Here is a 1,057,805-nt window from a genome sequence, read left to right as displayed (position 1 = left end):
TGTTAGTACCGTTATACAAGGCACTGGTGAGACCTCATCTGGAATACCATGTGCAGTTCTGGTCTCCCATGTTTAAGAAGGATGAATTCAAATCGGAACAGGTTCAGAGAAGGGCTACTAGGATGATTCAAGGAATGGAAAACCTGTCTTATGAAAAGAGACTTAAAGAGCTTGGCTTGTTTAGCCTAACCAAAAGAAGGCTGAGGGGAGATATGATTGCTCTCTATAAATATATATAAGAGGGATAAATACCAGGGAGGGAAAGAAATTATTTAAGCTCAGTACAGATGTGGACACAAAAACAAATGGATATAAACTGGTCATCAGGAAGTTTAGACTTGACATTAGATGAAGGTTTCTAACCATCAGAGGAGTGAAGTTCTGGAATAGCCTTCCAAGGGGAGCAATGGAGGCAAAAGACATATCTGACTTCAAGACTAAGCTTGATAAGTTTATGGAGGGGATGGTATGATGGGATAGCCTAATTTTGACAATTAATTGATCTTTGACTATTTGTGGTAAATATGCCCAATGGCCTGTGATGGGACACTAGATAGAGTTGGATCTGAGTTACTACAGAGAGTTCTTCCTGGGTGTCCGGCTGGTAAGTCTTGCCCAGGGTTTAGCTGATTGCCATATTTGGGGTCGGGAAGGAATTTTCCTCCAGGGCAGATTGGCAGAGGCCCTGGGCGTTTTTCGCCTTCCTCTGCAGCATGGAGCATGGGTCACTTGCTGGAGGATTCACTGCACCTTGAATTCTTTAAACCATGATTTGAGGACTTCATTAGCTCAGACATAGGTCAGGGGTTTGTTACAGGCGTGGGTGGGTGAGATTCTGTGGCCTGCGTTGTGCAGCAGGTCAGACTAGATGATCATAATGGTCCCTTGTGACCTTAAAGTCTATGAGTCTATTTGTCCCTTTATTTTTTTTTTTTTACACCCGCTCATTTAGATTGTAAGCTCTCTAAGGGCATGAACTGTGGCGAGTTGTACAGTGCCTGGCACATTTTGGATGCTATGTAATATAAATATTAAACAACAATAATCAGAAAACCTAGAAAACATATAATGCTGATATCTTTTAGTTACACTGATTGCAAAACATGGACTAATCTACATGGAAACAAGCCATTTAAACTAGGCACCTATGTAGATATACTTTTCTCAAACTATTAATATACTTACAAGAGGAAATAACCATATATTAGTTACATATTTGATAAATTAATATTTGCCTTCACTCCTTAGAATCCCTTGAGATTAATGGAATTTTTTGCTTGTGTAGGATTGGGTCCTATGGAATCAGGTGATTCCTAGATAAATGCAGTATTTTTCTTCACTCATGAAGGACTTCTATGAAGAAAAAGCAAATTTAAAATAAAATTAGTAAAATTCTACCTGGGTCCACATACCTAGAGGAAATTTCTTTTGAATCATGGAAAGAATCCGTGGCTTAAATTATGAACATAATACAAGCATTCTACATTTTTGTTTTTTGGTTTTGTTTTTCCAGTAAGGAGAAACACTTATTTCCAAAATATGGTACTGTTTGAAGTTTCATCTCCATCTGTGAGACAAAGTAAAACAGCTGAAGAAAATCTTTAAACTGTCATGGAATATTTTTTAAAGGATATTGAATATGGACTTGGCCAGGCAAATTTCCACTTGTTAAACTCATGACTTGATCAAGAAGATATGTTCTACTCAGCGCTGACACATACTGAGTTTTTCAATTACTCAGAGCTCTAGGTACAAAATACAGAATAGTCTATAAAATATCATGCTTAAATGAAGCCAGCTATGATTTGCTTTTTAACAAGTCCCTGAGTTAATTTACTGATGTCCTCTTATTCATACAAATCAAAAACAAGAAATAAACACCAGGTGCATAAACATAATTTCTTTTCAATTTCTTTCCCATAGATAGCTTCAAATCTGGGGGATATTCAACAACTGAGCTGAACAACTCCACCATTTTTCCACAGTAGGGGATAAGTGCCTTTACCTGATGTATAGTGCCAGGTTCTGTTTCCTCTGAATTATGGAGTGTTCCCTCATTTACCTAAAGAAGTATCAAGGACTTAAGGGCCACTCCTGCATGCCTTACTTAAGCAGAACTCCCAATTTTGCCTGAGCAAGGACTTCAGGATCAAGCACTTGAAATGGCTTTTCAGAAGTCTAAAAGATTTGAGTAGTTATTAATAAGCACTAGTATGTTAAGCCATTCTCTTAGCAGAAACAAATATTTATACTACTTTGTGTTTTCCTTATGTTCCAAATATTTCCTCTGGCTAAAGCTTTATGGAAATTTCACTGGAGAAGAAGACTGACTAATCCACAAAAATAAAACAGGAACTTTCCACTGTGAAAAGCCTAAAGGGTTGATCCTGCTCCCAGCGAAATCCATGGTAAAACTTCCATTGAATTCAGCAGGAATAGGATGTGGCCCCAAAATTTGAAACTGCAAATTCCACATCTGCACTGCTGGCATCAGTTATTATTATAATGCTCTTTAAAACTTGATTTTTCCTGACAAAGCCGTTGTCTTGTTTTCAAACTGTAGAATGAGAATAATTATTGGCACAAAAATCTTGGCAGTCTTTCTTCACACCAGCTGCATGAATATGTAGAAACCTGGAACACACATTGTTGTTTGGACAGTTACATAGTACCTTACTGCATTAAACTTCAGAAGCTGCTCTTTTCCTAGTTATTAAACCCTTTAAGAATTTCTAAAGAATAAAAACATTAAATGACAACAGATTACCATTTTTAAATTTCTTAGCTTCAAAATAGCCACCTTACAGATACTGTACCATGAGTAGCGTTAAACTTGTAAAAAAAACACACAGTTTTGTTTTGTTTCTTTCAAACCAAACATTGTCATAGCAAATCTGACAATTGCTAAAATTAAGGGTATATCACAATGAAGCCCAGCTGGTGTGTCTTAATCTAAAATCTCAAGTTGCTTTGGTACATTTCAAGCAAAATAAATACACAAGTATTTTTCAAACATTTTGTAGCCAGGATTCTGACCCTTTTAAAAAAAAATCATTTCGCTTTTAAGAGCCACATGCTTATATAGTATGGAGCTATCCTCCAGTTTTCTGTCTACAATTTTTCCCCCTCATAGAACTGGGGGCACAATCAAGCATAGATGCAAAGGACTGGATTTACAGTAGATGTCTAATGTGAGTCTAATAGGTATCTGTGGGATTGCCAGTTCTCACAAATTTGTGGTGAATGTGAGGATGTATACCATTTCTTTTTCTGTAGTAGGAAGCCTGGCAGAATAGGGCTAAAAACTGCATTACATTTATGACAGGTTTCAGAGTAGCAGCTGTGTTAGACTATATCCTTAGAAAGAAAAGGAGTACTTGTGGCACCTTAGACACTAACAAATTTATTACAGCATAAGCTTTCATGAGTTACAGCTCACTTCATCAGATGCATACAGTGGAAAATACAGTGGGGAGATTTTATATACACAGAGAACATGAAACAATGGGTGTTACCGTACAGACTGTAACAAGAGTGATCGGGAAAGGTGAGCTATTACTAGCAGGAGAGCGGGGGTGGGGGGGAACCTTTTGTAGTGATAATCAAGGTGAGCCATTTCCAGCACTTTACAAGAACAGGAGGAGGGGAAATAAACAAGGGGAAATAGTTTTACTTTGTGTAATGACACATCCACTCCCAGTCTTTATTCAAGCCTAAATTAATTGTATCCAGTTTGCAAATTAATTCCAATTCAGCAGTCTCTCATTGGAGTCTGTATCTGAAGTTTTTTTGTTGAAGAATTGCCACTTTTAGGTCTGTAATCAAGTGACCAAAGAGATTGAAGTGTTCTCCAACTGGTTTTTGAATGTTATAATTCTTGACATCTGATTTGTGTCCATTTATTCTTTTACGTAGAGACTGTCCAGTTTGGCCAATGTACATGGCAGAGGGGCATTGCTGGCACATGATGGCATATATCACATTGGTAGATGCGCAGGTGAACGAGCCTCTGATAATGTGGCTGATGTGATTAGGCCCTATGATGGTGTCCCCTGAATAGATACATGGACACAGTTGAAAACGGGCTTTGTTGCAAGGATAGGTTCCCGGGTTAGTGTTTTTGTTGTGTGGTGTGTGGTTGCTGGTGAGTATTTGCTTCAGGTTGGGGGGCTGTCTGTAAGCAAGGACTGGCCTGTCTCCCAAGATCTGTGAGAGTGATGGGTCGTCCTTCAGGATAGGTTGTAGATCCTTGATGATGCGTTGGAGAGGTTTTAGTTGGGGGCTGAAGGTGATGGCTAGTGACGTTCTGTTATTTTCTTTGTTGGGCCTGTCCTGTAGAAGGTGACTTCTGGGTACTCTCCTGGCTCTGTCAATCTGTCAATCGTTTCTTCACTTCCGCAGGTGGGTATTGTAGTTGTAAGAACGCTGGATAGAGATCTTGTAAGTGTTTGTCTTTGTCTGAGAGGTTGGAGCAAATGTAGTTGTATTGTGGAGCTTGCTTCTAGACAATGGATCCTGTGGTGTGGTCTGGATGAAAGCTGGAGGCATGTAGGTAGGAATAAGGGTCAGTAGGTTTCCGATATAGGGTGGTGTTTATGTGACCATCGCTTATTAGCACAGTAGTGTCCAGGAAGTGGATCTCTTTCGTGGACTGGTCCAGGCTGAGGTTGATGGTGGGATGGAAATTGTTGAAATTATGGTGGAATTCCTCAAGAGCTTCTTTTCCATGGGTCCAGATGATGAAGATGTCATCAATGTAGCGTTAGGGGACGAGAGCTGATGAAGTGTTGTTCTAAATCAGCCATAAAAATGTTGGCATGCTGTGGGGCCATGCGGGTACCCATAGCAGTGCCGCTGATTTGAAGGTATACATTGTCCCCAAATGTGAAATAGTTATGGGTGAGGACAAAGTCATAAAGTCACCAGGTTTGCCGTGACATTATCGGGAATACTGTTCCTGATGGCTTGTAATCCCTCTTTGTGTGGAATGTTGGCGTACAGGGCTTCTACATCCATAGTGGCCAGGATGGTGTTTTCAGGAAGATCACCGATGGATTGTAGTTTCCTCAGGAAGTCAGTGGTGTCTCGAAGGTAGCTGGGAGTGCTGGTAGCGTAGGGCCTGAGGAGGGAGTCTACATAGCCAGACAATCCTGCTGTCAGGGTGCCAATGCCTGAGATGATGGGGCGTCCAGGATTTCCAGGTTTATGGATCTTGGGTAGCAGATAGAATACCCCTGGTTGGGGTTCCAGGGGTGTGTGTGCGGATTTGTTCTTGTGCTTTTTCAGGGAGTTTCTTGAGCAAATGGTGTAGTTTCTTTTGGTAACCCTCAGTGGGATCAGAGGGTTATGGCTTGTAGAAAGTGGTGTTGGAGAGCTGCCTAGCAGCCTCTTGTTCATATTCCGACCTATTCATGATGACGACAGCACCTCCTTCATCAGCCTTTTTGATTATGATGTCAGAGTTGTTTCTGAAGCTGTGGATAACATAGTGTTCTGCATGGCTGAGATTATGGGGCAAGTGATGGGGCTTTTCCACAATTTCAGCCCATGCACGTCGGCGGAAGCACTCTATGTAGAAGTCCAATCTGTTGTTTCGACCTTCAGGAGGAGTCCACCTAGAATCCTTCTTTTTGTAGTGTTGGTAGGAAGGTCTCTGTGGATTAGATTACCTCTTGATAGGTATGATCAACTTTATTGCCTTCATCTTGATGAGCAAAATTAGCTGTGTTTTTTATCTCTTGGCACGTACATTATGTCCAGCTGTGTTGCTTTCTTCTTTTAATGTTGTCGTCAGTAGCATTTCTTATATCTTGACAGGTATACCCAGCTGCTTTCCTTACCCCTTCACAGCTATGGCCAGCTGCATTTCTTGACCTTCAAAATGTGTGACAAAATGTATATTTCTCCTTGAACATTGTAAACGGCTGGATTGCTTATCTGACAGGTATTAACAGCCACACTGCCGTAAGTTAAACAGAATCTTCTTTCTTGACAGTTTTCAGTCAGCTGCTTCCCTTGACAGATATAAACAGATAGTTTTTCTTACTCCTTGACCATTGTGACCAGCTATATTGTACAACCATTGACAGAAAAAAACAGGTGCATCACTTCATCTATACAAATCCCTGTTTTCTGCACCTCATACATGTACAATTAGATTATTTCTTGGCAGGTACAACTAATGGAGTTCAGTATCTTTTCACAGTAGAACAGTTGCAGTGTTTAAGTTTTCACAAACAGTTGCACCCTGTCTAGCTACAACAAATTGCACTGCATACTGATGGATTGGATACTGCAGAGACCTCAATTACGTATCCATTGACAGGTGAAATTGTTTCCCTACATATATACAGCCAAGCTGCAGCACTCAACTTTTAAAAGATACAGCCACCTGCATTTAGGTGCAAAAAGCTGCACTGTTTTTTTCAAAATTTTACAGGCTTTATGATATAACTTGATAAGTGCAACAATTGTGGGTTTTTTTATTTTGTGTGCTTGGTTCTGTAAGTTAAGGAGAGTCAACCCAACATCTTCAAGAATTTGAGATAACTGAGTAAAATTAAAATATCCTGCATTACAACAAATAATATAAGAAGCTTTGTTGATTTTAGGTTTGTGTGGCAGGGGGCTTGGAGGGACTAGTGGTTAGAGTCCTTGGCTTTCAGCCCCCTGCTCTGTAGAGGGGCCTCAGTCTTTAAGGCTGGAGGAGGGCAGGATAGAAGGACCTAGCCCTTCTTCCCTCTCCACCGGGTCCTAGTCCAGGGCACTGTGTGCGTCAACCCCTGAACAGAGGCAGCCCTCCCAGTAGGGAGTCTAAAGCCACCGTCCTGGGCTACTTCCTACCAGTGTCTGTTCAGTTTGGGGCATGGCACCTCTAGTCCAATTTGCTGGGTGGCTGGCTTGCCTCTCTTAGTGCCCTCCTGTGGATCTTGGGTGGCATCTTGCCACGGTCCCAGGCTTCCTCGGGCAGGGCAGCTGCAAGTTGGAACCCCACAATATCTCTGGGCTTTGCTCACTCAGTTACCTCAGGTACCAGAGGCTCCTAGGTCTCCTCTGCAGTCTCCCTTGGCTGGAGAGACAGTGCTTCCTCCCAGGTGGATGCCTTGGCTGGCAGGCTAGTGATCCTTCTCCTTGCCAGTCAGCCCTGAGGTGAGCCAGCTTCCCTCCTTTTCTCCACCCTCCAGACCTGGCGTTGGCTGCAGGTATAACAGGGTGGGGCTAACTGGACCCAAAGGCTCTCTTTAACCCTTGGTGTGCTGGTGGGTAGTTTCTCTGCTTCATCACAGTTTGTTTGCTTGTTTTGGATTGTGATGGCTGTGAGTTAGGTGTTTGTTTGTTTGTTAATTTTTAAGTGGCAGGCGTAGGGCTCCAGCAAGGCCTAGGCATAACTAAGAGTATGAACCACAGTAGGCGTTGGCAGAATAGTAACACCCTAGGTGTCAGCTAACCAAGTAAGCATATGCCTGACCAGAGAGAATGGTACAAGAACACACTGACCCCTCTTAAAGATAAGGAGGGGATGACAGGATAATGGATGAGGATATTTTGTTTGAACTAGCGGGAACAAGATACAAGGTGTAACCTTTGTAATGTAATAAGTACACTTGTTTATATCAGTGTTTAAAAGGAGAAGTCATAAATCTGGCCAAGTGCCTTTGCCACCAAACTAAGCCTGTGGTCTTTCCTTATGAAAAACATGGAGGTCTGCTGAATCAACACGCTGCACTATCTGCTAGTTCAGCTAACACCGACGCTCTGAAAACAGCAGCATTAACAACGCTCCGCAGCCCTAACAACACTGGTGACCTCGAACACTGATTTGGTAAGAGGCAAGCTGTTCGTGCTTAGGGTCACAACCTGAGATGGCAGAAAACTTGGAACTAGGGAATCCCCTCATCCCATCGTCAACAAATTCCCACAGAGTTTGATAAAGTATGGACGCACTGGGTAACAAGTAAAGGCAGTCCATGTGAGTTCTAAAAAGAAAGTGGGGAGACATGGACTGAAATTTGTAAGGCAATGGCAGAGACTATAGCAAAGAAGAAGAGGGAAAAGAGGAAGAAGAAGAAATGTAAAATATTACAAACTGTGGCCATGGCTGTTAGATGGATAAGACAACACCACAAAATTGGCAGGGCAAATAACAGAAACAAAAATAGTTAGAAGAAGCAACAGAGCACTGAAAAGCTGTCCAGACACATGATATGTTACAGCAGGCACTGGAATAGAATAGAAAATTCGAAACCACTGTAGAGAACCTGCAAAAAAAGAAGTGCCAACCTCTGCTGTAAAGCTTGGTGGATAACAATAAGCTTCAGGTACTTAAATAGTGCCTGAAGGACGGGGACAGAAATGGAAAAAGGTGGCCCTAGCAAAATGGAGTAACTCAAAGCAACAATCAGCAAGCAGTCCATGGGCAGGGGCCATCACACTGCAACCACCACCATATGATGAGAACCAGGTTCTGGAAAAACTTAAGCTGAAACCTAGAGAGGTACCTGTAAGAACAGAGAAAGTAAGTGCATAGGGAGAAATCAAATAATGTGACTAGATTAGTAGATAAGATGGACGAGGAAACAGTATGGTTAACAGAGCACCTCAAGAGAAAGGCCATGACTTCTTTGCGGGTGGTTGGAGGAAAGAGGATATAGAAATAATAAACCGACTGCGAGCAGGTTAGAATAGATGCATTAACATATGGAATTAGGGTTCACAACCCTCCAGAATTGTCCTGGAGTCTCCAGGAATTAAAAATTAATTTTAAATTAAAGATTATGTCATGTGCATGGGTGGTGAGTTCTATGGGCACCACAGGCCCGGCTCCAACACTGATCTCTCCCTCGGCCCCGCCTTCTCCCCCACCTGGGGCAATTTAAAATGGCCCAGGGCCCCCACTCACCACCGGCAGCACAGTGGAGCTGAGCGGCTTCCTGCCTGCTCTCTCCATGTGGCTGCCAGCCCCTCCCTGCAGCCCCTGGGTAGGGTAGGTCTGTGTCCCGCCCCAAGCACCCCTGCAGCCAATAGGAAGCTGTGGGGGCAGTGCCTGGGTGTAGCAGCACACAGAGGCCCCCAGCCTGCCCTGCCTAGGAGCCCCAGGTAAGCGCTGCACCCCCACCCCTTTTCCACCCACCCCTTCTGGCCCCAAACTCCTTCCCAGAGCCTGCACCCACTCCCTCTGCACCCCCTCCCACCCACAAACTCCCTCTCAGAGCCTACACCTCCTCCCCCTTCCCACACACCCCATCCCGCTCCCAAACTCCCTCCCAGAGCCTGCATCCCCACCCCTTTCCCACACACCCCCTCTGCCCCCAAACTTCCTCCCAGAGCCTGCACTCCCTCCTTCTGCACCATCTCCCATCCCCAAACTCCCTCCCAGAGCGTGCACCCCTCACCCCCTCCTGCACCCAAACTCCCTCCCAGAGCCCCCAGCACCCCCACCCGGAGCCTGCACCCAGTATCCAAACTCCCTCCCAGAGCCTGCACCCCAGACCCCCTCCCCCACCCAAACTCCCTCCCAGAGCCCAACCTCTCACCCGTCCTGCACCCCAATCCCCTGCCTCAGCCCAGGGCTTGCACCTCAGACCTCCTCCCCCCAGCCAAATTCCCTCCCAGACCGGGGCAGCAGGTGTGGGTGGAGTTTGGGGGGGTTGCAGTTTGGGGGATGGGCTCTGGGTGTTCTGGGCACCACCAAAATTTCTACAAACCAGCTGCCCCGGTCATGTGATGAAATCTCCAGGAATTCATCCAACCAAAGTTGGCAACTGTACATGGAATTGCCCAGAAATGGTTAACTGCGAAAGAGAAGGGCACTTCTGTAATCCATTTGACATGCAGACAAAAGCAACAGGCAGTGAGAGAACAAATTCAGTTTTGCGGGAGCAGGTAGGGAACCCCTGTTCTCTTCCCAGAGACAGGATAAAAACCCATCGGTCCAGGTTTCAAAACCCCCTGCTCCAACCCACAGAACCCCACTCACCTCCCAGAGCTAATAATACTACCTCCTTTCTCAAATATTATATCCTCTATGTTTTCTAAACTCATTGCTGCTGCTGCTGCCCATACTTTAAATTGACCTCACAGAATTAGTCACTCTCTCTTGGCTCATGTCTCCCTCCCTTCTTAGGTTGCTCTGCCCCTCAGCCCCACTCCTTCTGCCCTCTTTATTTTAAAAGTTAGAAGTTATAGTTATTACAGAAACACCCACTGCAGAAAGAGCTAAAGCAACTGAAAAAAAATACAAAACCAAGAAATCAAACAAAGTAAAAACTTAAGATAAAAACCATTACCTTTAAATTAGTCCAGTAAATTAACTATTTTAACCCTTCAGGAACAAAACAGCTGAAGAGACTGTTGAAGATATGGTTGCTAAAAAACAGAAATGCTAGCTCTGCTTCTAACCCTAGCCATTAAATAATATCTGAACATGGGTTTCCCTTATTTCTAAATAGTAGCATTTCTAAGATAAAAGTAAAGTAACATAAAGGAATTAAATTAAAACAACAAAGCAGGCAAACAATTTAATAAGAATTGATAAAAAATCCTATTAAAAGTTTTAAATAAAAAGGTAATAACTTGCTTACTTGAAAGTTTAACTCTTTTGTTCACGTGTTTGTTTTCTAAAATGCATTGCCTTAATAACTTGTATAGTTATAAATGCAATTCTGGCACCATTAGTCTTTAATTGTAAGTTTGTCATGTATGTTGTCCTGTATTATGTGTTGGGTGTGTGTCACATGAGTATTTTTTATTTTGTTTTAATTTTGTTGCATCAAAAGCCAATTTTGTACTCATTTTTTAAAAATATAAGTGGTATCACACTATTTTAAAATTTTGGTTGTGTGATAACCATCATATACCTAATTGATTTTTTTTGCAAAGCTCAAAAAGGCATCAGTCATAAGTATGTGTACATATATATCTGCATCAACAAACAATGCAATTGCAAACAAAAAGGGTTTTCTTTTATTAGTCACAGGCTTATTATTCAAAGGGAAAAAAACAGCTGACAACAGACAATATCAGAGCATGATAAAGAAAACCCCAGGCATTGTAAGAAGAAAATATTAAGTGCTTTTAAATAACAAACTGGCCAATGATACATTATTCTACCCTATATGAACAATTAAGTATGCAATAAACTATAAAAATTAGCCAGGCCTGGTCCAACTGTTATTTAAATTGTATATTATTAAGCAAAGTGGCTTCATGTACCTGTGCTTTTAAATCTTTCTTACTGAAACATGGCTGAATTTGGTTATGGTGTAAAGGCAATGTCTCATTACTCTTCTTCTGCTTGCATGGCAAATGTGTAACTACTAAGGATGACAGGCTTCTAAACGATGATGCAGTATACTTTGTTTCTACCATCTTCATCATAAAGTTTTGAACCTTTAGAGTAGAATGTTTTCTACTTGTTTTTCCTTCCCTAGTGTTAGCTAGATAATACTTAGTCTTTCCATGAGTGCAGGGGACTGGACAAGATGACTTCTCAAGGTCAGTCCTATGATTGTTGCAGAGTTTGTGGAGGAACACCACCCTTGCCACCATGGGTGTATAGGGATGTCAGCTCTCTATACACCGAAATCTCTCAAAACGGCATAGCTGCCTGCCTCAAATATTTACAAGACAACGGACAACCCTCAGATATCCACCCGAACACAGCATCAAATTCATCCATTTCATCCTCACCCATAACACTTTTATATTAAACAATAAACACTTTGGCTAAACCATAGGAACAGCCATGGGTACTAGGATGGCTCCCCAATATGCCAATCTCTTCATGGGCCACACTGAAGAATAGTTCCTGGACAAATGCTGCACAAAACCAATGATATATGTGAGATACATCAATGATATTTTCATCCTCTGGACAGCCACTTTAAACTCCCTCATAAATTTCCATCACTAATTCAACAACCACCACTCATGTGTTAAACTCTTTCTGGAACACTCCCCCACCACCATCATCTTCTTGGACACCACAATCAGCTTCAACAATGGAACCCTACAGACAACTATGTACAAGAAACGCACAGCTTACCACACCTGCCTTCAGATCCAGTAACCACCCCAAACACACAGCCAGGCACTAAGAAACCACAGAATATGCTCCCAGGAAAAAGTCCATGATATACATCTTAACACACTCAAAACTGCCTTCACCAAGCAAGGACACTCCACCGGAGAAGTAGATCACATCATGGAAAGTGTCACCCAAATATCCCCGAGAAAACCTGCTTCAATTCAGAAATAAAACTCCTTCCAACCACACACCTCTAGTTGTCACCAACGATCCCAAACTGGAACCCATATGGGGTATCATCAAATAACTACAACCCATACTTGATGGGGAATCCCATCCTGAAACAAATCTTTCCTGAACTGCTCTTCTGACCTTCAAACAATGCCCCCAACCTCTCCAAGCTCATCATCAGAAGCAAGCTCCCCAGAGATCAGGACAAACCAACTCAAAGGGTCAGGACTTCTACAGTTACAGCATCATGAAATTTCAGATTTAAATATCTGAAATAATTAAATTTATTATTTTTTAAATCTTATGACCATGAAATTGACCAAAATGGACTATGAATTTGGTAGGGCCCTGTCTATAACCCACTAACAACTCCCCGGCAGCTTCTTCCCCCAGCTTCTTTTCCTCCTTATGACTGGAGGGGTGTTAATGGGCCACTTCACCTTGAATGGTCCCTTGATATATGTGTTACCTACTTATGCTAAACAATCTGTTCCATCTTGTACTTGGCTGTGACACTCTGAATTAGTTTCCCAAACCTGAAGAGCTCTGTGTAAGCTTGAAAGCTTTTCTCTCGCACCACAGAAATTGATCTAATAAAAGATATTATTTCACTCTTCTCGCTAATATCCTGGGACCAACATGGCTACAGCAATCCTGTGTATTACAAAAGCAAATTACAAACAGGACAATCTGTGTGGAGCCATGTTGGAAGTTTTCCTTTGAACAACCAAACCTTCCTTGTACTTAACTTGTACCGAAATAGTTAATATTTTGCTGAAGTTTAAAGTTTAGAAGTGGAAAATTAACAGTTTTGTTTGCCTTTACTGCAGGAAATCCAGTAGCTCCCTATCCTCTCACTGTTGGTTTGATTAGTACATTTTTAGAACATCTAGTCTGACCTTCTGCATATTATATTCTACCAAATTTTCAGTTAGCCCCTCCATTGAGGCCAATAACTTGTGTTTGACTAAACCCAGAAAGCATTCAATCTTGATTTGAAGACTTCAAGGCATGAAGAATCCACCACTTCCCTTGGTACTTTGTTCCCACAGTTAATCACACTCACTGTTAAAATTTTGTGACTTATTTTTAATTTGAATTTGTCTGGCTTTAACTTCCAGCCCTTGCTAGTGATGACCATAGGCCCAGTCCTTCAAATTGAGGGATAAAGTAAAGGGGAGTATGAACTCACTTCCCTCCCTCCCTTAGATAAACAGCCTTTCCTTCAGCATCCCCCTGCTATATGGCTGGTGTGGTGAGAACACCAGACCCCATTGCAATCTATTTTAAACACTCCTTCAAACCTTGACTGACACAGACAGACCCACTGAAATCAGTGGATCAGATTCTGATCTCAGTTGTTCTGGTATAAGTCTGAGGTAACGCCTCTGAAATGGATAGAGATCAGAGACTCCAGATTTGGGCCCTTATGCTACAACTTGTTGCACACAAACAGAGACCTTCATGCAACAGAGCCACACTTACTTTACTGGGTATCTGCATATGAACAAGTGACAGGACTGGGGTCTTACACTGGAATACCCAAAAGCAGAAACTTGTCCCATGGGACTAGATGAACAAAAGATATTTAAACAGATTATCAAGGGCACTGAGGGCCACTTTTATTAGTTGTAGGACAGAATGAGATTTTAAAATGCCTATTTCTTAGAAGACATTAAAATCTATAGGTCTTCATTTAGTTTATACTCAAAAAAAAACTTACATTGAGGTGAATGGGGGTTTTGCCTGGGCAAGGACTTAATAAGGCCCAAGGATATTGCGCCAAGACAATACTTTGGAAGACTTTAAATTTCTGAAATTCTCAGCAAGAGCTTTTGGATATTGTCCTTGAAACTAATTTTTATTGGTGCAAAATCTACCTCCATTATGGTAGACTTGGATCTGAATATTTCAGTATTCCATTTTCTTGTACCTAAAATACTGCAGAATTTAGTTTTATTCCTATAGATCAGCTATCACTTCTAATATCTTCCAATTATATTATCCTACTACTTTAAATTGAGGATGGCTTTTCTTAAATTAAATTACTTTCCTCTTCTGCTTGCATGGTAAATGTGCAAGTACCAAGGATGGATGGCTTCTAAACAATGATGCAGGATACTTTATGTCTGCCATCTTCATCATAAAGTTTTGGAACTTTTAGAAGTGACTATGTTTTCTACTTGTTTTCCTTTCCCTAGTATGAGCTAGCTCAAAGTTTCCTGCCTTTTTTTCTTTATGGGTGTGAACCTGGATCTGGTTTCCATGTCTGCAATGACTTGACCTCAGTCTGACAGCACATTATGAGAAGTTGCAAGATTTATTGGCAGGAGAGAGTCCATTGGAAAAAAAGAAGCAGGCTAGTGGTAATTGGAGACTGAGTCTGTGTCTGGAGTCCAGCTGTGCCTTACCCACAGAGTTCCCTATAGATGACTTATTCCAAATTGTTCAACTATCCAAAGCTGACTTTTTTTAAATTATAGAAGAATAGACTGAACGTATGCTGGATACCTTTTTCATTTAACAACACAACTAGATATTCTTCTTTAATACAACTGAGTTTAGTTGTACATAAAGCAGTAGAAAGTAATTATTATTCTTAATTTGTACTGCAGTAGCAGGTAGGAGCCTGAGTCATGACCAGGACCCTGTTGTGCTAGGCACTATACAAATGTAACCCTTCTGCCCGTCAGAGTTGGCAGCAACAAGGGCTGGGTTCAGTATCTAGGGGTTCCGTTTCAATAACGCAATGCAAAACCGGCTCGAGCCCCCACCCAGTGACCTGGGACAATTACATACCACCCCCCTGGGTGCCTCTTAGAGGCAATACTTCCCCTCTCGCAAGCACAGAGTCTGAGAGTAACAAAAGCCTTTTAATAAAGGAGGGAAACAATGCGGCATTATGTTGAGGAAACACCACAAACAAGATTCATAACACCAACCATGAGCAAACGACCCACCCCCAAGTAAGTTTGGCAGTGTCCTTTTCCCCTCAGGATCTTAAGTCCAGCAACCCAATAGTCACCGTCACCCCCACACACATACAGTTTCTGTCCTTGGTCAGTGCAGCCCCCCAGAGTTCAGAAGTTCATCTGCAGAGTTTACCTCCCAGCCTGGATGGAAGAGGAGGGAGGTATGGGGGGCATCTTACATGCTCCACTGCTCAACAGCCAAGTGCCACGCCTCTCCATGAGGTTCTGCTGCAATCTTCACCGCCAGCTGCACCTCTCCACTAGCCGCCCTGCTATTCACTGTGCTCCACTCTCCCCACCTTTCTGCTAGCCATCCTGCTGTCCGCTCACCAACTTGTCTTCAGGGCCTTCCCTACTTAACACAGCTTTCAGTGATCTCAGTTCTTAGTAACTTCAGTTCTTTAGTGATTTCAGCTCTCAGTGATTTTTATCTGGTAGTAGGGGAGCCCCAGTGCTGGTACACCACTAGCCCAAAGAAAGCCTAATGCTTAGACCTAGAGATTAGTGATTTCAGCTCTGCTGCATGTAACAAGACTTCTAATGGAGCCAAAATTAGCTCTGTTATTACACAGTGAAGAGGTCAAAGTACTATTTCAGACCCTCAGAAGAGGACCCACATTACCAGGTATACATGCCCACCTCCAACCTCTCACAATTCACTGGGTTTTGGAACCCATGTCCCTTGCCTAACGAGTGCTACTTAGTGCCTATTATCTGTTTGACCTAACCATCAGCTATGGTTCAGTTCTGTGACCTCTAATTTAGAAGACCTACAGCCTGATCCTATGGGGGTAATGAGTGCCTCCTGCAAAGGGCTAAGAATCCTCAATTCCTATTGCATTTGCGGGTAGTTCCAGATGCTTAGCAACTTCGAGAGCAGGCCCCAAGTCAATATTGTTATACTTGACAACATAAGACAAATCAGAAGGCCTACTTCATCAATATTATAAAAATTACAATTGCAACCTACAGAATTCATAGTACTTTAAGCCAAAATACTTTTAAAGTCTTTAAAGGAGTATTACCAACTTGAATTTTGATATGTTGTAAAATCAAGCTCTTATCAAGCCAGAGACAAAAAGGTTTCCATGGTGTTTTTTTCTTTTAACATTCTAGTGGAAACATTTGTTTCTAAACAAATAAAAGAAGCACCTGCAGTTTTTGCAATCCAAGCATGGCAGCACTGTGAACCTGCAAGTGAAACTCTGTAAACAAAAGTGAAATTGTCTTAATTTCATTGTCCCAAACTGAGAGAAAGCAAAAAGTAAATAAACAGTATAAATAGTGAAAAGTAGGTTGGACTTCTAAATTTATTTTCATTTTAATGATTTAAGGCACAGTTTCTCAAACCATGGTTTGCAACCCAAAATTGGGTCACCAGAATATGTCAAAGGGGCATGTGGGAGGCCCTAGCCTTGGTGAGGGGGGAAAGAGACGCATCCTGCCCTGGGGAGAAGGATGGAAGGTCCTGGTGGAATGGTTGCAGACCTCCCCCACACTCCCTCTGCAGTGGCAGTTTCTGAGGCTCCTGTCCCACAGGGTTGGCTGGGCTCAGCTCCCTGCTCTGGGCATTGCAACCTGTTGCATGGGGTCGCAGCACCACTCAGGTTTGGCCCAGCTGCTCCTCCAGTGAGTGGTGCTGCAATCCTATGCACCTGGTCACAATGCCACTCGCACAAATTTGGCCTGGCTGGCTTGGCACTGGGGGGCCGGGCCAAACCTAAGTGGCACTACAATCCCAGATGCTCCAATGCTCAGAGCAGGGGAGCTGATCCCTGCCAGCTCCATAGGACAAGAGCTGCCACTCTGGTATGTATGATGTGTGTCATATGTACAGCTTTGGGTGCTACTGGTCCACAACAACCAGTGATTGTAAAGGCTGGTTCACAGTTTGTCTTGGCTGGGGAATAATTACAAAGGCCATTCATTGAATTCATATGGTTAGCATAGCAGTTCCTGTGGAACATCGACAATTTAGAACCTGAAGTTCTTGCAACAAAAGCTCTATAATACAGTTATTTGAGCAGAAGCAGGTGTCAGTGATTAGCCAATCAAATGCAACGTTCCATCATTTTACTTGCAGTGGAGAGTTTGGAGTGTATTTTAGTCAGAAAAGTGAGTCGTCTAATCAATGAAATGGAGACATTTTTAAACTGTCCTGTTGCACATAGCAGTGATAGTGAGAATTCTTCACAGTGTGAAAGGAAAGTAATCATAGGTAAGATCCTGCTTAAGTTTGCGGTTTTGTTTATTGAGGACTGAAAAGGTGAACCTAGGCTGCAGTGCATGATCTGCAGTGACCATTAACTAACGAAAGCCTAAAATCGTCAAAATTATGCAGGCATTTGGAGGCAAAGCACCCAAGCTATAAAGCCAAGGCAGTTGATCTTTTTCAACTAAAAAGAAAAACTAAAAAGATTTGGAAATGTCAAAAAAATTCTTGAATGTGGGTATGCCCTCCAGGCATACTGCATGCCTCTTACCTTGTTGCACACCACACTGCCAAATGTTTGAGCTTTTTTACAATTGCTAAGGAGTTACAAATGGATCCTGAGCCCCCAAAGGGTGAGACCCACTGATCTAAGGTAGTATCAGCAATAAGAAATTTGATTATAAGATATGGTTTTTAAAGATGTGTCCCTTTAAACAAACAAAAAAAATCCAGTTGCAATTTTGCGCTGCATAAGACTGGGCCAAGGAGGCTGCAGCAGTGCTGGATAAACCAGAAAAAGTTCACAATTAAATTTCAAAGTACAATGGATGAAGTGGTTGAGCTCTCATGAGATGCAGAAAAAGAATTTATAGAGTCAGCTGGGATTATCTGTTCTGGAAGAGCATTTTGAGGCTTCACACAGATATTCAGGCTCATGTAACTGCTAATGGGATGAAATATGAGTCATTTTCAGTTTGCAAAAGTGCAAGCCATGGGTGCCTACTTTCTTCTTTTACTTTTTGGTTTGGCCATGGAATCTGTCACTGTAGCACCATGTCAGAAGAATAGAATTAAAATTGGGGACCATGAGATTGAAGAACTGTGGTATGCTGTATTTGTTACAGGCCCAAATTAACACCATTTCTGGAATTTTAGACCTAATTGATAATTGTAATAAATAAAACCAGACGGTAAAGAAAAAAACAAAGATAATGAGTCCAGTCATCTCCAACCACCTTGTACCGCTCATATGGTGCAAAGTGGTCAGATTCTAGCTGTATGTAGCCACTGGAGAATTTTCATCAAAGAGCAAGTACCCACAGGTGTAAAGCCTCTGTAGGCAAAGGGCCAGAAGAGATCTCAGTGCCGGAGAAAAGGGACCATCACCAAGACTCCTGCTACCCACACAAAAACTTGCCACCAGATAAAAAGTGGAAGAATTAGTTCCTCTAATCAGCCTCCTACCACCTATGTTTTGAAATGTCCCCTCTCTGAGGGGAGGGTTCTAAACTACCCTTTCCTCAACTTGCTAAATAATTTAGTTAGAGTTCAGTTCTAGCCTGGATTTGGCCAAGTTTCAGTGCAGGAGTCTGTCTTGATTTGAATCAAGCTGGTTTGCCCATTCCCAATGGACACAACATGGACATTATATAGCACTCTCAATTGTATAAGAGTTATGTCTGGGAGAGAACACACGCACACAAGAGGGTCAAATTCTTCCCTCAGGTAAACAATTGGAACACTCTTGATGTGAAGTGAGAGCGATTGCACAGATGTGAGTAAGGGCAGAATTTCAGACAGACAGTAGGCTTCACACAAACACAAGTTCTCACATCACCATACCCACCCTAGACTGAGCATAACAGCAGCTTTAATTATTCCAAATTTACACCAACAAGGGAAATGTGAAATGAGTGAATTCTTTTATTCAGTGACAAAAATGTATCCTCACATTTCTCTCTCTAAAAACCAGAGCAATACTGTGTTTTAGGAGAGAAATCAGTGCTCTATGTTGTTAGAGAATGAGCAGGGGGACCCAGAGGCGGATTGAGTAAATGGGCTTCTTTATTGCGGTACTTGTTCCCCTCGATCCAATTGTCGAGTAAGCACTGAGTTAATTACATCACACTTTTTTATCTAAGTTAATTTGTAAATATTTACATTCACTACAACACCCCCAAAACCCTTCTTGAGTAATATGAATGCTCATATAATGAATATTAATAGCTATATACTGAATATAATTATCCCCACCCCTGATTACTATTTACAGCATTAGCATATTCTACAGATAATTGTACCTTGAAGATACATTTCTTTGCAGTAATTGCAGCCTCAAATTCGCTTGATCAGCAGTTTGCAGGGAAGGGCGGTAGGGGCCATGACCCCAAGCTCATTTATGTGGCTGGGAAAGGAAAGGGAGATATCACTGCTTTACATAAAGAGTATTCTTTAGATCCCCATATTCCTTATGCAGCTGCAACACTTATCAATCCTCAACAAGGGGCCTCGGGCGGAAGGGACAGGGCTGGGGGGTCAGAGCCAGCCCCGGCCCACCCTGTACCAGCAAGTGCCTCCTTCTCCCTCCCCGGGATAACAGCGGCAGCCGGGGGATCAGGCAGCGGTTTAAAGGGCTCAGGGCAGTAGCGGCGGCCGGAGCCCTGGGCCCTTTAAATCGTCCCTGGAGCCCCACCGCCACTTTCCCAGGGCTCCAGCAGCAGGGCTCCGGGAACAGGGCTCCAATCGCCACTACCATCCTGGGCCCTTTTAATCGTCCCTGGAGCCCTGGGAAGCGGCAGTGGGGCTCCGGGGATGATTTAAAGGGCCCAGGGCTCGGCCACCACTACTACCCCAGGCCCTTTAAATCGCCCCCCAGCCCTGCCGCCGCTACCCCAGGGCTCCGGCAGCGGGGCTCCAGCTGCTTCTGGGAGCCACAGGCCCGTTAAATTGTGCCTGGGGAAGCCAATCCACCCCGGTACGGCACACTGGCTCTTGCCGGTACACCGTACCAGGGCATACCGGCTTACTTTCACCTCTGCTAATACCATGTTAGCGGTTACCCAGGTTTTAATTAACCCTTACATACCCCAACATATATTGCTCAAGGATAGGAGAGGCATGCTTCAAAAAGAAAGACAACATAATAAATCAGAGGATAAAAATAAACTTATACCAATCTTAAGATAACAATCAGTTACGTAGGCAAGGAAACAACATAGAAAAGAAACCTAAAATGCATTCTACAGGGGCTACAGCACTAAACGTTAATCTGAGATAAGGAGGTCTCCAAGCACTAGCCTCACAAGTAAGACATTGCATGAAAATAGCAACTGTCACCAAGGACATTGTAATTATGTAAAAAAACCGCAAAGAAACACAGATACCTCAAAAGGGAGTGAAGCAGCATTGTTTTCCATTGCAACACTGACATGTAAAGTACCGAGCCAAATGGTGACAGCCATCACAAACCACTGACACATCCTCCACAAACCTCCTCCGACATCTGATATTTACCATTCCATGACCGTGATACTGACAGAGCAGGTGCCAGCTCATGCCAAGGCCCCTAGGTTTCCACAGAACACTGAGAAATACATAGCTGGAACCAGTCTTGCTCACCTGTGCGTTAGTATTGTTAAATTAGATATTAGAATTATACACATGTGTTTAGTGTTTAGAGTTTATGAAAGGCTTGTATGTTGCTGCTGCATTAATCTCACTTATAATATCTGTATCTCATTATATAAGGTTATATTTAAGTGTTTGAATTATAATCCTCTGTATCTGTGTAAATCACCAAACAGAAGAAAGACATTAGCTAGTGTGAAATGCTAGCTCCCAGCAGAAGGTGTTACCTCCTGCCCAACACAGAAAGCTCATCAACACCAGATGAACTATTGTGGACACCAGAAGACAAAAGTCTTTGTTGATTGCTCCCCCACCCATGAAGAGGAGATGTGCAAATGAATTCCTCCATCAGCTGAACTGACAGCTCAGTGAAGAGGGAAAGGGAATAAAAATCCTTGACAAGGAGAAACTGGATCTTTATGCTGCTTGGCCTCTCACGGGCAAGGTTTTCTAGGCATAAGCAAGAGATCCCCAGTGTTTAGCCTGGGTTAGCCCTAAAGGACATATAAAACTTGACTATTATAGAAGCTTCTATTGCCTTTTGAAACTTCAGACTTCATGTTTTGTGTGTTTACCTGCTTTAACCTTGTAAATAACTCTATTTCCTTTTCCTATTAATAAATCTATATATAGTTTATTATAGGATTAGCTATAAGCATTGTCTTTGGTGTGAGATCTAAGGTACAATTGACCTGGGGTAAGTGACTGGTTCTTTGGGACTGGGGGTAACCTGAATATTGTTGTGATTTTTGGTGTTAGGGACCATCTATCACAAAGGCAAACTTGCCTAGTTGACAAGATAGATCAGAGTACCCAAGGGGACTCTCTGTGACTCCATAATTAGACTGTTAGCGTGCCTGAGGAGTTTACACTTGATACTTGACTGGTGAAATCTAAGTATAGAACTCACAGCCAGTTTGGAGTTTTTGGTGTGCCCCTTAGCAGCCTGCCCTCGGGTTGGTACTCACGCTCTTGAGCCACTGCAGGACAGCAGGACAGTGGGGTGGGAGGAGGTATTGTTTCATGATCTCTGTGTGTATATAATATCTGCTGCAGTTTCCACAGTATGCATCCGATGAAGTGAGCTGTAGCTCACGAAAGCTCATGCTCAAATAAATTGATTAGTCTCTAAGGTGCCACAAGTACTCCTTTTCTTTTTGCGAATACAGACTAACACGGCTGTTACTCTGAAACCATCCATAGCATTGTACCTGATAAAGTACCCAGCAAGCAAAGTTATTTATCTATTTGTTATTAATCTGCTTTAGAGCAACATACATTTTATTTACAGTGGGTTTGGGTTGTTGGTTTTTTTGCTAATCATATTTTCAAAGTGTAGAACTACAACACTCTAGTTAGGAGTGGATTATTATAGGGAACTATTGTGATGGGGTATAAGGGAAATGGGTGAAAAAGTGTGAGGAAAAAGAGGCATCCTCTCTCACCTCCTCCCCATTTTAGAATAAAACATTGTAGCACTTTACCATAAAGGACAGCATGGCAGAAAATAAAATTTTTCCCTATGTGAATCCTTTACTGTTTTCTCGTAGTCCCAACTGCTCCCTTGACAACCTAGTTTTTACCTCACAATTCTTCCACCTCCCCCAAACACACACCTACCACATGACTCCATTTTCCCCTGCACTTAACCCTGCCCACCAGCTCAGAACGTCCCCAAGCCCTTTCATCTCCCTCTAAGTCAACCTTCACCAGCTCAGAAACAGCCCCAAACACACTGATTAATTTATAAACTGAAAACTCTTCCTCTTCCTATCTAACCTCTCTACACGTCAGAATCACTTAATGAGCTTTGAGCTTTCTGCTACCCAGCACCCCAGAGGGACAGAACACTGCTTCCTGCTCATCCCCAACACACAGGTTTAGGGCAGGGCTGACTTCATTGTCTACAAAGAAGTCTGTATTCCATGTTCTGTGTCTCCTTCATGTGATGCAATAATTCCAAGGGACGAAGGCTATGGGAAGCATGTGCTGAGAGCTTTGTACTCGGCCTTTGTGAGACAAGCCTGAATTAGGCCTATAGAAGCCTCTATATTCTGCTCTGTGCTTCCTCACTATGCTATGTGCAGTCCACGTGCTACACAATCAGATTCCTCCAGTGGTAGCCAAGTCTGCTGGGTCAGCTGCAATACCACTGACATCTACGATATTATCAGTTGAGCTTAGCCCCCTTTGTCCCCGATGACCAGCAGCTCCCAATTAATCCAATACAGGGAACATTAAATTGCATATTCTGCACTGGTATTGCCTCTGTTCCCATCCATCACCACTCAAGGGTATTCACTACAGCCCATTAATTTCTGTTATGTGACCAGAATGGCATGTAAGCATAGGCTTTTCTGAAGACTTGGAAATACTGCAATTGCAGGGAAGTGCAGTTATAGTTAACAGGCATAAAAATGCTTCCTCATCACCCAACAAGGGACACTCTTTCATAGGCATAAGTCAAGGAAGCACTAGCCTAAATTGGGAAGCTCAGTAATATCATTTTTAATAACAGGCAGCTGATCCATTTCCTGCATGTTTGGAGTTTCAGTGTGTTAATTTTTGGTTTCTTGGCATGCCACAAGAGTGTATGACAAGCTGTATCCAAAATAAGGTATGAGGGGGAGGAAGAGGGAAGAAATGAAGAGCTGTGTGTTTTCTTTGCCAGTCATTTCATCCTATCTTCTCCATTTGTGTCTGTCTATTCAGTTGTATGCTTTTCAGGGCAGGAACTGTGTTCTTTTTGTATCTTGTACAGCACTGAGCATACTATTGGTCCTTAAATAATAACAGTCACTCAACAGGAAACATGAAAAAGGGACAAAGAATCTTGGGTCTCATGTATTAATCATTCTGATTAATGGTTTTGTTTTTTTCTTGAATTCATCCAAACAAAATAAATTAATTGTTCAACTTTTTTTTAAGAGTTGGAAAAAGAGAAGAGACAGTTATTTCTAGCAATGGGTTTCCCACCAAATAAGCCATGCTAGGCCAGAGAATGAAATAATCAAAGTTCATGGGGGACAGCTCAGATTTGGAAACATCTTTTTACTTGGAATTTGTCCTTGGCAGGCACAGACTTGCACTTCGGGGAGGTGCCGAAAGTATTGGGAGAGTCAGGGCCATGACTTGCCTGCTCTTCATCTTTCCCTTCCCTGTTGGGGAGACAGTTTGCACCTACAGAATACATCTTGAGCAGTGCAGGGACTCCACTGCTGAACAGACAGCATAAAATTCTTCAACCCTGCCACCATTAAGTACCTATGAAGTGGTTATGTACAATGTGGCTCCCTATGCGCCAATAAGTTAATTCTCCTTCAGTCTGTGACAAAGACCATTCAGTGTCTTCTAAATTTGTTTTAATGTGTAGCTGCATCATAAGAAACATTATTGAGTTTAAAAAATATTACCATCAGTACTCAAATTTAAAGACTAAATAACAGATGGCAAGGGAGAGAAATTAGTTAAGCTTCAAAATCTTGACAGGTTGGCTTATGAATAAAGCTTATCCAATCCAAAACATTTCATATGTAAAGAGCTAAACCAGAACAAGAACAGCCCACAAAGCTGAGATGCCTCTTCAAATTATCATGTTAAGAGCTGTTGAATGGCTAGATCCTATGGACATGAAGATCCTGGCCTGTACTGTAGCTGTTTAATGGCTTGATTCTATTGGCATAGTTTTGCCTCCATTAAGATTGAAGGATCAGGATGGTCAGGATAAACAAGCCATAGCTAAGGCTATTTCCCCCATCCCCATTCGACAGCTAACCATGTAAGGGTTTACTCTTTCTAAGGAAGGATACCAAAATTAGCCCCAAAGCTTTGCCTACACAGAGAAATCCTACCAGTTTAAGTAAAATCAGGGTCATACTTTATAGGTACATTTAGAAATAGTTTATAAAAGGTTCATGAACTATTAATACATGTTTTAATAAATGATTACTAACAACTGATTGATTGGCTTATAACCATCGATAATATTTTGCTGATGTGCTTATAGCCATCATTGTCACACACAACTTATATCTATAACATGTTTATAGCACTATAATCGTTTACCAGTCCTATTCATAAACAATTTGTAAATGTGCCCTTAATACAAAGTGCAATCACAATCTGTTCACAATCCAATTTAAACTGGTGCAACATTCTATGTAGACACACTTACATCATGTAAGTGGCACAAAGTGGTCTCAAAACAGATGCAGATGGCCAGCAGAGAATTCCCCCTGCACAATGTCTATCTCTTCCAGCAAAAGGCTGGCACAGTTGGTTCTGCCACTTCATGTGCTAGCCAACTTTCACCTCCAGTTTAAGGAGAAGGAAGGGATGTGTCAGATCTGGGGTCTGGGAGGGACAGGGAGAGAAGACGCGTGGCAGAGCAGAATGGCGATACACCTAATTCTCCACTGATGCAAAGTCCATTGGAGAGTTCACATCACTGGCATAAGCCTTTCTTTCGCTTTTTTGTTTCAAAATTTGTGAGTCATTAAATTGCACCTAAAACACTGCATTGGCACAGCTGTATTACACTTAAGTGAAGACACCCCTAGACCATTGGGAAACCTCCCATCGGTGTAATCCACCTCTGCGAGAGGCAGTAGCAATGTCGATGGGAGAAGCTCTCCCACAAACATAGTGCTGTCTACATTGGAGGTTAGGTTGGTGTAACTGGATGTTTCACACCCCGAGCAACATAGTTATACTGAATTAAGTCTGTAGTGTAGACCTGGCCAAAGAAGCAAAGTCAAGAACATAATTTTTTTTTCTTCTATATACCATGTATCACAAAACTATTCTAACCATTATGTACCCTCACCTTCCTCTAGGTCAGCAGTTCTCAAACTTCATTGCACCATGACCCTCTTCTGACCAGAAAAATTGCTACACGACCCCAGTGCCCTGTGTTACTCAGAATAGTTAGTATTTTAAATAAAAAAATGCATTACAAGGCTGTATCCACAAAAAGTAGCCACTTAAATATTTTAATTCACAATATGCTTGCAAGACAATCTTTATAGCCATCAGTAAAAAATAAATATGCACCTAAAGGGAGGAGTGAGCTTGTGTGGATGAACACAAATCCTGAAGCGGGGCTCTGTGTGGCTGAGATAAAGAGGGAGGTCATCTTCAACAGCGAGATGGGCCCTGTATTTGTTTTTCAGTAAAGTCAGTATTGAAAATCCAGCTTCACACAGGTAGGTGGATGAAAATGGCATGAGCGCTTTCAGTGCTGCAGATGACAGCTCTGGATATTCTTGCACAGAAATCCAGAAATTAGCAAGAGGTTGCTCAGAAAATCTCAGCATCAATGTCTCATCATAGGAAAAGTTAATTAATGTTTCTTTCACTGTCAGCAACATATTAGCGCTTGCCGTCATTTCTGCATTAAAGGGATTTCTAATCCATGCCTCTGTTTTCAGGGAAGTATTCCTGAAACTGCTTTCCAGGTGGTTGATGATAAAGGGTTGCCAGTAATGCTTTGGCAAGGCATTTTCATTCAAAAAGTCAACTAGTAAAAAAAAGCTTCAAAACTGCCACTGTCCACACGAGCATCCCACAAGGAATGGCTGCTAAGTAAGCTTGCAAAGCAAGTCCCTTGATAACTGCAAACTTTTCAGCCAGCGGGGAATCTTTGTGTGAAAGAAAAATTCTCACTTCCACTCTGGGCTCAAATGAATGATTGAGAACCTTTCCCCGAGACAGCCGCCAAACTTCTGTGTGGTAAAGTAACTGATGGCACTCAGCTCCGATCTCATCACACAAAACTCCAAACAGACATACACTTGTTGAGCTACTCTTGATGAAGTTGACTGTGCAAACAGCTTCATTGAGAACTTGTTTTAGAATGTGTGGCAGGGTGGGTTTTTGTTTTTGGGTTTTTTTTTGGCAACTAGAGCTTGCCAGTGTATAAAACAGGGAGTCCCAACTGCTTGTGGTGCAACAGCCTGCACTTGGGTGACTGGCCCGCTGTTTCTTCCAGTCATTGCACTGCAAATTTCTACACAGTGCTGCCATTCCAAGCCAAAATCAGAGACAAAAGCATCCAAAAGTGGCAAGAGCTGTTCCCCTGTAGCACACGGTGGTAATGGCCAGCAGAACAGAAATTCCTCTTGGAGAGGGGAAAAAAGGACTTTGCTTGATTTTGGCAATCACTTGTTCAGTCCAGTCATTTGCCATACTGTGAATGTGCCTGGCAATAGTGTAATTAGAGACAGGAATCAAATCAAATTGAGTTGCTCTTACTTTGCCCCAACATAATCAAACCCATTTTCTTGGCACATGGCAGAAAAAAGAATCTGCAATAGTGTGCGGTTTCCCAGTTTTAGCAATCCAGTATGACACAGCAAAAGATGCCTCAAGGGCTTTCTCATTTGCTGTAGCTGCCATTCTCCGTACTGTTTTCTGGCCCTTTAGCTCTCCCAGCTTTCACTGAAAAAAACAAACAATTTTGTTTGGAGGACTGTGCCATGGCTGCAAGTGCTACAGCATGCTTTTAAAGCTCTCCTTTGCCAGAACTTCACCACACACTGTGGCCATGGGTCCTCCTGAAATCCAACTGAATTAAAAAAAGAATAGCATATGTTCCTGGAGGATAGGTCCATCAGTGGCTATTAGCCAAGATGATCAGGGATGCAACCTCATGCTCTGGGTGTCCTAAGCCTCTTAAGTGCCAGAAGCTGGGAATGGATGACAGCTTTTAATACTGTCTCTCACATGACCTTCTCATAAACTAACTAGGGAAATGCAACCTAGACCATTTCCAGAGAGTAGTCATGCTTGCAGGGCATAATGAGTGGGGTCTGGCAGAGATCAGTTCTGGGTCTAATTTGTTCAATATCTTCATCAATGATTTAGATAATGGCATACAGAGTACACTTATAAAGTTTGCAGATGATACCAAGCTGGGAGAGGTTGCAAGTGCTTTGGAGGACAGGATTATAATTCAAAATGATCTGGACAAACTGGAGAAATGGTCTGAAGTAATGAAACTGATGAATGAAGGATGAAATTCAATAAGGACAAATGCAAAGTACTCCACTTAGGGAGGAACAATCAGTTGCACACATATAAAATGTGAAATGAGTGCCTAGGAAGGAGTACTGCGGAAAGGAATCTGGGGATCAGAGTGGACGACAAACTAAATATGAGTCAACAGTGTAACGCTGTTGTAAAAAAAGTGAACATCATTTTCAGATGTATTAGCAGGAGTGTTGTAAGCAAGACACGAGAAATAATTCTTCCACTCTACTCCATGCTGATTAGGCCTCAACTGGAGTATTGTGTCCAGTTCTGGGCACTACATTTAAGGAAGGATGTGGACAAATTGGAGAGAGTCCAGAGAAGAGCAACAAAGATGATTAAAAATGATTAAATGATTAAAGGTCTAGAAAACATGACCTATGAGGAAAGATTGAAAAAATTGGGTTTGTTTAGCCTGGAAAGGAAAAGACTGAGAGGGGACATGACAAAAGATTTCAAGTCTGTAAAAGGAGGAGAAAGAAAAATTGTTTTTCTTAACCTCTGAGGATGCAACAAGAAGCAGTGGGCTTAAATTGCAGCAAGGGAGGTTTAGGTTGGACATTAGGAAAATCTTCCTGTCTGGGTGGTTTAGCACTGGAATAAATTGCCCAGGGAGGTTGTGGAGTCTCCATCATTGGAGATTTTTAAGAGCAGGTTAGACAAACACCTGTCAGAAATGGTCTCGAAAATTAGACTAGAAAAATCCTGCCATGAGTGCAGGGGACTGGACTAGATGACCTCTCGAGGTCCCTTCCAGTTCTATGATTTTATTATTCCATGACAGGAGTTGGATCAATTGATAATTTCCCTGTTCTGTTCATTCCCTCTGAAGCACCGGGCATTGACCAGTGTCAGAAAACAGGATGCTGGGCTAGATGGACCATTGGTCTGACCCAGTGTGCCTTTGTATGTTCTTATTCTTATGTTCTTTATGGGAGGGGAGCTTTAGCCTTAACAATGCTACACAGTGGCCCCAACACTAGTGGCTGTCCAGGACATGCACTAATTGAATTCAGTGGATCCCTACCCTTGCAGTCCTGCCTACACTGGAGGCTGTGTTGACCAGGTCCATTTTCCCAGTGGAAAGGAGGTTGAGGATGGCTTGTGCTGCTTACCAATGTCCTGCCCAATCTGCAAGCTCTTCAGTCTCAGGGATGCTCTGCAAAAATGCAAAAAGAATAAAATGTCAATGGTTGGTACTGAAAAGGAACTACCCCAGATTCCCAGTGATGTTTGGTCCTGGCACAGGAAAGCCTTTCTAGTTTGCCTTGAATCCCTATTGTGACTCAGTGGCTATGTCTAAACTGCACACTTTTTTCAGTGGCATGTAGAGTATGGACCTAGCACAGGTTTAAGCGACAGTGTAGGTGGCTTAAGCAAGTAGAGTACAGACACGCCTGCCTTCCCATCTACAGCTCCCTGCTGCTAGAGCAGTGGTTCTCAAACTTTTGTACTGGTGACCCCTTTCACATAGCAAGCCTCTGAGTGCGACACCCCCCCCTTAAAATTAAAAACACTTTAAAATATATTTCACACCATTATAAATGCTAGAGGCAAAACAGGGTTTGGGTTTGGATGCTCACAGCTCGTGACCCTCCCCCCATGTAATAACTTTGTGACCCCCTCAGGGGTCCCGACCCCCAGTTTGAGAACCCCTGTGCTAGAGCCTTCCCCCACTGCAGATAAGGACTCAGACAGCAGAGAGGCAGCAGGGAACGGCTCTGCCAGATCCCCATTGCTCGAGACCTCTTTCCCCTGGCTCCTCCCAGCCAGAGCCTTTCGCTGACACATGTAGCTACACACTGCAGTGTGGATGCAGCTTGCTTTTCACTGTGGTATATAGCTGCACATTTCCTACACACCGCCAAACCTGGTGTGTAGTGTAGATGTAGCCCAAGTGGCTAACTAAAAAAAATGCACATATTAAATGATACTCGTTATAGCCAGCACCCTGAGGATGGGGATAAACTCCATTGTAGTCAGTGGGAATATTCCCATGAGTAAAAGCTGAAGGATCAGGTCATTAAATCTTTCTCGACGAAAAGCCCAAATGAAACACATTTGGAAATTCCATGATTGGGCTCGTGGTCTCTAACCTGAAAAGCTACCCAGAGCAAGGACAGTGGGAAAAACACCTTTGTTTTTGGACTCTTACCCTCTAGTATAATTTTATTCAGTGTTTAGTACCACAGTGACAAGTGCTTTGTAAATACCTAATATTAGACAATTTTTTCTTACAGCTTTAATTTTCTTTAGAGTATATTTAGTTAACTGCACTGCAGTGCTTCACCAGGAGTTCTCCATTCTTTCTATGGTAGCCCTATGCTACAGCCACTATTTCCAACTGAGGAGCTTGCCATCACAGCTCAGGGCAACCACACCTGCATTCTCCCTCCATAGGCCATCAATGAAATCCACTCTAGGCTCCCAGCTCCTCAGCCGTCACTTCTCTTAGGCACAGACCTATGTCTCTCTCCCTCCTCACCAGGGTTTTTCCAGGCTGCACAGTTCCCTGCTTACACAAGAGTTCCCTGAAAGCCAGACTGCCTAAACAGGCCCACATCTGTGCTTTGCTTTCTCCTCAGAGGGTATAAACAGCATAATTGCCCGCAGTTATAAGTTATCACATAGCCCTATCTAAACAAGGACATTTATTCTTAAGGTGAAAACATTACAGAGAAAACATATTAAAAACAATAAAAGCACCTACATGCATGCTCATAAGCTTATCAGAGATTATTCCCCCTCCCGACTCCAGAAGGGGCTCTGGTCAATGTCAGTCCTTCCAACCCTTCCTCAAAACAGACTGGAGCCCCTCCTTGAACAGAAGGTCTTGTCCGTTTAATGAATCAGAAAGAAGGCCCTGTGTCAGATTCAATTCAGGCTATTTATCCAAAAGTCCTTTCTTTGTCTGTTGGTCTCTGGAGAATTCAGTCTGAACCAGTATATGCGAGCTTCTCCACGTGGTGGTACCTCTCTGGAGGTGTTACAACCTGAGTGAATTTGCCTTATTACTGTTCTTAGTTCCTGGAGGACTGTGGTCACCCTCCCACATGGAATTACACACAATCCCTGGCCCACAATGGTACATAAATTTAATACAGTAAGATTCCCCAAAGATATTGCAGGATATTGCCATATCTGTCACACTTGCATTCTTAGGAATACTCCTCCCAACCAAAGCTGCTGGTAGATATAATACACTCCTTTTCCTCCAGGTTTGGGAGTATCTCCTCTTCAATACTTCACTTCATGTTGGCTCAGGAGCAAGATATAAACCCAGCTCCCCTCACTGCAGCTCAAGATGATGAAATTCATCCTGATGCACTGGTCTGTGTTAGGGTTGCCAATTTTCTACTTGCAGAAAACAGAACACCCTTGCCCCACTCCCATCCCCCTCCCATCTGTTTCTCGCTCTCTCCCACCCTCGTTCACTTGCTCATTTTCACCACGCTGGGGCAGGGGTTGGGGGGCAGGGCGGGTGGTGGTGAGAGCTCCGGCTGTGGGTATGGGCTCTGGGGTGGGGCCAGAGATGAGGGGTAAGGGTGCAGGAGGGGGCTCCAGGCTGAGGCAGGGGGTTGGGGTGTGGGAGGGGGCTCTGGGCTGAGGCAAGGGGTTGGAGTGTGGGAGGGGATATGGGCTCTGGGCTGGGGGGTGTGCTCCAGGGTGGGGCCAGAAATGAGGGGTTCAGGGTGTGGGAGGGGGATCTGGGATGAGGTAGGGGGTTATGGTGCAGGAGGGGATGAGGGCTCTGGGGTGAGGCTAGGGATGAGGGGTTTGGGGTACAGGAGGGGGATCCAGGATGGGACAGGAGGTTGGGGGGGTGAGGGCTGGGGGTGTGGGCTCTGTGGTGTGGCTGGGGTTTGGGGTGCAGGAGGGGACTCCGGGCTGGGGTCAGGGGTTGGGGTACTGTGGGGGGTGGAGGGGAAGGCTCCAGGTGGCGCTTACCTCAGGCAGCTCCCGGGAAGCTGCCAGCATTTCCCTCTGGCTCCTAAGCAGAGGCGTGACCACGTGGCTCTGTGCACTGCCCACGCCTGTAGGCATCATCCCCTGAGATCTCACTGGCCACGGTTCCTGGCTAATGGGAGCAGTTGAGCTGGCGCTGGGGGTGGGGACAGTGTGCAGAGCCCCCGTGGCCATCCCTCTGCCTAGGAGCTAGAGAAGATGCCGACAGCTTCCTGGGAGTCATGCAGAGCCGAGTAGGGAGCCTGCCTGCACCGCCAACTGGACTTTTAATGACACTGCCAGCCGTGCAGACCAGAGCCACCTGGATCCCTTTTCGACTGGGCTTTCTGGTCAAAAACCAGACACCTGGCAACCCTAGTCTGTGTAGGCCTTCATGGCACTACTTTAACCTCATGAATGGGCTGTGCTGTGAGGTCTATGGGAAGAACAGCCCTGTGGGGAGCCACTGCAACCCCTGTGCACTATGAAGGGAGGTCTCTCTATAGGTTCTGTACAATATCTCTGCATGAGGCAGTGCAGAGGGTGGACTGTGGGCAGGGTGAACTTTGGCCTGGCTATGGGTGTATGGATTTTGTCCACCCCTCACAACCCTTGCACAATTCATTTATTACTTCTAGTTCAGCTTGTACAGCTTCTCTTCACTTTTCAGTATTTCTTGTGTAAAGTAAAATAGCACATATATTTTTCACTTTTAGAGTTTTGTTCTGCGCTGTACCAGCAAAAAAAAATCAATCATCAATTTAAAATGTAACTGCTTCAATGGTTCAGCTACTTCATGACTCTCAAAGCACCATAAAGCTTGCTCTAATGAGCAGGTAGATATAGACAGTCAGGACAATGTCTGCCAGATTTTATCCACATCATCTCACTCCTCATGATCACTGCATGATTCCATGCATTTATTTGCAACTTGTACATTTTCTGCAGCTACGGAATGTATAGAAAGAGCATGCATTTTCTCATCCATGTGTGTGATATCTCCTTTCTAACTTTCACTTCTCAAATTAGGGCCACCACTAAGCATTGGCCCAATCCTGGCATTTGCAAATGCCTTTCACCTGTGCTACCCCTCAAGAAAGCTTTAAGGGCCACATCATCCACCTTCCTTTCTTACCTGTGTAGTCCGACTGACCACAGTGGAGTTCAGATCCTGAGTTTCCCTTAGATAGATGTGCTAGGCAAATTGGGTGCTGTTTTCTTTACTGTAAGTGGGTTCTTGCCCCTTAAAATTCTGTTGTTATAATACAAACTTTCAATAGTTTGCCTTTGCCTTACATATTTGGAAAAGGAAAGTAACCTTGTTGGTGGAACAAGGTTAATTACTTGAAAGGACGGGAAATGGCCTGTTCATAGTTCTGTCAAAAGGAAAATGTTACTGTTGTAACTTCAGCCATATTTTCCGTGGCAAGAGACTGACTAGCACGTACAAAAATATCACAAATATATGTACAATGGGGATTTAAATGCTCACATATTCATTTGCATATGCAATTCTGCTAAATGTGCACATGGGTGCAGCCATGCAAATGCACAGATTTTGCGCATGGACCTCAACCAGCCCTCTTTGAGAAGAGTAGCTCTCAAGGTTCTGCTCATACTTGAGCCATATGCACAGTCTCTGTTTAAAGTGAGTAATAAGGGAAAGAATATGGGTATTAGCAATCTAATGAACATTCTGATATTAATTCAGTCATTAAGGATCACTGCTCTGCAAACAATGTGGATGGTTATTGTGATCATTATAACTATTCAGTTTTCTTTCATATTTGATACCATGTTGTGGTTTTTTGGCAGGACAAGTCAAATATTCAAGGAAAAATATGCTTTTAGTTTTACAAATAGTAATAATGTCCTTGTACTATAAATTGTGCTAGTTTGCAAAAAAAATAGCTTTAGTTTATAAAAAAATTATCTGTGTTGATGCATTTCATAATCTAAAAGTAAAAATAGGCAGAGAATTTATAACTGTGTATGAATCATTAATTTCACTGTGAATAAAGGAAGACATGTAGTCCATTTAATTTCTCTCCTAAGCCTGCACCCCTCTTTTCAAAATATGACATTTGCCTTCAGTGATTTAGCTTCTTGATGAAGAAGTGGCAGATCAAGATATATGTGAATGTGTCCTACATTGTGTCTCTACATTGTCCATCTTCCTATTTCATAACTTCTCTATCTTTATTCTCTTTGACTCTCTTTTTTAAAGCGTTGCTATGACTGTCGGCTATAAAAACCTGGTAGATGAAGCGCTTCATTATCCCTCTATTAATTCAGCTACTGAGAACATTTAACAGAGACATTTTCTTTTTTCTCCTGCCACTCCTCAAGAAAAATAGACTCTTTATTTTCCCAATCATCTTCTCTGAGACCAAAATAATGAGGGAGAGATTTATCTGACTCTTATTCTCACAATTAGCTAGTATATTTCCCTATTATTTTTTCTCCTGGGGTAGCCAGAGATATGCAGTAGAAAAAATCATTTAAATATTTTCAGTGTTGCCTATTTTAAATATTTCACTGACTTATTAAAATAATGTTTTATTTATGGTCCATACTGTATCATTTCCTATGATGCTAATGTAATCTTTTACCAGGTTGTGCAGCCACTGATACAATTAAAGACTAAAACAGAAAGTAGACCAGTTGCCCTACTTACTTCAACCCTGGCACCGAGGCTCCAGACCCACTTAGGATCTATGGGCCATATAAGCAAGAACCTCCACAAGCTCCTCCCATGGTGAGGCCATCTTATAAAATGACCCCAGAAGGAAGAGACCCTGGGCAGCTCCAGGTGCAGCAGCAGCAATAGGATGTGAGGCAGGGAATGAGAAAGAATGAGCAATGAGGCCCTTCTTTCTTCTCTGGTCCCAGACCTAGCTACCCAGGCACCATGTAGGGTAGAAACCCAGTCAACACCTCCTCGGGTTTGGCCTATGAAAGACCCCTGCTGGGAGGAAGAGGCTGCTGGTGGTAACAGCATAAGAAGGATTTGAAGCACAATATGGTCCCCAAGAGCCTGTTCTCTCCAGTTGATGTCACTAGAACTTAGCTCAGAAAGGTAAATTTCTCAGTCCTGAAGTCAAGGAAATAAGTTGAATAAGCCCCAGATGTTGTGCACCTATGTTCCCACAGGAAGGGTAGAAAATTTAATGTGCCCAAGACATTTAAATCAACAACAGAAAAGAAAGCTGGGTTCCAGAAGAAAATCAGGATTTGGATTTAGATTTGGATTTTGAACACCTCAAAATTCAGGGGGTTTAGTTCATGCCCATCTCTAATAAAAATAGTAACAAAATTTTCAAGCAGTTAAATCCTTCTGTATAAGCACATATAGATGGTAACTAAATGTTTAAAGATGTGGATATCCAGTTCAAAGGCTAGGTATGCAACTGGCTACTAAATTAATTGGGATACTGTAATTTTTCTTATCTTGTAAAAAAAAATCATGTAGTTATAATTGGCCAAATTCAAAGCTGTTTGAACTCAGCTGAATGTCAGTTGAGGGAGAGAGGATTGGCTCCATGGATTTCAATGCATTAATAAAATGTGGATTTTCACAGACACTTTCTCTACAAGTGTTTGAAGACACAGCATAGTTATTTAGCAGAAATTCAATGACTCGTGCTATTAAGAATTCAAGCACTCAATTGTATTCATTTCATCAAAGCTAGTTTCAAGGAAAGCCAATCCCTATGTTGATAGGTACTTTTTAGACAACCTTTTTCTATAGATAAGCTGGAGAACTATACTGCATTACCACATCTCTAGATAAAGGGCTGTGCAATAGTTTCCTCCTCTGTTCATTGACATTTTTAGTTGACAGCATATGAATTTTATCCTTCCCTTTTGAAGGATAAGTTACACACTGTGCCTAACAGAGTTTGTGGGAAAATACTGTGAATTTGCTCTAGATTTACAGAAAGGTCTCAAATTATATGCATGCTACAGGAAAATAAGGAGACAAGATCTCTGACCAGACAAGCTTACAATATAGACAGTGTACAGATGATGGATAGGAAGCAACAAAAGTAAGTGATTGAGCATTGCTGTTCAGCGGTGACTTGCAGTTTCTTGGGATTTTTTGTTAGTTTGCTTTCATTTCCCTAATACCAGTTCCTTGAACAGTATTTTCACAAGTGGTAAGAGTTTCACTCCATTGATATGCCACTTGTTTTCTAATTATTTTTATTATTATTTACTGAGCTCACCTGGGTAAATATGATCCCAGTTCCAGTCCCAAAGAGTTTACAATCTAGTTCAGACACACACACACACAAAAACCAACATTCAGGCAAAAAATTGTTTACATACATATACAGTACTACATTAGGAGAGGATAAAAGTCTGAAATTGCAGAGAAATCCGGCGCTGGTCATTGCTGCACACTGTTATTGTAGCCGTGTTGGTCCCAGGATATTGACCTCTGCAGGACTTCTCCACTACCTCTATTTTGTATCCTCCCATGATGTATTACATGTTCCATAATCAGTTCCCTTTTCTAAATTTTGAATAATGGACAGGCTCTGCATCTAAACTAGACCTTAAGTGTAGTACAACTCATTTATCTTGTTGTGGTTATGTGTCGGGCTAGGTGCAGACCTCGTATAAGTCATAATGAGACACATGCAAAACTGGATACCATAACCACCCAATATAGCATCCGAGGGGAGGTTGCAGGCACTTAATGACATGGCAGTAGAGTTTTCTCCAAAGTGAAAAGCAGTCAGAAGGAAAAGCTATATGTGGATCAGGTGTCTGAGGTGGAATATGGCCAGAGATGTATGTTGCAGACACTGTATGACATTAATTTTGAAATTTGTTTTTGTTCCAAATTGAAACAAAAACAAAAGTTCCAGTGAAACAACGTTTTTGAAAACATTTCATTTCAGGTCCACTGAAATGTTGCGTTTCACCTGTTTATTATAATTTGCAAAATAATAGACTTTTTTTAAAGTTGTTTCAAAACAAAATTCAAAGCGTTCCATTCTGAAAATGTTGAAAGAAGAAGTTTCAATATTATCAAAACACTTCCATTCATTTTCTAAACAAAATTGTGTTGAAATAAACACGTTCCTTCAGGAAGTTTTTATTTTGCCAAAATTGCATTTTCCAATGGAAAAACATTTGATTTGAAAATTTTCAACCAGCTCTAATATATATAATATATATTAAATATAAATCTTCCCCAAAACTCACCCTGTTATTTAACAGTAAAGGTTGTTCAAAAACAACCACCAACAACCCAAATATAAAAAGCCCTGCAGGAAATCCATGTCAAACACAATACAGCAACGAATCAACAATTTATGGAAAACACAATGTTCGTCCAGCCACATTCAAAACATGTCTCTTCATCCATCACTCCCCCCGATACACAGAACAGCCATCAGGACAATTGTGTTCAACGTCTACCAGGTAACTGTGTTTGATGTTCTTTTCAGTGATCACATAATATCGGTTTCACATTATATTAAGGCATAAACCATAATAGTATAAACAGTAATAGATGTAACTACATAGGTACAGGGAGGCACAGCTACAATTGCTGTGGGAAGCATCTTGGAATTTCATGTCTGTTGTGCAGTTATAGCTTCAACCATAATTTTGCATTAATACTGTTTTTTTGCAAAGAATACTAAACAAGCCAAGAGAAACTTTAGCCATTCCTAATTAAAACACTAAATCAAACATGTCAGAAAACAAATGACTAAAATACACTACTACTACAGTAAAATTAATGACGCTGTGCTTATTGTAGCAATATTTCAACTGTTACAATATGGAGCTTTAAGACCCAAATAAATTCTTTCTATACAATTTCCTAAGCTTGAAGTACATTGGCAATGATTCAGCTGAAATTAATATCATCCATTGAATTTTTTCCCATTTATATAGTTTTCTATTAAAATTTAAAATGTTCCTATGAACAAAGAAGCTTGGACTAGACAATGTGGAACCTTTGTATGTAATCTGTATGCTATCATGGGCCTACCCTTCAGTTATGTTTAAACTGGAGAAAGCAACAAACTTTTATAAGTTCTAGTACAAGTGAGAATGAAAATGGTTCACTTGATAGACAAGAGAAATGTCCCAAAAAACCCAAACCAAAACCTGCTGAGTTCTGTAGAATGTGCATACATTTACTCTGGGAAAACTAAAAAGATCTCTTCCTCTCTACTTGTTACATCATAGTTTACACACACAATATGAAGTATTGTATGTGAACTTTCTCACTGGGTACTCAGCTAAACAGTGCCCAGTCTGTGCACTACCAAGGGACATACTTGTAACTAGTGAGGAGTTCAAAAGACCTACTTAAATTGCATGTGTTATTCATATAAATTGTTTTCATATTTAAGTGCACACATCCACAATATGTGTTTGTACCTTCCTTGGTAAACAAAGACAAATTGTTTGTTGATTGAGTTCACCTACAATAAAAACCTGCCATTCTTGTCCTGACCTAGTAGTTACAGGTATAGGGCTGGGGAAGGCCATGTGTTATGGCTCTGTGGGCTGCTTTCGACCTTTGTTCCACATGACAGATCCGTGCATGGAATAATGGATGGCTCAGGGGACTGATAACAGGTGAGTTAATAAATTTGTCCCCAAAGAGTCTGACAAAATTATGGCTATATAGCAGTTTGATAAAATCACAGATAATCAAGATTAGTTAATTGCATTATTTTCTTAACACTTTCCAGGTTCTGCATTTTCACTCCTGTAGAGATACAAGACAGTCTATCTATCTAGAGTCGTACAATATGCACATCACATGCACATCCTGGAAGCAGCGGCTGTGGGGGAAACCAAACTCCTGGGAGTAATTTCCTCACCATAGGAGAATAGGAATGCCCTAACACAAGGCTGTCTCTTAAAGTGTGACCAAGATTTGATACTATCTGGTAACTGCTCGATGCCATGTGAGAAAGAAGTTAGTGGAGTTTAATTCAGTTGCTCTTTTGGATTGGAGAGGACATCATAACTTGCACAAATTAGAGCCTATATTGATAGCCTCCACAGAGAAGTAGAAGACTGAAAAAGCATGGAGAAAAAATTACCCGCTCAGTTCTAGATGAGGGTTCTTTGGGGCACGGTTGAATCAGTGGTGTGCAAATGTGCACTGCTAATGTTTGTATACATTAGTTCTGCAGATAGAGAGCTTCACTCTCCAACACTCAGTCTGGAACTCTTTATAAGCACTAAATTCAGTATGGGATTGATCATGACCCCTCTTAGGCACCCATCCAGGAGAGTAAGGAACACTCTTATGCTCTACCATGAGCTACTCACATCAGTGGAGGCTGCTGGCCTGGGGAAGAGACGAGCTGCTGCCAGACATCTATTGTCTCTCTGCAGGTGAGTGAGTAGTGGAGCCTTGGTTCTAACCTCCAGTGTTTCAGACCACACACTGGAGCGAGCAGAGAGGAAGAAACAAAAGTGCTGGGGCAGGTATTTCCCCCTGCAACAAGGCAGAGCAGAAACCAGATTGTGATTCAGAGCCAAGCTACATGATGCCCTTTACCTGAGCTGGAATGTAAGATATTGGAATGAAGCTACTTCCCTCAGTCATTACTGTGCATCTTCCTTCCACTCTGGCTAAGCAGGAGGGATAGAATCCATTCAATGGAATCGATGGATGGCATTGTGTTACCTAGTTTGACATCCAGACAGGAGAGGGCTCCATAATCCCCTGAGTACAGGAAAAAGGATGTAACATCTTAGGGTTAGAGAGACCCTGATCAGGAGAGAGCCAGAGGCTGCAGGTGAGAAGGAGCAGCAGCTTGAAAGCTGGCTGCAGAGGGAAGGCTGGGTTGCAAGCAGCCTGAGAACTGGGACTGAAAGCTGGACGGGGAACCTCCTGTTGCTGATGGAGCAAGCAGTAGTTGTAGCAGGGGGATACAGAAGTGTGGCCTACAAACAGAAGGTGTAAGGGGGTGACTGCACATATATAGCAGTCATCAGTGTGGAGGAGACCGCAATGAGACTGTAACCTCTAAATGTCTGGGTTGGACTGGCCCTAGGGTCTGGGTTAGGAACCCTTAGGAGGATTTTTAATTATTTTGCCCACTGTAACACAACATTTGGTCTCATTTGCCAAAAGTATTTAAATTTTAGTCAATAAATGAGAATAAAAGTAATTACATATAAATAATTGCAAAAGGCTCCAATGTGATTCAGTTGCTGCTCTATCCCTACTGTGAACGGCACAGTACCCTACTTGAAAGCTTTTTGATAATTATTATAAAGACTTATGCAATTTGCCCTGCACCACCAAGTATTTGTTTTAGCATAATCATTTATATCTGACTGTACTGGATCTGTCTGAGCAGTGCAAAGGGGGAAAAAGTAGAATTCAATTCTTTGAAATAGACAGGTTTTTGTATTTTTACTTATGTATAAAAATATGTCTACAAATCAGTCTAAACCAAGTTTGAGGACGCAGACACAACTTTGTGCATAACTTCCGGAAGTTTTATACTACTGAAAAGATGGCACATGGCTGCAGGCAGTTTCTCTTACTCAACCCTGAGGAACAGAAAATCCAAAGTCCTAACATTGCCCGTCGCTGACTGGATTCTTTCCCTCCAGCTCAGCCAGGGTGGGAGGAAGATGTCCAGTAAAGTTTCTGTAAAAACTTGAGAAGCACACTTTCATGACTCTGTCACTGGCATATGTGCTTTATGGTTGCCATGTGGTCCACATTCCAATCTCTATTTGTATTCAGTTTAAGAATTTGATAGAGCAAGATATTCTGAATCTCATAAATAAATTAAATAGTACAAAATATCAGTTTTGTACATAAGTCAAGTGCGCATAGTGATAAGAAGGCAAGGATGGGGAAGTAGGATATGTGGTTTCTATTCCTGGCTCTACTAAAGACATCCTGAAGTGTTGGGGAAGTCAGTACTTCACATTCTTCATCTATCTCATGGGTCATTGTGGGGCTTAAGTCATTAATGTATGGAGAGTGCACTGACTGATAAAAGATGCTGTAAGTTCAAAGTATTACTAAGTCTCTGAGAGAGGAAGTGGTGTTTCCATAGAATCTAATAAAGACTAGTCACTGCACCAAGAAGAGCTTACAATTCTTTTTAACCAACAATATCAGTGTGATGGGTTGCCTCCCTTAAGGTGCCATCTGATGTGCTGAGATACCACCGAGCCTGCCTGTTCTGCTAGCCTGGGCAACCCTCTTACCTGTCTTGCTGAACCAAGCTATTAAGCCTCCTTCAGCACACACATAGGCAGGGCCACACCCAACTGCAGAACAAAACAGACACTGAGATAAGGTCTGGGAAGACTCAGCTTAAGGGACTTGCCCCAGCACTCAGGTGTCCACCTCCCTTGGAGTGCAGACCCAAAGGTATATTATGAAATCCGCCTCCGCCCTCAATGTAGAAGAAGGTATGCACAGCCTTTTGCCCCTTCCCCCCAATTATTAATTGTACAAATGGGGTTATAGTGTAAAAAAGAAATAAGTTTATTAACTACTTAAAGTGAATTTTAAGTGAATATAAGAGATAACAGACAGAACAAAGCAGATTACTGAGTAAATAAAACAAAATATGCAAGCTAAATACAATATACTTAAGAAACAGGTTACAAAATGTAATTTCGTACCCTAAATGTTGTTTTAGGCAGATTGCAAAGTTTCTGTGGTTTAGAGTTCCAGTTATATTTCTTTTCAGACTGGACCGCTGTCTCAGTCTGGACTCCCCCCTTGCCTTCCCTTCAGGTGTCTTTAGCGGTCTTTCTTCTTGGGCAGACAGGCCATGGAGAGGAAGAGTCCCATTAACCTTCCTCCCCACCCTTAAATAAGATTTACATAAGGCGGGAATCCTTTGTTTCCCAAACTTGACACACACACACCCCGTTCCCTTTCTGTGGAAAGTTACAAGAAATCGCAGATAATGTTTAATATCCAGTGACAAGCCACCTGACCTAGGGCTTGGCTACACTTGCAGATGTAGAGCGCTGGGAGTTAAACCAGCCTTTGGAGACCGCAGCAGGGAAAACGCAGCTGTGTGTTTACACTGTCAGCTGCACGCACACTGGCATGACCACATTAGCAGCTCTTGCAATGCCACAAAGAGCAGTGCATTGTAGTAGCTATCCCAGTGTCCAAGTGGCTGCAGCGTGCTTTTCAAATGGGGGCAGGTGGAGTGTGACAGGGAGTGTGTTGTGTGTATGTGGGGGGAGAGACAGTGTGTTTTGGGGGGCAAAGAGTGTGTCAGCATGCTGTCTTGTAAGTTCAGACAACAGCAGACCTTCCGTCCCCCCACCTCTCTCTCTCTCACACACACTCACAGCAGCAGCATTCCACAGTAATGGTTTGCTTTGTCCCAAAGCAGATGAGCATGCCAGCTGTCAGAAACTGAGCTTTAAAAGGGGATATTCGCATGCCTGCAGCTGAGTTCAAAACAATGAGAAGAGTGGCCACTTGACTTCAGGGGATTATGGGATGTTTCTGAAGGCCAATCACAGCACAGTAATGCAACACATCGTCCACACTGACACCCGGGCATTTCAGCCTGGGCGCAGCAAGCTTTATGCATCTCATGGAGGTGGATTACCAGGAGTGCTCCAGCTGCAGAGTCCAGGCACTCTAAGTGCCTTGACAATGTGGACACCTCAGGAGTTAGGGCGCCCAGGGCTGATTTAACGTGCTCTAACTTGCAAGTGTAGCCAAGCCCTTATTAGTGTCACAGTTACATCCCCAGATGCCTCCCAAAATGGAGAGAGATTAGTATCTTCATGATCTTGTTGTTCCTTCCTGACAGCCCATCAGATCTGATGGCCTGTTGTCTGGTGGGTGTCTTCCCAATACACACCCAGCTGTAATTGTTACATAGTCCACATTCCTAACTTTAGATCCAGAAATGATACATTCATGAAAATTGGATAGTCACATTCAGTAAATCATAACCTTTCCAATGATACCTTATAAGACCCATCTTGCATAAAATATATCTCAAGTATATCATATTCATATGATAAGCATATTTTCATAAAGAATATGGAGTGTAGCATCACAATCAGATTATTAATATTCAACTGTTTTGATATTTCCATATTTTGTTATATTTGCAGCCCAAGAATCAAGGTATCCATATATAAGTTGAATAAAATAAATTGGGTACAAATCCAAACAGTGAATAATTCCACCAAATTTAGACTACATGCTCACAAATCTTTTAGAAATTATGGAGCTCAGCAAACATACTGTTAACCTTTAGATTTTGAGTACAAGATTATACTATACCAAATGGCATTTTATACTGAATAAATCTGAAGGTGAAATATTGTGTAAAAAAAACCCCCTGCAACATATCCTAAACTGTATAATGCAAGACTTCTACTAAATGTGGTAGAACACATTAATGTTTTCCTCAAATACCGTCTGTCATTCTGGAATGCAGCAGTGCAAGATCACTGTGTCTTTGGTTTACCAAGAGACCAACACTGTAGGCACATCACCTAAACAAATTGTTTTTAGATGGTCTAGCACAGGGGTGTCCAACCTACAGCCCACGTATTGTACACAGCCCACCAGAGCATTTCATAAGGCCCTCAGCCTGCTTAAGTACAATATACTAACGGCAGATTCATTTGCGTTTTGTTGTCATGTTTATATCACTTTACACAAGCGTGTAAACAGACAATGCTGTACATAGGTTTCAGAGTAGCAGCCGTGTTAGTCTGTATTCGCAAAAAGAAAAGGAGTACTTGTGGCACCTTAGAGACTAACCAATTTATTTGAGCATAAGCTTTCGTGAGCTACAGCTCACTTCATCGGATGCATAAAAGTGGAAAATGCCTTTTTGTACATAGGTTGTTTCTATCTCAATATGTATGAAACAAGCTGAACTTAAAATATAAATCAATACAGGCAACTTTAAATCTTATTAAAATATGTAGAATCTGTTTGGCACACAAAAGTTTGGCACACAAAAGTTTATGTGGTCCTCCTGTGTAAGGAGGTTGGGCACCACTGGTCTAGCACATTTCAATTGCTCCATAATTGATTTTTCTAAAAATGGATTAGATTTCACAGGCTGAACAGCCATAATACCCAGTAATCCAGAGAATCCTTTCCTCAGTGGAAGTAAGTCCCACAGAAGCCCCACTGTTGAGATCTTCCATGGATCGGGACCATTTCATATCCTTCTTTAATTACCTCATCCATCACCAGGTATTTGAGCTGCCAAAGTTGAGGGCTGATATCAAACAGCCTCCTGAGACTGACATCTGAAGATCTCCTAATGCCAATGGAAAGGCAGAAAAGCATCGTAAAAAGAACTATCCTCCCCAGGTGCACCACCTGGGGCTTTTGACTCCTGGCATCACAGAGAGATGCAGGGAAGGGCTAATTGAACCTTTTCATGGAACCCCAGCAGGAGAGAAGCTTGTGCAGCACAGCTGAGCACCTCCTGCTGCTGCAGGTACCTGTTCCCCTTCCCTATGCAAAACAATGGACTCCCACCTCCACCTCCTGTCACCATGGGGGTGATTTCCGTTGTGATTTTTGAACAGTTTTCTAGAAACAGGTGTGTGTAAGAAAACAATCTAGAAGCAAAATTTGTGATGTGGCGAACAGATGCTTCCAAGGATGAGAAGAGTATGCAGTTACATCTTGAGCTTTAATAGCGAATGCAGTAAATTAATGCAACCAACCTAGAGAGCAGATTTGCAATAAAGCTAACCAGCCTCACCTACTTCCAACCTTAACCCTCCCATGTAGACAGCACTATGTCAGCAGGAGAGCTTCTCCTGACGACATAGCTACCACCTGTCATGTCTCCTATGACAACAGGAGAGCTCTCTCCCGTCAGCATAGGAACATCTTCACTTAAGCACTACAGCGGCATTTTTTGACCTGCTCTTATATGCCTAACTATAGGAATCCAAGTATTAAGATGTTGTCACTGGTTGCTGCCATTCCAAACCCTGGATTCAAAGAGAGCTGAGGTCACTGAGCACCTGGCAGAATCAGGCAACAAAGGGACAAAAACTCACAATGGAACTTCTCAAATTATGTATTTCCTATCAAGCCTTTCAAGATTCAAAAGAGAATCAAAACTGTTGGGGAGCCAAATGTTTCATGATTGACAATGTTAAGTTTCTACAAAGAAAGGAAGTAAATTACCATCTTAGTAAGAGCCATAATAGCCTAGGAGAACTAGATCAGTGCAATTATTTCATTCTCATGATTAAAGTTCCCAAATGACATTAGTTATAACTAGAGAGCTTCCAAACTTGATATGAACATTTTCCTGTAATTTCATATGAGAATTAAAATATGACTGTGACACTGGCAGGCCAGATGCCAGGTCTTGCCAGGCATTAGCTAAGAATGGATAACCTCATAGCTGGAGACCAGACCATGTCACTTCAAAATATGTGTTAGTCTTATAAGACTGTATTTAGTGTATAGACTCAATTAAATGCTTGTATGTTGCTGCATGCATTAATCTCACTTATAATATCTGTATCCCATGTTATAAGGAAATATTTAACTGTTTGCTCTGTAACTGTAAAAGTGTTTGCTCTGAAACTGTAAACCCCCAGAGTCAGGAGAGACACATTACCAAGTTTGCACAGAAGGTGTTATCTCCTGACCAACAAAAGAAGGGCCATAGACACCAGACAAACTATTGTGGAACATCAAAGGACAAAATACATTGTTGATGGCTCTCCCCCAAACACAGGAAGAGGAGACATGAATGTGAATTTGTCCCATAATCTTGAACTCTGGGGGAAGGGAATAAAAATCCCTGACAAGAAGAAACTGCATTTTTTTTGGCGGTTTGACCTCTGAAGGGCCAGAGATTCTAAACCGAAGCCAGAGATCCCCAGGGGCTGCCTCCTGGGTCTGCCCTGAAACACACTTGGAACAGACAGATTACTACAACTCTGTCACTCTTAGTATTTAGATTGTAACTCATGTGTGTGTATATTACTCCGGGGGGAAATCTGCGCCAAAAATTTTAAAATTCTTAAACCAAAAATTGAAAATTCTGCACACAATATTTTCAAATTCTTCAAAATTCTGCATATTTTATTGTCAAAATAACACAATATAATCACACCAGTTTTGATTTATTTGGTCATTTATTTAAAATACCTGTCAGCAAGTATGTCTGTAACAATACAGACAACAAAAAAGATTCAGGAAATGTTTTTTGACAAATAGATTCCTTTCTAGGCATATTAATATAGAACGCTGAGTAATAATTCATTTAAATTACAATACACAACTGTATTTCCCACACCCCTCAGAAGCAGTGCAAAGGCTTGAGGGTGTCAGGGGTAATGGAGGTCCTGAGAGAGAGGGAAGTAATTGCTGGGAAGGAGCCTGGATGTGAACTTGAGGGTTATTCGGTCTGTGGGAAAAGTATGGAACAGGGTTGGGGGGGGGCTGGGAGGAGGCTGAGCCCTAGCCTCTCCCATTCAGTCAGGCGGCACATCTGCCCCTGTCCACATGTATCCCTCCACCCCCATTCAGACACCCACTCCCTCCATCCCCTTGTGGCCCTGCACCCCCTCCCCTTGCCCCCATGTGTCTTTGTGGCCCCACTCAGCCACCCCCTGTCCCTATCTGGCCCTGCACCTCCCTCCCCCCGTGGCCCTGCACCTCCACTCTCATTCAGCCCCTGCCGCAGTCTGTCCTCCCTCCCCCACTAGCCTTTATGAGCCCCTGTCTGACCCTCCCACCAACAGTCACATGCTCTTTGTCTCCCCATAGCCCCTGTATCCTGACCTGACCCAACAGGTGCTGTGAAGAAGGTACGTTCTTTCTCTTCCCTAGCTGGCCAGGAGCTGCTGCTCTGTCCTATCACCACAGATCCCTCTGGTGGGCAAAAGATGGAACTGCAGCAACTTTCCAGCTGAAGTTATTTTCTGCTGAGGCGGATCTGTTCTAGTGCCATAGTGTCCTCTAAAAAGGTGGAACTGCAGCAACTTTCTGGCAGAAACTTTTTTCTGCACAAAAAATTAAAAATATGCATGGCTTATTCATTATGCATGTGTGCAGTGGTGCAGAATTTCCCCAGAAGTAGTATATGTTTGCTTGCTTTAACCGGTAAATAACTCGGATTCATTTTTCCTAGTTAAAACCTTTAGATAGCTTATTACAGGACTGGCTACAGGCATTGTCTTTGGTGTAAGATTTAGACTACCAATTGATCTGGGTACCAGTTGCATCTGATGAAGTGGGCTATAGCCCACAAAAGCTTATGCTCAAATACATTTGTTAGTCTCTAAGGAGCCACAAGTACTCCTGTTCTTTTTGTGGATATAGATTAACATGGCTGCTAATCTGAAATTGATCTGGGGTAAGTGACTGATCTCTTGGGTTTTTACCCACGAAAGCTTATGCTCAAATAAATCTATTAGTCTTTAAGGTGCCACCGGACTCCTTGTTGTTTTTGTGGGTACAGACTAACATGGCTACTCCTTGATACTTGGTCTCTTGGGAGCAACCTGAATATTTTATGATTTTTTTGTGTGTGTAAGTTACCATTTATCACTAAGGCCAGCTGCAAGATAGACTGGAAAGTCTAAGGGGACTGTCTGTGACTCCATGGTAAGACTGTTATAGTAATCCAGGAGTTCACATTTTTTACTGGCTTGGCGAAATCACTTTATGAAATTATCACTTTAAACTTTTTTTTCTCCTGCTGATAATAGCCCACCTTAATCGATTGGCCTCATTAAGTGTTGGTATGGCAACTCCCATTTCTTCATGTTCTCTGTATATATATCTATAGATAGATTTAGATATAGATATATATATCTATCTATAGATATATTGATATATCTTCCTGCTGTATTTTCCACTATATGCATCTGATGAAGTGGTCTTTAGCCCATGAAAGCTTATGCTCAAATAAATTTGTTAGTCTCTAAGGTGCCACAACTACTTCTCGTCCTTTCTCAATCAGACGCTCATTGGATGCATCAGTACTCAAAATCATTGGAGGCAGAGCAATAGCAGGAGGGTCTGAGAATATTGCATAAATCCCTGCCATACGAGATGTTTCAGTACCTCTGTAGACATACCTGTCTTTGTGGACCATTCTTTCAGCACCTTCCTCATTTTCTTTCAACTTACATGTTTGTGTCTGAAGTACACGGTAGCCAATGCTAAAGATGGAAGCAAAGATTTCAATAATCCTAACCAAATTTGTTAATTTCTATTGTGTCAGTTCTAATGCTGCCTTTACACACTGCCACATCTCTGCTATTTTCATTTTCAGCCCTCAAGAGATATAGATTGCATAGAACATGTATTTTGAATCCTAAATTTTCTATTGCCCTCACTAGAGTTAACAAAGATCTCTCCATATTTATAATAAATACTACTTTTATCAGTAAATGACTGATTGCCTGTACTTGATAATGCAACAGCTCCTCTGAATGAGCTGCTATCAGCATGTCATCCAGTTGTATTTACGTCCTTTCTACCTAAGAACAGGAGCACAGAAACTACTGCCTTCAGCAGAATGAGAAATATTTTTGGAGCTGCCGATAACCCAAAAGTTATTACCTTCCACTGATAAATCATATCCTTCTTTTTGAATCCAAATTATTTTTTAAAAGGGCTCTGTACTGATACCCTAATGACCGCAGTTTGAACATCTACAATATCTTTTTCCGAAAATCCAGTCTCTCTCTCATATATATAATAAGCACATTTACAGAGTTACCATAGTATTCATGGAAGACACAATTATTCCACGCTCAAGCTATTGGTAAGAGTGTGGCTGCCAATGCACCTCTATCTTGACCTTCACTGCTCCTGATATTCTAATCCTGGCCCTGACTGACAATAATATCAAATTGTACCATATGATCAGGTGGGTTAGGGAGTTGTGTTCCATTTTATGAGGACAAAGGGAGATTATTATGAAGCTCCAAAACTCATTTTTATTCACAAACCTGTGACTCTGGCCTCCAGAGGTGAACAATTCTTATACTTCAACAATACCTTCTATCTTGGATAACTACCTTTAAGCCCCTTAAAATGTCCATCCTATAAAAATACATTTCATTTTCTTTCTGTCTTCCCAGCAAGGTCAGGGAGGGCACATAAGTCCTTCTTCCCCTCCCTTGCATGGTCAGGCAGAAGGAGATGTCTCAACAGCATTATAACAAAGCTGGGAAAACACTAGTATAAAAATGTGTTAACAAAACAATAACAATACTTTGCACATCAAGAGTACCTTCCTTCAGGGGATTGCAAAACACTTAACAAATATTAATAGGCTAAACCTCACAACCTGCCCTCTAAAATTAATTAGGTTTATTACCCTATTTTATAGGTGGGAAAACGGAAGCACAGATTGACTTGCCCAACACAGGAAGACCCTGGCAAAAGTCAGTAATAGAACTCAGATGTGAAGGACCTGGAAGACACCTGTAATATTTATGACTATTATATGTTCCATTTGCTTACTTATTGTGTTGTTGGCAATGTGATTACCAAGGGTTAATTCCAACAGGAGCTGTCTTGCACACAGGACAGGAAGGGAGACAATAAGCATCAGATAGTATCATTCACTGGTACTTAAAAGCACAATGCAGATGCCAATTCCTTTTAAGTTTACCTTTCACCATGCTGGGTTCAACACCACTGGCTTTGCACAGGGAGGGGGAAATCCAGGTGGGAAACTGAGGCCAGATCTCCACTAAAAAGTTAACACAACCCAGCTTCAGTGCTCAGGGGTATGAAAAATCCACACCCCTGAATGACATAGTTAAGCCAACCTAAGCCCTGGTGTAAACAGATCTAGCTTGATGGAAGAATTCTTCTATTGGCCTAGGCCTTGTCTACACTACGGGGGTAAGTTGACCTAAGTTACGCAACTCCAACCACGTGAATAACATAGCTGGAGTCGACGTAGCTTAGGACCTAGTCCATGCTGGGTCAATGGGAGACACTCTCTCGTCGACTTACCTTACGCTTCTCATTCCAGTGGAGTACCGGAGTCGAAGGAAGAGCAATTTGTGGTCGATTTAGTGGTCTTCACTAGATCCACTAAATCGACCCCTGGTGCATCGATTGCTGCAGCATCGATCCCCGGTAAGTGCAGACATGTCCTTAGCTACCACTTCTTGATAAGGTGGATTAACTACAGTTATAGGAAAACCCCTCCCATCATTGTAGTGAGTGTCTACACTGAAGTGCTGCAGCAGTACAGCTGTGCCACTGTAGAAGTTTAATGCAGACATACCATGAGGCAAAGAGCTTTGGAACTGCTAACTAGACAACTCCTGAAAACACAGGGAAGAAAGACATAAGTACAGACTGTCCTCCCAGTCCTAGAAATGGGGTGGATGGAAAAGTTAAACCTACCTACATTTTAGGTAAGAAAAATGCATGTAAACTATTGGGTTGTGTTAAACCCTTCTTATTTATACTTTGTTCCTTCTGTTGAGATTAAGTAATATTTTGTTTGGCAAGGCTGTTTTAGGTCAATGCATTGTGTCACAGCTCTCAAAGGGAAGTCTTGCAGGGCAGCCAAATCCAGCTGGCCCTGCAAAACAATGATAGTGGGTACACAGGGGTTGCTGCACCTGCAGCCCTGTCCAGAGGTGCTGACTTTCTACTGTGTCAGGCCGGGGGCTGGGGGGGGGGAATAAGTTCAGTTGGAATGCTCAACCCTCTGCTCTGCCCTGGGCCCTGCCCCCACTCCACCCCTTCCCCCAAGGCCCCACCTGTGCCCTGACTCTTCTTGCCCCTGCCCCGCGTCTTCCCACCCCTGCTCCATCCCCACCCCACCTCTTCCCACCCCATTCTGCCCCTTTTCGGTGAGTGCACCCCGCCCTTGCTACTCCCCCTCTCCCTCAGCACCTCCTGCATGTCACAGAACAGCTGATCTGAGGCAGGCAGGAAGTCCTGGAGGGAGGGAGAGGCGCTGATTGGGTTGCTCAGCACCCACATTTTTTTCCTCATGGGAGCTCCAGTCCCGGAGCACTCACAGAGTTGGCACCTGTGGCCCTGTCAAAAGACTAGGTGAATCGTAGAATTCTGCCCCAGAGGGTAAAGCTCAGTGCCTATCCCCTAAAGGGAATGCCCTCAGCAACACTTTAAGGAATCAAAGGTGCAGCCAGCCTTGAACTGTGACATCAGGTCTCCTGATTTCCAAACCTCTCCATTAGTCATGAGACCATCCTTGTATTCTCTGTTCTTAAGCTGAATCTACACTACAAAGTTTGGTCAACTGAAGTTTTTTTGGTGAACAGCTGCTGGCTTTTGTTTGCCCAAGCGTGTGCAGACTTGGCTGCTTGCCTCAGTGCTATGCATCCTCACCACAAGTAGCTGTGTCAACAGAAGATGTGCTGTTCCATGGGGAGATATCTCAGTGTGCCAGAATCATAGAATCATAGAATATCAGGGTTGGAAGGGACCTCAGGAGGTCATCTAGTCTGACCCCCTGCTCAAAGCAGGACCAATCCCCAATTAAATCATCCCAGCCAGGGCTTTGTCAAGCCTGACCTTAAAAACTTCTAAGGAAGGAGATTCTACCACCTCCCTAGGTAACGCATTCCAGTGTTTCACCACCCTTCTAGTGAAAAAGTTTTTCCTAATATCCAACCTAAACCTCCCCCACTGCAACTTGAGACCATTACTCCTTGTCCTGTCCTCTTCTACCACTGAGAATAGTCTAGAACCATCCTCTCTGGAACCACCTCTCAGGTCGTTGAAAGGAGCTATCAAATCCCCCCTCATTCTTCTCTTCTGCAGACTAAACAATCCCAGTTCCCTCAGCCTCTCCTCATAAGTCATGTGTTCCAGACCCCTAATCATTTTTGTTGCCCTTCGCTGGACTATCTCCAATTTATCCACATCCTTCTTGTAGTATGGGACCCAAAACTGGACACAGTACTCCAGATGAGGCCTCACCAATGTCGAATAGAGGGGGACGATCACGTCAGGCACCACCATCTAGCCCAATGACCTGTGGGATATTTTTGCAATGCTTTGTGTTATACCAGCAATTCACCCAGAGATTTCTGTGAATGAGGAGTTAAGTTCCCACAATGCCATTTTCCCCATCCCATGTTTATTCCAGCCCATTATTTTCACGCCTTTTCAAAAATTCCCAGTGTTCAGCGTACCACTTTTCAGTCTCCACCATATCTGTGGCAGAAGCATGGACCCTGCACAGCTCAGTGCAGTTCTCATGTCCATTGCTAATGCAGGATGCAGGATTCTCCTGTTTCTGTAGGACTTCAATGACTGCTCTTACAACTGATGGTGCAGTGATGAAGATGAGATACCCAAGGATAGGGAATGGATTACAGAGACAGCAGATAAAAATGTCAGTTTGCTGCTGGCATTCACAGAGTAGCTCCACACAGGGGATAGGCAGTTCTGGGTCCAAAAAACGAATACTGAGTGGTGGGATCGCATTGAAATGCAGATGATGAGCAGTGGCTTCAGAACTTTCAGCTGTAAAAGGCAATAATCCTGGATCTGTGTACTTTATTCACCCCAGCCGCAGAGCACAGGGACCCCAAAATAAAAGCTGCATTGACAGTGGAAAAACCAGTGATGATCACACTCGGAAGCTTGCAGTGCCAGATAGCTATTGGTCAGTGGGCAATAAGTTCAGTTGCAAAACGCACAGTAGGGACCACTGTCCTCCACGTATGCAAGGCCATTAAGTGTCTGTACAGGACTGTGAATATTAGCAGTGTGCAAGAAATAGTAGCTGGTTTTGAAGCAAATGGGGTTCCTGAACTGTGGTGGGACAGTAGATGAGATGCATAACCCTATTCTGGCACCACCTCACCTTGCCAGTGAATACATAAACCGAAAGGGATATTTTTCCATGTTTATGCAAGAGCTAGTGGATCACTTGGGACTTCACTTCACTACATTAATGTAGGATGGTCAAGGAAGGTGCATGATGCTTGCATCTATAAGAACAGAGGACTCTTCCAGGAGCTACAAGCAGGGACATTCTTCCTTGACCAGCACATTCACACTGGTGAGATTGAAATACCAGTAGTGAATCTGAAGGGCCCAGCCTACTCCTTGCTCATAAAACTGTATACTAGCTACCTAAACACTGTGACCAGAGACCTCTTTATGCCAACTGTCAGAACGCACAGGGGATACACAGAGATTTACAGCAATCTCCTGGGTCAGAAATATGCATAATAGTTCACCAAAGGGTGGCATGCGAATCTCTACCAAGAGACTTTAGCCCACTAGTCATCATAATCATTGCAAAATGTCTGGATGGATAATAATTAAGGAGTTATGTATCTATACTGCAAATTATGTTCTTAAGATCTTGGAATTAAGGCCGGTCACCAGCAGATGACATGGCTAGGACATGTTCCTTTCAGGCAAGAGATAACAGATGCTTATTTCCCTTCTGGTCATTTGTATATTGTATGCTTCACAAGGAAGGCATATTTGCACACTGAGCTAAGTGCCAATAGAAAGATACAAAATCTACAAGCAAGAAAATCTACAGGAAGAAATAAAACAGCGGTGATGTGTCCTGTTTTTAAATGAAGACAAAGGCTGGAACTGATATATCTTGGGGAGAAAAGAGACACACTGGGTCTTTAATCTAGGAGGCAAGCTGTCAGTGTGTCTGTCTCATAAAAGAAGGATCACAGCCAAGCCAGCAAAGTGCTGCAAAGATTTTGGGTTAGCATTATGTTACAATACATGAGAGTATCTAGTTAATTAAGTCTAGGTTCTAGAATGCATATTATGATTTTATTTTATATGTAACCATGTGTTTCCAATATTTCCACTCACTGTTTCTTGAATCTCTGTGCTTTGCTGAATATTCTTATACCTGATTTCACTATAAATATATTAAAATGCTGTGTGTTAAGCAGAGCGGTAGCTGACTGAAGTGACAACTATATATGCATTCCAAAACATTCATTTTAATTGTATTTTAAAAAGGCAACAAATCAAAAGTAAATTCTTTTGTGCTCTAAGTAGGCAGATGGGCGCCACTTTTAAATAAGGGAGAAGGATCAGGGTAGAGGTGGTTTTAGGCACAGAAAAGAGAAACAAATATGCTTATAGGAACAGGTATAATGCGTAAAGTCAGTTGATATGCATGCAACAGTTTCACTGGTTGTCTTGGGAGATTAGTGTGGATTTCTGCAGGTGGTGAATGGAGGAGGGGTGTGCTGTGGTGGGGGCTATATGAGTTTGCAGTTATTATGTGTGCTGATTACGTTGTTGCGTGGGTGATTTGAAGAAATGTGGCAGTTGTGCCATATAATCCAGCATCCAGTTTCCCTCATACTGTTAGAGGAAACACTGAGATTGCAGCAAAACGCCCAGGCCACTGCCAATAATTGGAATATCAATTGCTACTCTTATTGCCAAAAGCAGAGAAGCTCATAGGCCTTTGTAGCAGGCCTTACCATAACTAGGCAGGCCAGGAGGAGAGGGGAAGTGACAAGAATTGCGCATGACCCTGTGCCATCCTGTCGGGCTTTCTTTTAAACTGCTGAAGTATGAGGTATTGAAAGACAGGAAGTCTATCTACATTTGACTTCTGATGTGTGTTTGTTAGGGCCCATGAGACCGTAGACTCTGCAAAAACACATCTGTATAACAGCTTGAAACTTCTTAACAGTTTGTGTTTGCTCCATGGTTATTGGTGATTGACAAGTAATGTGACGCTTTGAGCGTAAAAAGGAGAAAGAGGTCAAGCAGACTTTGCTGTGAATCCATCTTAAGGTTCCCAGCCGCAGATGGAAGGCTGGACACCAGAAGGCTGTCGCTGACCACTCCAGACCTTTGGGATAACTATTGATTTGGGGTTCTCAATAACCTATTGCATTTGTATGTGCTTGAGACTAAATAAAGTAGAAGCTTTAAGTGAAAGCCCTCTTGTTTGTGTTGTTTATATCAATCACGTTTCAGACTGATGTGCTGTGTCCCCATTGATTTATTCTCTGACAGCGCCTTGCAACAAGTAAAGTTACCCAAAGCTTTGGGTTCAGAAAAACCCTAAGTAACACTACAATCAATAAAACTGTTGCATGCAAATTTCCTGTGGAGTAAGGGTGGTGATTGGTTGAATTACCTCTGATATCATAATGATTGTAGACTCTTGGCATGGTACAGATACATGCCTATAGAGGAAAGCCCATGCTCTCACAGGGTGTAATTCATAAAGTCAAAATGGTCGAGAATGTAAAAATTGGACAGTAAAAGGCCATGAATCTCAGTGATGATTGAATTTAGTGGTATTCTAAACAAAAAGAGCTCTCAACCATGCTTGCAGCAGTTTCCATTGCTTCACACTGGCTCAGCAGACATTCTAGGCTTCAGAGTGACACACAGACAGAGTGACAATCCTGGAACCTTATTTTATATATATTATATAGATAATGCATCAATACACTTACTTTAGCTTCTTTCCCTTTCATCACCAGATTCATATAGCACTCACCTGGTAGGACTTGCTCAATTCCAGTGAAGTTTCAAAAAGCTCCAGGATTGCATCCCCCTCTGCATTCCCTACCCCATCTTCCTCTTTGCTTTGCACAGCAGGGGTTTCCACACCCAGCTCTCACAAAGAGTTCACAGTCATATTTGGGGTGCTGGTGGGGTCTCCACCAAGTATGGCATGCTTGGCATATTTCTCTGTAGAGGCAGCAGGTCTGTGGGGCAGCCCCATATTTCTTGTTGTCCTCCCTTGCCTTCTGATATGCCTGCCAAAGTCCCTTGGCTTTCACTTGGCTTTGCTGCTCATCTCTCTTGTGCCCCAGGCTTAGCATCCTGTGACGGGTTGGACCCCCCTTCTGGGATGCCACCTGATGTACTAGGATTTCACTGAGCCTCTCCCACTCAACCAGCCTGGGTTCCCTTTCCCTGCTTTGCTGAATTAGGCTCTCCAGGCTCTTGCAGCACACACATAAAGGTAGGGCCACACCCCGCTGCAGACAGAGACTGAAGCCAGCTCTGTATGAGAGGACTCCCCCAGCACTCACGTGCACACCGCTTTTGGGAGATAAACCCAAAATAATACCGTCTTGCGCTGTATTGAAAAATCTGCACAGTGCAAGCTCATAAAAGTTTGCCCTCTTCCTCAATGTGAAAAGAGATGTGCATGACTTCTTGCCCTCCCCCCCATTAGAAATTACATAAACTGGGTTATATTATAAACAAGAAATAAGTATATTAACTACAAAAGGTGGATTTTAAGTGGTTAAAGAGATAGCAAACAGAACAAAGCAGATTACTAAGCAAATAAAAACAAACATGCATACTAAGTTTGTTTCACTAAAGAAATTGGTTACAAATAGTAATTTCTCACCCTGATATTGTAGCAGGTAGATTACAGAAATTCTTGAAAAGGCAGCTGCACTGGTCTCCAGCTTAAGACCTCAGGTATTATTACTCACAAGCTAGACGCCCTTCCAGCTTGGGCTCAACCATTCTCCCCCCCAGTTCAGTTTTTGCTTCTAGGTGTGTTTCAGTATCTCTTTGGGTGGGGAGTTAGAGGAGAGAACCATGAAGATGTCACCCCCCTGCTTTATATAACACTTGTGTAAGGCGGGAACCCTTTGTGTCCCAGTGGAAGAACACTGGCATTCCAAAGGGTAAGTCCAGTACCAGGTGACTCAGACCCATGTCTCTGCAGGGCTGTGGCAGCCATTACTTGTAGGCTGTCTGGAGGAAGACTAAGCACTTTTACAGTCCACTGTCTCTTCTAATGGCCCATTAGCACTGTCTGGCCTTTCCATTGTTGTACCTGAAGAGTTGGTTGGGGTGACACCCGAAGTAACATTTTTGAAATAAAGATACATAGTTAATATTCCTAACGTCAGATACAGATATGATACAGGCATACAAATTGGATAATCACATTCAGTAAATCCTAACCTTTCCAATGATATCTCACATGAGACATCTTGCATAAAGTATATTTCAGTTATGTTATATTCATTTTATAAGCATATTTTCATAAAGAATATGGAAGGAAACATCACACATCCCTTGCACAATATGTGTGTACATATCTATATTCCTTCTGTTGCTCCATAGTTGGGTTTGCACAGCCTCTTTCCCCACAGGCCAAGGAGATCCAGGTGGAAGGTCTAGGTGGAACTCTCTTTGTGCAATGAGTCAGCATGGCTGGATGCTTGCCAAGGTGGGCAACCAGGAAAAGGCATTTCCAAAGCTCCTTGAGATTTTTAAAGGGGAGAAGGGGACTTCTGGTATATGTGACTCCACCCTAGGCAATGGAGTTAGAAAGTGTGATCAGAGTAGCCACTGTCATGGAGATGAGCCATTGTGGGACAGCTGCTAGAGGCCTGTTAGAGTCAACACAGATAATGTAGTGTAATGTAATGTCTACATTAGTACTACTGTCGTGGGTGACTTTGGCCTACTTGTTTGGGGAAGTGGTGTTATTGTGTTGGTGTAACAGGGTACCTATGTCAGTAGGAGACAAATTTAGATGTGGATGCATGCAAAACTAAGTTGAAACAAGTCAAATTATGTTGACATAACTGTGTAACGTACTACTCCTACTCAAGATTCTCCTGTTTGTGCATCTCAAGACTGCATTAGCTCTTTTTGTCACAGCTTACCAGTGGGAGCTCATGTTTAGTTGATTATCTACCACAATCCCCAAATCTTTTTCAGTCACTGCTTCCCAGGATAATCTCCCCTTTACAGTAAGTACGGCCTTCTTTCTTTGTTCCTAGATATATAAAGTTACATTTAGTCATATTCAAACACAGATTGTTTACTTGTGCCCCATTCACCAAACTATCTAGACTGCTCTCAATCAGTGGTGTCCTCTTCATATTTACCACTTCCCCTATTTTTGTATCATCTGCAAACTTTATCAGTGATGATTTTATGTTTTCTTCCAGGTGATTGATAAAAATGTTAATTAGCAAAAGGCCAAGAACCAATCCCTGCAGGACAGCACCGAAAACACACCCACTCAATGAAAATTCCCCATTAACAATTACATTTGGAGACCTATCAGTCAGTTTTTAATCAATTTAGTGTGTGCCATGTTAATTTTATATTGTTCTAGTGTTTTAATCAAAATGTTGTGCTGAGAACTAACCATGACAATTGGAATCACAATGGGAGTGTTGTTCTTTACATAATAAGTGCTATATAACATATAGTCTGAAAACTCAGGCCCTAGCTATCTCAAATTGGGCACCCAACATTAACAGACTCTTGACTTTAATCTCTCTGTACTTCGGTTCCCCATCTGTAAAAGTGGCATAATAATACCACCTTACTTCATGTGTTGTGAAAATAGATTCATTTGTATCTGTACAGCACTGCAATCCTGCAGTAATGAGCACCATAAAAAACATAAAGAAATTAATAATTGTGATTTCAAAGCAGGGTTTGAATAGTGTGCAAATAAGGCTGAGGGTCACACACCAAACAATGTGGATAATCACACATTTTAATAGCATAACAACACAATTCTTCACTTGTCTCTATGTTCAGAAATTAGCACATTTGAGATTTTAGTCATAAAACAGTTTCTCTCCCCTTGTCTGGTATTTTTTAAGGGTCATGAGAGTGAGCGGGTTCAATATGATTCTCCATATTGTTTACTCTGGAGCCAGAAAGCATCACAGGGTTTATATCTACTAGACTTTTGAGGGGCCCTAGACTGGTCCTTACATTTCACACATGTGAAGCCTAGAAGGAAGGAGTCTCAGTGTCCAGATTAGCCTCTACAAACGCATTAGGTGCCTTGAGTTCACTGATAAGAGGATGGAGCTCAGCTGTTTTCAGTGCTGGCAGATGACAGAACAAGGAGCAATGGTCTCAAGTTGCAGTGTGGGAGATCTAGGTTGGATATTAGGATCCACTACTTAACTAGGAGGGTGGTGAAGCACTGGAATTGGTTACCTAGGAAGGTGGTGGAATCGCCATCCTTGGAGGTTTTTAAGGCCTGGCTTGACAGAGCCCTGGCTGAGATGATTTAGTTGGTCCTGCTTTGAGCAGGAGGTTGGATGGACTAGATGACCTCCTGAGGTCTCTTCCAACCCTAATCTTCCATGATAATCCATTAATTCAAGGCACAGTCTAGTGAGTGCAACCCCATGCAAGCCAGTCCAGTCCACCTGTACCATCTCACTCTTTTGGATGGTGAGGTAGAGTCCGGAGACCACTAGACTGGGGATTAGGCAGGGCTCACTCTGACTCTACCTCTGGCATTTGGGGAGGATTCCTCTACCTTTGGGAGAGTTTTCAAGCATTCAGATCAGCTCTCCCCATGCCCCAAATACCCAGCTGTGAGCAGCGCCCGCCCACCAACTCTCCTCCATTACTTTAGGGGCTGTTGTAGTTTAATGCCACACTCCACAGCCGGTTCTAGTTTATATAACGGGCCTGCACCAGAACCCTGGAGCCAACCTCCTCCGGAGCCACAACCCAGGTCCACCTCAGAGGCTGACCACAGCGAGGGAAGCCCAGGGGCCCTGCTCCACTTTACTCCCTGCGGAGGGGCCGCCGCTGTCGCTGGACAAAGACGCTCCGGCAGGCGGAGGCAACGGGCGGGGACCCCTCCGCGCCGAGCCCGCGGCCCTGACGGTGTTTCCGGGTGCGGGAGCCGGGATGTGCGTCCGGGTTGGGTTGCCTCTGCTGCGCGGCTTCCTCCCGCCTCCGGGTCTCGGAGACGGAGCCGCAGCCGCTCAGCCTGCAGCGGCCCCCCCGCTTCCCACGGCCAGCGCCTCCGAGCGGGTCGGTGAGCCACGGGGGCGGGGGGCGCGGCTGGGGTGCAGCACCGGAGGGGCGCGGAGCCGGGGTCGGGGGAGCGGGGTCGGGGCTGGATTTGAGGGGAAGAGCGGGGCTGGGATGCGGGGGGCCGGGGTCGGGGGAGCGGGGTCGGGGCTGGATTTGAGGGGGAGAGCGGGGCTGGGATGCGGGGAGCCGGGGTCGGGGCTGGATTTGAGGGGGAGAGCGGGGCTGGGATGCGGGGAGCCGGGGTCGGGGGAGCGGGGTCGGGGCTGGATTTGAGGGGGAGAGCGGGGCTGGGATGCGGGGAGCCGGGGTCGGGGGAGCGGGGTCGGGGCTGGATTTGAGGGGGAGAGCGGGGCTGGGATGCGGGGAGCCGGGGTCGGGGGAGCGGGGTCAGGCCCGCTGGGATGCCGTGGGGAGCGCAGAGCGGGGTGCGGAGGAGCGGGGTGACGCTCTCGGGTGCGGGGTCGGGGCGGGGATGGGACGGGAGTAGGTGGAGGAGAAGCGGACTGGGCGCGCACGGCTTGGTAACTCCTGGGTGGAGGTGGTGGGGGTGCTGTTGCTGCCGCCTGTGGGGTTGGCAGGCAGCCCCCGCGGGGTCGGGTTGCCCTGCTCTGGGAGGATGGTACACGGCGGTGGGGAGGGGCGCTGGTCGCCGTGGGGTCGCACTGTGCCTGATGGGCAGGGCCCTGCCTGCCCTGCAGTCCGGGCGGACGGGGCGCGGCGTGGCGTACGCTGGCTGGCTTGCCCTGGACTCGGTAGGGAACGAAAGTGGCTTGTGTGGGGTGCTTGATTTACCTAGGGAAGGGGAGCAAGTGAGTGTGGAAATGCCCTGAAAAGAACAACATAGGGAGGGGTTAAGGAGACCGCATGTATTAGACCGGCTGCGATCATCCTGTTCCCGTAATAGCGGTATTGCTGCAATGGGGAAGCGTAGGATTTATCACAGTTACACTTGGGACCAGCCTAAGCATCCTTTAGAAATCCAATAGTACAAGCGTTTGGACGCTACAGTTTTGTTTGTGCAGATACCTTGATAGTTCTCCCAGATAAATGTCTTTCTGTATAGAGTATAAGCAGTGACTGAAAATGACAAGACAGCTTCCAATGTCTTCAATTTACTTGGAATTTTAGTTATTCTTTGTGATTATTCCCTAAAAATGTATATATGTGTCATAACTATATTTACTACAGTAAGAGATAGTATAGTGGTACTTAAATACTGCTTACATGCAGGGGTGCTGGAGATGGAAGAACTAAAGAGCCGTCCCTTCACACTTTTTAGATGTGGGGCATGCCCCCTATTTTGAGAACCTGAACTCAGAAGCAGCACAATGGGGTGGAGGCCAGGGGTCCTGCCCCTGTCCCTTAGCCCCTGACCAGAGCTGGGTGGTGTAACAACTGACACTTTCCCTTGGCCTGGCCACCTTTCTGTCATGTCAAGGGGGCGGGCGCTGGGCCAGTTTTGAGTGGCGTTGCAAACCTGTGCACCGGGTCACCATACCACTCACTGAAATTTGGCCAAGCTGCCTTATGGTCATGATGGGGGGCAGCCAGGCCAAGTTTGGCCCCCACACTTTTGCAATCCTTGTGGCATCACTGCTTACATGGATGAGAAAAGGGGAGGGGATCAGGCATTCCAGCTCTGCCAGTGTGTGGTCTTGGACAAGTCCCTTTATCACTCTATTTTCCCTTCTTTAAAAATGGGGAAATGCTTATCTCACAAAAGGTACTTAATATTATAGAAATGCTAGTTATTCATTTTATAATATCCAAATACTGCAATAAGCAGTGCTTTCATTACTCATAGGAGACTTTGCATTTTATGGGTGTAAATTCAGATTTGTTCATCACCACCCACTGCTAATTTCAAGTGTATGTGAAGTACTCGTTGCCACCTCAGAATGAAGCATGTTCAGAACATGTTTAACTTTAAATTTTTCTGTGCTTTCACATTAGAAATTTAGTTCATGCAAGAGCTGCACATTACTAAAAATCTGTCTGTGAGCTTTGCCCATTTACACTAGTAATTTGGTCCTGTTTACAGTTATGGAAATTTGCATCGTTGCCATTATGCTGGTGTAAACTCCTAATGAAGAGCTGCTGCCCCAGAGCAAAGCTGATTTTGCAGTGGTGCAGCTTATTTTGGTAACATACCAAAGTTACCTTGATTTTTTTTTAAAAACTTTGCCCCTCCCTTTAGAATCTGTGTATAGTGGGCAATGCCTAGCTCAGTGTGGGTGCTAACAGAATATAAATAATAACTTTGACATGGGTTTACATGGTAATTATTCCTTAATCACTTCACTTTTGATTTGAACTTTGTGGAGAGGACATTCTTTAAATTCAAGTCTGACTTCAGTTATTTTCTTGATATAAAATAATTCAGAATTCCCTAATATTTTAAAGGAAGAAAATACAAAATTGACAAAGCATAGAAGCTATTGTGAAGTAAGTGCAGTATCATGATAACATTATAAAAATTGTTTGATTGACAATTCTGCTTAATATAAAACTGCTGTACAAACATGACAACACAATCCCACATTATTTTTAAATATACTATAATAAATAACTTGAGTCTTGGTGAGTGCTTATTACCATGTCAAAGGATAAGTAAACCATTTCAGTGCCTAAACTTGCCTGAAAGTGGTATTTGTTCATTCCCTGAGAAAGAATTGCTGTTCAGACTGATTAACAAGAATCAGTATAAGGCATATGGCTTTGGAATCAAAAACTTACTAATTGTATAGTCAAACACTTCCTGAGGAATCCGTATGAGATACATATGTGGGTATTAGAAGCAGAGATAGGGGAAATAGGTGTGAATTTAGGTCCTAATCCTGTTCTTATTGAGGTCAAAGGCAAAAGTCTAAATGAGTTTAGTGGAAGCAGTAGCAGGCCTGGTATACCTATTAGAAATGGAATCTGGGGAGTATAAGCTAAATACATCTCTTGTAACCAAAATGCAGGTATTTGCATAATAGAAGAATATGGTTTCCCCATTTATACAGCCTGCTGAGACCAAAAGATCTTTTTTTCCGTAAACTCTCCTTTTAGGCAGATGTTGGCTTCGAAGCTGCCAAGGAGAAATTCTGTCAATAGGATACCACAAATTCAGTTAAGTTTCTAACTGTAAGAACAAAAGACACCAAAAACTCATGTATTTGCCTTTGTTTATTTTGGATGCATATTTCTTCCTTGTCATAAGGTAATACATTGTAGATTGTGTATTTGCCAAATAGCAGATTTGTAAAGTTCCTTAAGACCAATAGTAGCTCTAGCTTCATAAGCAGCTTGTGGCACATAGCAACATAACTTATTTTTAGAGTTTACACAAAGTACATGTTAGAATAGAAATAATGCTAAACTTTTATCATCTTTTGTAAAAACTGTGTGCTTTCAGCTCTGCCCTGTTGTTACTACGGCTATGTATTATTTGTATCATGGTAGTGCTTAGAAACCCAAACAGAGATAGGAGCCCGTTGTACTGGGCTCTGTACAAACATAGTAAGAAACCATCCCTGCCCTTAACAGTTCAATCTAAATAAGCAAGACAAACAAAAGAAGTATTTTTATTAGAGTTGTCAAGTGATTAAAAAAATCATGATTAATTGCACAAATAATCACGCTGCTAAACAATAATAGAATACCATTTATTTAAATATTTTTGGATATTTTCTACATTTTCAAATATGTTGATTTTAATTATAACACAGAATACAAAGTATAAAGTGCTCACTTTCTATTTATTTTTGATTAAAATATTTGCACTGTAAAAAACAAAAGAAACAGTATTTTTCACTTCACCTAATACAAGTACTGTAGTGCAATCTCTTTATCATGAAAGTTGAACTTACAAAAGTAGAATTATATACCAAAAAAACCCTGCATTCAGAAATAAAACAGTGTAAAACTTTAGAGCCTACAACTCCACTCAGTTCTACTTCTTGTTCAGCCAATCACTCAGAAAAACAAGTTTATCTCCTGCAAATTGTAATGTTTCCTGCTTTTTGTTTACAAAGTCACCTGAAAGTGAGAACAGGCATTCACATGGCACTGTTATAGTTGGCGTCGCAAGTTATTTATGTGCCAGATGCGCTAAAGTTTCATATGTCTCTTCATGCTTCAACCACCATTCCAGAGGACATTCGTCCATGCTGATGATGGGTTCTGCTTGAGCGAAGCAGAGTGGACTGACGCATGTTCATTTTCATCATCTGAGTCAGATGCCACCAGCTGAAGGTTGATTTTGTTTTTTGGTGGTTCGGGTTCTGTAGTTTCCACAATTGGAAACGACTGTTTTATTGGAGTGTTGCTCTTTTAAGACTTTTGAAAGCATGCTCCACACCTTGTCCCTCTCAGATTTTGGACAGCACTTCAGATTCTTAAATCTTGGGTCCAGTGCTGTAGCTATTTTTGGAAATCTCACATTGGTACCTTCTTTGCGTTTTGTGAAATCTGCTGTGAAAATGTTCTTAAAACGAACATGTGCTGGGTCATCATCCAAGACTGCTATAACATGAAATGTGGGTAAAACAGAGCAGGAGACATACAGTTCTTCCCCTAGGAGTTAATTCACAAAGTTAATTAACAGTATTTATTTTTTTAACGAGCATCATCAGCATGGAAACATGTCTTCTGGAATGGTGGCCAAAACATGAAGGGGCACACGAATATTTAGCATATGTGGCACGTAAATACCTTACAATGTTGGCTACAAAAGTGCTATGCAAACGCCTTTTCTCACTTTCAGGTGACGTAAATAAGCAGCAAGTAACAGTATCTCCCATACATGTAAACAAACCTGTTTATCTTAGTGATTGGCTGAACAAGAAGCAGGACTGAGTGGACTTTGGTTTTTTTTTTAGTGCAGTTATGTAACAGAAAAAATCTACATTTGTAAGTTCTACTTTCACGATAAAGAGACTGAACTACAGTACTTGTATGAGGTGAATTGTAAAATACAATTTCTTTTATCATTTTTACAGTACAATATTTGTAATCCAAAATAATAATATAAAGTGAGCACTGTACACTTTGTATTCTGTGTTGTAATAGAAGTCAATATATTTGAAAATATTTTAAAAATCCAAAAATATTTAATACATTTCAATTGGTATTCTATTGTTTAACAGTGCAATTTAATGGCGTTTGATTTTTTTTAAATCATGATTAACTCAAAAAAAAATTAATCACGTGAGTTAGCTGCGATTAATTTACAGCACTAATTTTTAGCCCTATTTTATAGCTGGAGAACTGAGGCACTGAGATACAAAGTGATTTTCCCAAAGTCACACAAGAAGTCTGTAGAAGAACTGAAAATTGAAACCAGATCTTGAGTCCAGCCCAGTGCCTATTTACAAGACCTCTTTCTATTTATGATATTTTTATTAACATAATATTTACTTCAATTACAGATCTGGGAGATAAAATTCATGCTCCTGAAGTAACTAGAGGTTCTCAGCTGCAGAGATGTTGGAGGAGGATATGGAGGTGGCCATCAAGGTGGTGGTGGTAGGAAACGGAGCAGTTGGGAAGTCCAGTATGATTCAGAGATATTGCAAAGGAATTTTTACAAAAGACTACAAGAAAACTATTGGAGTGGATTTCCTGGAGAGACAAATTCAGTATGTATTCAGCAGATGTCATGCAACTTATGCCTTTATTTTCTTAGTGCTGTTGTGATTAGCAGGCATGTGGAGATTTGGAACTCAAACCATCTCCCAGACTAAAGCCTGGGGGATTTTTTGTTTTAACGTCTTGTTCAGAGGGCTAAAAGTGAAGCATATGCACAGTAATTGGATCACTCAGTTTTCCACGCAAATACAAGATTTATAATTTGAAATAAAAAATAAAACTCAACCTTTCAGACCTACTTGATGACTTGTCTAAGAAGGTTTGTTTGTATATGTGGAACTACTGATTTTTATTTACATTCCTTGTTTAAATACAAGGAAACATTTGTTATAAGTTATGTGGTTAAAAATGAAAGCAGGAGTTTAGTATGTAAAATGGTTTCAAATAGCTGTTTCAGATTCTTACACTATTGATAGTGTAAGCAGATGATATCTAATCATATTTAAAGGAGGGGAAGGTATTAAGGTAATGAAAAACATAAGTTCACAGATCACCTAAGCAGATAAAATAAATAAATGTGTTGAAGGAGCACTGTCCAGGAGCATAGGTTTTCTTTTGACACCGGATTTACAAAACCCAGTATGAATTTTAAAAAACATGATTTTTGTCTGTTTTTTGTCTTTGAACATTTTCTGTACTATTGGAAATTTGAGCTCAACAGCATTGCACTATTGCACTCCATGCATCTGAAGTGGGGTTTTTACCAACGAAAGCTTATGCCCAAATAAATCTGTTAGTCTTTAAGGTGCCACCGGACTCCTCTGAGTATCTCTATGGCTCATATGATTTAGTGCAATGCTAACGAGACTCGTCCTTTTTTTCTCTGTCCAAGCAGAATGAAGTGCAAAAAAGTAAACAGTATCAATGATGAAAAATAAATTTTTATTTTCCATTCTCATCCCAAATACATTATAAAGAAGAGAAATATTTTAATACATGTGTGCTTTATTCTGAGTGTCTCTTTCGTCTTGAGTCTCTGTATTCAGTGTGTTGATGAAATATTTATTCCATTTATTTCAGAGTAAATGATGAAGATGTCAGGCTGATGTTGTGGGACACAGCAGGTCAAGAGGAGTTTGATGCAATAACTAAGGCCTATTATAGAGGTAAAAAACCCTATATTTTACATCTTGATCTTTATTTTTTATAGGTAACTTGAGAAAAATGTAATACAGTTGGCCTAATCAACTTTCTTTTTTGAGTAGTAGGGATGTTTTATATTTAACGGCAATGCGAAGACCAGTTCAGTTATCCACACTATTCCTCTTTTTTTCAAATGGGAGGGAACCTTTTCAGATTCTTGAGCATTTATTCCCAGACATGCAGTATATCAGACTTCAGTAAGTGCCATTGAATGCAAAATTCACAGAGCTCCCATTTAAATAGGATAGAACATAATTAGTCTAATGGCTGGATAGATTTCTGAAGCCAGAAGGATAAGGTGAGGGGGGGAGAAGGGAGGATTTGGTGTCAGAACCTTTTTGTGTATGTGTAATTACACAAGTCCTTCTAACACCAGAATTTATCATGGATAAAAAAAGAAAAATTAAAGTGGAAATAATATTGCTTGCTCCTATATCCCACTCATTTAAAAAATAAGTCACTCTAAAAGTACTTAGTGTATAGCGATTTAAATAGACTTCAAAAAGAATTCTGGTGAGCCATAGCACTCAGTGGAAAAATTGAAAGACATTGGCGTAGACACTTGTTTGATTCTATAGCCATCTTTCTGCATTATCCTGCTATGTGGCTGTTATTGGTGTCATGTCATATGGTCATGTTTGCCATCTAGTTCAGGTGCATCAAAATGGATGATGATCTGCCTTGAGATGTGTGAGTGAGGAGTTAATTCATCTATATCTACCTACTTGTAATTTGTATTTGGTGAGCAGCTCTGTACTATCTTTTCTTTATAAGGATTATATAGCATTTTGTATACCTTGGGGAGAAATTCTAAGGGTCTCTACTTAATTTTTATTCCAGCCAGCTCTTTTTGACATTAATAGGAATTTGCCTGAGTAAGGACTATATCTGCCCTTTTGTAGTTTTCAGTGAACTCTGATGCCAAGTTAAACTTTGGGCTGTATTTCAGCAATCTTAAAGAAAAATCATGTCTTCACTTGAGGACCCTTCCCTCCCACATTCTCCCTTCAAAAACATGTTGCAAGTCACCTCTGTGCTGCAACATTCAGAAGGAAATGGTGCAGGGGTCTCCCAGGAGTCCAATCTGGATGTGGGGATATCTTAAAAGGCTTCTGTAGCCACAGTAACTGTGTTAAAACTGAGCAAGATGTGGCTTCCAGAAGGTGGTGCCTGCCCTGTAGCATTTCTGAGTTTCAAAGACCCCTAACTAAGGTAGGTGAATGGGCAACAAGGCAGATGAAATTCAGTGTTCACAAATACAAGGTAATGACACATTGGAGGGAATAATTTGATCTACACAAAGAAATAATTTAGAATCAAAAAAGTGTATCAGCTCAGGAAAAAGACCTGGACATCACTGTGGATACCTCAATTAAGACCACTGCCCAATATGTAGCTGTGGTCAAATAAGCAAACGAGATGATGGATACATAAGGAATAGGATAGGGAATAATATGGAAAATAATATAATGTCATTATATATCTCAGTGGAATGCCCTTACCTGGTATACTATGTGGAGTTTTTGTCACTGTATAGGAAAAAAGATATATAGCAGAAATAGAGGGGTATTGAAGATGGGTGATGAGGATATTTAGGGTCATATCATGGAAAAATCCTCAGGTGAAGATTAGACTGGAAAATTTGTGCCTGTTTCACCTTAGTGAGAAAATGAATAAGGAGGGACCTGAGAAAAGTATACACAATGAATGGTTTAGAAAAACTAGATTGAGACATTCTACTTGCTCTCATATAATAACAAAGGGATATTCAATGAAGCTGAAACTTGGAAAAGTCACATTGATTAAATGAAATATTTTTCCACAAAGTGCCCAGTAAGATATCTGCCACAGGGTATCCTGGAGGCCAAGCAGAACTCACAAAAATATTTGTGGATAACAAGTATCCAGCATTATAATCGTAACTATTAAACAGAAGTTTTGAAAGGAATATAAATCCTCAAGGTTCCCTATGTGTTCAAGCTTGCTGATGCCTTTGGGCCACTGGATAATCAAAAGACCATTGACTCATATTTTCAGTAATGACTGTCAGCCACTTTACCAGTAACACATTCATTAGCCCATTGACAATCTATTGGCAGTACCATCACAATAGCAAAAGAGTTGCTGCCACTGTGTATAAATGTTGTAAAATTTTGGTCATTTCCTTCCAAATGACATGAGGGAAATGTGCATGAATTAGAAATTAACTTTTTTTTAAAGCTCTTTGGGAAAAATATTCGTTCATAAAACAAAACAGAATCCTGAAAATTTTAACTTTTCAAGCAAAAAACCTCCAAAAAACAAATTGCTACAGCATTTTTTCACATGAATTTGTAATCTAAATGTAACAATCTCAGAAGTAGATGGCATACTTACAGTATGAAGTATCTTTACAGATATTAAAGATTACCTAGGTACTTATATGGCTCTTACTGTAGTATCTGAGAAGCCTCCCATATTAGTAAAAATGAGCAACAGACAAACACATCTCTTCCGCCCTCCCCCACCTTTCTCTGCCTGCTGGAGTAGCTTGAAAGGTAGCAGAATGACAACTATCTTGAACAGTATTAATGACAAAATAAGATGACAGTCTATTAATCTTACTTTGAGGCTCCCTAACCATCATTTTGACACAATACAGAAATAAAACTCTGCCCTTCTGAAATGAAATGAAAAGCCACCATATCCCAAATATCTTTTTATAGGTTTGTCTTTATTTTTCTCTTTCTTAATTGATAATTTGTCTTTGTTTTTAGGAGCCCAGGCTTGTGTGCTTGTATTTTCTACCACTGACAGGGACTCTTTTGAAACAATCCCCACCTGGAAGGAGAAAGTAGTGGCTGAAGTTGGAGACATTCCCACAGTGCTTGTGCAGAATAAGATTGACCTCCTGGATGACTCTTGTATAAAGAAGTAGGAGTTTCATCATATTGTCTTCTTAAATCGGAGGATTTATTGCAGTCTTTTATTTTTCAAAATCTATGGGAGTTGATGGTGAAGACGAATGTAATCATATGTTTACTAAATTTCCAAACCTAGGGCCTAATTCTGCAACCTGCTTGGATAATTCCACAAACCTTAGTGGTGCTACTCCCATGAGTAAAGTTATTCATGTACTTATGTGTTTGCCAGATTAGAGACTTAGTGCTCACTTCAAGTTCTCTTTTTATTTTCTGTTGTCTTCTAAGCACCTTCAAAAATGAGCAGAAAACACCACAAATAGTCTGGTTGGGCCAAAATGAGAAATTACTCCATTTTGTACTCAGGCAACTGTAAAATATGCCTTCTCTGCAGCCCAATTTTACAATAGTTGTTAAACTCAGTTGTAGCCCAACCACATTTTATACTCTAGTTTGGTTAGTGAATGCACACAGTGGCCAAACTGTGTTAAACAGATTTTAAAATGTGCCTTTATATGTTTGCTTTTGTTTTCTCTTGAAATTGTTCTTTCATATACTCATGTTTTATCAAAGTACTATATTTCCATATTCTAGAAATTTACAACCCATTAACATCCACAAACTCAGTCACTCTCCGCTCCCTCGACTATAGACCCAGACCCTTGGATCTTAAGAACAATGAATAATCCTCCCAACACTTGCACACACACCCCCACTTTCCTGGGAAATGTTGGATAAAAAGCCTCACCAATTTGCATAGGTGACTACTGACCCAAACCCTTGGATCTGAGAATAATGAAAAAGCATTCAGTTTTCTTACAAGAAGACTTTTAATAGAAATAGAAGTAAAGAAATCCCCCCTGTAAAATCAGGATGGTAGATACCTTACAGGGTAATTAGATTCAAAACACAGAGAACCCCTCTAGGCAAAACCTTAAGTTACAAAAAAGATACACAGACAGAAATAGTTATTCTATTCAGCACAATTCTTTTCTCAGCCATTTAAAGAAATCATAATCTAACACATACCTAGCTAGATTACTTACTAAAAGTTCTAAGACTCCATTCCTGGTCTATCCCTGGCAGAAACCAGCATATAAACAGACACACAGACCCTTTGTTTCTCTCCCTCCTCCCAGCTTTTGAAAGTACCTTGTCTCCTCATTGGTCATTTTGGTCAGGTGCCAGCGAGGTTACCTTTAGCTTCTTAACCCTTTATAGGTGAGAGGATTTTTTCCTCTGGCCAGGAGGGATTTCAAAGCGGTTTACCCTTCCCTTTATATTTATGACACGCCCCCCAAATCCCAGCTAGGGTGAAACACTGGCTGGGATTTCTTCCTGGAGCTCTAGGAAAAACAGAGTTAATAAGACACATGCATCTCTAAATATACTACCAAGTACATAAAGACTAACAATATTTTCTACATCTCAAGGACTATTTTAATCAGTTGATTCTGGGAAACTTTCACGGGAGAGTGCATCAGCCACTTTGTTAGAAGCTCCTGAGATGTGTTGGATGTCGAAATCAAAATCTTGGAGAGCTAAACTCCACCGAAGAAGTTTTTTGTTAGTTTCCTTGACGATGTGAAGCCACTTCAGTGCAGCATGGTCGGTTTGCAGGTGGAAACGCCGTCCCCAAACATATGGGCGTAGCTTTTCCAGAGCGTAGACAATGGCGTAACATTCTTTTTCAGTGACTGACCAGTTGCTTTCCCTCTCAGACAGTTTTTTGCTGAGAAACACTACAGGGTGGAATTCTTGATCAGGTCCTTCCTGCATTAAAACTGCTCCCACACCACGCTCGGACGCATCTGTGGTTACTAGGAATGGTTTGTCAAAGTCTGGGGCCCTTAGTACAGGGTCAGACATGAGTGTCGCTTTAAGCTTGTTAAAGGCCTTCTGACACTTTTCGGTCCGCTGAACAGCATTTGGCTGTTTCTTTTTGGTTAGGTCTGTCAGTGGGGCGGCGATTTGGCTGTATTGCGGTACAAATCGTCTGTAATAACCGGCCAAGCCTAAGAAGGATTGAACCTGTTTCTTTGACTTTGGGACAGGCCACTTTGGCCTGTAGGGGGCTGGTAGTTCCTTGACCCACCTGGTGCCCAAGGTAAGTCACTCTGTTTAGGCCTGCCAGTACCCCTTGGTTAAGTCCAAGGTAGAGATGAACTGGGCCCGTCCCAGTTTCTCTAATAGTTCCTCTGTGCGTGGCATTGGATAGTTGTCTGGGCGAGTTACAGCATTTAGCTTACGGTAGTCCACGCAAAAACTTATTTCCCCATCTGGTTTGGGAACTAGAACCACTGGAGATGCCCATGCACTTCCAGAGGGGCGGATTACACCCATCTGTAACATATCCTGGATCTCCCGTTCTATAGCAGTTTTAGCTTGAGGAGACACCCGGTAAGGTTGGACTCTAATTGGGTGAGCATTACCTGTGTCAATGGAGTGGTATGCCCGTTCAGTCAGTCCTGGGGTGGCTGAGAACGTTGGCGCGTAGCTAGTGCACAGCTCCTTGATCTGCTGTCGCTGCATACGCTCAAGGGTCATGGAGAGGTTCACCTCTTCCACACCACCAGCACATTTCCCTTCATAGTAGACACCTTCAGGCCACTCAGCGTCGTCTCCTCCCTGGGCTGTAAACTGACAAACCTTTAATTCTCTGGGATAAAAGGGCTTTAGAGAATTAATATGGTACACCTTAGGCTTTCGGTTGGAGGTGGGGAATGCTATGAGATAATTAACAGCTCCCAGGCGCTCCTGGACCGTGAATGGCCCTTCCCACGATGCTTCCATTTTATGGGCCTGGAGCGCCTTTAAGATCATGACCTGGTCTCCTACTTTGAAGGAATGCTCTCTGGCATGTTTATCGTACCAAGCTTTTTGCTCTTTTTGAGCATCCTGTAAGTTTTCTCTAGCAAGGGCTAAAGAGGTTCGGAGGGTGTTTTGTAGGTTGGTTACAAAGTCCAGAATGTTAGTTCCTGGAGAAGGTGTAAATCCCTCCCATTGCTGCTTCACCAACTGTAATGGCCCCTTAACCTCACGGCCATATACAAGTTCAAATGGGGAAAACCCTAAACTGGGGTGTGGTACAGCTCTGTAGGCAAAGAGCAACTGCTGCAACACTAGGTCCCAATCATTGGAGTGCTCATTAACGAATTTACATATCATGGCTGTGAGGTTAAGGGGCCATTACATGTCATAAATATAAAGGGAAGGGTAAACCCCTTTGAAATCCCTCCTGACCAGGGGAAAGCTCCTCTCACCTGTAAAGGGTTAAGAAGCTAAAGGTAACCTCGCTGGCACCTGACCAAAATGACCAATGAGGAGACAAGATACTTTCAAAAGCTGGGAGGAGGGAGAGAAACAAAGGGTCTCTGTCTGTCTGTATGCTGTTTCTGCCAGGGATAGACCAGGAATGGAGTCTTAGAACTTTTAGTAAGTAATCTAGCTAGGTATGTGTTAGATTATGATTTCTTTAAATGGCTGAGAAAAGAATTGTGCTGAATAGAATAACTATTTCTGTCTGTGTATCTTTTTTGTAACTTAAGGTTTTGCCTAGAGGGGTTCTCTATGTTTTGAATCTAATTACCCTGTAAGGTATCTACTGTCCTAATTTTACAGAGGTGATTTCTTTACTTCTATTTACTTCTATTTCTATTAAAATCTTCTTGTAAGAAAACTGAATGCTTTTTCATTGTTCTCAGATCCAAGGGTTTGGGTCTGTGGTCACCTATGCAAATTGGTGAGGCTTTTTATCCAACATTTCCCAGGAAAGGGGGGGTGCAAGTGTTGGGAGGATTGTTCATTGTTCTTAAGATCCAAGGGTCTGGGTCTGTAGTCACCTAGGCAAATTGGTGAGGCTTTTTACCAAACCTTGTCCAGGAAGTGGGGTGCAAGGTTTTGGGAAGTATTTTGGGGGGAAAGAAGTTTCCAAACAGCTCTTCCCCAGTAACCAGTATTAGTTTGGTGGTGGTAGCGGCCAATCCAAGGACAAAGGGTGGAATATTTTGTACCTTGGGGAAGTTTTGACCTAAGCTGGTAAAGATAAGCTTAGGAGGTTTTCATGCAGGTCTCCACATCTGTACCCTAGCGTTCAGAGTGGGGGAGGAACCTTGACAACATTATATACTCTAGTTTGGTTAGTGAATGCACACAGTGGCCAAACTGTGTTAAACAGATTTTAAAATGTGCCTTTATATGTTTGCTTTTGTTTTCTCTTGAAAATGTTCTTTCATATACTCATGTTTTATCAAAGTACTATATTTCATATTCTAGAAATTTCCAACCCATTAACATCCACAAACTCAGTCACTCTCCGCTCCCTCTTCCCTGTTCTCTCTTCCATAGACTGAATTGTCAATTCATTCTGTTCCATTCTCTCCCTCACCCTGGAATCAAACTCAGAAACTGCAAGTCTCATTCCACCCAGCATCCACTTCCTCTACTTATTTGTGCCTGTGGAGAAAGTTGGATGACCATGCTGAATAATTCTACTATTAATTCAGTCTCCCCTCCTTTAGTTCTGCAGTTTTCCTGGTCTAGCTAAACTACTTCTCCCTCTCATTGTTTCCTACGCTGACTGTCCTCGATTCCTGTTGTCCCCCTTTGATATCCTCCTAAAGCTCAACTTCCCCTTCCTTCACCCACACAGGATATTACTGATTTTCAAAGAGAAAATAAACAAGATCAGATGTGACCTCCTCTTTCATCCGTGTCACCAACACTGAGATTTCTCACTTCTTTTACTTCTGTAAACCTTCCATCTCATCTCTTCCCACCTCATGACATCCCTTGTCCCAGTTTTCATGCCCTCTCTGAACTCCTTAAAATTTCACTCTCAAGTTTTCCCCTCACAATACAAGCATACTATGGTCTCCCCTTACTTTAACAAACCAAAAAACCCACCCTCATCCCTTTCCAGCTACTGCCCTGTCTTCTGCCTTTCCTCTTTAAACTCATTGAAATGCACCCTGTTTAACCTTGCTTCAGGTTTATTTTTTCGAGCTCTTTGGTCCCTTCCAATCTGCTCCCCCCCCCCCCCCCCCCCCGCCGTAAGACCATCTCTGAGATCTTACTTGTCTCTGTTCATATTACTAAAATTTTCATTCAGGCCATCCTAATCTGTTTTCTTGATTAGTTGCAACCTCCTGCCCTTTGGCTTTTATGACACCCATCTCTCTACTGCCAGGGAGGTTTTTTTAAAACACAATCAAATAGACATGAAAATGTAACAACTCTTAATTGAAAAGGAATGCTCCAGCAAAACATCTCATTGTTTAAAGTGGACAGGTCATAAAGTAATTAAAGAGTAGCTACCTCCTCACCTGATCTTCTGACTAAATTAATTCCAAATAATTTTGCGTACAGTATTGATAAACACTGGTATAATATACAAATTAGTATTTACAAGTTTTTTCTGTTGTGCAGTGAAGAGGCAGAAGCATTGGCAAAAAAGTTAAAGTTAAGATTCTACCGAGTGTCCGTGAAAGAGGACCTAAATGTAACTGAAGGTAAGAGATGGCAAATATAGGATTCTGTCCTGTCCTTTGCCATGTAGCATTGCACATCTGTGTAGCCTGGAAACTAATCTACTGGTTTTATAATGTTTTTGGCAACTCTCATTTCCTGGCACTGCACTATAGTCACAGTAGGAATGACATCTTAAATTTGATTGTCACTTGATACAGTTATGTAACATTTTTTTTTCTTTACTTGTAGTTCTCTTCTGTTTTTCTTCCACACTTAAGCAGTTTTGAAAATTTTACTTTTACCTTAAGTGATTTAGATATCTAAATCCTATTGGCTTTCAATGGGAATTAGGCTCTGAAAATTTTACTGATAAAGCTTAAGTATTTATAGATTCCAAGTTGTTCAACAGTGTACAGTTGAACGTAATTGCTGAAAAACTTTGAACATGAATGCAGCTGTCTGTTAGTAATGTCGTACAAACTTCTATAATACTGCTATTTTTATGCATAAATTCAGTTTCATAATAGTAATATATTCCAGGCAGTGCCTTTCTAGCATTTATAGGGCATTCTGTCATTCTCATTTAATCTCATTTCTTATATCACCACACAAGATCCAGAAGTGCACTATTTCTCCTTTTCACTTAGATTTTCATCCTGGTAAACAAATTTGCAAGGGAAAAATAAACAAATTTAAAAATCTACCTATTTGTGTATTATTAAAGTACATTACTAAACAACTGCAGATATTTGTTGATACTGTGTATGGCTTCTGAAAATTCCCACATATAGTAGACTACTCACAGTCCTATCCTCATCAATGTAGCAACAGTTAAATTAGTACTGAGAATACTCATTGCCCAATTTTTTTAAAATTCTTTTTAGATCTTGTTTTACATGATTGCTGTTCTATTATAAACACTTGCTGTAAGACCTATGTGTAGTAAATGCTTAAAGATGCTACCTTATTTTAACAGTATCTACAAGTTGTAATCTTTATGACAACATGTATGTACCCGTGCACTGTGGTATAAAGCATAACAAACTATATATAACCCTGATCTTGCAAGTGACTATGGGTAGACCCATGTGGAAGTTAGTGATGCTCTGTACTGGTACAACGATCTGCCTACATGGAATCTGGGACTGGGACCCCTAGTATCAAATCAGGTGCTTATAACTCAGCTTTGTAATCAAAACGAATCTGTAATACTAAGATGAGCTCATCTATTATGAAGCTTTGCAGAGATGTCCATGTGGAGATCCCTATCTTGGATCTCATGCTCTAAGTATCTTTTTTTGTATTTCAGTTTTTAAATATTTGGCTGAAAAATATCTTCAAAAGCTCAAACAACAAACAGCTGAAGATCCAGAAGTAGTACATACAAGTAGTAACAAAATTGGTAAGTATGCAACAATAAATTGCAGCAAGTCAGTATTTTATGCTGACGAAGCCTGCTATTAATTACCTACGGATCTGATCCATCTTCCATTGGAGTCACAGGGAGTTGATTCAGGCTCCTAATTAGCTTTTTTCTACCCTACTATGTTGTCTATTATCCTTTTGTAATATAGTCAAACTAATGTACTAACAATGCTGGCCAATGTTTCTGAACTACCCTTTTTATTCAGTTCTTGGGAAAAACATTGTAAGGACTTGAGAATGGATGTTTCCCTGACACTTGCCTTTTTTTTTTTTTTTAAATGTAATTGGTATTAGTGTTAGTCATGCTGGAGCAGATATACAAGAGACTCACTGTGGAAAGTTCTGGCATTTAATGAGAAGGGCTTTGTAAACTTTGCCTTTTGTGAAGAAACCTTGAACTTTAGTTCTTTAAAGGACTTTTGAGTCCACTGATTTTTTCTCCTTAACGCACTCTTTTTATACTACCCTTTTCCTCTCCTTTATCCCAACAAAAGTTGCTAATTTAAAAGCCCTGTCATGTTTGTTTGTTGTATTACTCAACTAAACATAAGTTTGTTGCCATCTGATTAGCATCTGAGTAAGTATGCTACTGTCCAGTTCCTTAGCTGTAAATTTTGTGCTGGTATTAAACCTCACAGTGGCATGTATTTAACTCCAGCTGGCTCTTGTTCAGAAACATAGCTTATTGAACTCTAACTGCAAGTGACCACAAGAATAAATAACTGTTCAGGAATTAAAGAGCTTGTGTTTGAGATGTATTACTACGCATTAGTAAATGCTTTTGCATATTCAACATATAAAAGGTATAAAGAGATTCACAGAAATAGCTGCTTTTTTTCTTTAAATTATATAGGTGTGTTTAATACAGCTGGTGGAAGTCATTCGGGCCACAATTCTAGTACACTTAATGGTGGAGATGTCATCAACCTTAGACCAAACAAACAGAGGACCAAGAAAAACAGAAGTCCTTTTAGCAGTTGCAGCATACCTTAGAACCACTTTTGGAAGGAAAACGTATGACAGTCATTAGAATGAAGTTGTGCAATTAAATACGGAATACAGCCAGCTATAGAGGTATTTTACCAGTGCTCTCGCAAACCTTGCACCTACAGGATCCTTGATAGATGGTGGATTTAAATAATATTGCTGTTGCAATGTTTATTTTGTATGTAAAGTGAGACCCCGGTGGCAAAAAAATATATATATCGAACCATTGTTGCCTCTGTGCATTTTGTTTAAATTGGATGAGCTTTTCCTGTTTGAAGGACTGTACAAAGCTATGTAATAGGTTTGGCTGAATTGTTAAGCATATTAAAAATGTAAGCATAGTGCTTACAAGTATTGGTACATACTAATATGACCCAAGGTGAAGTAGCTTCCTTCCAACTAAGTTTACCAGCAAATTTGATAGAAGAGTGGTAGTCAACTAGGACTCTGAAAAGTAAAATGAGAAGCAAAAGGCAGACATCATATTTGTCAGATTACACTAATACATATTCTGGCAATTTTACTGGTGCAATAAGTTTTGTATATTATATGAATGTTAAGTAAAGTATGCACGTAGATATTTGGTACAAATACTCAGACCACACAAGAGGATACAGTATTGGATTAAAATAGCATCCTTAAAATTATTTTCACTTCTTAAAATTTTGCATTTCAAATAAGACTTTTTCCAAAGGAGTTCTGTTCATTAATTAACTCACTACACTTTGGGCCTTTAAAGCTTAGGTTTAAGAAGAGGTGTGCCAAAAACGTTTTTTCCTTTTTATCTTGTAATGCACTACAGATATTTTTGTAAAGTTTGTTTGTGTCAGTCATAAAAGGGTAAACAGTTAGTATTGTTTCTGATATCAGTCCTCTAAATGGAACCCATAAAATTTCAATTGTATTCCTGTCTAAAAATATATTGCTGACATCTAATATGTTCATGCTACATGAACTATGAAAAGTATGTTGAATTTGCAGAGTGGGGTGTCAACAAAATGTCTTAGGTTCTATTGAGAAATAGGTGTAAACTGAGTTCTGGAGGATCCAACAAGTTGTAGCTGAAGACTAAATCACACATTAAACTAATGAGACCCTCTTTAATGCTGTCTCATATTCAGAGTTATGCCGCAGGTTAAAAATCTAATTCTGCAATATCCGATCTAAGGGGTAAAGTTTTCAGAAGTGACTCATAGGGCTTGCCTACACAGCACACCAATGCACATTAGAGGGGTATGATTCCTAAAGCACACCAGATTGCACCTAAGTGACCCATATTCCTGCTAGCATGAACTAAAAATTCCCTAGTGCACATTAAGATAGACGTGCAGTAGGGAACTTTTAGTTCATGTCAGCAGGATTTGCATGCGCAAGTTAGTGCACAACACATTGGTGCACTTTGGAAATGACATCACTCTCGTGTGCATTGCCATGCTATGTGGACATTCAGGTATCTAAGTCTAATTGAAAGTCAATATAACTTAGGCTTCTAAATCACTAAGATGCTTTTGAAAATTTTCACCCAGTTCTCTCCAAGCATGCATTTTAAAAATATCCATTTTGTTTGTTTTTGTATAGTGTTGTATAATTTTAATTTTCTAGGATTTTCTACAACAAAGCTCTGCCAGCAACAAATGCAAAAATATTCTGCTTTAAGATATTCAGAATTTTAATAGTTTTTAAACGGATGTATTAGAGTGAAAATTACATGACCTGGAGCTGTAAGTATTCAATATAGATTGCTACACAATTCCTATTAGTAACTGATTTTCATTATACATTAATGGGTTGGTTTAATAGTTATACTTTCAGTTTAGTCCATCATTTTTCTACTTTTTCCCAATACCATGGGAGAATTTCTTGTCAAGTAAACATATAATGCAGTAAGTCTGCACTCTTGTTAGTACTTTGTATATATGTTGGAGGAGGGACTTACCTTTTCATTAATTCATATAATAAGCGTAACTTGCTAATTTCTGAGACCTTGAGCATGAAAACTGAAATGTACTCTTGGTACCAATCTGATGTGGGTAAACTGTGTGTGTGGTGATACTTACAGACACTAAAATAATCTGAAGTGCTGCATTGTATGTTCGTATAGTCTATTTCCTGTGAAGTATCTTGTTTCTGTGACAAGCTGTTGCTGCATCTCCCATTGCTGGCAATGAGATGGGCATTGAGGCACTCAATCCCTCTTCTATTAAAAAAAAAAAAGGTTCTTACTGCAGTGTTTCTTACATACTCTGTTGGATAAAGGCCTTTATTTTTTAAAAGCGCATTTAATCATTGTATGGATGTATAAATGGGGCCAAATTTTACCTCTTGTCAATTTCATGAGTAAGATAGCAGGATTTGGTAAGAAAGAGAATCAATCTCGTACATAATGTGACATCTCAACATTTTAGGATTTAAGTAGAGTGTATATTTGTGCAGAATTTTGTCAAACATTTTTAATGTTGAATTTTTTACATTATGCCAGTAGCCTGCCAGTTTTACAGTTTTTAAAAAAACAGGACTGTCTATAACTTGAGTTTTTGCCTTATTTCACTTTGTACAAAGTACTGAAGAATAAGAGCCTTTATTACACCTAATTGCCATTTGTACTGTTATGTTTACGGTCTGTCATTATAAACCACTTTTTTCAGGATTGAAAACTTGACAAAAGGTTCTATACCAGGCTGAAACTTGTCAGACTTACCAAATATGAGGGAAGCTTAAATGTATTACAAGGAGACTACTTGCATGCTTAAAGTTAAGCACATGTGTAAGTGGTTGCAGAGTCAAGTAGTAAGTAGTGTGGTTATTTTCCTTCCCACCTCTCTCTGTAAAGTGGCTCTTCATTTTATGTTTTAACGTTGTGGAGAGTCAGTTTGCAATATGGCTGGAAGTGATGCAGAATGCAACAAATTGACATTAGGATGATAGTCTATTGTGCATTTGTGCTAATTAAAAATTTAAAGGATTTTAGCATGCAGATATGTAGCAGCAGACTAGCAAGTTGCAGAGTTCCTTGGGCACTCAACTCTCAGATGTAGTTTCTAACTCTGAAACCAGACATATTTAAATTATTAGTACTCACAGCTCCATATGATTAGTTTATATTAAAAACTAATGTTACAAAAAAAGAAACACATTAATGTGCACTCTCAATTAAAATATTTTGGAGAGACAGTGTGGTTTACTCTCCAAAACTAAGACCTACAGAGCTGGTAACAAAATGCCATCAGTGCATCTCATTGTGACAATGTTGTAGAAAAGGATGTGGTCCTCTGTTAGAAACCTACAGCAGTGGGTATCCTTACGTACTGAATCATGAACAACTGTTCCCATCTCAACAAATGAAGTTCTTTTCTATAGGTACAGTAGGAACTAGGCTCACTGCATTCCAATTACATCTGGTGACCTCTCTTGAATCTCTGCACTGGGTGTATTACTTGCACCCTGTCACAACTGTTTGTGCTGCTATCAACTGATAAGGCCATTAAAGGAAAACTTCAGTAATTAGTTATGCCTTAGCTAAGTGAGTGTTTACTAAACTAGTCTATACACTACAGGAGCAATTTTTAGAAACATCTGTTACTATTTCATTGTATCCATTCAGCGAATGGGCTTGCTTCGTTAGTAAGGCCTGCCTTTTTAATGATACTTTTCAGTAGGGGATGCTATTTGATGCGAAGTAGGATGGCTATGATTCATTTTCCTTTGGAAATAACAAAGCTCTGAGTTACAATTTCAGTCATTTTAAATTTTCTCTTGATTAACCCAACTTAACTTTTTAAAAATTATAGAATTTATAGCTTCAGAGCTTTCTGATTTTTTCATTGTTTCCTAAAGGCAAAGCGTATCCTTTCAGTCCAAATGTGCATCACCGTATTTTCAAGTTGATTCCCTGGTTTTTGTTTTATTACACTTAAACTTGTTTTACTCTTGTTTGTAATTAGTGATTAGACTATAGCTTATATTACACTGTAGCTTTTTTGGTCACTTCTACAGATTGTATCTTTAAAGGGAATTCAGCAGTTGAACACATTGTACTGCTAAGAGCTTGTGCCTATATACAGTGCATAATGCTCAGTGAAAATGCACTTTGAACATGTTAATTCATAAGTCTGATGGTTATCAGTTAATCAGTAATATGAGAATTCATTATTTGCACTGGTGAACCTGCTTGTGGGTACTCTCGCTTACAACTACACAATGTATAAGTTTATTGTATTCCAATGATAATACCAAAAACTGCATTAGGTTTCTAAATGCCTCTATATAAAATTTTGCTCAGTAACATGAAGAGCAATTATGGTCCAGTTAGCTAGCTTCATTAAATTGCCTTACTATATTGCTATAAGGAAAAATCACTTGTACTGATCATTAATGTGTTCAGTAAAATCTGAGGCTCATAAATTCAAGCTGTACTGTATTGACAAATAGTATGTATTGTACTCCTAATACCTAATCAGAATGGGTAAGAAGAATTAACAGTGAGTCTTGCAAGAGTAATAAATTTAAGACTTTTTACACATTATTACAGAAAGATGAGAAGTCTTTCAAGCAATTAAAATTCAAAGGTTAATTCCTCTTTGTATGATGGGAGAGACCATGACCTAAAAGCCAAGTGAACCTTATTTAGGTAATACTAAAAATAGTATCAGGTTACCAGTAGAATTAGGGTAATAGTGATATATTATATGTCTAGTGGGCATTCCTTCTCTCTCATTTGAAACAATAGGCTGCTGACTAAACTTGGTCAAAATATATTAAACAAAAAATTAGTTTGGGCCAAAAGGGATATTGCTCTCATCACTAAAATAAAAATCCATTGTTACTAATAAGTGACTTATCTAAGTTGCATATTTCTATGAATCTGAATGGTTAAAACAAATCAAATGTATAACCTTTTATCACCATCATGTACCCAAGTAAATGGAATATACTTATTTTTTTAGAAATTCATGTCAACATGACCTATAGTTCATACTCAAACAAGTGGAAAAATAAATGTTTCAAAATGAATACTTTGTGTGTGCTATTTCTATAAAACCACTGAAAGTTAATTTTAACCTGTTTTAAGTGACATTTAGCTGTGTCACAGCAGTTTGTAAACATTACTTACTTGAATAGTGTTTGGGCTGCATAGCATGTTGCTGCTTCTGTAGGTACATTAAATAGTTGAGGCATCAAATTGCTAGAAATTGCTATACCCCTGTGGCTGTGTAACCAAGTCTGCATCTCCCTAACAGTCCCATGTGAAGCAATGCACTCCAGAGTCTGGTGTGACTGATTCAAATTAATATGCTGTCAACAGTGGAGAAAAAAGGTAGTTATCATAACCATCTTAATGAACAAGTTTAGGAAGAGAATCCAATAGAACCACCACTTGCCCTTGTTTTTAGATAGTAGAAGTTCTATGATTAGACTGGGATAAGACAATCGGCACAATGGAGGGGCTTAGATCACCATTTTAGATCTAGAAGCCTGTGACTGATGGTAGACGTTTAGGGATAAGAAATGTTAGAAATAGAACAGAAGGATGTTTGATTCACTGAAAAGATACCTCCAGACTGATATGAGATGAGCTAGCTGCTGAATCCCTGCTTGTTTTGAGCCTCCAGAGACTGAATAGGATCCAGGCACTGCTGCTGTCTTAGGGTACAGATCTCCTGTCAGGCACCCCCTCTGAGAGTTGCAATCAAGAGGACTGTGGTCAGGCCCTAGAACAGGGGTGGGCAAACTACAGCCTGGGGGCCGCATCTGGCCCTTCAGATGTTTTAATCCGGCCCTTGAGCTCCTGCTGGGGAGCGGGGTCTGGGCTTACCCAACTCCATACATGTCCCCTCTCCATCTCCTGCAGTAGGGGTAGCCAGGGGCCTCTGCATGCTGCCCCTGCCCCAAGCGCACCCCCACCCCGCAGTTCCCATTGGCCAGCAACTGGCCAATGGCGTCTCCCTCCCGCCACAACCAAGACAGGCGGAGTAAAGCAGGGGGTGGAGGTGGCACAGCCTCCCTGGACCCGCCATATGGAGCTGGCTTGAGCCCTGCTGGCCCCTGCCACCAAAATAGAAATCATACTATGCCTATGGCCGAAGCCCCTCTTTCCCCCTGTGGGCCCTGGAGTTTTTGTAGCATGTGGGGGGCTACTGCATAGTTCTGATTGGTTGCCATTGAACTGGCTTGAATTTGAGCAGTTTTACCAGGTGTCCCATATTCAGCATAGGGAAATATGGTCAACCTAAAGACAACAGAGAAGACAAAGAGCTGCATCTTCAAAATGGAATTTGTGGCTTGGTAAAGGTACACAGAGTTTGTAATCTCACTTAAGAGTTCACAAGTTGTACAGACATATTCCACAAATTTCAGAGTAACAGCTGTGTTAGTCTGTATTCGCAAAAAGAAAAGGAGTACTTGTGGCACCTTAGAGACTAACCAATTTATTTGAGCATGAGCTACAGCATCCGATGAAGTGAGCTGTAGCTCACGAAAGCTTATGCTCAAATAAATTGGTTAGTCTCTAAGGTTCCACAAATACTCCTTTTCTTATTCCAAAAATTGTCACAGAGGCTCACTACCTTAAGAAAGCTAGCTGTGCTGAGTTCTAGGCCTGGCTTGACCCTGACAACCGGAGCGTAGGGTTGCCAACTTTCTACACACACACAACTGAACACCCTCGGCCGGCCCCTACCCCACGGCTCTGCCTCTTCTTTGTGGCCCCGCCTCTGCTCGCTCTGTCCCTCACTCTCCCCCACCCTCACTCACTTTCACTAGGCTGGGGTAGAGGTTGGGGTGCAGGAGGGAGCTGAGGGCTCTGGCTGCAGGTGTGGGCTCTCGGGTGGGGATGGGGATGAGGGGTTTGGGTTGTGGGAGAGGCTTCAGGGCTGCGGCAGTGGGTTAGGCTGTCGAGGGAGGTGGTGGTGAGGGCTCCAGCTGGGGATGTGGACTCTGGGGTGGGGCCAGGGATGAGGGGTTTGAGGTGCACGAGGGGGCTCAGGGCTGGAACAGAGATTTGGGGTGCAGGGTGCTGGGGAGGGAGTTTGGGCATAGGAGAGGGCTCAGAGTTGGGGTTGGGGTGCAGAAGGGGTTCGGGGTGCAGAAGGGGTTCAGGGTGCAGGGTCCCAGGGGCGCTTACCATGGCTCCCAGGAAGTGGCTGCCAGATCCCTAGAGTCCCTAAGCACATAGGTGGCCAGGGAGGGTCCATGCACTGCTCCTGCCCCCTTGTCCTTTTCCAGAGTCAGCGTTCTCATACAATCAATAGGTACATTGTATGATGTACAAAACACCTTTCCTCCACTTCCATGGAATGTTTTAGGGTACTGCTCTGCTAGCTGCTTAGCACTTAATGTTGCCACTTGGCTCATTTTTTTGTTTGCTGCTGTTCTCTTGGTCTGTCTTCAAATAAATTGCTGTAACCCCTTCTTGTAGGAGATGTGTGACTCTTTTTTGTGAAATTCCACATTGCTCAGGGCCTTGGTTAGACTCCCTGGACCAAGCAGAAACTGAGGAGTGAACCCTTAGAGAAGGCACCGTGACCTTTCTGGGGCAGAGCCACCGCTAGGCAGGAAAGTCTGACCCACAAATTGGATGGTGAGTCAGGAGGTGCAGAGGGTGCTCCCTCCCCAAGCCCCAACTCCAGGGGCCTGCCAGCCTCAGTTCCCCCACCCCCAAGAAAGCAGACAATTCCCACCTGCCAGGAAGCTGGCGGGCAACTCCTCTAGCAGTGGACTTGTAGCTCCTGCCCCCTCCCCCCACAGCGGCTGCAGGAGCCATGCAACAGCTGCAGATGAGAGCAGCGGGGTGTGCCACAGGTGGCAGATGAGAGCAGCAGGGTTCCCACCACTGCTCAGATTTGTGAGGCCCCCGCTGCGTATACCCTGGCTACCAGCAATGAGCCCACCCCCTGCCCCAGCTGAAAGCAGCAGTTAAGAGCTGCGGGCCCCACTGCCTGCCACGCTCTCAGAGCTGCAGGCCTCCCACCACCAGCCCCAGCTCATAGCAACAGGGCCCCCACCGTCCACCTGCCCTGGCTGATAGCAGCGGGGCCCCCGCCCGTGGTGGCCAGGAGCTAAGGAGTCTGAGGGCTGGCAGCAGCAGGGCCCCCGCCAGTGCCATCAACTTAGAGCTACCACCCCCGCTGGCAGCTGAGAGCTAATGCCCCTTCATGACTGCTGAGAGCTCTGGGACCCCAGCCGCTTGCAGCAGCTGAAAGCTCCAGGGCCCCCTGCATCCTCCAGCCTCTGATGGCTTTGACCCCACTGCCCCAGGCACAGGGCTGGAAGAAGACAATGTCACAGAGGTATCTGGAAGTGACGGAATCCGTGACTTCCGTTACAAAATCTTATCCTTAGTGATAAGGTCACTGTCCTTGTGAGCAAAACCACAAACTGTGTATTATACCAATAAGTGGGGTAACAATGGAACTTAGTTCTTTATTTCATTCCCCACCTCAAACTAGTGCTATACAGAGATGTTATTGAATATTTTACAAGCCCTGTTACATATGTTCTTGCTGCTGGACGTTTCTAAAAAAATCAAATACAGAATGCATTACAAACATTACAACCTCAGTGCATAAAAGAGATTAATTATGTTAACTTATCTGTAAGTGGGAGGTTTGGGAACAAACCTAGGTGCTGCAGACCATCATTAGCAGTGGGTTTAGCTATTTAAAAAAGCTGGACAAGCACAAGTCCATGGGGCCGGATGCGCTGCATCCGAGAGTGCTAAAGGAGTTGGCGGATGTGATTGCAGAGCCATTGGCCATTATCTTTGAAAACTCAAAGCGGGAGAGGTCCCGGACGACTGGAAAAAGGCTAATGTAGTGCCCATCTTTAAAAAAGGGAAGGAGGAGGATCCTGGGAACTACAGGCCAGTCAGTCTCACCTCACTCCCTGGAAAAATCATGGAGCAGGTCCTCAAGGAATCAATTTAAAGCACTTAGAGGAGAGGAAAGTGATCAGGAACAGTCAGCATGGATTCACCAAGGGCAAGTCATGCCTGACTAACCTAATTGCCTTCTATGACAAGATAACTGGCTCTGTGGATAAGGGGAAAGCAGTGCACATGTTATTCTTCGACTTTAGCAAAGCTTTTGACACGGTCTCCCACAGTATTCTTGCCCGCAAGTTAAAGAAGTATGGGCTGGATGAATGGACTATAAGATGGATAGAAAGTTGGCTAGATCATCGGGCTCAACGGGTAGTGATCAATGGCTCCATATCTTGTTGGCAGCCGGTATCAAGTGAAGTGCCCCAGTGGTCAGTCCTGGGGCTGGTTTTGTTCAATATCTTCATTTATGATCTGGAGGATGGCGTGGATTACACCCTCAGCAAGTTTGCAGATGACACTAAACTGGGAGGAGAGGTAGATACACTGGAGGGTAGGGATAGGATACAGAGGGACCTAGACAAATTAGAGGATTGGGCCAAAAGAAATCTGATGAGGTTCAACAAAGACAAGTGCAGAGTCCTGCACTTAGGATAGAAGAATCCCATGCACGGTTACAGACTAGGGCCTGAATGGCTCGGCAGCAGTTCTGCAGAAAAGGACCTAGGGGTTACAGTGGACGAGAAGCTGGATATGAGTCAGCAGTGTGCCCTTGTTGCCAAGAAGGCCAATGGCATTTTGGGCTGTATAAGTAGGGGCATTGCCAGCAAATCGAGGGACGTGATCGTTCCCCTCTACTCGACATTGGTGAGGCCTCATCTGGAGTACTGTGTCCAGATTTGGGCCCCACACTACAAGAAGGATGTGAAAAAATTGGAAAGAGTCCAACGGAGGGCAACAAAAATGATTAGGGGACTGGAACACATGACTTATGAGGAGAGGCTGAGGGAACTGGGATTGTTTAGTCTGCAGAAGAGAAGAATGAGGGGGGATTTGATAGCTACTTTCAACGACCTGACAGGGGGTCCAAAGATGATGGATCTAGACTGTTCTCAGTGGTAGCAGATGACAGAACGAGGAGTAATGGTCTCAAGTTGCAGTGGGGGAGGTTTAGGTTGGATATTAGGAAAAACTTTTTCACTCGGAGGGTGGTGAAGCACTGGAATGCGTTACCTAGGGAAGTGGTGGAATCTCCTTCCTGAGAGGTTTTTAAGATCAGGCTTGACAAAGCCCTGGCTGGGATGATTTAGTTGGGGATTGGTCCTGCTTTGAGCAGGGGGTTGGACCAGATGATCTCCTGAGTTTCCTTCCAACCCTGATATTCTATGATTCTAGTGCATCTTACTGAACTATTGCTTCACTCAAACTTCAGAATGAATGCATTTAATAAACTCATTGAAGCATTTGATTTTTCTTGTTATTAAAATTTCATTTAATAATCAACTTCACCCAGCGTTTGACATTATGAAACAGGGTGTACAAATAGGAAGATCTATAAAAGCTTTCTCCTTTATAACAAACACCAGTGATGAACATGAAAAAGATGTCTGTGTTTTGGGAAAACAGGGTCTAACCTCCACTTTGGCATGAGCAGGAGCAATTTACATTGACTTTAATGAGACCAGCATCTGCTTACATCATAACTGAATATAATCCATTTTAAAATGTTTGTAGATCCAGCTGTTTCACTTTGTTATGCTTCATAGAGGATTAATAGGAAAAAAAGTATCTTTGATTTGCAGGACATGAAAGCATTTCTGCATAACTCCTCTTTTAAGTTACTCTGAAATCATTAGCCCACAGTAGCCCCAAACTGAGCATTAGTTAATAAACAGGCTAGAAGGCAGCAGCATCCAGTGGACAGAGCATGGAACTGTTAGTCAGAAGACCTGGATACTATTCCCAGCCTGCTGTGTGACCTTGTGCAAGTTATTTTACCACAATGTCTGTAAAATGGGGACAATTCTTATCCTTTTCTGTAAAGCATTTTAAGCTATAGTGCCAAGTACTAATTATCACTAACAAAAGTTACTCATTACTGAAAATAGAGTGTGGTATATCCATTTTTTCTTCTTGTTTATTGCGTGACTTGTCTTTTTCTCATAAGTCTGTTTCATACAAAGTATTCACCAAAGGAAAAAAAATTTTCTAGGTGAAATCTTAGTACATGACACATCAGCTTAAGTTTTCAAAAATTTAAGAGAAAGAAATTAGATTCTGACTAGCTTTAAGAGTGCAGCAGAAGTACATTAATTACAATTTGCAGCAGCTGTACCAATAAAGTTTAAGTCTAGGGGAGCAAACCTGATAGCAGTCTTAGATCACATCTTCATTGTGAAAGAAAATATCTATGTTCTTTCTGATACCTAAGGCAGTGCTATCCGTATTTATTTAATATTTGCACCCAGCACTCTAAAGTATTATTAGTTTAGTGCTAAAAAGTAACATTTTTCTTTGCATTCCGTGCAACCTTTATGGAGACTTAACTTTGATCTGCCCAAATAGCTATCACTACTTTAATCCCGTTCGTTGTTGCAAAGCTGTTGGACAGTTGATTTTGGATGTTCTAACAACGTGATTGACTTTTCAGAGTTTTCTGTATTTCTAAGCAGGGTCTCTAGTCTCCTTTTGATTTTCTTTTGATCTTCAATAGCGCATCCAATTACAACAGACTGAAATTTCTGATCAATGGGTCCAGATGGTACCTCAGACGTGCATGCACCATAAAGTGACATTAAACGGCTTTTGGAATCTTCCAGATTGTCAAGAAGTTTATTGACTACTTCATCAATCATCCTTGTGGCATGCAAAAGGGATTCCTGCTGCTGTGGGTTTCGTATTGTTTCTACAGAAACCTCAACAGTGAGGGTTCGGCCCATCAGACGACTGGCAGTCAGGCAAAGTTCTTCTCTTTCACCTACATTTAAAAATAAAATGTTCTGATTTACAAACCAGCCCTTTTAGGTATGAACAATTTCACACATACAATCAAATTACCTTAGTGTACGTAGTAGATACACATCTCTGCTGTTGGTTTGCAATAAAAATATTTTTAAAGCAGACCAGAAAGTTAAATTGGTGATTCTATTTTGAACAGTAACTAAAAATAAAGGAGTCCTAAATTTGTCTCTCAACATTAGACCAAATGTGCTAAGTTTACAGGTACAATCTAACTGCCGGCCTTTCTATCACAGCCTGGTTCTTGAAAGTCAACCTTGGTTCTTCCATCTCGTGCATTATCTCCAATAATAATGGTTCTGCATGCTAAATTGGACCCTCATTGACACCTGGCCAACCTCATTCTTTCAGCTGGCTTGCATGCATATAACCGACTGGAACTTATTAGACAAGTCTGTTGATGATACACAACATGGAATAGAATCCTGCTTCTTAATATTAGCTGTGTTGGCTCTGCAGTGTAAACAGCAGTGAAAAAAAGCAGTAAAAGGTTATGTGTTACTGCAATGAGGCAGTATACTGCTTTTGTTCACTGAATAAGAGTGTGCCACTTTCACAGTCACTTTACCGAGCTGAATTACACTTCAGTGCTTATTTTTCTTCATGATAGGAAAACGTGAACTAAGCCACTAGTCACAGCATCTACGTAAGCTTCTAGCAGAGCTGCAAAAAAAAAAAAAAATTAAATAAGTATTTTGCTACATAAAATAGAACTGGATAAAGAGCACTTTACTGGAATTATTGCTTTAGTTCTTGCATGCTATGCAGTAGTGCAACTAAGTGTGGAGAGAAGGGGTAGACTGGTTTCTTAACTTATTAATGTTTGTTAATAAAATGAAAATCCAGGAAAGGGATATGATCTGACCTTACGGTGGCTGAGTGAACTGTATTTTTAGAGCACTACTCACAGGAATAACATAATAGATCCTTGTGGAACCCTACATGAGAGATTTATCAGGGCAGATAAATAACTGAGGCTTGGTCTACACAAGGAACTTATGTCAGCATAACTACGTTGCTCAGTGGTGTGGAAAAGCACTATGTGTCTACACTGTGTAGACAGCACTATGTCGACAGGAGGGCTTCTCCCATCGACATAGCTGCTGCATCTCGGGGAGGTGGTGTATCCACGTAGACAGGAGAAGCTCTCCCATCTAGCATCTTCACTAAATGCTACAGCTGCACCAATGCAGTGCTGTAAGTGTAGACAAGCCCTGACTCAGCATCATCCTCTGCAATCCTTCAATAAAAAGAATGGTACCACTAATGAGCCAGCCAGTTGGCCCCAGTTAGTGTCTGTTAGTTAGATAATATCCCCTCATCAGCTGCTGTTTAGATTTTTTCAGAAGTCCTTAAACTCCTGACTTTTCCTTTTGGCTACAGTGGCAGCAGATGAAATATTTTCTTCTAATGGTATACAGCATATTTTAAGTTTGAGAAGGTATTCCCTGTACTTATAATGGGGAATACTGCTAGCACCAAAAATATCTTACTTTATGTTTTTTACTAATAGGTACATGCACCCATTGTATGAGTGGGTATCTAGTACAGTTTCCATGACATATTCTGTTTAAAAAAACAAATAAAATTAAAGTAACCAGGAAACCAAAGGACGATGTCCAGATGATATCAGCCTTGCTGTGTCACAACCTTCTTGATACTATTACATAAAAGAAGATGGTTAAAAACAGGGTGACAATCAGCAAGATCAACCCTGGCAAGAGACTTGTTTCTTTAGCTGTCTGCTTAACAACTGCTTGTTTGACAGAAGTTGGTACCCTTTCTGATATTGGGGGACAGTACAGATTGTAACCAATGATTAACAGAATACTTTCCTGCTTGACTTTTAATGAACATAGCAGGCAAGGTCCCATTCATCCAATGGATGGTCACCTGAATATCAAGGTAGGTCACCTGAATATCAAGGTAACCTGTGAGGATTACATACAGGAAGAGACTGCTAAGAAACCTCTGTAATAGGAGAAAGGATAAATATGACTGCCTAATAGGCCAATTCTCCCCTTTAGAGACAGCTGAAACTCAATTGTGTCCATCACTTTCTATATGTCTAAATAAAGTTCTCCCTCACCAGGAGCACAGGTGAGCTGACCCTGACTTTGAAAAGGTGGTGATGGGCTGGGCATGCCAAAAGGGTAATTTTCACATATGCAATAATGCTTACAGTAGTCCTCTACACTGAACTAGGATATGAATTTGAATAGTCAGGTGTAAAAGGCTACTAAGGTAACAGGATCCATCTAACTAACACTACATTAGCTCAAACAGATTTACATTTATTCTGTTGCCTCACCACTTTCAAACAGTTCAACTGAGCTGCATGTAAAACAGGTATACTAACTGTAATTTAGGATTGTATCCACTGATTTCTCCAAAACAAGTTTCAAATGAGAATCTAGGAAAAGGCAGGCTCTCACCTTCACTGATGTGCCTCATATCTTGGCTGTTCTGTATACCATGGATCATTTCTAGCAGAGTTTCTTTTTCTTGTTCCATAGCAGATGCTGCATCACGCAAGGCTTCAACCCTGAGTAAAGTTGAACCAAGCAGAAGAAAAAAAAATCTATAAATAATAAAGTCATTTCAGCCACATAACATGCTCTCAGTGTTTCCTAGTTTTTTTCAATCAGCCTTGTGAGTTAGTTTTAGCAACACTGCAGTGTTGTTGGACAAGTCACATGTCTGCCAATTCAGGGCAATATCAGGTACACCTATACCATGATAAAAGACCCACAGCACACCCACTGCTAACCTCGGTCAGCTGACTCGGGCTTAGGCTGTGGGGCTGTAAAATTGCAATATAGATGCACAGGCTTGTGCTGGAACTGAAGAGCTGAGGTTTGCGATGCGGGAGGGTCTCAGAGCCTGGGTTCCAGCCTGAGCCCAAATGTCTACATTGCAATTTTTAGCCTGCAGCCTGAGCCCAGGTCAGCTGACCTGGGCTCTGCAAGTTGGAGCCACAGGTATTTCATCAGTGTAGATGTGATAAAAGGACCATCAAGCCCTTCTACGTAAAAATGGGCTAAGAGAAAAACTAGGATTGCCAACCGTCCAGGAATTAAATATTAATCTTTAATTAAAGATTATGTCATGTGATGAAATCTCCAGGAATTCATCCAACCAAAATTGCCACCCTAAGAAAAGCTAGAGAGCTCTCTTCAATTTCCTGTGCAGAAATCCCAGGGTACTACGGGGATAAGGAGTTAGCAGCTGCATGGAACATAAGGATTCCTGGGGCATCTTGGTTCCTCCACAGTTCTCAAGGCATCTGTGTAGAGTCACTGTCAATCACAGCATGGCTCTCTCATGAATATTGTAATCCTTGGTATCTCAGCTACAGCAATACACCAACCAATCTCTCACCCCTCCCAAGAAGGAGAAAGAAACTATAGAGCCAAAGTTAATGCTGTTCAGCTTGGTATTAACTTCAGATGGAATTTCCTTCTGGATAACACACCTTTTAACAGGAGAGCATGCTGCACTAAATGTTTGCACCCCAGCTCTACACACTGCCTCCACAATCACTGTTTCCTTAGCAGTAGGTGATGCAGAAGGCGATGAAGAAGGCAAGCAGTTGTAGGAAATGCATAGAGGCCTGTATTTGCCCAGTAGCAGCTTAGGCACGAGCTCACATTCCTAAACTCCAAATGATGCAGCAAACTAAGTTCCTCCTAAAAAAAAGGAGTACTTGTGGCACCTTAGAGACTAACAAATTTATTTGAGCATAAGCTTTCGTGAGCTACAGCTCACTTCATCGGATGCATGTAGTGGAAAATACAGTGGGGAGATTTTATATACATAGAGAACATGAAACAATGGGTGTTACCATACACACTGTAACAAGAGTGATCAGGTAAGGTGAGCTATTACCAGCAGGAGAGCGGGGGGGGGGGGGGAGGGGGGAGAGGGGGGAAGGAAACTTTTGTAGTGATAATCAAGATGGGCCATTTCCAACAGTTGACAAGAATGTGTGAGGAACAGAAGGGGGAGGGGAATAAACATGGGGAAATAGTTTTACTTTGTGTAATGACCCATCCACTCCCAGTCTTTATTCAAGCCTAAGTTAATTGTATCCAGTTTGCAAATTAATTCCAATTCAGCAGTCTCTCCTTGGACTCTGTTTTTGAAGTTTTTTTGTTGAAGAATTGCCACTTTTAGGTCTGTAATCGAGTGACCAAAGAGATTGAAGTGTTCTCCGACTGGTTTTTGAATGTTGTAATTCTTGACCTCTGATTTGTGTCCATTTATTCTTTTACATAGAGACTGTCCAGTTTGGCCAATGTACATGGCAGAGGGGCATTGCTGGCACATGATGGCATATATCATATTGGTAGATGTGCAGGTGCACGAGCCTCTGATAGTGTTGCTGATGTGATTAGGCCCTATGATGGCGTCCCCAGAATAGATATGTGGACACAGTTGGCAATGGGCTTTGTTGCAAGGACAGGTTCCTGGGTTAGTGGTTTTGTTGTGTGGTGTGTGGTTGCTGGTGAGTATTTGCTTCAGCTTGGGGGGCTGTCTGTAAGCAAGGACTGGCCTGTCTCCCAAGATCTGTGAGAGTGATGGGTCGTCCTTCAGCATAGGTTGTAGATCCTTGATGATGCGTTGGAGAGGTTTTAGTTGGGGACTGAAGGTGATGGCTAATGGCGTTCTGTTATTTTCTTTGTTGGGCCTGTCCTGTAGTAGGTGACTTCTGGGTACTCTTCTGGCTCTGTCAATCTGTTTCTTCACTTCAGCAGGTGGGTATTGTAGTTGTAAGAATGATTGATAGAGATCTTGTAGGTGTTTGTCTCTGTCTGAGGGGTTGGAGCAAATGCGGTAGAGCTTGGCTGTAGACAATGGATTGTGTGGTGTGGTCTGAATGAAAGCTGGAGGCATGTGGGTAAGTATAGTGGTCAGTAGGTTTCCGGTATACGGTGGTGTTTATGTGACCATCACTTATTAGCACCATAGTGTCCAGGAAGTGGATCTCTTGTGTGGACTGGTCCAGGCTGAGGTTGATGGTGGGATGGAAATTATTGAAATCATGGTGGAATTCCTCAAGGGCTTCTTTTCCATGTGTCTAGATGATGAAGATGTCATCAATGTAGCGCAAGTACAGTAGGGGCATTTGGGGACGAGAGCTGAAGAAGCATTGTTCTAACCCGACCCTCTTTCTCTGGTAATCATCATCATACTACACACAAACTGTGTAACATCCTTCTATTTGGGGGACGTGCATGTCACATAAGCTTTGCTCTGTGTGCTCTATGTTTAGTCATATTTGGCCATTATTTGTGCTCCTTTATTCTCCCCTCCCCCTTTTGCTGTGTACAAGAGAGCTTGATCTGGCCTTCAGATTTGGAAATACTATACTGGAAACCTGGGTTTCAATCCTTCAGTTAATTTCCCAATCCTTCACCATGCCCTGAAGGTTAGGAGTTTAGAATTGATTAAAGTAATTGGGGAACACCACAAATAGACAGAAAATGCACAGTAGAGAATCATTAGCACTGGAGATAAGTGCCAGAAGATAAAATTTTCCCCACTCAGTCCTCCAGTTTCTGCACTTGCCTGAGTAATATTAATGTCATGGTGTAGAGCAGTGGTGGGCAACTCGCAGCCTGCGGGCCACACGCAGCCCATCAGGGTAATCCGCTGGCAGGCAGCCAGACAGTGTATTTACATTTGCATGGCCGCCCGCAGCTCCCCGTGGCCACAGTTCTCCGTTCCCGGCCAGTGGGAGCTGTGGGAAGCGGCGGACAGCATGTCCCTGTGGCCCAGGCCGCTTCCTGCAGCTCCCATTGGCCGGGAATAGCAAACTGCGGCCATAGGGAGCTGCGGGTGGCCATGCAAATGTAAACAAACTGTCTGGCAGCCTGCCAGTGGATTACCCTGACGGGCTGTGTGCACCCCGCAGGCTGCCCACCACTGGTGCAGTGGGTTTGTTGAGATTTAACTGGCTGCTAGGATTGTGCAAGAATGATACAAACTCTGCTTTCCCAGTTCCCCCACCTGTCGTATGATGACCATCACATGAATGTGCTGACAGTTCTAGACTCTTCCAACAGACAAGGCAGAAATTTTAGACAATCCCAAATTGAGGTCTGTTTCATTGTGTCTATGGAACCCTTTGTAAAAACCAAGAGAATCCAGCTATCCTGCAATGTTTATTAAACATACTGAAAAAATGTGATCTATTCTCTCTGACATTCACTTGGATATTAGCTACAACCAGAGTGCCAATACCATTAATATTTTTACCTAAAAAAATTCCTATCCCCTGAAAAATAAATACAAAGTAATTTATGATAGAATACAAAAAATGGGCAGGATTGCTTGGGCCACATAGCTCTGCATAAATGACCACATAAGTACAATAGGGACAGGTTCTTTTACTTTCCCCCTTATGTAACTGCTTTCTATTTCTAATTCTTCCATCTCAACTAAAGGTGGCAAAGGTAGAGAGATAGATTTTGCTTCGTGGCACTAAGTAACCATTTAGGTTCCAATAATATCTTGACCAAATTCCTTTACATAGTCCATTTTGCACAAACATGTGGCTGCAATCTTTCCGTCTTCTTTTCCTCAAAGTCTAAGTTTTTATTTGTTCTGGGTTTTTTTATTGGGTGCAGGAATTAAAATGGCCTCCCATGTATATCCCCATACTACTCTTGAGCCTAACTTCATTTCAACTCACCCTTCCAACTAAAGGCAGACAATGCCTGGGGAAAGGATGATGGGAGGATTACTTAATAGCAACATGATACATGCCTTTCCAAGAGAGATCAAATACACTATTTCTACAGATCTCCCAGTCTAGGAACTTTAGCTACGAAATTAAATCCCTGATGTTCCCTGGCCTTACATCTCTGAGGTTGCAGAGCATTGTACTAAAATTACACCACTAAATTGTCCTAATTGCTATACATTTGTGGCATTCCAGTCGTACTGCTGTTTTTATAAATCAACCTTCAGTTGTAATTTTACTGACAAATTTTTCTTATCTATCCCGATGTTCATTAACGATAGTACCAAGCACAGTCAGAACACAGCTCACTCTCTCTTTCTGACAGAATCCACCAAGCAGTCAAAATACTTTGTACTCTAGAGCATTACAGGTTGTAGCCACAAGATGGTGATCACTATTCACTGTTTATATGTGTCTGCAGTAAAAAAAGTTACGCTGGTTTAACTCAAGTGATTTAAATTGGAGTTAAATCAGTGCAACCTCCTAATGCAGATACATTTAAACTGGTTTAACCTTTGCTCAAAAAGGGTTTGATCTGCATTTAATCAATTTTAAATTTAAGTTTAGTTAAAATAGTACAACTTTTCTGACACTCAAAACATTAAGTATATTTGTCTTGATAAACCTGTCATAGTACTAGAAGATGATATACAAATCGCTCTTTTTACATCTTTGTAAGTTAAAGCTAGGTTGTGTGTGTGTGTGTGTTTGGGAGAAGGAGGCAGGATTATGATATTGTCCATCAAAAGAAGCTTACTCAAAAAAAGCAATTTTTCAACATTATTCCCAGGACCATTGTGCAGATGATGAATTCAATCTGGATGTGAGTACATAGGTGCTGGAACTAGGGGTGCTGTTGCACCCCCTGGCTTGAAGTGGGTTTCATCACACACAGGGTTTGCAGTTTTGCTCAATGGCACTCAGCACCTCCCCTATACAAATTGTTCCAGCACCCCAGTTAGTACACACTGGGAGAACTGGAAGCTCTTCAGGGCAGAGATTGTCTGTTTGTACCCAATACAGTGTGGAAACTGGTGATGGTATTAAACAAACACTTTATTTTCTTAAGTTTCCTGTACAGCAAATTCAAAGATGAAGGCATTTATGGTCATCTCTGAGATAAACATGCATCTACATCACTGCCCCAAAGATTTCAGCCAGAAAATGAGTTGAGAGCAAAAGATGGTTGGAAAAAAGATAGCTTAGATAAAGGAATAAGCAAAAGTTCATTTAGATTTTTTTTCACTCTTTAAGAGGAGATAATAATAAAATAATCCTGCTATGATGAAAATGCAGAAATATTTAGATACAAATCTAATCATTGTCAGTGAAAGCATATGTTTAAGACGTACTTGAACTTATTTTATTTATGTTTATTGTAACTGGTGAAGGGAAAATAATTTAATATAAATTCTTGACAAAGGCGTTGATTTTTGGGGGGGGGTGAGGAAAGTATTGTAAAGTGACTCATTTTCATTATAATAATAAAGATAGTAAAGCAGTGAATTGATTTTGTATCTGAGTTGGTTCCATTTTTACGGCACTTTTACAAGGCCGTTTTAATGATTATATTAAATAACTCAACTATGCCTCTTTTAAAAAGACATTGGTTAAAGTATTTTTCAGAACTTTTGTTAAAAAGTATCCCTTCACTGTTGTTCCCCTTGGAAACTTGAAACTAAAATTAAGAAATTTGGAGAGTTTTTAACAGATTTTTATAGTAATTCAATTGCACGCATACATTGATTCAACACACTCAATAAGAGCCTGATCCAATTCCATCAAAGCCAATGGGATCTTTTTCAATTATGTCAGTGGTTTTTGGATCAAGTCCTACCATCTGACATTGAAAAACAGTGAACTGCATTACAGAGATGCATCTTGAATCAGTATAATTCTAAAGAGGATTTCTAAAATACCACTTCCTTAAAATACTGAGTGATCGTTATGTGACTAGAAGCTGACAGCTTAGTTTAGCAAGATTTTGTAGAGTATCAGGATAATTATAAACATTTCATATTATGCAGTTGATAAAAATGCTCTTTAAAAAGTAATGCCTTGATAAGTGTTACTATCTTATGTCAAATCTGATAACTAGATGTTGAGAATTATTTTATTTGCAATAATTGCTGTTTGGTGGCTACTCTAGACATTTGTGTCTACTACAGTATGTTGCACCACCACAAAGTGGCACTTGTCAGCGAGATTTTTTTTTTGTGGTATTATCTGCAAAATGCAAGGAATGCATGGCCCTGCAGAGTAATTTATGGCCTTCTCACCTGAGAGGTGACCTCTTGGGGTCAGGACTGAGACATGTTGTGATATTCAACATGGTACACTGCTATTGCTGTTCATGCATTTATTCTTTGGATAAACAGAAGACTTCATTCTCCAGGGCTATTAATCTGGAATGGCACAGCCAAGTATAGGCCTGTCAGCCTTACATCGATTCTGGACAAGATAATGGAACTGCGGATATCGGAATCATTTAATAAAGAATAAATGTGGGACTCTGTCATAAATATAAAGGGAAGGGTAAACCCCTTTGAAATCCCTCCTGGCCAGGGGAAAGCTCCTCTCACCTGTAAAGGGTTAAGAAGCTAAAGGTAACCTCGCTGGCACCTGACCAAAATGACCAATGAGGAGACAAGATACTTTCAAAAGCTGGGAGGAGGGAGAGAAACAAAGGGTCTGTGTGTCTGTCTATATGCTGGTTTCTGCCGGGGATAGACCAGGAATGGAGTCTTAGAACTTTTAGTAAGTAATCTAGCTAGGTATGTGTTAGATTATGATTTCTTTAAATGGCTGAGAAAAGAATTGTGCTGAATAGAATAACTATTTCTGTCTGTGTATCTTTTTTGTAACTTAAGGTTTTGCCTAGAGGGGTTCTCTATGTTTTTGAATCTAATTACCCTGTAAGATATCTACCATCCTGATTTTACAGGGGGGATTTCTTTATTTCTGTTTACTTCTATTTTTATTAAAAGTCTTCTTGTAAAAAACTGAATGCTTTTTCATTGTTCTCAGATCCAAGGGTTTGGGTCTGTAGTCACCTAGGCAAATTGGTGAGGCTTTTTACCAAACCTTGTCCAGAAAGTGGGGTGCAAGGTTTTGGGAAGTATTTTGGGGGGAAAGACGCATCCAAACAGCTCTTCCCCAGTAACCAGTATTAGTCTGGTGGTGGTAGCGGCCAATCCAAGGACAACGGGTGGAATATTTTGTACCTTGGGGAAGTTTTGACCTAAGCTGGTAAAGATAAGCTTGGGAGGTTTTTCATGCAGGTCCCCACATCTGTACCCTAGAGTTCAGAGTGGGGGAGGAACCTTGACAGACTCGATTAATAAAGAATTAAAGGAGAGTAATCTAATTAATGCAAATCAACATGGGTTTATTGAAAATGGATCCTGTAAAACTAACTATATCTTTTTTTTTTATGAGATTACAAGTTTGGTTGATAAAGGTAATAGCGTTGACATAATATACTTAGGCTTCTGTAAGGCACTCGATTTCGTTCCACACCACATTTTGATTAAAAAGAACAATATAAAATTAATACGAGACACAAGGTGGATGAGATAATATCTTCTATTGGACCAACCTCGAGCTTTTGAGCTACACAGAACTTTTCTGACCTGAAGAATATATTACCTCACCCACCTTGTCTCTCAAATATCCTGGGACCAAAACTGCTACAGTGACACTGCAAACATAAAATTAACATAGCACATATTAAATGGATTAAAAACTGGCTGACTGATAGATCTCAAAAAGTAACTGTAAATGGGGAATCGTCATAGAGTGTTTCCAGTGGGTCCTGCAGGAATTGGCTCTTGGCCCTATGCTATTTAACATTTTTATAAACAAAATCATCACTGATAAAGTTAGCAGACGACACTAAAATTGGGAAAGTGGCAAATAATGAAGAGTACATGTCTCTGATTCAGAGCAATCTGGACCGCATAGTAAAACAGGCGAACACAAACAATATGCATTTTAATACTGCTAAATATAAATAGCTATATCTAGGAACAAAGAATGTAGGCCATACTTATAAGGTGGGAGATGCTATACTGGAAAGCAGTGACTGAAAAAAAAATTGGGGGTAGTGGTGAATAATCAGCTGAAATGGGCTCTCAGTGTGATGCTGTACCCAAAGCAGCTAAAGCAATCCTTGGATGCATAAACACGAGAATCTCGAGTAGGAGTAGAGGGGTTATTTTACCTCTATATTTGGCACTGGTGGAATACTGTGTCCAGTTCTGGAACTCACAATTCAAAAATGATGTTGGTAGATTTGAGAGGGCTCAGAGAAGAGCCACAAGAATGACTGAATGATTAGAAAACATGCCTTATAGTGACTGAATTCTTTGAGTCTATCTATTTAGCTTAGCAAAGAGAAGGTTAAGGGGTGACTTGATTACACTCTACAAATACCTACAATTTGTAACAAATATTTAATAGTGGGCTCTTTAATCTAGCAGAGAAAGTTATAATATTATCCAATGGCTGGAAGTTGAAGCTAGGAAAATTCAGACTGGAAATAAGGTGTAAATTTTTCACAGTGAGGGTAAACAACCACTGGAACAATTTACAAAGGGCTGTGGTGGAGTCTCCATTACTGAATATTTTAAAATCCAGATTAGATGTTTTCCTAAAATATATGATCTAGGAATTATTTTGGGGAAGTTCTCTGGCCAGTGTTATGCAGGAGTTCAGACTCTATGATCACAGTGGTCCCTTCTGGCCTTGAAATGTATGAATCTATGAGCTCTAAAATATGCAACTTCTCATCCTCACCTTCAAGGCCCTGCACAACTTTGATCCTCACTTTGCTCCATGTACTTTTTATGATGAATTTCCTGTCCTGCATTAGTGAAAGGACGGGACATCAAAACCTGTGAAAATTCATTCGAACACAAGGCACGGCTAATTTCTTCAATGCAGTGGAAATAGCAGCATCTCAACCTTCTGTAACAAGTGCACCGACTTTCATATTCAACTTGGAGAAGGGTGTGAATGTGTCTGGGAAAGAGGTTCAAAAAGGGAGACAGAAGCATGGAGAAAATGATTGCCCGCAAGTGGGAGGAACCTCAGTCTGACATGTAACCAGGCCAATACGAAATAAATCTTTCTAGCTTACTTAGGTGCATACATCTGGAATATCACACATTCAAAAAAATACATTATATCTACTAATCTAATACTTTTATTTATTTGGCAGAGGAGCAGATTCTCCCTGTAGTGCAATATAATCACTGTCAGGGATCATGGGATACTAACTTATCTTTTCCCACAATTCTACTGATGCTCCATGAATTGGTCCCAAAAAGAAATATGGTAGTGAAAATTAACTTTTTTTTTTTTAAACAGATAAGGTATTAGATTTCTTTTCTCTCACAACATCTTCATAATCTTACAATTCTAATTTTCCTTTCCTTTGTAGTATTTGATGTAAATCAACCATAAAAAGAATTGTGTTAATAAAACAATTCCCTGGACATAAATTAAGTACTGTAACAACACATTAATGCTGATTTGCTAACAGACCCAGAAGAGCTCAACTAAGCAATACATTTTTAATCAAATTGAATATTTGGTACAGTACTAAGAGTGAAAATATTAAGCTTTAACATGTTTGAAAGGGTTCTGATTAGACCTTTGCCACTCAACCAAAACCCAATGGCACCCGACTACAAGTGTTGGGTTTGGGTCTGGTCAGGTGTAATCTGACTAGCATACATTCTGAGTAGTCGCTTATCACTGACTGTGCCAACTATGCTATTCATCGGCAGTGAAAACTAACTTTGAATGTGTGTGCTAAGGTGCACATGGGGGAAGAAGGGGCAGTGGGAGGCCCCAGTAAGAAGCAGAGAGGAGCAGAGGGAGTTAAGGGGTAGTTGGGGTGGGAGGGGGAAAGCTGGGAGATATAAAGGACAGTGGGAGAGCTCAGGAAGGCCTAGGAGCAGAAATGACACCTGCCTGGAAGAGCCCTTCCAGTCCCTACCTCCCACCTACTTGTGCCCAGTTCCTCAGGGGGACAACTCCGTCTGGGTGGCCCTGCTTTCCTGCCCAGTCCTGGCTGTAGCCTCCCCAGCTCCCTCTGTGCTGACCGCCACTGAGTGCCCATTGTCCAGGCCTGTTACCAGCACCTGACATCTCAGAGGACTCTCTGCAGCTGGGGAAAGAAAAGGGCTACCTGGCGCAGGACCAGCTCCCCACTACAGGCACTGGCATCAGGGCCCTGCTTACCTCAGTTCCTACTTCCTGGTCTGGGCATGGCTCCAGTCCCTCCAGTCCTGCTCTTGCCTCTGCCCTCATGGATGTGATGCATGGAGGCAGAAACACAGTTCAACCCCTACAATATTTCAACTGCAGGGAGCTAGCCCCCTCACACCCCCAAGTTCTGTTGCCCCAGTGCTATTATTTGCAATTTTAAGCCAGTGAGTCCTTCCTTCTTCATTATTTTCTCAGGCCAGGTATGAAAACAACTTGACAGTCTTGGGATCAGGTCGCATTGGCTGTGGTCTAGTTGGGTTTAGTTCAGGATTTAACATTAGGCCTGAGCAGACCTTTGCTATTCATTGGTTCCTGATCCTCCAGTGAAGGACATCTCAGTCAAAATAAAAAGGCTGCATAGAGTTCTCAAGACTTCTTTTCTGATCATTAGCTCATTAGAGATACAATAAAATCTTCCACTATGGAGCAGGAATCTAACCAGACTGTAAATCTATAAAAATAGAAACTTGAACCCACTCTTTTTACATATATAAATTATTAAACAAAGTATTATACAGAAATGCCATTATACAAACTATAATAATATAAAGGTCAATAGTATACAAAATATTCTTATGCAGAATGAATACATATATGGATATATACACTATCATATTATTCCACTTACTTGTATATTCCATGATCACTTTTGTATAGCATCACTTATTCAAATATCAGTTTTTCACAACACCGTAGAATGTAAATTAAAATATAAGTAAACTATGTAGATTGCAATAGTACCTGTAGATTTAGTGGCTTGGGGATTCAAGAGCCAAGTATTGGGAAGAATGAGAGAGGACAAGGAAAAGGGAAAGCACCCAAAACAATACCACTAGTTAGTTTTTGAGAGGTCTGAGTCGAAACACCTCACTTCACTGTCACCTGCTGTCTAGTATTTCATTTTGTATTTACTGGTGTGTGATGTAGTGGTGGGAGTCTGCTATAGACCACCGGACCAGGGGGATGAGGTGGATGAGGCTTTCTTCCGGCAGCTCACGGAAGCTACTAGATCGCATGCCCTGATTCTCATGGGTGACTTTAATTTTCCTGATATCTGCTGGGAGAGCAATACAGCGGTGCATAGACAATCCAGGAAGTTTTTGGAAAGCGTAGGGGACAATTTCCTGGCGCAAGTGCTAGAGGAGCCAACTAGGGGGGGTGCTTTTCTTGACCTGCTGCTCACAAACCGGGTAGAATTAGTGGGGGAAGCAAAAGTGGATGGGAATCTGGGAGGCAGTGACCATGAGTTGGTTGAGTTCAGGATCCTGACGCAGGGAACAAAGGTAAGCAGCAGGATACGGACCCTGGACTTCAGGAAAGCAGACTTCAACTCCCTCAGGGAACGGATGGCCAGGATCCCCTGGGGGACTAACTTGAAGGGGAAAGGAGTCCAGGAGAGCTGGCTGTATTTCAAGGAATCCCTGTTGAGGTTACAGGGACAAACCATCCCGATGAGTCGAAAGAATAGTAAATATGGCAGGCGACCAACTTGGCTTAATGGTGAAATCCTAGCGGATCTTAAACATAAAAAGGAAGCTTACAAGAAGTGGAAGGTTGGACATATGACCAGGGAAGAGTATAAAAATATTGCTCGGGCATGTAGGAATGTTATCAGGAGGGCCAAATCGCACCTGGAGCTGCAGCTAGCCAGAGATGTCAAGAGTAACAAGAAGGGTTTCTTCAGGTATGTTGGCAACAAGAAGAAAGCCAAGGAATGTGTGGGCCCCTTACTGAATGAGGGAGGCAACCTAGTGACAGAGGATGTGGAAAAAGCTAATGTACTCAATGCTTTTTTTGCCTCTGTTTTCACTAACAAGGTCAGCTCCCAGACTGCTGCGCTGGGCATCACAAAATGCGGAAGAGATGGCCAGCCCTCTGTGGAGATAGAGGCGGTTAGGGACTATTTAGAAAAGCTGGACGTGCACAAGTCCATGGGGCCGGACGAGTTGCATCCGAGAGTGCTGAAGGAATTGGCGGCTGTCATTGCAGAGCCACTGGCCATTATCTTTGAAAACTCGTGGCGAACCGGGGAAGTCCCGGATGACTGGAAAAAGGCTAATGTAGTGCCAATCTTTAAAAAAGGGAAGAAGGAAGATCCTGGGAACTACAGGCCAGTCAGCCTCACCTCAGTCCCTGGAAAAATCATGGAGCAGGTCCTCAAAGAATCAATCCTGAAGCACTTGCATGAGAGGAAAGTGATCAGGAACAGCCAGCATGGATTCACCAAGGGAAGGTCATGCCTGACTAATCTAATCGCCTTTTATGATGAGATTACTGGTTCTGTGGATGAAGGGAAAGCAGTGGATGTATTGTTTCTTGACTTTAGCAAAGCTTTTGACACGGTCTCCCATAGTATTCTTGTCAGCAAGTTAAGGAAGTATGGGCTGGATGAATGCACCATAAGGTGGGTAGAAAGCTGGCTAAATTGTCGGGCTCAACGGGTAGTGATCAATGGCTCCATGTCTAGTTGGCAGCCGGTATCAAGTGGAGTGCCCCAGGGGTCGGTCCTGGGGCCGGTTTTATTCAATATCTTCATAAATGATCTGGAGGATGGTGTGGATTGCACTCTCAGCAAATTTGCGGATGATACTAAACTGGGAGGAGTGGTAGATACGCTGGAGGGGAGGGATAGGATACAGAAGGACCTAGACCAATTGGAAGATTGGGCCAAAAGGAATCTGATGAGGTTCAATAAGGATAAGTGCAGGGTCCTGCACTTAGGACGGAAGAACCCAATGCACAGCTACAGACTAGGGACCGAATGGCTAGGCAGCAGTTCTGCGGAAAAGGACCTAGGGGTGACAGTGGACGAGAAGCTGGATATGAGTCAGCAGTGTGCCCTTGTTGCCAAGAAGGCCAATGGCATTTTGGGATGTATAAGTAGGGGCATAGCGAGCAGATCGAGGGACGTGATTGTTCCCCTCTATTCGACATTGGTGAGGCCTCATCTGGAGTACTGTGTCCAGTTTTGGGCCCCACACTTCAAGAAGGATGTGGATAAATTGGAGAGAGTCCAGCGAAGGGCAACAAAAATGATTAGGGGACTGGAACACATGAGTTATGAGGAGAGGCTGAGGGAGCTGGGATTGTTTAGCCTGCAGAAGAGAAGAATGAGGGGGGATTTTATAGCTGCTTTCAACTACCTGAAAGGGGGTTCCAAAGACGATGGCTCTAGACTGTTCTCAATGGTAGCAGATGACAGAACGAGGAGTAATGGTCTCAAGTTGCAGTGGGGGAGGTTTAGATTGGATATTAGGAAAAACTTTTTCACTAAGAGGGTGGTGAAACACTGGAATGCGTTACCTAGGGAGGTGGTAGAATCTCCTTCCTTAGAGGTTTTTAAGGTCAGGCTTGACAAAGCCCTGGCTGGGATGATTTAACTGGGAATTGGTCCTGCTTTGAGCAGGGGGTTGGACTAGATGACCTTCTGGGGTCCCTTCCAACCCTGATATTCTATGATTCTATGATTCTATGGTTTGAGGAGCCATGGATTTTATTCTGAATTTCACCCATCGTTCCCCATATCCTGCTAGTATTTTCAGAAAGGTAACTTGGGCCCCCAATCCTGCAAATACTTATGCACTTGTTAAAAATGTATGCATGTGAACAGTCCCACATGTGTAATGTCAAACAGATACATATGTGTTTGCAGGATTGGGGCTTTGATGTTGATTAACAATTTCAAGACAAATTATTGTAGTTACAACGGTGACACAGTGTTTTTCTTTCTGTATTTTGCACTCTGACTTCCAATTTATTCATTGTTTTGAGTATCAGTTAAGAACACTACATAAAAAAACCCAGTTCTCCTTATTTCTGCTTTTTACTTGGCCTACAAGTGATTGAAAGCAAGTGCAGTGTCTTCCTCTAGTACAGGGGTGGGCAAACTTTTTGGCCTGAGGGCCACATCTGGGTATGGAATTGTATGGAGGGCCATGAATACTCACGAAATTGGGGTGAGGGCTCCGGCTGGGGGTGTGGGCTCTGGGGTGGTGCCAGAAATGAGGAGTTCAGGGTTTGGGAAGGGGCTCTGGTTTGGGGCAGGGAGTTGGGGGGTGGGGGTGAGAGTTCTGGCTGGGGTGCGGGCTCTGGGATGGGGCTGGGGATGAGGGTTGGGAGTGCAGGAGAGTGCTCCAGGCTGGGACCGAGGGGTTCAGAGGGCGAGAAGGGGATCAGGGCTGGGTCAGGGGTTAGGGCACAGGAAGGGGTCAGGAGTGCAGGATCTGGGCGGTGCTTACCTCAAGCAGCTCCTGGAAGCAGCGGCACGTCCCCCCTCAGGCTCCTATGCGGAGGTATGGCCGGAGGGGGGACATGCCACTGCTTCTGGGAGCCATGGCACATGCGGATGTAGCCCCTGGGCCATAGTTTGCCCATTCCTGCTCTAGTACATGTCACTTATCTGACCACAACATTCCCCCATGGAACAGATAGGCCAGTCTGCACTTTCATTTCCAGATGAAATGCTGGGCTATCACCAGCAGGAGAGTGAATTTGTGTGGGGGGGTGGAGGGTGCGAAAACCTGGATTTGTGCTGGAAATGGCCCAACCTGATGATCACTTTAGATAAGCTATTACCAGCAGGACAGTGGGGTGGGAGGAGGTATTGTTTCATATTCTCTGTGTATATATAAAGTCTGCTGCAGTTTCCACGATATGCATCCGATGAAGTGAGCTGTAGCTCACGAAAGCTCATGCTCAAATAAATTGGTTAGTCTCTAAGGTGCCACAAGTACTCCTTTTCTTTTTGCGAACACAGACTAACACGGCTGTTACTCTGAAACATTTCCAGATGAGTAATTTGACACTTGCTTTTTTACTGGAGCTGTGATACTTATCTGTATTTTAAAGCATTTTGACTTATTCGAATTGCTCTATATAAAGGTTATGCAGCAAAGTAAACTTTTAAATTGGTTAGTAATTGTTGGTAGGTTTTGTGCGTTTCACTGTGCAGCCTCTTTTGAAACAGTGATAAACACAATGCAGCAACACAAAGTGAAGCTTTTTCAATGTAATCTGATGAACTATTTAGCACCTCTGTGTTTCTGTTCTGAGGTATCCTACTTAATAAACACCTACTTAAGAAAAAAAGTTCCCCTGTAGTTTCAGAAGGACAGAGACACACTTTAAGGGAAGCAATAGAGTACTGTAGGGAATGTGATTAAATACTTAGCTTGCATATATTTTTAGAGAGCTCTTAATTCACTTACTTATGGACACCAGAATACCATGACCTATATATAGATGCAGATGAGCTTTTTTGGAGGAAAAGGGAAGTCATGGCAATGGAAAACCTCCAGGCCTGTAGAAATAACAAATATCCAATTTTCTGGCTGGAACAATTCCTTGACAACCAAGCTAGCAAATCTAAGGCCTTGAATCGGCAGGTAGTGATCAATCTATTGGGGATCTATCGGGGATCGATTTATCGCGTCTACTGTAGACGCGATAAATCGATCCCCGATCCCTCTGCCGTCGATTCCGGAACGCCACCACGGCGAGAGGCGGAAGCGGAGTTGACGGGGGAGCGGTGGCCATCGATCCCATGCAGCGAGGACGCGACGTAAGTGATTCTAAGTCGATCTAAGATACGCAACTTCAGCTATGAGAATAGCGTAGCTGAAGTCGACATATCTTAGATCGATCCACCCTCACTAGTGTAGACCAGGCCTAAACAACTTCTACCAATGGAGCCCAATTCCAACATATCCTCTCCCCTTTATCTCAGATTTACTAGCTTTTACTTTTGAAGCCTACCCTCAGAACTGGGGTTGGAATAAATGCAGGAAAACTAGTTATGGGTTAAGAATTATATGATTAAACTAATAATTTCATAGTTCTGTGTCCCCAGTGTCATCACTTCAGTGAGAATGGTAGTTTTGTACTGTGTTCAACTGCATTTCACCATTTATATTACCAAGAATAATCCAACAAATAGTTTTATTTCACTCAGTGCAATATGATGTATATTAAATTACACTCCCCAGCCACACTAACACCATTCAAAGAAAGATTGTTGGTGTTGCTGCCTAGAAGCAGCACTTCATTCTTTAAAGCAGTGACTTTTTTTTTTAATCCACTGACTACTCTTGTATGCAGAAACCCTACTATTCTCACAGATTGGTGAGACGGGGGATAATCCCTAGTTGCAACAAAAGATGAACTAGTCAACAGTTTCATTTGTGGAACAGATTTTCTTGAACGCAGCAGGGAAGATGAGGAAACTGATATCACAGCAGGGTACTGTCTTTGGGGATGCGGGAGGCCAAGGAAAGAAATCAGTTGAAAACTGTATTCCTGTCTGACAATTTTCACTTCTGTAATTACAAGTAACATCTAAAATTACTACAACTAAAACAAATTGTGAAGTAATGCACACTGGAGGCAAAAACACAAACTACGCCTACACCTTGTACAGTTCTCTTTTAACTGGATCAACTCAGGAAAGGGACTTGGTAATCATTGTGGACAGCTAAACAAAAACCTCTGCTCAATGTGCAGCTGTAGTCAAAAAAGCTAACAAGCTGTTATATGCATAAAAAATGGGATGAAGAACAATAGGGAAAATATATTACAATATTGTATAAATCAATGGTATACCCTCACTTAGAATACTGTGTGCTGTTCTGATCACCCCACCTCAAAAAAGGATACAGCAGAATTAGAGGGGATTCAGGGACGTGGAAAAACTCATTTGAAGAGAGACTGAAAAGATTGGGATTGTTCAATGGAGCTGTCACTGGCCAAACTGCTCAGGACTGGGAGCTGCCTCCTGATCTGCTGCGCAGAGGCAGGCAGGGGCTGGTGTCCCCCTCCTCCCGCCCATGTACCCTGTCTCCACTGAGCTGGGGTCGGGGGGGGGACACGACAGGGAGACTCTGTCTGTGCTGGTGTCTCTGGCTCAGGAGCAGGAGCTGGGGCTGAACTGAACAACGCTTTGACTTAAAGCGACAGTGCACTCACACACACACACACACACTTGTATTATAATTATTGTTGTTGATGGTGTTACTTCTTGATACTTCCTGTCAAAATGCACAATGCACATATATTCTCTAATATTATTCTTTCACAGTTCATTAAGGATTGCAGTACTGTTATTTTAGTTTTGTGACTGGTCTGTGCATTTCATAATTTTATTTCTCTCTTATGCTTAAATTTAATTATTTGAATAGTGAGTTCTAACACACCTAACCTGTCTTGGCTGCAGTAATTATCTTTATTACTTTTATTACCATATTGTGCTTTGTCATTCTTTATTTAAAGTGGTGTAATCAAACAATAGTATCCTTCTAGAACGTAAATCCAGCCCCAGAGCACCCAGAGAGTCAGCGCCTATGAACATATATGCCAAAATAAAGAGAAAAAAATGTAATCACATATGTTAAAGTAAATATGTTTTTAGTGGAGTGAACAACAATGGACTAAAATAGAGTAGATAATGGCAGCAACACAGAGTGTGTCTGTTAGAGAAAGTATGCATATTTTAAGCAGATATTACTTATTTTTATTTCTCTCCACTAAAGATAGTGTACAAAGGATCAAACTTATGTTTTGATATCTTTGTTAAGGCTCCAAAACTGATACCTCAGGGATTGGGAATATCTTGCTGTATTATCTCCTGATCGTACATATGAACTTAAAATATGGCTTTAACTAGTGTTTGTATATCTTTTTCTTTACATAGGAATTAGATACAGTGCTCCTGACAGCTAATTTCTAAATTATCTGAAGAAAAAAACAAAAACCCATAATCCTAGAGTTTTCATGTGCCTAACTAGCCCCTGCAATCAGTTAAATTTGCCCTCTCCTCCTAAAACCTGAAATGGCACCCTGGCTCCACTGGATTATTGTATCTTCTGTGAAACAAGATGATTCTCTAAGGAAAATGGAGCTCCCCTTATAAAGCAAAGGGCTCCCCTGCTGCCTAACCCTCCAAAATTCAAATATGCTGTGTTCAGTAAGAAGTGTGACCACATGTTTCAGAGTAGCAGCTGTGTTAGTCTGTATCTGCAAAAAGAACAGGAGTACTTGTGGCACCTTAGAGACTAACAAATTTATTAGAGCATAAGCTTTCGTGGGCTACAGCCTACTTCATCGGATGCATAGAATGGAACGTATAGTAAGAAGATAGATATATAGAGATATATATACACACATATAGATAAGTTGGAAGTTACCTTACAAACTGTGAAAAGAAAAGGAGGACTTGTGGCACCTTAGAGACTAACCAATTTATTTGAGCATAAGCTTTCGTGAGCTACAGCTACAGCTCACGAAAGCTTATGCTCAAATAAATTGGTTAGTCTCTAAGGTGCCACAAGTACTCCTTTTCTTTTTGCGAATACAGACTAACAGGGCTGTTACTCTGAAACCTTACAAACTGTGAGAGGCTAATTAGTTAAGATGAGCTATTATCAGCAGGAGAAAAAAACTTTTGTAGTGATAATCAAGATGGCCCATTTAGACAGTTGACAAGAAGGTGTGAGGATACTTAACTTAGGGAAATAGATTCAATATGTGTAATGACCCAGCCATTCCCAGTCTCTGTTCAAGCCCAAGTTAATGGTATCTAGTTTGCATATTAATTCAAGCTCAGCAGTTTCTCCTTGGAGTCTGTTTTTGAAGCTTTTCTGTTGCAAAATTGCCACCCTTAAATCTTTGAGTGGCCAGAGAGGTTGAAGTGTTCTCCTACCGGTTTTTGAATGTTATGATTCTTGACATCTGATTTGTGTCCATTTATTCTTTTACGTAGAGACTGTCCAGTTTAACCAATGTACATGGCAGAGGGGCATTGCTGGCACATGATGGCATCTATCACATTGGTAGATGTGCAGATGAATGAGCCCCTGATGGTGTGGCTAATATGATTAGATCCTATGATGGTGTCACCTGAATAAATGTGTGTGACCACAGGGTCTCTATAATGACAACTTTCAGAGTAACAGCCGTGTTAGTCTGTATTCGCAAAAAGAAAAGGAGTACTTGTGGCACCTTAGAGACTAACCAATTTATTTGAGCATAAGCTTTCCTGAGCTACAGCCCACTTCATCAGATGCAACTGAGCATCCGATGAAGTGAGCTGTAGCTCACAAAAGCTTATGCTCAAATAAATTGGTTAGTCTCTAAGGTGCCATAAGTTTTCCTTTTCTTTATGATGACAACTGTGTCTTTCTACCCCCATGAGCCTGGAAACTATATTTAGGTCTCTCCCCAGTCCCCCCTCTTCCCCCCCAGCACTGCAGTGGAAGCAGCTGTGCTCGTCACTCACAGCCTGCTTAAATTCCAGCAGGAGCAAACTTCTTTTTCATTCAAGTCCGGTGGCAGGAATAGACGCACAGACGGGAGACAAGAAATCAGCAACAGCATCAGACTCCTGAGGCTTCCATACACTCACTCCACCGCCACTGGCTGAGCACATCTCTAGCAGGGCTCCTCTCCAATTGCAGAAACACACTTCAACAGTCCTTACTGCAGCACTAGCAAGATCCCTCAACAAATGCCCTGCGCACTAGCAGGACATCTTCCCCCGCCCCGCCCCCATACCCTGCCGCACTAGCAGGAGCCCCCAGCCCCCTCTGCACTGCCAGACCCCCGGCCGCGCGCCGGGCCGCGACCCCAGCCGGGCCGTACCTGAGCTCCAGCTCGTCCAGGTTCTGCAGCAGGCGGCCGGAGCAGGCGGCCATGGAGGTGGAGCGGAAGAAGCGCCCGCGGAGCTGCCCCGCCGTCTGTCCCTCGCTGGCCTTAGAGCTGACCCCGGCCTGGGCCATGGCGCTCCCGGGCCTGAGGAGCCGGGGCTGCGGCGGCTGCTGGCTGCGGCTCCGCCTCCCGCTCCCCCCAGAGCGGACCCCGCGCAGCGCCAAAGGAGGAGACCGGCCGCCGCCTGCCGCCGGCGTCCGCCCCCTGCCCCACTGGGGCGACCCCTCACAGGGATGGGGCGGAGACTCGCCTCCCACCACGGGGAGATGGGGCTGAGACTCGCCCCTCACCCCGCAGTGATGTGAGCCGGTAGCCAGTCACCTCATGGGGGTTGCCTGCCTGCTCGCTGCCAGCTGGATGGGAGAGAGAGACTCAGAGACGCCCCCCCATCGCATCCACACCCCGTGGGGCCGGGCGGGGGCGTGGCCCACAGCACCCCTCCCCAGCCATGGGGCAGGACTCCTTCTGCTGGGGAAAGTGACAGACTCTCCACCCGGCCTCCTGTAGAAGCCCAGGGCAGGTACCCTGCTAGGCGGAGTCTCCCACTGCCCACCTGGAATAACTCTACCCACTGGGTGACCGAGGATAATCCCACCGCCTGCCTTGGGACTAGGCGGAGATTTACTCCAGGGGATGAGCTCTAACCCAGCAATGCACTTCGCGATGGGAGGGCAGGTATCGGTTCACCCTGCTGCTCCTTTTGCTGCAGAGAGTTGGGGGCAGACCAGGGCTTAATTTACAATAAAAGGGGTGCTGGGGCTCAAGCAATTTTTTCACATTTATAACCCTTCTGTCAGTCAGAAGTGGCAGCAAGAAGGGCTGGGTTCAGTATCTAGGGGTTCCTTTCCAACAATACAACACAAAAGTGACTGGAGGCCACATCTAGTGACCTGAGAATTACACACCACCCCCTGGGCATCTCTAAGAGGTAATACTTCCCCTCTCACAAGCACAAAATCTGAGTGTAGAAAAAAAACTATAAAAGGAGGGAAATAACTTAGCATTAATTTGGGAAAACACCACAAACAGGGTTCATAAACAGAAACCATGAACAAAAGCCTCACCCCCAAGGAGGTTGGACAGTATTCTTTTCTCTCAGGTTCTTAAGTCCAGCAACCAAAAGTCCCTTTAACATGCCTGTCCCTTCTCTGCACCCCACTCACAGTTACTGTCCTTGGACAGCACAGACCCAAACTTAAGAGGTGCATCTGCAGAGTTCACCTCCCATCCTGGGTGGAGAGGTGTACCAAGGCACCTTATTCACTCTGCTACCCTGGCACTCGCTCGCCGCTCCTCTTTGCCAGCTACCAGACTGACACGCCATGCCTCTTTGCCAGCCGCCCTGCTGGTCAAAGGCCGATTGCCACACCTCTCTGTGGGGCTCTGCTCCAGTACTCTCTGCCAGCTGATTGCCAACCCATCAGAACATCTTCAGGTCCCACCACTTAACACAGCTCTCAGTGATTTCAGTTGTTAGTGGAGGAGCCTCACTGCTGGTGCAGTGCACGCTACTCAGTCTCTTGTATTAGAGACACTATCCCAAAGCAGATCTAATGCTTAGACCTAGATGTCAGAGATTTCAGCTCTGCAGTATGTAATAAAACTCTCAATTGAATCTAACTTAGCTCTTTTATTATGCAGTGAAGAGAGGAAAAATCAGATTATGTCTAAAACCCTGATGCTGGCATCTCTCCCTGTGGCTTTTGGAACCCATGTCCCCTGCCTATCAAGTGCTATTTAGTTGAGGGTAAGTCTCTCAATCAGGGTATGCCAAGTACAATTCTGTTGCCCTTGATTCACATAACAAAGATAACAGCCCTTTATTACTCCTGCCCCAATAACAAGGAAACAGGATCCAACACCAGCCAAAAGTGATAATTTTGCAAGCAATCCCATCATGCTAATGAGCACCTAGGTGTGCCCATGCAAATGAGATCAGCTCCTGAAGTCCTCTTCCACAACTCATTGCTAGATGACAGGGGAGAGCTCATTCAGACTCTGTATCAAGCCCATAGGTGCTGAGGCTATGAACTGCCAAGCCTAGAGATGCTGGGGCTTAGCCCTGGTAAGCCCTGGCACAAATTAAGCATTGAAGCAAACTGGTCCCTCTGCTGGTGTGTGTGGGGTGGGGGAGCATAATGAGCCAGACTCATGGCACTGGCGCACAGGGAAAAGACTGTCCCATATTCCCTAGTCCTGGAGGATCCCTCCAACCATACACACCAACGCCATGGGTGCTCCAGGGCTGGAGAACCCACGGGGAAAAAATGGTGGGTGCTCTGCACCTACCAGCAGCCAAGCGCCCCACCCCCGCCACCCCATCTCACCTCACCTCCACTTCCTTCCCTGAGTGCGTCGCTTCCCCACTTCTCCTCCCAGCGCTTGCCACCGCAAAACAGCTGTTTCATGGCGTAACCAGCTCTGGGAGGGAGAGGAGAGAAGCGGGGACGTGGCGCAGTCAGGGGAGGAGGTGGGGAAGAGGCGGGGCTGGGGCAGGGATTTGGGAAAGGGGTTGGAATAGGGGCAGGGAAGGGGTGGAATTGGGGTGGGGACTTTGGGGAAGGGGTTGGAATGGGAGTGGGGCAGGGGCGGAGTCAGGGTGGGGCTGGGGGAAGAGGGGTTGAGCACCCACTGGCGCCTGTAAAAGTCGGTGCCTATGCCTCCAACCCCCAAAAAGGGACAATACATTTTACCCCCTGTGAAAGCAGCAGTTTCCACTTTGAGTCCTGTCTGCAGCAGAAACATAGAGCTCACTATCCTCTGTAGTTACTGCTCCAGGAAGGGGTGGGAAGCAAAGTGTCTGGTGATTATTACTAAGGTGAAGGAAGCATATCTCTGTCTGTTCAGATGAAGTTCTTTCTGCCATTGCAGGTACCTCTTTGTCCAGCTAGTGTTAGGCCTGACTCTGACACACCTTAAGGTGACTCTTGCTGCTTACCCTACAAAAATGCTCTCTGCACTAAGCACTTCAGGTCCTCTTAGCTCCCTCCCAAGGCCCAGAGGTGGCCAGGCCAAGATGACACAGCACATTGCCAAAGGAGGAGGCTGCTGCCTCCCCTGCAGCACCAGCCAGCCCCTCCTCAGTGACCCACTGGGACAAACTCCCCTGAGAAATGAGCCAGAGTCACCCCACCACCTCTGTCCCCAAAGGAGATGGGACAGAGACTCACCTCACTTCCCCAGAAACTCTCTTTCCCGTAGCTTCAGTGCAGAAACTTCTCAACTCTGCTCTTGCTATCTCTACTCACCTCCATGCCTGAAGCAGCAAGAACCAGATACCAAAGGGCCAAATCCTGGTCCCACTGAAGTCAGTGGGAACTTGCTCATGGACTTCTGGTGGACCAGAATTTGATGCAGAGTAGTATAAGGCTTTTAGTGACATCCTTAAAACCTTTGCTGCTTGTGTTGGGCTGAGTCAGGACTAGAGAGGGGAGCTATCTTCACAACAACATACTGGCCTTCCCAGACCAATTTTAAATTATTTTACCAAGGACCTGAATGAGTTATGGAGATTTTAAAAAAGCCCTGTCAAAAGGAGAAACAAGATCAGGCATCTGAAGGAGCAGAGGAGAAATAAGGGAGCGGGGGGAGGGGGAAGGGAAGACTTTAAAAACCTCAAATTCTGATGCAAGAGAGGAAGCTTGGAGAGAGAAGAAGAAAGAAAGAAAAGCACCAGTTTTGTGCCAACCAAGAAACAACCTCAAACTGTACTCCAGAAATAGACTTTATACTGGCTTAAAGCACTTTTACTGACATAAGTCTTTCTGATTCTAATTCTTAAGGGTCATGTCACCCTGTTAGTTAGCCACAAAGGAGAAGCATTATAATTACTAAATATTTCAGTCCAAGGGCCTGGGAAAGCCACCATCCTTAAAGAAGCTATTATGTAGTAGCATGCATAGTTTGGTAGATTGGGAGCCAGGGATCCTGAGTCCTACTCCCAGCTACACCACTGGTAAACTCTGAGACTTTGATTTAACTTCTGTGAGTTTCCCCATCTGTAAAGTGTGGGGACTCCAAAATGCTTATCTACTTCACAGAGACAATGTGGATTAATATTTGTAAGTCATAAGAAGATAAGAATGGCCATACTGGGTCAGACCAAAGGTCCACCTAGCCCAGTATCTGTCTTCTGACAGTGGCCAATGTCAGGTGCCCCACAGGGAATGAACAGAACAGGTAATCATCAAATGATCCATCCCATCGTCCATTCCCAGCTTCTGGCAAACAGAGGCTAGAGCCACCATCCCCGCCCATCCTGGCTAATAGCCATTGATGGACCTATCCTCTATGAATTTATCTAGTTCTTTTTTGAACCCTGTTATAGTTGTGGCCTTCACAACATCCCCTGGCAAAGAGTTCCACAGGTTGACCGTGTGTTGTGTGAAGAAATACTTTCTTCGGTGTGTTTTAAACCTGCTGCCTATTATTACACCATACACCACAAAGCCACAATTAGGCTCCACTGCAGCACTTACATGACAGGTGGCAGCTGAAGTGGGCAGGAGTCAGGGAAAACCACTTGTGGTAAATTAATATTGACTAAGGAAACTAACTTCCGAAGACCAGTTTGTACACTTGGGTTCCTACAGTAACAGTGGTGCTGGTAGCTCAAGCCATGTGCAGGGCTCATTTGCCATCACTTTGTGTCTATGGAATATCTAGGGCAACAAGGGCTTGAAAACAAAGCTATCAGTAGGGGAACCCATCTAATCATTACTAAAAGCAGATTTGGGCAGATACTACTTAGCATTCCCTGCCAGACCAACTTTTGGCATTCAATCAATGGGTCTTGTGTTGCACATGGGTGATGTTTTCAGTATTCACAGTAGAATGAGCCAAAATAACTGTTCTCTCAGGCTTGTCCTTTCAGAAAGACATCATGTCCCAAGCTGTCTTGATTTAAAGTAAAATTATTGAGACATTTCTTTCACTACTTTTTATCCTATGTTAAACTAATTGTGCTCGTTTTCTATATACAACAGGACCACTAAGACTCTTTGTCTCCTTCTTTTCTACTACTTATTTATTGAGATTTGTACTAACTAAATAAAAGAGCGCTCATCCCAGGTGGTAGGTGCCTTTGACACACACACACTTAAAATACAACTCATACATAAAGTCAGCAATTAATTCTCTGAGAGTATACTCTGGCAGAGTAAAAATAACCACAATCTCCACCAAATCCTTGTTGGAGTGCTCACTGGTCTCCCAACTCCCTACTAGTCACCTACCCTAAAGGTTAAAATCCAACTGTTGCAGACTAGGGTCAAGGGGAGTGGCGAGTTCCACAGTTGTGTGGCTCTAGCAGTAAATACCAGCAACTCTTTTTTCTTTTTATACCAATGGAATTTCAGCTCAGATGCCTGCTCTGATCACAGCAGTGGCCTTGTCTCATGAGGAAAGAGGCAGTATCTCAGTTGTCCCAAGTCCTATAGTCCTTTATATGACAAACCAACCTTAAAATCAGTCCAAAAATCAACTGTTCAGATCATAGAGCACAGGTTCTATATGTTCAACAAAATGACATGCTGAGTAACAATTGAGCTGCTGAATTCTGCACCAGCTGCATTTGCCAGAAAGATTTAAGATGCAGGCCCAAGTACAGTGCATTGCAGAACTCCACGGAAACTTGCAGAGGGTATTTTTACACCCTCTTTATTGTTTTTCCTACCTCTTTTGTTATTTTGACATTCTCCTTCTGTCTACTGAGAATGTAAGTTACATTCATTTTGCACAGATACCGATTAAGAACATAAGAATGGCCATACTGAGTGAGACCATTGGTCCCTTTAGCCCAGTATCCTGTCTTCCAACAGTAGCCAATACCAGGCACTTAAGAAAGAATGAACAGAACAGGCAATTGTCAAGTGATCCATACCGTCGTTCACTCCAAGCTTCTGGCAATCAGAGTCTAAAGACATTCAGAACATGGGGTTGCATCCCCGTCCATCTTGGCTAATCACCACATCTGAAGAAGTGGGTTTTTTACCCACAAAAGCTTATGCTCAAATAAATCTGTTAGTCTTTAAGGTGCCACCGGACTCCTTATTCTGAAAACTGACCATTTATTCCTACCCTTTGTTTCCGATCTTTTAACCAGTTACCAATCCATGAGAGAACCTTCCCTCCTATCCCATGACTGCTTACTTTGCTTAAGAGCTTTTGGTAAGGGGACTTATCAAAGGCTCTCTGAAAGTCCAAGTACATGACATTCACTGGATCACTCTTATCCACATTTGTAACCCCCTCAAAGAATTCTAGTAGATGGGTGAGGCATGATTTCCCTTTACAAAAGCCATGCTGACTCTTAGATAAACATGATTTGTTGGCTAGCGGTGTGTCTGATAATTCTGTTCTTTACTATAGTTTCAGCCAATTTGCCAGGTACTGAAGTTCGGTTAATAATCTAATTGGAAGGATTGCCTCTGCAGACTTTTTAAAAATTGGTGTCACATTAGATAGCCTCCAGTCATCAGGTACAGAAGCAGATTTAAATGATAGGTTACATGGTGCTGTTAGTAGTTCTGCATTTTCATATTTGATTTCCTTCAGAACTGTTGGATGAATACCATCTGGTCCTGGTGACTTATTACTGTTTACCAATTTGTTCCAAAACCTCCTCTATTGACACCTCAATACGGGACAATTCCTCACATTTGTCACCTAAACAGAAGGGACCAAGCGTGGGAATCTCCCTCACAGCCTCTGCAATGAAGACTGATGCAAAGAATTCATTTAGTTTCTCTGCACTGGCAATGACCTTATCTTCTTTGAGTGCTCTCTTATTGTCCATAGATTGCCAAACTAATACAAAACACAACATCTTCTCACACCTTCACCACTGGATCTTACCAGGATGTTATAACTGAATTTTAATTTCTGCAAGAAATATTTAAGAAAACTAGAATCAGTTCAAAGATGCCAAGGAAAAGTAGATAAGGTAGATTAAGAACAGACTCTCTTGATTAACTTAGAGCTTGTCTATATGAAGTTAGTTCGTGGCATGCTGGGATTTCAATCTACCTCGCCCTAGCATGCCACACACTGCATGTCCATGTACAGCCTGCTGACGCACCTTAGATGTTCCTTAGTGTGCTTTAACTGAGCCCAGTTTGAAACAGGGCAGATCAAAGCATGCTAAGGAACTGTTAGTGCACATCAGCAAGGTCCACACCAATAGTTACTGCACAGCCCGCTTCTGGGGGGTAGATTTGTGGTAAATACATAGTAGCTATTCATGTAGAGAAGCTGTTAGTGAAAAAGAGCCTTTGTGTCAGGTTCAGCTCCATCTGTTTTGTTTCTATGTTAAATGAATTGTAAAACAGAGATAGCAGTTATTGTAAATATCTCTCAGATAGCATGCAAGGATGATGGAAGACTTTCCTTTTATGAAAGAAAGTATATTGTGACCTCATTAGTTCTGTAAACTTAACCATATTTGGTAAAGATCAGAAGGGCCTACATGTCGCATAGTATTTACCACATAGAGCCATCTATAGGGATTTCCTCAGACTCCAAAAGGATCTGACCCCTATAAGTAGCTATAGTACTTATTTCTGAGCATTAAGAAGTTGATACAAATAACCCTGTTTGTTACCTAGTCTACAGAGCTATTACATATGAGACAAATAACTCACAGTTAAAAGAAATCCACAGAGAAGAGGCAGTGATCTTAGTTTAATCTTTACAAAAGCAGCCAGAAAGGGATCAAGCTTTACTGGCCATAACAAGTTTCATAACAATTATTATAACTTATTTCTTATTTTCTCTTTGCTCCTGGCAGACAGAGAAATGCGTATGACCAAAGAAAAGTGTGCCGCAAACAAAAATTGAGCATCAAAAGGTAAAGAACCAGTGGCAGGGATTTTAAAGTCATAGAACTAAGTTAATACTCACCAGAGCAAATGTAGGTTTGCAAAACATCTGGAGTCACTAAATTCTTTTGGACATTATATACCATATCTATTCAAATGGCTGTAACAACATTCAATTGGAAGGCAGAGAACACCTATTTGAATGTTACAACATTAAAATGAAAGGTAGGAATTGGCAAGGCAGAGTGGGGCAGTTTTTCCTTTTAAATAGCTATGTGAAAAAGCAAACAAAAGGACTTATTACAAGTATTCTGAGGGGGTGAGAAATGAATTCTAACAATCTTGTAAGTAAATGTCTAATGAACAAGTCACTTGTACTGCTTTATGTTACAAAGGGAAAGGGGCAGTCAAAATTCTTTCACCACATGAATTGCCACCACAATTGCAGATCCAGACCCTTCAATGCTGGGTGTCCGCATTGAGTCTGAGTCAGCTACCTAAGATTTATCAAACAATCTACTAGAAGCAATAAATTCTGAATCAGGTAGATTACAGAACACCTTGTTCTGATTAAGAATAAAGCAGAGTCCCTTGATATGAAAGTGAATAATCTGGACACACACATTTTGTTGTTTTGAGACAACATACTCGTGAGAATGGAAGAGCTGGAAGATTATGCTGAAGGATGCAGTAACTGAGAAAGCTTTGGAGTGAGGCAGGCAGTCGAGAACTGTTTAGTGATCTTGGAAACCATGGGCAGAAATCAGGATAACCATACTTCTTGACATTCTTTATAACATACATGGCTGCCCTAATTATTAGAGCCTAATTGACTAGGTAGAGAATAGAACCACATGTAGCTAATGAGAGGAAAGACTGTCCCGTTGTTAGGACACTAGCCTAGGAGATGACACAAGAGGGTTCAACTGCCAACTATACTACAGATATTCTGTGTGACCCTGGGCAAGTCACTTAACCTTTCTGTGTCTTAGGTCCCATCTGTAAAATGGGGATAATAGCACTTACCTACTCATAGGCAAACAGGTATAGTCAGTCTTTATATTTACTGCAGCATTTGCTGGTGTGAGGGATAAAGAATGCAAGTTGGCAGCTGCTCAGAAACCAAGGTACCCGACTCTAGAGGGGAATAAACAGCTTATGTACTTAGGCTTACCCATCGCTAGGGCCCAGAAGAACAAAGTGCATCAGGTGAAGTAAGCTTTCATAATACTCCTCTATACAGTATACTCCCATGTATCTGAAACCCAAATGTACCAAATATCCGAATCCCTTCCTTGTCCCAAGTGTATCTCATCCTGGGGGAAAAGGAAGGGATACAGATAACATGAAACTTTGGACAACAGGGCAGAGACCCCTGGCCAGGAATTGGAGGAGGAAGAGGACAAGCCCCTGGCTGTAGGCCACCCTGCTGCTGAATGACTCCTACAGCTGTACAGGAAGCCTCTGCAGTCCTGCTGTCACAGAAGTGTGAGAGGAGGCCATTACAGCAGAGCTGCGGAGGGCTCCCTGTGCTGCCAATCCCCACAGATGCAATGTACAGAGAAGGCTATAATCCTGGTGGCGCACAACAGAGTCCTGTTCAGGGGTCTCTCTTTTGGCCCACATGGATGAGGTATCACTGGCCCTGCAGCAGTGCAGGGAGCCCTCTGCAGCAGTGCTGTCATGGGACTGAGTGAGTGGGGCAGAGCAGACACCCCAGCCAGGAATGCAAGAAGGATGACGAATCCCTGGCCAGGGGAGAGGCCCCCCGCTGCTGAATGTCTCCTGCCCCGTTGGTACTCTGAACTCCCGATTATCCAAATAAAATCTATGTCCCCCATGTTATTTGGATACTCAGGAATACACTATGGTTAGAATGGGACTTTCAGCCTAAAATAATTTTACAACCCATTATCTTTTAGTTTGAAAACCTCTTTGGGATGAAAGACTGCCTTTGAATGTATTTTATTACGAAAGCTTGTTTAGTAAGACCATTTGTTCTTCTGGTGACTTAGTCTCGTGTTCAGGAGGTTGAAGAGGAGTGTCCTGAACCAGCTTCAAGACTCAAGTGGCACTTCCCTCAGATGGGAGCTGCAGGTGCAGATTTAAATGAGACTACAGTAAAATAAATTTACCTCTGCTTTCCTAGCAACAGGTCTAATAGAGTAGCAATGTTCTACTTACATTACTGTCACATTCAGAAATTTTCCCCCCACCAACAGCAGTGAAAACCCTTTCCAAAATGTTTACCAGGATTCAAATGAGTTGCATCTTTCAGCTACTTGTATGATTGTTAAAGAGCTGTGAGATTCCTCTCTAGATACTCTAGATGAATGGCTTCAGGTCAGCTTTATTTGCAACAGAGATATCAGATAGCAAACACTGAAGTCCATGTCGCTATTTCATAGCACATTTTTGAAGTTTAAGGAATTACAGCAGTGTGTTATTTTTACTTTTTGTAAGGGTTTACATTCAGTAAAATGTTGTGTTCCTTTTTAATACATCTGGCTCATTTTTAGAGAACAAGTATTTCTGTATATGATGTACTTTAGAGTTACACCAGTTACAGACAAGCTGTCAAGTGCTTATGCAAAAATAAAATGCGGAGATGGTATTTTATTTCACTAAACTTTCCTTCATCTACATCTACAATCAACAGAAGCGAGATAAACTGGGTAAAGCCAGCTGGCATGCACAGGTATTTTTTTTGTGGAGGAAAGGGGATCGAAAAGCTTGAGAAGGGAAAGGTAGAGGCATTTCTCTTAAAAAATTAAGGACAGCATACAAAAACAGTAATGTTTTTAATTATTGTCAAATATTGAAACACCACCTCTTTAAAAACCAACAAATGCATATTATAAAGAGGATGGAATACAGGAAGGACTTGCCTGCTTAAATTATTTAACTTGTACCTCAAACCAAGAGGGATTTTGAAAAACAATTTTTGCTTCAGTGTTTTTATTTACAAACTTTGCTTCAGCCTTAAACAAGACAGGATATTCAGCTGAGGAGATTTTTAAACCAACAGGAATAACAAGCTCTCATACTCAAATTAAATATGCACACTCCTAAAAAATAAAAGTAAAGATAGCAGTAAACAACTGTACATTCTAGGACACCGACCCTGCAATTTACAACTTGTGGGCATACCTCTGTGCTCATGTGGAGTAAAGCTTTGTGCAGGCATAGGGGTGAGCCCATGAATCGTAAATTGCAGGCCTGGAGACTAAGCTTCTCTTTATAAAATTATCAGTAAGGCAAGGTGGTCTGAGATTAACTGAGGTTTACTATTTTTATCTGTTGTAAAGGGTACACTGAAAAAGTAAAATGAGACAATGACATTTTTACAATGGAAGAATTAAATGAACGACCCTTTAAAGATACCACAACATGTATAGGATCAACCTACCTCAAGTTACATGACTAGATCAGAACAAGAATTGAGCTTAAAGTTAGTCATGAATCATTAGAAAAGGAATGTGTAACGCTTTTAACAATTTATTTTCCTCTGTCATATACAGAATGTTGCAACACATACATCCATAAGCTCCATTTGTCAATTTAGTTGCATGACACGATCAGCAACATATTAATTACAAGTTTAACCATTAAAGGAATAAGCACATTTTTAAAGCAGTATTTTCTGACCCTTTGTTAAAGGATGAACAAGCTTCCGCTTCTGAAAGCAGCTTGGATAGCATGCTATTTGCATACAGGAGTATCTTCATTTACATTTCCTCCAGGCTTCTTTTGATAGCTTCTTGTAATTCCACATCTTCCTCTAAGTAAAAAAGATTAGAGTTTCAAATTGTGGTTGGCAACCAACAAATAATGTACATACTCTATGCAACTGAGGAGTAGTTACATCTTTAAAATTGTTGTGTTCAATCATTGTCAATCAAGGATAGAGTACAAAAAGGTGAGCAAGCTAGAAGATACATCATTTTCTTGTTATGCCTCATGCTATCTATTCATAATTCCAAAATATGAAAACAGCCTTTCACTGGATCAAACTAATCCTCATGTCAGGACATCTTTGGTTCAGTTGACAAGTACAAATATAACTATCTAGGTATTTGTTATAAATCATAGAATCATAGAATAACAGAGTTGGAAGGGACCTCTGGAGGCCATCTAGTCCAACCCCCTGCCCAGAGCAAGACCAATCCCAACTAAATCATCCCAGCCAGGGCTTTGTCAAGCCTGACCTCAAAATCTTCCAAGGAAGGGGATTCCACCACCTCCCTAGGTAACGCATTCCAGTGCTTCACCACCCTCCTAATGAAAAAGTTTTTCCTAATATCCAACCTAAATCTCCCCCACTGCAACTTGAGACCATTACTCCTTGTCCTGTCATCAGCTACCACTGAGAACAGTCTAGATCCATCCTTTTTGGAAACCCCTTTCAGGTCGTTGAAAGCAGCTATCAAATTCCCCCTCATTCTTCTCTTCTGTAGACTAAACAATCCCAGTTCCCTCAGCCTCTCCTCATAAGTCATGTGTTCCAGACCCCTAATCATTTTTGTTGCTCTTTGCTGGACTCTCTCCAATTTCTCCACATCCTTCTTGTAGTGTGGGGCCCAAAACTGGACACAGTACTCCAGATGAGGCCTCACCAATGTCGAATAGAGGGGAACGATCACGTCCCTTGATCTGCTGGCAATGCCCCTACTTATACAGCCCAAAATGCCACTGGCCTTCTTGGCAACAAGGGCACACTGTTGACTCATATCCAGCTTCTCGTCCACTGTCACCCCTAGGTCCTTCTCTGCAGAACTGCTGCCTAGCCATTCGATCCCTGGTCTGTAGCGGTGCATTGGATTCTTCCGTCTTAAGTGCAGGACTCTGCACTTGTCCTTGTTGAACCTCATCAGATTTCTTTTGGCCCAATCCTCCAATTTGTCTAGGTCCCTCTGTATCCTATCCCTACCCTCCAGCATATCTACCATTCCTCCCAGTTTAGTGTCATCCGCAAACTTGCTGAGGGTGCAATCCACACCATCCTCCAGATCATTAATGAAGATAGATACCAGACAACGTGTATAGAGAGGAAACTAAAAAGGAAATATTGTTTTTAAAATTTAAAGTTCCATAAAATAGACAAGCTTTCATATGGTTCAGCCCAGTTCTTAGTCAACAAGCATTGTAATCACAAGACATATAATCTAAGTTGGCACCATTGTTACAAGCCTCATTAGAGAGGCACACGGATGAGTGGGGATGGAGACTGAACTAACTCTCTTGCTCCTAATGTAGTAGATCCAAATCCATCTCAGAACTTAACCACATTGGCAGGGTAGAATGAGAAAAAAAATGGTTACCCACCTTTTTCACAACTGTTGTTCTTCGAGATGTTGTTGCTCATGTCCATTCCATTCTAGGTGTGTGCGCGCGCCCACGTGCACGATAGTCGGAGATTTTTGCCTTAACGGTATCCATAGGGCCAGCTGTGGCACCCCCTTGAGCGCCGCGCTCATGCGTCAGTATATCAGGCGCCGCTGGCCCTACGGCCTCTCAGTGCCTTCTTGCCGACAATCCCAACAGAGGGGCAGGAGGGCAGGTAATGGAATGGACATGAGCAGCACATCTCAAAGAACAACAGTTACAAAACAGGTAGGTAACCGTTTTTTCCTTCTGCGAGTGCTTGCTCATGTTGATTCCATTCTAGGTGACTCACAAGCAGTATCAATGCAGGTGGACTCAGAGTTCATGGTCTTGCAGCTTGCAGCTCTGCCAAAGCCAGCATCGTCTCGAGCTTGCTGGGAAGCGCATAATGAGACATGAGCATGTGGACAGATGACCAAGTAGCAGCCCTGCAGATCTCTTGGATTGGTACCCGTGCCAGGAAAGCCGCTGACAATGCTTGTGCCCTACTCGAGTGTGCAATCACAATTGCTGGCAGAGGCATTTTCGCCAGCTCACAGTAGTAGCGAATACAGACCGTGATCCAAGATGAAATCCTCTGAGCAGACACTGCGTGACCTTTCATTCTGTCTGCCACTGCAACAAACAACTGCGTTGACTTAGGGAATGGCTTTGTTCTATCTATGTAGAAGACCAGCACCCTCCTGATGTCCAGGGTGTGTAGCCTACGCTCCTCATCTGATACATGACGCTTTGGAAAGAAGACTGGTAAGTATATGTCCTGGCCAGTACAAAACTGGGAAATGACCTTGGACAGAAATGCTGGGTGCAGTCACAGCTGGATCTTATCCTTGTAGAAGACCATATAGGGAGGCTCCGAAGTAAGCACCCTGATTTCAGACACCTTGTGGGCTGATGTTATTGCGACCAGGAACAAGACCTTCCAGGAGAGAAGCAGAAGAGAGCAGGAAGCCAGAGGCTCAAAGGGAGAGACCTCATAAGCCTCAACAGCATGACATTCAGGTACCTGGGGGGGGGGGTGTGGGACGGAATCCCAGACGTGCGTGTAGAAATGCTCCAGACCTTTCAAAAAACATGCCATCACATTGTGAGCAAAGATGGACCTGCCTTGGAATGGAGGATGGAAAGCCGAGATAGCAGCCAGGTGGACCTTGATCCATGACAGGGACAAACCTTGGAGTTTTAGGTGCAGCAGATAATCCAGGATCTCCTGCTTGGCCTGAATATGCCATTCCAAGGCCCAAAACATGAATCTTTTCCATCTGGCCAAATAAGTTGCTCTGGTGGAGGGTTTCCTGCTACCCAGCAAGACCTGCTGGACACAGGCCGAGCAGGCCTGTTTGTCCGTGCTTAGCCATGCAGTAGCCAAGCTGTCAAGTGCAGCGCCGCCAGGTTCGGATGTAAAAGACTGGTGTTGTTCTGTGATAGCAGATCCAGCCAGAGGGGCAGCTGGAGCAGGGCGGCTACCGAAAGGCTCAATGTGCCGAACCAGTGCTGGTTCGGCCACTTGGGGGCTATAAGAATAACTCTTGCCCTATCTTGCTTGAACTTCACCAGGACCCTGTGAATCAATAGCACTGGCGGGAAGGAGTACATCAGTGCCCCTGATGTCTGACAAGGAGCCTCTGTCCATTTCCCAGATCTAAGAGAACACGTTGCATTTTCTGTTCTGTCTGGACGCAAGCAGGTCCACCTGGACAATCCCCCATCTCTGGAAGATTATGCTGACCACCTCCAAATGGAGCAACCACTCATGACGAGATGAGAAAGTCCTGCTGAGGTGATCTGCCAGCACATTCCTGGTTCCAGGCAGGTGTGCAGCTATCAGATGAATGGCATGCCGCACACAAAAATCCCAAAGGCAGAGAGCTTCTTAACAAAGGGCCGAAGACCTGGCACCGCCCTGTCTGTTGATGTAATTCAGTGGCAGTGTTGTCCATCAGGACCTGCACCACCCTGCCCTTCAGATGGCGCAAGAAAGCCTGGCAGGCCAAGTGAACTGCTCTGAGCAACCTGACACTGACATGGAGAGCCAGATCGTCCTGCAATCAGTGGCCCTGGGTGCTCAGCTCACCCAGGTGGGCTCCCCAGCCCAGGTCTGAAGCATCGGAGACCAGGGTCAGGGACAGGGTTGCGAAGAGGACTCCCTCCAGCACCGACCAATTCAGGAATGACCTGATGTGGTCCAGACCCTGACTACTCGATCTAGGTCATGGCCTGTTGGGGATGTAGATCGATGCCAGCCACGCTTGTAGGCACCAGAGATGGAGCAGAGCATGGCTGACCACATACGTACATGTGGCCATGTGGCCCAACAGCATCAGGCAGGTGTGAGGCATGGTGAATGGATTGTTCTTTACAAGGGAGATCAGGTCCGACACGGCCTGAAAACGCGCTTCCAGAAGGAAGGCTCTGGCTCATGTGGAGTCAAGAACTGCCCCGAGGAACTCTATTCGCTGGATGGCCATTAAGGTGGATTTTTTCTCATTTATTAACAGGCCCAGGTTGCAGCAGGTGCAATGCACCACATTGAGACTCCTCTGCACTTGCTCCTGAGACCTGCCTTTGATGAGCCAGTTATGAAGATATGGGAAGACCTGGACCCCTCGATGTCTCAGGAAGCAGCCACTGGCACCATACATTTTGTGAACACCCTTGGGGACGATGAGAGGCCAAAGGGTAGCATTGTGAATTGAAAATGGCACCCGCCCATTATGAAACGGAGGAAGCGCCTGTGGCCTGAGAATATGGAAATATAGAAATAAGCATCTTGTAAGTTGAGGGCAGCATACCAGTCTCCCGGATCCAAGGAGGGGATGATGGAGGCCAGAGAGACCATGAGAATCTTCAACTTTTTGAGAGACTTGTTGAGGCGATGCAGGTCCAGCATGGGTTTGAGGCTCCCTTTTACCTTTGGGATTAGGAAGTAGAAAGAATAGAACCCTTTTCCTTTCATGTCCCAAGGGACCTTCTCCATCGCCCCCAGGTGCGGGAGGTTCTCAACCCCTTAAACAAGGAGTTGCTCGTGGGAATGGTCCCTGAAAAGGGTTGGGAAAGATTGGGGGGTGGGAGAGAGGGGCGGACAAAAATTGCAGGGTATAGTCCCAAGATACTGTGTCCAGCACCCATCAGTCCGAGGTGACCTGCAACCAGGCCAAATGCTAGGGATGTAGACAGCCAAGGAAAGAACAAGGTGGTTCCTGGAAATTCATTGGCGTGTTGCTCTCGAGCCCACCTTCAAAATGAGCGCTTCTAACCCCTGGGATGCTTCGCCAGGCCAGGCTGCGAGGGTAAGTGGGAGGAGGAAGGGCGGCGATGACTAAAACATGCGTCTCTATCCCTTCTCCTTGCAGACCCCTGATGAGGCTGCCAAAGCCTTGGCAGCGGGGGCAGCCAGAATTGCTTCCATGCAGATTGTGGCGTATGCATGCCCAGTGGGCAAAGGGTGGCCCAAGTGTCCTTTAACTCATGCAGCCTCGCATCCATCTGTTCAGAGAAGAGTCCACTCCCATCAAATGGGAGGTCCTGGATCAAGGTCTGCATCTATTGGGAAAGGCCGGTGGTTTGAAGCCAGAAGGTGCGCCTCATAACCACCGCCGACATGATCACCCTTGCTACTGAGTCTGACGCATCCCATGCCATTTGGAGGGAGCACCTAGCCTCCGCGGTGCCCTCCTCTACTAGGGTGCTGAATTCTTGGGCCAAACCGTGCATGAGGGACTCCTTGAACTTACGGAAGGAGTCCCATAAGTTAAAATTGTATCTGCCCAAGAGGCCTGATGGCTTGCCACCCAGAACTGCAGGCTGCCAGTGGAATACATTTTTCTCCCAGAAAGATCTAGTTTTTTGGCCTCTATTTTTGGGAATTGAGCTGGTCTTGTATTTTTCGTTGGCTGCAGAGACAACCAGCGAGCCCGGAGGTGGGTGGATATAAATGCTTTGGCTGGGAGAAAGTACTTCTTTTCGGCCCTTTTGGAAGGGGGGAAGGGATGGATGACGGGGTTTGCCGGAGGGCGTTGGCAATTTTGAGGACCCTATCATGCACTGGTAGTGCAACACAGGCAGCGGTTGAGAGGATTTTGAACAAGGCGTCCGCCTGCTCGGCCATCTCCTCCACCTCTAGGCCCAAGTTCTTGGCCACCCGTCAAAGCAGGGCCTGGTGTTCTTTAAAATCATCAGGCGGGCTGGACCTCGAGGGTCCCACGACTGCCTCGTCCTGGGATGAAGATGACTGTACCACTGGGGGAGGCCCCGGAGCATCATCCCCCATGGGGGAGGGAGGTTTACTGGTGGGTTCAGTCTCCTCTACCCTGACCTCTGAACGCGACTCATGCACTGAGCCTGGTGCTGTTGTTGCCGTCAACTGTTGCTCCAAGTCAGGTGGCAGTTGAGCGGTGTGAAGGGGGCACTGTCATGACCAGCATGTCCCATGCACTCCAGTAAGACCACTGTGCTGTGCTGGTCACTGGCCGGGCTTCCAAGGCAGCTTCGGGTGCCCAGTCGTGCTGGTGGAGTCTGGGCAAGGGGCAGAACTGCCCTTCCGTTCCAGAAGAATCCCCTTCCGGTGACCATGATGGGGCTGCCAACACCTGTGTCTGCCTGCTGACCATTGATGCCCGGAGTAAGAGGACCGGCGCCAGTATTGAGGGGACCGGTGCCAGGGGGACCAGAGTCATGACGGGGAGCGCTCCCACGGGGCAGGCGACCGAGAGCTGCGCTGAGAGGACAACTGGCGGGAGGGTGAACGGTACTGGTAGTATGGCACTGGCGCCTCCCCCTAGGAAATCCGCATCGAGTTGGCGGGGACCACGATCACAGTGCCGATGAGCAAGGGTGAGCCCAGAGAATCTGGGCTGTGACTCCGGAGATCTGCGGCGCGGAGGAGGAGAGCGCTGCCTTGTCTTGGGTGATAAGTGGTGCTCCACTGCCCCCTGAGGGGTATTAGTGGTTGGCTTGCCCTTGTAGGGAGCCTTTGCTGTTTCCTGTGGCACGTGCAGTGCCAGCGGTGCAGGTGCAGGCCACTGCTCTCTTGGCACCACGGAAGCTAGGGAAGGTGTCGATGCCGTCAGGAATCTGGATCCCTTACCACTCCCGGGAGTCGTTGGTGGATCCTTTAAGGGGTTAAGGACCCCATCTGGGGAGGTACGTACACGAGGCTCCAGAGTGGCCGGGCGGCCCAAACTGGGTCCTTTGCTCCATGTCCCATTGCCCTTCTTGCCCAGTACTGGGGAGCTGTGCTTCTTTGTTTTCTTTTTGGGCACTGGCAATGGGGAGCGGTAATGAGCGGAGCCGGATGCTGGGGGGTGTGCGGAGCACCAAGGCCGATGTATTAGGTGAGTCTTGGCAGGACAGCTCAGAAGCCGGACGAAGGGCAGCCTCCATGAGGAGAGCCCGCAAACGAATATCCCATACTTTCAGAGTCCTGGGTCAAAAAATTTTACAAATACAACACTTGTCCTTCACATGCGATTCCCCCAAGCACTTGAGGCAGCTGCTGTGGGTGTCACTTACAGGCATAGGCCTGTTACAGTCTGGACAGGGCTTAAACCCTGGAGACCGGGGCATGCCCCAACTGAGGCAAAGTCCCCACTGGGACTCTAACTTCTAACTACAATTAACAACTACTTAACATAACTACTATAGACAAGCTATTTACAAGGCCCTAAGGCTTGAAATCAGAAGAGACAAAACCGCTAGCCCTAATCACCACAGGTGGTAAGAAGGAACTGAGAGGGCAGAGGGCCGGCGGCGCTTGATATACCGACGCATGAGTGCGGCACTCAAGGGGGCGCTACAGCTGGCCCTATGGATACTGCTAAGGCAAAAATCTCCGATGACCATGTATGTGAGCATGCGCACACCTAGAATGGAATCGACATGATCAAGCACTCAAAGAACAACTTACATTCCTGTGGCCTGTGATTTGGATAAGGAGAAGACATTAGTTTTCAATGCTGCCACTGCAGCACAAAATTCACTAACAGAAAAACTGTGCTTGAGGTAACCCAAGGCAGTTTTAGTACTTGTTAAGATCATAGGTTAATGAAATAAACGACAATTTAATTTCTCCTCTGTTTAAGGAGGCCAGTCAGATTCACAAGCACATAAAAAATGGGACAAAGGTTGAATAATTTTTCACAGTGATGGAAATCTTGACTATTGCCACAAAAGAAGAGGTATTTGAATTACTATAATACAAGTTTAAAATGTTTTCATTTTTATTCAGTCAGGTTCAGGTTCTAACTAAATCTAATATCCTAGACCCAGCACAGTAGAGAGTCAGGCCAGGCCATGGAGCTGAAACCGCTTTAGTGTCATAGATGGATGATCTCCTGCTGTCAATGGATAGAGGACAGACATCCACTCTCATCCTCCTGGACCTCCCTCCAGCATTCTACACTGTCACCCATATGATACTGCTGTCTCATCTGAGAAAGGTACCCGGGGTCCTGGTCGATGTGCTAAAATGGGTTCTGATGGAAAACTGTACCTCTACTACCAGGCCACTCATTTGTGGAATCCCACAAGGATCATTTCTTTCCCTGGTCCTAGTCAACATCTACAAGCAGCCAGTAGGTGAACTGGTCAGACTTACTGGTAAACCCTGATCATTCTCAGTCATTTTTCTAGTCCTTCTTTATAGTGTGCCCTACAAATAAAGAATTGTTGACTACAGGAAAACAAAATCACTCCTCAGGGGATTTTACAATCTGTTTAAACAAAAAGAGCCTATTTCTTGTTCTATCACATCCCTAAGATCCACAACCATTTTCCTATCAATTTTATCTTGCTCTTAAGTATTGTCTACATGGCAAGCCAGAGCATGACTCTACAGCGCACCAGCTTGTCGTGAAGTACACTAAGCTGCTCTGGGACTTCCAGTGCACTGTAGCAGTGCCTACATGGTGAGTTACTGCACAGCAAGCTGGTGCACTCACCCTGGCTTGCTGTGCACTCACCAGCCGTTTACACAAGCCCCTAGTTTCTCAAAGGGAACCAGTACAAAGCCAATGAGCAACAAAGTGCAGAATGAACACACATATTCTGGAACTAAATTAAGAGGAAAACGAGCTTTACAACCAACTGCCTCCTAGAACTCCATATGCATTTAAATAAGTGATGCTAATATAAGTATTTTTAAAAACAAGTCTAGAATGCTGACCAAGTTAGACTTTAGTAACAACACTTGGTAATATCTGGTAAATCTAATTAAACTATATGTACATTAGATTCAATTACATCTTGACTTTGTTCAAGTCTCAATTACAAAGCGGTCTTATGTTACTGTGTTGTTTTAACTTTCAATCCTCTTGCCTCCAACATACATGTATCAAACCTTTATGCAACATAGTACTTTGACAGTACATCAGTAATCAACAAAAATGAATAAGTAAAGTACAGCATGCGATGAACAGCAACAATAAGCATGATAGGGAAAGTATCAGAATTATTTACCAATAGGTAAGGTAAGATATATTAATTCAACCTGTTCATGTGTAACTGTGTGAGAGTTTACAGCTCCCCTTCAGGAGACTAGAGTGCCAAGCTGAGATATAGCAACTAACCCTGAACTGACTTATTAAGCCTGTGTAAATCAGTGGAAATAGATTCTTAGCCTGACACATATTTTTCTGGCTGGCATGAAGTTTTTTCTTTATACCTCAACACTATACTCACTACTCATGAGTGTTCAATAAAGCAAAAACAGATACAGTAACTCTTCGCTTAACGTTGTAGTTATGTTCCTGAAAAATATGACTTTAACTGAAACGATGTTAAGCGAATCCAATTTCCCCATAAGAATTAATGTAAATTAGGGTGGTTAGGTTTTAGGGAATTTTTTTTCACCAGACAAAGGACTATATTATATTGACAGTATAAGTTTTAAACAAACAAATTTAATACTATACACAGCAATGATGATTTGTGAAGCTTGGTTGAGGTGGTGAAGTAAGAAGGTGGGCTATTTCCCAGGGAATGCCTTACTGCTAAATGATGAACTAGCACTCAACTGAGCCCTCAAGGGTTAACAAGTTGTTAACGTAGTCCCACACTCTACAGGGCAGCACAAATGGAGGGAGGGGAGACAGCATGGCAGACAGAGACACACACCGTGTGTGTGTGTGTGTGTGTGTGTGTGTGTGTGAGAGAAATGCGCATTGCCCCTTTAAGTATGCTGACTCCACTCTAAGTAGATCAGCAAGTTGAGACAGCAGCTGCTGCCAGCAAGCTCCCTCCATTGACCCTGTTGTATCCCCCACCCCTCTATAGAGATGGGGTAAGCGGGGGACACCCTGACATTAACCCCCCTTTTCCCCCCGCACAGCAAGCAGGAAGCTCCTGGGAGCAGCTCCAAGGCAGAGGACAGGAGCAGCACATGGCACTGGGGGAAGGGACAGCTGAACTGCCGGGAACTGACAGCCTGCTGGGCAGCTGCTGCACAGGGAACTTAGGGGAGCGGGAAGCTAATAGGGGGGCTGCCGGTCCACCCTGGTCCCAAGCCCCAGTCAGCTAGCTGCAGCGGGCTGTTGTTTCTGCAAGCAGTGGACAGAGCACGCAGCTCCCAAACAACGTTATAAGGGAACACTGAGCAACTTTAAATGAGCATGTTCTCTAATTGACCAGCAACGAAACAAGGTTAACCGGGACAACTTTAAGTGAGGAATTACTGTACTTAAACATTTTGGACAGTATTCTTTATAGGACATGTCACATAAAATTAAGTTACAGTTTAGTTTCTTGTACATTCTCTGTCAAAAGGTACTCACAAACACAGAAGAAAAATTAAAATTAAGACTACCTTCCTGTTTCTTTGTTTCTTGAAAACTCATTTGCACTGTTTTAATATCATCATCCTCTTCACTGTCTGAAACTTAAATACACAAATCAAACACACATTATATAGTGCTTCTGAGAAAAATCTTTCTAGCAAGCTAAAGAAAAGCAAACACAGGAACTCTACATAGTGTTCTGTGCTACATTCTCCATGTTTTCCTATGTTCATTCATTTAAATACTTGATATTATACTCACTGCAAACTGTACTATAAAAAATTGATCACAATGGGTTGAACAGACTAGATATGCATATACAAGCACATGCTGGTTAAGAAGGATATTTGCTGCCTCTGTTTCCCAGTGATTTTGAACTGTAGCCTATTATAATTCAATCTGCTAAAATGGAGCAAAGTGTTATCCTGCATTTAGACTATGAAAAGTGGTTGAGTTTAGCTAAGCCCAGTTAGGACAGGTTCTACGCAAATAACCTTCAAATTGCAAATGCACTGTAGGTGGTTTTCTTCAAAATTTGGGTCATTCAAGAGTGCATGTGCATCTTTTAAAATGTGACCCTGAGTGTCTAACACATATCATCATATACCTGGTTTGAATAACAATATGACAGACACTTGCCTAATTAGGAACAGCGGCTTCAACAGACCTGGATCAGGAGCCCAAAGTGATGGCTGAAATACTTTGCTGCATTTATGCATCAGGTACTTGGGGATGGAATGGTCTCTTGCTCAAGACACTTGGCAGACTTAATGGACAGCCCTGGAAAGGATCCAGAATATCTCTAGGTGGTGTCAAGAACGACTACCCAAAGTACAGCCCATTCCTGAGAAACTCATTAAATTCTTTATAAATGAGAGCTAGAGACATAGGAGGCATTGCAAACTCTATAGTGGCTTCTCATTTACCAAACAACTCTTCTCTCTCAGACTGCATTGCATCCTTACCCATGCAATGTTTTTGGCACCTGCAAAATGATGAAAGAGTGGAATCAATTTCCCTCTTCAGTTCTTAGGATGAGCGTTACATTAGAATGGAGATGCTGAAGGCCTTGGTTCACAACTGAGATACATAAGTAACTACTAGATCAACATCTTCTATTTCAAGTCAAAATTGCTTTAGGATAGCTTTTGTGTGTGCGCGCGCGCGCGGGCAGATTTTGCTTGGGAAACTTGACACAAGATCCTGGTGTATGAATAGGGCCAATTCATGAACAGAGAATTTTAAAAGTTGCAAATTTCATGATTTTAGCTATTTAAATCTGAAATTTCACGGTGTTGTAATTGTCGGGGTCACAAGGTTATTGTAGGGGGGGTCGTGTGGAGCACCGCTACCCTTACTTCTGCGCTGCTGTTGGTGGCACTGCCTTCAGAGTTGGGCAGCTGGAGAGCGGTGGCAGCTGCTGGTTGGGAGCCCAGCTCTGAAGGCAGAGCCACCGCCAGCAGCAGCGCAGAAGTAAGGATGGCAGGTATGGTATGGTCACCCTTACTTCTGCGCTGCTGCCTGCTGAGCTGGGCCCTCAGTCAGCACCCTCCACTCTCCAGCCGCCTAACTCTGAAGACAGCAGAGCACAAATAAGGGTGGCATGGTATGGTATGGTATGGTATTGCCACCCTTACTTATACTTGGTTGGATGCTGCCTTCAAAGCTGGGTGCCTGGCCAACACCTGCCGCTCTCCAACATCCCAGCTCCGAAGTCAGCGCAGAAATAAGGGAGGCAATACTGTGACTCCCCTTCAACTTCCTTGTGTGTCACGACCCCCAGTTTGGGAAACTCTGGTCTCCCCCAGGAAATTTGTATAGGATAGGGTAAAAGCACGCAAAAACACAGATTGTGTGACGTGTTTTTCATGGCCGTGAATTTGGTAGAGCCCTATGTATGGGTGAAGCCAAAGATTTCAGACTGGTGACCTAAATGTAGGACAAAGGAGCAAGGAGCAGTACCAGTGATACTACAAAATGGTTCAGGTGGGTAGGGATTCGGTAGTCCCCTTTAGATACTAGCTGAAAGAGTAGGCTTGACAGGGCTGGCAGTGGAGTCATAGCTACCATTCCACCCCATAAGGAAGAGCCGTTAGTTCTTGTGTTGGAGTGGCAATCCACTGACATTATCAGATCATGGCTAACCTTTGCAAAATCCTGGCTTTCCATGGTCTTCCCGTGGGCAAATGGGAAATTTGCTTCTTTCAGAGGAATGCTGCAGAATCAGTGACTAAATGGGCTTTATTGATGATCAGTTGCAATAGAGGAGGAGAAGGTGGTACTTGGACTACTCCCATTCATATGTGCTGTCCACTGGCCTGGTAACAGTGTCTGATGTCAAGCGCCTAATGCTGTCCTGTTAAGTCCATCTTAAATGACAAGTTATCAAGACTAGGTGAATGCACCAATTGTGCATTGATATTTGCAGGCACAGGATTATATTCTGGAATATGAATTGTGTCATGCTAAGGAGAGACAGAGTTCATCTGTCGTTTTGTTTGAACATGACACATTTAGAACTTGTCTACATGAGAAAGCTTGACTAGTTATACCCATTTAGTTATACTGCCCTACGAGGACACTCATTTTGGTATAAAAGTGGCTTTTAGCTTAGTTTAACTAAACCCCTTCCCAAGCTACAAACTAAACCAAATAAAGCCACTCATATCAGAATAAGTGTGTCCACACTGGTGTAACTATGTTGGTTTAAATTCACACCTTAGATTATACTGAAATTTTTTTCCCATTTAGGAAAGGCCTTCCTTATGAAGGCCTCACGGGCACAAGACAGGGTCAGTAACATTTGGAAAAAACTTGTATTCTCTTGGAGCAAATCAGTAGTTCAAAATCTGTCTGAGCAAATCAGTAGTTCAAAATCTGTCTGATGGCGATTCCCACATATTCTGCAAATAGTCTTCCAAAGAATCATGTTCCTCCTGGTATGAATTGTTGAACTATGCGGGGAAAGGAGAAACCTAGACCCAAATGCATCAAGTATCTTGGCATGATTACTAATCCAGACTACTTCAAGGAAACAAAAGGCAGCCGTCCCCCAAAAATGGCAAACCCTGGCATATGAGCTTCCAGCAAGCTCAGTGATGAAAGTGTGCCTCAACTTCTCAGTGCATTCAGCACTTGTACAGTCCCATCAGCCATAAGACACACATTCCATAGACCACATACCAGTGAAAAGGTATTCTGAACTTGGTTTGACACATTGACTATGACAGGTCAATGGTGTCTGAAAAGCTCTAAGTAACTGGCACAGGTTGAGGACAGTCAAGATGTGCAAGGTGATCTCCAGTTTAGTGGGGGTGGGGGAGTAGTGGGGGCGAAACCCAACCTAATCTCCAAATCAGAGTCAAATGTGACATGGGACATGTTAAACTCTGCCATTCCCAGAGATTCCATCTCTGACACTGATGATCTGAAGTTCAGTTACCACTTGCAAGACATCTAACCAGCACTGTGGTGCTGAACTTCATGGAAGCAGACTGTTCTGGTGCAGGATTCCACCTCCCAGCAGGGCAGTCATTTGATCATTTCAAATCTATGAGGCCTATACAGTCAACTTCTGAGGAGGCCAGGACACACCTAAGGTGGTTTGCCTGGGAACTGGTGGCTCTCAGTGATATCCTGGCACTGACCTCAAATTGCATCTTCCCTGGTGCAAATAAACTGCAAAGGGCCTTTTCCAAGCATAACCAATGCAGGGGTTAAAGCAGTTGAGTCAGGTATTTGGTAAAGAACAAGCATGGAAAAGTGCAGATTCTGAAAGGTCATCACAGAGGAAATCCTGAGACAGGACAGACAAACAGACAGGGTTTCTCCCATAAGCAGAAGGAATGGAGAGTTCTCTGTGTTAGAAATACATAAATGAATAGCAGTAGGTAAGGAACAACAACAAAGTACAAAAAAAAAAAATTTCCATGAGGGGCAAAAAAAAATTGCAGAATGGAGCTCATCACTTGTCAGAGTAAAGGAAATGACAGTTGGTTCCATGGATTCCAAGATTTTAAGGCCAGAAGGGACCATTCTGACTTCCTGCATAATAGAGGCCATATTTCACCCACTACCTCCTACACTGAGCCCAGTAATTTGCAACTGACCTAGGCCATAGCTATTAGAAGGGTACACTCTTGATATAAAGGCTTCTAACAATAAAAAAATCCATCTCATGCTTTGATAAATACACTGTGGTGCCATTACTATCTTCTCCCATCATTTGATGGCAAATGATACCTTTTTGATGAGGAGGTTTAACTTGAGAAATTCAGGAACGTCCTGTGTTTGTCTTATTTTAAATATGCATATTCCAAAGGGACCATTCTGATCATCTAGTCTGACCTCCTGTATAACGCAGGCCAGAGAACTTCCCGAAAATGATTCCCAGAGCTTACCTTTTAGAAAAACCAGAGCTCCAAGAATAGAAGCACTGAGCAGCTGTAACCCTTTAGCAGCCTGGATAATGTTACCGCAGGAATGACATTCCAGCCCTCGCTTACAGGCCTTCCATCAATAATGTAGATGAAGCAGCCCAACATAATTCCTCCTGGAAGAGTTACTGAGACTTACTCAATTCAGGAAGTGTTATAAGATAAAGAAAGGAAGACTTTTTGGGGGGTTTCTTTGGAGGGGAAGATTTTTTTTTGTTATTTTACACTTTTGTATCTAAACTGGTGTCTCCTAATTTAGGTACAGAGCACCCACATGCTAGAAACATTTAAACAGGTTGTGTTCTCTGGAGCAGGGAATATATCTTGCCCTGTGAGTGCAATGGACATTACTGCACAACATAAGTTATTTTAACATAAATAATAAAAGTCATATGATGAACATGAATCCAGAAGTATGGCTCGATTACACATCACTCACCTTTAGAGACAGGTATTTAAACAGGTAAATCAGGGATAGTTCAGACTACTAAAAAATGAGAGCACCCTCTCTCAATGTCATTAAACCTTTTAGCTTTTGAAAATAGTTAACTAGTTAAATACAGGTTTCAGAGTAGCAGCCGTGTTACTCTGTATTCGCAAAAAGAAAAAGAGTACTTGTGCCACCTTAGAGACTAACCAATTTATTTGAGCATGAGCTTTTGTGAGCTACCTGTAGCTGTACGAAAGCTTATGCTCAAATAAATTGGTTAGTCTCTAAGGTGCCACAAGTACTCCTTTTCTTTTTAGTTATATATATGGAATTAGTTATTTCAGCAGACAATTACAGTATAATCTTTTGATAACAGTTTTCAACCCTCACCCCCCAGCATTTTCTAGGTTTCGAAATGCAGGAGATGAAGCTGCATAGCTATCTGAAGGACAAAGGCCTTCAGTCTTTAGTCATTTAAGCATTTACATGAGTTTAGGAGCCAACATATCCCTTGTTTCCCTCAATTCCCCACCCTTCAAGGAAAATTTGCTTTGGCAGCTGCTAACCCTGGCTGATGAAAAACAAGATAATTAAAAAATATGAACAGCCCAGACTTAGGAAGGTAGAACTCTATTACTCACATCAATAAACACTTTAAACAGGTACATTTGAGCAGTACAACAAAGAAGCTACTGTATGAAAAATATTCAGGTTACTTTGGATGTGTAAGATTCCTTGTGGATTCAATTCTTTGAACAAGTTTAAAACAGGGTTACATAATTACAACACACATTGAGGCTATTATTCTTAGTTGTCTGTTACTCCCCTATAATTATGCAAAATTGTATAATACACAATCAAAGGAACAGAATGAGAATATTTTTGTATTAGTGTCTTAATAATAATTAGCCCAGTTACTAAAAGATTTTTTTTCATGTTTGAAAGAGAAATAAGTCACGAGAAGGTTTTCTAGAAAACTGTAGGTGTTTGATTTGATTAAACTGGATGTTCTGAAGTTAGTTAGCAAGACTTTCTGTTGCTAAGCATTGTTGGAAATCCCTACTATTAGTGCCACAAAGTTAATTATAAAGACAAACTAAAAAGAAAGCTGGCACCACATTTGTTCTCTCCTTTTTAGCCACCCTCCCCATTGATGCACCTCTCCTCAAAATTTCTATCTCCTGTGATACAACCCTACCTAGTGTTCCAAGAGGAAGCAATCACAGAATATCAGGGTTGGAAGGGACCTCAGGAGGTCATCTAGTCCAACCCCCTGCTCAAAGTAGGACCAATCCCCAACTAAATCATCCCAGCCAGGGCTTTCTCAAGCCTGACCTTAAAACCTTCAAAGGAAGGAGATTCCACCACCTCCCTAGGTAACGCATTCCAGTGCTTCACTACCCTCCAAGTGAAAAAGTTTTTCCTAATATCCAACCTAAATCTCCCCCACTGCAACTTGAGACCATTACTCCTTGTTCTGTCATCAGCTACCACTGAGAACAGTCTAGATCCATCCTTTTTGGAACCCCCTTTCAGGTCGTTGAAAGCAGCTATCAAATTCCCCCTCATTCTTCTCTTCCGCAGACTAAATAATCCCAGTTCCCTCAGCCTCGCCTCATAAGTCATGTGTTCCAGTCCCCTAATCATTTTTGTTGCCCTTTGCTGGACGCTTTCCAATTTTTGCACATCCTTCTTGCAGTGTGGGGCCCAAAACTGGACACACTACTCCAGATGAGGCCTCACGAATGCCGAATAGAGGGGAATGATTACGTCCCTTGATCCTCTGGCAATGCTCCTACTTATACAGCCCAAAATGCCATTAGCCTTCTTGGCAACAAGGGCACACTGTTGACTCATATCCAGCTTCTTGTCCACTGTAACCCCTAGGTCCTTTTCTGCAGAACTGCTGCCTAGTTGCTTGGTCCCTAGACTGTATCAGTGCATGGGATTCTTCCGTCCTAAGTGCAGGACTCTGCATTTGTCCTTGTTGAACCTCATCAGATTTCTTTTGGCCCAATCCTCTGATTTGTCTAGGGCCCTTTGTATCCTATCCCTACCCTCCAGAGTATCTACCACTCCTCCCAGTGTCACTGGGTATTGAAATGTGGGGCCTCAAAGAAAGGAGGTGTGGGACAAATGTATTCATGAGTCCACGGCTTTTTCTTCTCAAAACATCACACACACAAAAACCTCATTACTTCAGCAATACTCCAGTTGAGCCACCAGATGTCTCTGTAGAGTGACAGACACAGCGGATTACTAGGTATCCTCCAGCACCGGCTAGAAATTGTTACAGCAGGAGGGTTTTCTTGTTGGTGTTTATTGCTACCTTGATTTAACTGGGAGGAAAAATATAGACAGAAAACTGTGAATGAAAATTGAGTTATTTAAGGAGAGTTTATTAGATGGTCAAAGAGCCAAAATTCCACAACCAAGAGAACAACTTTGGCTAAAAGCCCATCCTAGTTCAGTAGCAAAGTGAAGGCAGCAATTAGAAATAAAGGAATATTTAATAATAAATGGAAAAAGAGGGAAGATAACTTCTCATTTATATCAACTGTTTTGAACTGCAAAAAAATTGAGAAGTGAAGCTCAAGATGTCAGGCAAATATCTCTGGATGGCAGGGCTAAAGCCAATAGGCTGTTTTTAAAAGTACATTGTTATGAACAAAAGAAATCATAGCAATGGTATAGAACCATTATTAGAGGAAGACAGTAAAATTGTTAATAATGATGAGAAGATGCAGAAATGTTCGATAAATATTTCTGTTCTGTAGTTGAAAAGAAGTAGGATGATGTACCTGTACTACATGAGGGTGAAGTACTTTCCAGTCCATTAGACATCATCTATTAGAAGTAAACATTTAAAAATAAGCAGGTACAGATAGCTCGTACCCAAGAATCCTAGAAGAGATGGCTGAGGAGATCTCTGACTTACTGATGTTAATTTTTAATAAATCTTGGAATACCAGGGGAATTCCAGACTGCTGAAATGTTCAAATGTGGCTATGTTCAAAAAGGGCAAGTGGAATGACCCTTGTAAGTAGATGGGCTAACCTCACATCAATCCTGAGCAAAATAATGAAAAAGCCAATACTGGATTTGATTAATAAAGAATTAATGGATAGGAATGTAATTAATGCCAGTCAACGTTATATTACGGAAAAAAAAAATTCAGTCTTGCCAAACAAACCCGATTTCATTCTTTGATGAGATTACAATTTTGGTCGATCAAGGTTATAGTACAGATGTAATAAATTTAGACTTTTGTAAGTTATTTGATTTAGTAGCACACAACTTTCTGATTATGTTAACAATATACAATAGAAACAGAGCACACATTAAATCTATTAGGAATTGGATAACTGACAGAGTTCAAAAAGAAGTCAGTGGGGAATCATCACTGAACGTTTCTATTGGAGTTGCACAGGGATCTGCGTTAGACCCAATGCTATGCCACATTTTCCTCAATGATCTGGAAGTAAATATAAAATCAGTGCTGATAAAATTTTAGCATGACAAAGTTTAGTAGAGTTGTAAATAATGAGACGGGCAGGGCATTCATCTACAATGATCTGGATTGCTTGGTAACATAGGCCCATTCAAACAACACACCCCAGATCTATTCTCAAACTGAAGTTGCAGAAGCATGTCCGATCCGTCTCCTCCCCACTAAAGCAATCCCCACGCCCCCCTCCTTTATCTCCTCATCCGATCTCAGTCTTCTACCTCACCCCTCTCTGGCTCCTTTTCCCAGTTTCTTTGATCAGTGAGTCCGTTACCTACCTCTTGCCAGCTCTTTGTCTGATCTCTGCATTTCCTTCTCCACAGCCAAGTGGCTACAGAACCCCACTGCCCATGGGCTCCCAGTCCCAGTTTCCATGCTCAACGAGTCCCAGCCTCCCCGCACCAACCGGTACCAGGTTCCCCCTCCAACTTCCCAGTTTCTCTCTTCCCCTCTAATCCATGTCTCACAAGTCTCCTTGTCCCAATCTTCTACTCCTTCACAGTGATCCAACTTTTTCCCCCTCTGCATTCAAACTGGATAGATTCCTGTTCCATGGATGCCATCAGGAGGTCACAAAGCAAAGGAGAGAAAGGCTCTCTCATGTCCAGTGCCCTAGTCCCCCCTGGCCCCGAGGAGCAGCAATTACAGCTAAAGGCCTTCTGAGCCTTCACAGCCCTGGACTAGAGAAAGCATTCCTAATCACTCCGTGGGAATGCTGCATATTCATTCTGTTTAGCACTAGCGCTGTGAGAGGACCAAGTAAATTTTTGGAAACCAGAGGTGATAAAAGTCTACTGACCATGTGCCAACTGAGATTTTTTCAAAGGCTCATAACTTGGCCAAATTTGGGTGGATTTTCACATGGACAGTTAAAGGCACATTCTTAACCACAATGGCCACTCCCTGGCCAAATTTCAAGTCTCTGCTCAAAAGCATTTAAAAGAAAAGGTCTCAAGAAATTATTATTATTTTTTTTTTTTAAAAACACAGGAAAAATATTTTCCCCTAGTTTCATTCTTGCAAGCAGCTGAATTGTTTCGGCAGAAATTTTTCAGAAGTATTCTGCCTGCAGCCTACACCCAGAACGAATGTAGGCCCAAATGGTTAAAGTTTGGCAAAGTAATATGCAACTGAAAATGGGGTCTTATAATGGGAAGCATTGGGCAACCTTAATAATAGGCAGTGTTACCAGTCCGTCTGTTATCTGTATCCCAGACCACTTCCTTCCAGATGTATTAGTGTGTGTGTTTTTCCAATTTGAATCTCATTTTATTTTCTGTCAATAATTCCAATCTCTAGGATATGTTGAACTATTTCCTTCCTCATTGTTCATGCCTCCCAGTTAAGAATCATATTAGTAAAAAGTGCAATTTTAGCTGTAGATCAATTCATTAAATAAGAATGCTAATTAAAGAAACACTGGGTAACTGTATAGCTGTTACTATCAGCAGTGATGTCTTTCTTTTATTGGTTGGATTCTAATTGTTTATGTACTACCTTTTGTAGTATCTGAAATGCTGTTTAGTAAGGCACACATCATATCTCCATCGATGTCATGAGGGTTTAGGATGTGAGCTGTCCGCTGAGTCTTCTTAAACTGATCCTCCAGTTCTAGAAAGCTTTTGTCTCCAGAGAGAATGGTGAAAGGAATTTGTTTGGGCAGGTGCTCATCCAGACGGCCAGCCTATGTGGGGGTGAGGGAGACATTAAACTAAATATTCAGTTACCAGGTAGCCTTTTGAAACAGAAAACTCCTCTGTAGAAGAAATTTTCCTTTAAGCATTATATTTATAAACCATTTCCCTTTTTCTCTGGTCAGATCCACTATCTGTTCTTCCCATCTGAAGTTTTATTACAGCAATTTTCATCATGACTGTTTTATAATGTACTTTACTGCACACAAATATACCATCCCCATGCACCTGATCACCAACAAAAAAAGTAAACCACAAAAATAGATAGAGCAATGACTTACATGCATGCAGAGTGCGAAGTCTGCTGCTTCCCTTCTGGTACCACAGCGTGGATGAAGGAAGAAACAACCAATCTTATTAAGGTAATTAAAGATTTTGCACTGTTCTGGAGGCTTCCAATTGCTGTGTCCTCCTAAGCAACAAAGGATAAAAGATGCATAACACCACATCATCATAAGCAACAATCCAACAGTTCAAGGAGAGGAAAATGACAAAACAAATGAATAGGTCTGAAAAATGGAACATCTTATTTTTTGACTAAACATTATATAAAACTAAATACTATTCTCTATTCTCAAAGAGGTTGATGTAGGGGGTAAACTGTGTCTGTATGGTGCCTCTAATATTAGTTTTTGTAAGAGTTATCTTCTCAGGATCAGAAGTGAAGAAAGTCTGAATATTGTTTCCATCAGCATAAATAGATACATCTTGCATCAAAGGCTGCCTTCCACCACAAAAAGCGTTTAACACACTTATCTGAGGGTCATAATCAGAGGCTTCCACAAGAAAATATTAATATATTTGATACATTATTTATATAGGGGACCTCACTACAGTTACTATATAATGCGTACAGTCTGTTTCAACATATGCCTAATATAATTGGGGTATCTATTGGATATTAGTTTATGTCTCACATAAATCCACACATTCTGGAGTTTTCACAACCACCAGCTGGAGTACAAGAAAAGTTTTAATATTTTAAATAAGTTACGAGTACGCAATGCTGTGAGTCAAGAAATCCCTTATTGGTAGGTGTGAATTGTGGAAATGACCAAGAGGGATCCCACAAACCACTTTTTTTTTTTACCTTCCTTTCACAGCTCTCAGCTACACATTTAAGTCAAGTCAAACTTCCAGTATGAGAGGGTTAGCTCAGTGGTTCTCAAAGCTAGTCCGCTGCTTGTTCAGGGAAAGCCCCTGGCAGGCCGGACCAGCTTGTTTACCTGCCGCGTCCGCAGGGTCAGCCAATCGCAGCTCCCACTGCCCGTGGTTCACCGCTCCAGGCCCATGGGGCTGCGGGAAGCGGTGCGGGCCAACGGACGTGCTGGCCGTCCTTCCCGCAGCCCCCATTGGCCTGGAGCGGTGAACCACGGGCAGTGGGAGCTGTGATTGGCTGAACCTGCGGACGCGGTAGGTAAACAAACTGGTCCGGCATGCCAGGGGCTTTCCCTGAACAAGAGGCGGACCAGCTTTGAGAACCACTGGGTTAGCTAATATTTACGTTTTCTCTTAAGGAAGTTCTCTAGCTAACAGGCAGCAATGCTCTTTATTAAGTGGGTTTGTGTGTTAGTATTTTAGAACCCATCATCTTAGTTTTCTATAGGTGGCTGCCTGGGAAACACTATGTTGATGCAATAGAAGGTCCACTTTGGAATACAACGAGTATCCTGTTCTTTGCCCAGTCTGGTTCTACGATGTTGTTAGTGAATTTCTTTGGGTTTCTGTTAAGCCCTCCATGCTATTTTCTTAGATAACTTTTACCTTGAAAGCCCCAGACAAATGTCCCTTGGTTCAGGTTGGCTGGCAGATGAATGAAAAACCTTCCCCAGTTGTCTAAGTCCACCAGCACGATGTGAGTCATGGTGCGCAGATAGTCAAAATCTGGCAGTTCACTGTCTTCAAATGGATAAAAATATATATTTTAAATTTACCTCCATTTTTATCCAGCCTGTACATCTCCCAACTCAATTGTGCTTTCAAAAGAAATCCACATAATTTGCTATTCTGTGAGAAATTCTAAGCAATAACTCTTAAAAACTATAAAATATAGTATGATCGCTAAATGTAATTTTCATAGCAATTTTTTTAACCACTTGAGGTAACTTTTAGTAATCTGTAAATTTACTAGGCAGAGAACCACACTCAGGATTATATATTTGATGCATGTAATAACCATTTGTTTGAGATGGAACTGTGTTCACAAAGCGTAAAAGATGCCCTTTTTATGCTCTATCAAACTTCCTACAAGACAGTCAAGCTGTTGATCATCCATTTAGTTTTAGAATTTACAACACATTAAAACAAAGTTAATTTTTAACAACTGGTCAACCCCACGATCAGCAAAGACATGGCATATAAACAGGGAGTGTTGGTCATATTATAACAAAATATCTAACATGCATTTACAGAATGCATTTTTTAGTGGGCAAAGAAAAACCCATGCAGTTAATAATGTAAGCTGTGTCAAGTTATTACACGCACAAAACTATGTTAAAGGATCATTATTAAGATTGGAAAGTCAAGCACAGTGTGTGATCATGTAATAAAGGACCTTATCATAATGAACACACGTAAGCGGGCCCAATGAAGGTTACAATAGTCTTAATTCTAGTATTTCCTAACGTTTCAGTGCTTAACTTTGCAACCTTAATACTGTCCCTTTAACATAGGAAATCACCGACAAAAATTAAAAACTAATTAAAAACCTGCAAAACCAAATTCCATCATGTGGCTTCATCTTGACACCCACATGGGCCATCAGGTTGGAACCTTAAAATCCACTGCACAGACTTCTGCTACATGAGTTAACAGAGTAACTGCCAGCTATAGTAGGTTTTCATTCTCTATGTGGATCAGCTACTAGAGGGAGAGAACACAGACTTTGCTAACAAGATGAGGAAAGGAGAAACTCTGGAATTTTGGGTTCCACTCCAGGCGGCACAGACTCTTATACCTCTTTCCCTTAAGCTTGACCCTTTCTGCCCAGTCTCCTCCACATTGTTCCTGTCCCTTCCCACCCAACTCCTTGTCTCAGACCCATTCTCCTTACCTAGTCAATCCTACTCTCTACTCCTCAGGCTTCTCATCCCAGGCCCAGTCTCCTACCCTCCCATCCTACTTTCACCATCTGGACTCTGCATCCCAGTCTCCTTGCCAAGCCACACCCACTCCCCACCAATCCAGATCTTTTTGTTCCCCGCCCTCTCTCCTTGCACAGCCAGTCCCAGGTCACCTATCTTGGCTCCTCATCTGATCTCTCTCTTCCCTGACCCACTGCCAGTCCCTAGTCACCACCATACCCCACGTCCCTGTCCCCACTGGCTTCCAGTCCCAGTTTCCCTCCATAAACGCTCCATCCAGTTTCAGCGTCCCCCACTCCCACTGTGCACTTGTTCTAATCTCTTAGCCCAGCCAGTCCCAGCTCCCTTTCCACATTATGGCTCCTGCTTGTGTCTCACCCCACTAGTTCCTAGTTCCAGCCTTCTTGCCCAGCCAGTCCCAAATTTCCCCTTGTTCTTCATCCAATCACAATCTCCTATCCCTCTATTTCCCTCCCTAGCTCCCAATATCAGTCTTCTCTTCCCCAGAGGCTTCTTGTCTCATTTACTACTTTTCATCTTCAGATCCAGCTCTTGTCCCCTCTGCATTTGATTCAGGTGACTTCCTCCTCCACACTCCATGGGCCCAGCAAGGGAGTCTCCTGCTCTTAGTTCAAGTGCCAGGACATGGACTCATCATGGACTGAAGCAGCCAGGAAATGCTGTTACTGAAGGGAAAGTCCTGCATCCTTCTTTAGCTCTGTGCTGGAGCATGCTCAGTGCAAACAATCTCTGAGGATTTTAGCTGTGACCCAGGATTAAGTGTCGACTGAGCACGTGCAATGGCTTATAAATTGGCTATATTAGGATAGATTTTCATGGGGACAGCAAAAGGCACATTCCTGACACAAAGGACACCCCTTGCTACATTTCAAGTCTCTGCTCAAAAGCATGGGGGCATTTTAAAGAAAAGGTTGCCAGAATTTTTTAATATGGCCATATTTCATTGCTTCATTCTCAGAAATAGTTACAGAATAATTTGTCAGAAAACTTCAGCCTGAGGCACACAACCTGTATAGAAAATTTCAGTGAAAGTGATTATAGTCTGGCAAAAGTTATAAGCAAATGAAACCAGTCTTATAATAGAAGGCATCAAGCAACCTTAATAACAGGCTGGGATACCCTGCATCAGAGTGTGTGTGTGTGTGAACACACAAACACACACAGAGTGTGTGTATATATATATATATATATGAAAATAGAAAAATCTCACTTATGTAGGTACACACACACTTTGTATTCTCATAGGAGACCTTTCTTTACCCACCCTGGTCTTCCAAGGACTTCTATTCCCTGTGAGGACTTCACATTGCAACCATTTGCCTTGGCCAAAGGGAGGGGTTTGGATAGGAATCTATTTGGATCCCTTTACTGTTGGTCCTTTCATTATGACAGTGAATTTTTAAGTGATACCAAATGCTACCAAGTCCCTTTTTATCTGATGAGCGATTCTGGGCTCAAGTCTCTCAAAGGGCATCTCCCACTGGGACACCAGCTGTTTGCTCGTTTTTAAACACCACTTAATAGTAGGCAGGGTAGATCAGTGGCGCAGGTTACAAGTAGCTGCTTACGTACACCAGGTTGGGTAGAAGGAATGCTTTTCCTGAATGGCATCCATTTTGGAGTCAAAAGCTACCCCCTCTCTCTATGTGGTTCTCACAGCTTCCTTGTGATTTTCCCTAACTTTGACTTAACCTACTATTGAAGTGTCTTCTCCCTTCATAGAAAGGGTGATTGAGAGAAGAAAAAGAGGACGAAGAGCAGCATCTGAAGATTGCTGTCCAATTTCCAGCTAATTCCTGTGGTCAGTACAGAATTCCATGTTAAGCATGGTCCACAAATTCTTGGTAAATTATTTGTATTGTACAAACAAGAAACAGATTTGATAAAGCACTTAGTAATACAAAGTTCAACTTGAGTTCTCGGGATTTGGCACCAGAAACTTACTAAAGTTACAGCTTTAAACATATAACTGAGTTTACATTATTTCATATGTACAGACTGGATATAGGTGCATGGTATATTTACATGTTCTGTTGAACAATTTCTATATGAGCATATTACAACTGTATTTTTTCCTATTGTGCATTAAAAAACAAACTAAAGACATAATTTCTACATACCTTCTTCACCATGCTCTTCAGAATATGCTTTATTCTCATTTCTTTCTTTCCTTCTATCTTCTTCTCTCTTTAGAGAAGGAGACTCTGACTTTTTTTGAACCTTAGTTCCATTTGCTGGAAACTTTAGTTTATCAGGCTTCTTGTCCACACAAGCACCAGTGGCTGTAAAGTTGAAGACTTTGCTTTCTGATTCTGATCCAAAATGTTTTATATTAGGCTTTTGCAAGAAGCAGTGTTTATCATGATAGTGTTGATGGGCACTCACAATATCGTGGAAATTTTTGTTGCATGCACCACATCTCACAACATACATCTCTTCATGGCTTTTCCTTGGGGTGTGACTTTTGCTGAGATGATCATTCAAGTCTGTGAAATTTTGTGCCGTTGCTGAACAGAAGCAGCAGCGAAACCACAGATTGCCTTTTTCCAGTAGGGCTTTCTGACAATTCCGGTGATCTTCCTTTCTATTTACTCTAGAGATATACTCTTCCCGGCAGCCGCAGGTTAGAAAGTCACCTTTTTCCAATAGTGTAAGGTCGTCTTTATTTTTTATTGACTCTTCAGACACAAACATGTAATCTGTGCTATGGAAACCCTTATAGTGGACTAGAAATTCTTCCTCAACATCGAAAAAGAGATCACCACAAAGGCCACAAAAATATTTAACCTGTATCTCTTGGCTGTGCTGCTCTTGGCAATGTCGGTATAGTGTTTCTGCTTTGTGAAAATGCTTTTTGCACAAGCCACAGCAATACCTGTGAAACTGATGGCTTCCTAAAGACATACAATGTTGTTTAACGCTGTCTTCAGACTCAAACATTTCCTCACAAATGCAGCATTGCCATTTTCCTAAAATAGGACTTCTCTCAAGGGACTGATCCACAGGGCTAGGAAGATGCTCTTCCCATTTGGAGATATTGCACAGTGTGTCAGAAGACGATGCCATAGGTTCGTTCTCTAGAGCTTCCTGTTCGTAATAGTAAGAATGTCCACCATGAAATTCAGTGACATGTGCCATAATGTTCTCTTCTCTCAGGAGGTCTGTATTGCATGCCCGGCACCAGAAAATGAAGTTAGTTAAGTGTGCCCCTCCGTGGAACCGACTCATATGCAGACGGATGATGCTTGAGTTTTCAGCAAGCTTCCCACATACAGCACACTTGTGACAGATTCTATTTGCTGACAAAACGTGCTTTTCAACTGACTCTTCAGTAGCAAACTTCAGAAGGCATTCACAGAACCAGGCTTTTATTTTGCCTGTGTTGTCTTGATGTAGGCTTACTCTAGCCTCTTGATTTTTTTCTTCTAAATCCTTTTTCCGTTTTGAAATGGCAGACTCATTTTCACAGACAGGCTCACTCAAAGTCAATGGTCTCTTAAGGAGTGAAGACCTTGACTGATTTATAATCTGCCTCAGCTGACATGGGTTTTTATTTCTTTCATTAATATGGCAAAACATCAAGATGGACTCTTCCATTGTGGTAATAATTTTAACTTTGTGTTGAGTTGCATGACTATGCTGGTTGATCTGGCTTTCATCTACAAAGAGTCTGTCACAGTTTTGACAGTGACCTCTTGCTTTAAATATTTCTGCAACCTGGGAGATGCTCTTTTCCGACAGTGATACAGGACCAGCATTACGACAACGAGTTCTAAATTGGATATAAAAACAACACGTTCACAGGTTTAATTATTCCAAACTTCACAGATGTAGCTACAAAGTGATCCTTTAAAATACTCCACAGACATCTCCCGCCACTAACTATATAAATTACTAAGGAAATACTAGAGAGACACAAGGTGGGTGAGGTAATATCTTTTATTGGACCAACCTATGTTGGCGAGAGAGAGAAGCTTTCGAGCCACACAGAGCTCTTCTTCAGGTCTGGGAAAGGTACTCCCAGTTTCACAGCAAAAGGTAAGGTGGAACAGATTGTTTAGTGAACATAATTAGCTCATATGCTAAGGCAGTGGCTCTCAACCTTTCCTGACTACTGTACCCCTTTCAGGAGTCTGATTTGTCTTGCATACCCCCAAGTTTCACCTCACTTAAAAACTATTGACTCTCAGCACACTATTACTGACAAATTGCTTACTTTCTCATTTTTACGAGATAATTATAAAATGAATCAATCTGAATATAAATATTGTACTTATATTTCAGAGTATAGTATATAAAGCGGTACAAACAACGAATTGTCTGCATGAAATTTTAGTTTTTACTGACTTCGCCAGTGCTTTTTATGTAACCTGATGTAAAACTAGGCAAATATCCAGATGAGTTGATGTACCCCCTGGAAGACGTCTGCATACCTCAGGGGTACACATACACCTGGGTGAGCCACTGTTGTAAGGGACCATCCAAGGTAGAGTGGCCCGTTAACATCTCTGCAGTCATAGCACAAAAGTAGGGGTTAGTGGGTTACAGACTGTTTGTAATAAGCCATAAATCCAGTGTCTTTCTTCAGTCCATAATTTTTAGCGTCTAGCAAAGTAATGAATTTAAGTTCCCAGGCTCATTTTTTGAAAGCGCTGTGTAAGTTTCCTTTGAGGATGACGCTGGGAATACCTTTCCCGGACCTGAAGAAGAACTCTGTGTGGCTCAAAAGCTTGTCTCGATCACCAATAGAAGTTGGTCCAATAAAAGATATCACCTCACCCATCTAGTCTCTCTAATATCCTGGAAATGACACAGATACAACTACACTGCATAGGGAAATACTGCCCTTTTAAAATGCATAGTAACAGGCCCAGTAGATTGTCAAACTGTACAATGCCTACCAGTTATTTATGTAAAAGTCACTACACATTATAGAAAACGAAGTGCTCATTCCAGACAAGCGCCCCCAGACTTTTTAAAAATTGATATCATTTACTGTTTATTACATCAGTATTGAAATGTGATAGGTGTGGTACATACACAAACATGCCCACTGAATATTCTACATCCTAGTGGGTACTTTAAAAACACCTCATTATACATTTTTAATGCCTCAGTAGGCTTGAGAACGGCATACCCTCTCTTGCTTCCAAGACAGGGGAGCTTAGGCCCACAGCAGTGGGGGGAAAAAGACTCAAGGTCAAAGGAGAGTCACTTGCACTCAGTGGCATTGAGTTGAGTATGCCTGTCATTTTGTTGCAGGTGAATGTTTGGTAAACTGAATAGGGATGGCAGCTTGTCTGGGATGGAATAAGTCACTTGAGCAGGGGTGGCCAACCTGAGCCTGAGAAGGAGCCAGAATTTACCAATGTACATTGCCAAAGAGCCACAGTAATACGTGAGCAGCCTCCCATCAGCTTCACTCCCCTACCCCCTGCTCCCAGAACCTCTTGCCCAATGCCAGCCCTGCCGATCTGCACCTCCCCCTCCCTCCCTGCACCTCCCAATCAGCTGTTTCATGGCGTGCAGGAGACTCTGCGGGGAGGGGGAGGAGCGGGGGCATGGCAGACTCAGGGGAGGGGGTGGGAAGGGGTAGAGGTGGGGCCTGTGGCAGAGCCAGGGGTTGAGCAGTGAGCACCCCCCCCTCCCCAGCACGTTGGAATGTTGGCGCCTGTAGCTCAAGCCCCGGAGTCAGTACCTATACTAGGAGCCGCATATTAACTTCTGAAGAGCCGCATGTGGCTCCGGAGCCACAGCTTGGCCACTCCTGCACTTAAGTGTGAGAGTTTTGCTCTCCTTGCTACTGCAAGTGGCTTGGGGGCAAATCTTTCCTTTCTCCTGAATGCTATGTGGGAAAGGTCTTTTCCCACTCTCGCTTCTCCTGAAAGCGAGAGGAATTTGGAGTGGGGAAATGAGGAATAATTATACCATCTCATTGCCTGGCGGGGGAAGTGGTGGGATCATCTCCCTAAACTCTCCTTCCTTCAGATGTATAGGGTAGGAATTCCACACAGCTCTCCTCTCCCCAGAAGCTCCATGACTGTTAGGCCAGTTTGCTCACTGATATTTTACGTAAGTGAGCCATACTCTACTTTTTCTGAGTAACTCAGGAAAAGGAAGCAGTACATGAGCCACGGAACTTCAACTGATCCAGCTGTATAAGCAGCATGAGTAGCACTCAATACTGGGCAGTGGTGGCGAAAAAAAGTCTTACCGTGGGCTAAAACCCCAGTTTTGTGAGATAGCTTTGTGGATTTCACACAGCCCTCATCTAAGGTGTTGGGAGGGATAGAAGACAGACTGTGGACTCTGTAGTGAAGGGCTAAGACATTTCCGAGAACTCCTGCAGCAAGATAGCTGTTTAGACTGTAGAAGATACACCAAAATCCATTCTACGCACCACTAGAACTCTTGTTTATTTATGCCTTATTCTTCTCTCACTTTTAGACAACTGTAACCTTTATCTTTCAGGCCTTTCTTTTTCTGAACACTTTCTCTCATAATGTATCCAAAATGCCTCAGCTAAAATCCTTCCTTTTAAGTAATTCTAACCTTCTTACATGTCTTTCCACACAGAATCCTTCCATTTGCTTCTCCTCTTCTAACCCAAATTCAAGCACCTTGTCCTCCCCACCATCAATGTCCTGTACAGTCTTGCTCTCACTTACATCACGGTTCTCCTTTCCTCCAACTGCTCCATGTGTCCCCTATGCTCTTTCAAATCCTCTCTTCTTACTGCTCCCTTGCTCTCTTTCATGACTTCAGCTATGCCACCCTCTGTGCTTCGAACAGCCTTCCATTTGCTGTCAAACAAGTCCCCTCCTTAAAACCCACCTTTTCCAGGAACACTTCCTTTCCACTTCTCCCTCACTAAATAACCCTTTTTTGCTTCTCCTTTCTTGAAAGGCGTTCCATCTTGTAACTGTATCTTGTGTATGCTTTCTGGCTGGGAACACGTATTACTCAGTAAAGCACTTAGTAAGGTTGTGGCACTATATATATGATTTGAATTTAAATTATACATAACAATAATTAGCTTTTGACCCATTTCAAAAACAGAGTATGTATTTTCCAGATCTAAAACTATTAGAATCACAACCTCAAATACTTGCAGCCTTTTAATGGCCCTATGGTGCTCCCTGCCTGTCCCCCGGCATTAGCAGTGACTGAAATACAATCCACCATCACCCCATTCAATTATCTGGGAAAACGAGGAAAAAGATGGAACTTGTGAGGAATTTGATGCTTAACAACTGTACTGGGCTACTAAGTATTTAAAAATCTCAGAGAAATAATACATACCTATGCAGTCAAGTTCACTGTATATAGACAATAGACTCTCACAAACCTGAAGTGAGCTGTTAGCTCCATATGTGAACGTAACTTCTGGTGGCAGGATGTGCACTTCACTTGGAATGGGACCTCTTTACATAAAGCTATCAGAAGTTTCTTTGCATAAGATGGGAAGGATAAAGGAAGTGGTGTCCCAGTTTCACCTGCAACATGAGATGGTATAAAATGAAGCCACGTATCTCAAAGTCAACATGTAGTATTTTATCTCTTAGAACACAACTATTAACAATACGTTCCTTGCCGACCATTATGACCATGTCACCTCTTCCCATTTAAATTCCACCACTTGCTCCCTCTCCAACCCTTTTCAAATTCAAAACTTCTTGTTGCTATCATCAAGGGCCTTATCAATTCCCCTCCTGCTCTTATTAATGCGTTTTAATCACAAAAGGTATATAATGTGTAGAAAAAAAATAGGCCATATTACATTTAACAAGCGTTTACGTGTTTTGATTGTCTCCATCTCTCCCATCTTTCATAGTATTTCCTTCTTAGATGGTAAACGTTATGGGGCAGGAGGATTGGTGGGTGTGTGCACAAAGTCTAACATGTTGCTGGCATAGAGAATGAAAATAATAGTTTTTAATGTAAAACAAGTAGGAATAGTTTATGAAAATCTTTGTGGCCATCATTATACATCAAAGAGGCAACAAAAGTAATCATTTTCCCCCTTTCAGTTCAGCTTTCACATATTTAAGTAACAACCACCAATGGGAAGAGCATTTCATGGAAGTTGACACCAGGCCTAGAAGCATTAACTGCCCAGCATGGAGGCCAATATTGCTATTATTAACTACAAAGATATATACATTCCAAGAAAGGAGCTGAGTATTCAACCATTTATGTACCAAAATGTTTAAAATTGGATTGTATCTGATGAAGGATACTGTCTCCTCTTTACATTATTTGTCTTTTCATGGCAGTTAAAGAACAGTAAAACAACAGATTTGAAGATGGGTTTTCAGAGATGATAAGCACCTGCAGCTCTCATAAGCCTCAAACAGGCCATTAATTTCCAAGGGCCCATTAGATTTAGAATACCTATAAGAGATTAGTCAGTCAACAGCTTCATTGTTGAGTAGTAAGATTATATAACAGGTGACTGTACCTGTCAAGGTTCCTCCCCCACTCTGAACTCTAGGGTACAGATGTGGGGACCTGCATGAAAAACCTCCTAAGCTTATCTTTACCAGCTTAGGTCAAAACTTCCCCAAGGTACAAAATATTCCACCCTTTGTCCTTGGATTGGCCGCTACCAGCACCAAACTAATACTGGTTACTGGGGAAGAGCTGTTTGGACGCGTCCTTCCCCCCAAAATACTTCCCAAAACCTTGCACCCCACTTCCTGGACAAGGTTTGGTAAAAAGCCTCACCAATTTGCCTAGGTGACTACAGACCCAGACCCTTGGATCTTAAGAACAATGAACAATCCTCCCAACACTTGCACCCCCCCTTTCCTGGGAAATGTTGGATAAAAAGCCTCACCAATTTGCATAGGTGACCACAGACCCAAACCCTTGGATCTGAGAACAATGAAAAAGCATTCAGTGTTTTACAAGAAGACTTTTAATAAAAAATAGAAGTAAATAGAAATAAAGAAATCCCCCCTGTAAAATCAGGATGGTAGATATCTTACAGGGTAATTAGATTCAAAAACATAGAGAACCCCTCTAGGCAAAACCTTAAGTTACAAAAAAGATACACAGACAGAAATAGTTATTCTATTCAGCACAATTCTTTTCTCAGCCATTTAAAGAAATCATAATCTAACACATACCTAGCTAGATTACTTACTAAAAGTTCTAAGACTCCATTCCTGTTCTATCCCTGGCAAGAGCAACATACAGACAGACACAGACCCTTTGTTTCTCTCCCTCCTCCCAGCTTTTGAAAGTACCTTGTCTCCTCATTGGTCATTTTGGTCAGGTGCCAGCGAGGTTACCTTTAGCTTCTTAACCCTTTACAGGTGAGAGGAGCTTTCCCCTGGCCAGGAGGGATTTCAAAGGGGTTTACCCTTCCCTTTATATTTATGACAGTACCAAATCACAATGGATTCCTTGTGACCATATGAACCTTAAAGTGCAGTTCTACCATGAAAAATAACTATATTAATGTGGCTACTTCTTATTCAACTAGTCAACTGTCCATGTGTGTATTCAGAATCTTATTCATTTACTTTTGTCACAAAATAAGCGTTTACTGCTTATTCCTTGTGTTAGAACTCTGAAACCAACATAGCCCACATTCAATGAACGACCAAATCAACATAACCGATGTCTAAGTTCCAATCTTTACATCTACGCAAGCCTACCTAAGACAATGGAGTTGCACAGATATCATGGAGGGTCTGATATTGCCTGCTAACCTTTGTTACTGGTGGTGTGTGACTAGGACAAAATCCAACTTGACTTTTAGAGACCAGCCTTATTTTGGAAGGTCTGGCAGTTAGAAAAAAAAGCTATATTTGAAAATGGAGCACATTTGATATGGGAATCAGGGAGACACAGAGAAATACGGAATTCTAAAACACCTTTTTATACAATCTCTGTCAGAAAAGAACAACATATTAACAAAATATTAATCTCAAATGAAGATAACATGGTAAATGTACACAGTTCGTGTATCTTTTCCCCAATTTCAGACATCTTAAAAGAAATACATGTTTTTTCTTTAATTCACAGCTGAAAACATATTCTCCCACATAGCGTAGATGCATTATCAGAAGGACCTAAAAGATGCTACACTCAAATTACAACGTACCACTCAATTTAAAAACCTGAAGGAAGTGATTCTTTCCAGACATATGCTGCAGGCATTCATCTCTTATGCTGAAAAGGAGGAAGCAGTATGGACATGCAAAGCACTGAATAAGCTGTGGAGGAAGATTTCTTTTATGCCCATCATTTTCATTTATCTGAAAAATAAAACAAATCTGGTTAGTAAAAGGATCAACCTGGTTATAAAAATATTTATTTTTCATTTAATAAACACACACATTTTAATGCATATTAGAGATTCTTTATAATTTTATTAGACTTTCTAAAAAACTTTGGACAGAGTTATAGTCACCATAATACAGTCCAGGTGAGATTACTAATTCAATGTAAATTTCAGAGGGCAATGAGTTAAAAGTTTGCTTTGACTTTACTTTTTTTTTTTGTGAAGTCATATTATTGTGTAAATACAATATGAATTATATATTAAAAAAATCTACATTGAAAGAAAGAAAGTTAAGGTTACAAACTCAAGCGTTCAAAAGTTAGGAAGTACCAGAATTAAGGTTGGTCATTCAGACTTAATTCTGCCCCATTGTGCATTATAACAGAGCCTCTAATTACATGATCATATTATTTCCACTCCCCCAGGACAGGCCCCCACCCCCAGGACCTATCCAGGACATTCAGTGCACAGGATAGAGGGTGCTCACTGAAAGCTATTCAACATTTTGTTTTATCCTCATTGTTCAATTTTTATTGCACACTATTCAAACCTAGTACTCACTCCAGAATTATTAATTTCCTCATGGTCTTTTCCATGGCACTCATTAACCATAACATGGGTGTTTCACTAACATTAATGAATTTGCCTTCAAGAAATACTTGTGAGTTAGGAAGATATTATTCCCATTCCACAGATGGGGTGGGGTGCTAAGACACAAAGATTAAAGCTAAAATTGTCTGAAATTACTACTAATTTTGGGTGCTCACTTTGAGATGCACAGGGCTTGCTTTTTCACTACTTAGCATTTTTATAGCATTTTATGTATTTAAGATATAGCTCCCTTTAATTTAGTTGACATTGTGAGCTAAATTGACCACAGAATCTCATGTTGGTCACTCAGAAAATAAGAAACACACAATTAGTGGCCACCCTATGAAAACTTCAGTGTGGCAGACAGGGAAAATATCCAATTCTCCCAGGTAGCATGCATCTGTATAAACCACAAGTCCATCCTGTCTCTTTCCAGAATCCCTTGCCTCATAAAGTACACATCTTCCAACTTTTGCAACAAACAAAAGAGGAGTTCTACAAAAAGCCTCATTCACTACACAACCCAGATTGACTCCCTAAGCACCACCGGAGCGATCGAGAAGAGAGTTGTGTGGCTTCTGGAAAAACACTGGTAGATGGATAGATTTGTTAGAGTGGAACTCCAAGAGAGCCTTGGGTAATAATTTAGGATGTGAGCATAAAGAAACATTATTCTCGACGCATACTGTACAAGGGAGGAAGGGATGGAAAACTGGAATCAGACACTAATCTCCCAAACTCTACAGCTGACATGATGGCTATTGAAAAGGCTGGATTCATAGACAAATGGAGTAGAGAACACGTTGCCATACGTTTGAATGGATGTTTCACAAAAGATAGTTGAGTGCCAGATGGAGGTCCCAGGTCAGGGTGGGATCTCTAGTCTGGGGGTAGAGATTCCTGAAATCCTTAACAAATCTAGATGATACAGGATGAGCAAATACGGAAAACCCCTCTACATCAGATGAAAGGCTGATATTGCAGCCAAATGGACCTTAATAGAGCTAATAACCCCAATTCCTTCAGATTCATCGGACAATCCAGGATGACTGAAAGAGGCACAGATCCAGGCAGGAAGTGGCAATGACAGCACCAATGGGAGAATCTCCTGTTTCTGAAGGGAAGTAGTACAGGCTGACTTCTTTTTAGTATTCAATAACTCCTGTTGCACCTCCTCAGAGGAAGAGGATTTTAACCCTGCAAACTATCAAGGAACCACATCCAACAGTAGAGAAGTCCTAGATTGGGGTGAAGCACATGACCCACATCCTGTGAGAAGTGATAAGCAGTGGTCTTGAGAGGTGGATGTACACATAGCTGAGGCAGGTAAGGGTATCAAGCTTAGATCTACAAGCGAAGTCGGAGGGAACCCAAAGAACACACCCTACTTCCAGGACAGAAGTAAAGAACCTCCTCACAAAAATAGTGTCTCAGACCTTCTCTTGAGCTGAAAAGAGGACACTTCTTTTTCCTGGAGATTGCAAAGAGACCCAGCTCCGGTAGACCCCTCTCTTTGAAGGACTTGAGCCTAGCTCCAATTTGTTGTCCAGTGAGAAGTGCCTGCTGAGAACACTGGCTGTGGTATTCTGAATGCCTGGGAGGTAGACTGCTGAAATTTGGATTTGATGAGCTGTGCACCAGTTCCATAGGTTCGGCGCAGAGAGGGGAATATCCTCCCTATTTTTGACACACAACACACAGGACATGTTGTCTGTCGTGACCCTGATTGATTCGCCATGATGAGGTAGGAAATGGAGGCAGGTGTTCCTGACAGCCCTGAGCTCAAAAAGATTGATGCGGAGATGTCCTGAGTTGTCCATCTGCCCTAAGACATGAGAGCACTGAGATGAGCTCCCCACCCCAACAGTGATGCATCTGTTGTTCAAGTTAGTGATAGAAGGCGGCAGAAGGGAACACCCGCACAGATGTTGAGTTGATATTTCCACCAATCCAGGGAGTTCCTCACCTGTAGAAGAACTGTCGCTTGCCTGTCCAAGATATCTCTGACAGGAGAATAGATCATTCTGAGCCAAAAAGCAGCAAAGGTGTACCCTTGCATGATTGGTCATGTGTCCCAGGAGCTGAAGATATTTCCTTATAGTGGTCTGAGGATTCCCCTGAATTATCTGTATCAAATCTGACAAGGTTACAAACCTGTCTAAGAGGAGATAGTCCCTGTCTGTTGAAGAGTCCAAAGAAACCCCTTTATATCTTCTTTATGGGGTCAACATGGATTTTGTTACATTTAGCTGAAGACCCAACTCTCGGAACAGAGCAAGGGCCGTCCAGGCAAAAGATAGAATTGCTTCGTAAAAATGGACAGAATCTAGCTGGCAGGGGCAAAATCAGCCAAAGCCTGCACTATTGGTCCTTGGAGAACTTTCTCCAGCTTTCTCCAGTTTTGATTGGACTTCCTTTGCCCTGTGTTGACTGGCTCTTGGCTCCAACCCTCCCCTCCCTTACGGCCACATCATCTCAGCTTCACTCTGCCCATGTCACCTTCTCCTCTCCTCCCCTTCCTTTTCCATTTTTCTGATCCCCTCCTAAAAAATAAAATATTGTGGAACTAACATGACCTTTGGCACCTTCACACTGTTCACTCTGCTGGTGTATCACTCCCCCTTCCCCCAATTCCATGGGCTGGATTGTGTTTTTTCTGTTTGTACAGTACCTAGCACAAACGGCTCCTGATCTATGACTAGGGCTCTTGAATGCTAAGATAATATGAATAAATGAATACATCAATAAAAGGAGTGTGAGAGAAAGACTGGGACAAATGGCTTGCTTAGTTTTTCCTCATGTACCAAGCCAATTGACTTACATTCAGTAATAAATTAATACTCATGAATTCTTTGGAATTCCCTTCCTTCCACAGAACAAACTGAGTTCCAGGCCCAATCTAGTGGGATACAAAGATCAATTAGTGGTGGTCCATGGAGGTATCAGTGGAGTAAGGATAATGTCAGAATCACCATAGTTGCTTCTCTTTTCCATTGTTTTCCCTCCTTTTTAGCAGTCTGCTTCTTCCCCTTCTCCCATTAGTCTGTACTGCCAGCATCAGAAGAGATGGGGCGGGAAGGAAGGTTTCAAACCAGGTGAACCAACTTTCACATCACACTTGGAATGCAAATCACAACTTAACTGTTAAGTTTTATGGCAATATTTACAGAAATGTTTTCAGGATAATTTGAACTCTAAGAGACACCACCACAATAAAAATTCTGTAAGTTAGGAAGGCTTAGTGAACCAGGGGCAAATATAGGTTAACATACAAGATTATCTGTAGCTATAGTTTTTGGAAATTCTACATTATATTCAGTCAGGTGAATACCTATCCATGAGTTCTTGCCTTAGACAAAAGGTGATCACTATACTGCTGTGAGGTGACAAATCTTTTGCAGCATACCACACAGGCAACAGCATTAGTTGGAGGTCCATGTAGTGTAATTGCTGGGTCACATGGAGAATGATCAAACCTATAAAGAAAATAATTACCAACATAATTAGCCCACTCTGTAAGTAACAGAGCAGGGGGTTTTGAGAGAAAAAAGTGTGTAATCTGAAGAATCAGGCAAAACCACAACCCAACACTACTGACTTTCCATTAAAACAGTGAACATGACAAGACTTTTTAATGTATAGCTTCATTTAATATTGGCTATGTCAATTCAAATATTCGTCAAAGACGTGGTCACAATGGAAGAATATTCACTTTAGGGCCAACTGGAGAGGGAAAAAACAAAAGTGCTTAACCAGTGGAAGAACCCCCCTTTTTGAATTTTAATACAACCGCAGAAAAATATTGGAAAGTTCCTAGCATCAAGTCTGCATAATATCTGTAATAATACACTGACATCCTCTCTTCCCAAGGAACATTGGGATTAAGGGACAGGACGATAGAAACTTGATGCAACATAAAGCACAGTGCTCTAGGATTAAGATGGATCAGTGGCGTTCTTTATTCTGATCTACAATAAATGTCCTTACCTTTTCAGGTGACCTAACAGAAGATGACCATTATCAAACTTCCTGTTGCAGTGCATTACAGGACATAAAATGGGATTGCTGTTGATTGGTGTTTGGCCAGTTCTGTGGGACACAGCTTTTCTTCCCATGTTAATGGTGCCTGGTTTGAGACCTACATTGTAGAACAAAATACCTAAGTACATACAATTTTGATTATATTTCAGAAGACTTTTTTTTTTTTTTTTTTTAAATCAAACATCCAAGGACCACATTATACTGGCAATACAATACAAAGTAGCCAAGCTGCACAAGAGGAAGCTTGATCTCTTTAGGGCTTTTTTAATTCCTCTATTTAGATTAGTTTTACAGTTTTCAATTTTTGTGAGAAAAATGTGATTTGTACACTCGTACTGTATAAAGTGAACCTCTCCATTCAATATACACCATATGATTTAGTAGTGTTGCTCTTTGAAATCTTCTTTGAACTTCCCTGTGTCTGAAGTGTACTTACCAACACTTACATTTATATAGACAAATATTTCTCTTCTGGGTCTCTTACTAGTGACAGTCACACAATATAAAGATTTCCATGCAACAATTCTGCCTTTGCAAGTAGCTATGTTACTGCAGTATTCTTACCACTGGGAATATCATATTCAAGTTAATTGTCTACAAAAACATTTTTAGCAACCACTGTGTGGGAAATTTTAAATGCCACACTGCACAAAATTGATTTTGGGGGATCTCTTGGGAGTCATGTATCTGTTCATTGCTGACATTGTTAATGCAATTACTGGGTGATTTATTATGTAATGTAACATTTAAAAATAACCAATATTGACTGAAATAAAAGTGGTGTAAAACACATGTTGCTGATAGTTATTTGACTTCATATTACTGGAGCAATGTTCACTGCTCTTATGAGTATTCACTGTTCAACAGTTGCGAGTGCCATATTTTAAATTCCCACCCTTTCTGATTAAATACCTGGCATTTTTAGCCACTGGTCTACACACAATCTTGCTGCTTCTGTGTCACTATGTCCCCGGATAAATTCCAACTCCTGCAATCCATGAGCATGCTGGGAGTCCACTTTTTCCTAAAGGGCGAACATATTAGATAAAAAGACAATGAATGGTCTTTATTCTGATTAGACACATTGAATTAGCTTAAGTTAACACTCAGTACTCAAATGTGGATGAAAGTTTCTGATTTACAAGGAAGAGCCTAGAATAACTACAGTCCACTGACAATTATACAATAGACTATAGGTGCTCATACCAAGGTAAGTGAATGACTTATGGTTAATTTCCATGTCCTCAGCAAGATAGGCTCTTGAAAGCTGACACACTCATTCATTACTGGCTACTGAATACAGGAAAAATGACCTCAATTTGACTGCCATTCTTTCCATCATCTATCAACACAGCCACCATCTGTGGTACACTCACCATATGGAATTTTCTCACCTAAAATCTATTATAGACAACTAGTGACTTCAAATGACCTTCATTTCTTCTGAGAGACAGACATGTTAGTTATGAAACTTTCAATTTGGAGAAATTAAGATCAGAAGTCAAAAACTCCATTTCACAGTTCTTAGCTAAGAAAATTATCTAAGGTAAGTGAATACACTGCAGGTGCCAATGCTGAAGAATATAATCCTGCTATGGAATTGGCAGTTTAGGTTTTTATATAACACTTATCACTGTGTTGGAGCGCTCTACAAAGGAGAAGAAACGTAAAATGTATAAATAACCTAGTGATGGTATACTGCTCTTCCTCGGTGATAGAATTACGTCTATAATTATTTGAAAGGTGTAAACACCAAGGAGAGAGCAGAATTATTTGGGGCTGGATGGCGGGGGTATAACTAACAGTAATGGGATAAAAGAAAGAAAGGGAAAACTTAGGCTGTTGGTAAATATTAGGAGAATCTTCCTGGCATCAAACGCCTGAGGTTGTTTACACCAGAAAGTTGCACTGGAAACATTTCCCCTCCAGGAAGACACTGCCTTGTGTCCACACACTAATTGTCTTGTGTCAGTTAATCTCACCACTCCATCTGAATCTACTTGCTTCTGTTTCTGTGGGAGTTACGCTGGTGTAAAAGCAATGTGGCTGCATTGCCATTCTGATATAACTACACTGATTAATTTAATTTAGTCTTCCCCATTGCTATGTGATACTGCATTGGTTCAGATCTGAAGTGATCTGTCTGGTCACGTGTCTGTACTCCATTGCTTCAGGGTAATCTGGACTGGATGTTCCCCTTCTATTTAAATGACACATCCGAGAGTCCCAAAGTCTCTATTTTGGACTTGCTTTTTGGTGCAAGTGCACAGATCCTGAAGCTGCTGCCACCACTACGGTTTGTGTTTCTGTGCAGTCCCATAGAGAGGTCCAGGATTCTTTTGTCCTCTTGGGAGAGGAGCACATCCAGACTCCTCTCTCCAAGAGCGCTAAGATTTAACTGCAGTCATCACAACAAATGAAGGACTTGGGTTACTCCCAGGACAATTTCCTGTGCTGAAGCAAAGCCAACGAGCTGTGACAAAAACCTGTAAAATAGAAAGGAACGCTACCTTTGGCACAAACACTACATGGGCCTATTCTGAAGAGCAGGATACGATTTTGCCTAGAAGGGCACCACTAATCCCTGGTTATACTGAACAGTCTCACTTGGGGCTGCAAGCAAGCCAAAATGGTAGGGGTCTGAACACCCCCTGGACTAGAGAGGATGTCACGTCCCCTAAATAACTAGGGCCTCCTTGAGACATCAGACAGCTCAGCAGCAACAGACAATGCTGACGAGGGGAACTCATCTTGTAAATGTCATTTTAATCAATATGCCCCACTGGTGTGGATTTTGAGGGGTCCTGGGCACCTTCTTCTAGATTCTGACTGCGTAATGCCATACCTTTATAATCAGGTGAATTTAGCTACAGGAAAGGGCAGAAATATCCATCCTTGTGCACCTCCCTTAGAGTTCTGCTCAGTTGCTATTTTCCCTGCCTCCATCCTTCCCCCTCCCCAATAGATTGGTCTCTAAAACAAAAACAAACAAAACAACCACCCTCATCACCATTATCCACTACACTCCCACATCGGTTAGGCTCCTCACACCCCACGAACACCACGTGGCCAGGCACAAAATGGCATGAAAGCAGCAGGAAACATATGGTAAAACACACAACACATCAGAATCCTGTTTATCATGATCTCTCACTGGCCAAGGCATTTCATCACAATTTGGACATTGCCCTGAGCAGACATGGGATTTACAGGATTCAATACATTTATCATAGATAAAAAATCATCTGAATTTATACAGGTTATAAAAGGCAACTGAGGGTATGTAGTTGTAATGCATAAATCAGTTATTGAAAACATACCAAGCAGTAGTATGGTGCACGTAATAGGCTACTTGTTAAGGTAGCTCTTGTATCCCACACGCCACACCAGGACCACGTGTTGGACCCAGATGATGTTCCTTCTTTTTAAAGAAATATATTACTTGGTCGCTTCCTTATAAGCGCTCTTGGACTTGTAAAGAAAGTATATGCCTGTACCATGAGCACCTTGGATACTGTGCAGTATCTTCTGAAGGGTGGAGGTTCTTCTGGTTGATTTTGTTTGAGTATTATCAACAAATGCTTCTTTTCATGGGAAGCCTGGAAATGTTGGCTTCCAAACTTGTAGATAATTTTCAAAGACATTTCAATAGCTTTGAAAAAACTCACATTAGTCTCACCATAAAAAGTTCAAGTATTCCCATTATACAATTCAGCAAATTCCATGCTGGCTGACAAATGTTGGAAAATGGCAAGGATTAGCAAGAACCAAGCAATGTCCATTCTGCCTGTCATTCTCTTGTAACTATTAAAACTCCATATCCTTCCCCTCCACTACTTCTGTGATTCACTGCTTCCCGTTAGTGATGAATGAGGAGAGAAGCTGTGCAGCAGAATGAGACATTTCTTACCTCATCATTTTCTGCTAGCATGCTCTGACCTCATTCAACCTACCCTTGTAGTCTGGGAAATGACCAGAATATAATTGAACAAACTGAATTTTTTTCTAAAGATGACATGGACACACAATTGCCTAAAGGCTAATTAATATAGCGTATCACTTTGTTGTCTTAACGCTAAGAATTGGTTGCTTGAGAGTTAGTACAGCTTTGAAGAACTCCAGTGTTGCTGGAGGCTCTAGAACTAGAGACCCACTTATCAGCTCAGGCAGAATGGACACTGGCCTACATAAAACAAGAGCTTTTTAAGGAATATTGTGGGAACCAGCCCATTAGCACCTTTCTACCAAAGGACGTCTCTGCAGAGAAATAGAAACAAACGAATTGCTATGCTGGCTTTGGAAGTGAGCATCAAGACACCTCAGCAATCTCAGCTGCTAATTCTCTAATGTTTCCCAGAACAGTTCTTTGCCTGTAAATTTAGATGCACAAGGTATCTACTTACGATGACTGATTGGTATTCATGGGTGTGATTCCTTGTAGACACAGAGTTCTGAGCCACTGCTCTTGTCTCAGATCAGTTTGACCAGGACAGAACTTGAGACATCTCACTTCAAGCAAGGATCAGACCCCTCCATGAAGAGGCATTTATTTGCCATATAATAGGCTCTCTTTAATGAAGTACAGGAAAAACTTTTGGACTGAATGGCTATAGCTGCGGCTTTGAAATTGCTGTGCAGTGTGTCTATATTTTCATGGTTCCTGGGATCTTTTGGAAGCAAGTCCTCTTCTGAAGGTGTGACTGTATTTCAATGGTGGAGCTACTGCTTCACTAATCTTAGGCTCCCAAAATTTATCAAATTTCATTTTTTTAAATGCAACATTTTAATTTAACAATAGTTTTAACCAGAAGATCTCATTTAGATTGAATGAGATCACCAAAAGAGGAGTCTATGGGAAACCAAGTATCCAATAAAATTTGAAGGGGAATATATTTTATTAATATTAATGAGTTCCTTGTAAGCCACAGGCCTCCTGTCCTGGAAAAGTCCTACACTTTTTGTTTTTGTGGGTTTGTGTGTTAGGGTTGGGATTTTTGTTGGGGTGGGTTTTTTTTTTTGGTCAGGAGAGTGCATAAGGTACAGCCGAACCTCAGAATTATAAACACCTCAGGAGTGGAGACTGTTCGTAACTGAACAATATGTTATGGTTGTTCTTTCAAAAATTTACAATGGAACATTGACTTCATGTAACTTTGAAACTTTATGAGACAGAAGAAAAATGTGCTGAACAGTATTTGCTTTTATTCTTTTGGGTCACTGCTGCGTGATTGCCTACTTCTGGTTACAAATGAGGTGTGTGGTTGACTGGTCAGTTCATAACTCTAGTGTTCGTAACTCTGAGGTTCTACTGTATTTCTCCTGGATGTTTACAGGAGGAGGTAACAAGCTGGTCTGGGGACCACTCAACCAAGGAGGGGTGCTGGGACAAATACCTCAATTGTGAGAATAGTCTGCTAGATAGCCCCAGGAGCCTGAAAGAGTACATTTCTTCTCCTCCAGGTTGGCATGTAAATATATTAGGAGTGACCTAATAGCACGTGGGGCTTCACTCTATAAAGCAGGAGCCATTTTGAACACCGGAAGGGATTTTTCACCTCCCTGTGATCCCATGATAGTGCAACTGCATGGGAAATGGAATTTCCATGTGCCTCTTCCCTGGTCATAGACTGCCTGAAGTATTCCTTAGGCTTTCACGTGGAGGTAGCGCATAGAGAAGGGAAGGGTTGGAGAGAGACCCCCTTTCAGATTCTGAGCTCTTTTCCCTGGCACAGTGAGGGGCCACAGGGAGGTACAATTCTGATTATACTGCAGCCTGGTGCAGGGCATCATAGGAGGAACAGAAAGAGCTGGGCAGGAACTGGATTTTCTGTTTTGCAGGAAATTCCACAATTTAATTTTTTCCCCTCATTCTGCAACAAAATAAAAAATTTAAAATTTTTTCATGAAATAAAATTGTTTGTTGATTGAAACATTTTTTTTGATAAAATAGAAAACATTTTGTTCCGATTTTTACTTTAAAATGTAAAAATTTGAGATGAAGTGCCATTTCAAGGTAGAAAATTGATACATTACATTACAAAAAAGTTCCACAACAGAATGTTTCAACTTTACAGGAAAGCTCCATTGCATTTTTTTGCCTAAATGAAGTTTTGCTGAAGTCAACTAATTTCTGTGAAACAGTTCACTTTTGACAAATCAGCATTTTCTAACCAGCTCCAGTGACAGGCTTATCTCCATGTACAGACAAGCTTCAAGGTCAGGCAGGGGGTGGTGTGCCTGCTACAAAGCACTGTCAGGGAGCCTCTGTGAGGAGAAAAGCCCCAGCAAACACTCCCTCAGGGTGGGATGGCAAAGAAGAATTTAAACCTTGATTTTATTCCACTCTCTCATTAACAATACAAATTGCTGCCTTACTTTTGTCTTTTTTGGGACCTGAAGTCTCTGGAGTTTGTCAGACTGTGAGGGGTTCTCCTCTGTGGGAATCCCCAGATTCCTGATCCAACTTCCCACAGTGGAGTCGTGGCTTTAAGAGAGAACCAAATCCCAATGTGCCTTTTCAACTCAAAGCCCTGACAGAACAAAGACTGGTGGCTTTCTGAAGTAGGCCAACGATATGTCAATTTAAAATATACTTTTAAGTCTCTTTAAAATATTTAATAGATAAAAATGGAACACACACTTGGGGCTCAAACTGTGCAGCAAATGTCTCTATTCAAACAAAATATCCACTGTACCTTGAAAGCTTTGTTTTTCTCTTCTTTTTGTTGTTTCTCTACCTCCACGTGGCGTGCTAGGCGATCTAGGGTTGAAGCAACCCTTTCCTTCTGATAGTCAATGTGGTCTTTACGCTTTACATTTCTCTACAATTAAAAAGCAAGCTTTTATTTTGTAACCTCTAGACAGTAAAAAGCTATAAGTGCAGTCACGCAGAGGTGGTATCCAGGCACAAGACGTAATTCAGTGCAGACACACCAATTTAAGTTTCTATGAGATACCTTGTGACTGGTCTTATCAACTTAGGAGCACCTGTAATGTCTGTAAAAGAAAGAGAGTTTACCCGAAATTAGTATTGGTGATGCTTGCCCTCCCCTAAACTGGCCAGAGGACTGGAAAAGACAGTAGTTTCCAACCGGTGGCAATTTTAGCTTGAGAGAACTGTTGCCAACACCCCAGTAGAACGAAGTCAACCAGAAACAGAAGTTCAGACGTGATACAGTGAAGAGGCAACAGGTTCTCTTGCTTCTCCTTAAGAGGTCAATTACTTCATCTTTTTACTTCATTATACTGGTAAAAAAACAAAAAAACAAACAAACTAACAACAAAGACTAAAGCAAATCAGAAGCTTGAAGTAAATGCTTCCCATTTCAAGAAGGTGAAAATCATCCACAGAAGAAGCGAGTAGGATACTTTTGCCTTCAGCTCAACAGTAAGAGGAATTGTAAGTGATTTTAGAGAGCTAGTTTAAACATTACTTGTCCAAAACCAAGATAATATCTATATGTTTTATGGAGTGTTGTAATCATTTTGGTCCCAAGATTTCAGAGACACAACGTGGATGAGGTAATATCTTTTTTTGGTTGGTCCAAAACTCTCTGGACCCCACCTACTAATAAAAACTTCAGAGAAGACTCCATGCCACTATTCACAGAGGAATTTAAGGGTATCATCAAATCCTTCTCCAAACAACTTCAGGAGAAACTCTACAACCTCACCCCTCTCCGCCCCCAATGAACCCGCCCCAAGGATCTTTCTACATGCTTCCCAAGATACCCAAACAAGGGAACCCAGGAAGACCCACCATATCTGATCATGGCAGTCACACTGTAGGAACATCAGGACTCTCAAAAACCATCCTCAAACCACTCACCACACAAAAGGCCAGTTTCCTTCAGGACACAACCGACTTCCTCCAGAAAAGCCGTAACATTAACAACCTCCTTCAAAAAAACCACCCTTACACCATGGATGTCACCTCCCTATACACCAATATCTCTCTCTGTAATGGCATTGCTGACTGCCTCAAATACCTACAAGACAATGGACCACACTCCTATATCCACCCCAAACATCGCCATTTTATCCTAACCCTAACACTTTGTCTAAACCCTGGGAACAGCCATGGGTACTAAAGGATGGCTCCAGGAAGAATTTCTGGAAATATGCACCACTAAACCAATGATATGACAGATATATCAATGAGATGTCCATCCTCTGGAGAGCTGACCTAAACTCCCTCATATATTTTTATCACCCCCACACCAGCATCAACTTCCTGAATACCATGTTCAGCTTCAACAATGGAACCCTACAGACTATATACAAGAAGCCCACGTGTAAGTGGGGGATTTGTTCCACTACAGTAGGGGAATTTCTCTATTCGCACAGTACCACAGCTAACTGAGTGACCAAAAGATCTGAGTCTCTGCCCCAATTAACTTTATCCTGGTACCCGCCCACCTTGACTTTCCCTCTCAGTCCCTGTGTGAGCAGGACTCGCACCACACAGGGAGGGCTGGCCTAGGAGTCCCTGGCTGTTTACCTCAGTCTCTCCATGGGCAACTCTAAGCAGGGATGAGGATGCCCCTACTCACTTGTTACCCTTTTAACCCATAATCAGTGTGTGACACATGGCCAGAAAGGGTTAAGCAACTTGCAGACGAATTGACCCAGATTCAACCTTTAAAGACATGTTAGAAAAGTATGTGAATAGTAATTAGGGCCATTCCACGTTAAATAGGTGAGAGCTTTAAAATGTAAACTTGCATTGTTAAAGAATTTTAAGAAGATAGTAATTGTAGTCGTCTATGTTTACCTACATCTTTTTAAAATTTAACAATGTAACCAAACAATTCCTGTCTAGGGCTGTACTCTGTTAATTCAGAGATCAAAAGGAAATATTAACATTTAGATGAAACTTGGGTGAAATAATGTCATTGTCTGTATGTCTCTTTAAAGTTTGTGTTAAAAGGTCTATAAACCGCTTAATTGATAATTACCTTGTGTTAATCCATGTAGTTAATTACCAGTGATGTTTAGGAAACCGGAGGTTACTTCAAAAGCTTTCACCGAGGACTCTGTATTGCCCGGGAACTGTATCAAGGACTCTTGGGACCCGATCCTTTCATCTCAAATCTGTATATGCTTCATCGGGGGAGCATGAGTTGCAAAATCGAGGTCTCCAACTTCACTTGGATCACTCTGGTATTGGACATTCGACTAAACCTATGGACTAATTAAGGTTGCCAACCCTCCAGGATTGTCATGTGATGAAATCTCCAGGAATTTGTCCAACCAAAGTTGGAAACCCTAAAACTAATTCTAAGAACTCTTTGCGACTCCAAAGCTCAGCATCACTACTATGAAACTGATCTCAGAACTGTACTTATGTCTGGATGTATAATGATCTTTGAACCAATATTCTCCCTCTTTTTAAATAAATTTTAGTTTAATTAAAAATTGGCTGTAAGGATGTATTTGGGTAAAATCTGAATTATTCATAAACCTGGGAGGTAGTGTGTCTAATCCTTTGGGATTGGTAGAGCTTTTCATATGATGAACAAGATTTTCAATAATCTCCATCATATTTGACTTGGCTGTCTGGGTGGGTGCCTGAGGCTGTGGTTGCTTTAAGGCAGCTGTGTTTTGGCTTCTGTGTAACCAGTAAGATATTGTAGAAGCTGTTTTGTCGCTGGCTTGAATTTAAGTATTAAAATAACCACCAGTTTTGAGGGATTGTCTGTCCCATTCTTTGCAGTTTGCCCTAATTGAGCATTCCCTCCCACCCCCCAGGACTCTGGTCACACACTGCAGTTCACTTAAACATATATACAATTTATTTACACCAAAAACTCTCTCTCTGGGGATTAAAGAGCACGTCACAGCATAAGCACTGCAAGGAAATGGCTTGGGTAAGGTTCAATGCAGCAGTCCCTAAAGTGCAATAGACTTTACATGAACAACAAATTTTCAAGTCTGGTGTCCTCTTCCTGGACCTGGATGTGCTGTTGTGATGCTGTTGGCGTGGCACTCACCCAGGATGGGTTTGGGCTCTGCAAAAGAACCTCTTCTCCACCTTTGGTTCTGGCCACATTCCCCTATGGGTCTGGTGCTTATGCTCTCTCAACAAATTTTGGGAAAGGGCCTGTCTCCTCCTCATCTCCGCCCCTCCACTACACAAGTACACACAAACCTGCCACAAGAGTGAGAGACTCAACCCAGCACTATCACTCCAATGCTGCTTCATCTTCAGTTACTGCTCTGGTTCCCTGGCTCTGGGCTGCTCCTCTGGCTGTTGTACCCTCCCTGGTTCTGTTCTGGGCTGCAGCTCTGGCTCTGGCCTGCTATGCTCTCCTTGGCTCTGTCTTACTCTGTCCTGGCAGCCCCAGCTCACACAGAGGACAGGCCCTGGGCTCTTGACTCCCTGATTGGCTTGCCTACCCTCTCCATCCAGCTGACTTGGAGTGCTGGCCTCTCTCCACCGGTCCTGGCCTGGGGACCTGTCAGTCTCAAGATCCTGATTCCTCTTTGACCCTTCTCCTAGCTCCTGGTATTGGGAGAGGAGCAACCAAAAAGCCCCACTAACTTTCAGTAAGGGGCCAAAAGCTCCCTTCCACATGGATCACCATACTTACCTGCACAGATCCAGTAACCACCCTATGCACACCAAGAAATTTGTTGTCTACAGCCAGGCACTCAAGATACCACAAAATAGGCTCCAAGCAGAAAGTCTGGGATATACATCTTGACATACTCGAAACCGCCATTACCAAACAAGGACACTCCACCAGAGGAGTAGACTGTATCATGGAATGGGCTACCCAGATATCCTGAGAGAACCTACTTCAATACAGAAAAAAAATCCCACCAACTGCAAACCACCAGTTGTCACCAATCACCTCACAATGGAACCCATATAGGGTATCATCTAATATATACAACTCCTACTTGATGGGGTCCACACACTGAAAAAACCTTCCCAACTGCCCTCTTCTGACTTTCAAACAACCTTGCCAATGTCATCAGCAGAAGCAAGTTCCCCACAGACCAGAACATACCAACTCAAAGCAGCACCAGACCATGTCAGACCAACAGATGCAAAACTTGCAGATGTATCTCCACCATTAGGTGGATCAACACCCCGCAAAACACACCTTTCAATGTCCCTGGGTCCTACACATGCCTAGCACAACATGTGGTGTACCTTATCCAGAGCATCAGATGCCCAAACAATAACTATGTGGGTGAAACAAGACAATCACTATGCTCTAAAATGCACTCTCACAGAAAAACGATAAGACAAAAATACCCTGTCACCCATGAGCAAGCACTTTTCACACAAGGATCACTCTGTATCTGACCTCTGAGTCCTCATCACAAAAGGAAACCTACACACCTTCAAAAGATGAGTCTGGGAGCTGAAATTCATAACTTTGTTAGATACTAAAAACCATGGACTGAACAGACACTCATTACGACAAGCCATGATCCACTAACTGTCCTTTGTCATGTGATTGCAAAGGTGTTAGTTGCCCACTTCATCCTGAATAGTCTCTTGCAACCTATGTTAACTCCTTATGCTTAATTGTAGGTTCCACCTTGTATTTAGCTATAACACTCTGAGTACCTTTCCCAGATCTGAAGAAGAGTTCTGTGTAGCTCAAATGCTTGTGTCTTTCACCAGCAGAAGTTGGTCTAATAAAAGGTTATTACCTCACCCACCATGTCTATCCTATGATATGTTTTAGTCTGTGTATTTTGGGAGTGCAGCACTGAAACATCAATAGGAGTAAAACTGAGGATAAAAAGCTATTCCCATTCAAAAAAATCAAGCAGAAGAACATTCTACCCCCTGCCCATAAACATTTTCCAAAAGTGTAATGTACTAAATTGCAAACTTAAGTGCTGAAACTGAAATGTATTAACAAAGATTAATGACAATATAACTTTAGAATCTGTTACAGTACAACCATTTTGCTTTCCCCTAGTAATATTTTTATTTACACAAACAACAAACAAGCTGTAAATTTGCCATGTGCAAAGTCTTTTATGGATGTAGACTTCACAACATTTCATTCTCTTTATAGCATGTTACTTAAACGCCTTGCCTAAAATACAGTCAAATGAGATTCACAGTATATTACAGTTCTACAAACTACTTCACCTAAATATGTCAATCTGAGCCAGAAGCTACAGCGTATTTAGCATTTTTGGAGATGCTTCAGCTATTCATGCTGCTTGTGCTAATGGACTAGCCCTTCTGTCTCTCACACATACCATCTACTCAGTTTCTACAGAGTTGTAGATGGAGATTTCAGTAATTCAGGGTACGTCTACACTACAACTGGTCGGGTGCCATTGTAGAACTGTAGTGTAGATGATTGCTACACGAACAGAAAGACTTTTTCCATTTATGCAGTTAATCCACGTTTCTGAGATGTGGCAGTTAGGTTGATGGAAGAATTTCTCCATTGACCTAGCCACACTGAGGATTAAGTCATCCTAACTACAGTGCTCAGGGCATGAAATTTTTCACAGCCCTAAGCAACATAGCTAGCTTGATCTAATTTTTAAGTATAGATGAGGCCTTGCTTTGCTCCTTGACTAAGCACTAAAAAAGGAGATCAAAGCTAATCAACCATGTCCTCCCCACAGAGAGTAGGTGCCCCAACTCACCTGTCAAGCTTAATATGAATTGAAGGAAAACAATTTCCACGTTAGAGAGACCATCTCTACACTAAGACATGGTAAAAAAACATCGCTTTTCAGCAAAGCCTTTTCTTGTACTTTTTCTAAACTTCCCTTTCTTTTATTAGTGATCACACTAACACACTTTTGCAAACAAAAGGTTCATCCTTATAATCAATTTTTACTTCCTGTTCAGTTTGTTAAAAGTCATACTTCAGGATTTGAGAAAATATTCCCATATAAGGAATTGATGCTGCAAAAACTGGACTGTGGACCAGTTGAATAAATCAAGAAATTAGGTATAGAAAGATGGGATTTATTCCATTTTGCACATAAGTATCTTGGAACAGTAGTAATGATGGCAAAGGAAATTTAGATAAAACACAAAAAAAAATTTTTTTCTGCTTGTTTTTAAACTAGCAAATTATATTAAAAAATCCAAATAAGCAGCACCTCTTTTTAAAGAAAATATCAGCAACCATGGGGGAAGGATGATCAGGTTGCTTTACAATGGGGTTCTATAAATGAGTTACAGAAGACACAGTATTTTTATTTGCACAGCACCAGCGTACCAGGCCTAAAACCAGTTGGGAGAAAATAGTGCAGTCTGGTCTATGGAGTAAAAACATTTTCATACAGGGAATGACCATATATTAGCACAAGCTACTAAAATTAATGTGATTCACAATACTCCTGCAGTTAGCTGAGTGAAATGACATCCCCAAGATTAGTATTTATTAACTAGACAAAAGACACCTGTGACTGCAAATCACCTTACATGTTTTTACTTTGGTTTATACGCAAACACTGAGTCTAAAACTATTAAAATTCTACATAAAGAAAAATACAAAATCAGTTCTGAGTTTGTTTTGGAAGAATCATTTCAACTGATAATGCCCAAGAATGAAATATTATAACATACTCACATGAACATTGGAGCTGCTGCTAGGTTCTTCATCATCACTACTGACAAGGTCAATGCAGTCAAGCACAGGTCTTGAAGGCCCTTCCTAAAAGTGGTTTAAAAAAACATTGTTGTTTTTCTTGAAGTAAAATTTATATAGACTAATATATTGGATCCAGTATATCACATATATGCATACACTGGCCAGTCATTTCATGGCGTGTTCACAAATGCCATTAATGGGCTTCTCAAGCACATGCTGTAATATAATCTTTTTACTTAGCACCCAGAAGCCTGCAATTGGTCTTGGTCTTCCTCTTCTCCATTGCTTCTTCTGTATATAAAAGTCAAATGGTGTAATCAACTTGAAATTGTTCATTTTATTAATCACTCTTCTATTTGTCCCCTCACCACCTCACTTTCTATTACATTCCTTTTTATTGGTTTTTAGTTTACCATGTTCACATGCTTTAAGGAATACCATGTCAGTGAAACAAACATCCCTCCCTGTTTCTCCAACTGCACTTAGGCATCAGTCTATTATCAAGAGATGGAATGCTAGATCTCACTATACAAAGTGAAAAGGAGTACTTGTGGCACCTTAGAGACTAACCAATTTATTTGAGCATGAGCTTTCGTGAGCTACAGCTCACTTCAACGGATGCATACCGTGGAAACTGCAGTACACATTATATACACACAGAGACCATGAAACAATACCCCCTACCACCCCACTGTCCTGCTGGTAATAGCTTATCTAAAGTGATCATCAAGTTGGGCCATTTCCAGCACAAATCCAGGTTTTCTCACCCTCCGCCCCCTCCCCGCCCCTCACACAAACTCACTTTCCTGCTGGTAATAGTCCATCCAAAGTGACCACTCTCTTCACAATGTGTATGATAATCAAGGTGGGTCATTTCCAGCACAAATCCAGGTTCTCTCACTCCCTCACCCCCCTCCAAAAACCACACACACAAACTCAATCTCCTGCTGGTAATAGCTTATCCAAAGTGACCACTCTCCCTACAATGTGCATGATAATCAAGGTGGGCCATTTCCTTAATTTAGGCTTAAATAGAGACTGGGAGTGGCTAAGTCATTATGCAAGGTAGCCTATTTCCCCTTGCTTTTTCCTACCCTCCCCCCCCCGCCAGACGTTCTGGTTAAACTTGGATTTAAACTTGGAGAGTGGTCAGTTTGGATGAGCTATTGCCAGCAGGAGAGTGAGTTTATGTGTGTGTGTGTGTTCCCGGAGGGGGGGGGGGAGGGGGTGAGAAAGCCTGGATCTGTGCTGGAAATGACCCACCTTGATTACCATGCACATTGTAGGGAGAGTGGTCACTTTGGATGAGCTATTACCAGCAGGAGAGTGAGTTTGTGTGAGGGGCGGGGAGGGGGCGGAGGGTGAGAAAACCTGGATTTGTGCTGGAAATGGCAAAATTGGGGATTGGTCCTGCTTTGAGCAGGGGGTTGGACTAGATGACCTCCTGAGGTCCCTTCCAATCCTGATATTCTATGATTCTATGATCACTTTAGATAAGCTATTACCAGCAGGACAGTGGGGTGGGAGGGGGTATTGTTTCATGGTCTCTGTGTGTATATAATGTCTACTGCAGTTTCCACGGTATGCATCCGATGAAGTGAGCTGTAGCTCACGAAAGCTCATGCTCAAATAAATTGGTTAGTCTCTAATGTGCTACAAGTACTCCTTTTCTTTTTGCAAAGACAGACTAACACGGCTGTTACTCTGAAAACTATACAAAGTGATACTCAGCCCACAAAACAAAGACTTCTATCAGAAAAGTTAAGAGTTCAACACTCAGAGAACAAAGCATTACCACAGATTAAACACGTAACACAGGAAATAGTACTGTATCACACAGTTGCCCTGCAACAGTTTTTTCAGAAGTCTCCCATAACCATCTTCTGGAAGTGATATACTTCTTACATAATAAGCACTATATAATTTTTTCTGTCTACATGACCTGTACCCTGACATATGTTTATGTACACAAAAAGCATTACATAAGCCAATGAATAGAAAAAGTTTTCTTCATTTGTTTTATTAAATCTTTATCAGATGTACGAAGGAATTGGATGAGACACCAGTATGTTATTACAGTCAAAAGTGAGGATTCTGGAAAGAATGCCACTTGCCGATTGCCCACCATGGTAAATCTCTATCCCACAAAGAAAACTGACATGCCACTTGTGGCACCTTAGAGACTAACAAATTTATTTGAGCATAAGCTTTCATGAGCTACAGCTCACTTCATCGGATGCATGAACGCATCCGATGAAGTGAGCTGTAGCTCATGAAAGCTTATGCTCAAATAAATTTGTTAGTCTCTAAGGTGCCACTAGTACTCCTTTTCTTTTTGTGAACACAGACTAACATGGCTGCTACTCTGAAACCTGACATGCCACTGTGAGTCTGCACAATGTCAGCGTAACACAAACCAGCACAGAGATGCAGACTGCCAAGGAATGATACAAGTGAACTATCAAAGGGGACAGGAACAAAATTCCAAAGTACAATGCGGGAACAGCAATCAGTATCTTAAATAAAGGGAGTACGTCATTGTTTGAAAAAAAAGGTCATCCAAAGTTAAGTCTCGAGCTCCAGGTCTTCCTTGTGACAAAACATTCATAGATTTTAAGGTAAAAGGACCATTATGATCATGTAGTCTGACCTTCTGAACAACAGACATACATACTGTGGTCTACAGTATCCCATATTGTTAGAATCATGCCAGAATAGGATAAGTAAACTTATATATGTAGCACATCAAACATTAATTTCTGTAGAATCTACAATCATTTTTTTAAAAAGCGTCTAGAGCGTCTATATCTGAAATGATGCAAGATTGTCTTTTCAGTCTCCAGGCAGCTCTAGTGTGTCTGTAGCTATTAATAACTTGTCCCAGAATATTAGAATTTAATTAACAAAAAACTAATTAGTTTCACTGCTACTATTCAGAACCTTATTAGTGAAAAAAAACTCAGCTGCACTTTGCTTAGCCAGAAGGTGGTTAGAAAGACCCTGGAGCAGCCTCTAAGAACTCTAGGGCACCTCCTTTTCAAGACGTTTTTGGAATAGTGGGGTTGGGCTTCACATCATCATTGCCTAAAACTTTAGAGGTGCACTTCGGCCCCTCCCGTTTTCTATCAGCCTCCAGCTAGCAGGTGTCTATTATAATTTTTCAAACCTTTTTGAAAATGTATCTATGTATGCATTTACGTACGTCACCAAATTAATACCTCAGAAACAGCCAGGGTGGATAAAAATCAATGATTTAAAAATAAATAAATAAATAAAAGTTAGATTTTTTTTTTATTTAAATCTGATTTTTTTTTATAAAATGCTTTTTGAGGAAAAAAAACCTACCTAAAGATAGTTTTAATTAAGATACATTGTAGCTCAAAGATATCTCATCATGGAATAGGGATTATAAATTCGAATTATATAGTATGAGACAATATAGCACCTTATTTCAATGTGACTAGTTTGGAATGTGAGGAGGTGACCGGTTGCTTCCCAGCTTATGGCTGCCTCTGTTGCTTAGCCAAAGGCCTTAGCCTAAGAACAGGGCCTCAGACTGTCATAAGAGAAGGACTTTACACTGGCAGACAGTCATTTTGATTCTTTCTTTTATACCTCTATAACTAGCCAAGTGATAAGAATACACCTAAATTCTTAGAGTACAGGCCTTTACAGCCAGGCCTGAATATCTATGTGTGATTGGAATAACAGAGACTTGGTGGGATAACTCAGATGACTGGAGTACTGTCATGGATGGATATAAGCTGTTCAGGAAGGACAGGAAGGGCAGAAAAGCTGGGGGAGTTGCACTGTATGTAAGAGAGCAGTAGGACTGCTCAGAGCTCAAATATGAAACTGCAGAAAAACCTACGAGTCTCTGGATTAAATTTAGAAGTGCGAGCAACAAGGGTGATGTCGTGGTGGGAGTCTACTATAGACCACCAGACCAGGGGGATGAGGTGGACGAGGCTTTCTTCCGGCAACTTACAGAAGTTACTGGATCGCAGGCCCTGGTTCTCAGGGGAGACTTCAATCACCCTGATATCTGCTGGGAGAGCAATACAGCGGTGCACAGGCAATCCAGGAAGTTTTTGGAAAATGTAGGGGACAATTTCCTGGTGCAAGTGCTGGAGGAACCAATTAGGGGCAGAGCTCTTCTTGACCTGCTGCTCACAAACCGGGAAGAATTAGTAGGGGAAGCAAAAGTGGATGGGAACCTGGGAGGCAGTGACCATGAGATGGTCAAGTTCAGGACCCTAACACAAGGAAGAAAGGAGAGAAGCAGAATACAGACCCTGGACTTCAGAAAAGCAGACTTAGACTCCCTCAGGGAACTGATGGGCAAGATCCCCTGGGAGAATAACATGAGGGGGAAAGGAGTCCAGGAGAGCTGGCTGTATTTTAAAGAATCCTTATTGAGGTTACAGGGACAAACCATCCCGATGTGTAGAAAGAATAGTAAATACGGCAGGCGACCAGCTTGGCTTAACAGTGAAATCCTCGCTGCTCTTAAATACAAAAAAGAAGCTTACAAGAAGTGGAAGACTGGACAAATGACCAGGGATGAGTACAAAAATATTGCTCGGGCATGCAGGAGTGAAATCAGGAAGGCCAAATCACACCTAGAGTGGCTGCTAGCAAGAGATGTTAAGAGTAACAAGAAGGGTTTCTTCAGGTATGTTAGCAACAAGAAGAAAGTCAAGGGAAGTGTGGGCCCCTTACTGAATGAGGGAGGCAACCTAGTGACAGAGGATGTGGAAAAAGCTAATGTACTCAATGCTTTTTTTGCCTCTGTCTTCACGAACAATGTCAGCTCTCAGACTACTGCACTGGGCAGTACAGCATGGGGAGGAGGTGACCAGCCCTCTGTGGAGAAAGAAGTGGTTCGGGACTATTTAGAAAAGCTGGACGAGCACAAGTCCATGGGGCCGGATGCGTTGCATCCGAGAGTGCTAAAGGAGTTAGCGGATGTGATTGCAGAGCCATTGGCCTTTATCTTTGAAAACTCGTGGCAAACAGGGGAAGTCCCGGATGACTGGAAAAAGGCTAATGTAGTGCCCATCTTTAAAAAAGGGAAGAAGGAGGATCCTGGGAACTACAGGCCAGTCAGCCTCACCTCAGTCCCTGGAAAAATCATGCAGCAGGTCCTCAAGGAATCAATTCTGAAGCACTTAGAGGAGAGGAAAGTGATCAGGAACAGGCAGCATGGATTCACCAAGGGCAAGTCATGCCTGACTAATCTAATTGCCTTCTATGACGAGATAACTGGCTCTGTGGATGAAGGGAAAGCAGTGGACGTGCTGTTCCTTGACTTTAGCAAAACTTTCGACACGGTCTCCCACAGTATTCTTGCCAGCAAATTTAAGAAGTATGGGCTGGATGAATGGACAGAAAGCTGGCTAGATTGTCGGGTTCAACGGGTAGTGATCAGTGACTCCATGTCTAATTGGCAGCTGGTATCAAGTGGAGTGCCCCAGGGGTCGGTTTTGTTCAATATCTTCATAAATCATCTGGAGGATGGCATGGATTGCACCCTGTCATAAATATAAAGGGAAAGGTAAACCCCTTTAAAATCCCTCCTGGCCAGAGGAAAAATCCTCTCACCTGTACAGGGTTAAGAAGCTAAAGGTAACCTCGCTGGCACCTGACCAAAATGACCAATGAGGAGACAAGATACTTTCAAAAAGCTGGGAGGAGGGAGAGAAACAAAGGGTCTGTGTGTCTGTCGGTATGCTGCTTTGCCGGGGATAGAACAGGAATGGAGTCTTAGAACTTTTAGTAAGTAACCTAGCTAGGTATGCGTTAGATTATGATTTCTTTAAATGGCTGAGAAAAGAATTGTGCTGGATAGAATGACTATTTCTGTCTGTGTGTCTTTTTTGTAACTTAAGGTTTTGCCTAGAGGGATTCTCTGTGTTTTGAATCTAATTACCCTATAAGGTACCTACCATCCTGATTTTACAGGGGGGATTCCTTTACTCCTATTTACTTCTATTTCTATTAAAAGTCTTCTTGTAAGAAAACTGAATGCTTTTTCATTGTTCTCAGATCCAAGGGTTTGGGTCTGTGGTCACCTGTGCAAATTGGTGAGGATTTTTACCAAACCTTTCCCAGGAAGTGGGGTGCAAGCGTTGGGAGGATTTTGGGGGGAAAGACGTGTCCAAACTACGTTTCCCAGTAAACCCAGTTAGAGTTTGGTGGTGGCAGTGGTTATTCCAAGGACAAAAGATAAAATTAATTTATACCTTGGGGAAGTTTTAACCTAAGCTGGTAAAAGTAAGCTTAGGAGGTTTTCATGCAGGTCCCCACATCTGTACCCTAGAGTTCAGAGTGGAGGAGGAACCTTGACACACCCTCAGCAAGTTTGCAGATGACACTAAACTGAGAGGAGTGGTAGATACGCTGGAGGGTAGGGATAGGATACAGAGGGACCTAGACAAATTGGAGGATTGGGCCAAAAGAAATCTGATGAGGTTCAACAAGGACAAGTGCAGAGTCCTGCACTTAGGACGGAAGAATCCAATGCATCGCTACAGACTAGGGACCGAATGGCTCGGCAGCAGTTCTGCAGAAAAGGACCTAGGGGTTACAGTGGACGAGAAGTTGGATATGAGTCAACAGTGTGCCCTTGTTCCAAGATGGCCAATGGCATTTTGGGCTGTATAAATAGGGGCATTGCCAGAAGATCGAGGGACGTGATCGTTCCTCTCTATTCGACATTGGTGAGGCCTCATTTGGAGTACTGTGTCCAGTTTGGGGACCCACACTACAAGAAGGATGTGGAAAAATTGGAAAGAGTCCAGTGGAGGGCAACAAAAATGATTAGGGGACTGGAACACATGACTTATGAGGAGAGACTGAGGGAACTGTGGATGTTTAGTCTTCAGAAGAGAAGAATGAGGGGGGATTTGATAGCTGCTTTTAACTACCTGAAAGGGGGTTCCAAAGAGGATGGCTCTAGACTGTTCTCAGTGGTAGCAGGTGACAGAACAAGGAGAAATGGTCTCAAGTTGCAGAGGGGGAGATTTAGGTTGGATATTACAAAAAACTTTTTCACTATGAGGGTGGTGAAGCACTGGAATGCGTTACCTAGGAGGTGGTGGAATCTTCTTCCCGAGAAGTTTTTAAGGTCAGGCTTGACAAAGCCCTGGCTGGGATGATTTAGTCGGGGATCGGTCCTGCATCTAGTCCAGGGGGTTGGACTAGATGACCTCCTGAGGTCCCTTCCAACCCTGATATTCTATGATTCTATGATCTATATCCTAACAAGGACCCCTAACTTAGCAGATTCACTAACTCTCAAGGACCTACTACTTGAGGTACTTTTTAAAGAAATAATTATCTTTATATATTTTGGCTATTCATTCTTCATATTCTTAGTCTCCCATCTTATAAATACTGTGTCCAGTAAGACTACCTCCAGAAGTGAGTGTTTGCAGGTTCTTTATGTCACTATCCTATTAGCATGACTTGGGATAGAGTTCCATTTTTAAAAGAATACTACATCCTGAATAACCTATTTTACTTTGCCATTCAAACAATGTTCATGAATTAACATATTAGTTCTACAGCACAATAAGTATGCACAATGCTTTACAGACAAATGAAGATAATTTCTTGCCCAGGGAAACTGACAGTGAGAATTAGACATAGCACTGTAAGGGCAGGTCTTCACTATCTGCCGGATAGTGATCAATCTATCGGGGATCCCCGAATGCACCCCCGTCGACTCCGGAACTCCAGCTCACGAGAGGCAGAAGCAGAGTCGACGGGGGAGAGGCAGCGGTCAGCTCACCGCGGCCTCACGGCCAGGTAAGTCAACCTAAGATACGCAACTTCAGCTACATGAATAGCGTAGCTGAAGTCGGTGTATCTTAGGTCACCCGCCCCCGCAGTGTAGACCAGGGCTTAGAGATAAATAATTGTTACAGAACAAATTCTCTTTTGTGAGATACACACCTTGTTGATTCCTTTTTATTTTTCTTCTAATATATTATTTTTTGAGGGGGATATTTTCAAAGGCCCAAGTGGCAGTTAGACCTCAATTCCCATTTTTCAACAAGAGCTGGGTGCCTCACCCTGTGCTTTTGAAAAAGCTCATTGAAGAAGCAAAATCAGACAGTTCAGAAGACTTGAGTAGAGGTCACCACAAGCCAGCTCAATTAAGTTAATAAAGCTTGAGGAGGAATTTGAAAGAGAGTACCAAGGTCAACCTCACTGTTGTTCTGGAGTACACAAGTTTCCTGTGATTCTGGAAAACCTCCATGTAAATTCTATATATTCTGTCTTTGAGTTTTCATTCAGATTCTATACAACAGTTCCAACTACCGTACTATAGAGCAAAGAACAAAGAAAGAATGGGAGAGAACCTAATGCCCCACAGAAGAGTTACAGTGTGCATTGTACAAATTCAGACAATTTCTTTCAGATAGGATCATATAGTGTCATAATTTAACGTCATATAGATATTAATTATATGTGGTGCTGCACAAGACGCAAAGGCCACAATCCTGCCAAGACTGACACACAATCTCAACTTTAAGCTGAGCTTCATAGGAGTACTTAGAAAATTAAACACGTTCATAAGTGCTTGCAGGATCAACACCAAACTAAGGCCTGTACTTGCTCAAAGAACTTCTAAACTAAAAGGTAAACATTAAACAGATAGGATTCTAGAAGATGGAATAATTAAGCTGTGTAATTTTTTACTGTGTTTACCCTTTGCAAAGATAGTTTTTGCCAAGAAGCCCTTAAGAGGAGTCCAAAGTTTTTTATTCCTTTTTCAATAATTTAGATATAATTGGTTTCATCAACTAAAAAGAAATACAAAACAAAACCTTCATAAATCAAACTGCACTTCATTATTTGCTTTAAGCAGAGCAAACAATGTGAAAGAGACTGGGGATATGTCTAAGTCAAAGTTTCAACTCCATTTTGTTCCATGAATGACATTTTTAATTGTAACCTTAATGGTGCCTTTCACTTTGCATTGTAACTTCCATGTTGGACTAAGACATCCAGTTTGCGTTGAAAAAACTAACTTGGTTGTGACAAAGCTATCGTAGACCATATCCTCTTCATGCTAAGGCGTGGGATATCTCAGAGAGGTCTAACAATGAGAGCACCATCAAGGGGCATCAGTGTTGAATGACTTTCCCCAAGTCGAACAGTGGGTTTTCTATCTGTAGAGCCACTGACTTTGAATGACTCTCTGCAAGCCTGAGGGGGGCAGGACTGTAGCCTGACATGTCCCCAGCTGAAACGCATGGGCAAAAAGGGGCAGAGACTGTTTTAAAACAGGGGTGTTTTCAGACCAAGGGGCCAGACCATCACAACATGCAAGACAACCAGCCTCAGGACACAAAAAGCATGAAGAACTACCTAGTCTAAAAAACACTGACCAAACCCAGGACTCACAGGAGGGATGAAAGTAAAGTAAGGAAGGGTGTCCGTTCAAGATTTTGTTGTTTTCCCAAGATCAGTAGCTCTCTAATATGCTTTATTGATAGTAAAGTGTCTGTGGTTAAGAAATTCCTTTCCTAAACCTGTGCTCTTCACCCTGCTGTGACACTGTCCCTGACGGATTTAAGAAACCAGAGCTTCCACAGCCAGGGTGACTCTGGAGGAACATGCTCAGCAACTGCAGGCCCATGGGGGGCTAGGGCACTAATTTGGAGATCTAAGGCAGCCAGATCACAGGATCCTACTGCCCAAGAATATGGATATGGAGTCTACACATGGGTCTATGGATATGGAGTCAGATATGGAGTCTACACCTGGGAGTGCACTTGAGACACCCAGAGCTAGGAACAGTGACTGGTAACGACCAGACCCTGGGGTAGCTTAGAAGCACAAGGGGCACAGGATTCAGGTCCATTTACAAAAGACTGGTGACCGTCCAGAAGAGAGGAGTGGGCCAGGTTGTAATTATTGTAAATGGGTAAAAATCAATTATTACAAAAATAAAAGTTGGATTTTTTTAATTGAAATTAAATACATTATCTTTGTAAAAGGTGATTTAAAAATCAAATTGGAAATTATGACCATGTGTACTAAAGCCTGAAATCACCATAATTATTAAAATTATGTGACAGGGTCAGGCCAGATGGCTATAGGAGTGTAACAGAAGGCAGATATATTAGCCCCAGGCTAAGTAGGTCCCTTTTCCCTGGGTAAGGTAACAGAGAAGGTTCCAGAACAATCAGGAACCTTCTGAAGACAATTAAGACAGGCTGATTAGAACACCTGCAGCCAATCAAGAAGCTGCTAGAATCAATTAAGGAAGGCTAATCAGGGAACTTGGGTTTTAAAAAGGAGCTCACTTCAGTTTGTGGTGTGTGTGAGAGGAGCTGGAAGCAAGAGGCACTAGGAGCTGAGAGTGAGAACGTGGACTGTTGGAGGACTGAGGTGTGCAGGCATTATCAGACACCAGGAGGAAGGTCCTATGGTAAGGATAAAGAAGGTGCTCGGAGGAGGCCATGGGGAAGTAGCCTGGGGAGTAGTAGCTGTTGCACAGCTGTTCCAGGAGGCACTCTAGACAGCTGCATTCCACAGGGGCCCTGGGCTGGAACCCGGAGTAGAGGGTGGGCCCGGGTTCCCCCCAAATCCTCCGAACTCCTGGTCAGACACACAAGGAGTTGACCTGGACCGTGGGTTCAGAAAAACGGCCAAGCTGAGGGTTGCCGTGAAGCTCCAAGGCGAGCAAATCCGCCAATAAGTGCAAGACCCACCAAGGTAGAGGAGGAACTTTGTCACAATTATTTAAATAAAAATTAGTACTAAATGTTTAAATATTTAAATAATAATATAAATTAATAGTTAAAAGTTTAAATGCAAAATCTGTTTTGCTCAAGACAACTATTTATTAAGCAAAGGATGTATTATCTGTAGTTAATTGGATTGTTTTGGGTCCTTCAAATTTTTAAAACTAGTGGATCTCATCCTCTCACACTCTTTTTCATTCATAGCTTGGAAAAGTAAAACAAGCATTCCTACTTCTTCAATTCCCAATTGGTTTCTTAACTTTGAATGAATTAGTCATTGAACTGAACGAACTGAAATGAAGAAAACGTCTCTCTGCACATGCAGATGAGACTACTGCTGCTAAAGGCTCGTTTTGAACTTCAACAAACTCTGGTTGCAGGAGCTCAGCCAGTGACTTCCACCAGTTCAATGGTTTGACTTTCTTTGAAACTTCAGAGAAAAAAAGTACGCAGGAAAAACAAGATTCAAAATCAATTATTTAAATCAAGGTTCCCTACTTGCTGGTTTAAATTATGATTTAATTTGGTGATTTAAATTGCTTTGATTTAAATCAAATCAATCAGTCCACCCTGATGTACACATGATTTTGTATTAGTTCAGTGCTCTGGGCATTAGGAAGAGTTTCCACACAAATGCATACAGTATGATTTCAGAAACTGTGCTTAAAAGTTTTAAAGTACTTTACATTTATTCAGCAGGTGACAACCCCACATTTACACATTGTAAATTAAGTCAATGATGAACAGCCAATCTAAGTCAAGGCCAATGAAAATATAGGAAAACATCCTATATTTTAAAAGGACTGCACCACCCCTATTTTTCATATTCTATAGTCCTTTTAAAATTAACCCCAAATCTGTTTGGTTTTGTTTTTACTTGTTGTCCACTGACTATTTAGTTTTTAGATCAAGTTTGGAGTTTGTGAAGCTGTCCGTCACTTCCTGATAGAGAGCAAGGTTTGCCTGAGCACCTACTCATGATGACTGGAGCAAGAGAAAGAAGCACCTGCAGACAGGTCAACACCTGCTTACCAAGCTGATAACCTATTTTAGAAAAAAAACAACAAAAACAGTCCTCGTCCCCACCCCATTCATGGATCAGCTTGTGTAAGCTCAAACAGGAGGGGGTGAGCACTTCCACTAAACACAAATGCAGATTAGGTATGTGAAACCTGGGCCCATTGCTGGAGAATGGGCCCAGGTTAAAGTCTTTGATCCACCACTAGTGTATAAAGGGAAAGTAAATGCTCTTCTCACAGCTAGTAGTAGCGCTTGCCCTCTCTGGGAGAAAGGCAGGAAGAAAGATGTTGCCAGGTACCTCCCCAGCCTGACAGAGAGAAATGCCTGGCTCCCGGACTGGGCTCCAAAGTATGTACCGGTGCCATCCAGGGGTGGGTGGGTAACAGCACAGGCAAAAAATAACATTCACTCTTTACAGAAGACACCCAGTGTGGTACCTCAGACCCTGCCTATCTGTTCCAAGTTACAGCTTCCTTCAGAACCAAACATCATTACTAGGTGTACACAGAGACCACTTCCTCAAACAACTGAGGTCAAGAGTCACTGAAGAGGAGACTCATTAAAATCTACACCAGGCTTCTCAAACTTCATTGCACTGTGACCCCCTTCCGACAACAATACTTACAACCCCAGGAGGGGGGATCAAAACCCGTGCTTGCCTGAGCCCTGCTGCCCCAGGTCGGGGGCCAAAGCCCAAGTCCAACTGCCCAGGCGGTGGGGGGAAGGGGCCAAAGCCCAAGGGCTGCAGCCCCAGGGAGCCTGTAATCTGAGCCTCACTGCCCAGGGCTGGAGTCCTCGGGCTTCAGCTTTGGCCCCAGGCAGTAGGGCTCGGGCTTAGGCTTTGGCCTTGGCCCCGGCAAGTCTAAGCCAGCCCTGGCAACCCCATTAAAATGGGGTCCCGACCCACAGTTTGAGAACTGCTGATCTACACTATCCACTTTATAATGTTGTGTATTACTGTTTTACTTAGAGTTTCCTCACACCCAAATCTGTACTCTATTTCCTTATTGTGTGTGTGCAAGAAAAGTTGTCCTGTAAAGAAAAGTTGTCCCTCCATTCTTCCATATTTCCTTCCATCAAAGCATTGCTTCTTTGACAAAGGATTGAGGCCCACTGCCATGTAGTATTATACATGTCCCACTTTCCTCATAAGTTTAGCAATGCATGTTTCTAAAAGTTGTAGTCAGGCTCTGACAGCCTTAAGTAATATGCACACACAAACTACATCAGTGGTTCTCAACAAGGAGTCTGAGGCCCACTGTGGGCCGCAAACAGGTTTCAGGGGGTCTGCCAAACAGGGCCAGAATTAGACTCACTTGGGTCCAGGGCAGAAAGCCACCGCCCCACTACATGGGGCTGAAGCCAAAGCTTGAGCAATGTAGCTTTGCAGGGCCCCCATAGCATGGTGCCCCAGCCAACTGCCCTGCTTGCTACCCCTAACGCGGTCCCTGGCTTTTATATACAGAAAACCAGTTATTGTGGCACTGTTGGGCCCCTGTGCAAAATCTGATGTCACAGGAAGGATTCAGAGTCAGAAGCCACACGACAGCATTCTATAATCCATTCTGCACTGTGTGTGTTAAACAGTACTCCACATCCTAACTAAATTGCTAATAGGCTTCTACCCCTGTTTGTCTCCCTTATCTCTATCAGGTAACACAGGGTGAGATTCTGGTGCCATTACACAATGAGCTGCACACCTTACTTCACAAGTAGTCTCATTGACTTCAGTGGATTACTCTTGGAGTAATATGCCATTCTACTGCATTAAGGGTATCAGAATATGAACCACAGTCTATCCATATGCACGTCTGACAAAAACTAGCTTTGTTCCCCGACTCTCCTATTCAGCTCTAGTTGAGATGGGTAATTCATTAGGGTCCCAACCTGTAATGAGGTGTGCTAAGGCTCACTGTCTCAGCAGAGCCCACTGAAGCCACCCTTGCCCACCCAGACTCATGTCATTGTAGGACTGGGGCCTCAAATCCAACCCCCTTTTTAATACAGATTCTCTTGACACAGGCATGTCAGCTCAGGTTGAGAATTAAACTGCTTTTTGAAAGCGAAAACTAAACTAGTATTTTCTTCTGCTTTGAAAAGCTGAGTTTTTAATGTAACACCAATATTTTATTTAACACACAGTAAAGATAATCAACATTGCATATTCAAATCTTAGAACATTTTATGTATTTAACTGGCAAAAGTATTTACAGTTATTGAGCCAACATCTACTTACACAGATAAACTCAATGTCATCTTCACTTTCATCCTGCATTGCTGATTCACACTTATGAGCCTTAGCGGAGCTGAGAGACTCCATTATCTGGACAAAAATAAACCAAAATATGCTTCATCATCGACTTCATTTTCTTCACTGCATAACCATACAGTTCTATAACATTTTGAATAGCTTTTCCCCCCATCCCATCTGTATCCCAAAACAAAAATGAACACTTCACATTGTTAAGTGGTAATAATTAAAGATAAACAACAAAAATAGAAAGTTGCCAGTGAACAGGAGAAAACACATTCTTTGAGCTAAAATTTTAACTAAGTGTCTATTCATATCTGAATCTTTCAAGAACTGTGTAAAATATGGCCTTTTCTACACAAGAAAAATAGTAACTGGTACCTGTATTCCAGTGATACCAATGCTGTAAGCTCTACTACAGACAAGGCTCGGGCATTTCTACTACCAGGTTATGAAAACTCACTCAGTCGTGTTTTCATAACATGGTGGTATAGAAGACCGAGCTCTATCTCTACTAGCAACAGCATCAGTGCAGTTGCATCCTTGCTACAATACAGATACCAAATTTTATAGTATCAATGCATCCTACAACAGCGAAGTTATAACAAGTTGACAGCTACCTAGTGACTTCATGTTTCTCAGTATGACCACAGCCATTGTGAACTTTATGGCAACCGTGATTAACTTGGATAGCGACTCTTCTTGAAAAAATACAGGGTCTGGCCAGTTGAGCTAAAGGAAAAATTTCTTTATGAGCTTTTACCAGTAGAGGCCTGGGTCACAAAGGTGAGCAGCTTTGATACTAACAGAACAGAAAGAAAAGGAGGACTTGTGGCACCTCAGAGACTAACCAATTTATTTGAGCATAAGCTTTCGTGAGCTACAGCTCACTTCATCGGATGTAGCTCACGAAAGCTTATGCTCAAATAAATGGGTTAGTCTCTAAGGTGCCACAAGTCCTCCTTTTCTTTTTGCGAATACAGACTAACACGGCTGCTACTCCGAAACCTAACAGAACAGAGTTACAGATTAACCAGTGCACTGCAGTATTAAACAGCTATAGTGGAGTTTGTAATTTACATTCTCTTACCTGCAAGAACTATTAGCCTAGAGGGAACAGAGGAAACAATATGATGTGACACAAAATAACAAGGCACCAATAGTTCCATTCCAGTTCTATCAAAACACCTAACATGCTTAATGGGAGGATAAGAAGAGGGAGGGAAGGAAGAGGACAGGGGCAGCAGTGGGAAAGGAAAGCATGAGCCTCTCGCTGCCAGTTAGACAGACCCCAAACTAGTGACCAGGGCAGGTTGCTAAGAAACTGCCCCAGAGTTCATAATGCCGGACCCTCTCACCATAATGCTACGGATGCACTTGGCTGCTGATCGTCAGGCCCTGTCCACAGCTCAGCAGCAGATACGCGGAGACCGGTGGCCGCTGTGCTACAACTACAGGGGACTTTGCAGCAGCCAAGGCTCAGAGAGAGATCACGGGCCCCTTAAGCCATCGCTCACCAAGGCACGGTAGCGCCGCCAGGGCCCGCCCCGCCGCCGGACGCAGCAGCTCCCTTAACTGCAAGCCCGCGCGCGCCTCGGCTCCCAAGCGGCCCACACACCCCAGCAGGCAGCACCTCCGCGTGAGCGCCGGCCAGCGCGCGCTCCGCTTCCTCCCAGCCCCGGGCGGCGGAGAGCCGCGCTGCCTGCTGGGAGTTGTAGTTCCCAGCGCATCCCCGCCCCTCCCCACGCTGGAGCGGCGGCTGTCAGTTGCGGTCCTCAGCAGGAGTGGCGGGGCGGGGGCGCTGCCTGCCACTCGCAGCTAGGGCTCCAAACAGCCTGCTCCCCTCCTCCCTCCCTCCCTGGCCCGGCGCTCTTCCCTGCTGCTGGGACTTTTCCTTTCCTAACGTGTTTCCCGTGAAGAGGCAGGCGCCAAGCCGCGGCCGGGAGCATCCTGCTTCCCTGCTGGGCGGGCGCGGCCCGCTCTGTGAGGCGCGTGGGCGGGGCACAGGGACCGCGCTGGCAGCCTCGTCGCCGAGGTGCGCACAGCTCAGACATCGCAATGTGAGCGGAGAGGTGCATCGGGCCACCCTGCCCCCTGAGCTGTATTAACCGAGCCCTGAGGTGCCCCGCATAAGGTGAGAGGTGCATCCGAAGTCAGAACCCCGCCCCGAGCTCTTAACTGTTGGTGCTGCTGCAGGATGTAAGCTCCCCAGTGTAGCCATGGATGTTTCTCTTTTGCTTACTACTCTGGCTCTGTCCCATTCTCTTCCCCGGGAAAATCTCACACTGTGGCCAGCAGACACTTTCTGTTCCCCACTATTATTCTACCAAACTCAGAATACATGGCACTGTGTCCACAATTGTTCCACACACCACTGAAGTTTCACAGATGCAGATCCTAGATCCATAGGATTAGAAAGGCTTGCACGAGTCATCTAGTCTAACCCCCTGTCAAGATGTAGGATTTGTTATGTCTAAACCAGCAGTTCTCAACCCCCAGCCTGCGGGCTGCATGCAGCCTAATTAGCACACAGCTGGGGCCAGCTGTGTGCTAAAGGCCACCAGGCCAGGGGGAGTCTGGGTTCCCAGATGCGTGGCCACCCAGTGCAGCGTCATCCAGCGTCCAGGCTGCCTGGCCCAGCGTGGCAGGGTCTGGGGCTGCCGGCTGGCCCTGCAGAGTTCAGGGTCCGGGGCTGCCTGCCAGCCCCGCAGAGTCTGAGGTCCAGGGTCTGGGCTCTGGAGCGTCCAGCCAGCCGGCCCCACGGTCTCTGGAGCCTGGAGCTGCCAGCCAGCCCTACGGGATCTGGGGCCCAGGGGCTGCCCCATGTAGTAAACGGAGGCCCTGAAACATAAATTCTTGTATCAGAGGCCCAGTCTGAGGCCTGAAGCCTGAACTAAAGTAAAGCCTGAACCAAAGTACCTCCAGGCAGTGATAAGCAAAGCTGGGCTGTGAGCCAGAAGCAGGTCCCACTCACAGAAGTTGGCAAGAAAAGGTTATTAGAGGCACGTGCACACACACACATAAGGGCTAATGAGAGAAACTTATGCCAAGACGGTGGCAAGACACTCTGTAGACATAACAAGGAACAGGCAGGTGCATCTTAAAGACAGGATCAAAAGGACAACATGATGGATAGATTCGTTTGAACTATGATGAGTAATCGGTCCTGCAACGGTATAAAAGTAGGTCCCGGAGCGCATATATTTGACCAGCCTAGGGGGCAGTGGAGTGTCCCGCCGCTGTCTGAGCAGTATCCATTGCCAGGGAGCACAAATTCGTAGTATGCCCCGTAGAGTCTATAGGGAACTATTACTGTGCTTCATTTGACAATAAACCTGTGTGACAAAGTTCCTGCTCTACCTTGGTGGATCTTGCGCTTATTGGCGGATTTGCTTACCTTGGAGCTTCATGGCAGCCCTCAGCTTGGCTGTTTTTCTGAACCCATAGTCCAGGTCAACTCCTCCTGTGTCTAACCAGGAGTTGGGACGATTTGGGGGGAACCCAGGGCCGCCCTCTGCTCCGGGTTCCAGCCCAGGGCCCTGTGGAATGCAGCTGTCTAGAGTGCCTCCTGGAACAGCTGTGCGACAGCTACAACCCCCTGGGCTACTTCCCCATGGCCTCCTCCCAACACCTTCTTTATCCTCACCATAGGACCTTCCTCCTGGTGTCTGATAATGCTTGTACACCTCAGTCCTCCAACAGTCCGTGTTCTCACTCTCAGCTCCTAGTGCCTCTTCTTTCCAGCTCCTCACACGCACACCACAAACTGAAGTGAGCTCCTTTATAAAACCCAAGTTTCCTGATTAGCCTGCCTTAATTGATTCTAGCTCCTTTGTGCCTTACTAGAGTCTGTGGTTTTGGGGAGTTCTCTCGGAGTCTGCTGTGTTAGCTATCTGTGCAGAGGTGGGGCAGCACACAGGGGGAACAAGCACGCAGCCGACTGTTATCATCATTGAACAAGAGTGGAGCACCACACCGGTAGCTACCAACAACACACCACGGGGTTGCGGGTTGAAGTCGGTATCAGGGCTGCCGGCCAGCCCCGCGGGGTTGGGGTCCAGGCTGCCATCCGACTGCCCTGCCACCTGGCCTTGCATGGCTGGGTCCAGGGTCGGGGCCGCTGTCTTGCCCTGCACAGCAGGATCTGGGGTCCCTGCCACCCAGCTCCCACCCAGGGCTCCACTTCTGGCCCCACTCTGTGGAGGGGTCTTTGGGCAGGTGGTGCTGGGCATAGGGGTCTGTGGGGGAGGGAGGTTCAGAGGGGCGTGCTGTGATTCTCAAACTGCGGCCCAGTTAACACATTGTGGGCCACAAATGTGGCCCACAGTGATAAATAGGTTGAGAACCACTGGTCTAAACCATCCACAATAGATGGCTATCCAACCTCCTTTTGAAAATCTCCAGTGAAGGAGATTCCATGATTTCCCTAGGCAGTCTGCTCCATTGTCCTACTGTTATTACAGTTAGGAAGTTTTTCCTGAGATTTAATCTAAATCTGCTATGCTGTAATTTGAACCCATTGCCTCTTGTCCTGCCTTCTGCGGCAAGAGAGAACAACTTTTCTCCATCTTTTTTATGACAGCCTTTCAAGTATTTGAAGACTAATATCATGTCCCCCTTAATCTCTGCTTTTCCAAACTTAAACATATGTAGTTTCTTCAATCTTTGCTCATATGGCTTGCATTCCATCCCTTTGCTCATCTTTGTCACTCACCTCTGGATCCTTTCCAGTTTCTCTACATCGTTTCTATACATCGGTAACCAAAATTGAACACAAGATATTGGGCTTTCTGAGACAAGATGATTGAGGTGCCCATGTAACACTTACCCTCCCATACAAGTCCCCCCTGTTTCCAGGGCTAGCTCCACTCTGCCAGGTTTCCAAACAGAGCAGCTGGGGCTGAGGAATGATATATGGGGAGGCACTAACCATCTACAACTGCTCCCCAGCAGATGGTGGGTACTATCTAGAACTGGTTGGAAAATGATGGGTTTTCTATTGAAAATGTTGATGAAAACGGAAAAAATGTTATGGTCAAAATTTTCTATCAGAAATTTCAATGCTTAAATAAAAATTCAAATACAGAAATATTTTGGCCAAAACAAAAATATTCTTGGAATTGCTGCTTGTCCCCATCCTCTATAAGTTAAATTTCCTGGTCAGACTGCATCTCCTGTACCCGCATGGCCCCACAGTATGCCAACGTTTTTATGGCTGATTTAGAACAACGCTTCCTCAGCTCTCGTCCCCTAAAGCCCCTACTCTACTTGCGCTATATTGATGACATCTTCATCATCTGGACCCATGGAAAAGAAGCCCTTGAGGAATTCCACCATGATTTCAACGACTTCCATCCCACCATCAACCTCAGCCTGGTCCAGTCCACACAAGAGATCCACTTCCTGGACACTACAGTGCTAATAAACAATGGTCACATAAACACCACCCTATACCGGAAACCTACTGACCGCTATTCCTACCTACATGCCTCCAGCTTTCACCCTGACCACACCACACGATCCATCGTCTACAGCCAAGCTCTGCGATACAACCGCATTTGCTCCAACCCCTCAGACAGAGACAAACACCTACAAGATCTCTGTCAAGCTTTCTTACAACTACAATACCCACCTGCGGAAGTGAAGAAACAGATTGATAGAGCCAGAAGAGTTCCCAGAGGTTACCTACTACAGGACAGGCCTAACAAAGAAAATAACAGAACGCCACTAGCCGTCACCTTCAACCCCCAACTAAAACCCCTCCAATGCATTATTAAGGATCTACAACCTATCCTAAAGGATGACCCAACACTCTCACAAATCTTGGGAGACAGGCCAGTCCTTGCCTACAGACAGCCCCACAACCTGAAGCAAATACTCACCAACAACCACATACCACACAACAGAACCACTAACCCAGGAACTTATCCTTGCAACAAAGCCTGTTGCCAACTGTGCCCACATATCTATTCAGGGGACACCATCACAGGGCCTAATAACATCAGCCACACTATCAGAGGCTCGTTCACCTGCACATCCACCAATGTGATATATGCCATCATGTGCCAGCAATGCCCCTCTGCCATTTACGTTGGTCAAACTGGACAGTCTCTACGTAAAAGAATAAATGGACACAAATCAGATGTCAAGAATTATAACATTCATAAACCAGTCGGAGAACACTTCAATCTCTCTGGTCACGCAATCACAGACATGAAGGTCGCTATCTTAAAACAAAAAAACTTCAAATCCAGACTCCAGCGAGAAACTGCTGAATTGGAATTCATTTGCAGATTGGATGCTATTAATTTAGGCTTAAATAGAGACTGGGAGTGGCTAAGTCATTATGCAAGGTAGCCTATTTCCCCTTGTTTTTTCCTACCCCCCCCCCCCCAGACGTTCTGGTTAAACTTGGATTTAAACTTGGAGAGTGGTCAGTTTGGATGAGCTATTGCCAGCAGGAGAGTGAGTTTGTGTGTGTGTGTGTGTGTGTGTCCCCGGGAAAAAAGGGGGGGGGGGTGAGAAAGCCTGGATTTGTGCTGGACATGGCCCACCTTGATTACCATGCACATTGTAGGGAGAGTGGTCACTTTGGATGAGCTATTACCAGTAGGAGAATGAGTTTGTGTGTGTATGGGGGTGGGTGTGGGGGTGAGAAAACCTGGATTTGTGCTGGAAATGGCCCACCTTGATTATCATGCACATTGTAGGGAGAGTGGTCACTTTGGATGAGCTATTACCAGCAGGACAGTGAGTTTGTGTGTGTGTTTTTTGGAGGGGGGTGAGGGGGTGAGAGAACCTGGATTTGTGCAGGAAATGGCCCACCTTGATTATCATGCACATTGTGTAGAGAGTTGTCACTTTGGATGGGCTGTTACCAGCAGGAGAGTGAGTTTGTGTGTGGGGGGGGTGGAGGGTGAGAAAACCTGGATTTGTGCTGGAAATGGCCCAACTTGATGATCACTTTAGATAAGCTATTACCAGCAGGACAGTGGGGTGGGAGGAGGTATTGTTTCATGATCTCTGTGTGTATATAAAGTCTGCTGCAGTTTCCACGGTATGCATCCGATGAAGTGAGCTGTAGCTCACGAAAGCTCATGCTCAAATAAATTGGTTAGTCTCTAAGGTGCCACAAGTACTCCTTTTCTTTTTGCGAATACAGACTAACACGGCTGTTACTCTGAAACCTGTGATTCACCACAATATCCTCTTTTGGAGGATGAGAGGCAGTGCATCATGGGAATCACTGGGCGTGCTGCAGCATGGGACTTACCCAAAAGTGAATTTGTGATTGTAACTGTGAATTTTAAGAAGAAATAAAGAAGGGAACCCATGTTTTGGAAAAAGAATCCAAAATCTCAATTTTTCCAAAATTTCCAGTTTCATCTTTGTAAAAGTCCTGGAGCTGCTCTGTAATAATTTATGAATACTGTATATGAGCTGATTATTGGAATGTTTACTGTATGAATATGTTGAATTAGTTTATTAGCAGACTGTTGGGGAAAAGAAGCAGGAAGGTAAGACAATAGCTCCACGTAAGACACCTCCAAGTAAACACGACCGGGGAGGATTAAGAGACAATGCCTGAGCTATTCTAGCGAAGTTACACAGCATGTTTTTCAGATGCAGGGAACCAACAGATGAAAATGACTATATATATTTACAATATCCAGAGCTGGAGGCTGTTGTTTGGGAGCTGCTCATGGGGAACAGACTGACAGACACAAACGCCCATGTGGAGTCTAAAAGAACTAGGCTTTCCTCAGTTTCCAGGAGGATGGTAAGCCTCAGGTGAGGGAGACGTGCAAATAGATCATTTGTTGTTTTAAAAATCCTTTTTCTCTTTTGTTATCCCTTGTTTCTAGTGTTAAGATTGAATTATACCTTGTTTTAAGAAGTCTGCTTTGGGTCATTGTATTTATCACTGGTCACACACTCCCAAATGGATGAATCACAGGTATTCAAAACAGTTGAACCTGTTGGGAGTAAACACAACTGATCCATAGGGTACTGTAACCCAGGACCTGGTCTAAGAGTGGGAGAATTGTAGCATTCCACCCCAGGAAAGGCAAAGGCATGAAGTCTGATGTGAATGGGTGCAGTCAGAGATAGCAGAGAAGGGGTCAGTGGTAAAGCTAGCTCTGTACCCATGATAATCATTATTGCCCACATCTGAGGAAATTGGAGGAGAGAGACTTTTCTACAATGGGAGACTTTTCTACAATGCATGAATGTATATTTTTTTCACCGGTCAATGAATACTACATATTATTGTCAGCAGTTTGTAACTCTACAAACTACAAAGTTAAGGAAAAAAATCCAAAGAACTTGAATCTTATATCTTAATAATTGTAAACAAACCTGTGAAAGTCTGAATGGTATTGTAAAGTCTGAATGGTATTGAAAGCCCCATTATAGACCGGGACTAGGTGCTGTACAAACACAGAACAAAAAGATAGTCCTTGTCCCAAAACTGTTTACAATCTAAGTATAAGAAAAGAGAAAAGAGATGGATACAGAAAGACATGATTATTGTTATTGTGGGAGAGTACAAGGAAACACTGATAATATTGGTTAGCATGATAGGCTGTGGTATCAGCACACCAGCTTGCTATTTGTTGTCAAGTTTTTTGTAGGTATCATGGCAAAGGAGAGTTTTAGGTAGGAATTTTAAGATTTTGTAAATATTTATGAATGAAGTGTTTGTTTACAAAATCAGCTACTGTTATTGAAACTATAGAAACAGGATGACAGAGTTAATACTAGTTGTTCGTATGGGCGTTTCATTATCTATTTCCTTTTAGGTGTGTATTGTTGCTGCCTATTAAAACGCTTTGTTAAATTGTTCTACTTCTCCCAGTCCTATTGTCCTGACCTCCTGTTTCACCCTATTGTGTTGGTGGTTACTCTTAAACACAAAGTAAACTTTGGTGTTTATGAGCACTAAACTTGCTCCAACAGGAGGTACTGACTACTAGGTAGAACTTCACCCTCTATCTGGCTGAATGACTCCTTGGATAATTCATAACCAGTAATGACCTTGCAATGCTTTCTCTCTTAACTGAAGTGCAAGATGAATGTGATATGCTGCTAAAGGCCTGATCTAAAGCCCACTGAAGTCAGTGACTTTAGGTGAGGCCCAAACTGCAGAGTGATATACAATCAGAGTTTGATTTACTGATCCAATTTAGGAAAAAGGAACAAAACTGAAAAGGTGATTCTACAATGGTAGATATCTTCTATCTGAGAGTGTGTTGGGGGGGAGGGAGGGTTGCGAAATCCAAATGTCAGTGTGAGTTAGCAGTAGCGTGCAAAGGCTTCCAATTACCCCCGGGCCAATTCTGCATTGAAAACCACACACCATGTTGTATTGTGGAAGAGATCTTTTCTTCCTATGTTTGTTTTTTTTTCCTCCTCTATAATAGTAGTTGCTGTGTCACAACAAGGTGATATTTAATCCAGTACCTGTCAAGTTAGTATGAGTTTCAAATACCCAACCTGAATATTTAGATACAACTGCTAGAGCAGATTTTACACATACACACAAAGACAATCGGTTTTCAGCTACATAGGTGGATATGTATATTGTGGACTACCTCTGGTTGAAAACTGTAAGTAAGATGCCCTCCCTCAAAGTGTGACATATTCCTTTTAAAAATTTCCTTAAATTCTAATAAAAATGTTTTGTAATTACTTCCACACCTATCTGGTAGGGTTACCATATTTCAAGTTCCCAAATAGAGAACATTGGTGGAGGGCAGGGGGGCTGAAGGAGGGGTAAAGTTTCTACTGTACAGTTTCTTTCTACTTTGAATATCTAACATTTATAAATAACAACTGTAATAGCCTCAAAAATAAAGGTAAATCACATTTTAATGTACCTTTTTACATGCAGTCAGTCCTTTCCTACTGCACTTCTTCCTGTTGTGCCAATGCATATTTCTCTGTAAAGCATATCTTTCTCAGCAGTGGTTGATTGCTCATCAAGCAGGCATGCAAATCTCTGCAAGATGCATGCCTGAAGTTGTATTGTACAAGCAGGATCCCTTTCAAAGACTCAACAGTCAATACCGTGCCACCCTTACTTCTGCACTGCTGCTGGTGGCGGCGCTGCCTTCAGAGCTGGGCTCCTGGCCAGCAGCCACCGCTCTCTGGCCACTCAGCTCTGAAGGCAATGCTGCCACCACAAGCAGCACAGAAGTAAGGGTGGCAAACCAGTAAACACATACGCCCCTATTAGGGCACACCAGGAATTGCAGATCTTCCAAAATCAATGTTGGAAAAAGGATGAGCAAGGAAAAATCACGGACATATGCTCATATTTCAAAAATCCACTCGGACAGAGATCAGAGGACCAAAATAGTATATCCGTATTAGACTTCTAAAATGTATTTACGTAAATATCTAGTGCCTAGTACACAAACAACAACTTTGCCACGTTCATGGACCAAACAGTGAACTTGTAAGTATAATCCACATGCCTCCTGTGTGTGATGTTCTGTCCCATCTCGTGGCACCGAGACCACTTAGAGTGAGAGAGATTAATTACCATATGTAGCCCAGACACCTCCTGGGTGTGGTATTCCGTCCCATCTAGTGACACTGAGACCACGTAGAGAGAGAGAGAGAGTTAATGAGTCTGCTCCACCGCCTGAGCTAAGAGCCATATGGCTTTTATCTCATGCAGTAGAGGCTCATGCATTTAGCTCCAGAGGTCCCGGGTGAGCCCCCACTTGTAACACCAACAGACCCCGGTGGTCGTCGGGTGGGATTGAACCTGGGACCGCTGGAGCTACAGTAATTGTATAGTAATTGTAAAGTTTTTTCTTTTTTATTTAAAGTTGTGCATGTGCGAGTAGTGTGGATGCTGAAACAACTGGTTTTGTAGTACACTTAAATATTTTATTTAATTGTCAATATAATACCCAGGGTGAGCTTATGTGAGAGCAGAAGATCTCAGAAGTCCCAAAGCCTATTTTGATTTTGTAAGGTATTATAAATATATACTGGGGGTTTAGGCCCTGTGTTATATTCTTCATTTTAAAGGAAAAATAACAAATCTCTACTTAGTGATGTTAGTCTAGCTAGGGTGCATTGTAACTGCTGTGCTCTAACGGTTCATACTTAGAGTGTTGTATATAAAAAGGAATTTGAAATTTATTAATTCTGTGTGTGTGTAACTGTCTTATGGTGAAGACTGGTACTGGATTCCTAATAAGAGAAAGAAAGTCAATCCTGTTATAATTTCCACTTTCGTTTTTGAAAAGTTTCCTATAAAAAATCCAGCTGTAGTCTCTTGCAAGGATAAGAATTCATGGTCTGCGCAAATACTTTGTCAGAGAAAGAAACTATGTACACAGAATTGGAAAATAAATTGATTTTCCTCCCCTCTACATAGGTTACATGAAGTGAACATGCTGTGAGATAAGAATTGCTTCTTCGAAGGAGGGTATGTATTTTCGTATTCTGTTGCTTTGTCTTTAGACAATAAATGTAGCTAAGTTTGGTTACTGAGAATTAACTGTGAGTGTACTCAAACAACCTTTTCCTCAACAACTGTAACAGACAACAGCTAATTTGTGGCATTGCAATTATTATGGCATCAGCTGCTGATTCATGCTGTTTGGTGATGGAATATGACTTTGGCAAGATGTGTGAGCACATTGAGGTTATAGTAAAGGATTAGCCTCCATATTCTGCAGTGCCACCAGCCTCTTTTGTCATCAGTTGCTTTGTGTGGAAAGTGGGGGCATATTCAAAATATGTTACTTTTGGGAGTATGATGAGGACTGTGTGGGGCTAACAGGAGTTGCACTCTGGCCAGTGACAACCAGTCAGAGGGGCTGCTGGAGCGACCAATCAGGGATGAGAAGGGCCACCTAAAAGGAAGCAGCAGCACCAGAGCAGTCAGTTGCTGCCTGGAGCTGGAGAAGAGAGCCCTGTGTTCCTGGTTGGCTGAAAGAGGAGCAGGACCATGGACAGCTCAGTGCTGGCAGGGACCGGGGGAGCAATGGAGCTCCTGGCTGGTTGCTGGGACTTAGCCTCAGACAGTTGCTGGCAGGGACCTGGGGAACAATGAAGGAGCTCCTGGCTCGCTGCTGGGACTGAGTAAGAACTGCGCCCAGGGAGGGCCACAGGAAGGTAGTGTCTCCAGGGAGGAAGTCCTGGGAGTATGGCCCCATGCCAGGGCTGGGACTACTTAAAGATTGAGTCTGGGAAGGGCTAGAGAAACACCGACCGAAGGGTACTGAGATAGGCCCTTGGCGGACTGTACACGCTGGAAGGCGTCTCTTCTGATTCACATACAGACAGTATGTGTGACTTGCCTGAAGGGCTGAGTCGCTGAAAAAACACCTGAGAAACCACCAACAGGGGTCACTGCAGACAAACCCAACTAGAAGGGGGCGCTCACGAAAGATTGGTGCCACCCCATTAATCAGATTATGAATGAATATATTAAATAACACTGGTTCTAATGCAAATGCTTGGAGGCCCTAGAGCTAACAACTTTTGCCATGATGAAAATTGACCACCTATACTTGCTTTTTGTTTTCAGTCGCTGAGACAGTTTCTAATGCATGACTATTTAGTTTTTTAATCATCTAGTGTAAGGAACTTTCTCAAGGGCTTGTTGGAAGACCAAATAAATTATAGCAAAAAGTTCTTCTTTATTCACAGTTTTGTTGTCATACTCAAACAATCATAGTAGATGGGAAAACACATTTTGTTTTTTTCCTCATACAATACCTAGATGGCCATAATTTAACTGCATTTAAATATCATTTCACCAATTTTTCTGGTACTGAAGGCTCAATAGTCTGTAATTCCCAGAGTCACCCCAACATCTTTTAAAAAATAGTTATAATACTTGCAACTGCCCAGTTCTTTTCTAGTGTAAGATGATTAATATGAGCATACTTTCATTAGCAGCTCAGCCACTACATTTTCAAATTTCTTTGGAACACTTTGTCTACCATTCATTCCTGTTGACGTTGCCATTTAGTATATAGGTTTGTTCTAGAACCTCCTCTTTTCGCACGACGATGTGATGTCACCTCATCTTTATAATTTGAAATGAGCATGTTTCTCAACATCCGCTCCATCAATTATCCTCCTGCCCCCCAGGAAAAGCTTGTGAGAAAGGTGCCTGTATCTTTCAGTTTGCCCTGAAGATCAGCAAATCTGGGTTGTTGTGGAGTGAGGAAGTCCTCCTGGATTCCCAGGACCCCCTTCCCCGTCATTATTACAAGGGGAACAATGAAGAAATGTGAATAATAAAAATGTACTAACCATGAAGTTGTGTATGTTCAGAGGAGTATCTCTGGCCCTTTATTTGAAAAGGAAAAGGAGTTGGCTTCACACATTACTTTGTTCCCTCCTAACCCCAGCGTGGAACCAAGAATTTCCCTGTTCTTCCAGCTCTCTCCCTCTGTATCCCAGCATCCTCACTCTCTCACCACGGCCCTCCAAGTTTTCGAGCTCTCTTCCCTCTGCATTGCATCATTATCTCTTCCTTTGCTGCCCACCAGGCTTCTGGATTAGAAGAGCCCTTGGAAATAATCTTGTAGGAGTGTAGCAACATCTTTCAGGGCTGTTATCTGCCTGTGCCAAGAGAAAGTCAGAGCACAGCTATTTGTGTTTGACTCCATCTGTTGTGCTTACTGCCTTCAGATGTTGTAAAGGTCCTTGGCTGAACTGCTGCTGCCCATGTCCAGAAGCCTGGCTGGCAGCTCAGCGAACGAAATGCACCGCAGCCACAGGCAGCCTTTCAGGTCAGGGAGCCTTTATAATCCAGGCTAAGCCCTCCACTGGCCATGGATTCTGTGGGCCTCTAGTTTTGGGGCTTAGTAAGAACTACAGCAAATAGATGAGAGGAGTGTAGAGGACAAAGAAAGAGACTGATGAAAGGAAATAGCCAGACGTAAAAGGAGAATGCAGAAGAAGAACAAAATATGACAGTAAGAACATAGTACGTTTTCATTTTTTTATTTTATAGAAAGTTGCGTCAAAAATATGATTAAGTATATACATTAATAATGCAATACATACAGGTTCATGTACAATATATACACAGTAGCAAAACATCCTTTCACCTATATTTTATCTCTGGTGGTTAACACCATGAGTCAGAGTCTTCTGGCATGTTGTTTTATCTGCTTTCATCTTAGACCTATCTACAAGGAAAAGTATAGATGTTAAAGATGGAAAAGATCTATTAGAACACCTAGTCCATTCCCCTGCATATGCAAAAATCTTCTTTACAGTGTATTTATTCGTGCATTGTCATATAAACTGGGCTTTCAGCACTTTCCTTGGGAGACCCCAGTTCACAGCCTAATACATCTTACTGTCAGGACATTTTTTTTTTTGACGTTCACCCTAAATATTCTCTTTCTTAACTTCATCCTGTTATTTATATTTATATCCCCTTAAACCAATCTAAATAACTTCTCTATCTCCACATTTAGACCCTAACATTTGTAGACTATTAGTATATGCTCTGATCCTTAGTCACTGCTCAGACAGGAAAAAATATACAGCTCTGTTAGTTTTTTCCACTGTAAATGAGTTCTTCAATAACTTTGTTTCTCTTCTGTGAACTCCCTCCAATTTGTCAACATCTTTCTGGGAATGAGATGCTCAAAATTAAAAGCAGTATTTCTGATGTTTCCTGCACCCAAGCTTGCACTGGCCCATATGTCACTAACAGATTTCTTGGGAAGCCAGGAGTCAACAACAACAACAACAAAAACCCTGCAAAGAATTTTGGGAAAAGTCTGTCTCTAAGGTTTTCAAAGACAGAGGTCCCTTTCAATCCTACTATCCCTCCCTATCCTTTCCAAAGTCAAGCTGGCCTGCCAGCTGCTTCTCTTTGATCAGCCACAGTGGAACACTCATAATTCAGTGGACCAGGCTAAAGGGGGTGGTCAGCTCTCAAAGACAGGTACCATGTTTACTGAGTGGCTACAGCACCCACAGCAGGAACATACTTCCTGTTGTACTGTCTCTCCAAGTCAGACACTATGGGGAGCAGCTGGTATCTTTGTCCTCCACAGTGCCTTCATCAAGAGAACTGCCCTCCAGGTCAAGAGAAGCAGGAGCCCCCCATACCCGCCCCCCTTCATAACCCGCTTTCTAGTCCCTGGAGAGAAAGAGAAGGGACTCCTCATGTTCAGTAAAAAAAGGGATATTTGGGATTTGTGAACCAACTAAACTTTGTAAACCCAGGGCACTGGCAGAAAGGAGCCCTGAAGAGGAGGTCATCCGGTGTCCATCTCCTGCACCTCCTCTCATGAGGTAAAACGGAATAGGGCAGGTGCAGAAAGAAGAGCCAGAGGGGGCTAGGTGAACAGAGTGGGAGTTGTGGGAAATGTAGTGGAGAAAGACACACAACTTTGTTGAAGTGACAGTTTTTCACCTGAGTGGTGCCAGGTGATTTTATCGGCCTTCGGGTTACTGTAATTTGCGTTTTCTCTCACACCCTTCGAAGAAATACTCTAAAATTCACCAGACCACATATAGAACCCGGTGGGGGCTAATATGGAGAACTGCCCTGGCAAAATGCTTACATGCTGGCAACCACACCCCTAATGTCTCCAGAGGAGAAAACATGCTCCAAGTCCCCCATGCATCTAGGCCAAAAGAAACCTGAGCCTCCTCCCAACCCCTTAGAGATAAAAGTGAGCCTTAGCTCCCTCTTCTCCCCGCCTCCCCTTAATAGGGCAAAAGAGCAGCAGCTCCTGAGGGAACCACTCCTGCTGATCCAATAGTATCCTCAGCCTGGATCAACAAAGGGAACCCCTTTGGGGTTTAGGTGCCTAAGTCTCTGTAGATCTGGGCCTTTGAGTCCCTGTTTTTTCATCCCTCTGAAGGCTAACACTATCTGCATCCTAACACTGCATTGTTTGTCCTTGTTTTAAACCACTCAGGGTCCCTTGGATTATAGTAAAAAACCTTCTTCTGTCTGGAAGACTAAAGATCTTTCTCTCATATGTATAGATGGGTGTTTGGTCTGGGCTGTGAAGCTCCTCTTGGTTTTATTTTTGGCATTATCTTAAATAGTGTGTCCATTATCTGGTTATTGAGAACATTTGTATTATTTTGGAACAAGTGTTAATCCATTCTGAACTACAGTAGGACATGCATATATTTTATAATATCTTAAATCTGAAGATATTTAAGCATTTTGAATTTTTTTTCTATACTGTGGAATTTTAATTACAAATCAGAAAATTGGCCCCAGACCTCTATTCCTCTTCCAGTATCTTTGCCAACTGTTGCTAGGGTCTGAACACACTATTAAGTGTCACTTCTGTCTGCCCATTTTCTACTGTCCCTATCCTCCAGTGTCTGCCTGAACTGCTATGAAGGGTCCACTTTTACTTCTTGTCAGAACTCCTGAAATCCTGTCTGGAGCCTTGGTTGGAAGTAGGAGCTGGTGAGTTTCTGCCTTGATGAGACTCCATGCTGAAAGAAGTTGGTGTGACACCACTTTGCTGAGCTTGTGTGCTGTGGGGAGGAGGAGCCAGAGAGCTGTCACCATGCTGAACTGGTGTGGGAGAAGCCAGTGAGTCATCATCCTGCTGCTCTTTTGCACTGGAAACAGGAGCTGATGGGATGGTGTCCTGAGTACTGGGAGGAGGAGCTGGCGAACCACTGTTGAGACAATTAATATCTAAACAAGGGGTTATTGAAAATAGTTTTGAGACTCCTACTGCAGCAGAGTCTGTTTAGCTTTAGCTCATGTCCTCCCTTGGCACTGTCTCTTTTTCCTTGTGTCTCCTCAGCCTGATGGTTTTCAGATGAAGTTTTTTTCTCTCCGCTTAGGACCCAGTAGTGAAGCATTTGTAGATCTGAATTGTGGCCTGGATTTTGATGTGGTTTTTTTTATTTGCTCCCTGCTGTGCCACCAGAATGAATTGGTTATTGGCCTGTGCATGAGTTGTTACTGTAGCATTGCATTATCTGCTCTATTTTTCTTGGACTCCCTTCCCGGCACTTAATTTTGGGGACGTGTACTGAAGGGGCTACAGGTCTACTGAGAACTTTTAAATCCCTCTTTTCTAATTCTGGAGTATGGTTTTACATTCTCAATTGATCATTTTGGAAATAATTATCCTGAAAATATTTTTTCCCTTTGGGTAAGCAAATTTTACATTAATGGAAATCTGGGCAGGGCAATGGCCTATATATATATAATAGGAGAATTCAGAGGTTCATCTTGTCCCTACTGCCCAAATATAATATTACTGGAAACTGGTATCCAATCTTTAGTTCTTAGAGGACACCTCAACTAACACTGTTATTTTATTTATGGCTTCTTCCTTCGTTGTTGTAACTGAATCAGTATAGACTTGTGTTTGACCATACAGATGTTGGAAGTACTTTTAAATCAGTGTTGATACAGCCGTTTTAGGGCCAGAAGACTTTAGGAACGAGTGGTCAAAGAATAAAAAAAGACATTTTCGTCTTTAATTTTGTGTATGGCCCAATCCATCTAGGATATTATTACTAAGTACTTTTTAAAGGAAAAATAATCTACATTATAAAGATACTGTGATAGTTAATTATATAATACTCTTTTTTGTTAATAAAATAAAAATAACAGTACTTAGCTCTTACACATTCTGATCAGCATCCATTGGATTAGTGGAAATTTTACCATTGGTTTCAATGAGCATTGTATTGGATATAAATGCATTTTTTAAAAGAGATGGTAAGTATTATTTAAAAATACTTACTGCCAAAAGATCTTCCCTTTTAATTATTAAAAAACAATTGGGAAAGTTATGATGGTATTATATCTAGCACCACCTGCCATAGTTTCAGGAATACTTGTATCTTTACTGCAGCAGAGGAAGCAAGAAAGCAGCAAAGTTTGTGGATCATCAGGCCAGAAAAAAGGGATGGATATAAAAGAATCAATTCCCTGCCATTGCAGGGGCCTTGGGCATTGGTACACTTTGATCCCTCCTATTCTCTGCCTGTGGCATGTGATAGATTAGTATTCTGTGGGCTGTAATACTTTGGTCTATTTTCAGTTCTTGGGTTTAGTGTACTGTTCTGGGTGGTGTTGGTGACCTGTGATATTCAGGAGATCAGACTAGATGATTTGGTGGTCCCTTCTGGTGTTAAACTCTGTGAGCATTCAGTACTCACAATGGAGACCAAGTGTGTCTCCTTTTCTTATAATGTATATAGTGTTTATATTATTTTTCACAACCTGTGTGAATTTTTTAAAAATATACTTTCCAATTTTCATTTAGTTTTATAACATTGTTTGAGGCTATTGCTGCTTTCATGAAACAAAACAGAATATTACAGTGAACTGACACATGGTTTGTAATACAGCTAACAAAGGGCTAATCTACACATGAAGATTAATCCAGAATAAAGTAGTGTGTGAGTTTAAAACAGATAAACTATTTCTGATTATCTCCATGTGTAGATGCTAATATTCCAGAATAAGAGTGTTTTATCCCAAATTAACGTAACCCACTGTGAATCCATTTTGGAAGTGGATTAAGTTTATTTGCAATAAGGCACTATTCTTATTCTCCATCCACAAATGGAGTTAATCAGGAATAATTTCCCATGTAGACAAGCATAATGATTGTTTTAAGGGGCCTTCTCATCCTTGGGAGAAATAGCAAAAATATACAATACAGTAAGTTGTATTCTGTCCTTGCTGGTGTATTTATATTTTTTGGGTTATGTGTTGCCTTATTGGTTATCCAGTGAGGAAAAAACAAATATGGAAATTCTTTCACTTGCTATTATCTCAGTGGTTCTTAAGTAGTAAACTGGTGGTCAGTGGAGCACTTCCATGAGGCTTGGTGAGTAATAGGTATCATAATAGATTAGTGCAGTGTCTGTTAGTTTTCAAGCTTCTTACAATTTATAGTGCAGTCACATACTGTAATAGGATTTGGATTATTATTGGACCAATTAAACTACAAAATATAGAGTACATCTTTTTATCCTATATGGCTGCTTCATCTCTTTCTTTTGTTGGATATTTCTTTTAGCATAAATTCAACAGCGATCATATTTATAGAGGACACCAAAACTGTAGGGGCAGCAAATACATTATCCATACAGCTGATACTGTTAAACTCAAGCCTCCCTTCCTGGGGTTAATCTTTATTCATAATTAAAATAACAAAACCTTAAGGCAAGACTGCAGTTACCAGTCTAGTCCTGAGAACTGTGTGAGTAAACCCCTATGACCAGTCACAGAATTGCACGATCAGGGTCACAAGCCTAAGTCCCAAACCCTCCTGAATGGGGAGTATGGTCTGTCTCTGCTGGAAGTCCTACTCCTCTGTGGATCCCCTCTTTTGTCTCAGAGAGACTCTGGCCTTTTCCATTCCTTAGTGAAGCTAATGAAATCCACTTGTTCTGGATAAAGAGCAGTCAGCAGATCAGCTTTACACTTCCGTACATGGTTTTATAGCCAGACAACAGATTACAGTTAGATTGCCTCAGAATTCTATCTTCTACCTGACTAGAACATTGTAGGGTGAGATCCTTATCTCCTCTCCAGCCCCTTTACACCAGATACAAGGAACAGTGCAGCATAAAGCGTTCCTAAGGCTATGTCTACACAGCAGTGTAAACCTGGGCTTGAGCCTGGGCGCAAGACTAATCCTCTTTGCACCCACCCACTAATTGTATTAACTTAGAGCTCCCAGATCCCACTGGATGGTCCGAGACAGTGTTAAACTGGGACCTAAGGTCTGAGTCCCATTGCTTTCCTGTGTGCTTGACTCAGGTCCTGGAAGTCCTCCGGGTGTATCCCAGAGTTCCCTGCGGCAGAACAGCAGCACTGCAGGCAGCCAGAGCAGTGACTGGAAGTGCCATTATTGCTTGGCCAAGCGCGCTCCTCATTCCTGCTCCTCTCGTGGTGGTAGCTCCAGCTCCTCCTGGCTGCTGTGCAGAACTTGCCCTGAGCAGGGAGCAAAGCTGACAAGTGGGAGGCAACTCCCAGCTGCTAGGACGCTGGGGTCCATCGCTTCTTTGGCTGTGCTGAGCCAAAAGCTCCGCTGCTTCCCCCTCCCTGCAGGGGAGCCACTTGGTTCCTGCTCCACTCTGTCCCTTGCTCCCGGACCCCCCTGGGGCTGTGTGTGCAGAAGGACCTGGACTGTATGCACTGTCAGGGTGGTGAGTGGGAGCCAGCCCCAAAACCTCCCCACAGCCTCCCCTGGTAGTGGCTCTGGCTCCACCTTGCTGTGAGGAAATTTGGGGGCTGGCTCTCACTCACCTCCCTGGCAGTGCATGCAGTCCGGGTGCTCCTGCACACACAGCCCCCTGGAGGGCAAGGGGGGGGCAGAGAGCGGAGCAGGGACCAAGCGGCTGCCCTGCAGGGAGTGGGAGCAGCCAGGATGTTGGGGGTCGTCCTCCTCCCGTGCTGAGCTGGGAGCTCTTCTCCCTCTCTCTGGAGGGCAGCTGCTTGGTCCCACTCCATTCTCTGGCCCTTGCTCCTGGCCCACCCTGGGGCTATGTGTGCAGAGGTGTCTGGGCAGCATGTACTGTAAGGGCAGAGAGTGGGAGCTAGCCCCAAAACTTCCCTGCAGCCTCCCTGGGAATCCTTTATCCCTGCCTGCCGGGGTGCAGCAGGAGCAGGTATAAGGTTCCCTGGGGTGTGCTGGAGCACACTGTACTGCACCAGACTGGTGTGTGTGTTTTTCCTCTGTTTTTCCATGTTTACTTTGACTCATGCCTGTGCACTGCAGTGTGGACAACAGAGCCCTAGGTTCGAGCATGGGTCAGAAAATTCTTAACTGAGGGTTAAAATGCAATGTAGATGATCAAGCCCAGGGTTCCCTGACCGGACTTGAGTCCCACTTACCCGAGGCTTACATTGCTGTGTAGCATATCCTAAAAGTCTTGTATTTGGTTGCTGGAGTTCCCCTGGTGCAGATCAAAGACAGCTGTATGGCTGCTTTCTAAGGGCCCATTTGTAAGCCCTGGTGTAAAGGGCATGCCAGGGGTAGGACTGGTGAATGTAGAGATGTGTTAGAGGTGAGACCATAATGTACAGTATTGCTCAGATAAGATTCTGAACAGCACCGTGGTTCACACAGCAGCGTGGGGATGCTGCTGTAACATAGACAAGCTTCCAAGGTGGTCTAAATTATGCTGGGGGCCACTCCACTGGAGCAGCCCAGGATCAGGCAAGTCCTGGGCTGTGAATTCTGTGCTGCCCCTCTTAGAGGCGCAGCACAAAATCTCACCTTCAGTGTTTATTCATAGATAGGAGTTGACAATAGACTATATGTACTTTACTGTTAATGCTTTTATTTTTTCTCTGGGACCAGTGAGAATTTTGTATCTGTGAGTTTTTGGTGACTATGGATTGTGTAGTTATGTTTGTACTACATTGTATGTAATCTCTGTTTTACTACCACACAGAATGTCTTGTAAAATATTCAGATCAATAAAAAGTAAAAAGCCCAAACCCTCGATTGTTTGCCGCTTTGATCAATGTAATATGCAAACTGGGCTACAGAGGATGAAGGTCTGAAAGAATGACTTAAGACTCAGAGATGGAAAGCTGAATTTTGAAGTGGTAGCTACAGAAGAAACAATTGAAACCCCTCTCCCAGATCGAAATATGCCCCCTCCAGCGCTACACTTAAGTGAATAAAAATAATTTTCTTATTATGTTTCAGATGTATTTACTGCCTGCTCACCTGCAGCCCCACTGTGATTCCCCAGAATCCCCTATCCAAGGCCAGAATTTTCATGGCATGGTGCCTCTGTCTAAGTAGAATATCTGTGAAACCCTGATTTTGTTTAGTGATACAAGTTATTAACATGTGCTGGTTGATATGATATTGAATTAGTTTCCAAGGTATCTGTTAGATTGTAAACTCTTTGGAGCCCGGCCCATTGTTTGGTTATAGTCTTAGCGTTATATATTATCTAGTACAGATGGCCCCTCCAGTCCATAAATAGGGCCTCTTGGCACCACTGCAATACAAACAATGAATAACAATTGAATAATATATTCAGCAAAGCATTTCTGATAAACTTTAGAACTATTTGAATAGAGCAAAATACACCTGGAGAATAAATTATGTGACAAAAACCAGTAAATTTGTCAATACCTTTCATTAATATTATATGACTAACTCTATTTGGTAAGGGGTTCCTTCTAATAATGAAACATAAATTTGGCTCATGGTGAACTTTCAGTCTGTGAAAACATGTAACAGTGTTTCTGTCACTTTCTGAAAGGTTTATAGATAATGCTTTGTAGACTGTGATAGTTTGTAACCGCATATAGTTTTTGTTACACAGTATCTAGATTTATGTAGATATTACTGTTCTTGCATTGTTAAGGCATACATTGTAATTAAGTTAGGGAGAAGAAAGCAGTTAACAGAAGACTGAATTCTGCAATAATCTACTAGATCTGAAAATGAAAAACATCTAAAGCAGAGGTGGGCAAACTACAGCCCACAGGACCCTCCTGCCTGGCCCCTGAGCTCCTGGCCCGGGAGGCTAGACCCTGGCTCCTCCCCTGCTGTCCTCCCTCCCCTGCAGCTTCAGCTCACTGCGCCGCCGGCGCAATGCTCTGGGAGGCTGGGCTGCGAGCTCCTGGGGCAGTGCAGCTGCAGAGCCCGGCCTGACCCGGTGCTGTGCGGTGGCGTGGCTGGCTCCAGCCGGGCAGCGCGGCTGTAGCACCGCCAGCCACCGGTGTTCCATGCAGCGCGGTGAGAGGGCAGGGAGCAGGGGGGGTTGGATAGAGAGCAGGGGAGTTCGGGGTGGTGGTCAGGGGGCGGGGGTGTGGACAGGGGTTGCGGAGGTTAGAGGGTGGGGAACAGGGGGGTTGAATGGGGGCAGGGGTCCCGGGGGGGCAGTCAGGAAGGGGGGGCTTGGATGGGGTGATGGGTGGCAGTCAGGGGCAGGGGTTCTTGGGGCGGTCAGGGGACAGGGAGAAGGGGTGGTTGGATGGGGCAGGGGTTCTGGGGGGCCTTCAGGAATGAGAGAAGGGATTGAATGGGGCAGCAGGGGGCAATCATGGGCGGAGGTTCCAGAGGCGGTCAGGGGACAGGGAGCAGGAGGGTGGATGGGGCAGGGGTCCCGGGGGGGCTGTCAGAGAACAGGGAGGGTTGGATGGGGCAGGAGTCCGGGGGGGCGGGGCGTCAGGGTAAGAAGCAGCTGGGGGGGAGGGGGCAGGCCATGCCTGGCTGTTTGGGGAGACACAGCCTCCCCTAACCGGCCCACTATACAATTTCCAAAATCCGATGTGGCCCTTAGGCCAAAAAGTTTGCCTGCTCCTGATCTAAAGTGAAGTAGGGACCCCCTATAGGTTGCTCTCAGAAGGTGGCTGGAAACATAGTGAGTTTGCACTTGGTTTGGTATGCCCTATGGTTTTGGAGTGTGGTGATGCCCTGGTGAGCAGCTGTCCTCCCAGCCCTCTCCCTGGCTCCCTAGTCATGGTTCCAGTTCCTCATGGAGCTCTCACAAGAAGAGCTTCCATGAGGCTGGAGGAGAATGCTGAGGAGCCAGTTTCCCATGCCTGTGGAAAATGAGAGGAGAATTTTGACCTACAGATTTTATTATTCGGGTACTTTGTGGCAATCCTACTCTATCACTTTTAACCCAACTGTAACAAGGACAGTTACAGCGCTAAAACAAAAATCCTTATACCACAATGCATCACAGTTAAAAATAAAATATTCCAGCATTAGTAACATATTTTTTTTAATTGAATGCAAAATGCCATGCAAATAAACATGGCCACTCAGTTTATGATAGTGCTTTGAAGACTGCTTGAGGCATCAAGAAGGCCTAGTGGCTTGAAACACTGGGGTGTGAATCTTTGATACAATTCATCTTGTCGCTGCAATAACAAGATCTTTGGCACAATATAACAGCTCTGATAATGCCTAATCAATATTTCACATAAATTTAAAAGGTGGTGTGAGTCACAGGTATGTAGTATTGATGCCGAAAAACAACACAGATGTGTCTGTTCCATTGGGCCTTTATGTGAATTGACTTTTTAGTGGTTGACAGTGATGTAGGAGAATGTGGACCTTTGGGAGGATATTTCTTTCCAAAAGTCCTAACGTAAGGTCAATAGTTTTGTCCCTCATTAAAGAGATTTTCTCCAAAAATCTCTACTCTTATTGACTTACATAGTGTCATATAGGTCTCACTTTCTATTAAACTCTATTTGTTTTGAATGACACCTGAAAACATTGTAATAGAAATTGGTGACTTCATTAAAAACAGGGACAGGTTTAGTATTTTTAGACCATACCTATATATATATTAACTGAGAATAATGCTAATCATTATTAATAGCGCCTATATGGCATTTTTATCAGTAGATCTCAAATTGCTTTATGAAAGAAGTCTGTGGAGTGGGCTAAGAGCAGGAGAAACTACACCTGGAAGGATGGTGTTTCTCGATGACATAATCCCCTCCTCAAAAACACGGGTCTTTAACACGTAAATTAATGCAAATCCTGTCAGTATTATCTTATCCAAGTAGCAGGGGTTTCCCTATCATAGCACTAGAAAATCTTGTTGAAGCACAGAACTTCTGACCCTGTGTCTTTTGGATGTCCTGAGATCTGTGCAGAACTTGAGATCCACTGATGTTGGGGGCTGAACCCTGTGGAAGTTCAAGTCTTATGCTTTTAATTCATATGAAGGGGACAAAATGGCTTTGTAATAGGAAGACTAAATAATGTAGACTCTATAATAGACATATTCATCAAATTAGTCTGTTACTGATTTTGAGGATGTTAAATCTTCTCTCTTTTCTTCCCTTAACTTACTTGCCCTGTGTGGTCTGACTAGAATGAGAAGTCTGGTTGTGCTGCTATGTAAATAAAGAGTACTTTTGTATTTTGTAAAATTTATACAAGGATATGAAAGGATCTCCATATTGGGCAACTGTATCAATATGAACATATATATGAAAGATAATTTTGAGATGACTTTAGTTTCTGTTACTGCAATGACAGAGACACATATTGAAATACATTTGGGAGGCAGGCTTGATTTTTTTTTAAAGACTTACCAAAAGCTATGCTTCTGAAAAACAACTGAATTAAGATCTTTGCTTAAAATTGGCTTCTTGGTGCAATTGTTTAGCTTTTGCCCCATCATTCTCCTAATTAAAGCATCATCTGTATTTGGAAATAACTGTTTTGTGATTCCTGCAAAATAAAGAGATGACATTTATGGGATCTTCAGATCAGGGCCAAATCAGGGAAAATATTAAGTGTATGATCCAAGTTACATTATTTGGGCTTATGAAATTTAAACATCCAAAAGAGACTTATTCTACTCTTTTCTGTATTTGGCCTCTTTGCTCCCCTTGCCTGGTTTACCAATTTCCGGTCTGGTTTTCTCCTTCCATATTGCCAGTCCTGCTCTAACTTTGTTGGGTAACTCAGAAGGAAGTCCCATGACCTTGATGACTTCCTGTACTATATACTTCCTATATATACTCTGCCTTTCTTCCTTTATCTCTGTTCTCTTCCTGGCCAATTAATCCTAATCCTACCCTCTTATCCACTCTCATGACAGCTCTTCACCACCTTGGTCTCTACTTACTTCTTCCTCTTCCATTTCTGTTCCTCCTGCTCTGTGTGCTCAGGAGCTGACTGACTTCTCTGAATGCAGCACTCACATGACCCAGCAGGAGCTCTCTACTTCCTGCTCCCCTGACTACCTCATCATCCTCATGTCCGCCTTTGATTTTATCTTCTTTTAACCATGTGTCCCACTATGAAATCTTCTAGCTTCTATTTTCCTGAAAACTCTTTGATTGGCCAGCTTGTTCCTATCACCTCACACATCCTAAAACATCTGACTTGCTCCTCGTTCCTTCTCTGTCTCTTATCAGTTGCTCTCGCTATTTTGACTCCTTCCCATCTGCATTCAGTCATATTGTTTCCCCTCACCTAACGAAATCCTCCTTTGACTCCCGGTCTCTTTCTATAGTCTCGCCTTTATTTTTGAGCTGCTTGTCATCATCTTTCTTGCCACTTCCCTATTTGGGGTCAGTGACTTTATAATCTTCTTCCAAAGTTCATGATTTTATGCCAGGCTGTCAGGCAGATTGATCTCTCTGAGGTACATTGATATTCAGTCCACATACTGAGTCTTTGTTCTCCCCCTTGGTCACCTTCCAGCCACAATTATTTCAGGAGCCATCCTACTGATATAACTCTTCGGGTTCTGCTGGATATGCCCATACTAAAATAGCCTAGTCTCCCTCAACTTGTCTTCAACTGGAGCAACTCACATTAAGCCCCTTCTAAGCTCATTTTGTTTCCTATCACAGTGTTCAACCATTTGACCATCTCAACGTCTTCGTTTCCGTGGTGGGGAGCATGCTAATTTCCTTTTCTGTGGCTGTCCAAGTCTCTGTTCTGTACATTAAGGTGGGTTGAATTACATTTTATACACTCTACCTTTTAGATAAGAACAGCCATACTGGGTCAGACCAAAGGTCCATCTAGCCCAGTATCTTGTCTTTCGACAGTGGCCAATGCCAGGTGCCCCAGTGGGAATGAATAGAACAAGTGACCCATCCCATCGCCCATTCCCAGCTTCTGGCAAATAGAGGCTAGGGACACCATCCCTGCTCATCCAGGCTAATAGCCATTGATGGACCTATCCTCCATGAATTTATCTAGTTCTTTTTCGAACCCTGTTATAGTCTTGGCCTTCACAACAACCTTTGGCAAAGAATTCCTTTTAACTTTATTGGCATCTTTTTGTCATAGAGAACTGGGGTCAGTGCCTGCCATTTGCAACATGCAGCTTTAGTACAATGCCTAGCATCTTTCAGGAAAGAACCAGAGTCAGCCATTGATCCTAGGAATTTAAATTTTTTCACCCTTCTAAGCTCTCTGCCTGTGATATCCTTTAAGGTGGGTCCTCCCTCCTCAGGCATTCTCTACTGTAGCTCTATTTAGCTTTGACTCTGGAACTGATTCCATCATACGTATCCTGGATAAGATGGACATATCCTTCTGGCACACTTCTCCATGATTGTACACTTTTTCTAGGTTCACAAAGACCTTACCCAGTGACCATCTCTTTTCTCTGAACTTCTCCATGAGGATTCATAGTGCAAATATAACATCAATTGTGCTCTTTCCCAGCATGTATCCATGCTGACTCATCCAAACCATTCCACATATCTTCAAGCTGCTTGTATAGCTGTCTATTCCCAGTGCCTTCATTCCCTCTCCTCCACCCCCTTTTACAATTCCCTCCTGTTTGACTTCTGCCCACTCCATTCCACTGAACCTGCCCTCACAACAGTCACTAATAATCTTTCCCATTCCAAGTCCAAGGTCTGTTCTCCAAACTCACTCTGCTCAAACTTTGCTGCTTTTAACATAATCAAATACCCACCTTTTCGTAACACACTCTCTTCCTTGGGCATGCTTAGCTGTCATTTTCTTCTTATCTGTTTGACTGCTCCTTCGGTGTTGCATTTGGTAGGTCCCCCATCTCCTCTCCCCAATATGCTGGTGATTCTTAGGGGTCTATCCTTTGTCCTCTCCCCTCCTGGCCCTCTCCCCCCACCCACTGGCACTTGGAAAATGGATGAGGTCACCAAGACCTCTCCTCTTACCTCTGTTGATGGCTCCTCAATCTACCCACCCTATCTGTCCAGGCTTGCATCTCTTCCTAGCTCTCTGATACTTCAAGAATGGCCTCATGTTTTTTAAAAACAAAACATGGAAAAGACCTTCTAAATCTTTCCTCCTACAAACACACTTTCTCTATCACTTTTGACAGCTCCAACTTCCCTGTCACCGAGTGCTAAAATCAAATAAACAAACAAACTTTGGAGTTATCTTTAGCTGCTCTTTTCTTCTTCTCAACTAAAACTAGGCAATTCCCTTATCTTGTCATTCCTCCCTCTATAACACTTCTAAAATTTACCCTTTCCTCTCCACATGTGCTGCCAAAATGCTCATTCATGCCATGTCTCTATCTCATCTGCGCTACTATAACCTCTTTCTCTCTTCCCAGATTGCTTCTCCCTACTTCAGTCTAGCCACCACTTGACAGCTAAAATAACCTTCCTCTCCTGCTATTAGAACCAGGTCACTCCCTCAAGTCTCTTCACTACCTCCCTCTCTCTTTTGGCATACATTTCAAACTCCTTGTCCTCCCTTTTTAAAATGACAACCAGCTCTGCCCTGCCTACATCTCACTGCCTGTTGCTAACCATCTTTCCATCCTACACTTAAAAGAAACAAGGTAGGACAAATAGTTAATCTCCTGCTCCCTCTCACACATTTGGGTCTTTTTTTTCCACATTACTCCTTAAACCTGAAATGAACCACCCTTTCATGGGCACCAACCATCTTCTGTCTTTAAACCCTTCTATTAAGCCCTACTTTGTTTGTCTTGCTTTCCATTCCTGTGCCTCACCCAATCTTAACCTCTTTCAAAATATCAGAACTTATCACGTTCACTCACTAAAGAATATAGCTGGCATTATTTATATTTATATACACTCTTGTCTTCTCTTTGCCTACCCTTTCCTTTGTCCATTATCTTCAGTCTATGTTTGACTACTTTAGGTGGTATTTTTAGTTTCTGTAGAACACCATGCAATATTACAGTGCTATATAAATGTTTAATAATAAATATTAATAATCCAAAATCCACATAATAGGAACAGAAGATATTTTGCTTTTTACTGATTCTTCATTTTTAACAGTAATGAGATAAATGTGAAAAGACCAAAACAAATAAAAATGAATTAGTAACATGAATGTGGCAGTTCAAAGTGTGATGAAAAATGAGACACAGTGCCATATCAAGTAATATAAACTAGTCATCACCTATGATTTCCTGAACTTCATTCTGATTCATTGCTGGTTTTGCTGCTTTATCCTTCGAAGAGGAGGATTTTGCACCTGTCAGACTATGCGTGGCCATGTATTCGTGTGTATAAAGGGCTTGCATCAAATCATTTATAAACTTTTGAGGCTTGCTCTTGTTACAAAGGGCAATCTGCCATTTTTCAATCTTGAACTGAAAAATACAATAGTCATAGACATGACTGTTCTAATCCTCACAAAATACAACCAAATATAATCATACTTTTCTTAAATTTTTTCCCCAACATTTTAACATTTTCAAAAGCAGCATCTACACCAGTGTACTCAAAACTGGGTGCCCAGTTGTGTGCACATCTAATTTTGGAACTGCACATATAAAATACATTTTGCAGATACAAGGGAGGGGCCAGATTGTGGCGCCTTACTCATGCTGGTGAACGTTTTCTCAAGCAGGCTCATTGGTTTCAATGGAACTACTTGCCTCCGTAAATGCTCACCAATGTTAGCAAGAGCTCCAAAATCTGGACCTAGGCTATTAGCTATCTAATGCACCTACTGTTTACATGTAGAAATCAGAGTACCCTGAGCATGTGGGCAAGATTCACCAGCCAGATACCCAGGAAAGAATTCTCTGTAGTAACTCAGATCCCACCCCATTTAACATCCCATCACAGGCCATTGGGCCTATTTACCATGAATAGTTAAAGATCAATTAATTGCCAAAATCATGTTATCCCATCATACCATCTCTTCTATAAATTTATAGAATTTAATCTTGAAGCCAGATAGGTCTTTTGCCCTCACTGCTTCCCTTGGAAGGCTGTTCCAGAACTTACCTCCTCTGATGCTTAGAAACCTTTGTCTCATTTCAAGTCTAAACTTCCCGATGGCCAGTTTATATCCATTTGTTCTTGTGTCCACATTGGTACTGAGCTTAAATACCTCCCTGGTATTTATCCCTCTGATATATTTATAGAGAGCAATCATATCTCCCCTCAGCCTTCTTTTGGTTAGGCTAAACAAGCCAAGCTCCTTGAGTCTCCTTTCATAAGGCAGGTTTTCCATTCCTCGGATCATCCTAGTAGCCCTTCTCTGTACCTGTTCCAGTTTGAATTCATCCTTCTTAAACATGGGAGACCAGAACTGCACACAGTATTCCAGGTGAGGTCTCACCAGTGCCTTGTATAACGGTACTAACACCTCCTTATCTCTACTGGAAATACCTCGCCTGATGCATCCCAAGACCGCATTAGCTTTTTTCACGGCCATATCACATTGGCGGCTCATAGTCATCCTGTGGTCAACCAATACTCCAAGGTCCTTCTCATCCTCTGTTACTTCTAATTGATGCGTCCCCAGCTATAACTAAAATTCTTTTTATTAATCCCTAAATGCATGACCTTACACTTCTCACTATTAAATTTCATCCTATTACTATTACTCCAGTTTACAAGGTCATCCAGATCCTCCTGTACGATATCCCGGTCCTTTTCTAAATTGGCAATACTTCCCAGCTTTATATCATCTGCAAATTTTATTAGCACACTCCCACTTTTTGTGCCGAGGTCAGTAATAAAACGATTAAATAAGATTGGTCTCAAAACTGATCCCCGAGGAACTCCATTGGTAACCTCCCTCCAGCCTGACGGTTCACCTTTCAGTATGACCCGCTGTAGTCTCCCCTTTAACCAATTCCTTATCCACCTTTCAATTTTCATATTGATCCCCATCTTTTCCAATTTAACTAATAATTCCCCATGTGGCACCATATCAAACACATTACTGAAATCTAGGTAAATTAGATCCACTGCATTTCCTTTGTCTAAAAAAATCTGTTACTTTCTCAAAGAAGGAGATCAGGTTGGTTTGGCACGATCTACTTTTTGTAAAACCATGTAGTATTTTGTCCCATTTACTATTGACCTCAATGTCCTTAACTACTTTCTCCTTCAAATTTTTTTCCAAGACCTTGCATACTACAGATGTCAAACTAACAGGCCTGTAGTTACCCGGATCACTTTTTTTTCCTTTCTTAAAAATAGGAACTATGTTAGCAATTCTCCAGTCATACGGTACAACCCCTGAGTTTACAGACTCATTAAAAATTCTTGCTAATGGGCTTGCAATTTCATGTGCCAATTCCTTTAATATTCTTGGATGAAGATTATCTGGGCCCCCTGATTTAGTCCCATTAAGCTGTTCGGGAGTTTTGCTTCTACCTCAGATATGGTAATATCTACCTCCATATCCTCATTCCCATTTGTCATGCTACCATTATCCCTAAGATCCTCATTAGCCTCATTAAAGACTGAGGCAAAGTATTTATTCAGATATTGGGCCATGCCTAGATTATCCTTAACCGCCATTCCATCCTCAGTGTTTAGCAGTCCCACTTTTTCTTTCTTTGTTTTCTTCTTATTTATATGGCTATAGAACCTTTTACTATTGGTTTTAATTCCCTTTGCAAGGTCCAACTCTACTTGACTTTTAGCCTTTCTCACTTTATCCCTACATGTTCTGACCTCAATAAGGTAGCTTTCTTTGCTGATTTCTCCCATCTTCCACTCCCTGTATACTTTCTTCTTTTTCTTAATCACCTCTCTGAGATGCTTGCTCATCCAGCTTGGTCTACAACTCCTGCCTATGAATTTTTTCCCCTTTCTTGGGATATAGGCCTCTGATAGCTTCTGCAGTTTTGACTTGAAGTAATTCCAGGCCTCCTCTGCCTTTAGATCCATAAATTCTTCAGTCCAATCCACTTCCCTAACTAATTTCCTTAATTTTTGAAAATCAGCCCTTTTGAAATAAAAAACCCTAGTCGCAGATTTTTTTTTGTTTATCCTTCCATTCAGTTTGAACTGAATTAGCTCATGATCACTTGAACCAAGGTTGTCCCCTACAACCATTTATTCTATGAGGTCCTCACTACTCACCAAATCAAATCTAAAATGGCATCCCCTCTAGTCGGTTCAGCAACTACTTGATGAAGGAATCATCAGCTATCGCATCTAGGAAAATCTGAGCCCTATTATTATTATTAGCACTTGTCCTCCAGTCTATATCTGGGAAGTTAAAGTCTCCCATGATCATACAGTTTCCATTTGTATTTACTTCATTAAAAACATTAAAGAGGGCTCTTTCCATATCCAAATTAGATCCCGGCGGTCTATAGCACACCCCAGGCACTATCACAGGGGAGGCTCTTATAGTTTTCTTCCCCAATGTGATTTTTGCCCAGACGGACTTGGTCTTATCCATTCCATTGCTTCTTATTTCTTTACATTCTACCTCATCATTGATATATAACGTTACTCCACCACCTTTACCTTTATTTCTGTCTTTCCTAAACAGCACATACCCCTCAATACCTGTAGTCCAGTCGTGACGACTATTCCACCATGGTTCTGTTCTCCCTAGAATATCTGGTTTCACTTCCTGCACCAGTAGCTCTAGTTCCTCCGGTTTGTTACCGAGGCTCCTCGCATTGGTGTAAAAACATCTTCATTTTTGCTGTTTGGCCCCACTCACATTCTTTACACAATTAGGCACAGACATTCTACAGCCAGTATGACCTATTAGACTGGTATCCACCCTGCCCTTTCTCCTTATGTCCATTCTCCTACCCAGGGCTGTGTCCTTTCTTACTTTGTTTTCTTCCCTCTCCATACTAAAATCCGATGTGGAGATCACCTGGACATCTCCCAACCATCTCTTCTAAATTCCTAGTTTAAAGCTCTCTTAATCAGTTGTGCCAGCCTCCATCCTTGAAGTCTATTTCCTTCCCTACTCAGATGAAGTCCATCCCGAGAGAACTGTCCTCTGTCCATGAATGCCTCCCAGTGGCCATACTTCCCAAAGCCCTTCTTATAGCACCACTACCTGAGCCATCCGTTGATAGTCATAATCTTGTCACACCTTTGTTGCCCTTCTCTAGGAACAGGCAGAATCCCCTGAAGATCACCTGAGCCTTGATTTCCTTAAGCGTCTTCCCCAACCTGGCATAGTCTCCCTTGATACGTTCTAGCGAGAATCTACCGGTATAATTTGTTCCCACATGAAGGACGATCAGTGGATTCTTTTGCACTTTCTTTAGGATCCTCTTCAACCTCAGGTCCACATCCCGTATCTTAGCACCTGGAAGACAGCATACCCTTCTATTCTCTGGATCAGCTCTGGTTACAGGACTGTCCATTTTTCTCAGTAAGGAGTCCCCGATCACGTAGACCTGCCTTTTCCTGGTGACGGTGCAATTCTCTGGTCTATCCCCTGTTCCCTCTGGCTGCAAGTTTTTTCCATTTCTATTCTCCCTTGTAATCCTCTTCAACACATCCTGTATCTTCCAGGGGCTCATATTTGGCATAGTCTCCATTGACTCTTCCCCTTTTCCTGTAGGACTAGCTGCTCTTCTCTTCTTCCTTGCCCTTCCACCTTCAGTGACCACCTGCTGAGCCCCTTCTTCATTTTCCAACTTTGCAAACCTGTTCTTGAGCTCTATTTCTCCTTCACTAGCCTGTCTTTTCCTCTGCCTGGTTCTCTTAGTCACATGCTTCCACTGTCCATTTTCTTCACCCAGCAGTATTCCCTCAGAGTTCTTCAGTCCTGCTTCCATCTGCAAGTCTGAGCTTTTCCCTTCAGCCTCCTCATGTCTTTGCTCCATAATCTGCTCGGACCCCCTTCTAAACTCAACCAGACTTTCCACCTGCATCTCCAATCCTCTGATCTTTTCTTCCATCAGCTCTATCAGGCGGCACTATGCAGATGAAACTCTTTCCAGGTACCCCCTCCAGGATCATGTACATACCGCAGCTTCCACATCCAGTCATCTTCATTGTGTCTTCCACTACATGGGTCACCCCCACTGCTGCCTCTGTATCTGTCATAGCCTTCTCACCTAATCCTGTTAATCTGGGAAACACAAACCACACCAAAATACCAGCACCAACAGCAAAAACAAACCCCAAACAAGCACCGCAATGCAAACTCCCCTTTCAACCGCTCTGTTTGCTGGCTCTCGTGCCGCTGCAGCTGTTTATGCCACTGCCTGACTGGCTGGCTACCTTTATAGGACCCCTAGTCAGAGAAGCCCCACTCCCTAATCAGGGCTCAGCTTCTCTCCCAGCACATTTTGTACATAACAGTTGTCATATTTAATAAAATTGTCATCTCTTAATAGTTTTGAATGGATTTTTCCTGATTTAGGGACATGTGAAATACAATCCATACAACTGATCTGTATGGATTGGCATGACTCAGTACATAGAAACGTTTATGTAAATTATGAATGCAGAAACTAATGGAGTTATTCTTTAATTAAATCTTTAAATTGATATTTTTCCTGTATAGATTCTGTGCCTGTGATCTCTTGATAATGCTCTATTACTATAATGGAACATCTGGGACCCAGGTCGCTCCATCCAAAATCAGAGTAACTCCAATTAACTTCTGGCCAATCTCTTTAACATGGACAGAAAGACACCCTTTCCCCCTCATTTATTTATTTATTTATTATTTTAAAAAGAAAGATTTAGACCTTCTTTCATAACTTTAAGGTCATATTTTCCCCTCAGCTGTTTGAAGTCAATCAAAGTCCCCCATGCACAGCCAAGCATAGGATTTATTGAAATTGAATTGAAAAGCATTTCATACTGATCCATGCTCTCCTCACCCAAAGACATGAAAATCTAATGAAGTCAAGGGAGTTGCAAAATTGCACCTGAGGGCTCACTGTGATTCACTATGTCTAATGGGAAACCTCTCACACACAAAAGGATAATGATTATTTATTAATAAATTTCTCAACTTTCCTAATTACTGTCTGATAATAAAATTATCATTACTGAGGTTTACTTTTCTTTACATAGTCTCAATAAATGTTGCAATATATCAACTTTTATTTCACTCTTATTGCTGAAATAAGCTTTCAGCTAACCTGTTTCTCAGGCTGTTGCTCCTCTTCTTCCATGTTCAATGCTATCGGTGAATTGGAGTTACTGTGGATAGTTGCATATGAATCTGATAAAGAACTGTTTGATGCTTTCCAGACAGTGTGTGAATGAATACTGGAGGCAGATGTGGTCACTCCCCCTTTGAGCAGGGCCTCAGCCATACCTACCAGTTCCTCAAAATGTGTGACTGCCTGTGGCAACACTGAAATTAGAAAGAGTAATCACTAAGAATAGCCACTGATGCTACTAAACTTTGGTTTAGTTTCATGTATACAGGTATTTTTGTAACCAAACTCTTGTCACAGTAGTCAAAAGAACAGGACTTGCAGTCTCCTTCTAGACCAACCCCAGCAATCAGCAGAGATATCATTAGAATGCTGCTTCCTTTTTTTAAAATTCCTTCCCTGCCCTGTCATCAAATGAACCCCACAATGGAGATCAGGCTTCCAGCATAAGCAACGTGCTAGCTGTCTGTGGATTGATAAAAGGAGCCATTGGTTAACACATGCCCACCGTAATGCTGACCTGGCTGTTTTTCTTACACTGTTTTCTCAAAATATGTACAGCACTACAAGATTGAAGAGTATGGGCGAAATTCACAATAGTTAGAAGCAGGTCCAATTCTATTCACTAGAATGGAGGTATGTCTGGCTGCATTTGACCTTTTATTTCTTGTTATAAGAAATCCGTGAAAATGTCCCCTTATTTGGTCAACATATTATTTACACAGATGAGCTTTTCTGGAGTGAGTCCATTACAGAGATTACATTCAGTGGAGTGGCAAAGCATGATCTAATGAAACACTGTAAGAGATAAAGAGGAAGCAAAAAGCACAGTAATTAAACTAATAGAAATTATACAGCAAAGGGGAAATGTAAGCATTCAAGAGGAAAGTAGAAATTGACCTAGCAATTTAAATGCAATGGACAGATATTAACAGTCTTTTACTGGACCAATTTCTGTTGGAGAGAGAGTAAGCTCTCTCTGGGTAAGCGCAAAACTTGTCTCTCTCACCAACAGAAGCTGGTCCAATAAAAGATATTACCTCACCCACTTTGTCTCTCTACTATCCTGGGACCAATACGGCTACACCACTCTATTAACAATATCCGATTCAACCTAAAATATTAACAATAGCAGATATTAACAATATCAGATTCAACCTGAAAAAATCCTACTGATACATTTAGAGAAAAACAATCCAGAACACAAAGGTCAAATGGGTGAGGGAAGACTGAAACAAAGTAACAATGAGAGAGGACTAGGCAGACAATGAACTGAATTGAATATGTGCTTGCAGCATCATATGGTGACCAAGGGGAAAAAAAAGCAATGTTATACTGGGTTGTACATTCGGTGGCATCATGTTACTGATAAGGCAGGTGACAGACCCTATTTAAGGAACATTTGTTCATTTACATTTTGAGTGCTGCATACAGTTTTGGCTGCCCATATTAAGAAAACAACAATGAATTGAAGAGGGATCTAGAGAAGGCCAACTAAGGTGACTAAAGGCTTGGTTAAAAGAGCTAAATGGATATAAATTGGTTAAAAGATTACAAGGCGTCACTTAGAAATAACTGATGATTTTCAAAAGGAAGAAATTATTTGGTTCAGGGATGAATAATTAGAAGTTAAGGGATAGAACTAAGTAGGGGAAATTTTAGAATATCAATAATTGCCGAACAATAACATCAGTTAGACTTTGGTCAGTGGAGACCCAGTTGCTGGAGTTATTCAAACTTGACCTACACTTACACAAAGCACATGAAAATGTTCTGTGAGGAACAATCCTGCTGATTTAACCAGTTTTTTTTCCATCTTTAAACTCAATGATCTCACAGTCTCTTTTTAAGTTGATTTCATCTATGGGCCAACTGGAATTAAATGCTGTAGTCATACAGAAATGACTTTTTTTTACTAATTTGGGGCTAGATCTTGACAGATGCTTCAGCACTCACAGTTCTCACGTAAGTGTCCTCACAACAATCAGGACTTTATGTGCTTTCAGTTCTCCTCTTCATCAAAAAGTGTCCATTTCCCCACAGTTTACCTTGAAGCATGACCAGTGACTGCCGTAGGCGACAGTTTTCTCTCATGGTGTCTGTCAGTTTCCTTTTCAGACTTTTTATTTTGGCACGTAGTTCCACTTTGGATAACTGAAACAAGGGCTCCTCATCATCACTACTGCTTTCGCTGTACAGAAAAGCATTTCCAGAATACGGTTCTCTCTGAAAAAAATAAATTGGGCTAAAAAGCAACAACAGAAAATAAAAGTATCTACTATTAAACTGTTTGGCTAAAGGAGGATATTCTCTTTACAAAGACACACAAAATATAAATATGAGTTCACCTTAATAATCAACTTAACTAACATTGATACTGTAATTCAACTAACTGGTTGACTACAATATTAACAATACTTAGCTCTAATACACTACTTTATATCTCCCAAGCACTATATGAACATATACAAAGATAGCATCTTTCATCGGCACTAATTCACTTAAAATTTTAAATAAATTAATTTTTTTTAAATGTGAACCTCAGCTTTGTTGTGCTGCACAGCTGCAAATTACTGATGACAAGATGTTTTACCTGTTTGTTAATTAAAGATGTTTCAAGTTGACTCAGGATGTTGGCAGAGGCAGAGGCCTGTAATGATTTCTTTCTTTTTATACTCTTCATCATTTTCCCCTGAAAATAACCACATGATAACACATTTGCACTCACATAGTGTTTTCTATCAGAAGATTTCATTGTACACTACAAACATTTATTCATTTTGGCCTTACTATGTCTTTTGAGTAGAAAAAATATGTCTGTATCTTTTGTCAGTTCTGAGATCCATGGATTCTCCTGAGTAATTTGCAGATCTCACTCCACGGCAGACTTCAGAAGCCATGACCCTTGCCCACTTTATGGTGTTGTCAGAGCCCTTTCTCATTGGGGATGATGCAGTGTAGGTGCACAATATCCAAAGCTGTGAAGATTCTACATACATTTTATCCTTCTGCAACTTCTGATAAGGATGGAGGGAAGATCTGGACCCGTGTTATCAATTACCCCAACATGTCATTGAGCTAAGGCATGATGTGAAGATTGCCTTTGTCTCCACTGCCAACATACACATACTGAAAAGTCACGAGCAATGCACTGGAACATTATATTTATATTAGGGCATAAAAGTAACAGGTTCACACTTGGGAAAACAACAGAGACTGAAAACCCACCTGCCCTTTGTCCAGGTCACTATCTTCACTCTCTGAGAATATCATCTCAATCCTCTTCCTCTTGCCTTTTCCAACAACTTGTATTTTTGTAATTTCATCCGCCTGCAATATCTTCTGCATCATCTCAACTAGCTCTTGAGGGTCATCTGAAGTGGAGAAAAGAGAAGTCCAAGCAGATGATACTATTCTGCTAGTCAGCTAGCGACATCTGAAATTAAATTGTTATAAATGGGCTGCTTTGCAGATGGACTCACCACTCATGTACACTACTTTTACTAAATGTTTCTCTGTCTTCCTTTCTCCCACAGGCCAGTTAACTAGCACCTGCTCATTTGGTTTCAGGAGTCCTTCTAGTTCACTGTCATCATTGGGAAGATCCTGAATCCATGAAGTCTCTCCAATTTGTAGCGAATTATCATTTACAAAATCGAACAGCGTGAACTTTTTCATTTTAAGGGATTTCCTTGTCACACAGCCACAGCCTGAAGAATTTCATAGGAAAAATAACTGTTATTTCATCATGTCACTGGTGTACATGAAGTTTTATAAACAGATTTTTTTTAAAAATCCAGCCCTCTCCTCCTAGAATCTTACAATCTGAGGGCCTCTCTGTGTGAAAATAACCTGTATAGGGGAAGAGAAAACTAGCCCAGTCTCCTGTGAACTCTTCCTTCAAAAGGGGAGAGGGGAAGAGTTTGCCCAGCATACATACAGCCACAGAAGTGGAAAGAGATTTGGTCTCAATGTGCAGCAGCAATCAAAAAAGCAAACAGAATGTTAGGAACCATAAGGAAAGGGATAGATAATGAGAGATAAAATATCATATTGTCTCCATATAAATCCATGGTACACCCACACCTTGAATTCTGCATGCAGATGTGGTCGCCCCATCTCAAAAAGATATATTAGAATTGGAAAAGGTTCAGTAAAGGGCAACAAAAATTATTAGGGGTATGGAACAGCTTCCACAAGAAGAGAGATTAATAAGACTGGGACTTTTCAGCTTAGAAAAGAGACGACTAAGAGGGGAAATGATAGAGGTCTATAAAATCATGACTGTGTGGAGAAAGTAAATAAGGAAGTGTTATTTACCCCTTCTCATAACACAAGAACATGGGGTCACGAAATGAAATTAATAGGCAGTAGGTTTAAAACAAACAAAAGGAAATATTTCTTCACACCATGCACAGTCAACTTGTGGAACTCTTTGCCAGAGGATGTTTTGAAGGCCAAGACTATAACAGGGTTCAAAAAAGAACAAGGTAAGTTCATGGAGGATAGGTCCATCAGTGGCTATTAGCCAGGATGGGCAGGGATGGTGTCCCTAGCCTCTGTTTGCCAGAAGCTGGGAATGAGTGACAGGGAATGGATCACTTGATGATTACCTGTTCATTGCCTCTGGGGTACCTGGCATTAGCCGCTGTCGGAAGACAGGATACTGGGCTAGATGGACCTTTGGTCTGACACAGTATGGCTGTTCTTATGTTCTCCAAACCTATACACTACAGAGGATCCACTGAAGAAAAGGGGCATTCACACAGAGGATCTCTGCCTCCCCACTACTACCTGGTCTCCTTATCTGTCTGCCACAGACTGACTATTATGCCTGGAGTTTGCCTCACCTTATAGTGTCCTGAATGCAGAGGTAAAACCTCTGTGAGATAATACAGACTCAGAAGGCTTAAAGGTACAAAGATGATAAAAACTTCAGACAGTAGTTTACCCTTGCAACTTGAGGTGTATGTATTGTGTATGCTATTTAAAGGGATGTATGACTAAATGACTATTAATCATCCTTTGGGCAACAAGATGTACAGTACAATTACAGTCATATAGGAGCAACCCAGAACACCAAGGATAAGTGAGTGGATGAAGTCTGACACATCCTGGCAATGGAAAAGTTGACATATATAAGAATTGACAGTCTCAGGACTATTAGACAGTTGGGCTGCCTTTTATGAACTACAGAATAAAAGCTATAAGGAGAACACAGAACCAACATTTGCATTCCCCCCCCCCTTTTTTTTTTTACACTAGACTCTTAAAACAAAGGAAGGAAAGGACTATTTTAATCCTCTTGGCTGTACTGAAAATTCATGGGCGGGGGAAGGGAAGGAACAAAATGCAAACTGAAGTAGTTTGTATTTTAGTTTGTTCTGTTAAAAACAATGTGACATCTAGGCTGAGAAATGGAATAAGAATTAACATCAGTACTCTGTGAAGAGTTTATCAGTAGTACTGTATAGGACTGGGTTGTACTTCTATTTTACATTTTTTCAAGGAAGTGCAATTTCATGAGATTATATTTTCTTTAATATGAATGCAAAGTACTCCACTTAGGAAGGAACAATCAATTGCACACACACAAAATGGGAAATGATTGCCTAGGAGGGAGTACTGCAGAAAGGGATCTGGGAGTCATAGTGGATCACAAGCTATATATGTGTAACAGTGTAACACTGTTGCCAAAAAAAAAAAAAAAAGCAAACATCATTCTGGGATGTATCAGCAAAAATATTGTAAGCAGGACACGAGAAGTAATTCTTCCACTCTACTCTGCATGATAAGGCCTCAGCTGGAGCATTGTGTCCAGTTCTGGGTGCAACATTTCAGGAAAGATTTGGACCAATTGGAGAAAGTCAAGAGGAGAGCAACAAAAATGATTAAAGGTCTAGAAAACATGACCTATGAGGGAAGATTGAAAAAATTGAGCTTGTTTAGTCTGGAGAAGAGGAGACAGACAGTTTTCAAGTACATAAAAGGTTGTTATAAGGAGGAGGGTGAAAAATTATTCTCCTTAACCTCTGAGAATAGGACAAGAAGCAGTGGGGTTAAATTGCACCAAGGGAGGTTTAGGTTGGACATTAGGAAAAACTTCCCCATTGTCAGGATTTGTTAAGCACTGGAACAAATTGCCTAGGGAGTTTATGGAATCTTCGTCATTGGAGGATTTTAAGAACAAGTTAAACACTCCTCAGGAATGGTCTAATTATCAGGTAGTCCTGCCTTGAGAGAAGGGCCTGGACTAGATGACCTATTGAGGTCCCTTCCAGTCCTATACTTCTATGATTCTCAGAGCAACTAGAAAGCCCCAGATTATCTGAAAACACCCAAAACTTTACACGTAAAGTCTGGGGAAAAGGAATCCCCAAGTCATGAATCACTAGGATCCTGATTCTGCCTCCCTTACACACGCTGAGTAGTTCTTTAGTCCACAAGAAGGAATCACTCAACATTGGTGTAGGTGGCAGAATTGAGTGCTCAGGTTGTGCTCCTGCTCCCAGTGAAGTTTTGCCATTGACTTCAATAGGAACAGATGAAGTCCAAAATTCACACTAAAATCAGGCCAATGGAATAGAATCATAGAATCATAGAAGGTTAGGGTTGGAAGGGGTAGAAATTTGGTCAAAGTGAGATATACGAAGTGCAAGGTTTAAAAGAGGTCTGAGTACATGTGCATGCTCTGACAAACCCACCCTGCCCGACAGGGATAATTAGAGCTTTATCACAGCCGTCATGGACTCTGTCGTTTATCATTATTTTAAAAAAATCTGTGACTTCTGAGGATTTTTGCAAGTGGTGGGTGGATATGAGAGTAAACAACTGAACCTATTTCACTGAGAGCCTGCCAACTTAAAAACATGGGACTCTGATAGAAATTAGAAAATAATATTCAGGGCTAGAGATTTGGCACACAGTCATGGATTGCATGACTCCTCTGGTTTTGGGGGGAGAAGTCACAAAGCTTTCACGGCTGCTTTAAAAGGCATCTGTGCTGTGCTGCTGCTTCTGCTGCTTTTGCAGAGGCTGAGGCAAGAAAGCAGTGCTGAAGAGGTGGCAGAGGCTCTCTAGCATCCCTCTGCTGCTACTGCAGCACTGAATCAGCATGCAGTCCAGCTGTTTTAAATATATTAGACATGAAATGGTTTAAATCAGTCTTATTGCAACATAAAGGACACGGAGTAAAATAACACAACCTTGGATTTCTTTGGTATTTTTCTTTCCACCCACTCATCTCTTCACACAATTTACTGTGACAAGCTAGAGACCCTCAGGGATAAATACCTACCTGTCTGTTGGCATCTTCTTGAGAAAGTAATTAAAGTGGTTGGAAAGGTAGAACGAAATGTCTGTAATGAAGAAAAGAAAAAGTCCAAGATCCTCCACTTATAGAAGGAAACATCAGGGCCAGTCTTGCAGTTCTTTCACGTGCAAAACTCTCACTGGGGTCAGTAAAAACAACAAGGAGTCCGGTGGCACCTTAAAGACTAACAGATTTATTTGGGCTTAAGCTTTTGTGGGTAAAAAACCCACTTCTTCAGATGGAGTCAGTGGGTGTCTTGCTTGAGTAAGGACTGGATGATAGGATGCATCATCTCCAGGAGATGTTCTCTGACAAAACAGATCACCACAAATGTAAAACAAATGTGTACACATCCTGATTAGGGCATCTAGTTGCTGCTTGGGCAGAATAAGACAGAATAATAGTAAAAACTGCCAAAATTTTTCATTTTAAAAAAATGCTGAAATGTGACATTTTGACAATTTATAAACTTTTTTTCCCCAAAACTTTTTCTAAATGGGAGATTTGTTGAAATGGATCTTTTCCAGCAAACAGTTTTAGTTTCAATGAATCAGCATTATCCAATGAAAAAATGTTTAGTCAATAAACTCCAACCAGCTCAACTCATAAGCCTGCACTGTAGAAGAGGGCAGCTTTATAATCTGATCCAGCCTTCAGTAGCTCCATTGGTATAGAGCTCCAGAAAGAGGCTATTTATGCATCTCCCAGCTGACTTAGACCTGTGGTTCTCAAACTTTTGTATTGGTGACCCCTTTCACACAGCAAGCCTCTGTGTGCAACCCCCCTTATACATTAAAAACACATTTTTTTTATATTTGACACGACAGGTAGTCCTCGACTTTATGATGTTCGAGTTACGACAAACAGCACTTACGGCGTTTATAAATTGTCATTGTGGTTTGACTTTACAACGTTGGTTTTGACTTTACAATGCTCAATCTGATATTGTTCCTCTGGGAAATGACATTTTCGACTTAAGACGTGATTTTCAGGAACCAATTGTGTCATAAGTCTGAGGACTGCCTGCTGGAGGTGAAGCGGGGTTTGGGAGTGGAGCCTGACAGCTTGCGACCCCCACGTAATAACCTCATGACCCCCTGAGGGGTCACAACTGCCAGTTTTAGAACCCCTGCCTTAGACTGTCCCATCCTGACAGGGTCCTGGCCACTTTTGAGGCTGTACCAGCTAAGTCCAGTGCCACCATTTCTGCTGGACTTTCTGCTTTTGGAGCCTGGCGTTTAGAATTTATCAGTGTAGAATGAATCTGGTCTTGTGTTCTCAATCTTTTTTTTCTCTGCTTTGGGAGGCTTTATGTCAGAGTCCTGACATTGAGAGTTTTGGTGGATTAAATCATTTTAACTGGGAGAGATGTAATTGTTCACTAATATTACAGTGTGGAGTTACTAACTACAGAAGGGGGTTTTGTACCATTTATTAAAATCCACACTTGCAGGCTTTTGTAAGCAAGATACTTTACAACTGCCAGATTCTCCATCTGAAAACACAAGCTACCCATTTCAGATCTATTGTTCCTTACATTTATTGTTTATTTCTCTTGAGAGACCCACATCTATCCCTAGTTTCTCTGAAATCAGATAGCCTGTAGAAGAAGAAAAAAGGTGGAAGCAGCCATTTACATGCTGTGTTGAGGAAACATATATTAATTGGATCCCTAATTTTTGCAGACATGCTCACATCTCACATCCTGAACAGACATTAAATATACAATTTTGCACATAGGATACTGTTACTAAGCAACCAGGAAAGCCAGAATAAGACAAATAAATACAAAAGTCTTTGTAAAGACATCTCCCTCCCTGTGGCTGACACAGTCTGGTCCAGCTCCATTCAGCAGGAGAGCTGGCAGATACCACGATGAGATCACTACTTCTTTTTCCTCTCAGTAAACGTAAAGTATTACAAATTTACAACATGAGATTTTAGCCACTCACTGAATCTGAGTCTGTTCTCCCTGAAGTCAGTGAGAGCTTTGCTATTGATTTCAACAGAAACAAGATCAGGCCCACAATATACAATCCTGTACTGTATACCTGTTTCCTATATTTCCAGGATTAATGCCTAGAAAGAAAAGACTAAAATCATGGTATTGTAGTGAAACGTGATCATTCTGAAATTCATACATACTACAGTTGTTAACATTTTATATTCACTGCCTTCTGGGTCCAGCCTTTACTAATCCCAGTTCTCACTGGAAAGTCCCTCCGCTAACCAGTTATCAGCAGAAAGGGAGGAAGCTGGGTCTGCTGCAGCCAAAACCACTTCACTCCACACTAGGACACTGGTCCTATTTACAGAGTTTGGTTTTCATTGCTTTTTAAACTGAATTTCCCAAGAAAATTAAAGATATGGGTGCAAAATACCTTGGACTAAAATAAAAACTCAAGAGAATTTAAATGGTCTCATAACAAATTTATAATTAAAAATAAGGCCTTATTAACTATTTTATTTTTCCAGTTCTATGGTCTAATTCTGTTCCCACTGAAGTCAGTGTGAGATTTTATCATTGACTTCAGAGGGAGAAGAATTAGGCCTTTCATGAGGAATGCAGAAGTGCAGTTATTGCTCAAGAGCTTATAGAGTGATATCATAGTCATTTTATGGGAAAGAATGACTTATGTAGAAGCAAAATCCACAGCTCTCAGGAAAGGTTTACAGAGCCCAGACTTCCCAGAAAAAACAGAGATATTGTGTTGCATATTTAGCTGTAAAATTAGGGGGAAATCTTTCAGAATATCACTACAGAACTTTAAAGTTTGTGTAGATACATTTAAAATTACCCCATATCCACTATCCCAGGGTTTCTCAAACTGGGGGTCGGAACCCCTCAGGGGGTCGCGAGGGTATTACCTGGGGGGTCACAAGCTGTCAGTCTCCACCCCAAACCCCACTTTGCCTCCAGCATTTATAATGGTATTAAATATATAAAAAAGTGTTTTTAATTTATAAGTGGGGTCGCACTCAGGCTTCCTATGGGAAAGGGGTCACCAGTACAAAAGTTTTAGAACTACCGCACTACCCCATATCCACTTTCTCTACATAAAAGAATAAATCAGACATCAGAAATTGTAACATACAAAAGCCAGTAGGAGAACACTTTAATCTTCCTGGACATTCTATAATAGATTTAAAAGTAGTCATTTTTCAACAAAAAAACTTCAAAAACAGACTTCAAAGAGAAACTGCAGAACTACAATTCATTTGCAAATTTAACATTATAAATTTGGGCTTGAATAGGGACTGGGAGTAGCTGGCTCACTACAAAAGCAATTTTCCCTCTCTTGGTGTTGACACCTCCTCATCAATTATTGGGAGTGGTCCACATCCACCCTGATTGAACTGGCCCTGTCAGCACGGTACCGTACCACTTGTACGGTAACTCCCTTCTCTTCATGTGCCAGTATATTTATGGCTGCATCTGTAATTTTCATTTCATGCATCTGAAGAAGTGGGTTTTTTACCCACAAAAGCTTATGCCCAAATAAATCTGTTAGTCTTTAAGGTGCCACCGGACTCCTCGTTGTTTTTATGGATACAGACTAACACGGCTACCCCTCTGATATTTAGCAGGGGGTATAACAGTGAAGTAAATTTTCAGGGCAATGTGTGAGGGAAAATTCTTACTATCAGTATCTATCAACTGTACTTCTCCATAACTTAATTATAATGGATGGTTAGTCTGGTATAACTGGCTGTGAAAAATTTTGAGATACTTCTGTGTGAACTGATGCTATTCTCAGTAAGCCATATTATCTTATTTACACAGGTAGGCTCACTGATTTCAGAGTCCCATTGGCATTTGAAGTCTGCAGGGTTTGGCCTATACCTTGTACTGGTTGTCAAAAATCTCCTTGAGGAATCTGTGCGATGATTATTATTTTTCACTGGAGTTTCCTGCATGCTGTGGGCTTCAGCAACCTAGAAATACCTTGAAATATTAATAACTCCTAAGTATATTAATGTCCACCACAAGTACAATTCTGTTTTTAATTATAAGGTTGAAGGATTTTCTTTGAAAATGCTCTAGTTCCTTCACAAACCATCTATCTTCTTTTGTAATCCTGAGAGATGACAAAGGAAAAATAATGGATTTACTAAGCAGAACTATTTAGTAGCTCAAGGATTATAACAATATTTTAAAATTAGTAATTCATTTAGCTAACAGCTCAATATGTTGTGCAGACTCACAGAGACTGTGGAGATGCCTTTACTGAACTCAGAGGTTTACTTTCATTAGTCGACTTTCAAAGAAACTATCAAGCAAAACTAGTAACACTACAAAGAAAGGGATGTAGTACATTATCTTAGTTCTGCATACTGGATAAATATCTTAAATAAATAGATATTTGACAGCTCTATGATGGTATGTCTACAGTCATGTCTACAAGTTCAACATGTATTTGCTCAGGCACAAATTGACAAGGCCATCACAAATACCACATGGCAATGGGTACAGACTGGCAACCAGAGTAACATTGTGAATAGGAGTGTGCAGATGTTCCTTCCAAAGTTCTTCCAGTGGAAGGGCAATGTCACCAGGAGAAGTTTAACCACAGCCAAAATCAGGCACAAGATATAAACTTAGCACTTGCTCTGAAAAATGGCCAATCAAGAGCCATTTCTCTAAACTACCTGTTATAGTATCTGTTCTGGAAAGATGAATAAAAGGCTGAAGAAAACATCAAAACATCTTTCCACACCCTACTAACATTAAAATTTGTCTGGTAAGAACCTATGACGAGACTTTCTGAGGGAGTTTAATGCTGGTACAGACTAAATACAGTGCTTACCTCCATCTTTCATATCCCACTACAAAATATAGGTGCTCAAATAGTATGGTGATGACTGCAGTACAAGAATATACATAGAACAGAATATTCTAAATGGCCCAACCCTGTTTTTACATGACAACAGACGCTATCCTATTTTGCTGAGCTACTCCATTTTAAAGCTTTATTAATAGTGACCTACTCCCTTCAATTATAAGAGCACTGCAGCAAAATAGGGGCTAGCATATTCAAGGGTGTGCTCATGTCAATATCAACAGTCCAATGGCACTTTGACTGCCTACACTTATGCATTATTTTTTTGGCTTCCCTTGGTAAGTGATTATACATTTAGAAAGGCTGCCTGGTTAATACTTCCAGTGTCTTCTCTTCTATTCCAAATCCCCTGTCCAAAAGTCCTCTTCATGGAACAATACCAGCAGTAGGGGATTGGTTAACTGGTGGTGATCAAGCCTAAGAAAAAAATATTCTGTCCTAGTACCTAGAAGTAGCAAACTTTTTACATGGATCCAAGTCAAAAAATTAAACATAAAAGTGGTCACACTTTTGTTTTGCGCGACCAGAATCCTGCTTTTGTGGTGCATACATGGAGCAGACGCAGCAACGATCATCACTGTAACTTGATGGAACATAAAGGAGCCATATCCTGGAAAGTGTCATTGTAACAGGGTGGCTTGCCTTTAAGAGCTGGAGGGCCTAGGCCTACTAACCCTGATTACAATGGAGTCACGCCTGGCTATAAGAGTAGCAGAAAGCTACAATGAAGAAGCTACAGAGCGAGAAAGAAAGAGAAGATGCAGTGAAGGGAATTTTTGTGAGAGTTTTTGAGATTACCAGAGGTGGGAGGCGTGGCAGTATGCTGTGGAAGAGACACTTCTTAGGTCATAGATCACGACCTGCAGTGTAATTGCTTTGTTGTTGTTTTCAATTGTGTGTTGCTGTATTGGGAACATGAAAAAGGAATAAAAGTCTAGCCAGAAGGGCCTGGAGACTGAAGTCTGGCCAGATGTGGCTGACTGTTTGCTGGGCATGTAATGGGAAAGCCCCAGAGAAGGGAGAAATTGTTAGCAAAGTACTGCAATGGCACCTCTGGTCATGGGGTGTGCTGAGTAAACGGTAACCCTCTACAACTAGTGTAGCTGGCAAGATTCGCAACTCCCCTCCCACCAAAAAGGAAAGTGGAAACTGAAGGGGTAACAATAAAAAAAGAGATGAAGGACACTGTCCCATTATTCGCAGAACAGCAGCAAAAGACTCAGACCCTGCTGCTGACTTTTGCCAAGTGAACAAAAGGTACAGTTTTCCACCCAGTAGCAGTGGCAGGAGTCTCAGTGCCAAAAAGAGGAGCAGTTTCTGCAGTAACTGGAGACATTTACAGGGATGAGGTCAGTGCAGGCCTGGCCCGACATTGGCAAAGCTGGGGTTGGAGGACAATATTGAGGCCTTTCTCTGTACCTTTGAGCGGGTTCCTTGCCTTGCTGGCTGAGAAGACTCCACTTGGGTGGCGAGGGTGGTACCATTTTTGACTGGACAGGCTCAAACCACATTTAGAGCTTTCAGTGACACAGTCAACTCATACCCTGAATGGAAAGCAGCCATCTTAGATTAGGATTGACACTAGAAGCGTACTGGCATAAATTCTGTATCGAGTCATTTCAGCGGAAAGCCCAACCCCATGTGGTAGCTCACAGGTTGCAGGACCTGGCTGATTGGTAGCTGCCAGAGAACTCTCTGGGGAAAGTCATGGACCTAATTGTTTTAGAGCATTTCTTGCAGGTTCTGCCCATGGGAGCTCAAACGTGAGAGAAGCAGTTTAAAAGCTAGCATCAGTGGCAGAAGCAGTGGAAAAGGCAGAGATCCTAGAAAAAAAGAGATTGCCTGTGTACTATGTTGAACAAACTGGAAGGGGAGAGAGCCTGGACAATGCATTCACATGGTTGGCAACACACATAAATTGCAGGAAGATGGGGAAGTTCTCTTCAGGTAGACTTTGCCCTGGCAAGGCTTTAATGGGGTTGGAGTGGGGAGTGTAACATGGTGGCTAGATCTTAAGGGCTGGAGGGCCTAGGCCTAGTCAACCCTGATTACAAAGGAGTCACACATGGGTTGGATCAGGTGGTTCCACTATAAGAGCAGCAGGAAGTTGCAACAAGGAAGAAGTTGGAGTGCGGGAGGGCAGGCTACAGTGAGGGGGCTTTTGTGAGACTGCTTGAGACAGGAGGCCTGCCAGTAAGCTATGGAAGGGATACCCTGGAGGACAGAGCTCAAGACCAGCAGAGTAATTGCTATGTTGTTGTTTTCAGTTTTGGTTTGGCGTATTGGGAAAGTGACAAAGGAATAAAAGCCTGACCAGAAGGGCCTGGAGGCTGAAGCCTGGTCAAAAGGGCCTGTGAGAGACTGTTTGGTGGGAATGTCATGGGAGAGCATCAAAGGGGAGAAATTGTTAGTAGGCCATGGCAGACACACCCCTGGCCACGAGGGGGTGCCCAGTAAATAGCAATCCTGCTACAGTCATCAAGCAATACTTGGATTTCCTTCTGAAGGTGATCAGCTTGTTGTCATGTTGTCACTCAGTCTCTTAGAGCCTCATGTGTGTTGAAATCACTTTTCTCTTATCAACTACCTACTTAGTAGCATGTTGCAGTAACTGACAAACTTCCACATTTACAGATTTGGTGGAGGCATTATTCCATGCTGTGGGCTTAGTTTACGGAGCATTATCAGTGTCATCTGCATTTCAGGAATTTTGCAAGAGGCCAGCACTCCACTCACTAGTGACTACCGTACAGCTTTAAACCTTGCCACTCCTATCTAACAATTAAAAATCCTTTTTTAATATACCTCATTAAATCTAATTCAAATCAGTAAAATGGTATATGTATTTTATATTTGCTGTACGTAACTCCTTTAATGCTAAAGGATCCCAAAGCATTTTACCATTACATACATATGGTACTTCTGAAGTCCAATTGCCTTGGGGCAGACAATTGCGACAAATGAACATAGCACAATAACGTAGAGAGTGGACAAATTTTAACCAAGGACACAGACACACACAACTACCCTAATAAAAAAACAGCATAGTATCTTTAGTGGTATATTTTCTGCAGGGCTTAGACCAGCTTCTCCGTGTGGAAGCTTAACTTGTATCAGCATTTTTGCAGTCAGAAAATGAATTGTGGGTGCACAACTGTATAAATTCACCTTTATCTGATTTGCACCCATGATCAAGTTGTTAGAGGTGCTGCCTTTTAGATCTGCACCAACAACTGAATTGTGGGCATAAAAATTCTGGTACAAGTTCGGTGTGAGCAAATGGAACTTGCAACATAAGGCCACCTGTCTGAAAAGCTACCCTGTCATGTCCATGGAGAGTAGACAGGACCCTGTTTTTTAAAGTGTCATCTGGAAGGCCTACAGATTGTACTGATGGTTTTCCAGAGGCGCAGTGGTCTGGAGGGATGAGCAAATGTATGGTGTTCAGATTATGTGGCCTGGGGCAAGTCACCTAACCTCTCTGGTTTAGCTTCTCTGGCTGTAAACTGAAGCTGGCAATACTTATTTACCTACTTCACAGGGATATTCAGAGAGTTACTTAATGATTGATTAATTAATTAAGTAATGTGCTCTTTAAACATATAAAAACACTGCACTGAACCCTCAATTTAATTGTCTTGAAAGAATGAAGTGTTGAGGTGACCTTGCTGAGATTTGAACCTATAGTTTCACATAGCATAATTTTTAAAACATTAAGGACATTATTCAGTAATGTGAATGTTGGAAAAATCCACACAGAATAGCACTTTCCTTTTTTGTTTTTGTTGTTTGCGACTTCAGGTTTTCTAGAAGAAAGAAATGAGATTTTATTTAAATAATTAGATAATAATTCTACCAGGTAAGGAGTCTTTTAAACAGAATATAGTACTGTTAAGGGTATGTTAATGTTTACTGCTTTTGATAATAAATTACATTTTAGGCTTTGTATTTTTATTTCTTATCTGTTCAGCAGAAGTTGAATAATCAGAACTCAGAGAATTTCAAATTTTGGCAGTGTAGTTTTTATCAGATCCTTTAAATAAAACTCCAAACACTCCCCCAGAGACTTACTATACAACAAATAAAGTCACAGTAATATATATGAAAGAAAAGGGTTGTACTTTTTCACTTATTCAGGTTTACAGTAATCTTAAACATATCAATTTCATACATCCAGGTCACCAGATCAGCCAATTATGTGACTTTTTTTTTTTAGCAGAGAGTCTTATTACTGTAAACTGAAATATACAGGGTCTGAATCTGTAAGATGCTAAGTGCCTCTTGTGAAATGCTGAGTGCCCTTATCTCTCATTGATCTAGCTCTGTGATGATCTTTGAAGGCACATGCATCCCTTCATCTATGTATAAATTATCAAGGAACACAGGCTAGACTGTGCCTTGGACTTACAGGCCATCATGTGGGGCCAAAAGGGCAGGGAAAAGGGTGGAAACTTGATCCCAACTTGTCAGCCAGTACTGCCCAGCCAGCAGAAGGGTATGTATGGGGGGCGGGAGAGGGGTAATAAATTGCAGCTGATTAGGTCAGCAGCAAATTACTACATGTCTGGAGGCAGGAGGATGCAGGGAAGGAATCGTGCCCCAGCATCCCATGCTCAGGGCTGTACTTAAAGGCCCAATCTTCCCATACAACTTTTTTCCCCTTTTTTCTTTTGGATAAACCAACTGTGTGAAATTATCTAATGAGAATGATTCCAATGAGGGGGCCTCCTCCACCACCATCCCATCTCCCTCCTCCATTAAGAACTTCCATTTGCCTTTATTATCCATAATAACCATGGAGTCCCTGGCTGGAACTTGTCTTGTCCTCCCACACTGCCAATGTGAGTAAAACTTTTATTGCCATGCATACCCCACTACTTCCGAACACCTCTGCTGAAATCTTCTCCCATGCCTTTGTTTCCTGTCACCTTGGCCGTTGCAGTTTCCTTTCTCTAGGACCTGCACTAGATGCCAGCTGTCCAGATTCCAGCATGTGCACAATGCTACCTCCAACCTTATACATATAAAGAAGTGCAGCCACATCATGCACATCCTAAAACACCAGCTCTTCCCTCCCTTCGTTCCAATTCAAAATTGTTTCCTTGTTCATAAAACCTTTCACAGATTTGCTTCAGCCTCTCTCAAGGGACTTGTTTCTCAGTACTTCTTGTCCCTGCCCCCTCAGCACTGGCCTCTGTCATTCCACACACTGTTGCTACAGTTGGCTCGAGAGACCTTACCCTGCATCTCCTGTTCTGAAACAGCTTTCAGTATCCCTCCACCTGAAGCACTCTCCCTCCGATGTCAAATCTCACCTGAAAGTACAGCTTTTCTCTTGATTTCCTACCTTTATTTCTGCCTCTTTTCTCCTATCCGATTCTAAAACTCTGTAATTGTATTAAGACTACCTCTCTAAAAAGCATTTTTGAGAAGAAGTTTGTATCAAAGCTGCTGTACAAATAAATATGTTCTTTTTATCTTTCAGATACACACAGGAAATAAAATGGTATATTTTCCAAATAACTAATAACCTTGTTTCAATTTTTTTTTAAAGTGAAATCCCTTCAATGACTTAATTCTTACTGACCATTATAAGTAATGGTAATAATGTTTTAACTCCTGTACAGAAAAGGAAAATGCTTAGCAAAAACAGAATAATGATGTAATATAAATATTGACAGAGGCAGAGCAGAGGCCAATGTAAATGAGGGGAATGACCCAGTTTGCTGGGGCTCAGAAGCCGACAGCCGTCACTATCTGACATTTGTGCATATATTTCTTGAAATAAACTATTCTCTTTTGCATTTTTCAAATGCAAAAGAGAAGTAGATGTAATGAAATTCATCATGCCTCTTTGGCAAAATAATATCCTAATGTGAGGATTGTGCAATAACCCTTAGGGAAAAAATTATAGCTTTTGCCTTCTAAATGAGCCAATATTACAGATTTACTTGCAGCCAGATGCCTTACTTGCAGCCAAATGCCATTTCTATCCAGAGATAACGAGAAAATACCAACATTCCATGGCTCTTATTCACATCAAGGCATTGTGTGGTCATTGTTACAGTACACTTCCAAGGATCTCCCAAGATCTTTCAATAAATCAATACAGAGTGAAAGGAAAAGTTTTTTTGTGACAGCAACATAGTGCAACAAGACATAACAGTAGGGCAGTGTGCTGTAATGGAGAATACATCAAGTTGTCTCGTGCAAGTGAAGCAACGTGGACCTTTTTAATAATCTCCAAGTAATCTGCATTAATACAGCCTTACTGCAGTGTACTGCGGTATCAGGAAACATTTCACTGTTGCATCATGATGCAATGCAACCTGATCACATCTGTTATTTCCCAGATAATGAAGAATGTACTCATGTACTCTCAGATAATGCCTGTACCCTATGCTTTTAAACGTTCTATTTATAATGTAATACTACAGAATAATTCTATCACATTATTAAAAAGGTGGGATGAAATATCTCATAACTAAAAAACCACCACCACTATTCTTTTTCTGGGTTAGACACACCACCCACCATCAGTTTTATCCAGAAAAAAAAACCTAGATCAACTAAAAATGGATTTCCACAATCTTAAAAGTCTACTAAGGAGTTATAGAACAATTTAGTGATAAATAGGCTGAATTCCATATATTATTTTACCCATACTTACTCAAGGAATCACAATTAGGTTTCTCTCTATAAACTTAGATGGTCTTGTAGTGTATTTTAAATCTAGGCACACACTTGTATCCATACCTTTTGTTATATAAAAGCATAAACAGCACTGCAATTTGATTTACATAAAGTGCATTTGATTATTAATAAAAAGTTTGTAAAATATTTCTCTGAATTGTGTGTGTGCATGTAAGCCACATAAAATGAACACAAATTTATTTACCAATGAGTCCTAACTTTTTAGGATCATACTGGTAAATATTATTGCATAATATTACCTAAATGTACATGTATTTTTCATGGTGTATTTTTACAATGTAATAAGAGATTTGTATTGTACTTGTGCATAATTTCTGAAAGATAATTCTTAAAGTATTATGCCTTCAGTTACAAATACTGAAACATAGTTGTTATATACATTAACAGTACATAGGATCCATTTGGTTTCTTCATCCCAACGTAACAGTGTGCAATGAAGCTCACTGGAGGTGACATTTGCTGCAGCATATTGCAGTTTACTGCAGGAAGCCAGCATACATGGTATTCTGATATAACTGATTTTGCTGCAGCACCCCACAGCACCAGGGAATTTCCCAACGGGCTTTAATAGCTAAAATATTTTAGCTAACTGTGTAAATTATACCTCTCTTACAATATGCGCTGCATGTATTTTATAACACTAAAAAACGATATTCTGTATGAAGGACAGCTACACAATCTCTTCAGTACTCAGTCAGTTATTGCACTAAACCAGGCAACGGAAATAAACCTCCCTGCAAAAGATGAGGTATCAAAATGCAGTAATATACATAACAATTATTCATTTAAAATATTTTTTCAATTTCGTGTATATCGTTATAGACCTTTCAGGAAACTGGTTTTGACTTGTGTCCCTGCGTTTGCTCTGTACCCTGCACAGCAAACCTTGTAGCAGTGAAAAGAATACCAGACACTTAGTGAGGCTCTCCCCTCCCCCCAACATTTGCTTAAAACAGAATTGACTCTGAATCCAAATCGAAGTTCTTGGGAATGCAGCTCACACACCAGCACCCTTGAAACCTGCGAACACAGAGAGGGCAAGGGCAGACAAGCTATTTTTTTGTTTTGTTTTGTTTTAGGATGACACCAAGATAAATCTGCCCCTACCAAAAGGAACTTCTCTTAACGCGTGCCAAAGGCAGAGAGTGGGAGACAAGCGGTCGCAGTGGATTTACTAGAGCAAGCAATGCTTTCGCTGAGCGAAGGGGGGAAAGGAATGAAGGGCGATACGCTACTTCACCGTGTTACTTTCTTGCTTGTGGTTCTGCTTCCCAGCGTCTTGTCTCCTCTTCCGAAGCCGCAAGTGGAAAGATTTTCACCTCCAGAGGGAAGGAAGCAGCCTGCGGGCAGATGCTTTGTCTGGCTGCTTCTCTCTCCACGCCTGGCGGTGGTTCCGCTCGCGGGGCTCTCCGGCTCCGGACACTGTCCCCACACCGTGCAGCGCGCTCTGCCCGGCTCCCGGGAGACACTCCTCCTTGCACCTCCTCTTCATTCCTTACTGTACCTCGCCGCAGCCATGTTCGCTCTCCCCTCTGCAGCAGCTGCAGCTCGTGTGATGTCATCAGCCACCAGCCAGCCAAGTCCAAACCAAAAAAACAAACCCCCCTTGATGAGCAGCCAGAAGCAGCAGCAGCAGCAAACTTTGGGATTCAGCCCCCTTCCTCCTCCTCCCGCCCCTGCTGTAAACTGCCAACCGATGGGCAGCCATCGCCTCAGTGTCAGCAGCAGCGTTAAAACTGGGCATTTCTGGGATGCAGGAGCTGGAGGTGCACAGCACGGTGCAATGCCGCGAGACCAGCACAAGCGGGGCCCCCCCTCCATGTTCCAGGGCAGGACTGCGGCTGAGGGCTGCTGATCCCTCTGCATCGCCTCGCTCCGCTCGCCCGCTGCTCTCACTTGTGTACAAGCCAGCGGAAAAATCCCCGTTGCTGCTGCGGCTGCTGCCGCCGCCTCCCTCTCGTCTGCTGAGTCATGGACTGAAGCCCTCTCCCCGCTAACTCGCCAGCACATCGCAGCAGCGCTGTGTGTGTCTGCTGCAGCCATTCCGGATCCTGATTTCAGGAGCGCGCGGACCAGCAATCATGCCGCTCCTGCTGCCTCGATAAGCAGCCTGCCCGGCGTTGCCCTCCGGGCTGCTTTGCGCTCCAGGCTCAGCCCCGCACACACGCGCTGGAACCATGATCGCCGCAGCGTTCCTGGTTTTGCTGCGCCCGTACAGCATCCAGTGTGCCCTCTTCTTGCTCCTGCTCCTGCTGGGGACCATTGCTACGATTTTATTCTTCTGCTGCTGGCACCGCAAGCTCCAGAAAGGGAGGCATCCTATCAAATCCGTCCTTTCAGGGCGCTCAAGGAGCCGAGGTAAGAGATGCAGCGCCTTCCTTTCCAAGGCAGGAGGAATCTAGTCTCTTTAAATACAAATAAATCCCTCTTTCCCTTCCCAGGTGGGCTCATTTTCTACCTTGGATTTTGTTTCTAAAACGACCGCATAGAGCGCCTTAGCCTCAGTTTATTAGGGCAAAGGCTTTAGAGAATTCAAGCTGAGTCCAGGACTGCGGCAGCCTAGTCTCCACCCATCCCTTAACGAAATCTCAGCTGGTGGGAGGAAAGTAAGGGACTCGAACCTCCTGATTTCTCAAGTACACCAGAACTTCGCCATCCACTGCTAGCAGATGAATTAAATATAAACGCCTGAGACTGCTGCAAGTTGGGCTTGGAGACTCAGATCTCACTAAAGAATCTGCACAAGACAACAAGCACTGAAATCAAACTCGTTAATTTAAGTGAATCTGAAACTAAGCCAGATGCAGTCCTATGTCTTTCTCTTTTCCTTCCAGATGCTGTAATGAGAACTCATCACTGTCGCTCCGAGGTAATTTATTTAGCACGCAATTTCAAGGTCAGAAGAAGTTCTCTTACATGAGTACAAATTGTTAAAGTCTTTATATAAAATCACTTGTTCACTTTTTATTTTGCACGAAAATCCCTATTTTGCACAGAAGCCTTTCACAGAATGTGCCAGTGGTTTATTTAATATTAATTGATATTAATTAATATTAATTGGCCTATTTAATGATCCCTAAGCTTACTTAAATAAGAGCACTGTTTGTTTCATGTACCTGTAATAAGAATGATAGGTAAATACATAAAAAACAGTTGATGCAGGCAATATGGAGATATGCGTGGCTGGTACATATTGACATAGCAGAGCTTCCATTTCTTTGCTGTATTGTCAGTGGTCACCTGTGTTTTGCTGACTTGATATTTCAGAGCTGCCCCCTTCACTTGAAAACTCAGATGGAGCTGAAGATCAGTACTTCAAGTTAGGAATAAGACTTGACAAAATTTTATTTTCAGTCACCATAATTGTATATTAATAGGTCAAGGGTCTCCCAGCTCTCCTGTTTTAATGGTACAGAAATTCAGAAAGAGTTGATTTCCTCTAGCCTGCTGGCACCTATTCATATACATCTTGCGGGAGGGAAGGAAATTCTGTTTCTGGCCCACCTCCCCATAGAGAACCTACGTCTCCCTCAGACAGAGAGTTTCCACTCTCTTTTCTCCAGACAGTGCATGAGCCAGTGCTGCTGGCAGCTGAGTTCTTAGCAGAGTCCCCTGTTCTCTGCTTTACAGGAACAAACTCCCTGTGTGCTAGGTTGCAACTCCAGTTGGCCCAACTACCCATCTGGATAAGAGGGGCAATCAGGCCAAATTTGAGTGGTCTTGCAACCTTGTTCATCAGATCACATCGCTACTCATGGAAATTTGGCCTGGCTGCCCTTTGGTTTGTACAAAGGGACAGTCAGGTCACATTTCAGTGGCGCTGTGTCCATGCAGCCGCAGTGACACTCCAGATTATTCCAACAGCAGTCATACTGGTTCACTATGAAACTACTGTTTAAAAGTGGTCAGGCCATGGCCCCTCTGGCTCCGCGGCCTAGAGAACATTGAGCAAGCACTCCTCCACACCTCAGTTGGTGCCAGGGCTCTAACCACAAACAAGGAACATTTTTAGAGGAAGGAAAATAGTATTATCCCTAAAGCTGCTCTCTCTGTGCTTCACTGTAAGGCTTCTGCCTAGAATCTTCCCCAGTCCCTCTCCTGCCTGATTTACTGCTACAGATTTAAAGAAACAGTAGACATAGCTTCATACCCACTTCTGAAGGTACTTGTTGGTTTGGAGCCCCAGAAAGAGTTTTGCATGGACGGACCTATTTTGGTGTTTGCATCCCCTTCAGCCCCCCCAACACACATTAAAAACATGGGTAAAATTTTCAAAAGCGCCTAGGTCTCTTTTTCATGAGGCTTGGATTTCTAATTCATATAGGCCTGGTCTACACTTAAAAATTAGATCGACCTAGCTGTATCACTCAGGGCTGTGAAAAGTATAGCACCCTGAGCGCTGTCCTTAGGCTGGTTTACCCCCGTCTCGATGCTGCTAGGTCGACAGAAGAATTCTTCTGTCAACCTAGGTATCACCTCTTCATCCAGTGAAATGATTGGTCTTCATGTTTAAGTATGTCTCCCAGCTAAGACTGGAGAGTGGGTAGGAACTCCTTTAATGTCTTACATTGAATTGAGAGACGTCTTTTCAGTTTACTGTCTTCTCTGTTACAGTGGAAATATGTAGGTATTCAAGGGGTTGTAAGCACTACAGTAATACAAATAATCATAATAATTCACAGTGTAAAGTCAAAACAACAAGGAGTCCTTCTGGCACCTTAGAGACTAACAAATTTATCTGGGCATAAGCTTTCGTGGGCTATAATACACTTCATCAGATTGTTAATCTCTAAGGTGCCACAAGGACTCCTCCTTGTTTTTGCTGCTACAGACTAACATGGCTATCCCTCTGAAACCTGTAACAGTGTAAAGTGTTTAATGCTATTATATTAACCCTGCTGTGTCTATTTGCATTTTACCTCGTGCACAAACTGCATATTTTAAAATTTCCTCTAACTTTTTACTTTACTGGAATCTTATGAGCTGGAATATGAAAAGCTGTATTTTTTTTTTACCCCTTTCCATATATGTTATAATTCAATATCCCCATCACTACTGTTCAACATTATGTTTGTCAGTAGAAATGCTGTTGTTTTTCCTCTTGATCAGATTAAATTGACCTGAGATTTTGTAAACTGAATTAAATTTAAGATTCTTAGAGAAATAAATTGATTAATTTGACATCATGAAATGGCACTATTTAAAAAAATGTTTGAAAAGAAATATTTATTTTAAAGAATATTAAAAATTGCTGAATTACAAAATATAATAAGGATCCTTGCACAAACATTAGCAATGCCATATAAAACAAAGTTTAGCATTCTCATTAGTTTAGCAAAGTTTAGCATTTTGTACGATAGCACAAAATATTATGGACTGTACAGATCAATTCACATAAAATCTGACAAAAGACAAAGAATTGTATTTCGCAAGTTGGAGTTTGTAGTTTCTTGCCCAAAAAGTGAATGTAAAGTCATACTACTATGGTTATAATTTTCTACTGCTATTGCTGGCTGGTTCTAGTTGTGATTAGTTATATATTAAACATAGCTATATATATGCCTTAATAAATGAGGATGAAAGACAGGACCTGTGTTAAATAGCAGAATGGGTTTACACATTAGTTATTCACCTTCTGACATTTACATTCAAATGTGACTTACGTCAGACAGGAACATGCATTTGGTGGTCTGATTGTAGTCCTTAGAGAATAGTGATTACCATAATCACAGAACTACTGGCAAATTTTGAATGATTGGCAGTCTTCCAGGAGAGACTCAGATTTGGAAAAATGGGTGTTGCAAATCGGTATTGAAGTTCATTGTCAGGACTATAGCTTGCATGGTACATGCCTATTATGACTGTCTCTAGTGAGCACTATTAATCCCTTGCTGTCTTTAGTACTAAAACATCCCCAAATTAAAAATTAATAAGGACAGCACACTGTAAAGCACTATAATCACATCTCTGATGAGTAATGGAAGGGTAGATACTAACTTTGAACAGTTATTTATACTTCATAACTCATCCTATGCTGAATTTTGTGTTCTGCTGATAAATTTCGTGAGAGTACCGTGCTCCTTTTGGGGGGTAAAATTACCTCCAAGTTTTGAAAGTCTTTGCAAAACACATATCTCAGCAGTATATTATAAGCACTACACAGATATTTCAGATTTTTGTTGTTGGAAAAAAATTACATATTAGGTCAAAGTAAGACGTAAATTGGCATAAGTCCTCGTGAAGGTAAATTGGTATGACATACTCCCTAGGGGGTTAAAAGGAAGGATTGCAGCAGGAAAAGCAACCAGCTGGAAGATAGGAGTAGTTGTAAGATACAACAGATTTCTCTCTCCCCACCTGCCCTGCTGACACTCATTTACAACCAATTTAAGCTGATTTTCAGTTGTGCAACTTTCACTGAGCCCAATTGGCTGTTTTGGCCTTGATAGTTATTGGAACACCAGTTCTTTAAAGCTATTGTTACTGAGGTTGCCCTTAACAGTTTCACTCCGTTTTGAAGCTTCTACCAGTTTGAGTTGGACTCTCTGTTCTTAACATGGGAAACACCACTGGAACTGGAAATGGAATAAACTTGTAAATTGCCTCCTCTAGTCACAAGATCAAGAGAGACCAGCTAATTTCCAAGGGTCTGTATACTCTGCATGAGTGCAAAAATCAGGCTTTGCTTGATGCAGTTATCCTATCTATATGCTTTAAGAAAATTTCAGAGAAACAGCTAGAGAAGCAAATATTTTGGGTTTCATCCCTGCATTCCTTACCAACCCAAACTGCCAACAAAGCTCAATGGGAGTTTTACCCAAGTAAGTATTGAGAAGCATTGTTTGTTTGTTTATTCATTCATTCAAAACTCCAAATGACAAACCATTCACTTATTTAAGCCGGTTCTGTATTCAGTGGGAGTTTTGGGATCTCTCTCTAAGTAAATACTTCAAGATTGGGCCCATCAAGCCAGTCCATTTTATGCTAGTTTACTTTTTAAAGTTAGATTGGATATGGTAACCATATATTCAAGGATCTAAAAATCGATCATTTAAAGGTTTACATTTGACTTGGTAGTGTTGCCAGCTCTTGAGATTTTATGCCAAGTTGTGAGGTATTTGGGTTTTTCTGACAGCTTCAGCTCCTGGAGTCATGAGATCATGTGAGAATCTCACCTTTCATTTTTGAAAAAGTAAGCATCTGCCTCTCATGGTTGTGGAGAAAAGCTTGAAAACATGAATCCCAAAGGCTCAAAAACAAGAAGGCAAATAAAATGAAACCAAATTTATTATTTTAAAAATCTTCTGATTTTTAGGCCACTGATGATATGTCTGGGGAGCTGGCTCATGATTTTTGAATATGTGTGGTTGGCAATACGGTAAAGGGAAAACAATCTTTGTGATAAATGCTACAGTACTGCTTGATGTTTTTCAAATGTAGAGCAAAAAGAATACCATAGATTTAAATCTTTTCTCTGAATATTTTCCCGTTTTCTCCACCACTGAATTAGAAAACATGTGGCCTCCAAAATCCATAGTAGGGATAAACGTACTTGTGCCAGAAATTTCGGCATATAGGTAGCAATGCACTGGGTAGTATCACCTGTTCTTTATTTATGATGAACCATCTATCATAAAATATTTGGGGCCACTGGCCAGGGAGTAGCGCCACTGAAGTTGATAAGCCTGATCCTGGTCCTATACAAATCCTTTGGAGTTTTGTAATTCATGGGGAGTTTTGAGTTCAGTGGGATAAGGTGCAGGTCCAATGGAACTAGTCACAGGAGTAAGACAAGTAAGATTTGATCCTTTATTAAGAGCCTGTTTATGGAAGAAGGCAGCATATGTTAACCACAGCTTTAGCAACTGAATAACAATTTGAAGTTTTGATTTCACAGACCTTATATTTTCAGCTTAGAATACTGAATAGTCACTGTCGCTGCAGGATAATATATATTCAGTCTGTCATTTAGATAAGACACATGTGTCTGGTGCTAAAAATAGGTCAGCCAAGTCTAATGGAAATTTTTATAAGAAAAAAAACAAACAGAAATGTTAAAAATGCTTTTTAGTATTATGAATACATATTATACCAAAACAGTGAGTCCTCAGCAAATCTGTACATTACCTTTGCCAGCAACTGTTGTCTTCTTCATTCACATAAAGAAATCATTACTGTGTTTAAACATTTTTTTGTTAATCACAATCATCCCACTGCTGAGTCTACTTGCAAGACAACTAGCTAAAAATGCAGTTCTGGATATTCTTAAAAACTATAATGAATAGTCTTTGAACACTTGTGCTATAATTCATCACAAGAGTTCTACAGTTATTTATAAGCTGCTGAAGATACACACTGCTCCAGTGAAGAGAAAAATCCACAGAGCCTCCAAGGTGAATTACAGTCTTGTATTTGATTGGAGGGAGTATATTCAAGGATAGACAGAAGCATACAATAATAGAGAAATGGATGGATTCACCTATTCAAAGAATGTCTCTTATCCTCGGAGAGCTGAATCAATTTGAAAATATTTTTTCTGTTGTATTTGACATGTTTTTCCCCCAGGATATTTAAACTATTTTATATTAACTGTTGAAGAGTCAAGGAATAGTGTGATGGGAAAACAAAATCAGAGACAAAAATAAAACATTTTCATACGCATGCATAAAAACATTTGTAGGTGGGAAGATGACACTGAGCAAATAACTATGTACCATTGACAATTATGTACCATTGACAATATGCATGTATCTTGTATGTCCCTTTTTTGTTTGTCTGTCTTGTATAGATAGATTGTAAATACTATTTGTATAGTGCCTATCACAATGGGGCCCTGATTTTGACTAGACCCTTCGGACACTATCATAATAATTAGAGTAATGATTAATAGCATACAGTCAGAGGGTTTTCTTATGTGAAGAATCCCACATAGAGGCCAGGAAAATTTGAAAGGTTCCATTTATGGAGTTTCCTCTGAAGGTTCCCATGGGGGAGGATGAAGTTCGCCTTCCTTTGGAAAAAGTAGGCAGTTCTGTGTCTCTGTGCTGGCTTCTAGCCTCCTTGCCTCCTGGAGTGCTCTCCTGGAATGCTGCCAGTGTGGCAGCCTGACCACAGCACGCTGAAACGCTGGAGGGGGTCTCTCAGTTGGCCCTTGTTAAAGTATTGGCATTGCATTACTGCAGCAGCAGCCCCCAGAGGTCTGCACCTCCCACCCTTTGAAAGAGGATTGCACTAGAGATGCCTGAACCTCCGTCAGGAGTTCATACAGCCCCAGGATCCTTGCAGGTAAGGGATACAATGCCTGAATAAGGAGAAGAGAATCTGGCCCTTAATTAGCTGCTGTCCCTGTTACTTCATTTTCCATACATGCAGCTTTATAAATGCCCTCTCAGGTTTTTTAGATGTTTTTACAAAGTCACGTACATCCCTCTAGTAAATCCCATTGTTTCCTTTGCTAGAAAGATATAATTTTGATGAAGTCACAACCTAAGTTATACTGCACACCAGTTGATAATACACACTGAGCTCCTAATACCACAGGTAGACCCTTGTAACACAGTGGCTACCACCCAAGCACTGCCTCATGGCCAGAGGTGCCTCTGCAGCGTCCTGCCTCTGTTTTCCCCTTCATCAGGGCTCCTTAAACAAACCTTCACATGGCATTGCTCATCCAATCACAGCCTTTCTGGGGGGGTTGGTTTCTTTATTATCAGAGAGTTCCTAAAACCAAACACAAAAATCAAATCTACCACCCAGCCTTAAGCTGGGTACAGCCCCTCCTCCCTAGGGTAGTGTCCCTTCCTGCTGTCTGGGCTGCTGGAGAAGATGGAAGGCCTGACCTGCCTTTCCCCAAATGAAAAACAAAACTTTCAGCTGGGTCTTCTTAGCTAATCCCAACTCCCTTCTTCAGGGACCACTGCAGGAGACCTTCTCTTCCTATACCTTCACTCTGCAGTTCCCCTTCTAGCTCTGCCTTTCTTTTAGAAAAACATGCAATCTTGATTTAAAAACTGCCGGTGACTGAGAATCCACCACCACCCTTGGTAAATTGTTCAGTGGTTAATTACTCTCACTGTAGAAAATTAGCTCCTTATTTCCAGTCTGAATTTGGAACTTCCAACCATTGGATTGGGTTATACATTTCTCTGCTAGATTGAGGAGTCCAATATCCAATATTTGTTCCCCATGTAGATCCTTATAGACTATAATCAAGTCACTCCTTATTCTTCTCTTTGGTAAAATAACTGGATTGAGTTCCTGGAATCTATCACTATAAGACATGTTTACTACTCCTCGGGGCTCTTCTCTAAACCGTCTCCAAATTATCAACATTCTTCTTGAATTGTTGACACCAGAACTGGACACATTATTCTAGTAGTGGTCACACCAGTGCCAAATACAGAGGTAAAATAATCTGTTTACTCCTACTTGAGATTCCCCTGTTTATGTATCCAAAGATCACATTAGCCCTTTTGGCCACAGTGTAACACTGGGAGCCATGTTCAGCTGATTATCCATCCTCTCCTGAAATCTTTTTCAGAGTCACTGGTTCCCAGGATAGAGTTCCCCATCCTGCAAATATGGCCTACATTCTTTGTTTCTAGATGCATACATTTACATTTAACCATTCTAAAACATATATTGTTTGCTTGTACCCAGCAAACCAAGTGATCCAAATCACTCTGTATCAGTGACCTGTCATCTTCATTATTTACCACTCCCCCAATTTTTGTGTTATTTGCAAACTTTATCAGTGATTTTATCTTTTCTTCCCAGTCATTAATAAAAACATCACGTAACAAAGGGCCAAGAAACAATCCCTCCAGGAGAGGGACACACCCGCTTGATTATTCCCCATTTACAATTACATTTTCAGATTTATCAGTTAGCCAGCTTTTAATCCACTTAATGTGTGCCATGTTAAATTTTATATTGTTGGAGTTTTTCAGACAAAGTGTCTCCCCCGACTATTCACTTACAATTAGGTGACTCGTCATATTTCTGCTAAATCTCGGGTGAGTTTTCTAGCCATTTTAGTCATAGCAGGGTTATGAGAGGCCACCCATATTTGCAAACTGAGGCATGATGAAGCTCCTCCCTCACCAATAACCTTTCAAAAGGGAAGTACTGGACAGAAGTGTTCCAGACTAGCCTGTTGGATGTGGGTAGCTAGCGCAGTAGCTATGTATTATTACATAGCTATGTAGCGCAGTAGTTATGTCTTTCATTCTGTGTTACATTTGAAATGTTTCATTGGTCCCTTCCAGTGCTGTATTTTTAACACTTAAAATTCCAAGTTTAATTTATAAAAGGACAAGTTTGCTAGTGAATCCCTCACTCCTGTTTCATGATGCATACCAGGAATCTCTCAACACTAGGAGAACAAAGAAAAGGGCAGTAACAGAGGACTGAAAGGCCACATTATAAGGGCCTGTGCAGGGCCAGCCAGTAGGCAGCCTACGTGCACAGGCCTTGTACCAAATTGTGGTCAGGAGATGTGTAGTGGAGTCAGGGTTGAGGTGGGTCAAGATACCAGAAAGTCAGGGTCAGGCACAGACTTACAGACAGGGCGCAAGTAGTGGAATCAGGAACAAGCTGGGTCAGGATGCCAGGAAATCAGGGTCAGGTGCTGAGTTGCAGACAGGAGACAAGTAGTTAAGCTGGGAATGAGCCAGAGTCAGGAGCTGGTGTTTAGGGCTAACAGCAAGTTCTGCAGCAGAGCAAGCAGGCTGCCTGCACTGTTGCAGAGACAGCTTCCTATGCTGTCCTATGCTGGTTAATATACCAGAATGGGCCAATCAGTGGGCTGCTCAGTCCCCACTAGGCAGTACTTCCTGCAAGGTCTAGCTTCCCAGGGTCCCCCAGCAGAAACCCAGCCTCAGCATCCCGTGGCAATGCAGAAACATTAGCAGCCTGGAATCCTCATGAGAACAGGTTCTTACAGCACCTCCTTCTTCAGGTCCCCCTCTTGGGGTGATGCCTGTTTAGGCTTGTTGGGGTGAGTCCTATTGAACACCCTGACTAGGTCAGGGACATGAACATGAGAAGCCAGAGCCCTCCAATCTATGAACTAATACAGGCAACCATGTCTCTGTTGGGAATCAAGGATGGCATGCTCCTCATGACCCTGGATTTTGACTAGTGAAGGCAGGGGTGTGGTTTGGTCGGGAAAGATGCTCTCAGTATAGAGCTACCAAAAGGAAACATAAAAAAGTGGGTGTGTTTTGAGGTATTGGGGAAGCTGTAGTTTAAAGGTAACTGGGTTGATCTTTTGGCATATCTAGAAGGGTCCTAGGAATTGGTGGCCCAGTTTCCAGAAAGGTTGACTGGTCTGGAGATGCTTTGTGGCGAACCTTACCTTCTGGCCTATTCTGAACACCAGAGCTTCCTACATGGTCTACATGTCTCTTGTAAGCCTTCTTCATCTCTTCTAGGTGGTTCTTGAGCTCCTCCTGTATGAGATGGATGTCTCTGTTGGACCCAGTTGGTGGCGGCTGGGTTTGGGGAGGTTGCTTGTAGTGCCCAGTGAAAATGGGAGTGGAATCTGAGGAATGGGCTCTGACCTGTAGAGGCATGGTTGGCATTGTTATATGAAAATTTTGCATATAGCAGGAGTGTGGACCAGTTATCTTGGTGATAGTTCACAAAATGTCTCAAGTATTGTTCCAGTACTTGGTTCACCCTTTAGGTTGCCCATCGGTTTGGGGTGGTATGTGGTGGAAGTTGATAGGGAGACATGCAGTAACCAGAATGCTTAGCACCAAAAGTGAAAGGTAAACTGTGGGGCTTGGTCTGAAACTGTGTATTCTGGAAGTCTGTGAAGATGAACCAGCTCCTGGAGTTTGGCAGTAGCCTCGACAGAGGGTAGGTAGTTGCAGGGGATGAAGTGGGTCTTTTTAGTCAGACTGTCCACAGCAATTGCTGGGAGTTCCACAGTGAAGTCTAAGAGGATGGCAGACCAAGGCCTAGTTGGAGTCTCTAGTATACGAAGGTGCTGAGTGGTCTAGTCTGGAGCATCTTGCTGTGTGCACAGTACTCACAGGAGTCCATGTAAGCTTGGATGTCAGACTGCCAACAGAAAAAATGGGCAAACTGAACCGCCAATGGAGTGTCATGGCATAGCTGTAGCACCTCCAGTCAGGGGCACTATGGGGGGACATCTGTGTACTTGTCAAAGTATGTTACCCCATCCCACATGGAGCAGAGCATCTTAGTCTCTAATGGTATAGACTAGATTCCTTGGATGAGTGGGTCTTCTTTCAGGGTGGACTGGATGGGGGAGCTCAGGTCTTGATGAATTGTGGCATTGACAAATTTACTAGGCTTGAGGGGGCAGAGGACTCAGAAATAGGTTCCTCGTTTCCACCAGCCTCTCTGGAGCGAACGTGATGTGGGTTGTCAAAGATGGTCAAGAAGGCTTGCAAGAAGGTGTCCCAGTCAGGGAGAACTGGGCTGTTCTGTGCTAATGTTGGGGGAGCCCAGTTGAGCTCTTAGCTGGTGAGAAGGCTAACTACCAGTCCCACCCTTGTGTGGTCTGTGGGGTACGTTCTGTGGTGGAGCTGAAAGGACAGCCTGCATTGACTCAGATACCCCTGGAATTTCCAAAGGTTCCTGTCAAGCCGTTTGGGCAGTGGGACCACGGGAGCCTGTTCAGGCGATGGTGGTTTGCTCAGGTACCTAGTGTAGCTGCTTCTCCCTGGGAGCAGGGTAGTTGCTCATGCAGGGTCTGTGCTTCTGTTGCAGACTGTGTAGCTTGGCTCTGTAGTTCGAGGTTCTGTCTGCAGATTAGTGACTTGGTCTTGCAGGTTCTAGGCCCACGGGGAACTGCTGGTCAGAGGGCAGCCCACCCCTTTCATCTTCTATGAAGGATAGGGTTGCCAGGTGTCTGGTTTTTGCCTGGAATGTCTGGTCAAAAAGGGACCCTGGCAGCTCCAGCACTGCTGACTGGGCTGTTAAAAGTCCAGGTGGCGGCAGGGGGATGAGGAGGGGACCTGCCGCAGCTCTCTCTGTGGAACTTGAGGGTGGTGCGAGCCCTGGCGGGCAGGGGGTGGATCCCAGTGAAGGGGCTGGGAAAAGCATTCGGGCTGCAGGCTGGGGCTGGCAGGCAGTGGCTGGGGGTTCCTTGCAGAGTGGGCATGGTGGCCTTTAGGAAGTGCCTTCAGCCCCCTCCCTGTCTGGCCCACTGCTCCCCGGGGACTGCTGCACTGGGCTCATCTCAGGGCCATGCAACTAGCAGATAATGGGCTGTGGGCTTGTCAGACTCCTCGCAGAGATGAATGAGCTGCACGGAAGCATGGGACTAAAGTTGGACTGCTCTCCCTGGGAATGGGTCCGAGCAGAGTTGGACAGCAGCTGGGTGTGGAGGCCCCAGCCAGTGGCTGTCCTGGGGGGGATGAAGGATAGGGGCTGCTGGTCATTGCAAATGATGTGGGGTTGAGGAGGGAGCCTGCTGCAGCTCTCTCCCTGGAGCTGCTGTGATTTGGGCTACACAGCGAGCCAGGGGCAGCAGTGGGGTATGTATGTGTGTGTCACTTGTGTGGAATTCTCTCCCTGTCTTCCTACCCCCCTCCCCCCCGCATTCCGGAGAACAGAAAAAAAATTTGCCCTCAGTGCGCTGGCCGAGCCATGTGTCCAGGATTCATGGCAGACAGAACAGCCTCTGAGGCCTGGGAAATGGCAGGGCAGCACTGGTGTGGCTGCTATTTAAGGAGCTACCTGACATCAGCACCTCCCGGAGCCCCCGTGAACTGCACTAACCAGAGCTGCCCGGAGCCCGAACCCCATCCCGCACCCAAACTCCCTCCTGGAGTCCTCACCCCTTCCCACACCCCAACCCCCTGCCCCAGTCCTGAGCCCCTCCCACACTCTGAACCCCTTGGCCCCAGTCTGGAGCCTCCTCCTACACCCCAAACCCCTCATCCCCAGCCCCACCCCAGAGCCCGCTCCCCCAGCAGGAGCCCTCACCACCCACACCCCAACCCCCTGCCTCAGCCCGGAACCCCCTCCCATACTCCAAACCCCTTGGCCCCAGCCCCACCCCAGAGCCCACACCCACAGCTGGAGCCCTCACCCCTTCCCATGCCCCAACCCTCTGCCCCAAGCCAGTGAAAATGAGCAAGTGAGCGATGGAGGGAGGGGGAATGGAGTGAGCGGGGGTGGGGCTTGGAGAATGGGCAAGGCCTTGGGGCAGGGGGCAGGACTAGGGTGTTCGGTTTCCTGCAATTAGAAAGTTGGCTACCCTAATGAAGGAGTTGGAGGGGCAAAGGGGGTCTGAGCAAATTGTCAGGCCCAGAGTCAGGGCTGGGCGGTGGGTGACCTTGGCCAGTTACAATGTTGCAGTCAGGAGATAAGCTTCCTGCAGTTTGTAGCTTCCCAGTGTACCCCAGAAAAAACCAAGCCTGAGCTTCTGGTTGCACTCCAAAAATATGAGTGGCCTGGAGCCCCATGGTCCCAGCTTCTCATCCTGCAAATTCTGACTGATTTGGCTCTGGAAATACTCTAAGCTACTTAAATTCATTCTAGCTCATCAGTGGCCATTGCATCAACCAGATCTGACTCTTTGCTTTCTAATTTTTTAAAAAGATTGTACTGAGGGTAGCAATCCCTGATGTAGGTTTTGAATGCACCAGGGAAAGGGGGAAGACACTTGGACAAGCTGTAACAAAGTCAGTGAAGAAATAGGGGACAGGACACCCTCTCACCTCTGAGATTTTTTTAGGAATAAGTTGAGAACAGGCCAGCTTCTAAAATGGCCACACATAGGTAGCTGCCTGATTATTATTAGGATAATTTTAAGTTGCTTAGGAAGTATGCAAAAGGTGTGACTACCTGGTATTTTACCACCTGCTTACTCATCTCAAATTAAAGTAAAATTCCACTTCACTAGTTTTATATATCATGCTTATAAGGAATTTGAAATAGAAATGATCATATCCTTAGGGATTCACATTTTCAGATCACATCTCTTACTGAAGAGTTTTGGGGTCACAAGGCCGAATCTCATCTCACCCACTTTTTGCTCACTAAACTCCCTTGATTTAAATGGACTTCTTATTTACATCTCTGCAAATGCAATCTCAGTAAGGACCATCAGCTCTACTTAAATACACATGTACTGTTCTGTACCTGAAAAATGCATTCATATCCCATTTAAACTTCTTGGCTTGAAGTGTACACGTGTCACCTCAGGAACTGGAGTCCTGATTTTCTAATAACAAATATACTAAGTGCTACAAAAGCATAATGCAGTTAAGCATCACTTCATATAAAGCACCTATAGGTGCCTGTACTTCAGTGTGGTTATTAAATAAGATATCCTAATCCAACAGTTAGATCCTCAAAGTATCCCATACCTATGTGTTTTGTTTTTATTCGCCCTGCAGACCCAGTATAAGTAAGCACATCTTCACTGCCAAAAAAGGTGTGTTCTTAAATAGCAGTGAAGACAGGGCAACTCAGCTTTTAACTTGTGTTAGCCGCTTAAGTTAAAGCCAATCGGGGAGCCTGGGGATGAACTTTGGCTACTAACCCGAGTTAAAAACTGAGTTGCTATATCTTCACTGCTCTTTTAGTCCAAGTTAGCTAACACACATTACCTGACCTGAGTTAAGAGCATATATTTTTTGCAGTGCAGAGAGTGAGCTGGTTTCTCTTCCATAAATAGAATTATGTACTAAGTTGCAATGTGCAAGTCTCCAAGCAATGGCATGGCCACTGGTGTCACTAAAGGCCTGATTTGGTTTGCAGCACCTTTATTATGAGTGACCATGCATGAGAAAGAAAGAATTCAGTTTGAATCCCAGATCATAGGTTGAGTTTGCAGGGCTGAAAGTTAGATACAATATCTTTCTATTTGTAAACCAAGCACATTCAATGTGTAAATCACTGAGGGACAATAAAGTGGGAAACCCAGAATGATATTTTTACAGTCACTTTTCAGAGTTGAACAGTTCTTTAAAATACACAAATGCACAAAAACTGTATATATAATGATAACTTCCTATGCACTTGAATGAATAGCAGGAAGGCTCTTCAAACTTTCAGTTGGCTGCAGAATATGGTACATTGGAGTTATTTAATAAGACTCCTGCCTTGTTAAGTAGTTACTTCAAGAAAAGTATTTAATTCCATTTTTGCCCATATTCAAGGTTGTTCAGAATTCTGGCGTCTTGAGAATTTTTATAATGGTATGCACATTAGTGTTTCTGGGTCTTAAGAATTTTTAGATTGCATACACATGAAAGTTTCTAGGCCTTAAATAGGCAATAACTGACAATTCAAAGACTGTTTTTGAGGCCATTAGTTGACAGTAATAATAGATAACAGTTCTCATTTGTGCATAACCACTGTCAAAAAGTGAAATCGCACTGTGCTGGGTATTCCATTTGACTTCCTTTGATTCATATATTCATTAGTGCTATTGCAAAAGTGGCTTTAGTCTGATGGGCTCACTCTGATGTCTGGAAAAGTATTTGCAAACACAATTGAGGTCTGTTGCCATTCTTCTTAGTGCCCTCAATGGGCCTGATACCAACCAGCCGTTTTCCTGTAGACTACTGAAGCTCTGCCATAAGGCTTGGGCCCTGATCCAATGCTCATTGATGTCAGCGCAAAGACTTCCAGTTACTTCAATGGACGTTGGATAATGCCCTTAGCGACTCTCCTAGAGTTAATGTTTAGTGCCACTGCAAACACACACAAGCTTAAAGTCAAGCATATGCTAAATCAGGTTATATTTTTCTCCCATTCAGAATACCCCCCATGGAAAATCCAGGTACTCCCTGGAAAAATCTAGGAAAACAGTATAATTTGTTTTCAAGTCCAGAAATAACCAATAGCCTAAAATGAAGGGAAAGGAAATGGCTGAGAGAGAGAAAGCCAAAGTAAATAAATAAGATGGCACATTGAAAGTATGGAACAGACAAAGATGCAATTCACTAAAGCTACCAAATGAATTGGTGCTAGTGGTACATAGTCATCCTTGCTTCTTATGAAAGTGTTATTTAGAATGTTAGAAGATAAGAAAAAATATATAGTAGAAATGAAGGAGAGGGGGGAAAGGTACAATGCAATATCCAAAACGTCCTCATATGTAAAATATTAACATGACAGCAAAAAGTAAGATAGTTATGAGTCTTTCCACCAAGGTTTAGTGTTGTTTATTATATTTATTAATGATCTAGAAAGGGGGATGATAAGAGAGGGACCAAAATCTGTAGATGTATGAAATATGTGTCACTGGCCACTGAGACACTTCTGAACTACTACGTCTTTAAGAAAGAAAGACTGTGCAGGTCCTTGTGCCTGTTCAGCCACTACATTAGTGTTTAGAAGAAAACTGATCTTTTTTTTCTCTTGTTTTAAAATACCCTGATACTGCTATGCTTAATGCAAAAAGGCTTCTTTGTTAAGAAACTAAGGAAGAAGCTGTTTGAAACGCTACAACTGCTAGCTATTACCCTCTATCTCAATAATGCAATAAACAGGCCTCCTATGTGTCAGAAATACATTATTTAACCTGAAATATAAGGCTTGCCCTTCTGGAAGGGAAATCACAGTGGATAAATGAGAATCGCACAGGAATTAGTATATTAAAAACAACATGATTCTAGATGTTAAATCAGAGCTCTTGGGAATGTAGCAAAATGTCCCACAGCCTTCAGTGAGTTCATGGCAGTGTATGGGTCTGAGACCAAATCACCAGGGAAAAACGGAGATGCTAAGGTTCATCCATGCAATGTAAATCAGTTGCACTCTCATTGATTAGCACTTTGCAACTCTCTCTAGCATGTCTGTTTTGGTTCCACTGTGCATCTTTTCTTGTTCTTTGGGATGAGCTGTAGTTGCAGATTCCTAGACAAAAAACCTCTACTTGTTTTTTTACCCTGTACATAGGAGGCCTGTTTATTGCATTATTGAGATAGAGGGAAATAGCTAGCAGTTTTAATGTTTCAAACAGCTTCTTCCTTAGCCTTTTTTTGCTATAAGCACAGCAGTATCAGCTCACATGAAAAAATATGCTGACACTAAAGCCGGTATATTGCATTTTTTCTTTCTTCAATTTTATAACTAAGGAGCCAAATCTTGCAGTTCTTATCCCTTACTCTAGCAAAGTTTCCACTGCAGGACTGAGTAGGCACTGAAGGTTTTGGCTCAAGGACATCTCCTGTCTTTCACCCTCTTTTTTGATAAGGAATTCATTTCCCCCCTGCTTCGTACTTCCCACCTGAAATCATAGTCCTTTGCATTTATCACATCATAATCCTCTCGAGAGCAAGCAGTTGTGATACTGCAAACAGAAGATTATGACTTTAAGTGGAGAATAAGCTCAGAAGCAGATGAGGTCTTAAAGTGACAAAGATCCTGTTTTCTTGCTAATATCCCTACCAATAAACAAGGGAAGATACATATGAGCAGCATTGCCCATAAACAAAATATAGCGTTTTCCAAGAGGCATCAGTGGGTCTTTAATATTTAAACAAAATATTTAATTATTAAACCTAGAAGCTCTTTTGACATGAAGTCATTCAGTGAGAGAGAGCCACACACTTAAATCCCTCTTTGGCACGCATCTCTAAGCACTTTTTGAGCTGCTTAGCTTTTACCAAATATTTGTGTTACATAAATATGCAATCCTGGAGAATTGTATCCGGCTCTGAGGGGACTGGGAGAATGGCTAATGTGCCCTGCATATGACCGGGATTCAACCAGTAGCCAGTCCTGAATCTGTAGCTAAAATTTAGCTTATATTTGGAGTTCAAACTCATTCAGAACTCAGAATGGGTTCACTAGTCATATCATCTTTAAAGATTACTTTCCTGACAGTGGATTAAAATTGCTGATGCACATTCCTGTTTTTACAGAAAGAGAAGGTCCTCACCTGGAAACTAAAGATTTGAACAACTGTATAAATAGTTCTGTTTGTACTATATTATTTTTCCTTAATTCATTTAATTTTCACTTTGATTAATTTGACTAGATATCGTAAATTGTTTATATTATTTATTTCATAAGGCAGGTGAACAGAAACTGGGGCAAAAAGATTTTTCCCTTGCAATAATATGACATAGCCTTATGGATTTATATCTTTTAATATTTGTGGATCACACAAAATCCACAAGTTTCTTGGCTGCATTACCTTACATTAGGCCGTTTTTTGCTAGCCACTATGGATATGATCCCTCTCATGTTGAAGGAGTTGGGGACCAAATTCTGCTGTAACTTACACCCTGTGCAATTGGAATTGGATAGGGTATAATTAAGAGCAGAATTTGGCCCTGGTAGTTTTGCCTTTGACTTCAGAGGGAGCAGAATCAAGATCAGTTATTTTTATAAACACCCTGCCTACTCCACAGAAATGAATGTTCTTTAAAGGAAAGTTCCACAGTTTAGTTATAAAAAATCTCTCTTCTCTCACATGCAAAAACTATATTAAAAGAATGTCAGGGTGGCTATGTCAAGTATCTAAAAGTCAGGAAATGTCAGAATTAAGGTTAGCCATGGAACCTCATTTCAGCTCCTTTTGCACTTGTCTTATGATAGTCTTGTTCCACATCAGATACGAAGTCTGAGGTTGAACCAAGAATAGAGCCCAACTCTCCAGTGTCCCAGTGGAGTGACTTAAACACAAGGGTAATTCCTTTCTCTTCTTTACAGCTCTCTGCTTCATTCACTGACCATCCTGTGCATTGAATGAGGCGTGGGTAAGGGAAAACAAATAGTATGTGATCATGTAATGAAAGACTGTATCAGAATGCATAGGAACAAAGGGAGCAAATTAAGGTTGCATAGGGATCCGTAATTCTGATCTTCCCTAACTTTGCTTGGATTTGCCACCTAAATAACATTTTTAACCTCATTTTTATATGTAATAAACTTGGTTTTTAAAAAATAAAATTGAAAAACCAGAAATTACACCCTATGGAACTTTATTCCCCACTCAGCCCTGCATGAGACAAAAGCAGGGTTGGAATCCAGGACCATAGTACAGACTTGCTGGTGGCAATGTTGTTTTCTACATGGGCCAGCCATTATAGGGTGATGAAGCACACACACTGGCATTAGCTCACACAGCTATTTTCTAGACATGTTAAGAATGTTGGGAATTAGGAATTCTTGGTTTTATTTTTGGCTGTGAAATGGAACATGGTCTTTTGGTTACAGATAACACAGCCAAGGATGCATATGACACATGCATTGCGAAAAGCAGTGTGACTAGGTGGATGAGATGATAAATTAGGGACCTGGGTTCTATTCCCTGGCTCAGTAAGAGCTGGGAACATACTCAGTGCTGTTGGTGTGTGTTGGGTTGGAGCACGGTCAGTGTGATTGGCTTGCAGGAGCTTCATGATACTGGGAGCATGCTTAATGCAGTTGGCATGTAGGGATTGGGGTGTCAGCCTGGGTGGTGTAGTTGGCCTGTGGGAATGAAGTTTCATAGGGCTGGAAGCATGTTCAGAGATTTTCACAGCAAGCCTCTAATAAACTTTACTGAGCATGTCAAACAACAACTTTCAGAGGCCCATAACTTGAACAAATCTGGGTGGATTTGTGTTGTGACAGCATAAGACAGTCTCTTTACCTGAGGAATATTCTGCTGCCAAATTTCAAGTTCTTCCGCCAAACCCTGGAAGTGGTAGAGCTCTTAAAAGAAATGGTTGGCAACAAATTAACATTAGCAAACATTGAACCATTTTTGCTGGAATTCTCCAAAACAATTCAGCCTGAGGCAGAGAGCAGGTATAGAAAACTTTAATCTGAATAGATTTTGGCAAAGATACAAGCAACTGAAAACGTAGGCTTATAATGAAAAATGTTAAGCAACCTTAATTAAAGATGTAACAACCAGCTCTGCCTATAATAGTTATAATCTATATCTATCTATATATATAGAGAGAGAATGTGATGCCTAAACTACTTAACAATGTTCCTTTACTGCTGCATGCTAATTTTATTATTACAATATTTGTAAACCTTCATCGTCAGTGTGTTTTGTCTCTAATAATTAATAAAATCCTCTACGATATTTCTTTTTGTTATGTTGCTGCATTCTGAGAATTGTCAAACATTGCTATTGCCTTTTCTATGTCATAGGGTTTTAGACCAAGTCCTCGTCATGCTAGAAGACGTGTAGCACCTCGCCTTGAAGAAACTCAGCCTCTAGCGGAAGTACATCACTTGAGTGAACAAGAAACTTCCATAAGGAAAAGAAAAATCAAGAAAAACAGCAGAGTTCAGCCAGAATTTTACCATTCTGTTCAAGTCACACCAACTCGAAAACCTGTGAGTATTCTACTTTTGTAGTATAATGACACACATGTCAGATTGAAGCATGGAATATATTTTTATTTTGTGAGATGTGTATGGGCATTACTCTGGTTATCACTTCAGAAAACCCCCAAATCTCATGACCAACAACTACATATATAAATTTGTTAGTGTTTTTAATGTCAATGCTTAACTGATTGTTTTAACCCAGCTGTGAAGGTTTTTATTTAGAATTTTGACTCTTAGTCAAAAATTAAGTACTGAAATCATCCTAACATAATTTTTGCATGTATTTTTTGACACATGACATATATTCTGATGAAATGCCTCGCAGGATTAGACCTGTCAAAGATTCTAGGTACTGTACTGAAATTTTGTTTGGTCTCAACACCAGCTACATTTGTACAAAGACAATTTAGAGGTCTCTTCAGCTCTATGCTACGGTTGCCACTTTTCTGTTATGCAAAATTTGGATCAAGCCCCACCTTTCTTCACTCCAAGGCCTGGCCTACACACTTTTTTGTACCAGTATAACTATTTTGGTTAGGAGTGATTTTTTACTGGAATACTTATGCAGGCACAACTCCTAGTGTGGACATGATAGACCAGTATAAAGGTTCTTTATACAGATACAGCTTATTTCCCTTCTTGTATGGGAATGAGCTGTACTGGTGTAAGCACCTTTATATGAATATGACCTGCATCCACAGTAGGGGGACTGTACTTCTTTAACTAGACTGGTATTGTTAAAGCAGTACAACTTTGGTGTGTAGACAAGCCCTAATAAAGCCCCTGTCCTTGTTCCTCTTACTAAACTGCATCCCCTAGAATAAGCTATATATTTCTAACACAGAGCCGAAATGGGCAGGAATGGTATCCCTAGCCTCTGTTTGCCAGAAGCTGGGAATGAGCAACAGGGGATGGATCACTTGATGATTACCTGTTCTGTTCATTCCCTCTGGGGCACCTGGCACTGGCCACTGTCGGAAAACAGGATACTGGGCTAGATGGACCTTTGGTCTGACCCAATAGGGCCATTCTTATATTCTTATGTTCTTAATCGTTTTTAAGCACGATAATCAGTGTGAGATCTTCTAGCAGATCTCTTAGTCCCTCCTATCCTCTCCCTTTTACCTTCCCCCAGTTAACTCTCTTATCCCCACTTGTTTCTCTTATCCTCTTATTTATTCTCCCTTTTCATACCATTTTAGTACTTCTCTTCTCCACTGTCCTGTATTCCTTTTTCTCTACTTTCTATTTACCCGAGTCCTTGTTTGCTCCGAACACCAGCTTGTTCTCACTCTCCTATGCCATACTCCCTTTGTCAATTGGTCTCCCTTGATTTACAGTCCTTTCCCATTTGCCAGCTCTACCATTCTCTTCTCTTCCCCTGCTCTGTCCTCTTTTAGTCCTTTCCCCCCTTGTTCTCAGCCCTTCCTTCCTTCCCTCCCTCTCTTTCCCCTTTCATCTGCCCCCACTCAACTTTTCTCCCTTTTCCAGATTCCCCTTTCTGCTGCATCATTCTTTACCTCCTTCTAACCCGCATGGTATGCTTGTGCTGAAGGAGCACTTAACTATGGTGCTCCTACATTTCTGGGGCTATTGATTGACTACCTCTGATTGTCTGCATGGAGAGCAGAGCACCAGAGGTGCTGGATGAGTCAGTGCCCAAATAAATTTGTTAGTCTATAAGGTGCCACAAGTACTCCTCATTGTTTTTGGACTAGCAATGTGAACTTGCATGAGCAGCAAGTTCATATTGCAAGAAAGAGTTTTCTATGCAAAACCAGCAACACACCATGGAGACCTGGGAACCAGACAAAGGGATACAACAAGACAAAAAACCAGACGGAGGGTAATCTTACCATGTGTCTTTGCCATCTATCTTATTTTAGTGGGTCTGTGCAATATTCTGTAAAACCAGCCATTATGACATTAATACTGTAAATCCCAACTTTAGAGAATATTTCCCTAGGTGCTGTTATGGTTATAGGATTAATTTGATATTATTTTTGTACCCTATAGCTAGTGCTGTGTCTTTGAACGGTGTCCGGTTCCATGTTTTCAGAAAGAACACATGATATAAACATAAATTAGCCCTTTAACTCTATTAAACTGCATGCTACAAGGAAAATTTAACTGACAAAATCAGCTTTTTCTCTTTCATCTTAAATTATGATGAAATTGTTAATAAGTTCCAAATGACATTATGAATAGGGTTGATGCCATGACATTGCATTGCAGCTTTGTGGTGTTTTATGGAATCCCAAAAATTACTTATGGAGATGGAAAGGCTTGTTATGCCATCCTATCATGCATTTCCCCGTCAGTTCAGGCTTGTTCCCTACAGTACATTTTCTAATACTTTGTTCAGTTTAGTTTTTATGTCTCAAATACTGATGCTTTCTACCACTTCTCTCTCTTCTCTACCATTTCTCATTCCACATTCTAATATACAGTAATACTGCCAGGAGTTTTCTTGATCTTCAGCCTCCAGTTTTCTTTCTGTAATTTTTATGTTGTCGCTCCTAGTTATACTTACTTGTACTGCTCTTAAATAATTTTTCTGCCTTCTTCGTGTTTACACACTATAAATATTTGTAGACTCTTGTCATGTCCCCCCTCTTCCCCCTAGTCATCACTTGGACATCTTATATATATTTACTGTTTTAATCTCTCCTCAAAAATGGTTTCCTCCAGCCCTCTGATCATTTTTATTGCTTTTCTCTTAACTTCTTCTACTTTGTCAATATATTTCTGTCAATGAGGTGCTTTGCTATGTGCACAGCATTTCAAGTGTGGTCACGCCAGAACCAAATAGAAAGAAACCACCGTAGAACTTTATAGAAAAAGATTACCAGGGCAGAAAAGGTCAGGGAGCTGCATTGTATGTAAGAGAGCAGTCTGACTGCTCAGAGCTCCGGTATGAAACTGCAGAAAAACCTGAGTGTCTCTGGATTAAGTTTAGAAGCGTGAGCAACAAGGGTGATGTCATGGTGGGAGTCTTCTATAAACCACCGGACCAGGGGGATGAGGTGGACGAGGCTTTCTTCTGGCATCTGACAGAAGTTACTAGATTGCAGGCCCTGGTTCTTATGGGAGACTTCAATCACCCTGATATCTGCTGGGAGAGCAATACAGCGGTGCACACACAATCCAGGAAGTTTTTGGAAAGTGTAGGGGACAATTTCCTGGTGCAAGTGCTGGAGGAACCAGTTAGGGGCAGAGCTCTTCTTGACCTGCTGCTCACAAACCAGGAAGAATTAGTAGGGGAAACAAAAGTGGATGGGAACCTGGGAGGCCATGACCATGAAATGGTAGAGTTCAGGATCCTGACACAGGGAAGAAAGGAGAGCAGCAGAATACAACTCTGGACTTCAGAAAAGCAGACTTTGACTCCATCAGGGAACTGATGGGCAGGATCCCCTGGGAGAATAACATGAGGGGGAAAGGAATCTAGGAGAGCTGGCTGTATTTTAAAGAATCCTGATTGAGGTTACCAGAACAAACCATCCCGATGTGTAGAAAGAATAGTAAATATGGCAGGCGACCAGCTTGGCTTCACAGTGAAATCCTTGCTGCTCTTAAACACAAAAAAGAAGCTTACGAGAAGTGGAAGATTGGACAAATGACCAGGAAAGAGCATAAAAGTATTGCTCGGGCATGCAGGAGTGAAATCAGGAAGGCCAAATCACACCTGGAGTTGCAGCTAGCAAGAGATGTTAAGAGTAACAAGAAGGGTTTCGTCAGTATGTTCGCAACAAGAAGAAAGTCAAGGAAAACGTGGGCCCCTTACTGAATGAAGGAGGCAACCTAGTGACAGAGGATGTGGAAAAAGCATATGTACTCAATGCTTTTTTTGCCTCTGTCTTCACGAACAAGGTCAGCTCCCAGACTACTGCACTGGGCAGCACAGCATGGGGAGGAGGTGACCAGCCCTCTGTGGAGAAAGAAGTGGTTCGGGACTATTTAGAAAAGCTGGACGAGCACAAGTCCATGGGGCTGGATGCGCTGCATCCAAGAGTGCTAAAGGAGTTGGCGGATGTGAATGCAGAGCCATTGGCCATTATCTTTGAAAACTCATGGTGATCAGGGGAGGTCCCAGACGACTGGAAAAAGGCTAATGTAGTGCCCATCTTTAAAAAAGGAAAGGAGGAGGATCCTGGGAACTACAGGCCAGTCAGCCTCACCTCAGTCCCTGGAAAAATCATGCAGCAGGTCCTCAAGGAATCAATTCTGAAGCACTTAGAGGAGAGGAAAGTGATCAGGAACAGTTAGCATGGATTCACCAAGAGCAAGTCATGCCTGACTAATCTAATTGCCTTCTGTGACGAGATAACCGGCTCTGTGGATGAGGGGAAAGCAGTGGACGTGTTGTTCCTTGACTTTAGCAAAGCTTTTGACATGGTCTCCCACAGTATTCTTGCCAGCAAGTTAAAGAAGTATGGGCTGGATGAATGGACAATAAGGTGGATAGAAAGCTGGCTAGATTGTTGGGCTCAAGGGGTAGTGATCAATGGCTCTATGTCTAGTTGGCAGCCGGTATCAAGTGGAGTGCCCCAAGGGTCGGTCCTGGGGCCGGTTTTGTTCAGTATCTTCATTAATAATCTGGAGGATGGCGTGGATTGCACCCTCAGCAAGTTTGCAGATGACACTAAACTGGGAGGAGAGGTAGATACACTGGAGGGTAGGGATATGATACACAGGGCCCTAGACAAATTAGAGGATTGGGCCAAAAGAAATCTGATGAGGTTCAACAAGGACAAATGCAGAGTCCCGCACTTAGGATGGAAGAATCCCATGCACCGCTACAGACTAGGGACCGAATGGCTAGGTAGCTGTTCTGCAGAAAAGGACCTAGGGGTTACAGTAGACGAGAAGCTGGATATGAGTCAATAGTGTGCCCTTGTTGCCAAGAAGGCCAATGGCATTTTGGGATGTATAAATAGGGGCATTGCCAGGAGATCAAGGGACGTGATCATTCCCCTCTATTCGACATTGGTGAGGCCTCATCTGGAGTAGTGTGTCCAGTTTTGGGCCCCACACTACAAGAAGGATGTGAAAAAATTGGAAAATGTCCAGCAGAGGGCAACAAAAATGATTAGGGGACTGGAACACATGAGTTACGAGGAGAGGCTGAGGGAACTGGGATTGTTTAGTCTGCGGAAGAGAAGAATGAGGGGGGATTTGATAGCTGCTTTCAATGACCTGAAAGGGGGTTCCAAAGAGGATGGATCTAGACTGTTCTCAGTGGTAGCAGATGACAGAACGAGGAGTAATGGTCTCAAGTTGCAGTGGAGGAGGTTTAGGTTGGCTATTAGGAAAAACTTTTTCACTAGGGGGTGGTGAAACACTGGAATGCATTACGTAGGGAGGTGGTGGAATCTCCTTCCTGAGAGGTTTTTAAGATCAGGCTTGACAAAGCCCTGGCTGGGATGATTTAATTGGGGATCGGTCCTGCTTTGAGCAGGGGGTTGGACTAGATGACCTCCTGAGGTCCCTTCCAACCCTGATATTCTATGATTTATTAATTCCTCCTTGCTCCATGATATATCTGCGTATTCAGCCCTAAATTGGATTGGCCTGTTTTGCTGTCATATTTCAGTACATGCTCAGGTGCATTACTGTCCACTATCCCCGATAGGAGTCTTGCACTATTATTGCATTCCAGGTTTCTTGTTTTTGTTGAAAACCAGTGTTGTGCATTATTTTCACCCAGATGTATTAGCTTTCATTTTTCCTAGTCAAATCTTGTTTTTGCTGTTTCCCGCCCTCGATCTAATCTCTTTAGGTGCACTTGGATTACTTCTCTCTTCTTTCAGAGTAACAGCCGTGTTAGTCTGTATTCGCAAAAAGAAAAGGTGTACTTGTGGCACCTTAGAGACTAACCAATTTATTAGAGCATAAGCTTTCGTGAGCTACAGCTCACTTCCTGAGATGCATATCGTGGAAACTGCAGCAGGCTTTATATATACACAGAGAATATGAAACAATACCTACTCCCACCCCACTGTCCTGCTGGTAATAGCTTATCTAAAGTGATCATCAGGTGGGCCATTTCCAGCACAAATCCAGGTTTTCTCACCCTCCACCCCCCCACACAAATTCACTTGTTAGTAATCTTAGCACCTTCCAGTTTAGGCTTTGATCCTAAGCACTTATGAATATGCTTAATTTTGCGACTGCGAGAAGTCCCGTTGAAGGCAGTAGGACTGCTTCTATGTGTAAAATTAAGAATGTTCAAGTATTTGCAGGATTAGAGCCTCTGCAAGGTCCACACATATATTGTTTATTCCTTCTTCAAGATAAATAATGAAGATAAATAAATGTAAATCAAACACTGATGCCTGCAGTGCTCAGATTCACAAATGGACTTAGGTGCCTAACTGCCATGTTAGGCATTTAAATCCCAGATTTAGGTGACGCTGGTATTCACAAAACCCCTGCTCAGCTTCCGCTGAATGCTGTAGGCACCTAATCTCACTCAGTGCCTTAAGTTTTCAGGATAAAAGTTCTCTAGGTGCCTATGGTTCTTCCTCTGAGCATGCTCACCACTCCCTCACTATACGTGTCCAGACACCTATCTCCCATCCAACCACGGGGGAAGAGAGGCGTTCGTTCACCTAACTCACCGGCAGGGCTTGATCTACTAGGTGTTCTCAGAACATGCCTACCTTCACACAAATCAGTTGGAGTAAGGGGGAAAGAATGACTCTATAGTTTGGTGGTAAGCGTACTCGCCCAGGATGTGGGAGACCCAGGATCCAGTCCCCTAGTTCTAGTGACCCTCTAATTATTTATCAAAAGTGAAATGCCTTCAACAGGAAAGATTGAGGGAGCCCCACATCAGAATATCCCACAACTCAGTAGTTAGGACACTCACCTGAGAGGTGGGAGACCCCTATTTAAATGCCTTCTCATTAGACAGAAGAGGAATTGAACATGAGTCTCCTGCATCTTGGGTAAGTACCCTAAACACTGGGCTAACAGTTATAAGGAATGTCCTCTTCCCCTGGCCTCTTGCAACAAATGCCTGAATCCAGGAGAGGTTTCATAGCTGAAACTCCCAGGCAGAGATAGGCACCTCCCTCATTCCTGGATATAGACACCAAACTCCCTGAGTTGGGCAGGGCTTAGGGAACACCCCTCTCCTCTACATCCCCCATGGGCCAGGTTAGGTGATTCCTTGCACAGCATGCTGGCTTTTGTGAATCCCACTCTTGGGTGCCTGTCTCCGCTTGTAGCATAGGGAGTCTGAGCACCTAATTCAGGCTTTGTGAAGCTCACTGGTTTTCTAGGCACATAAAAGTTAGGTGTTGTGATACTCAGTGTCACAATTCCTAAGTCCCTTTGTGAATCTAGCTCCAGATACATTACAACATTGTGCTGGAGGTTGGTTAACGTGCTTCTGTTATGGTGTAAGATAAACAATAACTTTTGTGTCCAGTGTGACCCTTAATGGCATCAGTATTACCTTGTGGAGACATTCCCTAAAGGTGGCAGTATTATCTTATATAGGCTTTAGGCCATGGAAAGCAAACATACATTTTGTTGAAGTGAGCCTTCAGTGAGGTTTTGGACAGAATGTAGAAATCTTGAAGAGAAGTGGGACCTTATTCTCAGGTAGTGTAAACTGGTATAGCTCCTTGGAAGTCAACTGAGCTATGATAATTTACATCTCCTGAGAATATGGTCTGTGATAGACAAGTTTTAAAAATGTAGGTACCTAAGTTTTCTGAGGGAATTAAGATCATGCAAGAAGATGAAAAAGCCTGGCTGTTGCTGTGGATTTACTTCTCCTAGGGAGGTCTTTTTCCTGGCTACTTTGTTAGTGTTTTAAAATCTTTGTTTTTTCAATTACAAGGGGTTTTGTGAATCTTACCTACACTTGTAATGTTGGTACAACCCCATCCTATGATTTAAAACACTTTAAAAAGTTGAGATTTGCTTCTTTGTTGGCATGGATCCAAGATAGTATAGGTAATGAAGAGATTTCATGGCTACTGTGCTATGGGGCCAGCTGGATGTGCAGGTCTCTCAAATCATAGTTTCGTCTACATCACCAAACACTTCCCCAGAGATGGATCTCTTGGCTTCTACAGGCAATGGGAAGTGCTTACAAGATGGCTGACTCACATAAACCTAATCAAGCAGGCACCAGGCTCATTTGAAATCTAAAAGCATTGAAACAACACAAAAATGCATGCTAACATTTATCATAACAGGATAATTACAAGACCAAATACTATACTAAGGATGCTACACAAATAACAGTGCAGGCAGTGATCCTCCAAACTCTTAAGCATGTGCAGAAATTTACTGATGTGAAGAGCCCCACTGGGCATCAGTGAGGCTGCTCAGAATAGCAGAGTTATGTACGTGTTTAAGGATCATAGCCTAAAGCAAAGCTCACACCCAAAGGAGTATAGTGATTATGGTAGGGATCCTGACAGCAAGGCGTACCTGGTTGTGGTGCCTGTAGAACCATGAGCTATGCATGCACATCTTTATTCAGATACCCTGTGGTTTTGTTTTTATGTGTGAATTCAAGAAAAAAATTTGTAGATATTACGTGAGGAAAAAAGTGTATGGAGTTTTTTAAACACATTGTTTGATGTCAAGAAATTTATGGAAGTGCTCAGTGTGTTAGTATACAGCTGACTTGTCTTTAATTTATTCATATATTGCAATCTTATTAAGTTGTTGTAAAAGTTGGCACCTATCTGAATCTTTAGGTTCCTGAATACCTTTTGAAAATCTGGCCCCAAGTGCTTAATCCAAAGACTCTTCTTGACTTTAGTGGGCCAATTGGATCAGCCACTAAGACCTCCATGTACTTACTGAGAGACTCGTTACGTCAGTTTTCTTAGGTTGTATTGTTTTTCACAACTAATGACTCGACACTCAAAGTCTCCTCTCCTGACACTCTGTTTGCTCCAAGACTTTTGTTTTCCTGCTGCTCCGCCAGTGTCTGCAACCTCTTTCCTTGTTGCTTGTCCCTGACTTCCTCTCCAGCTGCTCTTTCCTCTCCACCCTGGAGTTCATTTATTGCTACTCTAACTATTTCTCTGCCATTCTGCCTGCTTTATACATTGCCCCACATTATCTCATCTCCTATTCCTGGGCAGTTTTAGTTTTTTGAAGATACTTTTTTTTTTTTTAAAACGTGCACATGACTGTGGACTTTACTAGACAAGGACTGTGGCAGTTTCTAGATATTGCTCTGTGATTATTTTTTTTAAATAAAAAAGAAGAAGAACAAAAAGTCACATTTTGATTTCACTATCATTTATGGCTCCTTCCAGTATAAGCATTCCATGGGTGGGATATCAAAGCCACAAAATATAATGAAATAATAATAAATATGTTATACAGCTCAGAGGTTGGCTTCTGATCTCAATTCTATGAGTAATGCATCTGGAGTAACTATTGACTCCAGAGCACTGGGCCCTACTCTACTAATGCAAGGTACAAATAACTCCCTTTGAGATCAGTGGAGTTATCTATATCTTGTGGTGGGACAATCAGACTTTAGTGGATTTACTCCTCATTTACAGTGGTGGAAGTGAAATCAGAATCTGATCCATATTGTCTTTCATGCATAATCGCCTTAGTTGATCCCACACCTGTGAATAACAGAGAGGAAGTACAAAAGAATATGTTTTGTCCTCAGGAATTAAACTGGTTCCTTAGTTTCCATTGCTGTCTTTATCAGTTTTCCTTCTGGTTATGATCATGTATTTACTGAAAATGTACTAAAATTTTCAACTAGAATTAACTGTGTGTGACCTAAGATGCTGAAATAGGGCCAGGCTGTCTGGCCCAAAGTTCCATCACCTTGAAGCTAATACTATTTAGGGAATTAAGGCTGCAGTATGCTCTGCAGGACATGACCTTGCGCTTCCATCATTACTTTGTTCTGCCATAGGTACTTCAGTCTTCAAAAGAGAGAGCTGGGTGCATTTTGACCTCAGTTACATTTCTGTAAGTTGTAGAGCAGTGTTTCATCTGAGTTGCACAGCTTTGATATCACATCCCAATGTAGGGTGATCAGATGTCCTGATTTTATAGAGACCGTCCCGATATTTGGGGCTTTTTCTTATATAGGCACCTATTACCCCGCATTCCCTGTCCCGATTTTTCACACTTGCTATCTGGTTACCCTATCCCAATGTAATGATTTGCCATTTTAAAACTGCTGATTATGTTATAGTTCAGGTTGCAACTTTGGCTGTGTACACTGTCCTGCAGATCAGTCTGTAGGGGTGCGAATATCAGCACTCACCAAAGAGCTGTACTGTAATTCCCCCAGGTGGATGCTACGGATGTGAACTAAATGGTTTCTAATTTGCATTAATGTAGACTCTGAACTAGGAACCTTTTAGTTCACATCCACAGCATCCACACAGGGGTGTTACAGCACAGCACTTTGGTGCATCCTACTATTCACACCCCCATAGTCTGAACCGTGGGGGCAGTATAGACATAGCCTTAGGGCATGGCTACACTTGCAGATGTAGAGCGCTATGAGTTAAACCAGCCCTCGGAGAGCACAGCAGGGAAAGCGCTGTAGTGTGTTCACACTGTCAGCTGCAAGTGCACTGGCGTGGCCACGTTTGCGACACTTGCAGCGGCATTGGGAGCGGTGCATTATGGGCAGCTATCCCACAGAGCACCTCTTCCCACAAGCAACACCACCAGAATGGGAAGGGGGTGGGGGGTGCGGGGCATTGTGGGTCCTGTCCCAATGCCCCGTGATGCCTCGGTTCACATCCGAACAATCCCTGTGCTTCTGTCCACATTTGGCACCATCTTTCAACGTTTTTTTGTACTGTGTGCTCTGTCTTCCCTTTCGTTCGGCGGGAATGGAGCCCGAAGTGCTGAGGAGTATGCTGATGGGTCTCACCAGGGCATCATGTTTGGCAGTTGAGTTACTCCTTAAGATACAAACTGACAGTGAGGAGTCCGACGATGATGTCGACTCGCGTAACACATATGACACGAGATTGCTTGTGGCATTCACAGACATGCTCACCACCGTGGAACGCCGCTTTTGGGCTTAGGAAACAAGCACTGAGCGGTGGGAATCACATCGTCATGCAAGTCTGGGATAATGAGCAGTGGCTGCAGAACTTTCGGATGAGAAAAGCCACTTTCATGGGACTGTGTGAGGAGCTCGCCCCCACTCTGCGGTGCAAGAACACAGGACTGAGAGCTGCCCTGATGGTAGAGAAACGGGTGGCTATTGCAATCAGGAAGCTGGCAACTCCAGACAGCTACTGATCAGTCGCTAACCAGTTTGGAGTGGGAAAGTCGACCGTTGGAATCGTGTTGATGCAAGTTTGCAGGGCCATTAATCGCATCCTGCTCAGAAGAACTGTGACTCCGGGTAACGTGCATGACATTGTGGATGGCTTTGCACAAATGGGTTTCCCTATCTGCAGAGGGGCGATAGATGGGACGCATATTCCAATGCTGGTGCCAGCCCACCTAGCCTCCGAGTATCTTAATCGGAAGGGATATTTCTCCATGGTTCTCCAGGTGCTTGTGGATCACCATGGGCATTTCACTGACATTAACGCAGGCTGGCCTGGAAAGGTGCATGATGAATGCATCTTTCGGAACACTGGCCTGTTCAGGAAGCTGCAAGCCGGGATTTTCTTCCCAGACCAGATCACCCTAGGGGAAGTCGAAATGCTCATTGTGCTCCTTCGAGACCCTGCTGACCCTTTAATGCCATGGCTTATGAAACCCTACATAGGGAGCCTTGACAGCAGCAAGGAGCGGTTCAACAACAGGCTGAGTCAGTGCAGAATGACTGTGGATTGTGCTTTTAGCCATTTAAAAGGCCGCTGGCACTCTCTGTATGGGAAGCTGGACCTGGCCAATGACAACATCCGCATGCTGTACTCTCCATAACATTTGTGAAGGGAAGGGTGAAAGATTCACTCAGGCATGGAACTCGGAGGTTCAACACCTGGAGGCTGAATTTGAACAGCCAGAGAGCAGGGCTATTAGAGGGTCCAGCGTGGGGCTGCAAGGATTAGGGATGCCTTGAGGGAGCAATTTGAGCCTGAAAGCCACCACTAATGTTTGGTGCCCTGCATAGGAGTGAAGTGCAGTGGTTCCAATGTTAGTAGGAATCTGTGTTTGCTACACTGACTTGCAGTGCCTGTTGCTTTCCTGGGCTAAGGTATCTTTTACTTAACGCAGTAATAAAGAATGTTTTCAAAGCTAAAAAAGCCATTTATTTAAAAGAAAATTCATTTATTGAAAAGAAACACAACTGCTTGGGAAACAGAGAGGGCAAGGGGGTGGGTTGGGGAACGGTTCAATCACAGATTTGCATATGTCCTGTTCTCATATTCAGCCTTCCCGTCTGGAGTGCTGTGCAATGAGTGCTGCACTTCAGGATGGCTATACTGCATGGTGATAGGGGTTGAGTGCAGTGGGTAAGGGTCGTAGTTTTCAGGGCTGGGTGGTGAAGCTACAGGTGTTGGAGGCAGCTGATGGTGTAGAACCTGGATGTTGGGGAAAGTGGGTTGGAGGTGACATGGGGGCACAAGGGAAAGAGTTTTGGGACAAGGGCTGCAGGGGAGGGGGTGGGCGCGGTAGCCTGCATGGCTACAAGTGCCTGGATCGAGTCCGCTTGGCACTCCACAATGCTTAGCAGCCGCTCCATGCTTTGGTGTTGGCGCTCCGCATTCTGCTTGCAGAACCTCCTTTCACTCTCCCTCCACTCCTGCGCTTTTTGATTTTCATTCATGCAGCGTGTCCTCTTTGCTTCTACATGGCCTCTTCCTAATTCTTTGGAGTCTTTTGGCCGATAACACAGACAGCTGAGATCTCAAGGTTGCAGCTGTAAAGGCAAAATGCAACACTTAACAGAGGCAGATTGTTCACACCAGACAGAGCAATGATTCGCCCATACTTAAAGACAAGCACAGTGTACACAATAGCAGAAATTGCCATTACCAAAGTGAGAGCACATAACCCACAGGAGCCCCAAAATGGTGAGTAAGCACAGGGCCAAGCGTGACTGATTGTTTCACAGCTGTACTGTCCTCTGGGGTTCTGTGCCTTGGGGAAGAGCCAACAGCTTCAGCAGGCCCCTATACTGAGCACTGTCCCCACATTTTCCACAGGAGTTTGTCCTGGAAGATATCTCACTGCTGAGGGTGACCTGGGAACCAAGGGAGAGTCTTCTACTACAATGCGTCTTCCGCCCTGGCCCATATGCAGCTTGCCTGTGTGCAGCAATGGTCCTCCTGCCCCCCACGGCACAGTGGTGTGGACGTGTTATCCTGACTGGGACAAGGAGTACAATAGTGCTCCCAAGGAACCTGCGGAAGCACATTGCACAGCTTCTGCATGAGACCTTTTAAGAGATCACTGAGGCCGATTACCATGATGTGAGAGAGCACATCAACACCCTATTCCACATCTAGGCATGCATGCAGCCCTAACCCTCCTTGCCCTAAGAGCCCACACCGAATAACTTCCTTCCCAAAATAAAAGCCACTTACCAGGCACCTCCTCTGGTATTTGTCCTTCTCCAAGCACCGGCCGCTGCGACGAGCTACCTTCCTCCTGGCTTGAGAACAGCTCCTGGCTGCATGCATCTAGGGATGCCGGGGTGTCTTCCTGCTCCTCAGCACCCTCGCTCCCGCTTTCTTCCTCTTCCTCGTGCCTTGTTGAACTGGGCTTTGAAGTGTCCATGGTGGTCCTCTGAGTGGAGGTGGGGATTGCATCCAGCTCTTTGTAGAAATGGCAGGTCGTGGGGACAGCACTGGAGTGGCAGTTTGCCTTGCGGGCTTTGCGGTAGGCATTCCGCAGCTCCTTCACTTTAATCCTGCACTGCAGTGCGTCCCGGTCATGGCCCCTTTCCATCATGTCTCTTGATATCTGCCCGAAGGTATTGTAATTCCTATGGCTGGAACGCAGATGGGACTGGACAGCTTCCTCCCCCGAAACACTGATGAGGTCCAGCACCTCGCCACTGCTCCATACTGGGGATCGCGTGGTGCGTGGAGGCATGGTCACCTGGAAAGATTTACTGAGAGCATTCCACACCTTGCTGAGCAAATAGGAAGGGGATTTTCAAAATTCCCAGAGAATTTAAACGGTGGGTCTGACAGTTGGTCACCAGAGGGCAGGGCAGTAGAGTTCAAAGTGATGACCAGAGAGGCTAGAACAGGCATTGTGGGACACTTCTGGAGGCTGATCAGAGTTCATTAACAGACCAGGGCGTCCACACTGGTGCTGCGGCGCTCCAGCCAAGGCGCACCAAGCGTTATGCCTCTCGTCGAGGTGGATTACTAGGAGCACTCCAGCCATGGAGTCCAGGCACTCTACATGCCTTGCCAGTGTGGATGCATTGTGAGTTAGGGCGCCCAGGGCTGCTTCAATGTGCTCTAACTTGCAAGTGTAGCCATGCTACAAATCATGGAGCAGGTCCTCAAAGAATCAATCCTGAAGCACTTGCATGAGAGGAAAGTGATCAGGAACAGTCAGCATGGATTCACCAAGGGAAGGTCATGCCTGACTAATCTAATCGCCTTTTATGATGGGATTACTGGTTCTGTGGATGAAGGGAAAGCAGTGGATGTATTGTTTCTTGACTTTAGCAAAGCTTTTGACACGGTCTCCCACAGTATTCTTGTCAGCAAGTTAAGGAAGTATGGGCTGGATGAATGCACTATAAGGTGGGTAGAAAGCTGGCTAGATTGTCAGGCTCAACGGGTAGTGATCAATGGCTCCATGTCTAGTTGGCAGCCGGTATCAAGTGGAGTGCCCCAAGGGTCGGTCCTGGGGCTGGTTTTGTTCAATATCTTCATAAATGATCTGGAGGATGGTGTGGATTGCACTCTCAGCAAATTTGCGGATGACACTAAACTGGGAGGAGAGGTAGATACACTGGAGGGGAGGGATAGGATACAGAAGGACCTAGACAAATTGGAGGATTGGGCCAAAAGAAATCTGATTAGGTTCAATAAGGATAAGTGCAGGGTCCTGCACTTAGGACGGAAGAACCCAATGCACAGCTACAGAGTAGGGACCAAATGGCTAGGCAGCAGTTCTGCAGAAAAGGACCTAGGGGTGACAGTGGACGAGAAGCTGGATATGAGTCAGCAGTGTGCCCTTGTTGCCAAGAAGGCCAATGGCATTTTGGGATGTATAAGTAGGGGCATAGCGAGCAGATCGAGGGACGTGATCGTTCCCCTCTATTCGACATTGGTGAGGCCTCATCTGGAGTACTGTGTCCAGTTTTGGGCCCCACACTTCAAGAAGGATGTGGATAAATTGGAGAGAGTCCAGCGAAGGGCAACAAAAATGATTAGGGGTCTAGAACACATGACTTATGAGGAGAGGCTGAGGGAGCTGGGATTGTTTAGCCTGCAGAAGAGAAGAATGAGGGGGGATTTGATAGCTGCTTTCAACTACCTGAAAGGGGGTTCCAAAGAGGATGGCTCTAGACTATTCTCAATGGTAGCAGATGACAGAACGAGGAGTAATGGTCTCAAGTTGCAGTGGGGGAGGTTTAGATTGGATATTAGGAAAAACTTTTTCACTAAGAGGGTGGTGAAACACTGGAATGCGTTACCTAGGGAGGTGGTAGAATCTCCTTTTTTAGAGGTTTTTAAGGTCAGGCTTGACAAAGCCCTGGCTGGGATGATTTAACTGGGAATTGGTCCTGCTTCGAGCAGGGGGTTGGACTAGATGACCTTCTGGGGTCCCTTCCAACCCTGATATTCTATGATTCTATGCTCTAAATTTCTATTATAAACCTGATTTTACATCATCCTCTCTAAAATCCACATTGAAAATCATATTTTGGTGTCAAAATTGGTAGGTTAGATCAGGGGCCGTGGTAGAAATTTTCTACAAAATTAGATGCGACTGGGACAAGGTGCTCCTGAATTGTGACTCCACAAAAATAGAGATGTTAAACTCAGTTCCAAAAGACTTCTTTTACTTTTCTGCCACTTTGTAGTAATGATTTCTAACAATTAGGCTTTTGTGCTCACTCAAAAATGAAACTATGCATTATGGATGGATAAAGTATTATGTTCTGATTTTCTCTGGATGTTGCTGCGATGGGGAGATGGAAGAAAATTGGAAAGCCTTGTTGAGAGATGCAATTTTAACTCTGCATTTCCTGGATTCTTAAGGTTTTGTTTTCTTTTTTTCTAACTCTGATGTTCTTAAAAGATAATAGTATGCATTCAGATCACTGATATGTGCTTGCAATCTTATCATCTTGAAGTTTGTTTTGTTTCAGGGTGTATTGGTGTGAATAATCATCTGAGGATGATAAATGCCTTTCAGCAATAGAAGCCACAAACATGAATACAAAAATCTCACATCAGTTTTGATCATACTGTTATGTTTAATGTTTTCTCAGCACACAATGGATGGTAATTGTTTTGCAGATGCAAAGTGACTACAGAGTCTAATTGCAGACTTTCCTCTTCCTTGATTGCCATTGGCATCATTCTTGAGGAGTGGACTGTATAACATCCTATTGTAGCTTTTGAACAGTATCTCTTTAAACAGCAAAGCGAACACTTCATACTATCCACCCACGTATATTACATAATTAAAAATAATAATATTTACAAATGGTTAAACATTAATACTAATATTAAGGCTCCAATCGTGCAACTTTTTTGTGCTTTGTAAAACTGGTTTGGAACAACTTCAGAAGAAAAAATAAATGCATAATTACAAAGGTAAAGCATCAGGTTTTGAAACCTTAAAATCCATCACTGAAAAGACCTGTTCAGGGTTTTCATTGTATTATTGCATCAGTTTCTTCAGTCTGCATTAAATTGTATTTATTATTTAAGCTACACATATTCTGCACACTTAAGAGTTTCAAACAACATTCTAAGATCTATTTTGTGCTTTTGTGTCCTATTATGATTTGATGTACTGGAATACACCTTTTATGGCAGAAACTATTAAGTTTATTGTTTAAAAAACCCACAGTTGTTTATTCTTTGGAGATGAACTGCTCTAGTGGGTTGAGAAAAAACCTGGAAGCTAGATGATTTCTGTTCCAGGCCCTTGCACTGTCCCTTGATCAAGTCACTTATATTTCTCTTTTGTAGTTACCTCATACGTAAAATTACAGAGTACTAGGGAAGACTGTGTGAGACATTTGGGCTGAGTATATGAAACTCAGTTCTGTGTCCTCTGCTCGAACCTGGGTTATACAGTTTCATTACCTTTCTAGCACCTGAGGGCTCATCTGCACTTACAGCCTTGCTGTGGCACAGCTGCACTAGTGCACAGTGAAGAGACTACCTATGGGACAGCTTCTCCCAGCAGCATAGGTACTCTGCCTCCCCAAGAGGTGGTAACTGTGTCAACAGGAGAAGGCCTCCCATCCGCAACGCACTGTCTACACGCGGTGTTAGGTCAGTATAAGTACATTGCTCTGTATTTATACTGACATAAGTTTGTAGTTTAGATCAGGGCTCAGATAGAGATCTGCATAGAAACAAATTGACTGCAATTCAAGAATAAGACAGAAATGATATTTGTTGGCAGTGGGAAGCATTTGCAACTGTAGGTGGAGATGGTGTGTGCACCATCTGTTTATGGTATGTGCCTGCCTTTTTGCAAAATGGTTCAAAGTTTTGGGGTCCTATGAGATCTATCACTGATTCAGAATTTTTAGATCCTTCCCCCATTCATATCAAAACGATATATTAATGCTGAAACCTAATAAGAGTAAATGAAATGACAGTGTTATTGCTAATTATGCTGCTGAGGATTTTAGCACAAATATCCCCCAGATGTTCCTATTCCACAATGCAAAACCACCTCCTACACTTTCCCAGGTGCTAAAAGCTCTGAATATTGTTTAACCACCTTCAAAACCTACAGTTTCTCCCAGGCAGCTTCTATAATGTAATTAGACAATTTCAACACCGCATTCCGCAAGTGCATTGAAAAACAGTATTTAGGGGCCGCATAAAATAAACTGAATTTGATATTGAATTAATAACATAGATGACACTATATTAATTATTCATTTTCAGATTTAATTTAATGACTTAATGACCTATTAAAAAAATGAGGCTGTTGCACAACATATAAAGGGCAAAAAAAGAGAAAGCTGGAGGAAATACTGTGGGAAAGTAAATAAAGATATCAATACTTCAGAAGTATACAAGAAACTTAGGAAAATAAACTGAATAAGGACTACGAGCAACAAATGCCAAGTGTTGCAGTGGAAGACCATGGAGTAATAAGCTCCAACAAAGAAAAAACAGAAATTCTGGCTGTCATGTTTCAAAAAGTCAGTTATGCTGAGGATCGGAGGATAGAAATTAGGGAAAGGAAAAGAACATTCCTTAATGATAATTATGAGATGATGAAGAGGTTGAAGGAGGATGTGGATCTTAAATGAACACTTTGGTATGAGGAAATTTCAAAAAGTGATGATAAGAAGCAAAAGCACTGCACCAGACCAGGATGAAATAATATTTGATATATGCAAACACCCAGGTGACAAAACCCTGAGGTTAATACTAAAATAATACAATAGCATATGGAGGAAAGGGAAAATTACCTAGGGACTGGAAACAGGGACAATGCAGTCATTGTTCCAGTGAGGAAACCAGGCAAGATGCGCTCTAGGTCTGAGCAATACAGCCCTGAAAGCACATTTTGGTAAAACTATGGAAAAAACTGTTGAGAGAGAGAGATTAGTACAGGGGTGGGCAAACTACAGCCCGCGGGCCACATCCAGCCTGCCAGCTGATTTTATCCAGCCCTCGAACTCCTGCTGGGGAGCAGGATCTGGGGCTTGCCATGCTCCAGCCGGGGAGCGCGGTTGGGAGGCACTCGGCACGGCTCCCAGAAGCAGCGGCATGTCCCCCTTCTGGCTTCTACACGTAAGGGTAGCTAAGGGGCTCCACACGCTGGCCCCAATCCAAGCGCCACACCCACAGCTGTGGCCAATGGGAGCTGCAGGGGTGGCGCCTGTGGATGGTGCAGCACGCAGAGCCGCCTGGCTGTGCCTCCACGTAGGAGCTGGAGAGGGGAATTGCTGCTGCTTGTGGGAGCTGCTTGAGGTAGGCGCCACCCAGAGACTGCACCCCTGATCCTCTCAGGCCCCAACCCTCTGCCCCAGCCCTGATCCCCCTCCTGCCCTTAGAACCCCTTGATCCCAGCCAGGAGCATCCTCCTGCACCCCAAACTCCTGCCCCACCCCAGAGCCCACACCCCCAACTGGAGCCCTCACCTCCTCCTGCACCCCAGTCCAGATCCCCCTCCTGCAAACCCCTCGGTCCCAGCCTGGAGCACCTTCCTACACCCCAAACCCTTCATCCTCAGCCCCACCCCAAAGCCCGCACCTCCAGCCGGAGCTGTCACCCCCCCCCCCACACACACCCCAACCCCCAGCCCAGATCCCCCTCCTGCACCCTGAATGCCCACATCCCCAGCCAGAGCCCTCACCCCATCCTGCACCCCAACCCCAATTTCATGAATATACATGGCCCACCATACAATTTTCATACCCAGATATGGCCCTTGGGCCAAAAAGTTTGCCCACCCCCAGATTAGTAGCACACTTAGTAGGCTCAAAGATAGAACACAAAGTGGATTCTGAAGAGGTCGGAGTGTGACTGACCACATTGTATGGTTAGAGACAAAAGCACAAAAAAGCTTGAGAACTGAAGAGTACATGATCGTAACCTTCCTGGACATAGAAAAAGCTTAAGATGTGTTATGGAGAGAGGGACAATTATATCAAGTGGCAGTCACAGGTACTGCAGGACGAATGTACAGACGGATAAGGGATTTCCTAAGCAAAAGAACTGTACAAGTCTGGATAGGGAAGACCTTTTCCACTGTATATTCCATTACAAATGGAACTCACAGGAGAGTGTCATTAGCCCAACCTCTGTTAACATCATGAACAATCACCTTCCAAAGAAGATGAGTGCAGGAATAGGTTTCACATTATTTGCTGATGACTGTGACATATGCACCTGTGACGGGGCAGGGTGATAACACTAAGCTAATATATACTGATTGTTGGGAATTCAGTGGAGATTGGGCAGGACAAAATCTCAAAGTTCCTCATGTAAAGAAATGGATAAAGTTTCTCAATGAAAAGAAAGGCTTAAAAGAGGACAAAATGTATAGCTATAGGAAAATACTCTATCACTGGAAACCCCTCCCCCCCCGAGACAGACATGGAATTATATAATAAAATAAACAAAAGGAGAAGAATGATAAATATAATGATAAATGATAAATACAAAATACAGCAAATCAATATATCTGCTATAAATGGGGACACTGTTGTCAAACGTGCTCCAAAGGGGAAGGAACAGGTTGAGTGGGAACAGCTTTCTGTGTGCCCACATTTGGACTCAAGAAATTAGCAAGTAACTAACTTTATCTCTGACTTCATGGCTGAGCTAACAGGGATATTGCTGGCCCTAACTTGGGCCTGAAATGTGCGGCCAGCTGCTGTGGCCATTCAGTCTGATTCCTTATCAGGATTGCAGGCACTATAAAATGGTGAGTCTGACAGCAGAAATTATATACGTAATGAAATACTATTGCTAACAGCCGAATTGGTACAATTGGATATGATCATACGAATAGCATGGATCCATGCACATTCTGGGATAGCTGGAAATTAATTTGTAGACAAAGAGGCAACGATGCCATTAAGCATCAACAGGTTGACCTTAAGCAAACTAGAATTCAAACACTTAATCAAAAATGAGCTAAGGAAGAAATGGCAAGAACTGTAGGCACATGCAACGAAGGGGAAAAATTCCATGAAGTATGCCCAATAGTTGAAAATGCTGATATAATGCAAGGGCCTGAAAAGAAGAGCGGAGTGGTTCTATTCAGAATTTTAACAGGTCATTGTGGATTAAATAGTAATCTATTTCTAGTAAACAGCATAAGGATGATAGATAATCTCTTACGTAATTGTAAAGCCTGTGCCAGGGAAAGGAGCAATTTCTATGGAAAACTCAGAATCCTTGGAGTAACAAAATTTTCTTTGCAACTCCTGTCCAGAATAGAAGGAAAATGAGGCCCAGTAAAAAAAGCTGTTCTTTAAGAATACTGGGAAGGGTGACAGACTTTAAGTCATAACCTATCTACCAAATTTAGTGAATGGTGGTCATCGACTCAGGAACTGAGTCTGCTGCACCACAAAACCCAAGAAGGAAGAGAATGGTGGGAGTTTGCCCAGTAGCAGGAAGGCTGCTAGGGACTACTAGTGAGCTCCAGTAGCAAGGGGAGCCCAGCCCAAGGCAGTGGCCAACGTTTCCTTCAACCCTCTGCCTCCCCACACACACTTCAGTTAGGGCAGACTGATACTATGAGCTTGATGTGGGCAAGTGGCCCTGGAGGCTACTTCACTCCAGCAATCTAGAATGGGACTTGGGGAGCATCTCCAGTTACTCCAGGCAAGTGAACTATAGATGAAGTCTAAAAAGACCCTGGGAGTGAGCTGAATTCCCTCTGGGAACAGTGAGATTGTGTAGGAGTGGGGCTCCCATAGGGAACCCAGGGTAAGAGACTCAACATGACTAGGGCTGAGCCCAGGCTGAGGGTCGGCCAACTACAATTTGTGGAGAATGCGAGCAGGAAGCCTTACACCTGATACAAGACCTGGAGACAGAAACAGTCCTTTGAGAGGGCTTGTGATGGGGTGTATAAACCCCTCATTGGCCAGGAAGGGGTTAAGGAGGACCCGTAAGCATGCTCGGACTGGAAGCGGGGTTTAAAAGCCAGCTAGGCAGCTCAGGTTGGGGCTGACCAGCCAGAGAGGAGGACGTACCCTGGGAGCTCCCAGGGAGGACTGGAGCGGATCCTGCTTTGTGCCAGTGAGCAGGAGAGACTCAGTACTGGGAAGCAGGGCACCCAGATGTTCCCCGGAGTCAGGCGGTGGCCAGATGGGACCCGGACTGGAGTAGGAAGTGACCCAGGGAAGCTGGTGAGGGGCTGGACACCCTATGGAACAGGTTAACAGCTGAGTCAGCCTCCCAAGGCCCTGGGTCGGAACCCGGTGGAGTAGGGTGGGCCTGGGTTGTCCTATTCCCTCTGAACCCTTGTCATTGGGTGGGCCTGCTGCCCAACAACTCTTGCCATTGGGTGGGACTGTTGCCAACTATACTATCGCCATTGGGCAGGACTACCGAGAAGTGAACTATTGCCATTTGGCAGGACTGCTGCCAATGGAACTCTATCCACTAAGCGGAATTGCCACCACTGGAACTATAATCACTAGGCAGGGGATCCCTGCACCAACACCCCCACGATCAAAGGGGGCTTCAGCCAAGATTGACCCTGAGCACTGGTGTAAGTGGATGGCAGAATGGCAACAACAGTAGCCCAACCAGAAACAGCAATTCCAGCAGCAGGTGTTGCAGCAGTGGACAGCCTAGCGACAGGCCAAGCAGTGCAGCAGCAGCAACTGCCAAAGGAGATTGTGTCCCAGCAGCAGGAACTCCAGAAGGACTTTCTGCAACTGTTAAGACCCCCCAGCCACTGCACAGGGATGCCCTGCAGGCCCAATCCACCAGGGGGAGCCCTGCCACCTGTGCTGGTGAAGGTAGCTAAGATGGGCCCCAAGAATGATCTGGAGGTGTTCCTCATCACCTCATCAGTGGCCTCCAGAGCATTGGGCCAAGCGCAGCTGGCCTACTGCAACTTTGATCCAGAGCAAGTTAGAGACTACAGTCAGGTGAAGGCTATTTTAGATTACCCGGATATCAGTGAAGAGACAAATCAGCAGTGCTTTAGAGCTGAGATGTACTCCAAATGGGCATGCCTCCAGAGGGTGATGCAATGATTAAAAAGCATTGCTGGCAGTGGTTTTGCCCTGAGGAGTGCTCTGGGGCCTAAGTTGCAAAGTTGGTCCAAACACAGCAGTTTGTATCCATATTTCCACTAAGGAGCTGGGAATGGGTGCTCTGGTATTGCCTGTAGTCATTCTCAAACATGGAGAATTTTCTCATGCCTGATGGGTTGCTAAAGATAGGACCCACACGGCACCTGCCCACTCACCAACTAGGGCTACTTACAATGCCAGATGTCCGCTAGGGGATGATGAACCCTGGGTACGACAGAAAACATGCAATCCAGAGACCCAAGCTACCTGCATAGAGAGAGAAAGGCCATGCAAGACACAGGGCTGAGAGGAGGTATTGCCTGGATAGCTGCTTGATGATACAAACAACAGGGCTGGAGCCCTTGAGCCGAGACACTCATAATTTAAACCCACTCCCCACCAGGAAGGAGCAGTTGGGATACTACTCCTGTGACCCACTACTCCTGTGGGCGAAAGGAGCATATGAGGAAAGAGCATTGATGAGCAAATATGCACAGGCTTGGATGGCAGGAGAGAGGGCACACAGAAGCATTCCCCCCAAGTGGACATTCCCAGTAAGGGTCCAGTGGAAGGAGTTACTGGGGCTTGTAGATTCAGAGTAGAGTGAAACAGTGATGCAGGTTGGCTTAGCGGGCTAGATGATCAACCCAGATAGGACGATTGGCTTGCATTGTGTACATGAAGATGTAAAGCCCTATCCCAGTAGGCAACTGGAGCAGATAGTTCAGACCCACACCAGTTCGAATTACAGTAGCACTAGCCAATAAATTAGCATACCTAGTGATAATAGGGCAAGATTAGCCCTCCCTTTGGCAAATCATTAATGAACTGACCAGTGCCACAGCCGAGCCCTGTGAGAGGCCCTGGTCTGCGAACACCATGGACCTAGCAGGCCTGGGCAACTCTGACCTCTAGAAGGGGACATCCTGGGGACAGGGCCAGCCAGAGATGTCTGAACATCTGGCACCTATCCTGGACCTCAAGGCCCTACTGCAGGTGGGAAACTTCATCCAAAAGCAGCATGATGAGGGGACGCTTTGCTGTGCCTACAAACAGGTGGTGTCCATGGAGGCAGCTGATCCCCAGCAGCTGGGACAGTATCCCCACTTTGTGCTAGAGAAGCTGCGGCTATATCATGAAGAGCAGAACCTGCAGTTGGAGGTAATAAGAATGCAGCTGCTGGTATCCCATAAGTACTGCTGGGCTGCAATCCAGCTGGCACACGATATTCCTTGCATGGGGCATCAAGGGCAGAAGACAACCCTGGACCAGTTACTGGACAGCTTTTTCTAGCCAGGGATGCACCATGAGGTTAGAGAGTATTGTTCTTCCTGCTCCAAGTATCAGTATTCAGCAGCTAAGAATGTCTTGAAAGCCTCCTTAGGCCTAGTGCCATTAGTGGAAACCCCATTTGAAAGAACAGGGATAGACACGGTTGGGCTTTTAAAAAAGAGCTCCTTGGAAAACCAATATATACTTGTAGTGAAGACTATACCACTTGCTATCCCAAAGCCATCCCCTTACATTTAGCTAAGGCCAAAGCCAGCGCCCCTGAGATTTATGAAACCCTTTGCCAGGGTAGGGTTCCTGTGGGAAATATTGATTGCTCAGTTCTCCAATTTTACCTCACATGTGATGCACAAGCTATGCTCCCTCTTAAAATCAAGGCACTGGGAACATTAATGTACCACCCACAAAGGGACAGTCTTGTGGAAAGATTTAACAAGATGTTGAAGGAGCTGTTGAAGTGGTTGTTGGGACTGAGCCTAGGCACTACGACAACTCTTCCTGCTGCTGCTGTTTGCTGTGTGAGAGGTACTCCACACCTCGGTGGGATTATTGCTCTTCAACTGCTCGATGGATGCCAGCCCTGGGGAATCTAGGAAGAAGATTGAGAGAAGAATGGGAGGAGCAAGATGCAAACATACTCGGTACAACCCAGTATATCATCTGCCTACAGGAGCATCTTAAAAAGTTGAGCATTTTCACAAAAGAGAACCTCATCTGCACTCAATAGAGGCAAGAATTGGGGTATAACCAAGGGGCAAGCCTACAAACTTTCTACCCTGGAGACAGTATTTTGTTACTATTAATATCCTTGATACCCTGGAGGCATGGCTGGGCCAGCTGCTTGTCCTTGCCAACCTGGACTTCTCCTGGGAACACCTTCTCTATATGGAGGCATCCAATTTGGCCAGGGAGTAGGCTGTTCCAGGACTTTGAGGGTGAAGAGCACCCAATCCTACGTATAAGCAGAAAGTTGGTCCCCAGGAAGAGAACATATTCTATTATTGAGAAGGAAGCTCTGGCTATCAAGTGGGCTGAACTCCTGATTGCCTAGGAGTGGAGATCCAGGGGCAAGAGACTTAACAAGATTACGGCTGAGCCCAGATTGAGGGTTGGCTGACTGCAATATGGAATACAAGGAATAAGATCTCTCACTCTTCTGCTCCTTAAACACATTTCAGTGCAATTTGAGCTACATAAAGTGGAAAGCCTGTTGGCCCTTGCTATACCTCCTATTTTTTTATTTAGCCTTCAAGCCACAAGAGGATGGTGCCACTACAAACCAATAAGTATTTCAGGTTTGACATATCCAGTAGAGGGAAGTGGTACACAAGCTATTACAATACGTTATAGAGTGCACTTCCTGCTACCTCCACTATAATTGTCTTTCATCTTTTTATGTATTTCTGTTGTGTGTCTTATTGCTGTGACTTGCAGGTCTGTTCTGGGATAACGTGATGGATGGTCTGTTGTCTCTTATATTAAAGTTAAGGACTGAAAATACATAGTAATTAGGGGGAAACCCTTCCCCCCAAACTAGTGAAGTATAAAAACTAGGGCAGTTAACTCACAGGATTAACTCAAAAAAATTAATCATGATTAAAAAAATTAATCGCGATGGATCACAGTTTTAAATTGCACTGTTAAACAATAGAATACCAATTGAAGTTTATTCAATATTTTGGATGTTTTTCTATATTTTCATATAGGATTCTGTGTTGTAATTGAAATCAAAGTGTATATCATTTTTATTACAAATATTTGCACTGTGAAAATGATTAAAAAATAGTATTTTTCAGTTCACTTCATACAAGTGCTGTAGTGCAATCTCTTAGTTGTGAAAGTGCAACTTACAAATATAGATTTTTTGTTTGTTACATAACTGCACTCAAAACCAAAACAGTGTAAAACTTCAGAGCCTACAAGTCCACTGAATCCTGCTTCTTGTTCAGCCAATCACTAAGACAAACAAGTTTATTTGCATTTACAGGAGATAATGCTGCCCTCTTCTTATTTACAGTGTCACCAGAAAGTGAGAACAGGCATTTGCATGGCACTTTTGTAGCCGGAATTGCAAGGTATTTATGTGCCAGATATGCTAAACATTCATAGGCCCCTTCATGCTTCGGCCATCAAGACGTGCTTCCATGCTGATGACGCTCGTTAAAAAAAAATGTGTTAATTAAATTTGTGATAGAACACCTTCTGGGAGAATTGTATATCCCCTGTTCTGTTTTACCCACATTCTGCCATATTGCAGTCTTGGATGATGGCCCAACACGTCATTCATTTTAAGAACACTTTCACTGCAGATTTTACAAAACGCAAAGAAGATAGCTACAGCACTCGACCCAAGGTTTAAGAGTCTGAAATGCCTTCCAAAATCTGAGAGGGACGAGGTATGGAGCATGCTTTCAGAAGTCTTAAAAGAGCAATACTCTGATGCGGAAACTACAGAACCCGAACAACCAAAAAAGAAAATCAACCTTCTGCTGGTGGCATCTGACTCAGATAATGAAAATGAACATGCGTCGGTCCGCACTGCTTTGGACTGTTATTGAGCAGAACCTGTCATCAGCATGGACGCATGTCCCCTGGAATGGTGGTTGAAGCAGGAAGGGACATATGAATCTCTAGCGCATCTGGCACGTAAATATCTTGCGACGCTGGCTAAAACATTGCCTGAGAACACCTGTTCTTACTTTCAGGTGACACTGTAAACAAGAAGCGGGCAGCATTATCTTCTGCAAATGTAAACAAACTTGTTTGTCTTAGTGATTGGCTGAACAAGAAGTAGGACTGAGTGGACTTGCAGGCTCTAAAATTTTACATTGTTTTATTTTTGAATGCCGTTTCTTTTACATAATTCTACATTTGTAAGTTCACCTTTCATGATAAAGAGATTGCAGGACAGTACTTGTATGAAATGAATTGAAAAATACTATTTATTTTGTTTTTATACAGTGCAAATACTTGTAATCAAAAATAAATATAAAGTGAGCACTGTACACTTTGTATTCTGTGTTGTAATTAAAATCAATATATTTGAAAATGTAGAAAACATCCAAAAATATTTAAATAAATGGTATTCTATTATTGTTTAACAGTGCAATTAATCGCAAGTAATTTTTAATTGCGCGATAGCCCTAGTAAAAACAATTAAATAGTCAAAAGCAATAAAATTTTAAAATAGGCAAAATATAACAAGAACAAAAGGAATAGGGAAGGGCATTTAATAAACTAAAAATATACTAGGTCTGCTGTCACCTTGATCACTGTACTTGTATGTTGTATCTCTTTACCCTGCCCTTTGCCTGTCTTGTCTACTTAAACTGAAAGCAGTGTGGGACAAGGACTTCCTTTTCCCATGTGTTTTTATTGTGCCTAATACAATGGGGTCCCTGATCCTAACTGGGGCCTTGGGCACTGCCATAATAGAAACAAATAGGAAATTAATTATTATATAGCCTTCATTCCCACATTATCTGCCTCCCCCCTCTTCCTTTTCCTCCTTCTGCCTTTGTCCTCTCAACTCCCTCTTCTTGCTGCCAGATCACTGCTGGGTGGTGATGCTGTGATTAAAAGGTAAATCAGTCACTCATCCCTCTCTCACTTCTTCTTCTTCTCTTTTAAGTTCATTTGTACAGCACAATCCTATTGGTTAAATCTTATTTTATTTAAAAACCTTTGATCAATGGTTTGCTGATGGCTGCACACTGACAAGCAAAAGGTCAGATTTAAATAAGCATTTTTAATCCAGACTACAACTAAACACAATACAAGAGGCAGCATCAACCACTGCATAAAGCACAGGAATGGGAGCCAAGAGGCTTGGGCCCTGCTGTTTCCAATTCTGTTACTGACTGGACAAGTTCAAGGCTTAACTTTTCAATAACATCCACTAATTTTGGGTGCCTCAGTTTCAGAGTGCCTGAGAAGGTCCTGATTTTTAGAGGTATTTCACAGCTGCTGCTTTGATTGGAATTGTGAATGCCATTGGTATCTATAGCTGGACACATCAAAATTGAGGCACCTGAAATTAGAGACTACTTTTGAAAATTTGGGCCTCAGTTTCTTCATTTGCACAATATTATTACTCTGTGGCTCCATTTATAGAGCATGGACATCCTTTGCTGCTCGCAGAATTTGTCCCCACCTCTTCAGGTCAAGGGTATATTTTCCCCATTGATGGTAATTCATATTAAGAGCTCTTAGATCTTGCTCCTTATTATCCCTCCATCTTCTTCTCCTTGACCAGCCACAAGGCTAGACACCATAAGGAAGTTCTTCCAAGAGATGCTTGGCTGTCTGTCTCCTATCATCCTAACCACATGACCTGCCCACTGACGTCATTGGGATATCACTACATTTACTAAATTTGGTTTTCCACAGATCTCCTGCAGTTCCTTATTTAGGTCTTCTTCTCCACACATTTTTCCCTTACTGGCCCAAAAATTCAGCTCAACACTTTATTTTCAAGGGTATCTAGCTAATTCTCACATCCATTTAAAGCACTAGGCCTTATAATGGTCTTCTATATCTGAAGATTGGCCTTTCTCAGTAGTTGTCTGGGGCTGAGAATTCTATACCGAGAAAAGTAATAAGCATTCCTGCTCTGTAACCATGCCTTAATTTCATCCCTCACCAAATTGTTATTGGTAATTAATGCTTCTAGGTATTTAAGATGTCTAGCTTGTTGATATCCATGGTTATTGATTGCTAGGTAAGCTTGTCCCAGATCTGCTTGTTGGTTTACAACCATATATTTGGTTTTATTTTACAAGTTTATTTAAAAGTTTACAAAAATTAGGTGTGTATTCTGATCATATTCCCATGTTTTCTTGAGTTGACACACTTAAATATTTGATCCACAGTGGACCTATCCTTCTGGAATCCACACTGATAATCTCTACTATCTCTTCTGTGTAAGGATTGCCAAAAAGAGGATTTTATAAGATGTAATGAGGAGAGAGATGCCACGATAGTGTGTCACCCTTTATTTAAAATTGGGTATCTGACCACCTCCTTCCATTCCTGGGGACTTTTTTCATACCTCCAAACTAACAAAATTAATGTGTAAAGTCTCTGACATAACTTATACCCTCCTGTTTTAATAATTCAATGGGAACGTGGTAAAGATTTGTGGTTTGTTATTCCTGAGCATTGTGATTGCCCCCTGGGATCTCTTCAAAGTTAGGTTCTTTCACAAGTGACTCACCTGTCTGGCAAATGGCCATTTGTGATTTGCCTTTATCAACCTGTTCAGTAAGGGGTTCATTAAAACATTCCTTCCATCTTTCTATAATTACATTTTGTGACTAAAAGACTTCCGTCTTTCTGCTTTATCAGACTCTCTTGAGGTTGAGGACCTTTCTTTCCTCCATTACTTTGATGGGGCGGAGGGGTTCATGCACGATACAGAGAGCTATGTCAGCAGTAGTTTTGCTACCAGTAGGATCTCCCGAGCTCAACAGGTTGTAGGATGGAGGTCAGTATAAGGAGCAATCCACTGGTCCTCCAGGTTCAGCAGAAAGTTAACACCCTTATCCCATAAAAAGTACAGCTGGTAAGAAACTCTCAGATCAGCCTTGGAAAAGCACAAATGATGCATCTGCAGTATAGTATTAAGTAATATTCACATACCTCTCCCAAGTGTTGTGACACTTAATTCATTCATGTTTGCCACAAACTGAGATCCTTAGAAGGAAGGCAGAAAAAATGCAAAGTATTGTCATAGAAGCATTCAGATGGGCCATTGATCATTATCATGTAGCATAATTTTATCATTGAACACCCCATAGACTTGCTTATCAGCAGCAAGCAATATGTCTTCATTCTTCTATATGTGTAATTTTCATGAAATTTAATTAGTCAGATTTTATTTTGTTTTTGCTGTGTGCAATGATGTAAACATTTTTGGCAATATCCTCTGTTAGAAAGCTGTGCGTACATATTTCACAATTACCAGAGCACCTTCCTGTTTAATCAGGGTATGTATCAATTTGAATTCCCTCGGTTTGGAAGGCAGAATTAGGTGCTCTGGGTCAGGGTGTATCAAGGTTCCTTCCCCACTCTGAACTCTAGGGTACAGATGTGGGGACCTGCATGAAACCCCCCCCAAGCTTATTTTTACCAGCTTAGGTTAAAGCTTCCCCAAGGTACAAACTATTTTACCTTTTGCCCCTGGACTTTATTGCTGCCACCACCAAGCGTCTAACAAATACATAACAGGGAAAGAGCCTGCTTGGAAACGTCTTTCCCCCCAAATCCTCCCAAACCCTACACCCCCTTTCCTGGGGAAGGCTTGATAAAAATCCTCACCAATTTGCATAGGTGAACACAGACCCAAACCCTTGGATCTTAAGACCAATGAAAAAGCAATCAGGTTCTTAAAAGAAGAATTTTAATTGAAGAAAAAGTAAAAGAATCACCTCTGTGAGATCAGGATGGTAAATACCTTACAGGGTAATCAGATTCAAAACATAGAGAATCCCTCTAGGCAAAACCTTAAGTTACAAAAAGACGCAAAAACAGGAATATACATTCCATTCAGCACAACTTATTTTATCAGCCATTTAAACAAAACAGAATCTAACGCATATCTAACTAGACTGCTTATTAACCCTTTACAGGAGTTCTGACCTGCATTCCTGCTCTGGTCCCGGCAAAAAAAATACAGAGACCCCTTTGTTCCCCCCCCCCCAGCTTTGAAAGTATCTTATCTCCTCATTGGTCATTTTGGTCAGGTGCCAGCGAGGTTATCTTAGCTTCTAAACCCTTTACAGATGAAAGAGTTTTTTTCCTCTGGCCAGGAGGGATTTAAAGGTGGTTAGCCTTCTCTTTATTTTTATGACAGGGTGTGGGAAGAGTTTTTGGATCTTCTCACCTAAAACAATGTTAGCATGGAACCATTTTCCTAGGATGTTGAAAACAGCTGCTCCACCCCTAAATACATGGAGTGCTTATCATTTTTTCTTGTTCAAAGTATCAAAGTAAAAAACTGTTTTGTAACAACATAAACAGGAGGCAGTTTGATCTAGTTTCAACCTTTTTTCATTTGCTGACCCCTAAAAAATTCCAAATGGAGGTGTGGACCCCTTTGAAAATCTTAGGCACAATCTGGGGACCCCAGGTTGAAATCCAATGTTCTATGGTAACAACAACCTTTCGCAGATCCCTTAGACGTGGTCTGCAGACCACAGGTTGAAAACCACTGATCTAGAAAATAAGATATTTCGGTAAGTATTAAGTGGTAGCTATCCTTAATGATTTAAAAATAATATACAATAAAAATAAAAATATATGTAAAATAACAAAATAAATTAATATTTTCAGTTTTATACGTCATTATATGATGTAATATTATTATGTCGGTAGCAGTGAATTATAACACATGTCCATATTATGACAGCTTGACGTAATGTTAGATGTCTTCAGATGCATTACTACTGATGTGTCATGAAATACTGTAAAAATAATAAAAGTATTCCAAAATTAAGTTTAAATGTAATTATATTTAAATTTAATTTAATTAACTCTTAAAATAACATTTTCCAAAACAAAAAAGTTCAAATTAAATTTTGGGGGGCAAATTTTGTTGAAAGGGATATGATTTCATGAAACATTCTTATTCAATCCAAGTAGCATTTTTTGATGGAAAACAGCTTTGTTTAAAACTTTTGGAGCAGCTCTACTGTGCTCTTGACAGAAGATGCCATATTTCATCTTTAATCTGCTTTCATCAATTATGCCATTTGTTTACTTTTTGTATTTTATTCAGATTGGACAGTGAAAATAGATTAGTCACTTTCATTTTTGCTGTTAGGGTATTTCATTTTCTGGCTGCCATTTACCAGCAAAATGCTACAGTGTTTCAGCTGCAAACATTTCAGGGAAACGTTCAAATCCAAACCAAACTGTTTCATAATTTTTTTTCTAAATCCTGTAAATATTTCTATTAAAATTTGATTTTTTAAAATATATATATATTTTTAAATCTAAATGGTGGCTCTAAAAGTATCTAAAATTTTCCCTTTTACATCAATTATTTTAGAAGAATTATAATTGAGAGCAATATAAATCTAGTAGCTGAAACACTGTCACACTGGTGTAGTTTGTAAAGTCATGTGTTAAATAAGCCGAAAATGACTGACAACTCAAAAACTGGATCCTTGAATCCCAGGGCTGATTAAACCTGGTGAAATTGTAAACAAAAAGAGGTCTCCATTATGTTTGTAGCTGTTTCCAGCACTTCATACTTAGCAGGCATTCTAGCTTCAGAGTGATGTGTAGGCAGAGTGACAACCCTGAAATCTTACTTTAGAGATTATCTGGGACATAGATAATTTATTTTTATAGGCCTTTTTTTCCTTTTACAAGTAATTCTTACATCTCGTATTGGCTGTAGGCAACTGCTTATTTGTGTACACATTGTTCAAAACTCTGACACCCATGTGGCGCTTAGCCACTCACCAGACTGGCTGCTGGATCCAGTGTGTTTTAACCCTCCAGAGTCGAGTCACTGTCCCAGGCTTGGGGTCCCTGGGCACACTCTTGGGGTGCAGATCTTCTATCTGGCACCTCTTCCTGAGAGTTTAGATCACATAGCCCACTGCCCAGTCCCTGGAATCAGTGCTGACCCCTCATATTATCTTGTATCTGAAACGCACCTTCACCTAGAATCGCACTGAAGATGTGAGCCTTCTGGATTATAGTTTAACTTTCTCAAGGACTGAGCAATAAGGTGGTGCACATAGCCATACAGACTTTTCCCTGGATTCTACAATGCTGTTAATCACGTGAGAAATACACAGCTCTAAAATAATAAACCCTACATGCATTTCCTATGTCAGTTTCCTCACCACTCCAGAGCATTCTTTGGGATGGGGTCAGTATTGAATGGCATGTAAATACAAGAGTGGCAGCCAAAACAATTACATTAATAAACTGGAAGAGTGAGACAATTCTCTACATTGATTTGCAGATTACTGTCCTTCTGGATGTTGTCAAGGTTCCTCCCCCACTCTGAACATTAGGGTACAGATGTGGGGACCTACATGAAAACCTCCTAAGCTTATCTTTACCAGCTTAGGTCAAAAACTTCCCCACGGTACAAAATATTCCACCCTTTGTCCTTGGATTGGCCGCTACCACCACCAAACAAATACTGGTTACTGGGGAAGAGCTGTTTGGAAACTTCTTTCCCCCCAAAATACTTCTCAAAACCTTGCACCCCACTTCCTGGATAAGGTTTGGTAAAAAGCTTCACCAATTTGCCTAGGTGACTACAGACCCAGACCCTTGGATCCTAAGAACAATGAACAATCCTCCCAACACTTGCACCCCCCCCTTTCCTGGGAAATGTTGGATAAAAAGCCTCACCAATTTGCATAGGTGACCACAGACCCAAACCCTTGGATCTGAGAACAATGAAAAAGCATTCAGTTTTCTTACAAGAAGACTTTTAATAGAAATAGAAGTAAATAGAAGTAAAGAAATCCCCTCTGTAAAATCAGGATGGTAGATACCTTACAGGGTAATTAGATTCAAAACATAGAGAATCCCTCTAGGCAAAACCTTAAGTTACAAAAAAGATACACAGACAGAAATAGTTATTCTATTCAGCACAATTCTTTTCTCAGCCATTTAAAGAAATCATAATCTAACACATACCTAGCTAGATTACTTACTAAAAGTTCTAAGACTCCATTCCTGGTCTATCCCCGGCAAAAGCAGCAGACAAACAGACAGAGACCCTTTGTTTCTCTCCCTCCTCCCAGCTTTTGAAAGTATCTTGTCTCCTCATTGGTCATTTTGGTCAGGAGCCAGCGAGGTTACCTTTAGCTTCTTAACCCTTTACAGGTGAGAGGATTTTTCCTCTGGCCAGGAGGGATTTTAAAGGGGTTTACCCTTCCCTTTATATTTATGACAGATGTAGTGAAATGTTTGAGAACTATCTTCATTCCGTTCTCACTAATAAAATAGCATTACAATCTCATCTGGATTTCTGGACTTCATATGAATGCTGCTTGGATCAGCATTAGCTCTGAAATGGATTTCCGCTAGGAAAACCCCTACTGCTCCCTGGCCCTGAAACACCCTTTCCCAAACCTTGGTTGCTCTGATATGATTGTTCCAAGAGAAGAAACAGAGAGAGATAGAGTCTTTGTCTATTGTAAAAAGAAAAGGAGTACTTGTGGCACCTTAGAGACTAACAAATTTATTTGAGCATAAGCTTTCGTGAGCTACAGCTCACTCATGAAAGCTTATGCTCAAATAAATTTGTTAGTCTCTAAGGTGCCACAAGTACTCCTTTTCTTCTTGCGGATACAGACTAACGCGGCTGCTACTCTGAAATATGTCTGTTGTAGGCTTCATATCCTCAAGTGCCCTTTTACTCTTTTAAATAGTTGCCTCTTTAAGACCATTTCCTGGGTGACTGACCTGATGCCATCTAATAACGACCCTATTTTTTCATGAAGAGGCCTGTGGAATTCTTTGAGCTTGCTTAGTGGTGTCTTTATGACAACAATTATAGAATAAAACTCCATGTTTGTTGTGGTGGAATAAGATATAGAATATTAGGGTTCAAAGAGACATCAGGAGGTCATCTAGTCCAATCCTCTGCTCAAAGCTGGACCAACACCAACTAAATCATCCCAGCCAAGGCTTTGTGAAGCGGGGCCTTAAAAACCTCTAAGGATAGAGATTCCACCACCTCCCTAGGTAACCCATTCCAGTGCTTCACCACCCTCCTAGTGAAATAGTTTTTCCAAATATCCAACCTAGACCTCCCCCACTGCAACTTGAGACCATTGCTCCTTGTTCTGTCATCTGCCACCACTGAGAACAGCCTCACTCCATCCTCTTTGGAACCCCCCTTCAGGTATTTGAAAGCTGCTATCAGATACCCCCCTCACTCTTCTCTTCTACAGACTAAATAACCCCAGTTCCCTCAGCTTCTCCTCGTAAGTCATGTGCCGCAGTCCTGTTGCCATTAGAAAAGGAGATAGTAAATTCCCTCTACTGAACAGTAATTTGCCCATATGGTTGGTGAGCCTAAGTGGACATGAAAGTAATTTAATGTTGAATTAGGCCATTGATATTTATGAATTTTAATGTTAGCATTTTTTCCTTCTGTCTTTCTGCTTGTTGCTTTATTGAATAAAATGGAAAAATCTGTAGACAGATCTATATGGCCTGATCCTGAGCCACTCTGTGTCTGGATGTCCGTTACAATGATCAGGACACACATATGGAAGAAAAATAGATGGATATTCATATAACATGATTGGGTCTCTAATATGTGAAGTTTTTCTACTCAGTGTTTTTATTATGCTTTTTTGAGAATAAGACCATTGGTTTTACATTGCCCCTGTTTGTAGCCCTTGTTTGCACTGTAATTATTCCTGACACCAGGCATTTCCAGGTGGTTCACAAGAGCTGATCATACACATTTGCTGTTTTGTACTTTGCATCACCCTATCACAACCAGGATTTATGTGGTGAATATTTAACATCAGGAACACTCAGTCCTTCTTGGTCTCATCTTATATTTATTAAGCTACTTTAGCAGACATTTCTCAGTTTGAGATCTCAATTAAAATAAAAATGGACAAAAGTAACTTATCGAATGTTAACAGACTCACTATCCTCCAAACAGGAGAATTGTGAAAATATATTAATTTCCTAAAATTATTATTCAAATATTAATTTTTATTTCACCATTCCTTTTATCTGTTTCATTCCTTTATTTCTGGTCGTACTTATCTATTGCCCTTAAAGAACTTGACAAAATAAAGGCAAAATTAAAAAAAGTGTTAGTGATTCCCCATTAGTTCAATATTACTGAAATATAAATAATACAGGACTAGATTAAAGTTTTAGCCTCAGCCCGGAGTGAACGGCAGCGTATAACTGTGCTTTCAGCTGATAACCGGCAGCCTCACGCTGCATGAAGGGTCCCCCAACGGTGGAAAGTCTGTTCGGAGGGAGGCTGTGAAGGTGCAAAATGCATACAGTACCTGCTCCATAATGAGCCTTGAGCCAGCACAACTCCAGAAGCAGTGACACTCCCAAAGGATGGGATGCTTGCATTGATTCAATACAGTCCCTGGACAGCTTCAGTCAGCCAGAATTAAAAGCTGCTCTCCCCTAACAGAATCCCCACTGGAATAGCAGTGCATAACCCCCCTTCTTTTTGGAAGGCTAATCATTGAGTGTGCAGTTTCTCTCTCTAACGTTTGGTGCTACGGTGCCTCAGTTTCTCTGTGGCTGGTTAAATGGATTTTGGTAATTTTGATGCTTTGGACCTCCCTTCCAGAGGGAAAAAAAGAGCCCAGATGAAGGCAGATCCAAATGAAACAAGTTCTTCTACCTTCAGGGGCTAGCTCAATTGGCTTGTCCTCCTTTAGCAGATAGTTTTTTTGACCCTCAGGGCAGAGGTTTCTGCACTACCTGCCTGTGGGCATTATAAGGCATCGATCTACAAGCCGCAGCCCTGGACCCTAAATCTTGGGGTCTGTCCTAAACCCAAGATTACCTTGCTGTATAGTTTCCTAGAGCCACTTGCAACAGTACCCCTCTATGGTTAGACCTTTTATCTGGCCTTTCTCAAGCAGTCCTCTGTAATGCCTTGCCCAGGCTCTGTCTCATTCTTCTGCCCCACAGGGAGCCTTTCCCTAAACCCTGGTTACAGGAAAACTCCTTACAGCCCTCCCCCTTACTGAAAACAGGCTTCCTTTTATATGTCCCAGCAGACCTGGCTCTCAGTCAGTTGTTCTTAGTCACATGGTTTCAGAGAAGAACTCAGGCACAGCTCAGAGCTGAGAATTGAATGCTTAAATGCTTGTTAGCCCCGAGACAATCCCACATGGGAAGCAGCTGCCCAGAATTTGTGTGTGCAGTTTGCATCCACCTGTGGTAGTGAAGGTGTATGGACCCACTGAGATCAACCATGCGCTTCTAATGCAAGCAGAACTCCTATTAGATTTGCCTGTGCATGGACTACAGAATTGGATGTGTAAGGAGTTAGATATATAATGAGAGCTATGCTAATTCCGTATTTCACCACTGTTCAACAGTAGACACCACAAATAAGCCTTCAGTCTAATGAGCAGAATGAATGCATAATCAGAGGCATAGAATAAAGCAGCAGTATCATCTTGGTCTGTGACCCCATCAGCTCTCAAGCTAAGCAGGGTCAGGCCCTGGTCCTCATTAAATCTCTAAAACTAAGTTAAGCAGGGATGTTCCTCGTCAATATTTTAATGGAAATCCTAAGGTTCTTCACTCACCTGCCTAAAATATTGTGTATTATTATAATTATTGTTTCTCAGTTGTGTAGAGCAAGGTGTTTTACAGATACATAATAACTAAAGTGACTATATATTTTGGTTTGATAGGACATCCTGATTTTTCATATGCTGTTCTGATGTCCAAGGAACTTCTTTCAAGACACCTGAAATGTGCTGTTTTTTTTTATTGTATCACTTTTTCATCATACCTACAAAATGTTTATTTGAGACTTATTGCTATGCCAAGGAGAATGTGCTTGCTGGGAACAAACAGTCCAGTGGAATGACTTTTGAGTTTGATGAACAGTAGCTGGGGTGAAGGGAAAAGTTGAATGAGTGTAGACTCCTATCAAACCTGTTCTTTTTCTCAAAGAAAATGTTAGACACTTGGTCAGTGTTTCATGATAAACTGACTCAGAAAACCAAGGTACTAGAAAAAAATTCTCCATACTGAGAAATAAGCATATCATAGAATCATAGAATCATAGAATATCAGGGTTGGAAGGGACCCCAGAAGGTCATCTAGTCCAACCCCCTGCTCAAAGCAGGACCAATTCCCAGGACCAATATGTTGCTGTTGAGTCAGAAACTAGCAGTAGCAATACCAGACCAGCACACATTTATAGGTGTACATTTGTAGGACTGTTCTAATACCTAGACAAATCCTTTCCCCCAGTCATCCCAGTTTTATTTTGAAAATATGGTCACTTCAGTAATAGAACAGTTGTCCTGAAGAGTTTATACGCTAATGAGATAAAATACATGCACTTGCTGAAGGACAGCTAATCAGAAGACATGCAAAGGGTGCCATGCCCCCACCTGTTCATCTCCATAGCTGAAAGGGTTGGACCCTCCTTACATGGGTGCTCTGCCTCCATTGTAGGGTTACCAGTGCAGGATGACTGCCATGTTTCACCCGGAGTGGATACGTTTCAGTGACATGGTGGGAGGGAGCAACGTTTCTAATCTCTCAGGATGGAAGGAACTCTAAAAGGTATTATTATTATTATTTAGGGCCTTAAGGGTGGGGTTTTGAAGCAGAGAAAAACTGAAAAATTTGTCAGGGCTCAGTCTGGGAAACAGAGAACCGTGTGGGATTAGCAGGAAGACAGTAACTCAGCAATGAGTTAGAGCTTTTTTTTCCAGAGAGCAGCTATAATAATAATTAATATAATAAAATAATAATAAATATTCATAGCACCTATATTTCAAGCGCTGTACAAACAGTAACAAAAATACTATAATCCTTACAATACATTTGAGATTATAAATGAGAAATAAGGACTATGAGGCAGAGAAATTAAGAGTGAAATCAGGATGATAAAAACCGATGATCTAAAAAAATTTGACTTTTTTTAATATAAATTGGGGATTTTGTAATTTAAATTGGATTTTGAAAAATTTAAGTATTTAAAATTAAATGTGAAGTTGCAACCTACGTTAAGGTCTAAACTTTTTAAAATCTTTTAAAATAATTTACATTAATGTTGGGATTCCCTCCAAAACCTCTTTCCAGTTGGCTTCCCAAAAACTCCAGTTGAACTCCACGTTTCATCACACAGGTATTTTTATTTGGCATACAGCAAAGCTATGCTGTGTTGCTCAGACTCAAGTGTAGGAGGTGGGTATAGGGCATACCACACATCCAAAGTTACACAGAAAACCTCTTCCTTTATATACATGTACACATCACATTGCATTTACTATACTGTGCATCACATTTTGGGATTGACTTGGTTACTTTGTAGAAACCAATCCCTGTACAGCATGCTCTTTCCATGCATTCATGCATGATCTGACCTCTACCTTATCTTACATTTAGACTCGTTTATTAATACCAGGATGTTCCTGCTGATCTTAGCTAGCTATCCTGACTCCAGCATAATGATTGTTATGGCAACTTAACCTTCCCAATGATGCCCATTAAGAAGTGAAGCAAGATACTTATGTCAAGTCAGGCCTGCAATTAAATGCGAAAATAATATTGATCAGTACACGTTTGCTGTCAAGTTTTGAAGAAATACAACACACTGAACTGGTGGAAATCATTGGTTAAGAACCTGGAACCACAGGTTTTTGAAGTATTGAACCTGTTTTTGACAGTAAGTGTAGAGAAAATATTTTAAACATTTCAGTTTATTCATCTGGTTCAGTTCAATTACGTGTTCACTAAGAACGTAAGAATGGCCATACTAAGGTCAGGCCAATGGTCCATCTAGCTCAGTATCCTGTCTTCTGACAGTGGCTAGTGCCAGATGCTTCAGAGGGACTGAATAGAACAGAGCAGTTATTGAGGGATTGATCCATCCCCTGTCATCCAGTTCCAGCTTCTGGCAGTCAGAAGTTTAGGGATACCCAGAGCATGCAGTTGCATCCCTGACCATCTTGGCTAGTAGCCATTGATGGACTTATCCTCTGTGAGCTTATCTAATTTTTTAAACTCAGTTATACTTTTAGCTCTGTAGGAATGTGTGGCCATCCCTTCCCTTCAGTCTTGGAGAGAGGCTACACCCCCTCGGGCTCGGGTCCCTACCAAGGCAAGGGTTATTGGGGCAATTAACAGTCTCTAAGACCCTGGGTGTCTAGCCAGGTCAGGTGACAAGCAGTCCAGGGCCATGGTCTCAGGTGGGGCAGGGTAGAAAGTCTAATGAGCTCAGGCCGTCAGGCAGGGTGGGGCACCAAACAGTCAAGGGGGCTCAGGCCCTCAGGCAGAGTTGAATACAAAACACACGTCCTGATGTTCTGGCTCTTGCGGACAGCAGACAAACACAGGCCTCTTGGCCTAGAGTGGGGAGGCTGCCACCCCAAAGGTGGGATTGGGAGCAGAGGAGTAGGGGAACCTGGGCCCAGCCCAGGGCCCTAACAGTGGCGTAGTGTTCAGCCACTGGATCAGTGGGGATTCAGCTGAAACATGCTGACCTGGATTCAGGCAACGACACAACCAGACGATAGTCTAGTGTTCCAGGGCTACTTCCTACATGCCCTTAAAGTGTGTCTGTGGCTCGGGGTCGTCCGCAATCTCCCTGGGGTAATGGCAGTCCTAGCAGCTCCTTGGCGTCCCTGGCGGCAGACAGCTCTGGCAACTTCTCCAGGTCCTCGGCACTGTAGCAGTCTCTGTCTGGCTCGATACACAGCAGTGGACGAGAGCCATCCATCACCTCCAGCGGATCCAACCCAACTGAGCTTCAGGCCCCACCATTTATACTTCCTGTCCTTACCCCTCTGCTTCCAGAGGGGTGGAAAGGGTTCCTCCCTGTCAGTCTCGGAGAGTGGCCATGCCCTCTCACTATAGGCCCTGAAAACATCCTCTGGCAATGATTTCCACAGGTTGACAGTGCATTGTGTGAAGAAGTACTTCCTTATGTTAGTTTTAGGGCTGTGAAATTATTAAAAAAATGAATTGCTATTAATCACGAGATGAAAAAAATAGTTGCAGTTAATTGCAGTTTTAATCGCACTGTTAAACAGTGTGATTAAGTGGATGTTTTCTACATTTTCAAATATACTGATTTCAGTTACAACACAGAATACAAAGTGTACAGTGCTTACTTTATATTACTATTTTTGATTACAAATATTTGCACTGTAAAAAGATAAACAAAAGAAGTAGTATTTTTCAATTCACCTCATATAAGTACTGTAGTGCAATCTCTTTATTGCGAAAATGTATAATTTTTTTTTATATAACTACACTCAAAAATAAAACAATGTAAAACTTTAGAGCCTACAAGTCCACCCAGTCCTACTTCTTGTTCAGCCAATCGCTAAGACAAACAAGTTTGTTTACATTTACGGGTGATAATGCTGCCCACTTCTTATTTACAATGTCACCTGAAAGTGAGAACAGGCGTTCACATGGCACTGCTGTAGCCGGCGTTGCAAGGTATTTACGTGCCAAATATGCTAAATGTTCGTATGCCCCTTCATGCTTCGACCACCATTCCAGAGGACATGTTTTCATGCTGATGACAGGTTCTGCTCGATAACGATCCAAAGCAGTGCAGACTGATGCATGCTCATTTTCATCATCTGCCACCAATGGAAGGTTGATTTTCTTTTTTGGTGGTTCAGGTTCTGTAGTTTCCGCATTGGAGTGTTGCTCTTTTAAGACTTCTGACAGCATGTTCCAAACCTCATCCCTTTCAGATTTTGGAAGGCACTTCAGATGCTTAAACCTTGGGTCAAGTGCTGTAGCTATCTTTAGAAATCTCATATTGGTACCTTCTTTGTGTTTTATCAGATCTGCAGTGAAAGTGTTCTTAAACTGAATAACATATTCTGGGTCGTCATCTGAGACTTCCATAACACTAAATATATGGCAGAATGCGGGTAGAACCACAGAGCAGGAGACATACAATTCTCCCCCAAGGAGTTCAGTCACAAACCTGCAGGGCTCAAGTAGTGTTTCTAGCTTTTGCAGTTTTTCGAAATCCTTACTTGTTGGCACTGATAGTTTTTGCTTTTGAAGAGCTAATGTGGCTGTGATAGCAGCTTTATTGCAAAGCAGGTGCTGAACCATACCCAATGTGGAATTCCATCTGGATGAAATATCTTGAACAAGAGGTTCTTGTTTCTGTCCCTTTACAGCTTGTTGTATTCCTAGCTCTGTACTGTTTATTGGACTGTGTTTGAAATGGCCCACAAGTTTTCTACATTTTTCCAGTATGTTTTCAAAACCACCATCACTGAGCGCGACTGTAATGGATCGTTGCAGACTGTGAGCGATACATGTCATGTGTTCAAAAGGCAAACAATTGTCTGCTGCTATCATATTATGTGTACTGTCAGTACTAATTGTTGTTACTTTTTCCTGAATATTCCATTCTTTTGCAACATCCAAGAAACACTCTGCACATGATTCAGCATGTCTCTCTTCAGTATGCATTACTGTTAAAGCAAATGACTGCAGTGTCCATGAAGCATCAATCAGGTGTGCTGTGACTCCAAGATAGCTGTGATTGCTCAAGGATGTCCAGTGATCACCAGTCAAAGCAACAGCTAGTGCATTTTTCAAAAGCTCCAACTTGGTAGTCTTCTCGTTGTTATATAGATCATGTATTCGTGATGCAATGGTTCCTTCAGAGGGCAAGGTGTATAACTGATTGGAAGATGCAATTTGAATAACATCTCTTAGCCCTCTGTCATTTACAATGTTGAGTGGTCTGCAGTCCATAGCTATCCACTTTGCAATAGCATTGGTTAAGGTGTTGTACTTTGTTTGATCCATGGGCTTGTAGCGATCCTGAAACTCTGCAAGCGTACTCTGTTGCGGCTGGATGGATTCATTTGCTGTTGGTGGGTTATCTGTAGCACAAGAACTGGAGGCAAAAGCATGTTTAGCACGTAGGTGATACTGCAGACTTGAAGTACTTCGATGGTATTGGAACTCAGCCTTGCAATAGCTACAGATAACCGTTCTTTTATCCAGAGAACCATCCGAAAATTTTTTAAAAATAAACCTCCCATTCAAAAGACCTGATCTTTTGCTGCTTTGCTCCATTAACTTTTTCTGATATTTAATCACTCTGGAGCACAAGAACACAGTAGAACTGTGCCAATGTCTGGAATAATTCAATAAATTCTATATAATCAATATATATTTGTGTCTTTGCTGTTGATATGGAAAGATTTTACCTCAGGATTTTAGCATTCAGTAGGGGAGTGAATTGTGCAGGAGGCTTTTTTCCCCTGCTGCTGCTGGATTAGCCTTTATTATTTATATATACTATTTTGTATGTGTCTCCTTTACAGGAGTCTTGGCTCCTTGAAGGGGTAAGATTTTTATCTGAGAAAGTCAGTATTCTGGAGCTGGGAGAGGTGTGAGTTGTGCAGGAGAAGGGTGGATTCTTGATGCTGCTCCTGTTAGGTTGGGTTTCTTCTGAGCTTGTCAGGCTCACCTCCTGTCCAAAGAGGAAGAGTTTCATCTTAGAAATCTGCATTCATTGTTCGGGGGGACAGGAAGGGTGGACTGGGGAGGAGGAGAAAAGGACAGGGAGGAAGCAAGTAATCACTTGTGCAGGAGGAGAAGAAGGGAGGTGTCCTGCTGCTGCTTCTGGAAGGGTGATTTCTGATACTGGGCTCATCAGGCTTCCCTGCTTTTAGAGAACTAGGTAGACTCCGTTCAGCTGAGTGAGCCCTTGTCTGCAAGGGAGGGTGGATTTTACTGCAGGGACTTGGCATGTGCCAGGGGAGGAGAGGCTGATGCCGGGAGGCTGAGCTCACCAGGCCGCTGTTCTCTATGTGGTACTCCTCACTTCCCCCTCTCAGGAGTCCTGAGCAGTCCCCTTCAGCAGCAGGGCCAACCTTAGGGAAAATGGCACCCTGGGTGTACTTGTATTTTAGTGCCCCTGGCCACCATGGGCATCCCCCCATTACCCTGGCACCCATGGGCTCCCCATCCCTCCGTTACCCCTGGTCTGCAGGGGTTCTCCAACCCCCATTACCTGCAGGCCCTGCTGCCTCCCCCCAGTGCTTAATTTGTATTGAAAGAGGTGGCAGGGCTCAGTCCTGGTCCAAATTAAGCACTGGCTGGGCGGCAGGTGCTGGCTGGGCACCCAGCTCTGAAGACAATGCTGCTGCCAGCAGCAGCCCAGAAGTAAGGGTGGCATGGTATATGGTGTATTGCCACCCTTACTTCTGCTGTGGCTCATGGTGCCTGGCACTCAGCCTGCAGCTCAAGGTGGGCTCCATATTGTTACCCATGGCCATGTCGCAGCCCTGTGGTCACTCCTGCCTCACCGGGGGTGCCATTTCAAATTCTGGTTTGGCATGAGTGTGTGTGTGAGGAGGAGGGGAAAGTGTGTGTTTGGGGAGTCCTGTCTCTTTAAGCAGAGCACTCAGGAGCCTGAACGCTTTTTCAGCCAGCCGCAGCTGGTGTCAGCAGCACTCACTCCTGAGCCAGCAGCAGCAGCAGACAGACTCACCCTGTTCCCGGACCCCAGTTCAGCAGCAACTGGGTAAATGGGGTGGGGGAATACCCTGACATCAGCCCCTTCCACCTCCTGCTCCCACTCTACGCAGCAGACAGGAGGCAGACTCTTGGTCTGGAGCAACTTGGCCAGGGGCGGCTCCATGGGGGGCGGGGAGGAGGCAGAGCAGCAATGGAGCAGGGCGGTGGGAGAAGAGGCACCTCTGCCCCAGAGGCAGCAGTGGCGCTCCCGGGTGGTGGCCCCCCAGACCCACACCTAAGCCCAGCCGGGTCCAGCAGGGAGGGGATGGTTCAGGTGGCGGGGGGCCGGTCTCCTCTCTCCCCCCTGGAAGGCTTTTAACTGACTCTCCCAAATCACCCACAGACTAGAGGACTGGGTCATGATTGATAAGTGCAGCAGGAAGAGGGGGAGATGGCTAGAGACACCCAGGGATGGGGTCCTGTGGCAGTAGTTCTAAAGTGCCTTTTCCCTGCTTTGCGACCTTGTGCCTGCTGGCTATTGCCCTTACCCCTCCCCTCATATCAATAGATCGTTGTGGGGGGAGGGAGCGCATCTGGTCTGCATATTATGGAGTCTCTTGTGTCTGGCTGCCTCCTGCTGGCTGCCACAACCAGTGCCTCCCTCCCCACCGGGCCGCCGCCTAGTCCCATCTCCAGAGGTGTGTCAGTAACTCTTGTTTAAAAAAAAATGCGTTAATTTGTTTTAAGTTAATTTCATCCGTTAATTGACAGCCCTAGTTAGTTTTAAACCTGCTGCCTACTAATTTAATTGGGTGATCCCTGGTTCTCGTGTTATGCAAAGGGGTGAATAACACTTCCTTCTTAACTTTTTCCACACCATTCAAAACTTTATAGATCTCTATCATAGTCCCCCTTAATTGTCTCTTTTCTGAGATGAACAGTCCCAGTCTTTTTAATTTCTCCTCACATGGAAGCTATTCCACACCCCTAATCATTTTTGTTACCTTTCTCTGTACCTTTTCCAATTTTAATCTTTTTTGAGCTGGGACGACCAGACCTGAATGCAGTGTTAAAGGTGTGGGCATACCATGGATTTATATAGTGGCATTATGGTATTTTTTTGTCTTATTATCTCTCTCTCTTTTAATGGTTCCTAACATTCTGTTAGCTTTTTTGACTGCTGCTGCACACTGAGCAGATGTTTTCAGAGAACTATCAACGGTGACTCCAAGATCTCCTTTTTAAGTGGTAATAGCTAATTTAGATCCCATCATTTTGTAAGAAAATTTGGGATTATTTTTTCCAGTGTGCATTACTTTGCATTTATCAACATTAAATTTAATCTGCCATTTTCATAGAATCATAGAAATTTAGGACTGGAAGGGACCTCAAGAGGTCTTCCAGTATAGTCCCGTGCACTCAAGGCAGGACTAAGTATTCTAGACTATCCCTGACAGCAGTGGGGGATTATCACATGGGCCAATGGGGCCAGTGCCCAGGGTTCAGTGCCAATTTAGGGCACCCGGAAAAGTCTCCCCCTCCTGCAGCCCTGGAGTTGCAGTGGGGGCGCTGAGCTTCTTTAGTCTCGGGGCTGCAGCGATGGGGGCTGGAAAGGAGTGAGTGGGGGAAGGGGCGGAACGGGGTGGGGTCATGGCTGCAGGGGAAGGAGTAGAAGGGGCTGGGACTGTAGGTGAAAGTGGGCAGAATAGGAGCAGGACCACAGACCCAAGGGATGGGACGAGGCCACAGTTCTGGTGCCAAGGCCCCCACTTGCTCCGGATCAGGGCCCCAGGAGACCTCTCTGCGTGACAGGTATTTGTCTAACCTGCTCTTAAAAACCTCCAATGACGGAGATTCCACAACCTCCCTAAGCAATTTATTCCAGTGCTTAACCACCCTGACAGTTAGGAAGTTTTTCCTAATGTCCAGTCTAAACCTCCCATGCCACAATTAAACCCCATTGCTTGTTGTCCTATCCTCAGAGGTTAATGCCAAAAATTTTCTCCTTCCTCCTTCTAACAACCTTTTATGTACTTGAAAACTGTTACCATGTTCCCTCTGTCTTCTCTTCTGCAAACTAAACAAACTCAGGTTTTTTCAATCTTTCCTCATAGTCATGTTTTCTAGACCTTTAATAATTTTTTGTTGCTCTCCTCTGGACTTTCTCCAGTTTGTTCACATCTTTCCTGAAATGTGGTGCCCAGAACTGGACAAAATACTCCAGTTGAGCCCTTATCCGTGCAGACTAGAGCAGAAAAATTACTTCTTGTGTCTTGCTTACAACGCTCCTGCTAATACATCCTAGAATGATATTTGTTGTTTTTGCAACAGTATTACATGCTGACTCATATTTAGCTTGTGATCTATTGTGACCCCCGATCCCTTTCCACAGAACTCCTTCCTAAGCAGTCATTTCCCCTTTTGTGTGCAATTGATTGTTCCTTCCTAAGTGGAGTATTTTGCATTTGTCCATATTGAATTTCATCATATTTACTTAAGACCATTTCTCCAGTTTGTCCAGATCATTTTGAATTTTAATCCTATCCTCCAAAGCACTTGCAACCCCTCCTTGCTTGGTATTGTCTGCAAACTTTATAAGTGTGCTCTGTATGCCATTATCTAAATCATTGATGAAGATATTGAACAGAACTGGATTCAGGACCAATCCCTGCAGGACCCTACTTGATATGCCCTTCCAGCTTGACTGTGAACCACTGATAAGTACTTTCTGGAACCAGTTTTGTTGCCCGTTCACTCTATTTTGTGAGATCCCTTTGTAACTCTTCACGGGCAGTTTTGTAGTTAACTATCTTGAGTAATTTTTAGGGCTGTCAAACGATCAATCGCAGTTTTAATTGCGCTGTTAAACAATAATAAAATACTATTCATTTAAGTATTTTTGGATGTTTCCTACATTTTCAAATATATTGATTTCAATTACAACACAGAATTCTAAGTGTACAGTGCTGACTTCATATTATTTTTGAATTCAAATATTTGCACGTAAAAAAGGTAAAACAGTATGAAGTGAATTGAAAAACACAAGTACTATAGTCCAATCTCTTTATCATGATGTTCTATCTCTTGCGGACAGCAGACAAACGTATGCCTCTTGGCCTAGAGTGGGGAGGCTGCCACCCCAAAAGTGGGATTGGCAGCAGAGGAATAGGTGAATCTGGGCCCAGCCTACTACACCAGGACCCAGCACAAGGCCCTTACAGTGGCAGACTGTTCTGCCACTGGGTCAGTGGGGATTTAGCCGAAACATGCTGACCTGGATTCCTACAACGACAGCTAGACATAGTCTACTGTCCCTGCGCTATTTCCTACACTCCCCTTAAGGTATACCTGTGGCTCAGGGTCATCCTCTGTCTTCAGTGTACAGTGCTTACTTTATATTATTATTTTTGATTACAAATAACTGTAAAAAAGATGAACTGAAAAATACTATTTCTTTTATTTACCTCATACAAGTATTGTCGTGCAATCTCTTTATCGTGAAAGTGCAACTTACAAATGTAGAATTAATTTGTTTTACATAATACTGCACTCAAAAATAAAACAATGTAAAACTTTAGAGTCCACAAGCCCACTCAGTCCTACTTCATGTTCAGCCAATCGTTAAGACAAACAAGTTTGTTTACATTTACAGGAGTTAATGCTGCCTGTTTATTTACAATGTCACCTGAAAGTGAGACTAGGCGTTCACATGGCATTGCTGTAGCTGGCGTTGCAAGGTATTTATGTATGCCCCTTCATGCTTCGACCACCATTCCAGAGGACATGCTTCCATGCTGATGATGGATTATGCTCGATAATGATCCAAAGCAGTGTGGACTGATGCGTGTTCATTTTCATCATCTCAGTCAGATGTCAGCAACAGAAGGTTGATTTTCTTTTTTAGTGGTTCAGGTTCTATAGTTTCTGAATTGGAGTGTTGCTCTTTTAAGACTTGTGACAGCATATTTCACACCTCATCCCTTTCAGATTTTGGAAGGCACTAGAGATGCTTAAACCTTGGGTCGAGTGCTGTAGCTATCTTTAGTCATCCCATATAGGTACCTTCTTTGTGTTTTGTCAGATCTTTAATGAAAGTGTTCTGAAATCAAACGACCTATGCTGGGTTGTCATCTGAGACTCCCGTAACACAAAATATATGGCAGAATGCAGGTAAAACCACGGAGCAGGAAACATACAATTCTTCCCCAAGTTCAGTCACAAATTTTATTAACGCATTGTTTTTCTGATGAGCATCGTCAGGATGGAAGCATGTCCTCTGGAATGATGGCTGAAGCATTAAGGGGCATATGAATGTTTAGTATATCCAGCACTGAGTGGACCTGTAGGCTCTAAAGTTTTACATTGTTTTGTTTTTGAGTGCAGTTATGTAACAACAACAAAATCTAAATTTGTAAGTTGCACTTTCACAATAAAGAGATTGCATTACCGCACTTGTATGAGGTGAATTGAAAAATACTATTTCTTTTATCATTTTTACAGTGCAAATAGTTGTAATAAAATAATAATATAAAGTCAGCACTATATACTTTGTATTGTGTGTTGTAATTGAAATCAATATATTTGAACACATAAAAACATCCAAAATATTTAAATAAATGGCATTCTGTTATTGTTTAACAGTGTGATTAAAACTGTGATTAATTTTTAAATCAGGTTAATTTGTTTTGAGTTAATTGCTTGAATTAACTGAAATTAATTTACAGCCCTAGTAAGTTTGTACTATCTGCACCTCTTTTCCAGATCATTTAGGAATATGCTGAACAGCACTGACCCTAATACAGATCCTTGGGGGACCCCACTATTTATCTCTCACCATTATGGAAATTAGCCATTTATTCCTACCCTTTGTTTCCTATCTTTTAACCAGTTACTGATCCATGAGAGGACCTTCCCTCTTATCCCATGACTCGTTACTTTGCTTAAGAGCCTTTGGTGTGGGACCTTGTCAGAGACTTTCTGAAAGACCAGGTACACTATATCAACTGGATGACCCTTGTCCACATGCCTGTTAGCCCCTTGAAGAACTGTAATAGATTGTATCAGAGGGGTAGCCGTGTTAGTCTGGATCTGTAAAAGCGGCAAAGAGTCCTGTGGTGCCACAGGACTCTTTGCTGCTTGTAATAGATCGGTGAGGCATGATTTCCCTTTACAAAAGCCATATTGACTCTTCGTCAACATATCATGTTAATCTATGTGTCTGATAATTCTGTTCTTTACTATAGTTTCAACCAATTTGCTTGGTACTGAAATTAGGTTTACCAGCCTGTAATTGGCAGGATTGCATCTGGAGCCTTTAAAAAAAATTGTGTTATATTAGCTATCCTCCAGTCCTCTGATTTATACAATAGTAGTTCGCAGTTAGTAGTTCTGCAATTTCATATGTGAGCTCCTTCAGAACTCGTGGGTGAATATCATCTGGTCCTAGTGACATATTACTGCTTAATTTATCAATTTGTTCCAAAACTTCCTCGACTGGCACTTCAGTCTGGGACAGTTCCTCAGATTTGTCACCTAAAAAGAATGGCTCAGGTGTGGGAATCTCCCTCAGATCCTCTGCAGTGAAGAGTGATTGTAAGAATTAATTTACTTTCTCTGCAATGGCCTTATCTTCCTTGAATGTTCCTTGAGGGTGCAGTGGGTCCACTGATTGTTTGAGAGGCTTCCTGCTTCTGGCATATTTTAAATAAACTGTTGTTGTTAGTTTTTTGTTGTTTTTTGCTAATAGCTTTTCAAATACTTTTTTTGGCCTGGATAATTATGCTTTTACACTTGACTTGCCAGAATTTATGCTCCTTTCTATTGTCCTCGGTATGATTTGACTTCCAATTTTTAAAGGATGCCTTTTTGCCTTCTCACTGCCTCTTTTACTCTTTTTTATTTAGCTATGGTGGCATTTTAAAAAATCTTCTTACTGTTTTTTTTAATCTGAGGTATAAATTTAGTTTGTGCCTCTATTATGGTATTTTCAAATAGTTTCTGTGCAGTTTGCAGGCATTTCACTCTTGTACTGTTCCGTTTAATTTCTGTTTAACTAGCTTCCCCATTTTTGTGTAGTTCCCCTTTCATAGTTAAGAAACCAATTGGAAGTTGAGAAAGCGGGAAAGCTTGTTTTCCTCTTCCAGTCTATGAGAGGATGAGATATACTAGTTCTAAAATCTTGAAGCACATGGTGACCAGAAACAATCTTTTCAATTCACTAATTACAGATAATATTTCCTTTGGTTAATAACTCAGGTTTAAACGCAAATCATATTCTGAGAAAAAAAGTTTATATATTCAGCACATTTAGGATAGTTTATTTAATTTAAAAATTAAAGTGCACAAAAACAGCAATTTAAACTGAATTTGAATTTCTAGCCAAATAAAACTTGACAAAAATTACAGATAATAATCGTCATCTGGGAGACAAAAAATTAATCATTCACCATTTTGTAACATCATCAAAATGTAAAAATTAAGCATCTGAATAAATGCTGATGAAGTGAGCTGTAGCTCAGATAAATTTGTTAGTCTCTAAGGTGCCACAAGTACTCCTTTTCTTTTTGCGAACACAGACTAACATGGCTGCTACTCTTGAAACCTTAAATAAATGTTTATCCTCCTGGTTATCAAAGAGAAGTACCAAATTTAGTGTAAATGTTATATTTAGTTGCAAATCGACATGTTTTAGTGGTTAGCAAACAATGAGAATCAACCTTTCATTTGCAATATAACTAAAAAGTACAAATGTACAATATGATTACAGTCAAAGATCAAAATCAAGATTTCCTGCTTTTTGATTTAATTAATTATTAAAATAGGTGATTTAAGTCTATCCAGCCTGGGGTCAATCCTGTCCCCTTCTCCACAGCTGTGTGAGGAAGCTGAAACTGCTGCAGAAACTGGTGAAGGCCCAATGTGTGTAGGGGGAATGGGATATATGGACTCCATGCATGATGGACGTGGCTAGTTGGAAACCATGGAGCTGAGGCCCTTGAGGACTTCTTTTCTTGTTAGTTTCAGAAAAGTCTTTGAAGCTAAGGTCAGGCCAGGAGAAACTGAACTCATGTCGACACAACATTATCTATTAAACCTCTTGTCTGCCAGGAATTGACTAAACCTCCTTACCCCTGCAAGGGGTGCACATAAACGGTAGGGGTAGGGCACCCGTACCTCTACTCTGTGTCCTTTTGGGAAGAATTCCATTTTCCATCAGTACTACAGGATTTCCCCTGCACCAACACCAGTTAGACAGAGAATCATAGCTCTGATTAGTTCTTTGAAGCTTTCTGACTCCCAGCACTGTTCAATCTCTTACACCATCATGTTTTGGTGAACAATGCAAGAATTTAGTGAGAGAACTGTTCAAAATTATTGTTTTGAATTCAGTATTTTTTCTGTAAGTTAACAGATGGACCTGTACAATGATAGAAAAGGGAACTAGAGTACACTTGAATATGATCACCCACTGATCATATTCACCCTTTATTAAGAGGATTATTTAACTGTGTAGGATTGCAATTTAGGCTGTAGCAAAAATTTTTCATTGCATTATTCAATCATTTATGATTCTGGGTTGTGCAGTTTTGATTTTTAAAAGATACCTAAAATGCCAATCTAATAATAATATATCTCATCAACCAATGCATGATTACAGTGAAAACCATCGAAAAACATTTCAGAACCTGAAAGAAAAATTATCACCAATAATAATTGAGCCGCAATAAATTATGTTTTAATTCAATAGGGGCACATCTCAAGCCCTTCTAGAGGAGGCAGGCGTCCAAAAAAAACCCCAAGTTGAAAATATTAGCAGGCATTTATATCGTCACAGTTTCCTGATCCAAGAAACACTGGAGTCTAGAAAGGCTGAAAATGGACTCTACAAAATAAAGAATACTAATATATAACAAACCAGATTGAGAATAACATGCCACGAAAAATTACTGCCACTAAAATCATACCCTGGGTTGGAGCCAGATTACACAACGCAAGGACTATTGTAAATCTCCATCTTGAATCAGCAAGTATAGCCATTGTTTTCCAACCAGGTGCACTGGCAAAGCCCCAAACATCCTCAAGCAGGAAATGCAGAGAAACAAATAGGAAGGCACACGATCCCGCATCAGCTCCCCAGCACTTGTGTGCGAGGGTCGATCCTGAAGATTTGTTTACCAAATCACCAAGTGTAGACTAAACTGCCACCATTTAAGCATCTCATTTTCCCACTTCCTCTAACAGGGTAGGGAATCCAGAAATGGCACCGCCGGTTCATGTCCCTGCACTGCATCATTTTTATTCCCGGCAGTGATCCGGTTCTGCGTAGCTGCTGTCTGCTCTGTTTATTAGAAAAGATAAACAGGCATAAAGGATATAAACGGAGATCAAACGTTTGTTTACTGAAGCTGTCTCAGCGAAGAGCTGCTGAAAACCGCCATTTGTGCACCCAGTGATTGGAGACGAGGCCGTTCGGAGAAACACACATCCTCTCTCCTTCCCTCCTAATCAATGCATTTTCTCTGGGAATTGGCTACTCTGATTAGAAAACTAGGGCTAGAAAAGGGAGTCCCGGAAGATCGCGGGTACAGGGGACTTACCAGGGTGTGGTTTCGGAAACCTACTTGCAGTAACAAAGGCTCAGCATCCTGCGTTTGTTGGTGGGGGTTTTTTTTTAGACAGAGTTACATTAATGATTTAACCAGCAGCCTGGTGATGGTAAATCTTTTCCTTGGCCTGGTGGGGGAGCCAAATGCTATCAGTTTGTAACCGGGAAGCTTTTTGTTGCTGCTGGGTTTATTGTTGGGCAAGTCCGAGATCATTTGTGAGCTGGTTGCCTGACCGCAGGCCACACTTCTTCCGCATAAACCCTCCTAAATGCAGTGTCACTAAATCAGGATATTTTGGGAGTACCATCTGTGGAGTTACACACACATACCCATATAAATATACAACGATGGTGAGCGACCTATTTTGTTCAGTATTTTTATTTCTCTGTGGGGTGTTCGTAAAACACTCCAGGCGGACTGGGCTGGCTATATGGCGACCACACTATATGTTGTATATCCATGCAGTTTCTGTGTATCTCTCTTTCTGTAGAGCTCCGGAAACGCCTCCTACCGATGCTCCATGTCTTCCTCTGCGGATTTCTCCGATGAAGATGATTTCAGCCAGAAATCTGGCTCCGTGTCTCCGGCACCAGGGGACACGCTGCCCTGGAACCTGCCGAAACATGAGAGATCCAAGCGGAAAATTCAAGGCGGCTCCGTGCTGGACCCAGCCGAGAGAGCAGTGCTTAGGATAGCCGGTAAGACCAGGCTCTAGGCAGCCAGTGAGACCCACCAACCCGCATGTGCCCACACCGTGGGCTTGCATGAAAGAGATCATGTCAATTATTTATGCCGAGGGGGGTTGTTCATTGGAATTGTGAATATAGCCTTTAAAAATCCTGCAGGGCCGTGGAGAAGTGACTGAGCTATTTGGCCATGTTTTCCGGTTGGGTGAATTAATGCTTGTGGGAAAGGGAAAAAAAGGATGAAAAATGTGCAGGTGCGCCCATTAAACTTTCATGTGAGAACGCATTAGCAGTGAGCGGCTCATTCGCAATAACTCTGATTTCACATTGTGTCTACATCTTGATCGGTGTACACACAGGCACACTTAATTGTCTTTTGTATCTTAATGGCAGAGAGGCCACATTAAATCAATGGAGAGGCTGGGATCATCCAGCTGGGCTCTAAATATGCTTTTAGGCGTTGTATGTGGTAACAGTGTCTGTGTAGAACAGCTCTTTGTCCATGTAGGCACATTGGGGGCCGTGCCGCTTAGGAGCCCCTCGATTGAATAATGTAGGAGAGGCACTAATGTGTTCTGATATGTAGATGGTCACTTACAGTGGCAACGAATGGTATTGAAACAGGGCAGATGCCTTGTTCTCCCCAGCTGAAAATTGACAACACCGTGTAAATTAATTCTGGGGAAAGGCAGTGGCCATCTGTGTTATCCACAGAGGTTGTTTTTTTGTCTCTCATCCCTTCCCTCTTCGGGGTTTATTTCAAAGATGTTTTCACCTAATGGGGCGATTGTGAGGATGCAGGGTCTCGGACCCTCTGTGGGGATGGTTGGTATAGCAGCCAAAGGTCTTTCCTCCCCATCCCGCTGGGTAATCGCTGCCCTTAGCCGGTGTAGTGTGAAAAACTGCTCTGTCTTCATTTGCACCGGCACAGTGCAGAGCCAAGGTTTCTCCAGACCTTGTGTCTGGCGGAGAGGTCTCGTAGGATCCCTGCTGCTGGTACCCGGAGATGGGAGAGGCAGGCAGCAGGGAGCTGGGAATCGTGCAGACAGACAGGCATCCGCGTGGGTCTCATAGGAGTCCTCGGAAATTCCACCGACTACGCCCTACCACGCGGCTGCCCCCCCCCCCCCGGCCATGGGGGCAGAGCACCCAGGGGCTTGCGCTCGGCCTGGGTGAGGGAGGCAGCAGGGAGTAGGGCCGGACTACGGGCTCTGAGTTGATGGCGAGGGGCGATGGTTTGGACACCGCGCAGCTGCCCAGCCCGGCTGTACATTTCTGCGAGGCAGGGGGCGGTCTGGAGCCTGGGTCTTGCGCCGCTCACTCGGGGCCGGGAAAGCCGCGTGCGTGTCGGGGGTGTTGCACGGCGGGGTCAGGGAGCCCGGGATGCGGCGCGGCGCCGACGCCCCCGTGAGGCTTTGCAATGGGCAGGGCAGAAGGGCCCAGCCCGCGCGGACAGGCGCGAGGATCCGGGGCTTGGGGAGAGGCCGGCCGGAGGCGCAGGCGCAGTTGGCGCTCCCTGACACGGCGGCGCGTGTGAGCGGCGGGGACACCTGCTGCAGCAGCAGCAGCGAGCCCCTGGCCCCGCAGTCCCCCGGGCGGGAGGGGGAAATGGGCGCTGCTGCTGAGCATCCCTAACCCGGGGGGTCCCGGCCCGCGGGATTCCCCCCCCGGCGCTGCGGCGGGGGAGGCATCGCGGGCTGTGCCAGCCTCTCTTGTCCTGCGCAGCCCACGGTGGTTCAAAATAGAAACCCCCCCCCCCGGCGTGGCACGTCTCGGGGGACGGGGCCCTCTGGCAGAGCAGAGGTGCGGGCGGAGGTGGCAGCTTGCTGCTGTCCGGGCTGGGGCGGAGGGGGAAAGCGGCTTCCCGGGGGTTTGTATGGAAACCGAGGCAAGGGAAAGGACCTGGCCCGAGAAGGGTGCGCGGAGGGAGGGACCCCGGGCAGCTGGCGGCTTCTTAGCGGCACCCAACTGAGCTTTGGAGAGAAAAGCCGGGCCAGGGCCGCCGAGCCAAGCACAACACGGCAGCTAAACCAGAGCCAGACAGGGAGCCAGACGCCCGGGGAAGGGAGGGCACACGGAGCAATCTCCGGGAAGGGCTCCTGCTGCAGCTCTCATTCCGGCAAAACCCTCAGTGCACTTGCACAAACGGGGCCAGCAGCAGAATCGGGCCCTGCGTGATCACCCAGGAGCGATTTAACTATCAAGAGGGGTAGAAATGTCTTCATGAAGAAGGATCCGGAGGTCACCTCCGTGGCCGGGCTGTGGCGCCCATGGTGTCCTGGAGCTGCTGCAGCTCTGGCTGCCTTCCTGCTCTCGGGCCGTCAGCCGAGCGCAGGGATTTGCTGCTAATGAAATCCGAGAGGAAGCCCTTGCTATTGGAGCCACACACATGCTCACACACCGCTCGGGAGGGGGCATGGGCGTTTCCTCGGCCAGCTTGCACAGCACCCCTCCTTCCTCCCCCCCTAGCCTTTTTTTTTTTGCAGTTCCCAAGGCTTCGTGCTGTCTGCAGCCTTGGAGTGAACTGGTCAGTGTTACCCTCTAGCCATGGCTGGTTACCTCTCCCCTGGTGCTTACCACTATACCGAAGAACAGGAGTACCTACAGGCTTACGAAGATGTCCTGGAGAGATACAAAGGTACAGTAGATTAGCGCTGCAGCATGGGCCATGGGTTTATTGGGTATATGCTAATAGTGTAGGGCTTACTTTAAATAGCACTGGTGGTTGCAAGTAAACAAGGGTCAGAATCAGATCCTCTGGATATGTGCTATTCCAGTCCCCTACCAACAAGAGTTTGAAGTTGAAGGTACTGAAACGTCCTTAGACAAGATCCATTGCCCCCTGGAGCGGGTCATTTCTTATGGAGCAGTCTGTTGATTTCTTTCACTAAAGCTCTTAAGTGAAACCTGTCCTTTTCTTGCTGAGTGTGAGGACACCACTGACATTTCAATGAGATTATTCTAAGACTCTACTGACTGATGCTTGTCTGGGGTGAGAACTAGTAAATAAAACTGTATCCTATGGTCCTAATAAATCCAGTAAAACGCACCACACCGTTTTTTGAAAGATCCTTTTGTGCTTAAAGCTCTAATATATGTTGTTCTTTTCTATAATTATGTAAGAACGACTGCTTCGTGCAACATTATGAAGCTTTTTCATTTAGTACAGGAAGAAAGATCTTTCTAATGTACATAAGATATAGACAATTCATTTTATTCTATTAGAAATGTTGCTTGTATTATTTTCTTATCCTTGATGGTATGGAAGAGGTACATAGGACACAATTCATTATTTTATATTTTAGTGCATTGTTAATATTAAACCTTAATTAAGATCAGATCTTAAACATTACTTTGATCTAGTTTTTAACAAGAGATGGAATTAAACATACTGAATCTTCATCCTGAAAATAGTCCCTGTGTGTACATTGCAACATATTTGGTATTTGCTGTTTGGAATGCTTTTGCAATACCTCGGGCCCTGATGGGCTAGGTGGTTTCAGTTTTATATCAGAAAGTCTTGACTTTGTGATTTTAAGATACCCAACAATAAATTTCCAAAAAGTTGTAAGGGTGTTAGCTACTGAATTCCCACTTAGTTTACTGGGAGTGGCATAGTTAAAGCAGTTTTATTTGGAGATGTGTTAATTTTATTCTATCCTGATTGTTAATGGCAAAATTAAAAACAAAAATTAATTATCTTCAAATGAGATTTATCAGGTCTGAGAGTGCCTGATTCAGTTGTAGATCATGTATCATTAACACTATTGACAAATGACTCCTTTGTGTCTATTGTGTCAGTGTATCTAGGGAGCATGTACGCTATTTCTGTAATAAAATTCATTAGAACATTTTAAATGAGAAATAATTATTATGTTTATTAGATCCTTTAAAAAAGGAAATGTTTGTTCCACTCTATTTTTTCATCATCAAAAGTGATTTATACACATTTCTGACTAATTTTTTTTCCAAATGTTGATTTTTAAAGCAGGCAGGCTGTGTTCAGATTATCAGATCAAAAGTGTTGAAAACCCTCAAGTGTATTTATTTTTTGCTGCTGTGATTTAAAATTTAGCTGAACAGATTTAAATTAATTTTAAAAAACAACAACAACAGCAAAAAAAAAACCCACCAAATTTGCTTCCAGAGACAGATCTGTAGGTTTCAGTCTAGTTTATATAGTCACTTGATAAACCCAGGACAATTCATAATGGATATATTATTTTAGGGCTTGATCCTACCGACCTAAGTCCCCTGATTTCAATGGTAGTTTTGCCTGACAAAGAGCTACAAGGTGGGGCTACCTATTTATTTTTTTTAGTGTGTTCTGTAATTGTTGAAGTTTGCTACCTTATCTGTGGGGAGGGGGATTGGACACATTCATATTGTATTTTAAAATATGGAAAACTCCTTAAAATGTTTTAGTAAGCATCCAGTTTCTTTTGCTTTCATTTTTTGGTGGTGTACTTAGCTCATCAATATACTGTACTTGGCAGCTTGTTACATCCAATCACTAGGAAAAACGGTAAAGATTTTAGCTTGTTTTAATGATGAAACATTGAAAAACTGGAAAATTATTTTCCAATGTGTTTTCAAGCCGGTTATGATTTCCCATCAGAGTCCCAGTAGTATGACTTCACTACAGTGATTGTTATCCTGATGACTTGCTATGGGAGCTGATCTAATCAGAAAAGAATGGCTGCAATATATGCTTTAAACAGGGAGTGCCATTTCACAAAACTTTGAAAGAAACTGCATTTGTAGGTTTTTTTAAAAAAACCTAACAGAGAAGGTAATAACTTCCGTTTTTGCTTTTTCAAGGTGAAGAGTTTTAATCACTTTAATTCAAACATTTTTTTTTGCTTACAGAATATGCTTGTGTTCATTTGGGACGTTATCAGGGTGCCAAATTATCTATGCCCCAGCTGTTGAATACTGTAACTAGCAGAGTCAGCTGTAGAAAATTCATTGCCTCTCTTGGAAGGCATGGAATCATATGATGCCGTATCATTAAGAAATTCTGGCTATTTGATTTAGAAAAAAGAGGAATCGGAAAAATAAGTCCTGTTAAAGTGTAACTGCAAAGTTTTGATCTTCACCTTTTTATATAGCCAGGATAGACCACAGTTGTGGAAGACCTTACATAAACAAGAACTTGATCGCTTTAACAGTTGAAACCAAGGTATCTTGTGTGCCTTGCAAATGCTGCTGTTGACCATGTCTTTAGCTGCGACAGTAAATAATTGGGCAACTGTTCACTAAATCCGAGGTAGCACAGAAGAGCTGTTTGCTGTGGGAGAAAAGGGTGTTGTGTCCTGATTCTTGGTCAGTTCAGTCTCTGAGTAGTCAGTTGTCTCTGACCATCCTTTTTTCCCCATTGATCCTTTTAAAGCTGACTCACAGCAGAATTTCTAAAGCCTTCTGATGAAAAGTAAAAAATCACGTTACCTCAGCTGATACAGAAATCATATTGAATAAAGCCACTTATTCACGGGAAACATTGCTTCTTTGTTCGTAGTTCCTCTAGAAATGGTCAAAGGCAATGCCTTTGTTGTGATGGTGGATATAAAATATCCAGTACATTTTATATGGAAACATACAACAGATTTGTCTTGTTTGTGATTTAGCATGGAAGATGCAAAATGATACAGTATACGTACTGATTAGCATAATTACTAATAGCTATGGGCTTTGTCCTTCAATCCACCACTGACGTTAGTGGGTGTTCCATGTGCAGAGAAGTGCAAAAGTGGTCTGTTTTTACCCTTTAAATTATCTTATCAACATGTCTGAAAATGAAGACTGATCAAATTAATCATCTAGTACATCAGTCCTAACCATATATAGTTAATTTGCCATGGTGGTGATTAACCTGTTTTTCCATTATCATTTTGTTTTTAATGAGAATCATTTCAATCTATACCAGTGGTTCTCAAACTTCTTTTTTCGCAGACCACTTGAAAATTGCTGAGGGTCTCGGCGGACCACTTAATGATCTTTCCAGATGTTGTTTGTACCATTAGCTAACTATTGTAAAGTGCTTTGGATAAAAGTGCTATTTAAAAAAAATGCTTAATAATTTATTTTTTTTGTTCTACAAATAAAAGCACACAACTCATATTTTAATATCAGTATTCTTACCTTTCTAATGCAATGGATGTTTCCTCTCTCCCCTGCCTCAGAAGTCCCATAGCTAGGGCCGGGAAGGAGCGGGGGTCTCTCCCCCGCCTCAGCAGCCAGAGCTGCTGAGGCTGGGAAGGAGGGTAGTCTCTCCCTGGCAGCTGCAGCCCTGGGGCTGGTGAAAGTCACCTCTTTCTCTAGCCGCCGCAGACCTTCATGTCCCAAATTCCCTGACCCCCTCTTCTCACCCCACTGCCCCCTCCCACCTGGCTCCTATTTCCCCCAAGGCCACCACCTCACCTTACATGTGCGTCTTCTCCAGGGTCCAGGCACCTATTTGGGTGGGTGGCCCTTCATTCTCTCATGTGCGGCTGCCCAGGTGTGCACCTTAGAGGGAACTATTCGCGGACCACAGTTTGAGAACCTCTAATCTGTACATCCTATGTATATCATTTTAATTTACCAGACACTATCACTGTGAATTACTGGGATGGATTGTTCCATCTAACAAAAGTAGTTTAAAATGGGGTCTCTGTCTTTAAATGCATAGCTTTTGAGAAGAGTTACTTTGGTGTAAAACTGGAGTAATGCAACAGGGAATCAGGCCCTACATTTGTAATCCGTCATATTTTATTATCTTTTCTTCTCCCTCTTTTTTCTGGTATGTTAATTATAAATAATTGTTTCATAAAAATGAATTTAGTTTAGTTTTTACAACTATGTAGGAAAGTTTCCTCCCTTATATCACTGTTGAGGTTGTGTCATCTAACAGCTAGATCTAACAGCTATGTGTCTATTCTGAAACAAAGAGAAAATTCTTAAAATGTTTATAAATACATCGTAATTATAAAGGAACATTCTCAAAAAGATATGTTTTTTAAATAAATGTACACAGCTTCCTGGGCCATGCAGACTCCAGAATGCCATGGATCTTGGCTGGAAAGGAAGCTGCTCTATGTGACAGAAAATTCAGCTTGACAAGGCCATCCATAGAAAAACAGTCCTGCTGCTCTGGGTCTGGAATTTGCTATGGTGATGGTGGTGTCATGTAAATAAGTTCTCAAAACCTTCAGCATTTGATTACTGCTTCCTTTAAAGTCCATATGAATGGCTGTGGAGCAAATAGATTTTTCCCATTTTAAACTGCAGTGTCTGTTCAGGGGGGGAGGATCATGGATGGGGAGAGGATGGCAGAATTTAGTACACCATCCTACACCGTCAAAGACATCTAGCATCTAATCAACTGCTTTTCTAGATCTAGATTTGGACTCTATCAGCCTCAAGAAAACTGAAGTGTTTTACTGGCCTGCTCCAGGAAAAATGTTTTTTGCCCCCTAAATTGCAATTGATGATACATTGCTAAATGTGATAAGAAAAATTTTGCTATCTTGACAGCACTTTCGTAATGCCATGATCGATGAAGAAATCACTCAGTGCATTTCTAAAACCAGTTCTGCCTGTGGTCGATTTTGTCACTGCCTGTAGTGTGTGAGAAGCATTCAACTTCACACCAAGATTAATGCACGCCTACCATGCAATCCTGTTAAGCACTCTTCTCTATGGCTGTAAAAATGGCACTTGAAGCAACTAGAAGATTTTCACATGCATTGTCTGTGTCTCATCTGTAACATCAAGTGGTTGGATAGGATACCAAACACTGGAGTCCTGGACCAGTGCTTTATGACAAGAGTTAAATCCCTAATCATACAGGCTCAACTTCGTTGGTCTGGTCTCCTTGTATGTATGGATGATACGCAACTTCCCAATTAAAAATGGAAGCACATATGGTGGAAGGCCAATGAAAATGATACAAGGACACTCTCAAAGCTCACCTAAAAGCTGGGTGCTTCAACCCAAGCACATGGGAAGCTGCTGCTGCTGACAGGTCAGGTTGGCCGCAGACCTGTTGGTCTGTGGCTAAACCTATGTAGAATAGCAGAACAGAAAAAGCTAAAGAGAAATGTGAGCAAAGAAAGCAGGCTCTGGCATGAACATGTGGCCATGTCTGCCTGACGTGCGGGACGCATCTGCGGATTCCTCACTGGTTTACATTCATACAAGATGATGTGCTGAAACAAACTGACTCTCGTATGTCGACTATGTCGGAAGGCGCCAATACTTCTGTGGGTCTCCATGTATGAGAAAAGTAATCAGAGTTTGGCTCTTTATTTGGAAAACTAATAAAAGTCTCTCATAGATTTTCTGGTACTTCCCAATTCCAACTGGCTCAAAAATACTAAAAGTATTTCATCCTGTCGTGTGCTTATGGTCAGAAAGAGGAGATGGAATGGCATATGAAAAATTATAATTTTAATTTCTCTTAAAAGGCTTGGTTTGGGCTCAGTGCACATTTTGGGTGACGATTTTGGCTGGTTCCTATATAGCTAATTCACTGGTCCCTAATGATAACATTTATTTCTTTTTCATACAGACTTTGATTAGGATTTTTTTTTTCCATTTCCATTAGTTAAAGTACACACTTAAATTTAAGTATGAGCTTAAGTTCCATTGATTTTTATTGTGCTTAAAGTTATGCACATGCTTAAGTACTTCGCTGAATAAGAACGCTTAAAGTTAAGTTTAACTAATTTGTTGAATTGAGGCCTTAAAGAATAATTTTTTTGTAAATGTCAGACATAAATGCAGCCTTATTGCTGCATGCCTGAAATGTTTCTTGAAAAGAATCATTAGAGGCTTGTAATTTAACAAAGCCTTGATTTTTCTGTAGTGGGCGAAAATATTCATCTACTGAATGCTTGTAGTCAACCAAGCTTTCAGACAGGTGAAATAATGCTTACAAAGACATTACAGTTCTCAAGTAAAATCTTGAAGTCCGTATGAAGAGCCAGATCCTGCAAGTAGATGGGTGTAGGCGGACTCTTGTATCTGTGTGGTGACCCAGGGACTTCAGAAGTCCATCTGTGCAGATCAGTTTGTAGGATTGGGGTCTAAGTTATTACTCAAGTCCTTATACATGAAAACTCACTTTGAAATTACTTGTCTTCAGGACATTGGAATATGACCCTAACTGAACTGAAAATGTATTAAAATAGCTCTACATTTCTTATAATATTATTAAATAATAATAATAATAGCATTTGTGCACAAGTCATTTTATCGGTTGATAAGTAATGTCGCAATTTTTAAAATCCTTGCATGTTAAGTACAAATATAGTTTTACTGATAATAATTAGAAATAATTTATTGAAAGGAAAAACGTGTTAAGGATTATATTCTGCTCACTGCAGTCACACAAGTAGTTCCATCAATGATATTGAAACTGTGGGAATAAGATGAGCAGGTGTAGGCTTCTGATGGGTCATATCTGTATCTATATATTCTGTCAAATACGGCATTTCAGAAGAGTGGGCCAAAATCTGCTGTTAGTTGTTGAACTTGAAATGTCAGTATATTATAAGTGTAATTTCATAATTTATATGCAAAAGTAACTATTTTTCACTCATGTAATGTACCATATACATTGAAATAGGACAGCAATCAGCTATCCTTCGGGTTTAGTACTCTAATTGTGTCAGAAAACTTCATTGCTCTAGACTCAGATTCAGGTAGCCAGTAATCTGCCAGCTGACACTTTATACCACTTCGGTCTAAAATTAGTAGATGTCCTCTGTATTAGCATTAGCAGAAGAGTATATGTTATGGTTCACAAAATGGGTAAAAGCCAGATTCCTTTGTACATGTGTTTGAATTGCCTCTCCAAACAAATGCCATTTGAACATTTAGTGGGATAGAAAAGGGCATAAAAGCCATGGAAGTGAAATGGGTATTCTTTCATCCCATTTGTGATCTTTTGCTCCAGCTGATCTGGTTACAGTCTAAATGTTCCTCATGTGATCAGATCTCTTCAGCAGAGTAGAAGCAGCTAAACATTGACAAGTGATATTTTGGACAGACATTTTGAAATAATAATACAACCCACAAAGTGCTACTAAAACAACTTTGGTGAAGCAAATGACAGTCCTGATCCTGCAGTCTGTAGTCAGGCAAAACTCCCATTGACTTCAGTGGGAGTCAGGATTGCAGGAGTGGACCCCTGATGTTTTTTAATCTAGAGATTGGCAATTCACATATATACTGAAAATTAGGTGTGCCTAAAGCATTCATTTTAGAAGCCACTGCAGTAGAGTCACCCATTACTTATGGGGGTAGAGTATTTTTATCAAGATAGCTCTTGTAACAGAGGTGGATATTTTCAAATGCACAAATAGCAGTTAAGGGCCTAGCTTTCATTTACTTTCAGTAGGAGTCAGGCTCTTAACTGCCATTTGTGCCTTGGAAAATCTTCAGAGAGTATAGTTCAGATTAGAGCTTGATTCCTGAAAACATATTATATTCTGCTTTGCTGATTAATTGTGCAGTTAAGGCTAAGTTTGTTGGAGGGTTTTTAATCTTAAATTCCTCCTTTGGAGGAACATTCAAGATCATCTCCAGAAGGATGGTAGGTTTCATAAGGAAAAAGGGTATCAGAGTTCTCTTTGGTGTTTTAGAGGAAACATTTTTCTCATTACATGGCTTTATGAATTCTACCTGCTTGCTGAAATTTTCAACAAAATAATTAACTGTGGAGAAACATATTTTTGTTTAGATGTAGTTTCACTGACATAGTTATGCTAGGATGAGGATAGGATTTGGCTGTGTGTAGGAGGGAGGGAGGAATGGGCAAAGCTAATTTTATTGGAAGACGGTCAAAATGGATTAGGTTCCTTGATAAAATTATCTGATCATAAAATAATAATTGTTGTCGTCATAATGACATTTTGGCACAGTGTTCTCTAGTTCCATTTTTTAATAGTTAACCTTTAATATACAAAAATTCATGCTTGAGATTTTCAAATCTGACTCTCTACACAACTGTAATTAATTTCAGCACGTGGCCAAATCACCTAGCCATCTTTGAAAATCTCAACCCATATGCGTCTTCAATACGTTTTTTTGTTAAGAATTCCATTACTGAGAAACAGTTCACTTTTTCTACATATCCGGTTTCTTCATGTAATCCTTATATATTTATATTTAAATTGTATTGTATTTTTTGCTTCTAGAGCAATAGGCATGGCTGTGCTTCAAGGCTTATATTAAATTGAAAGATATAAACTATTGTAGTTGTAAAGAAAGCCAGAGGTCTGATGTGTTGATTCAGAGTGGGTTTAGAATCATGTGTTGAACGATTGATTCTTGCTGCACATATCATGAGTTCTTTTCATTTGTAAAGATTATATTAGCGTGCCTAAAACAATGCATTGTTTATATGTCCTGACATTTACAGTGTCAAATTGAAACATTTGTTAGACTTTGGTAACCAAGTAGTACCCAAGGGAGCTTAAGGAATGCAGTATTTTTACTGAGGAGTAAATTTGTGTCCACATTGACTTGGAATCTGATATCAAATGTATGGATTAAATTAAATAGCATGAGAAAATAAGAGAGATTCCTTATATTAACCATGAAAGCTTTCTGAATTTGGGGGATTGCATGTTAGAAATGTACTGCTGAGGCTCCCCTGGCTTTAGGCAATAACTTCAGTGTACAATATTATAAAGAGCCTTTTGAAGATTTAGGCATCTAACTTTAAAATGTCAATGGATCTTTTCATATTTTAAGGACAGTGACGTTTTTGCTTATATCTCCACCAAACAAAGTATGCTTCTTCCTGACTGACTCTGACATGTCTCCATCCTCTTGTCCTTCACTTCCCTCCTCAAAACTTATTCATGAAGGTTTCAAACTGTAGTCTTCTCTTCTTAGAAATCATATAAATGAAATGTGGAAGAACAATAACAACAATATAATAAAAAAAAACCCAAACAGAAAAAACCCTGAAAAGCAAGACTCTGAACCTTGGAAATGTGTGTTTAAGATACAGTGTGACAACTTATTACTGTTACCCTTGTCCTCCACTCCCCCTTCCACCCAGGTTTGAGATCATTACTTTCAAGTTATATTTGGGGGAGATTTTGCACTGGCTTTCTCAGGTGCTTCAAAAGAGGCAAACTCAGCCAGGATTCCTCTTGGGAGCTTTCAGTTAGTGCACACTCACTAAGCCACTGTTGGGAACTGGTATCACAAATAAGGATCTGGGAATAAGGAACCAACCTCCCATCTGTTGGAGAGGGAGTAGCATATTTTCCCTCTGCACTGGTGGTTGGTAGGGAAAGGGGCAGACCCATATTCCTACCCTCACCCTGCCTTTTCCTGCCCCTCATAAAACACAGAGTGTGGGTGGAAGGAGGGAGCAGAAACCACAGATCTTTTGGCATTCTGGCATTCTGAATCAAGCAGCTTGAGAAGCATTTAACCTCTTCAGAAGGGGTGTGCCTCTGCAGAAGGGCTGGCCACAATCCAGTAAACTCAGCAGTTCAAGTTCCTTAGATCAGATTCTGATCTCCGTTACGTGGGTGTAAAGCTGGAGTAACTCCACAGACTTAAGTGAAATTGTGCCACCTCCACTCTTATCTACTTGGATCAAAATCTGGTTTGTCTATTAAATACAAATTTCTGGAACTATATAAAGAATTACATTAAAAACACACAAAAAACTGTTAGAAGAATGTTAAGGTACTAAAGTCAAGCACTCAAAAGTTAGAAAATGCCAGATTTAAGGATGCCTGTGCAACTTTAATTTGGACCTCTTGTGTGTTTGGATTATGATACAGTTTTTAATACTTGAACACATGCTGTTTTGTTCTACAGAGCCCCTGCCTCTCTCAGTGAATGAGTAATTATTAAATATTACTTTTCATCCTCATTCAGTGTGTGGCCACATGCCTTATTTACTGCACACCATACAAACTGTACACTGAATACAAAATTATTAACCTCCTGGGGTATTTATGGTGGTTTTCAGCATAGTATATGGGAATACAGACACGGAGAAATTAAGGCCAGAATTATCAAAAAGCATCCACTAATTTTGGGTGCCCAACTTGAGACAGCTAGGGCCTGATTTTCTAGAGTACTTGCATATTTATAGAACATTATATGTTCAAATCACAGCTCTAGATGTCTTCAGTTGTGAGTGCTCAGCGCTTCTGCAAAACTGTCTCTTGACCCCAGTGGACACCCAGAAAATGAGGAACTCACAACTAGTGATTAACTGAACACTTTCAGTGAGTTGCCAGTTATCACACAGAAGCAGAGATAGAATTCAGTTCTCCAGTATGGCACTCAACTGCCTTAACCCTGGTTAATGAGGTAGGAGATTGCAGTAAGAGAAAGTTGTTATTGTTATTTTGCTCTTAAAGACATTGTCATCAGTCACTCCTCACATACCAGATGATTACTTGTAAATACATTCCATTACAACCGTTAAAACTATCTTCCTGTACGTATTCCCTGCTTCATTCACTACACATCTTCCAATTTCTGTAGCTCAGTGGTTCTTAAACTTTTGTACTAGTGATGCCTTTCACATAGCAAGCCGCTGAGTACAACATCCCTTATAAATTAAAAACACTTTTAAATATATTTAACACCATTATAAATGCTGGAGGCAAAGCCGGGTTTGGGGTGGAGGCTGACAGCTCATGACCCCCCATGTAATAACCTCACAACCCCCTGAGGAGTGTCGACCTGCAGTTTGAGAACCCCTGCTCTAGCTAATGAGATAGGGGTCTTACAGACAACAGCCTTATTCAGAGCACAGCCTGGATTCATTCCCAGAGCACTGTCCATATGTACATTGAATGAGGCGGGGTCCTGTAGAAAAAATAGTATGGGATCATGTAATGAAACAGTCATAATGTGCAAATTCAAGGTGTCCAAATCAAGGTTGCAAGGGCTAATTATCACAGCTGTTGTATCATAGAATCATAGAATATCAGGGTTGGAAGGGACCCCAGAAGGTCATCTAGTCCAACCCCCTGCTCGAAGCAGGACCAATTCCCAGTTAAATCATCACAGCCAGGGCTTTGTCAAGCCTGACCTTAAAAACCTCTAAGGACGGAGCTTCTACCACCTCCCTAGGTAACGCATTCCAGTGTTTCACCACCCTCTTAGTGAAAAAGTTTTTCCTAATATCCAATCTAAACCTCCCCCACTGCAACTTGAGACCATTACTCCTCGTTCTGTCATCTGCTACCACTGAGAACAGTCTAGAGCCATCCTCTTTGGAACCCCCTTTCAGGTAGTTGAAAGCAGCTATCAAATCCCCCCTCATTCTTCTCTTCTGCAGGCTAAACAATCCCAGCTCCCTCAGCCTCTCCTCATGAGTCATGTGTTCCAGACCCCTAATCATTTTTGTTGCCCTTCGCTGGACTCTCTCCAATTTATCCACATCCTTCTTGTAGTGAGGGGCCCAAAACTGGACACAGTACTCCAGATGAGGCCTCACCAATGTCGAATAGAGGGGAACGATCACGTCCCTCGATCTGCTCGCTATACCCCTACTTATACATCCCAAAATGCCATTGGCCTTCTTGGCAACAAGGGCACACTGCTGACTCATATCCAGCTTCTCGTCCACTGTCACCCCTAGGTCCTTTTCCGCAGAACTGCTGCCTAGCCATTCGGTCCCTAGTCTGTAGCTGTGCATTGGGTTCTTCCGTCCTAAGTGCAGGACCCTGCACTTATCCTTATTGAACCTCATCAGATTTCTTTTGGCCCAATCCTCCAATTTGTCTAGGTCCTTCTGTATCCTATCTCTCCCCTCCAGCGTATCTACCACTCTTCCCAGTTTAGTATCATCCGCAAATTTGCTGAGAGTGCAATCCACACCATCCTCCAGATCATTTATGAAGATATTGAACAAAAACGGCCCCAGGACCGACCCCTGGGGCACTCCACTTGACACCGGCTGCCAACTAGACATGGAGCCATTGATCACTACCCGTTGAGCCCGACAATCTAGCCAGCTTTCTACCCACCTTATAGTGCATTCATCCAGCCCATACTTCCTTAACTTGCTGACAAGAATACTGTGGGAGACCGTGTCAAAAGCTTTGCTAAAGTCAAGAAACAATACATCCACTGCTTTCCCTTCATCCACAGAACCAGTAATCTCATCATAAAAGGCGATTAGATTAGTCAGGCATGACCTTCCCTTGGTGAATCCATGCTAACTGTTCCTGATCACTTTCCTCTCATGCAAGTGCTTCAGGATTGATTCTTTGAGGACCTGCTCCATGATTTTTCCAGGGACTGAGGTGAGGCTGACTGGCCTGTAGTTCCCAGGATCCTCCTTCTTCCCTTTTTTGAAGATTGGCACTACATTAGCCTTTTTCCAGTCATCCGGGACTTCCCCCGTTCGCCACGAGTTTTCAAAGATAATGGCCAATGGCTCTGCAATCACAGCTGCCAATTCCTTCAGCACTCTCGGATGCAACTCGTCCGGCCCCATGGACTTGTGCACGTCCAGCTTTTCTAAATAGTCCCTAACCACCTCTATCTCCACAGAGGGCTGGCCATCTCTTCCCCATTTTGTGATGCCCAGCGCAGCAGTCTGGGAGCTGACCTTGTTCGTGAAGACAGAGGCAAAAAAAGCATTGAGTACATTAGCTTTTTCCACATCCTCTGTCACTAGGTTGCCTCCCTCATTCAGTAAGGGGCCCACACTTTCCTTGGCTTTCTTCTTGTTGCCAACATACCTGAAGAAACCCTTCTTGTTACTCTTAACATCTCTGGCTAGCTGCAGCTCCAGGTGCGATTTGGCCCTCCTGATATCATTCCTACATGCCCGAGCAATATTTTTATACTCTTCCCTGGTCATATGTCCAACCTTCCACTTCTTGTAAGCTTCTTTTTTATGTTTAAGATCCGCTAGGATTTCACCATTAAGTCAAGCTGGTCGCCTGCCATATTTACTATTCTTTCGAGTCATTGGGATGGTTTGTCCCTGTAACCTCAACAGGGATTCCTTGAAATACAGCCAGCTCTCCTTTCCCCTTCATGTTAGTCCCCCAGGGGATCCTGGCCATCCGTTCCCTAAGGGAGTCGAAGTCTGCTTTCCTGAAGTCCAGGGTCCGTATCCTGCTGCTTACCTTTCTTCCTTGTGTCAGGATCCTGAACTCAACCAACTCATGGTCACTGCCTCCCAGATTCCCATCCACTTTTGCTTCCCCCACTAATTCTACCCGGTTTGTAAGCAGCAGGTCAAGAAAAGCTCCCCCCCTAGTTGGCTCCTCTAGCACTTGCGCCAGGAAATTGTCCCCTACGCTTTCCAAAAACTTCCTGGATTGTCTATGCACCGCTGTATTGCTCTCCCAGCAGATATCAGGAAAATTAAAGTCACCCATGAGAATCAGGGCATGCGATCTAGTAGCTTCCGTGAGCTGCCGGAAGAAAGCTTCATCTACCTCATCCACCTGGTCCGGTGGTCTATAGCAGACTCCCACCACTACATCACTCTTGTTGCACACACTTCTAAACTTAATCCAGAGACACTCAGGTTTTTCTGCAGTTTTGTACCGGAGCTCTGAGCAGTCATACTGCTCCCTTACATACAGTGCTACTCCCCCACCTTTTCTGCCCTGCCTGTCCTTCCTGAACAGTTTATAACCATCCATGACAGTACTCCAGTCATGTGAGTTATCCCACCAAGTCTCTGTTATTCGGATCACGTCATAGTTCCTTGACATCACCAGGACCTCCAGTTCTCCCTGCTTGTTTCCAAGGCTTTGTGCATTTGTATATAAGCACTTGAGATAACCTGTTGATCGCCCCTCATTCCCAGTCTGAGGCAGGAGCCCTCCCCTCACAGACATTCCTGCCTGTGCTTCCTCCCAGTATCCTGCTTTCCCACTTACCTCAGGGCTTTCGTCTCCTTCCCCGGTGAACCTAGTTTAAAGCCCTCCTCACTAGGTTAGCCAGCCTGCTGGCAAAGATGCTCTTCCCTCTCTTCGTAAGATGGAGCCCATCTCTGCCCAGCACTCCTCCTTCATGGAACACCATCCCATGGTCAAAGAAACCAAAGCCTTCTCTCCGACACCACCTGCGTAGCCATTCGTTGACTTCCATGATTCGACGGTCCCTACCTAGGCCTTTTCCTTCCACGGGGAGGATGGACGAGAACACCACTTGCGCCTCCAACTCCTTTATCCTTCTTCCTAGAGCCACATAGTCCGCAGTGATCCGCTCAAGGTCATTCTTGGCAGTATCATTGGTGCCCACGTGGAGAAGCAGGAAGGGGTAGCGATCCGAGGGCTTGATGAGTCTCGGCAGTCTCTCCGTCACATCGCGAATCTTAGCCCCTGGCAAGCAACAGACTTCTCGGTTTTCCCGGACAGGGCGGCAGATAGATGACTCAGTCCCCCGGAGGAGAGAGTCCCCGACCACCACCACCCACCTTCTCCTCTTGGGAGTGGTGGTCGTGGAACCCCCAACCTCAGGACATAGCATCTCATGCCTTCCAACCAGCGGAGTCTCCTTCTGCTTTCTCGCCCCAGACATATCATCTGGTCCACTCTCCGCAATGATACCTGTGGAGAGAACATGAAAGCGGTTAGTTACCTGTGTCTGTGTTACTGGAACCCGGACATTCCGCTTACCTCTTCTGGAGGTCACATGTTGCCAAGCTTCTTCACTGGCCTCTTGGCTTCTCTGTGCAACCTGCTCTATATCTTTAGAGGTTTGTGCCCCTAGAAGCCTATCCTGAGTTTTGTCCAGAAGATCCTCAGTATCTCGTATGCAACGCAGGGTTGTTATCTGTTGCTCCAGACCTTCAATCTTCTCTTCCAATATGGAGACCAGCTTGCACTTTGTACAGACAAAGTCGCTTCTGTTGTGCTCCTATCTGGATGATATAATGAAGGATAGCAGAGGGTCCTCATTGTTTGAGCCATATATTGGCCTGCATGTGATCTGATTTATAAAAGACATTTTCTAGTAGCAAACTCAACAATCAGTTTCCACTCTTCAAAAAATACAGAATGAGTAAAATCTAATATAGTGACTTTTTTTTATGTGTATGCATGTGGAAATTTGACCTGGCCTTGAGGCTCCAATCAAGTTGCTCATGTGTTTCTGCAATAATGAATAAAGTCACATTCTGAAGAGTCAATCCCTGCAGAGTTTAATTCAGTTCAATGAAAGCTGCAACAGAGCAAAGTGTTAACGATGCAGAAACTTAAGACAGGGAACTTGTTGTTCTTGCTCTCCCTTCTGTTTTAAAAGATCACAGTTCTCCCAGTCAGAGCTTTAGTACTGTAACTCATATATAGGAACATAGGGATTGCCATAAAGAATCAGACAGTTGGTCTGTATTGTCTGATATCTTGAATTGCTTGTACCTGACACAGCAGATGACAGAAAACATCCCCACTGAACTTGGCCAAGTGTACAATGCTCTGTAGAAATATATTCTGCTGAGGTATAGAAGGCATCAGCATAAGCCTCAAAGACGTGATTTTCTGTGTATTAGTAACTGAACATGTTAATACTGGTAAAATTACTTATTCATTAAAAAAATCCTGTTACAGTATTTATCTCAATGATCTCCCCATCCTGGCAATAAGTAGCACAGGTTGATTACATGCTGTGTTAAGAAGTATATTTTGTTTGCAGTTTACTGTTTTATTATGGCACAAAGTAAGAAAAATAGTCTGATTTATGTTTTCTACAGCTTCATTATTTTGTGTATTTGACTGAGGAGCCCTTTGGTTCTTCTCCACTAAAGGTTTAATAATCCCAGCTTTTGCAGTCTCTTCGCATATGTAAATCCCCTTGCACCATGAAGCTGATAATCATTTTACTTACACTTCTGTGCACTTTTTAATCTCAGTGATATCTATTGCTTGAGGTGAGGCAACCAAATTGAACACAATACTCCAGGAATTATTATTATTTTATAATGTAATAAAACAAAATTGTCTTTAGTATTTTTAAATCATTTTGAAATATAGTCAAGCATTTTATTTGCTTTTTGCATCTTTGCAATGAATTAGGTAATCAGCTTTACTGATCTACATGCAATGACTAGACACTGTTCCTATCAGGACACTATTAGTTCAGACTATCAGTTTGCCTGAGTCACAAATTGAATGAGGTAATATCTTTTATTGGATCAGCTTCTGTTTTTGAGCTTAGATTCTGCAAAAGGTACTGAGAGTGTTACTGCTAAATACAAGGTGAAACAGATCATTAAGCATAAGAAGTTAACACATGTTGCATGAGACCATTCAAGGTGAAGTAGGCAGTTAACATCTCTGCAGTCCTAGGACAAAGGAGAGTTAGTGGATTACAGATTGTTGTAAAGAGCCATAAATCCAGTGTCTTTACTGAGCCGGTGATTTTTAGTGTCTAGCAAAGTTATGAATTTTAGCTCCCAAGCTCAGCTTTTGAAGGTGTTTTCTTTCAGGGTGAAGACTGAGAAGTCAGTTATGGAGTGATCGTTTTGTGAAAAGTATTTGTCCATGGTTGATATGGTATTTTTATCTTCTCCGTTTTTCTTGGTGAGCTCATTTAGGAGATTGTCTGGTTTCACCCACATAGTAGTTATTGGGGCATTTAGTGCACTGGATGAGGTATACCACATGTTGTGATAGGCTTGTGTAGGACTCATAGATCTTAAAAGGTGTGTTGTGCAGGATATTGATCATTGTAGCAGTGAGATAATGTCTGCAGGTTTTACATCTGTTGTTCTGGCAGGGTCTGGTGCCGTTTTGAGTTGGTGTGTTGGGAGTTTGCTTCTGATGAGCTTGGCAAGGTTGCAAAAGAGGGGGTTGGGAAATATGTCTTTCAGGATGTGGTTCCCACTGAGTCTGGGTTGTAAATTGTTTGATGATATCCTTTATGGGTATGTGTTCATATGAGTAATTTAGATTTTTTATTTCCAAGACTTGTTAATTTACATTTAAATTAAATTTCATCTGCTGCCTTGCTGCCCTATCCTCCATTGTGAGCAGGTCCTTTTCAGAGTTTTACCGGTTCTTCGCAAATTTTCCCAATATGAATTGTTTTCTGTCACGAGCAAATTTTACCACTTCATTGTTTACTTCCTTCACATCATTAATATAGATAGTAGCTCTGGTGTCAGTGCTGCTGTCTGGGATACCTCAGCTTTCTTTCCATACTCAGAAACAGCCATGGTTTTGCTTTCTGTCCTGTGAATTAGTTTTCAGTCCATAACAGGATTTCACCCTACCCTTTTGTTACTTATTTTTATTGATAGCGTTTTGTGAAGAACCTTGTCAAAGCTCTGAGAAATCCAAGTAAATTATATATAGTGAAAACAACGAGGAGTCCTTGTGGCACCTTAGAGATGAACACATTTATTTGGGCATAAGCTTTTGTGGGCTAGAACCCACTTCATCAGATGTGTGGAGTTGAAAATACAGGAGCAGGTATAAATACATGAAAAGATGTGAGTTGCCTTACCAAGTGTGAAGTCAGTATATATAGTGAGTTTTCCCTTCAGCCATTATTTTTAACTCTTTCAAAAAAGTCTAAATGGTTAGAGAAGCTTGATTTACCTTCATAGAAACTGAGGATTTGATTTTATAATAATATTTGTCCAAATGTTTTATTGTTCTGTCATTAACTACACTTTCAAAATAAAACAGAGTGCCTGTTTCTTATAAAACATAGTTTCCCTTGTTACCCAGATTGACTTCATTCCAAATTTTCCATATAATGTACAAATAAGATATATATGGGAGCACAGTTGTTTTACTTTTAGTTTCTATTGCTTATTTTGTGAGCGATGCACTTCATTTATACTATATTTTATGCTGTTGTACTTGAGTGTATCTATTTTGGCTTAGTTTTAAAATAAGCAATTTATAGACAAAAAAGCTTGTCCTTTTGAAATTGAGCACCATTATTTTCTCTTTGGTAGCTAGTTCCGTTAAGGTTTTCAACTAAATTGCCCTGTGGTCATTGGTGCCCAGTGGCTGTCTCTCACACAGCCTCCTGAACCAATTTTTAGATTCCGTCCAAGATGAAGACAAGAACACCCTTTTTACTGTGCTCCAAAATGAGCTAATCCTAAATCAGTCATTTTAGATACGAACTATAAAAAATGGCTTGGTTAAAGTAAATCATTATTGTTTTGGTAAGTTTTGCTACATTAATAATTTTTGTGGGACACATCTTGAAGTAGTTTGACTCTGTAAAGTCTGAATAACAACTGAGTAAGGATCTCAAGATTTGGCCCATTAAGATTAGTAACATTATTTATTACTCTTCTGGGTAATAGGGTAATAGGGTAGTGTAACACACTATTTGCATTTTTATTGCATGCAATGACTATATATGCTGATTCTCCTTCACAGTTCCCCATGCTGAATAGCATACTTCATTAAAAATGACATTCTTTCATGTCCTAACCTGTACACCAGGAATTTCTGTATCCCATTAATTGTTGTTACATGAAGTCTTGAAAATAATGACAGTATTTGATTTCTTATGCACAAACCAAGTTTTCTACCTCACCAGTTTGGGTATTTAAGCTTGTGACATTAGTGTAAAGACATCTGAACATTTTATTCCAATTGGTATTGCTGTTCTGTGGCTATTAGGTTCATTTAGTGTGGTCCCAATTTGGCTTCATCTAGTTCCGGAATGTCTTCTTTAAATTACCCTTCAGCTACTAATTATTTCCTTTCTTTGGCCTCTCATTTCATGCACAGTAGCCTTTAGCATTAGAGTGCATTTCAGCACCTGCTGGCTTTCTGCCAACTCCTAGTTTGAAGGCATACCTTCCTCTAGCACCAGTTGTCCCTGATCAGCTCCTGTTTAAAGTCAGCCATCTGATGAAACTATTCTTTTCTTCTGTTGAAAGACTGTTTTCTGTAAACACGGTATCCATTTTGGATCATGTGAGAAGAATATATCATTTGAGGCAGTTTCTGTAAATATGAAATGCAGTGAATTTTGAGATATCTTGATTGAAATTTTCTTATAAACAACTGGATAGTATCATTGGTATTGTTTCATATTCTCTGTGTGTATATAAAGTCTGTTGCAGTTTCCACGGTATGCATCCGATGAAGTGAGCTGTAGCTCACGAAAGCTCATGCTCAAATAAATTGGTTAGTCTCTAAGGTGCCACAAGTACTCCTTTTCTTTTTGCGAATACAGACTAACACGGCTGTTACTCTGAAACCTGGATAGTATCTTCTGGATTAGATTATGGAAAGCTTTCAATTTGGGGGGAAAATTAGGCCTTTTTCCTTCTCTGGCCTTTTAATTTCAGGAAGCAGTATTAGAGATCTTAGTCATTGGACTGGACAGATTATATTCATAGATAATATACTTAAGGACATTTTTCTTGTTAGTCCCTGGAGAAAATGTATGAACAAATAACTTTTTCATCATTTGACCAGCTTTGTAGATCAGATAATATTAATCAGATAAACTAATCACAATGTTTTTGTTTGTCAAATAAATTTATGCGTATGCTTTTGCATTGCTTAGCCATCTCTAGTTAGTATGCTTATCTACATACGACCTCACAAAGGCTGGATACAATAAAAATTTGGCGTGTTAAACAAACTGATTTTTCTTCTAAAAGCATACTGGACAGCTGTTCCCCTTTTCTTGTCTGGTGGGGAGCGCAGTTGCATAAAACCGCTCTTGTGGTTTTTTTTTAATTTTTAGGTCTTATGGGCACAGTTATGCAGTTGATGAAGAGTTTTCTGAATGCTAAACCTGATGAGCTAAACTACCTCGATTTTTGTGTATATATTGTACAGAGTGAAAAAACACAACAACAACATTAATGAAGTGTTTCATTCAGGAAGCTTAGATCTGTGGAGAGGTACTAAGAATATGTGTAAGGCAATCAAAGTCTAGGAGGAAATGTCAAAAACTTGAGATAAAGTACTGCCTGAAGGACATAAAAAACCTGTGTGTGGGAGCTTAACAGAAAGATCAAGTGAAGATATAGTTGAAAGTAATGGATGTTGTTGTTGTTAGTGGAGATTAATTGCTTCAGACTAAGACAGTTACAGAGATGCAGCAGCTATAAATTTGAACAAGTCCATTCTATCTTGTGTCGTAAGACTAATTTTAACGGAAAGGTGTGTAAAACTCAGGAAGCTATACAGCTCCCTCTCATACATGTTCATTAGCAATTGGCAAAACAATTAGTTAATGTTTGGAGAACACTGAGACCCTTGGAAAAAAGGCAAAATATAAGTCCAGTGTTTTATTATGCTAATTTCAAGCCCAATACTCACAGGCCATCCCAGGCATGGGCAATTCCTTCCTTGAATGGAGGGCTCTGAGCGTTGGTATGCCTCACAGAACTGTTGAGGCTCCTCTTCCGGGACATTATTCATGGTGCTGTGGCATCAGGCTTCAAAACCAGAGCTGAGACCTGACACTTCTGCATTGCCATTCAAGGGACAATACTCCATATCACAGTCACCAGAGTAAGCCTTCTCCACAGTGTTGAGCAGGGATACTTTCCCACTACTATCTGAGAGTGTCCTTAGATCCTGTACCAGAGCTACATTTGAATGTCCTGGAGCTCAGGGCTCTCAGATTGGCCTGTGTGGCATTCCTACCAGTCCTTCAAAATTAAGTTCCAAGACAACACAACATCTCTGCATTATATAAACAAACAAGGGGGCACCTGCCTCTCGCTCCTCACTCTCATGTCGGGAGGCCATTATGTTTTGGGCTTGGTACCATCAGAATAGGGGTGATTCTGATAGCCCTTCACATCCTGGGAGACAGCAACAATCCAGCAGACTTCCTGAGCAGACAATCTGTGACCAACCATGAATGGTCTCTGCACATATCTGTTGTGCAGATAATATTCAATCATTGGGGTTTCTGCTTGATAGACTTGTTTGCCACCAAGGACAAAGCCAAATGTCAGAACATTTGCTCCAGATGTGAACTGAGCTCAGGATCATTACCAGATGCCTTCCTCCTTGAGTGGAATAGAAGCCTTCCCACCTATTCTCCTGGTTCCATGGTCATCACCCAGATCAGGAGAAACAAGGCCGTAGTCATTGCCCCATATTGGCAGAGACAGTTTTAGCTGATAGATCTCTTACAAATATTAATTCAGCTTGTGACCTAGCTCCCAAACAGTCTGGACCTGATCTCACACAGCTTCATGACCAGATACATCAGATCCATGTCAGAGTAGCTGCCCCTGACAGCATGGTGGTTTGCTAGTTAAGTACCACTGCTAGCAACTGCTCCCCATTGTCCAGGAAATTCTAGTTCAGAGAATGAAAATATCTACCAGATGGATGTATTCATCTAAATGGAAGAGGTTCTTGATATAATTACTAGCATGGTCTGGCCTCAGCTCAGGCCTTGATAGAGAAGATCCTTGAATGTCTTTTGCTCTTGAAGCAGGCTGGACTTAAGTTCAGCTCTACTGAAGTCCACCTTGTGGTGATTTCAGCTTGCACCCACTTGTACAGTCCATCTTTTCTCACCCCACAGTGTTGAAATTTCTCAGGGGACTCTTAGATGCCTTGTCATAAATATAAAGGGAAGGGTAAACCCCTTTGAAATCCCTCCTGGCCAGGGGAAAGCTCCTCTCACCTGTAAAGGGTTAAGAAGCTAAAGGTAACCTCGCTGGCACCTGACCAAAATGACCAATGAGGAGACAAGATACTTTCAAAAGCTGGGAGGAGGGAGAGAAACAAAGGGTCTGTGTCTGTCTATATGCTGGGTTTCTGCCGGGGATAGACCAGGAATGGAGTCTTAGAACTTTTAGTAAGTAACCTAGCTAGGTACATGTTAGATTATGATTTCTTTAAATGGCTGAGAAAAGAATTGTGCTGAATAGAATAACTATTTCTGTCTGTGTATCTTTTTTGTAACTTAAGGTTTTGCCTAGAGGGGTTCTCTATGTTTTTGAATCTAATTACCCTGTAAGATATCTACCATCCTGATTTTACAGGGGGGATTTCTTTATTTCTATTTTGTATTAAAAGTCTTCTTGTAAGAAAACTGAATGCTTTTTCATTGTTCTCAGATCCAAGGATTTGGGTCTGTGGTCACCTATGCAAATTGGTGAGGCTTTTTATCCAACATTTCCCAGGAAAGTGGGGGGGGTGCAAGTGTTGGGAGGATTGTTCATTGTTCTTAAGATCCAAGGGTCTGGGTCTGTAGTCACCTAGGCAAATTGGTGAGGCTTTTTACCAAACCTTGTCCAGGAAGTGGGGTGCAAGGTTTTGGGAAGTATTTTGGGGGGAAGGACGCGTCCAAACAGCTCTTCCCCAGTAACCAGTATTAGTTTGGTGGTGGTAGCGGCCAGTCCAAGGACAACGGGTGGAATATTTTGTACCTTGGGGAAGTTTTGACCTAAGCTGGTAAAGATAAGCTTAGGAGGTTTTTCATGCAGGTCCCCACATCTGTACCCTAGAGTTCAGAGTGGGGGAAGAACCTTGACATGCCTACCTACCAGTTAGAGGACCTGCTCCTGCCTAAGACTTCAATTTAGTCCTCCTGAGAATCATAGAACTGAAGAGGAAGAACTGAGCCATACGGAACTTCCATTTGAGCCTTTCGGAATGTTCCCTTCCCCTTCTCACTCTGCACTCTGTCTTCCTGATGGCTGTCACTTCAGCCAGGAGAATGAATGAACTTCAGGTGCGTATGGCTGAACCCCCCTACATGATATTTCATAGGGACAAGGTAATGCTGAGACCTCCCCTGAAGTTCATTCCCAAGATGGTCTCAGACTTCCCGCTTACACAGTCAATATACCTTGTCTTCTTCCCAAAATCAGACTTGGCTTTGGGAGAAAAGAAATGACACACAGTCAGTGTTTCCAAGGTTTTGGTTTGTTATTGATAGTACCAAAACATTCAGACTGTCATCCTATCTCTTTCTAGTCATACCTGGACATTCTAAAAGCCAAGCCAGCTCCTCACAAAGAATATAAAAAGGGATAACAATGTCTTTTTCTGTGTTACCAGCTGGCATATATACCTCTGCCACTGAATCCAAGGCTCACTGGATCAGAGAGCAAGCAACATCCTTTTCTTGTTTCAGGAATGTGCCAGTATCAGAAATCTGTAAAGTAGCAACGTGGAGTAATCCATTAACTTTTTTTAAGCACTATGGCGTAGACTTACTGCCAGATGAGATGCCACATTCAGGAGAGCAGTACTACAATCACGGTTCAACTGATGCAGCTGGAACTTCTCGTTCCCACCTGAGAGGATACTGCTTGCCATTCACCTACAGTGGGATCTGCACTAACATGTACTTGAAGGAGAATGAACAGTTACTTATCTTACACTACCTATAGTACTTTGAGACAGGCAGTGTAGATCCTGCAATCTGCCCTCTGTCTCCACTTTTCAGAATCCTCAGCTGCCATGGGCTTCGAATTGTGAGGGAACCAAGGGAGGGTCGCAGCTACTCTGCACTTCATGCCCTTGTACAGGAGTATGAGGAGGCACAGGGTGCATTTGTGTGTGGCCCCAGTTGCTAATGCTACTCAGAATATGCTCTTGTTCTCCTGAGGTGCATGTGTGCCTATGTTGGGATCCACATTGACTATATCATCTCAAAGAACCACTGAAGGGTAAGGAATAGTTTTTTACTGTTTCAGAAAATATTAGACATATTTGAAACTGGCAAGGAGTAGAATCATGGAGTATGTGAAAGTCTTCACTGTGTTTTGAAAACTGAATTACAAGGCATGGAACAGAAGCTGGTCATGTATAGCTTTTTCTTACAAGGAAAATACCACTATTAGGATATCATAGGGATTAGAGTTGGACATTTAGTTTTTATTCTGATTAAGTAATCAGTTTAAATGTTAATATTGAAACTGAGAGTTCCTGATTTCTAGACTGGGGAAAAGTATATTGTCAGATACAAAAAGATCTAAAAGTTTCTATTTTGGAAACTAAGTTTTGAAAAAATATTTCCAAGTCAATAAAATGCTTTTTATTTGTTGTGTATAACTCAAAAAACACCCCATTCTTCTCACTTCTGAGGCACAGGAGATCTCTGTATAAGTTGGTTTTCATACCTTTGACTTTGGCCTAGCTATAGATATGGTCTCATACCTGAGGATATTTTAATGCAAGGCTGTAGCAAACTCAGTACAAAATGAGATGGGAAGTATTGCAGTAAGAACATGATATAAATAATGGGTGTCATGCCATTACTAAGTACTCTAAGTAATACATAAATAATAAAGAAATCAATATGTAATCATTTGGAAGAAAACAGCTTGATGAATAAGAATTAGCCTGGGATCATAAAGCATATTGTCAAACTCATGTCAAACAAAGGTGATGACTTTCTTTGATGAAGTTTCAGGTTTAATGGGCAACGGAGATGCATCAGACATAGTTATATAGATTTTAATAAGACTTTTCTATTGTCAGTAATATGAAATCTACAGGGAATTCGAAATAATGATGGCTATATGTGGTACAAAATTGGTTAGCAAGCCAAAAGTAGAGAGAAATAATTAATGATCTAGCTGAGTTCCCACAGAGATCAGTACTAAGAGCAATACCATTTAGTAGCAATTTGGGAGAAAACACAAAATGGTTATCAGTCAGATATACATGTACCACTAAGGTCTATATCCTTTAGTGACTTTCACAGGGTCAATGCTAATGAAGCAACAGATAAGTTTACTTATCTTGATTGTGATGCAGAAATGTAACTTCTTCACATGCTGACAATAAGAGGATTTTGCAGTCCGCAGAACACACATGCCATGGCCCAAGCTGATCTCCAAATAGGGCAATGATGTTGGAAGTAAGAGAAGATTTTAGTCCACTGCCTAATTGATACAGATCCTGCTTTTCAAAAATCGGTGAGAATGGCATGTTAATCCTATACCATTAAAGCAGAGTAACTGCTGATCACAGAGGCAGAGAAACTAGGCACTTGATCACACGGCTACATACCCAGTCACCCTCCCACCCATAGATGTGCCATATTAAAGTCAGTAAGTAAACATTGTCATCTTCAAACCTAATTAATTTAACAAAGTGCAAAAAGTAATCTCAGGTACTTGCCTTTAACCCTCCTTTTCGCTTCTGCAAAATGTTTTTCTCTCTCTGGTTGCTGTGTGGAGGGGAAACTTTGTATCTAATTGACTGTACAGGGAAGTAGTGAAAATGACTATGCTCAAAGTGCTGTCAAATGCATAATATAAATACATATATTCTATATGTTATACATAAATCTTCCAGGTATAGTATCTTAGAAGTTACTTGCAACAGTAGAAGGTTAAAAAAATCAGACGGAAGTGTGATTTTTTAATTTGATAGTGACCCATGAACAGTGAAGAATATTAAATTGATTGTGGACACTCCCTGTTTTCCAACAGCTTTCCCCTCTTCCTTCCTTTCCCTTCCTCCCCAAAATCATTTTGGTTGTCTGAGAAAATACAATTCCAGTTCTCATTTATCTCATGCTAACCTGCTGTAAAATACACTTGTGTCTCTGTCACTGGCACTCAGAAATACCCAGTTATTTACCTCTCAGCTTGCAGAGATGCAGAACAGTAGATGAAAATGACTGTGCATCATGAGTGAAATATTCACACCCTCGTGCGGAGCCAAATAGGGACAGTCGCCTGTAACTATTTTCATCCACTGTGTCTGAGGGAACCCCATGTTATCACAAATATTATCGGTAATATGACAGTTTCTGGGGGGAATGTGCCATGCATGCCAATGAGCACAAAAAAAATGTGGCTTTCCTTGCACTGTAAACTGTTACCTTCACCAAGTCATATTCAACTCATGGAATATAAAATCTTTGTCAGCATATTGCAAACTGAAATCACACATTTCCAGTCAGTGATATGCCACATAATGCATATTACTATTCTTAGAGGAAGACACATAGATTGTTTTATAAACTACAATAAGTTTGTGTTTGGAAGCATTGTAACCATCTGAAAGTATCAAATGTTCAGCGAGGAAATATCCTGAGACATATTTAAAGAGAACAGTGTATCTTCTTAAGCAGTGAGAATGACCGTGTCATTTTAAAGAGATGTACAGGGATATTGTTTTCAGCTATGGGCTGAAAAATATCTGGTGAGAGTTTTGGATAGACTCTGAATTCCAGAAGAATTTCAAGTAGCTCTAACAAACTGCAGAAATGGCGTGACTCACACTTTGTTATATGGGTAACAATTGATATCTTTAAGGAACATGTTTACTGCCAAATTAATATTTCTTTAAGTTAATGAAGTAGCACTATGTGGAGCATGTGTGTTTGCATGTGTGTGAGGACCCATACATAATTGAAGAATGAATTAGAAGAGGCCATTTTCTTTGGCACAGAGCCTTGCTGATATGTGTTGGGGCAAAGGTTTGCTTCCTGTTATGGTGGGTATTAGTTCATATGATCAGTGTTACTTAGTTTATGAGATGCACAATGTTTGATCTTATTGCTGAAATAAGATTAGGTAAGGGTGCAGGGAGCACCTGCAAAAAAACCTCTTTTTGTTTTAATTATGCACAATAATTAGTGTGTGCAAGGTTTTCAGCGACTGGATCTAAATATTTAATGCCAGTGACTGTACCTGATATACAGTACTGTATATTTGTATCATATTTGCCTAATCTGGGATAAAAGATGTGTAGATCTTCTTTATAATGACATCACACTATTTATATCTAACTGTACTTGCGGACTCTTTTATTTAACCACAGGTAACTTGTGCTAGGTGTATGCAGGCTATGTCTTCACTGTGGCATTAACTTATCTATACTCAAGTTAACTCCTGTTGAATTAACCTAGTTCAAATGAAAGTGGCCACTTCACTTGAGTGACACAGAATTCACGGTCATTGTGTTAGCAGCTGAGGAATTGTGCTAACTCCTGAAGCCATACCTCCTTAACAGACCAATCAACTCGAGTTAAACGTACCCATCACATTTGAGTACCACCACGTTTGTGAGTTTGGATGGGACTAGAGTTAGGGGCAACACTTGAGTTAGAACTCAAGTTAACCCTGCAGTGAAGAGAAGCCATTCGTTGAGAGTGGGGGAGTGGTAACTAAAGAGTACATAATATATATGTGTGTCAACCAAAATACAGTACCTTATCAGAAACATATGTTAAAGATGATTTCCAGATTGTAGGCTAAGTGTGGTTTGAATTCTGATCACCAGGCAGGCCAGGAAAGACAGGGATTCACTTCCCCAGCCCTGCTGCTACACAGTTATTTCACTAACTTTCGGAAGATTTGTAGGCTTTTCTTCCTGAGAGGAGGCTATAGCCCAGGGGTGGGCAAACTTTTTGGCCCGAGGTCTACATCGGGGTTCTGAAACTGGATGGAGTGCTGTGCTGCCCCCATCCACCTTCTCCCACTTCCCGCCCCCTGACTGCCCCCCTCAGAACCTCTGACCCATCCAACCCCCTCCTGCTCCTTGTCCCCTGACCACCCCCTCCCATTCTCTGTCCCCTGATTGCTCCGACACCCTATCCACACCCCCACCCCCTGACAGGCCACCTGGGACTCCCACACCTATCCAGTCGCCCCCTATTCCCTGACTGCCCCCCTGGACCCTCCTGCCCCTTATCCAACCCCCCCGCTCCCTGCACCCTTAACATACCGCTCAGAGCACCAGGACTGACAGCCGCATCGCCTGCCCGGCCAGAGCCAGCCACACCACCGCACAGTCTAGAGCACTGGGGCAGACTGGCAGCTCTCGCAGCCACGCTTCCCTGCAGGAGCTCGCAGCTCTGCTGCCCAGAGAACTGGCAGCACAGCGAGCTGAGGCTGCGGGGAGAGGGCGATAGCAGGGAAGAACATAAGAACAGCCATACTGGGTCAGACAAAAGGTCCATCAAGCCCAGTATCCTGTCCTCTGACAGTGGCCAATGGCAGGGACTGGGAGCTAGCCTCCTTGGCTGGGAGCTCAAGGACCGGGCAGAATGGTCCCGCGGGCCGTAGTTTGCCCACCTTTACTATAGCCCTAAATTAGAAGGAATTGCCAGAATGGGCAATGGGCGAGAGATCCAATTTAGATAAATGTTAAATTAATACTCTTGAGAAGAATAAACATAAAGCAGGAATTCAAAATGGGAGAATGCATTTAAGAGGGCAGCAGAGAAGAGAAGGGTCTGAGAGTTGTAGTGAATATGGAGATATGAACTCAAAGGACCATGCTGCACAAAAAAGGCTAATATCATTCAGGTATGTATTTATAGAAGTGTATGTAGTAGGAGCAGGGAAATATTTTACTAGAGCTCTGTTACAGTTGTATTTGTAGTACTGCAGACAATAATATAGAAAAATCCCCCAAAAAGGGTAAAAACACAGTGTAGCTCAGCTTTAGGCTTTGATGAATTTTCTGTTTCAGCATAGTTAATTTTTTCATCAGTAGTTCTGTATTTTCAGAAATGACATTAAATGACATTCTTTGAGAACTGTGACAGGGAGGGCATCCCCTTGTAGAAATGCTGTGATCACACAAGTGCTTAATTCCTCTTTTGCCCAGAATAGTGCTCCAGAACTACACAGTTAACAGAGTTAATAACAGATATGCACCAAATCCTTAAAGAATCCTTATTGAGGTTGCAGGAAAAAAACATCCTGATGTTTAGAAAGAATAGTAAATATGGCAGGCGACCAGCTTGGCTTAACAGTGAAATCCTTGCTGATCTTAAACACAAAAAAGAAGCTTACAAGAAGTAGAAGATTGGACAAATGACCACGGAAGAGTATAAAAATATTGCTTGGGCATGCAGGAGTGAAATCAGGAAGGCCAAATCACACTTGGAGTTGCAGCTAGCAAGGGATGTTAAGAGTAACAAGAAGGGTTTCTTCAGGTATGTTAGCAACAAGAAGGTGGTCAAGGAAAGTGTGGGCCCCTTCCTGAATGAGGGAGGCAACCTGGAGACAGAGGATGTGGAAAAAGCTAATGTATTCAATGCTTTTTTGCCTCTGTGTTCACGAACAAGGTGAACTCCCAGACTATTGCACTGGGCAGCACAGTATGGGGAGGAGGTGACTAGCCCTCTGTGGAGAAGGAAGTGGTTCAGGACTATTTAGAAAAGCTGGACGTGCACAAGTCCATGGGGACAGATGCATTGCATCCGAGAGTGCTAAAGGAGTTGGCGGATGTGATTGCAGAGCCATTGGCCATTATCTTTGAAAACTCATGGCAATCGGGGGAAGTCCCGGACGACTGGAAAAAGGCTAATGTAGTGCCCATCTTGAAAGAAAAGGGAAGGAGGAGGATCCTGGGAACTATAGGCCAGTCAGCCTCACCTCAGTCCCTGGAAAAATCATGGAGCAGGTCCTCAAGGAATCAATTCTGAAGCACTTAGAAGAGAAGAAAGTGATCAGGAACAGTCAGCACGGATTCACCAAGGGCAAGTCATGCCTGACTAACCAAATTGCCTTCTATGATGAGATAACTGGCTCTGTGGATGAGGGGAAAGGAGCAGACGTGTTTTTCGTTGACTTTAGAAAACTAGTTAAGTAAGCAGTTTCAATAGTCAAGCAACACGTTCCTTCTGATTATTGATTAACCAGGTGTGGGTTTTTCCAGAGTTTGCAGCCTTGAGGCCCCAGTAGACATTCCTGGGGCACATCCTGCTCTTCTAAGATGCATGTATCAGCAACTTCAACATAATTCTTATCAGGAAGGAGGCGGGGTCAAGCTGCCCTCTCTGTGGCACCCAAAACCCCCCCTCCCTTCCTACCTTGGTTTAACTAAGCCTGCTGACTTGGCTAATTGTTTCAGGCATTTTACTGGTTTGCCAACGTCTCCCCGTACAAGGGGGCTGGAGCACATGACTTATGATGTGAGGCTGAGGGGACTGGGATTATTTAGTCTGCAGAAGAGAAGAATGGGGAGGGGGAGGGATAGCTCAGTGGTTTGAGCTCTGGCCTGCTAAACCCAGGGTTGTGAGTTCAATCCTTGAGAGGGCCATTTAGGGATCTGGGGCAAAAATTGGGGATTGGTCCTGCTTTGAGCAGTGGGTTGGACTAGATGACCTTCTGAGGTTTTTTCCAACCCTGATATTCTATGATTCTCTGAAATGAGATGTCTTCACTTTAGAGAGGTCACAATAATTTCCAGCATGTTGCCTCTGTTTTGTCAGTTAGGATTATAATTCTAAATATGAATAATGTGCTCACTGATCAGTTAATACCTGCTTCTGAAAAAAAATCTCTGAAAAAAATGTTATGTACGGAATGTATGTAACAATAACAGGAAGCCAGTAGAACAAATGAAGCATAAAAATTCATGCAGTTGATTCCGTGAAAGGACTTAAACCCCCTTCTATATAAGTTACTGTAGTTGAGTAGACATATCCAGTCATTTCTGTCTCACTCTGCTTTTGGAGTTACACACAGCATAACTGAGAAATCCTCATGTTGTGTTGAGTGCATGTTGTAGATAGAGGGTCATTGAACTATGGAAAAATAGGCTGAACATTACTTGATACTTATGCACTGAGATTTATTGTTCGAAAAAGAAACAAATGCCTATACGTGCATCTAGGAGCTTTTAACATAGTAAAACACATTCAACTAATACGATATAATGAAACACAACAGCTTTTTAGAAAAAGGAGTAAAACATGAGAAATATACAGAAGTTCATTTTTGTTTTAGAATTAAAAATTGAGTTTTAGTCTCCTAGTCCAATGGTTTACATTAGAAATGGAGCGTTTATCTTATTGCAGTATCAACCTTATCATAATAAGCAATACTTTTTTTATTCCTAGATGTGATATCACAGTGAGCAGATATACAAAAAATATACAAGTATTTCCTTTATAATATAAACTGCTGATTTTATATATATATATGCAAGGGCCTGGCACTGAGGAACTTCCATTATAACATTAGACAAGAGACAGAACTGGTGACAGACATGGAGGAATGTGGGTAGGACAGCAGATAATAAGAGGAGGTGGGTACAGAACTTGATGGCATAGTTATCAGCAGAATTGAGTGAGAGGCAACTTGTTGGCAGCTTGGATTTTACATTAATTAATGTTATTGTATTGTGGTATTTTAGAGTAAAACATGAGGGAATCATCTATATGACAGTGAATGATTTGAGTTGATAGGCATGGCAGAAGTTGTTAATTTTAAAGAGAATTGTACATTGTACTAGGCAACAGTTTTCATGCACTTGTTGAATGCAAGTCTAATTTACGTTATTTCTTAAGAGCATTTTAATGAATGTACAGAGCTTTTAAATTGAGGATTCTGAAAAGGATTGGAATATTTGCCCTATTATTAATTATTCTTGTTGTTGTAATGCTTAGAAGCTCTGATCAGAATCATAGTCGTGTTATGCAAGGTGCTGTACAAACAGAGGTAAACATGGTCCCTGCCCTACAGAGCTTGCAATCTAATCTAGATGAGCAACCATCAAATAATTGGAGAGAGAGAGACTATCATACCCATATAGACAGATATAGTTAAAACACTTGTGGTTATATGAATAGATAACTATCAGCATTTCCCAACTGCCCGTTTCAACTGCTCCCATCCTAGCTATTGAAATATTGGCTGATTTCTCATAGTCATTATGGCAGCAGTGGATTTTGAAGTGAACATTCATAGTTAATGTTTGAGCTTGAGAAGTATATTTGTCTTTAATATTTCTTTGCAATAAGTTACTATAGTATGTGCCTAAATGTCCAATCTGTTTTCAGAGTTGTTATTGGTATATTTCATAACAAACATCTATTGTCAATTCAGTTTTGTTTATGGATGGAGGGTTCCTCCACATCTATGCACAGGTTTTCTGGGGCAAAGTATGTAAAGAGCTGTGTTTTGTACAAATGAATTTCAAAGACATGTATGCTAGAGTACAGGTGAGATATACAAGTCTTTTAAAGGTCTTTACTCATAATAAATAAAACATTAGTGAGCACTATTTCAGACAGATTTTTAAACTGTCTTGTTGCTACTTGTTCTAGAAAAATCAATTATAAATAATTCCACTGCACATTTTCTTCTCCCCACCCCCAACAACTGGGTTTATTTTTATATTGCCCTTTGGAATAAACATGGATATATGGGGATTGTCTTTTTGGTCAAGTTTTACTTGGCAGTTTTGCTGGTTTCATTTAAGAAACATGCAAGGAGTAGCAAGGATAAAAGGTCAAATCCCACATAAAAGCAATATTAAGGTGGAAAATTCCAACACATTTAGGTTAAAAAAATTCCAAAACCTGAAGATTTTCCTCAGAACATCCCATGAGGTGGATTGGTTTGTCCCCTATCCCACTGAGCAGATGAGGTATATGGCCTGTTTAATCTATGGCTGTTTTGAGTACCATGGGGAAATCATAAAGATGTCAGGGCATATGCAGAGGGCTAGGGTATTTGCATAGAGGCCCAGTGCCTCCAAGTTATTCCCCAAGCCTCCTATAATATTTAGGCTCTTATGAGAGCCACAAGCTTGCTGATTTTCCATACATGGTTAGATCCATGCTCCTCCTTCAAGGGAGTTGTGTTTAAGAGGATGGAGGATAGTACAGACAGAGATGGCATAACATTATAGTAGGAAATAGCATGGGTTTGGAGCTAGATGATGTCACAAAGAGCAACACTTCTTTGTTTCATCTTCCTCCAGGGGTCTGCCCCCAAAGTGGTGGTGCCTCAAACACAGATTTTAGAATTTGTTTCTTTACAAAAATCCCTTGCATCACCAATGGACTTAGTGCTTTAATGGTTGTCAAAGAATACTTGGTTTCATTGTGCTGGTAACCATATGAAATAACAGCATATATTTTCAACAAATGATATAATGTGGTGGTTATTTATCTCACAGAAACATGGTTATACAGCAGAAAGGAAGATCAAAACCAGATGTTTTCACAATTCATCACCCCAGGATCATGAATTTAGAGAGTAGGACTCCAGGGATAGGAGGTGAGGGTGGCATTAAATTTTAAGCACAGGAAGCAGCTGATATTTTAAAAGCTTCTAGATATTTATTATAGAAACATAATATCAGAGGAAGCAGACTGTTAACCCATCAAGCTCCGACCCTAAAAGCCTCAGGATACCTTCCATTATCCCTGCTGTCCTAAAGGAGTAGATTCAGTCCCTTCCTTAGAAGCAACTTTCTCTCACCACTGAATTCTCTGCCCACTTATAGGAGCTTTTTCTGGTATGCTTTTCTGCTAGTAGGTCATTTAAACCTGGGGGAGAAAAGCAGTTGCAGCCCTTCGATGGCCATTTTACAACTGACTGCTGTGGACTGCAGCTCCCTCCCTCCCAACTGCCAAGTGTTTTTAGCTGCACTTATGTTTTTGATTTTCATTTTCCCTTCTTCCTGAGAAAATATCACATCCTCACAAGGCTTATCAGTGAGGTTTTTTTATTCACATTATTATATTATCTTTTTAAAGCATCCATGGTAATTAAGGTGCTCTAATCAACTGTCTGTCTGACTTTGTCTACCAAATATTATTGCAGTATGTTAAATAAGGCTTGAAAATTCACTGTTGTTCTCTCAAAATATCTCAGGAATTCCTACAAAAAACATGGAGAAATGTTAATGTTAATGTTTGAGAGGTGGTGAGTTTTCATTCAGTGGAGCAATTTTACCTTTTTTACATACATACAGTCACTTTGAAGCCTTGACATTGTACTGATGTAACTGGTCGTAGAAATTGGCCCCATATCTTTGGGCACATACTGTGCCATCCATTAAAAATAGTGGCAGCTTGCAGAAGAATGTGCGGGATACCCTAGTCTCACAATCACTGTCAATCCAAAAATTACATGACATGCAAAATTTGTACTCTTTTTTTTTTTTTTACAAGCTCCCTTCACTTTTAATTGGTTGCTCTGTATGTTTAAGATAATCTGAACTGAAAAACAACTTCAGGCTTAGCACACACAGGATTGGTCATTAGTTTGGAGAACTCTGTTTTGGCGAAGACCTCGTTCTCCCCCTCTGTCTGACTAGAGTTGCCTGCAATATTTACTGCCAATTGTTTGTGCCCCTTCATCAGTAGAAGAAAAATGGGTTGTGGAAAATAACTTTACATAAATTTGGCTTCAGCAAGTGCAAGTGTTTTCCATTTGGAAGTAAGGTATTGTAATTCATGCAAAAGCTTATGAGGAATTCTACAACTGGAAATTTTCCTTGTGGTGTGAGAAAGTGTGCTTCCAAAGGAAAGGCTTTTTCATTCTGAGATTTTCCACTGCCTTCTGAGATCATGGCATCTCAAGAGAATTTAGGACGGAAATAGCTGAAGTGGACCAGGATGCTTCCCTCTGATAATGATGCGTCAGGAATATTTTAAGAAGGAGCTCCCACAACATTTTTTTTTAATAACTTGTTATTAAGTTATGTCTGTCCACCTGCCTGTACTCTCAGAGAGGTGGCATAGGAAACTGGGGGAAGTGGGAATCTACTTGGTTGTTTTCCCCTTTAAACAAAATCTGTTTCCCATAACCATAGTCAAGGAAGAAGACGGCACTGTCAGATAAACAAATGTGTGGTAAGTGCATTTTGTTGGGAAAATTGATACTTTTGGTGTATCTGTTCAGGAAAGCACCTAAGTATCTGCTTACTTTTAAGCACATGCTTGAGACCCATTGAAGTTCCAGTCGAACTTAAGAACATTCATGCAAGGACTTTCTTTTTTTCTGTGTTTGTATAATGCCTTGCACAGTGGGGTCCTGGGCTATGACTAAGGCTTCTGGCGTTACTGCAATACAAGTAAATAATAGTCATTAATAAACATTCTCCCGAATAGGAATGGTTTCCCTGAAAATGGAGCTGGAGGCACATTACAGGAAAATATTTAAGCAAATGCCTAACTTTAAGCATATGAGTAGCCCTCATTAATAGGGCTACTCACATGTTTAAATGCTTTATTGGATTAGGGCTGGAATGCTGAGCAGCTTGCAGGATCAAGGCCTAAATAATTAGTGTCTACAGTATTATTAATGTTCAGGACAGATATCTTTACAGAACGAGAAGAAGAAAATGTAACTGTCGTACATAATAAAAACACACCACCGAGTAACTTACATTCAATAGTGAAAAACCTTTTTATTAGGATATTGATAATACAGTACTGTCAGCGTTATTGAGAGCTTCACTATTTTTTGTTTCCCTTAGTTTTCCTGGAATTTTGTTTCCTTTTTATGAAGATAACAAAAGAAACAGTGCCTCAAGAATATTTGTAACTTTATCCTGACTAGGTCATGCCAATTAAACATTCTAATATTGGTTCTGAGGGATCCCAGAAATCAGAGGTCAGTTTCTTACCCTAAATTTTCCATGGAAGCACATTTTGCTTTACCTTGTTTTTAATCTCTTCTTTCCTCTTAGCTGCCTACAATGGCTAGAATACCAGTGTTGAATCTTCCCTAAGGTTCTAAGATGATTTTGTTTTGTATCTGTGACTTCACTAATCGTGATAACCACTATCCTATTTATTATTATAAGAAAGAAGTAGGATATTTACTAATTCCTTGCTTTGCACAGGTTTCCACTGTCAGTATGGAAGACAGCAGCCTTACATTCTTCTCTTCTGCTTCACTGCTTTGACTTCATACAGAGCTCTTTGACTTGATTCAGTGAGAAAGACCTTTTGACACTCACTACATGTAACTTAAGCTAATGCTCATTCAGCAAATATGAAACCACTTGTCTCATAGTGAGTTTCAGTTTCAACTGGTAGCGGACATTACTTTTCTTAATAACCAATCTTTGATCAAAAGTTTACATATTTCAGTCGCAGAACTTGAAAATGTTTAGCTGTTTGAAGTGTACACTTGACAGCCAAAAGCATATAGTCAGAGAATATATCGAGCATTACAGAGCAGTTAAACAAGCACATCTTCAACATTTGTCTTCTCTATTACATTTGATAAAAAATTATTATTTAAAAATTGTAATATTTGATGTTATGAATTGCAGTATGCTGCTGGCAGAATTTCAGAGAAGCAGCTGGCAGCATTCTAGCCATAATATAATGTAAGTTAATTACATATTGTACTAAGAAAGAGAGGATTGCTTTTTGTGTAGGAGACTGTTCTCACTGAGTCAGTGAAAGTAATATCAGGCCATAACAGGAAAACATAAAGGTCAAGAAGCAGGAGAAAGACTGAGGGAGTTGGAAACTGTGTACATCATTGGATTTATGTGGTGTGTGGAAATATACTGTATTTTAGGACTGTTTCCAAACTTAAATTATAGCATGTACACGTAGCACCTGGATAATAGAAGTTTGCATTTTTCATCTCTTTAATGGAATTAATGTTTCATCCTTTCTATTTATGCCCCATTTAAATTCAAAGGGCCTTATTCTCCACTCAGGAAATTAGGAAAGCATTTTATCTTCCCCCTGAGAATTACTTCTGTTCAGGGGACTCCCCAGATGGCACCAAGTTACATTGATGACTTTATGCCATTCTCCAATGGCACCCAACATAGAGGCTTTGTTCTGGAAAAGTGGGCATGGCTCTGATCTCCCATTTCTGGAATGGCTCCTAGTTTATGCCAAGGTCTCGGCTGGTCCCTATATTCAGAGAGTTTAAAGTCACATTTGCTTACCACCCTCTGGTCCTCCACAGCGTGTAGCTGAACTGGAAGTTTTGCAGTGGCTTCAGTTAAGATTAAGAAACTGGCACTTTTCCTCTAAATACATGAATGTTTAATAAGCAGTGTTTATATTGGACTTTGAGATTTCACAGTTTCACAAGTCCACAGACACTTTTTCACCTTCCATAGAAGTGCGCTTCAGCAAGTTAGGACAGCTGCTAACTTCACCTAACAAAAATAAACTTTATTCTGTAGTCAAAGAGATACAATATAAATTACGGTTAATAAGTGAAGAAAACTTACTAACTAACAAGACTTTCACCAATCTCAGCTGACAGTCTTTTGAAATACGCTGGTGTAAATCAATGACCAAAATCCTGCTTTATGCAGGACCTGTGGCAAAGCCACAACGAAATATTTGTGGTTTTTTAAAGTATGTCTTTAATTACATTTCAATGCTATAGTCAGGATTTTGAGAAGTATTCTTCTTTTGAAAAAAAATCTATAGAGCGAATCACTTTGTGATGGAGTGTACAAAGCTCACACTGGGCCCGAAGGATAGCCCCGCTCCTCCAGACCTGCAGAGCATGCTCCAACTGGAGAGGAAGCTTAAAAGGGAGCAACTCAGCTTAGAAGGGAGAGGAAGACAGACCTACCCTGAGGACTACTGAACTAGGGTGCTGAAGAAGCCTCCTTGTGCAGAAGAAGACTGCCTGCTGAGCCTGATTGGGGATTAAGTTGTCTTTTCTTTTGTTATCTTATATTGGGTTTGAATCAGTGGGGAGAGATGGATGGTAGGAAGAGACCCAGGTAGGTAACTCCTAGGGCACTCCAAGGTGCTGGACACTGTTAGGCCCCAAGATGGAGTACGTTGGAGTGGGAGGGCCCGGGCTCCCCTACTAGCTGCCCTGGATGCAGGAGAGGTATGAGCCTAACTTCCACCCAACTCCTATTCTAGCAAGGAGAGGAAAGGACATTGAAAACCTGAGGTGAAGCTAAGCCCATACAAGGGTTAGGAACTGGACTGAAAGCCCTTCCTGCTGGGAGTTGAAGCTGGAAAGTGAGTATGCTACCCACTAGGCCACCTGCCCCTCCAAGGACTCTATTACACATTTTTACAAACCAATTGTGGAAGGATTTATGTAATGCTCTTGAAGTGGAAGAGTAATTGCATTGTCTAGATCCAGGCATAATGACTTGACTGGCACTGACAGTGCTTCCTGTTCCTGACACACTACACCTTTACCGTTCTAACTCTGAAGCTCTCATTAATGGATGCTGCCAATCGTGCAGAGTTGTGTGTTGCTTTTCAGGAGGACAGATGACCACTGGAGACTAGGATGAGACCACCAACCACACCTTCACATCATTCATGTGATCTGATTAGAATAAAAACAAATTTCTCCATGTGGGAGAGTCAATTCACTTCACCAACTATTCTCTGTTCTCCCTCTTCTCACTGATGGTGAGATATTTCTAGTTTATTTTTCTACATACATTCATATTTTAATGATGAGTATTTAAAAATAGAAAATACTAGAAGCTTCATTTAGAGAAACTGCTGTGTGATGGTTCAGTAATTTTACTGATCACTGTTAATAAGCCAATTCCCAAATCCATTTATTTCCATTGTAAACTTCCTTTTTGGGTAAGTATTCCTAAAAACTTGGGAATTCTTTAGTTCCCAAGTTCTGTTTAACAGAGATAAATTGGTGAATATCTTGTGAGAAATGTCACATTTAAAAAAATGTATCTTTTTTTCTTTCCCCTTGTGGGAGAAGATGGTTTGTTTAATTCTGAATTCCATTTAACTGCCAGAGCAAAATGATAAAAATCACTATCAGCATATGTCATCTGCTGTATACATAACAGAGGTACTAAATGGACTGAACATTTTGTGGGCAAAGAGGAAGGACATTGAAACTCTATATTCCTATTGTGCTGTCCTGGGGTAGTGAATTCCCAGTACACTCATGAATAAATTAGGAAAATTGGAAGGCAGAAGCTGGCAGATAAATATAAAGACAAATATATTTTGGCCTTACACATAGCTAAAAGAGAGATCCTTAAAACTGGAAAGCAGAGAGACTGCTAGATAGAGCCATCTCATACCCCTGGGGAAAACCACTCTATATGACTAGATGCAAGATAGAGGATTTTTACTGTATCTGGGAAATCATTTATAGTCTATTACCATTGATCTGAGGATTCAAATGTTCTATTGCCTGCACCTAATTTCCATCTCAGCCAACAAACAATAAATGAGACTCACATAGAAAGCCATGATCAATATTCATTTCTTTTATGCTGTGTTTAAAAATAGCATACTAATCTATACAGGTTTTTATACCATGATCATCACCATAGCATCCGAGTGCCTTCCAGTAGTACATAAGGTGCTACTGGGGGAATTCTACTCCAAAAAGTTAAAAGTTCTGCATTCAATATTTTAAAATTCTGCCTAATTTTGCATATTTTATTGTCAAATAAAACACAATATAATCACACCAGTTTCAGCTATTTTGGTAATTTATTTCAAAGTATGTAACAACAGACAACTAAAAAGATTTCCCTGGCAGTAGAGAGTTACAGAAACCCATACGACAACCCAGTTTCTATGTCTCCATTATGTTTTTGTTGGCCACCTCAGTCTGGGTATGTCACCTGTGCCAGCTGGGCAAGTCTTGGGGAAAAACTCTGCCCCTCTGGTTTCAGATACTCATGCCCCCTCCCACCCAGAGCCCAGATGCGCGCCCCCGCCCCCCAGGCCAGACAGTCACACCCTCTACCTCATAGAGCCCAGATGCAGGACACCCTCATCCTAGACACCCACACCCCCTACCCTCCAGAGCCCAGCTGTGAGGCACCCCCCTTCCTGGACTCATGCATCCCCTCCCCACAGTGGTGAGGCACACCCCAGCCCAGACACCTGCATCTCCAATCTCCCAGAGCCCAGGGCACCTCCCCAGCACAGACATCGGCACCATCTACCCCCACAGCCCAGCTGCGGAGCACTCCCCCAGCCCAGACACCAGCACTCGCTACCCCCTAGAGCCAGGAACCCTCCATCCTCCTCCTGCTTCCTCCCAGAAGTGAGCTGGAGAGTTGGGCCCTGCTGGGTCCAGCGCCCCTTAGTGGTGGCCAGCAGCTCTGAAGAACCAATTCTGCGGGGGGCAAACGAAATTCTGTACAGAACATTCGTTCTGTACAAATTCTGCATTGCGCAGTGGTGCAGAATTCCCACAGGAGTAATTAAGCAGAATTACTATAGGCCTGAGAGAACATCCGTCCGTGTTGTTGTTTGTTCTCTGGTACACAGAGTTAAAATGGAGCCTGAAGTATTTCTTTTGAAGTTAACCTTCTCTTGATATTACTTATTTTTATCACAGCAGTCCATAGAGGATTAAACCCAGATTAGGGCCCCATTGTGCTTGGTTCTGTACAAACACAATAAGAGACAGTCCCTTCTTGAAGTGGGTTTTCTCAAACAGATTTTGAAAGAACAGCACAAGCTGAAATGGAGAATTCAGTTTTTGAAATTCCCATTTTCAAAAGAGAACCCGTACCTTTCTAGGAGGAGGTATCTCTTACCTTATAGCCTGCTTTTTTGTGAGTAAGTGTAAGGGACTGTGGAAGACTCTGTGACGGCCTAGCTAGGGAAGAACGCTTTCTCATGCAGACGGTTACTATCGGTCAGTGTTGGACACGAGGAACCAGTCGAAACTGGTCCTCAACTGGCCTTGACTGCCTCGTGGGGCCCCTTGCCAGTAAAGGAGCACAATCCCTTAGTAATTATACATGAGCTAATAATGTTAAGTGTATAATGCCTGCTATCCGCTCCTTCATTGGACTCCGTCCCAGGCATTGCTCCGGTGCGCTGGGCTCTCTGCCTCCATGACAGCAACGCTTGGTGTCCCCGTTGTGGGTGTGTCACTTACCTTCAATAAAGCCAATAATTTGCCGCTTTGCCGCGTTTGAGCCTTGCTTTTTCGGAGCACCCCTGCTAGGCCTCCCGGGCCTAGAACAGAACAGTAAGGCTATATGCAAAGTCATTTTATTAATCAATCTTGTTGTTATACCACCTTCTGCAGTCTCTGGAATCTATTAATGAAATGCACAAAGGGCATGATCTTGTGGCCATTGAAGTGATTCTCTTATTATTTTAATTGTAGCTTGACCATTTTATTTGAATGGCACAAGATCAGGCCCAAAGTAAAACATTATAGACCATTGGATGAAGCCACATTACTCTCCAGATAGTATTAGATCACATATTCAGAAAAACAGAAGCATAAAAATGTTTGACTACTGGATCGTAATATGCTACTCTATAGTGATCTGTTATTCAGATAAAGTAACTAGGGAAAACTGCTCTGATATATTTTCATGATGGTTTGTTGGGATTTATACCTTTTTGCACCCTTGTATGCATGAAAGCATATTGATTTCATTAACCTTGCCGTGTGTATATTTCTGAACACACAGTACTGGGCAATTTCAGTTAGTCTAGAACAAAAGTATTTTTCATCATCTGTACTTTTATCCTGCTAGCCATACATTTTTACCCTCTTTATATTAATTTTATTCTAAGTATTATTTATATGGCTATTTGAGTGTTCAGCGTATAGCTTTGGGAACTCATAAAGGTCAAAGGATTTGCAGCTGTAGTTTTGTTTTACCCACAGCTGAGGTACAGTAGAGAAACCGTCCTCTGGCAGCCTATATTAGGGTGCGTTCCCACTCGAGAGGTAATATTTAATTGTCTGGTGAGGCTAGCTGAACTGTCATTTTGCTTAGCCAAGCTGACCATATGGAGCATATTTGTCATGACTGGGACGTGGGCAGTCTGACTTAGTGTCAGAGTGGGAGTGGGGCGCCAAGAGGCAGGCTGGGTCTGGATACCAGGAGACTGGAATCTGAGATGGGCCACAGGGCAGACTGAGAGTCAGGTGTCAGGAATTAGAGTCAGGTTACTAGGAGATCAGAGTCCAAGACAGGCCAGAGAGCAGACTGGGAGTCAGGGCCAATAGGCAGGTCAAGTCAGGATACCAGGTCAGAGTCAGGCAGCAGGTAGCACAGGGGAGGCAATCCTAAGTAGGGAAAAACCCAGTTGCACAGACAACTTCCTGCTCCTTTGCTTGGTTTAAATAGAAGCAGGGGACCAATCAGGGCCATTGGAGTTTTGCCAGTTAGATCCCAGGACTGGAGTCTTCTGCCAAAGCTGAGCTTTGAATTCTGTCAACAGGTCACTGAGTGGTGGGTTGGAACATACTTGCTCCAAAGAGCCCTGTGGAATAAGGTTTGAGACCCAGGCCCTCTGAGCTTTAATAGTCCAAAGATTGCACAGGCTTTCGCAAAAAGAAAAGGAGTACTTTTGGCACCTTAGAGACTCACAAATTTATTTGAGCATAAGCTTTCGTGAGCTACAGCTCACTTCCAGCTGCCACACCAAGTGTTGATCTTTAAAACCTTATGTGATTTAGATTATAGTTACCCGAGATATTGCCTCTTTCTCTGTGCACCATCATGACATTTGAGTTCAGCCGATCTGCTTGTGGTTACAGTCCCTAGTCTTGAATGTATGGGGGCTGCTGGCCAGGAATTCTTCTGGCAGGTCTCTGGAAATTGCTTCCTCCCTATTCTGACAGATCCGGAGTCTGTTGACCTTTTGGGTATAGTGTAAAGCCCAACTATTTCCTTAGACTTTTGTGTGAGGGGGTGAAGGTGGGTTATATGTATGCTTCAAAGCTAAATTATGCAGATGAACCTATTTTGGTTTTTGTTAACGTTGTTCAATATTTATCTGTGTTGTATTGTGGCTAAAGCTTTATTAATAGTTACCCACAAAGGATTTTTTTCAAGTGTGTTTGTGTCCTTTCTTTATGCTGTGTAATTAAGGTCTCAAAGATTATTTCCTGTTTGCATTTTTATTTAGAGACATCAGGAATGTCAAGTCTGGTCATCCCTAGTTTTGCTGGAAGACTTCTTGGAGGTCTGAGATACTCATCATGAGATCTAATTCCTTAGAGAGAAGGAACCAGAGGTGCTATATCTCTAACAAAGACATCCCTTCTCCCAAGGCAAACAAAAAAACAAAGAGTTGTAAAGTATCTGACTGAAAATCCCTTCTCCTTTTAGAAGATCAACTTTCAGTCAATTGTAATGCCATTTCATTAGTTCTTTGGCACAGTAGAGATTTCCATGATAGACAAGATCTGAATTTCTAATGGAAATATAAGCAGAAACTGCATATTTCCTTTGGCCTTCCCACTGCCTTTTTTTCCTGCTTCCATGACACCAACCATAGGATTTTTTGGAAGGAGGGGACTGTGTGGAATTTAGAGGTCAGGGATGGAGGTTTTTGGAGTGTGGAGAAAGCGAACTGCCAAGTTGCTAACAGATATCCGAGCAGTTCTCTCCACTGCTGCTACTGCGGAGCCATGCGGCTTCTGCCAGTGGCAGCGTGGCTCATGTAGGACTTGTGCTGCCTTCTGCCAATTCTGTCGTCCTTCAAGCCCCTCCCCTTTGATGGGAGGCATCTTAGAAAACTGTGTTAGGTAACTACACAGTCCATTTCAACTGTTTTTTCAAGAGAGTGAGTGAACTGGGTCACATTGACTTCTTTGTACAGTTGTGTATATCTATTGCATTCATTACATGTTGTATCTTCTTCACTGAATCCACTTTTCTGGTGATACTGCTTCACATATGACTCAAACTGCTCAGATCAGGTTCTTGTACAAGGGATCATTCCCATTCCTGGCTATTTCTTTATCCCTTTCATTAGCATGTACTATGTCAGACCAATGCCAGATTTCCACTAGACTAAAACTTTTACAGTTAATAATATTAAACCCCCCAACTTTCTACATTAAAAATACTCAGCAGCATTTCTTGTATTTCATTTACAAAAATCTAAATAAAAGGTAGTGAACTGAATATAAATTTTGTAGATGGTAGCAGGCTGTGCTTTCCTTTGTAAATGTTCTTGTTTTTATTTTTTCACTAAGCCATGAAATAACTGTGAAATAGATTTGGTGCACAGTAACAAAAAGTCTGCTATAAATATAAACCTTGTGAGAAGGCAGTGGGAGGAGGACTGAGGTTTTTTGTCCATGATTAGTAGCTTGAAACATTTGAAAGATGAACAGTATTAAAGTTAAAAAAGAGAGGATGATTTCATATTGTGAGAATATTGTTGGTCACTATTTCACAAGAATGCTTTAAACTCAGGAAGTTCTACTTAAAGACCAATTTCTAAGATTTAAGTATTACTTTAAGATATGATTTTTCCATTGGGTTTCAGCTGCCTAATTCATTGTTTTCCTAGCAGACCATACGTCTTGTTCTGCTTTCCTTTTGCACCCAAAACTACTGTTGCAGACAATGGGAGTTTTAGGTGTCCAAGCATTGAACCCCAAATGAAAAGTACAAAGAATGCAGAATTAAAAACGAACCCATTCAAGATTGCTTTGAAATATATTTTATCTTTCTTTACCACCACAGTAGGTTTTGTCTGTGTGCTATTTGTTTATTAAATAATTTATGTGCATTTATGTAAAGATAACATGGATAAGGTACCATCAATTAGGCGGATCAGATTCAGGTATTCTTTGCCTATTGGCTACCAGCGAACCAATAAAAGGTAGGTAGAGTGACTTTAATAGTCAGTCTGAAACTTTAATAGTCAGTGCTCCACTGTACCCAATCCTCCCCTAGCCTAAAGTCCTCGAGGCTGTGGCTGTGTCTACATTTGAAGAGTTTTTGCGCTGTCAGTTTCACCGGTGATAGTGAACTGGTGAAAGAAAAGCACTGGTTTGTGTACTCACTTACTTCCATAGGCATCAGAGAGTGTTTACATTTGCAGCACTTCTATCGCTGATGAGAGCAGCGCACTGAGGGCAGCGATCCCACTGTGCAGCTCTCTCCCTTTTGAGGATAGGTCTCGTGGGAAGGGGGGGTGTGATTGCGGGGCATCCCGGGTCCATGCACAGCCTCCTCTCCCCAAACACTGATCAGCTCCAGTAGCTCAGCATTGCTCCAGGCAGGGAATCGTTTGCTACCTGGAGCAACCATTGTCACCTGGCCAGATGATAAGTGAGCACTTGCCAAGAAAACAGGAAGGGGAGTTTCAAAGTTCCTGTGGCTTTACGGGGGAAGGGCTGGATGTCTGTTTACCTGGCATCAGAGCAGCAGAGCTGCTGGCCAGAGTGGTCACCTAGGCACTGTGGGATGTCCTGTGGAGGCTAAAAGCTGTGTAAACAGGAAGAACGTGTCTTCACTTGCACATCACCGCAAAAGCATCACTAGTAAGAGCTGTACGCCTCTCATGGAGGTGGTTTTCTTTTTGCGGTGAAACTTCCCTCCCTGCAGCTCTAACTTCCACAAGGGCTGGGTGGTTCAAGATCAGAGAGCCATAACTTGCTCCCTACATTCTCCCCCCCCCCCCCCGATTGGGAGGGGTGGAGAATCTGCCCCATAAAGATCAGTGGTAATATAAAAGGTGTTGTCATTTTCACCTTCCTTATTTGATTATAAAAAACATACTTGTAATAAACATGCTATTTAAATATAGATTTGAATGTCATTGCTGGGTTGTACACTTGTCACTACTCTTCTTCTCTGAATCATAACCTCATTTTCCAGCTGCTACAAAAAGGCTTATTGTGTGCCCATCACTAAAAATATAATCAATACTATTATCCTTCACTTCATAAGTGACTGCTGTTCTAAGAGAGACAAGGTAAGTGAGGTAATATCTTTTATTGGACCAACTTCTGTTGGTGGGAGAGACAAGCTTCTGAGCTACAGAGAGCTTTTTTTCAGGTCTGGGAGAGTGTCACAGTTAATACAAGGTAGAACAGATTGTTTAGCATAAGTTTCAGAGTAACAGCCGTGTTAGTCTGTATTCGCAAAAAGAAAAGGAATACTTGTGGCACCTTAGACTAACCGATTTATTTGAGCATAAGCTTTTGTGAGCGACAGCTCACTTCATCTTTAGCATAAGTAGTTAACACATATTCTAAGGGACCATTCAAGGTGAAGTGGCCCATTAACACCTCTGTAGTCATAGGACAAAAAAAGAGGGTTAGTGGGTTACAGATTGTTGTAATACGCCATAAATCTTTATTAAGACCATGATTTTCAGAGTCTAGCAAAGTTATAAATTTAAGCTCCCAGGCTCGATCTAAAACTGTTAATAATTGACACAATATGGTTTTTCTAGTCACTGTTACTAAAAGGATACTTTTCTGTCTTCAGTGGGATATTTTATTCTGACACAACAGCAGAATTGTTAGAGTGTGATATTGAGCTTCTGCTCATGTTGGAGAGTTCCTTCTGTTCCTCTCTCTCTCAGCACCTTTCATTCAACAGGGTCAGGTCCTTTCAAAGGGCAGTAGGACACCAGTATCTTTGGCCCATTTGAAAATAGTGACATTCAGTCAGCAGGGACAGAATTTGCCTCAGTGTCATTCCTATCATACCAATGGCCATATAAGCCTGGAATTTACCCCTGGGCAAGATTCAGTCTCTGTGGTTATGCAGCTGTTGTCACTGTTAATGGTAACTATGTCTGATGAATAATGAGCAGCTTCCATGAGGTGATATTTTTCTAAATAGAACAGTTAGGGCCTGATCCAAATCCTAATAAAGTCAATAGAACCCTTTCCAGGGCCGTCCCTAGACATTTTGGTGCCCTATGCAGGCCCCCCCCCCCGAGGGTGGGGATGTGTGGCCCCAGGCCTCCGTGGGGGGAAGGGGGGAGGAGCAGGCTTGGGGGGCAGGGAGGAAACTGCCCCCCAGGACGAGCTGGCAGAGCGGAGTGGGTTGGGGCCGGGTCGCTCCACTTCCTGCCGCCTGGTGAGTGCAGGGCAGGCCCGACCCCACACTCATGGGGTGGTGGGAAGTGGAGTGACCCGACCCCAGCCTGCTTCGCTCTGCTCCCCTGGCTTGGGACTTGGGGGAAGGGGGGGGCAGGAAGAACCGCCCCCCAGCACTCACCGGTGGTGCGGCTGGCGGCGTGGAGTGGGCTGAGGCCAGGTTGCTGCACTTACCGCTGCCCGGTGAGTGCGCTTAGGGGAAGGGGTGGAGTGGGGGTGGGGTGGGAAAAGGCAGGGTGGGGGAAGAGGTGGGGGCATGGGAAAGAGGTGGAGCAGGGGCCGGGGACAGCTTTCCTGGGTGGATCAGGCTGGCCGTTGGAGCAGCATGCAGCTGCGTAGGGCACAAGGAAATTTGGGGCAATTTGGTGCCCCAAATTTCCTGGTGCCCTACGCAGTTTTGTACTTTGCGTATGGGTAGGAACGGCCCTGACCCTTTCCATTGACTTTAGTAAGCTGTGCATCAGGCTCTTATTATTTTAAGGAAATAGTCATACAAGGTTTCAGAGTAACAGCCGTGTTAGTCTGTATTCGCAAAAAGAAAAGGAGGACTTGTGGCACCTTAGAGACTAACCAATTTATTTGAGCATGAGCTTTCGTGAGCCACAGCTCACTTCATTGGAGGGTTTTTTTCTCCATATCAGGGTTTAGTGACAACTGTTGATAATAGAGATGGTATGAATACTACTGTTCAGCATTCAGCCAGATACCGAGGAATGATCTCCACAATGTTACAATTGTTTTATGTGAGCGTGACTCCACTGAAGAAGCTCCTAATTCCTGCTCCACCCTTTTGGCTTTCTCAGAATTTAATGGCAAAGCCTTCCAAATATAGACCCTGGTCCTTAGACCCTCCCTGTCCTCCTTCTCTAACTCTCAAAGTTCCCTTGTCTACCCCCACCCCACCTTCACCCTGTTTCTCCTTCACACTTCCTCTCCTCCCATTTTCCACTCATGCAGTAGCAGCAGCTGCTTTTGCTGGGGCCCACTTCTGCAACTCCATTCAAACACTCCAGTTCTCTGAAGCCCTCAGAGTATTTTGCTTTAGCATTTCATAACCAGGTTAGATTGTGCAGCACTATCCGCCCCAAGCATTCAAACATCATCAGGCAGGCCCTGAAAATCATGAAATTGGCTTACAAATCATAAGATTTTAAAAATAATACCTTTGGGATTCTTTTTATTTGCCTTCTGGTATTTGAGCCTGTAGAATTCATGTTTTCAGGCTTTTCTCTGCAACCATGAGGGCTAGAAACTTAGTTTTTAAAAAAACATAAGCTGACATTCTCATGTAATCACATCGCTCTAGGAGTTCAAGCTTTAAGAAAAACACCAAATATTGTGAGACTTGTAATAAAACTGTAAAAGTTGGCCGTGCCAGTATAGCTTATACTTATAGTTCTTCTGAGCAAAATAAGCTTTACCCGCAAAACTGCCTCTACGCTTGGGGCTTTTGCCAGCACAGTTGTGTTGGTTAGGGATCACACCTCATCACAGCCCAATTGATACAGTTTTTCTGGCAAAAGTTTGTAATGTAGACCTGGCCTGAGAGAGTGCCTGTGTGTCCGTAGAGTCTGAGGGTATCTGAGAAGCTGCCTTATTATCTCCCGCAACTTTGGGGCCAGATATTAGCCCACTGCATTTCCCCACACATAATAAAGAACTAAAAGAGTTGGCATTGGAAATGAATATAAACAGCAAAATGATTTCACACTCGCTGTTATTACTCATTCCTAAAATGAGGACTATTTAAAACTGCAATAAATGTACAAAATATCAGACTCTGAGCAAACTTAGGTTAAAAAGATCGTTTAAATTTATATAATTACACAATTGTTTAATTTAGAAACATTATATGAAAAGCATGACACATTTTAGAAACATGCCGGTGACGATGGGGAGACTCTTGTTTATTTTAGTGAGAGCATGATGGGCCCATTATCTAGGCCCTAGATTTTCTGGGTGAAGTAGAAAATGGTCAAGTTATTAAGCAAAATTAAGGGAAGTCAAAGTTTCACCCAGCTATTAAAACAGGTGCCTATTAGTTTAAGTTCTGGAATAACATAAAGGCACACTGCCTAAACCTGCAGCAGTAAGTTTGTGACTAGCTCTTCAGCCCTATTGATTGATACTAAAAGCTGCATTAAACCTGCCCTTGCTGCTGGTGCCCACCACTAGACTTCAGTAGGCTGGATTAATAGTTGTCACGCATAAGAAATTTCTGCAGTGCTTTAAAATCTATATTATCATCTTACATGTACATATACTACCATGTACGCAGCACACCTCAGGCCAATCTCTGCATGCACCAACAATACAATACATGAGTCACTAGAGCTTATATGTGCCCTTCCTTTAGGTTGTATGGAGGGGAGTAAATGGGCCCAGCCAAAACGAATAAAGGGCTAAGGAAGAACAGACTGAGGATAAAAACAGCAAGATGGTGTCGTCCCATGTATTATGTAGCCACCACCAGCTGCTTCTTTTTTGGCCTGCCTAATTATATTTCCACACTTGACTTGCCAGGGTTTATGCTTCTTTCAGTTTTCCTCAGTAGAACTGAACTTCCAATTTTTAAAGGATACCTTTTTGCTTCTTTCCCCCCTTCTTTTATTCTGTTGTTGAGCCATGGTAGCATTTTTTTGATCCCTTACTGTTTTTTTTGGGAGGAGGCGGGGGGGGGGGTCGGTTGGTTTTATTTGGAGTATACATTTTAGTTTAAGCCTCTATTATGGTGTTTTTAAATAGTTCCCATGCAGCTTGTAGGCATGTCATGCTTGTGATTTCCTTTTAATTTCCTTTTTACTAGCTGCTTCTTTTTTGTGTAGTTCTCCTTTTAGAAGTTACATGCAAAGACAGTTGGTTTCTTTGACATTATCCCCTCTACAAGGATGTTAAATTTAATTACATTGTGGTCACTGTTACTGAGCAGTGCAGCTATATTCATCTCTTGGACCAGATCCTGTGCTCCACTTAGGACTAAATCAAGAATTGCCTCTCCCCTTGTGGATTCCAGGACAAGCTGGTCTAAGAAGCAATCATGAATGGTGTCTAGAAATTTTATCTGTGCATGCTGTCCTGAGGTGACATGTACCCAGTCAATATGGGGATAGTTGAAATCCCCCCCACCCCTATTATTGGGTTTTCTGTTTTTGTAGCTTCCCTCACGTCCCTGAGCATTTCACAGTCACTGTCACCATCCTGGTCAGATGGTCAGTGGTATATTCCTACTGCTATACTCTTATTGTTCAAGCATAGAATTTCTGTTCATACAGATTCTTTGGTACAGTTTGATTCATTTAACACTGTTACTGTGCTTTACTCTATGCTTTCTTTTATATAGTGCCACTCCCCCACCAACATAGTCTATTCTGTTATTCCTAAATTTCAGAGTAGCAGCCATGTTAGTCTGTATCCGTAAAAAGAAAAGGAGTACTTGTGGCACCTTAGAGTTTTTTTGTTGAGGAATTGCCACGTTTAGGTCTGTAATCGAGTGACCTATACCAGAAACCTACTGACCGCTATACTTACCTACGTGCCTCCAGACCACACCACACAATCCATTGTCTACAGCCTAGCTCTACGATACAACCACATTTACTCCAACCCCTCAGACAGAGACAGACACCTACAAGATCTCTATCAAGCATTCTTACAACTACAATACCCACCTGCTGAAGTGAAGAAACAGATTGACAGAGCCAGAAGAGTATGCAGAAGTTACCTACCACAGGACAGGCCCAACAAAGAAAATAACAGAATGCCACTAGCCATCACCTTCAGCCCCCAACTAAAACCTCTCCAACGCATCATCAAGGATCTACAACCTATCCTGAAGGATGACCCATCACTCTCACGGATCTTGGGAGACAGACCAGTCCTTGCTTACAGACAGCCCCCCAACCTGAAGCAAATACTCACCAGCAACCACACACCACACAACAAAAACACTAACCCAGGAACCTACCCTTACAACAAAGCCTGTTGCCAAGTGTGTCCACATATCTATTCAGGGGACACCATCATAGGGCCTAATCACATCAGCCACACTATCAAAGGCTCGTTCACCTGCGCATCTACCAATGTGATAGATGCCATCATGTGCCAGCAATGCCCCTCTGCCATGTACATTGGCCAAACTGGACAGTCTCTACATAAAAGAATAAATGGACACAAACCAGACGTCAAGAATTATAACATTCAAAAACCAGTCGGAGAACACTTCAATCTCTTTGGTCACTCGATTACAGACCTAAAAGTGGCAATTCTTCAACAAAAAATACTTCAAAAACAGACTCCAAGGAGAGACTGCTGAATTGGAATTAATTTGCAAACTGGATACAATTAACTTAGGCTTGAATAAAGACCGGGAGTGGATGTGTCATTACACAAAGTAAAACTATTTCCCCTTGTTTATTTCCCCTCCTACTGTTCTTGTAAAGTGCTGGAAATGGCCCACCTTGATTATCAGTACAAAAGGTACACCCCTTCCTTCCCCCGCTCTCCTGCTGGTAATAGCTCACCTTTCCTGGTCACTCTTGTTACAGTCTGTATGGTAACACCCATTGTTTCATGTTCTCTGTTTATAGAATCATAGAATATCAGGGTTGGAAGGGACCTCAGGAGGTCATCTAGTCCAACCCCCTGCTCAAAGCAGGACCAATCCCCAATTAAATCATCCCAGCCAGGGCTTTGTCAAGCCTGACCTTAAAAACTTCAAAGGAAGGAGATTCCACCACCTCCCTAGGTAACACATTCCAGTGTTTCACCACCCTCCTAGTGAAAAAGTTTTTCCTAATATCCAACCTAAACCTCCCCCACTGCAACTTGAGACCATTACTCTTTGTCCTGTCATCTTCTACCACTGAGAATAGTCTAGAACCATCCTCTTTGGAACCACCTCTCAGGTAGTTGAAAGCAGCTATCAAATCCCCCCTCATTCTTCTCTTCTGTAGACTAAACAATCCCAGTTCCCTCAGCCTCTCCTCATAAGTCATGTATTCCAGACCCCTAATCATTTTTGTTGCCCTCCGTTGGGCTCTTTCCAATTTATCCACATCCTTCTTGTAGTGTGGGGCCCAAAACTGGACACAGTACTCCAGATGAGGCCTCACTAATGTCGAATAGAGGGGAACGATCACGTCCCTCGATCTGCTCGCTATGCCCCTACTTATACAAAATGCCATTGGCCTTTTTGGCAACAAGGGCACACTGTTGACTCATATCCAGTTTCTCGTCCACTGTCACCCCTAGGTCCTTTTCCGCAGAACTGCTGCCTAGCCATTCGGTCCCTAGTCTGTAGCGGTGCATTTCCAGCAGATTGAGGGACGTGATCGTTCCCCTCTATTCGGCATAGGTGAGGCCTCATCTGGAGTACTGTGTCCAATTTTGGGCTGCACGCTACAAGAAGGATGTGAAAAAATTGGAAAACATCCAGCGGAGGGCAACAAAAATGATTAGGGGACTGGAACACATGACTTATGAGGCGAGGCTGAGGGAACTGGGATTGTTTAGTCTGCAGAAGAGAAGAATGAGGGGGGATTTGATAGCTGCTTTCAACGACCTGAAAGGGGGTTCCAAAGAGGATGGATCTAGACTGTTCTCAGTGGTAGCAGATGACAGAACAAGGAGTAATGGTCTCAAGTTGTAGTGGGGGAGGTGTAGGTTGGATATTAGGAAAAACTTTTTCACCAGGAGAGTGGTGAAGCACTGGAATGTGTTACCTAGGGAGGTGGAGGAATCTCCTTCCTTTGAAGTTTTTAAGGTCAGGCTTGACAAAGCCCTGGCTGGGATGATTTAATTGGGGATTGGTCCTGCTTTGAGCAGGGGGTTGGACTAGATGACCTCCTGAGGTCCCTTCCAACCCTGATATTCTATGATTCTATGAACAAATACTAATTCCTATGAAAGATTTTTCCTTAATATTTGCAGAATAGTTTTGATGAATAATTTGCAGTCTGTGGGTTGTTCACAAATGGTTTGCTTTGAATATTTGGTGTTCATTATTTGGGTCATGTGATTGGTCACCCAGGTCCCATGTTATTTCTGCTCCCTATTTGGACACTGTTTTTAATCAGGAGAATGATGAGTAATTAACAACACACTTGCAGTACGCATTTTGGATGGATAGTTATCTGTGCTACAATTCATGACACTTTCTGGATTCATTGAAAGGTTGAGGAATGCCCATTGGTTGTCTGAGTACCATGACTCCACAAATCATAGCAAAATAAACTTGGTGATTTTATTTGAAAAAATATTTGAATCTGTTTTTTTATTCTGTTCATAGGAATGTCATTTAAGAGCTTAGGCCTCAATCCTGCAAACTACTCATCTTGGGTGGCCAGATGATGCCCCACTGGCTTTTTAAAATTTATGTTTTTCTGTCATTCCCCTGAAAAAGCACAGGATAAGGTATGAGTCCCCTGCATGTTTTGTTCAGGGGCAGAATTAGCACCTGAATATATTAACTGAGGCTTTCTCCATGAATCTTTGAAAAGAAAAGGAAGCTGTTCCCTCATGGTTTTATTTGGATTCTATAGTAAAACATGCCTTTAGCTTATCCTCTCTTATGGGGCTCTCCTTCAAAGTTATGGTCAGGTAGGCAAAAATGTGCATTTTGGTTGATCTTCTTAGTTTTGTTTTGTTTTGTTAGTAACAAGTGTAATTGACCAAGAGTAAGTTGCAGTAAAACAGACTGTTGATGGCTATATATAGCCCTCTTCTGTCTTGTAAACCACATAATCAATATTTAGGCTGCAAATGAAGTAGTTTTAAGGTTTAACATATTGGGAATATGTTTAATTCTCTGAGGAGGTGAATAGAGAAGCCAGTACTTCATACCAGTCATTGTGAAACAGATTTGTGTTCTAAGTGAAGCATAGATTTTTTTAAAAACAAGTTTTGGGTTTAGTACTTTTGATAATGTGACAGCATAAGGACAGATTCTGCCAGCCTTACTTACACTGAGTAGTGCCGTACTCTGTAGATTGTCCCATGGAAATTAAAGGGACTATTAAAAGAGTAAAATACTACACAACTTGAGCAAGGCTGGCAGAATCAGACCCTGTGTGAAGACCTCTTTCATGAATGGAATTGTGCAAACTAATAATTTGCATTTACAGAGCATCTTGTGTTCAGTATCAGAGTACTTTACAGAGGTGGGTAAGTATTATTGCCCCATTTTACAGAGAGGGAATCTGAGGAACAGAGAAGTAAATGAATTGATCCAGGTCATGGAGACTACCAATAAAGCTACTGTCACTAAGAAAGAAAAGGAGTACTTGTGGCATCTTAGAGACTAACCAATTTATTTGAGCATAAGCTTTCATGAGCTACAGCTCACTTCATCGGATGCATACTGTGGAAACTGCAGAAGACATTATATACACAGAGACCATGAAACAATACCTCCTCCCACCCCACTCTCCTGCTGCTAATAGCTTATCTAAAGTGATCACTCTCCTTACAATGTGTATGATAATCAAGTTGGGCCATTTCCAGCACAAATCCAGGTTTTTTCACCCTCCGCCCTCCCCCACACAAACTCACTCTCCTGCTGGTAATAGCCCATCCAAAGTGACCACTCTCTTTACAATGTGTATGAAAATCAAGGTGGGCCATTTCCGGCACAAATCCAGGTTTTCTCACCCCCCCCCCCCAAACTCACTCTCCTGCTGGCAATAGCTCATCCAAACTGATCACTCTCCTTACAATGTATATGATAATCAAGGTGGGCCGTTTCCAGCATAAATCCAAGTTTAACCAGAACGTGGGGGGGGGGGGGGGGAGGTAGGAAAAAACAAGGGGAAATAGGCTACCTTGCATAATGACTTAGCCACTCCCAGTCTCTATTTAAGCCTGAATTAATAGTATCCAATTTGCAAATGAATTCCAATTCAGCAGTTTCTCACTGGAGTCTGGATTTGAAGTTTTTTTGTTTTAAGATAGCGACCTTCATGTCTGTAATTGCATGATCAGAGAGATTGAAGTGTTCTCCGGCTGGTTTATGAATGTTATAATTCTTGACATCTGATTTGTGTCCATTTATTCTTTTACGTAGAGACTGTCCAGTTTGACCAATGTACATGGCAGATGGGCATTGCTGGCACATGATGGCATATATCACATTGGTGGATGTGCAGGTGAACGAGCCTCTGATAGTGTGGCTGATGTTATTAGGCCCTTTGATGGTGTCCCCTGAATAGATATGTGGGCACAGTTGGCAACGGGGTTTGTTGCAAGGATAGGTTCCTGGGTTAGTGGTTTGTTGTGTGGTATGTGGTTGTTGGTGAGTATTTGCTTCAGGTTGGGGGGCTGTCTGTAGGCAAGGACTGGCTTGTCTCTCAAGATTTGTGAGAGTGTTGGGTCATCCTTCAGGATAGTTACCTATTACCAGCAGGAGAGTGAGTTTGTGTGTGTGGTTTTTGGAAGAAGGGGCGGGTGGAGAGGTGGGTGAGAGAACCTGGATTTGTGCCGGAAATGGCCCACCTTGATTATCATACACATTGTAAAGAGAGTGGTCACTTTGGATGGGCTATTACCAGCAGGAGAGTGAGTTTGTGTGGGGGAGGGCGGAGGGTGAAAAAACATGGATTTGTGCTGGAAATGGCCCAACTTGATTATCATACACATTGTAAGGAGAGTGATCACTTTGGATAAGCTATTAGCAGTAGGAGAGTGGGATGGGAGGAGGTATTGTTTCATGGTCTCTGTGTATATAATGTCTTCTGCAGTTTCCAGAGTATGCATCCGATGAAGTGAGCTGTAGCTCACGAAAGCATATGCTCAAATAAATTGGTTAGTCTCTAAGGTGCCACAAGTACTCCTTTTCTTTTTGCGAATACAGACTAACACGGCTGTTACTCTGAATCCTGTCACTAAGAAATAACATAAACTAGGTTCTTATGCCATTAGAAGCCTGGTGTTGCTGCCTTATTCACTAATAGCAGTGTGTCAGGAATTCCCAATTGATGTTTTGTTACAAGAAGTTACATCCAATGAATCAAACAAATGAGCTTCCAGGAAACATTACTTAAACCATCCACAGGAAATAGAAAAGAAGGAGGGTGAACAGATCTCAAAATGATTAAAAAAATAAGCTTAAAACTGCTTGATGCAATCTAAGGATGAATTGGAACAATACAAATTGTGCTATTGCTGGATATAATAATACTAGGTATATTTATATAATTAGGCATATTTGTAACTTGACTGCTGACTGTTTGCACAGTGCTGTAAAACCTGGACAAAGACACAGTGTCTACCTTCAAGAGCTTTCAATTAGAATTTGACATGAATGGGACAGTTTACACACAGACTATACAAAGATTAAAGATACAGAGATTGCATTTAAAAAAAAAAAATTCTCTTAGAAGCAGAGCTCTTGGTGTCATTGACAGTTAAAGTTGCCTGACACTTTGCATTATAAGATCCCGTTTTCAGTTGTTTATAATTTTTCCAGACTTTAACCATTTGGGCTGAAATTTTCCAAGCTACAAATCTATTTTGGGTTGAATTTTGAAAAATGTCAGATAAAAAGTTTCATCTGTTTTCCAAGAATGAGATTAGGGAAAATTACATTGCTTTGTTTCTATGAAAAATAATCTCACAACTGTTTTATTGAGATGCTCTAGTACAATCGTTCCCAACCTATTTATCATTGTGGGCCGCACATTCAACCCACAGTGTGTTATGTGGACCACAGGTTGAGAACCACAGTGCCCCCCCACCATCCTCACACAGTCCCCTATGCCAAGTGCTCCCCACCCAGAGACCCCTCCACAGAGCAGGCCAGGAGTGGTGATCTGGGCATGGGGCCGGGCAGCTGGGACCTGAGGTGCGGGGCCAGGAGTGGAGCCCCATGCAGAACCTGGGGGTGCTGTAGCACCCCCACAAGCCCCTAGTTCTAGTGCCCCTCGCCCCTTCACTGACCAGAACACCCCCCCCCCAAAAAAAAACCTTCCCAGAGACTCACTCTCCCACATCCTCCCCCTTGTGGCACTCATCAGCCCCCTCCTGGCAGGAGTGCTCCACCAGTCTGCCAGACGCTGCCTCCCCCTGAGCCAGCCCGGCCCCTTTTCAGACCAGAGCAGCAAATTTTGATTTTTTTTTTTTTTAGCATACAGCTGAGCTGCAGCTGTGTGCTAATTGGGCCACCTGCGGGCTGCAGGTGGAGAACCACTGCTCTGATACTTCTCTGTGTTAGAGGAAGGTCTGGAAATATGTCAGCGAGGTTGCCCTGTTGTCAGGGATGTGCCTTTTGCCGTCCTCATGAAAATTTGTCCAAATATGGCTAATATATAAGCCTCTGAAAAATCTCAGTTAGCACATGACCCCCAATAGAGATTTGTCAGAGTTTGGCAGCTAAAGTCGCCCAAGATTCCATCTGCACTGAGCATGGTGCAGCCCAGGGCGACAGTGGCTGAGTAGGACTTTCCCTGTAATTGCTGGGGGATGCTGGGGCATAGGAACTGATATCACGGAGACAGTTTCTCCTGGGCTCTCAGTGCTCCTCCAGCTGATGCCCAGGCAGCATGGAAGAGAAGAAAGAAGAATCCTGATTGGAATGCAGAGGGGTGAGCAATGATGCCGTGGTGGTGTGTGTGTGTGTGTGTGTGTGGGAGGGGAGGGGTGTTGGAGAAGACAAAAGGTGGGGAGGAGCAGGGGGCATGGAAGGATGCGGAGGATCCAGAGACAGACCGGAGCTTGGGAAGGTGCAGCAGAGGGTGAGGAGGTCAGGAGCTGGTGAGAGTGGTAGTGTATAGGAGCATAATGGGAGGGGCTTGGAAGGTATATAGGTGCAGAGGCAAGGGGGCAGGAACCAGGAGATGTGGAGGTAGACAAGAATGTGGAGGGTAGGAAAGGTGGACAAGAAAACAGGAGAAGGGGTGGCATGTTCCAGGACTTGGGGGTGGGTGGGTGGATGGATAGGTGCAAAGGAGCCATGGGATGGGCGGTACTACATTATTGTAAATTCATGACCTTTAAGTTCATGTCTGCAGCCTCCACATGGGGTGTTACAGTGCAGCACTGCGGTATGCACTGCCGTTCAGACCCCCTTAGTCCATACCGCAGGGCAGTGTAGATGTGCCCTATGTAAGAGTCTCACTGTCCTATGGACTTGTTCCAGGGCATTTTTCTGCTGTATCAGACACTAGAGATGGGTGAAGCTTTAGAAATTGCAAGCGGGTAAACTGCAAAACTGGGAGGGCGTATCTAGTGGGGTCCCACAGAGGTTGCTCCTGGGTCCAGTGCTAGTCAATATTTTCATTACTGACTTGGATTATGGAGTGGAGAGTGTGCTTATAAAGTCTGCCACAGACCGCAAGATAGGAGGGGTTGCAAGCACTTTGAAAGAGAGGATTAGAATTCAGAATGACCTTGGCAAATAGGAGAAGTGGTGTGAAATCAACAAGATAAAATTCAGGAAAGACAAGTGCATAGTACTACACTTAGGAAGGAAAAATGAAATGCCCAGCTACACAATGGGGAATAACTAGGGAGGTGGTAGTACTGTTGAAAAGGATCTGGGGATCACAAAAATGAATATAAATCAACAATGTGATGGAGTTGAAAAAAAGGCGAATATCATTCTGGGGTGTATTAACAGGAGTATCCTATGTAAGACACAGGAGGTAACTGTCCCACTCTACTTGACATGGTGAGGCCTCATCTGGAGTATTGTGTCTAGTTCTGTGCACTTTTAGAAAGATGTGGACAAGCTGGAGAGAGTTTAGAGGAGAGCAATAAAAATAATAAAAGGTTTAGAAAACTTGACCTATGAGAAAAAGGTTAAAAATATTGGACATGTTTAGTCTTGAGAAAAGAAGACTGAGAGGGGACCCGATAAGTCTTCAAATATGTTTAAGGTTGTTATAAAGAGGATTGTGATCAATTGTTCAGCAATCTGCAGCAAGGGAGATTTAGGTTAGATATTAGGAAAAGCTTTCTAACTATAAGGGTAATTAAGCTCTGGAATAGACTTTCAAGGGAGGTTTAGAATCCCCATCACTGGATGATTTTACGAGCAGGTTAGACAAACACCAGTCATGGCTAGTGTCTAGGTTTACTTGGTCCTGTCTCTGCACAGGGGGCTGGACTTGATGACCTCTCGAAGTCCCTTCCAGCCCTATATTTCTGTGATTCTATGAAATTGCAAACAGGACACTGAGCAGAGGCTGATTGATTGTCCATGTCTAGTCAAGGTTAGAGCAAAAGTAGATGGCAGTTGGTGCTCATACATAGGAATTGGTGCTCTGGGGCTTATGGCCCCAGCTGCATGCCCAAGGCGCCTCCCCCCCCCCGAGACTGTCACTGGTCACTCGAACCCTGCCGGCCCCCCACTGGAGGCTGTTGCTGGTCACTTGAGTCCTGCTGGCCCCCCACTGGGGTCTGTCGCTGGTCACTTGAACCCTGTCGGCCCTCCAGTTTATATCCATTTGTTCTTGTGCCACCATTGGCCCATAACTTAAATAACTCCTCTCCCTCTGAAATATTTATAGGGAGCAATCCTATCTCCATTCATCTTTCCTTTTGTTAGGCTAAACAAGCCAAGCTCTTTAACTCTACTCTCATAAGGTAAATTCTCCATTCCTCTGATCATACTAGTAACCCTTCTCTGCACTTGTTCCAGTTTGAATTCATCTTTCTGAAACATGGGAGACCAGAACTGCATGCACTATTCCAGATGAGGTCTCACCAGTGCTTGTATATTGATGATAATAACCCTTTCCTGTCTCCCATGGAGTTTGTGAAGGAGAAAACCCACAGTTGAGCTCAAGTTAAGTCTTCAGTGAAGACAAGCCCACAGCCTGTGTGGGCAGATCATGGCCACATTCTGGGGACACCAGCAAGTCAAAAATAAATGTGGGACAGTATCATGCTGTCTGGAGTGGTTCATGACTGTGAGTGCCAACCTCAGGTAAACTGTCAAGAAGCAGGGCAGAGACCCCAGACTGGTTGTGTTCTGCAATTAGATTGCACCAACCCAGTAACAAATGTCCCTGGGGCATTCCAGTCTATCTTGTCCCACAGACAAGCTGAACTTAGTGATGGTTGGTTGGTCACAAAATATTCAAGTTGCTCCCAGTCCTAAGAGACCAGTCACTTACCCCAGGTCAATCTGTACCTTAGATCTCTCCCTAAAGACAACCCTTGTAGTGAATCCTATAGCAAACTAACTAGAGACTTATTAACTTGGAAAAAGAAATGGGGGAGTTACTACAAAATTAAACCAGGCAAGCATACATACAAAAATGAGTTACAATCTATGGTTTGAAAAGGTGACGGAGTTGTTGTAATCTGTCAGCACTGAATGTCTTTTACGGATAACCCAGGTTGACTCTCTGGATTTCTGCTTCTCTTTCATAGCTCCAGCCCAGTGAGAGTCCAAACAGCAAAAGAGAGATCACAGATTTCCTTGTCAGCTATTTTTATTTCTTTCTTCCAGAATTCAAGCTGATGGGATGAGTCCTTTTGCATGGGAGCCTCTTCATGGGTATAAAGGCGCAGTTAACAAAGTCTTTGTATTGTGATGTCCCATAATGGCTCATTTAGTTTTGATGGGCCTTTGATGAGCAAGACTGGTTTCAGAGTAACAGCCATGTTAGTCTGTATTCGCAAAAAGAAAAGGAGTACTTGTGGCACCTTAGAGACTAACCAATTTATTTGAGCATAAGCTTTCGTGAGCTACAACTCACTTCATCGGATGCATACTGTGGAAAAAGAAAAGGAGTAGTTGTGGCACCTTAGAGACTAACCAATTTATCTGAGCATGAGCTACTGTGGAAAGTGTAGAAGATCTTTTTATACACACAAAGCATGAAAAAATACCTCCCCCCACCCCACTCTCCTGCTGGTAATAGCTTATCTAAAGTGATCACTCTCCTTACAATGTGTATGATAATCAAGTTGGGTCATTTCCAGCACAAATCCAGATTTTCTCCCCCCCCCCCTCCCCCAAACCCACTCTCTTGCTGGTAATAGCTTATCTAAAGTGACCACTCTCCTTACAATGTGTGTGATAATCAAGGTGGGCCATTTCCAGCACAAATCCAGGGTTTAACAAAAATGTCTGAGGGGGGGGGGAGGGTAGGAAAAAACAAGGGGAAATAGGTTACCTTGAATAATGACCCAGCCACTCCCAGTCTCTATTCAAGCCTAAGTAAATTGTATCCAATTTGCAAATGAATTCCAATTCAACAGTTTCTCGCTGGAGTCTGGATTTTAAGTTTTTTTGTTGTAATATCGAGTTTCAGAGCAAATTTTTTTTACAATTATAAAGGTATAATTATTACCTTTATAGCATGTGATAAAGATATTATAAGTGAGCCTTTAGGGTGCAGTGCTTAATGTTTTCAAGCTATTCTCAACCATAAGAGCTAGGAACTTCCTTTTAAAAACAATGAAAGCTGAGATTTTCATACAGTCTCTCGATTCTTGTAGCTGGGAGTTCTAGAAAAACATCAAATATTGTGAGACCTGGAATGGGGATTTGCAATACTGCTATTGTGATCTGATCCAAAAGAGCAGGGTAGAGGTTGATGAAAGAAAACGTTACATTTTTTACTTTGTTCTGGGGACAATAAAAATAGCTAAAATGAGTCCCTTTCTTTTATTTTACCTGGTAGAAAGTCCCCTGAATGTAATGGAAATAATAGATACATTTTTCAAGGCAGATGCACCAACAGCCAGATTTCTAAAGCACTGGGAGTTTTTTTATAAAGGTACGTCCACTGTTCAGTGTCGGGCAAGCATTCTTGCTGAGCTGATGTAAAACTGTGGATGGAAATATCGTCAGAGCAATAAACCTGTAGCTCTTCGGCACAACACTTCCATCAGAGAACATAACATGAAATAATTCCTGCTAATAGGGTCATATATATATATAGAGAGAGAGAGAGATCAGTACAGGGTTCATGATGAAGTTATGTGAAATAGTAACTGCAAGCTATGAAGGTTTGCATCAGGAATTGGTATAATTGATATTAAGGCCTCTGTTGTTATTTTACAGCCAGAACTACCATGTATGAGTCTGTGGCTGAGACAGACCAGCAGCAGTTGCTGAAGGCATTCTGCCTACTGACAGCTGAGGTGGTCAGAATACCTCGAGGAATACTTGGTGCTCCTCCAGTAGCAGTATCCAACTGTCATCAAGGTCACAGGACACAGGGCTTTGGGTATGGAGCTCCTCTGGCCACATGGGCTTGTTTGCCCTTTCTCCTCAACCAGCAGTGGCATTCAGAAGGGAAAGGAGGCCAAACTCACACTGGCTTTAAAAGGGCCTGTGTGTTCAGCATCTCTGAAAATCAGGCTAGTTTCTATAGGGGCCAGATTTAAAAATCTTGGGTTTTCGGTCTAATGCTGTATTTCTTAGGCAAGCAAACCCGTCACTGCTTGCCACAGATCTTCAGGAAAAGGCACGCTGCAATCATAGGTTTGCTTTATATCTCTCTCTCTGATTTCACTGGATAGTGCCAAGATGTTAAAATATACATCTTGTTTTATGCTGTGTCGCCTTGTCTAGTTTTATTTCATGATATTCCTTTTTAATATTTGGCAGATTGTGTGATAGTTTGGGGATGAGTACAAATGGAGGCTAGGAGATTTATTGTCACCTTTATTGTAACCTTTCCTGGTTAGAGGACATGGCTTAAAGAATTTTGGTTTGTGAACTTATTTGTCCAAAGGTAAAAAACTCACTGGGGTAGGAACAGTCTTGTTCTGTTTGCACACTGTCCCTAGCATAATAGGGTACTATTGTATGACTGGGGCTCCTAGACACTACTGCAGTACATAACTAATAATAAAGTAAAAACGAGGAGTACTTGTGGCACCTTAGAGACTGACAAATTTATTTGGGCATAAGCTTTTGTGGGCTAGAACCCACTTCATCAGATGCATGGAATGGGAAAAAAACAGTAGGCACTTAAGATGGGAGTTGCCTTACGAAGTGTGTGGGGGGGTCAGTACTATCGAGACAATTCAATTAAAGTGGAAGTGGGCTATTCTCAGCTGTAGAATACCAAGGGAGGAAAAATCACTTTTGTAGTGGTAATGAGGCCAATGTAAACAGGGTGGCCTATTTCAAAACATTGACAAGAAGGTGTGAGTAACAGTAGGGGGAAATTTGTTTTTGTAAAAAGAAAAGGAGTACTTGTGGCACCTTAGAGACTAACAAATGTATTTGAGCATAAGCTTTCGTGAGCTACAGCTCACTTCATCAGATGCATCTGATGGAGTGAGCTGTAGCTCACGAAAGCTTATGCTCAAATACATTTGTTAGTCTCTAAGGTGCCACAAGTACTCCTTTTCTTTTTGCGGATACAGACTAACATAGCTGCTACTCTGAAACCTTAGTTTTTGTAGTGACCCATCCACTCCCAGTCTTTAGTCAGGCCTAATTTGATGGTGTCCAGTTTTCAAATTAATTCCAGTACTCCTCGTTGTTTTTGCTGATATAGACTAACATGGCTACCATGCTGAAACCTGTAATAAAGCAGTATCTTACTCTTGTATCTATACTCATCCTTCTCCCCTAACTTAAAAAAAATCACCCAAATTAAGTTACATGAAAACAAGTGTTAAAAGAAATACATACTATAGTGTTCCATAGGACTGAGCCTAACAATGAAGCAACAGATGTAGACAAATCAAAGTTACCATAAAAGAACAATAACAAATACAGCCAGGCATAAATATAACAATCATGGTTTCCAGGAAAATGTTCAATGAATTTGTGTGCGTGCGTGTGTGTGCATGCATGCTCTTGCTTCATTTAATATCCAGCTAATAATAATAAATGAATATTTGTGTGAGCCTATCATAAGTTGTGTGAAAGAAAACAAGAGAGGATCTCTACATGTTTGCTTTCCTCAGTTGTTTGAAAAATAACTTGTCCTGAAGGGGTTAGTTTAACTTTCAGTGTTTTTTGGCTCAACCTTGGCAATATTAGACAAACACTTTGACAAAAACTGTAGCTCATGAAAGCTTATGCTGAAATAAATGGGTTAGTCTCTAAGGTGCCACAAGTCCTCCTTTTCTTTTTGCGAATACAGACTAACACGGCTGCTACTCTGAAACTTTTTACTCTGTTGACAAAATATTGTAAAATCATTTATCATAGCCACTAGTTTGCGCTGTTGTATCAGTAGTTTCATACATATTTACTACTGATGACGGGTAGGATATTTGTTCAGTAAATTGCAATTTTCCTGCAAAATAGTAGATTGATAGCTAGGTTACACTCAACACTTTATTCCTGTTCCTCCTCTGACCCCCTCACCTCAATTTTCTGTATTTATTTTGGGTCAAATTATGGGTCCTTTTTAGGATTATATTGGATATATTTTATATTTATGTATATTATATTTAGGATTATAACATGATTATAAATCATCCTTCTGTCTATATATATCTTTTCCTTGAATATGATCTCTTTGAATTCTCACCATCGAAAGACCTGAATTCCCAGTGAGTGTAAGAGGTTGTTAGCAACCTCTGATTCTTCTCCAGAATTTTTAACATTGCAAAAATGATAAATTTCCGGTCATTTCAAAGTGTCTAGTCTATAAAATGCTATTCTCAATTTTTTTGCTTCAGTAGAGTTTCATATTGTTTAACCTAAATCTGTAAACCCTCTTGATTATTTTAACATTTAGTTTTGTTATATTGTAACTGGAGCTGTTAACACAGTACAACATTTTCACGCTATATAAGTAAGGAGGCTTTATGCAGCTGTCCTGTGTGGGATTTGATCACACCTACAGTGACCATGTTCCCCTGAAAACCGGGTATGTCAGCGTTATAGGCTAAACAACAACAGGGCACATCTCTGGAATTTGAGAACAGAAAGTTCCACTGTCTGAAAATGTATCCAGTGTCACCCAGACTGCTTCAGATTGTCAGACTGCTTCAGATTTGTCTTCCCCCAAATCACTACAAACTAAAGGATTAATTAAATAAATAAATAATTGGGTCTTCTGGCCTTACCTTCCATGAAAGACTGTCAGGACAGCTTGGCTACCTAAAGGTGTCTCCAAATATTGTGCAAAAGACTATATTTATAGGCTTCCCACACTATAAATCATGCTTTCCGAGAAGGTAGGAATACTAACATGGCTGCCATTGTAAACTGCATTTCCCAGCCTGCCCTGCTTTCCAGGGTCTCAGTACAGTTTCCATGAAGTGTGTTCCTCTCCCCCAGTATTGGCACCCTGTATCCCACAGGGATTTTTGAGGCAGCCCTGGCACAAAGTATAATTGCTAGGGAAAAAGAAAAGGAGTACTTGTGGCACCTTAGAGACTAACCAATTTATATGCTCAAATAAATTGGTTAGTCTCTAAGGTGCCACAAGTACTCCTTTTCTTTTTGCGCATACAGACTAACACGGCTGTTACTCTGAAACTTGCCAGGGAAAGGTTTTCCTGATAAGTCTCAAGGGACTTATACACCCTGTCACACTGTCACAGTTCTTGTTCTTCTGACCTGCTCTTTAAACCGTGTTAGTTTTACAAAAACAGTGTTTTTTGCCTGCCCCTGCTGACTGGCCACCTGAAAGCCTGGAAATAAGGTGTAAGTTTTTAACTGCAAGAGTATGTCGATGCAGGAAAACAAAAAGCAACCCCCCCCCCCCCCCCCCCCCCCGGCAGCAGGTCTCAGAGCTGGATCAACTGACTCAGGCTCATGGGGTTCACAGTATGGTCAACTCAGTTAATTCAAAAATCATGAGTCGCGCTCCCCAAAGCCCATGAAATTGTCTTAAAAATCATGTGATTCTTATAAAAGATTAAATCATGATTTTTTAACCCACATTCTGCCTTTTGATCTCCCCGTCTGTTCCCAGCGTGTGTGTGACTAGCACAGTACTGCCTATTCAAACATATTTATTGAGAGGAAGAGGATTTTGACTCCTGCTGCAGGAGCTCTCAGAATAATGCAAAGAGCTCTTACCTTTATGCAGTTATGATCTCAGGGCCTGCAGGTCCCACTGCATATTTCTTGCCCTTCATGGCCTGGGCAGTCACCTGGTCCAATAGCTGCCAAAGTTTGTGCAGCTTCATGCACAGTGTGAAGAAGTCACTAGCCTCCCCTAAATGGTCCCTGTCACTGTTTATGGGGAGGGGGGCAGGACAACTACATGAGGAACATTAAAGACTTGCTCACTCATGAGCTTCATGCATGGAGCTGCAAAAAGCTTTACTTCCCCCCCCCCCCCGCCCCAGAAGTCAATGAATGCCCCATACCTTTTGTGGCCCTACAGTTGCCTCATATCTGCTGCTCTCCTGCAGAAAGCCCTCACAATTGGGGGATGCAGAGGAAGGTGATGGAATCTTAACTCTGCCTTGCTCCTGATCAGAAGCAGCAGCAGTGCTCAGAGCCGGAAGGAAAACTTGGGGGAAATGAGGAGGCGGTGTTTGTGGAAGCTGAACAATTTTGGCAGCCCTGCTACAAGCAGCTTCCAGGAGAGGTAATGTGCAACCATGGCAGAGGAGGTGTATTAAAGTGGCTCTCCAAAACTGCGCCTCAGGGCAGTGGAAAGAGGTGGGGGATGGAGGGTTGAGCCAGGGCAGTGGGGTGAGGTGGGAAGGGGCAGAGAAGCTTACCTGAAAGTGGGAGCCCTGCGGCTGGAAAAAAAACACCTGACATTTGAGAGTTCTATCGTGAGAGCATGAGTCAGGCTTAATTTTACTTAGAAATCTTGTCTCTCGCGATTAATTTGCAAGAATTGGCATGTCTGGATTCAGGGGTCGGGGCTAAAGATAGCCGTGTAGATGTTCAGGCTTGGGTTCTAGCCTGGGCTCTGAGACCCATCCCCCTCACTGTGTTTCAGAGCTGCCAGGGATTTTTTTTTCTTTTTTTCTGTGTGGACATACCTAGTGAGCACAATTAACCATTGGAACAATTTATCAAAGATTGTGGTGGATTCGCCATCCCTGGCAATGTTTAAGTAAAGACTGGATGTTTTTCTATAAAACATATTGTGTCGTTCACGCAGGAATTTTTTCAGGGAGTTTTGTGGCCTGTGGTATCCAGAAGAGCAAACTAGATGATCACAGTGGTCTCTTTGGGCTTAGAATCTATTAAAAGAGACAATTGTTCTCAAAAATGTTGCTATCCTGCCCTCCTTGAAGTCTCCCAGTCAGACCAGGCCTGCCTAACCTCCAGTGTGTGGAGAGGAGTGGGCACCCTTTTCTCTCTTCCCCTACTCAGCTGCTAAAACCTGCCTATATGCACCTCTGCGATCAAACACAACCCCTGTTCCAAAAACCTGACTCCAATACATGTGTCCTAGTTTTTCACTTGGAAAATCTGGTCACCCTAATTACACTTCAACACAGCAGCAGGGCATGGGGCACTGTTGTATCCGTTGCTCCTACATGCTCTCTTTTCAGAGTCTCAGAAATGCCATGCATAAGTGTGGATACAACATTCCCTTTCCTGACTCATGCCAAATACTTTCCTGCTCAGCGGCATATGTGGAACTAGCGCGGAATCCACCTCTTCAGCTCCAGGGTGCAAAATCTCCCTGTGCATGGGCTCTGCCCAAACTGATTCCATCCCTGGTTTGTGGGCTATCTCTGACAATGGGCAAATTTCACTTATCAAATATTTTTATTTGTATTAGCAGAAAACCCCTGTGATGCATACTAAAGCTGTGATATTGAAACTTCTGCTTCCATGCTGTGAGCTACCTAGGAGCATAAAGGGGCAAAAGTTCATCAATGTAAATCTGACCCAGATCAGTTTTCCTACTTGTTGGCAACAAAATGAGATTTTGTAATCATTATTTTTTTCAGTGTTTATGGTAAAGTTTTGGATGTATGTGATGTGTTCTTTGCACAAAGGTAACAACGTTGTAAAATTAGCCAATTCATAACTTGTCAACAATTTGTAGCTCAGCAGACTAGCTTCTTTGGTTACAATAATTTCAGATTAATTAATTTGATCCTTTCTTTTCATACAGTAACTATTTGAGGCATACAAGCCAAAGTTTGGGTCTTTTGCCAACTCATTATGTAATATCGTCTCTTCCCTTTTTTAGAGGAATAACCATAGATTCATTGGCACAATCTTGAATCTCTTTCTCGTGTGCATAATGTCACTGAAATCAATCAGACTGATTAAGGGCTAGATCGTGCCTATAGCTACAGCATTGCATAGGGGACAGAGTGAGGCTGCACCACCTCAGTGGTACATTTGGAAACACTGCCTAGGGGAGTTCCATAGAGCCACATGCTGCTTCATACCTTTAAGAGGTTGTGTGTCCATCCCCCAGCACATTGCTGCCTGGCATGTATCGGTTGCAGACATGGTTCCATCTATTCCATATCCCTCCCCTTCCTCTGCTGGCTGTATTGTTCCTGAGCAGCACCATCAGTGCAGGAGCTGCACTTCTGGCCTTACAGAGGCTGTGCATGGGTTGTGAGGCTCCTGCCACCCTCTCCACACTGCCTGGCTGCAGGTGGGTCCGTAGTCAGGCCTTAAATGAAGATGAGCTGCAGATCTGAGACCACAGGAAATAGTTAGAAAAGACCTATGAGCCCAGACCTGCTGCCATTAACATCAGTGGAAGTTTTGCTACTGATTTCAGTGCGGGGGGAGGGGGAATCAGGCTCTGTCACTGAAGATCATCTTGTCCATCTCTCTGCCCCATGATTGCTGGTACAGCTTATTAACAACTTTAGTTTTGTGCACTGGAATATTGTTGAATATTGGTCCTGTCTAATTTTAAGTGATCTTAGCAGTGAGATCTCCACCACTTTCTTTGGGAGTCAGGTCCACAGGCTACTAGACCATATTATTAAGATGTTCTCCCTGATTTTAAACCTATATTTTCACAAGATGATTTTTGCCCCCTTGCTCCTTGTTCTACTTCCTTATCATCTTACACAATTGTTGTTCTTTACACCCATCAAATACTTGTAGACAGTTACTAAATCCTTGCCTTTTAAACCAGCTGTATGTGTTTAGTTCTGTACATCTTCCCCTCATAAGTCTAGACCTCCACCGCCATAATTATTTGTATTGCTCTTTTTTGAATTCCCCACACTCGTCAACTTCTTTCTGGTACTAACAGACTCAGAACTTCTGTAGGACTTTGTGTTTGGAACTTCATCTGTGTGTAGCACCCAGTGTCCCACAAAACCCACCTCCTGGTTGCAGGACATCTTTAAGCATCCTCCTAAAGATGTCCCAACAGCTCGATTGTACTTGCAGTTTCTTCTCTTCGCTAGACTTCTGGAGTCAGTCTATATTCACAGCAATGTAATTTTTCCAAGTGAGAAGATCACATAGACATCCACCCCAAAATGTGGCTATTTTCTGTTGCTGCATGTATCTTTTCAATGGGTATCTTCCCTTTAAATCTCATTGCTAAGTGGACACTGCTTTGTATTTTACTGATGAACGAATACAAGCTTTTACAAACTTAAGGCCAAATCCCACTTTCATTGAAGTCTATTAACACTTTACTGTAGACTTCAATGGGAACAAGCTCTTTGTTTAAGATTTCATTTTTCTTAAGTCCACGTTGATGTGTCTGTTCAGTGTTACAGTAATAATAAAAAGCTGTTAGAACAAAATCTACGTGTAATTCAGTAGTAGATGCAAAGACTAAAATATATATCCTAACTTGGACAGAGGTTCAATTTCGGTCTGACAACCCTATTCTCCATCAAGCCCTCTGTCTGAAATAGATTAGTTGTGTGTATGTGAGTGAATCTGAACTTGGGCTTTTACCCTATTTCTTTCACTTTCTCTCTGTCTTAGAGTACATTTGGCTTGTGAGGGTTGTATTTCATGCTTGCTAATATGGGAAATGTCCTTTGTGTTATAGGTCTCTAATGATTTACAGAAAGCCAAGAGTAGCACAAAATAACTGCATTATTATGGTAATACCGATAGTGATGTCTGTATTCAATGTTAAAGAAGAATTTCCATTCTACCACTGTTGCTATATGCGCATAACTTTCTGAAATAGTCACCTTTTCAGCTGTTTGTTCTCTGTCCAAAAAGTGTGTTAAGTTCCTATAGCTTTTATGGAGTTGTGAAAGAGTTACAAAACATTTGTCCACCTTATAATTTTTTTCTGACCACGCTTTCTCCCATAAGGATAATTCAAATAAAATCTGAAGTTTGACATTTCAAAGTTGGGGCACAGTTCTGCTCCCATTGAAGTCAATTGCAGATTTTCTGTTAATTTTGTGGGAGCAGAAGTTGGCCCTTGGCATGTAACTACTCTAATGAACACTATATATTTCTCTAAGTTTACTAGTATTACTTTTAAAATACATGACTGAGTATGTGGAGCAGGAAAAAAAATTGGGTACAGGAATCTACAAGCTCAACTGCTGAAGCAGGAGACTATAGGCTTATGCTGCTTAATAGATTCAGAGCAAGAAGAGGTGGAGCTTGAAATTGCAAACAGTCACTTAACCTCCAAACAAAAAAAGAAGCTTACCTTTGTACTCTACTAGTGCATTAGCTGTGCAAAAAGGGCCGGGTAACATCTGCCAGTCAAACCACTGGAACTTATTAGCTGTGCAGCCAAATAGCTGTACAAAAGAGATGGTGTTAGTTGTGTATGCAGAAATTGTGTACAGGTAAACCTTTGGCCAGCTAGCTCTAAAGTAGGAGCCGTCAGGGTATACTGGAGATGCTACAGATGATATTACTTGAGAAACACAATATGGTGCAATGAGCTAAGTTTTTTTAACCAATTGAGCTGATGCAGTTTGTGAACATTGCCAGCTGATTAATGCTATGCTAAGGATATCATAAGATATGCAAGACTTCTTCTGAAGTTTCAGTCCTATGGCACTCAGAAGTTCTGCATGATCTGAGCTTCTGTCAAACCTTGGGCTTTGGATACCAGAGTTTTGGTTAACCAGGATTCACATAATTGAGGTTTGTCTAGCAGCAGTTTAGGGAACTTACAGGGTCCCTTGGTTAAATTTTACAAAGCTACATTTTTCCTTTGATTTTAAAAAATAAATCAAATAATAGCCAGAGAAATAAAAGAAAAACACCGGTATTAATGTAACATTAAGCTTGCAAAATCAAACATTCAGAAGTCAGAAAATTCCCTGAGTTTCTGTTTCTCCTGCAAATTAACATGGCCTCCTTACACAGATGCAGTGTTTCATGTCTTTATCTTTGTTAAATGCAAACAGTAAATTATTGGCATGTTATTAATGCATGCCATGAAATATGTAAGTTGGGCATTGCTAGGAAGTGGAGGGACTGGTGATGCAGAATCAACATGGAGGCACAGAGCCTCCATGAAGATAGTCTTACTGTCCTCCTCAACCTGAACGTGATTTTTGGGGTTTGTGAATGGACTTCATGCTCTCTGGCACAGGGATTAAAACCCTGCCTTCCCTGGAACCATTAAGGACAACTCTTCAGGGGGAGCACTTTCTTGAAGAGTCCTCCTCTTTAGACTGTTTCTGCAGGAGAAAACAATTTTGGTCTAGGTTATTAAAATGTGAAGGTAAAGCCACCTTCAAGAGGATTTTAATGTGACTACATACCTTAATTATTGCACTGCAGTTACGGTAACTCTTAAGTGACCCAGAGTTCCCCTGTTACATTGCAGAGTATAGAGTGCCATCCTGGCACCTGCTTTTTGCAGACTCATTTGGTCATATACCAGAACAAGGATTAGCTTGGAATGAAAACAGTGGCCATATATGAAGGGATATCATATAAAGAAATGCACATTGTTTATTGTTCATTTAAAATTGTTTTAGGTTCCAAACTTTCTTGAACTCGTAAACAAACTGTAAGAACCTGCAGTTATTCTTGTAATGTTAAAACTGTTTAAATGTAGTTTATCCCAATTTATCATACCTTTTTAATAGTGGTGCTTCTGTATGGTACAGTGTGTGTGACTTATACACTTCCACATTAACCATGTCAAACCTATGGGTATTCAAAGATTAAATGAAAAAAGGGTTATTTAGAACATGATAAACATATCTTCTGCTGTGTTCATATTCTCCGTCCCATAATTTGTTGACATATAGGGTGAAATCCTGGACCCAATGACATCAATGGGAGTTTTGCCATCAACATCAATTGGGCCATATAATACAGAGTCAGCCTGGATGGTTTAGAAACTTCTTTTATGAGATTTCTGGCATTGTCCACACATTCTTTTTCATTACATGCCTCAGAAAGTGTTTGTGGCATGATCCATCATATATTTTTAGTTTAAAATGATACACTGTTTAAAAAAGTATAGGAAATAGTTTAGTTTTGCAACAACACTCAGACCCCTTAGAAAAATCTAGGAGCTTGACCCAAAGCCATTAGACATCAGTAGAAAGCTTCTGAACCTCCCACGTGTATTAGTGTTCAGAATTCTATTTGTTGGTTGAGTATTTGCCTATTAAGTTCTGATGTATTTTCTTTGCTCAACATCCCCAGAACTTGCATGAATAAATATGCCTCTTCGGGTACACTTATACTGTCATTAAGTCATTAAGTATTTATTTGCATAGTAACATGTGGATGAATGCATTTGAGAATCCAGGTGAGTCTATTTGCTCCTCAAAGCAGGATAAAGAAGCTTACTCATGAGTAAAATGGGGAACATTTTTTTTAGGTGCTGTAATAATGGATTGCCTTTTTTTTTTTTTTTTTTGGGGGGGCAGACGTGACCTCTGTTTCCCTTCCCTAGATTTCAAGTATTAGATTACCTGCTCTGTGTTTGTTTTTGCAGTATGATAGGTAGAGGGTATTTTGATTCTAGCACTTAGCTATTGATGACTGCTTTCCACATGAAATGTATAGTAGGTATTTTGTTTTATAACTGAATTAGCACATTTTGTGAATGTTTGCTGTATCTATGTGAATCACTAGTATATTTGCATATTTTGAAATGAGCTGTTTTATACTTTTCTGATCAGGCTTCCAACTGCTTTATTTGAAATAGACCAGAGAAATATCATAGTGAGTTATACACAGACCACAGGAAAGAAACCAGTACATTACACAGCTGGACTGTTTATGTAAGACATGGATTTTATTTTATTTTCCATCCATTTTTTGCACTGTTGCTTAGGAAATTACTGTGGTCTTGTATTTTTATTCAATAATTTGAGGAAACATACATTAAGGCTGACGACAAAATTGATATAAGAAAGGAATAACATTTATTTTGTCGTTTTTTATTAGCTCTATGCAATAACTAATAATAATGATTTCTGTATGGAATTATAAAACATTTGGGGAGGGAATTGCTGTAGTTAGGTCTTGCTGTGGTGTACATAAAGTACTTACAAAAGCAAAGGTTCTATATCTTGAAAAGAAATTTAGGTTCATCTTTCCAGACTGTGCTTTATCTTTACGTCAGTGCTTAGTCAGCCATAGTATTACCAGAAAGATCTGGATCTTTGGAGGGTAATTTTGTTGGTTGAGAAGTAGCAATACAAAAATATCAGTCAGAATGACAGTAGTGACATTTACCATAGCTACAATTTTATGACTCCTCAATTGTAATATACACAGCTTATTCCAATGAATGACAGCTTGGTTTTATTGCTGGCACTGGGAAATGTACAAATCCAGGAAGTGCTATTGTATATGTCCTTGTTTTAAAACCATTTCAGTATTTCAAGTGTAACTGTTTCTCTGTTTTAGAAGTTGCTACTATTAGTCAAATATGGCGGTGATGGGTAAACACTGAGCTCACTGTGCAGGGAGTTTGGTCTTTCAACATTTACATCTCAGCAGTTTAATCAAAAATATTAAACAAATTAAATGTGTTCTTACTCATCAGTTTTTTTGTTTAAAAACATTAAAATATATTTTTAGAAAACTTCAGGCTTAGATGTAATTTTCTGTGTGTATTCTGTTTAATGTCATCGAGTATTTTGGCATGTGATGATACGTGTCACTGTCAAAACTGAACTCCACATCAGATTTTTCCTCCTAACTCAGGATTCCTCTTCATTTTTCCTATTCTCTTTTCACTGTTGACACTGCCTTTCCATCATGGAAATCATCTTTGACTCCTCCCTTTCTCTTGTCCCACAATTCCAAGTTACATCCGTATGTTACAGCTACATAATGCATCTAAGATCTCACCTTTTCTTTCTGTCCACACAGCTAAAACTCTTACCCAAGGCCCTTCTCTTCTCTTGTACTTACTACTATGGCCTCCTTCTTTATGGCGTCCCAAACACCCATGTAATTGCCCTCCAGTCAATTCAGCTGCAGCTCCTAAAGTCATCTTATTTGTCTACTGTTGTGACTATTTTCACCCTCTCCTCTTCTACCATAGCAGGTTCAAACTTCTTGTCCTTACCTTCAAGAATCTTCACAACCCTGTCCCTCACTACTTATCAGGTCTTATTTAACTACACCCCCTCTCTTCCAGCAATGCTGTTCTTGAACCCTGGGTTGTCCATGGCTCTAACATCAATGTTCACCTCTGAGTGATGTAGTTATACCAGTGTAAACTTATAGTGTAGACCTGGCCTCAGTCCCAAGTCAGTTTTTAAAAGGCTTTTTCCTGTTTTCTTCTCTCAGTCCGTGGTGAAGCATGGTTATTCAGAGTGGGGAGATTCCCTCTTGGCTAGATAGCCTAGGTATCTTCAATATCTTCCCATTAACTGTAATGGTCTATCACTGTTTTTTCCTGGGCTGGACAATGGATGGTTACTTGGAGCCCATTTTGTGTAAATACTTGGCTTTCGAGGTTTTCTTTCCTGCTGTGAGGTATAGTTGAAATTTTAGTGCAGGGTTTGAGCACAGTTTTCTATATACAGTCTGTATGCATATCTCATAATGACCATCAAGTCCAAAACATTACAAGCTTTTATAAAATACTTTACTTAATATACTTCTATAGTACAAGAATGCTGTATGCAATCAGTTGGTTCTGCTGCTCATTTTGGGGATTGAAACCTTTTGCTCCCCCCATGGGGTGTCTGAATCCTGATTGTCACACTTCCCAAGATCCACTTTTACTGGGCACCTGCAAGAAATTACAAATGGCTCAGTAGAGGGACTGTTACAGATAGTTTATTTATATGTTGTGTTTTATCCCGGTGTGTCATTCCCCAGGGTACAATTTGGACTGCTCAGCAGCTCTGTCCTCTCAATTCTCCAACCTGGGAGTGCCCTTTACACTGCTTCGCTGTGAGAGCAAATACTCCTGGCCTGCTCACACAAAGCCTCTAGCATATAAATTACTTCCAGCTCAGTTATATGAGTACATTTAGCCAACCGCTCCTGAATTATATTGCAGAGTGACACCAGCAAATTCCCAGTCCCAGATTTGTTCCCTGAAATCTGTATCTCGTACTTTCCTCCTGGACAATACAAGCTCATAGAAAGTCCGTCATTTTAGTAATTAAAAATGATATGCACAAACCTTGTTATCTCAAATGGAGTTGCCCAAACACTTCAATCCAAACCCATGCTGGTTTAGATAAAACAATAAAACAAGTTTAACTACAGAATAATAACTAACAGAAAGATAGATTTAAAGTCATTGCAAGTAATAAGGAATAAAAGTCAGAATTGGTTACAAAGAAAAAAGGTAAAATGCGAACTAATACCTAACATAAGCTAAATGAATTCAAAGCAAAGTGTCTCATCACATGATTCTGCTGTCTTAGGGACTGCATGCCTTTCAGCCAGGATCCCTCCCCCAGTACAATGCTTCTTTCATTGTGCTTCAGACGTTGTGGATGTCTTGATGGAGATGAGGGGAGAGAGGTGATTTGGGGTCTTTATTCCTCATTTTTATGTATTTTCCTTCTCTTTGAGGAGCATCTCCTACTGGGATTCCAGCACTAGCAAGTCTGTTTGCAGTCTCTAAGGTGGCACAAGTACTCCTGTTCTTTTTGTGGATACAGACTGACAGGGCTGCTACTCTGAAACCTGTCATTGTCAAGATGTAAATTTCTCACTCACTTCTTTCTGACAAAGATAGTCCCTTTGATTATGCTGACACCTGGCTGATGTGCTGGCTAGCCTTTGTCTCCAGGGAACTGGTTTGAAGCTGTTTCTCTAGACTTGGAACATCTTATGCAGTGGAATTTTATAAGTTTACATACAATGTTGCCACACATATTTTACCAGGACAATAATGATCAGCAAATTTTGAATTTTCAAATGATATTTTCAAGGCATACTTTGCACAAAATTTATCATAGTCTTATAAAAGTGGTAAACATAAGGCTACAGACTATACCATTCATATATTAGTTTTCTTCTTAGATTGCAAACTCTTTAGGGCAAAAAATATGTGTATAACATACAACATACTGTGATAGCTACTTTGGTACAAACATAGTAATGGTAAAAATAATATGAATGATTTTGGAGTAAAAGATTCTGGAAGCTAAATTTCATCCTTAGGTATATCTGTGTAATCTGTTTGTGTTCATCTGGCACTTGTTAAAATTTCTGTTGATGAATCCCAGGTCAGAAAATAATCTAATACACCCTTCCATGGCTGTATTGGCTTTCACAGAATCATAGAATATCAGGGTTGGAAGGGACCTCAGGAGGTCATCTAGTCCAACCCCCTGCTCAAAGCAGGACTGATCCCCAATTAAATCATCCCAGCCAGGGATTGGTCAAGCCTGACCTTAAAAACTTCTAAGGAAGGAGATTCCACCACCTCCCTAGGCAACGCATTCCAGTGTTTCACCACCCTCCTAGTGAAAATGTTTTTCCTAATATCCAACCTAAATCTCCCCCACTGCAACTTGAGACCATTACTCCTTGTTCTGTCATCTGCTACCACTGAGAACAGTCTAGATCCATCCTCTTTGGAACCCCCTTTCAGGTAGTTGAAAGCAGCTATCAAATCCCCCCCTCATTCTTCTCTTCCGTAGACTAAACATCCCCAGTTCCCTCAGCTTCTCCTCATAACTCATGTGTTCCAGTCCCCTAATAATTTTTGTTGCCCTCCGCTGGACTCTTTCCAATTTTTCCACATCCTTCTTGTAGTGTGGGGCCCAAAACTGGACACAGTACTCCAGATGAGGCCTCACCAGTGCCGAATAGAGGGGAATGATCACGTCCCTCAATCTGCTGGAAATGCCCCTACTTATACATCCCAAAATGCCATTGGCCTTCTTAGCAACAAGGGCACTGTTGACTGATATCCAGCTTCTCGTCCACTGTAACCCCTAGGTCCTCTTCTGCAGAACTGCTGCCTAGCCACTCGGTTCCTAGTCTGTAGCGGTGCATGGGATTCTTCCGTCCTAAGTGCAGGACTCTGCACTTGTCCTTGTTGAACCTCATCAGATTTCTTTTGGCCCAATCCTCCAATTTGTCTGGGTCCCTCTGTATCCTATCCCTACCCTCCAGCGTATCTACCTCTCCTCCCAGTTTAGTGTCACCTGCAAACTTGCTGTGGGTGCAATCCACACCATCCTCCAGATCATTTATGAAGATACTGAACAAAACCGGCCCCAGGACCGACCCTTGGGGCACTCCACTTGATACCGGCTGCCAACTAGACATGGAGCAATTGATCACTACCCGTTGAGCCCAACAATCTAGCCAGCTTTCTATCCACCTTGTAGTGCATTCATCCAGCCCATACTTCTTTAACTTGCTGGCAAGAATACTGTGGGAGACAGTATCAAAAGCTTTGCTAAAGTCAAGGAACAACACGTCCACTGCTTTCCCTTCATCCACAGAATTAGTTATCTCATCATAGAAGGCAATTAGATTAGTCAGGCATGACTTGCCCTTGGTGAATCCATGCTGACTGTTCCTGATCACTTTCCTCTCCTCTAAGTGCTTCAGAATTGATTCCTTGAGGACCTGCTCCATGATTTTTCCAGGGACTGAGGTGAGGCTGACTGGCCTGTAGTTCCCAGGATCCTCCTTCTTCCCTTTCCAGGCATCTGCAGTAGTAAAAATTTGTTAGCCCATAATCTAAACATATAAAGCTCTGAATACACAAAGGAAACAGATCTGAAGAGTAAGACAGAACCCTTTTTATATAGTCCTTTTCAGAGTAGAAAAACATTTGGTACTATCTTAAAATAATTGTATTAGTGTCTTCAGATGTAAGTGAATTAAACGTACAGTATTTTTCCTGTCTCCTTCATATTGAATTTTCATCGTGTGCTCCTAATTAGTTACAGCAGCAACACAGCTACACACAGAAATTAAGTTATCTGCCTCTTCTATTAGGGCATATAGTGTGTTGGTTTCATAGAGACCAGGAATTCTGTGATCATACAAAGTCTCATGTGTCAGCTAGCTGTGAATGTTAATGGCAGTGGTACATTTTCACTGACAAGGGGGTGGCCGTTCCTGTGGTACTAGTAAAAAAGGGTGATCGGGAAGCTGGAAAATTGCTCAGCAACTTACACATATTGGAATTCTTGAATCACAGAATGGAAAGGAAAAATGGAAAAGATCATTGGGTCCACCTGCTTGCTAGTGTAAGGTTTTCCCCTAGAGCATGTTTGTAGTGCTGCGACTTTAATTATGTTGATTTATATTTGTTTAATTCTGTAAAAGCTTTCTAGTGGTTTGGCTCAAGGCATCTGTGTGACTATATACTGTCTGAGCAGACTCGCTGATCGGTGGCAACAGTGGTTCTGCTGAAATGTCTCTAAATCAGTACCGTAACACTCCGTGCTTATGCCATAACTAGTATGAGATCATTCCTCAGTCCTCTAGATAATAATTCACATAGTTGTCCATTCAGCAGAGGCATTTTGCCCCTTGCCTCAGGGCGACTCAATTAGCTGGTTCCTGTTTAGTGACAGGAGCTGACAAATAATGATCTGTTCGTTGCTCTTTGTAAAGTGGATTAAGAACGTGTAAATACTTTTAGTGAAATAAAAAATGTGTTTGAAACATTTCAGATCGGTGACACTGTTCACTTTAGTTCTGTGTGGTAATCAACAGTAAATTGGACAGGAATACTTTCTATGTGAACTGACAATAAATCTGTATAATGCATGTGGTTCTGATGATAATTTCAGGCTGTATGGTGTTCTTTGTCTGCCTCTTACACTGAGAAAGTCCTAGTATTTATTTTTACATTTCTTTGTTATACAGCAGAATTTTTTTCATGAAGCTGAAAGAAGAATAAAGAGTGAAGTGGGTTGATGAAGATTAGTGCAGCAGGAATAATAAAATATGTATCTGTGGGATAAATGTCAGCTAGTTTGTCTGATTTGTGTCCTAATTATCTTGATACTATATTTTGAAAATAAGTAAATCTGAATTACATTGACTGCTGCCTTAGGGCCATATCATCTCTCTTTTAATGTCAGCAGATCAGGGAGAGATGCAGTGAGTGGAGGAGAGCAAGGATCCGCTGATTTAGCCAGTGCCCACACCAGGGATGTATGGCCTGACCCCTTCTCTTTCAGTCCTGTCACTTCCTTGCCCCTGCTTGCCACACTGATATACTCTGCATGTGGCATAAGTGTCTAACTGTGGTAGCTGTTGCTCTGAGAAAATAACACTGTAATCTATGCTCTTTTAAGAGGGCAAAGTGCCAAATTGGATCATGGCTGTTCTCCATCTCCTCCCTCCATGCCGGAAGGATGCTTGGAGATGAACAAATTCACCACAGGCATGGAAGATCAAAAGGTGGCTATGCATTTGATGTGCGGAATACTACTGTGTAGATACTTTTCTTCTCTCATGAGCTTTCCATTGATTTCTTGGAATTTAGTTCCCTTCTGTATGGTAAATAAAGGAGAATGTGAAAAATGTGCCATGGCATGATGTAAGGGGATGAAAAAAGGTCAGAAATCATTATTTGAAGTTAAAGGAGAGAGAACAATATGAAGAAGGAAGAGAAAAAAGAGGCTGAATAAAGAAACACAATTAGAAAAGTGTCTCAGAAAGAAGGAAAGATGAGAGAAGGAATCCTTTAGGAATAAATACATGGAGAAGAAGCAAAGTGGAATGAAAAAGCAAAAGAGTATAAACAAACACACCAGAAATACTGGGCTTGATTCAAAGTCACTTGAAAAGCATCTATTGACTTGACTACAGGTTATTGTGTGTTGGGTTTGCATCAGAATGGTTGAACGGAATATGGCCGAATAAATTACATTGTCTGATCGTTTATGTGTAGTTTAAATTCAAGTGATTCTAGTGGAGAATTTTAGGTAAATAGGATCACTTGTTTATTGTTTGCATAAAATATTTTTAAAATATATTTAGTTTTTAAAAATACATAAAATATCATCTGGAATTTCAAAATGGTCAGGGGGAGATTCCCTCAACTTGTCAACTGATTTTGTAGATTCCAGTAACCTACCCCAAATTTCTTCTAGTCAACTCTTAAGTGTTGGCCTGTGTGGTTATTTGACAAGGGGCTATAGGTATAGGTCAAAAGAAGCAGTAATATGCACCCCCATATCAGAGGACAGTGTTGAGTCCATAGCTATTTTTTGTTCCTTTAGATCAGGCTTGAGGACCATGATTTTACACCGGTACTACAGCGGTGCTACTCCATTGACTTCAGTGGAGTTATACTGGTGTGAACCTGGCGTAAAGGAGCAGAGAATCAGGCCTGTTATGCTAAGGAAAAAGGTCAGAGCCAAACAAAAGGAGATACAGATACCTTAAAGTCTATGAGCTTTAGTAATTTTGCTTACAGAGTATTATGCTAATGCAGCAATTATGTTGTTGTAGTTCTCTAAAGTTAGGGTTTGTCTACACCAGGGATTGGCAACCTTTGGCACGCAGCTCATCAGGGAAAGCCGCTGGCGGGCTGGGACGGTTTGTTTACCTGAAGCATCTGCAGGTTTGGCCGATTGTAGCTCCCACTGGCCGCAGTTCGCTGTTCCAGGTCAATGGGGGCTGCGGGAAGCAGCGGCCAGCACATCCCTCGGCCCACGCCACTTCCCGCAGCCCCATTGGCCAGGGACAGCGAACTGCGGCCAGTGGGAGCTGTGATCAGCCAAACCTGCGGACGCTGCAGGTAAACAAACCATCCCGGACTGCCAGCAGCTTTCCCTGACGGGGGATGTGCCAAAGGTTGCCAATCCCTGGTCTATACTCTTACTCTCAATCCCCCCTTCCTCACCCACCTCACCTTTCTGTGGCTTAGACCTCTCCCCACTCACCTTTCTGTGACTAGTTTTTTTTTAACTACACCTCTGACATGAAATTTCTGTACTTTATGATTAGATGGCATGGTAGCATTGCAGTTTGCACAAATGCATCTGTCTAGCTGGTAGACTTGGACCAGCTTCCAATGCATATAAACTTTCTGAGGAGTTCCCTGCACAGCCCGACAGCAAGAGTTCTCACGTATGGGCATGGAAATGCCAAAGTTGCACCCATGTGATTCAGATCATTATTTGGCCTGTCCCTAAATATAAAGGGAAGGCTAATCACCTTTAAATCCCTCCTGGCCAGAGGAAAAACCCTTTCACCTGTAAAGGGTTAAGAAGCTAAGATAACCTCATTGGCACCTGACCAGAATGACCAATGAGGAGACAAGATACTTTCAAAGATGGGGGGTGGGGGGGACACAAAGGGTCTCTCTGTCTGTATGATGCTTTTGCCGGGACCAGAGCAGGAATGTAGGTCAGAACTCCTGTAAAGAGTTAGTAAGCAATCTAGTTAGATATGCGTTAGATTCTGTTTTGTTTAAATGGCTGATAAAATAAGTTGTGCTGAATGGAATGTATATTCCTGTTTTTGTGTCTTTTTGTAACTTAAGGTTTTGCCTAGAGGGATTCTCTATGTTTTGAATCTGATTACCCTGTAAGGTATTTACCATCCTGATCTCACAGAGGTGATTCTTTTACTTTTTCTTTCATTAAAATTCTTCTTTTAAGAACCTGATTGTTTTTTCCATTGTCCTTAAGATCCAAGGGTTTGGGTCTGTGTTCACCTATGCAAATTGGTGAGGATTTTTATCAAGCCTTCCCCAGGAAAGGGGGTATAGTATTTGGGAGGGCGGGGGGAGACATTTCCAAGTGGGCACTTCCCCTGTTCTTTGTATAACACTTTGGTGGTGGCAGCTTTGAACCTAAGCTGTTAAGAATAAGCTTAGGGGGTCTTTCATGCAGGTCCCCACATCAGTACCCTAGAGTTCAGAGTGGGGAAGGAACCTTGACAGGCCCATTGGTTGTAGCTCTGTTCACTGAAGATCCAGGTAGAATATTTTCCCTGGATTTTATAGGTCTTGCCCTTTTCATATTACGTGCATAATAAGGATCAGTTACTGTAAACCTATGCATGCTCAATGCAGATCCTGTTCTCTTTTTTCCCACGAGTAGTCCCATTGAAGCCTTTATTTTGCACATAGGATCTGATCCCACAAATAATTTTCATAGTAGGTGAGAATTTGGTCCAAAATGCATAAATAGAGATAAGTGCAGTTTCATTTTGGGCCAGCTGGGTGTGCAATTAACAAATATTTCGGAGAGCTTGAATGATTTCAGGGCACAAAGCATCTATTTATCTTGTCCTTGAACTGTGGTTTTATTTCTCCCTTTCACACTTGTGACATGGAATACAGTGCACTATATCCCATCAAATGCCTAATAGTAAATTGGTCACTTTGTGTTTTTTGTTTGTTGCACTTCTTTCCTCTACAATTTGTCCCTCTGTTTGTTTTGTCTTTTGAGAGTAAGAGTGAAATGCTGGCTCTACTGAAGTCAATGGGAGTTCACCCTAAGTTCTTTGGAGGAAGGACTGTGTATTCTTTTGACTGTACAGTGCCTAGCACATTGTGGAGGCAATAGAGAAAAAATAATAAGAATATTCCATTGTATGCAAACACTCCTCTCTTCATACAAATATGTATCCCCAGTGAATGTCAGACAGAAGTGTAAGTCTGCACTGACAGTAGGCTAGACTCTACAATATGTAATTTAGGACAGGTCTGGGTAATATGGAGGTCTAAATTATAATCAATGTGCTAGATGCGTAACTGGTGTACATGTAGTGAAACTATGCTGATCTACATCTAGAATCTGGCCCTCTGTTTAAGAATTAATCTGTGAGTAATGAGGGTATATACAGCTGGTGGGAATGTATGACTAATCTTGCATGTCTTTGTGACTTGTACTTGCTACATTGACTAAATGCTTGAATCCTAATAAGCACATCCAATCATGTAACAAATATTTTGTGGTTATATAGATGAAAGTGTTACATTATATTTTATTGTATAGCTCAGCAACAAAATTGCATACAGACCCTGGTCTGTATTTTACATAGTATTTTACAAGACTACTGTGAACAGGATGGTTTATATAACTCAGGACACCATCTTATAAACAGTGCTTTTTTTTTTTTCTGTTGCAAGGATATTGTTAAAATGTGGAAGCAATTAATTTCATATGTGTATTCCACCAGGTGATGAAGCCTTTTTAATAATAGGGTTGAAGTCTTTGGACCACCAAGGATTACATTTTTGAAAAGTTAAATGATATGATATGATAGCAAAATAAAAACGTTTAAACTTTGATCATAAATTAATCTTCTCTCTCTGCAAGTTAAACTGCAATAGAATTCCACTACTGCAGTGGCTCTGCTGGGAAGCTGCTGAAGTTAATCATTGCACTCCAGAAAGCAAGAGGACAAATAGATACTAAATAAAACTGTGATGAAAGAATAATACCTTTGGGCCCCTTTTGCAGCTGCTTCAGTCCCATTGACTTGATCGGTGGCCCAATACAAGGAGGGACTGCAAAATAGGGATCTATGAAAGTAATACATGATAGGAAACTCAAATTGTCCAACTTGTTTGCAGCCCACACATTCCCTTAAAATTACGTTTTCTGGTACTGTAGCTACTTTATATGACACCCCATTGCCAAAAACCAGGGATCACCTGATGAAATTAATAGACAGCAGGTTTAATACAAATAAGGGGACATACTTTTTCACACAATATACGTCTGACCTGTGGAACTCATTTCCATGGGATGTTGTGATGGCCAAAAGTATAACTAGGTTCAAAAAAGAATTGGATAAGTTCATGGAGGATAGGTCCATCAATGGCTATTAGCTAAGATGGTCTGGGACATGTCCCCATGGTTGGAGAAACACGATAACTTTTGACCACCCGAAGCCAGGAGTGGAAGGCAAAGTTGGGTCATTCCATAATTACCCTGTACTGTACACTCCACCTGAAGTTCTGGTATGGGCCACTGTCGGAGACAGGATATTAGGCCAGATGGACCATGATGTGGTAAGTATGGCAGCTCTTATATTCTTATAAAATATGAGTACCTCAGAGTCTTTATTGTATTGATCTTCACAACACTCCATGTGAGGTGGGGACAAATTGTTTTCCTATTTTGCACATGGGGAACTGAGGCACAAAGAGAGTGACTTGTCCAGGGTCACACAGGAAGTCTGTGGTGGAGTAAGGAATTAAACCCATGTCTATCAGGTCCCATACTTGTACCCGAGCCATTGGCTGGATGTTTTTGTTCTGGAGATTCTCTAGACCAGGTTTTCTTTCCCTACTCTGCTTTTAAAATCATGTATAGGAGTTCTACTGTGTGGATTGCAAGTTACAGCAAATCTCTCTCCCTAACATTTTTCAGTTCAATACACCTTCTAACAGCAAATGAAACCAGTCATTATGCTAAGGAAAAGGGATATGGATTTTTAAAAATATTTAAATGGTCATAGCTAGATATACTTTCATAAAAATAATATGGTTTAGAGAATGCAAACATAGCACAATAATCTATGAATGGCAGAGAGGCTATAGAAATATGTTATTTGAAGAATTTTTTGTAATCATGAATATCCATTGGGTTTTTGTAGTAGAGGCCAAATCCAAGTCCCTTAGAGGTCAATGGGAGTTTTGCCATTCACTTTAATGAGCTCAAAATTGGTCCTGTATGACATTACCTTTAATTCCTGGAACAAATAAGGAATTGTCATTTCTAATTAACTTAATAAAGTTCTTCTTCAACCACAGATGGTTAACTATACAGTTTTACATAAGTATAGTGTAACAGAGTGTCAGTTTTTAGGATACAGATGCAGAGCTTTTCTGCAGACTCATCCCTAGAGCCAGAACTCATGGGTACATCTACACAACAATTAAACTCCCAAAGCTGGCTGAGGTCAGCTGACAGGGGCTTGCAGGGCTCAGGCAGCTGGCCTGTAAAATTGCTGTTTAGACATTTGGGCTCAAGCTGAAGCCCGAGCTCTGGGACCCCACGATGGAGGAGGCTCCCAGAGTCTGGGCTCCAGCCCAAGCCCGAACTTCTACACTGCAAGTTTTAGCCCTGCAGCCTGAGCCCTGTAAGCCTGAATTAGCTGACCCCATCCCAGTGTAGATGTACCCCATGTGTTTGTTAGCTTTCACCCTATAGTATATACAGTTTTGATGGTTTCTCTGGCTCAGAGGGAACTAGGGAAGAGGGACAGTAAGATCTTTCAAGGAACAATCTGAGGAACAGGCAAACTCAAGAAAAACTTGCGTGGAGGTTTGTGTTCTGTTGCTTTTGAAGCTAACAATGAAAGCAAACCCCAGGAAGGCAGTAAAGTTGAATCATCTCCAGTACCTGTACTGTGTTACTCAGTAGTATAAAGCTGTAGAATTTGTTTAGATTCACTAATAAAAGACAGGAGTCTATCAGGTAACACATAGATTCATGAGAATAATTTTCTTCTAAAAGTAATTTTCAGATACTTCCTCTCACACAATTTTGGGTATATATGATCATGGTTACACATAAAATGAAGTCCAGTGAGATGTGGCAGCGCATCTAACTACACAAGAATGCACTGGGAGCCACCCTTTAACACAGCAATGAAGAATCAATGCATACTTCAGTATTTAGAGACAATAAATGGCTAAGATGCCTCTTCTGGGAGGGTACATGCCAGATCTTGGCAATTGCCAAATATGCCCCATTTATGGTGGTAGCTGTTGGCTGTGGTACTTGAAAAGAAGAGAAGTCAAGAGGTTCAAGACTGCAATGTAAGAAATTCTCCTAACATTTATATATAAAGGGTGTATATTTCTGGTTTGAGAACAGTTCCATTAGTCTTCCCAGGTTTTGATGGGAGGTCTTCATATGTTGCATACATTTCCTTTATGTTATTACATTCACTGCCGTTTTAGACGTTTTGAGTAGCTTGAGGCTGTTTTCCAACTGGCCTACTGAGAGAAACAATTTGTGACACTTCTTTCTTTCTTTCTCTGAAAGGGTCCATTTCTATTTGTGTTCCGGTATAGTTATTGACACAATACTACGGGTGTGTATTGCACTTCGCAGAAAAATAAAAAGGCCAGGTCCCTGCCCCAAAGAATTTAAACTAGACATAAAAGAGGAAGAAATGGCAATCGAGAAAGGGTGAGGGGAAGTGTAATGGAGGAGGTTTATCTAACTGATATATAAATTTAAAATGTAAGTTAGATCACCTTTCTTTATTAAGAAATGTACCTAAATCAGGTGGTACATTTTCATATTCTGCCTGCTAGTTATTAGCATTCATTTTTGCATGCACATCTGTGCTTAGTAAGGCAGCCCCTTTGCCTTCATGGGCTGTGTTTAGTCCTACATCTCTCCATGACTTTCGGATAGTTCCTCCTGGAGGTCTCATCTCTCTTCAAAATCAATATACATACCCTCAACATTAAAGTTCTTCCCATCACATAAACTCATCATCTTGTTGTCATCTCTGACACTTCACTTAGCCTCTGTCCCTCACATCCACACCATCACCTTCCTCCTTGCCCTATTTTTTCCTCTTCATTTTCCAAAATTTATTCCTTCCAGTCTGCCTCTAATGCAAAGACATTACTCCATATTCTGCTAATTTTCTGTTTGGCAAATGAGACCTTCTTCCCAACAGCCTTCTCCAGTTAATCCAAGTCTTTCTCCTCCATTCAGTCCTTGTAAAAAAGAAGTAATGAGGTGCAGTCTTCACTCTGTGCTGTGCTAACAATGTTGGAACATAAGGAAAAAACAAACAACCTTGTGAATTTCAACTCGATAAAGTGGGAGGTGGGGGGAGGAAAACAGGTGAAAGAGAAAAATGTGATTTTATTTCCTACCACATTTTTCTCTTTCACCTGTTTTCCTCCCCCCACCTCCCACTTTATCGAGTTGAAATTCACAAGGTTGTTTGTTTTTGAAGTTCCAAGACCTCCTCTTGTACTGCAAGAACAGCAGAGTTTATAGTGTGTGTATATATATATATATAGAATACACCCGTGTTTGAAGAACCCGTCACAGAATAGAAAACTGGACTGTCAGATTGGATAATTACATGTTGTTTTTTGGAACATAACAAAAGGAACTGGCTGCTGATGTTCTTTAGAGGAGAATCCAGTCTTTCCTGACAAACATTGCATTTGTATAGACTTGTTTATTACTTTTGAATGACTAAGCTGTTGAATATTTTATAGAGGCTTATTTTCTTTAAAGAGAAAAACTAATTTGAAAGTGTCATGTGGTTCTGTGTTTTCCTATAACACTTCTCTCTAAAAATACTTCATTCCGTATAGCAAATGTTAATCCTACCTACATAGGGCACAGTCCTGCAGCCCTTACATGCGCAATGCTTCTTTCAGTTTTGATGAGGGCATTGGATGTGCAGGGATCACCACATCAGACCCGTAATTTATTTTCAGAAAATAGTTTTGAGCTTTTCCCACAAAATTTCCAGGGCACTGATAGTTTGTTAGGTGTGTGAATCCCAGTTTATTTCAGATTTTACTAGTGAGCAAGTATACAATATGGATTTTGATTGTTGCAAAAATATACAGGATTTGGTCCATATGTGAATTAGAATAACAGATAATATCTCAAAGCTGCATTGCACAGATATGTATTTATTTACCATTCAGTGGGTGTTTGAGTTTTAATTTGATTCAAGTTTGTCCAGTTTAGAATAGCAGATGGGAACGAATGTGATTCCAGGACTTCATAACTATGGTAAGTTCAATTGAATCACTGTTTCAGATAGGTGGTAAATTTCCAGTCCAAGGAGTTGACATACAAGGCATGTAGAAAGACTGTACATAATAAAACTCATCCTAGAATTGAGAGTACTCAGCAAGGGATAATAGGCAGGGATAGTAGTGCCACCTATTAAGGTTTCCCAACATAAAACCCTGTGTTCAGTAGCTTATAAATATCCCTAACTTTAACTGGTCAAACTTTAACTGGCGCATAGGGTCGCAATGCCACTCCTTCCGATTTGGCATGCCCTCCACCCAGGGGCTTGGATCAATCCTGAATGGCACTGAGAACCAATGCCCAGAACGGGGAGCCAAGCCCAGCCCTTCAGGACAGGAGCCACTTCAACCAGGATGGGGGTTTTGTGGGACAAAGCAGGACAGTCCTGCAAAACTTGGAACTGTTGGACGGGAAGAAGGCAGTTGGTGGGGGGGGGGGGGGGGGGGAGAAAGTGATGCTGGGACTGGTTGGGCAAAGAGCCTGGGGCTGGGAAGTCATGAGAAAATGCGGGGGGACTGGCAGGACCAGGATACAAGGACTAGAAACCATTGGGGCGGGGGGAAATGGAGGCAGGATCGTGGGGAGACAGATCTGACCAAGGAGTTGGTGTGCAGGGGAAGAACAGGGACTTACTGGGCAAAGAGACTGAGACGTGATCAGATAAGGGACCAGAACTAGGCCCCACAGTTCTCTATAACTTATCTGATCAGTCCCATCCAGCTTCCTCTTCCTGGTATGATGGATGGCCATCTTGGCCAGCACCAGGAGGAAGTTGATGAGGCAGTCCTATGACTTCCTGGGGGCCATGGATGGGGTGTGCATAAATGAGGACATGGGGGAGAAGTGCAGCCAGAATCTCAGTAAGAGGTTCCGGAGGAAGGGAAGAGGGGCTGCAATCTGATGCACCCTATGTAGATGTGTACCAGGGTCTATTTCTCACTGCAGAAGGGACAGGTATCATGGGAGTTTATGAACCACGCCAGGTACATACTCATGCTCACTGCTCCATGGAGGAGCCACCAACTAATATCCCTGGCAGGTTGTGGAACCAGGATGGAGTACAGACTAGCCCACAGGGGTTCCTCACCCTCTTTAGGTGACAGGAGGTCCTGCCACTTAGTGTTGGGGAAGGAACAATGGCAAGGAAGTGGATGGTATGAAGCACAAATATACAGATGCTCTCTAGGGTCATTTTGGAGGCAGACTGGATGGATGTCGCTCAGCCAACTCAGGCAAGTGCCAGATTATGAGCTCCAAGGATGGGGGTGGGTGAGGAGCCTCGTCCAACAGGACTCACTCATGGAAGGCAAGAGAAGTAAGAAGCAAGGCTGCCCTCACCTCCTGGAGCACATGACAGGTGACATGCAGGATAGGCAGCCCCATGCATTGGTCAAACGCAACAGGGTCCACCTAGTCCCTCCGATTGTGGTCAAAGAGGTCTCCAAGTCTGGTGGCACCAAACAGGACCATCCTCTAATACATCAAGGTTAAGGCCATTGAATGCTGCTATGGAGAATTGGATTCTACCCCGGTTCTGCCATGGAGTTCCTGAGTAATGCTAATCAAATCACTTAAACCAAACTTTTCACAGGTGGTCACTAATTTTGTGTTCCTCATTTTCTGGTGCCCAGGTTGATACTCTGAGGTCTGATTTGAAGAACTGCTGAGCATTCACAGCTGCTGTTGAAGTCAATGAGAGCTGTGCTTTGAAAGTATAAATTGATAAATAATGAGAAATATTCAGAAATATCAGGTGGTAGGTATCTCAAATTGGGCACCCCAAAAGAGTGGATACTTTTGACTGTAATCTCTTTGTACTTTAGCTCCCTACCTGTAAAACTGGGTAACAATACCTCCTCACCACTCAGGAGTGTTGTGAAGATAAATCAATGTTTGTGAAGCATTCAGATACTACAGTGATGAGCACCCTAGAAAAATCTATGCGGAAATTAATAATTCTGTCTTCAGAGCAGAGCCCTGAATGAGGCAGGGGGTCCTATGCCCCTTGCACAGGCAATGTTAATTCTGGAATTTCCTAGCTTCTGAGTGCTTGAATTTGCAACTTTAATAATGTTCTTTTAATATTTTTGTGTATCTATGTGTATATATATGTAATTAGAAATTAAGGTTGTATATGCAGAAAAAATGGGTGATGTCATACACAAGTAAGGGAGAAAGGGGAATCAGAGCTCTTTACATCACTTGGATGAATGCAGAAGCTCCTGTTCTCAATCTGAGCATTCTTACAGGTGAGAAGAAATCCGTACAGCAGCAGAATGGTTGTCCCGGAAGTGATTGGGTTTTGTTTGCAGATCTGTGACTGGTGGGGGTACACTGACTTTCAATCTCTCTTCATCAGTAGAATGAAGAAAGAGGTAGAGAAAGTCTTTAGTCAGTGTTGAAAAATAGAGATTAGGGGCACTTTTTAGCTATGCCTTCCTCACTTCCTAATTACAAAGTCTCTAGAAAATCTAAGACTGATCATACTTATTTACCCTGATCAGACCTGGTTCACAAACCCTCTGTCCAACTCTTTCAAGCTGTTGTCCAGGTTGCCTCAGATTCTGGGTCAGTTTGTTATTTGGCCTATCATTGAAAGCTCGGTGGATAAATTATCACAGCCTGCCAGAAAGCTTGGCCCGGCATGCTGAATATGTTATATCTTAAGAAAAGCTACCTCCTGGATTAACTCAGAATCTTCCTCTGAGAGGGAAATTTGGTCTTTTTCTATAGCAGACCCTATGGGTCTCATTGTGGATGCATTCTTGGATGTGACTGGGAAAGAGTACAGAGTGCTGTGATATTTTATGCCTTGCCAATTAGTTCAGTTCTGCAGCTCTCCCACCGTGTTTCTCATACAGAATATTAATTTAGGGTCAGATACTTGATTTCTGGTAAGCCCTTTACACTACTGCCTTGTCTTAACACATAGTGGAATCCTCAGCTGTTTCTCCCTATGCTGGCATCAGGGATATTCTGGGAAGTGTCAGGTGGGGGTGATCCTTGCTTGTGGGATAGCTTCTTGGGAAGTTGTTCTAACTTTCAGCAGTGGCTGTTTAAGTTCTAGGCCACTCCCGTGACAGTTGGAATGGAGCAGAGAGATGGCAGAAAGCTGCACTGGTGTACCTGGGGATAGAGTCATAGAATCATAGGATTGGGAAAGATTTCGAGAGGTCATCTAGTCCAGTCCCCTGCACTCATGGCAGGACTAAGTATTCTCTAGACCATCTCTGACAGATATTTGACTAACATGCTCTTAAAAATCTCCAATGATGGAGATTCCACAACCTCCCTAGGCTATTTATTCCAGTGGTTAACCACCCTGACTGGATATTTTTCCTAATGTCCAACCTAAACTGCCCTTGCTGCAATTTAAGCCCACTGCTTCTTGTCCTGTCCTCAGAGGTTAATGAGAACAATTTTTCTCCCTCCTCCTCAGAACAATTTTTTATGTACTCGAAAACTGTTATCATGTCCCCTCTCAACCTTCTCTTCTCCAGACTAAACAAACCCACATTTTTCAATCTTCCTTTATAGATCATGTTTTCTAGACCTTTAATCATTTTTGTTGCTCTTCTCTGGACTTACTCCAGTTTGTCCACATCTTTCCTGAAATGTGGTGCCCAGAAGTGGACACAATACTTGAGCTGAACCCTTATGAGAGTGGAATAGAGCAGAAGAATTACTTCTTGTGTCTGGCTTACAACACTCCGGCTAATACACCCCAGAATGATGTTTACTTTTTTTGCAACAGTGTTACACAGTTGACTCATATTTAGCTTGTGATCCACTATGACCCCCACATCCCTTTCTGCAGTACGCCTTCCTAGGCAGTCATTTCCCATTTTGTATGTGTGCAACTAATTGTTCCTTCCTAAGTGGAGTACTTTGCATTTGTCCTCATTGAATTTCATCCTGTTTACTTCAGACCATTTCTCCAGTTTGTCCAGATCATTTTGAATTTGAGTCCTATCCTCCAAAGCACTTGCAACCCTTTCCAGCTTGGTATCATCTGCAAACTTTTTAAGTGTACTCTCTGTGCCATTATCTAAATCATTGATGAAGGTATTGAACAGAACCAGACCCAGAACTGATCCCTGCAGGACCCCACTTCATATGCCCTTCCAGCTTGACTGAGAACCACTGATAACTACTCTCTCAGAATGCTTTTCCAACCAGTTTTGCACCCTCCTTATTGTAGCTCCATCTAGGTTCTATTTCCCTAGTTTGTTTATGAACAAACTAAGGGATCTGGCCCTTTGAGTTTATCTGCATTGATTAGTGGATCTGATGATCAGATGCATCTTAACTGCAAAATCTGTGGTTTTTACAGATCTCCTGATGTGAAATCTATGCAAAATGCTAGTATATTGTAGCTTGGGTTAGTTAAGGTGGATGTTGGATGGATCATTCTATAGAAATTTTTCCTGGAATTTGTGGAGAGAGAAACTGAGGAGCCTTTCAGGCATAGAAACTCATCCGGTGCTGTGGATCTATATGCCTGGTTATTGGGGGGACACGGAAAAGTCTGTCCACTAGAACTGATGAATTTGTAGAAACTCAGTTTAATTTAATGAATTATTATTTATTTATCTATATTATGGTAGTTTCCACAAGTGGCTAGGTACTGTTCATATGTACAGGAAGACACAGACCCTGCTTTGAAGAGCTTGCAAACTGAACTCTCATTTGTAATTACAAATTTAAAGTTAAAATAAGAAAAATATATTTAATGTAATATATTTAATTTTCTTATGAATGAAATTCATAGGGCTAGTATTCTGCCTGCTCTAACAGCAGTCAGGACGGATGTTTGCTATGTTTGTTTAAAAAAGGGGAGTTGCTATGTTTCCGTCTGCCAGGAGTAGCTTCAGTCGTCGCTCTGACTTCTCTTTCCTGCAAAGAAAATACAGAAACCCTTTGACGTTTGAAAGTGAAGTTTCAGGAACTTATCTGCAAGTTTTCCTAAAGAATGATGGGACAGCTCTTTAAACATGGGGAGGAATGGAATACAAAACTGTTGGAACTAATGTGCTGTATGGGTTAGTAGTACAGTATATATGATGGTTTGCATTTTCCAGACTTATAGTACTATGTTTGCTTTGGAAAGGAAAGTTATAAGACCTGCATTAGGTAGCATAGCAGAGCTGTTACACTCTGCAAAATTTATCAGAAATCATGGAAGAGCAAGTGCTATCACTCTTTAGAGACTTTCATACAGCAGGTTTAATTTCATTTCTGAATTTTATATTTGTACCACAGTGTTTAAAGTTGTCATAGTCTTTAATCATTGCATACAGTATGCCTAGTTTGCTATGTTTTGTTTTGAGATCAGGTAAGTTAAATGCATTTCTGAAGAGGTTGGCCTTTACCAAAGCTAAATTACAGTTGTTTGCCTCTATCTTTTTCATGTCTTTAACAGCTGACAGTTTTCTATCACAGCACATTTTTGTGTTCATCATAGCTGAATTGACAATGCATTGGTACACAAAATTGTCCCTTAATTAAACAGTTTCCTAAGGAGTATATATTATAGGCAGCAGTCTTTTACATGTTTTAATATTTAAAATAGACTTAAAATTAACAGGCAGTACAGATTGTAACAAGGAACAAAGTACTTTTTTTTGTCATATTGTTGTGATGGTAGCATTGTCCTAAAATACAAACTTTTGTTGTAGTCATAACTGGTTCATGCAAACCAAAACAAAGACACGTCTTTAACCTGGGAGCTGGAATATTAAATCGTGTAATCTGGACAATTCATGTTAATTTTAAATAGCTATCCATAACAAAATAGTTAAAACTGTTAATATTTCTGATTTTGTATCATTTCTGAGTCATGCAGTTTTTTATACTCTACATTTACCAAACCAGGGCTTCTTGCTTATTATGGTAAATTACTGACACCAGGAATGCTGAGTCGCTAAATGAAGGTTATAAAAAAACTTTATATGTGGGAAAGAGACCAATTAATTTGCCAAGGTTTTTCCCTCAAATACTGTGTGTTGTGCCCCTTACTTTCGTCACACATCTTGGGGGCCCGTGTTGTGTGCACATCAGGGTCTGGAAAGCTTGAGAGCTTTGTATGAACTTTACCTATATACCATATATCCACATTACATTTCAATCCCCACCATAATCACCTACATTTAACAGTGTCTGTTTCAACACTCAGAATGTTTCATTCTCTGGGTTGCTGTTGTCCAAGTGGAATGCTTTGTTTTCAGATGTTAAGTGCTTATATGTCAGTTCTGGTGCCTTAGACTGTCAGAATCATAAAGACTCTCATTAGCCCTCTTGGTCATGACAGTGGCTGAGGAACAAACCGTGCTCTGATATCGGCCTCTCTGCTTCACACCCTCAAACACACTATGAATGGTCCCAAATCAGTGAATAAGCGGCAGTTCCATTGTACAGGGGGCTCAAGGGAGAGAATCTCTGAAGCTTGCACAGGTGGTATGCATTCCTGTCCACCATGAAGCTCCTGCTTCATGGGACCCCCCCTGCTGTGTTGGATTGTGGATGGGGCTGGATCCACCCTGAACAGATCTATTGTGGATCCACCCTGAACAGATCTATTGGCCATTGACCTCACATTATGGCTGTGAAGGATACATTCGCTCTGAGGCTAGACTAGTGGTTGCAGGAGAGCTCTACAGTCTTTGGTATGTGGAGAAGGATTTCTTCATCCCGATTACTGCCAAGACACCCAACTCCTGGGTGGGCCCTCTCATTAGGCAAGACATTATGAGCAGCATTTGCTGTAATGAATAAGAACATTTGCTACGTACATAGCGCCTTTCACGTGAAGATCCCAAAATGCTTTATAAAGGTGGCTAAGTATTATGATTCCTGGTATAACCTGACCCTGATGCACACACAGGAAAATGACTTTCTGAAAATCACGTTATCGGTAAGAAGTAGAATTCAGGTCTCCTAATTTCCAGACAGGATTCACTTTCCCTAGACTAGAAGATAACTGAGGTGATAATTTACAAGTCAAGGTCTGAGCTGTGGTGAAACTAAACATATCTGATTCCTTGTTTTTCAGTTCTATAGTTTATTATTTTTAGGGTAAAAAGAGAGAGATCCTGCTGTACATATACATTTTATTTCCTTCTAAGCACAATATACAGATCATCATAAGTGTATACATTGGTTATGCTTGTTATTTATTAATATGTGGCTTTCTTTTCAGAGTTGCTGAGCACCCACAAATCCCACTGATGTCAATGGGAACTAAAGGTGCCCAGCTCCTTTGAAAATCAAGCCAATGATCTAAAATCTCAGATCACGTAATTAAAATTAAGTCAGCTCTGCATATTGTTTTATGGCCAGTTGAAGTCAGTGTAGATTTACACTAGCAAAGGTAAAATCAGATCATGTCAGGCTCTGAATAGGATATGGCGTAGAGCCAATTTACACTAAGGGAAAGTCCAGCTGGAGCATATCTTCTGTGCAGCCTGCTCTCCCATGGTAGGCCAGCTCCAGTGATTGGTGCATGAGAAGTCAGCTTCACTACTTCACCCACCTTTTGCAAGAGGAAAGCCACCGCCCAAAAGTTATAACAAGGGTAACAACTGTGTCCTTACCTTATTCACCGGCTGAAAAAAGAGGTAGTGGCTCCTGGCACCCGCCTCCATTTTGCAGGCCTGCTCAGGCCAGAATAGTGTTGTCTAGTGATTACACAGTATGTTTGAGTCTGCAGTTCATATTAGATTTCTGCTTGGATTTTAGTTCTATTTTGTATTGGTCGGTAAAGTCAGTGATTGAGGTGGGAAACCTTATCTTGCTCTTTGTGCATAGATGTAGGAAATCTGTTCTGATCAGTGATGTGAAAGGGAGCAAACATTAAAGTGAGATTTGAACAGTTTGTTTTTGCTATCTATCTTTTTAGGAACCCCCCTCACCAACCACATACCTCTTTTCCTTTGTAGCTGTCAAGGTTCCTCCCCCACTCTGAACTCTAGGGTACAGATGTGGGGACCTGCATGAAAAAAACCTCCTAAGCTTATCTTTACCAGCTTAGGTCAAAACTTCCCCAAGGTACAAAATATTCCCCCCATTGTCCTTGGACTGGCTGCTACCACCACCAAACTAATACTGGTTACTGGGGAAAAGCTGTTTGGACGCGTCCTTCCCCCCAAAATACTTCCCAAAACCTTGCACCCCACTTCCTGGACAAGGTTTGGTAAAAAGCCTCACCAATTTGCCTAGGTGACTACAGACCCAGACCCTTGGATCTTAAGAACAATGAACAATCCTCCCAACACTTGCACCCCCCCTTTCCTGGGAAATGTTGGATAAAAAGCCTCACCAATTTGCATAGGTGACCACAGACCCAAACCCTTGGATCTGAGAACAATGAAAAAGCATTCAGTTTTTTACAAGAAGACTTTTAATAAAAAAATAGAAGTAAATAGAAATAAAGAAATCCCCCCTGTAAAATCAGGATGGTAGATATCTTACAGGGTAATTAGATTCAAAAGCATAGAGAACCCCTCTAGGCAAAACCTTAAGTTACAAAAAAGATACACAGACAGAAATAGTTATTCTATTCAGCACAATTCTTTTCTCAGCCATTTAAAGAAATCATAATCTAACACATACCTAGCTAGATTACTTACTAAAAGTTCTAAGCCTCCATTCCTGTTCTGTCCCTGGCAAGAGCAGCATACAGACAGACACAGACCCTTTGTTTCTCTCCCTCCTCCCAGCTTTTGAAAGTATCTTGTCTCCTCATTGGTCATTTTGGTCAGGTGCCAGCGAGGTTACCTTTAGCTTCTTAACCCTTTACAGGTGAGAGGAGCTTTCCCCTGGCCAGGAGGGATTTCAAAGGGGTTTACCCTTCCCTTTATATTTATGACAGTAGCCCAAAATGAAAGATCCTGATTCTTTAATGTGACCATTTGGAGTGCCTGTTCATGCTTTCCATCTGTAGATGGGATAAAATCTTACTGTTATATTCTGTTGCTTCTGTCCTGTTGCCTCAGTCTTTTGGGGAAATCTGCTAATACTAACAGCTCCCACCTAAGAAAGTACTGGCAGCTGGAGCATCATGCTAGTGTAGTGAAATCCATGCCTGCATTTAGGGATGGAAGAATTCAAGACTATACAACCTTTAAATGAAAGCGCCTCACACCCCTGCATATTGGAACAGGAGGGTCCCATGATCAAAAAGTATTTTGTTGTCAAATAACTACTCAGTGGTCTTTCTGTTGGTAAATGGTTTAATGATTAATTAGATTTTACAGGACCTACCGCAAGTGGTCATGACTCTTAAGTGCACCTCAATCCCTTTAGTGGAACCTTGAGAAGGGAAGGCCAAAGTCTTTGTTCTGGGGAGTGATCTTCCTGATAATATTACTAAGAACAGAAGGAGACATGCTGATTTTACTGTAGAGGAGACCTGATATTTTGCATACAAAAAGCTTTAACTTGACTTGGCCTAACCAAATATTTTGTATTAAAATGAGATATTGTAAGAACATTTGTACACAAAAATACTGCTGTTATATATAGTGCCACTTAAATTAGTTCATGTATCTGTCTCAAAGATTGTTTCTCTGTTCTAACATTACTGGAGTGTTTATTTATAAATATTAATAAAATCAGCCATGCGGAACCTTTTGCAGTGCTATGTTATTTTAATGAAAACTCTTTTTTTCCTTTTTCCTTCCCCAGATGAACGGGACAAAGTACAAAAGAAAACCTTCACAAAATGGATAAATCAACACCTCATGAAGGTCAGTTTATGTTTCTGTCATACCAGTGACATGGAATATTACCTTGGGTGAATGTGGGTTTTACTAAACATTTGAAATGAGACCGCAGCAGTGTTGCTGTGGAATAAATAACTTGAGAGAGGAAGATTCCGAGGTTTTGGGGGGTAATAGAGAAAATGAAGTATCACTGTTGTTAACTTTTTTGGTCCTAGCAAATGCATTTGCCCTAAGTGCTAGAGAATCTCAGATGGCAGGGTGATTTATTTGAGTGTCTATGTATGAAATTAAAATGATTCAGTTTTGTTTGGAGAAGGAACTAAATTGGTTAATTTGTGAGGAGGGAAGTGACCTTGAACTTTATGAATTCGGACCACTCGAGGGGCATCAATGTGCTGTTCACTAGAAATAAATGCTTTCTAAAGATTAAAATATTTTTCCAGCAGCTTTCTTGTGGATGGCAGTGAACTTAGCCCCAGGGATAGCACATATCATTTTAGCAACATGTGCAGCTTTTAGTCAACGGAGAGTTGAAGGCTGTGAGTTCACCTTCACAGTGTTGCCCTTTAGCTCTAAATTCAATCCGCTGTTTCATTGCCAACCGTCTAGCCCAGACATTTCTTTGGAGGAACAGATTGTGTGGTTGTTTCATGTAACTTTTTTTGCTTTTAGTGTATGGCAAAGGTTGAATTCATGTGTGAGTCACATTAAATTAAAATGCGTCTGCAAACTGTCAGAACTAAGGTTTAATTAGTGTAATATTGAAACACCATTGCAAATGTTTGCTTATGTTCACATTTTGTGAAATATGTCGTCTAAATTTTTCTGGCTTATTTAATCATTTTGTCATCTCTCTTTGCTGTGGCTGCACTGAGGGTACTGGTGGAGTATTCGACACTTTCTGCCACAGAATTGGAAGTGTGTTACCAATCTTTGCAATCGATGCCCTTTACATTTTTTCACTTGGGCTCCCCGAGTTTTTAGAAGATGTAACTGAAACCAGACCTGCTGGTGAATCTGAACACGTGAAACTCTGAATCCTAATCGAGATCTGTTTTTTGTATCTTCTAAAAAAATTGAGCCACACAACCTCCCATTAAGTGAGCAACCTGGCAACTCAGTAGAGCCCAGACATCCACAATGAAATCTGATCAAAATCCTGTGGAACCCAATCTTTCCTTCAAAGCAGATTTTTCTTCTAAGCTGTTCCGTAAGTCCTTCCTGGCACCATGACTCCCTCAGGAGCTGTTCTGTCATTAGCTTCCCCATTGCAGCTGTGCACTACCTCTTCCTGAGTAGGGTGGGATAGAAGTCATGAAGGCTGGTCATGCCAACAGTATATTGCGGCTGGATGGCCTCTTGTAGATGTGCTAGACTCCGAGGAAACATGCTCCGGATAGCAGCTGCTTCACGGCTCCCCATTCACTCTGACACCTCAACCCCACAAATCCCCAAATGAGCATGTGTCCCTGCAGAGGGACTTCTGCCAGCTAATGAGAAGGGGCAGCATGCTGCAGAGTGGCTACTCCCCCTTTTGTGATGTTATTGTGTATGTGAATGTATAAGAATTGCCCATTGTCCCAGGGTCTCGGCAACCCCAACATACATTAGTAACAGACTGCCAACCATTGGCAGCAAAAAGGCAATTCTCAGATTAACTGCCATTCATTTGTCCTTACAATTTTAGATAATTGCTGCCTTGTTTCAGAGGCTGTTAATCTTTTTTTATACTAGAGATGCATTTTAAAGATATGGTTTTAATTTTGTGTGTGGGGTGGGGGAGGAGAGAGTTTGTATCTGGGGTCTCTTCAAGAGTGTCCTTTAATACAAAATTTAAAGTAATCTCTGTTTGTATTTACAATATCTAGTAAACAAATGTTTATCAGAAATTGTAATTAAATACATCCTACTATATCATTCTCTTTAAATGGGCCTTAAAGTTTAAGACCTCAAATTTGGAGTTTGTAAACATAAAATTTAAATAAATAAGGTTTTAGTCTAAGCTAATAAGGCTAGAAATAGTGGAAACAGTTTTTCTTTCTTTAGCTGAACATTCACTTGCAGAGCTGTTACCGTTGTAGTACTTTTATGGGAAGAATAATGACTTGGAGATTTATAAACTACCTCTTGGAAAGATAAATTTGAAGTGATTTAGGCCCTGCTTCTGCAAAGGGATATGAATAAGCAGACCCAATTAGTCCAATTGAGAGCCTTTGCGAGGTCAGTGGCCTTAGGCCATGATCTTGCAAACACTTCTGCAGGTGACAAACTGTATGCATGTGTGATTACAGCAAAAGACGCTTAATATACATAAATACAATATTTGCCTATATATTTTCTGTTCACCTGAACTTTCTGACATCATCTCCTTCATAACTCAGGTGATATATTGATCAAATTTATCAAAGTTCTGTTTTTACTCCAGTATTTCTAAAGGCAAGTGCTTGCATGCAGATATAAAAATAAAGAGTGACATAAAACATTCTCTTAGGACAGCACAGATCCAAGAACATGTTAAGGAAATCTTGTGTGTGAAGGAAAAACAGCTCAATGTACTGGCAGCGTACGTGGATGTACCTTGAGTGAAATCATAGAATCATGGTGAAGAAATGTTGCCTCACTAGTCTTAGAATCAGAGAATATCCGGGTTGGAAGGGACCTCGGGAGGTCATCTAGTCCCACCCCCTGCTCAAAGCGGGACCCATCCCCAATTACATCATCCCAGCTAGGGCTTTGTCAAGCCTGACCTTAAACACCTCTAAGGAAGGAGATTCCACCACGTCCCTAGGTAACGCATTCCAGTGCTTCACCACCCTCTTAGTAAAAAAGTTTTTCCTAATATCCAATCTAAACCTCCCCCCACTGCAACTTGAGACCATTACTCCTCGTTCTGTCATCTGCTACCATTGAGAACAGTCTAGAGCCATCCTCTTTGGAACCCCCTTTCAGGTAGTTGAAAGCAGCTATCAAATCCCCCCTCATTCTTCTCTTCTGCAGGCTAAACAATCCCAGCTCCCTCAGCCTCTCCTCATAAGTCATGTGTTCCAGTCCCCTAACCATTTTGGTTGCCCTCCGCTGGACTCTCTTCAATTTTTCCACATCCTTCTTGTAGTGTGGGGCCCCAAAGTGAACACAGTACTCCAGATGAGGCCTCACCAATGCTGAATAGAGGGGAATGATCACGTCCCTTGATCTGCTGGCAGTACTCCTACTTATATAGCCCAAAATGCCGTTAGCCTTCTTGGCAACAAGGGCACAAGTCAAGAGAGCTGTACCTGCTTATGCATTATGGGCGAGTTTGACCCATAGTTTCTAGCTTTGTTATCCTGGATTCAGTACAACATACTTGCATATATACCTTCCATAATCTGTTGCAGAAGGTAGCTATATACTTTATCTATTGCCATATCTGGCCCCTAATTCAAACTGAAAAGAAAAGATGAAGAGAGGCCAAGAGAAGCATTTGAATGTGAAAGTGGTATGGAATCCTGACGATAAGTGAGGGGATTTGCCACACCTTTCTTCATCTCCTCCTTTCCCCTTCTTCTTGCTGCTTCCTTTCTTCCTTCTTTTCCCTTCTCCTCTGCTCACTTATTGCCATGCTATCCTCCTCCTCCTTTCTCCCCAGGAGAAATTAACCAGAATGTCCTTAGTGGAATGTCACACTTTTACCTGCTCAGTGTACATCCCAAACAGATTCACTAAGAGTAAGTCAAAAGTGTGATCCTCACACTAGCATCAAAATCCTGTTATCAGTCATCCAATGGAAATCCCTTAACATTTGGTAGGACTCTAAGGAGAGGGTGGGAATCACTGTCCCTTTAATTATGTCCAGGTATGTAAAATCTTGGCACTTAGGCCTGGATTCAAAACACCTACGGACACGCTGAACTTTAAGTCTGAGGGCTTGTCCACATGGAGGCTTAAGGCAGGTCTACACTATTGCTTAAATCAATCTAACGTACATTGCTCAGGTGTGTGAAAAAGACACCCCCATGAGCGACGCAAGTTACAGCGGCCTAAGCACTGTCCACACCAGTGCTATGTTGGCAGGAGACACTACGTTGGCAGAGCTGCATCAGTCTTCACCAGACACACACACATCGGTGTAGCTGCGCCAATGTAGCACTTCTAGTGTAGACCTGCCGATTAGTGTGTGGCAAGCTAGGATGTGAATGTAAAGTGCCGTAGCTTGCCACACAGCAGCAGCGTCCACATGGTGACTTACTGCTTGGTGTGCTAGTCAGCTGTAAATATACCCCCAGGCTTGCTCTGTACTGTCTCCATATGGACACGTTCTGAGAGTAATCCCATCCCTATTCAGCAGAAAACCTAGGCATGTGCTTAAAATTAAGCATGTGGTTAAATGCTTTGCTGAGCTAGGGACATAGTTATTACCAAGGTAGGCACCTTAGAAATTCCTGAGATAGTTTAGATTTAGGCTCCTAAATAAAATAATTATATTAATTGCAAATGTAAAGTAAACTTTTCAGAACATTGACATATTTCACAGTTGCTAGAGCCAAAGGGATCGCCATACAGTATTTTGTAATGCTGACATTCCTTTCGTTTCAGTTCATTATCAATCTGATAGAGGTGATTAGAATACTGTTTAAAAACTAATGGTGGAGCTTTGTTTAAATATTATTTTTTAAACTGTTGACATACATTCTGAAGTGAAGACTTGGACTTTATACTCAACTAATACCATGGAATATATTTCTTTAACAAAACTCACATTATTTGTTAGTTGTTCAGAGGAGTATTCATTTTATCATAAAATCATAGAATCATAGAATATCAGGGTTGGAAGGGACCTCAGGAGGTCATCTAGTCCAACCCCCTGCTCAAAGCAGGACCAATCCCCAATTAAATCATCCCAGCCAGGGCTTTGTCAAGCCTGACCTTAAAAACTTCTAAGGAAGGAGATTCTACCACCTCCCTAGGTAATGCATTCCAGTGTTTCACCACCCTCCTAGTGAAAAAGATTTTCCTAATATCCAACCTAAACCTCCCCCACTGCAACTTGAGACCATTACTCATTGTCCTGTCCTCTTCCACCACTGAGAATAGTCTAGAACCATCCTCTCTGGAACTACCTCTCAGGTAGTTGAAAGCAGCTATCAAATCTCCCCCTCTTTCTTCTCTTCCGCAGACTAAACAATCCCAGTGCCCTCAGCCTCTCCTCATAAGTCATGTGTTCCAGACCCCTAATCATTTTGCTGCCCTTCGCTGGACTCTCTCCAATTTTTCCACATCCTTCTTCTAGTGTGGGGCCCCAAACTGGACACAGTACTCCAGATGAGGCCTCACCAATGTTGAATAGAGGGGGACGATCACATGCCTCGATCTGCTCGCTAGGCCCCTACTTATACATCCCAAAATGCCTTTGGCCTTCTTGGCAACAAGGGCACACTGTTGACTCATATCCAGCTTCTCGTCCACTGTCACCCCTAGGTCCTTTTCCGCAGAACTGCTGCCTAGCCATTCGGTCCCTAGTCTGTAGCTGTGCATAGGGTTCTTCCATCCTAAGTGCAGGACCCTGCACGTATCCTTATTGAACCTCATCAGATTTCTTTTGGCCCAATCCTCCAATTTGTCTAGGTCCCTCTGTATCCTATCCCTGCCCTCCAGCATATCTACCACTCCTCCCAGTTTAGTATCATCTGCAAATTTTCTGAGAGTGCAATCCACACCATCCTCCAGATCATTTATGAAGATATTGAACAAAACCGGCCCCAGGACCGACCCCTGGGGCACTGCACTTGACACCGGCTGCCAACTAGACATGGAGCCATTGATCACTACCCGTTGAGCCCGACAATCTAGCCAACTTTCTACCCACCTTATAGTGTATTCATCCAGCCCATACTTCTTTAACTTGCTGACAAGAATACTGTGGGAGACCGTGTCAAAAGCTTTGCTAAAGTCAAGAAACAATACATCCACTGCTTTCCCTTCGTCCACAGAACCAGTAATCTCATCATAGAAGGCGATTAGATTAGTCAGGCATGACCTTCCCTTGGTGAATCCATGCTGACTGTTCCTGATCACTTTCCTCTCATGTAAGTGCTTCAGAATTGATTCTTTGAGGACCTGCCGCATGATTTTTCTGGGGACTGAGGTGAGGCTGACTGGCCTGTAGTTCCCAGGATCCTCTTTCTTCCCTTTTTTAAAGATTGGCACTACATTAGCCTTTTTCCAGTCATCCGGGACTTCCCCCGTTCGCCACAAGTTTTCAAAGATAATGGCCAATGGCTCTGCAATCACAGCCGCCAATTCCTTTTGCACTCTCGGATGCAACTCGTCTGGCCCCATGGACTTGTGTACGTCCAGCTTTTCTAAATAGTCCCTAACCACCTCTTTCTCCACAAAGGGCTGGCCATCTATTCCCCATGTTGTGATGCCCAGCGCAGCAGTCTGGGAGCTGACCTTGTTCGTGAAGACAGAGGCAAAAAAAGCATTGAGTACATTAGCTTTTTCCACATCCTCTGTCACTAGGTTGCCTCCCTCATTCATTAAGGGGCCCACACTTTCCTTGGCTTTCTTCTTGTTGCCAACATACCTGAAGAAACCCTTCTTGTTACTCTTGACATCTCTTGCTAGCTGCAGCTCCAGGTGCGATTTGGCCCTCCTGATTTCATTCCTACATGCCCGAGCAATATTTTTATACTCTTCCCTGGTCATATGTCCAACCTTCCACTTCTTGTAAGCTTCTTTTTTATGTTTAAGATCCGCTAGGATTTCACCGTTAAGCCAAGCTGGTCGCCTGCCATATTTACTATTCTTTCGACACATCGGGATGGTTTGTCCCTGTAACCTCAACAGGGATTCCTTGAAATACAGCCAGCTCTCCTGGACTCCTTTCCCCTCCATGTTAGTCCCCCAGGGGATCCTACCCATCCGTTCCCTGAGGGAGTTATGCAATAACAGCCACAGTTATTGACATTTGGATGAAGGTCTTGAGCTTTTACTACTTGAAACATTTTTGTGGTGTAGCAGGTGTTTTGTCTTTTCTACAGGAATGAATAGTACATGGAATCACATTACTTTTCTATAGTGAATAGTCAACAACTGATACGCCAAAGTGGCTAAATTTGTCAGACTCAGAGGTTTCCTTCTCAGACACCTGTAAAAATGGCTCTAGACATCTGGGGTGAGAGTCAATGTACTTTGGAGCCAAAGACTGTTTCCTGAGTTTAGTGAGAGTTGGCTCTGAGGCCCCTGATGTCTCAGGGCACAGGGAAGAATTAAAAAAATAGGTGATATGACAGGCTTGAAATGAGAAGGACGGGGAAAAGAAAAAAATGAGTAGGTAGAGGCAGAGAGTAGGATTAAAGGAAGGAGTAAATGCATGAGAGAATAAGACCACTTTGTCTCCCCCCTCTTCTCTCTCTTTCTGTATCTCCTTTCTGAAACACATATTTAAAAAAAATTCTGCAGCAACACGCACCTGCCCCCCAAGAATAAATGTGTTATTTTTAAATAAGGTGCTCCAGGGTTTCAGCATCAGAAATAATGACCCAAGTATTGAAAAAGAGGGCGTTAGTGCTAGATAGCAAAGAGCAATTAGACAAATATTTTCAGAGGTCCTTAATTTCAAAGCAAACACAAACATATAGCACTTGAACTCCAAAATATCCTCTCCAAAAAACAAAAACCAGAGAAATGAAACACATTTCAGTCTTACCATTTCTACTAGGCGAAGAGGTTGTAGAGCACCTCATTACAATCCTTGAAGAAGCAGGATGGGACCCCTACCTCAGCAGAACACTTGGGATGGGAACTGTCTACCACCTGGCTAGAACACCACATCCCCAAGTATTGCTACCATGTGACCAGAACACAGGCTATCATTGACAGTAGTCACTTGTTAGGTGCACACACAGTAGAGTGAATTATGCTTTATGTCCCCCCTGGATTCTCCATGGATTGTGCCCCAACCAACAGGATCCTGGACGTACTAGCTACCGTCCCTGAACAGATGTGATAGAAATTGTCCCGCAAATCACTATTTTAGGTCTTAGTGACAGTCAGGTGTACCTGTTGCACAATATACTTATAACACTTGTTTTGTGATTGTTTTTCATAATTATAAAAAATCTACAATTCCACAAAACACCATCATTGTACCATACCAGAAGAAAGAAAAAAGTGCTTTGTAGATTGTAGTGGCAGTCTGTAGTGCTGCAAAGATTGAATGAATAATAGAAATGTGACTCTGTTGGTTCCTAATACCCCTAATATAGCACATGGATTGTACCAGAGCACTTGGATCAATGACTTAATGGAATGTGTTGGTGGACATTTAGCTTCATAGCTTCCAATACGATGTAAACATTTCCTTGCTGAAAGTTTGCATTGCAAGTACACTGCAGCTTATCGAAATGGATAACATTGGTCAGCAGTATTTTCTTTTTAATAGCTTCATTTTGAAAATTCCAAATAAATACAAACATTCACTTTTTGGCTTTGCAAATATTTATATTGTACTTATTTTAACGGGTGGGGTTTTCCAACACACTCAGTGTTGGTCTAACTCTAAGGACCATGTTTCAAAAACTCCATCTCATAGCTCTTCATCTTCTAAATATGTTTTATAAAATCAAGTTTTAATTTTGTGTGTGAGGAAAAAACGGATACGAAAGACTTCTGGCTATGCAACAGGAAGAGAAAGCTACCCTAACTGAGCAGAGAAGGATTCTTCTCAGCTGGTGTTGCAGCGGTATTGGGGGTGTGGCCTGAGCATGCTGTGCTCTTGTGACCCCTGTCAGCATAATGGCCTTGTCAAGGTTCCTTCCCCACTCTGAACTCTAGGGTACAGATGTGGGGACCTGCATGAAACCTTCCTAAGCTTATTTTTACCAGCTTAGGTTAAAACTTCCCCAAGGTACAATTATTTTACCTTTTGCACTTGTACTTTATCGCTGCCACCACCAAACGTCTAACAGATATATAACCAGGAAAGAGCCTGTTTGGAAACGTCTTTCCCCCCAAACCCCCTTTCCTGGGGAAGCTTTGATAAAAATCCTCACCAATTTGCATAGGTGAACACAGACCCAAACCCTTGGATCTTAAGAACAATGAAAAATCAGATTCTTAAAAGAAGAATTTTAATAGAAAAAAAAGTAAAAGAATCACCTCTATAAAATCAGGATGGTAAATACCTTACAGGGTAATTAGATTCAAAACATAGAGAATCCCTCTAGGCAAAACTTTAAGTTACAAAAAGACACAAAAACTGGAATCTGTATTCCATTCAGCACAGCTTATTTCCTCAGCCATTTAAAGAAAACAGAATCTAACGCATCTCTAGCATCCTTACTAAGTTCTAGGACTCCATTCCTGTTCAGTTTCCGGCAAAAGCATCACACAGACAGAGAGAGAGGCTTTGTTTTTCCCTCCCCCCAGCTTTTGAAAGTATCTTGCCTCCTCATTGGTCATTTTGGTCAGGTGCCAGTGAGTTTATCCTAGCTTCTTAACTCTTTACAGATTAAAGGGTTTTTCCTCTGGCCAGGAGGGATTTTAAAGGTGTTTACCCTTCCCTTTATATTTATGACAGGCCTCTTGAGGACTGTTACAAATTGGCATAGTTCATAGCACTCCCAGGGCTGCTATAAACTATGCTTGGTATAAGACCAGTTGAAAACTGATCTAAGGAACAGATAGCCCACATATAGCTCTTTGTGCCTATCCCCTCCAGCTCTGCTCCCCATTTATTTACAAGGTATAACTGAGAATTCAGCTTTTTTTTTAGTCCTTTCCAATGTTTGAATAGTTCAGCAGGACCTACTGGCTTCTAGGCAGATGGAGAAAAGTTTTAGTTTCTCTGCATTAACTTATCTATTATGTGGTTGGGCTTCACTTCAGAAATCTTGTCTGGCTGGAATTATTCCCTTTGAGTGCCATCTTCTCCCAAAAGAACGTAAGAATAAAGTCCTGAGCAAATTTGTCATCAGCTGTTATTGGTTTAAGGCATGTTTGCCTTGCTCTTTCTTTCTTTTCCCTGCAAATTTGCAGACTGGTCTCAGAGTAGAGCACCACATTGTGTATCCTAGTTATTCAGTAGTCTGTCACTCAAAGTAAAATCAATAGCATCTCCATTTTGTTTCACAGAATGCATGTCTGTTTGAGACGCAGATGGAGAGCAACCTCAGAACTTTATTGCAGGTTGATGGATCTTCAGCATTTTAGAAAATATTAAGGAGGATGATTGGATAATTGTGAGGCATTCCTATAGAATGCCAGGGGCTGATTCAGAGTGTGAGATTATACAGAATTGCAGAGGCCTGCAAATTATAACACACATCCGTAACATCTGCCTACACACCAAATAAATAAAAATTATGCAGTCAATCAGAGGTTAATTTTATCATCTTTAATGTATGCAAACTCAATTAGGAATTGGGATTAAGATGGAGTGACTGAAGGAGAGATGTTAGCTAGCCTTATAAAATGTGTTAAATAAATGTATATTTCTACAGTGTGCAACACTTTTGCTCCATTTTTGAGTGTCTTATGACCCTTGTTACTGTTTTCTTTAATAACTATTTTTATGTAGGTGCTCAGTTGCTTGAATGAATTAGAATTGAATTAATGTATATTAGATGCACAAGCATATCATGTAATTGATTAAAATCTGATGGGACAGAACCTTCAGCACAAATAATATTTTTACCTGATTGTTGGCTGTGTGCTTAGCTGCTGTGTGGAAGGTTCCTAGGTAGTAGTTAGCCTGGTGTCTTTGCTCTGTAATGTCAGTTTCTTTGAACATAAAATCTACCCATTACATGGATATGTGATTATAGAATCATGTCAGTAACTTCCTTATAACCCAAGGTTCTCCCTTTTAACTCTAGTAAGTGTAAAAAATAAAATACTTGGCCAAGTGAAGAAGTACAGCAATACTTTGAAAAGGAATGTAAATTCTTCTCCACCAAAAATACCTAAAGACTTCTGTAGAAGCTTTGAAAGATTTCCCTACCTGACTTAATATTGACACCAAGGGCTAAATGAAGCTCGATGGCTGTACACGAAGGAAGAATTTGGCCTTCAGTGTTCATTCACTGGATTACTTGTCTGTCTACACCTCCTTTTTCCATTCTGTGATCTCAGCTAATTAACCTGCGTTTGATTTTGACAAGTATCAGCACTCCCTGCGAGTGACCATGGACCAATAAGAAGGTCATATTATTCACATCTAGGTGAAAAGTGAGAAATTTGGAAAGTTACATTATGTTATAAACAAGAATGTTTGTTTCAGTGGATACAGTAATTATACTCCTACTGGGAGTTAAATTAACCATTTTGAAATATTAGTTAATTGTTTCTTATTTTCTCAGCACTAATATACTTATCTATAGCAGGCTAAGATATTAATTTATTAATTCATTCTCTTTTCTATGTATTTATTATTTGCAATTAAGACTTGGTTAGCATGGAACTTAATGAAAATTTAATTATTTACCTTCTTGTGGTTTTAACAGATAAGATATAATTGTACCATCTGCAATTAAGTGTTGGTTTTTTAATTAATTGTTAAATTATTTATTGAGTTATACTTTATCTATACACTTCTGATCTATGCAAATGTAGCTACTCATTTATTTATTAGTTTAGAAATGTACGGTCTTGATCCTGCTCCCACTGGAGCCAATGTGAACTGTGCCACTGGTGCCTTTGGGAGTAGTATAGGTTGTTATATTAGTACTCTGCAAAAAGTGACATTGAACATCTAACATTTCCCATACCACAGTATTTTACACCGCAACTATATTTCCTAGACTTAGAGGGCCCGTTTTTGTTCTCAGTTACCCTGAGAGTGACTGTAGAAGTGAGCATAGGGGAAGAATGCGGCTCAGTATTAAACACATTTATAACCCATGGAGAAGTAAATATTGAATTTTTAAGGGTGCCCACTGTGACTTTAATTTTCCTGATATCTGCTGGGAGAGCACTACAGCGGTGCATAGATAATCCAGGAAGTTTTTGGAAAGCGTAGGGGACAATTTCCTGGTGCAAGTGCTAGAGGAGCCAACTAGGGGGGGAGCTTTTCTTGACCTGCTGCTCACAAACCGGGAAGAAATAGTGGGGGAAGAAAAAGTGGATGGGAATCTGGGAGGCAGTGACTATGAGTTGGTTGAGTTCAGGATCCTGACAGAGGGAAGAAAGGTAAGCAGCAGGATACGGACCCTGGACTTCAGGAAAGCAGACTTTGACTCCCTCAGGGAACGGTTGGGTAGGATCCCCTGGGGGACTAACATGAAGGGGAAAGGAGTCCAGGAGAGCTGGCTGTATTTCAAGGAATCCCTGTTGAGGTTACAGGGACAAACCATCCCGATGTGTCGAAAGAATAGTAAATATGGCAGGCGACCAGCTTGGCTTAACGGTGAAATCCTAGCGGATCTTAAACATAAAAAAGAAGCTTACAAGAAGTGGAAGACTGGACAAATGACCAGGGAAGAGTATAAAAATATTGCTCGGGCATGTAGGAATGAAATCAGGAGGGCCAAATCGCACCTGGAGCTGCAGCTAGCGAGAGATGTCAAGAGTAACAAGAAGGGTTTCTTCAGGTATGTTGGCAACAAGAAGAAAGCCAAGGAAAGTGTGGGCCCCTTAATGAATGAGGGAGGCAACCTAGTGACAGAGGATGTGGAAAAAGCTAATGTACTCAATGCTTTTTTTGCCTCTGTCTTCACGAACAAGGTCAGCTCCCAGACTGCTGCGCTGGGCATCACAACATGGGGAATAGATGGCCAGCCCTTTGTGGAGAAAGAGGTGGTTCGGGACTATTTAGAAAAGCTGGACGTGCACAAGTCCATGGGGCCAGACGAGTTGCATCCGAGAGTGCAAAAGGAATTGGCGGCTGTGATTGCAGAGCCATTGGCCATTATCTTTGAAAACTCGTGGCGAACGGGGGAAGTCCCGGATGACTGGAAAAAGGCTAATGTAGTGCCAATCTTTAAAAAAGGGAAGAAAGAGGATCCTGGGAACTACAGGCCAGTCAGCCTCACCTCAGTCACTGGAAAAATCATGCAGCAGGTCCTCAAAGAATCAATCCTGAAGCACTTACATGAGAGGAAAGTGATCAGGAACAGTCAGCATGGATTCACCAAGGGAAGGTCATTCCTGAGTAATCTAATCGCCTTCTATGATGAGATTACTGGTTCTGTGGATGAAGGGAAAGCAGTGGATGTATTGTTTCTTGACTTTAGCAAAGCTTTTGACACGGTCTCCCACAGTATTCTTGTCAGCAAGTTAAAGAAGTATGGGCTGGATGAATAATAAGAATAATAAGGTGGGTAGAAAGTTGGCTAGATTGTTGGGCTCAATGGGTAGTGATCAATGGCTCCGTGTCTAGTTGGCAGCCGGTGTCAAGTGGAGTGCCCCAGGGGTCAGTCCTAGGGCCGGTTTTGTTCAATATCTTCATAAATGATCTGGAGGATGGTGTGGATTGCACTCTCAGCAAATATGCGGATAATACTAAACTGGGAGGAGTGTAGATACGCTGGAGGGCAGGGATAGGATATAGAGGGACCTAGACAAATTGGAGGATTGGGCCAAAAGAAATCTGATGAGGTTCAATAAGGATAAGTGCAGGGTCCTGCACTTAGGACGGAAGAACCCTATGCACAGCTACAGACTAGGGACCGAATGGCTAGGCAGCAGTTCTGCGGAAAAGGACCTAGGGGTGACAGTGGACGAGAAGCTGGATATGAGTCAGCAGTGTGCCCTTGTTGCCAGGAAGGCCAATGGCATTTTGGGATGTATAAGTAGGGGCATAGCGAGCAGATCGAGGGACGTGATCGTCCCCCTCTATTCGACATTGGTGAGGCCTCATCTGGAGTACTGTGTCCAGTTTGGGGCCCCACACTACAAGAATGATGTGGATAAATTGGAGAGAGTCCAGCGAAGGGCAGCAAAAATGATTAGGGGTCTGGAACACATGACTTATGAGGAGAGGCTGAGGGAACTGGGATTGTTTAGTCTGCAGAAGAGAAGAATGAGAGGGGATTTGATAGCTGCTTTCAACTACCTGAGAGGTGGTTCCAGAGAGGATGGTTCTAGACTATTCTCAGTGGTAGAAGAGGACACGACAAGGAGTAATGGTCTCAAGTTGCAGTGGGGGAGGTTTAGGTTGGATATTAGGAAAAACTTTTTCACTAGGAGGGTGGTGAAACACTGGAATGCGTTACCTAGGGAGGTGGTAGAATCTCCTTCCTTAGAAGTTTTTAAGGTCAGGCTTGACAAAGCCCTGGCTGGGGTGATTTAATTGGGGATTAGCCCTGCTTTGAGCAGGGGGTTGGACTAGATGACCACCTGAGGTCCCTTCCAACCCGGATATTCTATGATTCTATGATTTTATTACTTGAATATCTAATCACTTATGTCAATGTATAGCTTCATTATGGGTTGGCTTTACAGAATAAGAATCTCAGTTTAAAGAAAGACAAATAATATTGGAAATCTAGCTTCTTATTTCTAGCTAATTTCCCAAGAAAAACTACTATTTAAGTCAAGTGCTTTAACCAGAATAAAGTCTTATCTGTTGACCTCATATTGTACCTGTGTAGACCTCAACAAAGTTACATGTTGTTTAGCTTTTCAAAAATGAGGCATGGTTACAGTATTCAGCCATTTTCTAATTTCACAGTTGCTTTTTCATGCTGTGTGAATACCACTAAAAAGTAAATGCCCTAGCTATTGTGCTGCATATTCCAGGGGCACGTTCCTGCATTTCTTACATACATACACACACACCTCTTGTGGAAGGAAGGGAAGTTTTGGGTACACAAGGAATGCAGTATCAGGCCCTATATATGGGAAATATTGTGTTCAAGTCAGTGCGGTATTTGCTTTCTTCTTAATGGTGTCCAGTCTAGCCATGTAATAATATTTGCCTTACGTCCTTTAAAGTTCTCATAACGTTTAGCTTTTGATAGGAGTCCATTAACATTCCAGTTTAGTAATTTAAACAATTCATTTCCGATTAGTTACGCTATTATAGGCCCCATCCAGCAGTCCTCCTCTGGCAAAACAGTTTTCAAACATTGAATTCTCATAGTTCCTCTCTGCAAAGATAGTTTGTAAGACTTATATTAGTAATTTTGTTTACACTAGTTAAGTCATCCTCTTTAGTGATCTTCAGTCCCACGATTCCTCTTAGAATGTCCTAGAGGACCAGAACAACAGGCTGGGCTGTAATATGAAACCTGCTGATGTTTGCATAGGTGTTAGAACTAGGGTGGGGGTGCGGGGGGGAGGGGTGCTGCAGCACCCCCTGCCTGGAAGTGGATTCCATTATGTACATGGTTTACAGTTTGGTTCAATGGCTCTCAGCACCCCCATTATACAAATTGTTCCAGGACCCCTGAATGTTTGGTTGACATTCTTTATTAATCTATTTATATGTCCCTTTTTTCTGCCCTTGTGACTAACACACATTTTAAAAGGGGCAAAATAAATGTCACAGTTCTATCTTTGAACCTGATGGCATCCCACACTTCACTTATCTTCATAATCAATATGCTGCAGGTAATCATTAAACGAACAAGTGAAAAGATGTACACGTGAAGTGTATACTGACAGCTTTATAATCCAAATGTGAGATAAAGTGGGGGATTTTTAACAGTAGCTTTATAAACAGATATGCAGCTGAGTATCTGAAAAAGGGACTATGAAGTGAGAATCAGGCAATGGGGGTGCACCTGCTGGGAAGAAAATGTTGCACCTTGTAAGCATTAGTGATGTGAGTTGGGAGCACTGGTAGAATTGCACGAAGTCACCAAGTGTACATGCCCTGGCATACTTCCTCCATGCCTCATGTTCAATCAGAACTATTTGTAAAGTAGATGCTGTTTTGGTGAAGTCTGCTGGTACCAGAGCTGGTGGGATGCTTCTATCTCACACCGAAATTAATATTGTAACACTTTGGTCTATGGATTTTTATCCATTGCATTTATTTATTTCAGTTAATAAAAATATACCAGAATAAAACATACTCTATGGGAATCAAGACTTTCACACTTCTGATAGCATTACTATTCTTTACAGATTGTGGGGCAGGGAATGTGTCTTACTCTGTGTTTGGAAACTGCCTTGCACATGATAGGTTCTACTGTAGTATATGTAATAATTAATAATCTTATGAGAGTTTCTATAAATACATACTCAACAAAGAGTCCTTTGGTTCTGCATAGCCTTCATTAAGCGCTAAGGGGAGGGGAGTATTTTTACTGAATAAGGCCCCAGTCCCACAATTGGATCCATATGGGTAGACCCCATTGAGTTCAATGGAGTCCACACAGGCAGATGTTTGCTCATATGTGGAATCCTACTGAATTCAGTGCGGTTCTTCCCAGGGAATGAGGCCCACTCTCATAGATCTGATTGTTCCAGGGCCTGTAAAATTATTAGTATTTATATTGAGGAAAAAATGTGATGGTATGTGACTTGTCTGACTCACCAAAGTCGAGGCTAGCTCAGAATCTCTCTCCCTTGCACTTTAGGTCTGGGATCCTTCCACCACCTTTAAAAACAAAAACAAAAAACCACAACCCCCAAAACCTGCATATGAGATACAGGAAACAATTGCTAATTGATTCAGTTAAAGGGCTACCACTATCTTAAAAATCATACTTCTTTCTATATTTTTACCTACTCTTGTTACAGACAACTTCTAGGATTACTGTAGCTGAAAGAGATGAGAAAAATATTTTCCCCTATTTTTTTTCACGTTGCTTGCTTTGTGCATTTTGTGTACAGTTAATTTCACATTAGCATCATATAGTCTTTTAGATAATTTTCCCTACATCAGTGGTTCTCAAACTTTTTTTTCGCGAACCACTTGAAAATTGCTGAGGGTCTCGGTGGACCACTTAATGATCTTTCCAAATGTTGTTTGTACCATTCGCTAACTATTGTAAAGCGCTTTGGTTAAAAGCGTTATATAAAAAAACCTTAATAATGAACTTTTTTTGTTCTACAAATAAAAGCACACAACTCATATTTTAATATCAGTAGTCTTACCTTTCCAATTTGATGGATGTGCCCTCTCTCCCCCACTGCAGCAGCCCCCAAACTGGGGCTGGGAGGGAGTGGGGTCTGTCCCCGACCACAGCAGCCACAGAGCTGAGGCTGGGAAGGAGGGCTGTCTCTCCCCGGCAGCTGCAGCCGGGGAACATCACCTCTTTCTCTGGCCGCCGCAGCCCAGCACGTCCCAAATTCCTCCCACCCCCTCTTCTCACCCCACTGCCCCCTCCCACCTACCCCCTATTCCCCCCAAGGCCACCACAGCACCTTACGTGTACGTCTTCTCCAGGGTCCAGGCACCTAATTAGTGGAGCCAGCCTGCGCGGCTCCACTAAATTAGGTGGGTGGCCCTTCATTTTCTAGTGTGCGGCTGCCCAGGTGTGCACTTTAGAGGGAACTATCCGCGGACCACCTGAATGGAGCTCGTGGACTACAGTTTGAGAACCTCTGCCCTACATTAATGGGTCTTTCACACAGGATGAGGGGAGAGAAAAATATTTTTAAATACTGGAAAATGTGATTGTGCTATTGTCAGAAGTTGGCAGTGGGATTCAGAGGCATGTGTAGTAATTGAAACTTCTTTTACCTGATTTTTAAATAGATTAGGTTGCAAATTGAATATGTAAGCAGTATTACATGATTTTATCTAAGCAATGGATAGTGTCTGTAAAGATAATTGGCATGGATTTTTGAGCAACAGTGCTTGTTAACTAACTTGAATTCCTAGAATGTATTATTATTATTATGCTATATTTTAAAAAGACTTTTGCTAATTTACAACATCAAAGCATATGTGCTAAGGTGAAGAATTGCAGAAAAAAGTTGGAAGAGATTGTTGTGTAAAACCTAAAAACAAAGCATTAATAACTGCAGCTTGTCCAGCAAGTCAAGGATGACAAATGGAGTATTTCAGTGGTTGGTTTTGGGAACATTATTATGATAGTTTTAAGTTATTTGGCTGACAATAAATAACTAATGCAAACTGTGCTAACCACTTACATAATGGTCCTGTTTAGCCTGCCGTGGTTCCCAGGATTTCCAGGTGCTGATTTTGACCTACTAATCTCTGTGTAGTTTGAGTCCATCTCTCCCCCTCAAGTACCAGGGCAGTTGAAATCCACTGAGCAGCTTGCAGTCTTTAAATAGAATGGGGTTTGAGAAAGCATTTTCAATTAGTAGACTTTGACTCTGGAACTCGCTGTCTTGACTGGTTCAACAGAACCGGAATTCGTTGATCTTTCAAGCTCTCTGCGTAAAAAAGGTTTAAGATATGTGAATTAGATGGATCTGAGGCTCTTTTTTCTGTAGGTGACCTAGGGAATTGGAATAGCTGTCTTTTTGACATGCAGCCAGTTGGTAAAGCTTTTGCTTTGTTTAATTATTACGTTTCAGATATCATACGTGTACTAAGGCCCTTATTCAGCATGGTCCTTGTACACGGTCATATATAAGTTCCATTGACTACTCATATGCCAAATGTGATGTGTATGCTTAAATTCTTTTGCTGATTTGGGGCCTCTGAGAATATCTGATCTCATTTAATAAATCTAAATAAATGTAAGAACAAGATTTGCTAACAGCATCAATGTTGGAAATAGAGCAAGAGTGTATTTACCTTAAGGCACAAAGATTTGTATGTTTTGTATGAAGGACTTTGTAAGAGAGATGCAGAATAATGGAGAAAATGCAACATAATAAGATTGGAGGCAACAATCTTAAATAGAGAGAACAACAGAAATGGAGTAGTCTGGCAGTAAAGTGATGTGCAAGGGATGTAGAGGTTACTGTAAAAAGGAAAAATCTTGAGCTATCCATGCAAGACTACTGTGATGGATTGATGGGGGGAAGAATGTAAATCCACTGTTGCAGATGTACAAGACATTGGGTAGGTGAATGTAAATTGGGGCAACTAGGATCATACCTGTCTTATAGACTTCGTTATGAAGAAAGGTCGAAGACATTGAATTTGCACTCATTGTAGAGGAGAATATTTTAAAGATACTTAGTAAAAGTATTTGGAATTATGGAGGGATTTTGTGAAGTGGAATGAGATTAATTGTTCATGCTGTTGAGGAGTTCAAGGGACAGAATCAAATAGCTAGGAAATTACTCTTAAATATGGAATTAAGGCAGAATGATTTTCACTCCCTATGTATTTTAAATACTCACTAGGGACTAGGTTACCAACTCAGTCTAGGACAGACAAATAATGCAAGTGAGTTTAAAGAGACACTGTCAAGGCCACCAGGTCTAAAATTGGACTGATCAAGTTTAGCTCGCCAGCATGTAGGCATACAGAAAAAAAGGTGAGCATGTGTGCCCTTTGTGCTGTCTTCTTTGCCCTACCTGTCTGTCCTGTTCTTGTGAACAGATTGGAAGAGCAGGATTTGTGTATATTTCAACACCTTTATTGCATGTAAGATCAGAACACAGGCAAAGAGTGGAGAAACAGCGCCATCTATACCAGTTTCCACAGTATGCATCCGATGAAGTGAGCTGTAGCTCACGAAAGCTCATGCTCAAATAAATTGGTTAGTCTCTAAGGTGCCACAAGTACTCCTTTTCTTTTTGCAAATACAGACTAACACGGCTGTTACTTTGAAATCTATACCAATGTGCACTTATCACATTCACTCAGACACTTGCAATGGTGGAGAAATCCAGAGCCTGGGTTTACTGTTCTGGGAGTGCACCCAGCAGTTAACTATGTTGCGGGAAAGGTTTAGATTAGGAATGAGTAAAAACAAAATGTAGTTTTAAAAATAATGTAAATTTGGAGCCTGTCAATCCTGACTGTATCCCTTGTAAGAGAAATGTTGATGGTTGGAAAAAGGGATTCTCTCTGGCACAGCTTCAGTATGGTAATGGAAAATGGCAAGGATCTTAGATGTGCTAAAATTCTATTGGAATGTAAACTAGATGGATCAAACAGCGCTACTGTATAATGAACTGTACTTATGTACGTCACCTAGAAAAGTCTGGGCAAACCATATAGTAGATAGGCAGCAATCAGGCCTTGTCTAGCAAACTAGTTATGCAGGAGTATGTTGGCAAGTGTGATATTCCCACAATTACATGCTGAATTTAAAGCTAGGATCCTGTTACAGCTGGCAAGCAGCTTTTTGAAAAAATCAGATAAATCATGCCTTATGTCCTGGCATGATAAGCCTTGTTTGTATAAAAGATCAAGGAGATTACTTGGGTCTGAATCTTCCTTTTCTAAAGCCATGTAAAATAGATTTATCTGTAGACTTGTAACTAACGTCTCTACTGGTCCTTGATTGTCAATGTTCAAGAAATATGACTCTCTGCAGTAGTGGCATTCAGTTCTTTGGCTTCTGGTCCAGTATTTAAATAATTTGGTTCCACTGTTTTAAAAATTTCCTTTGAACTTAGTGAATTCAATTTTCATAGAGGATTGTCACAGCCAATTTCATAGCATTACCATACCTGGTCTCCTTTAATATGTAAAATAATTTCTTTCTAGTCTGGAGGGATGGTTTGATCTCCGTTTTCACTGGGTTTCCTCGCTGATCCTGAAATGATTCAGGATACTAAGTTTGTTGGCAATGTCGGATTGAGTGATTTATCTTTCTCCCACATAAATATATCAAAGAAATGCTCTTTAATTGCCTGTTATGCTGCTGGCGTCTTTGGCTTTTTGACTGCACTCTGTTGCTTGTGGCGGCATAAGAAGGGACATATATATATATATGTTTCTTATTGGTTCTTCCTTGTTAGTGATATTAACAGTAATAATAAATTTTGTGTTTAGTTGCTCTTTGTTGGAAATAGGTTTAAGGACATACACTTTCCGGTTTCAGAGTAGCAGCCGTGTTATTCTGTATCCGCAAAAAGAAGAGGAGGACTTGTGGCACCTTAGAGACTAACCAAGTTATTTGAGCATAAGCTTTCGTGAGCTACAGCTCACTTCATCGGATGCATGCAGTAGAAAATACTGTGTGTATGGTAACACCCATTGTTTCATGTTCTTTGTGTATATAAAATCTCCCCACTACACTTTCCGGGAAGTTGTGGAATGAGGGAATCCCAACATGATGTTAGGAGCTTTCTGCAAAGGCCACACAAGTTTCTCATCAGAGAGACTTGGCTGTTGGTGACATTTTAAATTGAATGGTGTAATTATAGTAGCCTTTGTAAGTGTCCATGTGAGCCTTATCTCAGAGAAGCTGTAGCTGAAAGGTGGATGACTTCAGTATGTTGCCTATAACTACTTTTCTGAGTACTGCACATAGGGCCTGATCCAAATCCCATTGAAATGAATGGGAGTCTTTCCAGTGACTTAAATTTACTGTGGATTAGAGCCTTAAAAATTAAGTTTAAATCTGTTGTAAATCTAACAGTGAGAGGGCAATAATTGGTCTGATCTAGCTGAAGTCACTGAACTTCAGTGGATGTAGGTTTGGACTCAAAAATCAGTGCCAGTTAAGTGTTCACATTTTTTTCCAAACCAACCCCTTATGGTTCTAACTTCTTGAGTTCTAATCTAATTTGCCTTTGGCAAAGTGGGAAAACATTTTGAAACCATATTGTGCACTTAGTTAACTTTGCTTCCAGATCTGTTGCTTGTAAAGAATCCCAGGTCATCTAGTCTCAAAAACTACCTCAACTACTTTTTTAGCCAGATATTTCCACTGCATAATTCAGATTCTTTCAGGAAACGTGTTTTTATTTTAAATCTACATTTTTATTTTTAGTTTCAATTCACTGTTTTCTCCTTTAACCTACCACATTCACTCCATAAACAATGCCAAGAGGTATTTGAAATATCTGTGAGACATATGGCAGTACTCTGGAAAAGGTGGTTTACTTTGCAAGATTACATTTTTTCTCTCTCAGAAAGAGCCACCTGAGTGATCATTTGGTTTACATGGCAAGTACTGAATATTTGTTATATCATTATCGTAAATTAATTTTCCAGATAGATTCAAATTGCCTGTGGGTTTGCATAGATAATTTAAATCAAACCACTCTTCACATTAAAAAAATGCAAATACATACCGGATTTCAGCCTACTGTTTTTTAATAACTGGGTTTTGATGTAGTTGCTGTGTCATGTACATTCTTTATGTATCAGGTACAAGAATAAGCTATAGAACACAAGCTAGAACTATGCACCTATTTATTTTCAGCAGTTTTGGGAATTGTATTTGTCTGTCCTCTTCTGGTGACTCAGTTCATGACGTGTGCTTTGCATGCTTTAGTTCTGACGGAAATAAATTTTATTTGCATCTTGCAAAGTGCTCTTCTTCTTTGCCTTGGCTGCTGTCTAATACATACTTTGGATTGCCACTTTCTGGTAAAAGAATAATATGGTTTCAGTTCTTACGAATGATCATGTGTTCGCGACTGTGGCACCGGAGGAGGAAGCCCTCTGTGTCTTAGAGAGCTTTCAGCATAGCACAAGAAGACTAGAGTTCCACAATCTAAGAGCAGTCAAAGTACAGCAATTGAAACTAAAAAAAGAAAGGGAAAATGAAGTACATAGATTTTAGGTGAGTTCCCTTATAGACCACACAGTATGTTTGTGGTAGAACTGAAACAAGAACCTTCTGATACACAGTCCCTTTTTTCTCACCATTAGACCACACTGTCTCTTTGTGCTTTGTATAGTTCTGCATTTTGACGATGGGCGAGAAGGCGGCTCAGGCTTTGTGTAAGTTGGGCACAGGTGAGACAAATCCACAGGAAATAAGAAATGAAAGAAGAAATAGGAGACAGTAAAAGATTAAACAGGCTTGTGTTGGGGGAGAGGGACTGGAATAATACCCCCCGGTCCCTCAAAGCCACAGATATTCTCTGTTAAGTGAAAAAGAGCAAGTGGTTGAGGTGAAGAATTAACATCAGTATGTTCTGGTCCCACTATTAGCCGACTTATAAACTGGGCAGCCCTGTGACTCTGCAGAGTACCGCTGAAGGGAGTGTGTATGATATGCTGGTGCCCCTGACTTTTTATGTTTCGTTCCTCTCCTCCCAGCGTGCACCATCCCTTTTGGCTGGCAATACTGCACAATAGATCTGCTCTGTTCTGGAGCTCTGTTTGCACACTGGAATAGGGTGTACTTGCTTGTGGGACCATTCTTTTCAGGAGTGCAGCTACATCTTCCCCCAAAATTATCTGCCTTTGCCACAAACAGTTTAGGAAATAAGAATCGGCCTTTTCCACCATGGTATCTTGAAAGGAAAATAAAACCCAAAGTTCATGTATTGATTTAATTTAATATAAAAAGCATTGCACATGTGCAGCACAGCATAGCATGCCCCAAACCCCCTGAAAATCCTCTAGGCTCCGTAGACCCTGTCACGTATTTGTCCCTGCCCTACACTGTTGGTGTCAGACAGACACAACAACATCATTTATTTTGAGACTGATAGTGATAGAACAGCTCAGAGAGGTTGCTGCATGTTCTTTTAATAAATGAGCTTACTGACTGGTAGACCGAGTTCGGTTTGATCTTGGTGAGAAAATGAAATAATATAATGCTTGAACTTGAAATTCAGTTGTTTAGAACAGGGGTTCTCAAACTTCATTGCACCGCGACCCTCTTCTGACAACAGAAATTACTTAATGACCCCGGGGGGGGACTGATGCCTGAGCCCACCCAAGCCCCATTGCCCCTGATGGTGGTGGTGGTGGGGGCAAAAACCCGAGCCCCACTGCTCTGGGGGGTTTGGTGGGGGGGGCAAAGCTGAAGCTCAAGGACTTTAGCCCCAGGTAGGGGGCCTGCAACCTGAGCCCTGCTGCCAGCCCTCAGGCTTTGGCTTTGGCCCTGGGCAGTGGGACTCAGGTTTCAGCCCTGGGCCCTAGCAAGTCTAAGCCAGCTCTGGCAACCCCATTCAAAGGAGGTTGCGACCCACTTTGGGGTCCTGACCCACAGTTTCAGAACTGCTGGTTTAGAATGTTAAAAGAAAATCTCCAAAAGTATATTTCTGTTTTATGCATATTCCAGCAAGGTTTAACTCACTGATCTCAGTGGAGTTCCTCCTGATCAATACTGGTGTAAATGAGATCAGAATTAGCTCTCGTATTTCTGGACTTGTAGGTTTTACTGTAAAAAAAATTAGTTGTTTGATGATATTCCCTGCTGTGTGAGGGGGGTATTCTCTTGGGAAGTTTTTGGAAGCAAATTTCTTCGTGTGGACACAGAGATGGAAAAAATAGGTCTCTCTGTGTTCCTTAATGAAAGCAAATAGAAGAATGGATGAAAACTCTAAACACAGACATTTAACTAAAGGCACCAAAATAATGACATTAGCTATATGCTGTGAATTGTGATTGGTGATGGAAGAACCCTAAAAGGTTTGTAGGTTCATTTTCCAAAAGTTTGGAAGTTTTTGCCTTCCTGTCTCTTTGGTTTGCAAAAGGGTCCGGTGGATAGGATGCAGGACTGGGGCCAGGAGGCCGAGGGGGAATAAATGCTATGTTGTGCTGCCTTTACACCAGCTATGCAAAGTGTCTGTATGAGTGGGATCAGAGCCATTCTTATAATGTAAATGTAGACTGACCTTTCATTGGTCTCCATAGGAGAGGTCAGACAGAGGTCCATAATAAATATGTGGTCCAAACTTCAAAATTTTAGCTCAATAGAAACATCAAAAAATTCAGACATCTTGTTACAAACATTGATTTGCATGATGCTATATTAGTAGATACCTAAATGTGAGGCACACTGTCTTCACGGAAGGGGATGGGGGGCGCAAAATGGATAAGACTCTCCAGAGTCTCTAGAGCAGTGACACTCAATTAGATCTACTTAAGGGCCGATTTGAGAATTTCATGACTAGAGGCAGGCCATTTGTGCAGAAGCCTGACCAAACCCCTTTCTTCCCCCCCAAAAAACAAACTTCAATTGCCAATGAATAAAGACCTTGATTGCAACATAAGTATTAGTGTTTCTATCTTTTAACAAAGTTTATAAATCAAAATTTTTACCCGCGTTTATGGTGATATCTATTGGAGAGGTGATATGGATGATCTCAGGTAAGCTTTGTGAAGAGTGGTTTGTAGGAGGTCATGGCCATAGGTGCTGACTCCATGGGTGCTCTGGAGCTGGAGCACCCACAGGGAAAAATTAGTGGGTGCTCTGCACCCACCAGCAGCCAACCTCCCGTCCCGTCCCCGCCTCCACCTCATCCCCTGAGCGTGCCACGTCCCTGCTCCTCTGCCTACCTCCCAGCGCTTGCTGCTGCCAAACAGCTGTTTGGTGGCGTAGCAAATTCTGGGAGGGAGGGAAGGGGGAGGACAGGAACATGGTGTGCTCAAGGGAGGAGGTGGGGAAGAAGCAAGGCCAGGACAGGGATTTGGGGAAGGAGTCAGAATAGGGGCAGGGAGGGGGCAGAGTTGGGGCGGGAACTTTGGGGAAGGGGTTGGAATGGGGGCGGGGCCGGGGGCAGAGGGAGGTCGAGCACCCACTGGCGTGAGTAGAAGTTGGCACCTATGGTCATGGCAAGGCTCATGCACTGATGAAGATATTCCTCTCTTCAGGCGATTACAGTATTGATTTTTTATATTGTTCGTGGTAGAAAACCTAGATTCGCAGAGGTACACTGAGCCCAACATCATTAAAAGATCTAGATGGCTAAATTCTGGCTATTTTGGAACTGGTCAGCATATTGAGTCCAGAAATCACAAAGTCCCACTTCTCTGAATTTTGCCTTCAAGACATCTGAGCTCTGGAGCCTTACAATTTCTTATTGAAAGGCATATTCATAAATTGAATCAAGAATGTTCTTTGCTTCAGGAGGGCAAGGTCCATCGGCATAGACAACAAATGGCTCATGAACAAATAAAAGCAAATTCTTTGGAATTTTAAAATTTTTGATCAAATTGTTTAGAAATTCTTGCAGCATTTTCATCTGTAGCAGCAACACACAATGTTGGAAAGTGCAACATCTTTCCTGTTAAGACTGTTTGAAAGATTTTCAAGATTCCTCTGAAAGGCACACACTTTTTCAAACAGATCCCCAACACTGCTTTCATGGCCTTGGAGCTGCAAGTTGAGGGAATTCAAGTGACCAATAATATTGCACAGAAAAGCTAGTTATGACATAGAGGGGACATCATTCATAAATTCCAGGAACTCGCAAGCCTTATTGGTCTTGTGGTTTCAAAGAAATTCTATTATTTCTTTTTGAAGGGCACAAAATCTCTCTTGCGTGCACCCCTTACTTAACCAGGGAACGTCATTGTGCTACAACAGGTCACTGTATTCAGCTGAAATGTCTTGTAAAAGAACTTTTAAAAGACGATGTTGCAAGCTAGAAGTTGAACGTATGTAGTTCACTAATCTCATCACAATATCCATTGTTTTTTTTTCAAGTCCCCAGACAATTTACCACACAAAACAGTCTGGTGAATGACGCAGTGAAGTGTGTTTAATGAAGTGTGTATCAGTGCCAAACATAAAAAAAGCCCTTCTTTTTCCCTGTCATGGAGGGAAGCAAGATTGTAAGAAGTAAGTTTACTTTCTGCAGATCTAAATCATTTTTTTCAAAAAGGCCTTTTACCTTTGCAAAAATGCGCTCACCTGTGGTGTAGGTTTCTAATCGTATTAAGCACAAAAATTCTTCCTTGAAAATTTCAGCATCGTAAAATCTAAGAAACTGCAAAAGCTAGATCGTGTCACTTATGTCACTTGATTTGTCCACTGCAAGAGACATGTATTTAGTGTTTTTTAAATCGGAAAGCAGTGCTGACAGACAGTCCTCGTAAATTACCTCCAGTGTTCCCACCTCTGTGGAATCGGGCAGAGGAACTTGCTTCACATGCTTCACAATGTCATCTTTGTTTTTATCTCTAGCAAAAACCTCCTTCAGCATTTCCCACATGCACTGCTTCTTAGGTTCGGCATCCAGGAAAGGCTTTTTCTTTTTAGCTAGTATGAGAATTTAACCTCCTTTTACAATTGACAATATATCTACCTTGATCTAATGTCCAGAAGTAGAATTATACTGCCTTTGCTGTGTGGATGTGATACGCAAGTATCTCGGAAAACATCAGCAGTAATTCATTATGGAAAAATCTTCCAGATGGCTTGTTCGGACTAGTTTTCAACATAAACATAAATGTGCTTCTGTTGTTAGTCCCACTTAAGATGATAGTCTTTGTAAATTGCAGTAGGAGCAAGGTACCTTGAACTAAAATACATTTATTTAAACCTAGCAACAAATATGTTAATTATTTGTTTCATAACAAGGATATACAAATCTCTCCCACAGCCCAGATCTAGTTCCCTACTGCAAGCAGAAGAGGAATTGGATTGATTCCTGATGCTCTTCTCACGCACACAGATGTGCTGACAGTTGAGAGATCATCTCATAGATCCCATATTGGCAGAAGAATTTAGCCCCTGTGGCAGGATTAAAAGCCTAAGAAGAGCCTGTCTGCCCTTTTGCATGCCATAATCAGACAGTATTCTGGAAACTCAGAAAGCTTTCTGTAAGACAGAGGTCCACAAACTGTGGGGCACGCTGCCTGGGGGGTGCTTAGGAACTTTTTGGGGGGCGCAGTGGGGCCCAGGCCAGCCCGCACAGGGTGCAGGGAGGGAGTGCCACCCAGCCACTCCCCGCCCCCAGCTCTGTTCCGGTCCCGCCTGCAGCCTCATCCCTGGCTCCAAGCCCTGCGCCTAGCACCGTCCCCAGCCTCGGTGGGCCTCTACTCCTGGCCTTGCTCCAGCCTCAGCCTCTGGCTGCAGCTCCATTCCCGGCCCAGGGCTGAGACTGGGGACGGGAACGGGGCGGGGCTGGAGCCACACCTGGCCGCGAGGCTGGCTGCTGGCCCTCACTGCAGTCCAACTGTGGCTCCGCTCCCACCCCTGGCTGTGGCTCCGGCCCCACCCCAGCCCCACTCCAGGTCCCACATCCACCCCCAGCTGAGGCCCCAGTGTCAGCCCCCTATCTGCATTCCCCTGAACCCCGGCCCCACTTCAGAGTCTGAAGGGGGGCAGTGCAGACAGGGTAAGGTGGGAGGGGACTCAAAATTTTGGGGAACGCTGCTGTATGGTGTTTTAATGGGGACCCAAAATGAGGACGTAGATGAAAGCCCTACAACCTCTGCCGTGGCAGGCAATGTCAAAAGTCTCTGCCTCTATGAGAAATGAGAGCCTCTGTGTCCCAATTTAGTAGGTTGGATGGCCTCTCTTGTGCCAAAATAATCCAAAATCAGAGCAGTTAGAAATGTTGAAAGTCCTCTCAGAACTGCTGAATCTTAAATCGTGGCCAAATTCTGCCCTTCTTTATACTTGTGCAGCATAGTTGACATTGTTCTTTCATGGATGTAACTGAAGGCAGAATCTGGCCTAAGGGAGAGCGTGTTCAGGTTAAAAGTTACTTTTTGAAGTGGTGCTAAAAGTACTGTTTGAGGAACCAGAACTCAGTGGGTTAGTTGAATATAATGATTCATTATAGCAATGGGATGGATAAAAAAAGTGAGCCTTGGGTAGATACACTGTTTAAGAGGGAAAGCTGAGAATGATGAGATACATTCTTGTTGATTAATGAGTGATAGGTTTCTACTAATTTTTTGCTGTATTTGGTTCAGGGGCCAAAATATGGGTTACATTTTTGCCTGGATCCAGCCAGTTTGCACGGGCTGTAAATCAGGGCAGGATTTAGCTCTGTCTTTTTTTTTTTTTTCTGCAATTTATTCTGACTTGGGTGCGAACTGTGTCTTCCTTAATTGATCCTTATGTAGGCCAAAGTAGATAGGTATTAGGCCTCAGTAAACATGGTAGGGATTACGCCTTCGTTACTTTGACAATTTGTTGCCTATCTTGTGGCTTTTCCACTGTTCTTCTTTCCATATTTAATAAAATATAAGAATATGGAAAATGTGGAAGAGGGTTGAATATAAGTTTACATTGCAGCTAATTTTGTTTTTGTATTTCTCTTGGCATAGTGACTGAACAAACCAAGAGTGGCATGTTGAGATATATAAGTGTGTGTACATTACAGAAAAACAGCATTAAATATCATGGTGAATTCTTGGAAAGATACAGCATCTTAAATTTCATTTCTCTCTCCCTCTCTATTTCTGCAGGTTCGCAAGCATGTGAATGATCTGTATGAAGACCTGAGGGATGGACATAACTTGATCTCCCTTCTAGAAGTCCTTTCTGGGGATACCCTGGTGAGCTTTTTTTAATCACTGTGCAATAATTTCAGGCCATTATATACCCATTTATGCAGTTTGCTAACTCTTCAGATGTGGGCTGTTAGGATTCTCTTTGATATATCCCACACTATGCGACTGTTGATCCCAGAGGCATAAGTTGTATTTCTGTTGATACATACCACACCATGAACAGTGTGGGGAATATGAACTATTTTTGTCAGTCTTCTTCTGTGATCATGAAACTTCTTTCTTTTTATAGATTAATGTACTAGTTCTTTATCTCGTTTCCTTTTTTTCTTGGATTTTCTTTAGCAAATGTTGGATGGTTAATATTATTTCACATTAAAGAAAACAAAGTACAAATAGCAAGGAAAAAATGTCCCTGAAATTGTCTAATACGCTCCTCGGGTGTCATTTCCTTTCTTTGTGAGCATTACTTCCCTTGCTTGGTATTTGTTCTCTTCATTATGTTCTTCTGTTCATGCTCTTCTCTTCATTTGTGGTCTGTCTTGTGTCTTTGCTGTCCTATCTTCTGTCTGTTATATTCATTAGCCAAGGGAGCGAGATTTTTTGAAGACCTTACGGTTGGTGAGTTCAACAGAAGCATGCGCGTATGAACAGCATGAGGATGTGGAGGATGAGGATAAGGGGGTACGTGCCGACCCCCATAACTATACTAACTTAGTATTTGAAGTGTGGTGACTGCTAACTTAAAAGTAACCTGTTAGTTTGGTGTTCTGCCGTAGTTCAGTGGAAAGGACAAAAGAACTCATGCTGATCAACCAGGATATACATATTCTGGAAAAGACTGATAAGATGGAGATATGGACAAAGATGTTTTTTTCATTCAGTTCATTTGCAAACAGTGACATGCAAAGCTTTAAGATCTCCATTTATTTTCAATCACTACACTTAAAAAAGTTGTACAAATACAACACTATGTAGGCGACAATCAAAATACTATGTAATTATGTTATTTTATATTCAGTTACACTAAGATTTCTTTTTATTTTCAATCACTGTAATTTATGTAGCAATTATGCAGACAATATAAGCAAAGGGTGAAATCTTGGCTCCATTGAATGGAGTAAAACTCTCATATACAACATTTGTACAACATAATATTATGTGGAATTATGGAATTTAGATTAATTATGAAAATATTCTTTTATCATCACAAAGATGGTTGATCTGATTTAACTATGTCACTTTTCAAAGTAGATAGTGCACAGTGGTAGTGTACTCATAGCTATGTGTAGTGCTTCAGCTAGTAAATATATTGATTGTTTGTAGGGCTTATTTTATGGCAACAGATGCTGAATTACCAATTTTTTGACTGATTTATGTCATCCAGAAGGGAAGTATCTACTTAAAAACTGTAAAATGTTGAGTATTGGCTGGTCCAAAGGAAGTTGTTTCATGCCTCTGTAGAACCAGCATTGCTAGTGTTTGCTAAAGCAGCTTTGTATGTTGGGGTCCAATTTCTATCCTTGGATGCACAGTGTGTCATGCTGCTCTTATGATTTCATTGGAATTTGTATGCTTTCATCCAAGGGCATAATGTGTCTCAAGATACTTGTACTTTAGCTGTATAATATTTCCCCTCTGTGATCTTATATTGTTACTTTTTGACAGTCTGGACTTCAGCAAACTCTCCTTGTTTTGGAAAGTAAGATGCCAATTCTGTAGTCCTTAGTCCCACTCATGGAAGTTATTCTATGATAAAAACTGCAGGGATTGATCCAAACCTTTCAGTAGTTTTAAAACCGATTGAAATCTTATATGGTAACGTAAAATTCCATTTTTGTGTTTTAGTCTCTGCTTCTTTTCCAATTGCATTTCATCATGTTTCCTCTTGGCAAACACGTGATATTCCGTAGGGGGGAAAATAGTTCAACTAAGGAAAATCTGTGACTGTCTGACTGTTTCACAGAGATTGTCTGAGGAAATACTCATATTCATCGCTGAGCTGCATAAGTGGTTTGTAGTATGCTTGAGCATATTACTGTGACAGTTTGTGAAAAATCTGAAATAAGGAAGAAGGATATTATATTGTGATGACATAAATTTAACTGCTTTCCTATTGTTGATCTCTGACAGCTAAGTAAAAAACTCCTTTTCTGTGTAATTCTTCCTGCTGGTGATTTTACACTAACTGAATGCTGTTTTGCCATGTTTTCATTAACACACCATGCATAATTGTTTTATAGTTTCTTCTTTGTTGATTTGTTTTTGCTTTGGGATGAGGGGGATCCTTAACTTTCCTCATGCCTCACTTGCATAAGTGTTCACATAGTAGATCACACAGTTGTGCTAGAACAGAAGTTAATGAAATCCTACCTGAGGAAGGAGTACACAGGCACTAAGACTGCAGTTATAGGATTTCTATTGGTAGGAAAGAGTTTATTTTCATGACATGTTTCTAAATATATATTTATTAATATGTAGTTAAAACACAAACAAAATCTAAACACACATCACACCTGCATACTAAGGTAAGTTTTCTTATTACATTCTTGCCAGAGTCATTAATTGGACAGCTCAGAGGTACACATGATTATTACTTGTGATTTGGTTTAACTGAAATGTTGTAAATCTTTTGTTATGATGCAACATCTAGTTATTTCCCACTATGGCTTCGATCCTGCAATCTGGTTCATATGGGTAGGCCCCTGTGCCCATGAGGAGCCCTCTTGACATCAGTTGCACTTGGCCGGGACACAGGCACCTACTGTAATGATCAGATTACAGGATTGGGCCCTTTGATTCTGCTCTCCAATAGTTGTGCAAATAAATTTCAACTGCAATGAAAACAGGCTTTCTATAAATTCATAGCTCAGTTACTTTTCCTTAAGTTTCAATTACACTTTTGTAATAGATGTAGAAACATTAGTGTTTTAAGGATTTAAAATGGAAACTTTTAAATCAGATTTTTTACCTTGTAGGAGTTTTGGTCTTTGGAAAATCTCATAACTTTCATTTTCTAATTTTAGCCCCGAGAGAAAGGTCGGATGCGTTTTCACAGACTCCAGAATGTACAAATTGCACTTGACTATTTGAAAAAACGCCAGGTATGGTAATAGTTTTAATAAATAAAGCTTAAGTGAAAATTGCACTTATACAGTTAATAGAAGCTTGATGGGGGAAGGAACAGCTATGCTATTTGTTCTTTTTTAAAATGCACACAGTAAAAATGGTTAGAAACAAGGATCTGATTTATTGTGGTGCCTGAACTGATGGTGGTGGACATTTGGTGATAGGGGAGATGTCGAGCAAAGGTGTAAAGCCACTTTTGTTCCTCCCTTGTTCTGAGGGGGCCCTCAGTGTCATCTCACTCCCAGCAAAGCAGCTGCAGATATTGCCCTAACTTACATCCAGCTGTCGATGGCCCCAGGTAGCCATTCTCGCAGCTGAGAATAGCTGGAGCACAGTAGCACTCAGGCCAATGCTCCCTTTTCACAGGAATTCCCCCAACCTGCATCCTATGATGCCTCCATGTCATGGGGCAGGTAATTTGTGAGAATTCCCCAGTAATCACTTATGGCGGCTTTACAGCCCTTTGGTGCTGGCAGAGCTGGCATGAAGAGTCATGAGTTGTGAACTGGTGCTGAAAAGCGTTTTTTGCTGGCTTTAAACATTGGCTGGAAGAATAGAAAAGTGACACAATAGCAATACGTTCGTTTTAAATAAGAAATGCCACCTGCTGACATCTGCGCAATGAGGATTCAGTCCCGTACCGCTGGAGTCAGTGGGAGCTTTGCAGCTAACCTCAGTGGAAATAGGATCTGCACTAAGAAAACGAACGGCCACACAGGCTGACAATCAAAAATAGCATATTTGTGCAGCCTAGACGCTGGTGGTTTGGTAGTGCTATAGCTTATTTCTAAATGGGAGACCCTGGTTCAATAAATCCATAAGAAATGCAATGCGCAACCATGTTCCTTTTTATTAAGGTGCAGCAGTCAATGGAGATTGTAGGTTTCAGCATGCAATGATCTGTTATGATCTGAGTATTCAGGACTCTTGAATCAAGGCAGAATATTGTATGGTGTCATCGGTGGTCTTTTCATCCTGCATGTCCGTATTAAATAGGATGGCTACTGTGCAGTCTCCTCTATTTTACACAGCTTAGGTGCAGCTCTTGGGACCTTGGCAAGTTGCCAGCGTGACCCTGATTTGTGTAAGGTTTCAGTGCCCCTGCCAGAGGGACTGCCAGTCTGGAGGAAGATGATACTTGCACACAAGTGGTTATCACAGACTTCAAGGATAAGGGAACTTTGCCAGCAGTTGGGGTAGCTCCCAAGAACCCTGGAATAGAGAAGGCACATTTAAAAATGATATTTGGAAAACATCTTGCACAAGATTGGTTGGGTGACTTCCTGTTGGAAATAGTGTATTGTGATTTAGGTTAGATAGGCCCCAAATATCCATAATTGTGAGGGTTAACTTTGGAAAGGCAAATGAGTAAAATAAAAGCAATATGTGACTGTAGGGTACATTTTTGTCAAAACTGAACAGTTTTTATAATGTAATAGGAGGGGAAAAATTAGGATCTCTTAATTTTTTTTATAACTGTGGGATATATTTGTGTGTGTATACATATACATATACATATACATATACATATACATATACATATACATATACATATACATATACATATACATATATATATATATATATATATATATATATATATATATATATATATATATTGTTCCATGGGGAATGCCTACTGACAGTAGTTATACCTATGTGGGGAGTCAAGAAGAAAATATGGCCTTGCACATTAAATGTTGATGCAGTGTGTATCCTAAAGAACATACACAAATAATTATTGATTAATATAAGCATCAAGTGCATTTTATTTGGGTCATCTTTCAGTTGACAAACTAAATAGGCACATTTTATACATACATACATATATATGCACTTGATGTTTATATTATATATGAAGATGATAATAATAGGTTACCAAAAGGTGTCAGTAACCCATTCTGAATGAGAGATTATTGGAGTTGCAAATATGATTGACCATTGATTTTGAAACTTCAGTTAGTAATTTTAATCCTGTTCATTAGTTAAGATGTGAGAAACAATTTGAAGGTGTGAAGTGCTATATATGTGCTTATTTATGATTAATTATTATTAGAAATGTAAACATTATAAAATATTGTCATTGGTTTAGTGGGCCACATTCTCTCCTGCAGCTGAGCTCTCTTTGGTGCAGGAGAGTGGGTGGAGGGGGAGGGTGCCAGGGAGCCAGTTATAGTTCCCTCAGTCTAAGGGCTGTCCTGTGCTGCTCTCAGCCCTGGGATGACTTACAACAGTCCACTCTTGTCCGTACCCTGATGTACTACACCCCTAACACAGCCTCTCTATTTCTGACATGCCCTTTGCACCGGGATGCGGGACAGCTGGCACAAGAAACTTTCTAGCTGAGAGTTCGTCCCCACTAGGGTGGTTCTCAACTGGCCAGTTACGACCAGAAGCTGGGTCCTTTGCACTGCACAAAGGAGACAGATTGTATTGAAATGTGGTCTAATATGTTTGTTACTGAATACATTACGGATTCAAGTAGTGTTTAGTTTACAGTCAAACCTGAGTGGTGGAATAAACGTTTTCAGCACCAATTTGTTTCAGCTTTTACATTTATTTTTCCACAATGGCAGGTGAAACTGGTAAATATTAGAAATGATGACATAACAGATGGAAATCCCAAGTTGACTTTGGGGTTAATATGGACCATAATTTTGCACTTTCAGGTAAGCCTTGTTTCTCTTGACAATATATGTTCAGTCAGATACTGTGTTCTCTGGTAGGCAATTATCATGAGTGCACGAATCAGTTGCAGTAGGAATCTGTAGAAACTGTATAATGTGGGATCTCTCTTCTCCAGTGTTTGAAAATTCTGATGACTTATATGATCAAATATACACACTGAATCGTAAGCTACTTAGTTAGACATCTCATTCCCTATTTGTAGAGAGATTACAAAAATAGCCAATTTTATGGTTAATTTTATAAAGAACAATGCTTTTTGTGCATTTCTTTCAGTTCTAATAAAAGGTTCTTGTTTTGTTGGTCACATACAGGCTTGTTTTGTTGAATAATAAGATCAGAAAAATACAATTGTTTTTGCATCTTTTGGAGTTTGTTTTCTGCTGATTTTGAGAACTGAAAAAATGTTACTTCTAACATTTTCTAAAAATACGAATCATTTAAAAACATTTAATTTTGAAGGCAATACATTTGATGGTAATACTGGATCACACTAGGCTGGCACTAAAATTTTTCCACAGTGATTGGATTGTGTACAGTACAATTCATCTTTACAGTATGTGGTATAGAATTGCTTCTCAAAATTAGAGTTAGACAATGGCACTGGAGGTAGATGATGTAGTGCAGATGACTGTTAAACCTTATTTAGTGTGACTACTGCAGTATTGTTAGAAACCAGTTCCTTCTGGTGCAGGCATTTTAAATGATCAGAAGCCTGCATAATCAAATAACAATATGTGGCATAGCATCATACTGTTACTGTTTAGGATTTTTGGTTAAAAAACTGTTTTACCAAAAGCCTCTTACAGTGTAATTTAGCTTTCTAACTATAAATCCTAAACAGGAATAGGAAGGAGCATAAATATATAGGAAAAATGCTATGTTTAAGTATATGTATTTATGAAAATTGGAACAAGTAGGGGTTAAGTATACTTACATTCACTGGAACTACTCATGTCGTGTGCATAAGCACTTTCAGAATTGGCCTGTTGGTTATCTTGTTGTCAGTATTGTGAAGCACTGAGGAGAGTTTTGGGTGTATGTAAAAAGACAATGAAAGTAAAACCCTCAAGTAACTGTCTCTATCTATAAAGAATAATGAGGGAAATAAATTTATAAATTACGTGAACCACTTTGACAGGGTGTTTACCATTATTTTCCATGAGCTATTTTCCATTGCACAAGACTTAAATAGAAAACTTCTTGAGTTGCAGTTGTAGGTCTAATTCAGTCTCATTTAATGTTTGTTTCCACCAACCTGTATGTTATGTCATACCAAAATGCACTAGCTGTGATCTAATGTGTGAGACTTGAACCGAACTAGAGTTTTAAAAATAAATAACTATTAAACCACTCTAGGAAATATGAAATAACTAAAAATTAGAAAATCATATTGTTGGATTTCTGCCTCTTTACACATGAATGGGTGCACTCTCTGGACCAAATTCAGAGGTGATTTTTAAGTTAAACCCCTTTGCTCTAATATAGACTTCTTTACACATTGGAGCCTGTTCCTCTCATCAGTTGCCTGCATGCAACTTCTTTTGGAGTCCATGGTAGCTTGGTGCAGTTGATGGGATAACCAGGTTCACTGGATGTAAACAGATCCAAGGGAGAGTGAATGTGAGGGATCTGACTTATACACCTTACACATTATTTTTGGATTTTACCTTGTCTTTTGTTAAGAAAGTGCGCTGATGCTGGCTGAATTGGAATCAACAATTCTCAGTGTGAAGATATTGCACTATGCTCTGTTATTTATATTTGTTCTAATTACATTGCAAGCTGGGAGGTTTGCAAGGTACCAGGGATTTTTTGGCTCTGGTTAGTGATCTAAGTTGTTTGCCACAGTCATGATGCTTGTTTGGGGGATAATGAGATTTCACCAAAACATGGTTCTAAGGGCTTTTATACTAGAGGAAGGCATCATATGCAAAAATAAAACATACAGTGTACATTTGAGGCTCAGTTCTCTCCTGCATCTGAATTATGCTTGGTTCACTGGGAGAGGAGATGGCTGTAGTGCGCTGAGTTAGCACCAGCCTAGTCCCAGATCAGCATAAGTTCTGCTCTAAAATATGTTACTGCCTTCTGCGGCCTGTGCAAATCAGAAGGTTGCAGGTATATTCTGCTGGATGGAGCCCTTGGTAATAATACACACAAGGGGTAGAAATGGTAGCATATTGCTTTCATTAATTTCTTCTGCATGCGTTGCTGGGCGTGTATGTTGCAAGTTATTCTGCCCTTTTGGTGTGGAAAATACACAAAGCATATATATTTCCAGGATATAGTCTTTGTTTTATTTGTGCATTTCACATATTTTTGGGGGGAAACAGTTTATGGTTAATTTTTAAATTCAAGTACATAATGCAGTGTGGACTATTTTCTGTGGTATTATGTCTAGAACATTTAGTCAAACTAATAATGTGCAGAATTATATACCGTATATACACTGTGCAAGATTAATTATAATTGTATAGATTGTGTAGCAAATTCTTCCTTCATACCTATACACCTCCACTGAAAATGGAGTTGCACAGGTATAAATAAAGGTAGAATTTGGTCCTGTAAAAATATGTACACATTTTGCAAAATAGCATCTACATAAATGCATGAACTTTTGTTTCCAAAGCCCTGCATTTAAAAATATTTTCAGCTGACCTGCACTCAGCTTAGTTACATCTGATTTAAGAAAGAAGGAAAATAACTTCCAGGTTAAAAAATCCCAAATCTGCCAAACTTCAGGAGTCTCAGGCACTTCCAAACTGTCAACCAACAGACTTTATCTTCCTCAGCTTCCCATTGTCAGACTCATCTTCACATGCCACACACATCCTTAACCTTTGTCCCATCCCAGCAGCCCATGTTCCATCCAGCCCTACACACCCTGAATGATAAAATGCAGAGAATGCATCATTCTCTCAGATGCATGTGGGCTGGCATCATCTCTTTCCTCTAATCAGCAAGCATGTGTTTTTGCCACTGGTGTTCTTGCCTGTTAGGGTATGTCTACGCTGCAGCTCGGAGTGTGCTTCCCAGCACAGGTAGACAGACAGGTGCTAGCTCTGCTTGAGCTAGCATGCTAAAAACAGCAGTGTAGTGGGAGTAGCACAGGCAGTGACTCAGGCTAGCCCGAGAACATACCCTGAGAATCTGGGTGGCTTTGTACTCAGGCAGCTAGCTTTGAGCCGCTGCCCATGCTAACCCTGGCTACACTGCTAGTTTTAGCATGCTCGCCTGAGCAGAGGTAAGGCATATCTGTCTGTGTGTTCTGGGAAGCATGCTCACAGCAGTAGTGTAGACATACTCTTACTCTGGTCTCTGCTCCATGCTAATCTGTTTGCCAGTCAATCCTTCCTCAGTCTGTCTCAAGGCAGTCTGTTAGTCTATTGGCTCAGTTTGTTAGTCTATTGGCTGTTTTTCTTGCAGGCAAGAATAGGAATGGCGGTCTCATGCAGTGGTTTTCAAACTGGGGTATGCCTATCCCTAAGGGTACGCAAGCTCCCGTCAGGGGATATGCGACAAAAATCCTGTAACGGCGGACAACACATTTCATTTAGTAAGATTTGGCATTCTAATCATAGGTATATTATGACCCTGCTCAGATGGGGATACACTGTAAACTACATTATTTGGAAAGGGGTACGCAGCCTAAAAAGTTTGAAAACCTCTATTGGATACAGCACCAGGCTGAGATGCAGGAGATTCGCCCCATCCCCTTGAGCAGGAACCCTCTTTTTGTTCTGTGTTTGTACAGCAGCTAGTACAATGGAATCTCGGTCTATGACTTGGGCCCCTAGGTGCTAGGGTAATACAAATAATAATAAAGATAAGGAGACCTGTGTCCAATTCCCAGCCACTCTGGATTCAGCTTCCCACCTCAAATACAGATTTACTGTATGATGCCATCCCCCATCTTTAAAATGGAGATAATAATCCCTTCCCTCGCAGGAGTGTTTAGAGGATGACATCCACTGATAATTGTGAAATGCTCTGTTGTCATTGTGGTGAAGGACATATGAGCACCTGAATAGACAGACACACATGAAGACTGCCCAGTTACTGTGGTCTTCCCATTTCCTTTATCAGGTTACTAAATGGTCATAAAGTGAAATTTTGACACCCAGCATCCATGTGGCCTCTTCTGCTTTGGTTATTCTGACTCCTCCTCTTGGCTGGCAGCAGTCTATGAGGCATGCTGCCTGCTTTTCTGCCCTCTCTGCTTTGATCACATGAATATCGGGGGGAGGGATAGCTCAGTGGTTTGAGCATTGGCCTGCTAAACCTAGGGTTGTGAGTTCAATTCTTGAGGGGGCCATTTAGGGATCTGGGGCAAAAATTGGGGATTGGTCCTGCTTCAAGCAGGGGGTTGGACTAGATGATCTCCTGAGGTCCCTTCCAACCCAGATATTCTATGATATGTGATTGAGATTCTGGGAGTTGGGCTGTTCCTCCTTTCATGCCTATTTTTGGTCTTCTAGCGGAGTTGGCTGGCCTTGAACTCACCCCCGGACATTGGGCTACCGTCACTAGGATTAATGTTTAATCTGCTTCTGATTTAAAACAGCCAGTGGAAGGTCAAGGACTGATCTTTTCAAAGATTTAAAGATGGAGTTAATACAGTCAGTGGTCTAATCTTTGGCTGTTAGAGGGGATAAATTAAACTACATACCCTGGGATTTTTTTATTCCCAATATGAAGCATTGGAGCATAGACTGCTTTTAAAGGAGATACTTGCCCTATTTTTGTCCCCCAGAAGAACTCACCTCCAGCAACTTGTCATATTTGCTAAACCTCAGCTAAAAAAATTCGTCTGGATTTTCTGGAGTTGTTGCAGCTATCAGAATCACAACAAAGGCAATATGCAATGAAGAAGAGCTCTGTGTAGCTCAAAGTTTGTCTTTCTCATCAACAGAGATTGGTCCAGTAAAAGATATTACCTCACCCACCTTGCCTTAGCAAAGGCAATAGCCACTTGAGCTGTTGGACTGGACAGTCATATTTAGACTGCGCTCCTAAACATGGTACATTACATTGCCATTTGGCTCATCTGGTTGATTCTCTCCAGCTGTAGGTGGGTAGGCCTAATAAACTCACCCACTAAGAGCATGTTCCTTTTTTACTTTGCCTAAAGTCATCTCATTGGATACCTTTCATATCCCTCTCCTCGGTCCACCTCTGTTGCTGATGTATGTGAACTGTTAGGTACCTGCACAGTGCCCACAAGCTTAACAGCTCTTTCTGATTTTGAGGCACTAATTGCATGAATAAGCTGACACAGCTGTGGAGATGAGCTTCTGTTTATGTTGGAACCTCTTGGTTTCCTTTCTGGAGCCCTTCTTTGGTGCTCAGATAAGCAATTTTAAGATTCAGGTTGTATTTGGCATAAGTTTAGCTCTTTGTGTGGAGTCCTATATGTGGTCTGCTTTGTGCTGTGCTACTCCTGGCTGATTTCTGATAAGAAGGTTGCTGTTGAACTGAGAACCAACACTTTTAGTTATCTGCAGCAAGGTGCTGATTCTCCACTTCATCTGCTGTGCTGTAGAGGCAAAAAGAGACCATAAAGAAACAATTTAAAAGTCTATCTTCACTTATTAAAACCCAGTTTTGCTCTGGTTATTTAAAGATGGTAGACTCTGGAGTCAGTTTAGGTGCAACCTGAGTCTACTTTATTCCTGCTAATGACAGGCAAGGAATTACAAAGAATAAATCAACACAGGAACTCTGTGTATAAAAACTGGGTGAACACAGTGCTGCAAACTAATGAACCACATGGCTTTCTGCTGGTGATGTCACCATAAGCAATAACACAGCAATTCAAAGTCAATAAAAGAATACAAGTTAGGCAATCACATAAGGATATTCTTGATTATAGTAAAAGGAGTCTTTGTTTATATACCAGTAAACAGATGAATGCCATGAGTTAAGTAATAACCTTCCATGGCCGTTTGATATCTTAATCTTAACCTCTTGTTTGCACACAAGCCTGGCTCTCAGACACAAATCAAGTTATAGTTAAGTATATTGAGGTTAATAGTTTAAAGATTTTATCTAATCCTTTTGTCACCTAGGTATAGTTTTCACCTGTTGATGGGTTCTTGTGTTTCAGATAAACTTGGTCTGTAGTCTCTCTTTAATACTCTCTGGGGAAATTCATCCTTAACTCTAGTGAGTTTGAATTTGCCCCTTTGCTTTGTTTTTATCTAACATCATATAGCCACAGGTGGCCATTTGGGTACCTGGGTCTTCATACTTGGTGATGGTGTTCAGCTTCACTTCAGGTGTGGTCAGCTTGTCATCATGGTCCTGGTTGGCTTGTGTCTAAGGTCTTGTGACTGATATCATCAGGGTCCAGGTTTATTCCCCAGGTTTTCACTTGGAGTTCAGTGGTAGCTTCCTGTCATTCTTTAGGATAATCATATTTCTAAGTCTTTGCTGTTTGGTTTAGAGGGAAACAGTTTCCCATTTCTGAATCTCCAATTTAACTGCACGCTCTCTGTCACCTTCAGTGACACAAGTCTCAGGAAGCAATCAGCCTTTTTTTTCTGTTGTTTCAGTCTTTGTCATTTTATCTTTGACTCACTTACACTTTCATTTGTCCTGTGTTAAGACAGGATGGCATGAATGCACAGTTGTGAAAGCTCTTTTTACTTGTAATGGCTGATTGTAAATTATCTTTGACCTTGACTGTTTCACTGGTTCAATGAAAATAGAAAACCTATGTAAGAGAGTGCTCTTAATGTTACTCTTTTTTAGTTTATGTAGAACAAAGAATAATAGAAAGTATTGTAAATGGGGAGGTGATGGCCTTGTCTCTCACTCAAAAATATTGTTAGCTCATTATAAAATGAGTGTTGAACACGCAGGTTTCTTGTCTATCTCTAGGAAGATACTTTAATACATTCAGCAAGTATTAATAATAATCACTTCAGTTGTCTTTGCAATGCAGCTATTTTCATTAACATTAGAGAACAGTAGATTGTTATACATAAGTAGTACATTAACGAGCAAAGCAACCACATTAAACCACAATGTACCTTGCATATTCAGCAGCACTTGACAGTAGTCAGAAACACTGAATTTCTTAGCCAGTTGTCCGTATTCTTTTTTCCCCCCAAACCTTGATCTCTTCTTAGGGAGTACAAGAGGATAGCCTGCTATTAGGAAATGTGTGTGCCATATAGGGCGAATTCTTAATTCCTGAGGTCAAAGGGACTCCCCCTGAGTGGGGCAGAGTAAGAACAGATAAGGCCTACTTTTATAATTCAAGCAAAAAACCACAATGGCCAACATTTTCAAAAGTGACCATTGATTGTGGCTACCTTAATTTTTGGATTTCCACTGTAAAGGGGTCCAATATTCAGAAAATGATGAACACTCAATTTTTGAAAATTAGATGAAAATTAAATTGAATAACTAAAAATCACTGGTCACTTTTGGAAGTCTTGACCAGTATGCCCACCGGGTGGAGGTGTAGGAGGAGGGCTTGTGATGACAGCAAAAGCCATTATGTGCTCTTTTTTTTTCCCTACTGTCTCAACGTAGATCTGATTCTACATTCTCTAGACATCAAAAATGCCCATTGAAGCTGATTGGCATTTTGAGTGCCCAAGCAATGCAGAGAAGGCTTTCAGTTTATAAGAAGATGGCACCAGTGTGCTTATTCAACAGATTTTAAAAAATACATAATATACAATATTTTAAAATTCTGAAAATTTTATTTGTCAAAATAACACTACATAATCATGCCATTTTCAATTATTTTGATAATTTATTTCAAAATACTTGTTAGCAAGTATGTCTGTAACAATACAGACACACACAAAAATTCCTTCAGGAGTAGAGAGTTAAAGAAACCCCTATGACAACCCAGTTCCTGTTTCTCTGCCCCCTACTTACCCCTCCCCCACCCAGAGCCGAGCCACAGGCCTGCCCGGCCCAGATACCTGTACTTCCTGCCCCCAGAACCCAGGAATCCAGAGGGAGAAACAGCCTGATGCTCAGTCCCAGGCTTGCATGGAGTTTCCTGTGTTCTGCTGTCTCCTTCCCTCAGGGTATGCTGGGCACTACAGCTGCCAGGAAACCTCTAGCTCAGGGGTGGCCAACCTGAGCCTGAGAAAGAGCCAGATTTTACCAATGTACATTGTCAAAGTGCCACAGTAATACATCAGCAGCCCCCCATCCGCTCCCCCCCACTCCCAGTGCCTCCCACCCACCAGCAGCCCTGTAAATGCCTCCCCTTCCCTCCCCGCACCTCCCAATCAGCTGTTTCAAGCCATGCAGGAGGCTTGGAGTGGGAGGGAGAAGAGCAAGGGCATAGCAGACTCGGAGAGGGGGCGAGAAGGGATGGAGTGGGGGCAGAGCCAGGGGTTGAGCAGTGAGCACTCCCCAGCACATTGGAAAGTTGGCGCCTCTAGCTCCAGCCCTGGAGTCAGTGCCTATACAAGGAGCTGCATATTAACTTCTAAAGAGCCACTTGTGGCTCCAGAGCCACCCCTGCTCTAGCTCCCTCTCCTTCCCCCCAGCAGTGTCTTCTATGTGCAAACTGGGCTCTGCTGGGTCCAGTGGCTCCTAGTAGTGGCCAGCAGCATGGCAGCTCATTTCTGGATGGGTGGGGGTGGGGGGGAGAAGGAAATTATGCGCAAAACCAGTTAATTTCTGCAAAATTCTGCATTGCGTAGTAGCACAGAATTCTCCCAGGAGTAGGACTCCTTATACCCCATAGCTGCTGGATTAATTGACTCATCCAGCTTCCCAGCCTGATCAGCCAATTAGCTCGCACATCCTCCATCAGCTTTCTTCAGGGAAGCTGATAAGTCACCAGAGTGCTGGCTCACCTGCCAGCTTCCAGCACTCTGTCCCAAGATGGTATTGGTGTTTTATTTGGAGTCATACCATTTTGCATTAGAACCGATTACTTGTCGGTGGATAAGCCAGGTTTTATATCTAATTGTGCTAAATGAAATAAGTGCCAGCCAATCAAATTGCTGAATCTTGAATCTCCTTTCCTGTGAAAGGAAAAGATGGAGGGTTACATTTGCAAACAGTAATACAGCAGTTTATTCATATAAATATATAATCCTTTTTACAAGGACAATACTTCTATTTTTTAAAAAATTGAATTTCAGTTCACAGTTGTGCAAACCCCCCTCATGGAAATGGTGTTGAAGCCAGTGGGTCTTCTGTGAAGCGGGGGATGCAGGATTAGGCCCTATGTCTGTTTTGTAAGATAATTAGAATACAGCTTTTATAACCAGTAAGTGGAGCAACAGTCCATATGAACAGGAACCATATGAATGGCTGTATTCATATACACCAGACTAATTCCCCCCAAACATGTGATATATAATACAAATACTAATACAAATAAAGTGCATGGAACAGGATGTTGTCACAGTATAAATATCTCCCACTTTGAAAATAACTCTCTTGGCATTGCATCTACATTTATTTTTGATAAATGTCTTCTTACCTAGCAGCTGATCAGCATTATCTCATGACAGCATTCTGTTCCACCATGGTTAGGGGGTAAATTTTCTAAGCATTGCTTTCAGTTTTTAATCGAGGCACTGCTTGTTAAGATTTGTCAGGAGTGGGGCAGCTATATCCTTGTCCAATTCTTTGAAAATTAGTAGCATCTTTTTAATATTTCATAGGATGTCTTCAGTAAAATATAAAATGATGTAAAGTGCTTAGGGTTATTGGCAGACATGCCAAACCCGTGAAAAAAATGCAGATATTGGGCTTGTTTCTGGCTTAATTGGTTTGTGAGTTGCTTGTTGGCTAGTTTTTGGCTTTTTGCTTGTTTGGCTTGTAGCTTATTGCTTGTTGTACCTTGTTGGTTCTTTTTTTTGATTGGCTGCGGCAAGCAGGGCAAGGAGGGGAGAGGGTCAGGGGTGCACAATGGGCCCACCACAGTCCCAGACTGCACGCCTGGGTGGATGTAGTCACATAGAGCTTTGGGGTTCTTAGGGTTTGGGTTGTTTCTGCCTTTGTTTTGGCCTTGTTTTGGCCTTTGTTTAGCTTGATTTTTGGCTTATTGTGAAAGTCGGGGTGCTCATTGACCGCGTGAAAGTTGGCAACTGTGGTTATTAGGGATAAATTTTGAAATATTTCTTGGGTTTTAGCAATGCAATTCCTGTTGAGGTAAAAGGAGTCACTTGGCTGAAACTGCTAACCTTGTTTTTAAGTGTTTTTTGCACCTTTGTCTCACTATAAGAAGCAAACACAGCTTAGCCTGTTGATAGGTTTCCATCTAAGTAAGTTATTCTGCAAGTTGATTGGAAAGTTCTTTTACTGGGTGCAATATTTAAGCAAGGTACTGAAGTTCTCACACAAATAGTTTTAACTTGTATTACAACATGTCATACAGTTTGGGAGACCTGATTTTCACAGTGGAACAATAAGATAACAGCAGTAGGAGAGATGGAAGCAGCATAGAGGAGGTAGAGTCAGAAAAGCATCCACAGTAAAGGACACTTGCTAGGGGTGTGGGAAGCTGACTGGGTGGGCGTATGTGGTCCTGGAAGCGATATGCAACAGGCCCAATTAGGAGTACTTGGGAGTTGCATATGCATTCAGTTTCACTGACTTAACTGGTATTCAGAGTTTGTAGGCATCCAGACAGAACACCTGTTCTTGTAAACATTACAGGGTCACTGGCCAAGTCCTGAAAACCGAGATGTTCTCAGAACATAAGAACTTGACAAGTCTTAAACCTGTTTCCATTATAATACTTTACATTTCTGCCTAGATTTGTTATATAGCTGTAAATTTAGTGGGTATTTTATCAGAGCTATTCTGAACAAGTATACACTTACAGAGTAGGGGGAGGGGAAGAGAAAATATATTTTTTTTTTCAACTGAAAAACCAAAGGAGATTATAAGATTATACTTTGCTCTGTTTTGCAACAACTTAATTGATATTTTTCTAGGCAGATTGACTCTTTGAACTTTCACAATGTTTTTTGGTTGAAGAATTGCCACTTTTAGGTCTGTAGTCGAGTGACCAAAGCGATTGACGTGTTCTCTGACTGGTTTTTGAATGTTATAATTCTTGACGTCTGATTTGTGTCTCGTCCCCTAATGCCCCTACTCTACTTGCGTTACATTGATGACATCTTCATCATCTGGACCCGTGGAAAAGAAGCCCTTGAGGAATTCCACGATGATTTCAACAATTTCCATCCCACCATTAAACTCAGCCTGGACCAGTCCACACAAGAGATTCACTTCCTGGACACTATGGTGCTAATAAGGGATGGTCACATAAACACCACCCTATACCGGAAACCTACTGACCACTATGCCTACCTACATGCCTCCAGCTTTCATCCAGACCACACCACACGATCCATTGTCTACAGCCAAGCTCTACGATACAACCACATTTGCTCCAATCCCTCAGACAGAGACAAACACCTACAAGATCTCTATCAAGCATTCTTACAACTACGATACACACCTGCTGAAGTGAAGAAACAGATTGACAGAGCCAGAAGAGTACCCAGAAGTTACCTACTACAGGACAGGCCCAACAAAGAAAATAACAGAAAGCCACTAGTCTTCACCTTCACCCCCCAACTAAAACCTCTCCAACGCATCATCAAGGATCTACAACCTATGCTGAAGGACGGCCCATCACTCTCACAGATCTTGGGAGACAGGCCAGTCCTTGCTTACAGACAGCCATCCAACCTGAAGCAAATACTCACCAGCAACCACACACCACACAACAGAACCACTAACCCAGGAACCTGTCCTTGCAACAAAGCCCGTTGCCAATTATGTCCACATATCTATTCAGGGGACACCATCATAGGGCCTAATCACATCAGCCACACTATCAGAGGCTCGTTCACCTGCATGTCTACCAGTGTGATATATGCCAGCCTGTGCCAGCAATGCCCCTCTGCCATGTACATTGGTCAAACTGGACTGTCTCTACATAAAAGAATAAATAGACACAAATCAGAGGTCAAGAATTATAACATTCAAAAACCAGTCAGAGAACACTTCAATCTCTTTGGTCACTCGATTACAGACCTAAAAGTGGCAGTTCTTCAACAAAAAAAACTTCAAAAACAGACTCCAATGAGAGACTGCTGAATTGGAATTAATTTGCAAACTGGATACAGTTAACTTAGGCTTGAATAAAGACTGGGAGTGGATGTGTCATTACACAAAGTAAGACTATTTCCCCATGTTTATTCCCCTCCCCCTTCTGTTCCTCACACATTCTTGTCAACTGTTGGAAATGGCCCACCTTTATTATCACTACAAAAGTTTCCTCCCCACCCCCTCGCCGCCCCCGCTCTCCTGCTGGTAATAGCTCACCTTACTGATCACTCTGGTTACAGTGTGTATGGTAACACCCATTGTTTCATGTTCTCTGTGTATATAAAACTCCCCACTGTATTTTGCACTGTATGCATCCGATGAAGTGAGCTGTAGCTCACGAAAGCTTATGCTCAAATAAATTTGTTGGTCTTTAAGTTGCCACAAGTCCTCCTTTTCTTTTTGCGGATACAGACGAACACGGCTGCTACTTTGAACTTTCGTTTCTCCTTTAGCTATCTGCTATTTTAAAACCTCTGCTGAATTCCAGTACCTTGTGCATAATGCTGCTGACCTGAGCAAGCTGTCATGCCTTTATTGCAATAATGAAATTTAGGACTATTTATATCTGAACTATCAGTGATAATTTCCTACCAACTTCTTGAAAAAACCCCTACAAATAAAAATCTGCACCACAATGCACCCTCTGTTCATTAATCTTAATACACATACCATTGAGTAAGAGGTAGAAGAATATTCAAGGTTTTAAGTTTGCAATACAGTTTGCTAATTAAATCCTTCGGTATTTGCTTTGCTGTTTGTTTTGGATTTGCAGCTCTGGCTAATAGTTTCAAAGGTTGCTGCACATTTTTCAAGTTTATCTTATTTGAAACTACCAAATGGAACAGGAAGTTAAAATGCAGATGATACTTTTCCATTGCCCATAAGTGCTATGTCATCTCTGTGGAAGGCCATGAGCATTGCAGTTTAATGCTGAGGCAATGATGTTTGTTTAAGAGGATTGGTGTCCAGAAATAAGCCACAGTGTCTAATCAGACACAGGGCCTGCCTGGGCAAAACGCCATGACATTTATTGTGTGTGCATTTCTCATAAGCAAAATGGCTACTTACTGAGGAGGATGGAAGTGAAGTCTGGAAGAAATTAGGATGCAAACCGGAGTTCCTGATTTCCTGAGAAGGATTTAAGTGTACGTAAATATACTGAAATAAATGAGTCTGTGTGGCTGTAATTTACTGTGAGCCAAATGGGGAATGTCTGTGGATGTGTAAGGGCTGAAAAGGAAGAACAATGTTTAGATCCTGCCAAAGCTCCCTTGAGTCCTGCTAAACATTCCCCTGGAAGAAAATATTTCAGAAGGAAAACGAGAAAGAAATCAACTGAGGAGGGAATAGAGTCAGAACAGATTAAAAACAATGAAGAAAAAGTCCAGAATGAAACACCGATTTCAAAAGACACAGAAATTCTTTCCGGGGGGATGGCACTGGGCGATTCTTTTACATGGAGGATGCCAGTGGACAGTAATGTTCTGCCTGTGAGTACAGACATTTCAATTGATGTTGTTAAAGCAAAAGCTTTGCCAAGTGAAGCAAGGAGTGATTCTTTCAATGGGGACAGTTCTTATGTTGAAAATCAGAGATTCACAAAGTCTGATGAAACAGATACATGCTTAAATGAACAAGAGGAGAGGAGTTTACAAAAAGGCTGTGCACAAAAGAGGAAATATTTGCATGATGACAACACAAGAGAACCAATATTCCAGAAGAAAGTCGGTGGTTTTCATTTTGCAAAAGCAGCTAGCTTGAACTCTGTTAACCACAGTAGACAGTGTGAAGAAATTGGGTTAAATGAAGTTTTTTTCAGAGTTAATAGAGATGTCCCTGAAAGGAAAAACTTTGAAAAGTTGCGCCAGTTTCTATCTGAAACCAGAATTGATCCACAATTTGAACAAAAAGGATCTTATTCTTCTGATGTTGGCTTTCCTCAAATACTAAAGGAAGTGGCATTTTATAGCATTCCACCAAACAGGAGCAAGGTAAATACCTTCTAGCATTAGAACATTAAAAAGTTAGCTCAGTAGAAAATACTTCAACAATGTCTTTATTTAGTTGCTAAGAAATCTTCCCATCCTCTCTGTGTAGCTCTGTTATTACACACACTGTCACCCTGCATACCATCATAGTACAGTACACAGTACTTGATCTTTTATCCATTCACTTAAATAATATTGTTCTAGTTTCGTACTAGTTTTCTGTCTGTAGGCTAATTTCAGATGTTTCCTAATTTTGATTTTTGAGAGAGGAATGAAGTAGCTTTTAATATCCATAATAAATTTTCTTTTCTGTTCTTGGGAGGCAGTAAGCTTATGTGTTACATCAAGGATTGTAGCAGATGGATTGGAGCATTTATAACTGATTTCATTTACTGTCTATTGAAAGCCTCTTATATATTGCTTTTAATAGAAAAGGTCAGTGCAGATTGTATCAACATTGCACTTTTATCTGAGAATCTCAAGATGCTTCACAAACATTAAATAAACTTTACAATACCCCTCTGAGTTAAGAAAATTATTATTATACTCATTGTACAGATGGGGAAACTGAGGTACAGACTTAGTCTAAGGGAGTCGGAAGCAAAGCTGAATTTAGAATCTAGGGCTCCAGATTTCTGGTCTCTGTGCTTGAACCACGTGACCTTTTGTCCCACCCTGTTCAACAAATTGAAACATACCTGTATGGGCCAATTGGCAGTCAAGGATCTGAGTGCAGGGTCACAGTTAGCTCATTGCTGCTGAAGGTTTGAGGGGTTTGTCTAGCTGATATAACTGGAAATGTTCTTGGACTGCAGAATTAGTCTGATTCCCATTTGTGAAAGGGAGTGAATAGGGACTTTGAAGGTGTGTATGTGGGGCTGTTAGTGAATGAGGAAAACAGGAATATCCTCGGACTTCTTTCCACAAAGAACTAAATATGAGCCTATAGTTTGTGTAACTTACCTTTGTAAGGAGTGCCACTACATTACTCAAGATTTGAACAAAATGCCATTATCGTTCTAGCAATGATATGGGATTCAGTCTTTGTCAACACAAACAGGATGTACTGCTTTAACTATATTGTTATTGTTAAAGTGGTAAAAGCTCCCTGGTGTGATCTCAATTATACTGGTATAAGTTTACTTATGGTGGTATAACTTACTCCTGTATGGATGGGGAAGAAACTATATTAGTGTAAAGCATTGTTATATGGGTACAAATGCATCAACACTAGGGGTTGTGCCCCAATAGTTATTTTGGTAAAAAATCACACCACTCACCTATGTAGTTATACCAGTACAAAATCTGTGTGCAGAGCAGGCCTAATATATGATCTCAACAGAGCAGATGGGTTGGTGAGGGAGATTGTTTTATGTTCAGATGTCTGGTGGGACTCTGTTGCAAAACAATTTGTAACCACACCTGGCTTTTACCTGAAAGCAGGTCCAGACAGGGGCACAACCTTCTTCCAACTTGCATTCTAAAGCTACTCCCATTTCCCTCTGATTACCGCTTATCACTAAGGAGGTGCTTGGACAAAGGGGACAGGTGTCTTTAACACAGATGTTAATATAAAATAGTCTATTACTGGAATTAGACAAGCAGATTAGAATCAGAAATTAAATATATTTCAGTATGCAACACAAGAACTGTTCATTGCACAAACCCACCAGCGCCTTACTGTCACCTCTAGCAGATTTTGCCTGCATACTATTAGTGATCTTAGTGTGCAACTCCCATCTGAAATCATTCTTCATAGTATCTAGTGGGTCTCAATGACAGGCTACAGATTGCAATACGTGTGTGTGTGTGTTTTTTATGCCAGCAGGAGAGAGAAAACCTTTGGCCCCTTTAAGGAGCACCCCATCTTCCTTTTCGGCATTCAGTCCCCTTGTAGTCTTGAGGAGCAGAGAAGGGGGATTCTAGGTTGATTAGTGGGACACAAAGGTGTACTAGAGCCTATTGACATCTGCACACCTCACAGGGGGCTTATAAACCCTTCCCCAAGCCCTGGGGGCCATTCTGCACTGAGAGAATAACTTCCCTCTTCCCTCTCGGTATTAGAGTAGGACTGGGTCTTTTGAGCTTTGCTGTGAGCATTATGCTAGGCTTGGAAGGAATTTTAACTCCTTTCCAGTTTGGCCTGGGTAGTGTGGGGGTTACACCTTTTTCTCAGCAGGCCAGGGACCTGGTAGGTAGGTTAGGTTGTAAAATTCATTTTTGTTGCAACTTGCCAAGTGCCCAGTGCAGGTAATCATTTGATAGGGGGTCCCGGTTCTCTAACAACTAGATTTGGAAATAGATTGGGAGATGGCATTTCCTAAAGGAGGTGGGGAATGAGGTTGGGACTCGTAATTAGTGGTATGGCAAAGAAGCAGGCCCTTCCTCCCCACCCCATTAACCCTCAGATAAGGGAGGGCAGGGGTCTCAGCAAGGGTGCTGGGATGAGGTTAATTGTGTGAGGGACTGATGGCAGCCTTGGTGGTGTGGATTACAAAGGAAGGATAAAGAAAAGGAGTACTTGTGGCACCTTAGAGACTAACCAATTTATTTGAGCATAAGCTTTCGTGAGCTACAGCTCACTTCATTGGATAAATTGCATTGGACAAGTTATTGCCAGATAGCTCCCAGATGTGTTACTTAATAAAGTTGCAGCCTAGTTAAAGCACATTCCTGGTGTCCAGGACAATGTGGCTCTTGGCTCTAATGCAGAGGGACTTAAGCCAGTTGCTAATTATATTAAGCTTCCTTTGCACTGTAACCTAGATCCAGTATTTTACCCGCTATAGGATTAGAACCTTTAGTTTGGATCCTGATTTCCGGGACACTAATCTGCCTTTTCCTAAATATGTATTTGGAACAATATCAGTCTTGTAGTTAAAGCACAAGATTAAGAATGATAGATTTGGTTTTGATTTTCAGCTCTGCACTTGGTCAAGTCACATATCCTCTTTGTGCCTCAGTTTAACCACCTGAAAAATGGGGGATAATACTTACTGAACTGGCACTGTTAATTCATTAATATTTACAGAGCACTTTGTTATGGAAGTATTGTTATATAGATAATTTTGATTAATTTTATTTCAGTCATGAATCTGTATGTAAATATCATATGTTGGGCTGTATCTGATATGAATGTATTATCTTGTGCTGGATATGCTTTATATTGTGCACATGCTGTCCAAACAATATGCCACAGTAGAAAAAGTTCACAGGGATAATGATGACATTTCTCACCAGATCCAAGTTACTTTTAAAAAGAAACCTCAAAACTTTTTTTTCTCACATTTGGAAAGTTCAGCATGGGATCCATGACAGTATACAAGCTGATATCTCTGTAGAATTTATTGTCTCCATAAAAGATAAATTCTTCTTGGCCCAAAACTTCACATAGTTTTTTATTCATTCGGTTCTTTTTCGTCATGTGTAGCTGTATGGCACTTTAGACATGTATGCATCAAGTATAGAGCCACATGGAATTCCAAACAAATAATTTCATTTGGCCAATTTAATTTGACCAGAAACCATTTTTTTTTAGATTTTCAGGTAGCTGAAAAAGTAAAAAAAACAAAAACAACCCCCTCGCCGCCTGATTTCACATTGACATGAAATGATTTTTGTCTTCAGTTTTTCAGTTCAGCTACTAAACCAGAAAATTTGGTTCTATGCAGAGCTCTAGTTTGTACAGTGCCTAGTACAATGAGACCCTAATCTAATTTGCAATACAAATAAATAATAATTATTATTTTTCAGGACAGAAAGAATATCAGGACAGAGGTAGTATATACCTGAAATACTTTTATTTACAATACGTGTTGCTATTAAATAAAAGTTAGTGTTTACAATAGCAACCAATGCATCTGATAGAACAAATAGTTCTGGGATAGTATTCAGAGTAGCAGCCGTCAAGTAGCAGTCAAAAAGAAAAGGAGGACTTGTGGCATTTTAGAGACTAACAAATTTATTTGAGCATAAGCTTTCGTGAGCGACCGCTCACTCCTTTTCTTTTTTCTGGGATAGTAGTAATGCATTTATTGCATAGGTCACACATCATTGCTGTCAAGGTTCCTTCCCCACTCTGAACTCTAGGATACAGATGTGGGGACCTGCATAAAAACCTCCTAAGCTTACTTTTACCAGCTTCGGTTAAAACTTCCCCAGGGTACAAATTATTTTACCCTTTGCCCTTGGACTTCCACTGCCACCACCAAACTTTATCTGGGTTCCTGAGAAAATGTAGTTTGGACACGTCTTTCCCCCCAAAATCCTCCCAACCCTTGCACCCCACTTCCTGGGGAAGGTTTGGTAAAAATCCTCACCAATTTGCATAGGTAACCACAGACCCAAACCCTTGGATCTGAGAACAATGAAAAAGCATTCAGTTTTCTTACAAGAAGACTTTTAATAGAAGTAAAAAGGAATCACCTCTGTAAAATGAGGATGGTAGAATATCAGGGTTGGAAGGGACCCCAGAAGGTCATCTAGTCCAACCCCCTGCTCAAAGCAGGACCAATTCCCAGTTAAATCATCCCAGCCAGGGCTTTGTCAAGCCTGACCTTAAAAACCTCTAAGGAAGGAGATTCTACCACCTCCCTAGGTAACGCATTCCAGTGTTTCACCACCCTCTTAGTGAAAAAGTTTTTCCTAATATCCAATCTAAACCTCCCCCACTGCAACTAGATACCTTACAGGGTAATTAGATTCAAAACATAGAGAATCCCTCTAGGCAAAACCTTAAGTTACAAAAAAGACACACAGACAGGAATCAGGTTTCAGAGTAACAGCCGTGTTAGTCTGTATTCGCAAAAAGAAAAGGAGGACTTGTGGCACCTTAGAGACTAACCAATTTATTAGAGCATAAGCTTTCGTGAGCTACAGCTCACTTCCTCAGATGCATATCGTGGAAACTGCAGCAGGCTTTATATATACACAGACAGGAATATTCATTCTATTCAGCACAGCTATTTTCTCAGCCATTTAAAGAAATCATAATCTAACACATACCTAGCTAGATTACTTACTAAGTTCTAAGACTCCATTTCTGTTCTGTCCCCGGCAAAAGCATCATACAGACAGACACAGACCCTTTGTTTTTCTCCCTCCTCCCAGCTTTTGAAAGTATCTTGTCTCCTCATTGGTCATTTTGGTCAGGTGCCAGCAAGGTTACCTTTAGCTTCTTAACCCTTTACAGGTGAGAGGATTTTTCCTCTGGCCAGGAGGGATTTTAAAGGGTTTTACCCTTCTCTTTATATTTATGACAATTGCAAATAGCTCTGAGATAACAAAATACCTTTCAAATATTTCCACTATCATGCCAACTCCTGTTATCTGCTTTTACAGTATTACAGTTTAAGTGATGAAAAAGTGCCAGTATTTGTCCTCCAGAATCAGGTGTAAAGCACAAAGTGCAGGGTTCATTGATTAAACTTGTTGACGTGAGCTCTCCAGCTTACTCATAACCTGACATTGCTCAATGGAGATCATCTGTGGAAACTCCTGAGTGCCAGCCAGCTGGTAACCTTGGGGTCACTCTCGAAGTTACACCTATGTTTGATTTCTGTGCATATATATCCATGCTTACCTAAGCATAAGTCATTGTCATTCACATAAGTGTTCATTTTTTCTTTCTGAATCACATGCCCAGTCTGCTCTTTAACTCACATGGAAAGTAACTGTGGAGAAAAAATACCCACAGCCTTCTCTCAGCACTGAGTAATGCTCTGGTTCTGGGAGAATCTGAAAATCTCCTGTTGACCCCTGTATATCTGTCTTCTCTCTTGTTTTTTGGTTTCCTCTTCTTCAATCCTCAAGTTTCAGGGTATAAAGACTTCACATTATATCAGGGTTCACACTTTCCTCTGTATGTGTTGGCAAAAGGATACTGTATTACACGTACCATCCATGCACTTGGACATTTAAAGTCATTTTCATCTTCACTTCTTCTTTGTTTAATCTTCCATAAAGAGAATAAAGAAAATGTATTCCCAGTCCTCCAGCAATGCCCCTCTGCCATGTACATTGGTCAAACTGGACAGTCTCTATGTAAAAGAATAAATGGACACAAATCAGACGTCAAGAATTATAACATTCAAAAACCAGTTGGAGAACACTTCAATCCCTCTGGTCACTCGATTACAGACCTAAAAGTTGCAATTCTTCAACAAAAAAACGTCAAAAACAGACTCCAACGAGAGACTGCTGAATCGGAATTAATTTGCAAACTGGATACAATTAACCTAGGCTTGAATAGAGACCGGGAGTGGATGGGTCATTACACAAAGTAAAACTATTTCCCCATGTTTATCATTCCCCCCCCCCCCCGTTCCTCAGACGTTCTTGTCAACTGCTGGAAATGGCCCACCTTGATTATCACTACAAAAGGTCCCCCCCCCACCCTCCCCGGCGCTCCTGCTAGTAATAGCTCACCTTAAGTGATCACTCTGGTTACAGTGTGTATGGTAACACCCATTGTTTCATGTTCTCTATGTATATAAATCTCCCCACTGTATTTTTCACTGAATGCATCCGATGAAGTGAGCTGTAGCTCATGAAAGCTTATGCTCAAATAAATTTGTGAGTCTCTAAGGTGCCACAAGTCCTCCTTTTCTTTTTGCGAATACAGACTATCACGGCTGCTACTCTGAAACCAGTCCTTCAGTGCTACTCTTGGTTGGGCCCATGTGTTGTGATCCTCCTTTTGGAGTTGATGCTGAACTAGGGTGACCAGATAGCAACTGTGAAAAAACGGGACAGGAGGTGGGGGTAATAGTCGTCTATATAAGAAAAAAATCCCCAAAAATGGAACTGTCCCTTTAAAAACGGGACATTTGGACACCCTATGCTGAACCATTGAAGCTAATGGGAGTTTTGCAGTTGACTTCAATGAGAGCAAGCTCAGGCCCTTTGACCTATTTACAGCTGGTGTTTTACTGTGAAATGCAGAGGGAGGAACTTACAGGCAGGATCAGCTGCAGCAGTAAGGGTGAATCAGTTCTCTCAAAATGGTAGAATCAGGAAATAGGCAGCACATCACGAGGTGCCCCAAAAAGCCATTGTCATTGGGAGGCCAGGAATGTCCAAAGCATGAGCCATAGCACTTTATCTCTGTCTTCCCCTCTTAGGAACCCTGCTGCTACCTTTAAAATCTGTTTAAGCTTGCATTAATCCAGGATTTGTTTTCTGGTCCTGTTTGACAAAAGCTGTGTCACTGGATTGGTACTATAAACATGAAGAACTTCTCCTTTAATAGTTTATACCAATAGCACTTTTGTGGGATATAAAAAATGGATGGTGTGCGTACAACATTTACTGTTGAAAGAAGAGTTCTTCTTCGAGTGCTTGTTCATGTCAATTCCAATCAGGTGTGTGCGCGCTGTATGCATGACCGCTGGAAGATTTTTCCCCTCTGTAGGATCGGCCTGGGTTGCCCCCTTGAATCACACCTTCATGGTGCCCAATATAGGGCCCTGCTGATCCCCCGCCCTCACTCAGTTCCTTCTTATTGCCATTGACAGATACCTGGAACTTCCCTTGCTCTTGCTTCTGCAAGCGCCTTTAGCATTTTCCTGTGGTATTTTGTATATAGTTAGTTTTTGTCTTAAGTTAATAGTAGTAGTAGGCTAAGTTTTCATTGTGGGGGTTTCCCCCTCCCCACGTTTCTCCCCTGCCACCAGGGTATGCCTCAGTCACCGAGGTTCAAACCATGTGAAGTCTGCAGAAAGTTGATGCCAAAAAGTGACCTGCACACTTCTTGTTTGAAGTGCCTTGGTGAGAGTCACCAAAAGGACAAGTGCCACATTTGTAAAGGGTTTCAGCCAAGGACCCTTAAGGATCATGAGCAGAGACTCAGGCTTATTCTCATGGAGGCAGCCCTCACCCCGCAATCTGAAACTGAGTTGGTGGAGCCCGTGCTGACCACCTCCTCCTCAGTGCGCAGTGCACTGTTGCAGATGGGGCGCGAGTGGGCTCCTAGAAAGGAGACTAAGGACATGGCGCTGACATGGCGCCAAACATAAGACTTCTGGTAGGCACTGATCTGTATCCCCAGTGCCCCAGAAGAAAAAGAGGCAGGAGACAGCAGCATGGAGACCTCAACCCACCCAGCCCACTTTGGGCCTGGCAGCACCAAGGGGCTTGTCGACTCCTGCCCTACAAGGGGTCCAGTTGAGTTCGGCCCACTACCATTCTCTGGACCGTCATGGTTGGGACATTCAACTCCCCTCCACTCCGAGATGTTTGAGGCAGTGCAGGACCTTATTCGCCTGACGACTCCGCCTTCTCCAAGGAGGGACCAGGCACCAGTGTTAGCCAGGCCACCTATTCCAGCTAGGGGCAAGGCAGCAATGATGTCACAACGCTCCCCATCTCCGGCGTGCCAGTCCCCGGCACCGACTGCCCTTGGGGGGAGCGGGGGGAACCGCATCAGGAAGCCCTCATGCTGTGGGACTTTTGTGTAGAGCACTCAATACACCTGCAAGCATCGTACTTCCCTGAAGTACAGAATGAGTTGGTGGACCATCTCATCAAGTTGTTCCCTGGCCACGAGCAGGGTGGATTTGATTTAAATCACTAGTCAGGAAGACTCAATTTAATCATGGATTTCTACATAAAAGTGCATTCTTGTTGGTTATAACCTTACTATGTATTCTTCACACCTCAGAGATAGATGTAGGTTTCATTTTTAGAAGGTACACCCTATACATTTTTTAAGTGATTTATTTTGAAAACTTTTCGGAGTAGTTTTACAGCTATATCAGAAAATGAATGATTGTTTGGTTATTTCATTTACCAAAGGTACCTGAAGCTGATATTTATGAAGTCATTGGGAGCTGAACTATCTCCAATTCAACAGATTAATCATTAATATTTAGAGGATTTTCTTGCCATGCTGTATTAGGAGGAGAACATCACCAGACAGACATTTAAATTGTTTTATTTAACTAAACAACGTTATGTATTCTGGATTTTTTTCTGCAACAGAAAACATATAATATTTTAACAAAACAAGCACATGAAGTTTTGAATTTTAAACATTCAAGTATTTTAAAATCAGGTTTTTGTAAAAATTGTTTTTAACTAAAATAGTTAAATAAATTATTTCAAAACAAAACAAAAATTAAATTGACTATGTCAGCCAGGTCAACATGAGAAACTTAAAATATTGGCTTCTGCAGCTAACTCAGTCATCTTCACTTTCATTTTACTGTTTGTTCATAATTTGGAAAAGAAAAAAAGCTTTCCTGCTTTTTCAGGTCCCAAACGATTTCTCAATTTGGAATGAGTTAGTCCAAAGGAAGAAAATATTCTTTCTACACCGGCAGAAGAAGCTACTGCTGTTAAAAGTGAGATTATCACTTCAACAGTCTCTGAATCCAAGTGCTTAAATGTGGTGTGACTTTATTTAAAACATCATCAGCAAACATGTATTTCTTGAATGGTTCACCCTTAGCTCTGAAGTTTATCATAGTTGGCATTATGGGTGGGGGATTGCTGGATGTCCATGTCATAGCCATCTCCTCTTCTTCAGCAGTTAAGGTTTGACCCTGGTACCGAATATTAAGAATATGCAAGAAAATAAGCTGGAGATAGTGCTTGTCCCATTTGTAATTTAACTCAGTCATTGCATATTTTTTGCATTTTATATTGTTCAAGGCTACAGAAATAGGCTTCAGGGTACTCAGCCTGTGTTCAACATTTCTCTTAAGCCCAATGTTGAGAACTTTGGCTGTGACAGTGCCATCTATTTTTTCATGATTTTGTTACAAACTGTCATCAGATTAGGCCAGTTCTTGATATAGTGCTCAAAACAGTCCACTGCTCAGTTCCATCACACGTCTTATGGGAGAATTAGCTTGGTTCCTCCCACTTTTTTCAGAGCAGCTGCTGCAAAGTGGTTGTTATGGAAGTATTTTGGAATTTTGTCAACATTAGCCTTTATTTCTGGAACACTGAAGTCTTTGGCTAGGAGGTGCATCAAGGGGGGAGGTTGAGCATTGGCCTGCTAAACCCAGGGTTGTGAGTTCAATCCTTGAGGGGGCCATTTAGGGATTTGGGGCAAAAATTGGGGATTGGTCCTGCTTTGAGCAGGGAGTTGGACTAGATGACCTCCTGAGGTCCCTTCCAATCCTGATATTCTATGAAATGAGCACTGCAACTGTATGTTATTAGCTTGGGACTCTTTTATAAATAATTTCTTCTCATCTTGGACACACTTGCAGCATTGTCTGTGACCAAGCTGCATACGAGACATTTGAATTTTTTTTCACAGTTTGTTATAGCTTTTACTGCTACTTCTTGTAAGTATTCTGCTGTGTGTGCATTTTCTGATGTATCAGTTATTTCTGTAAGGAAGACATTCCCTTCTTCTGTAGTCACACAAGCACATACAACAGGATCATTGTGGACATTGCTCCACTCATCAAGACTCAGATTAACAATTTTACCCTCTAGACCTTTTGCACTCTGCTCAATTTCTCTTTCATACACTTTATCCAGCAATTTGCCTGCGACATCTGCTCTGTTGGGTGGACTGTATCATGGTTTTAATGACTGAACCATGTTAATGAAGTGTGGCTTCTCAATCATATGGAAAGGAGAGTTTGTTGCATAAACAAAATTGCATAAACAAACCGGGCAATTTTTTCATCAATTACCTCTTTTTGTAATCTGCTGGTTCTTATCACAAATTTATCTGTGGCTGTTTCTGGAAGATGAAGTTTTTTTTCTTTTTGCTGCAGGTGATGTACTGTGGCTATGTGACATACATGATGTGACTGAAACACTGTCATTGGCAGATAACTTTGAAACTATAGAAAATGATGGTGATCTTGAAGGTGGATAGTCAGAATCCTATATGTTGAGGATGGATTCTCCTAAACAAAATAAGTCAATGCAGTTATTTAATTATTATTACCATAATGCTCATTTAGTATTACTCATTGCATTCACTGACACTCTTTACTACTTTAAAGGTGAAATTGTAAAAGGAAGATCTGCCTATTTCAGCTATTTATTTTTTATCACAACTGCATCTAAAATGATAGTACCATCGAGTCACAACTATATTTTTTGCTCAAACATGAGAATTCAAGAATAGTTCAGAAGGAAGATAGGCAGTCCTTAAGAAAGAAGTATGAAATAAAAAAGTTTACCAGCCTGAAGATCCTGAATGTTCAGATATGTTCCTTTTCATCATCTTCAACTCAGTTTCCTCCTGAGAAGGAACACTTCTCATGATGTCGTTTCATTCGAGCAACCAGCACTTGCATTTCTTTGTTGTACAGTTTGCATTTTGCATGCAATCCTGTCTTACCCACAGACAGAGGAACTTCATTCAAATATTCCCAAATTGGGTATCTTTTACGGCCTGCTGCCATTATAGGTTTTCCCTTCTAGTGAGAGAATGGTATGGTAGATCTCAAATCAATGAAGGCTACACTCAGAAAGACCTCAAGTCTTCTGGAATATGCTGCTCAAACAGTTTCTCTTTTGTTTCTACTTCCTGTCCCTCCCTTCTCACATTTATCTCCAGACTTCTCCTTGTTCAGATCTATTCCGCCCCCAATAATCTTCTATTCATTGAACTTTTTGAAACTTTGCATTTTTAGAGAGAGGTAAGGGATTGACTCTATGTACACAAATTTGCAGAGGGACAGTGGGGTTGAGGTCTGTTATTTCTCACCTGTATATATTATTTATTTATTTTAAAACATTTTTGCTGTTAACAAGCATGTTATATCTGGAGATTCAAATCCACAGTTTGAGAACTGCAAAACTAAGCATCTCTGATGGTATCTTCTAGACTGAGCACCGAGTCCCATTGGGTAGATGGAAAGATTAACCTAAATAATCTATACAGAAGCCCCTGGAACCCCATAAAATTGAGTCCCTAATCCATGAACTATTGGAACTCATTTACAAAACTTTTCTAAAACATTACATTAGAATTTATAATCCCTATTCCATGATGAGATATCTTTGAGCTACAATGTATCTTAATTAAAACTATCTTTAGATAGGCTTTTTCCTCAAAAAGCATTTTATAAAAAAAAACTGATTTAAATTAAAAAAATCAGTTTTTTTTTTTAAAAATCATTGATTTTTATTCATCCTGGGCACGAGTGGTCCCTTCGCCCGGAAGTTGCGAACTCAGTCTTCCATCAGTGGGGCTTTCCTGTTCGCCACGTGACGCAACAGGAAGTGTCAGCAGTTTTGCTCCTTCCTGAATCACAGCCCAGACTCCATCATGGATGCATTCCTCCTCCCATGGGGGGGCCATCTCCTATAAGTGTTCCCTCCCATCCCTCTTATTCACAAGATGCTTCTCAAGATTCAGAGGGAACAAGCTTTGATGATATTGATATCATCGACCTCGACCCACCAGCACGGTTACACATCACTGCTGGAAATGTCTGTGGAAGCTCCAGTCACCTTGCTGCTTTTCCCAGACTTAATAATGCAGAAGCATGGCCATCTCCAACATCCAAACCTTGAGTTGCTTCACCTCACAGTGTGCAAGCCCCATGGCTGAACCCAGTGGAGCTTTCTTGCTCTGATCAAGTCAGACAAGTTCTCCTTGGCAGCAGGAAACCCTCCACAATTGCCAAGTGGAAGAGATTTTAAATCTGGTCAGCGCAGCACCATTCGTTTCCGACGCTCACCTTGGTGCTACTAATACTGAACTACCTTCTCCACCTCAGTCAGCAGGGACAACCTATGTCATCAGTAAGAGTTCACTTGGCTGCCATCTCTGTCTTCCACCCAGGCACAGAGGGACGCTCAGTCTTCGCCAACCTGTTGATCAGCCGTTTACTTAAAGATCTCAGCTTTACCCGCAGGTCCGGCAGCCTGTCCCAGTTTGGGACCTCAATTTGGTCCTATCCAGACTTAAGGAGCCACCCTTTGTACCACTGGTGACATGCTCCCTGCTCTATCTGTCTTACAAGGTGGTGTTTCTGGTGGCAATAACCTCAGCTAGGAGGGTGTCTGAACTCAGGGCCCTAACGTCAGAGCCCCCTTACACTGTATTCCATAAGGACAAAGTTCAGTTCAGGCCTCATCTGGCTTTTCTCCCGAAGGTTGTCTCCCAATTTCACTTCCTCCCTCTATTCTACCCTAAGCTGTACTTGAGCAGCAGGGAGAAAAAGCTTCACTTACTGGATGTCCACAGAGCACTAGCCTTCTACATTGAGAGAACAAAATGGTTTCAAAACTGCTGACCGGAGCTGCCAGGGTCCCTTTTCAATCGGGTGTTCCGGTCAAAAACCGGACACCTGGTCACCCTAGCCTTGAGGCCTAAAGTGCAGAGGCTGCCACCCCAGGGGTTGGGTTGGCATCAGGTGGTAGGAGGACCCTGGCCCACCAACTCCACCGGGTCCCAGCCCTAACAGCAGTGGATGGTTCCGCCACTCGTCAGCGGGGAATCCAGCCATAGCACGTTGTCCTGGATTATGGCAGCAATGCAGCTGGACTATATTTGGCTTTTCGTGGGCTACTTACAACCCTCCCCTTGGGGTATATCTGGATCCCAAGGTTATCCTCCATCTTCCTGGGATACACTGCCCATGGCAGCCCAGCAGCTTCTCAGCGTCTGGGGTGTCTGACAGCTCTGGTAAGTCTGGCGAGTCCTCAGCACAGCAGAGGTCCTCTTCAGGTTCCCACTCCACCAGCAGGCAGGAAGCATCTGTCTCTTGGTGGCTCCAGTCCAATTGAGCTTCGGGGCCCACCTTTTGTACTTCCTGTCTTGCCCCTCCACTTCCAGTGGGGCAGGCATGGCCTTCCTGGCCCCGCCCACCAGGAGGTAGTCTGTGATTTCTCTTTGTCAGTATCAAAGGGAGGCCATGCCCCCTCACTCCAGGCCTATTCAGTCATGTTCCTTCTGCTGAGACTGCCAACCAGGGTGGGGGTTAGTGCCAGAACGTTTTTTATGATGAGAACACCTGGCTTCTGGGAAGTGGATTGAGACAGCCAAATGCCTTTCTCATCCTTCCAGAATCTGGACAACACTGGAAGCATGAGTGTCAAACAATCTCAATTTAAAATAAGATTTTTTTCTCTTTGGTTTTGTGTCCATGGCTACACATGCCATTTGTACATGTCACAGATTTAAACATGATCTTCTGAGATTGCCCTGAAAACCACTCTCTTGTGGCCCGGGGAATCTAATGTGCTGCATTTGTGCTCTGTGTTGTTCCAAATCTACGTAACTGTTGCAACTCAATTAACCATGGAGTGGGCCAAAGGTCTGAGTTTGTATGTAAAAATGGACAGAGAAAAATTATAATGTCAACTTACTCCTTTTTTAAAGAAGTCATGTAAAGAATAGAAGAGAACTAAGTTCATGTGGACAGAGACACAGAAATTGTTTAAAGTGATGGGAAAAAGACAACTGTATTTTTAATATCAGACATTAGGCCTTTCCAGTTGACATCACCTGTTTAATAAACTCTCCCCAGTAAAGTGGCAGATGTTTGATTTGATTTATAATGTGGTCTGGTTGTTGTGAATAGAAGCTGAGGCTGCTGAAAAAATATTTTGCTTGCTTGCATAAAAGAAAGGGAACTTGTATTTCAGACAGTACTTTTCCATACACCTTAAAAATAAAGGAAACAAACACAGGTATTTTAAATTAGCCTTTTGTCATGTAGGCTTCTCCATTTTCTTTTATATGGCACTATTCGTCTTTATATAGGCACTATACTTTCACCTCTCTTCTAATTTCACACTGTCATATGACATCTGGAAGTAAATAGAAACTCTACTCAACATATCTTTTCTATTGTGTGTTTTAAACAAATACCATAGAGTGTTGCCCTTCCTGTCTTTTCTGTGGCCTTCCATTAAAGGCGTTTCTACACAGCAGGATTCTTTTGGCAGCATGAAGTGTACATACATGCATAGCCCCCTTAGCATGGGTATAAATAGCAGTACAGATGGTGAGGCACAGATTAAGCCAGTAAAGTAAAGGCACATCTGAAGGGTGTGAGTATGTACACATTCTCTACTGGCCTAAGTTGTGCCTCCTGGCTACAGTGCTATTTTTAGCAGTGTATAGTGTCCCACTGCTGGAGCCTTTTCCCTCTACAGGAAAAGGCTCTGGCAGCAGAGGATAGTGGGGAAAGACTGTCATCTCTCTGCTGCTGGAGCCTTCCCTCTCCCCAGGGAGAGGCTTTGGAAGTGGGGGATGTGGGCAGCGGGGAAGCTCACCAGTGTTCCCACCAGTAGATCATAGAATCATAGAATATCAGGTTTGGAAGGGACCTCGGGAGGTCATCTAGTCCAACCCACTGCTCAAAGCAGGACTGATCCCCAATTAAATCATCCCAGCCAGGGCTTTGTCAAGCCTGACCTTAAAAACTTCTAAGGAAGGAGATTCCACCACCTCCCTAGGTAACGCATTCCAATGTTTCACCACCCTCCTAGTGAAAAAGCTTTTCCTAATATCCAATCTAAATCTCCCCCACTGCAGCTTGAGACCATTACTCCTTGTTCTGTCATCTTCTACCACTGAGAATAGTCTAGAACCATCCTCTTTAGAACTCCCTTTCAGGTAGTTGAAAGCAGCTATCAAATCCCCCCTCATTCTTCTCTTCCGTAGACTAAACAATCCCAGCTCCCTCACTCTCTCCTCATAAGTCATGTGTTCCAGTCCCCTAATCATTTTTGTTGCCCTCCGTTGGGCTCTTTCCAATTTATCCACATCCTTCTTGTAGTGTGGGGCCCAAAACTGGACACAGTATTCCAGATGAGGCCTCACCAGTGTCGAATAGAGAGGAACGATCACATCCCTCAATCTGCTGGAAATGCCCCTACTTATACATCCCAAAACGCCATTGGCCTTCTTGGCAACAAGGGCACACTGTTGACTGATATCCAGCTTCTCGTCCACTGTAACCCCTAGGTCCTTTTCTGCAGAACTGCTGCCGAGCTATTTGGTCCCTAGTCTATAGCGGTACATTGGATTCTTCTGTCCTAAGTACAGGACTCTGCACTTGTCCTTGTTGAACCTCATCAGATTTCTTTTGGCCCAATCCTCCAATTTGTCTAGGTCTCTCTGTATCCTATCCCTACCCTCCAGCGTATCTACCTCTCCTCCCAGTTTAGTGTCACCTGCAAACTTGCTGTGGGTGCAATCCACACCATCCTCCAGATCGTTTATGAAGATATTGAACAAAACCAGCCCCAGGAGCGACCCTTGATACCGGCTGCCAACTAGACATGGAGCCATTGATCACTACCAGTTGAGCCCGACAATCTAGCCAGCTTTCTATCCACCTTATAGTCCATTCATCCAGCCCATACTTCTTTAACTTGCTGGCAAGAGTACTGTGGGAGACAGTGTCAAAAGCTTTGCTAAAGTCAAGGAACAGTGCATCCATTGCTTTCCCTTCATCCACAGAACCAGTTATCTCGTCATAGAAGGCAATTAGATTAGTCAGGCATGATTTGCCCTTGGTGAATCCATGCTGACTGTTCGTGATCACTTTCCTCTCCCCTAAGTGCTTCAGAATTGATTCCTTTAGGACCTGCTCCCTGATTTTTCCAGGGACTGAGGTGAGGCTGACTGGCCTGTAGTTCCCAGGATACTCCTTCTTCCCTTTTTAAAAGATGGGCACTACATTAGCCTTTTTCCAGTCGTCCGGGACTTCCCCCGATTGCCATGAGTTTTCAAAGATAATGGCCAATGGCTCTGCATTCACATCCTCCAACTCCTTTAGCACTCTCGGATGCAACGCATCTGTCCCCATGGTCTTGTGCACGTCCAGCTTTTCTAAATAGTCCTGAACCACTTCTTTCTCCACAGAGGGCTGGTCACCTCCTCCCCATGCTGTGCTGCCCAGTGCAGTGAGAGCTGACCTTGTTCATGAAGACAGAGGCAAAAAAAGCATTGAGTACATATGCTTTTTCCACATCCTCTGTCACTAGGTTGCCTCCCTCATTCAGGAAGGGGCCCACACTTTCCTTGACTTTCTTCTTGTTGCTAACATACCTGAAGAAACCCTTCTTGTTACTCTTAACATCTCTTGCTAGCTGCAACTCCAGGTGTGATTTGGCCTTCCTGATTTCACTCCTGCACGCCCGAGCAATATTTTTATACTCGTCCCTGGTCATTTGTCCAGTCTTCCACTTCTTGTAAGCTTCTTTTTTGTGTTTAAGATCAGCAAGGATTTCACTGTTAAGCCAATCTGGTCACCTGCCATATTTACCATTCTTTCTACACATCAGGATGGTTTGTTCTGGTAACCTCAATAAGGATTCTTTAAAATACAGCCAGCTCTCCTGGACTCCTTTCCCCCTCCTGTTATTCTCCCAGGGGATCCTGCCCATCAGTTCCCTGAGGGAGTCAAAGTGTGCTTTTCTGAAGTCCAGGGTCCGTATTCTGCTGCTTTCCTTTCTTCCTTGTGTCAGGATCCTGAACTCGACCATCTCATGGTCACTGCCTCTCAGGTTCCCATCCCACTTTTGTTTCCCCTGCTAATTCTTTCTGGTTTGTGAGCAGCAGGTCAAGAAGAGCTCTGCCCCAGTTGGTTCCTCCAGCACTTGCACCAGGAAATTGTCCCCTACATTTTCCAAAAACTTCCTGGATTGTCTGTGCACCGCTGTATTGCTCTCCCAGCAGATATCAGGGTGATTGATAGATGGGGAAGTCCCTGCTGCCTCCTCCAGCCAGAGCAAAGGCTCAGCCTTTCCCAGCTGCCTTTCCCACTGCCGGAGTCTTTCCTCACTGTAGTGAAAGGCTCTGGTAGCGGGGAACAGCTGAAGCCTTTTCCCCCTTTCACTTAGTCTGCTTATGCCGAGCACTGGCTTTGCACAGAAGTACTGTTTGCTTTCTAGTACTGATACCTGTATCTGTCGCTTACATAAAGTAAAACTGTATCATTGTGATGATCTTTTATATTTATCTGACCAGCTGGCTACACAGTACAATTTGGTGGATACTTTGACTAGGGAATAATCTAAATTAAGTTTTTACTGGAACTAAATGAACCTATAATTTAATGTTTAAATCAATACTTGTAAATTCACATCTTGCACTTAAAGTAAAGAGTGTGTAAAACAAAAAATCAAACAATACATTGTGGGAGCCACTCTTCACTAACTTCATCATTAATATCACATTATGATTAAATGCCCCTTCCCCTCCCATTAGCCTAGCTCCAAGCGCTTGGTACATCCATTGTTCTGTGTTAATTTAGTAATGTTTCTGGGAAAGCCACATACTTGTTTCTATCACCACTGTGGTTCCACTGAAAGAAGAAAATTTCAGTTTGCAGCAGGTTCCATAGGTGCCCTCTTGGCAGAGGCTAGCTATCCAGGACACATCCTTGAATTTAGAAGAAACCAGTGGGATCACCTAGTCTGACACCATTAATGCAACTCTCTGGGTTGCACTTGAATAGATGTGTTTGAATTAGGGCTTGTCTACACTTGAAATGCTACAGTGGCCCAGCTACAGTGCTGCAGCTGTGCTGCTGTAGCACTTCAGTGTAGATACTACCTATGCCAGCAGGATGGGTAGGTACTCCACCTCCCTGAGATGCAGCAGCTAGGTTGAGGGAATAATTCTTCCATTGACCTAGCACTGTCTACACTGTGGGTTAGGTCAGCTTAGCGTATGTTGCTCAAGAGTGTGGATTTTTCACACTCTATAGCCATGTAGCTGGGTCAGCCTAACCTTTTCATGTAGACCAGGCCTTTGTGCATCTCCATGGCTAAGCCTCTTCCTTTTCCTCCCTTCCTCCCCAAATTGATTCTGTCATTCGGCTCTCCATCGTAGTGTTGTGTATGGCTTCTGCTCTCCTCTTAGGGTGGACTTTCCCACAACCATGCCCTGAAGGCCATTGGTGAAAATGAATGGAGTTCATTTGGTATTACATCCAAATCCACTGTATTTAGGTTCTTTTATGGTGGCTACAACCATGGTATTTGAGCACCAGAATATGTTGTTTCTTTTCATATGATTGGAATATTCTTAATAATATCAAGATGTTATTGTATGAGCAAGATTAACATAAAATCAAAGTTCAGAAGTGACAAAGTATACAGTACTGTATACAATATCCTATATATAGGCTTTTATCCTCTCTGATCCATCCTGCAGTTTTGCTATACACATGTTCCATATGCAGACTGGGGAGATGTCTCTTGGGTGCTGTGCTTCACTAGCTACTTTTCCTCGTGGGAGAAAAGAAATTAATTATTTTCATGACCTTCTTGTGTATTTATGCACTGATCATTTTCTTTGCACAGGGGTTAGGCTCCATTAGAGACTAATTAAACCAATTTTTAAAATTTCAGCATGAAAAGATTTTTGTAGTACAAAATATTTTTTTAAATGTAAAAAGCACAGGTTTTGGGGGTTTTTTTGTGTGGTTTTGGTGCTGCCTGTCAAAAGCCATCCCTAAACTAATTATTTTCAGATAGTACAAAAACAAATCTCCCAGATTTGGGGAAAAATTCTCTGATCCACACTCTCTGATCGATATACTACTGTGTATTATACACATTTATATTCCATATTGCACATATCTCACATACAGAACAGTTAGTTACTATATATCAGTGGGCAACGTAAAAGTGGAATGTATGCACTTTGGATTCAGAGTAAGGATAACAGATCCAAAGTGCTTATTAGAGTAGAGAATTTTACACTTTGAACCTTACTGTTAGGTTTCAATCTGATTGGATTATTGTCTTGAAGTGATATATAGCCCTGGACATTAGAGGCTATAATTCCAGCTCTGTTTATAACAGAGCTATTAAATATTGTTCATGTTACCTATATAATGTCAAAATTAATATTGTTTTGGGATAATTTGTCTTATATAACAATTTCTAATAAAAGTTCAAAACAAGGATATTATATTGTCAAAAGAAATTCAGATGTTGATGATTTAGTAGTTTAGAAGATTGTGAGTCTAATAATTGTATATTTCATAATGAAGACAGCAAAGATACATAACAATTTTAACTGAAATAAAAGTGTGGTATACATTTTGTACCCTTCTCCTGACCCAAAGATGCACAGTAGAAATATCCATAATAAGGAACGGTTGAGAGTTTCTTCTGTAATATTTTCAATCTTTTTTTAGTCCTTAATAAATGGATTTATTATATTTATATTCATTATGTTTTAGATATCTGACATCCATGTTACTGGACAGTCAGAGGATATGTCTGCTAAAGAGAGGCTACTCCTGTGGACACAGCAGACAACTGAGGGTTATTCTGGAATCCGTTGTGAAAATTTCACTACCTGCTGGCGAGATGGAAAATTATTTAACGCCATCATTCATAAATACAGGTAATTGCACAGTTTACTTTGTTTTTATCTTTACACACTTGGAAATATTTATTTGGGCATTTTAATATACATGAAGAGGCCATCCAGCAGAAAATGGGCTCTGTGGCTTTTGTCTTGCGGTAATACTACAGATGTGGAGACTAAGGGCTTGTCTACGCTATCCGCCGGATCGGCAGGTTTCGATTGATCCAGCGGGGGTCGATTTATTGTGTCTAGTATAGACGTGATAAATTGACTGCTGAGTGCTCTCCTGTCGACTCCGGTACTCCACCAGAATGAGAAGTGCAAGTGGAGTCGACAGGAGAGCGTCAGCCGTCGACTTACCGCAGTGAAGACGCTGTGGTAAGTAGATCTAAGTACATCAACCAAAGTTGCGTATCTTAGATCGACCCCGCTTGGTAGTGTAGACAAGCCCTAACTATGAGTTCTCTTGGGAAATCCCTCCCTTCTGTAGCCAAGAGACACATCTTTCTCAGAGCAGTGTTAATTCCAGCCAGCCTACCTGAAAATATACCATGAGACCCCACCAAATATACTCAAAAGAATGCCCATATAGCCCATAATGCATTCGTTCTCAACCTTCATCATCCCAGGGGCCCCTTTTGCCATATAAGAAACCTCTGAGGCCACCATCTCCCATCTAGCCAGGTTTCCCCTCCATTTAGCAATGTGTGACAAGTCGTGTGGTGTTAAGCATTCACATCTGTTCATAACTTCCTTGTTCATAAGACTCCCAAGCAGAGAACTTGTCTGCATTTACCGGGGGATCGACGTGCAGCAGTTGATGCATCCGTGATTGATTTAGCGGATCTAGTGAAGACCCACTAAATCCAATGCAGATCGCTGTACTGTACTTCCACCTGAATGAGAAGTGCAAGAGAAGTGCTATCTCGTTGACATAGCGTAGTGTGGACCCCAAGGTAAGTAGATCTAAGTACGTCAACTTCAGCTACGTTATTCACGTAGCTGAAGTTGTGTAACTTAGGTCAGTCTCCCCCCGTAGTGTAGACAAGGCCTGAGACACATAATCTAATTCAGGGGGATTTTGTACTGACTAGATGACACTCAACCAGGAAATAGTTTTAAAAGGGCTATGGACAGAGTTATTTTCTGAGTGTTACTTCCATTCAAGTAGATAGTCAGAAGGAACTGCATAAATCATGCATTTCTCTCTATTTCTTTTAGTAACATTGGAAAGGTAGAGGGAAATAACCATAAAAAAGCTGCCCTGAATGACTTTTAGAGCAAATGAATCAGGCAGGATAGAGCAGTAAGAAGAACATGCATGGCCTGAGCATGTATGAGAAAAGAACAAAAAAATCTCAGAGATACTGGAAGACCCAACGAGTGGGAGAGGAATGAAATAGGGCTGAAAGGGAGGAGTTTAAAGAAACAGAACAGCAAATTTTGTAAAATGGAAAATACTTCCAGGATCTTCTTCCAAGTCTCACATCACCAGTGCTATTGAACAACATTTCAGCCTCCACAGCTTATTAATTATTAGCTGTGATACAGTTTGATTAATAAATGGTTAAAAACTTGAAAAATACATTGCAGTGGTAAAGCAACTTTTTCCTATTTTGGTGGAGGGCTGCCTCTGGCTCCAGGGTCAGCATTTTCCTTTAGTCACAGGGTTTCAGTTGAGAATGGGGGAACAAGGGCCTTTGTCACACATACATTACATAAAGCAAATTACTCCATTTTTGGAGTCCCTTGGACATATGCAGAGTTTTATTGCACTGTCCTTTTTCAGCTATTTTCCCTTTATGCTATGCTCCTCCTATATTCAGACATACTGTGTCTACCCATATACATGCCCTTCCCAGGAGTGTTTATGGGACTAATTTTGTTGCTAAGAGGGTTGTTACACTTGTGGGACCTATTCCTGCTCCCACTGAAGCCAATGGGATTTTTGCCACTGACTTCAATGAGCTCCGCACCTCTTTCGCTCTGTATTTTAAAGCATTAAAATAAATATCCTATAATGTCATTCTGTGTTATTATTCACAGGAGATGAACGTTTTTCCCAAATATATACTGGAGCTTCTAAATACACAATTTCAGGGAAGTCTGTTGAAACTCAATAATAGAGTGGCTGCCAGCTGAAAGTTAGGCATTGCCAACAGAGAGGCCAAGCAGTGATTTCTAAGACGTTGCAATGCAGGCCGAGTAGGGTGCAGTACATAGCTGTGCTGCAACAGGAGTAGGGCAGAGACCAAATTGTGATTCAGGTCCTTTCTGCTCCATGGGAAAAGCGAGCTATGCCAGTCTTTTTCCTGGAACAGCTTACTTGCATTTTTTCCAGGCACTGGCTCAGGTTTACTATCAGGAATGTGGTGGAGGAGGAACCAGGTATGATGCTCCTCAAGGGTACCCAGGGTTGTGAAGCATCTCACCATCATCTGCCCTTAATATTCAGCAGTCTTGTCTCTGCCTGCTGTGGATCAGCTCTAAGTTTATAATCAAAGAAATAGAGATTCAAGTAATGATGAGTAAAAGTATTGGAAACAAATGATTATGTATAAAACAAAATCATAACAGGCTTTCTAGAGACTAAACTTTATTAAGGAGTTATTCTCTTGGCTAAAGAAGTTTTTCTCCCCAAAGTTCTTTTCTGCATTTGCAGCCAAGCCTGGTGGAGACCCCCTTTTCATGAAGTAAAAGTGCTGTCTGTTTACTGCCTCTGTGAAGGGCGCCAGGGTGTCTTCTTTGCCTCCTAAATATAGTGGAACAAATCTTTGATGTAAATCTCCATATAGTCTTAGTGGAAATTGAAGGTCAAAAATTGTCTTGTTACTTTAGAGATATAGCTAAGTTTTATTAGAATTAATAAAGAATTAGAATTATTAGAATTAGGGATACGTATGAGTATAAGAGCCACCTACGTGGATGCTGTTGCAGGATTTGGGCCTTGTTTTTGTAAGTAGTACTCTATGATTTTTTTTAAAAATAGACATATCAAATATCTCCCAAATTAGGCCATTGATTAGTTTAACATTGAACTTTGCAGTGTTTATTAGCTGGGCATACATTTTAAAATACAGCTCCTTTGTAGTTGTTTTTTATTTGAACCTCCCCAAATTTACATGAATGTGTAATCTGGTACTTTTGTAAAATTCGCTTATTGTTTCCCATGAAGCTCTGGGATATTTCAGTGTCCTGTACAGTTTTATAATTGGACTTTTTGTTTTTAAGTTTTTGGTTGAAGATGTGTGTTATTTGCTTGAGTATATTGTCTATAAAAAGGCAGGATTATACTTGTTCCATTTCAAGATGTGTTCTGTCACACAAGGGCTAATAGAATAAATTATGGATTTACAGTATGGCTAATAAATGTATATGTCTAAAATTAAAGCTAAATTTCAGTTACAAAAGTAACACTGAATGGTAAAAATTTAAAGAAATATCCAACGGAACTATGTGTACATAATCATAATTTTATTGAAGATTTATCTTGCATGAGCGCCTGGAAACTTCTGTTACCATCGTGGCCCCTTTGTGCTAGGTGCTGTACAAATACATGGGAAGACACAGACACGGTCCCTAACCTGAACATCCTACAGTTTAAGAACAAAAGTGAGATAAAGAGTATAGAGAGACACAGTCAAATATGTACAATGCTCATAGATATACACAAACACATGAAACTCACCCTGAGTTGCTGAGGATCAGTTTAAAGCCCTATGAAGCATTTAGGGTGAAATTCGTCCCTATGCAGAAGGCCAGTGCCAGACCTATGTACCACGTAAGCTATGTTTTGAAGGCTTATGTGAGACTGAAGTGATGCATGGGCCTTGTGCTTTCCCACAGCTCAGGGATGAATTTTACCCATCATATGAAATGAAAAGATACTGGTTAGGAAGAGAGTCTGGTTAAACATAAATTAATCAACTCACTGTCTGGTGGCAACTAGAAAAGCAAACAGAACCCTGGGATTTATAAACAAGGAAATAGACCATGCAGGAAAGAAGATCACTGTGGTGCTACACAAAGGGTTTAGGAGACTACACCTGGGTATTGTGCACAATTCTTGGCATGACATTACAGGAAGGATCTTGAAGGATTGGAAATGCTACTGAAGAGGGAAAAAGAATGAGAAGAGCTCCAGGGATTGCATCTATAAGGAGGAGTTAATAAAAATAGGTTTATATAAAATTAGGAAAGAAGCGTTAGGGTCTGATCAAAGGCCATTGAAGAGAATGGAAAGATATTAATAAGCCCTTAGCAAGGTTCATAAATAGGGCATATAAAATTTTGGTGGGCATAGGGAAAGTGGCTATCACAAAATAAAAGGAACTGAAGCCAACAAAGGACCATACACAGAAGGTATCTAGGAGAAACTTATTTACACTGAGTAGTTCACACAGGGAACAGAGTAATACAAGCTGCAGCTGTGAACATCTTCAGAAAGGAAGTAGGAGTAAGATATTACAAAGAACAAATGCTAGATAGAGAGGGTGGGATCAGTTTACATGTGCCATATGACTTTGTTTTGAAATATTTCTGTATATTCTTTCAAAACCAGTTTGCTGCTGATTTCAAAGTGGGATAAAGCATTTAACAGGCTGAATCTTCTAAATTCAAGCCTTGTTCTATAGCGAGCATTTTCAACTCTATGAAGCAGAAGCTTGCCAGGCAAGTGTTGTTACAAGCTAAGCTACAGGACAACAGTGCACACGGCACCACAGTAATGTTAAAACATGTTGCAGGTGATCAGGCACTGACATGAATGCGTTCCTTGAAGGTACAAAGAGTGGTGCCAGAATGTGCAATAACATGCTGAGCAGCTTGAGGGGATGATTTGAAAAGAAACTAAATATTACATAGTGTCAAGCCTCAAAATGCTTGGGGGTTAAGTTTAAAATAAAAAAAAGATTATTTGTATCTTCTAGTTTCTGCATGCCATTTTCTAACTCATAATTTATTGTTACCTTCTTTTTAAAAAAAGAAAATCTCAATTTTTTAGTTCATTTTGTATTCTCAGACTATTTTTTTTATAATTACCCTTCATAGCTCAGATGGAATTAAAGGCCTGACAGTTAATATTGTGCAGTTTGGGAAAAGAAAAAGAGTTTTAAGAAAGATTTTAAAAATACTTAAGTGGGCAAACATTCTTACTTTTAATGTATTACCTGAGTAAATATGATATAGCTCAGCATTTAAGCTATTTTGTTTTAACTTACATTTCTGTATTTTGGAAGATAGCTGCAGCTTTAACAAGGCTGCCACTTGATGGTTAAGTTGATAATGTTGCGACTTCCATGTTTAACCAATACTGCTGTGTCTATGTCTAACTGTTATGGTTATTCACTCTTAAATGTTTGGGTTGCTAACAAAGGTGGAACTCCTGATATCACACTGGTTTCTGAAATACTGTTCTGGTAAATGTAGAGAAATGCAGAACGGAAAGTGTAATCTGAACAGGTCATGTATATTGCTGGGCTCTAAATTAATTGTAGCCAGTTTGGAAAAAGACCCAAGTGCCCTTGTGTTTAGCACAGTGAAAGCATCACTTCTATGCCCACTGGTAGTCTTAACAGTAAACAAAGTGTGAGGATGTCTAAAGAATAGGACAGGAAATATTTCTGAAAATACTGTATGGGCATTATGTGAATGGATGGTGCATCATCACCTGCTATACTGTGATTTGATCACTGCATCTCAGAAACGATACCAAGAAGCAGGGGACATCCAAAGATGTACATAAGCCTTCCATATGAGGAGACTCTGAAAAGATTAGGACTATTTAGTTTAAGGAAGAGATGAATAAGAGAGAACGTGATAGAGGTAAATGAAGTAATGAATAGCATGGATGTTTGTAGGAAGGTTTTTTTCTTTTTACAGTACAAAGGAAGACAACAACTGACAAAAGGAAAAACCTTTACACAAACACACAGTGAACCTGTGGAATATACTGGCTCAAGGTCTCAGTGAGGCCAAGGGTTTAGTAGGATTCAGAAAAGAATTAGACTTTATATGGTCAAAGATAAAATCCACGGCTATATTATGTACCAAAAACAAAGACCATGGGCTGTGAACCCTCATGCTTTATGGCATAACCCAACCACTCACTGCCTAAGGTTAGGAAGACGCTTCCCAAATGGGCAGGTCCATTACGAGGTTTGCTGTACCTTCTACAACAGGGATGGGCAAACTTTTTGGGCCAAGGGCCACATCTGGGTGGGGAAATTGTATGCAGGGCCGGGGCAGGGGGTTGGGGTGCGGGAGGGAGTGCGGGGTGTGGGAGGGGGTGCAGGAACGGGCTCAGGGCAAGAGATTAGGGCAGAGGAGGGGTGTGGGGTGTATGAGGGGGCTCAGGGAAGGGGGTTGGGGTGCAGGAGGGGTGCGGGGTGCAGGAAGGGTGCGGAGTGCAGGAGAGGGCTCAGGGCAGGGGTGCAGGAGGGGTGCCGACTGTGAAAGGGAGCTTAGGGCAGGGCGTTGGGATGCAGGACGGATGCGGATGCGACAGGGTGCTCAGGGCAGGGAGTTGGGGTGCAGGAGGGGTGCAAGGTGCAGGCAGGGGGCTTAGGGCAGGGAGTTGGGGGGCGGGGTGCAGGAGAGGTTCGGGCTCCAGGGTGGCAGCGGCTTGTACTGCAGCCAGGGCAGGCTCCCTGCCTGTCTGCCCTGGCCCCATGCTGTGTCACTCTGGGAAGTGGCTGGAACCACGTCCCTGTGCGGCCCCTGGGGGAGGAGGGAGCACAGGGCTCCGCGCGCTGTCCTTGCCACGCCTCCAGGTACCTGCTCCGAAGCTACCTTTAGCTCTTTCCTGCAGAGCCAGGGAGGGACAGAGGTCTCCCTTCCTCAAGATCTCTGCACACAGAGCGTCAGTGAGCTGTAAGCCCTTATGATTGGACCACCTTACATCTCCTTTCATAGTAATAAGGGAGTTCTGAGAATACATCCTAAATTCATCTATGAATATTGGTGTCAGAGTTTCACCTAAATTAAACAATTAGCCTTCCAGTCTTCTTCTCAAACCTGCATTTGTTGCTAGGAGAGAAGAAGCTACATACTTTGTATGTTTCCAGAGCCTTGTTCTATTACAATGACAAGACTAAACCTTTCAGATTGTCTCCCTGCTTCTTTATGACTATATCCAACTTGTTGAAAGACGAAGCCATCTTGTCACAGAGAATCTCTAAATGGATTACGTTCTGGGTCTCCCCCAGTTATTAACTGGCTGGTGAGCCCCTCCCTCCAAACGTCAAAACGCATTCCATCAGGGCACAAGTAGCATTGTCAGCATCCTTCTGGAATGTGACACTATCGGAGTTGGGTAAAGCAGTGATTTGGAGCAACCTACTGACCTTTGTTAATCATTATGCCTTCGACCTGGTATCTAAGTCTGCTGCCAGGTACAGTGGTATTTCAGTTGATGCTCCTCCATCCCACCATCCAGAGAGGATGCTGCTTGGCAGTCACCTTCACAGAGAGCCACACTGACACACACTTGGAGAAGAGAGAAGAATTACTAACCCTACAGTAACTGTGGTTCTTCGAGATGTCACAGTCAGTATGGATCCCATGAGCTGCCCTCCCCTGCTTTTTAGGAATCCTCAGAAATTTGAATTGCAAGGGAACTGAAGGGAGTGGGTCTGGCCACCCTACCCTTTATGCCCTTGAACGAAAGCACATGGAACCACAGGGCACATGTTCAATCCCTTCAGATGCTGCTATTCAACCCCCACCCCCAAATCTCATGTGTCTGAGGTGCATGCACACCTACGGGAGATCCACACTGACTTCTGCAAGAACCACAGTGTCTGTAGGGTAAGTAACTGTTCTTTATGATACATGGATCTTGTAAGAGTGTTCTAGAGCTGTCTAGCAAATAGTTCCCTGTCATAAATATGAAGGGTAAACACCTTTAAAATCCCTCCTGGCCAGAGAAAAAACCCTTTCACCTGTAAAGGGTTAAGAAGCTAGGAGAACCTCGCTGGCACCTGACCAAAATGACCAATGAGGAGACAAGATACTTTCAAAAGCTGGGGGGAGGGAGAAACAAAGACTCTCTCTCTGTCTGTGCAATGCTTTTGCTGGGGACAGAACAGGAATGGAATCTTAGAACTTAGTAAGTAATCTAGCTAGAGATGCGTTAGATTCTGATTTCTTTAAATGGCTGAGAAAATAAGCTGTGTTGGAGGGAATGGATATTCCTGTTTTTGTGTCTTTTTGTTCAAAAGATCAACATCCTTAAACCCCTCCTCCCCCCCCACCAAACTAACACCTTTGTCTCCAGGCAAATAGACAGAAAACCCCTCTAGTTGCTCTTAGGTAAAAAACAACTTTACGTCTACGAAGACTTGTGAATTTCCCTGCAGGAGGTTAACTACCCTGCCTTTAGGTAGAGAAAACTCCAGCTCACAAAAGACAATTCCCTTTTGTCTCTGCTCTGGCCCCAAAGCAGAGAAAAAAACCCTCTAACTGCTTTCAACCAAAAACTTGCTTTTCAGCAGCCCAAAGGAAAAAAAAATTTTCCTTTTCCAATCTGTGCTTCTGGTTTAAAAAAATCTCAAATTGATCTCAAAATGATTTCAAGTTAATCCCACCACCCTGCCTCCATGTCAAGGTTCCTTCCCCACTCTGAACTCGAGGGTACAGATGTGGGGACCTGCATGAAAACCTCCTAAGCTTACTTTTACCAGCTTAGGTTAAAACTTCCCCAAGGTACAAACTATTTTACCTTTTGCCCTTGAACTTTCGTTGCCACCACCAAACATCTAACACCAGTTACTGGGAACAAGTTTGTTTGGAAACGTCTTTCCCCCCAAAATCCTCCCAAATCTTATACTCCCTTTCCTGGGGAAGGTTTGATAAAAATCCTCACCAATTTGCATAGGTGACCACAGACCCAAACCCTTGGATCTTAAGAACAATGAAAAAGCATTCAGTTTCTTAAAAGAAGAATTTTAATAGAAGAAAAAGTAAAAAGAATCACCTCTGTAAAATCAGGATGGTAAATACCTTACAGGGTAATTAGATTCAAAACATAGTGAATCCCTCTAGGCAAAACCTTAAGTTACAAAAAGACACAAAAACAGGAATATCCATTCCCTCTAACACAGCTTATTTTCTCAGCCATTTAAAGAAATCAGAATCTAACGCATCTCTAGCTAGATTACTTACTAAGTTCTAAGACTCCATTCCTGTTCTGTTCCCTGCAAAAGCATCACACAGGCAGAGAGAGGGGGGCTTTGTTTCTCCCTCCCCCCAGCTTTTGAAAGTATCTTGCCTCCTCATTGGTCATTTTGGTCAGGTGCCAGCGAGGTTCTCCTAGCTTCTTAACCCTTTACAGGTGAAAGGGTTTTTCCTCTGGCCAGGAGGGATTTTAAAGGTGTTTACCCTTCCCTTTATATTTGACATTCCCCATTAAGGAACTTCTTTAAAAAACAAACAAAACCTGGGAAATTGAATACCAACAACAAAACGCCTCCATTAAAAGTCCATTAAAATTGCATTGTGAAGCACTTAAATTCTGAAAATTCTAAAACCAGTTTTGCTCCTGGTGCATAGGCATTATTTTGAATTATGTGATAATGTTCTATTATTCTCATAGGATACCTATATCATTCCATGTGGAGGGTGCAGTGAATGAGACAGGTGTCCTCAGGATCTGTACCTGAATGGGAGGCAAATTGTGCATGTAGGGTAAACTTCCATGGACTTACTCTGCATGTACACTGGTGCGATGAACAGCATTTCTGAACACCCTTTAGTGGACAAGGTAGATGGTGTACAGTGAACGAGGTGGACTATGTAGTGAATGAAGGAAGAGTTCAGACACTGAGTAGTGAGGATAAATATTAAACATCTCATTTACTCTGCATTATCTACCCAACACAATGAATGAGACAGAGGTGCTTTATGGCAACTAATAATACTATATAATCAGATAAGTAAGGTTTATATTGAAATGTACATGTATAAGGGGGATGAAGCTAAATTTACTTGGACACCCTTACCATTACCTAATTTTTCAATTATTTTCTGTGCAACCATAATGTTCTTTAATATAATTTTCAAATTATTTGCTAGGATTCTTCTTTTGCCACTCCCTTCTGAAATGCAGGATGGACCCTACCTGATTCAGAAATCTTGCAATACTTAGTCGTTGTTTTATGATCACATGTTCTGACATGATCTTTAATTATTTTAGTAAATTTTCTTCCTTCCCTGAGGAATATATGGCTCTTTCTGGCATCTGTCCTTTGTTATTGTCTGTGAACACCGAGGAAAGAATTCATTTAATATTTATAAGCGTTTTCTCATTACAGCAATTAAAAACCTAGCTAGATTATACTTAGATTTTCATTTAACTCTACATCTCCTGTCATTTCCCCTGTGTTGCTACTTAGTGAAACTCATACAGAAATATAGCTACTTAATATAAGACAGAGGTGGGTAAATTATGGCCCGTGGGCCACATCCGGCCCGCGGGACCGTCCTGCCCAGGCCTTGAGCTCCCTGCCAGGAAGGCTAGTCCAGCCCCTCCCCTGCTGTCCCCTCTCCTCTGCAGGCACAGCTGCCAGACATGCTGCGCTGAGTGGCATGGTAAGGGGGCCTGGGCTGCGGGGTTCCAGGGGGCAGTCAGAGGACAGGGAGCAGGGAGAGGTTAGATAGCTGTGGGAGTCCCACGGGGCCTGTCGGTGGGCGGGGGTGTGGATAGGGGTCGGGGCAGTCAGGGGACAGGGAGCGGGGGGGGGGGGGGGGGGAGGGGTTGGAAAGGCGTGGGAGTCCTGGGGGGCCTGTCAGGGGGCAGGGCTGTGGATAGGGGTCGGGACAGTCAGGGGACAGGGAGCGGGGGGGATGGATGGGGGTGGGGTCCCGGGGGGGCGATTGGGGCGGAGGGTCCTGGGGGTGTGTGTCAGGGGCCAAGGAGCAGGAGGGGTTGGATGGGTCGGGGTTCTGAGGGGGGAATCAGGGGGTGGGAAGGGGGAGGTGTCGGATAGGGGGTGGGGCCAGGCTGTTTGGGGAGGCACAGTCTTCCCTACCCGCCCTCCATACAGTTTTGCAACCCCAGTGTGGCCCTCGGGCCAAAAAGTTTGCCCACCCCTGGTATAAGACAAGAAATATACCTCTGTTGTCTTCTTCTTTACTGCTATGGTTTAGTCAGACACCATTTTGATGATTTTATTAAATCTGCGTTTCCCAAGAATTAAATAATTTAGTTTCTGTGCATGAGATCGTTTCAGACATGAGTTGTTCTGTTGAACTCATTGACACCAGTGACATGTGTGAAGTTACTCATGTGCATAAGCATTTGCAGGATCAGGGCATAACTTATTTTATTAAAGATAAACAGAATTGTTGACAGTAAAGTTGTCTTAAAACAATGAAAAAGAGGTTATCATTTGTACAGTGTAATTGAGTAGGGAGACTAAAGATAGATAAATATCTTTTCCACATTGAAATACCATGATTCCATTTAAAATTCCCCAAATACTATAGTTTCTAGTGTGGATCTTGACATTTATTTCCAAGGTTTATTAGATTCCAGTTATACAAAAACCTACATGCTGTGGGTAGCTCCATTGATTTCAGTAAGGCTACTCACAGACTGTAAAGCTTAACACATGTGTGAGTCATCCAGGATAAAAGCCTTGGTTTACTTGCAATGTTATTGAAGTATTATTCTCTTATTCCTCTTCATGGACCTATATATTAAAGTTGTTTTCTTGAACAGGTATTAATTTTGTCAGTTTTTAACACAAATTATATCTAATTTCTAACACCTACTCTAAAATCTTTAGTGGTAGAAGAGGTGCGTTTCATCAATAAAATAATTAATGACTCACTATTTGGAAGCTGAGCACCTTGATTTGGGTGTGTTTCTAACAGAGGCATCTGTTTTGTATGGAATATTCCAACTTTTTGCATGGTTTGTATTGTTTATGCATCTTTTCCAATGGCAAGGACCCAGCTCTGCTGAAAAATCAGCCATAAAATGAGTCACAGTATTATGTTTGAAGGTGAGGTCATTATCATTTTTTGAAGTGCATTTAGTTTCATTTGGTCTATACTATGTAGAAAATTGCTTAATAATTCTACACAAAATTATGTCACTTTATATTTATATAAACCTTTATACTGAATGCAAAATAACATCTGCGTTTAAAGCTTATGGGTATTTTTATTTATCCTGTCTATTTTATTTGTTTTTTACTTTTAGAAACCAAAATGCTTGTCTCCCCCCTGATGCTGTCTTTAACCCACGGATCCTCCCAGATTAAGCCAGTTAAATTAATCTAAATTAGTAGGATATGCATTATAACTGCAGTATAATCAGTTCAAGTTAGTAATGATTAAGAACTCATTTGAGAATAAATTATTGTTTACATATCAGAAACATACATAACATATATACTCTAAAGCTGTACAAAACACTGCCCTTGCTTAGGAACAGATTTTGCAACCCTTACTGGTGCAATGTAGTACTTTACTCCACAGAGAATTCACAGATAGATGATCACAAGGGATGACACACAGTATCTCTACAGCTGGAGCTGGGGAGACATACTCACACTTCCTCCCATCATGGGTTTCTAGGATCTCTGATGGGCATGTACTCAGGGTAGCTAGCCCATCCTGCAGCTCGTGTTGCTGTGGCTACATTCTGTTTTTAGCACACGAGCTCCGTATGCCTTCTTGAGATGGGAGTCACACCCCCCCACTCCAGGTGTACACATACTCTCAAAAGGAATCTTCTGAGCTTGCCCAGAAAGAACTGCCATACACTAGGTTGAGGAACAGGGGCTTTTGGTGAACTGAATGGTAATAAGCTTATGTCTGGAGAGCAATGAGGTACTTAAAAACCACAGGAGGAACTCTCTTTAAAGAAAAAGGCAATTTTTTATTGATTTCATGGCTCTTTTGTTCATGTAGGGGCTGGGGTCAGAAGAAAAGTCTAACTGAGATGAGGATGTAGGCACCCTTTTCCCTGGCCCTAAACTTCACTGCAACTTTTCCTGTTTGGAAAGAAGAGATGGTGACTGGCTAGGGATGGAGGCTCCATCTCCCCTCCAAAGTTTCAAAATATTTCCATTTGCACTTCTACTCCCCTATAACAGATGCACCCTTGCTTTTCAGTTTTAAAACCTGTTTTTTCCCTTGTCCAAGTACCAAAGGAACTCATTTTCAGTTAATTAGCCTCCTAGCTATGTTTCTGTTTCAGTAGGGGAAACAAGGACAGAGCCAATATGCTGTCTTATGCAGTCTTTTCCGCTGAATGGAGCCTATAGATAAATATAGAGTTCAGAGTAACAGCCGTGTTAGTCTGTATTCGCAAAAAGAAAAGGAGTACTTGTGGCACCTTAGAGACTAACCAATTTATTTGAGCATGAGCTTTCGTGAGCTACAGCTCACTTCATCGGACGAAAGCTCATGCTCAAATAAATTGGTTAGTCTCTAAGGTGCCACAAGTACTCCTTTTCTTTTTAGATAAATATAAACTAGTTATTGTAGGTAGACAAAAAATGTATGGGATATACAGCTGATTAAAAATAGGATGACTTTCATTGCAAATTTGTATTTTCATAAAATGAGGCTATGTTGTCTAGTGGATAGGGCAGTGGAGTAGGACTCAGGAGATTAGAGTTCTGTTTCCAGTCCTGCCACTAGTTTGGTGCATCACGTCTCTCCTTGTGCCGTAAGTTTGCCTATCTGTAAAATGAGGATAATTATACTGACCTCCTTTGTATAGCCCTTTGAAATCTAAGGATAGAAGATGCTGTATAAGAGCGAAGTGTTATTATTTTATTTTATTCTAATGGGGATATGAGTATCCATGTTTTGTGCAGGATTTTGGATATAGGACTGTATGTATAAAATGTGTGGTATTTCACATAGATGGTTGTTTTAAGTTTTGGGATGCAGTAGCAGCATTTATCCAAAGTGATTGATGAACGCTACAACAGTTGTTTTTATTAATTTAACTATGTCACCATAAGAGACATCTTCCATTTGAGTACTTCATAGCTTTTAGTCAGTGTATTGGAGTTTATTTTTATTGTGAAAAAACAAGGCTTTCACACCAACTTGCCTGATCTTGTTCTGCAAGTTGACAGCTGAATAGGTGTCCTTTTGTATTTCATGCTGGTTTTACCAGCAAGTGTGAAGTGCTTGGAAAGAAAGCAGAATGAAAAAACCAACAATATATGTTTATACAGAAAATATTTTTTTCCTACTATATGTTGTGAAGTAAATCTTTATTAATCCATAATCTGCAGAAGTGTGACCATGACATCGATTAGTGTGTTCCTTTTTCAATAATTATTTATACCTTTCTGTTAATTGTAGTGAAATTCAAAGAATAACGTGAGCCTCATTCTGCTCTCATTAAAATCAATAGGGAAAACAAACTCCATCAGGGTAACAGTAGTTTAGGATTATGATTGATTTTTTATGAATGTGCCCTCAAGAAAGCACAAGAAAAACTGTGATTCTCACTGTCTGCCAGAACTGTCTTTTCGGTCACATGGGGTGTAGCAAAGTTAATGTAGCTTTTGGGATGGGGGGGATTGGTGTGCTGGAAAAACACATGATGTAATTATTGGTTTTGAAAAATGTGAAACATTTTGAACCTTTTGCTTCAATTTGTTTCTATTGCAAATGTCTTCAAGCTTTGCCTTTTGGAATTGTATGAAAATAGGCAATTTCTGCCAGGTAGCATTTACATTTCTCCCGCTCAAGTATAAAAATGAGAAAATTGAGGGAGGGAGCTGATCCCTAAAGCTGACCCTCACATAATTTGTTCTACGGGATTTGGGTATGAAAAAATATAAATGTTTTCATATTTTGAAAGACTTGGGTGGGCAACTCCTCTTTTAATGTTAACTTTCTCCTCCTGCCATCAGCACCATCAGCTTTATAGGAAGCCATTCAACTGAATTTCAAAGATACAGCTATGACAAAGACATGGTTTCTGCTTCTGGTTTATTTCTTTCTCTCTCTAGCTCTTTCCCCCTCCCCCCATCTCCCTCTGCCGCCATTTGGGTTGCTGATTTTTGTTTTGTTTTAAACATGGGCCTGGTTTTTTGGTGCAGAGCACCTATTACTCCAGTTAAGTTCAGTGGGAGCTGTGGGTGCTCAGCACGTTTGAAAATCACCTCTTCTTCTCATTTGCTAAGGCTGGCAGTGTTCTCCGTGCTGTACAAGGCAGACACTAATGAAGACAGTCCCTGTGCTGAGGAATTGACAGTACATACGTGGGAAAGCAAAGGAGCAGTGCTAATTTTGACATGTAAAACATAAAATATGGGGATAGCAATGGTCTGATGTTGGCATGAGTTAGTATTTGTGGACCTCATAAAAAATGTGGGCTTACAGGAAAGCTCTGAACAAGAGATGGAATTGAAAGACATTAAAATAGGGATGTTGTTCCAGGAATGAGGGATTGGGTGGCCCATGAAAGAAGACATGAGAGAATGAGGGAAGTGCAGCAAAGGGAGCAAGGTGGAACACGATAATAGACCAGAATAGATATGTAAGCAGGAGTATACAGACACTTAAAGTGAGGGCCAGAGTCTTAAGCTTGCTTTGGTAGGTGAGAGGGTGCCAGCAGAGGGGAATGATCAGGTTGTAGTTGTCTGCTGCATTGAAAAAATTATTGTTCAGTTTTTATAATCTAATAAACAGAAAGTTTTTTTAAAAAATGAGAAGCAAAAATGGATAGGTGTACACAGCTGTACTTATTATTAGTTACCACATGCTCTTAAAACAGTTTTTTACACTCTACACTCATTGTAGAGACCTTTTAAAGTACTGCACTGTTCTGTTACAACAATTATATTTTCAAACACATAAATACTTACGGTAATTGTTGTTTTTGTTTTACAGGCCGGACCTGATAGACATGAATACCGTTGCTGTTCAAAGCAACCTTGCAAATTTAGAACATGCTTTTTATGTAGCAGAAAAACTTGGTGTCACCAGACTTCTGGATCCGGAAGGTGAGTTGATTCTTAAAGACTTCACTGCAAAACAAGGTGGCATCTCTGCAATGCTTCCAGTTCTGTGCTTAAGGCCAGTTAGGTAGAACTGCAGGGTCTTGATGTGTGGGTGAGACAATGGTGTTCAGAGAAGAGATTTAGGTTGATTAGGAACTGGGGAACCTTTTGGGAAAGGAAGAGCCTACAGAAAGGATAGGCTCCACCTAACGCAAAACAGAACAAGATTGCCGACCAGTAAAATTTAAAAGCTCATAGAGAAGTTTTTAAACCAGGAGCTGGGGGAAAGCCAACAGGTGCAGAGGAGGACATGGTTCAGAAAGAGACATCCCTTAGGGGAGTATTTATTAAAGGGGATTCTCTATATCCCAGTAAAAAGGAGAGTATAGAAGTTGATAAAGTACAGGTAGGAACCGAAGAGAAACAATCAAATAAAAGAGTCCCATTCCATTACGTCACATGAAGGCAGACAACTAAATATTGATACATTTTATAAGTGCTTGTATATGAATGCAAGAAGTCTAAAATGGGTGAACTCGAGTGCCTGGTAATAAATGAGGATATTGATATAATAGGCATCACAGAAACTTGGTGGAATGGTGACAATCAATGCAATATGGTAATACCAGGGTACAAAATATATAGGACTGAGCGGGTAGGTTGTGTTGTTGGGGGAGTGGCATTACATGTGAAAGAAAGCATAGAGTCAAATATAGTAAAAGTCTTAAATGAATCAAACAGTACCATGGAATTTCTATGGTTAGAAATTCCATGCTTGAATAATAATAATAATATAGCAGTAGGAATATAATACCGACCATCTGACCAGGATAGTGACAGTGATTGTGAAGTGATCAGGGGGATTAGAGATACTACAAAAACAGAAAATTTAATAATAATGGGAGATTTCAACCATCCCCATATTGATTAGGTACGTGCCACTTCAGGATGGGATGCAGAGATAAAATTTCTAGGCACCATTAAGGAATGCTCCTTGGAGCCACTGTTGGAAGACAGGATAATGGGCTAGATGGACCATTGGTCTTTACCCAGCTGGTCATTCTTATGTTCTTATGTTAAAATATAATCTAACTATCTGCAGGCTGTAGAGTATTTGTGAATATTCTTCACCACAGACTTTGTTCTGTTCTTAGATGTTGATGTCTCCTCTCCTGATGAGAAGTCAGTAATAACTTATGTGTCATCACTTTATGATGCATTTCCCAAAGTACTGGAAGGCGGTGAAGGCATCAGTGCAAATGTAAGTAAGCGAGTAACACCTATGAAGCATGGCAGCTTCATTGACATGGCTTGATTTTAGAAGGTTTCAACTCAATACTGCAGTTAGCTACATTCTCCATAGACTGGTATAACAATAATAATAAACTAATATTACAAAATAACACAATTGAAAGTTTTTTCATGTTGTCAATAACTCGACTCTTGGTTTCGTGATCTAACTGGGAGCTCCACATGATTAAAAGACTAAACAAATACTGTATTTGATTTATAACAATACTGCACTTGCTTTACAGATGAAGACATTGAAATCGAGAGCTTAACTAATAAATAATGATTTGCCCAAAGCCACAGAGAGTGCTAGAATCAGAGCTGGGATCATAACTCAGAATCTTTTGGCTCCCAGTCCTGTGGTCAGACCATTAGGTTACACTCTCTGTTTATTATCTCTCTTGAATGGTATTAGAACTGGGAAGCTTCAATGTCATCATTAGAAATAGTTGAGGCCAAATCCTATTGGCCTTTCTCATGCAGGTTTCTCAATTGATTTAATTGGGATTTATTTTATGTTAGTATGATAAAGGGACCAGAATATTGTGAATGCCGTTTTGGAATTGCTAAGCTTGGGAATTTATTTTGCTTTATGCGTCTGAAGAGATGCATCCTTTTAAACCGAGACTATAAAAGAAAAAGAAAAAAAGAAGTTGTTCTTGCTTTCTGATCTGCTGACTGTGATGTGCTTTTCTAGGATGTTGAAGTCAAGTGGGTTGAATACCAGAATATGGTGAACTACCTCATCCAGTGGATCAGGCACCATATCACAATAATATCTGACAGAGCATTTCCAAACAATCCTGTAGAACTGAAGGTGAGACACTGCGTCATACATGTACTTTGTTTGAAGAACAGTAGAAAAAAAATGAGGATTCTTATTTTATGCAGTTAAATCAAAGAGCAGCGTAATAACGTGGGTTTTCATATTTTTTTTAAATTTAAGAAACCTTGTAGCATTCCTGAGACCCTGTGTTCCCAAAGTTAAGCATGGGAGACTATGATATGGCGCTGTTCAAATTATTCACAGGACTCCAAATGTTTATATTTTAAAAAGATAAAATGATTTAGGCTTGGAAATATGAAATATGCAATACATATGGGCCAGATCCTCTGAGCTGCTAAGGTTCCTTTGTGTCCCTGGAGCAAATGAGATGCTCAGACGTGTTAGGTTTTATGTAAATTCTGTCACCCACCTGCCAGCCACCTTTCCTAACCCCCGATGTTAGCTTGTTCTTTGCATGCATGCATGCAGATGGTGGCCAGGATGAAACCCATTGAAAATCCTACCCTTTGATTGTCACCCCTCTTCCCATGCCCCAGCTACGTGAAATGTTTTGCTAGTGTCTTAACCTGCACAAGCAGATTTTTCACTGGTGGGCAAAGAATTTTTTATGCAAGTCTTTAATAGAACAATATAAGTCTATTAAACATAATGGAATGTGGTGAAGAAGTAGTAAAATACTCCCTTTTAGGAAATAGCTGGTGATATGTATTTATATTTCTCCAGGCACTTTATAACCAATACTTACAGTTTAAGGAAACAGAAATTCCACCAAAGGAGATAGATAAATCAAAAATTAAACGTCTTTATAAACTGCTTGAGGTAAGTTGTACTTTTTGTGCTTTCAGAGTAACAGCCGTGTTAGTCTGTATTCGCAAAAAGAAAAGGAGTACTTGTGGCACCTTAGAGACTAAAGGATGATGAAGTGAGCTGTAGCTCACGAAAACTTATGCTCAAATAAATTGGTTAGTCTCTAAGGTGCCACAAGTACTCCTTTTCTTTTTTTGTGCTTTATTATATTCACTCTATTGTATTTCTGGTTTTTTGTTTGTTAACCAGCCATTATTTGTTTTTGAAGGTCTGGATAGAATTTGGACGCATCAAACTCCCTCAAGGCTACCATCCAAATGATATAGAAAAAGAGTGGGGAAAACTTATTATTGCCATGCTGGAAAGGGAGAAAACCCTTCGACCTGAAGTAGAACGGTATGCTAGTGAATGTTTGACAGGGGTGGTTTATTTTCTTTCTGCTCTTTTGCCTTACTTTGGAAACTATATTGGATGTCTTTTCCATGCTAAAAACTACATTATTGTTTTAGCTTGAAGAATGCTCACAGATTTTTTTCAGCCCTGTAGATCTTTTTCTGATGTGTAGTTTCAGGATCCATATGGTAATGAGTTGGGGGGTCTCAGCCAGTCCAGAATGAATAGTATCTGTGCCTCAATCAAAGTACTTAACTTGAATGAAATTCTCCCCTATGCAAAAGGTCATGACAAGGTCTGTGCACCACTTAAATTCCATTTAAACCTTATTCTGAGGGCTGAAGGAGAATTTAAGTATGGCTCTGGCTTTTTGCCTAGGGATTAATTTCAGCCCATGCACACAAGCATATCTGAAGCTCCGTTTTTTTGGGTCAAGTAAAACTATATTGCACTCCAGTATATACAAAGCATTTAAACATACAAAATATTTGAGAGCAATCCTGCGTGAGTAGTGGAATATGTGACCTGATGTCTTTTCCATTACGAATGTCTGTGATTATGTGTATGTTAAACATTACTGAGATCTTGGGCCAGGCCTAAGAACAGATTTTGTTTTTGCAGGTACAATTTTGAGACCACAAAAAATTGCACTGGCACAAACAGAGTCCATCACCAGAAATCAGGCCTATTGTGTTTTAGAGGAGTTTTCTAACCTGGAATGGGCTCCTGGCTACTAAGAGTTTGGGTTAAACTCATCCAAGTGTATGCATAGACCCCTGCAGCAGAGAGTCTGCAGGAGAGAGATTAAAATGGCAGAAGAGGGGCCAAAGGCAGCCAGGTTTGACTGACATATAAGGCTGCTGAATGAAGAGGGAGCATGGCTAAGGTGGGTGAGGATGTGCTGATTCAGAGCATCCTCTGCTGGTGTGGTTCCTCTGGAGTGGAATGTAAAGCTGCCCCCAACGGGCAGAGCAACACGTAGGAGGACAGTGGTGGAAACACTGACCTGTTCCTGATGTGAGTTGAGGGTGACTGTGCTGAGGTGTGAGGGTGTGTGAAATTGGCCTATAGTTGTATTCATACTCACAAAAAGCTTTTATCATATTTTCAAATTGATTAAGACCTCATAAACATAAACTTCCCTCCATCTCTACGTATTTTATATTCATCAAATACATTTAAATATAATCAGATTGTCAGTTATGGGGCTCACCACTGCAAGATAAGGAGAGAAATTAATAATCTGGTAGTATTAGATCACTGAGACATTTATATTATTGATTGGGCTGGGAAACAGGAGTTTGCTGCCTCATAAACTGATAACTAGTATGCATTGCTGGGGCATATTGCTCTTTGGTACAAGCATGGACCACTGCAGCCTGAACTGCAGAATGGAATTTAATTGTGGCAAAAATGATAGCTGGGCTGATACTCAAATACAGTTGTGAGTGAGTGACCACCTCCGGAGCACCCCCTCAAGGCTTGGGCTTACACTATAGGCATCCTGCCTCAGTTTCCCCCGAAGGGGATTCTTAAACTCCACACAACCCATTTCGTCTATTCACAATACCCTTTGCCATTTCTTGGAATCTGAGTTTAATCAGACAAAATCTTTATTAATGATCTGGATGATGGGATTAATTGCACCCGCAGCAAGTTTGCAGATGACACTAAACTGCGGGGAGAGGTAGATACGATGGAGGGTAGGGATAGGATATGGAGGGACCTAGACAAATTAGAGGATTGGGCCAAAAGAAATCTGATGAGGTTCAGCAAGGACAAGTGCAGAGTCCTGCACTTAAGATGGAAGAATCCCATGCACCGCTACAGGCTGGGGACCGACTGGATAAGCAGCAGTTCTGCAAAAAAGGACCTGGGGATTACAGTGGACAAGAAGCTGGATATGAGTCAACAGTGTGCCCTTGTTGCCAAGAAGGCCCATGGCATATTGGGCTGTATTAGTAGGAGCATTGCCAGCAGATCGAGGGAAGTGATTATTCCCCTCTATTCAGCACTGGTAAGGCCACACCTGGAGTATTGCGTCCACTTTTGGTCCCCCCACTACAGAAGGGATGTGGACAAATTTGAGAGAGTCCAGCGGAGGGCAACAAAAATGATTAGGGGGCTGGGGCACATGACTTACAAGGAGAGGCTGAGGGAACTGGGGTTATTTAGTCTGCAGAAGAGAAGAGTGAGTGGGGATTTGATAGCAAACTTCGGCTACCTGAAGGGGAGTTCCAAAGAGGATGGAGCTCGGCTGTTCTCTGTGATGACAGATGACAGAACAAGAAGCAGTGCTCTCAAGTTGCAGTGGGGAGGTCTAGGTTGGATATTAGGAAACGCTATTTCACTAGAAGGTTGGTGAAGCACGGGAATGGGTTACCTAGGGAGGTGGTATAATCTCTATCCTAAGGCCCGGCTTGACAAAGCCCTGGCTGGGATGATTTAATTGGTGTTGGTCCTGCTTTGAGCATGGGGTTGGATGGACTAGGTGACCTCCTGAGGTCTCTTCCAACCCTAATATTCTATGATTCTATGAAATAAACTCAAAAATAAAACTCAAAGTCCCAAAACAAATTCCATCTGTTTTACCCTCTTGTCAGGTCGCTCCCAGGTCTTTCCTGCCTGTAGTCTCAGTCCCACATCCCAGGACTCTCTGCTAGAGCATGCTCACTTCTAGCAGTCTCTAATCTCCCTAAGCATCCTTCCTTCATTGCACCCACTGCTGCTTTCAATAGGGAAACCACCTGATCTCTCTCCGGTGTGCCTCTTCAGCAGTTAGGGTTGGCTTGACCCAGGCCTCCAGATGTAAGGGGCAAACCACCCTGTTACAGTGGTAAATTGCTAAAACCCTGTCCCTTCGGCTGATAACGATTAGGAAAACATCAGTATGCATGGGTAGCTAGTGGCAGGTTGGAATGTGGGATCCCAGTTAATATGTGGTGGGTGAAGAAAGCCTGGTAGCTTGCCTGTCGTGGTCAAGGGCCAAACTGGGGTTCCTATTTGTCAAGCTAGTGGGATTGAAACCATCATAGAGATAAGCCTGCTCAGTCTCTGCAAGGGTAGCCTGTATCCTTTATATTCTTAAAGCAGCAGCACTGTAATACAGATGTAGTTTTATAGCGGGCTGGAAGCAGGAGTTAAAATGGGGAAATATTTAGTTAAGAATGAAAGGCTGAATGAATTTTATATACATGTATTTATACATAAAAACCAAGAAGAAGATTCGTTTTGCCTTCTTTTCCTTTTGGTAAGAAAGCCTTGGTGCTGTCAGGTCAGAATGCTGAAGAAAGTAAGGTGATGTCTTCAGGATTACAGCTTGGTGGGACAGGGGAATAAAATAAACGGGCTTGTCTGGACAGCAGAATAATAGTAATGGATTGGACAGTGTACAGGGGTATAGAGTTCACCAGTTATGGGCTTGATGGGTTACTCCTGTTTTACACTGGCGTAACTCCATTAAAACCAGGGGATTTACACCAGCATAAATCTGGAATTGTACAGTGCTGAACCAAGCTCTTTTTACTTCTCTTCATATAACCTTTAATTCAATATTTGCACAACACTGTAGCAAGCTTGTAATATAACTTTTGATTGACTATTTGAGTAACTGATATTTTCACCTTTTCTGCATTTTTTTTCTTTAGTTAACATTTCTGGAAGAGAGTACTGTACATTACCTAGAAGTCAATATAATATCATTATAAATATAATTTAGCTTGTTGAAATTGGTTGAGACTTATATTAAATATTTGGCACCTCTGTCTCCCGGTGACGCCCTCGTCGTTTTGTTTAGTCCATACTTGCAGAGCTTTTTAATGCAACGTAGGGAAGCCAAACTCAAACGAGCATACATAGCTCTAGGTAAAATCCTTTGAAGAGCTATCCGAGTATTACTTGCTGGGTGTTGGATGTGCATGTTGAAACCTATTTAAAGAAGGAATGCTAGGGGTTTCAAAAGCCAGTAGAGAGATTTCATCCCTGGAAGCTGTACATTTTGCTGGAGTTTTTACCTTTTCCATTTTCCAATAGATGTAAATGGCCAAAGGGAGAGTGCTCCTGGTGTAAAAATGAACAGCAGTAGTTATGGCTACCACAGTAGCGATTCCTTGTTTAGCAACAGCACTGGCACTCGAACCAGCATTGACTCAAATGAGAATTTCCTTTCTGTGAATTGTGGCCCAACACTGATTAATTCTTGTATCAGCTTTAGCAATGGCACGTTAGAAGAATCTAGGTACACTGGCATAAATACTGGCATTTGAGGCAAGATATTTTCTTTTGTATTGCAATGTGGATACTAAAAAAACGTTTTTTTTAAATAGTCTGTGGTGTCTTTTAGGTTGGAAATGTTGCAGCAGATTGCAAACAGAGTTCAGCGGGACATCCTGGGCTGTGAAGACAAACTGATACTTGCTCGGAATGCTCTGCAGTCTGTAAGTCAAATATGAATTCTCTTTCTGGGTGTGTTTGTGAACTTTTTGGCACTGAAACCTTTACAGTTTTTTAAATCTTACTTTCAGAACTTTTGATTGACTATTTGAGTAACTGATATTTTCACCTTTTCTGCATTTTTTTTTTCTTTAGTTAACATTTCTGGAAGAGAGTACTGTACATTACATAGAATTCATTCTGCTAGGGTTTTACTAGTAATTATTTAAGATAAAAAAATAGCTTACAGTGAAAGTGAAATCTCTACAAAGTACTTATCCAGTTAGCTGTAGGATTTAATTGCTGGTATTTATCATTCCAAAACACAGGATGCCAAGCGATTAGAATCAGGGCTACATTTCCAGAATGAAGCAGAGATAGCTGGATATATACTTGAATGTGAGAATCTTCTGCGCCAACAAGTAATTGATGCCCAAATTCTTATTGATGGAAAATATTATCAGGCAGATCAACTGGTACAGAGGTATTTCATACTTTTATTTAAGTGTATAAATACAGATTGTGTATGTGTATTGTAGCCCAAAAGTGTCACACCTAAATGCCTGTAGTTAAGCTCCTAAATCCATAATTGGCAATCCAAATAAAAATAACTGGATGTTCAGAGGTGTTGAGTGCCAACTACTTTTATTGAACTCAATGGGAGCTGCATGTGCTCATATGCTCAGCACCTCTGAAAATCAGGTCACTTATCTGGGTGCCATTTAGGTGTTTAACTTTATCAGACACCCAAGTCTGAACATTTTGGGCGTTTTTATTGTGCTTAAAATGATTACCCTTAAAATGTACTAATTTTGTTCTAGATAAATAGAAATATGATTTGCGTCAGTAGTTCCAGCGTACCCGGAAAGGTAGTAGCAGGCTAACGTCAGTTCACAAACAGCAGTTTGTGCAACCAGAAACCCTCACTGTAGTAATAGGGTGTCATTTTATGGAAAAGCAACATGTTCCCAAAGAGTGGCAGAATTTAACCTGAATCTGGTGAGAGCAAGCACAGGATATCTGAGCGGTAAACAAAACTTTGCAGCTAATCAATCCACCCCAGCATGTAGTATCCTGCCTTGCAACAGCAAGATTTCTCTTTTGCTGGTTGTGTCTGGCTTTGCATTTGGTACATGCTACTGCACATGTTAGGTTGGTTTTCTGCGTTATTGCCAGGATTTTGTCCATACTAACACACACAAGTATGCATGTATAGGGTGACACAGTACATACAAGTTACTTTTAGAGCTGTTTACTAGATAATATAAATATGCTAATATAGAAAGCTTATATAGGAACTAATGTAGTAATAAGTAAAGTCTATAGTAAATAATAGTACTGAGGTACTAATAGTGTAAATTTATGTTTAGAATATGTAAAGCATACAAGATAGCTTTCATTTATATTGCTATAGTTCAATTAATTATATTGTTTCATAAAAATGCATTCACAAACTGTCAGTGAGATTGTTTTGTTTTCTTTAGTAAATGTAATTTCTTTATAGGGTTGCTAAACTTCGAGATGATCTTATGGCCTTAAGGACGGAATGTTCTTCAGTATTCAGCAAGGGGCGCACACTGACAACAGAACAGACAAAGCTGATGATTTCGGGAATAACACAAAGCTTAAACTCAGGATTTGCACCAAACTTAAACCCTGATTTAAACTCTGGAATGACCCAGGGTTTAACACCTACTTTGACTTCTTCCAGTCTGACATCAGGCCTTTCATCAGGTCTTACTTCAAGACTGACTCCGGCAATCACACCAGCTTATACACCAGGCTTTCCACCACGGCTAATTCAAACCTGTGTAACAGGAGTTGACACCAATGCACTGCAAACACTCAAGCTGATGCAAATCCGAAAGCCCCTCATGAAATCAGCTTTTGTTGATCAAAATTTAACAGAAGAAGAAGTCAACCTGAAATTTGTCCAGGACCTCTTGAACTGGGTAGATGAAATGCAGGTAATGTCTTTATGCAAACACCTCTTAGTCTACCTTAGTCATTTCCTTTATTTTCTGAGGAGCTTTGGTTATTTTTTCACTTTTGTCTATAAGGTTCAACTCGATCGAACAGAATGGGGTTCAGATCTGCCAAGCGTTGAAAGCCATTTAGAAAATCAAAAAAATGTCCATAGAGCTATAGAAGATTTTGAATCAAGCCTTAAAGAAGCTAAAATCAGTGAGGTACGCCACTGTACTTTTTATTTCTTGAGGTTACTTTTTTTAATTGAATTACTCATGAGGTGATTACTGGTTACACAACTGCACTTGGATTTCAGAACCTTTCTTTGGTTTTATGTATGATTGCCCGATGAATTCGCATTATACAAATTAATCTAATATTTGAGAATAACTGTTAATGTGGCTAATCTTTTTGTTGTCCTTTAACCTTATCTACTGTACACAGATCCAAATGACTGCCCCTCTTAAACTCAGTTATACAGAAAAATTGCACAAACTGGAGAGTCAGTATGCAAAACTCTTGGTAAGATCATTATATCTCTTTGATGTTCAACTTTTAAATGTGTGTTGCTTTGATAATGGCAGGGTTTTTAAATTAATTTTTTTTTAAGAATACATCAAGAAATCAGGAAAGGCACCTTGATACCCTGCACAATTTTGTGTCCCGTGCCACTGGAGAGCTTATATGGCTGAATGAAAAAGAAGAGGAGGAGGTTGCGTATGACTGGAGTGAAAGAAATTCCAGTATATCACGAAAAAAGGAGTACCATGCAGTAAGCATTGCTAATGTAATCTAAAAGGAAATAATTAAAATACATTTAATAATTTAACAAGTTTCTAAAATATCTCATTTTTTTATTTAAAAAAAAAAGGATTTAATGAGAGAACTTGATCAAAAAGAAGAAGTTATTAAATCAGTTCAGGAAATAGCAGAGCAGCTACTCCTTGAAAATCACCCTGCAAGGCTAACTATTGAGGTAAGTCAAGAAGTATAGCACACAAACCGGAAACCAATATTGTGATTTAAGTCTTCATGACTTTTTGCTGATGGGATATTTGTTAATAAGTTCAGACAATAAGAGTTTTTTTCTTTTCTATGTCCTGGTGTGGCTCTGTGCCTCACTTTCAAAGAAATAAGTGTTTTTAAACATTTATGGCTAAATCCTGGAGTCCTACTTGGTTTTTACTTAGGGCTAGTCTACACTACTTCTTAAGTCGATGTAATTTACATTGCTCGGGGGTGTGATTACAACCTGAGCAATGTAAGTTACAGCTTCTTAAATCGGTGTCCACACCACGCTATGTCAATGGGAGAGCGCTCTCCCATCACCATAGTGTGTCTTCGCTAGATGCACTACAGCGGTACAGCTGCGCTGATGTAATGCAGTCGATTAGACTTGCCCTTAGTCAAAGCTCCCATTGAAATGTAAGAAGAAGGATTAAGGACTCCACGATTGGCCCTTGCAACCATATTTTGCCTTCAACTCTCACATGCAATTTCCATTGATGTTAATGGGATTTGCACATGCAGATTGAAGGCATAGAATAGCCCTCAATTTGTTTTTCTCTCCCTTTGAGCTGGAAAAGGTATCCCTAAAGCATTTCTAGTCACAAATAGTTTATCATATTGCTTCCTTTTAAGGTCTGGGGTTTGGTTTCATGACCTTATTGTCAATAAATTACAGAAATTGTATTGACATTGGAATGTAACAAAGTGGACTGATTTATTTTGGACTTGAATCAGGCTCTATATTGTAGGTAATCTGTTTACATAAAAAATATTGTAGCTACTGTAGGTGCTTTTACAAGCCTCCAGAGGAGAGTGTCAGATTGTTTTCCCTTCAGAAACTCATGTCAAGAATAGACAGTAAAGTGGTGCTACAATAGGACCAATGAAAACAGTTATAATACAGGAGGATGAGCTAATCCATTCAGGGATCAATACCAACTCTGGATTTTATGATTCTTTGATTTAAAGAGTTTATTTTTCATAATATGGAAACGAATGAAGAAAAATCCTTCCTTACCTTTACTTTCACTTGAATGTGGGTAATGAATGGTATTTTGGTAGTGTGGGAATTATTTTCTCTAAAATGGTATGCTGTTACTAATATATGTATCACTCAATATCAGTCTAATAAACATATATACCACAGAGACAAAGCAGTATGGTGGTAGATAGGTTACATTATAGTCATTTACATTAAACAGTACAGGGTTGGTGTGTGCGCGTGCGGGCACACATCTGTAATATATTTAAAATTACTGCCTTCTTAATTCCCTAGTATGTGCAGATAACAAGACTTCAGAAACTGTCTTTTCATATTAATCAGGCACACTGGGGTGTTCGCCAAGCATTAATGGATCAATCCACCCAGTCACTGGAAGACCTCTCTGCCTTCTGTGCCAGTCGGATGGGTCTGGCTCTACATGAGACAATTCTGATTGACTTAAAAATATTTAGAGCACCCTCTGCTGGCAAATGTTAGGGCAATGCACCCAGTTTTCTATAGAAGTGGTAGTAAAAACATTGTTTAAGAGACAAAGACATTAGTAAAGTTAAACTTATTTTTAAATGTTATGAAAAAGCATATATATATATATGCACATATTAGGGCTTCAGAAAACATTTTTATTGTCCATACAGCACCACATTTTATGTCTGATTTTTTACTCTATACTTAGGCAAAACTCCTACTGTCTGAAGGACAGTTGTGCCTGCATAAGGAGGGCAGGACCAGACTCTTTTGTTTGTAACACTATTCTTATTTTTTCCTAAAGTCTGCAAGAATGTACATGTTTTAATTTCTGCACTCATTCCTAAAATGCTTTCTTTTTTCATCTTTAAGGCCTATAGAGCTGCAATGCAAACACAGTGGAGCTGGATTTTACAGCTCTGTCACTGTGTTGAACAACACTTGAGAGAAAATGCTGCTTATTTTGAGGTAAGTAAGTCAAACAATTAAATTTGTAATACTTTAAAGCATGATTATAGTCAGAAAAGTGACAGGAAGAACAGTCAGTCTAGAATATTGGTTAGTCTTTCTCAATAACTTTCAGATCAAATTCGCTCAATTTTTCCATTTATAACTCAGTGCATGGGCCAGATTCCAAGGTAGTATAAGCGGGTGTAGCTCCATTGTCTTCAGTAGAGTTATGTCAGTTTACACCAAGGGAGTATTGGGCCAGGTTGTTTTTTTTTTTAAATGTCAGAGCTGAAAATAAGTCCAGGATCTGGAAAAGAGGCAGTGTTCTTTCTTCCTCGGACATCATAATAGTTAATACAGCTTCTGCAACTGGATTCAGGTTGTCAGGTTTGTTGATGATGGACCAGGTAGAACAGAATCGAACTCATTCTTTCAGGGCTGCACAGACAACAGCAGAACACACGTTATTATCAGTGCAGGGCAAAGAAGGCCCACAGGGAACTGATGAGTTGACTAAGGTTTTGCCATTTATAGACACCTTTCTCACTATAGCTCCTCTTAAATGATTAGTAAACGATCATTAATCTACTAATTATTATACACAGTAATGGAAGGTCTTAGTATGCATTGTCTGATTTAGAAAGAACTCTGTTATTTTTTATATTTAATATAGAGAGAGTATTCTTAACAGTCTTGAACCTTGTGGAGTCATTTATGCTAGTGCACATGAGAGCAAAATGAATGTAAATTGCAACAAATCAGAATGGTAGGGCTTTATAGCTCACCCACTTTGTATTCATGTAAATGGCTACAAAAGGTAAAAAGGCATTGGAGAATCAGGTTCCATCTAATCTGTATAATGTTCATAGGGACATACTACTTTGTATAGCTTGTTTGCTACATTTAATAACTTTTATTTTATAATCTGTTTTTTAAAACTTAATAGCTGTAAATTCCAGGAGTAGCAGAATCACTGTTTGAAAATCATTTTCACAGGAACAGGTTTCAGAGTAGCAGCCGTGTTAGTCTGTATTCGCAAAAAGAAAAGGAGTACTAGTGGCACCTTAGAGACTAATCAATTTATTTGAGCATAAGCTTTCATGAGCTACAGCTCACTTCATCGGATGCAACTTCATCCGATGAAGTGAGCTGTAGCTCACAAAAGCTTATGCTCAAATAAATTGGTTAGTCTCTAAGGTGCCACAAGTACTCCTTTTCTTTTTTCACAGGAACAGTAATTAACTAATGTACAGACATAGGGATACTGATTTTGTTTTCAGATAACGTGTGCAGTAACTGATTTTCCATGATGTTTCAGTGATGCATGTCTGCCTTTATGAGATCAGGAGCAGGTACTTAAACTGCAAGAACTCAATCCCTTGAAATTCAAGCTACTTTAAAATATAAAACAGCTTTAAAACCATTTAGTGGTTTCTTCAAACAACAATTTTGGCTTAACACTTAGTAAACCTTTCAGTGTTGTTCTTAATGAATCAAAATACGTGTCTTACCTTAGTTTTTCAATGATGCCAAAGAAGCCATGGACTATTTAAAGAATTTAAAAGATGCCATACAGCGAAAGTACAGTTGTGATAGGTCCAGCAGCCTTCATAAACTGGAAGATCTTGTTCAGGAGTCCATGGTAAGAATTCAAGAATCTTGTTGACAAAAAAATAAGATTAAACAAGAGTTGTGTAACACCTATCTGGATTTAAAAATCAAATTTGTAAACAATTTACCCAACTAAAGGGAAGTAATAAAACTATAAAATTTAATTTCAGAATGTCTAATTAAACGAGTTTATCCATTTGTCCTTGTTTACGGAATACTTCCATGCCTTTAAAATATACGTTTTTAAACAATAGTGCATATTAAAGGAAACTGATTACTTCATGGAGTTATTTCTGTTCATGTGAAACATGTTATTTTTCAGAGACAAAAGCTTTAAAAGCATTAAAGAAGCAGCATTGAGTTCTGGCCACCTCTGATTTTTGTTATTTTCTTAATTGCTGTTTAGGAAGAAAAAGAACAACTCTTGCAGTACAAGAGCACAGTAGCTGGCCTTGTGGGGAAGGCAAAGGCAATAATTCAGCTGAAGCCAAGGAATCCTGATAGTCCACTCAAAACATCCATCCCAATTAAAGCCATCTGTGACTACAGACAAATTGAGGTTAGAACCTTGAATTTCCTAAAATCAATTACAGACGTGAGGAGACAGCTAAAGTTTCATTAATTACATGTTCCTGGAAAACACAAGACTGTAAATATCTTCCACCCTAGTAAACAGAGCAAATGCTTGTGTTCTGCATTGTTGTTTTTTGTTGTTGTGTCACTTATTTGGTGACACCATTTACAAAAGTGCTTTGTAAGAATAGTTTATAATGCTTAGCTCATTAAATTATTCTGCTTTTCCGTTAAAACTAGATAACCATTTACAAAGATGACGAATGCGTATTAGCGAGCAACTCCCATCGTGCCAAATGGAAAGTCATTAGTCCAAGTGGTAATGAGGCCATGGTTCCATCTGTGTGCTTTACAGTTCCTCCACCAAATAAAGAAGCAATAGACACTGCAAACAGGTAGAAGCAAACTAAAAACAGCTGAAAGTGTGTAGTTCCTGTAATAAATATCTTGGTTGTTTTTAGTTTTTTAGGGAGGGAATATTGTCTTGTGATTAGGGCAGAGGAAGTCATTTTCATTTGAACTTATTTGTATAGGCAGCTTAAAAATAATTCATGCTCTTTGTGTTTTCTCCCCTTTTCATATGGGAGTACAATTTCAGTCAGTTTTTCTAATCTAACTGTGTTTGTACGTTTCAGAATTGAACAACATTTTCAGAATGTACTGGCCCTTTGGCATGAATCACATATAAACATGAAGAGCATGGTTTCCTGGCACTACTTGACAAATGAAATTGAAACTGTTCGAGCTGGTAATGTTGCTTCGGTAGGTACTGCACCAAACTATGTCCATCTGAGTGTACACTGGTAACTTACTGATACCCAGAAGACTGCAACTACAGAAACTATTGTAAACTGGAGAAGTTTTTAGCCGCTCACAACTTCAATGTGGAGAGAGACAGCTTACAGTGCCGTCTCCATTTTACTGTGTGCAGTACTCCATCTTGATCTAAGCAGCCTTCACTCTGACATATAGTTTTCTTATGCTGCAGCTTCACCTCCTAATGATTGGGGCAATTGCAAGCCCCATGTTCAGTCTCTGAGGCCTGCATAAGGGTGCATTTTAGTTACTCCATGCTACAGAATTGTACCCTGTTAGATAGTCTATATTATTTCATTATTAAAGAGCTGATTAAGATTAGTTTGTTCTAAACAAAATACTGATTTAAATCAAAATATCAAACACTTTGGCTAAAACAATCTGTCAGACCACTGAACAACGTAGTGTCTGCTTCTGTAAATCGTGTTTTACCTTTATATTACCTGAGACTGTTTATTACACAATACTTAATATATCTTTCTTCAATTTGCTGCAAATAACATTTGCAGTACACATATTGAGGGGTCATCCGCACACTTCTCACCCTTTCTATTTGATACAAATGAACCAGCAACCTCCACCGAAAATGCCCTGCTTCTTACCCATGTTTGGGTCAGTAACCATTTCCCCATTGATTGCCACATGGCATGGGAGGAGAAATGGTCTCTGGTATAACATAGGCCTATCCCATTGCTGGCATAAAAGATCAAATATGAATTTGGAATAGAATGCATGAACAGCCAGCTGTTGTTATGATTGTGATTGTTGTTTTGTGAGGGCCCAGGAATACCAATGGCTCCAACAGAATCTTAGAACTGCATACTACCTTGACACTACCTTATTCACACCCAGATGTAGCTTGCGTTTGATGTTTGGATCCAGTTTCCTGTGCTGGAAGAGAAAGAAACACAGAGCTGTGAATCATGAGTGCACTGAAGCTTTGGAAGCCCATGTAATCTCATGGGTGTCCATTAGCACGTTTACATAGTCATTGACACAATTTCCCCAAGAGATGGCAGGATTGACTTCCATATGAAAATGCTTGGGGAAGAGGAACAGCTGTCTGTCTGGGATCTGTTGAGGGGAATGAGCAAAGTCAGATTAATGCAGCTCCATCCCTTTATGGTTTAGTAAGTGGGTCAGCAGCACCTCTGATAAATAGTGGTAAAGGCAACAGATAAATAAAGCATAGATGCTTCTCCTCTATCCATGGACATGTGTGCTGGAAAGCCAAACGTTCAATTGGACTGTAACTTGACCATCACACATCCATATACAGATGATGGTTTGAGGGAAAAATGGACAATGAGTTGGGCTCAAAATATTTATCTCAGAATATGAATGGGTTTTGGATGCTTAGTTATGGTGCTTTTTGCTCATATGCAACTGGTTACAGTATTGCCCAATTTCAGACTGGGAAGGAATTTTTGCTCAAGTCATATTAGTAGGGTCCCTGAGCTTTTCCCTACGTTTTGTGGAGCAGGGGACATCTGTTAAGATCAGGTGGGCCTATCCCACACTATCTATGATGGTAGGACAGGACATTGATGAATCTAGGGTTTATATAGGTTCCTCCCCCCATGTTTCTAAAAGAGAAAATGTGAGTAGTGCAAACTGCCAGAGTTGATCTCAGTTGTGCTCCCAAATTGTATTTGCTCTTCTGAATCCTGAACATAGGTGATAAAAAGCATGTGCTCTGTTATGAGAGTAATATGTTCTGTTATTTGTATTATAACATGATCACATTGAGCCCATGACAATTTGTGGTACATAGGGTGCTTTAGCAAACACTTGAATAATTTTTTACTGACCTATGTGTGTTGGCTCTCAGTGAAGCGTTTGCAGAGGAAGGACACAAGCAACTGTTACTATACAAGGTCATTGAAAAGGCTAGAATATTTTAGAATGCTTCACAAGAGAAGCTTTTTTTTCCTGCATTTTCTACTCCACTACTTATGTTGCATTGGTATCTCACAAATTCCTCAGTCCAGTGGACATACAATCCTCTTCTACTTCATAATGCACATTCCCTCCTGAAGCACCTTCTAGGGTGATATGGCATTACAGTCCCTCAACCCTGCAAGTACTGTAATGGCTACATCTGCCCCAAACCATGTTGAATTCAGTATATGTAATTAGAGAAGTTGTATCACCTTTATCATCTGTACACTTGACAAGAATGTCTGGCATTTATACTGATCTGTTCTCTTTTTTAGATAAAGACAATGTTGCCAGGAGAACATCAGCAGGTTTTAAGCAATTTACAGTCCCGCTTTGATGACTTTCTGGAAGACAGCCAGGATTCCAAAATCTTTTCAGGCTCAGATATAGCACATCTGGAAAGGGAGGTTAATATCTGCAAGCAATACTATCAGGAGCTTCTTAAATCTGCAGAAAGAGGTAAGAGCAACTCACTGGGAAATATGTAAACGTTTCCTTAAAAGAGGCTTTATGATACCTGATGAATCTTTTGCTTTCCAAATGTGAACTTCAGTGCACTGCATGTTTTATTATGTTAACATCATTAAGACAGGCAGCTACAATAAATGAATAAAGAGCGATCATTTAGACAGGTTGCGCTGTAAATTCTACTAGAGTTGAAGGTGATTTATTAGTACTACTCAAAGGTGTGTAAAAAACATTTTTCCTGGAAGAATAATTTACCCTCTGGAGTGCAGCTCATCATTTGGTCTAGCTTTTCATAGTCTTATTTCTGATGGATTGAAATATATCTTGAATATCTTACTGAGCTCAGAACAGAATTAGAATAGTATTTGACTCATTACACAAGAAAAATGTCTTACGCATTCTGTCCTAGTGTTGCAAAATATCCCATCGCCACTCTTTAAAAGCTACTATCATAAGGCTGCTTTTAAGATGCAGAAATATGAAAGCTTAGGTAATCTGAAAAGATACCTTATGCTGTCAAGTAACTATTGACTTACAGAAGTGAAATAGTTTATAAAACTGATTGAATTGCCACTATAGTTTGCTAAATAAGCAGAGACATATTGTACTTAGTAACTAGAATACTAGATAGGTGATTGTAGTGCGGTGGCCATTTAATGAGCCCCCATTTGTGACCAGGCGTCACTTTGCAGGCACCCTGCCCCTTTTAGCCCCCTGTGTTGGGCCCTTGAAGAACTACATGCAGGCTTTTACATGAGTAACAACACCCTATGCCTGGGGCTGATTTAATAACAGAAATAGTTCTTAACAGTCCAGAGAGTCCCAAAATAAAGTCCATCACCACATAAAAATCCATTCTTAGCTCTGGTGTCTTCTGTCTCAGGTGGAGCTCTTTTTCTGTCCCAGTCTGTTCTCACAGCCAATCCTCACAGCTTTTTCTAGCTGGAGCTTAGCCTTCTGGCTCTAGCCGCTAGGTCCCCAAACTTCTAGGTTCAAATGCCATCTGGGTTTCCTCACAGGAGGTTCCTGCTCCCTGGGATCCTGCTGTCACAGCTCCCTTGGTCTCAGGGTCTTCCATGCAGGAGTCTTTCACACTGCAGTTTTTCAACAGTTTCCTGAGCTTCCCCCCTTCATTGCAGCCTCCTGCTGCTCTCTGTAGGGCAATCATCCTGATCTCAGGTGTGACTCATTCTGTAATCAGGGTTGGCTAGTCCTTTACTGTATCCCTGTTTACAGTGATGAAGAAGAAATCCATTAGAGGTTAGCTACAATAGCAGTAATGAAATCATCTGGCTGGAAGAAGTATAGTCATTCACTTCACCAGTGTGCATGCAAAGGGGATGATGGTAGCCCTGACGGTTGAAAATGGGGAATCATGATTGAGCAGGTCTGTTTTCAGTGGGGTCCCTCAGGGATCAGGTTTTGGCCTTACATTGTTTAACATCGTTATCAATGACCTGGAAGAAAACAAAAAATCATGGTTGGTAAAGTTTGCAACTGATACAAAAGTTGCTGGAGGGGTGAATAACAAAGAGGACAGGTCACTGGTTCAGATGAATCTGCATCATTTGGCAAACAATATGCAAGCAATATGAAAGCAAACAATATGCGTTTTAATATGGCTAAATGTAAACATGTACATCTAGGAACAAAGAATGTAGGCTTACAGGAACAGGGGGTCTATCCCAGGAAGCAGTGACTCTGAAAAAGATTTGGGGGTTGTGGTGGATAATTAGCTGAACATGAGCTATGTGGCCAAAAGAGCTAATGCAATTATGGGATGCATAAACAGGAATTATTTTACCTTTATATTTGGCACTAGTGCAGCCGCTGCTGAAATACTGTGCCCAGTTCTGGTGCCCACAATTCAAGAAGGATGTTGATAAATTGGGAAGAGGGTTCAGAGAAGAACAATGAGAATGATTAAAGGATTAGAAAACATGCTTTATAGTGATAGACTCAAGGAGCTCATTCTGTTTAGCTTAACAGAGAAGGTTAAGGGGTGATTTAATTATAATCCATATGTATGTACATGGGAATAAATATTTAATAATTGGCTCTTCAATCTAGGAGAGAAAGGTATAACACGATCCAATGGCTGGAAGTTGAAGCTAGGAAAATTCAGACTGGAAATAGGGTGCAAATTTTTAATGAGTGTAATTAACCATTGGAATAATTTACCAAGATTTGTGATGGATTCTTCATCACTGACAATTTTTAAATCAAGGAGGATGTTTCTCTACAAGTTGTGTTATCGGAATTATTTTGGGGAAGCTCTATAGATTGTGTTATATAGGAGGTCAAAGTAGATGATCCCTTTTGGCCTTGAATCTATGAATCTGATAGACATTAATTTTGGAAGTGCAAGGAGATGATCTAGTAGCAGCTAAGGACTACGGGTTTGATCCAATTCCCATTAAAGTTAATTCCTGTTGGCTTTTCTGGGAGTAGAATCAATGCCTGAAAGAGCTGTAATATTCTGAGGTATTACAAAATCTGTTGTTAGGAGGAGGAGAAGTATGATATGGCAATTTAGATTCATTTCCTAAACAGCGCCTTTGGTTACTTCAACAGAGGAGCAGGAGGAATCCATTTACAATCTGTACATCTCAGAAGTCAGAAACATCAGACTTCGCTTGGAGAGCTGTGAGGACCGTTTGATCCGACAGATTCGGACTCCGCTGGAGAGGGATGACCTACATGAAAGTGTGTTTAGGATCTCGGAACAAGAGGTGAGTCATTCGGAAAGAATGGTTCAACTAGGAAGTGGTGGTTTTCCAAAACGAATAGTTTTCTCTTGAAACAAATGGACCCAGATCCTTGCATGTTATGGTTCAGCTCAGAAGGGTGGGGTGACTACATGATTTTCTCGTATATCGGTGGAGGTAAAGGAACTAATCAATAGCCAGTCTTCCATCTTTCTATGCTGCACATACAGTCCTCACTTTTTCAACAAAGAGCACAGAAATAAAAATAATATTAAGAACAGAAGTTTACTCTAAGTAATGTCTAGGATATATGAACACTGTCAGGCTGATGTAGAATAAATAAATACTGTCAATTGCCTTCCATTTTATAGACGCTAAAGAAAGAGCTGGATCGACTGAAGGATGATTTGGGAATGATCACAGATAAATGTGAAGAGTTTTTCAGTCAAGCTGCTGGTTCACCTTCTGTCCCCAACCTGCGTTCTGAGCTCAATGTCATCATTCAGAATATGAATCAAGTTTACTCTATGTCTTCCATTTACATAGAAAAGTATGTAATAAACCGTCACTTGATGCATTTTAATGTACACCTTTTTTGCCCCAAATGAAAGTAAATAAAAAACCCAGTAAAGTTATAAAATGACTTTATAGTCATTATATAGTATGAATAATACTATAGTATAGTAATACTTATAGTATGAATAATACTGATCAAGGGTAAGAGAGTTATCAAAGTCATTACAGTGAAAAAAAGGATTACTAGTTATCAGACATCACAGAGCAAGACTGAAAAATGTGAGCAGTTTGAATATTATCAATACACGATTAGTTAACAAGAGGTTACTGTTTCAGGTTAAAAACTGTAAATTTGGTGCTGAAAAACACTCAAGAAGCCGAAGCGCTAGTAAAACTTTATGAGACTAAACTGTGCGAAGAAGAAGCAGTCACTGCTGACAAGAATAATATTGAGAACCTTATGGGTACATTAAAGGTATGAATTTGCTATATTTTCTTTATAGGTAAATTGTAAAATAATGTATAGTAAAATAATTGTCTTTTTATAATAACCCATTGGTTAGACTACATTTGTGGTGCAGCCAAAGACTTCTTTTCTACTTTTAAGCAGATTGTACATTTTAAGATTGCTACATTAGACAAATCTGTATCCTTTGGGCAATTAGGATAAGAAAATAAATGTATTATTTGGTAGGTTAAAATAATTCTCACAGACACTTTATACTTACAGAAGTTTGCATTTTGCATACACATATAACTCTGGAAATGTTAGTATGAGCTGTGCACATAACATGCAAAACAGGAGTGCTAATGCACCTCCCAAGTGCAGAGAGAAACACTGCAGAGTAAGTGTCTTGGAATATCTGAGGCTCCAAAAGTGTGTGGTTGCAGCAACAAAAGAGTTAGTGACTTTTGTTTTTTATTGGAAGATTCCAGGCAACATTAAGACTGGCTGCCCTAAAAACTTTGCCACTTTCTTAAATAAATAGAAAAGCTTCCTTCAGTATTTGTACAGTCCCTTATACTTCCATTTAAATACTGCAAGCTAATGTTATTTTACAATTGACAGATTTTTTAAGTGACCTCTGTAGTTTATTAGACAAATATTAGCTTGCTAATTTGCAAGCCATGTGCTTGATTTGTGTGGGCATTGGGACTCCTATACCCAGAATTTTCAGTTCACAGCTGTTTCATAGTCATTTCGGTATTGGAGCAAACTGAACAACCAGAAAAAACTGGATATGCAATGTGTTGATTTACACACATAGTGCTATACTTTGTTTACTTATCCTTTATTACATATTAGCTGTGGAGGTCTGAAGTGGATGAGAAAAGAGAGGTATTCCATGCCTTAGAAGATGAACTGCAGAAAGCCAAAGCGATCAGTGATCAAATGTTTAAAACGCATAAGGAACGCGATCTTGACTTTGACTGGCATAAAGAGAAAGCTGATCAGCTGTCTGAGAGATGGCAAAATGTTCATTCTCAGATTGAAAACCGGTTCGTACCACTTCATGTTGTAGTGTGTTCAAAGCATCTTTTAGGCTATTGATGTTGTTTCTTAGCTAATTTATCTTCTGCTTAAGCAATAAAAAATGAACATTATCGTGGGTTGAAATGTATTTCTTAACTATTTAGGAAACTTGCTAACATGGTGGATGCTTATCTTTTCTGTGCTGCTGCCATTGTTCACATGATCCCCTGCAGTTTTTTCTACAAGAGCCACAACTTTAAGTGTGTGTAACATCTTCAGTTTAACACTATGCTATATAGGCTTTACCATAACACTTAGTAGTTAGCGAGATACAGCACAGATATGCTGCCCTTTTCCCCTAGCAAAAATGCCTGCATATCAGGGCCTCCTGTCTTAGGGAAATGCTTTCTGCTGCCCCCTAGTTAGTACTGATAGGTGGGAATGATGAGATAACCTTCACTTGTGAGTTGCTGGTCAGATTTATGTTTACTTCTTGTTAAAGAACATTGGGCCTAAGACCTCAAGTCCTTAGTCCTTAACTCCCATTGACTTCAGTGATAATTTTGTCTGCATAAGAACTGAAATAAGGACTTTAGGTTTTGGCCAAGAACCAGTAATTTGCCCCTGGAGTATGTCCTGTTGACCTTCCATTATGTTCATGCAATATCATGATGCAACTCGAGTTCATTTGTTCTATGAAATGTGACTTTTTGATTAGATTTTGGTGATGTCCCTGGATAATATTACTCAAATATTTTTATACACGTGTACACGCGCACACACAGACAAACAGTAATGTGTGTGTGTTATATATATAATATACACACCCACACACAGTATTCTGGAATGCGCTTATCCATTGTTCTCACAGGGAAGAAGTTCACATCTTAATGCTTTCCCAACCAACCTCATATCCTTCTGTTTTCAATCTCTTTAATTCTATCTGTCTAGAGCTAAGGACAAATTAAGGGAGAACAACATTATTTGCAAACTAAAACTATTTTCTTTATTTTAGTTTATGACCCTGGAATCTCTGAAGAGAAGTATCAGAATACTGCTGTTTATATGAAACAATGCTGTACAAGGCAAACTTTCATATTTCTCCCTTCTTAAAAGCAGATGTCCTTATGTTATTCCACCAGTTCAAAAAAGAACTAGATAAATTCATGGAGGATAGGTCCATCAATGGCTGTTAGCCAGGATAGGCAGGGACTGTGTCCCTAGGTTCTATTTGCCAGAAACTGGGAATGAGAGACAGGGACTGGATCACTTGATGATTACCTGTTCTGTTCATTCCCTCTGGGGCACCTGGCAATTGGCCACTATCGGAAGACAGGATACTGGGCTAGATGGACGTTTGGTCTGACCCAATATGGCAGTTCTTACGTTCTTAGTCCAATCCATGCAGGAACTGATAATCAGTTAACTAATCGGATATAATTAACTAATTTTATTGCCTCTACCTCTAATTGCCAGAAACTAAAGAAGGGATTGGCAAGACCTGGTCAAAAATGCATCTAGTCAAAGAAAACAGTTTGAATGTCAGTATGATTATTAGCCATCAAGCTACTGGCTTTCACAAAAACTATGGGGAAGAGCACTTTCCTTCTGTTTTTGAGTATAAGAAACATGCAATTGGCATGTGTAGCCTTTTTTGGCTGAAATTAAACTGCAGTGTATGTATCTTTAAATTTCACTCTTAATTTTTTTGTTTTCTGGTAAACAAAGTGATATATTTAAATGAAAAAACAGTAGCTTTCTGAAAAGCTTAAGTGTCCCTATCCGCTCACAAGGCAAACATGAACCAAACACTCTCCTCACATGACATCTGTGTAGAATATGCTGACAGATTATTGTTAACACACAGTGACTTCTAGGGTAAATATGACAGCTTGTGGTCGTTGCAATTTGTGGCAGTAAACAGACTGTTTTCTGCAAATGTTCACCCTCCTACTTCCTAACTGTTCGACAGTGATACTCACTATACACATATATTTGTCAATATTGGCTCCAATTAAACATCTTTCCTTTTTTTTTTCCCCCACCATTTATTGTTATTTTGTTTACTCTGTTATTTGTTTATATGTATACCAAAATATAATTCCTCAAATGCAATACATAATCACTGTCACACTCGCTCTTTTTCACACACATACATGCACAGAGAATGCCCTTAGCATTGTTGAAAGTAAGGCAGATTCAAAAGTAGGTATTACAAACCAGAATACCAGAGTTGTTAAATATACGGTTACAGACAGGCAGATTGCTCTGAACCCACGTCTCTGCTGTCTCTTTGGTTAGTATATTTGTATGGGTTTTAGGCACATTGTTTGGACTACAGCAGATGAGTCTCAAGCACTCTGAGCACTCCAAAATCAGTTTGCAGGAAATAGCACAGGTTGCCTTTGTTTGCCCCTCTGCTCCCATTTAACTGCAGAATAGAAGAGTCTTAACCAGTTTCCACTTCAGTCTCTGTGCCTGTTTGGTTTAAATGGCAGGCCCACAGACTTGAGTGAGTTTTCAGTAGTTTCCAGAATCATATGGTTTAAAGAGGGATTTACCCCAAAAGGATAATTGACATTAGCATTTTTGGACAGCTAAAGACTTTGCGTTTGTGCCAACTCCTACTTGGCTTGGGAGGAGTAGAGGATGTGGTCTGCTGGTCTCCTTCAGTGCAGGTTTTGGCCCTCTTGACTTGTGCTCAGAACCAAACCCACTGGTCACACCTAAAACACATCCACTTCTCATCCTTCTGCATGGCAGTGACAATTGCTTCTGCAGAGGCTTCTTCACAGTGTGCTGGGGAATGTTGTGTCTAGTGCATGGTCTTTCTGCTTCTGGGCTCATTAATTTAGGAAATGCGCAGTGTTTCTGCTGTGACTGGACCTTCCCTGAACAGAAAAGCCCATTGAAGGCTTGACCCATAGTCAGTTGTTTCTAGTATAAATGTTCTTTCCCTCTTCCAAGTGTTCTCTAGTGTGAAAATCCCTCTTTAATCTTTATGGAATGTCATTAAGCTGGGGATCTCTGTGGTAGAAACGGCCATTAATATATTTTAGTAAAAATTATTAAATTTCCTTTTATGATGATAGATGGTGACACCTGATATCTTAAAGGCTATGTTGACTTACATAATTTTTTACAGTACCTTCTCCCCAATCACATCTCTTGTTCTCAAATTAAACCAGGTTGCGTGACTTAGAGGGTATCAGTAAATCTCTGAAATATTACAAAGATACTTACCATACACTGGATACCTGGATTCAGAAAGTGGAAGATACTCAGCGAAAGATTCAAGAAAACCAACCAGAAAACAGCAAAGCTTTGGCTAAACAGCTGAACCAGCAAAAGGTACAAAAAGGGAATCCCATCCTGGGGAAAAGTATTGAAACTAATAACTGGAGCCCCGTTATTTTTGAAAATGCAAAATACAATAAAATAAAACAAAACAAAGTATAAACCAAACTGAAATGAAAAAGTCACCTCACAGCAGCAGCTCCTGTCCCTCAGATCTGGGCCCAGCTCCCTGCTTCAGTTATGTAGGGTACAGGGTCACAGCATCACTTGTGTAAATTTGGTCCAGCCGCCCCTCTGTCATCATGATGGAGGGGAAGTGCCAAGTGCCACATCGCAACACCTGGAGCGGGGAGGTGGGCCCGGACCCATGGACAGGAATCGTGTGCTTCTGGGTGAGTGTGGGACAGGCTCACTGTACAACAATCCTTCCCCCCTCCAGGGCCTCTCATCTCCCCCGGACAGGACCCCTTTCCTCCTCCTCTTCGCATGGATAAAATCGTAAAAATGAAATTCCCCAAAATATAAAATATAAAAAAAATTAATGGGACTCTACTAACAAAAGAAAAATATATAAAGATCATTTTAAAGCAATGATGTCAATCTCCCTTTAGCTATCTCAGATATCTCTGTGACCCCTAGTAACCGAGTATACTAGTCTTTTACCTTCACAACACCTCTTTGAAGTAGGGAAGTGCTGTTAATCTTATTTACAGATGAGGGTCTGAGGCACAGAGAGTCAAAATGACTTGCCCAACATCATGCAGGAAGTCTGTGGCAAAGCGGAGCTCTCCCAACTCCCAGGCTAGTGTCCTAACCTCTGGGCTATCCTTCCTCTATAATGCCATTGGGAGTGCATCCCAACTTGCCACACACCAGTGCTCCATAGACAGTTGCCATTCAATAGCAAACACAGTTAGCAAAAACTAATCACATTCCTGGAATGGCATTGTCATGAAGGCAATGTGTTGTGACTTCAATAGGACTGCTTGTGTGCTTACAGTTAAGGGAGTGCTTTAGTGCTTTACTGGTTTGTCACCAGAGTGCTCAGCACCTTACAGGATTGAGACCAGGAAGGACAGCCATTCCCTAAATGTTAGGCAAACAGAACCACTTTGTGTGAATGTTCAATAATAGTGAATAATAAAGGGGTATGAACATGCCACAGTCAAACAACTGGCTGGCAACCAAATGTTTATGTAATCCCCTGATAGTGTGTATTTCAGGTCACCATCTGTGCCTGATCCACAGAGGAAGTGAGTCTGTGACAGCCCTCATTAAAGAATCTGTCTCTTTAGCTAAAAATGTAGCAGCTTTTAGCCTTGCAGGTGTCCAGGATGCAGACACTATTTTTACAGTATTTTACCAGCGGCCTGGATCTAAATCACATGGAACTCAATAAGAACATAGGAACGTCCATACTGGGTCAGACCAAAGTCCATCAAGCCCAATACCCTGTCCTCTGACAGTGACCAGTGGCAGGTGCCCCAAAGGGAATGAACAGACAGGTTGTCATTGAGTGATCCATGGCCTGTCATCCAATCCCAGCTTCTGGCAAACAGAGGCTAGGGACACCATTCCTGCCCGTCATGGTAATAGCCATTGATGGACCTATCTTCCATGAATCAATCTAGCTCCCTTTTGAACCCTGTTATAGTAATGGCCTTCACAACATCCTCTGGCAAGGAGTTCCAGAGGTTGACAATGCGTTGCTTGAAAAAATACTTTCTTATGTTTGTTTTAAGCTTGCTACCTATTAATTTCATTTGATGGCCCCTTATTCTTGTATTATGAGGAGGAGTAAACAATGCTTCATTATTTACTTTCTCTATACAACTCATGATTTTATAGACCTCTATCATATACCTCCTTGGTCACCTCTTTTCCAAGCTGAAAAGTCCCAGTCCTATTAATCTCTCCTCATACGGAAGCCGTTCTATACCCCTAATAATTTTTGTTGCCCTTTTCTGAACCTTTTCCAATTCCAATATATCTTTCTTGAGATTGGGCAACCACATCTGCACGCAGTATTCAAGGTGTGGGCATACCATGGATTTATATAGAGGCAATATGATATTTTCTGTCTTATTATCTATCCCTTTCTTGATGATTCCCAACATTCTGTTCGCTTTTTTGACTGCCGCTGCACATTGAGTGGATGATTTCAGAGAACTATCCACAATGATTCCAAGCTCTCTTTCTTGACTGGTAAAAGCTAATTTAGACCCCATCATTGTATATGTATAGTTAGGATTATGTTTTCCAATGTGCATTACTTTGCATTTATGAACTTTAAATTTCATTTGCCATTTTGTTGCCTAATCACACAGTTTTTTGAGATCCTTTTGTAGCTCTTCGCAGTCTGTCTGGGACTTAACTATCTTGAGTAGTTTTGTATCATCTACAAATTTTGCCACCTCACTGTTTACCCCTTTTTCCAGATCGTTTATGAATATGTTAAATAGGTCTGGGCCAGGTACAGATCCCTGGGGGACAGCACTATTTACCTCTCTCCATTCTGAAAACTGACCATTTATTCATACTCTTTGTTTCCTATCTTTTAACCAGTTACCAATCCATGAGAGAACCTTCCCTCTTATCCCATGACTGCTTTTTTTTCTTAAGAGCCTTTGGTGAGGGATCTTGTCAAAGGCTTTTTGAAAATCTAAATACGCTATATCCACTGGATCTCTTTTTTCCGCATGCTTATTGACCCCCTGAAAGAATTCTAGTAGATTGGTGAGGCATGATTTCCCTTTACAAAATCCATGTTGACTATTTCCCAACAAATTATGTTCATCTATGTGTCGGACAATTTTGTTCTTTACGATAGTTTCAACCAATTTGCCCGGTACTGAAGTGAGGCTTACTGGCCTGTAGTTGCCAGAGTTAGCTCTGGAGCACTTTTTAAAAATTGGCGTCACATTAGCTATCCTCCAGTCATTTGGTACAGAAGCTGATTTAAATGATAGGTTACAGATGACAGTTAGTAGTCCTGCAATTTCACATTTGAGTTCCTTCAGAACTGTTGGGTGAATTCCATCAGGTCCTGGAGACTTATAGACAATGGGAGTCTTTCTATTGACTTTCTAGGATTCCGATCAGGACCCAGGATTCCAACTAGCTATAGGACAGTGAAATGCAAGCAGTGCTATAAATAGTTTGATGGTGGGAAACTTAGAAATTCTTATAATAATAATACTTATCAGCCATAACAAAGGGAGAGAAAAGCATTATTATTATGATTATTATTTCTATTATTATTAATTATTATTATTATTATGCTGAAGATATACACATATATTTTACAGATGCTGGTTTCTGAAATTGAAATGAAACAAAATAAAATAGATGAATGCCAGAAATATTCAGAGCAATACTCAGCTTCAGTAAAGGTAAGAAAAATTATACACATATAATAGAGTTTAATTTGATAATGTGTCCTTTACATGTATACTGGTATTGTACAATGGATACAACATGCAAGCAGTGGTGCTCTGCTGCTAAATTGCATTATAAATACGTTATTTAATGTCAGTGTGATAGAGAGTGCTGATAACTTTTCTGACTGCATTATTTTTACAGGATTATGAACTGCAGACAATGACATACAGGGCTATGGTTGACTCACAACAAAAATCTCCAGTGAAACGCCGGAGAATGCAGAGCTCATCTGACTTCATTATACAAGAGGTAACTGGATGTTCTTTGACAGGGAAATGTGCATTCATTTAGCAGCCTGTTGTAGAGTGGAGGAAATGCAACACTGGAATTTATTAATAATTAAATGTAGTAACCCCACACATGATCTTTACTGTACATAGACAAATCCTGATGTAAATATACTGTTATACATCTCACAGTATCTGATTATATATTTGAATGTTGGTGTTGATAAACAGTTAACAAAAGACCCATGAAAAGCTTGGATGAGAAACATAGAAAACAGAGAAAAATAAAACTGTTTATTAACATGGTGAGACAAATCATGTCTCAGGCTGCCACCCCATGGGTAGCTTTCACCATCACTGTGGTGCCCCAAGGCTCTGTTGTAGCAGATTCAGAGGCTATGCCTCCCTCAGCCCATTTGTGCATGCAGAGGTGCAATTTTGTCCCCAGAGGACTGATTGAGTACAAGAGTGAATGGGGCAGGTTGGCCTGGAAGTGACTCTCTCTAGCTGACAATTCTGAAACAGGAGCTGACAGCCAGAAACAAAGACCTAGGCTTATCGGGATGAAGATACTCTATCTATCCATCCAGCTATCAAGGGGTTAAGATTTTGAAGCCCCTCCAACATAAGATAGGGACCTTAGGTCCTTTCACTCAGGCTGGAGTACGGTTGGGGATACTACAGCTCTAGGGCGTGGAATTTTCCAAAGCCCCAGGGTGACACAGGAGCACAAATGTCATTCAAGTTACTTTGGTACTTTTGAAAATTCCACTCTAGTGCTACAGTACCAGAGGAGTTAGGATCTTTGTGATTAGAAAGATTATTTCCTTGAGTTTGTTCTCCCCACATTCTTTTGTCCCCAGAGTTCCACCACACCAGTTACCCACCTAGCAGATGCAGGTCACTTCCATTCAGCCTCTTACATACCAGGCTGACCATTCTTAGGATCAGTTGGTCCTGTGAACAGACTGTTTATGTGGTTCTTTGTGACTATTATGTTCCTTAAACCAAGATCAAGATTTGTCTTATTACGAGCTCTGTGCCATATATAACTTTCGTAAAGGCCAGTTTAAGTCTAGAACTAGTTCTTGGACATTATTTGAATGCATTCCAAGTCACTGTGAGTGGTACCATTTTCCTCTTCCCTTTTCCTCTTTTGTTTCTATGCAGTTCATGGATTTACGAACACGCTACACTGCCTTGGTGACCCTGATGACCCAGTATATTAAATTTGCTGGTGACTCTTTGAAAAGACTGGAAGAAGAAGAGGTAGGTCGCAGGAAAATAGAAACCATTTTGTTGGGGGAAATAAAACAGCTATTGGACTTGGATCATAATTTTAGCTGAAAATACTAAGAACCGAAATTCCTTATATACCTCACATACATGGGAATATATGGATATTGATCTGTGCGGCTATTGTTCGTATAAACACTGATGTCTGTCTGCAAAGTCCTCACATTCCATCAGTCCTTCCGGATGGGAGGGTCACATTACAGGGACCCACTGTGATTCACTGAATTCTGCAGAGAAGGAAATTATCTATAGGACAAGAGAAATTATAATGCACCGGGATAGTTTTACTTAAGACCTAGCACAAATTACCTGGTAGTGATGGGTCCCTTTGAGTCAAACATTTTTTTAAAACTTTTTTATTTCTAATAAACAAGGAAAATATAAAAGTATACCTCTGTAAAGAAAATAATTTAAATTTCCACCAAAAGCTGTCCATCTTTATAAATCATAATTCATCATCTATATTCAGACATAGACAATACTTGCTTTTTAATTTTTGAAAATTTAATTTGCAGTTTTATTTTTACCACAGAAACCACACTGGATGTTTGGAATGTGAACTGTATTTATTTGGTGTATATTTTAGGGCTGGATATATGCTGTACTTACAAATGCAAGCTGAAATTTGCCCCTGTGCAGAGAGCCAGCCCAACTCCCATGCACTATTAATGTCCTATTTAAGTCCTAGTTAGTGTGCTTAAATGGGCCCTAAGTGGTGCTTAGGTCTTCCATTATCCCTCTGCACAGGGTTGAATTTCATCTGCAGCATGCACACAAGCTTGCTTTTAGTGCATAAGGAATTTCTTATTTAAATAGGGGAGTGCAATAACCCCTTCACTAATTTCTTAAGTTTGTTTTGATGCCTTTTAAATGTTTAGGCTTCTTTTGTCATTCTTCTGCATTGATTCTTTGAGGCAAATTAACATTTTTCACAGTGAGTATGAGGTCTCGTTAACAAGAATAAATGGAGACTATAAAAATTTGTTCAAAAATACGCAGTTTAAATCAATGCTTTAAAGATTTAAACAGAGAATATTATCTACTCTTCACTTTCTTTAAAAATATCATGTGTCTCTAAAGCAATTATATATTTACTCTTTAAGGATGATAGGGTCTTAATTTATACACTGTATCCTCATAGTTTTCTGCCAAATCATATACTGAACGATTTGTCCCGTATCAAAAATACATAAAACAGGATTGGAGTTATTTTAACAAGTTTTAATTTTTAATATTTATTTACGTAATCATTGGACAAGACGCTGGATCCTTAAAGGGATGTTAAATAATCTTGCTGCCATCTTTGTCTTTGCTGCATGTTCTTTCTGTCACACACCTCTGAACAGAATAGCATAAGTATGAAAAGTGTACATCTTTTTTTTTTTTTTTACCATGTAGCATCTGTTGCATGAGATATTGGTTTTTTACAATCTAAGGAGGCTTTATGTTTATAATTCATGCTGCTGGTAAAAATGAAAACAAAAAAGAAAAATATCTAGAGACCAAGACATTTGTCGGGTTTGACTGGTTGGTTTCAAGTTTCTCAAGAATAATTGAATTTTATAAACCATTTTTGTCTGTTCCGAGCTGTGTCTGCAAGACTGTTTTTTGCAAAACATATGCAGAGTTCTACTTCCTTGATAACTTCTTAGTAGATAATTTAAGGTTGCTTTCTAATTGCAAAGCACTATATTAATTCCTTTTGGAATCAAAGTAGCGTATCCTGGAGCTTTTCCATTTCAAAGCAGAAACAGTCATCAATTTTTCTGGGATTATACTTCTAATTTCTTCCTCTGACATTCAGGACTTTATTCTATCCTTGTCTTTGTTAAGAATTCTGAATGATGTCATTAAGAGTTTGGTGCATAGAAAAAGGATAAAATAAGGTCCTTGCTATGAAGTCTTTGACATTTAAAATCTAAATTTAAACCTGTGTGCTGTCAGCTCAGAGTTTATCCACTGAGCCTGAATTCCAGAAAACCATGATGGTAGCTGTAGTTTTTGAACCTTTGGGATGTGATGAAACAGTTGAACAAAGACAGAAAAACACAGTAGGAGAAAACCCAATAGATGAGACAGATTTGCAAAAAGATATTTCTCATAGTATATCTGAGAGTAAGTTGGAAATTCAAAGAAAAGAATTTGATACTGACATACATGATAAAATCATAACGGACAGAACATCAAAGCAACTGTTGAAGCCTCATGGTCAAGAAAGTGCTGGTAGAAATAATGGAGAAGAGCAGCTACATACAGGAAAGGAAGTAACCACCCTTTCTGGTAAACAGCATCAAAACACAGAGAATGGTAGAAATCTCAAATTTGTGTCATTGTTAATATAAATGACGATTCTGGTGAGGTGTAAAATCAGCCAATTGTTGATGGAATGAGACAGGAAACGGGGAGAGCCGAAGAAGTTTTATGAAGTATTAGTGGAGAAAATGCATGAAATCAAAGAAAAAGATGTTTTAAGAAGAGCAAGGGAAGATGCTCCAACAAAGGAGAAACATGGGTTGTATTCAGAAACTAACTTTAAGCTAATGATGAAGAGAGATGATGTCATTCAAAAGACTGGAAGATATGCTGTGGGTGCCAACCCAAACAGGAAACAAGAACATCTTTCAACGAGACCACTTGCTGAAAATCTACCATGCTAAATGCTAAAGATCATAGCCTCAACGGAAGCAGTGACAATGTGTCTTTAAACTTTGAAGACGAGTTGCAAGAGAGTGTTGAAACTATATCAACTGTAAAGCAGGAAACCACCCCCAGAGAGATGAAAGTGTTACAAGGGACGTGAAAAGACGACAAAGCTGAATTTGCAGCCTGTGAGGAAGATAGCATTTCTGATGCAGATGAAGGGAACACAAACAAACTCCATAATGCCCCTTTTGGATGACAGCTGTTTTGTAGCAGAAAACAACTCTCCAGAAAGACGAACTCTAAATCCAACTCAAGCACAGAATATAGTTCAAGCAAATATTGCATACCTGTTTGGTATTTCTAAGGGAAGCAGCATATAGAAAATGCTTCAGAACGATTTATATTAAATTTTGAAAAGTCACGAATACACAGTGGTCCAGGTTTAGAGGGGCAACTTTTAGGGGAGACAAATGTAAAAATAACCAGTTCAATGAAAGAAGTAATTCCAAGGGAAGAGAATATTTTTCCAGTTTCAGAAGCTGAATTAGCAAACATACAATTTGGAAATGACAGTAGAGAAAATAAAGAGAATTTGACACAGACTAAGATTCATAGTTTGGCCAATACAGGCATCAGCTTGAACAAACAGGGTGCAGAGGATGAATTAGATCAGTACCAACAAACGGAAGATTTATTGCTGGTTGCAGAAATGCAGAGTAAAGGTAGGTTTCAGAGTAACAGCCGTGTTAGTCTGTATTCGCAAAAAGAAAAGGAGTACTTGTGGCACCTTAGAGACTAACCAATTTATTTGAGCATGAGCTTTCGTGAGCTACAGCTCACTTCATCGGATGCATACTGTGGAAACTGCAGAAGACATTATATACACAGAGACCATGAAACAATACCTCCTCCCATCCCACTCTCCTGCTGGTAATAGCTTATCTAAAGTGATCACTCTCCTTACAATGTGTATGATAATCAAGTTGGGCCATTTCCAGCACAAATCCAGGTTTTCTCACCCTCCGCCCCCCCCCCCCCCCCAAACTGACTCTCCTGCTGGTAATAGCCCATCCAAAGTGACCACTCTCTTTACAACATGTATGATAATCAAGGTGGGCCATTTCCAGCACAAATCTAGGTTTTCTCACCCCCCACCCTCCCTCCAAAAACCACACACACAAACTCACTCTCCTGCTGGTAAAAATCCTAGCATCAAGGTACCTGAAATAGACAATAAGCTCCAGACAGTAAAATGAAAACACAGAAACGGAACATTAATTCTGGGGAAAAGCAAAGCAAATAAAAAGTAATGCATGGGTGATGAAGAGAAAAAGAACAGAAAAAAATATTGAGGTACCAGAAGTTTTCTCTTAATGCAAATCAAACACCAATTAAAAATAATTACCATTCAAAAATCAATCTAACTCAGTATTTGAATCTTGGACAAAAAGATCTGAAGGTGGAGCTGATTTAAAGTTGATTGAGCATAACTATAAATTAATATGTTGTTGTTCTATTAATCAGTATAAATTCAGAGATGGCAAAACAATTGATTTTTTTCAATAATTTTGAATTTGTTTCATCAAATTTTAATGTCACAATGTTATACTAGCAGGTATACCTCCCAGCTGATGCCTCACATTGCTAATCAGAAAGAGTGCAAGATTCCATAATAGCAAAATTTAATTTGTGATCCTAGATGCAACTGCAATCAGATTCTCAATTTTAATTGTTTAAAAATACTTTACATTTAATACGTTTGTTGTGTAACTGTCAGCATAAAAGGAGATGCTCCTAAGCTGATCCAGTTTAATCCCAACATCTGTAAGGGTGTGTCTGCACTGCAATAAATGACCCACAGCAGCAAATATCAGAGCCTGGGTCAACAGACTCAGGCCTATGGAGCGCATGCTGCAGGACTAAAAATAGCAGTGTAGATGTTCTGGCTTGGGCTGGAACCCGGGTTCTGAGACCCACATCCTTGATGGGGTTGCAGAGCCTAGGCACCAGCCTGAACCTGAACTTCTACAATGTTGTTTTTAGCCCCACAGCTTGAGTTGATCCAGGCTCAGAAACTTGCTGCTGCAGGTTGTTTTTTATTTTTTTTTCAGTGCAGACATTTCCTAAGTGTTTACTTAAAATCATCCAAGTGAAGGAGGAAAAGAGGGAATGAAGCTGCCTTTTCATTAGTACTTCTTGTGATATGTAAGTGTAGTCTCATTGCAACTGAAATCAGGCAAGTTTGTTAAAATAAAATAACCTTCTGTTTATTAGAAAAATTGCTTGCTTTTTACCTCACACTAGGCCTTGCCTTCACTAGGAAGAAACCTGTGTTCTTACCTCATGTTAGCGAACATGATAAAATTCTAGTGAAGACAAGGCAATCGTAGTTTGAACATGTTAGCAGGTCGAGATGAACCCTCTTCTCCCTCCTAGTGTCTACCTCCATCTGCTAATGTGCGGAAACTACTTCCTCCATCTGCTTATGCGTGGAAACTACTATCTGCCCTCTCTTCATTAAGAGTTTACTATCTCCTAGTTGACATGTGTTAGCTAACACATGGTAAGAAAACACCTTTTTTCCTAGTGTGGACACATCCTGAGTGCAGCTTCATGTATTATTTCTTTTTTTGGGCAGATTTCCAAATTTGTGTTGTATTATGTTTGTTGTAAACATAAAATGCTTTAAATTCCTACTGAACCAAACTGGAAATGCTGAACTTCCTTGACCTGTGTGATCCTTGCATATTGTGTTTTGTTCATTACTTGTTATAGCTATTTGTTTTGAGCAAGATCATATGCAAGCGGCTGTCTGACTTTTCTAACCATTTAGTGCTTGCTGAGTAACAAAAGAGATTCTTTGGGACTTCTCCCCTTTGTGGATTCCTTTATGAAGGATTTTTTCATCGTGAACTAATGATTTCTTGTCTGAAGCTTACTATGTAAGGAGAAGGTGATGGTGGTGGGAACTGCTCATCCTACTGTATTGACATGCCGAATATACGTTAGTAAGTATTTTCAACTATGTTTTGAAAATAATACAACAGATTTCACATGCTATATTAAAAAAGAACAGATTTAAACATATTTGTATATTTTAAATTTTCTTATAGATTATAAACAATGAGGCGGAATCAGCACGTGCAGCATACTCAGATCTGATGGCGCAACAGAAGTCAACAATTGATGAGAACAGAAAACTTATGGGAAAGATAAATGAGCTTGAGAAAATGTTAGAGGAGTTGAAGAAACAAAAGTTCCGTGTAGAACAGGAACTCCCCAAAGTGAAGGAAGCTGCAGACAATGAGCTGAAGAAACAGCAGAAGTATGTGGAAGAGATATCTTTTCAGAAAACCAAGGCTGAGCAAGAGGCAAAGCGGTATCAGATAGAGCTTGAGAGCATTGCTAAAGAGAAAGTATCTGCAGAGCAGGAGTTAGAACATGTAAGGCAGCTCATCTTGCAGGCAGAGGCTCAAAGAAGTGTAGTTGAAGAAAACCTCAGAGCTTTTAGAACTCAAATAGAGGAAAGTACTGCTGCTAGAAGAAAACTTGAAGAGCACCTGAGAAGGAAAGACACAAATCTTCAGGATTTAGAGCAGCAGAAAAAAGCTTTAATGGCAGAATTGAGGAAAAAAACAGAAGGAGAGGAAAAGCTTATGAAACTAATAAAGCAAATGGAACAAGGTTTTGAGTATCAAGGGAATCTAGCAGAAATAAAGCTCCAAGAGAAAGAGAAAACTGAAGCTAGAAGGCAAATAGTTGAAAGCAGATATTCCTTAATAAGAGAGAATGTGCTGCCAACTTGCACATCTGTGCAAGACAAGCATTATCGGGTTGATTCTGAAATTACAGGTTTCCAGAAAAAACTAGAAATAAAGAAAGTAGAGGAGCTTATACAGCAAGTAGATGAGCTGACTATTGCCAACAAAAAGGCTGAAAAAAACATTAAAGATCTAAAATACGAACTGAATGATCTTGAACTTCAGAAAGCATCAGCTGAAGAAAAGGCTCGTTTACTAAAAGAGAAATTAGATGATGCCAATAATACACTTAAATGTCTGAAAATTGAGTTGGACCAAAAAGATCAGGTAGAGCAGGGATATTTGCAACAGTTGAAAGAACTTGATAGGCAGCTGCACAAAACCACAGGTAAAGCTGAAGAGGTAATGCAAGAGGCCATAGATCTTAAGAAAATTAAAGTAAATTATCAAGAAGAGATGAAATCTCTTCAGCAGGAAAAGGCACAGTTAAAAAGGGAAGTAGAGGAATTGACTAGATCACACACACAAATTGAAATCACTATTCAGCATTTAAATTCACAAATCAACTCTCTCCAGAAAGAGAAGTTGATAGCTGAACAAAGAACACAGTCATGCAGAGGAGAAGCAAATAATCTGCAAGAACAGTATAAAAAAATCCAGGAACAGCTGCTTCAAAAGACAAGAGCAGAGAATGAAAATCAACAGAAGATTCAAAAGGTGAAAGATGACTTGGCCAAAAGCCATCATTTGGCAGAATCATTGAAACAAAAGGTAGAAGAGCTTACCAGATCGAATACTGAAACCAAAATAATGATGCAACAAATTCAGTCTGAATCAGAGAGGATAATTTTGGAGAAACAAAGTATTCAGAGAAAAAATGATGCCTTAAAAACCCTAGCAGATGGTTTTAAAGAGCAGCTACGTACCACAAATGAACAGTTGCACAAGCAGATAATAACTGAGCAAGAATTCATAAGTAAAGTCAAAAGTCTAGAAGGTGACCTAATAAAAACAAAAACATTAGCCAGTGAATTTAAGCAGAAGTGTGATAAGCAGGGAGCTTTCAAACTGAACGCTGAGATAGAGGTTAAAAATCTAAATGCACAACTAAATTCTTTCACTGTTGAAAAGAGGTTGAGTGAGCAGAAAATACAGCTACAGCAAACTCATATACAAGAGCTAAATAGTAAACTGAAGAAGCTGCAGGATGAATTCCATCAAAAGACCCTAGATGAGCAAACGGCACGCAAAAAGATGGCTCTGTTTCAGGAAGAGTCCATTAGGTTTAAACATTCTGCAGAGGAATTTAGAAAAAAAGTTGAAAAACTACTGGAATCCCATAGCATCACTGAAAATGACATTTCGGGTATAAGACTGGAATGTGTCACTCTGCAGCAAGAAAAAGATATGGCTGAAGAGAATATTAAATTGTACAAGATGCAAATTGAAGATCTTCAAGAAAGACTTCAGAAATGTCGTGAGCAACTACAACAAGGAAATCATGCTGAAATGGATTATTTTCAGAAATATCGGAAACTTGAGGAGGAATTGGAGGTACAGAGGCGCATGGTGGAGACCCTAAAACAGGATATGGACATGCCAATGAAGGAACGTGAACACCAGTTCCTAATGTTTCAGAATGGAGTTAAGCAACATAATAACATCAAAGATTCTATATTCAAATTGGACTTTGAGAAGAAGGGAAAGGAGTTTAATTACCTGGGAGAAACCTCACCTAGAGATTTAGAACAACTTCATCCATGTGCAAAAACAACTTCTTCATTGTTCAGACAGAAACAGGAGAGACAGGTTGATATAAACATTCCGGGGTTTAAAATGGATCGATTAGGAGAAAAGGAGCTGCACCTGGGTGCTGATGATACAGAACCAAAAGAGGCGCAGCTCCAGTTATCAAGAACAAACCAATCCCGAGATGATACAGGCCAACAGTCTTTTACAGAGTTTGTTTCTCAGACAAGCACCCAGCTCCAGATAACTTTTGATAAAACAGACCCCATGACAAGAATATCAGAAATAGACAAATTAAGAGATAAAAACTTTCACACTTCCTGGCAAGCTACTAGGCATGAAGAAGAAAAACATGGAACAGGACTAGTAAAGCTCATGCACCCTTTGGAGGTATACTCTGAGTTTTGTTGACATTTGCCTTGCTGGTGCTGGTTTTTATTATTCCATTCTTTAAAAGTTGGTATTGCTGTTCTATGCTCTCTGTTGTATACTCTTTTTATTCTGGTGTATGGGGACCTCTTCTGCTTATCTATGTACATTATAACAGGTTTCAGAGTAGCAGCCGTGTTAGTCTGTATCCGCAAAAAGAAAGGGAGTACTTGTGGCACCTTAGAGACTAACCAATTTATTTGAGCATAAGCTTTCGTGAGCTACAGCTCACTTCATCAGATGCAGTGAGCTATAGCTCACGAAAGCTTATGCTCAAATAAATTTGTTAGTTTCTAAGGTGCCACAAGTACTCCTTTTCTTTTTATGTACATTATAGAAATTCACATACAATGATTATACTCAGTTATGGTTAAAAGTGCATTGAGTGATATCAATAAGTGCAGGTAATAAGCACAGAATAAAATTTCTACCTTGCATTTCATCCACATTCCCATTAATCTATCCTTTCTGAAATGAATATTTGAGGTGTACCATTTAAAAAAAATATAGTTAATAATATTCTGTGCAGTCCATGCTAATAAAATTTCTTATTCATGATTTCTGCTGTTCACTTTCTCCATTGCATTCTTCTGGTGGTGGACTTTGGCCTGAATTATGTAAAGTGCAGATTACGTTCTCCAGCTCTATTGCTCATTGTGTCAAAAAATTCCTGTTTACAGATAGTGAAGAGCAAGCAATATGATGTACTTGTTGAAGTTACAACATTAAAACAAGAAAATGACAAGAATCTTGGTAATGAAGACAGGATGTTTGAGGGATACCAAACGTCTGAAGGTTTAAGGGGAGAAGATTTTCCAAAGATTAGCTCTTTCTTAGAGGGCAAGGATGTGAAGAATGTTGATGTGGTTCACTATGAATATTCTGCTGGGGAAGATTATCTTAAATTTCAAGGTCTCCGACATGATGTAACTGCCAGGCAGTTGATTGAAGTTAAGCTGCTAGACAGGAGCACAGTTGAACAGCTTCATTCAGGGCATAAGTCAATTGATGAGGTTCAGAAAAGTCTTGAAATGTTTTTAACTAAACCTACTGCTATAGCTGGGCTGTACTTTGAATCCAGCAAAGAAATAATCTCTTTTGATTTAGCAGCAAAGAAAAGAATAATTGAAAAAACATTAGCATTAGCATTTTTAGAAGCCCAGGCTGCCACGGGTTTCATCATTGATCCCACAACAGGTCAGAAATATTCTGTCGATGACTCAATTGTTAAAGGACTTGTAGATAATGAATTCAAAGGTAGACTACTTGAGGCAGAGAAAGCAGTTTTAGGATATTACTGTTCTGGTAAAATAATATCGGTGTATCAAGCTATTGAAGCTAGAATCCTGGAAAGACAAAAAGGTAAAAATATTCTTGAAGCCCAGGTTGCAAGTGGGGGAATTATTGACCCTGTAAGAAGTGTTCGTATTCCTCCAGATGTCGCAGTGCAGCTAGGCTTACTAAATAACACAATTTTAAAATTTTTACATGAACCTTCTAGTAATGCAAAGTGTTTTCAAAACCCAAATAATAGGCAAGCCATGTACTACTATGAGTTGCTGAAAATTTGTGTGTTTGATGTAGATAGCAAAAGTGTTCTGCTTCCAGTTGGGGACAGAAAAATTACTAGCCCATCAGCAGAAAAAGTTAATAAAATTTCCGTAGTAGACATCAAAACTGGAACAGAAATGACTTCATATGAGGCTTATCAAAGGGATTTAATTGATAAAAGTACATATCTTGAGCTATTAGAACGGGAATTTCAGTGGAAGGAGTCTACATGTTTTGATTCCTGTGGAAACTCTTCTCTTTTGCTAACAGATCTCAAAACTGGAATACAGTTTAATATTGAAGAGTCATTAACACAGGGTACAATTGACAGAACATTAGTCAATAAATATAAGGAAGGCCTCATCACAGCTAATGAGTTTGGTGATATTTTGCTTAGCAGTTCACGACCATGTAAAGATATGAACAGCCCTATTGCAGGATACTGGCTTTCTGACACCAATGAAAGAATTACAGTTCTAAAAGCCTCACGCAAAAACTTGGTGGATAGAATTACTGCCCTAAGGTGTCTTGAAGCTCAAGCCAGTACAGGAGGCATCATTGATCCATTTACTGGGAAAAAATACAGTGTTTCAGAAGCTTTGCAAAGGGAGTTAATAGATGAAATAAGTGCTAAGCAAATTCAGCAGTGTGAGTTAGTGTTTACTGGGATCATTCATCCTGTAACAAACAAAATTATGTCAGCCATTGAAGCTATGAATGTAAATGTCCTGAACAAAGACACAGGCATTCGCTGCCTGCAGTATCAATACTTGACTGGTGGACTGATAGATCCAAAATCTCAGTGCAGGTTGTCTATGGAAGATGCTATTAAGAATGGCATTATTGATGCTATCACAGCTACAAAAATGAAAGATGACAAGTCACATGTTAAAGCCATTACATGCCCCAAAACAAAGAAGAAGTTAACATACAAAGAAGCCTTGGAAAAATCTGTTTTTGATTGCCACACAGGGCTACGATTATTAGAAGCAACTGAGCCCATTAAAATAGGAATTTCTAGTCTTTATTATGCTTCGTAATAGAACAGTGATTTTGGTACTCACTTTTGGGCCAGATCCAGAGTCCATTCAATGAAAAGACTCCCATTGATCATTAGGCTGTTGGGGGGGAATTACTAATACTATTGTGTAATCATGTGAGAGTGATAACATACTATAGCAGTTAGACACAATAAAGGAATAAAGTTCATGATAGGCATGAAGTGCTTCAGTGTTTACATGATTTCATTAGGCAAAAGTCCCATTGACTTCAAAATAGGAACTGTTTTGAGTATAATATTACAATATTTCATCCAGCCATGATGGTTTCATTTAGCATTTCAAACTGCTCTTAAATCTTAAAACAAGTATTTTATATTACAAAGGTATCAAAATGTGGTACAGAGATTTCGGCTTAAATCTTTGGAACACTTACGCACACGAGACTACTCACATGCATAAAGCTACTCACATATATTCTGTTTTTGCATAATTAGGTCATGCATTTGTAGTCTGGAGTGGTATTGTTTAAATTTCTCATCAACATGATTTTCCACTGATTTCAGAGGAAACTTGAATCAGTGCAATTAGTTTTTTATAAAGCTCCAGTATGTATGAGATAAGATGTATTGATATGAAATGCTTAGGTTTTTTTTATCCATTTTAAAATGTTCTTTCCTTTTTTCTTGTGATAAGTGAAAGCGTTTCAACACATTTTTAAGTACTGAAAAGTTTCCAACTACTATAGAACGCTGGTTAAAAATCATGTGCTATTTGACACAAACTACAAATTCATAATATATTTATTGTGGACAAAATAATGACACCTCTGTGATTATTTTTCAGTATATCTTGGTTCAAAGTCTATAATAACACTGTACTTCCTCTTAAATGTAATTTAGTAACCTATCCTAGTGTACTCTGGCAGTGTGATACCCAGTGCTGGCTATATGCACATAAGGCTAATGCAAAGGCAGCAATTCAAAGATGCTTTAGCTTTTCTGACTACAAGCATTATTTAGATTTTAATGACTGGGCTGGGAGGGTTAATATGTTTCTGTACTGTCTATAAAATGGTTTGTGTGTGTGTGAATATGTATGTACTGTAGCCATTTTAGAATCTGTGCAAATATCTTGGAGGAATCACCTCTATTAATGTCTTCAGTTATTTCTCATATACATATATATATATTTTCATATAGGTGACAGTAATGCATAAGGTAAAATAAATAAATAAAACTACTCAAACTATAGTAGCTTTTGTGGTAATAGTGGCATTGTGAGAGGATTGAGAGTTTGTAGGTCTTGCAGTTTAATATCTCAACAGTTTAAATAAATGTATTTTTTACGATGCACATTACCCCCCAGAAGTCAATGGAAGAGGAAAAGAAAGAACATGTTGAGAAAGCTGGGGATTTACTGAAATGGGTGTCAGACATCAGCAAGACCCTCAGCAAGGGAGAAGGAGAAAAGGCTGAAAAGGCAGACTTGCCTAAGCAGCAGGTACTCAAAGATTTCTTGATAGAGCATCACTTTTTTTTTTCTCTTTGTCCTGGTTAATATGCACAAGGATTTCCATAAATATTTTTGTGATACTAGAAAGATTTAATCTCACATTTGTTTCTGAGGGAAAGCTTTTAAAACATTAATAAAATACATTTACAAATATGAAAACATTTAAGAGAATAAGATATTTTGGAGCACTCTTAAGAAAAAAATATAGGCTGCCCTCTGGGATGTGAAGATCCCGAAATGCGACATGTTCCGACTATAGAAGGCTGACATATCCAGAGGTAAAGTCAGGGCACAAGGTCACATATATAGAAGGAACACAACTCTGAACCTGGGAGCTGCAGAACCAACTGGGTATACAGCTTATATAAATGATCTCTGCCTTCTGCACAATGTACATTCAATTCTGGGTCTGTTTCCTCATCTTGCAGGAGTTACTACAGCACTAGTAATACCCACGCTACCTCCAGTACAGAAGAAATGGGAGTGGGGAAGGGATGGGATCCCAGACCAGTTTTCATTTTCTTAAAAAATAAAAATATTTTGAGTTGGAATAGGTGAGGGCTACTCTCATCCATTGAGCATTGGAGACAGTACATGAGTCTTCAGTTGAAGGTGGCTTCTTTTCTGCCTCCCACAAGAGTGCTGTTTTTAGGGAAAGGTGATACAGAGTGGGTCTGCTGGGATCCTTTCCTATCCCACACTGCGCTCTTTGAGTGAGACTTTGATGGTCAGATTGCCTCACTTTATTTGCATTTGTTCCTTTGCTTGACTGTCAGTTAGCAAAGGAAGAACCCATTAACATGTTAAGACACCAGGGGGAGACAATGAGTAACATTTCAAAGCTTTTCTGATTGTCTGTCTAGGACTCAACCAGTGGGACGGGGACACATTTGAGTGGCCACATAAGGGTCAATGTTTGTATTGTGTGTAGCTGGTTCTTTTTCGAGTAGTGTCCCTATGGGTGCTCCATTTCAAGATGTATCCATACCTGTGCACGCTGGATCAGAGATTTTTCGTCAGCAATGTCCGCGGATCCATACTTCCATCCTAGACATCCTGGTCCTCCAGTATGAGGGCATATAGTGAGACGTGGAACTGCTGCCACTCCAGTTCTCTCTCAACTGCGTGCGGCTTGAGATGAGCATTGCGGTGTCCTCCAGCTAGCCTAGTGCCTTGCTATACCTCTCACTAACATTTCTGTATTTTCTAAGTATTTTTTCTTTTTTTTTATTTAGCACAATTTTCACTTAACAAAAGGGACAGGGGTTCCACTTCCCTTTTTTTGGCCTGAATTGTGCTTTTGTTTTTCTCAGGCCTTTGATCCACGGTCTTGAGTGCACGCTGTGCCCAAGAACTCAGGCTTTGAACCCTGCCATAGGTCTTTCCAAGGCAGCATTGGACATTAAAGCTGGCTTGAGTTGTCTCACATCCCCTCCAAATTCAAGATCTACTCAGGGTATAAGAACAGGTCTAATACACTGATGGGGGACAGGCTCAAACTCTTGTTAATGGAACACTCACTGACACCAACAGGATCTGAGTCATCCCCCTGTACACTAGATCCTCAGAGCTGTGGTGACCATCTCCATTGCGATGGTAAGCAAAGACCCAGGGTGCCCTTCAGAACCATCTTAACCATCAAAGAAGAGAAGGGTTCCTTCCCCAGAACAGGAAACGAGAAAGGGAAAGTCACCCGCTCGATCTAGGTCTCAGGAGACCTTGCATCTCATTATGCATACTGCTGAGGCTCCCATCCCCTCTGCTATTGAGATCATGGCACTGGCTAAGAAGACCATGCCGCATACCAAGAAACTGTCTGGTAAACTGTTAAGCAGTACCTACATTGGCACTGAACTCTATGGCTTCAATAGATAAGGACTCCAGAGCCAGGCTGAAATCATCTATACCATTTCCAGCAACCAGACATAAAGGACGTACTGATTGTACTTCAGCACCATCTATGGTACCTCTAGATAGTCTGACTCCCGATATTTCCTACTCAGAGTCCCTGGTACTGTCCAGTCTTTTGACTAATGTGGAGCTTCAGATCGTGGAGCACCTGAGTCACCATTGCTGAGGAGTACGGAGAGAGACTCCGCACCAATACCGTCTCACCTGCCAGAGCCTACTTACCCTCTCCTACCATTTTCAATGATGTCTTGGCCCCCAGTCCCTGATAAACTCTTTGAGGGTACACAGACACATTTCCAGCCAATCCCAACTCAGCACCATCTGGTATCTTCCTATCAACAGTCTCTGATACCCATGCATTTACATGACCCCTTTGGGGCCCTGGTGCCAACTTAGCCACTGGTATTGACATCATTTGCCCCTCCAGTTGGCACAGGACATGACTCCTCATTAGATTCTGAAGTATCTATACAGGATTTCCCTTTTCAACCTCCTTCACTCGGGGTACACTCTAGCAAGGAATACTCCCAACCCTAGCAAGGATTACAATGGAGTCTTGCCCCAGTCCCTTACACCCCACCAAGGTGGGTGTATTGGAACCTCTAGGCCCCTTATGGTGATTAGTTTTACAGGGTACCATCTCATAAAAGGATACATCAAGAGCAACAAATGCCGCACTCTGGTGCCTCCACACAGCAGAATCATACAAAGGACAAGAGCTGTGGAGGATGAAACATTAGCTTCCCACAAATCCTCCTCATCACCAAATGAAGCTGTCATGCCTCCCTCACCATCTTATGCTGATGATTTCAAGGCCTTTCTGGACCTTATGAAGTATATAGAGGAGATCCTACATATCCCATTGAAGGAGAAAGAACCCCAATACTCCTTGTTGGACATCCTTCATACATCTTGTCTGAGCAAAATCACCCTGCCCATTATTGGTGCTCTGTTGGCCTGGGCACGTACAGACCCCAGCTACTGCACTGCCTATGTGTAAATGTTTGGACAAAAAGTATTACATCCCACCCAAAGGATCAAAATATTTATTTTCCTATTCTGCACCCAACTCTCTGCTCATGGAAGCAGTCAATGAATGGAATAGACAACATCGATTCCATTCTACACCTTCTGATAAAAAGCAAAGAGGGTTGGACCTTCTGGCATGGAAAAACTTACTCTTCTGCCATGCCACAGTTCAGAGTAGCCAATTACTAAACCCTGCTGACGAAACACAATTTTACAAACTATTCCAAATTTTCACCCTTTGTTGAACACTCGCCCCAGGATCAGAGGGAACAAGTTCAAACTCTCGTAGCAGATGGCCAGACAATTGCCAGGACATCTCTTCAGCTCTGACTGGATGCCCCCAACACACAGCTGCTTGCTCCATGGCTGCAGCAGTAATCCGGTGCAGAGCTTTTTGTCTGCAATCCTCTGTGAGGTACAAAACATGATTGATGGTCCCACCCTTCAAGAGACCCAAGTTATTCAGCAATGCCATGGATGGGTCACTTCACTTTCTTAAGGATTCTGGGTGAAGCTACGATCTCTGGGCATGTTTACGCTTATGGCAAAGAAAAAGTACAGCAGGCCACAGACGGCTCAACGATCTCACTCAGTCCACTACCAGCTCATGAGAACAGCCGAGCCCTTCAGGAAGAAGCCCAGGTTCTAATAGAAAGGACTGCCCTGTACTGCAACCTTCCAATTGGCAACATCTTTGAATGACCATTTTGACCCACTGATGAAGGGTCACAAACTCTTTCCTGTTCCAGATTTTATGCTTCACATATCCCCCCTCCACCCTGGTGGGGCCTCTCTCTCTCTCTCTCTCTCTCTCTCTCTCTCTCTCTCTCTCTCTCTCTCTCATTCCCTACCTTCCTGAGAGCTCATCATCTAAGAGAGGTGGATCTTGGAAGTGATATTTACAGATTACTCCATCCGGTTCAGCTTACTTCTACCTCCTCGCCTTCTTCTCTCTGCAGGGACCCCTCTCATGAGAATCTCTTGAGGCAGCAGGTGCAGTCCCTGTTAACACTGGGGGCAATCAAACCTGTGCCACCTGGGGACTAAGTCAGGAAAGGATTTTATTACATATATTTCCTGGTTCCAAAGAAAAATGTGGGATGGCAACCAGTTCAGGACAGTAAACAGCTTTGTCCACACTTAACAGTTCAGAATGGTAGCAAAAATTAGCAGTGATCAACAGGAGCAATAATTCCCGCTCTGGACCTAGGAGATTGGTTTGCTGTCCTCGACCTTCAGGGCACTTATTTCCATATAGCTATGCCTCCTTCACACAAATGTTACCTATGTTTTATGATGCACAGAGACCGCTACCACTATTGAGTTGTACCTTTTAGCCTTTGCACTGCTCGAATGGTCTTTATCAAAGTTCTGTTGGCTGCCACATCCCATCTTCGTCAGATGGAAATAATCATTTTCTCCTGCCTGGATGATAGGCTTCCGAAAAAGCTGGTCATTTCTCGAAGCACAGACAGCAACCAGAAGATTTTGTCTCTGTTCCACTCACTGGGCCGTCGCTTCAGTGTGGAAAAGTCTACTGTCACTCCCACCCAATGAACAGATTTCATCAGAGCTACTCTGGACTCCTCTACAGCCAGAACATTCTTGCCCAAGGGTGAGAAGAAGAACTCTTGCTTTTTACCTAGACAGGACTAGGTCCATTAGGGCTTCACCCAGACTTTTTATCTCTAGTGCAGGGTGCATGAAAAGACAGGCGACTTGCACTCAGATGGGTTGCATGATGCATTTTAACCTGGTACAAAGTCTCAAGGGTTCACCCACCTCCAAGAGTTATTGCTTACTTCACCAGGGTTCAATCTACCTCTCTTTCCCAGCTGAGAAACAAACCTATCCCAGAGATCTGCAGAGAAGGCACCTGATCTTTGATATACATGGTCTCCCAGCTCTACTGTCTTGTGACTCTTTCCAGAGCTGATGTGGCTTTTGGTGACACTGTTCTACAATCTTTGTCGAATCCACCTTCTCAACACTCTTCTCTATGATGGAAGTACTGCTCGGAAGTCTCCTGATCTGGAACACCCATAGGGACATCACTCGAAGAAAGAGAGGGTACTCAACTTATGCAGTAACTGGAATTGTTCGAGATGTGTGTCCCTGTGGGTGCTCCATTGCCTGCCCTCCTTCCCCTCTGTCTCAAAGTCTCTCATGGGACTTTCTTGGTTGAAAAAGAACTGGAGTGGTGGCAGATGCACCCCTCCCTATATACCTTTGTACCAGATCATGAGGGCATCTAATGCACAGGTGCGGACATTGCTGACAAAATACCTCCAATCCAGAGTGCACAGGCATGCACATATCCTGATGTGGAGCACTCATAGAGGGACACATCTTGAAGAACTCCAGTTACAATACAAGGTGAGTCATCTCTCCTTCAGAAGGAGAAGTGCACTTTAAAATAGAGAGTGATCTGTGCAGCCCTTTGGTGTTCATGGAAGCAATCCTGGGCTGGGCCTGGCCCTTTATGAGTCAGGTGACTACCATTTTGAAAAATCACAATTCGCTAAAAATTTCCACACCATTGTCAGAGACCTTATTTTAACCCATTCATAGATTAGGAAACCACTCTTGTACCTCAGGTAGCACTCTTAGATAACTGTTGGCAAATATTGGCTATTTAATGGCAACCAATGTATCTTCATGTCTTTCATATAGGGGAAAAAAAGGGAGGGAGCAAACCTGGGGTCTGTTCTGTAGACCATCTTAACTACACCAGCTCTGTCCTATGCCCTCCCCTCCTTCTACTACTTTTCAGAAATAACATGTACACTTTAAAGTTAAGAGGTTCCTACTTTTCTTGCTGGCCTGCATATCTGCTTCTCTCCATCCATTATATTCTGAAGGAGAGTCTCTTACAAGTGAAATGCTAATCAGTACACAAGAAGAGGTTGATAAGTTGGTAGTAGGAACAGTAGAAAAATTATGAATATTATTGTTGGCAACCAACCCTAACTTTTAAAGGAAACCAAGATGGTGAAGAAATGCATGGTTCTTGCCATATGCTTTCTTCTCAACATGGCAGTGAGTAGCTTGGACTCTGTCCAGATTAGAATCAGCATTATGCTAACATGGTTTCCTGGAGTAGTGTAGATAACGATAATTCATTATAAACCTGTTATTGCTAGTTTGTAAGCTACCGTGTTATATATTATATTAATATTATAACATGGTTGTAAGAAAACAAGAATCTCTCTCCACTCTGGTCAGAGACACTGTGCTACACAACCTTTTGTCTGTTCTTAGTGTTAAGAGACCTGATATAGTTTTGACTTGCTTCATTATCAATTGCCACATTGATAATGTTCATAAAGTCAGACATAAAAATAGAGCACCTGGTCATCTGTACTGGGGTGTAGTGTAAGAAATATAGGGTGAAATCTCCTTAGTCAGCACCCTAAAAAGCTTCACTCCCAGTTAATTGTAAAATTTCCAGGGGGGGAGGGAGGGAAGCAATAGTTTTTTAATATATTTAGCTACCAAGTTGCTCGCTAGCGTCTGGAATGGGCCTTTGTTTCAGACATTTATTTAGTGCAGTTAATGGATGTAACATGGTTTATGTGAATATAAATTTCCAGTTGTGAAGTCCCTTGTTCACTGCATGCTGCTTCCCTGCTCTCTTGGGGCTGATCTGGCTGGATGTCGTATGAGCAGCCTCAGGGTCATATGAATGTTTTATGACTTAGTTTAGTTTATTTAATTATCCTTTTAGATCAGAAAACACATAACAAACCAACATCAAACATAAAGCTTTGGCACTGTCCTTATTGTCGAGCTCACAAAGCTGTTCATGTAGGATATGCCGACCATGTAGTACAGATTTGTTTGTGTAGGACCAATGCTAGGGGCTTGTCGACACTACTGGTTGGATCGACAGGCATCGATCAATCCAATTGGGTTGATTTATTGTGTCTAGTATAGACACGATAAATTGATCACTATAGCATTGATTCTGGTACGCCACCTCAACAAGAAGCGCAAGGAGAATCGACAGGAGAGCGTCTCCCATCAATACACCGCAGTGAAGACACTGTGGTAAGTAGATCTAAGTACGTTGACTTCAGCTACATTATTTACGTAGCTGAAGTTGTGTAACTTAGATCAATTCCCCCACCCCACCCCACCCCACCCCGGATAGTGTAGACCAGCCCTAAGTGTTACTACGGTTTCATAGTCCCAGTTTAGTTTTTACTATTTTGTCTACGAAGTATCAGTTTGTAAAGCAGTTAGCTTAATGGGTGGGATTTTCAAAAGCACTCAGTGTTGGCATATCCTCCGTTCCCATTGAAGTCAACAGTAAAAGTCATTGGCAGAATAAAGCCAATGCTGAACGTGTTAGTAAATCCCAATCCACATTAATAACTACAATTTTGGGGTCTATTGTGACCTGTAAGCCATAGCTTGTAGTTGTGGCGGTTACAGAGGTGCACTATCCTGGGGATATTATGCATGTAGAAGGCATAATGTCCCGTCAAGCACTGAGGGAGCGCACACACAGCATCAGCCACTGCTACACTTCGTAACAAGGTGAAGCATGCAATCCCATGCCAGCTCATCTCCACGGGCTCATGTGGAAGGGGACTGGGGGCTGCTGCCCTGCCCCACCCTATCCCCTTTGGGTTTTTCATAGTTGGAGCCAGTACTACATTCCTCTTTGTCATAGCCATGATATTCAGGACACAATCTGTGACTTTCAGGTATTTTTTCTGAAGTCATGATCTTTGTCATCTCGGACAGGAAGCTACTGAACAACACTCTTTCATGAAATCTGCATAAGGTTGGCTTTCCATACGTCAGGTGTAGGCGAATACAGTTTTAAATAGTTAGTTAAATGCTATAATATACTTTTAAATAAATATTGTAAAATAAAGGATATTTGGTTTCCCTAGTAATTGTCCATGACAAAGAGCTTAATTCTAGACAAAAAGATTTGTGCTGTGGGTTTCCACTTTTAAAAATGACAGTATTTTTGCCATGACAAACAACTAGCCTTATCTAGGCCTAGTCCACCCAGAAATGCCCAAAGTTTGCCCAGCATGGCTGGGTCAAAGTAATGGAGTTGTGTGTGTTGGTTACTTTTCTATTCTCTCTTTTCAGCTATATGCATTGTGGAGAACTGAATTTTGGTTGTATATTTTTCAGATTTCCGCTGATGAAATAGCAACCAGGAAAGAACAAATATCTGAGGCTTTGCAGACTACACAGTCATTTTTGGCTAAACACAGTGAAAAGTATGTTAAATTTTATCACAGCATTTTGTTAATATAACTGTAACTGAATTAGTGCATCATATTTGCTTATAAGGAACAGACTGATATTCTCATCTTACAGTTACAGTGGGTAATATTTTATTTGTTCTTTTTGTTTAGTTTAAATGTAATTGTGAAGAGAACTTGTTTAGGTGTATAAAAGATTGTACAATTGTTCAATTTAGATGGAAGTAGGGGGCTCAAAGCATTAAAGGTGTCTGTCCAGTTATTAAACAGTGTTAAACAAGGTTCAAGGTTTGGTATATAGAGACCCCAGTCTACTTAGTACCATGGCAAACACATCTTTAAAATCCATTTAAACTTTTATTAGAGATACAGATAGAAAACGAAGCTTCTGTCTCTGATGTTGACTCTTACTTGCAGCCTAACGGCCAGAAAAACACAGGCACAGCGTCATATCAGCCTCTCCCAAGACCTGGCAAACTTGTACTAGCATTGGGCTGTTTAGGGCATTTCTTTTAGCTTCCTCTTTCTGGTAACAGGCTTTCAGCAGTGTTTCAAAATATGCAGCCTTAGTGGCTACGCCAGACTCTTATTATACAGAAGGCAAAAGGAAGGAGATAGGAAAGAGAAGAAATAAGGTGGGGAAGGAAAAGGACACAGGGGGCAAGAGAGGTATGTGTAACAAATGTCTCACATCCTAAATGGTGTTTCAGGATTTAGCTGTAGCCGGTGGAATGGGAGTGTCATCTGGCTCCCTTTCTGTGGCCTGGTCTGTCAGGACATTTTTCAGGATTAGGATGAAGAAGATCCAGGGTCCCAGGAGACTGTGGGGGTGGCAGCCATGATGGTGAAGCTCTCTACAGTAGCCAATTTTTCTCCCTAAAGTCTCTTTTTGAGGATTGCAAAAGGGGCGCAACGGGGGGACTAGCTCACCCTCTCGTTATTTTGTCTACCTATTAGGAATAATTTCTGACACACTGATTTGGGTTTATTGGTTTCTGGGTTCCTCACTTTTCTTATCTATGAGGCATGATTTTAACACAGCCCTTGCATTATATCAGTAGGCATTTTTTTTAGTCTTTCTGAATTGTTTTTGTACCTTTTCCCATTTCCTATTAATATTTGTTGTTATAGGTTATTGTGACATTTCATGAACTTTCTCACAGTTTTTCCAGTTGAGCCCATAATTGAGGTAAATTTGGATGCCCAATTTTCACAACAGCTCCCTGGATTAGGTGACACAACACATGACAATACTTTTATATTTATACAGCACCTTTAATTTGAAGGATCTCAAAACACTTTAGAATATTAACCAACTAAGATATAAGTTATATAGAGAAGGTTTGTTTCATCCATCAGGGAAATTAGTAGATGTAATATACTTGGATTTTAGTAAAGCATTTCCCATGGTTCTCATGAGTGCTTGCTATCAAAATGAATTCACATTGGCTTGTCTGATGATCAGTAGACAGACAGGTTTCAGAGTAACAGCCGTGTTAGTCTGGATTCGCAAAAAGAAAAGGAGGACTTGTGGCACCTTAGAGACTAATAAATTGGTTAGTCTCTAAGGTGCCTCAAGTCCTCCTTTTCTTTTTTCAGTAGACAGACAGTCAGAGGCATGGAAAACTGGCTGACAGACCATAAACAATAGAACTGAGGGAATAATTCACTGAAAGCATTTTTCAGTTAATTTTGCCTCATTTTCTGATCACAGATTGACTTGCAGTTGACTTAAATGTATTAATTATTCAGCTGTATCTGATGAATTTTTTCATACAACTTTTTTATCATATGTCTTAATATTGGCCCAAAAACACAAGTCAGATTTTGTTCTCATTTCTAAAATAATTATAGTATCTAGCACTTTTCTTCAATAGATCTCAATGCACTTTGCAAAGGATGTCACTATCATCACCCCCATGTTACAGATGGGGAAACTGAGGTACAGGGAAGTGAGGTGACTTGTTCACATTCACCCGGCAAGCCAGTAGCTAAGCCAGAAATAAAACCCAGGTCTTCTGAGAACGAGTTCACCATTTGACTTGCTAGATCAGAGGTGGGCCACATCCGACATGCGGGACCGTCCTGCCTGACTCCTAAGCTCCTGGTCCGGGAGGCTGTCCTTCCTCCCCTGCAGCCATGCCGCTGCGTGGTGCAATTCTCTGGGTGGCAGGGTTACAGAGCCCGGCCTGACCCGGTGCTCTGTGCTGCGTGGTGTGGCATGGCTGCCTGTCCTGGTGCAGCTGCGCTGCCAGCCACTGGTGCTCCAGGCAGCGCGGTAAGGAGGCAGAGACCGGGGGCGGTGTTGGATAGAGGGCATGGGAGTTTGGGGGGTGGTCAGGGGCATGGATAGGGGTTGGGGCGGTCAGAGGGCGGGGAATGGGGATTGAATGGAGGCAGGGGTCCTGGGCAGGGCAGTCAGGGGTTGAATGGGATGGTGGGGAGCAGTTAGGGGCGAGGGGTCCAGGAGAAGGGGTGGTTGGATGGGGCAAGGGTCCCAGGGGGGCTGCCAGGAAGGAAGGGGGGTGGGGCAACGGGGGGCAGTCAGGGGCAGGGGTCTGGGGGTGGTCAGGGGACCAAGAGCAGGGAATGGGTGGGTGGGTGGGGCAGGGTCCCTGTGGGGCCGTCAGGGGATGGGGGGGTTGGATGGGGCAGGAGTCCCAGGGGGGCCATCAGGGGGCGAGAAGCAGGGGGGTCGGATAGGAGGCGGGGGTCCGGGTCATGCCTGGCTGTTTGGGGATGCACAGCCTCCCCTAACCAGCCCTCCATACAATTTCAGAAACCCGATGCGGCCCTCAGGCCAAAAAGTTTGCCCACCCCTGTGCTAGATCATTCTGCCCCCCGAACACACATACACAGAACTCACAACCAACAGAAAAAGCAGAACTTTTCATCGACTGAAGTTTTCAAATCTGATAATAATTGTTATTGTATCTATTTTTTTTTTTTTGGTAGAATGACGGATGGAGAGAGAAATGAAATGGAAAAACAAGTGAAATCCCTACAAGAAGGTTATAACCTATTATCTAATGAAGCTTTGAAACAACTACAGGGGGCACAAAATTTAGGGGATGAAAAGATGGAGGAAAAGGTAATAGCACAGAAAATGTTATTGTGTTTCTAGCTGTAGTACATTATTCTTTTGAGATTTACTGCATGGTTGTGGAACAATATATTAACAATGAAAGGAGAAACTGTATTTGATTGTACGTATCAATAAGCTGAAACCTGAATCAAATGACTGCAGTTTCTATATATTTGTATAATATATCGTAGTTTTACATGTGCATATGAACATTCTGTTCATCAGAACTTGCGTGAAGAGTCTTAATACCATGTGCCTTGCATGAATAAAGATAAACAAATCATCCATCTCTTAACTCTTCTCTTTAAAAGCCATCCTCTGATTGCTAGATAAGTTTGTGTGCTGCAAAAATATGACACCATAAAATAATATGGGTTAATCTCTGCCATGTACTCCCCCAGAGATATCCCAGAAGATATACAGTGTTCCAGATTTTCCTTAAATTCCAATTGGGTATATGGTTGGGACCACATACAGTAACTAGTTATGAGGTACCACAAGTACATTTTTTATAAACCAATCTAAATCTCGAATATGGAATTATATCAAAAAGGTATTGTAAATATATGTGTGCGTATACAAGTAGAAGCAATGTCTTGTATAATTATTTTAAAATAATGTTGCCAACCTGATTACATGCTTTCCATGCAAACTAGTTGAAGTATTTGGGTTCTATAATATCCAATTCCATATGTTTGGGTGTCTGTGCAAAAGTGCTGTATGCTGTAAACATGAGTAGCATGGTCATTTTGTATCACATACTATTTTTGAATCTTCTAACCTTTCACAGACACTTAGAGCATGACAGATTCCAGGTATATGTCTTATTGTTCACTATATAATCATCTATTCTGCTGCCTTCCACTAACCCTATTTATGTATGCAGAGCATAGGTTTTCAATTCACAGATGCATGTTGATTTTAAATCTTTTATTACATCGTGTGCTGTTGAATCACTGACATAGATCACTTGCGCATTTGAGCTGCTAATACTCACAGCATTGTCCCAGTCCTGGTAAGTATATGATTTTGTGTTTAATATGTATTCAAAAGCAAAAAAAGTTTAATATGTACAATTATAAAATGACTTAAAATCATTCTTTATATTCCTTTTTAGGTGGATAAAGTTATTGCTGGTATCATTGATCAAACAACTGGAGAAGTCCTTTCGATCTTTCAGTCTGTTTTAAAAGGTCTAATTGACTCTGATACTGGCATTAGATTGCTTGAGAATCAGCTGATTTTATCTGGGCTAATTTCACCAGAGTTGGGAATATGTTTTGATCTTGAAGAAGCAAAAATCCATGAACTTATTGATGAACAAACTCTACTGCAACTACAGGAATTAAATAATGCTAAGAAAATTATTTCAGAGTCATCATTCACAAATCTTCCAGCTGTAGCTGCTTTAGAACAAGGTATAATTCCAGAGACTCTTGCCATTAAAATTCTTGAGATTCAGCTTTCCAAAGGATATCTAGTTATGCCAGCTACAGGGGAGCAACTCACTTTGCACAAAGCTTTCCAGAGGAACTTGGTTTCGGCATCTTTATTTTCAAAGCTATTGGAAAGGCAAGACACATGCAAAGATCTCCTAGACCCCAACACTGCAGAAAAGGTTTCCCTGGAGGAGATGGTTCAAAGAAGCATAATAAGTGAAGAAACAGGGTTAAGACTTCTACCTGTAAGACCACAAGAAAGAGGTAGAATAACACTAAAATGTGGAAGGAAGTTAAGTATTTTGAGAGCAGCCCATGAAGGTCTCATAGACCGTGAAACCATGTTCAGGTTGCTGGGGGCTCAACTACTGTCTGGAGGTATAATTGAACCAGACTCAGGGCATAGAATGTCTGTGGAAGAAGCCATGAGACAAGAGTTGATTGATCAGGACACTGCTTGTGGTATTCTGACTCATCAGATTCAGACTGGTGGGATACTATGTCCAAATTCATCCAAACGCTTAACTGTAGATGAAGCCATACAGTGCAGCTTAATTTCATCTAGCAGTGCACTCTTGGTACTAGAAGCACAGAGAGGCTTCATTGGCCTCATTTGGCCTCATTCTGGTGAAATATTCCCCATATCTACTTCTTTACATCAAGGGATGATAACAAATGAACTGGCAAGCAAAATACTAAATGGCAGGCAAAAAATAGCTGCAATTTATATTCCAGAAACCTGTGAGGTACTCAGTCTGGATAATGCTGCACAGTTAGGGGTAATAGATGGTAATACTGTATCTGTTTTGAACAATGTAATTTTACCTGATAAAATGCCTAACATGGAGGATTTAGAGTCCTCTTGTAAAAATGCTGCAAGATGGTTATCATCTTATGAATTCCAGCCGTCTGCATTTCATGACTACAGACAGGAACAAGAAGTGTCAGGTACAGAAGAGCCCATGCCTCATAGTGTAGAGCAAACTAAAAAATTATTCATGTCTTATCTGATGATAAATAGTTATATGGATGCAAACACAGGGCAAAGACTGTTGTTGTATGATGGAGACCTGGATGAAGCTGTCAGCATGTTGTTGGAAGGTGATGATTCTGCGTCCAGTACTGATGTGACTAAAGAGGGATTTAGTAACACATATGTAAAGTCAAAAAGAACTGATCTGAAACAACCTGACAATGTCATGTTTAATAATGTCACAAGCAATGTCCTGCATGAGTATACAGGTGTACAGAATACTTTTACTGACAGCAACTTAAAACAACCTGAAGAAGATACTCAGAATAATAAATGTTCGGAGAGAAATGATTTTCACAGTACAGCAAATGTCTTTAATGCTAATGGTTTTGAACAGTTAGAATGTACATTGAATTCTTCGTTGTCTAAACCTAAAGCAGAAACTGGAAATATAGTGGGTAGTACTCAAAACCCTGAGAAAGAGAATGCATTCAAAAGTTTTCAAGGATATCCTGAACGAACACAGATGGAACAGTGTGAGCATGTGTATCAGCAAGCAAACTCTGGAAGTGTAGAAAGGCATCTTCCAAAATACTCACAAGGATACTCACACCTTATTTCAGGAATAGATCAAGACAAACCCAGCATGCCTGATGGAAGAGAGAGCCTGGGTAGGGAAAGCAGGACTTTTAAAACTTTAGAAAATCCCTTGGGTGTAGATGATTTGTCTGTTAATAGTGAAGTCAGTGCAGTTCAAGAAAACAATCCAAAGAGTGGTCCTCACATTTTGCAATCTGATGATGAGAGTATGTTAACTGATAAAGATATGAAAAAAATTGATTTTCAGAGAAGTCTCAATTCATTCAGCCACACAGATATTGAAAACAGACTTCTAGGAGAACTTTCTGGTAAAGTATTAGTGAGTCAGAATGTTTGTAATGAGCATAAGCATGGCATACCACAGTCTAAAGAGAATGAGTATGGCAGGCCATCCCTTGGGGACTGTACCAATATGTCAGGTGGACCACTCCTGGAAGAAAATAGTGATGTGTATTACAGGCCTCTGTTGAAAAACAGTACTGATACACGTGTCAGGTCACCACTGGGAGACAGTACCGGCATGCAGGGTGGGCCCCCCATTGAGGATACTAGCGATGTTCATCGTAGGGCTCTGCTGGATGACACTACTGATACACCTAGGGAGCCATTGCTGGGAGACAGTACCAGCATGCATTGCAGGCCACTTCTGGGAAACAGTATCAGTCTGCACAGTGGGCTACTGCTAGGGGACAGCGATGCTATATATGGCAGGTTACTACTGGGAGATAATAGTTATAAACCTGGTGGTTTGCTGCTGGGAGAGAGTGACGGCACTCCACAGTGTGAAAATGACTGTTTGCATCATGAAGATGAAGATGATGCCTACGACACTCCTCAGGTTGATGATGAAGATGACGATGCCTACGACACTCCTCAGGTTGATGATGAAGATGACGATGCCTACGACACTCCTCAGGTTGATGATGAAGATGACGATACCTCTCAGCTTGAAGATGATGATACCCCAGAGCCTGACAACATACCCTTAGGTGTCCAAGAAGAAAGAGACAGGCTACTAAATGTGAGGGAAGAACTAAACACTTTTCAAGATGTGAGTAACACTGGAGATAGTGTCCTGTGTATTAGTGAAGTAAATCAGACAGATTCCTTTGAGATGATAAATATGGCTTCAGGAAGTGCCGGAATGTTGGAAGCCATCTCTGAAGAGGAGACAGAAAGCCTAGGAAAGGTGAAAGATAAGGAGCAGATACTACCAGTCATGAGAGAGAGTGAAGAAAGTGAGGAGAGCGGCTTTAGTCCCTTATTGAGATTGCATGAAGCTGAAGTGCAACGAGACCGATATGAGGAATGTGAAACGCAAGCAAAAAGTGACTCTAATGAGGATGAGCATGAAGGAATTCAGGAGGAAGAGGAGGAAAATTATGATTATATGGATTATGAAAGTGATAGTTATGGAACTGATGACGACGACGACGATGACGATGATGATGAAGAAGAAGAAGGAATAATGGATATTTATTACTCACAGTGTCAGGATAAAAACGTTCGTGTCCAGCTGTTCTCTTTTTCCAAAGAAATGGAAGATAGTGATGAATGTAATCAGAATATTGATGCCTTGGATGGTTATCTTCTTTTAAAACACATGGCAGGTGATAATATTTTGCAGTTAGATTCCAACAGTCAAAAAAATAACCTATGCTCTGAAAAATCCAATTTAAAAAAATATAAAAATGTGTCTGATGTTTCTGAAGAAGGATATCTTGATCTTACAGATAAAATCAAAGAGGAAGGACAGCAAGAAACTGAATGTAATGAGGATTTGGTAGAAAGCAAACATATGTTAGAAGATATCACTGAAAATATCCAATCTGAAAGCATCATTGGCACTGAATGGATGTTATCTAACAGTGAAGAAAGTAACCTCACACAGCATATGACTCTAATGCCTGATCTTGGCATGAATGATACCATGGCAATAAACCAGGCAATCATTCAGGAGGGATGTGTGCGCGCATCCCTGTCTACTATTGCTAAGCAAGCTGCTGCCGCAAACATTCAGACTCAAATAGACTTCCTCCCTTCAGAAGATCTGTTACCAGTTCATATCATAATGAAAAACGAGAACAATATATCTGTGCCATGTTCAAATTATGAGCAAAGACAGAACACAGAGGAAGACATATTCATGAAGCACATGTCAAATAATGTGACTGGCATAGAACTGCTTAAGGTAAATTCATCCCAAATGGATAAGAAAGTAGTCAGATATGTGCCTTATGTGAATGACAGTGATGGTCTAGGTTCTCTCACTGACTTAGTATACCCAGTCACAAATAAAGAACTTGGTCAAATAGAAAAAGGTATTGAAATCCCTAAACAAAATATAAACATGGCGACTATTATAAAGGAAAGTCATATCCAGGAATTAAGTAAAAGTCCTATTCATATGGAAAGCCTTGGAGAAATATTTGATGGAACTATTAAAGCAGATTGTGAAATTGCTGTTTCAAATGAAGAAAAAGTAAGTGTTAGACAAGCCTCCAGTGATGCTAAATCAGGACATTACGGTGACTTTGATACAGGGAAATCAGATGAATTTATGGAAGAGTTTGACCTTTCTTCTTATTTAAAACAATGTGCAAAAGGCATAAAAGCAAAAGATATTTCAGAACTGAATAAGGCTGATTCTCCTTACCTTAAGGAAGGTGAAACTGACGAACATTATATACAGAATGGAAAAGAGTTAGTGATACCTGACTATATTATTGATATGGGAGCAGGGCATCCAAACGAATTAAACTCTAATGCTCAATCCTCTCCTCTAACAGTTACAGTAAAGTCAAAGGGAATAAATGTTACCAAGGAAAATGAGGCTATCATCTGTCAAGAAACTGATAAAGTTCTTAAAGACACTTCAGAAAATGACATGATATTTAGTCATGAATTTGCCTTTAAGAAAGCTGACACAGAAGGAAGTGCTGAGAATGTCCAGGAGTCAGAGGACAGGGCTGAAACCAGACATTCTGGGAACCATAGAGGGGCAGCAGACTTTTCTTCTAGATCTTTGGGTAACAAAGGTGATAGATTGGATAATATTGTGCAGAAGAAATGTGAAACACTGGTTTGTTACAATGGAGTAAAAAACATTACGGAACAGAATACTTTAACCAACAAGACCGATTTAATTGAAAGTGGTGTCAGGAAAGAAAAGCCTGTAGAATCATTTCACAAAGAAGTGATGCTCCCGAAAGACTTGCAAACAGAGGAGGGTATATCACATTCTCCTGAAGTATCTGACACATTAATTGAAGATTTAAAGAATACTTTGAAAAAGAAATTGAAAGATGGCCATGTTTTCTGCAAGCAGGAAGGTGAACCTTTAAATTACTCTGACACAAAAGTTTTAATGCAAAATTTACTTAAAATGATTAGTCACACACACTTGGAGAATGAGACTTTCAGTGAGTCAAATATCAAGCAAACACATGATGACATTAGCGCTACACTTATGGCTATCCCTTCGTGCATAGATCAAAAGGACTATGATCATCTTCAATTAACTTGGCCTGATAACAGGAGTCCTGATCTCCTCCTTGATATACTGAAGCAAAGCCACTGCAACCAAAAGACTGATAATCCATATGAAACAACAAGTGAAGAAGCCCGGAATGAAAGAGACCAAGAAGTAAAAGCTACAGCTCCCAAACTTATTACTTCTCAACTTGAACAAATCTTCCAAATCCCACCTGGAGATGAAAGTTCATACAGATTGGAGGAATCGATGAGTGATTTGGCAAAAGACTTGTTTACCATCTCACAGGCTGCTGATATCCCCACAGATGATGAGTGTGTAGGCAAAGCAGAGGAGCTTTTCTCAAGAGAACTAACAGAATTTGGATCAGAAACTCTCAGAGGGAATTCACTGGTTCACAGCACAGCTGTTATTTTGAAAAAGAACCAGCAGCCTGAGAAGTCAGACAGTCCATCCAAAAGCTTTTCTGAGGATGTTCTGCAAATGAAAGAAGCTGCCCCAGAAGACAACCCAGTAGGCGTGGTAAGTAACAACTGGCACAGTTACACATTTTTTCTTAAAGGAGTTGCATGCATCCTTTTAAATATTGGAGATCATTATTAAACCAAAACAAAACCAAAAAAACAAACAAAAACACACCCACATATCAAACACTCCAATTGTAAATTTAAAACAAATTGTAATGAAAACAAATGTTATGTTTCTCTATTAGATCAGAAAGCATTTTCTGATTGTTAAAACTTATTTTCAGAAGTTCAGTGGAGTACAGCAGTGTTTAAAGTATACAAAGAAACTGCGAGGACATTTGACAATGGTTCAGAATATGAAATTCCACTTAGATAATCAGCAGCCTATTAGTAACAACTTGGAAATGCTAAAAACCCAACTTGAACAATTAGAGGTAAGTATAATATATTTCTTATTTCTATGGTATACTAAGAAGCACATAGATAATACAGTGCAGGATGCTATAGAAAGCCCCAATATAAAGAGAGAGATCATGTGGTTCAGATTTTAAATACAATTACATGAATTTACTTTTAAACCTGTTTCTCTTAGTAAATTTAATGCATCTTGCTTATATTTTGTTTGCAGTCATTTGAATCAGGGCTGGCTACTTTTGCTGTTGTTCTAAAAAAAGATATGAAGTTGACAGAAGAGTTTTTAAAGTCTCTGCACAAAGATGGTCCCAAAGAACAACTTAAAGAACTAAAAATAACCTATGAATATTTACAGAAGGCCTTTTTTGTGGTCTGTGATATGTCTTCAAAGCGTGCAAAACAAATAGTCTTTGCTGTTGACTCTGAAATGGTATGTTTCTATTAAACGATTTTTTATGTGTGTACTTGCTTCACTTTACTTTAAAGTAGTTCAGTTAAAAATAAATATTTTGTTTTGGTTTTATTTTAACATAAATTAGGTGTCAGATTTTCTTTCATTTAATATCAGATTTGGCTGGTTAGACAATAATACTGTAAATAAATATATAACTTTCCTTTCTAGTCTAAGCTTGCAATATTGCATCAGGAACTTCTAAGCAGACTTCAGAAGTTTTCAAACTGGATCACAGAAAACAGTAAAACTGTGAACAACCTGACAGTGGATATTAGTGATATAGAAAATGTGAAGCAAAGCTTACAACTGCTAAAGGCAGGTATCATTGATGTTTAATGATAAAATAGTGTAACTAATTATCAGAAAAGATAATGTAATGTTGGCTCTGCTTACATCTATTGTAAGAAATCTGGTCCCATCTGAATGTGTAATGCAGGACTGCAACCTATCCCAATTACTATAATTACATCCAATGCTTAAACTCCAATCTCTTCAATGAGTTTAATGTACATTCCCAAAACAGCTATGGAGGGTGCTTTAAAGAAACAAAAAATCCAAAACCATGAATTCACGTGCCTCCTAAACACCCTCTTCATGTGATACCCGTTAAGACGTGAACAGAACCAACTGTTCAAATGTATATATGGAATGTAAAATGTACAGTGACTTAATTGGGGTTTGAATAGGGTTGCATGGGTGTAACTGAGGGCAGAATTTGCCCACAGGGTGGGGAGGAGAGTGGGGTGTCACTCTAGGTTGCAGAGGAAGGCAAGAAAGCCAATCGCAGGAAATACCTTCAGTAAATATTCTCCCATTTCTAGTTTTTGCAGAACTGCTCCTCCAGTTAGGCGAATGACTCCCCAGTAGTACCTGTTCAGTGTTGATGGTCAGTCAGTCAGTCCTCTGATGTGCAAAAATAAAAAGGCAAATAAGGAGAAGACTTTGAGCACCATCATTATTTGGAGCTTGATGTATAAACCCCTGATCAAGAAGGCAAAACATGCGAAAACCCAGCCAGTTGCCTTTTCTTGGAATACAAGTTTTTAGGTTAATTCTTTCCTTTGGTTAAAATTTTCATCAAAAACATAGTTGAACATTGAGCTAGGGATAGTATTATTTCTCTCTGAAATATGCTTTATGAACACTGAAACTTTCTTTACGGTCAGTCATTTCCCCTTGTTTTATTTACAGAACCATTCAAAAGAGCTTGGCTGTATGAAGATGCAACTGGACTCCATAGCATTTGATGTTCAGTTCTTCATTTCTGAACATGCCCAGGATCTTTCTCCTAATCAGAGCAAACAGCTGTTGAGGCTCTTAAATAGCACTCAGAAGTGTTTTCAGGAAGTACAGGAAACCATCACATCTCAGATGGAAAGTTTAGAGGGACTGTTACGGACAGCACAAGATCTTGGTGATCAGAAGGTTTGCCTTTCTGTGACAGTGTGTGCTTAGTGTTTTATCAATATAGATGAGGAATTTGAATATTAATGTGTGATTATGTCATACCAGAAATGAGCTGCTTGGGAAGCATTGTCTATAGGGTTAAATATGTTATAATATCCTATACATTTTATTATATTTGCCTTCATTATTCTACAAAGACTGTATCAATCAAGTTTGATAAATAGTTGTTATGGTCTTTCTGTGTTACGACCATACTTTTTAGTGCTATCATATTAGGAAGTGGTTGGATACTTGAGTTTTCAGACATCATTATCGACACAAAAGCGAGGGGATCAAGTCTAGTATTTCTGTCAGACTGAAGGAAAAGTATTTGTGATTGCTTATAATCATGAATAATGTAGCAATTGTGTTTGTAATTAGCTAAATGATTACAGTCAGGGCTGACTTAGAGGAGGCCTCAGTATACCTGTACATCCCTTCCTCTCATAGAAGCACAAATGTAAGTCTCAGAAGTCAACAATTCACCCACTACTGATGCATTAGGAAAAAGTTACTTAGAATCCTGAGGCTTTGTAACATTCTAAGGAAGATGTTGCCATGGCAGAGAAATATATAAAAATGGGTGAATGAGAAGCATCTATAAGAATTTGGTAACAATAATGATCCTGCATGTTTTTTTCTTCTGTATTGCTTAAAAGATGCAAGCATTTTCTGCTCAGGTAACATGCATACCAACTGAACTAACACACCCGTCACAACTAACCTCTGTTTTGGTATCCTTTTTCAGAACTAATAGTGTTTATCACAGATTTCAAGCAATTCAGAGATGTGGATTTTCACTTCTGTTGGTTGGAGGTTTCATTTGTACACGTATGCATGGCCAGATTTCTGCTGGGCAATTCCATCAATACATGATCTCTTTTTACTTACAGCATATGTAAGGTTTATGATCCATAACTTCTATATATTCACCTTGCTCAAACTGTGTACCACTGCTATCATGTTTACAGCATACTTTTAAAACGATTGCCTTGCAATATTGTTGTTTAAAAAGTAGTTTGTAAGGGAGTTTCTGATGATTCCTGTGCAGAATTTTGTGTTTTATTTTTGCTCCAAATTAGGATGTGGCTGAGCAGCAGCAGGAATACAAGGAGAAACTACAGGAAATATGTGATCTCTTTACACAAACAGAAAATCGACTCATTGGTCACCAAGAAGCTCTTGTTATCGGAGACAGCAAGGCTGAGTTAAAGCAATACCAAACCAAACAAGAGGTGAAAACTTGACTAAACAGCAGCAACCTTAGTAATCTTATAATGTATTTTGGATTAGTTACAGTCCATAAAGAAACCAATCTGAGATTAAATTAAGAAGACTAAGGCAGGTTTTAGGTCAACAATAGCAAGCACTGACTGCATGGGGGAAATGTAGAAACAGGAACTGGCTCAGGATCTCACGCTGGCCCTGTGCAGAAAAGAATTATGGCACTACTGATAATGTGCTTGGTTCTCTGCAAGGAGAAGTATTGAAGAGTGATTTCCAGATTTGTTATGTAACACCCTGAGTCAGCCAGTTCACACAGAAATTTTGACAGCAGCAATGGAGGTGGCCTCTCAGTTTGCCCAGTGATTTGGAAATCAGCACAATACCCCTGGGGACAGAAAAACAGGACAGAGAGGGAGGGAAAGAGGGAACAATAAAAAGACACAAAACCATGCCTTGTTGACTGAAGCTAAGGGATTGAACCTGTACAGTACTCCCATTCAGGGTGGCTTGATAAAAAGCAACTGAATAGACTGTCCTGCGATGTACTGTATACTTTCAGAAACAATCTTGTAGCATGCTTCAGATCTAACATGTGATTCTGCAGTTCCAAAGCATTCTTGTCAGATGTGAGAAAATCACATGTAAGTGAGCCCAAGCTTATTATGCCAAAATCATATGTCACCTTTATAACTGGAAGCATGGAGTGTTTATTCTGCTCACATCGTTATTGAAACTTCTTTGTAAAAGGATTCTGTACCATCTTTTTTTCCCCATAAATGCTGTCCCTCTGGTGATGGCAGCAGATTTCCTGGGTGCCTTTTTATAACTTTTTTCACTGTGACAAATTTCCTGCTCTGCCTTGGTGGGTCTTGCGCTTATTGGCGGATTTGCTCACCTTGGAGCTTCACGGCAGCCCTCAGCTTGGCCTTTTTTCTGAACCCTCAGTCCAGGTCGACTCCTCCTGTGTCTAACCAGGAGTTCGGAGGATTTGGGGGGAACCCGGGCCCACCCTCTACTCCGGGTTCCAGCCCAGGGCCCTGTGGAATGCAGCTGTCTAGAGTGCCTCCTGGAACAGCTGTGCAACATCTGTGCGACAGCTACAACTACCTGGGCTACTTCCCCGTGGTCTCCTCCCAACCTCCTCCTCCTTTATCTTCACCATAGGACCTTCCTCCTGATGTCTGATAATGCTTGTACTTCTCAGTCCTCCAACAGTCCACGTTCTCACTCTCAGCTCCTAGTGCCTCTTGCTCCCAGCTCCTCACACACACACCACAAACTGAAGTGAGCTCCTTTTTTAAAACCCAGGTGCCCTGATTAGGTTTCCTTAATTGATTCTAGCAGCTTCTTGATTGGCTGCAGGTGTTCTAATCAGCCTGTCTTAATTGTCTCCAGAAGGTTCCTGATTGTTCTGGAACCTTCCCTGTTACCTTACGCAGGGAAAAGGGACCTGCTTAGCCTGGGACTAATATATCTGCCTTCTATTACTCTCCTGTAGCCATCTGGCCCGACCCTGTCACATCACGTTCAAGTTATAATCTTGTGACAATATGTACATCTGAAAGCTTTTTGTTTGGTTTGTTGTTAGGCCCTGTCCTTGTGCCAAAACTTAAACTTTTACTCTGTTAATACTGAGGGAGAATTCCCATTGACATCAGTTAAGATCTTGCCTCAGTGAGGACTTTAGGATTTAGCATTTTATGTTTTTTATTATTATTTAATATTTATATTATAGTAGTGCATAGTAGTCCCAGGGAGATCAGTAACCCATTTTGCTGAACAAAGGTAGACTCATTCCCTGAATCTAAGAGTTTATAGTCTAAGATTACCAGCAAAATTCCAAGGGAAAGAAAGAGGGATAGACCAAATTATTATGTACAAATATGTATTTGCTTTATAAATATCCTCTATCCACAACTGGCCCAAAGCCTAGCCCTCATTTCTTGATTATTGTCTTGTGGGCATCATGGTAGAAGCAGATCTTGGGAGGGGATTTGAAGGAAGAAAAGGTTCCTTATGGATCAGTTCAGGGAGAGCATTCCATGTATAAGGTGGGGTATGGAAGAAAGCTCAAAGATTTTGGGGGGGAGACGCTGTATCTTATTTAATATAAAATATTTACTGTGCCCAAAGGAAGGGCATCCAAAATATTTGTTAGTGCATTAAAATGAACTGCTCTTTCTCAAACTAAGTATCAAAAAACACTGCAAAACCCACAAACCCATGTGAGAGTCCAAAACTTTTTATCTGGTGGCACCATAAACATCACCCTGCTCTTAAGGCCCTTTGGCTTATGATTCTCTCTATAATCCTTTACATTAATGTTGACCTACTGTGCCAAATTCAGAAATGAGGTGTAAGGGTTGAAATGTAATTACATGTTGGTAATTGGATGTGAATTTAAGTGAGTCTAAAACTCTCTGTGGCAGTCTAGAGGGAGTCTAAGTTCGTGCAACACACATATTGAGAGGAAGGGACCAAAAGAAGGTAGACATCAATCAGTTTAGACTCCCTCTAGACCTGCTTCAGCTCTGGACTTGTCCCAGGACTATTATGCAGAAATGCATTATTACTATGGTCTATGGAATATTTGACTTATCCCACTCCAGATTGTTAAATGAGTTTGTCTTTAATACTTTTAACAATAGACTTCTTTGCTCTCCAAACTAATGACTGTTACCACACTTTTAATCTCTCAAGCTGCCAGGGCTCAAATATGAGATATTGTGGGGGGTCAAAATCACATCTGAGAAACAAAAGCATAACTCATCTGAACTAATTTATAGTAATAAAAGTGCATTTACAAGAATGTGTGGGATAAGATGAGTTAGGCTGTCTCTCAGTGAAGGACTTCTGAGAAGTTTGAAGTGAAGTACAGGTAGATAATTTATCTACCTTCTTTTGTTGTTTTTCCCCCCAAGGAGTTACAGAAAGATATGCTGGCAAGTGCACAGGCACTGGCAGAGATTGTGAAAAACACTGAGATGTTCTTGAAAGAGAATGGAGGAAAGCTGTCACAAGAAGACAAGACTATTCTTGAACAGAAACTTAATGAAGCTAAGACAAAATGTTTGCTGCTTAGCCAGAAGGCAGAAGAGTCCAAAAAAGTGCTGGATAAAGCTGTGACAACAGCTATTAAGCAGGAAACAGAAAAGGTTCTTATGCAACAACTCTACATCTTTATTTGAATTTTTAAAAAGTCTTGGGGGAATAGTCTTTCCCCTTATTACAATGAGAGATGAAAGTCATATTTTACTTGGGTGACTATCAAATAATTAGTGCATATTTGTTTTACAAATACAGCAAATTCTCAATGTGTGAATTAACAGATATTTTCAGATTTTAACAACATATTTTTATGTTCAAATATCCACATTTGAAACTATGTAAAAGCTAAAAATGATTTCAGATTTCAAACTCTGAGCTTTCAATGTGTAGGTTGCTGCCATAGAACAACTGGAAGAGAGTAAAAATACGATTGGAAATCTCTTGGATTGGCTGTCAAATGTGGATAAGGCAGCAGAGCATGGGGACGAGAAATGGACACTGGCAATAGAACAGAATGGAACCCATATTAAAGAAGGGGATGTAAAGGCTTTGGAGGGAGAAGAGGATGAAGTCAATGGTAACCTGTTGGAACTTCAGCAACAGACTGAAACCCATGTGGATGGCAGAGTAAAACCTACAGACAATAACCTCAACCAGCAGTATCAGAAAGTCAAGGTACTATATGCACATGTTACCAGCTATGGCAAATATTCAGCACTTAGGTACTATGGTAATAGGTTCACTGAAGTCAATGAAAGCCTTTCTATCAGGCTTCAGAGAAATACATAATGTACATTGATAGATGTTATATGGAGACGGCATTAAAAAGTGTCAGTGTTCGTCAATTACCACACAGGTACCCAGTTATTTCCTGTTGTAAGAATGGGAGAAACTGCAGTGTTCTCAGTGGCAAATGTTGACATCTTAATGGTGATCACAGTGCCCTTTATTTTTCTAGGCTGAAATGAACACAGTACAATGTTTACTGTAGATAAACAAAGTACTGTAGGCAAAAACACAGCTTCATAATCTTTCCTGATCCTTGTCAAAGATAAATTATTTGGTCTGACATGTTTCCCTTTGCTGACTGAACACTGATTGCACACTGCTACCGTTATTGGATTGTTGAGATTATTAATCTACATTATTCTCACTTTAAAAGTGACAAATTCCCAGAGGGTAAAGCACCATATTATGAAGGCTTCAGCAGGAGTTGCAAAACTCCACAACACAGCAATATTAAGATGTCTGCTTCAGCCAGCATATTTAATTATGACAGCCTTCTGTATGCTTAGATACAGTTTTAACAGCCCAAAGCCCTTTTAGATTCCAAGTGATGGAACTGATGAAGGATCTGCAGAAATTGATCAAAGGAACACTCCGTATTTTGGAATAGCTTCCATGTAAAACCTTCTTAAAGAAAATGGAAGTATAGGTGGTTTTGTTTGTGCCTATTGGTGCTCTTTAGAAAATAGCATTAACAGAGGGCTCAAATCTGATCTTTGATAACTGTCTACCGCACATATATGGAGAAGCACCTTAGCCCATTTTACAAAATACATAGTCATTGTTTCTGTAGGAAATGAGGCACTTCAGGAACTGAGGTGTTTTAAAATATATGGTCTTTTTTCCCCCAGAGCCAAACATGTTTTACATCAGGTTCTATTAGTGTGTATTTATAGCTCCTGTCATTTATTAGTTTTAACTTGGTGAAATATATATGGTATGTAATGTGTATGGATGTTTCATGCCATAGAATGGCAATTGTTCTGTAAGGAAAGATTTTTATAAATCTTGAGAACTATTGATTAAAATCCAAAAATGGAAATATAAAAATTAGCAATGACTTTTATTCACTCAAAATACATGGGAAATATCTATTCTCCCTTTGGTATATCTGACCCAAAACTACTGGTTAGAACCAGTAGCTACTGTGTGTGCAACAGGTAAAGGAATACTTACACTTTTTAAAAGCTGCCCATCATTTAGCATGTTATATAATGAATCCTATCTTGAGTGATCACCCATGGAATGAGGAAAAAAAAGATCTGGGGAAAATTTAAATTGGTTGTTTCTGATGGGGCTTGCCTGTCGATGGCAATCCATGCAAGTCACTTCACTGGGTTGTGTTAGAAATATAGGGCTGGGTCCTCCGCTGATGTGCATCAGTGTTTCTCCAAATTCCGTTGATGTCAAAAGGGCTTTACCCATGTATACACTAGGGTCTGATCTGTAATTACCACTAGTTATTTCTTACAATTTGAAAATGCTATAGGTAAACAATGAATAAGAGTGGCATTTTTAATGAGCATCTTAGAATGTTCAAGGGCTTTATCACATCTCTTCTGATTGATCAGATAACAATTTTTGAGCAATCTCATTTAAACATCCCTTCTATTCATTATTTACATTAGTCACAAATTGTTATCTCATCAATCAGAAGAGATGTGGAAAAGTCTTCTAACATTCTGAGTGGCTTTGTAATTTTGGTCCGTGTTGTGCTATCAGTTTCTAGACAGAACTCCTCAGTCATTTCAGTGGAGATTTCTGATAAAAAAAAAAATGTGCTTTGTTGGAACCCTACAGGAGGATACCAGTCATAAATATTTTAATTTTTTTCTTATAGGCTCAACATGAGAAAATTATTTCTCAGCAACAGGCTGTTATAATAGCAACTCAGTCTGCCCAAGCGCTACTTGAGAAACAAGGCCACTACCTTTCCCCTGAAGAAAAAGAAAAAATGCAAAGGAACATGAAAGAACTGAAAGTCCAGTATGAAACTGCTTTAGCTGAATCAGAACGGAAAATGAAGTTAACGCACTCTCTGCAGGACGAACTTGAGAAATTTGATACAGACTACAGTGAGTTTGAAAGCTGGCTTGAGCAGTCAGAACAAGAACTTGAAAATCTGGAGGCTGGTGCTTCTGACTTCACTGGTATCATGACCAAGCTCAAAAGGCAAAAGAGTTTTTCAGAAGATGTTATTTCTCACAAAGGTGACTTACGGTACATTACAATTTCTGGACACAGGGTGTTAGATGCTGCTAAATCTTGTAGTAAAAAAGATGGTGTCAAGGTTGACAAAGATGGTATTGATACTTCAGCGACTTACACAGAGGTGCAAAGTAAACTGGATGGTGCTTCAGATCGATTCAAATCTCTTTATACTAAGGTATGTTTTATTTACATCTGAATGTGTAAGGGGATAATAGTTGGCTCACCAAATATTTATGTGAAAGATGATTTACCCTTAGAGCAAACTAGAAAGGAAGTGATAGATTCTCCATCTCTTGAAGTCCTCAGCTCAAGGCTGGATGCCTTTCGAAGAGAGATACTTTAGTCAAACACAAGTTATTGGAGTAACTGGGTGAATTCTATGGCCTGTATTATACAGAGGTCAGACTAGATGATACTAGATGATATAATGGTCCCTTCTGGTCTTAAAAATCTATGAATCTATGAAAGCAGAATTTCTGAATATCATTTTGGAATGGAAGGAAACTCTTTGGTTCCTCTAGATTTGTCTACCTAGTGCATCTGCCTATCATTTGTGCCCTGTAATTTTTCCTTCCAAATGAAAACCAACCTCTAGTCTCATTAATAAAACAAATACAATAAAAGCCAGGGCCTGCCACGATTGCATTTGAAATATTAATTTGATAGAAATCTTTAATCTATCTGTGGCCCATTCTGTGCTTAAAGAATCACACTAAGATTTTTAAATTTGTGTTGAGTGTTTGAAGTAATTTTCTATGTGCATTTTTAAGTGGAACTCAATTACTTTTGAGAGGTGTTAGATTAACAGTATCTTAGACTTGTCTTTCACTAGTCTACTGGAAAGGTATAGCATGGGTGGCAGCAGTGCTAGCTTCTCCACGCTACCCTGCCAGCATGTCTCAGTGCTGTCCTGGAAGGTTAATTTCTAGAGGAGGGAAATGAATTCTGTGTCTGTGACTTTCACTCTGAGGACACCTATTCACCAGGAACCACACTAAATCACCAACTCATTTCACATCTGACCTATGAACAACCTTCAGATAGGAACAAATGTCACTCCATTTACTGTTCAGCATGGATAGCACCATTATAATTTTAACCTTCACAGCTGTAATGCAGAGTTGCATTGATCTGTTTAAGGGAGATTTGTGTGTCACTGTAGCTCTGTTCAGCAGTCTCATCCCTGTGCCAGATGTTCATAGGCTTAACCCTGAGCACAAGCTGCTACTGCTGCAGTGTTGCGTGGTAAAAGGTGCCATCTTTTGGCTGGGATGTTCCTGTCACTAAAGGCATGTCTACACTACAAACGTAAGTTGACCTATGTTAGGTCGTCTTACAGCCATTGCAGTAATTACTGCGGATTTACATGTCCACACTACCCTCCTGCTATTGGTGATGCATGTCTTCACCAGGAGTGCTTCCACCAAGTGAAGTGGGGGATTTAGAGCCCAGGCTCTCAGCTCTGCACGGAGCTCTCTTCTGGGAGCCCAAGCCAGGTTCTCAGCTCTCCAGTCTTTGCTGGGAGCCCAGCTAGCACCCAGGCTCTCAGCTGCATGCGGAGCTCCCTGCTGGGAGCCCAGCAGCTGCCCAGGCTCCAGGCACAAAGGTCCCTGCTCAGAGCTGGGAGCCTGGGGGGACAGCCAGGCTCATGGTGGGGAGCTCTGTGCCTGGAGTCCAGGAGGCTGCCGGGCTCACTGCGGGGAGCAGGGAGCCCAGACAGCAGCCTGGCTTGGAGCAGGGAGCTGGGAGCCTGGGCGGCAGTTCAGTTGGGAGCGGGGAACTCGGAGTCCAGGTGGCAACCCCGTTCAGAGCGGGGCGCTGGGAGCCCAAGCAACAGTTCAGTGGGGAACGGGGGAGCTGGGAGCCCGGGCAGTAGTTCAGTTGGGAGCTGGGGGGCAGCTGGGCTCTAGCTGGAGCCCCCCAGCTGCCAAGGGTGACAGCCAGAGCTGTGAGCTAAGCGCAGGATTTTCAGCAAGGAGCCTACCAACCTTTCTTGTCAATTTCACAGCTCCAGAAGGGAGCTGTGAAATTACAAGAATGATGCCAACAGCTGATGTAAGTAACACAGTGTCTACACAGACACTGTGTGGTTCTAACTACACAGACATAAGCGCTATGCTGGAAGTGGAGTTATGATGTCGGTGTTGTTGGGCATTTACATTGGCAGGACCAATGCTGTAGCATAGACGCTGACACAATTAGGTCGACATAAGCTGTCTTACATTGACCTAACTCTGTAGTGAAGACCAGGCCTAAGACTCATTCTTGCTCATCACTTTTTGTTCGCCAGGTAGGTGTTATATAATCTCTAGCACTTTTCAACTTGTTTTTCTGGCCAGCACTCCTTTTCTCAGTAAAGACTTTGTACGCAAGATTTTCAAGAACCTCTGTTCTGGGCACGCACACAACCTACATCCCAGGTGCAGATGGACATTTGTGTGCACATGTGGGTAACTCACCAAGCTGCCCTGTGCATATGCACATTTAGAACACACAGCCTGAAGGCTCTTTGAGTGTTCGACTCTAAATGTTCAGAACAAAAAAAGGCCTAGTATATCTTAGACATTTCTTCATTAAATTATGCTTTCCTAAAACTGGAGCAGTGGAACTGAATGCTGAGTCTCCACTGCATGGGGGAGTGCTCTAACCACCAGACTACATAGTTATTTTCAGGTGTGTCCTCTCTCTCTTTCTCACAAATGACTCTTCAATTATTTATCCAAAGTGCAACAGCTTCAACAGGTGAGAATGAGGGAGCCCCACATCAAACTATCCCATAGCTCAGTGGTTAGGGCACTCACATGAGCGGTGGCAGATCATTGTTCAGATCTCTTCTCCCACTCATGCACAGCAGGGACTTGAACCAGGAGTTTCCTACATCCCGGTACTCACCTCTGGACTAAGGGTTCTGAGGGTGCTCCCTCACCCCCCAGCTGTTTTGTGTGAACTTGCCTCGGGGTATGATCAAGTGTACTCAAGAGGCTGCCTACCGGATTGGGCCCCACACATGACTTAGGCAGCCGAACACCTATCTTCCCTAGTTTGTGACTCTCTCTAGGATTTAGGTGGGAGATAGACATCCAGACTGGAATGAGGAAGCCATGTACATGCCCAGAGATAGAAACATAAGTGCCTAGGGAAGTTTTACTGCAAAAAATTAGGTGCCAAGTTTGTTCAGGCACTTGTAGGGTTCAGCAGGAGTTTTGTTCATCACAGTGGTCCCAAAACTGGGGCTAGGTGCCTAACTCCTTCTGTGTATCTGGGCCAGAAGGTCTTTTTAATTGAGACTTTCCAAATTTTGTTTGTGTAATTGATGGCAGGAGTTACTAGAGCCTTGGAGAGATGCTTTTTATTCTTTGTATAAATCTAAACAAATAAATAAATCAAGTTATAGATCTATTTTTAACATACACTGTTTTGTACATAATTATACCAAGGGCTCTAGTCTCCTTTCAGATAAAAGGAATACCTTGTAATGTTTGGCCACTAGGTGGAGACTAAATACCAGGTGTAAAAGATACAATTGGAATGTCGTTTTTCTAAGCTTCAGAAGATAAATATTTAAAGCAACTATTGGTAAATATTATTCTCACTTTAAAAGCGACAAATTCCCAGAGAGTAAAGCGCCATATTATGAAGGCTTCAGCAGAAGCTGCAAAACTCCACAACACAGCAATATTAAGATGTCTGCTTCAGCCAGTAATCCCAGGCCTCCTCTGCCTTTAGAGACATAAGTTCTTCAGTCTAATCCACTTCCCTAACTAATTTCCTTAATTTTTGAAAGTCAGCCCTTTTGAAATCAAAAACCCTAGTTGCAGATTTATTTTTGTTTATCTTTCCGTTCAGTTTGAACAGAATTAGCTCATGATCACTTGAACCAAGGTTGTCCCCTACAACCATTTCTTCTATGAGGGCCTCACTACTCACCAAAACCAAATCAAAAATGGCATCCCCTCTAGTCGGTTCTGCAACTACTTGCTGAAGGAATCCATCAGCTATCGCATCTAGGAAAATCTGAGCCCTATTATTATTACTAGCACACGTCCTCCAGTCTATATCTGGGACGTTAAAGTCTCCCATGATCACGCAATTTTCATTAGTATTTACTTCATTAAAAACATTAAAGAGGGCTCTTTCCATATCCAAATTAGATCCCGGCGGTCTATAGCACACCCCAGGCACTATCACAAGGGAGTCTCTAGTAGCTTTCTTTCCCAATGTGATTTTTGCCCAGACGGACTTGGTCTTACCCATTCCATCGCTTCTTATTTCTTTACTTTCTACCTCATCATTGATATACAGTGTTACTCCACCACCTTTACCTTTATTTCGGTCTTTCCTAAACAGCACATACCCCTCAATACCTGTAGTCCAGTCGTGACGACTATTCCACCATGTTTCTGTTCTCCCTAGAATATCTGGTTTCACTTCCTGCACCAGTAGCTCTAGTTCCTCCGGTTTGTTACCGAGGCTCCTCGCATTGGTGTAAAAACATCTTAATTTTTGCTGTTTGGCCCCACTCACATTCTTTACCCGATTAGGCACAGACATTCTACAGCCAGTATAACCTATTAGACTGGTATCCACCCTGCCCTTTCTCCTTATGTCCATTCTCCTACCCACGGTTGTATCCTTTCTTACTTTGTTTTCTTCCCTCTCCATGCTAAAATCCGGCGTGGAGATTACCTGGACATTTCCCAACCATCTCCCCCAAATTCCTAGTTTAAAGCTCTCTTAATCAGTTGTACCAGCCTCCATCCTAGAAGTCTATTTCCTTCCCTACTCAGATGAAGTCCATCCTGAGAGACCTTTCCTCTGTCCATGAATGTCTCCCAGTGGCCATACATCCTAAAGGCCTCCTTATAGCACCACTGCCTGAGCCATCCGTTGATAGTCATAATCATGTCACACCTTTGTTGCCCTTCTCTAGGAACAGGCAGAATCTCACTGAAGATCACCTGAGCCTCGATTTCCTTAAGCGTCTTCCCCAGCCTGGCGTAGTCTCCCTTGATACGTTCTAGCGAGAATCTACCAGTATAATTTGTTCCCACATGAAGGACAATCAGTGGATTCTTTCCCTCTCCCTTTAGGATCCTTTTCAACCTCAGGTCCCCATCCCGTATCTTAGCACCTGGAAGACAGCACACCCTTCTATTCTCTGGATCAACTCTGGTTACAGGCCTGTCTGTTCTTCTCAGTAAGGAGTCCCCGATCACGTAGACCTGCCTTTTCCTGGTGACGGTGCAATTCTCCGGTCTATCCCCATTCCCTCTGGCTGCAAGTTCTTTCCATTCCTATTCTCCATTGTAATCCTCTTCAACCCATCCTGTATCCTCCTGGGGCTCATATTTGGTGTAGTCTCCATTGACTCTTCCCCTTTTTCTGTAGGACTAGCTGCTCTTCTCTTCTTCCTTGCCCTTCCACCTTCAGTGACCACCTGCTGAGTCCCTTCTTCATTTTCCAACTTTGCAAACCTGTTCTTAAGCTCTATTTCTCCTTCACTAGCCTGTCTTTTCCTCTGCCTGTTTCTCTTAGTCACATGCTTCCATTGTCCATTTTCTTCACCCAGCAGTCTCCCCTCAGAATTCTTCAGTCCTCTTTCCATCTGCAAGTGGGAGCTTTTCCCTTCAGCTGCCTCATGTCTTTGCTCCATAATCCGCTCGAACCCCCTTCTAAACTCAACCAGACTTTCTACCTGCATCTCCAATCTTAGGATCTTCTCTTCCATCAGCTCTATCAGGCGGCACTTCATGCAGACAAAACTCTTTCCAGGTACCCCCTCCAGGATCATGTGCATACCGCATCTTCCACATCCAGTCATCTTCATTGTGTTTTCCACTACATGGGTCACCCCCACTGCTGCCTCTGTATCTGTCATAGCCTTCCCACCTAAATCCTGTTCATCTTCTCCTCCGACAGAACTCCCACTCAACCCCCTGTTTACAGTTCTCTTTGCTGGCTCCCGTGCCGCTGCAGCTGTCTGTGCCTTTGCCTGACTGGCTGGCTACCTTTATAGGACCCCATAGTAGAATTACACTGGTATAAAACCAGTGTAGATCAGAATCAGGCCCAGAATCAGTGTAGATCTGATCAGTGAGATCAGAATCAGGCCCAATATTAGCAGATCACATAAGTGTCATCTTATGTGTATTTTTGTGCACATTAGCTAAGGTCTCAGAGATCCAACTGGGCAGACTCTTGCACCTGCTCAGATCTCAGTGCAGATGAGGGCTTCATCACAAAACTTCTACTGAATAATCCCTAACATTTTATCTTATTTGCACCATGTGGTTTAGGCAATCCCAAAAACAATTATCTTGCCCAGCAACACCCCCAGACAAAGCATCCATTTACTACCAAAGCAAACTTAATTGTTTTTATTTTAATTTGTTTTTATTTTATTTTTATTCTAGTAATTGTCTAAATTACATTTATTGTAAAAACTGCTTTAGCCGCTGGTCAGAGTTTGCAAACTTGGGTACTTGAAGCTAGGTACCTACATCTGTATTTTTATGCACATAGAAAAGGAGTCTGTTTTTTTGAGATACTGAATATTTTTAGCCCCCAGTGACTACATTTTATGGTAGCTAACTGTAGACATCCAAATTTGAAATATTGGGCCCTGTAGATTGAGAAAAATCTTTTTATGAGCACAATATGTTACTGTGAAATCCCTAAGAAATCCCACTCAGATGAAATAAAGTATACATTTTAATGTCTGGTTTTTTCCTTCTACTTTTTTTAGTGTGGTATCCTTGGAAATAACCTTAAAGACCTGGTAGATAAATACCAGCATTATGAAGAAGCCTCATCTGGGCTTTTGTCAGGTCTCCAGACCTCTGAAGTAGCTGTGAACAAACAACTGTCTGAGCCAATTGCAGTGGATCCTAAAAACCTCCAAAGGCAACTAGAAGAAACCAAGGTAAAAAGCCCCAACAAACTCAATAAATCACTGCTTATAGTTGGAAGGACAGAGTAGTCTAACATAATTTAAATGATTAAGGGCCAAATTCTTGTATCTTATGTATATACATAGCTCCTATTGGCCTTGAATTTGACTGTCTGAAGTCTCATCTGAAAATCTTTGTGTTAAGAATAAAGCACATGGCAGACTTTTACAGAAACTGGCTTACGTGATGAGGAAAAAATGCCATTGACGGTGGGAGCAAATAACTTCTTAGTCATAGTTGTCAGGTGAGGGGGTGAAATCTGGAAAACTTAGCAGCTTGGTGGAAACTCAGTGATTCTGATAGTTACTGCTGTAAATGCTTGGTAGCAGGAGGGGTTTGGGGCCGTGGTGGCTGTTGGAGAAGGGAGCATCATCTCTCTGTATCTGACTTCCTGCTCTGCGTTTTTTTCTAAAATCTCACCCCTTTCCTCTTCTGCTGGGATATGATTACATATGATCATGGGAATGGTTACAATGGATTAGACCTGAGGTCCGTGGATTCCAGTGTCCCGTTTCTGATACTGTCCTATAACAGATGCTGCAGAGGAAAGTGTAAGAACCTTCCAGTAGGCAGATATGAAAAATCTGTCCCCTACATTAGGTCCTATCCTAATCTTTAAGACCTTCCCTGGGGAAAAAAAACCCATGTTTTTGCATTGAGATAACTAACTCAAGATATTTGTCTCGATGTGAAATCCTAGTGGAGATAAGGCAATATAGTTTCCTAAGTTGTCTCTAAGCTGAGTGGCCGCGTGGCCGTGCAGCAGCCTATTAAGCGCCACGCAGGTGCTTAGGGCTGCAGTGGGGAAAGATGCCTCTCCCCCAGTCCTGGACCTGCTACGGTGCCCCTCCCACGGCCCCAGCCCAGCCACTACTGGGTTTATAATTGCACCGCGCCCACGCTCCACTTTACTTGTGCTGCAGCCCAGCGGCTGCAGTGCTGGCTCCTCTCCGGCCCCTCCTCCTCTAGGTCTGCCAGCCCAGGGCTTCTCTCTGCTCCTCCTTCCCCCCGCTCCTCTCAGCTGGCTGACTGAGGGCTCCTCTCTCTGCCCCCACTCTCTGTCACCTGCAGGCAGCAGCCACCAGCTGCCTGCTAGTGACGGGGAGGAGGGTGTGGGGAAAGGAGCCCACAGCTGCTGCTGCTCCTCTGAGCCACCAGTGAGGGACTGTCCGCTGCTTCGGGCTCCCCAACCCAAACCCCTCATCCCCACCCCCATGCCAGAGCCCACGTCCACCTGCACCCATGTCAAACCCCATATCCCCAGCTTGCACCCTCATTTGGAGCCTTCACCCCCCCCTGCACCCCAACACCCTGCCCCAGCCTCCTCCTGCTGCACCCCAAACCCCTCATCCCCAGCCCCACCCCAGAACCCACACCCCCAGCTGGAGCCCTCACCCGCTCCTGGACCCCAACCCTCTGCCTCATTCTTGAGTCCCTTGGCCCCACCCCAAAGCCCACACCCCCAGATGGAGTCCTCAACCCTCTGCTCCCCAACCCTCTGTCCTAGCCCTGAGCCCCCTCCCACATTCCGAACCCCTCAGCCCCACCCCTGCCACATCACCTCCATATTGGTGCACATAACAAAATTCATTCTGCACATACGTGGGAAAAATTAGAGAGAACACTGGTATATTAGAGGGAACACTAATACAGCTAGTTGAGGTAAACCCCAGGCTGCAGGTTGACCTTATTAACTACACTGAGGTAAAAAAGACCTGTGACTGACTGAATTTTCCATGCTTTATACAGCAATATGAGAGGAATCTCATGTGGCTAGGTATAGTAAGTACAGTAGAACCTCAGAGTTACTAACACAAGAGTTACAAATTGACCGGTCCAGCACACACCTAATTTGGAACCGGAAGTATGCAGTCAGACAGCAGTAAGGTCCCACACCTCGCCAAAGGCAAATACAGTACATTACTGTGTTAAACATAAACTACTAAAAAAATAAAGGGAAAGCAGCATTTTTCTTCTGTCCAGTAAAGTTTCAAAGCTGTATGAAGTCAATGTAAACTTTTTGAAAGAACAAGCATAACATTTTGTTCAGAGTTACAAACATTTCAGAGTTCTGAACAACCTCCATTCCTGAGATGTTCGTAACTCTGAGCTTCTACTATAAGCAGTTTTCCACAGGAGCTGGTTCTGTCTCTGTGGAATCACAGGTTTGGGAGCTGGTATAAGGTACCTTGTACAAGGGATGATGAACTTTGTCATCTTTAAATTTACAACTAAGGGTTGGATTGTCCTCCGCTAGCACAGGAAGGGTGCACTTTGCACCCTTTTACACCAACACAGGCAGCTGTGCTCAGGGTGTTCACCACAAGGTCAGAACAGGCAGTGATTGTTCTGTGGCCCTGTCTGGGGGTTCTGCCAAGCAGGTTGACTTAAAGTCATTGCCAGGACTCCATAGTAGCTCTGCCAGTGAAGACCAGGGAATGTACTGAATCAATGGACCCCAACAGGGCTATGGTTATGCTCCCTCCTTAGCCAGCACTGCTCCCTGCTGGGGTGGTGCTGAGTGGGTCCAAGTGCCTGACAGGGCTGTGAGTGCTTTGTACCAATGTGACCCACTCTCTAGGCAGATGTTCTGTCACCAAGGGACTCAGGCCCTTGGTTACATCAGCAGAAGCCAGTGGTAAGCCAGGCGAAATCGAACTCTTAGAATTCGCATATCCAAACTATTGCCACATGTTTGTGTTTCTGTGAGATACAGTGAAATCTCTCCAGGGCAGGGACAGTGTCTTCTTCTGTGTTTTGTAAAACATATATTTATAAGAATAAATGCATGTTCTTAAAATAGGGTGAAATCCTGGCTCCATTGAAGTCCGTGGCATAACTCCCATTAACTATGGTGGAGCCAGGATTTTATAAAAATTGTTAAACTGTCTCATAATGTAATTATAATTGAACTGGAATATTCTTCATTCATTTTCCAACTGGCAAGATAACTGCTTGGCTATAATTTCTCTCTCTTTCTTTGTCTGTCTCTATCTCTGTCTGTCTGTCTGTCTGTCTCTTTCTCTGCCAGATGGAATATTCAACATACATTTCATAATATAATTATGAATACCTCAGGATACTAGTAATCATGTATGAAAGCCCTAATTGAACCTAGATTACCTTTCTTGCACTTTACAAATAGTTGTCATACCAGCTAAGTGTTTCCTTGAGTTAGAAATCTGGACAAGCAGGCTTTATTGAGGCACAATAGAGTCACCTTCCTCCTGGGAAGTGAATGCTATACCTGTCGCCCATCAGAATGGCCTGGGAAAAAACTTGTCTCTCCCACATGGCAGCACTGAAAACTGCCACTTTGGCACACCAGAGCAGAATGATAGATGACACTGTGATATTATAATGATCATCATACTTTTAAAAAAGTAACATTTGTTATTTTATAATTAAAAATGTACATTTTGAATTCTGAATTTCAAACTGATTTAGTTACATTTGTGCTTCTGAGTTTTAGAAAAATAGGAACAACACTGATTACAATCTGAAGCTGTTTTTAAACCCTTTGTTCCCTAGTCCCAAATGAATTATATCCGGTATAATGCCAATTTTCATGCAACTGACACAAAAGAAGTGTGGACTGTGGCTCCTTTATGAAACTCCTACATGGATTGCTTGCAGCACAAAAGAACACTCAACCAGTATGTGCTGGGAAGGAGGGGGAGGTGCACAGGTTCAAAAGAGTCAGAGGAAGAATAAAAACACAAGGTTCAGACTAGAATGAATAAAGAAGGCCAATTAGTGAATGCAAAACAAAAGAGAATTTTTGAAAAAGTTAGGTGTTGTAAATTAAAGCTGCCCCTTTCATCCGACACATGCAGCTGATAATCCATCCAGACACTGACCTTTGCAGCACGAGGATAATCTTTTTACTGGGATTAACTGTTCTTTAAAATATTCTTCAGTGCCTTAGGCACAAGCTTTCTTTCTTTCTTTCTATCACCATCTAACGTCTTCTGATTCATCCTATTTTTTATTTTATTTTTTTATTTTGTAAACACAATATTTGTGGCCAGTGCAAGGAAAATACCTCTTCATTTATGTTTGAGTTTCTCTATAGCAACTAGCATATCAGCTGCCACATTGAACTATATTGATGACATCCTCTTGATAGCAATGCCTAAACTAAAATGGGAGTGTGTTCTGCACCAGAATGATTTCCTTGTTTTGGTATGGAAAGAACTAAAGTGCACCTATCTTCCAGCTGCCTGAACGTGTGTGGAGGTACCATCAGTAAAGGATGTTAAGGATGATTAATGTAGCATTGTAAGTGTATGTAACATTGCAGAGTAGGTAGGACATGCCAGCATCAGAGTTCCTGCCTTTCAGAGCTTACCCTCAGTCTAAAAGCATGGGTGAGCACAATAGAGTATAAAACAATACAGACCATTATCATATAGGTAAACTCAGGGTGTGTGTTCCACTGTCAGTAGAAGATTCATGGCACCAGACGAGGCAGGGTAAAGTCCATGAAGTGTTCTTCCTGATTCAAGGCAATTTTGTGGGTTCCCTAGTACCAGGTTGTGTTCAGTACAACCTGATGGGGACTGTTTCTTGATTGCCAAATGCTGTACATTCTTCCTTGTACTCTTAAACTTGCACAGTTCTTTGATACTGTGTTGATAAATTCATTTGTTTTTCTTTTTGATAACTGATATAAAGGCAGTGCAAATGGTCTTAAAAGAATTCATCAAAAGGTATATAGCAAAGTTCTACATCAGAAATCAGTGACTAAGATAAATGTCGTAAAACAGAAGGTCAGTAGGATGTTGGATATACTAGCACAAGACGAAAAGTTTTTCTGTCAGGAAGGGATCACAGATTAGATCAGTTTTATCCCAGAAGTAATTTTTTTATCTCTCTCTAGTCATAGTTATAGCAGGAGTGGTGTCAACTGCTCTAATTAAGGGTTGTTGACAAATTACAGTCCACCGATGTGTCATATTGTGTATATTAATGGTCACTGTGCAACAGGAAGAATGATATTGCCTTTGGAATGGTGCAAATAAGGATCATTATTATGATACCCAGTCTCAGAAATCTACCTTACAAGAAAAGATTTGAGGGTTTGAGTTGTACTTCTTGTAGAAAACTAAAACTGGCACTTTGAAGTTAACTAATAATTCTCAGGACGATAGAAGGGATTGAAATATTCTTAGCAATGCATTGTTCACTGTGTTTGAAGACTTCAAAAAGTGGGAAACAAAATAGGAACATTGAGAAACTATGAGTGAATAGAAATGCCCTGGAAATGGAATAAACTACATGGTCAGATAAGTGAAGTAAGTTTATAAAGGAATTCCACAGGCATCTAGATTTCTAGAAGAGAGGGATAAAACTGGCAAAAAAGCAGGAGTATGTGCTTAGGACAAACCCTAAAAGGCATCCTGTTTTCCTGTTTCTAAAAATAAAGATGTGTGCATGAAACAATCCTTTAAGAACTGACCTGTAAGTAGCCTGAAGGCTATTGCAGCTCCCCTTACCGCTGCTCTGTTCTACTTTTTGCTTGCTCACGTCAGGCATATTCAGCTATTTGTATGATAAATAAAAGTTCAGCTCTGTCCACCAAATATACCTCATTGCAGTTTTCTCTTGTGTGCTGAGTATGTGACTTTTAGCTTTAGTGAACAGTATTGAAATTTAAAGCAATGCAATTTTACAGGTTCTACAGGGGCAGGTGTCTAATCACCAGGTTGCTGTAGAGAAACTGAAAAAAGCTGCTGAAGTGATTTTGGATACCAGGGGAACTTTACTACCAGACAAAGATAAAATCCAGAGAACACTGGGTAAGAGTTTTATTATTTCCCAATCCCGTCCTTTGTCTCTCAAGTCTGCACCCACGTGCTGGAGGAGATAAGGAATGAATGTTCCACCCTCCCTTGTCATTTTTCATTTCTTTGTCTTATTGGGCCATATGTTGCCACTACTTAGTGACTTTATTGTAGCTCTTAAAAAAAAGAAAATCAATTCACAAATGAAATAATATTGCCATAGTAGTGTTCAAATAAAGAGCTTACAATCAAAATAGACAGGGCAGACAAAGGGTAGGAGAAAGGAGTTATTGTTGTCCCCATTTTGCAGACAGGGACCTGAGACAGAGAGTGACTTGTCCAAGGTCACACAGGAAGTCTGCAACAGAGGGATAGTTGAGAATCACGAATATCCCCCAGTGTTCTGTGTCATGACTCGAATTATTTAAAAACTACTAATTATTTAAAAGCCAGCGAAAACATTTCCCCCTTCACTTAAGTATTTTTCTGTCGATTGCACTGCTAGAACATGCCATTTACCACAGCCTGGAACTTCAAGAACTATGTGTGTCTCCCCATTATCTCTTCTAGTAATTTCATAAATAAAATGCAGAGTAGAAAAACAAATCATAGAGTGCCTGATCCCACACCCACTGAAGTCAGTTGCAAAACGCTGTAATGCACATTTATTTATGTGTCATATAGCTTCATAGAATTTAAAATCCCTGTTGTCTTTCAGCTGCAATAACATCTATTCTTAAACAATAAAAAAAATAAAACCAGAATGGCATTCTTTCCCCTATCTTTAAGCACATGATTAGTCTCAAATAAAGTATCGGGGGTAGGCATGTTAGTCTGTATCCACAAAAACAACAAGGAGTCCGGTGGCACTTAACAACTGACAGATTTATTTGGGCATAAACTTTCATGGGTAAAAAAACCCTACTTCTTCAGATGCATGGAGTGAAAATTACAGATGCAGGCATTATTATACTGACACAGTGAAGAGAAGGGAGTTACCTCACAAGTGGAGAACCAGTGTTGACAGGGCAAATTCAATCAGGGTGGATGTAGTCCATTCCCAATAACTGATGAGGAGGTGTCAATTCCAGGAGAGGCCAAGTTGCTTTTGTAGTGAGCCAGCCATTCCCAGTCCCTATTCAAGCCCAAATTAATGGTGTTAAATTTTCAAATGAATTTTAGTTCTGCAGTTTCTCTATGAAGTCTGTTTCTGAAGTTTTTTTGTTCAAATATGGCTCATTTTAAATGCCCTATGCTTCACTAATCCCTAGCTGCTGTTTCAGTCCTTTGGAGCTGTTAACAGCTAGCATAAGTTAGAGTACCCAGGGACCAGCCCTGCAAACAGTTGCTTCAGGAATGGGAAGAGCAAAACCAAGCTTTAAGCCACCTTTTGCCCCCCACCCTGAGTTGTCCTATGTGCTCCTCGGCCATAACTGAAGATCCAGCCTTTTGATTGTGTATTGTCAAGGGGCAAATCCTGAGGTCCTTATCTTGGCAAGTTTGCAGTGAAGTCTGCCTCATAAGAACATAAGAATGGCCATACTGGGTTTGACCAATATCCTGTATTCCATCAGTGGCCAATGCCACATGTTTCAGAGGGAATGAACAGAATAGGCAATCATCAAATCCCACCTCATTCTTCTCTTCTGCAGACTAAACAATCCCAGTTCCCTCAGCCTCTCCTCATGAGTCATGTGTTCCAGTCCCCTAATCATTTTTGTTGCCCTCCGCTGGATGCTTTCCAATTATAATATATATTTTTTTGAGATGGAGTGACCACAACTCCATGCAGCATTCAAGATGTGGGCATACCATGGATTTATACAGTGGCATTATGATGTTTTCTGTCTTGTTATCTATCCCTTTCCTAATGGTTTGTAACATTCTTTTTAGCTTTTTTGACTGCCACTGCACATAGAATGACTGTTTTCAGAGAACTCTCCCCTGACGACTGAGCAAAAACAGAGTTAGAACTGTAGGTTTGGGCTCAGTGATTCTAGGAGAAGTAAAGAGAACCTTTTAGTGATTTCCTTTCTGTTTATTTCTTTCAGATGACATTGTTGGCAGATATGACAGTTTATCCAGGTCTGTGAATGAACGGAACGAGAAGCTCCAGATAACGCTGACTCGTTCTCTTAGTGTGCAAGATGGTTTGGATGAAATGCTTGACTGGATGGGAGGTGTTGAAAAGAGCCTTGAAGAACAAGGTCAAATGCCTTTGAATTCTGCTGCTATTCAGGATATCATTAGTAAAAAAATTGTAAGTAGCATTCTTTGAAGGAAACATTTGCCTGCTAATTGAGATAATGTTTAACAATTTCAAGAAATAATTTTAGTCTCATTAATCCTTTAATGGATACAAAATAAACTTTGAAATCAGTGAAGTTACCCTGGTTTACATCAGGATCTGACTGTAACTATTTCTTCTTAAGTGCTAGGTAGGTATTGTTGTTGTTATTCCTCAGGATTACATCATGGGGATTTTAAAAAAACCAAAACCAAATATCTTTCACATATTATCCTTGAAGCATAAAAGGGGGAAAGCGACTGTCAAATTCCCCATGAGCCACCAATAAATCCTGACGAGGCGCTGGCTCCATAGGTTTTGGCGGCCAAGAGTTTTGGTAAACCCTCCATGCACTTGTTCTACTCTGACTTTCCTTAGAATTCTTACATTGCCTGTGGGCACTGTCTTCCGGAGGTCACTGATCACGATACCTGGCACTTCTAACATGTAGAGCCCTGTGCAGATACAAATTTATATCCGTGGATGGAAATTGGTATCTGCTGATCCGCAGGGCTCTCCCAGGAACTGCAGCAGGGAAAGGAGCAGAACGTGGGGCCGTCACTCCCAGGAGCCAGCTCCCCACCCTGGCAGCTCCTCCGGCACAAGTGTACCATCCCTTCCACGCAGCTGTCTTCATAACTGCATCTCCTGTCTGGGTCTGTACAGCCACGCCGGAGATCGGGGCTGGGAGCGGCATGGTACAGCTGTGCCGAAGGAGCTGCCAGCACAGGGCGCTGGCTCCTGGGAGCGACGGCCCCATGTTCTGCTCCTTTCGCCACTGCAGTTCCCAGGAGAGCCCTGCGGTTCAGCGAATACTGATTTCTATCTGCAGATATAAATTTGTAGCCATGCAGGGCTCTACTAACATGTTCTTGAGCTGCTCATTCATATCTTTAGGGATCGCTCCAAGAGCTTCAGTAATCATTGGGATCGTCTTTATTCTAGTTTTCCATAACATTGCGCTTTTTGACAGAGTTCTTCGTACTGTGCTATCTTCTCTTCTTGTTTCTTTTGTATATTTCTATCTGCTGCTATGGCAGTATCTATTAACATGGTCTTGTTTGTCTTCTGTTCTGCAACAACAAAGTCCAGCCTGTTTGGTTTGTGACAATTGCCAGATCCCTAAAATATTTGCCTCTTCATTTTCTAGAGCACTTTCAATTCAGTGGTCATAATACCACATGGTTCATTTCCATACTTGCCACATAGGCTCCGCTGAATATACTTGACGACCTCATTGTGTCTTTTCATATATTGTCTCCCAGCCCAGCTCCTGCTGCTGCTCAACACATGCTCCACCATCTCTTCTTTTTCGGAACACATTCAGCAGTTCAGGAAGCAGTTCTGTCAGTCAATTTTGTTTGGAAAGCAATTAAACCTTAACAGCTGCTCTTGTGAACTCATAATGCGGTTCTCTTTTGACATACCCTTCTACAAGTGATGTGTTTGTTAAGCTTCTATCACGAATGGGTTCGATCTCTCTCCACTTGTGTCCTTGCATTGATTTCTGTGTAAACTTTCAATCTGTCCTCACTTCTTCTTTGACTTCTTTGTGTTGGAACTCTGACAGTTCCCTGATTCCAAGATACTGGTAGGAGCCATGCTGACATACCTTGGATGGTGCCTTCTTTAACTTGTATGCCACTGATTGCACTGGTTTGCCCCTTTTTACAGCTGCTGACACACATTTAGCCAAATTAACCTGTAGCTTGATATCTTCACCAAATTTTTCGACATGTGATCAGTCTCTGTATATCCTTTTATGACTGTCCATATAGTTTCAGGTCATTTATTTATAATGACTGGTTAAGTGATTGTTGCACTTTGCTGATATGATAATCACAATTTATCCCACAGAGCATTCATTTCAGCCACACTGTGTTGCTACCATGAACAGCACTGGTGATAAGGAATCCCCTTGAAAGATTCCGCCTTTAATTTGGACCTCATCAATGAGAGTCCCCTCCAGGTAGAGTCGAGTGTTCCAATTAACCATAGATTGCTGCAGAAGAGACATGATTGTTGGATGAACTTAATGCATTTTCAGTGTCTTGATGATCCACACATATTATGTGATTTTGGGTAGCCTAGCCACACCATTTCTAAGTTTTCTTTTTTTGTTTCTTCTGTGATCCTCCTTTTCAGTGTGAAGTGGGTGTTTTGTCCCTTTCATGTTTACTGTGCAACCGTTTTGCTCAGGAGGCAGCATTCCATTACAAGCTAGTGTTATCCAGATCTTTTTTGCGAGAATTGCCAGTAGAAGTTTCCACATAGTTGGTAAACACATGATTGATCTATAATTTATAGGGTCACTGCTGCCATCTTTCTTTTTTATAGAGGACGGTTCTCCCTGTCTCCATCCATCTTGGACATCTGTTCTTCAAACATTTATTAAGTTGTTCAAGCCACAATCCATGCACCCACCTGGTCTGGATGCTTTCCAAATCTTCATTCCTCTCAGTGCCTCATCTATTTCTTTCTTTGATATTCCTGTGTATTCCTCTATTTTGCGATTTTTAAATTTTTCTGTCACATTTTAAATGATTATTTGTCTTACTGTTCTTCTTATATTATTATTATTATTTTATGGTGAATCTGAGTTATCAGTGTAATTTCTTAAGACTTCTTTATAACCCCTCCACAATAATTGTTGCTTGTTTCAGATGCTGGAACAAGATATTGCAGGTCGCCAAAGCAGTATAAATGCTATGAATGAAAAAGTGAACAAATTCATAGAAACAACAGATCCATCCACTGCATCCTGTCTGCAAGCTAAAATGAATGAGCTCTCTGTACGGTTTGCTAAAGCATGTACCAGACACAAAGGGAAACTTGCAAAGATGGAGGAATTGAAGACCAAAGTGGAGTTGTTTGAAGGCCTGTCAGAAAAACTTCAGTCATTTTTAGACAAGAAAATTCAGACTCTCAACGAGACTGATGCTCCAGGAAAGGATGTTACTGAAGTGTCTCAATATATGCAGGTATTATACAGCTCCATTTGCACGTAGTGTAGATTTGTGCCCTCACTTACTTACCTCATGGTTGCGCAGTCAATATAACAAGCTGGTTCCCCAACTTTAATAGAACAGCTAAGATCAAGGATTGAATTTTGAACAACTGATCATAGAGCCCAATATAAAACTGGCACTTTCTGTTCATTTCTGCAGGAAACTAGTACAGCGTTGGTGGATCATAAAAAAGATCTTGAAGTTTTGCATCAGCTTCTTGAAGAGCTTTCTGTTCATGGTCTCCCTGGGGACAAAGCATTGGTTTTAGAAAAGTTAAATGCCTTGACAAAGAAGTTCAAGGAAGTGGAAGAGACTGTGAAGGAAAAGTTAGTACAATAATCATTAACATATTTCTGCTTATTATATGCAAGCGATACAATATACATTTTGTAATGAATGTCATGCTTTTGTACGTAGTGCATGGTGCTGATTAAGAAAAAGATAGCCCTCATGTTTGAGAGCACACTGTAGGTTGTTTGAAGGTAAATGGTTCAAAGGCGGTATTGTCTACAGAAAAGAAAGCAACCCTCACCTCCTGCCATGGTATTTGCAGCAGTGCTATCAGTTCTAATAGTAACTACTACACTGCTTCTCAGATGGAATACAAGGTTCTGCATGTGCAAGCTGCTATAAAGTTACGATTGGAATGCAGAGGGTGAACAGAAAACTAAAAGAATGAATTTTCATTATGATTGGGCCATATGTACAGAGAAATTAGATTTTCCAAATGTTGCTCATAACCACAAAATATGTTTGAGATCAGATTAATGAGACAAGGACACAAATGCTTCTGGTTCTGGTCCAGTCCAGAAACTGGAAACCAACCAAGTTGCTGAGGCATGTAAAATTCCGTTCTAAATGAACTGATATTCAACATGATGTCACAAAAATAAAGTAGTTACACGATGGGATAGTGTCTCCTCTGTGTGCACATGTAATTGATCACAATGACAGTATTGGGTATGTTTCAGAGTAGCAGCCGTGTTAGTCTGTATTCGCAAAAAGAAAAGGAGTACTTGTGGCACTTTAGAGACTTAACAAATTTATTGGGTATGGAAATCATGCTTAGATATTGTACACTATAGCCACTATAAAAAGATAGCTAAGCCTTCCCAAGAAACAGATTTTTAAACATTGTTACATAGTGATTTTTCAGAATCCCAGACTTTCTGATGATCTAGACATCACTCACTCAGTTCTCTGGTTGTTATTTCACAGTGGTATCAAACTGCTGGGATATGTACTATCACAAGTTTCCTTCTTAGAGCAAAATTCTTATTTGCTCACTACTCTCTCTCCTTGTTTAATCTCTCTGTATTGCTGCTGTCAGTGACACTTTTTCTGTTTATTTTATGTATATCTCCCTTTTCCGCATCCCTCCTTCCACCATTGAGTTTTCTTGCAACAGCACAGAATGAAATTGTGATCTTCAAAGCACTGGGTCTCACACTATCCTTGCTTTTATTGCATAGGATTATGTATACTTTATCAGCACAACTGAAATATCACTTCAGGATTAACTAATGTTTAGCTATAATGTATGTAAGTTACAAAGTATATTTAATAAGTTCCAACACAAGAGGATATAATGGAGCCCTCATAAGTTTTGCTTCCCAAACTCTCATCATCTCAAATTGGATCACTGAGGTTTTCAGCTCCACTGTTAATTATCTGCCTAGCTGAGGCAGTTAACGTTAACAAAATTTTACAGTTATAAGAGTAGTTTTGAATTATACTATAAATTCATGGGCCTCTTCCATACTCATTGAAGTCAATCACTTAGCTCTCATTGTCTTCAATCGCAGAAGGATTGGGTCAAAAATTACTTAGTTCTGTTGATATAATTTCAGAATGATTAATGTTTTTCTGCACTCAAGTTCTCTTGCTGTCTTTAATTGTCTAGAGAAGAGGATGTATCATCTTGTCAGGAACAAATGGATACTTTCAAACTCCTTGTAGAATCTTTAAAGAAATGGATGAACGAGACAACAGATAGGATTCCAGCTGTGCAACCATCTTTAAATACAGAGGATTTGAAGAAACCATTGGAAGATATTAGGGTGAGAGAGTGTATATAAGAAGGGATACTATTGCTAATGGAATTTTGGCAGCTGTTAATAACATGACAGCATGAAGTTAAAAGACAGGATTTTCAATTTGTTTCTAATATTGTGCAGTGTCATTTATATATATATGTTTTGGGGGGGAATATTCTTTTAATTGGCAGACATCAGGTGTTAGTATTTTCCATGCTGATACCCACTCCCCCATAGATTTTGTGGTGCCTTATATGCCACTTTCCCCCTTTTACTCTGCTAGAGTGAGGAGCTTGCCATATTCTAAAATACATAGCCGTCAGGATAGTAGAGCATGCAGTCTCACTGACACTGCCGGTAATACCATTCTTTGGGTTTTATGATGCATGACACAGGCCAAGAGCCCAGTATCTTCCCTAAAGACCTTGTGCATCCTTTTCTCCATGCTAAGTATTTCACATTATTTTTTTCCTTTTAAAAATGTAATGAACAAACTGAAATATTACATTTTGGTTACTCAGAAATTAGAAAAGGAATGGACTTTAAAAGCACCTGAAATTCAGAAAATGAAGAGCAAAGGAACATCATTATGTAACCTAATCAGTGCTGTGATTTCCCCTGCCAAATGCAGGGCAGCTTCAAAAGCAGGTATGCATTTGTATGATCAGCTAACCCCATTTATTGTAAATGTTCAATTTAAAAATAAAATTTCTTGCTTTTTGAATAAGTGTGACATCATTGGGTTTGCTTAGTAAACTTCGTGCTTTTGTAAAATCAGTCTCCCACATGGATACATTGATTGTCCCCTATTTGGCTTGACTGTCATTTACACTAAGGTTCTGGCAGTTTACATTTACTTTGACTCCTTTACACTCGCAGATTGATGTAAAGGGGCCTTAGTGTAAATGAGAATCAGGCCCTAAAGTCCTTGGTGTATTCACAGAACAGGCACAAAATGAGCAGTGGAAGTGCAAGCTTCTTCATCCCACCAATAAGCCTGTGTCTTATTAGTGGGACACTTCTGGAGGTAAAAGAGTGGTTTAGTCTGCATGCCCATTCAATGCTTGTCAAGGCTCCTTCCCCTCTCTGAACTCTAGGGTACAGATGTGGGGACTTGCATGAAAGACACCCTACAATTATTCTTACCAGTTTATGTTAAAAGCTGCCACCACCGAAGTGTTACACAAAGAACAGGGGAAGTGCCCACTGGGAAACGTCTCTCCCCCAAATTATCCCCCCAAACCCTACACCCCCTTTCCTGGGGAAGGCTTGATAAAAATCCTCACCAATTTGCATAGGTGAACACAGACCCAAACCCTTGGATCTTAAGAACAATGAAAAAAACAATCAGGTTCTTAAAAGAAGAATTTTAATTAAAGAAAAAGTAAAAGAATCACCTCTGTAAAATCAGGATGGTAAATACCTTACAGGGTAATCAGATTCAAAACATAGAGAATCCCTCTAGGCAAAACCTTAAGTTACAAAAAGACACAAAAATAGGAATACACATTCTCTCCAGCACAACTTATTTTATCAGCCATTTAAACAAAACAGAATCTAATGCATATCTAACTAGATTGCTTACTAACTCTTTACAGGAGTTCTGACCTGCATTCCTGCTATGGTCCTGGCAAAAACATCACAGAGACAGAGAGGACCCTTTGTTTCCCCCCTCCAGCTTTAAAAGTATCTTGTCTCCTCATTGATCATTCTGGTCAGGTGCCAGCGAGTTTATCTTAGCTTTTTAACCCTTTACAGGTGAAAGGGTTTTTCCTCTGGCCAGGAGGGATTTAAAGGTGTTTACCCTTCCCTTTATATTTATGACAGTGCTTGATATCGCCTCTGAGTCTGCCAAGCAGTGCTAATTTAGACTCTAATGCTGCAGACACTTAGTCACATGCATACCTTTGCTCCATGAGTACTGTTGACATCAGTGAGATTGTTCATATATGTAAAGTTAGGCATGTGCTTGAGAATTTGCAGGATCGTGGCCTTTGTGGTGGTGAGAACACTTGTCCGTTTAAAAGATGAACTGAGATGAGCACGCTCATTTCACATGCAGTAGAGCACTTAACAGCAACTAGATAACAGCAGTTTTCAATAAACATAAACATGAGTTGGAGCTGAACCAACAATATGGAGGAGAAAGGACTCCCTATCGTATTAACATTCTCCTGAGCCAACCTATCCTGCCAGGTTGCAGCTTCAGCTTTTCTTTGTAAACTAATTTTAAAGAGAGAAAATCTCTGTATTTCAGAGTTTGAAGTATTACCCATCACAGTAGCATGTCAGTGCTTAAATGTTGGTTTGTTTTACAGATACGGGTAAATATTGTTAACCGGAATTTAAACAATTTGGGCAGAATATACATAGGGTGCCATAATGGCAAGAAAGACATTCTCAGTCAGGGCCCCTGACTTTCTGAACTTGCTTCTGGATATGGTCGAAAGAGGCTCTGACTTGTCAACCTTCAAAACATATCTTCTTAGAGCGGCTAGTGGGGAAAGGTGTATTGCTTGTGGGGCAATGTTTGGCAAGAGTGGGGCATTTTTTCTTCTTCTTTGCTGAAAATGGCGGTAGTTGCTTCTGGTTTTATCCTGGTTTGGTTTTTCAGTAAACTGTGAAGGGTACCTAGATCCTGGGATGGGAGACCTCTTTTTTTCTCTTTGCCCATGCATCCAAATAAATACACGGGACAGCAGTTAACAGCCAGTGTATTCCTCTGCTCTCACCAGGCAAGTGCAGTGTTGCAGATTACTTATAAATAACTGTAAATGCAAGAGCCCCTTGATGAGCAACGCTGCATATTCTTGGGGATTGTGTGGCAGGAGAGGAGTACGGGGATAGAAAACCTCTTTCTTAAGATGGTCAATACTTATTTTGTTGTATCTTTTATTTTGGAGAGTGCACATATATGGCCTGTTTCTGCTCCCCTTGAATCAACGGGAGCTTTGGCACTGGGAACAGAGTTGAGCCCATAATGGGCAGAGGTGCAGTCGTTAAATATCTGCAGTTCTTGCAGTCCAGATAAAAGTTGAAGCCCTGTTGTTACAAAAAAAAATTGTGAAAATGGTGTTCACTTGTAATCAGTATACAGTTTTATCAACTCATTGTTTTTCCTGATGAATATGGTTTTCTGTATGAAAAATGCAGATACCTGATATTCTGTTTATACTAGTGAAAATTCTCCAGGCAACAAAGCATAGACAGATCCCATCATTGTGTTATGGGGGCAAACAGTTTTCCTCCCTGATTTATTTTTTCTAACCATCCCACAGCTGCCACTGTTGTGGTACTCACTTTCCAGCTGGTGGTCAGGGATGAATGCACAGCCTTCTCCAAGGCAACCATTAATTCTGCTCCATTAATTGGTCATCTGGGTGTACTCCGTATACATGTAGTAAATACTGGAGGTGACTCTCCTTCCCCTCCTCATTTCTGTTTTGTGGTTTTCCTGCTTTCCAGAGGCCCAAGGTGGTTCCCAAACCTCTTTGAACAGTTTACAGAGATAATCCCACTGAAATCAATAGGACTACCTGTGTGAGTAGCTGCTCATCAGTGGGAGTAAAGGCTCTATAATCTGGCCCTGATTGTGGGGTCATTTGCACAACACCTGATCAAGATGAGTAGTATCTTACTGAGAGCCTGGCTCTGAGTGACTTGTCACACTGAAATCAATAGAAGTTGCCAGTAGACAACCTGGACTCAGTGTGAGTAAAGGTATCAGAATCTGGCCCTAAGAAGTAGTCTCTGATTTCAATGGGATGATGTGTAGGGTTCAGTTGTGCTTATAGTGCACAATCCACAGGAAAAGGTGGTGCAGATCAATGTAATAGATATGGAACAAACTAAATCAAAGATATATATCCCAAGTGTGATATGTCTGTGTGGCATTCCATGTTGTTTTAATATGATAAAGAGAGCTGCATTTCATATCTGAAACTGTTATTTTGTAAAGAATTGTGATTTTGGTGTGAAAAGGCCTCAAATATTCACAGAGGTTGGAGAACTGAAATTGCAGCTCCTGTGAGCACTGCATTGCTAATTTTCTCTCTCTCATCTGTAGGTGGAATAGTATTAAATGGTGAAGGAGCAACTTCAGGAACTCAAGGTTTCCTGACAAATAAAGGTGAATAATTACTAAATAAGATTCTCATATGTGACAAAGACATATGATTGTGCACTAATGTGTTTAGTCATTGGCGTGGACCACTCTGGAAGATTAGGGTTTTTCAATAAGAAAAAATTACAATGTAATCCATAAATGTAAATAATTTAAACCAGAACTATAATGAGAAAGCAGATTTTTTTTGCAAAACTGTATTATCAATAACTATTTTTAATATTTCATTAAAGATGGAGGGCCAAATTCTCACTTCCCATTGCACAATATGCATAGCTCCAGAAAAGTGGTGTAAATATATATAACATACCTATTTAACATAAGCTGCAGTGTTCAGAAGAATCATGCAAGTGTGTCCATGCATAAATGGAAGTTTCAAAAATTGCTTAACAAGTACATCCACCCACCCACCCTCCCAGCATCTACTTGTACCGCGTGTGTGATGTACCCCATCTCCAGAACAAACTATTTTATTTCGATTCTGCGTACAAGAGTTATATATTCACTTTGTATGTAAGCCTGGATAGATCCGTACTCCGTTTTAGGTCTACAGTGTCCACTCTTACCAAACTACCGTCTACTCAGCTCTCTCAGTAACACAATACTTCCACAGCGGTTCTTGTGTACATAGGTGCCGACTCCGTGGGTGCACCAAGACTCAAGCACCCATGGAAAAAATAGTGGGTGCTCAACACACACCCACCACAGCTGTTTGGCGGCTGGCAGGAGATGCTTGGAGGAGGGTGAAGAGCAGTGGGTGGGTGGCAGGGCTTTGGGGGAGGGGGTGCAGCCGGGATGGGAAGAGGCGGAGCAAGGGCAGGTCCTCAGGGGAAAGGGCGGAGTGGGAGCGGGGCCTTGGACAGAGCAGAGGTGGAGCACCTACCAGGAAAAATAAAAGTCAGCACTTATACTTGTGTATGATCAGAATTAGGGAGCAAATGCTTTCTGGAGGCATTTTCTCTGCTACATTTATGATGTTCAAGTATTTGTGAGTTTCAAACCAGAATTTGGCCCTAAATATTTACAATATTACAATACTCCTTAATTTAGCTACTAAATATTTTACTTTTTCAAAAATGAAATGTAATCACTATAATGTTAAGGATATTTTATTGATAATCGAACTACGTCCAAACATATGTACAACTTTATAGTTTGAAACTTTAAGATAAAATTTGCCATTTCAGAAGCTCTTATAGAATATGTACTAAAATGATGTCATTCATAAGTAAGGTTACGATTTGGTCATGGAGGTCTGTGACTTCAGCCCGCAGCGGCTGGGAGTTGCAGGGTACCCCTAGCTCCCGTGGTGGCCTGGAGCTGCAGGGGACCCCTGCCGCCCGCAGTGGCAGGGGTCCCCCACAGCTCCCCAGATACCGTGGGCAGTGGGGGATCCCTGGCAGCTCCTCAGCCAGCACGGGAATCCCCCACAGATCCGCAGTTCCTGCGGGCAGGGGAATCTCCCAGAGCTCCTCAGTCCCCACGGGCAGCGAGAGATCCCCTGCAGTTCCTCAGTCCCCTCAGGGGAGATCCTCCATAGCTCCCCAGCTGCTGCAAGCAGCAGGGGAACCCCCGCAACTCCCCCACCTGGGGGGAATCCCCCAGAGCTCCCCAGTCCCCAGGTTGCGGGGGATCCCCTGCAACTCCCCAGCCGCCACAGGCCGGGGTCCCTCCCAGCCATAGGGGAGGGGCCGCAGCTCCCAGCCACAACAGGGCAGGATGCAGGACCTTCCTCCCTCCCCTTTTTGTCATGGACATTTTTAGTAAAAACAGATCATGGCTTCCATGAATTTTTGTTAATTGCCCATGACCTGTCTGTGACTTTTACTAAAAATGTCCATGACAAATCTGTAGCCTTATTCATAAGTAGTGTTGCCATGTTAAGTTTAAACTAGGGCTGTTGATTAATCGCAGTTAACTTACGCGATTAACTAAAAAAAATTAATCACAATTAAAAAAATTAATCGCGATTAATTGAAGTTTACATTGCACTGTTAAACAATAGACTACCAATTGAAATTTACTAAATATTTGTGGATGTTTTTCTACATTTTCAAATGTATTGATTTCAATTATAACACAGAATACAAAGTGTACAGTGCTCACATATCATTTTTTATTACAAATATTTGCACTGTAAAAATGATAAACAAAATAATTCTGCATTTACAAATGCAGAATTATGTACAAAAAGGTACAAAAATAACTGCATTCAAAAATAAAACAATGGAAAACCTTAGAGACTATGAGTCCACTCAGTCCTACTTCTTTTTCAGACAATCACTCAGACAAACAAGTTAGTTTACAATTGCTAAATGCTGCCTGCTTCTTATTTACATTGTCACCTGAAAGTGAGAACAGGCATTTGTGTGACAGTTTTGTAGCCGGCATTGTAAGGTATTTACGTCCCAGATATGGTAAACTTTCGTATGCCCCTTCATGCTTCGGCCACCATTCCAGAGCACCATTCCATGCTTCCGTGTTGATGACGCTTGTTAAAAAAAATAATGCATCAGTTAAATTTGTGACTGAACTCCTTGGGGGAGAATTGTATGTCTCCTGCTCTGTTTTACCCACATCCTGCCATATATTACATGTTATAGCAGTCTCAGATGATGACCCAGCACATGTTCATTTTAAGAACACTTTTACAGCAGATTGGACAAAACACAAAGAAGGTACCAATGTAAGATTTCTAAAGATAGCTGCAGCACTCGACCCAAAGTTTAAGAATCTGAAGTGCCTTCCAAAATCTGAGAGGGACGAGGTGCAGAGCATGCTTTTAGAAGTCTTAAAAGAGCAACAGAGCCCAAACCAGTTTCTGTGGAAACTACAAAAAAGACCAAAAAACCACCAAAAAAGAAAATCAACTTTCTGCTGGTGGCATCTGACTCAGATGAAGAAAATGAACATGCGTCGGTCCGCACTGCTTTGGATTGTTATCAAGCAAAACCTGTCATCAGCATGGACGCATGTCCTCTGGAATGGTGGTTGAAGCATGAAAGGACATATGATCTTTAGTACATCTGGCACGTAAATATCTTGTGATGCTGTCTACAACAGTGCTACACGAACACCTGTTCTCACTTTTAGGTGACATTATAAACAAGAAGCAGGCAGCATTGTCTCCTGCAATTGTAAACAAACTTGTTTGTCTGAGTGATTGGCTGAACAAGAAGTAGGACTGAGTGGACTCATAGACTCTAAAGTTTTCCATTGTTTTATTTTTGAATGCAGTTATTTTTGTACATAATTCTGCATTTGTAAGTTCAACTTTCATGATAAAGAGATTGCACTACAGTACTTTTATTAGGTGAATTGAAAAATACTATTTCTTTTATTTTTTACAGTGCAAATATTTGTAATCAAAAAGTAAGATAAAGTGAACACTGTACATTTTGTATTCTGTGTTGTAATTAAAATCAATATATTTGAAAATGTAGAAAACATCCAAACATATTTAAATAAATGGTATTCTATTGTTTAACAGCAGGATTAATCGTGATTAATATTTTAATTGCTTGACAGCCCTAGTTTAAACTACAAGTGGTCATAACATATTCAACTGTCTCAGTGTATTACATAGATTTTTTTTCCATGGCTTAGCTATTGTAATTTCAGATATTTCTGAAGTCCTGTACAGAAGTCCTTCAAAAGGCCTATATTTTTTAACATATATTTCCCCCACTTCCTCCCACAGAACTGACAGCTGTTCAACAGGCTATGTCAGATGTAAATCACAGTTACGAAGATTTGGGAGCTTTACTGAAGGAAAAGGTTTCAGAACTGGAAAGCATGCTTTCGAAGATGCAAAATGTTCAAGAAGAATCAAACTCAGTGATGCAGTGGTTGCAAAAAATGGATAAGACTGCTGCAAGCTGGGAAGCAGCTCCTACTGATAGTGAAGCTGTTAGAGCACAAGTAGAAGAACATAAGGTACTCTGTGTATATGAAGCAAACTGTCAATTAAGGACCATGTGAAATTTTAAACAGAATTCCCTGTTGAAATTAGTGGGGTAGTTCTTCTGAATAATTGATGCCACAATACAGCCCCATATTAGCACAATATAGAGAGATTTTTTTTAAGTCCCATAAATATGCCAAACAAGGGCAGAGCAAATCTGGCAAAATGTATAGCTAAAATAAAAGAAGAGGAATTGTTCATGTCAGAATAATTTTGAATACAAATTTAAATAGATGAGGGTGTACTGATCATGCAACATCCCTTCGATTTTTGCATGAGTTTATTTGCTTGCACATAAGACTTGAAGGGCTCTATCTAACAGAAAGCCATTTCTGCAACTGCTAGTCCACTACAGCTCCACAGATCTTTTACACTGTGGTGCTGCAGAGACTTACTCTACAGGTAGGCAGCGATTTCCTCGCAGTCGTCGTGTCATACTTGTTAATTTATATGGCCATTCAAGATCCCCCCCCGTTAAAATTATTATAAGAGAATTGCTAAAGCAGCACTAGGCTCCCAGCCCTCCTCATCACTGGGGACAGAAGTTCCCCATCTCCTCTCTGACAATGATAGGTAGGGTAAGAGCATGCATATTGTGTATGGGTGCACATTTAAAGGGAAATGCACTCTGCCTCTGTGTACAACTACTAAAAGGAAAAATCCTGCCCTCACCTGTGACTGTGAACATCCAGTATTTTACTGAGGTTGCAGTGAACGAAAACAAAATTTGACCCAATTTGTATACTTTTTCAGAATTAGTTGGTCAGCATTAAATGTTCATAACTTTACATCTGGTGACCAGAATTTCCTCAGATTAGACTGGTATTCAGCCCTAAAAATGAAACCAAGTTTTGAAAAGATGTGCTCATTTGTTTCTAAAACTGAACATTCAGAAATAACAAGCACTGGGGCCTCCTTAACTCATATGTACTTAAAGTAGTGTGTCTGTGCGCACATAAATAAATGAGTACTTAGCCTGGATGGAGTCTTGCCATTGATTTCACTGTGCTTTGAAGTGGGCCCTAATTACAGAGTTTACTAAAGACAGAGAGACCTCAGCTTGTCCTTGCCGACTTTGCCTGGAAGGAATAGAATCAGGGACTTTTCTTTTGTCTTTTTCTTTCTTTAAAAATGGGTGGAAATTTAATGTAAAAATCATTCTAATGTTGTGTTAAGCACTCAAAAGTCAGGAAATAGGAAAGATAAAGCTGAATGCACAATTTTAACTCTGGTTACTTGTAGTTTTAGATGCAGTTTGGGGATCACACTGACCAGTAATGGGTTCTGTCACTGCCTGCCTTCTCCCCTGGGTGTGTCTGGACCCTGATTGTCATACCCAACTCACATTAATATATATTCCTTCTTTTGAAACGTTTCTTTTAGTGCATTTAGGTAAACAACATTTTGCACTATAATACAGCATTTTGGCTATTATAGAATATTTATACTAGAACCTTTTTACCCTCTTGGGGCTAAGTATAGGGATTACTCACTTTTGTCATGTATAGGAGCTCCTGTGGGGATTTCAATCTCAGTGGTGGGAGCAGGACTTGTTCAGGCTAGGAAGTTTGCCACATGAGGAGAGATTAATAAAACTGGGACTTTTCAGCTTGGAAAAGAGACGACTAAGGGGGGATATGAAAGAGGTCTATAAAATCATGACTGGTGTGGAGAAAGTAAATAAGGAAGTGTTATTTACTCCTTCTCATAGTACAAGAACTAGGGGTCACCAAATGAAATTAATAGGCAGCAGGTTTAAAACAAACAAAAGGAAGTATTTTTTCACACAACGCAGAGTCAACCTCTGGAACTCCTTGCCAGAGGATGTTGTGAAGGCCAAGACTATAACAGGATTCAGAAAAGAACTATATAAGTTAATGGAGGATAGGTCCATCAATGGCTATTAACCAGGATGGAGAGGGATGGTGTCCCTAGCCTCTGTTTGCCAGAAACTAGGAATGGGCAACAGAGGATAGATCACTTGGTGATTACCTGTTCTGTACATTCCCTCTGGGGTACCTGGCTTTGGAAGACAGGTTACTGGGCTAGATGGACCTCCGGTCTGACACAGTATGGCCGTTCTTATGTTCTATGGGGATTTGAGGACCTAGTTTATATGAGTTCTCCTCATTCCAGGGTCCTCTGCCACTGTTGTTAATATTAGGGATTTTACAGCAGTCCACTGCTTGTTTTTAATAAAATGGCCTGTCACTGTATACATGACCAACCTTTGTAAAGTTCTTTGAGACTTGAAAAGCACTGTGTAAGTCCTAGATATAATTATGAGGATTTTTGTGTTTGTCATAATCATATTTTGGAATTAAAAAGATTTGTGCAATATTTTTAGTTTTCTGCTTACTTAAATTTATTGTTTTACTTCTTTGTAGTTATTTGAAACAGAATTGAAGCAAAGTGAAAATAAAGTACAGGAGCTGAAGGACAAAGTGACAGAGCTGTTGGAGAAGAATCCAAATTCTCCTGAGGCACCCAAATGGAAACAGATGTTTGATAAAATAGGTATTGCAATGTACTTGTACTCGGGCTCAGACTGATTTTGAAATTGCTACATTTTTAGTCATTTCAGCATACCACCAGTCACTTTTGATTATCTTGAATTATCAGAATTTTGATTATCTTGCCTGTTTTCTCATAAACGCTGCTCAAAATTCCACTTTCTGCACAATATTGTAAATCTAGAGTCTGAAGTCAGTGAACTTACTCTGATTTATACTGGTGCAACAGAGAGCACAATTTGCCCCCCTGTTCTTAGAGGCTTTATAATTTATCCATTTCAAACTCTGTGAGGCTAAGCTTGAAGGTCAGTTGTTGATGCATATACTGACACCTTTTGTAAGGATATGAAGAAAATTATCTTGGACAAATCAATTTCTAGAGCATTAGTATAATATAAAGAGCACTTGGGGCTGTTTTTAAAGCTTTCCTTCATGCTGTTTTTCCATGCCCTAGTGGGCTTTTGTCATGTATGGTTTTTAGTGGCTTATTGCCATTTTCCAAAACAGATTCCTTAAATTTTGCCCCCCAAAATTTAAATTTCCAATTTTGGACAATAGCCACTGAAGTTATGCCCTATATACTTTTCACATTTTTCAAAAAATGGATTTTTTATGTTTTAAAATAAAGTTTAGTTTTGCAATCGCTCACTGATTTTAATATACATTTCTATAATATCAGTATTTATTCCAATGGTGGTAAAATGTTAGATTGGAAAAATTATGAAGGAGCTCAGAACAGGTCCAAAGCCCATATGATTTGAAAGAGAATTAAAACAGCGCAAGCAGGGCTCAGAGAGAAGTGGCACAGTAGGAAGGTGGAGCAAAGGCATTACATATAGGCAAAGATGACGTGAAAGAGGAGAAACATAAGGTAGATTTGAGCGATTACACAAGGAACATAAGAAGAATCCAAAGAACATGAGTAGGAAATAAAACATTAGTGCCAAGGAGAAAATAAAACAGCGCCAAGAAGAAAGCATAGAAAGAATCAGAGTACCACAGAAGGAGGTGACAGAGTAGAAGAGCTACACAAAAGGGGATAGAGAAACAAGAGCTGGAGAGGGATAGGAATGGCTTATAGGAGCAGAGAGCGTGTCCGACATAGAGGAATTAATGTAACACAGAACTGAACCTAGTAATAGCAATAAAGCTACGCTGTTTCACACCAACTGATTTGGTACAGCTACTTATTTTGAGTTCTTACTAATTAATTTTAGAGGCATTTTTAATAACTTCCTTATCCCTTATTTTATGTTAGCCATAGGTCTTACTAGTGCCTGGTGGAACACTGGCAGCTCCACTAATGAAAATTGCCATGATACAGGAACTCCTCATTTAATGTCGTCCCGGTTAACGTTGTTGTTTCGTCCCTGATCTATTAGTGAACATTCTCATTTAAAGGTGCACAGTGTTTCCTTATAACACTGTTTGGCCATGGGGGGTTGAAACCAGGGTGGGCTGGCAGCCCCCCAGCGCCTCCCACCCCGCAGCCAGTCCCATGGATCAGATCAGAAACTCCCCCCTCCTTCCCCGTACTTCCCACCTGCAGCCATCAGCTGTTTCGTGGCTTTCAGGAGGCTCTGGCGGGGGGAAGGGGGAGGAGCGAGGATGTGGTGCACATCCTTCCCCCTCCCCCCCAGAGCCTCCTGAATGCCCTGAAACAGCTGATGGCTGCAGGTCGGAGGCGCGCAGCCTCCCCGCTCCCCCAAACCTCCTGCCCACAGCAATCAGCTGTTCCATGGTGTTCAGGAGGCTGGGGGGAAGAGGGAAGGAATGAGGAAGCAGCATGCTCGTGGGGAGGGAGTGGAGTGGGGGTGGGCCTGGGGCAGAGGCGGGGGTTGAGCACCCGCCGGCACTTTGGAAAGTCGGCGCCTGTGCAGCCGTACATGCGCTGTCCGGAGGAGGGAGTGGTGCGCTCCAGCGGGATAGCGTGGGTTCATCATCACATTAAGTTTCCTCAGAGAAGTGTTTGCAGCCTCTGCTGTGTGTCTATTGTGTCTCCTCCCTCCTGCCTTCCTCAGTGCTGCCTTATAGAGTGTGAGGCTACATTAACCCTTGAGGGCTCAGCTGAGTGCTAGTTCACCATTTAACAGCAAGGCTTTCCTTGGGAAATAGCCCACCTGATATCAACACGGTTGCTTTAGGAGAAGCTCAGGGAATTCATGAGCAGGGCCGCAGACAATCCTCTGATTAGTGACTGCAGGGAGATTTGGGGAAAGGGGAGTTGCTGCTAACATGCATGAGCAAGAAACAGAAGGGGCTCAAGGAACTGACCTAGGATATTGTTGCAGTGGCCCTGTGCAAGTCTGTTTTAAACGTAATGGTGGAGGGCTACGTATCACTCTTCATTCAGATTGGGGCAGAAACTACTATAGGAGATTATAGTAAACAGCCATTGTTGTTTACGTTGCATCAGTACAAGTACAGTTTTCCCTGAACATTTCTAGCTCGTTGTGATTGTTCAGTATCACCCAGCATCATGAGTCAAAAATGCCCAGCAAGTGATAGTGGAGTGCCTAGTAGTAGTAGTACCACTAGCCGTAAGAAAACCATTACTTTGGGTACTAAATTAGACGTTTTCATAATTCTAACAAGATCAGGGCTAGTGCTCAATGTGTAATACCACTTAGTGCTATTAAAATAAGTCAATCGTGAAGTAGTTTGATGGAAAACATGAAGTGTCTTCTCTCAGTGTGGATAGAGGACCAAAACCAGCAGAACATACCTCTAAGTTTGCTAGTGATACAAGCTGAGGCAAACAGGTTGTATGACAATTTGAAGAAAGACCAAGGTGAAGGATCACAGACAGAGACGTTCACGGCAAGTCGGGGATGGTTTGATCGGTTCAAGAGGCTCTTCCACTTGCATAACATCAAGATGTCCGGTGCGGTGGCTAGTGCCGATACTGCAGCAGCTAAAAAATTCCCCGACTATCTCAAGAAAATAATTGAGGAAGGTGAGCCTTCAATGTTGATGAAAGCAGGGCCTCTACTGGAAGAGGATGCTTGAACGGACTTACATTTCCTGAGAGGAGAAGACAGTGCCCGGATTTAAAGAAGCTAAAGACCGCCTAGTCTTGTTTCTAGCTGGTAATGCTGCCGGAGACACGAAGATGAAACCACTGACAGTGTACCAATCTGAAACTCCACGAGCTCTCAAGGGATTTTAAAAGGAATACCTTCTGGTCATTTGGAGATCCAATAAGAAGGCATGGATAACTGGAGCTATTTTTTCAGAATGGCTGACTTTCTATGCCGTCCCTGTGTGGAAGGAATACCGTGCCAAGGAAAATCTTGATTTCAAGATTTTATTACTTATTGATAATGCAGTGGCTCATCCAATCAACATGGAGGACCTGTGCAAAAATGTCAAAAGTGTCTTTCTGCCACCTAACACCACATCACTCATCCAACCCATGGACCAAGGAGCCATTGCTGCATTTAAGGCTTATTACTTACGCTGTACTTTTGACCAGCTCCTCAGAGGCACCAATGGGGAAGGCATGCCTACAATTCAGCAATTTTGGCATGACTACAACATTCACAAGTCCATTGGTAACTTCGGTGAGTCCTGGGCTGAAGTCACTCAGGCACGCATGAACAGTGTGTGGGGGAAGCTGTGGCATGAATGTGTCAGTGACTTAACAGGATTTAAAGATGTTGTCCCCGTTATGAAGAAAGATATCCTCAGCTTGGCCAAGAAAGCAGGTTTTGTTGAGGTGGAAGAAGCCGACGTTACACAACTTCTGCAATCACACGGAGAAGAACTAACCAATGAAGATCTGATGGAACTAGAGGTGATGAGAGCAATGGAAGAAGTGGGCCAAGAAGTAAAAGAAGACCAACCCATCGAAATTTGACTCCCAAAAACCTTTCTGAAGCTTTCCAAATGATTGAAGCTGGCTTGCAAATCCTTAGTGACGACTATCCTAACAGGGAACACAGCTCTAAAATGATTAGGGGAGTTTGTCATGTAATGAACTGCTATAAAGAAATTTACCAAGGGGGGAAAAAAAGGAAAGCAAAATAACAATCTCTAGGTGTGTTTTTTCAAGTTGGGAAACTTCAGCAAGAGGAGCACCTGGATGATCCCCCCTCTTCCACCCTCTGACTCCACCACCTCACCCACATTTCACAATCATCATTGCTGAGTACAGTATTAAATTGTTTAAAATTGTTTAAAACTTATACCTGTATTACATTGTTGGTTTAAAATCGTTTAAAACTTTTACTATATATGTATATAATGTCTTTTGTCTGGCAAAAAAAATGTCCCTGGAACCTAATCCCCCCTATTTACATTAATTCTTATGGGGAGATTGTATTCGCTTAACATTGTTTGGCTTAAAGTCGCATTTTTAAAGAACATAACTACAACGTTAAGCAAGGAGTTACTGTAATGATTTCTGCAGAAATATAGTACCTATATTGTTTTACTTCAATTGCAGTGTAATTCAGAAGTTCGTAATAAAAAGTTCAAAGGAGCATTTATATCCATCTGTCTTACCTAGCTAGCTCATCTCTGTTTAAGAAGAAAGACTAAGGGTAACATTTTCAAAAACACCTAAGTGACTGAGGAACCTACGGTAAGTCCAATTTTCAAAAGTCACTTAGGCACTTTGGCTCTTAAGTCTCATTGACTTTCAATGGGGACATAGGCTCCCAGGTGACTCACACTTTAAAAATGCGACTTCGGCTTTTAGGTCACGTAGGTGCTTTTGAAAATGTTAATATTTAAGTCTAAATTTGAGCTCTTGGATTTATTTGATGGGATGGTGACTTAGTCCTGCAGATACATGTGGTATTTACTGTGCTGAAAATTCCCCACATAACTAAATTAATCAGAGGGCTTACATTGAGGTATTCACTATGGGTCTAATCAAAGAAGAGTGCAAATATATTGTATATTCTGAGTCATTGCACCAAGGAATCTGGTGTTAATATGCACAAAGCATGGTAGTGTTATTAGAAAGAACTGTTTATATATTTTGTATACAATCTTATATCTTACAGACATACATGCAATATGTTATTAAAATTATCTCTATTTTATGATAGATTCCAAATGGAAAGAACTCAATCAGGTTACAGCTGACAGACGACAAAATCTTGAAGAGTCCTCAAATTACCTGACCCAGTTCCAGACAACAGAAGCTCAGTTAAAGCAGTGGCTTATCGAGAAAGAGCTCATGATCAGTGTGCTTGGACCACTGTCAATTGACCCAAATATGCTGAATACACAGAAGCAGCAGGTCCAGGTGAGTTTTGGTTGCTAATATATATTAAATGAATAACACTTTCTGATCCCTTTGCTAAGGTGCTTTTCATTTGAACTTAGTGTACACCACAGCAGAAATTTGTTACTACAAATTATCAGTAAACATCATAACTAACTTAGTTCAGATGGCTACAATATTCACACACATACACACAGACAACAAACAAAAACAACAGTAAATATTGTAACTAATTTAGTTCAGATGTCTACAGTATTCACACACACACACACACATAGAAAGACAACAAACAAAAACAAAAAAACCCCAAAAGAACAAAGAAAGATCAAAAGATGTAAAAAATGTGCAGAACACAGGGAGATACCTGATAATACTGAGCCTCAAATAAACGTTTCTGTTTTAACCATGTTGTGGTTTAACCATACTGTTGTCAAATGGTCTTTTGAAGTTTTATTAATTTGAGTGTGTAAGTTGCTAATAACTTTTTATGACCAGTTCTCTTACAAAATTTATATTGTTTAGAAAGTGCTCTTTTGAGGTTTTGTTCCTTTGATTGTGCCTGTAGCTAATAAACATTTGAAAACAAGTAAAATGCAGGACTGAGAAAAGGCAGTTATAATTTACACACTGAGAAACAAAGAAGGAAGTGAAAGTATAGGGAAAATCCTCTAGTTACAGAAATAGAGCGAAATGTGACCGCATACACCAGTAAAAAGAAATCATAGTTAAATCACACAAAGGACAGAGTAACAGCCATGTTAGTCTGTATCCGCAAAAAGAAAAGGAGTACTTGTGGCACCTTAGAGACTCTAAGGTGCCACAAGTACTCCTTTTCCTTCTTCACACAAAGTAGCAGAAGCTAAGAATTTTGATTCAAAACATTGCTGTTCCTGCCAGTTAATCTAAACCATGAGGAGATGTTATAATCCTATTTTGCACAAAATGTGATTGAAACTGACATTTCCATGTAAGTTATCAGTGATTAGAAGAGAGTTTAAAAAATGAACTTTCTTGTAATACCTTTATGAAAAAAATTAGTCAGTCTGTAAACAAACAACAAAAATTAAAAATCTAGACAGCCAGCATGAGTCTATTAGGTATCACTTAGCAGTCATTAAAAGTTGAGCCTTATATGCCTTCAAAAGGAAAGGTTTGCAATATCTGTAAAATGAAACTGTCATATATGTCCCTTCTTCTCTAAGCATTGTGACTTATTGCCAAAAAAATTAATACTAAGAGCCACAGATATAACCTTTAATAAATCTTACAATATACATTCAGTACTTCTGTGAGTCAATTCAAATGTTCTCTGTGCTAAAAGAATATATTCCAGTATTATGTTACTATACGCCTACTTTGATGTTAGGACAAATTTCAAAACTGCCTGGGAAAGAAAACACCGTTTGAAACAAAATGCTGATTATTTTACTTGGTACTGTTCCTTAATTTCTATAATATTAACAAAATTCAATGTTTGTGTCTGCTGATTGAACTCCCATTTCGTAATGAGGTAGACTATGAAAATGTGCCTTATTTTTTCTATAACTCCTGAAAGTTTCCTCTCTGTAGCGATAGAATTGGCTGCCCAATCGATTACCTAGATGTAATACTTGTAAAACAACACTTTCCTGGTGTGTATTAGAAATTAATTCACTTGCTCTTTAAATTGGGAGATTTGTGGCTTAATAATGCACACTAGCTACTGTTAATGAAAACAAATTTAGTTTGGTTGCAGAGGTTTTTACTTAACATTTTCTGAAGTTAATGACAGGTTTCAGAGTAGCAGCCGTGTTAGTCTGTATTCACAAAAAGAAAAGGAGTACTTGTGGCACCTTAGAGACTAACAAATTTATTTGAGCATAAGCTTTCGTGATGCATATGATGAAGTGAGCTGATGCTCACGAAAGCTTATGCTCAAAGAAATTTGTTAGTCTCTAAGGTGCCACAAGTACTCCTTTTCTTTTTTCTGAAGTTAATGAATCTTTATTTACTCTCTCCTCAGATTCTGCTTAAAGAGTTTGATACCAGAAAGCCTCAGTATGAACAGTTAACCACAGCTGGTCAGGGGATACTGAAGAGACCAGGTGAACATCCTCCCTCTCATGAAATTGTGAAAAAGCAACTGGCTGCTGTGGCACAAAAATGGGACGGTCTAACAGGACAACTGAGTGACAGATGTGGTCAAATTGACCAAGCCATTGTCAAAAGCAAAGAGTATCAAAGCCTTCTAAGAAGCCTGTCTGATAAGCTAAGTGGCTTGGATAATAAACTGAGCAGCACCCTGACTGTGCGTACACACCCTGATGCTGTGAAACAGCAGTTGGAAATGGCTAGAGAAATGAAGCAGGAAATAGAACAGGAAATGAAAAATATAAAAGTGGCTCAGGCCCTTTGTGAGGAGCTGTCAGCGCTGGTTGGAGAAGAGTACTTGAAAGCTGAACTTATTAGGCAATTGGAAGGCATCTTAAAACCATTTACGGATATTGAGCAAAAAGCAGGTTAGTATTAAGGGGGAAGAAAGTAATGTAGAAATAAAGCAAAGCACTAATGGTTAAAGTTTTCTGGTCATTTAAAAATATCTTGTGTTTACCAAAATGAGCCTGAGCCATATTCCTAAATACAACCAGCCGCCCAGTGTTTTGGATCCAAACTTTGTAGCTTGTTCCTGTGTCTATAAGAAGCTAAAACAATACCCTGGATCTTCAGGGGGCCAAACTGAGGTGCAGGGGAACCAATAGTTGTATTTTTTAAACCTCTGCCTGCAAACCCAGCTCCGCCAACTTGAATCACCAGAATGAGATGCTATTCACAGTAGATTCTGCATATATTCAGAACATTAGCCAAACACAAGTTATGCTTTAGTTAAATATAAATCAATACAGGAGTATCAGGGTGATATGTAATGGCCTGTGATATACCAGAGGTCCAACTAGATGATCTAATGGTCTTTATTGCCCTTAAACTCTCTGAAGCATGATCATCAGTGGGGCTCAGATACCTTGTCAGGTTTTGATGCACTCCTTAGGCTTGGTTACCCCTTGGTAGGGGGCTTGGTTGCCATGATTGGCTCTGCAGAACTCTCTGCATCATGGTGGCCTCAGACCTCGGCTGAGATCCACTCCCCTGGAGTTTATTTCTGATAATGAGACATTTTATTATCCTATACACTATTTTGTCTGAAATTTGACTCTCCGTGTTAACCAGCAATTTCTAATGAAGGATGATGTGTAATAAAATAAATTGGGCAAACTACTATAAATATATATTACTCAGAACAAAAATATTTTCTTTTGGTTAGAAATTAGTCACCACAATTTTGGTCAGTAGCTAGTTGTAAAAATGACACTGTATATTACTTTGTTTCTTGCAGCTAGTCATGTTCAGCAACTTCAATCAGCATATGCTACTTCTCATCAGTTCCAACAAATGTCTAAGGACTTTCAGACCTGGCTAGACAAAAAGAAAGAAGAACTGAACCAGGCTCACCCTATATCGGCCAAGCTTGAGTCCTTGCAGTCATTAATTGGCGAGCAGAAAGATTTTAAGCAGACCTTGTCTGACCAGATTAGTTCCTATGAAAAAATTGTTGCAGAAGGTGAAACTCTCCTACAGAAGACTCAAGGAGCTGACAGAGCAGAGTTGCAATCTCAGCTTGGCATGCTCAAAAATAACTGGGATGAAATGAATAAGCAAATAAGAGAAAGGCAAGATAAGTTAAATAATTGTCTGGAGAAAGCCCTCAAGTACAAAGAACATGTAGAAAACCTGCAGCCCTGGATAGAGAAGTGCCAAAACAACCTGTCTGAAGTAAAGATTGTCATAGATCCTGTCGAAATAGAGAATTCTATTGCTCAGGTGAAGGCCTGGCAAAAGGACTTAGACAAACACCATGGCATGGTGGAATTATTAAATAATGCAGCTGACAGTTTGCTCAATGCCAGTCAAATAGATAAAGAAAGCATTACAGAAGAGAAGGTGGCATTGAACCAGAAAGTGGATATGGTCACAGAACAATTACATAGTAAGAGGGAGTCCTTGGAAAACATGGCACAAAGGCTAAAAGAGTTTCAGGAATCATCCAGGGAAACCCAAAGGCAACTTAAAAGTGCCAAAGAGCACCTGGGAGCTCATGATGCTCTTGGACCCCAGGCTTGTAGTAACAAACACTTGACAATGTTGCAGAGCCAGCAGAAAACACTTCAGACTTTAAAGCCTCATGTGGACTTGGCAAAAAAACTTGCCCAGGAACTGGTTGTAGAAGCATCCAACTCAGAAGGTGTTTCTGACCTCTTGTTGCAAGCTGAGTCTTTAGAGCAAGAATACAGTACAGTCAGCCAGCAGGTTGAAGGCAAGTGTTCATTCTTAGAGACCAAACTTCAGGGAATTGGCCATTTCCAAAACAACATCAGAGAGATGTTTTCTCAGTTTGCGGAGTTTGATGATGAGCTCGATAGCATGGCTCCAGCAGGAAGAGATCTAGACACTCTGCGGTCACAAAGAGAGGATATCAACAATTTCCTCAAAAAACTGGAAGATCTTATAACAAGTAATGAAAATGCCAATAAAACCTGTAAAATGATGTTAGCCACTGAAGCGTCTCCTGATCTAGTTGGTATTAAAAGGGACTTAGAGGCTTTAAGTAAACAATGCAATAAGTTATTGGACAGAGCAAAAGCCAGAGAGGAACAAGTGGAAGGAATTATTAGTCGTATTGAAGAGTTTTATAGTAAGTTAAAAGAATTTTCCAGTTTGCTTGGGGGAGCTGAAGAACATGAAGAATCTCAAGGTCCTGTTGGAATGGAAACAGACATTATTAATCAACAGCTGAATATATTCAAGGTAAGAAGAACACTTTCTTATTATTAGAGTACTGTACTACAAAACAATTTCTGAGTAGAACACTCTGTAATCCTTCAGTTAATGTTGTGAAAGGGGTTGTTTTAAGATTGGAGCTCGAAGGAGAAATCTTCCTACTCCATGTCAGTCCCATCACTATGCCCGGGAGCTGCTGTTTCTGTCTGTCCTCGGGTCCTGCCTTTCCTCTTTGGCACACCTTGGTGAACTCTCATCCTCCTGCAGCCCAGCTTGCCATTCCTGCATGCCAACTCCTGTTCCCTGATCCGTTCTTTCTCCAGGCTCCAGTGATCCTCACTATCCCTATTTCTCTATCCATGCAACCCACCCACCTCACCTCCCTAAGAGGCTTTATCTTACTGACCTCCACACAATCTCCAGGTAGGTGCTTCACTAGACTTACCCATACATCACATGGACCCACTGCCTCCCCCATGGCTGCAGTTAGCTCCAGTCCTACAAACATGCGTGTGCTCAGCTTTACTGTCATGAGTAGTCTCATCACTTGAGTGGGACTAGTCACAGTAGTACAGTTAAGCACATTCTGTCCTCAATTCCAGCCTTTCACTCCAACTGTCCCTCCAGCTGGGCTCTACTGACATCCTCTTCTCTTCTGCAAACATCTGCAAACCACATCCACCACTCTAGCCAGCGCTAAGTTGGAATCTTGTGTAAATTAATTCAGGAAATGTCATTAAAATCTCATTTTCTTCCCATAAAATTAAGGTGTTTATCTTGAAGTCCTTATCCAAAATCCCCTTCCCCACTACTATCTATAGTTGTACTGTGTTCTCATTGGTGGCTGTTGTCCAGGTCAGAAAAAGCTGCATTTCAGTGATGTTGCATGTATATAAATTGTAAAGTGCTTTGTGATGAAAGGTGGTACATACAATATTATTATTATTAAACTTCAGCAAATGATATTTCAGCACTCACGTAGTTGGATAAAAGTGGGCACCCTTGGAAAAACATGGCTATAGAACATTATATGAATCATATATTTATAAACAGTGTTTTAAAAGGTCATATATTTTCTAGTGGCAGTATGGCAACATTCTGAATTTTCTGTTTAGCTTTGCAACATATGGTTTCAAATTCAATCCAGTATTGACTGCACAGTTTGTATGACTTATGTTTGCCTTGTTTGCTCTGGTTTACTTTATCATAAAACAATCCTCTATAACATGAACTAAGTTGTATTGTCAAAAAGAGAACTAGAATTGAAGAAAAGTAATTGTACACCTTTCCCAGCAGAGGGTGCTTTTTTGCTTGTTTGGACTGAACAAGACTGTGTCAGGATATAAAACTGGATTCATTTTACATGCATAGTATGAGAGTTTCAGTTTTACTGTTGAATTACTTTATCTTCTATGAACTATGCTGATCTTTCAAAATGTATAAATGCATACAAAAGTGTTGAAATAATAGTTATATTGTGAAAACATTCTAGCAGATTGTTAGGATTAAAATTGTTTGCAACTCTGAAATGACCAGTATATATCAATTTAGAAACAGAAACAAATTGCTTCTCTTTGAACAGTGTTAGTAAAACACTTGGAAAACAATAAGCAAAAGGATTGCGCTGTAATTGCTATGGCTTAGATTGGTGCAGTTGAACTGGGGCTATGATTTGTGATCTATATCAGGGGTTCTCAACCTTTTTCTTTCCGAGGCCCCCCTCAACATGCTATAAAAACTCCAGGGCCCAGCGTGGGATGAGGGAAACGGGGGGCTCCGTGACAGGGGTGGGCCCTCAGGCATAGGCATAGTTTGACTTCTATTTTGGGGGGACAGAGGCTGGTGGTGGTTGGGTGAGCTCCACACGGCAGGGTCCAGGGTGGCAGAGCCACCTCCACCCCCTGACTCACCTTAGCAGACCACCCAGCCTGTCTGGGATGTGTGCGGTGGGGGGTTCAGCTTGAAAAGTTTGAAAATCACTCAGGGTACGGGGAAGGGGTAAGTAGGGGCTGTGAGTGGGCAGGGGGTAGCTCAAGGGACAGGGAAGGGGTAGCTAGGGACTGTGAGTGGGCAGGGGGTAGCTCAGGGTGCAAGGAGGGAGTAGCTAGGGGCTGTGTGCAGGCAGGGGGTTAGCTCAGGTTTCAGGGAGTGAGTAGCTAGGGGATTTGTATGGGCAGATGGGTAGCTAGGAGCTGTGCATGGGCAGGGAATAGCTCAGGTTACAGGGAGGGAGTAGCTAGGGGATGTGTATGGGCAGAGGGGTAGTCAAGTTGCAGGGAGGGGGTAGCTAGGGGCTGTGTGCGGGCAGGGAGATAGCTCAGGGTGCACGGTGGGGTAGTTAGGAAATGTGTACAGGCAGAGGGGTAGCTAGGGGCTGTGTGCAGGCAGTGGGTAGCTCCGTGCAGGGACTGGGTAGCTAGGGGATGTGTGCGGGCAAGGGATTAGCTCAGGTTGCAGGGACTGGGTAGCTAGGGGCTGTGTGCAGGCAGGGGGTAGCTCAGGGTGCAGGGAGGGGGTAGCAAGGGGCTGTGTATGGGCAGGGGGTAGCTCAGGGTGCAGGAAGGGGGTAGCTAGGGGATGTGTATGGGCAGAAGGGTAGCCATGGGCTGTGCACCAGGAGGGCTCCCATGTGGTTACTGCTCCCCGAGGGCTCTGCCAGCCACAGAGCTGGGTCCCCCTGCCTGGGTGGCTCTTACCGGCTGTGTGAGCTGAGGAGCAGCCACAACCAGGCTGCCTGCTCCATGGCAGGAGCCAGAGCAGCAGCTGCCTACACTGCAGACTCCGGCTTCTGGCCTCTGATCTGGCCAAAGGGCGGGGCCCTGGGGGCAGGGAGAGGAGAAAGTAGGGGTGTGCGGAACTGCCCTCAGGACTGCTTCACTTTGGCATTGCAGGAGGAGGGGCAACCAGTGCTTGGGGCTCAGCCCCGTGGTTCCTGGCTTTAACCCTGCGGCGGGGGGCGCCAGGACTCCTGACTTCAGTACCCTGGTGGGGGCGCCAGGATGGGGGCACTGGGGCTTCCGGGGGGGGGGGGGCCTGCAGGGGCGAGGCTCAGGCTCTGGGTTCAAGCTGCAGGGTCCCACAGCCTCCCTGAAATGGCTTGAGGTCCCCCAGGGGGCCACGGACCCCCAGTTGAGAACTGCTGATCTATACGATATTTCTATATCTCTGCAACTTTCAAAAGTGGTCGCCATTTAAATGGCTCCAGGTCTCTTTAACCACAAAAAGTCTACACCCTGTGGTACAACTCTGAACAAGCAGGGCCTTCATGTGGAGGCAATCTAACGTGCAGAAAGAAGGGAGCTAGAAGATAGTACTCTAGGTCTTGTTTTTTGCACTCCTATATGCCTTGTGTCATTTTTACCCCTCTGGGCCAGTGGGCTCCATACCACTACAGTGGAACAGCAGATATCCTTGTAGAGCAACTGTAGCAGCTTTGGACCACTTTATAGCTGCTCTTGCACAGGTGTATGATAGGTAGGCCCAAGCAATCCTTCACCTTCAGGGTGCAGCCTAAATGCCAGTGCTTGTACTCCCTGAGAGGAAGAAGCAACAGGCTAATGCAGCCTGGAGCATTCCACACTCCAGAGACACTATACAGACCTGTGGGAAGACAGAGTCCCTGCCCTGAACAGCTTGTAAACTGAAAAAGTGTGATAAAGAAGTAGAAAATAAAGTATCTGCTCAGGGTGATAGCTGGCACAAATACACACAGAGATATAAGCTAAAATTTTATATGTAAGCTTGTATATTTTACTTATAACAATTAGTTTTATGTTTGTTAGTTGGTTTTGGGTGGGCACACATTAGAATTGAAGTGGGAGTGAAGAGTTGTGGAAAAGATTAAGGGATTATGGAAATAAGAGGTGAGCACGAGTGCGGGGATTAGGAAATTTGAGGGGAGAGGAAATGAACAAGGGAAAAGGGAGCAAGGAGGGTAAGAAGAATGGGCAGGGAGAGTGAAGCTGGGCAGTTGAAGGGTTGCACTGGTAGGAGAGGCATTAGTAGTGGCATTAGTAAATAATAAGAAAAATAAACCTAAATTACAGACCTGAATGAAGATTAGGATTGGTTGGAAATTTTTGATCAAAACTTTTGTTATTGGAAAACTGAATCCTTGAGTAAACAAAATGTTTTGCAGAAAGTGGGTGTCTACTTCTGTCAGATTTTTTTGATTTTATGTCTGAAAACCAAACACTGAAAAATTGTGTTCAAAAGCTATAAAGTTTTCAGCAGTTTGGGAGGATTTCCAAAGGTTCTGCCCTTTTTGCAAGCTCCTTCACACTGCTGGTGGGGTTACACCTATGAATTTTGAATAGGAAATGGGAAGCTGTTCAGCTTGATGCCCAGGGCAGGACCTTCTGGTTCTGGTCTGGGCAAGAGGAAGCAGGAACAAGAAGGCTTCCTTGGTGCTTCGAGGAAATAGCCCCGTGGGCCTGGAGATTTCTAGTCTGCTCCTGCAAGCTCCTCCTGACTGCTGCTGTTGCTCCTCTTGTGGAAAGAAGGCTGCTGAGTCTGGTGCCCCAGTGTCCAGCAGGAGTGGGAGCAGGGTTACATGAACCTGACTGGGCAAGGTAGGGGTAAAGGTATAGCCATGCCCAAGTCCCCTTTCACACCCGTTAATATTTAGAGCTGGCACTGTGGGCTATGTAAGCGGCACCATTACAATTGATGGTGTACTTGGTTGTCCTCACCAGGCTCCCATAGGGCTGTTCTCCCTGACTCAGCAGTCCATAGGCAGAATGGCTCCAGCAGCAGCTGCTTTGAATGGTGGTGCGCTTTCAGGCACATCCACATCTCGTCACCTCCTCTGAAGTGCAGCTGTGGCTGCAAAACCACAGTCTCGTTCTTCATGGCTTTAGCTTCTGTGGTGGACAGAAATTTGCTTCTGTGTGGATAGACTCATTCACTCCTTATGCTCTTGATGGAAGGATCTTGCAGAAAGGGCCAAAAGGTGCTTCTGTGGTTTGGCCAACTTTTGCAAGTAAAGAATAGAGCTTTGTGATACTTTCTGGTATCTGATATTAAAATTCACAATTGTTAAAGAAAAACTTATTGGTGAAGTGACTCATATTTGTATTTCCTCTTGATAATCTGCTTGTTTCAGTCACTGTGTAGTGTGATATCCAAAATGGGTACCACCAACTTTAACCGCCACTAGCAAATGGAAGTATGGCTTGCATTAACTTGAAATCATGTAGTTTATTGCTTACTTTTAATGTGAAATGTTTACATTTTGGGTGAAAGATTTGCTTTCTGTATGGCAGTTTTGTAAAGTCTAGTGGAGTTCATTAGAATACAGTACCAGAATTGCTGCTTCACAGAATAAACCAGGAGAGAGTTATTTTGGACTTACATCAGTGTAACTGAGAGCAGAATTTGGCCCAGTGACAGTAAAACAGGCAAAGAAGATTCCTGTTGGTATTCAGAGAAAAGTGATTAAAAAAGCAACAACAATTTGGTGTTTCTGTTCGAAGCTGTTTTAATCTCTTACAGTAGCTGTCATTTTGTGTTTTATGGCATTTGTTTCATTCAGCTTTGTCACAGATTTTTGTTTCAAATAAAGGATGCAATGAATGGATCTGAAACAAAAGGGAATTCCAGTAGGTGGACTTGCTGTATTTAGTTACGCTGATTCTACTTTCTGTTTTCTTTAAAAACAAAACAAAAAAACTTTAAAGATGAGCCTAAACCAACCTCCTGGTTTTGGGATCACCCAGAACTTCTAGCGTTTAAATCTGAATTCGTAGCTAGGTGCCATCTAAAAAAACAAAAACCTCATTCAGAGAACCATCAAATTATTTCACTCCTCAAAATCTTTCCAAAATGCTTCATTAATTTAATTAACAAACCTTCCCTACTTTCCATTGAAAATACCTAGAATTGTTGTTAGCTTTCATCAGTGGATGGTTCTTCCCCTCCCTTTCCCCATCCCCCAAAAAAATAGTAGCTGCAACTCTTAAAGGTTTTCCTTCATATTTGCACAGTGTGCCTAGAAAAGGGTGGTTTCTAATTGGACTTCATAGAAATCTTAACCTTGTTGAATATTCTTGTTGATGAGCTTGAACTAAGCGTTTAATTGGTTTCTGGTGGTTGTGTCGACTGTGTTCCCTATGACATTGAAGCAAGATAGTGTTTACTCAAGAATCTGAGGTTTATTTTCATATATTTAACTAAACAGTTAAAATCTAGGGATTTTTTTTAATGTACTGATTTGCAAATATTGCATAAAACATCTTAGATCCCTTGCATAAAACATCTTAGATCCCTTTCATAAGGTTGACCTCTCTTTACAACATATGGTAAACAAAGAAAATAGGGTAATTAATTGATTATTAATCAATCCAATTTTCTAAAAACAACATGAGAAAGGAACTAATACTTATGGATGTAAGTTATTCAAAAAAGGTCTTCATTTTACCTGGTCAAAAATGGGAAAACCTTTTACAAAAATGTTCACAAAAAGTATTCCTATTTTTTCCATTGAAAAATCAAAACTTGGAAATTCCAGTCCTGCTTCTGCCCTTTTAAAAACGGTACCTTTTCCTTTGAATTCAGTGGGATTTTGTTTGTGGTTGGTTTGGGTGGGAATACACACTATTGGTGGTACCTCAGAAGAGTAACCATGCAGGTTACCTTTTTCTAATTTAGATAAACCTGAAACTTCAGTTTTAAGATTAATCTCTCTTTGACATAATTTAATATGTCATGGCAGTGTTTAATTTTATGGGCACTGGAGACTTTATTTTCTGTGATAGCTGTACTTACCAAAAACAGGCAAAATGTATGAAAGAAAAAGGACAGAATTTGTTTCATACCCTTTTACCTTTTGGTAGATAGCTGATACATATCTTTATGACATTTTTTTTCTTATTTTTAAAATGCCCTTATAACAAAAAATTATGTACTGTTTTTATTTCCTGTTCACTGCTTATTTAATACAACTTTGGTAGATTTTTATTCAATAGTTCACTGTTAAGTTTTAATACCAAATGCCATATGCTGCCCTTAATCTATGATTAAAACTCTCACTAAAGTTGATACCAAATATCAAGAGCAGTACAGGGCCCTGGTCAATAATAGTATGCAAATTAGTGCTAATGAAGAAGCATCTTCTACATAACCTCTTTAATCAGTGTGTTATGTGCCAATCTCCAACCACTTTGGATTTACATTTGTTTTAAATTGACATTGTCAGGTAGTTTAGACACAAAATGTAGGATTTCCTTTAATGCCTGTTTAACATTTTGGGAATCAGGACCCTAATATTAAAACAAACATTTTCACTATTTTTTATTTTAGTTTCAATAGAAATAGGCTTTTTTTTGTTCGGACTTAAAAGTTCCCCATATAGCATTTGCAACTCAGACATTGCAACACTGTGCAATTGTAGGAGAGTTAGAAAGTGAAAATGAATAGAAACAAAGCTGAAATTGATGCTGATTTATTTCTATTTTCCAGTTTGAAATATAAAAACTATACAGACAGACTAAATAAAGTCAAACTTGATTTTTTATAATTTTTTTGTTATTTCAGATTTTATAAGTAAAACAGAGAAAGACACATGTAAAGATTTAATTTTTAACATAACAGTATCCCTTTAAAAGGTGACACTGTTGGGCTGTGTGTTGAACTGCAGACTGTGCTTAAAAATTATGCATATCATCACCAGAAATCCTTGATGAACAAATGAGAGGTTAGATTTCTGTTAATTCAACATACTGCACTGGATTGTATTTATATAATTAAGCAAAATAGTGCTGTTTCTGGCTGTTTGAAAAAATGTTCTGGAAATTTGGTATGTGTGGTGTTAGGTTACCTAGCTAAGCTGTGCCTTGTCAGTTTCAACATTTTGAATTAATTAACAGTGTTTCATAAGCAAAACCAGGTCCTCCACAATTAAAGAATGCATTCTAATTTACATGATGTCATCACCAGCTAGTTTGTTATAGTTTGGTATGTTGAGTCTGGAGGTTCCTCCCACTGAAACAGCTCAGTCTGTTTCAGAGACAAGACAAATGGTAAAAGTGAAAAGATGACTAAGAAGTTAAGTAATGTGGGGTAGAAAACATAAGGGGGTAGAGCTAAGAGGTCAGTCACCTACTAATGCTTGGCCAGAGTAATATTCTGAGAACGAATGGGATAGTAGCAGATGTTGCCTAAAGAAAAAAAAAGGGTGTTTCTTTAAGCTCCGTGTTGGTAGGATGCCTGTCAGTTCGTGAGAAACCAGGGAGAGCTGGAAAGCTTATCAGCTACACTGGATGGTACATGCAGGCGTTCATTGTTGGATTTCCTTTTATGCCTTCTTCTCTACAGCTGCACTTCAAAATGAAGACAAAACGGTGACCACAGTCTGCCAACTACGGTTTATAGTTAAGTCTTGCTGAATTTAAACGGAACATAAATCTGCTGTGCCTTAGGAAAAGAAATGCTGTAGTTATTCTGCGCTGCAGTTGCCTTAAACAGGATACCAACTTTCCAGGAGGATATTCTGAAAATGAATTAACAAAATTTGCTTTTCTAATTATTAGTTTAAAGGACTGTTTTATTGCATTCGTCTGACTACCTAGAAAACTGTTTTTCTATGGAACTTCTGAATACGCCACAAAGAAACTTAGTACAAGAAGAAAATACACTGCCTTTCAGATTAAGGTTATTTATAGCTACTGCCAAAAAAAGTAAAGGATTGTTTTACTGTTCTTAGTATTCTGGATTTAACTTATTTTTTCCTGAAGATTTTCTTTGTGCCTTGGTCTAAACTGTACACAACTACTGTGGGTTCTTTCTTTTGAAGCTTCTGCACCATGTCTTATTTATAAAGGGAGATGGAATTCTGCAAACGATTTAAATGGATTATAGTTAATCGGTCACCTAAAAAGGATAATGTGCTGCCTACTATAATGCTTATTCATTTGGAAGGCTTAATCTGGAGATTTAAGATACAAATTTCGACCTGCAAAAAGAAATGAAACGTTCTATGGAATGTTATGTGAATTTGAGACACTGTTGGGTTTTTGCTTTGTTTTGTTGTTACATTGACAGACTTCTGCTCCTTACTTACAAAAGCACTTTATGTTTTAGGAATAAAAATTAAATAAATCACAGCCTGGTAAAGTTGTAGTTGCTTTTGCACTGATTATGACCTTAACCACCTCATAAATTATGACGTAGATTTTGTATATATGCTAACGGCAAGTTGACTGTAGTTGTTCAGTTCAATAATGTTTTTCATTATATGTCACACTTCCTGAAAGCAGAGGCATAGTAGTATATTTCTGTAAATACTTTCAAAATGGGGAAGCCGCTTAGCAGGCCAGACTGTTTACGTCAGAATCCTCCTTGTGTAGGGAAGGGTGAAGAAGATGAAGATCTAAATATTGAAGACTGTTACGTTCCTCAGAGGTCAATCTATGACACAGTGAGACTTAATGAACAGATTGATTCAGGCTCCAAAGGCAGCCTCTCCTCAAGACATTTCACAGATCGGACTTTACCATATAGTCATAGAACACTGGATATTAGTACTTTGTGCCCCAATGGTGCCCTTACTTCTTCCAGTGTATTTGAGCTCAGAGGTCGCGAAGTTAACAAATTAGATGAAAAAATGATATTTGATGCACTTAAACTGAATAGTGACATAATTCGAACTGCTGGATTACCCAAAACAAAATCTCACACAGAAAAGAAAGAACATAGGAGATCATGGAGAATGTTTGTTCCACCCAATTTTGCAGACTGTGCAAATAAGAGTGAATGCTCATTTGTTGAAACTGCTGATAGATCAGATATAGCAAAAGCAGGCAAGTGCAAATGGGGTACTAATTCCCTCACCTCAGAAGAGGATGACTCTGGTCTGTGCAGCCCTCCAACAGAAAGAGAAGAAAAACAAGACCCATTATTAGCAGGAGAGCAAAGTCAAGTCAGAAGTATACCTTCTGCAGAATATATCCATGTAGTAGGTCAATTTAGACAATTTTTTCCTGCTATTTCCAGTAGTGAACAGCACATCCCATTGCTTGATTGCAGTAGTGCCCCTATTGAAGAGAGCTGCAGATTGACTTCACATAATGTTTCACAAACAGAAAAAATAGTGCAAAGTAGTCCTCACAAATGTGAAAATGAGGAGACAGGGACCAAATGTTGTTACTCACAGAGTTCTTTGAAAGAGAATATCATGTCAGATGCAGAACATCTCCAAGGTCATGGAGAAAACCATTTTACCGCAGACAAAGGAAAGGTGGAAAATGAGTGTGATGCTGAAGAAATGAAAACACATGTCACAATGATAGAGGGGGACTGTGTGGATGATGCATCTCAGCATTTAAGCATGTATTATGCAAGTATTGCTGTTAATGCTAGCGATATAGATTTAGCAAAATATGAGATTTTGTCTGATACAGAGGAATCTAGTATAACACATACAGATTCAATGGAAACAACATTTTCTGCTCAGGAACTGGAGTTAGATAATACCATAAACTGTCCACAAGCTAACCCAATGAGAATGAAAAGGAAAGTCTGGACTACAGGAACCCACATGGAAACCTTGGATACAGTCTGCAATGGTCTGTTGTCTAATAAGGTAATTCAAAACAAAAGGGTCTTGGAATCATTGCAGCAAAGGCCAAAAGCTGTTTGTTTTGTTATCATCAAAGTGACTGGTAGAGTTTCTGATTATGAATTATTAATGCATCTAGAATTTTATTTTTTATTTACTAAGAAAATCTGGTTACTAGCATAATTTGCCTAACACATTACAAGATGTCAGAAACTGGTGAGATGCTCACTTTAGTAAAAGAATGAGGGGCAGTTTCTGACAGGGATGATTTCTTCCAGCTGTTTGGTGCATGGCTATTATTGTCCAGATGGTGTTTGTTACTCTTCATTTGGAATGCTTCCACTGTGCACTGATGTTACCATTCAGTTTTTACACAAATTGTGGTTAAAGGCAATGCTATGCAGTGACAGTTCTGCCTGATTTATTCAACTTGACCAGTCTTACTCATAAAGGTACAAATAATGGTATCAGATTATTGTGGTTTCCAAAGTACCTAGATTAAAGATTTGTTGCATGTACTGAAGCCCTTTTTCCTGAAGCTGCATGCCAAAAAGTGGATCTGACGTTCCAGTAGTGTTTTACAAGCACAAGATCTTATAACATTTTTTCTAAGTGGTGGATGAGGAGAGAAAGTAAAGAGTAAAGCTTTGTAATAAGTAAGGGGTGTTTGTCAAGTCTGTAATCTTTTTCTGCCCACTCTGCTTGATGTTTGAACTATTTCAGGGTTTGTTGCTGAACCATTCTGGTAAATTACACTCAAAGATCATTTTAATTTATTTTAAGCTTCTCTTTGTAAACAATGTATATGTTTTTAAAGGACAGGTTAAGGCCAAAGGCTCAGCCATCCGTTGCAGTGCACTGCCTTTGAAAGATAAGGAGCTTTGGAATATAAAGGAAGTCCTCGTTATATATACATATATATATAGTGATTATCCCAAAGTAGGAAGAAATGCTTGCTACTTCCCTTATCTTGCAGCAAATGGGAACAGCAAGCTTGTTGCTAGTTGTAAATATTCACCAAACTGCTGTACAAAGTTTGTAGTTTGCTTGTCCATTGTGATTAAGGTCTTGGAAGGTGAGTGTAGGCCACCAACTGTCTGGTATTGGACCGAACTGGCTGGTTTTTTTTATGGTTTTTCCAGTTGCAAAAAAAAATTTAATCTGCCGGGTTTTTTTATAACTTAATCTGCGTGGGTCTAAAGATTTGCATTATAACCACAATACACTGGGATATCTAATGTTAAAAGTTTCTGTGTCCAGCTAAAGATGCTGCAGTGCTCCCACTTCACAGGTTAAGTGATAACAGATCAAAACGGTTAAAAATACAGCAGCTGTCTGCACACCAACACGCAAGCACATCCTGCATATGTGTGAGAGAGGGTTTGTGTCATGGGAAAGTGAGGAGACGTGCAATTTGTCAATCTTATCTATATGTGTTATATCTCTAGATATTATATAAGTGGCTATTGAAGGGAGGCTCTTGGAGTTGCCTTGTGGTTGAAGTTGCATTGGGCTTGCCTTGTGTGTGTGTGTGGTGGGGGGGGAAATACCACGGTTTTTGCATTTTTGCATTTCAGAGGTGGTAACCCTAGGTGTGCATAGACCCCAGTGCTTTCTCCCAGGTGCTCAGTGTATTTTCTGCAGCCTCTACAGTGGCATGTCAAGCACATAGAAATTTGCTCCGCCACGTGATATCTGTATCTTTAAAACACATAATTTACCACAGGGTTCTTAGTGCCAGAAAAGGAGAGTAACTGGTATGCTGAAAGAGCTTCTTGCTCTTCAGGCAGCTGAAGAAGGTTGCTTTGAAAGCACTAAACCTAAAACAGTACTGCTGCTGAATGCCACTATAAAAGGATTTAGGGTCAAAAGTTGAGCATTCTTTACCATTGTTTGTTCATCCGTTATTTTTCACTTGTCTGTGTAATTAATTCAGCGGCTTTTGGCCAGTTTCTGAACTCATTGACACTGGAGTCACTTCAGAGTAATTCAACTGAAGTAAATTGAGTTAGCCTGAATTTACGCTGGTATCACTATGATAATAGTCTGGTTCTGCAAAGCTTAAATACAATCATAGAGAATAGAACTGAGAGAATTACGCAGAGCCCATGCAATCTGCAGAACTGTCCTGTAATATATAATAATTATGGCTACATTTTAGTCACGAGTATTTTTAGTAAAAGTCATGGACAGGTCACGGGCAGTAAACAAAAATTCACGGCCCATGACCTGTCTATGACTTTTAGTAAAAATACCAGTGAATAAAACTTGCAGGGGGTGGGGGTGGCTGCCAGGGACCCCGCGGGTGCTGTGGGAGGGCGGCCTGGCTGCTGGCGGGTGGGCGGGCATGCAGGCAGCAGCACATGGACTGGGAGCCTGCTGGGCTGGGGGAGGGTTGGCGAGGCCGGCAGACTCCCTACTTGGCTCCACGCCTTCCCCCCCGCCAGCAGCAGCAGAGTTTGTGTGTGGGAAGGGACAGTGGGGTGGGGCATGAGACGGGGTGAGGTGAGGTGGGCTCTTGGGGGCACTTACGTGGGGGGCTTCCCGGAAGCGGTGACATCCCCCTTGCGGAGGCATGGCCAGGCAGCTCTGCGCGCTGCCTCCGCCTACAGGCATCGCCCTGCAGCTCCCATTGGTTCCCAGCCAAATAGGAGCTGCGAAGCCAGCGCTCTGGGTGGAGACAGAGGGGGCGGGGATGGTGGCCCAAGACTGCCCCAGCAGTGGCCGGTGCACCTGGCACAGGGGCTGCCTGAGCTGCCCCTGAGCCAGGTGCACTGGCCACTGCAGAAGTCACGGAGATCATGGAAAATCACGAATCCGTGACCTCCGTGACAAACTCGCAGCCTTAATAGTAATCGGTATCTGCTGTTGTGCTGTGCACCCACCTCCATATTCTAGAACTTATTTGCATTTACTAAAACCTAACCTAAAATGTTTCCTTCCCTAACTTTAGGCTGTGCTCCTTGTCCAACGTTCAGAGACTTCGCCCAGTTTGCTCCCTTGATGTATATTGTTAGTTTTCAATTCTTTTACTTGCTTACATACTTTTACATTGTCACTTTATCTATGGACTGTGTTTCTCTTTCTCTGAGTCTGCTTTATTATTTTCTAGATGAATCTCCCACTGTCTCAGGAGTTCTTGTATCAGTTTGGTTGCCCTGCTTTGTATGTGCTCTAGTTTTCTATTCTCCTCCTAAGCTGTGTTAATGTGAACTACATACAGTGGCCACATTATGCCTAGGGTTGCCAACTTTCCAATTGCAGAAAACTGAACACCCTTGCCCCGCCTCCTGCCCTGGCCCTTCCCGAAGGCCTTGCCCTTGCCTCACCCCTTATCCGAGGCCCTGCCACGCCACTCACTCGGTCCCCACTCCTTCCATAGCTTGCTCTCCCCCACCCTCTCTCACCACTGGGATGGGGCGAGGGCTCTGGCTGGGGGTGCAGGCTGTGGGGTGGGACCAGGGATGAGGGGTTGGGGATGCAGGAAGGGGCTCCGGGCTGGTGGATTGGGCTGAAGGTTCGGAGTTTGGAAGGGGGCTCAGGGCTGGGACAGGGGTTTGGGGTGCGGGGAGCGGGCTCTGGGAGGAGTTTGGGTGCCAGAGTGGGTTCTGAGCTGGGACAGGGGGTTGGGGCATGGGAGGGGGTTTGGGTATGGGCTCCAGTTGGCCCTGGCATTTCCTGAGGATGGAGGAGATCCGTGCGGCTCCCAGGAAGCGGCAGCATGTCCCTCTGGCTCCTACATGGAGGGGCTGCCAGGAGAGGTCCGTGCGCTGTCCCCCACCCCCAGCGGCGGCTCCACAGCTCCCATTGGTTATGGAGTTCTCAGCTAATGGGAGCTGTGGAGTGGCGCGGGAGGCAGTGCGTAGAGCCCCAGTAGCCGCACCTGCACCTAGGAGCCAGAGGATCATGCCGCCACTTCCCAGAAACGGCACTGAGCCACCGGCACTGAGCCTGCCTGTCCTGCTGCAGCCAACCAGACTTTTAGCAGCCCGGTCAGCTGTGCTGGCTGGAGTGCTAGGATCCCTTTTTGACCGGGCGTTCCAGTCGAAAACTGGATGCCTGACAACTCTAATTATGCCTCATGAAGGCAGGCACATTTGCACTGTGGAAGTTGCACTATTTATACCAGGATTGAATTTGTCCCAGTGTCCCAGCTGCAATCAAACCAGGGTGGTTGCTCACATCCTAGTTTTACATGAAATCTCCCTCTAAACAAAATACAGCATTTGTTTTTTTAGGTACAGTACTATAGTTGGTTGGTTGGTGGTGTACTGTCAGCTTATATTTTTTTCAACTTTAATGGCATTGATTGTTTTTAGGATTTTCTTTACTTCAATAAATATCATTTCTTTTTAATAATGCTATATAGCTATATATTAGTTTTCAGTACTAAGATTTTACTTCTAATATCCACATCATAGTTGCTTATATTCCACGTGTTATCAAACATAATAGTTCAGATGTGCCTTTGGTTTTCCACCTACAGGTATTCCAGAAAGAAGAGATTGAACCTCTGCAAGTTAAACAACAGGAGGTAAATTGGTTAGGTCAAGGCCTTATTCAAAGTGCTGCTAAAAATGCTAGCACCGAGAACCTTGAGCATGACCTTGAAGATGTTAACAACCGATGGAAGACTCTCAATAAGAAGGTTATTATTTTGCATTTCACAAAATCAATGTTTGTCTTTCTTATTTTGTATTTCCCCCTATTTATTTGGTGTCATCTTTCAAAATACAGAACATTAAAATATGTTCATGATGGTCATGGATTCTGTTACCTTAATACAGTAACTTTCTTCGCAATTTTCTTTAAAATATTTGTGTCAATAGCTACCAAAGTATGGTTGTCATTTCTACAGTTCTGTCCATTTTTCTGTAGGTTTATTCCTGGCATTCTTAGCCAGGAAAGGTTCCCTCAGGACTCTTTGCTCCCTTCTGCATATGCAGAGCAGGGAGGAGTTTAATAGCTCAAGTTGTGTGGAGAAGGGATGGAGGTGAGACACATACATGAGAAAGGTAGCTACATGGATTTTTCTCAACCACGTTATAGTCACTTCTCTCTCTCCTTCATCCACTATGATTCTTTTTGTATTCACATTCACTATGGTATCAGAGAGTCTTTTCTATCATGCTCGTATTCACCATGGGTATCTGAGCATTTTCCAGTAATGCACTAAGCGGCAATAGGGCTCAGCTATGTGTTGTCAGTGGCATGTTCCCTTTAATGCGCATCAGGGTTTATGGTGCTTTAAGAATTGTAAGTTACCCTGATCAGAGGAGCAACTTCCCCCTTGTGTCTTTCCTATGCCATGAAAGGTTCTTGGACAGCAGGTGAGGATGGGATGTGGCAGGCGTGGGAGGCAGGAAAGGTGCACATTGTCACAGGCTTCACCTCGCAGGAGCATTGATGCAGTGGAGCAACAGATGTCCATGGTTCATGGTTATGTCTTCTACTTTCATGCCTTTTAAACTATGAAGGGAGAATTGTCCCTAATGTGGAGTGCAATTTGGGTCCTTGGCTGAGTGCTGTTACAAGGAAGCCCTTGTAAAACACACAGTTCCTAGAGGCATGTTTCACACCACTGTATTTCACCATAGTATCACTGTAGAACATAACTGTACAACACAGGAGTATTATTTCTACTGCATTGTTGGGGTAATATAGTTTACTGGGAATCAACCTCATGCCTTTAAATGGAAGACCACAGCCTAAGAGATGAGTGCCCTAATTCATAACTACAGTGGTGGAATTTTAAAATGATGAATGTGAATTAACTTCTGCACAATGATGAAGAGGTATAAAAATGAAAATACACTACAGTAATAAAGACAGCCATTCTGCAAACCTCGGTTAATTGGCAGAAGTAGGAGGGGAAAAAAGGAAAAGTGATTAATACTCTCTCTGTCTTTCTTTCAGGTTGCTCAACGAGCTGCTCAGCTGCAAGAAGCTCTTCTCCGCTGTGGAAGGTTCCAGGATGCCCTTGAATCTCTGCTTAGCTGGCTCATTGATACAGAAGATCTAGTGGCCAATCAGAAGCCCCCATCTGCCGAGTTCAAAGTTGTGAAGGCCCAGATACAGGAACAGAAAGTAAGTGAAACTTATTATTGTACATTCAGATTCTCTCTCTGCTTCAGTGATGATAATGAATTCCCAGTCTTCACTGAAGCAGAAAATCTGCTCAAGTGTACTGTATTACAATCAAGTGTATTGAAGTATTTAATGCAGCTGTGCTTTCCATACTTTATCTTCTGGAATTATGTGGAGGGGTGTGACATTTCATTTTAGAAACTGGGCTCTGATTCTCCTTCATCTGTACTTGGAGGCAAGTGCAAAATCTAGCAAGTTAAAAACAAAAAGAATCAAGGCATTTTAGACACAAAGCAGGAGGGAAAAAATCAATGTTTGGTTAATGGAGAAGCAGAAAATGAGAAGGGGTAGAATTTTCGTTTTAAAATTTGCAAAGCGGTATTACAAACAGTGGAGCTAACCACTGTAGGCATGAGCAGCATGGAGTAAGTGCCTAAATCCCACTGTCTTTGCATCCTCAGCCAGAACGCTGGTGCCGCAATGTTGGTCCTCTCCAATGTTGGCAACACTATGGGCTGGTATAAGGAGGTTATAATCGCTCCTAGAATTTTCATAACTAGAGAAGAAGTGGGCATAATGCAGCTCAGGGACCAAACCACTGCATGGCATTCTACAATATGGCCCAAAGTCATTCTCATATTTAACATAGAGGCACAGTCTATGAAGCCTAAAGGTTGCATCATGCAGTAGAGCATTGTGTGCTGGGAGTATTGCAGAGACAGAGAGATGGAGTCCCTCCAGCCAACAAAGGAATGGTGGAAAAAATAGGGGGATCATCAAGGTTTAGACAGAAATATGGAAGATTCTTGGGGGAGAAACTAATTTACTGGGTGATGTCAGTGAACCCAGTTTTCAGACATCCCAGACGTGATCAGTGGAAAATGTAACTGTACATGATCAGAGCAGTTGAATTCCATTTTTTGACATAATTTTTCAGATAATAGTGTATTTTGAAGCATTTTTTCAATTGCTATTGATTTAAATTTTTAGTTACACAAACTTATGGGTTTCAAGCATTTTATTTTTATTTTTATCATTTACATGTTCACAGCTGTGTGAAGCAATGCAGGGGCAGACAATAATTAATGACAGTAGATGTTGAGATTCACCAAGTTAAAGCTTTATAACCATTAAAACACAAATTGCATCACTTGTCAAAATATACAAAGTAAACAATATCCTTAAATCAAACTGCAGTAAGTTCTCAAGGAGCATTTTTCTTACTTTGCCTGTCTGTAAATTTCAGTTATTATCAATGGAAATATTTTTTCATCTCTTTGTGTATGTAGGGTGAAATCAACAGTTACGGGTAAACATCTAATCCTTCCAAGCCTATATATGTTATCTGCACCTCTGCAAACATGCAGTTTTTCTATAAATGCTCACACAAATTATAATAAAAGCTCATTAGCAAATACAGTGGATGTTAAATGTGACATTTTCCCATATGTGTATGCACCAGTGAGGGCTGCCACACATCTTCGTCACACAAAAACCAATTAATACACTCATTTACAGGGAAAGGTCTTTTGTGGGCGAGGACTTTGTGGACGTCTGCCACTTTCAATTTACAGAGAAAGAACTAACTAGCTCAAGTCAGAATTAACTCTTTTTACAATATTGGCATTTTCATGGTAGTACAAGCATCTAATATTTCTTTGCTATTGTCCTTTTAAGCAGAGCGTACGTTATTAACAAGATCTTGACAAATCTGCCTCCTTACATTTCCACAGCTTTGTGTTGATTCAGTTGTTTCCTAGCAATTTGATTTTTGATTGCTTTATCTCCAGCTTCTCCAGAGGTTACTGGATGACCGCAGACCTACCGTTGAGGTAAGCAAGCGCGAAGGGGAGAAAATTGCAGAGTCAGCAGAACCTGCTGATAAAGTGAAGATCTTGAAGCAGTTGAGTCTCCTGGATAGTAGATGGGATGCATTGCTCAGTAAAGCTGAAACAAGGTATTTGACATTCTTTCATTCCTTTGAGAAATATGAGTTTAGCAAGGGATAGATGACTAGAAGCACCATCCTGAACTTCATAATCTGAGACTTCATAAGCACTATTTTCTTGTTGCTATGTCAAATGTATTGTGCCTTGACGATGATATATATAAAGCTGATTCATAAGAAAAGCAAAGGAAAATAGCTTGAACAGGTCATTAGCTGTAAAAAAAAAAGTTTTACTATCCTGAAAAGCTAAAATGAGATACTTTAGTGAGATCAACTGCACATGCATCTTCTGATTATCTGGAACACCACATCTGCATTAGTATAGGCAGAATGTAAATTCCTTGGTGGAGAAACCAGATTCTTGCTGTTCTGTATGGCACAAAGCACACAATCAACTCTCAATAAATAATGGTTCCTTAGAACTCTTTAAATCCTGAATTGTGGCTACAAAGGGAGAATATTGCACTTCTCATTTTCAAATCAGGGTTATCTGAAGAATTGGATCATTGGTCCTGATCCTGTGAGTTGCTGAGATCCTTATGTAAGGTGCTGGGCTCCCTCAACTCCCAATAAAGTTAAAAAAAAAATAGTCCCACCATCATGCTCAGAGCTGTGCAGACAAAATAAGATAACACAGTTCCTTCCCCGAACAACTTCCTAATTCTAATATCACTACAAAATTCAGATACACATAACACAGGGGAAGACAAGTTAACATGAATAGTGCAAGTGTCTTTGGAGGGCACAGTGTTTGAAGGGTTTTGCTGAAGAAGTGTGCTTTCAGAGGGAAGATTTGAAAAGAGGTCACTTAGTGCTTGAGAGGAGGAAGAGAGGGTGCTGTAAGCATGGGAGATGGCATGGATGAAGGCACAAAACTAAGTGGGGAGACAGAGGCAAGGAGGGTGGTTAGGGAAGACTGAAAAGAGTTTAAATCTATAATGTTATGCATTGCAATGCTAAACAATGAAATGCTTTTATCTGTATACTGTATTATTGGGATTGAGATTCTGGCATTAAGTTTGTTTGGACTCTTCTGACACTTCCTAATCTTTTTGGCTGCCCCCATCTATGCCTATTGTTATTTAAGCCCTCAGTTGTACACCCATAATAATAATAATAAATAATTAATAACCTGATTACTTAAAGAAATTAGTAGATTCAGTTATTAGGCTATTATACCATTCTGTGTTTAAAAAAATACAAGGATCCATGACTCATTAATTGAAGTAAATGTTAATCTCATTTAATTTAATATTATCATACGAGTCTGGTGAAATTTATTTTCAAATCAAATTACAAGTCTGTTCAGTCCATCTGTTTAGATACAGGTTTGTCTCCATAATTCTTTGATTGCACTTCTGAAAACTAAAATGACAAAAGACATATTTCTTTTTCTTGGGCGGGAATTACCATTATTCATAACTGGCCCTTAATGTTTAACGCAGGATGAATTTTTCTAAAGTCTTAAAAATAGAAAGCACTAAAATAGTCTGCCTTGGGTGAAATGTATAGGCGAGTAGGACTGAGAAAAATATTTTTGTAAGGGTGGAATAAAGAACAGAACAGAACCCCATCAAAAACGTTGGACATCTCAGAGATGTTGTAGAGATTGCCACCTTGCATTCGGGAGCAAATCTTACCTTATAAGGTAAAACTGGCACTGACAAAAATGAGAGTTTTTAACTTGAACAAGGAGTGCAGGATTGGGGCTGTACAGTTCATACAACGTCACTGAAAAGATATTTAAAGAATTTATTTTACAGGTTGGAGTGAGCATGATTACATGCCCTGATTCAGCAGAGTACTTCAGTATGTGCCTAACTTTAAGTATATGTATAAGTCCCATTGAAGACAATAGGACTTAAGCATATGCTTAAAGTTAAGCAGAAGTTGAAGTACTTTCCTGAATAAAAATGAGCCCATGTATTTAAGTGCATTACTTAATGGAGCCTTAGGTTATTTTTAACCAAGTGCATATGAATGCAGTAAAATTTATTTTATTAACAAAGGATATCAAGTATTGGACTCTCTTGTTCAGCCAATATGATTTTTGGAGTCTTTCTTATTAACTGTACTTTTATATGGTTGTTGGTTTACATTGTTTTTCTTCCTGTACTGTGGAAGTATATCTGTTTCAGCTTGTGGCTGGCTTCTACAATAATGTGTAGAATATTTTTTAGCTGAGAGGATGAAGGGTTTTATTGAATCTCTCACACGCACTTCATCGCAAAAATGACCTTTATCTTGGCATGTTTACAGGAATCGTCAGTTGGAAGGTATCTTAGTGGTAGCACAGCAATTCCATGAAACTTTAGAACCCCTGGTTGAGTGGCTGACCACCACTGAAAAAAGGCTTGCAAATTCTGAACCTATTGGAACACAAACTTCTAAACTACAGCAGCAGATTTCTCAGCATAAAGTAAGATATAAACCAGACATTTGTGTCATTCATATGGGGATTTTTTATATGTGAGATTGTGAAATACAGTAGAACTGAGATCTCTGTTTTTTCCCCATTAGTCCAAATTTGATACTTTTTTATTTATAATAGACAATAAAACCATTATATTTCTGTTGTTCTATAGTTCCATTTGTATTTGCTTTTGGTTTGTCCATTTTTCTTTTCTTTCTTCATTATTTTAAAAACTTCATTTAGGTGTTAGAAGATGACATCCTTACTCGCAATAAAAGTTTACATATGGCCATTAGCATTGGTCAGTCTCTTAAGACTATGAGCTCCAGAGAGGATAAAGATATGGTGCAGGAAAAGCTAGATTCTTCCCAAGCCCGATATATTGAGATTCAAGAGAAGAGTAACAGCTGGTCTGAGCTGCTCCAGCAAGCCTATTGCAATGCTCAGATTTTCGGGGAAGATGAAGTTGAATTGATGAACTGGCTGAATGAAGTACATGACAAACTGAGCAAACTGTCAGTCCAAGATTACAGCACAAACTCACTCATGAAACAACATGCTGACCTACTGGTATTTTTATTTCTTTTCCTTTAAATTTATTTATTTATTTATTTCTACTTCATTTTTATGTCCACCGTTTATTTATTTCTCATTAATATATTTGATTTGAAAGGTGATACAACTATTTAAACTAAAAATAACTTGATGTGTAACCTCAATGCTTACACAAATGGCATCTTCTCGTAGGTGCTTCAGGAAGAGATTCTGCTCAGAAAACAAAATGTTGATCAGGCTATACAAAATGGCTTAGAGCTTCTCAAGCAAACAACAGGTGAGAGCTTTTAGGAAATTAATGATTCAGCAGCCTTTTCCTCATACTTGTAAGTGATTATGGGAAAAATAAGCTGAAGCTTGTAAATATTAGCCTTTAGTCACTGGCTAGATTTATTCACTTGATTTAATTGTTTATTCTAATAACTATTGAAGTCACGGTACATTACGTCTTTGGGCCAAATTCTCTGCTGGTGTAAGTGAGCATTGAAGTCAATGGAGATGCACCCATTTAGCCACACAGAGAATTTGGCCCTTGATTTTTTTTTTTGGTTGATGGAAAATTATTTTTGTGAACCTCCATTTTGTTCCTACTCGCAAGTTATGAACATTACTCATGATGTAGGACTATTTGGCATAGGACACAGCCTTTTCTCTATAGAAGCCCAGAAATAAAGATATTAGGCTACCTTTTGCTGTTAGAGAGCAGATCAGATCAGATCCAGATCAGAGCTAGTATTGCGGGAAAAGCTGTGTTCCAATTGCACACAACATGTCTGGTCTGCAGAGGAACATCTATCTAAATGTTCCAGTGCTCCGAGTATTTCAACTCTCAAAGACAGAAGGGAAAACCCTCCTCTGTTACCCAGTTAGAAGTTATGTTACGGGATTAAATCTAAATATATTGCAATAGGTCTATTACAGGAGTCTCTCTGTGCATTTTGACTCTTGGGCTGTGTGTGTGTGTGTGTCTAATGATTGATAATTAGACTGTATGGTTCAAAGAATAATTCAAATTATTCTTTGAACCATACAGTCTAGTTATCAGTTAATGATAATAAATAAATTGTAAATTAATAATGTAAATACCATTTGGTATTTTGCAGCTCCATTCTTGCACTTTTATTGATACATTTCATAACCTGTGTCAACCTATATAAAAATGAATGTAAATTTAAGGTTTTTATATAGTCTGTGTTTGGGTAAAAAGTATGTAAATTTTAATGTTTGCCTTTTAAAGAAAAAGAGAACAAGAACGAATTTTTATATCTTCAAGGAATAACACTAGAGATGGGCCCAATCCTCAAAGCTTGGGTCCAGATCTCCACTTGTCCAGAGTTTGGAGTGGTAAGAGAAAAAGGGACAGATCCAGAGTTGGTGTAAAGTGTCATAGCTCCACGGCTTCACTGGACAATTTTCACCAGTCTATGATCTGTCCCTGAGTCTTGTTTGGGTCATTCTGCACATAAGAAACTAAAAATATATTAATTATTATTGAGGTTTTTTGTTTTGTTTAGTTTTTGGTTTTTTTGCATTCATGTGAAATAACATCCCTTTGAAATTTTAGGTGATGAAGTTGTAATAATTCAAGATAAATTGGAAGGCATTAAAGCAAGGTACAAAGATATTACTAAATTGAGTTCTGATGTATCCAAGACTTTAGAGCAAGCTCTGCAGCTTGCAAGTCAACTGCAGTCCACTCATGAGGAACTCTGCATATGGCTTGACAAAGTGGAGGTGGAATTGCTTTCATATGATGCTCAGATCCCCAAGGGAGAAGAATTAAGTGAAGTACAAGAAAGACAAAAAGTATGTTCTAAAAGCTGTAAACTGTATATATTGCTTTGTTATTTTTCATGTAAAGATTTGAACTAGTTAAGTGGGTTAGCTTCTCTTTGGCTGGAGGATGCCTTGCAAACAATCATAATTTGGCACCAGATCAGCTCTCTGACTAGGAATAAAACAGTAAAGAATCACAATCTCTTTCTAGCAGTCACTGATGAGATTTGGCTGAGGTTTATTATTAGGTCAACAGGAGAAGAGCTACATTTTGTTCTAGTTCAGTAAGCTACCGATCACTGGGAAAACTCTTAAATCGTCAAACAAAGTTATTTTTGTTCTTTAGTTGTGTCACAGACAAATACAAAACCTTAAAGTAGGAAAAGAGCCTGTATTTAAGAGACAGTATTAATTTCAGGCTAGTAACAACTATTTGGAAAGAAACTGTAGAGTGTTAGTAGAACACTAATAACACCATTACATGAAATAGGTTACTAAATTGCTAAATAAATACACTTATTTTGGAAACCAGATTAAAAAATAACAGAAAATCAAAATATGGTTGCATGTGGGAATAAAAAGGTCATTTTTCACTGCACTTGTAATGATTTTGATTGAATGGATTGAATTCAAATGTTCATTTAAAAATTCACTTGAATTTAGACAATATTTTGCGTTATTTCACATTTGATTTTACTTGCTGGTGAATTTGTTCCATAGAAAGATGGTTGCAGAGTGCAAAGAATATGTGTTTGCTTTCTTCTCTTTGTTTGCTTGATTAAAGACTGACAACTGTATTGAATTCCAGAGAATGACAGTCTACCATGCTGATTGGAGGAATATATTTCAGTTCTGTTCTGTAGAAACTTCCCTTCAGGAATCACCTGCTTTTCTGTCAAACAACTTAACAATAACAAAGGCTAATGTAACTGAGCTGAAAATAAGTGTGCCAATTTATCCCTTTTGTTCGCCTGGAAAATGTTCCAGTTCTTGCTTCTTAGAGTAGACAGAAGAATAAAAATATGTGCAAGCTGTGTGTGTTTGGCTCTCATGCTGGCATGTTTACTTTAAATGGCCTTTTTCAGGAGTTGAAAAAAGAAGCAAAGAACAACAAAGGCTTATTGGACACTCTCAATGAAGTCAGCAGTGCCTTGCTGGAATTGGTGCCATGGAGGGCAAGAGAGGGGTTAGACAAAATGGTGACTGACGACAATGAGCGGTACAGATTAGTGAGTGACACTCTAACTCAGAAGGTGGAGGAGATTGATGCTGCCATTCTAAGATCACAGCAGGTACTAAACAGCGTTTTTTGTTCTTTGGGCAATAAAAAGTTTGCCTCCAGGAATCTCTACCTGAACAAAGGTTGTTCGTTAACAATGTTGCCGTATATTTGCTGTGCTTGAGCAACTAAAGGTCTGTTTGAATAGAATGTGACTGCACTGTTCAGACACAAGTGCCAGAGCAAAACTAATCTGTACATTGTTGTAGCCATCTGCCTCATTGTTGATACAAACCTTAGAGATCAGTCTTGTAGCCAAAATCATTGGGAGTATGCACTTGTGGGGATTTCAGTGAAAGTTTTGTCTGAGTGAGAACTACAAGCTCAGTCAGGTCCTGTATCATTTACATTTTATGCTGTAATATATACAATATGGCCCAGATCCTCAGCTTGTTTAAATAGGTGCAGCTCCTCTGAAGTCCATTTATACCAGCTAAGGATCTGGCCTTGTGCTTTTGTATTTTCTGCAGCTAACATGTTGGACCAACTTACCTTAAATTGCACTGAAGGACTGAGTTAATGGTGTAATTTGCATGCAGCTGCAAGAAATAAGTTGTTGAATATATGTGTGTGTTTCTAAAGTTTGATTAGAAAATAATTGGGTGATCTTTTAGAATTGGCACTTACATTTCATAGATGTAAATCTGTGTGGTCTCACATCTAGCTACCTGATGATGAGAGAAAAGCAGAGCTGCAAATTCTCCAATTTCTGCCTGAAGTTAATTTTACAAACACAAAAATATGAATGGAATTTTTTTCCAGTGCCCATAGCACCAACAAACAGAATTGGCTTCAGCGAAGCTGAAAGTATATAGGGCATAGTTTCAAAACATTGTGGAAACTGACTGTAAGAGGGTTGGTGATAATGGAGGGCCCTAAGGTTATAAGTAATTTATAAATATTCTGACTGTCTTTTATGGCATTCACTCTGAATATGTATGTTATCTCAGCAGACACCTTTATAAAATTGAGGGCTGGATCCCCAGGGGCATGTGACCCATGTGTATATGTGGGTTTCTACCAACTTTCTCCCCCACATTTATCGTAGGGAGTAGTCAGGAACCAAACCAGCCCATAGTGCAATTTAGACGGCTTCAGGGCTGCTCTAATTTGCACTAGTGAATAATAGTTCCAAAGGGCTGCTCCACCAGACAGCATCATGAGGACACATTGCACTCCAATCGTGATCCCTCCTCTCCTGCCACACCCAGACCACCTCAGACTTTCTTATGTTGGGGAAGCCAGAATGGGCTGATGTTAGGTATGGTAACTCCAGGAGCTACATATGAGGAAGGATCCAACCTCCTGCTCAGGGGAGTAGCCACAGGCAACCACCTGAAGTGTTATTTGGGCAGAGATGTTGGGGAGGGATGATTGTAGTCGTAATTTAACAGTGCTGCAAATACTTAGAGGTTTTGCAGAGAGTCAAAGGCACCGAGAACATGTGGGCTAGAGCATAGGTGCTGACTCCCTGGGTGCTCTGGGGCTCAAGCACCCACAGGAAAAAAAATAGGGGGTGCTCAGTACCCACCAGTCACAGCTGTTCAGCGGGGTTGTCGATCATCTGTTTGGCGGCAGGAGACACTTGTGGGAGGGCAGAGAGCAGCGAGTGGCAGGCAATCAGGGGGTCTCGGGGGAGGGTGCAGAGCAGGGGTTGGAAGAGGCGGGGCGAGGGCAGGGCCTTGGGAGAAGGTGCGGAGTGGGGGCAGTGCCTTGGATAAGAGTGGGGATGGAGCTCCCACCGGAAAAAATAAAAATCAGCGTCTGTGGGCTAGCGGGTAAGGAGGCACTGGTGTGGGGTTGGGGGGACATTTTTGGTCAGTGACAAAAGAGCAAGGCATGAGAAGAGGGCACCTCAAAGATGTGAAAGAAGAGTCCTGACATGAATGTCAGATTGGAAATTAATCCTAACTGGTCCAAAATGATCCCAGGTGTAATGCAACAGAAGTCTATGGAAGTACCCCAGATATCACTTCAACTCCCAATATTGAAACTGAGTCAAGTTCTACCCTTGTTCCCTGGGAGTTCTGTGTAGAAATAGAATATGAAATTGCCCATTATGTTTGCACTCTATGGGTTCAAAAGGAAGGAAAGATTTATTCTACACTCTTCTACTCTAGTTCTGCCAAAGAGGATGCTTTTCAGAGTGTTAACAAAGGAATTCTTAATTATTCATCACATTAACAAGTTCTCCTTTTCTGATCAAACAAAATAGCAAATAATGTGCATCAGGGGTATTAATTTGATGGTATCAAACTGATGAATTCTGACTTGCCCAAGGGTAATTCAAAGCTCAGAATTTACTCTGTCGTCCATAATGGAAATAAAATGCCATCGTGAAATCCTGATACAAGCACTACCATTTTTTTTAGTGTTCATTCTTTAACATACTGTACATACAAATCTCACCTAGAAACTCAACCTGAAAGAACCATTTAATCAGCAAATGGAGCTGAAAAATTATACCAGATACAGGAGAAAGTCAGAGTTACGAACACCTTTGGAATGGAGGCTGTTCGTAACTCTGAAATGTTCATAGCTGACCAAAACGTTATGTTTCCAAGTAGCAGCCGTAAAAAGAAAAGGAGTACTTGTAGCACCTTGGAGACTAACAAATCTATTCGAGCATAAGCTTTCATGAGCTACAGCTCACTTCATTGGATGCATACAGTGGAAAATGTAGTGGGGAGATTTTATATACACAGAAAACATAAAATAATGGGTGTTACCATACAGACTGTAACAAGAGTAACTTAGGCTTGAATAAAGACTGGGAGTGGATGTGTCATTACACAAAGTAAAACTATTTCCCCTTGTTTATTTCTCCTCCTACTGTTCTTGTAAAGTGCTGGAAATGGCCCACCTTGATTATCACTCCAAAGGTCCACCACTCCCCTCCCCCCCCGCTCTCCTGCTGGTCATAGCTCACCTTTCCTGATCACTCTTGTTACAATCTGTATGGTAACACCCATTGTTTGCATCTGATGAAGTGAGCTGTAGCTCACGAAAGCTTATGCTCTAATAAATATTGTTAGTCACTAAGGTGCCACAAGTACTCCTTTTCTTAAAACGTTATGGTTGTTCTTTCAAAAGTTTACAGTTGAACACTGACTTAGTACAGCTTTGAAACTTTGCTATGCAGAAGAAAAATGCTGCTTTTAACTATCTGAATTTAAACAAGAACAGAGTTTCCTTACTTTCTCAAATCTTTTCTTTAACTTTCCCTTTATTTTTTTAGTAGTTAGCGTTTAACACAGTACTGTACTGTATTTGCTGCTGCTTCTTTTTTTTTTTTTTTTTTTGGTCTCTGCTGCTGCCTGATTGCGTACTTCCGGTTCCAAATGAGACAAGTGGTTGACCAGTCAGTTTGTAACTCTGGTGTGCGTAACTCTGAGGTTCTTCTATAGTTGTGTCACAGCATTCAGACACTCCATTGCCATGTTTGCATCATAACCTTCTTCAATTGGGTATTTATTCAATATTATGACATACCCATGGCAATGGTACATTTCGAGTAATTTGTAGTTCTCTATAAGTCCATTCACTGTCATCTGCCCTTCTTCTGACCCCCTACTACCATTGCACACTTTTAGAGGAAACAAAGCAGCCTCATTATGTTTGCTTAGCATATCCTGAGATGCCTTGCAAAGCATGTCAGACAGTGTGAGACACACACCTGTGATAACATTGAGACCCCTGCGGAGTAAGATGAGCTTTAATCAAGTGGGTGGACTTCAGAAGAACGGGGCCCAAAGAGCCACATGCAGCTCTAGAACCATGACTTGAATACCACTGGTGTAGTACACTAGTTTAGCAGTAATATCATAATGCAGACTGAGTGAGAGTATACTTTTTTATAAAGTAGTTGCAAAATTTAGGACAAATTTACCTTCTATCGCTATAAATGAGAGATTACATCTTGTGGAAAAATGTTTGTGCTCTCTTTCATATAACAAATGGATTAAAATAAGGATGAGAAAGACTGACTCATAAGGGAAAAATAAATCTCAGGCCTATGCATGACTCATAATTAAGCATTAAGACACAACAGACTTAGTGGTTAAAGTACACCTGAGGTACGTTGGAGGTGCAGTGCAATGGTGGGTCTGCAGCTACAAACTTGTAAACTGTCGGGTTTGTCAAACTAAGTTGGTGTGGTCAGTGCTGGAACAGGGAACCTACAAGGAAAGCTTACAATGCATGTGACAGATTATGACACAGTACCTTTTGATCGGTTTTCAAAAGAGCGCAGGGAAAGAATTTCAAATGCTCAGCACCCACAACTGGAGCTGGATTTTCAGAAGAATTCAGCTGTCATTTAGGGTCTGGCTGTCCTGGAGTGCAAAGGTGTAAGTTCCAGCTCAAGGAGAGAGACCTCCACTAGCTCTGACTAAGCTAGCACCCTAAAAACAGAACGGTTGCAGCTGCAGTGTGAGTGAGGGGAGGGGCTAGCATGTACCTATGGTCTCAGACAGGATCATTCTCAGGGTGGCTAGCCCATCCTGCCCTTGCACCACTGCCACTACACTGCTGTTTTTCGCACACCAGTTCAATCAGCGCTAGCATGGGTAAGCCCCCTCAAGCTGGGATTTACACCTTCCAGCGCTAGTGTTGACATACCCAGCATCACCTAAATATAAGCCAGATTTTCAAAACTGCTCAGGACCCACCAGCTTCTACTGTGACACTTGTGGACAGATTTTCAAAACAATTCAGCATCCAGCATGTTGCTTCTCCTGGGCTTCACCTCAAAAATACCCTAAAACTGTAGTGTCCAAATGCATGTTTGCCCAGAGGGTCGTGTAGACATGGGTTGATTCTGGACTATACTGTGTTTGATCTACTGTCCCCTTTCTACAGGCTTTAGGGTCCCTTGTACCTCTTTTCCTGGTCCATTGCTCCTTTCTGCACAATGTAACAAAACATTGCCTCCTACTCAGAAATGCTCTGAGATATTTTTTTAAAACATCAAAGTATTAACTAATTCTAATGGAAAGCCAATTCTTCAGGAAAAGAACAGGCTGTGCCCAAATTCAAAAAGAATATTTTATCACTTAATCCACCAGCAAGTCTTCAGGTGAAATCCTGTTTCCACTGAAGTCAATGGGAGTTTTGCAGTGGGGCCAGGATTTCAACCTGGTCATCTAATATTGCATTAATTCTTCTTGGACTCATTAAACTTCTTAATGTCATAGGATTATATTGATTTTTCTTCAGATAATTGCAATAAAAACATTTTTAAACAGATGGAAAAGACAAGTGAAAGTTAGGGTCATCACTAGCAAGGACAAGTAATGTTCAATGAAAAATTCTAAATGTACTACATTCTCTTTGATCTTCCAATGTTGTCTAATAGAGGTTTGTACGTTTGAGGAAAGTATGTTATGCTTCTCTTATTTTGCTGCTGCTTTGTCATGCTTATGAATTAAGCTGATTTTATTAAAGCCCTCAGTACTATTTTGAGCTCTATAGTTCACATATAAGTGAAATTATATATAGGTATGGACTGTTATCTTTTTAACAATTCAGCATTTGCATTTTTTAAAAATGTGGCTTAACTACCTAAAACAGTCAATTCAAGCTTCATAATATAAAACTGCTGAACTAATTCTTGTCTCCTTTATTTAGTTTGATCAAGCAGCTGATGCAGAATTAGCCTGGATTGCAGAAACAGAAAAAAAATTGATGTCTCTGGGTGATATTAGACTTGAGCAAGACCAGACTGCTGCTCAGCTACAAGTTCAAAAGGTAAAGAAATACATTTCCAACTGTCATGTTAATTATTGGCCAGTGCTTTCTTGGTCTAGAAAATGTACTAGCGTGATTTAATTTTCAGTCCATCATAATGCACTTCGAAAATAGTTTTCGCTTCATGTACTCAACCTTTATTGCTGACCAGTATTTATTGTGTCACAAGGCATTTACCATGGAGATTTTGAGGCACAAGGATGCTATAGATGAACTTGTTGAAACTGGGGATGCGATTATGAACACATGCGCTGAAGAGGAGAAACAGTCCATGAAGGTAAGGTACCATAACTTACAACTGGCATGATGGCTTTGAATCTCTGCATTTACAGAGCCACTCCCACAGGATCACCTTTCTTTTTCCACTATTATTGATCGGGCAAGTTAATCAGTTGTGAATAGGAAATCATTTGATCTGAGCAAACAATGATACATGAAGGGATACTCTTGAGACACAAATTCCCTTGAGACTTCTTTCCTTCGAAACGTTCGGCAAGTAAGCGCTGAGTATTTACTTCATTGTCTTCCATTGATTTTTAGGCCTGATTTTGCCACCTTTACCCACCTTTGAGTATTATGTAAGACAATGTGACTATCTGCGTGACTAAGTAGCGGTCAACATGAGTAAGTGCGGCAGAATTGGGCCCTTTATAATCCACAGCAATGTGGTAAAAGCCTGTTAGGAATCCTTTAACGGTGTTACTATTTATTAACGGCAGTCTGCATTACAGCTAAAATCCAGATCCCAGGGTTTGGCTTGTGTTGCTGGATTAGATAATCAGGAGATGCGCCAAGGACAAGTAAAGAGGAATCTTCCCTCAAAGGCTGTGGAGCCCTTCAGCCCACTGATTCAAAGCCCACTGAATGAGAATCTTTCCATTGATTTAGTGGGCTTTGGTTCAGGCCTCAAACAAAGGGTAGGAATAAATGGTCAGTTTTCACAATGGAGAGAGGTGAACAGCAAGGTCCCCAAAAGATGTATGCTGGGACTCGTGCTTTTCAACATGTTCATTAATGATCTGGAAAAGGGAGTGGACAGTGAAGTAGTGAAGTTTGCAGAGGAAATAAAAGTATTCACAATAGTTAAGACCAAAGCTAACTGCAAAGTGTTGCAAAGTGTCACAAAACTGTGTGACTGAGTGACAAAATGGCAGGTAAAATTCAACATTGATAAGTGCAAACTAATGCACATTGCAAAGAATAATTCCAACTATACATATATATGTGTAAGCTGTTATCACTCAATAAAGAGATCTTGGAGTCACCATGGATAATTATCTGAAAATTTCAACTCATTATGCAGCTGCAGTCAAAAGCCTAACAGAATGGTAGGAACTATTAGGAAAGTGACAGAAAATATAATGCCACTGTACACATCCATGGTGTGCCAACATCTTGAATTCTGTGTCCAGTTCTGTTCACCCCATCTCAAAAAGTATATAATAGAACTGGAAAAGGTTCAGAGAAGGGCAACAAAGATGATCAAAGGTATAGAGCAGCAGAGAGACTAAAAAGATTAGGGTTGTTCAGTTTAGAAAAGAGATGAATAAGAAAGGTATATGGTACAGATATATAAAATCATAAAAAGTGAACAGAGAAGTGTTACTTATCCTTTCCCACAATATAAAAACCAGGGGTCACCTGATGAAATTAATAGGCAGCAGATTTAATACCAGTAAGAGGAAGTACTTTTTCAAACAACACACAACCAGTGGAACTCATTGCCATGGGAAGTTGTGATAGCCAAAAGTATAACTGGGTTCAGAAAAAGAACTAGATAAGTTCATGGAGGATAGGTCCATCAATGGCCATTAGTCAAGATGGTCAAGAATGCAACCACATGTTCTGGGCAACCCTAAACCTCTGATTACCAGAAGCTGTGAGGGGAATACATGAGTGGATCACTCCAACTGCCCTGTTCTGTACACTCCCCTGAAGCTCTGGTACTGGCCACTGTTGGAGACAGGATACTGGCCTAGATGAACCATTGAACCTAGTACGTAAGTTCTTATGTTCTTATCTGTGGGGGCTACTTCAGCCAAGTGGCTAAAAGAGCCTGATAGGGATTTTTCCGCCTTCTCTTCTACAGTTCTGGGGATGGGAGGATCTGCATAAGGTAGATTCTCCAAGCCTAAAGATACTCAGCTCCTTTTTTGCTGGACAGTGGTGAGCAAGGGGGAGCATGAGTGCTCACACCTTGCATGGTCCCCCCCACTTCCAATGTATCTCATCCTTCTGCAGCAGAAAACCACCAGTTCAGTTGCACGGGGGATCTCTGCAGCTGGGAAAAAGAAGGCTGATTTGCCCCTAAAATAAATAAGGAATTCAGTTTGCTTAAGTAAATGGCTGTAGAAGTAAAAGAAGATGATTTCATAAGAGCTTTTGTTAAATATTTGTAATATACTTAGTGAAAATTACCATTTATCTGTGCATTAGACTGTGCATTGTCCTCTGGATAGCCTCTTTGTAACTTAATTTACACGCATGACATAATAAACTTAGGATAGCTTGTTTGTCCAAAAAAAGACACACTATTTCACAATCAACAGTTTATTTATATATTTATTTATTTTCCGGGCTAGCTCTTGTGTTCACTGTCTCCTATAATCTTTCACAAGAATGATAACGTGGACAGGTTTCCATAGGAGAAATGTATAGCTATTTGGTATCTTAATTTTTTTATTACCACTTACTTAAATGTGAGAGATTTATAATTTAAACTGTATATGTTTAACTGTCACATTATGAATGTGATAACATCACCACTAGTTAATATAAGATAAAATATAAAAGAAGAATGTCGCACGTTCTGCTGACTGTGTATAAGACCAGCCGTGCCAGCTGAGCCTGTTGCCTCATCAAGTCTTGTAAACAAAGGAGTTTTGTGCCTAATCAGTAACACTTTGATTTGAGAGGTCCAAGGAAAACTCAGGCTCTGCCAAGAGTCTTGGTGTTGATTCTGTAGATGACAATCTTCTCCCAGACTGAGCTGTACTTGTGCCGCAGTACTGTACTAGTAGCCAGTGTGCTGCTATATCTTTCAGATAAAACTTAAAACCAAGAACCTGACTACCTACAGTCACTTAAAGGTCATATGGCACTCTTCACCAGAGCAGGGGTTTAACCCAGGTTTTCTAGCCAAATTTAAACTTCAAATTACAATCCACATATCTAAAATTCCACTTGTAGTTTCAGTTGCACAAGCTATACTTCATATTGCCTTCTAAAGCTGCTGTGCAGTGTTGCTGGTTCAGAACAACTGCCATGTTTTATGCTAGAGGTGGCTGAATTTCAATGGAGAGTGAAAGATAACTATTTATTCAGGGCCTTTAGGAGCCTATGTAGAGGGAGGGAATAAGGAACCTCCTTCCTCTTTGCATTGCCTGCATAAGGGCTGGCTAGAATAACAGTCACAGCTATGACTCTAACCCCGTTCCTCCCACGTGCCAGCCAGTGGGCTGGGTGGACATTCAAAGGAGAGTATGCTACACTCCTGACAGGATAACATGGATTGCTTACCCCAATGCTCCCCAGTGTTCACTTCCCCTCGGGGTAGTTTGGTGCCAATGCAGGGCTGTGCCTAAGAGTCACGATCAAGCCCACAGTTTGTAAGTTGTTCTGGAGCCATCCGAATGAAGCCTAGAAAAATACAAGACATCACTAAAAATGTGTTTGTCTTGAAAACAGTGTTGTCAAAATCTGTGTAAATTGGATTAACTCTATTAACTTCAAGTACCATTGATTTACATTAGCATTACTAAGAGCAGAATTTGGGCTAGCTTTACTTAATGGTGGTATAATAAATATAATAAGATGCTTAGATACCTGGGTAACAGACATTCTGTAAATACCTAAGATTGAAAGAGAGATAAGTGCTGCTATTTCTTGCTAATGTTGTTTTAGAGAAAACTGGAAAGCCTCTTACAGAAATATGATATGGTCTGTCAAATGAACGCTGAGAGGAACCTCCAACTGGAACGTGCTCAATCCCTGGTTAACCAGTTCTGGGAGACTTATGAAGAGCTTTGGCCGTGGTTAACCGAAATAGAAATGGTCATTTCGCAGCTTCCTGCTCCAGCTCTTGAATATGAAACTTTAAAGCAACAGCAAGAAGAGCATCGGGTAAGCACACTGCTATTTTATAAAACAAAGCTTACACAAAGATCCAATACATTGCAGCCTGCCTCCTTAGTACTGTTGGATTCTCAGATTCAAATGCATTTGATGCAGTTGTACACTATTAAAAAAAAGTTATGTAAAATGATAATCCAAAATAAGTGCTCTTTATTTAAATCCTGTTACTGTTTGCCAAACTGCTTATATAAACAAGGTTTTCTAGTAGAGGAAGTGAACACTAGAAACACGAAAGAGACTTGTAATTATAGCAGCAGATTTGGAATGTACAAGAGTTAAAGAGCTAAGAAGTAAGTTTAAAAAGTTCACACAGATGTTGGTGTTAGAACAAAGTGAAAACATAAACAGATAAGAAACAGAATTGGGAAAGAATAGGCAAGAAACAAGAGAAGAGACGTCTTGACTATCATAAGAACTAGAGTACCTGCTCTGAACCAAACTACCAGACTGATCCAATACAAATAGAATCTCTCAGATGTTTTCTAAACTATGAGAATACTGTGGTCTAAAAAGGTTTAGTAAGCCTGTTCAGGGGGCTCACTTTGAAGATGTCTACTCAAAATGAGTAGATTTCTCATAAAATCACAGGATACTGGGAAGTCATTTTTATTTCAGAGTAGCAGCCGTGTTAGTCTGTATCTGTAAAAAGAAAAGGAGTACTTGTGGCACCTTAGAGACTAACAAATTAATTAGAGCATAAGCTTTTGTGAGCTACAGCTCACTTCATCGGATGCATACAGTGGAAAATATAGTGGGGAGATTTTATATGCACAGAGAACATGAAACAATGGGTGTTACCATACACACTGTAACAAGAGTGACCAGGAAAGGTGAGCTTTTATCAGCAGGAGAGCACCCCGGGGCGGGGACCTTTGGAGTGATAATCAAGGTGGGCCATTTCCAGCACTTTACAAGAACAGTAGGAGGAGAAATAAACAAGGGGAAATAGTTTTACTTTGTATAATGACACATCCACTCCCAGTCTTTATTCAAGCCTAAGTTAATTGTATCTTAGGGGCTGTTAGGGGCTTATTCCTTCACCCGCTTACTTCCCTGGTCCTTCTCGCATGAACAGAGAGCAACAATACCCGAAGTCCAAAGGTGCAAACAATTTGATGTTTATTGGGGTGAACTTCCAGCAAGCATGATTCCACTTTCCTTCCTTAGTGTCTCCCTTTCCAACTCTGACACCACAGAGCCTTACCTGTGTCCCTGTTCCCATTCCTCCCTTAGCAAAGCATGATTCCAATTCCCTACCCCCATTCTCTGTTCCCATTTCCCCCACTTACTTCCTGATTGACTGCAGATTATACAGTAAAACTTGAGTTCTGTTTAGCTATACCTTAACTTTTAACTAACCAATCCTAACATATTGTAACATGATTATTTAACCAATTATATCCCACCACCTTAATTAGTTTACACCCAGCAAAATTAATTATGCAGCAGATCGAAACAATCACAGAACCAGACAGAGATTGTACATACAAACAATGGTGAAATGGGGACTACAATGATAGAACAACACAGAAATGAGGATTTCACAACTACGTCTATAAAGACATAAGGGTTTCCCAGCTGTGTCTATTGATAAGTGAGTTCTTGCCAGACAGGATGCTATCAAACTAAGTTTCCTTTTACATTTTCTAGGCACTTCCCTTTCTCTGGAGGTGATAGGCATGATCAGGACAGGAATGTATTCCTAACAGCCCACTAGCACCTTATTTCAATGAGACTGGTTTGGAATGTAAAGATGAGACCATTCGCTTCCCAGCTTATGGCTGCCTCTGCTGCTTAGCCAAAGGCCTTAGCCTAAGAACAGGGCCTCAGACTGTCACAGTAAGAGAAGGCCCTTACACCGGCAGACAGTGGTTTTGATTCTTTCTTTTATACATCTATAACTAGCTAAGTGATAAGAATTACACCTAAATTCTTAGAGTATAGGCCTTTACAGACAGGCCTCAATATCTATATCCGAACAGTATCCAGTTTGCAAATTAATTCCAATTCAGCAGTCTCTCGTTGGAGTCTGTTTTTGAAGTTTTTTTGTTGAAGGATTGCCACTTTTAGGTCTGTAATCAAGTGACCAAAGAGACTGAAGTGTTCTCCAACTGGTTTTTGAATGTTACAATTCTTGACATCTGATTTGTGTCCATTTATCCTTTTACGTAGAGACTGTCCAGTTTGGCCAATGTACATGGCAGAGGGGCATTGCTGGCACATGATGGCATATATCACATTGGTAGATGTGCAGGTGAACGAGCATCTGATAGTGTGGCTGATGTGATTAGGCCCTATGATGGTGTCCCCTGAATAGATATGTGGTCCATACTACTGTTCTTGTAAACTGTTCTTGTAAACTGCTGGAAATGGCCCACCTTGATTATCACTCCAAAGGTCCCCGCCCTGAGGTGCTCTCCTGCTGGTAATAGCTCACCTTTCCTGATCACTCTTGTTACAGTCTGTATGGTAACACCCATTGTTTCATGTTCTCTGTGTATATAAAATCTCCCCACTATATTTTCCACCGTATGCATCCGATGAAGTGAGCTGTAGCTCACGAAAGCTTATGCTCAAATAAATTTGTTAGTCTCTGAGGTGCCACAAGTACTCCTTTTCATTTTTATTTGTTCCTTAATTTCAGATTAATAATGCCTATCAGTAGTTTAGGTGCTATGTATATATAAAATATTATGTAGATATGCAACATTTCTCTCTTTTTTTTGTTAATTCCTTTGGAGAGCTAATCTTATTTTTTTAAGGAGCCAAGAAGATAATGAGACAACTAGATTTTCCAGTGTTACAGACAGAGAGGGCCAAGCATACAGCACTTTGGTTCTCGTGGATAATTTACGTGATTTCTAATACATAAAATATTTTTAGACATTTGCTATGACACTGAATGCAGGACTCAAGTGTGGATAATAAAGTCACAAAATAAATGCTACGTATTAGTTTAGTGAGCTGAATATGATCTTGCCTACAGACAAGATTGTTTGCATTTGGTATAGAATATATCATGTTTTGTACATTAACTATTCAATGTTCATATTATATTCCTCAGTGCACTGATTTTACAGTGGATAAATGTACTTAGTTCCATAGATTTACCATTTTAGCGACTCACTGTTTTGTTTTCTCTGAGACTTTAATGCAAATGCACAGCTCAAATATATTGGTTGATATACAGTGGCTTCACCTAATTGCCTTCAAACTATGTGTATTGTCCACCAGAGACAAACATTTTCCATTAAGAGATTAAGACTGGGTATATTACATCATCTTTGCAAAACATGTTCCTTCGTTACAAGCCTAATCTTGCTCACTTTTCTCTCGCAATTAGGCTCATTGACTTCAATCATTCTGCTTGCATGAGGCCCGTCATTTGTATTTTTACTAGATCATTTGAAGATTTGTTTGTTTAGCAGAAGACTAATGTTATACAAGTTTTTAATGAATAATGGATCTAAACTGAAATACTGATTTTCTGGAATTGTTTCCAAAATAGTTTGCCATGAGAAAGACCTCCTAAATCATATCTTGCCCTATTTTATTTTTATTTTAAAGTTTTAAATGTTACTACAGTGAACTGTGCTCCATTTTATTTTTTATGTTATAGTTAAATAGCATTTGTTTTATTACATCTAGAGTCATTTACTGCATTTAGTTAATCCTATTTTAATAACACAGTAAATCAATCTGGGTGAAATTTACTCCTGAACAAAGAGCTGCCTCAGCACCTGTGCACCATTTAAAGAGAACTTAAGTGGATGCATGGATCTTGTGGTATTCTGATGCATAGGGGTAAACTTCCCCTATGAGTATGCAAAACCCAGATATCTGAAATTTTGTAAAACCCTTTTCTCATTACTATAGCATACCCACTTATTCACTGCTTTATATCTTTTCTCTACCACTGCAGCTTGTTGCAAAGGATAGGAGTGCAACATACAGTCACTACTGATCTGGAGAGACAAGGTGGGTGAGGTAATAAAGATTTGCCTCACCCACCTTGTCTCTTTAATATCTTGGGACCAACGCAGCTACAGTACTGATATGGAGTCAGTTTTATGGAACGATTAGGATTGAGACAATTGGTCTCTTTGCTGGTCAGTTACATAGAATCCAGTGATAGGCAAAACCAAAAGTGTTCCCTGTGGATAGTCATCCAGAAGTTCAGACTTTACTGAACTATCTGAACCTTTGAGGACCCCAATCATGCCGAGCAATCCTCCTTCCCCAGATCCCACATTACTTGCCTCTCCTACATAAGCTTTGGCTTTCATTGAGACATCATTATTTTGGGGAAGAGACCTGGTTGTCTCCTACCCCACCCTAGGTCTCATTCTTTTTCTAGGGAGAGCAGATGAGGTACAATTCAGGATTAAGATCTCCTCTGCTGAAAGGGAAGAGATGTATTTGCAGTCTGACCTAGCTACCCCTCTGTTGGGTCCTCACAATGCATTTTAAAATGTAAAAGAAAGCTGGGAATAGGAGCAGTGTTTTTGCTTGTTCCTGGCTTTCTGTCAGGGGACAGCCTGCAGCTGAGCCAGTCTCCTGGCAACCCAGTGAGTGAAGCTGGCCCTGATGGAAGCTGTCTGTTTGACCGCACTACCTGGTGGATGCAGGAATCTGCAGGCTGATACTTACGCTCAGGAGCAGTCTAGTGGCTGCTTGCATTCCTAGCCCGCAGCTGCACATGGTCCAGATCAGCTGGGTTCAGGAAGATCAGCTGGGTTCAGACTTGCCTATCTGATGCAGAGAAGGGCTGGTGGTGTGTTTCAGATCTACACCTGTATTGTGGAGAATTTGGACACTAAGCCATGGGATGCCCTGCTAAGAACTGAGCTGACCACAAGAATTTTGAATATCTTTAAACTGCTTGTAACCTTAACCAGCGACAAGTGGCAGATCACTTTTCTTTGCCAGATTTGATTTTGTCATCATGTACCTGCCTATACTGTCTCTAGTCTTGCTCCTGCCTCTGCCCCAGCCTGTACCTGCTCTAGCTCCAGCCACCAGCTCCTTCCTGATCTCTGACTGCTGGCTCAGACTGTCTGCTTCAGACTGTGACTCTGGCTAGCCATTCAGCTTAGGCTTTGGTTTCTGACTTCTGGTTCTGACCCTCTCCTCCACCTTCTGACGGTGACTCTGGTTAACCCTTTGGCTTGGCCTTTGGTCTCTGATGCCCAGCTATAACCCTGGACTTCAGTCCTGGACCTCCCCCATCTGGATTCAGCTCTGTCTGATAGGCCAGACCCTTGCTTCAACCACTTGGCTAGATCGCCCACGACTCAGTCGCTGACACTTTGAGTAGCCCAAAAGATTGAACAAGGGTGGATAAGCAGCAGTACTGCCTTCAGATGGATTCCACAGAGGCAACCATGCTCCTGCTGGACACGGTGGGATTCCTGCAGACCCTACAGGCCCAGGTTATGGTTTTGTAGGTACACACTTGAGACCTACAGGCTCAAATCGTCCCACCCATAGCTGTTGCCCCAGCTTCTAGAAACTGGAGATTCCAACGCTGGATAAAATTGATGGAGACTGTAACAAGTTCTGTAGTTTCATGAACCAGTGCCGGCTCCTGTTCATGCTATAGCCCCAGTCATTCTCCACTGACCAGACCTGAATAGGACTTATTATTAGTCTGCTAACTAGGGAGGTCCAGTGTCTTCCGTCCTGGAGACTTCTAGCCCCATGCTGGGGTAGTTTGGGGTAGTTTGTTCGAGCTGTGACATTTGTGGTTGATGATCTGGATTGCATGGAGTCCACCAAGAATGCACTTAGAGGGCTGCATCAGGGACACAGGTCAGTTGCCAAGTTTTCCAGAGAGTTCCATTGCCTGGCAGTAGACACTTAATGGGATGAGGTGATGCAGCACTACTGTTTCTGATATTCCATAAGCAAGGAAATCAAGGATAAGCTGGCACTGGTGGAGCAGCCACCTGTCTTGGATGTCTTGGTCAAGTTGTGTACCAGTATTGATGATTGCCTGACTGAACACCTCTTGGAGAGAGAGTTGAGTTCCTGATCCCCTTCCATGTGCTCATCACAGGGGCCCAGGAAGATCAGCTGGGTTCAGACTTGCCTATCTGATGCAGAGAAGGGCTGGTGGTGTGTTTCAGATCTACACCTGTATTGTGGAGAATTTGGACACTAAGCCATGGGATGCCCTGCTAAGAACTGAGCTGACCACAAGAATTTTGAATATCTTTAAACTGCTTGTAACCTTAACCAGCGACAAGTGGCAGATCACTTTTCTTTGCCAGATTTGATTTTGTCATCATGTACCACCCTGGATCACGGAATGGGAAGTCAGATACCCAGTCCCACAAGCACATATTTGCCAGGTCAGGCACTGCTCCCTTGGCTACCATTGTACAGCTGTCAAATTTTACTCATGGGACAGCAAACAGGATTGGATGTTCCTCATCCCATCCGTGTTTCCCCCTGACCCAAGCTACTAAGGTCTGTCAGATCCCCTAGATGCTTCTAACATTCTGCCCAGCTCATGGTTTCATTTAAAGGATGGTCTGCTTTATCACGGAAAGTGACGTTATATCCCAGAGGTCCAGCCCAGACTTGAGGTGTTAATGATGTGTCACAATATGCCAATTGCCTGCCATTTTGTCTGCTTCAAAACCCAAGACCTAAGTGTTATGGAATTTCTGGTGGCCAACATTGACTGCTGGTGTTAAGAGGTACGTTAATTCATGTGATCTGTGCTGTCGAAGCAAGTGCCTATGTACGGAACCACTCGTCCTCCTTCATGCTTTGCCCATCTCAATCCTTGTCCTCGGTATCCTTGGACTTTATCATAGGCTTGCACCATCATCCTTGTCACCATTGATGTCCTCACTAAGATCGTGCACTTTATTTCCATTCACACTCAACCACCCAGGAAAGGGCCCACCTTTTTCTTTTTCTAGCTCATGTTGTTCTGCCTCCATGAGCTGCCAACGATAGTCTGAGATCAGTGTTTGCAATTCACTTCCCATTTTTTGGTTCAAACTCTTGAGAATGGAATTGCTTACCTCCTCACCTTATCTCCCATAGACCAACGGGCAGACAGAATAAGCGAACCAGGTCCTCAAACAATACCTCCATTGCTTTCTGAATTATCGTCAAGATGACTGGGTCATCCTTCTGCCATATGCAGAGTTTGCATACAACAATTCCACTCATACATCCACCCGAGATAGCCCATTCTACACAAACTACGGTTTCCATGCTTGACTTCATTCAGCTGCACCTCCAGACTCCCAGGTCCCTACCACAGCAGATCTAGTTGCCCACCTTCACTGGGAGGACCAAGAGCTTATTGAATCCTTGAAGGTTCAAAGGAGGCATACAAATATCATACTAACCAAAAATGCCAAGTCACACTGACCCTAGCAGTAGGAGATACAGTCTGGTTGTCCTCCAAACATCTAAAATCCACCCGTTCCCAAACAAATAGGACCTTCCGTACCTAGGCCCATTTAAGGTCATGGAACAAATTAACCCAATAGTGTTTTGGGAATGCTGGAACATTTGAAGGTCCACCCAGTTTTCCGTATGTTTCTTCTGACACCGTACATGGAGAATCTCTTTCATGGCCACTCTACTCCACCACCACCTCCCATCAGTATCCAGGGACAAGAGGAATATGAGGTCCGGAAAATTCTAGTCTCCAAATGAGTTTGAGGCAAACTCTATTATCTGGTGGACTGGGAGGGCTATGGACTGGAAGAGCAATTGTGGGAGCTGGCAGAAAATGTCCATGATCTAGAACTCTTATATGTCTTCCATCGGAAGTACGCCCTGAAACTAGGTCCTACGGTCCCTAGGAGGCACACTTGAAGTGGGGGGACTGTCAGGAACTGCAGCAGAGCCAATCTCCTGGCAACCCAGTGAGTGCAGCTGGCCCTGTTACAATCTGTCTGATTGACTGTGCCACCTGATTAGCTGCAGGAATCTGCAGGCTGAGACTTAAACTCAGTAGCAACTGCAGTCCAGTGGCTGCTCAACACATTCCTAGCCTGCAGCTGTGCTTGGTCCCATCTCTGGTTCCACTGTCTCTAATCTTGCTCCTGCTCCAGCCTGTGCCTGCTCCAGACCCCAGCTCCTTCCTCACCTTATATGCCTGGCTCAGACCATCAGATCACCCTTCTGACTACAACTCTAGCTAACCTTCAACTAAGGCTTCTGGTTCTGACCCGCCGCTACTCCTTCTGACTCTGACTCCAATTAACCCTTCAGTTTAGGCTTTGGTCTCTGACTCCAGTTATGATCCTCGGGTTCACTCCTGGATCTGCCCCATCTGGATTCAGTTCTAACTGGTAGGCCAGACTCTTGCTCCAGCTACTAGGCAAGACTGCCCATGACTCAGTCGCCTACACTTTCACAGCTCTGCACAGTGTACTCTGGAATGTAACTCCAAGGATCTTTTCAGTTTCAAAGTAGCTGATCAGTGGGACCTTATCAGGAATTACTAGGGTTCACTGCAACAGGAAGGGGTGAGTCTTCCCTGCCAGAGGATGGGACCTGATTGGACAGGGAGAGAGTGAGCCTTCAGGTAGGATAAGAAGTCATATAGGTGGGGAGAGTGGGATACTCACACAAACCCTTTCACCCACTATCCAGAAGATCTGTTGTAAAAAGTAGTAGAGAGAGTGGGAAGGCATAGGGGCTAGGTTGGGACTTAGTCCCAAAGAGTTTAACTGATTTTCCCTAAACGACTGGATTTTATTTTCAGGGATGGGTCAGTTGGGGCCAAATTGATGTGCTTGTCTCTGTCAAAAACCTAGCATGTATTTATAAATCCTGGGGTTGGGCAGACTGTGGTCTTGTGACTGAAACAGAGGACTGGGAAACAGGATATGTAGGTTTTATTCCCAGCTCTACCACTCACTCATTTTACCCTCTCTGTGCTTCAGTTTTTCCCTCTGTAAATCCAGGATGATAACACTTTCCATATCTACATCACAGAGTGCTTTGATGCTAATATAATGTTAGTGCGGTACTCAGAGGTTGTTCGATGGAAGGCACTATGTAAGTGATAAGGATTAGTACTAACCTCAAGGTGCATTATGTCAAGAACAGATATCCAGTGTTTTTATGCACATATCTGTAATATTACTGCCATTGCAAGAATTACAGACTCTAACATGAAATGGAGTGTCCATGGCCAGTATCATATGCACAGTTAGCATCTTGGATATAATAATATGTTCTACATTATTTACTTCATCAAGCTTTCTAGTATATCTTTAAATGTAACATTTTGTGCCTGGATAGCTATTCAGTGTTGGAAAGAGAGCCATTACAGACAGGCCAATGACTGACTATATTCAATGTGATTTGTGCTGTACTTTAGGATGAAAAGTATTTGTTTAGAATTCCTTGCCAGCTGGATGTGTTAGAAGTGCAGACAGCTGTAATGTGGAGGTGTAAGCGTAAGAAACTGATAAGTTATTTGGTTTGTTATAGCAACTGCGTGAGCTGATTGCTGAACACAAGCCTCATATAGATAAGATGAACAAAACTGGCCCTCAGTTGTTGGAGTTGAGCCCAGGAGAAGGTTTTTGTATCCAAGAGAAATACGTGGCGGCTGACACCCTTTACAGTCAAATTAAAGAAGATGTCAAAAAGCGAGCACTGGCACTGGATGAAGCCATTTCTCAGTCTACTCAGGTATCAATTTAAACTCCAAGTAACTGGGTTCATTCAAATATATATATATTGTTATTAGGCTATCAATTAACCATAAATGGCAGGTTTATCTGCCGTACCCACCCACATGGCCTGTGAATGCTCAGATCACTGCTCATGGCATTGCTTTTCTGTTAGTCAGGGGATTATAACTTTTTATATTGATCAATGTACTTACGCTGTCCTTGCAGCATTTTATTGCCACATGGCAAATCATTTAGTCATTATTTAAGGAACATCTGAATGCTAAATATGGGATGTTACCTTCACCTTTGTTCTGGGCAAACATTTTCTCTTCCATGCATATTAGTAATCCATGCTGCCCCCAATATAGGGACACCAGAGTCAATCAGCTAAGTCACACATACACAGTTGGAACTCACAACATTCAGCTACCAATGCAGACCTCTACCACTGAAGGTGAAGGAGAATCTCCATTAAATGTTAGTAGTAGAAGGGTTTACATCTTCTTTGTAGACCAGCCATTAGAGAATGAGATAATCACAAGCACTTGAACATATGTACAAACTGCTACCCAGTGTTTTATAATTGGAGTTTTTGTGCAGTCATCACAATGGAACCCCCAGATTTCACATGCCATTACAAACTTAAAAAACTCTGATTGGGTTCCTAGGAAAATGAACTAAGGTTCAGTGAACCTGAGTTGGTGTATTATTATGCATCAAATCCTTGAGACATTTGAGATTTTGCATGGTTTCACTTTTGAACTCGCTGAAATTCTGTGTTTTTTAGTTTCACTTTGACATTTTTTTTAGTTCACTCAAATTCAAAACAAAACTCGCTGTGTGTGTGTGAGAGAGAGAGAGACAGAAAACATACAGCCCAAAGCCAGAATAAAACCACTACATTTTATACAGCTGTACTGACCGACCCTACAGCTTCTTCCTCCTTCCCTTGCACTGGGGAACAAATAATAGTACTGATAGTCTCTCCAGATCTAGAATACTTTCCCAAATGCTTCTCTAAGTAACAAACTTTAAAATGCTCCTCAGGATATGTCTTTATATACTTTTTTTCCCTTGGGTCGTCTCACTATGTTCCCAGACTGCTGACGGTGTGTGTAAAAGCCTGTGAGCAGCCCATATCACCAGGTGATATCTTGATGTACTCTTTCCAGTTATTATGTTGGCCTGTCATACTTTTAAGCATTCTAAAGCAATCAAATTACACATGCTGCTGAAATACAACCAATTATTTTAGATGGAAACATTGTTCTGTACTTTAAGGGTTCAGTCCTGCTGCCATTACAGTCCATTGGAGCTTACCTCTATACCTTTAAAAATCAGGCTACTCACTTTCTATTCCAGCCCCAATGTTGAGTGCCAAATATATAAACACAAAAGAAGACCATCATAGATGCATGCTCCTTTGTAACATCCAGACTATCAGTATGTTGAAAAGCTGCTTACATATTTTAAAAATGTGTTGAGATTAAACTTATATATGTTTATAAAAATGTATGTACACATGAGAAAAAGAAGACAATAGAATTTGTTTTGATATAATCCCTTTTTATTAAGATATACCAGAGTCTATTGTCATAAATATATAATATGGTGGAGTTGTAAGCATTTGCTTCCACAGTCTTGGAAGTATCAGTATCTAACTCATCAATGTGTAAAGTGCATTAGGCTATCTTATGCATGAAAGGCACTGTGTAAGCCCAGAAGATGTATTGTTTTATAGACATACTATATTCCCTATAAAAGTTAAGGGCAAATGTCTCATTCACTTCAGTAGGAGCAAAATGAGGCCTAATGAGTTCATCGGAATTTTAATTTTTTTGTATAATTAGAGCAGAGTAGAGCAAATTAGAGAAGAGTTAAACTAATTTAACTTCAGTTTTTATCACTTATATGGGATTTGGTTTCCTAGTGTCACAATAAATGTAATAGACATCTGAATATAGTAACAGCTGCATCTCACCCTTAATATATACTTCACAAGCATGTAGGATATTCACACACATTCTAACAAATACACCACCGTTTATTAACATCATTCACACATTCTGTTGAGAAGTCAGATGTATAGTGAATCTGCCACAAGAAAGGGGAAATTGTACTTTCATTGGATCCATGTTCTTTTCAGTGTAAAGGAATTGCTCTTTGTTGCACTTCAGATGACCCTGCTCTCTCAGGTTCTTCCACAGTTCTTTCAGGTGTGTTAGATGCTGCTTATAAGAGATATCTGGACTTACTACCACCACTCAGTTAGTTCATAGCAATTACCTGACACATCAAACCCTTGTCAGTGTTTCCATGCACAACATTGTTCCCAATGTGAAGCATTATAATAATACATATCCTTAAAATAACACAAAGCTTTGTATTGAATACAATCACTTCATATACATGTTAAAAGATGGAAGTGGAAAACCCATGGTTCTCTAAAATTTGGAACAAAGTAATCTATTAATTAAACAGGACTATAGTCAGGTAAATGTTGTTGGCAGGTGTAACAATGCCTCTCTATGGGTGAGCTGCAGGGACTGTACCCAGGACCTGTGGATCCAAAAGAATGAATCTCTGTTGCTTGACCTAAGGACCTGGTCCATTTGTTTAGAGGCAATAGCTGTCTCTTACAGAGCTCTCTGTGTAGTCTAGTCATTAGAAAGGGACAAAGAGCTGCATGGTATTAGAGCACACCATGCAACTAGGGGTGTTTAATATGTTAGTTTATCAGTTCCTTTCTTTTCAAGGAAATGGTCAGATGTAGATCTTTTGATTGTTTTGTCTTTCCTCCAATTTCCTTTCCTCCTCACCCATCCCTCTTTTATTCCCCCAGTTTCATGACAAGATAGATCCAACCCTTGAGAGTCTGGAACGCATAGTTGAACGTCTGAGGCAGCCACCTTCAATCTCAGCTGAGGTTGAGAAGATTAAAGAGCAGATCAGCGAAAATAAGAATGTGTCAGTAGATCTGGAAAAACTTCAGCCCGTGTATGAGACACTCAAACAGCGTGGGGAGGAAATGATAGCTCGCTCAGAGGGAGCTGATAAGGATATATCTGCTAAAGGTAATAATTTATCTGAGAGAGAAAATTTCTTTCTAGTTGAAATAAACAAAGCTGTGGTAAATAAAATCTTCATTTTTTTGGTTATCAGCTAGCTTATTTTTGAATGTTCTCCTGTAGTAGGGCCTTAAGATTTAAAAAAGCAATCTACCTGCTTTATGAACGGATGTCATAAATCAGACCTGTGTTTGTTTGTTTTTTTGAAGTGCTATGTTAAATTATTCTGTTTATCATTGTTGTGAGTATTTTACAATCTGAATTAAAAAGCTAGTTGGTTTCCTCCATAAGGAGTATACATTTGACATATGTATGCATGATGTATCACTATAAAAGTAAACATAAATGTTGGTTGCCCATGTAATAGAGTCCATTTGCCTATTTAGCTGTTCAGGATAAAATTAAACAAATGGTCTTCATCTGGGAAGACATCCAGGCCTTGACTGAGGAAAGGGAGGCCAAATTGCTGGATGTGATGGAGCTAGCTGAAAAGTTCTGGTGTGATCACATGGCTCTTGTAGTCACTATTAAAGATACTCAGGATTTCATCCGAGAACTGGAGGGACCCGGAGTTGACCCCTCTGTAGTCAAACAACAGCAAGAGGCTGCAGAGGTCAGTAGAAAGTTGTTTTTTTTTAACGTTTAAAGAATTTTTTTTCCAATACAGAGAGGAAATGTGATATTTTTACAAAATTACCATGAAATACAAGAGAATTCCTTCAGAAACCAACAGGGATAATTACATAGAAATTAACTATAACAGTATTTCAAGACTGCATGGCAAACAATTAGTATATCAGCACTTTTGCTTTTTGTGCATAGATGTTTCAACATGTGAGTGCCTATAGACTTATCTGTGTCTCTCTGTATGTATGTTAAATATATAATACATATTTTAGATTCTCTGAATATTATGTAGCATTTAAAAGAAATGAAATTAATATGCTTTCTTCCAAGCCCGCAATCAGTTATACTGATTATATAACAACTTAGCAGCAGGAATGGTGACCACTGAAAAACAAAAACAGCAGGTTGAAGAACTCTAAAGCTGTAGCTCACGAAAGCTCATGCTCAAATAAATTGGTTAGTCTCTAAGGTGCCACAAGTACTCCTTTTCTTTTTGCGAATACAGACTAACACGGCTGTTACTCTGAAACCTATCTAAATTATTAAAGCTTTCTAGGCTGTACTTTTTACTTTTGTACAAAATCACTTATTCTTATAAGCCCTGGTTTTCATTTAAATGAAGGCCACTTTACACCACTCTGTCAGTATAAAGGGGCATTATAAGTGCGCATGCATTTATGCTTACTTCAAGGTCCTTTCACATTGCCAGAGAGATGTTACACTTGTGATCTTAGTATAAATAAGAATCAAGGTCGATAATGTTGTGCCTTAAAAGCAACTGTATCTATGTTCTTGAGTTTTAAAATATAGCAACATTGAAAATTTAATTTTTTCTCCTTTTAGGCTATCAGAGAAGAAGTTGATGGACTGCAGGAAGAACTCGATATGGTGGTAAACTTAGGTTCTGAACTTATAGCTGCTTGTGGAGAACCTGACAAGCCTATTGTCAATAAAAGCATAGATGAGGTACAAGTAACATAAATGCATAATACTAATATGTTATAGTGTTTGTGTACTGTAGAATGGATAGTCCATCAGAAAGTACTTAGAAGTAGTGTAATGTTAAAGTTTTGGAGCCAGCTGAACTCAGTGACAAAATCCATTGACTTTAATTAGAACAAGGTTTGGCCCTGAAGTATCCAAAATCTGACTGAAATATTTAACTATTTAATTGCAGCTGAATTCAGCTTGGGACACTCTAAACAAAGCATGGAAAGAGCGGATAGACAAACTTGATGAAGCCATGCAGGCTGCTGTTCAGTACCAAGATGGATTGCAGGTAAGATGGTTATGATGTATCTAACAAAGTCTTGAGTAAGAAAGGTTATCATGTTTTATGTCTTAGAAAAAACACCATATTACTGGGTAGCTGCCAATTGCTGTCATCTGTAGAATTATGGTTAACATTTTCTTCAATAAACTGAAGGATTTTCACAGATTTGTTGCATAATATCATAAATATGCTGGTTTACATTCTTTGTGTAATTATTTACTTTTCATATTGTGTTTAGCTTTTGAGTTAAAGTTTCATTGTTTATTACTAGAGTGAGAGCAGATTTTATTTGTTACCACACATTTTGCATGGTAACTCTGCTGATAGGCAACATTCCATTGTGATACATTCAGTGCTTCAGTTAATATGTAAGTTGATGCTGTGTCACAATGTTTACATGAGCTAAAAGGGAAGAAAAAAAACAAATTAAATAGTTCAAGTCCTAAGTGCTGAAATTTTCCTGGGAGAGAAGACAAATTCAAGGAACTCCATTTTACTGCAGATCTTTCATTTATACAATAAGTACAAGATTTTGCATTTTCTGAATTAAATATGTTATTCATTTCTGTCGTGCTGTGTTTATATAGTTTTTTTAGTATATCATTTTACCCAATCAGAACACCTCATGCATGTAGCTGATTTACTTTAAAAAGGCTACAGATAAATTGCCCATCTACATACAAAGTCTGTCTGGATTTTTGTCTGCCACGAGTGCAGGATTACCCATTCTTGGGAAACTGTCCTATGGTGGAGAGCCATCCTCCTTCTTGGCCAATGGCATGGGGGCCATAATACCAGTTCACAGCTGAGGCATTCTTTTCCCACTGCAGGCCCTGGCTGCTATTACAGCCCTCCAGGGCTGTTGGCATAAAGCAGAGCACCCTTCAGGCTTTTCTACATTATGTCAGGAACAGACAAATTGGCTGGAAAGCCTCAATATTCGGAGGAGACATAAATGTAACTTGAAGTTACTTTTGCACTTCACTACTGAGTTTGATCAGTTGCAGCTCAGACACAGCCCAGCACGGAGCCTTAGATGTACCAAATGGGTCTAATTCCACACTCTGTATACAATTAAAATTCTCATTGACTTCAGCGGGATTTGTGCCTAATTAGTCATTAATAAAAGCCAAATTTCATTCAGTGACATCAACTATAAAAATCAATCTCAATAAAGGATGAGAACACTACAGAAATAGCAATTCTGTGCTGTGCATTTGCTGTAATAGAGGTCTCATTGAAATCAGCGCAATTACTCAAAGTAAAGTACTATGTAATATAAGTAACTATGAGAGAATCTTGCTGTTAATAAAAGTTCAATCCTGTATCTCTTACATGCATATTCCTGGCACTGAAATCAGTGGATTTTTTGTATATTTAGGTGTTGCAGGATGTCAGTGTAATCAATATTCGCTGCCTTGGATTGTCAACACACTTTTTAATAACTTGCTTTTTTTCCAGATTATTTTCTTATGAAGAGGGTAATGGAGTTATTTCCTGCAGTAGCAGATAAACTCATCAATATGCACATGAGAATTATACTTGTATTGTACATAACTTTCAAACTGTAGCTCATGACAAGATTTATCATACTGTTTCACTTATATTATCTTATACTGCAATTTAATGTTGTGATTTTCAGGCAATATTTGACTGGGTAGATATTGCTGGCAGTAAATTAGCTTCAATGTCACCAGTTGGAACAGATCTAGAAACAGTGAAGCAGCAAACTGCAGAACTGAAGGTATGAACTAGCTGTTTATTTTTCTTATTTCATCATTCTACGTATTTCAGCAGCCAAGTGTAGTTCTATAAAAACTTCCAAATATTATAATGCTTTTATAGTAAGTAGCTTATTGTATCTGAGTGAAAACCTTTCCCACTGAATTCAGCAGGGCCAGATTTTACTCTATGTAAATATGATTTGAGAACTCTGAAAAAACATGTGTTATAACATTGATTTCTTTTAAAAGGTTATTTGACGATATTTTTCCCTTCACCTTTTATTTTTCTCACCCACCCCCACCCCCACCCCCGTGTCAGCCACCTTTGGGGCACTTAACCTCCATCTGGTATGTGGGTGGCAACTTCCTCCAAAGCCTCTGACTCCTGATGTCATGGACCATGCCTAAATACACAAACTGAGATCACATCATTTCCACTAGACCCCACTGGGCTATGAAATAAGGTTCTAAGCCAACTCTGAATCCCACTGTAGGGAAATATGACTCATTATGGTCATGACACCAGCATGTTGTTCTGCATGTTTTAAATAGGAAGCAGGGATGTGCAGTGGCTAGTGTGGGAGTTGGGAGTCAAGAGTCCTTGGTTTAGCTCCTGATTGTTACTGACTCAAGGGATGGCCTTAGCCAAGAGGATTAATATCTTTCTTTCGTTCTTCTTTTTTCCAATATCTTTTCACTTTTTGTATGAATCATAACCACGTACCTTGCACAAATCTGAGTGAAAAAAGAATCAGCTTGTTGTCTCAATTTGCCTTTCTGTAAAACAGGATAACTGACTACTGAAATTGCTTTCAGATTTTTCAGTGAAAGGTTCTATGTTAAGTTCAGAGTAGTATATTATCTCAGCCCCAGTAGCCAGAAGTTACTGTTGCCTTTGCCGCAAACCAGAATGCATGATAATAAACAGTCTTACATTCTGTATCTTCCTATGCACATGATTACCAAAGGGAAGGAGAGTATTTTGGGGAACTTTAACACTTATCTTTGTCTTTTCAGTTAGCTGGGATCTTCTTGATTAAAAGCATACTGTATATAAATATTGAATCAGGAAATACATTACCATGGTTTGACAATTATTACAACACATGGAACAGGAAAAAGAAAATTTTAACATCATGGCAGCTGACAGTGCTGCATGTAAATATTTCAAGCACTAGTATTTCTACTGTATACAAATGATTTTCTGTATGTTTGTATTTACATCAGCAATTTAAGACGGAGGCTTATCAACAGCAGATAGAAATGGAAAGGCTAAATCATCAAGCAGAACTGTTGTTGAAGAAGGTTACTGAAGAAAGTGACAAGCACACAGTTCAAGAACCCCTCTCAGAGCTCAGACTGATGTGGGTCAATCTAGAGGAGAAAATTATTAACAGACAGGTGAATGAAGTTGGGATGGGTGTTTGTCAATGTGATGCAGAGATGCCAGCATAGCTTTTTGTTATGCACTGTGTTTGTACCAGCCCATGTAACATATTCTTTCTTTTAGGGATTACAAAATTACAGAAAGAGTGTTTCACATTTTACTGAGTTTTACTTTACGATTTTCAAACACTTGGCAGCATATCACTTCCTGTGTCGAGTATCAAATCAAATCCTATTTGTTTTTTCATTTTGTTTTTTGATGGCATTTTATTGGCAGTTGAAAACTTGTAAATACTCACAGGAGACCAAATACAAAAATAATGTGTTGAACACCTCTTTTTCAAACTTACAAATAAGTCACTTCAGCGTTCTTTCCAAAACACTAAATTATCAAAGTGACACAGGCAAATTGAAAAATGCAGTGCTTAGAAAAGTATATTCATTTCTAAATTGAACCATTTCATTTAAAAACTAAAGCTCATTAAAAAGACCTCGGACCAAGTAGCATTTAAGTTCAAATCAAAATCTAAATAATGAAAAATAGCCTACATTCTGTACCTTGTTTTATAATAGGATCTGGAATGGCCAAGAGTTTAGAGCTAGAATTTAAGACTGTATAATGGAACTGCCAACTCAGCTTTAGCTATAGAGCAGTTGCTTGAGCTAGGATAATGTTGCTGCTCTCTGATTAGTGCTCTGACTATTGGACTCAGGCTCCCCATTCGATGAAAATGGAGTCTAGTGGCATTCTATGCAGTTTAAGCCAATTGGATAATTAGCTTCATAAAACAATATCATTGTTATTTTTATTTTATTTTCACTATAGCACAAGCTGGAGGGTGCCTTGTTAGCTTTGGGGCAGTTCCAACATGCCCTGGATGAATTACTGACATGGCTGACGCACACAGAAGACCTGCTGAATGAACAGAAACCTGTGGGTGGGGACCCCAAGGCTATTGAAATTGAACTTGCCAAACATCATGTATGTAATTATACTGTGTTCACTGAGATATTATTTTGATGTTTATCTTAAGCTATGTTTCTTATTGTAAAGCTTTGTACTTGTTAAATAATTGTCTTAGAGGTTTTCAAGAGACAGATTAAGACTGAAAGTGCCCATCTAGAAGCTATAATGACTGCTGCATGAATAATGTTACTGTCTCTCCTCCGGTCTCTGTTCTTCCTTAGTATAGGTGGCATGTGTTCGAGCACTGAGCCTGGCACTCCCTCCAGCTCCCCCTTCACTTGCGCCAGGCAACTCAGGAAGGGATTGTACCTGGCACTTCCCCTGGGGCTGAATGATTCCACATTGACCCTTATTCAGGCCAGGTCCCATGATGTATACTTCAACCCACACACAGCTATGCCCCAGCCTCAGAAGAGAACAAAGAATCAATATTTTTGGAACCTACAAAATTGCACCTCCTTTGGCTCAGACTATCATATGCTCTGCTGCTCCCATACACCCACCGGCTATAGGGGAACCTATACCTTTGCCACTGTCTCTCTGCAAAACATTATTGATTGTTAATTATTGTTATAGCACCTTTGGACCCCCATCAGGAGTCCATTGCACTCGGTAAATGTGAAAGATCCTTCACTTTCAAGAGTGTCGTCTTGGCGGAAGAATTCTCAGCTCTTTTGTGTGGCAAAATACTGTTTTTGAAGGCATGCTTTCATAGGTCATGCAGATTTCATATCAGGTTCCAATCCTTAAGTGTCACCTCTCCTTCCTTCAGAATAGCAAAAACATGCATCTTAAATTATGTTTTGCAAATAACTTCAAAAACTACTCAATATTTTAGTTCAAAGTCCTCTCAAGACCAGACACAATGCACTAAAACTGAATGCATCCCATGAAGTGAGTTGTAGCTCACGAAAGCTTATGCTCAAATAAATTGGTTAATCTCTAAGGTGCCACAAGTCCTTCTTTTCTTTTTGCGAATACAGACTAACATGGCTACTACTCTGAAACGGAACTAAGACATTTTTCTCATATACATGACCAGTTTCAGAATGGGGCCCTCTTACCATTACAGAAATCAGAGTCTGCTCCATATGTCTCTCGCCTTCTCAGTGGAAGTGTTTTACTACCTTAATAGCACAGTGACATCACTGATTACTCAATCTACCTTGAAGGAGTTCAGCAAACACATTACACATCATTCTTCTTGTTCTTAAACTGGAGTTTATAGGCTAGGGAGTTCACAGAGCGCTGCTTCCTGTTTTAGCATGCAAAAACATCCATCTCTTGGAGAACTTGGGAGAGAATAACCTTTGTCCTGAGTGAACTTCATCAGGAAGGAAGGGATAAGAGGCATCTGCTTCTGGGAATAACCCTTTATTTTTCCTGTTGGGGGACTTATTTAAAATAACTGTGGTTTCCCCCGTGCTTAAACAGAAATAAGAGTGATAATATGAGACCCTTCCTATACACATGGACCACCATTGGCTTAACGATTCTTCCTTCCACTGAGTTTGTGCGATTGACCTCTCCAAGTATTTTGTTTAAAGATTTTTTCAACTTTTTATCTTATCTCCATATTCTAACACTTTTGGAGGTGGCTGGACACCTGGATCTGAGAAAACTCAAACTTGCATTTTGCAGTTTGGGCCCATTGTTTACTTTTTTACCCCTTCTCCCCACCCCCACTTTCTAATTTTCCTTATTTCAGGTTTTAAAACAATTTCCCTCAATTTTAAAAACAAGTTTTTTCACCATCTGAAAATAACATGCCTTCCCAGAATGCATTGCCAGTGCCATACATGATTTCAGAAGGGAGGATGTTCTGTGTTCTATTTACCAGCCTGGAGTAGTTGATAGGAAGTTATATTACCATTCCCCAGCTCTCAGGGAAGTGTTAACTGCCATGCTAGTTTGGTATAACATGAAAGATGACACTGAGATATGGAAAAAAGGCAGCCTCGCAACCTCGGCACTACAGCTAGTGCTGCTATGGGAGCCATCAAAGGACCTACCTCTTTTTGTTCCTCTTCCCCTTGTCCTTTCTGGCAGCCATCAGCAGTGCCCACCTCACCCAGGTCCTCATTAGTCCCAGGTCTTGTCCTCCAAAACCACAGGCACCACAGAAAAATGCCATTAGAGGCAGGGTCGAGGGAGGGAAAGAGGCATGAAGTGACACAGCAATCTGAGTACTGGGTATCAGCAGTACAAAAAACATGTCCTAACTTTGCATTGTTATTCAGAAGGAAAGGGTTATTTTATTTGAGTATAAAACTGAAATGTGTTGCTTGGCCTAATGGCTTAATATTGCTTTCAGTCAAAGTGAGATTCATTTATACTGCCTTAATTAGGTGCTAAAACCTGCGTTGATTGTGAATACTATCTCTAAATCATAGCTGAAAGAATTCAGTGACTATGGGCACCTTAATTCAATTAATTATAAAAATGAACAGGCCTATGTGTTGTTTTTTTCCTCTAGGTGCTACAAAATGATGTGTTAGCTCATCAGTCCACTGTGGAAACAGTTAAGAAAGCAGGAAATGACCTGATTGAATCAAGTGCTGTTGAAGAAGCAAGCAATCTACAGAGCAAGTTGGAACTTTTGAATCAGCGCTGGCAAAATGTGTTGAAAAAAACAGAACAAAGGAAACAGCAGCTGGACAGTGCCTTGATCCAGGTGAGCAGGAAATGAAAACTTAAAGGGATAACTAGGAAAAAGAACTACTTGCATTAAATATATAGATCTGTGTATTACGTGTCGGTCTAAATCAAAACCATGGATGCAAAAATACCTGTTTGGGGGAAAGTTTGGATCCAGATGTGTATGTCACAGGTGGCCACTATCCTTTTACAATGCTGACCCAAAATTCTGAATTTTGGCCTGCACTTTTGAGAATTGTGCACGCTATCTGCACAGAAGTGGATTTCACTCTGTGTATGTGAATTGGATGTTAGGCTTGGTCTCAGAATTATTTATGTAGTCTTTATTTATGTAGTCTTCTCTTATATAATAGTTTTATATGTTTGGGGTTTTCAGGGATATGTTCAATGATACACCATCTTTTGAATTTTATGTTGCAACTTTAAGTGCAACTTAAAGATCTTTGTTTAGGAATTTTCTTTACTTATTGTAAACCTGTGATTTAGTATGTTGCCAAGCTTCTGTGTCTGAGCTGCTATCACAATTAAAAACATTTAAGTATGTTCTAAAGTGACATGGTGTAATTTAGGCCCAAGGTTTCCATGGTGAAGTTGAAGATATGCAGCAATGGCTGACAGACACCGAACGTCAGCTGTTGGCATCAAAACCTGTTGGAGGTTTACCAGAAACTGCAAGAGAACAGCTTAATACCCACATAGTAAGTATCTTAATATTAGAAAGTTTTGCAAATGGTCTGTGTTTCAGAGACTAACAAAACTTCATGGGCATTTATAGAGAATAGAAGGCATGTTTTCTATATCAGAATGTCTGTATGGAATATTAAGAACTTCTACTAGCAAAAACTAAATTGTAATTTGCAGGGTTGCAAAAGAAATCATTTAGCAGATGCTCAAAGTTAATTAGTTTTCACTGTTCATTAACGTTGTGACAGTAGTGAAAAGGGTTTTGGGGGCTCTGGTTCTCAGCCATAAATGTAGAAATGTTTACTGTTTTTGCAGTAAAATTTACATTTCTTCTTTCCTCCCTTATCCTCAAAATTGTATCTTTAATTTCCAAAATAAATATTCTTAAACAGAGATATAAAGGATGAATATGAGAATCATCTACATTCTCTATACACAGCCTTGAAATAGCTGGCTCAGTCTTGCATTCTTTACCCATCCAAAACTCTCACTGAACTCAACAGCAGTTGGGATTGACTAAGGACTTCGGGATCACACACAGAGCCTATTTTATTTAGAAAGGGAAGGTTAGCCATGATGCCTGAATTCTTCCCTTCCTCCCTTCGTTAGAGAAATCCTATGAAAAGATTTTTTCCCCACATAGACAACCAGTAGAAGTTAGTTGAAAGGTGCCTTGATTTAATACCTCACTCCAAAGGATGGCATCTCTAGTAATGCATCATCTATGTAATGCATCTCTAGTAATGCATCATCTGTTATCCTGCATTGTTAACAGTGGATATGAGCCCAAGTCCTAATGTTTAACTTGAACTCATGATCTTCTAGCTCAACTGTGAGAGTGATACCTATCGATCTGTATATACTTAAACTATTATGTGTCGACACAGTTTCCATTATAAATCCCTATTGTCATATGTTCATACTTTGACTGTAAGAATTGTGAAACAATATAAAATGTCTTTTCCCAGGAGTGATTTTTGTTTCAAAATGTGATAATTTCTTTTTGTATGTTTGTGAGATGGTAAACTATATGAGAATATTGCTTTTCCAGATTATTTATAGATGTGCACAAAAATAGCTTACTATTTTAGAATTGATTGTCGGAGACTAGAAGATAATGAAAAGTAAAACATGGTATTCTGAATAAAAGAAATACAAACACCCTAATAATTTTCTTTATAAACAGACTAGTATCCCTTCTGGGCCTGATCCAAAGCCTCACACTCCACATTTAAAATGGCTTCCTGTGTCTTTACCAGATCATTATATCTGTTATGGGTTGCTGTGTAAAATATATGAGTGACACATATATGTATATCATAAACAGGAAAGTAATAGAATATTTCACTTGAGGACTTCAAATTGCAATTGAACCTTACAGCACCTATGTGAGATATATTTAGTGTTATCCTCATTTCTGCAGATCGAGAAAGTGAGAAACCGAGGCCAATTATTGTTGTTATTATTATTATTGATTATATCTTGCAACCTCCAAACCTGCCATTGTGTGATACAAACCGTGGCAATTTGTGACAAGTGATCATGTTTGTCACACCAACCCCCTTTTTTAAGGGCAAAGCCCTTTTTTTAAGGATGTGTATAAAATAAACTAGTTCAGCTGTGGGGGATAGAGAGGAGCAGGAACCCCAAAGCTGCCAGAGGATCATCTCCTCCTCCTCCTTCCCCACCAGCAGCTCCTGCTTCTTGTCCTGTGGAACTTTTGCCCTAGTTTGGGAGGGAGAATCTGCTCTGATGCAGCACGTGTGTTACAGTCCAAGTGTGTTACACTTGAGGGGCCTATTATTAATTATTTGTATTGTGGTAGTGGCCCCGCCGTCATATGTATGCAGTGTTAGGAGAATAGGACCCTAAATATAAGTTGGTCAGAAAAGAAGAGTATGTGGTAGGTACAACTATGTTACTTATGCTGATATGGCATTCAGTAGATGTGCACAATTATATGCCTAGTGGGTGAAGAGAGGTGCAGAGAGTAGAAGATAAAGCAACCCTTCCATGCTGTCCAAACCCCTTTTGGGGATATGTTGGATTGCTTCAGGCCTCCTAAGGGTTCCAGGTGGCTTACTTATTGTGTTCCTGCTCCACACGTACTTTAAACAACAAGAGACCTAGCAAACCTTGCCCCGTGAGTTAAATGCATATGATATGTCTGCCAAACTTAGGACCTGAGTTAGGTCCTAAGTATATATATCCTGGAAAAAGCCTAAAAAATTATTGACGCATCATACAAATTCTCATTTCCTGAAGAATTGGGCTCTTTTTTTCTGATTTGGCCTTTTATGCATTATATATGCTTTCTGCCCTAATTTTAACAATAATGCCCCCAATATATAATTGATTTTAGATGCTAAACTTTTTTGAAGGGTATTGAATTCCTACCTGACTGATATTTATATTTCTTGTTTTTTCCTTAATATAGGAACTCTGTGCTGCCTTTGAAGCCAAAGAAGAGACGTACAAGTGTCTGATGCGAAAAGGCCAGCAGATGCTTGCAAGATGCCCAGGGTCTGCTGAGACAAATGTTGAGCAAGATATAAATAACTTAAAAGTAAAATGGGACTCAGTACAAACAAAACTCAGCGAAAGAAAGGTGTGTGCTTTAGAATAGGGATAGAAATGTAAATAACATATTAAGTACCTTAATGTTGAATGATTTCATATGTAGAATATCTATACTTGATAGCTGGGACCTGGAATTTTTTGATGTATGACAATGATTCAGATTTCACTAGTGCTTTGATCAGGAGTCATGGACCTACAGGATAATGATGTAACATCATTTGTGTGGTGGAAATCTGTTTGATAAAAATGTATGTAAGTATACTGGTACATATTTATTTTGCAGAGTGAGGATACTTCTGGTTTGTATTAGAGATCATAGATGTAAGAGAAGGAAAAGTCTGATTAGATCATCTTGTTAATCTCCCTGTCAGTGCAGGATTGTGACATTAATTTTACTAGAGTTATGACCAGTATAGTTTTAAAGGTTTCCAGCAATTGGGCTTCTATCAATTGCTTTTGGAGACTATTTCTAACTTCACTACTTCTCAGCAGAATGATTTTATTGATATTAAGCATAAGTTTTCTTTTCCTAGTTTCATTTAGTTTTCATTACATCATGAACCATAGCGGAGTTGTTTTATCTCAGTCAAACTGTAAATAACACTCATTATTACAAACAGAGGTAGCCGCACGCAAATGAATAGCACTGACATAATTACAAAGAAAAATATAATTAACAAAATCAGCTTTAATTTAAAACAAAAATGTTTCTTAATGTGACTGTATAATGCAACGATATCAGAGTAATTAGTTTGCAGCGTGAGGCAGCCTCCTTAGGGCAAGTTATAGGGCTGAATGGAATGCTTGGCGAGCCCCACAATCTGATTAGCTGAACATCTCTGAATGCTTTTCTAATAGCTCATAAACATTCAAATGGCAAACCTAGCAGCATGGCCTGATTCAGGCAATCAGACCAAAATCTGAACATTACGTTTGTTTCCTGAGTTCTGTCTTGAAACTTGTTAACTGTGTTGTTCCATTATGTGAACTGTTCAACACCAGGAGGTGGGATGTTCTGGTGTATAGAAACACACCCTTGGAATTGGATATTGTGTTATCTGCTCAGTCACCACAGTTCTATGCCTATTTTTCCATTGTAACTCCTTTGCTATTCTTTATCTATATGCTGTTATTTTGAAATACAGAACACGTCAACGCTGAGTTGAAATAATATGACAAAAATAGGGGCTCTCTCCAAGATATATTCTATTAAAATGGTTTATTCAACAAAGGACCAATTAAACATTAGCTGTTACTAAATAACTATATTTCTTTATAGGCCAAACTGGAAGAAGCCCTGAATTTGGCTATGGAGTTCCACAACTCACTTCAAGACTTCATCAACTGGCTTACCCAGGCAGAGCAGACTTTGAATGTGGCTTCTCGGCCAAGTCTTATCTTGGACACTGTCTTGTTTCAAATTGATGAACACAAGGTATGTAAAGGAACAGATGTGTTGTGTTTTCCTCCAGCTCTTTGGAGGTACTGTATTAATGTCCAAAGCAACCCTGTAATGCTGTCACTCAGAAAATCTTTTTATGTCTTTTAAGATGTACTTTATAGTCTCTCCCACCAGAAAGTCCAGAACCACATCATTTTTTTTCCTGTGTTTGTTACGTGAGTGACCAGTGTAACATTTAAGTGTGGTTTTCTTCCTTTGGCAAGGTCTTTGCTACGGAAGTGAATTCTCACCGAGACCAGATCATAGAGCTGGATAAAACTGGAACCCATCTGAAATATTTCAGCCAGAAACAGGATGTTGTCCTTATTAAGAATCTGCTGATTAGTGTACAGAGTAGATGGGAAAAAGTGGTTCAACGCTTAGTGGAAAGAGGAAGAGCTTTGGACGACGCAAGGAAACGAACGAAACAGGTAATTTGACAGTTGTTCTGCAGCTCTTTGAATTTAGCTCTAACTAAATCCAGACCCATGACGTATATGGTGCTTTACAGCATTGTTAAGGAAGCCTGGAGTTCATGTAACAGAATCTGTTAGCCTGAGGTGGTGGCGCAGTTTCTGTGATTCAGTCACAGAGCACTTCATTTGGAAGGTGAAAGCCTCACTTTCAACCCAGCGGCAACTTCCGCCAGCGATGTAATATCATCTGTAAAGGAAGAGAGTTGCAGTATGGCTTCCAGATGTATAGTAGTGCCTTCTGCCTCCCAGAAGAAATTACAAAATCAACTTTTTTACTGGAAAGAGTGTGATGGACCCATTTCGGTATTAGAGAGCAAGATATTGTCCACTGTTTTCTTTTTAGTGGTGTGTTTTACCCTAATAATATTTAATTCTCCCTGCCCTTATATTGACCGCTGCAACAATATCTTCTGTCTGGCAAGGACACTCTTCTGACTTACTGTGAGGAAGAACTTAAGAAATGGGAATGCTCATATATAATTCACCTCTCCAGGAATTGGTCATTTAATCTCTGATTCATATGTCCCTCAGCAAGGGACATATGTGATAGATGGGGAAGTGGAGTTTAGTGTGTTTAAATTTCAACAGGGAAGTGTTTGTTTACTTTATTGAAATGGAGTCGTGTCCATGATCACAAGCCAAGACACATTCCTGTGTTAATTGTTGCCACCACACAACTGGGATGACACAAACTGTTAGATGTAATAAATTGTGCAATCCTATAATAAAATACCATTTATTTTCAAATAACGTCTCTCTCACTCACACTCTCTCTCTCTCACAGACACACACACACACAAATCTGCAGGAAGATGTATGGTCGAGAGAGAATACTTTGCAGAGCTGGTCACAGTGACTCCCAGACAATCAGAAAGCAGAAACAATATAGGGAGATGGAGAGTAGTATAACAGTATAGCTGAGTGCTGACATCAAGAGCCAGGTCCCCAGCCCCGACCAGTGCAGGGCCCAAATGGATGGAAAGGGATTCTAATTGTTCTATGCTCCCACTCCTTGGCCAGCTGGGTGAGGAGACAGACCGATGTCAGGGAAAGGAAACAAAAACAGGGATTTTCTGTACAATCAAGAAGATTTAGTACAGGCAGCTCAGAAGAAGTGGGGGCCATGAAGAGAGGACGTCTCCTTGGATTTGCTCCTTGATTGCACCTCTCTCTAGCAGCTGGTCACACTCTGGCCCTGAGATGGCATGTCAGGTTTTAATCTTTTCTGAATATTTTATGTACTAATATGTTTATACATTTGTGTGAATCCAAGTCATGCTTTTCCACAGTTCCATGAAGCCTGGAACAAACTTATGACATGGTTGGAAGAGTCAGAAAAGTCATTGGATTCAGAGCTCGAAATTGCAAATGATCCAGACAAAATAAAGTTGCAGCTTACACAGCATAAGGTAAGTCATGAATGATGAAATGCAGGATGTCCAAGTCCAATGGCAGGAAAGTCTATCAAGCCTGTACTGTTTAATCAGCAGAGAGCAATAGATTTATGGCTTTGCTATGCTGAAATGTTTGCCAGCATCAAATTAAAATGCTGGCTCATTTCCAGATGGAAAAATTAGTGGGAATGAGAGGGGCTCTTCCCAGTCACTGTTCATCTGTGGAGAAGAAGTTAACTGTGAAGAGGAAAGACAAAATAATAGGGAACCATGGAAACTGTCAACAAAGAGAGAGAGAAATATTTGATGAAAAAGGAAAATATCCAAAGAGATTATAGTATATGCTTCTTTGGTCTTTAAAATCACAGTTACCAAAATTACAGTTACCAACAAATTGCTTTGATGTGTATTGTGTTAGGATGATTTAAAATCTGCTTTTCACATTTTAGGATTCCCTCAAAAGTAAGAAATACTCTTGTATTTTGACTGGCAAATCCTTCATATGTCAAGTAGAAAGATTAGTTAAATAATTTGAAAAGCATCAAGTACAATGGAATTGACAGTAACAAGGGTGAAATGTGTAAGAGTAGGAGAGAGAACTCTCTCTGCTTGGGAACCACAGCTCTGAAACTCCTTTCAACAAACCCAGCTGCTTTCAGCTGTAAATGTAAATCTCACCTGATTGATTTGGCTTTTCCATAACTAATAATAGTAAGGTGAAAGGGAAAAAAATCAACTTCAGTCCCCACAAAAGACAGAAAAATCCCTGAGGAAATCTTTACTTTGACTTTATTTTTTAAACAGCCCAGGTAACATGATGATGGGCATTGCATGGATGGATGGTAGACTCCTCTAACGTAAAGTTGTGTGGAAAAGTTTAACTTGGAAGAATTTTCTCAGCAATAAAGGCATGCTTGTGACTGTAGGACAGTTGGTTTTTCTGCAGTGTTGATATAGAATTGTCCTGCTCTTTTAAACTATTTCCATGGTGTTCCCCAGGCACTGCTATTCCTTTGTTCCACATGGTGTTCTCAAGAGATTGCACCTCCACATTTCCGCCCTTAGTCTAGCTCCTTATAATGATCGCTTTATACCCCCTTAAAGTCCTTGCACTATACTATTGTGTTTGTTTTCCCCTACAGTCTCCAATTCATTTTTTTATCCTCTCTTATTTTCCATGATAGCTTAAGCTTTGCATATCAACATGGAAAATATTTTCCTTTACTTTTAGAAAGTTGGCAGCGTGTCAAGCAACACTGGCTTTACCTTCATTTGCTCTTGAAAGCTTCAGCTAAACTTGTGCTAATGTTCTTGCTAGTTCTGCATTTTAGTATGCTCTGGGGTTTGCTATAGTTGCCAAAATTTAAAATCATATAGAATTAGAGCAAAATGCAGGCATTATGATCATCCTTTTTGCCTGTTCTGATCACATCATCCCCCTACGAATCCCTCCACTGCTATCCTTCTCCACATCATCAAGTTCAAATTTCTTTTGGTGTCCTTCAAGGCCCAATGTAACTGCCCCTCCTACTTCCCTGCTCATGTCTTTTATTGGGTTGTCTGCCATCCCTCTCCTCTCCACCAGTGAAACTACCCTCCATGTCCTATTTGTCTGTTTCTCCCACAAATAATATGGCACCTCTTTCATGTCTCCACCTGGTGGGCAAACTCACTACCCTCCTTATTTAAATGCCTCCTTCAAGTCCCCCTTCTTCCAAAATGCCTACAAGAAACTAGCTGCCTAAGTCATCTGCTTATTAATTTTATTTAAATCTTATGAATCACATCTATGATGAGGGATGGAGTGCAGTGTGGCATACAAACACTGTGATTGAAGCTGGCAATTGTTTTGGAGGCTAGTGAGGGACATAAATGATAGAAGGAGGACAGGAGATGATTTCAGTGTGTTTAATCATCAAGAAAAACAAAAAATTCAACCAAATTTGTATTTAATAAGCCAGGTGCCTCTCATCATCCTGCATTTCATCCTGCTCATATGTTGTCTCTTTCCTCCCATCCGAAGTCTGTCTTTGTCTTTTCAGACCAGGAATCTGTGAGCCAGCCTTTTCTTGTTCTACTTAGTTAATGATATTATTATCTGAACTGATGGTGTGCACTGAAGTTGTGTGTGTGTTGTCTGCAATAACTCTGCTTCACTGTTTGCCAGGTTATCACTGCAAAAAAATTAATAATAATAAAACTCCCCACAACATCCCCCACGATAAAATGTTCTCTCTCTCTCTCTCATATATTTATTTATGTTGCCAGGGATTTTGATGGTTATTCATGGTCTGTTTATTAGTTATTTTTTTATCCTTTGTATATTATTTTTAGAAGTCAGAGATGGAAAAACCCTATTAGGTCATCCAGTCCATCCTTGACCTAATGCATTTTTATTCCTTACATGATTTGGCTCGCTTAACCTGTGAATATAAGTACCAATCTGCCATGGAAAGAAAGTACTGTAGATAATTAAATATTGAAGGTTTCATTCACCGATCTACAGTTAATATCTGAGGTGACTTAAACCATGGGCTAAAAAACTGCTCTCAGTTACACCTCAGTGAAATCAAGTGAAAGTGGAATTTGGCATTATTTATCTAGGCTAACCCTGGAAGAATGAATTAATTAAAACCTTTTGTTCATCTCTGACTCCACTTTTACTGTATAGTCTTTCTCCGGCAGCTATTTCATTTTGTCTGTTTGTGAAAATCAAGCAACACTACATATGTAGCGCTGGGTGATTAACAGCCCCCACCAAAGAAAATATAAATTCACGAACAGTTTAAACTATTTTTTAAAATTTCATATGAAAAGGAGCTTTTTTATTCAGAGTTTTTTGTCTCCCCCATACTTCCCCTCCACTTTGAAAGTACTTTGAAAAGATCTTAGTTTATCCTAGGGAAAGATTGTGTGTGTGTGTACAAGATTGTTTCTCAAAGGGTGCAGGTAGACTACTTCAGGTTTCTTAAGGGGTGGAAAAAGAAAGGGAGATGAAATATTAAATTATAAAATAAATGCAGCGGTAGGGCCATGACCTTGATTTCTTTGTGAACCCCAATTTGCCACTGTCATCCAGGAGAGTTTGGGTGTTGACGGAAGGTACACAACAGGACCTTCCAGTAGGGGGTTTGAATATGAGACTTCAGAACTTGGTGGACTGTTACATCCAGGTTGAGTAGTGTACAAAGCTCAAGTCAGCAGTGACTACAGGGCTTTCTCCCTATCCTTTTCTGTGTTCTGAGAACGTCTGGTTCATATCATACTTAGTAGTAATTCCATAAGGAAAGTTGTAGCATGATTTCTATTGTAGGCCCAGATTAGATTCTCTTTCAACAAGCTCTGCCCAAAAGCTCTTTTTGGTTTGTGATTCTCTTGACACAGAAAATTTGTTTGATTTTGAAGGTGTGAGTTTAATGAACCACAGCCCCTCATTTGTCACTGTTTGTCCATACATAATTCAAAAAGGCATGGGTTAAAACATAATCATCTAACTGATTTTAAACCTTGCTGCTGTCAGAAAATTGCTGGAGAGCGTTGTGGGATCTTTTGGCAGTCTCCTTTTAGTTAATTATTTACTATGATGTTCTATTAACCGTTGTGGGGTACCAGGTGATTTGCATTTGCCCATGTTCCTTTGCTGGTGGCAAGACATTGCCAACTGCAGAATGCAGCTCTATAGAGAAGGCACAGTCAATACTGACCAATCTGATGGGAGCTTTAATCAGGTCTCACAGTCCTTCTTAGCCCCTTACTCACAGACCTGCCACCAAAAGGCATAATTCCCAGCCTCAACGACATTATTCAGATTCCACTCGTCTTTCCAAGGGGCCTGTGTCTGCACTTCCTTTGCACACAGAACTCCCAGTGACGATTCTCTGGATCAAATGACCGCAAGATTAGGCCCTTTTATGTTAAGAACTTTGCATCTCTGGAGCCCATATCCTCCAGTCTGGACAAGATACGCTGGGCTAATGAACCCCTTTGCAGCCCCTGGATCCAGTCTACACGAGCCTGGGCCCTCAACACAAATTAGTGCAGATAGAGTAATGCTCTATTTTAATCCCTCTGTCCATACTCCCGAAGGGTTGTTCCAGATAGCAAGGTTACTCTGGTCATTCCCCTTTCCTTGTGCTGAGGGATAGGAAGGTGGTGGTGTAGCAATTGCTATGGCCAGCTCTGCTATAGCCAGTTCAGGAGGAATCCTCAAGGGGTTAGTTAAATCAGATTTCAGGCTGTTCATGCTTGCAGATCAGTACAGAGGAGCTAGAGCAGGGGAAAGGATCTGGCTCCAGACCTCTAGTACTTTAAGCTTCATCATAACACTAGCAGACCAGAAATCTTTTAATTTCACTTGCATTTTAATATGATTTATGGGAGATATAAAGATTTTCTTACAGTGTCATTTATAAATGTATTTATTGGTTCAAAAATTATATGAAAAGAAAGAATTAGCGAAAGCTCACCAGTACCTAGTACTATACAGGTGTTTACTTTTCCTTCTACTCTTACAGGAGTTCCAGAAATCTCTTGGAGCCAAACATTCTGTGTATGACACCACAAACAGGACTGGACGCTCCCTCAAAGAGAAAACCTCTCTGGCGGATGACAATTTGAAACTGGACGATATGCTGAGTGAGCTGAGAGACAAATGGGATACGATCTGTGGAAAATCTGTGGAAAGGTAAAATGAAAGGCCAAGTTTCCTTGTTTTAAAGGAGACTTGCAGAGATAAAGAAGAGGGGGTTGTGTTCTTTTTGTGCTTCTCTATGCTGAATAAAGAGGAACAGAAGTTGCTTGTTTGGAGTCTTTTAAATGGGGGAGCACAAGCACTGCTCCTTCCTAGTATTCCTGGTGCTCTGGTCACCTCAAAGGGAAAGATGGGCTGGGAGATGGCCTTGCTTTTCCTCGGCACCAGGCACCCTTGCTGAGGGGAAATGCACTAAAGTGAGCTCTACTCTGCATCCTTCCAAGAGGTGGTGCAATGTGTATGCTCTCCTTGCATTCCAGGGAGCTCTGAGAAGCCATGCCCATCCTTCCTCTCCCCACAGACTCCCACAGTGACCCTATGGGTTTTTTTCTTTCACTAGCTGCTGAAAAAAATCGTTATCTATTAGCGACTGTTGGATGCTGTCAGTTATATTGCAGGTTTCCTTAATGAATGTGATTGATTTTTTTCTTAGTGGTTTTTTTTTTCCCCCAGACAAAACAAACTGGAGGAAGCCCTGTTATTTTCAGGACAATTTACTGATGCTCTGCAGGCTCTCATCGACTGGCTATATAAAATTGAACCTCAGTTAGCAGAAGATCAGCCAGTGCATGGAGACATCGATTTGGTGATGAACCTGATTGACAATCACAAAGTAATTACAAAAATATTTTTCTAATTATTATTAATTAATATCAGACTGTGGGCAGCTACTTCAATATAATTTTTATTTGGTCCTTCTGTAATTGTAAAAAGAAATGTTTTCTTAGAATCTGAAGAGAACCATTTAACCTGGAATGTTTGGACATCACAAAGCTGCTGACTACAATGGAAAATGCTGTGAAATCAGCACTATTAAGTGCTACCGAGGCTCGATCCGCTGTAGCTTGGAGAGGGGTTTTGTGAAGTGAAGCTTGACGTGGATCCAGGACATAGCCAGTGAATCTGTCACTCTGCAGGCCCGGCCCAGCCCAGCGCTATGGTGGAAAAAGCTGCTGTGGAGGCCGTTGTAATCCAATCATTGTAGCTGTGGTGCAGTTGAGTGTGGAATGATTCCATTCCCTTCACATCAGCCACCACTGTGTCCCATTGTCAGAAGTCTGTTTACTCAGACTTTGGGCAGAGGAGAAAATATCTGACCCTCGCATAAGAGATGTATCTTAGAAACATAGACATGTGTGTCCTGGAACCAATGCTGCAGTCACATTGTGCCCTTTAACTAATATATCAGTAGTAATGCAGTGCACTGTAATTGTCATATCATGTAAAAGGGTCTTGAAAGTGGATATTTTTCCAGCTGTGAACCTGAACATGCAATCACTTAAATATGTGACATAATCTATAGCCCATCCAGTCAAATTACCAGATGGACTTTTATTTATATTTTACTATTTTAACCCTGCTTCTTGATGTGCACTTTATCTGACTGCACTGTGATTTGGGACAGACTTGCACATTCATCATTGTGTCAGTGAATCGATTGCTTTGAAGGGCTTAAAGCCCGTATGTTAAGGTGACCATCTTTTTGTGCATCGCAGTGGGTCAAGTAGTTCAGAGGGTCTAACTACAAATATACTTCCATGTTTCACGAGGCTAGACAACTTTTTCAGGTTGAGTGAGCTTTTTTGCCAGTGTAAATGAGCCAGTGTTGAAGCGCAGAGGGTTTTCTTGCAGAAAATGTGCAAAAATATGGAGCCATTTAACCCCAGTTGAGAAGAAAGCCAAATGTAGGGTGTAAAAATCTTAATGTGTGCATTTTAGAATGTTTAGATTGAGGTATTTTCTGTGAAACTACATCCTACGTTAGTCTTCTCCATATCCCCACTAACTAGGTCATACATGAGACACTGAAGCCATGATAAATTGAACATGTTAAATGTGTGTGCATGGTCCCCAGGTCTTCCAGAAGGAGCTGGGGAAGAAGACAAGCAGTGTCCAGGCTCTGAAACGCTCTGCTCGAGAACTCATAGAAGGCAGTCGTGATGACTCCTCCTGGGTAAAGGTCCAAATGCAGGAGCTAAGCACTCGCTGGGAGACTGTCTGCGCCCTGTCCGTATCCAAGCAAACGCGACTGGAACAGGCCCTCCATCAGGTAAAAAGGCTAGGAGAAGCAGAGAGAAAACAGACAAATATACTGCTTGAAAACTTAATGTTATAATTAAGAAAATGGTCAAAAAAATTCAAATATTTTTTTCCCCTAATTTTATACTTTTTCACTACAGGGTAGGTTGTGCCTTTTCTTCTTTTTTCTTCTTCTTATTATACTGGGTTAGCACCTGGGAGCCCCAGTCACGGACCAGGGCCCCCATTGTACAAACAACCAGCAAAAAGAGACTATCTGCCCCAAAGACCTTACAATCTAAATAAAGCCTTTTAGGCACAGCCCTGAGTAAGGGCTGGTGTGGAGATGCCCCACCCCAGAGGACGCTTAGGTGGGAAATCATACATTCACTCCTTGAGCGTCCTGGTGCTCAAGAGGGTGCATCCTTTAGCAAGGGACAGCTTGTTCTCACTGTGTGCCAAGCCCACTGTACCCACTGCCTTCTTTGGGGTAATATGTTCCCCCAGGGAGCTCAAAAGAAGTAGTAATGTGCTACCTCTAACCCAGGGACTATGAATATAGGTAGTCTTTATACGGGGTGCCCACGGATGGGCTCTCCTTGTCCTCTCTACCCACATAAGACTTACTCTGTTAATTTTTCTTAAGTAATGATTAAGGCTACTCAGAAAGTATCATTCCCATCTCTCCAGCTGATACATGAAAACACCTCCTTTGGCATTTTTCAGAATGAAGGCATGACCTTCTGAGATGAGCTGCACATACACTATAAATCAGAAGGTTAACGGCATGAACAGGCTTTTAGGCTTCCTACAATTTTTGAGATGCATGAGACATTTTTACAGGCATGGAAATGTAGTACTGTATATCATTGACTTTTTAATGGAAAGTTAATGTGCCTGTACTGCTACATGATGAATGACTCCAAAGCTGGACTCAGCTTCATTGTTCAGGGGAAGAATCCAAAGCCGAGTGATTTCTGTCAGATTCCCTCAGAAAGGGCTGTGGTTTTTTTCTTAACAGGCAGAGGAATTTCACTCTGTTGTGCATGTTCTTCTGGAGTGGCTGGCTGAGGCAGAGCAGGCCCTTCGTTTCCATGGCATCCTTCCAGATGATGAAGAGGCTCTGCGGACACTAATAGATCAGCACAGGGTAAGTAAGATAATGGAGAGGATGCTGACTGCTGGACTTGATTTACTGAAAGGAAATAAAATGAAACAAAGCAAAGTATCTCTAGTATAATCACGTCCTGCAACAAGACTTGTTTTCTAGAATAAGAAATTAAAAGTTCTGTAAATTTGAGGGTTCAACACCCATTTTTAGTTCAGGCTATCTGTCTATCAGAGTAACATCTCACTAGGCTTTAAAGCCATTTTGTCTTACTAAGAAAATAATGCAAAAAATTGCATTTTTAAAGGAGTTGTTTAAAATTAGAGACTGGTTCAAAAACTGTCTTGCAAGCAATGTAATTTGGTAAGCTTTGTTGATAGGATGTTTTAATACCAACAGTATAGCTGTTCTCCTAGCAATTCTGAGTGAAACCACCATACACTGTTTTTGTCAAGGTCATCTATATATGTCATCAACATGATGTATTCAGCCATTAACCTTCTGTCATGATGAAACACCATGTTGACATGCTTCTCATGCATTAGGTATTGAAATATTACAGTGACAAAGATACTGGAGATGTTAGGTTACAAGTCATCAAACTGGATTTCAACTAATGAAATGTGAAAATAACTAAGTTAATGACACAGCTAAGGAAAAATTCAGGGGCATATCTCTTCCCATTGAGAAAGTTACCTCCCAAAAAACCAAAACACCTTCCATGCAGTTGTAGTAGTAATAATAATAATAGCAGCAATAATAATAAAAACTTGTGTGCAGTTAACATGAGAACATAAGAATGGCCACTCTGGGTCAGACCAACGGTGCATGTAGCTCAGAATTCTGTCTTCCAACAGTGGCCAATGCCAGGTGCTTCAAAGGGAATGAACAGAACAGGGCAATTATCGAGTGATCCATCCCCTGTCGTCCAGCCCCAGCATCTGGCAGTCAGAGGCTTAGGGACACCCAGAGCATGGGGTTGCATCGCTGACCATCTTAGCTAAAAGCCATTGGTGGACCTATCCTCCAGCAACTTGTATGGATTTATATAGTGGCATTATGATATTTTCTCTGGTATTATGTATCCCTTTCCTAATGGTTCCTAAAATTCAGTTAACTTTTTTGACTGCCCCGTACATGGACAAGTTTCAGAGTAGCAGCCATGTTAGTCTGTATCCGCAAAAAGAAAAGGAGTACTTTTGGCACCTTTAGAGATTAACAAATTTATTTGAGCATAAGCTTTCGTGAGCTACAGCTTACTTCATTGGATGCAAGCAGTGGAAAATACAGTGGGGAGATTTTATATCCACAAAGAGCATGAAACAATGGGTGTTAACATGCACACTGTAATGAGAGTGATCAGGTAATCGAGTGATGTCGGAGAACACTTCAATCTCTCTGGTCACTCGATTACAGACTAAAAGTCGCAATTCTTCAACAAAAAAACTTCAAAAACAGACTCCGAGAGACTGCTGAATTGGAATTAATTTGCAAGCTGGACACCATTACGTTAGGCTTGAATAAAGACTGGGAGGGGATGGGTCATTACACAAAGTAAAACTATTTCCCCATGTTTATTCCGCCCCCTACTGTTCCTCACACGTTCTTGTCAACTGCTGGAAATGGCCCACCTTGATTATCACTACAAAAGGTTTTTTTTTCCTCTCCTGCTAGTAATAGCTCACCTTACCTGATCACTCTCGTTACAGTGTGTATGGTAACACCCATTGTTTCATGTTCTCTGTGTATATAAAATCTTTCCACTGTATGCATCCGATGAAGTGAGCTGTAGCTCACAAAAGCTTATGCTCAAATAAATTTGTTAGTCTCTAAGGTGCCACAAGTACTCCTTTTCTTCCAGCATATTGAGCGGATGTTTTCATAGAACTGTCCACAATGACCCCCAAGATCTTTTTCTTGAATGGTAGCAGCTAATTTAGTATGTATACATTTTGTATGGATATTTGGGATTATGTTTTCCAATGTGCATTACTTGCATTCATCAACACTGAATTTCATCTCCCATTTTGTTGCCCAGTCACCTAGCTTTTTGAGATCCCTTTGTAACTCTTTGCAGTCTGCTATGGACTTAACTATCTTGAGTAATTTTCTATCGTCTGCAAATTTTACCACTTCAGTGTTTACCATTTTTCCATATCACTTATGAATATGTTGAACAGCACTGGTTCCAGTAGAGATCCTTGGGAGACCCCTCTATTTAGCTCTCTCGTGTCTGAAAAATGACCATTTATTCCTAACTTTTGTTTCCTATCTTCTAAGTACTGATCCATGAGAGGACCTTCCCTCATATCCCATGACTGCTTACTTTGCTTGAGAGCCTTTGGACAAAGTATAGTGTACTTTGACTTTCAGAAAGCCTTGTGAAAGGCTTTCTGAAAGTCAAAGTACACTATATCCACTGGTTCACCCACATGTTTGTTGACCCTCTCAGATAACTCTAATAGATCAGGGAGGCATGATTTCTCTGTACAAAAGCCATGTTGATCTTCCCCAACAAATCATGTTTATCGATGTGTCTGATCATTCTGTTTTTTGCTATAGTTTCAACTAATTTGCCTGACACTTTAGTTAGGCCACGACAGGAATGATAATAGTAATGTATTTCTTGACTACTGTGAGGGAGAAAATTGTAACAAAACTTCCATGCAACTGAGGGTGCAAAAAAAGCATCATGTTTTTACCACTCCTTGTGGATGCTGGTATCAGCTAACAGGGCATGACTGTCTAACTATGCATAACTCAAGAATCCTCAGAGTATCCTGACTTCAATCAAACAGTTCTCATGGCATCCACATGTAGTATCTGTCCCTTCTAGTGCCTGTCATCACCACTGGCAGCATGCCTTGTTCACTGTTGTGCTGCCACTGGTTCCCTCACTGTGCCTGTTTACTGCTTTCCCACCTGAAGGATCTTCTACACAGGAGGGAAAGTTTCAACAACTGCCACTGAGTTGTGTGGCAATTTGCAACTTAATTTGGGGCCACTGGGAATTTAGTGCTTTGTGCTGTGGCTCCCTAGCTCCATCCTCCTCTCTCTGGCCATACCTTCCCCACATATGTCACCATTCATTCATAGAATCATAGAATTGCAGGGTTGGAAAGGACCTCAGGAGGTCATCTAGTCCAACCCCCTGCTCAAAGCAGGACCAATCCCCAACTAAATCATCCCAGCCAGGGCTTTGTCAAGCCTGACCCTAAAAACTTCTAAGAAAGGAGATTCCACCGCCTCCCTAAGTAACCCATTCCAGTGCTTCACCACCCTCCGAGTGAAAAAGTTTTTCCTAATATCCAACCTAAACCTCCCCCACTGCAACTTGAAACCATTACTCCTCGTTTTGTCATCTGCTACCACTGAGAACAGTCTAGATCCATCCTCTTAGGAACCCCCTTTCAGGTAGCTGAAAGCAGCTATCAAATCCCACCTCATCCTTCTCTTCCGCAGACTAAACAATTCCAGTTCCCTCAGCCTCTCCTCATAAGTCATGTGTTCCAGTCCCCTAATCATTTTTGTTGCCCTCTGCTGGACGTTTTCCAATATTTTCAAATCCTTCTTGTAGTGTGGGGCCCAAAACTGGACACGGTACTCCAGATGAGGACTCACCAATGTCGAATAGAGGGAAACGATCACGTCCCTTGATCTGCTGTCAGTACCCCTACTTATACATCCCAAAATGCCATTGGCCTTCTTGACAACAAGGGCACACTGTTGACTCATATCCAGCTTCTTGTTCACTGTAACCTGTAGGTCATTTTCTGCAGAACTGCTGCCTAGCCATTTGGTCCCTAGTCCGTAGCGGTGCATAGGATTCTTCCGTCCTAAGTGCAGGACTATGCACTTGTCCTTGTTGAACCTCATCAGATTTCTTTTGGCCCAATCCCAAATTTGTCTCGGTCCCTCTGTATCCCATCCCTACCCTCCAGCGTATCTACCTCTCCTCCCAGTTTAGTGTCATCTGCAACCTTGCTGAGGGTGTAATCCACGCCATCCTCCAGATCATTAATTAAGATACTGAACAAAACCGGCCCCAGGATCGACCCTTGGGGCACTCCACTTGATACCAGCTGCCAACTAGACATGGAGCTATTGATCACTTCCCGTTGAGCCCGACAATCTAGCCAACTTTCTTTCCACCTTATAGTTCATTCATCCAGCCCATACTTCTTTAACTTGCTGGGAAGAATACTGTGGGAGACCGTGTCAAAAGCTTTGCTAAAGTCAAGGAACAACACGTCCACTGCTTTCCCCTCATCCACAGAGCCAGTTATCTCATCATAGAAGGCTATTAGAATAGTCAGGCATGACTTTCCCTTGGTGAATCCATGCTGACTGTTCCTGATCACTTTCCTCTCCTCTAAATGCTTCAGAATTGATTCCTTGAGGACCTGCTCCATGATTTTTCCAGGGACTGAGGTGAGGTTGACTGGCCTGTAGTTCCCCAGATCCTCCTCCTTCCCTTTTTTAAAGATGGACACTACATTAGCCTTTTTCCAGTTGTCCGGAACCTCCCCCGATCACCATGATTTTTCAAAGATAATGGCCAATGGCTCTGCAATCACATCCGCCAACTCCTTTAGCACTCTTGGATGCAGCTCATACAGCCCCATGGACTTGTGCTTGTCCAGCTTTTCTAAATAGTCCCAAACCACTTCTTTCTCCACAGAGGGCTGGTCACCTCCTCCCCATGCAGTGCTGCCCAGTGCAGTAGTGTGGGAGCTGACCTTGTTCGTGAAGACAGAGGCAAAAAAGCATTGAGTACATATGCTTTTTCCACATCCTCTGTCACTAGGTTGTCTCCCTCATTCAGGAAGGGGCCCACACTTTCGTTTACTTTCTTCTTCTTGTTAACATTCCTGAAGAAACCCTTCTTGTTACTCTTAACATCTCTTGCTAGCTGCAACTCCAAGTGTGATTTGGCCTTCCTGATTTCACTCCTGCATGCCTGAGCAATATTTTTATACTCTTCCCTGGTCATTTGTCCAATCTTCCACTTCTTGTAAGCTTCTTTTTTGTGTTTAATATCAGCAAGGATTTCACTGTGAAGCTAAGCTGGTTGCCTGCCATATTTACCATTCTTTCTACACATCGGGATGGTTTGTTCTGGTAACCTCAATAAGGATTCTTTAAAATACAGTCAGCTCTCCTGGACTTCTTTCCCGCCCCATGTTATTCTCCCAGGGGATCCTGCCCATCCGTTCCCTGAGGGAGTCAAAGTCTACTTTTCTGAAGTCCAGGGTCCATATTCTGCTGCTCTCCTTTCTTCCTTGTGTCAGGATCCTGAACTTGACCATCTCATGGTCACTGCCTCCCAGGTTCCCATCCACTTTTGCTTCCCCTACTAATTCTTCCCGGTTTGTGAGCAGCAGGTCAAGAAGACCTCTGCCCCTCGTTGGTTCCTCCAGCACGTGCACCAGAAAATTGTCCCCTGCACTTTCCAAAAACTTCCTGGATTGTCTGTACACTGCTGTATTGCTCTCCCAGCAGATATCAGGGTGATTGAAGTCTCCCATGAGAACCAGGGCCTGCGATCTCGTAACTTCCATTAGATGCCGGAAGAAAGCCTCGTCCACCTCATCCCCCTGGTCCGATGGTTTATAGCAGACTCCCACCACGACATCACCCTTGTTGCTCACACTTCTAAACTTAATCCAGAGACTCTCAGGTTTTTCTGCAGTTTCATACTGGCGCTCTGAGCAGTGCCATTAATGCCATGGAAGGGCTGCCAGCTGCTTTTCTGGTATCTTTGAGGGATTGAAGTATGCCTGTTATCTGCCTGTCCTCTCTAGCTGCTCCAAATGGTTCCCTTTTGGTTTTTTTGCTCTCCTCTGTGAAATCCTGATCCTGCTGAAGTCAGTGTCAAAACCCCAATTGATTTTAATGGGGCCTGCATGTCATCCTGTGCCACTAGACTAATAAAATAATTTCCACAAAAAATAAAACTTAGCTAAGATATAGTTAAGATTGCTAAGTCCACTCTAAGAGAAAATGTACCATTAATCACATTATTTTTTGTAAAAAAAGAATAAACATTGAAACTATGGAGTTCACAATCTAAGAACAATTCTGACAGCATCCTTAATACCCGATGCCCACATTAATAAATTGAAAAAATTCTCACAAGGTAGCACAGTACACTTTTGGGCTCACCAGAGTTACTATTCTCCAAACGTTAATAACCAATTTTCAAATGCCACTTTCCGATGAGAGGTTAGGAAGGAAGGGGCTTATACAGCAGCTCTCACTGCAACCTTAACCAGGGGGCTTCAACCAGTGCCTTCATAATAAAAAATACCATAACTGTTTTAGAGCTGCTTACTTAGTCTCGTTAGATGTTACTTTACTGGGGGGTTAGATTCAATCTTTTAATTACTGTCTATTGGTGATGATGTAAATTTCAAATATGTACCTAAGTACCTAATTTGTCTCCTAAACTTGGTATAAAGAAAAGAAGTACTTGTGGCACCTTAGAGACTAACAAATACTTGATATGTGTGTTGTACCAATTAATATTGCAAAGGATGACTTGCTTTTGAAATCTGTATAGCATTACCATTTGTGTTATACATTGTTAATTTGATCATGAGTGTGATATCTCCAATGTATATATGAAATTTTTAGGAGAAAAGATGAAAGGTAGGTAAGTGTGGTATGTTACATAAATTTAAAACATCATCTCTCTTCCATCTGTGTTGCTACAATATTATCCCAAATCACTTATTAGATTATAATGACTGCATTATTGAGGTAAATGTTAAATGTGTCCTTTATTCACAATGCATGTTATAATTCCTGTAAAATGATTTTAATACCTTTGTATCGAGCCACATATTGAAAGCTTTTCATTTTTAGGCATTTAACCTCAAAGGTCCATTTTTATGTCCCACTATTTAGCTTTTTTCTTGAAAACTGTACATGATTTAATGAAGGGTACATGTCACAGCCAATTCAAGTTTTCTACCACTCATCACAGTGTCTGGGGACGAAGAGGTACAGTAGGTTAATGCACTACATTAGGTAATAAAAAATATGAATTTGTTCTCAATCTGTCTCTAGTGTATCACTAAATGACCACAGAGTTCAGCACAGCTTGGGGAAGCTCAGTATTCCAAACATCTAGGCTGTTGCAGATCAGAGTTTTGAGGTTCGTTTATAGAGTTGTGTAGGGAAGGTTGCATTATGTTTGCCAATATTCTGCCTGGCTCTTGCCAATGCTGCCAGTTTCTCAGTGTAACAAATACTAAAATACACTGTATATATTCAGAAACCATTTTGAGCTGAAATTGCAAGAATAGCTCACAGGATTTCAACACAACCAGACTGGAAACATAACTCTGATTTGGTCTTAGAGTCATATACTTGTTTAACTTAATCCAGATTCAGGTACTGCCTACTCTGCCCAAATCAAGTCTAACTACACAATCTGCAAGTTTCAGGAGGTACTTAGAAATTGACAAGAAGCTGTTGGAGCCTAAGCACCCAACGCTCAGCTTTCCCCCCAGGCCCAGCTGCTGGAGATGCTGTGGGACATGTGGGTATCCAGGGCTCCCAGCTTCCCTGCCATTTCCCCAGCCCATCTGTAGCTCCCCAACTGCCTACTAGGAAGGTTCATGTCAATTTCATTTTCTCCCTGCAGACAAAAAATGAAATTGAGGAGAGCTTTCCAGGTGGGCAGCCAGGGAGCCATCATTTCAGTTTTCCTGATGGAAAATCAAATTTTTCTGGTAAAATTGAAATTTTCTTTGGGGAAATTTCAATTTTGGAAAAAGATATTTTTCCATTGGAAAATAATTCTCATGGAAAATTCCCAGCCAGTTCTGCTGTCTGGTTCTTTATAGTTTGTTCCTTCAGCACCTGTTAAGGAGCTTTTACCTGGGTATTTTGTAGGATTAGTACTGATAAACAGGCTAGGTCTCCTGAAAATTTTCTAGTAGTGACTCCAACCCCACAGCACATTTGATTTACAGTATCTTATCGAGTGGTATGATTTTTTTTAATAGGGTCATATATACCACAAGCATATACAACGTGTTGCATTACTAAAGAGTTGCAGGCTAATATGTTATATATTTTAAATCTTAATTTAGTTCTTTATATGGAATAGGTTTTTTAAATGTTCTTAACTTTTCTTGTATGTAGTGGTGATGTAGCAGTGTTGGTCCCAGGATATTAGAGAGACGAGGTGGGTAAAGTAATATCTTTTATTGGATCAGCTTTTGCTGTTGAGAGAGACAAGCTTTCAAGCTACACAGAGCTCTTCTCCAGATCTGGGAAAGGTACTCAGAATGTCACATCTAAATGCGAGATCGAACAGAAAGTTTAGCATAAGTAGTTAGCGTGTATTCTAAGGGACCATTCAAGGTGAAGTGGCCCATTAATACCCATGCAGTCATAGGACAAAAAGGGGGAATAGTGGGTAATTGTTGTAATAAGCCATAAATCCAGTGTCTTTATTTAGACCAGGATTTTTAGTGTCTAGCAAAGTTATGAAGTTAAGTATCCAGGCTCATCTTTTGAAAGTGTCGACAGTTTCTCAGACCTTAAGAAGAGCTCTGCATGGCTCGAAAGCTTGTTTCTCTCACCAACAGAAGTTGATCAAGTGAAAGACATTACCTCACCCACCTTGTCTCTCTGAACTTTTCTTATAAGAATTGGACTTGTCTCATCTCTTATTCTTTTTCCCTCTGCCCATTGAATCAGTTCAGGCTTTGAATGATCCAATAGAGAACTTTAGCCTTCCAGATTTGGCCAACACTCATTGAAGTTACTCAGATTTTTCTTTCAACTGGTGCCAGCAACTAACTGAAATCTTTGTTTCTGCTTTAGGAATTCATGAGAAAGCTGGAAGACAAAAAGGCAGAACTAAATAAAGCAGCAGGTATGGGAGAAGCCATCCTGGCTATCTGCCACCCAGACTCCTTCACTACCATTAAGCACTGGATAACAATCATCAGAGCCAGATTTGAAGAGGTCAGTATGTCTCATGCAGCCTTCATAGTAACAGGCAATCTTTGATAGTTTGAAACATAGCTGGCAATTAACAAGTCTGTTACGTTGGAGGAAATGATCCAGCTGTTGAGAACGCAACTATTTAAAATACCCAAGCTGATATATATGAAGAGGCCAGGTTTTACTCTGCTTTTGAGAAGTAAAAGAATAACTACAGCAGCTGGTCAAATTTTTTTTTTTACCACCCCTCATTTCTCCTCAGCAAATTCATAGTCTCAAGAGAGAGACTATAATGCTTTAAAAAACAACAATCAGGGTATGTACAAAGTAGTCTAAAGAACGAGGAGTACTTGTGGCACCTTAGAGACTAACAAATTTATTTGAGCATAAGCTTTCGTGGGCTAAAACTCACTTCATCGGATGAATGCAGTGGAAAATACAGTAGGAAGATATATATATGTATACACAGAGAACACGAAAAAATAGGTGTTGCCATACCGAGAGTAATCAGTTAAGGTGAGCTATTATCAGCAGGAGAAAAAAAACTTTTCTAGTGATAATCAGGATGGCCCATTTCCAACAGTTGACAAGAAGGTGTGAGTAACAGTAGGGGGAAAAATAAGCATGGGGAAATAGTTTTACTATTTACTATTTAAGTAAATATTGGAAATATTTAAGTAAAGATGTGGAAATATTCATGGATTGACTTCTTATCAAGGTATTAGCATGGGCAAAGCAACATCAGCAGAGACTGGCAGGAGCCCTGGCTGGACTTATTGCTAAGCAAGAATTGTTGGAAGCCTTATTGTCCTGGTTGCAGTGGGCAGAGACTACTCTTAGTGAAAAAGATAAAGAGGTCATCCCCCAGGAGATCGAGGATGTTAAAGCACTCATAGCCGAACATCAGGTAAGGCATGAAAAATGTGAAACATGTCTTAAGGATTTTGTACAGATACACGCATCTTAGATTTGCTACATAATCAAAGATGAGCCTGTTTTAGTTCTTTACAGTATGTTTAATGATCCAGTTTCCAGATTCCTGATTGTATGTTCCCTGTCCCTGTGATTGATCCCAGCCTTGCTCAAACAAAGCAAACAAATGAAAATGCAGCCATGTTTTAAAAACATGCACCAACTTGTTAGGAATAAGGACACTGAACATTTAAAAAACACCAGGCAGTTCTGCTGCCTAGAACCAGCATTGCATTGTCTGCTTTGCTAAGTGAATTTCAAAACATGTTTTATGCAAGTGACCATCCTTGCTTTATGTCAGATCCTAATTGACTCTCCTCTGAGCTGTTGTCGATTAGTCTGGACAGTAAAGGACCTAGTACTGCTCTTGAATTCAGGGTCTTTTGCACATCACACCCGGTGCACCAAGTTCAGCCAACGTATTTTTAAATGTAGACTTCCTTTAGCAGCTCTGCCATAATGTAGATAGAAGTTCATATAGGTAATATTTCTTAGCCACAAAATATTTATTTTATATTTAATTGTAATGATAGGATTATTTTAGTGAAAGAGAAATGTCTCTTGTGTCTTCTGCTGTAATTTTCCTGACAGGTAGTTGCCCTCTCTCTGTAACTTAGTATTCTGTTTTCTTTATTTGTCTTTCTTATCCATTGATAATTAAAGCAGCTACCATTTAATTGCAGACATTTATGGAGGAAATGACCAGAAAACAGCCTGATGTGGATAAAGTCACAAAGATCTACAAAAGGAAGGCAGTTGAACCCACACCAATACAGTCTCATATTCCTGTGCTAGATAAAGGGAGAACAGGAAGTAAGTAATGGGATTTTTTGGGGCGGTCGCACGTATCATTGCTTTTCCAATATAAATGATTGATTTCTCATAAACTAATACTGTTAGGTGTCATTACTATCAGAACAGTCTGGTAAAACAAGGTGAAATTATTCGTCCATTGGTTTTTCTAACTACTTTGTCATATGTTTTTTTCATTGAGAGGAACGTGTCTATTTGGTAACAGACTTTGTAGCTAATTGTGCCAAAATATAACAAGGCAAACATGTCACCTACTGTAATTGTGTTTGTACTAATTCCTTCCCAAAATATAGGGTGAACTATTTTAATTTCTCTTCAATAAGACTCGAATACCTCTTAACCTTTTACAAGCGACTGTCACAAGTGATCAGTGTATCTTTCCATTCTCACATAGTGGAAGAATATGATTTCTTTATTAAAATAATTGCAGAAAACCAAATTTTCATTTGATAAATAAAAATAATGAGGCATTCCAGTATTTGTGCTTCATTTCATCACATTGCTACTGATTTTTATGATCTGATGCTAATTTTATACATGCAGTTTTGTGTGCACTGTGCTTTTCTGTGCTAATGGTAGATTTTTGTAAACTCAAATATAGAATTGACACCTGCAAAGCATATGTATATGCCAATTATGTGCCAACATATGACCATTTTGGGAGTGCTAATCGTTTTGCATGCAAAATTGTGGAAACAAAATTAAAGGCTGGACTGAGGCTTCCTTGAAAATTGCACTCTTAAAGTTTATTTGTTTTAACCCTGTTGTGTTTTAACACTCCCACTCTTGCAAAAAATGCCAAGAGACCTTTAATGGTCTTTAGCTGGTAAAGGTGGGTTGTTTGTTGTTGTTGTTTTTTGCTGACTCATCCAAAAGATGAAATACCAAGCTGCACAAGCAGCACAAGACAGTACTGATAGGTTATGAAGAACACCTAATGAGTTCCCTCTCTCCTATCCTGCATGAAACGACATGGATTTTAGTAGGTCTCCCAACTGAGTTTCACGTAAAGTGAATCCTTAAGTGAGGAGATGGTTTAAATTTCTGTATCTCTACCTCTGCCTCCAAAATGAGGCTGTTTGTTCCGCAATGCTCTCTCAGACCTTGCTTGCAGTGGGAATATTTATAAACATTTTTCTGTGATGGTGCCAATTCACAAGTATGGCCAGTAGCGGAAGGTATCATGTAGACAAGGCCCAGGTGTTTTAACCGTTGTGTTGTCTTTCTCTGGCTATGGCAAAACTCCCATTAACTACAATGGGGAGGCTAGGATTTGGCTCATTATTAGTTGCAGAAGGGAGTCTTTTTAAAGAGGATGATCATCATTCACATGAAAATATGCTGTGTTTTAAATTGGTTGGGACTTGGAGAAAAATAAGCCTATGCTAACTTGTATTCTGTTTTAATAGGAAAACGTTCCCCAACAGCAGGTATGTATCCATCAGGAACACAGGCACAAATAGAAACCAAGAATCCAAGGGTAAACCTATTAGTCAGCAAATGGCAGCAAGTCTGGCTTCTGGCTTTGGAAAGAAGAAGAAAATTGAATGATGCTTTGGATAGACTAGAAGAGGTCAGCACACAGCATATATATTATATACTATGTATATTTTTGTTTAACCCTGCATTTCCTGTTACAAAGCGAAAGTAATGCCAGTCTTACATTTTTGTTATATGATGTATAGTTAGATGGAAACATCTTGATATGTGCATGCAAAAAGCAGCTAGTCCTATTTTAATAGTGAATAGAATCAAACCATTTCAGTACAAATGTGGGCATTTTAAAGAGCCAGTTATTTAAAAGCATGCTGATGTGACCTCTCTTACCTATTCTGTAAGCGATTCATTTAAACTTGAAAAACATCTCTCATCTCTCTTTCCTCAAGCTGAGGGAATTTGCCAACTTTGATTTTGATATCTGGAGGAAAAAGTATATGCGATGGATGAACCATAAGAAATCTCGAGTAATGGACTTCTTTAGGAGGATTGATAAAGATCAGGATGGAAAGATAACGAGGCAGGAATTTATTGACGGAATTCTTTCTTCAAGTAAGTTCTAAATTAAGTTACTGATCAGATTATGAGATGCATCTAATATATTGGCAACATATTGTATCTGAGGTAAGTCTTGATGTGGTAAGAGATCAGGTTTACCTTTAAAGAAATTATCACTCTGTGATAAATGTAAAGTGGTAATAGTTGCTTTACTTAAAAACATTGATAAAATTTAGACACTCCTTTCTTGAGTGAGTCAATTATGACACAAATTTTTGTCCCTATGTTGTGTGTATGTAATACACTGGCTAAGTGTGTGTGATCATGTTTCCCTCTAGTGGCTGGCCCACATAAAAGATAAGAGCCTTCCACTTCTAACAACTCCTTTTGCTCAGGTGGTGGAGACCTGCACTTTTTGTGTCAGAGTGTCAGGGTTCTGTTCCTGCTGACAGCACCTGGTCAACACAAATGGTTGCCCTTGTGCAGATAAGAACTCCTCTGCACCTGAAATAATCAAAATGAGCTTCCACAAACATGGGGTGTGTGTAACATACACTATATGGGTATGATCATGTCTGCCTCTCATGAGTGTCCCACACCTGAAGATAAGATCCTGCTACTTCTACCAGCTGAAAGAGCTATCCTGTTAGCTCAAGTGGTGTAGGCCTGTAGTTGTTGAATGTCCATGGCACTACTGCTGTTGATCAGTCATGCTGGATGTTTATATATTGTAATACTTTATTTATCTCCCTGTACAGTCTGTAATTGAGCAATGAACATGCTGCTGCAAGAGTTCTCAACCAAAGAAGGGTTTCAGATTATAGAGTTCCATTTTTAAAACAATATCAGAAGCTTCTACGCATTGCATTCTAAATGTTGAATTTGTCTTTAAATTCTTGTATGACCTTGCCCCAGTAACAACTTGACTTGTTGATTTGTGGTATTCTTTGCACTTTCGAGGTCAAGCATGCTACAAGACTGTAGAACTGTATGTCATTTGAAAGCTTTTTCAATGTTCCATCTGTTGCTAGGCGTATTCAGTACTGGGCTTCTCTCCCAAAAATGCACTAGTGTCTTCATTATTAACCGTAATCTAGCCAACATTGGAGACACACCACCTCTTTTCAGAGATTTGTTTTCTCTGAGCATACTTGGTGTTTTAGTATACATTACCTGTCATTAATGCCTAAAAATTTTGAGATTTGTGATAAATCCAGTCACTCTAATGGGATTGGAAATCCATAAGGTTTACCTCCTGGTAATGTTTTTGGATTACAGAATTTCCTACCAGCCGGCTTGAAATGAGTGCAGTGGCAGATATCTTTGACAGAGATGGTGATGGGTACATTGACTACTACGAATTTGTTGCAGCACTTCATCCAAACAAGGATGCATACAAGCCTCTTACAGATGCTGACAAAATTGAAGATGAGGTACTCTCTCTAGAGTTCTCAGATAACTAATATATTCTACTGGAATCACACACTTGATAGTATAATTAATTTTATTTTCCTTCCTATATAACTTGAATTCTGCCAATTATTTAAGGCTTCAGAAATGTGATCATTAGCATTAAAATAATTATTCCAATTGTGTTTTTGGCAGGTTACAAGGCAGGTAGCTAAATGTAAATGTGCAAAACGATTCCAGGTGGAGCAGATTGGGGATAACAAGTACAGGGTAAGTCTTCACAACACCTCCATGGTTCTTTCGGTCCAAACATTCTCAAGGCAACAGGACTACGTGGGCATTTGGGTTACTTTAATTTACAGAAACTTTGTATCATATACTTACGTTTGCTCAAAGTCAACCTGGAAATTATGTAGTTTCAGCTTAACTAAACTTTACATCAGTAATTTGTGTTAGAAAATATAGGCTAATAACGTATTTAACTTTCCACTGAACCTACAATAAACCATTTTTCTCAGTATTTAGAGAGATTTGTATATCTAAATAGCAAAATGATTTAAACAGTAGCTGGTCCTGCATACCAGTATATATTGATTTGATTTTTTACACCTAAGTAAAAATGGATTTTTCCAAACAGATTCAGATTAAACACATGGGACTGTATTGTACTTAGAATATACTTAGGTCAAACATTTTTATCATCCTCATGCCCTCTTTTTACTTTATTCCAGCATACTGTACCTTCATGTAGTAGCTAGACAGGAAATGTGCCAGGTATCCTAAAAACAGTTCAGGTACCAGAGATGAATCTGCCATGTTGCAGACAAGGTCATTTGTTACCCTCTGGTTCAATAACAAGAACGTTTTCAGATGAGGTGCTCAATATTTGGCTAAGGCAGACTATGGAACATCTTCAGATGATTTTAAAAGGAAAAAAAGGACCAGGAAGGTAACAAAGGACTTATGAATCCTTCCAAGTTCATACTCTGGATAGCTAATTACCTGCACATCTCTAAACTAGATCCTGTATTTAGAAGTTTCAATGTGTGTGTTAGTTTGCATGTGTTCTCGAGTCATACAGAGAATTTCTTGTTAAACTAATTGTGTCTTTCTTCCATTTTTCATTTCTTATCAGTTCTTCCTGGGAAATCAGGTATAAACCAGCATAATGTGTTCTGAAGTTTCTATTTTTTTTCTAATGCATAGTCATTTAAGCTTGCAATGGCCACTCTTTTTCCCATACTTTCATCCTGAGCTAATTCACTGTTGGTCAGCTGTGGTGTTTCTGTAAGTGCTCTAAAGTGTTCCTGGTTTCAGGATCTCCCCCTCCCTTTTTGTTTTGCCTTTTGTCTCATTAAGGAGATTACTTTTAAGGGAACCAGATAATGGACAGCTACAATTTGTATGATAAGTGTCTTTGCATTTCAATTGTGATTTATGAAGAGTGTTAGTTATTCTACTATCCAGAGTTTTTTATATGTAATATATTACAGCAATATGCCTCAGAATTCTGTTGTCATATTACTCAGTCACTTATTACCATTCCATTTTCAAAAATTGCAGTGCGTTAAATTAGAAATCAAATGAATAGATTGATTAAGAATCAGTTCACAATGTTTTGCACATATTTTTAATACAAAACTGTATGGACTGAGTTGGCAGAATAAACTTGAAGTTCAAATTTGGACTGCTTCTTTCCATTTCCCTGCCAAAAATATTTTTTAAACATGCCATCATACCAATGCTATGATCTACAGTAATTGTGTTTAAAAATACATCTAGCTTGTTAGTTTGGTCATCAGTATCTCTGGTTGTGAAAGTGCCATACAACACTAATTGGAAGAAATGCAAATAAATGATTCCTTCGTAGGATGGACACTGAAACACAACCTGTTAAAATATAGAATCAACTTGCCTGCCTTGTAAATACATGAAAATATCTAACACTAAAGTTACCACTAGCATCTTATTCATGTTCTTGGAAAAATAACTATATGAATAAATGATTTTAGGTGTTCTAATGCTACAGGTACTACAGAAATTGTAATTTTGTCTTGGCTTTTAGAATGTTGTTAGCAGAGATTATTATAGCATAGTGTGTGCTCAGCAAACAATAACCTTCACCACCTACCTTTGCCAACCTACTTCTGTGCTAACCTTTTAAAATGAGTTACTGTATAGAAAGAGAGGGCCTTGATTTGGTAAGTCTATTTGAAAACTATGCTCATCCTGTGTCTGAGAAAGGAAAAGTAGAGTATCTATTGTGATTAACTGAAGTTTATTTGTGCAAGAAGCTTCAAAACATTATTTCAGCAAAGGATACTAAATTTCCTAAAGACGCTTGGCCAAATTCTGTTCTGGTACCAATGGATTTACATGGCTGTAACCAAGAGCAGAATTTTTTCTTCATAGACACTACACAACCTATAAACTAATTTATTAAACTGCTTGTGTTTCTCATTTCAAGTTAGGTGAAACAATAATAAATATTGACCAAAGAAAGTCTGTACCCAAAATATTTTAATAACAATCTGGAACGGGATCATTATGGAAGCAGCACGTTGGAAGTTGTGCTATTTGGCAACAGCCACGCTAGCTGAACAAGTTGCAGTATAAATAGGTTTCAAAGGAAGTATACATGCCTCAGTCTGGCTGCAACGCAGAGCCTAAATGCAGTATTAAAAAGCTGAAAGCAAGGGGATCTTTAAGATTGCACAAAGAAAAGAAGAAACCTCCTCCTTAATAGGCAAAACAAAATAGTTAGTGTAGACTTGTGGGCTACATGCTGTCTCATTGATTTGCATATCTAAGAAAGTGGTTCCTCATTATAAAGCCATTTAATGGTTTAAAAAACCTAACATAGAGCTCATTTAAATTTACATTTTACTCATTTAGAACACAATTTTCTTTGATTATTAAACTTGTAAGCTTCCTATTCTTTGGTTCCCAGAAGTAATATTCCTTCTGCCCTCTCTTGCCCACTTTGCTTAAACAGTGCTAAAGGTCTTTTAACAAGTAAGGAGCACATTTGTGTGATTTGGCTTTAACATGTTTCCGTCACTTCACTGGAGCAAGTAGGTACAGTTACTCCAGCAGTCAGATTCTACCCAAGATGTGTGCATTTGACTACGATTGACTTCAGTGAGATTCTGCATGCATGCAGACCGGAGGTCAGGATTTGGCCTCAGGATTGGATATCTAATTAAACATATGCCATCAGCTAGAAGGTGCTGGATCCCTCTGGTTCTGTTTTCATGAGATTGTGAGATCCTTCAGGAAATTATGAGTGTTAAGTTAATTTAGATCTTGTGGAAAGTTTTGGATTGATAACACTGGAAAGCACAGTCTGTTCTGTTTTCCACATAACAAGTACAGCATGTTGTCACAGTTGTGCAAACCTCTCCACAATAATCCCTCAGCTAAACAAAAGTGCTTCAAACCTGTTTTGAGGTTAAAACTTAGTTCACTCCAATGCTAACTAAATGCTCGGCCTATGCTGCAGAGACTGCCAGCGGATGTGCCAGTTGTGAAGGCAATATTATTTGATGATGTGAACATTGGTAGGAACTGGATCAAAGCAGCCAGCTGTTTTCACAGAGGTCACCAAATAATTAGAAGAGTATATCTTTTGGTCACTACTGACTTAATCCAAATTTGATCCAGTGATGTTCAGAGGATTCTGCAAGGTTTTGAAGGTATTTCATACAAACTACACTGAACATTTTTCAAGACCATACTACACTTTAGGCCCAGTCTTCAGCAGCAAGAAATAAGCACTCAGTACCACACAGGAGGGGGTGGGAAGGTGGCTTTAAGCCACCTTTGTGCTCCTGTGAATCATGGGTGTGCTCTGCACACAGATCAAGATTGTTCTAATTTGTGCTAGGGGACAATATAGCAACCCCAATTGACAGCCCCTTTTTACCAGCTATGCCACCTTCACCCAACCATGAGGAGGAGGATGGCTTAGAGCTGTTAAAATGACTCTGTAAGGTGTTCCTGTGCTCAGCCGACGAGTGGAGCAATGTAAAGCTCCCCTGATTTATCTGTAATTCTAGCCCACTGATCTATCATTTGAATCGTTTTCCCACACTTTTCAGCTGAAAGTTTCATATCTTTGAAAACTGTATCCTTGCTATTGCAACAAGAGTTCAGTAAAAGTTTTCATGCTGATTAATTCACACAAATGCAGAACATAACCAATTATTGTATTACTAATTTTGCTGCTTTCACAAGATTAGACAAAATCTTGAGAATCAAGCATAAAGTTAAACCTGGCAGCCTTTTTTCACAATCCTACCATATTTCTTTGGATTAATACAGTGGTGTTCACCTTGAAATCCTAACAGCATTGACAATTTTCATAAAAATTCATATTTTAAGAGTTTACTAATGATTAGAAATTAAAACAGAAATTTTGAATGGATGATTTTAACCCATCAGAGCTGAAATGCATATTTTATGTGTGGAGAACTATTGAAAACCTTAGCATTTTGTTTCATCTTTTTACAGTTTGGTGACTCTCAACAGCTGCGTCTTGTTCGCATCTTGCGAAGTACAGTAATGGTTCGTGTTGGAGGTGGCTGGATGGCACTGGATGAATTCTTAGTGAAAAATGATCCTTGCAGGGGTATGTAAGAAGGTTGTTTTAGAATGGACATTAAAATCATTAAAGTCACTGTCAAGAACTGTTTGGGATTTTTTTTGCAGGATAGAAATTGAACAGTATAAAACACCTGTTGTTTATTTAAACAATGACTCACTGCATACCTCCTAGTTCTGGTTTTGTGTATTTTAAAATCCGAAGGGCCAAACGCAGCTCTATAACATCTGTATAAATCCAGAGTGACTCTGATGCCTTCAGTAGAGTTACTCCAGGTTTATAATGGTGTAACTAAGAATGGAGCTTGGCTAAGTGCAGTACACGGCATGTGCACTGGTTGTATGATTAAGCAGAAACAAAATGTAGCAACAGTTTTTAAAATCTGCTCAGCAGGAGTGCAGTTTTAAAGCCATAAATCAACACAAGGTAATCAGAACCAAAGAATCACAGCCACAAGTTCTGACAGACCTAGGGACTTATCCTTTCCTCAGAGTCTGCTTGTGTAACGCTGCATTCTCACTGGCATTCTCCCCAGAAGCTCTTCTTATAGCTCTGAGCCTTGCGTAGAGAGCGAAAAGAGCAGCTCTGTGCTCGGAACTGGAGAGTGACCCTTCACCTTTCTTCTGGCAATTGTATACAACATGTTGCTTTATCAGATTTTACTTCACAAACTGGCAACAGCTTAATGAGGGATGGATGTTTGCAAGAAGTCCCATCTCAATGGGATAGTGGGTTCTCTGTGGCCAAGAGGAAGTTAGAGGCTGACTCAGGAATAGCAGGAGCTAAAAGAGAAAGGGGTGAAATAGCTAATTGAGATAAAAGACAAATAGTAGCAAGAGTAATAAAGTTAGAAAATTGTAATAGTTACTGTACCTATTCAGAGTGAGTTAAAAGCAAGTAACTTTATGTAGTTCTTTATGTAACGAGTATAGTTGCTAATGTAATAGGATCAGATAACAATAGAATAGGAAAGTTAAAGGGAAAGGTGAGGAAAAACATAAGTCACTAAGGGTTGGAAGCATGCTCATTTTCAGACTTACACTGATAAAACTCCTATTGGTTTGCCTAAGAACTGCTAGGTTGGACCCAGGATTATAAAAGTTGAATAGATAAATACCTTGTGCAAATAGATGACTTGTATTTTGTAGTTACTTTTGCAGTAGGGTAGGTAAAGTAGACAAAAAGAAGAAACTTCCAGGGAACAAAAAGTAACCCATAAGCCATAACAGTAGATGCCATTCACAGATGGAAATCTTCACCACAATAACATCATTTCCTATTTTAAGTACTGTAAATGGAGTAAGACAAGCGGAGTAGAAAATGTCAAAACTGAGGTGCTGTAAATGTCTGTTTTTAATGGTATTCCAAAAAAGTCCTGCTGCCCACCAAAACACAGGTATTTCATATCCCAAGGAGAAGTGAAGTGTATTGAAGTTCCAGCTGAGACTGAAAGCCTGATTCTGCACTGGCTGGAAGTCAGTAGGGTCATTTACACCTTTGCTACCATTCTTATTTGCTAGCATTTTACTCTCACTCTGTATAGGGTAAACGACTCCACAAAGTGCAAGGCAGTGGAGAATTAGGTGCTGCATGATTTCACAATGTCCAACAGCATTCAAGAGATACCATCACCACATTTCAAACTCTACTCTCAGGACTCTTGTGTAGGGCTGGCCAGAAAACAATTATATTTCATTAAAAATGTTAGGGTTTAAAAATTGTTTTTGTTCTAATGCAGAATGAACAGAGACCTTTTTTGAAATATTTTGCAAAGAACAAAAAAAAAAAAAAAACTCACACACACACACCAGCCAATAGGAGGTGGGAGAGTCACTGCTCCCACCTCCCATGTGAGAGCCCTACCCCCCCAGCTATGTAGTCACTGTGTCTCGCTCTCACCAGAAATTCCATCCTGGACCTGAGAAACCTTCCTGATGAAACTTCTGTCAAAATGGATACATTTTTGCATAACTTTTTGATATTGACAAAATAGCATTTTTCAATGGAAAAAGGTTTGTCGAAAAATGTTTTGACCAGCTGTATTCTTGACATGCTGTTCACTGTGGTTCCACGTCCTACTCAGTTTGTAATTGACTGCTATCGTAATTAATAAACATCTGATTATTAGATTCTTTATTACTTCCCCTCAAAGAGCTGGTGCTGGTCCTTGCCTCTCCTGCTCCCTAATTCGGACGTGTGTGTGAAAAACCCTCTCTCTGTATAAGTCCTACTGCAGGTGTCACTGTGCTTGGGCCCCAATTCTACAAGGTGTTCAAGTACATGCATAGCCTAAAGCATGTTAATTCTGAACTCTTTGGGATGTTCACCTGCTTAAAATTACACCACCCATTGAAGTCAGTGATAAAGCTGTCATTGACTTCAGTGGAGCAGGAGCAGGCCCCTCCTTAAGCCTTAGTCTCTGCTAGGAGCTACTCACACACTGCATATTTCATAATGCTCTCATTATATACAGCTTAAAATGTATGGTAACTATATGTAAAACAGTTCAATCTTATATTACCTTCTTATGATGGCAGATAACCCCCTTTCTTGCACAAGGGGACTTGTCACTGCAGCTAAGTCTATTCAAGCACAATTTTTTGCTTAGGGGAACTTTTGAGAGCCTTTACACTCAGTTCTGTCTTTTGGCTTGGTGCTCTGAGTCTCTTGCATATGCAACTGCTGTACTTAATTTCTTCTCCTGCTAACAATTTTCTTTAATGTGATCCATATCCTGTGTCATTTTTTCTAGTTCATCATCATGGGAGTAAAATGTTACGTTCGGAATCAAACTCTTCAATTACCACTCAGCCTACCATAGGTTGGCAAACCTCTCTCTTTGTCTTTCCTGCTCTGTCTTTGTCTTCCTTTCTTTCCTACTCTTGCTTTAATATATATATATTTTTTAACAATATGTTTAACTCATCACATTTGGCTTAACATTTTTCTACGTGGCCTGATGCTTTACACACTAATTTTTTTTTGACACTCTTGAAAAGTGTTTCAAAAACAATTGTCATTCATGCTGATACAGTAAAATACCAACATGCTACGCATCTGGTTCTTCTGGAACGTTCTCTCGTATGTGCCTGTTTGTCTGTGTGCGTGCTTAGCCATCGATTACCTCATTATAGCTTGGGTTTTGTGGTCATTATTGCATGTTGCTAAACTACTATAATGCATAGTTTAGAATAAATATATTTGCTGCTTTCCTGCCATTTGTTCTTGGCCGTTTTTTCTGGACCATCCAAGCAAGTGTTATTTATTATGAGTAGTTGTAGTGTTAGTTAAGCAGATCATCAGGTTGTGTCTATGTGTTAATAGTTGGTTGATTAACAGTGACTTAGCATGTTGAGCATTCCATTATCATGCTCACTTACTTGGACAGTGGTTCATTCCTGGTAGCTTAAGATGCTAGAATAAGCATGTTCTACACATGAACTGTCGTGCGTCCAAAATGAATGCATTACGCAGTAATGCATTCTATTTGTTGTCATACTGTGCTGGAGATGGCATGACAAAAGAGGAGACAAACGGACATGTGACTGATCTGCATAGCTGACTTCTTGCCCCCTCTCTTTGATGTGCTGCAGCTAAAGGGAGGACAAACATGGAGCTGCGTGAAAAGTTCATTTTGGCAGACGCTGCAAGTCCGAACGTGGCTGTTTTCCGACCAAGAGGTCGTAGATCACGACCTTCTTCAAGGGGTGCTTCTCCCAACAGATCTACTTCTGTATCAAGTCAGGCTGGCCAGGGAGCTTCACCGCAAGCAGTTGCTACAAGTACACCCAAGGTATGACTAAATACATAACACTACATTAATCAGTGAACGGGATATAGATTGTTCCTTTTTTAAACACTGATAACAAAGAAGAGAATTTATAGGAAAGAAATATCTATATTTTGCATCTTCTTCTTCCTGAAGGGTGTTTTCAGTGTTGCTCTCACACTTGCTGCTCTCTTGCAACACTGGAAAAGACTCCCTTACGTTTATGGTGCCGTGTGGGCAAATCAGCAAACAAACAATGCATTTTGAAGGAGCAAATATGCACCTCTCCACTGCATTTCAGAAATAAATCATACATCCTCTTTTTATGGATTGTTTGTCATCAGCTCTTTCTGCTTTGTTTTGATTTGGTTTTTTTTATATATTAACTGTGAAATGTGGTCTCTGTACCCTGGATATCCCTCTCCAATACATTGTTTTCCATCTACTGTCCTTCATATTTTGATTTGCCATTGTTTCATACAGACACCCCATCATTTAACACGCAATTATGGTAAACCATGGTTGACGAACAGCAAAACGTCAACTCCTTCTAAACCATCAGAGTCCTCAGAATATCAAGGGTCATCTTCAGAGGTACAGTAAGGACAGAGATTCTAGTCTAATGAACTTCCTTCACTAAAACTATGAACTCACTAACAGTCATTACAGTTCTCTGCACAGCTGCACTGTACCTTGCATATTAATACACTCTCTTTTAGACGGCTGTCAAATATTTTATATCCTTTTTTCTGAACTTTGATTGATCTTTTATTTGGTGTTTAAAATATTAGACTCTTAAGAAAACTCTCCCTATGATTCTTTGTTGAGTATATCCTTAAAGTATAAATGATCAATAATATTAAGTTATAAAGTGGCAATTAATATGGTACCAGTTGGGATGATGAAATTTAGAAAAATCCCCGTACCTTTCACTTTGGTTTATAGATGGCATTTCATGAACTCCTTTCCTGAAATTTTTCAGAGTAACAGCCATGTTAGTCTGTTTTTGCAAAAAGAAAAGGAGTACTTGTGGCACCTTAGAGACTAACCAATTTATTTGAGCATGAGCTTTCGGATGCATCCGATGAAGTGAGCTGTAGCTCACGAAAGCTCATGCTCAAATAAATTGGTTAGTCTCTAAGGTGCCACAAGTACTCCTTTTCTTTTTCCTGAAATTGTTTCCTCTGTGCTTCTAGTGTACTGTGCACTCATACTGTGCAGACATGAGATTAATAAATTATGATCTGCAGCACGAAGTTTCTGACTGAGGAAATGCCACTCCCTTGTGATCAGGATGGCACAGGAGACTGGTAATTGGATCCTTTCAGCAGCTGAAATTCACTTTACAATAGTCATGACCCACAATTGCTATAATGAAATCATGGTTCGGTGACTCATGGAAAATGAGTCTGATGGTCTCGTTTCCTGTGCACATTACAAGAAAAACCCACTAACGTAATATTTAGCACCCAAGTTGGCAGTCAGACTGGTTTGAATGGACATGGAGCCTAGGTACCTGGTCCAATACCAGTTGAAGTCAGTGGAACAACTCCAGTTGTATCAGACCCCACATTGTCTTCTCACTCCTAAAAGTTGTCATTCTAGGTCAGGGTTAAGGCACAGTGATTGGTTAGTGTATGGAAACTGGGACTGCCACTGCGTCTGGTATATCTGTTCTAGACATAAATAGAGTCATCAATAAAATGAACGTCCAATGCTGTCAGCCTGGCACTTTTCAATGCTAAATTCACCTAACTCTGTATGGCTTTGCTCAGTGATGCATAAAGTATATAGAGATCCTTTTCACTCATTCCTTGTGTAACATTATATATTACTGTACACATTTAGGTCTATTGCTTTAAAATATTAAAAATATTTAATCATAATTCAGAATTTAAACAGCTGTTAATCTCTAATACATTTGCTTTCATTTTCTTTGATCCCTTAGTTGTTAACGGAATAGCCATATAAGGTTGATTGATGGTACTTAAAACCACAGCTGTGGGAAGGAATTTGTAGTACAGGAAGACCAATGAAAATTCATGTTTTTGCTGAATTTGCAATCAAATGACAACCCATGGCATTACTTTAAGAACTTCCCCGTGTGATAACTGCCACTAGCAGTGGCTGGAAAAACATTGCAGGACGTGTTATTTTATTTCTTAGTAATAGTGCCCTGCAGCCCTCCAGGATGGCTGTCGACTTGTTTATTCTGTAGGTCTTGACTCCCTGGTGGAGTAATGGGATGCTACATGGTGTCTCCATGGCCAGTGGTATGTCTGGGACAGACTGTAATGGCCTTTACTACATCTCCCAGCTGTTGCATGTACTGTCTATAGTTTCAATGAATTTTTTTAAAATAAATATTTCAAAACCCAGTGCTTTTGAGGTTGCAGGGGGTAATGCGTTTCTCAGGCATTCATAGTGACTGATAGGCTACATCTTTAGCCTGTTTTAGTGGGTTAGTCCTTTTATGTTGACTAAGTCAAAATGATTGTTGTGGTTTTCCCTAATGACTGGTGTGATGTGCAGATTTCATTAAATAAGGCACACATGGCAATTAGATGGACTACTCCAGCTGTGCCTTATCTCCCCCTGAATAAACAAAACAAACTCCATCCAGGGCAGGCCACCAACAGAAGAGTTACTGCAGGGCCCCTACTAGTTCACGAGCTAGAAAACCAGCAATACAAGAGTATGTATGGGTAGAGACATTGTGAACAACATAAGGCCACGGAGAGAACAATTATTTTTAAACTAAATTAGGGTCTCACAATTGCTTGTGCTCTGGTGCAAAGAGGTTCAGAATCTGGTGATTTGGGGCTTTTCAAAATTTCATAAGTCTATGCTTTTTGCACCAAAATCTTAAATGAAAACGAAAGCATTCCACACCTATAACCGTGGGCGGATGGTTTAGGCCAGCTAGGCAAGTAAAATTAAGCTGCTTCTCTCTAGTAATATGCTAAGTACTATACCCTCAACTAACCTAATATGCTAAGCTAATTAAAATATACAGTGGTAACATCTTTTTAAAAAAAATACATTGATACATATGTAAAGAATGTTATAATGTTGATGCTAAGTAGACTGAATGATTTTATAGCTGGACCACTGTAGGCACTACATGTTAAAAAACGGTTCAAGTTATTCTAATTACTGAACATTTCTATGGTGATTCCAGCCAAGACTTGGTATTTGGCGTGCATGTTCTGAAGATGACGATAGAATTTCAAATTCAGAGCCGCTCAATACATCTCAGTGATGACAGATGAAACAACTGTATTTGTCTTATGTAGGGAACACCAATACAAGGGAGTAAACTCAGACTGCCGGGATATCTGTCAGGGAAAGGTTTCCACTCTGGAGAAGACAACAGCCTAATCTCAACAGCAGCAACCAGAGTTAGAGCGCAGTTTGCAGGTGAGTGATTTGAGAACTTAACACAATGTATGCTGCAAGGGTTGCCACCACTGGAGAGAATACCTCGGGACAAACTGAGATTTCTCTGTGACGTGCCCATTTGTGCTAATGTCTGAATTGCAACACCTGTAGTTTATAATGGTTCCCCAAGCAGCCACTAAGGAAATATTTAAAAGCAAAAGAGCAGATTCTTGACTATATCTTTGCAGAGCTGAGATGCATTGGAGAGTGGCTGGACATCAGGGATCTAGCTGTGGCCCCCTGATCATGAGCCACCTGGCCCTGATGAAAATAAGAGTTGCAGGGGAGCAGCTGCAACTTGCACCACTGGTGTAAGGGGGCTCAGGCATATTACACTAGTGAATAAATGGGAGTATCTGAGCTCTATTCTGCCCTGCTGCCCCCAGCGTACCTCTATGCAAGGATGAGGTTGAGTGGTTGGCATAGGAAGCAGCAGAGCCACTTCTACCTGCATTCAGCACTTACAGAGTACAAAGCGGTTCCTTACTCTTAAGCTGTTACCATTTTCAAGAAGAAATAGTTTCATGCACATGTTTAGACCAGGCTTTCTTTGCACTTACAGTAAGCCAGATTTGTTGATTATTTAATAATTTAAATGAAGCTAGAAAAGGAGGACTTGTGGCACCTTAGAGACTAACAAATTTATTTGAACATAAGCTTTCGTGAACTACAGCTCACTTCATCGGATGCATTCCTAATAATAATGTATCGGAATGCATCCAATGAAGTGGGCTGTAGCTCACGAAAGCTTATGCTCAAATAAATTTGTTAGTCTCTAAGGTGCCACAAGTACTCCTTTTCTGTTTGCGGATACGGACTAACACGGCTGCTACTCTGAAACCTTAAATGAAACTATTACTCTATATAACTTTATTCCATTTAAGATTCTTGTTGTGATTTTTCCACCTGACACATGAACTGCATTGCCACAAATGAAGGATGTCATGCATGTATTGAATAAGCAAGATTTCACTTTATCAGGCCTTGTATACATTGATTTCTTCATCCACTGGAAAGAAGGAAATCATTTTAAACAGTACGAACATATTGCATGGCTTATTGCTTGTTTGTTTATTTCCCGGGTACAAGTGGTGCATTGTGTCTTACAACTGTATATCCTTGGAGTGAAGAAGCAATTTACAATTCTGCTAATGCTTAATACATAAGTCAGAAGAGAGGACCACATTTTTAAAAGGGTGGGCAATTCTTTTTCAGTATCCATGTTGCCTGTGTAAAATTCCTGATGAGCATGTAGAAGTCAGAGACTGACCACATCTAGATTTGGAAAAACTTAGAAAGCCAAGGATTGGCAATTAGCCAATGGTATAATGTAAGACTAATGAGTTGATGGAAGCTGCCAGGATAATGTGTTTTTATGAGAAAAGCAAGCAGCTGAATTTATTACACCTCAGTATTTAATCACACATTCCTTTCTCTTTATTAGGAGAAATAGCATTGTTTTATAGACTCATAGATTTTCAGGTCAGGACCATACGGATCATCTAGTATGATCTTCTTCATAGCACAGGTCAAAGAATTTCACCAGTAACTTGTGCATCAAGCTACATGAGCTAGAGCACCATTTTCAGAAAGATGCCCTGTTCTATAGGATTATCAGAATATTTGCCTCTGTGCTCATTTCCTCACCTTAAGGAGCCAGCCATGCAATCCCTCAAGCAGCAGTGCTCAGCACAGGCGGCTTGGAGGATCAGACCCTACCTATTTTCCCAGAGGGCTACATACTGACCTCACTTCCTGTGTGCCAGTGGGAGTTCCAGGCGTGGCTTATGAAATGTTTGAGGTCCTAAATGTGTAAAAACACCCACTAAATGTCACTCGTTCAATCCCATCTCCCTAATGCCAATGGACATCTTTCCCCTCTCCTTACAGACACCAGAAGGACTCCAAGTAGACCTGGAAGCCGAGCAGGAAGCAAGGCTGGCAGTAGGTCAAGTAGTCGCCGAGGCAGTGATGCATCTGACTTTGACATTTCAGAAATCCAGTCTGTGTGTTCAGATATGTCAGAGACTGTTCACAATGCAAGCAGACCACAGCCCCGAGCAGGTTCTCGGCCAGCATCAGGCAAGCCTTCCAAAATTCCAACTCCCCAAAGGAGACCACCAGTCAGCAAATTGGACAAGTCCTCTAAGAGATAATGTGATCAGCTTTGTAAAGGTCTTTGCCTTGTGCATTAAATATTTAAGTTTGTAAGATGTAAAATATTATGTAGAAATTATTGTGAAATATTGCAAGAGGTGGATTTTTAATTCTGCAGATGGCCTTATTTGTGTATTTGTCCTTTTATTTTGTGTGTATAATTTTTGTCAGATTTTGTTTGTTTGTTTATGCCATATCCTATGTGAAGGGGGAAAGAGTTTTAATGTAAACTAACAGTTGTACACAGTAATGTGTAGAAAGTACACTAAAACAATTCCCAAATGTGCAGTGTACTGAATGTACAGTTAAGTCTCTGCAACCTCAGTCAAATAGGCCTATCACTCCATCGTTAGTTAACAGGAAAGGATACCTCATAATTTTTCTTTAAAAAAAAAAAAGTAATGAAAAGCCAAAAGACACAATTACACATTTTGACTAACTAAACGAACACTAAAGGATGTATGTCAGACTTACTAAGGAATAAAAAACACATTCACACGACAATTATTTATGCAGCATCTCTTGGAGAACTCACAGAAAGTTACTTAAGCACTTGCCAGTCATACAATACTCCAATATCTTGCAGCATTTCTGTGCCATTGCTTTAAATGAGGCCAGACACACTCTGGATATTAGAACTACTATACTGTAAGAATTCAATATAAAGTGCGTTCATGTAAATGTGAGGTTTTCTTTTGCTTGAGTGGACGGTAGCACTGTATCATTGAACTCATTTTGTATCAAAGCAATTTTGCTTGCAGAAAGCTATGAAATAAAACATGTCCCTTAACTTTCTTGCCATTGTGTTTCTTTATTTCACAGGGAATTAGTGTTCTGCATTATGTTTTAGGGAATAAATCATTTGAAATGACCAATAATTACCTTAGAATCATACACTCTAATGCGATTTTCCATTTGCAGCAGTCAAATTTTGGTCATCTACTGTATTTATTTAATAAAACATTAACTTGTACCTGTCAAATAACATGAAATTATATGTAATTTATTTTGTGTTGAGAGTTATTTTCTTTGTATTGGAGTATGACACCACTGTGCCATGAATGAAAAGGAGGGGAGCTAGGAGAGTGTCAAATAATAATTTTTGAATTAATTTTGCTATTCAAAGATCACTTTAATAGCCATAACGGTCATTTGTTTTAATTGGAAATGGATGGAACTTTTCCCATAAACAACTGCAGAATAACAGACAGATGTTACTGTAACTATTAACTAAATTCCTAGAAATTTCAGTTGCCTTTTAAGGACACAATAAGTTGCCACTGGAAGCATGGGCCTGGATTCCTGGCCAAGTGGGTGGTTTAAAACTCACTGGGATGCTGGGATTCTATACAAGAAAACTCTGTGCCTTTAGAGTGCCTTCTGTAAGGCAGGACTAAACTATACCCAGTCCTCGATGGAAACCTTGTCAGAAGTGAGCCACCTCTCAGGTGAGCCTGCCATTCAATGATTTAGCTGAGAACCACTTGTGGCTATTGGTGATGCTATTTGGACTCTGATCATGTGTGCAGTTGGGATATAAAATTACATCAGCTCCTAAGCTGATCTTGCCCATATTCTCACGTGGGCTATCCACAGGTACAGAAGTTGAGTCACAGAATCAAAGTTCATAAAAGATGAAAGAATATAATAAAATTCAAGCAGGGTAAATCCTGGCTGCATTGAAGTCAGTAGCAAAACTCCAAGTGTGAGTGCATAGGCATCCAACTAGAAGTAATGGTTATGGAACAGAGATAGTTAAGCACACCTATAGAAAACCCTAACAGAGGAATGGAGAAGGAGACACAGCAAGCACAAGCCTTGATTCCTTAGGGAGGAGGCAGGGAATGCAAGCTGGGAAGAAGTTCCACTACACTTCCTCAGTCCTTCATTTAATAGGTGTAACAGCTACTCCAGGAGCAAATGGACCAAATAAGCAAAGGAATTTGTGTAAGTGGTTCTGATGGTATCTCAGCCAGGAAGTGAAACAGCTTTCACAAGAAGGGGTGTTTTGCACATCAGACAGGAGACTTCAGGCCACAGTGCTCAGGCATGATTACTGGCTATCACAAACCATGGCAAGAGTGGGCCTTCCAAACTACGTGGATGTCACAGAGACAGATAATCACAAAAGATGGGATGCTTATATTACAGACAATGAGTGTAGTGGCAATTCAATTCCTGCTGCAGCAGGTCTGGGAATAGATACATCTATTCCCCCAGCTCTACAGCTCACCGTCTCCTGTGCTGCGTTAGCTTTCCCCATCTGACCTGCCCTACTGCTGCTGCCCACTCAGTCACTTCTCCTCCTCCCCAAAGCACTGAAGACAAATCAGAAGCAAGTCTAACTACCTTAGGAACTTACATGGCTCTTACTACTTGCGTATCTGAGCACCTCACCATTTTATGTTTATCCTCGCAATGCTTTTGAGGTAAGGAAGGGCTCTTATCCCCATTTTACACATGTGGAGTTGAGGCTCAGAGACACTAAGTGACTTGCTCAAGATCAAACAGGAAGCCTGTGGCAAAGCACTCAACCCCCATCCCCCAAGTTCCACAGTAGTGGCCAGAGGTGCTGGAACTAGGGGTGCTGCCGCACCCCCTGGCTTGAAGTGGTTTCCATCATATACAGGGTTTACAGTTTGGTTCAATGGCTCTCAGCCACCCCGGTATAAAAATTGTCCCAGCACCCCGGTAGTGGCCTTGCCACTCTTCCTCTCTGCTGAATGACGATGAAGAATTGTCAGCTTTCACTCCCATTGCTGTGTGAGTCATTTCTCAAACTCAATGAAGGGTATTTATCTGAGTTTGGGCTGAGCTGCTCAGAAAAGAATATTAAAAGAAGGAGGGAATTTGAGTAGACTCCCTTCTAACCTTATCTGTAGAGATCACTAACTATAAAGTAGCCTACCTAGATAGGTGGTAATACTCCAGATGAGACACTTTCCTTCCTGCCTTCTGGCACATTTCAACTGTTTCAGTAATTTGAAAATATCCCACATTTGGGATTAGCATACTAGGTGTGAAGTGCTGTCCTGAAGTACAGGGGGGAAAGAGCTCAACCCCCACCACCAAATTCATCCTCCATTCAGTCAGACTAGAAGAAGAAAGTGGAGAAGAGAGAGACTGGGTAAAGATGAGCTCTGCTGACAGCTTCCAGGGCAAAGATGCATTTTACCCATTTGTGTTCCCCCACTGCAGCAATGGTGGCTGATCTCATATCCTACCAGGCCCTGAGGTGGCTAAAGGTATCTCTTTTGCTAATATTATTACATATATATCTTGTGTTCCTCCTGTGCACTGAATGAGCTATGAGTCCTGTTGAAAAAAAAAATCATTGTGGGAGATAGTGTTGCCTAGTGGTTAGGACATTGGACAAGGACTCAGGAGACCAGGGTCACTACCTTGCTCTTTGGTTTGGTGGGTGACCTTGGTCAAGCCACATCCCCTCTCTATGTCTCCCTCTCTGTAAAATGGGGATGATAATACTCCCCTCGTTTATAAAACATGTTGAGCTCTATGGATAAAAAGCACTAGGTATTATTATATGAGCTAGGCATTCTTATAGCACCATAGAAATGAAGACTCGTTATATACATGAACTGGCGGGAAGGTAACTGAAAATTAGCTTGTATGCATTATGAGACCATCTTTATTTACATGATAATATATTAGGCAACCTTAATTCTAGCATTTGCTAGCTTCTGAGTGCTTCACTTCGCACCCTAAATGATTTTCTTTAATCTTGGGAATTTGTGTACATAATGTTGATATTTTTTTTAAAAACATGCCCCTCCTACTCCCATGTAGCATCAGGGTTGGAACTTTGAACCTTTATCATTCCAACACCTGCAGCTGTCTCTTGAGCTGCAGGACTAACTAGCTAGTACTTGGAGAAGGCTGCTTTCACAGAGGAGAGGCTGGAACAGTCCTCGTATGCAGAACACAGGCTGAGCTCCCTCTGCTCACCTCTTATCTCCCCACTACCCTGGGAGGTAGGAAGCTCCTGCTCCACATGGCATCTAGAAATAGAGGATGGGCTTCTAGGGTCATATGCATGCTCTGGAGAGGGAGCCTGGTGCAGCCCAGCCCTCTTCCTTCCTGCTGACATTTCATTATAGCTGTACGGGCAGCTCCCACGTGTTTCCATTGTAGTATCTGCTGTTGCTACTTGGGCAGTAGCATAGACCCACCTTTAAAATGTTTGCATTCAGTTATTATTTTGGCAGCCTTCCAAATTTTTGATAAAAATGCAAATCACAGTAGGAAAATGGCAATGTTACAAGTTCATATCTCATATCTCAGCCAGACCTGAACAAAACTTCATGGGAGGGGGAGGGGGGAAGAAAAAAAATCTCTCTCTCTCTCTCTCTAGCACAAAAGGACTTTCTCTCTGCAGAATTTCAAAGGCCTTCTGCAAACTTTGGAGTGTGAGAGTACCTAGAAAAAAAGGTATCAGAAATCTGTTATAAGGGACCTGATAGGAAACCTGAATATAGTGGCTGCTACCAATTCAGACAATAAGTTTTTTATGTTTTGTTACAGAAGGGAAAACTGAGCAGAAGAGGTAAAGTAATCAGAGACAGTGCATGAGATGTAATCATTCAAATTATACATAGTTTGTATCAAAATGCTTTGTGCCTAACATTGCTGAGCTATTCTCCAAGCAGTTTGGTACTCCTTGCATTAAGACATGCTCAGCATTTGGATCTTACTCCTAAGAAATAGGGACCCGTAACCTTAAATGGAATTTAGTAATTCAGTGACTATTTTGTTTTGGATATGATTGTTTGTAAATTGCCTGAATTGCAGCTTGTAATGATAAGCCTTGTATTTGGAGGAGGTTATGGGTTGTGTGATTCAGCTAGCATCACATCTGAGTAATTGAGGCTAGGGTTAACAGACAGCTTGATTGAAAACTAGTGGATTTTTTGCTTAGGCACTTTTGGAAATACAACTCCAAATTTAGAGATTTATGAAGCAACCTTCCTGTTGTCATTTAAGCTCCCTGTCACACCCATATTTAGTGTAACACCAGAGGAAATTTAATGGGAAGTTGTGTTCCTAAATCCCTTAGGCATTTTGAACATCTCTCCCCCCAGGACTCTCAGCAGGAAATTCAGATCAATGCATGGCCACATTCTCTACTGCTTTGCTCCTTGACTAGTCTTTGACACCTGCACAAAGTGGCTATGAAATGCTACTAACTCTGGATTCTCTATTCACTTACACTGATGGGAGCAAGTATGCACCCACTTTACAGGGGCATACATGACTACACAATGTGCAAGGCAGGGAGCAGTCAGCCTCAGGTGTCCAGAGGACCTGACCCACTCAAAGTTTTATGTCACTGAAGGGGTTACCTCATTCTTTTCAAATGTCCTATAAAAGCCCAATGAGCTACAATAAATAGAATTCCCCAAAAGCTTGAACAATTAATTGCATTGTTTGTTTCTGTTGGGTCTTTTAGGCCCAGTTGACCTTGGGCTGTTGATAAATGGCTCCTGCCTGGAAGGCAGACAGGGGAAAACAGAGAGACAAGGTGAGCGAGGTAATATCTTTTATTGGACCAACTTCTGTCGGTGAGAGAGACAAGCTTTCCTTCACCCACCTTGTCTCTGTCATATTCTGGGACCAACATGGCTACAACTGCACTGCATACAACAGAGGAAACAGGTTGGTTTAAGTTCTGGGCACAATTCATATTTACTTTCTCTGTATTGTACAGTACACAGCATCTGAGCGAACATTGGCAGAAGACGGCTGCTAGCAGCAGAGCATGCTACCTTTCCTCAGCGAGTTGTTGCATTTCCTTTACTGAATCTATTTTCATCATTTGGTGGGTTGGTTTGAGCTTTACAGTGAACCTGCAGCATTTTGAATTTAAATGAGCAAACAATTTCCCATCCCATATGTGTTGCTCTGTAACAAAAACACAAATGATGTTTTCCACAAAGAGATGGCCGTTAGGCTGGGTGAGCTTTGCCGTTCCTGAACCCGTGCTGAACTTTGCAACTTCAGAATGACTCCACTCTTTCTGCCCTGGTTGTACTGTACAGCTGCCTGCTAGTTCGGGATGTCAAAAGTGGCCCTTCGTGATGTGGTTGCTCATTGTTTCAGATAATGCTCTAGGGGATTGTTAGGCTGACTGCAGAGCTTTCAGAATTTGAAAGGCCTCCTTGGGTCCACTGATGTGGTTACTTACTGAGACAGACAGAACATTCTCTGTGGTTTCCTTTCACAGCATCGTGCCCCACACAGTATTCACCTGTTGACTGATCCTGAACATTGGGGATATGAAATAGCAAAGAAATAAACCTTCCTTTTAATCTCATTTCCTTTCATATTGTTTCCCTTGTTGTATTGTTTTTGCCCAGCTAATGAAGTCTTGTGCTCACTGATTCTTTCCATGGTTTTGTTTCTGTTCTTAATAATGCAAACAGATTTGTGAGTTTAAGAAGGCTCTGGCTAACAAACAGGGTGTACTTCATCAATGGTGAAAGTTTAAACCCTTGAATGAGCCCTTTTGTGTTTTCCATGCAAAGGAGAGGCTTCTCCGCTGAGGTCTCACTCTGTGTAAAGTAACGTGCTGTAAAACTCCAATAATACATCTGTGATCTCACCTGGCAAAGTAAACAAGGGTAAGACTGGCTCAAATTCTCAATTCTCCAGTAAGAACATATGAATGAAACATTGGCAGGACCCTTTGCTAATTGCAGGAGGAATACCCTGTTTTCTGACTTGCTAACAGCAGAATTCCCAAATGCGTAGCTCTGTTGGACAAGACAAGATATACCTGTGCTATCTACCTGGTTATGAAGAGAGCTAGTGCTACTGAAGCAGACTAGGAGATAGCAGAGTGAACCTGGCCCACTTTTTGGGCAAAGTTTTGCAGGACTGGAGGTTCTGTCATCTGCTGTTTTGTCCCTTGCACTTAGGATTTGATCCTGCAAGGTGTGGGGTGTCCTCAACTGCCAGTCAGAAGTCAGTGGCAGCTGGGAGTGCTCAGCACCTCTGCAGGGGTACCGGCACCTCAAAGAAACAGGCCTCCTGCCAGATCACTTTAGAATGGGAAAAGCCTTCCACCTTGTACCTTCCATTTCTGCCAGTGAGATGGCCGGTTCAGAGACACAAGCTGCTCTGGTATGCTGAGCAATGCCTTATTTCAGCTTGTTGCTGGGTTATTATGTGATAGCAGCACATAGCTCCATAGTTCTCCTGGCATTTCGGAAGTTAACGTGAGAAACTGGCCAGTGGACACAACCCAGCAACTTTTCCTGCATCACATCCCTGGCAGAGAATCTGGATTCCATCGAAGTCCATAGGTGACTGCCTTGTGAGAATTTAGCTCCAAGTTCCTTATAGGGAGATCAGTTTAAAGGACTCAAATAACTCGTATCTTGCTTTTGTTATTTACAGTGGCTGGGTTGTGTTTTGTTACTGTGGAGGGTCATTGAAGAGGTGATGTACTTGAGGTGCCAGGAAGTGTGGAGAGAGGATGCATTGTCTAGAAATACAAGATTTTGCTTTTTGCTCTGTAAAACTCAAATTCATTTCTCTCCTCCTTTCTATTCTCTTCTATACAGGTTTTTATCCCTCCCTCATGACCATAATATCTGAGCGCCAGCATTGCAATAAGTGACTTAACTAATGTCTGTCATGTGTGATTCATTTTTTCCTCTCTCTCTCTCTCTCTCTCTCTCAGGGGAGAATTGTGTGTGCAGTGTAGAGTTTTGTTTTGGTAGGACTCTCTTTTGCTTTTGTTAGTTTATACTAGAGAAGGCAGGTCAACGAAAAAGATGTAGACCTTGTTCTTGAAGTGGAAGGTGGTGAGATATTCAATGGACCTTAGTTGCTGTGGAGTTCATATCACAGCCTCAGAGCAGCTCCTGAGAAGGTGCTGTCTCCTGCAGAGGTGAGCTTTTCCTTTGCTGCAGAAAGTTCGATTGTTCCAGAGGAGTTGGGCCTCATCATGGAGCTGTAATTTGAGTTGGATTAGCTTTGGTAGAGTGCAAAGACTGATACGATATGCTAATGTAACCCTCACACCTCTGGTGTGTGGTGTTCTGTCCCATCTAGTGGCACTGAGACTACTTAGAGAGTCTGCTCTACAACCTTAGCTAACAGCCAGTTGGCTTTTAGCTCATGCGGTAGAGACTCATGCACTAAGCTCCAGAGATCCCAGGTTTGATCCCGCCCACTGATGACCAGGGTCTGTCGGCGTTATAAGTGGGGGGCTCATCCAGGATTTCAACTCAGAAGACTCTGAAGCTTGGGACGTGCTTCCTCAGCTAGGGGAAGTATGTAACCCCTACACCTCCGGGGTGTGGTGGTCTGTCCCATCGAGTGGCACCAAGACCACTTAGAGAGAGATAAAATGAGTCTACTCTACAGCCTTAGCTAACAGGCAGTTGGCTTTTAGCTCATGCTCTAGAGGCTCATGAACTAAGCTCCAGATGTCCCAGATTGGATTCCGCCTGCCAATAACCGGGGTCTGTTGGTGTTACACTAACTCTTTCTTTTGATTTCATGATTTTCTCATAATAGCACATGGAGACATCTGGGATAGGAGATGCTAGCCAACTTGAGAAGACTACAACAGCTCCAGAGGAGGAAGGAGAACCGGCTGCTCTGCAACAACTCTTCACTATCTTAGGCAGTAGATAGTGCTCCACCCCCTGCTCACATCTTCCATCCTTTGAGGTCAAGAAATCAGTGTGCTGTACTGGCTTTAGATGGAGAGAAGCAGATCCCAATGGCTGGGGAAGAGGAGCCACCCAGTCACCAATGCTAGGAGGCTTATGACTCGCACCCTCACAGAGAGGTTTCAGAGTAGCAGCCATGTTAGTCTGTATCCGCAAAAAGAAAAGGAGGACTTGTGGCACCTTAGAGACTAACAAATTTATCTGAGCATAAGCTTTCGTGAGCTACAGCCCACTTCATCAGATGCATGCAGTGGAAAATACAGTGGGGAGATTTATATACACAGAGAACATGAAACAATGGGTGTTACCATACACACTGTAACAAGAGTGATCAGGTAAGATGAGCTATTACCAGCAGGGAGTGAGGGGAAACCTTTTGTGGTGATAATCAAGGTGGGCCATTTCCAGCAGTTGAGAAGAACATGTGAGGAACAGTGCTGGGGGGTGGGGGAGGGAATAAATCTGGGGAAATAGTTTTACTTTGTGTAATGACACATCCATTCCCAGTCTTTATTCAAGCCTAAGTTAATTGTATCCAGTTTGCAAATTAATTCCAATTCAGCAGTCTCTCGTTGGAGTCTGTTTCTGAAGTTTTTTTGTTGAAGAATTGCCACTTTTAGGTCTGTAATCGAGTGACCAAAGAGATGGAAGTGTTCTCTGACTGGTTTTTGAATGTTATAATTCTTGACATCTGATTTGTGTCTATTTATTCTTTTATGTAGAGACTGTCCAGTTTGGCCAATGTACATGGCAGAGGGGCATTGCTGCACATGATGGCACATATCACATTGGTAGATGCACAGGTGAATGAGCCTCTGATAGTGTGGCTCATGTGATTAGGCCCTATGATGGTGTCCCCCGGATAGATATGTGGACACACTTGGCAACAGGCTTTGTTGCAAGGATAGGTTCCTGGGTTAGTAGTTTTGTTGTGTGGTTGCTGGTGAGTATTTGCTTCAGGTTGGGGGGCTGTCTGTAAGCAAGGACTGGCCTGTCTCCCAAGATCTGTGAGAGTGATGGGTCATCCTTCAGGATAGGTTGTAGATCCTTGATGATGCATTGGAGAGGTTTTAGTTTGGGGCTGAAGGTGATGGCTAATGGTGTTCTGTTATTTTCTTTGTTGGGCTTGTCCTGTAGTAGGTAACTTCTGGGTACTCTTCTGGCTCTGTCAATCTGTTTCTTCACTTCAGCCGGTGGGTATTGTAGTTGTAAGAACACTTGATAGAGATCTTGTAGGTGTTTGTCTCTGTCTGAGGGGTTGGAGCAAATGCGGTTGTATCGTAGAGCTTGGCTGTAGACAATGGATCATGTGGTGTGGTCTGGATGAAAGCTGGAGGCATGTAGGTAAGTATAGCGGTCAGTAGGTTTCTGTTATACGGTGGTGTTTATGTGACCATCGCTTATTAGCACCGTAGTGTTCAGGAAATGGATCTCTTGTGTGGACTGGTCCAGGCTGAGGTTGATGGTGGGATGGAAATTGTTGAAATCATGGTGGAATTCCTCAAGGGCTTCTTTTCCATGGGTCCAGATGATGAAGATGTCATCAATGTAGTGCAAGTAGAGCAGAGGAATTAGAGGACGAGAGCTGAGGAAGCATTGTTCTAAGTCAGCCATAAAAAGCAGTCGGAGAACATTTCAATCTCTTTGGTCACTCAATTACAGACCTAAAAGTGGCAATTCTTCAACAAAAAACTTCAAAAACAGACTCCAGCGAGAGACTGCTGAATTGGAATTAATTTGCAAACTGGATACAATTGACTAGGCTTGAATAAAGACTGGGAGTGGATGTGTCATTACACAAAGTAAAACTATTTCCCCTTGTTTATTTCCCCTCCTACTGTTCTTGTAAAGTGCTGGAAATGGCCCACCTTGATTATCACTACAAAAGGTTTCCCCTCACTCCCTGCTGGTAATAGCTCATCTTACCTGATCACTCTTGTTACAGTGTGTATGGTAACACCCATTGTTTCATGTTCTCTGTGTATATAAATCTCCCCACTGTATTTTCCAGTGCATGCGTCCAATGAAGTGAGCTGTAGCTCACGAAAGCTTATGCTCAAATAAATTTGTTAGTCTCTAAGGTGCCACAAGTACTCCTTTTCTTTTTACCCTCAAGGAGAGGAGATGAAGGGTGGTGGTGACTAGTCCCAATCAAGATTCATCCATCTGCAAAGTGACCTGACATCCCAAGATGTGTGCTGCCTGCCAGGAGACTGCATCCAACGCATTATTAAAAGGTTGCCAAGGCCCATCCATCCTTCTGACCACCATCCTATGCTGCTCATCCATCTGGGCACTAATGATACTGCCAGGTATGATCCTGAACAGAGCAGCAGTGACTTACAGGCCTCTGGAAGTGAGGGTGAAAGAGCCAGAGTGCAGGTGGTGGTATCGTCCAGCCTGCTGGTTGAGGTTAAGGGCCCCGGCAGGGACAGACAAATCCTGGAGATGAATGCATTGCTGCTCAGATAGTGTTGACAGGAGGGCTTTGTCTTTCTCAACCATGAGATCGTGTTCTGGGAAAGAGAACAGTTGAGAAGAGATGGAGTCCACCTGCCAGAGAAGGGAAGAGCATCTTCTGACACCAATTCACCAACCCTAGTGGGACGGGGGAGGCTTTAGACTTGGTTCAAAGGAGGCAGGTGACAAAAGCCCGCATATAAGTATAGAAAAATTTGACCTTGACAAAACTTGCCTGGAAGTTAGGGGGCAGAGAATGCAAAATTACAATAGGGTAATAGGAGCAACAAGAGGAAAAATAGTGCAGGAATCTGCTCAACATCTCAGTGAAAGGTGGTGAGACATTTTGCTTGAATCTAATATAGTTCAAGTCAGTGGTTCTCAACCAGGTACCTCGTACCTCTCGGAGTACGCAGAGGTCTTCCAGTAGGTACTTCAACTCATCTAGATATTTGCCTAGTTTTACAACAGGCTACATAAAAAGCACTAGCAAAGTCAATACATACTAAAGTTTCATACAGACAATGACTTTATATGCTCTGTATACTATATGCTGAAATGTAACTACAATATTTATATTCTAATTGATTTATTTTATAATTATATGGTAAAAATGAGAAATTAAGCCATTTTTTAGTAACAGTGTACTGTGACACTTTTGTATTTTTATGTCTGATTTTGTAAGCAAGTCTTTTTAAGTGTGGTGCAACTTGGGGGCACTCAAGACAAATCAGACTCCTGAAAGGGGTGCAGTAGTCTGGAAAGGTTGAGAGCCACTGGTTTAAGTTATGCACTATTAAGCGGGTTCATCTTTATTTTTCTTGTAACCATATTTGACTTTTATTCCTTGTATTACTTATATTCATTTAAAATCTATCTCTTAGTAGTTTATAAACTTGTTATTTACTGTTTTATCTAATCCAGAGTGTTTAAGCTGAAGTGTCTAGGTAACACTTTAAAACAATAAAATGGCATATTATTCCCTTAAAGCAATAGTGGATTTAATGTATTTGTACTATCCAGGAGAGCATTGGTAAGTACAGAACATACATTTCTGGGGGAAAATCTGTGACTGGGAGTGTACTGAGGTCACTTGCAGTATAACCAAGGCTGGTGAGAAGCAGAGTGTAGCTGGAAGTCTGCAGTTACACATAGGCACCCAAGGTGTGGCTTGCATGCTGGAAGGCTGTTTGTGAGTAGTCCAGGTGGGAGCTACTTCAGCAAGGCTATTGTAAGGCACCCATAAGCAGGGGTGACACAGTTCCCCACTGGTCTGAATTGTACCCCATTATCTCAAAACACAACCACCAGCTCTAACACATTAGGAGACAGCAACACGCACTGGAGCTCCGTTACCCTTAATGAGGCGCTCCTTGGCACAGCAAAGAGTGTCTGGCAAACTCCTGCTACCATTCATTCAACTTGCAAATGGGCAGACAAAAAATATTATGTTCCCTCCAAGGATTCCGCTTTTTATTCTCTCACCCACCATCTAATTCTCTCATCATTGCAGAGGGCCCGTTATTAGCCAGGATATCTTTTCAAGAGTCCTTGGATACCACAGACACTGCTGTTAGGTCCATTGCTATACTGGTAGTTATTCACAGTGCATCATGGCTCCAGCTTTTGGGATTCCTGAGAGAGCTTCAGAACACCATTGAGGACCGCCCCTTTGATGATCAAAGGTTGTTCTCAGAAACCATGGACAAGTCTCTTCACACACTAAAAGACTCCAAGGCCCTGTTAAGATCTCTGGTTATATATACTCCTATGAATAAAAGATGATTAGTAGGCCACAAATTGCCCAGATGTCACTCTGCTCAGATTTCCAGGTTTCATGGATCCACTGAACCCCCTAGGAAGAGACATAAGTTCCAGAGAAAGAGGCTTGCTCATCCTCTTTCCATGAGTATCTAATCATCATTGAAGCAACATATCTTCAATATGTTGGGTCAGTTGAGGGCTTAAATTCTCCCATGGCTCCAGTTGAGCAGCTATAACCCTTGGCCCACCTCCCCCTTTTGAAGACTGCCTTTCTCATTTCTAATGTGCTTGCAGGCAGATCACTACAGACAAATGGGTCAGAGAGGTCATAAAATCGGGCTACACCATCCACTTTGTGTCCCTCCCTCCCTTCCATCTCCCTTCCCCATCCTTCTTCAGGGACCCATCTCCTGAGCTTTTACTGAGGCAAGAAATAGACTTTCCTTTTCAATTAGGAGTGATAGAACTGATCACAGCTCCTCATTGAGGAAAGGGGTTCTATCAGAATTATTTCCTTGTGCCAAAGAAGGACAGAGGGTGGGGACCAAATTTTGGATTAAGACTACTAAACAAATTCACAAAATCTCAGAAGTTCAGGATGGCGCCTGGCAACTATAATCCTTTCACTAGAGGCAGGCAGTTGCTTTTCAGCCCTTGACTTACAAGACACCTATTTCCATATAGCAACACATCCAACTCACAGAAAATACCTATACTTTACTATAGGCCAAGAACATTTTCAATACCAAACACTTTCCATCAGCCTCTCCTCAACTCCAAGGGTGTTCTCAAAGGTCCTAGCAGTAGTGGTTGCTTACCCTGATTGGGAGGTGATTTTAGTCTTCCCATACCTCAACCACTGGTTGTTCAAGGATCTATGTTATGAAGCAATACAGTCATCCACTTAAATGGCCCTTTCGCTTTTCCAGGAATTGGGTCTTCAGCGTAGCAGAATGTAAGAAAATCCAAGTTAAAACTTGTACAGAGAATACAGTTTATAGGAGCGTACTTGAACTCTGACAGCCAGAGTCTACCTTCCCATGGGCAAATTCATAACTTTATCAGATCTAGTCAGGTCCCTTCAAGGGAGTCCTTGAACCTCAATAAGGAACTATCTACAGTTACTGGGTCATATGGCAGGTTGCACCTTCATGACCAAGCATGCAAGAGCATGCCTCCGTTGCTTCTGGGACTAGCTCAGAACAATCTATTCACCAATCAGACAGTCTGGACAAGCAAGTTGCAGTTTCCCTTCATGTAAAGAACTCTCTAGATTGGTGGAATAATCAACTCAGTGTTGGTTCAGGCATTCCTTTCATTTGCCCAACTCCAACAATAACAGTGACAATGGATGCATCCCTGTTGGGAGGGGGTGTTCACCTCAATACTTTCGCCACTCTGAGCAGATAGTCATCTCAGGGAACCACATCAATCTGTTGGAACCAGGGGCAGTCAGGAATGCTTGCTTTCATTTCCTGCCCTTGATGAGGGCCAAATCAATCAGCAGCATTGTGAACAATGTGGCCTGCATGAAACAAACAAGGAGGAGCAAGATCCCCCTTCCTGAGTGCCAAAGCAATAAAGTTATGGAACTGGTGTTGAGCCCCTCAACTCCAAATTTCAGCTGTCTACCTCCCCGGTGTTCAGAATAATACAGCTAATACTCTCAGCTGGCAATTCCCCCAGGACTATGAATGCAAACTGGACTCTCAAATTCTCCATGGTATATTCCAAAATTGGGGACTTCCAGAGGTGGACCTCTTCACTACCTACAGGAACAAAAAGTGTCTGTTTTGCTCAAGATCTGGGTCAACACTCTCCGAGAGATGTCTGTGATGGGTTGAATCACAGAACTCCCCTGGGGGGCTGCCAACTGATGTGCCAAGACTACTTCTGCCCCTGCTTTCCCTGCCAGCTTGGGACTCCAGAGTTAGCCAAACCCTGCCTGGATGTGCCAGACACTCTTGCCAGCCATAAACACAGACCCAGGTCTGAACCATGTCCCACAAACTGCAAACTTAACTGAAAGCAGTTTAAGAAGTGTCTTTAACACTCAGATGCCCAACACCCAATGGGGGTCCAAACCCCAAATAAATCCATTTTACCCTGTATAAAGTTTATACAGGGTAAACTCATAAATTGTTCACCTTCTATAACACTGATAGAGAGATATGCACAGCTGTTCACCCCCCCCCCCAGGTATTAATGCATACTCTAGGTTAATTAATAAGTAAAAAGTGATTTTATTAAATACAGAAAGTAGGATTTAAGTGGTCTAAGTAGTAACAGACAGAACATTGGAAAGGTCATGATTCACTGAATGTGCTTATCCAATTTGTATGCATGTATCATTTTTGTATCTGAAGCTAGGAATATTGACCATGTATCTGTATTTCAAATGTATTACTTTGGGTAACACCCACAACTAGCCCTTCAGGTACAACAATGAAAATGTCAGACCGGGCTGATGGCCCATCAGCAGAGACAATGGACTGTGAAAGAGCTTAGTCTTCCTGTGGACACTCTAAACAGCCTGCGAGTAATGACTGCTACGACCATGCAGCAACATGTGACTGAGTCACCTGGTACCGGACCCCACCTTGGAATGTCAGTGTTGTTCCACTGGACAACAAAGTGTTCCTGTCATACACAAAAGCTATATAAGGCAGGGCAGTGACATTGTTGTGGTTCTCCTCTGCTTCCCTGCCCAGAGAGACACTGGGAAACACCTAGAAACAAGAACTGAACTGCGGGGAGAAGAGTTCAGCCCAGGCTAGATGGGTGTCCAGCCTGTGAGTGAAAATACCTGAAGTTTCAAACTGCAGGCCAGTGCAGCTGGCTTTCAAGAATCTTTGTAATCTGCCTGAAACAACATTTAGGGTGAGAAGTTACTATTTATAGCCAATTTCCTTAGTGTATTAAGTTTTATTTGCTCAGTGATTTGCTTTGTTCTGTTTGCTATCCTTTATAATCACTTAAAATCTGCCTTTTATAGTTAATAATTTTTTTGGTTTATTATTAAACCCACTTTGTGCAATTTCTGATGGGGGAAGGGGGGATGACAAGAAGTTGTGCATATCTCTCTTCACATTGAGGGAGAGGGTGAATTTTCATGAGCTTGCGTTGTGCAGATCTTTCTATACAGCACAACAGAGTATTATTTTGGGTTTATTCCCCAAAAGGGGTGTGCACATGAGTGCTGGGTGAATCCTTGCACACAGATCTGACTTCAGTCTGTGCCTGCAGCTGGGTGTGGTCCTACCTGTGTGTGTGTGCTGCAAGAGGCCGGAGAGCCTAATTCCTCAAACAGGGAGAGGGAATTCAGGCTGGTGAAGCAGCAGGGCTCAGTGAAACCACAGTACATCAAGTGGCATCCCAGAAGAGGGGGGTCCAACCTGTCACAACCTAGACTGTTTGTTTTTATCCCAAACAATTCAAGGGGGTCCACAATCTCTGCCTAGAGACTTTCTATGACTCTCTGTGTGTATTGCCTTTTGTTACAATGCTGCTGGCCCTTTTGGGGGGGAAAATGAGTGATAGCACATTCTACCAGATCACTGGCAACGTCCACAACATTACTCAAAAACATTCCAGTATCTGAGATATGTGATGCCACTACATGGGCTTCAGTACATACATTTGCTAAGCACTGTGCCTTGATCCATGTCTCCAGATGCAACACTTGGTAATGCAGTTCTATCTTCAGTCCTGGATTGAATTCTGAAGCTCTCTCCTCCCTGTTGGGATATTACTTGGGAGTTACCTGAGGTATCCCATAGAGACATTACTCGAGGAACAGGTTATTCGCCCTGTGAAGTAACTGTGGTTCTTCAAGATGTGTGCCCCTGTAGGGCCTCCACTATCCACCCTCCTTTCCCCCTGCTTTGGACTTGTCTCCATGGTTGTTGAACTGGAGAAGATACTGAGGGTGGTTTGCAAGCACAGCCCTATATAGCCTCAGTGCATGGTACAAGGATCTATAGGCCATGTGTGAGTGCTGAACGGACACTGCTAAGGGGAAATCTCTGATCAAGGGCTTGAGAGGTACATATGCACCTAAAGTGGAGCACCCATAGGGGGACACAACTTGAAGAACTGGATGAGTAACCTCTTCTTTAGATGAAATTTCTATAAGGTGGGTGCACAACTGGTTGAAAAAAACATACTCAGCGTAGTTATCAGTGATTCACTTTCAAACTAGGAAGATATATCTACTGGATTCTCCCAGAGGTCAGTCCTGGGTCCGGTACAATTTAGCATTTTCATTAATGACTTAGTTAATGGAGTGGAGAGGATGATTATAAAATTTATGGATAACACCAAGGTGAGAGGGATTGCCAGTACTTTGGAGGACAGGATTTCAGTTAAAAAAGAACCTTGACAAATTGGAGAATTGGACTGAAATCAACAAGGTGAAATCAACAAAAACAAGTGCAAAGTGCTACACTTAGGAAGGAAAAATCAAATGCCCAAAATGGGAATTGACTGGCTCGGCAGTAATACTGCAGAAAAGGATCTGGGGGTTATAGTGAATCACAAATTGAATATGAGCCAAGAATATGATGCAGTTCCAGAAAAGGCTAATATCATTCTGGTGTGTATTGTAACATATGGGAGATAACTGTTCCACTGTACTCGGCACTAGTGAGGTCTCAGCTGGAGTACTATGTCCAGTTTTGGGCATCACAGTTTTTAAGAAAGATGTGGCCAAATTGAAGAGAGATCAGAGGAGAGCAACAAAAGTGATAAAAGATTTAGAAAACCTGACTTATGAGGCAAGGTTAAAAAAACTGTTAGTCTTGAGAAAAGAAAACTGGGGGGCGGGATCTGATATCAGTCTTCAAATATGTTAAGGCCTGTTATAAATAGGATGTTGATTACTTCTTCTGCATGTCCACTGAAGGTAGACAAGAATTGAGAGGCTTAATTTATAGCAATGGGGATTTAGGTTAAATATTAGGAAAAGCTCTCTACCTGTAAGGATAGTTATGCTCTGGAATAGGTTACCAGGCTGTGGAATCTCCATCATTGGAGGTTTTTAAGAACAGGTTAGCCAAACACCTGTCAGGGATGGTCTAAGTATTTTTGGTTCTCAGCATGCGGGGATGGATTATATGATTTCTTGAGGTCCCTTCCAGCTCTACATTTCTCTGATTATATATGCTTAGTTAATATAGTTTTAGAAGAACACCAGTGATATTAGACTGTTGTATGGGAATTTCACAGATATCAAGATGGTGAAGGAAGGATGGCTAGGCACAAGCTAAAGAGTCTTCTCCAAAAAGGTGTCTTCCTTTCAGCACTATGATTTGCTGGATGACCATGAACAAGAACAGAGTTTTTAAGGGGCACAAGTTAAAAGCTCTGTTTGTGTCTGAAGCCTGCTTCTCCCCTTTCATGGCCTCCATGGCAGCATCCTCATCAGAGGAACTGAGGACAAGGATTGGCAGCAGCATCAGAACTGTTGCCTGCATGGCCTTCCACTGAGCTTCTAACACCTATAAGTTCCTCTCTGATTGCATCTTGGTTTTGGTTAGGTTTTCTAAACTGAAGACAAGTTTGATCAGTTGGTCTCTGCGGTTTTGTAGAACAGCCTGGTGGAGAGATGGTCAATGCTAAGAATCTAAGGTGATTGCTTGGTGATGCTCCCTAAAGGGGACCAAGTTCTAGACCTACTCTTTGGGCCCTTGAAGCCCGACGGACTCCTTGTTTGACCCACTCAAATGTCATTGCTAATCTTACTTCAATTTGTAAGAAATATTCTCATCCCTTTCCATTTGGGAGATGACCTTTAAAATAGAGTATAAACCAACCAACCAGTAGGGTTGAAAGTCTGTCATGGTAGTTTTCCCTGAAAACCTTTGGTTATTCATGACCCCTTTCACTCTACAACCACTGAGAGCCCCTTATTGCGACCCAGGAATCCCATGAACATGGGTCACCTAATCCATCTGTGGCTTTGAGGGTTTCTGCTGGCAGTTCTTGCCACAGGTTTTACAATGTGGATTAAGATATATAACCCCAAATTGCAACACCATCTCTGCCTATAGCTGGGGCAATTTACTTAAGGAATAAGTAGGACTGGAAGGATTAGCTTTTAATCAGTAAAGGTCAGTAAACATGAATTTCATCATACACAGAAACTGATGAAGAAATTATTTCCTGCAATGATAATCAGAATTTACATATAGGTAAAGTAAGAAAAATGCTGCTTGAGAATTTATTAGTCAAACTCCAGTAATCTAGACTTTTGAATTAGGCTTGTTAAAAAAGGACTATCAAATGAATAGTAAAGACAGGTATGATTTGATTTAAAGCTATTTACTTCATATATTTTGACAATTTGTGGTTGAATGATTTACAAAGTTTTAACTTTTTGAATTACAACATCTATTGTCATTAAATAAATTGTCGGATCCCTCCCCATAATTTCCCAACTGTGAACATTTTAATTGAGAGAAAATAATTTTAAAAATGCTTAAAAATAAACATTGGTCTCATCCATCAAAATTATGAAAAAAATTCAGATTCCGCCATGGCTAATAATAAGGCATGTCAGGGAGAGAATAATAGTATAATTTACTTATGCCCACTACACTCACAGAAATTAGACTGAATTCCAGCTGCCCACAGTGACATTATTCTGTCCCTGCTTGCACCTTGAGGTGCCTTATCACAATTGCAAAATACTTTTCCCCAAAAGAAAATAGCATCAGCCTTATTAAAAAATATTTTCCAGTTTAGTTTTTCTGTTGTTTTACTAAAAATGGCACCACTGAGACGAATACTAAACCAGAATATGATTTTTTTTTAAAACTAGTGCTGACAAAACTATGTGAAGGCATAACCACAAAACACAGCTGGTTTTTCTTGATGCTCCCTGCTCTGTGGGGGGGATAGTGATTGATTGTATCAGAAAGGAGAAAGATGGTTAAATGGAGGTTCCTTCCGCATTATAAAGTAATGGTTTAGATGTATTTTCTGGAACAATTTTCCTCCACTCCTAGTTTTCATGAAGGGAGACAGGCCAACAAGAAAACTGAAAGGCTTACAATTAACACCATATTTTGTAACAGCCATTATTTGGCATGATCTAATCTGGCAATAAAACAAGATCTGAACAGTGGTTCTCCTAATTGGGATAACATCAGGAGATTCTTTAGTTAACAGAGAGACATTGTATCACAGTGTAAAGAAGTTAACTAGCATTGGTTTCAGGCTGTGTGATACCAGGACATTCCTTAAGCTAATATTTCCTGACAAAGTTTCCAAATGTGCAAATATAAAGCAGTTGTGTTGGTACTGGTAGCAGATAATAATAAAAAAAAGGGACACCAGAAATTATCAGAAATCTGGAAAATACAGTATGTGGTACCCTCCCGGCCAGCCTTGGTTTGCCTCAGAAATGCTTTGATGACTCTTTGTGCTTCCAGCAAGCATTTAATGTACCAAATCCCACGCAGTTTTCATCATTTTTAATGGTGAAGGAATCTGTCTTTTGAATTGCTAACTTTTCATTGGCTGTGTCTTCTGAAGTGGTTATGGCTGTCTGCCCACACATTTTCCCCCCAAACTGAAGTCTGTAGCTACAGCAATGAGTGGTAAACTTGGTATATACATATACAACAGATGACATCTTTCTTAGTCACAGAGTACTCACCCCACCTAATACATCTTGGCTCTGGGTAGGACAGAAAAAAATTTAAGAAAGTTCAAGTACCTCTCACTAGCCTAAATTACTTGGAAAGTTTGTTTCTGGGTCCCACTTTGCAAATTCAGAGCAGTGTTGTGAACTAGGTTAGATTAAGTTACTCTTGTCTTTAAAAAAAAGTTGACATTTCTTGGGAAAATCCTCAGCTAGAAAGTAGATCAGCCTGACCTGAGTTTGTTAAACTCCAGTCCAAATGCACAAAGAACTACACTAATAATACACTTCACCGTGTATGTCAAATGGTTCTGCTATGGATTACAGGCTCAAAGGAAAAACAAGCATGAATGCAAATTTATCTTTCGGCTTGGAACCTTGAAATGTCCCTGTTTTAATAATGTTCTAAAAAAAAATCAAAACACTGAATGTTTCCCAGCGCAGCTATAAATAGAAATTAGGCACTTGTGTTGTATTATGCTCAGAGCTCAGCTGCAAGGGGACATTGTGCACGCAGTGAAAAAGTCCAATCATGATGCTAAGATTTTACTCATATCTCAAAACCATTACAATTTTTGGTAACAAGCAGCTGTTGTTTTCTCCTTTGTGTTTTCCACACAGTTATTTTGTTTCAGTGTGGATTGTTTATTTTTCTTTTTTCTGGTGGGAAGTGGGGTGTTGTTTTTTTTGTAATTGGAGGTTTTAGAATGTTGTCTGTATTTATCAGGTTCTTTTGGGGAAAAGATATAAAGAGCTTCCTATATTTAGAAGAGCTTTTTGCTGCTCAGTGGCTGCATTGAATTTTCATGGAGGGAAATACAGTATGCTATGAATACTGTTTTGAACACGGCTTGGGGATGAGGAAGGGGAGCATAAGCAACATCATGACATGGCACAAGCAAGAAAAATGAAAGGTGTCTGACATGGCTTCACAGTCTCTCCCATCAGACCAGAGGTGGAGACAACTCAAGGCCTAGGTCCCCCTCACGCAACTGGGGGACCTGCAGTGGAGTCTGCCCAGAGTGGAACCAATCTACTATGGACAATAGCCATGTTAGAGGTTTGCTCCTGACCTACATCAGATTAATTCAATATAAATACCAATTTGAGCCTGAACTTTAGAATCCCTAGAACATACTTTATTCTAGAAGATTATTATTATGTATTTGTGCTACAGCAGCACCTAGAGGCCCCAACAGAGATCAGGGACCCAGTGCTAAACTCTGTATGAACATAGTAAAACAGAGTCCCTACACCCCAAGAGATTACAACATAAACAGATAGATTTAGGGCAAACAGAGGTGAAGTAATTTGCCCAAGATCATACAGCAGAACTGGGACTACAATCATGGCTTCCTATCTACAGGGCCAAGATACCTCATCAAAGTATGCTCTGGATTCTTGAACAAGATCCTCGTGTGTATTGACTGTACTGATACAGATCTGTATATACCTATGAATCAGCCCTGCCTTCTTTATGCATGCACAAAACAGATAGCTCCATTCTTGTGAGAGCCACTTCAAAGCTATATTCACAACCACTCATGGAAAGTGTGACATCTCTGAACATGTGTGAGAGAAAGCTAGCTTCATTGGCTGTAAAGGTGACTGGGAGTCAGATTATGGCTGGCCTCCATGCAATGACTGGCCACAACTGCCGTCCCTGTGCTCAGAGTGCAAGCCAGGGCAAAAGGGAAAAGTAGGTTGAGGTCATGACCTTTCTCCCTCTGGGCTGGTGACTAAAGCTGACTGGCATAGAAGACAGCCCATTCTGAGCTCCTTTGGAGGGGATATCCATGGTCACTGTTCCACTGCAAGCTGGACATCTCTGGGAAGTTTTATGCCTAGCTGGCTATGACTACTCTGCAATTAAAGAAACACAGCTGGCCTAGGTCAGCTGACTTGGGCTCACGGCTCTTGGGCTAAGGTGCTGTTTAACTGCAGTGTAGATGTTTGGGCTCAGGGATCCTCCCCACTTTTGGGGTCCCTGAGCTCAGGCTCCAGTTCAAGCCTGTGTGTGTACACTGCAATTAAACAGCCCATTAGCCTGAGCCCCGCAAACCAGAGTCAGCTGACCTGGGCCAGCGGCAGGTTTTTAACTGCAGGGTAGACATACCTTCTTCACGATGTGGCAGTGTCCGTGTATGATACACTCCTATATAATGAGACTCTATATATGGTTAGTTCCAGTTGTTTCCATGGATAGTGCAAATTGTGCCTCTAGTTTTAGTGACTTTCTGCTCACAGCCTGTATCCTCTGCCCAGCACTACCCTGCATAACAGGGATGAGTGCTGGGGGACTGCAGAGGGAATCCTTCCTCAGGTCACACAGTGGAAGCAGTGTTGCTCCCTGACCTTTACTCTGCCTAGAAAGACCAGAGGATGGGCACAGGGATGATCCTCTGACCCCTCTTCTGCCTGCTCCTAAATCCCCACTCAGATCCAACAGTGCCTAGTTGATAGTCCATAGTGATTCCAAGCTGAGACCCACATCACACAGAGGGTATGCATGCCCCAAGTGGCCTCTCCAAATCGATCTTATGGAGAAGAATTATATCCATTCAACAGTCTGGGTACAGCCCTCAGCAACTGCTGATGTGGTGGCTGTGACTTGTGTCACAGGCCACATTTTCACAATGTGAGCTCTATTTGTGTGTGAACAATATTTGAGTACTATTGTTTGTGCTTGCAGCAGAGAGGGTAGCACAGTAAACGGGTTTGTCTTATGTAAATTTTACTACTTTGTGTGCTCAACAGGACAGAGTGAAAAAATGCCTGCAAAAAATGCCTGCTTGGAGTAGTTGGCTCTCCAGACTCTCCAGTATGCATCCTCAACTTCCACTGACTTCCAGGTGAACCATTCAAATACAAAACTTGGCCTAAGCTTTTTTTAGAGCAGCTTGCTTCATGACATAAGCTGGGAAGGAATAAGGGAGCATATTCTGCTGTGGCATACATGTACATAACTCCCACCCTCGATGTGGAAAAATTCATGTGTGTTCAAACAGAAACATGGAGTTTTAGTTTCACTCAGCACCTTTGCACACTTGCCATGTGGTACTCGATTCATTTATCTTTCCTTCCTAAAGGCTGTTTGTTGCATGCCTTCCTAATGAGGCAGATGATGGTTCGTAATCAGTAGTTCAAAAACACATCCATGAAGAAAGTGAGGTGGGATGGAAATCGCTACCATTTGACCATAGATGCACTTCCTTTGGTCTTTTAAAAATATATGACCCTCCATTTAAAAGGCCTGATTTTTCTTTGCCGTTTTATCTGTTGCTGTTGCATTCTTCCTTTGTGAAATGGAAGGAACTGATGTAATTGTTCTAAATCTAGTACAATGAAGTGCTGTAGAATCACTGCCAACAGTGTATTTCCTGCCAGTGTCTGCTCCTCCAATGAGTTTAATTATGAGCAATTGTTTGGAGTGCGCTGTGAAGAAATATTAGAGAATGGAAAAAAGAACATACTTCAGGCCTTTATTTTTCAACTGATTCATGGTTTGGCAGGAACATTAACTAGATTTTATGCTTTACAACACTGTAATAGTATCACTGTGGATCAACCTTCCCATATAAGCACATAGAGCACAAATCCACCATTTATTTTGACAAGGTTCTAATCAAGGCATTTGAAAAATGCTGAGATAATATCAGCCATTGACTATATTTTTGTGCTAATCATGTGCATGTTCTTATCCAAGGGATCTAAGTCAGCCATTTAAAACTGGCCTTTGTTAACGCCTCTGCTATTTAGCTCTCATGTCAAACTTTAGTGATGATTTTTCTATTGTTTGACACATATCTCACTTCTTGCAGCTACATACCTCAAGAATTAATAATACAGTGTTACTTTGTAATCCTAGGCCAGTTTATTATTTTTGACTATATAAGCTTAGTGCAAATGGTACTTTCCTGACTATGCAGCACAGCTCTCCTCCACATTTTTGGATGCAGACCACTTAAAGCAGCCAGCTGGATTGCTCAAGGCATGGATGCTGAGATACAGAACCCTTCACTGCGAGTTGAGTGGTTTGACTGCAGACCAGGTAGAGACGAAAAGTGGTTACTCTGCTAGCCCAGCACTAAACACGTCCCTGGTCTTACTCCAGCTCCCTAATGGACAAGGTTCCACAGGACGAACACCATTATTTGGCTCCCTTGTTGGCAGTGTCAGGATAGCTGTTAAGCACTGAAGAAAAAAGCCTCCCTTCCAGAGATGGTGTGCTCCTAATAATGATGGGACTGTGTCAGAAGCTTATCTAGCCACACTCGGTGCTGTCCTTCTTCTGTGAAAAGAGGAGGTTAGTTTCCAGGGTTGTCAGTCTGCGATGTTACATGCGCTAACATACTGGGGAAAACAGTTCTGGAACACAGAAAACACACTCTTTTAATAGCTTTAGTCCTGCAGCAGGTGTTAGTTTTCATACACTGATGCCTACATGTGATGTATAACATGCTACTGCTGCATGCCCCATCAGTATCCTGACCCAGTCAGGAGGCTGTTGCATCAGAAGACAAGTCCATTTGTGTTAAAATTTGCTAGTGAAAAATGTTCCTTTTCCACTCTCAACAAGCACCTTTGTGTTTGCTGTGATCTGAATTAATTTTGGGGAATCTAATACATCCCTACTTCCACCAGACAGAGTTGACTAAGGACAATGAAATTACATGTCTCCTCTTGCCCTGGATAAAGAAGCCATCTCCTTGTTGCTCCATGTGGCATTTTTAAAAGAGAACCTCCAGCTGAAGTTGCTGTGTAGTGTTGTTGGGTGTGGTTTTTTTCCCCCTCCCACAGAGATAGCCTTAACTAGCAAAGTTCAGAAATGGATCCACGTTCAAACTTTTACAGGGTTTGGGGGTATTCAGTTCTGTGGTGATAGTTTGCTCCATGGCAGTTACTAATGTGAAGTTTTGAACTTGTACAGACTTAAGGAATGGTCAGCTCTGGAGTTTTGGTTTGGACCTATCTTTAGTTCTTGATTTTCTATATACCCATGCAAATATCTGTGTTTGCAATCTACTTTAACCTGGAGGAGCTATAATGTAAGCATTATACAATGAGATGAGGTCACATCTCTCATGGTCATGTGGCATAGCTTTAGCTCTTTAATACTGAGCAGAAGAGTCAGCATCCATGATCAACTCATGTTGAGTTGTTTATAGCTGAATAATTGGTAACTGCAGGGCTGTTAACTGCAGAGCTGCTTTATTTTTATACAGCCCTTTGCTAATAACATACTGGCTGCAAATGTCAATGTAGGACGGAGAACTCGTTTGTGGTAGAAGAGTAATTTCACTGCTGGAGAAAGAGGAGAAAGCTTTCTCTTTCTGTAACGTTGCTGCAGAAAGTGAAGAATTTCTGCAGTGGCTTTGGAAAACTGAGCCATAGCATTAGACAAGCCCTTGGGAAATTAAGCAGCAAATCAGAGAAGTAAGACCAAGAGGGCAATAGAAACCAAGGTAGGCAGGCTAGAGGTGTCTCTCGCAGCTATGACTGGAGTTGCAAGGTCAGAGGGGAGAGGCTAAACATGCACTATTTGGAAGACAGGTTAATGGAGTAGCACCATGACAAACCTTCCATGGGGGGGTCCAGTGAAACAACCAATCAGCAGTGGGAGAGCCACATAATCAACAGCAGTGCAAATACATTGCATTTTGACAACAGCTAACTAATTTAATAACCAATAAATATTGCTGTTTTTAGAGCTGCTTTTCATGTATTTTATGACATGTCAATCATGGTTGGCCTCCTTTCATCTGTGAGAGATGGTGGGAATTGCAGCCTATGATGTAGATGATTTGCAATGTCTCATGTGACTGATTAGTCCAATCCGAGATTTGCACGATCTTTGGCAGTTATTGCAAATGTATGTATCTTGGTTTGGAGCTGCTTGCTTCCTACAAGCTCTTTTCTCTTCAAGATATCAGAGCCAGCTCTTGTCAAGGACTTTGATGTCCTGATGGAGATGGTGGTGCCACTTGTTACGATCACTTGCCAAGATTTCCCATTGGTCAGGATCAATTCCAAATTCCTTCGTATCTCACTTGCATGTGTCTTTATAGCAAAGCTTGGGACATCTTGTTGTTCTTGTTCCCTCTGATAGCTCCCCATGTAGCATGTCCTTGGGTATGCATCCGTCTTCCAACCTACTCACATGGCCCAGCGAACACAGCCGTCTTTGCTTGAGCAGGGCTGTCACACTTGGTAAATTTGCCCTTTAAAGAACCTCTGCATTGGTGACTTTATCGTACCATTTGGTGTTGAGTATGTGGCATAAACAGCATAGGTGGAAACTGTTTAACCTTTTCTCCTGATGAGCATAAATTTTCCATGTTTCCCCACCTTACATGAGACTGCTGAGGATGCAAGCTTGGTACACTAGCATTTTGGTCTTGATGGTAAGCTTTGAGTTGTTCCATGCTCTTTTAGTTAGTCTGCTAAAGGTAGTGGCAGCATTTCCAATGCAAACATTTAGTTCTTCATCCAGTGAGAGGCTGGCGGTCACTGAAGAACTTAAGTAGCTGAACATTTGGACTACTTCTAGCTGGTTTGCATTTAAGGTGATTGAAGGATCTTGCGGAACCCCCATCCTAATACAACCATTTTCTTGATGCTGATGGTGAGAGTGAATGCCTGACAGCCACTTGAAAGGCAGTCCATGAGTTATTGTTGTAGATGTTCATTGTGAGCGACGAGGGCAGCATCAGCAGCAAATAAAAGTTCCTTGATTAGCACCTTTTTTACTTTGGTCTTTGACTTAAGTTGGGACAGGTTGAAAAGTTTTTCATCCGATCTTGTGTGGAGATACACTCCATCTTTCATGTCCTTAAACACGCAATTCAGGAGTACCCAGAAAGAAATTCCAAAGAGTGTAGGGGCAAGAACACATCCTTGCTTCACTCCGCTTTTTATCTCAAAGCTGTCCGAAGGGGACCCGTCAAACTGGACAGTTGCTCTCATGTTATCGTGGAATGAACATATAAGACTTAACAAGGTTGGTGGGCATCCTATCTTTTCAAGTAGTGTCCAGAGTAGTAGTGCACGATATGGTATATCAGGTTATATGGGAGCCAGAGGGGAGACTAGATCTGGGAACTGGTAAGAGAAACAGGGGGACAGTTGCTGAGAGGAAACGCTGTGATCTTACAAGGAGCTGGGTGGAGGTGGGGTGACTGGGACTAGCTGAGATTAGGAGCCATCGTGTTTTGGGAAACAAGGACAGAGAAGAGAGGAGACAGACATGAGAAAAGACTAGGACAAGGAGCAAAGGAGGAGTGGGGAAGGAGAAAGATTGGACGAGGAACCCTGAAAGGGAACATAGCACTGGGAACAGTTTGCAGAGAGAGAGGAGAGAGGAATCAGATGAGGAGCTTGGAGTGGGTAACTAGGCCTGGCTGGACATGAAGGCTGGGGACAAAGTTTTGGGGGGAATGTGCTGGGCCAATAGATTGAGACTAGATTTGTGGACAGGGAGATTGGGACTTTGACAGTTAGCCAAAGGCTGGGTGGGGTGAAGGGGGTGTCTGGGATTGGCTGGGCAAGGAGACTGGGCCTTGGTGGAGAAGCCTGAGTTGTGGAGACCAAGATTGGATATGCAAGGAGAATGGGACTGGGACAAGGAACTAGGGCTGGGTCAGAAGGCATGTAAACTTGGGGGGAAGGGGCAGAAGAGTCTGTGTCCACTTGAGCACATTCCCCTGCAGAGCCTGGAGTAGAACTCAAGGTTCCTGAATTTCACCATTCCTCTGCTGTCAGCATATGTCTATGAAACCCACTGGCAAAGTGTGTGTTTCATCCCCTTGTAGTGTTGGTCCATATAGAGGATGACACCCAATCATCAGTTATTCCATTAGTTGAAATGACAGATGACCATGCAGTGGATCTAAGGTTGTAACTCTGCTGATGACCTATGTGGGTGTCAATATGATGTCACGTGATGGAATTTGTGTTATTTTCAGTTTGCTTCTTTAAAAACCTAGGAAATTACACATAAAACTGTGTTAAATAACTTCATTAAGTCAAGCACCCAAAAGTTTAGAATTAATACCAGAATTAAGCTTGTCTTCCCCAGTTCAGCTTATGATCTGTGTGTCTATATTGAAGAGTGTAATAATCTGTTTGAGGCAGGGACTGGCTTTGTATTTGTCTCTTATACATTTCCAGTGTTTAAAAATGCTGCTGATTATTAGTAATAATATTGTTGCACTAGCCAGTTCTTCTTACCCTGTAAATCCCCCAATGACAATAATTCAAGGTTTCTGAAATGTTCCTACAATCAATATAACTTCACAAATAGTAGAAAACAGCACATTCTTTTACTAGCTGTGAAACATTTTCCACTAGCTAAGTAATGGAAATACTCATCTGGAAGAAACTAATGTTTTTGCTTTTGGGGGGGGGGGTATTTCAGATTTAACTCCTCTGCATGAGCTCAATTCCTCTTGCCAGTTTGCCTCATATGAAAGGAATTCTCCCTTTGTTTTCAACCTGCTGTCTAGTTGGAGCTGAGCAAAGACCAGTATCCTGAATACAAGAGAGCGCTTTTTGTGATATCGCCCACAACTGGGTTTCTGTTCAGGTTTTTGCTTCACAAGCGCAGATCTCATTCCTTTTCTAGAAGGTATTGTGTTTCTGCAGTATCTTCTTTTCACCTTTGCTTGTCTTGCTCTGGCCTGATTCTAGCCAGGCTCAAAAAACATCCTTAGTTTTAGTCTTAGTATGTGTAGCGGGGTGACACCCACTCCTGCCCCGAGGGGCTTAGAACAGTCCTAGAGAGGGCTGTGGCGGGGGACAAGAAGCCTGGGCTGATTGGGGAAAGCAGTAACACCTGGAGCCATGCCCCAATCAGGGCCAGCTGGCCCCTGTAAGAGGCTACGAGCCAGGAGTCCAAACAGACTCTCTCTGCCTATAGAGAGAGAAGGGCCTGGTTGCTGGGGAGTCTAACCAAGTGCCAAGAGTGGAGCAGGGCTGATGGAAGGCCAAGGCAGCTGGGGAGCTCTGGCCTGGAAACCCCCCTGGCTGCGGCCTAGTTGGAGGCCAGTTAGGTGCTGGGGTTGCAGGGGGCAGCCCGCGGGTAGGCAGAGGCAGCAGGTCCAAACCCCCCTTGCCTGTGATGCATGGCTTATATACTGCAGTCAGCCCCAGTGAATGGGGGCTAGATAGTGACTGGGCAGTAGCCAAAGACTGAAGTGAGGTGGGGATTCCCCTGGGTGGGGAGACCCTGCAAGTGAGGGGTTACTGCCAGGGGACAGCACCCCAGCGCACAAGGGGCACCAGGTCTGGGAGGGACACAGGGGCCTGGCCTAAGTGGGACACTGGCCTGCAGAGGACGCTCCAAGGCTGGAAGTAGAGCTAATTCCCAGGACACCAGCAGGAGGCACTGCAGGGGTGAGTCCCATATGCTTACATTATGTCATCAAAGACACTCCATGCTCTTAATGTTAGTGCTGAGCCAGGCTTAAAAAAGTGATTTTTAAAGTGATTAAAAAATTAAAATGAAATGTTGATATACTCTAATGTACGTCTCACAGGCTTCCACATGGCTACAGTAAGTTGTGCCAATATTGTGCACATGAGCTTTGTGAGCAAAAGAATCTTGGGGAGTCTTAAAGCATTTGTTCCAGGGTGCATTTCTACATCTGTTGTATTTTTTATTTTTACTTTTTCCTCCTCAAAGGCTCCTCCTTAAAGGCTATACAAAGGGGAAAAGTTAAAAGGTGCCAAGAAGTGATTGAGTGACAAGACATAATTGCAAAAAGAACAGGAGTACTTGTGGCACCTTAGAAACTAACAAATTTATTTGAGCATAAGCTTTCGTGGGCTACAGCCCACTTCGTCGGATGCATAGAATGGAACATATAGTAAGAAGATATATATAAAAATACAGAACATGAAAAGGTGGAGTAAGAGGCTAATTAAGATGAGCAATTATCAGCAGGAGAAAAAAGCTTTTGTAGTGATAATCAAGATGGCCCATTTAGCCAGTTGACAGGAAGATGTGAGGATACTTAGCATGAGGAAATAGATTCAATCACTACAAAAGTTTGTTTTTTCTCCTGCTGATAATAGCTCATCTTAATTAATTAGCCTCTTACTCCACCTTTTCACGTTCTCTGTATTTATATCTCTTCTTACTATATGTTCCATTCTATGCATCCGATGAAGTGGGCTGTAGCCCACGAAAGCTTATGCTCAAATAAATATGTTAGTCTCTAAGGTGCCACAAGTCCTCCTTTTCTTTTTGCAGATACAGACTAACACGGCTGCTACTCTGAAAAAAGACATAATTGGTAAAGCTTGTTCCACCAAGAGAAATGCAGTGTAAGAGGTACCATATGTATGCAGAAGCCAATCATCTCATTTGTTGTACAGCACATGAGATCAAAGGGTTGCACGTTACATCCATTCCTCTTTACACCATGTTACATCAAAGACATACATGTTACACCAAAGATACTAGTTATCCTTTTCTCCTCTCAAGGCTGGGGGTGGGTAGAATGCATTATACAGGTCACTTGTTTCTCTTTCCTATTCTGCATACTGTGTGTACAGCCTTCCAAAAGGTGGCATGGTCATTTTCCTTAGTTGGTATCTTTCCACACAGTACGGTGAGCATGGGTACTCTTACCTTGCAAGATTTCCATTCTGGTATCAGTGTGGGATGCTTGTCCCCGTGGGGGATCACAGCTCCTTAAGGAGACTGTATTTCCTGTAGCTGCATTTCCAGTGGCACATGTTAATGAAACTAACATTCCATCTCTAACAGGCATGCACAGATAAAGCAGAATACATACTATATATGAAGCACTACTAGACATGGTATATACTACAGGTGTTTTTATATGCAGTCATATTCTATTCAGGTGAGCATTTCTTCTTGAGCACCAGAAGCTGGGAATGGGCAAGAGAGGATGGATCCCTGGATGGTTACCTGTTCTGTTCATTCCCTCTGGGGCACCTGGCATTGGTCACTGTTGGAAGACAGGATACTGGGCTAGATGGACCTTTGGTCTGACCCAGTATGGCCGTTCTTATGTTAATTTACTTTGTAAACATGCAGAATATCCACGCAGCTCAAAATAAAACTACTGGCATGTAGTAGAGTCAAAATGTCACCCCTCCTGGGGTCTCTATTAGCAGAAAAGGAATCCCATGATAACAGCATAAGCATAGGCCTGGCTGTTCTTGGAGCCTAACTCCCTCTAACAGAGGGTTAGTCCTACTTCCTTTGCATTCAGGAGGGTGCAACTGAATGAGCTTTGAGAGCCTCAGTGAGTCAGCAGTGTCGTCGTAGCCATGTTGGTCCCAAGACCTTTCTCAGACCTGAAGAAGAGCTCTGTGTTGCTCAAAAGCTTGTCCGTCTCACCAACAGAAGATGAGGTGGTCCAATAATAGACATTACCTCACCCACCTTGTCTCAGTGAGTCAGCAACAGTTAAACTGCAGTTCCATGCAACGTGGAGCAACAGGAGAATCCCACCATACTGTGGCATACCTCACTTGTGTGGGTTAGTTTCTCTCCTCTCTGCACTACAGGTCCATTTTCCAATCCCTTTCTATACTTTCCTATCTGTATTCCAGCTTCTGCTGATTCTAGCAGCTGCCAATATCTTTGTACAAGGTATAATAAAAAGAAAAGGAGTGCTGGTGGCACCTTAGAGACTAACCAATTTATTTGAGCATAAGCTTTCGTGAGCTACAGCTCCCTTCGTCGGATGCATCCTTTTCTTTTTGTGAACACAGACTAACACGGCTGCTACTCTGAAAGGTATAATAAAAATCTTTCACTTCTGGGCTGATTGGTAGAGTTATATGTATGGAAGCTACTGTGTGGTATTACTAGGACTTGTAAATGAGGCTTCTTCCTTATAGTACCAATTGTATGATTGATGGGTTGCTCTGTCCTGTGTTCTCCACTGTACTGTATGACCCAGTCAAATTTGGTATAATCCTATTATCACTTCCTTAGCATTTATCCCTTTGAACTATTTGTTGATGAAACTCTGCGTATCAGCGACACCCAAATTTTCTAATTTAAGTTTTTTTATCTTTCTCATTCACAGAGTTCAAAATCTAAGCTTGCTCGAGATCTTCTCATTAGGAGGTCTTGATGTGCCTTATAAAACTCAGTTGTAAAGGCAGTATCCTCCTCAACCCAATGATTATGGCATCCGTTGCCCTTCTCGGCCAATTTGAATTCCACTGTTGTAGGTATTACCATCTCAGTATAAAGAATGAACAGATGCTGGGGCAGAATGCAGCCTTTCTTTGCTCCTTCCCTGACTTTAAACCATGTTGTGCCTCTTTTGTTCTGTCTGCTGCTTTAGTGTCCCCAAAGAAATCTGTAGGAAAGCTCATTTCCAGGAGAACAGCCCAAAACATTTGATAAAAAGTCAACACACACACAGTCCTCTGTTAGAAATTTTTTATGATTTCAGCAATAATGATCTTGTATTCCACCCCTCACACTACTTATTTCATTTGTGTGTGGATGACCCTTAGCTGTACTTTTCATGAGACATAATATTAAAGTAATTCATATTATTTTAGAATAACACAAAAGAGTCTTGTACAAACAGCATAATGTCATAATAATGTGCTTTATACATGGCTTCTATTCTAGGACACAGACTTCAAAATATCTTATTAATGTTGTTCAAACTCCCTTTTCTATTAAACAAAAGCTGAGATAACATATCCTCATAGCATATGATTGATGTAAGTTGATCTGTGAGCCAATACTGCTGTGGTGGAGAGACACTATTGGATATGTACCACTGCTCAATTAAAAGCAAGTTTTCCTCAGCAAGGATGCTAATTGGCTGCTGCTGGGTAGCACTTTACCACCCTCCCCACAACTCATATATTGATTGTCATCAATTATGAAAAATGGGAATTCCACAAAATTATTTATGCAGAAAATATTACTTATTTATTACCTAAAAAGGGTACTTCTAATGTCAAAAAAAGACCAAACAATCACATAAACCAAACAAAAAAGGATTTAACTCTTTCAAGCTTTTAGCATTTGTTGAGAGATGAAGCAACTGTAACTGAATAAGGAAGCTCTTTGTAAAATGCTTTGGTGCCCTCTAGTGGGACAACATTGGAAAACACCTTGAATAATTTTGAGATCTGAGCAGATCCTTTTCCTTTCATTGCACTATTTTAAGATTGTATTTTGGAACAATGAACAAGATAACAAACAGGAAGAAGTTCTGCCTGCTACGGGTGAATGGATTCAGTAGATTTGGAACATTCATACCATGGACAAATATACTCTTTGCTTAGCAGACAAATATCAGACCAATGTGTGTGTAAGTCCTTCTGTAAGTATGTAGAAAAGATATATTCCACGATACAGAAAGACCTAAGGACTAAAAATGACTGTCATCTTTCTTTGATCATGCCATGCTATTGTTGTTAATGTCTTGAGATACATGAATATGATAGGGCCTACTAAAAACACCTGGACAATTCTATCTGTTCAGATGAAATTCAAACTTGGTGTGATTCACTGAAGTCAACAGCTTTATCTAGGGACATGTGGCCATTCTGCAAGGGCATAATGCCTACTGCTGCTGCCATTGTGATGTTGGAGGGCATGTAGCTAAGGGCAATGCAGCTGGGAGCTGCTGTATAGCAGGAGGAAGTTCCAAAGTAAGGCTCCAGGAGCCACCCATCTCAGTCTCTTTGGTTCACCTATGCTGGAGAGAGAGGAAGGGGGGGAAAAACAGAGAGGATGAATTCATGCGGAAGGTTTCCTGGCCCATATCACTCCCCTTCCAGAAGTGATTGCTTTGAAGCAGGGGAGCATAGAGAAAAGTTGGCTCCGGTTCTTTGCAAGGCATCTGCCCCTGATGCAGCGGACAGTAGGAGAGGCTACGATCTTTAGACAGAGTGGAAGACTGGGAAAGCCATTGAAGAAGGAAGGGTAAGCAGTTAACAAAGGAACAGGAATGATGCGGTAGTGTGCAGAGAGGAAAAAACGGAAGTGGCACCAGCTATTGAGATGGGGGTGAGGCGCAGTGCAGCTATCTGAAAGGAAAGGTGACATGAAACAGATGTGAATTTTATGTGAATGAAAGGAAAGATTGGTTGTGGGGAACTGGCAAATTTCAGAGGGAAGGAGATTACTTCTAACTGCTGCTTGACTGCCCATCCAAATGGTACCAATGGTACTTTGATCTTTGTTTTTAACCTTCTGCAAGGAGTCCCATCTGAGATACTTGTTTCAGTAAAGTTATTCCTTTTGTACCTATTGCTGCTAGAAAGGTAGATTAGTGACTCTTTACTTGAACAAAGTTTTCAGATTGTCTCTATATTTTAATTTCTTTTTATCTCTTATTCAGACAAGTGGCTTGAGGAACAAGGGAACACTCTCCAGTCTATTGGCAGATATAATAATTCTGGGAACAGAGTTTATTTTAACTTTGAATGTTAAAATTCAAGAGATTAATTAAAATCATACTGCACCTGTCAAACTGCCAAGGTCATACAATGCAGGGCAGGCACTCAAAATGAAAACATAAATTAGGAGCCTCAAAATTATGTGGGCTTAATTTCTGTAGCATAATAATTTTCTGTTCTATCAAGTTTCACGATTGTGTTTTTTGCTGTAGATAATATCCAATAATAAAAGCAACGTGACACCAGGTGTGTTTAGGACAGTGGTAAATTGAGGTCTAAAGTGACAGATGTCACTCATGACAAGGAGCCACAGAGATCTGAAATATTCTATTCTGTGCTAATTGATTACATGGTCACAGAGGATGCTTGATTCATGTAATGCAGGGGAAGAGTGAACAGCTGTCGCGGCAGCAACCCTATTAGGGGCTTCATGCTAAGGAATCTGCTCTCCCAGGAAGAAAGTGTGTAGAATTTAAATCTTGCTGGAAGTTGACAGAAATTGCTGGTAGGTGTGTAGTACCCTAAAATATTTTAACAATGGATGAAAGCGAAAAATGCCAAAATCTTTTTATAGTTTGATTTTATCATTCTTTGATCTTTCTGGAAGTCATTATAGCAGCAAGCATGGAGATGGATTTCTTGAACTGATGAAAACAAGGTGCGAGTTAGGGTTATACCTTCCAGATATATAGTGGTTTTGAGTGAATGGAGAATGTCCCTTTTTCACATATTATTCATGTGTAATGTGCATAAAATAGGAAAGTGGGTGTGGCACTGGAATGGGAGTCAGGAGTTCTATTCCTGATTCAGCCACAGAATTCCTGTGGGGTCCTTGGACAAGTTAGTTGATCTTCCCTTTTGCCTCATGACAGGTTTCAGAGTAGCAGCCGTGTTAGTCTGTATTCGTAATCCATTTATAAAAAGGGAATAGTATCCCACTCTCTCACAGGGACGGTGTGAGGATTAAATCCACCAATGATTATAGAGTGCGCTGATATTATGTTGATAAGCGCCATCTAGATAGATAACTAGAGTTCAAACTAGACATCTAAACCCCTTTGATCTTTGGAAAAGTTTGGCTGTAGATCTGAACTTGGTTGTTTGGCCCATCTCAGCAACCAACTGGATCTGGACACCGACTCACCACTTCTGCTGCATACCTCCCAACTGATTCAGTGCAGAACTGGTACAAAGCAAATGTGGGAAAAATGGCTTTTGTACCTCTGCAATTACCAAGAGGAGTGGTATGTCAGCTGGCAAGTCACAGCTCCCCTTCTGCATAGTTCCAGAAAGAAGGCAATCCTGCATGTTACATCAGGGGACCAGCAATGTGGTTTTAAGGTCACCATATCCCAATCAAAGGAGACAGCAGGGAAATCGTAATGGCTGGCAGGAAGTCTGTCCATCTATTCTATCTCCCACCGAGATTCTCTGAATACAACAATTTAGGTAGCATTAGTAATATGAGCATGGATTCTTGGATCCTGCCCCTAAATTTCTCCTGCTAGTTGTCGTCTCTTTGGAGGAGAGGAATGCTGCTCTAGTTAGAGGAGCTGGGGAGAAGCTCTGTTCAGCTGGAGGCTTTAATATAGCTATGCGTCTACAAAGTTAGATCCTTGGCAGTTAGCAAAATACCTTAGCTAGACATTTCTATGGAGACTGAGGTGAGAACTGGGGAGAATTCATTAACCAAACCTCAGTGAAATAACTGCTCATCTATGGGGAAATAACAGGCCCAAATGTAAGCCTGACCAAAGGCACCAACTTTCTGCTTTCCCTGGGGATGCTTCACCCCCACTCTGCCCCGAGGCCCTGCCCCCCTCCCTGAGCGTGTTCCGCCCTCGCTCCATCTCTTCCTGCACCTGCTCCTCCCCCTCCCTCCCCCGTGCCTCTTGCCCACCGCTGATCAGCTGTTCGGCAGTGGGCAGAAGGCACTGGTGGGGGCGGGAATGGGAGGAGCTGATTTTTTTTTTCGTGGGTGCTCCAGCCCCAGATCATCCACAGATTTGGCACCTATGAGCCTGACCATAAGGATGTTAGATTAGGCCAGGGAGAAAAGGGTATAGCTAAGTAAATGAGATCAGTGAGGTCAATGCATCTACTGCCCTCCTCCTACCTGCTGCGTGTTCGTGTTTGTGTCTCTCTCCCTCCCTTCCCCTCTCTCTCCCTCAGTCCTCCACCCTTCTCTTCCAGAGAGAGACTCCCTTCTGCTTTGCTGAGCAGCCCTTTATATATGGCCCTGATTGGCTGCTCCAGCGAGCCTTTCCCCTGTTGGTGGGATCAATAAACCCTTTCCTGATTTATGGGTTCTGCACAGTCTCCCTGGTGCTGCTTTTAACCCCTTCTTCTCCCTGTGTGGAGCAGCCACCTCACCACAGCCTATGACTGGGGAAGTTTGGTCCCAGGCTGGAAGGTAGTCCCCATCCGTGTATTGAGGAACTGTAACTTGCTTGTACCATCTGTCAGGGTGAAAAAAGCTGTTAAATTCAACTCTTGCTTATCCTAAATTTAGGATTTGGAAAGCGTATTTATTTTTTATTTTCTTAAGGTAACTCTGCCCTTTATGCCTGTCTTTATGTCAGGCTTCTGACATAAGATGGATGTAGGGCTGCAGCTGGGGGCAATAGGCTGGAGCCTCCCTATTGATGATTCATATGTGGCTGGGAGACCATTCATGTAACATAGTTGGGTGTGTCGCTGCCTGTGGTTGGCTGTGTAAGTACAGTGCCTGTCAGAGACTTGTAGCTTGACATTAGCATCACAGTGTGAGGGATACCCCAGGCTGGTTGGTTTTGGAGGTCTCCGCTTTCCCACAGTCCAGTTTGCACCCTGGGATCCTGTCACACTCTCCCAATACCAGAAGAAAGGGGAAGGGCCAAAAAGAAGTCAGGACTCACTCCAGGGCCAATGGGGAGAAGCTTGCACTCTAAATCAGCTGGATTGACAGGGTGGGCAGATGTTAGGCAAGCCCATAGCCAGACCATGCTGCCCACTCAGCTGCCATAACTCCCCCTCCCCGCCCAGAGAAGGGGGGACAGGGCCTGTTCTGCCTCCACAGTCAGGTCCATGTCTTCTGCCTCCAGGCCCTGCAGAGGTCCTTTATGGTACAGATCGTCTGGCGTGGAGTGCGCTGGCATACGCCTTTCTCCTACACCTCCGATGGCTCTGTTATGACCGGCAGCTCTACCTCCATCCGAGGAGTCTTCTGCAAGACCTTTCCAAGCTGCTGGTCTTCTATCAGGACCTCCTCCAGGCCTGGAAGCTGGTCTTGGTGACCAGTCCATGGCAGCCACCAAGGTGGGAGATCTCCTTATGAAGCCCCTCCTACACAACTTGGTGGTGGGCAGGTGGCAGAGTCCCCCCTCAGCGTCTGGGAGGTTGGTCCTGGCAGATACCACCAGTATCAGAGATCTCTTGGACTATGACTGGTGGGCCTGGGTGGACCCCTTGGTGCTCAGCAGTGCGTGGGGTTCTCCACCCCTCGTGTCCTCCAGCACATACTCCAGGAGGCGAGGGCGGGCTAACAGTCTGCCTCATGGACCTTCTTCAAGCTGGTCTTGCAGGAGGGTACTTCCCACCCATCCCTCACCCTTGGCCCTCCAGACCTCGCCATTGGGCCCTGCCCTGTGAGCCCCACTGGCCATCACCTCCAAATCACACGAGCTGGCTGTGCGACCTGCAACTGGTCCATTTATGAACTGTGAGAAGGAAACAACTGTATGTACTCGTGCTCCATGCCTTTCATTTCCTCACCCTCGTGTCCCACCCCAGCACCAAGTGGTGGGATCTCCTACCACCTGTGAGAGGTGAGGAGGCATGGTGGGCCAGTCTGTATTTCATCCTGACCCCCTGGCCCACAGAAGATATTAGTTGGCAGCTCCCTCATGGAGCCATGAGCATGGGTGAGTACCTGGTGCAGTTCGGCCCCCTCCCCAACACTTGCGCCTTCTGCAGTGAAAGGGAGACCCTGGTACACATCTACCTTGAGTGTGCCAGGTGCAGCCCCTTTTCCAGCTTCTACAGAACCTTCTCCTTAGGTTCTGACTGAACTTCTCCAATACCTCCTGATATTTGCACACGCCATCCATTGCCCCATGAAGTCACGAGGTCACCTCGTCAGTCTCCTCCTGGCATTGGCAAAAGTGGCCATCCATCATACCAGGAGAAGGATGTTGGACAGGGAGGTTCTCTGTGACCACGGGACCTATTTCCACTCCTCCCTTAAGTCACATATTTGGGCAGATTTCCTTTGGGCCACCCCCACTGGCTCCCTGGATGCCTTTTGAAGAGCAGTGGGTGCTGTCTGGGGTTTTCTGCTTGGTGTTCCCTTCTGGTTCCCTGATTTTGACCCTGTGACCTTCACTCCTGTCTGCGTTTTATCATTTATTGTCCTCAATATTTACTTGGGATCTGGGTTCAGTAGCTCCTTGGGGGAGGAGGCCTTTAGATGTGCCCACATTCTCAATAGGTGCCAGCAGAACCTGCAGTAACTCATCACTGACACTCAAGCTGGCTGCAGCAACTCAGCTGCACTGACTCATCACTTAAACAGAGCCTGCAGTGACTTAGCAAGCAGTAACACTGTGGCTGCCTATTGCTGGGCAGGGCCCTGGTCAGAGGACCCCCAAGCAGAGGTAAACTGACCCTGCTAGAGCTGCAAGTTCATCTGTGCAATAGCACCACTTGGCTAGGAACCCTCCAGCTGTCTTGGTGTTACAGACTCCCTAGCCTTCCAGCTTGTTCTTGATCCTATTTCTGTTACTGCCCTGAGCCTTGCCTTTCCCATGCCCTACCCTGACTCCACTCCAGCCCTGCACCTGCCTCCTGACCTTTGGACTGACTCCAACCTGGCTTCACCCTTTGGCCTGCTTCCTGAATCCGACTACAATCCCAATTTATCCATGGACTCTGACCCCAGTTCTGACTCATGACCTGTCCCCAGACTCCAATTTCAGTATTGCCCTTGACCAAGTCCTGACTGACCATACTTTGGACTTTCAGCTGGTCCTTTGTTACTCTGAAAGGGGACTGAACTTAAGAGGTGACCTGGCCAGAGAGCCAGGTCATTGCAGGGCTGAGAAAGTGGTCAACAAGGGGTGCAAGAGAGGCGAAGACCCTGGCAACAGAGTTCCCTGTTCCCAGAGTCTCCTACGGCAGTAAGAGCAACTGCATTACAGGGCCACAGGCAACTGAGTGCACTTTAGGACCACGGTAAATTGCGGTGGGGCTGAACTTGGACTTCAGTTGGTCCCAGGACTGGGGGAATGCAAAGTCACCTTTGGACTCAACTCCCATCAGACCTGTGCTGAAAACATCTCAAGCAGAACAGACCATCTAGGCCAGAGAGTTCAATGAGAGGTCAAAACTTCCCCTTAGATATTTGACAGTCTCTTATCAAAGTGTGTGTTTTATGTAACCAAATGCTTGGAAAAATTGCATGAAATATTTCTGTACTGGTGTCTTAAGGATATTATGTACAAACCATATGATCACATCTTTGCAATATCCAAGAAGATATGTACTCTTACCTTCAGTTTCCAAATATAAACCCGTTGCAAAGGAGTATGTTCTGGTGCTTACCTAATCAGACGGTAATCAGCAACAAAAGAGGCCACAGATGCAATTTGAATAAAAAGAGAAGCTGCTTTTTTTTTTTTTTTGGTGAGCTGAACAGCCTTATATACTGTTATAGACAGAGGTGAAAATAATATCAGAAGTTTGTCAAATTCACTAGGTCTTATACTAAACACAATGAGTTAGCTCCAATGCCTGCTAAAGTCAATGGGAGTCTTTCTACTGACGTGAATAAACTTTGGAGCAGGACCCGTTCCTTAGAGTGGGTACAAAAACAGCACGAAGAAGAACTCTTACTTCTGTGAAAGAAGTTTTTAAACAGCCTATGCACTATCTCTGGGATTCAAGCAGCATAACAGCTGCAGTATACAGGGGATGCTTCAGAATCCATTTTGTTCACTGGCGATATATTTGTCTTAGGTCTGTCAACTCCTTGTAAAATATAACACCCTGTTGCTATGTAGTGTCTCTCACAGCATGAGTAGGAACTTTGCTACAGCAAAGTTCTACATTAGCGAAGAGAATCTCAACTAAAGAAGAGAATCATACAGTATAGATACATATTGTAGTTCTGTATATGTCTTTCATATATGTCTGATGATTGATATCTATAACCTCTCACTAAACGTGTAACTAAAAGTTCTTTGAGTGGTCTCTGCATTGTAATGCTAGATTATTGAGGTTATCTATAATATATAGAAATGAATAAACAACCAAAGAATTTTAGTTACATCAAGTCTTTCAAGATACCACGAGCAGCAATTTTAAACGCTATACTAAAACTAACAACAAAACCGCATTTTGAAACACATTAAACTAAAACATATTTAAAACCCCCAAACCTAACCATTGTTTTAAGCCCAGTGTTTGAGTTTGCCATGATCAGAACCTTGAGAACAAATTTGTACATATTGGGCCTGACCCAAACCAGTGGGAGTCTTTCTCCAGTTTGTGGCACACTGTTCCATAAATTATGCAATTGTTGATTCACTTAATAATATTTTATCAGGTGACCAAATGGTGGATGCAATGGATTATACTTATTTATTTATTTATTTATACTGGTCTGAGATCATTTCATGAAGGGCTTTTATGCAAATATCTGTTTCTCTCATGAAGAATATGATCTTAGCAATAAGTAACAATCAGTATTACTTACAGGTAGATGTAGCAGTCTCAGCCCTGCAAGGTGTTCAGCACTTTGCAGACGATGTCCTTTATGTATAGGACTACAAGTGGAAGTACTTAAAAATAATATGAAAAGCCTTTTTTTTTTTTAATGTACCACTAGCCCTGCAAATAAGGGAGAAATGGAAATCTTAAGAGAAAATCTGATCAAATGAAGCTTAGAGATTAAGGGGATCAGGCAAAGCTGGATAAAACAAATCATAGAAATACTACACTTCTTGCACGCTAACAAATGTTCATGTATTCAGTAAGCTGTCACAGATTTGAAAGTTCTGGTGACAGGAGGTGGAGGGACAAAGAGAGGGAATCCAGACACTCGCCCTTCAGCATTTGTGAGATTTTCCAAGAAACTCTATTTGGGGAGTGACTGTCCTATCAGAGGCCTAAAAAGCTTGTGAGAGCTACTATATGATCAGGCAGCAGAGCCTCTAGCCATTATAGTGGGAGCAAAGAGGTTACTGAAAGAAATGGCTGATACTGAAGAAAGTATTTAGTGTGAGGAATCTTTAGCTCTATTTTGTTCAGCTTCTCCATGTAATTTCTCTTGATATTCTTTGTGTTCCAGCAGAGTCTATCTAAAGCTTTGTGATCTCGCAGCTACATTGCTCTTCATTCACAGTTGTTGCTAGAAAGAATGTAAGTTTTCTTCTTATTGCTTCTGTAACCCTTCTGCCCGGCAGAGTTGGCAGCAACAAGGGCCGGGTTCAATATCTAGGGGTTCCATTCCAATAACACAATGCAAACCGGCTCGAGCCCCCACCCAGTGACCTGGGACAAATATATACCACCCCCGCTGGGCGCCTCCAAGAGGCAATACTTCCCCTCTCGCAAGCACATAGTCTGAGTGTAGCAAAAGTCTTTTAATAACAGAGAGAAACAATGTGGCATTATGTTGGGGAAACACCACCAACCGGATTCATAACACAACCCATGAGCAAAAACAACCCCACCCCAGGCAAATTGGGGCATGCCCTTTTCCCTTTGGTTCTTGAGTCCAGCAACCCCAAATCACCCAAAGTCCCAAAAGTCCAATGCCCCAAAAGTCTCTGTCCCTGGTCAGGGCAGCCCCAGAGTTCGAAAGTTTATCGGCGGAGCTTTACCTCCCAACCTGGGTGGAAATGGGACGGGGGTAAGAGGCACCTTACGTGATCTGAAGCTGACCGCCCCATAGCTCCATAGTGGCGCTCCGCTCCGCCAGCCGCCCCATGAACTCCTTCGCTCAGCTGCGCTCCGCTCCGCCAGCCGCCCCACGAACTCCTTCGCTCAGCTCCACGGCCCACAAGCAGCTCCTGCCATCCACACACTGCTCCGCGTCGAACTGCTTCACCAGCCGTCCCGCAAACTGCTCCACAATATATCTTCAGGCTCCCCCACTACTTAACACAACACTCAGTGATTTCAGCTCTTAGGTGAATTCAGCTTATAGTAGGGGAGCCCCAGTGCTGGTGCACTGTCAGCCCAAAGTGAGCTCAGCAGCCTATAACTAGACTTCTAATGAAATCAAAATTAGCTCTGATATTCCACAGTGGAGAGAGGAGGAAGTGCAATCAGCATGTAAGGCCCTCACCAAGGGGCCCATGCCACCAAGTATTAATACTTGTCCCCAGCCTCTCTCCCTTCACACAGTTTTGGAACCCATGACCCTTGCCTAGCGAGTGCTACTTAGTTGATGGTGAATCCCTCCATCATAACAAAAGGCCACGTACAGTTCCAAGCACAGTTCCCATAATCAGGGTAATAACAATTTATTCTTCCTGCCCCAATAACAGAGACACTGGGGATCCCACAGCAGCCAAAGTGACCATTTGGGCAGCTATGGTCTCATTCTAGGCGGGGTGGGTGTGCCTATGCAAATGAGATCGGCCCCTGAAGTTCTTTTCCACAACTTGCCACACCTCACCACCAGATGTCAGGGTGGAGCTCATCCTGACACTGCTTACATCCTCCCACCAGCCGAGACTTTGTCGTTCCGACAAATCACACTCCCTTTATACCAACTCATTGGTTTCCTCCAAAGGGCCTCAGGAAGCCCACTTTAGCTTCCACAAGCCTGTGTGCTAAATGTATTGGCTCCTCCCTAGTCACCCCAGGTGCATCATAAGTTAACCGTTTCACTGGTCTTATCACCCTGTCTCGTCTATTGAGAATCTCTGTTGCCGAAGTAAGGGGAACATCCTCTTGAGTGACGGATGGAGAGGCTTCCCTGGAGGGTCCCTCAGCTACTGGCGTAGGCCCCTGCACTCCTAGTTCTAACGCTGGAGGGTCCAAGGTGCCCAGGACATCCTCTACCTGTCTGTCCCCATTGTCCAATAACCTGTGTTTGTCATCACAGGGGGGTCTCATCAGCAGCACCGGGGTATCAGAAAGGGGCCTAAATAGTTCCGCCATTGGGTTTAGGGCGGAAGAGGGAAAACTCTCGTTTGGTTCAGCTGATCGAGACTGAAATCTTGTCTCCATCCCAGGATACACCAGGGTTGTGTCTTCCTCCTCAGACTCACTCTCAGATGTGCAGAATAGGGGTAAGTTAGCTGCAGGGGGCCCACTGTCTGTGTTGGATGGCGGCTTTGGTCTAGCACCTCTGTTCTGCCCGGCGGCCCTGCCGTGGCCCATCTCACAAGGGGTGCTTACCAATTCCCCCACAGGGAGCAAAAGGTTTCTATGCACCGTCTTTATTTGCCCTGGACCGTCTTCAGGTTTGATCTTGTAGACCGGCAGATCTCCCAGCTTTTCCATCACCAGGTAAGGTATTGCCTTCCATCTGTCAGCTATCTTGTGTTTGCCAGCAATACCCAAATTTCGCAGCAGGACTCTGTCCCCCGGCTGGAGCTCCTGCGAACGCACTCTAGCATCATATCGATGTTTGTTGCGGTCTGCGTTCTTCCGAGCCGCAGCAGTAGCTAAGCGATAAGCATCCCGCAGCTTTTCTCTTAGTTGGGATACATATTGCTGATGAGTTTCATAGCTATCTCCATCCTCTGATACACCAAAGCACAAGTCTATGGGTAATCTTGGTTCTCGCCCAAACATCAAGAGATATGGGGTGACTCCCGTAGCATCGTTCTTTGTGGCATTGTAGGCATGCACCAGAAATGCGACATGCTGGCTCCAGGTTGCCTTCTGCTCTGGTCGCAAAGTTCCCAACATATCTAATAGGGTTCGATTGAACCTCTCTGGCTGAGGATCACCTTGGGGGTGATAAGGCGTTGTCCTAGACTTTTTAATTCCTGCTATCTTCAGCACCTCCTTCAGAAGGTGACTCTCAAAATCCCGCCCCTGATCAGAGTGTATCCGAGCCGGGAATCCATAGACTGAGAAATATTTGTCCCACAATACTCGAGCGACGGTGGTGGCCCTCTGATCACGTGTGGGATATGCTTGTGCATACCGTGTAAAATGGTCAGTCACTACTAGAATGTTTCCAACATTCCTCTTGTCTACCTCTACAGACAAGAAATCAATGCATACCAACTCCAAAGGTTTGTTGCTGGTGATGTTCTTGAGATATGCAGCCCTCGTGGGCAGAGTTTTCCTTTGAACACATCGAGCGCAAGTCTCACATTTCCTGCGAACATCTTCAGCCATTCGGGGCCAATAGAACCTACTACGAATAAGTTCCAGGGTCCTCTCCATCCCTAAATGCCCAAAGTCATCATGCAGGGCCCTCATGGCCAGGGCTCTGTACTTTTTTGGCAGTACTAGTTGTGCTCGTTGTTTTTGTAAAGGGTCAGTGGTCATTCGGTGTAGCACTCCCTGAATCAGTTTTAGTTTGGTCCATTCTCTCAATAGTAGTTTACCCTCCGGGTTAGGTGGGACAACCGCAGCTGGGCTTCGCCCCTCCCTTTTGGCAAGTAGTGTATCACAAATGTCAATATCTTGCTGCTGGGCTTCTTGCCAGTCAGCCGCATTGAGCATGGGCAAAGGAGATTGGTCTAATGCAATATAGTTTACCGAAGCAGAAGGCATGCATTCAGGGGGCAGGCCCAAAGCTTCTGCAACACATCCCTGAAAGTCTTCATGGGCCTCTGGCTCTCGGCGACTCACACTGCAAATAGCTCTCACTCCATCTGTGGGTATCACAGCAACTTCTGGAGCCTGCGGACGCCTGGACAATGCATCTGCATCTACATTGCTTCTCCCTGATCGGTACTGAATGCTGAACTCATAGCTAGCCAAGGCGGCCACCCATCTCTGCCCTGTAGCATCCAGCTTAGCACTTGTTAACACATAAGTCAGTGGATTGTTGTCTGTCCACACCTGGAACTGAGCACCATACAAGTAGTCTCGAAATTTCTCAGTGATGGCCCATTTCAAGGCCAAAAACTCCAGCTTGTGGGTGGGATAGCGAGTTTCACTATCAGACAATCCTCGGCTGGCAAAGGCTACCGGTTTACATTTGCCTTCCACTTCCTGGTACAGGACTGCTCCCAGACCCTCCAAACTGGCATCAGTATGCAGGATAAATGGTTTGCTTGGGTCAGCAAAAACTAGGACTGGAGCATGAGTTAGGCAAGTAATGATTTCTCGAAAAGCCCTTTCACATCTCTCATCCCACCGTGGCCCAAATGGTGCAAAGGGGCCATTGTGTCTCTGCACAGGAGGCTTTGGGGACCTCCCCTTATTCTTGGACTTAGATTTGTTCTTGCTGGACTGATGTCCCCTGGTAAGATCATTCAGAGGCTTTACAATCATAGCATAGTTTTTCACAAATCTGCGGTAGTAGCCACTAAATCCAAGGAAGGTCTTGAGTTCTCTGTAGTTACTTGGACGTGGCCATGTAGTGAGTGCTTCTATTTTATCAGGATCAGTACTCACACCTTCTTGGGACACAATGTGACCCACATACTTCACTGAGGTTCTGCAGAACTGGCATTTGTCAATTGAAAGCTTCAGACCATAATCCTCCAACCTATCAAGCACTTTAAGAAGTCTTTCTTCATGCTCCTCTAAGGTTCTTCCAAACACAATCAGGTCATCCAAATAAACTAACACTTGCAGTAAATTCATGTCTCCCACAACTTTCTCCATGAGACGTTGAAAGGTGGCAGGTGCTCCAGAAATCCCTTGGGGCATGCGTTCGAACTGATAAAACCCTAATGGGCAGATGAAGGCTGTCTTCTCCTTATCTTCTTCTCCCAGAGGGATCTGGTAGTATCCACTTCGAAGATCCAACACAGAGAACCACTGGCTTCCCAGCAAACAGTCTAAGGCGTCTTGCACTCGAGGCATAGTGTACTGGTCGACCACAGTACGGCTGTTTAGGGTGCGGTAGTCAATACACATCCGGATTTTCCCATTCTTTTTGCGGACTACCACAATGGGTGAGGCGTATGGGCTGCGGGACTCTGTAATGATGCCATTCGCAGCCAGCTCCTGAAGATGATGTCGCACATCTTCCATCTCAGAGAGAGCAATCTTCCTAGATCTCTCCCTGAAAGGTCGAGAGTCATGTAGTCTGATATTGTGCTCTACTCCTTTTGCACATCCCACATCCCACTCATGCAGTGAGAACACCTTGGATCTTTCACAAAGTTTCTTCCTCAGGCGATCTTTCCAGTCCTCGGACACTGGTGAATCTCCAAAGTCAAACTTTGCTGGGTCTATTGCCGAAACTGGAGTTTCATACTGGGGTTTTACAATCGACTCAGGCTCAAAGAGGTCTGCTATCTTTTGTCCTTGCTTCACAAAAATATCACGACTCGTTTCATTAGCAATCAGTATAGTCACCCTTTCCTGGGCTTCAGCAGGTAGGGTTATGACTCCACTGGGGACCAGCACTCCTTCAGGGAGCTCTCCTCCCATCGGCTGCTCTATCATTGCTAACGTCCCTTTACTGCCTTTCAGACAGGTACTCATGACAAGCACTTCTTGCTCCGTCCTTGCAGGCACTACTAAGAGGGTTGTGCCCGCGTACTTCAGTGCCCCAAGCGGTAGCTCAGATGTGTCCCTTTTAGCGCTCTCAATTTTCCTATAGGCTTCAGCACAAAGCGTATGGATCATCAGGGTATTCAGGTACTGGTCCCCAGCCCGCCTTCTGCAGTAATCCGCGAGTACCTTGAAGAGACTGGAGTTGGTCCCTATCAGCACAGACACATCAGAAGTCCCTTTAGGGTCAGGGCATATTAAGGCAGCTGTGTCTACCTCTTCTCTTACCCCAGCAACCTCCTCTGGGAATTCCAGGTGCACTATGACATACCCTTGATAGGGGTATTCATCCATGCTGAGGCCACATAGGCCAAGGCCAGTCAGTGGCTGTATAGGCAGGTGCCTAAGCATCTGTTGGTAGAATGACTGAAATATAATAGTCACTTGAGATCCAGTGTCAAGCACTGCTTTACACTCCACCCCTTCGATCCTCACCATGACCTCTGCTCGAGGCCCTATCAGTCCTGCAGGGATCCCAGCTGGACAGTCTTTTCTGGGGGAATCTTCAAATCCTGCAGACCTGGGGGGTCCCCGTCCCCAGACCCTCTGGCAGCTACCGGATCTCTCCCAACTGATCCTCAGCTTTCCATACACTAAGGAGGGGTTTTCTTCATTACGGCACTTGGCAGCACTGTGTCCATCCTGACCACATCGGTAGCAGAAGAATTGACCTTTCCCCCTTCGCCTGGTGGGGATGGTGGCTCTAAGTGCGGGCTTCTCAATCGCCACAGTTTGAGGCTTCTTATTCCTAGAAGTCTTAACTCGGTCAACGGTACTTTGCAGCTCAGCTATCCGTTCCGTCAGGACCTGCATTTGTTGGGCAAGTTCCTCTCTGGTGCTCACCATCAGTACACTGGCCATTTGCAGTGGTGTTGTGCTGGCTGGCTCCGATGTTTGGGCTTCCCAAAACTCACTGGCAGCCTGCCTTTCTTCCTCCTCTCGGACCTCTTTTATCAGCTGGGAGTAACTTGGGGGATGTTCCCGTCGTTCTCTTAGCCGGAGATGAAGTAGAATCGGGTTCTGATACTGAGTTCCTCTTACAATTTGAGCCAGTCTGGTCTGATCCATCTGCTCAGCAGTCACTGCTCCCCTCATGACAGCTCTCTGAAGCAGTCTCTCCAGTCTCTGTATGTAGGCTGAAGCCTTCTCGCCCTTTTGTTGTCGGGAATTAAGGAACTTACAGTAGCTGTCTTCAGGGCCCTCTACGCTCCCAAAGTTGTGTTCAAGGGCCTCTAGGCAGTCCTTCACACTGAACCCAGGGTCAATGAGCTTCAGGGTGCGAATCACATCTAATGCTGGGCCGCCAAGGCTCTCTATAAGACATCTTCGCTTTTCTGCATCTGGTACGGCCCACTCTTGCAGCATTTCAGTGGTATGCTCTAACCAGGGTTCAAACTCCTCCTCCCCAGCAAATAATCTTAACTTACGACAAGAGTCTGACTCAGCATGGGGCAGCACAACCTTTTCCAATATTTGCCCCAGAGCTTTTGTCCAATCATCAGCCGAGGCTGCAGCCTCTGAGCTAGAAGCTGCTGAGCCAGGGCCCAACAAACCTGACATATTAGCCATTATACAAACAGTAATTTCCTCAAAATATAAGCACAAACAAAAAAAAAATATATAAATTGTTTCCCAATGTAGTGGATCACTCAACAGGTGCTTGCGAGGGGTACTGACCCAGGCGATCCCGGACGAGCCCCCAAAAATGTAACCCTTCTGCCCGGCAGAGTTGGCAGCAACAAGGGCCAGGTTCAGTATCTAGGGGTTCCATTCCAATAACACAATGCAAACTGGCTCGAGCCCCCACCCAGTGACCTGGGACAAATATATACCACCCCCGCTGGGCGCCTCCAAGAGGCAATACTTCCCCTCTCGCAAGCACATAGTCTGAGTGTAGCAAAAGTCTTTTAATAACAGAGAGAAACAATGTGGCATTATGTTGGGGAAACACCACCAACCGGATTCATAACACAACCCATGAGCAAAAACAACCCCACCCCAGGCAAATTGGGGCATGCCCTTTTCCCTTTGGTTCTTGAGTCCAGCAACCCCAAATCACCCAAAGTCCCAAAAGTCCAATGCCCCAAAAGTCTCTGTCCCTGGTCAGGGCAGCCCCAGAGTTCGAAAGTTTATCGGCGGAGCTTTACCTCCCAACCTGGGTGGAAATGGGACGGGGGTAAGAGGCACCTTACGTGATCTGAAGCTGACCGCCCCATAGCTCCATAGCGGCGCTCCGCTCCGCCAGCCGCCCCACGAACTCCTTCGCTCAGCTGCGCTCCGCTCCGCCAGCCGCCCCACGAACTCCTTCGCTCAGCTCCACGGCCCACAAGCAGCTCCTGCCATCCACACACTGCTCCGCGTCGAACTGCTTCACCAGCCGTCCCGCAAACTGCTCCACAATATATCTTCATGCTCCCCCACTACTTAACACAACACTCAGTGATTTCAGCTCTTAGGTGAATTCAGCTTATAGTAGGGGAGCCCCAGTGCTGGTGCACTGTCAGCCCAAAGTGAGCTCAGCAGCCTATAACTAGACTTCTAATGAAATCAAAATTAGCTCTGATATTCCACAGTGGAGAGAGGAGGAAGTGCAATCAGCATGTAAGGCCCTCACCAAGGGGCCCATGCCACCAAGTATTAATACTTGTCCCCAGCCTCTCTCCATTCACACAGTTTTGGAACCCATGACCCTTGCCTAGCGAGTGCTACTTAGTTGATGGTGAATCCCTCCATCATAACAAAAGGCCACGTACAGTTCCAAGCACAGTTCCCATAATCAGGGTAATAACAATTTATTCTTCCTGCCCCAATAACAGAGACACTGGGGATCCCACAGCAGCCAAAGTGACCATTTGGGCAGCTATGGTCTCATTCTAGGCGGGGTGGGTGTGCCTATGCAAATGAGATCGGCCCCTGAAGTTCTTTTCCACAACTTGCCACACCTCACCACCAGATGTCAGGGTGGAGCTCATCCTGACACTGCTTACACTTCCGTTTGGAATTGTACCTTCTTATGAGACTGAAGCACTTTATCCACTGTATCCATGTACCTGTGCTGTCTAGTTGTGATATGTAGAAGCATATTATGCACTATTTTTTTTTTTACACACAAAACAAAGTGCTTGCTAACAAGTTTCATTATACCTTAGCTATGAAGCACTTAGTTTTCTTCCCTATGTTTTTTTAGTAACATGAGATTGCATTCAGAATCTCCAGGAAAAAGCAGCAGCTACTTGAAATGCAGTTTGTATAAACATGTCTTTTGAAATGTTGCAGCATACTAATGTTAGAATACATTGTCTGTCTATGATAATCAGGAACTAAATACCTATGCCACTTTTTAAAGAAAAAATATACTTTAACAAAGATGACTTTTTAAAATTACTGAATTTTGTAATTAACTTTCTTACATGAAATAACAAAGAGAAAGTTAAGGGTGACTTGATTACAGCTTATTAGAATTTACAAGGGAAAAATATTTAATCGTGGGCACTTCAGTCTTGCAGAGAAAGCTGTAACATGATCCAATGGGTGGAAGTTGAAGCTACACAAATTCAGAGTGGAAATAAGAAATACATTCTTAATGGTGAGAGTAATTAATCATTGGAATAATTTACCCAGGGTAGTGGTGGATTCTCAATCACTGACAATTGATTGGATGTTTTTCTAAAAGATCTACTCTAGTGATTATTTTGGGGAAGTTCTATGTGTTATACAGGAGGACAGACTAGATAATCATAATGGTCCCTCTGGCCTTGGAATATCTGAATCTAAGAATAGAGTCTCTTGCTTTTATATCTAGTTACCAAATGTATGGTATATTACAAATATTGTGAAGGATTTGGTGTAGGACCTGATCCTTCAGCCCATACTCAAATAATTTCACTGATTTAAATTATGTTACTCACATGAGTAAAGGTTACAATATTAGGCTTTAAATGCATATGATTATTGCTGCTGATGTATCCTAATAATATAGGCATATTGGTATGCTGTCCTTGATACTCACTAGAATAATATGTGTAAGTGCCTTGCTCCTCTGTCTTTTGATTTCTTTTTTTAAGAAATAAAGGAAAAGGATAATGCATGGTTAGTTCAAATTAATTGTTGCAGGACTGACAATCGCATGGCTAGCAGACTTGCTAGTAAAAATGGTTAGGGATTAGCTGAGTAGCGCAATTTGCATCTAACTACAGATTTGAAACTTTCCCAAAAGTCTAGATGTCAGAAGACAAAGGTTGGTTCTTTCTCCTCTTTAAGAAGATATTTTTTATTGATTTACTGAAAGTAATTAGAGTGACCAATGCGTGTAGAGTGACAGCGTGTTGTGAAAATCTTCAAAGATGCTAACAAGGGCCCTGGTCCTAAACACCTTAATTTCAGTGACAGCAGGACTGGGCTGTAGATTAACAAATAGAAACATATTTCACTATGTATAATTTTGAGCCTCATCCTGCTTCAGGTGAGGTCAGTGACTAAACTCCATTGACATTGATGACTGTAGGATAGATCTTTAGATTGAAAACTGTAAGGAGTAAATCTTTTTAATGGGATGATACCGTGTAGATAATATCATCCAAGTACTAGTCTTATAATTAAAACATTAAAGAGAAAACAATCTATGTGAAAAATAAGACCATGAATTAATCACACATGCATACATCTAGTAAAGTAAAAAGCTCCATTCTTAGAATGGCCTTTCACAGCAAACTGTAAGGTTCAGTATTTATCTTTGTCACTCAGTAGAGGATGATTGAATTGCACATATAGTTCACCACTGTTGCTTGTATCCATAATGTAGTTAAAACTAACTAGCCAATATCTTTGTAACAAATACTTGTGCATAGCTATCTAGTTATAGAAGGTGGTTTGGGGTCATTTGTGACCCTTTACATGATTGATAATTATTAGACATATATTTTGAAAATAATTACAATGCATATTTTAAGTCTTTAGTTTATGTATGCAGTGTCTGTGCGTATGCTTATTCATATATACTGTGTATATACACACTCATATTCCCCAGCTGTTGTGGGGATTTCCTATCACAGCAACCCCAGTGATTTAGGGACTATTGAGTGAAAGTAGCAGATCTAACAATTAAATGTTCCTTTCATAGGTGCATGTATTCAAGAAGTCCTACAATGAAATTTCCAGTTCTGATGGTCCTGGTGACACTCTCCAGCATTTTCCTATGTCAGGATTTACCAAATACTGTAGGTATGTGAACATACTCCTTTCATAGTTGATAAATTCAGAGCTGATTGAAAATATTTTTCATCAAATATGCTGACCAGCTTGTTACAGAAAAAAAATTGTGAAAAGTACCACGAATTTTTTCCTGTTTTTTTAAATCAAAATAAGTTTCAAATGGACCTTTTCTAAGCACTCTTTTACTAACTAACAATATATTTCTTCAGAGAGAATTGGCCTTGATTCTTGTGTAATGAAAGAAGTGATCCCCTCCTCCATTATAGTATTTTGCAGCGATTTGGCTCTGCATCGAAATAAGTGTGTGTGTGTGTGTGAGAGAGAGAGAGAGAGAGAGAGAGAGAGAGAAATGGAAGAACAGCCTGAATAACAACCTTCATCTCTAAGGTGTAATTTAACATTATGCTTATTTTATTTATTACATGCAACAGTACGAAAAAGTTGCCAAATACAGCTAAAAATTATGCTATTGCTTATAATAAAGCGCACCAACGTAACAGTGCAATTTGTTCTCAAATCTTAAATAACTGTTAGTTGGAAAAGCATTCTGGATATCAACATGCAAATATACATAATAAGTGTCTCACTTTGCTTCATAATTCCTACAGTAGCTCAAATACTGTCACAAGGCGCAGTTTGAAATCTGGCGTACGATGACACCTGTATCAAGGCATGGGAAAACAAAGCAGCAGGTAGACACCTCAAATGGTGGGCAGTACTGAAGCTTAGCTGCTAAATAACTTCCAATAAGTGGTTGGAATTTTATTTTTATCTAGCAGAGTAAGAAACATTTCCTGACAAACCATTCTCATTACCTATGGAATAAGCAATTGTGTAAAATAGTTATTTTCCAGGAAGCCACTATTAAAATATGGGAAGGAAAAGGCTCATAGTTACCAACCAATCTTTAGTTTTGAAAAGACATGAATGTAGAATCAAATAGCAAAAATAAATAAATATTATGTTTCCATAAAAGATAGGTCTCTACTGGAAATACCTCGTCTGATGCATCCTAGGACTGCCTTAGCTTTTTTCATGGCCGCATCACATTGACTGCTTATAGTCATCCTGTGATCAACCAGTACATCCAGGTCTTTCTCCTCCTCTGTCGCTTTCAACCAGTAAGTCCACAGCTTATAGCACAAATTCTTGTTAGTCCCTAAGTGCGTGACCCTGCACTTTGCACTATTAAATTTCATCCCATTTCTACTACTCCAGTTTACAAGGTCATCTAGATCTTTTTGTATGGTATTCCGGTCCTCCTCTGTATTGGCAATACCTCCCAACTTTCTGTCATCCGCAAATTTTATTAGCGCAAACTCACTTTTTGTGCCAAGATCAGGAATAAAAATATTAAATAATATTGGTCCCAAGACCACTAGTAACTTCCCTCCAGCCGGACAGTTCACCTTTCAGTCTGACCCATTGTAGTCACCCCTTTAACCAGTTCCTTATCCACCTTTCAATTCTCATATTAATCCCCATCTTCTCCAATTTAACTAATAATTTCCCATGTGGAACTGTATCAAATGCCTTACTGAAATCCAGATAGATTAGATCTACTGCATTTCCTTTATTTAAAAATTCAGTTATCTTCTCAAAGAAGGTGATCAGGTTGGTCTCACATGATCTACCTTTTGTAAAGCCATGTTGTATTTTATCCCAATTACTGTTTACCTCTATGTCCTTAGCTACTTTCTATTTAAAAATTTGTTCCAAAACCTTGCATACAATTGAGGTCAAACTAACAGGCGTTTAGTTTCCTGGATCACTTTTTTTCCCCCTTTCTTAAAAATAGGAGCTATATTAGCAATTTTGCAGTCATAGGGTACAATCCCTGAGTTTACAGATTCATTAAAAATCCTTGCTATTGGGCTTGCAATTTCATGTGCCAGTTCCTTTAATTAAGATTACCTGGAGGCCCCAATTTAGACTCATTAAGCTGTTTGAGTTTGTCTTCCACATTGGATGTGGTAATTTTTACCTCCATATCCTCATTGCCATTAGCCACCCTGCCACTACTCCTAAACTCTTCATTTGCCTCAGTTTTTAATGAGGCTAATGATTTGTTTAGGTGTTGGATGATGGCCTAGATTATCTTTAATCTCCTCCCCATCCTCAGTGCTTAGTGGTCCCATTTCTTCTTTCCTTGTTTTCTTCTTATATGGCTATAGAACCTTTTACTATTGGTTTTAATTCCCTTTCCAAGGTCCAACTCTGCTTGGCTTTTAGCAGTTCTCACTTTATCCCTACACTTTCTGACCTCCAAGAGGTAGTTTTCCTTGCTGATCCCTCCCATCTTCCATTCCTTGTAGGCTTGCTGCTTTCTCATCATCACCTGTTTGAGATGCTTGCTCATGCAGCTTGGTCTGCAACCTTCCCTATGATTTTTTTCCCCCTTTCTTGGGATGCAGGTTTCAGATAGCTTTGGCAACATTGACTTAAAATTATTCCAAGTTTTTCAGATCCTTGAATTCTTTGGTCCAATCCACTTCTCTAATTCCCTTAATTTATTAAAGTTTGCTCTTTAGATCTGCAACAAGAGTCCTTGATTTCAATTTTTGTTTATCCTTCCATTTAGTTTAAACTGAATTAACTCATGATCACTCAAACCAAGGTTGTCCTCTACCACCAGTTCTTCTGTGAGGTCGTCACTCTGCACCAATACCAAATCTAAAATGGCATCACCTCTTTTTGGTTCAGCAACTATTTGGTGAAGAAATCTCTCAGCTATCACACCCAGGAAAACCTACTATTACTAGTAGCACTTTTCCTCCAATCTGTATCTGGGAAGTTAGTCTCCCATGATCACACAATTTCCAGTAGTATTTATTTCATTAAAAACATTAAAGAAGTCTCTAACCATAACCAAATTGGATCCTGGTGGTCTGTAGCGCACCCCAAGCACTACATCATGGGAACCTATAGTAGCTTTCTTCCCCAAAGTGATTTTGGCCCAAACAGACTCTGGTTTATCCATTCCATCACTTCTAATTTCTTTACAGTCTACCTCATCATCAACATGCAATGCTACTCCACCACCTTTGCCTTTATTTCTGCCTTTTCTGAACAGCACATACCCTTCAATACCTGTACTCCAGTCATGACGACTATTCCACTATGTTTCTGTTACCCCTATAATATCTGGTTTCACTTCCTGCATGAGTAGTTCTAGTTCCTCCATTTTGTTACCCAGCCTCCTTGCATTGGTGTATAAACTTCTTAACTGATGCTGCTTGGCTTTGCCCACATTCGTCGCCCAAGTGGTTACAGTCATTCTACAGCCTATCTGACTGGTATCAGCACTATCCTTTCTATTAATGTCCATTCTCCTACCTGCTGCTGTTCCTTTCTCTATTGCTGTATCCTTTCTTACTTGATTTTTCCCCCTCTTAAAATCAGGCATGGAGATTACATCAGCATCTCCCAACAGTCTCCCCTGAGTTCCTAGTTTAAAGCTCTTTTAATGAGTTGCACCATCCTCCTTACCAGAAGTCTATTTCCCTCCTTACTCAGGTGGAGTCCATTTCAAGACAACTGTCTTCTGTCCATGAATGTCTCCCAGTGGTCAGACATCCCAGAGCCCTCCTTATAGCGTCAGTGCCTGAGCCATCTGTTGATCATCATAATGTTGTCTCACCTTCATTCTCTCCTCTAGGGACAGGCAGAATCCCACTGAACATCACCTGAGCCTCCATTTCCTTAAGCATCTTCCCCAGCCTGGCATAGTCTCCCTTGATATGTTCCAGCAAGAATTTAGAGGTGTCATTTGTTCCCACATGAAGGACAATAAGTGGATTCTTTCCTGCTCCCATTAGGATTCTCTTCAGCCTCAGGTCCACATCCCTTATGTAATCTCCCAGCAGACAGCACATCCTTCAGTTCTCTGGATCAGCTCTGGTGACAGGCCTGTCTGTTCTTAGCAGGGAGTCCACAATCAGGTAGACCTGCCTTTTCCTGATCATGGTGTGATTCTCTGGCCTTCCTCCTGTTCTTTCTGTCTGCAAGTCCTCTTGTCTTTTTATTCTCCCTTGCAATCTTTTGTAAGTCATTCTGTGTCCTTCTGGGGCTCTGAATTCTGGGTATCTCCACTAGCTCTTCTCCTTACAGGATTAGCTGCTCTCTTCTTCTTCCTTGCCCTCCCTCCTTCAATTATAGCCTGCTGTGCCCCTTCTTCATTTTCCAACTCAGCAAACCTGTTCCTGAGCATTATTTCTCCGTCACTAGCTGGTCTTTTCCTCTGCCTGGTTCTCATAGTCACATGCTTCCACTGGCCACTTTCCTCACCCAGCTGTCTCCCCTCCAGGTTCTTCAGTCCAGCTTGCATTTGCAAGTCTTGACTTTTCCCTTAAGCCTCCTCTTGCCTTTGCTCCAACATCTGCTCAACCCCCTTTGAAACTCAACCGTAGTTTCCACCTGCATCTCCAGGCTTTGGATCTACTCTTCCATCAGCTCTGTGATGGGGCAGTTCATAAAATGACTTTCTTTTCAGATACCTGCTCTAGGATCCTGTACATCTCACAGCTTCCACATCCAGTCATCTTCATTGTCTCTTCCATGGCTTCAGTCACTACCACTGCTACCTCTGTACCTGTCATAGCCTTTCTGCCTAAATATCTGTCAAGGGGAAAAAAACCCCAAAGACCCAAACAAACACCAAAAGAAAACCAGAGCATCACAGACCCAACCCCCAAGTCCCCTTACAAACTCCTACTCAATCTCCCCTGTTTGCTGCTCCTGTGCTGCTGGCTGATTATTTGGCTTCCTAATCAGGGAAGCCCACACCCCCTAATCAGGGTTTGGCCTCTCATAGCACACTGCCCCCTACCATCGTCTACAAACTGAACAAGGAAAAAACCCACACAAGACCAAAAAAGCCCCACACAACACCCACAAAAAACTCCCTCACTGCCTCTAAGGACCAGGGGCTTGTTCCTCCCTTCTCCTCCAACAGAACTCCCACTCAGACTTCCCTGTTTACACCTCTGTTTTCTGCACCTGGGTGTGTGGGCCAAACACAGGATGACTGTGAGCCACCAATGTGATGTGGTTATGAAAAATGCAAATGTGATCCCAGGATGTATCAGGTGCAGCATTTCCAGTAGAGATAGAGAAGTATAAATGTCATTGTACAAGGCACTGCTAAGATCTCATTTGGAATACTGTGTACAATTTGGTCACTCATGTTGAGGACAGATGATTCCAACTGGAACAGGTGCAAAGAAGAAATACTGGGATGATCAGGAGGATGAAGGGCATAACTTATGAGAGAAAAGTGGAAGATCTTGGCTTGTTTAGTCTAGCACACCAAAAATAGGCTTTCTATAAATACTCAGGGTGGGGAACACTAGAGAGGGTGAGGAGTTATTTAGTTATTTAAGCTAAAGGACAATGTTGGCACAAGAATAAACGGGTATCAAATGGCCATGAACAAATTCAGGCTACAAATAGAAGAAGGTTGCTAACCATCAGAGGAATGACGTTCTGCAGCAGCCTCTCAATGGGAGTTGTGGAGGCAAATGACTTAATTAGTGTTACAAGAGAGCAGGACAAATCTATGAATGTGATTGTATGATGAGATTGCTTGTGATGGCGTGGGGCAGAGCTCAGCAATTCTTGGCCTCACTTCCAGTTTATATCTTATGTTCCTAAGAGCTCATGTTTCAGGGCTTCAGCCAGCTGCCTCTAAGGCAATGGTTTTCAAACTTTCTTTTCTGGGGACCCAGCTGAAGAAAATTGTTGATGGCCAGGAATGAGGAGTTCAGGGTGCGGGAGGGGGCTCAGGGCTGGGGCAGGGGGTTGGAGTATGGGGGGGTCAAGGCTGGGGGTGCAGGCTCTGGGATGGGGCCGGGGATGAGGGGCTTGGGGTGCAGGAAGGGATTCTGGGTTGGGGAGCTCAGGGCTGGGGCACGGGGTTGGGGCGTGGACTTACCGCATCAGCTGCTCCTGGTCGGCGGCACAGCTCGGGGTGCCGAGGCAGGCTTCCCGCCTGTCCTGGCACCGTGGACTGCGCTGTGCCCTGGAAGTAGTCAGCAGCAGGTCTGGCTCCAAGGCGAAGGCGTGCAAGTGGCTTTGTGTGACTCTCGCCCACAGGCAGCAACACCTCCCCCTGGTTCCCAGCCAGTGGGAGTGCGGAGCTGGTGCTCAGGGTGAGGGCAGTGCATGGAGCCCCGTGGCCCCGCTGCCGAGAAGCTGGACTGGCTTCTTCCAGGGCGCAGCGTGGTGTCAAAACAGGTAAACACTAGCCTGCCTCAGCTGAGCAGCACTGCCAACAGGACTTTTAACATCCCGGTTGGTGGTGCTGACCAGAGCGACCCAGTGCCTGACATGCCGGGACCCATTGCGACCCAAAGTTTGAAAAACGCTGCTCCAGTGGGTCACGAAAGGATTTTTCCCCTCTCCAGTATATTCTGGGGTAGGATTTTTTGTTGTTGCTCTTTTCTCTGAATCATCAGGGATGGCCATGGCTGGAGATGGGATACTGGGCAGGCTCTCTGAGGCGGCACTCAGCATTCTGTCTCTTAGTTATTTGGCTGGCTGGTTCTTGCTCACTATATGGGGGCTGGGAATGCATTTTCCCCCAGGTCAGATTGGCCAGCGACCTGTTTTTCGGTTGTTGTTTTTTTTGCCTTCCTCTGTGGTGTGAGAGTGCAGGTCAGTTGCCAGGATTATTTCGATATATCTCACTTAATCATTCCCTGCTACTGCAGGGGCCTCAGGCTGGTGCACCTCAATCCCCCCGTTCTCTTTTTGTGGCACATAAAAGGCTAGTCTCCTGTTGGCTGTAATAATTTGGTCTAATTTCGGCTGCTGGGTTTACTGTGTAGGTGCTGTTGGGGGCCTGTGAGACTAGATGATCTGGTGGTCCCTCAGATCATATGTCAAGGGAATGCAAGCGGAAGTGTTCTGACTGCCCCCTTCACAGGTGCCCAAGCAGGAGGAAAGGGCTCTCTTTGTCTGCATCCTCCCTCCTATGATGAGCCAGAAACCAAACCTGACTACTTAATAATAATTGCACAGAACCAACAATGAGAAACCAGTTTTTCATTGGCAGCACTAACAGGGTCAGTATCTCAGTGACCATAACTTGGCTTCACTCCATTGGAGTCAATAGTTCTATGCCAATTTCCCCCACGAGAGTTGTTTTTATAGAAAAATACCAAGCAAATTAACTCTTTGGCAAATGAAACTAATTATAATGATAAAAACTTTTTAAAATTGCAGAGGTTGATCTTCAGGAGTTCAGATTGTCCAAAGCATTGGATCTAAACATAGCTGAAGGATCAAACTCAGATTTTTTAGTTTACCACATTAATCCTACCATACAGCTCAGGAAAAACACCAGGTACGCCATAAATTAAACTCTGTGTGCTTCTTCCTTAAAACTAAGATTTTGCTGAAGAAATGGATCATAGTTAACACAGAATGTGAGTAAGATTTATGGGCTATATTGGGACTGGTCTTTGTGCAGGTGCATGAGCGGAGGGTGCAAAGAGGTTTTCACTACCTTAGACCTACCATGCAAGAGTCACTGCACTCACTTGAGTTTCTCCCTGCACCTTGATGCTGGCTAGCTTGCCAGGTGCAAAAAGGAGTTGGAAGGAAAACACTGCACCTTGTGAAGGAATTGTGCAGTGAGTGCACTGTTGTTTTCAGTGGAAGTCTGCCTGAGAGCAAAATGTAGAATCTTTTTGGAAGTAATAAAGTGTGTGATCTCATTAACATTATGTGGACAAATTCTTGAAATGCCACTCTTAAAGTGCACCCCTTAGTGACTCTCTAGCTGACCCTCTACCACACTACAGTGTTGTACCAATAAAATAAAAACCAGCAGGATCTTATTAAAGGGAAAAAGGCAAAATACCACATTTATTGTGAATACAGAAAGAATCATAGTAAGCAGTTAGTTATAGTTATAACATTCCATTCAATCTCATATTTAGTCACACATTCATTCATACAAACACACACACAGGTTCTGCAAGGTTGTTATCATAGTTACCAGCCTTAGAGTTGCTCATGCCAAGCCACTGGCCAGGTGGCCTGGACATGAGGAGGGAGCAGGGCCTTGTCAGATGCTCATCTGATGCTCCTGGAAGTTGGTTTGCAGAATCAGACCCCAAAGTTCTCACTTTTTAGAGTCTATTTTTATAGGAATTTCTTCCTATGCCAGTCTATGGGAATTGCTTCATCATGCTGTTGCTGAATCAATCAGCAGATAGCACATTCCTGACGGCTCCAAGATGTTATCTTGTTCTTTGGTTCTCCCATTCTTGAGGCTGTTGGGTGGATTCCAGTCTGCCCTCCGGGTGGGGTCCTCTGGTTATTTCCACTTGACACCTTCTTCAGCCGATGGACACTGGATTCTTAGGCTGGCACCTCCCTGATCATTCAGTTATTATCCACACCAAGCATCCATCCACATACATCCTCTATCTCTATTTTAATCACAATGGTTAATACAACAAAAGGGTGGGGAGTCTCTGGGTGCTGTTTCTGTTGTTAGAGTATTGCTTTGAGTCTCTCTCTCTGTGAATTGCTTTGAGAACAGACTCTGTCTTAGAATGTACTAACACAGTTAGCAGCTTGCAAGTTTCACACATAGAGGGAGAGAAACAATACCAAAAACCAAGAGACCTCTTAATTAGTAATACTCTGGAATTTAAACTCTGGGGAATCAAACTCATTTGTGATTTTAATACAGAACTTCTTTAATATGATCCAACATAATCCCCCTTTTGACACTAAGATTTATAATCGTCAGTGTCACTTTCTATGTAGCCTATTCAAGAGAAAGTACTGTGAGGCAATTTGAGTTTGTGATTCCAATTCATGCCACATACATGATCCTGGTGATGTATCTTTACTACAAGGTTCTGGGGCAACAGGCAAGGTGAGGCACACCCACTTTTGAGGAGTCCATTCGGTACAACCTCTAGTGTCCAATAGCTTCCTTCCCTCCCCAGCCCACTGGCTCAAGGTCCAGGGTAGCCAGAAGGATCCCATGTGTAATATGGGGAGTGGGTTAACCTTCAATACCTTTGCCTCCAGGGACTGTTGGTGTGCAATTTTGACAACAATTTCTCCCATTAATAAGTCTGCTTTACAATAGTGGAAACATATTGCATCCATTCATATTGATAAGTGTCAACAATGATCTCTTTCTTTTTTAACAAATGCATCAAACCCTTAATATTTCCCAATATGACCCAGAACATTTTGTGTTCCAAAGTAGCTAGTGCAAGTATCTGCATTTCAGTGCATCCCATAGCTATGGCTGTGTAGTTTCCTATTTCTAATATTTTTTTTTCTTATGGATAAGCCATGTGGTAGTATTAAGCCATTACTAAAGATTCCATTGGCCTTTTAGGTTACCCAGACCAATTTGGACCAAGTCTACATTGGCATGTACTTGTTTTTGTATCAGGCTGTCCTGTAGCTGGGACAGAAAGCTTAATTTATTTTTAAGTTCCTGCAGGTCTTCAGTATTTTTTTTTTAAACACACAACAGTGCTAGCAACAAGACAAAACACAAGACAAAACATAGAACACAGAACACAATTTCTATTGTGACAGTAGATTCATGGTATTGGGTTGCTTTTCAGCTGGCATCAGCTTTTCCTGATTTTCTGAGAGACAAAAAGAACATGTTTCTACCCCTTTTGGGGTGGCAGATTATTGCTTAAAATATTTCTTTTACAAATACCCATATTTCTTTTACAAATACCCTTGCTGATTGCAGGCAAAACAGAGAAATTGCCCCCATATTTTCCTGTTTTTGTTCTATAGGCAGGCCAGGTTTCAATGGCTTTTATCTTTTAAGGGTTATGGGGAAATTATCCCACTGTTTAGTCATTAAATCCCTGAGTTTTCCTTCTTATACAGCAGACCAAGTTTATAATGTTTTTCCTGCTGTGTTAAGCTTTAAGTTTTATTTACAGGTAATAACTGAGAAGCATCATTACCATACGACCTTAAAGGATTTTTCCAAAAATCATACACACTATACGTTGTTACAGGGATACTTATTATCATTACATTTATTAAAATTATCTTGTTATCCCATGCCTTTTATTTAGACAATTTGTTTGCTGACCAGGTATGTCCTTTATCTGCAGCTCCTTTGTGCTGCTAGTTCTTTCCTTCCTTTATCATTTAGGTAATTTGCATTTTCACAGAAACTTCCTGCTTTTGGATTTAAAGCCATCAGCAGCTCAGAGACTCTATCTTAAAAGGGACACAATCAACTTTCACCAGAGTTTTGATTACTTTTAACTTCTGCTTCCAAAACACACAGCAATCTGAAAAAGAAAACCCAACCTATTGTGGCTCCCTTTGGAGCCCTAATAGCATTTTAATTAAGTAGCATGGTATGTTTGCATTTCTTTTGCCCCTTCTACAATATACCCTGCACATGTTCTGGGGCAAATGCACATTTCTTCCATAGTTTAACTTCTATAACATTATCCAGATCCATTTTTACATAAGGTGTCACTATTTCTTTTTTTGCTTACAGAGTTTTCATGTACCTTTATCAAAGTGACAGTCTGATTACTCAGAGCCATTTTAAGACTCAGTGTTTCTAACATTGCTTCTTTTTGTTTTGTGCACCTCACCCCTGCTGTTGCTTCAGAGAGGCACTGTCTTTTTTTAATTTTTTTTTTTTTACTACAACTCTCATCTGCTGTTTTGTTACAAAAACAAACAAACAAAAAACAAACAAACAAAAAGAATCCCAATTTTTTTTTTTTTATATTCTCCTGATTTTGACTGCCCTGCTGCAGCCACAACTTAAAAACATTTTAAATTTTGTAAAGCATTGAGTTACCTTTTAAGGGTTAAATGCCAAATCCCAAAGCCAAACAACACTAATTACCTGTGTCTAGCAAAAAGGTCTGTCAGTTTTGCAACTTTGAATTAAAGAGTCAAATGGATTTTTAGTGGCATTATTTAAAACAAAAACAAAACTAACTGGTCCTTAGAACTTTACATATTTACACACACACAGACAGATACATACACATTTTCTTTTCCTTAACATCCCTTCCACACTGCTCTGTTTTTTACATCTTACATTCCCTTTATACATTTGAGGCAGTTAAGTTCCAATAGAACCCTCTTATGTTCTTTTAGCAAATTTGACTAAATTGTCCAGTCAAATGATTTTAATCAGATAGTTTATTTTTGCCTAGCTAATTTACAGACATTCCTTTGGAAAAGGGCCCATTTTTCTTTCAGAATGGCTGCAAAGAAACCAAGAATGCTCTTTCTCTAACACTTTTCCTTTTTAACATTTTCGGTTAAAAGTTGTTTGGGTGAAATACAAAGTTTAACTGCTTAATTCCCTCCAGCCTCTGCAGAGTTAGAACTTTTTTTTTTTTTTTACTCTCTTTTCTCTTTGTAATTATGCCTGGGGGTGCCATACATAGGACCTTCTCCCCCTTTACCTGCCTCCCTCCAGCCTCTGCAGAGTTAACTTTTTCACTCTTTTTGTATTCCTGGAGTGCCTCTTTCACTATTTTCAGCTGGCTTTGGATATTTGTAGCCAGCACCTTCCAATTGTCTGCTCCCTTTTCCATTTGTGCCTTTTCCTCTTTACATGAAGACAAGCGGAGGGAAGAATCCTTACATGCCTCCCACAACAACCAAATTGCTGCTGCATCTCTTTTGGCAGCACTAGAAGGTTTGTATATGAGGATATACTGAGCCAATCTATCCTCTAGGTCCGAAATAGTGCAGACATCAGCTAGGCCTTGTTTAGTCCAAGGACTGTGCCCAAATTTTTGAAGGATTTGTTTAAAAGGTGTAATTTCTTTAACAAAAGGTGAGGTTGGAGTTCCTTCTGACTCCATTCCTCCCTCTAGTACTGGCTTACCCTGTTTTCTTTTAAACATCTTAACATGGATATTTCAATCTCTTTGTCACTGCTGGTATTACTTAGCAAGTGACACAGCCTAGATTCTGAAATCATAGCTTAATCTATGCGTTTTTCCCCTGCTACCTTCCCGGAGGCCAGCAGGTCCCCTGCTACCTTCCCAGAGGCCAGCAGGTCCAGTTAACCTATTTCTCCCTGCTACCTTCTCGGAGGCCAGCAGGTCTGGTTAACCTGTTTCTCCCTGCTACCTTCTCGGAGGCCAGCAGGTCTAGTTTAATCTGTTTTCCCTACTACCTTCTCGGAGGCCAGCAGGTCCCCTGCTACCTTCTCGGAGGCCAGCAGGTCTGGTTTAATCTGTTTTTCCTGCTACCTTCTCGGAGGCCAGCAGGTCCCCTGCTACCTTCTCGGAGGCCAGCAGGTCTGGTTTAATCTGTTTTCCCTACTACCTTCTCGGAGGCCAGCAGGTCCCCTGCTACCTTCTCGGAGGCCAGCAGGTCTGGTTAACCTAATAGAAATGCCTAGCTCACTAGAGCTGGCGGTGTGCACACCAATATTTACAATAACTGAGGTTTTTTACCAATATTCCCCCTTTCGCAATTCTCCACCAAAATGTTGTACCAATAAAATAAAAACCAGCAGGATCTTATTAAAGGGAAAAAGGCAAAATACCACATTTATTGTGAATACAGAAAGAATCATAGTAAGCAGTTAGTTATAGTTATAACATTCCATTCAATCTCATATTTAGTCACACATTCATTCATACAAACACACACACAGGTTCTGCAAGGTTGTTATCATAGTTACCAGCCTTAGAGTTGCTCATGCCAAGCCACTGGCCAGGTGGCCTGGACATGAGGAGGGAGCAGGGCCTTGTCAGATGCTCATCTGATGCTCCTGGAAGTTGGTTTGCAGAATCAGACCCCAAAGTTCTCACTTTTTAGAGTCTATTTTTATAGGAATTTCTTCCTATGCCAGTCTATGGGAATTGCTTCATCATGCTGTTGCTGAATCAATCAGCAGATAGCACATTCCTGACGGCTCCAAGATGTTATCTTGTTCTTTGGTTCTCCCATTCTTGAGGCTGTTGGGTGGATTCCAGTCTGCCCTCCGGGTGGGGTCCTCTGGTTATTTCCACTTGACACCTTCTTCAGCCGATGGACACTGGATTCTTAGGCTGGCACCTCCCTGATCATTCAGTTATTATCCACACCAAGCATCCATCCACATACATCCTCTATCTCTATTTTAATCACAATGGTTAATACAACAAAAGGGTGGGGAGTCTCTGGGTGCTGTTTCTGTTGTTAGAGTATTGCTTTGAGTCTCTCTCTCTGTGAATTGCTTTGAGAACAGACTCTGTCTTAGAATGTACTAACACAGTTAGCAGCTTGCAAGTTTCACACATAGAGGGAGAGAAACAATACCAAAAACCAAGAGACCTCTTAATTAGTAATACTCTGGAATTTAAACTCTGGGGAATCAAACTCATTTGTGATTTTAATACAGAACTTCTTTAATATGATCCAACAACAGCACTGTTAAAATAATAAAGTTTAAATGCATTAGAGATGAAATTTGTTGAATGGGATTTGGTTTACATAGTGTCTCAATATGTAGACTTTAATTGGACTACATGTGTTCTGTTTTAGTGGTGTTCATCCAGATTGCTTGCCTTCAGAATATTCCATCATTGCTACGTTTAAGATGCCAGAAGACACTCCACAAAATGTGCAAAATTTATGGCAAGTTAGTGATTCTGATGGCAAAAACAGAGTTGGTATTCGCTTTCTGGGAGACAAAATATCTCTGGATTTCTTTCATGCCACTCCATCCGAAACACTCATGTTCAGGACATTCAGCAATGTGGACAAGGCTTTTGATGGTTCTTGGCACAAGCTAGCGTTAAGTGTGAAAGGCAAGGATGCAAAATTATTGATTGACTGTCAGGAGGTCAGTGCAGTTCCAGGAAATGAACAGAGCGGTGTTTATGGAAATGGATACATTTTGCTGGTAAAAAGATCAGTTGAAGAGTCTCCTGTTTTGGTAAGTAGCTCTTCTAGCTTGAGTAATGTTACTACACAGTGTCATCTACTGGAAATATAAGAGAAGAAAGCCATTAGGCTAGGTCCGTGAACCTAGCTAGTGTTCAGTGTTTTTCTTCTAAGTGTTTTTCTGATTCTTTTCCTAAATACAGTTGTTTATAATTGCTCATCTTGCTACCGGTGGGATTCCATTCAGACACTAACTATCCTCTGTGCACTCTCCCATAAGGTGAAGTTTTCCTTAGCTACAGTTAATATCCTTTTGTTTGTGAACCTTTCAAATGGATCTGTTGAATTTAAATTCCCTCTGCCCCTTAAAAAATTTAATATCTCCAGCAGGTTCCTTTTTTTCTCTCCACTTGCTCCCACTGAAATCAATGACAAAACTCTCATTAATTTTAGAGGTACCGGAGCAGGCTTTTAATTACATTTCATCCGATGAAGTGAGCTGTAGCTCACGAAAGCTTATGCTCAAATAAATTTGTTAGTCTCTAAGGTGCCACAAGTCCTCCTTTTCTTTTTGCGAATACAGACTAACACAGCTGCTACTCTGAAACAAAAGTAGTAGTAACTTTTCATACAGTTATCTCTGAAGTTATCTACTCAATATTTTTCCTGTAAGTGGCAACAATACTTTATTACTTTCACTAGAACTCCCTCTGGTGGTGAGCATGTGACTCTAAAAATTGTTGTTACTATTTTGTGCAATAAAGATTTGTAGTTATCAGCATTCAGAATAGCAGTGAAATACTTCCCACATGTAAATATAATAACAAATACAATTACTGGCCTAGCACAGGCTTTATGCTAGAGGTAACTGTATTTTGATTTTGTATTTCTGTAGACTAGGAATGGAAGCAAACATAGAGTGAGAAAAGCCAGTAAGATTTTTAAAAAAATTTACACTTGGTCATTTTAGTAGTGGATAATAGAGCATACAGCAAGTATTTGACTTGAAATTTTGCCTTGTACAAGGAAATCAGATTGTGTAATTTAGAATTTAAAAAAAGAAAAGCAGCAGAGATAGAATTTGCTCTTTTAATGGCAGTACTCCAATGTGAGACGGATTCTGCAGCTACTCCAGATACAGAATTCATTGGTGAGGGGCGGAAAAGAATGAGGGTGGAGAGGAACAATTGGTCAATGTCTGTGGCTGTGCAAATGTGTCTATGTGACGAGGAGCACAAAGTGGGTAGGTGTGAGTTTGCGCGCGCGTGCACTAAGTTTTCTTAGCACATTTTTGCTATTGCTCACATTAGTTTAATCCAATGATTTTGTGTGTTAGGTGGATTTACAACAACGGTAATGCAAATGTGATGCAGATAAAGCTTACTCAGAAGGCTGCTGTGAGCTTTTGGATATTGTGAGTAGGCTATGCGCTTTCTTTCATGAACTCCTTTGCTTCAGCACTAACCGACAGAGTGAGCACAGGTTTTGCAGTGTTCTGTACTAAATGAGATAGACAGGGCCGCAGGGAGACTTCCCCAAATCTCATGTTGCATGGGGAGCAGGGGAAATGTTTGGCAGCTGGGTGGATCAGGATGTGTTTTGCTAAGGGACTGAAGAAGGGATAGAATGGGGCTTAGGGTGTTGTTATTATGCAGATTCAGAAGGGCTTCATCATCTGGAAATGGGGCAGGGCATTAGTAGCTGAGAGTGAGCTTCAGGGGTGCTGGAACAATTTTTATAGTGGGGGTGCTGATGATGGAGACAACGTATTTGGTGTTTGTTATTACTACTTCATAGAATTGGAAGGGACCTTGAGAGGTCGTCTAGTCCAGTCCCCTGCCCTCAAGGCAGGACTAAGTATTATCTAGACAATCCCTGACAGGTGTTTGTTCAAACTGCTCTTAAAAATCCCCAGTGATGGAGATTCCACAACCTCCCTAGGCAACTGGTTCCAGTGCTTAACCACCCTGACAGTTAGGAAGTTTTTCCTAATGTCCAACCTAAACCGCCCTTGCTGAAATTTAAGCCCATTGCTTCTTGTCCTATCCTCTGAGGTTAAGAACAATAATTTTTCTCCCTCCTCCTTGTAACTTTTATATACTTGAAAACTATTATCATGTCCCCTCTCAGTCTTCTCTTCTCCAGACTAAACAAACCCAGTTTTTTCAATCTTCCCTCGTAGGTCATGTTTTCTTGACCTTTAATCATTTTTGTTGCTCTTTTCTGGATTTTCTCCAATTTGTCCACATCTTTCCTGAAATATGGCACCCAGAAATGGACACACTACTCCAGTTGAGGCCTAATCAGCGCAGAGTAGAGCAGAAGAATTACTTCTCATGTCTTGCTTACAATTCTCCTGCTAATACATCCCAGAATGATGTTTGCATTTTTTTTTTTTGAAACAGCGTCACACTGTTGACTCATATTTAGCTTGTGATCCACTATGACCCCCACGTCCCTTTCCACAATACTCCTTCCTAGGCAGTCATTTCCCATTTTGTATGTGTGCAACTGATTGTTCCTTCCTAAGTGGAGTACTTTGCATTTGTCTTTATTGCATTTCATCCTATTTACTTCAGTCCATTTCTCCCATTTCTCCAGATCATTTTGAATTTTCATCCTATCTTCCAATGCACTTGCAACCCCTCCCAGCTCGGTATTGTCCACAAACTTTATTCAAGCCGGGGGTGTGGCAGCACCCCTAGTTCCAGCTCCACTGGTGAGTCTGGGCTTGTAGAGTGTACCTCTCAAGGTATGTAGGGGGTTCCCTACAGGCCACTAAATTCAGGTTCTGGTTACTGTGAAAGCTGACAGAGCAAGAACTCTCGAAAGCTATGCATCTGATGTGTGTGCCTAGCACCAGCTCTGTTATATGATTCAGGAACATTTTCTAATGCCGTTTGCGGAGAACAGAGATGGCAGCTCCCCATGCCATCAAATCAGTCATGTTCCTCAACTCACTTTTTGCCATGCAGAAAATAAAAAAACATGTATCTTCATTGTCTATGCGGAGCAAGTGCTCAACAGGGTCTTACTGGAAACCCAGCATGTAAATGTGCCCATGGGAGACCAGGAGATCAAGGAGCAAGAGGGCCCAAGGTATAATTTAAAAATCAACTTTCTATTTGTGAAGATCATTTTTAATTTTTGTGTGGAAATGATGTCCCTTTTTCTACTCCTGTGCCAGGGGCAAAAAGTGGAGAAGGGAGAACAAGGAAAGTCTGTCAGTGTTGGAAATCTGGTAATTACGATTTATGCTTTGTCTTTCATATTAAATAAGAAAACATGCCTTCATTTGTATAGTCTACATTGCTCAGTAATAAAGATAGGCGGCTTTGAAAACATGTTCACCATTGCTGTACATGGTGGACAAGAGGGAGCTTCAACAGTAGTAACATGAAGGAGGGGCAATGATCTAGCTCAGGGGTGGGCAAACTTTTTGGCTCGGGGGCCACATCGGGGTTATGAAAAGGTATGGAGGGCTGGATAGGGAAGGCTGTGCCTCCCCATACAGCCTGCCCCCCGCCCCCCTGACTGCCTCCCTCAGAACCCCTGACCCATCGAACTCCACTTGCTCCTTGTCCCTTGACTGCCCCCACCCCCATTCCACCCCCTCTGCTCCCTGTCCCCGGCTGCCCCGCCTCCTATCCACACCCCTGCCCCCTGACAGGCTCCCCAGGACCCCTGACCCATCCAACCCCCACCCACTCCTTGTCCCCTGACTGCCCCCTGGGACCTCCTGTCCCTTATCCAACTCCCCTTCTCCCCGCCCCCTTACCTCGCTGCTCAGAGCGGCAGGATTGGCTTACTTGAAAGCCTGGGAGGTGGGCGGGTGCAAGCGGCGGGTGCTGCGGCGTGCCTGTGGGGGAGGGAGGACAGCAGGGGAGGGGCTGGGGGCTAGCCTCCCCGGCCAGCAGGACCAGCTCCAGGCACCAGCGTTCCAAGCAGGTGCTTGGGGCGGCAGTCAGAAAGAGGCAGCAGAGTTTCTGTGGTGGCGGCAATTCTGTGGCAGCTTCTCTGTTCTACCGGCCGCAGCGGCAATTCGGCAGTGACAGGTTTTTTCAGGGCTTGGGGCGGCAAAAACGGTAGAGCCAGCCCTGCCAGCTGGGAGCTTGGGCCAGACAGGATGGTCCTGCAGGCTGGATGTGGCCTGCGGGCGGTAGTTTGCCGACCTCTGATCTAGCTGCTCCTTCCCTTTCTGGCTCAGGCCCCTTCCTAAACCTAGTGACCAAGGGATTTTGCAGGTTCCTTAACCAAAGTTTGTTCAGTGGTCTGTGGTTCAACCCTTTCCATCCTGTGATCTTATGTTACAACAGAAACTAGTTTCAGGACCCCTTTCTAATCTAGCCAAAAAGAAGAGGGTAGTCACGACCCCCTGATATTGCTGGGGATCATGACCTGTGAGTTGAGAATCCATGTTCTATTGTTTTATGTTCTCTGAATACTCACAGAAGTTAGATAAAAGCATAAATACTATTGCTGGAAGGTTGCAACCTAATACTACTTTATTTCTTAGAATTCAGAACAATGTCACACAAGAACCCCAAAACAGAGAGAGAGAAAACAGGCTGCTCACTTAGGCAGCAAGGCATAGCTCACCTCATCCTGCTTTAAGCTGGCTCTTTCTTTACTGACTCTGTACTCATGCTTTACTACAAGCAGGACCAGGAATGCCACCCCACTCTTAAAGTAATAACATGCAATTGTAACACAGTCCCACATATGGGAAATTTAGTTTGTCTCATTCCTAAAGTGCAGAAGTCCCTCTTATGACTCAGAAAAAAGACACATTCAGTTTCATGTCAGCTGTCTGAACTTGTCAACTTAAACCTAAATATCACCGCTTTGAATTCCGTAGTTTTGGTGTCACTTTATGATGTCACCTCAAGAGAGTAGGCACTTCAGAAGCCAGTCCCAAAGTATTAGAAGATCATCGATAGTGACTTCTCTCTTGCCATCTGACCAGCTTCCTTCCTGCACCCAAGCTCCAATTCCAGTGCATGAACCCTGTTGAGCTTGCATTGTACCATTTGGGCTGTAACATGACGATATCCTCATGCTTTAACCCAACTGTGCAGTTAACACTGGAAATTCTTCTAGGTTGCCCACTCAGTCCCAATTACAATTGCCACTAGTTGCTGTTGCAAGATTCAGTAGAGAAGCTAAGGGCAGAATGAGTATAGAGGTCTTCAATCTTTTAGCTATAAAGGTATTTCCTTTAGGACTGGCTTAAAGATCTTGATTGGCAGCAGGGGGAAACTGGCATTGACTCTGCCCATGCTGTAACTTTGTGTGGATATAAAAAGAACTTCAGATCCCAATGCAGTCATTCCAATGACGCTCACTAGCAGGCTATTCACTTAAAATTAAACAGTGAAATTGTTTTTCTTGTTAATAGGGAGTTTGTGGTAACCAGGGAAATTATGGAAACACTGGAGAGCCTGGTCCAAAAGTGTGACTGATTTATTGTTCAAGTATATAAAAATATCTGATTTTTTTTCATTTGTTTATACCATATATTTTATTTTTCCTTCAAGGGTTTAGTGGGCACTAAGGGTGAAAAAGGAATGAGGAGAGGGTTACATGGTGAATGGGTATGTATTGCATTATATTCTGCATGAAGCCAAAGTTCAGAATCAAAAGGAAACTAAGCAGCCTATTAACTTTTTTGCTGTGTATTTGTATGTGAATTATTAAAGGGAAAATGAACAACATACTTGTGATCTGAAGGATCCCAGAGACATGTTGCCATTGCCAAAATATTGAACAGAACACTTCATCTGTAAATATGAAATGTTAACCATGAATCTGCTATCAGAAATAATTTAGGGCCATAGCTAATTTAGGGCATAGCTTCTTTAAAGTCAGTAGAGCTACAGTGATTTACTGCAGCTGAGGTTCTAGTCCATATAACTTGTTTATGATTTGAAGTAGTAATATCCGTTGGAAAATGCTAGGAAATCAATATGGTTTACAGGGAAATCACCATCAAACTGATCTGGCAGCAAACTAGATTGATAAACTGACTTGTTGCAGTTAGTGCAAATGTATTTCCTGGGTTGATGATGTTCTTTTCTTTCAAAGGGTGATCAAGGTCCTCCAGGTCTCAAAGGATTATTAGGAGCAGAGGGCTTCAAGGTAAGTACATGTGTCTAAATGCTTTAAATCCTCATGGAAGTACCTCTGTCTGGTGCATCTTGTAGTGTATCATCTTGTCCAGGGTATCACAGAAAAGCAAGACACACTATGGCAATGTCTGCACTGCAGTGGTAATCATAATTGTAAATTTCTTATTTATTGGAAGCAGTTGTTAGTACTAACTACATAATTTTTCTCTTAGGGGGTATCTGGAACACCCAGAAACAGAGGAGAACCTGGGGCAAAAGGAGAAAAGGTTGTTTTTTAATTTCTCTCTCAAGTTGAGCTTGCCATTTTCTCTGCTGTATCATTTCACTATGGCTGTGATCTCAAAAGCAAAGGAAACACGTTCCGACCTTGTTGGTACGAGGATGGGAAACCTTCATGGAAAAAACAGGGTGCTGCTGAAAATGACAATGATGACTCAAAAAGAAAAGGAGTACTTGTGGCACCTTAGAGACTAACCAATTTATTTGAGCATAAGCTTTCTTGAGCTACAGCTCACTTCATCGGATGCAAAGTTTTCGTGAGCTACAGCTCACTTCATCGGATGCATGCACCCGATGAAGTGAGCTGTAGCTTACGAAAGCTTATGCTCAAATAAATTGGTTAGTCTCTAAGGTGCCACAAGTACTCCTTTTCTTTTTGCGAATACCGACTAACACGGCTGTTACTCTGAATGATGACTCAGTAGATGGCAGCATTTTCTCTGAGTGGCTGAACCAATTTTCCAGTATGGTTCTACAGGGTAATGAACTGCTGATTGTTTGTGCTCTTTAAATGATCCCATAGTGTCTTGGCCAAATTCTTGGGTCACTTGTTAAGCTCTGAATAACTAAAATTTTCCTAATAATTTCAATTGAAAGCATTTTTTCATCCCCCCTCCTAAAAACTGCTCTGTTGTGTTGTTGGTTCAAAAGAGTTGCTATGTTCCACCCTATAGGCGGTTGCATTTCAGTAGTGAGTGAGTGATCCTTGCATAGACAATACATAAAGTGCTATAGCATTTCAATTATAGGCGCGGGATTCCTATATAAAGATTTCTGTGTAAAGTGCATTGGGATCCTTGATAACGCATTACTATTTAGTGCACTTCTGTTTTAGATTTCTGTTGGAGATTTACACAGGCATACTACATGAAATAGAGGTTTTGTGTATTAAATGTTTGTGGCCAGTACTGAACTAGTTGTTCTGTTTTTTTTAACATTTCAGGGAGAACCGGGGCTTGTGGGAATCATGGGATTCCAAGGAGTGAAGGTACTATGCTTTAGCGAAAGAACAATATTACATACACACTGCAAAACAATCTTGCTATACCTAGAATTGAACTGTCCCTCACACAGTATTTTGAATGTGTTAATATGCTGTTTAGGTGTCTCTGCTATATCAATAGACAAAAAGAAACTATATATCTTCACCCTAAAATGACTTCTATTTAGGATTAAATTTCTCTAGGAAAAACAGAAGTGAAAATCTTACTGAGGTAGCACAGAATGTCTCCCCGATCATTAGGGTTGCCAACTTTCTAATTGCACAAAACGGAACACCCTTGCCTTGCTCCTGCTGCACCCCTTCTCTGAGGCCCCGCCTCCCACTCACGCCATCTGCCCTCCCTCCCTTGCTCGTTCTCCCCCACTCTCACTCACTTTCACTGGGCTGGGGCAGGGAGTTGGGGTGTGGGAGGAAGTGAGGGCTCCCCATCTGGGGGTGCAGGCTCTGGGGTGGGGCTGGGGATGAGAGGTTTGGGGTACAGGAGGGGGCTCTGGGTGGGGGCTGAGGGGTTCAGAGTTCAGGAGGGGGCTATGGGCTGGGACAGGGGGTGGGGATGCAGGAGGGGATGCAGGCTCTGACTGGGGGTGTGAGCTCTGGGGTATGGTGGGGGCCTCAGGGTGGGGCAGGGGTTTGGGGTTCAGGCTCCCAGAGGGAGTTTGGGTACGGGAGGGGATTTGGGGTGTGGGCTCCAGCCGGACAGCATTTATCTCAGGTGGCTCCCGGTCCATGGCACAATGGGGCGAAGGCAGGCTCCCTACCTGCCCTGGCTCTGTGCAACTCCTGAGAAACAGCTGACATGTCTGGCTCCGAGGTGGAGGCTCGGCCAGGTGGCTCTGTGTGCTGCCCGTGCCCACAGGCACTGTCCCCACCGCTCCCATTGGTCACAGTTCCCAGCCAATGTGAGCTGCGGAGCCAGTGCTCAGAGTGGCAGAAGAGCACGGAGCCTCCCTGGCCACTCCTGCACCTAGTAGCCAGATATGCTGGCTGCTTCTGGGGGCTGCGCAGAGCCAGGGCAGGCAGGGAGCCTGCCTTAGCCCTGCTGCACCGCTGACTGGACTTTTACTGGCCCGGTCCATGGTGCTGACTGAAGCTGCCAGCGTCCCTTTTCGACTGGGCATTCTGGCTGAAAACCAGATGCTTAGCAACCCTCACTATAATAGACTTTGCAGTTGTTCTGGGAGGAAAATGGCAGCTGTCTAAAAATTTTGAAGTGCAGCGTACAGAAAACAAAGGCATCACTTTTCCATACCTACATACACCATCAGGTGATTATTTTACATGTTGAGAACTCAATTTTGTCTTTGTCTGTTGTTGTGCTTCTAGGGTGATGAAGGCTTCTCTGGGGCTGATGGTTTACCAGGCCAAGAAGGACCTAGGGTAATATTAACTAAAGCACATACTTACAAACATTTCTTTAAATCCACTGGTTAGGTTTAACGGTTAAGGTAATTAGCATTGGAACAATTTACCAAAGAAGGTGGTGGAAATCTTTAAATCAGGATTGTCTTCCGAAGATATGCTGTAGCTGAACCGGAAGTTATGGGCTTGATGCAGGAATCACTGAGTGAAATTCTATGGCCTTTGTTAAGCATGAGGTCAGGCTACATAGAATCATAGAATATCAGGGTTGGAAGGGACCTCAGGAGGTCATCCAGTCCAACCCCCTGCTCAAAGCAGGACCAATCCCCAACTAAATCATCCCAGCCAGGGCTTTGTCAAGCCTGACCTTAAAAACTTCTAAGGAAGGAGATTCCACCATCTCCCCAGGTAACCCATTCCAGTGTTTCACCACCCTCCTAGTGAAAAAGTTTTTCCTAATATCCAACCTAAACCTCCCCCACTGCAACTTGAGACCATTACTCCTTGTTCTGTCATCTGCTACCACCGAGAACAGTCTAGAGCCATCCTCTTTGGAAGCCCCTTTCAGGTAGTTGAAAGCAGCTCCCCCCTCATTCTTCTCTTCCACAGACTAAACAATCCCACTTCCCTCAGTCTCACCTCATAAGTCATATGTTCCAGTCCCCTAATCATTTTTGTTGCCCTCTGCTGGACGTTTTCCAATTTTTCCACATCCTTCTTGTAGTGTGGGGCCCAAAACTGGACACAGTACTCCAGATGAGGCCTCGCCAATGCCAAATAGAGGGGAATGATCATATCCCTCGATTTGCTGGCAATGCCCCTACTTATACATCCCAAAATGCCATTGGCCTTCTTGGCAACAAGGGCACACTGTTGACTCATATCCAGCTTCTCGTCCACTCTAACCCCTAGGTCCTTTTCTGCAGAACTGCTGCCTAGCCATTTGGTCCTAGTCTGTAGCGGTGCATGGGATTCTTCCGTCCTAAGTGCAGAATTCTGCATTTGTCCTTGTTGAACCTCATCAGATTTCTTTTGGCCCAATCCTCTAATTTGTCTAGGTCCCTCTGTATCCTATCCCTACCCTCCAGAGTATATACCTCTCCTTCCAGTTTAGTGTCATCTGTATCCTTGCTGAGGGTGTAATCCACACCATCCTCCAGATCATTTATGAAGATATTGAACAAAACCGGCCCGAGGACTGATCCTTGGGACACTCCACTTGATACCGGCTGCCAACTAGACATGGAGCCATTGATCACTTCCTGTTGAGCCCGACAATCTAGACAACTTTCTATCCACCTTTATAGTTCATTCATCCAGCCCATACTTTAGCTTGCTGGCAAGAATACTGTGGGAGACCGTGTCAAAAGCTTTGCTAAAGTCAAGGAACAACATGTCCACTGCTTTCCCCTCATCCAGAGCCAGTTATCTCATCATAGAAGGCAATTAGATTAGTCAGGCATGACTTGCCCTTGGTGAATCTATGCTGACTGTTCCTGATCACTTTCCTCTCCTCTAAGTGCTTCAGAATTGATTCCTTGAGGACCTGCTCCATGATTTTTCCAGGGACTGAGGTGAGGCTGACTGGCCTGTAGTTCCCAGGATCCTCCTCCTTCCCTTTTTTAAAGATGGGCACTACATTAGCCTTTTTCCAGTCGTCCGGGACTTCCCCCGATTGCCATGAATTTTCAAAGATAATGGCCAATGGCTCTGCAATCACATCTGCCAACTCCTTTAGCACTCTCGGATGCAGCACATCCGGCTGCATGGACTTGTGCTCGTCCAGCTTTTCTAAATAGTCCCATACTACTACTTTCTTCACAGAGGGCTGGTCACCTCCTCCCCATGCTGTGCTGCCCAGTACAGTAGTCTGGGAGCTGACCTTGTTCGTGAAGACAGAGGCAAAAAAGCATTGAGTATGTATGCTTTTTCCACATCCTCTGTCACTAGGTTGCCTCCGTCATTCAGTAAGGGGCCCACACTTCCCTTGACTGACTTCTTGTTGCTAACATACCTGAAGAAACCCTTCTTGTTACTCTTAACATCTCTTGCTAGCTGCAACTCTAGGTGTGATTTGGCCTTCCTGATTTCACTCCTGCATGCCCGAGCAATATTTTTATACTCTTCCGTGGTCATTTGTCCAATCTTCCACTTCTTGTAAGCTTCTTTTTTGTGTTTAAGATCAGCAAGGATTTCACTGTTAAGCCAAGCTGGTCACCTACTATTCTTTCTACACATCAGGATGGTTTGTCCCTGTAACCTCAATACAGATTCTTTTAAAATACAGCCAGCTCTCCTGGACTCCTATCCCCCTCATGTTATTCTCCCAGGGGATCCTGCCCATCAGTTCCCTGAGGTTGTCAAAGTCTGCTTTTCTGAAGTCCAGGGTCCGTATTCTGCTCCTCTCCTTTCTTCCCTGTGTCAGGATCCTGAACTCGACCATCTCATGGTCACCTCCTCCCTGGTTCCCATCCACTTTTGCTTCCCCTACTAATTCTTCCCGGTTTGTGAGCAGCAGGTCAAGACGAGCTCTGCCCCTAGTTGGTTCCTCCAGCACTTGTACCAGGAAATAGTCCCCTACTCTTTCCAAAAACTTCCTGGATTGTCTGTGCACCGCTGTCTTGCTCTCCCAGCAGATATCAGGGTGATTGAAGTCTCCCATGAGAACCAGGATCTGCAATGTAGTAGTAACTTCCGTGAGTTGCTGGAAGAAAGCCTCGTCCACCTCATCCCCCTACATGATCATGAGGGTCCCATTTAATGTTAAACTCAATGAATATCCTCTATTTATTCCCATGAAGATCAATCTGTTAGAGTGTAAATCACTGCTCAGAATCTGTCTGTGTATTTTTCTACATTATTTAACACTTTCATTTGCTTTAGTTATTTGTTCTTCTTAAATTAGTGAAATAAATGTCATGGAGGTTTTCCGATTTACTCTTGCTAAACTCCCCCTGGTGGATGCTCACCAGACTGCTGCACTGGATCCAAACCTCTGGATCCCATGGGCTTTTCAATTTACTGAGTTGCCACAGCATTCAGACACTTCTTTTCTATATCTGGCCTTTGAGGCATACTCCTGGTGTACAGTCTCCAAGTCTGGTATCGCTTCTCAGGATGGGGGACTCTGTGGTTCAGCTACCCTGTGCCCCAAGATCAGTGCTGACTCCCAAATCGCAAGATTCACAATTTGTGGGTGCTCTAGATTAGTATTTCTCCCTTCAGGGACTTTGTGACATTTAAAGCAAGTAGTGGTTCAGCAGCAGGGTTCCTCCTCATCCGGGTCTATGGGAGGCCAGTCCACCTCACTACGTCTCTGGGCGTTGCCTGTATTGGGGAATTAGTGGCACGGCAAGAATCTATAGCTCGGGCCTGTATTCAGGGCCCAGCAGCAAAAGGCAGTTAGGTGGCCCAAGCCCTAAGGCAATGAGTCTATAGTTCGGGCCTGTTTCAGGGTCGAGCAACAATGGAAATTAAGTAGCCCAGGCCCTCAGTCACAGTGGGGCAACAGGAATCTAGGGCTCAGGCCCTAGGGGGAGACTGCCACCCCAGGGTTGGGGTGGCAGGGGGGTAGGGGCGCAGGCCCACCCACTCCACTGCACCCCAGCCCAGGGCCCTAACTGTGGCAGCAGGATTTGTCAGGGGGGATCCTGACCGTACGCTGATCTAAACTCAGGCAGTGCTCCAGTCAGTCTTGAGTCAGCTGCCCCTGGGCCACTTCCTAACTCCCCCTTGGGTTGTACCTGGGTCTGCAGAGGGTTGTCAAGATCATCAGGGTAGAAGGCCTGTGGTACTCCTGGCAACTCCTTCGTGGTTGGGTCGGCGTACGGCTCTGGCCAGTCCTCAGCCCATGACGGCTTGCAGCAGTCTCCCAGCTCCAGAGCAAGCAGGAGGCATCTGGCTTCCCTGGTAGCTGCAACCCAACTGAGCTTCCAGACCTGCCTTTTATACTTCCTGATCCGCCCACTGACTTCAAGTGGGAGGGTTGAGCGTGGCCTGGCTCTGCCCACCAGGGCTCAGTGGGGGCTTCCTCCCCCTCCAGGTCCGTGGGAGGCCACTCCGCTTCACTACACATATGGACTACTAAATCACACACACACTTTACTCTTAGACACAGCACAAGAGATATACAGATATAGGGAAAACAACTAACACCTGCACACAAGACCCTTCCTTATTCAGTGGGTCTTAGTTAGTGTCTTCCAGGGCACCTAAGATTATTCTGCATTCCTTTTTCTCCTATGCAGTCTTGTCCTCTGGTTTGGAACTGGTCTTGCTGCAGAGACACGTTTAATAACAAATTTTAACATCTTTGTCTCTTGATGCCCTCCCCCTGGGTTTTTTCCATTCTCCAATACTCTGTCTGTTAGAGTGGATCATTAAGAAGTCAATAGACTTTGGCCAGTAGTCTCCCCTTGGACTACAACTCTTGATACCTGTATTGCTTGGTTAAATATTAGCGAGTGGGCTGTCTGTATCCATTGTCTGCCATCCTGCAGAGGAGGACTCAGACTATGTCTATGCCATAATTACTTTGGTATAATTTACATTGCTCAGGAGTGTGAAAGAGTCACCTCCCCGAGCAACATAAGTTATACTGACCTAAGTGCCGATGACATAGCTACTGCTTCTCATGGAGGTGGAGCTCTCTCCTGTCTGCTTACAGCATCTTCACCAGAAGCACTACAATGGCACAGCTGCACTGATGCAACTGTAAATGATGTAGTGTAGACATAGCCTAAGTTAATTCTTTGTCCCCCTGTGGCAGACATCATGCTAGTCAATCAAATAGAAAAAGTTGTATATAATATTCATAAAAAATAATACAGATATCTCCCATGTTCTTCACACCCCTTTTATTGCTGTCCAATAAACACCACACAGATTATTACAACGAATGTTCCAGTGGAACCAAAATATTTCCCATTATTCTTATAATGCTTACAGGCTTGACCTTGCCTTCCTTCTGCCTCCAAGACTCCATTATCTTCAGTGATTGTTTCATTACCAAAAATCTACTCAGATATGGAGTACCAGTCATTAAAGAATGGCATATGTTGTTTGTCACAGTAAAGATAAAAATGTACCAGATTTGTTATGAGCAACTTTTTTTAATTCATCCTTTTCAGCTTGTATATTCAGGTGTAAGATTAACTTTGTGCTCCTAATGGACAGCAGTGTATCTTGCTTGTATGTGGTAATTTTATACAGGTTACAGTTGCACTGATAATTCATAGTAGAAGTTAGTTGTTCATGAAAGCCGGTACCTCTTTTTACACAATGCAGGTATTTGTGTTTGTTAATTGCAGGGCCTTGTTGGTGTTCCAGGGGATTTTGGTCCACCCGGACCAAAAGGAGCTACAGTAAGCTATGTTTCTGCTTTTCAAGAACTAGCAACTCTACTGTATCTAAAGCTAGACTACTAAAGAGAGAGGGACCATGTGGTTTAGAGCAGTGCTTCTCAAAGCAAGTCCGCCACTTGTTCAGGGAAAGCCACTGGTGTGCCAGACTGGTTTGTTTACCTGCCACATCCTCAGGTTCGGCCGATCGCAGCTCCCACTGGCAGCGGTTCGCCGCTCCAGGCCAATGGGGGCTGCAGGAAGGGTGGCCAGCATGTTCCTGGCCCGCGCCACTTCCCGCAGCCCCCTTTGGCCTGGAGCGGCGAACCTCTGTCAGTGGGAGCTGCGATCGGCCGAACATGCGGATGTGGCAGGTAAACAAACCAGTCTGGCACACTAGGGGCTTTTCCTGAACAAGTGGAGGACCAGCTTTGAGAACCACTGGTTTAGAGGATTGGGAAATGGAGTCTTTGCCGACAGGTCACCAGTTCAAATGCATCCCAAGCTGCTAGTGATTAGTCCCACAAGTTGTTTCCATACTGACGTTAACTGACTGGTCTTTGAAATGAAATGATCTTAGTCCAATTCCCACTAGACAGTGATATCACAAGAACCATTATCATGATTTGCACTCATTAGCATTGATATTGGCAGCCTCAGTAGAGAGGCTTAGAACTGAATAGATAGTGACCTCACTCTCCACACAAGAGAATCATGTAAAATTCACAAAAGAAGAACAAGGGGCTGTCATTGGGACATGGTTGCTCAGAGGTGCTCCCTGTTGGCCAAACATAGTGCTGTGCACTCCCTGCCTCAGTTTCCCTCCCCAAGGTTGATCTGCTTGGCTCTCTGCACACTAATCTGTGCTGGAGATGTGGCTTAGCCCTCCAGCCAAGTCACAACAAACAACGCCTTCTGGGGAAGCAAGAGTCCAAACTAAAAAGTCCCACCAAACAGAAAAGTCCCTCACCTTCTGGGCTCAGTGCCTCATGTCCTTCCTGGATCTGGTATAGAGCCTCATGCTGGTTCCCCTGGACAACCCTTTTCCTTGCAGGACCTATCACAGAAGCCAGCCAACCTGAGTGCCTGCCTGCTTACTCCATGTGCTTTCAACTTTTGACTGAACTCACTCTCATTCCTTTTACAAGGGCCAGGTTTCCATTAGTCTATCATCTGACCCTCCTTAGTCCCGCCCCCCTGGTGTGTCTGTTACCTTCCTGCTTATTGCCTCCTGCTCCCTGTTTCTGTTTGTTTTCCTGGTTCCTGCTCCCTGAGCTCAGTGTTCCAGGGTCTGTTTCTGTGCATGTACATAGTGTTGGGTGTGTGCAGTTACCCAGGCCCTGCTGCTACATACCTGACATTTGGACTGTTCTGTTTTGTTCCTACTGTTGCTAAGATAACTGGTTTATGGTTATTGTATGTTTTGATTGACCACTTACCTGCCTTTCTTACTTCAGTTTCCTTGTGGTCTGGGATTGCTGTTCTGGGGTGCATTGGAGTGTGATATTATGGCAATGAGTGCTTCTATTCTGCAATCCATGCTGCCTTCACACCCTCCAGCTGTTGACTGTCCATACTTCATTCAGAATGTTCAGAACTATGTGCAGATCCTGCAACTCTCCAAAAGCTGTTAGGTTATCCTTGCTGCAGAACTGCTTAGGCCTGGGCCATGATAGCATTCTTATTTCTGATGGAGTCCTGGAAACCAAGTCCTCCTTCGATGCCGCCATGTAGTGCCTTAATGAGTATTTTGGGACTGGAGATGCTGTTCTGCTTAAGAGGAGAACATTTTTTGAAGGTTGCCAGCAGCCCAATGAAACCATACATGAGTTTGCATGTTGTTTGCGGCAGTTGGCCCAGAACTGTGAATTTGGGGAAATTCTGATGATCATGCTCAGGGATATTTTTGTGATTGGTATAGCCAGTGACAGCCGGGGCAAATTGTTGCTGGCTGAAGATGCTAGAGTGCTAATTTTTGATACCATGGTTGCTAAGCGTGAGGCATTTGAGGGGATTCCAGCTGAAAGTGGTTCTATGTCTCAGACTGCTGTAACCTTTGTGTCTTCAATTAAACTGTCAGCTGCTCCTTCTGCTTCCATTGCCCAGAGTCATGCAACATTACCCACTCCAACTCCGCAGCCTTGGCAGCAAAAGTTGCTATCTCCTCAGTGTTTCTGCTATAGTACTACAGGTCACTTGGCCTATTTCCCTGCCTGCCTGCCTAGAACTGCTGTGTGAGAAGGACAGCGCATGAAACATATTGGTATCGTTCAGGAAGTGGAAGGGACTATGAACTGGAGCTCACACAGAGTTATCGTATAAAGGAAGAATGGCAACATTTGAATGTGCACAGTTTCTAGAGCACTTAATAAATATAGGAAACCAGAGGAGTTTCAATTGCCAACCTTCAAAGGGGTGATATGCCAAGTAAGTGGATCCTGGACTTTCCCTGAGTTGGATTACCGATCCATTTATTGGCAAATACCTGTGGCTAAAAGTTCACCGTTTTTATTGACTTTCAGTACACCCTTTGGGAGGTACTGCAATCAATGGCTCCCTTTTGATGTAGTTACTGCTCCTTGGGTTTTTCTGAGAGTGATCTCTCAGCTCCTTGATAATATCCAGGATGACATTCTCATCTTTGCTAAGACCCTTCCTGAGCTTAATGCTATTCTGGACCAGCTAGACCAACTCCAACAAGTTGGCATACAGTTGAATGCAGCCAAGTGCAATTTAACAAAAGATGCTGTATAGTTTGTAGGGAGTTCTGTCGATGATGTGAAACCAACATCTGAATGGCTACATGCTGTTGCTTTGCTACCATTACCCACTGATGGTAGCAGTTTATGTTCATTCCTTGGCCTAACTCAATATAGAGGTTGCCATGCTTTGCCACATTTTAGTATCTTTGTCAAGCTACTGTGGGATTTAACCGAGGGCCAGGGCCAGTTGGTTTGGACTAAAGAGACAAAGCAGGGTTTTGAAATCCTGCATCAAGTCCTCTTTGGGATCCAATCCCATGCTTAATTTGATCCAAGGAAGCCTGTAGTGACTCAGACTGATGCATGCAATAGGGACCTTGGCACAGTTTCCACGCCTACACTCTGTCAATGTTACAGATTATTATTCACTTTATCTATTTGCATTCATAATTTCACAAGACACGTGAAAGCAGCTCATTTCTTGCCTAACCATTTTATATGTGATGTTTGGCTTGCCAGAGAGCCTTGTTTCAGATAATGGGACACCTTTGGTATCAAGATGGTTTGAAGGTTTTCTGAGGAATATTGTTAAAGTACATTATAAACCTGGTATGTACCATCCCCAAGGAAATGGGATAGTGGAGAGACTGCATGGGACTCTGAAGAAATGTGCAGCTTGCATACTGGAGGAATGTCTATTTTATTGAGTCATAGCTTATATGATATTTGGAGTATACCTCATGAAAGTACTGGAGAAACCCTTATCTATTGGCTCTTCACCAACCTATGAGAACCACGTTGCCTCTGCTGATGGAAAAGTTTCATCCCATCCCTTCCCCACCCTCAAAGCCAACTGATGGGACTAGGAAATATGAGTTTTAACAAGCGCATCTGTGCAAGACTCCATGTGTTCTGTCCTGGACAAGCATCATATGTTAGGTGAGGGTCTGGAAGCATTTTTTATGTTTGTGTCATGATCTTGGAGGCTGAAGGGTACAGAGAATGGCAAAGGTGTTTATCACATGGAGAACATGTTGTTAACCAGCGAGATACACTGCATACTGAAAGGGAAACAGATAGGGAAGAGGACACTTTTTCTGTGTATGATGATGTCATATGGCTAATTGGGAAAGTTGCACCAGAGCAGCAGCATCCACCCACTGTATTTAATCAGAGGTATAACCTATGGCCCTGGGATCACCCCTAGTTACCAGCAAGGTACTGTTGAATGTTTGGGGGCGGGGGGAAAGAAGGAAATTGTATGACTGGTGTGTGTGTGTGTGTGTGTGTGTGTGTGTGTGTGTGTGTCCTTCCTACTTATTGCAGTCTGCTCCATGTTCCTATGTCTTTCCTGGTTCCTCCTCCCTGAACTCAGTTCAGTGTTCCTGTTCCTGTGTGTGTGTGTGTGCGTGTGGATGGTTACTCAAGGCCTGTTGCTACATATCTGCCATTTGGACTGCTGTTGTATATTGTTCCAGCTGTTGCTGACTTAACTGGTCCATGGTTATACATTTTGATTGACCACCTACGTGTTTTGCTTTGATTTCCTTGTGTCTTGGTCTGGGTGCATCAGAGTGTAACAGGCTGTGAAGCAACTAATTAATTATGGTACAAGTGTGGCTGGCCCCTATATACTCTTAAAGGGGACCGTCACCTTGTGATGGGGCCTATGCTGCTCCCATGGATCTCTGTGTCAAAACACCCATTGACTTAAGTAGAAGGATTGTGCCCTAAATAGTAATAGAAAAATACAATTTGAAAAATGAGTGGAAAGAATGACTAGGGATAGAGGGAGCAGAAAACATTTACAGAGAAGAAGTTTTATGTATGGGATGTTACTTTTTGGCAAACAAACTCTAAAACAATTAGGGCCAGATTTATTAATTGGCTTCAATAGAGCTCCACTGGGATGAATTTGCCACTAAAATTTCTCAATAATGGTTTTGTATTAGTGTTGGAAAGACAAGCTTCCCATACGAGGCTGGGTTGACAGCTTGACCCAGTTGAGTAAGGAGCAGCACACAATTAAGTCCCTGCTTTCTCCTTGTTCTGTAGCGAAATAAGATGCACCAGTGTTTTTCCTGGTACTTCCTCCTTTTGGTCAGCTCCGTTCCACCTATTCTATACCCCTGCCTGCCTTTCCCTGCTCACCCATATGGAAGGGGAAATAACAGCCCACTAATGGCTGCTTTCCTACCATTGCTGAGATCCAGCTCAACTTGTCAGTACTCCACATACCCAGCCTGGGCTACAGCCCAGCCTGTTTGCCTCTAATCACTCCTCCCCATAAACTCAGTTGGTTCCTGGACTCCAAGGACCAGACTGAGGTTCTGAGGGATGGAGAGAAGAAGGGAACCAAGGGTCCCAAAGCTTTCAAGGAAAATCTTCTCTGCTTGCTCCTTTTCCTGTGGTGCAGTGGGGTTCGGAGGCAGAATCTTCTTCGACTTGGAACTTAGCACTTTATATGGTACAATTGAGATGTCTGGCTCTACCTCCCTATGAACCAGTCAGTGGAGTTGGCTGGACATGGGCAGCAGGAAGTATGCTGTGATCTGTAAAGGGCTGTAGTAGATTACTCTTCTTAGTCTCATTTCCCCGGTATAAGAAAGCAGTACCAGAAGAACTGTGCCCTCAAGGTTTGACTGAATTTGCTGGAATCTAGCAAGGTGGAGCAGCTACTCACATCCCATACTCAGGGTTGTGCCTAAAAGCACCATCTGGTCACATAATAATATACACTATGCCCATTTAATGTATTTACAGAATGGGGCCTTTAACTATGAAACCTTAGAATACAGTAATTGGGCTATTAATACTCAATATGTGCTAGTTTATTGTACAAGGAAAATATTATGGTTTTGTACTATTATTAAGGAAGCCAAATAGATTCCTCTGTATGTGTGTATGTATGTGTGTATGTGTATATATATATATATGGCTGATATTTTAAAAATTGAGAAAATAGGATTAAACAGCCATGCCCTGTCAGAATTTCATTGGTTTCTCAGATACTAAATACCAATCCCTGCTCATACACTGTCATAGTTATAATGACCACAGTTGGTTTTTGTGGGTTTTTAAAAAATCTAATAAAAACCAATGCATTGGTTTATCTAGGGTTTTACTGGACCTCGAGGAAGGAAAGGTACACCCGGTCCAAAGGTATCGTATGAATAAGCCTAATTTGTCCATCTTGCTAAACTGCACAATCTGTTTTTGTATGTTTACTTGATGGGATTTTGTTCATTTACAGGGAATACGTGGAGATCCTGGATTGCCTGGACGAGAGGGGGATCCTGGTATAGAGGTAAATGAGATGTGGAGTGTTGGGACTTAGTGGTTCTCAATAATAACCAAATGAGTCAGATGCCGGGCAGAATCAAGGGTCTTCAATACTTTAGTCAATTCAACAAGACTTTATTCAATGTGCACAAGGGGAGAGCCCCTGGTACAAAAATCAGCCAGAGTCCCTCCAGCAAGGAGCCCCTCCTGTTGCTATCTTATAGCACATGGCAGTTATATAAGTTACATAACACAGACCTCTAGCCAATTATATTTAACCTTTCCATTTATGGAGTTGTTCGTCACATGCTTATACTTCTCCAGTCCTCATGTTGAGCTCACTTCCCTCCCCTTGACCTTTTCTAGAATGTTCCTAGGGTGGTGAGCCACAGCATGCTTCTTTATGCATACATACCTTCTAAATCACATTTTGTTTAAAATGAACACAAGCATACCCTTCAACTCCCCCATTTGGTTTTGGGGCTAAGAACAATTCTTAGACCCCACTAACACCACTTCCTTGTATTTATTAGGAGCAATAATTGACCTTATCAACACTTAATTGACTGCAATTTTGGTAACAAAATTAAATAATACATAATAATATCTACAATAAAAATAATAAGTCCCCATACCCATTGCAAGAACACAGCCCAAATCATCCCCATGGAATCTCTGTTTCCACAATAGCAAACCCTTCTATTCACTGAATCACTGTAATTGCCCTACCCCTTCTTTCATAATATCTTCTAATAGGCTTAACACAATAAGAAGAACAAAATGTTTAAGCAAGGCTTGCCTGCCAAAGTTAATCACACAAATCCACACAAGGTAGTGGAGTCCTTCCTCAGTGTTATATCATCCATTAAATTAAACATTACATGCACCATTAAGTCAGGTCCCAACGTTTGAGATGAGGCTTGTCCTGACTTCAGGTTTTCCATTCACAAAACCCATCCTCCCAGGATGGGACATTGGTCCCATAGGAAAGCTATATAGTTATATATTATTACATATCCAGAATTCTTGATGCTACACAGATGTCTGTGACATGAGAATGGGAGTGGGTGGACGGGCTGAGCCTCCAATTCAGAAGCCCAACCCACAGGAATTAACACTCCTCCAAGGATGGAATGACCATCCCAACATGCCATGTTATCTATAGGGACCACTCCCTTGTCATCATCCAAGGTGAAGACATTCAGTCTTTGAGAACTGCAGCTCTCACCCAACAGGGCACCTGTGACATGAGCAAGTCTCCTATCAGGGCTGCAACTTCCATGTTGAACACCATGCCAGAATGATAATACAATTCTTCCACATGCCTAGACCAATGCTTGCTCATATATTTTAGTAGTTTTTAATAGATGGCTGAGTACAAAAGTGAGGACCTGACCAACTGTGTTGCTGAGTTAATGTGATATCTGACTTTGATTAGACATGAGCCCTACTCTCACCACAATAGACTGCCATCCCTGCTACTAACAAATTTTCAACCCAGTCCCTATTATTAGATTTGATAACTTGAGTAATGGCATTTACAACTGATCCACTGGCTCCTCCCCAGGTGATTACATCAATAAAATACTAAAAGCCACTGCAGCATTATTAAGATGAGACTTCTAAAAGAACTCTCAAGTCTCAGAAACCACTCAAAACAATTTAATAGACCACAAAAAATTCCTACATCAATTTTAAACTGGGAACATCAAATGAAAACACTTAACAATATTGAGAATGGCTCTCCAGGAGTCCATAGGGTAAACAGGGATTATTGTGCCCCATGTTGAGTCTCACCTTTATATACTTTTACTCGTGACAGGTGGACCCAAACTGGAATTCCAGTGACCCAGGCTGCTGAAGGAGTTACCAAGAGAACTGTGTGAGGTCCAGTCTAGGCTGGTTCAGAGGTTCATTTTCTATAGGCTTTCACCAGCACCTGATCACTGGGCTGCACCTCACACATGTCCTCTTTGCTGGCCTTTGGGTCTGGTTCAGTTCGGGGGTCCTGTGACACACACTGAGATAATTTGCAATATTCAGCAAGCTGGTCACCCATGACATACAATTCCCCCCCCCCACACCCCAATGCACAGATTTCCTGCAGTCCTCATCGACCACATCGGCATTTCAAAAGGAGATAAGGAATGTGGATTAGTAGGACCGGCTCTCATAGACATGAGAACCACTTATAGGTTGGTGACCTAGTCTTTCCCTGTAACAGAAAACATCTGTTTGGTTAGTTTGTTTTTAATGGTTTGGTTAGCTCTTTCTACTAATCCCGAACTCTGGGGATGGTAGGGACAGTGGAATTTCTGTTTGATCCCCAGTGCCATGCATACAGTTTTCATCACCTTCCCTGTAAAATGGGTACGTTGGTTACTATCAATGAAGCATGGAAGTCCCCATCGGAGAATTATTTCTGTCATCAGTATTTTAGCTACATCAGATGCAGTGGCCTTGGCCACTGGGAAAGCTTCTATCCACTTAATAAAGTGATCCATGATCATCAGAACGTATTGTTTCCCTTTGCACCTTGGCAGGGGCCCAATGAAATCTATTTGTAACTGTGTGAAGGGCTGTGTTGGTCTTGGGTGATGTCGCATTCTCACTTTCACTGTGGGAGCAGAATTACATTGAGCACATGTTACACACCTCCTCACATAATCATGCACGTTTGCATTAGGCTTAGGATTCCACCAGGTGTCCAACATCTGGTGGATCACCCTCTGTGCTCCATCATGTCCCAACATGTGATACACTTGGATCATCATTTCCATCGGCACATTTGGTAACACTAATGTGTTCCCTGGACCTCTCCAAGTGTTATCACACAGTTTGCCCCCATTATCTATCCATAACCACTTCTCTGCCCTTGGTGCAGCATGTTGGATGTCCTGTAATTCAAAAAAGTTTGGGGTTTGTACGAGAGGCTGTGTTGCAGCAATCAATTGTGTCTCTTTACCTTCCACTGCTGCTTGTTTTGCTAGTTCGTCTGCCCTTTGGTTTCCCTTGCTAGAAGGGTCTGTCCCTTTTGTGTGGGCCCTCGCTTTTATCACTGCTACTTCGGTAGGTTTCTGCAGGGCTGCATGAAGTTTCTCCACTATCTCCCCATTTTGTATTGGGGATCCTGTACTCGTCAGGAATCCCCGATTTACCCACAAGTTAATATAATCATGTACAACCCCAAACGCATATCTAGAATCAGTATATATGTTTACAGCGTGACCTTTCGCAGCTTCGCATGCTGCAACGAATGCCTGTAGTTCTGCTACTTGTGCAGATGCCCCAGGTAAACTGCCATCTGCCACCAGCTGCCCATCCTGAGTACAAACGGCCCATCCTGTGTGTCGCTTGCTGTCCACATAGAAGGAAAAATGACCCACGTATAGGCAAGGGGCACCAGGTATTTCAGCTTCTTTTACCAATGGAAGGTCCATGGGCTCTTCCTCAAGGCAACAATGATGTAGGTATCCCTCATCTGAGGTAGGCATGAGGATGGCAGGGTTTAGCGATGATGCTCATTGCAGATGTACCGAAGGCGTTAGCAAACTTGTTTCCCATCGAGTCCATCTTACCCCATGGACTGCCGAAGATTTATTTCCTGATAAAATAGCAAGGACAGCTTGAGGCATGACAGTATTTACATCCTGTGAACCAATAAGTGGTGAAGCCTGACTTAGGGCCATAGAAGCTCCTTCCACTGCCTGGAGGCATGGTGGCATTGTTTGAGCGACAGCATCTGGTTTAGAAGAGTACTATGCTACTGGGCGCTGTTTGTCCCCATGGTTTTGTGTTAACACTGCTGCCCTATGTCCCTCACTGACATGCGTGTACAATGTAAAAGGCATTAATGGATTAGGAAGTCCCAACCCTGGGGCAGTACTTAGCCTCTGTTTCAATGTGGTAAATACCTGTTCACATTCAAGTGTCCATTCAATTGCATCATGTAGTTCACCAGCACCCGTCAGGAGATTATTAAGGGGCTGGACAATCGTTGAATAATTTGGGATTTGAGTTCTGCAGAAATTGTATAGCCCCAACACTTTCCTAACTCCCCTGACCATAATTGGTCATGGGCACGCATTAATAGCCTCAATGCGGTCTACAGTTAAACGCTTGTACCCTTTGGATATTAGACACCCCAGATATGATACTTCCTCCTCTGCGATCTGAGCCTTTCTAGCATTACATTTTACCCCACTGTCTGCCAAGTGCTGCAGGATCACTTCTAAGTCTTTCATGTGTGTTTGCTGATCTGGTGAGCAGATAAGAAGATCATCTACATACTGTACAATACAATAAACCACGTCTGGAAGCTTTGCCAGCACATCAGCTAACACTCTGTGAAACAAAGTAGGTGAGTTATGAAAACCCTGGCTTAGGTGAGTAAAGGTATAGTGCTTCTCTTTAACAGTAAATGCAAACCAAAATTGACTGTCAGGGTGCCCAGGAACAGACCAAAAGCCATTGCTAATGTCCAAGGCTGAAAACACTATGTGATCATTAGGTATAGTGGAAAGAATAGTACTAGGGTCAGTGACTGGGGGGTGAGCCTGTCTGCATGCATGTTAATATTTCGATAATCAATGGTAAGTCGCCACGATCCATTTGGCTTCTTAACAGGCCAGACCGGTGAATTACGTTTTGACTGTTTCTTTTACAACTCCCCTCTTCATCAACTCTTTGACTGTACTTTCTACCACCATCAGGGCCTCTGGCTTAATTGGATAGGGACGTGCGGGAGGGGGAAGATTTCCTGTAATCACCACTGGTGGGACGTTCATCAAACCACAGTCGAGTTTATCGGCTGCCCACACTCCCTCTGGTCCTGGCAGCTCAGGGAGAACCTGCACAATGCACACATGTTCACCTGGAGAAGAATAGATCAGAGGCACATTAGCACTAGACTCTTGAGATGGTATTTGCAATGAAGGTGACTCACCCAAATTTAAATGAGACCCCAATTTTCGTAACATATCAATTCCCATTATTGAACCTTCTGCTTGTTTTGGCACATAATAAAATTGCCCCAATCCAAAAATGTTCTTCTGTCTCGATTTAAAAGGGGCTTTGTCAGATATGCTCTCATACTTGCTCCCCCCAACCCTGCTAAAGTAGTAAATTTAGAAGTCAAAGGTAATCCTGGAATATCAGTGATGGATACTGAAGCTCCCATATCTATAAGGATTTTACATGACATGCCCCCAACCCTAGCAATTAGATACGGACGTGCAGATGAGCCATAGAGGCTCGCTGCAATTGGGGCTGAAAGCCCCTAATTGGAGGATTTTTTTCATGGAGTTGAGGATTTTTATTAATTGGTCCCAAGACATAGTCTCAAGAGGGTCTTTACCCTTTTTACTAGAGCAACTCTTGGACCAATGCCCTGTCTGGTCACATTTCATACACTGATCAGCTCTTCCACCCCCTTTCTTATAACATTCCTTTTTGTTATGGCCCAACATTCCTTAGTTACTACAATTACCACCTCCTACATTTGCTGCTTTAACTGTAGCAACAAAGCTATCTTCCAAACTTATGTTCAATTTTCCTTTCTGTCCTTGGGTTTGCATTCTGTGCATCTTTTCTCCTGTACCCTGTTCTTGATTGTATTTGCTAATGTTTGAAGCCCATGTTAATAATTCAGCATAACCCAGAGGCTGAAAGCCAGTTTTCTCGGCTGTCTTATACATACCACATACCCTGTCAAGTACCCCCTCTATGGATATAGCATCTTCACGAGTAGCATTCTGTTGCCCCCCCCATACTATTGAGATAACTCAAACTTGTCTTCCACACATTTTTCAAAAGGCTCATTTGGGTGCTGTTTTCAGTTAGCATATAATGAGTACAATTTAGTACCCAGCCCCAAAGCCACCATTACCGCCTGTAGGAAATTCTGCACTGTGGTTTCCATGTCAGCTGAGGAGGCGAAAATAGCAGTTGCCCATGCAGAGTTATTAAAACCAATAGCAATCCTACTCCAGGCTGAGCCAGGACATTTTGCCTTTACCATGGTGAAAACATCAAAAGCATGTAAGCCTCCCACTACTATCCACTCCTGTACCTTTTCCCAGAAGGGTAGGTTTGGGTTATTAAACTGAAAAGATGGCAATTCTTTTAACATGCTCCGCAAGTCAGATGGACTCATAGGAGTGTGCTCTAGGCAACTAATAGGAGCAGGGTCCCCTTTACCTTGATTAGGATTAGGGACAGTGTGCACTCTCATCGGAGCCATGAAACTAGACCTGATATCCCCATGTTCCACATGTAGGGTCCAAAGGTGCTGAGGGACAAGATCTCTTTCCCTGTGAGTCTGCTGCTTTATACTTTTTTGCTTCTGCTTGCAGTTTTTCTACCTCTGCTTCTAACTCTCCCACCCTTTCTTTTAGCATATTACACTTTCTAACCAGCTGTTCATAATCAACAATTAAACACATACCCGCCATTTTGTCCTTCTCTGTGCTGTTTTTTAACCCCACACACCAACAGGCAACATAATATGGATGTTTAGTCGCATAATCATCATGTGTTGGATATCCTTGTTTCAATGCCTTGTCATACTGAGACAGGGCAGATTTTACAGCCAGCAACCTTACATCTACACTGAGGACATTGTCTTCCTCTGATAAATATTGTGGTTTATGCACAAAATCAGTGTTGCCCACCTGTAATGGGGGTGGTCATCCTTCTTTATTTCAGTCATACAGCCAAAATATCTCAACAAGAAAACTAATAAACTTACTGCTACAGTAGCTATAAAAGCACTAATTATACACTCTTCATATTGTGGATCACTATATACCTTTATCTTTCCCTTTTTTTCTTTTTTAAACTAAATATCCTCCAATCTCCAAATTTTTAAATACAATTCTGTTTACAGACTAATAAAAATGTATTCAAATCAAACACCCCAGACTGGAATGCCCAGTCAGGAGATTGATCCTTTTTCCAATTTATTTGATCTGCACAATTACAATTTCTGATTAGGAGATCTGGGCCAGCCAACACATTAACTAGAGGTACTTATGGCTATACCTGCCCCTACACTAACTGTTGGTGCTTATGGCCTCTTTGATTTCCCACTTCAACAACACTTAGTCAGAGGAACTTACAACTTAACAGCCCCCACACTAAGTACAATGTCTTAAGACTGTGACCTAAATGTTTCAGAACTGCAACAAACCCCTTGAATTCCCCAACACCAAGACTGGCTTACTACAAAAGATATGAGAATCACCAGTCAGGTCAGAGAGACACAACCAAATAAAAAATGAACAAACTCATCCTCTAATTTGATTGTAGGTCGTGATTCTGAAGGATATTTCTCACCCTGCTCGCTGTGCCAAGAAACTGTTGGGATTTTGTGGTTCTCAAAAATAACCAAATGAGTCAGATGCCAGGAAGAATCAAAGGTCTTTCATACTTTAGTCAATTCAATTCAACAAGACTTTATTCAATGTGCACAAGGGGAGAGCCCCTGGTACAAAAATCAGCCAGAGTCCCTCCCGTAAGGAGTGCCTCCTGTTGCTATTTTATAACACATGGCAGTTACATAAGTTACATAACACAAACCTCTAGCCAATCATATTTAACCTTTCCATATATGGAGTTGTTCATCACATGCTTATATTTCTCCAAGCCACATGTTGAGCTCACCTCCCTCCCCTTGGCCTTTTCTAGAATGCTCCTAGGGTGATGAGCCACAGCATGCTTCTTTACACATACGTAACTTCTGAAGGGTATGCTTGTGTTCATTTTAAACAAAATGTGATTTAGGAGTTATGAAGTAACCTGTATTTTGTTTCTGTAATCTTAAAAATTAACCTCTTTGTCTTAATTGCTTGTTTTCTTTAGGCCTATCAAGGATCTCAAGGGCCAGAGGGTGGTCAAGGTACTTTGGGTTTAAAGGTAGAGTTTTAAAAATCTGAATGTATTCCCTCAACTATCTATTATTCATGTATTTATACTTTTCTATGTAGATTAAAATAATCTATTTTACCCTTATGTAGGGAGAGAGAGGATTTCTAGGAGAAGCAGGTCCTGACGGCCCCTGGGGAAAAACCGTAAGTATCATTCTCTTTGTGAGGGGCCTGGCCTAGTTGCTCAGTGACATGGCTGTCTGGGATACACATGCATCAGAAGGCAGCATATGGGAGCTGTTCCTCAGTCAGATTGGTAACCCAGGGCTGAATCCAGTTTGCCTTTATTCACACAAGTAGTTCCATAGAAGTTAACTGGAATACATACTTGAGTAGGGCAATAAGGATTTGGATTTTGGCCCCTGGCCTCAATATGTAAAGACAGAAGCAAATTCAGATTCACCAAGCTAGTTGTCTATAGAAGTGAAGCTATTTGGGAGTAGTCTGTACATATAAATAATTTCCCTGTTCCATAACTAGTCCTAGACAATATTTGAGTTCCTCTCTCCTAACTGTTGGGGCTGTGCAGAGGACAAAAGTTGCTATGATTCTAGGACTCCTGTTATAGGGAAGAAAGTAAGTAAGAGAGAGAGATCCCTCTTGGTGGGTTCTTCTTCAAACACCATTTGCAGGGATGATGAGGAGGAAGGAGTCTTCAGACTGCTACAGCATCCTTGCATCTGTCTGACTGACAGCTCTTTCTCTGTAAGGGAATGATCAGATAGAAGTTAATCTGCAGCCCATATAGCCCCTCTAAAACTCTTCCAAGTGACTAATCAATTAGCTAGGAAAGAACCCAGCCCAGCTTAGACATGCAGAACTGTTCTCAGTAGACTTCCAGCTCAGTTTTCACATCGAGGTTTGGGAAAACTTGGAAATGTCTTGGATAAATATCCAAACCCAGTAGCTGAGTCCCAACTCTGCAGCTCTTGAAGGTCACTCATTTCCCAGTCTGGATGTGGATTAAATAATAGATCTTAAAAACAGAAATCACACGAATAACCAGTTAATGTACTTGACTTTAGCAAAGCTTTTGATAAGGTCTCCCAAAGTATTCTTGCCAGCAAGTTAAAGTAGTATGGGCTGGAAGAATGGACTATAAGGTGGATAGAAAGCTGTCTAGATCATCAGGCTCAATGGGTAGTGAGCGATCAATGGCTCCATGTCTAGCTGGCAGCTGGTATCAAGCGAAGTGCCCCAAGGGTCGGTCCTGGGGTCGGTTTTGTTCAATATCTTCATTAATGATCTGGACGATGGTGTGAATTGCACCCTCAGCAAGTTTGCAGATGACACTAAACTGGGAGGAGTGGTAGATATGCTGGAGGGTAGGGATAGGATACAGAGGGACCTAGACAATTGGAGGATTGGGCCAAAAGAAATCTGATGAGGGTCAACAAGGACAAGTGCATAGTCCTGCACTTAGGACAGAAGAATCCAATGCACCACTATAGACTAGGGACCGAGTGACTAGGCAGCAGTTCTACAGAAAAGACGTAGGGGTTACACTGGACAAGAAGCTGGGTATGAGTCAACAGTGTGCCCTTGTTGCGAAGAAGGGTAATGACATTTTGGGCTGTATAAGTAGGAGCCTTGCCAGCGGATCGAGGGTTTGATCATTCCCCTCTATTCGGCATTGGTGAGGCCTCATCTGGAGTATTGTGTCCAGTTTGGGGACCCACACTACAAGAAGGATGTGGAAAAATTGGAAAGAGTCCAGCGGAGGGCAACAAAAATGATTAGGGGGCTGGAGCACATGACTTATGAGGCGAGGCTGAGGGAACTGGGATTGTTTAGTCTGCAGAAGAGAAGAATGAGGGGGGAACTGATAGCTGCTTTCAATTACCTGAAAGGGGGTTCCAAAGAGGATGGATCTAGACTGTTCTCAGTGGTAGCAGATGACAGAACAAGGAGTAGTGGTCTCAAGTTGCAGTGGGGGAGGTGTAGGTTGGATATTAGGAAAACTTGTTCACTAGGAGGGTGGTGAAGCACTGGAATGGGTTACCTGGGGAGGTGGTGGAATCTCCTTCCTTAGAGGTTTTTAAGGTCTGGCTTGACAAAGCGCTGGCTGGGATGATTTAGTTGGGGATTGGTCCTGCTTTGAGCAGAGGGTTGGACTAGAGGACCTCCTGAGATGTTTTCCAACCCTGATATTCTATGATTCTCACTCATTATACCAGTTCCCAACATTGGCTCAGTGAGTGTGCCAGTGTGCACTAACTAAAAGCTCGCAAGAGGAATCCTGGCTGAGTTTGCCCCTTCTGATGCACCTGAGGAAGCCAGTGCAAAATCTACCCCAAATATAACTTGAAAGTAATGATGTCAAACCTGGGTGGAAGGGGGAGTGCAGGACAAGGGTAACAGTAATAAGTTGTCACACTGTATCATAAATACACATTATCAAGGTTCAGAGTCTTGTTTTTCAGGGTTCTTTGTGTTTTGGGTTTTTTATTATATTATCGTTGTTGTTGTTCTTCCACATTTTATTTATATGATTTCTAAGAAGAGAAGACTAGAGTTTGCAAGCTTCATGAATAAGTTTTGAGGAGGGAAGTGAAGGTCAAGAGGATGGAGGCATGGTAGAGTCAGTCAGGGAGAAGCAAACATTGTTTGTTTGGTGGAGATACAAGCAAAAACGTCATGGTCCTTAAAATATGTGTTACCTAGGGAGGTGGTGGAATCTCCATCCTTTGAGGTTTTTAAGGTCAGGTTTGACAAAGCCCTGGTTGGGATGATTTAGTTGGGGACTGGTCCTGTTTTGAGCAGGGGATTGGACTAGATGACCTCCTGAGGTCCCTTCCAACCCTGATATTCTGATTTTAGGAGGAAATGGCAGAACAATCCTCTGATCAGACATGTAATGGAGAGCAATTGTGTGGGCTGTCCAAAAGGTACCATCCCTCAAATTCAATGACGGGGGCCAGATCCTCAGCTTGCGCAAGTTGTTGTAGCTCAATTAAAGTCAATGGAGCTATGACAATTTACACCACCTGAGGATCTGTCCCAGAGTAACTATTACCAGGATTTAAAATCAGAAAGACACACACAGAAGAATATAGCGGAGTGGGGAAGGTATTCTGCTGCCGCCCATGGTAACGGATAGCATGCCTGCAATGGTTGGGCTAGGATTGGCATCTGTAACAGAAATGGCTTGAGGAAGACCCAAGACTGGAGAAAATATTCACCCGCTGTGTGGAGGTGGTGATTTTACAAGCACAGTAAGTTGGAACAGCTGGTAAAATTGCTATAAATGTTTAAACATGACAAAAAAGCAACAATCGTAAACTGGATATTTTTATCTTTGAATTAATTTTGGTCTCTGGTCTCCCATGTCTAGTTTTCCTCCCTGAAATAATTAATATTTTATTATTAAAGATAATTTAACAAAAGACAAATCAGTGTGACGGTAACTTTTCAGATGCACATTTTAGTACCATAGTCTGTCCAGCTTAGCATTTAACTTTATTATTTAACATGGGCAAACTATGTTCTGAATAACACATAAAGAGAGGATATCAGTCTTTAATAGAGGGCTTAATTAAAGAAGACTGTGCTGATTATTAGAGATCAATATTAACTGGATCATGATAGTGAAGATGCGATTATAGTAACATGCATGGATTAGTTCCTATTAGTTAAAATTACTGGACAGAATCGTAGAATATAATGAGTAGCAAACAGACTGGACTTTTGAAGAGAAAGCTAGGTTCAACCACTTTTTATATGTTGTGTTTGTGGGTGTGTATTATAAAATATATCTGTGCATGTGCGCGCGTGCACACACACACACACACACACACAACCTTTCCAACTCTGTTTACCCAGAGGTTTGAGAGGACACACATCACCTTAGGTTGGAGATGAAGAAGGAGCTGGCCATCGGGCTCTGAACAACTACACTCTGGGACATCCCTGTTAGAATTGCTTGCACTCTGGGAACCAAACAGACAGAAGAAAATGCTGGAGGTTTTTTGCAGACTGGTTCTCATTGTGATGAGTATCACAGAAATCCCTTTATCTAAACAAAAGAAACAAATACTGGCAGAGATATATCTAAATTTATTTACCTGGGCTTTTTAGTTTCTCTTCCTTTTTAAATGTGTGATAATATACAGCAATAAGCATGTGGTCAAGGTGGGTGAATTTATTTTTAATAATTCAATGTTTCCTGGACAGGGTGATACTGGTTCAAAAGGGATTGCAGGAATTCCTGGTAGGCCTGGCTTCGCTGGTCCCCCTGGAGCTACTGTAAGTTTCATTGTTAGTAACCCTGGCCATGATTTCCCACCCACTGAAACTGATGGGAGTCTTTCCATTGACTTGAATGGGTAGTACATTCAGGTCCTAATTGTATGTGTATGATTGTCTATATATTACTTGACAGTTGTCATTTTCTTTCCTGCTCTCTACAGGGTCATATAGGGCTACCAGGAACTTGTGGATTGAAGGTATCCTTTTGAAACTCTTTTACTGGAAATCTTGCTTTTTGTTTAAGAAGTAAATTTCTAGTTTGATTCTTAAGGTTGCACAGTAAGCACAGGGCAGATTATGGTTACAGTAAAGGAGAACTTATTTCAATGAGGTAAATAGATGTGGAAAAAGATTACAGGCTCCTGGAAACTTGTCCAAATTCTAACTTTAAATGCATGTGGGTGTAGCAAAAATTATAACTGATAATAATCACAGCCTTTTTAAAAAAAAAAAATTCAACCACATTCCTGGAGCACCTATAAGCATCCAGACTAAGCAGGCGGTGTGCTTGCTACACTCCTCATTCTGGGATCTGACTTATTATCCCCCAGGCATAGGTCTCGAGCAGTAGCACTGCCTTCTTCCCACCTCCTCCCTTCCCAGCTCCTTTGGGCTGTCACGTGCCTCTGTGGAGAAAGGATGGGGCAGCCTTTATGCCTCTAAGACAGGCGGGAAAGCTCCTTTCTTTCTTCCCTCATTGAATAACTATGGAAGAGCCAGGTTCTGCCTGGCTCTTAATAACTGGCAAAACTATTTTATTTCCATTTGAATCACAAAGAGATAAAGGTTTTAATTTTCAGATGGCCTCAGTGTTGTGCCCATGGAAAATTGTATATTTGCCAGAAAATCAGGTAACTGAACGTATAACGTCCTGCTCTGCATGCAAAATATGTGAGTTCTGCATGCACAAATGTGTGCAGCATGCAGGTGAAAATTTTGTTTAGGCACTGAATGATGGCTAGTTGAGAACTGAGCAAAAATGAGTTAAGAGGTAGTTACAGAACCAGAGTTGGTGGCTCAAACATAGAATACATATACAATTTAATGAGGCTTGGCAGAATTCAATTTATTTTTTTTTTTTTATAATTTCAACAGATATCTGTTTATTTTTAAGCATTTTTTTCTATTTTCATCTTTTTAAATTTTCACAGTTGCAGGAAACTAGTGGGGGGAGACAATACTTATTTAATGACAGTAGACAATGAGATTCAACAAGTTAAAACTTTATAACCATTAAAACACAAACTGTCAACATCACGTCAAAATATAGCAAGTAAATAGTGTATATCCTTAATTCAAACTCTAATAAGTTCTTAAGCAATATTTTACTTACTTTGGCTATATAATAATATTTGATTATTATCAATGGAAATATTTTTTCTTCAGTTTACGTGTGTATGGGGAAGCTGACATTTACTGATAAAAATCTAAACCTTCCAAATCTAGGTATAATGAAAAATTTTAAATTAGGATAATCTGAGATGAAAAGTAGCAAGTAGCTTCTGAAATGTTCTTTTTTTAATTACATAATATAGCTTTTTTTTTTAAAAAAGAATTTGTATTATTTTCTTAAATAGCAATTAGTAGCAGTAAAATATATGATTCTGTAACCCTTGCTCATGCTTGATAGCAGCCTTCAGCTACCTGAAGGGGGGTTCCAAAGAGGATGGAGCAAGGCTGTTCTCAGTGGTAGCAGATGACAGAACAAGGAGCAATGGTCTCAAGTTGCAGTGGGGGAGGTTTAGGTTGGATATTAGGAAAAACTATTTCACTAGGAGGGTGGTGAAGCATTGGAATGGGTTACCTCGGGAGGTGGTGGAATCTCCTTCCTTAGAGGTTTTTAAGGCCTGGCTTGACAAAGCCCTGGCTGGGATGATTTAGTTAGGGTTGGTCCTGCTTTGAGCAGGGGTTGGACTAGATAACCTCCTGAAGTCTCTTCCAACCTTAATCTTCTGTGGTTCTTTACCTTAACTCTACAAATGGTCCTACGCTGGCTCTGCAACACCTGAGCATTCGGCAGGCCCCTTAATAGAGTCTAAAGGCTACTAATCACCTTATTGGTGCTGAATATCAGTCATTTGAAAAGAAGAGACCCCTGCTGAGATAGCAGTATTGTCTAGTCCAGAGGTTCTCAACCTTTTTGTTTCTGAGGCCCCCCAACATGCTATAAAAACTCCATGGCCCAGCTGTGCCGAAACAACCATTTTTCTGCATATAAAAGCCAGAGTTTGGAGGTAGAAAGCAGGGCAATTGTCCAGGGCCCCACGCCACGGGGCACTGTGACACTCCATTGTTCAATCTTTGGCTTCAGCCGTGGGTGATGGGGCTTGGGGCCCTGGGCTGCGACCCTGCATGGTAGGGCTTTGGCTTTCTGCCCTGGGCCCTAGCAAGTATAATGCTGGCCATGCTTGGCCGACCCTCTAAAACCTGCCCATGGTCCCCCAGAGGGCCCCGGACGTCTGGTTGAGAACCACGGGTCTTGTCTAGTGGATAGGGGACTGAGACTCTGGAGATGTGTGTTCTGTTCCCAGTGGCCTCCTGAGTGACCATAGGCAAGTTCCTTCACCCTCTGGGTGTAAGTTTTCCCATCTGTAAAATGGAGATAATTGTACTGATCTCCTTTGTAAAGTGCTTTGAGATCCGCTGCTGAAAAGAGATAGATGTTGTTGTTTGTTAACATGTTATGAAGACATTGCAGTGTGCCAGGAACGAGAATGATATAACTGTCATTTATTAGCATAGACTAGGTTGAAGAAGTGCACTTAGTATTTGAAATGGAAAGTGGTGAGGTTATTACGCTTTTGATAATGCTCAGAAAATGAATATACGAATTGAGTCGTCTTGTAACTATTCTTAAAAAAATATAATTATAATATTTGTGTGGGGTTTCTTTCTCTGTGCAGGGAAATGTTGGTGTTCCAGGCATTAAGGGTCAAGAAGGTGACAAGGTACAGTAATATATGACATATTTGTAATTGAATATTACATGTAACTGATTCATTGTTCACACTCTTGGCATTATTATAGTTTTTATAAACTTCTACACACTCATATTAGTTTCCTATAAATCTTAACAACACCATAGCTTTTGACTTTACTGTTTTTATGGTATGTGGAACTTTGCACTGGGAAGTAAAATTAAAGGAAGACTCTTGCTAGCAACAAATATTAGTTACTGATGTGTTGGTTTGCTGTTGACTTCAGTGAGAGTGCAGTGCTCAGCCTCACTGAAAATGTGGCATTTTATTTAGGTGCCTAATGTTGGACACTCAAAATTTGAGAATATTGGCCTAAATGTCCCATGCAGAAACAAGTGGGTACTGCAGTCAAAATTGTTCATAGTCATTCAAATTTGAAAACTAATTGTAATTCAGCCCTATTTACAGCACTTCCACATTCACTTTCCACAAGCTTTCAAGCATACAAGTTTTACTAATGCAAGTGTTCATGAAATGCAGATGTTTAGCTTGTGTCCTTGAATATTCTCCATTGGTGATTTTTTTGAATTTTATACTGGATTGTAAACTGCACAAGTTGCACTACATTATATAAATGTGATGGCATTGTTTCAATTCCCTGAATGACCTACGTAGCTAGTCAGTACAGTGCAGACTGTGAATATTACATTTCAATACATAATCAGATATAGGCCCAGATTTTTAAAGGTATTTAGCTGTTGCTGTACTCAGTGTTGCAATGCCTAACTGATTTAGGAGACTAAATCTCATTTTCAAAAGGGATTTAGGTACATCCAAGCTCAAGATCTTGGCTCCTAAGTGCATGCATGACTCCTATATCAATTAGGCATTGCAACACTGAATGCCATAATGCCTAAAAATCTGCGCCATACAGTAGAAGTAATCTCAACAGTGTGTCTCAACAGCTGCTATGCAAACTTGGGTCAAAGATGGGTGCATGCTGGGCTGAGGATTTGGCCTTATGTGAACATACATTCTATGAACAGAAGTTTAGAATTATATGTCCAATGACCCCGTGTACTCATAGTTTGTAATTTGCAAACTGTGTTCTGGATCTGGATGAAAAGTGCTGTATAATTGTAAGGTATTAACCTTCTTACTTCTACACAAGGATAACAAACAAAGCAATGGGAAATATTATTGTATGAATTTCAGTGCCAAAAATAGTATTTGTATTTATATTTAAAGGGAGAAAAAGGAGTTAAAGGACCAAAAGGAAGTGTAAGTAAAAACACCTTTTACCCCCTTGCTGTTCTGTCTTTATCTTAGTATATTTGTACTGCACTCAAAGTGTACAGTATTTGAACTTCTTCGTAGAAAATTTGTAATAAAGCCAGCAAGAGCAAACCATAATTGCTCAAAGACCATTCTAAGAAATCTTCACTTACAAAGTGTAAGTAAAAGTCAAATCTTTGTTTTAGGTTGGAGACAAAGGACCAGAGGGTGTTATTGGTAAAAGAGGTCCATCCGGAGAGACTGGATCCCAAGGCCAACCTGGAGAACAGGGTGTTCCTGGAGATGAGGGTCCACCAGGAAATGTTGGATCAGTTGGACCTCCTGTAAGACTTTCAGTTCTTTCGACCTAAAATATAATAGAAGAAACTAAGTACTCAGAGTTGTGAGATGGTGTATCAAATTTTGCTCAGTTACATGCATGCTGTAATAAATATGTTTGAACATGTGTAAGTAGGATCAGAATTGGACAAGAAGGCCACATTAATTCCTTGTGTTAGTGGAATTATAGAAGGGATGAAGTTGGCTCAGTAGTTCTAAATTTTAATTTTAAAACTAAGTTAGTCCATCTGAGGTCCATCAGGCATTTTCTTGTAAAAAATTGCTTGTTTTTGTAAAATAATTGTTTAACAAGGATAATTTGTTAATATGCTTGGAAATCATCTTTTTTAATGTCATCGTAAAATTAGCTGTACAGTGACAAAGAACAGCACAGTCAAATGTTGTTACATGGATAATTACAGGAAACTCAGGAGGTGTTTCAGCGAGTTATGCTATTAATGGAACTCTGCTGCATATTTTATTTTTCTGATTGTTCTCATGTTCTTCTCATGGAGGGGCTGCCTTTCCCAGCAGCTCATGTGATAGAAGTGTGCAAAGGAATTGTCTTAGAACAAATGTCAATGTTTGCAAATAGTGTTGGGAGGAAATGTGCCAGCATGTGCCTGCTTTATGGAGATGTGCCTATGGGGCCTCCAGGACCTGTTGGTTTGCCTGGACCCTCTGGAGAAGAAGTAAGTATACAGGGGGAGAAAAACAAAGCCATTTCAGAAAATTAACCTGTTATTGAAACACTGAAAACATTGTTAAATGAAGTTAACACATGAACTGAAAAAATAGAAAACGTTTTTCCATGTGGCAATATTGTGCTTGATCCTGCTCCCATAGAAATCAATGTGAGCTTGCTATTGACTTCAGGAGAGGACCCATTTTCCTCCAACAAGTACAACACTACTATGGAAGAAATTCACACATTGGGAAAAAAATTGATTGTTGCTCTGTTATCTTAAGCTTAAAAAAATATGTAGTGGAGCTGTAGTAAAGTATCAGACAAGTACATTTAATACAATTACAAGCTGAACAATAATTTAATGACCTTTTTTCACATGTAATTGAGCTGCTAAAAAGTGATATGAAACAGGGTTTTTTTATTTCGTGCTATCATGATGTTTGTCAGCTCCAAAGGCAAATTCTGACTCATAACCATGGCATTCATCACCCACTAATCTATGAAATATTGACCTTTGGAGGACCATAACTTCATTGTGTACAGCGCAGTAGTATTTTCCAGTACCTACAATACAACAAATGCGTAACTGCCTCAGTAGTTCTTATATCCTAGTTATCACGTTCATTATTGTGTTGCAGCCAATACCCTTTCACATCATCTAAAATAACACGGTAAGAAACTTTTAAAAGTTTAAGATTTCATGGTAATACTTCTGCGCTATTCCTTTTCATCTTCATGGTTCTTTAGGTATCTGTATTATTACACGCAAATAACTGCCTGCAGTATGAAGTATTCTAAATAAAGAGAGATTGTTTCATAACCTAAAGCTAAATATCAAGCTGGGGGACTGCTATATTTAGTAACCTTTTCCACAGATGTACAAATTAATCTTTTCTGAACAGAATGGATTAGTACGATGCCACACACAAAATTTGAATATCATGCCCCACCCCAAATAAAAAAGCTTGTTTCAATGTGAAAGTTTAGGTTAGTATGTTGGATAAAGGTTAATATCACCAAATAGAAGTAATACACAAATAATAAACAAATTAAAACTTACATTTTACTAATGCCTTCAAATATCTTTAAATGCCGACTTCTCCTTGCTGGTGACCCCAACTCCCAGAGTACAGTGCCAAGCTGCATGCATACAGTGTTGCCTCAGTTTTTTACCTTCTCTACTCCAAAGTATACAACTAAAGATCTGCCTAGTGTTTCTCAAATCTTTGTGAAGCCTTGTTCCATCTTATTTATTTGGCCTAATCACACTTTGCTCTCCCACTTCATTCAGTTGCCTCTGAACTCCTTTCAGTTTACCCCATTCACCCTTCATTGTTGATGTATAAAGTTACTTATGAAACACACTTCTTTCCCCTCCCACAATTCTTATCTTCACCTTTTCAAACTGCACTGGTGGGTAAAACATACCTCCCAAACACACAGCCTATTTTCAGTAGCTTTTGGGTTTTCTCCACTAGCAAATGTAATGATTTTAACAGTTGAGTTAGGTAACATGATATTTACCATTGCTGACTGGCTGATATGGAAAAGGCAAGTTGTGTTTAGAATCCACTCGGTTGTGTGTAAACCCTACTGGGACCAGTGTTTATCCATAACTAAACAACATAATACTACCCAACAATTTGTCCTTGTGCCCTGGCCCAGTCAGCTGTGATCAGCAGCACCAAGTCAGATAATTTGATTGTTAAAAATCAAGTTTAAACACTATTTGATCTTTGAGTGAAATTGAGGCCTTTGTGGATGCCTTAATCCTTATCCTCGTATGACTTTTTATCTAGTTCAAATATTCTTGGCTCTCACCTTATTATTGTGGGCATAATTAACTAAAATAGGAATTTTCCTATGTAAAAATGGACTGCGTTTTTTTTATTTTTTTACAGATTTTTCATTTTATTATGACTTTTTCGTAAAAGCAAGCAGACTTCTAATAACCCTTAGTTCTTTCTTCATTTATGAATTGAATTAAATGTTTTATTGTTGGAGAGTAGGAAAGTTTATTGAAGTCAAATACTTACTTTTGATTTTTAAGGTGACATTTGGACTCTTCTGCTTTCCGTGTAGCTAATCCTTTAATTTTTAATTTTAATATAGTTACAGTATTTTATCTGATGGTACTGATTCGAATTCAACAACGCAAAAAAATATTGAGTAGTTTCATGTACTGTAATATTTTTAACATTTCTATAGGGCAAACCTGGGTTAAATGGAGCTGATGGAGAACGTGGACCTAAAGGCTTTTATGGCGATGTTGGTGACCCAGGAAAACAAGGACCAAAAGGTAGAATGTTTTTAAAATGGAAAATAATTTTTTTTGCAATATTCGGTTGAATAAATTACAGCAGACACAAGTGTGAAAGTGTTGCTGTTGAAAAATATGGTAGTTATTTAAAAACACTTATTTTTTTTTAATTTTAGGTGACCATGGAGACAAAGGAGATAGAGGTGCCAAAGGTTTTGTATTTGCTGGCTTTGAAGGCAATCAAGGCCTAAGAGGTACTCCTTTTTGCTCTTGTAATCTTTCTTGCTATAAGTATATTTCTGCATTCATGTTGTACAGTATGTACTGTTTTATGGTAGGTTTTGGTAAACACTTTAATGTGGTATGGATGTACGAGATGTGTCCTGTGAATTGATGCTCATATGATCCTGTATATGTGCAATTCAAAACTGGGGCAAACCTCTGAGAAGATATATAAAAGGCACCATGTAAAGCCCAAATAGGTTGTATTTTGCACTACATCCTGTGATGGCAGATTTAAAAAAGTTCTTAACTGAAAACACTTTAGAGTAAATTATTAACATAGTCTGGTTATTTAAATAGTGAAAATTCTACATAATTGGTTTTCTCTAAATCAAAAGCAAATAAAGATCATGCAGCTTTTCTGACCAAATTGGATACTTTCCAAAATCCATATAAAGAACCTTCCTATAAAGGCTGTATCATGTCAGGCCAAACTGCACACAGCTGCTTCCACATGACCTTCCCTGTCCACCCTGCATATGGCCAGCCACACTTTCAGTCCTTGAGCATCAGAGCTTAATGGAGGTTGGTGGAGACTCAACGTCACTGCTGGTTCCAGATCACCAGCTAGGCGAGAGAGATGGGCTAGGGGAACCACAGGTCCTTTCCATCTCTAACCTCTATTACTGTCATTGCCTTTTCAGCATAACTTAGATTTCTCTTGCTCACTGCCCCTTTCTTAAGGTGAATGTGGAAGAAGTGGACTAGCATTCGATGGACTTCCAGGTCAGCCTGGCCCACGGGGACATATGGGACAGTCTGGTTTGAGAGGATACCCTGGACTTAGAGGGCCTCCAGGTATATGTAAAACAGGGTGTGATCCTTATCTTCCAAATGATGTAGATCAGCAAAGTGAGTCGTCATCTTCTTTCGTATGGCAAGCAAAGTGAGTGAGAGAAACATCATGAAATCCTTTGATGTGGAAGAAAACAAGTGTAAATGAACAAAGTACACATTTGCTCCCTTTTCAAAATTGAAACCTTTTGAAAAATACATATGAATTACCGTTTAATTTAGAAGCCAGTTCACTTTGTGAATTTTTAGTGTAAACTAATAACATCATAATCCTACCTAAGAAGTGGTAAACCATTTCACTTAAATGGCACCTTATGGTGTTCAGATAGAGGATATTTGTTTTTAAAATACTGCATTTGCTTTTTAAAATGTCGAGTACATTGTACAACTTATATTAATATAAAGCAATGCCATGTTTTATATTTGACATCCAAACAACTATTTCTTTTTTGAATGTACCTAGGAAATGTTTTTTATAATAAAAGTTGAAAAACATTACACAATTGTTTTAATTTTATGGAAGTCAGTCTCTTATGGTGCCAAACCGTATTTCCATCCTAAGTAAAGATATAGGATCAGGGACCTGTATGAGGGTTCTTAAGCCTTTATACATTCCTCACAGTTTGAATTCATGACAGGAAGCCTGAAGAAGACAGCCTGAAATCAGTCTGCCCTACATTAAGTATTTATGACATCTGCTGATGATAAGCTAGTCCAGCGATTGCATATCTTCATGACCAAGCAATTTATGCACTAATTCAAGGAGTAAGAGATGCTGCTACTTGCAGCAGGGGCTAAATCCCATCTTGCAAAGCGTTAGCCAGGAATAATTCACCTTTTAGCCAAACCATAATATGCTTTGGCTTACTCAAAGTGGGAAGGGAGACTGTCATTTACTTTTCATGCTGTTCTTGCAAAAAAAAATCATCTATTAATATTCTATTTGAGTCCCAAGATAGGACCGATTGTTGGTTTACATGTAGTTCCACTGCATCACAAAGCTCAGCTTCAGCTTGTATTTGGATCATAAGTTCTGTGCTCCCTGCCTCAATCTTCTTGTTATGTGTTGTGACAAAGCTCTGTCCTTGTCTCCGTGGGTCCCACGTTTCCTAGCAGATTTCGCTAGCCTCAGAGGCTCACTGTGACCGTCCACGTAACCCTTCTCTCTCTAGAGACAAGGCTCACAGTCTACTGAACCATTTTCATCATAAGCCAGCGAGGGAGGTGAGGAGAAGCTATCCTCCCTTGCACAGCCTCCGTCTCCCAGTCTCAGTGATTAATTGGGGGGGGGGGGGAATGGGGGGAGCCCAGGCCCACCCTCTACTCCAGGCTCCAGCCCAGGGACCCTAACAGTATCAGCTATGGTAGCTGACCTTTTAGAAACATGACACATACAATTCCCTGGGCTACTTCCCCACAGCAGCCCCCACTTCCTCAAGCTCCACTTTACCCTTACCTCAGGGCCTCCTTCCTTGTGCCTGATATGGTGTGTACTGCTCAGTCTCTCCAACAGCACAACTTCTTCCCATGGCTCCTGACACCCACCTGACTGACTGAGAGGCTTTTAACTAGTTTCAGACAGTCCCTAATTGGCTTCAGGTGTCTCAATCAGCCTAGCATTCTCCCTACCTTCTGGAAAGTTCTTAATTGGTCCCAGATTTCTTCATTGACCTGGAGCAGCTGCCATTTAACTTATCCTGGTACCAGGGATTTGTTTAGCCTGGAGCTAATATATCTATCTCTCACTACTATTCTATAGCCATCTGGCCTTGCCCCTACACAGTATGTACAGCATTAAACCCATAGAGCCCCTAACTGGGGATTTCTATGTAGTACCGCAGTACAAAAAACTAATAATAATATGCTGACAGTAGTATGGAGGTCACCAAGACTGAGTGCATTTGGAAACTTTAGTGCTCACATGATAAGTCTTGTGACTGAACTCAAGATTTCATGGCCCACAGTACATCCAAGGCATTGTCTCAGGCTATTTATAACCATACTTAAACTCCAGATCCAGTATTTGGGGTCAGACTGAAAGTGTAAGGAGTTGAGATCACACCTATGTGCATAGATTAAGCATTATCTCCATTCTTTTGAGATCAGGGAACGTCTAAGCTTTTGGAGCAAAGGACTTGTTCTGATGGTCCACCCGGAAAGTCTAATGGATCCTGTAGGATTTCAGAGAGCTTTCAGAATGAATACTCTTGTGCCAACAAACTACTTTTTAGATGGCTTGGTAGGACATTTTACCCAGTTTTTGTCCTCAACTATTGATCTAGTAGTTATTAAACCTTTTTTCATTGTCTTTAGCCTAATAGTTAACAATAGTGTTCAGGTGACCTGTGACTGAAAGAGGGGAAAGTTAGAGCACCAGTGATGGAAGTCTTCAATGCAATGCCTGTTCAGGAAGAAAACAAGCATATCTTTACCTCCACAACAGCATCTGCAAAGAGTAGCAGGACCACTCCAGGAGGCAAACAACTTGATTAATCCCAGGTTCCTTGCATCCAATAACAGAGTTCAGTGTTTCTCACTTTGAGGAATTTTCATAATTTGTGGATAAAATTACTTAGCTATCAGAGTCCATGGTAGAGGAGGAGTAGTGTCTTCTGAACCGCCCCTCCCCCATCTTTATTGCTTTGGCTTCAGTGCTGGGACTGTTGCAGACTATGACCTACAAGTTGCATCACCCCCCCTTGACTGGAGAAGGGAAGAGGAGGCTATTGAAGTCAAACTGGAACTGATTATCAGTACTTTATTTTGGAAAGGCTCTTTTTAGGGCTTGATCCTGCAATGTGCAGAATGCACCTGTGAAGTACTGAGCACTCTCAACCTCCTCTCCCCGACAGTGTCTTTAGTGGAACTCGAGTGCTTAGTGCACAGCAGGGTTGCTCGCTTCTTAGGAAGATAGAGAGAGGCCTTTTATTCTCATCTCCTGACTCTCCGGTTAGACAAAGCTATAGTAACATTTTTTAATGGAGGTCTATCTTTGATAAGTCTCCCCTGCTTTACATGATTCAAGGAAACTGCTATGCATGAGGGATAACATCCTTAATGTACCAAACAGCTTTTATATGCCAAGCCTATTGGCTAAGTTGTTATGGCTCCAAATAGAGGATTTTGAACCCAATAATGATACTAATGGCTTGTGGGTTGTGAAAAGCCAAACAGATATGCACTGAGCTACTGAGAGGCCCGAATGACTGCTAGAGCTTCCTTTTCCACGTGAGCATATTGCTGCTCAGTTTCTGTGCAGCTTCTTGATATGAAGGCAAAATCCCTCTGGTCTCCTGCCTGCTTTTATATGAACACTGCTCCTAAACCATATGAAGATGTTTCCACTGCTACTATTGGATAGTTTACCAAATATTGTGCCAAAACAGTTGGAGATGTCAGTAGTTTTTTTTCATTTTATTAAATACACTTTGTTGTGAATTACTCCAAATCCGCATGTTGTGACCAAGATCTCTTAAGGGTTTTGTTAGATGAGCTAAATTTGGTAAGAATTTCACAAAATGATTTGTCGTGCCCAGGAAGATTCTTACGGCAAAAACATCTTTGGGTTTGGGTAAGGCGAGTAATGCCTTCAGTTTGTCTGACTCCAAATTCACATTTCTCATTCAGAGTGAGGTTGGCTTGTTGGAAGTGTTTCTAAACTACGTGTGGTTGCTGATGGTGTTCATTTTTTGTCTCAGCCATATACCAACATCTCGTAGAATGCCAGGCAAACATGACACGGTCTGAGAGAGTCTCTTTTGGATATGTTCTGCTGCTGAAGATATGCCAAGTGGAAGACAATTGAAATAGTACTGTCCCTAAGGGATGATGAATGTAGTTAATGGTACAGATTCTTTAGCAAGAGGTATTTGCCTGAAGCCTACAGTCACATCTAATTTTGAGAAGACTTTTGCTTCTCGTAACACTCCAAAATGAAGATGGGTTGCTGATGCCAGGGGAGAGTGGCCCTGTGGTGGGTTCCTGGATGAGCAATAGGGGACTAGAATAATTGAAGAAAGGAGCAGGATCTGGTGCAGCCAGGAGTTGGGGGCATTTCAGCTGATCTTTCGAGTAGAGATGGGCTCTGGGGAGATTAAGGGGTGGTGGAGTGGCAGGAAGACAAGGGTGAAGAGGGGGGGAATGGTTTGGAGATGGTTGGGATTGGGGGACAAACAGCAGGAAAAGTTTGAAGAGGTGGGTTTATTGGGGAATGGAGCCTGGGGGATGGTGAACACTGGCAGGGACAGGTTTCCGCATGGTGGTGATTTATTGGGGCACTTGTTAGGGGGATTGTGAGATGGGGTAGGTTTATTTGGGGAGATGGGTTGGTGTGGTGGGGAGATAGGATGTGAAAGGAAGAGGTTTTGAGGAGTTTAGGTTTATTGGGGTGGGGCTATGGGTTTATTTGATGTGTATATGAGGGGTTGAGATGGGTTTAAACTAGGAATTGGGGGCTGAATGGGAAGATTATTGGGGGGTTGGATAGGGGCTGTGGGAGGGGGGTTGAGGGGTGGTTGGTGAGAACTGTTGGAAGGATGGATTGGGGGCTATGGCTGAGGGCTGTGAGAGGGACAGGTTGGGAGTCTCTGGGGGATTAGTTAGGGGTCTATGGTGGGGGGCAAATGCCAGTGGCTGCAGCTGGTTGTGGCAGAATCTGCCTTTGCCTCGCTCCTCTGCAGCCCCTTCCCCTCCTGTCTCATCTTGTCTCCTCTCATCTGTCTGGCTCTCTCCCTTCCCTCCCTCCTTTCATCTGTCACTGGCACCAGCTCCAGCTATGATCACAGGCACCAGGAGGTACAGACTCAGTGGATGATGGTCACGCTTGAGACAGACTCTGCCAGGTCTACCATGCCAGAGCCCTGTGGACTTACCTTACCTTTCCCTGCTCATCCTGCTGCTGGGCAGCTAGGTGGCTCAGTGCCAAGCTGGCCCGGGTGCCACTGAAGACATAGCTTTCCTTGTTGAGCACTGGGCTGTACACATGGGCAGTGGAGTGGCTGAGATTTGGAGGGGGTGGCTGAGCCTCCCCAGCCCTAATCACCTGCTACCTATGACAAGGATTGTCATTTCTATATGTTCATACAGTGGCTTGCATAGTGAGGCAGAATCTTGTTGAGGCCAGTAGGCTCTACCACAATTATAAATATTCAGCAAGTCTAATAATCTTCATCAAACATCAAGCCCTTGGGTCAAAATCTTTTCACTATGCTACATGCAGAATTACCAGTAACAAAATGAGACATTTGCTTAAAAATCAATAGCAAGATTTGGACTTTGGGCCCAAATCCTGTTTATTGAGCCCAGCCTCAGTCAGAAGCTTACTTGATCACAAGAGAAATTCTGCAATAGGATGGGGTTAAGGAATACTTTTCACCAACCCAAGGTATGGTGTTGCCCACAGAGCACCTCTGTTCCTATCAGTCTATTATGTAGACTTTATATGGACACTTTTATGGCAAGAGTCACCGGATGTTGCTGTTTAAATATAGTCTTACAAGTTCTTAGAGTGCGAGCAAGTTTTTAGTCTTGGAAGAAATTCTGTAATGGTTTTTGGTGATAATTTCTTTGGACGAGCGGTGTTAAATGGTGAAGGAATATGTTCTCTGCCCTCGTCCGTTTAACTGGAGTCAGTTCTTGAGACAGGCTTCCTGCGACCTGAGTATTGGTATTTGGGCTGAGATCCTAGGAACAGGAGATTATTCTGCATGCTTTTTATGATCACTCTGTTCCAGGACTGGTGTAATTAAAACATGTTAAATTTAAAATATACCTAGGCACCATGTCACTGATTTCTCCTCCAACAGGAAAGTAATCCACAAGGATAATCCAAATGCCTTCTAATGGATTAGATTAGGCTCTGTAGTCTTAATACCTTTCTCTTACCTACCATGGTGAAGAAGGATCAGTGGATCTATGGCATGGTAGGCACCCCTCCCTCTAAGAGGTACCTAACCAATCAATGTAGTTAATTAAAACAAAAATAAATGCATATTTCAGAGATAGAAGCTTTCCTACATGGTATCAGAACATGCTAAAAAACACCAAGGAAATCCCACTTGTAAATCAGTTGTTACACGTGAAAAGCACATTAAGTGAGTTTTCATGTGAGTTCCCCACTGGGTGGCAGAAGCAAACCAGAAAAAGACTGTAGCTGCATTAAAAAAAAGTAAATTTACCATATAATTCTCGCTGTAATTTAAGCCCTGTTTCATGACAATTCTGCATAAGTCTTCCACTGGGTGGCGGATACACGCCAAAAATATTACTGATTCATACATACATATCTTTAGGTAAGATACTAAATTATAAAATCTCCTTTCCTCTCCTCCTCTATCCTATCTACCCACTTCTCCAGGTGAAATGCTGTGAAAGGCCGGGTGCCCACCACCTCGGCAATCATAGAAGATTAGGGTTGGAAGAGATATCGTGTCCAACCCCCTGCTCAAAGCAGGACCAATCCCCAATTAAATCATCCCAGCTAGGGCTTTGTCAAGCCAGGTCTTAAAAGCCTCTAAGGATGGAGATTCCACCACCTCCTTAGGTAACCCATTCCAGTGCTTCACCACCCTCCTAGAGACATAGTTTTTCCTAATACCCAACCTAGACCTCCCCAACTGCAACTTGAGATCATTGCTCCTTGTTTTGTTATCTGCCACCACTGAGAACAGCCTAGCTTCATCCTCTTTGGAACCCCCCTTCAGGTGGATGAAGGCTGCTATCAAATCCCCCCTCACGCTTCTGCAGACTAACTAAGCCCAGTTCCCTCAGCCTTTCTTCATAAATCATATGCCCCAGCCCCTAATAATTTTTGTTGCCCTCTGCTGGACTCTCTCCAATTTTTCCACATCCTTTCTGTAGTGGTGGGGTAGGGGTGGGGCAAAACTGGATGCAATATTCCAGATGTGGCCTCACCAGTGCTGAATAGAGGGGAATAATAACTTCCCTCGATCTGCTGGCAATGCTCCTACTAATGCAGCTCAATATGTTAGCCTTCTTGGCAACAAGGGCACACTGCTGACTCACATCCAGCTTCTTGTCCACTGTAATCCCCAGGTCCTTTTCTGCAGAACTGCCACTTAGCCAGTTGGTGCCCAGCGTGTAGCGGTGCATGGGATTCTTCTGTCCTAAGTGCACTTGTCCTTCTTGAACCTCATCAGATTTCTTTTGGCCCAATCCTCCAATTTGTCAAGGTCACTCAGGACCCTACCCATACCCTCCAGCATATCTACCTCTCCCCCCAGTTTAGTGTCATCCGTGAGCTTGCTGAAGGTGCAATCCATCCCATCACCCAGATCATTAATGAACAAAGCCAGTCCCAGGACCAACCCCTGGGACACTCCGCTTACTACCAGCTGCCAACTAGACATCACGCCGTTGATTACCACCTGTTGAGCCTGACAATCTAGCCAGCTTTCTATCCACCTTATAGTCCATTTATCTAATCCAAACTTCTTTAACTTACTGGCAAGAATACCGTGTGAGACCATATTAAAAGCTTTGCTAAAGTCAAGGTATATCACGTCCACCACTTTCCACATATCCACCCAGCCTGTTATCTCATCATAGAAGACCAGACTATCTTGTTCTCCCTGCTGCCTGCCATGATGAGGGAGGAAGCTGATATTGAGTTTGAGAGCAAGGGCGGACCCCCCCACACATTTTGGTCGGTGATTGCTGCTGCTGAAGTTGAAGGGGAGACTGTACCTCTGACCATATTTGCCCATTTCTTCCTGCTTTTGGGAGTAGGCTAGGTCCTATCTTGCTTTGCCCTCCACTGATGCCGTATCCATGGGAGGTTGGTGCTACCATTGCTGTGGGTAGAGGATTCAGATCCATTTTTTTTTTTTTTGCCTTTCCTCATGTGCTGGGTGCCTGCAGCTGAACCAGCTACTTTACTGAGTTCCTTCCTTAATAGAGGAGTCAGCCCAGCTGGTCAGTGCTTAGGGAGGAGATTTCAGTAGTCCTAGTATTGTTAACGACAGCCTGGTTAGTCTCCCAGTCTGGATTAGTCGAGAAGTAAATGAAAAGTCCAAACTGATTTACATGCACAAAGGCAGTTGTCTGCACAAATGCAGAGTCCTGGCTGAGGCAACTTTGAAAATTTGACCCTAAAAGTTATTTCACCAGATTCAGCCACTATTTCAACTGTAACAAAAACTATGAGCTGCACCAGAACAGTGTGAAAATACTGAGTTTGTTCTTAATTTTGTAATCATTTTGTATTGCAGCAGCACTCATTATATGGCACTTTCCAAACACAGAGGAAGAAACAGTCCTTGCCCTGAGAGATGGAAAAGACTAAAAACAGAGAGGAAATAGATACAAGCAACTGGTAAGGGTGCAGGTTGGCGTATTTTGTTAAATTCAGTGAGTTTGTGTGTGGGGTGAGAATGGAAGGTAGACAGGAAGTAGCGGGAAAGTAGAAAAGAGTAAGTATGGAAGTGTGATGAAAGGAGGGGGATTGAAGGGGAAAGCAAAAGCAGTCATAGGATCAAGTATGTGATCAGAGCAGAGTTCAAAGTCTGACAGTCCAAGTGTACATGCCCATTCTTATAATACCATGAAACTGAGGATTGGGATGCTGCTCTGGGGTTGGAGGGCTTCTATAGACCTGCTTTTGACACACCCCCTTCTGGTCACATGGGTGGCAATTGCTGGGGATCATTACCTGGCTGTGGTCTGGGAAGGGGAAGGGCTGGCAGGCCCTGGACTCATTCCTGCAGTTGCTTGTACACTCTTAAAGAATGGGATGCATTCTACCCACATCTGCTCTCGTTACTGAAAAATGACACCGAAGCATTTCTGAATCAATTTTTTTAATTTGTGGTTTGTCTGTCCATTGTTTTAAACTTCTTTTAGATGTTTGAAAATAACTCTTTCTCCTATTTATTCTGGTTATTTTTCCATTCAGCGAATATTTTCTCCTCCCCAACTTGTGTTTTGAAGAGCACATTGCCAACATGGCTGTGTGGTATTGTCAGCACCACTACTGTCATTAGCCTTGGCAGCACAGTATTGCTGGTTAAGTGGTTTTCTTGTTTGTTGGCCCAATCCTTTATTGAAGCAAGGAATCAGCAACATGCTGAGGCCCAGATCCCCAAAAGTATTTAGGAGTCTAACTCCCTTCGAAATCAATGGATGCCTAATACCTTTGAGGATCTGGACCTGAGTGCCTACAACACTCCGTGATTTCAAGGACCTGCACTTTGCTGCTTCATGGCCTAATTCTACTTCCACTGAAGTCATGGATGTAGGAACAGAGAGCACACTAATCAAATTTGCAGATGACACAAAACTAGGGGAGTTGCTTAGACTTTGGAGGATAGAGCTAAAATGTAAAGGGATCTTGATAAGCTGGAGAACTGGGCTAGAGACAACAAAATGAAATAAAACAAAGACAAGTGTAAGGTGCTACACTTAGGGAAGAAAAAACAAATGCACAAATACAGAATGGGTAATAACTAGCTTGTCAGCAGCACTGCTGAGAAGGATCTGGGAGTTGTAGTGGATCACAACCTCAACATGAGTCACCAATGTGATGCAGTTGCAGAAAAAGCAAATGCAATGTTGGGTTGCATTAACAGAGGCATAGGATGCAAGTTACGGGAGGTGATAGTACCTTCTGAGTATCTATTCAGCACTGGTTAGGCCTCAGTTAGAATGCTGTGTCCAATTTTGGTCACTGCTGCATAGAAAGTATGTAGAGAAACAAGAAAGGATCCAGAGGCAAGCAACAAAGATGATCAAAGTGTTGGAATGCAAGTCATCTGAGCAAAGGCTGAAGGAACTGGGAATGTTTAGTTTGGAAAAGAGATTAAGGGGGGGACGTTATAGTGGTCTTCATATACTTGAAAGACTGCCATAAAAAAGATGGCGAACAGGTGTTCTCTCTTGCCAGAGAGGGCAGGACGAGGCAATTGACTCAAATTAAGCATAGCAGATTTAGCTTAAATCTTAGAAAAACTTCTTAACTGTAAGAAAAGTAGGACAATGGAACAGACTGCCTAGGGAGGTTGTGAAAGCTCCTTCACTGGAGGTTTAAAAAGGGGACTGGCTAGCCATCTGTCTTGGATGGTTTAGATACAACAAATCCTGCATCTTGGCAGGGGGTCAGACTAGATCAGTGATTCTTAGCCTTTTTGTACCCAGGACTCATTTGTAAATGTTTATGGCCTGTCACAACCCAGTAAATAGTCTGGGGGTGGAGGCCCTGCGGTGGTTTTGGTCAGCTCCCCCACCCCGGGGGGGGGGGGGGAGGGGTTGAGACCTGCCCGGCACTCACCCTACAGTGGCAGCACCTGTGCTGTGGGACTGGCTGGGCTTGGTTCTGCGCTCTGGACATTGCAACCTCCAGGGTTGCAGCACCACTCAGGTTTGGCCCTCCCCAGCCTCCCCAATTGTACCAAATTTGTGTGAGTGGAGTTGTGACTTGACTTATGGGGTTGCAGTGCCGCTTACTCACATTTGGCCTACCCAGACTCCTGTCATCATGATGGCTGGGCCAAACCTGAGTGGCGCTGGGACCCCAGAGGCTGAAATGCCTGGAGCAAGGAGGTGACAAGCTGCCACGCAACTTTGTGAAACACTATGGTAACCCAGTTTTGGGTCCTGACCCACGGGTTGAGAAATCCTGGACTAGAGAACCCTTGTGGGTCTCTTTTCACCCTATGGTTCTATATTCTATGATTCAACCCACATCCCTTTTTGCCATTAGCTTCAGTGCCTGTGAGGAATACCAATATGCTGCAGCAGCAGAATCTAAGAGCCTGACAGAATATGATGGGAGCTGACAGAGTTTCAGGACCTCACAAACGATGCTCAGCATTGTCCCCGAAAGATCAAGTAGATTGATGAATTCAAAATTAATCCGAGAAAAGCAACAAGAATGATTAGACGTCTAGAAAACATGACCTATGAGGGAAGGTTGAAAAAATTGGGTTTGTTTAGTCTGGAGAAAAGAAGACTGAGATGGAACATGATAACAGTTTTCAAGTTCCAAGGCGAAGGGAGAAAAATTGTTCTCCTTAACCTCTGAGGATAGGAGAAGATGTAATGGGCCTAAATTCCAGCCAGAGCAGTTTAGATTGGACATTAGGAAAAACTTCCTAACTGTGAGGGTGGCTAAGTACTGGAATAAATTGCCTAGGGAGGTTGTGGAATCTCCATCACTGGAGATTTCTAAGAGCAGGTTAGACAAGCACCTGTCAGGGATGGTCTAGATAATATTTAGTCCTGCCATGAGTGCAGGGGACTGGACTAGATGACCTCTCGAGGTCCCTTCCTTTCCTGTAATTAAATGATTTTATGAAAATATATTTAGGTTACATGTATAGCATCTGAGGGTATCTCCCAAACATATTTAGAATCTGGTTTTCAGAGAACAAAGCATGCCAGATAATAATTAGAGCTAGATCATATATCAGGCCTAAGCTGTTTGACAGGGCTGTTTGAAACATGTGTTCTATGTGGGGAAAAAAAAGCTCTAAGCAGTTGAATCTTGTTCTGATGTGGCTTTTAATTTATTTTTTTAATTACTGTTGCTTGAGGCAGTCTAATTCCATTTTGGAACAAGGATATACATAATGTTTTGAACATTAAAATGTTGCAGTCAGAGTTCCTGAACCACAGAGTATCCGGTTGTTAAAAGATAATTGCTACAGTTAATCTAAACTTGAGTCAAAATTATATCAAAACAGTGAAAGTGAAAACTCCCATTGCTTGTATATGGTGTAGGGTTGCCAAGTTTCCAATTTTTCAAAACCAGACACTACAGGCTGCTCTGCCACTCGCTCTTCCCTTCCCTGGGACTCACCTGCCACCTGCAGAGCTGGGATGGGAGGAGCTGATGTAGGGTTGCCAACTTTGGTTGGATGAATTCCTGGAGGTTTCATCACATGACATTATCTTTAATTAAAGATGAATCTTTAATTCCTGGAGACTCCCGGACACTCCTGGAGGGTTGGCAACCCTACTGCTCATGTGGAGCCTGCCTGCTTGCCCAACTGGGGCATGGTGCAGCAGAGTGGGGGTTGGTCCTTGGAATGAGGGACCAGAAAGAGTGAGGGTCCCTGGAACCTGCGAAGGCGGGATGGGTTGTTACAGGTGATGAGCCCAGCTGCTGGCTTCGCTCCTCAAACACTGCATGCTTCTCGCCATTAGCTGAGCTCTTCTAGCAGCAGCTGCTCTTCCCGCCCTCCCAGTGATAGAGGCCGATTGCGGTTACTGTGGTAATTGGACTTTTGGTGTCCGATCAGCAGTACTGACTGGACACTGCACAGGTCCCCTTTTGACCAGACTTTCCTGACACCTGGCAACCCTAATATGTTGGCTAAATTGAATATTCTATATTTTATTTAATGTTCATATAAATGATGATGTACCACTGTATGAGACCCAATAGCACAGGTGAGCAACTAAAATTAAGCTGCCTGCAAACCTGTGGTGCTATGTACAAATGTCAAATAACAATAAACAATAATTAATTAATTACTTAAGAGTTTGTATATTTGCCGAGCCAATCAACAGAGTTCTTATTGGCCAAGTGGACCTTTGGAGCCACCGCTGAATTTGGTTAGCGGGCACTCCTCAACTATGTGATCTGTGCCGCAGCTGCAGCTTGGCTTGTCTCGAAGACCATAACGGTGCTAGCTGGCTTTACGGAGGCCTTGTCCAGTCCGGAATTAGTTAAGAAGAGCCCACTGATGATGTGGCAGGTCAAAGCTGAGTGGGTGAACAGTAGGGTCTGTGACAAGGAACTGATTGGTGGTAAGCACCAGTCTCCTGCCACAGGGACTCTGCTGTCATGTCCTGGCATGGCAGCCTTGACCGCAGTGGGTGTTGTGGTGAAAGACGTGTGGCTGGTGGGTTAAAAAGGTTGTTGAACAAGGGTAAATGTGGGTTGGCATGTACCTTCTCAAGCAGCTTGCCAGCTGCAATCTCCCTCCTGATGTAAGGGGGAGCAATGTGGCTCAGAACTGGAAGCCATAGAAGGTGAGTCAGTCAGACACTTCCTGTGATGATGCGCATTGTTGAGTTGCACATTAACAAGTTTGTTGTGTGCCGACCCACTTCATACTGGCATATGAGTATGAGATGGCAAGGGCTGAGGTCCTTAGGGTTGGAGCATACACTCCCCATGAAGAACCTGCCAGTTTGCTGAGAAGTTTGTTGCATGTCTTGACCTTCACTGCTATCTTGCTCAGGGGGGCTTTTGTATCTCATACTTCGGTTGAGGGTCACAGCTAAATAAACTGGGTATGCTTCATGCTTCAGTCTCTGGCCACTCATTATGACGTTTAGTTCCCTTTTCACACTGGCTTGGTGGAGGTGGAGGGTGCTAGAGACTCTCTTGCTGGTGCTAGGCTGAAGGTGCCATGTGTGGCAATAGTCGGCTAACTTTGCAGCATCTTTGCAGGGCTGGAGCACCCAGGGGGGAAAAATAGTGGATGCTTAGCACCCATCAGCCACAGCTGTTCAGCAGCGCCACTGATCAGCTAATCAGGGGTGCAGCCAAACAGCTATTTGGCAGCTCAGGAAGGGAGTTGGGGGAGTGCGGAGAGTAGCGAGTGGTGGGCAGGAGCCTTGGGGAGGGGGTGGAGCAAGGGCAGGGCCTCAGGCTGGACTGGGGGTGAGCAGCCCTGGGGGAAAATAAAAGGTTGGGGCTAGAACAGACCTTGAGGTAACCCATTCATCTCTTTTTTTCCAAGCACTTGTTTTCTCACCCACATGCACCCTGAATTATCTGTCTCGGAGTAGCAGGTCGATGGCATCAGTAACCCAGGATGGGAGCATTTTTGATGTTTTAACCGGTAGACCCATGTGCTCCACCGTATCATACGCTGCAGAGAGGTCAAGAAAAATAGTGCCTGTTTTCAGGTTTGTTTCTTTGACAACTTTTTTCAGTGAATGGAGTTAGTGCAAGTACTTGGTTGCATAATTAATGATCTCAGGCCTAAATGAAATGAGCTATAGAGACAATGCAAATTGTAAGAATATACAGGCAATAGGAAAGTATATCAGTGAGAAATTTGTGTGTGCACACAAACACTTAGGTATCTGGAGTATTTGTGCTCAGAACAGGCATAATTGATGCAGAATGCTTAGAACCCAGCTGACATATATAATACTTTGGAGGTAATGAAGTTGATTAAAAAAGAGAGAGAGAGAGAGAGGATAATAAGATTTAATCAGGGATTATAGTGCTCTTTGATTCTTCAGCTGTAGGAAATGCATTGGAATTACAGGTCATGTGTAGATTTGGTCGCAGCAGTAGAAGATTGAGAACAAGGAACCTATTGACAAACTGCTTCTCTCTGACCATACCAGCTATTCTGTTTGCAGTGTTTGGAGGAGGAAAAGGCTGAAAGCTGCCTGCCCATCCCTCTCTTAGGTGGGGTCAGCAGATTCACGAGGGAGGAGGCTGACTTTTTTTTTTTTTCTTCAACACAGGTTTAAAAGGTAAGGAATCCATCACAATTTGCTGCAGAAATGACCCAAAATATTCTCCAGAGCACTAAGGGTCTTGGCCTAACGCACAGAATGTCTTTGATTTATTCCCCAAAAATGTTCCTTCATATATATATATATTTTTTTACGAAAAAGTAATCAAATTAACAAAGGCCAAATGACTTTTTAATTGCCAATTTGACCATTTTCACAAAGATAACAAAAAGTCTGTACATCCTGCAAGATGCATTAAAAAGCTGTAGAGAATACTTTGCTTCCACAAACGCTGCCTAGGTTTCTTTAGAAAAAAGAAAAGGAGGACTTGTGGCACCTTAGAGACTAACCAATTTATTAGAGCATAAGCTTTCACGAAAGCTTATGCTCTAATAAATTGGTTAGTCTCTAAGGTGCCACAAGTCCTCCTTTTCTTTTTGCGAATACAGACTAACACGGCTGCTACTCTGAAACCTAGGTTTCTTTAGGTTATCTCCACATCTCTTGGATACTTCTTAGATAATCCCTATTTTTTAAATTTGAATGAAGACGAGCAAATTACTTTCAAACAAAAAACAAACAAAAAGTCCCAATAAAAATCACAGAAAGCAGAGAAGAAGCATATAATGGAATATTTCTTTTGTGCCAACACATTTTTGCTACCAACAACAAAGATACATTTCTATATTTAATGTTATGTGATAGTGTAGAAAAGTTTCATTGCATCCCTTGCCTTCGGTGAAAAGAAATTATAAGTTATGAGATGCTTTAAAAAGCTAGAGGACTTTAAATATATCAATAAAAGGAGAGAGAGGTCTGGGACTGATTTTATTTATTTATTTGGACTCAGAACAGGTGAAACACCCTACAGGATTTAAGTATAACCCCATGGTCAAATATGGTTTTCACCATGGTCCTTTGTAGTGAGGAATATATAATTTAAGACAAACCACAATGAATTATTGGGATGGAAAAAGTAACTCCTTATTCAGGGAACGCAGGAAAATATTTTTATTTCTTCTATTCTGTAACTACTTTTAATTTCCATTTGAATACTAACAGAAACAGCAACTGAAGACAATTAACGATGTTGGGGCTTCATCGCTTTACACAAAGTGCACGTTATTTGTGAAAGAATGCTCATGTGCTAACAATACAAGTCCTTAAAAATCATATGTTAATCATTTTGAACTGGAGGTAGACAAGGCCTATGGGAGAGCGCTAATACATGAAGTGCAAACCCACATATATGCACTTGCAACAATACACATATTCCATAGGACCACCCATTGTGTACTCAGAACTAGATGTCATGTTGATTCTCAGAGCTTAATAAACTGTGCCTTTTCTTCAGTTTGCTACACTCAAAATGGTTGCCAGGAAGGAGCAACCACAAACGCAATTCAGCTGTTATTGCAGCATTTCACCAGTCTCTTCTGACTACATAGACAACTTTTACTCTTCGTTCCTTAAATTAGAACTGAACTTAGTGAGGTGTGATGTAAAACTCACAAAAAGAGAGAGAGAAAACACGTGAGGATCAGATGAAGCGACCTCAGCAGTTTTTGAAAAGTTTATACAACAATTTTTGAGAAATCCCCATCCTTTTAAGATACATCTGACTATTATCCATGGTCATCACACCCCTACACATGTACCATTAGAACTCCCTCCTAAAAAAAATTGGTCAGTACACCCTCAGAATATAAAGAGATCTGCAGTCATATTTCCTAGATCCTAAAGAGCAGCCTTGAGTGACCATAGCAAGAATGTTAATAACCGTTGATCTTTGGGAAGAGTATTATTATTACAGGCAGTCCTCGGACTTATGACCCAATTGGTTCCTTAAAATTGCATCGTAAGTCGAAACCTCAACACACTTCATTGCAGGACTGAGTGTCGTAAAGTCAAAAACAATTGTCGTAAGTCGAACCAGGGAGTCAATATAGAAATGTCATAAATGCCGTATGTGTTAATCATAAGTTGAATGTCATAAACTCGAGGACTGCCTGTATTTACATTTTTAAGTTCCCAGAATTGTGGACCCCAAAGCCTGGCACTGAAAAATCTTTGTGGGCTGGAGGAGTAATTCAGTTGAGTCACCGAATGAATATATTCCCTTGGACTGTAATTGGCAAGACTTAATTGTGCCTACAGCAGTAGCACTCAACATTGCAGAAATAAACAGGAAATTAGGGCATGTTCTCAGGACTTCTGGGGGTCAAGCACTTAATCCTCAAAGGAGTCACAGAGGATCACAAATAATCCTGGACTGATGTCTATATGTTGAAACTTGTATGATGCAAACATTGCACCACAATGTCAGGATGTCATTTCAGGATTATTCTGTAGCGCTCTGACACTCTGTTCAGCATTAACTACTCTTTCCTCCTTCCGCCCAATCTTCCTCAATCCCCACCCCTCCCTTATGTAGACTTCTTAATTTCTGAGAGAGATGAGGAAGAATCAATTTGCTTGGTGCAAACTTATGTTTGAATTAGGCAGAGTAAGAGAAGCACTAATCAGTTATGGAGGAGACTCCACAAGTAGGGCTGAATGAATAATAGATTTTTTTCAGTTCAGTCACTAATGGGAAAGATTAAATTCAGACCTGGGCCTTGAACATTTGCAATACAGCATGTCCTGGTTTTCTATCTGGGGGAGTTACTGAGTCACTAGTGTAAGCTGGCGTAAATATATTGATGCCAGTGGAGTTGTCTGCTTATCCCAGGTCTGAATTTGGCTCACAGAGTTTATATTCAGTAATGCACATTGTAGTGATCCACCAAAGGACGGGAGAAGGCAATTTATTGCCAGGTGGAGCCTTATGAGATTATAAATTCCCCACCCATTACCTCATGCAGCTGAATACTGGAACTTTCTCTGCATGTAGGCTTCTAATTGCAATAAAATGGTTCTGGTGTTGTGATGTGGCTTTTTGGTTTTTTTTGTAAAGCTTAAAAAGAGACAGTCTGAATCACCAACTGAGGGACTACCTAAAGCCTCCACTCTGGGAAAGGAAAATACTTAGGGTCAGATTCTGACCCTCTTACACCAAGTATCATACTCCTCAAGAAGGCCTATCAGTTTACATGGGACTACTCAAAGATAAGGGTATCAGAATCAGTCTCTTATTTATATTTTAAAAAACTATAGAAGTACATCATGGCCCAGAAAATGAACCTCTCTTTTAGATTAAAATATTTTTAATAATATGATGCTGTATGTAATAATCACAATTAGAAAAAGTTATATGCGCTAGCACCAGATTCAAGATTTTTTAAAGGGGTATTTTTCAATACAGTGTCTGTGTTATGAAGACACCTTAAAATATATTTTGTTTTTATTATTTTCTGTACAACTTGAAAACAGTTTTATCTACATATAACAGCAACTGTCTCCCTGCCTGACTCTCTCTCTCTCTCTGATGGCAAGGTTCTTCAATTCTTACTGAGGAAATAAGTGCCACTGAAGTTAACAAAAGTTTTGCTCGAGTAAGGGAGGATGAGGAGGGCAAATCTTACCATCTGTTTCAGAGAGCAGACATAAAAGAGCAGGTTTTAAATGTAACATTTTAAATCTCAGTGAGTAAACCAAAATCCAGCAATATATCTAACACTGATTTAATTTGATATGCCAACTCCTAAAAGTTTCCACAGAGAAGTTGTCTATTCATGTAGGTTTGGCTAGTATAATCCATTTGTGGGATAACCAGAGACTTCAGCTGAAACCACAAAATTCAGAATTTAGAAAAAAAAGCCATGTATTTTATATATGATTTGATGAGTGTGGCAATGTAGCTGAGACTGATTCTAAGTGATCTAGTTTTTCATCTCCTGCACTCATATATTTGATTCTCTGGATCTCCATTTAATTTCATATAGATGTTCTCCACTGGACATCACACTCTGTTTTATATCTCACAGATATACCATTACACTAGCTACCCCACCCCTTTTAACATTCAGCACCTGGGTGAAAAATTATTAAAGTTGAGGGCCAAAACCTGCCATGTTGAAGATCTAATTGTGTGAGATGTTTTCATGGAACTCTGAGCAGCATGAGGACAACATAACTTACTTGAGCCTATATACTGAAATCTCTTACTCGTGTATAGTACTGGCATAAGTTCTGGGGAATACTTAGTCCTGCCATAACTGGAGGGGAGTGGACTAGATGACTTCTCAAGGCCCCTGCCAGTCCTACTATTCTATAGTCCTTACTAGCATGAATAGCCCCAATGAAGGCCATAAGGCTTCATTAGGACTAATCCGTCTGACTAGGTAATAGCCCTACTGAAGTATTGTTGACCTTCAGTGGGTCTATTCATATAAAAACTACTCAGTATTAGGACCCCTGGCTAGTTATCCTTGCCAGAAGGACTGCATTTATGGATCTTGCTGTAACCAGGATTTCCCTCTCCAAGCATTTTGCCATCTATCTCAAACATTGTAATGTTTTAAAGTAGATTCTTCAGTGTAGGCATGATTTTTTTATGTAACATACAGCCCTGTTGGAATAGAAGCATCATCATACCTCTTGTAAATGATTAATGTACAGACCTTTACATGATGCAACTTCATTATGCTTGAGGGTAGGGTGGAAATAATTTGATGCTGCTAAAAGATGTAAAGATACATTTTTTCCATTGGAATAATGACCTGGAGGTGCTGAGTATTAGTAATAGGAAATTAGGTATGCCAAATGTCCTAAATTGTAAAATATGTTCCAGTAAGGAGGGGGCCACTCTTACTAAATAAAGTGGACCAAATGTATCCCTAATCTAACTGTGCTGAAGGGATGAATCTCCTCTAATAAGGGGGAAAGATGTGAGCAAAGAGATAGAAACAAAATATGGGGAATAGTGTATAGTGACATAACAAAACCACCAGTGCAATATATAACCTGATATTTCAGGTTTCAGAGTAACAGCCGTGTTAGTCTGTATTCGCAAAAAGAAAAGGAGTACTAGTGACACCTTAGAGACTAACCAATTTATTTGAGCATAAGCTTTCGTGAGCTACAGCTCACTTCATCGGATGCATTCAGTGGAAAATACAGTGAGCTCACTGTATTTTCCACTGAATGCAGCCGATGAAGTGAGCTGTAGCTCACGAAAGCTTATGCGCAAATAAATTGGTTAGTCTCTAAGGTGCCACTAGTACTCCTTTAATTTTTTTTTTGCTGATATTTCAGATTAATTCATAGGGCATACATCACCACCCATCAACTACTGCCTTGTCTCTAATCTACATTCTGGGGAGACATTTACTGAGAAGGTTCTTGTAATATCTGGAGTCATCAGTGTTGATTGATGCCTGTCCATCTGTTTTTTTGTGGATTCGGTATAGTGAGGAGGCTGCACTGGTCTTCTTGTTGATCAACAATATCCTCTTAGTGATGAGCAAAGACCAGGTGTCCGTACTGACTCTATTAGATCTGACATCAACTTATTTTACTGCTGCTGTCATGTGTGCAGTCCTTGGCAGGGTTAATGGCACTTGACTGATTCTTTTCTCTCTGAGAAAACTGTAGGGTAGTCATGGACTTTATGATGGGGTTCCCTCAATGCTCATGGCACCTCCTCCTCCATCCTGGGGATTAGCTCTGCCAGGTGCTGCGCCCTCCTCAGCAGTCTCTATACCCATCTTCTTCTCTTAGTCTGCAGTCTCTCTCACTCTCAGAGTGGCAACTTCCAGTCTGTGGCTTGGCCCTCCGACAGCCTCACAACTCCTCCTCTCAGGGAGTGACTGCAGCATCCCTTCCTGCAGCCCCCCCTGCTGCTCATCACTCCTGGCCTTTATACAGGCCCCAGCTGAATCTGCTTCTAATTAGTTGCTTGCTCCATGGCTCCTCCTCTAGGTCTGGCCTATGGGGTGAATTGGCCTCCCTGGCAACATTAACCCCTTCCAATCCTGTGTGGTGTAGACACCCCATCACAGACTTGTCCTCCCGAAGGGCTCTCTTATGTGAAGTACCACAAATTTCTATTCATATGTTCCTCCTTTTCAATATGTATATGAAGCCACTAAAGTAGTGACTTGGACTGATTTACAGTGTCACTAGCGCAGCTCTACGTTTCTGTTTCATTGGTCTCAGTTTTTCAAGTTTCTGACCAAGATCCGGACAGGAAGCAACTGGTAGTGATATCAGGTTCTTCAGTTGAAGGTTAAGTGACTATCCTTCTGTGATGAGATTTACAGTCTAAGGGCTTGTCTACACTTACATTTTATAGCGCTCTAATTTGTTGGCTCAGGAGTGTGAAAAATCACCCCCCTGAGCGCAGCAAGTCTGAGCACTTTGAAGCGTTAGTGTAGACAGGCTCAGAGCGCTAATCCCCTTGTGGAGGTGGATTACCAGGAGGTGGATTACCACGCATGACCACACTCGCACTTCAAACCGCTGCCGCAGGAGCGTTCCCATGACAGCTCTTTGAAATTTCCAGTGTAGCCATGCCCTAAGTCTCTACTTAACTTTGTCTGGATAGCTAGGTAGCAGGGCAAAGGGTGATTTTTTTTTTCCTATTTGCACTTGGCTGGAAGGTAGCGATTCTTCCTCTCAGAAATGGATTTCACCACAGTTATCCAGATTGGATTACTACATTATGCTCTTGAGACTACACCTGAACACCATTTAGACACTTCTGCCAGGGCAGAGTTTCGTGGTTGGAGCATGTAACTGCTGGGCTTTAGACACTTCACTGGCACTCTGTTTCAGAGTACAATAACTCCTCACTTAAAGTCGTCCCAGTTAACATTGTTTCGTTGTTACGTTGCTGATCAGTTAGGAGCATGCTCGTTTAAAGTTGTGCAGTGCTCCCCTATAACGTCGTTTGGCAGCCGCCTGCTTTGCCCACTGCTTGCAGGAAGAGCAGCCCATTGCAGCTAGCTGGTCGGGGCTTGGAACCAGGGTGGACCTGCAGCCCCCCTATCAACTCCTCATTCCCCCAAGTTTCCCATGCAGCAGCCGCCCAGCAGGCTATCAATTGCGGGCAGTTCAGCTGTGCCTTTCCCCACTGCCATGTGCTGCTCCTGCCCTCTGCCTTGGAGCTGCTCCCTGGAGCCTCCTGCTTACTGTGCAGGGGGGGGGAAGTGGGAGGCTAATGTCAGGGTTTCTCCCTACCCCATGCTCCTGCACCCCGCTTACCCCTTCTCCATAGAGTGGGGGGGATGGGACATGACAGGGCTCAGGACAGAGGGAGCTTGCAGCTCCTGTCTCAACTTGCTGATCTATTTAAAAAGGCAATGTAAAGGGGCAATATGCACCTCTCTCTCACACACAGGGTGTGTGTCTGTCTCTGTCTGCCATGCTGTCTCCCCTCCCTCCATTCCTGCTGCCATGTAGAGCGTGAGGCTACATTAACAACTTGTTAACCCTTGAGGGCTCAGCTGATTGCTAGCTCATCATTTAGCAGTAAGGCATTCCCTGGGAAATATCCCACCCTCTGACTCCACCATCTCAACCAAGCTTCACAATCATCATCGCTGTGTACAGTATTAAATTGTTTATTTAAAACTTATACTGTGTGTGTATGTATGTATATATAAAAATACAGTCTTTTGTCTGGGGAAAAAAATTTCCCTGGAACCTAACCCCCCTATTTACATTAATTCTTATGGGGAAATTGGATTTGCTTAACAGCGTTTTGCTTAAAGTCGCATTTTTCAGGAACATAAATACAATGTTAAGCGAGGAGTTACTGTACAAATAACGTGTTGATTTTAATCTGTAAGGTCCTTATAGCTTGGGTCATGAGTTTCTGAGAGATTGCCTCTTTGTGTTTTTCCCCAGCAGTTGAGATCAGCTGGGACCCTCAAGCTAACAGTCCCCATCTGGATCCTGGATGTTCTCAGTTAAGGCCCCTCAGATTTGGAATTTGCCTTCAGTTTGGTGTTCATTGTCCACAAACACACACATCTGCATGTTTAATGTAGCAGGCACAAGTGATGCTGAACAGGATCCTGGACATGGGCAATGTTCTGAATACAGCAAAGAGGATGAGAACCCCCAAGAAGGGACAAGAGAAGAAGAGCAATCTTGCTGTGAATTGTTTCCCTCAATGCCCCCTAGTTCAGATGCAAACTGTGTATGGTCTGGAGAATATATGTTCTCTTCACATATTTTATTTCTTCCATTCCCTGCCTTGAATAAGCCATCAGAGATAGCGGGTATGCCCTGCCCCTCCCTGCTGTACACCTCACATATAAGGACATCATGTCAGCAAGCCAGGAGTAGCACCCAAGTCTTAGCTTCTCTACATCAAGGCGAGGTGCCCAGGGAATCTACTTTAATGAGCGGTGTAAGTAAGAGTCCACAGATCATTGTCTTTCATAACTTTTTTTTAATTTAAAAAGGTACTGTCATATTTGTAATCCATTTCTAATTTTCTTCTCGGGTATTGCTACTGGACTAATGGTTTTCTCCTTTTGTGGTTCCTTCCTAGGTGCCATCCTTGTCAGTGATAATAGCCCTGCTCCTAAACAAAAATTGCTCACCCGGCCTCTGCATCCCACCCAACATGTTTGCCTTATATCCTTTCATTCCCTTCCAGTAATGTTCTCTGGGCTTATGTTGCTCCCTTTGGGGGGCAGGGGAGGAAGGTTAATGGTGTATGGGGCAGTGAGTACATTTTTTTTAGGATGTTTAGGGAGGGGTTGACTGGAGGTAATATTGTGTGTCATCCCTGTTCTGAGTTCTCTAGTTAAGCCCAAATTACAGGTGAAAATGTTTCTTTGAGTGGGGGTTGGACCATTTGGACAGTCCCCACTAATTTAAAAGCAGTTTGGCCTATTGCTTTCTATTATCCCTTTGTTCTGGATGGATGCATAGAGTTTTGGTATGGGTAGGGGGTAGGAAAGGGTGAACCCATGTATCCCACCTGTGTGTGTAATTGCAGCCCTGTATAGGGAAACATGTGAAAAACAGCTGCTCCTCCTGACTTATGCCATGTTGTCAACTCTCACAATATTATTGTGGTTCTTGGGAGATTTGGTGTTTTCTTAGTCTGCATTCCTGGATGCATGTGATTAAGTAAGACTCTCTGCATTTATTTACAAAAAATGTAAGTTTCTAGACATCATGACTGTGGAGAAAAGCTTGAAAATGTGACCCAAGTGTATCCTAGAGTCTAAAAAACAGATGGCAAATTAAAACAACTCAATATGTGTTGTTTTTTCAACCAAAATGTGATTTTTTTTTTGTGGCTACACTCATCAGCCATGGGATGCTGTTCTGAGAATGAGGACTGCTGGGAAGAGATGGGATCCATCTGACCAAGAAGAGGAAGAGCATCTTTGTGTTCCAACTTGCTAACCTAGTGACAAGAGCTTTAAACTTGGTTCAAAGGGAGAGGGTGACAAAAGCCCACAGGTAAGCATAAAAAGATTACTTGAATAGAAGGCTAGATATGGGGAGGAGGCATGGAAAATTACAATAGGGTCAGGGGCACACAAGAGGGAAATCAGTGAGGGAATCTGCTCAACATCTCAGCTGTCTATCCACCAATACAAGGAATCTGGGGAATAAAGAGGAAGAACTGGAACTATTAGCACATAAGCTCAATTATGTCATAATTGGCATCATAGATAGGGGGATAAATCTCATGACATATTGGTATAGAAGAGTATATCTTGTTCAGAAAGGACAGGCAGGGGAAAAGAGAGATTTGCATTATGCATCAAGAGTATATATACACCTGTTTTGAGGTCCAGAAGGAGGTGAAAGGCAGGCCAGTTGAAAATCTTTGGGTAAAGTTAAAAGGGAGAAAAATAAGTGTGACATCATGGTAGGTGTCTACTACAGACTAGCAAATCAGGAAGAAAAGGTGGATGAGGCATTTCTAGAACAAACACCACAAATATCCAAAACCTGATGTAAGCAGTGTCAGGATGAGCTCCACCCTGACATCTGGTGGTGAGGTGTGGCAAGTTGTGGAAAAGAACTTCAGGGGCCGATCTCATTTGCATAGGCACACCCACCACACCTAGAATGAGACCATAGCTGCCCAAATGGTCACTTTGGCTGCTGTGGGATCCCCAGTGTCTCTGTTATTGGGGCAGGAAGAATAAATTGTTATTACCCTGATTATGGGAACTGTGCTTGGAACTGTACGTGGCCTTTTGTTATGATGGAGGGATTCACCATCAACTAAGTAGCACTCGCTAGGCAAGGGTCATGGGTTCCAAAACTGTGTGAATGGAGAGAGGCTGGGGACAAGTATTAATACTTGGTGGCATGGGCCCCTTGGTGAGGGCCTTACATGCTGATTGCACTTCCTCCTCTCTCCACTGTGGAATATCAGAGCTAATTTTGATTTCATTAGAAGTCTAGTTATAGGCTGCTGAGCTCACTTTGGGCTGACAGTGCACCAGCACTGGGGCTCCCCTACTATAAGCTGAATTCACCTAAGAGCTGAAATCACTGAGTGTTGTGTTAAGTAGTGGGGAAGCCTGAAGATATATTGTGGAGCAGTTTGCGGGATGGCTGGTGAAGCAGTTCGACACGGAGCAGTGTGTGGATGGCAGGAGCTGCTTGTGGGCCGTGGAGCTGAGTGAAGGAGTTCGTGGGGCGGCTGGCGGAGCGGACGCAGCTGAGCGAAGGAGTTCGTGGGGCGGCTGGCGGAGCGGAGTACAGCTGAGCGAAGGAGTTCGTGGGGCGGCTGGCGGAGCGGAGCGGAGCGCAGCTGAGCGAAGGAGTTCGTGGGGCGGCTGGCGGAGCGGAGCGCCGCTATGGAGCTATGGGGCGGTCAGCTTCAGATCACGTAAGGTGCCTCTTACCCCCGTCCCATTTCCACCCAGGTTGGGAGGTAAAGCTCCGCCGATAAACTTTCGAACTCTGGGGCTGCCCTGACCAGGGACAGAGACTTTTGGGGCATTGGACTTTTGGGGTTGCTGGACTCAAGAACCAAAGGGAAAAGGGCATGCCCCAATTTGCCTGGGGTGGGGTTGTTTTGCTCATGGGTTGTGTTATGAATCCGGTTGGTGGTGTTTCCCCAACATAATGCCACATTGTTTCTCTCTGTTATTAAAAGACTTTTGCTACACTCAGACTATGTGCTTGCGAGAGGGGAAGCATTGCCTCTTGGAGGCGCCCAGCGGGGGTGGTATATATTTGTCCCAGGTCACTGGGTGGGGGCTCGAGCTGGTTTGCATTGTGTTATTGGAATGGAACCCCTAGATATTGAACCCGGCCCTTGTTGCTGCCAACTCTGACGGGCAGAAGGGTTACACTAAGATCTGGTAGTAATAGGGGGGCTTTAACTACCCAGACATCTGTTGGAAAAATAAGGAAAAACACAACATTTCTCATAAATTCTTGGAATGTCCTGGGGACCACTGTTCCCTCTAAGCTGTGTGTGTGTCTGCATGTACACAGATCCTAAACCCCGTGCACACGGCAGAACACTGCATGCACAAAAATTTGCACAGAAGCACAACAATTTGCACAAAAGAAATTTTTTGTGCACATGGCCTGTCAAAAATTAGAGGAAATGTTTCTGGTGACCATTTCTTGTTTTAGAAAATGGAGGAAGTAACCAGGGAGACAGCCATTTTAGACTTCATTCTGACCAACAGGGATGAATTGGTAGTGAATCTGAAGATGGAATGCAATTTGGGTGAAAGTGATCATGAAATGATAGATTTCATGATTCTAAGGATAGGAAGAAGTGAGAGCAGCAGAATAGGGATGTCAAGGTTCCTCCCCCACTCTGAACGCTAGGGTACAGATGTGGGGACCTGCATGAAAAACCTCCTAAGCTTATCTTTACCAGCTTAGGTCAAAACTTCCCCAAGGTACAAAATATTCCACCCTTTGTCCTTGGATTGGCCGCTACCACCACCAAACTAATACTGGTTACTGGGGAAGAGCTGTTTGGACGCGTCTTTCCCCCCAAAATACTTCCCAAAACCTTGCACCCCACTTCCTGGACAAGGTTTGGTAAAAAGCCTCACCAATTTGCCGAGGGTGACTACAGACCCTGTCATAAATATAAAGGGAAGGGTAAACCCCTTTGAAATCCCTCCTGGCCAGGGGAAAGCTCCTCTCACCTGTAAAGGGTTAAGAAGCTAAAGGTAACCTCGCTGGCACCTGACCAAAATGACCAATGAGGAGACAAGATACTTTAAAAAGCTGGGAGGAGGGAGAGAAACAAAGGGTCTGTGTCTGTCTGTATGCTGCGCTTGCCAGGGACAGAACAGGAATGGAGTCTTAGAACTTTTAGTAAGTAATCTAGCTAGGTATGTGTTAGATTATGATTTCTTTAAATGGCTGAGAAAAGAATTGTGCTGAATAGAATAACTATTTCTGTCTGTGTATCTTTTTTGTAACTTAAGGTTTTGCCTAGAGGGGTTCTCTATGTTTTTGAATCTAATTACCCTGTAAGATATATACCATCCTGATTTTACAGGGGGGATTTCTTTATTTCTATTTACTTCTATTTTTTATTAAAAGTCTTCTTGTAAAACACTGAATGCTTTTTCATTGTTCTCAGATCCAAGGGTTTGGGTTTGTGGTCACCTATGCAAATTGGTGAGGCTTTTTATCCAACATTTCCCAGGAAAGGGGGGGTGCAAGTGTTGGGAGGATTGTTCATTGTTCTTAAGATCCAAGGGTCTGGGTCTGTAGTCACCTAGGCAAATTGGTGAGGCTTTTTACCAAACCTTGTCCAGGAAGTGGGGTGCAAGGTTTTGGGAAGTATTTTGGGGGGAAGGACGCGTCCAAACAGCTCTTCCCCAGTAACCAGTATTAGTTTGGTGGTGGTAGCGGCCAGTCTAAGGATAACGGGGGTAATATTTTGTACCTTGGGGAAGTTTTGACCTAAGCTGGTAAAGATAAGCTTAGGAGGTTTTTCATGCAGGTCCCCACATCTGTACCCTAGAGTTCAGAGTGGGGGAGGAACCGTGACATGGTGGCACAGTGGTGGGATTAACCTGAAATCATTTTGAGATCCAGTTGAGATTTTTTGAACTAGAAATACAGATTTTAAAAAGGAATTTTTAGGAAGTCCAGAAGGCAGCTTTGAAACTGAAAGCAGCTTGGTTTCTCTCTGCTTTGTGGCCAAGCAGAGACAAAAGGGGATTATCTTGTGAATTGCAGGTTTTCTTTGCCTGGAGGCAGGGTACTTAACTCCTGCAGGGAAATTCACAGTCTTCCAACCCAGAGGTTTTTTTTTTTTTCTTTTCTTCCTAAAAGTAAATAGGGGGTGTGTGCTCTACCCATTTGCCTGGAGACAAAAGTGGCAGGGTTTTTTTTAGGATTTTGATTTTTTTTTTTGTTTTACAAGGAGCACAGGTTTGAAAAGAAATTTTTTTTTCTTCTTTGGGCTGGGTAAGCAGGTTTCCAAGTAGTTGGAGGTTTTTTGCTTTAATTTGGGCCCAGAGCAGAGACAAGGGAATTGTCTTTTTCTGTAGGCTGACAATCACTATCAGAGAATAGGTATTCTATTCCAGCACAGCAAAATTTTACAGCCAAGTTTTGTTTGTTTATTTCTAAACCTCGGGTGTAAAGTTAGTTAAAAACAGAGAGGTTAGAATGGCCAAATCCTCAGCTCGACTACAGCTGGAATTAGCCAAATTTCAGGCTGAGGAAAAACAAAGGGAACATGAAAGACAGATAGAACTCATGCGGCTGAAGGAGGAGGAGAAGGAAAAAGAGAGGAAGCATGTGGAGGAGATGGAGAGGATAAAGGCCCAGCAGAATATACCAACAAACCCTAGCAATCCTTCTCCAGGTACCACTTCCCATCCCAGAAAGTTCCCCACCTACAAGGCAGGTGATGATACTGAGGCCTTCTTAGAAAACTTCGAAAGGGCCTGCCTTGGGTACAACATCTCTACTGACCAATACATGGTAGAGCTGAGGCCGCAGCTCAGTGGACCCTTAGCTGAGGTGGCAGCTGAAATGCCTAAAGAACACATGAACAAGTATGAACTGTTTAAATCCAAGGCGAGAGTCAGAATGGGGATAACACCCGAGCAGTCTCGTCGGAGGTTCAGAGCCCTAAGGTGGAAACCAGACATGTCATTTACCCGACATGCCTACCACATTGTAAAACATTGGGATGCCTGGATATCAGGAGCAAGTGTTGAATCTCCAGTAAATTTGCCCTTCCTAATGCAAATGGAACAATTCTTAGAGGGTGTTCCTGAGGAAATAGAAAGATACATCCTAGATGGGAAACCCAAAACTGTAATTGAGGCAGGAGAGATTGGAGCCAGATGGGTGGAGGTGGCAGAGAAGAAGAAAACTGGTCGCAGTTGGAGCGGAGACCAGAAGGGACCACCCCAGACCACACCCTATTACCGGGGGCCGCCCAAAGCCCCACCTACCTCCCAAAGAACCCTCCAGACCCCTTATCGTCCCACCACCCCGTTCTCCAGCAACCCTCCTCGCCCCAGTGACCCGTCAGCTGGACGATGTTTTAAGTGTAACGAGCTGGGGCATGTAAAGGCCAACTGCCCCAAGAACCCCAACAGATTACAGTTCATTGCACCGGAATCACACCAGAGGTCCACAGGCCCAGATACCTCCCAGATACCCTTGGAGCGGAGGGAAACTGTGAGTGTGGGCGGGAAGAAGGTCACCGCGTGGAGGGACACCGGAGCACAAGTGTCAGCTATCCATGCTTCCTTAGTGGACCCCAATTTAATCAACCCAGAGATCCAAGTGACGATTCAACCCTTCAAGTCCAACTCTTTCAATTTGCCTACAGCCAAGTTGCCTGTCCAGTACAAGGGCTGGTCAGGAATGTGGACTTTTGCAGTCTATGATGATTATCCCATCCCCATGCTGTTGGGGGAAGACTTGGCCAATCACGTGAAGCAGGCCAAGAGGGTGGGAATGGTCACCCGCAACCAGGCTAAACAAGCCGTGAGGCCTAGCTCTGTTCCGGAAACTTCTATCAGGACCCAGTCAGAGGTGATGGACCTGGACCCCAGGCCAATGTCTGCAACAGCAGTAGTGGATCCAGTCCCAGAGACCCAGACGGAACCAGTCCCAGAACCGGAACCAGCCGAACAACCAACACCAGACCCCGTGTCAGCACTGAATCCAGTACTTGCAACCTCAACACCAGAGGGCCCCACCGAACCTGAACTGGCAGCAGCCGATAACCCTACACAAGAGGCTCAGCCGGAGCCTGAATCCCAACATAGTGCACCAGCGGAGAGCGGTTCACAGTCAACAGAAACAGCTCCATCCCCTATATCGCTTCCAGAGGGACCAAGCCTAGGTCCACAATCCCATGAGGAACTGATGTCTCCAGCATCAAGGGAACAGTTCCAGACCGAACAGGAAGCAGATGAAAGCCTCCAGAGAGCTTGGACGGCGGCACGGAGCAACCCACCGCCTCTCAGCTCTTCTAATCGATCCAGGTTTGTTGTAGAAAGAGGACTTTTATACAAGGAAACTCTTTCTGGGGGACACCAGGAAGACTGGCATCCTCAGAGACAGTTGGTAGTTCCAACTAAATACCGGGCCAAGCTCTTGAGCTTAGCCCATGATCACCCTAGTGGCCATGCTGGGGTGAACAGGACCAAAGACCGTTTGGGGGGGTCATTCCACTGGGAGGAAATGGGCAAGGATGTTTCTACCTATGTCCAGTCTTGTGAGGTGTGCCAAAGAGGGGGAAAACCCCAAGACCAGGTCAAAGCTCCTCTCCAGCCACTCCCCATCATTGAAGTTCCATTTCAGCGAGTAGCTGTGGATATTCTGGGTCCTTTTCCGAAAAAGACACCCAGAGGAAAGCAGTACATACTGACTTTCATGCATTTTGCCACCCGATGGCCGGAAGCAGTAGCTCTAAGCAACACCAGGGCTAAAAGTGTGTGCCAGGCACTAGCAGACATTTTTGCCAGGGTAGGTTGGCCCTCCGACATCCTCACAGATGCAGGGACTAATTTCCTGGCAGGAACTATGAAAAACCTTTGGGAAGCTCATGGGGTAAATCACTTGGTTGCCACTCCTTACCATCATCAAACAAATGGCATGGTGGAGAAGTTTAATGGAACTTTGGGGGCCATGATACGTAAATTCGTAAATGAGCACTCCAATGATTGGGACCTAGTATTGCAGCAGTTGCTCTTTGCCTACAGAGCTGTACCACATCCCAGTTTAGGGTTTTCCCCATTTGAACTTGTATATGGCCGTGAGGTTAAGGGGCCATTGCAGTTGGTGAAGCAGCAATGGGAGGGATTTACACCTTCTCCAGGAACTAACATTCTGGACTTTGTAACCAACCTACAAACCACCCTCCGAACCTCTTTAGCCCTTGCTAGAGAAAACTTACAGGATGCTCAAAAAGAGCAAAAAGCCTGGTATGATAAACATGCCAGAGAGCGTTCCTTCAAAGTAGGAGACCAGGTCATGGTCTTAAAGGCGCTCCAGGGCCATAAAATGGAAGCATCGTGGGAAGGGCCATTCGTGGTCCAGGAGCGCCTGGGAGCTGTTAATTATCTCATAGCATTCCCCACCTCCAACCGAAAGCCTAAGGTGTATCATATTAATTCTCTAAAGCCCTTTTATTCCAGAGAATTAAAGGTTTGTCAGTTTACAGCCCAGGGAGGAGACGACGCTGAGTGGCCTGAAGGTGTCTACTACGAAGGGAAATGTGCTGGTGGTGTGGAAGAGGTGAACCTCTCCATGACCCTTGGGCGTATGCAGCGACAGCAGATCCAGGAGCTGTGCACTAGCTACGCGCCAACGTTCTCAGCCACCCCAGGACTGACTGAACGGGCATACCACTCCATTGACACAGGTAATGCTCACCCAATTAGGGTCCAACCTTACCGGGTGTCTCCTCAAGCTAAAACTGCTATAGAACGGGAGATCCAGGATATGTTACAGATGGGTGTAATCCGCCCCTCTGAAAGTGCATGGGCATCTCCAGTGGTTCTAGTTCCCAAACCAGATGGGGAAATACGTTTTTGCGTGGACTACCGTAAGCTAAATGCTGTAACTCGCCCAGACAACTATCCCATGCCACGCACAGATGAACTATTAGAGAAACTGGGAAGGGCCCAGTTCATCTCTACCTTGGACTTAACCAAGGGGTACTGGCAGGTACCGCTAGATGAATCTGCCAAGGAAAGGTCAGCCTTCATCACACATCTCGGGCTGTATGAATTTAATGTACTCCCTTTCGGGCTGCGAAATGCACCCGCCACTTTCCAAAGACTTGTAGATGGTCTCCTAGCGGGATTAGGAGAATATGCAGTTGCCTACCTTGACGATGTGGCCATATTTTCGGATTCCTGGGCAGACCACCTGGAACATCTACAAAAAGTCCTTGAGCGCATAAGGGAGGCAGGACTAACTGTTAAGGCTAAGAAGTGTCAAATAGGCCTAAACAGAGTGACTTACCTTGGACACCAGGTGGGTCAAGGAACTATCAGCCCCCTACAGGCCAAAGTGGATGCTATCCAAAAGTGGCCTGTCCCAAAGTCAAAGAAACAGGTTCAATCCTTCTTAGGCTTGGCCGGTTATTACAGACGATTTGTACCGCACTACAGCCAAATCGCTGCCCCACTGACAGACCTAACCAAAAAGAAACAGCCAAATGCTGTTCAGTGGACCGGAAAGTGTCAGAAGGCCTTTAACAAGCTTAAAGCGACACTCATGTCTGACCCTGTACTAAGGGCCCCAGACTTTGACAAACCGTTCCTAGTAACCACAGATGCATCCGAGTGTGGTGTGGGAGCAGTTTTAATGCAGAAAGGACCTGATCAAGAATTCCACCCTGTAGTGTTTCTCAGCAAAAAACTGTCTGAGAGGGAAAGCAACTGGTCAGTCACTGAAAAAGAATGTTATGCCATTGTCTACGCTCTGGAAAAGCTACGCCCATATGTTTGGGGACGGCGTTTCCACCTGCAAACCGACCATGCTGCACTAAAGTGGCTTCACACCGTCAAAGAAACTAACAAAAAACTTCTTCGGTGGAGTTTAGCTCTCCAAGATTTTGATTTCGACATCCAACACATCTCAGGAGCTTCTAACAAAGTGGCTGATGCACTCTCCCGTGAAAGTTTCCCAGAATCAACTGGTTAAAATCGTCCTTGAGATGTGGAAAATATTGTTAGTCTTTATGTACTTGGTAGTATATTTAGAGATGCATGTGTCTTATTAACTCTGTTTTCCTAGAGCTCCAGGAAGAAATCCCAGCCAGTGTTTCACCCTAGCTGAGATTTGGGGGGCGTGTCATAAATATAAAGGGAAGGGTAAACCCCTTTGAAATCCCTCCTGGCCAGGGGAAAGCTCCTCTCACCTGTAAAGGGTTAAGAAGCTAAAGGTAACCTCGCTGGCACCTGACCAAAATGACCAATGAGGAGACAAGATACTTTAAAAAGCTGGGAGGAGGGAGAGAAACAAAGGGTCTGTGTCTGTCTGTATGCTGCGCTTGCCAGGGACAGAACAGGAATGGAGTCTTAGAACTTTTAGTAAGTAATCTAGCTAGGTATGTGTTAGATTATGATTTCTTTAAATGGCTGAGAAAAGAATTGTGCTGAATAGAATAACTATTTCTGTCTGTGTATCTTTTTTGTAACTTAAGGTTTTGCCTAGAGGGGTTCTCTATGTTTTTGAATCTAATTACCCTGTAAGATATATACCATCCTGATTTTACAGGGGGGATTTCTTTATTTCTATTTACTTCTATTTTTTATTAAAAGTCTTCTTGTAAAACACTGAATGCTTTTTCATTGTTCTCAGATCCAAGGGTTTGGGTTTGTGGTCACCTATGCAAATTGGTGAGGCTTTTTATCCAACATTTCCCAGGAAAGGGGGGGTGCAAGTGTTGGGAGGATTGTTCATTGTTCTTAAGATCCAAGGGTCTGGGTCTGTAGTCACCTAGGCAAATTGGTGAGGCTTTTTACCAAACCTTGTCCAGGAAGTGGGGTGCAAGGTTTTGGGAAGTATTTTGGGGGGAAGGACGCGTCCAAACAGCTCTTCCCCAGTAACCAGTATTAGTTTGGTGGTGGTAGCGGCCAGTCTAAGGATAACGGGGGTAATATTTTGTACCTTGGGGAAGTTTTGACCTAAGCTGGTAAAGATAAGCTTAGGAGGTTTTTCATGCAGGTCCCCACATCTGTACCCTAGAGTTCAGAGTGGGGGAGGAACCGTGACAGACCCAGACCCTTGGATCTTAAGAACAATGAACAATCCTCCCAACACTTGCACCCCCCCTTTCCTGGGAAATGTTGGATAAAAAGCCTCACCAATTTGCATAGGTGACCACAGACCCAAACCCTTGGATCTGAGAACAATGAAAAAGCATTCAGTTTTCTTACAAGAAGACTTTTAATAAAAATAGAAGTAAATAGAAATAAAGAAATCCCCCCTATAAAATCAGGATGGTAGATACCTTACAGGATAATTAGATTCAAAACATAGAGAACCCCTCTAGGCAAAACCTTAAGTTACAAAAAAGATACACAGACAGAAATAGTTATTCTATTCAGCACAGTTCTTTTCTCAGCCATTTAAAGAAATCATAATCTAACACGTACCTAGCTAGATTACTTACTAAAAGTTCTAAGACTCCATTCCTGGTCTATCCCCGGCAAAGACAGAATATAGACAGAGAGACAGACACACAGACCCTTTGTTTCTCTCCCTCCTCCCAGCTTTTGAAAGTATCTTGTCTCCTCATTGGTCATTTTGGTCAGGTGCCAGCGAGGTTACCTTTAGCTTCTTAACCCTTTACAGGTGAGAGGAGCTTTCCCCTGGCCAGGAGGGATTTCAAAGGGGTTTACCCTTCCCTTTATATTTATGACAAGGGACAATGGACTTCAAAAATGCAGTCTTTAACCAACTAAAAGAACTATTAGGTAAAGTCCTATTGGAAGAAAATCTAAGAGAAAAAGGAAGTAAGGATAACTGGCAGTGTCTCAAGGAGACTATATTAAATGCAACTGCAAACTATCCTGATGCAAAGGAAAAATAGGAAGAATAGTAAGAGGCTAATAGGGCTCCATTAAGAGCTCCTTAATGACCTGCAAATCAAAAAGAAATCTTACAAAAAATGGAAACTTGGACAAATTGCTAAGGAGTAGTACAAAATAATAGCACAAACATGTAGGGACTAACTTGGAAAGGCTCAGGTACAAAGTGAGTTACACCTAGTAAAGGATATACAAGGTAAAAAGAAGAGGTTCTAAAAATACATATGGAGCAAAAGAAAGACGAAAGAAAGTGTAGGTTCTCTACTTAGGCAGGAAGGAGAGTTAATAACAGCTGACTTCAAGAAGACTGAATGATTAATGCCTATTTTGCTTCAATCTTCACTAAAAAGGCTAATTGTGACCAGATACTCGACACAATTGATATTAACAGATAGGGGGAAGGAACACAAACCAGACTAGGGATAGAACAGGTTAAAGAATACTTTGAAAAATTAGATGTATTCAAGTCATCAGGGCCTGACGAAATTCATCCTAGGGTACTTAAGGAACCAGCTGAAACAAACTTGGAACCTTTAGTGATTATCTTTGACAACTCCTGGAGGATGAGTGAGGTCCCAGGGGACCGGAGAAGAGCAAACATAGTGCCTATCTTTAAAAAGGAGAACAAAGAGGTCCAAGTGAATTACAGACTAGTCAGATTAACTTCAATACCTGGAAAGATGTTGGAACAAATTATTAAACAATCAATCTGTAAGCACCTATAGGAAATAAAGTAATAAGGAATAGCCAGCATGGATTTGTCAAGAACAGATTATTACTGAGATGGCAATTTCCTTCAGTATCCTGAACAAACCTTACTGAATTAAATTAAACCTTATTGAGTTAAATTTGAATATTTTCAAAGTTCATTGTATTAAAAATGCAAATATTTATGCATAATTGTGGGATTTTATGTAATGTTTAGAATCCTGGGAAATGTTATGAGCGTCAAAGCACGATTTGAAATAATGGGTTAAGATAAGAATGAACTTTTAAAGTTAAGTAGGTTTCCCAGAAAATCTCTAGGAGGAGGAATATGCAAGTACACCTATTTTGGTTGTAGAAGAACTCAGCCTTTTGAAGCTTCATCCTGAGGACACTTTTTGTCGGTTAATCACCTGTTCCATGAAGATAGAATAGAACTTTTCCCCCCTCAAAAAAACTAACAGATTCATAAGTGTTCTTGTTCTGAGCTAACAGCTGTGATGAACTTGTAACCACTGAAAAGCCCACTGGTGGGGTTTGAGGGACTGTTCACCAGCCAGAGACCTTGTTAGAGTCAGGGGGTGACCTCTGGTATGCTTATTAGCATGTGTGTAAGTTCTCTTATTGTTTTTAGTATGTTTTGTCTTTAATGGTTTTACCTTAAGAATAAGTGTGCTTGCTTAGAAAGAACTATGTGGTAACTTGACTACGGCAATTACACCATTTCATAGAATCATAGAATATCAGGGTTGGAAGGGACCTCAGGAGGTCATCTAGTCCAACCCCCTGCTCAAAAGCAGGACCCATACCCAATTAAATCATCCCAGCCAGGGCTTTGTCAAGCCTGACCTTAAAAACCTCTAAGGAAGGAGATTCCACCACCTCCCTAGGCAATGCATTCCAGTGTTTCACCACCCTCCTAGTGAAAAAGTGTTTCCTAATATCCAACCTAAACCTCCCCCACTGCAACTTGAGACCATTACTCCTTTTCCTGTCCTCTTCCACCACTGAGAATAGTTTAGAACCATCCTCTCTGGAACTACTTCTCAGGTAGTTGAAAGCAGCTATCAAATCCCCCCTCATTCTTCTCTTCTGCAGACTAAACAATCCCAGTTCCCTCAGCCTCTCCTCATAACTCATGTGTTCCAGACCCCTAATCATTTTTGTTGTCCTTTGCTGGACTCTCTCCAATTTATCCACATCCTTCTTGTAGTGTGGGGCCCAAAACTGGACACAGTACTCCAGATGAGGCCTCACCAATATCGAATAGAGGGGGACGATCACGTCCCTCGATCTGCTCGCTATGCCCCTACTTATACATCCCAAAATGCCATTGGCCTTCTTGGCAACAAGGGCACACTGCTGGCTCATATCCAGCTTCTCATCCACTGTCACCCCTAGGTCCTTTTCCGCAGAACTGCTGCCTAGCCATTCGGTCCCTAGTCTGTAGCTGTGCATTGGGTTCTTCCGTTCTAAGTGCAGGACCCTGCACTTATCCTTGTTGAACCTCATCAGATTTCTTTTGGCCCAATCCTCCAATTTGTCTAGGTCCTTCTGTATCCTATCCCTCCCCTCCAGCGTATCTACCACTCCTCCCAGTTTAGTATCATCCGCAAATTTGCTGAGAGTGCAATCCACACCATCCTCCAGATCGTTTATGAAGATATTGAACAAAACCGGCCCCAGGACCGACCCCTGGGGCACTCCACTTGACACCGGCTGCCAACTAGACATGGAGCCATTGATCACTACCCGTTGAGCCTGACAATCTAGCCAACTTTCTACCCACCTTATAGTGCATTCGTCCAGCCCATACTTCTTTAACTTGCTGACAAGAATACTGTGGGAGACCGTGTCAAAAGCTTTGCTAAAGTCAAGATACAATATATCACTGCTTTCCCTTCATCCACAGAACCAGTAATCTCATCATAGAAGGCGATTAGTCAGGCATGACCTTCCCTTGGTGAATCCATGCTGACTGTTCCTGATCACTTTCCTCATGTAAGTGCTTCAGGATTGATTCTTTGAGGACCTGCTCCATGATTTACCATGTCTGAGGAGAAAAGTAAAGCAGTCCTACATTTTCATTGTCTTTACTGGAGAATTCATTGTAGGCAGGGAACTATGCAGCCTGGAAATACCTCTGCCAAAGAGAAGTAAAAGCTTGGGAGCTGGAAACGTAACAGTGGGTGCCCTTGCCGGACCAAATTGGGGGATTGCAGGTTCAGTTGCCCTGGACTGTGACACAAATCATGTCAAACCACCCTAATTGCCTTCTTTGATGGGATTACTGGTTTAGTGGATGGGAAGAAGCCATAGACATGATATATCTTGACATTAGTAAGGTTTTAGACAAAGTCCCACTTATCATTCTCATAAGCGAACTATGGAAATATGGTCTTGATGAAATTACTGTAAGAAAAGGGGCACAACTGGTTGAAAGACCATTATCAGTAGTTATCGTAAAGAGTAGTTATCAATGGTTCATTGTGAAACTGTGAGGGTGTATCCAATGGGGATCCACATTCACTATCCACAACCAACATTTTCATTAATGACTTGGATAAGGGACTAGAGCGTAGGAGAATATGCTTATAAAATTTGTGGATGACAACAAGCTGGGAGAGGTTGCAAGCACTTTGGAGGACAGGGTTAGAATTCAGAGTGACCTTCACAAATTAGAGAATTGGTCTGAAATCAACAATGGGACATTCAATAAAGACAAGTGTAAAGTACTATACTTAGAAAGGAAGAATTAAATGTTCAACTACAAAATGGGGACTAACTAGCTAGGCAGTAGTACTGCAGAAAGGGATCTGGGCATTATAGTGGATCACAAATTGAATGTGAGTCAACAATATGATGGAGTTGTGAACAAGGCTAATATTCTGGAGTGTATTAAGAGAAGTATTGCATGTAAAACGCAGGAGGTAACTGTCCAACTCTACTTGGTACTGGGAGGTCTCTGCTGGAGTACTGTGTCCAATTCTGGGGTGCCATGCTTTAGGAAAGATGTGAACAAACTGGAGAAAGTCCAGAGGAGAGCAACAAAAATGAAAAAAGGTTTAGAAAACCTGACCTATGAGGAAAGGTTAAAATAAACTGGGTGTTTTAATTGTGAGAAAAGAAGACTGCAGGGAGGGAGGGGGCAGGACGTGGTAACAGTCTTCAGGTATTTTAAGGACTGTTTGTGACAGAGAGGCCCATTTCTAGTTCACTATTCACATGTCAGACCTGACAAGAGCTGCTGACACAAAGACATCATTGGAAAACCTGTAACTCACAGATCATTAATATTCTTCCATGAAGTATGCATGGGATGTATACAAAAAGTTATGAATTATGTGCTAGAATATGTGCTTGGACACTTCTGGGCACATTGTTTTGGAAAAATTTGGGACTGGGAATGTGTTGCCAACTTGTTAACCCAGGCTGGTAGAGACCAGGGAGTGTGAGTGGTGTGTTGCTGTCAGGCTCCTGGAGTCAAAATTGCTGATTCAGGACTGCACAGCACGCACACGTGCTCAGAGTGTGACCTACATGATTGTCTGCTGGTGTCCAGGCTGAGAACCACAGCAGCAGAACATTCTGAGGCACTCGGAATTACGGGGCAAGCAGTAACAGAACCCTTGTCTCGCTGGATTGGATCCCAGAATGTGACACTGTTATAAAGAGGATGGTAATCAATTGTTCTCCATGTCCACTGAAAGTAGGCCAAGCAATAATGGGCTGAATCTACAACAAGGGAGATTTAGGTTAGATATTAGGAAACCTTCTAACTATAGGGTTAGTTGAGCTCTGGAATAGGCTTCCAAGGGAGGTTGTGGAATCTTCATCATTGGAAGTTTTCAGAACAGGTTGGACAAACACCTGTCAGGAATTAGGTTTACTTTGGTCCTGCCTCAGTGCAAGGGGCTGGACATTAGGAGTTTGGGAGGTGCCCGCCAGTCCTTCATTTTTATGATTATATTAATGCTGGGAGATCTGCAATGCTAGTTATGTATGACTGGCTCCTAGCTTTCCTGAGCAGGTAGGGGGAGGTCTATGGGTGCTTCTGAAAATCCCACAGCCCCCCAACGATGCCTTAAGGGTGCCCACAGGGTCACCAGGGTACTTGGAGGAATCCTTTAACTTAATCCTTGGAGGAAGCCTTTAACTGCTCAGCTTTTGGGGCACACCTGCTTTTGAAACACTGGGCTAAATTCCCACTCCACCCTCCTTCATTCAACCCCCACCCCTCTTTCCCTTCCCACCTCCAGCTGCCCTTGCTGCGGGGAAACTGCCTCTCCCTGATGGGTGCAAGCTGGAGACAGGACAGGGTCGAGAGCACAGGGGCTCGCCAGACTCCCAGCTGGAGGTTCAGGCTCCGCTTGCTGGAAGGGGCGGCTGGAACTCCTGCCCCACGGTACTCAGACCAACCCCTCCAGCCCCGCACCTTGAGGGGATGTGGTACAGAATCAGAATCATAGAATCACAAGGTTGGAAGGGACCTCAGAAGGTCATCTAGTCCAACCCCCTGCTCAAAGCAGGACCAATCCCCAATTTTTGCCCTAGATCCTTAAATGGCCCCCTCAAGGATTGTGTGGGCCACGTGCCGGGCGTCCGCTGGTCTTCTAAGCAGAGCCCACCGCGGTCCCAGTTGCCTCTCCCCTCCTGGGGCCAAGTCCGTGCCCGGAGGGGGAGGGGCTTCTGGGGCCAGCTGGTGCCCTGGGAAGCGGCTCAGCCCGCGGCTGTTTGCGGGTTCTGGCTGCAGCCCCGGCGGTGTCCCTGGTGGTTCGGGCTGGGGCGAGGGGCCGGGCCAGCCTGGCGAGCTGCAGCTCCGCTAGGCGTCCGTGGGAGGTCTGCAGTAGCTGATGGCGGGTCCGTAGAGCCGCCTCAGACGCTGCATGATTTAGTACGCGGCACGCGCAGCCCCACGCGGCACCGCCGCTCAAAGCCCCAGGACGCATCCTCCTCCTCCAGCCCCCCAGAGAGGGGGCTCTCGCCTCTCGGGCACTGCGGGAAGGGGGCGGAGCATGGGGCATAAGAACCGCCCCCTTCCCTACCTCTAACCAATCTCCTCTTTGGGCTGGGGGTGCACGGGGCGGGGGAGGGGCGCCCTTATCGCCTATGCTCCGCCCCTCGCCCTGGGGCCGACTAAAACAGTCTGTGGGCTGGGCTGGAGAGGATGAGACCCGCAGGACAGGCTGCTGCTGCTGCATGAGACGGGCGGGGACGTGGGAGGCAGGCAGGCTCACGCTGAGAGCACTCTGGGTCAGGCTGCTCCATTGCTGCCCGTTGCCCCTCTTGGTAGGATCTGCCTGTCCGTGCTCAGCAAGCCCTGCCGTCTGCCTCTGCCGCGCAAACCAGGTACGCGCCCAGGCTGGCTCCAGCGGGCGAAAGCGATTTCGCAGGTAGTTCGCGAGGAGCTGCAGGCGCCGGGTCACAGCCCCTGGGTCTGCTTTCTGTTCGTGCAGTGCTCGCTACTCCTTCCAGGCAGGGGCGCAAGAGGCAGCGATCGCATGGGAAGGGAGCTGGCTGGGTACGGGCTCCGCGGGGGCCTCCGCTCTCAGACTGGGCGCACGTTGAGGTGTTGGGAGAGGTAGGAAGCTGTCTCTTGTCGCCGCCTCCGTAGCTCCCACACCACATGAGGACCAGCCCTGCTGTCCTGGTTCAGTCAGTACGGAGGGAAGCAATTCTGAAACCAGTGGGCGTTTTGCTTGAATGACTAAGGACTGCAGGGATTTGGGTTATAAACTGATGACATGAACTGGGGTGATACTTGAAGCACAGGGGAGCAGAGACCTCCCTGTATATCTTTTAGTTTCATTCTGAGGAGAGAGTAAGTGGGGGGGGGGGGAGCTTGTCTTTGAGTGGCAGGTGCAGATTTCAGGACTGGCCTAAAATCTGTGACTAGTTACAGACTTTTTTAAAACATGCAGCCAGTTTTCCTCTGCTGAAGAGCCTGCCTAGAGGGGTAGGGAGTGGAATAACCTTGGAAAAGTGCAAGTGTAAATCTTATATAATCTGTGCATTTACCAAAACAGAAATGGGACTGGAATGTGTTACTGATGGATTTCTCACTAGCCACAGTGTTTGCATGTGCACTGGGTTGTACAAGCATGACTTTCTGGCTCAGTTTATTTGAACAAGATGATACGATTGATATAGCATCATAACCTTTTAGTCTCCTAGTTCTTTTTTCTCCTGTTTATAGTTGAAAAACAAGCCACCCCTTTTGTGCAAATTTAAACCTGTTTGGTAGCTAGCTTCTTAGTACAGGAATACAGAAATTTCAATAATAAATAATCTAGTTACAGTATAATTAGCAATTCACATTCTCAAAGCACTTGCAATGTATTTATAGCACAGGTTATTTTAGTTTTATAATTCTGCAAATCACTTGGTAAGACAATTCCTCTCTAAGGGCCATCTCTAATGGTTATTATTATTTGTATGGTTATATATATTCAGTGTAAGAAAGGTTATCAAATTCTAGGTTTCAGTTACTTCATTTTTATGCCAGTTTCTGTGATGTGATTTCTCTTCTCTAAAATTATATATACAGTTACCAAAACTAGAACTATACCTATTGTAATGTGCTAGTACTGATACCAACCGTTCAAAGGAAATGTTTCTAAGGGCATGTCGACACTTACCATTTAAAGCAGAAAAAGTCCCCTTCTTGCGCAAAAAAATGTGGAAGCTTCTTCACTTGACAATGACTTTTTGTGGTGAAACTCAGAAGTTTCACTGCAAAAAGAAAACCACCTCCCTGAGAGGCATACAGCTCTTACCGGGGATGGCTTTTGTGGTGATGTGCAAGTGAAGACACGTTCTACGTAAACATAAGAATTACTGTATTGGATCAGATCAGTAGTTTGTTCAGTCCAGTAATGTATCTCAAACAGTGGCAAATAATGGATTCTTCAGAAGAAAGTGTAATAAAGCCTGCAATAAACAATTATAGAATAACATACAAATAAGGAAATTTTTTTCACCATGGCTGTAGGTAGAGAATAAGTCTTCTCTCTACAAACCAGTGATACATATATGTGATGCTTTAGAAGGGTTGGTTTCACAAAGCTGAAAACAGGTATGAGCCAAATCAGTTGGATAAAAGAAGTTAAACAGAAAAATGTGAATGATAATTGGGATTTGTTTAAGAACATTTTACTAGCCTCCAAAAAAGTTAAAATCCCTCAGTGGAGAAACAAGGGTGATTGAAAAAAACAGCTTGGTTACAGTGGAAGTGAAGGCATCTATACAAATAATTTTTATAATCTAGCTATAGATATAAACACATGGAAAAAACTCAATGTTGACAGTAATATAATATAAATGAGAAGCTAGGAATTGTAGAAAATTGCTAAGGGAAGCAAAACAACACAATGGGAAGAGTTAAGGACAGTAAGGAATTTTTAAAATATGTTAGGAACAAAAGGAATCCTAATAACAGTATTGGTCCATTACTAGATGGAAATGGTTGAATTGTCAATAATGCAGGAAAGATGGAAGTGTTCAATAAATATTTGTTCTATATTAGGGGGAAAAACAACCATTTCCATTCCAATAGTAACTTGGGAGGATGTTCAACAGTAGTTACTATTAAACATTTTAAAATTGACAGGTCTGGGTAACTTGCATCTAAGAGTTCTAAAAGAGCTGGACCATGAATATTGATTTCCTGTAACTCTAACTCTAGGAACATGGGCAAGTTTCAGAAGACTGGAAGAAAGATAATGTTATGCCAATATTTCAAAAGGGTAAACTGAACAACCTGGGTAAATATAGGTCTGCAAAAAATAATGGAATGGCTGATATGGGACTTGATTAATAAAGAATTAAAGGATGGTAATGTAATTAATGCCAATTAACATAGATATATGGAAAATAAATCCTGTCAAACTAACTTGATTTTTTTTATGAGATTACAAATTTGGTTAATAAGGTAGGACTAGATGATCACAGTGGCCCCTTGTGGCCTATTAGTCTATGAATCTTCACTGAGCTGACCACAGTGATGCCCAAGTGTTTTTCCTGAGCTGTTAATTTAGAACCCAGTTAATTTAGAGCCACTAAGGTATATGAGTAGTTCAAAATACTCCTTCTAAAGTTCGTTGCCTTGCATTTGGCCACATTGATTTTAATCTGCCATCATATTACCCATTCATCTAGTTTTAAGTTTTGCTGAAGCACCTCGTAGTTTTAAACTGAAAGATTAATTAATTTTATGGATTAAGGATGGCATTCCTTTTACTTGCATAAAGTTCCAGTGTTTGGCTCTATGAGGGTGGAGTGCAGAGAAGCTGGGGGATGAAATCCACCACCTAGCCCAGGGTCAGAGTTGCAGGGCAGCCTGATGTGCAGCCCAAACAGGGCTTAAGTGGTGTAGATGGACTTGTGTGGCCATCTGCACCACAGATGAATGTTTCTCTTTGAGTCAGATGTGGTTGTAAGTAGTCATTGCTACTCCGAAGTAAAACCTGGATGTGAAAAAGATCATTTAAGTCGATTACTGTGCTGAGACAGTAGCATGTTGATGTGTCAAAGTTTTTGGAATTTATTTGTAACCCTCGTCCATGACTTAGAGAATAAAATGAATCCTGGCTGACTTCTAAATGATACTGCATAGAACTGGACTGGTTATAGCACTGAGCAATATACTGTGCAGAGCAAAATTGCATTGGCAGGGGCATGGACAAAATGACCTAATAGATGGAAAAGACCTCTAATTTCTATGATACTGGAGTACTGTGAGATGTACAAAGGAAACTTTTCTTCCATTAATCTGTATAGGCATTGGCCAAAGTAATACTGATTGGTTTAGTTTTCCAGGGTTGTTGCAAGCAGATAGAAACCAGGGAGGTGAGGAGTGTTGATGATACTGAGTAGTGAAATGAATAGAAATAAAGTATTATAAAGCAAATAGATATCAACTTTCTAGTACTTTATGCAGTGTAAATCATTCCAATGAAGGATAAGATGATTCATCTCTTTTTCAATGTGTTATGCTGTAATGAAACAAGTTCTTAAATGGTAATGTAAAAAATTTAAAAACAACTCTAAGAAAAAAATTTTGGCATTGGAGTCGACTGGCATGAAAACATAAATCCACTATAATTTACAACTGACATAGAATGCAAGGAAACTTGTTTTGAAATTATATCTCTGGTTTCATGAAAAATAAAATTTTAACTCATATTAATGAGACTTATTTTAGAGAATTACTTTGAATTCATTATCCGTTCAAAGTAAACCCTTTTAAGCAAGCCTCACATTACTATCTAGAAAATTTATATTTCTGCATTACATCAGTATTTTGTTTGGTCAGAAAGTCCTTTATACTTGAGGTCCTGAGTATCCCTGAGATTATTATTTGGTTGTGGCAGTGCCTGGAAGTCAGAGTCCCATTGCACTAGACACTATAAACATAATAAAGGGATAGTCCTTGCTTCCCTTCCCATGTTTTAATTTGGCGTTTAATGTGTTGGAATGTCCCTAGATGTGTTTGTCTGAGGAGAGGACATTCTCATGAGAGGGCCTGGGACTTGAAATATAATACACGTTCCATGGGTGACCAAAACCTAAGTTTATCAATTTTCAGAACATAATACATGGGTTAATTGGAGGGGGAAAGTTGAATTGTTGGAGTGGGCAGAGTCCCAGATTTTGTGGGTGGATTTTGCTTGAGTGTTGATATTTGGTAAACTTGTAGTGTTTTGTATATGTTTTAAAGATTATTTACAATACCCAGATCACAGGCTAAGTACGTTTTATTAGTTGAAATAAATACATAAAATGTTTGGTTTGCATTTTCCAAACTATCTTTATATACTTCTTCTCTTCCTTTTGTATAACAAACCTTCAGAGTTGTGGTGATGATAAAACATGTTCTTTCTTGCTTGAACACAGTTATACCCTACATCAACAATAGCTTAACAAAATTGAACTCCAGCTTGAGAATAAGCCAACATTTTTTAAAGCATACCTTTATGTATTTTCCAAAATGTTTATAACAATCTGTACTTTTCTTCATGAAACAGAGTTAATGGTTTCCAAAAATTTAATCTCCAGTGTCCACGATTGTAGCATTTTTGCTCTGTATTTTTCAAATGTATATATGAAAGTGGGTTGACCGAGAAGATAAATACTGTTTCTGTGGCAATTACTTGCAAAACACAGAATTATCAGTTCGTTAGTGGACAGCTGATATGTCTTCATAACAACCAGACCAGAGTGCATAAGGTCTGTTCTTAGGTGGTGCTAAGCAACCACATTTCCTATTGACCTCAGTAGAAGTTGCAAAAGCTCAGCACCATAGGCGTAGTTAGACTTCTATATTTGGGGGGTGGCTCCAGTGAAGCCAATTGTGGGGGAAATTCCCCAGTGTGGGGGAAATTCTGTGCCTGTCCACAGGGGCGCCATTTCAGATTGGGCAGCGAGGTGCAACTTTAATTGTGATTCGAGGGGCTACTTAGGCAACTGAAAACTCTAGTGTTTTTGCATATAACAACTTAGAAATATCTGACAGGAGTATTGTATCTAATTTCTATATCAAGAAAGAAAATTAAATAAATAATAGCTCTAATACAAGACATGTCAGAACATCTTGTTCTTGTATTAACATCTTGTGGCAAGTCACTTGTGGGACACTGGTTAGGTTTAAAATTGTAATGTATATTCTTACTCAGATACTCTTGAATTCATCTTTCTTAAACATGGGAGACCAGATTGCACTCAATATTCCAGATGTGGTTGCATGAGTGCCTCACCTGATACATCCTAGGACTGCATTAGCCTTTTTCACAGCTGCATCCCATTGAAGGCTCACAGTCATCCTGTGATCAAACAATACACCCAGGTCTTTCTCCTCCATTTTCACTTGCAACTGATATGTCCCCAACTTATAGCAAAACTTCTTGTTAGTCCCTAAATGCATGACTTTGCACTTTGTACTATTAGATATCATCCAATTTCTATTACTCCAGTTTACAAGGTCATCCAGATAGTCTTCTCTGGTATTCCAGTACCCGGTATTGGCAATACCTCCCAACTTTGTGTCATCTGCTAATTTTATTAGCACACTCCATTTTTTCTGTGCCAAGGTCAGTAATAAAACTGTTAAATAACATTGGTCCCAAGACTGATCCCTGAGTAACTCCACTAGTAACCTCCCTGTAGCCTGATAGTTCACCTTTCAGTATGACCTGTTGTAGTCTTCCTTGAACCAGTTCCTTATCCACCTTTCAGTTCTCATATTAATCCCCATCTTCTCCAATTTAACTAATAATTTCTCATGTGGAACTGTGTCAAATGCCTTACTGAAATCTACTGCATTTCCTCTGTCTAAAAAAATCAGTTATCTTCTCAAAGAAAGCTATTAGTAACTTTGTTACCACCTCTTGAATACAACAATTGAAACAATTGTAGAAAAATCTACAATTCCTTTCTATAATTTAGGCTACTTACTTTTTGAAAAAAGAAAAGGAGTACTTGTGGCACCTTAGAGACTAACAAATTTATTTGAGCATAAGCTTTCGTGAGCTACAGCATCCGATGAAGTGAGCTATAGCTCATGAAAGCTTATGCTCAAATAAATTTGTTAGTCTCTAAGGTGCCACAAGTACTCCTTTTCTTTTTGCAGATATAGACTAACATGGCTGCTACTTTGAAACCTGTCATTACTTTTTGAAGTTCACTAAGCCTGGAACAGATCATTTAACTTTAGGAAACATTGGAACAGCCATTTCTTATCTTAATCACCTGTTAATCACTCTGTTTATAAACAAAATTCTGACTCCCTGCCTCAGGGGCACAAGCTGGAAGCAGCATGTCTCCTCTGCAGAACTCATTGCATTGCACACTCAGGCTGCCTGCCTGAGGCTTGCAATCTAGGGGGCAGTGCTCTCCCATGCCCCACCCCTGTCCCCCAACTCCTCCCTTCTATGCTCAGTACTTCCTATGATTAATTTCCAAGTTCCATACAGTCTGCAATTTCTGATGAAGCGAGATTATGAAAAATAGTAGGATTTGTTAAAATGTAAAATAGTCAGGACCAGCATTAAGTTTTGCATGTATAGCCCTCTGTCTAGTTGAACTGCACAGAAAAATTGCATACAGTTTTACCATACTAGGAAAGACGGCAGGGATCTTGACCACATGCTACCAGGATACCTCAGACAAGCCCTACAGGTGGCTAGTATAACAGTGACACATGCACTTTGGATAAGATGCAGCAAGTGTTTGCTTTGTTTTAAACCAACCAATTTTTTTAAAAAAAGTTTATATAAATGTTCAAATTACACAGCAAATCTAGCAGCTTCTCTCGTAATTTTCTTTCCACACAGTCCTTTTATGCCAAATTCCCGGGAACCTCCTGGATCATTTTCCTGTAGCCTCTGGCCTGAACTCTAAGTGGAGCTGTGTGGATAATGGCAGCCCTCTTACTAATTACAACCACAGCTCAGCATGTTCCATCTTACTTGCACTTGAGAGAAGAACTGAACAAATTTTCCCTTTTCCATCAGAAGTAGAGAAAACAGAGTTATAACTTCAGTAAAAATAGGGGAGAGACAGAAGAAAATATAATTTAAAATATAAGCACGTTGTAATATTTGAAATCAAAGAGTCAACATCTGTATGAAGAAAAGGAGTACTTGTGGCACCTTAGAGACTAACCAATTTATTTGAGCATAAGCTTTCGTGAGCTACAGCTCACTTCATCGGATGTCTGCATCCGATGAAGTGAGCTGTAGCTCACGAAAGCTTATGCTCAAATAAATTGGTTAGTCTCCTTTTCTTTTTGCGAATGCAGACTAACATGGCTGCTACTCTGAAACCTATCGTCTGTATGGTAACCCAAATAATAGGTGGGTAACCTGTACAACACCTGAATTAAACAAAGATAAAATAGAATTTAAGGGATGAAGGCTGGCAGAGTGGACAGAGCTCTGGGTTTGAACTTCAGAGAGATGGGTTTGTTTTCCAGCCCGGCTACCTACAGACTTTCAAATATTGCAAGAAAAAAGCACTTCATGGCAAATACCATTTGCAGATGACAGAATTTAAACCCAAGACAGGAAAAGTGAAATCCATCTGCTATAGATCAACCAGAACTCGCATTTGTTCAGGCAATGGCTACAGGAGATAGATTTGGGTCCAGAGTTAGGCTTCTGATTTTTAAAATTTTGGCGTTAATCGCACTGAGATTGCTTGCTGACAGAATGTGATCAGAAAAAAGTAGGCTTCATTATTACACAACTACAAAATTGGGAATAATGGCTGGGTACTACTGAAAAGTGTTTGCAGGTTAGAGTGTATCACAAATTGCACATGAGTCAACAATATGCAATAGCAAAAAAGGCTAGTATCATTCTGTGGTGTATTAATAGGAGCGTTGTACGAAGACATGGGAGGTAATTGTCCCAATCTGCACCAGGGCTGGATTAACTTTTTGTGGGCCCCCCGGGGAGTGATTGTAAAAGGGGCTGGGGGCAAAAGCACAGTGGGGCGGGAGCTAGGGTTGGTCCCTGGAGCAAGGGAGGGGCCAGGGGTAAACTGCAAGTGCAGCAGGGCTGGGGAGGGGGTAAACAGAATCCCCCCACCCCCTTGCCCACATAGAGCGGGTACATACCTGGTTCTAGCCCATTCTGTTGGTCTCTCTTTGCACTGAGCTGCCTCTCCTCCCGCAGCAGCAGGACAGGGTTCTCTTCCAGCCCTCTTGGGTGGGTGTTAAGAGTGGGAGGAGCGGAGGCTAATGTGGTTACTCTTATAACCGGACTTCTAGTTTCCAGTCAGCACTGCTAACTGGACACTCAGGTCCTGTTTTCTACTGGAGTTTCCAGTCTAAAAATGGATACCTGGCAACAGGGCTGCCAGAAAAGCCTGAGGGTGGGGGCAAGCAATCATTTTTAAAAGTGAGAGGGCTAAGCCTTAAGGGGAGGGCAGGGAAGCAGGGGGTGGGTGGGCTGGGGAGTGGAGAGGAGCTAGTGGGCAGGCCAAGTCTGCTGTACTGCCCAGGTAGGTTGGAGACTGTGCGGATCAGCTGACACAGTATCCCTAGCCCAGGTAACATGACGGCCTGTGGTGGATTTAGAGTTAGTGGGGCCCCCTGGCCCTGTGCTCAGCTTCATTTTTGGGGGCCCTCCTTGGGACCTAGCCAAGAAAAATAACAGTCTCTCTTATCTCCTCCCGCCCCCATTTTTCTTTCTTTTTTTCTTCATCCTCCTATAAGTAATAGCAAGTAAATGAAAATAAAGTGAGGTACTTTGATTGTTCTTGTAGTCTAACTTATTTTTCCACAGACCACTTAATGATCTTTCCAAATATTGCAAAAAAAATTGGGGTGTGGGGTCTGGCCAGGAGCTAGGGTGAGGGAGGGGGCTCAGGGTTGGGGCAGGAGGTTGGGGTGTGGAGCTCCTGTTTGGTGAGAGGGGTGCAGGTGGGAATGAGGGGGGGTGGGTGCAGGAGCTCCCGTTTGGTGCTCTGGATGGGGGTGGGGATGTGGGGGGAGGTGCAGAAGTCAGGGCATGGGGTGGGGGGGGCTGGGGATGTATGAGTCAGGGCAGGGGGCTGGGGAGGTGTGAGGGGGGTGCATGGGTCAGGGCAGGGGGCTGGGTGTGTGTGTGTGGGGGTCAGGGCAGGGAGCTGGGGAGGTGTGTGTGGGAGGTGCAGGGGTCATGGCTGGGGGTGTGAGGCGGTGCAGGGGTCAGGGTGGGCAGAGGGCTGGAGGTGTGGGTTGGGGTCATGGGGGTGCTTATGGCAGGGGGCTGGAGGGGGTATGCCCCAATTCCAGCCCCTTCCCCAAGGCCCTGCTCCCGCCTCTTCTGCTCCTCCCCGCCGGAGTGGTGAGTGCACTGAGGCTCTGCTCTTCCCTCTCCTCCTGCCGGCAAACAGCTGATTGGCGGCAGGGAGTGGGGAGGGGCGGAACGCAGCATGCTGGGGGAAGAGGTGGGGGAGGAGCTTGGCTGCTGGCAGAGCCTGCCCTGCTGCAGCAGAAGCCTGCAGCATCAAGATTCAGTCCCCACAGGGGAGAGAGGGGGTGGAGAAGGGGGGCCAGGCCCCCTTTGGTACTGCTCTGCACAGCACTGGTGAGGCATTAGCTGGAGTACTATGTCCAATTCTGGGCGCCACACTTGAGGAATGATGTGAAAAAATTGGAGGGAGTCTGGGGGAAAGCAACAAAAATGACAAAATGTTTAGAAACCCTGAGGTACAAGGAAAGGATTAAAAAAGGGTATGTCAGTCTTGAGAAAAGAAGACTTAGAGGGGACCTGGTAACAGTATTCAAATAAGTTAAATGCTGTTATAAAGAGGATGGTGATCAGTTGTTCTCCATGTTCACTAAAGATAGGACAAGAAGTAAGGACAAGGGCTTAATTTTAAGCAAAGGAGATTTTAGGTTAGATATTAAAAAAATCTTTCTAACCACAAAGGCATTTAAGCACTGGATAGGGAGGCTGTGGCATCCCCATCATTGGGGGTATTAAAGACAGGTTGGACAGATACCTGTCAGGGATGGTCTAGGTTTACATGGCTTTGCCTCCGTGCAGAGGGCTGGACTTGATGACTTCTTCAGGTCCCTGCCAGCCCTACATTTCTATGATTCTTTGATTCAGAAAAAGAAAGGCATGTACTTCTGCACAAAGTGAAACAGGAGCCACTAATATATCACCTAATCTTTTTTTTTTTTTTAAAAAAAAAAAGTCTTGAGGAACTAAGATACTTGAAAACAGAACTGGAAGAGAGAAAGCGAGATATGCCAGAAGATTCATTTGGAATTTGTATGAAAGAAGAATGGACAAAAAGTCATACTGGAAGTCAAAGCGAAGAAGGTTGAAGATGCTGATACATAGCAAATCAAGAGACCAAGTAGTTGAAGAATAAAAAGAGTGCTTAAAAAGACTCAATAAGATACAGGAAACATTTGATGGATTTCCAGAAGAAAAAATAAAAGGTATGTATGTAGAGACTGCGAGTGAAGTGCTCAACCTAACTGAAAGGGAGTTCCCCTTGACTTTCAATATGAGTTGGGCACCTAACTCATATTTGTGTCTTTTGAGAACAACTAAGGACCCAGTGGCAAAAATTAGACACAGAAAAAATTAAAACAGCTGTTGGGGAAGTGCTGGCTGTGGGTTGACAGTACAACAGAGAATAGACAGAACCAGGAAGAAGAATACATCCTGGTTCAGGGTCACTTAAAGACACCAGGGGAAACAAACCCAGCTCTGTTCTTCATGGAATAAAGTTGCTCAAACCACCAGAAATCATAAAACTCCAATAGTAAAATGCCTCCAAATCACAGCAATCCACTAATAACTAGGGCCCTAACAATTTCACAGCAATGAAAAATGTGTCAGGACCATGAAATAAGCCCTGCTCTGTGAAATCTACTGTCACCGAAATCTTGTTGGGGCTGGGGCACTTGGGCTCAAGGCTTCTACCCCCACTCCCAGTGGCTCCTGCCCGTGCTCGGGGCGTCCACGGTGGGGAGTGTGGGAGGGGGGTCAGGGATGGGGCAGAGGGTTGGGATGCGGCGGTCGGGGGGTGGTGAGGGCTCCGGCTGGGGATGTGGGCTCTGGGGTGGGGCCAGGCATGAGGGGTTTGAGGTGCAGGCTGCCCCGGGGCTACAGCGGGGAGAGAGGACTCCTCCTAGCTCTCTCTCCCTGCCACAGCACCTGGGCTGTGGGGGAGAGGTGCCTCTCCCCGCTGCGGCAGCTCCGGGGCTGGGGCTGCAGGATAGGCACCTCTCCCGCAGCTGTGGCAGGTCTGGGGCTGGGTTGGGGCCTGGTGAGGGGTGCCTCTCCCCCTGGCTGTGGCAGGTCTGGGGTTGGGCTGGGTTAGGTTTGGGGAAGGGGTGCCTCTCCCTGCCACAGCAGGTCCAGTGCTGGGGGAGAGGCATTTCTCCTCACTGGAGCCCTGAGTGCCTGCGCAGTGCTTAAGAGGCTGCTGCAGAGCCATGTGGCTGCACAGCTTAGAGGGAATTTAGCTTACAACACCACAACACCTTGACATTTCAGATGTAAGCATCTGAAATAGTGAAATTGATCAATTAAAAAACCCTCTGGCAGTGACATTGACCAAAATGGTCCCTGAATTTGGTAGGGCCCTACTAATAACCTATGAAAAACAGATTCCTGTATAATAATTTAAGATGAGTGGATAAGGAGCCTCTTGCTTTTGACTATTGCAAGGAAAAAACATTTGAAGAAATTTTGCAAATATACTTTTATAAGAACCAAACAGTAGAGTTTTATGTTTTATTCCATGGTGAGTTTGTAAAGAATAGACAGAGGAATGTAACTGTGTTTCTCTTTGCTGCCTGTGACTTTATTGTGAATCCACTTACTGTGAAGAGGGGACCCTATGGTTATGGAGTACTCATGACTCACCTTCTGAAATAAAGGTTAGTGACATCTTCTGGGAGAGTGGGAAGCTAAAACCCAGATTTCCTTAAGGAGGTCAAAACAGGGGGAAGGGACAGCTGCACCTAATTTTCAGAATCACAGGGCTGTGTTCTAGGAAGACTGCTTTTACTAGGAAAACACCTCCTCTCCATTTCCTGAGAAATTACTGCAAGTATATACACATCTTTTGTTTGCATGTTTTTATATTTTGACCTTGGCTGAATAGGCAGCCCAGAGGAATTGGGGGCCTCTGTTTACTTTAGGTTGGTCTCTAAATATACCTTTCTTCAAAAGAGCGGTTTTCCTCTATAGCTAAGTAAAAGCTTCTATTTGTGAGGAGGACTTTTGGAACTGGGGCCAATACTGTTAGAGAGAGCTGCAGGCTACTGGTGCGGCTAATTAAATAGCAAACTGTACCTGTGTGCGCGAATGGATTTATCTTTGATGAAACAGTATAGTGATGAGTTGTCCTTGTTTCATTTCGGTGTACCTGGCTGTAGCTGGAAAAAAGGTGCCATTCTGCTCTGTAGCCATCCTGGGAGCTGCCCAATAGATACTCCTGGGGGAATTCTGCATCAAAAAATTAAAAATTCTGAGCACAATATTTTAAAATTGGTCAAAATAATGCAATATAATCCAGCTAATTTCAATTATTTTGGTAATTTATTTAAACTACAATACAATGGATGGAGAATAGAGTGGGGAAATCCTCAAATTGGAGGAAATCCTCAAACCCCCTTTGTCTAATAGTAATGTAGCTAGTATTGGCCCTTTACTTCTAATTATTAATCAACAAATATGTGCCGCCTTATGCTCAGTGTTACATCATAGGCAACTGAAGAGCATGGAAGGCAACTGAAGAGTAAGGGCTGGGGACTCAAACTCAGAATTTATACTGGCTACTGACCATCTCCAAATAGGTCAGTAGCAAACAGTTCATGGAACATATTTTGATAGGAAATTTTTTCAGTCCAAAAATTTAGATCAGTTCTAATCACTAAAGCACCATAAGCATTTATAAGGCCACACTATCCTTTACAGTAAGGCTCCTTTACACCGCTCTGGCAGTGTAAAGGAGCCTTAAAAGTTTTACACTTGTTTTATACTTCTGGGGGAATTCACTAAGAACAATGGGAACAATTCACTAAGTAGACAGGCTGCTACATTCTCCTCTGCCAGAAGGAACAGAGCCTGTCCTATGCCTACCTCTTCAGAAATACACCAAAGCCCTGCCCCTCCATGCTGAGCGTACTGCAAGAGCGAGTGAGAGGGACAGAGTCTCTCTCTCTTCCCTCTGAGTGCCCAAGCTGACCAGTCTGCACTGCCAGGAAGTTGGCGCATGATTGCTCTTGCTGTTTCCCTTTGCTTCCGCATCAAAAGTCATTTTTCTGCAGGTAAGCAAAGAAATCTGTGGGGGCCATGAATTCTGCGGATACACAGAATTCCCTCAGGAGTAAATAGAGCTGGATGACGTATAATTCTGTTACAAAATCCCAGTGCTATGCATACAACAGGAGTCTGGGTACCCCTCAAAATATCAACCATTCACAGTTCTGGACTTATTTTGCAGTGTGTCTAGATGGGCAGATAAATCTTTGAAAATAGACTTTTTTTGCTCCCACAGAACTGTAGGCACATACAAGTTGCACTGTACATAGATGTAAGCTTCTTTTGAAAAGTTGGAACTCTCCCCATCAGCTTACAAATATTCTCATCCTGAAACTGTGCCCAGAAAATAAAAAGGGTTGGAAACTATGGAGTGGAGTTTGTAGGGAAATAGCATCATGCCACACTAAGTAACAATGAAATACCATTCAAATATTAGTGCTGAAAAGAAAATTGACCTTTTAAGAAAATGTATAGATATTTTAAGTCACTGATCTTAAATAAGAACTTAACGTAAGAATGGCCATACTGGTCAGACCAATGGTCCATCTAGCCCAGTATCCTGTCTTCCAACAGTGGTCAATGCCAGCTGCTTCAAAGGGAATGGACAGAACAGGGCAATCATCAAGTGATCTATCCCTTGTTGTCCAGATCCAGCATCTGGCAGTCAAAGGCTTAGGGACACCTAGAGCATGGGGTTGCATCCCTGATCATCTTGGCTAATACCATTGATGGACCTATCTTCCATTAATTTATCTAATTCTTTTTTGCATCTGTCATAATTATAAAGGGAAGGGTAACCACATTTCTGTATACAGTGCTATATAATCCCTCCTGGCCAGAATCAAAACCCTTTCACTTGGGTTAAGAAGCTAAGGTAACCTAGCTAGCACCTGATCCAAAATGACCATTGAGAGGACAAGATACTTTCAAATCTGGAGTGAGTGAGTGTGTGTGTGGGGGACGACGACAAAGGGTTAGTCTGTCTGTGTGATGCTTTTGCCGGGAACAGATCAGGAATACAGATTTACAACTCCTGTTAAGTTAGTAAGTAATCTAGCTGGAAATGCATTAGATTTCCTTTTTTTTAATGGCTGGTAAAATAGCTGTGCTGAATGGAATGTGTATTCCTGTTTTTGTGTCTTTTTGTAACTTAAGGTTTTGCATAGAGGGATTCTCTATGTTTTGAATCTGATTACCCTGTAAGATATTTACCATCCTGATTTTACAGAGGTGATTCTTTTACCTTTTCTTTAATTAAAATTCTTCTTTTAAGAACCTGTGATTTTTCATTGTTCTTAAGATCCAAGGATTTGGGTCTGTGTTCACCTGTACAATTTGGTGAGGATTCTTATCAAGCCTTCCCCAGGAAAGGGGGTGTAGGGCTTGGGGGGGATATTTTGAGGGAAGACGTCTCCAAGTGGGCTCTTTCCCTGTTCTTTGTTTAAAACACTTGTTGGTGGCAGCATAGGGTTCAAGGACAATGCAAAGTTTGTACCTTGGGGAAGTTTTTAACCTATGCTGGTAAGAATAAGCTTCGGGGGTCTTTCATGCAAGTCCCCACATCTGTACCCTAGAGTTCAGAGTGGGGAAGGAACCTTGATGGCATCCAATTATAGTTTTGGCCTTCACAACATCCCCTGGCAATGAGTTCCACAGGTTGACTGTGTGCTGTGTGGAAAAAATACTTCCCTTTGTTTTAAACCTGCTGCCTATTAATTTCATTGCATGACCGCTGGTTCTTGTTTTATGTGAAGGGATAAATAACACTTCCTTGTTCACTTTCTCCACGCCAGTCATGATTTTATAGACCTCTATCATATCCCCCCTCAGTCCTTTCTTGCCTAAGATGAATAGTCTCGGTCTTTTTACTCTCTCCTTGTACAGAAGCTGATCCAGACCCTTAATTGTTTTTGTTGCTCTTCTCTGTACCTTGTCCAATTCTAATACAGCATTTTTGAGATGGGAAGAACTGCATGCAGTATTTAAGGTGTGGGTGTACCATGAATTAATGTAGTGTTTTTATTATCTATCCATTTCCTAATGGTTCTTAACATTCTGTTAGCTTTTTTGACTGCTGGTGCAGATTGAGTGGATATTTTCAGAGAACTATCCACAATAACTCCAAGATCTCTTTCTTGAATGGTAATAGCTAATTTAGATCCCATCATTTTCTATATATAGTTGGGATTATGTTTTCCAATGTGCATTACTTTGCATTTATCAATATTGAATTTCATCTGCCATTTTGTTGCCCAGTCACCCAGTTTAGTGGAAATCCCTTTGTAACTCCTCGCAGTCTGCTTTGGACTTAACTATCTTGAGTAGTTTTGTATCATCTGCAAATTTTGCCACTTCACTGTTTACCCTTTTTTCAAGATCATTATGAATAGGTTGAATAGCACTGGACACAGTACAGATACCTGTGGGACACCAGTATTTACCTCTCTCCGTTCTGAAAAATGACCATTTATTCCTACCCTTTGTCTCCTGTCTTTTAACCATGATTCATGAGAGGACATTCCCTCTCATCTTATGACTGCTTAGTTTGCTTAAGCACCTGTGATGAGAGACCTTGTGAAAAGCTTTCTGAAGGTTCAAGTATGCTATATCCATTGGATCACCCTTGTCCACATGTTTGACTCCCTCAAAGAATTCTAATAGATTGGTGAGACATGATCTCTCTTTAGAAAAGCTGTGTTGACTCTTCCCCAACAAATCATGTTCATCTATGTGTCTGATAATTTTGTTTTTTTTACTATAGTTTCAACTAATTTGCCTGGGAACTTGCCTGAAGTTAGGCTTACTGAGCTGTAATTGCCACCCTTGGAACCTTTTTAAAAAATTGTCATCACGTTAGCTATTCTCCAGTCATCTGGTACACAGGCTTATATAAGTGATAGGTTACACCGCAGTTAGTAGTTCTGCAACTTCATATTTGTGTTCCGTCAGAACTCTTTAGCACCTCAGTCATCACGTGGCTCCACTGATTGTTTGGCAGGCTTCTAATGTACTTAAAAAAAAATTGCTATTAGTTTTTGTGTCTTTTGGTAGTTGATCTTCAGAATTTTTTTTGGCCTGTTTAAATGTGCTTTTACACTTGACTTGCTAGAGTTTAGCTAGTCCTTTCTATTTTCCTCAGTAGAATTTGACTTCCAATTTTTAAAGGATGGCTTTTTGCCTGTAGCCACTTAGAATCATAGAATATCAGGGTTGGAAGGGACCCCAGAAGGTCATCTAGTCCAACCCCCTGCTCAAAGCAGGACCAATTCCCAGTTAAATCATCCCAGCCAGGGCTTTGTCAAGCCTGACCTTAAAAACCTCTAAGGAAGGAGATTCTACCACCTCCCTAGGTAACGCATTCCAGTGTTTCACCACCCTCTTAGTGAAAAAGTTTTTCCTAATATCCAATCTAAACCTCCCCCACTGCAACGTGAGACCATTACTCCTCGTTCTGTCATCTGCTACCATTGAGAACAGTCTAGAGCCATCCTCTTTGGAACCCCCTTTCAGGTAGTTGAAAGCAGCTATCAAATCCCCCCTCATTCTTCTCTTCTGCAGGCTAAACAAGCCCAGCTCCCTCAGCCTCTCCTCATAACTCACGTGTTCCAGTCCCCTAATCATTTTTGTTGCCCTTCGCTGGACTCTCTCCAATTTATCCACATCCTTCTTGAAGTGTGGGGCCCAAAACTGGACACAGTACTCCAGATGAGGCCTCACCAATGTCGAATAGAGGGGAACGATCACATCCCTCGATCTGCTCACTATGCCCCTTCTTATACATCCCAAAATGCCATTGGCCTTCTTGGCAACAAGGGCACACTGCTGACTCATATCCAGCTTCTCATCCACTGTCACCCCTAGGTCCTTTTCCGCAGAACTGCTGCCTAGCCATTCGGTCCCTAGTCTGTAGCTGTGCATTGGGTTCTTCCGTCCTAAGTGCAGGACCCTGCACTTATCCTTATTGAACCTCATCAGATTTCTTTTGGCCCAATCCTCCAATTTGTCTAGGTCCTTCTGTATCCTACCCCTCCCCTCCAGCGTATCTACCACTCCTCCCAGTTTAGTATCATCCGCAAATTTGCTGAGAGTGCAATCCACACCATCCTCCAGATCATTTATGAAGATATTGAACAAAACCGGCCCCAGGACCGACCCTTGGGGTACTCCACTTGATACCGGCTGCCAACTAGACATGGAGCCATTGATCACTACCCGTTGAGCCCGACAATCTAGCCAGCTTTCTACCCACCTTGTAGTGCATTCATCCAGCCCATACTTCCTTAACTTGCTGACAAGAATACTGTGGGAGACCGTGTCAAAAGCTTTGCTAAAGTCAAGAAACAATACATCCACTGCTTTCCCTTCATCCACAGAACCAGTAATCTCATCATAAAAGGCGATTAGATTAGTCAGGCATGACCTTCCCTTGGTGAATCCATGCTGGCTGTTCCTGATCACTTTCCTCTCATGCAAGTGCTTCAGGATTGATTCTTTGAGGACCTGCTCCATGATTTTTCCAGGGACTGAAGTGAGGCTGACTGGCCTGTAGTTCCCAGGATCCTCCTTCTTCCCTTTTTTAAAGATTGGCACTACATTAGCCTTTTTCCAGTCATCCGGGACTTCCCCGGTTCGCCACGAGTTTTCAAAGATAATGGCCAATGGCTCTGCAATCACAGCCGCCAATTCCTTCAGCACTCTCGGATGCAACTCGTCCGGCCCCATGGACTTGTGCATGTCCAGCTTTTCTAAATAGTCCCTAACCACCTCTATCTCCACAGAGGGCTGGCCATCTCTTCCCCATACTGTGCTGCCCAGTGCAGTAGTCTGGGAGCTGACCTTGTTCGTGAAGACAGAGGCAAAAAAAGCATTGAGTACATTAGCTTTTTCCACATCCTCTGTCACTAGGTTGCCTCCCTCATTCAGTAAGGGGCCCACACATTCCTTGGCTTTCTTCTTGTTGCCAACATACCTGAAGAAACCCTTTTACTCTGTTTAGCCATGGTAGCACTTTTTTTGGTTCTCTAACTATTCTCTTTAATTTGGGATATATATTTATTTTGAGCCTCTATTATGGTGTTTTAAAAAAGTTTCCATGCTGCTTGCAGGCATTTCACTCTTGAGTGTTACTTTTCATTTCCATTTAGTGAACTTCCTCATTTTTGTGTAGTTCCCCTTTCTGAAGTTAAATGCTATGGTGGTAGGCTTCTTTGTTTTTCTCCCCTCCGCCCCTGGATGTTAAATTTAATTATATTGTGATTACTGATACTGGGCAGTTCAGCTGTATCACCTCTTGGACCAAGTGCATTTCAGCTGCGGGGTGTCTGGTGCCCGCCACAGTCTTCTGGGAATAGGAATGTGCTATTCCCACAGAAAGGTTGGGGACTACTGCCTTATGGGTTCCAGGAGTAGCCGCTCCAAGAAGCGGTCAATGATGGTGTCTAGAAACTTTATTTTTGCATCCCGTCCTCAGGTGACATTTATGGGGATAATGGTGAAATCCCCCATTATTACTAAGTTTTCTATTTTTGTAGCCTCTCTAATCTCCCTGAGCATTTCACAGTCACCATCACTACCCTGGTCAGGTGGTTGGTATTATGTTTCTACTGGTATACACTTATTATTCAGGCATGGAATTTCTGTCCACAGACATTGTATGATACAGTTTGATTCATTTAAGATGTTAACTATGTTTGACTTTATGCTTTCTTTCACATATAGGTCCACTCCCCCACCTGCATGACCTATTCTGTCATTCCTATATATTTTGTACTCTGGTATTACCATGTCCCATTGATTGTCATCATTTCACCAAGAGTCCGTGATGCCTGTTATATCAATATCCTCATTTAATACCAGGCAGCTCAAGTTCACCTGTCTTAGCATTTAGACTTCTAGCATTTTTGTACAAGCACTTATAAAATTTGTCCTGTAATTGAATGGGACTCTTTCATTTGACTATTTCTCTTCAGTTTCTACCTGTACTTTATCAGTTTCTATCCTCTCCTCTTTAAGATAGAGAATCCTGTTTAATAGATCCTCCCCTTGGGATATCTCTGTCCAAACCACATGCTCTTCCGCACCTGTCTGTTTCCCCCCAGCCCTTGGTTTAAAAACTTCTCTACAACCTATTTAATTTTACATGCAAGCAATCTGGTTACATTTTGGTTTAATTGGAGCCCATCGTTCTTTTATAGGCTCCTGCTTTCAAAAAAGGTTCTGCAGTTTCTAATAAAGTTGAAACCCTCTGCTCTACACCATCTCATCTACGCATCGAGACCCTCGGTTCTGCCTGGCCCTGCATGTGGAGCTGGAAGCATTTAAGAGAAAGCTACCATGGAGGTCCTGAAGTTTAATGTCTCACTTACCAGCCTAAATTTGGCCTCCAGGACTTCTCTCCTACCTTTCCTATGTCACTGATTCTTCCTTTTACGATGACCACTAGCTCTTTCCCAGCATGGTGCATAAGTCAGTCTAGATGTCTCGAGAGATCCACAACCTTCACACCTGGCAGGCAAATTCACCGTGTGCGTTCTCCCTGTCATCACAAACCCAGCTATCTGTATTTCTAATGATCAAATCCTCCATTCTGAAACCTATCTTGAAGCATCTCTTCTGATTTTTAAAATTCATGGTAAGGTGGGGGAGATAACTCTTCTACTCTGGAAATGAATAAACCTGGAAATAGATAATTCAGTTGTGTATATATTTATTGCTGTTTGAAAACCTCCTTAATTATCCTTGAAGATAGTGCCAGTCACTTCAACAATGAAATATTCATATGTCTTTTGTGATATAGATGTAATGCTCTTTTTTCCTAAGGAAGATTGATATGTTTTAAGTACTATTTATTTGTAATTTTTCTTTGTGTGTTGTGAAAGAATTTGCAATTTTTATGTAGGCATATTCGACATTTGTTTGGTCTTAGCTAATATTAAAGGATTTTATAGCAAAACAATGTGAATTATTAGAAATATTTCTTTACTGAATAAGAAAATCATAAGTCATTGGGTGTTGAGTATTGGTGGCTGCATTACAAGTAGGGTATTTAAAATAGCAACTGTTCTTCTATTAGACAGTAAATAGGCAACTCTTCTTAAAACATATCTGTTTTGTTGGCAGATTGATTTTGCTTTTTATTTCCGTCATAGCTAAGCAGGTTAGCTTCAGATACATTTAGTCTGCTCAGAGGGTCATGATTCTGTACCTCTAATGCTGTAATACCCTGAGAGCTGATGACCTGACTTTTTTTTTTTAACACATGTTTAAGGTAACTTTTGTTTAGCTTCAAAGAGTACTGTCTAAACGTTAATTTTAATGTGTGTTTGCCTTACTATAAAGATTGAAAATATAAAAAAATCCCTTTGGTTTAATTGCTAAATGTCTAAATTCCATCCTGCCCAAATGAGTTAATTGTGACTCACACTGTGTTGTAAACCATACAAAGAATAGTACATATGGTATGACTAGAGAAGAGGATAACACGTTAATATATGGCTAAAAATGACAAACAACTTCAATCAAGTGAGGTTCAATTTCCTGTGGCACTACGAAGGAATAGTGGAGTGCACAGCAGGCCATATACTATGTTCTGGATTTAGGTATTACACATCAGAGGACGAGTTAATTCTTTGGCACTATACAAAACAATTTTGAATTGATTCATGAAATTTATACAAGTAACTAGTTCTTTGTGTAGAATGGCTAGAGCATGTTGAGAATTTGAGTTACTATCTAAATCCTAAGAGCGATAGAATTGTAGTGATCTGTCAATTCAAAATGTCTTTCAGGGCAGCCCCTGGGGATTTTTGAGTTCAGTGAAGAACAGTGGTTCTCAAACTATTTATCACTGTGGCCACATATGCAGCTCTCTGTGTTATGTGGGCTGCATCCACATAATATATATATGTATATATACTGCATGTATGGCCCTGAAGATGTCACATGGGCCGCAGCAGCTGTGTGCTGATTGGGCTGCAAGCAGCCCAGGGGCCGCAAGTTGAGAACCACTGGTGTATAGTCTCTGGCCCTGTCAGAGTTAAAACAGCCAAAAAGATGGAACATTTTTCTGTGACTTTGTTTTATTCCCTTCATTCAGTGTCTAAGTCCACAGGATGAGCTTCCTTGTGTGTAGCATTTCCCAGGTGTTCCTTCATGGCCCACCTGATTTTGATAGTTCTTCTGGATGGGTGGCGGTGAGGGGAAGGGATGTGAATGTGATGATTCCCATGCCTGAATTCACAAATTCAGAGCAAACGTTTTCAAAGTTATAAAGCAAAACTTACATATTTTCTTATAGCATGGCATACAGATACTACAAGTGAGATTAATGCATGCAGCTACTTACAAGGATTTCATACAGTCTAAACACTAAATACATTCTTATAAGACTAAAACCTCTTTTGAGCAAAACTAACATACAGATGAACCAGTCTGGTCTCCAGCTATAAATTTGTTGATTCTCAGCTTATGCCTGCAGCCTGGCCAAGAGCTGTGTTGTAGTAGCCAGGCAAGGTACTAACAAACTTCAACAGGACTTTATTTTTTAAAGTGGAAGCCTCTTTTCCAAGCTGCTGCTGCACCCTCAGTAGCTCTCCCTCAGTCTCTTCAACTTCTCCCCACTCCTTCCTGTTTCCTGTCCTTTCAGACTCCCAACAGCCAGTGCTCCCAATTCTAATAATTACAAGCAACATCTAAACACCACATTCCCTCCTCGCTTAAGAAACTCTCCCAATTACAATAAACGTTGTTCTAACCACAGGAACAAATAGGAAAAAAGGCATTATACTGTTGACAGAATTATTACACTAAAAACACTATAGATACTACATAACATAGTTTCTAGTCCAGACAGGTGGTTGTCTGGGCCTGATAGGCCATCTCTCAAGCCCCGGTTCCAGTGCAATGTCCTGTTGAGTTGATACTACGGTGAAGTCCTCCAATGCAGATTAGGGGTTGGCATAATCTCCTCTTGGTGCATAGGCAGGTGCAAGATAAGAAGCATTCCATACCCGCCCATCAGAAAGTCAATAGGTGTAAGGTCCCTTCTTCTCTATGATTTTAAGGTCCCTTCTTCTCTATGACTTTGCGTAAAATTCCAGGTTTTTGTATTTTAATGAAGGAACCACACTGAAACTTGGGTTCCTTAGCATCCCGCCGCTTGTCTGTGAAAGCCTTATACTTCCTCAGGTTGTGCCTTTAACAATCCAGCAATGTTCAGTTTAGTATTCATCTGTTTCCATGCAGTAACTCTGCAGATGATCTTTGCGTTGTGGCATGTTGTGTAGCCCAGTATGCTTGCTTTTCTGCAAAGGAGTCACAGCCTGGACTGTGCCTCCTGTATCCATGCTCATTATTTTGGCTTCAGCTGTAGCTGACTCAATCTGGGTAGCAATGGTTATTGCTTTTTCTAGTGTAAGTTGTGGTTCTAGAAGTAAATGTTCTCTTACACGAAGCATGGTTGTTTCTCAATGAGCTGGTCTCTAGTCATCTCATCTGCCATATTCCCAAAGTTACAAGTTACAATCAAGTTACTCCTCAGGGAAGCAATATACTGCATTATAGTCTCCCCTGATTTCTGCTCACGCTGGCGAAATCTGTAGTGATTAGCTACTACATTCACTTTTGGTACAAAAACGTTCTTTAATGCAGTGAGTGCAGTCTCATATTTATAGTCTGCAAGGGGAAAAGTGTAAAATATACGCTGCCCTTCTGCTCCAAGGCAGTGGATTAGCAGAGTACGCTTTCTTATTTCAGAAATCTCTGTGAGACTTATCTGCTTGCAATCAGTGCTAAACACATGGATCCAGGCAGTAAAAGCAATTGGAGGCTCACCTGGGCTTTGCAGAATGGGTGCAGGTGGGTTCAGAGGCAGAAGATCCATCCTCGTCGCCAAAATGTTGTTGTAGCTAGGCAAGGTACTAACAAGCTTCAACAGGACTTTATTTTTAAAGTGGAAACCCCTTTACCAAGCTGCTGCTGCACTATCTGTAGCTTTCTCCCAGCCTCTCAACTCCTCCCCCCTCCTTCCTGTCCTTTCAGACTCCCAACAGCCAGTGCTCCCAATTCTAATAATTACAAGCAGCATGTAAACACCACAAGCTGGCATCTGGCCTGCCAATGTCACAGTTACATATAAAACAAAATCATAATATGCTTTCTAGACACTAAACTTAACCAACAGGTTAACCTCTTGTCTAAAGAAATGTCTCACCCAGTGTTGTCTTCAGTATTTTCAGACAAGCCTGGTTGAAATCCCACTTTCATGAAGCATATCTGCTATCCATTTATTTCCGGGTGAGGGATGCTGAGGTATTTTTCTCTGTCCCCCAAATAAAGTAAAGGTACTTTCCCCCTCACTGTTTTTTCTCTTCCTCTTTAGTTTCCTTATCTTCTGATAATCCTTCATCTGTATTCAGTTCAGACTGGTAATAGGAGACAAATTGTAAATAAGAGAATACTTAATTTATATGTAAACAGACAATGAAGAAACATCTCTTGTCTGACAGAAAATCGAGTTTTTCACCGTTGCTGGTGACCAATACAGACTTAAAGAACATTGTCAACATAATGCCATACACAACATCCAAACATGTTTCACAATGATATTGATGACCAGTGTGACACCAGCCTTTATTTGAGACTTCACATGACAATCTTTGGTGAACTAGAATGCACGTAACAGACTTAGCAGATTCTTAGGAGAGAACTGCTCTGCATCTCCTTGCCAGTTAGCATTAAGATGTTCTTTGGTCACATCCTCCCATAACCATTCCATTCCATTCCATTTTTTTTTTTTTTTTTTTTTTTTTTTTGAGGGAGAGAGTGGTGGAGGGGAAGCACTGGGTCTAACATAGCATTCTGTCATGTTGAACAGCCATTATTTAAACTTTTATTTCAGGTTATGTTTGTGCGCATGCTTTTTGTTATTGTTCGTATAGTTTTATCTCAAGGCCCAATCCTGTAGACTCTTACAACTGGCTACAGTTGCCCGAAATAGTCCCATTAAAGTCAATAAGAATACTTAGGTTCCACTACTGCAAACTACAATACATGTGCATGCTGCGGTGTTTGTTTAGAGTGTGGTGTGGGTGTAGCTGTTCACCTAGGCATTATAATTTGAAGGATTGGGTCTTTACATGGTAAGTACAATGCCTGGTTGGGTATGATCCTGCAGATACTAGCTATAAGATTCTTGAGATAAATACCATGTTCTCTTTTAATTTTTTTACAGCGCTGAACACACCATAGGTGATAACCGCTAAATGCGTATTATGCTTATTAGTGTTGTGTTACAAAACTTTATAATTTTTATCTACTTAAAGACTAATGCAATTTTCAAAGCTGACTAGGGCATATAGTCACACAACTCCCATTTATTTCGATGGCAGTTGCGTGGCTAAATTCCTAGTTGTCTCTGAAAATTTCAGCCTAGATTCTTAGTATACAGTGTTATAATAGCCGTCCCTGTTCCAGGATATTAGCGAGACAAAGTGAGTGAGGTAATAACTTTTTATTGAATCAACTTCTTTGGTGAGAGAGACAAGTTTTCGAGCATACAAAGAGCTCTTCTTCAGAAGCTCTGTGTAAGCTCGACAGTTTCTTTTTCACCAAGAGAAGTTGGTCCAGAAATTACCTCACCCACCTTGTCCCTCTAGATTCTTAGTAATTATTCAGGGTTTGAATCTGCTCCCATTCGCTGGGGCCTGGGTAGCAGTCTCTGCCTCAGATACTCCTCACTGGTCACTTGTCACTCCTTCGGTCACTCATCGCTCCTCAGCCTTAACCAACCTCCTCCCTGTGCTGAGGGGACCTGAGCCTGGTTACGTAGCTCCCGGGTTAGAGCAGTGGTCTCGGAATCCAAGGGCTGCATGTTCTTACGGACTGACTTTTTGTATGATGCTAAGTACTTTCTGGGAGGTACTGAGCAACTTCAGCTTTCACTAGTCAATGAGCACTCAGCATGTCTCAAAACTAGGTTTTTTGTTTTGTTTTGGACAAATTCTACCCTCCAAACCACACTGTAGTTTAGATTAATTGTAGTTTAGGGGTAAGGAAGCAGTTTTAGACCACTTGCACAATTTTTCCAAATATTACTTTTCTAAAACTATGGCATTTCACCTGTCATGAGGAGTGCAAGTGAAAATTGATACTGAAATGATTAACCTCCACAGTCCTTTATGTGGAATCAATCACTAATTCTATGTGTAAGTTATATATGTTCAGCTGTACTAATACAAGGTTTCCAGTGGCGGTCTCTGAACTAAAAACTATTGTAATCACTTGGGACACTCTAGAGTTTTTATTACTGGACCCAAGAACTGTACCCATTTTTCCCTGACCACTCTGACATTTAAAAAATAATAGTACCTCTGAGTTTGAATAAAAGCTGAAATATGTTTGAAAATGCATTTGGCACCTTTAGAAATGTCAGATTTTTGGCATGAGCAACATACCATATTCTTTTCACTTTTTAAAGAACACAGAATAAAAACCACTTTTCTAATTTTTGAGAGGGTTACAGTATTCTACAATCGTACGTCTGCTTATGGACTGAGGCATTCCCTCTCATCTATGTCAAGTAAAGGAAACAGTGCCACTGCACAGAATAGACAGCATGTCACAGCCTACTGGAGTTGTGTGCCATCTCCTTGTTTCTTTCTTTTGAAATGTACCTGCTTGAGTGAACAGTAAACATTAGTTAATGGAGACTACGGAAGAGGAATTACATGTGTTTTATCCATTTTGAGAGATATGACCTTTTTGGAAAACATCATTTGCGATAAGGTAGTATCAACTTATTTTTATGTTTCCCAGATTTGCCCAAGGACCCACTTCACAGTCTAGTACATATGTCTGACTTTGTCACACACTAACAGCTACAAGAGAGGAGTGGAAGGTAAATACAGTAGAACATCAGAGTTACTAACAACCTCCAGTCCCGAGGTGCTTGTAGCTCTGAAGAAAACATTATGGCTGTTCTTTGAAAAGTTTACGACTTAACATTGACTTAATATAGCTTTGAAACTTTACCATGCAGAAGAAAATTGCTGCTTTTAGCCATCTTAATTTAAATGAAACAAGCACAGAAACAGTTTCCTTACCTTGTCATATCTTTTTTTTTTTTTTTAATTTCCCTTTACTTCTTAGTAGCTTTCATTTAACACCATACTGTGCGGTACGGTATTTTTCTTTCTTTGGTCTCTGCTGCCTGATTGCATACTTCTAGTTCCAAATGAGGGGTGTGGTTGACCAGTCACTCTGAAACACTGGTGTTCATAACTCTTAGGTTCTACCGTATATCAGCCCTAGAATGGTATTAGGCCCTTTTCCCTATGAACTGAAAATAGGTTACCTCAGATTAACTGATACACCTGAATCCAACTAAGGGTGCTGGTGGCCTTTAAAACCCCTTTTTCTTTTGAGGGAAGGAGGAGGAACAAGCTGTAGGAGGGTTAATAGCAGCAAGGAGAAATGGCTTCCCCTATAGGGGAAACAGCCAAGTCTACTGCTGTTTGGAGAAGGACTGGGCTCCAGAAGCCAGCATACTAAGGTGACACCCCAAAGAAGGAGCAGGGAAAGGTATTTTTTGTGTGTGTGTGCTATGAGTGTGTGTCCTTTGTTTGGCTTAAGAGAACTACTTGGGCCTACCATAAGGCCCACTTTATAAATACTGAAAAATGAACCAGAGTGAAGAATTGAAAACCTCTGGAGTAGGACTAACTTTCTTCAGGCCCCCTGTGCCAGAGGGAGAAATGCTGGGGCTTATGAGGCAAAGGAGATGCCTTGCCCAATGAGCCAAACATGCTATTAGTACCATGACTGTGCAACTGTAGTAGAAGGAAGCGTTTCTCAAATGAGGTCACTGTGGCCGCATGTGGCCACCAAAGGTTTTTCCTGCGGCAACAATAGCTTCCTGGACAGAGATGGGCAGGGGGCAAACCAGCAGCCCTTCCCTGCAGCCCCCTGCTCCTGGCTTCAGCCACTGGACTCTGGGGGCAGGCTTCAGTTCAGGGCGGTGGGACTTCAGGAGGGCTGGCCTTACTAGGCACTGTGGTCAAGAAGCAGGATGAAGCTGGGGTGTGAGGCCGCAGAAGGGAGCTTAGAGCAATGCAGGTAGGGGGGAGGGGAAGGGGGAGCAGCCAGGCCTGGGAGTAATAGGGGGCCCATGGATGGTGGGGGGCTAGGGAAGGCAGCAGGGGTTAGCGATGATAGGTGGGGCGGGAGGAGGTAGCAGAGGCCAGATGCACCAAAATACAATTGTACATGATTTTTATTACTAAGTCTGCAAAAGGTGCCCTACATAAATCAATTACAATGATTTGGATGTGTATAGAATCCTAGGCCTGGAAGGGACCTTGAGAGATCATCTAGTCCAGTCCTTTGCACTCATGGCAGGACTAATTATCTAGACCATTCCTGCCAGGTCTTTGTCTAACCTGCTCTTAAAGATCTCCAATGATGGAAATTCCACAACCTCCCTAGGCAATTTATTCCAGTGCTTAACCACCCTGGCAGTCAGGAAGTTTTTCCTAATGTCCAACCAAAAACTCCCTTGCTGCAACTTTAGCCCGTTGCTTCTTGTCCTATGAGGACAAGTCTATGACTTATGAGGAGAGGCTGAGGGAACTGGGATTGTTTAGTCTACAGAAGAGAAGAATGAGGGGGGATTTGATAGCTGCTTTCAACTACCTGAAAGGTGGTTCCAAAGAGGATGGATCTAGACTATTCTCAGTGGTAGTGGATGACAGGACAAGGAGTAATGGTCTCAAGTTGCAGTGGGGGGGATTTAGGTTGGATATCAGGAAAAACTTTTTCACTAGGAGGGTGGTGAGACACTGGAATGCGTTACCTAGGGAGGTGGTAGAATCTCCTTTCTTAGAAGATTTTAAGGTCAGGCTTGACAAAGCCCTGGCTGGGATGATTTAATTGGGGATCAGCCCTGCTTTGAGCAGGGGGTTGGACTAGGTGACCTCCTGAGGTCCCTTCCAACCCTGATATTCTATGATTCTATTCTCAGAGGTTAAGAAGAACAATTTTTCTCCCTCCTCTTTGTAACCATGTTTTATGTATTTGAAAACTGTTATCATGTCCCCACTGTCTTCTCTTTTCCAGACTAAACAAATCCAATTTTTCAATCTTCCCTCCTAGGTCATGTTTTCTAGACCTTTAATCACTTCTCTGGACATTCTCTCCAATTTGTCCACATCTTTCCTGAAATGTGGCACCCAGAACTGGACATAATACTCCAATTGAGGCCTAATCAGCACAGAGTAGAGTGGAAGAACTACTTCTTATGTCTTGCTTACAGCATTCCTGCTAATACATTCCAGAATGATGTTCGCTTTTTTTGCAACAGCGTTACACTGTTGACTCATACTTAGCTTGTGCTCCACTATGATCCCCAGATCCCTTCCCATAGTACTCCTTCCTAGGCAGTCATTTCCCATTTTGTATGTGTGCACCTGATTGTTCCTTCCTAAATGGAGTACTTTGCATTTGTCCTTATTGAATTTCATCCTGTTTACTTAAGATCATTTCTCCAGTTTGTCCAGATCATTTTGAATTTTAATCCTATCCACCACTTGCAACCCCTCCTAGCCATTATTTAAATCACTGATGAAGATATTGAACAGAACCGGACCCAGAACTGATAACTGCGGGACCCCACTCATTATGTCCTTCCAGCATGACTGTGAACCACTGATTACTACTCTCTAGGAACGGTTTTCCAAGCAGTTTTGCACCCACCTTATAGTAGCTCCATCTAGGTTGCATTTCCATAGTTTGTTTATGAGAAGGTCATGCGAGACCGTATCAAAAACTTTACTGAAGTGAAGATCTACCACATCTACCACTTCCCACGTATCCACAAGGCTTGTTACCCTGTCAAAGAAAGCTATGAGATTGGTTTGACACGATTTGTTCTTGACAGATCCATGCTGACTGTTACTTATCACCTTATTATTATCTTCCAGATGTTTGCAAATTGATTACTTAATTATTTGCTCCATTATCTTTCTGGGTACAGAAGTTAGCTAACTTGTCTGTAATTCTCTGGGTTGTTCTTATTTCCTTTTTTATAGATGAACACTATATTTGTCTTTTTTCAGTCCTCTGGAATCTCTCCCATCTTCCATGACTTTTCAAAGATAATCGCTAATGGCTCAGGTAGCTCCTCAGTCAGCTCCTTGAGTATTCTAGGATGCATTTCATCAGGCCCTGGTGACTTAAAGACATCTAACTTGTCAAAAGAATTTTTAACTTGTTCTTTCCCTATTTTAGCCTTTTCTACCTCATTTTCACTGGTATTCATTATGTTAGACATCCAATCACCGCCAACCTTCTTGGTGAAAACTGAAACAAAGAAGTCATTAAGCACCTCTGCCATTTCCACATTTTCTGTTATTGTTCCCCCCCACACACCCCACTTCATTGAGTATATGTGCATATTTATTTGTTTCTCCTGAAGTTAGTCAAGTATTTTAGGAAAATTTGTCAGAGCAGCAAGAGTTCGAGGCCGCACTCTGTGGCCACCAAAACTTTTGTTATGAGAACCTTTATAGTTTCAGTGATTAGTGTATCAAGACTTCAGACACATTTGTGGAGAGCACAGTTCCACCCCAACTTCCCTCCTCAACCCCACCTCCCCCCAGCACTGACTTTCTGTGCTAGTACAGACCCCTTATGTGATTATAAAATGCAATTAAAAAAAACGCTTTGGAGGCATTTTGTAACTTTACCTTGATGGCACCTGTCATAAATATAAAGGGAAGGGTAACCACCTTTCTGTATCCAGTGCTATAAAATCCCTCCTGGCTAGAGGCAAAACCTTTTCATCTGTAAAGGGTTAAGAAGCTAAGGTAACCTCGCTGGCACCTGACCCAAATTGACCAATGAGGGGACAAGATACTTTCAAATCTGGAGGCAGGAGGGAACAAAGGTTCTGTCTGTCTGTGTGATGCTTTTGCCGGGAACAGATAAAGAATGCAGCCTTACAACTCCTGTAAAGTTAGTAAGTAATCTATAAGTAATCTAGCTAGAAAATGCATTAGATTTTCTTTTGTTTAATGGCTGGTAGAATAAGCTGTGTCTTTTTGTAACTTAAAGTTTTGCCTAGAGGGATTCTCTGTGTTTTGAATCTGATTACCCTGTAAGATATTTACCATCCTGATTTTTACAGAGGTGATTCTTTTACCTTTTCTTTAAATAAAATTCTTCTTTTAAGAACCTGTGATTTTTCATTGTTCTTAAGATCCAAGAGTTTGGGTCTGTGTTCACCTGTACCAGTTGGTGAGGATTCTTATCAAGCCTTCCTCAGGAAAGGGGGTATAGGGCTTGGGGGGGATATTTTGGGGGAAGACATCTCCAAGTGGGCTCTTTCCCTGTTCTTTGTTTAAAACGTTTGGTGGTGGCAGCATAGGGTTCAAGGACAATGCAAAGTTGGTACCTTGGGGAAGTTTTTAACCTAAGCTGGTAAGAATAAGCTTAGGGGTCTTTCATGCAGGTCCCCACATGTGTACCTTAGAGTTCAGAGTGGGGAAAGAACCTTGACTGCACCTAATTCTGGCTGCTTGGTATGCATAGGAATATGCTAGAAACATATGGGCAGAAAATTTTTGCCCCAATTTTGGCTCCCCGAAAATGTGTAGAGAGGCTGTTCCACAGGCCTTCTGTGATGAGAACTGGAGGCACAATCAGAGGTGGAACCTATGTATCCCAGGTGTGGTCCACACACTTAATTCATATGCCACCTGTTCTGGCAGTGGCCACTGTGAATACCCTCTTCCTGCTTAGATAATCTATGCAGTGAGCTGTGTTTCTGGTCACTGCTGTCAGAATTTGACTACATGTTAATACTGCTTTTGCAGTGTGTTTTGCAGTGGCTAGAGTTTATTTTATTCCTGCCTCATATATACTTGAGTCTTGTGTGGTGTTTCCTCTTCGGATTTCTAAAGTTTGGGGTGAGAAGTTCCACACACCATTTTTCTGCCCATTAAATTGATTAAGAGAACACAAGATTGTAAAAGACTGTTCAAAGCAGATCAAAATCAGACTGAACGTTTTAAAAGGTTTGCAAATTTCATAATAGACTTTAGTTTATCTGGATAACTTTCTTTGTTTTAAGAAAAATCTGACAAGTAATCTACTTCAGCTCTGATATAACTAGGCTATTGTGAACTGATTTCTGTCACTCAAGGCAGAAGGTCACAGTTCCCAGCCAGGACTAGACAAATCATTTTCACAAATATTCTTGTCCTCCTTCAAGGAAAAAAAAATTTTTTTGGAGGAGCAGGGAGCTAATCCTGCAATATTGTGGGGTGGCCAAATAGAGGTATTGCAGATAGTCCTACAAGTTTTGCTTGATTGAATGGATATGCAGCTGGATCCTGGAGAAATGCTAGTAGTTGTTTTAAGGGGCAGGCCTCTTTAGATGCTGTTGCTTGCTCAAGTAAAAGTTTTATTCTGCCTGAGCCTAAAACCTTTTCTTAGGTATAGAGATACTCCCTAAAGGTTATACCCATGCGAGCAAAGCAAACACATTATGTGTTGCCAACCATACAAACTTCTCCTTCAAAGCAGTTTGCACATAGATGCTCAAACCTGCACTCTGGATTGAGAAGAAAACGTTGCAAAAAGTCTCAGTGTTGCCAACTCTCATAATTTTAGTGCAGTTGCTGTGATATTTTTTGTTTTGCATAAAACGGCAGTTCCTACACTCTTGTGCTGATATGAGTCTCAGCTATCTTTCTCTTTTCTTTTCTTTTTTTTTTTTTTTAAAGGAAGTTTCTAGCCCTCAGAGTTGCACAGCAGAGCTTGAAAACATGACTCAAAGGCTCCAAAGGTCTCAGAAATGAGAAGGCAAATAAAAAGAACCGCAAATGTATTATTTGTTTAACTCATGATTTTTAAGCCACTCATGTTTTTTGGGGCCCGACCCATATGTTTGAATGTTTGGGGTTTTCAATTCTGTAGATAACAAAGCTGTCCCATAATCACAGAAAAAGATGAGATCACGCTATGACAAAGCTACACTTTTCTAGAAACTTTTGAGTCGCCCACTTCCCTCAAGTTGCTGCCTTACGCTATATTTGTGATCAGAATGGCTTGGGTCACCCATTACTTTAGGGGAATATGGAAGTGTAAAAACAATACAAACAGTTCTTCTGAATCCCAGACTAGCACCCTAACTGCTGAATCATCCTTCTTCTCGTGTGTGTGTGTGTGTGTGTGTTACTAAATGATTTTAAAATGTATTATTCAAGTGCTTGACACTACTGAAGTATTGACAACCTCAGTGATTAAAAAAGCATGAGTTAGATACTTTCCCTTCCCACCCCCAAGCCATGAGATTTGAAAGCCCATCAAATCATGTTTTTTGACTTCCCTCTACTCCTCTGCAATGTGTGTGAGATAATATCAGAGTGAAAAGTCAACTTGAAATGCCACCTCTCCCTGGCTGCTCAGATGGAGGCTTCACTTACCCTTTCCTTGCCCTTGAGATATAGGGAGTGGACGGCAGTTGTCCTTACTGTCTTGAATCTCTCCCCTCCTTGTTTATTTCCTTTGATTAAAAGAAGGGCTGGATGGTAAATAGTTTGAGAACCACTGACTTAATTAAATGCATCATGATTAAGCCTAATATTTTGTTATGGACATTTTTACTAAAAGTCAGCGACAGGCCATGGGCAATAAAGAAAATTTCACAGAAGCTGGTGACCTGTCCATGACTTTTAGTAAAAATATCTGTGACAAAATGGGGAGCTGCAGAGCCCCCACACAGTCTGTGGCTGCTGGGCAGCTGCGGGGGCCCCTGCTAGCAGCTCCAGAGCCTCTACCGCCTGTGTGGGGGCTCAGAGCTCCAGGTTCCCCCTGCCCATCCCTGCAGTGGCCGGGAGCTGCTTGGCTTGGAGCCCCCTGTCCCCCTCGTGGCAGCTGGGAGCTTCCAGCGGCAGGGGTACCCCGCAGCTCCTGGCCACTGGCGGTGGGACCCTGCAGCTCCCAGCTGCCACACGCTGAAGGTCTCTGGAAGTCACGTCTTCTGACCTCTGTGACATAAACGTAGCCTTAATCATGATTCACAGCCACACATAGAACTCCTATTACCTCTCAGGGTTGAGGAGTTACAAATATACATATTAAAGAACTTTAAACGGATACCTATTATTCATAAGAAATAAGGTCAAAGTAAAAACAACATGGGCTTGGTTTAGCCTTTCCCCAGTAGCAACATTTCTGACTCCGAACCCGAAACGTCTCTCTGCTTGAGACTGGGCAGCATTCACCACCCCGTACTCTGCCTCCCTCTGCATCCCCTTCCATGCAGCCCCTAAATCTGCTTCTTGCACCTCCCCATTCACCTTTCTCAGTTTCTCCTCATAGTCCCATTACCTGGCCTCCTGAACCATACAATGGCAGCCGTTTGGTCTGCTGGCCTGGCTACCACCTCACCGAAACTAGCTAAAGTTGGCTGCCAAGTCTGTGAAGGGGAGCCTCACTTCCACATGCAGATGGACTACAGGGAAATGGTAGCCATTGTGCCAGCTTCAGTTCAGTCCCTTTGACCGTAATAGGAGATGGAGACTGTTTGTTTTTTAAACAAGGGAGAATGGCAACTGGCAGCCTTTCCTCATGCTGTCTTGAAGTAGGTTTGAAAAAACAAACAAACAACAAAACCCAATTTGCCAGAGTTGTGATTAAAATCAAGAGTTGGCAATCCTGCTACAGTAGGCTCCCCTTTCCTGCCAGGTGAGGGGATGGTGGTGCGGCTACTATGTCAGGAGGTGCATCTGCATCTACCGCCACTGCATCTGTGGCGGGGTTGGTATGGTATGTTACCAGCTTGCACAATAGTTTGCTTGACACTTTGTCTAAAAATGGCCTTTGTGAAAGCAAAGCAAAGTGTGCAGGACTTTCCTGAAACTAGGGTACCCAGAAATAAAATAGTGATTGTGTACGGAGGGGCAATGACGCTTTTTTCCCCCCTTATGATCCTTCCTAGTATTAATTGTAAGCGTTTCTATCTACGTTTGCTAGTTGAAGAACACCAATTGTTATCTGACGGGCTAAAGGAAACCACTATATTTTGGGGGATCTGGGAAGAGTAATTTGGAAAATCAATACAAGTAATTCTCTTTGGATAAAAATCATGTGGGATACAGCATATATTTTGACAGGTTTCAGAGTAGCAGCTGTGTTAGTCTGTATTTGCAAAAAGAAAATTTTTGGCACCTTAGAGACTAACCAATTTATTTGAGCATAAGCTTTCGTGAGCTACAGCTCACTTCATCGGATGCATTTGACAGGGCGGGAGTGACACTGGGAAGAAGGATCCTACCACTTAGAGCCTGAGAGCGTGTGGCCACCTCCAGAGCAAGTGTCCAACCCACCGCATCCCTGCAGCACAGCTAGGGCCTGAGAAGAAGGCCTGGGACTTACAAGGAACAGACTGTGAACTGCCCTGACATTCCAGAGACACTGTTCGTGATGCTCCCTGCCACAGAGCGGGTTGATGTGTTTCCTTTAACCTTTCCTATTTTTCCTTATTCTTTATAAAATTAATTGTTGATTAAATAACTTGCATTTGCTTTAAATTGTATGTAATGGTCATTGGGTCAGAGAAGTGCCCAGTACAGAGAGAATACCCCAGAGTGGGGACACCCTAGCCCCTGTCCTGGGTGACCACAGCAGGGTTGGGGGTCAAGCCCCCCAACCCCCTTGTTGGGGTTACGAGGACTCTGCCAGACAGGAGAGTGGAAGGCGTGTCCTCAAGGGCAGGGAGGCCACTGGGTAAAGGAAGTGGGAGCGAGGACTCAGATCCTTTTGCTAGCTCACTTCACCGGGGTAGTGCAGAAGCCAGGAAAATTTCCCACAATAGCGGGACTATTCCCCCACTTACACTTGGAAGTCAACTCAGTCTTTAAATCATCTTAGTCTTCGATTGTACTGTATCAGAAACTGCCAAAGCATCTCAAAACACCACATTTTGGATATATTTAAAACAATGAATGCACTGTTTTTGCTGTAAACGTATTTTCTCCTGTGAGCATGAATATGCTAATTTCCTTGTTTTCAACTCCCCTGTCCACTTCTCTGCTCCCCCTTCCCCTCTCCCCCAAAAAAATAGTGTAAGAAAGTTCAAGGGCCTATTCCAGCTCCATTGAAGACAATGGGAGTCCTTTAATTGATTTCACTAGGGACTGAAGTTCCTAAATTCTCAAAGATGGGTTACTGCCATTTCCATTCCCCCAGCCATCACAAGCCCTCTTGATCACTTGATCATTGTTTTTCAAAAAGGATAAGACACAGAAATAAAAACTTAGGCTTTGTAGTACCCTGTAGTTTAAACCAACATTGCAAAATCCCATTCATCCATTTGGCTGGGGTGAGTAACTTTTTTTTTTTTTATGTATTTTTGCTTGCAGGCAAGTACACAGTTTCAGTATCATCATCATCAAAGTAAACAATTCATACATTTCATGCTGAGCTATTCAAACATGATGTTTTTGCCATGCTTGCCTAGAGCCTCCCTGAATCACCATTTTCCTTCTTACATCTACTAATAAATACTAAGGGCCCAATCCAGGCCCAACACTACTGAGACAAAGCGGTCTCTTATTCTAATGCAAGTGTTGATGTGGAGTAGTAGTTTAACTTTCCACTTTTATGTTTACTAGAAACAAATCTTTAAACTTATAACTTTTTAGGTTTTAGTAGAAGGAGGCACTTTAAACATTTTGAATCATTCTGGGAGATGTTAGTTAACTTGGATCTATGCTGTGTGTCAGGGTTAGTCCTATTGATTAGCTGTTTTGTTTTCCTTGGATCAATCCGTGAAGGGAAAACACTGTGAAATATCAAATTCCTTGATAAAGGGAGAAATAACAACATGGGCTTTTCATACACTGGCTGAAATCATGGTTTCCAGGGAGACCTCAAATTTGCTTGTTGCAGCCAGAATCTTGAACTGGCAACTGTGGCAGATTACATAACTTGCCCATCCTATACTGTGTATTGTTTTCCCAAGCATTCATGCATATCAGTCCACGATCTCAAATGCTGTGGTAAGGCTGCCTGCCCTTCAACCTTTAATAACTAATTACCAGCATCACCTGGCACAATATCATCTTGAAGTGGGGACAAATCCAACAAACCGTGTGAGGTGCCAGAGTAAACTGGATTTAAATATGCAGGCGTTCTGTGACTCTTCAAACGTCGGAGCCTGAACACAAACTTCCTCTGTTGTAGACTAGAGGAGTCTGTGGGTTTGTTAGCTTTTACTGAATTGTATCAAAAATAATCTGTCAGTCCATCCTTTCCAAGTAATTACTTTTAATTTCAGAGATTTTTTGTAATCATGTTAGTGTATTTTAACTGCTTAGCTTTTTCTTTGACATTTGACATTGGATGAACCAGTTGCATGATTTCTCATGAAAACCAGTCTCTTTTGCTGTACGTTTGCTACTTTCAGACCCATCTTTACATAACTAATTCTTAGTGCTTAAGAGCCTGTTTGCATGAAGCCTTTTTTTCCTGACTTCTCATTGACATTTGACCATGACTTTTTTTTTTTTAAATACTATGCTGCAGTTCTATCTATCCAGGTTTTAAACTTGTTACACAGCATTAGTTTTCATTCATAGTACATGTACATAGTATACTTCGGGAGTAGTGAAAGCTATAATTAATTTTACAAAAACATTTCCAGTAAAACCTCCATATTTTCTTAACTATCTGCAAATTGTCATTTTGGGATGATAATTTCTGCAGTAAGTCTTGACCAATAGTTAAAAGTTGTTTTTGATGTTTCAGCCAGCCATTTTTGAGTACATTGAGGTTGAAAAGAATACTTGTAAGTAGGTTATGGCTATAGCAAAGATAACTGAAATGTTGCATGTGAAATAGTCCTTAATGTGGACTAGTGCCTTTATTTTAATTTTTTCTCTTCCAAATTTAGAAAAAGTTATGAGTGATGCATGCTCACTTAAAACCTAAAAGTTTCAACCGAGGTTAGTGAAGACCTACCTCTGTATGACCACCCACATGGAGCCGGGGCAAATGCACATTCACATGGCAGGCACAGGGTCTGCTGCTATCAGATTGCTGGTGGCAGGTCTCTCCTTAACCTTTTTAGGTAGGAGTGCAAATCAGTTATTGCACACATATACCCCAGAATGGAATACATTCCACCTTCTTGCACCACTATACACAGGACCAGCCTGAGGAAGATGTTAGGGTATATCCCCCCAAAAGCCGTACGTGTGTGTGTGTGTGTGTGTGTAAATGTAATTTATTTTGTCTTTTCTACTGGCACTCATCTGAACACCTTCCATGTAAAATCAATAGCAAAATAGTCCCTAAGGGACTTCAGACAATCTCTGGCACTTCTGTCATATTTGGGTAAAAACTTGGAGTTTGTTTTAGCTTTTACTTAGCTCTTATTAATTTCCTCTTTTTGTTGTTGTTAGCTGGGTTTTAGTGGATAGAAGGGGGCTTTCATAAGGCTGCCAAGTGTCTCACTCTTATGACATGTCTGCAGCACCCGCCCCGGTTGGCATACATCTCAGATATATTCTTATATATCCAGATTAGCTGTGGGCATGCAAAACGTGTTAGCAGTTAATTGTTCCTCCAGGCCACTGGTGGCCACTGTGGTATCTGCACAGCCTGTAGCTAGGAACAGTCTCTGTTTAGTGTCTTGGTGCTTCCCTGATGGATTGAGCTAGTAAGGAGTAGCTGTGTGAAGGCAGCACAAGGGGACAGGCCCATTGCTGATCCTAGTTGGCCCCCTCTCAGCTGCGTTGGGATTCCCTTCATCAGAACCCCCTCTGCTACCCTAGCATCTATTCTATCTACTCTAGTATCTCCAGACACTCAGTCACGTCACTAGCCAGCTGCCCCAAGCTCCCAGCTAACCCACCATCAGCCCTCAGCTGTTCCAAGTACCCACACAGTTACCCCAGGCACCCCAATCACTCACCTTCAGGCCACTCCAGCATCTCCCTTGAACCCACAGTCACCTCATACCAGAGGGAAATTACAAGAACAAACTGGCGGAAATTCTATTCTATATAGATTCTTATATGGGTGCAGGACAAATTTGGGGAGCACAATAGATGGTAATGGGGAATGAAGAGGATTAGATGGGGGGGGGGGGGAGAAGGAGGCAAAATAAAATAAACCAACCAAATCTTGACCTCAACAAAAACTTATGGGGCAAAAAACTGGCTCTGCCTTGAGGGGAGACTATAAACAGTCACTGAAAGACATGTATCAAAATCTTCTAAAAATTCTGCCTTTGGGAAGAGGAAAAAACCTTCAGGCAAAAAACCAACCAACTAAACATTGGTGGGGAGGCCCTCAGTGGAAGATACTCTGCAAGAGTCCTTTTCATCTGCTTTGTGGCCCTCTGGTGCTCACAGAGTGGGGTAAAGTGGCGTTAGTATAATTGAGAATTGGGACCCAAATCTCACAAATAATTTTTAATAACGAATACACCTGCTGTAAATCCTACCTCAACATCATGCAGCAGTGACCCTAGGTGCTCAACATTGATGGTAGCGGAGTGCATTCTCCGGCAGGTCTGACCATGCTATCAAGGTGTCGGACTGTCAGCCCAGCTAAATTGAGGAGGTAAACGTGCCACTGACAGCCCAGCCAGCGGGTGACTGAAAACAATGGGTAAAACAACATGGAAAACGAGTTCTCTGCACGTTCCTCGATCCCCACTCCGGAGGCAGTGAGGCATTCAAATGACAAGAGGCTGCAAAGAATCTCAGGTGCCAGGTCACCAAAAGGAAACCGGACAACTCTCTCAGTATGTACTTATAACTGCAAAACACTGACAAGGGAGGAATCGATAAACTATCTCATGGAGGAAAAGACAAAACCAGCCTACAATGTGCTGGGTGTTTGCGAAACATGATGAAAAAAGGAGATGGAGGTCAGCTGGAGGGATGGAAGCACGGTATTCTAGGGAAAGAAGACACAAGGACAGTTGGAGTTGGATTTATCATAAACAAGGAATGATCTTTGAAAATTGTCTCATGCCATTTGAAGTCATCGCATATCAGGGTGCCTTACCGCCGATTGAACTGAAATAGTACCCTCAAAATCATCCAGATCTGTGCTCCCACAAGTCCATGCGAAGATGATGATGTGGAAGGATACTATCAGGAACTAGAGGAAACCCTCGCTCAGAGTTCCACATATTCGTTTATGATGGGAGATTTTAACGCCAAGGTTGGAAAAGGAAGAGAGGGCGAAAAGTTCATAGGAAGGTACGGTATCAGAGAATGAAATGCATGAGGAGAACGGCTAGCTATATTGGCAGAGACTAGGAGAATGTTCATTGGTAACACCTGGTTCCGAAAGAAGGCCAACAGAAGCTGGATCTGGATTGCACCAAATGCGAAGACAAAAAATGAAATCAATTACTTTCTGATCGATAGACGATGCATCATGAGGATATTTCAGTAGTGGCATCGTTCAATATCAGTAGCGATCATTGCCTACTGAGAACCAGACTCACGTTCACTGTGAAAGTGGAGAAAAAGGCGCTGTGTATGGCAAACAGAAGGCACCAACCGGTAGCTTTCAACAAGGCAATCCTGGAGGAAAACATTTCTAGGGAAAATTGGAGCCTCCTCGACGACTGCAACGACTATTACGAGAACTTCAGTAAGAGACTGAAATGGTGTGTGAAATCAGCTGATCATGAAAGATCAAGAAGAGCTAGCGGAAGAATCTCTGAAAATACAAAGACTTTATTGGAGAAGAGGAGGAAAATGAAAAGAAATGGCAGTGACAGGCTTGAGTACTCCCTTCTCTGCAATCTCATTTGAAAGAAGACTTTGAGAAATTTCGAACCAAAAAGCTCCTAAAGGCTGCTGAAGATCGTAAAAGTCTCAAAAAATTCACATGGGAACTGGCGTTGTACAGGTCATCATTATCAGCTTTGAAGAACAGGGATGGAGAATCAGTTACCAATCGAACAGAGATGGAGGCAATCTGCAGGGATTTCTATACCCCACTGTTTGCATCCCGTATAGACATCCCAATGCCATCACTTCAACAAAATGATGAGCACGTACTCCCGGTTCTCAGCAGTGAAGTCCGTCATGCAGTGCATCAAATGAAAGAGGGGAAGGCTCCAGGCAAGGACAGTCTGACAGCAGAAGTGCTTAAGGTGGGAGGTCAGGAACTTTGGTAAGCTCTCGCCCAAATGTTCAGCCGCTACCTGGAAATCCAGAAGATACCATCCAGTTGGAAAGAGTCCAATATTATCTTGCTGCATAAGAAAGATGATTGAGAAAATCTAAAGAACTATCGCCCGATCTCCCTGCTTTTGCATATCTAAGTTCACTAAAATAATAACAAATCAACTGTCGTGAAACTTGGATGAGCAGGCTGGCTTTTGAAGGAATTACAGCATGATAGACCACATCTTCACTCTAAATCAACTACTAGAGCATTCAAGGGAATGTAAGTTCCCTTTGTGCATTGTCTTCGTGGACTATGAGAAGGCATTCAACAGCATAGAGACGAATGTCGTTCTTGAAGCTCCTTCAGAACAGGGCATCAGCATAAAATAATATCACATTACTAAAGGAAGCGAACTCTGGTTGCAGCATGGACATATCGCTGTTCAATACTCCTCTGAATCCCCATTGAGAAAGGTGTGAAACAAGGAGTTACAGTTTCGCCAAAATTATTCACAGCTCATCTTGAATTGTTTTTTTGATGAGCAGACTTGAAAGGCGGATTAATATCAATATCAACGGAGAGTGGCTAAACCATCTCAGGTTCACAGATGATATAGTGTTGATAGCCAAAAATACAGCCCAGCTTGAGAGAATGCTTAAAGAACTGAACGCGAAAAGTAGTCAAGTCGGATTAAAAATGAACCAGTCGAATACGAAATACATGAGATCAGATGTTCTGCCAAGAACCCAAATAACTCTTGGAGGAGAGCAGATCCAAGAGGTTGATAAATACGTTTATTTGGGCCAGGAAGTCAACATGTGCCAAGATCAGAAAGGCAAACTGTCCAGCAGAAAAAAATCTGGATGGTGTGTATTCAGTGACATCAAGGACATCCTCCAAGGAAAGATCAGCAAAACAACTCTTGTGAATCTTTTTAACTCGACCGTGCTTCCAGCGATGTTCTATGAAACATGGTCGCTGACGAAGATTGAAGAACATCAACTGTCTGTCACGCAGAGGGCAATGGAATGAACACTTTTGGGCATTTCACTCCGCGATCACTTCCCCAACGAAATAATTAGGCAGGAGTCTGGAGTGCAAGACGTTGTTGTTGAAAGCAGGCTCAGCAAAATGCAGTGGGCGGGACATGTGGCCCGACTCAGCGACAACACATGGACCGCAGCTATATCCGAGTGGTATCCGCGAGAACAGAAATGGCCATGCGGCTGGCCTCCAAAGAGGTGGGATGATTTCCTAACAAGGAGATATGGACAAGCATGGTGAAGGATGGCCAGAGCGAGAGAAGATTGGAAGACGTGTTGTGATCGGCTCAGTTTCAACTGATGAAGGACTGACAGTCTACGCAATCTATGCAATACACCCTGAGAAGACAATATACTACTCACCAACAATTAATTTGTGAAGAGAAAAAGAAGCTAAATATGTTTAGATTATTCTCTTCCAACTTTTTACAGAGCTCTATTCCTTTGGTGCGGTTAAAACAAAATGGGCCTGGCCACTGTATGACAGGGAAGGCGGGGGGGGGGGGGGCGGTGGGAGTCATAAAATGAACCCTGTGTTCCTTTGCATCCCAGTGTAGTGACATAGGTTCAGTCCCTCTATTCCCCAAAAGCAGGGATTCCTCTCTCCTAACATCCCTGGGAACACAATACAATGCAAAGGGAATGGGAAGAAGTAGAAAGGAGGTGGGAGCAAGACTCCTCAACAGAGCTTGTTGGGAATAGATTGTGTGCATAGTAAGGGATAGTGTAGTAGAAACGCACCTCTTAAAGTTCTAGGCACTTAGATTCAGTAAACACTACTAGTAATTATGAATATTGTTTATATTAGGAATCTCAGTGGAAAGACCCAGAATTCAATGGTTATAGACGCCTCTCCTGGTCTACACTACAAAATTAGGTCGACATAAGCCACCTTGTGTCAACATAGTTGTGCATGTGTCTGTACTCAGATTTGTTCCCTGCCAATGAAAGGGCCCCTTTGTAATGACGCAGTAACATCACCTCCCTGAATGATGTTAAGTCATGGTTGATGTACTGTGGTTGACACAGTGCAAGTGGAGAGAGGGTTGACCTGGGTCACACAGTAGCAGTCCTCCAGCAGCTGTCCCACAATGACCAACTCTGACTGCTTTGGGCACAATTGTGAACTCGACTGACAGGCATCGAGGAAACCAGAAGGCCTCCCCCCCATCCTCTTTAAAAACCCTGCATATTTTTGAAATGCCTAGTTCTGATCGCCCAGCTTGGCGAGCACACCTAGCAGCTCTCCATTGTTGTGTCAAACTGACCATTCCAGGTACCCACTCCTGCTTGGAGTATACAGGAGATATTGGATCTTCTGGGCCTGTGGGGAGAAGATGCTGTGCAGACATAGCTAAGGAGCAGTCATAGAAACATGGACATCTATGAGCAGATTGCACAGGGGAGGCAAGCGAAGGGCTATGATGGAGATCAGCAGCAGTGTCACATGAAAGCAAAGGAATTGTGGCAGGCATACCTGACAGCCAGAGAAGCCAACCGTTGATCTGCTGCCCAGCCGAAGATCTGCTGCATTTACAATGATCTGCATGCCTTACTTAGTGGAGACCCCACCAGCACCCGTCAGAGCACAGTGAATATCTCTGAGGAGCCTTAGATGCAGACCCCTGCTGTGAGGAAGCTGAGGGACATGTTACTGGGGAGTACAGCTATGCTGTGAGTCAGGACTGTTAAAGACTGCACTACAGCTTAGCTAGACCCAACAGCTGAGCTTGGTTGAGCTCAGCGTAGGGAAGGGAAACTTGGGTAAGTGTGCCAGTGCATTTTCCATTACAATATTTAAATATATAGATGGTGCCCAGCCTCAACATAGCAGGGCATAAGTATTGACTTTTCATTGTTTTACTTCTACTAGAGGTAGCAGTACAACCAACAGGTAGAGTTATCTGCTTTTCATTCCCATGTTAGGGAATGGAGGTACTGTGCAATCCTTTCCTGAAGGCTTCTCAGGATGGCAGCCTTATTTCGTCGTACCCTGGTAGGATACTTTCCCATGTCAGTCCATGATGGCTTCGGCAGGCCCCATTTGCAGTAAGCAAGTAGGCTAGTGGCATATGGGCCTGGGTGACTTTGGCTTGCCAGCAGCAGCTGTGCTCTCTGTGCCTTTGTTACTCTTAAGTGCAGGATATCAGCTAAAATCACCGCTGTCAATGGAAAAGAGTGGCAGTACTCAGTGCCATTGCCCTGTACTCTTACATATGGAAATAGGGTCTAAAATGATGTTGTTTCATGCAGCCGAACAACTTCCTCTTCATTTCTCCCTGCATACCTGCTGGGTGGGCCATATTCACTATGGCTGGGACTGGAGAGTAGTACTGTGCAGAGGTGCTCCAGAGGTGAAGTGTCAATAATCACATCTTGTTTGAAACTTCTGGAGAGCAAGGGAAGGAAGTTCTGAAACTTACTTTTTCACTTTCTGTTGTGACTGTAAATACAGTGACGTGTCGTCTTTATCTGTAGCTGCTGCCGTTGTGGCATTGAAGGGCTTGCCCTCCACACCTGCAGAATGTCTGGCCATGATGGGGAGGAGAAAGAAGAGGAGTCAGCAGGACATGGTCTCAGAGATTCTGCAAGCCAGTGTTGCATCAGGCTGTGAACAGAGGGCAAGGAGGGTGAATATTTCAAACACTATGGAGAAGGAAAGAGCAGGCAGGAGAAAGCCCAGCGGGAAAAGGGGAGAGAGATGCACCAGGACATGATGGGCTTTTCTGGCACTAAACACAGATGTTGCAGAATCTTGTTGACCTATACGTTCAACATTCATGGGCTTGCCTGTTGGGGGTGTGTGGAGAGGTGCTAAAATGGAGCTCTCCATTGATGGCAACCCCCGAACAGTCCAAATGGCATCAGGGGCCACTTCCCTACCTCTATGACTCCATGTCAGGGGACTGTAAGGACAATCATGGCTTCACAGATGAGTGTATGTGTAGTCAGAATGGACTGAACTGGACATGAATGTTTTTTCCCCTTGTGAAATTCTGTTCATTAATTTATTTCAGAAGTTTTTATTATTTTTTCAGTTGTGTGTAGTTTTCGCCCGCTCCTTCACTGGTCTGGTATGCAATAAAATTCTCTTTTTTAAAAATTAATTCATCTTTATTATTTCACAACACATGCTGCAGAACACCTAGTGGTACTGAAAGCACCTACTACTTGTTATTGTACAGGGCAACAGAACTCATGGGATCAGTGACAATCACACTGTAATAATGTACAGCAAGCACAGAAAAATGAATAGCTGAATTAATACTGTTGTATTCATAAATGTACATCAAGCCCCATACAATTCCTAACCGGTTCCAAATCTTCAGGGCCAAGTAGAGCACAGTCCACCATACCAAATTACTGTGGCTGACTGATAAAGTGCTCTGTCAAGGGCCTCCCTCAGCTGCATAGCTCTTTATTGAGCTCTTCCTGTAGCTCTTGTGTCAAACTCAGCAGACAGCTGCTTTACCTCTCTCTTCCATATTGGTGGCAACTTTTCCCCGCCTTTGCCTCACAGATATTTAGGACACAGTGGGCAAGTATAGCCACTGGGATATTTTTCTCAGAGATCCAATCTTATGAGTAAACACCACCAGTGTCCTTTCCGTCTACCAAAAGCACATTCAACTGTCATTCTGCACCTGCTAAGCTGGTAATTGAATCTTTCTTCGGTGCTGTCCAGGTGGCTGATGTACAGCTTCATGAGCAATGGGCAGGCTGGTCCTCCAGGTTCCCTGTTGATATTTCAACATCACAAAGCTAATCTGCCAGTCAGGAAAGAATGCCTCTGCATGCATCTTTCTGAACAGTCCTGTGTTCTTAAATATGCAATTGTCATGCTCTTCCCTGACCAGCCCACTTAAGTGCAGAGTCCTGCACTTAGGACCAAAGAATCCCATGCCCTGCTACAGACTAGGGACTGAGTGGCTAGGCAGCAGTTCTGCAGAAAAGGACCTAGGGGTTACAGTGGATAAGAAACTGGATATGAGTCAACAGTGTGCCCTTGTTGCCAAGAAGCCGAACAGCATTTTGGGCTGTATAGGTAGGAGCATTGCCAACAGATTGAGAGACGTGATCATTTTCCTCAATTTAGGCTGACCAGACATCCTGATAGACTGTGTCGATTTTTAGTTCTTTGTCCCGCGTCCTGACCGATGAACGGTCGGGACGTCATTTGTCCCAATATTGCGGCTTTGGCCACTCTGGCGGTTGTGTGTTTTTTTTTTTTTTTTTTTTTTTGGCTTTCCCCCAGGTGTCCCAATATTTTGTCCATTTCATCTGGTCACCCTACCTCTATTCGGCATTGGTGAGGCCTCATCTGGAGTACTGTGTCCAGTTTGGGGCCCCACACTACAAGAAGGATGTGGACAAATTGGAAAGAGTCCAGCGGAGGGCAACAAAAATGATTAGGGGTCTGGAGCACATGATTTATGAGGAGAGGCTGAGAGAACTAGGATTATTTAATCTGCAGAAGAGAAGAATGAAGGGGGATTTGATAGTTGCTTTCAACTACCTGAAGCGGGGGTTCCAAAGAGGATGTATCTAGCCTGTTCTCAGTGGTAGCAGATGACAGAACAAGGAGTAATCTCAAGTTGCAGTTGGGGAAGTTTAAGATGGATATTAGGAAAAACTTTTTCACGAGGAGGGTGATGAAGCACTGGCATGTGATACCTAGGGAGGTGGTGGAATCTCCTTCCTTCGAGGTTTTTAAGGTCCGGCTTGACAAAGCCCTGGCTGGGATGATTTAGTTGGTGATTAGTCCTGCAGTGAAACATCCCCAGTGCTTGCATAACCATAGAAAAGTAGCTCTTTCTTTCTGTTGATGTACTCTGTTGCAAGGTGGGCTGGTTCCAAAATAGGGAACCCTATTACAGCAAATCCTTCCACTGTGTGCTGCGCACTAATGAGATTCACAGTCCTGAGCAGCAGGAGACGATCAATGGCCTTGCACACTTGCATGACACTGGCCCCCCACTGTGGATTTCTCAAGTCCAAAATGATTTCCCACTGAGTTGTGGCAATCCAGCATTGCAAACTTCCACAGTGTATTACCACTCACTTCTCCGCTGTCAGTGCAGGTCTCATTCTGGTGTTCCTGTGCAGGAGGGCTGGGGCAAGCTTGGCACACAGATCCAGCAATGTGGCTTTTTGCATTCAAAAGTTCTGCAGCCATGGGTGGTGGGTATCATGGGCTGGGGGACAGCCAGGCTTGGCCCTGCCCACGCTCCACCCTCAGTCCCCCTGCTTCCCACTCTATGGTTCTATTCCCCCTGTGCAGTGGCCCCAACTCATGCTGGGGCCACGGCACTCACCCTCCCGAGGCTGGGAGACCTGGGGCTGCAGCGCCCACTCTCCCAGCACTCTGGGGCTGAGGCACTAGCCTGGGGTGAGGGCCGGCAGCTCTAGCCCCCATATGGGTTATGGATGGTGGTATGGAATGGAAGAAGCTGCATGATGGGAACTTGACCCCTTTCTCCCAGGCACCTCTGTGTAACTTGTTTCTGCACCACCAGGTACGTTGCCAAAATTTCCCAAAATACAGTGTGCTGGATGATGGTGAATTGCACACTGGGATGCCTACCCAGGGTGCACTGCACTGTATTGACACACTTACTCTTAGTGAGTACGTGCAACACCGATACAAGGAACCAAGTGTGTGTACACACACACAGGATATACTAACTGGGGCTGATCTATGCCAACGTAACTTGCTTCCACCAAAGTTTGTAGTGTAGACGTGGTTTGAAGTAGTAATGAGGTATTCTGGCAGGTCTTCTTAGGACACTTACACTTCTATTGCTTGTGCTGTATCTTTTATGTAGGTGATAAAGAGAACTTTGGTATCTAGTGCTGTTGGTTGGCACCTATTGTGACCACTAAAAATTCAATTGCATATTATTATTTTCTTTAAATTTACAATAAATTTAGTGGCTATGTAATTCCTGGAATCTGCCTGCTGGGCAAGCCACTTAAGTTTTGGGTAATTTCCTTTTGAATTTTGGTTTCTGGTAACAAATCCAATTTGGAGTATTGAACAGCTTTTTGGCTTTAGACTTATAAATGAGATTTTTAAGTGCCCTGATTTCTTCTATCTTACAGGAACCAGATGTTCTTTTTGAGAGTTGTAAAGGACATACAGAGGAACTCTTTAAAAATTTGTATTTAGAAAAATAGCTTTGTTGAGAGAATATATTTTTATTCACCAAACCAAAATACATTTAGACCTACTATTAAAGCCTTTTTGTTACTGGACAAATTGATTTAAAAATAGTCTTCCATTGCCCACTATTTTGTTGACTACCTTTAAAGAACTCTTTTATGTTGTAGAAGTATGGTTTTCACTTACAGAAACCCTTGCCCTGTTTTATTGTGTTTAGGTATTCAGTAATTTTAAAAATAATTGTAGCTACTACTGCAGTAAGGCTCATTTATCTGTAATTCCCACAATCCCATCTAGTGACATTTTATAAAGCAGTGGTCCCAAATGTTCGGGGGTGGGGCGGGACCCTGGCCAGCCCCCACTGGGGATGGGGAGAGCGCCACCCAGCCATGCTCTGCCCCCAGCTCTGGCCCTGCCTCAGTCCCAGCTTGGGCCCTGGCCGCGGACCCGCTCCTGGCCCCGGCGGCGGCTCTGCTCCCAGCTGCGGACACAGCTGCAGTCCTGGCTCTTGCCTGCAGCTGGAGCTTTGCTACCGGCCATAGCTCCAGCCACAGCTCTGGCTGTGGCCTGCGGCTCTTCTCCTGTCCCCAGCTCCCGACCATGGCTCTGGCCTCATCCCCGACTGTGGTTCCTGAAGGGGTGTGTGGGAGGTGAACAGTCTCTATTATGGGTTGGGGGCGGGGGGACGTGACAGAAAAAGTTTGGGGATCACTCATAAAGGATAAGGATTTTTACCATATAGTGCAGTAACATGCTGCACATGAGACTACGTACACTGTAAGGCCATTTGAAAGCTGATGTGCATAATGTAACTGTCCACTTATGTAGTTTCCTACTGTTTGCATATTATGTTCATGCTCAGTTATGCCCACTGGCTATCTATTAGCTTTCAGATGGAATTTAAGGTGTTGGTGTTTAGCAGTCGAGCCACGAATGGTTTGTGAACTGGTTCTTTTTCTCCCTGTAACATACTTTTGCAGTTGTGCTGAGTAGAGACACTTGAGCTGGTGTTTTCTCAGTTTAAACAAGCTAGTTCTACTATATGAATTACTTTCTGAAGGTTTCTTGACTTTTTAATTTGCTCCCCTCTTCTCCTTTGTGGTTTTGAAATAATTATTTTCCAAAAGCCATCTTTTTGCAGGGTTTTTAGGAAGAGGACAGTTTTAGGATGGTTAGTGGATGTGTGTAATTACATCCTGAGTGGTTTATAGGTGGACTGCGTTAATTTTTTACTTGTATTTTATGAATTGCTGATTTTTAATTTTTATAAGTGGAAAGGAAGCACAAATTCTAAAGAAACAAATATTTTCTTTAGCCATTTCATTCTTAAGGTCCTCCATCTCCAGAACCCGTGGATGAATACTATATAGTTGTTATGATTTCTTCCAATATTAAAATTATCAGTGTAGTCCATCTCCTCTTTTTATGCCTCCATTTCTGACAGTGACTTAAATTTAGTACCATAAAGACTGTGGGAAAGACGGATTGATGCAGAGAAGTCATATCCCTTCTCTGCAATATATTTATCCTCCTTAATAAACAAACCGTTAAGAGAGCCACCAGGATGTGCACATACCTAAAGTGAGTATTTGATAGAGTCCTTCTCCTTGCTTGTCACAGCCCCTCTGTTGCTTGTCACCTTCCTTTGTTCTTTCTTGTGTAAAGTTTAGATTTTGTCATCTTTGGGACAGTTTTCTGTGAAGATCCCAACTCACATTTGAGTGCAATGAAATAATAATAATTGCTCCCCTTTACACTCTGAAGACCTAGTGGCCTCTTTCAGATATTTTCTTAATTAATTTTTCTGATATTTTCAAATAATGTATTTCTAGGATTTTTTGTGTCTTTAGTTATTTGCTATTCAAATTCCCTCTTAAATCTTCTGTTTCTTTTGGTACCACTTGGCCTTAGTTTTCACTTCTTGAAGAATAGCTTTTAATCTTGCCAAGATGACATCTTGGCATGGTGATTCTAAGGTTATGTATCTCAAAACCATCAAGTCTGGGATTAACAGTTTTCCAGTGGTATAAATCTTATGTTTCTGGTCCTTTCAGCTTTCTAGATATAGAATCTTAAATTCACAGTGTTTTGATTACCTTTCAGCTTTTTTTTTCCCACACAGTTTAATGATTTTAATTGCCTCTCTTTCAAATTCCTAGAAATTAGCACTTAAATCTGTTTGAAATAAGACTGGCATCCCAGCATTCAAATGGAATCGAACAATAATTTTTAGTTTGAGCGGTATGTGTAATATCAGCAGATAAAGTAAGGTGAGAATTGAAGTGGGAGCAGGGAGAGGAAAGATCGTAATCATAAAGAATTATTTGATTTTAGGATCTGCAGTTTGCCAGGGCTAGAAACATTCTGGTCTTCCAGTACAAAAGAGGGTAAGTAAACTTTTCTACTACTAGAACAGGTTGAAAGAAAATTCCTATTTTAGCAAACCTAACAAATGCAAGCATAATAGGTAATATATATTAATGCATACAGACTTTTATTCACGTATAACAGGTATGCTGTCTTTTGTTTCTTAAGTTCTGTTTGTACTTTGTAAGTAAATGTAGTACATTTAAAAAAAAACAAACCACCGGAGATCGAAAGTTCTTGAGTTGAGGTTCCTTGACAGTCTGATTATAGATTTCTTTGGGACTACGGTAGTTATGGTGGGGACAGAAGGGAAAGTAATTTGTGTTCATAATGAAGTGTGCACAAATCCTGTTGGGAAGGGACATTCTGTGTTTGTACAGCACCTAGCAGAATATGTTCTGGTCCCTGATTGGAGCTCGTACATTCTACCACAATACAAATAATAAATAAATAAAACGTGTTGCAGAAAAGTAGGTTTATTTGAAAAAGAACATGATCGTGTCAGCTTGTCGTATTGACTTACGTACACCATAATAATTTGAAAGAGGTAAAATAAAATAGGTTTCTTGCAAGTGTTAACATTGCCTCTTCTTTGCTTGTTATAGGTTAACTAGCATTTTTGGAAGCTGATGTTTCTTTTGTGCTTTGTTTTTAAGTCCCTAGTATTTAGCTTCAGCTCAGGTCAGAAGTCAGATTTTACAGAGGTTGTGTATGGAGGAAATTAAAAAAAAAAGTTGGACTGAGATGAATGCCTTCTAAGTAATAGAAAATGCAAGAAGCTGACTTAGAAGCCAAACTACAGCAATGTACTCCTTTTGGCTCATATGCTAAGTAAGAAAAATTCCCCAAAATAATGGAAAAATTCTGTGTTTGATTGGAGAACTTGTTCAAATTGCACATCTTTCATTTAGTACATAACTATCATGAATCCACAGAGAATAAACTTGAATCTGAAATTCTTACCTTTTCAATAATTTTTGCCTTGTTCTTAAATCTCAGTAAAACTCCCCCCCCCCCATCATCAACCTAATAAAAACATCTGGTAGGTTGGTATTTGTGGGACCAAGCGTCTATTAAACTGTTACAGAATGTAGATTCTCTGCTGATTCTTTTCTGGATGCCTAGTACTAACACGGCTGCTACTCTGAAACCATTCTTTTCATTGTACTCCTTTGGCTACTTTTGGTAAAGGGAATAATTATTTGTTTCCATTTACCTGCTACTTGTGGCACTTCTCATATGTCAAAACAAAATACTGCATGCCTGTATCCAGAGTGGGTGTTCTGTAGTACTTAGAAGTTTTTTCACATCTAATCGGTTTCTAATTATCACCAGGGTGGGAGATGCTGTCTATACATATAGGAAGACCCCTTTTTTGCACTAAAAAGTTTACAGTCAAAGGAGACAAGCAACATACAAAGGATGAGGGAGAAGGACAGTATACATATATGTACAAGTGTTATACATTTAAATAAAGTACGCTGACATTTTATTATGTTGTTAAACAAATATATTTCATTTACATCCAGTGGCGCCTCCGCCTATGTATTATTTGTAGGCCCATTTCATGTGTGAATCACTGAAGACATGGGTCTTGAGGAGGGATTTGAAAGAGGATATGGTAGTGACACTGGAGATCAGCTCAGGGAGAGGATTCTTGGCAAAAAGAATGTAAAGATGTTTGTTAGACAAATGAACAAGTGGATGGTCAAGACCAACATGGTTGACAGAGGAGAAGGATGCAGGGCCAGAGGGCAATGTCTATATTAGTTTGGTCTTATTCTGAAAAGTTCTAAATTCAGTGGGAGTTCAGGGTGTTTAGCATCTTTTAAAACTGGGCCCCCGTTGAGTTATTGATTTGCTTGCTGAAGAGATTAAAAAAAGTTGTCTGACCAACTACTAGTCAACAGAGGACTATGTTTTGTATCAAAACCAAGGAATTCAGTGGATATTGCCACTGTCATGACACACAGGAGATGCTGACAATGTACTAAGCAGAAAAACAGCCTGCAGATTTATTAAGACTGTGCACACAGATAAGCAGGTGAGGATCAAATTCTGGTCTGCATTACATTTGTGCAACCACACTTGACCAAATTCACTTGCTTGTGCCAGCAGTGCATTTTCACCACTGACCAGAGATTTGCATTTTGTAACTGAGAACAGAATATGACCATTAAAGATATGCTTGTGTTCTAGAAGGTGAAAACACACAAAGTAAAAATTTAAAGTCTTTGTCTCCTCTGTGTCTTGAAATTAGTTTAAAATTAATTAAGAGTAAAGTATAATATTCCAAAGTAGCCCTATTTCATTTTTATTCATTAGAGTCCTATTTTAATACATAACAGACATGGAATTAAGCAAGGAGTATAGTTATAAGATGTGGTTAAAATAAAATGTATCGTGTAAACAAATAGGTGCAAATCAGGGGTTGGAGCAAACAGCAGATGGGAGAGAATATCCAGAGTAAAAACTGGAATGGAGAAAAGGCCATATGAAATTTGTCATGGCATGTTGCATCTGCTAATATTAGTGGAAGCAATTTAGTGATAATGTGCATTAATGCATGGCATTGTGCTCATCTTATTTCCCCTCTAATGCACAGCTCTACTGTAACACATTTGGGACAAGATTCTGATTTCAGTGACAGGAGATTAAATCTGCAGTAATGCTACTGAAATCAGGAGTATCACCCCCAGGTCTACACCACAATCATTGAGATCAGAATCTGACCCTCTTTGAGTTCATAATAGTATATGAAATAGTGTAAATCACATAAACCAACATTATTTGGGGGAGGAAAACTGCATTTCTTTTCCTATTACAATTCCAATAGCTAGGTATGGTGAAGGGGACTACAGTCATGCAAAGACCCATATTGTGCTCTGTGCCTCAGACAATTTGTCCCCTCTTAAGAAGAATGAAGCAGCTGTGCATCCTAAGCGAATTACATTTCATGGGACAATTTCAAATTTGTGGCTTTAGGACATAATGTACTTGTTACTCTTATATAATACCCTATAGTAAAATGATAGTTGTTTCAGATAATACCTAGGAGATGGTTATAATTCTAGAATAAGGGTCAAATCTTTCTCACATTACTTACATGGATAGTACACCTGAAGTTACGGAACCTAGTCAGTAGGACTACTAGCTAGATTTGATCCCGAGTCATTTTTTATGCACAATTTGCAAAGCATAACTGTTCAGTTGTATTTTCGTTTGATAGAACTGTAATATATTTTCTTTTTACAGTTTAATTTAGGACTTAAAACTTTGGAAATAAAATATACATGGCACAGAACTTAAAGTTTCTTCAGACAATTTTAATTCTGCTACTTCAGGATTACGTCTCGGCTGAAGATGGTGAAATAAGAGCAAGTAAGAGAGATTTATTTAATTTTATTTATGTGTCCTGGCTAGTTAAAAACAAGTGTATCATAATCCAGTCCCCTGAATATGCTATCTGTATCCACATCCACATATGGTGCTTACTAGGATGAAATGTCAATGGTGAATCAAGGAAGGGGAAGAGCATATTTGCATACAGACTGGCTAACCTAGTGAGGAGGGCTTTAAACTAGGTTCGAAGGGGGCAGGTGACCAAAGCCCACGGGTAAGTCAAGAACATCGAGACCTGGGAGAAAGTTTGGAATTTGGAGGGGATGGCGGGGGAGTATGGGCTGTTAGAGCAGGGATAAAGGAGAGACAAGACAGAATGGGGAGGGTGGGGAATCAAATCAGTATCGTAGATGGCTGTATACTGATGCAAGAAGTATGGGGAATAAGCAGGAAGAACTCAAAATGCTAGTAAATAAACAACTATGACATAGTTGGCATCACAGAGACCTGGTGGGATAATACGCATGACTGGAATATTGGTATAGAAGGGTACAGCTTGCTCAGGAAGGACAGGCAGGGAAAAAGGGGAGGAGGTGTTGCCTTATATATTAAAAATGTATACACTTGGACTGAGATTGAGATGGAAATAGGAGACAGACTTGCTGAAAGTCTCCGGATAAAGATAAACGGGGTAAAAAACAAGGCTGATGTCATGGTAGGGGTCTACTACAGACCACCTAACCAGGTAGAGGAGGTGGATGAGGCTTTTTTTAAACAGCTAACAAATTCACCCAAAGCACAGGACTTAGAGGTGATGGGGAACTTCAACTACTCAGACATCTTTTGGGAAAATAACACTGCAGGGCACAGATTATCCAATAAGTTATTGGAATGTATTGGATACAATTTTTTATTTCAGAAGGTGGAGATAGCTACCAGGGGAGAGGCTGTTCTAGATTTGATTTTGACAAATAGGGAGGAACTGGTTGAGAATTTGAAAGTGGAAGGCAGCTTGGGTAAAAGTGATCATGAAATGATAGAACTCATGATTCTAAGGAATGGTAGGAGGGAGAACAGCACAATAAAGACAATGGATTTCAAGAAGGCAGACTTTCGCAAACTCAGGGAGCTGGTAGGTAAGATCCCATGAGACGCAAGTCTAAGGGGAAAAACAATAGAAGACAGAGGGCAGTTTTTCAGAGAGACATTATAAAGGGCACGAGAGGAAACAATCCCACTGCGTAGGAAAGATAGAAAGTATGGCAAGAGACCACCCTGGCTTAACCAGGAGATCTTCAATGATCTAAAAATCAAAAAAGAGTCCTACAAAAAGTGGAAACTAGGTCAAATTACAAAGGATGAATATAAACAAATAACACAAGTATGTAAGGACAAAATTAGAAAGGCCAAGGCACAAAATGAGATCAAACTAGCTAGATACATAATGGGTAACAAAAAAACATTCTACAAATACATTAGAAGCAGGAGGAAGACCAACGACAGGGTAGGCCCATTTCTCAATGAGGGGGAAAAGTAAAAACAGAAAATGTAGAAATGGCAGAGATGCCTAATGATTTCTTTGTTTCAGTTTTCACCAAGAAGGTTGGTGGTGGTTGGATGTCTAATGTAGTGAATGCCAGTGAAAATGAGATAGGATCAGAAGAGGCTAAAATAGGGAAAGAACGAGTTAAACATTACTTGGACAAATTAGAGGTCTTCAAGTCACCAGGGCCTGATGAAATGCATCCTAGAATACTCAAGGAGCTGACTGAGGAGATATCTGAGCCATTATCGATTATGTTTGAGAAGTCATGAAAGAAGGGAGAGATTCCAGAAGACTAGAAAAGGGCAAATATAGTGCCCATCTATAAAAAGGGAAATAAGGACAAGCCGGGGAATTACAGGCCAGTCAACTTCTGTACCTGGAAAAATAATGGAGCAAATAATTAAGCACTCAGTTTTCAAACATCTCGAAGATAATAAGGTGATACGTAACAGTCAGCATGGATTTGTCAAAAACAAATAGTGTCGTACCAATCTGATGGCTTTCTTTGACAAGGTAGCAAGTCTTGTGGATGGGGGCGGGGGAAGCGATAGACGTGGTATATCTTGATTTTAGTAAAGCTTTTTATACTGTCCCCCAATGACCTTCTCATAAACAAACTATGGAAATGCAACCTAGATGGAGCTCCTATAAGGTGGGTGCAAAACTGCTTGGAAAACCGTTCCCAGAGAGTAGTTATCAGTGGTTCACAGTCATGCTGGAAGGCCGTAACGAGTGGGATCCCTCAGGGATCAGTTCTGGGTCCGGTTCTGTTCAATATCTTCATCAATGATTTAGATAATGGCATAGAGAGTACACTTATAAAGTTTGTGGCTGATACCAAGCCGGGAGGGGTTGCAAGTGCTTTGAAGGAAAGGATTAAAATTCAGAATGATCTGGACAAACTGGAGAAATGGTCTGAAGTAAATAGGATGAAATTCAATAAGGACAAATGCAAAGTACTCCATTTAGGAAGAAACAACCAGGTGCACACATACAAAATGGGAACTGACTGCCTAGGAAGGAGTACTGCGGAAAGGGATCTGGGGGTCAGAGTGGACCACAAGTTAAATGAGTCAATAGTGTAACGCTGTTGCAAAAAAAGCGAACATCATTCTGGGATGAATTAGCAGGAGTGTTGCACACAAGACACGAGAAGTAATTCTTCCGCTCTACTCTGCTCTGATTAGGTCTCAGCTGGAATATTGTGTCCAGTTTTGGGTGCCACGTTTCAGGAAGGATGTGGACCAATTGGAGAGAGTCCACAGAAGAGGAACAAAAATGATTAAAGGTCTGGAAAACATGACCTATGAGGGAAGATTGAAAAAATTGGATTTGTTTAGTCTGGAAAAGAGAAGACTGAGAGGGGACATAAGTTTTCAAGGAGGAAGAAAAATTGTTTTTCTTAACCTCTGAGGATAGGACAAGATGAAATGGGCTTAAATTTCAGCAAGGGAGGTTTAGGTTGGACATTAGGAAAAGCTTCCTGACTATCAGGGTGGTTAAGCACCGGAATAAATTGCCTAGGGAGGTTATGGAATCTCCATCATTGGAGATTTTTAAGCACAGGTTAGACAAATACCTGTCAGGAATAGTCTAGATAACTAGTCCCGCCATGAGTAGATGACCTCTCGAGGTCCCTTTCAGTTCTATGATTCTATGAATTGTCACTGATGAAAGGTTCCTGATGTATGATCCTGTAGCCATAATATTTTACGTCTCCTGCAGGAAGGGAATGTCTGTATTTTTAAAAAATGGGAACTGATTGTTGTTTCAAGGAAAATTCCTTAGGAGCAAGTTGAACTCTAATAAGGCTCCAAGACAAAGACCACTCTTTATTAGATGCATATGGCTTACTTATTCCAAAATTGTCCTTTGTACACCTCTCCTCCAGAAGTCACGTGATTCAGATTACTGTTTGTATAGCAACAATAAGACAGTAAATATTGAAATCTATGCAGCTGTCATTATGCAATTGCATTACACTTTATGATAAAAATAATGCACCTCCTAACTACTATGCCCATAAACACATGCTCCACTCTTCTGTTATTGAGCTCAAGTGATTCGATGACATCTCCTTGAATTATAATGGGCTACCAGTGCCATTCAACAGAATTAAATGCTCTATAATTGTTACTGTTGGTGCTTGGTACCAGTGTCAGAGAAATTTTACAGTGGGGTTGTGATCAGAAAATGACTGAGGGGAAAAATACCTTGCTGCTGTAATTAGCTGTATCCTGCCCGTGTGTGTTTTGTGTCAGATCTGCTTTTTTATTGCTGTCATCATTGCAGACAAATACAGGTATGGAAGCGAAAGCTGCATTCTTTTCTATCTCAGGCATCAAATGCAATTGCCAGCTGCAATTCTGATTCCAGAGTTTTTATTGTTGGTTATGGATGGTGATAATGTGCAAAACAGAGCACAGCTTGATTTTTTTCAGGTGCCAAGTCAAGTCTGCAGGTCTGACTGAAAATAGCTTGTCTTCTGATAAATTTAGTAGATTTTTTGATATGGTGATTATAAATGAACAATTTACAAAATATTTTGGCCAGCTGACTACAATATAACCAATCACTGATAAATGAAAAAAGGATTTCTTGCAGTAGAGAAGATCCCCATTAAAAGTATTGCTTTGATTTTTGTCTTTAGGTTGCAGAACTGCTCCAGCGGATTTAGTTTTCATCTTAGATGGCTCCTACAGTGTTGGCCCAGAAAACTTTGAAATTATCAAAAGGTGGCTTGTCAATATTACAAGAAATTTTGACATAGGGCCAAAGTTTATTCAAGTTGGAGTAGTCCAGTACAGTGATTACCCTGTACTTGAAATCCCACTAGGAACTCATGATTCCACTGAAAATCTAATCGGAGAAATGGAATCCATACAATATTTAGGTGGAAATACGAGAACAGGAAGAGCGATTCAGTTTGCGATTGACCACCTTTTTGCTAAATCCTCAAGATTTCTAACTAAAATAGCTGTTGTTCTCACTGATGGCAAGTCCCAAGATGAAGTCAAAGATGCAGCGGCAGAAGCAAGGAAAAACAAAATCACTTTGTTTGCTATTGGTGTTGGCTCAGAAATTGAGGAGGATGAACTTAGAGCTATTGCCAACAAGCCCTCATCAACTTATGTATTTTACGTTGAAGATTATATTGCAATATCCAGAATAAGAGAAGTAATAAAGCAGAAACTCTGTGAAGGTAAGCCATAATATATCTTTGGAACATATAGTTGCAAAGTCTTGTGATATGTACTGCTGTGTGCATATTGCAGTATTTCATTGGTGTCCTTTTGGTAAACATATAGCTCAGCCACTAATGAATAATAACAAGTTTTGTTAGCTATTGTATGAGCTTCTCCTGATTTTGATGCAGTATTATTTTTTTTCCTAATAAAAAAGGAAACATTTTTGAGGCGTGATATGTTAATATGTTGTATATTTTCATCTCCATGTGTGTGATTTTTATATGAAAATCTTCCCTTTGCTTTACCAGAATTTGAAAACATAAATCACTCAAGGTCTTTGCATTAGTGCTGAAAATATTGAGGTTAATTTTAATGCGTGTTGAGTTAAACCTTCAGGGATTTAAAAAAAAAAAGTGTGAATACTAGTTCTGTATTTCCAGTTACATTTGGCTTAAGTCTGCAACACTGTTTATCACCTCTTCTTAACAAATGGGAAGAGAGGTTCACGTTTATAATAGGAGTGCTTCTACTAGCATGTGCTGAGAAGCCCAGAAGAGATTTAGAGGCTTTTGTTACAATTCCAGTGGATTTTGCCAAAACATTCTGCATAATTTTAAATAGCATTTTTTGTAGAAGAATTAGCCAAAAACAGCACTTTAAAGTGACTTTTAAAACTTGAAATGTTAGAAAAATAACTGCTCACTGATTTTTTTTTTTATAATAATGTTATGAAACACTTACAGTCCTCTAAAAAGTTAGCATAATGCTTCCAAAACCCATCACAGAGAAGGACTTTGTTTGTTACAATGAATATAGCATGCGTCAGCAGCATGTTTGTTGTGCTTGTCATACTATTAAGAGTTGATACAAGACATACTTCCGTGGTACAATGTTTCTGCATTTAGCAGGAGCAAAATTAAAAATATTTTCCTGTGTTTTTATCTAGAAGTATGGACTTCATTGAAAAAATGTGGTAATTGTTTATTGAGATACAAGTGTTAGTCTCTTGATACATGAATGAAAATTACAGTCATCCAATGTACTGTAGTTGATATACTGTAACTTAAATAGTGGGGGGGGAAGCCAATCTAAAAAACGACTGAAGTCTGTTTAAACATGTACATAATGTTTAAACAGACTTCAGTCGTTTTTTAGATTGGCTTCCCCCCCCACTATTTAAGTTACGGTATATCAACTACAGGGGAGAACTTTCCCAGAGTAAAGACCTGTAGATTATTTTCTTTACATAGAATTTGTCAAGGTAGACCCATAGTATGTCAACTCAGGTATCTTGATGGAGGATACCACTGCCTAAATCTGATTCTTTAGAAGAGGGTCAACCTTCCCAATGAACAAACTGGCCAGCTGTGCACTGGTGTATGTACAGGACTCCCTTCCTGAACCCTGTGTTAATCAATTACTGTCCTGAAGTATGTGATTTAGGTACCTGCTTTAGAAAATATATATGTTACTAATGGCCATGAAATTATCTAGCACCTTTTAAAAATCTAGTTGCTGTATTTCTCTCTTAATGGGGATTCATTTGATTGTGGGGAGAGGGAGTTCTGTGACATGAGCATTCATCAATAACACAGAAGCAATGAATGGGCAGCACTCAACAACATCAGACCTATTCAAGCTTTTATTTCCATGTCCTTGACCATGTGCAAATAAGTGTAAAAACATGATTAAATAGCACAAGACTACCAACTTCAATAAGTTGGTTTAAGTTTATTGTGTGAGCACACTTGTTAGAGAGTTTATTCCTTCGCTCTCCCACTTCCCTGGTCCTTCTCGCATGAACAGAGAGCAACAATACCCGAAGTCCGAAGGTGCAAACAATTCGATGTTTATTGGGGTGAACTTCCAGCAAGCTTAAATACAAGTTCCTTTTTCCTTATTTTCGAATCCCAACTTACTTCCTGTTTGCCCCTAATTTATATAGTAATATTCTTAGCTGTACCTTAACCAATCATTCTACTGAAATTTAACTAACCAATCCTAACATATTGTAACATGATTAGCTAACCAATTATATCCCACCACAATAATTAGATTACACCCAGCAAAATTAATTATACAGCAGACAAACAATCACAGAACCAGACAGAGATTATACAGACAAACAATAGCAAAGTGGGAACTATAATGACAAAGCAATACAGAAGTGAGGATTTCACATCCCAGCTATTGATAAGTGAGTTCTTGCCAGACAGAAAAGGAGTACTTGTGGCACCTTAGAGACTAACCAATTTATTTGAGCATGAGCTTTCGTGAGCTACAGCTCACTTCATCGGATGCATGCCGTGGAAACTGCAGCAGACTTTATATATACACAGAGAATATGAAAAAATACCTCCTCCCACCCCATTGTCCAGCTGGTAATAGCTTATCTAAAGTGATCATCAGGTGGGCCATTTCCAGCACAAATCCAGGTTTTCTCACCCTCCACCTCCCCACACAAATTCACTCTCCTGCTGGTGATAGCCCATCCAAAGTGACAACTCTTTACACAATGTGCATGATAATAAAGTTGGGCCATTTCCTGCACAAATCCAGGTTCTCTCACCCCCCTCCCAAAAACCACACACACAAACTCACTCTCCTGCTGGTAATAGCTCATCCAAAGTGACCATTCTCCCTACAATGTGCATAATTAAGGTGGGCCATTTCCAGCACAAATCCAGGTTTTCTCACATCCCCTCCACCCCCATACACACACAAACTCACTCTCCTGCTGGTAATAGCTCATCCAAACTGACCGGATGCTATCAAACTAAGTTTCCTTTTACATTTTCTAGGCACTTCCCTTTCTCTGGAGGTGATAGGAATACAATCCTGTCCTGATAGTGCCTGACAGCCCAATAGCACCTTATTTCAATGTGACTAGTTTAGAATGTGAGGATGTGACTGTTCGCTTCCCAGCTTATGGCTGCCTCTGCTGCTTAGCCAAAGGCCTTAGCCTAAGAACAGGGCCTCAGACTGTCACAGTAAGAGAAGGACCTTACACTGGCAGACAGAGGTATAAAAGAAAGAATCAAAATCACTAACTAGCCAAGTGATAAGAATACACCTAAATTCTTAAAGTACAGGCCTTTACAGACAGGCCTGAATATCTATATCCTAACAACACTCTGTTGCCAAATAGAAAGCCAAGGTTAGAAACTTGCTGTAGAACTTTCTCCCCATGCTGACAGAGGCCTTATGTTCCATGACTTGCAGGTGATGTGCTTGGTCTGGCAAGGGAGCGAGTAAGAAAACTTTTCTTTTGGGACTCATTGTCCAGTTCATGGCTTGCCCTCCTGTCTGGAGAGAGAGTGAGAAATTGTTTCACAGGGCACTAGCAACCTGGGCAAAACTGATAGCCCCAGGGTAAATGATACAGTTTTCTGCATTTGAATGTCTGAGATTTTACCAGCCTTAATATAATAAAGGAAGGATTCTTTCTCTTCACTTTTAGATGCAATCTTTGCATGTCAGTAGTGTATTAAAAAAACAATAGTCAATGCAGTGATTTAGCGGTACGTGAAGAGAGATTATGAAGGAGAGAGGGATCAATTATTTGCATTAACTAATGAGACTGAACAACAAGTAGTCTGAGGCTGCAGCAAGGCAAAATTAGGTTAAGTATAAGGAAAAGTGACATAATGAAGCAAGCCGTCAAGGGAGGCTGTGGAATTGCCATCACGGGCAATATTCAGCGTTGAGTCCAGTTCTGCTCCCAATGAAGCCAATCGCAAAACTACTACTGCCTTCAGGGAGAGCAGGATCATCTATTGTGGATGGTGTTGGTATTATGAAAACAATCCTGCCTCCGTGGCATAAAGGTCCGTCTTAACCCACATAATTCTTTTATATCTTTTTAATGCATGAAATATGTATATGGGAATCTCAGGGTCAGGTTTTAATCTTGGTTACTTCAGCATAAACTCAGAAAGAAAAGGAGTACTTGTGGCACCTTAGAGACTAACCAATTTATTTGAGCATGAGCTTTCGTGAGCTACAGCTCACTTCATCAGATGTTTACCGTGGAAACTGCAGCAGACTTTATATACACACAGAAATCATGAAACAATACCTCCTCCCACCCCACTGTCCTGCTGGTAATAGCTTATCTAAAGTGATCAACAGGTGGGCCATTTCCAGCACAAATCCAGGTTTTCTCACCCTCCACCCCCCCCCACAAATTCACTCTCCTGCTGGTGCTAGCCCATCCAAAGTGACAACTCTTTACATAATCAAGTCGGGCTATTTCCTGCATAGATCAAGGTTTTCTCACATCCCCCCCACCCCCATACACACACAAACTCACTCTCCTGCTGGTAATAGCTCATCTAAACTGACCATTCTCCAGGTTTAAATCCAAGTTAAACCAGAACATCTGGGGGGGGGGGGGTAGGAAAAAACAAGAGGAAACAGGCTACCTTGCATAATGACTTAGCCACTCCCAGTCTCTATTTAAGCCTAAATTAATAGTATCCAATTTGCAAATGAATTCCAATTCAGCAGTTTCTCGCTGGAGTCTGGATTTGAAGTTTTTTTGTTTTAAGATAGCGACCTTCATGTCTGTGATTGCGTGACCAGAGAGATTGAAGTGTTCTCCGACTGGTTTATGAATGTTATAATTCTTGACATCTGATTTGTGTCCATTTATTCTTTTACGTAGAGACTGTCCAGTTTGACCAATGTACATGGCAGAGGGGCATTGCTGGCACATGATGGCATAGATCACATTGGTGGATGTGCAGGTGAACGAGCCTCTGATAGTGTGGCTGATGTTATTAGGCCCTGTGATGGTGTCCCCTGAATAGATATGTGGGCACAATTGGCAACGGGCTTTGTTGCAAGGATAAGTTCCTGGGTTAGTGGTTCTGTTGTGTGGTATGTGGTTGTTGGTGAGTATTTGCTTCAGGTTGCGGGGCTGTCTGTAGGCAAGGACTGGCCTGTCTCCCAAGACTTGTGAGAGTGTTGGGTCATCCTTTAGGATAGGTTGTAGATCCTTAATAATGCGTTGGAGGGGTTTTAGTTGGGGGCTGAAGGTGACGGCTAGTGGCGTTCTGTTATTTTCTTTGTTAGGCCTGTCCTGTAGTAGGTAACTTCTGGGAACTCTTCTGGCTCTATCAATCTGTTTCTTTACTTCTGCAGGTGGGTATTGTAGTTGTAAGAAAGCTTGACAGAGATCTTGTAGGTGTTTGTCTCTGTCTGAGGGGTTGGAGCAAATGCGGTTGTATCGCAGAGCTTGGCTGTAGACGATGGATCGTGTGGTGTGGTCAGGGTGAAAGCTGGAGGCATGCAGGTCAACTTTGGTGTAACTGAGTTTAGAAACTGACTCAGTGATTTTGCTGCATGTGCATGTTTTTTAATCCAGTCAAAAAGACCAGCTGAAGCAATAATTTATCAATGTTCTTATTTAACATCAGAAGTATGTTGACTCAACCTTGCTCCCGTGTTTTGATATGAATAAGAACACCAACTATGTTTGTGCTGTGTAAATAATTGTTCTGGGATCTTCCAGACCCTGGATATTTTATTTTCCAGAGTGTAAGTAGTGCATGATTTCAGTAATTCTTGGCTTTCAGAAAGAGATGGAGGATGGAATAGCCATTGACTAGATGGCTATTTCATAATGTCTTATTGAATGTTGGGGGAATCCAGTTATGGCTGGCCTCTGAGGGGGCAGGCAGGGGTGCACAAGGGGGAAAAGGTTTCTTACTCACATGTTCAAGAGAGGAAGAAGATGTAAGGGCTAGCCATGGTCTAGACCTCTGTGCTGATTATTCTCTGGCATCAAAACTTGAGCTCTCCCTTTTAGCACCTGGCCCTAACCCACGGCTGGTCCAGATGGAGATCTGAGACCCTTTTTTGGAATGTATTTCTAACCTCTTTCTTGACTATGAACTGATATTTTCCTATTGAACAGTGGAAAATTTGAATAGTGAAAATGTATGTACAATAAATAGTTTAAGCATATATTATAACAAGGAAAATTGTCTGTTTTTAATAAGATAATATATATCAATGAAAAGAAATGTTGGCTTCAGCACATAATTCAATTGTTTTTTACCATTTTAGGTCCATTGCCCAGTATTGTTTTTGTTTAAAAACAAACAAACACAAAAAAAGGTAACATTCAGCCAACTTTAAGTTCAACAGAAAACATATCACACCATATCTGTACAATGAAAAGAGCTTTAAAGCAGACTTGTTGGATCATAGTTGATATTGAGTGCAAAGAAGTCAAAATGCAATTGTTGTAACTCAAAATAGTTATAACTTTACCCCTCTCCTATTTCACTCTGATTTAAGGTTGATTAATTGGAATTAATCCAACTCTAAGGCACTAAACACCCAAACTCGTGTTACTCTTTGGTACCATTTGTAAGGCTTTTAAAAATTAATTCCCATGCCTTTGTTATCAGTCAAAAGTAAATATGCTCTTTACTTACATAAGTCCTTTACATCTCAAAAAATTCTTCACACTAGCATTACATTTTATGCATTTAGTTGTGAATTGCTAAAGTAAATGAAGGAGTGCTTTAGAAAAGAAAGCTTCAGAAGTAAGTGCGTATTGGAGCTACTTTTTTGACTCTCTGTATTAATAATGAAGAGTGGAGGATTTTCTGCACATCTAATTGTTTGCTTTTCTGTTACAGCATGTGGAGAATGTTTTGTTTTTTTTAAATACGTAACAGCTTTTTTTAATGCTGTATTATTAAAAAGGGTTTGATTACAAATAATGGAAAATGGTGCTAGTTAATCCATGACTCTTCCCCTCCGTGCCCCATCATCTCTGTTTGTAAAGTCTAAAGGATTGTTCACAGAAAGCTTGTCTGCACAGTGAATTAGTGCACGGCAAGCCAGAGTGTAAATCTACAGTGCACCAGGTTGCTGGGCACTAACTCGCTTTGTGGACACTTACACAGTGCAGGGAAAGTCTTGAGTGCTGCTTAGTGTGGTGCAATATGGTAGCAGTGTTCATATGGCAGGTTAGTGTTTAGCAAGCTGGTGCACTGTAGATTCACATGGTGGTTTGTTGTGCACTAACTTGCTGTGTAGACAAGCCCAGAATGAGCAGAAAGTTGATCACATCAGAGATCCTCATGTTGTTTTTCACAGTTAAGCATCATAGGAATAAAATAATGAAGATATTGGGATTCCTCCATGTAGCCCGATATTTTAGTACCTGTCATCAAAGATGAGTGGTGATCTCTCCTCACCATCCCTGTTGTGAGCAAATGACTCCATGTACATTAGGGGGGCAGGCTCCCTCAGTCCCCACATTCAGAAGGAGCCACAAGACTCTTTGGCCTAATGGGCATCTTTCTTCTGTCTATGTCCTGTACCAGAACCATCATCCAGGGATAAATCCTTCTCTCTTCACGGTTTATTTCTATAACACACACACACACACACACACAAACTACTGTCAATAGACAATTAGGGGATCTCATTCTCATGAATCCGATCATTGAGAAGGGACCAGTCTCAGCCAGCTATGCCCTGGCTAAACTGGCAAGAGCTGCACATCTACCCTCTTGAAATAGGAAGCTGCTTCTGTAGCTGGATATCTAGGGTGCCCGTGTGTATCTGATTAATGGCTGTGATAATCTATCCCTCATAAAAAGCTTTACAGAAATGGAGATATAATAATGTTTTACATATCTGTACTGCCTTTCATCTGAGGAGCTCAAACTGTATTAGTGACAGTGAGTATGTCTACATTGCAGCTGGAAGCAAGGTTCCAGGCCAGGATAGACAGGCTGGTGCTAGCAGGGCTCGAGCTAGTTTGGTAAAAATAGCAATGTGGTTGGTGCGGCTCCAGTGGAGACCCGGGCTAGCCACCTGAACCCAAATCCAGGGGGTCAGATGGGCTTGAGAACCCAAGCTGCCACCTAAGCCACAATATTCACACTGCTATTTTTCTCATGCTAGCTTGAGCCCTGCTAGCACAAGTCTGTCTACCTGGGCTGGTAGTCTCACTCACAATTGCGATGTGGACATACCCCATGTTCCTGCTGCAATATCCATCAAGTCCCCAGGAGAACAAGCTGTGCACATCAGCTATTTCCACCCACAAACTCAGAGATCCAAAAGTTCAGAGCTGTGTGGAGGGGATTTGGAGGACACCTGGCAAAGAGGGGAACATGTGACAGGTTCTGCTTCCAGGTCCTTGTATTTTGAGGCTTTTCTACTCCAGTTTTCATTCATTCATCTCTTCTGAATCCTGTAGCATGGAGAAATATTTGACCCAAAGACTTTCAATATTTCTTCCATCTTGTCTTGTTTTGGTATTCAAACAAAGAAGTTGAGAACTTTAGACTAAAATCTTTCACAGTTTATCAAACAGATGCAGTATCAAATAGCAGTTTGTGTTTTCAGAATTGATTGCTGTCAACTATTCTGTCTATTGCTTTATAGAATCTGTTTGTCCAACAAGAATTCCAGTGGCAGCTCGAGATGAAAAAGGATTTGATATCCTTCTAGGATTAGGTGTGAAGAAAAAGGTTAAAAAGAGAATTCCGATTCCATCTTCTAATGCAAAAGCTTATGAAATAACATCAAACGTTGACTTGTCAGAATTTACAAGGTACTTCATTGTAAAAAGTTATCCAGTTTGGGATAAAAATGTGGTTTATTAGAAGTGTATGGGATTTGTTTCAGACTATCCCATTTAGAATGTGTGTTTTTTTTTCTTTCCTCCCCAGGAGTGTGTTTCCGGAAGGTCTTCCTCCATCATATGTGTTTGTCTCCACTCAGAGGTTTAAGGTCAGAAAGACATGGGATTTGTGGAGGATTCTAAGCCTGGATGGGAGGCCGCAAATAACAGTTACTGTAAATGGGGAAGATAAAACATTATCATTTACTACAACAAGCTTAGTAAATGGAACTCAGGTTGTCACTTTCACTGCACCTCGTGTAAAGGTAATGAGTACATTGATCCTGTATTGGAATATTCATGGAAGTACAGGTTTATTTCCTTGAGTTTTTACCTTTAAGATATACTAGCTCACTCTTGAATTTGTAAATATTTTAAAATCGCTGGATGACACCTCATACTACATGCTGGTGTAAGTTGAAAAAATTATTTGGTATTTATTACAAAGATAGCATCTCTGTCACTTAGTAAATGTGTTTTAATAAAAATCTAGTTTTAGAGATGGATTTCGCCACTGTATATGTAGAGCAATGGTTTTCAACCTTTTTTCATTTGCGGGCCCCTAAAAAATTTCAAATGGAGGTGCAGGCCTCTTTGGAAATCTTAGACATAATCTGCAGACCTCCAGGGATCCTCAGACCACAGGTTGAAAACCACGGTTCTATGGTAACAGTAACCTTTTGTGGACCCCTCAGACATTGTTCGTAGACCCACAGGAGTCCATGGACCACAAGTTCAAAATCCCTGCGGTAGAGGTTTCAAATTCATTAATTATTTTCCATTTATTTATTTACTTTTTTATTAAAATAATTGTTTTCTAGTAGATTGGTAAGAAACTTGTGAATGTCAGTGCAACCTGGTTTATCCAATTCTGTGTCCAGTGAAAATGCCCTCATCTGGTTGTTTTTTTTTTTATTTGAATAATAGACAATCTACACTAAATTTATTAGAACGCTTGTTTATCCAAGGACCTTAGAGTCCCAGAAACATTTTAGATAAACAAAGTTGTACTTTACTGGTACCTAAAACATTGGATTGGATATGAATGCTCATAAGAATAAATATGAAATAGTCTCTGGAGATCTTCTCAGACTCTCCAGAGAGAGTAACCGTTTCTGTGATCCCACGTGGCAAAATCAAGTTTAATTTTTGACCATCATTTGAAACGATATACTCATTCCATTTCTTAGAAGACCAATAGCATGTGATAAGGAACACCATGTAAACAAAGGTGCCAGCTGGAGTCTTAGATCATATTACTTTTAATATTGAAGAACCTTCCCACTGTAGAAGTGGGGAAGAGAGCATTGCCATGCCAGAATTGTAACAGTTGTGTAGGTCAATCTAACATTTTTTTTCTTTTACAATTAAATTTGCTTAAAAATGTTGTGTGTTCTTTGGATATTTTTTCTGATCATTTTTAAAAGCCACAAGTGAAAAGCAATTCTGAGTTTTGAAAAATAGTCATTTATTGTCTTTACATTTGTGTTTTCTGCTTAGTATCCTCAAGCTGAACAGTAGTAGTACTTATATAGTGCTTTACATATTCAAACTCTGGCAGAGCGGTTGTTTTGTGAATGCCAGTGATGCCTAAATGTTGGATTTAGGTACCTAAATTTGCAGTCAAGCACCTAAGTCCCTTTGGGAATCTAGCCCTTAGGGTACTAAATCCAATTGTATTGTAATGAGATTTAGGGTCCTAAGTGAATGAAAATGGGATTTAAGCTCTTTTGACAATTTTATCCACGGTCTTTATCACCTTGGGTAGCTCACTGCTGAACAGGATTCCTCTATAAATTTTTACAAATGTGGCTTTCTCTCTAGATATATATCCAGCATAGTGGTCTATGGGAAAGTGACTTAAAAAAAAAAAAGATTTTAAATGGCTTAGCAGAATCTTGATTGTAAAATAAAGGTGATCTTGTGACATTCTGATTTTTTTCTATATATGTATGTCTTTACATTTTTTTTCCCTCTGACGGAGCCATGACTTTTGCAGTATTTTGCTATCACAAACAACCAGCCTTATTAATGGATAAAAACAAGTGGATAAATAGTTGGGATCAAATTTCATAATTCTTTAAATTTAGGAAATTTATATTTTAAAGTCTCTTATTTTCTCCATTTTCTTAGACCTTGTTTGACGAAGGCTGGCATCAAATTCGTCTCTTGGTAACAGAAGCACATGTAACTTTGTATATAGATGATCAAGAAACTGAAATGAAGCCATTGCATCCTGTTCTAGGTATCTACATCAGTGGACTAACCCAAATAGGAAAGTACCCTGGGAAAGAGGAAACTGTACAGGTGAGTCTAGAATATTGTCAGATGTAACAGTTTGCTACTATACCAGTTCAGTAGTACTGTAATCGTTAATCTTTTACCTTGGATTTCCATTGCAGCCTTCTATTTCCATGAGGTTATACTTTCTAATATAATTTCTTCTGGGCTGACATTTGAGATAAAAGTTTTAGCTAGTAATTAAAGAGATACAGAAACATTAAAAAAACAGTCACACTTTAGTCTGAATTTCTTTTTCACCACAGCTGTTGCAAGTAATATCTAAGATTGTGGTAAGTGAAAGAGATTAGGGGAAAATAATTTTCTCTTTCTTCAGGTTGTTTAATTTTCATGTTTGACAATATATGTATACAGTCAGTTTTCCTTCTGTACTGGCAGTTGTCCCTGATGTTTATACATATATTTCACACAGTAACAATGTAGAGAAAATCATTCTTGCCATAATGGCATCCTTGAGTACTCAAGAAGAATTATGTTATAGTAAAATGAACAGTTTGTTGAAGCTATGTTTTGGCAATAAACTTTATTTAAACGACTGGACTCTAAGGGAAGGGGAAGAATCTTTTTTGATGCAGCAATAAAACAAATGAAGTAACAGAGATGAAAGTTCTGTATTGCTATTCATACAGCAGCATATAGTGCTTCTCTTTCTCTTCATCATGGAGGGCTCTGAAATGCTTATTCTGTAATTAAGGTGTTCCCAAATGTAGTGCTACTGAAACTTATTCCACTGGTATTCCACTTTGAGTCAGGACATCCAGGTGACTGGCTGTGGCATAAGCCGGAGCAGGCAGAGGCTGGAGCAGGCAGCTGGTAGTATAGTATCTTCGATGAGGTAGTGATGTTGAGCAGAGTAGAACATTAGGAGGCTATACACCTGCTTTAGGATCACCTGGTTAGACTCTTGCTTGTGGATTGGGTGGTCCCTTAAGACTCACAGGGAATTACCTCAGATGACTCATGAGGCTCAGAACACCCTTCACAGTACCCCCTGGAAAAAGATGCCTGCCAGGCATCCTTTGACCTGATTTATCACAGTGTGACTGATGGAATTCTCAAAGTAGGAGGTGTGTGTGTATGTTGTTGGTCGGCTTCCACCAACAATAAACCACCCCATAACTCTCCCAATCAACAAGATACATGAGCTTCCCCTGGCAAACTTTGGATCTACTTCACCAGGTACTCCTCATGTTCCTGGACAATGATGGGTGGAGGTGGTAGCTGAACTCATCTGGGAAAGGAGTTGTCGATATGGTCTTTCAGAAGGGGTCATGGGACACTGGGTATGTTTTTCATCATCCTGGGCAGTTGGAGTTTGACGGCTACAGGACTTGATCTGCTGGATGACCCAAAATTAGCCAAAGTATCAGTAATCTAACTTTTGTGAAGGTTGGGGTGAGCCAATGTGCTATGTGAAGAGCCATTCTTTATCTCCAACTATGATATGAGGGGTTCCCTTGTTTGTAATCCCTTATGGCCAATTCTAGGTGGGCTTTCAACTCCTTGATGCATGTGTTGAACTAGATAGAAGGCTCTGGGTGTATGGGAGACTTTGTGGCGTGGGTGGAACTAGCAGTGGAAACCTTGTTGGCATAAAAATCATGGTGGTGGCCCAGAAATGTGAAATTAACTGCAGTCCTCGATCAGATGTAATGTTAGATGGTAGACCAGGGAGTTTGAATACATGATTGAAAAACTGTTGGGCTATGACCTCCAGAGTGGAAATATGAATGCCTGGCATGAAATGGGACATTTTTGTAAGTAGGTCGACAAAAACTAGCACAGTTGTGTGGCCCTGGTAATTGGGAAGGTAAATGGTAAAGTCGACGGAGATGGACAGCCATGATTGAGATGGAATTGGCAGTGGAATCAAAGTGCCCAGGGGTTTGGTGCAGGGAGTCTTCAATCAAGTGCACGTCACAGGAGTTTATGTAGGACTACATGAAAAAATGGCCATCTGAAATTTCAAGAGCCTCAACGTTTCCCGGGGGGCTGAAATGGCCAACCGGAGTGAATCATACCATAGCCAGAGTATTGTTAGATGTGGCTGACTGTTTGAGGTATAAATCCGGTATTTTAATAAGAGGATCTCTTTTTCAACTGAGAATATCAAGTCAGAAGCTAGATCCATACCAGTTGCCATAATTTTCACTGCAAATAGATCGAGGAGTAGGAGGGACTTCATGAGAGACAGCAAGTTGTTCATGGTGACATTGGCAAAATGGCAGGTTTACCATTGTTGGCATCAGGTCAATAGGTTACAGTGTAATTGAACCTGGAAAAAAGGGACTGACAGATATGGTGTTGATTGAGAGATTTACAGTCACAGGTACTCTGATACTTGTGATCCATATATACCTGGACTGAGAAAGGTACACCTTCCAGGTGATGGTGCCATTCTTTAAAAGTGGCCTTGATGGCCACCAGTTCTTTGTCATAGATTTCGTAGTTTTGCTCCACAGGCATCAGTTTACGGGGATAAAATGCACAAGGATGAAGAACTCCCTGAGGCCTATGCTGCTGTATTGAAACTGTTCCGGTCACATAATTGGAAGCAACTTCTTTGACAACAAAGGCTTTTGCCAGGTCTGGATATAGCAAGATGGATGCTGATCCTAATGAAATACAATTGTAACTTATGTTAAAAAGGCAACTGTAGACCTATATGACTATGGCTTATTCACCAAAAAACACTTTAATATGCTGGCCCCACATAAGCTAATGGTAATGGGCTTTGTAAATGCTGACTGCTGTTGGAAATGTAAGTCCCTTAATGCTAAATTAGCTCACATGTTTTGGAAGTGTCCCCGTATTAAGAATTTCTGGTATGAGGTGGGTCAAATGACCAGTTGGATACGGGATGCTAAATTGGATCTCTGCCCCATAAATTTCATTCTTGGATGTATTTCTGAAAATTACCTGGTAACAATATGCAGCTTTGGTCACTAAAAAATTAATTCTACAAAAATGAAAAAGTCAATTCCCACCAAATATTGATGCCTGGCTCAATGATATGGTTGACCTTGCAGCTAGCGAACGACTGGCATTCCATAGAAAGGGAAAGCATGAAAAATTCAAAGCAATATGACTGACTTTTCAGACATCTATGATTAATGTAGTTATGTCGCTTCGCTTCTCTTCGCTTCCCTTCCATTTATCCTAACCCTACTTACTTACTTTATATATTTTGATGAATCTGGTATTTTGGTGTATTGTATTTGGAAAAAATTAATAGGAAATTATAAATAAAAGATAGGTGCTGATGTAAGTGCTTCCTTTAACCAATCAAAGGGGGACTGGGCTTCTGGTATCCAAGCAAATATAGTATTCTTCCGGAGCAGCTGGGCAATTGGGGTCACCACCTTCGAACACCCTCTGATGAACTGCCATTAAAAGTTGGAAGACTCCAGGAAACTCTGGACATCATGGACGTTCTTTGGGCTGCCCATTCTATGACTGTGGGCAATCTTCAGGGGTCCAGCTGGGGAAATGACATAGCCAAAGAAGTTGACAAAAAGTCTATCAGATTTATACTTCTCGGGTTTCCCGAACAGGCCATTTGCTCAGACATTCTTGTGCACAAGGTGGATGTGTTGGTCATGAAGGACTTGATTTTCTGAGAAGCAGAGGATGTCATCCAGATAGATCACCATGAACTGGTCTAAAATATTCCTAAAAATGTCATTGGCAAAGTGCTCGAATATGGCTGGGTCACTGGAGAGACCGAAACGGATAACTAGATAGTCAAAATTTCCATGACGTGCAAAACACAGTTTTCCATTTGTTGCCCTATTGTCCTGATGCAGTCTAGATTGTACGTGTCAAGAATATTGAGCCTGATAAATACCTTGGCAGCACAAACCCCTTTCAACAGCCTGTTGATCCAGGGCTAGGGGTAATTAATCTTTATTGTGCATTGAACAAAATCACTATGATCTACACAGAAACACAAGGAGCCATCCTTCTTAAAGAACAAAATCAGGGTCCCAGTGGGAGACGTGGATGGAGAAATGAAATTTTTTTGGAAGATTCTCATCAATGTGTTCTCGTAAGGCCTTGAATTCGGATTTTGATACAGAATAAATCCATCTGAATAGAATTCTGGTGCCTGGCTGGAGGTTGATGGGGCAGTTGTATGGTCTATGTGGGAGTAAGATGTCAACATTTCTTTTATCAAATACATCAGCAACATTTTGGTACTGTTGTCTCCTTGAATCTGCTGAACACAGAAGGTAGTGGACTTTTCCATTCCTCCTCTTGTTTTCTGGGCATCTGACTTGGCTAGATGGAGTTGGTGGCAATAGCTTTCCTAGAATTGTATCTCTTCCATCTTCCAAGAGATGTTTGGATCATGCACTGAGAGCCAAGAAATGCTGAGCATAATCAGGAAGTGTGGCAAGGTGATTATATTAAATTGCAGAGTTTTCTGATGGTCTTGGATTTTTGACTTGAAGGGGCACAGTTTCATGCTACCATCAAACTTCACTTGGTTTGGTGTGAGCGTCTTCTGCACTGGAGGTTGAGCCCGTCATCCGTAAAATTACTAGAAGCTCTGGAATCCATGAGCACAAGCTGAGTGCAGCTCACTTCAGGTCTAATCAGGATTAAGAGGTGGAGGAAGACCTGCCTTGTGGAGGGTGACAGTTTATGGCTGCCAAGATACATGATGGCAGAAGGAGGGGGCTTTTGTGGAGGACTCAATTTCTTGGTTACATCCAGCCACAACCTCTCTAGCAGGGCTGGACGTGGTTGTTTCCCAGGTTTCCCAAGGGCCTAGATTTAAGGGGGTACTCAGTAACTAAGTCCACCATAAAATAGGGAAAGGCTGTTCTATCACCAATACTCTTTTTCCTGATCCATGAGATGCCTTTGCCTCACATCAATCTGCATATGCTCCTGTTATGGAATAATGCTTGGGGTTGGCTGGAATGGAGCAGGTCTAGGCTGGAGTTGTGACTATGTCCTCTTCTTTTTCTGGCATCGCTTAGACAGATGACTGTCGATCCAGATGCATGATTCAATATGAGTTCAGAATTGTGGGGGGTTCGACCTGGGCCAATTAATCTTTTACATTGTCATTCAGACTCTGGTGGAAATGGGAGATCTGGGCTGACCCTCTTCATGCTGTGTTGGCAACCAGATGCTGAAAGTGAGCAGCATATGCTGAGAGGCTGATGGCCTTGTCTGAAAAACTGCAAGGCGGATTCAGTAGTGCGATTTAGATTGTTGATAGTTACCTAAAAGCCGTGGATGAACTCATCAAAATTAGTCAGCATTGGGCCCATCTGCTCCAGAAGCAGTGATTCTCAATCTAGGGTTTCACCAGTCAATGAATGGTTGATAAATCCAACTTTGGTCTGGTCATCAGGATACATTGTGGGACACATCCAGAACAAAAGGTGGCACTGGTTAAGAAAACCGTGGAATGTCTGGCGATTCCCATCAAATCTTTCTGGCAGTGGAACCTTTGGGCCGTGTTTCAGAAGGACCATAACTGGTAGTACTGGAGATACTGGGATTTGTGAGCAGAGAGAGGCATTCTCCAGTTGCAGCTCGGCAAGTTGATCCTGAAGATGGTGGACCAACCCTGCCAGGCAACCAGCCATGGCTTGAGCAGCAGCAGGGGCAGGCTGTCAGCACTGCTGGGAGTATCCCCAAAAGCTGGTGTGACAGGGTCAGGCCAGATGGCTACAGGAGAGTGATAGAAGGTAGAATACATTAGCCCCAGATTAAGCTGGTTCCTTTTCCCTGGGTAAGGGATAGCTCAGTGGTTTGAGCATTGGTCTGCTAAACCCAGGGTTGAGTTCAATCCTTGAGGGGTCCATTTAGGGATCTGGGGCAAAAATTGGGGATTGGTCCTGCTTTGAGCAGGGGGTTGGACTAGATGACCTCTTGAGGTCCCTTCCAACCCTGATATTCTATGATTCTACAATGATAACAGGGGCAGTTTCAGAATAATCAGGAACTAGCTGGAATCAATTAAGACAGGTAGGCTATTTAGGACACCTGGAGCCAATTAAGAAGCTACTAGAATCAATTAAGACCGGCTGGCTAATCATGGCACCTGGTTTAAAAAGGACCTCACTTCAGTTAGTGAGGGGCATGCAGGGAGTGGGAAGTGAGAGGACGTGCTGCTGGAGGACTGAGGAGTACAAACACTATCTGGCATAAGGAGGAAGGTCCTGTGGTGAGGATGAAGAAGATGCTGGGGGAGACCATGGGGAAGTAGCCCAGGGAGTCGTAGCTCTCACATAGCTGTTACAGTAGATGTTGTGGACAGCTGCTGTCCACAGGGCCTTGGATTGGAATCTGAAGTAGAGGTTGGCCTGGGTTTCCCCCCACCCCCTCCTTCCTCCCCCAGACTCCCTGTCTGACACAGGAGGAGTTGACCTGGTCTGTGAGACACACCAGAGGGGAAGGTCTAATTTGGAAAGGGATCTGGCCTGTCCCACCTTGTGGGTCGGGGACAATAGAGACTGCAGAGATTGTTTTCCTTTCCCTCTTGCTGGCTAGCGATAAGGTTAGCTGAGTGAATGGCAGGTTTGTGTCACTAACAAAAGGAGCCAAACTGAGAACTGCCGTGAACTTCTGAGGTGACCAAATCCACCAGAAAGTGCAGGATCCACCAAGGCAGAGGAGGAACTTTGTCACACTGGGAGTATCCCCAGAAGGTAGCCATGTTGAGCAGAATGGGGTGGCTCAGGCTTGGAACACTCAAGGTATGTATTGCAGTTAAAAACCCACGGCTGGCCTGTGTCAGCTGACTTGGGCTTGCAGGGTTTGGGCTGCGGGGCTATGAAATTGCAGTGTAAATGTTCAGGCTTGGATTGGAGCCCAGGTGCTGGGACCCAGTGAGGGAGAAGTGTCCCAATGCCTGGCCTCCAGCCTGAGCCCGAATGTCTACACTGCAGTATTATAGCCCCACAGCCCAAGTCAGCAGACATGGGCCAGTTGCATGTGTTTTATTGCAGTGTAGAGAAACCCTCAGGCTCAGAGATGACTAATCAGACTCAGAACACTCATCACACTTTGCTTGCTGTCCCCACTTGCATTTCCCCTGTATACAAACTTAAAGCTCAGCTGTTGCTTGGCACCCATTTGTTTGTGAACATTTTAGTCTCCATTCAAATTGGGTGTGTTCCAATCCCAGTCTTGCATAAACTGACACGGTGGAGAATTTGGATTGCCTTAAAACCTATTGAATGAGAGGTGGGCAATGGCAGTACATTGGGACCCAGTGCAGAAAAGGGACCTTGGCTTTATTGCTAAAAGCTTTTCTGCCAACCTTACAGTGCTGCCAAATGCCATAAATATCATGGGTCAGCCCTGACATGCCTGCCTACTTTCCAGCTATGATCTCACAAATGTAGCTGGGCTGCAAGTAGGGAGCAGGGTTTTCCTAACAACCATCTAGGCTTCCACAATTCTGGTTCTGGTCCATGACTGGGACTCGTAACTGCCATGGCAATGCAAATAATAATAATAATAATTAATAATAAACTTGATAGCTGTGCCCTTCCTCATGCTGAGAAGACCAACTGACGGAAGGGGAAGGTGGTTGCTAGTTGAAACAGCTGAGATGTTAAATTAGTGTAATGATGTAGTGTTGCCCTTCAAAATTGGGAACCATTTATCTAAAGAAAGGGTGCCTGATCTCTTCTTGATACTTTCACATAATTTCCACTAATGTCAGAGGAATTATTTGTGCGTATTGAGGAGAGAATAAAAGTTGCAAGCAGCTACTGTCCCATCATTGGGTTACAGGAAGCATAAAGCACATAATATATGAAATTCTGTCGCTGCTGTGCTGCCTTTATCATGCTTGCAACTTGTCAGTGTTGTGTTCTAGTCTGCCAAAATAAAATATGGAAAAGCCTGTAAGTATCTTTGATCTATTTAAGGAACATAAAACACCTTTTTTCAATAGCTATGTGCTACCACAAAAAAGTAAGCAAAATTTCAGCTTTATAAGTAATTGCTGGCAATAAAACTACAGCACATAAAGCGTTCCAGATGTTTGCTAAATAAATTAAATCCAGTTGTTAATTTCTTATGATTTCCTGATTTATAACTGTGTGGTACAAGACATTACAATTAGACTGAGAATAATAGCGGCAACTCTGGGAAATATTGAGTTACTTACATTTAGATTAATTTTTTTGGTTTCTTTGAAAGATATATTTTCTTTTGTTTTCTCTCAGCTGTTTATATTAAAAGATGTAACAAGTTAAACAGTCAGACTTTTTAAAGATATATTACGTTTTTCATCATCCGGGTGCTTGAACATGCACAGAGATTAAAGCAGAATGTTACAGGGTTCCCACTCACCGCTAGTGTGCCTCCTTGCGTCTAGATCTGGGAACGTAGCTCTTGCTGCATGGGTACCCCCTTGCTGCTCATTGCTCACACTGCAACAGTCTCTCTTGTGATAACTCTGCCTTCTGGCCAGGTTCCCATTTAGTCCATCCCTTTAAGGATTACAAAGTCCTGGAAGACATCTATCCAAATGCCATCACTGGAAAGGTGTTCAGCCCCTCCTTGGGCTCTGTGCTACTATTGCACTGGCTGGCAGGGGAATCCAGGCCCATCCGCTACACCAGGTTCCAGCCCAGGGACACTATAACCAGCAATCCAGGTCCTCAGTCCCTGCCCCTGTCGCTGTTTCCTGGGCTTCTTCTGACAAAACCTCCCTGTCTTCTGTTTCCTGGTTCTGGGTTTCCACTGGAGCTTACTCTATTCCCCATGACTACTTCACCCCTCCTAGACTCTTGCCAGACTCCTTCCTCCAGGACAGGCTCAGAGTCCTTACTCTCCTCCTGTACTTCCTCCTTGTCCCTGGTGACCTCCCTCATCCCAGGGAGTTATGGAAGACTCTTTCCCCTGCAGCCCCATTCTACTCTCAGTTTCTTGGCTTTGTGTTGGCCCAGCCCTTTCATAGGTGGCTTTATAGTGCTGGTTCAGCAGGGCTTCACTTTCACTTCACCATGGCCCTCCTTCTGTGAGGTGACACCAGCTGACCTAATTGGCCTCTCGAGCCCTAATTAACCCTATTGAGGCTGGTGTGGCGCCACACCCCATCACAAATAAATTGTCTGGTTTTTAGACATTCAGTAGTTCTCTGTCTGGGTATCCTGCATTTTACTTATTTTCAGGAATGCTTGAGACCTCTTTTTTTATAATCTCTTAAACCAATTTTAGGCAACTGCATGATCTGTCTGTGAGTCAGTGTTCCCAATGAGATTTTGTTCGTGCTGTAAAATGGTTTTCTCTAAGAAAGACTGGATTGTGTTGCAGATTTCTTGTAGAATCTCAGACATTTATTTTTACTGGAATTAGAGATGGAAGAGATATACAAGGTCATCTAATCCATCCTTCTTGACAAATCAGCATTATTCCCTATATTACATTTGTATAGCCGTGTGCAGTCTAGTTTTTAAAATAGCTTCAGGAATGGGGTTTCAACCACTTTCTTAAGAAGGCTGTTCCTTCGTTAATAAATGTCACTGCCAGGAAATATTGCCTGAAATTAAGAAAAGATTTAGGAATGTGGAATTGTGTGAGACCCACTGCCTGAGATATTTAAAAGTAGCCTGGAAGAAGCAATAGAAAATATATAGTAGGGAACAATTTTGCACTGCCAGAAAGATGGTCTTTATGACGTAAATGTTTTTTGTTTTCCATCAGCAATTACTGAGATTCTATTTCTCAACATCATGACACATCTTGTTCTACAGTAATAGTCAGTTTGGTGGAACATTACTATATTAAAATCTATTATGAAAGACTAGAAGCTCCCATTAAATGGTGCATTTCATTTTTTATTGACAATGTATTCCGAAAGCCTCTACTGAAAGAAGCCTATTGGATCTGAATCAGAAGTATGGGAAGGGAGGCTGATTTCACAATAATCTAGATATTACGGATACTGGTACTGTACAGAGATAGAATAAAGGAAAGATTTACCATAAACAATTTAGTATATTGTACTGTGCATTCCTCATCCACGGTCAAAGATTGGGGCCAGTGATTTCTACTGTTTTGAGAATAAATGAGATTGTTTTTTCCATAAGTAGTCCTGTTGCTTTTACCCATGAAATGTCAAAGTAATGCACTCATTAGTCAGTGGGAGCAGTGAGGCTAAAATGCTATCACTAACTACATTCTGTCATTGTCTGACAACCTTACGTGACTTCAAATGGGTTTAAAGATTTTTTGTTTGTTTATATTATCAACTAAGACCATTTAAGGGAGACTGTATTTTAAATTCATTGATGTAATCTCAAATGATTAACATTTAATTTCTCCCGAACAATGTATTTGGCTTTGAATTATAGTTTGATGTCCAGAAACTAAGAATCTACTGTGACCCAGAACAAAACAACCGAGAAACAGCTTGTGAAATCCCGGGATTTGTGAGTATGATTGATGAACTTTCAAGGATTGTTTGACATTTTATCCAAATAACTTAATACAGGGGCTATCTTAATAATGAGCTCTTAAAGTAAACATTCCTGCATTTATTCAACTACTGTAAACAAATTCCTTCTGAAATTTGAGGAACTAATTCTATAATGTTCAAACAGGTAACAGCTACATGTCTGTCATCTAGCAACCTAGTTTTAGAACAAACATATTTTACAAGACTTTTGTATTTTCCTAGAAAGACATCCTTAAAGAGGTCTTAAAATATTATTACTTACCAGAAGGTGCAAATGGGAAATCAGTACAAAATTAACTCTAAATCTTGTGTGACAAATGCTTTGAGATACTAAGTGCCTTGATTCTATTGATGTAAGATCTATCTACTTTAAGTGCAAAGCATTTTTATTACTATACTCATCAGTAAATCCCCTAATCTCTAAAATCTATTATCTGTTCAACAGAACTATGTTTCTAGCTTTTTAAATTAGAATTTCCTGTCAAAAGTATCCCCATTGAAGTTGGTGGCAAAATTCCAATTGACTTCAATAAGGCCTGGATTTCATCCAATGTGTTTTGAATGAGACAAAACTGAAGTCCTAATCAGTTCGTGTCCAGGTTCATGGAGCTGAAGAGTGACCTAAAAGTGGCCCTGTCCTTACTTGGTTTGTTGGAGTTCATTCTATATTGAAATGTTAGTTGTTCGTAGAATGGTGCAGGGAAGTCTAAACCACAGGGGGCCAAATGTTGTAAAGAGTTCAGCTCCTATTTCAGAACCTAACTAACAGCTTGATTTACAGAACTGTGCAGTCTCTTGCAGCTGCCACTGTGACGCTTATGGTCAGTTTTTTGAAAGAGCTCAACTCCTACTTAGACACCAAATAAGTAGTTACGTTTTCAAAAGAGCTCAGCTTATTGGATACTGAGCTGTTTGGCAAGCCTGGCCATAGGCACTGATAGATTTTAAAGAGCTATACATCCAGCTCTTTTTTAGGTTCTTAAATGGGAGCTGAGCTTCAAAGCCTACGATAAATTTAAACTTACTGGATATAATTCTCTCTATAAAGCTTTGTCAACTTGATTGCAGGATTGCATCATCTTGATATTTATAAATTGGTAATGGGATTCAGAAAATCCACAAATGCAAACCCACTACATTTTGCATGATCAAATCCAGACAAAAAGATCCCTTTTTGCCAGTTTGGTTTCACTTGTTTTTGTCATAAATGAAATTTATATATCACTGTGAAAATCTGAAGGTGCAGTGACATGTCAAAGGGTGCATAGCACTGTGGCCATAGCACTTTGGATTCTGGTTGTGTCAGAGTTTGTAAGCTAAACGTGGTTTTGCTTGGTCAGCACTTGCATGAGGATCCTACTAAAGGTAATAGTGTGGTAATTCATTCCTGATGTGCTAGGAGATTTCAGAATGTATCATTCTGTGCTATTACAGATACCAGAAACCTCACTGCAATTATACAACCCATGGGCTAGTGTGTGGCTGCGTCCTACACAGGCCAAAGGGAGGGAAGGGAAAATAAGTCAATCCTCTTTACACCCTTGCATGGCCACACAGGATTTACCCAGATCTTGAGTTAGGAGATAAAGAGGGCAGGGACTTGACACCTGCTATTTGGGAACTGGTTATAAGCAATTATATTTTCCTTTACAAATATTGTGACATTCTTAAACTGTTTCTTTTCATTTCAGAATGGAGAGGTAAGCTCAATCATAAACCACTCAAACTCAATTTAAGGTAGTATTTACTTTTTTATAAACTCAGTATTATGCCATCAGCTGGTAATGTGTAATGGTTTCGAGAGATGGAAAGTGGTTTGCAAAAAACTAAAAGCAATGGAATTCAGTTAATCAAAACTGTATCGTCAATGGGCAAACATTTTCAATTTGGGTGTCTAAAGTAAAACATCTAGTTCTAAATCCACATGTGGGCACTGGAATAAGTGGCCTGATTTTTGGAGGTTCTGAGAACTAGTGGCTCCTATTGGCTTCAGTTCAATTCCAGTTGTTTTTGACACAAACTAGACTTTTATATTTCATAAGTGAAAACTATCAATTTCACTCAGAGAATATTCTACTAGGAGCCCTCTACTAGGAACCTTTAAAAGTCCGTGTTGCACAATACCTTACAGATTAAGGTGCAATATATTATTTGGAATATGTAATAATAAATGCTAAATACAATACAAAACCTACGCTTGCATAGCTCAGAATGCAAACCCCACATCCTCAATGTTGGGAGGGAGCTTTGTCTGGACTGGCAGAAGAAAGCATATTGGCTCCCTTTTCCCCCTCCCTCAGGGGCTGGGAAGAGGCTAGCCAGGAGGAGAGGGAAAGGCATAGCCTGATCGGGGGCTGGGTTTGACCTCCAGCTTGAGCCCCCTCTCCTGGCCAAGCAGCTCAGGGACCTGTTAGGGGTAATTCAGGTTCAAATTGTTATGATACAGCAGGTGGCAGGCATCCACTACAAGTACTTATCCCATAGGGGGTTCAGTTCTCTCATAAACTGGGAGAATCCCTTAAAGAATCTAGGGAATGGGAATTGGACTCCTAATATCTGGTACAGTGAGGAGGCAACCGCTTCTCCCCAGCTCCTTAACCTTCATGCAAGGGGAGGGTGGTGAGGTCCCAGCAATGGGCAGAAACCAGCTGTGGAGGGGTCATGGCTGATGGCAGCGCTCCACCAGGTTGAAATGGTTAAGGAAGAATCATGATGTGCATTGTACGTGTTTTTGCCAGATAGTTCCCAGATATGTTAAGTCAATAAAGTTGTGGTCTAATTAAACCACATCCCTTGCATCATGTCTTTCTTCCTATGTGTATGGGACAATCTAAATCTTCAGGTTTTATGTAACATCGTTTGAGCATTTACTCTATGGGAAGCCAGATATGTTGTGTATTTTTTGTAATGAATTTGTTTTTTGTGTAAGGAATAATGGGCCTATTTTTCATTCAACTGAAACTAATTTTAAATGTTGTAAATCAACTTACTTCTTTGGGGTTACTTCTGGTTTTTATTCGTAGACATCAGGGGAGACTCAGGCCCAGTATTTTTGGGTAAAAAGTATGTTTTATAAGTCAGGGGGTATTTTCTGCAACCGTTATTGCATGCACCCATGATTACTTGTGTGCACTAGTGTAGTCACCACAGTTCATAGATCACAAAATCTGGTCAATGTGATGCATATTTTGAACGTTGATTACTGAAAATACTCTGAAGATCACTATGAGATTGTTCTTAAATTTTATGAGAATGTAGATATAAATAGTCTTGTCTATAAATGGAAAAGGGAAAAAATATCAGCAGAGATGTCTGGAATGAAGCCATCACTATTTCATAACATAAACTTGGCTGATCTTCAGCATCAGATATCTGAGCAATTATTAGATGTTCCAGATGAAGTACTTTGATGTATCATAAATGAAAGCCACAGTGGTGACATGTAAAATTATTTAACGGATTTTTTATTAATCTCTAATGATTCATGTAACTGGTGATTGGGATCTTTCTGAATGATTTAAAAATGGAAAAGAGACTTCATTCATTAACTAATTTATTCCCACAGAATAATTTGACCAGCTCTATTTGTAGCTGTAATTTCTTCAAAAAAGAACACACTTTAACTACAGTAGAAATCTGTTTTTTTTCTGAATGGTCTAAGAGCTATCAGAGTTTTGGAGAGGTGGAACAAAAATTCATGGCTGCAAAGTTGCTCAGGGACATGACTGGTATACATTTAGGCAGGAGTTCTGATTAAACAAATGTTAAATAACTCAGAGCTGTGCTATATATGAAATAAAAATAAAGTCAGTCCTATATTTTGTCATGTTAATGCAGTTAATTGTAATATATTGATTTATGGTTTTCCATGTATGTTGATGATCATTTTTATTTTTGATAGTGTATGAATGGCCCTAGCGATGTAGGCTCAACGCCTGCTCCTTGTATATGTCCTCCAGGAAAACAAGGGCCTCCAGGCCCAAAAGTGAGTAGGGTTTTCTTTAATTTTCTTATTTTTAAAATCTACTTTTCAGTGGTGCTTTTACCTTCTATGTTATAAGGTCATTGTGTACAGAAGAAGCCACACTGAGCCTAATTCTGCTCCCATTGAAGGCAATGGGAGTTGCTGTTAGTTGCCAACTTGCAAGATCAGACTCTAACAGATGCAATTAATTAGCTACTGGTTCCATAACTCCTGATAAGCTAAATGTCATTTAAATTTTTAAAGAAAATTAGATGTTCCTTTACATTCAAATTTCATAGTTACTCTCCAGTAAATAACTTCACCCCCCTTACGATCATTGTCTAATAATGAAATCCTAACATGGTTTGACGTGGAAAAATCTGATCCTGGAGAAATGACAATTTCTCAACTTTTCTTAATTTGCAATTCATATTTAAAAATCTACTGGGGGCTGCTTTGGGTTTGTTGACCTTTATAGCCTCTGAGCAGTGGTGAAGCAGTGGTGAAGTGCATGTTGCATCAACCACAGTGTGGCTGGTCCACACTGAAGAGAACAGCTATCAGTTACTCCATTACCTCAAGTGTATGGGCATTTCAGCTGATGATCCATTTCAGGAGTTATTATAGTTTCACATGATAGAATTTCTTGTTTTTTTCTTTGCATTTTTAAATAAAACCTAGGGAAGTACTTACAAGAACAGTAAAGCACTCAAAAGTTAGGAAATGACAGAATTAGGTGGCCCAGGCAATCTTAATTAGGCCCCCTAGTGGATACGCAAGCTTGAATTGCATGACCATGTACTATTTGTTCTAGCAGGAACCCTGCTTCATTCAGTGCACAACTGGATAGCGCATGAGGCGGAGGACTGCAAGAAGAGAAAGGAATTTTGCATTAGGACCCAGTATAATGAGGTCCTAATTAGGTCCCAGTACAGTGTGATTTTGTTCCTGGCTGTGTCACAGATTTCCCATGTCATGCGGGACAAGCTTATCCTAACATCTGGACACAAGGAAGCTGAATTAAGATTGCACAGGCAACTTTAATTATAGCTAGAGCCCTACCAAATTCATGGTCTATTTTGGTCAATTTCACAGTTATAGGATGTTAAAAATTGTAATTTTCATGATTTCAGCTTTTTAAATCTGAAATTTCACAGTGTTATAATTGTAGGGGTTCTGACCCAAAAAGGAGTGGGGGGGGAGGGGTTGCAAGGTTATTGTTGGGGGTGCTTGCGGTACTGATACCCTTACTTTTGCGCTGCTGCTGGCAGTAGCACGGCCTTCAGAGCTGAGCAGCTGGAGAGCAGCGGTTGCTGTCCAAGAGCCCAGCTCTGAAGGCAGAGCTGCCGCCAGCAGCAGCACAGAAGGATGGCATGGTGTGGTATTGCTACCCTTACTTCCGCGCTACTGCCTGCAGAGCTGGGCCCCCAGTTAGCAGTCACCACTCTCCGGCTGCCCGATTCTGAAGGCAGCAGCGCAGAATTAAGGGTGGCCTGGTATGGTATTGCCACCCTTACTTCTGCGCTGCTGCTGGCGGGGTGCTGCCTTCTGAACTGTATGCCTGGCCAACAGCCACTGTTCTCCAGCCACCCAGCTCTGAAGTCAGCACAGAAGTAAGGGTGGCAATACCATGACCCCCTAAAATAATCTTGTGATTCCCGCCCCCTGCAACTCCCTTTTGGGTTAGGACCACCAATTTGAGAAAGCTGGTGTTCCCTGTGAAATCTGTATAGTATAGGGTAAAAGCACACAAAGGACCAGATTTCATGGGGAGAGACCAGATTTCACAGTCCGCGATGTGTTTTCAATGGCCGTGAATTTGGTAGGGCCCTAATTATAGCATGTCCTAACTTTTGAGTGCTGGACTTTACCACCTTAACATTATTTTAATATTGTTTTTTATTTGTAATCTGAATATGCAGTAGTACCAATAATTAGTGGCTTGTTATTTAAGACACTTTTTGCAACCCTCTAAATTTTTATATGGCTGTTTCTAAATCCAGTTGTTTTCAATCCATTGTCTATTATGTTACCTAATAACATTAGATGCTCTTTACAAAAAAGCAATTTTATTTTTGGTGGTATAACCACTAAGACCAAAATTAGTCATTTAAATCCGCATTAGGCACCTAAATGAAAGTGGCCTAATTTTCGAAGGAGCTGAGGATCTGGAATTCCCAGTGGAGTCTGTTACCCTTAGTTCAGCACCTCTCAGTGTCGGACTACTTTTACTTAGGTCCCTAAATGTAGATTTAGTTGACTAACTTCAGAATCTCAGTTTTGAAATATTTTTCAAAGGTGTACTTACATACTGTGACTTTGTATAAATGACATTATTGTGGGGTTCTATATTCTTTGTCACTGAATTCAATATTAAACTTGCTCAATTTACATGTTGTCAAATGACTTCTCACATTTCCAGTTCAAACTAGGCTTTAAGACTCAATCTGTGATCTTCCTCTTCCTGTATCATCAGGAATTTACCTGGTAATTTTGCTGACAATGTGTGTGGCTGAACACAATCTGGTTTACTATTCCAGAACTGCATGTGCTATAGTAATAGTAAACTGTTGTTTGGAACCAAATCTTTGTCCTTTTTAAAGTCAATGGGAATTTTGCCATTGATGTTTGAGACAAAGGACCAGGATCAGATCCTTTGTTGGTAAATTAAACCGAGAGCGTTCAAATACAGTGAGCTAATATAGTGAGTAAGAATATTTTTGGTGGTTTTGCTTTGTGAGCATAAAGATGGTCTAGTTATCTTTGGGAAACTGCAGTTTTCTTTTGCTTTTTTTAATGGGCCTGATCCAAACCGCATTGAAATAGTTGGAAAGACTCCCACTGACTTCTGTAGGCATTGGCTAAAGCTCTAAGAGGGGTTACAAAGGATAAGCACCTTGAGGCAGTAGCTGTTGATTAAAAGGTTTTAACCATGTCCATCTTGGCTGTTTCACTTTAATTAGAGCCAAACTCAATAAAAATCTGGCATCAGGATAATCCTTGGTAGAGACCTACAGACAGATGAAGTTTGGTTCAAGGTGGTATTGACTAACATATTTTATAGTTTTTTTTTTATTTGTTTTTATTTCTACTGTTTTGTTTTTCATGTTCTATAACATCCTAAATATGGGATATTATGGGCTATCCTTAGAGCCCAATCTTCCAAGCCCTACATAAGAAGTCAGTGGGAGTTTTCCCATAGAGGGATTACAGGATCAAGCCCTTTGTATTATAGCAATTACTCTTCCAAAAAAATTATCTGGGCTTACAGCCAATGTTCTGTGGAATGATATTCCTTGAAGGCCCGAGTTCCTGAAGCTCAGAAATATGCTTGGATAAAAGTTACTTTCAACTAATTGTAAACTTTTCTTTCATATTTCTTTGTGCTCTAATGTATAACTTCTTTACAGGGAGACCCTGGACAACCTGGGAATCATGGTTATCCTGGACAGCCTGGTCCAGATGGTAAGCCTGTGAGTACTAAAAACTTAGTCATATAAAGTACTGTAAATGCAAAACTAACGGTAAAGGAAAAAATCTTTAATATGTCGTGTTCTACAGCATTGTGAATTATAGGCTAAGATGCATCAGAATTTAACAATTCTATGAACATTTTGATTGTTAGATTAAAAGCCATCAAAATGATAGCATGAAACTAAAGACTTGCCTGAATGAAAACCCAGGATAGGAACATCCCTAAATTTGTGGGACATTTGAATCTGAAGTTCAAATCTTGAACTGATCTCTTCATGTGACATGCGTGGATACAATGGCTTAAAGCAACAACCCAATAAGGAGTTTACTTTTTTCTCAATGTCAATATGACCCTTATATTGTGCTCAAAAATGTTTAGGGTTTCTTGTGCAAGAGTATCCCAGAATTAGAATTAAAAATAGTACTCTGCTTTGAAATACAGATGGCTGAAAAAGACAGTATATTCCCACACGCTGCAGTTTGTTTTTTAATTTACTATTGTTCGTTTATGAATGTATGGTTTATGAAAACAGCAGGTGAATGACAGATGTTCCTATAATGAAAATGTCAAATTTGGTGATGGTCAGTTTGGTTTTTAGTTTTAGAATTGTTTTTAAATTGTATTAAAAATCCCCAAATAGTAAAGTACCCTTAGGTTCCATAAAAGTGGAAGTGGAAGCTTCTGAGAAGTTGACACCCAACATCTTAATGCTCAGTAAATGCGTGGTGTTTACAGTTCATAGGTTTCATTTTGTGTTCCTGAGCCACTGGTGTGTGTGCCTCAGGTGTATTGGGAGGATAAAGGTGAAAGATTCAGAGACTTCGACCACCCAAATTCCTGGCCTAAGAGTGTAGACCCCAATGTGGCTTCTTAGAGTTTGTTGTAAAAAATGCAAAAGACCGTGGAGGGCATTAAAAATAGTTTAATTTTGAAAAGAGAATAATTTATCTGGCAGCTACTACGACCTGAAAAAATAATTCTAGTAAAAGAAATGGAAGAAATCTGTGATATACATGTGTACGCACGCACACATTCTGACGTGCACATACACACAGACACCTATATTAGGAGTTGTTAATCTTTAATAATGTTTATGCTTTTGTTTTTACTGGGGAGGAGTAAATGATCAGCTCTAAATGGATCCTTGGACATTAGGAAAGGCTTGTTGATGCACATCATTAGCAACATACATATCTTAATATGAATAATGATCAAACTGGAAGTGCAAACACTCATGGAAGATGATGGTGAAGGGCAGAGGTTATCTGGAATAAGCCTTCAGTTTTCAGTATAAATGGGTTGTCCTTTGGAAACTAATATTGTAGGATGAAAACTGATGAAGAATACAAGCTAAGAATAAGGCTATACTGCAATGTATTGAGTTTGCAGAAAATGTCTAGTGGGGGTACCACAGATCCAGTCTTATTTAAAATCTTCCTTGTTGATGTGGTAGAGGAGGAAATATCATGTACCACCTGAAAATGTGTGAACAAATTTGAAGGAGTTGCAAACATCATTAAGGATGAAGATAAAAAGGGGACTTTAGAAAGATGGGCAAAAAAGGGGTGGGGGAAGTTGGCTGCAGAGAAGGCTAATACAGTTTAAGCAGTGGCACCATGCCATGGAGATAATGTTCTACAGTTTTGGTGAGACTGCAGCAGGAATATTGTGTTAAATTTCCACTGTATTATCAGAAATGGACAAACTGGAGAGAAGTAAGAGATGAGCAGCGAAGAACTAGACTGAGGCTTTCAGCTCAGCTCTGTATATGAGTCACTATGTAGCTGTGCCACCCCAGGAGAGGAACCATGAAGAACCTGTGATTCAGAGTCACAACTCCTCTCCAAATTCCCTCTTGTCCTGGGAAACTGAGGGGCAAGTATTGCAAAAAATCCTTTACAAGTGAGAGTCCTAGTTGTGTTTAAGGGCGATACAGTTGGGTCCTTAAGGTTCAAATCATTTACCATAAATGATTGGGAAAAGGGGGTGAAAAGTGAGGTAGCAAAATTTGCAGCTGGTACAAAATTACTCAAGATTGTTAAGTCCAAAGCTGACTGAGAAGAGTTACACAGGGATTTCACAAAACTGAATGACGGTGTGACAAAATGGGAGATGAAATTCAATGCTGATAAATGTAAAGTAACGCACATTGGAAAACATAATCCCAACTATACATACAAAATGATGAGGTATAAATTAGCTGTTACCGCTCAAGAAAGAGATCTTGGCATCTTTGTGGATAGTTCTCTGAAAATATTTGCTTAATGTGCAGCAGCAGTCAAAAAAGCTAACAATGTTAGGAACCATTAGGAAAGGGATAGATAATAAGTCAGAAAATATCATAATGCTACTATATAAATCCATGATATGACCACACCTTGAATACTGTGTGCTGTTCTGGTTCTCCCATCTCAAAAATTATATATAAGAATTGAAAAAAGTGAAGGGAAAGTCAACACAAATGAGTAGGGGTATGGAACAGCTTCCATATGAGGAGAAATTAAAAAGTCTGGGACTGTCCAGCTTAGAAAAGAGATGACTAAGGGAGGGATATGATAGAAGCCTATAAAATCATGACTGGTATGGAGAAAATGAATAGGGAAGTGTCATTTACTCTTTCACATAACACAAGAACTATGAGTCACCCAATGAAATTAATAGGCAGCAGATTTAAAACACACATAAGGAAGTACTTCTTCACACACAGTCAGCCCGTGGAACTCATTGCCAGGGGATGTTGTGAAGGCAAAAAATTAAACTGGAGTAAAAAAAATTAGGTAAATACATGGAGGATAGGTCCATTAATGGCGATAAGCTAAGATAGTCACGGATGCCTCCACATGTGCTGGGGCTCCCTAAACCTTCAACTGTCGAAAGCTGGGACTGGAAAACAGGGGATGGATCACTTGAAATTGCCCTGTTGTATTCATTGTCTCTGAAGCATCTGGCACTGGCCGCTGTCAGAGGCAGGATATTGGGCTAGATGGACCATTGTGCTGATCTAGTATGGCTGTTCTTATGGTGTTATGTACCAGGTAACTAGAGATGGGCTGAAACCAAAATTCTGATAAGAATAACTCATATTTTGGCAAAGTCTGTATTTGGGTCCAAACTTTGCAGTTCTTATTTTTTTCATGTATATTTTGATCAATTTGCTTTGAAAAAGTTCTGCAAATTCTTCAAAACTTTTCCACAGATTTCTCCTACAAGTTTCCTGGGCTCTCATTAAGTGATGTGGCCTTGGTCTTTATTACTTTTCATAAAACATTTAAAGTTCTGTGTTTAGTAAGAGCTTTAAATACCGATAGTAGTACATTTAGTTTCTGTGTATTGAAAGAATGAGATTAATACTTTGTTCAGAACTGTAAAGCTTATTAATTTTGCAATTTACATAGAGAAAGCTCTATGCTGCACTTTATAAAATGTCCACTGATCTGAAGTCCAGGACTTGGTATATTAAGTCCTGGAGCAATGTTAAAATAGCACTGATGACCCAAGGGACCACTGACAAAATTTCAGTATCTTCAAAAGCTGAGATTCTTATCTTTCATATGTTCTGTAATTCTAAACATGTTTTATGTTGGATATCTCTTCCTGATTCTCAGAATTCTGGCAGTGCCTTTGTGGGGAGGGATAGCTCAGTGGTTTGAGCATTGGCCTGCTAAATCCAGGGTTATGAGCTCAATCCTTGAGGAGGCCATTTAGGGATCTGGGCCAAAACATTGGGGATTGGTCCTGCTTTGAGCAGGGGGTTGGACTAGATGATCTCCTGAGGTCACTTCCAACCCCTATATTCTATGTTTGTATGAATTACCACCAGATTGCAATGGCTATTATTCTGAAAGATGTTAGAGCTAGAATTAATACTTACACTCTTTGAAAGGTGAGAATCCTAGCTTTTGAATCGTCTAAAGCAGAGGTGGGCAAACTACGGCCTGGGGGCCACATCCGGCTCTCCAGACATTTTAATCTGGCCCTCGAGCTCCTGCCAGGAAGTAGGGTCTGGGGCTTGCCCTGCTCGGGTGCTCCAGCCAGGGAATGGGGTTGGGGTCTTGCCCCATTCCACACGGCTCCCGGAAGTAGCAGCATGTCCCCAATCCAACTCCTACATGTAGCGACAGCCAGGGAGCTCCGCATGCTGCCCCTACCCCAAAGCACCACCCCTGCAGCTCCCATTGGCCAGGAACTGCAGCCAATGGGAGCTGCAGGGGCAGTGCCTGGCTGCGCCGCCTCATAGGAGCCGGAGAGGGGACATGCCGCTCTTTCTGGGAGCTGCTTGAGGTAAGTGCTGCCCAGAGGCTGCTCCCCTGACCCCCTCCCATGCCCCAACTCCCTGCCCCAGCCCGGATCCCCCTCCCGCCCTCCAAACCCCTCGGTCCCAGCCCAGAGCACCCTCCTGCACCCCCAGCTTGTCATCCTCAGAGCCCGCTGCCTCATCTTAGTAATAGCCCATGGAGGCATTGTGACTTAGACACCTTCCTGAGGCAAAATTTCCTCATTGTTTCTCCCTTGTTTGAGGGGGGTAGTAATTTGCTGCTGTCCTATACAAGCTGCAAATTTTCACATCCGAGGGCTGGCCAGTGGGCTAAGTCAAGGCTCTGCCCATTCCTCAGTCACTCAGGAATTAGGTATAATTCCACTCTTTTCCTTGAATGTGCATTTTCTCTGCAAAATCATTAGCAATCTGTACCATTATTCTGGCCACAACCATCCTTATGTGCACAACCCTGTGTATTTAGTTCCTTCTAAGAGTAGGAATAATTTGTGCAGAAAGATGTTCATAGAAATTCTTGACAAATATATGCGCCATAGCTACTTAGGAGACCTAGTGATGGCCAGATGGATTCTAGACAACATTCTGGCACTCTTTTGTGCTTTTAGCTGCTGACCACAGGTTTTCTAACATGTCTCTGTCCAATGTCAACCAGAATTTGACTCTCTGTATTTTATTTATTCTTTTTATTGTGCTTTAAGATTTTCAGAAAACAGATATTTCTACAATGGTATACATTTCCTGACTGTTTCTTATTGAAGAAACAAGGTTTACTGGTGTAGGCTCTGTTAAGATGTACTCAAAGCAATTTTGGGAAACAACTGTTGTCATTTTTGCATACCTTTTCATGTTTCTTGGTTTGTTTCAATGCGATTCATCTTCCCAGGAGCATCATAACTTGTAATATAACAAATTATGGAGAAAAATAACTTGATTCTATAGTCTTTCTGTAACCTTGGAATTCGGCAGTCATGATTTTTTTCCTACTAGTGAGTCATGATTTACAAAGATGGACATTCTGTGAACATGGGAAAGATTTACAAAACTATCTCAAAACATTAGAGGAGAATTGTGAACCTCTGATAATGCAGAAAGTGAGAGATTACAAATTGCAGCAATTTGTTGAATTGAAATTCATATTAATTGAAGTAATTTCGATTAAATGCTTCAGCTTTCTGAACTGACTTATTTTGTGAATATTCAGCTGTCGCTATTTGCACTTGTTCTTTGTAAGAACAAATCGCAGACCTATTAGGTCATCTCCAACCCTAGCCAGTGCATTATTGTTTCTTACAGTAGATTCTTGAGTGCTTTCCAGTCTAGTATTTTAGACTTGAATGAGGGGACTTTTACCCATCCATGTAGGAGACCTATGTTCAGTTTAATAGACCTCTGTATCTGTCTATATTCGGTTTTTCAGTAGTGTCCCTCGCCATAGTATCGAGGACCTTAGTGTCAGGAAATGTGTCTTGTTGTTCTGGATACCTTTTCCTTTGCTCATTTTAATCTTGTTATTCCTGATTATATCCCCTTGAGACCCCCTAAGGCTTTTTGGCTCTTACCCCATAATATGCTTGCAGATGGTTATCATGTTAGTTGTTTAATCAAATTATGTGTGTATGAAAAACCTGAAGTTATGATGTAGTTTTTATAATCTTTCCTGGGAAGCGAGTACTTCCAGCCCCCAGATCAGTTTTGATGCTCATCTCTACACTCCCTCCAGTTTGCGTCTCTGAACTGTATGGTGGGGCAACAAATGTTGCTTGTTTCTTTGTTTACACATAGTACGTAAGGAATGTATTTAATTTCAAATAATTACAGTGAATTGTCTGTGGTATAAAGATCATGCATGAGCAGTTCATTGCAGCTGTTCAATATTCACAATTTAACTGTTATTTAGTATTGGTTGGATATAGAAATCATAGTGTATGTGTATATCTTCTAAGTAGATGTGTGTATCCCTTAGAATTAGGTTTCTTGTGTTAGACAAATTCAAAATTTGCTTTTCATGAATATTCTCAAACATTATTCTAAAATTAGATGTTTCCCTGAATATTTCTATAGTAAACTCGTTTCCTAGAATATTAATGGAAAACGAATGTAAGTGGGATTCAAACACGGTCAAAGTACATTTGTTAAATGTGAAAAAACAGTCGCTGAAATTCTCTGTTTTGTTTGTATTTGTTGTAATCACCAGCTCTACTTAATGCTTAAAGTTAGTTGAAGTAACTAAAATGATCATGGCTGGGCCCAATTATACAGTCTTCACTCACATGAGTAGTCCTATTGACTTCAAAAGCACAGAAATGAGAACCTGTAGTACCATAATAAAAAGAAAAATATTTCTCCTCACTCAATTTCTTGACCTAAACTATCACAATAGAAATAGCTTCCGTAAATGAGTCTAAAAATTTATTTTAATCTAAGTAGTACTTTTAATGGGCTCTTATCCAGCTGAGAAAGCAGCCTGGAGTAGCTGGCCCACAGAATATTCAAGGGCCCCCCAACTATGCAGTCCCAAAGTCTGCTCTCTGTTCCAAGGGATTCTTTATATTTGTCAGGGAAGAACTCAAAATATTACCATGATAAAACAGCATCTTCTGCTCTTACGCAAGGGATACTTAAGGGCAATAAAGAAGATAGGTTATTGACCTGCTTGTTGAAAAGAATGCACGAAAACACTAATTCATAAAATTTGAACTCTGAACAGATGGTTGACAAATCTGGGCTATTCTCCAGTCCCCTATTTAGCTTCATTCATGGAAATTTAAAAGCTTTTATTGTCTTCTTACAGTGTTCAGTAAGTGATGAAGAACTTTAAAACTGGCAAGGTTGAGTTTACTGAGATATCTAGCTGCAAACTCAGTATTCAAATTACTGTTCTTGACATTCTTAAAGCTATCAAAAGTCTCACCTAATAAAGTACCTTTTGAAGGTTCTCTTCTTGAGCTGCAGGATTTTGTTGCATGCTTACTATCCAAATGTCGCTAATATTTGTGATTATTTAATACTTACACAATGAACTTTGTATAGTAGCCAGATACATCAACAGCATTTTAAAAAGAAAAAAAGTTAATAGCAACCAGTGAGAGTTAGGTGCCTCAGTATCTTTAAGGATCTAGGCATTACTTTCTTATGTACTTGGGACCCCTCTTGCCACCCACCTGTGAGCATGTGGTGGGCTTGAATTTATACTTTGAGCTCCATCCAGCTTCTACAGCTGCTGTCCTATGAAAGCTCCACAATCCTTAATGGCTATGCAGCTGCAAATGCTGCCCTTGATTCCAAGAAATAATTACTTGGTAGTGCTATACGACCTCATGCGACCTACCTCTTCCCACAGGAAATATAGTTGCTAAAATATCCCTAAGTGTCAAGCACCATCCCCAATGTTCTGAAATTTCCTTCATATTAGGAAATTCGTACTATAAATTAGGCTTCTTAAACACAACATATTTACTTTGAAGGCAGAGAGGGGCCACTTCAAACCTGGATAGTTCATTGCCATTCTAGATTATTATTTTAAATAGCATACACATTCATTTCTGGATTCTTTTAATGAACATGGCCTTGTTTCTAGAAACTTCCTGATCTGTATAGCTTAGACTTTCATAAAAGTAACACACAATTGCCCTCTTGCTTATGTGGCATATGTCCTTATCTGTCACAAATGACTGCACCACAACTAAAGGTGGGGCCGAATTTGTATGGGCTTACCCAAAGAAGGACAGCTCTGCTTTGTGGTGGTGGTGGTGGTGGTGGTGGGGGGAGGAGAGGGAGAGAGGAAGAAGGTCAGAAACTGCTGCAAAAGGTGCTCGGTGGTCAACTTTGCAGCAATGACTCATCCCACCCCTCCCTCAGGAATGTGCATAAAGGAATGTGGGGCAAGTCTCTATGCATAGTTATTCCTTTCTGTGTATTCTCTAGTGTAATGGTTACCAGAGTGATTGGTGGTCTGCAGAGCACTTGGTGGTGGTCTGTGGATGATGTTGAGTCTCCTTGTTTCCACCTCTTTCAATAATGTTCAGGATCTTCACTACAGTAGCAAACCTGGAGGCCTGGAAATTAGGAGCCAACTTAGACCATGTCTACACTAGCACTTATATCACCTGAACATTTGTCTTGCAGGGGAGTGAAAAAACACCCCTCTGAGTGATGTAAGTTTTGCCGGCATAAGTGCTTGTTTGCACAGCGCTATGTTGGCAGCAGACTCTCTCCAATTGACATAGCTACCGCCGCTCTTTGAGCTGGTTTTATTATGTCGATCGAGAGCTCTCTCATCGACATACTGCAACTACACGAGCGCTCTTACAGCAGCACAGCTGTATCTGTACAGTAGAGACATGGCACTAGATAGTACTCAGACCTATTGCTATACAATGAGAGAAGAGGAAACAGGAAGTTCTTTTGCCATTTTGGGTCACCAGTGGAAGAAGAATGTGCAAGGGAGAAATGAGCAAGGCAGTTGATCAAGTAGGTCAAAGGGAGAAGACCAGGTAGCTGGGCAACATGTCAAAAAGAGAAAGGAAAAAGGAAAACAAGAAGTAGATGATATAGAGAAGGAGCAGGCAACAGGGAGGGAAGCAGAAGGGAGATAAGGTAACAGAGGAACATGTGCAGAGGTTTGGGGAAGAGAGAACATAACCAATAGGAGGCAGAGATTAAAAGAACAGCAATTTTTTCAAATAAGTGGTCAAAACAGCTATCACATTCAACAAAATACATCAAATGCTTTCCTAATATTTTTTGCTGAAGCAATTACTTCCGTCACCATGGGAATTCTGTGAGTGAGAAGGGAGGTCATCCTTATGATTGTGAGTGTGGATGTAAATGGGAGGTGTGGTATTCCACAAGACAGTCTCTCCATTAAGATGTGGTCTACCTTATGAAAAAGTTTGAGCTCCTCTCTTGCAATGTTTTGTCTGGTCTTGTTTTCTTCAGCTCCTAATTATTGTATTGCTCTTCTCAGAGCCTACTGACTGTCAGCAGCAGCATTTTTTGAGTAATAAGGTCCCAAGAATTGATGCTGTATTCCCAACACACTCATCAGAGCCTTACATTTTTTTTACTTCCCTTTCCTCTGATGTTATGTCCCTGTGTGTGCAGTGTAAACCTGCATTGTCCTTTTGCTGCCCTATTGCATTGCAAATTTGTCCTTATTCCAGATGTACACCAGTGCAGCAGAGTAGTGATTTTGTGTGTGTGTGTGAGAGAGAATAATTTGTTCATACTGGATAAGTGTGTGTGTGTAAAAGTAAGTAAGCAATGGATTATGGGAAAACCAAGTCTTACAGGTGGGTTTTGCATTTAATTCTGAATGTGGCAGGTTTAGTGATCATTTTTAGCTCCTCTGGAAGTGAGTCCCATAGCCCAGGCCCAGCTCTTGTGGAAGTTCTCTCCTGTGTTCATGAGGTGTGTAGCAAAGCGAAGACTCACTGGTGTGGCACCTCCTTCTGGTCATCTGGGAATTAGCTCTTTTCCAGCTCAGAATGCCCTCTGCTGGCCAGTGACTCACCTGCCGCCCGCCTCATGTCCCTCCCGGACCCTGGTGCCACTTACTTTGGGGTTCTGCCCCAGCAGTACCCCCGCTCTGGGTCTCCCCTCCCAGGGAACCCACAACCCTCTCATCCACCTTGCTTCAGTGGCTACTGCCAGTCGTCATCCAGCCCCTGCTCACTGCGGCAAACTGCAGTCTGTCATGGCCACTCATCATTGGCAAGGAGGTTGGACCAGCTGCCTCTGCCTATCTCTGGGCTGCACCTCCCAGCTCCAGTACCTGCATAGGCCTTTACCAAGGCCTCAGCTTGGGGAGTTGCCAGGCTGGAGCTCCTCAGCTCCTCTGGCCTTTCCCCAGCCCTGAACACTCCAGATACCCTTTTCTCCCAGACAGCCAGGTCCTTCTCTCTCCACAGCTAGAGAGAGACTGACCCAGTTCCTCCCTGAGTCCTTACAACAGAGCCAGGTGTGGCCTGATTGAGCATGGCCCTAGCTGTGGCTGCTTCCCCAATCAGCCTAGCCTTTCACAGGAGCGGGGTTACTGCCCTGCTACAAGGTGCCCCCTGTATTTGACACTTTTGTGCTTCGAGTGGAATGTCATTGTCACGATAGGCCATGGTCATAGAGGAAGAAGCGATCTCTCAAGTAGCTAGGTACACTCTCATTGAGGGCTTTGAATATCAGGAAATAGACATTGATTTGAACTCTATATTCAACTGGGAACCAGTGCAGAGGTTGGAGTTTGAGGAGTTATGCTGATGGCCACCTGTGTAGAAAGTAAAAGGGTTGCTGCATTTATTGCCCATCTTGGTCAGTTATGAGTAGGGCCCTACCAAATTCATAGCTGTGAAAAATGTGTCATGGACCATGAAATCTGCTCTTCTGTGTGCTTTTACTCTATACTATACAGATTTCACAGGGGAGACTATCGTTTCTTAATCTGGGTGTCCTGACCCAAAAGGTGGTTGTGGGGTGATTGCAAGGTTATTTTACGGGGAGTCACACTATTGCCACCCTTCTTCTGCACTGTTTTCAGAGCTGGGAGGCCGGAGGGCGGCGGCTATTGGCCAGGCGCCCAGCTCTGAAGGCAGCGTCCTGCCAGCAGCAGCGCAGAAGTAAGGATGGCAATACCATATCATGTCATCCTTACTTCTCCGCTGCTGCCTTCCGGGTTGGGCAGTCGGAGAGTGGTAGCTGCTGACCAAAGGCCCAGCAGCAGCACAGAAGTAAGGCTGGCAATACCATCCCATCCCATCCTTACTTCTGCATTGCTACTAGCAGTGACTCTGCCTTCAGAGCTGGGGTCCTGGCCAGCAGCCACCACTCTCTGGCTGCCCAGCTCTGAAGGCAGTGTCGTTGACAGCAGCAGTGAAGAAGTAAGGGTAGCTGTAATGCAACCCCCCCGCCCCGCCAATAAGCTTGCAACCCCCCATTACCCCACCATGTTTCATTTACACCAACTAGATTATGATCACTTCTCATTTCTGTTTCTTCTTGCTTTTTTAATCCATTCTCTGTGTGTTGATCTCTTCCTTTGTGTGTAGGTTATGCGGCTTGAGGGTAGTCAAATATTTCAATAAAGTACTCCCTTCCTGCAGGATAATTTAACTAACATGCTATTACAAAAAGAGTGCCAGTGTATTAAAGCTGATCCTGGTAATTCCAGTTTCCAATGTGTTTGTAGTCTATCAAACCAACTTTAGGTTAGTTCTGCTCTGGAGGTTAATTCCTGTCCTCTTAGCTTTGTATGGACCTCCTTTTGAGTTTTTTACTTTCCATTAGGTCAACCTTTTTCAGAGCCATTTGTTCTGTTTGCAGTGAGATCATGTTACAAGGTCCATCTCTGAGCTAAATTTGCCATTTCAGAAGGCCAAGATGGTGTGAGGACTCCTCTTCTATCTTCCATTCATAGAGGAAATTACTCTTCTCTCGCTATGATCCTTCCCAATAAGAAAAAGGAGGATAGGAAATTGCATTTCTTAGATCTGAAGAGTGCACTAAAGGTTTATTTATATACGACTATTTCTTATAGGAAGTCAGACAAACTTTTTGTTTTTCTTGGATAAGAAATAAAGAGACAGGTTTTTAAGGCATCCTTGGCTAGTTGCATTGTTTCATCTACGTTTGAGGCTTATAGGCAAGCTGGGAATGCTCCTCCATCTTCAGTTAAAGCTTACTCTGCTAGAACTATCTCTGGGCACTAAAAGGGAAAGACTTGCTACAGGATAGATGTGTGACGGGGGCCTAGAGTTCTGTTCCTTGCTCTGTTAAACATTACCAGTTTGGACTTTAGGGCATCTGCTCAAATTTCTTTCTGGAAAAGGGTACAGCAAGCATTGTCTCAGCCAGTAATTTTGGCTTTGTTTATTAGTTACATGACTTGTACAGAACACAAATAAGACTTATAAAATGGTTCTGTTAGTTCTTCTTTATCAGTACAGAGATTTGGTATTAGAACTTTGTTTTAGTGAATTTGGGATTGTCTGTCTTCTCAGCATTTTTAGTTTCTCAAAATTGGAGGATCGATTGTTATGGGATTCATCCCATTTAAATTAAACAAAAGAATATGGGACCTTGGATTCAGTTTTGGCTGCTTCAACTGATGATTGAAGGGGTTAAACCCCGTAGCCCCAGAATTTTACAGTAGAAGTAGTCATTTTACAGTTCTTTTTCTTCCTATTCTGTCAGAGGACAACTCCTCCTTCTATATTAGGCCATATCTACACTAGTGATCTTAAAGTGGCACAACTGTACCGGTGTAGCTGTGCTGCTGTCAGATTGCTTGTATAGATGCTATATGACGACAGGAGAGAGCTCTCCCGTCAACCTAATTAAACCACCTCCAATGAGCAGCGGTAGCACTGTCCACATCGGCGCTTCTGTCAGTGTAACTTATGTCGCTCAGAGGGGTGGTTTTTTCACATGAGTTATACTGACAAAAGTGCTGGTGTAGTCATGGCCTTATTTTGTATGGTGGAAGCATATGTTACTTCATCTGAGTCAAATGAAAGCTCTCCTTCTCCTCCTTCCCTGCTTATGTTTAACGGCTGCCTGTAAAAACCCTGCCACTTTTAAATAGGAGGTCACCTCTCATTGCAAAGCTTTGTGCATTTAAACGCACTTCTGTACACCAAGGCCTGGTCCAGCGACTGTAGTAGTTACTCTTAAGTGCTTCTTAGGTGGAGCAGGTAACCCTTCCTGTGTGTGTGTGTGCGGGGAGGAGGGCGTGGATTTAAATGCTGGCCAAGCCACTCTTGCAATTCAGGGGGCAACTCCCTTTTCCGTTAAGCCAGACAAAGGGCCACATCGCTTAATATGCCATGAGAGCATTGTTTCAGTAATCTCTTCTTGCTCCAGTGCCAGTTGCTAGTGAAGGATGTGGGAGATTACCATCACTGAAACGGTTTTAAATGCTCGTTCCTATTCCTAATCCCCCTTGCCTCATATCACTTGTTCCCTGAAACAGTGCCTGCCCCTGCTCTTAAAGGGCCAGCATTCCCTGTCACTTATTTTTAAGTTTATAGTTGACAGCTTAACAGAATTTTCAAACTGTACGTGCTCAGTGCAGCATTATTATTATTAACTGTTATTTTTAAAGCAGTTATTTTAAACCTAGCAAAGCAAAGTCTCTTCAGTAAGGCTTATTTTCTATAACCAAATTTGAGTTTCAAAGTTCAGCCAGTTTTTTATTAGCTTCATATAAAAGACCGGTGTGTGTGTGTGTGTTTTTTTTTTTGTCTTTTTACAATGTAAAAATTAAAATGTTTGATACATTCCCCTCCTTTCTCTTGTTTGTCAAGAATTCTAAAGCAACCGATGGGTTTTGCTTACTCATGAGAAAAATTAACCTTTAGTGAAGGGCTGAAATCTGCCATTCCATCCAGAAGTGAAAGTTCCACAAACCTGAAATATGAGTCTCAAACATTAGCTTCTAATGGAAACTGTTGTTGTTCTGCAGCCTTAACCTTAGACCGTGTGACCAACTCAATAGATGTAACTAAGATATTTTAAATAATTGTTTGCAAACTTCTGCATATAGTTAGCTATAATGTCTTGGTTTTTTTCTTAGGGATATCAAGGAATAGCAGGAACTCCAGGTGCTCCAGGATCCCCAGGGATTCAAGTAAGCTCCTTTTGTCTTTTCTACAAAGTGGAAATCTAAGCCAAATCCTGTAAGTACTCATACTATTTCCATTTATTTCTTTGAGAGTCCAGAGTGTGGAGCACTTGCAGGATCTGGTCCTTATCTGTAAAAGAAATGAGTAAAAGAACTTAAATGTGTTTATTTTTTTCTCTCTTAGGGGCCCCGTGGCTTACAGGGTATCAAGGGAGAGGCAGGGAGAGATGGTACAAAGGTAAAAAGTTACTTTAATATTTACAATCCTTGCTTAGTACAAGTAAGGGCCTTGGTATTTCCATGTGAAACTAGTTTAAAAGTTGTTTACTACCAAGACAATAAAGCCAGAACTGGAATTCTATGCTTAGGATATTATTTCCATTCTTAATAAGATGTATTATCTTTAAAATATTGGTGTGTGTGTGTATACATATATATAAGTTAAGACCTTTAATGTGACTGCTAATTTCATTTTTAAAAGGTGTAGCAGATGGAAAGTGATATTGACAACCTGCTATTCAGGCATATATCTATGATTAATGAAATTGCTCTTTTCCATCTCTTTTCTTTCTTCAGACCCAAAGATAGCCCTAATTCAACAAAGCAGGTTGTTCAATCTTAAGGCCCCTGTTCAGCAAAGCACTTAATCATATGCTTCAAGTTAAATATGTGCTTTGCTTCATTGGGGCTCTCTTGTTAAACAAAACTGTTCAGTTGGTAATGGGCAATATTCAGTAATGATTGTATTCCTTTTTTTTCACATTTTTCCCATTTCAGAGAGTTAGACATTAAAGATGAAAAAGTGTATTCCCCTGCCACTGGAGGATTGTCTTAAAATATATTTTCTCATGCTTTGTCCAGCCTAGCTTGAAATGTGCCAAGATATGCCTAGCTTGAAATGTGCCAAGATGTGGGGCTTCCACCACTTTTCTCAGAAAACTTTTTGACTGTAGAGTAGTTCTCACCATTAGGAATGTTTTCCTGATATTTGGCCTAAATTTTTATTTCTTAATTTCATCCCACTACTTCTAGGCGTTTCCACATTGGCTAATTTAAAGCTAGGCATTTCCGTTGCTGACTGTTTTAGTTAATCCATAATTAAATGAACATAAATTATGGCTACATTCACTTTTAATCAAGGGCAATGGAAGTCTTAAGATTGTTTTTACAAGAGCTGCAGATACTTTACTCTTAAATATGTACAGTTAGTATTTAAAACTGCCTGTTTTAAACACTTAATTACACGTAGGAAGACATGCCTGATAGTATGATCTTATAAATTGTTATTACTAGGGTCAGCATCCTGTCATATGTGAATGTGTGGGTGGACCTGTGCACCAGTGTAGAGGCCCCCTGGATTCTGCACAGGCCCAAGTTACTGCCTGAATGAACCTTGACATTTAAGTCAACTTCTTCATGAAAAAGGTCCCTTTCTTTGTGTTTTTCTGTATTTTATTGCTTTTAAGAAAGTATTTGTCCATTCTTTTTTGATGGTGGATCAGTGTGGATCCCATTGTAATTGCTCCTGCACATGAAACTGGATTATTTTCACTAGCAGTGTCCATCAGGGCTCTGCATGCAACCTGTGCCATTTGGTGCACCCACATGAGAGCATAAAGGGTGGGATGACCATGATCCTTCCCCGGTTCCATCTTACTTCCCGTAAGTAAGCAAGAAGGAACCTGGCAGTGTCCCTATCCGCTGAAAACTCTAGCATGAGCGATCTTTTTCTAAACTTCTGAAACATTTCAGAACAGCCTTCTCTCCTTCACTTACAATTTCTTGGACTGAATAATCCTCTTCTGGATGGCAATTTTAAACAGATATGCCTTGGCCATAAAGACCTCTTTATACAATGACTTCAAGATGGTAGGCTCAGAACCTGTGGACTTCAAGTCTTGCTAATTGGATGGACTAACTTTTCTTAAAGACTAGCATAGCAAGTGTCTCTTCTGGGCAAATCCCACATCCCAAGCAGATGCCTTTTTGTTCTTCACTCAAACCAGAAAGTCACAATATGCCAGACTCAGGTTGCATCTCTTAGAACAATCTATGAGAGTGGCATTGGACTCCGAAGATCTGGGCTCAAAAACTCCATACTAGTCAAACCATCCAATGCTCCATAGAGAAGTCAGGATGATTACTAAGGCTTCGGTAAAGAAATCAGATCTAAGTAAGGAGCTGGTACTGACAGCAAGATCAAATCTGGGTATCACGACCATCAGTATTGAAGGTGATGCTACAGATTTCGAAGAAGGCCGTAGAAAGAGGCTGCTCAGAACACTGGGGCAAGAGCTTGAGGAAGAGCTCTGACTTTTCACTTAAATAGAAACAGGGAGGCATTGGAAGATTAATCCTCCAAAGCTTGTCTGGCACTGAAGCAAAGCAAAATGGAGCAGACTGTGATACAGCAGACTCCATCAGTACTGGACCCATGGCACTACTTATGGAGGAGCCAGATCTCTCATCACTGTTGCGAAGACATCTGTTCTTGCCAGCATCAAATAAGGCCTGTCCCCCATATAGTCCATGAGCGGTACTGCCTGAAGATCATAGATAGCTGGATTATCAGTCTAAAGAGAGACCAAGCTACAGTAGAAGACCTTAACTTCCTTAGCTCGAGCCACGCACTCCACTGTGACCGCACGGCAGCTAATTTGATGGCTCAGCTGAGAGCCGCACAAAGACCAGTCAATTGAGTGCTTCTTTTGGTAGCTGCCTCGCCTTGCTACACTGGACGTGGCTGGATGTCACCAGTGACAAGTCTGGTAAACAAGAAAATGAGGTGTTTGTATACCAAACCGCAGAACTTGTTTAACAGTGTTTAATGTTTGACAGTGACTAGGTTACATTAACACCTGTGGCCTATATATTCCATCTAAATTAATATAACAGAACTATTTGCCAGAGCTGAGAATGCCAAATGCAGAATCTTTTGTTCCAGGGGCAGCATGGGTCTAGGATCTCTGCTGGATACTTTTTTTTTTTTTTCTCTGCTGGTCTTGAGGTTTCCTCTTCACCTTCCCACCAATCCCCTTGATCCCCAGAGACAAAGCTACTGTTATTATCATAGTCCCATACTGGCTGAGACAGTTTTGGCCATCAGACTGACTCTGAATGGGAGGTTGACTGGACATTTCCTTTCCTTCTTGACCAGACATGCTGTCTCAGGACCACAGTCACATTTAAAAATGTTATTAAAGCTAATGTTAAAAAAAATTATATAATACATAGGTTGGGAAAAGTGTCTGTATGTCTTGGTATAGTGTTTAGATTATCCACAAATACAAAGTTACAGTAGTTTTTAAAAAGTCATATGATACATAGAGTATATAATCAGCAATAACCCAAATTTAGGTTAATAGATTTAACAATACAGTTTAGATATTAGAATCCGAATACTCGGTGTGGCGAGGCGAAGACTCACCGGTGTGGCGCCTCCTGTGGTTGTCTGGGCATTAGCTCTTTCCAGCTCCGGAGTGCCCTCTGCTGCTGGCCCTGTATCCCTCCCGGACCTCGGTGCCCTTTACTTGGGGTTCTGCCGCAGCAATACCCCACACTCTGGGTCTCCCCTCCGAGGGGAACCCCCAACCCTCTAAACCCACCTTGCCTCAGTGGCTCCTGCCAGTCATCGTCTAACCCCTGCTCATTGGGGCAGACTGCAGTGTAATGGCCACTCATCATTGACAAGGGGTTAGGACCAGCTGCCTCTGCCTATTCCCAGGCTGCCCCTCTGCCTTTCTGGGCCTTTACCAAGGCCTGCAGCCTGGGGGTTTACCAGGCTGGAGCTCTCCAGCTCCCTTTGCCCTTCGCCAGCACAGCTCTGCTCTGCTCTGCTCTAGGTACCCTGCTCCCAGGCAGCTAGCCCTTCCCACTCCAGAGCTAGAGTGAGACTCCTCCAGCTTCTGGCCCACAGCCCTCTCATAAGGGCCAGCTGGGCCCTGATTGAGCTGGCCACATCTGTTCTAACTCACAGCTTCCCCCAGCTGTTCACTCCTCTTCCCCCAGCTGCAGCCCTCTCCAGGGCTGCTTTAACCCCATGAGGGCTGGAGCGGGGTGACCACCCCTCTTCACTCTGGTACATCACTCATGAAAAGTTGTACAGAGATTTGGTTGTGGAAAGCAAAGTATATCAATGAGTGGAATTTTTCCCTTAGTAATTGAGAATTAGGTAGGTTGTCCATTTAGAAACTACAATCCATGAGGAAAGTATTTATTACTTTCCTGACTGCGCTTCTCATCGGCAGTCCAGCTCATCCCTCCTGGTATTGCCGATGTCCAGTGACGTGTTCTAGGTAGATGTCCCTCGACTACCTGATAGTGTCTGACACCATGAGTTGCCGCATCAGCCAAGCGTAGCGGTGACTGATTCCGCATTTTCTCAGCACTCGCTCATTACTGTGGTCCCATGCACCTAAGGCTCCGATGATCGGTGTGTGTATCTGGACCTGGTAACCCTTAGCTCTCAAGGCTTCAACCAGAGGGGCATATTTCTCTACCTTTTGAGCTCTTGTATCTCATGGAGCTTTTTTTCAGAATGTTCATTGTATCACCTTACTGTCAAGATGATCTTCTTTGTTGTCATCACATTGGCAGAGTCAGCAACATCCAAGCACTCATGGTGTTACCCCCTCAAAATGGATTTTTGGGCATCCTGGAATAATCTATGTATTGCCCCCTTAAGTTGTCCTTCCTGAGATATAAGTTTCTGGGATTGTTAAGCAAAAATATTAGAGGACATGGGTACAACGTTCCGATAATTGTCACAGGCACTATTCTTTTCCAAATCAAAGTTTATTTTTATGAATGTAGCTAATAATCCCTAATACAATATATCCTAAAAATCCTAAACAAGGGACAAAATCCCTTAACATAAATTCCTTATTACGAGTTTAAAGAGCATTCAAACTACAATAGCATATAGTTTAAGTGATTCTAAGCGAAACACTTTGTTACAAATGGCTAGTTGGGAACAAATCACTGACAGCCAATGTTCCCTCTAATTTTTTCCACCCATGTGCGGAATAAATTTTGTTATGTGCACCGAGGTAATGTGTGGATGTGTGCCACAAGTAGAAACAAAAAACCTAGATATATATATATTTTTAAAAGGTTAAGTAGGGATAATTACTCCAGCCAGGACAGGTTAGGCATTTTAGAACTCACTACTCAAAGAATTAAATTTAAATGTAAGAGAAATAAAAAATATGAAATGCATAGACCAGTCAAAAGACAAAAATAACACACTTTTTGAAAGAATAAAATGACAGAGAATATATGTGCATTGCAGGAAGTACCAAGAAGTGTGTGTTGGTAGGTGAGTGTGAGAAAGAGACTGTGTGTGTGTGTGAGACAGAGGCTGCATGTGTGTGCTTGACACAGTGTTTGACACTGTGTGCGACACAGACAGTATTTGTGTGTATGTGTGACAGTGCATGTGACAGAGAGTGTGCAACAGTGTGACACAGAGAATGTGTGTGTCACAGCGACAGTGTGTGTGCTAGCTGCTGGGAAAGTTTGAGAGACATCCTGCGCTGTCTTTCTAAGACACTCACTGAAAGCTCTCCTGCTCTGTCCTGAGATCTGTTGTCTCCACTCCCCTGTGGAGATGGGATACATGGGGAAGGGGAGAGAGAGAGTGTGTGTGAGAGAGACAGACTATGTGAGCAGACTATTGGGGAAATCTCAGAAACAGTGCACTGTCTCTTTAAGAAAGGCACTCAGACACTCACCCTTCTGGGCATCAGCTCTGAGTCCTGAACCAGGCTATGTCCCCTGCCTCTCACCTGCTCTGCAGAGATGGGGTACAGGAGTGGGAGGACACCCTGACATCGGCACCGTCCCCCCCTCCCATACTCTTCACCACCAGCAGGAGGGTCCTGGGAGCAGCTGCAGGACAGAGCAATGTGGGGGAGGGCACCTGAACACGTGCTCCTAATCAGGTGGGCAGCACTTAAATTTCTTCACAGCCGCTCAGGCGCGTAGCTTACAGGGAACACAGCTGACAGCAGTTAAGTTACTCCTGGGGGAATTTTGCACCAAAAAAATTAAAAATTCCACACACCGTATTTTAAAATGCAGGGAAAATTGCATATTTTATTTGTCAAAATAACACCATATAATCATGCCAGTTTCAATTATTTTGTAATTTATTTCAAAATACTTATCAGCAACTATATGTCTGTAATAGTACAGACACAAAAAAATTCCCCCAGCAGTAGAGAATTAAGGAACCCCATACAACAACAACCCAATTCCTGTTTCTCTGCCCCCGTTCCCCTAAGAGCCCAGCAGGGGGGCCAGACACCCTCACCCCCTACCTCCCAGAGCCTACCTGTGGTGCGACCCCAGCCCAGACATCCACAGCCCCTCCTCACTAGAGCGCAGGATCCAGAAGGAGAAACAGCTTGATGCTGGGTCCCGGGCTTGTACAGTGTTTCCTGCACACTGCCTTCTTCCTCCAGAGCATGCTGGGTACTGCAGCTGCTGGGAACCCTCCAGCTCCCTCCACCTCTCCCTGGCAGTGTTTTCTATTTCTGAGCAGGGCTCTGCTGGGTTCAGTGCCCCCTAGTGGCAGCCAGCAGCTCTGCAGCCCATTTCTGTGGGAGGAAAAGGAAATTCTGTGCATAACATTAATTTCTGTGCAAATTCTGAATTGAGCAGTAGCTCAGAATTTCCTGAGGAGTATTAAATTGTACTTGGTTTTATTTAAGTAAAGTACAGTAGTCACCAATTTTGCACATGCTCACTGCTGTTTATCTCAGAGCTGTGATTCTGCTGATCCACACACACACATTTGGCCTTTTGCCAAGGCGCCATCTTAGAAATTATGGACTTTCTGCCAATTGACTATCGGCAGCTTCCACCTTAGAGTGAAGTAGTTCCAGCTTGTTCAGAATAGAGATCAGGCAGACAAAGTGGAGGCTGGAGAATTTCTCTAGTAACAATGGCTGGACCACCATACTTGTCATTTCATGGGGACAAGGTGTTGATGGGACTTTGCCTCCAGTTCATTCTTCAGGGAGTGTCGGAATTCCACCTCAGTTAGTCAATTGCCTTATGGTGTGCTCTGAAACCTCATTCTTCTCCAGGAGAGAGGACACTTCACACACTGGAAGAGTTTCCAGAATGCTACTGTGCCGCCTAGACAGGACTAAGCCCTTCGGGCTCTCTTCCAGTGTCCTTGTGATCATATCAGGTGTATCAAAAGGTCAGGTGATCTCTTCATAGACGCTCTCCAAGTGGGTTACATGGTGCATTTTACCTGTTACCAGCTGGCTGGTGAGGATCTCTTTCCAAAAGTCAAGGCACACTCCACCAGAGCACAGGCAACCTTGTTGGCCTGCTTCAAAAATGTGCCTATATCAGAGATCTGTAAGACAGCCACATGGAATAACCTGCTGACCACTTGCTGCAGGGACTTGATGTGGCAACCAGGGAAGATCCTAATTTTAGAAGAGCAGTACTTCAATCTTTATTGAACACATCTGATACTCCTCAGATCCACCATCTGGGAGAAGATACTCCTTGCCAATCACATACAGTGGGATCCACACTGTTACATACTTGAAGAAAGAACAGTTACTTATCCTACAATAAGTGTGGTCCTTCAAGATGTTAAAGTCAGTGTAAAACTCATGACCCTCCTTACACCCTCGCACGGGAACTTGAGGAGCATTCACAACCCTAATGGACACTGCTAGCAAAAAGAATCCAGTCGCAGATGCATGAAGTGCATTCTCACCTACGGAGCCGCAATGACTACAACTTGAAGAACCACAGGTACAGTATAGTAAGTAGGTGTATTATCCTACATGGTTCAGAATGGGTTTAACACCTCTCAGGGGGTGTCGAACATTTCTCCAGTTCAGGCCTATCGTTCATACCTTCTTGTCTTATACCTGAAATATTACATAAAATCACTAAGTGGGCAGCATAATTTAGTCTAAATTTTCTCCTCTGTTGTCTGAAACTAATGTAAATGTGTTAAATTTAAAGTTAGTGAATTTAAGTAGAGACAAGCCATGATAACGGGCCATGAAAGTAAGTGTTCAAATGCTCTGTTGGCTGATTAAAATAAAATCCGTCTACTGAAATATCTTTCTCTAGCTTTTTAAGGTCAGGTGACAGCGGGATACAATTTAGCCTCTGTTAGAATAGTTCAAGTGAGCTTGAAAATAATAATCAAATAAATATCTCCAGTATCAATAGCAAAAGCACTGAGAATCCTGACATCTGGCAGTTGCAATGACAATAGGAAGGCCAAACTCATAAACAAAGCTAAGCTCATGACGCTTTCCTACAGAAATGTGGACAACTTAATTTTTTTATGGCCAATTGCTTTTATCACATTTTTTTCTGTAAAAAGGGAGCTGCTTATTTGAACTGCCTATATGTTTGTTTGTTTTTAAAATGTCTCTAATACTGTACATGCTCACAAATGCTCACCCTTTTCACTAGGGGGTGGGGTTTTAATGAGATCAGCAGGGAAATGAGCAGCCAGGATCTTTGATAGTGTCAGGTGGGGTCTATGTGTATGAAAGCATGCCTCCTACACGGCACTTGCTCCCCATGGCATAGCAATGGACAGAACTGAGGGCAGGACTCTGACCATTCCTAGGGGCTAAGATTGGCTAATGTGTGTTTGTGAGATGCTGATGAGCAACGTACAAAGGGTGATGGCAGTATACAATTGTTGTAAACATATGTCTGTTGGTTATATGCACATACATGTGTTCATATGTACAATACATAACTTTAGTTTTCTAATTACATAAAGAAATGTAAACTGCTAACTATCTGAGGCAGTATAGGCATTGTGGGCCTTGAGGAGAGAACTAATGTAGCATTAAAAATAATTATCAAATTCATGTAAAATTGGCATCACTAACATCATGTTGTTCAGACTGGGTCTTCTCCAAAGCCTCGGGAAGTCGGTGGGAATTGTTCCATTTACTTCAGTGGGTTTGGATCAGGCCATTTCGTTTTAAGTCTCTTCCTGGTTTGTTAATCACTTGGGTTATGAAAATATTATTTTATGTTATATGTACATATTTTAATATATTTGTTGTTTTAGGGTGAGCATGGATTTCCTGGTTTTCCTGGATTACATGGGATGCCAGCATCAAAGGTTGAAATCGAAAGCTTCTTGTAAAATATCCATCCATTTTGGATTATTCCAAAACTTCTTTTCATAGCTTTTAAAAGTGATTTTAGTTACCTCTATGTGTAATATTTATCTATAAACACAGATAAGAGGCGAGACTAATACTGATAATGTTTTATTTCTGTTGGCTTTGGATCATGTTGTGTATGAATTGCTTTGAATTTTGATTTTAATAAAACTAAGAGCCCTCTTCTCTGCAAATAGTATTCAAATGATAGAATCATTGATTATACTCAGGTTCCTCAGGTCATTCAGTTTGACCCCCAGCATTTTGAAGAACTTCCTTGCACTAATTCCTTGAAAGTCTTATTTAACATGTTCTACAATGAAGTTGTCTCAATTACATCCCTTGCTAGTGTGTTCAACTGCCCAATTGATCTTACTCCTTAAAGCGCCTCCTAATGTCTATTTTAAACTTTTCAGGACAGATTTCAAAAGAATGCAGCACACACAGCTGTTCAAAGATTTTCAACTTTTCAAAGATTTTTCAAAGATTTTAAACTTCCATTTAAGATCTCAAGGAATTGACCAGATTTCCAAAAGTGCTCAGTACCCAGCAGCTCCCATTGGAAACACAGGCATTAAACCTATGAATTGTTGAACATCTCCCCAGAGATACTAAGCATGTGGTACTTCATAGGCCATCTGTACCTTGCAGAAGATGCTCACTGTCATGCAGAATTGTGTCCTTTGTTGGCAAGAGTTTGCCACTCTGAAATCACATTTAATTTATCATCCTGAACTCTTTAGCAGATTGTTTTTCAGATCTGAGCTATGCATTTCTTAGTTTTGTCAGAAAATATCACTTTGGTAAAACAAAATGTTTTGCTGAATCTATTACAGATTTGACTAGACTTTTGTCAAAATACAGCAAAGCATGGGCCACTCTGCCTCCTCACCTTCCCCTGCTAGCTCTGGGGAACTGAGACGCACATTGCCTCTCTAGCTCCCAGAGCTAGTGGTTAGCAGGGAGGAAGAGTGGAACTGTTGAATTGACAAGATATTTTCTTGAGGGCAGCTGGGAAGCCAAAAAAAGTTCCGTTTCTGTTCTCCTGAAACAGAATTTTTCTTAATCCTTTTCTGTGAAAATGTTTGTTTTTGGTGTTTCATCCCACTGTGAGAGAGCTTTTCCTTAAAAATGCAAACAAAATTAATGGAAAGGGATTCCCTCTTTTCAGCCAGTCTATTTGTTAAGCAAACAGTGAATTGGAATACATCATGTTTGTAGCTGTATATAATTAGCTCAAATTCTAAAAGCAAAATAATGTCTTTATGCTTATTTTGTTGTAGGGTGAAAGGGGCCCTAAGGGAGATCAAGGACCACCAGGAATTTACGGAAAAAAGGCAAGTGTGAATTGAATATCATAAAAAGAAGTGCCAGCATTTTTCTGATTTGTTCACATTGTAAAATGTTTATTTACATAGATTGAATCCGACAGTGCATTCTCAGGTATACCTCTGTTGAAGTCAATGTTTGGAACAATATCTCTGCTCCAATATGAGCTCTTCATTCAGATACCTCCTGAAAACTCCTTTTTCCAGCTAATCAATTCTAGTCTGCCAATATAACACAGTCACCACACACATACATACACGTGTAAAACAAGCAAAAACATTCTAAATTACAGTCTTATTTTTTTCAGATCTTTGTCTGTCTAAAATCTCAGCCATTTGAAGCAGGGTTGTTGCTTGATTTCTGTGTTTCCCATTTTACACTTCAATAATAATGGCCTTTTGCCTGCGTAAAGACTACAGCATAGGGTCCATAGTCTTTTATATGTAGAAAATTCCATTGCAAATTTTCATAGAAATGAAAGCAAACAAGTGTGTGAATTTCAGATTAGTTGTGCTGAAATCATGTAACTGAGTTTGAGGATACTATTTAAATATCATTTTCCTTGGTTTTTTTTTTTTTTGTTTCTTATATTTTTCCAGGGTGCTAAAGGGGAAAAAGGTGATCCAGGTTTTCCAGGAATGCCAGGACGATCTGTAAGTTCTATAAGGACAATTTTGCCTTTAAATTTACTTTGTTAATATTACTAATAGTGTCATGTTACCTGTTGCCACAGGGGGAACCTGGGAGAAATGGGAAGGATGGATTACCTGGAAGCCCTGGCTTTAAGGTATTTACATATTCATTCAATAAATTGTATTTTATTTTTGAAGTGTCAGTAACTTGCCAAAGCCTTACATAACATTGCTATAGGTCTAGTTATTTCTAGGATGTGTTTTGAGGGTGGTAACTGGAAATAAAAATTGTGTCTAGTACTGGTAGACATTAGTCAAAGCCATTGGGGTTTCAGTGGGCTTTGGATCAGGGCCCAATTGCTGAAGAGCTATTTTGGGAATGTATTATTAGTGATTATCAAAGACTGCTTAGGATTAATCTTGTTCTTTCCATTTCCATATGTATTCCTCTAACTCTGTGAATAATTTAAAACATCAGATATGCATATATATATATATTCTTCACAGAATTCTTTCCTATACAGGCAAATGATAAAGAGTTGATTATTATGATAGCTATTGAAAGGGGGAAAATGGCCCAAAACACTGCGTACACATGTGCGGGCACAATCTAGCTCTAAACCTGAAATATGCCTCATGTTTGACTAATTTAACACCAAGAATCCACCTCCATCAGTTGGTAGTGCATGGGAATTAGCAGGTTTCATGGGAAACAGAGAGAACTACTTCAGCTCATTTTATTATGTTGAGCTCCCAATTCTTCACAATCTTAGCTAAATGTATATCTGCCTCCTAATAGTAGATGGTGCAAGGAATAAAGCCTGATCTTCATACTGGGGGCTGTGGGTCATGAGCCTATTAGATTATTGGTTTTCCCATTACTCTGAGATGAAATAAGGAAGACACTAGGCATTTCAATTTTTAATGCAATATGCAAGTTGGTTTTCAGTGTCTGATACAATAATGAAGTTTGTTTGTGTCAAATAAACTACTTCATAGTTCAGTTCCATAAAATAATCCTTTCAGTATTGACAAGTTCATTGAATTTAAGTGATCATCTACAACAGTACTGGTGGTCATACTATGTTTAGAATATATTTGGCAAGGAGAATACATGTACGGTGGTGGCCTTGAAAATTTGAAACTTGCCTTTAATAATTAAATATTTGCAGTAAGATACTTCAAACAGTGCAAATATTGAGGTTATTTCCTTTAGATGTTATAGGGAGGAAGTACAACGGAATAATGAAGATACTCAGCTTATCTACTTAATCTTAGGTCAAATTGGCAAGTTTTGGGGGCCATAACTGTAATAAGCTTATTTGATGTAGTCTTTATTTTCTGATTTCTCTGCACCTTTCAAAAATGGGTAGAACAAACTGGGTAAAGTTAGAAAAGATTCTGATGATAGTGTATTAAGAAATTACTTCATGCTTCAGCAACTGATAGTGTTTTGGATTTCTCTAGTATTTAAACATTTCATGTTTTTATTCACCATTCAATTTAGTTTTCAGCATTTTTGCATTCACCTGACTTTGGTCTGAAAATCCCATTGATGCATGCAAGTCATAATTATTCACACATCTGAGAAATCACCCAACTTTGACTTGTATAAGTGCATCAAGGGATTTGGATTTGGCATCCAAATTGAGTGCATACAAGAGTATGGAATTCCATTTGAAAATATATACTGTATATTGTAGTATGAAAAGGAGCTGTTTCCCTGCTTCTGAGACTACTTGGATGATAAAATCAATTAGGCAGCATCCCAGAACTCTCATTTTATCAGAACCAAATGAAACTCAATCTCATAACTTTCTCTCATCCCTGGTATAGGATAAGATGGGTTTGGTTCCAGTTAAACACTTAGTTTGACGCAGAGTTTTCCACAAAATTTCTTACAAATGTATATGTGCTTATGGCCTTTTCAAGAAATGTATGTCTTTGAAAAACATGAATTTTGAGAGTATATAATCTGCCTTCACTCTTACAGTAAACCATATGATTAAAAAAAATGTAAATGTACACATTCAAACTAAAATACATTTATCTTTTTTTCCTTTAATTAACTATTCTAGTATAAGTGCATGATAGGCCCAAAGTTACTACTTTTTTTCATCTCCTTTTGTAGAATATTCTTGAAATAGTTGTGTGTGGAAAGTCTCATTTACTTCCGTCACTCACCAAGTTAATTTATTATGGAGTGTGAGAGAGAGTTTGTGCCATAATTGCTTCAGAATGTAATAGTTAACAGAAGTCTTTTATTACTGCTTCATTCAAACATTTTATCAGCTTCCTTTTGCCATCTGCAGTATTTCATTCTGGCTCCGTTGTAATCAAAATCAGAGGATTAAAAAAAGTCTGTCTTTGTTGGAGCTTTTCTGTTCTCTTACAAAATTTCATAAACATATTTGTTCTGGGAAAGAATGTGATAGAAATTGTTGCTGCATACCCAGGTTTTGTAAATTAAATGGACAGCAACTTATAGCTTAACTTCTAGACATATTTTATTTGTGTACACTCATTTCTGGAACTTTTTGGGTTTTTTTCTATTTCTTTGAGTTTTTAGTAAGGAATAACATGCATGTTTTGAATCAGAACATAATTATTTGGTCATTGCTTGGTAGTGCAATAGTTCAGAAGTGCCTTGAAATAATTTTCAGAGGACTACTCTTAGTAACAATGGCAGCTGGAATCATGCCTGCAATTAACACTAGAAAGGGGCAGAGCCGGCGCTGCAGCATAGACATGCAGTCCAGCACGGAGCGTAACCCATCTCCCCAAGCGGCAGCCCGGCGCTGTCTACACCAGAGCCTAAGTCGGCAGGGGGGGTGAATTTCACACCCCAGACCATGCAGCTGGAGCCAGCTAATTCACCAGCATAGACCTGACGTAAGACCAGTCCCTTTTCGCTGTCTGGGGTGCAGCTGAACCCTGGGTGCATGAAGACAAGCAGCCGGAGAGGGGCTCTCACCCAGCTGGGGCCGTGTGCGGGCTCTGGCGTGCGTGGGATGATTTCGGTGCCAGGGTCCTCATGTCCCATGGCTGGGCTCCCCGCTCTGACCCTAAACGTGGCTTATTCTCATGCTGTCTCACCCCAGACCCTGCGGGGTCAGGCAAGTGGCAGCCTGGGCCAAGTGCCAGGTGGGGAATGGCGGCTGGGCCCTGCGTCAGGACACTTGGGGGATGGCGGGTGCCCGTCCGGCGAGCAAGGCCTGCGAGCAGCGCTGGTGCTGGCAGGTTCAAGGAGCCGACCCACGCAGGAACAGCCCAGGGCACAGGGTGACCAGGAGGCACCACGCAGCAGTCGGGGGACACTGACCATGGCACTGGACACACAGGGCCCTAGTCAGCCCCACGACTGCCCAGCTGAGCCAGCCTGGCCAGGGTCCAGAGAGATCTGCAGCAGAGCTGGCAAGATGGGAGCGGGTGGGAAGCAGGCAGGACTCACCCCCTTCTTGAGCATGGCGAAGGTGGCAGCGCAGTGGGTACAGCTCCCTAGAGGAGACAGAGCGAGGCTGGGGCTGAACTGCCTGCAGCAGGGGGGACATGAGAACTCAGCCTGGCACCAGTCCCTGCGCCCCAGGGGCCGGGGCGATGCCCTGGCCCAAGGCACCCCTGCCTGGCACATGAGGCCAGGCAGCCTCAGCTCAGAGACCAGCTTCTCTGCTGTCTGCACAGCCTCCCCTAGGGCTGCCTGGTGCTCCTGGGAATGCTCCAGCTCTGGAAGCAGCAGCCGCCCACGCCCTGAGCTCCCACAGCCATGTGCCCGTCGCTGCTGCCTGGGAGAGTGGGGACCCAGCTCGGAGCCCCAGGTCCAGCCCAGCAGGAGCCCTGGCTCAGGGGATCTCCCAGGGGCTCCAGCCTGGCTGTGGAGGCCAGAGCTCCAGCTGGCAGGGCCCGGCAGGGGGCACCAAGCATCCCCCTGGCAGCCTGGGCTGTGGGCTCCCATTACCCATGGGGGAGCCCCCCACTGCCCACAGCATGGCTCAGGGCCGGACCAACCTGGCACCCAGACAGCACACCCCAGCCAGTGCCCGTCCCCAGCTCCCTTGGGGCAGCGACAGCCCAGCCACCCCCAGCCCAGCACCTGACAGACACAGGCAGGGGAGGGGCTGCCTCGCCAGGCTGGCGTCCGGCAGCCCCTCTTGCCAGGCTGGTGCTCAGCTGCGCCCCCCCGTGCCCTGCCGGCGTTCACCAGCCCACCGCCCCGCGCCACCCCTACCGAAGCTATTGCTCGGTTAGCGCTTGTGCAGCTGCTCGGTCAGCCACAGCACCTTGCTGCGGATCACCTTGTTCTTGCTCACAACGCTGCTGTCCGGAGGCCGAACAGGTGTCTCGTTATTTTCCATCTAAAAATGTTTTCCCGTTTGAATTCACTATTCTTTTTGCACAGAAAGATTATTTATTGGTCTTGGCTGAGTTTCCTATTCAACGCTCTTTTCATTTTAAAGGGAGAAGTTGGGCAGCCTGGTTCTACAGGACCAGAAGGACGTCTGGGAGACCCTGTAAGTGTTTGAACTGCTGAAATATTGAGCATGATTTATTAGTGAATGATTTAGTTAATATGTTAGCTGTTCCAAGTTTGAAGAGTTTGCTGTATTCTGAAAAGGAGTAGGAAGATCTGTCTTTTTATAGACAGTAGAGTCTTCATTCATATATATGAAATTTGATTTGAAGACTGCAGTCTCTCTGTCTCTCTCCATATATAGTGTGTGTATATATATATATATATACACACACACACACGTATAGATATAATTTTGAAGACTGCAGTAATTTGAATACAAAACCATACCTTCTTTTCTGTCAGAACAAAGGCATAGTGAGACATAATTGATGTTCTAGTTAACATTTTTGTTTAAACGGTATAATTACATATATTACTTTAAAATAAACGTACATTCATGTGGTAGAGAGAAAGTTTATAGTTAAACCTAGCTGTTTTTGAATTATTTTCAAATAAACATTAGACACATTTAAAAAAAAACAACACAGTTCAAGTCTTAAATTTGTAGTGAGTCCTAACTCAAAAATTCTTTCTTCAATTTCTTAAATAAATAAATAATTCTCAGAGTAGAACAGAAGACTTTTTACAGTCTGTTCACTGGAACGTCTATTAATGCCATTGTAGTCACAAGAAATCTTCCTTTGTATTCCATCATTTGTAGTTAACATTGACTTTTGGTCACTATCCTAATCCATACTTCTGACAAAGTAAAGGTGCTGCAGCTTGTTAACTGGTCCAAGCTGATCATAGGCTGCTCAAGGTAGAGCATAAAAGGAAGGGGAAAGCGGGAGAGGTGAGGAAGGATGTGTTTTCTCCCCTGAATCAAGTGGAGAAAGCCTTCTGGGAGTTGCTGCCCAGTATTTTTCAGTTGACTTACTTTTTTTTATGATTGTTGAGTGGAAATTTAATAAATCCAGTGAAAGGACCTTAAAACGACATAGGCGTGAAGCTTATTTCCATTCCCTGACTGGTGAAAGTGTCCACCAGTTCACAGTACCCTATAGCATAAGTCACCTCTCAGGATGCTAGCTGTAGCACCACAAAAGTTTCTAAACTTGTAAACTGGTGTGTTTTTAATTGTTACCTGGAATACAATCTATCTGTAAAGCAGTGTTCTCAAACGCTGTCCATTTACCACACATGGTCTGCGGAGCATTTACTAGTAGTTTGCAGAGAGCTGGCTTTTTCTGTTTTCCATGCTTTCAGCTGCCTCTACAGATATCTTGGCTCATCATTGCAAAGCACAGCCTGGTGGCCTGGAAAACAGCTGGAAACGAGGAGCCAGCCTAGCTGTCTCTACGGACAGCTGCTACGTGAAGCGCAGGAGAGGAAACAGGAGCCACCCTCAGGGACATGGAGCTGCCAGCCACCAGCAGATGGGGAATGTCCAGCGGAATAGGAGAGATGGGAATGAGGCAGCTGATTAACGTGTCCCCAAAAGTTCAGGGCATTGACACTTCAGTACTGTCATGTGCTTTAAAGATTTATTTGGGTACAATCATGCTTTGTGCATGCAGCTTACAGAAATGGGTGGTGTATAAGACCCCAGAGGGAGCACAATTCCTCAGAGAGTCACAATCCCTCCTGGACTCTTCAGTTGTACTGGTGGAGGGATAATTTGCCAACACTCATTTAAAAGATGTCACATAGTCCCTCATCCCCACTCAACCAGTGAGTGCCACAGGTAAACACATGTGGGTGAGGAGGGCAGAGCTATGGTTCTGTCTGCTAGTCTGCTCGTTCTCCACTTATAGGTTCCAGCCAGCTGCAGTTATAACTGACCCCTATGAAGCCACTCTAAGGTGGGTGTGGGATAGGATCCTTATTCCTTCCTATTCTTTCTGTTCCACCTTGTCATTGCTAGATAGAGTCTAGCCCTTTGCTTTTTGACAAGTACAATCTCACCATTCCCTTCTGCACTCGGAAATTACTGCAGCGCACAGCTACAAGTTAAACGGTTTCCAGGGGGTCCAGTTGTTACAGCTACACGTCTTGGTTGCAGAGAGAGGCTGAGCTGACAGCCAACTATCTCCAGTGTCTGAGAGGTGTGGTTATATTCTATATACCACACACACTGGAGTATTATTTCTTTTATTAATCACTGAATTTTTGAGTAGGAAAAAGTAGTTTGTAAAATTAAGTATGTATTTCCAAGTGATATGTTTGTTTTTGCATAATAATACTAATAGGGCCTTAAGGTAGCCAGATATGCTGCATCCTTGGTCCTGCCCATTTTATGAAATAAAGTAGCCTCCAGAATGTATAGATTTATCAAGGCAGGCTCCTTTCTCGGAAGTAGGTGGAAGGCGGTGTGGGTGAAAGCGATCATGAAATGATAGAGGATTTAAGGAATGGTAGGAGGAATGGTAGCAGGGTAGTAGGGAAAACAGGTGAATAAAGACAATGGACTTCAGGAAGGCAGTTTAACAAACATTAGAATGGGTAGGTAAAATCCCATGGCAAGCAAGTCTAAGGAAAAAAAAGAGTTTAGGAGAGTTGGCAGTTTTTAGAGACACTCTATTCAGGGCAAAGACGGATGGTAAGAGATCAGGAAATCTTTAGTAACCTGAAACTCAACAACAGAGTCATCCACAAAGTGGAAACTATGTCAGATTATGAAGGATGAATATAAAAGAAACAACACAAGCATGTAGGGACAAAATACAGGGTAACAAGAAAACATTTTATAAATACATTAGAAGCAAGAGGAAGATCTAGGCTAGGATAGGCCCATTACTCAGTGAGGAGGGAAAGACGATAACAAAACCACAGCAATGGTGATAGTGTTAAATGCCTTTTTTCTTTCAAAGCGGCAAAGAGTCTTGTGGCACCTTATAGACTAATAGATGTATTGGAGCAGAAGCTTTCGTGGGTGCATCCGACGAAGTGGGTATTCATCCACGAAAGCTTATGCTCCAATACGTCTGTTAGTCTATAAGGTGCCACAGGACTCTTTGCTGCTTTTACAGAACTTTCCCAGAATAATTCCTAGAGCATAATGAACCCACACATGAAAACTCTTAAGTAGGGTAGTTTTGAGGCTCATGGGTGATGCTGTCAGGATATTTTTAGCACTGTTTTAGGCCTGGCATATGTAGTGCTGTCACCAGCACCATGTCTAAGCAGTGGCAGTAGCTGTAATAGATCCTACAAGTTGCCTATTTCTTATAAACATATACACAGCTGAAAACATTCAAGAACTGGTAGACAGTGTGCTTAATATTTAGGTCACAACACAGCGTCTCAGATATGGATTTTTCCTCGTGTATGATGGTAGCAATATAACAAAGCACTCAAATTCTGGTTAATCCCACTGGTTGACCTGTTGTCTTGTTTGCTTGCCAGTGAATATCAACTGATAACTGTGCTAGGTATGACAAGTTTGTGCCCAGTTTTAATCATTCTAAAGAGTTTGTGAGTGTCTTACTGGAATCTTGCTAAGTAAAAAACCTTTTGCTTGAAAAGGTCACTCAGTATATACAAACAATAGGGAATTATATATACTGCAGGAATGAATGTATTCATCATCAGAAAGTAGAAGCCGTTGACTGCATCAGGTATAATGATTCCAGTCTGTAGGAACTGCCAAATATACCATTCAAGAAGGAAACTCACTTTCATTTCTTGAAAGCAATATTCCTCTAATCCACTTGCTAGAGAAAAAGCAGCCAGAAAGTGGAAAAACCGTGATCTCGGGGGGGTTGGTAATTATGTGATGGTGCCTTATACAGAGAATATTTTGGAATTTCCACCTCCCACCTTCCAAGTAGAATGATTCCCCCATACCTTGTTCCCACTTTCAGATATCCCCATCTCTGCTATGCCTCTCAAGTTTCCTCAGTGCTCTTACTCTCTCAGGACCCTTCTGTGTAGGGAACTTGTATTCTTCCGTAGCCTGTACTGCAAGTGATGGAGTCTCAGAGCATGGAGCCTTTTTTTCCTACAGTGGAACACCTCCTTGAGCCACTGCGCTGCCTTGAAATGTAGTGCCAAGCTAGCCACAAAGCTTGCTTATGTCTAATGTTGTCCTAAAGCTAAGCTCTACCTTAGATAGCAAATAAGAAAAACCTGCTTGCTTATATGCCCATTAATACAAAAAACGTTAGCAGTCCACATCATAGGTATGATAGTGGCCTTCACAAAATCCCTTGCTTTCAGGACATTTTCCAAAGGGACACTAAGCACAAAGGAAAGTTTACAGACAATTTTTAATTGTTGAAAAAATAGACTTTGATATTTCCAATGATCAACCTTCTCCTTATCCAGAAGTCATGTTACTGTACGTCACTGTTCTAAACAGGGCTGAGTGAATACTCAATATAAAAATAAATTCTGCAGATATTAGTTCATATTTAGATAAATTACTTTGACTGCAGTTGCAACCCCTTTGTGCTTCTTTCCAGTGAACAAATTTGCTGACAGAAATGCTTGTTGACTAATAAGTGAATATTGAATAATATTCATGAGAAGCACATTTTAAAATTCATAATGAAGATTTTTTGCAATATATACCTGATCTTAACAGCTATATTAATCTATTCTGGAAAACCAAAACAGCTCAAATGTTGTATCTTGAATAGTCGAAATAAACACTAGAATCGATTGGTCTTCAGCTGTCGTTAAGACTGCGCCTATCACAACACGTCTGCCATTCTTCTCACACTCTTGCCTTTCTTCTCCACGTTCGTCCGAAACGTTTCTCAATGTCATCTTCCCATCTTCTTGGAGGCCGACCGGGTGGTCTTTTCTGTTCTCGCAGGTACCACTCAGCAATGATTGTGGTCCACCTATTGTCCGTGAGCCATGCTGTGTGGCCCACCCATCGCATCTTATTATGTCTGCTTTCCACGACAATATCTTTCACACTGCTGTGTTCTCTGATCATTTCATTTGGGATGCGATCCAGAAGGGAAATTCCCAACATAGCTCATTCCATTGCTCTTTCAGCTACCGACAGCCGCTGTTCTTCTCTCTTCGTCAGTGCCCACGTTTCACTGCCATACAGCATGGCTGGCAGCACTGTTGAATTGAAGATATTTGTACGTGTGGTCTTGTCGATTTTTCCTTTGAGGACATCCTTAATGGAATTAAACGCACGCCATCCTGCCCGAAGCCCTTGCAAGAGTTCTCCGTTCAGGTCTTGGCGCATATTAACTTCTTGGCCTAAATATATGTACTGTTCCACTTCTTCAGTTTCTTCTCCTGTTACCGTTATTCGGGCTTTTCGTAAGACATCTGATCACATGTATTTCATTTTGCAGCGGTTCATTTTCAGGCTGACCTGACTGATTTTCTTGTCGAGTCTTCGTAGCATGCTCTGCAGTTGGTTGGTGCTTTTGGCAATTAGTACGATGTCGTCTGCGAATCTGAGATGGGATAATCATTCTCCATTTATGTTGACACCACTCCTCCAGTTGACCTTGTTCATAACCATTTTGAGGCAGATGGTGAATAGTTTTGGTGAAATCGTATCTCCTTGCTTTATGCCTTTCTCGATTTAGGATGCGGAAGGGAGTTTCGAGGAAAGTAATGTCTGTTGTACATCCAGTATTTGCTTCCTTCAACAAACTGATGTGTTAATGCCCTGCTCTGTGAGTGCCTTTAATATTGCGTTAAACTCGACGCTATCGAAGGCTTTTTCATAGTTGACGAAAGCAATGTACAGGGGAGTTTGTATTCCCTCGCTCTGTCTAGGAGCTGGCTAAGGGTAAATATATGGTCGATCATGCTGAAATTTCTTCAAAACCCTGCCTGCTCTCTTGGCTGTTGTTCATCCAGACTCTGTGAGAGTCGGTTCGTTATCACCTGTGTGAAGAGCTTGTAGATGTGAGAGAGCAGGCATATAGGGTGTTAGTTCTTAAGATTTTCTCGATCGCCCTTCTTGTGCAGCAGGATGGTATTCGACTCCTTCCAGCTTGATGGTATTTTTCCTTCTTCAAGATATCTACTAAATCTTAAAGCGAGGGCCTTCCAAAGTTTTTCACCTCCTGCAGAAATAATTTCTGACATTATTGTGACTTTGCCTGGAGCTTTTCCCTTCTTCATCTGGTGTAGTGCACTTCGGACTTCGCTGACGATTACTGGGGGGACATGTTTTTCTGACTCTTGGAGCTTTGGGAAAGGGACGTTGATTCTTGATTTGAACGGTTCTGTATTGAAGTCCTTGCAGACCTCCTCCGTCCCTGCTCTGTTGATTACTGTCTCTCCATCCTTGTTCTTCAATGCTGTTACGCTCAGTCTATGCTGCATCAATTCCTGCTTGCATGTCCTGAGGCTCTTGAGTGATTCAGCTGTTTTGAGGAGCTTTTCTTTCTGGAAGTTCTCAAAGTTGTCTTTCAGTTTTCGCTATATAAGCTGGCACAGAATGGAGTACTCCAGGTTGTTATCCGAGCTCCTTTTCATGTTTCTCTGCCTCTCCAACAAGCTTTTTGTTTCATCAGCTTTTCAATTCCAGCTGCTTTTATGCAATGTCTCAGCTTGTCAGCAAAGACACTATAGTTCTCATCACACTTTTCCGTCTGGCTCGAGTCAAACCCAGAAATCGCTTTCTACAGCTTTGCTTCATTGAATGTCTTTGGCCGCTGTTTTCTGTTTGCCATCTGTAACGCCTTCTTTTCCACCGCTTCATCAAAAATCAGCTTCGTTCTAAGCAGGTGATGGTCACTGCCGGTGTTGAAAGGCTGCACCACAGAGACGTCTTGAACGATGTGCCTTTTTACTGACTAAAATATAGTCTCTTTCATTCTTGCTCTTCGTGTTTGGCATGATCCACGTCCACCTTCTTGTGGTCTTCTTTTTGTACCAGGTATTTGCCACATACAGTTCTTTAGTTTCTGCCATCGCTACCAGCCTTTCTCCTCTTTCATTCCTTTCGCCACTGCCGTATCTCCCTATGAACTTTTCACCAGCTTTCCCTCGCCTGACCTTGGCATTGAAATCTCCCATTGTGACAGTGTAAGTGGACTTTTGTGCAAGGGCTCTTTTGAGCTCTCAGTAGAATTCTTCCACTTTGTCCTCATTTGCACTTGTGGGAATGTAGGTTTGGATGACCTTGAGTGTAGCTTTTGACTCCATCTGAAGATGCAGCACACCAATACGTGATGATATTAGGTGGCATGATATGACTTTCGAAGACCAATCCTTACTGACGATAAATCCGTCTCCTCCAACATTTCTAGCGCCATCTTTCCGAGCCTCACAGCGCTTCCATCCTTCCAGTTGACTTCCAACTTCTCCTTTCGTTGGGTTTCTCAGACACCAAGGATATCTCTTCTTATCCTTTTTCTTCTCTTCCATGAGATGGTTTAACGTTTCCTCCCTCGCCAGCGACCTACAATTGTAAGTACACACAGCGAGGGTTGTCCTTTTCCATGTTGGCCTAGCACCTGACATTTTTAGCAACCTCTCGTTGCTCAATTTCTGCTCCACCACCGTAGAATGGTTCGATGATGCGCAGGGAACTAAGACCCACTTACTTGTGTTGTTTTAGCAATTAACTTCAAGCCATTCCACTGGCTAGGCGGACAGGCATGCATATCTCCTCCAGCTTAGCTAGCCTTCAACCTCTAAGGAGAAGGAAAAGCGCTGTTTCCTCTGAGTGAGCAATACCCCTCCCTGGATTGGATAGTCTAACACCTTTGTAGCATGGTTAGACCTACCAGGGCATACGCTCCGCTACCATAGCTGTCAGGTGGCCTGGGTCACCGCTGCGCCACGATGAGGCGTTGAGGTAGGATTTTGCAGTGCCGGCTGAGGTGGGATCCCGAGGCCACTAGGAATTAATCAACAAAATTATTTGTGAATAACTTCTAATACTAAATAAACTTGAGAAACTTGCATACCATTTTTGGATAATTCACAATCAGAAAAAGAAGCAACATTTACTGAATACATTAGTTGTTATGGATTATTGAATTCAGCTGTAATGCTGAATGTAAATGTGAATAAAGGAGTCAGATAATGGAAACTGAAACTTTTGAGTGCATAAAGCTGCTCTAGAGTTGTTATGGTGACAGTTTCTCCTGAATAAACTAACACTAGCATAAAAAGGATCATCTGCTCTACTGATATAATTTCATTGAAAAGCATTTGTCCAACTCTAGTATCTCATGTCTACCTCTATCCAGTATTAATTCTGAAATACTTACTAGTTACTCAGAAAATGTCGTGACAATGCAATTAGAATGAAACCTGACAAAGCTAAAAGAAGCATATCAATACAATGCTCTTTCTGACAAAGATCTTATCTAGAAAGTAAATGGTTTGGGTTATTCTGCTAAACTGGTAGAAGTGTTGTTTGAGTTATAACATTGACTTAATTCTAGTTGTGGCTGGATGTGGGACAGAAAGGGGTAACTTGAAATTGTTGGACACCAAATAATTTTATTTTAAAATTATTAAAAGTATTTAGTTTACTGAAACAAGAAATGGGTAGGCCAGCTCCTCCTAATTGTTTCTCTTACAGCCACCTTATGCGTATGTCTCCCACTCTTTAGTCTCTTACATACTTTAGAAAACACCATGATTAAAGCCAAGCAAAATCATCACAATTAACAACCATGGCTGTTTCATTATTAAAGAAAGGAAAAAAGGGAACATTATACAAAACAACACAAATAACCAACCACAAAAGAAAAAATGTTTTTTTTTCTGTTACAATCTTGTCTATATGTCTCTCTTTCTGTGGAGAGCTTTTAATGTAGATTACACCAGGGGTCGGCAACCTTTGGCATGCAGTCCATCATGGTAATCCGCTGGCGGGCCGTGAGACATTTTGTTTATGTTGACCATCCACAGGCATGGCCCCCCGCACCTCCCTGCGGCCACCGTTTGTCGTTCCTGGCCAATGGGAGCTGCGGGACATGGCGGCCAGCATGTCCCGCAGCTCCCATTGGCTGAGAATGGCGAACCGCGGCCACTGCAGGGGGGCCGTGTCTGCAGATGGTCAACATAAAATGTCTCACGGCCTGCCAGCGGATTACCCTGGTGGACCGTGTGCCAAAGGTTACCAACCCCAGGATTACACTCTTGAGAGTGACAATTTCTTGGGTGGGTGCTTTTAACTTGGGAAAGTAAGACCAAAATATATTGTTTCCTAAAATTATTGTAAATCTATTCTTTAGTATATCCTTAGGTAACTAAGAATGTTTATAGATGGGCAAAATAATTTTGTTTCAGGGAAGGGGAACCTGTTGGTTATTAATAAATAACCAGCCAGTTTATAACTATATATGATGAAGCTGAAAAAATATTTAAATCAGTTACTGAGACGAAGCCATTTAAGGAGCTGTCATGAGACAGGCCAGTTAACCAATATTAAGAATCTTACATCCAACATCTCCAATGCTTCTGTATTTGCCAATATTTAGCCACTGTCTCCTCTCCAGGAATACGTGATCTAACCATCTGTGATTAACACGAGAAACTGTTGATATTCTAAGTTACAACAGCAGTTTCATATCTCTATAAAACCATTACAAGAGTTTAAATCTAATCCCTTGGCAGTATAACCTTCTCTCACCAATCCACTGTGATTCTATGTTGAAGTCTTGGGAAGACTTGGGGTCAGTTTCTTCTTGAGTGTCCTTTATTGTTCTTAGCTGTCTGTGGCAGCTTGCTTAAGGAGATAGACAGGATGAGTTGTGGAGTGTTTACTGTCTAAGCTGGGTATCAGAGGATCTGTGCATGAGGGGTGCTCACTTCTCAATTTTATACTCTTCTTCTTCCTATTGCCATGAAATTACAATTGTTTATATTCAAAGCTGGTAGCTGTCACCCTTTCATTGTTTCCATGTCTTCATGGGTACTGTCTTCGTCTTATGAATGTGTAGTTTATTAACATTAGGGTTATAATTCTTTCTTCACAGTTATATTTCCTTTGTTTTTGTGGCAGGAGAACATCTTTAAGTTTAGAGTTTTAACTCTTTCTTTTATTCAGTCAGTTTTCTGAGATATACCTTTTATTCCATCAGGGTTTAATAGGAGTTGAAATTCTGTTTCCGATGAGTCCAAACACACTCCTGTTCTCTTTAAAACAGTTAGCTCTCAAAGTAGTCTTTTTAAATTAAATTATCTAAGAGAGTCTTTAAGCTCAAATGGTCATAAAAAAATGTATCCTCTTTTCTTTTTCCCAGTCTTTGAGAGGTTTGAGTAATTAATTAATTCCCTATTAATATAAATATTCTCTATTTATATGGCTTTTTACATTAGTAATTAGTTTAACATCAGATGATCTTGCTAAATGATACATCAAACATCTTACTATTGATAGAACAATGATATCAGGCTGTTATGTGAAGTTTGTATTCACATACAAAATATTTCCAAATGTACATCTCAAAAGAAGCTTATGTCATCCTAAGAATTTGAGAAACACAAAGGTTTTTACCTTCATTGGAAACATGAGTTGGAAGTAACCAATATCTTTTGTAACCTTTTTCCAGCATAAATGTTCTCCAAATTTGAAGAGTGAATACTTTTAATACTTTTACAAAAGAAATCAATTTCAAAAAGAATATTTTCCCAATTCTTAGTGTGGGTTTAAACTCAGGTTTTTCTTTGAAAAGAAAAGTGGGGGGGGGGGGGGAGGGAGGGAGAAGGGGAGGAGAGAGAGAGAGAGAGTGTATAGCTTTACTTTACCTCTATATTTATTGATCTGATAACAAAACCCTGCATTCCTTTTCCTAAATCATGATTGTTTTACATGGTTGGTGTTTCTTGACCTCAGAGTTACAATTGTTTGTTATTTAGAATAAAGTACACATTTCAATAATGAATACATTTTTTAACCATAGCATAAAAGAAAATAGTATAAGGTTAAGCAAGGTAAAGTTTAAAATGCAGATAGGTCTGAGTCCATATAAAACTTATAGGGGTCATAAACATGGTGTATGGCCAAGGAGGTGATCATCTTGGGGTTTGCTTGCCCTTGCGAGACAGAACAGAAACCTGAAATTTCTTTTATCAGCCCGAACATTTTATGACCAACTAACTGAATATGTAGAAGTATTATTGTATTTTTAAGCCTCCTGGCTATAACACACTTGTATGTTCAGATATTAACATATCTTAATATACAGTAAAGCTGCAAACAAGTTTGCAGCAACCAAAAAAAGTTATAATAATTTTATTAATATAATAGTTGCTTCTCTTGAGGTCATTTACATGGATTTTCAAATTTTCTCCCTCAATAAATGGTTTAAACCTTTCAATCCTCTTGGCATCATGTGAAGACAGATTGAAGACCGAGGCTTTAGTACCAGTGTCACTGGATATTTCCAGGAAACATACAGAGCAGCCACTGGGACTAGAGCAGGCTCCAGTGAAAAGCTCTGATAAAAGTCCGGATTTGAACTATCAGAGAGAGACCCTGGGAAGTGCTCAGTGAAGAAACTGAGCAGAGAAGGATAAGAGTTCAAGCTTGAGTAAGGTAGTGTGATAGACTATTAAGCCCTTGTCCTGCACCATAGAAGTCAATGAAGTTTAGGTGAGTTGGGTCAAATTTGTCCATCATTTACACTGATGGAGTGTTGTAAGACTGGACAGAATACGTGTCCTCCTCCATAGTCTTTAAATGTCTTATACAATTTCTGGTCACTTTCATTTGAATTTTCGTTTTGTTATCTTATAGTTGGTTATTTTAAACAATTTTTCAAATAGTTTCATTTCAGTCTGCTTGTAATCTTCAGTCTGTCTGACAAATAATGTAGTTCATTCCATAATCTGTTTTTATCAGATTTTCTTCAGAAGGATCCTGTAGGACAGGGGTGGGCAAACTTTTTGGCTCATACTTCCTGAGATTAAATGTTTAAAAGCTCTTCAACAAACAATGTAAAGCACATCGTTTATTAGAATATGCAGTACCAGTACTTCCATACACCAAGTCATGGGTGTCTCCTTTTATTTATTTATTTGTATTACAATAGTGATCCCAATCTGCTAGGCCCTGCCGACACACAAAATAAACCATTGCTGTGAAACGTTCATTCCAATGATTAACTAGTTTATCAAACCACAGAATAGTCCAGCCATGGAAAACATTTTAAGTGTGAAGGGAGAAACTTAGGCCAGTTCTCTTCCCTTTATACTGGACAGGGGTGTTCTCTGGGCCTTCCTCTTGCTCCAGAGTCTCCTTCTCCCACTCACTACCTAAATCTCTTGTCTTCTGGCCCATCACCCATTCCTAGGGAGCTCCTGCAGAACTTTTGGCTCTCTGCACTCTCTCTGTCATTGAGAGTCCAATGCCTGCTCTCTCTGCCCCTTTTCTGACTCAGGAAATCTTCTTCTTCCTTCTAGTGCCAGATGCTTTCTCTTAAATGCAGCTGGGCTTAGCTCATCAGTCGCAGGTGTGCTGCTTCTTGCCTCTTAAAGGGCAAGAGCTACCTTGTGACACTATGCGTAAGTGTTTGTTGCATTGGGGCCAGGGAGACCTCTTTATCAGCTGCCTAGACTGTTCTCACAAATATCACTACTTGTTTGTCCTCCTCAGTAATGAGATTTGGTTAATAATAGCATTGCAGTTAGAGGTGGTTGGGAATTTTTCGCCACAATGGTTTTTCATCGGAAAATGTTCATAGGAAAGGGTTGGTTTCTGAGGTTCAGGATCACATTTCTGGGGAGCGACAAAGGCTGCCAGTATAGCCAAGAGACCAATGGTTATGGCATTCACCAGGGATGTGGGAGACTCAGGTTCAAGTCCCTGCTCTGTCTGATTTGGAGCAGGGATTTGAACCTGGTTCTCCCAGATCCCATGTGAGCACCCTAACCGCCAGGATATTCTGTCACACACACGTGCACACACTGGTGACAACATCTGAAAGGTCTCACTTTCATCCCTGTGCAGAACAAGAAAATATTTTCAGATCTGAAATGTTTACAGGATGGGAGAACTGTTTCCCACCCAGCGTAAATTACAATATCTTGTTGTACAGGTATTACATTTGTATTTGAACACACTTTGTAACTGATCTATATTGCACAAATTATTTTAAAAAATTGGGGGAAATGTTCCACTCACCACAACAGATAATAATTTTGAAGTCATTTTGATTTATTAGTTCAGGATATTTTAAGATTCTGATAAACAGATAAGCTTTGTAATATGTCAGCCAACATAATACTGCTTAGGTTGCAAACAAGGCTCTGAAAAGTTACTGAAACTGATTACCCACACGACTGTGGGAGCTGAGGGGTTCATCCACATACACACATAGCTATACATGCTTTATCAGAATTTTCTGAAATCCTGCATCACATCCTGAAATGTAAATGAAGATAGAACATTTTAGAGAGACAAGGGGAGTTAAATAGTATCTTTTATTGGACCAACTAGTGTTGGTGAGAGAGACAAGTTTTTGAGAATCACAGCGCTCTCCCCAACAGAAGTTGGTCCAATAAAAGATATTCTCTCACCCACCTTGTCTTTCTAATATTTTGGGACCTACATGGCTATAACAACACTGCATGCAGAATGTTTTGAGATTTACAAAATATACATATATAATTTTGTAAAAGTCAGATTCTACTATGAACAAGTATCTGTGACTCAAGTTGAAAATGCAGAATGGATCAAGGGGTGCTTAAATTACTCTGTTTTCCCCTTTACAATACTAAATTGAAGTCATAGTTACACTGGTATAAAATCAGTAAGTGAGAAAAGAATCAAATCCACAGTGTACTATACTATCTATGGCATTTGATTTGTGAAAATGCTCAGCATTGGATTGAATTCGCTCTCATAGATGTCAGTAGGAACAAAATCAGATCAATGCTGAGCACTTCAGAAAATCCCACCCATGAAGTCGAGACTGTTCCTGCAGTTGGAGACGCTTGAAGTGCTTGGACTGCTATCTGCCTTGTGTTGTATTGCGCTGACATCCACCATTTTTGTGCCAGGAAAATTAATGTTCATATTCCCAGTAAACAATGTTTGACATCTGCTGATTAATCTAGTAACATAGAAACTTCTATCTATTATTCAGACCTTGCAATTTACTCATTAACTATCTCAGTTTAAAAATCCACCAATAATGTTTGAATACTGTGTTATAGTGGTTTTCAAACTTTTTTCATTCGTAGACCCTAAAAAAATTTCGAATAGAGATGCGGCCCCTTTTTGGAAATGTTAGGCATAATCTGAAGATTCTCTGTTCCGTGGTAATGACAACCTCTCTTAGACACAGTCGGTGGACCCTCCCACAGGAGACTGTGGACCACAAGTTGAAAACCATTGCTATGTTAGAAATGGTTTGCTAAACAAAATAGATTCATAGAACTATAGAGCTAGAAGGGAACTTTAGAGGTCATCTAGTCCAGTCCCCTGCACTCATGGTAGGACTAATTAAATAGACTATTCCTGACCGGTGTTGGTCTAATCTGCTCTTAAAAATCTCCAGTTATGGAGATTCCACAACCTCCCTAGGCAATTTATTTCAATGCTTAACCACCCTGGCAGTTAGGAAGTTTTTCCTAATGTCCAACCTAAACCTCCCTTGCTGCAATTTTAGCCCATTGCTTCTTGTCCTATCCTCAGAGGTTAAGAAAAACCATTTTTCTTCCTCATCCTTGTAACAACATTTTACATACTTGAAAATTGTTATCACGTCCCCTCTCAGTCTTCTCTTTTCCAGACTAAACAACCATTTTTTTTCAATCTTCCCTCATAGGTCATGTTTTCTAGACCTTTAATCATTTTTGTTGCTCTTCTCTGGAATCTTTCCAATTTGTCCACATCCTTCCTGATATGTGACACCCGGCACTGGACACAATACTCCAATTGAGGCTTTTTCAGTGCAGAGTAGAGCAGAAGAATTACTTCTCGTGTATTGCTTACAACGCTCCTTCTAACACATCCCAGAATAATGTTCACTTTTTTTGCAACAGCATTACACTGTTGACTCATATTTAGCTTGTGGGCCACTATGACCCCCAGATCCCTTTCTGCAGTACTCCTTCCTAGGCAGTCATTTCCCATTTTGTATGTGTGATTGTTCCTTCCTAAATGGAGTACTTTGCATTTGTCCTTATTACATTTTGTTCTATTTACTTCAGACCATTTCTCCAGTTTGTCCAGATCATTCTGAATTTTAATCCTATCTTCCAAAGGACTTGCAACCCCTCCCAGATTGGTATCATCCGCAAGCATTATAGGTGTACTCTGCATCCCATTATTGAAATCATTGATGAAGGTATTGAACAGAACTAGATCCAGAATTGATCATTGCGGAAACCCACTCATTGTGCCCTTCCAGCATGACTGTGAACCAACGATAACTACTCTCCGGGAACAGTTTTCCAACCAGTTGTGCACCCTCCTTATTGTAGCTCCATCTAGGTTGCATTTTCCTAGTTTATTTATGGGACAGTCATGCGAGACAGTGTTCCTCAACACAAATATTATGCCTTGCACCAGAAAAGCAAAAACAGTCTGGCAGTGCTACAAGTAGCAGAACATAAATGTATAGCTCTGTGCATGAAATGCCTGTGGATGGGACCGAAACTGCTGACCACCAAAGCATCCCGCAAACCCTGTCAGAGTGCAATACCATCAGAGAGTTTTTGGCCTCACTTAGTCATAATGTACCTTTTCTCAACTAAAATACATAACATGTCAGCAGGCAATGAAGCAGCATTCTTGAGGTCCATGAGGAAGCTCTTGATGCTTTCAGGCTAGCTGTGGTTCGACCAGTGAGGACTCTGCCTGGAAAAGGAAAGGGCCACCTGGGTTGTGGAGGTAAGTCAATGTGCCTTAAATATTGGGTGTATTTTCTAGTAAAATATTCTGATAACTCATACACTAATCCAAACAACTACTCATTTATGAAATCATGATAGAGAAAATGTAACCTGTTGTAAGGCCAGTCCTTGAGTCCCTTTCCTGTACATCTGGAACTCATCAAAGCCATAAACAGAGATGACACAGCTACAAAAAATAGGATGGAGTAGTAGTTGCTTTATTGGGTCCGGCTATCTCTTTGTAACTCATCAGTCAACTGTGTCGTCTTCCTTTCACAGCAGGAATTCATGGTGGGATTATGGAGGCTAACGTTAGGTGAGGAGGTCTCCCTCTAAGGTGTCTCACTTTAATGTGTGAATAATATAGCAACTTTACTTAGCTTCTACTGGACTAAGTAGTCACATGACTGGGTTGTGGCTGAGGAGCTATGGGTGAGTGAGATTCCAGAAATCTATGTTTTGTATTCAGATATTTCACAGCAAGTCAAACCATCTCTATCATTTTGTGTAAACAAAGCTTCTCTTTGCAAGCATGTTTCAAATACAAAGTATGGTGGGCCTCCATTTTAGCATGTGCTGCGGGAATAAAAATAATTAATAAAAAATAAACTGGCATTTACAAAGAACCTCTCATCCAAAAATCCCAGCACACTCAACAAATTGATAATGTCACTATAAAGTAGATAAACCAAGAATCACTCCCTCTATCACTGTAAAGCAGCCACTTCTAGGACGCACAGCAACTATCGCATCAAAACTAACAGTAGTTCAGGATAGCAATGTGATGTGTATGGTCTACATTAAGCCACATTGTTTGTTTATATAGTCACATGCACAGATGCATCTAATGCCTTGTGGATGAACGTGCTCTAGCTGGCAAGTAAGTAAATATTGTGCTAATTGTGGCCTTTTCTCTTTGTTAGGGGTTACTGGATGAACCCTAGAAGATCAAGATAGATCTGGATGCTTTGAGATTGCCTTCCCTTGCCTTGCAAAGTGATAACCATGAAACTTGAAATATTTGTCAGAAAATTAAATTTTTTAGATCATAAATGATTTTAGAGAGAAATAGATTTATTCATTCTGTAATCCTATTTAGGTTTCTTCCCCCTCTTTACACTCTGTAAATCATGTTTGATAATAAAGCTGATTTTTTTTCAATTATGTCACTGATAATTTTGTTCCATCACAGGCTAACACTTCAAAAGCCAAGTTTTAAAAACATGACTTGTATCTTAGTGTATAATTTTCAAATATTTTCACTTTTGTGTGCACATAAATAAATTACATATACAAATCAAACACCAGTGGGTTTTCTGTATATAAAATGCACCATTTGTTTTCAGGTGTAAAAGGGCACCGACACTGTGCCCTACAAGTGATTTGTTTGTGCAAAGTTGTGTACCTGCATCAGAGACATGACCAGATTTTCAAAGAGGCAAAGTATTTTCTTATTTGTATTCAAATCTGCACATGGTCATGCAGCCATAAGACTATTTTTATTATTAATTGGGCATGATAGGCATTCTTGGTGTTTTACAAACAGATAAGAAAGCTATCTATAACTGAGGACAATTAAAATCTAAGGGCTTATCTCCACTACCCCCAGTGGATCGATCACTGCAGCCATCAATCCACTGGGGGTCGATTTAACGGGTGTGGTGAAGACCTGCTAAATCAACCGCCGATTGCTTTCCCGTTGACTCCGGTAAGTAGATCTAAGCTACGTCGTCTTGAGTTACACTACTAATGTAACTCAAATTGCGTAGCTTAGATCGACTTTTCCCTGTAGTATAGATCTGCCCTAAGTAAGAAATCACAGAGAGGAATAGAAGAAGGAACAGAATCACAAATCAGGGAGAGAAGAAATCATAGCCTGATATGGACATTTTACATGCAATTCCTTATTAATGAATTGCTGACATTGAGCTGTTTTTTTTTCTTTTTTTCACATTAGGGCTAAATTCAGCACAGGAATGCAGTGCGGGGTTGGGAGGAGCACATCAAGAACCTCCCTCTTCTTCATGGTACAGGCCAAATAGAACTGTAGGCCCTGCATAGTCATGGGCTGTTCTGCCCATGTGCCACTTTGGGTGAACAGTGTCCCAAGCAGGGTGGAGAGGAGATGTTTCCACTGGTCACCCACTCTCCCTGGCCCACACAGCTCTACCCTGTAAAAGGGTGCAATGGTAGGCACACCGTCTCTGCACATCTATAACTTCCAAGATGTACTTTACCTTTATGGGGCAGAATACCGATTTGTGCTTCCCTTACGGTGGTGCAGCCCCATGTTGCCCCTGCAAGGCACAATCAAGCCTTTAAATAAATCTTTCTCTCTCTCCCGCTCTCATGCCTGAATATATACACAGGGTCACTTAACTGCAGCAAAAGAACTTTTCAAAGATGCTTCTGCATTAGAGATCGCCATCAGATTATGTAATTGTCTTCTGTAGCAGTGGTTGTGATACTACAGTATGAATTGGACCCAAATAGTAGTACTTATTAGGGGGCAGAGTCCCCCCTGCATCTATGCTCTGCTCAATACATTGGATTATAGTGATGGTGAGGTGTCAAGATGCTAGTTACAGCTCCCTGGCATGAATTTCCATATGCCATTGGAGGATCAGAGGAACCATGTACTCTTCCTATTCCCAATATGCTACTTTCATCCCCCAGCACACTCCCTGTGCCAGAGAATAGGGTTGTGGCTATTGGTTTAGGAGGATGGAGCTATTTAATCCAGTGGAGACTTCCCCACTGCAGACTGACTATGACCAGAATCAGTACATAAGAACTGGGGGCTAAGTCCATGATGCCGTCCCAACACCGAAAGCCCAGTTAAGGTGTGACCAGGTGAGTCAGTCGCAATCATTACATGGAGTGATATTTAAATATTTAATATTCCAGCTGGTTATGTCTGCTTTTTTATAGTTCTGTTCTGTATTTCTTAACCTATACAATAGTTTTAGGGTCAGATACTCAGTTCCATGATATAAAGGGAACTTGGCTGCTTTAAGGCAGCTTTGATGCAACATCAGAAAGGGAAAGGATGGCATAGTCAACCCTGTGCCACTACCTCTTCCTCCACCAACAGATGGAGGAAGGGCATGTCGGGGACACAATGTGCTGCCAAAATCCTGGCCAACAATATGGTTCCCTAAAAGCCCCTATCCATCAATTCAAGTCACAGCTGCCTTAAGGATTGTGGGGGAGAAAAGTGATGTAAAACTACCTCTGCCCTTCTCAGGATCACCAGTGCGGCTATCCCACCGTCTGTAATCTCTAAAATGACATAAAAATGAGGCAGGAGTAAGAAATTAGAAAGAAGTGTTGCAGAAAGGATTGCATTGTTGTGAACACAAAGAATCCTCTTGCTCCTGTACCCATTAGTATCCGTCTAAGTCTAAGGTTTGAATATAACAGCACAACACTGCTGGCAGTTACCCCTGTTATGTCAGGTTCTGTAAGGGTGTTTTATTATGCAAGCTCAGAAATCTGATTGATTGTGTGTCTTTGCTGCCATTAGTGGAAATTCCAGTTGAAAATTGCAACTGGTTCCAACTGGCAACCAGGTTTTGGAACAAAGCAGCGGATTTCTCATTATATTGGTTCAAAGTGTCCGTCAGTAGAAACCAACCAAAACCTTCTGAAGGGTTCTAACAGAGTCTACTGGAATTTCTATTAGGAACATTTGAATTGCACAAGATAAATGGCAGTGTACAAACATTTTATATGAATCAGGAAAGATTCTGTCACGTTAAATAACAGCAAGGTCCAAATTGTACCCTGACTTGCATCCCATGCAATAGCAATGGTCCAAATGCTTATCTCAGTTTTACTGATATAAATCACTTATAAATATGCTTATAATTTTTAGAAATTCTGGAATGTGGTAAGATTGACAGAATTTCTTTGAGAGGGAGAGGTACATAGAAAAGCTCCATGTACTTCATATTTCTGTTCCTTGGGCCAGAGGAAGTGAAATTGCACAGGGGAGGGGGTATTATTATTACTGTTATTTGTTCAGTGCTGATAATTTAGTTAACACTGTACAAGACATGAAATAAAGATAGTGCCTGCTTACAATCTGAAATAAAGGGATTGTTTCTTTCTATGACTCCCTTTGGAGCATTGACATGTCACTGCTTTGTTCTCCTGTGTTAACATCCCTGTTTCCTCCTTCTCTGGCACTGGCTACGTATAGGTCTCTCCAGACAATCTGGCTACTGTTGGTGCTAAAGCCTTCTCCTCAATAGCTCCTGCTATCTAGAACAGACTTCTTCGGGGGGGGGGGGGGAGGGAATATGGTATTTTCAGTGTTAAAAATGAAAGTATTACTGGGCATAGCTAGTGTACTAGCAATTTTTTGCAGAGTAAATGCCTGCTTTATGCTTTTTGTAGTTAGTTCTTCAGTTTTGTAGACCTTATGTCTGGCAAAACTCCAGTTCCATTTTTGTCTGTGCTATCTAAAAATCTGGTTTAATTAAAAGCTTCTGGTAAGGTTATAAATACTTTGGAAGCATAGCAACAAGTGCTGTGAAATTTGCTAACAAAAGTAAGTCTGTGTTTTGTATTTGCAGTGTATATCACTGGACTAGATAGCTTTATTGAGAAGCATGCTGGGGCCAAGATTTGTTTATGTTTAGAGAGCTGAGTTTTTAATATCAACAGTTAATGCCTGACTATGGCTGCAAAGATATGATACTTTACAAACCAAATTTTCCTCAGGATTGAAGAAGCCCATAGTGCTTGTAGGCTGACTGCCCTTCAGTCAAGATGGAATTTTACTGAGGCATCAAAAAATGGACAGCCATGTTCTGCCCTCCTTATTCATATATATTGGACTTAGTTACTACTAGGAGATGCAGAAACTTTTCAGCAATTTACAGCAGCTGTGGTTCTAGCTCACTATCAAAATGTACCCTCTCTGGACTTTGGTTTTATTAGCAAATTAAAAAAACATATCAAAGCATAAAACTCATCTTAAACTTTCTCTCCAGACTTGGGAGTCCCTGATATTGTTCTCTTTCCCATTCCTTCATTTCTTCTTCCCTGGAGAAATGCTCCAGTTTCTCCCCTGTGCTGGGTGAAGCCAACAAGCTCAGTTAGCAAGAGGCAGCAGAAATTACTTCTGTAGTGCTTGAGCTATGGATGGATGTCTGGAGAGGAGCCAGAGTGTTAAAAACTATTACCTTGTTACAAGTCCTGTTTGTTTATTATAAAAGCCTTTTGTCCATTAGAGAACCTTGAAAACTGAAGTAATATTCCTCTGTCTTTTCTTTAGTGTGTACAATGCCAGTTGTTTTCTTTTTTTCCCCCATAGTGTCACTGTCCTAGCCCAGTTATTATTTGTGCTGGTTTCAAGGATAGCTATGATAAATTGTGACAGCAACTTGACCATCTGATAGTACAATAATGTAGTTCTTATGTCTGACTAATATTTTCAACTTTCAATTATCACTCCCTATGTAGTTCTCAAGGAAATACTAGCCACCATGTGCATTAGGAGTGCTTTGTGATTATATATGTAATAGTCACTCTGCCAACTATAGTGTTTCAAAAGGCTTTGTAACTCTGAGTGTCAGGGTGCTTCCCACTCTCTTGCTATTACTTTGAAGCGGCTTGTTCGTGGGAATACTACTTAATGTATTTTTCCCATATATTTTTTCCTTTATTGATTCCCCTACCTGAAAACATATCCACTACTCAGTAGCAACAGAAGGCACCACTTCAGCTTTCTTTAACGTATATTACTTCTGCTGTTCCCAATGTACCAAAAAACTTTCCTAGTACTGTTCCAGATCTTTTATCCAAATTAATTTCAGACCTCTCCCCCCCCCCCCATTCCATTTGGATAATCCAGATTTTTCTGTAATCGTATGTTTTATCCAGTCTGCCCTTGTGTTCTTATCCAAAATCTGAGTTCACTTGACTTTTTTTTCCACATTCCCAGTAATTCTCAAATGCATCATCAAGGATTTCTGGGAAAGTAAAGAGGAGTTATACATAAAGAATCACATTTTGCAGGTGCTTAGATGCTACTGTTAAGGCCATCTTTATGAGAGTCTGTTTTGTTTGTGTTTGCCTTTTTCTGTCTGCACATTGCTGGGGTTGCAAAATTATCAACATTCACTGAACAATTTAATTGAAACACAGGTCTGTGAAATCACTTGCAGTAAATTAATCTTTTAACAACAGTTATTTTTTGTGTGGCTTAGCCTAACATTTCACTAGCTGATCCTGATTTAAGGAAAAATATAAACGGAACGATTAAGATTGCCTACAATACTGTTAATTGTGACTATCTCAACAGAGATCCTGCTGAGACTGAACTGCCCACTAGGTACTCCTGAGGGAATTCTGCATCAAAAAATAAAAAAATATGTGCCAAAAATTAAATGTGCACAATATTTTTAAATTCTGTAAAATTCTGCAAATTTTCTTTGTCAGTAAATAAGTGTGGCTCCAGCATGGCAGTGGGGAGCACAGGTACACTGGCTGCATTGAGGTGGGAGATCACCCTGAAGCCCCCACCTCTCCTGGTACAAGGACTCGGCAGTGAGGCTGCATCTGACCCTCACACAGGGCTGACACCTGACCCCAGAAACACCCCAGGGCTCTGCCCCTCTGCACCACGTACACGAGGTGTGGGTGGGCAGGCTCAACCCACAAGGATCCAAGTGTAGAGAGTCTTAGTGTGGGGTGAGAAGTTTCTATGTGGGGCAATCTGGATGCGGGTGGCCCAGTGGGAGATCTGGCTGCACAGGGGCTCATTGTGGGGTTCTGGGTGCAGGGGCAATGGGACTCTGCAGGAGATCCAGGTGAAGGTGGTTGGGGCTCAGCGTGGGGGGGTGTCTGGGTGTGTGTGTGTGTGTGGGGGGGGATCTGGTACCTGGGAAGTGGGGCTTGATGGGATGGGGCTCCAGGTGCAGCTGGTTGAGGATCAGTGTGCCCCCTATGCTTCACCTCTGTTTGGAGGAGGCAATCCCCCCCAAAAAACTGCACTCATGGATGCCCTCCACCCCCATAGATTCCCTTTGCTTCCCTGCCATTTTCTGCAGGGAAGAACAGGAATTCTGCATGGTGAAAGGGGGGGCGGGTTTCCTGTGGGTGCGCAGTCACGCAGAATCCCCCAGGAGTAAAGAACTCCTTAGTGTATTGGTGGGAGATTATAGCAAAGCTTGCATTGCTACCACACATCCTGTATGTGCACTACGGAGAGAGCACTTTAGTTTTGTAATTGAGGGAATCTCCATCCTCAGAGGTTTTTAAGGCCTGGCTTGACAAAGCCCTGGCTGGGATGATTTAGTTGGTGTTGGTCTTGCTTTGAGCATGGGCTTGGACTAGATGACCTCCTGACCTCTTCCAGCCCTAATATTTTATGATTCTATGGCTGACACGATGTTACCATCCTTCAACAGAAATCTCCAGGTAAATATTTTCTGGATTTATGTTGGAAAACCTTTAAAATAGATATGGTTGAAAACAAGGTTGAGTAGAATGATCAAAATAACTTTGACACAGTCTCATCAGAAAAAGTCAGTTATGAAAGGAGATTCTTGGGCCATATGCTGTCTTTGGCAGCAAAAAATTGCATTGGTCAGTGTTGTTGGCAATATTCTCTAATGGCAGTGGAGCATCTGCCAGATTTTGCTCTTTGATATTTGCAGAGAACTTTTTCAGAAATACATGGTGCAATGTTAAACTACTAGTTAGCTCCATAGTTAGCTGGCTTTTCAGCATTTTCTTCATTCAAGATTTCTCATTTTGGATTAAACAGACAGTAATGGTCTCCTGTTAAATTTTTGCTTGAAAGCACAATGATCCTCTTTCAATCTGGAAATAGATTTATTTCAAACATTTTTGTGTTTTTATTGAGAGAATGGATAGTTTGAAAAATTATTCCTTTGTGGATTGTCTTAGACAATATTTATTAAATGTGTGACACATTCATAAAGTTTAGATATACAGGATGTAAAAGGAAGTCTGTTTAAGGCTGTATGCTAATATAGCACAGAGATGTGAACTCCTTGAACAGACTTTGCCTCAACATCAGCCTGGCACCCTGTAACATGGTGAGCTCCATTCATGCCCTCTGATGGTTAGAAGTCATTAACAAAAAGAAAAGGAGTACTTGTGGCACCTTAGAGACTAATCAATTTATTTGAGCATAAGCTTTCGTGAGCTACAGCTCAGTTCATCGGATGCTGTAGCTCACGAAAGCTTATGCTCAAATAAATTGGTTAGTCTCTAAGGTGCTACAAGTACTCCTTTTCTTTTTGCGAATACAGACTAACACGGCTGTTACTCTGAAAGAAGTCATTCACGCTCTCTGGTGAGTGGCATCTCCACATTATATATTTATATCCCCATCACCAACCCCAATACAGCAAAGTATTTACAGTGATTTCTTGTTCTGTCCCATAGGGCCAGAGAGGAACAGAGATATCCCTCCCTTGGGATCTCAACACATACTGGACTCCGCTAACCCACTCTCTCATCCCTTTACTTCCTTCCTGTGATGTCTTTTATAGCCCTCAACTGATGGCTAATTAGTTCCTCTGCTCCCCTAGACTGATCAGTTAGTTAGCTGCATATTCCCCAGTCAGCCTGCTCCAGGGAACTAATTGGTGCCTAAATGATTATAGGGCTGGTTTATTTGTTAGTCTCCAGCAGTCTGTCACACACCCCTTCAATGTTCTCAGTTGTAGCATTGTCTGCTGGAGGAGTCTGGTTGCAAAGTGTTTGTCCATAGTGGAGAAGTATCATTATCTTTGGAGACTTTTTCCACAAGGCGTTTCCTTCCCCAGCCATAAAAGTTTCATGGGGACTTCATGTATTACCTATAAGACTGAGGATGTTAAATGACTAGTAACAGAAGATGAAGAGAGTAGAAAATGATAATTAGAAATAGAATACTTTCTCTGGAAGAAGATATAGTCTCTCCTGTTATTCAGAAGTATAGAGTTTGGCATAGTGAGACATAAATGTGTTTATACTACTGGTTATAAAAAGTGGAAAAATATTTGGTTTGAAATGAGGCTCTTGTTCAAATTAGCTTGGACTTACTTCATTTGAATACATAAGATAGCAATCAACTCCCTTAATTGGGACATACTGCAGAGTTGCATGGAAAAAAACCTAACTGTGTGGTATGATCCAAAACCAAAAATAGGGAATTTGTGATTAAGGAAAAGCTGCACATTGATTTTTCAAGGACCAGAAAACCATGTGTTTTTTTGCAGCTAAATCCATTAAATTTGCCAGATATTATCAAAGGATGGAAGATTCATTTAAATTGGCAGATAACTGGGATAAAATGGTACATTTATTTTAAGTAAAAATACATGAGAATTTAAACTCATGATAATGGAAACCAAGTTGATGGTTCAGTACATAAATCACATAATTTGGTACGTACAAATTTGTTACAAATGTTTTAATTAAGAGAGAATATACAAGCCTACCAAGAATCTCTTTACATGTCTAACATTTTGTTGAAAAACAAAACACTTCCATTAAAAGAATTTAAGCCTTAATATTTTGGTATATTTTATCTTTCCAGTTGTAACATTTTCCTGCTAGTTGACAGGCAGAAAGTACCAAAATACTAATCACAATATTTTTTTAATTAATCCTCAAGAAAATATGGCAACAATAAGACAACTGGCAACTTTCTCAGTAAAGGGCTTAGGCCCTTGACCCTGCAATTGGATTTATGCAGGTTGGACCCAGGCCCGCTGACAGCAATTCCAGGCCCCAGGGCAGAACAGTCAATTAGCCTGACATTTAGACGGTTCTGTGCCTGCACTGGCTGGTGCCCAGCTTGCTGCCGGCTGTGCTGCTGGGTGCGCTCTTCCGGCATGATGAGGGCTTCCACATGCCCGCCCGGCTGCCTTCGCCACTGCCGGTACCACCCTGCGCATGCCAAGGAGACCTGCGGCCCGACCAGGTGATTTAAAAGGGCCTGGGGCTCCCAGCAGTGTTCCCTTTAATTTTTTCCACCCATGTGCAGAATGAATTTTGTTATGTGCACCAATATGGAGGTGATGTGTGACAAAATTCATGTGGTGGAGTGGGGCCAAGGGGTTTGGAGTGTGGGAGGGGGCTCAGGACTGGGGCGGAGGGTTGGGGTGTAGGGGTGTGCGGGCTCTGGCTAGGGGTGCAGGCTCTCGGGTGGGGCCAGGGATGAGGGGCTCAGGGCTGGGGCAGAGGGTTGGATGCAGGGGGTGAGGACTCTGGCTGGGAGTGTGGGCTCTGGGGTGGAGGTGGAGATGAAGGGTTTGGGGTGCAGGAGGGTGCTCCAGGACTCCTCCCAGCAGAGCAGCAACAGCAGCACCTGTGCTGTGTGAGAGAGGTGCCTCTCCCTGCTGCAGCAGCTCCAGGGCTGAGGCTGCAGGACAGGCACCCCTCCCCTGGCGCCAGCAGGTCTGGGTCAGGGCTGGGTTTGGGCCAGGGCACGGGTGCCCCGGCCGTGCCTGGGGCTGGGCCAGGCTGGACCGCCGGCTGAGTCTGGATCTGGGCCGAGCCAAGCCGCACCACCCCTGAGTCCAGGCGCCCTGGCCGTGGCAGGTCCAGGCCGCAGCAGAATTGGGGTCAGGGCAGGGTCACCCTGGCCACAGCAGGTTGGGGGTCGGGCTAGAGTGGGGCTCTCCCCCAGTCACAGCAGGTCCCTGGGCGGGTTACCTGAGGGCCTGCGTGGCGCTAAATAGGCTGCTGCGCGGCCTTGCAGCTTACAGGGAACTTAGGCCCCGGATCCTTTTAAATTAACCCAGGCCCTGGGCAGCTGCCCCGTTCGCACGTCAGTGAGCCTAGTTGGACCCATGCTCACACTGAGTTCCAGTGAAGCCAGTGGGGCTCCCCACGGTTCCAAGGGGTCCACCTATGTCCATCAGAGTCATATTTCATCAAAGGTTATATATTTCTAGACTACTAATTAGGGATTCTTGCCTAGTCCAGTTTTCACTTAGAGCCAAATACTATTTCCAGTGTAGTCAGTGGCGAAACTCCATTGATTTTAATGAGATCAGGATTTGGCAACTAGTATTCCGAGTGCTCTTTTAACAGTTTGCTGCTGGACCATTAGATAATGTGCTATCTACTACTGTACAACCTCTGTAAATGGTGGATCGCTCATTTAGAAACAATTTGGTATGGTTCAAATATTATTACTTATTATTTATTAATTTTATATATTGTATTAGCTTTTAGAGACCTCAATGAAAGACCCATTGTGCTAAATACCATGCCAACAAGTGAAACCAAGACAATTCCTGCTCCGGAGAGTGAACAGTGTAGGATTATACCAAGATGGAAACAGATGGGAAGGACTGCTACATTTACACAAACTAGTAGTCTCAATCTTTTTAGTCACAGATGGCTGCCAACCTAACTAGTGTCTGTTGACAGTAATTTCTAGGCACCATGGCAAAAATAGGTGGTAAGGATAGATACAGATCCCGAATTCAGCAAAGTTCTTAAACACATGCATAACTTTAAGCACACAAATAATTTGTTGAAGTCAATGACTGCTTACATGGTTAAAGTTACACATGCACTTAAGTCCCTTGCTAGATCAAGGTCGAAGAGAGGATAAGGAAGTGGCTTTACAAATGTTGATGGGGAGTTCTTCCCATGTAAAAAGGATGACCTGGAGGAAAACATGAAGGTACTCATAGGAAAAGCAGACAAGTGGGCAGTAAAGGCTAATGTCTCTGAAAAAGTGAAGGCAGGGGTCAGCCTTGCAAGAAATTTGATAGAAAAGGGATAGCTAAATGTGGAAGGGACGTGACTAAAGAAGACACAAGCTTGTGCTTGATGCAGAGGAAAAGGGGGGAGTGAGTGGAGGGATGCAAAAAGGGGGTAAGATCAAAGTGATGGACCACTTTTTAAAGCTCAATAAGGCTTTGAGATTTTCTGAGTTTAGTTATAGTGGATAGAAATACAGTGCTAAATTTTATTGGGGTAGTGATCATAAAAATGCACTGTTAAATTCAGACAGTAAAAAACCATGTTTTTCTGACCAGAGGAAGAAAAAATAAAATTAAAATAGAGAGTTGCCTATCTTTTCTCATGTATTACTGACAAAAAAAAAATTGCTTGATTCAGTTAATTGTGCAAAGGACATCCCCAAAGGCCATATTTTCTAGGCCAGTGAATCACAAATTATTCCATAGCATTCATTCTATCACTCCCAGTGGGTGGCAATTTTCCCATTTGTAGTGATTCCAAACATTGTGTTTCCCTTAGTGAAAAATAGCATGATGGGTCTGTTTTATATTAACTTCTGATTAAAGACAGGCATTCATTATAGTTCTAGTTTATACAGCCTTTACAGGAAAGGTTACATTTTTGTTTTGCAAATTGAATTAAACTAGATTTGTCAGCTCACACTTTAAAGTAGTATTAGATCTTTTGATCATTACAGTAAGGTTACTGTGATAGTTTACTTAATGGTATGTCACTCTCTCAAATATAGCTTCCTATTATAAGTGGTTTATTACTCATGTTGTTAAAAAGTAAAATAATTCAGGTTCTGAAGCTTTATGTTGCATATGAAGTATCTGCTTAGGAGTGAATTTCTAACACTTTTCCAAAACTTGGTTTGGCTTTTAACCTAAAAGTTAAAAAGAAAATATAGGATGTCTGAGGCTTTTAAAACACTCTCCTCTGGGAAGTTTCCAGTAATTTTGATTGGCATGAACACAGGTTATGCATGAATAGGGAAATAGTAGAGTGAGAATAGATAAGGAAATAGAGATTAAATTAAATTTTCTAGGCCTTTGGGACTCAGTCCTACAGAAATTAGCCATTCCAGCTGCTGGACCGTGGAAGTTATACCGGAAAATAATTATTGTGGGGAAAGCCCCTTTCTTCACTAGTCATTACATGCCAGATTAGTCATTTCATACTGCTCCTTATGTGCCAATCAATATGTGGTGAATGACTTTGAAGAACTCCACTTAGTTTGCTCAGGGAATCCCTGAGACAGATGAATGTGAGGGGCAGATTCATTTTCAGCTGAATAAATGTCAGTGAGCCAAATAAGAACACTAAGAATCTGATCCTGCTCCCACTGAGGTCAGTGGCAAAAATCTCATTGACTTCAGGGATACAGAATCAATCCTACAGGAGCTATGGCTGATGAAGTTTATTTTCTTACAATCCTTCATTGCTATTGATGTGGAGGTAAAAGCAAAAGAATGGTATAAATGGATCCCTTCAGCCAAAGAAGTTTTTTAAAAGGACCTACGTGGGGCATTAAGGGTTTTTCTAGTGTGTGTGTGTGTGTAAGAGATTAAATAATCTGAATGAATACAACCTGGAACAGTATAGTGTGCTTCTTCCTTGCTGAGAATATTTTGGGAGTTTCAGATCCTGTGGCAAGATGTTGAGTGGAGAGGCCCCTACCAAACAGTTCAGAACTCTCCGGTCTGTTTCCCTCCAAAATTCTGTGTGGCAGCGAGGAAGAAGTGTCCTCTGAAAAGGAAGAGAGAAATCAAGAAGCCTGCTCAGAAAAATCTTTTAGAGAGTGAGCTGTACTTCCCTCCAGACATTCCTCTGCTACTTCCACAGAGACATCAGAGTTTTGGGAAGTGGTGAGGAAATTCAATGCATAAATTATTTGTGCTGGCCTCCGCATAAATCTCTTGCATTTTACCCCTTGTCAACCTGCCATGTAATTACAAATGTAAGCAGTGTAGTTGTAGCCATGTCGGTCCAAGACTACTAGAGAGACAAAGTGGATGAGGTAATATCTTTTATTGGACCAACTTCTGTTGCTGAGAAAGACAAGCTTTTGCTACACAGAGCTGTTCTTTGGGTCTGGGAAAGCTAGCCAGAGTGCCACAGCTAAAGACAGGATGGAACAAACGTTTAACATAAGTTGTTATCACATATTCTAAGGGACCATTCAAGGTGAAGTGGCCTGTAGTCATAGGACAAAAACATGGTCTTAATGAAGACACTGGATTCATGGCTTGTCACAACAATCTGTAACCCATGAACCTCTACTTTTTGTCCTATGACTACAGGGGTGCTAACAATTATTCTCACATATTGGTTTGGGAGAGTCATTTACATTTTCGAAGTGTTATGACAATACTTGTAACTCCCCTATGTGTTAAATGAGTATTCATTTATAGATGGGGGAAACGCAGAGGATATGCAATTTGTCCAAGGCCACACAGCAAATCAGGATCTTAGCCAGGGTTAGGATTTAGGAATTCCTGGGTCCACCTCATTCTCAATCCACAAGACCACACTATCTCTCACAGTCTACAATTTCACAATAGGTATCCTCCCCTTACAAGCATTTGGCCCCATCTACATCATTTTTCAACTACGGTAGTCTGATGAGACACTTTACTAGTATAGCACAACTCATCCCTAAACACTGTCACCATCTTGCTAGCAAGAACGATGTCCAAATGTAGTTGTTGTGAATTTGGTTCCAGCATCAGTGTAAACAGGCGGTCAAGGGCCAACTGCTTAAGTTTGATGCCCTGGCTTTCGTCATAAAGTTGTTCCGCATTGTTGTGCAAGGATGTCAGGTGAGAGTGCGATTGTTAGTCACCTCAGTTGATTACTTCATTCCCATCCCTTGCACATATCTTAGTACTTAATCAATGTCAATATGTGGTATAATATCCAATTTTCTTCTACTTCTGTTTGGCAATTGATACATTTATTTTCACTCTTTTCTTTGAAACATATATTCTGGATGTTACTTTGATTTAATCTCATCAAATAAATTGTAAACTGAAAAAAAAAGCAAATGAGTGATTCTGAAAGTCTTATTGTTTTAGCAATTAGGTGTGAATTTGAATGAGAAACCTTCCCACGAAATGTATTTACACATTAGTCCTGTTCTCAAGGTTTAATGGGTTTTACTTTTTATTTTATATTCCATTCTTTTTGTTCTCAGGGTTAAATTAAATCCACATGCACATCATTTTAACCAAATCAGTGGTTAGAACCCATTATTACTGTCTTCATAAATTTTTGTTCCTCATTAGTGGATAAAGACCCAAATTTTCTTCAGATCCACATAATGCTTTTCTGAATTTTGGAATAAGTTGGTTGTTTGAAGGGGTACCATTGGTATTTTGGTAGCCTCCAAGATTCTTTGTTTGTGCTGGTATATTACCAAAGGGCTGTGTGTTTTGCATCAAAATTAACTCCTTTTGGGAGGAAAAAACAAAACAAACAACAGCAAAATGCCAAGAGCCATTTTAGTAAGCATATATTACTGTACATATGACCCTGGAATAATTAACTCCTGTTCTGACCCTCCTTACGTTACCAACATTTTTTTGTTTATTTGTATATTGTAGTATCTCCCAGAGGACCCAATCAGGATTGTGTCAGCATTGTGTTAGGTGTTGTACAAATACATATGAAGATACTATCCCTTGCCCTGAAGATTGTGTAGATGTGTAGCCAAAAGGAAGTTATTAGCCAACATGAGTTTCTGTACATCTTTCCAATATATATTATCCTGTTTCTGAAAAAATCCTCTGATCAGTAGTCAAGTATATGGAATATATTGTGTTAATAAAGTACAACTATTTAGAATTCATGGACAGGACTAATCTCACCTACATTTATTTAAAACCATGTCTGGTTATGGAACTCTTACAACCCAGATCCAGCAGGTCTAATATGGTTTTGGAATACTGAAATATCTTGACAGAGCAATAGTTTGGAGAGAAGACTTTTATATTACTCAACATGAGTAAAAGGTGGAGGAATCAGGCCTTAATTATCTAGTCAGCTTTCTAGTGTAGCTTTCTGTAATATTGTGTCACTGCTTTCTCCTGTAATTGATACCAAAATTAGAACCTTGATGTCTGTCAAAGCCCACAATGTGTCATTATTAAATATACCATGAAGATAATTCTGTTAGATGGAATCTGTATTAGCTAAAATTAAACTAAATATAAATATATTGTAAATATAGTGTAAACCATAGAACAATTACAATTCTAAAGTTTGTTGGCCTATCCCCTGTTCACATGTTGATGTTACACTGGTGTAATTCCACTGATTACTATGGAGTTATTCCTGATCTACATTAGTGAAGGGGAGATCAGAATCATGCTCATAGTGTGGAGCAGAATGCACTATCCTGATGCTGTGTTAGGCATTTCATGAAACCTGGATTTCCTTTGCTCTATCACTTCACCCTAGGCTTCCCATCATTATTTTGGTTTCCAGTGACGACAATATAATGCTAAGGGAAGAGCTTAATATTCTGAGAATCAGTAGGTCTTCATTAGTAACAATTTAAGAACTTATGTCAATGTGTTTTGACTGGAAGTGGTTTTACCTGTGTGTGTCTGTTATGTCCATGACATCTCTCTACTTAGTTCCATTGCAGCATATTATGGTAATATTGGACAAAATAATGAAGTCAGTGAGCCAAATGCACAATGGACTTACTCTGAATTTATGTTGGTGTAACTGAGAACAGGATTTGGTCCACTAAGGCTGCATAAGGTGTAACTGAGAGCAGAATTAGGCTGATTACACATGTGAGAGTTTTGTTTCTGGGATGGATTTGAGTAGTCCTTCATTCATTATAACACTCTGTGCTAACTACATGTAAAAAAAAATGCAGTCAAGTTGACCATCTTTAGTCACTGATATTGGCCCTCCTTAAAGCCAGTGGAAACCCAACAGTCATGTCTGAGGGCAGAAACTGGGACACAAAAAACAATCATCTCCAGTGTCCCTCAGAATCTGATCGCTACAAGCGAGACAGGAATGTAAAATTTGCTATGCTGGATTGGATGATTTATCCATCATATTTGGTGCCTTTTTTCTCTGACAGTAGTCAGTAGCTCATGCTTTGTTGAAAGGTGAAATGAACCTAGATAACTGTGAAGTATTTATCTCTCTGGCAAATCTTTTAAATCCTGAAGCATGAGGTTACATTTACTCTGTTTTTAGCAAGCATAACTACAAATGATAGAATTGGAAAAGAAAATATTTTGCATGAAATTTCAATTTTTGTTTCCACAAAGTGCTAGCCATGTAAACATGTCATGATAGATTTAAAATCAGCTAGTTTATTTAAAACTGTGATCATGCCAAAGCTGGCCTGTACATTCTATAATAGGAAATTTCCTTCTCTGCATCGTCAGCATTTTCACTCCCCCATTCCACATTGGTGGGGCAAAGGTGGGGACATGACCCTGCCCACCTGCACATTTGCAAATACTGGCAGGAAAGTAGAGGGGAAGGCACTGAATTCTCTGTTTCATTCTATATCCTCCAGAAGCTTTAGCTTTCATGTTTCCAGGTTGTATCTTATTTCCTGGCTATGTTTCTAACCCAAATTAAAAGAGAAATGTTTACGTTTTTTTGAAATAGCCATTTTATATATTTAAAACTTCTTGTTTTTTTCTCTTAGGGAATTCCTGGAATCCCTGGAAGTCATGGAATAAAAGGAGAAAAGGTATTCATAATAGTTTAAGATACAATTAAAATCAGTGCAAATTTAGGGTGGGTCCCAGAGCCCAGGCTGTAGCCCAAGCCTGAATGTCTACACTGCAAGTTTATTGCTCTTGGCTAAGCCACACAATCTCAAGTCAGCTGACACAGGCCAGCCGCAGGTATTTTATTGCCATGTAGACATACACTCAGAGACAGAAAGGACTGGATGTTATGCTGGGTGTTACAGATTGCATGGCCCCTTCAGTCTCCAAGATACTACCCTGACCTGGGCCTTAGAGATGTTTTTCAGACTCCAGGTTTGGTTGATCTGAAATAAGAGCCTTATAAACTGGGTTAAGCTTCCCCTGACCTGACCTGACTCCAAAGGGTAAGGGAGAAAGCCTATCTGCCTCCTAGACCAATAACAAGGAATTCTGCTTGCCAGGTTTGGTTTGGAGGCCTTCCTAAAGGGGATATATTTTTTCTTAGTTTGGTTTTGGCCTTCCCTGTCTTGGATCCTGTACAGGGACTCATGCTTCTAAATCTTTTAAGCACATTGCAAATCTTTTGGTCTATTTTTTGCATTCTGTGATTAGAGCAATCAGTATGGGATGTAAAAGGCTAACATACAATTAATTGGATCTCCTAACACTTTGAAATCAATCCTGGTGAAACTAATCTGTAGAATTAGGGGTTTGTAACCAAATTACTTTTTTATACCAATATTATATTTATGTGAGATGTTTTCAATTATAGGGTGAAATTGGACCTTCAGGGCAACCAGGAGCAAAAGGATCACCAGGGGCCGCTGTATGTTTTTTCATGTAATTTTCTAGGTTATTTAAAAAGAAAAATCGAATTCTGTTATGTGTAAGTCTAATGTCCTGCTTTGACTGCCATCATTAGCAAGGTTTGACGCTGGACATTCAGCACTGCAACACAGACCTCTACCACTATAGCTAAAGCATGAACTAGAATAATTGGTAGCAAGTTGTTTTCTGCTGTGGAGTGGCCACTAGAAGATGCTGCATAATACAGTGAAACAATGGGTTACATCAGCATGATTGGCTCCATGTTACAGACAGCATAAGTTGTTACCCGCACAAAATTCTCTGTTACTTGCACACTGTAGGGGCATGCACCCTTACCGTGTTCCTAGGGTTCAGGCGTAACCCTGTTAATTTAGGCATCTAACTTTACCCCTCTGTGGGCTCCGGGCTCTACTCCTCTGGGGTCCAGGTAAACACCCATTCCCACTGGAGTCAGGGCTTAATCTTTTGTGCGTTTATGGGGTCTTTTACTAGTGAGAGAGCCTTACACAGTAATACCCTACTTAACTTCTATTTATTAATAAAACAGAATGCACATGCTACATATACAATGCTCACCACTCTCAATAAGATGGATGAACTTTTCTTGATGGTCACTCAGGATCAGGTCATCTGGGGGACTCCAGTTTCTGTACAGCGTCATTGGCAGAGTGTTGTGGTCTGGCAGTTCTGATCTTGGGGCTCTGTCCTGGAGCTGGTTCCCAAAGAACTTCTCTTTGGACCCTAGTTTATATAGTGAAACTTGAATCCTGCTTAGCTGTACCTTAATCATTTTACTAAAATTTTACTAACCAATCCTAACATATTGTAACAAAATTCTCTAACCAATTATACCCCCCTACCTTAATGAATGTACACCTAGCAAAATTAATTATGTAACAGACCGAAACAATCAAAGAACCAGACAGAGATCATACAGACAGACAATAGGGAAGTGGGGATCATAAAGATAAACCCGCAACTATTAATAAGTAGTTTCTTGCCAGGCAGAATGCTATCAATCTAAGTTTTCTTTAACCATCTGAAGATCTGTTTCTTTATCTGGTGATGGTGGGTGCTATAAGGACAGGATCCAGGGCCGGCTCTGGGCACTAGCAAAACAAGCAGGTGCTGGGGGGGCACATTGCTAGGGGCAGCGTTCTGGTGCCGGCCCAGCCGAATGCGCCGCCGCCACTTGGCTTCTCCCTCCTCCCTCCCAGGCTTGCCGCGAGCTTTCGTTACTTCCTGCACTCCTGTTACTTGCCCCTCTTACTTCCTGCGCTCCCCCCCACCACCCTCGCTTCCCTCCGCTCCGCCTGCTCCCCTGAACGCGCTGCCTCGCCCTCGCCTGAGAGGGAGGGGGGAGAAGAGGAGCGGCGGTGTGTTCAGGGGAGCAGGCAGAGTGGAGGTGAGCTAGGGCAGGGGATTGCGGGGTGGGGGGGCGGGAGCCGCAGAAAGCAATGTGGGGGGTGGAAATGCAGCACACCCAGAGAAGGAGGCAGGGCCGGGGATTTGGGGAAGGGGCGGAGTTGGGGCGGCGCGGGGGGCATGGAAAAAAAAGCCAAAATATTTCTTGCTTTGGGCAGCAAAAATCCTAGAGCTGGCCCTGACAAGATTGCCTTCTTAACAGCTTGATATTACATTGTTTTAATGTAATTTAGATGGCATGTGAGGATGAGACTTTCTGCTTCTTAGCTAATGGCTGCTGCTCTCCTAATGTGGCTGCAAACAAAGGCCTTAGGCCTTACAATGTGGCTACAGGAAAAGACCTTTCCTTACAAAGTGGGAGTGTGCTAATAAAATTAGCACATATAAAATTGGGAGGTATTGCCAATATGGAGGAGGACCAGAATATCATACAAGAAGATCTGGGTTACCTTGAAAACTGGAGTAAGACAAATGGGATGAAATGTAATAGTGGAAAGTGCATGGTCATGCACTTAGGGACTACCAACAATAATTTTTGGTATAAGCTGGGGATGTATCAGTTGGAAGTGATAGAGGAGGAGAAAGACCTGGTGTATTGGTCAATCACAAGACAACAATTAGCCACCAATATGATATGGCTGTGAAAAAGGCTAATGCAATGCTAGGATGCATCAGATGAGGTATTTACAGTAGATATACAAAGTGTTATATTATCATTTTAGAAGGCACTAGTGAGACCTTATCTCGAATACTGTGCGCACTTCTAGTTGTCTGTGTTTAAGAAAGATGAATTCAAACTGGAACAGGTGTCGTGAAGGGCCATTAGGATGATCAGAAGAATGGAAAACATATCTTACAAGAGGAGACACAAGGAGCTTGACTTTAGCCTAACAAAGTGAAGGCAGAGGGGAGATGTGATTACTTTCTATAAATATGTAAGAGGGATAAACACCATGAGGGAGAGGAGTTATTTCAGTCAAGGGCCAGTCTTGGCACAAGAAAAAATGAATATAAACTGACCGTTAACAAGTCTAGGCTTGAAATTAGACAAAGATTTCTAAACATCAGAGGAGTGAAGTTCTGAAACAGCCTTCTAAGGGGAGCAGTGGGTGCAAAAAACCTAATTTGTTTTAAGACTGAGCTTAAACCTCACTTGATAAGTTTGTGGAGGGGATGGTATGATGAGATTGCCTACAGTGGTATGTGGTCCATCTGCGACTGCTAATAGCAAATATCTGCAATGGCTGGAGATGGAACACTAGATGGGGAGGGCTCTGAGTTACTACAGTGAATTCTTTCCCAGGTGTCTGGCTGGTTGGTCTCGCCTGCATGCTCAGGATCACCATATTTGGGGTCAGGAAGAAATTTTTCCTCAGGTCAGATTGGCAGAGACCCTGAGGGGTTTTTGCCTTCCCCTGCAGCATGGGGCATAGATCACTTTCTGATCTACACTAGATCCTCTAGACTAGTGGATTCTTTGTAACCTGAAGTCTTTAAATAATGATGTGAGGAGTTCAGTAACTCAGTCAGAGGTTATGGGTCTATCACAGGAGTGGGTGGGTGAGGTTTTGTGGGCTGCAAAGTGCAGGAGGTCAGACAAGATTATCAGGATGGTCTCTTCTGGCCTTAAAGTCTGTGAGTCTATAACTGAGTACTTAGGTTTGTCAGTGTTTTGCTGAGAGACCGTGGAGATGAAGTAGCTGAGCGCTGCATCTGCCACCTCAGAAATCTGGGTTCTGTTCCCAATTTATATAATCTCTCAGGGTATTTTGATGGGTGACAACAGAAGGAGGTTCATCCATTTTTTCTGTCCTGACTGGAGGTTCTTTATATGTGGCACACCTAAATAGGTAGTGAGCAAGACACTAATGCGAAATGACAATTTTCTGGAGCTCATAGCTCAGCCAGTTCTGCATCTCTCTGATCCTGGGAGAATTTCTCAGCCGGTGTCAGGTTCTTGCTGCAGATAAGAGTGCTAGGAATTTTTATAATGGAAAATGTTAGACAACCTAGGACCCTCTACCTCTTCCCCTATAAGTACATTATAGGATCCTTAGGCAGGCACCTAGCTTTATTTTATATGACAGGCAGTGTGGCCTCTTTGATAGAGCATTGGACTAGGTTTCAGGAGACCTGCTTTCTATTTTTGACTCTGCCATTGGCCTGCTGGGTGACCTTGGTCAAGTCATTTCCCTGCTCTGTGGCTCAGTTTCCATCTGTGAAACGGGGTAATGGTATTGATATCCTTTGTAAAATGAGCTATGGATGAAAAGTGTTATGTAAGAGCTAGGTATTATTTATTATCACCTAGTGACTTTATTTGACTACAAGGTTAGGCAGCAATTGAGCAGGAGTTTTGTGAATGCCGGTGATGCCTAAATATGGGATGTAGGCTCTTAAGTAATGTAGGTGTGTCTGAAAAAATTGCCCAATGTATTTATTCTCACAACACCCTTGAGAGGTAGTGAAATATTATTATCCTAATCGATAAATAGTCTCTGTCCCTGTTTCCTAACAGCCTTGCACCAGGTCACATAGAAACTCTGTGGCAGAGGAGAAACTTGAACCTCTATCTTCCATGTCCAGGCTAGTTGCCTAACCACTGGCTCAACCTCTTAGCCTCTGTTATATCCGTATAAAATGCATATAGGCAAGACTCTTATTCAAGAAATATCTACATCTTTTTTATGTAAACCCTAATAGTATTTCCTTACATTTAATGCTATGTAACCCATTTATCGGAGATTTTTAAAATCATGCACTAATCCTATTAGTGACTCCTACAAATGGTTCCTTTTTCCAGAGTATATGGAAATAATTTTTAACAGATGGTAGCTTTCACTAATGGAAATCTGAGTTTACTGCAAGAGATAAAAATGTTGCTTCTTTCGTTTTTAGTGGAAACAAGCCTGAGTACTTTGGAGAATTCTTTCTCTTTGAATTAAAGCTTTGATTTGTTTTATGGCTTTTGTTCATTTAACTTATTTTCTATAAGACTCTGGCAATTGAGATCAGATGGTCTTACTAAATATAAATTCCCAGATCTGTGGATGCTTCCTTCTTATACATGTGAGCATCATAAATACTGCTTTTAAATGGTTTTTAACTGAAAATAGAAACATTTCAATTTTTTAATAAAAATAACTTGGGTTTCTAGGCCTATTTTTATTCTGAAATGTATTGGCTTTTTATGCAGGAGTTTCCTTTACTTGTCTTAGGCAATGATTAAGTTAGATCAGAACTATAGAAGTCAAGAATTTAATGTGAAAGCAGCTGCCATGGTTCCATCCTAGCCAATACTGAACTTTTTAATGGTTACAGATTCGTATTTGTAGAATCAGCCCAAACTTCAGTTTTTGGTCCCACATGTCGGAATCCCTCAAGCAAACTGTCCATTTTTGTGCTTGGGATTTCTTGATTAAAATATGTCATCGGTTAAAATGAATATTTGAGATTCTGTTCTGTGCCTCTCGGAAGTTCTGCACAGAAATTCACAGGCCAGGAGGTAGGAAGGATAAGGGAGATTTAAGCCACCTTTGTGCCCTACCTATTCAGTACATGCAATCCCACCACTAGAGCTTGTAAGGGGCCCTGTGTGCACAACACCTGCACTGGAGGAATTCACCTATGGCCATCTAAGGAACTTTTACAGCCCTTGTGCATTGTGGTGGGAAGAAGAGTATCTCCCAAAGAATATCCAATTATTTCTTGTCAGATGTTTAGAGGAAAGAAATGTTATCTGAGTAGGAACAGAGTGGTTCTCAGGAATTCAAAGCAGAATTTCACTTTACCTTTCTACTATGTTCTTAGTACAAGCATAATCTACTTCAAGGCAGTACCTGCATACTCTCCTTCCCACCTGTGTCTCTAATATTCTTTTATTGCCCATTAGTAGAAATAGAACATTTCCACTTCTCTTTCTTTCTGAGATGAGGTGACCAAAATTGAACAATTGTTCAAGGGGGGAAGGCTTTATCAACCATTTTAATAGAGGTACGTATTTGTGTGATTCCTCATTTACTTGTTATTGTTATTGGGATGTGAAGGAGCTGTGCTACACTGGGTTCCCTTATGTTTGTATATACACTCAGTCTACTTGGTTTGTGTTCTTGGTTTCTGAGTTTGCATCACTTTGTTCCATTTTTGAGTTTCTGGATGGGTTCCTTTGTAGTCACCTTGTCACAGCTTCTAGGTCTGCAGAATTGAGGAGTTTTATTTTTATAGTAACTCACCTACCATACTTTGTTCATATTTTCTTTGGAACACATAGATGAATGCCATCTGGTCCTGGTTATCTGCTGGAATATAATTTCCTGAGGTGTTCAATCAATTTGATTTATCATATCTCCTATCACCTGATTGAAAAATAAGTCCTTGATGCATGGAAGATTTGAATGTTTTGAGTAACATAGGGAAATTCAACCAAAAAAATAGAGTGGACTTTTCCTTGTATTAGTCACACTAAATATGTTTGTTCCAGAGGGGGAAAAACAGATGGAAGCCTGTTGATAGTTTATACTTAATACACTGGGGAAACTATTCAGTAACAAGTTCTTCTTAAGTAACAATTATGCCAATTACACTGCCAACATCAACAATTTATTAATTTATCTGCCACATAAATATAGTCAGCCCTGGAAAAATAGGGGAGTAACATTAAAGTTTTAGGACATAGTCTCCTCTTTTAATTTTATATGCCATAATCTTTGGATTTGTTCAGTTAAACTTTCCCCACGTTGCATCAGAAAATTGTTTTATTTGCAGAATATCAGTTCTATGTAAGATCATGTTCTTGTAATTTTTGTGCATGACATAGGTAAAATATGGTTTCCTGATTTAAATCACAAGACTGGAAATCAGGACACCTGGGATTTATTTCTCTCTAGGCTGCAGACTTTCTCTGTGACCTTGAATAACCTCACTTCAACCTTGCTATCTCTAAAGCAGTGTATAGATAGATATAGATATATATTTTAAAGAATCCTACCACATTACATTGCATACACAATTTCCAGACTGAGAAGTGGATGAGAAAGAAAATGAACCATTTTCAGTCTGAGGAGCTCAAAGTGCTTCAGCAACGTTAACAAATTAACCCTCTGAATAGCCCTGTGATATAGGCAAGTATTATATATCACAGGACTGATCAGAGGATTAATTTATTAATGTTGGTAAAGCACTTAAGCTCCTCAAATTGAAAGTGCTACATACATTAGAGACCACTATCAAGTCAGTAATGATTAGTCACTACTGTGCAGTGACCACACCATAACTCCTAGTCTAACTATGGGGAAAATGTAATATTTCAGTTAAAAATCTGTGGGACCTGTTGATAAATATTGAATTCCTCATGGTGACCACTTTAAGCATGAAGTATTGTTGCTATAAATTATGCAGAAATTAGTTTAAATATCACATGTAAGTCCATTCTGCATAGGTTTCTAAATCTTGCCACAAGTCTAATTTGCCTTTAATTGATAACAGTGACAGCTTAGTTTTACATTTTACTGAAGATGCATTACAATGTTTGACTTAAAGGTAGCACTATCATATTTAAATTGCAGGGATGTAGACTGGAATACTACATATGATCTTGGGCTCATACATAACGCTAATGCTGCAGCGAAGCACTAGCAGAAGGGGTGCCATATGACAACTGCTGTCCTTCAGACTAAACTAAAATGCTCTCTGTTTATCTCTAGTAAATCACGAAATGAAAGTTTTAAACCCCATGGAATTTTAGAAAAAGAATAGAGGTAGTTTCATTGCTCAATATCCTCTGAATAAAAATAGGTTCTAATGTTCAGTATTGTATGGAAGCGATTGCTTCCACATATATGAAGAAGATAGTCATTTGAATTACAGACCATCCACAATGTTCTTATAAACAGAAAATTTTTGTCTGAATGTTCCTGGAAATAAGAGTAACAAAAAGAGGCATTGGAAAGACTGGATAAGAATAGGAATAAGATTTCATGAGTATGAAAAGATATTTTCCAACTATTTGATGATTTCTGTGTATTGATATGCTTAGATGACAAAAAGTATCTCATTAAGGAGACTTTCCTTTATTAACTCTTATTTCCAAGTATATATATATATATAATATTATTTTTATTGATACCTGAAGTTCTGGAGTCAAAATGAAAGTAAGAAGTTGTGAGAAAAACATATATTAACACTTGACGTGAAAAGTACTGTAAATGGGAATTCCCTCTTGGAAAACATGATTTAAAAATAAGATTTATCTTTTCCAAAATACATTTGGGAATAACTTTATATAGAAAAAAGAGAAGCCCAGGCAGGGGCTTAGCAACTATTAGTTTTTAGGTTTCATTTGGAACAAATGCAGTTGTGGATTTCATTATTCACGCATTTCTGTCACTGGAATCTGGCAAAAGAGAGGGGCATTATTTTATAGGCTCTACTTGAGCCTGTGTGCTGAAAGTGTTGTATTTTAAAATGATTGAAGTTGTTGTTAGTGAATGCTCCAATCCTGAAGTCTGCCAGTGGTTATATGGCCCACTGATTAACTTTTCCCTCCCCAAATCCCCCAGTTAATGGGAGAGGAGGGAAGCACATTTACAGTGGCAATTGGGGAAGGCCACATCCTGTTTTCTCATGATCAGGAAGTGGAAGGAACACCCTTCAATCCCAGTTCTGTTTGGGTTTTTAAAAACTTGTACTGCAGGCTGAGCAAAATCTTCCACCTCATCATCTGCAGTTGTGCAGGGGACTGGACTAGATGACCTCTTGAGGTCCCTTCCAGTCCTATGATTCCTCCACTCACTGGACAATTAAGCCTTATATAGAATGTTCAGACAATGCTAAAAATCAGACCACAGGAAGTAGGCTGCTGATTTGATGAGGTGTTCTCCCATGAGCAAATTAGAATTTATCATCAGAATTCTTTTTTTATTGAGACTTCCATGGCAGACTCACCTTTCCCCTGAACAGGTTATTCCACATCCTAGAAGGCCCCGGGTGTATTGTGTTTGGATCAGGACTTTAGTGAGTTCTAAAAGATAACATTCTCTATCTCTGTATTGTGTCGTAATCATATGGTGAGTTCATCTTAGGGTATGTAAGGACCTAGCTGAAGCAATCTTGGAACCATCAGCAATTATTTTCAAGAATTCTTGGAGGATTGGTGAGGACCCAGAGGACGGGAGAAGGGCAAACATAGTACTTTTCTTTAAAAGGGGGAACAAAGAGGAGCCAGGGAATTTTTACCTAACTTTGATAGCTGGAAAGATACTGGAACAAACTATTAAACAACTTGTAAGCACCTACAGAATAATAGACTGATAAAGAATAGCCAGCATGGATTTGTCAAGAACAGATCAGACCAGACCAACCTAATTTCCTTATTTAACAGGGTTGCTAGCCTCATGGCTGTTGGGGAAGAAGTAGATGTGATATATATCTTGATTTTAGAAAGGCTTTTGATACAGTCCCACATGATATTCTCAGAAGCAAATTAGGAAAATGTGGGCTAGATGAAATTACTATAAGATGGGCACACACATGAAAATCCACACTCAACGTGTAATTATAAATGGTTTTCTGACTAACTTGGAGGATGTAGCTAGTGCGGTCTGATACAATTAAATATTTCCATTAATGACTTGTATAAGGGAATGGAGATCATGCTAATAAAATTTGCAGATGACACCAACCTGTGAGAAGTTGCAAGCACTGTGGAAGATTAGAATTCAAGAGCACCTTGAAAAACAAGATAATTGGTCTAAAACCAACAAGATGAAATTCAATAAGGACTACACTTAAGAAGGAAAAATCAAATGCAGAACTATAAAATAGGGAATAACTGGCTAGACAGTAGCTCTGCAGAAGAGGATCTGTGGGTTATAGTGTATCTCAAATTGAATATGAGCCAGCAGTGTGATGCATTTCCTGAAAAGGCTAACCTATTTCTGAGTATATTAACAAGAGTGTATTATTTAAGGGAGGTAATTGCTACACTCTACTCCATACTGATGGGGCCTCACCTAGAGTATTGTGTCCAGTTTTGACTGCTGCACTTTAAGATGGGAACAAATTGGAGAGAGTCCAGAGAACAACAAAAATGATAAAACCTTACCTATGAGGATAGACATGTTTAGTCTTCAGAATAAGAGTGAGGGTGGCGGACCTGATAAGACTTCAGATATGTTAAGACAGCGATCTATTATTTTCCACGTCCACCGAAAGTAGGACAAGAAGTAATGGGTTTGATCTGCAGCAAGGGAGATATTAGATTGTCCTGCTACCTAACTAAAAAGGATAATGATAAATCAATAAGGATAGTTTAGTACTGGAATTGTTACCAAGGGAGGTTGTGAAATCCCCATCATTAGAGATTTTTATGAACAGGTTAAACAAACACTTGCCCAGGATGGTCTAGGTATACTTGGTTCTGCCTCAGCATAGAGGGATGGATTAGATAACCTCTTGAGGTCCCTTCCAGCTGTATTTATTTACGATTCTATGATAAATGTAATAAGCAATAAAACTGGGCCAGCTGTCTCTCCCTTAGCTAATTTTAGAAATGTCATTTTTTCTTTTTAAATAAATAGGGAGTGATGGGTCCTGAGGGATCATCTGGCCGACCTGGAACACCTGGGCCCAAGGTAAGGTTATTTACTCTATTTTACTTTGAATGGGAGAAATGATGCCAAGAGTATTCATTGCCCTATGGATCATTATAACAAAGTTATAGTACTCTGTGTCATGTGCTTGTTTATTTTAATATAAAAACACTGAAAATATAACTATAATTTCCTATATATAACTTGTATGTGATAGTCCAATTTCTAAGCACAAGAAAGTCTTGGTAAGATGTAGCAACCATTGCCTAACATGTTATGAGGAATTGGAACTTCTTCAGAAACAGTTTGGGGTACTTTGTTTGAGCCTTGGAATCTTGAAAAATGTTCCTCAGTACTAGTGGCAAAATAATACTTAGTATAAACCAGGACTTTCTGCCTGTTTTCTGTTTATTTATATTTTAATTGTGTTAAAGTGATGTGCTGCTCTTTCCATCTAACATTGAGCCAAATTTATTTCAGATGTAACTTTACTGATTGCATTAGAGTTATAGCAGGAGTGAATTTGACCCATGTACTTATGTAACTAAAATGGTTGCTATATAAATCCAGATTTGACTGTTAGGATTACCTTCAGATTTAACATGAGTGAAGTTTTGGCTGAGTAAGCACTATATGATATGGCCCTCAAAACTTTTAGAAGTTGAGTCTTAAATCTTCTAGTCTTTGTGTCTCTATCCATATATACATGCTTTCGGTTGTATAAATCATGCTTAGAAGTATATAAATGTTATTTTAAGTCTTATGTTGCAGGTGGATTTTCAAAAGTGTTCAAAATTGGCTTGACTCTGCTCCCATTGACTTCCATGGGAGTACAGTTAGGCCAAGAATGAGCACAACCAAAAATAAATACATTTAATTTTAAAATGTGATAGAAGTTGCTGTTCTGAGAAAACAGTTGCATTAGTCTCTTATGCTCTATATATGGAGCTGGATCCTGCAGTGCTTCAACAGGAAAAAAACTTTTATTGATATTATGCACAGCCAAGATTGGGTTAATCTGTAACTCCTCTTTAATTTTAACTAAGATCTGAGAAGCTGAAAATGTGAGTTGTTCTATAGGACCAAAATATTTTTGACTCAGAGAAGTCCTGGGATTTGCAAGGCCCTTTGCTAAGTAATATGTGTGGGAACATATTTGCATATATCGGCTTGATCATCGTATATTTGGTGAGGGAAGGTTTGCTGCTGGGGAAGGGAAGGTCAGTCATTGCCACTTGGGGATAGAGGCAGTCATAAGTCTTTTGGCATCCGGGAGGGGTTTTCAGTGCACTTGTCACTGTGGGAGGGTTTAAACCTCAAGGACATTAAATGAATTGGGGGTTTTAAGGTGGGCCAGCGGGCAGGAGGGGTTACAAGTGCATGTTTAAAGTAGGAGTACTGATCATTTAGAATCCCCCAAGCTTTGGAGGGCTGGATTGTCACTGTCACACATGTACGTGCCCTTTTGTGATAGAAAGTTTTCAAACAGGATCTCTTTATATTTGATATTCTCAACCACACAGTTGCGTTGTTTTATTAATAGGGCTATAAGGGTGAACCTGGAATACAAGGGAAACCAGGATCATCAGGAGTCAAGGTAAATATGGTTTACCTTCATCTGGAAATATTCCAGTCAAGGACATTATGATTACAATGTTCCATGATTTTCTTGTTGGTTATAAGGTAGTTTTGTTTCAAAATGGAAACAATAATTAACAAATTTACTCCAGATTGGATTTAATGGGTGATTTATTGGACCAGATCCTGGAGTGAAATCAGTGAATCTATGCCATTTTACAGCATCTTACTGTCTGGCCTGTTGTTACATTGAATCTGCACAGATAGTTTGTTCTGATCTGTACTATGGAACTTTACATACAGGCATATATGTAGTGTAAATTGTTTCTTGCTACTTGTGTGTACCAAAGATGTAGATAATACATTATCAGTATTTGCTGGTGCTTGCTCATATTTTTAGCTGAAGAATCCAAAAAGTTAGCAAATAACAATGCAGATACTAATCAGTGACCTAATGGTACCAAATTATGATGTCCGAGGGAAGATCCAAAATACCTGATCTGACTGGAAAGCAGAACTCCAGAGTGGCCTAATTTATCTCTTGGTCTAAGGATAACTTTGTGATCTTTGTGTAATACAGTCCTTTGGGAGGGTCAGTAAAGTGCCTTGTCAAGAAGAGTGAAGGGAAGGGAAGGATCAAAGGGGAGAAACTGTGGCTTGTCAAAAAATTAGTGTCTTAGACTCTTATCTTCAGCTGAATGTTGAGCCCACAAGCACCCTATCTAGGAAGAAATCAAATGGAACTTGTGCAGATTATTGAAGATTCACAGTAAAACGGGGAGAGTCAAAAGTGCAATCGTTTCTGAGGTACATTTTGGGTAAACTCTTTTACATAGCTATAGGTTTCAGAAGTAAACATAGAACCTGGCCATCAGTCACACTGGTATAAATCTGAAGTAAGTTCAGAGAAGTCAATGAAGTTATGGCAGTGTTAAACCAGTGTAAGTAAGATGAAAATCAGGCCCAATATTCTGGAATGGTACATAATGAATATAGTCAAATGCATGTGATAAGATGCATTTACTCTAATTTTTAAAGTGAAGTTGCTGAAAACTAAATTGCTTGGCATTGCCATTACTAGGAACAATGTCATTTGTGTAATATTACAAAGAAAAAAATCCCACCTAAGTAAAAGTCAGGGTAAGTCTTTTGCATGTTGGATGAATGAGTTGAGAAATCAAGAGTAAGAGCATTGCTGTGGCTTTTAGGCAGTATAGGTGTTTTCAGCATACAAAAAACAATAGAGGTTTCAGCTCAATCACCATCATAATATAGAATCTCAGAGTATCCTAGCCAAACCTGAAGATATCTTGAAAAAACATACAATCTGTGTTTTTACACACAGCACATCAATGATACTTATGGAGCTATTGTATTACTCAGGGAGAACAAGGAGGACCAGGTGCTCCAGGTGAACCAGGGTTCCCAGGCATGCCTGGGACACATGGTGTAAAGGTAAGTAGTTTCTATGGCTTTAGTATCCATTACAACTTTCATTATGCTTTTTCCATAAAGGGTAAATGGGTTTTTTAGGCAATACATTTGGAGAATATGTGGGTCAGTGTTAACTTCCAGTATTATCAATAAAGCTGTGATGGCACAGGTGGTAAAATGTGTACAATGTATGATTGTTATAAGTGCTTGATATGAAATTATCTCATATAAAGAGTTTTATTATATATATATATTTCATAAAGGAGTCCATAAGGATTGTAGGAGCAACCACATCTAATCAGCCATTAAGGGGAGGGGGGGCGGGGGTGGGAGCGGGAGGGGGGGCTTAAGCACTCTATGTGGATGCAGCGAGAGCCATAACTAGGGATTTTACTGTCTGGGGCAAACAAGCATATTTGTCGCCCCTACCATTTTTCCGGTCATTTTCTGCCCCATTTCTCCACCCCCCCATGGCTTTGTACCCTCTTGCCCCAACCTGGTTACAGCCCTGCATCTCTGCCACTTGCCTCCTTTATGATCTTGGGCAAATCATTTGTTTGGTGCACCAGTTTTCCCTTATACAAAAGCGTGATAGTGATACTTACAGAGGGATGGTAGGAGGTATAATTCACTGGTGAAGTGAAAGGCATTATAAGAGTGTAAACTAGAGTAGTTCATCTCTCCAGAATGTGTACATTGGAAAAAAAGGGAAGCTTCCCCCATAAATCAGAGATCACCAGTTAGGAACTCTTACAGAAAGCAATGTTGCAGTGCTCTGCAATAAAGATCTCTAAGGCTAGGGTTTACAATGGAGTGAGTCACTGCAGCATTTGGGACCAGTGATGTAGTGTCTATTTCATAAAGATTTCAAATATGCCTCTTTAGAACTTAATCCTTTTCCCTCCCTCACCCCCCAAAATCTATGCCCATGTGTGGCTCCCAGACAGAGAATCGCTGCCTGCTAACACATGTCCAAGGAGTGAATGGGATCCATCACTGTATCTGGACCCCAGCTGGGCCCCTCGTACTCTGTTAGTAATCTGCCTGTCCCACCCTAGCTCTTAGGAGCTAACTGCTCTCTTCTGGCAGGCATTCCCGAACTCATGTCCAGCAGGCATAAAAACCTCTTCCATCGGGCAAAATCAGATCAGTGTTTTGCTTCCAGCAAAGAAACTGCAAGCTTTGTGGTGAAAGTAACTTTCCTGTGTCCTGTAACTTTCCTGTGTCCAACAAACCAAGGCCCACAGGCTGGTGGAGAGAACAGAGCTTAATTGACTGAGTTTTGAAATGGGGTCTTAATGATTAGGTTCAAATTAGCCAGCATCACCTTTTCATCCTGGGGAATTGAAATGAAATGTGTTTCTCTGCAGCAGGCTATGGCTAGTCCAGCTCCCACCACACACACAGCCCTTTTAAGACATGTCTCAGCTAAAATAGGTATCTTCCTCTTTAACAGCCTCTCTTTTTTTCCTCATTGTATTGTCTGAAGTATATATTATAAAGCTCCCTCTCTTTCCCCCCTTCCCCATGTCTAAGCCAGTGGTGTTTTACTTGCAACTCAAGAGGAGGATGAGATCTGGGGGGGAAGGAAAACAAAAAAAAATTGCTTCGGACTGTTTTTTGTTTTTTCGGTGAAATGATAAAGCCATGTTCCAAAGCAAATGAACAGTGTCTCAGTGTCAAAACAGGAAGACAATTGTCCATCAGATAAGGTGCAGGGCTGCGTGATAGGAAGTGCAAGTGGGAACAGTGACACCCAAATAATAGCAATAATTAATACCTGGCATTTCCCATTGCAGAATTCTGCAGTAATGGTGCAAAACACAGCAAGAGCACTGTCAAGGTTCCTTCCCACTCTGAACTCTAGGGTACAGATGTGGGGACCTGCATGAAAGACCCCCTAAGCTTATTCTTACCAGCTTAGGTTAAACGCTGCCACCACCAAAGTGTTACACAAAGAACAGGGGAAGTGCCCACTTGGAAAAGTCTCCCCAACTCAAAATCCCCCCAAGCCCTACATCCCCTTTCCTGGGGAAGGCTTGATAAAAATCCTCACCAATTTGCATAGGTGAACACAGACCCAAACCCTTGGACCTTAAGAACAATGAAAAGCAATCAAGTTCTTAAAAGAATTTTAATTTAAGAAAAAGTAAAAGAATCACCTCTGTAAAATCAGGATGGTAAATATCTCACAGGGTAATCAGATTCAACACATAGAGAATCTCTCTAGGCAAAACCTTAAGTTACAAAAAGATACAAAAACAGGAATATACATTCCATCCAACACAACTTATTTTATCAGCCATTTAAACAAAACCGAATCTAACGCATATCTAACTAGATTGCTTACTGACTTTTTACAGGAGTTCTGACCTGCATTCCTGCTCTGGTCCCAGCAAAAGCATCACACAGACAGAGAGAACCTTTGTTTCTCCCCCCACCCCAGCTTTGAAAGTATCTTTTCTCCTCACTGGTCATTTTGGTCAGGTGCCAGCGAGGTTATCTTAGCTTCTTAACCCTTTACAGGTAAAAGGGATTTTCCTCTGGCCAGGAGGGATTTAAAGGAGTTTACCCTTCCCTTTATATTTATGACAAGCACTGATCTCAAGTAGGGTCTACTGGGCTGGGTTCAAGTCTGGGAATCAGATATGCCTCCCAGTTCTAAGCACTGCAGCAAGTTACTCTGCCTGGCTTGGGCGGCCGGTGAAGCTTCCGTTTGGGGAGACTAGCCCTGTGTCACGCCTCTTGCAGCCAAGGCCCTGCCCCCACTCGCTGCTCTCAGCCCTGCCATGGCCTCGGGCCGGGGCTGTGAGCTTGGCCCTGGCCGGGACCACAGCGAAGCTTTCTGCACTGGCTGGAGTTCCAAGCCTGGATCCCCTCCCCCATTCCACCCCTTCTTCTTCAAGTGCTTGCTCATGTCCATTCCATATTACGTGTGTGTGATCGCCACATGAGTTGGTGCCAGAAGTATTTCCTCTCAGCAGTATCCGTAGAGGACCAGCTCTGGCACCCCCTGGAGTGGCACCTGCATGGCATGATATACGGGGTGCCCCCCTCCCTCAGTTCCTTCTTGCCGCCAGTGATGGTGCTGGAACATCTGCTGCTTTGGCTAGTGTTGTTTCGTTTACTGTTTTTGTGAACTTTGAAAACCTGAAATACAGTTGTATATAGTTAGTAGTTTCTTAGTTACCTTTAGTAGTAGTACTCAACTTTTCATTAGTCCCACATACCAACTGCCTGAGGTGTGTAGGCAAAGAGCACATAAGTGACAAGTGCTGTATCTGCAAGTCCTTTAAAACTAGGACAAAGAAGGAGCACGATATCCATCTGAAAGCACTCCTAATGGAGTTGGCACTCACTCTAGCACCAGGGCAGCGGTCCGACTCTGCACCAAGCTCCGTGGCCTCCATGTGCAGTGCTCGGCTGGTGCCGTCCACGAGCTGGCACCGGTCTTCCCTGTGGCTCCAGGGAAGATCTCCTTCCTCCCGTAAAGGAAGGAAAGGGCTCGGAGTGAGCCACGACCTGTGCCAGGCAGCTCAACACATGCATTGGGAAGTTGGGCCCCAGCTCAAGTCGAGTGGTGCAGCACATCCCATGCTTCATCTGTGACCCCAGATAGCTCCCAGTGCCACCCATGCTGGCTGCCACAGCACCCCAGACTCGGGGAAGACCTGCGTTGGGACCTATGCGTGTGTTCCTGCCTCAGAAGTACCGATTCCCATCAAGAGGGATGTCCCACCAGCGTTCGCCCGCCTGAAGCCGTCACGCCTCAGGACTGGAGAGGCAGGCTCAGTGAAGCCCTCTTCAATCCCTGCACCGGGGACACCGATCAAGGAACTCGAGGCATACCTCGCTGGTAGACTGGCACAGACCCTCTGAGGCACACGCCACCCAGCAAGAACTCCGGGACCAGCCCCGACCATCTCCAAGGGCCTGGTACTGATCCTGGGACCAATCGGACACCAGAGACCTCCGTCATCACCTGTCCCCAAGAAGGAGTTTGCCCTACTCAGGACAAGCCTCCCGGCCTAAGAATGCCATCCACAAAAGCCAGCACTGCTGTTCCCTACCTAAGCTAGGCAATTTGAAAGGCTGACACAGGCATGTGTTAAACCCTGCCCCTTTCTCAGAGATAGGCACCTACATTCAAGCTGCATGTAGGCACATATGTCAGTTTAGCAATCCCCAGACAGGAACTTTGTTTATTGTCAGTTCTGCTTCACAGTGATTGTGCATGGCGCTACTCACAGCAGCAGCCCTGGTAGTATGATCCACCAGAGGTGAGGGAAATGAGAGGGGAATTGCTTGGTTGCATAAAGCTATAGAGTATAGCATAATGACACTGAATATTGGCACTATTTTCCCCAGGCAGTGGTGATTTTAGCTGATATCTCACTCCTGAGGGTAACTAAGTCACAGAGAGCACAGCTTCTGTTCCGAAGCCACCTGGGCCTGTATACTGCTAGGTGGTTTACTGCAATGGTGCCTGCCAAAGTTATCGATGACCAGTGTTGGAAAGTGGCTTACTGTGGAGGAAGAAGTAAGACGGCCATCCCTAGATACCTATGGGAGAGGACTGCAGAGTGCCTCCCTGGAAGTTTCATCAAGATCTCTCAGGAAGATTTAAGGGACATCCCTGTGTACATAAACAGATGGCGGCTCATGGATTCCTAACACTAGAGGTGAATGATAAGCAGATAACTCTACCTCTTTTTGTTGTACAGCTTCCTCTCCTAGTATGAATAAATTAATGAAAAGTTGATAGCAGTGTCCTGCTAAGTTGGGGGAAGCATCACTGTAATGGGAAATAAATTTACACGCTCACCCGAGACACCTTTCCCTGCATCAGACTCACTTATGTTCAACTGACTGGACTTCAGTAGTCTTGGCTTGTGGTGTAGCTGGATCTCCACCACATGCTGTCATATATCCCATATCCTCTTCCTCCTCCTCATCCTTGCTGTTCACACCAGGGCCTGTGAGTTGGGCTCCTCAGAGGTCTCCACAGTGGTGTGCGGGTAATAGTGAGGTCTGACCCTAGTATGGCATGCAGTTGTTCGTAAAAGCAGTGGGTCTGCGACTTGGCACTGGATCGATTGTTGGCCTCCCTGTCTTTCTGGATTGCCGGACAAAGTTCCTTCACTTTCACGTCGCAGATTCTTGTCATGTCCCTTCTTCTGCATCCCCTGTGCAAATCTGCTCAGAGATGTCCACGTTCCCACAGTTGGTTCGTGGTTGTGCTTGCACAGTCTCTTCTTCCCACAGGCCCAGGAGATCTAGCATCTTCTGTCTAGTCTAGGCTGGAGTGAGTCTGGAGTGCATAGCTGGCATGGTCAGCTGGGTAGTTGCACATAACAGTGGAAAGCTATTAGAGATGTGTTCATCAGGATGGACAATCAGGAAAAGGCATTTCAAAAATTTGCATTTTTTAATTTGCATATGTAGTGGCAGGGGATTCTGTAATCCCTGGGTAGTGGCATTAACAATTGTGATCAGAGCGGTCAGTGTTGTGCATTGTGGGACAGCTGCTGGAGGACTGTTAGGGTCAACATAGGTAACTCAGTGTCTACACTCATGCTGTGTCGACATCAGCATATCGACCATGGTTCAACGCTGCTCAGGGAGGTATGTCGACATAACAGAGAGCTTTCATTGGTGGGAGACAAATTTAAGGGTAGACACATGTACAACTAGGTCGACACAAGGCAGCTTAACATCGACCTAACTTTGTAGTTTAGATCAGGGCTCAGCTTGCACCCAAAATCACAGCACTTTTGGAAATGTAAGCACACAGGTTTTGAATTAGTGAAAGATATAGTTAAGTTTGCATATATGCTTTCATTATAGTCTCCTACTCTTACATGCTGATAGCTTTCTCAGAAAATTCTCATTTGAGTCTGAAACTTTTCATTTTTGGTCTCAGTCAAGAGGTGAGTTCCTTCAGTTTTCCTGGAAGCTGCAGGGGAAAAAGCCTTCTAACATTGTTAGCTTTAAAATATTGACCTTTCTCCCCCTGAGACAATCAGAGTCCAGACACCCACAACAGGAGTTCTGAACCCCAGAGAATAAGCAATTGTATCAACTAGTTGTATACAAAGTGAGCTGTAACTCATGAAAGCTTATGCTCAAATAAATTGGTTAGTCTCTAAGGTGCCACAAGTACTCCTTTTCTTTTTGGAAAGACATTGAAACTAGAAAGAAAACCCCAGTTGTGGAAAGGAGGGATTTTCCCCTGCTCTGAACATCCATGCATCATCATGCCAGAGAAAGATGGGAAAACAAAGGAGAGGAAAAAACTTTTAAAAACAGGCTTGGGATTGAGATTTGGTAGTCAAAAACTGAGGGCCGGCATCTAAGTAGGGTGCTGTCTGTGAAGTACTGGATCTCCTCTAGGACAGAGGGCACACTGGGAAACTGTTCAGAGGCAATAGGTAACTTGTATTAGAAAAGGGAATTTAACTAACATAGAAGTGTAAAACCTGAGATCACATCTTTTTGTTTATTTTCTGTGTAACTTGTATGTATTTGCTTTTCCTTACTATTTCATCTTTGAATGTGTGATTTTTCTATTATATAAACTTTTTCTTTATTTTTATCACAAGCAGATCTCTGTTGTGTAAACAGTGTAGAGTGCATGTGCCAAGGTATCATGTCTTTGGGGGTGATGAACCAGAGGAAAAGTCTGAGTATCTGGTAGTTAAGAAGTTGTGGAGATGGATTTGGGGGTACTCTGGACCCGAAGGGATCATTGCGGTCACCCTACAAGAAGTAACTAGGCTGTGGAAGTTAGTGTGGGACCTTATGCTTGTCGGCTGGCTTTTGGTGTCAGAGCACTGAATCATAGCAACAAAACATTAAGATACTCAAAGTTACAAGGCAGGCAGTGACAGAACCTTTATTGGTCTGAGTGATCCCCAAAATGTCACACATCCCTCGGCAATAACTCACAAAACCTCTGTGGCAAGTAATTTGGCCTCCCTGAAGAAATATCAGCTATGATTCTGGATATGGAATGGAACTTTAAAACTCCAGAGTTATAAGTGATTCAAAAATCATTTCTGCGCATGCTGTATGGGCATCTAAGATTTTTAACAGTGCTTAATGAAGTCCTGCTCCTTAGATGATGTCCTGCTGAGAACTGCCCATTCCCTCTGCATAGCTTAACCAGGGAACAGGGAAAGGACTTTTCATAAGCTATTAGGTCACTTTGCATGCAGGAAGTTGTAAATGTCTCAGGAAACACATATAGCAAAATGTCCGAAAACTGCCTTAGCAACACACATAGGAAAAAATCCCAGGCATGAAAATATTGCAGCTGTCACTATTAGAAATGGATGTATTAGGCTGGATGTCAACATGTGTCAGAACAGTCACATTGAAGTAGTTCTGATTACTTTGATCTGGCCTGTTATGTGTATTTAATTATGTTTAAGTGTAAATGGCAATCAGAAATCTGTGCAGTGCAGGTGATTCAGTATAACTCTGAGAATTTTGACTTCTTGGCCTTGTCCACACAGGTTTTTTAGTCATTTCAGTTGAGAATCTGATTATCGACCAAACCAGTTGAATTGGTATTACCCTAGTGTGCAGTTTTACCGATACAAAGGTAACTTATATCAGTATGGCTTATTCCTCTTTCCCAGGAACAAGCTATATCAGTGTAAGCACCTTTTATTGGTAGAACTGCATCCGCAATAGCGGGCTTATACTAGTATAGTTAAAGTAGTACAACTTGTATGTAGAGAAAACCTTGATTTCTTGATTTTTGTGGATTTAAATGTACAATCTTAAGGAGAGGAGATGTGCACATAGTTTTTTCTTTCATATAATACTGTGGATTTCCTGGAAATTAGATCACTCCCTTGCTTTCCAAGATATATATGTATATGTGTGTGTGTATGTGTGTGTGTGTATGTATGTCTTATGGAAGAGGACACTTTACAGTGAGAGTCAAGGATGTACAGGTGGTGTATAACCCTAGAAAATATGGTAGGCGCTAGTGTATACATTATCCATCTGGCCTTTTTCCAGTTAGTCTGTGCCAAAGACGTGAGAAGTGCTAGCCCACAGAGTTATATTAAAGGGGATTCCCCACTAACCATGACACATGACTATCATAAGATGATTAAATGAGTTTTACAGCTCCCAGTGTTTTGAACTGTGGATTCTTTGCTCTTCATTAATGCTCCAAAACTTGAAAAATCAACCAGTGATTTGGTTTTTTTTATCCTCAGTGTTAGTTTATATCACTATTTATTGTTTTATTGCCTTTGTTCCAAAATGAGCAGTCTATAGTCTGTATCTTGGCATTAGTGATATGTGCTGCATTGCAGAATCATTTACTAATGCATTTATAAACCCAGTGGATTTTAGGTGCATCATTCATTTGATGCGCTTTGTTACCTACTTTAAAAGGAGTCTTCATAAAACTGAAATACATCATATATATGGTTGTATAAAACATGCGGCGACTGAAACTCCTGCTTGACACTGGATGTCAGGAATAAACGTCTGGAAGCAATACTGGAAGGGGGACTGGGCTTTGGGAGAGAGAACACCAAGTGGGGGAAGCAGGAAAAAAGAATTAAGATATGAAGGGAAGTCAAAAGAGAACTTGGGTGAAGCAACAGCAAATGAGGAGAAAGAAGGTCAACCAAGAATGAAGAGGAAGGGGAAAGGAAAAAACTGCAAAAGAGGAAGACAGAATGCAGCTTTGGCCTGTAAGGATGAAAGGGAGAAAGCTATCTTCCAGTGAAAATAAAGGAGATATGGAGATGCATCGTAGGAAAAAGTTTAGAGGAAAATAGAGAAATAGAACGGTGGGGGAACTGAGAGAGAAGAGAAATGGAAAAGAAAACATGATAGAGAAAGAGAAACTTGTCAAACATTGAATTTAGATGTTATTTTATCTTGTTGCTATTACCTTCTACATATTAGTGTGTTTCTCTTGAAAAACCCCCTATCTCTAGCCTAAAGCAAATTTTAGAAAAATATATTGTCCTTGATAGGTGTGCATTCATCACACTTTCCCTGATCTACAGTCTTCCTTCAGAGGTCTTCAGAGTCCTGTATCATTTGTCTAACAGATGGTCTCCTTTGCTTGGGATGTAGTTGACTATGACTATCAGCACCCACCTGGTTTAATTCAAACTAAGTGAAATTTAAAAACTTGCACATACCTTTTGGCAGCAAGTGTCTTGTTAACAAAATTTTGATGTTTTCACATAGCTCGATTTTTTTTTTTGCCACAAAAATTGATTGAAAAGAAATTTATCTGCTGAAATGTGTTTTCCTAGTATTCAAATGCCCTTCAAGATATGCTTTTCCATTTTCTGCTAACTAATTCATTACTCTTAATTTTTCTGTATTTACACTCTGCTTGTCTATTATACCTGCTAAACCTGTATGACTGCTAACATGTCTGTGCCACTTTACAACTCTAACTATGCTTCTGTGGTCATTACCCCGAGTTTGGCTGTAACAAATTTCTCTGTAACTAAATCAAATAGCAAGGACAGGATAAGAACACAGTGGGAAATTCTGTAAAATCAACAGCGAGTCGGATTAAGGAGTTCAGTAAAAACACTCCCCTCGTTGAGAATAAAAATGCACACTTCGTAACTTGCGTAGGCTGAGGACATTGTTCATATCAGGGGCTCTTTGCATTCCTCCAATTCCCCACCCTTATAAGCTGCCTGTGTGCCACCTCCCCTTCCCGTGTATTTCAGGGACTCCCTGAACCTCCCCTCACCCCTCCATCCTGCCAAGGGCCCTGTATTCCCCATTTATGCCTCCCCCACACCATTATCCCCATTCTTTCTCCCATTGCAGGGTCTCTGTGTGCTCCCCTCTCCCCCATGGCAGAGTCTCTGTGTTCCCTGCTTCCATCATCACCACCACTTCCCCCTACACCCCACTCTATTACATTGCATGTCCCTTCTTTACTCCTTTCTGCCACATCCATTTCCCCCCTGCCCACTTGTCTCAGCGTCCCTGCTGCCACCACTACTGCCACTCACTTCCAGCCCTCTCTGGGTTCCTGGTTTGCCCCCCACCACTACCCCATCTCTCCATCACCCTGCTCCTTCCCACCCACCCACCATTCTTGCTGCCTCTCTGTCCAGGTCTCCATTTACTCCCCACATTCTGCTCTCCTTTCTCCTCAGGACCCTGCCTCCAAGCTACAAATCCTCCCTGTAAGGCTCTCTTATTTCGGTTAGAGTCAGGCTACATATAGGAAGTTAAGCTGCTGCCACTGATATCTGTAGGCAGGTGCAGGGGCTTGCAGAGAAATTCCTCTGCTTGTAGCAGCTGTGTGTCTGGGGGCCCTGATTTTCCTTTAAATCCAGCTTTTCCAATGTTCTGATTTGCACAAGAATCATTAAGGTTCTGCCCGTAGAAGCCAAGAACATTCCCTGAAATACTGGGAGTGGATGGGTCATTACACAAAGTAAAACTATTCTCTCCCCCTCCCCCCTACTGTTCGACAGATGTTCTTGTCAACTGCTGGAAATGGCCCACCTTGATTATCACTACAAAAGGTTCCCCCCGCCCCCCACTGGTAATAGCTCACCTTACCTGATTGCTCTCGTTACAGTGTGTATGGTAACACCCATTGTTTCATGTTCTCTGTGTATATAAAATTTCACCACTATTTTCTACTGCATCCGATGAAGTGAGCTGTAGCTCAGGAAAGCTTATGCTCAAATAAATTTGTTAGTCTCTAAGGTGGCACAAGTACGCCTTTTCTTTTTGCAAAAAACAAGGGGAGACGGTAATGCCTAGTTACAAGCTATGCAGGAAAGACAGAATAGGCTAAAGAGCTAGAGAAGTAGTGGTGTAAGTAAAGGATTCTATGGAAAATTCTGAGTGGAGGGGATCACAAAGTTGAACCTATATGGATACAAATTCCAAACTGTATGAATATAAACACATTGTTGGTGTTTTAATACCAGCCTCCTGATCAAGAAAAAAATTGTGTGCATGGTGTTGAGAGAGATTAAAGAGGCAGAATAATGTAACAAAATTCTAATAATATCGGACTTCAGATACTCTATATGTGTACACTTCGAGCCGGGGGTGTGATTCCCAGCTGGAAGAGATGTCCTTATGCTAGTTCTGATTGAGCCAGCGTACTAAAAATAGAGTGTAGCTGCAATGGCATGAGCAGTGGGAGGGGCTAACCACCCCAAATATATACCTGTCTGAGACCATAGGCATGAACTGTAGGGGGCTAGATCCTCCCATCACTCACAGATAGATGCTGTTATTAGTAGGCTAGTTCGATCAGAGCTAGAATGGGTATGTCTCTTTGATCTGGAAATTAAGCCTGCAGCTTGAAGTGTAGACATACCCACAGACTAGTCTAACAACATAACAGGACAGAGTTTAGAGAAAAACATTCTTGACAGTTAGTGATTGCTTCTTGGGACAGCAAGAAAGGACCTCGGGGTTACAGTGGACGAGAAGCTGGATATGAGTAAACAGTGTGCCCTTGTTGCCAAGAAGACTAACAGCATTTTGGGCTGTATAAGTAGGGGTATTGCCAGAAGATCGAGGGATGTGATCGTTCCCCTCTATTCGACATTGGTGAGGCCTCATCTGGAGTACTGTGTCCAGTTTTGGGCCCCATACTACAAGAAGGATGTGGAAAAATTGGAGAGTCCAGGGGAGGGCAACAAAAATTATTAGGGGGCTAGAACACATGACTTATGAAGAGAGGCTGAGGGAAGTGGGATTGTTTAGTCTGCGGAAGAGAAGCATGAGGGGGGATTTGATAGGCGCTTTCAACTACCTGAAGGGAGGTTCCAAAGAGGATGGATCTAGACTGTTCTCAGTGGTAGCAGATGACAGAATGAGGAGTAATGGTCTCAAGTTGCAGTGGGGGAGGTTTAGGTTGGATGTTAGGAAAACTTTTTCACTAGGAGGGTGGTGAAGCACTGGAATGGGTTACTTAGGGAGGTGGTAGAATCTCTTTCCTTAGAGGTTTTCAAGGTCAGGCTTGACAAAGCCCTGGCTGGGATGATTTAGTTGGGGTTGGTCCTGCTTTGAGCAGGGAGTTGGACTAGATGACCTCCTGAGGTCCCTTCCAACCCTGATATTCTATGATTCTAGAGCACACAGGAAGAGAGATGACTTAATCTTACCTAACACAGGCAAAAAGAAAAGGAGTACTTGTGGCACCTTAGAGACTAACAAATTTATTTGAGCATATGCTTTCGTGAGCTGCAACTCACTTCATCGGACACATTCCTTTGAGAGTGTGTGGCACAAGCTGTCAGCATAGTCTGTAGATGGTAATGGATTTTTTACCTTGAGTCCTTTTGGTATGATGTCCATCTGTTTGCATTTGGAAAGGAAGATGATGTCTGTCTGTATCTGTGCGAGTTTTTTCATGAAGTTGATAGATTTCCACTCCTTACGGCTAAATTCAGTGCCTTGCATAATGACAGGTTTCAGAGTAGCAGCCGTGTTAGTTTGTATTTGCAAAAAGAAAAGGAGTACTTGTGGCACCTTAGGGACTTAACAAATTTATTTGAGCATAAGCTTTCATGAGCTACAGCTCAGGCACTAACTCAACATGTGACAGGAGCTGAGCCACTGAGTAACAGTGACCACAATATAATTAGGTTTGACATCAAAGGGGCAGCTAGGGTACCAAAAGTGATGAGTGACACTAAACTTTAGAAAGGGTGATTTCAATACAATGGTAAGTTTAGTCAAAATGGCCCTAAAGTTAAAAGTGAAGGAAGTAAAATCCTCAGAGATGGCATGGATGCTACTTAACAAATCAATAATAGAGTCTTAGAAGACAGGTATTTCTTTATAAAATGGCACCAGGAAAATAAGGAGTAAACCAATATGGCTAAATGGCAAGGTCTGAGAGGCCAAATAGAAATCCTTCAAACTTTGGAAATCTGACCCAGCTGACACCAAGAACCATAAATTACAGCAGGTAATAAGTAAGAGGGAAATTAGAAGTCTACCAACACAGTTTCTGCAAAGGAAAATAATGTTACTCTAATCTCTTAAAATTCTCTGAACAGCTCAATAAGATAGTATCTAAAAGAGAACCAACTCTTAAAATTTCTTTAGACTTCCAAAAAGCCTTTAAGAAGATCTTCTGCAAGAAGCTGATAAAGAAGCTAAGTTAGTCATGGTATAAAAGCAAAATACTGTTATGGATCAAAAACTGCTAAGAGGCAGAAAATGGAGCGCTTTGCAATGGACATACTCCTTTAATATTGTATCTGTGAGTGGAATAAATGAGAATATGTATTGCAATTTAACTAAGGGCTCCTCTATGCAAATAATTAGTGTGTGGTAAGCAGGGATGCAAATCTACCTTGCAGTAGCCTGCTGCACAGTCCTTATCCATGTGAACCTTGCTACTGAGCACTAAATATTCCCTAATTTTGATCTACTCTTGTTCCAAACAGGAGTACATCAAAGCACACTGTGGAACTCTTTTGTGCACGTCAGCATGGTCTACACGGACCACATGTCAGTGCACTCTAGAAATCACATCCCCATTGCTATGCTGTGTAAACATTCCTTGAGTGTGCAGCAGGCTAACGTGAGATAGATTTATGCCCCCAGGTTGCTAGCAACTAACTATTTGTATAGACAAGCCATGAGGTTATAATTTAGTATCGAGTAAAACAGTATCTTGTCCATCTGAAAAGAAAATAACTCGGAGAAAGGTTTCAGAGTAACAGCCGTGTTAGTCTGTATTCGCTAAAAGGAGTACTTGTGGCACCTTAGAGACTAACCAATTTATTTGAGCATGAGCTTTCGTGAGCTACAGCTCACTTCATCGGATGTATCCGATGAAGTGAGCTGTAGCTCACGAAAGCTCATGCTCAAATAAATTGGTTAGTCTCTAAGGTGCCACAAGTACTCCTTTTCTTTTTTCAGAGAAAGGTGTAGTTTGGGCATGTGACAGGAAAATAGATGAGCTTCGGTTTTATCATAGTTTATTTGTAAAATAAATACTAAACTGAAACTGAAACTAAACTAAATAACTTATCTATTGTTGGATCTGACAAAAGTGTACTCAGACCTTCTAGGGTTTTTGTTTAGTCAAGATCTCATTAATACTGTTAAACACTTAGCTAAACATTAAAATTATTTTTCTGGAAACAAATACTTGGATCCAGCAAGAAACATAAAAAAAGAATAAAATGAAATAGTCCCTGCCTTCTTTAAAAATTGCAATTTGGCCCTTTCTTTCCACTCCCCACCCAGTTCCTCCCTTTGTATGTTGTCATCACTCACCATATTGTGTCTATTCAGGATCTCAGTTCTTTGTTCAAATCTGCTAGCTCAGACCTCCACGCTTAGGTGAAGCCCCATTGAATTTCTGGATCAGGGCTTAGATTCTAAATGCCCTATGGCAGAGACTTGTCATTGTACATCTGTAAAGCACTATGTATACCTATGGTGCTGCATAAATGATGATAATTAGCAGGTAATATTATACATAAGGTGTCAGATGTGCAATGTGGCTGTTGGATTACTTCAGGGGTTTTGCAGTTGAGTTAACACTGTGCGACTAATTCTTATTTGAGTTTACATCAAGGTAAACTGCATGCATCCGATGAAATGAGCTGTAGCTCACGAAAGCTTATGCTCAAATAAATTTGTCAGTCTCTAAGGTGTCACAAGTACTCCTTTTCTTTTTGCGAATACAGACTAACAAGGCTGCTACTCTGAAACCTGAAAGGTGTTGAGATTTTATGGTGCCAGGCACTGTATTAAAAAAATACATAGTATACAGATATAGGGGGAGATTTTTTTATGCCTTTGAAAATCTCCCCCATGTAGATTAGATAGAAACTCTATTTAAGTTGAACCAGGATAAATGCAAATGAATCGGGTTTTGTATGTAAGTTATGGGATTCAAATTCATGTATTGAAAATACGTTCTGATTAATTCTCTAATATCAAGGTTACGTGTTATGTATTGTAGTGTTAGCTGTCATTTTTACAGAAATTATTTGGGCTTTGCTCACCATGAATGAAAGAAGGTGAACATCCATTTACTATCAGAGTTGCACCTGCTTACATCTGCAATCAATCTGGTCCTCTGGTAAAAGCAAGGCCCAATTTAACTTCTATTAAATCAATGGTTGAACTCCCACTGACTTCAACAGGATTCCCAGCAATCTCCTAATTTTAATTTGACATGTCAATATTACTGTTCTTTATGATAGTTATCTGCACAGCAAATTCCCTACTTATTATGGTCCTGTTCCTGCAAAGCTGGTAAGCATGTGTTTAATGGCTTTGCTGGATCAGGAATTATGGACATGAGGATAGAATATTTAGTTTTCAGTCACCATCAATGTACTCCACTAACTGCTTCTCTTGTAGTTACTGAAATAAATTAAAACACAAACTAATGTTTGTAAAATGGATTATAATGGAAATTTTATAATACCTTAAAATATTTTACAGGGGGAAAAAGGAAACCAAGGTGAAAGAGGTATCCAGGTATATTAACTTTGTTTTTCATTAAATATCATTTGGCATGCCATATGTTAAAAATTAATTCAATTTGAATTAAAATAAATGGGAGCCTTGCTTGACTAAGGACTGCAGGATACAGTCTTAACTCAGTAAATCACTGCACAATATGAACTCACCAACACAATGTTATGAAAGTTAGTTTGAGAGAAAGAATGGGATTTTCAAAAGTACTCTAAAATGGCTTAGCTGCTCCCACTAATTGTAGGGGGGCAGAGTTAGGCTAATGATGAGTGCTTTTGAAAATCCACCATAGGTCTCTAAATCTGTAATGTCATAAAAATGAGGACTTTCCTCAATGCAGTGCTAAAGCGACTGAAATAGGCAGGAACAAGGAAGATCAGTATTTGTCTCTGTATGTTCAGATCATAGGCTTACTCCATTGTGTCTACAGTCGAAATGTATGTCCAAACTACACAGTTTGGAACTGAATCTTGAAACACCTCTCTGTCTGCCTCCCATCAACAAACTCGGTGATGGGTGGATCCAGGTTTTTGACTGAACCTGTTATAAAGATGGGCCTTTGGTTAGGGCTTATCTCTTTACATTATTTTGACTACTTAATTTGTTCACCTAAAGAAATATGTAGTGTTCAAGAAAGTCTGCTTCTTTTCTGAAGGGACAAAAGGGAGAAGGAGGAAGACCAGGAACTCCAGGCCAACAGGTACCATTAAAAGAATACACAGTTTAAAAAAACTGCATTTATTTTGCTGCTTCAGAAGATAAATGCCATTTACAATGGTAGTTCTTTGAATCTAAAGAAATACATTTGATATATTTACAAGTAAATAGGATTGTATTGATTATTTAAAATGTCATTAAAATATAGTTTAAACTTTAAAATAGTTAACCCAATGAAATGAAAAATAAACTGTATGTTGAAAAATAGAATAGAAAGCAGAGAAAAAGAACAGGATTGTTTATATAACGAGGGCAAAAAGGCTGAGGGGAGAGTTCTGCAAAGGTAAAATCTAGTTATATCATTGCAGTAGTAGAAAGAAACTGATTCCATTTTTCAAAGTTTTTATTTAAATCAGTTTATTTTGCAATATTATTGATAAAACAATAACATAAACTCCGCATAATGTAGTAATGGAAAAATGGATTCAAGCTTCTGAAAGTCAAGCCCAAGACTATACAAGCCCTCCAATCACTTTTGTATTTATCATGCAACATTTTCATCAAGTATTGCATTTAAAGATTCAATTACTTTCATGCTGGAAATCAAGTCAGTGTGTTAGTATTTTCTGTACTCATAAATTACAGATGTTTCCTGTTTCAGCTGCAAATCAGCTAACTTCTCTTTTCTTTAACCTTGTTCCAGTATGTTTTGATTGTCATATTTGGCTATATTAACATACCATAGGAAATAACTGTTAGTTGTAAGTGTAAGAACTTGCTAACTACATGCTTTGTCATGTCTAAATTGCAAAGTACTTACTAGCAGTACAAAGTTAAAGCTAGATTGTGAAGAAAATAACAGTGAAGATTGTTCTCACAATCAGTGCATTGGTACTATCAGAACATGCCTGGTTGGAAACACAAGGAGCCACATTCAGTGAAGCTGGGGTAAGGAATTATATACCCCAGACTGACCCTCAAAACCTCAGGAGGATTTAACCAAAAGGAGGCCAGGCGGTGCTACCTCCTCTCCCCTTCCTCAGGGATTCTACCTGACAGATGAGATGCAGCTTCATTTTGTAGCAAGGCTCCATAGGAGTCCCACCAGTGCAGACAGCTGAGGTGATGTGCCCTCTTGCCATGCTGCTTCACACCCAGCGACATCGGTGTGTGCCTTTTGGCAGACAGTAGGTTGTTAGCCATTTTCTACCACTGCAACATCCTCCTCCAAGACTGACATTATAACTCAAGGGCCTGGATTTCTGGCAGCCAAAGCCAATTTAAACACAGATTGAATCTGGATGTCAGTGTGTAAAGTCTCTGGGCCATTTGGTTACACAATGAACCTGTTATTTCTTTAGCTTTTTATTGAGGCAGTACTTATCAATAAGTGTTTCTTGTAAGAAAACTAATGCAAGTGCATAACATACAATGTGTATGATAATTTACCTAATGATCTGCTAGTACATTGTTCATATATATTAATTTTTAAGAAGTTAATTAATGTTTGTTTGCTGTGCCTCATTTGCCTCGTGTGTAAGTATAAGAATTCAGATGTATTTTGAAATAAATCGTAGTTAATTTCCAGATTTAGTAAAAGAATGATGCATCATAATGGTGGCTCAGTTTGATTTATACTTTTTTCCACATTTGATTTCCAAAGGGAGCAAATGGATTGAATGGAGTAAATGGAGAGGTACGTGTTTTCAAATCACAAGCACCATTTTTTAATTCTCTTTGCCAATTGTGTGAATAGTGACTATGTAAAATGTGTGCTAAAGGGCTTGCTTTTGTCCTCATTGGCACAAAAATGAAAGGGGATGATTGGATGCAAAGTCAGGTGGGAGGAGGCATGAAAAAAGAAAGATTTAACAACAGAGTAGAAAAGCAATGTTTTGGGAAATCAGTGACTGAAAAGACAAAGAAATATTGTTTAAAAAGAGAGAAAGGAATGTAGATTTTCTACAGAACTCCAAGTAAAACAGAATCTGAAGACAAAAGAAGGGGCTTCTTAGAGAAAAACAAACAAGTAAGCAAGGGACTTTAAAAAAAGAAAAGAGTAATTTGTTTTTCTGGAGACTCAATCCCCAACTCTTCATTTTTAAAAAATGTTATAATTCAATAAAATGGTCCAAGAGACACCCTTATTCGGTGACAGCCTCTTTTGAGACTGACCCAAACTATCCCCAAATCCACTGGGCCTGATTTTGAACTCACTTCCGTTGGTTTTACGCTAGTATGACTCACTCGGGTCAATCTGGAGCTCAAAGACATTCTCTTGAGGGGATGGGGTCCTGTGAGGGGTCCTGGATTTTGGAACTTGATCCCTTCCTTGGTCTGCCAAAGCTCAGATTTTTTAGCTTTCTGGGTACGCTGTAAGACCCATCTTTTTTCTTCTTCTCTTGGGCTGCAGAGGAGAACATGGGTTGAAATGGATATATTTATGGGCAGTCGTTTTTTAACTTCATGTTGTGCTTTTTAATTCATGGGACATCTGCCCAGAGCACTGGATAGGTGCCTATAGTTCTGTTTATAAAAACTTAAAAAAAAAATCTAATTAATCAGCTTCATTGTAGTTGTTCCTGGTTCCGACTCTAGGGTAAATGAAATCAGTGTACATGGGCCCATTCAGTAGAACTCTGTTTCATCTTTATTAGGAGATTCCTTTACACAATCAGTTTTTGGCAATCCCTTGTTGGGTTTCACTTAAAGAAGGTTTGTTGTATTTCACTAGCTGAACTTGTTCTTTAGGGCCCCACTTGAGCTGAGTACTTCAGCAAGTGTGCAACTGTAAGCAACTGAACAATACTATAGGCTTCAGTGGAACTATAACCATCCTTAAGATTACACTTGTGCATAAGTATCTTGCTTAATCATGGCCTAGCTCAGTAAAAGATTGTCATAGAACCATCTATCTGATGGTTTCCTCATCTGATCCTCCTGCATTTTCTAAATCACCATAATACTGGGGTATACTTTCATGGGATATGGACATTATTTACATTTTTCTAATACTCTTTGTAAGACATTTGTACAAATAAATATGATTTCATTTTGTGTACTTATAAGAGCTGTACAATTTACAATATAAGCTTATTTTAGGTTTTGGGGTTTTTACAAAATATTTTTATTTTAGTACTTGTTGTAAAGGAATTGTTTTAATATAAAATCTCTCCAACCAGTCTGTTTCAGCATTTGTTAAGCACCTCTCTTTTTCTTGACTGTCTCTGCCAATAGCAAGGGTCAACAAACAAGGCCACACACTGGATGTGGTTTCAGAGTAACAGCCGTGTTAGTCTGTATTCGCAAAAAGAAAAGGAGTACTTGTGAGCTGTAGCTCACGAAAGCTCATGCTCAAATAAATTGGTTAGTCTCTAAGGTGCCACAAGTACTCCTTTTCTTTTTACACTGGATGTGGCTGGCCATTACAAGACCAAGATTTGCTGCAGAAAACATTCTTTCAGCAGTTTCATCTTATTTTTTGGCAGGTTCTACAGGCAGTTGTGCTGATGATTCCAGTATTTTGCCTTGGTTTCTTACGTGGGCTTGCTGCCTGCTGTTTCGTTCTACAGTAGATGCCATTTTCTCTAGGTTGCATTGTTTTTTAACATTTCACAGCCCTTTTAAAAACTTATTTAACAATAAATCAACTTACAAGTAATTTATAAGTCTCTAAATATGCTCTATAGCTATAATATAATTAAAATAATAATAAATTCCTCCCAACTACCGTAAATATTTTCTTGTGTCATATTTCCAAAAATGGGTTTCTAGATTTATTCTCTTATATACATTTTAGATACCTAAAAAGTGGTCTGATTTTCAGTTGTCAGCGTACACAGCTCCTGTTGTAGTCAAAAGCAGTTGTAAGTGCTCCACACCTTAGCAATCTCTAAACCAGGGATTGGCAACCTTTGGCATGTGGCCTGTCAGGGAAATCCGCTAGTGGGCCAGGATGGTTTGTTTACCTGCAGCGTCCGCAAGTTCGGCAGATCGCAGCTCCCACTGGCCGTGGTTTGCTGTTCCAGGCCAATGGGGGCTGTGGGAAGCGGCAGCCAGCACATCCCTCAGCCCACACTGCTTCCCGCAGCCCTTATTGGCCTGAACGGCGAACCGTGGCCAGTGGGAGCTGCGATCGGTCAAACCTGTGGACGCTGCAGGTAAACAAACCGTCCTGGCCCACCAGCAGATTTCCCTGACGGGCTGCATGCCAAAGGTTGCCGATCTCTGCTCTAAACCTTAACAATCCCGTGAAGATATGTTAGTGTCTGTTAAACAAAGATTTATAACTGCATCATACAAAGAGAATACAAATTTAAACAGTCTTAACTAAAAGCACTGTTTTCTATAAAACAAATTTTGAATTGAGAACAGTGGAATGCTTGTCAAAGTCTGCTGTATAGCTGATCAGAATTTAGTCAACAATTCATTTGTTGATGCTGCATAAGAAAAATACCAACACTCTGTTTCTTTACTCTGTTAGCTGCATAGAACTAACAAGTAAAGAGTCATAATTTCGAAAATAAGTCAAAATTTAATTGCAAGTATACATGGAGTGATACTCTGCTGAGTAGGAAAGTAAAGGAAATTTTTATACAATTACTTTTCTGGATAGAACTATCAAATAAATGTATGAGTGAGATGAAAAAGGCTTTGGCTTTCCATTTGCAGAAAAACCTGAGCTAAATGACTTTCTGTGGGTTCACGGAACTTTAGTGCTTACTAGCCTTAAAAATGTTAAGGGACAGATGGTGACTGGCTCATGTGTGGCTGTTCCCCCTCATCCTTCTTGCACTCCACTTACAGAGGTCAAGCATAATCACAATTCCCTTGAGAGCCCCTGGGATGCACCCCACCCAAAGGCAGCAGGGTCATGAGCCTGTCCACCAACCTGCTCCACACCGGCCAGCAGAGTTGGCCAAGTACAGAGTAAGAAGCATGCTACACTATCGTAAACGATGGTGCAATGGCCATGCTCTTCCAGCATATAGGGAAGCTCTGGGAGGTTTATCCTTCCCTATGGTGGTGAAGAACTGCACTGCTGCTACATGGGGCTGTGCCAAATAGGTTTGCGTGAGCCCTAAAATTCTGTTGTAGGATGATCTAATAATATACTTACTGTACAATGAAATAGAATATAAGACCTGTGGCTGCTTTATAAAAAAAATGTTTGACTAAGGACCTCTTAAACTTTCTTCCTTTGCCCAAAGGAATATTATTTATTTAGCAATATATAGTCTGTTGCTTTGTTTCTGCACTTCCATATAGCACATTTGGAAAGGGTGAAATAGATTTATAAAGCTGCTGTTGAAAATATACACTAGTCATATGAAAACTGAAAGGAAAAACTCATAAGGGAACAAAGATTAGACTAATTTTAAATCTGGGAGTGTACCATATTCCACTGCAATAGAGGTTTGTTGGCTCCAAGTTTGGAAAGTAGTCCAAATTAACGAATGTGGTAGGTAGTCAGATGTAGAGGAATCACTACTTAAATTAAGTTTTCTTATTTCAAAATGTTTCCCAGTATTGGCTTAATCTTACTTAGCAGATTGTCTACTGTTGTTGCCAATTAATTTGAGAATAACTGAGGTCTGGAAAAAAGAAGTAGCACAAATCAAACTCAACTTCCTCCCCCCCGTCCTGTCGTCCCTCTGCCCCCCTTCCCCGCCCCTTCCTGGATGGTAGAGACGTAGAGTGAACTTATGTCTCCTTTGTAGTCAATGGAAGTTTTGCAATTTACTTAAGTGGAGCCAGAATTTCACCCTTAGGCTATATCTTCCCTTGTGGTTGCATGCAGAGTATGTAATGCAAGCTCCCCTAGCATGGGATAAATAGCAGTGTAAACATGAGGCATGGGTTAAGCAAGTAAAGGCACGCCAGAACTTTCAGGTACATACACGGCTCTCTACATGCCCAAGCAGTGCCCAAACATATGCCCAAGCTGTTTTTAGTCGTGTAGTGTCCCACTGCCTCCCCAGTGCTGGAGCCTTTCCCTGCGATGTGTAGCTACACACTGTAGTTTGGACGCAGCATGCTTTTCACTGCAGTGTGTTGCTACACATACTCTATACGTCTCCATTAGTGTAGACAAGGCCTATAATCTTCCAAGAAGATTTTTAATGTCCTGTATTAATATAACTGTGGTATCATCAAAAAGAGGAGAGAGCCATTTAATAATTTTCTTTTCCTTTAACTGTTATATAAAATAGTTCTGCCTAGGATTAAAAGTTTGGTCTGTACAAAGAAAAGTAAAACTGTTCTCTGTAATGGTAATTTATTGAGTAAATTTTTCTTGTAAGCATACTTGAATTAAAATATTATTCACAAAAATCCAAAGAATTCAATGAATTTTTTTGTAGAGATGGACCTGTTAATCAACATCCTCTGTCAAGATGATCCCCACAGATAAATTAATTCAGATTTATTTTTATGAATGCATCTTAGTGAAGGTGCTGCCAGCTCCTCACAATGAAGATTAATTTTGAAAATTAATTTTGAAAAATCTAGGTTACGGTTTTTGTTGCCTTTGGTTTCAGAAAGGTGAGAAAGGAGATCCTGGCATTAGAGGCCTCAATGGACAGAAAGGAGAATCTGGTGTTAATGGTTTGGTTGGACCTTCTGGTCCAAGAGGACAACAGGGAGATAGAGGGCACCCAGGGCCACCTGGAGCAGATGGAAAACCTGTACGTACAGAACCTGACATTGTAGTTTTCATGCACTTTTAAAAAAACTTTCTATGCATTTTTTATAACTCTTCTATATTCAATTCAGGGAAGGGAATTTTCAGAAGAATTTATTCGGCAGGTTTGCGCAGATGTACTGAGAAGTAAGTCCCAGAGATTGCAATGTATTCTTTATTTATTTAAAATACTCTGGCTACTTTCATGATAATTATAAAGATATCCTGTTCTCAGAAAAATCAAAACTACTAACACAATGGACTGTCTACAGGTTCTTATGATATAAGTACACACTATAGTGATAATGTCTCCTAATCTTTCCAGTCTGTGGGCCTTAATACGTCACCACTGCCATCTCCTCCTCCTCCACAAAAAGCCAGATATTTTGCTTTTGGTGATTATATAACAAATGATTTATCTTAAATCCTTATTAATGTAGTTTGGCATTTGGTTATTTTTATCTTGCATAGTAATATTATCTCAGTGTCATTCTCAGAATAGTCTAAAGCATTTTCATTTGAATTCTCCTAGCCCAGTTGCCTGTTATCCTTCGGAGTGGAAGACTACAAAACTGCAACCATTGTCAGTCCCAAAGTGCTTCCCCAGGACGTCCTGGTCCACCAGGTCCAATAGGCCCAGAAGGTCCTAGAGGTTTTTCTGGTTTACCAGGAAATGATGGTGTTCCAGGTCTTCCAGGAGCTCCTGGGAGTCCTGGTGCCCGTGGGGCAAAAGGTAACTGCCTGGGTATCTCACGAAGCAAATAACATATAGCTTTTACTTTTTTTACATGTTCAGTTCTGAATGGTACTTGAGTGGGTAGCAGTAGAGGGTCGAGAGGAGTCCACACCATGTAGTTCGGTTCAGGATACAGAACTCATTTCCGAAAGTTGAGAGATGTTTGGTTTAATTTTTCTGGTTCCGACCATTTTAGAGAGAGGCTACAGAATTGAAATCTGGATCTGAGTCAGAAGGTTTTGGAGGGGTGGTTTCAGAACCAGCATTTGGGTCCAAATGTTTTGCTGAAGTAAAAAATTGTGGCCTTCTCCCAATTTAGCACTATATGGGATTTGACCTTGTGCCTAAAGTCCCCCACAGTTTGTCTCTTTAAGGGCTCAGTCATGCCTTATAGGCACAGTCTTACATTAGGGGGTAATATAGAGCAGCACTTCTGTGAGGGAGAGTGCCTCACAGAATTCCCTGGCATATAGTGGAGCTCATCTGCTGCACCATTCCTTAAGGGGGTGTGTGGAACTATGACCTAGCCTTGCATAGTCCTTGCACTCAGGTGAACTCACATGGGCCTTCCTAGATTTCACAGCTGCAACTGTGCCTGACCCTTGCATGGTGAGCACTTTGCAATCATTTAAAGATGTTTTTCTTTGGCTGACCTCAGGGATTGACCTGTCAGCAAGGAAAGTGCTCACCTGCACAATGGGCCATTGCTAGACCCAGTGGCAGATTAGCTACTGGGCCAATGGTGTCAGTGCCCAGGGGCCCTGACCAACTGGGAGACCCCGGAAAAATGGGCGATCTGATCCGCTATGCCCGGCACTCCTTCTGGGGAGCGGGAGTGGGGTTGGGGCACAGGGGCTTGTCCCGCTCTTCCCATACAACTGGCGCTTCTGCTGGGGAGTAGGGGAAGCCCCCGCACCATGCTCCTGCTCCCTGGCAGGAGCACTTGGGGGAGGGACAGGGGGAGACTGCAGGCGGACGGGGTGGGGAAGTGGCCCCCACTTGCTCTGGCCCAGGGCCCCCCAAAAGCATAATCTGCCTCTGGCTAGAGCTGGTCAAAAATTAGAAGTTCTGTCCTGTGGGAAATTCTGCTATGTTAACATATACTTTTTGTCCTCACTCAGGATGAAATGTCAAAATATTGAAATTTTTCACAGAATAAAACGTTCAGAAAAAATTTGATTTGCAAGTGTCAAAACATTTCATTTCAGCTCAGCTCAACAGAATTGAGAACAAGGGGCATGAAGCACTGTGGAGGTCAGGCAGCCACAGATTAATAATGAACTGGCCCAAATGTTTTGATTCTATTCAGCAAATCAAACTGTGTTGAATTGGGAAGACCCAAAGTGAAAGTAAATATTTTGTTTCAATTTTCCTAACAGGGAAAAAAATCTGCAATATTAAAATTTCCTGTGGCAAATTTCAATATGACAAGAATCACGTTTACCACTGGAAATAACATTATGACAGAAAATCCCCAACCAGATATAGCCATTTCCTTCTAAATTACTGCCGAATATAAAAAGAAGCCGTTTTGGTTCTAGTGTATCTAAGAATATCTGTCATTCTAGTTTTCTTCCTCTATGAGAATAATGACTGCTCTTAAAGATTTTATATTCAATGAAACCAGCTTTAATTTATCACTTCAAGGAACAATACAAATTGGTTCCTCGTTCGAGATTTTCTAATATAGGTGGATCAGAAGTGTACTCCAGTGGGCTACATTCCAAACTGATTTATACCTTGTGTCACCTTACTGCAGTCAAGGTGGTAGCACTAGGGCTATGTCAGGTCAGAGTTTGTTCTACTATTTTGGGGTTACTTTTGAATGGTCTCAAGAAAATAGTTGCCTAATTCACCTATGTTCTTGGAAAGGTTGAACTGTCCTTTACGTCTTATCTGGTGGTTATGCTCTGTACTTTTAATTGGGACACTTGGATTTGATTCATGCTCTTCTTACCATTTCTCACTTCAGTAATCAAACCAGTTTCAGTAAATTCTGCAATAAAAATCACTATTCAGTAATCGTGTCAGCTAGGCTTGTGATCTTGTCAAATCTCTGATATTAACTAAATTAGGCCTAACCTTTATGAATCCTCCATAGGAAAAAGAAAAGGAATCTGAACCACTATCAATGGGTTTTTTTTGTTTTATTCTTTCTGGGTCCTTTTTCCCGGGGATTTTTGGTCTTTTCTCCCTTATTAAAAGGCTTGCAGTCTCTTTTAGCCTCTTAAAAATGCGGAGTCATTCTCCATCTTTGCTCCTTACTTCGTTTCCACAGACAATTTCTTAGGGGAACTTTTTAAAATCTCTATAGTAGATTGAAATTTTCCTTCACTACTGTACTTATTTGGAGTGGCTGGGCTTAGGGATTCTTTAACTCGGAAAGTCTGGGCAAAATGCCATTATCAGCAGAATGCATGAAAGCCAAGATACAATGTTTCATTATGTGGAAAAAATGAATGATCTTGGAAAAGGAGGAACCCCTAGAAAAGATATTTTTAATCTTGTAAAGAACATTTTATGAACCTCTGAGCTCAAATTTTGGACAGCAAAAGATTCCAAGGAAGCTACAGTTTGTACTTTATTCTAACAATATGTACTGAAGTGATGTAGTTACCTTGTATCCCTTAGACTTCACCTTGATACTCTGGAATACGCTGTTGCACACAGTTAGTCGAAGATTACACAAGAACATGATTATCATTTGAGACTATTAAGGGGTTTCATTTCTTATAAAAAGTGCCATACTAACATTTGAGAATATAAGGAGTCAGTGTGACTTTTCCAATAAAATCAACTTCTATGTCTAATTGTTTTTTCTCTCTGGTGTATTGTTTTTCTTAGTGTCTAATTATCTTTTTTTGCATTTGAAATAATAATTTTTTGACTAAATACATTCAATATATGTGCATTTCACTTAGACTTGTATCCCTTTTTACAGCAGGGCTGAATTTGGTGTGTGTTTTCTAAACTTCTTCACTTTCTAGTATTTTCTTTAGACTTCATTACTTGCTACTTGTTTTGAGCCTATTACCCTCTTGAATAATTTTGTGGCATAGTCTTTTGAATTTTTTATATTTTCTCACAATTAATTTCTAATGAACATTAGCCTAATTTTCCTAAACTTTTACTTCAGTTACAGCCCAATAGCTTTTACTATCTTTGTTACCCTGTTTTGTAGCTTTTCTAGTTTCAGTACCCTTTCTGTAATATCAGCCACAATCCAGCAAAGCATGTAAGCCTGTGACTAGCCCCATTGATTTCAGTGGGTCTACTTACATGCTTAAAGTTAAGTACATAGTCAATTGGATCAGAGCCAAGGTGCATGGTAATGTCCAAAATATGTCATCTTGGGTCTCAGCAACTATTATGTTTCTACAGCATCAAAAGAATCTCTGAGAAGGGTATGTAAAGCAGGATGCCAACTGTAGCTCAATGAACATTTTGAAAATCCTCTGACATTTTTGTCTCTGACCCAGAAAACCAGATTAATTTCGGAGCACGTTGAAGTTTTGTCTTCAGCAGTTAGATACTTTTATCTCCATTAATACTGATTAATCTTCTTGGCTACTCAGCAAAGGCTGAAAAAAGGTGGCAATCTTTTTCACCGAAGAAACTGAACACATTAGGCCATAGGCTGACACGTGTAAGCACTGAATTTGGCTTGGTATCTCTTGTTTGAGAGAGATTTTAATTTCTGATGTAAATTTTGAAAGATCACCTGTATATTTTCTGTTTCAACTAGAGACCATGTTCAAAGCTTCAAATCCATTTTTTCATGTGACCTATTCAAAATGCCACCAGTGAAAGGCAAGCCAGAATTAGCCTTCACCATCAATCCTGCCTATTATCTACACCCCTCCACCCCCACACTCCCTTCAACAGAAATTACTTGCCATTAGATCTTAAATTGAAATTAGGCTGATAAATAAGGCAATTACAATGTTTACCATTGAACAATCACTCATCCAGCTCACCGCCTTTTCAATGTCTCAAACAAAAACAATGCTTAGTATGCATGTGTGTGTGTTTGGTATCCTACAGGGCCACCAGGAAAAAATGGAGAAAAGGGCAGCCAAGGAACTGGGGTTCCTGGAATACAAGGGCCCCCTGGCCCTCCAGGTAAGGCCTGAGTTAGCCATGTAGATTTCATTACGTGTTAATTATTTTTAAAATGTTGGTTACTAAAATTAACGTGATTGGATTAATCTTAAGTAGTTATATTTTACACAGTTTAAATAGTATTCCTTTTATGCTGGTTGCTAGGTAGGAAAACACTGTGGGTATGTGTGTTTTTATTGCTTTTCATTTGAAGCCGAATATATTATTTACTATAGGGTAGGTATTTATAGATATAAGTGACTCAAATTCCTATTCCTTGGTAGACTGAGATTTAAAATTAGCAAAATTCCCTTGTGTAGTGGAAGAAGAAATAAAACGCAACATGTCAGATTTTCAGAAATGTTAAGAACCCACAAACCTAATTCCCACCTATAGGAGCTGCAGAGGCTCTGAAAATCCAGGTTGATATATTCATGAAATCACACAGCAATTTCTTTTTAAAGGAAAGCTGTTTTTTTAAACAATAGTATGCTCTGTCAAAATATAAAATTGATCCTTTGGAGGAGATGATAGGGCCTGATCCAAAGCCAATTAAGTCAATGGAAAGGTGCCTATGGACTTTGGTTCTGGCCCACAGTAAGCTGGACTATATGATAAAGTAACAATACACCAAAGCCAATTTTTAAAAGTTTCTTTTAAAATAGCTTTTAATTTTGATTTGATTTTCAATCTATTCTGCTATTCATCTTGATTGTTTGTTTGTAAATTTGATTCAAGTTCGTTCAGTAGATGACATAGGTAATATGATTATTTGTAACAAACATTTAATTCCTGGCATATAAACTCTAGTGCCAAAGAAGTCCTTTCTTCTGAAAGTGAAGTTTTGTTCAGCTTAGTACAGAAACAGGAGCCAAATGCAAAATTCTGAACTTCCTCAAAGTTCTGGGATGTTTGAATCCAGTATTCAACTTGGACCCATCTCTAACAGTATATATACAGCAAAGTCTAACTACTTGTTGTATATATGTCAAGGTCCTGAAGGTCCACCTGGAATGAGTAAAGAGGGACGTCCTGGAGAATCTGGGCAGCCTGGTAAAGATGGAGATCGTGGAAATCCTGGAATTCAAGGACAACCTGGACCCCCAGGAATTTGTGATCCTTCGTTATGTTTTAGTGTAATTGTAGGAAGAGATCCATTTAGAAAGGGACCGAACTATTAATTTGCAACGAGTTAGTCCGTGAAATAGGTATGGTGCTTGTCTTTTATGGTCTTTCAAGTCTCAGGAAGATGACCAGAAATAATAATCCCTTAAACAGGAACAAAAGTACCTCTGGTTTGGTAAAGCAATAAAGATCACACAGGTTATACATTCCATTCAAAAAGAATCTCCATTCATATTGGGCCTTTAGATGCATAACTAGCATTGATTAAATATCAAGGGTTTCCAGAGAGACAGTCAATTTTACCATGACTAAAATTAACCATGACATTTGATTTTTAATATTTAAGTGCCCACTCATACTCCTGCTTCCATTGAAGTCTATTAACATTGCTAGATAACTTCTGTTGACTGTAATGGGAGCAGGATTTGGCGCTAAATGTTTATTGATCAGGTTTTAAATCACTGTGAAATGTTTCACATTTAGCCTACATATACAGTAATTGATTTTGAAAGAAAGTCTAGCTGTTACTTCATATGTGTGTGAATTTTATTGGTTTATGTACATTTAATATTTTATAGCTCAAGGCTTTCCATTAGCAAAAGCATGTGTCTGATTTTTACAACATTGAGAAAAATGTTTGGCTTTTTTATGCCAGTAATTTCACCCAATCTATCTTCAATTAATTTAGATAAAGGTCAGTGTGAAATGGAATCGCAATTTATCTAAGGATCAGGTTGAAATGGAATGCGGCTGAGATTTCACCCCAGAATGACTCATTCTAACTAAAGAAACGAAATGAGTTATAAATTAACTGACATTAAACATTGCATTATTTTAAAAATAAACTTTAATTTGTTTGCAACTACAGTCTACAAAGGTTGAAAATCACATTTTTTTACAACGAAGTTTAACAAACTTAATACATTCAGTAAAATTACAGATCTAGCTCCATCCCCTTTGCTGTGCTCCACAAGGACTGTAGGTGTCAAACATAAAAAACAGGATTACAAAAAGAAAGGTCTTTGTGCTTGCTAACTAACTGCAATGTTTGTTATGTTACTTTGTTTTCCATTTTAAGCAAGACATTTGTATGCTAATTTTCATTGTATGCAACACTAGCAAGAAGTACTTCTTGCATTCTAAGTAAAAAAGCAATTGCACAGTTCCCATTAAAATTTGAGTACATTTTTAAATTAATGCAGAGAATCTTTGTATTGCACTTAACCAAAGCTTTATATGACTTTTTTGATGTGCTGTTTTTCTGTTGTCGTGCTACAAAAATTTGGTAGTAAGCTTGACATTCAAGGTAAAATAAAAGTTTGTAGAGGCTTGGTGGTGATGTGATGAATAAATACAAGGGTTTTTTAATTGTCTGTGCTCTGTGATAGCACAACAGAATATATACTATGCCCCTAGGGTAGGTATTTATACCTGGGGGCTGCTCTCTGATTTGGTATCCTTCCATCTTCTCTAAACAAAACCCAAAACAGAAAACCCTCTAAAAATAAGAACAAATCTGTCTCATTCCACCCCCACCCTGAAATCCCCAAATCCATCTCATCATGTAGAACCTGAATGTCATACCCTTATTCACACTGCGTAGCTGATTACTCCATGAGCGGTCACACTGACTTAAGTAAGACCAACTGTGGAATTAAGGTACTATTCAGTCTCAGTAAGGGTACCAGAATCTGTCCCATAGAAATGGCATAATTCCATATGTTGTTAAAACCCTAATTTTAGTATTTAAGTGCCTACTTAAATGTCGACTTCCAGCTTTTCTATATTAATATCCTCAAATGCTTTTTTTTTTTCAGTAAAAACAATGAGGAGTCCTTGTGGCACCTTAGAGACCAACACATTTATTTGGGCATAAGCTTTCGTGGGATAAAACCTACTTCATCAGATGCATGGAGTGGAAAATATAGTAAGCAGGTATAAATATACAGCACATGAAAAGATGGGAGTTGCCTTACCAAGTGAGGGGTCAGTGCTAAAGTAATTTTCCCTCTGTTGATATTCACCCCTTCTTGTCAACTGTTGGGAATGGGCCACTTCCACCCTAACTGAATTGGCCTCATTAGCACTGCGCCCCCCCCCGCACTTGGTAAGGCAACTCCCATTTTTTCATGTGCTGTATATTTATACCTGCTTACTGTATTTTCCACTCCATGCATCTGATGAAGTGGGTTATATCCCACGAAAGTTTAGGCCAAAATAAATTTGTTAGTCTCTAAGGTGGCACAAGGACTCCTCGTTGTGTTTACAGATATAGACTAACATGGCTACCACTCTGAAACCTGTCACTATGTTTTTTCAGTTGAGCTCACTTCAATTTGAGATTTTCAGTCACCTGATTAAACAGGAAATAGAATCACTGAAGCCAGAAATGGAAAAGTCCTACTAGATTATATCTTCTCTATCTCCCTGCTAATAATTAAATGTTCCTATTGTTTATTAAGTACTCCCCTCATATCAGGATCCATCTCTTGCAGCAGAACAAACAAAAGCCATTTTAGTAATCTTCTTGAATTA

At 41.7% G+C, this 1,057,805-nt stretch overlaps 8 protein-coding genes and 1 long non-coding RNA gene across 51 annotated transcripts; 5 read left to right on the top strand and 4 right to left on the bottom strand.

Moving 5' to 3' along the window:
* The first annotated feature begins 59,366 nt into the window (after positions 1–59,366).
* Positions 59,367–82,090, top strand: RAB23 (RAB23, member RAS oncogene family). 6 transcript variants are annotated; one of them, XM_073336317.1, is made up of 8 exons: positions 59,367–59,519; positions 62,577–62,637; positions 64,937–65,146; positions 66,177–66,262; positions 69,056–69,212; positions 74,627–74,709; positions 75,978–76,070; positions 76,947–82,090. In XM_073336317.1, the coding sequence occupies exons 3-8, from the start codon at positions 64,992–64,994 to the stop codon at positions 77,084–77,086; spliced, it is 714 nt and encodes a 237-aa protein (XP_073192418.1). In that variant the 5' UTR covers positions 59,367–59,519; positions 62,577–62,637; positions 64,937–64,991; the 3' UTR covers positions 77,087–82,090. The 6 variants fall into 6 exon arrangements, with proteins under 6 accessions (XP_073192418.1, XP_073192420.1, XP_073192419.1 ...); XM_073336319.1 differs by having other exon boundaries at positions 59,367–59,523; positions 62,577–62,636; XM_073336320.1 differs by lacking the exon at positions 59,367–59,519 and adding an exon at positions 60,134–60,274 and having other exon boundaries at positions 62,577–62,636.
* Positions 82,091–85,473: 3,383 nt separating this feature from the next.
* Positions 85,474–111,916, bottom strand: BAG2 (BAG cochaperone 2). The gene is made up of 3 exons (XM_073336315.1): positions 111,568–111,916; positions 91,349–91,458; positions 85,474–88,872 (listed from the first exon to the last, which is right to left on the bottom strand). The coding sequence occupies exons 1-3, from the start codon at positions 111,702–111,704 to the stop codon at positions 88,472–88,474; spliced, it is 648 nt and encodes a 215-aa protein (XP_073192416.1). The 5' UTR covers positions 111,705–111,916; the 3' UTR covers positions 85,474–88,471.
* A 10,043-nt stretch (positions 111,917–121,959) lies between these two features.
* ZNF451 (zinc finger protein 451) lies at positions 121,960–191,026 on the bottom strand. Of its 3 annotated transcripts, XM_073336299.1 has the most exons (15): positions 190,689–191,026; positions 189,316–189,402; positions 175,276–175,359; positions 168,400–168,525; positions 162,617–162,728; positions 161,651–161,801; positions 161,013–161,139; positions 156,893–157,046; positions 154,127–154,274; positions 148,899–150,550; positions 145,439–145,573; positions 143,956–144,086; positions 143,478–143,664; positions 133,636–133,707; positions 121,960–123,231 (listed from the first exon to the last, which is right to left on the bottom strand). In XM_073336299.1, exons 1-15 carry the CDS (start codon positions 190,689–190,691, stop codon positions 123,179–123,181), a joined length of 3,222 nt encoding a protein of 1,073 aa, XP_073192400.1. In that variant the 5' UTR covers positions 190,692–191,026; the 3' UTR covers positions 121,960–123,178. The 3 variants fall into 3 exon arrangements, with proteins under 3 accessions (XP_073192400.1, XP_073192402.1, XP_073192401.1); XM_073336301.1 differs by lacking the exons at positions 168,400–168,525; positions 175,276–175,359; positions 189,316–189,402; positions 190,689–191,026 and adding an exon at positions 168,723–168,913; XM_073336300.1 differs by lacking the exons at positions 168,400–168,525; positions 175,276–175,359; positions 189,316–189,402; positions 190,689–191,026 and adding an exon at positions 165,025–167,663.
* Positions 191,027–191,346: 320 nt separating this feature from the next.
* On the top strand, positions 191,347–200,779 carry LOC140908674 (uncharacterized). Its single transcript, XR_012157950.1, has 3 exons — positions 191,347–191,464; positions 197,004–197,121; positions 200,729–200,779. It is a non-coding gene; the product is annotated as an uncharacterized lncRNA (long non-coding RNA).
* A 2,070-nt stretch (positions 200,780–202,849) lies between these two features.
* On the bottom strand, positions 202,850–318,523 carry BEND6 (BEN domain containing 6). 11 transcript variants are annotated; one of them, XM_073336307.1, is made up of 10 exons: positions 318,211–318,523; positions 231,425–231,485; positions 227,610–227,837; positions 227,356–227,501; positions 226,721–226,819; positions 226,176–226,353; positions 224,107–224,324; positions 218,178–218,370; positions 214,376–214,514; positions 203,296–205,986 (listed from the first exon to the last, which is right to left on the bottom strand). In XM_073336307.1, the coding sequence occupies exons 3-10, from the start codon at positions 227,803–227,805 to the stop codon at positions 205,710–205,712; spliced, it is 1,446 nt and encodes a 481-aa protein (XP_073192408.1). In that variant the 5' UTR covers positions 227,806–227,837; positions 231,425–231,485; positions 318,211–318,523; the 3' UTR covers positions 203,296–205,709. The 11 variants fall into 11 exon arrangements, with proteins under 11 accessions (XP_073192413.1, XP_073192408.1, XP_073192405.1 ...); XM_073336304.1 differs by lacking the exon at positions 318,211–318,523 and adding an exon at positions 244,230–245,518; XM_073336305.1 differs by lacking the exon at positions 318,211–318,523 and adding an exon at positions 244,235–245,518.
* Positions 244,676–715,616, top strand: DST (dystonin). 26 transcript variants are annotated; one of them, XM_073336272.1, is made up of 104 exons: positions 244,676–245,352; positions 245,829–245,863; positions 265,087–265,275; positions 318,710–318,917; positions 418,909–418,970; positions 448,036–448,125; positions 448,663–448,698; positions 451,104–451,181; positions 453,783–453,875; positions 488,135–488,301; positions 504,136–504,248; positions 505,400–505,506; positions 506,233–506,352; positions 507,046–507,141; positions 507,398–507,525; positions 511,865–511,958; positions 512,283–512,437; positions 513,458–513,920; positions 514,014–514,142; positions 514,366–514,443; positions 514,532–514,693; positions 514,793–514,897; positions 516,770–516,865; positions 518,364–518,489; positions 518,865–519,017; positions 519,272–519,426; positions 519,667–519,793; positions 522,064–522,247; positions 524,831–524,988; positions 525,336–525,514; positions 525,817–525,955; positions 526,787–526,980; positions 530,143–530,305; positions 533,560–533,643; positions 533,834–533,941; positions 535,090–535,188; positions 547,715–547,849; positions 555,959–556,047; positions 558,988–559,123; positions 560,235–566,144; positions 566,374–566,523; positions 566,718–566,933; positions 567,126–567,272; positions 568,149–568,382; positions 569,486–569,638; positions 572,552–572,785; positions 573,069–573,353; positions 575,305–575,850; positions 582,421–582,597; positions 588,303–588,426; positions 590,463–590,671; positions 593,362–593,679; positions 593,866–594,032; positions 595,610–595,766; positions 596,264–596,390; positions 599,809–599,871; positions 603,566–603,801; positions 606,217–606,346; positions 611,400–611,599; positions 613,581–614,076; positions 614,949–616,417; positions 631,432–631,593; positions 632,862–633,032; positions 634,823–634,989; positions 637,240–637,399; positions 637,637–637,963; positions 638,141–638,225; positions 639,513–639,754; positions 640,810–641,016; positions 646,632–646,751; positions 646,921–647,028; positions 650,655–650,873; positions 660,360–660,563; positions 663,390–663,621; positions 664,002–664,228; positions 665,086–665,208; positions 665,420–665,521; positions 667,158–667,259; positions 668,467–668,640; positions 669,452–669,607; positions 672,069–672,266; positions 672,820–672,948; positions 675,372–675,542; positions 676,794–676,949; positions 677,180–677,386; positions 678,721–678,840; positions 683,340–683,509; positions 684,029–684,188; positions 685,431–685,625; positions 686,616–686,744; positions 695,544–695,687; positions 696,385–696,573; positions 697,322–697,451; positions 698,861–699,024; positions 699,338–699,500; positions 700,725–700,879; positions 701,052–701,126; positions 701,992–702,009; positions 705,369–705,486; positions 708,212–708,280; positions 709,053–709,252; positions 709,712–709,822; positions 712,525–712,648; positions 714,560–715,616. In XM_073336272.1, the coding sequence occupies exons 1-104, from the start codon at positions 245,172–245,174 to the stop codon at positions 714,823–714,825; spliced, it is 23,811 nt and encodes a 7,936-aa protein (XP_073192373.1). In that variant the 5' UTR covers positions 244,676–245,171; the 3' UTR covers positions 714,826–715,616. The 26 variants fall into 26 exon arrangements, with proteins under 26 accessions (XP_073192373.1, XP_073192372.1, XP_073192371.1 ...); XM_073336271.1 differs by having other exon boundaries at positions 245,829–245,890; positions 566,377–566,523; XM_073336270.1 differs by having other exon boundaries at positions 245,829–245,890.
* LOC140908672 (E3 SUMO-protein ligase ZBED1-like) lies at positions 304,274–318,126 on the bottom strand. The gene is made up of 2 exons (XM_073336302.1): positions 317,578–318,126; positions 304,274–308,624 (listed from the first exon to the last, which is right to left on the bottom strand). The coding sequence occupies exon 2, from the start codon at positions 308,222–308,224 to the stop codon at positions 306,467–306,469; it is 1,758 nt and encodes a 585-aa protein (XP_073192403.1). The 5' UTR covers positions 308,225–308,624; positions 317,578–318,126; the 3' UTR covers positions 304,274–306,466.
* A 52,003-nt stretch (positions 715,617–767,619) lies between the features above and the next one.
* On the top strand, positions 767,620–822,493 carry LOC140908159 (uncharacterized). Its single transcript, XM_073335125.1, is given in 26 exon segments — positions 767,620–767,716; positions 774,932–775,052; positions 781,235–781,628; positions 782,913–782,988; positions 784,581–784,675; positions 784,764–784,817; positions 786,975–787,028; positions 787,114–787,170; positions 787,661–787,714; positions 787,917–787,970; positions 788,927–788,971; positions 790,310–790,363; positions 795,655–795,708; positions 801,504–801,548; positions 801,640–801,693; positions 809,529–809,582; positions 809,684–809,737; positions 813,767–813,838; positions 814,003–814,038; positions 816,745–816,789; positions 818,008–818,040; positions 818,241–818,378; positions 818,889–819,065; positions 821,270–821,360; positions 821,498–821,575; positions 822,288–822,493. Coding segments are annotated over 26 exon segments (2,292 nt in total).
* A 40,137-nt stretch (positions 822,494–862,630) lies between these two features.
* On the top strand, positions 862,631–1,057,119 carry COL21A1 (collagen type XXI alpha 1 chain). Its single transcript, XM_073336269.1, has 30 exons — positions 862,631–862,825; positions 916,285–916,410; positions 920,568–921,119; positions 929,524–929,692; positions 929,811–930,027; positions 931,895–932,068; positions 942,397–942,474; positions 944,192–944,200; positions 946,402–946,485; positions 949,875–949,937; positions 963,778–963,831; positions 964,010–964,063; positions 972,902–972,955; positions 974,282–974,335; positions 974,927–974,980; positions 975,061–975,114; positions 979,414–979,467; positions 1,012,618–1,012,662; positions 1,013,397–1,013,450; positions 1,023,454–1,023,507; positions 1,025,009–1,025,062; positions 1,026,427–1,026,498; positions 1,041,937–1,041,972; positions 1,042,625–1,042,669; positions 1,044,290–1,044,322; positions 1,049,166–1,049,312; positions 1,049,401–1,049,455; positions 1,049,841–1,050,041; positions 1,054,089–1,054,166; positions 1,055,139–1,057,119. The coding sequence occupies exons 2-30, from the start codon at positions 916,323–916,325 to the stop codon at positions 1,055,324–1,055,326; spliced, it is 2,874 nt and encodes a 957-aa protein (XP_073192370.1). The 5' UTR covers positions 862,631–862,825; positions 916,285–916,322; the 3' UTR covers positions 1,055,327–1,057,119.
* The last annotated feature ends 686 nt before the right edge of the window (positions 1,057,120–1,057,805 follow it).

Source organism: Lepidochelys kempii, chromosome 3 (genome assembly GCF_965140265.1).
Source record: "Lepidochelys kempii isolate rLepKem1 chromosome 3, rLepKem1.hap2, whole genome shotgun sequence".
In the NCBI taxonomy this organism is placed as follows: domain Eukaryota; kingdom Metazoa; phylum Chordata; order Testudines; family Cheloniidae; genus Lepidochelys; species Lepidochelys kempii.
This window is presented reverse-complemented; position numbering and strand designations above follow the sequence as displayed.

Excerpts from the sequence above, each read along its gene's own strand:
- RAB23 (XM_073336318.1), top strand. The coding sequence starts at position 64,992 with ATGTTGGAGGAGGATATGGAGGTGGCCATCAAGGTGGTGGTGGTAGGA. Across the intron at positions 66,263-69,055 it reads AACTAAGGCCTATTATAGAG|GAGCCCAGGCTTGTGTGCTT; the intron begins GTAAAAAACCCT and ends CTTTGTTTTTAG. Across the intron at positions 76,071-76,946 it reads TACAAGTAGTAACAAAATTG|GTGTGTTTAATACAGCTGGT; the intron begins GTAAGTATGCAA and ends TAAATTATATAG.
- BAG2 (XM_073336315.1), bottom strand. The coding sequence starts at position 111,704 with ATGGCCCAGGCCGGGGTCAGCTCTAAGGCCAGCGAGGGACAGACGGCG. Across the intron at positions 91,459-111,567 it reads CTGGACGAGCTGGAGCTCAG|GGTTGAAGCCTTGCGTGATG; the intron begins GTACGGCCCGGC and ends AACTTTACTCAG. Across the intron at positions 88,873-91,348 it reads TATGAGGCACATCAGTGAAG|GTGAAAGAGAAGAACTTTGC; the intron begins GTGAGAGCCTGC and ends TTTTAAATGTAG.
- ZNF451 (XM_073336299.1), bottom strand. Across the intron at positions 150,551-154,126 it reads GAGCTAACAGCTCACTTCAG|AACTCGTTGTCGTAATGCTG; the intron begins GTTTGTGAGAGT and ends TATCCAATTTAG. Across the intron at positions 123,232-133,635 it reads AGAAACAAAGAAACAGGAAG|AGGAAGATGTGGAATTACAA; the intron begins GTAGTCTTAATT and ends TTTTTTACTTAG.
- BEND6 (XM_073336307.1), bottom strand. The coding sequence starts at position 227,805 with ATGAAAAAGTTCACGCTGTTCGATTTTGTAAATGATAATTCGCTACAA. Across the intron at positions 227,502-227,609 it reads AAAAGTAGTGTACATGAGTG|ATGACCCTCAAGAGCTAGTT; the intron begins GTGAGTCCATCT and ends TCTCCACTTCAG. Across the intron at positions 226,820-227,355 it reads GTGACCTGGACAAAGGGCAG|GGGAAAATGATGAAGAGTAT; the intron begins GTGGGTTTTCAG and ends GGTTATTTTCAG.
- DST (XM_073336270.1), top strand. The coding sequence starts at position 245,172 with ATGATCGCCGCAGCGTTCCTGGTTTTGCTGCGCCCGTACAGCATCCAG. Across the intron at positions 519,427-519,666 it reads GCAATAGACACTGCAAACAG|AATTGAACAACATTTTCAGA; the intron begins GTAGAAGCAAAC and ends TGTACGTTTCAG. Across the intron at positions 697,452-698,860 it reads AGATAAAGGGAGAACAGGAA|GAAAACGTTCCCCAACAGCA; the intron begins GTAAGTAATGGG and ends CTGTTTTAATAG.
- LOC140908672 (XM_073336302.1), bottom strand. The coding sequence starts at position 308,224 with ATGGAGCAAAGCAGCAAAAGATCAGGTCTTTTGAATGGGAGGTTTATT.
- COL21A1 (XM_073336269.1), top strand. The coding sequence starts at position 916,323 with ATGGCACAGAACTTAAAGTTTCTTCAGACAATTTTAATTCTGCTACTT. Across the intron at positions 916,411-920,567 it reads AGATGGTGAAATAAGAGCAA|GTTGCAGAACTGCTCCAGCG; the intron begins GTAAGAGAGATT and ends TTTTGTCTTTAG. Across the intron at positions 1,026,499-1,041,936 it reads CTGGGACACATGGTGTAAAG|GGGGAAAAAGGAAACCAAGG; the intron begins GTAAGTAGTTTC and ends AATATTTTACAG.